The sequence below is a fragment of the Athalia rosae genome, chromosome 1, assembly GCF_917208135.1.
Source record: "Athalia rosae chromosome 1, iyAthRosa1.1, whole genome shotgun sequence".
NCBI lineage: Eukaryota > Metazoa > Arthropoda > Insecta > Hymenoptera > Athaliidae > Athalia > Athalia rosae.
This window is the reverse complement of record NC_064026.1, coordinates 26,414,677-27,568,109: the sequence shown is the minus strand read 5'-3', so window position 1 is coordinate 27,568,109 and position 1,153,433 is coordinate 26,414,677. Positions and strand designations below refer to the sequence as shown.

At 40.3% G+C, this 1,153,433-nt stretch overlaps 73 protein-coding genes, 11 long non-coding RNA genes and 1 other non-coding gene across 157 annotated transcripts; 49 read left to right on the top strand and 36 right to left on the bottom strand.

Moving 5' to 3' along the window:
* Positions 1-26,584: 26,584 nt before the first annotated feature.
* LOC125499689 (transmembrane protease serine 9-like) lies at positions 26,585-37,800 on the bottom strand. Its single transcript, XM_048660150.1, has 11 exons — positions 37,685-37,800; positions 36,842-37,595; positions 36,424-36,573; positions 34,683-34,774; positions 33,828-34,593; positions 32,127-32,203; positions 31,272-32,037; positions 29,402-29,580; positions 28,547-29,312; positions 27,552-27,628; positions 26,585-27,462 (listed from the first exon to the last, which is right to left on the bottom strand). Exons 1-11 carry the CDS (start codon positions 37,728-37,730, stop codon positions 26,693-26,695), a joined length of 4,443 nt encoding a protein of 1,480 aa, XP_048516107.1. The 5' UTR covers positions 37,731-37,800; the 3' UTR covers positions 26,585-26,692.
* LOC105692019 (trypsin beta-like) lies at positions 31,156-32,236 on the bottom strand. The gene is made up of 2 exons (XM_048653386.1): positions 32,127-32,236; positions 31,156-32,037 (listed from the first exon to the last, which is right to left on the bottom strand). Exons 1-2 carry the CDS (start codon positions 32,170-32,172, stop codon positions 31,268-31,270), a joined length of 816 nt encoding a protein of 271 aa, XP_048509343.1. The 5' UTR covers positions 32,173-32,236; the 3' UTR covers positions 31,156-31,267.
* An 8,911-nt stretch (positions 37,801-46,711) lies between the features above and the next one.
* Positions 46,712-48,477, top strand: LOC125500015. Its single transcript, XR_007277188.1, has 2 exons — positions 46,712-47,707; positions 47,781-48,477. It is a non-coding gene; the product is annotated as an uncharacterized LOC125500015 (long non-coding RNA).
* A 29,849-nt stretch (positions 48,478-78,326) lies between these two features.
* LOC105692011 (disintegrin and metalloproteinase domain-containing protein 10-like) lies at positions 78,327-201,940 on the top strand. Its single transcript, XM_020855864.2, has 17 exons — positions 78,327-78,716; positions 85,357-86,079; positions 107,339-107,540; positions 112,218-112,339; positions 165,284-165,620; positions 166,764-166,922; positions 168,049-168,233; positions 173,805-173,945; positions 182,064-182,188; positions 183,655-183,783; positions 184,645-184,813; positions 188,379-188,548; positions 193,182-193,349; positions 195,838-195,965; positions 196,054-196,168; positions 196,283-196,417; positions 200,432-201,940. Exons 2-17 carry the CDS (start codon positions 86,004-86,006, stop codon positions 201,551-201,553), a joined length of 3,483 nt encoding a protein of 1,160 aa, XP_020711523.2. The 5' UTR covers positions 78,327-78,716; positions 85,357-86,003; the 3' UTR covers positions 201,554-201,940.
* Positions 201,941-202,281: 341 nt separating this feature from the next.
* LOC125499744 lies at positions 202,282-203,749 on the bottom strand. The gene is made up of 3 exons (XR_007276727.1): positions 203,632-203,749; positions 202,966-203,549; positions 202,282-202,885 (listed from the first exon to the last, which is right to left on the bottom strand). It is a non-coding gene; the product is annotated as an uncharacterized LOC125499744 (long non-coding RNA).
* Positions 203,076-203,147, bottom strand: Trnaw-cca. The gene has a single exon. It is a non-coding gene; the product is annotated as a tRNA-Trp (tRNA).
* Positions 203,750-203,999: 250 nt separating the features above from the next.
* Positions 204,000-208,855, top strand: LOC105692062 (tetratricopeptide repeat protein 21B-like). 2 transcript variants are annotated; one of them, XM_020855962.3, is made up of 8 exons: positions 204,000-204,140; positions 204,222-204,358; positions 204,442-206,627; positions 206,688-207,001; positions 207,078-207,412; positions 207,472-207,679; positions 207,748-208,055; positions 208,147-208,855. In XM_020855962.3, the coding sequence occupies exons 3-8, from the start codon at positions 204,490-204,492 to the stop codon at positions 208,777-208,779; spliced, it is 3,936 nt and encodes a 1,311-aa protein (XP_020711621.2). In that variant the 5' UTR covers positions 204,000-204,140; positions 204,222-204,358; positions 204,442-204,489; the 3' UTR covers positions 208,780-208,855. The 2 variants fall into 2 exon arrangements, with proteins under 2 accessions (XP_020711621.2, XP_020711624.2); XM_020855965.3 differs by having other exon boundaries at positions 204,222-204,362.
* Positions 208,856-209,511: 656 nt separating this feature from the next.
* Positions 209,512-213,396, bottom strand: LOC105692084 (proton-associated sugar transporter A). Of its 3 annotated transcripts, none has more exons than XM_048649083.1 (10): positions 213,100-213,396; positions 212,612-212,821; positions 212,281-212,543; positions 211,948-212,199; positions 211,614-211,864; positions 211,425-211,532; positions 211,048-211,353; positions 210,816-210,946; positions 210,444-210,618; positions 209,512-210,373 (listed from the first exon to the last, which is right to left on the bottom strand). In XM_048649083.1, exons 2-10 carry the CDS (start codon positions 212,809-212,811, stop codon positions 210,143-210,145), a joined length of 1,917 nt encoding a protein of 638 aa, XP_048505040.1. In that variant the 5' UTR covers positions 212,812-212,821; positions 213,100-213,396; the 3' UTR covers positions 209,512-210,142. The 3 variants fall into 3 exon arrangements, with proteins under 3 accessions (XP_048505040.1, XP_012266479.1, XP_012266489.1); XM_012411056.3 differs by having other exon boundaries at positions 213,112-213,396; XM_012411066.2 differs by having other exon boundaries at positions 213,217-213,396.
* Positions 213,397-216,787: 3,391 nt separating this feature from the next.
* On the top strand, positions 216,788-220,391 carry LOC105692097 (synaptic vesicle glycoprotein 2C-like). 6 transcript variants are annotated; one of them, XM_012411111.2, is made up of 11 exons: positions 216,788-216,931; positions 217,681-217,737; positions 217,803-217,964; positions 218,061-218,223; positions 218,317-218,438; positions 218,518-218,756; positions 218,833-219,168; positions 219,239-219,383; positions 219,482-219,641; positions 219,716-219,843; positions 219,918-220,391. In XM_012411111.2, exons 1-11 carry the CDS (start codon positions 216,901-216,903, stop codon positions 219,995-219,997), a joined length of 1,623 nt encoding a protein of 540 aa, XP_012266534.2. In that variant the 5' UTR covers positions 216,788-216,900; the 3' UTR covers positions 219,998-220,391. The 6 variants fall into 6 exon arrangements, with proteins under 6 accessions (XP_012266534.2, XP_012266516.2, XP_048507312.1 ...); XM_012411093.2 differs by having other exon boundaries at positions 217,791-217,964; XM_048651355.1 differs by having other exon boundaries at positions 216,808-216,931; positions 217,651-217,737; positions 217,791-217,964; positions 218,833-219,159.
* Positions 220,035-221,357, bottom strand: LOC125500074. The gene is made up of 2 exons (XR_007277259.1): positions 220,999-221,357; positions 220,035-220,903 (listed from the first exon to the last, which is right to left on the bottom strand). It is a non-coding gene; the product is annotated as an uncharacterized LOC125500074 (long non-coding RNA).
* A 42-nt stretch (positions 221,358-221,399) lies between these two features.
* On the top strand, positions 221,400-223,531 carry LOC105692003 (synaptic vesicle glycoprotein 2A-like). Its single transcript, XM_048660146.1, has 6 exons — positions 221,400-221,889; positions 221,997-222,159; positions 222,224-222,345; positions 222,466-222,704; positions 222,781-223,276; positions 223,356-223,531. The coding sequence occupies exons 1-6, from the start codon at positions 221,670-221,672 to the stop codon at positions 223,529-223,531; spliced, it is 1,416 nt and encodes a 471-aa protein (XP_048516103.1). The 5' UTR covers positions 221,400-221,669.
* A 956-nt stretch (positions 223,532-224,487) lies between these two features.
* LOC105692288 (synaptic vesicle glycoprotein 2C-like) lies at positions 224,488-232,301 on the top strand. Of its 4 annotated transcripts, none has more exons than XM_048649425.1 (11): positions 224,488-224,690; positions 227,304-227,835; positions 227,944-228,000; positions 229,038-229,199; positions 229,654-229,816; positions 229,897-230,018; positions 230,210-230,675; positions 230,762-230,979; positions 231,057-231,216; positions 231,299-231,426; positions 231,524-232,301. In XM_048649425.1, the coding sequence occupies exons 2-11, from the start codon at positions 227,832-227,834 to the stop codon at positions 231,577-231,579; spliced, it is 1,536 nt and encodes a 511-aa protein (XP_048505382.1). In that variant the 5' UTR covers positions 224,488-224,690; positions 227,304-227,831; the 3' UTR covers positions 231,580-232,301. The 4 variants fall into 4 exon arrangements, with proteins under 4 accessions (XP_048505382.1, XP_012266832.1, XP_012266814.1 ...); XM_012411409.3 differs by lacking the exon at positions 224,488-224,690 and adding an exon at positions 225,131-225,563; XM_012411391.3 differs by lacking the exon at positions 224,488-224,690 and adding an exon at positions 225,131-225,695.
* A 141-nt stretch (positions 232,302-232,442) lies between these two features.
* LOC105691996 (NK1 transcription factor-related protein 1) lies at positions 232,443-237,817 on the bottom strand. The gene is made up of 4 exons (XM_012410854.3): positions 236,783-237,817; positions 236,514-236,672; positions 233,513-233,616; positions 232,443-233,421 (listed from the first exon to the last, which is right to left on the bottom strand). Exons 1-4 carry the CDS (start codon positions 237,255-237,257, stop codon positions 233,107-233,109), a joined length of 1,053 nt encoding a protein of 350 aa, XP_012266277.3. The 5' UTR covers positions 237,258-237,817; the 3' UTR covers positions 232,443-233,106.
* Positions 237,818-242,127: 4,310 nt separating this feature from the next.
* On the top strand, positions 242,128-244,760 carry LOC105691985. Its single transcript, XM_048649108.1, has 6 exons — positions 242,128-242,382; positions 242,445-242,645; positions 242,723-242,913; positions 242,977-243,251; positions 243,324-243,592; positions 243,844-244,760. The coding sequence occupies exons 1-6, from the start codon at positions 242,129-242,131 to the stop codon at positions 244,013-244,015; spliced, it is 1,362 nt and encodes a 453-aa protein (XP_048505065.1). The 5' UTR covers position 242,128; the 3' UTR covers positions 244,016-244,760.
* A 6,985-nt stretch (positions 244,761-251,745) lies between these two features.
* Positions 251,746-349,053, top strand: LOC105683369 (acetylcholine receptor subunit alpha-like). Its single transcript, XM_048660188.1, has 12 exons — positions 251,746-252,054; positions 253,753-254,169; positions 282,017-282,061; positions 286,923-287,032; positions 307,438-307,618; positions 326,557-326,672; positions 328,222-328,390; positions 334,578-334,714; positions 346,204-346,350; positions 346,759-346,917; positions 347,144-347,399; positions 347,492-349,053. Exons 2-12 carry the CDS (start codon positions 253,966-253,968, stop codon positions 347,717-347,719), a joined length of 1,752 nt encoding a protein of 583 aa, XP_048516145.1. The 5' UTR covers positions 251,746-252,054; positions 253,753-253,965; the 3' UTR covers positions 347,720-349,053.
* Positions 300,447-307,387, top strand: LOC105683370. The gene is made up of 4 exons (XM_012395906.2): positions 300,447-300,826; positions 300,909-300,994; positions 301,154-301,566; positions 301,661-307,387. The coding sequence occupies exons 1-4, from the start codon at positions 300,610-300,612 to the stop codon at positions 301,911-301,913; spliced, it is 969 nt and encodes a 322-aa protein (XP_012251329.2). The 5' UTR covers positions 300,447-300,609; the 3' UTR covers positions 301,914-307,387.
* A 298-nt stretch (positions 349,054-349,351) lies between the features above and the next one.
* LOC105683479 (aminopeptidase Ey-like) lies at positions 349,352-360,637 on the bottom strand. Of its 5 annotated transcripts, none has more exons than XM_048660185.1 (18): positions 359,109-359,637; positions 358,825-359,024; positions 358,340-358,739; positions 357,687-358,137; positions 357,445-357,603; positions 356,929-357,237; positions 356,526-356,706; positions 356,268-356,421; positions 356,113-356,194; positions 355,854-356,028; positions 355,489-355,681; positions 354,791-355,068; positions 354,531-354,667; positions 354,267-354,440; positions 354,025-354,165; positions 353,877-353,958; positions 353,625-353,793; positions 349,352-349,622 (listed from the first exon to the last, which is right to left on the bottom strand). In XM_048660185.1, exons 1-17 carry the CDS (start codon positions 359,170-359,172, stop codon positions 353,635-353,637), a joined length of 3,339 nt encoding a protein of 1,112 aa, XP_048516142.1. In that variant the 5' UTR covers positions 359,173-359,637; the 3' UTR covers positions 349,352-349,622; positions 353,625-353,634. The 5 variants fall into 5 exon arrangements, with proteins under 5 accessions (XP_048516142.1, XP_048516143.1, XP_012251518.2 ...); XM_048660186.1 differs by having other exon boundaries at positions 349,352-349,616; XM_012396095.3 differs by lacking the exons at positions 349,352-349,622; positions 359,109-359,637 and adding an exon at positions 359,728-360,637 and having other exon boundaries at positions 352,456-353,793.
* Positions 360,638-361,099: 462 nt separating this feature from the next.
* On the top strand, positions 361,100-371,102 carry LOC105683440 (aminopeptidase N). The gene is made up of 15 exons (XM_012396024.3): positions 361,100-361,309; positions 366,042-366,150; positions 366,224-366,477; positions 366,552-366,761; positions 366,840-366,995; positions 367,076-367,405; positions 367,469-367,619; positions 367,694-367,820; positions 368,324-368,414; positions 368,779-368,962; positions 369,210-369,417; positions 369,506-369,783; positions 369,850-370,049; positions 370,136-370,312; positions 370,388-371,102. Exons 2-15 carry the CDS (start codon positions 366,064-366,066, stop codon positions 370,833-370,835), a joined length of 2,901 nt encoding a protein of 966 aa, XP_012251447.2. The 5' UTR covers positions 361,100-361,309; positions 366,042-366,063; the 3' UTR covers positions 370,836-371,102.
* LOC105683368 (adhesion G-protein coupled receptor G2) lies at positions 361,321-363,178 on the bottom strand. The gene has a single exon (XM_020850867.2). The coding sequence runs from the start codon at positions 363,167-363,169 to the stop codon at positions 361,466-361,468; it is 1,704 nt and encodes a 567-aa protein (XP_020706526.2). The 5' UTR covers positions 363,170-363,178; the 3' UTR covers positions 361,321-361,465.
* A 520-nt stretch (positions 371,103-371,622) lies between the features above and the next one.
* Positions 371,623-380,670, top strand: LOC105683438 (serine protease nudel). The gene is made up of 24 exons (XM_012396023.3): positions 371,623-371,805; positions 371,893-372,045; positions 372,237-373,420; positions 373,535-373,847; positions 373,920-374,126; positions 374,213-374,373; positions 374,461-374,591; positions 374,665-375,150; positions 375,249-375,547; positions 375,632-375,776; positions 375,843-375,973; positions 376,078-376,380; positions 376,457-376,652; positions 376,733-376,902; positions 376,983-377,096; positions 377,167-377,341; positions 377,411-377,746; positions 378,152-378,340; positions 378,437-378,584; positions 378,671-378,833; positions 378,916-379,104; positions 379,183-379,423; positions 379,496-379,606; positions 379,714-380,670. Exons 1-24 carry the CDS (start codon positions 371,700-371,702, stop codon positions 380,024-380,026), a joined length of 5,964 nt encoding a protein of 1,987 aa, XP_012251446.2. The 5' UTR covers positions 371,623-371,699; the 3' UTR covers positions 380,027-380,670.
* A 4,994-nt stretch (positions 380,671-385,664) lies between these two features.
* Positions 385,665-417,043, top strand: LOC105683425 (sushi, von Willebrand factor type A, EGF and pentraxin domain-containing protein 1). 2 transcript variants are annotated; one of them, XM_020850866.2, is made up of 38 exons: positions 385,665-385,816; positions 385,873-386,069; positions 396,133-396,208; positions 397,513-397,546; positions 401,736-401,817; positions 403,260-403,426; positions 403,513-403,653; positions 403,736-403,965; positions 404,039-404,392; positions 404,485-404,859; positions 404,951-405,119; positions 405,223-405,585; positions 405,666-405,848; positions 405,926-406,102; positions 406,184-406,386; positions 406,469-407,092; positions 407,175-407,298; positions 407,386-408,708; positions 408,779-409,231; positions 409,305-409,522; positions 409,601-409,853; positions 409,925-410,766; positions 410,841-411,724; positions 411,800-412,047; positions 412,122-412,253; positions 412,348-412,513; positions 412,587-412,838; positions 412,925-413,466; positions 413,546-413,758; positions 413,836-413,991; positions 414,076-414,199; positions 414,449-414,511; positions 414,950-415,140; positions 415,224-415,861; positions 415,945-416,294; positions 416,377-416,579; positions 416,670-416,786; positions 416,986-417,043. In XM_020850866.2, the coding sequence occupies exons 3-38, from the start codon at positions 396,137-396,139 to the stop codon at positions 417,015-417,017; spliced, it is 10,698 nt and encodes a 3,565-aa protein (XP_020706525.2). In that variant the 5' UTR covers positions 385,665-385,816; positions 385,873-386,069; positions 396,133-396,136; the 3' UTR covers positions 417,018-417,043. The 2 variants fall into 2 exon arrangements, with proteins under 2 accessions (XP_020706525.2, XP_012251428.2); XM_012396005.3 differs by lacking the exon at positions 414,449-414,511 and having other exon boundaries at positions 385,723-386,069.
* A 712-nt stretch (positions 417,044-417,755) lies between these two features.
* On the bottom strand, positions 417,756-420,574 carry LOC105683426 (ER degradation-enhancing alpha-mannosidase-like protein 2). Its single transcript, XM_012396006.3, has one exon. It carries the CDS (start codon positions 420,356-420,358, stop codon positions 418,325-418,327), a length of 2,034 nt encoding a protein of 677 aa, XP_012251429.2. The 5' UTR covers positions 420,359-420,574; the 3' UTR covers positions 417,756-418,324.
* A 65-nt stretch (positions 420,575-420,639) lies between these two features.
* On the top strand, positions 420,640-422,673 carry LOC105683375 (rRNA methyltransferase 3, mitochondrial). Its single transcript, XM_012395915.3, has 4 exons — positions 420,640-421,267; positions 421,351-421,592; positions 421,661-421,816; positions 421,893-422,673. The coding sequence occupies exons 1-4, from the start codon at positions 420,924-420,926 to the stop codon at positions 422,543-422,545; spliced, it is 1,395 nt and encodes a 464-aa protein (XP_012251338.2). The 5' UTR covers positions 420,640-420,923; the 3' UTR covers positions 422,546-422,673.
* Positions 422,674-435,119: 12,446 nt separating this feature from the next.
* LOC105683476 (transmembrane protein 132E) lies at positions 435,120-603,416 on the top strand. Of its 6 annotated transcripts, none has more exons than XM_048648881.1 (11): positions 435,120-436,227; positions 543,904-544,822; positions 553,157-553,300; positions 569,828-570,065; positions 589,658-589,801; positions 594,414-595,163; positions 595,254-595,680; positions 596,143-596,564; positions 596,758-596,981; positions 597,057-597,265; positions 597,327-597,499. In XM_048648881.1, exons 1-11 carry the CDS (start codon positions 436,149-436,151, stop codon positions 597,350-597,352), a joined length of 3,582 nt encoding a protein of 1,193 aa, XP_048504838.1. In that variant the 5' UTR covers positions 435,120-436,148; the 3' UTR covers positions 597,353-597,499. The 6 variants fall into 6 exon arrangements, with proteins under 6 accessions (XP_048504838.1, XP_012251513.2, XP_048504837.1 ...); XM_048648878.1 differs by having other exon boundaries at positions 435,132-435,211; positions 435,778-436,227; positions 597,057-603,416; XM_048648879.1 differs by having other exon boundaries at positions 435,135-435,222; positions 435,778-436,227; positions 597,057-603,416.
* Positions 510,996-512,303, top strand: LOC125499720. Its single transcript, XM_048648883.1, has one exon. It carries the CDS (start codon positions 511,577-511,579, stop codon positions 511,928-511,930), a length of 354 nt encoding a protein of 117 aa, XP_048504840.1. The 5' UTR covers positions 510,996-511,576; the 3' UTR covers positions 511,931-512,303.
* On the top strand, positions 519,621-521,469 carry LOC125499719 (phospholipase A2-like). The gene is made up of 4 exons (XM_048648882.1): positions 519,621-519,926; positions 520,258-520,417; positions 520,509-520,661; positions 520,849-521,469. Exons 1-4 carry the CDS (start codon positions 519,773-519,775, stop codon positions 520,928-520,930), a joined length of 549 nt encoding a protein of 182 aa, XP_048504839.1. The 5' UTR covers positions 519,621-519,772; the 3' UTR covers positions 520,931-521,469.
* A 175-nt stretch (positions 603,417-603,591) lies between the features above and the next one.
* Positions 603,592-604,929, bottom strand: LOC105683378 (39S ribosomal protein L16, mitochondrial). The gene is made up of 5 exons (XM_012395918.3): positions 604,727-604,929; positions 604,556-604,627; positions 604,298-604,455; positions 604,073-604,204; positions 603,592-604,010 (listed from the first exon to the last, which is right to left on the bottom strand). Exons 1-5 carry the CDS (start codon positions 604,764-604,766, stop codon positions 603,684-603,686), a joined length of 729 nt encoding a protein of 242 aa, XP_012251341.2. The 5' UTR covers positions 604,767-604,929; the 3' UTR covers positions 603,592-603,683.
* A 1,103-nt stretch (positions 604,930-606,032) lies between these two features.
* LOC125502217 lies at positions 606,033-607,673 on the top strand. The gene is made up of 2 exons (XM_048660118.1): positions 606,033-606,186; positions 607,275-607,673. The coding sequence occupies exons 1-2, from the start codon at positions 606,076-606,078 to the stop codon at positions 607,518-607,520; spliced, it is 357 nt and encodes a 118-aa protein (XP_048516075.1). The 5' UTR covers positions 606,033-606,075; the 3' UTR covers positions 607,521-607,673.
* A 1,185-nt stretch (positions 607,674-608,858) lies between these two features.
* On the bottom strand, positions 608,859-626,461 carry LOC105683379. The gene is made up of 3 exons (XM_012395920.2): positions 625,467-626,461; positions 609,847-610,017; positions 608,859-609,597 (listed from the first exon to the last, which is right to left on the bottom strand). Exons 1-3 carry the CDS (start codon positions 625,626-625,628, stop codon positions 609,511-609,513), a joined length of 420 nt encoding a protein of 139 aa, XP_012251343.1. The 5' UTR covers positions 625,629-626,461; the 3' UTR covers positions 608,859-609,510.
* LOC125502219 lies at positions 612,493-613,630 on the bottom strand. The gene is made up of 2 exons (XR_007280069.1): positions 612,968-613,630; positions 612,493-612,580 (listed from the first exon to the last, which is right to left on the bottom strand). It is a non-coding gene; the product is annotated as an uncharacterized LOC125502219 (long non-coding RNA).
* Positions 626,462-627,936: 1,475 nt separating the features above from the next.
* Positions 627,937-631,967, bottom strand: LOC125502218. 2 transcript variants are annotated; one of them, XR_007280068.1, is made up of 4 exons: positions 630,868-631,967; positions 630,216-630,302; positions 629,827-630,078; positions 627,937-629,131 (listed from the first exon to the last, which is right to left on the bottom strand). It is a non-coding gene; the product is annotated as an uncharacterized LOC125502218 (long non-coding RNA). The 2 variants fall into 2 exon arrangements; XR_007280067.1 differs by having other exon boundaries at positions 630,216-631,967.
* Positions 631,968-632,241: 274 nt separating this feature from the next.
* LOC105683477 lies at positions 632,242-636,012 on the top strand. Of its 2 annotated transcripts, none has more exons than XR_003150275.2 (7): positions 632,242-632,459; positions 632,921-633,087; positions 633,161-633,320; positions 633,428-633,970; positions 634,049-634,339; positions 634,431-634,769; positions 635,254-636,012. XR_003150275.2 is itself a non-coding variant. In XM_012396091.3 (7 exons), exons 1-7 carry the CDS (start codon positions 632,390-632,392, stop codon positions 635,287-635,289), a joined length of 1,503 nt encoding a protein of 500 aa, XP_012251514.2. In that variant the 5' UTR covers positions 632,243-632,389; the 3' UTR covers positions 635,290-636,012. The 2 variants fall into 2 exon arrangements, 1 of the variants encoding a protein (XP_012251514.2); XM_012396091.3 differs by having other exon boundaries at positions 632,243-632,459; positions 634,431-634,666.
* A 142-nt stretch (positions 636,013-636,154) lies between these two features.
* LOC105683436 (calponin homology domain-containing protein DDB_G0272472-like) lies at positions 636,155-757,368 on the top strand. 8 transcript variants are annotated; one of them, XM_048660113.1, is made up of 15 exons: positions 636,155-636,296; positions 636,661-636,946; positions 661,073-661,365; positions 678,270-678,345; positions 713,943-714,035; positions 736,538-736,599; positions 741,801-741,872; positions 741,974-742,177; positions 742,283-742,474; positions 742,547-742,772; positions 746,711-746,896; positions 748,501-748,603; positions 749,023-749,230; positions 749,304-749,482; positions 750,054-757,368. In XM_048660113.1, the coding sequence occupies exons 3-15, from the start codon at positions 661,321-661,323 to the stop codon at positions 752,758-752,760; spliced, it is 4,353 nt and encodes a 1,450-aa protein (XP_048516070.1). In that variant the 5' UTR covers positions 636,155-636,296; positions 636,661-636,946; positions 661,073-661,320; the 3' UTR covers positions 752,761-757,368. The 8 variants fall into 8 exon arrangements, with proteins under 8 accessions (XP_048516070.1, XP_048516069.1, XP_048516071.1 ...); XM_048660112.1 differs by having other exon boundaries at positions 636,155-636,354; XM_048660114.1 differs by lacking the exons at positions 636,155-636,296; positions 636,661-636,946 and adding an exon at positions 646,668-646,801.
* Positions 757,369-764,152: 6,784 nt separating this feature from the next.
* Positions 764,153-791,168, bottom strand: LOC105683466 (unc-112-related protein). Of its 2 annotated transcripts, none has more exons than XM_012396077.3 (8): positions 790,432-791,168; positions 767,944-768,177; positions 766,840-767,117; positions 766,326-766,745; positions 765,805-766,233; positions 765,509-765,721; positions 765,187-765,423; positions 764,153-765,108 (listed from the first exon to the last, which is right to left on the bottom strand). In XM_012396077.3, exons 1-8 carry the CDS (start codon positions 790,580-790,582, stop codon positions 764,908-764,910), a joined length of 2,163 nt encoding a protein of 720 aa, XP_012251500.2. In that variant the 5' UTR covers positions 790,583-791,168; the 3' UTR covers positions 764,153-764,907. The 2 variants fall into 2 exon arrangements, with proteins under 2 accessions (XP_012251500.2, XP_020706573.2); XM_020850914.2 differs by having other exon boundaries at positions 766,326-766,742.
* Positions 791,169-791,437: 269 nt separating this feature from the next.
* On the top strand, positions 791,438-794,361 carry LOC105683373 (cysteine-rich DPF motif domain-containing protein 1). Of its 2 annotated transcripts, none has more exons than XM_012395913.3 (2): positions 791,438-791,592; positions 792,995-794,361. In XM_012395913.3, coding segments are annotated over exons 1-2 (432 nt in total). In that variant the 5' UTR covers positions 791,438-791,590; the 3' UTR covers positions 793,425-794,361. The 2 variants fall into 2 exon arrangements, with proteins under 2 accessions (XP_012251336.2, XP_048516114.1); XM_048660157.1 differs by lacking the exon at positions 791,438-791,592 and adding an exon at positions 791,675-791,806.
* LOC105683372 (putative transferase CAF17 homolog, mitochondrial) lies at positions 791,729-792,973 on the top strand. Its single transcript, XM_012395912.3, has one exon. It carries the CDS (start codon positions 791,729-791,731, stop codon positions 792,824-792,826), a length of 1,098 nt encoding a protein of 365 aa, XP_012251335.2. The 3' UTR covers positions 792,827-792,973.
* Positions 794,362-797,274: 2,913 nt separating the features above from the next.
* LOC105683392 lies at positions 797,275-800,195 on the bottom strand. 2 transcript variants are annotated; one of them, XR_007280074.1, is made up of 4 exons: positions 800,057-800,192; positions 799,022-799,193; positions 798,175-798,383; positions 797,275-797,810 (listed from the first exon to the last, which is right to left on the bottom strand). It is a non-coding gene; the product is annotated as an uncharacterized LOC105683392 (long non-coding RNA). The 2 variants fall into 2 exon arrangements; XR_007280075.1 differs by lacking the exon at positions 799,022-799,193 and having other exon boundaries at positions 800,057-800,195.
* LOC105683387 (NADPH--cytochrome P450 reductase) lies at positions 800,153-808,373 on the top strand. 2 transcript variants are annotated; one of them, XM_012395931.3, is made up of 11 exons: positions 800,153-800,379; positions 801,982-802,193; positions 802,402-802,594; positions 803,323-803,472; positions 804,500-804,624; positions 805,076-805,264; positions 805,375-805,613; positions 805,697-806,028; positions 806,118-806,379; positions 806,470-806,698; positions 806,789-808,373. In XM_012395931.3, the coding sequence occupies exons 1-11, from the start codon at positions 800,368-800,370 to the stop codon at positions 806,931-806,933; spliced, it is 2,088 nt and encodes a 695-aa protein (XP_012251354.2). In that variant the 5' UTR covers positions 800,153-800,367; the 3' UTR covers positions 806,934-808,373. The 2 variants fall into 2 exon arrangements, with proteins under 2 accessions (XP_012251354.2, XP_048516108.1); XM_048660151.1 differs by lacking the exons at positions 800,153-800,379; positions 801,982-802,193; positions 802,402-802,594; positions 803,323-803,472 and adding an exon at positions 803,909-804,359.
* Positions 808,374-808,503: 130 nt separating this feature from the next.
* Positions 808,504-815,870, bottom strand: LOC105683385 (enolase-phosphatase E1). The gene is made up of 6 exons (XM_012395927.3): positions 815,522-815,870; positions 814,916-815,017; positions 813,861-814,051; positions 813,378-813,510; positions 813,171-813,294; positions 808,504-813,020 (listed from the first exon to the last, which is right to left on the bottom strand). The coding sequence occupies exons 1-6, from the start codon at positions 815,624-815,626 to the stop codon at positions 811,360-811,362; spliced, it is 2,316 nt and encodes a 771-aa protein (XP_012251350.2). The 5' UTR covers positions 815,627-815,870; the 3' UTR covers positions 808,504-811,359.
* Positions 815,871-816,718: 848 nt separating this feature from the next.
* Positions 816,719-821,006, bottom strand: LOC105683382 (zinc finger protein 43-like). Its single transcript, XM_012395923.3, has 5 exons — positions 820,865-821,006; positions 820,607-820,792; positions 820,378-820,455; positions 820,149-820,279; positions 816,719-820,054 (listed from the first exon to the last, which is right to left on the bottom strand). Exons 2-5 carry the CDS (start codon positions 820,785-820,787, stop codon positions 817,067-817,069), a joined length of 3,378 nt encoding a protein of 1,125 aa, XP_012251346.2. The 5' UTR covers positions 820,788-820,792; positions 820,865-821,006; the 3' UTR covers positions 816,719-817,066.
* A 155-nt stretch (positions 821,007-821,161) lies between these two features.
* Positions 821,162-828,419, top strand: LOC105683386 (BTB/POZ domain-containing protein KCTD3). Of its 5 annotated transcripts, XM_048660147.1 has the most exons (12): positions 821,162-821,358; positions 821,497-821,810; positions 822,876-823,037; positions 823,179-823,379; positions 823,466-823,945; positions 824,039-824,155; positions 824,819-824,824; positions 826,006-826,026; positions 826,605-826,744; positions 826,834-827,020; positions 827,109-827,387; positions 827,475-828,419. In XM_048660147.1, exons 1-12 carry the CDS (start codon positions 821,297-821,299, stop codon positions 827,672-827,674), a joined length of 2,169 nt encoding a protein of 722 aa, XP_048516104.1. In that variant the 5' UTR covers positions 821,162-821,296; the 3' UTR covers positions 827,675-828,419. The 5 variants fall into 5 exon arrangements, with proteins under 5 accessions (XP_048516104.1, XP_020706561.2, XP_048516105.1 ...); XM_020850902.2 differs by lacking the exon at positions 824,819-824,824; XM_048660148.1 differs by lacking the exon at positions 826,006-826,026.
* A 79-nt stretch (positions 828,420-828,498) lies between these two features.
* LOC105683389 (CAAX prenyl protease 2) lies at positions 828,499-830,760 on the bottom strand. 2 transcript variants are annotated; one of them, XM_012395936.3, is made up of 6 exons: positions 830,537-830,760; positions 830,128-830,233; positions 829,932-830,070; positions 829,614-829,850; positions 829,444-829,506; positions 828,499-829,353 (listed from the first exon to the last, which is right to left on the bottom strand). In XM_012395936.3, the coding sequence occupies exons 1-6, from the start codon at positions 830,758-830,760 to the stop codon at positions 829,139-829,141; spliced, it is 984 nt and encodes a 327-aa protein (XP_012251359.2). In that variant the 3' UTR covers positions 828,499-829,138. The 2 variants fall into 2 exon arrangements, with proteins under 2 accessions (XP_012251359.2, XP_020706563.2); XM_020850904.2 differs by having other exon boundaries at positions 829,932-830,233.
* Positions 830,761-830,779: 19 nt separating this feature from the next.
* Positions 830,780-841,489, top strand: LOC105683384 (F-box only protein 11). Of its 3 annotated transcripts, XM_048660144.1 has the most exons (9): positions 830,782-830,914; positions 832,481-832,777; positions 833,081-833,869; positions 833,971-834,823; positions 834,908-835,128; positions 835,220-835,438; positions 835,576-835,783; positions 835,925-836,088; positions 837,111-841,489. In XM_048660144.1, exons 1-8 carry the CDS (start codon positions 830,818-830,820, stop codon positions 836,052-836,054), a joined length of 2,814 nt encoding a protein of 937 aa, XP_048516101.1. In that variant the 5' UTR covers positions 830,782-830,817; the 3' UTR covers positions 836,055-836,088; positions 837,111-841,489. The 3 variants fall into 3 exon arrangements, with proteins under 3 accessions (XP_012251349.1, XP_048516101.1, XP_020706560.1); XM_012395926.3 differs by having other exon boundaries at positions 830,780-830,914; positions 832,484-832,777; positions 835,925-841,489; XM_020850901.2 differs by having other exon boundaries at positions 835,925-841,489.
* A 435-nt stretch (positions 841,490-841,924) lies between these two features.
* Positions 841,925-843,643, top strand: LOC105683390 (vesicle transport through interaction with t-SNAREs homolog 1B). 2 transcript variants are annotated; one of them, XM_012395937.2, is made up of 2 exons: positions 841,925-842,057; positions 842,851-843,643. In XM_012395937.2, exon 2 carries the CDS (start codon positions 842,992-842,994, stop codon positions 843,334-843,336), a length of 345 nt encoding a protein of 114 aa, XP_012251360.1. In that variant the 5' UTR covers positions 841,925-842,057; positions 842,851-842,991; the 3' UTR covers positions 843,337-843,643. The 2 variants fall into 2 exon arrangements, with proteins under 2 accessions (XP_012251360.1, XP_048516115.1); XM_048660158.1 differs by lacking the exon at positions 841,925-842,057 and adding an exon at positions 842,513-842,756.
* On the top strand, positions 842,380-842,897 carry LOC125499690 (centrin-3-like). The gene is made up of 3 exons (XM_048660109.1): positions 842,380-842,500; positions 842,562-842,756; positions 842,851-842,897. The coding sequence occupies exons 1-3, from the start codon at positions 842,380-842,382 to the stop codon at positions 842,895-842,897; spliced, it is 363 nt and encodes a 120-aa protein (XP_048516066.1).
* On the bottom strand, positions 843,518-845,561 carry LOC105683388 (39S ribosomal protein L37, mitochondrial). Of its 3 annotated transcripts, none has more exons than XM_012395934.3 (7): positions 845,454-845,561; positions 845,069-845,254; positions 844,771-844,995; positions 844,541-844,660; positions 844,362-844,468; positions 844,116-844,298; positions 843,518-844,024 (listed from the first exon to the last, which is right to left on the bottom strand). In XM_012395934.3, exons 2-7 carry the CDS (start codon positions 845,242-845,244, stop codon positions 843,603-843,605), a joined length of 1,233 nt encoding a protein of 410 aa, XP_012251357.2. In that variant the 5' UTR covers positions 845,245-845,254; positions 845,454-845,561; the 3' UTR covers positions 843,518-843,602. The 3 variants fall into 3 exon arrangements, with proteins under 3 accessions (XP_012251357.2, XP_012251358.2, XP_020706562.2); XM_012395935.3 differs by having other exon boundaries at positions 845,337-845,478; XM_020850903.2 differs by having other exon boundaries at positions 845,334-845,454.
* LOC105683399 lies at positions 845,545-852,874 on the top strand. 3 transcript variants are annotated; one of them, XM_012395954.4, is made up of 6 exons: positions 845,545-845,753; positions 846,975-847,355; positions 847,438-847,820; positions 848,173-848,287; positions 848,710-849,160; positions 849,264-852,874. In XM_012395954.4, exons 1-6 carry the CDS (start codon positions 845,699-845,701, stop codon positions 850,825-850,827), a joined length of 2,949 nt encoding a protein of 982 aa, XP_012251377.2. In that variant the 5' UTR covers positions 845,545-845,698; the 3' UTR covers positions 850,828-852,874. The 3 variants fall into 3 exon arrangements, with proteins under 3 accessions (XP_012251377.2, XP_020706558.2, XP_020706559.2); XM_020850899.2 differs by lacking the exon at positions 845,545-845,753 and adding an exon at positions 845,831-846,211; XM_020850900.2 differs by lacking the exon at positions 845,545-845,753 and adding an exon at positions 846,263-846,522.
* Positions 852,875-853,528: 654 nt separating this feature from the next.
* On the bottom strand, positions 853,529-856,317 carry LOC105683400 (eEF1A lysine and N-terminal methyltransferase homolog). Its single transcript, XM_012395955.3, has 8 exons — positions 856,091-856,317; positions 855,879-856,001; positions 855,588-855,804; positions 855,301-855,519; positions 854,919-855,178; positions 854,485-854,852; positions 854,241-854,425; positions 853,529-854,160 (listed from the first exon to the last, which is right to left on the bottom strand). The coding sequence occupies exons 1-8, from the start codon at positions 856,180-856,182 to the stop codon at positions 853,612-853,614; spliced, it is 2,013 nt and encodes a 670-aa protein (XP_012251378.2). The 5' UTR covers positions 856,183-856,317; the 3' UTR covers positions 853,529-853,611.
* Positions 856,318-856,341: 24 nt separating this feature from the next.
* Positions 856,342-857,139, top strand: LOC105683404 (NADH dehydrogenase [ubiquinone] 1 beta subcomplex subunit 11, mitochondrial). The gene is made up of 2 exons (XM_012395961.3): positions 856,342-856,356; positions 856,479-857,139. Exon 2 carries the CDS (start codon positions 856,509-856,511, stop codon positions 856,935-856,937), a length of 429 nt encoding a protein of 142 aa, XP_012251384.2. The 5' UTR covers positions 856,342-856,356; positions 856,479-856,508; the 3' UTR covers positions 856,938-857,139.
* Positions 857,140-857,324: 185 nt separating this feature from the next.
* LOC105683403 (Golgi reassembly-stacking protein 2) lies at positions 857,325-859,998 on the bottom strand. The gene is made up of 7 exons (XM_012395960.3): positions 859,796-859,998; positions 859,621-859,701; positions 859,293-859,496; positions 858,985-859,202; positions 858,797-858,890; positions 858,388-858,682; positions 857,325-858,315 (listed from the first exon to the last, which is right to left on the bottom strand). The coding sequence occupies exons 1-7, from the start codon at positions 859,856-859,858 to the stop codon at positions 857,960-857,962; spliced, it is 1,311 nt and encodes a 436-aa protein (XP_012251383.1). The 5' UTR covers positions 859,859-859,998; the 3' UTR covers positions 857,325-857,959.
* Positions 859,999-860,145: 147 nt separating this feature from the next.
* Positions 860,146-866,385, top strand: LOC105683402 (tRNA-dihydrouridine(16/17) synthase [NAD(P)(+)]-like). Its single transcript, XM_012395957.3, has 8 exons — positions 860,146-860,369; positions 864,334-864,594; positions 864,678-864,837; positions 864,949-865,144; positions 865,219-865,467; positions 865,610-865,755; positions 865,840-866,093; positions 866,163-866,385. Exons 1-8 carry the CDS (start codon positions 860,358-860,360, stop codon positions 866,319-866,321), a joined length of 1,437 nt encoding a protein of 478 aa, XP_012251380.2. The 5' UTR covers positions 860,146-860,357; the 3' UTR covers positions 866,322-866,385.
* LOC105683401 (palmitoyltransferase ZDHHC1) lies at positions 860,385-864,250 on the top strand. Its single transcript, XM_012395956.3, has one exon. The coding sequence runs from the start codon at positions 861,731-861,733 to the stop codon at positions 863,651-863,653; it is 1,923 nt and encodes a 640-aa protein (XP_012251379.2). The 5' UTR covers positions 860,385-861,730; the 3' UTR covers positions 863,654-864,250.
* A 324-nt stretch (positions 866,386-866,709) lies between the features above and the next one.
* On the top strand, positions 866,710-875,719 carry LOC105683456 (WASH complex subunit 4). Of its 3 annotated transcripts, none has more exons than XM_048660143.1 (2): positions 866,710-869,848; positions 875,585-875,719. In XM_048660143.1, exons 1-2 carry the CDS (start codon positions 867,022-867,024, stop codon positions 875,716-875,718), a joined length of 2,961 nt encoding a protein of 986 aa, XP_048516100.1. In that variant the 5' UTR covers positions 866,710-867,021; the 3' UTR covers position 875,719. The 3 variants fall into 3 exon arrangements, with proteins under 3 accessions (XP_048516100.1, XP_048516099.1, XP_012251476.2); XM_048660142.1 differs by lacking the exon at positions 875,585-875,719 and adding an exon at positions 869,978-870,372; XM_012396053.3 differs by lacking the exon at positions 875,585-875,719 and having other exon boundaries at positions 866,711-870,372.
* Positions 871,258-873,043, bottom strand: LOC105683457 (CUE domain-containing protein 1). The gene is made up of 4 exons (XM_012396054.4): positions 872,587-873,043; positions 872,008-872,389; positions 871,767-871,859; positions 871,258-871,638 (listed from the first exon to the last, which is right to left on the bottom strand). The coding sequence occupies exons 1-4, from the start codon at positions 872,689-872,691 to the stop codon at positions 871,502-871,504; spliced, it is 717 nt and encodes a 238-aa protein (XP_012251477.1). The 5' UTR covers positions 872,692-873,043; the 3' UTR covers positions 871,258-871,501.
* Positions 873,234-875,513, bottom strand: LOC105683364 (cell cycle checkpoint protein RAD17). The gene is made up of 9 exons (XM_012395901.3): positions 875,325-875,513; positions 874,816-875,224; positions 874,595-874,748; positions 874,364-874,486; positions 874,100-874,278; positions 873,948-874,037; positions 873,671-873,861; positions 873,480-873,595; positions 873,234-873,375 (listed from the first exon to the last, which is right to left on the bottom strand). The coding sequence occupies exons 1-9, from the start codon at positions 875,337-875,339 to the stop codon at positions 873,282-873,284; spliced, it is 1,371 nt and encodes a 456-aa protein (XP_012251324.2). The 5' UTR covers positions 875,340-875,513; the 3' UTR covers positions 873,234-873,281.
* A 22-nt stretch (positions 875,720-875,741) lies between the features above and the next one.
* On the top strand, positions 875,742-878,053 carry LOC105683478 (U4/U6 small nuclear ribonucleoprotein Prp31). Its single transcript, XM_012396092.3, has 8 exons — positions 875,742-876,032; positions 876,138-876,335; positions 876,407-876,611; positions 876,693-876,862; positions 876,934-877,091; positions 877,188-877,478; positions 877,567-877,791; positions 877,871-878,053. Exons 1-8 carry the CDS (start codon positions 875,915-875,917, stop codon positions 877,973-877,975), a joined length of 1,470 nt encoding a protein of 489 aa, XP_012251515.1. The 5' UTR covers positions 875,742-875,914; the 3' UTR covers positions 877,976-878,053.
* Positions 878,054-878,894: 841 nt separating this feature from the next.
* On the top strand, positions 878,895-906,038 carry LOC105683451 (cerebellar degeneration-related protein 2). Of its 4 annotated transcripts, XM_048660145.1 has the most exons (8): positions 878,895-878,920; positions 879,882-879,958; positions 897,123-897,235; positions 900,264-900,412; positions 900,523-900,712; positions 900,805-901,091; positions 901,691-901,847; positions 903,779-906,038. In XM_048660145.1, exons 1-8 carry the CDS (start codon positions 878,910-878,912, stop codon positions 905,168-905,170), a joined length of 2,376 nt encoding a protein of 791 aa, XP_048516102.1. In that variant the 5' UTR covers positions 878,895-878,909; the 3' UTR covers positions 905,171-906,038. The 4 variants fall into 4 exon arrangements, with proteins under 4 accessions (XP_048516102.1, XP_012251464.2, XP_012251465.2 ...); XM_012396041.3 differs by lacking the exon at positions 878,895-878,920 and having other exon boundaries at positions 879,332-879,958; XM_012396042.3 differs by lacking the exons at positions 878,895-878,920; positions 879,882-879,958 and adding an exon at positions 882,340-882,996.
* A 1,262-nt stretch (positions 906,039-907,300) lies between these two features.
* LOC105683452 (protein phtf) lies at positions 907,301-915,672 on the top strand. The gene is made up of 16 exons (XM_012396044.3): positions 907,301-907,441; positions 907,531-907,670; positions 907,892-908,106; positions 908,189-908,375; positions 908,461-908,594; positions 908,688-908,814; positions 908,875-909,171; positions 909,446-909,510; positions 909,660-909,823; positions 909,889-910,022; positions 910,099-910,408; positions 910,488-910,716; positions 910,797-910,892; positions 910,974-911,117; positions 913,400-913,495; positions 913,571-915,672. Exons 1-16 carry the CDS (start codon positions 907,416-907,418, stop codon positions 913,718-913,720), a joined length of 2,514 nt encoding a protein of 837 aa, XP_012251467.2. The 5' UTR covers positions 907,301-907,415; the 3' UTR covers positions 913,721-915,672.
* Positions 907,480-932,219, bottom strand: LOC125502222. 3 transcript variants are annotated; one of them, XR_007280072.1, is made up of 4 exons: positions 931,972-932,219; positions 908,484-908,718; positions 908,179-908,380; positions 907,480-908,101 (listed from the first exon to the last, which is right to left on the bottom strand). It is a non-coding gene; the product is annotated as an uncharacterized LOC125502222 (long non-coding RNA). The 3 variants fall into 3 exon arrangements; XR_007280071.1 differs by lacking the exon at positions 931,972-932,219 and adding an exon at positions 910,990-911,125; XR_007280073.1 differs by lacking the exon at positions 931,972-932,219 and adding an exon at positions 910,777-910,791.
* Positions 911,473-913,179, top strand: LOC105683453 (myosin-3-like). Its single transcript, XM_012396046.2, has 2 exons — positions 911,473-911,732; positions 912,050-913,179. The coding sequence occupies exon 2, from the start codon at positions 912,057-912,059 to the stop codon at positions 912,867-912,869; it is 813 nt and encodes a 270-aa protein (XP_012251469.2). The 5' UTR covers positions 911,473-911,732; positions 912,050-912,056; the 3' UTR covers positions 912,870-913,179.
* Positions 917,660-929,429, top strand: LOC105683455 (lysophospholipid acyltransferase 6). 2 transcript variants are annotated; one of them, XM_012396052.3, is made up of 11 exons: positions 917,660-917,817; positions 922,057-922,202; positions 922,837-922,914; positions 923,548-923,639; positions 923,717-923,828; positions 924,298-924,433; positions 924,519-924,666; positions 924,767-924,972; positions 925,062-925,259; positions 925,428-925,579; positions 925,665-929,429. In XM_012396052.3, exons 1-11 carry the CDS (start codon positions 917,728-917,730, stop codon positions 925,861-925,863), a joined length of 1,557 nt encoding a protein of 518 aa, XP_012251475.2. In that variant the 5' UTR covers positions 917,660-917,727; the 3' UTR covers positions 925,864-929,429. The 2 variants fall into 2 exon arrangements, with proteins under 2 accessions (XP_012251475.2, XP_020706571.2); XM_020850912.2 differs by lacking the exon at positions 917,660-917,817 and having other exon boundaries at positions 922,065-922,198.
* Positions 920,236-920,831, bottom strand: LOC125502223. Of its 2 annotated transcripts, none has more exons than XR_007280077.1 (3): positions 920,738-920,831; positions 920,527-920,674; positions 920,236-920,351 (listed from the first exon to the last, which is right to left on the bottom strand). It is a non-coding gene; the product is annotated as an uncharacterized LOC125502223 (long non-coding RNA). The 2 variants fall into 2 exon arrangements; XR_007280076.1 differs by having other exon boundaries at positions 920,237-920,351; positions 920,417-920,674.
* LOC105683363 (laccase-1-like) lies at positions 930,300-943,101 on the top strand. 2 transcript variants are annotated; one of them, XM_020850876.2, is made up of 11 exons: positions 930,300-930,533; positions 938,583-938,662; positions 939,310-939,611; positions 939,746-939,956; positions 940,062-940,357; positions 940,429-940,552; positions 940,646-940,869; positions 940,984-941,170; positions 941,283-941,498; positions 941,588-941,806; positions 941,931-943,101. In XM_020850876.2, exons 2-11 carry the CDS (start codon positions 938,590-938,592, stop codon positions 942,371-942,373), a joined length of 2,295 nt encoding a protein of 764 aa, XP_020706535.2. In that variant the 5' UTR covers positions 930,300-930,533; positions 938,583-938,589; the 3' UTR covers positions 942,374-943,101. The 2 variants fall into 2 exon arrangements, with proteins under 2 accessions (XP_020706535.2, XP_020706534.2); XM_020850875.2 differs by lacking the exon at positions 930,300-930,533 and adding an exon at positions 937,613-937,937.
* Positions 943,102-943,541: 440 nt separating this feature from the next.
* LOC105683435 (protein max) lies at positions 943,542-944,925 on the bottom strand. Of its 4 annotated transcripts, none has more exons than XM_012396016.4 (4): positions 944,750-944,925; positions 944,591-944,650; positions 944,020-944,272; positions 943,542-943,947 (listed from the first exon to the last, which is right to left on the bottom strand). In XM_012396016.4, the coding sequence occupies exons 1-4, from the start codon at positions 944,786-944,788 to the stop codon at positions 943,766-943,768; spliced, it is 534 nt and encodes a 177-aa protein (XP_012251439.1). In that variant the 5' UTR covers positions 944,789-944,925; the 3' UTR covers positions 943,542-943,765. The 4 variants fall into 4 exon arrangements, with proteins under 4 accessions (XP_012251439.1, XP_012251440.1, XP_048516112.1 ...); XM_012396017.3 differs by having other exon boundaries at positions 944,038-944,272; XM_048660155.1 differs by lacking the exon at positions 944,591-944,650.
* A 302-nt stretch (positions 944,926-945,227) lies between these two features.
* On the top strand, positions 945,228-949,294 carry LOC110116833 (protein sel-1 homolog 1). The gene is made up of 6 exons (XM_020850874.2): positions 945,228-945,947; positions 946,118-946,365; positions 946,454-946,933; positions 947,881-948,109; positions 948,186-948,592; positions 948,676-949,294. The coding sequence occupies exons 1-6, from the start codon at positions 945,428-945,430 to the stop codon at positions 949,099-949,101; spliced, it is 2,310 nt and encodes a 769-aa protein (XP_020706533.2). The 5' UTR covers positions 945,228-945,427; the 3' UTR covers positions 949,102-949,294.
* A 615-nt stretch (positions 949,295-949,909) lies between these two features.
* LOC105683432 (cilia- and flagella-associated protein 157) lies at positions 949,910-952,138 on the top strand. Of its 2 annotated transcripts, none has more exons than XM_012396013.3 (6): positions 949,910-950,180; positions 950,293-950,564; positions 950,648-950,801; positions 950,907-951,456; positions 951,533-951,649; positions 951,722-952,138. In XM_012396013.3, exons 1-6 carry the CDS (start codon positions 950,050-950,052, stop codon positions 952,055-952,057), a joined length of 1,560 nt encoding a protein of 519 aa, XP_012251436.2. In that variant the 5' UTR covers positions 949,910-950,049; the 3' UTR covers positions 952,058-952,138. The 2 variants fall into 2 exon arrangements, with proteins under 2 accessions (XP_012251436.2, XP_048516109.1); XM_048660152.1 differs by having other exon boundaries at positions 950,273-950,564.
* A 195-nt stretch (positions 952,139-952,333) lies between these two features.
* On the top strand, positions 952,334-954,685 carry LOC105683362. The gene is made up of 8 exons (XM_025746644.2): positions 952,334-952,577; positions 952,654-952,925; positions 953,003-953,156; positions 953,225-953,404; positions 953,484-953,853; positions 953,924-954,036; positions 954,123-954,300; positions 954,371-954,685. Exons 1-8 carry the CDS (start codon positions 952,408-952,410, stop codon positions 954,683-954,685), a joined length of 1,752 nt encoding a protein of 583 aa, XP_025602429.2. The 5' UTR covers positions 952,334-952,407.
* Positions 954,686-954,819: 134 nt separating this feature from the next.
* On the bottom strand, positions 954,820-956,503 carry LOC105683433 (ribosome biogenesis protein NOP53). Its single transcript, XM_020850871.2, has 3 exons — positions 955,603-956,503; positions 955,008-955,519; positions 954,820-954,916 (listed from the first exon to the last, which is right to left on the bottom strand). The coding sequence occupies exons 1-3, from the start codon at positions 956,362-956,364 to the stop codon at positions 954,841-954,843; spliced, it is 1,350 nt and encodes a 449-aa protein (XP_020706530.2). The 5' UTR covers positions 956,365-956,503; the 3' UTR covers positions 954,820-954,840.
* A 1,342-nt stretch (positions 956,504-957,845) lies between these two features.
* LOC125499759 lies at positions 957,846-958,825 on the top strand. Its single transcript, XR_007276742.1, has 3 exons — positions 957,846-957,984; positions 958,097-958,170; positions 958,260-958,825. It is a non-coding gene; the product is annotated as an uncharacterized LOC125499759 (long non-coding RNA).
* A 3,048-nt stretch (positions 958,826-961,873) lies between these two features.
* Positions 961,874-1,075,850, top strand: LOC125501511. Its single transcript, XR_007279101.1, has 3 exons — positions 961,874-962,466; positions 1,067,696-1,067,899; positions 1,068,086-1,075,850. It is a non-coding gene; the product is annotated as an uncharacterized LOC125501511 (long non-coding RNA).
* On the bottom strand, positions 973,815-1,062,389 carry LOC105685150. Of its 3 annotated transcripts, none has more exons than XM_048657692.1 (8): positions 1,062,124-1,062,389; positions 1,061,743-1,061,995; positions 1,053,805-1,054,108; positions 986,153-986,466; positions 985,789-985,968; positions 977,576-977,748; positions 976,485-976,906; positions 973,815-974,968 (listed from the first exon to the last, which is right to left on the bottom strand). In XM_048657692.1, exons 3-8 carry the CDS (start codon positions 1,054,046-1,054,048, stop codon positions 974,748-974,750), a joined length of 1,554 nt encoding a protein of 517 aa, XP_048513649.1. In that variant the 5' UTR covers positions 1,054,049-1,054,108; positions 1,061,743-1,061,995; positions 1,062,124-1,062,389; the 3' UTR covers positions 973,815-974,747. The 3 variants fall into 3 exon arrangements, with proteins under 3 accessions (XP_048513649.1, XP_048513652.1, XP_048513643.1); XM_048657695.1 differs by having other exon boundaries at positions 1,062,179-1,062,389; XM_048657686.1 differs by having other exon boundaries at positions 1,061,719-1,062,389.
* A 146-nt stretch (positions 1,075,851-1,075,996) lies between the features above and the next one.
* LOC105685271 (erythroid differentiation-related factor 1) lies at positions 1,075,997-1,081,225 on the bottom strand. Its single transcript, XM_012399238.4, has 9 exons — positions 1,080,818-1,081,225; positions 1,079,649-1,080,684; positions 1,079,133-1,079,552; positions 1,078,244-1,079,029; positions 1,077,955-1,078,131; positions 1,077,507-1,077,874; positions 1,077,064-1,077,382; positions 1,076,692-1,076,995; positions 1,075,997-1,076,560 (listed from the first exon to the last, which is right to left on the bottom strand). The coding sequence occupies exons 1-9, from the start codon at positions 1,080,848-1,080,850 to the stop codon at positions 1,076,383-1,076,385; spliced, it is 3,621 nt and encodes a 1,206-aa protein (XP_012254661.2). The 5' UTR covers positions 1,080,851-1,081,225; the 3' UTR covers positions 1,075,997-1,076,382.
* A 79-nt stretch (positions 1,081,226-1,081,304) lies between these two features.
* LOC105685144 (V-type proton ATPase subunit D) lies at positions 1,081,305-1,083,945 on the top strand. The gene is made up of 4 exons (XM_012398998.3): positions 1,081,305-1,081,442; positions 1,081,818-1,081,935; positions 1,082,199-1,082,684; positions 1,082,799-1,083,945. Exons 1-4 carry the CDS (start codon positions 1,081,402-1,081,404, stop codon positions 1,082,889-1,082,891), a joined length of 738 nt encoding a protein of 245 aa, XP_012254421.1. The 5' UTR covers positions 1,081,305-1,081,401; the 3' UTR covers positions 1,082,892-1,083,945.
* Positions 1,083,946-1,084,083: 138 nt separating this feature from the next.
* Positions 1,084,084-1,086,957, top strand: LOC105685159. Its single transcript, XM_012399016.4, has 3 exons — positions 1,084,084-1,084,626; positions 1,084,972-1,085,241; positions 1,085,706-1,086,957. The coding sequence occupies exons 1-3, from the start codon at positions 1,084,417-1,084,419 to the stop codon at positions 1,085,862-1,085,864; spliced, it is 639 nt and encodes a 212-aa protein (XP_012254439.1). The 5' UTR covers positions 1,084,084-1,084,416; the 3' UTR covers positions 1,085,865-1,086,957.
* Positions 1,086,958-1,086,976: 19 nt separating this feature from the next.
* On the bottom strand, positions 1,086,977-1,089,056 carry LOC105685152 (zinc finger protein 622). 3 transcript variants are annotated; one of them, XM_012399010.4, is made up of 2 exons: positions 1,088,919-1,089,056; positions 1,086,977-1,088,490 (listed from the first exon to the last, which is right to left on the bottom strand). In XM_012399010.4, exon 2 carries the CDS (start codon positions 1,088,457-1,088,459, stop codon positions 1,087,299-1,087,301), a length of 1,161 nt encoding a protein of 386 aa, XP_012254433.2. In that variant the 5' UTR covers positions 1,088,460-1,088,490; positions 1,088,919-1,089,056; the 3' UTR covers positions 1,086,977-1,087,298. The 3 variants fall into 3 exon arrangements, with proteins under 3 accessions (XP_012254433.2, XP_012254431.2, XP_012254432.2); XM_012399008.3 differs by lacking the exon at positions 1,088,919-1,089,056 and adding an exon at positions 1,088,769-1,088,912; XM_012399009.4 differs by lacking the exon at positions 1,088,919-1,089,056 and adding an exon at positions 1,088,769-1,088,912 and having other exon boundaries at positions 1,086,977-1,088,487.
* On the top strand, positions 1,089,025-1,097,788 carry LOC105685256. 2 transcript variants are annotated; one of them, XM_025746641.2, is made up of 4 exons: positions 1,089,025-1,089,165; positions 1,089,314-1,089,463; positions 1,096,856-1,097,180; positions 1,097,310-1,097,788. In XM_025746641.2, exons 2-4 carry the CDS (start codon positions 1,089,442-1,089,444, stop codon positions 1,097,347-1,097,349), a joined length of 387 nt encoding a protein of 128 aa, XP_025602426.1. In that variant the 5' UTR covers positions 1,089,025-1,089,165; positions 1,089,314-1,089,441; the 3' UTR covers positions 1,097,350-1,097,788. The 2 variants fall into 2 exon arrangements, with proteins under 2 accessions (XP_025602426.1, XP_025602427.1); XM_025746642.2 differs by lacking the exons at positions 1,089,025-1,089,165; positions 1,089,314-1,089,463 and adding an exon at positions 1,094,428-1,094,584.
* On the bottom strand, positions 1,090,667-1,093,369 carry LOC125501508. The gene is made up of 3 exons (XR_007279098.1): positions 1,092,656-1,093,369; positions 1,092,295-1,092,495; positions 1,090,667-1,092,206 (listed from the first exon to the last, which is right to left on the bottom strand). It is a non-coding gene; the product is annotated as an uncharacterized LOC125501508 (long non-coding RNA).
* Positions 1,097,695-1,102,450, top strand: LOC112694775 (eukaryotic translation initiation factor 5). Its single transcript, XM_025746640.2, has 5 exons — positions 1,097,695-1,098,716; positions 1,098,887-1,099,072; positions 1,099,156-1,100,360; positions 1,100,629-1,100,687; positions 1,102,253-1,102,450. The coding sequence occupies exons 1-3, from the start codon at positions 1,097,697-1,097,699 to the stop codon at positions 1,099,273-1,099,275; spliced, it is 1,326 nt and encodes a 441-aa protein (XP_025602425.1). The 5' UTR covers positions 1,097,695-1,097,696; the 3' UTR covers positions 1,099,276-1,100,360; positions 1,100,629-1,100,687; positions 1,102,253-1,102,450.
* A 697-nt stretch (positions 1,102,451-1,103,147) lies between these two features.
* Positions 1,103,148-1,113,975, top strand: LOC105685233 (kinesin light chain). Of its 8 annotated transcripts, XM_012399170.3 has the most exons (10): positions 1,103,150-1,103,334; positions 1,105,266-1,105,632; positions 1,106,220-1,106,376; positions 1,106,563-1,107,065; positions 1,107,320-1,107,532; positions 1,107,658-1,107,861; positions 1,108,063-1,108,077; positions 1,108,408-1,108,524; positions 1,110,752-1,110,814; positions 1,111,795-1,113,975. In XM_012399170.3, the coding sequence occupies exons 1-9, from the start codon at positions 1,103,291-1,103,293 to the stop codon at positions 1,110,779-1,110,781; spliced, it is 1,650 nt and encodes a 549-aa protein (XP_012254593.2). In that variant the 5' UTR covers positions 1,103,150-1,103,290; the 3' UTR covers positions 1,110,782-1,110,814; positions 1,111,795-1,113,975. The 8 variants fall into 8 exon arrangements, with proteins under 8 accessions (XP_048513604.1, XP_012254593.2, XP_048513608.1 ...); XM_048657647.1 differs by lacking the exons at positions 1,110,752-1,110,814; positions 1,111,795-1,113,975 and adding an exon at positions 1,108,622-1,110,378 and having other exon boundaries at positions 1,103,148-1,103,334; XM_012399169.3 differs by lacking the exon at positions 1,110,752-1,110,814 and having other exon boundaries at positions 1,103,151-1,103,334.
* Positions 1,113,976-1,114,073: 98 nt separating this feature from the next.
* Positions 1,114,074-1,115,559, top strand: LOC105685162 (zinc finger protein 511). Its single transcript, XM_012399020.3, has 3 exons — positions 1,114,074-1,114,391; positions 1,114,521-1,114,722; positions 1,114,827-1,115,559. The coding sequence occupies exons 1-3, from the start codon at positions 1,114,219-1,114,221 to the stop codon at positions 1,115,277-1,115,279; spliced, it is 828 nt and encodes a 275-aa protein (XP_012254443.2). The 5' UTR covers positions 1,114,074-1,114,218; the 3' UTR covers positions 1,115,280-1,115,559.
* A 10-nt stretch (positions 1,115,560-1,115,569) lies between these two features.
* LOC105685138 lies at positions 1,115,570-1,117,302 on the bottom strand. The gene has a single exon (XM_048657715.1). The coding sequence runs from the start codon at positions 1,116,957-1,116,959 to the stop codon at positions 1,115,967-1,115,969; it is 993 nt and encodes a 330-aa protein (XP_048513672.1). The 5' UTR covers positions 1,116,960-1,117,302; the 3' UTR covers positions 1,115,570-1,115,966.
* Positions 1,117,303-1,124,363: 7,061 nt separating this feature from the next.
* LOC105685169 (40S ribosomal protein S12, mitochondrial) lies at positions 1,124,364-1,127,713 on the bottom strand. Its single transcript, XM_012399029.3, has 3 exons — positions 1,127,549-1,127,713; positions 1,124,680-1,124,901; positions 1,124,364-1,124,586 (listed from the first exon to the last, which is right to left on the bottom strand). Exons 1-3 carry the CDS (start codon positions 1,127,610-1,127,612, stop codon positions 1,124,453-1,124,455), a joined length of 420 nt encoding a protein of 139 aa, XP_012254452.2. The 5' UTR covers positions 1,127,613-1,127,713; the 3' UTR covers positions 1,124,364-1,124,452.
* A 1,607-nt stretch (positions 1,127,714-1,129,320) lies between these two features.
* Positions 1,129,321-1,132,645, bottom strand: LOC105685171 (cuticle protein 64). The gene is made up of 5 exons (XM_048659221.1): positions 1,132,453-1,132,645; positions 1,130,879-1,131,882; positions 1,130,519-1,130,785; positions 1,130,257-1,130,419; positions 1,129,321-1,129,708 (listed from the first exon to the last, which is right to left on the bottom strand). The coding sequence occupies exons 3-5, from the start codon at positions 1,130,528-1,130,530 to the stop codon at positions 1,129,503-1,129,505; spliced, it is 381 nt and encodes a 126-aa protein (XP_048515178.1). The 5' UTR covers positions 1,130,531-1,130,785; positions 1,130,879-1,131,882; positions 1,132,453-1,132,645; the 3' UTR covers positions 1,129,321-1,129,502.
* Positions 1,131,260-1,137,641, bottom strand: LOC125502214. The gene is made up of 5 exons (XM_048660097.1): positions 1,137,519-1,137,641; positions 1,136,154-1,136,220; positions 1,134,863-1,135,000; positions 1,132,668-1,134,624; positions 1,131,260-1,132,571 (listed from the first exon to the last, which is right to left on the bottom strand). Exons 1-4 carry the CDS (start codon positions 1,137,639-1,137,641, stop codon positions 1,134,092-1,134,094), a joined length of 861 nt encoding a protein of 286 aa, XP_048516054.1. The 3' UTR covers positions 1,131,260-1,132,571; positions 1,132,668-1,134,091.
* On the top strand, positions 1,136,254-1,139,871 carry LOC105685155 (mitochondrial genome maintenance exonuclease 1-like). The gene is made up of 4 exons (XM_012399013.3): positions 1,136,254-1,138,592; positions 1,138,758-1,138,965; positions 1,139,121-1,139,253; positions 1,139,342-1,139,871. The coding sequence occupies exons 1-4, from the start codon at positions 1,137,845-1,137,847 to the stop codon at positions 1,139,513-1,139,515; spliced, it is 1,263 nt and encodes a 420-aa protein (XP_012254436.2). The 5' UTR covers positions 1,136,254-1,137,844; the 3' UTR covers positions 1,139,516-1,139,871.
* Positions 1,139,872-1,153,433: the final 13,562 nt, after the last annotated feature.

Here is a 1,153,433-nt window from a genome sequence, read left to right as displayed (position 1 = left end):
ATATACGTGTATTTTTCACCTTATGTATGTGTAATAAACCCGGGCGATTTATCTGCACCGATTAGATAGACGTCGAAAGATTCGTGGCTTACAGACGAAGACATCCCCTTTATCTCTTCTTCCTAGATTAATGCCGGTGACCAAGTATCGGACATGTCAACTGAACCAGCACCAGCTGCTGCTGCTTGATACAAAATTATAGAACAACTTCCCCCGTTTCCCAACTATACGTACGTATACCTACGTAAAAAAAAAAAAACTAAGGAAAGTAACAACGTCGCTAACGATCGAATACCTGATATAATTTTTCACAATATTCCCATAGATTTTATCATTTGATAAAATTAAGACTCTGATTCAAAGTTCGACGCATTGAACGGAATTCTGAATAACGGAAGAAGAAATTTTGCGTTCATTCGTTACAAAGGAATTTCCGTGTAACGGTAGCTTCGTTCCTGTAGGTATTAACGTGGATTTGTAATGTAGGTAATGTAAGGGAACGAAGGGGGTGCAGCCAGAAGACTCATTACGCTGCATCAGTCTCAACTCGGAAGGACTCTTCACGAATTATTGAGCCGCATTGACGCAGGTCTCTTGGGTTCTCCGAGGGCAACATTTATCCACAATATCTGATTTTCTAGCGTCAGGCGCCAAACTTCTCGTGCTACGATTTGACTCACCGCTATAGCGTAAGCCTGGCGCCTGATGGAAGGGAACCAAACATGCTGTAATGTTAGCAATCTTCAGTCAACGCATGGTATACACCATAGGCAAACTGCACATAGTTACTAGACGTCGCGTATGACTAATGCCATAAGGGCGTGCGTATGTTAAAAACAAAAAAAAAAAAATCATAATCAAGATAATCTGCAAAAGTTTGTTTTCGAAACACGTTTCGTTCCAGCTATTCGAATTTCGATGTTTTTCATTTTTCAACACATACCTTTCTGGCATCAGTGATCTGAATGTTTCACAGAATATTTCGGAGAGTTAAGGGTAGTGTGGCGTATGAAAAAAAAAAACTTCAAAATTCGAGCAGTTCGAATGAAATGTGTTTCGAAAACTAACTTCTTCAAATACTCTGAGTAAACTCGCACACGACCTTCTGGCAATAATCATGCGACATGTAATGTGACCCACGGTCACAGACGTATGCGAATAACCTCGGATCGAATCAGGGATTTTATAACTTTTCACCGAGCAAAGAAATTTTCAAACTCTCAGCCGAACGACATGTCGTGGGAGATTTAGAAGTTGACAAACCGAATGATTTCTCCGAGAGGTGGAGAAGAACAACGAAAAAAACGTGCAGTCTTGACGTTAACTTTTGAATTCCATCGACGATCATGCGCGAGAGGGAATCAATAAGTTTTCAAACGCAATGCCTTGAAACGTTGACTCGCTCTTCACATTTCTTTCCTACGAAATAATTCGTTCTTTTATTTTTCAGGAGCAAAAAAAGCACGAACGAAGCCGCTGACAGCTCCAGAACCCTTAGAATCCTCATGGAAATTCTGAAAACATTTAACTATGTGGAAAAAACTGAAGGTAATTTTTAAAAACTGGTCACGTATATAAATGGTCCGACGGTATTCAGATGTCTAGTAAAAAATAAACGCCCTGCCTGTAGGCTATATAGGTATGCACATATAGGACCCAGTTTGAGGTAAAGCTTTCCGCAGAAAAGAGTCATCTTTTTTCTGTCTGTTACAGGTTTGTTCTATTTTTCATACGTGGTGAAAGAAATTTCAAACAATGGTATATGGACGGCGAAAGAAAAAAAAAAAAAAACAGAATTAATTCCACATAATTTTCCGATATTATTCATTGCGCATCGATGAATTGAAAACGATGAGATTTTTGGAAACTAACGGAAAATTCGGGTTCTCGCGGAACGGAATTGCGGGCTACGAGGTAAACTTGGCTTGTAAACCTTGAGAAGTTGTTTCTTTCCGGTTCTCCCGCAGAATCGGTCAGTGGGATCGGTCTCTGTGACAGACGAGTTGTTTCTCTCAAGTCTCGGCTTATCCCTAGGGAGTTGTTCCGCCCTTTTCCGAAGGTTCCGGGACATTTTGCAAATGTAATTCTACCCCCATTTCGATGTATATAGATATATGGGTGGATACGCGGTTCCCTCCACCGATATACCTATACGTACGAAATCGATGCCTCCTCTCTGACCTGCGAGAATGAAAATTCGACTGTCAATTTTTTTTCTTCTCGTTATTTTTGTTGTAAAAGAGTAGCTCGATTTTTTTTTTTTCCGAATCTAAAAAAATTCTTACATCTGTTATATCTGGATGGCATTTTTTGTACGGGGTCGGTGGGTGTTTTTATACTCTTTGTCACCAAATTGCCAAAGTTAGGTGTCATCAATCGCTGTTCTCTGCGTACTTCTGGGATGTAGAATCTTTTGGTGTACAAAAGAGATCGGAAGACTTTCACGCAATGCTCATAGCTAATACTACGTTATGCGGTTATAACAGCTCGAAAGAATTTTACCTTCAACCCCTTACACACGAAGTATGTGAGTTATTTCCTTTTACGTATCACCGCACGAGAGTTCCGGATGATATGGTAGACGGCGTTGGACGACGACTACGACGACGACGTTAACGTACGTATATACCAGGCGACGCCGGAATTCGATATGTTACACAGTTGAACGCCTGCGAAAATTGAGGACTGGGTTAAAGGTACAGCTATATATGTATACACGTATGTATGTACGTATTATAATACACACACATATAGAAAGACGATATTCGTACGCGGTGCTCGCGCGTTGCAACCGGGGCGAGAATCAGTTTTCCTGATGGTCGCTTTCCATCCACAACGTAGCTATACGTTAGACGAATCAGAGAGACTTTCGAAATTTCCACAATTCATTCAGAGAATGCTGGAATCTTTTCCCTCCAAATTATTAATTACCTAGATTATTGTTCGTACAAGCCTGAATTTTTTTTTGCCATTTCACAATCTTGATCTATTTTCATCTTCATTTTCGAAATTTAAAATCTAGTTTTTTACTCTTTTATTATGATTAATATTATTAAATAGTTCTTGCCTTCTGGCTTTGGGACGAGATTTTTCACATCTCTTCACATATTTTTACATATTTCTTCAGATATTTACACTGGATTTAATCACAAATTTATTATATACGAATCATATATACGTGTAATTCGAATACATGTACTAATAGTATACAAGCACAGAAAGTAATTGATGAGGATAGAAACGTTAGATTTATGTAGATTAAAATTTTCTAAAATACTTCTTTGTAAGTAGAGAAGACGGTCTCGCGTCGTTGTATTCTACCTTTTTTCTAACGTTCTCGGTGAAATATAAGGGCAGTATTATGTATATGTATAGGATAGGTGGTAGGTAGTAAAGTTTTCCAGATGGTTAAACAACCGCGGTGAAGACACCGAGTATAAGTACTTTACTGGCGTACTTCACCTAGTAGTACTAGTCCTTATAGAAAATTGCTCTTTGTATAATAGCTCTGCTGCAGTGAGGTGAAATGAAAAATGAAGGGTTTGCATATAGGTATATGTATACCTGCATACATATATAAATTCACTTTAGATTATGACGTTACCGGCCGCAACCCTGCTGTAGATATTGTTTGAGTAAGACTTTTTTGCGGTAAAGAAAAGTGCACGTCGAGAGCTAGGAACGAGGAGAAAAAAAAAAAATAAATTAAATTCAATAAGATAGTCAATTCAGATTTTTGTTTTTTCAATTTTAGTGTTGAATTTTTATTCAGAAAATTGAGTGCGTACAGAAGAACTGCTGCGAAACCATACTAAGCCGGTGGATTTCAAGCGTCTTCTTTTTCTTCTTCTACTTCTTCTTCTTCGGCGATATCGCATCAGACGTTTTCTTCTGAAGCTTCTTTTTCAGCGGCAGCGTGTCTGACGATGAGATGATATAATACAAATTCTCTAACCTTTTCCACACTTTCTTTGTATCTATATTCGAACGATAGAAGAGTATACAATATTTATAAAGGATGATATTTAACAATAAGCAAATATTTTTCAGATGGTTTCCACTTTTAAAATAGAAGAAGAATGGATATCGGTATGTGTACCTGTGTATATTTGAAAGAAAGAAAAATCTGTCAGTGAACAAAACGATCATTGCGGTCATCAAATTTTTCCAAGCAATTCAACGAATTCCAATGTTGCAACGAAGTTGAGAGATGTTCGTGCGATTGGCTACTCGAGTTCGGGGATTGCAGATATGTAAAATAAGTTGAACCGAAAATTCGCAAAAATGGCCCGTTATACCGAACTGCAGGTATAGATTGGCCGAAATCGATACGTCTACCCTATAACGGTAAAAGTAAACTAAACGAAATGGACTGTTTCCAGAGCGCGTTATTTTCAGGCGTGCACCATTTGGGTAAGTGATTTTAATTCGAGAGCTCTTAGGATAATGCTCGGGCCCAAAACAATCCAAGAAACGTTGTAGAGGTCGAGCCGAAGGAAAAGAAAATACGAAAGGGGGTGGAAGGTGGAAAAGATTAATTGACAGCCCCAGGGGACGGGGGTGGTGAAGAAGGAGAGTGAAGTTGGCGGTAGAGGTGCTGGGGCTCTCCTCGTCTCGAGACAAGCGGGACCACTTATCTTAATAAACCAGGACCGCAGCCAGTCGTGGAAAACAATGGGAAGGTTGAATCGTTCGCGGTCCAAACGGTGAAAGTGTGGGACATCCTTTCATCCATCCAATTCTAGTGCTATGTATGTGCTTAAACTATTGTCTACGTATACATAATATACCATATCATATACTTACACCCTCAATGCGAAGCTTGCGCTTTCTCTCTCTTAATGCTCACCCTGATCAGATCGTGTGAGAGAAAACAATCGGAGCGAAAAATTAACCAATTATCACCGAGAAAGTAATCGAACCACGCAATTATCAGCGTTAGAAAACATCAGTTTCTATAAAGCCATTCCGAATTCCTTTAACACCGGGACACTAAACTTTTTTCCACGCCATATTTTGTAATAATTTTCGCCTGGTTCGTAAAAGTTGTGTCGGACTCGAACGAGCTTACACCAGGGATTATAATCCGAAAGAGGGAAGAAAGAAAATGTTTTACAATTAGACAAAAGACCGGAAATTAAAATTGCTAAATAATGAAAGGAGGAACAAAATAATTTTTAAATTTTTTTTCGTTTTTTTTTTTCGCCGAGCAAGGGGATGCAGCAAGTCTCACAGTTCGGACAATAAGAATAGGGGTTAAATTAGAATGGGGTATGGGGTAACTTTCTTTTGACATTATATGTATATGTATGGTATAGGTACATGGTATTCGTGGGCTAACATATTTTTACATAAATTGCCGAAACAAACTGGGCTTACAATTCACACCCTTTTATTTCCCACTTTTGGAGTCGGCGAGACTCTTTTGTTACTCTTTTGAAACGGTTGAAAAGTTTTTTAGCTCTCATAACGTACGAATTTCTTTTAGAGAAAAAAGTTTGATCGCATCGCGAATTTTGATTTAGTGAAATAGGTATATTTGCAAAGAAATGTCCGTGTCAAGTTTAGCCAAGTTATACGCAAAATCGAAAGAGCATACGTAGGGTGAGGTAGCTTTCAATGAACCAATCTATAACAACAAGCAATATTATTGCTAAAAATTATTAAAAAAATTCAGGGAATTTCAATTTTTCTCTTGTAGATTCGATCGAGGTATTTTGATTCTCCACATCACAAGGCGTGCACCAATATGCGCTGGATTGTGCCGCAAGAAATCTTTAATCTTCTCGAGAAACAGGCTCGTGCCACGTGCCTAGAAACGATTCAAGAATTGAAAGTTGCTGAAAATATCCGGGAAAATTCACATATAGCTTTGGGAACTGATATCGATAATTATTGTCGCGTGATATTTTTTTGGAAGTGCTCGATAATTTTGGTCCTGCGCGACCGGGCTATGCACAATTTTATTCTAATATTCTAATTTCAAGTGGAATTGAATGCGTGATGTTGGATCAATTTGAAACGTTATAAGGGTTTGTGAGACCATTCGAAAGTTCTTGTAGAAGGAGGAGAAAGATGCGATGAAATGAAAAACTAGGAAAATATGCGCACGAATACAGGTAGTGTTTAGGTAGGTTCAGCACATTCGAGTTGACGCGTGACTTTTTCTCGCGTGTCTCATGTTAAATACACACGCACACTCGTATCTGCACATGCATACGCGATAAAAATACATGTTATATACACACATGCGTACGAATGAGGAAGCGAGGGAGCAGAAATCAGAGAGAAAAACGAGAACTTTTCTCCGGTTGATTCTGCAACGGAGTGGCACGCAATCAGATTGCAGGTAGTATATAGAAATTATATACACATGTATTTATATATGTGATATATACACGTACATACAAATGTAACACACCTACGTAACGGTAGCAACGTCGCTCGGGGAGAAGTAATTCGCGTCTACCTTAATTATACGAACGTCACGTCACGTGTCACGAAACGTAAGGTAACGTAACGTAACGTAACGTACGTCACCATTTTGACGCAACGTCAATCCGACACAACAGCTTGTCAATTAATCTTCGAATTTCGATCCCTCCCCTTTTGAAACCCTCATCTAATTGCTCGACATTACATTAAAGACGATCACGTAATGCAAACAATTACGTAACCAAAACTCGTTTTGTGACTTAATTCTTTTCTTCAAAATTTATGAATCCTTTGATCCAACGACGTTCTTTCGTTCTATGTGCTGGTAACCAATTAATTATGATTTTATAAGAAAACATTCACTTTAATTGGTTAGTTTTTTTTTTCTTCTTGCCTCCTACGAAACTATACTTCTCCGGCCATTGAATAAAATACATGGCGTACGTTGAGACACATGCAGAAAAAAGAAAAAGGAGAATGGAAGGAAAAAAAAAAGGATAAAAAGCATGTTGATAACTCAAAAGGTTCGAGTCACTTGAATTTATTCTTAAGGTACCTCACCTTATAGAAGTTTCTCTCGCTCTCTTCTATCTCTAATGTAAAAACGAACGACTGACTTTCAACAAAGAATTCTTTTTCTTCACGTCTGCTTTGTATTTTTTGTTCGTGATAATTTTTTTTTCATTTTTAAAAAGAAAATTTTTTTTTCTCTCCTACCAATGGGTGGGGTGGGAAAATATTGTATATACAATTATTCCCGAGTTCCTTTTTACTCACGAGGAGGTCATACGACTCATCTCCATTCTTCACGCAGTTATACAAATTTGAGTACATATATCTTGCGTATATAGTTTCTTTTCCCGGTTTCATTATTATGTTTAAGATTATTATTATTATCGTTATTATGTTTTTCAGATTATTCCTTCTCCTCTTTATTGCAGTTAAGAAAATTGCGAGGGTTATGAAAGATGAGTTACAGGCGTATATATACTATTTTCAGGAGCGGAGACGGAGAATTAAGTTCTGGAAAAGTACTTTGAGGGGGATCTCTTTTGAGGTATGTAATAAGTTGACATCGTCCCCCGTATATGGATAATACCGAGTATTTCATATCGCAGATTGTTTCATCAATTTCTTCTTTTGATTATCTTAAAGTAGAGTTTTATACGTATGGGATTCTATATGAGTATAGCCGATGGAACTTGCACAAGCTATAATATGTCCGAGGTCGTATATACACAATTATATTCCCTCCACTGAATCCTTCGGTTTTTTTCCGTAACATTTTTTCCTTCTTCTCTTGATTCCCAATAGTTTCGAAGATATCAGCCCTTAACACTTGGAAAAAAACTACCCTCCTTGTACATGTGCATGTATGCTTCATCCTCCTGGGACCGAGAATAATATGATTTTTGATTGCGACGGACCCAAAGATGAGAGGAAAAAAAAATGATTAAAAAGAAGAGCAATCAATTGATCGGGTCGAGAAAGTAAAAATCATGTAGGTATTGCGGGTTGGTATATTCCAGGTGGCTGAAAACGTAGTGGAAGTGTAACTCTGAATAAGCTGGAATTGTGTAAGAGAGAGAGAGAAGGAGAGAGGGAGCGAAATTTTAAATATAGAAAAGAATTAAATAAAGTGGCCGTCTTGGGATTAGAAAAGGGTAGGTGTATGTATGTACGGGGTATGATGGTAGTACTATAAAATGGCGGTAGCTGAAAAGAAGACTTGCTGCTGCAGAAGTGAAGCTGCGCTTACTATAATACTACTATAGCTACCGAAGAGAAAAGAGGCTAAGGGCGGAGGGACGGGGGAGGCTTCAGTTAAAAGTAACTCGAATGAAATCCTCTCAAACAACATGGCTGCGCCATTCGCGAACTCATCAGCGCGCTAGTCCCGTGGGAACTCGAGGCTCATCTTCCACGTCCTCCCGCCACTATCTCCCTCTCTTTTTACACATTCCAACCGGATATCCTCGCGAAACCATCCCGAACCATACTCAACTACCCCGTAGGACTCATTTGAAGGTAACGTATATATATATACTCATACATATACGCAGCTTCTTCGTCTCGTTAACTTCAACTGGGCACGATGATTTTGATGCTCCTACTCGTGCTCGTGATATGCTCCTTCATGCAAGAAAATGTTGAAGATTCTTCATCTCTTTATGTACTTGTAAGGAAGAACATGAAAGCACATTCGCAGGTACGTACGTATAGGTACATGAGCTATATGTATGTACATATACGTCTAATATACATATATACCTATATATATACGTCTTTTTGACGTGTAAGCAGGACTGCTGGCAGCGTAGCACTTACAATTAGCGTTACAGCTATAATATACGTAGGTAATTGGGTTATCGTTACAAAATGTCGCGCCGGGAGAAGACGAGAGATGTGCAAAGTTTTAGATTATATATATACGTCTAGCTATACAGGTATGTACGTATATCAGACTGTGTACGGTGGCAGATGTTACTGATGCAATGCACGGGAAGAGAAACTGAAACTGAAACTTATGCTGATTCTGGATGCCCGATGTTCATTATCGGTATAGGTATACATACACCTACGTGCGTTATACGTTTGTGGTGCGAAACCAGATGAAAACTTTTTCAGTAGAAAATCGAAGTGGATTAATGTTGTGATAATTATACCTCGGATATGTTTGGATTCCGATTCATCATTTCGTCATTATTAAGATTCCCTTGATGCGGTTCATGTTCCTTTTCCAGTAAAATATTTTATATTTATATAGTTAATATCCGATCGACGTTGTGCGTTATGTGTAATACGTGTTATCAACACTTTGAAACTTTGCTACCAGTGTAATATTTATTTCGAATTTTAATCCTCTGTATTCAATCATATTTTTTACTTTTTTTTCATCCACTCGTCGTTCGATTTCATCGTTGTATCGTCTGCACGCACCCCTGAAATTTTAAACGTTGGGCGTCTCTGTAAAGCGAGCTGTAAAGACTATTGTCACATTTTAATTTATACCCATCATTAATTACGCTTTACGAAATTCACATTTTAAGAGGGATGGGAGAGTCATCGATAAATTTCGCACTCCCCCATGGGACAGACAGGGGGAAATTTTCGGGTGATTCAATTTCATAAGATTTGATGAATTTATATTCAGCATTCGTCCCACAGGAATTAATATTACTCCCGAACCGAATCAACGCGTATAGATGTAGGTCTATATATGTATGTATATCGAGTTACGTGTATAATGTCACGATGAGTTATCGCATTTTTTGACATTTCAAATCAAGTGATGCTAAAAAATTGAATGAAAATAAAATTGAAACATCACATACGGTTGCTTTCTTTTTTTATCCTGTATAGTTTCAACGCAATTCTTTCAACTCAGGTTTTCAATTTCAATCTATATAACGGCTAACGTTCAGATAATTGTTTAACTCTCATTCATCATCTGCCTTCTTAATTAAATCATGCCTCGTTTCTTCAAGCGAATGAAGATACCAGTATGTCGCCTCGTGAGAATCTATTACATTTATATATGAAGATACCAGTATGCTTTGAAAATTCGATCGACAGATGGAGGGATGGAAAATGTGATGTGAAGAGCAGCAAGATGGTCTCGAAAAAAAAATCATAATATCAGTGATAACAGATGAAAACGAATTGATTAAATAAAAATACTATGCCGAGAGTAGCGAAGCGGAAGGGGTTTCGCGGAGAGAATGTTAGATCGGTACCCAGGGAGCGGGAAACCCCTGAACCCCCCGTTGCATTTTTTGGTACGAATTTACAATGCGATACACGCGGGAGAATTAAACCTGCTGCTTTTGGTATTGCACTATTATATATATATACACCTGCAATATTGTGCACTGTATATATGCCATCTACTATATCTACCACGCGGTGTTGTTGTCAGTCTTTGTGGGTTTGAAATTGCTCCGGACACCTGTCAAAAAACAGAACGAGTACAGCTGTATATTTACAACGCGATGAACGTGCCGCCGTTGCTGTACCAACTGTAGAAAAAAGAGATGATACGGATGAGAAAAAAAAAAACGAAGAAAAATAACAAAATGAAACAGTACCCTTTTCATCTTTTTTTTCTTTCTTTTTTACGACATCAAAGAGACTGTGAAAGGTATTACAAGTATATGCATAATGTTAAAAGAAGACTTTTATTTTTTACTTCATATCTCTTAGGAGTACTTTTCTAACTTTGGTACAGCGTAGCACATCATTATGATATTTTGTGTTCCACTTTTCAATCTGAACTCTGATGAATGCGTATCGAGCATTTTATTAATCAATTTTTTCGAACATTTTTACCCGCCGTAATTCTTGCATTGAGGGTGACAAATTTTTCGCTACTTTTAAACCGCTATGGTTTTGGGATGGGTGAAATTCTTGACGCAGTTCTTTTATTATTTTATTATTTATCCGAGGGTTTGTCACGTGAAAAAGGTGACGTAAGCGTTGTATATATATACATAGTATACCAACATTGGTACATGCTGTATTACTATACTAATAAATGTACAAGGAAAGAGCTGCAAAGATGAACGAACCATCTTGCCGAAATGTCGGGATATAAAAAATGCGTCAAACACGATATTAAAGGTACACGGGTGGTGAATTATATGACATATAGGTATAAACGGTAAAACGACTTGGTGGAGGGTAAAAGTTCGAAAGAAAAAATTGGGGGGTGGGGAGGGGAGGGGAGCGGCAGGGGGCATCGATCAGTGGAACTGTTTCCTCTACTCCCTCCCTCATATCTGCCTCTATTTGGTGAATGAAAAGATAAAATCTTGTTTTAAATACTTGACGAAATTATGTATACATATAAATTATACATGTTTGCATAAATTTGATTGACGATCGAACGGGTATTCAAATTTCATGAAGAAAAATAGAAAACTCGTAATATCTGTCGATGGTATGAATTTCAACCGGAATTATCATCGAGTATATTCGGTGAATTATATAAATGTACGCTTCTTTATATATATACACAGAGTGAATCCAACAGGGGTTCAATTGGGTGGAGACTAATCAACATTCGATAAGATAATGAAGGAAGAAATCATGAACGCGACGGATCGGCTGATGCACACTCACAGAACCGTAGGAAATGATAATTGTCCATTATCAATACCTACGTAAGTCGATCAGGTTGATTTGTTTGGTTTCGTAATCTTGTAAATATATATTATCACATGGATTTCGTTGAGCAGGCTTAGAAATTTAGTATCCAACAAGAGTCTTATCCTTCTTATTGGCATCGTTCTTCATCCTGAGGAAGTAGAGATACAGATAGAGACAGAGAGAGAGATAAAAATGAAATTTGAGGATTTAATTCGTCAAAGTTTCGGAATTAGTGAAATGAAAATTAGGGCTCGAGGAGGGTACGATGCTGTATAGGGATATCCGGTTCTGAGATAGATGCGCATTCATTTATCCTAATAGGATATTCATAGAGCGATATACCTCTACCATCGTCACCTTATATTATATGTATCAGGTATTTCTATTTCACCAGTTTCCTCCGCGCTTATAATCCAAAGATACAATGGAGCACTCATTAAATAAACAATTCAATTAAAGCTAACGACCGAAAGGCAGGCAAAGCCATTAGAGAAAATAAAAATTTTCTTATTTCATTTTGCTCCGCGCGTTGAGATTTTTAAATGCTTTATCTCTGCTACCGCTTTATGCTTGTTGTTATATATATATACAATGTACTTGATTTTTCCTTGATACCTACACATTTACATTTTCGCGATTTTAATTTATAACAAGCTCACAGTCTTTCTTGCAATCCAATGGAAAAATTCATAGAAATGTATCCATCCAAATGTACTAACAATAAGACAAGTAACACCGCATTACAATTTCACAGAAAATTCTCAAATACCTCAATCTTGAGAAATTCCTGTTTCCTCACACCATTCTTGAAAAAATGTTAAATAAAATAAGAAAAATCGACGTGTGTATCAAATTCATTGATCATTCATATCATGTGTATCGAGGCCCGTAAAAACAAATATTCGTGGGGTAAGCTTTATCTTGAAAATAATTTGAAATTAAGTAAAACCACATTGAAAATTCTTTTTCGGTCCCAATATAAATATCGCTGATATTTTATTAAGAAATTGTTTGTACGCCGCCTATAGGCATATGTATGTCATTCCTCCGCAAAACTCATAATTATTCAGTGAACTGGTAATCGATATCCCATACAAATCTCTCGTTTCATACTTACAGCTCTCGTGGGATTATATTTTATTACTTTATATATTGATATATCTATACCCTTTATTGTATAATCCGAAATCTTTTCCTCTCTTTTTTGTTTTTTTAATCTCCTATTTTCAATGATATAAGTCATCTTATCTTACTTTCTCTCATACAGCAAGATTTTTATCTGTCAAATTGAAAAAAATCCAGAGCTTAATAATATATGCATTATACGAGTAAATTGGATTGAAACGATATTATTTTTCGATCAACAAAGACTGAATGTGTACAGTGATAACGTACACGTACACACGTGTCGTAGGTGTGTTATAATGCAGTAGCTAACGGGCTTTATAATTCTTGGTCACAATGGCGTAATATAATAAAATGTACCCTTGGTGCGAAGGTGTATATATACGCTTACATACACGAGGCGGAAATTGGAGGGAAAGAGGAGAAAAGAATGAAACTGTGCTCCGTATATGACATGGTGGCGCATCGTACATATATGGTTTATAATATACTCGTATATATATACCTTTCCATACACATATAGTTACGTGGGGGAAATTGACTTGCCAATGCGCGGAGTACGACGAAGATTGATGATTTCAGGTGACAACCAGTTACGTCACAATACTCCTGTGCGTGTATAGAATCTGTTCACGAACACGACTTATACTTGTACGCATTATTATTACGTAAGCTTCATTGTACGTGTCTCAATGCATATTACATTCGTGACGGAGATAAAATCGCAGCATCTTTCGCTGAGTTATACGCGCGAGGAAAAATAGGGTGCTCCTCTGACGCGGGGGAATGAAAAAAAAAGTGATTTCCGTACGGAACTTTGGAAATTTTTAATCCACATTACGTACGCAAAAGCACCGCACTCGGCTCAACAGGTCGTTATCGGAGAACAATCAGCCCATTACATCGTAATTTATTCATCTTTCACTTCATCTCGAACTATTTAATTGGTAAATTGTAGAATTATTTTTTATGTATCTAAAGAATCAAACTCTCGCAAAATACATACACCTACGTGTTAGTTTCGAAAAATAATATCAATAAACGCGAAAAACTTATCGCAGACAAAAAAAGAGCCGCCAAGTAATCAAGTTCTGGTCTTCTGACAAAAAAAAAAAAAGAAAAAGATTGCGTTCTTTCACCAACTTCGACGGTCGATATTTCAACAACCACCTGACGGATATGAATCAAATTTCGTATGTGAGGTCTACCGTACGGGAACTCTTCGTGTTACAAAATTTATCTGATTCCACCGAATAGTTGTCGAAATATAATAGACTGATTACAGGTAGGTATAGGTTGGCCCCTCCGGAATATATTTTTGACTAGCGACCGCCGCCTATGGCACTCGATGACAATTTGCAACCGCAAATCTTGATCAGATAGTAATTTCTGATTGGGGATTGAATCAATCTAGGTTTCACTATGTCTCAATCAATTTGGCTTACGGAATATAATCTTATCATATAACAAAGTGACGTGAATGGAACCTACACAGTAATTATATTCGATCTCTTCAGATTTTAATCGTCTATATCTGGCGAAAGACAAGCATTGATTATCGAAACGATTCAATAATCCCCAATAACTTTGTGATTCAGATAAGTACAACAATAAATTAAAAACCAAGACGACTGCGCTCCCTGAAGATGTATGTAGGGGAGGGGCGGGCAACATGGGTCTCTGTGGGTAAAATAGGCCGTCCAGATTTTTTTGAGGGGCCCGTTTTGCCCCCCTCCCCCCATATAGATATGAGAAGCGGAGTTATGAATGAAAAAACCCAGCCGTTTCATAGCTGTCCGTTTTATATATAGAGTGAAAATAGGGTGCATGGTTGCAAACGCCGGGATTTGCTGGGATAGCAGTTCTCGCCACGATTTATTTATTCTTTTTTTTTTTGGAAATTTTTTACAGTAACGAAATTGGCGGAACTTCCGGCTCCGAGCTTTTCACGGACGAGTTTTTCTCTGTCTGTCCACTTTTTTTTATCCCTTTTATTTTCATTGCATTTTCATTCGGTTTCAATTTTCTTTTTTCTGTTTCATTTTTTTTTTTCTTTTTCTTCTTTTTTCTTTTTTCACCGTGTGATTCTACGTATTAGAAGTTCGTATTAAACTGGGTGGAATTTACGCTCGTCACGCGCACGTATTTTTCGGAGCTCTTTTATTACGAGGTACGTGCGCGGTTGCAGAAAGTTGGCAACAAAACCTTCGCTAATTTTCCCCGTTTCGACTACCAGTTTCCTCTCTTTTTTCCATTTCTATCTCATATGTATAGACGTATAATGCACATCCACATGCGAGAGCGTGTAATACGACACATACTCCTGAAACTACTGTATACATGAATTTCTGCAGATAGTAATATATCTATGGTATAACAATGCATGTGATTAAATATGAGTAGAAAATTGTATTAAACTTCACCGCTGTTTTTTTTCTTCACATTTTATTGGGTTGTTGGAGTACAGTAACAAAAAAAAAAAAAATCACAAGAGACTTGTATGAAAAAAGAGACAAACCAAAGCCGATGGAACTGTTTGGTTGCGCTTGAATGTAATTGGAATCGAAAATCGTGAAAAAATGTGGGAATAGAATTATCCATATAATCATGAATTTTCAGATATTACCAGATAACGATTCGGTGACATTCTTGTCATTTAAACGATGTACCGAAGAGCTCATTGGAAAATTTTTCAGATAATTTTCTTCTTACTCCTGAATGAAAACTGAAAATCGACTGTACCAAACTTTCAACTTTCGTATTAATTATTATCGAAGTTGAAGAAATTCAAATTTTGATTACGGAAACTACATGTATTTTCTCGTTAAAAACTTTCGTCGTTTGGGGGTTGGGTTGATACGAATATTAATATTAAGTTTTTTTTTTTTTCATATATTCCAAAGGGTTCGTGGCGGCGCACTGATTAAAATTCAAAACAAGCGACCTTCGTAAGGACTACCCAATATGTTCATTTCTATATATCACGTACGTACCTATATTAAATATGAAATATGTATTGAAAAGGACGAACGGTCATCCCGCAAAATCTGTAAAGAAAACAAAAATAATGGCAAACAAACGGGCTGTTTGTTGATAAACAATGGATGTGATTTATCGTTGGTTTATCAGTAAATCGAATCCATTCATCAACCCGGCGCTCCGTAGATAGGCGTCGCCGATTTCCCAACGCGCCGCGGACTATGTTGCTACTGCTGCAGAAATGCTGCGAATATAAGCAGATATAAGCTTGCCACGCTGCGTTCCATGAATGAAGGCTTCACATTCGAACAGTTTCCTCTTCCCTTCTATCGCTACACCCACCTGGATATACGTATGAATCTATAGCATACATACAAACCGCAACGCCGACGTTCCGTGCTTTATGAATTATGGACACCGCCAATCGCTCGATTTCTCGCCTTCTCGCTTTATTATACATACGCATACATGTATGTACCCATGTATCCGTGTGTATTCACCATAAACGAAACGATAAAACTAGGGACTCGGATGACAGTTCGATCTGTTTCGGTGAAATACAGTTGCACTGATTCCGGAGGAACGATTTTTACCTGCATACGTATGACTATATTTTTTTTTCTATATCGCTGCAGAAATGATACACCTATACTGATCCCTTACGTTGTATCACCTTTATTCGTGCTAACTCGCTCGCTCGTCGACGTAAACGGATCGTAAGTAATGTTCGTTCGTGCACGTATTTCATATTTTTCTGCGGTTACCTCATCTATATTTTCACTTTTGAATTTTACTAAAAAACAGAAAAAGAAAGGAGAACGAGTCGACGATGAAGCCGTGCAATTATTTCCAGCGAAAAGAGTATACCCACTTCTTTGACGGTATTATTTGTTTGTCATCATAGCGTATATATATATTTATTTATTCGGGAGCGTGTTTTCAGGAGCTTCGAGGATAATTCGAGAATACTTATTTCTGTAAGCTCCCTTTGAACCATGAGCGCAAAAGACCGCTAATCTCTGTAACTTGATCCTCAAAGTGTTTTACGGTATGGGTGTGTATTATGCCGTATAATATATATACATATATATAACCTACAGACGATACCAAAGCGAATGCGATTACCTAATTTCATTCGCGAAATCTTATAATGTAGGCAAGGACGCTATTATGGTGCGTACTGATTCGATTTGCTCACATCTGCCACGTTACATCATGCATGTGTACGAAACGAATTTTGTGTCACAAATTTGACCGAATTATAATTTCGTAATTCGAATTTTTAGTCAGATGAAAATCCGAGGCAGAAAAGAGAGAGGGGAATGCACATAATCACGGCTGCGGCTCTGCAAAAGTCGTTATTCCTGAACTGAATTTGTTAGCAGTTTAGGGTAGATAAGTGTACGTGTATCTCTATGGACGATATACATATGTTATGTATGGTTGTGTTTGAATTATTCTTCTATATCGTAGTTTTGTTGCTACGAAAATGAACAATCTATCATATTTGAAAGCGTCGGGCAATTCGCACCCACGCGATGCAAAAAAACTAAAGTAATGGAAGAGAAAAAATATTGGATCTTGCGACCAGCCGCGCGGTATAGATTGTGTGTATAAAAAAAATATATATGCTCACCTGTACATATGTATAGCAAGACATGATGTATAGTTGCTTTTCGCGTGTCGCGTCGTTGATAAAATTACTCAGACAGGTGGAGTTCTCTGACAATGAGTAAAAAATATACGTTATACGGGTTACGTGAAAAAATGAAAGAGAGCAAGAAAGGAAGAGAACAAATAAAGAATAATACTTGAAAAAGGAAAACTCTGCAATGTTATAGATGAAATATGAAAGAGAAAAAAAAAAAAGCTCACAAAACACCTTACAAGTGTGATTGGAAAATGGATTTCACAGATTCGAAAATGTCTGCGCTTGATCGATTCGATTCAACGACCTTGGCGTGCAGACAAAATACTGACTCACGAAACTTCAGATTTTCTTCGCCGCACGAAAACCACTCACCGCTAATTTATTTTCACCCTAATGTCCTCCTGCAGCGTTGTTGCTACATCGTAGAAAAAAGAAATGGAAAATAATTCGTCGAAAAAAAAAAAAAAAAAACGAGCAGGCGATGGAACAATGTATGTGTATATCGGGAAAAGAACAACACCGATACTCGGAGAACGAGCGAGAAAAAGGAAGTCCCGTGACCCATTTTTGTAATAAATCAAACCAGTCGCGGTCTGCAGCCAGCTGGAGGGTGGAAAAAATAGAGATAGAGAAAAGGAGAGGAATGAGATGAAGGAATATCGTGACGCTCGTTGCTCGCAACTCTGCAGATATAACATGTATATGTATACATACGATATCTATACATATATCAGTATATTACGTATATGTATAGTATCACGTGAGAATGCGCGCAGGGAAGAGGCGTCAACATCTGGGGCTATTATGGTGTGAAATATTTGCTTGGCTGATCGTATCTGGCGGCCCTTTCACTGTCGCATCATTTTTATACCCCATTAAATGAGAGGAAGAGTACGGAAGGGGGTGGGGAAGGGTAAAAAGAAGACGAAGAAGAAAAAGAAGGAGGATGAAAACGGAACTTCGCGGTCTGTGTGACGCTGCAGCAGTTTCTTTGAAAGCGCGAAATGGGGATAAACTCTTATACCTCTACACATACTAGATCCCTTGGGAAGACTTTCGTAACCTCGCCTTACCTCAACAGCTCCTATAACCCAAACCGAACCAACCTTACCTTGCCCAACCTACACCGCTACTCAGATAACCCCTTCGACGGAAACCACTACCAGCAGAACACCATAGCCAACCCGTTGAATAGCCTCGGAATTACACCGCCGGCGATTTACTTCGAACATTAGCTCAGTAGTTAGAAGTCAGAATTGACTTGAAGAGTTTTCGACCTTCGACGCGCCGGTGAAAATGAATCACACCTTTATATACAACGAAAATTGATCTATGATGGGGAATACGAGGGAAAATATAATCGGTGGATATTTATTTAAGTTTCAATTGGATTTTCCTTTCTTTCGTCGGACAATTGCGACGTCTAGCGTAAAACCTTGAGTGAGGAAAAGAGAAAAAAAAAATCTCTGAATTATATAATAATAAACTTGAACGTGCTAGGTACCCACTGTACCTGTACAGGGAGGGAAAATAAAATAACGAAAAATAAGAGGACGCTACAAGGATTTAAGGATAGCTGCAGCATCAGGGAAAAAGATGAGAGGAGGAATATCGGGAAAACCATTAGGACTTTGGTCCTTACCGTAAAGAGGTACGTACTTTATAATTTAGCCGTGCAACTGATTACTACAATTCGAAAGGAAAAAAAATTGTAATGAAAGTGAAAAATGTAGCAACGCGCTTCTACAAAAAATAACGGAGTGTCTGGTCCGTATCCCGTTCTCATGTATACCTATATAGCGCAGCAGAAGTCGATCGTTTTTGGATTTCCTGAAGTAAAGTATGCCATAGATAAGGCCGTCCCTTTTTTCACGTGACGAGCTTGGGAGTTACTGAAATTGCAGTATGCGTGGTTAAGAGAGATAGTGACTCCCTGTACGATGGGGAGAGAAATGAGACCCGATCGGAGATCAAGTTTTCACGGTTTGGAGGAGTGGAAAAGAGGGTAGAAAAAAATAAGGGAAGACTGGAAGATGCAAGGCGGAAGTAAAAGAGTCGTTTTGGTCACCCGCGCGATTCGTTCGATTTCGCTACGGCGTGAACGATGGATGGACCGAATCTGCGAAATACTTTCGAACGTCTTATCAATCTGAGACCCCGAAAATCGAACTTTTTCAGCCTGTGAGTGCATAAAATGTGTGTGAGTGTTCAACACTTGGAAGAGAATCGTGCTGATGAAGGCGATACATCGTGGATATATTCACAATTTTTCGTTACTTGCTTTGAACTAAATTCGATTGTTTTAATTATTGATCGATATTGTAAGTGGCGAATTTCATTTGATCAACGCGATCTAAATTATAATTGCGATCATAATTACTACAATGTAGCATTGCGCGCGCGCGCTGCATTTGATTTCATTTGTTGTTTCAATTCTTGTCCCCTAATTATTTCTTAATTTCACGTCATGACATTACACACCCATTTTGGGAGTTTTTCTTTCGTGAACCTACGAATTTTTCTCATCTGGAAATCTCAATTTTTCTGCTCCAAAAAGCGAAAAATTGGCGATAACTCGATCCATTTTATAGATAGATCACTTCAACTTCCGAATTCGGAATTCTAGGGTGAAAATGCAGAAGAAATGGAATTTTTTTTTTCGACCCAAAATCGATAAAATTCCCAGGGGTTATCATTTGGATTTTTTCGATTTTTGGGCCAAAAATAAAATATTTTTAAAATCGATCGAATTACACTTTTCTTATGTATTTTGACCTCAGGAATCCGAATCTGGAAGAAAAATCGATCTATCTTTAAAATTGACCGAGTTATCGCTAATTTTCAGCTTTTTCGAGTCAAAAATAAAAAATTTATTTTATATGCTATTCTCATGTATTTTGAGCCCAGGAATCCGAATTCACAAGTCAAATTAGTCTATCTGTAAAATTGATCGAGTAATCGCCAAATTTTCGCTTTTTGGGGCAGAAAAATTGAGATATCTCGAAGGGAAAAAATCGTAGCTCAATTTGGCCATGGGATTCGTGTTCCTGAGGTCAAAATACATGAGAAAAGTGCCATACGATCGATTTTTAAAAATAAAAAATTTTGGTCAAAATTTGAGATTTTTCCAAGGGGTACCCCTTACGATTTTTTCAAATTTTGGCCAAAAATTTTTATTTTTCAAAATTGATCGTATGGCACTTTTCTCATGTATTTTGACCTCAGGAACACGAATCCCATGGCCAAATTGAGCTACGATTTTTTCCCTTCGAGATATCTCAATTTTTCTGCCCCAAAAAGCGAAAATTTGGCGATTACTCGATCAATTTTACAGATAGACTAATTTGACTTGTGAATTCGGATTCCTGGGCTCAAAATACATGAGAATAGCATATAAAATAAATTTTTTTTTCTCGACCCAAAATCGACAAAATTTCAAGGGGTACCCCTTTAGATTTTTTCAATTTTTGGGCCAAAAATTCTATTTCTATTTCTAGAAACGATTAAAATACACCGGCACACAATCGGTACACGTTCATTTCGCAGTGTAAATTCAAAAAAACAAGGCTTATCTCGAATTTCGATTTTCATCTCGTATTTCGAGTTTTGATCGGCCATCAACTTTTGAGAAGAGGATTAAATATTATTTTTATAGCCACCCTAGTTTGTAATCTTACGGGTCTAAATATAATGACATTATTATAATAATTTACGACGGAAGACTAAAACTTCGTCATTATTTTATTCGACGTTTTATTCCGCATAATTATACATATTAAAGATTAGAAAACTTTTATCGTAGTTTGTCACAGTTTCTTCTCAGATAAGATTATCAAAACGTATTTGGTCTCCCAGCTAATTATCGAACACTATTTCAAGTTTACTTCATCATTATAACAACCACTTCTAATAAGATTTGCGGATAGATCCAGCTTTAATTGGATCATTTCGAGAAAAAAAGCGGACATCAAACTGGATAACGCTGCCTGCCCGTTCTGAGCGTAAAACTTCCTTATCGGCTGGTCACATATCTCAGATTCGGAGATATCTCGATGGACGAAATGCGAGATAGCAGATCAACCGGATGGGAAAATTTATCAAAATATGAGCAGTAAGGCCAAAGTCATATTCCAAAAGAAAAATTGCTCGTTTTATCATGTACTCTTGATTTGAGATACAACAATATCTACCGCGGTGGAACCCAATCGAATAAAGGAATAAAAGCATCATCTGTTTTCAGGGCTGGTGCGATAAGATCGGGGCGCAATACGCTAACGACTATAACGCTAAGGTTGCGGCTATCGCGGGGAGTTGCAAAGCGAAGAAGAAGTAAAAGCAGAAGAAAACGAACGAGGCTAGCCTTACGTGCTTCGATCAGAGTTATAATCCCAGCGGGTGGAAACTTTACCCGCCCTGCCTTCCAGCGTTCCTCCTTTTAACCCCCTCATCTCTTTTCATCCCCCCCCCCCTTTCCCTAGTAACTGAAAGGCGAAGCCAAAATCCTTCGGGACTCTTGCGCCGCGCCGCTAGTGCGCCTTCTTTCAATCCGGTATACGTTGTGTAGCAGGTGAAACGAATTCTCACGTATAGAAAGAAAAAAAAAAAAATGAGATTCGCGCGACGCTCGAAAAATAAACTTTTACTTTGTTCAGATTAGTTCTCGGGAAACTGGTCTCGCTTGCTTGCTTTCTTCTATGTACGTACAAAGATACGTTGTCTGCACGATTTGCTAGCCTTAGGGTATAATTTTCACAAACACATCGTGCCTGGCGTACCGTCACCTCACCTGTCGTCCATTATGAAGGAAAAACTTTTTGTTTTATACCCGTTTCTATTTATTGTCACGTTATCATAATTATTTGTCATTTTTTTTCGCTCTTCCATTTCCTTTTTAACTCCGGATTCAGGGAGACTTTGCTGACGATGCGTTCGGAGGTTTTCTATTTGAATGACGAATTCAGCTAGAAAAATAGAAAAAAATAATTTTCCTCCACCGTCGAACGATCGTCGACGGTGCGTCGTGGAATGCCGGATTCTTCGATGCGCATGAAGGGGGTTGTTGACCGCAAATGGCAAGATGTTGGTTATATCGTTCTCAGTGTTCTCTGAAGTCTCAACCTCCTGGGAATGGGAGTACAAACAATCGGTTCGCCGGGGAACGAACTTCTGGCGAGTTGGAAACGTCTGGATACTCGTGTTTTTGGAGGTGGTGTTGGTAGCCCACGTGGTCCGTTAATAATGTTTCCATCCGACAGCAACTGCGAAAGAGGCGGTGGAGGTAAGAACGGTGCGGCGCGGTGGTCGCCAACCCGAGACATAAATCGACATCTTATTTCTCTGCAGGGAACCGAAACCCTGAGAATTCGCCCCCGAAGAAGCCGAGGACAAGGATGAGGGCAAATCTCGTGGGGAACAACCCCGTTGATGGGAGGGGGAGGGGGATCGCAAAAGTGGGAGTTGTATGTGGGGCTACGAAAGCTCTTTATGGATCGTTTTAGAAATAGAAGCTCCCCTCTGTACCAATTTATTTATGGATATTGCCTGTAAGGTGACTATTTTATAGGTATTTTCAAAGATTTACCGCTAAAAGTATCCAAAATACTTTCATCGTAGTGATCGGGTATAATGTTACAAACTATTCGCTATTACCGAACACCTACTTGCTTGAAAATGGTCCTACCTGTGCAAAATGAACCGTATTTTTTTCTTTTTGCATGATTATTTCGTGAATACCTACATCGCTTTTATGACTTCGTGAACCTCAGATTCGAGGCTACCAACGTCGTTAGCCCATAAGTTGACCCGAGTGCAGGAAAGTTTTGTTTTTTTCAAGCAACGGAAATGCGGTTTGAAAAATTGAAGCGGAACCTCGAGTGAAACTCGGCAAGGAATTCCGGAAAATCTAATCCTTCCTTTTTGGCGGGAGGTTTTATGGTCCATTTTTATACTTCGTAGTGTTGAGAGGGTTACACGGGGATCACGTGTATCGTAAATCGAGGCTTGGTTTATAGGCGGCTAAAGTACGTGGTCAACAGTTGATGTCAACCGACGTGACCTAACAATGATTTATTATATATGGGAATAACACGGTACATACACTAGTTGGGAGTGGTTCACATGATCTACAGAATTAACTCCACCTGTCCACCTGCGCTATCCCAATGGGCATATTCCAATTATGGGAATTTATAGAATTCGTAGACGAAATACACACGATTAATCAGTAAGATTGATTTCCCAGAGCGATATTCGGACAATTGTAAGGGGATCGTTCGGTATGCGCTAAAATTGATATACTTGAAGATATTTATAGTACATTTTGGGATCTCACAATTAGATACCTACATAATTAGCCACGATATTATTGGATTGCACTGACTGACTTCTCAGCGCGGCTTATTTCGGCGCACGTATACATACATATATACATATACATTCGTTGTACCTACGTACATTTATGATACATTAAATGTAGGAGAATTAGTGTTTGAATTAAGGTAACCGAAATTTCCTCTGCTCCCTCTAAATCCGCCTGTAATTGCCCTCAGACACGAACTTTGCCTCGGAATCGAGTATCTAGAATTATTATGTATAATCCTATTAACAATATTAGACTTAAAGCCTCGACTAATCCTTAGCACTAGTCAGGTATACGTTACCTAAAATAATTCTAAATTCGATAACTATATGTATATTCAACGTATACGTATATGTGTACGTATACGTAATTATCACGTAAGGCACAAGTCATAATTACTAAACGTATGTGGAATACACTCATTCAGTCAGAATCTGTCCACCATCTGGGAAAAAACTCGAAATTAATATCAAGGGCTGAAACTTTCAGGGAATTTCTTTTCCGACGTATTAAACTGAAAAAACTGAGTGACTTGTAGCGATAGGATTGAAGCGCCGGTTATATTGTGACTTGGGGAACGATAACACCGCTGCCCATGCTTGTCTGCCGTCAGGTGATCTACGGGGCTATAATTACGGCGCATGCTTTTAATTATTCTCAAGGGAATCGCAAGAGTATGGCTGATATATGTATATCCACGGCCAGGTATAATCTACTAGATGGGTTATCTACATCCTATACATCCTGCAGGTCTCAAGTAAGCGTTCTACTATAGATATACATAGCTGTATATCAACACTGATTAACGAACCTTGCCAATTTATCCGCCCTCGAAAATGGATTTTCAAAAGTACATAGTCAATTAGCTCCCTCTCCCTATTTTGTTTTTTCCCGTATCTTTTGGACAAACACACATCTTCATTTCGCGTCGAGGGCGATATTTTAGGGCGCAGGCTGCGAAAATCGGTGGCAGAGCGTAGGTGTAATAACAGTACGGGTGTCGGGTGATAGAAATCGATTTTGGTTTCATAAGTACAGAAAGCCATTAGCACTTGAGCACCTCTCTTTCTACCCCTTTCCATTTTCACCTCCCCCGTACGAACCTCTTCTTTACATTTCCATTCCATTATTGTTCTCTGGCCTCTCGATTCGCTTCCCTTACCCCTCCGCACCCCGTTACACCATCGTTTTCCGTTTTACCTATACCTATATACCATACCACGTCCAAAGCTCACATTGTGCTCAGGTACAATACGCCGACACCATGATATTATACATCCGTACCTATCTCCACCTTATATGCAAACGAATGTATAATGTACGTACGTATGACCCCCCTATCAACCTTGTATTATGTACGAAGGTTACATTCCCATATACGTTCGTGCATAATACCTACCACCGTATTATTTCCACGTATATGTATATTACAGTAACTACAAATTGAACCTGTAACAATTTAGTTAATAAATTGCATGATATATTTTCGTTAACGGACTATCAACACGAGTGGAGATCAGACATAAACGTAGATATTGTTACGCTGGTGTAACGTTCTACCAAATAAAAGTAATTACACCATCGAAATTTCGTGGTATGAATACGGATATCCTGAGCTAAAAGATAGGCGACAGAGCGATGTGTTGTATACGTATAATAATGATCACAACGCATACTCGACGGTATCGATTGTAACAACGGAAGATGAGTTTTTGGAGTTAAGAAAACAAATACATACTTCGTAATTGCTCCGCGTGTATTGATGTACAGTCTGTTAATTCGAAGAGTACTCGACGAGAGAGAGCATTGGTATTGTGTGTTCGTACCACCGAGTTCAGTGGTTCGTACTCCACCTGTACTGTGCTCGAAAGAGACTTGGAGAAATTGCAGTACCTACGATGTCAATACTTTTAGGTGTTTGTTCCTTTCTGTTTGCACAGTTTATTGGACCATCTTTCCCCCATTAACGCCCATTCGAAGTAGAATATTATCGACGTATCGTACCATTTGAGGCTTCTGATTATTCATTTTTTTAAGAATGTCGAGATTTTTCGCGTCGAATGATTTTCCTTACAACTTTGAGTGCTGATAATTCTTCTTCTGAATAATCCGGGCGTACGTACGTCTGATTTTGAATGCGAAAATCGAATGGATCTGCAGAGGTATCGAGGCATTTTGACGAAGGTAAATCATCGGACGATATGTGTGGTTGGGATCGTTTTTATCTAGGATTCAGCCCTTTCGGGTTTTCGCTACCTATTGTTGCGTAGATCGTTCGGCGTTTCTAACGAAGCGTTGAAACGAAATTCTAGGGATTTGGGTTGATTGCTAAAATTAACATTCATTATTGAGGTTTCAAAGGCCCTTTATGTACGTGGTTACAAATGAAAGGGGAGGATTACTGGGTGGGGCTTACGAATTAATAAATGTTGGTGAGTATCCAAAATCTGGAAACGACAACCTCGATTTGAAGGATTAATTTGTGTGGGTAGAGTATAACCTCGTACGTATGTTCTTAAAAAAAAAAAACATGTGATTGGGAATTCTCAACCATTGATTGTGAATAACTTATATTATCCAAGAGCGCCAGACGGGTTTGTTGAATGCGCGTTCATATATTTCCGATCTAAGCCCGTTTCAAGGCAATTGGATCACGACCAGACGTCAATGACCTACCTATGCAGTACCGAATCTCTGAATTGACTTGGGGATATTTGTAAAATTTCAATTATTATGAAAACCTGTTGTCAATCATGTAGAAACCGAATCACCGCGCGCTTCACCTTGTCAACTGACAGACGTCATGCCCGTCAATCCTATCTGTGATCAGCGTCGTGTGTATGAAGATGTGGGGAATCATTCACGGGTTATAGACGATATCAACGAAATTTGGATGAAGAATAGTAGTCAATTTTATTCATTATGCAAATATCACACGTCAACCTCAATGGAATGTTGGCTTCAAATAACAATGAGTAACAAGAACAGCCCGATACTCAGATTCCAGTGTTGCTCTGGATCCAGTCGCGGTAGGCAGCAACCTCGGTGTATACACCTGGGAAACCAGCTCTACCGCAGCCTAATCCCCATGATGTTACGCCGGCAAGACGACCGTTGATGGCAAGAGGGCCGCCCGAGTCACCCTGGCAAGCGTCACGACCTCCTTTGGCTAGTCCGGCGCAGATTTGGCCGGCTGGAAGTCCTCCGTAAGTGGCGAACGTGGAACTGCACGCCGACTGGGATACGATTGGAATGCTGGCGGTCTGAAGGACGGCGGTCAAAGGTCCGCCATCCCTGGTGGATCCCCATCCAGAAATGACAGCCATAGTGCCGGCGGCAGTTTTTTCTCCAGATCGGAACAGAGGAATGGCACGACGGGTCGAGTCTAGGGTAATAACGGTAGAGGTCTGCAGGACGGCGATGTCGTTGGTAGGGATTCTGAATGAGTTTGTCTTGTAATTCTCGTGGATGATCGTTTTCGAGAAAGAGTGGGCGCTACCTCCCGCGTGGGAGGAGGTGGTTCCGGCAATTATGTAGTATGCGCTGTGAGATCCGCCGTCGACGCAGTGGGCAGCGGTTATGACCCATCTGTCCGAAATGATGCTGGCACCGCAGGTGATGGAGGAATATTTTCGGATGGAAACCTGGTATGGAACCTTGTCGATGGTCGTCACCGTTCCTCCGACAATACGCCCAGTTGGATTGAGAGCTGCCAACTCGGCGGCCACTTGAGCGTCATCCTCAATGACTTTTGGGAGAACCGCGGCTGGAGCACAAGAATCAATTAGTTCGCGAAATTACAGTCTTGACCACGGCAGCGAAAACAACGCATGTCCAGTATGAAAGATTACTCACCGGAAGCGTAAGCCACGAGGGCTAATAAGACTGCGAACTTCATCATCTTCGGACTCGAGTTATACTTACTTAAGCGTCTGAAGAACGAATTGTCTTTTCGGGGCTAGCAAGCTTTTCTTATACCAGTCGATATTTGGTTGATCGCGATAAAGTCTGCTTGGATGGGATTAATCGTAATAGTAATCGATGGAGATAATCTCTATTTTGGGGCTGAGGGAACGAGGGACAGATTGATATGCGCGTTCCGAACGTTATTTTTTTTTTTCGCTGCACTTGACGTATTCACGTCGTCCTGATCAACGCAGTCTGTGCGGTTGTGAATCAATCCACACTGTCGCGAAAAAAGGATAGCTAGAGTTGCTAACTGGTTGAATGATAAACGATTGTCATCAACCTTAGATACAAGCGCGCTTATTTACGTAACTGCCTCATGATTTCAAAAATGAAAATGTTAGAATACGCGCAATATGGGTTTCAGTTGGCGCACCATTATGGTGGCGATTCACTCACAATCAGCATAATTGCCATCTCGCATGAATCGATGTATACATAGAACATCAATGTAAAACATCTGTCGTCATGTATAGTTTGTTCTATCCTCGTAACATTTTCATTATTATCGTGATTGTTGTGACGCATTAGCAGAGTTATGTTTGTGATATTTCAATAATTGAGATTCGCGGCTATGGATCGCCGCCAGGTACCACAGGCATTTGACAAACATTCATAATGATTTTGTCGTGTTATGAAGACAACGCGCATCATGTCGGAATTAATTTCACCTCTCGCTTTGACTTCGTCACCTGTCGGATGTCATGCCTATCAATCTGAACTATGATCAGCGTTGAGTGTATCCGGATGTGAGGAATCGTTCACGGGTTATAGAGTAACACGATATTTGAAGGGAAAAATAGTAGCGGTCAATTTTATTAATTTTGAAAACATCGAATGTCAACCTCGATTGAACGTTGGCACAAGAACAGCTTCGTATTTAGATTCCAGTGTGAGCCTGGATCCAGTCGCGGAAAACAGCAACCTCGGTGTATACACCTGGCAAACCGGGCCTACCGCAACCGATTCCCCATGACGTGATACCGGCAAGACGACCGTTGATGGCAAGAGGGCCACCTGAGTCACCTTGGCAAGCGTCATGACCTCCATCGGGTAGTCCAGCGCAGATTTGGCCGGCCGGAAGTCCTCCGTCAGCGGCGTACGTGGAACTGCACTCCGACTTGGATACGATTGGAATGCTGGCGGTCTGAAGAGTTGAGCTAATGTATCCAATTTCCTCTGAGTAACCCCATCCAGATATGACGGCGAGGGCACCAACGGGGGCTTCCTCTCCGGATTGGAACAGAGGAATGGGACGACGATTTGGGCCACTGACGATAAGAGAAAGGGTTTCCAGGACGGCGATGTCATTGACCGGGACTCCGTAATCGTTGACGTGGTAATCCTCGTGAACGGTGAATTCTACGAATCTGGTAAAACTGCCTCCGGAGTTCGTGTAGGTGGTTCCAGTACGGACCCAGTATTTGTTGTACGTTCCGGTGGTGACGCAGTGAGCAGCAGTTAAAACCCATATTTCCGAGATGATGCTGGCACCACAGATGTGAGCGCCGTAGTAACGTAAAGAAACCTGGTATGGTACCTTGTCGATGGTCGTCGCTGTTCCTCCGATAATCCGACCAGCTGGATTGAGGGCGGCCAACTCAGCGGCGACTTGTGCGTCATCCTGAACGACTTTTGGGAGAACCGCGGCTGGAGCACAAGAATCAATTGGTTCGCAAAATGACAGTCTTGACCACGGCAGCGAAATCAACGCAAGTTCAGTATGAAAGATTACTCACCAGAAGCGTAAGCCACGAGGGCAAATAAGACTGCGAACTTCATCATCTTCGCACTAGAGTTATAATTGCTCGGGTGTCTGAAGATTGAATTGTTTCTTCGAGGCTGACGAGCTTTTCTTATACCAGTCGATATTTGACTTGATCGCGATAAAGTCGCCTTGGATGGGATTAGTTGTAAAATTAATCATTAGAAATAATCTCTTTCCTGGGGCTGGGGGAACGAGGGACGGATTGATACGCGCCTTTCAAACGTTTTTTTTGACTGCACTTGTCGTATTCACGTTGTCCTGATCAAAGCAGTCCGAACGGATATGAATCGATCCATACTGTCACGTAGATAGGATCAGAAGAGTTGCTAATCCGGTTGGTACAAACTGGTAAGAATATGAATGATTGCTTTCAACTTCCGATAGACAGTTCTACGCGAAAAATTTCGTGCTTTCTTCAGAAAATAATGAAATCTATTTGACGGAACGTTGCTTTCGTCATCAAGATATTAGGCGAGGAAAGATGCGCTACAATTGGCACCAAGTCGAAATTCTGTGGGTCCTACATGAAGAATCACGAAGTCATGCGACAGGATTGCTTCGAAACTCACCCTGACCGATGTCGAACGTTGTGGAATTAGTCAGGTCCTATTCTAGTTGAACACGTCAGGAAGTATACATGATCAGGACCTCGTCAAGACCTTGACTCTCATGTTTCTAAGCGAAGTGAAATATGAAATTTCAGAGGTAGAGTTCATACGGGTCTGACGAGGCTTCAATCTTACATTTTTCAGGAGATGCAGCCGTAAACATACGTGATGAGGTCCGTGGATCATGTAACGTTATTCACAAACTCTCATTTCCGAAAACAATTTCAAATGAAAATGTGACTCAAGGCTTGCAGTGGAAACTGGACCGAAAATATAATTATGTCTGTAAGGCGATGAGATTTTCTCTACTTACGTGTAACCATGTGTATATCGAACTTCAATATATCTATGGTGAAACAAATGAAAGACAATTTGCACTCGAAGGCCCTCAGAGTATTCGGAATAACAATGAGATTGCAGAACCGGTATCTCACCGATCGATTACGAGTAGATATAGCTGATTGCTGTATTGAATTTCTCTCAATTGACGACCAAAGTTTGAAAAACAATGAGCAATCAGAAATGTCGGTCGATCTGTACTCTAAATAATATTGCGTAGCTCATGATATTCATCAGGTATCAGGATGAAGACGCGTTGATTCACCACGAGTGATCATCAGACTCCCCCTCGCAATGATCTTGTCCGACAGACTGAAGAGATGCCTGAGCGATATTGCAACTCAGGAGAGACTGTGGAGCGATTGTCGGTGAGAATAATCAAAGCAAAGAGCCGGTTTTGAACAGATAATAACCATGCGATTCGATTTTGATTGGGAGACATAGTGACCAGGACGCAACTCGAATCTGAGGTGTCATGCCATTACAACCGATGCTCTGATATACGATTATTGTGACATAGCAACATAAGTATGTTTGTGACAATCCAATACCCGAGATTCGCGGCTGCGAATCGCAGCCAAGTACCACGGGCATTTGACAAACATTCATAATATTTGTATCGTGTGACAAAAACAACGCGCATCGTGTCGAAATTAACTTCACCTATCACTTTGACTTCGTCACCTGTCGAATGTCATATCTATCAATCTTAACTATGATCAGCGTCGTGTGTATCCGGATGTGAGGAATCATGCACGGGTTATACAGTAAGACGAAATTTGAAGAGAAAAATAGTGGTGGTCAATTTTATTAATTTTGAAAACATCGAATGTCAACCTCGATTAAACGTTGGCACCGAATAACAATGTGTAACACGAACAGCCTCATGTTTACAGTCCAGTGTTGGTCTGGATCCAGTCGCGGAAGGAAGCAATCTCGGTGTAAGCACCTGGGTATCCAGCCCTAGCGCAACCATTTCCCCATGATGTCAAACCGGCGAGACGACCGTTGATGGCAAGAGGGCCACCTGAGTCACCCTGGCAAGCGTCACGACCTCCAGCGGGTACTCCGGCGCAGATTTGGCCGGCTGGGAGTCCTCCGTAAATGGCGTAGTTGGAGTTGCACGACGACTTGGATACGATTGGAAGGCTGACGGTCTGGAGAACTGAGCTAACGGATCCATCTTCCCTCAGGTAACCCCATCCAGTGATGACGGCGTTAGCGCCAACGGCGGCTTCCTCTCCGGATCGGTACAGAGGGATGGCACGACGGGTCGAGTCGAAGGAGATGGGGGAAGAAGTGCGGAGGACAGCGATGTCGTTAGATGGGACACCGTATCTGCTGGTGGTGTAGTCTTCGTGGAGGATCATTTGTGCGAAAGAGTAGCTGTTGCCTCCTTTGTTGGAGTAGGTGGATCCGGCACGGATCGAGTATGAGGAGCGAGATCCGCCGCTGACGCAGTGGCCGGCGGTGATGATCCATCTCTCGGAAATGATACTGGCACCACAGATGTGGGAGCCGTACTGGCGGAAAGAAACCTGGTATGGGACCTTGTCGATGGTGGTCACCGTTCCTCCGATAATACGTCCAGCCGGATTGAGGGCTGCCAACTCGGCGGCAACGTGTGCGTCATCCTCAACGAATTTCGGGATAACGGCGGCTGGAGTACAAGAATCAATTGGTATACGAAATGCCAGCCTCGACCACGGCAGCGAAGGCGATGCAAGTTCAGTATGAAAGATTACTCACCAGAAGCGCAAGCCACGATGGCCAATAAGACTGCGAACTTCATCATCTTCGGACCGGAGTTGTAACTACTTCGTTGTCTGAAGAAGGAATGTCTTTTCTGGGCTAACAAGCTCTTTTTATACTAGTCGATATTTGCTTAGATCGCGATAAAATTTGCTCTAATGAGATTAGTTGTAAAATTTATCATAACAGATGATCTTTTTTCTGGGGCTGAGGGAACAAGGGACGCAATGATACGCACGTTTTGAAAGTTTTTTCTTGCTGCACTCGACTCATTCACGTCGTCATGATCAATCGAGTACGAGCGGATATGAATCGATTCATACTGTTGCGAAGATAGGATCACAAGAGTTCCTAACTGGTTGTATTACGTGTGATTGTTATCAACCTCATTGTGTGATACACACGCGTTTATTTACGTCACTTTCTGATGATTTTTGACGATATCGTGAAAAATCGCTTCGGACTTCAACGGCTATGACTATACCTCTCATTCAGCACACGACGTATTGGGAATAGGGAGGCCAGAAAGGTGTGTTCATGACATAAGGAAGGAACTTCAACCGAGGATATCATGGGGAATAGTCAATAAACATGAATCACTTTGACCGAAAATGACACAAAAGTATATTGAGAAGAGAAAGAAGACAGTACATGAGTTCTCCGTGAATTCAATTTTCGTGCGCTAAGGTTGATGCTGTTAGTGCACGATTCATTAAATTGTGACTTCGACAAGTTAGAAGAGTTGACGAAAAATCTTATTCGCAACAGTGACTCGGAACGTTACTTGAACCTGGGTGCGTTGACAACGTAACGATCTATTTCAGAGTGTTGAGCTCGGTTTTAGTTAATTCCAGAGCTGATTTTCAAAGTGTCTATTTCGAGTAGCGAATAATTTTCGAGTCGAAGTCGGATAGTTGACCTCAGAGTACTCGTGTTTGAGTCAGGTGACGTCTAATTTGATAGTTCTGATGTGTAACTGAGGTGTCCTCTGACTAGAAAGCAAAGAATGCTATCGTGCATGATTTCTTGCATGGGTCGTGTGGAACTGGAAGAGAGACACTGGACCCTTCGTCTTTATCTTATTTGATATGATACATATTCTTGTCTCATTACGTTTCGTTTAGGATATAGACGATGATTGCCGAAGGTGGACATGGAAACTCAGCATGAACAAATTCGGGACTTTCACTCTTCGGCAGCTGTCCTATCTCATTGTCAGTCCGTTCATTCAGGGTCCTAGCTTAGCGGGCAGGTATTCCATCGCTATGATCCTTTTTCTGTGATCATCCGGTAAATCACTTTCAGCAAGTAGCAGAGGTTATTGATGAATACATGTATTTCTCTTTATCTAACGACCTAAGTCGGTTCGTTTGGACAAAATCTATTTTTGCTGCCCAAATCATATTCTGTCCGAACGTACTCAAGTCGAAATTTCCTCTGTCCAAACGAACCCTGGGCAAGTTTTCTCTGTAGAAACGAATTCTGTCCAAACGTACCTTACTCGATTATTGTGACATATCCAGACAGCGTCGTGTGTATCTGGATTCGGGGAATCATGCATGGGTTATAGAGTAAGACGAAATTTGAAGGGAAAAATAGTGATCGTCAATTTTATTAATTTTGAAAACATCGAATGTCAACCTCGATTAAACGTTGACATCGAATAAAAATGTGTAACAAGAACAGCCTCATGTTTACAGTCCAGTGTTGGTCTGGATCCAGTCGCGGAAGGCGGCAACCTCGGTGTAAACACCTGGGTATCCAGCCCTAGCGCAACCATTTCCCCATGAAGTCAAACCGGCGAGACGACCGTTGATGGCAAGAGGGCCACCTGAGTCACCCTGGCAAGCGTCACGACCTCCAGCGGGTACTCCGGCGCAGATTTGACCGGCTGGGAGTCCTCCGTAAACGGCGTAGTTGGAGTTGCACGACGACTTGGAAACGATTGGAACGCTGACGGTCTGAAGAGTTGAGGTGACGTATCCACCTTCCCTGACGGAACCCCATCCAGTGATGACGGCGTTAGCGCCAACGGCGGCTTCCTCTCCGGATTTGTACAGAGGGATGGCACGACGGGTCGAGTCGAAGGAGATGGGGGAAGAAGTGCGGAGGACAGCGATGTCGTTGGTTGGGACTCCGTATCCGCTGGTGGTGTAGTCTTCGTGGAGGATCAATTGAGCGAAAGAGTAGCTGTTGCCTCCTCTGTTGGAGTAGGTGGATCCGGCACGGATTGAGTACGCGGAGCTTGATCCGCCGCTGACGCAGTGGCCGGCGGTGATGATCCATCTCTCGGAAATGATGCTGGCACCACAGATGTGGGAGCCGTACTGGCGGAAAGAAACCTGGTATGGAACCTTGTCGATGGTGGTCACCGTTCCTCCGACAATACGTCCAGCCGGATTGAGGGCTGCCAACTCGGCGGCAACGTGTGCGTCATCCTCAACGAATTTCGGGAGAACGGCGGCTGGAGCACAAGAATCAATTGGTATACGAAATGCCAGTCTCGACCGCGGCAGCGAAGGCGGTGCGAGTTCAGTATGAAAGATTACTTACCGGAAGCGCAAGCCACGATGGCCAATAAGACTGCAAATTTCATCATCTTCGGACCGGAGTTGTAACTACTTCGTTGTCTGAAGAAGGAATGTCTTTTCTGGGCTCACAAGCTCTTTTTATACCAGCCGATATTTGACTTGATCGCGATAAAGTCAGCCTGAATGAGATTAGTTGTAAAATTAATCATTGCAGATAATCTTTTTTCTGGGACTGAGGGAATGAGGGACAGATTAATATGCGCGTTTTGGGCGTTTTTTTGGTTGCACTCAGCTTATTCGGGTCGTCTTGATCAACCCAGTTCGAGCGGATATGAATCGATCCATACTGTCGCGAAGATAGGATCACCAGATTCGCTAACGGGTTGGATTATGAATGATTGTCATTAATCTCAGATATAAACGCGTTTATGCACGTAACTTTCTGATGATTTTTGACGATACTGCGCAAAATCGCGTTGGACTTCAACGGCTTTGACTATACCTCTCATTCGGCACACGACTTATTGGGAATAGGGAGGCCAGAAGGGTGTGTTCATGACATAAGGAAGGAAATTAGATTTTCTACAAATTTTCTTTCGCGGTTTTTCCCCTGAATTCGCATATTTCATGAGCAATTCACGAAAATGTACGATTTTACCGATGAACGAACTTCGATCGTCCTGCAGCACGTGTTCCTCCGATTTATGAAAAAGGTGAAATGAATTTTTTAGTATTTTTCCACCAAAAAAAAGCTTTTTGTGGTGCGTGCGTGAAAACCTGATTTTTAACGACCTTCTAAGAGTTCGTCTATAAGTGCTCCTTTCTATGAGATAAGAATTGGAACCATGATTCCAAAAGACAATAATAATGATGATAGAAAAGTAGAGCAATTATATTGGATCTGAGAAAAATTAATACTCTAGGATAGGGCGAACGTCGGATGTGATGCTTCTTTTTCTCAACGACAGGTACCGTTCATAAAAAATTTTCAAATCAACGACAACAATCGCTTAAGATCGTTGCAACATTCGATGACATTTCCATATCTTGTCACAAATTCCCCGATTCCTTTGCTTTTGTAGACTACGTGATCCTTGACTGGGTATTCAAAAATGTATTACCTCGCGAAATTTTTTGATGTCGTTCGAAACTCAATCAAATCATGGGAATTCACGTGATGTTTTTAAAAAGTTTGGAAATCTATTTTCCGAAACGTTGTTCTCATCATTAATATATCCTGCGAAGGAAGATGCGCTACAATAACTCCCAAACTTGAGGGTACTCAAATAGAATTGGTACGGTTTCCTAACAAAGTATAACCACATCACTGCAAAGAGTTTTACGAAACATCCATCACGATGCGAGACTCGGTTCAATGGCTACAATTGGCATCGAGTCGAAATTCCGTGGGTCCTGTCTGAAGAATCACAAAGTCATATGACAGGATTTCTTTGAGACTCAGCATGACCGGTGTCGTACGTAGTAGAATGAGAGTCAGGTTCTAATCATCGAATATCAGGATAGAGACACGTTGATTAACCACGGGTGATCATCAGACTCCCCCTCGCAATGATTTTGTCCGACAGACTGAAGAGATGCGTGAGCGATATTGCAACTCAGAAGCGACTGTGAAGCGATTGTCGGCGAGAATAATCAAAGCAAAGGGCCGGTTTTGAACAGATACTCGCCATGCGATGCGAATTTGATTGGAGGACATGAAGACCAGGACGCAACTCGAATCTGAGGTGTCATGCCATTACAACCGATGCTCTGATATGCGATTATTGTGACATAGCAACATAACTATGTTTGTGACAATCCAATACCCGAGATTCGCGGCTGCAAATCGCAGCCAAGTACCGCGGGCATTTGACAAACATTCATAATATTTGTATCGTGTGACAAAAACAACGCGCATCGTGTCGAAATTAACTTCACCTATCACTTTGACTTCGTCACCTGTCGAATGTCATGCCTATCAATCTTAACTATGATCAGCGTTGAGTGTATCCGGATGAGAGGAATCGTTCACGGGTTATAGAGTGAGACAAGATTTGAATGGAAAAATATTGGTGGTCAATTTTATTAATTTTGAAAACATCGAATGTCAACCTCGATTAAACGTTGACATCGAATAATAATGTGTAACAAGAACAGCCTTATGTTTACAGTCCAGTGTTGGTCTGGATCCAGTCGCGGAAGGCGGCAACCTCGGTGTAAACACCTGGGTATCCAGCCCTAGCGCAACCATTTCCCCATGATGTCAAACCGGCGAGACGACCGTTGATGGCAAGAGGGCCACCTGAGTCACCCTGGCAAGCGTCACGACCTCCGGCGGGTACTCCGGCGCAGATTTGACCGGCTGGGAGTCCTCCGTAAACGGCGTAGTTGGAGTTGCACGACGACTTGGATACGATTGGAACGCTGACGGTCTGAAGAGTTGAGGTGACGTATCCACCTTCCCTGACGGAACCCCATCCAGTGATGACGGCGTTAGCGCCAACGGCGGCTTCCTCTCCGGATTGGTACAGAGGGATGGCACGACGGGTCGAGTCGAAGGAGATGGGGGAAGAAGTGCGGAGGACAGCGATGTCGTTGGTTGGGACTCCGTATCCGCTGGTGGTGTAGTCTTCGTGGAGGATCAATTGAGCGAAAGAGTAGCTGTTGCCTCCTCTGTTGGAGTAGGTGGATCCGGCACGGATTGAGTACGCGGAGCTTGATCCGCCGCTGACGCAGTGGCCGGCGGTGATGATCCATCTCTCGGAAATGATGCTGGCACCACAGATGTGGGAGCCGTACTGGCGGAAAGAAACCTGGTATGGGACCTTGTCGATGGTGGTCACCGTTCCTCCGACAATACGTCCAGCCGGATTGAGGGCTGCCAACTCGGCGGCAACGTGTGCGTCATCCTCAACGAATTTCGGGAGAACGGCGGCTGGAGCACAAGAATCAATTGTTATACGAAATGCCAGTCTCGACCGCGGCAGCGAAGGCGGTGCGAGTTCAGTATGAAAGATTACTTACCGGAAGCGCAAGCCACGATGGCCAATAAGACTGCAAATTTCATCATCTTCGGACAGGAGTTGTAACTACTTCGTTGTCTGAAGAAGGAATGTCTTTTCTGGGCTCACAAGCTCTTTTTATACCAGCCGATATTTGACTTGATCGCGATAAAGTCAGCTTGAATGAGATTAGTAGTAAAATTAATCATTGCAGACAATCTATTTCCAGCGGTTGAGGGAACGAGGGACGGATTGATCCGCGCGTGTCAAACGTTTTGTTGATTTCACTTGTCGTATTCACGTCGTTTTGATCAACGCAGTCTGAGCGGATATGAATCAATCTATACTGTCGCGAAGATAGGATCACAAGAACTGGTTGGATTATGAATGATTGTCATCAACCTCAGATACAAACGCGCCTATTCACGTAACTTCCCAATGATTCCAGAATTAAAAATGTTAGAATGCATGAAATATGGGTTTCAGTTGGCGCATCATCGTGGCTACCGATTCACTCACAATTAGCATAATTACCATCTCGCATAAATCGATTTATACATGGAACATGACTGAAGCACATCTCCAGTAGTCTGTTCAATACTCGTATTACCTTAAGAAACCAACAGAAGAGTATGCTAGTCATATTGCTATGTCGATATCGGCGAAAAAAGTTCGCAAATCTTACGTTGACACCGATTGATATCACTCGTTCCACGTTAAAAAACGTGCGATAATCTTTACTATGAATATTTCTTTTCGTTTCTGAATTAACAATTAAATTGTCATCCGTCATTCAAATTAGATCAGCTCAATCGTCGTCGTTTCCCGGTAGAAGAAAGGGGCTTGCAATATTCACTTGAAAAATGTGAATTCCCACCGTAAAGTACACTAGATTATATTTGTCGACAAATGATTAGAGCAAAGCAGCAGAAATAGCAGGATGTTGGTAGGACGTACGGTACCAGTTGGCAGAGGGGAATTGTGGGGTTCTCCAGAGTCTCTCTTTACCCGAGATAGTTTGGACGTCGTCTGATTAGTTTGGAAACTGTGCTTTTTACTTGTGGGGGATAATCTGTATTTTGTACTCGAAGCTAGGTAGCATTACACGAATTAAATTCGATTTTCGTGAAAGTTTTCGTGCTTGTACCAATACCGAATTGTGGCCTAGACACGGACGGATTCCCTTACAACATAGTAATCGAACTCTGATTATTATCAATCTTCAATTGAATGTGAATTGATTCAGTTTTACTCAAGATCGGACATATCAATTCAAGAATCTAAAATCTGCGTCACGCGTATTCCGTCTCTAAAAAACGGGAAAGAAATTGCAACAGCGCTGGAAATCCCTGCATTATAATATCTCAGCTAATGAATATTCGTTGGATCGTTTAAATGGATGTTATTTTTTCCTTTTTCATGGAGTAAGAAGAAAGAAGTTTCGAGTTGCAGAATAATAAAAAAGAGTGCAGGTAGGAATTAACAGAGATTATCTCCTCAGCGCCGTATTTCTCGCAGCCGCTACTTAGCTGCTCCAGAGCGGTAAAGAGAAATAACAATGAGACCGGAGAACCGCGTGCATTCCGGGGGAAAGAAGAAAAAGGTCGGGGAGGGGGTGGTTTCAACAGCGAAATTAGACCCCGTAAGGGTCACTCGTATATGTATACGGTATGAGGCGAGAGAGGTTCCAGAAAAAACATTACCCTTTGTTCCGGATGTATTTATTTATTCGTTTACATAGCGTGGACTAGAGAAGCTTGTTTAATTTGCAGTCTGACGGAAAATTAAAGGTTCGTGCTGTTCATGCTCGTCCTCGTTCCAATTTTCATTGCCTATCCGCAATGCACCGGTTAAATATAATGGTGGATTTGTCAAAACATGAGGGGTAACTTTATCATTTACCTTGACGGGTTAAAGCCCGGCCCGGTCTTCTTATAATAACTTCCCTTTCATTTCCTATAATCCCTTGCCCTGACCTCTCGACTGTCCCGGCGTTTTCCTTTTCCTCTAACCCCTTCCCTCCGACCCTCCTTCACCTTCTTCTTTCTCGTCTCGAAATTCCCTCGTTGCGCATTTTGCTGCTTCCCTCAGAGATTTCTACCCGGTAATTGAAAAACTGTTGACAAAGCAGTTTGTAAACCGAATGAACTGTTAGTTGCGCGCCTGTGCTCCGCTTGAAACCGCTCGCCCTCAACGGTGCAAAAAGCGAGAAAAAAAAAAAACACCCCCTACCAAGTTTCCGAGGTACAAGGAACGAAATTCTATTTACGAGCGCGTTCAATCAATTCTTAGATGACTAAAATCAATCAGTAAGCAAAAAAAAGTGGGTGAAATAGCGAATGTGGTCATCGCGTAACCACCGGAAGGTAAATGATCACAGTGTACATATTGGGAAACGTACCCTTGAATCCAAAACTCGGAACAATTCAACTGAAAATTGTAGCTTCCTCATATAAATTGTTGCTGCGTGAAAGAATACAATTTTCCAAATCACTAAACGTGAAACAGTGTGATATTATTCCCAGCAATAAATGGAAAATTTAATGTTTCGCTATTTTTTTCCTTGCCTTTATTGTGCCATCGTCATTATTCTTCATATCTGTGAGAGGCGAATCCCGCGGAGACATATTGAAATGAAATAAAAACATGTCCTTGGGATGCGGAAAGACATTTGTCAGGGTGATTTCTGATTTTCACATTTCTATACCCTCGAGAAATCGTCTGTGAGTCTTCGGGTCATTGAGTACCGCGTCGCGGTTGTCAAGGGGTCGAGTGACCCTTGCCCTTTGGTCATCAGGTAGGACGAATAATATATATATATATATATATATATATTCACACGGATACATGTCTGATGGGAAGTTTTACGATTCTCATTCAAAATTAAATGGTTCGTGGGAGGGACTACGACAAAATTCGTTCTCTTATCTCATACGCTGCAGCTTTTGAATTAAACTTGAAGTGTAGTATTATGTAGATATGTATATATAGTTACGCACCCCAATCGAGATCTAGACCACGTTCGCGTCCATCCTACTTAATTTATCACTCCTTCGAATTTCGGGTCTGAAATCCAGCTGCGAAAACATTTTCCTAACCGATTCTAATTTCAAAAGACAATAGCCATTTATTGAGGAACGCCTATTATTCGGAGGGTTCGTAACGATCTTTTGTTTCATTACTTTATTAGGTATACCTATTTAATAGATGATTCTAGTAATAATAATAGTGGGACATACAGAATATTGAAAGTTGCGATGAAAAGATGGTTAGTTCTGCTCTAATGCTCCAAAAATTTCGTGCATACAGATAAAACAATAACTAGTATCACGCCACTGCGAAGAAATCAATCAATAAATCTTTCTCTTTGCCTCTGGCAATTTTTACGGCCCACAATATTTTCATGCGGCATGCCCATATCTATATTATAATAACAAAAATACGACTGATCCATTGTTTATGTATCGATTTTGAAATCTCTAATTAAATTTGCTTTGTTTGATAATATTACTACTCTTAATATCTGTGGGCTATAATTTTATCGAATCTTGAACCGAAATCGATGGCTTCATAATTTATATGTATACGATCACAATCTCGAAAGCTTCCTACAATCTTATCACCGATTCCATGGATCTGATCATTTTTTTTCTTTCGATTATTTTATCGAGTACACGTGCTCATGTACACCCGGTTAGTTCGATTGTGAATCACCTTTGCGGCCAAGCTCGCTTGGGCAACTTTTCGTGGGCCGCCCATCTATACGAAAAATTTGTCCAAACGCGCGCTTGGCCGCGAAGCAATTCACAATCAACCTGACCGGGGGTACGGTACCAGTAGTGGCACTTGATATCTCTGGTCTGGAAATTGAACCGTAATTATAAAAATATTGACGCGTAAAAATGATACGTGCGGAGTTCACGGTACGTAGGATAAGATCGTGATTTTTGATCGATGGAAGAAACTTACATTACTTCGCATTCGACTACATGATTAAATAGAGACGGTGGAAAATTCACAACGCAACCATCGACAGACCGCTGATCTTTTTTCGAATGAATAAGTACTCCGGAATATTCACTCAGAAAAGTTCTTCAAAATCATTTGAATTGTCCCATCGATACCGATTCAACGCATCGTATTTTATAAATACATAATTATAGAAAATGAAACAGCTTAACGTTTACGCAGGAACTTTCCTAGGTTATAAAAAAAAAAAAGAAAAAAAAAAATGCTCTCATCGCTGGAGTTGATCCTTATATTTCATACTGTTTACATAAAATTTTCTAATGATTTTTTGATCCCTTCTGCAGGGCATCGATGCCCCCCGGACATCACCGGGTCATGGTCCAGCCGTCCACCGGTTCAAGTGCACTTTACCAAGAGTACTTTTCAGGCAGCCCGATGGAAATGTTCTTTCAATTAGATTTCAATTGGGTTTCAATTGGATTTCAATTGGATGATCGGATCACTGTTCTCCACTTCGAGTTCTCTCGGAGAGCAGCCACGCGAGGGCTATGAATGAGAGTGCATTGACGCCTCCTTTTTTTCTTTTTTTTCAAATGTTTATTCGAACATCATCTGTTCTTCCTTTACATTTCTCCCTTTTCTTCTATTCTCCGAATTTTGAAAAATTATTTTACTTACATAAAACTTTATACCCTCGAGCTTTCTACATCACCGACTCATAATTCCCAAATCAAATTTTTGGAATAAAAACATATGCAAAATGAGGACTCAACTTATAACTTCATATTATGCACGATAACATCCATGGGGATTGATACATGGATTTCCAGGATGTGAGTAAACTACTTTGCCTATCAACACCCATAACCAAGTTGACTTGGCGTGAAAAGTATGGGGTTCGAACTGACGACAAAAAATTTAGACAGACGTCAGACAAGGAGAGAGAGGGAGAGAGCGGGGAAAAGGAAATTACGGATAATGTGGGCGCGCAAACATAAATTTCCGTACAACTTCAACATTTTCATAGCAAACTTCCCCTTGAGTGAACATATCCGGAGGGTAGAAGAGAAGCTTATGGTGTACGGAGTGTGGGTACCGAACGCTTTTATTATATCAGTGGAGTACTTGTTCTTGCGGGCAATCCCTCCGAGGTCTCAGGGGATATGATGTTGCCGTCCGACGCATGACGCCACATCGCGGGTAGCAACCGAATTTCTATTTTTCATTCGACGTTATCTTCTTAATCTTCTTCTTTCGCCTCCGCCGATTGTTTTGATTACCGTTTCTCTTTGTTATTTTCCATGTTTCGACGAACAATGAGCTTGCGTCAAATTAAGGCGTACACGTCCGCGCATAATGTAGGTACAGCTTATGGATTTATTATTCTATCATTGCTTTACGGGGTCACTCGAGCTTTACCCTCGTCAGGAGAAGTTCCTTCTTTTCAAGGTTTCACTTTCGGCAAACTACGTAGCCCTTTACCTCTGCCGGCTCGGTACTTCAAAACAAGGGAGCTTTAAACTGAAGGGTTTAAATTATTAAAGTTACGGTCTCGTTGGCGCTACTCCTGCAGCAGCTACCTTCCTACCTACCTCTATACGTCTACCCTAGCTGACAATAAAGCTACGTTTACGGCTGAAAAAATTCTCGAAATCTAGACGACGACAGCCAGAGGGAAGTGAGCTTTTAGAGAAACCAGCTTTCCCTTTTTCGTTCCGCTGTTTTTTTTTTTTTTTTCTTTTCTTTTTTTTTCTTTCACCGTTCCTTTTGTTTTTCATGAATCAAAAATACGCCACTTGCCCGAAGACCGATTTCGGAAGATGGAATTCATGAATTTCGTATACCATTATTATTTCTTTTATCAGGAAAATTCTGAAATCGTCAGAAGTTGGACTCCCGCGACACTGTTTTCGGATAGGAATAATATTACCTTTTGGGTTATCGATGATCATTGATGTTTCTACAGGATTCTATATACTCGTATATTTTCAGGAAATTCTATTTTCTCCTACCTACTAGATGGGCATGAGACGATATGGTATTGGTACCTAGAAGTATCAATAACAGTCAGACGCTGAGATAACACCGGGGGTTTCGGTCTTTTTTTTCCACTTTCTTTCGTTTTCGTCCTACTACCGAATCTTCATTCTCTTTTCGTTTTTTTTTCCTTTCTTCTACTCTTTCTTCGCTTTGTTCACGACTCGATAGATATTTCCATCGCATACAACGTATATATGCTGTACGAGGTTCACACCTACAAACCAACCACCTATTTGCTCTACCCTTGCGTACATGTACATCTATATACCCTATATATGTATGTACGTTGGGGACGGTAAACTTCATCTCGTCGAAGATCCTGAAATGAGGTTTGGCACGTGTTACAAGTCGTAAATAAGCCTTACTACACATATGAGGAAAACCGAACTCTCAACCCCCAGAATTTCCTACCATCCCCATAATAATCTATGGATTTCCTCTGCATCGAAAGTCCATTCTTCTTCTAGCAGAAATTATAGTTATGACCTATTCGGAATTATTCTATTTTATTTCTGTTGTTTTACACGGAAATACTCGAAAAATATAAAAGAATTCATAAAAATTGTGTTCATCTTTTCGTGTCTACGAGTAAAAAAGGAACCGACGAAAAACCGAAATTGAACAATTGAGAAATCGGGGTTGAAATAAAATAGAAGAGACATTGTACGTGCAATGGCGGTAACGCGGAAAGTATATTTATTCCAATATTTTGACAACTAATTTTTTTCCGCGTTGTTAATGGTGAAATTTTTTTTTATCCTGTTTTCTCCGCAAAATAGATCATAAATACCGGGGCCAAAGTGCTTGCGGTAATTCTACAATGTGGCAAAAAGTTGAACATGTTGCACACAGGCAGCAACGCGGTGAGTGCTACTGGTTTAATTAAAGCGGCTATTTGCGTGTTCCCAGCTTCTGTTGGACACGAAACGTGGCTTACGGGCTCTCACTTTCTCTCGGTTTACCTCCTCTTTTATTCTCTCTCTTTTCACCCTCCTTCTCTCTCTCTCTCTTCCTCTCGACCCCATGGCCGAGACGCTCCCCCGAACCTTCTCGACTCGGAGAAGGTACAGAGAGGGTGAAAAGAGAAGAGAAGAGAAAGGCATTCGTTTAAACGATTACCTATTAGCTACCTCGTAGTAATTACTTCTTGTTGTATTATACTATAGTATGTGTGCACACCGTGTACGTGTATTTCACTAAATTCTGACACCGACACCGACACTCTACCAAAAGGTACGAGGTTCTACAGTATGATGCTTTATACTTATAATTTAGCTATAGCTGCGGTAACTTTGTGGCAACAACTTTATCCCGTTAAACGTAATACTAAATGACACGCGACGTGATCATTAACCGTGCGGTTGTAGGTTCAGATATAGCTTGTGAAACAAGTGAAGTATAGGGGTAGGTAAACTTAAGTACATACTCACTTCGTTAACTGTATACAGGAAACGAGAGAGGAAAAGAGAAATTTTCAACGGAAGACCGAATAGCGAAATGACGGGGTCAGTTTAAAAGCTATTTATGCTATACTTTTCTTCATGTTTTTTTCATTTTTTTTTTTCCTCCTGTTCTCTGAACGAGGGTGGGTCTAATTGAATCGTTTGTTTCGATATACATAGAGATGGCGAGATTTTCAGTATTTCATGGCGGGTATAAACCTGTCGTATTAGATGTATATAATATATATATGTTGGTATATATAAGGTGGTAGCATTGCAGGGTTTTATATGGGGTCGTTATTAACACGGGTTTGAAGCTCCTCTGCCTAACGGTGTTCGGCCTACCTCTAAATCTAACCTAAAGCAGCTCCAATAAACTCCAATATCACCAACCCTCGTGAGATATGAGCGTACTTCCGCCAACCACCGATGTCTGACTCATAAGGGAGTTGTTTATTTGCTCGAGACCTTTGTCAACTTGCTGAATTATATGTTATTTGTCACACGTATTTACGCCAGGCGGACTATTATATCCATTTATTAATATTCTATTCATTCGTAAATTGATGCTTGATCACGATGGAAACACTACGAGACTTACAGCCCGCAAGTGACAAATCTTTCTTTTCGTATTGTCCGTCATCTCTTGTCTTCGAGGGAACGGTTGGAATTTCTATTCGAAATTTCTTCGATGTGAATTATGAGCGGGAAATCACTTTTTTATCTAAAAAAATCTATGTAGCAGTTTCGGCTTATGTGGCAATATGCTCGACTTTCAGATCTTGAAATAATTCAACTTTTCGGAGTGAACCCCAATAACCGTATATTATCTTGGAAGTTCGCGAACTTAGCTGCAGAACTTGGAAGTACTTCTTTTGTATCTTTATTCATTGGGAAGTTATTAATTTTTAAGCACACCCCTGTTTTTTCTACATTTTTGCATAAATTTCAATTCTTATCGGGGAAATCTGTTTGTCATTTCACTTAGATAACTTTTGAATAATGTTTTACATACTCTCGAAAGTGATCGTGATACTTTTCCACTTTTTTGGAAATTTGAGAAATGGTAATGTCCAATGTTCACACGGAGGGTTAATACCAGTACAGTATCGTCCTTTTTATCCTAGTTTCCATCAATTTATTCTTCTCCAAGTCACACGCAGAGTTCAGATTTTCTGCTTTTAAATATCACCCCCCGGTTTATTCGAATATATAAGATTTTGAATTCTCGACTCTCTTTATTCGTTTAAATTTTCAAGTCGATGGTTGTCGGCTATTGCATCGTTCGGCAAAGTCTTGGGATGATCGGAGCAGAGTTAATTAGTCGGGAGGCGAAGGATTACCGTTGGCGAAGAGTAAATTAAGTTATTAACTCGGTAGCGGGATCGCGAACGAGAACGCGAACGAGAACGAAAACGAGAATAGCCGGGTCGACGACAAAGAGAGGCAGAAAATCGAAGAACTTGTTTTGCTTGTTGCGAGGTAAAACTTTATCCGAGCATCATCCGAGCAATCGCGCGTTCGTTAACTTTCTTACATCCCACCTGAAATTATTTTGGGCTCGATTTTAGCTACATTACAACGCGAACCCTCGATTATCTGCTTCTGTCATTTCACAACTTTCTTGTTCGAAGCTTAGCGAAACAAGTATTTAAGTTTTCTTCCACGACGTCAAACTTGCAACGACTTACTTCCTTTCACCGAACGATAGTCTCGTTTTAACTTCATCGCCGTTTCAAAATCGTTATCAAACGTAAAAAGAAACGGCGATCGAACTTTTGTTTTTCACAACGACTGAAGTACAATATTAACTTCGAGAATTATCCATAGATTACACAAAGCACGGAATCCTCTTCCAAACTTCGTCATGCTTTTGCGTGGTGTGTAAAAAAAAAAATAAATAAAATAATCAAAAATTGATCTACATCTAGGTTTCTGGATATCAGAAATATCCTCTCTGATTGGAAATGCATTTGGATCGATATACTGTGTGCGAGATGGTGAAAAATTTAAATTTTCGTGCGCGTTAATTGTTGATAAGAATGAATAATTCGGATATCTATAAAAGGCTGCCCAACCCAGTGATCACAACCTTTCGCCAGTACGACGGTAATTCCGAACGGGCTTGATCAACGCATACAAAAGTTTATTTTGAAAATTGTGCCCGAGCGATAACACCAGTTCGAACTCATATCAGACGTCGGGTAATACCGTCAATCATAGAGCTGCGCATTGCCAATCATCCGTAAAGGTTGTCGAGATTTGGAAGTAGATAAGCAATCAGCTCTATGTTCAAGGCCGAACGAAGTACAGAACGATACAAGTTCATCGATACTTTTGCGACTTTGATCTGTCAGCAATATTCCCTTTCGTTTCGTTTCGTTTATTCTATTAACTGTTTTCAATCATGCAGGTTCCTGACAGTGGCTCCCCGACCTGTGCGCCCTGTACCCAGGAGGTACGTTTCGTTTCTGGATCGGTTAATACACATTGAGATTGTATCACCTGGAACGATCAGCGTACGTGGAAAAATAAGTTTTAAACTGCCGGATATCGCCACATCAACTTGACGAGATGCATCTTTATTCTGACAGGTAATTATGCCGAGTAAAAGACACATTGATTTCGTTCACCCGTGGCTTGGAACAGGTTTGCTGACTTCAACAGGTGTAGACTCCATTCATGGACACTGTTACAAAAAATGAAATATCATTATCACGGAATCGTCTGTTTGTCGCAGGCGACAAGAGAAAGTGGATCACCCGAACATTTCATTCCAATATACTCGAAAATTTCGAAATTGTGATGTCCGAGAGAGAAGGAATATTAAAGTGCATAGAATCAACGTACAAGGGAGATGCTAAGAAACCCATCGACGTGTTTATTTTACTTGGAACACGAGATATGCATTGGATGTTATTTGCGGTGAATCGAACTCTGACATGAATCGCACCTGCAATCTTATGGTTTCCCGCTCGTGGCATCAGCGGTCTGTTCTCTCTCGTGTTTGACGTCCAACAAACAACCATTCGTCTTACGCTTGATTTTTCATTCATCATGAAAGAAAAACAAGTCCGGAATTATATTGCCCTCGTGAAAGGGTATTTCAACAAGATTAATTATTCGTTCGATTTTTTTTTTCAGAATCTGCAACGGGGATCAACATCGCTGCTCGAACGAATCCCGGCTCGGATTATTCTCTGGCCTTGCACAAGTAGTAGAGTCACTCGTTTCAAACCTCGCGAAATCATTAGACTGTTTGCGTCTAATTCGGGGTGTCTATTTGTAAAAAAACGACGCAATTATCCGAACTCCAATATCTCCAAAGAGTTATCGAGGAAATGCTCAGATTAAATAGAGAATCGGAAAATTTTTTTCTTGAAAAAAAAATAATCAATCAAAATCGACTAAAATTCGCGAGTCTGCGCGTATCTCCCCCCTTAATGAATTTCTTCCTGGATCAGGTTTGATAATATTTGACGTCATTCATGTGTTGAGAAGAGTTGAGGATAGGATAAAATAATCGAAGACGGCGAGGTATCGCCCAGGTTATTGTTCGAACGGAAAAGGCATCGAATAAAATACTCAAGAGGTACCGACCAACAGGCGAGAGATTAATGGTAACGGGAGTCTAAGGTGAAGTGTTTTCGTGCGGATCAGCCCGGTCACTCCCTTACCACCTTATACGCCCTACATCTCGCTTATTTTTCCTTCGTCTTCCCCCATACCGGGTGGTGTTACAAATTCGTTCCTGCTATTTTTTTTTTTTTTTTTTTTTTTCTCTTTGTTTCTAGACTCTTTTTTCCGCATCGACAGATAACACGCGTTATATCTCATCCCTTTATTTATTACTCAGATTATCTGTTCACATCTATTTTTACCGGAACCTTTGTATGATACAAATGCAAAAGAGAAAATGGGAAAAAGGGAAAAAAGGGAGATCGAGTGAGAGAAAATTCGCAGGCAAATTTGCCGGTTTTTAACACGAGGCTCATTGCGTGTGTTGCGTCAGCCGACGCGTGCCAAATTGTTCCGTCGTATAAATTATGGAAGTAATTTTTCACAACGTGTGCGAGTTAAACCCTCATTAATTATTATTATGATTATTATTATCACTGTCATAATTATTGTTACGTTCTCTTTCTTTTCGCGACCGGGGAAGAAATAGGATGGTTTTCAATTTGTCCCTGATCCAGGAGTGGTAAGAGGGGAGTTTCTTTTCTCATTCTTTCTCTCCCTCTCCTTCTTTTTCCATCTTTTTCTACTCAACGCTTGCTCGCGGTAGACTGTCAACGATGGATGACGTGTTTCCATCTACCCTACGCTTTGAGGCTTTTTTTCATCCCTCGGGTATGTAAGCATATAGAAGTAATACCTGATATATATATATATATATGTATATATATGGGTACACACATCCATCTAAAGCACCCAAATTTACAACTTGAGTGACGTGCCGTTATCTTCCTGGATCTTAAAGTATTATAATACTTTATTTACGTCCTCATATATCTACGTCTACATATTTCGTGCGTTCGTTATTTCCTTTTGTATTGTTTCTTTTTATATTTGAAGGCGACATTGAGTGGAAGTATATGAAAATGTATCATTTCAATGCCTCCCTACCTCCCTTTGAAATTTATATTTTGTGATATTTCGTTTATTTTTGGACACGAGGGAAGCTTGTTGCCGAGCAACAACTTATTTGCCGCAATCTTATGTACGTAACACGCGCGCATCTCCGAACGTTTGTCCCTGACTTTCGAAGACTGTCGGCATGTCCTCGTCGTCCCTTGAAACGTAGGACGGGTACGTACGCAAATACATACATACCTACCAAACTTCCCTTTCCTCAAAATGCCCCCCTCCCCCCCCCCCCCCCGCCCCTCCCGCCCCCCGTAAGACAATTCAGTTGACGACAATTCCATGCTTGCCCCTTATGTTCCACTCCGGTTGTCCTCCTCTCTCGCCATCACGTTCCAGCATAGTTTACTGCCGAGACAATCGCCTTTTCCAGCTGAGAACCCGAGCCCCCCTTCTTCTTCTTTCACTCCCTTCTTCCTACCCCTGCCCTCGTCCCTATTTTCAAACCCCCCACGGCTTACCCTGGCAATTTTCCGTCACGTCAGAAACTCCCGAGTTCCCCCTTGTCTCCAGCCTCAAACCTTCAACCCTGAACGTTAACGCACCCTTTATAGAAAATCTTCCTCTTCTCTTGCCCTTTCTTCTCCTCGCTCCGCGCAGCATGTCCTTATCGTAAATTGAAAATATAATGGACCTATCTTTAAAAATTATTTATAGTTGAATGAGAAAATTACAGAATAAAAAGACAAGCGAGTCATTCGTCTCACCTTGATGGACCCAGCCGTGGAACTTTTCTCTCGAATTTTCAGCGTTCGCGGTCGCCGATATACTTATTGGATTTTTTCAATTTGCAAACATTCTGCAAATTTTATCGCATCCCTCCAATCATTTACTAAAAATGCGTTCGTGTATTTCTTTAATTTGTTACTTCAACGATCGATTCTCGCGGTGGGATGGACGGAGGTGTTTACTGAGGAGTTCGTGAGAGTAAGCGAAATTCTGGGGGTAGGGTGAAACGTTGGTGAAGTTATCTAATCAGTATAGAGAATCGTGACTTTTCAGGTGCCTATATTTAGAGCTTACGTGTGTACAATATATTCCTCCACCGAACAGAACTCGCAACAAGTATTACATGAATTCTCTACACGCATACAGATATACCAGGGAGGAACGTTATTCATCCGTGCATAATGTGTTTGTTGTAATGGTGTACGTGTGAATAGTTTGGTTAACATTTACGCCGTAGAAGAGTATACGCCTATGATAGCTTGCACGGGCTATTTCGAAACAGGAGAAATGAGCTTTCATATACTTACACCTGTTCAAGGTTGGGTTGGGCATGAATTCCGTCCTTAATGTTATATGGGAACACTTCGGGAATTTACTGAAACAGAAATACATATATACATACATACATACATATCCATTTATATCCGGCACGTATACCTGCACGTGTAATACAATTATGGAATGTTCCGTATGTACAATAATACAAATCCCAAGTTTCTCCAACTGTTTAACGCAATACGATTACGACAACCTCGTCGTCTGAATTACCGTGGTCGCTCTCACTCGAGTGTTGTTCATTCATTTTTCTGTTTGGTATTTCGAATATTTCCGAAAAAATCCAGGTACCTGCGCTAATTTGATGGAAATTTTTCGAACGTCTTTTCTTTCGAGTATTCGTTTTTCCAGTTGAAAGTAAGGGAAAAATGTGCGAGGAAACATCCAGGGAACAGCTACCCTTGTGTGCGGTCGATGAAGGATCGTACATGTATCGTATGTATGTATAATATACATTGACATATATATTTTTTTTCACGTTTCTATAGGGTGTATTTTATTGTGTAGGAGGTGGTGCCAGACCGGTGGTACACGTAAGGTAAAAGGTATAAGGTATGAGGTATATAAGGTATGTCATTCCTTTAAGGAGGGTACGTCAGGACAAGCTGGCGCCTCTCATACCACCATCGCGTCTGTGCTCAGCGAATAACAATATCCGTCTATACCCACCATAGCATAGCATGCCATATGGCATATACCATACACCATATACTATATTATGTTATAGATATAACGTTCCCTTTTTATTCACCAACCCGCCGAACAACAACCTCCGATATTTTTCTATCGCTAATGCTGCGGGATCTTTAACTTTTTTTTTTTTTTCTTCTCCAAAGGAAGATGATTCTTCGTCACGAAAACAAGGAATCTGATAATACGATGATTCGATTCTAAGACCATCCTAAACATTCATCTACTTTTCGATAATCTCGTGCGGGAAATCACCTACTTTGCACACTTGTATCGTAATGTACCGTTTCTTCATCTTTGGCGGGGGTCCGAACGTAACGTAGATACGGCCGTCTGGGTTTATACGTACTTGTGCAGGTTCGTTTGCGGGCTAACAATCTTCGTTAGAAATACGAGACGCGGCCCTTTTCCCAGTGGGCTCGACTCTGGTTTCCATCTACTTTATTGCCTACCTAGCTACGCTCCTCCGTCCAATTAGCAGCGATTCTCATGTCAACATGAATACTGAAACTCCCCCCGTTGATGCCTCTCAGAAGAACACCCTGATCGAATTCCAAATTCTCTTCTCTCTCCACTCTCTCTCTCTCTCTCTCTCTCTGTATTTCAACCCTCCCTACCTAAACGTTAACGTTGTAACGTATAATGGCGGTGGTATACGTGTATAGTTGTGGTTTGAAAACAGAATATCGACGTGGAATTGCGCCGCTACTCCTTGCGAATGCTGCCGCTCCGCCGCAACAAGATACGCGGTTCGCACGGAACGTCGGATTTAGATTTTGCGCGATAATAATACGCGTGGTAATTCACCGTTTGCCCAAGGAACAGCGATTTTCTTCGTACCACCGACCGAGGGTTGATTCAAAGTTATGATTACACGCCATCGCAGCCGTGTCCGTTTTTCGAACACACGTGCGAAGAGTGGTGCCACTGAAACGAGAAAAGAGGAAAGATCCGTTCCCGTTTGACTTTTGATCGTCCGACTCGACGAACGCGTTGCGAAACGTGCGGCATCTTCGGGGAATTTTCACCCCTTCTTATACGACATTTTATGACGAGGATAACAACGATAGTAACGAAGGAAAATAATTTGTCAAGGATGCTAACGTTGAGGCTGTTAGATACAGATATATGCTGCGAATACTCGAATCTTCGTCCCTTTAAACGATAAATATTCAACGAATTGATCTCTTTAATTTCATTAATATTCATTTCACTTGCGCAGCACTTTCAAAATTAGTCCGCCATAAGACAATTCCGAGCTCCGCACGGCGAATAGCTCGCTTCGGGACTTTAACAGAAATAAAATAATAATAATTCAATTAGTAAAATTCTCAATTTTTACCGCTGATTCACGACGGGTGCAAGCTATAGGTATACGGATAGCGTGTAACGGGGTCAAACGAACGAGATAATGAAATCAAGGAAGTGGAAAAAAAAATAAAAAAATCTTGGTAAAGAGAAAAAAAAAAATACAAAAAAAAATAACAACACTGTCTGAATGAAACCGTATAATATATAACAGAGATGGTGTGCGGCTGCAGGGGGTCGTTCCGCGAGAGCCTAGGGAGAACATGTTTTTAATAAACCTCTACTTTATTATTCCAACTTAATTAAAACGTTCTTATGCGCCTTTTTATACACAAGTTGCATAATTATTATTGTTATTATTATTATACCTAATAATAATTTGATAATAACAATATTAAAAAAAAAACAACAAAACTAATAATAATCGTACCGCTCACAATCAGACCTCCGATATTAATTCCAATTTACGGCTTGAACGAATAAAACCGTTTCTAGAAGGTGTTGGTGAAAATTTGTACGTCAGCAATCGACTTTTATTCTTTTCACCAAAAAAATTATTTGGGAACACGAAGTGGGTGATTTCTGATGGATTTTTTCAATTTTTACCGTTGATCGATGTCCGTCATTTGAGATGATTTTTTTTTCAACTTCTCGTTTCAACGAAACTGCCCACTTTTTTCTTCTTCGTCAAAATAAAAATTTCAGTTCTGTACGTAATTCTAGATCCGATTATCTTTAATCAGAATTGAATTTTAATCGAGCTATTTCTGCAGTTAAATTATCACCTCACCGCTAGAATTATCCAAAATTAGAGCACATAAATTTTTAGTCAATCGCGTTGACGTATTCGTGAACCGATCAACGTATCCCGCGATAAAAGTAGGTGAGTCTTTCAATCCACCGAGTTTTTCAGTTTTTCAATCAAACGACGCGTGTGAATATTTATATCTATATATCTTCCGAATAAAAAGAATTAATCGCCTCCACGTAATTAAAGCTTGAAAAAATAATCGGAGCGGAAAATTACGGGACTTAAAATTTTATACCTGCACTGCTTTTTCACATTCTTACCTTAATTATTTATTGAAAAAAAAAAAAAAAAAATTCAGCTCACCTTCATTATTCGGTGTATGGAAGGAGAGTAATGAAAAAACGTGCAGAAAATTAAAACGCACCCTTTATTATGTATTATCTGTACGGTCCCACGTAATTATAGAGGACCAGGTTTCGTTGAGATGCGATGAGATGTGCGAAGGGCTACTAATAATCGACTCGATGAATGAAATTAACAAGTAGATATGCAGGCACATATATACACTACGTGGACACAGAGAGAGTCTAGAGTCCAGTATATAGTTTGTTTCAACTATCCTGCATTCATCTATTGAGATATCATATATATATACATACCTTTATGTATACCTACCATAGACACGCGTTCGTGTTTCATTAGCATGCATATTATTCGTATGCAAATTTATGCGAACGCGGGTAAACATCAACGGCCTATCAAGTATCAACGTTACAATCAGAGCCGGTCTAGGTACTGCGGAAGTTTCCACCTGTTTATCGAGTTCGGCATGATAAACCTTACGCGCAAACTATCTTACCTATACTGTGCCTAGTCTATGAGCGTACATACATATGCACCCTTTTTAAATACCCCCTCAGGCTTTGTCGCCTAATTCCATATATGCATGCCTAATGCGTCCGATGCAATCAGGCGAATGCACGGCGAAATCATCTCTGACCAAACTGGAGGGAATGCAACGTGATCTACGCTTACCTGTACTCGGGAATTGAATTTTTGCGAATTTTTCTATGACGGTGATACCGATCGGATGGATCATCATACCTTCGGCGTTCAATTATTTGTTGATATGTTTTATTTTCCAATCAATTTCAGGAATGAAAAATGCGCGATTATAGAGTTTGACATGGGTATGTATAATGTACACGAATGTTACGAGAGAAACTAGAATACACCCGTGTCGGACTGTCAAAAGCCGACTCTGAGTTTGAAAGTTCGAACTTTCTATGACTTCTCTGATATGTTTGGTTTCTCTGAAATAATTTTCAATTTCGCTTCTGCAGCGAGGAATAAAGTAGACGATAGGAAAAAAAAACAGAGAAAAAGTGAAATTGAAATCAGAAAATAGAAAAGAGAGAAGAAAATAAAAATAAAAAAAAAAAAAAAATCCGCACTCGCGAGAAAAGAGGTTGATCGTATCCATGATGAAAATGCGTAAAAGTTCTCGATGGTCGGACCCGTCACGATATAATACATTTGGGTTATTAGGTGGGAAAACGCGGGCCAATATCTATAGGAAACAAAATGAAAAAATGTTCGATCCCAAAATGACGTTCGAGGTCCTTCTCGATCATTTTGAACAAATTTTCACAAAGTTCTTGGGTGTTACTCCATTGCGGCCCGCCTTCCCCTATGTGTATGTAACATACACATTGGTAGTATATTTATAATAAATATACCTACGTACAAACTGTACCTATCCATATACACCGTTCAACCAACATTAGGTATGTATAGCTTTACACCGCGAATACCTTGGGAGTATGTAATAAGTTCCTGCCAAGTTCTTACACCGGTGTAAACTTCGGGGGATATAGAGTTCCCGGCATTTACTTATATGCTACGTGCGGTGATATAGGTGTGTGGGTATACACGACGTCCAAACCCATACCGTTACATATACATATATCTACTCACTAGATCTACATAGACAAAAGTTTAGTCCCCACATCGGTGTTATAACAGCCGCAAAGTTTTAGCTGTATCTAGGGGGTAACCTTGAAGCCACATGGTAATTTTATTTTCATTTCTCATTACTTTAATGGTTCGCTTTTTTGAGCTTCTTCTTTCTTTCTTTCTACCGATAAGATAATATCGTTCGCGACTAATGGGAATTCTGGTGCAGTGAGACGATAACGATATGAGTTATATGGAAAATCGAAAAAAGTTCATCGGGACTTTTGTACCAGGAGAAGAAAGATCAGCGAAATTTTCGCGGTTTTGATCTTCTTTTTGTTTTATTTTTGGATTTTCTGAACGAAATTGAAGTTTTTTTTCTCCGTTTTCGGTCACACGTACAAGTCATGTTGGACGAAAAGCACACCTTGGCTTCAAAAGAAAGTTCTTCCAAGGTACATATATTGAAACCTGACGTAAGACGCGTCCTCATAAAATATTTCATTCAACATCTAAAAAGTATTGTCGATTCGATCCATAAAAATAATAGAAAAAGGTCGATTGACGCGACAGTTTTTCCACCATCAGAAATCAGTTCTCTGGCTAGTCTATTTTAGACTTCTCGGAACGAAAATTTCATCCCCTTATATTGTCCTGTGGCAAAGATTTCACGTTCTGGAAAGAGAACGATTTACTCGACTGATTTAAAAACTGCGCCGTTACAGTCTTGAAAAAGTTCGAGTTCACTCCCGAAAGTATTGGAAAAAAAAATTTCCGCTTTTCTGCCCTCATACATATTGCGAAATCTCGGTGAATTCAACAAAAAATGACCGCAAACGCTCGACAACCGCGACGGTTACTATACGTCTTGTCGTACGGCTGCTCGAGAGGGCGCAGCTGTCTCGAAGGATTGGCGTCGGTGGATGTCCTGCAAGAAGGAGGAGAGCCCCCGGGTTGTTCGCCTCTCTCTCCCTCTCTCTCTCTCTTTCTCTTCTCGAGTGCGACGAAGTGTTAAGCGTATTGAATTTTTAGCGAACCAATCTTGTTCAACGACTGAAATTGAATTCGGGGTGACAAGAAATTCAATAAAAACTCTTTGATGTAGAAATCGCGGAACTTTGCTCGTGATGTTGTATTCATAAAAAAAAAGGGGAAAAAATAAATATGGATTAAAAAGAATGGATATATCATTCATTTTGTAAATTCTCCCTCTGATATTTTCGAAGTATAGAGCGCGGATGGGTATGTAGGAGGCCATTGGGGTTGAACTTTATTGGACTTACGATCATATGCTTCTGGGACAATTGAAAAATTTGGATTGTCGAAGAGTGGGAGACAGTTTGAAAAAAGTTTTTCCACTTTCTTGGCATCACTGATCTACCTACGTCCACGGGCTTCTGGAACAATGGTCAGAACAATCGGAACATTCTCTATCAGGTGAAATAATATCGATATTTCGAAAATGAGAAGCTGGGTCAAAGAACGTTATTTTTTGATTTTTCAGACATTTGGTTCTCGTTGGGACTTCAGTTTTTCGAAAGAATATGAAAGAATGCTGGAACATTGATTTGCAACAATCGAGAAAATTTTGATTTTCGAGCGGCCCTGTTGTGATTCTTAATTTTGGAAAAAAGGATAAGAAGCTTTTCTTATTTAAAAAAAAAAAAGGAGAAAGAAACATTTCTACGCGAGCCGTTATTTGCCAGCTCTCTCTTTCTCCGCAGCTCAGCCTACCATACTTTCTGTTCCCCCGCGTCGGGGCAGTTCGTTCTCTCTTTTTCTGCCAGCTCTTTTCCGAACCTCTCAGCTCTTTCATCTTCTGCAAATTTAGAGAGCAAATAAAGCTGATCCCCACGCGTCGTCGTACCGCTGGCATTCCTTCCCTCCGTTTCTTTCTTTATTTTATTTATTTATTTTTTCTCCTCTCATTCTTCTCTTTCTCTTTTGCTCACTTTATCCAAGGGTTGCTCGGCTCCGAGCTGCTCCTATACCGCTGCAAGTCGACTGGCTACGTTCATCAATCTTACCCAACTTTTAACTGATACCTGTATGCAATTTGTTATACTCGAAAACTCATTTCTCCAAGCATTTCTCTTCGGAAACCTACGTCTTAGCTATACCGGTGGAGAGCGATGGGACTTTTGCCTTCACCTCTACAAACTATTTATAATACCTATATTCCACTCGACTCTCGCACGCCCGTGTAACTCCTTTCAAGGGTATGGAAGGAATCGAAGAGGAGAGTGAAAAAGAAATCGGAAAATTTCCACGTCGGGTAGAATATTCGAGAAAAATAAGAATTGACGAAACTAAAAAATTCGAATCCATAGTTTTCCTTTTACCCTTTATCTCCACTTCGCACAATGTACTATGCTAAATTTGCGTCGATTGAATCCACTGAGCACCGTAGCAATAAATTTTTTTCTCCCAAACAAACAAAAATAACCCACACAAAAGCCAATGACCATACCGTGGATGCGTGGTATAGGTATGCACGTGTACGGTGTGCCCCGGTGTCTATTGTCTGATAAAGTCTATGCCACGGCATGCCGTGCCGCCTGCAGGTGTATTGTACTCGCGGATGTAGATATACGTGTATCATATGTATATAGGTATTCACGTGTGCGGTATCCGTACATGTATATTGCGGTGATATAGCCGACTTACGTGCGCCGTTGATGGTATCCGACTTTCTGGCTGAGCTCCACCCTCTTCTTTATACCTTCCCTCCTCCATTCGCAACTATACCTATCAACCTACCACCTTATAGGTATACCGACTACTGCGCGGTGAACCGTTATTCCGGGTAAATTTTCAAGGAAACACGATAATGTGATACGATACTTCGATTAGCAAACAAAGTCACGTAACTTGGTAACGTTGTGTTAAGCATAGCTAAATAGCCGACTTATCCTTACACACTACCTACATTCAGTTTGTTGACTTCGGGTGACGTGAAACGTTTTGCTTAACCGCTGCGAAAATGGGGTGAGAAAATGTTGAACGCGTCATAGCAGGACGTCGTACACGCCGTTGGATTTGTTCGGGAGTTCGAGAAAATGCCGAGATGTCCGATCGTTGAGATATATCCAAAAAAAAAAGTAGGGTGGACAAAAATTTTTCCACAGCTACCGCCCGTTCGTCGTAAATCCAGGAAAAATGAGCAGCCTCTGCTTTCGCGAAACTCTTGAGCGGAAAGTCTTTAGCGGGTCTGCAAATTAGCCGATAGAAAATTAGAACCGGTCTGTTACGTACCTTCGTTTTTTCTGAAAAAAAAAAAAAAAAAAACGAACAAAACGGAATATTCTCGTTTCTCAAATTAAATAAGGGATCCGACGCAGTGCGATAAAATCAAAAGCCATTGAAGCCCCGTAACAGGCCATAATAATAATTTGAGTTGACTGAATTTGCGCCAAAAAATAAAACCAACCCTTCAAGCGATGCCAAGTTTTTCGCTTTCGAATACTTCGAAAGAGATTTCTCCATCACACGATCGTGAAACGTTTCGAAAGTCAGTTTCAGGTGAAAATAAAAACTGTAAAAATGAATGAGAGGAAAATTCTGAATCAGAAATTATTTTTCTTGTAAATAAACGTAAAAGTCGTTCGATTCGAGAATGACGTGCGCTCGTCTTTCGTTGAAAAAAAAAAGAAAAAAAAAAAAGAAACTAAAATAATTAACGAATGACTAGACGTTAGAGTGAATTCTCGCGACACCGCTACTTCACCTCGTTGAAGAGGGTCTGCATATAATAATAACAGTACTATACAGGCCTCGTTATTTCGCAATTGACTACTATTTTAACGTCGCAGGAAGTGAGCCGGTCAACCGCCGATGGCTTTGTTATAGTTTACTACAGGTAGTAAAATCTTATGTTATACCGTACATCAGGTATACCGGTAACTCGATACTACGTTCTATGTACATACGTATATAGGGTACGATGTAGAGATATACACGTGTACGTACGCTCTATATACTATTTATATATGTATATGATCGTGTAAATTTTTACGAGTTCCTTTCCAAGAGCGCGAGTGTAGCGAGGGCATTTAGCGCCCTTCAAGTCTTAAATCTCTCGGGCGAATGACACCGAGAAAATTACCCCCATCCGTATTAAAAGGGGAGGGTAATTTTCGCATCAGGTTTCTTCGTGCCATTTTACTTCGCCATGCGCAAACGCGCCGCTGCACGAGGACCGCGTCAAGGGGTAGGGGGTAGTTATAAATCAACCCTCCGACGCGCGACAGCCTTTCAAATTTACATTCCCTGATCATACCCTACGTAAGCCTCTATATCTCTCTTTTACCTGCGCTTATTTTAATTTGTATTGCTTTTCTCTTCGGGCTTTTTTATTTTTCATTCGCTTCTTTTTCTGTTTTTCTTATTCTTCATCTCAGGTTCGAAATTTCAAATTACAGAGGCCGGATGAATATTTACACTCGTTTTTCAGACCATGTACATCACCGCGATTATAATTTTTCTACTTTCTTTTTTTTTTTTTCGTTGAACTATTCAAAAGACAAACATTAGTCTCAATTTATACCCGTGTGTATATTCAGTACGAGTACACTGTACATATATTCGGTATATGGGAGAATTGGATCTGGGGTGGATTCGGGCCATTAGGGAAAAACACAATTAAAACTTTTCTAGTATTACAATGGGGGTGTTTTACGTGTTTCACGTGCACGGTATATATCAGTAGAGAGTTTAGAAGCCGTTGGTGCATAAACATAACTATCAGTTACTCCATGTTGCGTATAAATAACGTATTGCGTAGGAAAAATAAAAGGTGGGCGTTGGTTTTGTACCTCAGACTGTCGAGTCATGAATTTCATTTAAAAGTAGAGCGGCGTGTACGCGAGTACACGTACACGTATACCTACCTCTGTGCAGCACGTAAAAAGTATAGAACGATCATTGGAACCATTTGTTGCAAACAAAGACCGTTGGCATTTTAGTCAGTCGGTAAACTTCGTTCAGATTTTAATTACGTAGCCGCACATACACAGGCGTTAGCATCGCGGTAAAACCGAAGCAGGTACACCGACCGGCGCAATTCATCCCTACGACTATTACTGCATTTTAATCACTCTCCGCGGTATTTTCAACGCAAATAAGCGGACGGTAAATAGCCTAGGTTCGGAATCAAAATTTACCGGCTTGCTCCTTTCCTCGTCCAAAACTCACCGGCATCAAACTGCCGACAAACTCGCGCTCGATCAATTACCGTTCCGCAAACGATGCACCTGATCAAAAGCTCCACCGGCGTACACAGCATCAATGAAAAAGATTCCCGTTGAAATTATCTTTTGCAAAAACGTCGTAAATTACGCGATGCTCCATCAACTGTGAAAAAGTAATTGAAAAATATAATCATCGATGACGATAAACTGGAAGTGAAATTGGATAGCAATTATTCCGTTTATTTCAGTTTTGTTTTACTCACTTTTTTCGAATTGATCACTATTTTATTTTCTCCCGGTTTATCGTCGCCACTTTCGACCAATCCTTTCCGTTGTTTTTATTTTTGAGGAGCCTGGAGAGAACGTAGGCGTGGATGAAAAAGCTTTCCATGTCTGCTCTGCCTCAGCAGCGACCGCCGCACTACAATCGGCATGCAAATTTTTTTGAATAATGCACCGCGTAAAATTCATGCGACTACATTCTTTCAAAAGAACCACCCGTCTGTACAATGAAGTGTCTACTAGGTACCTACAGAGTACAGAGATTCTTCAAGCCTCATGGCTCGAAAAATATCGGAAATCGAGAAAAGAATTAATTATCGATCAAAATTTTCGAATCCTCAGAAGGCAAATTGACGGAGACTGAAAAAATTCTACGCCCTACTCCTCGCACAATATTTCTCACGACGTTGTTTTTTTCACCGTCATTATACCGACGTCGCAGTTTGTAGTACTTCAAAAGCTCACCCCCTATCGTATAAGCGGAATAGATTTTGTATCAGAGAAAATTCTGTCAGACAGCTTATTATCTTCACAATGTTATGTATTCATTGATAAGAGGGGGAGGGGGGGTGGGGGAAATTTACGGAGAGAAAATATTCAATTTATACGCTTTATATGATATACTTATAATTTACATGATATGCAATATACATATCGAAATTCTTTTATTCGTCGACGCTCCGCTACAATCGCTCTAAACATCTCGACAACGTACATACCTACTACTCCGATTCCCACTTGTTTCCCTCTACTCTGATTCAAGTATCCGGGGCATGGAAGAAGCTCGCTGAAAAAATTTCACGATCAGTGAATACCGAAAAATAAGATTTTGCTCACGAGTGAACACGAGTGAGGAAAAAATATGACGACAATTGAAGCACTGGCGTTTCTACGCAAGAAGTACAAAAAACCACCCTTACCAATATATATATAAAGTATACGTACGGTAGATATGTACAAAAAGTGGAATCGGTTGATGGCGTTCGGGGTCCTGCCACTGCAGCGGGAAAAGCATCAGCAACGCGCGGACGAAGGAAAGTGGCTTGGCAGAAGATTTTGAATAATAAATAAGTTTCGTGCGAAAGTGGCCATTTGACGCCGCCGTATTCAATCCTGGAAAAGGTTGGCGTAAAACAAAGATGAAAAAGAAAAAAAACCAAACAACAGAGACAAAAAACAAAGTAGAACAAAAGTACCTTGTTCATTTCATCTATGATTATTATGGTGTTACTCGGATAGATAATTGATTTCTTGTTTAATTTTTTTTTCTTTTCTATTTTAGCAATTCCAAGGCGCACTTATTGCTCACGAAAAGAACGACTGGTTGTAACGTGGTAAAATTTCTCGAGAGGAGGGGTTGGTCCGCAAATTTCGAGTCTGAATTTTCCAGAAGTGCAGAATAATTTCATCGCGTCTATGCATGGATTACGCGAAGCGCAAGCTACGCGATACATACATACCCTGTAGGCGACGGAGAAGTCGGGTACGTCGGTAAATTGTTAGAAAATACACACAGCCGTAGCGCCATTAGGTGTACGTACGTATGTAAGTAACCCGCAGTTACACGGACGTCTGAATACAGACACACAGCGGGGTGGGAAAGCAAAGCTCTAATTATTTCAAGTGCAGAAGTCGGGACTCAGACGGGTGTATCAGATTTTGCAGAAAAGTCTGCCGATTTACGTAACTCACCTTATCGTTACTATAATATAAGAAAGTTTCGACCAGTGCGCGCCCATGTTACATATACACATCGGGGGTTTTATATAATAAAGATTTCTACGTATGTACACGTGCGTACGACACGCGGGCTGCAGTTGTATACGTACGTATAGCTCATAATGCAGTCAATTTAAATAGCGGCGTGAACCAACGTGCAGGTAATAAAGGACCTGGAATACCGAATAGCTGCAGCTGGAATACGGTGCAGCCATGAAATAAACGTTAATTCATACAACGTGTATAGCATCGGAATTAATCGCGAATCGCATCGACGATATACGTGTGCCGAAATAGCAGTGTAGAACTTTCTCGAATGGATTTCCCCTCCCCCCTCATTTTCTTGGATAATACAAAAATAGTCCTACAAGCGTTTCTTTTTCCCCCGCGATTCTGAGCAAAAGTAAGTATAGGTATGCAGCAGTACCTACCTGGTTCTCCGTCACGTTTTTCGAAAAATACATACGAACGAAGAGACTCGAACAACGCGAGGTGTTGTATCAACCGATTTTCCATACGTTGCGTTTCTACCGCCGCATCGTTGTATAGGCGGATATTCGTGCTCTGCAGATTCGTACCTGCCTCGTAGTTCGACCCCGACTCGAATTATAAGGTCGGGAGGTGCGGTTCTGGAAATGTTTACGGACTCGTCAACTCGCTGACCCGCGACGCTGGTAACCATGGAATAACAATCATTACAAGGCCATATTATAGCGATCTTTAATAGGGGTGTTTCGCGCTCGCTAATGAAAGGGAAAGCGGTTACCTCGGCCTCGACTGTGTCCCGTACGCGGGGGTAGGTTTTGGAAAATGGAAGAAGGTTGGACTCGGAACGTGGGGTGGATCGCGAGGTATACCGGCGGCGCTGCGCGAGCTCGTTCTATTAGAGTTTCTAGTTCTAAAGGGATTTCACCGGTATTTCCTAAACGCGAACGCGTTTCTCCGCTGTAAACGTAGGTACAACGAACTCCCACAATAGGCAGAAAATTTAATTAGCAATTAATCCGGCGAATGTGTTTATTTTTAATTAACTTTACACCGTACAAACGTTAAACCTTCGCACGCACGCACGCACGCACACACGGCAGCACACGCATTCGCGGTTACACGACGAACGATAAACAGGCTGAAAAATTCGCAACGATATCATAACACGGTTACCTAAACGTAGGCGTAATTGTAACCCGGGTATATAGGCTCGTGTACGATATAATTATGATTATGTTAGAACGCCGGTGGTTCGCGGTATCGCTCATTTACATCAACATTTAACTTAACATGTGAGCACATGAACAATCTTCACCGCAGACCGGAAAGGGAGGCGAATATTGACCCCCTTAGCCGTGCCATTTTCTTTGCAACTAATTTTCTCGAATGGTTTTTTGAGTTTTTGTTTTTTTTTCTCCACAAGGTCAGTTTCCATACTTCCGTCCACGTGAGTACGGTCCAGAAGTTCGCTTAGAAATTAGTATCCAGAATTTGATCTCCGCGGGCTTCCAGAACTCCCATAGTTCGGGCTCAGATTACTCGGTGTAAAGCTAGGAGCGATTAATGAAAACTGATCAAAGCGTCACCGTTGTACAGGAGGCGGCTATGGCGTAGGTGCCGGAATATCAAACGCGACTGTACGTAATGAATAATTTATTCAGATATAACGCGAACTGCCACACCGAGCGTTTGTAACGGTATGGAATTAATTTTCTTAATGACACGGGTAAACGTAGCGTATTATCGCACTCGACTTTAATTGGAGCAAACCGTCGGACAATTTGATATGCGGAATAGTTATTGTCGTCCACCTACCGCCGTATAGCCTAGACCCGGTTGGCTATAGTCATCCCTGTGCGTGTAGGTCGGAGTCGGTAGATAGAGACGGTCTACGAACCGAGTAACGTAGGGATGACGAGCTCGTGGTTACACGGTGGTTGAGTGCCCGGTGTGCTTTGTTTGTCGAGGACACGGCGACACGGTTTCAATGTCATTCGACAACCGACCTAATTGACGAATATACACGAAGATTCATCCCCCGTTGCATGTTATTATTTTTCGATCCCGACTATCTTGCAAACTGACAATGAGAAAAATCATTTTCCTGATGTACGTTTTCGTTACCCGAACTTTTGAGGTATTCTCAACGCGGAATTCCCACCGCCGATCTACTTCGTACCGTACGACGAATTTTCGAATTCTGAGCGTTTTTAACGCGGCTAGGCCAGTTCTGTCCGCCTCGCGATAAGACCATGCACGGGGTGTGTGTAGCTCTAATGAAAATAGAACGTGGCGAGTCGAGTCTACCCTAATTGCAAATAAGATGGAAGTTTATCGTCGCTGGTACAGTGGCCCGGTGGTAGAATGAGCCAGCCGATGACGGTGGCGGTGCCGCACTGCCGGTGGGAAGCGTAGCTTAATACCGCGTGTAACTTGGCAAATAAACGCCCCCGCTTTGGCTACGTTATGACACATTGTACGCCGGTGCTATACGCCAAAATGTATATGTGCGCGTACGCGTATACGTGTATAATACGTATGTATTTTCGTACTACCGGGTATGTGCCCGGTGATGGAGGGCAGAAGAGGAGGGTAGTGCGGGAAGGTTCCAGGATCGTCGGACGACCGGCGGGTAGGTAGTGCTTCGTGCCTTCGTGCTTCGCGTTGCCCTCGTGTACCTCGAAACTTTGCGCCTATATGAATTTCGAGTAGCCGCGTCCGGATGGAATATAACGTGTGTATTTTCTCTGTAAATGGGTATGCGCTTACACGGGTGCCTCGTACTTGGCGTACAAATTTCCGTGTCATAACTACGGTACGAAGCGCGAGCAACACTCCGTCCGGATACCGCGTTACACGCGGAATTATGTACATTTCGAAGTATCGTTCAAGAGTGACGAATCACCGAAATGTCACGTAAGACACGAGTATCCGTGAGACACGAGACACTTTGCGATACTTCGAAACCATAATTAACATCGGTGGGGAAGTTTTTGAAATTTTTACATCGTGAAAATCAAGTCACCCCGTACGTAGCAAAATATGTATAAATGGGTATGTACGTAGGTATGTATAGATACGTATGTACGTGTCTCTGGTTTTCAATAAACTCTACACATATAGCCTCGAGCCGAAGCGCAAATTAAACGTACAGGGATATTGGGAATTAATACTCACGTCCCGCCGTTCATCAGGTTTAATAATTAACACTTCATATCTTCGAGGGTTTTGTACCTAATTAAAGCGCGAGAGAGAATTATCCGCGCTACGAAAAGGATGAGAATATCGAACGGGACGAGGTGAATAATACGGAAAAACGAGAGAGGATAAAAATTGGATCCAATTCTACAGTGGTCACCGTGTACCTGTCTACGTACATGTTCCTTTTTCTTTTTCTTCTACACTGTTATTTCACACTTACGCACTCACACGCGAAAAACGGTCTATCAATTCCGTAATAACACACGAACGATATAGCCTGGTAGGCGCATACGTGTATACGTAGAGAGATATGTATACCTATAATATACGTAGATGTATATAATCTATAAGTATGTATCTTATACCGGACGGTAACTCTTGGTGGTTATTATATATAATATAATAGGCAATGATGCGGCGGCAATGTATCAAAACCGTCGACAGGATTCTATCGACAACCTGTCGTATAACTATTATACTTTCTATCCGTTATAAATATATTATGTACGAAGCCAACGGCAGCGCGATGAATACATATACGTGGCCTACCTATATGTATACCATACCACGTCGTACTTATACCTTCGTACCTACTCTCCGGTATAGGGGTAGGTGGAAGAAAAATTCTCTTCAACTTTTTATTTCGAGAAAATCCCGGTGAATTTTTCCCATTTTTGCGTATTTCCCTCAAAAATATACGTATAAATGTGCAATACGTCATTTGAATTTAAAGGTAAAATGTATTTCCTCGGTCGCAATTTTACCCTATGCAGAGAAAGGTATTTTCGCACGGTGCAGAGTAACATCTTATATATTCCAATGGTCGGACGTTTATTTGACCGAAATAATGATCAATCGTCACCCGCCTGTTTCTAAAAATCGGTTTCCATACCGCGGCTAGAATTTATCTATGTATTTAGAAAAAAAAGAGGAATTTCTTCTCAAATTCATTGCGTCGGTAGTTGATTTAACGTTTCGTCCGTTTGATTAATCAATATTCCGCACCCTCGGGTTAAGGTAAACTCATCAGAGACACCCGGTCGTACACCATAGAGTAAATATATATATATATGTATATATTTATTATATACGTACGGTATGTACTCGCGGGTGTATATATACGGTGTCTTCGGAGTGCCTTCGGCGTTATGGAAGGCTACTGATCCCCGGTAACAGCAAAGCGTCCTGGTAGGTGTACAACTTGGTTGCGAAGATGGCCCGAGGCTAATCTCAGAGAAACCATGATCCCCGGCTTTTCGCTTTGCGGAGAGAAACTATCCCGGATTCAACATTACCTGACGTGCATATAAAGCTCAATTAGGATGTTAACTTCCCTCTGTAAAGAGAAATAAAAAAAAAGAAGGTAACCAACTATAAGAATCAGACTGTAGAGACGACGGGTAGCTTCGTTACAACGTATCGAACGCTAATGAGGACCGGAATGGCGCGAACCGCCAAAGTAAGCGATACGGAAGATCATCGGTATGTCGGTTCGTTGAATGAAATCTGACGCGGAAAAAAATTATTCGAATTCAATTATTCATAAAAGTTATTCAGCTTCAAATTGTCTCGTGAAATTTGAGCTTCGCGTGCCGCTGAAAGACTGTGTCAACATTTCATCGGATACTTCATTAGAACGACCGTGATTTTGAGATATTTTTCTTTGCTTCATTGTGCGTACGCCTCGATATGCACCGGAATTTTGAGGTAAGTTGAAGGAATGAGAGGTACGTCCTTCCGGTTCTCAGTCCTCGATATATTCCGGTATCGGATGAGGTTGTAAGATATTTTATAAAAATGCTCGAAAATCGGCGAGCGTGAATATATATCAGCTGGTAGGAGCCGATAATTTTCGAACAGTAATCCTTATACATTTGGGAATATAATTTCGGAGTTACGCGAGATATGGTGCAAGCTCGCCGTGTACGTTATACCCGACGAATAAGGCGGCAGCGGCGGGTAGGAACGAACTTTACCAGGACATAAGTTTTCCGGAGATTGGTTCAACGATTTCAAGAATGAGGAGAATAATAACTTGAGAATATTATAAACTTGAGAACTGACGCTGTACCAATTAGTTGTACTAATCATGTATATATAAGAAACGTACGTGTATAAATAATGCGTATAATGAGTATACCCCGTCAAACTTTATCCGAAGTTATTACAGTGATATTATATTCGCACATTTCTACAACGGACCGATTGAGAATACCCAACAATGGAAAAAAAAAACAAATAAAACACAACCAAGATATCCTACGGAGAAAACTTTTCCACGAACCCTATGAATCGAGATGCACGCACAAAGAAAATTCCACCTGTCCACAAATGCGTCGAACACGAGAAAGTAAAAAAATTATTACCACGTGTGCATTATTGCACCGTACATGAAGAAGAAAGAGAAAAAAAAAGAAAAGTAAAGTACGATTTATAAGAGCAAGAAGGAAGCATCGAAAGTAATTAGGAAAAGCAGGGAATAAAAAATATGCAGGTGCTTTCCCGAACATTTCATTCTTATTTTTTTGTTCTCCGAACCCACACCGCACGAAAAAAGCTCGTTTAGGATTTTTAATCTTCGATGAAAAAAATTGCCAGGGGTTCTTCTTCGTGTGATGGGTTGTAATAATTTTCACTCTAAACTAACCAGCACGTTTCTCTGTTACACGAAGGATTCGTTGGTCGTTGCGTACATAGGCGTACCTATTCCGCGCGTTATTATATGGCGAATACATATTTATGCCCATGTATAATTTCGTGAGTTTTATAAGCTTGAAAGAAAAGAGAGAAGTAGAAAAAAAAAAAAAGGAAAATGTAAGAAAAAAAAAAAAAAGGGAGAGAAAAAAAAACACAGTCTCGGACGAGAACATCGCGATAGCGTACCACGCCGGCGTCAGTTTTCCCGAAGGAATAAAGCGGGTTGCGCGCCGCGCCACGTCTTTTGCACACCACCCTCGGCTCCCTTACTTCCCTACATCGAGGCAAGGATGGAAGATGCTGATTCTATTTGCGCCCCTAATTGGTATTCTTATTTCACGCGCCTCGCAGCCTATACGACTCCTTCATGCATATATTCCGCCCCACGAATAAATCCTCTTCGCCTCTTCGAAACCTCCCTTACCTCTCCCTCCCTCCCGCTCCTCCTCATCCCTTTCTTCGTTTCTTTCGTCTTCATCTTCTCGTCCTCATCCTTCTTCGTGCTTTTCTTCAGTTTCTTATTTTCCCCTCCAGAAATACTACTCGGCATTAACAGCTATTCCCTATAACGGTATGTACCCCATCTGCATTCCTTCCAACTGTTTTCGCTATCGTCTCGCGCCCTTCTATTTCTCGTCATTATTTTCACCGCTATAATTCAAACGATCAAACTGGTAGAAATTCACGATACACTCAACCCCTCGCCAAGTTGAACTCGTCCCAATTATTCGTTACAGCGCCAAAAGAAATAAGAAAAAAATAAAATCTAGTGAACAAAAAAGAAAAAAAAAATCCAGAGCGAAAATGAAGAATAAATTGAGACTCTTGTCGTAATTTCTTCTTGTTCTTTGATCGCAAACCGATCAATTTCAGGATCAGTCTGCATGAACGTTTTATTTTTCGTTAATCAACAATCAATTGAGTCGTACAATCTATTTGGTAGTTCAGTAGAAAATAGACCGAGTGACATCAATTAGCTGTGATTTTTGTTCGCGATATTCGATTCACCGTTGTGTTTTGCCATGCGATTATTTCGTTGGCGTTTAATGAGCATTGAAAATCGATAAGTCGTCTATAGTTGTAGCAATCTGCAAAAATGTGGGTCAGTCTTGTTTTTCATTATTGTTCGTTTTGCGTCGCTACCCTGTTAAAACACCGCGGGATCGAAAAAAGCCAGGAACAGAACGATGAAAATAAATAAATAAATAAAATGTACACCGAAGAAATTATAGTTTGTAAGAATATCATAGACGACGATATACCTACATATTTTTCGTCTGTTTACCCGCAACCCATGCCTCTCTGGTGTTTTTTTTTTCTTTTTTTTTCTTTTTTACGAACTAATGAACGACGGCATTCGCTTCGACAGTTCAAGGCCGAAATATACAACCCCTGTACGTCGAACCATCCGTACGTATGTATTTATAGCGATATAGTATTCGTCTAATTTACGGTCAATTTCAGAGAAATTGATACGTCGATTTATACGTTGAAAACGGTGCGTTGGATACCACTACCTTCGCGGTGTTTGGTGTCTGTAATTTATTCATTTTCCCGTTTCCATTCCCTTTTGGTATTTATATTTCGCGTGCGACGCTTTGATGTGCGTATGTGTTTACGTCCCAAACAACCGGCCCTTACTTTTTACCGCCCTTCCTGCCGGCACCCGAATTTATACATCGGCTACGAAAATAAAAGAAATAATTTTCAGCCAAACGCTTGAGGAACTTTGAACCTCTTTTCAGAATTGAATGGAAAAAAAAACAAAAACTTACGAATAATCGGCTCGATCTTACCGTATACCCCTAACTCGTGAAATAACGTTTGTATAAGCCCTACATAATTATACAAATCGCCCGATTTTTGATCATTTTTATTTCTATATATTCCCCTATTTTTTCGGAGGTGCGTCCCTCCGGTCGTTCCAACGTTTACGACCTTAACGCCTATATTTACCGTACATATCATAAAGCGAATTAACATATACGGAAGAAAAGAAGGAACGGAAATTTGCCGAGTGTACGGAGGACGGGCGAAGAGGGATGTGGGTGTCTGAAAACGAGCTCAGAGGGTAGAACGAGGAGAAGGGGATGAGAGGAAACCGGAGGCAAAAGGAGCGAGCAAGGCAAAGGAAGGCTGGCAATTACTTTATCCGGGCCAGCCGTTTTAATGCATTTTATGGACCGGTTGAGTAACTTCACCTCGTATTAAAGGGGTCAGTAGCTGAGAGCATGGAGCCCAAGCGCATTGTTCATCGGCGATTAAGTCCGCGTTTTACTTGCTGCCGCCGCCGCCGCCGCTTCTACTGTATTCCGCCGCTATAATACCAAGCGTATGTGATATAACTGCCGCAAGGTGTGCGCGAATGTTATATTTCTACCCCATAATTTCTTTTCTTTTTTCCTTCCTTCTTGTTTTTTTTTTTTTATTTCATTTTTCCTTCATTACTTATTCATCATTTCTAGACACCCTCTCCTCTCCCCCCCCCCCCCCACCCCGAAGATATGATATCAGGTATAATATAACAACGTTCAAAACGTCTGCGCGCCGACTGTGTTTGTACATCGCACCTATAAAACGCGATGTTGTTTGCTTTATTTTTTAATTTCTTTTCCTCTCTTCACTTTTTTCTTTCTTACTCGAAAGAGTTGGAAGAACAAAGAAGAAAAAATAAGACTCGGTGTGTATAGCGAAAGCAATTTAACGAAGTTGGTTGCGCCGGGATCCAATTGATGCCTGTTTTCGCGTATAAGGATGATGATGGTATGGAGATGGGAAATCGGGTGCAAAGGGGCGGGGGGGGGGGAGGGGGAGGAATAGAAGGGGAGGGGTCGGTATAGCTTCGAGTTCCGCGGGGTAAGGCGGACTAGGAAACTTTTACGAGTTCATAAAGTGGAACTTTTTAGTACTTCCGCACGCAAAGTATGCGCCAAGCCATCGGGATTACAACGTTACTTTTCACCGCGCGCGCGCCTCTGAAAATAAAACCAAACCGATATGGATCTCACATAATCCACCCCCATACCCTTCCCCCCTCCACCCCTTCCACCCCCACCCCCCACCCTTCACCCTCCACCCATTGCTTCTACGTACCAATTTTTGCGCACACGCTGACTTATTTCTGATGCACCTATACTCCTCGGTGTTAACGCTACGTGTGCCATTAAAGCCGTTCCCGTTTTGCACGCGTACCCCGATCTACAAACCAGGGCGCAGTTTTACGGATATACATCGCATTCCTCCACTACCTCCGTGAGGATTCGTAAAGTATTCTCACTCTCGTTCGATCTATAAGAGGCTGATGGAATTGATTTGATTCTCTTGGAGATAAAATTCTAATTATACGTTGGAATGAGAAGAAAAAATTCCACATTGTGGTGCGAATACAATTGTCTGAGGATTCAAATTTCACTCGCGATAAAATCGAAGGTTTGAATATACCCTAAGAAAAAAATCTTTGAATAATCAGCGTCGGATGTGTATTCGATCGATCTTTCATCAGGGTTCAATTTTTTTCCTAATTTTGTATAAATTTAAAATTTAAAACGACTCTAAGTTTTTATCGTATAAATTATAATGAATTCTGACAAAGTAAAGTGGCGCGTGCGGTGGACGGAAATTCTTCATAGGTAATTAAATCATTTTAATTGCCGGATGTACAACGTCGAGACGTAGTACCTTATACGTTTATAGGTATATATATATTTATATACATATATATATACGTTAGCTACCCACCGTTTTCTAAATGTCTACGAATTACCTCTTCCTTTACGACGGAAACTGGATGCGCGTCGTTAACTCGTTTGTACGACCATTTCGCTTTGGTATCCACGCTATGCATGCGGTGCAGTTGCAGCAAATAGAAACGGGAGTAACGAAATATGGACAGGACCGGGAGGAGAGGTCGCTCGATTACGAGCTTGTCTGACCACGAAAAAGTTTTCAAAACCCTCGTCCAAGTTTCGTTCGTAAGATTATTCAATTGTTATTTCAGGGGATTCCATGCGCGAAGATCGCGAAGAAGCTCCGCGGAAGCATAGGTATGTATTAGAAAAAAACGAACGGTGCGAATGAAAGAGAAAAACGTACAAAGGATGAAAATTCTTGGGTGAATTTGTCGAGGGCAGGAAATACAACGGCGACACGTACGAGGCGGTTCGGAGGGTAAGTTTGGAGTCGGTAAAGCTAGAACGCTTGTTCGTTAATTAAAGGTATCTCAGGTAATACTCTAAACGTGAAGAGGAAAGCCTTTAGATATAGTATATAGAAAGGTGGAGAGCACGCGCTTGTCCGTCGAGTGCTCGTGTTCTGGAGTAGAGAGAGCGCCTTTTAATCAATGCCAGACCTAGGGGGCGGCTGGAGAAGGTTCTACTACTCCTACTTTCGTCTGAATAATTCAACGACCAACCAACCACCCAGCTATTGTTTGAGTCTTTACCAAAGATCCAAGAACCTCGACGGCCACCGCTGGAAACTATCTATCTGTATTCTATGTTCAAGTTTTCTATATACGGGCCAGCGATGCCGTCAACGACGACAAAATACTTGAATCTGAAAGAAAAATTGATCTATCTGCAAAAATGACCGATTATCCCCATTTTTAGGCATTTTTTGGTACAAATCTGAGGATATCTCGGAGGGAAAAAATCGTAGGTCAATTTGAACAACGGATTCGTGTTCCTGGGGTCAAAATACATAAGAAAAGCGTCATACGATCAATTTTTAAAAATAAAAATTTTTACCCAAAATTTGAGATTTTTCCAAGGGGTACCCCTTACGATTTTTTCAAATTTTGACGAAAATTTTTTATTTTTTAAAATTGATCGTATGACGCTTTTCTTATGTATTTTGACCTCAGGAACACGAATCCGTTGTCCAAATTGAGCTACGATTTTTTCCCTTCGAGATATCTCCATTTTTATGGTAAAAAATACGAAAAAATGGGGATAACTCGGTCATTTTTGAAGATAGATCAATTTTTTCCCTTGATTCGGATTCCTGAGCTCAAATTACATCAAGATAGACTAAAAAATCAATTTTTCATTTTTGACCCCAAAAAGCTGAAAATTGGCGATAACTCGGACAATTTTAGAGATGGATCAATTTTTCTTTCAGATTCGGATTCCTGAGGTCAAAATACGTAAGAAAATCATATTAAACCCAATTAAAAAAAAGATTTATTTTTTGCTTAAAAATCGAATTTTTTTTTGGTTCTTCAAGAGTAATCTCACATATAATCAGCTCAGGAATCCAAATTTGAAAGCCAAAATCATCTACTCATGCAACTGATCGAGTAATCATTAGGTGGAAAAATTTCATTTGCTCGAAGTACCCCACTTAACTAATTATTCATTCAAAAAACGAGTGGGCTACCTCAAAATATCAAGTAACAAATTTTTTCCACATCTGAAAAATTCTCTTTTCTCATAAAGTACAAATTCTGTCCCCATGCTAAGAAAACAAAAAAAAAAAACATTCTTTGACCCACCCTAATAATTATACGACTACGTCAGATTCCACTTCAATTATCGTCAAATCGATTTCATTTTTACGATTACAAAAAAAAAAATTTACAATCCAGACGCGACATATTTCGTGTTATCGTACTTAGAAAATTCGTCTGGGCCCGCAATTAGTTTCGCTGGACGAATAAAGTGGCCGGTGGTTAACAGGAATAACGTGCAATATCTATCGCGAAACAATTAGTGGCACCCCAGGTTTAATCGGTTCGTTGGTTTATGCCCGTCGAAATATAATTCCGATACAATCAAGAGTTACCCAAGAGAAACCGGTTACCACGTAGTTATACTCGTTTCGATCCCGCATCCCCCGTTCTCCGTTCCAACTTTACAACCCCTTCTCCAATATCTCTTCATTACTATTCCCATTTCACGTGAATCCCCGTTGAAACAGAAGCAAAAAAATAGATTTCAAAAGAAATGAGCAAATGAGGAACTGGTTTCTGGCGAATAACGAGCGTTCACGTCGTCGCATCGGTTTGAATAAAAATTTCGAATCTTCTCCGCGGTATAGATTTATATTCGTTTGTTTCGACACATCACCGTTCCGTAACAGTTTGTCAAAAGTTTGTTTTTTTTTTTTTCTCGTTTTTTGTTTTTTTTTCGGTATATTTCTGCAGATGGTGCTCTCCGCCGAAGTTGAGATTGCGGATATGAAGTAGCAGAATGGGAACGGAACGAAACGGAAAAGGAAAGGAAAAGGAACGGGTAATGGGTACGTGTTGGGTTGAGTGCCTTCGGGTAAAATTGTGGACGGTATACGCAAAAGGTTGTGCGACGGGCCGTGCCGACGCCAATATTGACTCAGTCGGTACGAGGCTACCGCGATATTACTTTCCGCCTAGCGAGTTACAAAGTAAAACAGAAAATCCATGCCATCAACCCCCCGGGTACACCTGTACATATCTCTGTGTCTGTCTATATACATAAATACATCTTACGTATTACATATGTATCTATACATATATGCACACACGAGTATAACTTCCATGTCCATAATATGTACTATCCTCATATATACTTCACTCGTGCAAGCTCTCAAAAGTATACCGCCAAACCGTCATATTCTGTTCCCAGTTTCGGACCTCTGTGTCGCGACATCGAATCTCATTGTCAGCAAGTCGGCAGACTAGCGATAATCTGCAAATCTTTACAAACGCCAGCTACCGGGTTACATATTGTCAGTGTTTTGTTCGCGGTGTGTGTTGCTGACATAAGAATCCGCGGATGTAACGTGGGAAAGAGCTTTTGCCGAATCTGCTGAAATTTGACGGGGATCGGAAAGACGAGGATATTTATTCGAAACGCCGTATTCGTCAAACGAAGCGGTTGGAAACTCTGAATGGCGTGTAATTAGCGGGTCGGCATCGATATAACTTTATTTTACGTTTCGTCGGATCCGATCTCGTCGGACGTTTTCCACGTTTCCATACGGATTAAATGGTATTTGTTTAATTGATCTTTAAAATTTTCATCTATCCGCCGCGGCGTTTTAATTGCACGTTCAGATGTTGACGTCTCGATTAACACGTTGGCTCAAAACTTCGCCACAAAGACCAACTGGTAGATTCAATGTTGGTACAGCTAATTATACACCACCTGCGTGTCTTGCGTACCTCCACCCGTCGTAGCAGACTTGGATTGCACGATGTGTCTGGAGATAGACGTACGACTGATTTATAAACAAGCAAAGTTATCCGAACCACGGTGGCCAAGTTCTCATACGCAAGGGTGAAGGGAGACGAAATACTTCGGTGGATCGTAATTTCTTTTTTCTATTTTCTTTTGCTACGTTTGCTCGTATAGAAAATAGAAAGTCGGTTCTTTTTTTTTTTGCACGTAAGAAAGATCAATGGATTGTCAGATTGTCGGAAAGTTTTGGAACTTGAAAAGTAACCGTAGCTAAAATATTTGGAGTCTACCTGCGAACTATTTTAAAACGTAGACTTTTACAGTTCTTCTCCTTTTTTTTTTTTTTTTTTTTTTTTTTTCATTCCGTTCTTCATCCCTCAAGTTTTTCTTTCTATTTTCGGAGACTGGGGCGAGGACGTGCCGCTGGAGGGAAAATAAGAGGAGGGTGGCGGGAGTAAAGTGAAGTGAGGCGCGGAGGGTGGGTTAAGTTTTATCGCGTGTGACCCCTCCGCAGTCTGTTTACGTAGCCCGTGACTAGCTAGCGGCGTCAAGGGGTGGCGTTCGCGGACCATCCGCCCGCTTTTCTCCCTCATTTTAATTCGGGGATCACAATTTTCTGTTCTCGCGTCTCCTACCGTAACGCCCGGTAGCAACAGCTAGTAGCAACGGCGCGAATGCCGTTCGGAGTCGGACGTAACTGTTGTGCTGCTAATGCATTCGGTAGGAAACCAGAAGCGAAAACTACCAGCCACAAATCATAAATCACAAATCACTTGGGAGTTTTGCCGAGCTGAAAGCACGAATAAATCGTCATTTTCGTACAGACACCTCTATTTGTATAGATGTAAAAAAAAGTGGCTTTAGACCGTTCAAATGAATCTCTATGTGCTACGGCGGGAAAAAAATTCGGTATACATAATTGATTATGTTCTGTACATGGATGAAAATCGGGATTGTGGATTGAGGTAGAAAAAAAAAAAATAACGTTTATCGCGGATTATTTGGCGTGGATAATTTTTCGCAAGCTTCGCAAATCCTCTCTTCGAGGGGATAAAGAATTGGAATTAATTCTTGCAGTTTTTTGGGAGCTTAATCAAATAAGTATTCTCTTTTTTTTTTTGTTCACATCGCTTTTTTCACTCGATTCGTTCTTTTTAATTCCGGAAACTTTATCCGCGCGAAGTCAACATTTTTTTTAACCCTATACTCTCTGGGGTGTTGGAATATTATTCAGGGTTTTCGCGATTGAACGATTCCGAGAATAACTGAATTATTATTTCGAGGCGATTGAAAAAATTATAACAAAGTTCACACGCTTACTACCCTGATTGGAAAATATTTAAGCAGAGCGTGATGTGAACTTTTGCGAATATAATCGAGTTTTTACACTTTCTCAGCTTTATTTTCATATTCACGCGCGAAACGCGCCGTACAGAAATTTGTACGAACGAGTGAGAAATTTTTCCGCCAAACTACTTGAAATTCAAATTCTATATTCTGTCAAGTTTTTCTTTTTTGTTTCACTTTTCTTTTACTTCTTGCTCCTTCTCGGGCTTATTATTACCATTTTTATTTCTATACATCGTCGGTTCACCCTTCTTTCGTTTCACTTACGCAGGTACAATTATCGAGAACTTTTTTCACTCTTTTAAACTGTCTACATTATACAGCCCGTAATTTTGCCAAATTTTCTTTTCATCCCAAAAAAGTCATCTGTTGTTCCCGGTTTCTGCTATCAATAAGCACGCTAATACAAGGATCGAATTTTCCAATTCCTTATACAGCACGTACATTTTGGAAAAAAACGAAAAACTCGAGTTTAACGCGCGGATAATCCAGGAGAAGGTGAAGTTAGAGGTTACATTGTGCAACACTTATTGTTATCAGGTGGATCGGTCGTTCGGTAATCCCCCTAAGGCCGTAAAAAATAAATTCGTGGACTGTTTCATCTCCTGAAATTTTGTTCCCGAAAATAACATCTCACCCCCTCATTTTATATCCACCCTCAAGTTTTCTCTTCTCCTTTATTTATTTTTCTTCTTTTTCCCCGCAATACGGACGAGAAGCCGGCGTCGCGACGCCACCGTCACATATATACACATTATTATATAGGATATACACAAACACCCGGACCTTACGTATACGTATAGACGTACGTATAGGTGTATAATAAATAATACATGTACATGTATAGATTGTGTATATATGCATGTATGTATAAAACTATGTATAAAAGATACGGACGATACGTGTTCGCGCGACGCCCCTGATGCCGGGGTCGCTGCCGGCGTCGTTTCTTCCCCTCCAGGGGTTGTTTTCGATGTGGAAAAGCAAAGCAGTGCGCCGGGCGCGCTCCACCGGGCCAGACGCCGTCCCGGAACGCGAAAGCACGAAATTCGCGCACATTTCGACCAACCGTCGAACCGCGATGTCTACCGATTCAACACGTGAGGTGATCCTCGTTATTGGGAAAAAAACTTTAAAGGACAAATCTCGATCGGCGATATTATAATATCACTCATTCTTCGACCCTCGATCGACGCGATTTCCTCCAGATTAATATCGAGGCTTTCATCATCCATTATTTCACCGATAATTATATCACCCTGTCTACGATAACTAATAATACAAAGACGATACGTGCAGTTACATCTTTGTGTGCAGTTGTCAGTGATTGTTAATTAATTTTCGCGGGATACCCCGTTTTCTTTTTTTTTGCTCCATTCCGAAGGTCGTGCAGGTACAAAAATCACGATTCATAACTCACGAAATCTCTGCGAATCATTCACGATCAACTGGATTCATTTCATCGTACCAACAATTTCGTCAAGTCTTTCAGTTAACTCGTCGTCAGTCGTCGAGCGCATTTTCTTCCGCACACGTTGCGTCTCCGAAGTATCCGTCTTGCGTTTCCGGTCTTGTACGAAGACAAACAAGAATATTTCATTTCCGAGAAACGAACGAGTCTCTCTTCTCGTCATCGGCAGATATCGAAGCAGTTCCAATACGAATCTGGATTATGGGGTTGAAATAAATTCAACGAAATACCGGACAAATGAAAATAAAAATTCATTATACCGCCACGTGGAAAATCGCGATAACGGCACGAGTGACTCTAATTTATAATCGTATGGTCGGTTTATTTCGTAAAATCCTACGCAACTTCGTTCCCCCGTTTTTTTTTTTTCATTGCAGTGCTCTAATTCTCTGCAAATTAGGCCAATCTCCTACAAAAATACTTCGTGTATTTTTCTTTTGGATTTGTTTCATCAACGAGACAAACAAAAATAGAAAGAAATTTGAATTATTTCGTCCGCAGAGCTACCGTTCGTATTTTCATTCCAGAGTGATTTTGATTTACCCGAATAATCCACTTTTGTTTTCACGTTTTAATTGCACACATACATTTCCATTTCAATTCGCATACCTCGTTTTCGTTTTCTTTTCAACGTGATTCAATTTTTTTTTTTTTTTTGTTTTGGTTTTAATTATTGATACAAAACTCGTCAATCAATTTCAAGGGGCTGTAGGGGGGTTGAATCTCAATTCGTCGTCGTTCGTCGCGGTGGTTCCGTGCTGCAGGTGTGCGATTTGTTCAACGAATCGAAAGTAATTTTGTCAGTGACAGATTTGTGCTTCCACCCCCCCCATCCATACGGCAAATCGTACCGTGTTCCTCCATCCCTTGCCGAAAAGGAGACAAAAACAAAAAAGAGCCAAATCCAATTGGTTGAATACACATGTACGACAAACGACGATAGGAAAAAAAAACTTAACGAACAAACAATACGACGATGGTGCAAATTTTCATCGACATTTTAACTACCGTATAATTGAACAACCCCCGTAATATTTCACGGAAGATTATTGATTTTGTTCTCATTTCCTTTTCAAAAATTCATGTACCGGATTTTGGGCTTCCTGCATCATCATCTCTTCATCGCTTTTAATTAAACAAATGTACTCCATCTCGTTTTGTTCGTTTTTTTTTTTTATTTTTCGTTTCTCTCCATCAAAATCGAAGCAGATTTATTCACGGTATCAGAGCATTGGCGTTGAAATGCAGTGGGAAAAGTTTGCGCACGTGTTGTTTGAACATTGACATGCGAACAATTTGTTCGGACAGAAGGAACAACCTCCCAACAAACAGGGGTATACGGACAAAACGGTTTGTTGATTAGTTTCGAGCTATCCTCTCTGCGTTTGACATATCCACCCCTGCGCGCATTTTCAACCTTTCCTATCGCCCCACCTGACACCTGTCGAACGAACGAACAAATTTATCGCACTCCACAGCCACGGGGGGGGGGGGGATAGATCACCTTGGAAATCTCACTGGTTCAATTAACAACGAACTTCGTACAGGGCTCGACGAAATTAAGATACACGCACTTTTTCCGAGTCAAGTTCGAAGCAACGGTTTGCTCGAGATTTTCGACAGTGTTCTCGAGCGAACGGAAATTTTTCGTAGAAAAGAAGAAGATAGGCGTAAACGGAAATCCACACAACCGTGACGACAATGTCATATGAGGCTTTGCCGCAGGAAAATATATTGCGGAAAATCACCCCGCGGGTTTACATTAACCAAAGAAGAAGGGGTTCCTCCGCACGTGGTTCTGACAGCGTGTTAAATAAACTGTAAATGTAGCTAATTTGCATCGGCAGTCATGTTAATTAATTCAAGTATTACAAACAGCCATCTAGCCGCCTCCCTTGCTGCTGCTCCGCTTCTCCCCCTCGTTTCATTCCACACCATCGTCGCATTCGAAACGTAGATTATGTATCTATACCTGTGTAATACATGTGAATGTGTGGAACCAACCGAGGCGGAGAAAGGAAGGGAGAAAGAGTGTGCAGTTGATAAAATACCGGTGACTATGGACAGCAATGATTACCGTCATATTCTGAGATGAGTTCGAAATCATATTATTATCATACACTTCGTGGCTATTCTGGATTAGGTAATACACGCTAGGATGGTCCTTATTCGGTCCATTTTCCAATTTTGTGGCTCCCAGAAGATGATATTGCTTCAAATATAGAAAAAAAATGCACGCGAAACCCTAAACTCTTACAGGTCAATTTTTCTTAGGTTTCCCGAAACCTTCGAATTTTCCCCATTCAAATAACAATGTATGATTTTTCACATTTGGCGGTCATTTTTTTCTGTTTCCATTGTGCGCGATTTTCACAAAATTCCATCTTTTGACGTATAATTGACATTCGTCAGACATTCACAGCTCAGACAATTACACGTTGAGAAATCTCCGACATTTGAAATCAAAAAAAAGACCGTCAAGTCTCAACGGTCGTTAATGTTATTCGAATCGGAAAATTCGAGGGTTTCGGGGTACCGCCGAAAATTGAGCTACAAGTTTCGGGTTTCACGCGCGTTCTTATCATGTGTTTTTTACCGTACAACACGACCGTTCGGTAGATGGAATGTAGAGGTTTGTAAAATGTTCGCGTGTCGAACTTGAAATTCTAAACTTTCATCTTACAGTTCGTGTGTCTGGCTAACGAGCGTAGAGAATGGTTCATGTTTTTTCGTTGTTAGAAAATGAATTCGTTGTTTCAGCGACGATTAATCGATCGCGATTATCTGCGCGGTTTTACCGTAATCTCCAATATTCGTAGAATGCTGTGCACGTTCGGTTGCACGAATTACACGTTAGCCAATAAATCGAATGGAAGTATTTGGGTTTCAATTGTTTTTCGCATAAACATTGTGCACGGCAAAGGTTCGTTCGTTTATCCATTCATTTGTATGTTTGTTATTTATGATGTATAATTTGTAATGGATTATTCAATTATTTTGAACCGATAAAATAGGAGTTGCAGTATTTTAGCTCTGTATCTATAATACATACACATATAGACACACGATAAAATCATCGAAATCCTATTAGTTAATGATCCCATACCCCATTTAATCTGTATACTGTCGCAGGTTCTCTCGCTTTTGCACTCGATTTAATAATAAAATGAGCAACTGCGCTGCATCGCGTATGTACATATGGCATGTCGCATGCGTACGAAAAGACATGGGAAAAACACACGGAGAGCAATGAATCGAATAAAGCAATAGAATCGCAACGTACCAGGAAAACTAACATAGCGAGGTCATTCTTTGGTCGGACTTGTCTCAGAGCGATGTAAGAACCCGGTGGTTATTATTTCTCACTATTGAAAAATCGATCTCGCGTTATATTCTGTGTTACACTCGATTTGATAATTTTAATTTTATCATTTCATTGAACTTAAGTCGCTCGTTAGGCGAAAGCTATTTTTCTTCGGTGCCGGTCGTCGCTCGACTATAGATTGTACATTTCACATTCGTTATCGCTAGCAGAGAATCCAACGACTCGGAATATCAATTATTTGAGCCTCGCCATTCGTTTGTGATGTCACAGTATTATCACGTCGAAAAATATCAACGTAGTTCGTTCGAGCAAACGAAAAATAAATAAGCGAACGATCCGATGAGATGGTATAAGAAAAAAAAAATAGCAAACGAGGGAAACTGGGACTTTTCTATAAATCAGATTTTGCAGATGACATCCCATTTGTAATCGATATAATAAATAAGCGACCGTGTTGATATCACGGAGGTGGGTAACTAGAGTTCGTATGGATTATTAGACGATGCACATTGTATGTACATACCTGTACGACGAATATGTAGCGGCGACAAGGGGTCGGTGGAGGCGAGGGGAATTTCATCCAGTCTAATTTTAGATATTAGAGTCAAATAATGCTGGTTTCGATATTAAATCTCCCTCCCCTGTTCCTCTCTAGGTTAACCAGTCGGTCGTTCGTTTCATCGCAAAGCGAGGAATTCAATTATTGAGAGAACGACGACGGCGAGGTGAATGAAGGGTGGAAGAGAAGGGGGTAGGATATAGGAGGCGGAAGCGGAGGCGGAGGAACAGTAAAGCCAAATGTGCACGTCAATTGGCAGCCACATCTCGTGGGGTCCTCTGCAGTTGTGGTTCTTGACGTGAAATCAGGGGAATCGGTACACCCTTCGGCTTCCCCGTTGGCTCTCTCGTCCAAAATTCATTGCCGCATTGATCGATCGAGTTGTAGAGGAACACCGCTCGAGTGAGCGAGCGAGCTTAGGTAAAGAGAGAAAAGAGAGAGAGTGAGAGAGAGTGAGAGAGAGGAGAGGAGGGTTTATTTTAACTCAATCAGAATATCAAGCGCTACTCAGACCTTTCCGTTTTACCGCGAAATTATCTTTCCTAATTACTAATTAACTAAATTCATGCTATACAGGTATACCTATATTCGAGGCTCATATACACGGGGGGAAGAAAATTTTGAATCAACAACCCCTGCCGTCGGTTTAGATTTTATTCCATCAATTTTTTCTCGATTGCTTTTTTTCTGCTTTTGCCTATCAACGATAGAAATCACGGATAAAAAGATGTGAAGGCAAAATTTTTTTTTATTCACATCGTCGATGCGTAACGAATTCAAATGTTCGAAATATACCTGTACATTGGAAAGACCAAAGAACGCATCATCACGACGATCAAATAGGATATAAGCAACGGACAAATGAAAATTATACCATTCCCTTAATTGAGAAAGATTTTCTAATCCGTCCCGGGATATTTTTCTCCTTTCCCGCTCTATAGGACAGTCCGGAATTCCGTTGTAACTTTTTTAATTTCCCGCCAAAAGTGAAAAAAACAGCGTCGAAGTCTGATTGGTTTTTTTTTCCCTTTTTGGGTAGCTTACCCGTTCTGCCCGGGTCTTCCCTAATATATTTATTTATGCGTGCCGAATATTTTTTTTATTCCTTTTGACGCTTCGATGAATTTCGTTCTCCCAATGTTTGTCCGTATGTATTGTTTATTCGAATATTACATGTTTATTTATCTTGTACTCGGAATCATGCGTGCGATATGTACGTACCTACGCACAATTTTTTACCCGGAGCAGACGGTTTAATTTCAATATATTTTCCCCATCCTCTTTACACTTTTTTTAATTACATAAACTCAGACTGGTTAATCAAAATAACTCTCGGGAATCGGTCCATCGGTGAACGTAACAATATCGATCAGCTTTGAGAACGTATATATGTAGAATCCAATTATTTATATTTCGAGAAGAAAGGAATACATTTTAAAAATCAGACAAAAAAGGAACAAAATAAAACAAAGGCAATGGGAAAAAATAAAACTCAACTGTGACGTCAGAGTTGCTAATAAACCTGCCAGAAAGCTTCGCGATATACATTCTTCCCCCTGGCACAAAAATACCGAAAATTTCTATCGTCTCGTAGGACGTCTTTAATGTCACGTGGTGTCACAGACATCTTGACGTTAGGGATATTATCGATACATGTGCACATCGTGCGAGTATTTCTTTGAAAAATTTTCGTACGTATATCACATTCCAATTGAAATCTGAAGAGAAGGGTAAAAAACGAGAAATGGCGCATCGAAAGTAACGTCTCCTTTCGCATTTGGTTAAATTTTACATTTCTGCATTTTTGTCCAATTTGTATCCTCTCCGAAGAACATTGAAAGTGCGCTTACTACATACAATTAAATCTCTTCACGCCGTTACGACGTGAGGAGAGGGGAGGGTCGCGACTAGGTGATTTTTGACGGTAGAAAGGGTTGGGATATTCGTGCACGGGGTTAAAGTTCGTGTGCAATAACTTTGCATAATTGCGTGTCGGCGTATGTATAATATTACGTAAGGTTGGATTAACAGAAGTTCTCACGTTGCAGCAGCCACTAGGTTTCCTGGTTTCTAGCGAGTAACCATGTGAGTGTATACATATGTACACGCACGTAGTACGAATCCAAATAATTTTCACCTATAAATTAGCCTGTAGTCGCGTGGCGACCGCCGTGTATAGCGCGTAATAAAATGAAGAACAAACTTTTGGGATTAAGCGCTTTCACCGCGGGAATGAAAGAAATAGAAATAAAAATTGAAACGAAGGGAAGAAGGGAAGAAGCAGGCCAAAAGCGTAAGCTTTTCCACGCTTACGTTGGTTTTGGGTAAAATAGGCTGTAGGGTAGATTATCTGGATGCTGTGTCTGCAATAGACCATTGTACGTATTCTCTTTTCCTCGTCGAGACAAAGAAAACTAGGTATACGTATAAATCCGTGTTTTTGGTGGGTGGGTTCGTACATAGGTATATACATATAATATACGTTTATATGTATGTACAACGACTATTGTACACTCGCCATATGTATTTTAATTAACGGCCGTTAAATACGCACGGAATCATGAAATATTCAGATTGTCTTCGTACGCCAACGTTATGTTCAATCTATGTACCGAGGGATTCATATATCATCCAACAATACATACCCGTGTGATCCATTTTTTTTCTTCCATTCGTAGATTTTTCGTTGAGACGTCAAAAATCGTAAAAAATCAAGAATTGAATCGAAGATATTTGAAAATCCCTGAGTTTCGCCTCTGACCCTACGGTAACAAGCGATTTGGAAATAATTTGTGGGAAAGTGGCGATGTACACGCATGAATCCGACTAACAATTGAAAAACTAATCCTGTGACATGATGCAGACCCAGCAGTCGGAGTGAAAATTTTTAAAATAGGAAAAAAGTTCAAATTTGTACCTCAACTTTTGAGAGCTTAGACAACTAAATAAATCTACATATAGCGTGGCTATAGGTCAGTGCTAATTCATTGCCTCGGACAACTGCAATATTTTGCAACTAAGAGGATAAAAAAATTTAAACAAAAACAAAAAAAGGAAAAACTTGCAATCGGAGTTACACAACTTTCGTACTATAATCGTGGTGTATGAATTGTGAGAATTTCTCTCAGAAACGATGATCGGAGGAGTGAAGTAACTCGTTTGTGAAAATATCGCGTGATCGTTGGACACACACCGTGCAGCAAACAAGATCATCGATGATTCGATATCCGGACTCTAACCGGAGCAATAACTAAAAAGGATCCAACAAGAGAAGACGTATCGATATTATAGATAGCAGAGAACTTCTCGTTCACCGTATCCGTGGATGGGGTTGAAAATGTTGGGTGTGCTTTTGGCATGCGTCTGGCTAGCTGCCGGCTCACCGATTCCTCCGCTAAATGGTGAGTCGTGGAAAGTTTTCTTCGTTAACAACAAATTGTTAATTCCTAATTTTTTTTTTTTCCATTCTTCCCTCGCAAAATTTATGATGTAAATATAGCTAACATTTTTTTTTCAAATCGTTTAGGTCGTTTCACGTTTGGCATCTCAAAAGTTTTTATATGCACCACCCTCCTTGTCCGTAGATACAATTGGTGTGTAGCAACAAATGCAGCGTATGCACCGCAAACACCGTTTTCATATCGCAGTATAGCCGCGTTCTGTTCGATTCTTCCCATTCTTTGGATCTGATTCTTCATATTTTCTTACGCGGACATATAGATCCATATACGTATACGTATTTACTTTCTTTTTTTGTTCTTATGCTCCTGCTTTTGCCGATCCCGCTATTCTTTTTCTTTCTTTTTCCCATTTTTGCCTGACATCTTTTAACGACCGACCGGGTGGGTGACCAAAGCGTTTTCATTGTCCCGTTATACGCTAGCCGGTAGAATCCGCAGCGCATCGCGGATTCTGTTGTTGAACTACAGGATATGAAATCGACGGATTTCACGTGCTGCACCGAGGATGAGAGAGTAGAGGAAAAGAAGAGATAAAAAAATTTCTGCAGATGACGAGATTTTTTACTCTTCTTTTGTACAAGGGTATACTTTGTCCCTAGTCCCTCCAGGTTACACAAATATCTACAAATAAAAGCGAAAGAAGGCGAATGAGGGGAGAATTTCTGTACGGCGAAAAGTTGTATGGACAGGTATAACGTGCATATGGTCGTGGGTCGGTACAAGGATGTTCAGAGGGGTAGAAGTAATAGATTTGATCTCGTATAAAGTAGGTAGCGTTACGTAGGTATTGGTATCTTACTGGAATTCTCGCGTCCGCGTCGCGGACCTTCGTCTTTAGTCCTTCTCATCTGCGCTGACATATTTTCATCGACGTAACTATGTTTATGTACTCATGTATGTCGGTGTACGTAAATACAGGTGTGTACGTAAAGCGTGTGTAGATTCGTACATAGATTCCGATTATATTTTACATCCACCAGAAAAGATAGCAGAATCTATATATATCAAGCACCTGTATATATATACGAGTAAATAATAAGACGTCGTTTCTCGTACAGGTATACCCTGTCATGTATACGTACTTTATAGTCTCGAATTTTCCTGCAGCGAGTAAAAATGGAAATATAAATATACGCGTATTTATATATCTACATATATACGTAGAGATATGTACATAACAAAAGCGAGGGTTGCAACGAACGTTGAATATCAGCTTTTCTTCCTACCGAGATATACTATACCTTCAGACTTCACTTCGTTCGTTCACCTCACCTCGGTTTCCAATCGCTGAAAGAAATAGAAATAGAAATAGAAATAGAAATAGAAGAAGAAGAAGGGAAGAAGAAAAAGCAAGCGGTAACCGGCCCGTGACGTCTCTATTTTCATATCGCCCGTTCTACTCGCAAAATACACGAAGAGACTCGAATGCGAATTCTAGAACGCGATGAAGCTGAACGTGAACGTGAAACGTGAACGCGAAACCGGCCCTCCCGCAACGGTGCCGGGGCAAGGCGCTCTGCTTTTGAAGAGCGTGCCTATTGCTCTGTGTGCGGTATAACTGTGCATAGAAGACGGAACTTTTTCGATATCACTGTCGGCAACTTTTTTCATTCACAGGAAAACTTTACAGTTCGAATAAACTTTCCTATGTAAGAAAAGTAATACAAATGAATAAAAATATAGGCACGTATGTATTCCAGCATCCCACGGTCACAAAACGCACCGTATATCCCAAGCGAACACGATATTGTAAAACAGAGGGGCCGAATGAATCGGTATTTCCATAAACATATGAATTATCGAGGCTGAAACTTATTCGAATATATATATATATATGTGAAGCTGTAGTACATGTTGTTAAAAGATACGATGAATCGATTCATTTATTGAAAGTCAATTCGACGGAACAATTTTTCAAGTAAGGATGATATAAATTTTAGTATTTTTATTTACGTTCCTGCTTTATTTTCCTGAGATATATTTATTGAATCTTTTTTCCACCCTTGCGTACGCATTTACCTGTGTAAAAAATTTTTTATTCCCTTTCTTCCTATCCATTTATCACCGATAGAAGCTCCTTGGCGCTTGCGGCTGAGCTATAGCGGGGGCCGGTCGAGCCTCATATTGTTCGTCGATGTTCACTTCAATTTAAATCTTTCGGATCGAGGCGTTCGGTTTCAGGTGCCATCGAGAATTTATTTTTATTACAAGTGCCCAACATCCATTCCCTCACCCCACCCCTTCAATTTCATCTTCGTACCCCTCGTCGGCGATCTTTGAAGCCACTGGGCGTGTAAACGTCTAGACGCGCGGCCGAAAAATGAAATGAAAAATTGAGAAAACTTTCGAAGACTTGAGGCCGTTTTCTCGTCGCGGTCAATGCGACGCGACGCCCTCGAAATTTTCGGATCTACGTCGCGCCAGCTCGTATCGAGGAATCGCTCGAATCTCGTCGCGAAGAGTCGACCCATTTGAATTTTTAAAAGGTCAGAAAAGCAGTTCCGTCGCGAAATCCTCGAGCTTTTCGCGACTCGATCATTTTCACTGCGATCTGCCCATTTCTGCGGGAGTGCACTCGTTTGCAAATGGAGTTTTTTTTTTTCACGGCAAAATTCAGGCGATCCATTAGCAGAGCTACTGGTTGCGATACGAAATTTTCCCCCATTATTTCGTACACAGGGTGGCTCGAGAAAACTGGACAATTCGAATCCCCCGATTACAAAGCTAGTATCACTTTGACTCGAACATATTCTTTTATATATACGATAGACTCAAAGCATAAAAAAACTCTTGCAGGAATGGAAGCCTTATTTTTACAGTTTTCAAAGGGAAGGAAAGATTTTGACAGGATTATTCGACGCGTCGGAGATTTCGAAACTGACCGGTCCTTTTTTATTCGACCACCCTGCGTATACTCATGCTGTACAGCATAAAAGTTCACCGTACGATAGTTTGCACTGCAGCAGGTTATAAAGTTTTCAACGTATACGATAAATAGTGCGATCGCGCTACGGATCTTACCTGAACAATTACCACTGTACAGGCATTACATTTTTATCTTTCTCTTTTTCATTATCTTTTCCACTTTCCCTTTTCTCTTTTTTAATTTCCTCGTGTACGGACGTTTTAATTACGCGTGTGTATGCTGTAGCTATATAATATTGGAACGAATTCGGTACAGCTATACATGTAAAATAAAATAACATCGTCGTTAAAATATTCTGTGCAAACCAGAGTTAGTTTGACAATGAGCAAAATGAATGATTAGATAAATGAAAACAATTTTTTTTTTTCATTCGTGATAAATCAAAAATTCTTGCTTTTCTTATTTTTCTCTCTTGTTCTATTATTTTTCTTTTTTAACGCCATCAATAATAAAGATAAATTTTAAGCGAGCAGCTGCTAACGAGCGAATAATTCCGGACGTTGCTTTTTCATACATTTATTTCTTTCTCTTTGTTTTTTTTCTTCTTTCGTTATTTTTCCCTTTTTTTATGGACTAATTGAATTTTGCGCGCATAATGACTGAAATTAAAGGTGCGTAACAAAACGAAATTTTTTTCTCTCGAATTAACAACTGCGTGGGAGAAAAGGAGACTGCAGTCCGCTTTGATGATACATGTATAATTTATAAGTATATTTATATACTTTTCTCTCATCCATGGTCTATTGAATATAAAAATTGGGGTGGGTTGCAAGAAATTTTTTTTTTTATTCTCTTAGCATGGGGGCAGAATTTGTACCTTATAGAAAAATAAAATTTTTTACCCAAAATTTGAGATTTTTCCAAGGGGTACCCCTTACGATTTTTTCAAATTTTGGCCAAAAATTTTTATTTTTCAAAATCGATCGTATGGCACTTTTCTTATGTATTTCGACCTCAGGAACACGAATCCGTTGTCCAAATTGACCTACGATTTTTTCCCTTCGAGATATCTCCATTTTTATGGTAAAAAATGCGAAAAAATGGGGATAACTCAGTCATTCTTGGAGATAGATCGATTTTTCTTCCAAATTCGGATTCCTGAGCTCAAATTGCATCAAGATCGACTAAAAAATCAATTTTCTATTTTTGACCCCAAAAAGCTGAAAATTGACGATAACTCGGTCAATTTTAGAGATAGATCAATTTTTCTTCCAGATTCGGATTCCTGAGGTCAAAATACGTAAGAAAAGCATATTAAACTCAATTAAAAAAATTATTTATTTTTCGCTTAAAAATCGAATTTGTTTTCGGTTCTTCAAGAGTAATCTCACATATAACCGGCTTAGGAATCTAAATCTGAAAGCCAAAATCATCAACTTATGCAATCGATCGAGTTATCGTTAGGTGGAAAAAATTTTATTGCTGGAAGTAGCCCACTTGATTAATTATTTATTCAAAAAATGATTGGGCTACCTCAAAATATCAAGTAAAGAATTGTTTCCACATTTGAAAAATTTTCTTTTTTCATAAGGTTCAAATTCTGCCCCTATGCTAAGAGAATGGAGAAAAAAAAAAACAACTTTTTCTAACCCACCCTAATAAAAATATTTTTTCATCCTTAACGAACGTTGTTCGATGTAATTTGCATTCTCGTAACATTGAGATGTGCAAATCGTGGTTTCCCAGAGTTTTTGTGTCACTCTCACTTGGTCCCCTCATTTTTTTACATTGTACATGATGGTGCCTACACCACACTGCCTTTCATCGTACATCATATTTCGTATTTGCCAGAAAAAAAGAAGTGAGCGGACGCTCGAATGCAGCGGGGCGATTCACTTCCTCACTTATTCATGTATACGCAGAGAAACTGCGGGATAAGCCAGAGTAAAATGATACGGGTACAACGTACGTACATTCAGCTTATTTCCTGCACACAGAAATTGCATATAAGCAGCTCGCGAGCGGGGATATGAGATAGTCCCGCAACGAATATAATAATATGTGGTAGATACACAGGTATTCCGCAGTACGTGTACGTACATGTTTGTATCTACATATATTTATACGACTTTCGAGATAAGAGATAGCTCAAGCAATTCGCTCTAACGAGAACACGCAAGTTTATTTATACTGCTTTTACAATTTCACGTGACATTTGATACTCTCCCCTAGCCCCCACTTTCCTAGCCCCGAAACCCTCTGCACCGCCAGCAGAGGCTGAGATCATATTAATTTACATAATATCGTACCCACCTTCCTTTACATGATCTTCTTTCTCGTCGCATAATACGTACGTACAAACCTTATACAGTCACAAAATCGACAACAGGCGGATCTCTGCATTTTTAACTTACAAATTTTCATCATCTGAATTATAATTTTCTCACACCGCGCGTAGTTCTCTAGCATAAGAATCTGCCCTGCGAAAGGGACACGGAAGGACGAACGTTACCGTGACTGCCTCGGCCGTCGACGGGGCGGGTGGCGGCAAAGGGGGTGAAGTATTCTCTGATATTCGGAGGGGTCGGGGGGACGGGGGGGGGGGGGGTGGTTGAAATCGGATGAGCATTACTACGATACCGGCTGGAAGAGCGTCGGACAAGAAAAGTGGGAGCTCGAGAAAGCGGTCTGCGATACCTCGATAAGGGGATCGACGTCATAAAGGTTTACCACATGTGCACCAGTCAACCTGCTCTTGCGTAACTATTAACGAGGCTACGGGGGGGGGGTGGCTGTCATTAGAGACCTTTCATTCCGTGTCGTATTATTGCTGCTTCACGTCTCGCGCACCTTTTCTCCCTCGTTTCTTCTTTTTTCCCCCATTTTTTTTTTTTATTTCCTTCTCCTTTTTCCACTCTTTCGTTCGTCTCGCTTTTCCGCACCCACGCAACCTTAGAATTTTCGCTTCCTCCTTTTTCTTGCGTTACTTCCTTTTTATCGGTTTAGCTTTTTCTTTTTCTTTCTTTCTTTTTTTTTTTTTTTTTTTCTTTCTTTTTACTTTTATACGTAGCCTGTAATTTCCGACCTCTTCAAAGGGTAACCAATCGAATTTATTCACGAGTCATACCGTATTGTCGGGACTCAACGGTAATATTCATGACGACGTGCCGTGCCACGTTCCTCAGGAATAATGCTGCAGTGAAATTTCTTTTGAGCATAATTTTTGCGATGAGTATACACACGTATACTCATATTTGTACAGTGACTCAAACGAGAAAGGCGATAAGGAATAACGCGGTAGCAGAGGCGGCAACCATCTCCTCGTACCTTTCCTTGTATCGGTTGAGAGACGTTTTCGCTCGTGTATTACCGTCAATGTCGTGACACGTTCCGGGAATACGACGCCGGATTTTCGCAAGCTCGAGGTAAGCTTCCGTTTAATTGGGAAACTAGACGTGCGAACCTTTGATCGAATCTTCTCAACCGCCGTATTTGTACGCGCGATAAATTTTCCGCGGAAATCTTTTTCCTCCAGTTACCGTGCGTGAGAAAATTTTTCGAATCCTTCCTATATTGATTTTACCCCCCCTCCCTCCCCCAAGGAATAATATGCGAAATACATTCGGTGTAAATATACCTTTGTTTCCTCCACGTAGGGGCCATAAAAATCATGCGAAATTCAGAGGTCCCTCCGCACGTACGTTTTGTATAAGTCGGATGTGTAATATTGTATCTAAAAGATACACGTAGGTATATGTATACGGGTAGTTAATTCGGTCGAACCGTTCCTGTATGTACATACTCGTACATGGCGTGTACATGTATAGGAAAAATTTGAAAATACGAGAGAAGTAGGTATATCGAATTTATCGCCAGCGTAAGCACATATACCTGTTCTCGGAATTTCTCCCTCTGAAATTCCCCGGGGTGGTTTCTGTCTCTGCTTCTCCTTACCGCTACGCTGCCTATATTCTTAGTCTTGGCAGCAACCCTCGCGCATTCTCCTTTCTCGCTCAGTATGCCCGCAGACTCAAAGTAGCCTTCTTTTACAAGGTATATACATATATACATATTATATATATATATCTATACATCTGATACACAAGTTCGGTCAGAAGGCACGAAATGAGCGCCTGCTTCTCTGCTTTTCGGACCCTTTCTTTTTCTGCTCTTCTTATTTCCTCTTCCCAAAATTCGCTTTTTTTTTTTCCCTCTCTCTCTCTCCCTTTTTGCCACAGAGGTACGAAGGTCGGCAGCCCAATGTCATTCCGCTCACCGACGTTGAAAATAAATTACTTCGTATCATCCTCAACGAAGAATTTCATCTCACAATCAGTTTGCTATGCAACATGCGCGGTCGTATTGGAAAATGTTTCGTCAATCGGTTTACCGTAAGATGAAGAAAAGCGTAGCGAAAACGAACGTCTTTTTCTTCCTCTCTTCATTTTTTCGTACGCTATCTACGGTATAGGTACGTACGTGTAGGAAATTTCACACCCCATGCATATTGCGCATATTCATACAGGTGTATGAGTATATATCCATGGAGGGTGACGACGACGACGGTGAAGAATAAAGGGGGAGATATACGTGCGATACGAAAACGGTGGCAAATTTGATTAGAAATTAGGGGGCTGGCGGTTCGAGGGGTAGAAGGGGAAAAAAAAAAAAAGATCGAGACTTTCAATATTTAACGTTACAATCTCGTTTGGCTGCTTGAACGCGGAAACTTTTTGTATTTATTTATTACTCTACCGTTTCTGCCGTATTGTCGTTGCAAAATTTTGGTGCATTATGTGATATAGGTTGGACGATAATTCAGGTTAGAAAGAAAAAAAAAAAAAAAAAAAAAACACACAACAAAGAAAAAAAGAAAGGAAAGATTTTTTCCACTTTAAAAATTTCCCAATATAAATCACCCTGCCCCGGTTGGGTTGCCGCGAGATTCCTTAACCCTTATCTTTTCACCCCTTGCCCTATTGTAACCCGTTGCGTGTATGTGAGGGAACGAAGGTAACATATTTTCCAATTATTATCTATCTTCTAGTCATAAATACATCACCTCAGGCGATAACGACTCGAGGTAGGGAGTCTTTGTCATAATAATTGACGCGCGAACTCGACTATTTTCAAACATAACAACCTCCGCTCGAAAAATTCCATAGACACGCGGCCAGCCCTTTTTCGTTTCATAAGCCTTTTTTCAATATTTTCATCGTCTTCGCTACGATTTGGTGGTCGTCGAATGTAAAATTTCGCACGGAACATGTACCACGTGCGTACATCGTTAGCGGGAAATTACGTGCCTATTATTTACGTGCGTCGTAGCGAACTTTTACGCGTGACGATATCAGGTATACATGGGTATACTTTTCTTAAACGTTACGTATAACACGCGGTGGGATGATTTTATTTCCTTCCTTCTTTCTGTCTCCTTTTTTTCTGTTTTTTTTTGAGATCGTGGAAAGGGGTGAATGGTATGGGCGTCGTTTTGGGTACTAGATTTGAATGTTATATTATGCGAGAAGGGTGACCCGGGCGATTGTGCGACGACGAGTATCAAGGTGCGCGAGTGTCGTATGTATGTACATATTTAGAATGCGTGGTCGCACGGGGTAACCATCGGCCGAGGGTGTTGCTTCTAGTGGTATTTTATAACCCCGGGAACACAAGGGATTCACCCTATTGGGTGATTTCATATCCCGCAGTCAAGTCCCGGAAGCTTAAACCTTAAAACGTAAAAGCGCCCGTTTTAGCTTTGACCGAACTAGGGGTGGGTTACGCCGTTACGCCGCTGTATCGCTCGACCCTGTGGAGTTTCCATTCCTTGTACATCTACGTGTGTATATTTATACGACGTAAAAAATAAATTTTCGATTCATATAAATGCAGGCGTATAACGGCGAAGGAAATTTCCCTCTTTTATTTCATCGCGTTCACCTTTGAAATTTTACACTCGGTGATTTTTGTTTCCCGTTCTTTTACGATTTTCATTTCTCTATTTCTCGTGCGGTTCAACTCGATTCGTATCTTTACAGCGTGAGGTTGTACGTACCGATTCGCTTCAGTCAATCACTCTTTATAACCCGTACATCCTACATCATATTCTGTTTACAATTCTACATTTGCCGCTGCAGATTCAACCGTGCGGTTCGCCTGGCGGGTTCGAATTTACCCCGCGTACGTACCTACGTACCTGTGCACGTTTATTTGCGGACACAATGAACGCGGCAACCCCCCGTACCTACGATTATGGAACTGCTAACGAGCGTTATTTATTTTCCTCTAGTTTTTGTTTCCTCTTTATCGTCCATAGACAGTGCGTAGGGTGGATTAAAAGGTAAAGTTTCATCAGCGGATACGATTCTATTGTCCAACGATGAAATTTAATGATATCAAAAAATTATTTCACGGAGTACCGCGAATAATTACGTAATATATATTTATAAATAAATATTTATACCGTTGCGCCGCTGTGTTGTACGTCCGATATGTAGTTTGTTCGAGATGTATACTCGCGTGTGGTATTCGTATATCCTATTGCCGTCAGACCGTCTGAGTTATACGTCTTCGATATTAACTTCAATTTGCATTGATCATTCGTTTCCCTAATCGGGTTAGGGCTTACCTAGTTCAACTATATCGGTCTACACGGTATCGGGCAAATGTACGCCGATATTTTACCTGCTCAACTATCGGAGTCTGACGACTAACAATATAAGACGCCGAACTTTGACCCGACGCCTGCCCGCGATCGTTTATCACGTGGTTGGCCCACGATAGCCAAGATAATTGTATCAAATAAATTTGCAATATAGGACCCAGATGAGCGTTCTCTCATTTAAAACCCAGCCTCCCAAAAAGATATCCGCATCCATGGCGTCGACGGTTCGGTACGATGTAGATGGTAATTTGAAAAAAAAAATAAAAAAATAAAAAAACCATAGCCTCCGAATTTTCTATTATTATAAGAGGTTGGGTGGGTACGTGCACTTGGATTTATTCGTGTAACGTGAGGGTGGAAATTGTTGTTGCGCAATCAGGCATGAATTCAAATAAAAGAGAAAAAAGAAGAAATTTGTATCTGGGAGAAGAGTGGAGTATTAAAACGGTGGTTTCCTCCGCGATGTTGTAAAATAACGCGGGGCTGGGGGCTTCGGACCTTTTAGGTCTCTTTGATAGAAAAAGAGGAATAGAAGAAAATAGGATTTCGATCTAAGAGCAACTCCTGGCGGTACAGCAGCGTCAGACACGATCGCTACAGCGACCAACACGTAGTCGCATCATCTCGAACGCTCACACCGGCAAACTTTCCATTACCTCAAACAGAATTGAATATGGAATAGATATTTGCATTCGTACGGTTTATTGGCTCGAAGCTAAACTCCCTCTCCCTCTCTCTCTCACGCTTTCGGCCTCGCTATCTTCATCTTTTTCTCTTTTCCTCGCACTTTCTGAAATAATTCTACCCCTCCATGGCTCAGCTGTATACCTATACCTATACCTTGGCTCATTTTATTGGCTGGATTATACAGCGAATATAATTATATTTGAATGAAATAATTTTTGTCGCCCATATCGTACCTTCCTTTTCAGAACTGTGGTATGCAACGCTGGAATTTTTCACCCGGTGTTCTAAAAAAAATTAGCAGATTTGCACCTAGATTTCATTCCCATGCACGCGGATCAGTATTTCGCGGACTTAGATTTCGTATTTGATGAAATAGTTTTTTTGTTTCGTTTACATTTTTGTTCGATGAAATTTTTTTGATGTACTGAAATAGTAGTTACTCTGGGATCGGATGGTTACGTTCTACATTTTTCTACGCAAGAATTAGGTACCCTTTGGCAAAACTTGGGTGCAATCGATGACGAAAAATATGAATCGCAAAGACTCCAAGACCGTGAAGTGCTTTTGAATTTACCGAATTTTTTCCAACAATTCCGAAACGGAGGAATGAATTATTTCATTACTCCCAATTTCGAGCGAATCGGCGATTGGCCCATTCGGCTTCTCCCTTAATTACATGTATATTTTACGATCTTCTCTTACTCCCGTAACAAACGTCATGGGCCGTAATAGTCACCCATATTCAGCCTACCGGAGCGCCCGCCTGCCTTTGAAAGTACCTAATGAAATTTGAGGTCAGGTTCTCGTATATGCGATGGGATCGTTAATGGCCCTCTGCACAATGGCAGCCACAATAGCCAATTCGAATACATGTGGTCTGCCCTTTACCACCTTTACAACTCCACTTTCCCCCCTCTTGATTTCGGCCGCTAGCTACTACTTCCCTGTATACCTATCCACGTACACGTACCAGCGCATACGTATGACATGTACGTATATAAACTCGAGTTATTTCATTTACGCGACGTATGTAACGTAATATCGGAGATGGTAATAACGGTAATCGTGCTATCTCTTTTTTCCGCGATGTTAGCGGGAATCTTTTCTTTTGTTGGAATTTCTGGAAGATTCGTTCACGGACCAAGCGTATAGCACACATGGGTCATTCCATGTGCATCGAACTGGTCGATGACTCTGATTTTCAGCCGTTTTTCCAACGCGTGTGAATAAAAAATGTCGTCACAAGCGACGCGGAAATGCATTTTTCGAGTATATTTTATCGTACCACCTGAAATTGGCTCTCAAATTCGGCGCGATCAAAAACGAACACTTTCGTCCATTACGCTGTCTGCGGAAGGATTTCCGGGTAATAGGAGCGGGGGGAAAAGATAAATAAGTAAATAGAAATATGGCGGTGGTCGATTTGGCTCGGAATGCTCCGTGCGTACGTACGATGCATGTAAATGTGAACAGGGCATTCACCCCGTCGGAAGAAAAAATTTGCGGTGACCTTTTTTGCCGGGGCAATTTTGTCCACGGCTCGGTAGGAACGCGGATAGGAAAAAAGAAAGAGATGGAAACGGCAAATAAGATAAATAAAGAAGGAGAGGAGATGCGTTCGGAGTACGTAATATACGTATATGTATACCTATATACGTGTATATGTGCGAGTGTGTATAAGCAGCGAGGGAGGGGGGTTTGTGACTCTAAGGCTACATCAAAGGGATGGAGGAGGGAAGTGATGTTTGCCGGACTTTGAATAGTATTTAACGTAAAGTTCAAAGGAAAAAGATTACCTTTCCAAAAATATACGTTGGCACTACGTATGCACGTAGAGAGAGACGTACGAATCGTCGCTTTACTTTTCGCTCTACAAACACGAATAAAAAGGAACACGGAGAAAAATGGCTGGAATTGTCACAGGCTATAAATTGGGTGGCAATACACAGACGAAAAATATACTCGGCAAAACTCAAACGAAAGAGTTTCGTGTACACGCCTCTGATGTGCGAAGTGTATTTCAATGTTGAAATTCAACGTCGATTATTTGTTTTTCATTTCATCGTGACTACGCGATGTGCGATCAATTCGTCTACGCGCGGCTGAAAGATATTTCCGTGTGGTCTGCACCGGAAATTTTTTCTGGACAAAAAAAAAAAAATAGAGAAAAAAATATGCTCGATGGCATTCTTGGTGGTAACAAATTTGCGTTAACTGCCGGATGAAATTGCCGATGGTTCGCGCGCGTGGAATTACAGAGAACAAAAAAAAAAAAAAATTACGAACAAAAAAAGAATCGCATAAGTTTGTAGTTTTATCGGGAAACGGGGAGCGAAGCCATCGAGTAAGAGCTCGCGTTCGCGAGCACGTCGCCGTGACCTCTGACGGGTGGGGGTCATCGAGCGTCGAATAGGGCCATTCGGCTCGGGGCCCTCACTCGTGTACCCGCCTTCGGATATTTATATGAATAACGTAACCGAATTTCATTGTAATACAATTACAGGTGGAGGAGGTAAGGGTGGAATTGTTTGAGCCGCTTCTCCCGCGGGAGAAAAATAAGAAGGAGAAGAAGTAAAACGTCGCGCGTCGGTTGAAATTTCCGTCAATGTGTTTCCCCGCTCGCTACGACGAGTAAACTAATTTAATTTCTAGGGGAACGTGCATTATAATATGTATAAAATGGAGGTTTACATTAACATTTACATGACAAGGGGTCCCAGCTGACGCGTAGATGTGTATATATAACATATGTTATACGGTATATCATACTCTGAATTCCTCCCGATGATTGCAGAGAGGTAGAGAAAGAGAGGGCGGGAGGGAGTGAGGGAGTATAAGTTGCCGCTGCAATTCCGTCTCTTCCCTCGTCTCGTGCGGGGAATTCGCTCGGTAATCTCGAGGTCCCAAGGGAAGAGAAAAGAGGCGGAGCAATAGGAGCAGGGGTCGGTCGGCGTCCTCAACGCGCTTGGGTTCTCAACCCTTTCTCTACAAAAGTGGAAACTAATTGCTTTCGAGTTCCCTCCGCGTCCCCCTCCCGTACACCTGCATACGTACGTGAGCGATGTCTCCGCGTGTGCGCGCGTAAACGTGAGTATAAACCCTATAGCTCCGGGCTTTCCATCCTCCCGGTTACCAGCAGTCCAGGATCCGGACTTCTCTGTCAATGATGAGGGCGAAGGGGTAAAGTGGAGAGAGAGAGAGAGAAAAAGAGAACACCGCAGGATAGAAACGAGGGGGCAAACTCACCTCGAGTCGTTCCACTTTGCCGTGCTCTGCACCGTCCAGTGCGTGTCCGTAGAGGCTAAACGTAAAAGCTTACTTACCTTTTTAGCTTCTCGTAGGTATACGGTACACGTATACGTAGCGGGTATGTAGGTGCGCTCTGGAAGGTTCGGAAAACGAAATAGCTACACGCAAGGAAGAACGAGGGTCGAGTACACAAGTCGTTAATTCGTGGAAAATTGGAGGAAAAGGTTGTCGGATAATAATAAATAGAAATAACGTAATTATTAATCCAAAACTCCAGCGTTTGATCGGAGAATAGAATTACATTCGATGAAAATTGAACGTTTTCATCTTCAATTTTAACGAGCTGTCGAATTCAACTCGAAAAATTCACTTCGTTTCTTCGACGCGGGTCACTTTTTTTTTTTTTTCTTTTGTTTAACAAAATTTCAAAGATCTTTTGCTGAAAAATTTTTTTTAATCATCACGAGCTCGCTTCTTCGTCGGAATAAAGATCTCGTACAAAAAAAAAAAAAAATTCAAGGACTCTGTAGTCTTTTTCACTCGCCTTGTGAATCGCCTCGCTACATATATTCACGGCCTTTTTGGTTTCGATCTTTTTCTTCTGATTTTTCCTCCGGTCTAAATTTCAGTTATTCTCGATCATTCGGTCGGATTCGATTCGTTCATCCATTATTGTTAGTCACCCATCGACGATCTCGTTGTCGTCGAGTGAACCGTGATGAATTTTGGCGAAATTCGAGAGCTTCTACGTCATCGACGCACGGACGAGTTACCCCGAGAGCCGTAAGAACGAAGAAATTGTAGAACCCTCACATAAATCAACAAAGTCCGGGAAATCTTATAGCCAAACGGATCTGACCCCAATCTAATCCGCAACAATTGCGCAACGGTATAAGTACGTGCGTGGGTTTTTTGTGTCCAACAATTTCAGACAAACCCGGCCCCCGCGCTCGTCCGATTTGGATGTTTGTACACGGGACGTGTCATCCGAGTGCCTCCCATTCGCCTACGAACTTTAATTAAATCTTGCCATTTCTAGTTTCAGAATGGCGGACAATTAAACTTTTGGTCACACCCGGATTTCTTCGAAAAATTCGGCAAAGTTTGAAACGCGGATCGCCGATACGGCGACAGATTTCTTCGCCGATCGTATCTGTTCGGAATGTCTTCCACGTTTATAGAGGAAGGAAAAAAAATCATTTCGGAGAGTCCTTCGACCCGTTTCCCGAAACAGCGATTCCGGCGAATTGAAATTCCGTTTTGTGTTAGAAAATATATTCAATCAAGATGACGATTTTTGTCTCGTTGCACGTTTATATCTATCGTATAATATAAGTATAGTACACATTTCCCACGAGTATCATCCGTCCATCGAGAGAAATGAAGGCTTGTTAGGGGATGATCGATTCTCTCCGGATGACGTTGGTGCTCCATTATCCCCTGTCCGTTCATCGGTACGCCCTTTCCACCCTCTATTATCTCCATTTCTCTCTATTTCTATCTTTCTCCATCCCTTCGTTATAATACCAGCATCGGTCCATCCGCACGCACAATATTCGCATGCGGTGTCCATTCTGTCGAATGTTTGTCGCTCCGTTGCCCCTTTGACAATCTCTCCGCTCTCCGCGGAGCTCTGCACACGATACCCGTACCTGTGTGCACACGCAATACGCGAAACGAGTGTAATTCCACCCGGTAGATGTTTCGATGTACTTAAATTCTATGTAATATTTTCAAACATATTCTATTCGTAACTAGGTCGGTGGTAAATATAGTTATTTTTTCTGCCCTTACACACCAAAAAATGTCCGTCACTCACGCGCATTGACTAAAAAAGCTTCGATTTTCATCTGGCCTACGTACGACATCGTAAAATTTAAGTATCTTTGAGTTGTGCTGATATGTGTTGGAAAAAAAAAAAATTAATTTCTAGTACAGTTCGGTATCCCTGTCGGGGGATGTAGAGTTCGACACCCGTTATGCGCAAGGGTATATATGTAGAAACATGTGTGTACACCGTGGTGAATCAGCTCGTGTGTGAAAGAAAGGGAGATATAGAAAGAAGGGGAGGAGAAAAAAAAAACGAAAAAAGAGAGAGAAAGAGAACAGACGGCTGCTGCCCCGACGACGCCGCGTTCCGCTGACTCCGTGCCAAGTGGAACGAGTCAGGGTCTCGTCAGCCGACCGCGCGGTTGCCTTTTTCTCCTACTCGTTTTTCCCCCCTTTCTTTCTTCTCTTGTGTGTGTGTGTGTTTTTTTTTTTCTTTAATTTTTTTTTTTTTTTTCCATTCGGTATAAGGTTTGCTGCCTCCACTTTTTCTGGAATTCTCCTTTCTTTTTTTTTTTTTCTCCTACCCTTTATCTCTCTTTCACCGCCGAAATTCTTCTCATCGTCTTATATAGTTTTACCGTGCCTTTTGTTCTTATAGGTCGCTGCTAGCTCGGTCGTTCCATTTCGTTGAAAAGATTGGGCTAACCTGCAGGTCGGATCGAGTTGTTAGCGAAACGATCGAGCTATAGTCGTCATTTCTACTCGGATCCAAACGCGCGCGGACAGCAAATTGCCAACTAACGGGCTATCATCGGAAACACTCGGATTCTCCCCCCCCCCCCCCCCCCCTCCCCCCAGCCCTTTTTCAATGACGATCGATCGATCGATTAGCGAATCATAATTAGCGGGATAGAATCCTCGACCGAACCTTCCTCTATACCTATCTCCTTATCCCCTCCGAAGACGATTCATTCTTCTGAAACCCGTTGTTGTCTGACCTTTTGTAGATCCCCCCCCTCTCCTCAGTTAGCTCCTTATCTTCATTCTTCTTCCCTCTCGTGTCGGGCCAACTTGCAGATTCGACCTTCCGGTCTCTCTCTCTTTCTCTCTCTCTCCCTCTCTCTCTGTCTCTCTCTCTTTCGGTCATTAATTTTTAAATAATTAGAATTCAATTAATTAATCCAAGCACCGGTATATATGTATACTGCTATAAGAGATCTCATTAGTATTTCGAAAGATAAAAATGCCAATTGTACGCCCATCAGCGTGATTATCATCGTTATTACGATTTTTAAATTTTAATTCTTTTTTCATTATTACACCCCCAAGGATTAGCGGATTTGATAAAATTATGGATATAATTTACTCGTTAGTATTTTCCACCTCTGTAGACTCGTACCTCACTCGGGGAGACAATGAAAATTAAATAGAGGAACACGCAATGACAATGGGTCCGATGACGCGGGGCATTATACCTGTACGGAAGTCGGAATTTAGAGACTAGACGCGATTCTTGAACGGTTTCATTTAGGTGAGATGTGGTCTATGCACACACATACACGTTGGAACGCCCGGAAGTTCGGTGTACAGTAGCTGGCTAAAGACGGTGTGCTGAAAACGAGGCGGTAGATTCACGTCTGGATTTACGTAGTGGGAAGAGAATGCCTTTAGAATTGTTGCACCAGACGTGTTATTAGATTCTGCATAACCCACGAGCACCGCTCTAAATTCCCGTGGCTTCTAACTTTACCCTATATAGACATACACATCCCCGTGTATACTTATCCACATACCTGTTCCTATATAGAACGTATATTCATTTCATTGTCACGTTTTGACAGTTGCACATTGTGCATCGCGTATTGCACGTATACCCATTGGCAGAGACGATGGGATTTATATGCCTTTAATAAACTTGTTATCGCATAATATCTTTGTCCATTTTATTATATTCCAATTCACCGTCATCACGAGCAGTATGAACGTTTTTCGCAACTATTTTATCCACTTGATTTTACTTTATTTTGTTTTATTCTATTTTTTTGCTAGGTACTCTTATTCACGTATACGTATACGTAGAAGCGAGTGAAAATCGGCTGTTTATACTGCACGTTTGGTGGATTAATGCGGGGATGTTGGAATGGAATTGGGAATGGAAATTTCTTCAAATAAATTAACCTGTCTAGAGCAAGACTGAAAAGTTGGCAAACACCTTATATACACCCACCTAACTTGTACAGAGTATATATAGTGTAGAAGGAGAAGGTTTCTTTGCATGTAGGCACTTCGTATTTATAAAAGCGTCTAGAGAGTCTTGAAAATTTCTTGAAGAGATAAAACGAGAGAGAAGTCCAGAATACACTCCGGCGAAACATCGTAATTTCTTAGCGTACGATCGGGCGGGAGATGATAATGTTCGCGAAATAAAAATACCCTTCCTATTCGACAACGATGATTCAATATTAGATCAAGAGCACTACGTCCTGGCATACAAATTTTCCTAATTCAAGTATCATTGAATTTCAAATGTAACAGTCAAATATTTTTCATTCATTCGCCTGCGAGAACCAATCGATCACGTTCGGATTTCCGTATAGGTGATTACTGAATTTTAAAAACCGTGCCGCACACACGAGCGATTCGGTCGAACACTCGATGAACTTTTTTTTACCCCGATGAACCGTTGGCTGACTGGCGTACGATACGCACCAAATTTTCACGTGATCGTTGCGTCGTCGATTACTGGCGTTTGCCCGATCGATTTCTCTTCAGCACGTGATTCGATTTTACTTGGAAATTCGTAGGGATCGTGAATTGTTGGTCAACACGTTTGAAAAATCATCGGAATAGGTAGAATCATAAACCAAGGAATGTCTAGTAATTCCTGAATCCGCAGACGTTGCTCTATCTTCAATTTGAGAATTCAAAAGATCCAGTCAAACGATGAGAAATTATCGGCGTTTCTGCAATAGAGGGTAAAAATAAGAAACTATCTGCAATCTAGTAATCTAATTTCAATCGATCTATTCCAACTCATTACTCGATACTTGACGTTCGTGACTACATCGAATCACGGTCGGTAAGTACACGTGTATCACGTATACAAATACATTATACATTGAATCCTTGACGAGGGATGATATCGGGCATGTTTCGACCCTATTTCAACTTTACCCTACTCTCGCTTTCTACCGCTGTGGAAGCAGAAGACTGACAATGAGAGGTACAGGTTAAGCGTTTAGATTAGCTATAGTGGGGCACACGGTCGTTTGACTCGACTCTCACATACGTACCCTACCTGCCCGCCCGCTTCGCGCACGGAAAATTTATTGCGAAATAAACCGCGTATATATGGTACGTACGTACGAGGAGGGAAAACAACCGCTGTCCTTTACCGGACTGGATCTCATCCTGCGCTCATACAACCGCTGCAACGTGTTCGCCGTTTAATGTACGAACGTACAGGGTGTCTCGAATCCTGTAGGGAAACCTCATCGGCACCTAGAATTCCTCGTAATTGCGCGTGCCGGCCGATCGTTGAACATTTCGCAGTAAAAGTCGATCCTGTGAAAAAAAAAATGGTCGCTCTTTGGAAAAAAGTTTCCCTCAAAATTAGCCAAGGAATTTCGACCGTGTTCGGAGTTATTCCCGACGGATACGAGGCACCCGGTGTTACGTATACCGTGGTGAAGTACGACGTGCCGTAGGTATGGATATGCAGAAAATCCTCGGCTACGAACGGACTGGATGGAAGACCGGTTTTGAGGATACTGAATATGATATGTTTGCTCTCCTATGTACACATCGCTACCGGCTGTAAAATAGTCAGTTTTCCATGCTTTGATCGGCGCGCTGCTTTTCCTTTTCCTCTCCTCTTCTCTGGATACGATTGAAAACCAACCGTCGTACCGTGTTCACTCTTTCGCCCACGTTTATCCATAGAAAGTCATCTGGTAAATAGCACTTTTTATCGACGTGATTTCTTTTTTTTTTTTGTTTTTTTTTGTTCTTTGCTAATTTTATCGTGATGAAAGTCCAGAGTGAAAAAAAATCAAAAAATGTGATGCACCCGGTTACAGAATTTGGGGGGTATCCCGAAGCGAATCGTGGTGGTAAACTAGAATTTTCTGTTTCGTATTCGCCAGAAAAGGTGTATGTTTGAAAAAATAAAACAATCCAAGAGACTGAATCTTCGATTCAGCTGACTTTGGAGGGTCGATAATACCACGAATTCAAAAATTACGTCCCTTCAGCTTCTATCTTTGGCGACAATCACTACGCGCAACTCACGTTACATTAAAGGGTTGAATTTGACATACGGTGAAAAAGTTATCGCAATTTTATTTTTACCATTACCGATGTCTTCATTTTTCTATCTAATCTTTTAATCTCGTGCGACGATCCTCATTCGGGCGGAATTACATGCCTTCTTCGCATCGGTACATTTACAATGGGTAATAGGTCGGTAATTCCCACGTTATCTATATCATATACATTATACACATTATAAAACTTTATTGCCCGAGAATTTTTTTTCACCCTCAACAGTAACGATATATACATAGATATGTATATACAGTGTACATAGATATCTACTGCACGGATCGGGCTTTTTACCTTTGTTTACAGCTAATTTAGCATAACTCTCGCGTGTACGGAAAACCCACCCCCACCCTCCACCCCCGTGGGCACGGATGATGGTGATTAGATTCTGGGTAGCCTTACCGAGCCTTCACGTGCGTAAATACACGCACAGGTATGTGTGTGTGTGTATTTAAAAAAAAAAAAAAAAAAACATTGTTTTTTGTTTCGTTTCGATTCCTTTTTTCGGTTCAGCAGCACCTGTATCGTCGAAAACCGCGTCGCGCGTCGCTCGCGTTACCGTAGAGAGAGAACCTGTCTTATCTTCATCCCCGAAAAAACCCAACACGCACGTTAACTTTTGACAGGAACGGAATATCGCGGGACTTCCAATTCGCGGTTACTCCTCTACCCTATAAATAATACGCACCGCTCTCGCGACGTTGTCTACGTGCCACTAACGGATCACTTATCTGTCTCTCTTCCTCTTTTATTATTCACCTTTTTTTCCATCCGGTTCTTTTTCATGTTTCTCGTTTTTAGTTCGCGCCCTGAATTCACGCGTTACGATACGCCCGCCCGCCCACCTACACGCACCTTTGGATTATTTTCTTTTTTTCCTTGTGTACCTTGTGACGTAGACGATTGTTCCGTTGGTATTGAAACTTTTATGTCGATATCGCGAAGTTCGAGATGCACCACTTCTCCCGATTCTTTTTCCTTTTTTTCTTCGCCCTTCTTCGTCCTTTGTTCGATTCTCGCGAGTCGCGAAGATCTATAATTCGGAGACGTCGGGATACGTCGCGGGTTGTACAACGCCTTGTGAAACCAGACCGGCTGTCGATATGTCTACAGGTAATACGTCAAATTAGAAGAAATGTAAAGTAAAAATCCATTGTTCTCTTTTAGCCGAACTACCTTATACACCTATACCTATAGCTGTACCCGTCGAGTATCAAATACTCTGATCAATCTAAAATCAATATTCTACCAGCACTCGTCGGGCTTAGACTAGAGGCGAGGAGAGACTGCTTCCACTATTGTCCGATTGTTCATTTTCACCTATTCATCATTCCCGTACACACACCCCCCCCCCCCCCCCCCCCCCACCTCTTCTCCCGTAACGAAAAAAAGTATTTTTTCCGTTTCGCGGTAGTCGAAATTCCCATTTTGTTTCATACCTGAAACAGCAATATATGTGATTGCAAAAAGCTGGAATGGCGTTACAAAAGTATCGGCGGAAAAAAGAAATACGATTCCCCTAATTTTTGTTCGTTGTTTTTTTTTTTTTTTTCTTTGTTTCCTTTCACAAACCGAACACTGAAAAGTTCCGATGGAAAAGTTTTTTCACTAATGAATTCTTCGTTCGATTTTCGTTTCAGATATCATCGGGGGTTCATTTATCAAGAGTTACGGGCCAGCATTGTACGACACGGAATTCCTTCGCGAACATCATCGCGGTGACAGGAAACGTCGTGACATTGAGCAGGAGGAGATGGAGAAGTTGGGAAAATCGGGAACATCGTATTCTACTCTTGGAACTGAAGAGCGACCGCTCCTCTTGCGTCTTCGCGCTCTCGACAGGTTCGTACTTATCTACTAATATACGCCTGTGTGTGTATTATATCTTCCCGGAGGCAAACGGCGATGTTGGCGACAGAGTGCATACCATAACCGCGCGTCGTACGTACGTACGTACGTACCTACCTACTGCAACCTTCCGCAATCTCTCGATCAATAAACAAGGAATGACGCGCGGAAAATTGCCGGAGTATGCAAAGATCAGAGAAAATGATACGATGACACCGTTAGTTCTCTCTCTCTCTCTCTATGTTTTTTTTTCGTTTTCATCATTTTTACTCTCGTCTACACCTCATGAGTTCATATCAAAAACGTGTATGCATGCTCGTCACGCTCAGGACTCTACTTTTATCGCTTCGTATACATATAGGTACCGTGTGCTCATTGACGGTACACACGTATATCTATGTACTTCGGGGAGGTGTGCATACATGGGATATTTTAACGTCAAATTAAGTCACGGCCCGCTACTCTGTGGATTTTACAGAATTTTCTAGTTCTCTATTTTATCTCAATTACGTTAAAAACTTGGAGTCCGGGGAGTCGGGATGATTCGGCGAGAAATTCTTCATACAAATTCCATTCTATGTGTATGTGTGTGTGTGTTTGTGATGCTGGGGAAATTTTTTGGACATGCCCAATCTGATAATGACGTAGAGAGTTGAGAAGATGTAAGATTTCAATGGCGAACGAGAGTAGGATGAAAAAGCGATCTGCAGAATTCTATCTAGAAGTCCTCGAGATAGTCAGTCTCGTGAATGGCTACGCTGCAAAAATACGGAAAAAGTAAAATTTTCAACAATGAAATTTTTAAATATTCCGAGAAGCATTTGGTATGGCTTTCAGAAGGCTTATCGAGAGTTTGTTAACTAGATTACGAGATACGGCAGATACGTATCCACCCTTTTGTTGGGTGAATTCTCGGTGCCCATAATTTGGGAAAGAGAAAGAGACGGAGTTTCGCTTTGGATATCTCCCCATAATTTGCGCGATCATCTTTCCTACGGAAGAGAAATCTAACTTTGCGTCAGAAGAAATTACTTGGAGGCTTATCGACTGCTGTTGCTGCTTTTGCCACTGCTATTCCGCTCCTCCTCCCCCTCCTTCGTTTTTTCTCTTCTTCTTCTTGTTGCTGTAATAGTACCACCCACCAAAACTCTTCCCAACGCAGACTGTTCAAAACCTGATTATCTTCTATCACCTTTCGAACTTTGTTAAAAGTTGTGCTAAAAGTTTTCCAAACTCGGAGTAAAAAACCGTACTATATACAGTTGCGGCGTCAAAAAAATAAATAAACAGAAAAAAAAAGACCCGAGCAAACAAGGATACAGAAAATGTTTTAGTACATCACCGACCGTAAGGGCGGTTCGGATCTGGACGTGATCCTCGCCCTTCATAATTGGTTTTTTTTCTTTTTTTTTTTTAAGTATGTATGTAGTTTGGTATAACGTACTACACCAACAGGTGAGTGAAATTAATTTTTATTTTTTTCCCCAAAAATTCGTCGCCAGTGATGATCGAAGACGTTTGTTCGGCACTGCAGAGGATTTCGATTTGTTTTCAACCTATACCATGAATTCTTCGATGGGAGAAATTTTTTATCCTAGTTCGATTGGGTCCCATTTATAGCTCCATTCTGAAGAGGTACAACGACTCGATGAAATAATACAACAATCAACTTTTTCAGATTCGAAGTAAATTTCTTTTTGTTGGTCAAAGAAACCATTACTGCCGTACGAATTCTCAAAAACCAATGGAAAAATTGATTCTGGTCGTTTTCTCTCTTACCATGAGATAAAATACTCGGGGGAAAGAGAGAAGAAAAAGGTATCAATTAGAATATTTCATTTGAAATTTAGAAGTTTTAAATGGAGTTCACAGTTGCTGTGGGGAAAAAAGAAAATCATCCCGCGGAGTTTGCCCGCGTCAACCGTGCGTCGAGTGGTACAAATCAAATATGGTAAAAGCTCCGGTTAAATTTTTCATGAGTTCGAAATGGTATTTTGGTTAACGGAATGGACGTATATGAGCCGACGGAGAGAGGTGGTAAAAATTCCGCAAACCTCCGCGTAATGTATTATAATTTCTCGTCGGAGTATTTTCTTATTTCATTCGTTTCTCTTCTCTTTTGTATTTTTCATTTCATCCCTTCGATACGGAACATCGCGAGGTGAGCCAATTCAATGTTGATGAAGAAAACTCGACGAGGTCGGTTCGAAAATTCAACGTTACGTTATACACGCGGAAATTGTAACGGAATGGAATTCTCGTGGGGTGAAATCTAGGAAGGCAGAAACTGTATGCACATATAAATGTATGTACGCAGAAGAGGTCAGATTATATATGTTACGTTAGGTTAGCAACTGGGCTGCAGATCGTCGATGACGAGGGTTGCGAACCGGCCAGCTGAGAATGTCCGACTGACCCATTTGACCCGGTCGGAGTTATGGATGTATGATGAAGAGGGGGATCGAAAAGGGGCGGAAGAAGGAGTGGGGATCGGGATGTTGGGGTAGGAAACTGGAGGATGAGGATCAGGAAGCGGTGGCCTCCTCTTATACGGGGGGATGCCAGTCTCCCTATCAGCGTAGTAGTAGTTCTTGCGGTTAGAGAATCCCCTGCATAAGTCAGCTTCTAGCTAGTCCTCGAAGCCGAACCCATTAGCGATAATTAGGCACCTATTATTTCCGTTATACCGACAGACAACCTGGAGAAAACGAGAGGCGATACGCCGCATTAATTTGATCGGATGAATCGATATTCGTCGGAATATTCACATCGAATTGATATCAATTTATATCAAGGTTGCACGAAGTTAGAAGTAGTTCTATACACTACAGTGTAGGTTTTATTCGACGCTTGTCGTCTTTCGGTATTAACTCGGTATAAGTATAAGAAATCATTACACGGTCGGCGAAAGCCAACGAGAGAGTTTTCATCCCCCGTTGTTGCTTTTGGCACTTCTGCCGCCGCTGCACCAATGGGGGAATAATCCTTGTTTATCATATTTGCTAAGCAGCTGCACGCTGCCGTCGTCCTGTACAAGCGGGTCTCGGCTTTCTTATCGTCTTACGGATACGCTCACGGTACGTAAGTATGTACCCTCCTCCTCGACTCGCCTTATACGTACATACAACCCTCGCTATTCCCTCCCTTGTAACCTTCCAGTCAAATGAGGTTACCACGCGCTGCTATCGCCACTGATATTCCTGCAGTCCATTAGGTATACGTACGTACCTACATATGTACGAAGGTAATGCACGTGTACGGTAGCTAGGCGGATACATATATGTACCCCTCGCATGTACGTGTGCATATGTGTTTACGTAACATCCGTATGCAGTTAATTCTCAGCTGAAAACGCTCTCGTTGCTCGAATTGCTACAGAGGTACCGTATTGCGAGAATCGTCCATTGATCAGTCGCTATGAATTAATTGGTCGATTACCCGGTTGATTAGGTGTTTAGAAAAATGAATTTCGAAGTATTTCTGTCCTACCGGATGAAGATGTGAGAAAATTCGACAGAAACAGTTCATTACTTTCGACGAGTACAAAATAGAAACCGAGAAATTCTTATTATTCGTTATACGGTCCACCGAAGGACCTCCGAAGTGCACCTGTTCTAGATCAGTCTTGTTAACTTGAGCTGGTTGAGTTTTTTTTTTTTCCTTTTTTTTTCATCAGACATAATTGGTAATTTTGACGCGGTTGGTTTCCTTAAATTTCGCGATTGTAAATTCTGAGCCTTAAATCCACGATAAGCGATTTATGCATGCGGCATATGGCGATGAGGATAATAACTGGATTATGGTGATAGAAACAGCAGATATTCTTCGAAAACGGGATTAAAAATTGACGTTTCGCTTCTGTGGTATAATCGCCTTAAGTCATATTACCAAAGTTTATCACCAATTTCCATGGTAATTGGAAATTCTGCAAGTTCATTCCAAATATCCAATATAATCTGGCGTTGCGCTTGGTTATGGTGGGGGGGGGGGGTATTATCGCATAGAAGAAACTCGTTACTGCGGTTCAATTAATTCAATATCGAAGAATAAAACAAATCAGCAGAAGGAAAAACAAAAAAATAACACTTCCCGGAAACAACTTCCATTATTGCAATCGGCTTTCATTAATTGGAGTTCGGAGCTCGATATAATTTTTTTTCAAAATAAAACGAAAGAAAAATCGTGGAAATCTAACTTCGCCTGGTGTTCAGAAGACGCCCCCATTCACCGATTGTTTCCGAACGTTGCAGTCCCAAATCTCAAATTTCGGTGGCATCGGGTACGGAACATGTACACGACTATTCGGAGTTGGCATGTCATTCCAAAGGTCCGTCAGATAAAACGGCTGGACGATGAATTTCAAAGTTCCCGATGACTTCCGCCATCCTTTCCGCATGTCTTCTCTCGCGATACAAATTGGAAGCATCGCGTGAAGTTTGCGACTCATGTTGTGATAGAAATGTTCCGGGCTCCGCGCACGTAATACACACTTGACTCGAGACAAGTTAACGGAATTAATTTGTCATCGTCACGTTACTTCGTTTATCTCGTTTTTCCGCACGCAAATTCAGTTCTCAAGGACCATTGTGTCATCTCCGTTAAGGGTTACTACCTATCTCGATTGCGTTTACTATTACTCATTAAAAATTCCATTTTCATTTCACGTTACAGGGTGTTCAAGATGAGGCTCGTAAGGGACGTCGGCTTGTTTGCCCCCGACGTTGAATTTGAAGGTTCAAAGGGTCTGCCCATCGCATTCAACACTCTGCATACCTATACCGGGACACTCGAAGGTGAGTACACCGTTATCCCTCAGATTCTTGCTCGCTATTGCTATCGCCGATGCGGCCGCTGGCGACCTTTTTGACGATGGATATTTCATACGATATTTTTTAGCTCTGAAACACGAGTACGTAACCCATAGATTGAACTCATCCAGACGTGGAAGGTGTGCCGACAATGAGGCGATGTTTTTTTACCGCGGGGTACCTGCACGTGGGTACCAGGGCGGGATTAATGCTGTACTTTGATATCCAGTATATCCCACCTTTCCGTGCTCATGTAATGATAACTCTTTTTCAACCGCGCGTTTGTGATACCTGATAATGAGTTGCAGTCGCTCCGTAGGGGGAGGGGAATATAACACGCGTATATCGTGATGCAATAACCTTGGAAAATTTTCTACATTTTCGGAGACGTGCGAAAGAAAAACCAGCCCACTGTAATAGCGGTGGAAAATTTATATCCATGTCTAAATGTTGTCTCAGTTTTATTTCTGAAACCCTTTGCTATCCGCATGTAATTTGAGACTGAATTGTTTTAAATCCACCCGCAAGATGACGTACTTTAACATTCACTATGTCCGCGTGTAGCGAATCTCCTACACGTACTTTTCATTTTGTTTTTACTCGGAAAACCCTCTCGGGTCGTCTGAATATATCTGAATACTTACTCGCTAGTTTCTTCGAAGGTATACATGTGGAACCCGAGGCTCCGTATACTTCTTATATTTTATTTTATACGTTTTACCTTTTTTTTTATTGCTCCTTTTTTTCAGTGCGGGGGGGGAAAAACCTACGCCGCGGCACTACGGTCGACACAAATTCGATTTTAATGGCTGTTCTAGACTCTCGATTAGAGGAACACAACATGAGATAGATAGATACCTATTCTTATACCTGTGCCATAAATTGTTCCATTTATCTTGTTCAATTAATTTTATTATCGATTATCGATCAGATACGGCGCTAGACCTGCGTGCAGGAGCTTCAGGATGCCTGAAATAATTCCCTAGCGTATTTATAGGAGAATTTTATCCGGTTATTTTCAAATTACTTTCAGTTAGAAAATTCAAGATTATGCGAAACGGAAAAATAGACGAACTGATCGTTTTTTTATAATGATGAGAATTTTAATCCTTTTCGACGCACGAACGGTCACGATGAACTTCATCGTTGATTTCTTCGGATAGTAGAGAAAGTAACTGTAACTTTCAAATCGGCTTCACTAGAAACCCACAAAAAATGCGCATGAAGCAAAAAGCGCATTCTACGGAATGTTGTGTGCTCCATATTTCCCGGATTCATTGTCGCGGTCGCAAAATGAGAAGAATAAATTGAAAACGAGTAGAAGATATAAAATCATGAATCAAAGTTCGCAACCCACTACCAAGAAACACGAGGGGAACAACTGAAAGGATATTCCGCTACTCGGTAGATGCAAAATCACCTCGATCGCTATTTTTTTCGTTATTGGATTTTCTCGTCATTCGATACTATCTTGTATTTCTCGTTCTTTTTTTTTTCTTCTTTTTGACGTTCCAATAGCACCGAGGGACTCGTAATGAGTTTGCAACTCCAACCTGACACCTTGTCTCTGATTAGTGGAGTTTAAATTTCGAACGTCCTAAATGAAGATTCGAATCATGTCATCGTATATCGTTGAAATATGATCGATTTCATTCGAATACTGTACAAACAAGGAAAATCAATTCGTGTAACGTGCGTTCATAGTGTATTCGAACCGAAATCGATTGTGATATTTCGATTCGAAATTGACGAGGGCTTCTACAGGGATTCGATTTCCTGCAATAAATTGTTGGTAATACCTGCGTAGTATTTCAAGGCGCACGGGAGAAATAGCTGGATTTTGCGCGGCTCGAAATCATTAATTTTATACGTTCACCCTTTCTCTGCTTTATTCCTACCCATACGACCGACCACCACCATAGCCGAATAGTCCTAGCTTTTTTTATGGTCGAACTTTCGAATCTCGAATGTATTTACTTATTTACGACTTCTTTTCCGTCTGCGACAGGAACTCGTATAATTTATGTGCTTCGTATTTGGATCTGCAGGATTTGCGTCCGGGGAAACGTTTTTTTCCTTACCTTTTCCACTGCTCGTTTTTTTTTTTTGTTTTTTTTTATTTTATTTTTTTCCTCCTTTTTTCCACGCTCTCAGCTCGTGTCCCCCATAAAGCGCGAAGGTAAGGAGTTGCTGATCGTAAATAAACGAGGCCTTCATTTACTACCTAACTTAACCCAGGTAGAAATTTAATCTTGGCAGAAGCTAACCGCGATCTAGTTATGCTAGTTCTTATCTTGGTGCGGCATAGCTTAACTATACTGCTGCAAGCTCGGTTTGTAACGCTCATTTTAGCTAGCAGCAGGTTGAATTACTTATCTTGGGCCAACCTTCGTAATTTAGCTAGTACCAATATGATCAATTCAGGTTGTAGCAGGCTTCGGGATTTTTAGAGGTAAACGTGAAATAAATTGCAGTATTAACAATCCACTATACAGTTATCATTTATGTTATTAACGTTTATTATCAAAATATACTGAAGAATATTATGGTGGAGTAACAAGTAATAAATTATGGGTATTATATAACTGCAATAAACTTTTAAACTGTGAAGAAAATGTCTTATTCGCTTATATCACTTTTTTCGTCAATCTTCTCTTTTCTGGTCCGATTTATTCTGTAACCTTCCCAATCTTTTGAATTGGTAAAGACTGTTCCTAGTGCGGCATAGACTTTCGATTCGACTGCATTTATCCGGGATGTTAAAGTTTCTGCAGGTCAAAGTAAAATTGTTTAAAGTTTATAGACACTTTCAAAAGCGAAATATCTAAAGAAAAGACATAACGCAGAAGTTGTATCAATTACAGTTACTTTGTAAAAATGAAAATATTACAATAATTACAAAAACATTTAAGAAAGAACCACATGGAAAAATGAATCAGACCGGTCGGAAATCATTGAACTTAACCTCTAAATTATTGTTACGAATTACAAGTCAAGAATAATGAACTATCAAACTTTTCTCCACTAGTAATTATAACAGAGTGAATATTATTTTTACTTACCAGTTTAAATTTGGTCGTTAATCACGTTCAACGAAGAATATCCACAATATAAATATGAATATGAAGTAAACAAACACAGAAAACGTGCGTAACATACCCATCGCTTGCGCATTCGCTTCGCGCAAATTAGCATAGCATAGATACACACCGTATATAACAATGGAAAATTTATAATTGCGATATAATTGTATGGTTCATATAGAAGATCTATACGTGTATGACGGTATTAACCAATACCGTCCTAACCAACAAAAATACAAATTTGAGTCTTTAACGTTATTTTATCATTTTAACATTCACTGGATACGTTCATCATATAATAATTCGATTTTTTTCAAAATGTTGGCTAAGACGTTATTGCTTAGTATCATCCATATACCTTTATAAATCGAATCATATAAAATAAAATTGAAAAAGATAAATACGTGAGATGCGTACGTATACTACTTTTATCGATGAACCACGTGTGTACTGAACATTTTAAACATATACATATATATGTCACTGTAAGCCTAACCCCACTTTTCGCAAAAGTAAAGCTATCACGTATACTTAGGTCGCGGCTAGGTACAATGCAAAGGTAATAACCAAGCAACATATCTCGAAATCCTGAACTGCAATTGTACCTAGCAGCAACCTAAAGCCAATGTCGCAGTGCGAACCTCGCAAGCCAATATTAAATGAGGCTAGCGGCTAGGCTGAAACTTATTCTGCCAAGATAACTTTCTACCTGGGAATGATAATTAAACCATCCGAGTCTAAATTGTACAACGGTAAATCTATTCTCTTTGTTCAACGAATACCCCAATTGTATCGTTCGTTTCTCGGACTGTTTTCCTTGATTTTTAGTTTCTGCGATCAGGTTCAAGTCGATCTCAACCCCAAAGAGGATGATGGGTAAACGGCGCCGATCCGATCGTGAAAATTCGGGTGAAGAATTTTCAGAAGGGGATATTTTCCGCCAGTACAGATCATGCGCTACCATTTTTTTAATGAATTGAGAAAGGGCTCAAAGTACAAAGTCATCAAAAAAGGCAAGTGAAAATACGTGCGCTTCTGTAACGTGAGGGGTGGGTGTGGGTTACATGTGTCTAAATATACAGTGTAACGTATACATAGACAGAGAGCGCGCGTTGTTAAAAAAGATTGGAATTTCTTTCTTTGAACTTTTTAATCTCCCTGATCTTCCACAGCTGTATGTTTCGCGTAGGCTTTGTGGTTTAATGCATGCTTCCTATGCGACCGACTCACAATCAGTACTCTTTTATATATATATATATATATCTCTATACTTATGTTACACACGTATGATGTACGTAATACACGTAGACGTATACAGGTATTATATATAACACGCTTTGTCAGGAACTCGCTCATTATCTCTTAGCCGGTCCCTTTTATTCATTTTCTTCGCGCACTAACAATAAGTATATAGAACAGCATAGTATACACCTGTCCGTACTCACGTGAACATTTGTGCGATACACACGTACGATATTATTCTTACGAATATCGCATTTTTTTATCATAAAAGCGTATCCTGAGCCCGTAGCAAAGAGCGTCGATGAGAATCAAACGCGTTAGAAAATTAAAAGGATAAGCACGAAGAGGAAAATAAATAAAAGGTCCTTGGACCCGCTTTTACGTTTCTCCTACATCGAGGATTTAAGCGAAGTGTATCACATAGACGTTTAACGCCTCCTTTTTCGTAAAACCGCATGCGAGAACTTTGAGACCGTGCAGGATTATACCCATTGGAACGGTTGCCGTCGCGGGCTTTTCTCGCAATACGATTGAATTGGCTCTGCGGAGATGCGGATTTGGTAAAGCGAGTAACAAAAAGGGATAAAAGGGTACAATAAAACAAAAAGCAACGAAAAAAAAAAAATCTCAGCAAATGGCAGGGGAAGGAAAAGACACAAACTCGAATGCGATACGATATCTATCCTGTGGGCTGAGTAAAGCGTGGCCCGTACACGGTAAGCACATTAACTCAATGAGTTACCCCGAGAATGCCAAACTTTTCTGCCATTGGCACCGATAAACGAGTAGGTGGGTATAAATAGTAGGGGGGTCGGGGTCGCAACTTTACTCTTTTTACTTCGCCCATATTTTTCTTTCCTCTTTTTTTCGTCCCCCTTTTACCGAATACCGCTATAAGCTCGAGAGACATAGTTTTGCAGAGATACCGTTTCCACGATTGAACCGCATCTGGAACCGCGGTGGGTACCTTAAATTTCGTTCCGCCATGCCATTCCGAATCCAACCAACTGCAGCGGAAAAGTTTTCAGCTTTTCCTCTTCGTCGCCCCGGGCGCGGTCTGTTCGACCCTTATACGGCAAAAGCGGCAATCTCGCGGGCTTTTTTCCCCCGAAACCGCTTGGAACAAAAAAAAAAAAAAAGGATGAAAAAACGGGGAGGGGAAATTTGTAACGAGATTTTGAAAACACCCTCGCACAACGCATCGGTCCGAGTGTCAAAAAAGAGAAAGAGAGAGACGGGGGGAGGGAGAAAGAAATAGAGGAGGACAAAAAGGGGGATGAACCGTCCCGGATTTTTCGGCGTGTAAACGTTGAGCTGAAGAAAACCAAAAATAAATGAAAATACAAGTTGGCTTTCTTTGAGCTCGCAGCGAAATTAGTTTTTCATATACCTACCCTGTCTACTCGTTTTTCCTCTACAATAATTCAACACACGCAATTTTTTGGCAAGGTCTATACGGAGATGAAAGAAAACCGCGTGATATGCCCTTAGAATTTCATCTGTCGGCGTTGCGTGTAACAAGTTTTTCGTACAATCGTCGGGAGAGAAATCATTTCGGCATCGTCATATCGAGAATTTCTCTCCGATTGTACGCGATGAGAAATATTCGAGGAAATATTTAATTAAAAACTGTCAAATTTATCTGGAAAATTCCAAAGAGGGATAAAAAAGACCGCCGTCTACCGCGAGTAACGCGCGTCTTATAGAACGACGACGTTTCTTGATTGAACGGGCGGAAGAGAAGAAAGTTATTTGAAGTCATTTCTCAGGAGTTTATAAAAAAAAAAAAAATAATAAAAAATAGAATAAAACGAAATCTTCCATCTGCTGTTCGTAGGATTCTCAACTATGTACATACGGGGAAGCAATCTTTCACATGCTATTCGACGTAATCATAATAATCATAGTATCAATAATAAAAACAGTAATAATTCGCATTAACAAAAACAAGTAACGTCATTCCCAGCCAGAATTATTGAAAATATCCCTGACCTACGTTGTTGGTCGTTCTCTTATATATACTTGAAACAAAGTTAAACAAGATATTGTCCGAGTAGAAAATTACGATCGATTCCAAGTTTGGGAGGAAAGAAACAGTCGATATACCGCGTGTCCCAGCGTTTACCGTAGTACGGCCTGCCATCAAGCACCAGGTTTACTCTATATCGCTAATTGTAAGTCAAAATGGTCAGAGTAAGGTCCGTGAATGAAGGTGGCGCTATAGGGAAGGCAGCACCTGAAGGCAGGTAACCAGACATACCGCGGTGTAAATGCTGGGACACACGGTAGATTTTACAAATCCTATTTTATTTAAATTGAGTTCACCATAAGTCGTAATAAGTCGAACCGAAGAATCTCGTTCTCGCGGACAAAATGGTTCGCAATTGAGAGGGAGGCAGGACGAAGATGGTGAAAATTCTCGTTCGTTGATGGAAGAAAAACTGAAAGAAAAAAAAATCGAACAGGAACTTACTTTATCCTAGAATACTTGAAACGGAAAAATTTCAGTGGAACAAGATGGAGAATATTTTATTAACTGGGTATATTATGGAAGAATAACTGATGATCAAATTTTCTATTCAATTCCGAACTATGGAAATCAGACAAACAATTTGATGAGAACTTTTCCGAAGGAAGAGGAGAGGGAGAGGACAGAAATTCAGAGCGTGTTATAGAAAATCATTCGACCAAAAGTATGCGTCTAGCGATACTCGTACAATCTTCGTCAATGTCGTTTCAACGGAGTCACACAAGGTCGTCTGCCTGGAGATCTACGAACATTAGCAAACGTAGAAGCTGGTTTGCGGGGAGATACCCTAACTAGGTATTTCTGCCTCGATGATACAGCGTACAAAGTCGCCTTTATACTCGATCAACCGTACTAGACTCGACTCGATGCTGCGGACGTGCGCGGCAAGAAATTGTTCTCAAAAGGGACGACCACGTCACGAAAATTCACTTTGTGCGCATTACAATATACGGTAACTGACAACGAGTACAGAGATGTGAATGTAGGACTATCACCTTCTCTTAACAAGTTCGTACTACCTTCTGAACCCGACTCATAAATGTCACGAGGCAAGATTATCCGTACGGAGAATTTTCGTTGATTTGGCTGGCCAACATTTATTCAGATATCACCGACGAGTCGAAGGAAAGATGCCGATTTTCTGCAAAAATTTTCTCGCCCCCCGTTCGGCAAATATTTTTCAAAAAACTGTAGGTGATCCTACTTGTGAAACATGTGTATTCATTTATTGATTCACTCGTATTTTAACCGAAAGAAAAACCTATTTTTTCAACTCGCTAGTGAAGAACCTCGTCGAAAATAATTGTTCCAACCTTTGAGGGTGAAATGATTTTCGACCGATAAACCTTTCGCGCCAAGACCGGAGACATGTATACGTATACCATCTCCACCTACATGACACCGAATGGAAATTCCTTCTTTTTGTTTCAGGGGCTTTTAGAGAGTAACCCAGTTTTCAAGTCGAAGAAGGGTCTTTTCTTTCTACCGGATGAATTGGCCGCGGGCCTTGTGGAGTTTTTGGGATGAATGGTTGGAATCCCTAGCCTGTTTTCTCCCCTTTCCCTACCCCCCTCCCCCCCCCCCCACTTCCACTCCAGATTTCACCCGTCGCGTTTACCGTGCTTCAGTTCTTTGACTCAATTTCGAATTTCAAGACCCTCTCTCTCCCTGCGACGACCCTGGCCAAAAGGTTACAATATAGAGGCTATTTTCTTCCGACTACGACGGAATGTTTCCTCGACCGAACGTTCGCGAGTAGAAGAGTTCTCACAGTGACGGTACGGAGTATGTACAAGTGGTATGTAGACGTCGCGACGCCCAACCACTTGGCTTATTGTCACTGAGTTTTACACCTCGGGTGTACGTGTGTAGGTGCGGGTGTACCTACGTACGTCTACAGTGTGCGTAGGTATATACGGGAGGCTCTCTCACTTTATTGGCTGTTTGTCGAAACCAATTTCCATCTGGTACGCAGCCGGTCCTATTGGCGAATAGGCGACCGAGCTTCGGAAGAAGGAACCGGAGCTTTCCTCCTTCCACATCCCCCTTCTCCGTCTCCCTACTTCCTACTTCTTTCTCGCGTTCCCTTTTCTTCGCGCTTTCAACTCCCATAACACGGACAAAACCAGGAAAATGGAAAAGTGGCTGTCGCGGATTGACAGCGGCGAAGGTAGCGATGGGTTTGGACCGCAGCTTGGAAAAAGTTATCGGAACCGGTCACGAAATTTCCCCAAAAAATGTTCACATATATTTGAATAGACGAGTAAAAAAAACGAGAACAAACCATATTCCATGTACGGTGGAATGATTATTTCTGCTCTCGAAACAACCTCTGTTCCCTTTCTCTTCATTTTCCTATCGATCATCGGTACAAAACCAAACGGGGCGAGAATAAAATTTCACCGCTTTGGAGCGTGTAAATTTCCGAGTTTTCAACGGGAGTAGCTTTTGTAGCTTGTTACGCTCGTTGTTACGGGATTGTTTTCTGAGCACGTTCATATACTTCGCACACATGTATTACATGTGCGATGCATTTCCATATAGTATACGTACGCGGTATCGATTATCTGATTATATCCGTGCTGCTTGTTTCAAACAACTGGTTAGGTACTCGCGGTTTCAACTATTTCATTTCATGTGCGCGGAGAGTGTAAGTAAATATCTGCATATTGTACGTACCTACGTATGTACACACACAGAATCCATATGTATACCTATTCCACGCGTTTATTTTCTCTCCGCTTTATCCATTATTCGACGCTCCTGCCGTGTCCGTTCGTGGATTTTTCAATCCCAGCCCCCTCAATTCCGCCCCATTTTCATCGTGACGAAAAATATATAAACACATCGGGAGCTGGCTACCAGAAGGGCGTAACCCTCATTTCTTGGACTTCCGATCCATTTTCCGGCACAAAGGCGTACGCCACAAAAGTGGGCGAGGAAATCTAAAAAAACAAATCAATTCGACGCGACCGTTGCTCGCTTGAGATACGCGAGAGAAGAAAAAAAAAAAAAAACTTCTTCATACAATTTTTCCGATTGAATTTCTTCTGGAGCATGCGAAACTTGAATTTCAGAAAATCGCGGGTAGCAATCACCGAAGAGGTCGCATCGACAAAAATTCGAATTGAAGAATTGTGAAACAGTTTTTCTTCGCGTCACATTTCAGCTGAGCAACCGCGATTTCGATGGGTTTTTTTTACCGCGCGAGTATCGAAATCGTGAAAAATCAAAAGATCCCTCGGACACGATTGCGCAGCGTATACGACTGATGTAATTCGAGAGGTAGAAAATGTCAAACCGATTTTCCACAGCCGACTTTAACGGTCGTCCGTCGTTCTCTACTCAACGTTGTTAATTATCGAGTATTTTAAGCTGTACACTCACCGTTGCGAGAGGAGAAAAAAAAAATACAACAATAGCGACCATTGTTCCAAACTCCATACCATACAGGCATATGTACGTACATGTAATAATTTTCCACCGTTCCGTCGCTTTACCAAAAACAATAACATAATAATAATAATGAATCGACGAGAACGAAAAAAAAAAACAAAAAAAAACAAAAAAAAAAAAAACTTGATTAATTAATATGCACACGTATACCGAACGCTGTCGATATATAATATAATAATGAGACAATTTATGTAAAATTATTCTATTCATTTATCTCGTACAACTATAATTTTTGTATAAATTATTCATAATTTCGTTGTCTCCCGCGGCACGGTGGGTAGTTTTCATTATTAGTATTTTTCACCCCTTCCTTTTTTTCCATACCATTTCGAATATATCCGGTACCAGCGATTCAATTTGGATTCGTGGCGATGGGAATTCGGAGAATTTTTGTCGACGTCTCGATGTGCGGATGATACGTTGTTCAAATCCTTCGCTCGGGGAACGTAATCTATTCCGTTACAGTCTAGTGACGCGATGTTCGCGATGGATCGCGGGGACAGGCACAAGGCAAATGTAGGGCGGGCGGCAACCAGCAGCAAAAGTGAGAAACGTTCCGAGGGCCGCGAATCCGTCGCGTCGCCACCTCGCGAGTAAACGGTTTCTATATTGAAAAAAAAAAGTAGATGAAAAAATCCGGGAGTGGGGCTGGAGGTGGAGCAGGAGAGAGAGAAAAAAAAAAAAAACCGAAAAAGAATTGAAGCCTGGATGAAATTGGGTATTAAGCCAGCGCGGCGTGAAACTGCGAGATAAGGTATCTCTTGCCCAGGAGCGAGTCAAGTGTAGAAATATATGTAATATGTACATACGTATGTGTACGTGTGTATTACATTCGGTTAGGTATACCTATAATTGTACGATATAAAAAAATATTTGCGTCTGCGTCTACGTAGCCAATCGAGAAATCGTAGCGCAGGTTCCGCACCAGGTTTAGTCGTGGCAAAAAGATTAGCTGCGCTATTAAAAATAATCCGTATTTATTACACGAGTTCTTCGCTCTCGCGAGTCGGGTGCTTCCGGGATCAGTTTAATTGGATGAAAATTGAAAAATTAATTCTCTCCCTTTTTCCTCTAACGCCTCATAGGTACACGGATGTGCGCGAAAAGAGATGAAATTTCAATTTCCTTGCCCTGATTACAATTTTTTGGGATCGGATTATACTTAACACGATCGGAAAAGACTTTGGAAGGAATAAAAAAACCGAAGCGAACCGGTCGAAACGAGAACAAAAATTGTATACGATCAAATAAAATCGTACGACACGGTATTTTCGAATTATTGGTATATACGTGCAATTTATATAGCTCGTTTAATCGGGTAATTTAGAACTTATCCGCGAATTCAGGGTAGCAATTATCAGAAATATAATTGTATAATTAAATTCTGTACTCGTGTGTGGAGAAGGAGAGGGACAGATGCAGATGTAGAGAAAGAATTTCGAATGCGGTTCGTATCGTATGCAGTTTTATTCGCGAACCACGTACACAGGAATACGCAGGGTGGTTGTGCGTCGGGCGTTGGCTGTTGGCCCCCGCGCTGCTGGGGTATTTGCCGGGTATAAGTCAGACTGGTAATAAAGTCCTTTCATTACCAGCGAATCCTTTGAATCGGTTACTCGCAGTTACGAATAAATCCTAGCAATGAGTTGGCATAGCACCAAACCAACGGGGATCCTAGGACTTTTCCGTGTGGTCGAAAAATTAAACTTCGTCATATTTCGAAATGTGGCGGTGGTAGCCGTGCGCATCCCACCGACGCGAGAATTCAACTCATGCACGGCCCCACGCATACGGTATTCTCATAAAATTTATAAACTTCCGTATTTTTCCACCGCGTGTAATATGTATATGTATGTATGTACCTGTACTCGTTGCTGCAGGTTATTCCGTGTACGGAATCCCTCCGCAGCCGACTTCCTTCCATCCTTCTTTTTTCCCATCCCTATTCCTGTCTCCTTATTGTTATTACTTTTTATACTCCATTTTCCATTCTCCTTTTCATTACTTTCATGCGGGGTTGAAAACAGCTGCCGCCAAGTAGTTTAAGGCAATTATCTCGCGAGACGCTTAAATTCCAATTCTCAAAACTCTCCTATTCCTACCGACTTTGTTTCAAAACGTAAACGCTCTTTTAATTTTCAAAGGAACAAATGCACCCTACCGTCGAAGAGAGCGACGTTGAACTCGCGATTACCTCAACGCCCGCACTCAAAACTTCACTGTTCTCGAACAAATGTCTTCAAATCCCATAAAATTATAGAGCGCCACGTGACGAAGTACCGGCGTACAAATCGTACGAACCACGGGCGTATAGCTCCATAAAAATACTTGATGAAGCGAAGGGACAGCGCCCGATCTTCGTTACGAGAGATACGGGGAGACTTCGCGATACAAGCGCGTAGGAGAAATCGGAATAAACGAAAAAAAAAGAAAGAGAAAAGAAAAGAACGAAATAAAGAGGAATGAAGGGAAAAAAAGTGAAAAGATAAAGTTCTCTCTCCGTCGAATGGATCTCACGAGAGAATCTACAAAAGAATCTCGCTTACGGCCCGATTCCGGATCTTTATCGAGGCATTCTTTTCCGCGGGTCTCGCGTCGTAGAAAAGAAGAACATCTTCGCCGGGTGTCTCGGCATAAAGTGACGAAAGTTGAGGCCATTATCACGGAGCGCCGTTCCGGGTAGTACAATTGAAAGTAATTGAATCAACTTAGCGGAATGAGTTGGCAGTCACCTTAATCAAAAAGTATGGAAGTTGCGAAGAGTGGGGAGATAGGATGGTACCTACGTATATATAGATAAAAAAGGTGGGAAAGGGCAGAGGGCAAAGGACGGGGTGCAAAGGTCGGGCGGATTCGCCGGATTTAATGGGGTATAAAGGTATAAAAATGATGTCGCGCAGGCGGCTAGGCTACAGGGGGTGAGATATACGGTCAAGTCGCGGACGTTATATCACTGTAATGGCCAAATGTTGTCACCTCCTTCCGCGCAAGCGAAGAATCCTAGGTACCCCGCTAGTTTTCTACGCCGAATACTTCTTACATAAATACACGGACTTTTGCCGACAACTTTTTGAATCTCCAATCCGATCCGAATTCGGACCCAAAATACGCCGATCGCGACCATCGGGCAATCCGGTCAGAGGCGTAATTCAGTCGATCTCTTTTGGCTTGAACCTAATTCGTTGCGTTGGAATTAATATCTCTTTCTTCTCGATTCAAACAAAGCTTTGAAAGCTTGTCAAAATTGTTTCAATAAAACTTAGATTTGTATACCAAGGCTACTTATAACGCGCGTGCAAATAATTCAGTAGTAAAGTTTATATTGCACTCTGAAAATTACGTGCTTCTTTAGTTCAAAGCAAATTGCAAATTAAATCTCCGCCTTTGACGTCGATTATACAACGATTCACCTTTGTAATAACGATAGTAATCATAATAACAACAACATCAACAACAACAACGATAATAACAATAATAACAATAATAATAATAATTTCGTGAACAAAATCTGCACGTCTGAGAGCGCACGGGATCGAATGATGTGGATTATATTTTTATGGTATTTTGTAAGCGATATGCGGGTAAATTATTTTTCGCATTAACCATCGTCATCATCCTCGTTACTCCGGGGGTATGAATAATGCGATTAATTAGTGCGTTTCAAACGAGGTTAAAACAAAAAGAAATTACAGATTATAAAAATTTCTCCGCAGACTTCGGTGAGAAATAACAAAAAAAAAAAAAGAGAGAGAGAGAGAGGAGAAAAAAAGTAATTCTCATTATTCAACGCCGCGATACTACCACAACTCCGGTGCAACTAAACTTATGGAAACTAATTTCTCTTATCTTCTAGTCTATTTGGAACTGATTCTATATGTACACGGTATTTCGAAAATTGTTAATTCAATGGTACATATAACTATGAAATATTTATTACAGATAATTATTTTATACACCCGAACGGAGAAGGTGGTTTAACCATAGATACATGTATCTATGATTTACCCGGAATACGAATAGATATACGTGTAATGGGTATGAATTGAATGACATTATTTTACGAGCAACAACGCTATTATGATATAGCGCGTTGAACAGCAGCCGGGAGTCCTAGTTAGCGGAGGAATATAATAAATTAAAATGAAACATTATTGCCGTCGGTAGAGTTGGGTCATATTAGGTTATAACTATATAATATAATACCTTATGCTATACCATGAGCTAGCATCTGGTTGTGACTGAAAAACTTTATCGCCCAGCTGACTTCTTCGTAAGTCTCGGAGACGCGTTGCAGTGCAGAAGTAGCAGAATTAGCAGCAGGAACGGGCTTCCATTTCCGCCTGCGAAAACTCTTCGTGGTTCCAAGCGAGGATCACCGTCTTTCTATAAGCTTCACCTCAGCCGTAGCGTAGAAGATTCATCCAGTTTTATATCGATCATTATCATCCGTTTCCGCTCCAGTTTTTAATGGACGTAAGTTGAAAAAAAAAAAAAAGAAAAGGAAACCGAGGAAGGAAAAAACGAACGATGAATAATGTTGCGAGAATTCCCAGACGTAGAATACGGGGGGGCAATATGAATTTGAACGTCTTCACCCGCTGCGGAAAACCACGTCTATTTTAATAGTGAATTACGTATTCCTGCCCCATTGTAGCGCATCTCAATAACCTCACACGTCTCAATTACGAGAACGATAAAAGCTTCGAGTTTGCAAACTTTATCATGCGGTAAAGCGTCCAAAGAGCTTCAGGCAATATCCTAAGAGGTACGATGTTCAATTATACTTTTTTTCACGCGTTCCCGCAATTTCGTTTTATCCGTCTGCTAGGTTCTTACTCACATTCCGTTCGGTCGACGACTTCGTTGCGGCTTCTGCTAACTCAAACGAGACCTTCCGAAATTATTATAGGATCGGTTTTTCGGAATTTCCAACACCTTTTCACAGGTTCCATGTTATCTCGTTCATCTCGTCGAGAACTTGATTATCAACTTGACTTTGGCCTAATTCGCACGTACCTGTAATTATATTAATTCTTACGTTACATCGGGTCTATACTCATTGTCAAATGTGTAAACGTCTAGAGGGTAGATGGCCGATGTACGACCTCGTACCCCTAGTGCCTGCAGTCGTCACATTATCTTATCGAACTGCTGTCTGGGAATTCGAGGAACGTAATAGACAACGAAATTGAGTGAAATTTGTCCCTTGGCTAGATCCCTGAATCTTTTCCAATTTCTCAGAACGGAGAGACTAGAGTTGGAGAGCATCTGAAAATTCATTTACCGAAATCTGCGGACGCTGCCGAGTTTTTCGCGAGATAAATACGAATCGTAATTGTATGATCGCCAAAAGATCTCTCTTATCAGGATTCATCGTCGTACCGGTTCGGAGTATAATATGAACAAAGGAATCCCTTCATAACTTTCCACGGAAACAAAATACTCGAGCTGAAGAGGGAGAGAATTGATCAAGCGCGGGCAAAGGTAGATACAATATACGCGTGTGTGTATGTACGGGGCAGATGAAAAGAAAATATGTACGCGGTATATATATGTATGTTCGTGCGTATATAATTTGGACGCCGATAAATCAGGTGACGGGTATAAACATTGCAAATCGCAAGGGGCGAATATATTATTTTAACGCCTCCCCGATGGAAAAAAGAGCGAAATATAGAAAGAGAGCAAATGGAGAAGGCGACGTGCGGAGCTGGGGGGCGTATTTGAAAATAAAAAAACGAAAATAAAACAATAGGAAAAAAGCACAGCGTGAAATATACCGGACCCTGAAAATGGCAGGTATACAGCTTTATATTTCATCTATAGGTATATCTTCCCTCCCATCGATGGAAATTTATTATTCCACATTGTGTATTTACCCCATAGCCTCCCGATACTTTTGCGATTGGGAGGAGCTTGACTCGAGTGTTTCGTCATGACCACACGGGTATGAGGAAAATTAGAATTCCCGGCATCGGAAAATTATGCTCCAACAAACAGCACTCGTACGAGACAACTTCAATTCTATGGAAACGAGATTTTCGAGCGCACAATTTAGATTCGCCGACTTTTTCTCATTACTTTTCGCCAATTTTGTACAGCGTATACGGCGGTCATGCGTACAGGTATACCGATACGGCATGTGCGACCTGGAGTATCTAAGAGAGAGAAATTCGCCGCTTCCATTCTAGCCCTAAAACCCGCGACCCAAAATCAAACCCACGCTCTGCGCTTATATACATTGTATATATACGCGTCTTGCTCGACTGATTTTTACGATCGGGAACTTTTACACTTTGGCACTCTCTCTCTCTCTCTGTCTCTCGCTCTCCGTACCGCAGGACCGGAAAAAGAAGTGAAACAGTCGCTTACCTATTGTCGAGCTTGCGCGGAAATGAAAGTACGACTAGAAAAGCTCGTACAAGATAGGCTATACATTAGGCAGAAAACTTAAACTTGTAAAGGTTACGAAACTCTCCCTTCAGATCGAACGTCAGCCCTTCAAGTTAGTTAGTGCTTTGTTTTAAGCTCTCGTAAGACGCGTATATACATTATACATACATAATACATCCATAGATGTACATATATATGTATATACAACATGGGTCTAACTGAGGAAAACTTTGTCAAACCTCCGGATACTCGCTCCTCTCTGATGCCGCGATATTCTAAACCCTCTTCCCGCATGACGATCCACCACGCACATATCATCTTCCCCCGTTTCAGCTGTACATACATGGTATATATGCGCTGTACATAGTACACATACATACGTGGTGTATACGGCTGTTAACTCTTGGGAAAACGACCCACGAATGAGTTGCAAACTATTTTCGAACGGAAAAAAAAAGGAATACATATTTATATACCTACTCGAGAACTTTTGTTCTCTAAAACTCTTTTTTATCCACCCCATGCATCGGCATTGAATAAGGTTCCTCTTTTTTTCCAATTTTTTCAAAGAACCTGCGAATGGCAGAACTACGTCAATTAAATTGAAAGAGGATTCGGAAAATTTTTTTTGTTCGTCCGTCGGTCGGATATATTACACATTGATCGGGGACCGAATACTAGACAAAGGGCACGTGACTTAAAAAATAATTTCCGACGCCGTCGTACTCGAACGTTTCCCACAAAAAAAGGCGATATGAAAAAAAAAACGAGTGTCAAAATTACTACTCTTGTAGTTCAGATAAAAATCGCTCGAGAAAATTACTTGAATTTACTTGATATTTCTACGTTTATGAATTCACCGTGAATCTCTTCACTTCATCTTTTACACTCATGATCCACGAATGCAGCGCTCAACATAATCTGGGATAATCCGATAAAACTCGAGGATTTCCAATCATCGCCGCATGATATTCTCACCAACAGGCGACGATAATATAAAAATTAACTAGAGACATGAGTTTTTGATCTTTGATGTCCGATCTCCGATATTTACAATATGGGGAGTCCTATATCTGGAAAACCCGAGACTGTTAAAGCTCAAGATGTTCTCCCCAATTTGAGAAAGCAGACGAAGTTATGAATCGAAAGGAATTTTTCAGCAGCCATAACTGAACGACACAGAAATTTTTTCCATGCAACTAAAACTTTTTCATTTCGTGACCGGTATAATTATTGATTTTTAGGGTGCGATTTGAGATTAAAAAATGTACAACCCGAATTGATACCCTCTACACTAGAATATGCGTTGCGGCATAAATACCTAATACATTTTTTTCTCCCCCCTTTTTTGATTACACGCACATAATTTCGTCGTCGTCAGGGGTAAAACCCGCGCTATAAAAACAGTAAGTAGAAGTAAAACTTTTAGGGCTATTCGTACGTACACGTAGGTACGTACGTACATACACGCACATCACAAATATGTGTAAGGTATATATATATCATGCCACGGTGCGGTGTATTAATAAAATAAATAAAACCCTTCGTAAGGTTTATTCCCCAACTTCGTTCCAACCGCCTCAATTTAGTTCGATTTCCCTTTCCCCTTAGATATTCTTTTTTCACATTTCATCTCTATCGTTTTTTTGTTCTTACGTCCTTTTTTTCCATCCTTTTTTTTTATGCCTGATAATAACGACTCGTGTAGACATACATCGTACGTATATACATCATACACATATTACATTCATCTCACCCTCGTCGATTTCGCGATTCTTTTTCCCGACCCAAGTTTATTTATTATTATTTTCATTCGTTTTCTTTTACTTTTTTTCACCACTTTCTTTTTTCCGGAGAAGAAGCAGTTCGTTCTCTCGCTTCACCTCGACTCCCCCCCCCCCCCCCCCCCTAGCCTCTAAATTACGAAAGCTCAATATTCTCACTTTATTATCCCCCCAGCGAAGGATATTTTCCACGAAGGTGCCGTGTATCATATACCTACTTAATATATAATATATATATGAGTTTTTCGTTATCTAGAATATATAACTACGCTCATCTCTTGCCGAATAAACTTCCTGCGATAACTGTACATGATCATCATTTCAGAACCCATTTACGTGTATATACTTATGTACATAAATGGGCCACATACCTTCAACGATTTTCGAATTATTAGTTACATACCTTAGCTGTTTTTCAACATTTGAGGAAGATTAAAAAAATTTTTTTTTACACTTCTTTCCATCATCATCTGAATATGGCGATTTTAATCGAATCATTAATCTGTACTTTTTCAAACCTTGGTTAGTGCTGATAAATATTTTAATCACCACCGTCATACTGTTAATAACTTGTTATTATTGTTATCCGTACTTTATACCCTAGGAAATGTATGTTTGAATACATAAAGTTTCTCGTCTAAGGAATATTGGCGGCGTATTCCGATTCTCTGATTACCGAAGTTAGACAGAGTGAGGGTCGGAGGGAGGGAGGGAGGGAGGGAGGGGGGGGGGGGGCACGGATACTTTCATACCTATATAGCCCACTACCGACAGAGATTTATTGTAAAAGTTGTGATTGTATAACCAACCAAGCTACTATATAGTATACCATTGCATTCGCTCCTATATAAGAAGTTGAAGTTTGCGTCTCCAAAGTTATTGCCACGATCGACTCGCGGAATTTCTCATACCCTCCTTCCCCCGAACCTGTCGTAATTTGAGGGTCTCGTATAACCGAGAAAAATAAGCATGAGATCCCGCAGTGAGGAAAAAAAAAAGAGCTAAAGGATTACGCTTATAAATTTTTCGTCCTGATTTTTGAGTCAGAAAATTCACATCGCGCAGCGCAAATATGTGAGAATATGAGATACCAGAATCACATCGAACATCAGAATGATGGAGTTTGTCGCCTGAGAATATATCAGCATCTCTGGTCGGTCGTCGAAAGTAATGTCAAGCCTTGTACAGCGTAGGTTGGGTAGAGAAAATTCTGGCGACACATCGGCGGTTGAAATTCAATAAGTTTCCTCATCCATTTACGTCGAGGATCGTCCGATGTAACTGTAATATAGACGTAGAGAAATGACGCACAGGGTGTACCGTTTTAATTGGACCGTTTTGATCACAAGCAAATGTCCGATTGTACCTGAAAAAAAATTGAAAAGTTGACGTCAAATCGGTCTCGCCACGAGGGAAGGAAAAAGTGGTTTTCACCGGTAGAAATGGAAAAATTCCCAATTTCTTTAGTTTTCAAAAATTTTGGGCATTGAATCGAGTCTGACAACGTATACAGTTGCGCGGCCTTTTTCTTCAGACCTGTTGATCCCATTTCACGTTTTCCGCTTTGTCCGAATCCAAAATTAAAAGTATGGAATTCTGTATGAAAAAACCGAACTTACCTTGACGAGGTTGATTAAAAACGTTATGCATTCAAAGAAATCGGTAATAGAATCTTCCGAAAGGAAGGAGAAAACGGGGGTGCGCTCTCGGCGTCTATAAGAATAAATTGAGAAGCATGAGAAGAGGTGTTTGACGTTTGTCGGAAACAATGGAGAAATCTCTCGACGGTTTTTTTCATGAAAAGTAAGTGGCGGGAGAATTACAGATAAAAGCGCGAAGCAAGATATTGCTGTCGTTGCTGCTACCGTTTCTTTTCTGCCGACCACACTTCGCAACTCAATACTTTGTTCTTCTTCTGCTTCTCTCTTCGATTCTTAATCATTTTTGGATGAATTATTATTTTTTTTTTTGTTTTTTTTTTTCTATTCAATACGATTCATTCATTTTTTCGAAATGTTGAGAAAAAAAATTGACAAAACGAAGTGGTTGCATCATCTAGCTGGATTTTGCTTGCTAGTTTCGGATAGGTGCTCCATGTGTGCGTAAAATAGAAAAATCGTTTCTGTTCGAAGTTAGCTCTCCAAAAATATATCATCGATCGTACTATTGTACTATTAATCCGCACGTTTCGCCCATAACTGATTGGGCTGAAGATTTTTTACCCTGCCGAGCAGATCGTACGCTACAATATCTGTCCAGAGTTCGAGAGCCCTGAAACAAGTTTACGCGAAAATCTGAAAAGAAATTAAAAGTGAATCCTGTTGACATCTTCTTTCTATGAACGCCCACGAACACAAGCCTCCCGACCCTTTTAGGCCGCAGGGCTGCTCCCTCCCCTCCTCGTTCTTTTATATTGTTCGAGTCCTTCTCTTCCTCTTTCTCTTATTTCTTTTCCCTGTACTTCTTTTTCTTCTTTTCGAGCATCCACGTCTACTCGCGTCAAGTGCAGGCCAACTTTTAATCTAGTTTCCTCTTCGTGCGGCTAACAGCGCACAGTCGAATATGTACATATATATACGTATATATATTCACTGATTGCTGCCGTTACGTGGAGGAGGTGAACGCCGTCGCTTCATGCTCATCCCCCTCTTCTCGGTTTTTTTTTATTCTTCTATTTTTCACCCCGGCAAACCGCGGAGATCAGAATGAAATCTTGGTAAAATTTACACGACTTTTACAACCTGCAGCACCCGCAGAATCTCCCTATTTTTTTTTTTTCTCCTTTAATTCATTAAACGCCCGTTAACTTTTCCCATAGGAAATTTTTATAGCCTCATAAAACGATTACACCTCTCCAAATTCCAAAGACCGATATCTTACTATTTGGTTTCTCTTCGTCAGATCGCTTACAAAATGGGTTTTAATTTTTGACCGCGCGATAGCGGAGCATAATAATTTTTTTTTATTCGAGAAGTTAAAAATAAATAAATAAAAACGGATGAAAAATTGGGAATTCAAAAAATAAGGGAGAGAAAAGTTGAGGAAGAGAGAGAGAAAATACCGAGACCGAGGAGCGAAGGGAAAGGAACTCTTATTTCATTCCGTTGATTATTGAGGACTCGAATTAAACTTGGAAAGTTTGAAAGCCATGAGAGAAATTGGATCGAATCGAAAATCTCAGTCGCGTCGGATCGCGTCGCGCACATTTCTTCTCTTCTTCTCCTTCGCCGAGACAGACGAAAAAACGAAAACGACGAACCGTGCTCCTGATCCTGAGTTTCCTGACTCGATTTCTTCTTTACGTAATTATGTTTGCCGATGCTCTTTTGCCTGCGCAGAAATGGATTCCGAACTCGAAGCCAAAACTTTTTCACTTAATACATCGATGAATTCATTCACCTCCCGAAGTGTCGACAATTTTTTGGTATACTCGCACCTATACGTACACACCTACTTTCTCCATTCGCGCACAATAGATCTTTCAAACTTGTCGCGGGTCAACGGAATAAAACAAAAAATGAAATCCTTTTTCTCAACCTGGATTGAGAAAATTGTGCAGCTTTCTTTCAGGGACACTCGAAAAATTTTCACCGTTCTTTTCCATTTTTTTTTTTCATTTTTTCTTTTCATTGACGAAGCATCAGAAAAAACTACGTTGCTCATAGTTGTTCGTGCAGTTCATTTTATATTATACAACTTTACGTAGGTATACGTACGTGTGTAGGTAGGTAGGTATATGTACGTACGTACATGGGTATGTTGGTACCGTCTCGCGTCTAGACGTAACTTTAAATTCTTAATCGTGTTCCCCCACGAGAGAAGAGGTAAAAGTGAGAGAAAAATAAAATAAAGGGAAAATGTTATTCCAGAAAGATTTTTCGAGGCAAACATTCACGTATAAAAACGACTACTCGTTGAACGTTGAAAATTTCTTTTTACGCCGCACAAACCACCGGAATCGTGTACAGTCTACTGCCTTTTTCCAGTTTTATGGTTTCGATATTTTGTTTTCGTGCCTTTAATCTTTTTCCACCCCTTTGAGTTTGTCGCAGGAATTGTACAGCGATTCGAAGGTATGGGGCTTATATTTCCTACTTTTGTTAATTATGAGCCGAATGATTCGTATTCTGTAAATCGAAAACTCATGCACACACACACACACACAGGTTCGTTCACAACTGAAATTCGCAACAATGCGAATTATTTGGATTCGCGATCAATGCTGTGGAAATTGTACTATACTAACTACACAGTCATCGGTAGCGACGAGTCCTGCAAATGTAAAAACAAGAATTTTGATAATGAAACAAGAACCCCGCGCAACTGACATTCGTTAAGAAGAAAAAAATTTTTTAGAAAACGGTATCGCGGAGTGACGAACATGATGTCAACGGTAAGAGTAAACTCTTATCTACAAGGGAGACGGTGACGGTCCTGAACTTCATGAATATTTCAACGGAAGTATTTAGACGTCATTCTCCATGGGAAATTTTGATGTCAATCTTCAAGCAAAAAAAGACTCATCTACGATCACGCTGTACGTACAGCAGAAAATATGTACCCAAGCAGCATCTATTACAAAAAGATTACTATACGGGGTGGTTTACAAAAAATCGCTTGGGAGAATCGGTGTGGATGGGGAATGTTACGAAAAAACCGCAATCAGTCGGCTTTCTATTTCACCTCTTTTCAATCATCGTAATGGAAAAGTTCACCGCCGGTGGGCCTAGAGGTATCCAAATATAACCAGCTCTTGAATATTCACCTTTTAAAATAATCGTGTAATATTTGGATTCGGCGAATATCCAGTCTGCGAATGCGCAATCGGACGAACGAGGGGCTTATGCAACGGGACAGAGAAGGTTGAGGTATCATCATCATCATCATAATCAGCAGCAGCAGCAGCAGAAGCACTAGCAGCAGCAGCAGCAGCAGCATCGAGCACCAGCACTGGCTACTCTGTATACACTGCGTTTCCGTGGCTTCGACCAATAGTCTCTGAGCGGAGTACATGTTCTCCTAAGTGATTGGTACCCTACTCACCCTATACCATACCATACCTACCCTATCTACCTACCTACTCAGCCCATCAGCCCATCATCCCATCTCTACCAACTGGCCTGCAGCCAATATTTGTCCAAGCGGATGCTAAGCGCGGACAAGACTCAATTCCATCGCAATTTCCTGCTACTGCACAACTTCGTGTATATGTACAGTTTACATGGATCCACGGTGCCCAACTACTCCCGTCTGATCGACGTCGATTCGTGTCGTCGCCATGGCGATTACATCGAGTGAAGCATGGGAAAAATTACGCACCTCCGATTTCGCGATAATGAAAATTCACTCGACATCGAACACTCGAAAATTAGGCAAAACTTGGATGTATTCCGTTACCATCCAACTACATTTCTTAGGATCACTGAATCCCTGTTCTTCGAATCCCCATTTCCTGGTGTGATAATTTTTGTTGGTAACTGTACGTTTTCACATGGTTTGCGCAAGGATATAACACCGTTACACAAAGGCTCTCACCCCGCAGATTTTACGTACACCTCTATTCGTACATACCTCCAGGGGTTTAGGGAACGAAGAGGGTGGGTATCGATAAGGGGGTGTCAACGTCAGAGAAAGTTATGGCTACGTTATTAACCAACTTGGATCCAGTTTTACTACCCGTACCTTATATGCAACTACGCAGTCATTTTATAGCTCGACGTATAACGTTATATCAGGCGATATTACGTCGGAGCTGGGCAAAAATGGCGAAATAATTATTTCTTTTTTTTTTTCATCTGATTTCTTATTTCTCCCTCTCCTTCACGTAGAATTGAAAAAGGATTTTGCCGTTACGAGGATTCCATGCGTATCAAAGAAAGGAGAAAAATCAGCGTAGACTGCGTTTGAGAAGCGCGCGTTAACGATACGTTCACGTTAACGATGCTCTAACCGAAAACTTGCCTCCGTGGGTTTATATCGGAATTGGGTTTAACGCGATACCAAATCCAATCGCGGCAACGGCATTATCTGATGGAAAGCTAACAAAGTGGCGGTGGAGGAAGTAAATGTATCTTTAATTATCCATCGGGAGATTGGATATCCAATATGAATGTGGTGTAGCATATTAGATATGATACGCGCACGTGTACAAGCGCGCACACGTACGACCGAGATATATTAGCACACGCAAGAGTGAATTCCCGTATGCGGGGGCAAACATTTCGCCCGACTGTAATTACGTGCGTGTATCAATTTGCTGTAAATCTATACGCGATGAACGCCGCTGATTAGCGGGCTCGCAGTTATTCATATCGCTCGATTATTACGTGTGGAAGAAAACGTTCGATTAATATCCTCGAATATCCGCGATGCCATCTTAACCCGATCTTCGGATGTTTCCCGAAGGAAAATTAATACCAATAACTCGTACCGCCGCGACATGAGCTAGTCGAACTGTAATAAGAATCAAATCGGAATATCAAAGTCTCCGAGTAACTTGGTCGGAACTTTAACGAGAGTTTTCGGGGAATCGACATCACGTCGAATTTCCACCGTACGTCTACATCGTTAGATATCCTCAGCTGTTATTTGCCCCGCGTCCTTTAGCGCGTGTCTTATCGTGAGGCGGTGTCTCGATGCTCGTTCGTGTAAGATGCGAAGTAAAGAGAATTAGAGGGGGTTTCCGAATCTGGTACTAGTTGGCATGTTGGAAAGCTCAAGTTCAGTCTAGCATTGTAACAGAAATTCTCAGACATCGGCTTTACACTGCAAGCTCCTGTACCGGTCTAGCTGCGGACTAGTGACAGTCGCTCGAATTTCAACGATAGGATAGAAAATGGCTTTGTGAGAAGACGTGTTCCATACCTTGGATCGAATCCCCGTGTACCCGCACACATATCTCGGACTTGACTGTAGACGAGAAGACTTTTGCTCGAACACATTCCGAGACTTCTGTGTCATATCAACGGCGAGAACTTTTTCACCGTTTCGTCGAGGGTAATTTTAGTTATTGTTAGGTGTGAATTTTCTCACATATTAATGGAAACAGGGTTTTACCTGCGCTGTCTCACTTTTGAACGTTTCCAACATAAATAGCATCTAAAGACCGAAAATTACCGTGCGTGGATTTTGTTTTGTTCTACCTATACCGATTTGGCAATCCCAGCTTAACGTACCGATTTCGAAAGGACCATTTTTTTTTTTATGCAACCAGCCAATTTATCTAGCCCGTTCATATTTATATTTTTTTACTTTTCCATCTTCCTCTTTCCCGCTTTTCCCTCGGCGATGTATATGTACATATTTTTCTGGTGGAAAGTAAATTTTTAGCTCTACTTCTCAGAGTCATATTTCAGAAGACCTCCTCGAGTTTCAGTCCTACGACTACCGTATCGTACCCAACCCAGAGAGACCTAACCTGATCTAACCTACCCAATTCTGAAACCCCCGACTCTTCCAGCAGTTTCTGCTTGCAGGGCGGGATGCTATGAATATCATTACTCTTTTAGTTTCCGGTTACAAATTGTCTGACCCCGAATGACGTCGTAGCGTTTTTCACCGAAGACGCGACGTCGCGTTGCTGTTTTGCTATACAATTTTCATATCCTACCCACGACCGTATAAACATCGCTCAAATAAATCATCCGGGACACGGAAATTCATCCAATTAATAATTATAACAGCCAAAGAATTTCTTTTTCCATTTTCATGCTCAAGGCTTTCGTACGAGAAATTTCATTCCCCCAAGGGAAGGTATCACTCGCGATTTACATTATACCTTTCCTCTTTTCGTCTCTGTTTTTTTTACGCCATTTCTTCTGTTACGTGCATTTCACGTTCAAAACAATATTTATGAGAAAATGAGAAGAGAAAACTACAGACCGCAAATATCTCCTTCCGCTTCTGACTTCTTTTTTCCAAAAGCTATGTCAGAAAACCATTTCATTACTACAGTTTCCAGTATTTGCGAAATATCAATTTCGCTTGGAAAAAAAAAAAAAAAATCTCATCTGATGCCTCGGGATTCAGTACGTTGCTACGTTTTGACAGCCGATGACATGAAGTTGGGACAGTCATTACATTCAACGTCGTGATATTTCATGAGTCAAATAACAGAGGTATATTGTGCATGGTTGTATGGTTGTACGTATGACTCGACACAGCGCCCATATGTCCTATTCACTTTTGTTCACATATGCACATACGTCGTATAATCTGAAAATAAAAAAAGCATCGACAAGAAGAAAAAATAACTGCTTCGTCTGCAGACCGTCAAGTAACAAAAGTGGAAGGTAGTAGTAGAAAATTACATATCAAAGGCACAAGCGTGACACAAATAAATTCAATCGATTTAGCTGTGTCTATATTTTATGTGTTTGCTTTTACCTACCTAGGACAATTTGTAAAGCCATACGTCGTGGAATACGATCATCGGTGTTATAGAAACTTCTACTGAATGATCCAGGTTCGATATTCCCACTCCACTTTTGCTTCATAAGCGGAGAAAAAGCCAAAGAAAAAAAAAAAAAGAAACAGAAATCTTAAGCATCAGATCTTATTTCTGTCTTTCCTTACCCATTATCCAGAATTACTTCTGATAATTAACGACGAGATTTTTTACCCTCCTAGAATCTATAAAGTCTGACGTAAAACGCCGTATGCTAGGCAAGTTTCGTTCCCCTGTACGATGTGCTGCAACGTGCAGGTGTGGACACGTACAAGTGTACGTATAATGTATATAATGTATACGCCTGTGTATACATATATGTATATGAAGAATCGAGACAATAGGGTTGTTAAGGTATTCTGCTTGCTCACGTTCCGTTCGTCGTTACGTTTTAGTGGTGTCATAAAAACCAATACGACGAGGGATTCCCCTGGTATTTTTCCCTCTTTTTCCTACAGATATATAGCAGGTACGTTTACGTTCGTTTCTCTTCTCCTAGGTTATATCCAGATCCTCCTCTCCCTCCCCTTGCATCCCCTACCCCCGGTACCTCAACATTATAACCTCCCCTCTTTTCTTCCTCCTCGAAGACATTCCGCGGAAATCCGCTGGCTACAAGCTAAACGAACCTCTTACTCTGCAGCCTTAAGTGCTCATCGGATATAAATGTAGGATCAGCTGCGAAAATTGTTCACCAACCAATAAGGAGAATGAAAAAAGGAGAATATATAACGGACCTCAAATAATACGTGGCGATATTGATAGAAACCGCTTCGCCAAGTGTGGGAAAAAAAATTGCATTTTTTTTCAAATTTTCACCATTTTAATTTTCTACCCTCCTCCTGCAGTTCACACGATTCGGTACGAAGCGGTTGAAAGTGGTATGAATATGTTTTGGCGGTGAAAATTTTATCATTACATCATTATTGTTATCATTTTTGCCCGAGGAGTATCAAAAGTCTCTTCAGCACCCTCTTTCCGGTCTTTCAAGCCCACCCCGCTTTGAATTTCGATCAATATCAAGTTTTGCCCTTCTCCGAGGACGACGTTTTTTTCCCCATTTTATTTTATTATTCCATTTTTTTCCCCCCCTTCTCGCCTCTTGGAATATCTATCATTTCTTGATTACTCCTTCTTAACGATAGCTAACTCATCCTTCTTCAATTCCTTATGATACCGACGTCGACTACTACGTCGCCGCCTCTGCCTGCAGAAGATGTTTGCACCGAAGAGGGAAAACTCTTCACTCGCGCTTCTTCCGTTTTCTCTTCTCGCCACTCGGCAAAAAGCTTCGCAGCAGAGATAAGCGCGCCTCTCTTCTTTGAATGTGTACGTTCATTTTCCGTCGGGGATTTTTTTTACAATTTATTTTTTTTTCCTCCCTTTTCTTTCCTATTTTTTTTTTGTTTCTTGCATAAATAATGTACGAGAAAAAATACAGCGTCGTATTCGATGAGGGGTTACGAAGAGATTCGAGACTCTGAATCCGATAATCGATTCGACTAATTTATACGGTGCATTTTATGGTTACATGTACACGTAATGTGATGTTATTATCGAACCGCAATCACTCGATACAAATATACAGCCAACAATTTACTTTTCCGCAAAACAATTGGGGAGCAAACTCTCTGTATACTTATGGTGACTATACACTAAATTCAGAGGCAATTTTCTAACCGTTTAGTTGCACGCAAAAGTCATTCGAATTGCCTTTTCCCACTTTTACAGCAGCGCATGTATCGACTATATTTCCTTTATTGCTGTATTTAAGTACATGTATGTACATATAGTATATACATTATATATCTATCCGTCAATACAATCGATCTTCGTACATATATACCTGTATAGATACGGTATTCGTATATATTTACGTACAACGAGGTACGAACTATTCTTTGCTTCCGGATACATCCTCCTCTCAGATAACTGTACCGCGCAATTCTTATCCTGTAAGTAAAAGGATAATTGAGAGTAAAAACAAACGAAACAAAATGATTCTGACTTCACGTTCTGGCAGCGGGCAGCGACGGATAATGAGCAATTAATTGCAGGTCTCGCTCTTATTTTCACCGTACAAAATCGTGTCATGTATCTACGCCGAACGATTTCCACCGTGCACCTGCGCCAAGAATTCGATAGATTTCTCGACGAAAAAAAAGTTCCCATTATTTTATCTCCAAATATTTCTTCCACGTTATCCTGAAATCAAAAATATTTCGCCACCGTCGTTAATGGCCGCCGGGTCTTTCTATTTTCTTATAATTAATGTGGCAATTATTTTCCGTTTTTCTGTACACTCGATTTCTTTTTGCTATTATATGTACGTACGTGGGATGCACCGATAAATCGATTACCGTAAAAGGGTTGAAAATTAAAAGTCTCGCGCGGATAACGTGCAAGAGTGAATATATTGTATAAAAGTGGTCTCTAAAAGCCTTTTCCGCAGCACTCCTTATAGAAATTAATTCAATTATCTCTTGTTTTTTCCTTTATTCCTTTTTTTTTTTTTTCCTTTCATTTTTATCATCCTTAAATTTTTTTCGCCGACATTTTTATTTCACTTTTTAAAAAGGCTCGCTGTGCCTTTCTTCCTACGTTATAACCGCCCACCGCCGAGAATGAATTTTGCTTTTATCCTTGTGAGCCAGTGGGTGGGAGCGCGTGCGAAAGCTCAAGCTGATAGTGATTATGCAAATGCAACGTTTGCATATTGTGGACTTTCTGGGCTCATATGCATATATTTTTGTTGAAATATATGAATTTCTTCCTTTATAATGTGTGCTCCTATATATTTTCATTTTACATTATTCTTTTCTGGATTTTTCTTTTGTTTGTTTTTTGCTACTTCTTTAAAATTATTTATTTTTTAATTTTTTTTTTTTTTTAACCTTTTGTCAGATATTACGTTTCTATTATGCTTACGGCTTTTGTTTGATAATGTATTTTTTAGTGCTTCTATGTATAAGAAATTTTATAGAGTCGGAACGGAAGCCCCGTCGCGCGTCGCGACTTTCTGCCCGCTGCAGCATAACGTACCTATACCGATATTCCGGCAGTTCCGCACGGTAGAAAAGTATAGAAGCTTCGGTGTAATTAATTAAGGAAGTAGCAAATTGCTTCGTTCACCTTAGTACCTGGGCTGCTCTATACCGATGATTTCTGCAGAAACGTTCGCCGGCGTTGGTTATATCAACGCCCTGCAAGCTCGCTCGTTCACTCGCTCGCTCGATCGTTCCATTCGTTTACTCGAACGGCTATGTACACGTGGTATGTATCTATCTTCCGCCCCGCAGCATCCCTCCCGGAATATTCTTGGTCGAAGGTGAAAACCATCCGGTCTTAAGCGCACCTCGAGTGCCCATTAAACGATCCCATTTGCTTCCGAAGTCGATTTTCTACCGAATGTATCATATATACCTGTGTATATACGTACGTACATTCACCGCTAGCTCCTCCCTTTTCTTCTTCGTCTTGATTCTTTTTTTTCTCTTTTTTCTTTCACTCTTACTACACCCGCGAGTAGAAGTGGGGAAATCTTCTTCTTCGCGCGGGAACCGAAGTTATACCGGTTCGTTCGAGGTGTATATCTACATCTATGTATATTAGCATCGGGTCTACTCTGCACTTCCCCCTAATTCACACTATACCTGTAACACGTGTAACCTACATGTACGTTGGGCATTACAGGTAATTTGGGCGAACCAAAAAGTCACCCTCTTCGATTTTTCCAGCGATTTTTTTTACGATCACACCTCTTGGTTCAGAAGATATGTGTAAATAAAACGAAGTCCAATGAATATGTGTTAATAGGTGCATGTAAAAAGCAGAAGCTGACAGGTAAAAAATGTTCATATAATACAGAGGGTTTGTAATTAAAAAATTGAGAGCAATTAAATCCATTCGACTGTAGTGGTGTTTTTCTGGATTTATTGTTTTTTCCGTCGTGTTCATAGGCGAGCGTTTTTTGTTGCAATATCATGAGCGTGATACCGTTTGCTTCTGTGCGCGCCGCGTGAAAATTAAAAGTTGCAGGAAGGAAAATAAAATACGTATCAGAGTAAAAATGTGCTGGACTTATTTCCTCTGCGAACTTTTACGTCATTTTCGACCGCTGACGCTGCACCGTATGCGTTCAAATTACAACTTCGAGTATACAGAGCGTGGGGATACGGGAGAGACAAAAGTTCAATTTTCACATCGAAAACCGAAACTAAAGCGTGTATAATGTACGGATAAACGTGTGTATATATTCACCTGCAATTGTCAGTCTCTCATTTTTCTCTATTCTCTTTTTTTTGTTCACTACAGTCGAGGAATTCACGCGCTACTCTAATAACTGAGCTTTGCGACTCTGACTCGACTGCGAGACTCTGACTCGACTCCAACTCTGACATCCCGCTACTATTACCAGCTGCTGTCGGATAAACGAAAATTTAATTACAAGGTGGAATTTTATTCATTAAACCGTACAAAACAGCTACACATAGTAAGTGTACCTACTTTTTTATTCCGACCCCGACCAGATACTGTAACGTCAGCCGTCTAGTTTTTCATGTTTGTTTTTCTAATTTGTGCAAATGCACGTGTGAAATTTTCAGATGTTGGATTTCCAAAAAAATATTCGCGTTACGAGCACGCGCGAGTCTTTCGCTTCCGGACTTACATTTGCTTCTCTTATTCATAATTTTCTCTCTCGTTTTCCAGCATCGCTTTGACGACTAGGCGCATAGAGAGACGCAAGTCCCGCGGGTTCGTACACGGTGAATTCTTGCGAAAATTTCTTAGCCACGGCTGATAGTAAAATCTCGTCACGTAACCTTATCGGTTAATTTGGTTTCACACCGTGTAGCTTACGGGTTCCACAGGGAACTCACTCGATTATGAATCCCGCAAGTATCGGCTCTTCCGCGGATATAGTTATAAGCCATAAGGAATCGACGAACGGTGCACGATGGGAAAAGCGCCGTAGCGCCCTGGCATGGCACAGGGAAGCGGTAAAAAAAAAAAAAAAAAAAAAAAAAAGGTTGGGGTTACCAACGACCTTAACCACGTGCTTAAAATGCACCCTGCGAAACTTCGGTGGACCTTTCCGGTTCCTAACTATGGTTCTGACGCTCCTCCAGGAACTGGTAATCCAGAGTCTATGGGATCGTGAAAGAAACAGCGTGCCCGGAAATTCTAATCACAAGAAAACTCTCTCTCTCCCTTTCTCGTTTACCTACTCCACTCTCTCGCGTGAGACCGTTTCCCGGTTTTTCCCATCGATTCGAAACTCGGAAAATTTAATGTACGAGTGCAACGAAATTCCTGCGATTCCTTTTTTCCATTTATAAATGATCCGAGATATGGAGAAGAAAAAAGCAATCGCCGTTTTTACTTATTCGGTTTTTACACGTACCTTCGCGATATTTCTATTGAATCGGCGAATGAATGAATATCGATTAATAATTTCACGCTTTCTTATTTTTTCAAATGCCAAGGGCGTCGTGTTATTACTGTAATGAATTGCATATTGCACGCGTAAATTCGAAAATATGTCAAAGTAAAAATCGCTCAAACTGGACGGTATGGAAATGTTTTTCATATTTTCTCCGGTTCCTTTGTGTTTGTTTTTTCGGTTTTTCAATATGAATTGTATTTATCCGAAATTGCGCTTGATGAACCGGTAACCGAATATTATGCGTCGTTGCATACATTGGATTGTGAACGTATAGAAATATCATCGGAAAACTACCCGCGTGAAACGAATAACGTGTGTTCCGTGAACAATTATTTGTTCGCGTCTGGCCGATGACTCGTGAAGAAATCGAGTCCATCATTACCGTGTAATGAACTTTACAGCGTGGGGTTCTAGTTGGTATATTTTTTCAATAAACAACGATCCTTCTCTCGGGCATTTCTCATGTTACGTCCGTTGATTATACGTCCGTTTTTTTTTTCAAAAAATCATTACATCGGCCGGCTGGCATGAGAGCTGACTCAAATTGGCAATCGGATCATATATGATTTAGCGGATTTATCTGTAAACGGAACTGGACGTAATTTTTTTTAATTATACTTCGTGCTATTAACGAGCTGAATATCAAACGACGTTGTAAATTCGTACGAGTAACGTGAGCTATGGTCGTATATGGTAAACAAGTTTTCTTTTTTTCATTTTCCTCGATTATTTTCTTTTTTTTTTTTTCACTTTTTTCTCTCTGCTTTTTCACCTCGATGAAACGAACAGTTCCCGAGGCTTTCAACGGTTATAGGTATGCGTACACGGACATAGATACTATGCATATTAGGTATACGCGTGCATACGTACGTACGTACGTTCATACACGTATAATCCTATACGAGCACGGATATGGATACGGGGAGAAAAGTTTAAATTGGAAGGGATTTTGCCTTCAGGAATGCGACGATAAAAAAAATGTCGGCCAATATTTTCAAAAGAGGAATGATTTTTTTTTCTCCACTTTCTTTGTTTTCTTTTTCAACTTGTTTGTTTATAATAATGTTTTACGCGACGAATAAATATGAATATTCATAGGCTTCGGGGTATTGAACGAACATACATAGGTATACGTATCTAATTTATACTGGAATAAATCTGAATAACCTTTTTTCTTCATTTTCTTCATCATACACGCGTTTATCTCACATTCGAAATGTCCCGTACTTTAATATTTTCAAAGTTTGTGCTTATAGCCTATTTCGTTTGCACTGAAATACACCGAACCGATTACGACATTGGAAGAAGTGGGGAGAAAAGGAAATGAATGAACTTGATAAGAATGAGAATCCGCGAATGTGCGATCGGGTTGAGAAAAATATGCCCCAGAGAGTTGAGGGCGTGGATTATTCACCGCTAGTTCAGATTTAAATGAATCGTAAAACTTGATAGAATTAAAAGTCGAGCACTTTCTCGATCTCCTCTGCAGTTCGCTCGTCAATGCACTTATACGCTCTACCGTACGTTGATTCCTTTTATGTATGAGTGACTGACTTGGAATTCCGCTAAACTTTATCCTACTATCCATCTTCCCTCTTGCCTCTGTTATATCGTTAGTTGAGTAATTATCATCCCCAATGCCGCGTAGAAGAGTTTTTTCCCTCGATTTCTAATCGTTTCCGTTATCCAGAAAATTCCCATGCTTTTAATTTCGTTACCTCATTTTGGCCGACGCACATTAACGACGTCGTGAAATCGAATGTTATTCTGCCCTAGCATATGGTGTACATGTCAGAGCGATAATTTTTCGAAAATTGAATCTTCCCTTCGGAAAATTTTCTTCCTTGAAAATCCGAAGCTATACATTATGCGTGAAACTGATTTCTGGATGTTTTTTGCCCCCCTCATTCGAATAAGGTTATCTATAAAGAATATTATATACACACGTTTTTATGCATAATATGGCCAGAGTCAAAAAAGCGGAAGAGAAAAAACCGAGAGGCGGTTTAAGGTAAAATTTTTTAGAAACGATACCTACATTAAAGTGTCTACGGTGTATTAAACCCGCTGCACAGAGATAAGAAAATAAAAGAAAAAAATTACGGTGGGCAGATAGGGATGGGGAGTTCTTTTTTCAAATAAACTCGTCGACGTTCACGAGCCGTGTGCGAATACGAAGCAACCGTGTTATATTGGTATGGTGTATAGGTATATTTTTACATTTTGTTCAAACATATAATTGCGGGCTCACCGTTTATTCACGTGATTTTTTTTTCTTCTTTTTGTTGTGTGAAAATCTGAACGATCATTCGCGTCTCGAGTAGAGATATGTATATAATACGTATGTATGTACATATATATATATATATATATGTGATAAACGCTTTTGCGTAGTCCGCATTCAAACGACGTTTTCGTTTATTTTTTCTCAAATTTTTTTCTTCCGTTTTTACACCGTTGATCATTTTACGCTATACGTACAACGTATCGTGTTGCAATATTGTTGGGAATAAAATATCCGCGATACGGTATAAAACACTGCAGTAATTTTTATTTGAAATTCTTTTGATCATCCGATGCAATATATAACGCACCTATATGTGTCTGAATTTTTGCAGCAATTTTTATGTGTCTTTACTTTATATTTTTTTTTATAGGTTCGTATGTAAATATATAGTATGATACGTGTGAAATATATGCTAAACTTATTCCCGCATTTCAATTTAAGCCGCGCTCGAGTCTGGTCTTCTGAATAAATAAAGAAAAATATCACCGGTCTCCTGCCCTGATACTGACAAAAAGAAGAAGGTCGAATGAATGAAAGTGTGATTAAAGCATTTTCCATTACTCCCGATTTAGCTGAGAAAATTCCTGTACTGCGAACATACGGAAACAGAAGGGATATGAATCGCGTTTCCCATTTCTATACTTCACGCATTATCATAACTATACGTACAATATGCCTAAGAAATCTCGTACGAGGCGCATAAATTTGATAAATGAATTTCTAGTGACTAATTTTTGTGAAGTTGATGTTGGATAAATTTTTATCAGAAATAATAAAATTCATTTCTATCTTTACATGAAAATCTGCGAATTCTTGGATTTCTACTTCAACGTTATCAAAAGAGAAATTCTTTGCGTCAGTATATGTAAGAACCGCCATTGATCAAAGATAATGTAATAATATTCCACTCCGAGTTGGTTTTTTTTTTTTTTTTTATTCCTCCTTTAATAAATTGCGAGCACTTCATTGACGGAGTAATATTGGCTTGAAATTAATTAATTGTACAGCATTATTAATTATCATATAACACTTAATTAGGGGCATACAGATTTTCGTACTCATTATATATTAACAAAAGTCCTCTTCTCTTTCTCTCTTCCCTTTCGCTCTCTCACAAAGCGATTTTAATCAACGCGCCAGAGGTTCGAGTGCTCTGGACAGGCCGCCGATCATCCCGATTCCTCGCTTTTTTTGATCCCCTTATAGCTTCGCCTCCCCTCCCCTCCCCGTCTACTTCGCCTCTGCTCCCCTCTCGACAAAACCGGGACACAACTTTCTGATAACTCATGTAAATTAACCATCTAGCCGTTAGAACCGCGAATTTCATGCTTCGAACTCCTAATTAACTTTTCAGCTCAACGGACTCATTGAATTTAAAATGAACAACAATAAATCAAAACTTCACTCAACACGTCGTACATCATATCGGCAGGGTTTCTTACATTCGTACCGAGTGTTAATTTTGTGAATTTCGTAAAAAAGCTCTGTTCATTTTTATTTTTCTCCCGTCGTTTTTGTCTCAACAAATTACCGATAAGAGCGTTAAAACGTTTTTCGGCAGACTGGGTGGATAAATTCTGCGAACGTCGTGACGTTCGGACTTCATTTCTGACGTTTTTCTAATGAACAACTGTAATTAATAAACTTTCATGTCGAGATCAGCTGTTTAGTATACACAGAATTTCCCCACCATGATGTAGCTGAGCGGCACCATCCATTTACCTACTTTCAACAACCCCCTGCGTATAGTACCACTCTCGTTAAGCTTCGCGTGGATAAACTCAGAACTGACGAATTATGAGTTTATATATAGACGTACTTGCAAACATACGTACGCGCGAACATATGTACAAACATACATGCCCATCCGTACTGTACTGTAATGCACATATTGTGACACGACTCACCAACGCCACTGGTGCTGTACGTACCACTTATCTTATTACCGAATAATTATGCGCCTCCCTAGCCTACAAATTCGTCTCGTGGGGGATGAAGGTTTCATTTGAGAAAAAAAAAATTCTTAGCCGTTCAATTTGCTGAATATAATCGCCTTTCAGCCAGACATACTGTGGTGTGAACGCTGGGACACGCAGATATTTATCAATCCCCAGATCAATCTCCATGTGAAAAGCTGCCATACTTATTGTTAGTTCAAAGCTGATTGTAGTTCAGAGGAAAGCATCCGTGATGAGTATTGATTACTCCGTTTATACCGCATTGTCTATTAAACAATTCTCCCTTTTACACGCGTGTAGTTATTTTACGTGCCCTCAGGGTTTTTCGAATGAAATGTAAAGCAATGTCTATTCTCCTATTGTCCGTGGAACAATACAATATTTGGAAACTTTGTCGGAACACTATATGAAATGCGACTTTGGAATGTGATGAGAAAAAAAGTACGGTCGAGTAAAAAGAATTTTTTTAATTTTGTTCCGCTCGGAAATTAATACAACGAAGACCATCGAATCGTTCGGTTATCAAGTTATTTGTTTTTTTTTTTTTTTTTTTTTTGATCATATGTACGGTCATTTTACGACCAGGGTTCGGGAGAAACAAAAAATTGGAACGAAACATCAGAATTTGGTAAATAGATCCATCGGGTTTTTCGTTAAATGACGAAATAAATGGAGTAATATAATATGGTAATATATATGTACGGCAAACTAGTAACAGCGGTAGCAGAAATATGGTAGGCATAGTTCCATGGGGTGGTATATGGCTGATGGATTTAATGAAGCGTTATCCAACGACCAAACTTTATGTATATCGGATTTGTGTGCTTTCGTTGTCACGCATAAATTCAACGTCGCTCCGACGGTCACATACGCGATATACATATATGTATAAATATATAGGTTCGTATGTACACATCGTACATATGTGCGCATAGTATATGCAGTATATGACCACGACTCGTGTTATTGTTATGCCATAATATACGCGTATAATAATTTCTGATTTCGATCAATTTCCAACCTTTCTGTTTTCTTTTTTTTTTTTTATTTTTTCGTTCTTATTTCCGTTCCCGAATACCCATATCAATTCTGTTTTTCGTTATAATCCTGAATTTATATGTGTAATACCTACAAATATGTCGGAGGGGGGGTGGATGGAAATGGAGGATAATGTACGTACGTACCTATATACGTGTACATTTACGATGTTCGGACACGGTGGTATACGTCGTGTGTAAAATAACAGATTTTAGATGAGGCTCGGAGTGGAGAAACGCGACATCGGGACGAAATGCAGGTTCCAATAGAGCGACGACAGCGATGACGGTCCCTCGTAGTTCCAGCAATTTTTCGATCCACAAAAATCTTTAAAATTTTTCAATTCTGAAGCATAGGATTAGCTCGAACGTGCTTCAAACTTAGTATACATATTGTATCACTCATTACTGAGTTATAATGAACGAACCAAACTATGAAATTTAACCGATGAAGGAGTGAGGATTCTACAGCTTTAAAGCCCCCAAAAGCTCGTTTATTAATTCAGCCAAGTGATTAGCAGCAGCAGCAGCAGCAGCAGCAACAGCGAGAGTAGCAGGATTTTGACTCTTCCTTCCTTCCTTCCCACTTTAATCTGTTCGTCCAGCCGTCTACTTAGTTGGTTATGCATACTTTAAACTAGCTACATACGTGTACATGCATACCTGATCCCTTCCTCCGCCAGTTTCCGATTCAACGAACTTTGACCTGAAAATAGTTTACAGGTATAACCTCGAGCCTTGGCAGTCAAATCTTGCGGAGCTCTTAAATTGTGTAATCTACTCCGATCCGAAGATAGTGAAGCTGAAAGAGCCTTCGAATGATATTTTATTCAACGGCGTAAGCAGCTCGACCAACCCCGGACTCGAAACTAAACTTGAGAGAAAAAAAAAAAAACAGAAAAAAACCAGCTGGAAAAGTTTTAAGAGTATCGGGATACGTAACGTAAGTACGTACAAAAGTAAAAATGAACAGGGTCCGGTGATATGGTTTATCGCAAAGTTTAAGTTCGATAATAAACCACTATAGAGTTAGACCGTCGTTAAATTTTCATCGCAACGATGACAAATCGACTATTGATCAAATAAATTCTAATTTCAGACGAAAAGGGATGGAATTTTTAATTTCATGTTAAAAAGCTATTGCTCTGGCTCGTTTGAGTTACATAGCTATACACGACCAAAATCGACGAATTTCAAGTCGGATTATTTACGCCTAATCTATTTTATACGCGATGTATTTTATATAAAAACCGAATAAATTTTATCGTGTTATACGTACCTGTAGATATAGACTCGCTTGAAGAGGGATATAAAAACTTGACCTCGAGCTGTATTCCGTATGATATTTTTCTTCGGAATGAAAGAACTCTGGTTTTGCATACACAGGATATAGATAAGATAAGGGTGAGAGGGAAAGGTCCTCGACGCGGTCACGCGAACCTTTTATTTATTTGCATATATGCATATGTATACCAAAGAATAATATCTCACGATACTGAAATATATAGTGGGGTGGGTTGAAAAAATTTTTTTTTTTATTTTCTTAGCATGGGGGCAGACTTTGTACCTTACAAAAAAAAGAAAATTTTTCAAATGTAGAAGAAATTCTTTACTTGATACTTTGAGATAGCCCACTCGTTTTTTGAATAAATAATTATCTAGAGTGAGTGAAACATTTTTTCCACCTAATGATTACTCGATCGATTGCATGAGTAGATGATTTTGGCTTTTAGATTTGGTTTCCTGAGCTGATTATATGTGAAATTACTCTTGAAGAACCAAAAACAAATTCGATTTTTGAGCGAAAAATGAATCATTTTTTTAATTGAGTTTAATATGCTTTTCTTACGTATTTTGACCTCAGGAATCCGAATCTGAAAGAAAAATTGGTCTATCTCTAAAATTGACCGAGTTATCGCCAATTTTCAGCTTTTTGGGGTCAAAAATAAAAAATTGATTTTTTAATCTATGTTGATGCAATTTGAGCTCAGGAATCCGAATTTGGAAGAAAAATTGGTCTATCTCTAAAATTGACCGAGTTATCCCCATTTTTTCGCGATTTTTGGCATAAATTTGAGGATATCTCGGAGGGAAAAAATCGTAGCTCAATTTAGACAACGGATTCGTGTTCCTGAGGTCAAAATACATAAGAAAAGTGCCATACGATCAATTTTAAAAAATAACAATTTTTCGTCAAAATTTGAAAAAATCGTAAGGGGTACCCCTTGGAAAAATCTCAAATTTCGGGTAAAAATTTTTATTTTTTAAACTCGATCGTATGGCACTTTTCTTATGTATTTTGACCTCAGGAACACGAATCCGTGGTCCAAATTGAGCTACGATTTTTTCCCTTCGAGATATCCTCGAATTTATGCCAAAAATAGCGAAAAATTGGCGATAACTCGGTCATTTTTGCAGATAGATCAATTTTTCTTTCGGATTCGGATTCCTGAGCTCAAAATACATCAAGATAGACTAAAAAATCAATTTTTCATTTTTGACCCCAAAAAGATGAAAATTGGCGATAACTCGGTCAATTTTAGAGATAGAGTAATTTTTCTTCCAGATTCGGATTCCTGAGGTCAAAATACGTAAGAAAAGCATATTAAACCCAATTGAAATAATGATTTATTTTCTGCTCAAAAATCGAATTTGTTTTTGGTTCTTTAAGAGTAATTTCACATATAATCAGCTCAGGAAACCAAATCTAAAAGCCAAAATCATCTACTCATGCAATCGATCGAGTAATTATTGGGTGGAAACAATATTCTTGATGGAAGTACCCCACTTGATTAATTATTTATTCAAAAAACGAGTGGGCTACCTCAAAATATCAAGTAAAAAATTTTTTCGACATTTGAAAAATTTTCTCTTCTCATAAGATACAAATTCTGCCCCCATGCTAAGAAAATAAGAAAAAAATTTTTTTTCAACCCACCCTAATATATATTTATGTATATACAGAGTGCCATGATATATGCGCTCGGTGGCAAAGTGATAAATACACAATGCCCATTGTGACTATTGGCAAGAATGAAATAGACAAGACAAAAAGAAGCTACCACGTTACACGCGTACATAGGTACATCAGTTGCCTTTCAAACCATACTTATCACGATATACGTGCTACACAATACACTGCGCTATTCATGGTCGCCCATTCTATAGATAAGATGTAGATGCGCCAGAATATTGTGAACAAAAGTGCATAGCATTGACGGGGACAAACGATGGCCGCCAATAACTTTTCGTATAAACGGACCCATCACCTCGCAGAACTTGTTCTAATTTTTTGCGCCAATTTTTCGCCGCCCCAGGATAAAGTGGTTGAATATGTGGGGCAATTGGTAGTGTTCAATACATGAAAGTGAGCAAACTGACAATTCAGAACAAAACATGGAAATCGAGGTAGTTCAAGTGGAATGTAATTGAAAAAGGAGCCGCTTCAGAATGTTCTGATTTTGTTTATTTAAATATTTTCCACGAGTCAGCTTCTGGCTCGGCACGGAACCCGTTCGCTCGAGAGATCAAAAAATCAGAACCGAAGAATCGCGAAACGAGTGTTTCTTCAACGTCCCTATTCGCAGTTGGCTTACTTTTGTGGTTTACGCCCTTTTGGTCGGTGGCAGTCGATGGTGGAGTTTTAATTTATGCGTACCGTTGGTTTCGCACCGAGGATATGGCCGTACCGCGTGTATACATACATTCATAATGTCCCATCTCGTCTATTTATAAACGTCTCGACGGGGTTCCGTACACCGTTAAATCACCGCGTAGATTAGATTCCAAGTCTTAAGAGAGAAGAGGAAGCGGCGAAATGGGGAGGGGTAAATGGCGGCGGTTATATAACAGTACGGTCTGCAAGAACGCTTTAATAATGCACGAGGATTAGCATTTGGAGAAATCTCGGTTAAACGGATGCATCAACCTTTTTACACCCCCGTGGCCATCCCATCCGCCCGCCTCCGCGGCCCCTCCCCCATTTTCTTCGCCCACCTAATACCCCTAACAAGAAATTGTAGTTACATCCGGTTTATCCTCGTCCAAGTTTAAGACGTTTAAGGTTTCATTCTCTCGGGACGCGAGCGAGTGGGCTTCAATGTACATATATCAACGGGGTTGAAGCGGGGGGAAGAAAAAATAATCCCGCGCATACGTGGAGATACCACGGTGCAATTTTCGCCCATTTGATTCTACGTCGCAAACTCGTCGACACGCCGATAATGTCGATTATTTTCCGATCATTTTATTCATGAAACTGATAGCGATATACGAGATGCAATCACGATGGGTTTCAACGATTTGATTTCCGATTTTCAATTAATTTCGGGCGTAGAACACCGCCGAAACTGAATTAATCGGAGTAACACTTCGAAAATCTCAATTTATATTCCACATTTTGCCAAAAGCATATTCCGATAAACATTATCCCGTTTCCACCCATATATATCCAGAAACAGGGTCTACGGTGGGCGTGTTTGTTACCTTTTGTTTGGATTAAAAATTTCATCCTATACCCATCGCGAGAACGGGATATTCGCGTATAGGCGGTGTACGTATATCTACGCAATTTATATACATAAATATGTACACTATATACATTGCATGTACACGGTAACCTTGGGTATACGGTTGTTATTCCCAAAAGTACAGACGGTTTTAGCCGTTAATTGCGCCAGTTTGCGCGAATTATAATTTCCCTGGTTGAGTGGTTTCTCCTGCTCACCCTTCTTTTTCACTGGCATCCTACTCTTTTCGATTATACGTATATACGTACATCTATACGTGCACAGACATACGGTATATATATATACGCTCGTATATACACTGTATATATAATACATAAAGTTTGCAAAAACATTCACTCCTCACCAACCACGTCCCCCTCTGCCGCCCTCTTTTTGCTATGTACATAACTCTGTAATGTAACCCGCAGAGATTGTCGGCTCGTAGTCGATTCGCGAATATAATTGGAATCTAGAAGTTACCATTGCGGTTACGGGGGAGGGAAGGAGAGGGGCTCGAAGTTGGCCTCGGTCGATCTCTACGCCTGAGGGTGCGCAAAGCTTCAACACCTTAGATCTACGTGCAGCGGAGATCACCGAACTCTCACTTCTTCGTGTATCAGATGGAAAACCGAAACGCGCGGCTTTTCTTTCGAAGTATTCGCGGAATTTGCGGTACCGTCTACAGCGATACGAATTACCTCGTTTCACGACACGTCTGTCACGTCCTTTTGTTTTTTCCGTTTTTTTTTTTTTTGCTCCCTTCTCATCCAAGTTTATACGGCATAACGCATTGCATACTTATATTTTATTTTCGATTTTTTTTTTGAATTCATTCGTCATTCTCTTGTAGTTTTCTCAAATCAGTCTTCCCCTCCACGTATTACCGAGAGTCTCGTCAACGTGCGGTACATGAGAAGGTCCTACATAGGAGGTATACCTATGTATACGGTATGAGGAATTCCTCGGTATCTCTCTCCGATACAAACTGGATATGACGTACCAGCGACTGAGACAAGGCGAAACGCCCGCGCGATGTTTGATTTAATATAGGAGGGTGTACGGGGCCGGGGATGCCAACATGAGTTGGAGTTGAGTCGAAACGGACGCAACGTTACGTACATCGAATGAAAAGAGACATCGGGGTGGAAAATCTTATCACGACATTGTGCCTTGTTACATTAATAATACACATTCAATTCATCATATGTTTCGGTTGTAACGTCTACCTTTCGGTTCCTCTGTTCATCATCGCGTATACGTATAGGTACCGCGGGACGCGGATCTCTGTATTTTCGCAATCGGAAGAATCTGGTTTTACTTTACCCCCTGATATAATTTCTTTGGTCGATACGTCGGCGGAGTTCAAGGTATGCGACGAACATAGGTATAAACGAGTCGTACGGTTACATAGGTGTACGGTACGAATATTGTATAAATTGGAAATGTATCAGTGTCAGTGATTGAATAATGTAGTTCCAGGTAGCTTTGTTCATAATAGCTCCGGTTCAGTGGCAACCAATTTCGCTCATCCAGCATTTCTAATTGCAAGTTGTAGGGGACATTTGATAGCGCCTAATTGCTCGGTGCTGACGTAAGCGTGACTGGGACGTAATTTCTCGTACACATATACACACACCGGTCAGAAGGGGTGAGTATGTGGGTGGGTAGGTGTAGGTAGGTATAAGGTAGGTAGGTAGGCAGGTATAAGGTAGGTTAGTCGGGTGGGTATATATATCCGGTATCTAGTATCTAGAAACGCATGAAGCACGAAGCAAGAGGACACGGTTTTCCGAGCAAAGTAATTATTAACTTAAACTCTCGCTGAGATTCGAATCAGATTACGAAGCCGAAAGAGGTCTAACCGTTTTCACCTGTAATTATACCTCCACATTTTATGCGACTTCTCTCTTTTACCCCTACAATTTTTTTTTTTCTTCCATTTCTTTTTCCCCCTTTTCCATTCCGTCACTTTTTCCATACAAAATAGAGAGGAGAAAAAAAAACATAGAATAATATAATTCTATTATCCGCGTGTTCCACTTCGTTGCAGACGATAATATAAAGTTCACGACTCTGCAGTATAGATATAGATAATACGAAAAAGGATAGAGGGAGACGGAGAAAGAGGGGGGGGAAAAAATTGAATTTGCTGACCTCCGGGGTATCGGATGAGGCTAAATCTGTCACCGTTATCCGATAAGAATGACCGTAGCTTTCACGCGAGCTTTTATGACCCTATAGCTGTGACGAAACTTTCATCAAATCGCGCATCATTTTTGCCCCTATCACATTCTCTCCCACTTCGCCTCAGCTATGTCTGAAATAACATGCACGTACCTACGTACAACACATTGTGGGTGCGAGGGGCTTACATATATGTTGTTTTTTTTTTCACTCCATTATTTCTTCGATCGTCTTTGAAAGTCCCACGAATCCATCGTTGAATTTTTTGTTACCGTAGAGGTATTCTTATGTTAAAACGTATCAGTGAAACGACCAACAATGCTTTATATCACTTTACACTTTCCCTACATACATATATATATAAGTCACCTTATCTACTTTGTGCATACGAAAATACGTGTGTGGCTTTTTGAATGAATTCCAGCGCGTTCGCTTTATACATATACATATAAATTTACACTCGTAAAGCCATCTGTGTGGTATCCCTTCAACAATAAGTCTGATATTCACTGACTTGAAAAAAGCTTTGGATACAGATATCGCCAGAAGTGATATCGAAACTCCCGTTTTATTTTTCCTTTTTATTTTCTCCCGACAATCTCCGGACGATTTTTCACACCCGGAGATTTCATCTATCGCGGAAATCAACGATAGATGTTATAGAAAAAAAAAAAAACAAAAAAAAAGAAAACTTTACCGATACTTTGGACTTCTGATAATTTTCAAGAAGTTTCGCGGGCGAAGTGAGAAAGTAAAAACAGACGTAGACGTAACATATATTTCACAAGCGTGTATACGATCCATCTAGGGGCGGGCGAAGAGAGAGTGTTATAGCTTAAAGAATTAATGAACAGCGTAGACAGCGTTAACAATGTCCCAAAGGAAATCTTTGAGCGAAATAATGACGTTGTCACCGCCTCATGTTTCTTTCAATACAACCGGGCGATTCTTTCATCCCCTCTTTTCACCCTCCGCTCCCGTATTCTCGCGGCAACCATAACCGCCACCACCAGCATCTGCACCCCTGATATCGGCAACGACCGTTCGTACCGTACGTCCTCGTAGAACGGGGGTGTTTTCAACTCCTTACATCGGACTCTCCGGTGAAACAGATTACCGTAACCACGAATCGCCTTCTCTTCACGTTCAGGCTTCGTGAACTGAGAATAATTGGAAAATAGCAACGACATGAATATGAGAATATGAAAAAAAAAAAAAGGTCAGGCGTGGTCGTTTCCATATCGTTTCTCCGCGGCTCGTCGAGCCCGCAACCAATTTTCCTGCCGGGTTGTTTTTTTTTTGTTTTTTTTCTCCAGCTTTTTCTCGGACCAGTTGCAAAGGAGCAAAAAAGAAACTAATATCTAACAACTGAAAATAATTAATATGCTCGAAATGTAAAAGTTTGATGAAAAAAATTCAACGTTTAAAATTTAGGGGATGACGTAATAACTTCCCTTGCTTACTTTTCCCGAGTGGAAAGTGAAAAAAAAAAATAAAACGAAAAAAGGAAATAAAAAAAAGCAGAATACGGTCGAAAGAGCGAAGGTGTACCCGAAGTTCACCGAGCACGGGCGCACGCAACATAAACGATGTGATACACGTTGATTGGACACTGCAGACCGAAAAAAGGTCGGAGGTTCAGGTTATATTTCGAAGGTAGTTAAAATTAGAGGTAGTTAGAGGTGAGGGACAGACGAGGAGGGGAGAGGGGGACGAGCGCATCAATCACTGCTCTGATTGCGCGCTTTTACCGCTAAATCGGCGTCATACAACATCGGATGCCATCAGCATTAATTTTAGACCACACGCGAAATGCTGACGTTCCGTGCGTTAGTTGAGCGTAGATGTGACTAGTGGTAGTGTTTAGGGGTTATAGGTCAACAAATCGCTTTGGATTTAGCGAATGTCATGAATCGATAAAATCGAATTTTCTCTGTACGGAGTATTTGTCAATTTGGTGCAACCGCCAGATGTGTATATGTACACGTGAACCGTATAACGTGCATTATGCCGTTACCGGAAACGTAATTGTCAATCAAATTTTATCCAAAACAACGTGCAAAATGTATATTTCGGGTGATTTTCTCTGCACACGTTCACTGTCTTTGTCGGTGAAAACAAAAAAAAAAAAGAAAAAAATGAAAAAATCAATCATCGAGTAACGTTGAAACAATTAATAAATGAACAAACAACGATAAACGAGAATAGGAAGAAAAAAAAGAGGAGAAATATACGATATCTGAAACACACGTGTACGGTTTAATTGGCAATTAACGTACGTGCATGCATACAGGCGAAATTTGTTATTTTTGCTCGAACAAATTTTCATCCTAATTTTTGTTACATTTCACTCTGCTACCTCGTGCCAAAAGTATTGAATGTAATTGATTACGGTAGTTTGTCGCACTGAATTTAACGGAATGTAAAATTGAAAATAAGTGTATCCGACGCCAACGGTAGCGCGTGACGTATAACTTTTCGTTACGAACACCGTACAGGTGTGACAGTCGCGAAAAAAATATACATGTCCTGCATACGTTTGTGCGCATCAGTCTTTCAATTTTTAAACAAAATATTTCGTCGAACGGTAATTCAGATTTGAGACCAGATCGGAGGAGAGAGAAAAAAAAAAATGAGAAGCAAATTAATGAATGTAAAAGGCGATGGGAAAAATTTTCGAACGTAGGCAACTATGGTAATCCTAATAGGTGAAATATTACTCATACCCATCGCAAATACCAACTGCAGCAACCCCTACCGACAGGGCGGGGCAGCACAGCGGTCGTAAATTGACGAGGAATGTTGCTAATAACGAACGTTAATTTACACGTTCGTTAATTTATGTTCTGTAATAGAGTTGACCGTAATTACGCTCATATAGCCTGATGTAGATGTATATTAACTTGTTAGTACAGTTTAATTATTTTTTGGTTTTAATATTTAACGAAACAAAGGTTGAACAAACTATTGTGTACCCACGCGAACCTCGCGCAAGACTCTGTGGAAAAGTAGAAAAATCAAAACTGGAAAATATGTAATTGTATCAGAAGAAAATAGCATGATTGTATCGAACAGCTATCTCATTTTTGTATGTTTATTTTTTTAATTACATAACGATTGTTAATGAGCGCGACACGGTGAAAACAATTGCCATGCTCGTTGCGCGATATACATCGTGTGAATTTTTGAACATATAAAAAAGAAAAAACAAGAATTAGTTTCCATTCGCACACCTCTTCGCGTTTCCCTCCGTCTCTCTTTCTTACTTTGAGAAAACGTTGACGGTTGAAATGATGGGGATGGAGAGTAACACGATGAAAGAATGTAGGTATAAGCTATAGCGAGATTTCCTCGCACGAGTTCAGACGTCGAGACTCGTTTACTTTTGACGGCAGTAATTACTTTGGCAAAGGGTAGCAGGGAGGCTCGCAGCGATGGTTGTAGTAAAAGGTGAAGTAGAAGGAAAAGGAACGAACCCAACGGACCAAAAGCAGCGGTGGCGGCGGCGCCAGCTAGTTCTCCTTGCCTTTAATTTTCAAAGTATGGTATGACGGTCTTTCATCGGAATCTGAGTGAAATTGGCGAGTGCACGAATCACGAGCAGTGCGCGGTAAACGTGACCTCGGTAGATGTGTTGTACGTACGTTGTACGCGATACGGGGGTAAATATGGTCGACGAAGAAGCTACCGCCGAGCCCCCTCGATGATTAATCTTCGGAAGAGAATTCTTCGCGTTCCTACGGACGGACCAACGAACACCGATCCAAGGTACGGTACAGTATGTACACCCCTACGAAATACGAAGTGGTCGCGATGACCGTAACATAGAAATTCCACTTTCTGACAGGGCAAACCCGAACTAATGTAAGACGGAAACATACACAATGCCGCCGTAGAATTCCATACTATTTCCACTCTGTAAAAAAGATCGGACTTGGAATTTTTTTTTTTTTTCTTTTTTCTCTTCAACGCACCCGTCAAAGTACCGATCCCGCGTCGTTACACATTTCATTAAACATCAGAGTGGAGGTTTCACCTGCAAATTTCGATACATACTACGTATACCCATATACACACTGATATACGTACATACATCAGGGTGGCGCAAAAAAACTGCTAATTCTTTTTCGCGCCTTCTATGAAACAAGTTTTAAGAGCCCCCCCCCCTCCTAAGATCAGCTAGGAAAAAATTTTCTTAGGGGTGTTCAAGATTTTTGAAAATTGCAGGTCGCAGTTACATGTATGATGAGAGAGCGAGAGAGGTGGGGAAAATTTACTGCGCTTGCACATTGAAATTGAACAACGCATATGATCGGATGTATGATATGGCGATGTAAACGGACGGGTTGTTACAGCGAACGATATACTACGTGCGATATAAATTATCATCATACGCGAATACATACGTACCGTGCGTTGTTCACGTATGATATGTGTTCCGTATATACATAGACTACTGTAATCACTCCGGTGTAACGTTTCTACCGTTAATTTACACGCGACGCCACGGTGAGTTTCGACGAAAAAAAAAAGTCGAGCGATTCAAATTCGATTTTTTTCCATCCGACTTCGTCTTCCTTTTGTCCGCTGAATCCGTGAGGAAAATCCTAAATTTCGGCTGAACGATTACAACAAGAGTTCGAAATGAAAGAAGAGCAAAATAATTTCAAATTTGGCAAATTTATGACTGAAAATGTCGTCGCCATTCTGGTATGCGTAACGTTACATGCGTATATACCGATAATAAATAGGGTGGATTGATGAACTATAGTTCGGGTATGGCGTATGTACGCCTAAAAGCCCGTAGAGTGCGAAAAGGATTGCGAGTGTCGTGTTGGTTCGGTGATGAATAGGTAAACCGAAATATGTTAGCGGAGAAAAGAGGGTTGTATCGGGTCGGAGGTGAACGCTGCATACTTCCGGGGTCTCGTGGAAGTTCTGTAGGGTGCTGGAGAGAGAAAAAAAAAAAAGAAAAAAAAAAACAGAGAAAAGAGAGAGAAAGAAAGTGGGAGGAGGCTGGCAGAGTGGCACACGTGTATTGATATTACACATAAAGCTTAGGCGATACTCACCCCTCGCGCGAAATTGCACTATACATACACGTCGTCGGTATACCCCAAAAGATGTATAACCAGATCCGAGTATAAAGCAACGAGAGAACCCTCAAGAAGAGCACTCGACCGAATACACGTACGGCTGATAGATACAAATTTATCTACATCCACGCGCCTCTTAACTACACGCTGGCGCCTCGACGGCTGGCGTCGCATCGCGCCCTCGACGAACGCAATCCTTCTAAAGGGGGATCAAATCGCATCGAAAAAAAAGAAATAATAAAAAGATAAAAAGATAAAAAGATAAAAAAAAAAAACAAGAAAGTGGAAGAAGCAGTGAATGTGTAGGTTTAATACATTTAGGGTGTGTGTAGACGATGCCGTGGCAAGAGAAGGGGGTGGTACGGATTTCTACGTCCTTGTATGTGAAAAAATAAATCTTTCGCCAGACGTTCGCGCATTTTGAAAGATTGAGACATTCGGTGTACGCGTACACCGCGTACGGGATACTGAAACTTAGTATTTTCCATTGAATATTACGGAGTGAAACGTATACCTATAGATAAAGAAAAGTAAAATGAATATAGGAAGAAGTAGAGTGTATCGTACGTAGGATTTTACATCGACATTCAAAGCTCCTGAAACGGCTCATACTTCGGATGTAGGTTTTTGAGTATGACTATTAAAAATCCATCCAGTGCGCAGTTTAGATACAGCATGGGTATAAGGTTGTATAATGTACACGGAATATACCGTACATAAATAACGTATGTTCGAAGGGTAGGTGTACGTATATACTACACATATAGTATACCAGTCGGCAGAAAGCAGCCTGGGTAGACTGCTTGACCCGGTTTGATGTTTATCGTTTCGGTGCTCGTATGTTTTTCTGCCGGTGGAAAAATGGCGAATAGAATATAGGTATATATATGGAAAAACGTTGCAACACTTTTTCCATTGCCTGGTATAAACCACTGGCAAGAGAAAATTACGGAATATTCGGATATAGCTACACAAAAGGAAATTTCGACTACTTTTTTTTCATTCGGATTTTATACCGTACGACTATACCCGAGTGATATGGAATTATCAAAGTAACGGGGTTTTTTCGTTGTTGACTTCTGATCTTTTGAGGAAATCAAAATCGTTTCGAAACTGTACGGGAAATAAGTCGCGTTCTCCGAAGGCTTTACATAAAATTGAAGCTCACTGCAGCAAAGAAACGAACAGGAGGCTTTTTCTACGAATAAACCTGAAAAATTTCAAAACTGACCTACGATTGAAAATTATTCTCACGCCAAATCCTTTCAGAGTTCTTTTTCTATCGCGAGATAGCGGAATCTCGGTGGGTCAAGAAGTTGCTGAAGTTACGGAACTATCGGCGAACAAAAATTACTCCCAACGATTAAAAGAACGACAAGGATAAAAAATAACTTGATACGGGTTTCTAAAGATCAAATAAAAATTCGTCGTGTCACGCTCACCTCGTAAAAAGAAAGTAGATGAAGAGTCATGGGAAAAGGTGAATGAAAGTAAAGATTCGTCGGTACCAATGAATAGCAAATTTTTCAAAATCGAGTCGTTTGTCATGTTGATCGAGAGATATCAAAGTACGGGTCTTCGTGGGGATTGACGGTGTGCTTTATCTTCGCTGTTAAGAACTCGTTGCCGAGAATTCTTTTCTGTTCAATCCACCCCGGTGTATGGTATACGTATACGTATACGTTCACGTGTATATAAATATAAATACCACCTATCTCTGTTGGCCACGGTGCGCGACATCTCATACCGTGGAAGTGTCTCTATAGTCGAGTGTTCCGTAGCCGGTGGCTTTAGTTGATAGGGTGGTAAGAAGGGTAGGAGAAATAGTGGAGGAAGTGTGTATGGAATAGCACGGGATAGGTAGATAGGTGACAAGGGAAACAGTGCTTCTTGTATTGCCTATCGACCATAGAATGACACATGGGTATGCCAACGGGGAGTGAAGTGGCAATCAGACCTCTTGTCCTCCAACCTCACTTCAACTCCCTGTGCTACCGCCGCCGCCGCCGCCGCCGCCGCCGCCGCCGCTTCTACCGCCTCCGCTGCTCTCGCGCTTCGGTAACCAACCCCTTCTGGTATTCCTCTTGGGACAGTACTGAACTGACGCGAGTTGTAACCGACCTGGGATTTCTGTATGGCCCCCGGCACTGTTCGGTAACGTTGGGCAAGAAATGCAAAATGGACTTCCTCCCTGCTACTACTGGGCGGGCAAGAGCCAGAACGTCGAGTAGTCCCTCTTCTTCCTCCTCCGCATTAGAACGTATTTCCATAGTCGTATGGATATAGACCTATATACAGCAATATCTATTCTACAGCTATTTCGGTTCAATTCCTCCATTTTACCGTACGCTGTAACGCAATGCTGTACACCGTAAGGTTTCAGGATCTAGAACCCGGACGTATATCCTTCTCCCGTAGACCATTATTGAAATCCCCAAGAGGCTTGTAAATTGCATCCGAAGAGATAAATTAGAAACCCAGGTAGGGTACGGGATTGGTGCAGATTTACACCTTCGTATTCCGCTTCTATCCAGAGCGATCTGATTCCTCTCGCGGTTCGGATATACGAGACGTTGTACGGCGGACGTACAAAAAAACCAAGTGCGTATAAATTCGTGAGACGACGTCCGGAAAATGATTCAAGAATATTCTTGCATACTCATATTCCCGATTCCGATCAGTATTCACTTTTTCCCCGAGTTCTACAGAGATGCCTTCGGTCCTTCGGATCTCTTTAGATTCCAGACTCCGAGAGACTCTCTAGAAAAATCTGACTCACCGAATCGGAAAGATAAGGATAATAAAAATATGAGATAAGAAAGAGAAAGGGAGCAAAGTGAAGAAAGAATAAGAACGGGACGACGACGACGGCTGCTGCAGCCTGGAGAGTCGCACGAAGGAGTTTCACTCCCTTCAACACCGCGGAATCTGGTTATACTCGAAAATCAGGAATATCAAGGAATCTCTCGAGATGCATAGCTGCAAAAGTTCGGTTCGGTGAATCCGGTTTTCTCAAGACACACGCGCTGAAAAATATACCTCGTACTTGAAAATTATTATCACCGCGATTGTCCTCCTCATTTCAATATGTTCGAAAAATCCGAATACCCATTTCGTATTCTCGTTGTCAGTCTCTTCTCTCACGAATCCAATGAGGACTCTTCCTGTCAATAGATAAAAACCTTCAAAAGTTCGAAGCTTGATTTCATTCTCGCGGTTTTCCCTGGCAAAGTTCATCGGTGTTAATGATTGAATAACGATTAGAAATTGTTGACCGTTAAAATTTCCACTATGCATCGTACAAACTGCAACAACAGCAGCATCGGTATCACGAAATCGATGTTGATTTAATTCAATAACCTGCGACGCATTATACATACATATATATATACATACATAGATACATACATATGTACACCTATGTGACGCATTGTTCAACGACAATGACGCGCGACAGCTTGCCCCGAGGAATGTCACGGACAGCGACATTAGTCGTATTTCCCCATGGCTATATAATAGATATTATATACACCTATGCATGTACGTAGCCTTCTATATATAGCTGGGTACCGTCTCTCCGCCGATATATTCCACGAGTTAATCACCGTTATTGATTCTGTAACCGACAGCAGATGTGCGAAATCCAACTGCAAGTCAGGATGCCTGTGAGCGGACACTGCGCCTAAAACACCATAAATTATTATCCGTACATTGATAATGATTATTATCGTTATCGTCGGAGAAATATGCGATTCTAGTCATGAGAAAAAGGAGAAATATTCCTTTCTAGCTGGGGCAGCGACAGGCTGAAATAAGAAAATTATATGATTTAAGGTTGAAAGTCGGTGGAATTTAATCCAACAGCGGCGGCAGGGGGGTAGCGGTAACGGGAGCAGCCGCATATAATATGATGAAATAGTGATGTGGAAAAACAGCATAATATACATGTATATATATATGTATTTTTCGATTGTTTCCAGATGACGAGACCGCTTTGGTGCACGGCGTTGTTACTTCAGACGGTCTCTTCGACGGCACAGTGAGTACCTCAAGGGAAGAAATTTACATAGAACCGGCAGGCAGGTACTTGAAAACGAGAGGACGACGAAGAAGAAGTCGACGAAGTCAACGGAGAAATAGTAAAGAGGAATTTCAGCCACAGAATAACGTCAACGTCAACGTCGACGTCGACGTAAGTCCGATCTACCACACGATAGCATATCGCTCCACCGACGTTCAAAATCCAAGGCAAGATCAAGAGCACTCGTGCGACAGCGAACGTCTCTACCGAAACGGTAGCCTCAATTTCAACAAAACGTAAGAAATAAATATCACATCCATGTGGATAGGTATAATAATAATAATAATAATAATTACGTCGAATTATGTACACGCGCGTACGTATGTGAGGACATTACAATTCTTACCCTTCGTATGGGAAAATAATTGGCGTACGTGCAAATATACGTATATATGTATGATGAATTCGGTCCGGTTTCACTCGACTTAAATTTCCGCCTCGAAAATCACCGTGGAAAAAAAAAAAAATAATGATATGCAAATACCTCGTTCGTTTCTCCACCTGCGATACAAATAGGCATTTCTTTTATTTTCGCGAATTGAAATCACTCTTATCTAACATGCCAATTACGTCTACCTCGGTAAAATCTGGTTCATCGATATATAAAAACCAAAAAGAAAATCCAGTCGAGGGATGAACGCGAATTCAACATTCGGTAATCATTCGGATCGAACTGCTTGGAAAATTTCGAATCAATAATTGGTGAAAGTGATGACATGGTGGCAAAAAAGTAGAAGGAAAATTAAATGACATCGCAGAATGAGGCATATAGAAGCCATGTAATTACTTTCAGCATGCAAAAAGCAAGTTGGTTTCTTTTTTCCTAACATGAGTTAATAGCTTATAATATAATACGTCGGTGGTTGTTCCGACCGAACCGAGGCGACACGACGACTGATAAGAAACGCGTACCTTGGATTACTACCGCAGCAAGTTTATGCAGAAGAAAGAAAAAAGTGAAACCAAGAAAAAGAATAAGAAAAAAAAATTACAGACCAAAAACTTCAGCGGTATATTTTCACCCTAGCGCGGTATCCTTATATAGCAGTTTTTCGCGATGATCGTGCGATTAAGGGTAGGTGTATAATATCGTGAGAGTGTAAGTACCTATAAATTAGAAAAAAAAAAAGAAAAAATAAGAAAAAAAGAAAACATAATAATTCTACACGCCGGTTATTAACCGTGACCAGAACGAGCAAATCCGCGGGTTAGAAGTCACGTTATCGGGAGTTTATCACATTACATCGTCGAAGTTAATCTATATGAACGAATTTTCATGTTTCATCGTGGAAAAAAAAAAAGAAATAGGGGGGGGGGGGGGAAATGATTGGAGGGAAAATACGTGTGCAGGTATATATAAGAAATGTTGTACACCTCAGTTTCAGAAGAAGTGAGAGCCCGTATCAACCGAACACCTCGCAACCGATTTATCAGCACCTGAACGATGGAAAATCTCACGCAAAGCCAGGCTTTTATCCCAAGGATGCTCGAAGAAAGAATCCAACTGCGAGCTCCCACAATTTAGAACTACTCGACAAGTAGGTTGAAATCCAGCAATCTCGCATTCGATTGAATACACCGAACACATGGTGTCCCATCATAAGCGTTCTAGTCAAGATGACGAGATCCGGCCGAATAATTGTGAAGAAAGAAAAGTCTGATTTTGAAAACTCAAGGAATATGGTTTCTTTCCCTTTTATGCGGATGACTTTAACGAGATCGCTTTTGGTGAAACATTATTGAAATGGGCCACCCTGTATGTGACCACCCAACGGATGTGATCTTATTGGCATTTTCTATAGAAGAAGTAAACGATCATCAGAGTAAATTAAACATAAATGACCCTATGAAAAAATTGGATAATTCTGAACACGCGTACAAAATTTCATAAAACCATTAGGGGGGCACGCAAAGATCCACGCAAGCCGTCATTGAAAAGCAGAAATATATTTCCAGAGAAATTGCTTCGGGGGGAAGAGAGAAGCGGGCGAAAGAAGGAATGCAGCTCCGAGAATCGCGCGACTATAGTGGGAAAAAGTTTTTCTATTTTTTGTTTTTTCTTTCGGATGCCTTTTTTCCTTGTTTCACCCCGTGCGAAGAGAGATGAGAGCAACTGTCTATTCCCACGATTTCGCGCGCACGGTTTCTCGCGGATGTCTGACTGTTGCCCCGTCCCTTCCACTTCTTTTACTTTTACTTATTGTTCTCTCTTTTTTTTCTGCACAGGTATCCAAACATGTTATTAAAGCCGAGCTTGCGGGTCACTTATAGGGCATTCAGTCGAGCTTACTAACCAAAGCAGCGCTCGCGAGCGGTAGCAACTACGGATAAACGTTGAATAACAAAACATGTGCGTTGGAAACCAAAAGAACAAAAAAAAAGAATCACATAAAAGCAATTTCAACCGATCTTTTCCAGCTCCCTCTTAGACGATGTATCCGCACAACGACTTGTTGCTTGTGTAATTTGCGATTGAAATCACGAAGAGATTCGGAGAATATATATTATGCAATTACAATACTTGAAAATTGAAAAAAAAAAGGGTCCAAAGAATCGAACTACGTTATACAGCCCGCACTCGACCTACATAGAATTGAAACTGACTAGAATTTCTCTGGCCACCATTAAAACTTCTTTTTCTTTCCCTTTTTTCTCCTCCCTTAGATTGTACCGAGAAAGGTACACCCGAGTGCTTCGCAAACGAACATCAGTGGACCCAAAGAAAACAACTTGTATGTTGTATCTACAAGCTGATCACACTTTTTTCGATCACTATAATTCCGAAGAAGCTTGCATCGAAGTGATGACGCGACACGTTCAAAAAGTCAACGCGATATACAGGTACACCGGTAAGTAAATTCGATCGAATTCTACTGATAATCTAGAAGAAATTATAGATTTTCAGTTTTTTTTTTTTTTTAGTCAATTTGTTTTTACGTTCTTTTTTCGTTTTTCATTCGTAGCGAGACGTGTTGAAAAATTACCTGTGCCTTCTTATTGCCAGAACCATTAAAACTTTACCACGTTTATATATATAGAAAAAAAAAGAAGTAAGCCAGGAGAAAGGTTGTAAGAAAAAGAGAACGAGGAGGCTGGAAAAAAAGGAAATTTGTACTCTCACACTTTCCGTTCTCCCTTTCCTGCCCCGAATATGTACAGATTGGAATCACATGTACGTACATACTGTATAGAATTTGCGGCTACAGAAGAAATCGAATTTCATCTACATTGAAATGAATGAGGAGAAAAAGACTTTCACACTTTCGAATATTGATCGACAATAGTTTAAAGCAGACTAAACACCGCGTAATTTTTGTTATCCGTTATTTATTTTGTTGGTTTAGAATTAGCTCTAGATTCATGAGAAATTGCTCAGAAGACAACTACGAAGAAATTTTTTTCCCCCCAACGTCTGCACAGCCACGATACTTGAAAGCTCCTTGAATTTCAAAACTTATTTAATTAGCAAAGCTACTTATTGTTTGTCAGTACTTCGAGCTTATACTTCATATATATGACGTTCAAACAAGAAATGGCAGAAAAACTTTGAGCCGGTTATCACGACTCGATCCTATTCCCATTCTCTCCCTCATTTTTCTTCTCAAAGAGGCAAAAAATCAAGATTATTGTGCCGTGTGTTTGATTTTTTATTTTCTCGCATAAACGCGCCCTCGCGACCTGAGGTGAAGAATAGAGAAAAAGAAGATGAAAGAAAAAACTCCTCGACTTATTTGAAAGCGGACGAAACTCGAGTATATTATTTTAAAGTGTGCAGTTTTTTTTATACACATATACGCGCATGCATTTCATCAAAAGTATGTACTTTGCAATCTTTCTCCAAGTAATAAAATATCATACGTTACAAAACTATTTGTGCTCGTGTGTGCGACGGTCATCAGAATACATTTTGCAAGGTGTTTAATAGGGTAGGTTGAAAAAAAAATTTTCCACCTGATAATTTACTCGATCGATTGCATGAGTAAATGATGTTGGCTTTTAGATTTGGATTCCTGAGCTGATTATACGTACGATTACTCTTGAAGAACCAAAAACAAATTCGATTTTTAAGCAAAAAATAAATCATTGTTTTAATTGGATTGAATATGCTTTTCTTACGTATTTTGACCTCAGGAATCCGAATCTGAAAGAAAAATTGATCTATCTCTAAAATTGACCGAGTTATCGCCAATTTTCAGCTTTTTGGGGTCAAAAATAAAAAACTGATTTTTTAGTCTATCTCAATGTAATTTGAGCTCAGGAATCCGAACCCGAGAGGAAAATTGATCTATCTTCAAAATTGACCGAGTTATCCCAATTTTTTCGCGATTTTTGGCATAAATTTGAGGATATCTCAAAGGGAAAAAATCGTAGCTCAATTTGGACAACGGATTCGTGTTCCTGAGGTCAAAATACATAAGAAAAGCGTCATACGATCAATTTTGAAAAATAAAAATTTTTCGTCAAAATTTGAGATTTTTCCAAGGGGTACCCCTTACGATTTTTTCAAATTTTGGCCAAAAATTTTTATTTTTAAAAATTGATCGTATGGCACTTTTCTCATGTATTTTGATCTCAGGAACACGAATCCGTTGTCCAAATTGAGTTACGATTTTTTCCCTTCGAGATATCTCCATTTTTATGGTAAAAAATGCGAAAAAATGGGGATAACTCGGTCATTTTTGCAGATAGATCAATTTTTCTTTCGGATTCGGATTCCTGAGCTCAAATTACGTCAAGATAGAGTAAAAAATCAATTTTTTATTTTTGACCCCAAAAAGATGAAAATTGGCGATAACTCGGTCAATTTCAGAGATAGATCAATTTTCCTTTCAGATTCGAATTCCTGAGGTCAAAATACGTAAGAAAAGCATATTAAACCCAATTGAAATAATGATTTATTTTTTGCTCAAGAATCGAATTTATTTTTGGTTCTTCAAGAGTAATCTCACATATAATCAGCTCAGGAATCCAGATGAATCATTTATTCAAAATACGAGTGGGCTACCGCAAAATTTCAAGTAAAAAATTTCGTCCACGTTTAAAAAATTTCCTTTTTTTATAAGGTACAAATTCTGCCCCCATGCTAAGAGAATAAAAAAAATAAAATTTTCCTCAACCAACCCTAGCGTTTAATACCCCGGGCAACCCTCCCCTGCACTCCTATCTTTATCAGAGTTTTCGTCAACCCGAATGTACGTAGATACCGTTGACTGATGATAATCTTCAGTCAACGTAGATACTATCCACATGTAGGTATGCATCTATCCACATATTACGTCTACATATAGATATCCACCCTATCCGAAACTACCCTGCTGCTGCACCTGCATATTACAACGCACCTAAATATATATCGTGTATACATATATGCATTGTACACACATGTACGTCGTTTATGTATGTGTGTATTTCACATACCCTTCTCTCCGTATATTATGTACGTACTTTAGAATTTCCTTTGAAACATAACTTCGCCACCAAAGTCTGGTTAACGTCCTTAACCTGATAACTGAAGTAGTTCGGTCTGTGATAAATCTAATTATTCCAAGCTCAAAATTTCGTTCGAGGCACAGAGATTTGTATTTAAGTAATTATATGGTTATCTCGCATATTTTTCGGAAACTTTTCAAAAAAATAATTCGCTTCAAAAATACACCATACTTTCAGTGTTCTTCTGGTTTTGTTTCCGCAGATCGGCGGCCCGGCATCCATCCTTCGACTTACGCGCCTTTACATTATTTAGTATTTTTACGAACCCTCATAAAATTCGGGACGGTCTTAACTCGAAACTTAAAGTATGTAGTACCCCCAATACGTACACAAAGTACTCGCACCGTACCCATGTATGAAATTTCCGTCACATGTACGTTCGTGCACGTATATGTAAGGAACTCGTCAACTACAACGAAAAATATATGGTTTTCCATTCCAACGACGCTAACTTTCAATGATAGCCTATATAATATACACACACATATACCTGTAATATACATAGGTTTACTTTTGCGGACTAAAGACTGCTTTTACGGTAGTCACGAAGCAAAGCTGATTACTTAGAACCGGAAAATCCTAATCTTTCGCGGCAAGAATATCCGGCGCCGACAACAAGCGCGATCGTCGTTTCAATCATCTTCAGAATCTTCGATCCAGAATTTGTCACTTAGCAGATGATTCATGTGTTTTTTTTTTTTTTTTTCTCTCTGTTTCCAAAGTAAACCGAAAGCTCGAACCAGCGTTATCCTTTCTTCGTTTTTTTTTAAAACCGCGTGATAGATCGGCACCAAAGTGACAAAAGAATCATAGGATGATCGCGTGACGCCGTACAGTTTTGAGACCTTTTTTTTTTTTTTGTATCTTTATTTTTTCATTTTTCTTTTAATCCTGGTTAGACATCGTGATTAAATGCGGTTAGACACGCCAAGGAGAGTCTTCCGTAGGTGTATGTATTGTTCCAAGTATAGATGTATGTACATAGGCAGGCGCATAAAATGTGTATATATAGGAAGAGAAGGATCAGCTTTATACTTAGGAAAACCGCACGGCTATACCTAAAACGACTATGTAGTTCACCGCGAATGTTCGTTATACTGTAATTTGATTGGCCGTGTAGATTAGACCGAAGCGAGATTTTATATGTATACATATACATATACATCGTATCATATCAACGTACCTATTACCTCGGAAAACAGCTCTTCACTAGCCATGGAGTGCGGTGGCAGCGAAACCGCACACCCGACCGCCCGACATGCGCGAATTTTGGCATTCCATGTGAGAGAGTGCGGTCGACTCGCTCGGACTTCGAAGCTTTAACTGTCAAACCAATCGGGAAATCGATCAACATGCCGAGAGATCGCCGGGATCCCATACGGTCATGCGAATGCGGTCAACTTCGCTTAGATCCGGAACAGACTGACATTGGATACAAAGGCACGCGGGTCGTTTTATGAATAATCGTTGAAAAGTTAGCGGACGACGAATTTCAGTCTTTACCGTACAATGATTGATCGATTCTAGCACCTCAGAAATGATGAAAATCGACCCGACGCCATTGAAGCAAATGTCATTCACGACACATCGTATACGATGTTCAATTTATAACGATATAGGGTATTTTCACACTCAATTTGCCGTAGGCTATTGTTGCTCGTAAGCTCCTTATTCCAGCGCACATTTCATTACGTGATTTGTGACCCAGTATCAACGTCGTCGATAATTTTATTGGTCTAATTTCAACAGTTTGCCATTTTTATATGCGCGACGGCTCGATGGAATGATCCATGTGTGTTTCCGCACCAGACTAATTTTGTCACTTTGAAAATCAATTATTTCGATATGTTTTGCGTTATTTTTTTTTGACCTGTTTGTAACTGCTGGTAAATGACGTTTTTCTATCACTGTTCATCTTTATATAGGCAATTGGAAATAAAAGTCCTATCCAGAGTACGAATGATTCTACAATTGCGGATAATGTTCATTTTAGTTTTTAACGTTCATGATATTCTTCGATCGAGTTATTGGAACGTTTAATACCGTCGCTTACGAACGAAAAAACAGCGCGACCAATCGCCAATCGGCACACGGAACGGATTGCACAACTTTTTAATACAGGAGGACTCGAGCTGCCCGATAAACTTTCCTAACCATTTCCATTTCTCAAATGCCTTTTATTTCAAACTCCTCGAACTGCCAATCGGCATTATTGCCTCTCGAGATTCTCTCTTCTCTCTCTCTCTTATATGTCATATGAAAAACATATGTAATATGACGTACATATATACGTGCAAAAAGTATGTCCTCAAATACAATCCCGTAGAACACGAGAGGTCGATTTTCTTCTCTCTTTTTTCTTTTTCGACGCCATTCTCAATTTGTAGAGAAAGTAATTGAATTAGAAGTGATCAATTAATTTCGTTCAGTAGGTAAAAGATTACCGAGTACATACCCATGTATGAATGTCATATACGTATACGTATGTAGCTATATCCGATCTATCGCGTGTGCACACTTACACATAATATAAACTGTAGATTCGCGTTCATAGTTACTTCCGGTTAGCGTTCTCGATCAGATAATGCAGGTTACTATGTAATACCTATACACATAATAGGCATTATGCATGTGAGTATATACTTTGTGTTGGTTGAAATTGATCGCCTTCAAGCGACAATAAATTATTTTCCAAATTAGAAACGGCGGGCGGTTTGTTATCATCATATGTATGTGTACAGTATAAAGTGGATAATATCATAAGTTATTATAATGAAATGTACACGTAAAATGCCTTCCCTTTTTCCCCCCCTCGTATTACATAATTCGTGCTTTTATTTCTTCTATGTAACTGTAATACACTTATGAATTACGTCAGCGACACGTTATCGATTTATCCTTAATTAATCACTTTTCCAATGACTGTGCAGATTTTAACCAGGACGGGCAACCCGATAACATCAGTTTTATGATTAAACGCGTCAAAGTACACGGTGAGGACGCCCTCCAAGATCCAACGTACCGTTTCACAGGTTCATACGGAGTAGAGGAATTTCTTGAACTATTTTCCGGTAAGTTAATCAATTAATTACTCAATAAAAAAGTTCACCAACCGTACGAAACTCGAATGAAAATTCTTTCACCCGTCACGCGACGTAAGAAGTAACCGAACGAAAAAAAAAAACAAAAAAAAAAAACCAACGCATTTCATATCGTAACTCAAAACCAAACATGGTAAACTCTTTTTTTTTTTTCTATCCAAAAACTGAAAGTAGGTATAAAGATTTCATCTCGTAGTTGATCAATTTTTCAGGACTTTATGACTTGTTCAGTTTCCATTCAACTTTCAGAGCTCACCTTTTTTGGCTACCGCCGCGTAGATACCTTATAGGTATACGTATGTATATCGCAGTCCGGAAGAAGTACTTCACTGAAAATCGTCGAACTCAACGGAACTCTGCGTACCGTAGACATGGGATTAAATTTATAGCTGCACGTGACGTCGACGAAAGAGGGTGGATCTTTCAGCAAAGCAATAATGTACAACGATCAACGCTGTTGATCCAAGTTAATAAATTTTCGGAAGTACGAATCCTTCGTTATAGCCTAGCCGGTTCGAAAAGTTACGGAGTAACAAAAACGGGGGGCGAAATCACTGACTGAACGAAATCTGCGTAAACATTTCGTAAAAAAAAACAAAAAAACGTCATTTATTTTCCACTCGCTCGCGTACATGTTCGTTCTCCACTGAAATTATTATAACGAATCGATTTTTTTTCTTCACCCCTGATTTTTATTCACGTTTACCATCAGCTTGACGCATTGCTAAGATTCAAGTATTAACTTTTAATACCGAAAATCATCACCGAAATAAAAAGCCCTGATATAGTTTATTTGGAGGAAATTTGAATCGCAATTGATTTAGTTGAGAGAGAGAGAATGTGGAGAAAAGTAGGCCAACGGTGCAAGTGATTTCTGATGGCGACCTTGACGTTTTGCGTTTGTTCGTAGCGAGTGCATCGAAGTATACATTTCAAAGATAAAACGTGCAAGCCACACAACGCAATGTTCTATAGAAGTTGAAACCAACAACAAGTGGGAAGTGGCAAATGGTGAGAGTGCGGGGAGTGGAGAGATTTTTACTTCATCGAGCTTTATTTAACCCCCCTTTCCACGTCCTGTTCGAAATTGCATGCACGTTTTATTCCCTCCCACTCCACCGGAAAAAACTTTTCTCCTCGCTTTCTCTCTGCATGTTTTTCCTGTTGTTCTTTTTCACCGCTTCCACTTTTTTATTTATTTATTGATTTCATTTATCCCGATTTTCTTTTTTGTCTTGTTGTTGTTTTTTTTTTTTCCTTTTTTTCTGATTTATCACTTGTTCTTTTCTCTTTCAACCGACCAAACACCAGCTTCACTCTCGACTCTCAACTCTCCGCTCTCCACTCTTCGCTCTTGAACTTTTCTGTAGGTTGTGTATACGCGGAACTGCTGGTTACCGCACAGTATCGAATATCGGAAAACTCTGAAGTGATAATCCCTGTTAAACCTTTAGAATATTGTACGGTCGTTTGGCTGGATGTTATAACGGGGAGAGTTTGTTATACACCGCAAAACATTCAGAGTATATCAGTTATTCATGAAATGTGTAAAAAGCCAAAGCTAGGTATAGAAAAGCACATTGGTTTAGGTTTAATTATTCCAGCAGATTTTCACGGCTTATTCCTCCTCCGCGGTGACGCTTAATTTTATCATTTGTTTGACTCCCGACCCTTTCACTTCAAGAATAATCAAGGTGCTCGCGTGCCTGCTCACCCACTCACTTAGTTTACTTGCTTACTCTGTACAGGCTGGGGGTTTAAAAGGGTGAAGAAAATCGGCTAATGATAATTCAATGACACCTTCCTGTAAGCAAATATACCTGTGTATATACACCGGTGAAAAACTCACCCCTCGACGGAGAAACGACGCAACTCCCTTTGCACGCTTCATGTGGTTCACTTCTATTTGAATATTTAACCTTTATTATAATACGCGCCCCGATATGTAAATTCCTAAATACATGCATACGTAACAATCACCTAAAATATTCAAGAAATACACCGTATTGTTAGAGTCTTCCATTCCATTCAGAAGCTCAAATCCTTCCCAGACAAATCCGTTTTATTCAAAATAGATGTACAATTTATTTTGTCGAATCGCTAAGCGTTAGGAAATTTTCCATAATTTTTCAGTCGACGTTCGAACACGCGTCGTCGGCACACGTTAAACGAAGAAAAGAAAATATAACGAAGACGAACGATCGATCGTAGCCCCGTCCTCGATATGATTGACATCGTATTGCGCAGTTTAGCCATTAATTGTCGTGTTATCGTTCGCAGAATTACGAGTGACATACCGCGATGCGCTTCAACGAATGTAATTCCATACCCCGCATCGATATGAATAATAAAACCGATCGATTTTCGGCTTTTGCCGCGAGATTGATCTTTTATTTTGTACAAACATTTTACCGTCCGGACTGCTGAAAATATACGACAACGAACGTCGGAGTGATTTGAGAGTGATTTTTTTTATTTTTGTCCATTTTTTTTTTTTCACCTCGAGTTGGTTTTTGTTGGTCGATCGAATCATTCTCTTTTCGAAATGTGAAATCGGAACGGTCAAGTTTTTCGACGATACGACCGGAAACGAAATGCCGCATGAGTTGAGAGGACTAAAAAAAATTGCCGAACGATGCAAAATGTCCGTCGAGTTTCGAGATTCGGCAACGTAATGGAGTGGAGAACAAAAGAGAAAAAGTGGAAGGGATTTTGCTGATGCGAAAAATTATTGACCGTAGTATTATTCCTTGCGTCGCTTGATCCTCAAAATTGAGTTTCTACTTCTTAACCCAATTTTCTTTTCGAACAAATCCGATGATGCGGTGAACATTCAGGAACGTTGACTCGATTTTTGACGAAATCCCGTCAAAAGGATAAGAGACTCGTAACGGTATCGCGCTACCGTAGCTGTAATATACCCACGCCACAGATATCAAACGTATTTCAGTAGCCATCCCCATGGAGTATATTTACCGAATCTACATACAAAGTAGTTTCCACGTGGCGTTACCGTGGCAATAGGATATATCTATGGGTAGGTAGGTCGGTATGCTGACCAAAATCACAGTGACCCCCCCGAATCTATAGTACGTGGACAATATACATATATACATGTAGTTGCGTTACCCTTTCCGGCAAGGTAGCCGAACTATACGAAACGATGAGTAGAGCTGTCGTATAACAAGCGACAGGTCCCTAGAGTTAAACCTTAGGGGATTTACCCATTGCATTTCCCTGGCACGGTAGGTACCGTGCCCAAAAACAAGCCAGTGATTTCCCGAGCCTTTAGTTATTATAGGTCTGTACATACAATACATACAAGCGAAGTTAAGTGAAGGTCGTATAACTGAGGGAGCGAAGGAGTTGGACGCCAGAGGGTTTCGAAGGGAGCGGATGAAGAAAATGAGGACAAGGAGAAGGGAGGAACGAGAAAGGGATGATAGGTATATAGGTCCTAGGGTGTAGGGTAAGATCGGAAGTCTAAATCTCAATCAAACTCAGATCCGAACCCCAACCAAACACACCCTCTAACAAACAACTTGCATCAACCATCGGCATCGGCATCGGCATCGGCGGCATCGGCAGCAGCAAGAGCATCGAAATCGCAGATAAACAGAGCGACTATACCGATAGCGAGGTAGTAACGCGTAGGTACATTCGGCCGTCAGTGTGATAGCGATTTACGGTAACCCTCAGAAAACAGTCTTCAACTGATCATCCCTCGGAAGGTTTCTCGGTTACTTGTATACCCTTACCACCGGCAACGCATCAGCGATCGTCGGTGTGAGGAGAGTTGCCGCTTTCGCTTTCGCTTTCGCGAGCGAAGAAGGGTTCCGTTGGCCATCCCGTTCGTAGGGTCAAGTTGAACGTTCGGACCTGGACAACGGCTAGACCATAGCTTCGGCTACGGGTTGATTCGAGTCTGGATGGCACAATACCACCACCATCGAATCGCACCACCACTACCGGTGCGAAGCGAACCATAATACCCCGGTTCATTGCTTCGACCGATCGACCAGAAACGCCACAATGGGTTGAGCACATCCCGCGATAAGCGAACAACACGCCGATAATGATAATAGTTTAGCGTCCGCGTTTACGTTTGGTTGGGTCAAATTGGGTTTGGCTATACCATACCGTGCCGGGCTGTACGTGTACGTGTACCGTGAGTATAGTTAGGGACACCTAGGACCTATGTGTACGGATGAGCATGCATACCGACCAGCAACTTTCCATGTGTAACGCAACCCACATTTCGCGCGCCCTGGTCGGATTCTTATCGCCGTTTTAATACCCGGTAGTCAACCGTTCCTATAGGTGTGGAATAAGAGTTCATTTAAGTGCTCGTCAAAAATGAATAATAATTCACCAGGTGCTATAGCCTTCTTCGTGCAGGTATTATACCGGCCGAGCTATATTTATTCACCCATCGAGATAAGAAGAGAGGCTTCCATGTCTCAAATTTCCAAGTGTGACCGATCAGTAAATGTTCGTTAACTCCTTCTTGTTCTTTTTTTTTTTTTTGTTTTCATTCATCCGAGTCCGCGTACCAATCCACGCGTGGTGTGGAAAAATTTTCCTCTTTGGTTGTATAATCTGGAGGACAGAGAAATTATTTCACTCTCAATTATTCGAAATAACAATCAGGAAAAACTATGAAAAGTGTTGAATAAATTTAGTTTACGTTCTAGCTCATGCCTTTATAAACGAATCATTCTACGAGGTAATTAGTGTTTACAACGGGATGGAAGCATTTTAGTATAGTCAAAGCTCTAGGTAATGGCCTGAAGGGAGAGCCATTTATCCGTTACATTGAACGCGGTACGACGGAGGGAGGATGTCAGGTTGAATACTAACCTGAATACAAAATGTACCTCGCTAATCGAGACCCGAATTTGTCCAAAAAAAGAAAAGAAAAGAAAAAAAGAAAAAGAAAACGAGAATTCTTTTCTTCCACCTGTCCGCCTGCCCCCTCGTTCCTCTCCGCGACGTGGTAGTTCGAGTTGCTAATGATTATTCATCGAATACCCCGAAGAAAACCTAAGGGAATTTTTCTTATACAATTTCAACGCTACACATTTTCTCTTCGGTTCGCTCGATATAATAAACGCTTTTAAAGGAATAATGCCTCGCTCGGTAATTTCGTGTAATTTGTTCACCTAATCGTTGAGAGTGGCTTTTATCGAACGTGAAAATAATTCGCATAGCTCCGTCAGCTCCCCGGCACAGCAGTCGGAATATAATCAATACTTTGTCATTCATATTTCCGCTTTTATGTTCTCGGATTTGAGTCAAGTTCGGGCAATTAGTAGACCGAATCGTATCGATTGGAATCGGAGTCTTCTAGGAGAAAAAAAAAAAAAAACCACCGGGTACAAAATTGAATCGCTGTCACTTATTCTGCGGAATTTTTTATGCGCCCGATCCGATCGATGAATTATTTCCAAATGATTCACGATAAATTTCAGAAGGTATCGATAAAAAAAAACCAGAAAAATTTCGAGCGAAACAAACCATTGTCGCGCGTAGCTCACGGGGGATGACGAATTGGAGATGTGATGAAAAAAAAAAAAATTCATCGCACATTATTCTGCGCGTGTTTTAATTTCGAAATAATTACACGTAAAACAATTCACGCACCTCGGTTGAAACTATTTTTCTGGCATGCCAACGTAGCCGCTCAAAAATAGAAGAAATTAAAAATAACAGAAGCACAGAGGAGTAAAAAGAATAGAAGTAGAAGACAGGAACCCGACCGTACGCTAACGGTTGTGAGTTGTGGTCACAATTTTTATTCATTTTGAAATCGTTTGCAGCAGTAAAGGGGTTGGCGATTCGAAAATACGGTAGAGTTTAAAACGTGTCGCATAGAGGTACGTGCATGACGTTGATTAGCTTTTTTTAGCGTCAATTTGAACAATTTTTTCTTTGATTCACTTGATATTTGCTGGGTTTTTTTCCCCAGTCCTGTTTACACTTGATAATTTTTCCATCAATTTGTCGAATGTACGACTCCCGTTGACAAATACGCTTCGCAATCAATTCAATTTATTTCCTATCGCCCCTCGCCGCTTTAGGTACTCTCGCTGCTGCAAGTAGCAAATACCGAGCCATATTTTCTCAATATGTTGTTTCAAATGTTCGATATTTTTATTTTTCCATCGCCCGATTCTCGATACAAATAACAAGTGGAAAATGAAAAATAAAAAATAACAAACTGAACTGAAGTGAACTGTATTTGGCAAAGTAACTGCACACTTGTCGCATCTGCATTGTTTCATAAAAGCAACTATGCGCATGAACAATTAGAAAATATACAAAAAAACATCCTTACAGAGAGTCTGCAGATTAAACGTTCAACAATTGATTGACGATACATCTGTACAATTCAGAGTATTTGTGTCATCGTCAGGAAAGGAAACAAGGACATTTTTTAAACTGACGAATAATCCGAATAAAACTATTGAGGGATGAAAAAAAAATTAATAAATGTCGTAAAACAGTTCACGCGAATAAATTTTTTTTGTTTCTTTATTTTTTTGTGATCCGCAGGCTAATTTCATACCGACGTTATACGCCTCCATAAAATTGAATGTGATGCATTGCGTTCATGTAACCGAATTCTTTGACAATATACCACCTGCGTATGGATGTAGATTGGAAATTGATAGAAAAAAAATTTCTCTTCTCTGACTTTCCAGCACATAGGTATTTCGATTTCCCCATTTCCATTCTATTTCCTTTTGTGGTTTTTCACTTCAAACAGAGTCTGGAATTTATTGAATATATGGCATTATCAATAGATTAGCGACATCCGGAGTCTCGCTGATTGAAGAATCAGACGGAAGAATAACTTTGCACATTTTTCACCGGTCGATAAAAAATTAATTTTCATTTCTTCTCTCCATTATTTTTTTTTTTTCTCGCATATATCCGCCAACGGTTTGTCATTTCTACGAGTAATTATCGAAACTGTGGAATTCCGTATGTAAAAATATACAAGAATACGTGTAGTTTCATAGATTAGGAGGCAGGTATACCCCCTATGAATACATGGAGATATTTATACGCCGATATGTGTATGTATGTACATAAAAGTGTGCAGAAGTATGATTGATGATGAAACTTTATTAAAGGTAGCATCGGGGAATAGAAGTTTGTCAAAGGCAGGGCTTATTAATAGCCAGGCCGTCACTTGACATTGACGGGTCGCGCCGTCTTTCATACTCTGGTATTGAAGAGTGCCTAATTTATTATCGAATGTCATTTTGCCAATATTTCGTACTCCGTTTGTTACCGTAAGCTGTGTCAGTCAAGAGGAGGGTCATAGGAAAAGAGAAATTATTCATCTGTCACGACAACACCCCTTTCATATCCGACGTAATCATTTTTATTTTATTTTTCATTTCGACTCATTGTCAGTCGTCCACTGGGAAGAACAAAAATTCGGTTTTTCAAAAATCTGTACAAGACCGGGATGAATGGAGGATTTTTTTTTCTCCCTCTTCAATTCTTTAGTTTTTTTCTCTTCTTTCTTATTTGACTAAATAGACGGACAAATACGGAGATTGGTAAAGTTTGTACACGAAGGAATATCCTTTTCAGGGATATCTTGGAATCTAGCCAATCCCTAATTAACCCAGACGCGGTTCTTACTAAAAGCAATTAACTAGTTCGGGGGATAGGAAAATTGTCTTTTAGCTAAGGTGCAACCGAATTTACAGCGGACGATGTCGCATCGAAATTTTCTCAACCAAAGGAGCGAACGCGATCGTCGCACAACTATTATGGAAAGTTTTTTCGTCTTGATGTTAAAAAATGAATAGAATCAAATGAAAAATCGCTTGAAATTCGACAAACTGACGTCTTTATTTTGCACAAAAACCTAACAAGATTCTTATTTCAAAAAAAAAAAAAGAAGAAAAAAAGGAAGCTTGATACCTTTCTGGTTCAGAAAACATGATTCTTCTATCTTCAAATCCACGTCCGGTAGAACATTTTAATCACTCGAATAGACTTCGCTGTGAAAATGTGTTACGTGTCCGATGAAAAACTAAAACTTTGGTATTTTTCATAATGTTACAGAGGAAGACTACGACGCTTTTTGTCTGTCGTACATGTTTACATATCGAGACTTTGAGAAGGGAACATTGGGATTAGCGTGGACTGGAGATTTGAAAAATGCCGGAGGAGTCTGCGAGAAAAATGGGGTACGTTCTTTCACCTTACCTATCCCATAAGTTGCCGCGGGAAAGTAGAATTTCGCTACGGAAAAGAATTTCTCAAGGAAACTGGTATACATCTTACGTACGAGTAACATACGAACGATGCATAAAATGCCTACCCACACGTGGTCTGTAAATATTGCAAGTATCCATTATGCAAATAAGAGTATAATAGGCTAACTGCAGCGCGGTAAATATCGAAATGTAACCAACAACTGTTGGTAGATCTATTTTATTGAATCGCGAGATATTTTCAAACAAGTTTTATATGTGAACAGTTGGAGGAGAGAGAACGACGATGGGATTCCTTGAATTTTATTACATTTTCTCAATAAACAAACAACAACGTCATCGTCTTATTAATTAGTTTTTAGTTGTTGAGCGATGAAGGTAGGTATACATCATAAAGCGGGAAATTTCTTAACTTTCTCTGAAAACATCAAAGTCTCGAAAAGTAAATTTAAGTAAGTTCGGCACCCTCATATAATGTACGACTTGTTGGAAAGTGCATTATTTATAAAATACATGAAAGTGAGAATTCACATGGGAGTAAGTTTGCTCACTACCAGAAGGTTATAACTTACAAAACATCATGTAATCCCTCATAATTAAGGGCGTGTAGTTTGAATTTTAATTTCAATTTTTCTTATACACAACCTTTTGGCAGATGGATTTACGCAATATCACGAAGTTCATACCTTCCGTGTAGCCAGCGATAAGAGCGTAGAAAAATTTCAATTAAAAGTTTCCGAAAAGATTTATTTTCAACTATGTGTATTTTTACAATTTAATTTCGTCCACCTTCGTGGAATATACACCCTCGTGACGTAAAAATTGAGAGTCATAAAAGCGTGAGTTACCCCTTTTCGGTCGTAAGCCCTCAAAAGGTTTTACTTCAAACAAGATTTCCCGGAATTTCTCGAACCCTTTCAACTGTTTCATTTCGGAAATCTGTGAATATTTGACACTAATGAAAGTTGGTGGCAAACTTGTTTGGAGAGCCTTGGCTACGTACTATACGTACACGCGATGGCTGTACGCGATTCAATATTATACCTATACATACCTTCGCGACGATTTCTCGGAATTTGAATTAAATTCTTAATTCAGGAGATTCATAGAACGGCGGTACACGTAGATCTCGCAGACGGTGCAGCGTAATACAAAGACAAAGAAAATCTCTCGGATAATTATTCACGAAGCTATAATTCTCTTCAATCACTCCACCTGTAGCCGTGTACACCAATCTTGCAATAAATAATCTTTCATCCGGCCTAATCTGTAATTCCCTTTGACAATAATTGAGCACATGAATAAATAAATCCGAAGTCAGCTGCACCGATAAGAAATTATACCGGCTGCAGAACGTTCAAAGTTCCCGTTCTTCTCACACGATGTTTACCAGAAGAAAAAGAAAAGCTTCCTTTCTAAACTCAACCCCATAATTTCAGCATTACAGAGGCAGCATGAAATCGCTTAACACCGGTATAATCACGCTTCTGAACTACGGGAAACACGTGCCGCCTGCCGTATCACACGTCACCCTGGCCCATGAAATCGGACACAACTTTGGATCGCCCGTAAGTTCTTCAGGATCCTATGTCTATGGATGTATATAAATATATGTATGTATACGGGAGGTCCTCAACCCCCCCAACGCTAAGCATCGTCTCCTTCGCGCCACGCCTATTTCCCTTTTTCCCCCCACCCTTTTCACCCCTTCGAAAGCTTCAAAGTTGAGCGCTAATCGTCGGTAGAGTCGGGTGTTACTTCGGCATGGCCTATGGAATATCAATGAATTTCCAAACGGCTGCGTTAAGCCTAAAAAGATCCTTCCGGATGTTAGAAAAAACTTTCACAAATCTCTAATATACGTACAGAACGGGGAGACCGGTGACGCAGTTTGCTTTTCACGTTTTTTATAACACTTTCAAACTCGCTTTTTTTTTTACTAAAACTATACCTTGTTCGCTATAAACTTTGACGGAGTTTCACAAAGCAATGCGAACAAGAAAATTTAACCGTTTTTTTTTCATCATAAAAATCTGTTGCAAGTCCATCTAATTTTGTAGATATATACATATATATGAAGGGAGAATATGAAATTGTATGAAGTTGTCGTGACGAGATGGCACGCGAGCTCACAGTAAGAGAAATATACCCTTTGTTTTACAATATATTGCACCAGGTAAAATCTAAAACCCATATAGTCGTACGTTCCGGTGTACCAGCTGTTGCCCAACCCTTCGTTTCCACCAGCGGTAACATCCCTACTCGGTTCGTGGTCCAAACTTTCTCCTCCTCCTTCTCTGGCCTTCACCCTTTTGACATCCACCTTTCTCTATCTATCTCCCTCGGTCACATTTATCGCCGCACACGTTTAGCTCTATGCGACGTATAACACCGACGTACGTATACGTACATACATATATTTTACACAGCACGACCCGGACGAATGTTCTCCCGGAGGTGAGGATGGCAACTTTATAATGTTCGCCCGAGCAACCAGCGGTGACAAACGAAATAACAACCGTTTCAGTCCCTGCAGTTTACTGTCCATCAACCCCGTACTAAACACCAAAGCAAGATCCGCAAAGGGTTGTTTTGCCGGTAAGTAAATACGATGAATCACTTCCTCATTACCCTACGCTGCCACGTGAACACCGTTAACGTTGCGTGCTTTAATTTTCATTGGTTTTCTTCGTTTCCTCAACTTCGCTAAACTGTACGTACGTCGATCGTTTTTTCGAGAGGGAAAAATCAGGACGCTGCCTCGCGAAGTGAAAATAATAACGTCATACCAGTTGCGATTTAACGAAGTTCAAAACAAGATCAACTCCAGCGAGATGATAATCCATCGCGGTCGGCATAGCGTACAAAAATATAATTGCTTTTTCTATAGTTCTCTTCTTTGTTTCTTCTCCCTTGTAATATCTCATTTCTTCTTTGCACGCCGTTGACGTTGGGATTGGTCTTAAGACGGTTAAGTCGATCGGGATCATCTTGTCGATGGATAGGTTTATAACCAATGTTGAAACGTTAGCTGTTTTCATCTTAGTTTCAGTATTTTCTTCGGAATCCTCACCGGCTAACTTAACCCCCACAGAATGGGGTAGCACCAGCAGCAACAGCGATAGCGCTTCAGTCGTTGAAGAGGGTCAGTCCCCATCAGTTCCTCCGCTCCGCCCAGCTCGCCAATAACACCCGGGCATTCTACCAGACTTCGCTTTCACCCTTTTCCTTCCTTTTTCTTCCTCTCCCCTAACCATTTTTACCCCGTTTTTTCCTTTTTTTTTTTTCATTTGTTTCGTCCACCACTACCGGTGCAACTAACGGTAACAACGGCATCACCGACTCCGTCCTATAGCGCGATCCTTAATCCGCGGGACTCGAGAAACATTGGCGAAAAAATTTTTCTCACCCACGCTCATATATTTCTACGCCTTTATCAATCGCTTATTGTCTTTGATAAGAAAAAGAGAAGGAAAAGTAAAAGAAAAGAGGAAAAACTACCGCGGGCTTTATATTCATGTATGGGAAGGTATTCAATTATTAATGTCTTCGAGACACGCGAAAAGGGGATTTTAGACGGGCGTGTGTATAGCAATATCAGAAGTATCAGGTTCCATCAGTTAATACCTATATGTATATTGGAAGGAAGTTACCAACGCGTCTCGGGTGTTGGGGGAATAAGATTTTCAAGGTAGAATCGAAGAAGCGCGAAGAAGCACCGGTAGATTCGATTAGCCTTAACAAAGGCGTATCTAATGGACTGTCTATCCACCTATCGAATCCACCTTTTGTTGACTCTATATAGTATACATATGTATAAATATATATATATATATACTGCAATGTACGCAACTGATTTGCCCGGATCGGATTATACCAGTACGTGGTGTAAAGCTTCCTCTTCTTGGCATCGGTCTGAACGCCTGATCAAACCTTCGATCGGCTAAACAGTGTAGATAGATAGAAATCGATCTAACGATCGAAAAACGATACCGGAACGGACGTCGTTGTTTAGCCAATCAACCAGTCGCATCGAGCTTCCTTTTCGTTGTTAGAAAATCACGATTCTTTTCCCAGAAACTGGCGCTTTTTCCGTCACGATCCACGTATCGCATCACCTGTCCTCAATTGAAACTTAAAATTTCCATATATCCAGAACGGAATGAAAAACTTCATTTCTTCCATAGATGGTAGCCATAAACAATTTTCCAGAATCTGCGAACCCATGTGAAGTCTGAATCCACGTTTCAACATTGACCGCGGTTTTTTTGCCGATTTTTTTGCCTTCCGGACCACGGATCGCAGTCTGTGTGACAGGCATTCGCATGTATGTGATCCGTTATATACGTATGTAATACATAAGATTTCAATATCGCGACAGCGATATCTACGCGAGCTCACTAGCTAAGGATTCAAATTTAGTTCGTTGCTTCCGTATTTGTCAAACCTTACATAATGTACGACGATCTCCTCACATATTCTGTAGATAATATATATATAATATACACATATATATATATATCAGTCTGAGAAATGCGGTTACAACCAAGTGAAGCAGCGGCAGGAGTAGCAGTAGCAGTCGAACCCTTCGAGTTTAGAAGGTTGTGTGCTCCGATATGTACGCTCGATAAATGTTATATATATATATGATACAGACACATACATTTCTTGCCAAGTTTCCGTGAACATCAGCGAGGAGCTGATGCTGGCTGCTTGAGCTTCTGTGCGAGCAGTGTGACACAAGTTTATTGGGAAACTGCATAACGCATGGACCACTCACACGGTGTGCACAGGAGTTACAAATCCAGAAGCCACCAAACCCACCGTTGGCTGGAAAGCTCGCGTGTCTCAACCGTTTCCATCTCGATTCCATGTGTTCTATTCCTCCGCGGAGACCAAATCCCTTTGACACTCGCCATAGGTAGATATGTCAGCTGTTCGCGTGTACTTACGTGCTCTACGTACGATCGTAACTCCCAACCGTGCGATGCACGCCTCCAAATTATCTGGCCGTATGTTCGTGCCGCTTACCGTCTATCGCCCCTTTGAAACCCCGGAGGTTTCTTATTATTAGGATTCCCATTTCAGTGGTTGAAAATTAGATGAACCAGCCTTTCGACCGTTAGTGAATGAAAATCAGATTTTCTTCGTTTCTTTCGCTTCAAAATGTAACCGATACGCTCTCACGGTAATGATGGTGTTCGATGAATTTTAAGGCGAGATTTGGGTCTGTATACCGCGACGAGATATGTGTTGGCTCCTGAGAAACGACGCGAAGTGGTTGTGTGCAGAGGAGAGCGGTAACTATGCACCGTTGACAGTTATGTACTGAAAATTTATGTACTTTCTATTCAGCAAAATTGTCAGAAACGTATCTGATACATACGTAATACATATGTAAATATAACTATTGCCGATCATGCAAAAGGTTTTCGAGTGTTTACTACGTGCTGTGCATACATTCATAATTCTCCGCAAGTGAATAGGTGGTAACGTAACGTGTGTAGGTACCTTCCGCAAAATGTATTCCACCTAAGCCATCGCAACAAATTCTACATACATCTACGTGATATCGATAATTTTCAATAAAATTCGGCGTTGTGACTGTTTTCGAATTTGAAGCTTCCTGAATGAGCATCTCTAGTTTTCTCTTTTCTTCGTAACTAGGTATTCAGTATCGATGGTTTGAATAGAATTTTTAATCAAGGAATAGGATTCAAAGTATTGTCAGAAAAAGTATGATTATTAACGACGCGTTATTCCTCTACATAACTGGAATATCGTCTCATTCGCTGGTAACGTATATCCTCGTTTTACCATTTTCTCGTCAGAAACCTTTCTACCCATGGCGTATACATAGATGATGAAATACCCTTGTCGTTAGATGGGATGTGTGGAGTATATCCACTTTATGTAAAGCTCGAGAAAGCTGATGCGGGTACTGGATATTCGATGATATATGGTATATTTTTTCCTACGCAATGCATTTCACTACAAGCCACACAACGTACCATAATACAGAAATGTAAAACGTCTTGTTCCGTCTTCTCGTTTGTTCGCGCTTTTTACAAAGATTTTTCACAATCCAAGAAAACTAGCGGCATCGGTCGACGTCAAAGTTGATTTAATTTTGTTCTCAATCACGATCTCTTCAAATTTTCAGAACCACAATCCGCCCTATGCGGAAACGGCGTCGTCGAAGAAGGCGAAGAGTGCGATTGCGGTTGGGAAGAAGATTGCAACGATCCCTGTTGTCACCCTCAAAGACGTCATCACGCGATGCATGAAATACCGTGTCATTTAACCGAAGGATCGATCTGCAGTCCAAGTCAGGTAATAAACCCAACTCTTAATGCGACAATAAAAGAACAAAAAACAAAACGTTCGAGCAATGGCGGCGTGTTTCTAACAAAATGAAAAAATTCTTCACTCCGGGTTGCAATTTGAAACGTCGTTCTTTCCTGTTGTACACCCTAAATTTTCCCTGCCCCACGTACATAGGTATACACCTTCTTGCAACCTTCTGATTTACGTACGACTAATACTTTTCCCGTTCGAATACCTATGCGCAATGGTTACTAAAGTTTTTCCGCACGTTTCCAAGATAGATCACGACGCTACGAATTGACAAAATATATTAGATTCTGGGTCATCCGCTCCGTGTTCCTTGAAATTGAAGGAAACAAAGAATGATTAAAAAAAAAAAAAAACCTTATAAATAGATAAAAAGAAAGCTATTTTTCGACACCTCTGGGATTTTCGCAACCCGTGGTAAGTTATTTTCTGGGTGAATCAAGTTTGATTCTCGTTTATCCGATACGCCGCGAAGACCGAATAATCACATTATCAATTAATATGTACCACATATATTTATACCGGATTGTATGCGATAATCAAAGGGTCTAAGATTTTGATACAAACTTCACCACAGCGGCAGGAACTCTCTCCCCAAAGTTTCGTTTACCTATATCGGTATGGTATGAAACTTGGATAGTCGGATGATATATATATATATATATATATATATATATATATATATATATATATATATATATATATATATATATATATGTATTAGTATGAGAACGCAATTTCCTCTGACGTTATACAGATACCGATATCATGTGCTAGCACTTTTGCCAACAGTGAATCTCCCGCAGGTACAATATAAAGTAGATATATGCATGTAAATGTGTCTATAACTTGAAAAAATAAAAAGCAGCGCACAGTAAACTACTCGTGCGAGTGTATAGCCCACACCGCACCTTGCAACATTCCGAAGGAATTGGCGTTCGTTATTTTTCTAGCTAAGAAAAATGGAGCGAGATTCAACCTTTCCGTAAAATCTCTACTTTATCATTCAATCCTCTCTAAAGTAAGAAAGATACTTTGACTATTTTCAAACTTTCCACGAGTATAAATCGTTTTATAGTTTTACGAAAAAAACGCGAATAAAAATCTGCCATATACTCACTTTTATATTCATTACTCGACCGGCGATACATTTTTCTTTTTCACTCTACTTTCCACTTTGAAAAATGAATAAAAAGGGCAACATCGAAATGATACGACTCAACTGGTAATAATCTTCACTTCATAATCCACTCTACCGGGGGGATCGTTATAACTTATAGATAAAGATAAACTTCAACTTTTCTTTACATATTATATACTTTGGAGAGGTGTAATTTATCACCATTAAACGTAGTCAAAGTTGGTGTTTTATACACAGAGAGACGAGGATGAAGGAATAGGGATATCCGTCCGATTTTACAAAGTGGTAAGATTAATTATCTTATCTTTTCTTCCGTCATGCTCTTAGAGGGGCGGAGGAGAAGCGGGAGCATGAGGAGGAGGAGGAGGAGGAAGCGATCCGACTTCCACCTTCCCTTTTCGGTATCTCATGTAGAAAACCACCCTCACAAGTATCAACGGTGAAATCAAAAGCAGAAGAACACTTTTCCACCTTGCGTCACCCTACGATATACCTTCAATTTATTTGATTAATTATTCTCATTTCCTACATTCACGCGAACACGTCGAAAGCCTTTCATTCTAATATTGTTGGTACGTACCCTACGTACGACTATGGCACGACGTACGGAGGTATCAAAATAATGGAGCATCCAATTTCCATGGCTTGGAACATGTGAAAACACTTACTAAAATGCGACTATAAATTTTATCTACCAAACCTGTACTCTTCTTCGAACGTCTCTGGATACATTTTTAGAAAATGGTTCCGTGCACTATCTTTGCTCTCAGCTAAAAATTGTGGACTGAAAATTTTCATTCCTTTTTTTTTTTTTTTCCGTTAGTTTGAGAAAAACATTTCAAATTCGTGATGAGGAGTGTTTCGCATCCCTCTCCCTCGATTTTATAGTTCCTGAGGCGTCAGGAAAGTAAAGTAAAGGAAACGTACGTCTTGGTTTCAAAACGGAACTTGGTGCATTAGAGGTCGGTTTCGCGGTTATATATGTACATACCTATACGGTATACAAAATATAGTACATAACGGAAAGTTTGTAAGACTCTTGGTTCAGAAATACGAACAGAATACCTTCAGGATGGGGATAGATGTTGGGGTGAACAGTTGCAACTGCGAAGTTGCGGTGGTTTCGGCCGTTCCAACAATTTCCAAGCAACCAACGAACCAACCAACTCCCTCCCCCCTACCCCCCCTTCTTCGTTCTTTTCTCTTTCTTCCCCCAGATCGTCCAAGATAAATGGAGTACTGCTTTGGAGTAAAAAGTTACTTTTTACTCGTTGTAAACATCCCAAGCTTTTAGCCGCTCGTTTCTGAGATGTATACCAAAACGACGCTAAATGCTTCACGGAAAGAGAGCAAGTGAGACTGGTAACAACAAACACGCAACATCCCCTTCTTACGCTTTATATTAAACGTGTATATTTACTCAAGCAAGTACATAAGTGTTATGTATTACGAGACAACGCTTAACGCTATACTTGAATACGTACGAAAACTGTATGAAAACTAAGTGCACAACCGTGTAATCCTTTCCGTCATTCTATTTTATTTTATTCATCGCAAAAGAACGATCCATTCCCAAGCTTCACCGTGTACCTACGATAATTGTTTCGCTCCGTTTGCTTTTTTATTCTCTGTAAGAATAAAATAAAAAAAAAAAAAAAAAGAAAAAAATTCAGGGGGAGCGAACGGCAGAGATATAAATTGTCAGGGAGATTTTTAATCCCGTTCTCAACTCTATTTTTCATACGTTTATAGGATCATAAGGTGTTCTATATACATATATACATATATGTACGCGCGCGTGTGTGTACCGCGAGTCAAATGCAAAGTTCGTGTTTCACGAGGACGTAAATCAATCACTCAATCGTTAACAAAGGTTCTTTTTTGCTTCTTTTCACGAGCCGAACCGCGCTGTCACCGAGTAACGCGTCGATTTTTCTTTTTTCTACATGCATACGTATTCTAGACGCAACTCTTTCCGTGTCACCAGTTTCGCGATCCGTGTAATCGTATAAGATGAACTGAATTTTTGTTTCGGAAAATCTACTCTAACATTTCTCGCAAATTTACCCAAGAATGAAAAGCAGTCCACTCGTTACGTTCACCCAGTTACGTATGTATATTTATTTTTAGTCTACTGCGTCTTTTTTCCCATCTATTCGTTCGATCGGAAGTGAGATTTTTTTTGTCGCGTTGAAATTACAACTCGCGTCTTTATATTTTGAATATAATTTTAAAGACGGGCGATGTAGTCGGAAGAAATCTTGAACCTAACGAACAGCGGAAAGCCGGGTCAAGTGATCTGATAATACGAAGGAGAGGGAAAAAAATCAAAGGAAAATAAAAAGAAACTCTCGAGCTACTCAACGAAACGAAGTAAGAACTAATTGAATTTCATGTAAAATCACCCCCGTGCTAAATCCTTATCTTATTAGAATTTTTCGTTTTTGCCTCTTATGATTTCGGTCTTTTCTTTTGACTTTTATTACCGTACAGTTTCCGTACCGAATACGGTAATAAAAATCAAGATGGCAATTAAAAATTAAACAAATGCCACTAACTGATTGATTGAAACAAAAAGAGGAAAATTAAGTCTTAATTAATTAAGATCTCATTGCATGATTTCTCGGTTCTCAAATTCCAACCCCCGATAATTACCGCCTGAGAACATTGTACCATGAGATATATATTGTACCGTTCTTATCGAACATTTTCATTGTTGAAATTCAAGCTTCTTCGCACCAACCGTTTCAAGTACGAAACCTGCACACTTATACCTGTATACATCTGTATGTATATCGCGGGTCGGAACAGCAAAATGATAATCTAAGGTACGCGACGGGTTCGAATGGCTTGTATCGAGAAAACCAATCTTGTACATCGCGGTTTACCCCTGCAGCACAGTTTTCTCGGGATCTCTGATCTATTTTCAAATCCCACCTTTTTTCTCCTAATACTTTTCTTACATTACAATCTTCGAAACTCATCTCGGATGAATCATTTCATTGAAATAAATTTGACAAAAACGTAAATAAAAAAGAGAAGGAAAGGCAGAACAAATGGTAGATTCTCTGTAAAATTGAAAAACAGTAATGATAATATCCTGTCACGTGACGAGTGACGGTACGTCTATTCGATAGTGCTTATTCGTGTATCCATACCATCCATCTGATTTCCATTCTTCGACTTCCTGATTATCGAGGATTTCCAGATTTTCATTTTGTTCGAAAATATTTTCCAAGCTTTTCTATGATTCATTTTCCCTCCACCCTCTACGTGAGTTTACCATTTCTCCTCGACGTATTCTTTACCTTCGTCGCTTTCTCTTTCGGTACGAACACCTATGTGTATACATATACATATACTTATGTATAATGTACGTGAAAAGACCTGCGACGTGAACGTGTACGAAGTGTATGGTACTTACCGAGAACGGTACTCTAAATGTTTCTTTTGTCTTTTACATTTGTCCAGGGGCCATGTTGCACGTCCGGATGCACTCTACGTACCGGAGACAAATGCAGAGACGATAACGGATGTCGAGACGCAAGCTTTTGCGACGGATGCGGTCCCCAGTGTCCGCAATCCATCAACAAACCAAACAAAACTATATGCAACGAGGAGTTCGTCTGCTATATGGGAGTGAGTATTTCAAACCCCCCCGAACCACCTCCCCATCCCTAATACGTATGTATTCACCTATGTATAATATATTATATGTATATTTCGACGTCCCCCCAGCTGATTCGACCGCCAATGCACACATAACTTAAGTAACTTCCTTCCTTCCTTCCTTCCTTCCTTCCTTTCTACCTTCCTTCCTCGCTTCCTCGCTTCCTTCCTTCTCGGATCTCACCACCTCACCTCATTTCACTACTATACTCCACCGACTTATTGATCTGCAAGTTCAGATTTATCTCTGTATAAAACCGTTCGCAGCTGTTACTCAGAAGTTTCATGGTGAACAGAGGAGGGTGGTTGGTCGGTTGGTTTTGAGTTTGTCGAGGTCAGTGTGTCGCCAGCTTATTCGTGGAAATCGGTACACATGTGCTTCGGTCCAGGCGGCAGTGTACAATCTGTATAAGACGCACGTTCCGACCTTAAATATATATATAGGTATTTTCAATCGAGAAGTGGCGTATCGCGAAATATACAACAAAAGAATATACGTTCGCTGTATACGTATACTTCTTGCTTATGGGAATTCAGTTCCGTAATTGTTCGTCGAGTATATAAATCAACCCGCCGCACGAACATACATATACAGGTATTAATATTATACTCTCAAACGAATAACGGGAGGACGAAGTTTGAAGATCGAGATTATACGAAACGCTGAGATTCGCGAAGATGACAACGACTGATCTCTCCTCCTTCTTTGTTATTAATCCGGAGTCGAGTTAGGAGCCAAGAATTAGACCAAGATGGCGGTAATCTCTATGCTAACCAATAAGGACTCGGAGTATAATGAGCGTACCTCATACCCTAAATTTATAAGACGTCACCGATCGTCACCACCAAATGTTCAACGATCTTCAAAAGATCTCCCGAGAGAATGCAAATACGAATAAGTTCACCATCCTCTTTTTCAGGTCAAAATAGCCGTCAGCTTCATTCCAAAATTATTTCGCGTATTTTTCTCAAAATTCTTAATCCAAAAATCACAACCGGTTACCGGGGTGTTCTCTAAGAGATATAAACCATCCGACTAACAATAAGAGTTACGAGATGACGTCGCGTACATAAGGTTTCTATCACAAGTATATGGAAATATGTACAGTAGCGAGAGTGGGTTGGTGAGGTAGTATACGTATATGCATGTATGTAGGTACAGGTATAGCTATGGGTGATATGCTATACATCTACTCGGGGAGCAAGTAAGGATGTCGGCCCATAAATTATCGGTAGACAAACGGAACACTTGTAATCGCAGTCTAGCTATAGTATACCCAAAGTTTTGGAAAGTTATAATGGCCAAACTCTCACGACACCTTTGTGACATCATTGTCCACACGGAGTAAAGCGTTAGGGAAAAGAGGTAGGTCGTTGGCAATAGCAGCAGCAGAAGCGACGGCACCGGCACCGGCACCAGCACCAGCAGCACCAGCAGCACCAGCAGCACCAGCAGCTTCAGCAAGTAGGAAACTTGCAATACATGCAGATCTGGGTATTGTACTTGCAGATTAGGAAACCGTCTATTGGGAATATTGAACACCAAACAGTGTATAGGGTTGTTCTTGCATTTCATCCCGTAATGCTGTTCAACTATTCATGGCCTTGATATACGCGTACATGGTACGTACAACGTACCTATATAACGGTTCATCTAACGCGCGGTGACAATCGAAATGCCCGCATGACGTGCTGCATAGAAAATCTTGTCACGTTTCCAGTTAGATTGTTACTGCTACGAAGTTTCCCGATCATATTGAACATGTACCGCTATCGAATCTTACCTTCGATCTGTAGCCGCGCGACGAGATCGTGATACGGATGAAAAAAAAGTAACTCGCGAATTAGGACCCGACGTACAATTTTTACGAATTTATAGGCTTTTCTTCTTATCAAACTACGTAGTGAATTTTTCATGACCGTGAAGTAATAAGAAAATGATGGGCGCGATAAAGAAATATCTGTCTTAATTCCTTTCCTTTTTGTTTTTTTTTTCTTCTTTTTTTTTCACAAACCGCCGTATTCCTTGCGACTGAAATAAACCCTACAAACCGCACATTTGATAGCTTGTTCTTAATTAAACCACGTAATTAGGAGTCCGAATAAGACGAGAGGGATTCGCCAGTGCTCTCGAAACGGGTCTCATCTTCGTCTAATAAACCTGACTTTGTTTTATTCTTGTCTTCATTGCTTTATTTCACCTACAACCTTCACCCTTCAAAGATCACCCACGAATGAAAGGATTGAAATTAAGGTCGAGTGGTCATTTTGGTTGAACTTCTTTTTTACATCAGGGACATTTTATTTCGACCATTCCCATCGAACGAAATTGTCGTGCAAAAAAAAAAAAAAATTCTCAATTTGAAAAAAAAATTGAGCACCCAAGGTCCTAAAATACTCAATGTCTGATAATAACCACCCTTTCGTTTCGTGTTTTTTCTGAAACTTCTAATTTCAGGAATGCACGGGAAGCATTTGTCTGGCATACGGTCTCGAATCTTGTCAATGTATCGCAGAACCCGACGATCCACCAACGAAGAGTTGCGAACTTTGTTGCAAACTACCAGGAGAGAACGAACCTTGCCTGTAATTGAACTTATTTATACCTTTATATGTTCAATCGTACCGTTAATTCACGAAATCGTACGTACATCTTTCGTCTCTATGTCTTCAGATCGTCCTTCGTTTGGAATTCTCCACCTTACGACATACCCGACATGTTCTCCAAGCCCGGTACCCCGTGCAACGATTACAACGGTTACTGTGACATTTTCCAAAAATGTCGTGAGGTGCGATTATATTAACTTTTCAAATAGGTAGTTCGGGAGAACGACCTATTGTAAATTCGTTCGCGTTGAAGGAAAAACAAAAAAAAATTAAACGAACTTTTTCATCCCAACCAGGTCGATCCTAGCGGTCCTCTGGCCACCCTCAGAAGACTTTTACTATCAGATGCGAGTCTGGCAACTTTTCAACGATGGATCGTTGACCGTTGGTACGCCGTTGCCATCCTGGTTCTATCGGTGCTGGTGGTTTTGGTAAGAAAATTTATTACACATATGAATTCATTCCATAATTACCCTTGGCGTATTTCTCTCCTGCAGAATAGAGAAAATCACAGTTCAAAATCCCGAAAATCAACTATAATATATACAATCTCTGATGGATCCATGCAGATAGTATTTTGGCGCGTATCCAAATTCGGAATCTTGCCAAGAATATCTGCATTAATTTATGGTGGATATATTTAGGGATACGTACCAAATGAAGCTAGTAATTATTCTATGAAAAATCAGAACAATTCGAGATAAAAAAAAAAAACTATTTCTCATTCCATCACGTAACAAACCGCTGTTCAATTACGCTGATCTAATTAGTCGTTGTATGTAGTTATCCACGATACGCATAATCAGGACTGTTTCGCTAAACGAACATTACCAATATCCATGTGTGGATCTCGCCATCTCGAATGCCGACAAAGTCGAATAATAGATTGCGCGGGAGTGTGTATGCATATATATTATGTACAATATGTATAGATACATATATGTACAATATGTATATACGTATTTCCCCCAAGAGTGTAAGACCAGGATTAGAGTCCAGGATAAAGTCCACGTGAACGCCAACGAGCAAAGTCTATATAACGTTAATATTATACATCGCATGGATACGACTTTAGGTACATACGCGAAATAAGATATATTTGCGTCTGAGAATCCCCTTCTATTTCCGATGAGTACTAAACCTGGTCGTATTACGTATAGCGCACGGTGTACTCATAGGTTTATAATGTAACGCCATTTTGGTTGATACGTTTATTCCATACATCCCCATCTGCAACGCTCGGCACATGACCTCAGGTACCTCCTAAACCCAAACCTGAAACAGAACCCAAAACCCGATAGCAAAGGCGTGGAGAAATTTACTTGCAAATTGGATTAATCGTACCAGGTATAAGACGCGACCGGGTATTACACGGGATACACGATATAATGCACACATACGAACACGTACATTGTACACATGTGTTGTAACTATCCTGCTAACCCGCGACACAGCCTTGTATTTGGATCGTATGAACACCCATTACTCGGGATTAAAGGTGCTACACCACAAATGAGATAGAGTTACGGTATAATTATCTAATATAGCAAATACAGGTGCGTCTCTTATATACCAACGCGTTTGAACAGCCGTACCAATTTCCGAATGTTTGTGTCGCATGATACGCGCGGTACATGGTAGCTGTTGGAATTATCTTCGTTTCGTGCAACCCCTGTTACTACTAGCTATTGACATCTTTTTATCCTGTTCTGAAAAGTTGATGACTAATCAAAAATAGGAATATGAAAAGGAAACGTGTTTCTGAATTCGTGCTACGAAATGCGTGTACCGATTGGTGCCGTTACATTTCACGTGTGGCCGGAAATCTACATTTTTGTTTCAGGTTCACATGCTATTCTTATGTATTTTGATATCAGGAATCCGAATTCACAAGTTGAATCGATCTATCAATAAAATTGATTGAATTGTCACCAATTTTTCGCTTTCTGGAGCAGAAGAATGGAGATATCTCGAATGAGAAAAATTCGTAGCTCAATTTGACCAACGGATTCGTGTTCCTGAGGTCGAAATACGTGAGAAAAGTGTCATACGATCGATTTTTAAACTACTTCATTTTTGGCCCGAAACTTTAAAAAATCCAAACGGAATCTTGGAGTGTGTTCACTTTTTTAGTTTTCAAAGAATTGTGTTAGTTATCTTGAGCTCGAGAAGCAACGAATTAATTATCAGTCTCCCTTTTATAACGTATAATAACGCGTTGCAGGGAAAAAAAATTTATTTAGATTTTTTTTTTTTTTTTTGTACACCCCGTTGCTCCGATTCTGAACTAAAGACTTATACCTTAGTATGGCAGAATGGAACAGAAATGAACTCTTTGAGTGTACTCTGAACCACGTATGTAACTACTGATTTCCCACATATTTACTTTCTTAAACGGTTTGCGGTTACATAGAATTCGCAGAACTACCGCAAAGAGATGCCGCCGATCAGGTGGATGAAGGGGGTAATTGAATTACGAGGTGTGAACAAGATCTTTATCAGGTGATGACAGCTCGTCTGACACCTGCTGACCATAGGGGCAAGAAGAAAATCCGGAAAGGAATGTCACACCTCGTCGGCTATTAAAAAGCTATAAATTATGTTTAAATTGCGGCACGTGCCGGCTGTCCAAAAGCCTGACGCACGTGTAAAAATTGGGTGTCGCGAAAAGCAACGTGGGTCCGCCTTGCGACGATCAAGCCGGAGCTCATTACCGACCGATCTACCGACTGCATTGGGTTATTCTTTACAGGAAGGGATTCGGTTGCGAGAAACCTTAACGAGGAGTGAGCACGGCGCAAAGAGACGAGACGCGGCGGTATGCCGCGGAGCGGTACGCCGCAGAGCGGTAGAAATACGAAGGAGATGGAGAGCGCTCGAGCTCGGAACGAATGATCGGATTTTGACGATGAAATTGATATTTTCATGACGAGTTTTCGTTGGCATGCGTCTAACGTGGAAAGTCCCACATACAGAATCTATTTAAAGTGAAAAAATGTAATCAACTTTTACATTTTCGTGCATGAGAGCTCGCGAAATCGAGCGCCGACTTTGATTCCAGTCTTGAAAATTTCGTCTATTCCAGCACATTTTTGAGAGACAATAATAGCCCGAATCGAAGTTGCAGTTCTTTCGGAAATGTATTCGTTGTATTATTTATCAACGTAACGTAAAATTCGTTGACGCTAAAAATGCGATGATTTCTTCTCTGGGAAGTTTGTCTCGAACTGAACATTTCATGTCAAAATACATCGAAGAAGTGTCCTTCGATCGATGTTAAAAATACTTCATTTTTGGCCTGAAAATCGAAAAAATCCAATCGGGTATCCCTTGAAATGTTGTCGATTTTGGGATGAAAAATCAACATTTTTTTTCGGGTTTACAGGCTATTGGGTATTTTGATCTCAGGAATCCGAATTCACAAGTTAAATTGATCTATCTATTAAATTGGTCGAGTTACCGCCAATTTTTCACTTTTTGAAGCAGAAAAATTGAGATATCCAGATGAGAAAAATTCGTAGGTTTACAAAAAAAAAAAAAACCTCTCAACATGCGTGTGGAATATCATGATGTGGAATTGAAAAAGAATTACGAGACAAGAATTTAAACGACGAATAAAATCAAATGCAGCGTGCGCGTGCAATGCTAGTTATCTTTAAAAATGTCGAAGTGCGGGACGTTTGATTCGAAAAACACAAAAACTGCACCTACATCGAACGTGCTCGTCACCAGCAAAATCCACCTACCCTGTATACAACATTGCAGTTTCGTGCAAATCCAAGGATCGTTGATTCGACACGATTTGAACTGCAATATATATATACACGTATATAGGTATATATGTAGACACGTATAGGATAGAATTACAGTAGTACTCAGCAGTAGCACTAGCTAAATGTCCGTAGACAGAGCTTTGCCCATACCCGGGATTAAATGGACATCACGTTCATTCCCTGCCTGTATGTATCTACAATATGCATGACATATAGCCCTATGTACATTTTATGTAAGTACACGTTGCATATAACACGCGGTATACGACGTCAACCAGACTCGTTGCGGGAGTTGTTACTCCATGTTTTTGTTCCTACCCCCTATCCTTCCCCCTTAATTAACCTATTGTTATATTTGTCGAGTTACTTCGGTTATTTCACCCGCACGCAACATAATGTAACTTAACGTAACGCGACGTTCTCTCCACGCAGACTACACTTACATTCCACCGTACACGATTCATCCAACCCTTTAACACAATGGGGGAGGGAGGATATTAAAACGAAGCTGTAACGCGTAAGCCAGAGAGCTTTTAAAGTGATATACAGGCGCGGGAGGACGCCTCCGGGGCGTTGAAACTTATTGTTAGATTATCAACGCGAATAATAATAATTCTGTTCGATGATGTTATTGAAAATATGTGTTGACGAATTTTGTCGAATTTGTTTCAGATCGTGGTGGCACGACTTTTTGGCAGACGCGCTGGCACGAGAATTGGTAAACTCTCGGTTCTCAATGTTTCTCCTCCTTCCGGTACGGGGGAAAATCAATCGGACGTGAAACAAGGAAATGAAAAGAAGCAGCAGCAGTCTAATCAACAAGGGTCAAATATCGTCGGTATAAACGTGACTAGAATTAAAAAACGAATCATTGAAACGATGAAAACTATAACATCGCCGCGAAAAAGAAGCATTCGAGACAGTAACGGTATCGATATACGAGGAAGATCGTGTCTGTCATCTTCAGATCTCCATATTTCAAAGCTTATAAATTTTCTATATCGAATTGAGAGTAAAGATATTACCGAGGATAAAAAGAATAACCTTCAAACGGCAGAAAAAAAATTTACAAAGGTATTGGAAACTGTCGAAGAATATGATGGTGAAAACGATCAAAGGAGGCGACTTTCATACAGCGGTAGCGGTAACGGTAGCAATAACATTGAAGGAAATGATGGGATGATTCTTTTATCTGAAAATAAATCAAAAGAGGATTTCGAATTCAGTACTACTGACCCCCGGGAGCAGATAACGAATAACAGAAAGACGAACCGTCAATCCTCGATATCGAAAAATAAGAAAGTGACGATGATAACCCCTCTGAAGGTATCAGACAAAAATACATCGAATCCTTACCGTGAGAATAACTGGGAAGATGATAAGGTTGATCGAAATAAGAGCGAGTCCGACGTCAACGGTTGTCTCATCGAAGAAAAGAGGATCGGAAATTGGCTCTTCAGATTCAGCGATATTTTGAATGTCTCTAAAAACAAATCAAAGTCTTCGTCGCCGATCGAGAACACAGTTGACACGAAAAACAATTCATCGATAAATTCTACGTGGAATTTCGGTCTAAACTTTCATAAAATTGATAAACTACGTTGTTCCGGTTCGCCAAAATTACGAAACAGTGGATGTTTATCCTCGTCACAAAATCGATCGGGAGAAGACATTGATAATCAATCTGCAGAACCTTTGGTTGAACCGGATACACCGGAAACACCGGAAACACCGTCGGACGTTTCAACATCACGAATGACATCTGACCTTGTTGAATTGTTACAGGAAAGTTAGTGTGAATCGAATGAAAAATTAATGTTATTTTACGGGAGCTGCTGGCCTCCAAAAGTTTCAACGAAAAAGTGAAAAACTTAGTCTGAGACATTCGCGAATAATGCCAGATGGGGAAATCGCATAATAAGCAAACATAGGTATATTCATTCGATTTATAAGGTATACAGTATAAATCATTATTAGTACAATTGTATGATAATAAGAAAGGTTGAGGAAAGATGAACGTTAACGTTAACATTAACGACGGCATAATTGTAATTATAAATTGTAATACTGAACTAGCAAATTTTAAGTATGTAATTTCTGAGCTGCTGTATGATCGTGTAATGTTTTGTAATGGAAAAAGAGAAAAAAAAAAACCAAAAAAAGAAGTTAAAGATATATATATTTTGTGAATATTGTAAATATCGCGGAATTGATTGCTATATCGTACCAGAGTCCACTATTCAGTGAAATATAATGTATAATATAATCTATTGAATGTTTTAGTCGAAATAAAAATTTATTTTGCTTTCGTTGATATCATGATTATTAAAAATTAAATACATATTACAATCATTTTCATTAAAATTATATCTGATATCGAAGTATGATTTATTCTAATAAACATTGTTCGATGCATTTTGTAATTTCATTGTCAGTTGAACGAAATAAGAGAATAAAAATGGCTCCCATTAACGGACTGAAACTGGATACCACCAATCGATAGCGAATCTCATTATTATGTATAGAAGTGGACCAAAATTAGAATATTATTATAACAATAATATTAATAATCGTATAGTTGTAATAACATTGATTAAACAATTATGAATAAATATAAGCGAGCATGAGTAAAAAAACATGAATAAACTGGTCACTGTGCTACGGAATAAAAAAAATCAATAAAAATATACGTCATTATTGGTACGAAAATTGAAATTAACAAAGAAAATAATTTCTTGTCATTCACCCAACCCAACCAACCAACCAATTGCTATTATCCTTCATCCCTGTAGAACTATTTAATTAATTAGTTAGTTAGCAAACTTTTGACAATGAGGAAATGACAATGAGTTTACATGCCTACATGATATGAAATATACGAAACGCGTGGGATTTAAATGTCACTTGATAGGCTCATGAATTATAGCGTATATCACTGTAAACCCCTGCTGAAGGAATTCTTCATCTGGCGTGAGGTTTCATCCGGCAAGCGTGCCCCAATCTCCGGCATCCCTTGCCCAATTTCCGGTTTTTATCCATGTATATGGGGTAATACTCAGAGAATGGTGTGCGAATACACCGCGTGATGGTTGTAATTAATTCGCAAATGCTCGACTCTCTGTATATCTATCGAATGAGTGATTAATTTTTCTGTGCCACTGATCCCGTACACCAAAAATTATTTATAAAATTTCACCGAAACTCACCACTCTATTTCGGAAAAAGTTAAAACGACTCTTGAACAATATCAAATCCCTTTGACCTTTTCGAAATCTCGAAAATCTGGAAAAAATTGCAACACCAAAAAATACTCTTTTGACCCCGACGTGATTTGAACACGCAACCTTCTGATCTGGAGTCAGACGCGCTACCGTTGCGCCACGGAGTCTTGTAGATGGTGGTAACGTATTTTGTTTATAAGCAAGATTTTTTATCATCATTACTTAATTTTTAATGCTCACAGTGATCATTTCTTATTTTCTCATCCATCAAATTCGATCATTGTTGCAACCTTCTTTGTACTTTCGTAGTTACATTAAAATTAGTCGTTCTAATATGAATTGTTTCTCATTTCAATTCTCTTCCTCAAGGATGGTTGTTACATCGAATTCGATTCAAATTGTCGATGACAAATCATTATGAAAAATCGAACATTAATTGATTCCTCGGTTGATTAATTTCCACTTGGTTTTCATATTTTTTTCCTAGAGTGGGGAGTTGTCGAAGCTCGCAGGTCGAAGTTGCTTAGCAACGTGGTGCCATTATGGAAGTTAGCTTCAGTGGCTCTGTGCTGTCAAAAAGCAGACGACCTAGCCTGAAGAACTTTGTGAATCATTCAACGTTTAAATTCATGAAAAATAAGCAGTACTTACATGCTCTGGTTTCGCTGTTTACTGAACGTTTATCTGAAATCGAGGATTAGTTTCATCGACACAAGATATCTCCACGGTGTTCATCATGATCCTGGTATATTTTATGTCAAACTATCGCACAATGGTACGATCATTGGTTCATCAATAAATTTCGTATCACCAACCTACTCTACATCAAAACTTTATTCCTACACCCTCCTCTTCCTTTGCAAATACAATTACCTAATTTCATGCACATATCACAAACATTGGCAAGACATTTTTCAACAGACAGTTCCAATGTGATAGATCGTGCAGTACTTCTCTACAATCAAACCGGTAGAGTATTGGATATGTATGCAGTAAAAGTACCAAAAATTTATGCTGGACAAGGCTTGGGGAGATTATTAGCCGAGGTATAATGTCGTACATTCTTTGTACAAAAGTATTGATGAACGAAACCTAATCATTTCCATGATAGGCAGCATTCACCTATGTAATCGTTCGCAACTATCGTATGTACTTGACATGTACGTATCTGCAAGCATTTTTCAAGAGGATAAGAACACAGCACTTGAGTATTTATGTTGTGGGGCCATCTCATATTTTAGAAGGCATCTATCCTAAGTCGATGCTTCCTACCATAGAAGCTGACAAGTTAGAAGGGATGCCCGATCCAATTGATACAGAAAATAAGTTCAATAAAGATTAGTTTATAATCTGAGAACAAGTTGTCCAGTTTAATAAAGTAGGTGAATATTTTCTGTCTCAAATATCACTTCAGAAGGTTCACTTCTATACAGTGATGACTGATAACATTGAATGTTTCAGAAGTGGAGCCTTTTTAGATATAAACAAAGTATACAAAATTAAGGAGTCATGGATGAATCAGAGTATAAAGCACTGCTACAGTGGTATTGTCGCAATCGTTACTATAATGGAATGTTGTTCCACTCAAAACAAGCTTGCGACGCCCATCCGTCAAGTGAAAGCTTGAGAATTTTATTGGCTCTAGCATTTGCGCTGACAGGTCAAGGAAGAGAAGCTGTTAAAGAAGTATCAGGACTAATTGGATATGGTGATACAACTTTAGCAGCTCTTATTACACAGAGCTATGCACACAGACTCAATAACAATGCGGATAGAGGATCATTAACCCAGATTGAAACCAGGATTCGAGAAGATAGACGAAAAGCGACGCCTCAAGCTTTAACTCTAGCTGCTATGGTTTTGTTTTTGCTTGGCAAAGCTGATAAAGCTAAAGAATATGCCGATAGAGCTTACAAAACAACTCCTACCAACATTGATGTTCTGCTGATAAAGGGATGGATTCATTTAAACTCACCAAAGGATCAGATTGTTGGAAAACTAACAGATTATTTTGAGCTAGTTCTGAAGCAAGACAGAAAACATTTAAATGCTTTGTTGGGTTCCGCAAAACTAAAGGAATACAATGCACAGCACGAAGCTGCGATTTCTTTACTGAACTCAGTAATCGTTCGCTATCCAAAACTGTCAATGCCTCTAACTGAAAAAATGTCAAATCAGCTAGCTATGAAAGACTGGGAACAGGCCCTTGAAACTGCAAACAGAATATTACTGCTAGATTCCGCTAATACTAGTGCTATACAACTCAAAGCCATCTCATCATTTTGCAGAGATGGTGACTACCAGGAGGGACTAAAATATCTGCAAACTTTTTTTAGAAACTTATCTCTCTCAGAACCGAAGAATATGCATCTTTTGATAGATGGGGTACAGCTATTTTCTCGAATAACTGGAAAAAACTTAACTATTCTATCTGAACTAGCAAAAGTCACAGAGAAGTGTGTACAACAGAATCCTCAGAATGGAGACGTGATGGTAGAATTGGGAAATTTGAATGTGTTGATGGGAAAAGTAAAAGTAGCAGAGCATTGGTATCGTAGTACTGTTAGAATAGATGAGTCTTCACTATCAGCCTTGATGGGATTGGCGCATTGCCAGTTATTAGACACATCTTCTGGAGCAACAGACTTAGCTCGGCAACAGATAGACTTTTTGAGAGAAATTCAAGTGAACGCAACGAGTCCTGAAATTTTTTATATGTCGGCTATACTGAGTAATCACGATCCAAGTGCAGCAGTAAATTATTTGGATATGGCAGTAACTATTCTACTAGAAAACTGCAAAGAGATCCCATACGGGCTTAAATATTTGACAACATTAAATCCTGACTTCTGTCTGGAGATAGTCAAGCAATATTTAATATTCTTGCCAAGCACGTCGAGCATTGGATCTACCGATACAGATCTGTTGAGTGAAACACTAACAAAACAGTGTTTAAATATTCTCGAAAAAGTATGTGATGCATGCCCAGGACTAGGAGCTGCTTTAATGATGTTGGGAAAAGTTCGAATGCAGAGTGGGAATTTCGAAGGAGCCTCAGTGGCTTTGAGAAAATTATTAGATTCAGTTGATCCCAACAGCGCACCGGCGCATTTGTTAATGGCTCAAATTCTTGCTCGTCAAGGTAAATACCAGCAAGCTTCGCAGAGCTTGGAAGTTGGGTTGAGCTACAATTTTAAAGTGAGAGATGATCCCATGTACCATCTAATTATCGGTTTGGTTGAGAAGGATAATGGAGATCTAAACAGCTGCATACATAGTTTACGCGTAGCTATGTCGTACGCTGGATTAATGCCTGGCGAAGGCATACCTACTACACCGATACCAATTACTGACAAGGCAACTTTATACTTAGAGCTTATCTCAGCATATAGCAAAATTCGGAAATTCAATGATGCACTCTTACTGATGGATGAAGCTAAATCTGAGTTATCTGGTACAGTTGAAGAAGGTAGAATCACTATCGGAAATGCAGAGCTATGTTTAGAAATGGGGGATATTGATAATGCCATAAATCTGCTCTCAAAAATTTTACCTGGTCAACCATATTACTTGCAAGCACATACGAGACTTGCTGAAATTCATTTAAACTCGAGAAAAGACAGACACGCATTTGCCAAGTGTTTCAGGTAAGATTTAAGATTTTCAAATTAACTTCACGATCAAACAGTTACCATTTTTCATTTCAGGGAACTAGTAGAGCATTCTCCTGGTTCAAAGACATATAGTATGCTCGGGGATGCATATATCGCGATTCAGGAACCGGACAGAGCGATCGAAGCTTACGAGCAATCATTGAAAAAAAATCCGTCAGATAAACTGCTCGCAAATAAAATGGGGAAAGCCTTGGTAAAAACACATCAGTATGCAAAAGCCATAACTTATTATAAAGAAGCTACCAAACAAGAGGGTTGCGGAGATTTAAAATTGGATATGGCTGAGCTATTTATGAAAATGAAACAATTTGATAAAGCCGAAGCAACTTTGGCCCAAGAATTGCAAGTTAAGTCCCAAATTCGAAATCGAGAGAATTGCTCGTAATAAACACCATTTAATTATGAGTATATCGACATTCACAGATGGTCGCAGTGCTAACGACTTACCAAGTCTAGAATTACGCACAAAACAGTTACTTCTACTAGCCAGAGTCCGTGAACGAGCAGGCAATATGCAAGCCGCGCTTGCAACTCTCAGAGAAGCCAGGGAAAACCAGAGTCGAGCGGCCCAAAGAGCTGCTGTTACACCAGGAGCGATTGGACAGAAAGAATTGCTTGCGCAAATATGCTTGAGCATGGCTGAGCATGCTTCATCCCTGAGAGATTTTGATCAAGCTATTGTGCACTACAAAGAAGCTTTGAATCATAAATCAGCGGATATTAAAGCACTGCTATCGCTAGCCAAGATTTATATGCAAGTATGTGAGACAGATGAGTTGATAATCAATTAAGATATCATACAAATTTTTTTTCCCAGGTGAATGATTTAGATCGTTGTGCTCAAAGCTGCACGGCTCTACTGACTACGGATCCTAATAATGAAGCCGCGTTAGTGATGATGGCCGATCTCGCGTTTCGTAAAGTCGATTTTGAAACAGCAGCTTATCATTTTCGTCAGCTATTAATTCGCCAGCCCACTTATTGGACCGCATTAGCAAGACTCATAGAAGTTTCACGCAGAACAGGTACCTATTAATGAGTTTCAAAAAGCCTGATCGTAAATAGTCTTTCATAACTTCGTGTAATATTCAAGGAAATATGGACGACCTTCACGAGTGGATAACTAACGCAGAAACTCATATGGGTACCAAAGAGGAGGCTGGCTTTTCTTATTGTGCTGGTTTACTAGATTGGCGATTAGGAAAGTTAAATTCTGCCCTACGCCACTTTAACGCGGCTCGTCGCGATCCTGAATGGGGGCAGCAAGCGATTTACAACATGATCGACATATGCCTAGATCCCGACGACGACTCTGCACTATACAACGATACGTTCAACGATGATTTGGAATACCAAGATTCGAGATCATTAGCTCTGAAGACGGCCCAACGTCTACTGCAGGTGTGGAAACTGCGTTCACATAGTCCATAACAATTAGAACTGTGATGTCTTTAGTTTCAAATTCTATTTCGATCAACCCGTTTCATTTTAGGAATTAAATCCAAAAGGGGGTATCCAGGAAATGCTTACCCACAGGCTACTCAGTAACTTTTTTCTCCTGGCCACCAAACAGAAGTCGAATATTGAGCGAGCTTTACAAGATTGTACAGCACTGGCTAGTCAAGACGCATTGAAAGATCATGTCGGTCCGGCTCTAGGCTTAGCTACCGCCCACATACTTCTGAAGCAAACCCCGAGGGCTCGAAATCACCTGAAAAGAGTTAGCAGAAATGTTTGGTCATTTGAAGACGCCGAATATTTAGAACGTTGTTGGGTGCTATTGGCGGACATATACGTTCAGTCAAGTAAGTACGAAATGGCTGCGGAACTTCTGAAACGTGTCTTACAACATAACGCAACCTGTGTGAGAGCCCATGAATTATCTGGCTACATAGCGGAAAAGGAACAGAATTATCGAGAAGCAGCGATTCAGTATTCCGAAGCATGGAAATATGGCGGAAGATCTAAGCTTTCAGTCGGGTATAAATTAGCCTATTGCCACATGAAAAGTAAGGCATATGCGGACGCCATTGAAATTTGCAATGAAGTCTTAAAACAAAAATCTGATTATCCCCGTATAAGAAAAGATATATTAGAAAAGTCTATGAATAATCTTCGAACGTGACCAGGGTAATCTCTCGTGTCTTTATAATTATTCCGTCCAATGTAGCAATTATTGCATAAATAAAAAAATGAGCATTGGAATCCTTTTACATTTCTTCTAACAATATTTTCATCTCGTAATATGTATACACCCATAAAACATACCACATGAAACAGAACAGCTAAAAACACGATCATCACAATAACGTCATTATTACGAAATGGCAATCAGAAATAGAATTACGCGCTGAAAAATATGAGCTTTACACCCGCACAATCTCTGCAGAAGAAATAACAATTGTCAATGGAAACCGTTCGAAACATAAAAAATGGCCGACTATCACGACTTACAATACGAAGCATGTATAATTCGGTAGAAATGTCATCAGACGTTTAAAATACTAGAATAAAAAAATTTATGAACATCGATTACAGTATTTACAGTATTTACATCTGTTACATTACCTGCAGAGTTTTGATTATTGTTCAATAATTAACGATGGTGCGCGGGTTCTGAGAGCGCGCATAAAGATTTAAAAAATGATATCCAGGTGAGGAAACTACGTCGCCTTAGATTTGAGTACTTTATTCTTATTTTATCATACGGTCGTCATTGATGTTCGACATAATATCTGAAAAATTCGAGTCGGACTTCTCAAAGTTGGGAAAAGTTTTTTTTGTTCCAGTGCATATCAAGTTATTGTAGGCAAATAAAACGAAAAGAGGTGATGAAATATAAGTACAAAGCACCATAGCGATTTTAAACTTTATTAATCATTCTGCTTGATTCGCTATTATATTATTTACACGTTGAGGTCTATTTTCACATATATGTTGTATCCGTATATACAATGCGGCGAGAGCTACAATATCTTGAATAAATAAACACGATTACGATAGTCACTCGTTAATACTTCATAAATAATGATTATATTGAAACACTTTATTTATCATCTATCGGCTATTTGTGCATGCTTGGATAGTTGACATTATTATTAATTAAATGATTATTTTTTCTTTCTCGTACATATGTGTGTTCAACATTGCCAGCTCATGTATATCATCTGCACTTGATCGAAGCGCGGTCGTTTGAAAAATATACTTTAATGACAAAACAGCTATAACAATTGAATTGAAAAACCAAGCTTCTCCTGATATCTAATTATTTATTTCTCTTCTCTCTCATCTGTTCCAATTCATAAAATTAATCAACAATGACACAATTGCGCGAAGCAACAACAAATTCTACCCCGAAATTTCCTGCAATCAAAACGGGCATTGTTATACAATTATTCCCAAATCGCAGGGTACGCCATCGGGGTATCCCTTATCCGGGCTAAGAAATAATTCAGTGTACACGCCTTCGGTGGCATCTCATCCCCGTCTTAGAGATCTAAGTACATAATTTGAGTTGCTGCAACCGCCCCGCACATAGCCAACAAACTCGCCACACATACTACAGCCGTTGTTGTACCAGATAAACTTACTATTGTACCTAAACCACATGAAAGAATAAACTGGGCTAGAAATACCATTGAAGAAACTATCGCAACGTCCGTTCCAAGACCACGAACACCACCGCTCTGGACAGCCAGCCCGTCAGCACTAACTTCGAACTGTAAATGATAGAATTTGGGGCTGAATCAGCATTCGTTTGGTACGAAGAGATGAAATTGGATTACTCACCGTTGAAGATGCATGATAATGGGCGATTAGCAGATATGGCATCGTGAAAAGTGTCGAGTACATGACGCCCGCTGTCCATGAAAAAATTATTACACCTACCGGATGCTTCGTAATGGCCATCAACATCATACCTGTACTATAAAAGAGAAGCCCGCACGTATAGACTTTTCGAGCCCTGAAAGAAAAGTGCGATGACGATTATTTTAGAATTGTGAAATTTCTGTAAGAATTTGTTCGTACAGCAGATTATTCAGTCGATATAACAGGCGATCGAGAGATCTCAAGCAAAGGCTCGATCTCACTTTGTCACGGAGAGAACAGTACACATTGTCCATTCAAATAAACTTGACGAATAGCAAGTTTTTCACTTACTTGAATCTTTGGATAAGTTTTTCAATTACTAGGGAGTAGCAAGCGCATGAAAGAGAGTACATGGACATTCCCCAACAGCCAAATCGTACACCAGATTCATAGAGTTGCCGTTCGTTCGATCCGTCAGCAGCCTGTAACCAATGGTCTCATCGGTCAAATTTGATTAACTTACGAATTAGACGATCAATTTTTGTTCTATTGTCAAAAAAAAGTCGAGTAATTTTTTACTTGCCTTTGGATCACCTCCGTAAACTGCTTCGCCGACAAAATCCGTAAAATATAAAGAATAGCAAACGTGGGCCATCCAGCAGAAAAGATTTGTTAAACAAAGCATTCTCATGCTATGAGGCATGTATAGAATCGATAACAGGTATTCTTGGAGCGTTGTTCGAGGATTCATCTCCGTACCGTCTTCAAATCCGTAATTTTCGTAGCTAGCTTCAATTGTCAAAGCTTCTGGAGCGACTTCCGGAATCATCGGAACTGCACCCGGTCTTTTAGGAGCCTCTTGCGTCTGAAGTGGCTTAAGAATAAACTCCTAGTAATGCAAATGAAAAGGATTTTTCATTCGATTCCTGTTTTTGTTTTTTGTATTTTTTTTTTCCATACCTCTGTGGGACCAGCATTCCCATCTTCTTCTGTGGGAAGGGTTCCGTATGAGGTGCATTCATCGGACGCAATTTTGTCAGATTCGCCCGTTTTCTTGCTCTCCGACATCTGTTATCAAGTGAAAGTCCACGCGATAAAATTTTGTTCGGAAATAAAATTGATTTTGGTCAAAGGTCAAGAGATTTCAACCTTGTGATCGTGAAATTGTTGGTACTGGTCGCGTTCCAAAAGTTCTAAAGGTATTTCCTTGAAGCTTGTTATAGTACAGAAGACGCAAATGACGAATATTATTGTTATGAAAGTAAAAGTTGCGTGAAGATGGCCACCGAGCATCACACCAAGGGTTGTAGCATCCCAATTTATTCCTCCAAGTCCATATCCCATGAAACCGCCTAAGCCAGCCATTATCGTAAACGTACTCAATCCTCGTGCGTGGTCCTCTGCGATCAGGATATCACTTTTAAAAAAAAAAAAAAAATCCACAACCGCCAAGTTGAATCAAGTTTTTTAATTTTCTACTTGCCTGGCACTGTGACATCGAGAAGGTACGCTCTGGCGGGACTCTGACAAGCATCGGCATCAAAATCGAGTAAAACCGTTCCGAGTATCGTAAAAAATATCCCCCAGGAATGTGAAGATGGTGGACTTGGTTGAATATTCTCCAAAGATGAGGTACCGGAAGTTCGATGACCGACGGGAAGACTGAAGTTGGTGACCGATGGCGTGTCTCCGAAAGCATATCCCATGTTTTCACCATTGGGGACTAAAATGAGTCCTGGGAAAAATATGAATAGTGGTTTTTCCAAAGGATTCAACATTTCCAGTCAACGAGAGGGTATTTTTTTTTTTGTATTACCAATAAAAACACCGATGGCCAAGAGGAGAATGAACGGCCTTCTTCTTCCTTGTCGTATTCTGCACCGATCACTGACGCTTCCGAGAATCGGGGTGACGAAAAAACCAACCAGAGGACTTAAAGCCCAGACTAAAGTCATATGCTGATGGTCGACACCAATTTTCAAAAGAGTTGGGGATACAAACGCTGTTTCAGCAGCGTACGAAAATTCTATTCCCATCACCGCAGCTGATATGCGAACCAATTCTCCCCTAGTTTTTTTCCTGGAATTCGAACGCTTCGTTTTCTGCTACTTTTTCGGAGACTTTTTGTTTCACCGGGTCAAGCTCACCTGTATATATGCGAATAATCATCGAGAGTTTTCTCGAGCTTTGGGGGCCCGCGAAGGTGGTTTAAAACCCCTTCTACTCCCTGATCCATCGGGATGCTCTGTTTCCATTCTTTCCATACGTTCCATTTTTCGCCAACTTTATTTCTAGCACTGTGAATTCGACCAGCAAATCCCTCGTACTCGTGCAGCTTATCCACCATCGTGACTAACCTGGACGAAAAAGAAATTACGCGAATTGAAACCTCCGCTAACTAGTTGGACAAACTGAATTCAAATATTTCAGGACACCGTACGTAATTGACGGGATTAAATCTCTCGAATTCAATTCCGTTCTAAAAGAAAATGAATTCGAGAGATTTAATCCCGTCGATTGAATTGAAGCTCTGCCAGCTATACATTACAATCAATGGAAACGATTTCGATAAGGTGAATAAAGAAAAAAATATCAGGACAATCGTGAATTTGAAACATACGAAAAAAAAACCTACACCGTATAATACCTGTTGATCGGTCAAGGTGACTCTAGAAAGCTTCGAGATCACTAACGAGGGAAATACGAAAATCCTGAAAATGATCCGCGCGAAGTAGAAGGATCTATTACAAACCCGAATTTTAATTGTCCGGGTAGGATGATTTTGTAACTTCAATCCATTTTTCCGTAACTTAGTTACTATATTTTATTTTCAACAAAAAGTTTACAGTTTACTAAAACACTTTTCTAATTTGTACTTTCACTAAAGATAACGCGGAACCCGGCGGACGAACGGACGCTGCTCGACTACTACCCCGAAGCGCACCCCACCCTCGCGAGTTTCAGATGTGACATAGCGACGCCGACGCGTTGCAAGTTCTAGATAATTTTAACAAGAACCAATGTTCATTTCATCTATAGTATCAACAAATCTTATCCCAATCTCTTTTCTACCGTTAGAACATAATCCGGAATAGGGAAAGCTATATTTTCAAATCACTTGCGAAAGGAGTGAACAAATTTTCACCCCTTAGAACTGGCTGATTTTGGATGTCGGAGATCCGTTGTAATTGGTAATTGAAAACGAACAGCTTTTCATGTGTCCTCGAATCACGTGGAAGAATTTTCCAAACCATCTTCCAAAGGTGTTTTGAAATTAATCCACGGATTATAGCTCCTTGAGTTCTCAGGCAACATAGCTGAATGAAGACCTATGACCGTTATCGAAAGTGATACATACTTATATAAACGGGAAGAGAAAAAAAAAAAAACTCAAGCTCTAGCAGATTTCGAGACTGAAATTCATTTCAGAGATATATCACTGAGTGAAATAACTACAGAAACAAGCGGAAACAATATTGGTCTAGCGTACACCGATACAACCTTGCTGCAGCAAATAATAATTATGGTTTGGGTTCGTATCGATGCAACAAGTTATGTACCACGGTCAAGTTTCTCCAAGAACGGGTTAACCGGCGTTCACCTCTTACGCGAATTTCGATCCCTCAAATTGTGTATGGGAAATTCGATCTTGTATGAGAATCTAGATAACTATGTTTGCCGAAAGCGGAAGTAGCACCCTCTGAAGATGAGAGATGAATTTTCAGGAGTTTAAGATATTATTCGAACGGGGGAAGACCGGTAAATGAAACAGAGTTACATTTCCATCGATAATTTCCTGCGTGGAAATTGCTCTCGCTGTTGTCGTCATGCAAGGTGTTATTATGTTTTCTCATCTTTTCAATTTTCTTCGTTTTTCACAGTGAATACAAATCGCATTTGGTAAATAACAATTGGAAAGTTTTACTTTTCAATCCGCAAACTTCCCACCTGGAAAGAGGGAGAGGGAGGAAGAAGGAGAAGGAGAGAAAGTGAAATAGTGGAGCGATCGATTAAAATTTCAGTACGACATCAGATTGTAAACGTGAAATGAACAGTGGGCGTTTTCTACAGACAATTTGTACCGAGAAGTTGATGTCCATTAAATCTCTGGGGAGTTCTTCCCATTTACACTTTGCGCAAACACCTGGTGCGCCTCCTTTCTACCCACGGTTTACATAAATTTCCGCCCATTGTTATATGGTGTAGCCTCCTTTGCCAGACTTTGCAGTTTATATATTACTATTACATGCATATCACGACTCTCGTAAATCACATTGCAGGGTTGTCTGAACCGTGGAAACATTACGTAGATTTGATCCGTGAAATAATGAAAATTCCATGATTCGAAACGCCACATGTAAACTGACGGAGAATACATTTATAACGCAATAGAAAAAGTAACAGAAGAGTCTTAAATTATTAACATCAGCCGTCACCCAAATGAAGTCTTACAATCTGGGTCTTTCCTAGAGCAGCCTTGGCTCAGGCTCAGTGTTACATGTTCGAGGTAAGGTAAAAGGTAACACTGCAAGCTTTCGCCTTTGCCGTAATTTTTTTTTTTTCACTCCCTCGTTTAGAATTTTTTTTTCCCCTTGCCCGAAAAAGTGCCTCTCCATCAGAGAAAACGAGAGAATCCTAATGACGCTAAAAAAATGGGTGATTTACAATTTGTCTTTTTTCTATTTTGTCAACAAATACCAATCGCACTTTTTACTATAAAAATAAGGCAAGGAAGGAAAGAAGTCAATTAATTACAGTGGATTTGTGACCATGGCCAGAAATATCAGTCCGCCAGAAAAGCTTGGGAAGACGATAGAGCTGCAGAGCGTAATAATGATGGGGAACCCTGGCGTTCCCCAATCGGATTACGTTGTGTTTTTCTGAGACTGTCGTCGGTTCCACATTCGCTCCTATTAGTTAGAGGGCTAGCTATCATGAGACTGCTCCGTGTTTTCATCAAAGTAATAATTAACAAGCTAAACGTCATCCCCGAAATGGCAAAACGTGCGTCACGAGCTCTGTTTCAATAACGACGTCCCCCAGGATTCGAATGAAACAAGATTTACAATCGATCATGATACGCGAGATTCAAGGTCTCGACTTGTAAACCACCACTAGTTTGCCGGTTCTGCTCTTAGCATACGCCGTATCTACAGAATACTGCAGGTATACCCAGGGTCGTTCCGACTCTGTAGCTCACATGTTTCCTACGCTGGGAATCCGCACGAATGTCGAAGCGCGTATCAGCTTTCGCAAGCTATCTGGGTTACTACAGCTATTACCCGAGGAAGAAGCAACCGTGTGAATAAAATCAAGACGAAAGGAAGGTGCTCTTTCGAATTGAAATTAGCATTGTCAAATATTCTTTATAGGTCACATCGTAGGTTGAGTTTCGAGAATATGTTATACCGTCTCATTATTTTTCTCCTCCTTTATTTTTTTTTTTTATTGTTATCACGTTTTACACTTTCCATTAGAAGACGTTTCTATAGCAGTAACAAGCGCAGCCAGAGGCTACCAATTTCGCCGGGCTGTTTACGCAGCGGGGACAAATCCCTATTGGACAATATCGAATGAATTTATTTGCAATTCGAAAGCTATATCCCGTTTAACGTGAGCTACCGAGTCGATCCGGGAGCTCTTTTTTTTTCTCATCTTCTCTGGAAGGAAATCACGTACAACGGGATCATGTTGCAAGGATGTTCTACTGCAAAGGAAGTTTCAACGAAGGCTGTACGAAAAATACGGGTATTATGAAACAAGAATGAATAACGTTGATCCCAAACTGGATTAGGGATTCGCGATGCTCATTGATACGCTAGTTTCATCAACTGTGCGAACGGTTCATCGATAAACGCTCGGATTATCCTGACTCGAATCAAGCTTGCGCAATATTTTTATCCCTCCGAAATCCGCGAAGGTGTGTTAAGAATTTTGATTCTTTAATCGTTCGATTCGAGTTCAATGAACCGTGATTAAACGATGCAAATTATCGGAATAAGTATCGTTGGTATACTGATTCCTTTATCAACTGTTCAGTCGAGCGTCGAATGAGAAAAGCTTCTGCAGCCAAAGTAACCTTCGGCGAAGTGTGTACGTACGTACGTACGTACGTGCATAATTATGATGTGCATAGTAGATCGATCATACCGGACAAATAAATCCGACGATCATTCGTAGACAACAAACAGTTTAGCTTGGAACATTCCATTTGACCTTTTGAAATTGACCCAAATAACGTTCAATTGCGTGTGATTATCAAAAATATTCTTACACGTGAAAGATGTGCTTAAGGGCAACCTCGTCGACGTCGTCATCGGCACTATTGCTTCCTACTTCTGTTTATCGAGATTATTTCTTAACTGACGTACCAGAGTAAAGATCGGTTGTGAATATCATTGTCAGTATTACATTGATTAGGTGAAAAAAAGTGGGCATGGGGGTCGGAAGTCGGCAGCGAGTAAAAGGTCTGTTGAATTATTTAAGGGGATATAACGTACACCTTTAATTTACTTGAACTCCCAAAGAAAATAATCATTTTTCTCCGAGTCCGGAATTTTTATTGATTCGAAAAATTTAGGGAGGGTTCAGAAAACCAGGGAACCTTTCAAACCATATTTCATGCCATCTTTTCTTTGAAAAGTGTAGTGGTTGGTTCTTCGATGGAAAATATCATGTCCACTCTACGGTCGTGAATGATAGAATCCATCGATGAACCAATTCCAAGTTCGAATTGAAGTTCTCCAACGTTTCTTGCAGTTTTTTTCTTTGGATTTCGTCAAAGTCTTATTCGGAATAAAATCCGAATTAATTTTAGGAGGTAATTTTATTCCGGATTCCGGTCAATTTGATGGGGTACGTACACCCTTGGTACCTTTTACAAAGTGATTCAGACATATGACACATTGTCGAGCTAGGTATATCCTAGCTCGACAATGTTCACACATATGCAACTTTGAATTCACATCCCACATGCGCTTACGCCTAGGTCTTGGCCACTTTATATCCGCGACCCAATTCAGAATTGGCTTAGACTCGTGTCATGGATCCCAAAATAGGCTCATACCTGAACTGCGCGTTTACACGGCGCGGGTAAAAATAAGGAAATCTAATTTTACGCCTCGATTATAAAGCCGTTACATTATTTCATTAAATTTATCATTTGTAAAATTTCGATGGAATGTAGATGATGATGGATTGCTTGGATCGTCCGCAGGTTTGGCGCATTTCAGATCGGTGGAAAATAAAATACAAAATGCCGTCGATCAAACAGGTATGATTGTTTCGTTCAAAAATAAGGATCGATCGATCGAATAATCTTTTCAGCGCACTTTACAGGTTTCGGAAAGTTTCACTGTAAACTTTTCGTTATTTCTGGATTAATCTTCATGAATACTGGATTTGGCGTAAGCAGCACCGGTATAATCGTTCCATCGGCGCCGTGTGATTTTCAGATGAGGACAGTGGACATCGGTCGTTTGACCGCTTCACCGATGCTCGGTATTAATCAACTTTCATACACTTCGGTTAATTCAGTCGAATTCCCCGCTATCGAAGTGGGTTTAATTGCAATCGTTATCCATCTCTTCGATCTAGGAATGGTGTGTGGTTCATATTTCTGGGGCTGTTTAGCCGACATGAAGGGTCGTAAGGTAGCATTATTAGCTGCACTTTTTCTCGATGGATTTGCCGGAGTTTTTTCATCCCTCGTCCCAAATCTTTTGGCTTTTACGTGCCTCAGATTTCTCAATGGATTCGCGTGAGTTTAGTACAATGTAAATTATCAAAATTATGATAAACGGTGTCGAATAAATTTCTATTCGAGAAAGGATTATTTTTTATACTCTCGCAGAATCACTGGACAGTGCGCGATGCTCTTCCCTTACCTTGGAGAGTTTCAACCGAGCAACGTCAGAGAAAAAATTCTCTGCTGGATGGAAATGGCCTGGACGATTGGCATCACGGTTCTTCCTCGTGAGTGTCTCACGTGTGTTTGAAAATTTTTTTTGCTCAGACTAAACAATATTAAAAATTTTATGTGTCGTTATTTTAGTGCTGGGATGGCTGGTCATACCGATGTCTTTTCGATACACGTTGGGCAATTTTTCGTTCGCATCTTGGAACCTCTTCGTTCTTTTATGCGCCGTTCCATCTATTTCCATCGCGATTGCGCTTCTTTATTTTCCAGAGTCTCCCAAATACTTGATCGACGATGGTCAGGAATCAAGAGCGATCGAAGTTCTTTCGATTATGTACGCAGAAAATACTGGAAATCCACCCGAAGACTATCCCGTGAGTTTAATCGATGGACATTTTTTACGATCCCATCTCCATCTGAACATTATACTATAATCGATCGAAAAATTAGGTGAAATGCATAGCGAACAGCGACGACCCAGCAAACGCGATGATCGTGAATGGGGGTGATTTTGTTGCTTCGGAAAAATTGAAAAGGAAGAAGAAGAAGCTCGTGAAAATGGTGAAGGATATTTACGAGCACACCCTGACAATCCTCAGGCCACCTTACCTGACTACCACATTATTAACTTCAATTATTCAATTCTCGATAACCTCCTCGTACTATACGCTCATGGTTTGGTTTCCGGAACTTTTTCAAAGGTTTGCAGAGTTCGAGAAAGAACACCCTTCACAATCTGCCACTGTCTGCGACGTTTCCGAAATAAAGCCGATCAACGTAAGCTTGGTGGGTGGCATCAAAGCTCACGGAATATCGAATCTAATACTGAATTCTGATTTATTATTTCACACCGCAGGTTGACAGTGTCGCTGATTTCAGCTGCAACGAAAAGGTTCAGTCGTCCGTGTACATTCACACCATCTTTCTAGGCTTGGCTTGTATCCCTACAAGTATCTGGCTGCCCTTGTGTATCGGTCAATTGGGGTACAGATTTTTCCTCGGTAATTATTTTATTGATCGTTGTAATTTTCGTTTTTATTTTCTTTGACTTGAGAAACAACAATTGAGTAAATTATATTTTTATTTTCATATTCTCCAGTGTTCAGCACGGCGTTTTCCGGAGCAGCAGCCATCGGGCTCTTCTTCGTTACTTCGTCGACGCAAAATCTCATCCTTTCTTGTGTATTCGAAGCTCTGACGTCGATGGGAGTTAGCGTAGTATATTGCATCCTGGTGGATTTTTATCCAACGCATTTGAGGTAGATTTAAATGACCGATTTCAGAAGGATTCATAAACAACGATAACCTCGTTGCATTCGAATATCGTTTTCAGGGTGATAGCTGCGTCATTTTCCGCTCTGTGCGGGAGGTCGGGTGCGTTTCTTGGTAATTTTATGTTTGGATACTTCTTGGACGTTCATTGCGTAGTTCCAATAGCAGTCGTCGCTGGTTTACTCTTCTGTAAGTATCTGCTTTCCGATTGATTCCGATACGTATGGGTTTTCAAAAATTCAGACGCAACTCCAATAAAACAGGTGGTGGACTGCTGTCGATGTGTTTACCGAGAAGAAATGTAGACCCGGGTAAAGAGGAGAGAAAATCCGCATCGAACTAGCCAGCGTAAACAGCCGCTTTCCAATTAAAGTTGAGAGTAAATAGGACTGGATTAATATATAGCTCTAATCTATTGTATAAACCAGAAAACTTCGAGGAAAATCCAATACTGCGCAACGTGCACGACTGAAACGCAGTTCTCAAAAGCGTCAGTACACACTGGATTCATTTTCAGCATATTAACACCAATTTTAAACAAGTTGGCCAGCAGAAATATTGCTGTAAAGATCCAACTGAATCGTTGCTTAATTTTTTTGCCCTCTTTCAATGAATTTCGCGAGGGGAAAGATATATAATCTTACGCAAACTTATGTCTAAATCTGTACATACTTTTTAAGAAATAATATAAATTATGAAATTGCAATAAAACAATTAGTTTCGTGTACGTTTCTTCATTCCAGGTGATATTTGAGGTTTTTTTTTTCTTCTTTCTTGAAAACTAGCTGCCAACGAAAAATTCTCCAGTGAAATCGCGATAAATTTTGCAAAGTACAAATTCAATAGTATTTTGACGAATTAAATCAGGTTCGTCTATGAGAATAAAAGTGAAGCATATTTCTGATGTACGATGACAAACTCGTATGACTGGAAAAAAAAATTGATAAACAATATGTATATGTGTACTCAACTTCTAATCGATGATCGCAATGACTACACCATCGTTGACATCGAATAAAAAGCTAGCAAGTTATGGGAGGTGAATTTGAAGTTCCATGATTTCAAATCGACAAAACAGGTGTTACCGCCCGGAGTAAGTTGGGACATCTCTGATCGTGGGAAATGAAGCTCCGTATCTCTTAAATAAAAGTTTGACGGGGGAAAAACGATAATTAATGCACCATAGAGTTCCGACAAAGTCGCAATACCCGCATAATGCAGATGTCATTCCCGACCTTGGGCTAGTTAGCTGGAAAAATAAATATATCTAATTTGTATTTTTACACTGCCACCGCTGACCTATAGATAATCGTACTGGTGTTGATTAAAAAATAATAATTATACCTTCATTGTATTTTCGGTCGCAGCAATTCAGTGTGGAGCTGCGAGACTTGAATATCTTTTATCGAAAAAATAAATAAAGAAATAAAAGAAATTATTCACCGGTACGTCATCGTTCTCGTTGTCGGCGTGTTCGTTATAATCAATCTGTGCTTAGATAACGTGAATATACCAAATAAAATCTGAAAAAGGACCAGTAAAAGTTTCACGATGGATTTCGATGAAGAGGAAATACATACGGATAACAATTTTTCTTTTGCTTATTACAGAAGTGTGTTAGTCGACTTGGAAATTATTTCTTCGTTCAATCGTATATCAGGATTTCTTTTCAATATTTTTTTGGTTTTTACTACACTAGCATCATTCGACACTTTTACTTCCAAAATTTGAAAGGCAAAAAACAAAACGATTCGGCTGAATACTTTAACTTCTCTTTTCATGGGGCACGATTTAAGCACCGATGTACAAAAACCTCGTTTATTAACGATTGCGGCTATAGAAAGCCGCCTAACTCAACTCTATTATACGCATAATTGTATACACAGTTTATTCTTTTCATAGATTTTCGTGCATCGATGGAAGGCAGGGTTCAAAATGCAGTTGAACAAACAGGTGATAATTCACAATTATTGTTATTGTCGATGGTGTCGTTATAATTATTGCCTTACAAACAGATGACGTATCGTTTCTATTTCACTGTGAGATCATTTAAAGAAAATTCAACTTCAACAGGTTACGGAAAGTTTCACTATAAACTCTTCATCGTTTGTTATCTGATATTCATGAACACTGGATTCGGCACTTGTAGTACGGGACTCATCGTTCCTGTGGCTAGTTGCGACTTTGCAATGAGCACGATGGACATTGGTCGTCTGACCGCGGCGCCAATGTTGGGTATTCTTATTATACCAATATATCTGAAGAGAGATTCCGTGGAGGTGTAAATGAAGCCAGCGATTGAAGTAAAAACTCATACGGAAGTTGAATTCCTCTTTATACAGGCATGGCGTTCGGATCTTATTTCTGGGCCTGTTTGGCAGACATAAGAGGACGTAAGGTGGCCTTGTTATCGGCTCTCTTCCTCGATGCTACTGCTGGAATTTTGTCATCCATTGCACCAAATTTTTGGCTCTTCGTTGTGCTGAGATTTTTCAACGGATTCGCGTGAGTTCAATGGGACGTTTCGGATTTTTAGAATCTATGAAATTCGATCCTTTTCATCTTTCAGGATCATAGGACAAAGTGCAATGGTATTTCCTTATCTTGGGGAATTTCAACCCTCGAAAATCAGAGAAAAAATCCTGGCCTGGATGGAAATGGCCTGGACAACTGGAATCACTATCCTACCGCGTGAGTTGAACGATTTTTGTTCAATGTCAAAGAAAAGGGAACGGGGAATTTGTTTGCGACATGATTCAATGATCTTGGACTTCTCAATACACTCGTCTTATTTTCTCTTTCCCCCTTCAGTATTGGGGTGGCTGATTATTCCGATGACGTTTAATTTCCAATTCTACAAATTCAGCTTCGCATCCCGGAATCTTTTTGTTCTAATATGCGGAATGGTACCTCTTTTGATCGGGATATCACTTTGTTTTTTTCCCGAAACTCCAAAATATCTTATAGAAGATGGTCAAGAGATGAGAGCGATAAAAGTCCTACAGTTGATGTACGCGGAAAATACCAGAAATCCTAGAGAAAATTATCCCGTAAGTTCTTCAAAGTTTCGATTAATATTCCGTCGAAAAATTCCCATCTATTTTAATTGCGAAATCCGTTCCACAGGTGGAATCAATAACTAACAACGAGGAACATTTGAGTGAGAAAAGTCCTCTCCTGTTAAATGGGAACGCCGGTAGATTCGTCGTCGCCCGTAGAACTGGAACAGCAAGAATGAAAAAAGACAAAGAACTGAAAAAAATGTTGATCGAAATGATTAGGCACATGGTGACGATTTTCAAACCACCTTACCTATTGAAAACCTTTTTATGCGCTTCTATTCAGTTCACAATGACCTCGTCCTACTATACTCTGATGGCCTGGTTCCCTGAACTTTTCCGAAGGTTCGCAGAATTTGAAGAAAAATATCCTGGAGAATCTGCTAGTATTTGTACAGTTTCAGAATCGGATTCTTCGAACAATACGATTTCAGACATCCCATGCGACATGGAAATTCGTAACTCCGTTTACTATTTCACCTTTTTCTTGGGTCTGGCTTGTGTCCCGACCAGCATCTGGCTACCCCTCTGCATCGGAAAATTGGGTTACCGGTTTTTTCTTGGTGAGGTACAAAATTTACATTAAATTACGAATCGTCAGAAGTTTGATAATTTTTTCTTTTTGCCCGTGCTACTATTCAGTGTTCAGCACAGTGGTGTCGGCATGCGTGGCTTTGGCAATGTTTTTCATCGCATCATCCACACAGAATATTATTCTCTCCTGCATTTTCGAGGCTTTGACCTCCATGGGCGTCAGTGTCGTGTATTGCATTCTGGTAGATTTTTATCCCACGCATTTGAGGTGGGAATTTTCGTAATTTCATTCGTAACTGTAGGGATTTTCGTATTGTATCACAGTTCATTCTAATCAAGAATTGTTCACTCGAAATTCTCAGGGTCGTCGCTCTGTCACTGTCTGCCTTTTGCGGTCGAACTGGCGCACTCGTTGGAAATTTGTTGTTCGGATCTCTCTTGGACATTAATTGCGTCGTCCCGGTAGCGGCAGTCGCGTCATTACTGCTCTGTGAGTACCTGTGTAGAATTCATAAAAAAATTATTCATTTCAAATTGACATCGCTCTACTCTTCTTCTCGCCATTGCAGACGGTGCTTCCCTGTCGTTATTGTTGCCAGGAAAGGAAAAATCTGACGTAACGACCAACGATGCGCCTGTGTTATAGGTAAATTACTTCCAGGTAAAAATGTACACTTCGTGTCTCGATCTGTTACATGTATTTGGGAATGAAAAATAGATAAAAATATTCACCAAAATATTCGACTTTCATATATTTTAGATCGGCACCGGTGGATGATACCAGAGACAGATAAGTGTTACTCATATGTTTATCGGATAAGAGGAGATATTGACATCCATAAATAATTATTGTCTCGAAACTTTATTGCACAACAAATCTTATACTGGCACCTTACATCTTCCGTACTTGTAAACTGCTGTTCGATGATGTATTGATATGATTTTTTTATTTTTTTTTTATTTCTTGTAGCGTTCACGCCAATCATCAATAATAGTTGCCGGTTAAAGTTTTTATCCGATTTTCAGTGCCACAGTTTTTTTTTTTTTTTTTACGTGAGAAGCATATTGCTGATATATAGAACGCGTGTATTCATTGAACCAACCGTATACGTTGCTTGGAAATTATCATACCGTATAGAACGTACTACTCACATTTTCAGAATGTTGAGGGCGTAACTGGAAGTCTGCGGATCCGACCGTTCCAGACGATTTTGGATAATCCTAGAGGATCAGTTGCGGCGTTAAGATCGCAATCATAAGTTTACTTCCGACTTTTTTTTTGCATCGAATGGCAGATAAAACGATAAAAATCACTGAATCACGATCTTCCGAATGACTCAACAACGGCTACCGATTGTGACCCGGGCAAATTGTGTATACATACCGAGTGTGGTGTTCAGATAAATATCTTCACCGAATGATAATCTGAGAAATAAAAATAAGGTAATCAATGTTTGCTTTTCAATTTTATTTTTGAAAATTATTACTATCGTTATTATTCGCATTATCACCGTGTACCGTCATCATTTCTCGGTTGTTATGAGATATTTTTAGCGAAGTAAAACAGATAAAGTTATTTCCGCACCCAGTGATTAATGAATGGATAAGAAAGTGACGTTTCATCTACACGTGTAGCAGATGGTTCAATGAATCCATGTACGGTATATCAATGTGTGCGTATATTGTGTATGGTGTTCAAGAATCTATTATTGTTTCGCACAGTTTTTGTCCTTGAATTGATGATCGATTCGCAGAATCCTCGCGCTAGGTATGCAGAGATTGAAAATATTCCTACGATCGTCAATCGGTACGATAACTTGGAGATATATTAACGAGGCGCGATCGGATCGGTAGCGACGTTTCGACTGTTGCTTCAGGGGGTTAGATGTGAGGTAACTCGAGGCGTTCGGTAGTCGACGGATCGTGTGCTTCTAACAAACGTTGACTCGGTCAATGGGCGAGCGGTGCTGTCTAGAGATGAACTAATTCGCATTGTATGGACAAAAATAATACAAATCACCGCTATAGAGTCACGCGCCGTTCTACGGAGAGCATCTAGCTAACCGATTGCGAAATCTTGGTGCTATATAGTTTAAAACAACCTCTGCTTACGTTCTAATTAAGGCACGCCGAACCCGCACAGGGTCTGGGCCTGGGGTTCGGGTTCGGACGACCGCCTTCTCTGACATTGGGCCATTTTGGCTAACCCACTCGGTTTCCTCTATTTAGCGACGGTCATACCTAAGACGACGCGGAAATTTTATTGTCAAGTGTCACTAGTTTGTTGAATAACATTCCCGGAAAAAGGCGGTTCAGGTGTGATTAAGTATTTGAAACAATCATCATAAATTTGCATACGCCGTAGTGACGTGGATGTCCTGTCCCAGACGAGACCAGGCCGTCGTATTTACTTCATCGAGTGATTCGCAAAATAAAGAGAGAAAAATTGTACGAATTCCCGAAGAATGTCACCGATCGTTCATAACTAAATAATAATTTCAGATCGATCATTCGGTGTTAACAGTTTGATAAGTGCCTTTGAAATATCAGTCGTCCCCAAAGAGTTATCGATTAATCTCCTCCGCAAATCAACCTATTTCTTCTCCCGGTCCTCGAGATCCCGTTTATTTTTGCGCGAGTATCGCCGTTGATCGAATAAGCGATTTGTGTTCCGCATAAAGTTAAGTGTCGACTATGATTTCGCAATCGTTCAACACGATCGAGCGAGGCCACCCTCGATTCAAACGAAAGTGAGATATTAAAATTCGAGAGCCCGTGGGGTACTCGAAGGGGGCGGGGAACGGGGTGTTGGCAACGGTAACTGTGGCAAGTCGATAGCAAAAAGCAATTCGGTAAGATATGTCAACATAATATTGACGAGTGATACACACCGGTTGTGATTGATGCTCATTTTATTTAAACCGCGATATAACTTTATTACTTTTTATCCGATTATTATTTATGTACACGGAACTTGAATCGCTCCGATTTTCACTTCTCTGCTCGCACTTCCATTCGTATACCTGCGATTCAATTGCTCCGTTGAATTATTATGCAATAAACGAAATGCACACACCGCCGAGTTAAATAATCGAGTGATGTTTGATTTTTGATTAAGTATCGCACGGTCGGACTGACTTGCGAAATCCGCAGTTTAGAAACGCGAATAATTTCCACAGCATAAAGTACCTACATCGTGTTATATGTATATTTATACGTGTACACTCGTATGTACGTCACAATCGAACTAAATCACAACGTTATTGACGATTGTTGAGACGGCGACTGTCGAGCAACTTGAAATAATGATTCACGTCGGAGATTGAATTAATTGCTGATAACTTCTTAAAACCCGCCGACGAAAGATCGCGCAGTGATGATACCTGCGGCGTGTATGAATTTAAAACTCTCGAACGATTCCGATCTACATTCCGCAATCAGAAGTCTCTCGCTGTCGGTTATTTCAATTTATTTCTCCAAAAAAACAAAAAAAAAAAAAACTTCAGACTGATAGATCATTGTGAAATCGTCAAAAACAAAAACACAATGAACGCTAATCAGCGATGTTTCAAATTCCTGGTGCCCATATCTTTTCCGATGACACACTAACACTCTTTGTTATGAACGATTATTTGGAAAAATTGCGAGACTTGAACAACTATAGGAGTACACGCCTGCCATTAGACTTCCATAAATCGGCATGAGAACTTTAATTGTCTGGACGATCTAGCTTTTTCTGCTGACGTGATACGAATCGATGGGTGATAACTCAGTTGCTCATTATAATAAATCTCTTCGATTGTCTGATTAGATCGTATCTATAAATCGTTTGAACCACTTGATTCGTCGATGAAACAATCACGCGAGATTATTAGACCCTGCGTCGATCGAATTCCAATCAACTCAAAGCCACACATGAGTGGATGTATCCAAAATCTTAATCCCATTCTCGTTTGTCTAACGTCGATCGAAATGCAGGCCATCCAGCTATTGCAGTTGATATTTTCTCCTCGATTTCGTACGAATTCTATTCACCTATATTTTTTTCTCCTATAGGTACCAGGTCCATACCGAACCAGGAAATTCACATCTGACGCTGAATTACGTGCGATAAACCGATTGTTTTATTCCTACTGTTGTACGCCGGTCAAAGATCGTATTCATCGGGGTGATGAATGAAATTGCAGCGGATAAAATCGAAGATAGAATTAGATTTTCGAATTAGAAAAATCGGTGGAGCTTTAAAACTTCCTGGATATCTAACAAATGAATAGTTTCATCATATTTTTCGAATGAAAATACACATGTCGCTCGATTAGCTCATAGGGTCTCACCTGCAGAATTTCAACGTAAAAATCATAATTTCGCCGAACGATAAAACGCGATCAGATACGGGGTGCGAACCAATGAGCGTGGGGAACCGGCGAGCACAAAGACAAAACCCGCGGACCCGACGAAGAACAAGACATTCTTTAGCTTCACACGCGGGACGGGTTCTTCGTTGGTGTTCCTCAGGAGGAAGATTGTTTTCAACCGAGGACCGCAGCTGGTCATCGAAGACCGAAAAAATCGAAAAAAACAGCCATGGGTAGAATATTCTTGATACTTATAATTTCTAGTCTTTAATTTCCACGGTTTTCAGTCATCCGTTGCCAACGGAAGACCATCACTTTTTATTCTAATTTTTCGTTCGCAGGGTTCGATTTCTTGGCAGATGGAGGCGCCGACTTCGAACATGCCATCACCGTCACAGGTAAGAGTATCGTACCACTCAATATGATCATTTGCATTCCGATATCATTGAATTTGAAACGATTCCTCTTTTCTTTTTTTTTTTTTTTTTTTTTTTGTTCGAATCAATGATCGGGCTGGCTTTTAATACTATCACGTGAATTGCACGCCTCAAGTTATAACGTTTGATCAATCAAGTTTCTGCGTGGATTTCAACCGCGCACGTTTTGGTCCTTGACGATATTATTGGTAATATTTTCCGATAATTTCTCGTATAAACTGCTTAGAAGCGGATTCACCGGGTTCGTATCAATGCCAATCGAGCTCGATCGATTGAAGTGAAAATATTTGATCGTCTACTTCGTGTGTGGGGTATTCCACGTTGAACGAGCCAATTTTTACTTTTTGCATTGACGATTGTTCGGAGCATGGTTTCCGAGAGCCCTCGAAACGTCGAAAAAGTTTCATCAAGTTCGGAAAATATTTTAGAAAAAGTGGCCCGTTCGACGTACGTGGAATTTGTCGAGTCTCGTGAAAAAGATACGCGTTTCGTATTTTTTTCTCTAGTTTTTTTTACGTAGTTCACGGTCTCGAGGAACTCTTCCACAGACGCGAATCTCAAGCACTTGACTGATATTCGTTCCCAAGGACAACTTAACTATTCATAAGCCTCGTTTTCTAAATTCGGCAAGGTCAATGAACGATACGGTAATACGGTAGCCTTGGGATATTATTCTTGATACATTTGGTATGCATACATATCAAAATTTTCGATCGTAAAATCTGCCAGACGATCCAATAAGGTTCACTAAAAAAATATTATTTTACTACAATGGATGACCGTTGGATTATCTCTGATCCGATAACTACTTCACCTTCGTATTTCGGAATAATGCCATAAAGTAGTACGATATTGTAGCATTTCAAGTTGCTGGTAATCCATCGGTGATAATGGATATCAATCTCAGGATTTATGCGTAGAGGATAATGTAATAGAATTATGACGACGATCGGGGAAAAAGGAACTGTATCATCTTTATATTTATTGAAATATTACAGGTTTCGGGAAGTTTCATTACATGCTGTTGGCGGTGAGCGGTTTGATCTACATGAACACAGCTATTGGGGTGACGATTTTATCATTCGTTTTACCAGCAGCAGCCTGTGATTTAGAAATGGATTCAACGTCCAAGGGATATTTAACCGCTGCGCCCATGCTGGGTTAGTACGAAAACGAGAAAATTAATTCATCTCATTGCGAAATTGGTTTGATTATTATACGTATATCGTATGAAGGAAAGAAAGGGAAAACGAGTAACTTCTCTTCGAAGAACAAAGACAAACGTCTCACCTACTTGCTACCTGCACTCGCATCGTCAGTATCGGTAGATACCTAAAAAGTTATCGATTCGCAAGCTCCAAGAGCAGAGTGAAGCCGTAGAGAAGCTCCATTACAGGATTCTCTGGCTTCGACAATACGAAACATTCAAAAGTGATTAGATCAAATTGCTTCGTCAGAAATATCTCTTCGAACAGTACTCGAAAAATGACGTTTCTACCGTAGGTCGTGATCGAGTAATGCACGTCGCACCTTTTCTGCTCATTGACTGTCCCAATTTGATGTGGTTTGAAAAAAAAAAAAAAAACATATATAGAAATGTATAATCATCCGCAGGTATGGTAATCGGATCGTACCTTTGGGGCTGCTTAGCTGATACGAAGGGTAGAAAAGTAGTGCTGATAACGACTTTGTTAATGGACGGAATTGTCGGAGTTATTTCAACCTTCGTGCAGTACTATTGGGCATTCTTGTTGCTCCGATTTTTCAACGGATTCGCGTGAGTACGATCGAACGAACAAGTGCCATGTGCTTAAGAAAAAGAACGGCAAAAATTTCTCCTTCATTTTATTTCATCAGTATCACCGGCGCAATGGGGATCTGCTTTCCGTACCTTGGCGAATTTCAACCGACGAAATATCGAGAGAAAATCCTCTGCTGGATGGAAATATTTTGGACGATGGGAGTGGTAGTTTTGCCACGTGAGTTTGATTGAAAAAAAAAAATTATCCATTTCGTAACAAGTACATGTGTCTATAGTTCGATATCGACACCCTTGACGATCAGTTTATCAATCGGTTTTATCGCCTATTATCTGAACCGTTTGATTTTTTTTTAACGGTTCATTCAGATTAGTCATTCTCTCGTTTGATCTTGAAATTAAATCACACAGTTATCGCTTGGGGGATTATACCACTGGATGTCACCTATCAAACGGAAGCATTTCTCTTCAAGTCCTGGAATTTATTCGTCGCGATATGCGCCTTGCCGTCCTTGATGATCGGTCTCTGGCTCTTCGCCTTCCCCGAGAGTCCGAAGTTCCTCCTGGAATGTGGCGAGTACGACAAAGCGCTCAAAGTCTTTCAGCATATATACGCGCAGAACACGGGAAACGATCCTGAAACATATCCGGTGAAATCACTTCTCGAAAAACCAATTTCAAGGGAAAAAAGTCCCAGGAAACTCAGACTCCACAAACGGAAAGATCTGAAAGTCCTGTTTTCCGAAGTATGGGACATGACCAAGGCCCTGTGCAGGCCTCCCTATCTTCGGAACACTTTGATATCCTGCGCGATTCAGTTCGGACTCACCAGCAGTTATTACACATTAATGGTCTGGTTCCCAGAGCTCTTTACCAGGTACGTGAACGTATTCTTCATTCAACTATACGGAGTAATCTTTAGCAACGATACTCTGATTCACCCCCATACCGATCTAATATCAGGTTCGAGGAATTTTACGAAGATCACTACGGAGAAGAGGCATCCGTATGCATAGTTTCGTCATTGGAGGATAATTCTACGTTAACTGACCCTTACGGTTGTGAAACTGAGATTGCCAATTCCGTATACTTGAACACACTGTATATAGGGATCGCGTGCTTACCTGGTGCCATCATACTTCCTTTATTCGTTCATAAGCTGGGAGCAAAGTTCTTCCTAAGTAAGTAAAACTAAAACGATCATTCGCTCGTGTTCGAGCCGACTTGGGGCTGATTTTTTCCTTTTACCTGTTTTCAGTCGCCTCACTTCTTATTTCCGGCGGGGTGACCATCGGATTTTACTTCGTAGTTAATGCTGATCAGAATTTGATTCTTTCGTGCATTTTCGAAGCGCTTACTTCACTTGGTATCTCTTTGGTCTACTGTATAATCGTCGACTTGTTTCCAACAAATCTCAGGTGATCAACGTAGAATTTTCCAAATTTCAGAGTCTGTAAAAATTTTCACCGCGTCAATTTTTTTTAATTCGAATTTTTTCAGAGTCATGGCGGCCGCGTTATCGTTGACCATGGGTCGACTCGGTTCCCTGATTGGTAACCTCGTGTTTGGTTACCTAATCGATCTCGCGTGCGTTGTGCCAATCATTCTTTTCAGCGGCTTCCTCTTCGGTAAGTCCAAAAAAAAAGAAAAAAAAATAATAAGAAAATAATCCTCCCCGTGACTTAATTTCAATCTTATTTCATTGTTGCTTTTATTCTCATACAGTTTGTAGTATTCTTTCGTTCTTCTTACCGAGGACCGGGAAAGATACCCTGGATTAAAAAGAGTCCTGCCGCACAACAGAGCGGGTTAGTCTTATTACCATCGTCATCCGTCGTTTGGAGGATTTCTTTTCTCTCCCTAAGAAAACATGAGAACGAACAACTCATTCAAATTCATTAAACTTTACCGTCATCGAACCATGCGATATTTATTGAGTGTATATACGTACCCTGCAGATACCAATGAGGATTTCGACGATCTGTGATCATTTTGGATACTTCAGGGGTCGATTGAAGTATCTTCGCAATGATACGCGTACCGTAATACACGCACAACTTTGTTTTCTGTATCTAGATTTAAAATTATAAAATTGCGGTAGTATGAGGAATTTGGCAACGCATACCAATGCCAACGGCCATAAAATGCCAATCATCGCTTGGCGATCATTGGGACGGCCCGATCAAGAATTTCGCTTCAATACTTATCGACAAATGTACATAATAGGTATACGTATAAGATTTTCTTCATTGTCAACGATCGTGTCAATCTATCTTTGGAATATTCCACACATACTGCATAACATGAACAAATTATTCTTATTCTTATTCTTATTGTTATTGTTATCGTTATTATCATTATTATTATTATTATTTATCTTTACAAGTCTGCAATTATTTGTAAATATAATAGAAGATATAACTATGTGATAGTAATATTGACACTAGTATTATGTAATAATGTATGATTGTGATATTTATCAATAAATATATGATAGACTCTTCCTTTGTTGGTGTTTCGTTCAGAAGAATTCAGACGTTTGTTAAATTTAGCGACACGGACTTTCCAGACTTATCGTCGAACGATCAACCGTCGTCGGACTATCGTTCGCATCTGAGATATTTTCACGGCGATAGCATAATTTCGAAGAGCCGGTAGTCGTTGTACATTGCTTATCATTCGTTTAATCGTTCATATATTTATAGGTATGTACAATAATATAGTTGTAGACATAGTAGATGAGTGTAGTCATAATTCTTAGTAGTAGAATTCAAGTGGAATGGAATAATGCTATTTTTTTACGATGAGCCGCGATTCCGCGACAGTAATCGCGGAATGCAACGAAATGTTGTGTACTCCTATTTACAAAATAATTAAATATATAATATACCTTGACTCGTTCACGCGTATCGTACGTGTAACTATATACTTATGTATACTTATGTGTAATTATTCTGAGGTCGATTAAGATTAGTACAATGTTCAATTTTTCGTCAATTTTTAGTTTAATTCATGTATATCTTTTTTTTTTTAATAATTTTGCTTACGGGAGTAAATAAAAGTGAGAATTTCACACCACCATCCCATCTTTCGCCATCTGTTGGAGAATTTAAGGGATGGAATTTACCCGCGCTACGGCGATGGCGAAAGAAATAAAAATCGATATATTGCACTCCCCCAGTAAGGTGTGTTGTACGCAGGTAAGGTAAAACGATTTTACAGAAAATATCTGACTTACTATACGGGTAACAATTATTATTTCTACCTTTCATTATAATTATCATTGTTGTATTTAGAAAATAGAGATCTCAAACGTTACCGGGCGAAGATGTTATCGGGCGCGTCGGTGATAACGTAGCGACGCCGACGGGTGTAGAAGCGTCTTCGGGGGTAGGTGCACCGAACATTAGAGGAGCGGCGTAATACGGCAGGAGAGGATATTGCGCGGGAGGAAAATACGTCGGGGGAAACAAGCCCTGACGTTGGGCAATTTTCAGACGTGATGTTAGCTGTTTTTTCCACTTAGTCCGACGATTTTGGAACCACGTTTTTATCTGGACTTCCGTAAGATTCAAAGACTTTGAAAGTTCCATTCGCTTGCTCACGCTAAGGTACTTGTCGAGCTGCGAGAAATCGGAAAAAAAAAGTCATGAGAAATCGGACGGGGATTCTCACGGTTATTGATAGACCTTCGAAAATCCATTCTCAACTTACTTTGAATTCAGCCTCGAGTCTTTCCAATTGTTTCGCGCTGTACGCTTGACGGGGTTTTCTGTCGATTCCGGGCTTTCGCGATCTCCGTCCGCTAGGTTTTGGAGCTGAAACGAAAATCATGACCGATTGTAACGCCGTTATCCGATGATCGTTAATCACCGCAAATTTTGTTGGCAGATAAAGCGATATTACAACGCTACAAGAAGGACGATAGTTTAACACATTTTTTTCTTCGCATATTATATCTGCACGTATACTTTGCTTGCGGATCTAATTATGGTAATAATTGAGATATTCGTATATATTACAAATTGTACATTATAAACGATAATGAGATTGAGTAAAAATATTTTCAATAGTCTCATCCCGTCGTCATCTTTTGCACGAGCTGAGCCGGGTGCTTAATATTTGTTTATTTATTTCATATTCTCTTTATTCGAAACTACATCATCAAATTTTACGATCATGGTAATGAGACAAAAAAAGGATGCAAGAAAAAAGTGATTAAATTACGAGGATACTAGAAACGATTTCAAAAACGAGGACATCGTACGATGAATTAACATAGAATTTTTGAAAATTCTTCAAAAATGACGAGGAAATATATAGAAGCACAAAAACAAAACGGAAAAAAAAAACTCAAAATTGTAAAAAAAACAAAAAAAAAAAAATTAAAAAAATGGAAATATCAAAAACTATACGAACGCACACAAAGAAATGAAATTACCAAATATATCTGAGATATGTGGGATTGTTTGAGTAACGTGTGACATCTTAGAGTCAATAAAGACGGTCTCCTGGTGGCAACAAGGTAGGCAAACAATTTATGCTGTAGAGCGTTTGGGTGCGATTATCGGTTAGGTGTAAAAAAGTTTTACACATTTCCGTTAGTTAGAAATTTAGATAACATTATTATATGTTTAGCATCTGTACAATGCTCTCGGACAATGCGAAAACTTTTGCCAACGATCGTTGCATCGTAATTTCGTACGTACGAAACGGAGTTGAGTATCATCTCGCACGTCACATCGCAATTGGTAAATCAGTGCAGGAGAGAATTTCAGAAACGCTCGACGCATCCCATTGTGAATGAGAATCGTTTATCCCGCTTCGAAATATACGTGCACGTCAATGGTGGGTATGTATACGTATGCACGGATGGATATAAAGTACACCTGTGTAATTAAAAACGTGTGAAAACTTTTACATAATTTGCTCACACGCGCGTACGAAGTTAGCCGTTAAAAGCCACTAAAAAATAAAGTACATCACGGTTTTTACAAGTCTCAATTTATTATCCTATTGCGATATACGCACGGTCCATACTGCTGCGGGATTTTATATTCTATTTATTCAAGACCCCTCCCTCTCACCCTCCCACCCGCCCCCCCTTCCGCCGTTCGGTTTGTTTCTTCATCTATTAGATTTCTTCTAAAAATTGCATCGCTTTACGGGAGGGCTCCTCGAGATGTGTCACAGGTATTCTCGCCCTTTTGCTGTGTACACACCTAGGTTCGGTGTGTTTACCTAGTAATTAGACAAGAGATGGTTTTTCTACGCGAGTTGACCAATATGTCACGTGTTTGAACAATAGTTTAGCGTTTTTACGAGGGGTATCTTCAATTTACCCGAATAATGATAATGGTGGTAAGTAAATAAATAAATAATGAACAAATGGTTGCACGCACGAAAAACTACTCGGAGGATGCTTTTTTTTTTTTTTTATTTTCATAACGTGCGAGACCATTACAATGCACGATGTATGGTATATCCGAGAACTGACAATTGCTTTATACGCTGTGGACACCGAATGAGTTATGTTCTATGTATGCCGTAAGAAGGTGTTAGTCAATTTGAAAAGGGAGGACCCCACAGGGTAGCTGAGAACCTGAAAAAATTGCAATCAACGACGTAGGTACCTACGGATTGTAAAGGAGAGATAAGACCCTTGATCAGCGTTTACGGGCTGTTGAGAAAAGTGACGTTTTCGCTCCGGTAAATCACGAATTTCACGAGTCGGTTCATCCGAAATGGTTGACGATCATGTGCTCCAATCGCCATTTCGATTCGGTAAAATACACGCGTTTGTGACGATCAGCTTCGAATTTAATTTTTACGTTTTTTTGTGGGGATCAGTCACTGGTCCATCGCACGATCACTATTTTATTGCGGTCGGGTGGTCGGCAGACAGTCGGGTGGTCGTGAAGAGCGACTCAAGATCATGGCAGACTCAAACGGAGAGTAGGAACTATAAGTACACGGTCGAACGCACACACGGAATCCACAGGTACATTATTATATTTACAAGGGAGATGAGAGCTGGTCAGATGGATGGGCAGAAGATTTACGAGTGTGTTTAAGTACTTAGCACCTCTCGCGAAGGTAGTTAGCGCGTCAACGCCAATAAACCGGCCTCTAACAAGATGGCGGACCGCAGGTCGGAAAAAAGAATATATACTTTGGACAGGGATGATGCGGACGTCGGGTGTGGCTTTTTTGTGGATCTACCGTCATACTTCGTTGCATTCGTGTCAACGATGAGATGACAATTCGAGTATAGCGTCGATCGCGCATCTGGTCTTCGGAAACGCGTCGATGAAAATCCCCGATATATATATATATAATGGAATGACCTTGCGGATATTATGGAAGAGAATATCGTTCTTCCGGTTTCGGCGAAATCAGGGGTATTATCGGATGTGGTGAGAAATAAGGAGTTTCAGCGGCGCTTTCGGTATACAGTAACAATTTTCGTAATGGCTTTGGATCACGCGAGCGGGCCATCAACACCGTGACGTTCACGGTTTCCCCACCCCGGAGGAGAAGATAGTCAGGAGTTTATAACACCCCATTCTAACACCTTGGATACATAAAAGCACTCTATGCCACAATGGATGTACCTATCGAAGCTACGGCGATCTACGAAATATGCGAAATTAATGCTCTTTGTTCAAAAAAAAAAAACTGGTTGTACAAATATATCAAACTCTTTGATTTTTACCTTGCAACCCGAATAGCTGTCCAGGCTTGGACTGCGCGAACCAACCGCTGTAAAGCAGAGATGCGGACGCTAGAGACGCTGCGGTATATCCTGTGGGATCAGCCAGAGCCGTTTCAGGATAAGAGAGACCAGCCGTCGAGTACAAAGCATTCGTGAAACCTGTTCGTTGTTATTAAAATTTGGGTTAATCATAGCGAATAGAGATATCGAACGGTCCGGTATGATTTAACAGCGGACAAAAATATTTCGTGCCAACGAGAATCGAGTACCGGAATGCGACGCAGAAATGGCCGTCGGTTTGACAAAGTGTCCTCGATCGTCCTGTTCCTCTCTATCGTCCTGCTCATCGTCGTCTCTGTCTCGCTCGCTGTCGATTTCTATATCCGCGTGATTGTTTCGTTGATTTCTTCCGAGTATACTGTCGATTGAAAAAGCGTTGTTCGAAGCAGCGGTAGCCGACGCGTTGATTCTGAGTTCTTTATTCGGTGGAGTTCGCCGATACTCTCTGCAGCTGCTGCTGCTCGAATCGCTTCCGTATCCGGAGTTTGGTTCCTGATTCGAAATTGGCGAGGCTAAATTTTCATCGTTGAGTTCGCGATCGCGTGATATCCTAGACTCGACGTTGCAAGGAGTTCGGATATCCGAAACGCTTTGTGACAGCCGAACGGAATTATGAACGTCGCGACGGACGGCGTCCCTTAATTTCACTTGGTCTTCTCTCAGCTCCATGTCCGACAGAATCATCAGACGATTTACGCTCAATGTCCTCGCGACGCGGTCAATTCGCTCGCTGCGGAGCGTCCATTTCCAATTTATCTTTTATCGATGCACTATCACAATATTTGCGATCCCTCACCCGGTCACTGCAGTCCGTCAATCATTTCTTTACCACCCCGCACATTTCAGATTCGAATATTGTAGAACGTGATTTCCGACGAGATCGGTTCTCCGCGTAACACAAGTTGAATATCAATCAGCGCTTTTCGAATCACCGAATCTCACGATGACGTACAAGCTTACGGGAAACAATTTCACGACTAATCTCCTCCTCCCTTGTATCCGTCGGAGAGCATGGTTCGTAGTGCGATATGACAGGTGGCACGTGTCCGCGGTCCATCGGAACATCCCTGCCTCCGCCATCCAGCATCCAACCTCCAGATTCTTTCTTCCTTACTCTCTTCCAGGGTATTGGAAATATCCTCGTCTCGCTGCGCGGCGGTATCCCCTCTACGACGAAAGTGGGACTTCCGTCGGTGGTTCTGCACCATATCATCCCGCGTAGGAGTCCAGCCTCCGAGATCGGAGGTGTACGTCTCGTCTCCCTCTCTTCTCCCGTGTCCTCTTATCCCCTCCCCCTCTCCCTCCCGCCGCTATTTTCCGACCATTTGCGACACCCGATAGGAGTAAAGTACCGAAAAGGACCAGATTTATTCATGCGGGTTTTTAAATGTTGGCGTAAAGCGGTTCACCTCGCGACACCCGTATATACCATATACCGCTCTCTTTGTAATATGTCCCGATCGTCCTGCGACGAAAGAGTATTTTTGTAATTTTTTTTTTTTTCTCTTTTTTTCTTTTATTATCATCCTTTACGCGGATAAAACTTCTATTATCCGACAACTCTCGGCTCTCCGTCCTCGTAGAAATGATTATACATTCGTATCGGGTTTTGTATCAAGCAGAGCCGATCGATAAACGATCGATATAACTGCAATCGATGGATGGATGTATTTTTAAACCCATATCTATCGCGAAAGAGTCTATGGTCTTACGATGTAAACCAATCGTAACAATCGCACGGGTGTTTACAGAGTACCAATAATACCGAGGCATGGTGTTTTCGGTCGTAAAGATTCGATCATTATTTTTACTCTCTAAATACGTGATCGCCGATGCTATTCTATGTATATCCTCGACGATATGTGCGGCGTACATAATGTAATCCGTACGAGGTGTACAACGCATACGGGGCGCACGAGTAACCGCGTACGGCTGCACCGTATTATATGTATACAGATGAAATTAAATATCACTAAACATCAAACATCGTTTGAACTATGACACGTGCTAACGATTATTCGTCACGATAACGATAATACCAAAAAACGAGTAGACAATCTACTCGGTTGAAAGGCGAGAATGATCGGAGGGAGTTCGTTAAGTGCGGAGCAACACGCTTTCCGAAAGTCTTCGAGCGCACGCTCCGCACCTCGCCTCAATTTCTTCAGTTTTTTCTTATCTTTCACATTTTACTCTTCTATTTCTTGTTGTTCTTCTTTCGCGCGTTGTTTTTGTTTTTTTGTTTTTTTTTTCTCTTCATCCCTCACCCCGCGCTTCGTTCTCCGTTTCATCCATTGAAATACCCTTTCCTACAGCCTCGCACCTACGTCCTCTTCGTTGAGTGGCCGCTAAGATCTTCAGCCCCCTTCGGCAGCCCTTTTTCCCTCTTTACCAGCTACCGACTGTACTACCTCGTAACCCAACGCAACCTTTTTCTCAACCTCGCCTTCCGTGTGATTTATATGTTTGCGGGTCTGAAATAGCCGCTTTTTACAATATATTCCACCCCCTCAGCCTTTTTACATGTACATACCTAAAACAAAATACATAACGCGTCCAACGTCCTGCTCCATCTTTTCTTTTGTTTTTTTTTTTTTTTCTTTCACTTTACTTGATTTCTCGCCATTTTTGTAACGTTACGCACACCATTAAATATACGCACAGTTGCTGAAGAAGGTATCTGAAAATTATTAAAGTTTTGAGCGTGATAGTTTTTCGTCGGTCATACGCTCATTCTCAATCGTACGATACATTTTGTCGTACAAAATGGGGAACAGAAAAAGAATCGTTCCGCGACATTTGGATGAATACCAAATTTTCGTCGCAAGTTTTCAATTAAGTCTCCAGAACCGTGCGAATGGAAAAGGTAATAACGAATTACGAAAAAGCTCAGTTAGTCGGTTGAAGTACCGCCATGGATGATGCGGTCGGTTTGTACGTAAGATGCGTTCTTCTCTCCATAAATTTCCGAAACGATTTGGGATTGGCCAACGCGGCGCATGCTTCTTCCGCAAGCACCGCCCCGTCTTTTGCAACCCCCGGCGTAAGTTTTGCGTTGGCCGACCAAGGGTAATCCAACCCTCTCTTTTTTCTATTTCACTTAACATTTGTAAAAGGATCAGCTCATCCTCGGTTGGTTGCAACCTGCAATTTTGTACGCTGCGAATTGACAGTTTTACTCAGGGGCTTATTGGCACCTCGACGCTAAAATCGATCCAATGACCGCAAAAAAAATAAAAATCAGATCCATTGTACTTGTGTTCCGATTATAGCGATTATGGAGATTCTCGAGGATTGTATTGTCATCTCGAAATAAATTGAGAATTTTCAGGGGACTCGATCACCTCATGATTTTTCTGTTTCAAAGCGAATATCTGGTGCGTGTAAAATGAGATTTTGTGAAAAAATTACTTGCTGGTAAAAAAAAACATCTCGGCCCACATGCTTTCGTATATGTATGGTTTATGCGAATATCGATACGTGTATACCATCGTTTATCGAACAATATTGAACGCGTTTTACCACCGCAAGGTTTCCGTTCTCACGCTACACCTCTGCATCTTCCATAACTCTTCCTGCCCTCCCCACTACGTATACCCTTCCAACGTCTTTTACTAGCCTTCCCTCACAATTTTGGCAAGAAAAATAAATCCGGGAATAGCGTACACAAAACGTGCAAAATAAACTGGTTTCACAACGCCGTTACACATATGTACACGTACGTGATAAACGGATATTCGCTTTCTTATAAATATATATGACATTTTTTTTTTTTTTTTTCATTCGTTTGCTCGTTCGTGATTTTGGTTCGGTGACTGCGTCAGATATCCCGTGTATTAATTGCAGGGAACACGGCGTACAGGAGCCCTTATGTAACCTAAGCTCTGTGGTAAACACGAGGAAATAAGTAGTAAGTGTGTTATACCTGTTAATATATATTTAGTGTTGGAAGGATACGCATAAAATCCCCTATCATCTGATGACATTGCAAACAAATTTACCCTAAAACGGGGTATAGGTTGTACACGAGCTTAAGGGAAATCTGACACCAATGATTAAACACGTTTATTAAAAACCACTTGCGACGCTCTTATGAATGTTTTAGGTTCCGAAGTAGGTACGTAAGGTGTGTGTGTGTACACCGGTGAGGGTGGGACGGGAACGAGGAGAGGAGGGGAGCGGAGGGGAGGGGGGGGACGCGCCAGAGGATATCCCTGCGGGATGGAGTGCCGTGGTACAAGGGTGAGAAATGTAAGTGGGGGTAATGGGAGCTTTGTTCCCCTGGGAACAGCCTCACCTGTCTAATATCTCGCTAGAGTGGCTATATTTATGTACCTATAGCTGCCAGTTACGAACCACCAAAGAGAGATGAAAATTAATAGCTGCTGCAGAAGTGGGAACACCAAAGTATCGCAGTTGGGCATCCGCTATGCGGTACGAGGAACGCGTTACGCGCTCCATAGATAAGACTATGTAAAGCTACTCGAAGGTTTTCCAAGCCCGTAATTTCTTACGAAAATTCGCATCGTCCTGCGGCCACATCGCTCTACTGGTTTTTTGCGGTTCTTCTTCCATTTCTGCTCATCACTGCGATGTGCAATTTTTTACAAGCCCATTTTTGCAGTTTATCGGGATGAAAGAGAAAAATTTAGCGAAAAATAGAAAGACAATCCAGCGGATCATTCGCGTTCTGTTTTTTTTTTTCTTACAACACGCATTTTTCCTCGGAACAAGTAATTTTCTTATCTTCTCTGATTCAGAGAGGGTACGGGGATTATTTGACGGTGCGTGTTAACCCCCCTATATAATTGTGTCTACCTACGTTTCGTGTGATTGATCGTGCCAATTACATCTCGTAGCACGTTTCAAAGGTGCAAATGCTCCGTGAGAATAATACCTATAGGTACCGGGTGTGAAACCTATAAGCGTTAAATTTCCTGGGGGAATTTCGGAAATTTAATGTTAAAAGAAAATCATCTGTACGAGTGTTCACGGGACAAAATAATCGTCTTTCCTCTTTTATGATTTTTTTTTCTGTTTTTTTTTTGCTCACACTTTGCTCCATTCGCTACGCACGTAACGTGCGTGGCCGAAGATGCATAAAGACTCTGAAAGTATAATGCGATTCATTACGACGCCGTAGCCAAAGTCACCAGACCAATAATATTTGATTATCGTATTTACTGTGCATTTGTCTTTCGGAGCCCGAGAGAGCGAATCAACTGCGATGCGAATCGAATATTGAAAGATCGTTGTTCATCCATGTGAGAAATTTCGAAAATTTCGAGTAGACGATTCTCGAAATTTTAACAGAACCGCAACGTCCGGAGCGTTCAGCGACGGCGATCCCGAGGAGTAAAAAAAAAAGACACGAGTTCCTGTTACCCCTGTATATCTACTTAAGTGTTTCCTGTAGGTGACAGCGCGTAGAAAATTGCGGCAATTATTCTTCCAGGTTGCACAAATTATCCGAAGCTTTGGAGCGCAATTCTACCAGTCTAGGAAAGAATGGTCAGTTTTTACTGTATTCTTCTCAGGTGAACAAGGGAATCGAGATGTATATTCTACGGAGTTTCTTTCTCATCCTATTCAGTCGCGTCGTAATTCTGACGTCCAGAGAAATACAAGAGTGTTACGACGACGGTGCCGAATTTTGTATTTATCAGGACGACATTCTTTCAGTCGATCTGTTGCCGGATTCGTTTCTATTCATCGACTCTCAGCAAAATATCGAGTCGGCGAACGACACGTCGAAAATAACGACGGACGGTACAATCGACGAAGCTTTCAACTCCATGGGGTTTCACAGGTGAACATTTTTTTCGAAATTATCAAAAAACCCGTGCGGTTACGAAGTCCCGATTTTTCCAGAAAGAAAATGAACGAATTTCTGTGCCACGGATTCCTGGCCGAACAAATCTTAAACGAAGTGGGAGGAGCCCGAGTCAAAAGACGCCTCGAGAACTCCAACGAAAAATCGTTCATCGAATATTCGGAGGAAAACAACGTTTCTATACACGACAAACTCCTCTCGGACGAAGGAAGTTCGAAGTACAAGGATTGGTTGAAGAGGTGAGTCGGTGATTTCGTTGTCCTTCGTAATTTTTAAAAATTATCGCTGACAAACGATCGATAATTTATACCGAAAGAACGACGACACTGGACGACGTCTATCGTCACTACTCTCCGAAAGCCAGGGGTAACAAAATCGGCAAAAAACAATCGGCCGACAAGCGTTACGACGAAAGCGAAGAATACGACGGCGCCGTTACGGGTTACGCGATGCCCGGTCCGGCGTCCACTCCAAAGGTCGGAGGATACTTCGACGCTTCCGGATCAGGTATGAGCAAAACTTTAATTCAAAACTTAAATTTTTTCGTGAGCACGATTCCCCGTTCTCCAGATCATTACCCATCGGCTACCGGTCATCACTCTCATCACGCCGACTACTACGATCATCACGGTGGAGATTTCTACCCCCAAATCCACGAAGAGCATATCTACATACCGAATCATCACGAGAGTCATCACCACGACTATCACAGACCGAGTTATCATCACCACGGAAAAGGGAAGGGTCACGATCTCTCGCTAAAGGATTTCTTCGAGATCGCGCTCACCGCTCTAGCGTTTCTCGCGTTCGGACTCTTCATCATACAGTTGATAATGAATGCCACGGTACGAGTTCAATATTTGCATGGTGATGCTTCTCTCAATTTTGATTTCTACCGAAAATTTTTCTCATTCTAGAACGCTTCCACGGCGACAGCCGCAGCCATGTTACAAGCAGATATAGATGGGATGCGTTTCAAACGAGATACGGGTGATACATCTTCGCCGTTGGGCTACTCGGGGAACCAAGAACTGAACGAGCTTTCTCACCGAGTGCTCAGATCTATAGAAGCAGTTTTGGTAGCTCATCAAGACGGCGGGAATTGCTTGCGTAGAACTTTGTGCGAAGACAATAAACACTCGAAAGAATACGAAGGCGGAAGAAGAATCTGGGTACCGGTATGGAGGTCAGTAACTGTAACGGTAGCATATCGTGTAATCAGAATTGTGTCTCACTCGAATTTTTCACGGCGGATGGTCACGAAACTTTTATTAACTGCAGAAGCAATGTACGGTTTCTGCAGTCAACAGTTTCGGAACATCTACCCACGGTCGAGATTGACCGTTTCATTTTTACCTTCCGAGAATCGTGGACGCTGAAAAAATCGATCGCCCCGAGAAGGTTACGAAAATTTCACATCGTTGGTAAAATTTTCAGTTTGGGTATGAGCTGGTTATCCGGTCGGATGTTGGGAAGGTCACCTTGGTCGACAACGTTGGGTTCTCTAAAAGCAACCGTTTTGGGTCTCGGTGGTGCCGACTGCGCGGTTCTCTTCCCCGACTGCGATCTCAAAGAGGAAGTTACCAGAAGACGACGGAGGAGGAAGTGAAAACAAACGAGGGTTTTACCGGCTGTTGCAAGAAGAGGCAACTGGCAGACTCGGAGATGGTCGAAATCGACGCGCCGAGAGAGCTTTTTTTATATTTACTTTTTCTCATTCGTATCAGGATTCGGAAAGTTGAACGTACGGTGTGCAATGGAAACGGAATTCAGCATAAGAATGCAGGTGGAAAAGACAATTTCGTGACCGTTGAAAGAGCTTGGAAAGTTTTGAACTTATCAATTTTTATCTGTCAGAAGACTTTTAGGTGTGCAAGCTATCTATCTTGCATTGTCAGAATAATACCCGGATAGCGCGCCGTGGTTTGAATATGAAAGAGGCGTGTGTTTTTTTTTTTTTTTCTCTCTTTTTCTTCTCATCTTCTTCGGAATACTCATGAGATCGGCTCGAGGCTTTATTTGCGAATTCCCTATAGCCACAATTATTCAAAACGTAAAATATCCGAGGCTTGGGAACCGGATGATCATGTTGGCGCCTAGAAGAGAACCCTCGGGAGGGGAGGCGTAAGAACGATAAATAACAGTTGGCGCTTTAAAAGTTTACGCATAAATTATGATTCCTTTCGCTGAGCGCCATTACGGCTGTTCAAACTTTTTCGACTTGATTTGAACGCATGTATTTATACACCCGCACTGCGTCCCCTCCTCCCACTTATAGGAATCAGAGAGAGGAGGTGACGGTAAATCAAAGTATGGAAAGAAAGCTCTTCATTAATCCGGCATCAGTTATCACTTTTCACCTTAAATCTGAATAATACAAAGTGCTGAAACTTTGCTAAGACTTCTTTAATTTCGCAGCTCCTTCAAAAAAGGGGCGCTAAAATCGAATGAAAGCAAATGCAGATAATAAATCTTTTGAAAAACTTTTTAATCCTCCCAGTTTGCCGGCTTTATCATTCACTTGAACACCGCAATCGATTCCTCACGGTATTCGTACGTAAAGTAAACGTGCAGGTATAAAAAGAAACCCTCACCCACTAATTACCGATGATAAACGAACAGTTTCGTCGGCTCTACTTATTTCACTCACACAGCAGCCATGCTCAGTCCAGATTCATCTCAACGTTGATCTGATTCCTGAGAAGGTACAACGAAAGACGTAAATTCATTTTCAGGATAAGCTTTCCACCCGTTTATATACAGCTGTTTCAGCCAGTAAAATTTTCTGCAACCTCCGTTTTATGGTAGCCATTCAGTTGGCAGCTGCAAGAAGCGCACAGCGCGACGTAAAGTCTTAGGGAACTTTGTATCTGGGTCATAAAGGTCGGAAAGAGATAGATGGATAAAAAAGGAAAAAGAAAACTGCGCGCGGTGGAAAAAGAATTTTCAGGGCGGGGGTCGACTGATTTAGACTTTCCGCATCCACCTGCAAGCTTACATTATCGATGCAACACTGTCCAAAGTTATACCTTTGACAAAACGGGAGCTTGCCCTGAAACAAAGTACCTCGCGTACGTATCCATACTTCACGCGGTACCACACCAACTTTGCATTCCACCGACGTTAACCGTAAAACTTTTCACACGGACTAAAAAGCGATCCTGTCGATCTATCAAATCCAGATATCTTTCCGCCCCAACAAATTGCACTTACGTACACTTACGTACCCACGAACTTCCGGTGAGATGGTCTTGAATCATCTCGACGGTCGCGGTAGATTTGGAAAGATTTAACATCTTTTCAAATCAATGGGAAAATCTCGTCCAACTATACACATCCTTGGCCGTGACGTACCGAATCAGAATCAAGTTCACCGACAACGAGTGTACGTTCTTTCGATTCGTTCTTCGTACAGGATACACGGGTCGTACAACGTATATAGGTATAACCCATGTGCCGTTCGCACATATTTTTTGACACTGTATATAAGTATACAGTATATACGAAGGTACGTTTACGGCTGCGGAGAATACGATGATCTTGTTTTAGGCTTTAGTACGGTACGGTGCAGGTAACGCGTTGTTCGCGCGATTCCGCGGGGACTCGACATTTATTATCAGAAAAGGGTGTACGCGAGCTTTCGCTCGGTACACAGAATACGTATTTGTGTGCACCTAAATAGAGCGTAGCCCGTTGTACGAGGTTGAGAAATAAGAGTCGCTGAATAATTTCGTTGTAATGTATAGTCGCGGTGTTGCAGCGACTGCGGTGCAGGTGGAAAATCCTTGACGATCGCCGAATAAATATTAACGCGAGAAATTCGCCGCTGCAGTTATTCGATTGTTCTCTCTAAACTCCGCACTAGCCCCACGTTTCTCTGTCCAACAATTATTTATTGAGGCCACTTATCAAAATTGAACAATTTACCTCTGCGTGATTAAACTTCCGGTTTTGTTCCCCAACCCACTCTCGCAAAGCTGTATATCATCGTTCGCGAAACTCAAAATCGAGGACACAATATTCAGTTTTGATTTTTTCTTTTTTTTGTTTTTTTCTCTTTCTCTGTATTCCCGGAATTAATTGCTACGCTGTCCATTATAATTATGGATAATTGTTCGTTTTCAAATTAATTCAACCAACGATGGGGCGCGCAGGGTTTCGTGGTCGAATGTAATTTCGTGTCCTTTTTTCACGCCATCCCGTCGTATTCTATGAATTTTGTTTATTTTCTCAAAAATCAAAAGCAATAGAGAAAAATTCGTGAAATCGTATAATACGGCGTTGTCCGTACATGGAATAGTTAGGGGTGTCGGGGATGATCAGATATAACGGGAAACTGCACGAGGGAATAGTTGGATAGATAGATAAATAGATAGATAGATAGATGGATAGATAGATTTTAACCTATCTACGTTTTCTGGGGCAATTTGTTACCGTAGTAGCTGGGTGACCTCAGCTGGCACCTGAAAATTCACCCGAGTAGAGTGCCTGCAGTCATGTAGAAATGCCGAATCACTGCGGAATCGGAGGTGCTGCGGGACACTCGGATGGTACGTGTGGCATTTTTCAATTTTCTCCGTTTGATACAAGTCGAGGCGGTAGCGGCCCTAGCCCCGAAATGCGTCAGATGAGGATATTTGCTTTAAATTTGTCGAATCGCTTAATTTACTCGCCATTCTCATCCATCCCTTAAGGTCTCCAGCAGCCCGCACGTAATCGCAACATAATTAAACCTCCAAGATTTATGGGAGTATTACTAAGAATTTACGTTTGAAAATATGAGGGAGGGGGTTGAAACACGGTCTATACCATTCTCCGAGATAAGAGTTCGCGAAACTTTTTGAACTTCTGGCAGCGAGTTTGTATACTTTAAGTTGATGTATAGTACACTATACCCGGACGACTCTGAAAAACTTGATTTTCGATCGTGATTTATACAAGGGAAGGATTACAGATTATTCCGATTCGTCTGATGCGAATATAATCGGTAATCGCGCATCTCATTATATATGAATGCCCTTTTACTTTTACTTCGATATATCGCTCGGTTCGTTCGCACGGCCAGAGATATCTTTTCACGAATCACCCCCGGTTATCTCAAAAACGTAGCTGCGATTGCCGTTAACATCGACACAACGCAACGTGTCGACGGTGAATGGGCACTACGACAATCGATGCCTTCCAATCACGGTATGAATGAAACGATGACAATCGCTTCGATACGAACAAGAACAATTATCAATCAAGATATTTCGTAACAAATATCGCACGGCACATCAAGTTTTCCAAAAAAGGAATCGAGATCCGTAGCGTATAACGCACTCGTTCGATACTGTGATTCCGATATCATGTGGAATTTGAATGGTTCGTGCAGAGCATATTGAAATTTTTTCACATTCCTTACTGTGTTTCAGATATCGTATTTTCGAATTTTATTCAAGTTACGTTCGAACTTTGTTTATATTACGCAGTTGCATATTTACGCTTAAATCAAATATGCATTGAGGTATCTCAGCGGTAATAACGGTCATCTGGAATCCCAGAACCTTCGTTTTCAATATCGGAGGGATTTCGCGAAGAGATAGGAGCGAGATCGAAGCGAGCGGAAAGGTGTCTGAATCCGCGACTCAAGTTCTCGAATTTTTTTTTTTTTCTTCCCCTCCGTTCAACCGTTCGATAAAAAACGTTTCAAAATCCTTCGGGGATTGTTTGTCCTTTTACCTTTTTTCTTTTTTCTTTTCTTTTCTCGTACCCATAGCCTCGCCTATAGTACCATCCGTGATCCGAAAAAGTTACGTTTCGTCTTGTCACAATAAACGGCGACAAAATTCGATAACCGCAAAATCCCGCGCGATAGCTCAAGGCTTTATCCAGAATATTCAGACCGGTGAACAATGAGGTGAAAGCGGCTGTAATTTATGGGCTTAGAATTCATGCTCGAAAATTATGGTTAATGTATTTTATACCGGAACGTTTCAATATTTCATCCCTACGGAATAGCGAGCGATGGGGTGAAATTCGTTACCCTCTGGATACCTCGATTGTACGAATCATTTCTGTTTATTTCATTTATTCGATCAAATTTTTCAACTCTGTATGTTTTTTTTTCTTTTTTTATCAATCTGCTTATTAATTTCGTCATTTATCAGACGGCGCGGCTGTTGTCGTGAAAATTAGCTGTGTACCTTCCGCCGCATATTTCTCGAGGGATTAAATGTTCCTCGTAAACCAGATAATATGTAATTTCACGATCAATTAACGCTCCGCGGGGGATGGGTGAAGCTGGATATTCGAACAGACTACTTATCTCGTAGGTGTACGTGGAACTCGACCTTGTAGATATATTATAATGCGGCGAGGAAACGTTCTCCAACGTTCGGCTGTGTTACTTGGAAATCCGCCGACGCTTGAGCTTTTTTCGCGATTCTCTGTGCGCGCGCTAGACGCTTTCATCCCCGTCCCATATGAATAAATCAGAGCGGAAAATAAGGGTGCTTTCACACGTGAACGGCGACAAACATCTCGCCGCTGTCTTAAATCAGCACTATCGCATTCTCGACGTTCCGCGACCTTTGTCAACCGCGTCACTTTGCCCGCTCCTTTCTCCTTTCCTTCCTTCGTTACATTCGGCTTCTCTTTAGCTCTAACCACTTATTCTTTTGTACGTCCACCCACCCCCATCGCCCCCCAAATCGCCACCCTATCCACGGCAACATTCCTGCATTTTATCATACGCTTCATTCCCACAATCAGTGTCAGCGATATTCTTCAAAGCGACCCTAACAACACAATCCCCGCTATCTAGCGCACGGGGGCGCCCAACTTCGCGTCTTTTCTGACGAACTTTTTCATCCACGTCATGCACGGTATTTCATTTCGTTCGAATCACCGAACGAGTTTCACGTCGAATAACTCCGGGTAAAACAGAGCAAGGACGCGATCGCTACGTTTCTCTGTTTTTAAAGATCACGAGCCGCGAAAAGCGTCCTATTATTGCCTACCAAATGCGGGGGGAAATATACAGATAGTTGAGTAGTCGCGTCGACACGTGCGATTTACGTATGCGAGTACGTGTAAAAGCAGCTGCCATTGGCGTTTGTTAGTAAGAATCCAAAGTCCTATACGGGCGTGCCGATTCAATGAAGATTTTTGGATAGTCGCCAGCTCGTTTTACCGTGCAGTATATATACGTATACCTACAGCGAGTTTCCTTTGAATTCTGCATCTGCCCACTTGACATGGTACGTGTAAAACCTTCGACAGCCGAGAGTAGGTAAGTAACCCCGACGGAAAATGAGAGCGTTAATAGTTCCACGCGTTTTACCACCCCGCAGATCGGATCCGATGGAAATTGAATGCGGAAAAATTCGCGACACGATTCCCTCGCAACGAGAACTAAAGCAACCGATGGTATAATTTGTGAGGAAATTATTGATCAGAAACGTAGTTACATTACCCGATTTTCTTTAATGAAAAATAAAGTGGTGAGAAGAAAATCAAAATTGCGCCATAAGCCTATCTTACACTCTTTGTCCGGACACGTTTACCGCACGTCGTAATATGGGGATAATTTTTATTTTCAACTTTTACGCCGTGCGTTTATTCCCGTGTAACGGGAAAGTCTTTCTAATTACGAGTGGTTGATGTACATGCACCGGCGCAGCTCGGTCCTTCACCATCTCATACGTGACGAATATAAACGACCACAAAGCGTTGTGGCAAAAAATAAAACTGGAGAGAAACAAAAAAAAAAAAACAAAAAAAGAAAAAAAAAACCATAACCACGTACAACGCCTCGCTGAAACGCGTCGTGTTTTAGCGCAGTGAGAATTAGGGACGATGTTTTTCCACTTAACTCGTGAAAAGAAAATTAAATTAGGGGTATCACGTCAGCGTGTGTACTTAAAAAAAAAAACTGAAAATCGAGTAACTTATATTCAAATAATTCCAGTAATACCCCCTCGTTCGAGCGTTTTATTTATTTTTCAACGGGAAAACGCGTTATTTAATAAAACCCTTCAATTAAATCTAATTCTCGGTTCTTCTCGGTACGCTTTAGCCGTTCGTATAAAATCCCGCAGTCCGCCTTAGGACGCGTAATCGCGTAATGGCCATCCTACGCTTCTCCTCACCCCGGTTTTGGATGGTTATAACTGCAGAAATTAAAAAAAATATCTCGTCGTCATGGCAACGCCACACGCGTATTTAAACCTGTTGTTTTTTTCTTTTTCAATTTTTCATTCCATCATCGTCGTTATTATTATTGTTAATATTTTCACCTCGGCGGACCGGAAGATTACGCGGATGAGGAAACAATTTGCCGCTGCAGTAAAGGAATATCCTCGCGCACGAAAGTTCCATGTGAAATAAGTAGAAAACGATAATATATGTAACATAAAAGACGTAGATCGTGCCGAAAGAGTATATTTTTGTGCTCTAGGCTAAGCGAACCGGCAATCATTAATATCATTCCCACCCTTCGCCTTCGCCATCTTCATCCCCCTCCCCTTCTCGCCCTTTTTTCATCCGCCTTATTCCAGATAAGCGAAAAAGTAACAACGCACCGTCAACTGTACTTGGAATAATTTTAGTTCAAGGCACGTAGTGAGGTAAACGTTTCAATATTTCTCTTCTACTATTTTACGACGATGCTTATTGTAAAATTGAATGAAAAACCAAAAAAAAAAAACGTCAATCGTCACCCGAGTGAAATTGATAATCTTCATTCTTCCGCGTTATCCGATCAAAGGTTGATCATCCGATGAAAGCTTTCACTTTTATTCGCCGAATGATAAACGATCGATCATAATCACCCTCATTACCGCGTGATAGGAGAACGAGGCGGGTGCGATTCGATTTTAATTTCGCGTGAGATCAGAACGTTGATTCGACGCTCGGATCTACCAGCGGGTCCCGTAAAAATTCAAACACATTAAACAGAATTATTGAAATTTCGGAATATCTGGAGATACGCTGTACCGCTGTCGCAAGCTTCGATATCCCAAGGGGGTGGTTTTCCGGTGCAGAGGTTCGCATAGGTATTTCGGCAGGCTCAATTCCGGCGAGGAAGCTCGTCATTCCCGAATGGAATCTTAGTAACAGCTGATGCTCTCCTCGGCGCCTCTTTGTCCCCCGGTTCGTGGGGAGTGAGAGGCGGCGGATAAAGGGGAGGGGGTGGTTTTAGAGTATAGTAAAGTCGTTGTTGCTTATAGGATGGCAATATCTGGGGGGGTGCGCGCGCATTACTCTGGTCCAGGTCTCGCAGCATCCGTTAGGGTAGTTTTGTTAGCGCGGTGGCGCCCTCCCGCCGATCAACCCCTAGTCGTCGTTTCAGTCAGTCGCGGGTGAAGTGCGTGCGAGGACGGTTGCGCAGCAAAGTGTGTGTGAGAGAGAGGGAGAGAGAGAGACAGGGAGACAGAGCGAGAGAAAGAGAGAGAGAGAGAGAGAGGAGGTGATACGGAGAGAAACATAGAGGGAAAGAGAGATAGAGCGAGTGAAAAGGGGTGCAGAGGGAGAAAAGGGAAGATACATATACATCTTCGCGTCATACCCGCACCAGGAGGGAGAACTTCAAAGTATAAAGAGGAAGAGAGAAAAATAACTATAAGAGTGTATCGGGTAGCGTCAGAAACGTGTGACGCTGTTTAGGTCAGTGTTTTCCCTCTCGGTTGTGAAAGCTCTCTTTTAATCGACACCCCCCTCCGTTGCGTTATGAAAATTTAGTCGTTCTTCAAAGACCCTCGCGGGTTAAGCGTTTAATGCTTCTCTCCTTCGTTTTTCATTTTCAACCCTTCCTCCTTGCCTCCGTTCGTGTGATTTTTTCTTCCATTGTTTTCACGGAAGTTTTCAGTGAGAAGAATACATCTTCGGATAGAAGCTCCGAGGGTTGCGTGCGGATGAGATCGCTCGGACTGTGCGGAGAGAATTTTTGGGGATTGGATTCTTGGATTTTTCACGATACTTCGGAAGATTCGAATTCAACGAACGTTTGTCCGAACTGAACTCACTCCGGCTGGCGTCGGTGAACTCGCGATATAGGTACCCTACCTATCCTCGTTTCATTACCAATTTTGCGCGCGGTACGGTGGTATAGTGGACGATAAAAAGTGGAAACTTTACCCACCTGTTTCACCCTTCATGACCCCCATTCGATAAACTTTGCGCGATTTCCTCGAGTTCGATGGGATAAAAGTTCGATGCAGGTATAAATTTCGATAATCAAACCCTCCGATGCTAGGATAGAAGGAATCAAATTTCGGACCCCTCATTTTTGTTATCAATTATTTATTTATTTATTTTTTTTTTTCGAATTTCGTGAAAACTTGAAATTTCACTCGTAATTATTGCGCGAGAACTGTTTCACCGTCTGGAGTAGATATACACGTATATACAGAGGGGTTAGTTGAATGAAATTTCTCTTGCATTAAGCGCGGGGAAAACTAGATAAGGGGTTGAGGCTCAAATTAGACTTTTGCCTTAATTAAGATTTGTATCGTCTCACAAGTGATAACTGTGTAACAGACTGTACTCCATTCAACCTTATCTGTACTTACGGGAGTACAAAGTTTCTCGCTCAACCAAATAATAACAATGAAAACCGTTGATAAATTTCACGACGGAGTCAAGCAGATCGAACTCCACATCTTCACGAAATAACTGAATCTTATATCGGTCGCAAGAAAAAATCTTAATCCCACAATTGCGAGAATCGGTTAAGCTCGTCGTCATCATATTCTCCTAGTCGATCTCCCCTGCAGGAAATTGTTGTATTGGGGATGAAATGGGGTGACTTCTGGTCTTCTTTGTCGTTCAAAAATTTCACTGTCTTCAGTTTTCCATGAACTATATTCCTACGTGTGGGCGAGTTCGAGTTTCCATTTCGACTTATAGCGTCAGTTACAGTGGCAAGTAAGGAAAGCTATCCCCGAAGCTGTTTCTAAATCCCACCTTTTACCTAACCCAATCTCCATAGCTTCCAAATACTGAAAAAATTCAACCAACGTACTATAGCTGCAGCTCAATAAAGTCTAATCTTTCCATTCCAAATCGAACCTCCGGATCCCGCATAATAAGTGCCCACCGAAACTGTCTTTTCCCCTCCTTCGTCCGTTTTTTAATTTACCCCCACCCTTCTTTCGAATAGAATAAAATTGATAAATTAATGTGTCTTCTCATCGCTTATTTATAACAAAAAAAATGGAAAAAAAAGGAAATTCAAGGGGGGGGGGGGGATCGCGAATAAGAGAGATGCCTTTCTTTTCGAGTTAACGGCAAGTGAATGTATAAACGTGCATTTCTTTTTGTGATGCATATTATATTACATTTGTTGGTTTCCATCGTTCACAGTTTCTTTTCCTCAATTCCGTATATACGTTTAAATGAAAACAAAATTCTTAAATAAAATAGAATAAAATTGTAATAATCATTGGTGTTCGCGGCATGTTTTTCAAAGTGCAGAATAGAGAGAAAAATAAATAAATCGAAAGGAGATAAGATAAAATAAACAAATAAAAAACCGATAAAATTAGCCGCGGTGGTTTATAAAGTGAGGGGACCACGATGTCCCCCATAATCGGGGAGACTCTGCGCGTCTGGCTTCTATCGGCACTGGTTGTTCACGTCGCTGTTGCCGGTAATCCAGACGCAAAACGTCTTTACGACGATTTATTATCGAACTATAACAAACTTGTAAGACCCGTAGTCAACACGTCTGACGTTCTCCGGGTATGCATCAAGCTCAAGCTCTCTCAGTTGATCGACGTGGTAAGTCGTTAATAAAATAATAACAACAACAATAACTATAGTGATAACCATTTCACGATCAAAATACAATTTCTCCCAATTTACTTTTCAATATCCGCAGATGATCGATGTCTCGATGATTTTTCTTTTCTCCTCTGTACGCGGAAGATTGGTGCAACCTGGTTCTTTTCGAATGAAAATAAATGATTCACGATTTATTGTCCGACGCATTGACGAACGTTGAATACGATTCACTTCGTTCATTTTTTCTCATATTCATCGGAGAATAAGAACACCACTATGCAAACTGCTGCAACCAGAAGAATTTCAATCACAATAAAACAACGACGATGATGATAATAACAAAAAGATTAGCTCAGTTTCGTTTAGGTGAATTGTTATACCTTCAGTCCTCTCTACTCCATTCATACTATAAGAATTTTTCGTAACTTCATAGTCAGCATTCTCATGAACTAATTTTCTCAAGAGCGTGCACATACCATATTACCGCCCTACTCCAACCCCTCGCGCTGTTAAATGTCTATTTTCCAGCGTAACGATACGTTGTAAACTCAACTCCACTTTCACCTTCTCTCGATAAGCGTTTGCGATTCCGCTGGCGCACGGTCGCGAAAAAATTTAAAGCTCGAAATAACATCGAACGGAGGGAAACGAAAAGCATGTGAAAAAAAGGTAACGAAATCGAACGAAAATTCCGCTTTTTTTTTTCTCAACAATCCGCTCTTTTTTTTTTTTTTTTTTTGCATTTTTACGACGGATTTGTTTATATTTATCTACCTCCGTAGGGTACAGAGCACCGGAAGAGGTGGTAGATGGTCGTATATATAAGCTGACGCCGCTCATCTGTACGGATCAGACGTGGGTGTAAAAAAAAGGAGGATCGAGGCAAAAGAAATAAAAAATAAAGATATATAAGCTTCCTCCGCATGACCCACCACCATTACACGAAATGTTTCTCTTACCACCACCTCCCCCTTCTGGTTGTAAACATTTGTTTCGCAAACACCGTCATTTCGTTCGTACTGACAAAGCGTTGTTAAATTTCACACTTGAACTTTGCTTCCTCGATCGTTCGTTGTTTCTCATACGGAGAGATATCTATAATCTAGGCCTTGGAAGAGCGGGGATTGAGGGTGGGAAAGAATGAAGATAAAAGAAAAAAGAAAAAAAAAAAGAAACGAAAAACCAAAAACTGAGTGAAAGGCAAGAGAAAACTTACCCTTGTTTGCCGAGCCCTTGTGTAAAAAACAGTTGGCAAAGAAAATGCGTCGTAGTCGCACCGCATGAGAATTCTTTTGGGGTAGAGAAGAAAGATCGTATGAGGCACGGAAGGTGAAGTGGAGGGTTGTACAGCTCTGAGAGGAATGTTGAAAAAAAAAAAAAAAAAAAAAAAAAAAAAAAACAGGTTACGGTGGGAGTGAATTAATGTCTTGGTATACTGTTTTATGTCCTCTTACTTTACGTATATGTTTATATATGTACGGGCACCCCATTTTATTTATGTAACGCTCTTCGCTTCGACGACGACGACGACGACGACGATGACACTCGCTTTCAACCACCCTGTCACACACACCTCACGCGTTCTGGTATTTCGCGAAAGTATTTCAAGTATCTCGCATCTCAAAACGTCTGATTTCAACGAAATCTACTACGAAACCTGAATAAATTATCGCGACAGATACATGTCATTCGAATCACCTTCCCCTCGCTCATGAAGTAGAATTTTATACATATATGTATAAGTATATTATTCGAAAGAGAAGATATGTGATATTATTTTCGATTTTTTTTTTCATCTTCGAAACGTTTGATTAACCTTTGAATATGCGTCTGATTTCACCGTGGAATTTATTTTTTTTTTTGTCCCCCTTTTCTCCTCAATTTTTTTCTCCGCATATTTTCCTCTCCGACACGAGGGGAACGGGGTCGCGTAGGTATTGCGCCGTGAATAAAACTACCACCACTCACTCCTACCACCGTCGATGTTAATGACCCATGTAAGCCCGATACAATATCACGTTCTCCGAAGCACATACGATAATATGAGAAAAGGAAATGGGAATAGAAAAATAACGACGTGCGAAGCGACGATGAGAAAGAGAGTGAAAAAAGCATTGGCAAAATGAAAGTAAAAAAAAGAAAAAAAAAGAATTAGAAAAAAAAAAAAGGAAAAAAGAAAAACAAGGCTGGTATCTGATATCGGGCAGCTCCGCTCGTCGTAGCAGAAAAGGACGCGCTATAGCTTGATCGACTATCTCCGATAGTCCCAGCACAGATCGAAGAGTGCCACGGTATAAAGGCATTGCGCCGGAGGACCCTCCTAGCGTCCCAGTATTCGTGCCGGGGATGGGAAAGACAGAGAGATAACGACCGTGTATAAAGAAGGATGGAGGTGAAGAGCGCGAGGATAAGGGAGATCTGGGTGAAAACGGGGGGGGGGGGGGGAGGGTGGGGAGGGGGTGGTACGAAGAAGTAGAGGATTCGAAAGGCGAACCATAGGAGTGGGCGGCGGCGGTGGTGGTTGGTTGGTCAGGTGAAGCCGCCACTCGTTTCTTCCACGTTGTATACAAACGGGAAGAAACTCTCTACAGCGTTTTGTTCGTATGTGGCGTTGGAAGCGAGATGCTCGATTAATGCTCCATCACCGATCGATCCTCCGCCGCTTCTGTACGGCCCGCGCACTATTGTGCCGGAGAAAATGCCGGCGAAATTATTCCACGGTCAGTCGTCTCGTGCCTCGTGACGTTTTACTTTTCAATCCTGAAAATCACGATTCCACCGAATACACGTAACTGCGGATAAAAAGTAACAACGAGGAACGAAATGGGACATTACTCGTATAAGCGGAGACAAGTTCAAAGCGGAATAGCTGGACACATGCGATAGTCCGGGGTGAGAAAATCGCACCGAATATACGTACGTACGTACGTGCGAACGTACTCGTATACACATACACATCTATACATTTGTACGTTACACGTACAGGAAGTGCACAGAGCGCGAGGTGAGCTGCAGGATGAAGGGGATGGCGCGTAGAGGTGTTGCGGAGCATTGATCGCCCGGAATTGTGGGGGTGGAATAAAATTACTGGATTTCAATCTAAAACGTGCACGAAACCGGCGAAATTTATACCCATACCTCCGCCTCACCCTGCGTACCGGTTTCTCTCCCTTTCTCCTCTACCCCCTCGTACCTCGCCGCACGTTCACATTTTCACTCGTATAAGCGACGCTTCGCATTCCCTTCGTTTTTTGGTCGCATAGATATACCAAACCAAACACACGTTCGTTCTTTTTCCTCTTCCCTCATCCCTCCTCCACCTGTCCCCCCCCTTCGTATTCGCGGTCGGTGGTTACTGTTGCGTTTTGTTGCAAGCACGGAGCATCGCGTGAGTAGAGAATGTGAACCAACCAATTACCTGCGATATGCAAACACTATAGACCACCACCACCACACTATGAATACCTACACGTATACCGTAAGAGAAATATTGCGAAACGAATTTATCTGTAGGTATTATTTTACATTGTGTACATAAATATACTTATACATATCGCAATACATCGGACAGTGGCTGAATCTGGTCAGCGCGATGTGTTCGAAATTCGGTTCAGAACGACTATGTGTACGTGTATTCTACTTCAATTGTAGCACCCGTTCATCGGATCGTTTTTTTTTTTTTTTTCGAATCTATACGCACGTTTTCGTTTGATTCGAGATAACGGTTCGAGTTGCACGAAAATATATTCCGACGAATTATTTGATCCATCTGAGCAAAAATCGAGGTACTTAAATCCACCGCGTTTGACGCGGGAGGTTGGATAGAATTTCCGTGCTTGTTTTTTTCATGCCGTTTCAGCCGGTGGCGGAAAATTACGGATTCTTTATGTGCATTCATTTTTTTATCAATAATTTACCGAATCAACTTCCGAATGATATTTCGTGCCGAAAGCTCTTCGCTGCCGTTTGCTGTTCCCGAAGTAATCGTCAGGAGAACATTTTTTCTGATTAGATTCGTTTACTCTAATCAACTCGCCCATGCTTTCGTTAATCTACAGGGTGGGTGGTTTTCTATCCCGTTACAATCGTGAGAAACGTCAGAAATTGAAATTTGACGGTTCAGCGGGGTAACGATGTCGCGTGATCCAGGACCTGGTTATTCGATAGATTGATTAGAAATTTGAGAAATGCTGAGAGCAATTCAGTAACCCCACTGGGTATTCGAGTCTGTTTTCGATTATCGATACTTTTGGATATATCAGTTTGTAATACATTGAAAAATGATCACCCCGTACGCATTTTTTTGATTCATCTTTTTCTCTCTCTCTCTCTCTCCTCGCGGCTTTCACGCTTGAATCAATATCGAGGGAAATAATTCACTTACATTCCATCCTACCCTAAAAACTTCAAAAATTTTCCGTACATCAATCCACTTTTTTCAAAGCGCTATTCAACGCTATCCGAAAAAAAAAAAAAAAGAAATTGAAAGTCAGAGCTTTATGTACGTCGCAAATGAAATTAACCGTAGCGAATACCGTGGGCGACTGATTAAAGAATAGATTTCCTTCGTAGTTTTGTAATTCGGTCGAATGTTGGTATCGAACATTCTTCGATAGGATACCTGTTGGTTCCGATTGGGGGGGGGGGTCGAGGTTAATCAGGTGAAATCGTATCATATTTTTAAGAATTTTTTTTGGACGATACAAGTGATGCTGGTTTGTTTAATTGGTTCTCATATGTAACTACATCTGAACTATGTTTTCCTAAGTTTTAGTTGTGCCTTTTTTCGGAGCCACCCCAATCGGAGCGGAGACTAAATAATTCGATCAAGGATTACCCGCCTTATCACTACGGCTGATACGCGTTAACATCGTGATCGCGAATTCGAAGACGTATACATACAATTCGCATGAAACTCGCAGGATTCCGTATAAGCAGCTTTCCGAATGGGCGCGGGAGTGTAGGGGGGGTAGGTGTGGTATACCAAATACGTGTAGTAGGTGCGCGTACCGTGAGTACAGTGCAAATTTACAATATTATGCAAAACAGTGTTGATTGTCCCGTATTCCAGAATTTCCAAGGTAGCGCGCGGTGTACGACGACGTTTGCAACACCCTGCAGATGCAACGCTCCGAAGCTTTTGGAACTTGGCTTACCCAGACACCCCGAAACGCCCCTATACACAGAATGTAGATTTGCATGTACTTACACGTTCCCATGTGTGTAGCGCCGCACTTGCGAAAATCATTTCAAAACGTGCTCGTCATTTCGACGATATGGATAATGCCGGGAAGATAAATTTCTGAGCGACCGATCCCTTCGTATGAGGTCAAAAGTGACGAGAGTGTCCGACCGCAAAGGGCTGAAGTATAATTTGAAAATTCACGAAAATTCAGCTTTAAGAATACCTCTGATATCGTTTCAAACCTCGTACAATCCGGTGAACCATAAAACCCGTTTACGATCCAAATTCTATTCGTACGAGCGATAGTTGCGTAAAGACCAATTATTACGGGATAATTTTTTCTTTTCTTCGGATTATTAATTTATATTTCAACCCAGTTCTGTTCTAATGAGCTCGGCCGCAATACTCTTATTTCAATTTCTGCCCCTGGCGATGCGAGAGAGACTTGAATTGATTAAAGTTGCGTTGTTGAACAAGGCGCGCTATTATACACCCTTTACGTCACGTGGCTGAATATGACGGTTTCATTGCGATAACAAAATCTACAAACGGGATACTTTCAACCGGCAGAAATTTATTCTTTATTTAATCCGTACATCGTGTACCAAAGTCTTCCAGGTTGATAACCGAAGAACTTAAAATTCGTTAGGTACGTACATCGTGTGTTAATCACGATCACCAGCTGCTGAAAAAAATTCGAAGAACATCTGAAATTCGCCGATCATTAGAAGGACCCTGCATTCAATGCAAATAGAGACGGGCTAAACCGCGTTCGGGGTTCGTCTCCAAAGGTAAGACCAACCCACCAGGACCGTTCCATTATGATGCACGGTTTACCTCCGATGGTCGACCGCTGAACAACGACCTTTTCTAACGAAATTATCCCCGGGAGATGCTTCGCCATGCTCTAAATAGTTATGCCATTGGAATGCCCGTGTTAGCTGTTCTGCCGTTATATACTATACCCGGTACAAAAGCCATCATCGACTTACGGGCTGCGTGGCGGAGGGGTGGGGATCGAGTATCGTTATCGTCATCTCGTCACGATGATTATCACGATCAAATGCTCAAGCGGTATCGATCAAAGCTCGACGAGTCGACGTCGCCGTGTGTAGTCAGAACTTATCGTGATTGAGGGCGTGAAATTAGTTTAGTTTTTTTTGGGGGGGGGGGGGGGGGGGGGGGGGGAGGGGGGTCATCGCCGTTTGTTCATTTTTTAGAATAGATTCTCATTCGAACACAAAGAACGAAAGAGTTGATGGATTTGTAAGGATTGAGAAGTAGGGTGCAAATATACTATGCGATTCGAAGATCGGTTGAAGCAGTTTGTCGAGCTTTCAAGGTCGAGTGTAAATCTTGTAAATATATATAGGTGTACGCGAAGTGAGGAAAAGGTAGTACACAGTCGAGACTGAAAGTGGTCCGAAAGTGGAACTCGAGGTGTTTAGGAGGGCTCAAATTGCAAAATTAATAGCTGGGAAACGGGGACAGATTAGCCTTTCGACACGGGCCTGCTTTTTAGCTAGACAGACCAAAAAGGGGTTATAACTCCGAGAGTCTCGTAATTTACTAGGACAATGCAACGGTCGAGTACGCCTATAACTATACATAATTATATGTATGAATTCACGTAAATGACGTGGGAAACCCGAAACGCTTATGACCTTCTGTGAGATGTGTGTGTGTGTGTGTGTGTGTGTGTTCCAGTGCCCAAAATTTCTACGTATAATCCCCTGATCGATTCATCAACTTCACGCACGACGCCCGTATTTTTTTTGTTTTTTTTTTATCACCTTAAGAGATCCATTTCGCGTAGAGATGAAAAAAAAATTATCCGATTCATAATTTTGGGTGACATTTTTTGGTAGCTGGGACGAGAGAGATGTATGTACGTATGTAAGTACTTGAACATCGGTGTGAGGGTACAAAAACGCGAACGGTCAAGCTTTTTGTAAGAGCATGCGAATGCCACCCCGTCCGGACCCCCCCAATTAGCGTAACGATCTTTTTCTACGTGGTGGATGGAATAAGTCACGCAGCGAGATTTCACGGAGTGCGAAGCAGGATCAGTTTTTTCGTCTCCTTTTTACTCATTCATTTTTTTTTGTTTTTTTTTGGACGAAAGCAAGATGAGCCGCGGCACTGTTTACCTCATTTATAAAAACCTCGAATAGTAAGGGGGGAAAAATATAAAATATGAATGCAAAACTGCCGCGACGTTTTGAACCTATCGTTAGTTGAAATGACCATTTTTTTTTTTTTCTTCTTAGAAAATCATTTTTTCAGGCTCAGCTCGTACGGCAAAGTTTTTTTTTATGTCGCAGATATTACGGTTTGCTTAAAAATGAAAATTGACGTCTCTTCGCGTCCTTCGTAAAATTAAAAGTGGAAATGAAGTTTAAAGCATGTGCATGTATATTCGGAAAAGCTAAAGTTGGAGAGTCGAAAAAGCGGTATATATTTAAAAAAAAAACATGCCTATATCTCGATATCGAAGAGAACAGGTATCTAATGAGAAAAGAGAAAAAGAAAAGGCAGATCCATGTAACGTTTCTCCGTATTATCGTCGCATCATGTCAAATAGGTACCCTAACTATTACAAGGGTTATAAATTGCTCGGAACAAAGTGAATATCCAAGTCAGGGCGTACCGCCATTATCTTATAACTCGGCGAGAACCAACGAAAACTAGAACTACCAGCAGCTGCAGCGAAGGTATACCTGTATCGGAGATTTATGGGGAAGATATAATGGCAAATGTAATTACAATCTCTGGGTGGCAGAACACTTCGTGTCCGAGATAAACGGGTCCCGTCAGTTCCCTGGGTTGATGGGTGATTCCCTCTCCGTTTCTCTCCTCAAACAGAGGAGGGCGACTTCTCTCAAAACCGGACGGAGATGAATTCACCTCTACAGATATTATATACCCGCGGAGGTGGTGGCGTCGCGGCGCTCCCACACACAAATTATACCAATATAAGCCAAACTTTGCACCACCGCTGCGAGCGCGGCGTGTACAGCGATTCGAAAATAAAAAATTGGTTACCTAGATTTTAATTATGGAAAAAAAAGAGAGCAGAGGGAAATGAAGAAAAAACCAAAAAAAAAAAACAAGAGCCCCTCCGACTTTTTCAGATCGCGTCGTCGTCGTCATCATCGTTAACCCAGAGGAACCGTCAGAAACGCTGTGTGTGTGTGTGTGTGTGTGTGTGTGTAGTTGTTCACCGTGAACACCGCAATTAGCGACTACGAGATTATACACAAGTATACGTGTATATACGCAAATTACGGTAAGCACGGTGAGGCTGATACGCGTTTGTATAATAAACACACTCCTGATACTGCAACGGTCGGAGGAAGAAGTCTATGCAGTTTTAACGCCCGCCAACAACTCCGCATATGTTTTGTTACAGTAAAATTAATGTAATTGCGGCCGGTGTGGCCGACGTCATACCTCGTATGTACTTTCTGAAATAGTTCGTGACGTATAACAAGGAGGGTATGAGTAAGCTCCGAGTAACATTCCTCCATTACCCTATTCTCAGAATTAACTGCAGATTCTATTCCCGCCGAAGTTCGGCGAGTCTGGTAATTACCCTATTTTTGAGACGTTTCGAATAGATTGACCTACGGTACCGCGTCGGTCGCAACTCCGTCACTTCCCTCCATTTTATTTGCGAATAAAACGAAAACGAAAACAAAAAAAAAAAGGAGAGACAAATAAGGCAAACCCCTGAAATTCTGCAATACTCGACATTGTTATCCCAGGGCGTTCGCGTCACCGTCTCACTCAACGTAGTAAGTATAATTGTTGTACGTACATAATGTAACCCTGGTAACAGCGGAATAGTGCAATTAAAATGTTAATTGCTGTGTTACTCCTGACGTTCTTGAGACAAAAGGAGTCTGGGACAATCTTTCTTTTACTCGGGATACGAAGTTCTCGTCGCGTCGGTTAATTGGGAGAAATTTCAGCGGCAGTGACTCGTAACTGACACGTAGGGGCAGGTCTCTCTCTCTCTGGTTTGGAACAGGAAGATATCTATACGTTCCGGTGAGTTCGGTAGCGTGTATTGTCAGTTCCAGGATAAACTGACGTTCGTTCGACTTTCCCCAGTCACCGCGACCGCTACCCTCGCCTTCGTCGTCGCGATGCATCGCGGAGGATAATCGCGCCGCATCAATCCTAATTTTTCACCGAGCACCTGTGCTTACCGGTAATTGACAGGGAGCCGAGCAGAGATATCGATTTTGTCCAGATCGTTCCAGACGTTTTCCTAAATTCACTCGCAAACGCCGAAAGACAACCGGCGCAGCGAAAAGCTGTTTGGCGAAAATTTCCACTTTGTACCGTGTACAAAGGAGAAGCGTCAGGTATAAAGTGGAATGCCTGCAGCCCCCTCGGTTTCGCAATATAAATGCCGAACTTACTCTTTGAAATGAATTGTTCAAAGCAACGGAGACAGGTGCCCGGAGAGTTAGTTGGTCGTTCATCACTTCGATCGCGTCGAGTCAGGTTTGTTGTTGGGTTAAAGATAATTAATTATGTCGTTTGGATTCGAAACACACGGGCTTTCGCGGGTATATATATGTATATACTATAGATAGATGTAGTATACTATAGATTACGCGTACCGCGCACCGGCGTAATTCGCAATTAAAACGTTTGTTTCGTTCATCCGTTCGTTTATTCTTCGAACGTTTATACCGGTACCTACTTTTCCTCCTCTCGAACTTTGACCCGAGAATTTATTGTGTCGAGGATCGGAGTGCCTACTTCGATTGGATATTTCCAACTAAAACGCGATCGCTCCGGCTTGCGTTCATATTTCCGATATGAAAATGCTGAAAAGAGGAATAAAACCGGATCTATGTGTGTGTGCGCAGATATATGTATGTATGAAACGATGGCGAAGAAACGCCTAAAGTGGTGCAGCTATGAATTCCCCTACTCCCTTTCTTATTTCTTTTCTTCTCTTTGCTTTATCAACTTCTTAACGGAAACTATAGCCGAAGAGTTGAAAGCGTGTTCCTGGAGTAACGAATTTTGTGTTGGATATTATTATTACACCGAAAATACATAGCCGGCGGCATTTTTTCACTCATTTATTTTATACAAAGTATTTTTTATTTCTCGACAAACTGAAACACACACTTTATATAAAAATCTTCTCGTTCAATTTTGCAACAATTTTCACCCTCGTTTTCGGGGATTTTCGAATAAATTCGAGTGGATCAGGGTCCTTTGTTTCGAAGGTCGCCAAAAATCTTGCCAGTTTAAACATCAAACGAATAAATTAAAGCTCGCCGTACACATTTTTGTCACGTTCCGGTATAATACTATAGTAAAACGTTACGCACTAAGAGAGTAATTCGAAACCCTACGAGGTTCTGAGGGTTAAGGGTTATCCTGATATTAGGGAAAATAAAGCTCCGTGCCAAAGGCAAGGCTGATTGCTGCCAGAGGCGAACGAAAGACAATACTTTACGTACTGTACTACCACCTATATCTACACACCCTCTCACAAATGAGAGTCACAAACAATGTACGAATATATACAAAAGCCAAAACATCTGCTCCACCAACAAATGGCAACGAACTCTCAAGGGTGCCAATCACTTTGCATGCTACAAAGCTGCGTCACTTGTTATCATTATTACTACGATTGTTATTATTAGTTTTATGTTTTCTCAAGTTTTCACGTTCATTAGATTCTTGGCGGTATTTTTCCTTGTTTTTTATTCCTGCACGAGGACCAGCCGAGGAGGGTCCGAGGGTTTACCCGCACCTCGTACAGTGTAGCCCCTGCACTTCGTCCTTCGTGACATCTGTTAAACTTTTCGTTTCGTCGACGATTTTACGGTTTGTTCTCTGCTTTGTGACTTCGTCAGCTGCGCTACGCACAACCGGGTCGCCGCAGTAAAAGTTTTCATACTTTTCACCAGAATGTCAAAAAACATGGATGAGATTTGGTCCGCGTAAGAAATAATGCGACGACGAGTTGTGCGTCAATCTCACCTATTTTTTTTTTTTTTTATGGTTTTTGGTTTTTTTCTTTATAAACTGTAATTCTGAAATCAGAATCGTTACTCGCCACGACGATAAGATGAAACGACGTCTGACAAGTGAGGTGACGCACATTTGACATTTATAAAGTTTTCTTAATTCTCGTTGACGTCGTCACTCAAGGAAAAGTCTCTGTCCGCTGTGGCTCGATGATGTTACACTTACATTCCCCTCGATAACAAAGTTGTCGTTTCTTTCATAATTCTTTATCCTGAAAATACGCCTAATCTATACGTACAGACCTTCGCCAACTTTATTCTTTTGTCGTCCTTTCCTCCTTTTTTTTTCTTACCACGTACTTCTATACTTCTCACGTTATAATCAGAACATGACAGATGGGTGGAAGGAAGTTTTCTGACGCCCGAGTCATGAACAGACTCATAAAATTTGACAATCTCGAAAAAAAAAAACCAAGTCTTGGATTTTAGTTTTTCTCGCACTCCTGATCACTTGGACTTGCCTATTTTCAATCTGATGTTCAATTCTGAGGTGTTTTTTTCTGGTCAGTCACGCACTACCTACAACGTAGGTGATCGTAGTGCTTTTGACGCGTGTCTAAGCTCCACCGTGAGAATTTGGTCACTTGAAAGTTTCTCAAAATGATCCAGTCGAGACTAATTCCCTTTTTTTAATTTCAATATAACACGCTACTTTGTACCATTCCTTCCGAAGACTCTGACTCGTCACTTTTGTTCAATTTTTTTATTTTCGATTCCCTTTCTCCGGTTCACTTTACCGTATAATCACCACGTCTTATAATTCCAACTTAAGCGAAAGCTTGTTCTTCGAGTTTCATTTCAACGGCAAGGTCAGTGGATCGAAATAATATTCCCAAAGTTTTCAACTCCGCGGTATCGCGGTGACGTACATAAATGTATACCTGTATATATATTCGTCTCTTCCTTTTTTTCTTTACAACGCAAAAACGACTCTTAAATAGTCGACCTACCGTGCCAGAAGCTGTCGCGAATATCACCGTGGAGATTATGAAGAGTAAAAAAGTAGCCCCCGGTATCCGTAGGAGATGGGAATAGAAAACTATGCCTCAAAGCCCTGGCTGTGCATATTGTTGGGGGATGGTGCGTCGCAAAAACCTATAGAATATACAGAGGGATGCAGGTTTTACAGTATAACGGCTATACGTATACGTATACGTATATACACGGCTACCGTAGAATTTCGTAGCAACGTCACTCTCTTCTGTACTCTACTCTTTCCCTCGGAGTCTCGAGTTATTTGTATGTTAATATATTATGTGCTTGGCCCGAGGCCAACTAAATTGGCCCCGATTCGGCTCACCGGAGCAGTAGCCTCCTCTCTGTAAAGCTGCGCCACTGCACGTATACAGAGAAGTACAATACAGTGGCTTTTTGGTAGTGCAAAAAAAGAGCTCCCTTGACACTTTTCTAACTACATACTATGTACGTATATCTAGGATATACGGTCGTACGTATAGTTATTGCGACCGGTCTCCGCGCTGCAGTTGGACCAAAAATGTGGGACACATCGTCAGCCTGGGAGCTTTTATTTCATTCGACTTTACACGTACACGCGTACCGCACGTGAGTTACATTCACCCGCGCCGGTAGTAGCAGTCCACGTAAAATATATCTCACGGTTAAACTACCCTTACAGCTATAGCCGGTCTACCAAAAACTAATTCTAGCTCTCCGGGTGACCAGGAGCTCGCACAGCTTTTATCACTTTTCCGTTGAAACTTCATCCGCCGAAGCCCACGTAACAATGGGGGGGGAGGAAAAAAAAAATCATTTCTCTTTAATGCGAAAGCGGCGCAACATACGACGAACTTTACGTCCAATTTTTCATCGTTACGAATAGCTAAATTCATTTTTCGCTTCTTACGGCTGCTAATTTAGGGATGAACGACGTCGGGCGAAAAATGAATTTCGCCGGTAGAGAAAATGTCTGTTATCGCAACCGTGTAGCGTAGCGAATGTATACGGTGTAGATATATTTTTTCTTCGGGTCGCAAAGTAAAAAGGTTTCTTCGTCTTTATACGAGTTAGGGGGTTACGTTTTCACGAGCCGAATGATAAGGCGATGGGTTTTCCTGTAGCAACGTATGTCGTGTAGGATGTACACGTATACCTATATATACAAAAGAAGAGTGGCATTTTCACATCAGGAACGCGGGTATTTCTTATACCTTTCTAGATTCTCGATGGGATCGGTATTGTACGCATACACGTAGTATTCTATACATACGCACGTGTATTTCTATTCCAGTAACGTAACTCATTGTCAGAATTGAGTCCTGTAGGCGCCACCGCACGACTCACAATACCAGCCAAATTGTATTGTTAACATCATGTCAGACCTCGTATCACTCCGGTATCTAACGAATTAACATGAAATTATAATAAACGAGCGAGGCGGAAGTGCTGTGCCAATTTCGCTAGAATTACCTACCCCGCGTAACACACTGCGCGCAATCGAAGAAAGTCTGCGGTGCGGGAGAAAAGAAGTTAAATAACAAAATTAGGAAAGTCGTTACGCGTGCGAGAAAAAAATTACTGACTGAGTAATTCTGATCGAGGATTTATTTCCTAATACCTAGGTGGAATAAATTAGGAGATGTGGCGTGACTCGATCGGTATCAACATTCAACGTGTGTTTCACACCGGTGTATATCCTAATCCTTGAATAAATGAGCTTTCGAGGGGACGAAAGTGGCTGAGGTTACCGCGCCATCTTGAAATCGGAATTTATTGTGCCGCTGCACGATTTCCTGAAACTTGGAACATACATATATATATATGCAACGTATATTGTAACTTATATACATCGTCGGAGAATTCTTTATATCCGTTCCTCTATATTTTCCGACGTGCGAGTCCCTGACTTATCCACACCAGACAACCGTCTCATATGGACGTACGACGGCTACGAGAAAACTTTTTCAAAAGTTAACTCAACGGTGTCGAGGATGCGATCAATAGCCAAATCAAATCTTCGGAATTTCAAAGACACACCGGCGCGTGTGGCTTCTTGTGGCGGAACGAAATTCAAAAGGCGAAAAACCATGCAGAGATCGCGGTAATCTGATATGGCCAAGAAATTGAGGGATAAACTTGGCTCGGTTCGCGGAATAGAAAAAAAAAAAAGAAAATTTTAGGTCAGACAGAGAATAGAGAAACCAGAATTCTAAATCTGAGAAAACTTTCTCTCAATGTACACGACGTGAATCGGGTGCTGTCTTCCCATTTTGTTTCCACTCTCTCGTCAGTTTCAAGTCATCCCCGAAGTTCCAGACCCCAAGGAAGACCTTGAATTCGGCGATTCCGAATAACTATAGGTAACACCCCAATGCTGCTACTGTCGAAAGTGCGAAGGATTGCGGAATGCCGAAGTTGTCAGATATCCGGACTTGAGAAAACGCGAGTGCTTCTGAGCTTTTCGAATGTCTTCGGATAATCAAAGCGCGAGCTAAGTTGCATTTTTGAAATATGCGTCTACAATTACTCAATTTCAGAATGCCGCAATTGCAGTTGTTACGTTGCGAAAACATCGCGAGTTTTTTGTTGGTTTACTTTTGTTTTTCGTCAAATTTTTCGCGAGCTTTAGGGATTTCGTTCAAGCTCAAGCGTATTTTCCATGAAAAATACCTAGCTAGAGGAACTGGAGGATCGTAAATTCTGTTTCGTGTACCTACGTGTATATACGTATAATGTATGTGCGCTAACATTGAGGTTTGAAAAAGACGGAAAAATTTATTTTCCTACCGAGAACAAAGAAGCGAGATGCACAAAGACAGTAGAGGAGAAGAAGCTCGGCGTGTAAGAAAACGAGTAATATTCAAGAGGAGGGGTTGACATTTCCACCGGAGTTGGTGTTCGCACATTCCACCGAGGTTCGATATTCCAGATAAATCAAGGTAGTGGAAAGTTTTCGGTCATAAATAAACCGTAGCTGCTGACTTGTTCTACATTTTAGAGTTAGAGTAATGCTGTTTTCGCTGGCGCCCAGCGAGTTATAATTTTATCTACGACGGAGCTACTCGACCGAACGTCTTTCTTTATCCGACTGTACGTTCACCTTGTGAACTTTCGGGGGAACAAATTATCGTTAGCATTCTATTTCTACAATTGTTTTTTGTTGAAATTATTTATTTGTTTTCTTTTTTTTTTTCTCTTCCCCGGCGCCGAATTATTTATACACCTCGTTGTAATCCGGCGATTTGGCAATATGTAATCTTTAGTGTACACGGAAGCTTATTCGAATCTTGGAGGTTGTGCTTTGGGGTTTGCTCGGGCCTTGCGTGCCACGAAAATTTACATATTACACCCTATAGAGAATTGAATTGAATCATGCTCACAGCTTCCGGGTTAAAATTGGGTCGAATGATTACACAATTCTCGAAGACCTGAATCTCGGAGAATTAAATTACTTGGGGGTAAGTTCCTCGACCGTTAGTTTGACCTATCGACTCCCCCTGAGTCGGGGATGAGCCGTACGGGAAAACGTTCGTTATAATACACACATCGTATAATATTAAGGACGGTGAAATTGAATCCAGAATCGTGATCACGTGATACGCGAAATGGTGTGAATTAAATTACGCCGTGGTCTTTGATAAAATGTGAATTTAAAGTTTCAACCAAATTTCTAAACTTACATCGGATTGTCTCGAGGTTTTCAAGTGTTGTAAGTTTTACCGAGCACGATCCTTAATCCCTTGTTGAATTCGCGTGTCGTTCGAAAACTAGAAGATTAAGAAATGACAAGAGTCTAGGTGGAGCGAATAAAATAATGCGGTGGCCGTAAAACTAGCGCGTAGATGTTATATCGGTGTGAAATATGGGCGCGTCGCAAGGTTCTGGTACTTAGAAATGCTAATTTGTGCAAATCCTTGAATTGGTTGCCAGAATCCAAATCCCAAGTAGAGCTGCCGCTGGAATATCAGACCAATTTCCATATCCCCAAGACCCTTGCGCAGACACATCCTGATATGGAACTATTTATACGTATATACATATACATATATATATAGTATTGTTCATACACCCGGTACGTGTACCAATGACGTGATCGTGAATAAATGTAGAGGCGACGATCCCACCTCGTTTGTGTTTGCGGATAATTGACTCGAGTCACATCCAGCTACGTGATTAGTTAGAGAAAATATTCCTGCAATCGTTCCGGCGAGGTACGCTCTAGATATCCGAGCCCGAATCCGACCAAGATTGGTACGAATCAGTGCTGGGGTTAGCAAAGGATTGCCATTGTGATCGAAGATTGCGGTGCGTAGGTGCGGATGTGCGAGTGGGAGTGAGGAGTGAGGATCGGCAATATAACGCGACGATAAACTAGGAGGATTGAACGTCGGTAGGAAGAAGCGGGTATATATACGCGCCCACATATAACCGAAGATTGGATTGAGCCCTGAGAGACGATAAAGAGCGACTTTTCTGCAATTTCGAGATTCGAATGAAAGAAATATACTGGTTTTCGAACGGCGAACGATTCTCACTCACGCGCTGTAGAAAACTAAAGTCTCCACGGGTCGTGTGTTCGCCGAAATGTAATGTGTGGTTTTCAGAATCGCGTGAGTCGTTCCTCGATTTCTGTAGCGGGAGAAAAATGAAAAACCGGAAGAAAATTTAACGACGAACCAGCCGGTAAAATGACCCTTAGTTGTTTTTCATCCCTCTCTCTTTTTCTCTCCTTCCCTAACTCTTCGGCTCACGCGATAATAGAACTTTTAATTTTTTATACATTTGTTTTTTTTTGTTTTTTTCTTTTCACTCCCTTTTTCTTCAATCTCCATACCCCCAGGGTTTCTGTACACATAATGTACCTACTTCCTGAATTAATTGTCCTTCTTTGAACAAAGAAGGACTATTAATCATGCCCCGCAACAATTACTTAACGTTCTTTAAACTCGGGGCTCGCTGCTGCGCTACACTCCACGATCGTTTCAAAAAGCTTTCAGAAATTTTACGACGTCGGTAGAGGAGACGGATCAATTGTTGCGTTTTTTTGAACCCGCGATACCCACGAGTTGAACAAATCATCGTAATCATCGAAGCGAACAATTAAGACGCGTTCGAGGCGATTCGACGCGAGGCGCTAAAGTGCGATCAATTTGTCCGGTCAAAATTATCCTCCTCTACGCGTTTGATATAATGGAGGAAACAACTACAGCGTCTAGCTAAGCTATTAATATCAATTATTCGACTATCAAATGTTCCGCAGCAATTAATTCAGAAGAAGAGATCCAGCAGTCACGCAAAGGTGATTTCCATAACGTCAAACCGAACTTGCTTAATTTCTGCATAGCGTAACGAAAAGTGTCGAAGGAATAATATTACAAGTTTGTCGAACAGGGATGTTCCGATCAGCGTGGGGTCACGGCGTAGCTATTAGTACGAAGGATTACGAGGAAAGAAGTTAATGAAATTGAAGCGAGACGTTTTAATAAAACTTTCGAATAACGCGATTTTTCCCGGGTTCTTTGTATAACTTCAGAAGCGGAGATTTGTGAGAGGCTGAAAAAACAGAAAATAAAAAAGAAGGTAGAAACAAAAAGGAGAGGTGGGGTAAAAAAGGTGGAAAAGAACGCCGGTAGGTCCGATGCAATTAAGCCGGTAAGCTGTAGGTAAAAAAAAGTTCCGTATCTTTTTTTATGTTTTCCCCGAAGTTTTCGGTGGAGTTACCTCGTTATTACAAAAATCGACTTTTTCATCCCCCGGAAATATGGGGGGGGGGGGGGAAGGGGGGGGGGGGAGCGGCTGTTGACACGGCTAATTGTAAGACTGCATGTGTACAATAGCTCCCATTATTTCCGATAATCCTGTACAAGTGAGGGCGTACGAAAGGTAAAATGATATTTTTTATCTGGGGGATGAACGAGACCATCTCAAAGCGAGTTAGTAACGATTTTTCAATTTTAATCGAGCTCGGAAAAAACAAGCGAAAAAAAAGGGGGAAGAGGAATTGCCAGCTCGATCAGGACTAGGTCAGAATGATTGATTAGCTGACTCAGAATCCTTCATCCTTCACCGGAGATCCAGGTGTCAGTACCTCATCGAGCTGTCGGAGTATGTTATTTGGTTTACAAGGAGCATAAAAAATACTCGCCCAGGTTAAAGTGCACCGTCAGAGATTCTAGGCTGCGGGAAATTTTTATTTTTTCCCATTTTACTTTCACCCGGCGTGTTTCCCTTCAGAAAATTCATTCCAGCTTTCCGCTCGGCGCTCAAGAGCTAAATTAATTTCACTTCCCGGTTTTCTTTCGCGGCCGAAGCTCGAGCGAAAATGCGAATGAGAAAAGAGAAAATAAATTTGACTTCTCAGTTTCGTTAAGAAAACATCACTAGTTTAATTTCCTTTTTCCTTTTTTCCATTTATTTTCTACCGAACGGCGCGCATGGACGCGACTTGAGTAATGACTCTTCAATTTGCATGAAATTCTAATCAGGGTTGAAAATTAACGAGATATTTATAACGCCCATTGCCGCTGTGCCGGAATTTTCAAACAAGGTGAAATATGAAAGTCTCGAGTTGGTTTGGTAGGTTGAAAAAATGAAGGAGCGTGGGAAATGTAATAAGAGAATTCACCCGTAGCGGTTTTATGGACGAGAAAGGAGAGTCACCTTACACGTTCGAGATTCCAGGATTCGTTATTCGTGATGTCGGTATAAAGCAAAGGATGAAGAGGGTTGCGAAAATGTTAAAAGGACTAGGAAAACGGGACTGACATTAATTCTACAAAGCCCACTATGGCATTAAACTTGAAAGGAAGAGGTGCCGTTGGTAGTCGGCTATACGGGGCGAAAATATTCCACCGATTTACATTCGAGTTTAAAACGATGTCCTGCAACGGCTGCAGTGGAACAGTCCGTTGAAAAAGCAAAAGAAAGGTAGAAACGCTTCGAATGGAAAAAAATCTCTTTCAATCGTCGGGTTTTCGTGCAGCTCACCGCTCAAAAATTATCTTCTCGCGATTGTTGCTCTTTCTATCGTTCGAGCATCTTCAACTCTTTCTCGACAAAAATCGATATAAAAAAAAAACAAGTAATCATATACCAAATTTAAATTGTGCACGATTTGGCTTTCCAAGTATCACTTCAATTAAAATAGACGTATTTATTTCCGTCCTATCGAACCGGCGGGGGAGGAGTACGTAAGATTCTCTAAATAAATACGTTCATTAATTCCATGCGAATGTATTTCCAAGTATGATAATCTTTAATGGAAATGTGGAAAATTTACATTTTCCTTAATTTCCACAATAATGGGTCGGCGGGTATAAAGCCCCTTGTTGAAGCTAACCTCGTAACGAAAGGTGGCGGTGTACAGTCGAACCCATTGCAGTAAAACTTTTTCGCACTTGTAAACGCCCTGCTGCTTAAAAGCTCCGCATTTCAAAGTGAGAAATGCGAGAAAACGAGAGGAAAAAAAGGAGACGGATGAAATGAAAAATGAAAAATGAGAAAAAATTGACAGCTTTTGGCTCGGGTTGTGTTCCATACCCTTCGAACGACGAAGCGACAATCGCATCCACCGTTTCCGCGGGTATAGAAAATTAATCACCTTCACGGTTAATTTATAATCCAACGAATCTCGGACGTTCGGGGTTCATAAAAATTCCAGTAAATTTCAAAGGTCTCGGAGAAAATGCGATCCGCCCACGCTTCCGCTATAGAATTCCAATCCCGTGTACATGGAAGGATACGCGGTACGGTTACGGTGAAACGGCGCGGGGTCGACAGTTGGAGAGGTTGATTTGAATCTTCGACGCGAAAGAGAGTCGGAGAACGGCTAAACGAAGGAAATAACCAGCTGCTGCTTTTACTTCTTTACTACACTACTCGAACCGAGGCACGAGCGCTTTTGCCATGCTTCCATTATACCCCCCGCGATTTTAATTAAATACCATTGTAAGGACGCCCACTATATTCTTGAGCTTTCGAACGCCGGATATACATATCTATACGTATGCCGCACGTTTCCCTCGGTATTCCCTCCTTTTCTCATCGCTAGTTAACTCAATTTCAGTTGAAGGTAGTAGGCAAATACACCTATACGTATGAAAGGCTTTCGGGTCGGTAGACGACGTACGCGAGTGTACCCTACGTATGTATGTACGACATATATCACTTCGTTATCGCGGCGAACTGCTGCAGACAGGGAACGGGCTTTGAGAGAAAGTAAATGGCTCGAACAAGACCGAATAATGTGTAAGTCTCGTTTTCGGAGTGGCGCGCGAAACGGGTGCAAGAATAAAAGGCGACGCGCCGGTTCGCGGCTGAGTCAGCGCGAAGTAAGAAATAATTAAGATCGAGGGGTAACGGACATTTTTTCGAAATTACCAGGGAGGACATTTGTCTGGGGTGTCGGAGATAAATTTACAACGATCGATCGATCGGTTAGGAAGACTCCGCATCGCTCCTCATTTTCTCATTCCGAAATCACCCGATGAGAAAATGAGATCCGAATTATCTAGGTGAAAATATGAAATTCTAGCTAATGTCGTGAGAAATTAGATCAGTCGAAAAGAGGACGTTGGCAGCTGACTCGGTGAGGCGTCGCGGTACTCGCGACGATAAAATTCATTATCATTTCTGCTCCCGGCGTTTTATCCCTATGTATACGTATATATATGTATATATATATATATATATATATATCCACACCACGCGCGTTCGCATTTCCCTCCAACATCAGCTGAAACTCCCTGCAATCCCAGAAGCACCTACCTAGATTCTTGCTTGAATTTAATCCAATCTCAACATTCTAATTACTGTCGAATTTAATTACTTACGTTTTATCAAGGCGAACGCGGATGAATCTGTATGACCCGCCGCATTCGAGATCACTCCGCCGAATCTTAGACGACGCGTGTTTTGTCAGATTATTATTCACCGGTCGTTACGTTCTCGATATCGAGATGCAGTTCCGGCACCGCACGGCTCGTAACAATTCTTGAATAACGAAAAACTGAAAGCGCAGCGTACCGCGGGGGCACGCCGGATACATGCATCTTGATATTACCTACACGTGCGTCGTCTGAATAATACAGAAGGAAGTTCCGGAAGTAAACTGAAGAGCAAAAAAATACGGGGTGAGAAGCTTCGCGGAAGGTGATCGTAAAAGCTGTTTACAACCAGCCGCGAATGCCGTTATATGTAATTACGTAATAATGGCGGAGTTGTGGCTTAAAAGCTTGCGGAAAGGGATAGCGCGCGTCGAGGAAAACGTCGCGCCATAGGCAGGATAATAATTGCATTTTGGATCTGATTTCAACGGTATGAATAGTAATTTCACCCCTCGCGCGAGACGGCTTTGATAATATCAATTTTCGCAATTTAATAACACCTCGTACGCGTTCGTAATTATTGGGGAAAAAAAAAAACAACAATAAAAAATAAAATCGCGCGACGACGAAGACCGGCGTCAGAGATATGTAGTAATTGCGGGTCCCGGACACGCGTACGCGAGTTCGTTTGAGAATATAAAACTAGAAGCTCGGAGAAATGAGAGACGAGCTCGCGGAAATGGGAAAATCGTGATTAGGATTTTCACGGATAATCCTGAGACGTTGTTCAAAGCTCATCAGAGTTCATCCCCGGCTAAATAAACGAACACGCGCTCACGTTGACCGAACTTAATTTTCTAATCTCTAGCTTTCCGATCATCTCACGCTTCGTGCGCCACTGACAATGAGACAATTATCGGTAATGAAAATCACAAACGTAACGATAATAACGATTTTACGAATCGGTAGGGATTCTTTTTCATCCGGAGCATGCTCATACCGCACAACGGATACTTGTCAAATTTCGCCCGTTCGAATTACACCTCCTTCGAATCTGGACGATATTTTCTTTGCCCCCTTTGCATTTCCCTGTCACACAGTTCTCGCATGGGGGGAGAAAAAATTTCTGTATTGTATCGCTGACGCATGCACAAGGTTGCGTACACCGAAGGCGTCGGGGCGCGGCAATGCTATACGGAACTAAAGGGAATTAAGCCCATCGCTCATTGATCAAACACTATCTCCTTGTCCCTCCCCGTTGCCCCCCTACTTTTGAATCTAGCTCAACCAGTACGTACCCCGCAGGTGGTCGTGCCAATGCACCTTGAAGTGGGTTATCGCGATAATTGCACACCGCCACGGCAAAGCGCACTTATGAGCCTCAAATTCATCCGCTCGGAGTTCCACTTCCGTAATCTGGTGATTACACCGTTGAGGATATTATTATCATAGGTTCACATGGCGTGCATCATGCGTGAGAGTATGAGAGAAGATTTTTTTATTCCTCGCTTTTTCTTCGCGTCGATAATAATCTTGAGGAGGAACGAACGGCGTAGGTTTTGAACGATTGAAATACAGCGGGAAAATGTATTTATAGTTAAATTTACGAGCGTATATAATATCATTGAATATCGCATAGCGCGGGGGAATTTCGAGGGAGAATATTATACGTTATTCGAGGGTTGGAGAAAAGTAACATATTACCCCCAGGATTTTCCCCCAACGTGCTACAATTCATATTTAATTCCTCGAATAATGGAGAAAAGATTTGAGCGAAACATCATTTCCATATTATACTCGAAAGCTCCTACTGTGCTTAAATTTTTCACCGTATCCGAACGAAACTACCCCGTCGTAATGTACCGCGGAGATATTATAATCCTGTATACGTAGACACGTGAATACATTCGTATGTGTTACGCGGGATCAATAATTAGATTAACGAGACGTCGCTGCTGAAGTTCCGTACGGAATAAAGGCGCGAAAACAAAAACGATTTCGTGAAAATTATCCCTACGAGAGAGCCGGAATTTCAGTACGACATAAGTTTATTTTTCAACCGTTTTGAAATCCAACCGTTTATATTATATCTGCTCGGCGACAGCTGCGCGAAATCCGTTCGTTCGTTCGTTCGTTCGCTCGTTCGCTCGTTTGTTCTATCGTCGACAGAAAACTCTGCATTTCCGTAGATATACTTATGTACACGTGTGTGTGTGTGCGGCGCATCTATACGTGACACACACGGGAAGTGGAGAACAACGATTTGCACTCGGTGAGAAACATTGGTCGGCCTCCTGGGCAGCTCGGTCTTTTCGAAAATGCATAAAACTTGTAAAACTGGTGTGTCAGGTGCGCGGACGTGTATAGGATGAACACAACTCGCGATATTTGGATATTCCTCGTATCATTACACAGCTATACATCGGGCATTTCGCTCGAATTGACTCGCTCGAATATCCGATCCGATTCGGTGTCCCTCGAATCGTCGACGGAAAATAAAAAGTCGGTCTTTTTCGAAAGATCAAAATTTTTATACCCACGGGTAATAATGATCCGATACACGGGCCGCTAACTTGGTAAAATTTGAACCGATTTCGAGATCGTGGATTTTGGTTGAAGTAGATTTCACGTGGAATGCACCGTACCCAGGTATTCGTAATTGCGATATCAATATTGACACGGCATGTTTCCTTCCAATGCACGTTGTATGTACGTAACACGAATTGGTTTCCTCATAGTTCGTCGCATCTTGCGAAAAAAGCTTTATAGCGGGGCGTTTATACGGTGGGTGCAATACAGCACGAAGTGATCGATTTATCGATTTCCGCGGTTATAGTGTCATTTTCGCGCGATGCAGTTGTCGTTCCGGTACGAAGATAAAACCGATCGTCATCTCTACAACGTAATGGACCTTTCAGCCGCACGCTCGAAACACCTGGCAGCAATTAAATTCTATAAATCTGAAACCCGCCTAGTTGTACGAAACGTTAAAAAAAAAAAAATCGGCGCACCGCTCACGGATCGTTCGATTGTTTCTATTTTCCGCTAACACCCTAGACATGACCCGATTTTCCTTCTATTTATAGTTAAAATGGAACCGATATCAAACTTTGGACAGCCCCCCCCCCCCGCGAGGCCGAGCCGAGAAGTCAATCACGTATAACTTTAGATGCATCGCAACACCTGTCGATATTTGCGCTTGTGAAAATTCGAGGTATCACTCGAACGACGCGTACCCCATAAACCTGTTAATTTTTAAAGTCGATTCTACTCGATTCGCGATTTACTTATTCCGATGTAGCGATTGTGGCCTGGGACGGGGTCATCAATCTCTTCGTCTGTCTTCATCAGTGGCCGCCGAGAAATTCTCCTTCGTATAAAATCAAGCTCGTAGCCGTATAACAATACCGATGAATCATCTACTTTTTATTAAGCGAACAAAAAACTTTATCTTTCGCAGACCTTCGTATTCCCCATAAATAGAAACGACCTGGCAACCGTGAGACGGACAGAGTGCGAGAATAAGGTGTAATAATACGTTCCATCAGAAGAAACGTTATAGGAGGGGAAATTTCTTCTTATTTTTTTTCTCTTGGAATCTCAGCTAGAATGGAAGTGGCCGAAATATTTTACAAAAATCTCGAATGTATCGAACGATTACGGTAGAAAAAAAAAAAGAACTGCTGACTCAGAATGTTAACAAAATCGTGGATTATATAAAATTCCACAATAAGTGACTCAGACTTTCAAATTTGCCGTGACATCAGCGCTTCTTACGTAGTGAAATTAATTAAATTCTCTTCCCTCTTATCAAGCGCAAGCGCATTTTTAATTTAATTTTTTTTCTCTATTACCTCCGTGTTTTTTTTCTTTTTCCTCTTTTTTTCTCAACCGATAAAACTTTTAGGAATATAGGTATATAATTATGCCGCCGCTCTCTTGTAATATACCGTACGCATTCATTTTTCGTCATTTTTTCTCTACTCCCTTCAACTTTTCCCCTCCCCCCCCCTCCACTTTTTTTTTTATTTTTCATCATTTTTTAATATGAAAATTAGAGGATGTGCTGCTCGTGAAAGATAATTATATGCGGACGTCCATTATGGTCTCTCGACTCGCTTTAATTTTGCAAAAAAATCAAAAAAGGGGGCGAAAAACTGCAGTGAATTTCACGAATAAAATCACCTGAAATCATCGTTTCATGTCTCTCGATAGCTTTGACATTTATTCGATTTCAGAACTGACTCTCGTAAGGATCACCCGAATATACGCATCTGCATAGATACGGATATACAATGTATGCATGCACATCGCGTTGCTCGCGCGACGTTGTTTCTGTATACTTCCGTCCACCCGTATAGACGGAGGGGTTGTTAACTCCAGCCGTGGCAATGCTCATCCTATGAATAATGCATTTTAATTGGATGGATAATCCCTTTAACGTTTGTGTTATTGACTTGATTACATTGATTCACAAAATTGGTATGTACGTAGCAATAAATGTAATTAGCAGCTACGATAGAACGATATAAAAGAGAGCTATAGGGAGAGAGAGGAAGAAAAAAGAAATTCTTTAAGCGGATCGGAAGTTCACGTCTTATTTCAGGGTGTTCCCTCGTCCTACTTTGTCGTTTTATTCATCTATTTAGTTATTTGATTAAAATTTTTTTTTCTTTCTTTCATATTATTGGAAATAAAATTCAATGGATTGGGATACCATTAAAAGTATTGCTATATACGCGAAGCAATAAAGTAGTCGTCTCGCTGATTCTCTTCTCTTTATGCAAATTTAAGAGCTGCAACCAGCGACAGCGGAGTATTTCAGCGTATAGTCGTACGGGATAAAAAGACAGGTATGTAATACATACACATTACGACTACTTATACTTCAATGTAAAAAGTCGTTAGCGGAGAGTGGAATTAAAGGTTTATTGGTTACATCACCCTTATTTCATGCGCATTTACATAACACACCCAATTACATACATGTGTTACCGCCTTCGAGTATTCGTGTAAAACTTTTGATCTTTTGAAATCAACGGTTCCCATGTACGGTTGTTCAGAGTTAGCCAAAAGAGTCATATTTTCCAAAATTAGAAATCAAAAAAATAATTATTTTGGCCGTGTCATTCCCCGTATAAGTATGTACAAATGTACACTATACGCATGGTATCGTACCGCATCTTTCGTCGATCGATGACTCGGTAAAAAAAGAATTTTCAGAATTATTAGATTCTCTTTTTTTCTTTCTCTGCTCGTAGTGTCGCCGCGGCGGTGCAGAAAAGTTTTAACGAACCATCCAGCGCGCATCGCGCGATGTCTCGCGAGGAAAACTTGCGGGAGGGGAACGTTTTAAAGCGAAGAAACATGAAATAAGATTAAAAAAATATGAGGAAAGAAAATGGTCGGAGAACGGAAGATACGAAGAGCTCCGGTGATCCCGTATTTGCCCGGAATCATAGCATTTAACTCGCTTCGAAAGTTCCCGCACGAATTACGGATACTTCGTCTCCCCGTTTCGCGCAAGCTCAAAGTTACGGAGGTACCCAGGAGGTGTGCAAAGTCTGAGCACTTTCGACATTTTTCCCTCCCTTCTTTTTTCATACATGGTGTTCTTTTTTTTTCTTATCTCCGCTCCTTGTTTTAATTATAGCTAGTCTCGTAGGTCAGGCCACGGCTTCCACTCTTCAAAGAAATTATACCTTGTCGTTACCGAACTTTTCTTCCTGAATAAGAATTAACTACCTTGCGTATTATACATATATACCTCGTAGGAACTCGTTAAAACTTGTGTTATACTCGATTCAAATTAGTGAAAAACAAACAAAAACTTTTCATAATTCGACGCGTACGCTTTTTGACCCTGCGCATTATACGACGACGATAGTCAACCTGTAATGAAATGTGGAACCCCCGCATTGAATCTATACATATTTTACATGGCAACGCCGAACGCGACGGATAAGATATACCTTTATATGTACTTCAGACGTCTTCGTAGGACGTGAATTTTTTATCGCAATTTCATTGGATGCGGGAAACGTAGAGATGCACACGTACATTACACATAGCGCGCGTAGTGGAGAAGAAAAGTATAAATTCTGGAGTCCCGGCAACGAATTAGTTCCTATCTTTTAACGGCCCGTGAGCACGCCGCAGCATCATCAGTCACGTTGGTGTCATAAAAGTTAGTCGTTATGGATTATTAAAGTTGCTCGCACGTTCCGGAACTCCAACTCGCGCGCGCGGTCATAACTCGACCCCTGTACTATATATCGGCGAATTTTTCCCCGCCTCTGTACGGTGCAGAGTTTAGTCTGTCCGCTAAACTTCACCGCGAGTCTCTTTTATACGGCTAGGAATCGTCGGTCACGATTCCGTTCGTAATTCGCCTACGGAGCGGGGGGAGAAAAAAAAAAAAACAGCGGATGAAAACAAATAAGCGACCAAAAATTTTCGACAAAGCGAAACGGATAGACCGCCCCGAACCTCCACACCGAGTTGAATACGCGACGGCTCCTAATACGTTTCCCGATATACACCGATCGGTGAATATGTATATGTATATCAGAGCGGGTAATCGTCAAAGAGATCACCTGTATACAGCGGTTGGTTAATGCCCGTGGCAACAGTCGGTAATAGTCCGTAAAGGCTTACAATTAGAGTTATAGGTATACGACGATCTTAGGGGAGCTGGAACATTCGCGAGGAATGGCTTAAGATTCGCGTACAGAAATTCTAAGAAAATCTCTCGCAACCGAATGTCAGACGTAATGATCTTAATGTCCCGTTTTTTTGTTTCTTTGTTTCAGAATCTGAAGAATCAAATCATGACGACGAATCTATGGGTGGAACAGGTGAGTTCGCATCGAGCAGCAATATCGAATCAACGAGGGTTGATTTTTGCGGGAAAATTATCACGACTCTCCGTTTTAGAGGGTAAAATCCGGAAATATCACAGCGTCGAGATGTAGCGACATACGTATTTCAAGCGACGCTAAAAATTCCGCATAGCTACGGAGGATACCTTGTCTTGTATTTTTCGTTGCACACCAGCAGTTGCATGGGTGAAGCAGAAAGCAATTTACCCGACTCCTTAGCGCCGGATCCTATTTTCACACTGTCCGCGTCGCACCGTCAAGAATCGTAGCGGTGTATGTAACCCAACTCTGTTCGCTCTTTTCATTCTCCCTTTGGTAGGGGGGAAGAAAAAAAATGAAAAAGGAATAATTGCCGTTAATTGGGGCGTGGCTCCGGGCAGCCCTGCACCCAGTTTGTCTCGCCATCTTTCCGACTTTTTTCTCATTTGATTTTATTTATTTTATTTCCTCTTTCTTATTTGGCCTTCTCCTTTTATTTCCTCCACTTTTTCGTTCTTTCTTCGGTTCATCCCCTTCCTTGATCCCGTGAGACCGAAGCGCTGAGCAGAGTCGTAGGTGAGGGATGCCATTCGCGTCACAAAACGACGCTCCATCCCTCAACGTCGCGGCTGGGTCTTCGAGCAGACGTGTATAGCGAAATTCGTTTCTTCCTTTCCCAACCTTTTCCTTTCGTGCCTCATTTTCCCTCACCTCATATGTAATACACGATATCTACGTAGGTATCGTACACGATACGTGTACTTACCGAAAAACGCCTTTTTTTTTCGCTATAGTTTTTCGAACGCAAGACGGAGACGCGCGTGCGACGATCGGAGTAACGAAGTGTGTTTCGATATTCAAGCGATGCCTGGGGGGCGAGGAAAAACGGCTTTATATCACCTCGGCACCGACGTCGAGGTATCGCGATTCGATCGACCGTGTTAACGTAGAATAGGAAATTTCCGGGATTCAACGATTTTTCAATCAGGACCGAGCGAGGATCCGTTTGCTCTTAATCTAGGTCTATTTTTGGTGAGCGTCAAACCGTCAATTTGTAGAACTCTTTCTTATTCAAAATTATTTTTCCCTTCGTTTTTTGTATCCCCGAACGCCCCGTAGGTACGGGAAATAATAATTCGTAGTGAATGAGTTGTATACCTATACGTATTCGGTAGCCGCGTTTGTTCGGTTGTAGTTTCGGAACGTATATATATACCGATGAATAATTCACAAAAGTCTACAAGAATGCAGATGAATAATGTATCACTATGCTAACAATAAGTTCGGTGGGTACTGCTGTTTCAACTGCATATACAGCAAAGCGTGCTACACACGTATAGGTGTACCTCGAATTCATCGCGAGAGGCAAAGAGCACGACCGAGAGCGAAACAAATAAAAAATAAAAATACAAATAGAAAATGGAAAATGGAAAATAAAAAATAGGAAAAAAAAAATCGAACGAAACAAGATGACTCTTCTTCTTCGCTTTGCCCTCCAATTGTTTTCTCGTCTTTTTTTGTTTTAATTTTTTTTCCCATTCATCGTGAATAATTTTCATCCAAATCGCTTCGGATTTTTTGATCGACGGTAGGTACCGTTCATGTAGTCGATCCAGAATCGAGAAGAAGAACCACAAAAAGACGTTTGTTGTAACGTAGTGTACAATTTTGATTATTTTCTTTTTCAATTTTTGATTCAATTTCAAGATTCGATTCAACCGTTACAGTTTTCATACGGTACGGGTGTAATTCGACACCCCATGAAAATCGTTTGGGTCCCGGGGTTTTCGTTTCTCGGTATTACGGCAGTGGTCGAAAAATTACGGGGATGTTTACCAGACGCCGCAAGTTAAAAGTTTCGCGTCGTCCCCAGCTGAGCGTTACGTATGACCGTAGTTGATTTCTTTTATTTTCGGTGCCGAAATTAAAGTTTGAATTTATCTGTTTGTCTGGTAAAGAGTGCAGAACGAACTTTTCCATAAAAATGTATACCACCCGGTTAGCTGCAGGTCGCGTATACCGAATGAAAAAATAAAAAAAAAATATTGAAAAAAAAATAAAAAGAGAAAAGTGTATTTCTGCAGCGTAAATAATATAATTCCCATGAGGAAATACGAGAAACTCGTGACTAAGAATCGTAAATCATAAAGCAAACTGCAGCAATTTCACACAGCTAAACTTTTCAAAGAAATGCCGCAGCACGGATTACGTGTATTTTACCACGTATCGCACGGTGCAACGAAATGTGCGAAGAGTGCAATAGCTGCGAGTCTACGAGGTATTCGAACCGCGAAACGTATCGAAGTAAAGAGTCACGTTCATTTTATACTTACACAAAATGACGACATTCATTCAATTCATCGCACCTGTTTTTTTTTCTCTTTTTTTTTTCTTTCTGTTAAGGGTGTGTAATAGGGTGAGTTGAACAAAAAAAATTTTTTTCTATTTTCTTAGCATGGGGCAGAATTTGTACCTTATAAAAAGAGAAAATTTTTCAAATGTGGAAAACATTTTTTACTCGATATTTTGAGGTAACCCACTCGTTTTTTGAATAAATAATCATTCAAGTGGGGTACTTCCAGCATTTTTTTGCTCGAAAATCATAAAAAATATCTGAAGATTGTCGATTGTGATTGTATTTTACTCGTTCACGGTTCAAAATTTTTTTCCTATTATTTTTGTAATTCACGTATAAAATCAAAAAATGACATGCTCTTTTTTTGATTTAAAATTGAAGTTGAGTCGGGGAGCCCGAGCTTTGCTGGAGTCAGCGTAGGCAGCAGCGTAGCGCTTTGTTGTGAGACGTCACCTTGGGGGCTGAGCAGAGGTGACGCCCCACAACAAACCGCGCGCCCGTGGCTACCTGACTCCAGTAAAGCCAGGCTCCCTCGTAGACCGAGAAATTCGAATATTTCGACCCATGCATGGATTGCGACGAATCAGAGTGGGTCTACGACTAAAACCAATCGATATGTCTTAATTTTTCTGCTCCCAACAGCGAATAATTGATGATTACTCGATCGATTGCATGAGTAAATGATGTTAGCTCTCAGATTTGAATTCCTGAGGTCAGAATACATTACAAAAGTGTCATAACTTCCTTTTTGGCCCAAAAATCCAAAAAATCCAACGTATACCGATTGGGATGTGTGGCGATTTTTGGGCCAAAAGTGAAGTAGTTTGAGAAATAGTTGTATTACACTTTTCTTACGTATTTCGACCTCAGGTTTCCGAATCTGAAAGAAAAATTGATCTATCTCTAAAATTGACCGAGTTATCGCCAATTTTCAGCTTTTTGGGGTCAAAAATAAAAAATTGATTTTTTAATTTATCTCAATGTAATTTGAGCTCAGAAATCCGAATCCGGAAGAAAAATTGATCTATCTGCAAAAATGACCGAGTTATCGCCAATTTTTCGCTATTTTTGGCATAAATTCGAGGATATCTCGAAGGGAAAAAATCGTAGCTCAATTTGGACAACGGATTCGTGTTCCTGAGGTCAAAATACGTGAGAAAAGTGCCATACGATCGATTTTAAAAAATAAAAATTTTTGGCCAAAATTTGAGATTTTTCCAAGGGGTACCCCTTACGATTTTTTCAAATTTTGGCCAAAATTTTTTATTTTTTAAAATCGATCGTATGGCACTTTTCTCACGTATTTTGACCTCAGGAACACGAATCCGTTGTCCAAATTGAGCTACGATTTTTTCCCTTCGAGATATCCTCGAATTTATGCCAAAAATAGCGAAAAATTGGCGATAACTCGGTCATTTTTGCAGATAGATCAATTTTTCTTTCGGATTCGGATTCCTGAGCTCAAAATACATCAAGATAGACTAAAAAATCAATTTTTTATTTTTGACCCCAAAAAGATGAAAATTGGCGATAACTCGGTCAATTTTAGAGATAGGTCAATTTTTCTTTCAGATTCGGAATCCTGAGGTCAAAATACGTAAGAAAAGCATATTAAACCCAATTTAAATAATGATTTATTTTTTGCTCAAGAATCGAATTTGTTTTTGGTTCTTCAAGAGTAATCTCACATATAATCAGCTCAGGAATCCAAATTTGAAAGCCAAAATTATCTACTCATGCAATCGATCGAGTAATCATTAGGTGGAAAATTTTTTTTTGCCTTCAGTACTCCACTTGATCAATTATTTATTCAAAAAACGAGTGGGCTACCTCAAAATATCAAGTAATAAATGTTTTCCACATTTGAAAAATTTTCTTTTTCTATAAGGTAAAAATTCTACCCCTATGCTAAGAAAATGAAAAAGAAAAGTTTCTTCCAACCCACCCTAGTGTGTAGATATCCTTTCCACGAATATGATACGCGATAGTTCGTACAACACGACGATAATTACAGAGCGTCAGCGTAAGACACGCCGTTGTAACGTTGGATCGGAAATTTAGATTGTAAAGTAAAACGGAACCCTTTCGAGTGCGACGTTATTTTCTTATTTTCCCCGCTACACGAAGGAATAATACAGGTATACACGTATTCTGCAGCCCTTCAATAAAATCGCACACGATACAAGAACACAATTTTCCAGTCCAATATTTCCCGGTATTGCAATATTATACGTTTTCGCTTCGAGAGTCAAATGTATACCGTATACATTACGCTCACCGTATACATACCTGTGCCCGTTGCAGATGTATACCGGATTTGTCGTATCGCTCGCTAGCATGCGAGATTGTAAAAACTTTCGGTAGAGAATGGGCGCCGACACAAGGGGAAGCCCAATCGAGAGACGAGAAAAGAAAGAAATGTAAAAAAAGAATGGAACACTCGGAAATCTATTCCGTGAGACGACTCACCCCTTATTTCTTTTGCATCTTGTGTGTTTCAAGTCGTGGTACGACTACAAGCTCAGATGGGAACCGAAGGAGTACGGAGGTGTTCACATGCTCCACGTACCTTCGGACCACATATGGCGGCCTGATATAGTTCTCTATAATAAGTAAGTAGATAGAATTCATTTGTAAAACGTTACTACCTCACATACGTTATGTCACGTTACGTAGCGGCACCGCATGCTGCCAAAATAATAATTTCACTCTAACGGACGAATATTCAATCCTTTTTAATACGAGGCTTGCGATATCGAGCAAAAAATGTACATATTGGATAGAAAAAATTGATGGATTGATTTTTCTTCTTTTAATTTTTTTTTTTTTTTTTTCTTATGTCATAGAAAGAAGCCAGGTCTGGCTGTTAAATTAATTTGGAAGATTGATGAGATCTAATAAAAAAAATTTTCATCATCGTCGTATATGGTTCATATTTTCACATCAGTCTTTTTGGAAACTTCGATCAATGGAAGATCGATCGGAAATCGATCGAAATGAAAATTAATATTGGTCCGTTGAGTGGACGTTATTGAAAATTTTTCACAATTCACAACGGGTTTTATTCTCACGTGGATTTTGGAAGATTTTTCAGAGATGCGTTACCTCGTTTAAAAGTTATGTGAGATAAGAGAGAAACAGATAAAACGCAATAAAATTAAATTGAATAAAAAGAAAACGATAAACTTCACGATCGAAGAATTGATCGATTTACAAACACGTATGTGCACAACATTAATGAGACCGTAACTTTTATACGTAACGCGGCTGCGCATATATTATATACATATAAATATGATATACATATACATATATAACATAACATACCGTAGGTGAATAAAAGACACGTTAGTATATAAATAAATATTTACCTGTTAGTTTTATACGATATAAAGTATACAAGCGTAGGGAGGATAGATCATTATCGCATGAGAAATGGGCGCTGCGGCGAGTATTTGCGAATGAAATGACTAGTAAATTAATGTCGATAACAATTAACAATAAAACTCTACTTCTCGCGACGAATGTCTAATGTATCATTTGATACACGTATGTGTACGCACATTAACGAACATGTATGAACAGAAGAGGAAAAATATTGCACACCGAATCTACGCGGATGAAAAAAAGATAGAAAATTTCGAGTGATATATTTCGATCGAACGACGTCTCCGATGTAATTCAGAGTTACCGTGAATACGGTTACAGAAAATTCACGCGGACATGACAATGAAAATGAGAATAAAAAAATGTTGGAAAAATGGATTTTACACCACGAATACCTCACGATGTATTTTCTGTTCAGACCCGATGAATGATTTATTCTTTTTGTCTTCGATTTTTCAGCCCCCGGTATACATAAGTATCTTCGCGTACGCGTATACAGTTCGGATAATAACCACGAGTTTTTTCAAACCATTTTTTTTTTTTCCTTCAGCTTCCGCACAGACGAGTTATACTCGAGAAATGTCTGTATGGTTTTTTTTTCCATTCGGAATATTTGGGAAGAGCGAACGAGTGACTTGCGTTTTTCATTTACAAATGGCTTGTTTCTATGTACGTACGTGGAAATAAGGGTAAAAGGAAAAGATTTACAAATTTATACCACAAGTTGTTGTATCGCGATCGAAATATATACAGGTATATTGTACAGTTTACGTGTACATGTCTATTTTTTCATATGAAAGATCCTATCCGCTATATGGATCAGCTGTCTGTCTCCTCGAATGAGTATTTTTCATCCCAAAGCTCTGGCTACAAATGTCAGTTTCTATCACATCATCTCTACAAGGTTATTCGAGGTACATAACGCACATATGTGCGCCTCACATTCATATAGATGAATTAATTTTTAACCCGAGACAAAGCATAGAATTAGAAACATTCCCACGTTAATTTGAAATTTCAGGCATACGCAACAGCGCACATATATTTCAACCCTCTGTCTGTCGGGTTCGAAGAAAAAAAAAAGAAAAAATTCATCATTCCGTTCGCTTTGTTTTATTTTTTCGGGCGCGAATTCCACATCGACATTTTTACAAGGGGAAAAATAGTCTTGGTAGACGTTTGAGAGAGCGGCGTTATATATCCGATTGCTTTTTGTCTCGAATTTCCCGCACCCTTCCTGCACCAAGTATTTCTATTTCATTACTTTTATTTTCTATCCGTAGCACCGGGGCGGATAGGTACCGCAAGCTTCCGTCACAGCGCTAACCTGATTTTTCTCACCGAACACCGGCATGGGTATTATAATTGAGATTTCCTTCTGATTTTATTTCCTCTTACTTTTTTCTCGTTTTTTTTTTTACGCTATCCGGTTCGTCGTTGTGACATGATTTATTGTACGTACGTGTAACGTGTACTTAATCCTATTCTGAAAAGTTGACTGGTAGTCTCAGATTTTTCTCAAATTTGGGGCCGGAATTCGACATACTTTGTTTTTAGGGATTTTTACGGTATTCTTGGATATTTTGATTTCAGAAATTCGAATTCGAGAGCCCGATTGATCTATTTATGAAATTGATCGAATTGTCGCCAGTCTATCGACCCAAGAAGTGAAATATCAAGGTGTAACGATTCTCTTATTTAGGGGATCGCTAGCCTGGTTGATCGGATTAAGACGATCGACCGATATGTTGTGGGTTAGGATCTTAGGACCAATAAATTTAAATTACTGCTAACGTCTTTTGACCTATAGTCTTTTTATATTAATTCCAGTAAAAATTGCGTTCATATATGCACATAACAAAAGCTTATTAAATCTCTTCGGTCCACTTGTCTAACAATCTTGAAGTGTAAAAATGAGAATATATGACGCTATCACAGATATAATAATAAATTAGCGAACAAACGATTTACGGTGAAAACAAAGCACAAAAATAAATAACGATTATTGTATAAATAAAATGTCGACAATAACGAAATAACAGGCAGTAAAAAAACTTAGCTTTAAGCAAAACATATATGTTAAAATAGATAGATGCAATGATTGTGCATATGACGGAATCAAACGTAGAAAGGACTTATGTGTATAAAATATATATTAGGGCCTAGTATAAAACAGTTTGATGCAAGTTCTGATCTCCCTTAGCTCTCGTGGAAATGTATATTAATTATTCGAAACTTATCTTATATCTCCTGGGTATATATATATATATATTTGACGTGCACGTCGCGACGACCCTGGGAGACACACACCATCTCTAATCTTCCTTTCCTTTCCGCGAATCCTCGGTTCTTATCGAGGAATTCCCGATCGCCCCTCTACCTCACCTCGGCGATCATCGGCGATAACCGATAATTATTCTATCGCCTTCCATTCTACACATGAACTCGGCCTTCTACCTTGTTGGTGCCTAAACAGGCACCCACATTGCCCCGCTTCGTTTTCTGGCTGAGGTGCCCAATCGCCGAATTACAGAAAATGATAATATCTCTTCACACTCGTCCTTACATCTGTTCCTTTCATACATGGCAAGATCATTTGTTCAATATTATAAATCGCCGTAGCTCGTCCATATTACAATTAGCATGTCACACAATTTCATCGTCAAGACTCGTCAAAATTCAAATACTCTTACAAACTAATCTCACACCTACGCACATAGATGCTTGTCATATTTTTTGGAGCTGAAACTTTTTCAGGGCACAAGGACGTCATTTATCGGGCTATTTACGTATTCATTTTCAAATAAATCAGTCATGATGGATGGAATGGTATTTTCTTAGACTTAGTCGGTTATATGTACCTTTTACCTTCTTTGGGTCATCGATATGAGCGATGGTGAAAGCGTTAGCCCCTATGCATTTTATAATTTCAAACGGACCTTCGTACAAATGAAAAAACTTATGGGTGGTTCTGTCCATTGCATTTGATATGTGTGGGACCCTTAGCAACACCAGATCTCCTACTTTTAATGACACATGCGACACCGTGCTTTGTTGGCGACGCCTTGCTTGAAAACTTTTTTCCAGATTCTCATTTGCTAATACCATTTTCATCCCGTGTGTCTTTTCTGTTCCTGGTGGGAAATTAAATAAGTTAAGAATTTCGTGATGAATCGGTTTACCATAATGTAGCTCCAACGGAGGATAGCCAGTACTATGATGCGTCGTTATATTCATTAAAAATTCTAATTGAGGTACGAATTTCGCCCACTTCGTATGTTTTTCGGCACAATATGTACGAAACAGCCGTCCTAACTCACGCATGACACGCTCTGTCGGATTCGACTGTGGATGTCGGATAGACGAAAACGAAACGGCAATACCCTCTCGCTCCAAACTATTTCTCCATTTGGCTGAAGAAAATTGCGTTCCGTTATCAGAAAGGATCCTCTCCGGCTTGCCAAACCTCGGAATAAAATTATCAAATATCTTTTTTAGAACAGCCTGTGTTGTGGCTCGCTTAATCGTATATAGGGCAACCGCCTTCGAAAAAGCGTCAATTAAAACGAATATGTACTGTACTCCGCCAGTTGACTTCGGCAGAGGGCCATAGAAATCTACAGTAACAAGCTGACATGGTTTCGAACCTCGAACGGTGCCATACTCCCCCTCCATCTTATAAGGCAGGTACTTAGTACGCTGACACAGATCGCACGCCAAAGTGTATCTCTTCACATCCCTTGCCATACCATGCCAATAATAAAATTTACGCAAATGCGTTAACAGTTTGTAGCCTCCTGGATGCCCAAGGCGATCGTGCTCCGACATTGTGACAAGGCGTTGCAATGTCTGTGGTATCACTATTCTCCAGTTTTCCCCGCAAGACTCTCGGTGAAACCATATGTTATTGTGCAATTGCCAATTTTCCCCAAACCCGGTTTCCTTGCTGCGCCCCGCTATTTTGACCACCGCGCTGTCTTCGCTCTGCAACGCTTGCAAGTTTTTTAAACTGTCACGCAAAACGGGATCTAGCTCTAGATGACAAGTTATCGCTAACGTTGTGACACTGCAAGCACCGATCTGTGGCAGATTATAAGATAACAAACGCGAAACAATTAGGCGCTCGGGTTCGACATGATTAAAATTTTTATCGGGGTTACGACTAAAAAAATCAGCAATGTAATTGTCTCGACCGTTGCAATGTTTAATTGTGAAGGAGAATTCCTGGAGAAGCAAACTCCATCGAGCGAGTCGAGCTGTTTGAAATGGAGTCTTATTCAAAAAGATTAAGCCCTGATGATCGGTTATTACTTCAAACGGTTGCCCGACCAGGTATATCCGAAATTTTTGCACGGCGTATACTATCGCCAATAACTCCTTTTCAGTCGTAGTATAGTTCGTTTCAGCCGGTATTAGAAATCTACTAACTATTGATATAATCCGATGAAAATTATCGTCGTCTACCTGATACAAAACCCCACAAAGACCTTTGTCTGATGCGTCGGTCTGCAATCGCAACTTCCGATCGGGTAAAATATGATGTAGCGTAACGACCTTTAGGAAATTTTCTTTTAGATGTTGAAATGATGTTGCGTGTTCCTCCGTCCAGTGCCAATCCGTATCGTTTTTTAGAAGTGCCCGAAACGGATATAGATAACTGGCGTAATGCAGAGCAAATTGCCTATAATAATTACAAATGCCGAGAAAACTTTGCAATTGCAATTTATTACTAGGTGCCGCGAAATTTCTGATCACGTCCAGTTTATCGGGGTCCGGACTTACTCCCTCCGAATTTAGAACGAAACCTAAAAATTTTACCGCCGTTTGACAGAATTTGGCTTTTGATAGACGAAGAGTAAAGTTGTGCTCCAGTAGCCTACGGAATATTTGTTCTAAATGAATCAGGTGTTCATCGAAATTTTCTGACGCGACTAAAAGATCGTCCACATAATCGGTAAGAAAGTGGTCGAAATCCTTACGAAGGGCGAGACTGAGCGCTCTGATGAATCCACTACCCGCGGTTTTAACTCCGAACGGAATGCGTCGAAATTGATACAGCGTCGACCCAAACAAAAAAGCTGTGTATTGTCTAGAGTCATCGTCAAGCGGGATCTGCCAATATCCGTGGGTCAAATCAAGGGTCGTGAATATCTGCGCTCCATGATTACGGTGTATTAATTCATTTATCGGGGGTGGCGCCTCGTTGTCCCCTTCGATAGCGTCATTTAATTGCCGCGCATCCAGGCAAAGTCTAATCCTTCCATCCTTCTTTTTTACTATACGTAGTGGATTACAATATTGGCTGTTGGATCGCTCTATTATTCCTGCTTCTAACATTGCTGCAATCTCTTTTTGTACTTCGCCTCGTATGGCTAGTGGTACTGGATACGATTTTTTAATAAATGGCTTCTCGTTTTTCAATTTAATTCTATGTTTATAGTTCAAAACACAACCAGGTTTGTCGGAAAAAACTAACCGATAGCGTCTTATTAGGTTGACGATATCGCGCGCACGCGATGGATTCAGTACCGATAGCTGTCGCGCGACTGTGCGAAGATCCTCCTCGAAGGCGCAGTCTGAATCAGAATCCCTTGCTGCCATTATTTTGTTATTATCCTCACAATTGTTGATTACATTGCCATCGATAATTTGTGAACTTGATCCGAATGACTCACGATTGCTAAAAGGAGTATGCCGGTCAATCTTATCAACTAAATTTACAACACGACGATCATTGTTACTCTTACTTTGTGTAGAAACGGTAACACCTTGTTCGATTTCGTTAATAATATTTTTCATAACATGAGCGCGCTCTTTATCAACATTATTACCCGATTTTTCTACATTCGTCATATTCATATCCACATTCTCCGCATTTTTAGTTTGTTTTTCAATCGCTGAATCATTTATATTTCCTTTCATATTATTTACGCTAATTCCATTAATGTGTCCTATTGCGTCTATATCCTCTCTGTTTCTAACTTGATCTGTACTTTCTGAGTAATCAACATTATGCGAAGGATTTAATGTACCGCTATGAGTATTATTGTCAAACTTTGATATATTTGAAGAATCGATTCTCACGTCCGTATTCTCTATATTTCTAACTAAATTATCAGTAGCTACTACTCCGTACATTTGATGATTGCCTTGACAACTTCTCGCAATGGTAATGTGCATCAAATGGCCCTGCATCTCAGACAGCACCTTCTCGGCGGATCCCCGCCCAAACGATACTGCCCCCCTCCCGTACCAAATTCGATTGATCGCCACCATTTGACGTTCGTAATCGATGACTACTTGATTTTGATTAAACCAGTCATTTCCTAAAATTATCTGTTCCATTAAACCGGGTATGACGAGGAATGGATGAGATACGCTCTGTTCGCCTATAATACTTTCAACCCACACTTGACGTTTTACAGCAGTGGGCCTTTTCCCGATGGCGGTGGTTACAGTGACATTGTGTACTGGTAGTTCATGATATCTGTTCATTTTAGCCAATTCATTGAAAAATGCCTCCGACAAACAGGTAATTTGACTACCAGTGTCAGCCAGCGCGGGAATTGTTTTTCGACCAATTCTAACTTTAATATACGGACACGGTATTCTATTACTATCAATTAATTGTGCCTGCGAACGATCGCCCTCCACATCTTTCTGCAGGTCCTCTATGAAATCAAAAAAAACACGACCCGATACGGGACCTTTCTGTATCGTGTCGGTCCTTAGTTTAAATTCTCCCAGCTATTTTGTCCATGTGATCTTGTTTCGCGACCTGGCGGAGGGTATCTGAAATCGGGCATGGGGAAACGTTCTTGTACCTCATTCGATTGTGATTCATAATTTTGAGATGGACGCGAATCATAATTACGCCATCTGCCGTATTTATACGATTCATAATGTGAATTAGGGCGGCTGCTCCCATACGCCCCACGACTACCACCGGATTTATATTTCATTTGGTTGACTCTAGATGATTTGTTTTGAGAAAAGTTTTGATAATGGTGTGTCTTATTCGCACTATTTCGGTCGTTCCGATAATTTCCGTCATTACTGTTCTTTTGTTCTTCGAACGCCATATCCAGCTGCGATAGAATTTGTGCTACTAGGTTGGTGTTTGCTAGGTCTATCGCTACGAGACTATTACGGACTCTGGGCGGATATTGCTGGATGATAGTGTAATTTATTTCATAGCTGGTTAATACGGGCTCGAAATGACGCGTTTCTTTTAATTGCTTGTAAAAATACGTCTGATAGGTTCCCTCCTGAGCACTATAACGTCGGTTCGACCACTGATTCTTAACTCTTACACGTACTGGAATTGAATAGAACTCTTGGCGGTATCTTTCCTTGAACATTTCAAAGCACGGCATCGTGTGTCTCATTATTTCGTACCAGATGCGGACCCTACCTTCTATTATGTTTTCTACAAAAATCATTTGTTGCGCTCTTTGAATATTTTTTGCCTTAAAAAAACGTTCGATTTCCTCTATGAAATCCATGGGGTTCCGCTCCTCATGAAACTTTGGTAATTTTAAATCGATATTGAACGAGCTTAACTTATTCGCCAAACCATCCATCATTACCTCGTCTATTCGGTCAATTGTCCTTTGTGGACGTGTGTCGCTTTGTCTTTCATCTCTCCCTCGTGCTTGCTCTTCTGCAAACTCTGCCCTTTGCCGGTCTAATTCCGCCCTTGCGTCCTGAATCCGCTGCCACTCTTTCTGCATCTCCATATGCAACGTACCGCCGTTTCGTATCAATGTATCTGTTGCTTCTAGCTCCTGGCCTGACCTGCTAAATACGTCATTTGGGTCAGTCATTGTATTTTTTGTTTTATTGCTCGACTTACTTGTTCTTCTTAGTTTTATTTTGTTTGCACTATTAGAGATAATTTGAAATTCGTTAGTATTGCCTGTTTTATATGATCGAGTTATTGGTGGTGATCTTTCGACCGGCATTCAAATTCTGTTTGTATTTGTTTTTTCAGTCTTAATGTTCGGGCGCCAATGTAACGATTCTCTTATTTAGGGGATCGCTAGCCTGGTTGATCGGATTAAGACGATCGACCGATATGTTGTGGGTTAGGATCTTAGGACCAATAAATTTAAATTACTGCTAACGTCTTTTGACCTATAGTCTTTTTATATTAATTCCAGTAAAAATTGCGTTCATATATGCACATAACAAAAGCTTATTAAATCTCTTCGGTCCACTTGTCTAACAATCTTGAAGTGTAAAAATGAGAATATATGACGCTATCACAGATATAATAATAAATTAGCGAACAAACGATTTACGGTGAAAACAAAGCACAAAAATAAATAACGATTATTGTATAAATAAAATGTCGACAATAACGAAATAACAGGCAGTAAAAAAACTTAGCTTTAAGCAAAACATATATGTTAAAATAGATAGATGCAATGATTGTGCATATGACGGAATCAAACGTAGAAAGGACTTATGTGTATAAAATATATATTAGGGCCTAGTATAAAACAGTTTGATGCAAGTTCTGATCTCCCTTAGCTCTCGTGGAAATGTATATTAATTATTCGAAACTTATCTTATATCTCCTGGGTATATATATATATATATTTGACGTGCACGTCGCGACGACCCTGGGAGACACACACCATCTCTAATCTTCCTTTCCTTTCCGCGAATCCTCGGTTCTTATCGAGGAATTCCCGATCGCCCCTCTACCTCACCTCGGCGATCATCGGCGATAACCGATAATTATTCTATCGCCTTCCATTCTACACATGAACTCGGCCTTCTACCTTGTTGGTGCCTAAACAGGCACCCACAAAGGATATCTCGAATGAGAAAAATTCGTAGCTCAATTTGACCAACGGATTCGTGTTCCTGAGGTCAAAATACGTAAGAAAAGTATCATACGATCGATTTTAAAAATACTCAATTTTTGGCCCAAAAATTGAAAAAATGCAAAGGGAATCTTGGAGTGTGTTCACTTTTTTAGTTTCCAAAAAATTGTGTTGGTTATCTTGAGCTCGAAAAGCAACGAATTAATTATCAGTCTCCCCTTCATAATGTATAATAGCGCGATGCAGGGAAAAAAAATTTATTTGGATTTTTTTTTTTTTTGTACACCCAGTTGCTCCGATTCTGAACTGAAGGCTTATACCTTAGTATGGCAGAATGGAACCGAAATGAACTCCTTGAGTGTACTCTGAACCACATATGTAACTACTGATTTCCCACATATTTACTTTCTTAAACGGTTTGCGGTTACATAGAATTCGCAGAACTACCGCAAAGAGATGCCGCCGATCAGGTGGATGAAAGGGGTAACTGAATTACGAGGTGTGAACAAGATCTTTATCAGGTGATGACAGCTCGTCTGACACGTGCTGACAATAGGGGCAAGAAAAAAATCAGGAAAGGAATTTCACACCTCGTCGGCTATTAAAAAGCTATAAATTATGTTTAAATTGCGGCACGTGCCGGCTGTCCAAAAGCCTGACGCACGTGTAAAAATTGGGTGTCGCGAAAAGCAACGTGGGTTCGCCTTGGGACGATCGAGCCGGTGCTCATTACCGACCGATCCACCGACTGCATTGGGTTATTCTTCAGAGAAAGGGATTCGGTTGCGAGAAACCTTAACGGGGCGTGAGCACGACGCAAAGAGACGAGACGCGGCGGTATGCCGCGGAGCGGTACGCCGCGGAGCGGTAGAAATACGAAGGAGATGGAGAGCGCTCGAGCTCGGAACGAATGATCGGATTTTAACGATGAAATTGACATTTTCATGACGAGTTTTCGTTGGCATGCGTCTAACGTGGGAAGTCCCACATACAGATTCTATTCAAAGTGAAAAAATGTAATCAACTTTCACATTTTCGTGCACGAGAGCTCGCGAAATCGAGCGCCGACTTTGATTCCGGTCTTGAAAATTTCGTCTATTCCAGCACATTTTTGAGAGACAACAATAGCCCGAATCGAAGTTGCAGTTCTTTCGGAAATGTATTCTTCGTATTATTTATCAATGTAACGTAAAATTCGTTGACGCTAAAAATGCGATGATTTCTTCTCTGGGAAGTTTGTCTCGAACTGAATATTTCATGTCAAAATACATCGAAAAAGTGTCTTTCGATCGATGTTAAAAATACTTCATTTTTGGCCCAAAAATCGAAAAAATCCAATCGGGTACCCCTTGAAATGTTGTCGATTTTGGGATGAAAAATCAACATTTTTTTTTCGGGTTTATAGGCTATTGTGTATTTTGATCTCAGGAATCGGAATTCACAAGTTAAATTAATCTATTTATCAAATTGGTCGAGTTACCGCCAATTTTTCACTTTTCGGAGCAAAGATACATAGATTATCCAATGGGGAAAATTCGTAATTCGACGAAAAAAAAACCTCTTAACATGCATGTGAAATGTGATGATGGTATGTCGAAAAGTTGTAAATAAATAATTATCGATGAATTTAGTGTAGGCCGCACGTATATCGCGTTTTTTCAGAGTTTCATAGGTGAAATACGCGAGTTTTGCATATGTAGAAAGCAAATTTATTTCCACGCGAACGTTTCTGAAACATTTGTCACCATCTATCATGTATACGTATGTGTTTCTTCTCGTCGGGAACATATATCTCACATTTTACACGAAATTCGGCAAACAGCGATTTTTTTCTCGCAGCTATTTTATTCTCGAATTCCGCTTTGCAAAATAATGAATTACCGCGGAGCGACAACGTACTGGGTAAAATCAAATGGAGATAGCAGATGTAGCTGGATGACTCGTGAAAAAATTAATCTCGGATTTAGTAATTGAATCTCACAGCCAACCGGCATCAGTATAAGCGTAACGGTGACTCCAGATCCGGTCCTCTTGAGAATATGTACATACATATATATGTACGTACATCACGCTGAAAGCTCGCGGACCGGGTAAAATTATGTTTACACACAATCAGCGTTTCAAGCTAATGCCTTGTAAAAAAAAAAAGACAGAAAAAAAGGAACGGAAAAACTGCAGTCATGTAATTCACAATTTCGCGAAATCGAATGAAAACTTTCGGCGATGGTAATACAGGAGTGTGACGAAGTGATTGCATTCGTCACGTTTGATCAGTGTTCGTTTTTTTTGGTTCCATTTTTTATTTTCCCAGACATACCGTTATAAATGGAAGTATTACACCGTCGGTAGTCGCGGGGACCTGCACGCTGTGAGATGGGAAAGTGGCGATAAACCGGGCGACAAATTCGAAATCGATATCGCAACCCCTTCTGCAGCGATAACTTCGATAACATTTGCCTATTTAAGTTTATCGAGTGCGGTCAGACATTTTCAGTCCATCGATAATCCTTGACGCGTTCAGTACATCATCGCCGAATATCAGTGCCTTGGAGCACTTGTACCGACGATATGTACAAGTAACACGAGTAAAGATTACTATATACGCGTGTGACAACCATGCCCGTCCGTTTGTCAAATTGAAACACGAAATATCGAAGCATCTGATTCTGTTTTCTTTCGTCTTTACATTTCATCTCGAGGGTTGAAATCAGATCCTCATACGTTTGGAGAAGTGGAAGTGGTTTTCCGTGGATTAGATTTCAAGGGCTGAAATATATATCTGATGGCACTGCAGCGTTTTTGCCGAAGCTGCGGCTGCTCGGTGCAGAGGCACTTGACTTTTTCAGATCGATTGTCCGGTGGCGTTGATCATTCGAATTTCGTGCCGACGAAAGAGGGAGGAAAAAATGTGGCGAGAACGTGGATTGAAAATGCGAGTGGTGCGGAACGTTCGCTGAGCATTTATTTCCATCATTCCGTTGATGTTATAAATTGATAGTGGTGTAATTTTTTTTGAAAATATTAATACACCCGCTACCCACTGGATAAATAACGAAGTATCGCGTTTTTCAACTCTCGGCAAACACGCTGTAATTGAAATTTATTATACAGCCATCACGTCGATGCACATACTATTCCACTGCACGCTCGTGCGATGAGCAATAATTAGTGCGGGCTCGTGATTTCGATTTTCCATTCCCTCTGCAACATCGTTCTACAGCCGCTACCGTTGCGGCTGCTGCAGGCGTTGCGCGTCGCGTCGCGTCTCGTCGCTTTGTCGTCGTCGCTCTCATTCCGCGACGGTTTAATTAACCCCATTGTCAAATCTGTCACGTGTAATGCACTAACTCTATTTCATACAATATTTAACAAGTCGCTTTCCACGTGTGAAGAAGATCTGATTATTTCATGAATTTAAGCCTCGACTAATACAAAGAATTTTTCCTACCCCTATTCCATCGTACATGTAATCTAAAACTTTCTTCTCTTCTTTCTCCTTCGCACGCTTTTATCGCGCCTGATTGCATTCTCGAAGCAACAGTTTGAAAATGGCGACGATGTGTCTTTCGTCGGCCTAAATGCCCCGACAAGATTTATGCCGATCTCATTCTATGAGATACGACCTTATCTCCGATGCAGGTGCAAATTTTAGGGGTAACAAAACAGGCGAAGGTGGTTTTTGGTTAAATTACCCACCGTTGATCGTTCAAATAATATACTTTACGCACATTAATCTGCAATGGCTCAATTTTGCTAATAACGGCGTTACCGCGGCCGGGATTCTCCGACGCGTGAGAAATGAAAATCGAAAACAAGTTGTGCGAATATCATCGCGGTTTTCCTTCTTATTTTTTTTTTTTTGTCTCGTGATCGGCTGCCTAACCACGAACCGCGAAATGCGTGCGTCCAGAATTTGAAAAGTTTTTTTTTTTTTTTTTTTTCTCGCCAATAAAACCACCAGTTTGGCGATGTCGCAATCCGGAGATGAGAAAACTGCCCCGGAAAGCGTGAACCGTGACGAAAAAGTAACTCTGGTATCGAGGATATCAAAGCTCAGAAAAATCCTCGAGGAGCTTCGCTGCGCACTTCAAAACGAACGATGTAACCTAAAATTAGAAATTGAAGAAACTATCGCTTACATAACGGATCGAAACCTCGGGAAACCCCAACCCCTTCCGGTCATAGGTTTAAATCTTTTCCCCGCAAATTTTCACTCGTAGATTTTTGTTTCGGTATCTGATCTCGTATCTTCCGATATACTTTACAGAATTGTTCCCTCGCTCGAAGTTTCGCGACCACAACGAGGCTTTAGATTACTTTGGGTATCGGTTGAGGCCAAATCGCACACTTGGCGTAAGTCCAATACCGATTACTATTTCTACCACGGTGCACCGACCGTACCGAAAATAAGTATTTTCATCGCGTACAGTTTAAACCGATTAAAGTCCAACTTGTATCGGCAAAATAATTCCTGCGAATAATTTCATCGAATGAATTACGTTCGTCGTACAGGGTCGATTCGACGAGCATCCGATTTTCACGGACGACGATCCCTATCGGAGCGACGTTAACGGTCTTCGCTGCGGATTGGATTTCGTTCAGTCTAATGAATATCTGGATCCAACTCCCTCCGCGATATCAAACTTCTATAAGCAGAAGATATTAAACCTCGAGGCCGACTGTTCGGCGGGATTAAATCAGGTCAAAACTAGATTTATAGAGTCCCTTCAGTCCCTCCAAGACTACGCGATCCCGTTGGAAACTTTACGTCGTCGAGCGGATCCATTGAAATACTCGGTAGTTGAAAATCCGCCGGAAATAAGCTTACCCTTTAATTTCGAAGATACGGAACCTGCGCCGGCGAACGAGAAAATGATCCATTATTATTTTCGGAGCGACGCGACGGCGGAGCCGAAAATATCGAAGTGCGTTATATGTATAGAGTTCGCGCCGCTTCGAGGATACGTCGATAATTCAACGTGGCATAATTTACGATCGGATAATTATGATTGCCTACAGATCGACGCTGATCGATGACGTGCAAAGTTTGTGGTCGGTGGACATGCGGGGCACGGGAATTAGTACGACGGTTGATCGACGGTGTGAGTCTGACTTTTGCGGTTTGATCTATCAAGCGTCAACGCTGCGTCTCGCCTCGTCCCAAAGTTTCGACCTCCCAAACTCAATAAGTGACATTACTACGGAGGAAAACTATCCCGGGGAGATCAACGCCTCGACGACGTTGCCGTTAGCCGTCATTTTTGCCCGATGACTATCGTCGTCGGGGTTGCGCATATGGTTTTCATTTCACGAGCGACGATTTTTTGAAGATTTATTAATATACGACGTTCGTTATACATGATGTTCAATATTTAGGGGGTGGTTCGGGACCTGATTTCATTCTTTGATTTTACTCGACATCTCGCCGTCGTTCGGACGACGGATAAAACTGATAGAAAAACGAAAGAAAACAAAAAAAACGAAAAAAAAATAAAAAATAAAACGAGACGGCGTTGGCTCTCTTCCACAACGCAGCTCACGCCACGTACTCACATCGGCATACGAACGAAGCGAAGAAGGTTTACAAAGGTCTAATGTCGGAGGTCGTAGAGTGCAGCAGATTTGCCGGCTAAGCCTTTTATGAGGTGGTGCGGTATAGAGAGAGAGAGAGAGCGATAGGACAAAGGCCCGAAGCTGTCTTGGGCTGAAGAACGGCGAGCGAGGGGGTGAAGTGGTATCGGTGAAGTGATGGCTGCCAACCAGAAATAAGAATAAGAAAAAGCAAAAAATGTGAGAGAAAAAAGTTGAGGCGGATACGGTACCAAGGGATGAAAAAGGTGCGCGAAAGAATATGTGTACGTACAGCCGTCCTACTGCACCACTCACCCGTCCGCTATTGCTATACGCGCGGAGTGCACTCCGTGCTAAATCAGCGAGACTTTAACTCCCTTTCCGTCTATGTGTATACGTACGTTTATTTTTTTCGTATCCGCATCTTCCGAAGTTTCTCATTTCATTATTTTACCTCTTCTTATCATTATTATTACCGTCGCTCTCGCCATTTCCATTATGTGCATCGTTTCCACAGACACACAGGTTCTTTCGCACGTGTCCGTAATATCCTTCGGAGCTCGACGTTATTTTCTAAACTTTTTACGTAACTGAGAATGTCGGAGGAGAAATTTTTCTGGAATTGAATTTCAGCTTCCTTCTGATTAGCAAAATAAGGCAATCAGAGTGGCACCTTTTTCTTCGTCGTGCGTCGGGGTCTGCGAAAAAGGAAAGCGGTTCTCTGCGTACAGAAACGGGGAGCAAACGCCCGATTTGAATTTTCATTTCGGTAGAAAATTTTATCCCTCGCTAGGCTCTATTTCACCAACGTCCTACGATGTTTGTAACGATACTGAAATGTAGCTCGATAATGTTCCACGAACACATATTCACATACACGGGTGTACGATGTGTATGTACGTGCTTGAAAGTTTATCCCGTAGGCATCGCGTATAGCCCTCGTCAAAATTGGTCATAAATTGGATAGCTGCTCAACCCTTCGAACCCTCGTGTGTAACAAGTGCGAGTGCAGCACGATTGTTACATTGCGTTTGATTTATTGATCCCATACGTCGAGTGAATTTTGCGGTGAAGTGTATAACTACGTGCGCAGTCCGGGTAAACGCTGATACAACGTTGCTACGCAATTAAAAGAATTTGTCGAACGCTATTTATTCGTAACCCCGGTTGCAGAATCTCCGAAGGATTGGAAAAATCGTTGAGATCAAAGAAGGGAAATTAAAAGGTCGGAAGAGCTCTGTACGCCTACGCTCGTCCAACGAATCGCTACGGGGTCTAAATTACCGTTCGGGGGTAGTTTACCTTTCAAGTTTTGACCGTCGAAAAATTCTCCCGCTTCCGTACGTTCGCTTCGGTTCGCTCGAACTGGGTAGAAAATTGCTTACGCGACTACAGTGGACATAAAAAGCAATCTTGTAAGACGGAATGAAAAGGAATATACGTGTATAGAGCGACGCGAAAATAGCTCGCAAACTGTACCGAGATCGAGAAAAAAATTCTTTCTTTTTTCTCAGCCAATTTTTTTTTTCCATTTTTAATCGGACCACCGTCCTATGGACAAATGAAAATCTCGGATGGATCGAGATTGAGATTTTCGCTTTGCGGTGCAGATAATAATGTGGCATAATTTAAGTTCCGCAAAATCTTGTAGTAGCTAGCCCAGCGATTCACCACTTCTCAGGCAGACTGGCATCTCGACAGTAACTACGCCTCTTTAGATCGCGGGTGGCGAGGCTGTTCTTTCGTCAACGGCGAAGGACAGATGGTAAATAAATTGCGCGAATCGTCCAAAGGCAAGTTTCTTATTGAATAAAATGATTTATCGAACTCGACTTTCCGTTTTTTTCTCCTCCCACTTTTTCACCCTTCACGGCACCCCGCGGGTCCTTTAGAATCCCGGACTCTTTATACCGGAGTTAGAGGAAATAAAACTTTTCCTCTACTTTTCGACTCTATTTTTCCTTCTATTTTTTGTTTAAATTTTTTTTTTTTCATCAGCCTCGATCCACCGGAATTCGCTTCTCGCGTCTAGACTGACCAGTTTCCGTCGAGCGCAATCAATTGAACACTTACCCGGTGAAACAGATGAGTTATTCGAAAAATATACGCGACGCCAGACCGCAACCGCCTCTGCTGTAATATCGCCGAGGTTACACATCACGTCCGCGCGTTCAGGTGCGGTGGGTATTTGTTTTTGTACAAGGGTGAAATGGCGAATGTTAGTCAAACACGGTCGTTGGATGGGGTGTGCTATTGTTTCAACCGAGTGACTAATTTCGTATAATATTGATGGAACCGCCCGCAAAACGACGAACTTACGCAATAATAATAATAATAATCGATAATGGAGCGCAAACTTTTCGCATGAAAGCCTTTGCTTACCTTGCAAGTCTGGAGAAGAAACGTAATGGGATTAAAAATTACGGTACTCGCTGAAAGAAGAACACGGAAAAGGGGTGAAATCAAACGGGGTTATCACCGAACCACAATCCGGGGTCGCGAAAGAAAACATTCAGAAATGTCGTCATGTGCGCTGTCTCGTTTTATTTGAAAAAAAAAAAATCGATATACAGAATCAAAAAAAAAAAAAAAAAAAGAAAAAAAAACTGTGAAGTAATAACCTGCAGCTGATGCTTTGAAATTTGTATGCAAATGAAGTGCACTCGGTGTCGTCGCAAATACACGATAATATGCCGACGATGTTTTTCCGAGCAAAAAAAAAAAATAAAAAAAAATAAAAATATTGTTACGGACTTAATTTTATTCTGAAAAAAGATAATTGAATATTCACCACGACAAGCAATTTCCGTCATCGCGAAGCCAAAGCATCTCTGTACGGTACTGCAGGCGATACAAAGCCCACCCGTAACTCTACGTTCACATTCAATGACAAATTTAATCCATGTAGTTAGAGTCCTTTGGCGCGATGCAACTCTCGTATTGAATAAGATCGATTACTCAAGAGTCCCGTGAATATTCAGAGGTAGAGAAGTCTTCTCATTAAATCCCCTACCTCGAGGAATATCATCGGGTACACTCGAGTCAAATTTTTATCAACCAAAAATGTCACGGGAAAATTAAAAAAAAACAAAAAAACAAAAAAAAAAAACAAGAACAGAATAAAATGAAAAGGGAACGACATCGTATAGCCCCTCGCATCGCAAGGGAAATTCATTTTTCACACTGTATTGACTTTTGAATAAGTGAACGTTGACGGCGCTGGAAAAGAAAAAAAAAAAAGAAGGAGTAAACGGACTTCTTGCCAATTTCCAACCAACCCTGCATTAAATAAACATGGACCGATCGTCCCCGCAATATCGTAGGTTAATAATTCATCTGCGATATAGAAGAAGAAAAAAAGAATTTTTTCGAGCTTCGGTAGCTACGTTTCAGCATGAGGAAGTTGAATGCCTCGAGTGAGAATTTTCTCAGCTCGTAGGTACCCACCCTTGTACATGAACGATGTAGAGGTTCGTATCGGAGTTGAGCTTTCCGATGTGATACCCTCGGGATATGGTCACCGGTGTCCCAACTGTTGAGTTCGCAACCACGAAGGTCGTAAATTATTCAAAAACATACATCCCCAACGTACATATCCGGCGACGATACTACTCGTATTAAAATATGCCCAGGGAATAAAAGGAAAACTGGGGAGAAACTGCCCCTGTAACCAAAATTTTCAAAGTATCAGGATTTGGAAAGAACAAAAAAATTAGTGGCGTCGTAATAGAAAGTCCGTTCGAACGTTTTCGTGACTAAATCGGATAAAACAAACTTCAACGTTGCGTCGAAAATAAAAATGATCGAATAAATAAAAAGACAATAGAACATTGTCATTGAATGATTTTCATTTTCCTACAACAAACAGAGCGTCGCATGGATTCTCTGTTTATTGATTCGGTGTTCGAACAAATATAAGTTTTTTTTTCTATTTCGCCTGTTTGTTGAGAAAACAGAAAAAAAAAAAAAGTAAAGAAAAATATCCTGCAGCAATAGATGAAGTTGAGTATACGTTAATCTGGTTTCTCCCGATATCGGCGTGATCGGAGATAAAAAAAAAAAAAAAGGACAAGAATACAACAAATAAGGAAAAATCGAAGGCTGAGCAAGGGCACAGGAAGGTAGGGGGCGAGTGGAGTATTATCGAGTATATTTGGTTGCGTTTGAAATTGGTCGGGTCAGATCGGTTTAGGCGACCCGAGAAATTTATTGGCATAACCCGATAGTTGCGTGGAAGACCAAGCGACGAAGGGTAGGGGGTAGGAAAAGCGGTAGCAACGAGTCGTATACGTACACGTATACAGGGGTATACGGGGGGGGGTCGATGGTACGCCGATAGATAGAAAGGCTTCACGGGTTTTCAAATCCTAAGAGCGGTGGATTAGATGCGGTTGGTTTACCGAGGACTGAGAACCCGGGACGGGCAAGGACTACTTCGATCCCGTCTCGAGGGATTAGAGAGGAGAGTTGCGGGAATACAAGCGTATTGCCCAAGAAAAATACAAGATGATACAGGTACGGGCGAGACGAAAATCTAGATCGAAGTATATCGGGCGAAAAAAAGTTGCAACGTTGTGTGGGTATACCTATATACATAGTGAGAACGGAGACTCATCAAGCCCCGTGATATCGACGAGGGTCATCTACCCGTAACAACCGTCCCAAGAGAGTTTCAAGAGAGTTAACTGATAAAATTAATCGAGAATCGTTCGATCGAAATAATTGGCCAGCGATTAAATTAATGAAATTTGTATATTGCACACGTACAATCACACCGGTTATACACTCGGCGCTCCGATTGATCCGGAGTTCGGCTGGGAAGCCATCCGAGCACAGAACTGCGTAGACAATGCGCATCTGGTTCATGAAGTGGTAATTTCGCACTTTGCTATTTTCGCAACTTTCCGTTGAGAAACATTTGAAAAGAAAGAGACGTACGAAGCAGGAGGAATGAAATTTTCATAAAAGTAGATCCAACGGCAGCTTTTAATGGGGATTTCATTTTTCGACTCCGCGCCTGAGACATCCGATCCGAGTCTTTCCTTCGAAATATCTCATCCGAAAAACTGCGACGATAACTGATCGGAGACGAATCGAACTCGTGCTCACTTGTTAGCTTAAAGTTTAGGGTAGAGCTGACGAGAGAATGTTGAGAATGAATATGAAAGTAAAAAAATGCGCACGCCCGCCGCAGCGCCCAGAACCACTAATGTCCTCGATCGCAGCGCGGACGGTAACTTCGAGGTGACGCTAGCCACGAAGGCGACCATCTATCACCAGGGACTGGTTGAGTGGAAGCCGCCTGCCATATATAAGTCCTCCTGTGAAATTGACGTCGAGTATTTCCCCTTCGATGAGCAGACCTGCGTACTCAAGTTCGGTTCGTGGACCTATGACGGCTTCAAGGTAAATGCGCATGGTAGATAATAAGGCGATATGTATCTGTAACTCGATGTCTCTGATTTTTCAATCGGATCATCGTCGACTCCGACACCCCGCCAAATCGCACATCATCTCGAATCGCGATTATTCCGCGTTCATGTTTCAACACCTGTTTGACCTCGAGTGCCGATGCTTCTTTTATCGCCGCGCTACGTACGTACACTCCCGAGCAAATTCAGAATGAGAAAAAACGTAGAAGTAATGCAAAGAATTTTTCGGGTGATTTTTTTTCATTTTTCACATGTAAAACGAGCATCGAAATTCGCGCGTCAAACAGAACGTGAGGGAGGAGGTTGCCGCCGATTCGCTTAACCACCAACGATCCTCGATCCCCCCCTGCAGAATTCGACGGTGACGTGCGGAGACGATTCGGTAATGTGGGAAGCACCGGCGGCGGTTGCACTTGCACATAAAAGCTCAAATTGTGGAGCCGGCGTGAACGATAACTAATTGTAGGAGCTCGGATCGAATCTGTTAAGTGACTTGCCTCCGAATCTCGTTACGAAGTCTAACTACATGTAATGCATAAAGGGAGCTTTCAAACGTTATAGACTCCTCCGGTTTACCTAGAGAACGATCTCTTTTTTTTTTTTCATCCATCTTTCCTTCAACATCTCGTTTCACTCCCGTTACGGAGTTCGCATTTGGTCTCCCCGTTCGTTTGGGGCTTTGTAATACCCCGGCAATTTCTGAAATAGAAAATATGATAAAGGCATATCCGCCCCAGGTATTATTTTTATATAATGAAACGAAAAAGATAATTGCGTTTTCGTATCTAAATCTTTTTAACCGGCGGTCGCGATGATATTGACAATTATAATAATAATCAAAAGAATAACAGTGGTCCATTGTATCCTCGAAGGTTTGAAATTAAACAAAAATATACCCACTTCTTTGCGCATACAAATTCACTTTGCTGAAAAGTAAAATTATTATCACGAGAAAAAATAACAACGATATCTTCCAATAATAGAAAAGCCAAGAAAAATAGGTTTACATTATATAGACGGTGAAATAACGAATGACGATTAGACATTAAAGTAACGAGATTCTCCGGTAAGTTGTTAAAATCGATATTAAAAAGTCACCGTTTATTTCTTTCCGTTTATCTGACTTCTTCTTCCACCTTCCACCTTCCACCTTCTTCTTTTTCTTATTTCCAAGTGGACGCGCCAAAATCGCGTTTCGTTTCAATCTCCGGGGATGTGGGCGTCGCGGGGACGTCGTCGACCGTAGGTTTTTGGCGGCAACCTTTCTTCTCCCTTGTCATTTCAGGATCAGCCAAGGTCACGTCGCGTTCTTTCTTCGGTGATTCCAGCGCTGACGGAAACTACGAGGTGACCCTGATGACGAAGGCAATCGTCTACTATACCGGACTCGTTGTTTGGCAGCCACCGGCAGTTTATAAATCTTCCTGCTCCATTGATGTTGAGTTCTTTCCATACGACGTACAAACCTGTGTATTGAAGTTAGGCTCATGGACCTATGACGGTTTCAAGGTGGTGATTACCAACGATATCGTTTTCGTTTCCGTTTTCCGTTTTTTTACTTTGTCGTTTTGACGTTCGTTTGTTTTTTCATTTACGTTATTTTACTGTTCTCTACAATCAGTTTTAGGAATGCTGCGTGCCGCCGGCTGTTGGACATGATATATTGGCCGTTTGATTGACGTCGTTACATACGTTTGGAATTTTGGATTTATATAACTGTGTTATTTTATGCAATCAAGTTTGCCGCTATACAGTTGAATGTCGGATGATGAACAAAAAAAAAAATAAAAAGGAAAGAGAAACGCCGATACTTCGACCCCTTCTTTCGCACCGCACAATTAAATAGATGGTACCGTACAACTACCCCTGCTGATATAATTAATCAATATCGATCACACCCTCCATCCGCTATGCAATTGTGTCCAAGTATCGGCGTTTCATTTTGTTGTAAAGTGACACCGTTCGTCGGTGTGAAAATTTTGAAAAAAAAATTTCAAACGTCGATTTCAAAAGACAAAACGCAGAAATAAAATTTCAGGGGAACGATCGAACGGCGTCACTTTACGAAAATTATTACCGAGAAGCAAATTGTATAGGCTAAACTATAGGTTCTGATTGTGCATAGCTGTTGGACGTCACTACGCTCGAAACACGTGGGAAAGGTATAAAATTGAATGTACAAAGGGTACTCACATTGCAACGAAATTGATATGAAAACCAAAAATTTTAGACCTACATTTTTTTCGTCATTTCTATAAATGTGTATGTACATATATATTTCACGTGTGTACAACGGTGATGCAAGAGAGTGAGAGAGAAAAAAAAAATAATGTTGAAAAAACAGTCCACAAAATATACGTACAATAATCGCGAAATATCGTCGTACGCATATTTATACATTTATCAAACAATAATCATATACCAGGTGTATATCTATTGTGCAGCGAAAATCAAAATAATGACACACACAACACAAACGTTATACGATACTCTGATTATTATATGATGATAATTGTTTTTAACAATTATGATATATTTTCTTTATTTTTTTACGTTCATACGTATATATGTTAGATGGGATGAGCTGATATTGTAATGTGTCGAATTCTGTTGAACGTAGTGTGTTCATTGGTGGCTGTCCGAATCCCGCAAAATGCTTTGTACATTATTAAATAATCGGCGCATCGTTTTGATTATTGAAATACCTATAGATGCATGCGCGCTATGGGGAAAATATCGATCTCATTTATAACACGTTACGCAAGCTTTCGCTGATTATTTTACGTCGAATGATCACACTGTTTCAAATCGATTATAAGTTCATCTCGCCATTCGTTCTTAAATACGGCGAGCCGTGAAATCGCGTGGCTCGTTCTAAGTATTATTATTTCATCTGATTTGAGTAAACCTAAAATCATGAACGTACGCAATTGACGAAACATTTGTAAAATATAGTTCGAGTTGACGAGAATCTCCGGATGAGATAGAATTGATTCTCATGATTCGTACTCTCGATTCGACGGGGTGTTCCGAAATATTCACGAACAGGGATACGCTGCGGTGTCACGGCCGTCACCCCAGCGATTCCGCTGTGATGGTTCGCACCCCCCCGTTACAGTAGAGTACGAAACTCGCCTTGTGGCCCTTTAATGTTAAGTGCTTTCTTTCCATTCTCTTCCTCTTTTTCTCTCTTCCTCTACTTTCTCTTTCTCTTTTTTTTTTTTTTTCTTTGTTCACTTTTGAAGAGAAAAAAGAAGGAAAGAACGCGAACCGCCACTCACTCACCCTGCAGCCAGGCACTGCACGGTTCGCCGTACACGTGTATTTTAATTTTTTTTTTTTTTCATTTATATCATCTCAACTTCCATCGTCTTCAGATATTACCCCATACACCGTCTCTGTTTGGCTTTATTTTATTTATTATTTCGTTCCTCCACTTATTCACTGTCATTGTAGTACAACGATATCGCGTTCTCTTCGTTTTTCACTCCGCTACATCCTCGAAACTGTACAAATTATTTAGCAAAATTTCAATTTAAAGCACACGATTTATCGTTATCTTCGTAGCTTGAATTTGTTCCTCTTCTCGGGGTCAGCGACCTCCACCCTAACTGGGAGTAGGTAACGTGGGGTGTGAAAAATAGAAAGAGAAGAGGGAAAAAAGCGATGAGTTTGTTAAACGTGTGCACACATCGTTTTAAGGGGAATGCTGGGAATTCAGTAGCGGTAGGATGGTACAGTTTTTTGGGTGGAAAGTTTTAAGAATTCTACATCTCATGGAATTTTTTGGAGCGTGTCGCGGTTTAATTCTCTTACACGTATAGTATCCACAAAGATATAGATCTAGGTATACACGGGGAAGCACCAAGCTGGAAAATTTAACTGAAAAATTCTCTGACATAAACGAAACTTCCAGGGTTCGCGCGGACTCGGAGCGGCAGTGATTCCACTACGCTAAATATTCTGAAAGCTCCTTTTCCTTGTTTTTTTTTTTTTGTTTCTACGTGGATCTCGTACGTAGGAAAAAAACTCGCTTTGACATCCAGATTCGGAAAAGTACGCCGCTTCTCTACCAACGTCAGCTCCACTCGACAATTAAGAAACTAGAGAAAGGACCCCGATGAACACTTTTGAATCGACTCAAATTTAAAAAACTCATTCTTCATGTTCAAATCGAAGGTATTTGTCCCGTTAAATTAGGTACACTCGTTAGACGATAGAAATTATGTAAATTGTGTGGGTCAATGAATATACTAGTTGTAGAAATTTAAAAAACTAGGTGTTTTTTTTTTTTTTTTCTATTATTTCTGGTACAGAAACCGGGTTCTCCGTAGAAGCTTGAGTACAAATCACGCATGTGGTTGATTGTAATGACCCTTTAAAACGCCAAATGATGATAGATTGGAATAGTATTATTAGACGTTAAACGTAAATTCATTCCCCTTTGGTAGAGTTTAGATTCCCTTAGGATAAGAGAACAATTTACATGGCTCTTAACCGCGCAGAGCGTATTATCGGCATTCCATGTAACAGATTGCGACGTTTAAGAGCCTCGGGTTAATTGCGGGCAATATAATGTAGGTCATGTATACGGGGATTTCCACGTCATTTCGAGGGATCAAAAAAAAGTCACCCTCTTCGATTTTTCCAGCGATTCTCGTTATGACAGCCCCTCGTTCCGATCGCTGTTCTGATTATTTTCAAATTATCGAGCCCAACCGTTTTTGAATTATGAATTTTTCGAATGTCAAAACAGAGCCGTGAATGAGACGAATGAAAATTCCGGCGTCACAGCGATATGACCGTGACAATAAATTCGGCGATACGTTCTCCTCCGAAACGCGAAAAAGCTGGGGCGGAAAAAAGCTCGGTCCAAAAAAAAAAAGATGAATGAATAAAATATACCTCTTCTCAGAAAACGGAGGACATAAATACGTGCGCACATACGCGGTTTATAAATGGAAAACGCCCCGCTCGTTCGTTGGCGTGTCGTCGCGATTTGACAAAAAAGACTTCGCCAATTTAGACGTACGGACTATACATATGTATGTCCCCGGAATTCCGCGCCGGAGAGAGGTTGGAATCACCTTTACGCGCAACCCTCCAAGTTTTCCAAAGGGTTGTAACATTCAAAATTCTGAGGATAATTTGTGAGTATAATTAAGTGAAGGGTATAATTATCGAACTTCACGTGCGACAATCGGACGATTTGAGAGCATTTGAAAACCGATTGGTACGGATTTCCGACCCCTCGTTCAAAAAATCTTGTATCGGAGTACGCGAATACGGGGACATATAGTTTTGTATCCTGCCGATTTACAATACACATATCCTGCAATATTCACAGCCGGAGGTCTCGCAGATATTGCGAGGGGAGCGATATTTTTCCCCGCAACATCGGTGAAATCTTGTTCGAGGATTTCTTTTATTCGCCGCATGTGAGACCGGAACTTTCCTTTGACGATTAAAGATGCACGTGCGATATAACGGGTACCGGGAAGAGAACTTTTATTATTTACCGCTCTGTCTTCTCGGGGAAGCGACCGCATCGAGCCAGGAAAAGAAACCGTCGCACATTTGAGAAAAACGTCCCTCGGCCGCGTTCTGTATTATTTATTTAATTTTATTTTTCGCGTCAGTCCGACGAATTCGGCCGACATTTTTTTTCGTCCAAAATCTAACGTGAAAATAGTTCAACCGGGCGAACGATTTCGCGTATACCGCGAGCAAGAATAAAATCCCTCGCGGAGCCACCGGGTATACGTACGTATAGCGTACGAGGAAAATTTATCACCAAAAGTATATTATGGTGACGTTTCTCCGGCTTCTTCTTTCCGTCTTTGTAGTATAACGGTTTTTCTTTTCTCTACCGGATCCTCTCCACTTCCTTTACTGCGCTTCCGGCCATATCCGAGTTGCTGTCTTTACACATAGGTATAAAGAATACGTCGGTTTCACGTACGTAGAGCTACACAGAAATGTGCTAAGAAAATAACTTCGTGTCGTAACACATGGTTGCACCAGAATGCCGCGCTACGGGGGCTACACGTATAGCGATGTTGATGAGGAAAAAATAAAAATCAGAAACGAAGAAAACGAAGTTTAAAGCAAAACGAAGCGAAGCAAAATAGGAACATCCTCGTCGTAGTCGTCGTCGTTCGTATCGCGTGATGCACAAAACGTCTACTAGGAAGAAGTAGCTGCATGCTTGTACTACCTACGTACCTATCCACCCGTATACGTATTTCTATACACATATGTAGACTCGTGCAAACCTGGAGGACAATGAGATTGTGTCGAGTTGACCGGGTCACGCGTTGCCACGAGTTGACTCGTGAGAGTCACTAGTCGAGTCACCGACTTTGCCCTCCGTACAGGTAACTCTCTTTTACAAGTTAAAGGTGCGCTGTGATTCCGTGGGTATGTGTTTCTGCGTGCCCTACTCGCAATCAATCTACACCTGAGGTTTTCACGGTGGCTTATTTTCACGATTCGTGATACCTGGGATCCTAGAGATATAGGTTTCAGGTTTCGGTCGGTGCTCACGTCGCATTTGTTAGTTAACGACGTACGCGAAAATTGCCGACTCACCTTCTGATATTGAAACGATGAGAAATCGGCCAAGAATTACCGATCGCTGGAGAACCACTCGAGTTTACTTTATTCTATTTTGTTTTCCAATAGAATTCAACTTGCTCTCTTTCAAATTGTTTTCTCCTACCCGTGACGCGGAGTTTCTGGCCCCGGCTGGTCGTTGCCTGCCATGGAAAGTGTAATTAGTTTGTCAAGTCAGTGTTTAATTAATTTGGATAATTAGTGCACCGGCTCGGGGTCACCACTATATTATACACCCTTTCGAACATACTTTTTTAAATCTACTCGACGCGGCGTACACGGCGATGTTGTTTTCTTTCATTTTGCGAATTTTTTTTTTTCCTTCTCCTCTCGGAAAAATTAATTACATCGTGTCCGTTATCTTGTAATACGAAAAATCGACGAAGAAAATTGTGAGGCGAAGTTTTGAAAATAATTTATACCGTATGGAAATGAGATGGAAGTTAAATTTATCGGGATCTATACGGCTGTACGTTGTTTCGAAATTGTTGCAGGGAGTGAAATAGTCAAAGTTAGTGAGGTAATAGGGCGTCTCTCACAGACTGATCCCTTAGACCCTGTGCAACTTCCCTACAGTTATGTGTCGAATTTTAGTTCACATATAGGTAAAACTCCTCTTCTTAAACTTGTAACTTTCTGTATAGTTAATATCCACGCGAAACTTGAACTTCAGCACGAACTTTTGTCAGAGAATTTAAATCCGCGTAAGCCACGCGCGTAGGTATAAATGGGTAGGTGTATACCTATACGATCCTCGAGGAATAATCGAAATATTTGGCTACGGATCTTCCTTCGAAACCGAAACTTCTGTATAAAATATACGCGAGAAAAAATAATCAGCGACTTTTACAGCTTGGAAATTTATATTTTCACCATTTTTTTTTTTTTTCTTGTTAAAATTATTTTCATTGCATGCAATTCTGAGTTATCACTTGTGCGAAAATTGCAGTAAAAATGCGATAATTGCTATTCATATTTTAATTGGGTATCTATAGAAAAAGAATATTGATCATAGGAAATGAAATAAATAATGGCGTTATGTATCTGTCGATGATTAAATCATATATGTTCTGTATTCAAATGTATGTATATATATATATACTGGAAGTATAACTTCGTTGTGCTTGTGCTGTCAAATATTTTTGAGAACGCACACATTTTATACCTTTTCCATGAGGATGCTGTTGGAGTCGTGTGGCGTTGGGTAATCAATATATAAATATATAATAAACATATACACATTATGAACAATGTGTATATGTATATATATATATTCGTGTTGTGTTTCGTTTCGTTTCGTACGCTGTACATACCTGTATAATTATTAACATGTATTTACATATACCTATGTGTACATATATGATATCGAATTCATACCACAATTATTATTATCATTATCATCATTATTACGAATGTGTCAAAAATACAAACCTTGCACAGTTACTTCCGTATAACGGTCATGGTATGTAGCGCAGCTGTAGGTTGTAATCATAAAAATCGGAACAGTTTTTTCAAGTATTGAAAAATATACCAAAGAAAAATAATTATCGCGAATTACCAAGGTTTTCACATTGCTTCGTGTTATATACCGTTAAAAAAAAAAATCGATAAAATATAATCCAATGAGAATTGCAACGTGATGAGAAAGTTGTAAATGAAGCGATGAACAAAAAAAATATAGCAAACGATGAGAAAAAATGCAACTGCGAACCTCTGTTTTTAATTTGATTTTTATTTTGGAAAATTCATCGGAGCCGCAGAGTTCGGATATTTTTGTTATGCTAAAGATCTTTCCATATCCACATGAAAATCATGAATTAATCATCGAACCGCTACTGCAGGTATCGATTTTGCGGTGGAAGTATATGGTATGTGTACGTACGTACATAATAGATACGTTTATATAATGGATACATAACCGCCGCCGTATCCTGCAGGAATATCGGGATATAAAATTGAAATATATTGCAACGTGTAAGTGTTTCCTAGATTCAAAAGTCGGAGTGCGCGGTTACATTTTTCACCGGTCCGGTCAATGCGGAATATCCAGTGCATTCCATCGCAACTATAGCGTGCTATTTATTTATTTATTGATTTTTCTGATTCGCATTTTTCATCTTCAACGCGCCGCACGAAAGATCAGAGTGGGGATTTTTATCTTCATTTCTCACGGTTCGATTTATCGAAATATTACGTTCTTGTTGGGTACATAGATCAACTTCCGGAAGTGAATTCGCCAGAAAATTTCTTCGATATATCGACTCGGTTCATACGTTCAAAGGGATGATATTCATCAACGATACATGGTGGGATGTATCGTAAGTACATGGCGAATAGCAAATATAATAGATCATTTTTGGCAATAAAATCACCGTACGTATCGGTACATAATTCATCTATGTGGGAATTCGCATTCACGTCTGAATATCCGCCTGTCAAATTTCGAGGTCCGTCGGTATATTATTTCCGCGATATCTCCTTCCGAACCTAATTCTACATACATACATACATAGGTATGTACGACTGTACATATTGAGATTTAGAAGTTACGTTTCCGCCCCCTCTTACCGCTTCTCCACACGGTATTAAGAAATTCTTGATGCTCGCGGTTATTACTTACCGAGGGGTTAAATTCAACGATCGAAGAAGAAGCCGACTCTCCGCAGTGATATTAAATTAAGCGGCTGTATCCTCTCAGGCTCGTAATCTTAAAATTAATCAGGTTTACCGAGTTACTCAAAACCTTCTTGAGCATACAACCACATGTACGTATACGCAGTACAGACGTACACTATATAATTGTGTACACGTACACCCATGTACGGGATACAGGGCATTCTCCGTTAACTCGAGCAAAGTTTCACCCCCGAATTTTTGGCGCGGCTTCGAGAAATTTTACGTTACGGTAGCATCTGAAAAATATCTGCTCAAATACGCTTCTTGGGAGATAATATATTTGAAAGATTACGAAAAATATAAGGATTTAGTTCTGCTCGGTTTGACATAGAATATTCCATACAGAGGATGTGGTATGCATACGCATACCGCCCGGATGTTGTAGACTCCACGATAGCGAACAGCTAGTACCAAAATCAGATAGCACGACTGCTAATCACCTTTTCAATAATTATTTCACGTAAATACAAACCCCAGACACCGCGACACCGTAACAACAAATACATACGAACATACATAGACACACAGTCATTTACCGTTGCGATTTTGCGTCTCTTCTTCTCGCTGCGGAACTCAGAACTGAAGCGCACTTCTACGAGGCGATAAAATGGCGACCCTAGGGACAGAAGTTGTGCACCGGGTGATTGCCCTCGAATTTTCAGATGTTCGGATTCACACGGTAACTTCTGCAGAAAGCAAAACAGGAGAAGCAAACTTACAGCGAAATACCCGTTCTGTGCTCTCCGACTCCCGGCTGTATCGCTCGCGGCCAAAACGTACGTTAGAACGATCCAACTCCGGAATCTTGCAAAATCCCCCCACTTTCTTCTCGAAGCTACGTAGTGTCGATCCAACGCGACAATTCTTGCGATAGATCGGAGGACTTCGGCCCTTCGGGCTCGGAATGTTCGGCGAACCGTCGAATGCAAATTCCACGGATGATCCGAATCGATGTAATTCGAGATCGATCGCGGTTCGCAGGATTCCGGTGTCGGAGCCGAATGCCCCGGGATTCCCCTCGCGTTTTTTCCGCCTGACCTCAACGATCTTCGGAGGGTCTTTCCAAAAAAAAGCCCCCTCAATGTTTCGTCCGTCGTAGTGGTCCGTCCGACTTGTCCAAAAAAAGTAGAGAGACAAAAAAATGTGTAAATGTGATCGGAAACAAGATTCGCAGTGGTACAAATCGGACCATTTGGACCGAATTTGATGCCCCGGGGCTCATTTCGGAATTCTCTGTGAGATTTGGACGTCTAACGGGGTTCGAGAACTATAATCAATGCGTAATGTTTTCGATGAAATCTGCAACGTGAATCAATTTCTTCATTATCCGATTTACTCCCACATCGCTAAACCACAATATCATCGTAACAGTTATTGAATTGATGTAAGGGGCGCAAAAGGGATAAGATAAAGTAGATTTCAATCGTGGCTGCCGATCACCTGGTGAAAATCACACCAACAACAATAATAATGATAATAATGATGATAATATTACAACAACAACAACGAGAATAATAGAAATAATAGCAACGGCATTAAGTCGTGAACATTTAGTGGTAACTTGTTGAATATAATAGTTAGGTATAACATATATTTACCCGCGTCTGTTGGCTGTTTCTCCCTTGACAATTTTGGTTATAGTCAAAGAACTCCCCGAGCCTCGAGGGTATTACCCTGCAGCCTGAAGCGCTTTTCGTAACCCGCATATATACGTAATCGTATTACATATGAAGAGATTCGTATTTACAATGAACAACCAAGTAGCACTCTCGTTTAGGTTTGGCCTACGAGTGACTTTTAATTATACCGAATTGGATATACGCGACACGCTCTCAGTTGAGGAAATCTGTAGTTCGTTCGTTGGTTCCTTTCTCGTGGCTCTTCGAACCGAGAGGGGATGAATTTTGATCGTAATAACGATATCGTTTTATCCGCGTCTTATATTCGCAAGTGCGGATAATTTTTCGCATCACGTATACATTGTTCATGTCAAACACGCTCACTGATTTTTTGTGGAAAAGAAAAATTTCATCTCGCCTCACGACGCTATCTCTCCGTCTCTCTTTCATTCGTTTCATCCGTCCTCTATTTTTCTATATTTATTTAAACTCCGAACAAAGTTACATGCATATGGATGTATAGTATTAAAAAAATAATAATAACAATAATGAACGATCGCATGTTTCACGTGCCTCAAATCTTGAATAATGCTTTTTCACGTTTTTATATGCCTCTTCGTACGGGATGAACCCATTTGTGTGTAAATTTATGTACTTGGAATAAAAACACGACTGGCTGTTACGTACATTAGAATAAATACGAAAAAGCACGTTCGAGTTCTAGTTTTTTTTTTTTTTCTTTCTTTTTCTTTTTATTCACTTCTGTGAAAATAAATGAAAACAAAAAATTGACCAAAATTTAGGCAGAAATTTTGAGTGCGCGCATGCACCCTGACTGCACGAAATTCACTGTTCAGCCCTTTTCAGTTCGGTCTTTTTTTTTTTTGTTTCTAATTGCATGTAACATTGTTCGCTGTACGCACTCGCAATCTGCCGAATGTCTCGTGCATTTTTCTGGCGATGAGATTTCTTCTTTAAGCTTTGCATAAAAAACTTTCGCTCGCATGTAATTCTACTCTGTCGGAGCATGAACTGGTCATACCACACGTGCGCGTGTACATGCATTTTCATGCATGATTTTCTGATTTCGCACGTCGCAAGCATGGGGGCGTATGGCGTGCAAATATAATTACACACATGTGTACATGCACTTACGGATATACGTACGTACGTACATATGTACGTAAGTATCTCTGGCAGATCCGTGCATCCCGTTGCGTCGTGCATGCAGCACGAACGCGAATGAGTATGTGTATATTTTACGCGCGAATGTACGGACGAAAGTTGCAGTTCTCTCATATTTTTTTCACGTCCTTATAAAAGCTTTGACGCTTCGAAAGCACGGCGCAATTTGCCGCTGTTGGCCCGGCTGCCTTACACCGCTGCACTTGATCGCAAAAGCTTGGCTTAAAAAATACCGTATCGACGACGACGTAAAATTGGAATAAATAGAAACTGAGAGTGAGAAATACTCGCCAAAATTGCACCTTGTACTTTGACGATTTTTCCCTACCTCGCGGTAGATATTTGAAGAAATGCTTGGATCGTATCGAACGGTGCGTCGTTTCAAAAGTTCAGCTCAAATACGGCTGCTGCCTTTGACACGTGCGTAAAAGATCCAGGTCAGAGGTCAACTGCGGATGACAGATTGAGCTCTAACCAATGATGATCGTGAAAATAAAATGACGTATAAAATATTTCTCCCTACCTTTAGCGGTTGAATAAATTTCCTATAATTGCTCGCTCGTTATATTACTCTCGTGATATTACTCTTGAAGAACCACAAAAATATTCGATTTTTGAGCAAAAGAAAAATCATTGTTTTAATTGGGGTTAATACACTTTTCTTACGTATTTTGGTCTCAGGAATCCGAATCTGAAAGAAAAAATGACCTATCTCTAAAATTGACCGAGTTATCGCTAATTTTCAGCTTTTCGGGGTCAAAAATAAAAAATTGATTTTTTAGTCTATAATAATGTAATTTGAGCTCAGGAATCCGAATCCGGAAGAAAAATTGATCTATCTGCAGAAATGACCGAGTTATCCCCATTTTTTCGCATTTTTTACCACAAAAATAGAGATATCTCGACGGGAAAAAATCGTAGCTCAATTTGGACAACGGATTCGTGTTCCGGAGGTCAAAATACATAAGAAAAGTGCCATACGATCAATTTTAAAAAATAAAAATTTTTGGCCAAAATTTGAGATTTTTCCAAGGGGTACCCCTTACGATTTTTTCAAATTTTGGCCAAAAATTTTTATTTTTTAAAATTGATCGTATGGCACTTTTCTTATGTATTTTGACCTCAGGAACACGAATCCATTGTCCAAATTGAGCTACGATTTTTTCCCTTCGAGATATCTCCATTTTTATGGTAAAAAATGTGAAAAAATGAGGATAACTCGGTCATTTTTCAAGATAGATAAATTTTTCTTTCGGATTCGGAGTCCTGAGCTCAAATTACATCAAGATAGACTAAAAAATCAATTTTTTATTTTTGACCCCAAAAAGCTGAAAATTAGCGATAACTCGGTCAATTTTAGAGATAGGTCAATTTTTCTTTCAGATTTGGATTCCTGAGACCAAAATACGTAAGAAAAGTGTATTAACCCCAATTAAAACAATGATTTTTCTTCTGCTCAAAAATCGAATATTTTTGTGGTTCTTCAAGAGTAATATCACATATAATCAGCTCAGAAATCCAAATCTGAAAGACAAAATCATCTACTCATGCAATCGATCGAGTAATCATTAGATGGAAAAAATTTTGTACTTGATATTTTGAGGTAGCCCACTCTTTTTTGAATAAATAATTAATTAAGTGGGCTACTTCCAGCAATAAAATTTTTTTCAACCCACCCTACTGTATACCCCCTATACACGCCATTCATGACGTCGATATGCATGAATAAAAGAGCATAATACATGTACATATGATATCGAGTGCATGGCTACGTTTGTTCTCCACAGTTATTTTTTTATAGAATGACGTGCAGGATCAGAAAGTTGATTCATTTTGCTTTCTAATAGATACAAGCTTGAAACAAATCGTCTAATTACAAATAATATTCGCATATATCTGTACCTATACCTGTCATACATATTTTCAGATACACTACACAGGAACAATATGTGTAAAGTGGCCACTCCGTACGCAGCGCACGTTAACTTAACACTAGTCAGGTGTACGGAGTGGTCAATTTCCACATATGGTCCCTGATATAAAAAATGAACGACTTATAGTCAAGGAATTGACGAAAAAAAATTTGTACGGATCACGGGTTAAATTGTATTGTTCACAAATTATGCAACCAGGGTCATATGCGCGCGGGGGTACGTGTATTTAATTGAAAGAAAAATTTTTTGTCCCTCTCTTCAAATCGAGCGCGCAGTTTAGTATGCCTATTTTACTACAATTACATCGGTATACGTACGACGGTATGATACATAATTTAAACAAAGTACATACGCCTGAATTTTTTTTTCATCAATATGAGATGTCACGTGATACCATCATTATTACTACGATAGCCGTTCAGTGTTTCTATACATTCCAAAAACTCTGTCTTCAATTCTTTCAACTAACTTTTCTACTTTCCAGGGGCCATGTTAAAAAAAAAAAAAAAAAAAAAAACCGTCCTACATCCCTGCAAAAGTACTTTCAGCCCCACCAGCTTATTTCTATACCCTACTTATTTTCCCTATGAACATGCAATACGTACCCAACTTGCCGGTAAAAGCTGCAGGGTGGATGTTTTGATACATTTCTCTGGTCGGGTGGCTCTTTTTGTTTCTCTTTTTTTTTTTAATTCTTTTTTCTTCATTCCGCGGGCAAAAGCTCGGACATCAAACAGATGTATGCAGATACAAGAAGTTGAACGGCAATGGCGCGACAACATCGATGTTGCCCGCGCTGATGCCTAAAATCGCTCCGGGGCACTTTATTGAGACTCAACGTATTACAGAATTTCGAATTTTATTATTTTTTTTTTTCTAACAGTCCTTTCACCGACGAACCGAACAAACATTTAACAACTACCCTTCGAGGCGTTGAAAATATACGAATAAAAAAAAAGAAATAAATGAATAGAAATGAAGATAAATGGATAATCGAATAAACGAACGAACGAGCAAACAAACACGACGAGGTATGTTCCTACCGCGATAAAAAAAAAATTAAATAAATATTATCAGCAATAATAATATACTGTGTATTCGATCGAAAAATAAACCGGAAGTTGTTAACGTCGACCCTGTAAAAACCGGGAGATTTTCTCAGACGGTCGACTCAATGATTGCGAGTTATTTCGACATATAAGATAGACAATCTTTGGAAAATACTGAAAGAACTGGAAGGAAAAAAGTTCTAAAAATTTCAAATCCATGCACAGAGAGGAATTGGCGTCATAGGTGGAGAAAAAAAATACACGAATGACGGAAGAAGAGAAGCAAAAAACGAGGAATCACGGCTCAATGAAAGCAATTTCGAAACCGGGCGCGAAAGGAATGGTTTTTTGGTTTCTCACCCCATCGCCCCGTTCTCATTTTTTTTTTTTTTTTTCTCCGCGTTTATTTTTCATTCCTTTTTCTCGGTACCATCGATCTATCAACCACCGGAGGCCAGGACTTTGCACACAAAAACAGAGGTAAACGAGATTAACCCGGATTCCCAATCCCGGACTGTGATTAATGACGTTTCATTTTTTATTTTCACGTTCTACCTGCATTCATTGTCAGTCTGCAGTTGGTTTTTCGTAACTAACGGTCTCACGATTATTTGCGCTATTTTTCCATTAACTTTCGAACCACTGAATTAAAAACTGTGCCTCACGTGTAATTGATTCCAATACAGGGTGTAATTAAATAACGCTGAAAAAGTATAATTACAAAATAAATCCCAAGTTAGATGTATTTTTAGTCCTCCACTTTCGTTTTTTTCTCTTCTGTTTTCTCTTCTCACTGACCTGGTTGCTGTAACTTGAGATCCCAACAATTTCGGTTAAGCGTTTGCAATTACATCGAAAGCTCGATGTTGAACGAATTTTCCTTTTTCAATTCCCCTTTTACTTTTTTGCTTTTCGTATAGTATTATTTTAACGCGAAAGAATTAAATTATTATGCTTGATGAAAGACGTTGGGTTATATATTTTATTTCATTTCGGCTGTTTTTTTTTTTTTTTATCTTCTCTTTTCTCATCCTTTTCACGAACGACATCTATTTCTTTGGGGGCAGTAATTGCAACAAAAATAATGAGAATAAAGCACATTTATCACCTCACTGCCTTAGTGCTTCTGCAAAGACGGGCTTAAGAAAGCATAAAGAAAAAAAAAGAAAAGGAGAAAGGGGCGAGCGGGAGGGAAGAGGTACGAAATATTACTCGTGTTTCAAGCGGAAAGCTTGTAACTGAAAGCAGGTTTCGGAAAGAGGATTAGCTCGAAGCATAAATTGTGAAAAAGAATGTTTTTTTGGAGGACCATGAAGGACTGCAATAAAACGCGCATCCGTGTGCCGCGACTCTTTCAAACGTTGAACATATTCCACACCTGTGGCAAACTTGCAAAATTTAAATGATGAAGGTAAAAGGTCCTCGAATCACATTACTCGAATCTACACGTATCGCTTAAATTATCAGAACCTGATTTCGGTTCGCCCGTTTAATTAAAATATGGATGTCATTGGTTCGAAGGTTTACCTTGAACAAGTTCAGTGTAACATACACGTTCCAGAACGGGGTAAAAACGTTGAAAATCGATGAGTTAAAAAATAAAAATAAAAATAAAAGAAAAGGTAAAAATTAAGAACCGAGGTAAGCGAGAGCAGAGTATAAAAGCAATCAAAGTTTCGAAAGCTACACATTCTACTTCGTGTTCGGTATTTGAAATCGATGAGAAGTAAATTGAAAAACGCAGTTGAGTCGAGAGAAAAGCTTTGAAAATACATGTAGATACTGTACGAAAACGCGATGTAATCCGAACGACGATTATTCCCGAACACTCGAGTGAAGTATAATTATAACAAACGAGTGGTACGATGTAATAAAAATTGAAGAAGAAAAAAAAAAGAAATATATATATAAAATTATCATTATTCAAGAAAACGTATAACGCCACCCCGTTAACGAAGTCACGCTCCCCTCATAATCGAGCCATTGATTCTGAAAAATTATGCACGAGTTAAAAATTCTTAATCGGTTTGATACATAACATTTGCGATGTATAATATTAATCTCTCGACTTCATTAAAATATTCATAATCAGCATTAAAGTCGAGAGACTCGCACCTTTTATTTTTTGTCTCAATGTTTTCTCGTCTTTTTTCGAAGACATTCACGATAAAGCATTATGTTCGAAGAATCCTGCGACACGATCCTTCGTCATGCTTTATTCCCGATCCTTGCGTCTCATTTGTTATCATCAGCCGATAGATTTCCGATGCCATATGAAAAAGCGCGAGAATTTTCTAATTAGAGCTTTTGAAAATGAATAAATATACGCAGTTGACATAAATTTATAGATCATTAGGTGGCTTACGTAAAACAGTAGTATTAATCAGTATCTAGGTATGAAAAGATTTACAAAATGAATATTACATTACGACGAATTATAATACCGATATGACGTAGAAATTTGCTTATAATAATTACAGCAGGTTCGGTTAACGTGTCATTCTGCGGAAAAGGGACAAAAAAAGCAACGAAAATAATTTTCGGATTTTCAACGGTGAAGTGAATTTCTCTTTATCAGAATCACACCGATGTAATTTCCTGTTGCCATACCGCTCTGGGTATAAAATTCTTTCTTTTTTTTTTTTTCTCTCGCAGAATGAGACGAGAATTCGTACCAGTTACCCAGCTGTACAAATGATGATTTGAATTTGAATTTTCTTTTTATCTTGATATTCGTTTGAATTAATTTAACTTATCAACGCAATGTGTTTTTTATGTAATATATATTCTTAATGAATCGTTAGCTACTCCGTTGCCTGGAAATTATAATGTGTATCTGTGGCCTGTTTTTATATGTGTGTTTTGTCTATTATAATTATACATGTAAAATAACAAAAAAAAAAAGAAAAAGAAAACCGGTACAAAAACCAAGTAAGAAAAAAAAAAAATCACTGTACGTAATCCGGATGATGGATGTTCGTTTTACCAAACAATTTATATTATCGCCAAAATTTATGTATACCTATATACACTCAGATGGACGGGGCACGTCGATTTATCCTGGCGTGGGCGAAGGTTCGGAGGAATAAGAATGCTGAAAAAAAAAATTTTCAAAATAAAAATACCACGTTTCGGTAAATTCGTCATATTTTATTCACTGCGACAGGCACGTAATATTCACAACTCCTCTTCCGTCCATTGCTGGTCTCCTGATCCAGTGGGGCTGCTTTTGCTTTCCTGTCAAATCAATACCCGCTTCGCAGATACCTTATCGCAATAACAGCCAGTAAAACCACGTGTTTATTACACGGGTATACGAGTGTATGTATGTATACGTAAATAAAATGGCTACTGTCACATACCTACCTAGTTGCGTGAGAGAATAATTTGATTGACGAGATTATTTAATTACCTAATCAATTTCGTTGTGATTCTTTTTCATTACCGCGCAGAAGTAAAATATTGTTTCGTATCGTTGATAATTGTTCGATAAAAATCGAGCAACAAAAAAATATTCCCCATTTGGATGGATAATTTTTCCTGTTGGGATATTGTCTTTATTTCTTTCAAATTGTTCTCACACGCAACGATATATTTGTTCGTACGTAAATTTTCACTCCAGGAGGTGTAACAAAAATTTCTAAATATAGTCAAGTATAATAACGAGATAATTTCCGCTGCTGCTGTGATGTCGCAATTTTTGATACCCTTTAAAAACCAGAAAATTAATTAAATGGAAAAAAAAAAAAAAAAATAAAACTCAATAAAAGAATGCGAGGGGAATTTTTACACGATTTGAAGTTAACTTTTCGTCGACGTTTATATTTCACCTAGGTGGACCTGAGGCACATGGATGAAAAATCCGGAAGCAACGTGGTAGAAGTTGGCGTCGACTTATCGGAATTCTACATGTCCGTTGAATGGGACATACTCGAAGTGCCGGCAGTCAGGCAAGTACAAGAATATCCTCTATCTGTACCGCAGCTTCGTCCCCGCCGATAACTTTTATCGATCAATTTATACGAAATTATGATCGATTTTTTCGGCACACGTCAAATTCACAAACTATGTACATATAAAATATTTTCACACTCCGTGTAAGGAAAAGTAGGGCTAGTTATTCTGAGAAGCTTTTTTCCCTCCCGAACTCTCACAGTTCCCGAATCGAACATATTCGCGCGATTTCGAGGAGTTTTCATACACACGTATAATAATAATGAATATATATTCTTTGAAAATGGTTCGTCGGTCGGTTATCATGGTAACGCGATCCATCTATATCGTATAGAATATCGTTAAATATACAAGGAGAGTGGAAGAAGATATCTGTATAGATGTGGTACGGCGGGAGCAGCTGAGACTAGGGAATAGAGTGGAGGATCCTCTTCTCCCTCCCGAATAAACGACCGCGTACTAGCCACTCGCGCGAAGTGGTCCAGCAATAACATCCGTATTGATGCTGCGTATAGCTATACCCGCCGATACTTGCCCTCCTTTTTCCATTCCATGTGTATACATATAACGCGTACACACGTACCGCATCTTCACACTTACGACTAACGCTGCGGATCAACCACGTTTCAGCCCTTAGATCTCCCTGAGTAACGTACAACAGTTTGACGTGACCGCGTAGATTCTTTTCTCTCTACCACCCGGAAATTTTGTATTCTATTTTCTTTTTTTTGTCTCAAGTTTTGGAAAACGTCGCGAATCTTCCAGCAAATAGATCGTATCCCTTGAAAATTGGGAGAATTTCAAGAGCAGATTTTACCCTTATATCTTCCCCAATTATAAGTAATTTCTTTTTGTTTTAATCCGTCGGAATTTATGAAGTGTGGGAGGATAATCGGATGAGTTAAATGCCTTCGAATCGCAAATCAAATTTGCCTTGCAGATTGCTTAACCCCCTCCCCGCAAAGCAATTTGATAGAGTAAACAAGAGCAGCGAGCGTTGTTTATAAATGGTGGTGATCGTGAATTGGTCTTAACTCCAGACGTAACGTTGGCAGATACCCAACCTAACTTTTGACAAGGGTCATCCGTGACCACCGTGGTATATATACCAACTGGGATAGAGTTAAAGTATAAAGTGCAGGGCCACGAAGGGCTGGCCTCACCTAACGAGCTTATACGCTCGCAACCTCGAAGGGTTGTATTTAATACATATGTACAAACTTCATCCCTTACGTACACTACATTGCACTTACACACATGTGTAACTATACATGTATATATATATATTTCGGAAACCACCGAAGCAAGCTCATTGTCACGCAAAGAGTCAACCGGACCTCCCCTTCATTCGCCAACTTACTTACTTACTTACTTACTTACTTACTTACTTACTCACTTAGTTTGTTGCTCACCTTCTCGCTATTTCGGAAGTTTAGCTAACGATTTTCGGTTTCACCTGGCTAATCTGCACTGCGAAAGAAGCACGGTGAATTCAAATGATTCTGATTTATCATTATTTTGGTATTTTTTTTTTTTTGTTTGCAGAAACGAGAAGTTTTATACGTGCTGCGACGAGCCCTATCTGGATATTACGTTCAACATAACAATGCGACGAAAAACGTTGTTTTATACAGTAAACATAATCATCCCCTGTATGGGGATATCCTTCCTCACCGTCCTCACGTTTTATCTACCAAGCGACAGTGGGGAGAAGGTACGTATTAAATAAAATATAACATTCTTATATAATACAACGAACCTAGGGTAGAGCTCGAAATTCATCCAACTGGAATTCAAACCCACCTCTGTGTTGCGTCGAAGTTATTTTCATCCCGGAAGAAAAAAAAAAAGAAAAAGAAGAATCCATCGATTCGTTTATCCCGACACTTGTATTATTTCCGTACGTTGTTATTTGCTAGAGTGAAAATTGCGCAGCTCTGAACATTTTTTCCCTCTTCTTTTTCGATCGTAGAGCTCCGACTGTTTTACCGTTCGCGTATCTCTTACCTCCGCGGGTTCGGTATAGCGGACGAGTAGGTATGCGTTCTTTGTTTCGTTGAATCTCGTTATTCTCTCTTATCTGAGTGGCAAAAGTACTAGGGTAGTTTGGCCGAGAGAGGAGGAGGTAGCGGAGGGGGGAAGGGGGGGAATACCAAGGTGGAAAATATGCCTTCGGGGCGAGATCGCGAGTGAACTAGAGCAATTTTTCATTTTAAAATTCACCCTTTGACTCTATCGCGAACGGAGTATAGAGGAGAGGGGGTGGAAAAAGAGGGTGGTGGAAATCGCCGGAGGATATTTCTCTCAGCTAGTACAGTTATTTCTGAGCCATGTTACCCAAACGAGGATAAACAAGAGGATAGCTAGTTATCCGCCGAAACCCGTAGGCTAGACTCACCGAACGTAGGATAACAACCGACGTTTCCATACATAATCGCGACGAACTCTCAACGAAAACCGATATGTATATATATGTACTACGATAAAACGACATCAAGGGATGCGCGGCGGTTTCCGAACACGTTATGTGTCGCGTACCGTAATACGAAGAGATCCCCTTCACGCCGAGGTAGATCGAAAAACTCGCGAATATACAAAGCGAAGCATAACGATAGAAAAAAAAAAAAAAAAAAAAAAAAAGGAACGCACGGGCAATTAGCTGCAGAGGGAAAAAAAATAGTCCTGCGTTACAGCGATGTGTTAGAAAATGTTGTTGTACACGCGTAGAACGTGATCTGTACCCGGTTGAAAGTATCGAGGGTTGATTTCGAAGAGGCGTGGGGAGATCGTGTGGAATGTATTGTTGAAAAGTGCAGGAGGCGCGACGAGGGAGAAATCGATGAAATAGTTTTTCCACGACATGCCGACATATAGGCGTATGTACAATACGTGTGATATATATATGCATCTATAAAGACACTAAATTTTGGAAAACCCAATCTGCAGTATACACATATAAACATGTGTACATGTATACGTGTAGTATATAGAATTCGCGTTTCGGGGTACTATCTACACACCCACCCCCTCAACAGCCACTTGCCCCTTCGCTCAATTTCTTCCTATTTTTACGCCGGTCATATTTTTCTCGATATTTTTACGATATGTACCTAATATCGGCCACGGCGTAGCTATATAGGTAAAGAAAAGATCACCGCGTACGCTACGTACGGTAGATATAGATAAGTATACGTGCACGGTTATGTATATTTTATACATTACGAAGAGACATACATGCTGCGGAAAACAAACCAGAGAATAGAAAAGCTCGAGAGGTATCATGTCCGTGACTAAAGAGAACACTATTTTTACCTTGAGACGGACGTCGATCAACTTCGGTGGATCGATAAGCTGCAATGTGCTAATACATATGCAGCCACCGAAGGTTATATACATCGTATATCATCGACTGACGCACTCTGAACCCCGACGCCGTCGTCCATGTCGCCCATATTCACGTACCTCATTCGCCGGAAGAACATGTTTTCGTATTGTTCATCACCTTTGGTGAACTGCAGGCAATGAAAGTAGTAGCGATACGTTGTTCGGAAACGATTAATTCCGATTCCGATGAATCTTCGCACTCTTCAGACCTCCATTATCCGAAAAACAGGTTTTCAGAAACGGATGTCGTTTTTTCGACGCTTCGTCGATTTCTCCCGTTCTTCGAACTCGGGTTGTTCAAAAGTTGGGACGGTTCGCCGTACGACATGTTTCGGTGATCTAATTTCTGATGTGTCTGTCGTATCCAAAACCACTACAATGACACAGGAGTAACGGTAATATCGCGTGCGCCGTGTAATGTCAAAGTACATCGGTAATACGCATTGTACGGGTACAGGTAGAGTTGACATTACCCTACTCTACCCTGAAATGCCTTGACATTCAACGTGGGGGCGTGAATAACCAACCGATCCGACGACCTCTGACGTCCGTCCGCTGCCGCTGCTGGGCGTAATTTACGCTCATCTCCCTCGGAAGACCTCTGGCATCAACTCTAATTAGGATGAGATTAGCACTAACCCGAATTAATCAACTTCGATAATACTTTCTAATTATTCGCAGCACGGATTAACATTACATCCGCATAAACTACTGAAAAAAACTCGAGCTCGCTTCACGATCCGCGTATATTCACAGCGAATCCCGACGAAAATAAACGCACGAATTCGTGAACTGTTTGACAAAAAATGGAAATTTCGATATGTTCATTTTCGCGGGGCGTGGCGGAGGAACGGGGTTGGCTGAAGGTTACGCGGATTCTGCGGTAGAAAAAAAGATGAAAAATTTTAATATGAATAGATCGACTGGACAATACCGCGTATCCCGCAACGTGCGACAATCTCCCCTGTCACATCAACGACGCGATAACCCCGTGTGTCGTCTATAATACGCGCGTACTCGCGTATAGCAAAGTTTTTGTCAAACATTTTTTCTTCGCCTCCCCCCGCCCCCGCCCCTCTTTTCCCTTTTTCCTTTTTTTTTCCGTCACCCTGAAACGCTATAAAGCGCCGTCGGCACGACACGAAAGATGCGATGCGTCGAGCCATAAATACATTTAGCTTCGGGTTCTTTCCACCATTGTGATGCCCATCACTCGAATACATAACTACCCTTACGCGTTTTATGTAATACATGATACCCGAAGGCCGTTCTCTATGTACATACATACGTACATACGTTGCGGGAGATTAATAACGGCGAAATATGCCACCTGCAGCGCTTATTGCAAAAGTAATAAATACTGTCGTTCAATGGATCGTGAGCCTAGAAACCGTCTACCGAAATAAAACGTCACTCTCATAACGTACATGTTTTACCCGCGGCCCGTTGTTCGCCGATATTACCTGCGCAATTCAAATATAATATATACAAGGTGTATATATGCAAAATCGGATCGATATATCCGCGCGATTTGGAAAAACTACCTTACGTCTTACTTTCCAAAGAAACGCAAAACGCCGCTCTCGAGCAACGTTAGGAACGGGAGGATATTGGAAACAATTACATGCCAGATTCGATGCGGCAATAAGTTGCCGTATCGTCAGAAGTCACGTAAAATTATCAGAGTATCCGAAGGAAGAGGAGAGAAAATTGAAGGAAAGAACGATTCGAGGCAGAATACCACGAAAGTTTGACTAATTGTGTGAAACTAAATTGAATCGAACATCCTTAAAAAGTGGGCAATGAGAATAGGTATAATGGGCTCGCTCGGAAATTATACGTTTTTATTCTCGTCATTTTGTATCTCTGAAACTTGGAATGCGCGAATGGAGGTGATGAAGAACTGTGAGAGTATCTCATGAAATTCCCTGCCACGAATACCGCGTTTCTTGAATTTTTATCGAGAGAAAAAAATAGAGAGAAAAATTGCGAAAAACTTAGCTGCATTTCGTTCACTTCTCAGAGAGTGTGTTCGATTACTTTATGAATTCCTGATCGACGCTCTCCCTTACCGATCTTCGAATTTCCAAGTTCTTCATCGAGGGGCCGATCTATGAGTATATTCCGGTATCCTTCGAGGTATATAACGGGTATACGTGCGGGGGAAGTCTGTCACCTGTTTTCATTAAACTTTCTACATAGTTTCAAGTTCGTAATGGCGGTATACCATATCTGCTTCTTCGTTTGACGTAGAGCCACGAGGGGCACGTAGACTAGCGAAATTAGGGTAAAGCACGAGAGAGTTTCTAACTACGAATGGGTATAGATATATACGTCGTACACCGGCATGTGTACGGGGTACGTATTCCTCACTCGGTGGTTCCTCCGGCACTGCCTCGTAACGAGAAAATCCACGAGGACGAAGGGATACGGATTACAGGGAGGGAGGGAGAGTGAGAGAGAGAGAGGGGGGGGGGGGTGGAAGGTTCGGGGGCCGTTGCCCGTCGTCGATTATCCGTTGATACGTGTACAGGTGGGTGTACATGGACGGGTGTTTGCGTATTATGTAAGTTCGAGTTTGGCGTCTCGGCTAATAACAGCTTGAACTTTCCCCTCTTAAATTCTTGAAAGGCGCGGCACGGTTACCCACCTCCCATCTCGTTTTTGTTCTTCCTTATCCTGCAGGAGCCTTCCGAAAACCTTCTATCTCGAGGTTCGCGAGGCGAGGCACTGTCGAGGGTTCGACGTCAAAGTGGTTAGCTATTTACAGGCCGCTATTACACGCCACAACCTTTTACTACCATCGAGGGACGCTTTCCGTATACCCCATACCGCGTAATCGCGACCGTCCAATCCGATCCAACGTGAAACCAGGAAGAGCTAATGGCTCGAGACAAATTTCACCCCTGCAGAATTGCAGCTAATATCATAAGCCACGTACCTACGACGTTTCTACGGGAGGAAATGAAATATTGCGAACCACCGTAACTGCAACGGGTTCTCGTATTATACTTTTCCATTACAGAGATATACGAGAATTTGGGTGGACGTCGAGTGACGCGAGAACACCGTATTCTGACGTAAATTATGAGAGCTGCGAATATCGACAACTCAGTGGATATAATTACTCTTGAGCTCGGTATCGGTGGGGCTTGAATAATTCGACGGTCATGTAAATGCTGATCCTCGTCTACTACATATATGTATATAGAAAACTCGACGAGCCACCGGAGTGGCTGTAAAAATAACTGGCTTATAATTTCAATTATCCTAATGTCTGGATAACCTTTTAGTTGTATATTGGAATACATTATGTACTACATATATACCCGCCCCCCATTACCTGTTATGTAAACCTCATTGCGGAACTCGAGCGAATTATTCGATTAGGTAGCGATCGCACGGCGATCGGAACAACCTGGCAATTGCTAATCCAGATTATATTACACCCATACCAACGTTTACTGCATATTATGGACCAACTCGACGCGGAGCATATCGCTACCTTTCGTGTCGACGATGATCGTTAAAACGTAACGCATGAGGGGCAACGTAGTTTTATTTATCTTCGACTCCGCCGTACTCCGCCCTTTGCTTCCCTTGTAGTATACGGCAGATGAATATTCCATCGTTGTCCGCTTCCACCAGCTAACAGCTTTCATCCTCGTGCAACCCCCCCGGGGAAGGAATCTCGTGGTTTAATTAGTTCACCATTTTCCGTCGCCGCAGATAATGGGCAATTGAAACAATGCGCGCTTTGTAGATATCAGAGCTGGTATGTACCGCCGTGGATTGCCGTGATGTTTTATACATTTCGCGTGAGCATATACGCGCACGTATACATATTGTTCGCGTATCGTCGTATCAGCGCCGCGACGCGAATGTCCCATTCGTGAACACCGTTCTTATCGTAAAACTCCCGCGAACGAGCGTCGGAAAATCACCTGAGAACTGTAACAAACAGTGGCGGAAAGATTTTCAACTTCCGACGAACGAAACGCGAGACAAATTTACATCAGGATTCAAATGAACGATTTTACTACTTCGCTCCACAAAGACTGTAGAGAATCGGCTTATCCTGCAAAGTTCGATGATGATCCAAAATTTTGTCAGAATGGTAAAATATTAAATACCGACCAGAGCTTGATTTCATTTCCAATTACGCCATCGTACGTATAATAGAAACGAGTTGTTCGGTCGGTCAAAAAGAAACTACAGGTCATCGAGGACTCTAGCGAGGCACGCCGGTATAAATGAGTAATCAATTTTCCTACAATACTCCCTTCGGAACAAAATACGGCACGTGATCGAGCAATGCCGTTGGTCCGAAGCAATCGCGTCTCACGATTGATGGAATTTTGTACAAATTACTCAAATCGTATCGATCGCATCCCTGCGCGATATCAATGCAATTATCCTATTCAGAAAAATTTTACAATACTGGCTACATTAATTCCCGTTCGAATGTATAAAAATAATGAAAATGACGTTACTTTGATAATGTGATTTTGTTTCAGGTCACTTTGTCGATTTCCATCCTCATCAGTCTCCACGTTTTCTTTCTACTAGTCGTAGAAATCATACCGCCCACTTCGCTCGTCGTGCCGTTGCTCGGAAAGTATCTCATCTTCGCGATGATTCTGGTCTCCATAAGGTGAGTTCAATACAAATGCGTCACATGTTGGTATAACGAGAAAACCATACCTCGGAATAACCTCCCCCCATTTTTTTCTCGCTCTTATTCTTTCCTCCGCTGTCTAGATATCTCCAACACGCGGATATATACACGTGGGGTTTTTCGCTTACCAGTTTTCAACCGAATCAAATAAACCTCGGCAATACCATGGGCATATCGAACGACATGTACGGCAATGCGTACACGCTTGAAAGGATAAATTGTGACTGACGTTTACATAACGCGATGGTATTGAGACGCGTCAATTTTTCCGCATATAAAAATATAACATACATGGACGGATTTTTAGGTGTACCTCACGGCGGCAGCTTGCAACGTATGCTCACACACGCCTTCGTATGTACGGTCCATTTACCTGATAACCCCGATGTATACGGAAACACAATAACCTTTTGTTCGAATACGTCGCTGAGAATAGTGCGAAGTTACGCCTTCGTGTCAACGATCGGTGGTGAACCCGAAGTACACTTGATCGACTCTGCGAAGTACCACATATCACATATGCCCCCCGATTCGATCGATTCGCCGATATCGATTGGACGAGTGAGCCGGCCGATGATGCGGAGGTATAGCTTTTCGAAAAAATATGTAGAAAATCTGCGAACACGGTAAAAAGTCTCGTCGTTACATTCGCGGTTCATATTCCTTGATTTCCCGCGAGTCTCGGACAAGTCTAATGAAAATGAGCGTAAAGTCGATGCGAGAAGAGAGAAAGAAAGAAAACGAAAAAAAAAAACGAAAAAAAAAGGAACGAACAAAATGCTGAAATAACAGACGCTTGATTGGGAATGTGGAAAGTATGAAAAAATGAAAAACTTATTCAACCGACTGCGAGTTACCTAGCACCGGCGGACCTCCTCGTTAGGCTGAAGCGAATTAGAAATGTTTGGCGTATAATCAATAGGGGGCTGACTTTTGACTTTCTTTGGCGAAAATTTAATTTCTCGTCCACTCCGGTAAAAACGTCCGTTGCTCAATCAGGATTCTCCGTACACACAAGCTGAGTGACGAAGACCAATTTCGGACGGAAAAATCCGAGTTTCCTTTGCGATGTAAACTTTGATTATTCCATCCGCTGGCGTTGATCCGTGGAGACACTACTGCTGATTGTGAGTCGGTATTATGCTTGATGGCTGCTCGTTATTCCTTCGAAACGTTTTAAATTTGGCGAATATAGCGAAGAAGCAGTTCTACGCGTCCGCGGCCATTAGCGGGATACCAACCGAAAGCCCCTTCCTTATTCTTGGTATTTTCTTCCCGACGGGAAAAATACTGTTTTCTTTGTCGGCAAAAACTTGGCAGCTGGAATGAATTACGAACTTTCAGATCCGGCACGTAGAGTGAAATTTTTTCATACCTTATATATATATACAGCACGAACGTATCTCGCTTCTTTCAACTCCGTGAAGCGTAATGAGCGGGTGATAGCTGCTATGTTTTTCGCTTTATTTTCATACGATTTTTTTATTCCCAAAAATAGCAAAATAAAAAAAAAAAGGCGATTAATAATCTCGGAAGAATATAAAACCACTAACCAAGCTCGCGTCATTGGATTTAATGACAGAATTATACGCGTACAGCGTGAGTCTAGATGTTTCGGAGAATATATGGTCTGGTTTAACCCTACCGCCCTAATGTGAAACTTTATTCTGATCCGACTTACAAGTGATTACAGAATATATTAGATTCTCCCCATATTGTACCATACGATTTTGCATATTCCGAGTAATCTTGGAACTACTACAGCGAAAGACCGGTTTGTTAATTAAGGGCGTCCAATATACATACGTCGAAATAGAGCCGATGATTAATGATAGATGACACGGTTCGATAATATAGGTATATTCCTGTACATGTTTGTTTTCAATATAACCAACTACCTATTCAGTGATGGAATACGTTCGGGGTTGAACATTATACGCTTCGAATTATTTTCGACGAAAATAACGTACAAGAAAGTCCGGGTCTATTTTCACGTGATACGAATACCGCGGTGATTTCGCCGTGTGATGTTGAAAAATGGAACGGCAACGGAAAAAAAAGATGAATGAAAAAATGGCGAATGAAAAATGTTTGACCTTATAGTCGGCGAGTAGATTTCGTTCGCACCCTTTTAATACGTTTTTATCGGATTCGAGAACCTGAGTAAACAAAGTTGAATTTCATTCGCCTATACCGCAGGAGGGTGTACAGCACTTTAGTTGCAAGTGCAGCAGTGAAATTCGATTAGCCGGTTTGAAGAGGCGATCGAGAGTCGGAAATTTCGCCGGTGTTCCCTGTATACCTATATGTATACATATACGACCGGAGAGAAAAACTTTTTAATCGCAATTAAAAAATTTTCCAGACGGAAACGTTAATATATTATAGCGCGGAATTTTTCGAAATTCATCTTTCCGAATGGAGGAAAATTTTGTTAACAGCGCGATTAAATGAAGGGCGGTCGGTTATTTTCGGCGACAGCGTCCTCCTACGGGTTGAGTATTCGACTAAAACGGAAACGAAAACGCTTCCAAATTGAACAACGCAATACTCGCGTTTTAATTATTCGACCGACGCTTTACCACCCCGCGCCGGCGAGGGTTGAATAACCGCGCAGACCTCGCATAGTTTCCTGCTAAAGTATAACGAACGCAAACGTGGTTCCGGCTTACCCGAAAACCGGTTCTTAGCATACCCGAGAACTAGTTTCCGGATGTGAAACGGTCGTAAACCGCGTCCCAGAAACCGTATTCGGTATTCACCGGGGTGCGGTACACGTACACCACGTACACCGTCCGCGCTCCTATCTCCGGGGTACACCTACTCGGGGGCGATTCGCTGCCGCGAATCTTGATACCTTCGCATCTCCACGGTTTGTTTGGTCCCATTCGAACGTATCGGTCAAATATCTCGCCAACCGCTATGCGGCTGGTGGTGAAAAAAAAGTTTCGGCCGAAAGTTTTCTGATATCGAGGGAAACAGAGACGATCGGATGACGCCTCTTCTCGCAGAACCCATACGATTTTGAAGAAGTGGAGAATTTTTTTATATGAGAAAAGTCATTCGGCCATCGTTCGTCTTTCTCGATGGGTCGCAATTTTTGTTCGAGAAACTTTCTACGTACGATCTGTCTTCGATTCGCAATATATTTGATCGCGGTAACGTTATTGAAATTTGCCACCTCGTACACGCACAGGTGAATTCGGATACGTGGGTATGATATGACGCCACGGAATAGCGAGTGTAGCGACTTCCTCGCCTGTGTGCGTAATACGAATACGTGAATTTTTTAAACGTCGCAGTTATTTTTTCATCTCTTGTTTTCACACGCGTGACCGTTGTGCACGGTATTAAAGCGGCGAATTTATGCTCGCAATTTACCGGAGACTTTAACGGAATTGTATAATTGTCCCACGTGCTTAAAACACATTCACCCTAAATTCTGGATGTTTTATAGAGTAGATGGTTTAGGGGTTTTCCTTACACTAGGGTGCGCGTTACGTTTGCACAGAAAAAAAGACGAAGAGAAACGCGGAACGTACAGCGGATTTCATACACGCGCCGCAACACGGCGCCTCTTATTCGAAAAAGGAAGACGGGAAATAAGGGAGAGGGAAAACAATTGTTCTCCGTTAATTTCGCCCCAGTTTCACCGGGGTGCGTTAGAGGCGGAAAAATATTGGTTGAGCCCCGATTCCCCGAGGGAAACGCGCGGTCCGCAAATTAAAGTTACAAAACCTGCTCACCGCCGATACACAAACAAACTCTGAATATTCAACGCTTCGGATCTGTCGTATGTACAATAATATCCAAATAATTAATACTAATTGCGACAGTTTGAACGCTTTCCGCACAACCGTATCCGTCGGTTCTCGCGATCCGTAAAAGCTCACCGCTCCGAACAAATATTTATTGGAACCGTGAGAAATTAAAGAGAGAGAAAAAAAAAAGCCGACAACCGCAAGCCCGACGTTCGTATGTCGCTGTGGAGTTTTATTTTCTTTGGTTGTTATTATTTTTACTTTTTGCTCAAGTAGCCCGAAGACCCGCATGCGGAGATAAGTAGGAACTGAAATTTGATTAGATAAGAGGGATACGCCAGAAACGCTCTCGCGGGCTCGATCCAGGGGCGAAAAAGCTTCTGACCTCTTAACGCGCAGGCTTGAGGGTAGCTGGGGAAGAGACCGCCTTAACTTGATCTGTTTTATGCGTTTCGCGTGGCCTGTTTGCGCTGTTCCGCGGGTACAATTCCCGTTACGAGAATTGCGCCCCAAGCGAAAGGTAGAATCCTTCAGAAACAATGGGATCCTTGCGTTATCCTCGTGGAATTTTAATTCACCCCTTGCGCGCGGCTCGCCTCTGTATTCCTTTTAGAAACAATCGAAAAAATAATCTCAGTCTCCCGGACACTCGATCGTTGAAAAATTCGATAAAATATCCGCAATCGACTTGACTTTGATTCGATTACAGGAGAGTGAGGTTTTTTTTTCGTCTCTTTTCCACTTTTTCTCTCCTTTTCTTTTCTGTTTTTTTCTTTTTTTTTTGTTATTTTCTTTTTTCTCGCGAAGCAACACAAACGGCAGATATTATCGTTCGGAGATCGAACGATAACTCGTAGCGACGTGAGACTGTCTTCGAGATTCCGGGACATTAATTTTGAAAGTGTCCCCGTTATCTTAGCGTGCAAAAGTTCATTGACTCAGCTGTGCTTTCAGATGGGGTGTAAGCCGTTCCACCCTGTCCTATGTATACCGGGTAGTGAAAGGTCTTTGAAAACCGTTCCGTTCACCGCCATCCATGCGAGTGCAAGTTAATATTAATGGCTGCATTTGCGTTATGTATACATATGTATATGTACGTATGTACGAATACGTGTGTGAGAAAATATAGCTACACATGTACGTATCTGCTATACATTCGTGTCAACGGGCGACGAGCGAAGCGAAAAGGAGCGCGAGAAAATACTGAAATCCATAACTCGAGATCTGAAAATTTCCACTGACTTCTAGAAAACTTTTGAATAACCTGAGATATGCAACGTTTTGATGCACTTTAAGCCACACAAATTGCGAGCTCTTCCGCTCCCTCTATATCCATCTTTTCCTCTCTCGTTCTCTCTCCCTCTCTCTTTTATAATAACAAGGAACGAGATTCTGCATATACGGGGTATACCTGCACTCAGTTCAGATTCCTCATCAGAGCTTCGGTGCAATTAAATCAAAAGAGACTGAGGCACCTCGAAGTAAAAAGAAAAACGAGGAAAGATTCTTAAAAAATCCAACGAAATGAAATCGTGAAAAATGGGGATAAACTTTGCGGTAAAAGTTCGGTGATGTACGCGATAGAAAACATGACGCTCAATTTTTGGCAATTTGGTAGAAAGTTCGACGGACCGCAGATGCGGTTTTGGGCATCGTTCCCATCGCGTCCGTCGACGCCAACTTGGTGATAAAGGTGTCGACCGAACGTACATTCATACACGCGAACACCTAAGTAAATACCTCACACGTCAAAGTTTACACAAATACGAGGCTCGTGTAAATATCAGCGTGCATTGCCTACATTACTGCCGTACACGTGGTAATAATATCGAGTTAAAGTTTCGAGCATTTAGACGCCTGGAGCAGAAATGCAACATCGGCGGTGGCGTCTAAAAGGGGGCTTTGCTCTTGTCACGAGGGAGCAAGGAGTCAAATGCAACTGCGGCACCGGGAAAGCTGTACACCTATACACATACACGTCCGACATGCCACGAAACTCTACGGGCTAAACCTAAGCCGCCAGACTTATGGGCTGGAAGTAACATAATCGGAGCGGACGGCTCGGTTTTGCTGCTCTTGACAAAGGTGCAACGGAGTTTAGAGAGAAGGAAGAGATGACGGAAACGAGTGGGTTAGCAACGATTAACAATCCTCGCGTGGGTGACGCGCGACTCTTCGGGATTACAACCAGCTGGATGGAGTAATTTTCGCGCAAGTTTCACACGCGTCCTGAACCGACTTCGTTTTATCTCCTTTTTATTTATATTTTTCATCGTTTTTTTTTTTTTTTTTTTTCTTTTTCCAACCGAATATACCCATATCAAATTTCATTACCTCTTCTCAACCCCCTCCCTGCGTACAGTTGAACGGGGAAAATTTAATTTTGGTCTTTCGACTCCTGATGGCCCTGGGTATAACCATTCGTTTCGAAGTTTGCGAAATTTATATACCTCCGCGAGTGTAGTCCCGACCATCCCTTCTGATAATCCAACGTACACCTCTATGTCTGTATAGGTATACTTACGTGTATATAGATATACGCGAAAATATAAATATAACCCACTCTTTTAGCCGCGAGAGAAAAGTCTTGGAGCGAAGACGTTTCACGGGGTTGGGGGCAGGAGAAGAACCGAAAGAAATAAAATGAATAACTAGAAAAAAAAAGAGAAAAAAAAAAAAAAACTCATCCCGCTTTCAGAACCGAGAACGTCACTTGCAAAATAGGTATAATCCGTCACGTTGTACGGTATACGTATATATTATTTACAACAAAAACTGCTTCGCGTCGGCAATTGGTCGGAAAATCCCTCGCTCCGAAATCCCACATTATTAGATTTTTACTCGATCTCGATCGAACTTACCCCTATCGTGAGTATACCGCGTGCCGTCATCTACTCCGAAACGCTCAACTTCATCCTCGGCTCAAGTGACATCCGTCTGAAGAGGGTTAACACCATCTGCTTGTTAGGTGGAAACTAGACTACCGTAGATTCTCTAAACCGTCAGTACCCAGTATCACGCTACCTTGAATCGCCGTTCGCACCGATCACAATTTTTCGATATCCACCACCGCAACGTCATTCGAAATAACTTTACATTCCTATCGCACCCTCGGTCATTTGTATGGTGGAACATAAAAACCGTGATCGCGCGACAGTTATAAAAATTTTCACGTCTACTTTGCGCTTCGCGCTAAACCGTTTAACGAACTATAAGATGATGATCGATCGACGTTAGTTAGCTCCCTGTTACTTTGCCTCGCACCTCGGAGGACTTCTTCTTCTTCCAAACTCCCCTTGTATATCGTGTAGATTTATTATGTGCAGGTTGAGTCTTCCCTACGTGAAAATTTCGGAAAATGTCTAAGCCTTATCAAGCAAACTCTCAGCCGTTCTACGTTCATCCTATTCTGGAAAGAGCTTCCTCCAATTTTCTCAATCCTTCCGATCCTCGTAGCTATGTGGAGCGTTCGACGTACGTACATGTAACGTAAGATCGGAGCGGAACCGGTGACTCCTTCCACATTAGCAGTTCCGTGTCACACGTTGAATCGTAGAACGCATAATAGACAGTGTACCGAATTTCCAAATGCTCCTTTCTCGGGATATAGTGTAGCCGGGGTAGCTCTGGTTGCCCGCATATATTCAAACCCGTTGCATGCCGGCGGTAGTTAATTACCAACTGCACACTACACGACACACGCGGTACAGTCCCTACGCCAGAATTGCTCGAAGCTCCAATATGTTCTCGAATCTATTTGTCGAGCTCAGGTATTTTCGCGTAATCGATACCCTCTCCCCTCCCCCCCCCCCCCCTCCCCCTTCTCGACGAACCCTGTGCATGCCCTCTGTAATATGCTATCACGCTTCGCGCTGTATGTATAGGTCATACCTCCTGGCACATATCTACCATGTAAATAGGTATGGGAATGCGCCGGCGAAGTTACTCTGAATAACAGCTGCACTCCGAGCTCTTGTAATTAATCTGCTTTGTACTTCCTCACTTTACCTCACTTTTGATGAATGGCTTGGAAATCGGCGCAGACGCTCCGAAACTCCGCCCGTATCGTTTCGCGTCGTTTTTCATGAAATATTTATTTATTTATTCAATCGTTTCTTTAGTCGCAAACGATTCGGAGTCGTCGTTCCGCCCTCGGAGCTCCGGGCACTTTGGTTAATCCGCTTGTAAGTACCCCCCGTCCCTTTGCGAACGGAATATCGGAACGGTCAAAAGAAATCCGGACGCGACGCGATTGCGGTTTTCACTGATAGACGGTGTCGACGTTTCCCGTGTCCTTCTCTGTGTACTGTACAGTACACGTATCGACGCGAACGTTGGATATTTTCTCGTCGAACTTTTTCCCCGCAACGGTCACGAGAGAAAGCGAGTACCGGGTAAAAGAGGAAAAACTGTGACAGAGAAAAAAATAAAAGAAAAAAAAAAAGAAAAATAAGAAAAAAAAATGGAAAACGTCCGCGCGATCGCCGCCAACAGTATTTTTCTTTATTCTTTCGCCCCACGGGGGAATTCTACAATCTTGGAGCGGATAACCGAACTGATTGAATTTTTCCTCTCGCCGGTGAAAATTAAAGCTCTGTTAGAAAAAAAAAAGTCGCGGAATCCCGTTGCAACGTGCGCGGAGGTATTCGAAGCCTTTCCGAACGAAAGGCTTCGATTTCTCAATGATATTTGTACAAGTCATTTCTTCGTTTGATTCGGTGTATTCCCCGTGTGGCGTTGAGAATGTTCATCGGACGTGATTGGAATTCATGAGGTCAACGGGGTGTGGCGAGTCGGAACCGAGCCGCACGGGGTAGAAGGGGGTACACCGTTACTCCCGGTACCGCCACGTAGAAACTGTTCTACGTGGCCTCGGGGAAGAGGCGTTAGTCAGCGTTGAGGTAAGAGGGCGGTGAACGCCGACCCGCGACAGAGTGAAGCATTACCCCGAGATTAGAAGAGTCGGGTTTTGCTCCCCGCGGTCTCCAGGTTCCAGGTTCCACTCTCGGTTTCGGATTCGACTCGCTTTGTAGGTAGACGTGTACACCTGACGCGTGAGCGCGCGGACCGTTTCCAGGGCAATTACAGCCCTCAAGTTTCCAGCCAATCAAGCGACGCCGAAGAGAGTTATCGCGGCGAAAAATAACGCTCGCCTTCTCGCGGGGGACAAAATTTTCCCGAATCAATAAATGCGCGGTTATTGTCATTTTCGCTCGCATCGTCGCTAATCCGATCCGATCTAGACTCGATCAGGTTTTACCTTCACGTCAGCCGGTCATGCGATAGATTCCTCGAAAACGAGTCGAGTTGATTTTTCGATTTTGTTGTTTTTTTCTTTTTTTTTTTTTCTCGTTGGCATTTTCCAAAAGTTCATACCTCCGAGATATAAAGTCGCAGCTTTTTATACCGCGACCCTCGCCGCTTCTCAATTTAAATCGCATTAAAGTATTAGCGATAAGAAGGTCTGGGTAAAACTATCACGCGCCAACGAGTATTTAGACGTTGAAGGGTTGAAGGTCGAAGCGCGTCGTACGTTCGCTCGTTAACAGACGCTCCTCAGATTTCCAAGGATGAAGGTTGACGCGGAGGGTTGCGGAAGACTGGGAAGAAATTATGTCGCGAGTATATGTACTCGGATGGATATTCTATGTACAAATGAGGGAGATCCGACCGTGTACGATGATCGCGATGACGAAATGAAATCAAAATCGAAGCCAACGAATCGGAAGAACATCATCCCACTCGGTGCGTTCAAAGTTTTGGGTAAAATTAATATGCGCAGTGAACGTTCTGTGCGGCTGAGCGATCCTGTCGGGAGAGCCAAACTAATTACCAAACAAATCTGATAGAACTCGGAGAGAGAGAGGGCGATAGAAACGGAGGGAGGAAAGAGGAGGAGAGAAAGGGAGAGAGGAGACCGGCCGAATAGCCACGTTTTGCCGTTCTCTCTGAATAGGGGGTAGGTATATTCGTATATATACATAGCGTTGAGGTTACTGAAAATAGCTCGTACACCGGCAATTAACTATTAAACGTCATTAGGTGAGTCTGCAGCGTTGTTTTGACGCTGTAGGTGTATATGGCCGCTCGTGCGGTTCCCTCGTACTGATCACTTCGGCTAACTATCGAAGGGGCAGCGAACTCGATTACCAATTTTATTCTAGTTACTTGTTTTTCCGTTTTTTTTTCACCTATATATTCGGCCATCGCTTTACGGAATGCAAAATATTTGGTAAAAATTGACCGGAGAAAAAAGCAAAGAACGAAGCTCATTTTTATGCTCGGTATTCTACGAGCTGATCGACGTATTTCCGATTACTATACAGATTTTGATGCAAGTAGCATTGTTTCATTTCGTTTGAATTCCTTCGATAAAAAAAAAAACTTGCCTTCTGCTTTTGTATTCTGTTATACGAATTTTTTATTTATTTATTCGTCTTTCGGAGGACCTATCTCGCGATCGTCGGATCGAGATAAGCGAAGAATGAAACGTTTAAAAACCTCCGAGCAAGGTTCGGAGGATCAGTTGGCTTGTGATAAAACTCGGAGAATTACGGGAAAAAGTAAAATGGGTGAACACGGGGACGGTGGCGAAGAACACCAGAGAGCGGAAAACGGACGAAGGCGGTACTCGCGGCAGCGGTGCCACCGGGACATTAATCAGAGACAACATCGACCAAGTGTCGCCTCCGTTCCACCCCCGCAGGGTCGTGCGACGCTACTCAACCCGGAATACAGGCTCCCGGCGGACGACCCTGGAACACAACCGCTGCACCGACTCCCCGCTAGCCCTTCGTTTCCTACAACACCGAAGAGGGTTACGTAGACTCTTCGAAAAGTTACGTGGAAATGTAGAAAGGATACTTCAAAAAGAAAAAAACGAAAAAAAACATCGGTACCGATAAATACTACGAGTCCATATCGACGGCCTTTTACATTTTCAAAAATTCATACACGTGACTTCGACTCAACGAATCCACCTGCCTTCGCTCATGAATTTTCAATCCGCACAGTCCTCGGGAATTCTTTTTTCTTTCCCCAATTTAGAATCGATCAGTGAAATTACGATGGCGGCGGTATACCCTCGAATCGGCGGAGAGGATGATGTGCGAAAATTGGATGCTGAAAATTTTTATCTCCGTAATTTTCTTTTTCTTTTTCTCTTTTTTATCGGTGTCTTTTACCCTCCCGATCGTCTTCGAGATCTGGAGAACTCGATTGAGCGGACAAACGACGAACGTTCTACCAGCGATGGGATATAAGCCGGAAATTTTAAAGATTGGACTTCAAGACCGGCGCGTAGACGTATATATATTTATAGATATTGTACGTAAGCGGTATACGTTCATTCGAAATGAAAATCGACCCCCTAGCTTATGTACTAAATGAGGGACAATACTCAACCCCGTGTATTGAAGATATATATACGTGGTCGTGCGGATCGTATTCTCGTGGCCACCGTGCGCCCCTCAAATTGAGCCGAGAAAATATGAAAATTAACGAGAAGCGTGGATATAAAATGGGAATAAAAGTTGCGATAACTGTTCGTACGGATGGAAATATGCGATTCATACAGATCCTTTCCGGTGAGCGGAAAAAGCCAGGAGCAGAGAGGGAGCTCGAGATTTTTCTTCAGATCTTTTACAGAAGCTGTATCGCAACGTGATTTCAAAGAGATGCTTTTTTTTGGTTCGACTGTTTCAGCATTTGCGTAACCGTGGTCGTTCTAAACGTTCACTTCCGGTCACCCCAGACTCACAGGATGGCGCCGTGGGTGAAAAGAGTATTCATTCACATTCTTCCGCGGCTATTGGTGATGAGAAGACCGCAGTACAAATTCGAAACGAATCGGTAAGTTTTATTTCGATACGCAATCGATGATTTTTGCTGACTAAGAATGACGCAGTAAAATAAAGAAGACGTTAGAAGATGTATCGTAAGAAATGACGTACGAATAGAAGAAACTATCGGCGAGCAACCGACAACCGGAAAAGATTCACTTTTGAATTATATCGAGACACAAGGGCATAAATTTGATCTCCATTTCTCCTCCCCTTTTAGAACGTAGGTACAAAAGATTTATTTCGTCGGTTCAGATATCTTTTGGAAGCCATCCAATCCCACCCCGCACAAGCGTATAGCTGCTCACGCTCGAAAGGAGAGAACTTTACGATAGTGGAAAAGACCTCGAGAAAAAAAACCTGACTTTGTTTTTGAATTTTCATCTCTGTTATTATCCTTGTTATCTCGTCGTTATAGATACTCTTCCGGTCGTGTCTTGATGCGGACGGTAAGAGGTAAAGAAAAACCTTGCTATTATCCGTATCATCCGACAGCCCAAGATGACAGTGAAGACCACATCGGGCCCAAAAGATTCCACAGTCGCGTTTCCTCGAAAGAGGATCTATCCCCGTCCAGGTAAAATTCCTCTCATTTATTTATTCACTCCTTCATTATTTATTCATGTATTTTTTTTTTTTCTTTTTCTTCTTTTTCTTCTGACTCCCAACAGAGGAAAGTCTTTAAGTCGACAAATATCAAACGTCTAAAGCTTTTCAAATCGTATATTATTATATACCTCGATGTGCACGTACACACACCTGTGTCTGCGCTCCGTTCGTTTGAATATCGGTGAAACTTTCAGCCTCGCTGACGGCGTCCGCTTTGGTGGTAGCTGTCAGATTCATGGTCCGACTCTTCCACCGCTTCCTTTACCTCTCCACTCTGAGACGGAAGAGTTGACGGTATCCGGGGACGGAGTAATAGAGGAAATGAAAAGTCCAGTTCTTCGAAATCCACCGGCATTTTCCCATTCGAATTGTCCACCGGAGTTACACAGATCTTGTATCTGCGTAAGGTTCATTGCCGAGCACACGAAAATGCTCGAAGATTCCACAAAAGTAAATCATCAAAAATTCAAATATTCCTCATAATTTTCACGCACCCGTGAACGTTGTTGCAATTTATTTTCTTCCCATGATCGGAATTTCAGGTGAAAGAAGATTGGAAGTACGTAGCGATGGTTCTCGACAGGTTGTTTCTTTGGATATTTACACTCGCTGTCCTCGTCGGAACGGCCGGTATAATTCTCCAAGCGCCAACTTTATACGACGATCGTGTACCGATCGACAAGAAATTTAGCGAATTCGCAACCACGACGGTCGTACGTTGTCCACCTCAACAGTCCACGCCCGAGCCCTGCACCGTAGCCAAAAATTAACCCCCCCCACCACCACCACCACCACCACCCCGGTCGAGAGAAGATAATAATACCCTCTCCGCACCCACCCCCCAAAAACCCAACAAAATTACGGTAAAAGGGCTCAGCTGAAGAAGAAGATGAAGAAGAAGAAGAAAAAAATTGAATAAAAATTTCAAACAAAGAAGAAGAATAAAAATTTGAAAAATCCAAACGTGCCTGCAGGCGGATTGAACGTATCTCGTCGTTACCCACAGGTCGATCTTCTATACCTATAATAATCAATTTTGTTTTCCTTATAATTTGGAAAAAAATATCCTCGTTTAACGGAATAATACAGGAGATATTGAAAATGTTGGTATGCTGCGTAGAAATCAAATATCTTTCATCCGACTTTACCTATACAATCATGGCAATCGCATCGTTGTACTCTACGTCGCCGGTAATAAGTAATTTAAAAAGCGTATTTGGACAAAATTGAATAAAAAAAAAAAAGAAAGAAAATATTCAAGATACGAAAAAGAGACTAAATAATTGGATCGATTGTAAAAACATGACGGAGGAGGAGGTTACGTAGGACGGTTCCATTAGCGGTTTTGCTGATATTATCTTCGCAGATTATCATCCGGTGGATAAATTATAAATGGCCGCCAAGACCGTCATTCTCTTGGTTCCGCGCCGTGTTTTCACGAGATATCGTGGTATCTACCGACCCAAATTTAACGAGAGGATAATGGAAAAGTCGGCGGAAAAGTAAAGAGGATTGGAAGGTCTTGATTTCACTAACGTGCCACGAGTATTTGATTTCTCGATATTATAATTCGGAAAATGAGATGAAGAAGTGAAAATATGAATGTCGGAACATGATATACCTATATATACAACCAAAGAAAATTAAAACGAAAAAAAAAAAACAAACTCTGATTAAACTATTAGAATAAACATGACAGGGCTCATAGATTATCTTGAGGTATTGATACCCCGCGGATCTTTTTTTTTTTTTCTCATTTTCCTTTTGCGTCTCAACAGATCACACCGCGGATGCGTAATAATATCTTGTTATAACGTGTATAGTCTGTGCTCAAATTTTCGTAACAAGGCTGCCATTATAGTTAATTCGTTGTAATAAAATGAAAAAATAGAAAAACTAATGATTAAAAAAGGAAGAAAAATAATAAATATATAACGATACTATGAATTGATATATACCTATATATCTAACGCAAAAATAAAGTATAACCAATGTTGTAACATAGGTAAAAAGTTTCCCGATAAAATATATGTAGTAAAAACAAAAAAAAATTACGAAAAGAAGAAAAGAAAACGAAGAAAAACAAAAAAAAAAAAAAAACAAATCATAAGGATAACGATAAAATAAAAAATTATACTCGCGTAGCGAAACGTATAGGTATATTGTAAAGGTGAATATTATACATTGAAATTCATTCGAAATTTTAATATCTCGGTCTCGATTCAACGAAAATTCAGCTAATCATCCGGGCCCTTTCAAATCGAATTGGTGAAAATCTGCCGCTGTCGTTGCGCCGCTGGCTGGTGTATACCTTATAGTCGAATATACCTGTGTAGGTAGGTAAGCAAAAAAGCGTCGCGTCGTATCTTTCATCTCACCTTTTCCGTCCCAATATAACCGGCGAGACGCGAAAAGGTATTGGCAAAAAACTGCGAGCTTTACAAGAACAGTGCTCCAAGGTTCCCGTTGTTCGTGTCATTATGAGTTATTACCATTATTAGTAATAACGTCGCTCTGTGATTAATACAACATCTGTACCGTAGTTTTTTGCGATTGCCTCCGAGCCCAGCGGAAAACAAATGTAAAAGAAATTTCCACCGTACCGGGTACCCGTAAATTTTCTTTCTCGTCTCCACGCACACATCCCATAATCGACATCCATGTGACCTGTAACTACCATATTGGCGACACCTTGTGATCGAATGAATAAATATATACATAAATAAATATATACGTATACAACTATACACATTTATATTTAAATTAGAAAAACCACGTACGTTTTGTAAAATATCCGATGAATTTAAACCTGCAATTATTAAGATACGCGAGAGAGTATAATAATACTAATAATAATAATCATAATAATAATAATAATCATAATTGAATCAAGAAAATTAGCTAGATCTTATGGTAACACGATCATAATTGTGCAGAAAATTTAATCGATACACACATATACGACGGTTACAACAAAATAATAATAATAACAATAATAGTAATAATAATCACGAACTATAATGATAAGAACTCTATACATATAAATATTGTAGATATAAATATAATTAGCACACATAGGCATCGTTCGTGTAAAAATATACATATGGGTATACATTATTCATATTAGATCGTATACAGCTGTACACAGAGCGCACCCACAGAAAATAAAACTGACAATTTCCAGGGGAGCACGTTATGGAAAATATGATAGGGTGGATCTCGTGTTTCAAATAATTGAAATAGAAAAATGGTAAAAAAAGTTCACTTCATTTGTCTGTATCGGCATCACGCGGCCCAAGTGCCTATGACAATTATCTTACAATCGAACGTGTACAACTCATTATCGATCCCCAAATCTTTTTGTACCTCAAACATTCTTTTCTATTTGATCCGAATAAACGGATAAATAAAACATTTCCACGTGTGTACATGATATAACCCATTCGCAATGTATTCGATAGATGGTGCTCCCCTGCCGAATACTTTCAAATTCACTATGATAATAATTATAATAATGATAATTGTAATAACGATAATAATAGTTCGCGTGGAAATAGGATATTTTGTAAGAAAGAAAAAAAAAAAAAAATAGAAAAGAAAAGGAAATGTGAGCATAAATAAATAAATAAATGAATTTAAAAAATGGAAGCATTATATGATAATAACAATAACCAATAGTAAGGATAAGGACAGGTAAAGCATACAAATTCTAAAGCTGATAGTTGTAGAATGTTGAGTAGCCGTCCGATGTTGCTCAACAATGTAGTTTATTATCGATGTTGCTACATGAATTTTTATTAATTTGATATGTTATTTATTTATTTATATAATTTATTTTTTTTTTTGTCAGAGTACCATAAAATAACCCGCAATTCAAATGATGTACGTACAATATACCGAGTAATGTAGAACAATAATCGAAGCGAATCAGATAAATGATCGCTCCGTTTTCGGTAATAAAAACTTGTTCAGAAATATTTGAATAAAGTGTACTTACAATGCATAGTGAAAATGAAATTTGTCATTATTGGGACCAAATCGTCAGCCTAAGACTATTAACTCTTTAAAATTACATAATAATATCTCTGATATTTCCTGTATACACTTTTCAATAAAATGAATAGGAAATTTTACCTTGCATATGGTTAACGATTTATGAAATTGGTTCTTCGTATGTATATCTATCTCTTTCTATGATACGATGATCGTAAAATTGATTGACGCTACACTTTACCCTAATATATTTTGATCGAACAAGTTTTTAGGCCGGAAATCCGAAAATTTTCAAGTTGCATCCATCGAGTATCACGTTATCCGTTGGCGAGGGTTGTAAGGTTGAAACAGAATTCAAGAATAGGTAAGATAAGACAACCTAATTACCGAAACATAAAACATAATATTATAAATTTAATAGAAAACCATTTGTACATAATATTCGATTAATTCAGGTGATAAGTAGCTCCCGTTGCGGATAATTTTTAACCACACAATATGTGTTAATTATAAATAACCTGGAAAACTACGAAAACTGAAAAAATTTATGAAAATGTATGTATAATATACGGGGCATTCCACGTCACTTTTATTGACGGTTAATTTTGAACGATTCGTTATTTTTCTTGCCAAAGATTTTGAATTTTGAAAAATCTGCGGATCCTCGCAAACCTTGAATTGATCATCGGATAATTTCGGTAACGGAATTAAAAATGTCAGGATCAAACATTGATTGAAGTGACGTGGGATGGTTCATATTTAACTATATAGGGTACGAAATGATTCCAACGAAACTATTAACCTATATATGTAGATATATTATACATGAATAATATGAATATATTAGATTATTAATGTTGTATTACGATATGAAAACTATTATTATATAATGTTACCCAAGTTTTAGACTATGTAGTTTAGCCTACAGAGCAGAGTATCCGATACGTGAGAAAAAAAATTATTTTTAAAATAGATCACGAATATAGAAAATTGCTATTGTTTTTTATGGAACAATAATTGAAAAAATTTGAGAAAAAAACTATGAGAGAAAAAAAATAACGGCGAGAGAGAGATAGAGAGAGAGGAAAAAATCATATAAAAGTTACAAATAAAGTAAAATAACTTATAGTAGTCCTGAAACCATACTAAAAAACGTAGCAAATATTTAATATACATATGTATATGAATATATATGATAACCAAGAAAAATACAAGTTTTGTATTAGTATAATAGGGTTAAACAAAAACAAATTTGCAAATGATATATATAATATGTACACGATAAATAATTGCAAATATGTTCAGGATGTAATCGCATATTGTGTGGCTGCTTCGCTGGATCAATCTTCTGTTCACGGTCGGCGAAGATCACCCCCGAATATGGTCTCGACAGATCAGGCTTGCCCCTGAATTCAAGTTCACATGTTTTTCTCGTCTTAAAAAAACTCTATACACGTCAGAAAAGTGAAAGCCTCAAAAGAACCACGGTACGTCAATAAGTTCTTTTTTTTTCAGTCTTCGTTCACTTCGTGAAAAGCGGTCTATTCGTGGCCAATGGCTCATCGAAAACTCTTGTCTCTTCTTTCGATGGGTGGAGTTTTTTTTAGACGGAATTTTGCGAACACAAATTTTCGTAGATCTTCACCGACCTAGAATCGCCGGATGACCTAGCAGATCAGTGACACGATATGTAGTTACACCTTGTGAAATTGAATAAGAGATATACATACATGAATATTATACATAAGATAAGGTGAGTACAGTTTTCTCTAATGAAATTAGCAGCAAACCGACTAGTAAAATTAAGCTGTAAATAACGTGTAAATAGACAACAAAGAGACGAAAATAATAATAATACCGACATCGCATTTTTTACAGTAAAACAAAATTAAATGAAATATGAAAATGATTATTTTTCGAAATCTGCAAGCTCATTTTCCAAGTTCTAAACGTCATTCACACAGAAAAAAGAAACTGTCATTGTTATACCGATATGAATATAACAATTAAGTGCACTAACGTGAAGATGGTGTAGTTCCAGCTACAGTTGTTGAAACCCCATTACTGTTTCTGTTACTGCTATTATTATTGTTATTATTATTATCATCTATGTTATTATCATTGTTGTTATTTTTGTTATCATTATTATCATCATCCGCGTTATGTATTATTTATATAATATATTTGAATATTTATATATAAAATTCGTATATAATTATTATGTATATCGTACGATGTTTGTTAAATATATATGTAATTAATAATAATATATATAATATATATATAATCAATGTAAAATACATAAGGTATAAGAACACTGTTGCTTGGTTTTGTAATCATGCTTGAGAAAAGCATTGGAATAAAAATTCGTTGTCGTAGAACTTTATTGTTCCCTAGAAGAATATATTTTATCCCATAAAATGATTCAGATAAAGTACGTGAAAATCAACTGAACGCGAAAGAAATTTTACTTTTCTTCTCATTCGTCGTCCTAACATGGAAAAGATGGAGATCGGTAATAGTATTTGGCACGATCCTTTCTTCCACAAGTTATATTCATGTTTTTTTTTTTTTTTTTACAACGAGATCTGAATTTTGAGACGCTTCGATATTCAATCGTACGACGGGAAGTTCGACTCCAAAGAAAGAGCAGCTAATTTACACATATATGGAATAACTAACCTTCTTGTCATTACGACGTACTTTTGATGTAATCGACAAGCCACGCGTTCAAGGGAATTAGGTTTGTCTTCAACCAAGAACTTCTGGACCTTGCAGCAGATTCCGATACCGCTATCGTGTGGCCCATGGACTTCAATTTTTCGGAATTATTTTCTTTGAATATCTGGAACTAGATTAAATAGCGGGATGTGCGATTTATAGTAAATTTTAAGGGCACTAATTGTTCTTATTTTCGTCGAATTTTATACTCACGTCTTGCAAATCCTGTTCGTCGATCACCCCGTTTATGGAAGCGATCAGGAATGCTCTCAACATTTTATAAGATTTTGAAAACCTAGGGGAATTTTTCTCTTACAGATAAAACTTTCGTCCGATGAAAACTTGACAAGTTATCACTCACCTCTCGGATATTTCGTTCCAGTGTCTTCGTAGAAATTTAAATGCCGATCTGGCGGCCATTGGATTATTACCGATGCCATGAAGAAGAACTAGACTTTCCGCTTCGTCGAATTTCTCGGCCTTTAATACGTCGTCCAAAATTCTTTGGAAAAAATGAATAATGTCAATGAAAAACTATGAGAAATTTCTTTCTAACGCTAACTATTTTGCAATCGCGCTATTATTCAGATGCGGTGCACTCACGACTGCAAAATCCATTCGACTTGGAAACATGGCAAAGCAGTCAAAAGTTTTAACTTCGTTCCTTTGTCTTCGGTATTGGAAATTTTCGAATTCAAAGAATCCCACTCAGATTTTCCCCCGAATTTCGCTATCGTACATTGATAAATTATCTCTAGATGAGAAGGCATCTTGTTTCTGAAAGGAAAAAATTGAAAGAAAATATCGCAACGTTGTTGACGAGGGGAGGAAAAAATTACTTGAAAAAGAAAAAAAAAAACTTCTTACGTGCTTTTCACGTGGTTGATGCATTCCGGATTATCGACCAGGCAAGCCCATTTTATGGCCATTAATTTCAGTCGAGTCTCGCCGCTCTCGGCTGTCGTTTTTTTGAATAGAGGTGATATGAATTTCGCGATGAATTTCTGAAAGTTATAAATATATCGATCGTTCGCGGTATCAGCTGTTTAACATTTCCCGTCGATCATTCTTCCCGCGGTGCTTTCGTCGTAAATAAATACGCTTTGCATCATCTCGTTTTTGCTTACCTGGAAATTCGCGTATGCCGGGGTATCGTATAATACGTTATTCAACTGGACCATATTTTCCAGGGCAACCGCCCAGGGCGAGTAATGAGTTTCCTTTTCACGGAGATAACTAATCAAATTAAGGGCTGTCGGATATCCCAAACGTCCGGCTGACGCCAGAGCGAGGACGTCGTCGACCATAGAAGTTCTTGTGGCCACGGGGAATTTCTCAAACGTCAAATTCAGCGCGGAAGATAGCAGTTTCCAATTATCCTCGTCGTAATTAACCCGATAGTACCCTTGATAGATATTAGCAAAAAAAAAGTGAAGAAGAAATATTGAATACGTGACGAAGCATAGCTCGCTCGTTCCTGCAAGAGCCCAATTTATTTCCATGAATTCGGCTGTTGGAATAATTATCCCATCATCCAATTTATAACTCGGCGCTCAATTTTCCAGAAATGAATTAGGTAAGTTACGCAGGTTGCACACTCCTTTGGGGCTGAGCTACACTAATTTATTACTCAATTGTACGAGATCAGTTGTGCGCGAGAAGCTTTGTGAAAACATAGTTGGCACTAATCCTCCTGAGTACAAAGTTAAAACGTTAAGCAGATCACGCGACAAACAGTAACGTGGTCAGACTCGAGTTATACTCCGTGATGATTTCCACCGCACGTACACGTATATAGGTATGAACGGATATTCTCGTGACTCACCAGTTTTATTAACGTTGAACAAGGCCCACTTTTTTTCAGTTTTGTTCCCAACATTCTCCAATTTCACTTCCGATTCTCTGGTCAGCCAAATTTTACTAGGCGATGAAAAGCTGCCTCCGTCGACGAGGTAATTCACAGGAATGTACCAAAATTTTGATTCCGAAACTGCCGAATTATCGAAACGAAATTTTTCCTGTAGGCGTTCAAATGATTCAGTTTCTGATCTTATAGCGCATCAGGTCAATTGTTTCAGATAAAGGTCAGACGAGTCCAATTGTAGTTCAAAAGACTTCCGGAGGATATTCAAAAATCGTTCATCGTTTGATCGTCAAATATCGTTCGGATGAAAAAAAATATCTATTTACCTGGCGGATCACAGCAGTTTCAGTTTCATAGTTTCTGATAACAGTGACGACCGGAAAGCCGGGTTGAGAAACCCAGGAATTCATCACCTGTCCAAGAGAAACACTATCTGGAAGCCACTGAGCTTCTTCGCCCATCGCGGTCCAAAAATCCGAGACCCCAGCGCTCGATTTTGCCCTGAGGATGACGTCAATTTTTTGGTGATTTTTTGTTTTTTTTTTGTTTCATTCATAAGTGAATTGGCTAATTTAAAATACCCACCACCTAGACAAGAACTTTTTGAAGCCATTCCTAAAGCCGGGGTCAGATACCACGCTATGCAACATGCGAATCAGACATGCACCTATAAGCAATTAATATGTTCCCATAATAAACATCTACTGCCGTGAAATGAAATTCTGATGAAAAAAATTCACCTTTCTCGTACAAGTCCTTCGGATAATTTATCTCCAGACTCGTTAAGGTGAGCCTGGATTCTAAGGTTTTCGAAACTTCTTTCGCATCTGCTTCGAAAGCACTGTGTTGTATCAATCCAAAAGAATCGGCGAGTGAATCGGATGTGGAAACGATCTGGAAGATGTAAAAAATTCACGACATTTTTGACCGATTGGATACTGCAGTTTCGATCCTTCATCAAGCCAGCCACGAATGAATAACAGCTTGTTTCTATTCACCTTGTCTGTCAATAAATATTGCAGATAGATCAACGAGCTTTCCGTAATCCAGGAATCCGTTAAAGTCCGAGCGCTGACTAACCCCCCGAGCCATTGTCCGCCAATTGCTTTTACGAGGTTTTTAAACGAGACCTCCTTAACCGGTTCCGGAGATTCTTCCGTCAAGTAGAATATCGATTCCCTGAAATATATATAGACAATCATGATGTCTGGAATAAAGATTCGCACCTCTGGGGACATCCGAATTTTCTTTAATCATCGAATCGGTCGATGGATCAAAAAGAAAAAAAGAAAATTCCATGCTGTATTGCAATTAAAAATAAAAATCCATAGAACCATAAACGCGGAGAGACAAAGAACGGTACGACAATGAGTGTAGAGATGAAAAAAAAAAATCACTCACTCCATCAAAATAACTCCGGTACTACGAGTTCCGTCGACTGGGAGACCCGGCAAAGCGGCAAAGTCTAATTTCGGCATGAAATAAGAAGTTGAAAAAAAATTATTAAGATTTTTGGTAATCGTTGCAATTTGATCGGCGATGAAACGAGTATCGCCATTTACTCCGATTCTGCCCCACAAAGTCAACGCTACTTTTGCCTCTCCGGTATCGACTTCCGTCAACGGTTGTAAATCGGCGATAACGAATCCTAAGCTTCTCGTATCTAACGGAGGAGAGTCCTCGAAATGGTCCACCATCGAGTCGTTTGAACTGAAATAGAATATCGACGGTCTTGAAAAAACAAACATCGCACCTACGTGTTCTGTAAAACTGCACTGTACAGTCAACTCTGCATTCGCAGTAATCCCATAAACTATGCGTAAAGATAAAATAGTTATTAACTCTGGAATGTCGGTGACAAATAAATGAATCAGATTAAACCAGCTGCCGGCAAAGTCTCATGATCGACATACTCACACGAGCTCCGTAGATTTCAAAGGCATATTAGCCAGGACGCTCAATGTGCTTGGTTTCGCGACGGAGAGGGAGAAGGCGGCTTTCGAATCGGAGCCTGTATCGAAATTCGGAAATAATCTACGGGGCCCAACGGGCTCCATTTTGGTTCCAAGCAGCCACCTTCGGTAAATCAAATCATTTCTATGTACGCGATATACACGCAACGAAATAATCGATCGAATAATTTAATCGACGACACTTACCTCTTCTGACCTTCGAGGTCATATGTATTGGTGAATATATATTCTCCGTCTACTTTTGCGTCATAACTCAAATCAATGGAGTACTCTCCTCGTTCTATAGGAGTGTCCAGATAAATGACGTAGAATCCTTGAACGGGGTCAGTTTCTCGACGTTTCAAGAGAACCTCGGTGGACTCCCTCTGAATCGCCGGGGATTCGGAAGGGTTCGAAGCATTCGATACGGGGGCTGAATTTTTTTGCGACACCTCCGGTTCTCCGTCGTCGACTATTTTCGGAGGGGTCGTCGACACGTTTTCAACGGTGACAACGTCCGCGGGCGTGGAAGTCAAGGTCAAGGAATCATCGCTCGAAGAATTGTCGTTTGTTCCGTTGGCGAAGTCCATTGACAAGGTCACGCCCATAGCATCGTCTGAGCTTGAATTCACCGCCAGAACACCGCCAGCTCCGACATCTGCAGACAATGGTCGTAGGACAATGATATTGTTGTCGTTTGTCGCCCGTTCGAACAATAGGCTAAGGGGTATTTATATTCACCGGCGAATCAATCGTTTGATAAGAACACAATAAACCGGGTGGAAGGTAACGTAAGAGAGAACGAGGCGATGAAAAATAATGGGATTGGAGTCGAACGCGACTAGCGAAAAAATTCATACCGTTTATCGTCGTTTCCGGGGGACTCGTAGCGTCTCCGTCGGTGACGTTGACTTTGGACGCCTCCGTTTTATTGGAATGCTGAGTTTCATCCGGATCGTCTCTTCGTCTTCTGGAATGTACATTTGTCGCCGTACCATCGTTTTTTCGAAGTGAAACCAGTTTCGCTTTCGAAACATCGATATCCTTCGCGTTGAAGACAAGTTCGGAGAGAGGCTCCGTTGCGTTGTAGATAAAATTAATGACCACGTGACCCTTGACCTGCGTCACGGTATCCTCCATTACGGGGGTTAATTCGATCGCGTAAAGAGACGGATAAACCGCGGACGAAACGATGAATTTCGACGACGTATTGACCCCGTCGATTTCATCATCTTCCGCTAGTGCTGGGACGGTTACGATCTGATAACGAGAAGTTGCGAATGATGAAAATCGGTGAGAGATAACGACCGAGAAACGAGCTTACGGTTCCGATCTCAATTCTCACCGGTTTTTTCATCCAAGGAGCGACGTAGGCCCCGATAACCCCGGCTGTCGCGACACCAACGATGAAAATCAGGACGATAGCCGCAGTTTTTTTATGCGACAGAAAACAGCCACCGTTCCTCTTGTATTCGATGTCATTTAGCCCAAGATCACTCGTCATGAACTCCGATCTACTTCCAGCTGCCTGAGCCATGTTAGCAGCTGAATAAATCATACAAAAAAAAAAAAAATCGCGTCAGTTATTGAGATTGAGAAAAATCTTTCTTCCAATTCAACGATTCGTACGATTAGCACGTGGATTCTTAAAGAGATTATAGTAGTCCGGTATCGAATCCAGCGACATCATCATCTCGGGATGAGAGGGTCGGGTTTGTGTCGAAACATATTAGATGCCGAGATTTTCGCCACTTTTTCAGTTTCCGAATCTGGTATATCCCAGTCAAATATCGAATGGCAACTGACCCGTGGGAGCTTGAAGATCGGATTTAAATTGTTTCTAGTTTTATAATTTAGGGGGCCTGCGATGTGCGCACGAGATATTACGCGGGTATACCTTATCAAGTATATAACTATAAGAAGGCACGCACGCACGTAGATCGCCGCCACCGTCATAAATCCCGTATCGTATTTAGAGGCAAGCCACTCGTGGTCCAGCGAACGCGGGATTATAGCCAGATGACGGACAAGTATACTCGTATCGTGCAGTAGCGATACGATGAAAAACATGGACACAGTCGACGTACGGTTGATAAGAAACCGCACCCAGCTACGGAGGTTTTAATTTTCTTCGAATAACGATTTTCACACGATGCCGACATACGGTGCAAGGGATCGAACGTTCGTGGAAACACTCGTTGAACCGGGGGAGTTTTGATCATAATTTTCTATTTCGCTAGAAACTTACAATTGCGCCTTGCCCAGGGCTCCCAAGAGCTGACCGATCCCCGCCTCATCGAGTCACTCGATTGTCGGATGCACCGAAAAAGGAAAAAAAAAAAAAACAACAGACCACCAAATTAGAAAAGCTCGAATATCGAGGGCACTTCGTTTGCCCAAATGGAAACAGGTGGAGCACGATTTAAAGTATGCTGCAGCCGTCGATATCCCGACTTGTACGGTTTTACATTAGCTGAGATATGGGTACCGGAGACTGAAACTTGAAGGCGACCGTTCCCCCACCTTCCATTTAAAAGTAACATCAAACTGCAGGTATACCTACTCACTATTCGCTATTCTATTTACCTATTCTTCTCTACGAATGGATCTCCCTTCCATCTCGACGAGCAAAGGTATAATCTCGGTAGCGATGTCGCTGTTCGTTTGTTGCGTAATCTTTCCTGCTCGTCCGGATCGATCGTCTCGATCCAGAAATCAGGTCCTCCGAAAAGCCGATCCGGTGCACGGAGAAAATAAATTTCATAATAATCGAACCTTCGTTCTCTCCGGGTATTCAATTAATCGCGAATAACATGAGAAATCTTCATTGTTAGACCATCAATTATATCTCCGTAATCATTGAACGGAACGTTGCGTCTATTTGTTGTTTATATAAAAACGAAGGTTTTACGGTTAACACGATCCTCGCATACGGGGAGGCTATTATACATAATTGCATCCTCTAGTCGATGACGCGGTTTATAGTGTAAATAAAATCTATACCGGGGTACGTGAAAAAACAACGGCCGATTAATGAAACGGAGGAATGAGGTGATCCGGCCTCAAGGCCTCGCCGGTCAGCGGACATGATTTATATCAACTGCCGGCGAGACGATAACATTGCCAACGTCGAGCACGTTTGATAACGTTACGCGACACGCAATAGAATCTCAATATAATATTGGGGGATGGTCAATTTTCACTCATTCATCGGTCTGGCTTTCTGCGAGCGGCGGTGACGCTCCGTCTCCTAAGTTTGTCCAAGGACTTCCGAAATCCGTCCATTCTTCGACGACGACGCGACGCCGGTGACAATCGGGGATTCGCGGTGACATGCACCGCCTCACGAATAGCGAATCGGCTTAACTCCTCACAGTTTGTTACAAGTATACGATGTCATTCGTTCTATTGACGATAACTGTACGACATGATCACCCGATTCTCCTGCCATTCTATTTCATTTCATTGACTAAGCCGTAGTTCCCCACAGGTTTACTCGCCGGTACGCCTCACTTGATACCGCAACTATTAGAGGCGCTTTTATGACGTGCAATGCGGAATTGGATAATAGGGGTCCACCGGGTATCCATCGCTCTTCTCTTAAGTGGGTAAACGGGATTCCGTGCTTTGACTTCGGAAGAGATACATCATCACGTGGCGACTAGTTTTATTTCTTTCTTCAAACTCAATCAACCGGACCACCATAGGGTACGGAGTTTTGCGAGTGAAAATCAAGCCACAGTCTCTGGGGAACGGTTGTTCGCCACGGGTGGTTCGATCGAGAAGAACACTATTTTGCGATCCACTTATACTAATACCACTGAAATCAGGTAGGTAATTAGCGATACGACATCAAGGCGAGCTTAATTGTGCTTTTTTTTTTCTTTAATTTAAAAAAATTTATTCACATTTTTTCAACAAATAACTCGTAGCCGGAATCGTTTGTATTAGACATTGAGTTCGATGAATCTGTCGACAAAATACATTCAGTAACGTTGACTGTATTTGCTCAAATCGCTGGTGGCGGAAACGTTAGGGCTAACTTTGTTGGAAAATTTACCTCCCATTCTGAGTAGCGAGTACCAACGGTTTCTGGTGGTTGGATCAATGATTATGAAGAACATGAACAATACGAAACCCTGAAGAGTAGCCGTGACGCAAAATAAATAACTGAACACTAAACCGCCTCCCATTTGCGCTACGAGTCCGAATACCCCGGTGATTCCTAACAGGAAAAACAAGAGGATGGCCAATCTGAGCTGTGCGATAACGAGATCTTTATCGTCCGAGAATCGCGTCGCCATTTGTCGAGTTCCGAAGATACTACGAATCACGCAAACGAACAATACGATATTTGAGGAAATTATCAATGTGATCGGTGCGAGAAAAGCGACGTATCTGGCGATACCGGAAACCTGACAAAATGTTACATTCGAATCAACGCTTGGTAAATAGATGTAAGGATCAATCGAAGCCACGATAGAAACAATAGTGAGCGGAATCCCCCAGGCGAACGCAGCAGCTTTGAGTAAAAATCTCGGCGGTCTTGTGACCCCGAGAACGGTAACGTATCTCTTGAATTGAAGCCAGGCGGTGACCAACATCCATGAAAATTCAGCCAGTACAGCGTAGTGTAGAATCGCTCCGGATATCATGCACGGAATTGGATAATTGATCGAGTCTACGATCGGTAGAATACCGATCACAATTTTCTCCAATCCAAGAGCCAGTGAAAGTTGTATTAAAACTTTGTTGCCAGGTCTATTCCTCCAGGATTTGAATACCATCGCTGTTACAAGAATTCCGAATACTCCGATCATCGATAAAACGCACCCGACGACAGTGATCACTTCGAGAGCTTCTCCGTGACGAATGGAAACTGGATCTCCGGCTTCTTCGGGTCCCGGAAAATATCCGAACAAAAGTTGCGCGAAATGCGTCAAATGGGAGCAAAGGCAGACGTTCAATTCTCCCGACAGATCCCTGGCTCTTCCCGAATTCACGCAACCCTCGTCCGACCAAGCACTCTCCGAGGCAACGGTCGAAATTCCTACGTAATCAAAGTCCCAAAAGGCGCAGGTTTTCGTCCGCTGCGAAGCCCCCTTCAACGGTCTGAACAAAAGGGGGATCGGAAATGGAAGATTTGCACCGTATCCTGGAACAGAAACGCTGACGACTCTGCTGTCAACTTGATCGTTGAGACCGACTAGTTCGTTGGTGAATATGAAATCGTCGTAAAATAATGTCACCACTATTCTCGGAGTTTCGTCAATGGTGGAATTTTCCCGACTGACATTGGTGCTGAAATTGGTGTAATTGGGCATCCGCATTACGTCCGATAAATTCCTTGGTATCCAAGTGGCCACTTCGACTTCACCCAAGTTCGCGACGTGTTCGATGGTGTGATCGGCGGTCAAAGAGACGATATTGTAATCAATGAAAGTGTTGGTATCCGTCGTCCCGTCGCCAGAATTTTTCACCAAAGCCAAACCGGTGATGCCCGTTACATTCGGATCTGAGATATGAATGATCAAACGTGGTGTTACGATGCTGATCAAACCTTCTTCGGAGAAAGAGTCGCGGCTCGTGTTCACCGCTGTGTAATCCAGCAGATTGTTCAATGAGTCAAGAAGTACGTCGGTCGAATTCAATATCTGGGATTGTTTCAACGTCTTTCTGTCGGCGCCCATCACTTTGTCCAATATCATCGACAAGCGGTGTATGTCTTCTAAAAATACTCCGGGGTTCCCGATCCCGTTCGCTTTCAGTTCAATTATTTTCGATAGAAAAAAAATGTCGGTGGCTGTCAGACGCTCGATGCTTTCAACTATCTCGAATATTTCGTCGTCTAATCGACGATCGTATCGGCGACCAAACTTTTCCATCTCCTCGCTTATTTTGTGAAGTTTTTCGGCGGAAGGCGGTACCTCGCTAAGGCATTCTCCCGATGGTTCGGACCAAGAGCCACCCAGCGTGTAGTTCCCTTCGCAAGTTCTGTAAACGGGAAATCCGGAAGCACCCAAACAAATCTCTTTCGACACGGTGGTCACGCCTACGGGAGTGAAGGGCCACAACAGTTGACGATTATCTTTCTCGGTGACTGTGCTCAGGCAACCGTCGCAACTGCGCACAAAAATGTATCTATAAACCTTCGGATGAACAGCAGCGAGAAGTTGAAACAATCGCTTCAATCTCAAGTAAGCGTTCGCTACGGAATTCTCATCCGATTCTTCATCGTCGAGCTCGTTCGCCGTTACGTGGAACAGTATGGTCACGTTGCCGTCGGCGGTGATGTCCAATATTTGCATGGGCCGGATATTTTCCACCAATGTCTCGGACGTCTTCTCCTTGATATCTTCGGCCAAGTTTTTGTACAGTTTCGAGTACATCGGGTCGCATTCTTCGACGTTTTGACATTGATCCATAATCTCCAGTCCCAGAGCAAACGTGTGCCCCTCGAGCTCCTTGTATGCGATTACCTTCTTCGTCGTTAATAATTCACCACCCACCGTGTGCGCCTCGCAAACGTAATAACCCGGACCCTCGTCACTAATTTTAACCCGGTAAATCGTTTTGCGGAAATCCAGATATTCGAGGTTCACTCGGTCCTCGAAATCAACGTCAGGCTCGATGTCTCTCGCCGTCCATCTCTTGTCCCATATTTTCTCAATTTTCACATTTCTTATGAAATCTCCATTGGCATTGGTGAAGCATCGGATTCCCGGATCTTTGGGGGACAATTTCCAGAGACCTTCCTCGTGGTAAACGCTGAGTATGAGTTGTTTTTCATTCTGATAAAACTTCAAGCTAATGCTGGTGACGGGGTGAATCGGTTCGTCCATCTGGCAAAAGACACAGCGAAGATTTGTAGCGGTATCGAAATTCTTTTTCTGGCCATCAATATTCATCGCCATAGTGTTGCTTTTATACCTTCCGTCTCCACCGATCCAGCAATAGTCCGAATCGCTTAAATCGTAGCTTCTGGCTAGTCCGGCAAAAAGTTGCTCGATCAGTGGACTGTCAATTTGTGCCGTCGTACACCTTTGCGTCGCATCTATCCAGTTGATATTTTTCCTACTTCTTTTCAAACGGAAACATCTGTTGTCGTCGGGTATCGGCGACGATACGTATCTCGCAGGACACGCACCCTGAACGAAATAATTCTTCTCCACGATGCAAAGGAACGGATGAACGGCGTCGCAGGACTCCGCCTTTATCCTCAAAGTTTCCGAAACATCCAAAATTAGACAGCCCTTGCTCCTGTCTCCATAAGTGATTAAAAATTTGTCCGTTTTGAAACGCGAGCCCCACATCGGTCCTCGAATTTTCCACAAAAGTGGGCCGAGGTTATCGAGTCTTTTTATGGGCAGCCATGCCGTGTGCACTCCGCGATCACGAAGGTGTGTGAAAATATCGGACAAAATGTCGTCGTCGACGTCGTTGAAAACCTTTGGCGAAAATCTGCACATATTCGACCACGGTACTTTCGATACTCCGAGGCAGACGTACTCGTCCCGGTTAGCGACGACGTCGTATCCCGGCGGGCAGTAGAATTTCGATTTCCTTGGGGAAACGTACGAACAGTTCGGGACAATTTTCGGCAGCCACGTCTCGGCGCATTCTCTTTTAACGACGTGAAAATCCTCCTCAAGGCACAATGGGTCGGAGTAAACTTCCGCCTGGTTGTTGAACGTTTGTTGCCATCTGGGGGAGGAAACCTTTCCTTGAATTTCATCGACGCGAGATAGTTCCTCGGGACACTATTGTGAAAAATAAATTAATGCCATTACAGGTGATAAGCGCGATGGGACGATAGGTGAATATTTACACAATACATTGTATACGACGCATAACTAGATAAACGCCAAGTACACTCAGGTATTCGTAGGCTTCGAGAATGAACGACTCGTGAAAATTTGCTTTGATTTTACTTCCAATTTTAATCTCACCTGATTTTTCATTGCAAAAACCGGACGGTCTTCCAATCGCCATAAGGATAATAAGAGTACCAGCGATCCTTTGAAAGAAAAAAGCATATTTTAACCCTATCTGTTATCTCAAACGCCGCGGAGATTTCGCACGATTGCTCGTGCAATTTCACTCAACTTTGTATATTATGTGCAACTATATGTAGATATTACGCGGAAGTAATTAACGAACAGATAAGAGGAGGAGCTCGTTGACCTGGTATCACTCAAAATTCGATAAACGTTAAATCGAGGCAATCACCGCCGGATGATAAAGTAATAAAAGTCTATCGCTACCTGTTAACATTTTTGATATAGGTGTGGGCTTCGTAAGCGACTGTTGCAAACTAACTTTTCGACGTACGCCCTACGCGTCTTATCAGATGATGAGTACACGTTATGTCTCTCTCGTTAAGTCTTAAATAAACATTGAGGCATGTATAAATTTGCCAAGACGCCGTTGAACCATTAACGAATTACCTCATAGTAATTACGCCGATTCTTCGTTTCGCAAAAATTACACGGATCTATTGATTCGAACAATTTTCGTCGACTATAAATCGAAAAATTTCACGACACTTATTTTTCATTTCAGAAAAAAGAATCAGCCGATTACCATGCGGCGAAACACTGTTTTCGCAACGGTGTTAGCTACCGTCCTGATCCTAGGTATGGTCGAAGCTCGACCGAAAAAAGTTCATCAGGTAAGAATTTGCATCAAGATGTATCATCGGTTTCCAGAAACAATATCTCATGCCATCTTCCGAATTTTTTAAGGGTGTGAAAAAGCGCAGCGTCGATTTGAACGAGGTCTACTCAATGATCGGTCAGTCTCGACTCCCCAAAGAAATACGTCCCCTCAGTTATTACCTGGAACTTCAGCCCTTCATAAAGGAAGGGACGTTCAAAGGCCGCGTAAAAATCGGCATAACTTGGGTCGACACGACCGACAGAATAACTTTGAACGTCCATCCGAATCTTCAGATTTCTCACTCCGACGTCAGGGTCACCCAGCTAGCTCCTTCGAAACCGTTAGTATCATTTCGTCCTGAAAGTTGAAAAATATTCCAATCATTTTTCTCATCACGTCATTTCACTCCTCCAGGGAGGAAGCTAAAAACTCTTCGATCCACGGCGTCAACGTAGCCCGGACGGAACGTCACGCGAAAAGACCATGGTACATCATTCACCTGGAACAAATGCTGAAAGCAGGTAGCAGTTGCGAGGTGGATATAACATTCTCTGGAAATATGACGGTGAACGCGACCGAAGGGCTGTTCAGAAATCGTTACACGGACTCCAGTGGTCAGCAACAGTAAGTGAAAATTGATGAATGCAAATCGACTCCTGAATGCCTTCGATATCTATATATCACGGCAACGTATATTTCCAGCCTCTTCGTGGCTACGTATTTACGACCAAACCACGCACACAAATTGTTCCCATGCTTTGACGAGCCAGCTTATAAAGCGACCTTTCAACTCAGCGTAACTCGTCCGAAGGGTTACACGGCGCGCTCGAATACGCGCGTACGAAAAACCGAAGAAGCGTGAGTAGAAGAGTGTGATGTTTTTTTTTTCATCCGATGTATTTACGAAGCTAGCGTTCGATTTTCTCCGCTCATTTCAGACCCGGGGACTCCGACACGGTGTGGGACCACTTCGAAGTAACACCGGAAATGTCTTCGTACCAATTGGCCCTGGTCATTTCTGATTTCGAGAGCATCAAGCCCTCGATACCGGTGAATGAAAAGGACGGAACGAACCTCGACATAAATATCTGGAGTCGAAAGGAGTATTTGGAAACCTTGAAAGCCGTGCCCGACAAGATTGTAGCGATTGTTAATTACTATCAGGAGTATTTCAACTGCTCCATTATTTTACCAAAACTGGACATCATGGCGATACCGATGTACTCGACGTCGAAACCTTCCGACAGTTGGGGACTGATTTTCTTCAAGTAAGTGCGAAGCTATATGCGATTCGCTTACGGGAATCACGAATCAAAATAATTGATCCCCAGAGAGAGCGAACTGAGCAACGATGGCTTCTGGCACATCGCGCACGAGATCGTCTTCCAATGGATCGGACAGTTGAGAACGCCGTTCTGGTGGAGCGATGCCCCACTCAACGAAGCCCTGAACTCGTATCTGACGTCGATGGCGACTCTGGAGGTATTTCTAGATCGCCGATAGGCAAAATTTCAACGCCCAAGACGTGGAATCGATTTTCACCCTACCGATTTCAGATAAGTCCCGATGAGTTGGAAGGCAAATGGCCGATGAACGCTCTCTATTCTCTATATTACGAATTCGGCAAACGGTTCCCTTTTTCAAGGGTGAACGGAATCAGACAGGATGCGACCGCATCCAAGAGTAAGTGTGCTGTAACACCTCTGTTAATTCTAAAAGTGTTTTATTCATTTATTTATTTATTTTTTTTTTTTTCGCCAACATAAAATCGATTGTACGGATAATCGCGCGAGACCTTGGTAAGATTTGTTGAACGTATACAATATGGGAGTCACGCACGCGGCTTCTCTGTACACTTGTATAGTACGTACATGCATATTATATCGTGTGGTGAAAAAAAAAAAAACAGAACTAACGAGGTAAGATATTCCGCACCTAAAAATCCAGACTTGTGTTGGGTCACATTATCTTGAACTTTATCGCTTGCTGACGCCACGCCACGCGGCTATGTTACACGTACACCACCAACTTGTCCTGAATGCGACGCAGGTGACGCACAATATACGGTATAACAATTCAAGAACGCTAAAATCGCACCATCGTATCGCGCCGCGACGCGAGGCAAAGCGAAGCCGAATGAGTCACTTGTTATTCGTTTTTTTTTCATTTATTTATTTTTATTGCAGCGGAACTTATATTCCGGATGTTCAACTACACGCTGGGAAAGGACGTCGTTCAACGGAGCGTTAGGAAATTCATCAGGGATCAGTGGGAAGAGTAGTAATGCAGTCCATACTTAGTCGGGAGGCAAATCCTTTTTCTTTTATTATTTTTCTCCGGGTCTTTTGGTCTCCGGAGTTGAATTACGGCGGTTCAAGTCTCGAGAATCGAGCAATACCCGAACGGCTCTGGAACGCCTTGGCCAAGTTTCAAAGCTTCTCTTTAACAGAGGTTGATAGGATTAGCTGCTGCACGAGTTGTTGCAGTAAAAATAAGTTCACTATCAGCTGCGCGTATAGATATATACATATATTCTTCCCCGTCAGTTAATTACCTCCTCCGTTAATTGACTCCCGACTATAATTTTAGTACCGATTAAATTTACGTTTATAAAACCCTGTGGTAAATTAACTTGACGCAGAAATTCCAAGACGTTTTTCGCCGATGATATTTTCACGTACTTGAACAACGCCGCTAACGAATCGGGGAAACTCATGGAGGGACTAACGTTGAACGATATCGCTGCAACTTGGATCACCAGAGATAGGCTACCCCTTGTTACCGTTACTCGTGACTACGAAACAGGAAACGTAACTTTCAGTCAGGTCAGTAATTAGCTGCGGAGTCGCTTCTTCGGTACTCACCTTGTCATCTTGACACCTCTTTACGTAATAGTGTAGATTATATGACTGGCGTACGTTCTACAGTCCAAGGATAACGCCGTTTAATTACCGCGCACATCGTCAACGGTTTTTTTTCTCCGTAGATTTTTCCAAAAATTTAGAACTATCGCTGGCTCGGTCGTGATCGATTCCTTCCTCATTCGGTAATTTTTATTGGTGAATATTGCAGGAAGTTTACTTGAGAGACAGACCTCAGGACCCGGTCGAAAGAGGAAAATATTCTTGGGATATCCCGATCGTCATGGTCACTCAGGATAAACTTGACTTTAGTGAAACTACGCCAAAGCTCTGGCTGTCCAAGGACGGAGACAGGCAGGTCACGATAAAGGACGTCACGAAGGAGGACAGCTTCATCATCGTTAATCCTGAGGAAATAGGTGGACCAAAAAATATTAAAATGAAGATGCCCGACAGATATCTAGATTTTTACAAATCCTTACGAAAAACAATCTCTCATTTCTTCAGGAATGTTCCCCGTTAATTACGATTCCTGCAACTGGAAGATGCTGGCGGAATTTCTGCAGGGACCAGAGCGCGAAAAAATTCCGGTACTCAGCAGGGCAAAATTGCTTCACGATGCCTGGAACCTCGCCTACGCCGGTGATCTCTGCGCGGCAGTTGCTCTGAACATGACGCTCTTTATGAAAAATGAAAAGAGTCACGTGGTTTGGGAGCCGGTATTCGCCATGATATATCACATCGGAAGACAAATCGAAGGCAGCTACGTCTATCTGAAGTTTGAGGTGAGAGCCGATTTTCACATCAAATTTTTACAATCGGATTCGCACTTGATTTTTCTTCGATTTCAGGCGTACGTAAGGACCCTTTTGAAACCAATTTACCAGATCGTCGGTGAAACGCCGCAGCAGGGGGAACCTTCATGGAAAACACATTTGAGGGGATTGACGAAAAATTTCTTGTGCAGGGCAGGATACGAACCGTGCGTTCAGGAGGCACGCGAACAATACAAAAAATGGATGGTGAACGAAGAACCTGACGCAGGAAACCCGTTAGTAGAGAGCATCGCGATCGATGCTGCCTTGAAAATTTTCAGCTTTGCCATTCGTCGTTTAATCTTTTCCCGAACTGTTTCAGCGTCGCGAACGAATTCTTATGCCCGGTGTTCAAATGGGGAACGAACGACGAGTGGGAATTCGGTTTGAAACGTGTGATAAACTTCCCCCAAAATTGTTTAGAGCGTAAACAATACGAGAGAACTTATCTCCTGAAGACTCTGGCGGGTTGCCCGAAGGATGCGTCAAAGATTGAGAAGTAAAATTTGCGAGAGTTGTCCGATTCTTGAAATATATATATTCGTTCTAACTGACCTAACGCTCAATTTTCCAGGCTCCTCGTCGAAACGGTTCTTGGAACGAATTCAAATTTCACGGACGCCGACATTCATCTGATCTTCAGTACCCTTACGGGAAGCGCGACTGGCTATACAACCCTGTTCAACTTTTTGGCCGACTATTGGGACATGATAAAACTGAAATTCAAGGACAAGAAACACTTGTGGGATGGCATTGTAAACTCCGCTACTTCATCATTCAATACTCAAGAGGGCTATGACATGGTATCGGAATTGTACGTGAGTCGTCAAGGGGAATTCGAAACAGCGGATACGATTATTGAAAAGGCTTTGAAGAGCATACAAGAGGAAACTCAGTGGAGTGAGAAAAATTTGCCAGTTATCGATGCCTGGCTCAAGGAGCATCTTCCCAAAGAAGATCTCGATGCCATTGAAGCCGCGAACGCAACAACTACGCCAACACCGCCGGCTCTGGCTGGGTGATCAAATTAACGATTAAAATTATATTTATAACAAACTTGGATAGATTTTATTGGATTAATTTTAAAACTCTTAAGTATTCGATAGCATTTTTTTTTTTTTTTTATTACATTCTTGTACGATAACAACCGTCATGTTTTTTTTTAAACGCTGTGTCGTCATCCCTGAAAAAATTTCCCCACTGTAAATTTATATTGGAAATACGTTTTTCTTTAATATATAACTCTATGTATACCGTGTGATAAATATATAAGGTATGTTTATACCGAATACTGTGAGTTTCAATTTTGTTGATTCTTCTATTCTTCGTGCAAAACGATGACCGGTATGATTGCGAAATAAAAAAAAATTATTATGAACAAGAAATTGGTCACCTCTAAATGGCGCAAATATTCGCGGGCGCATATCGCTAGCTAACCAAGGAGAATATATACGGTAACATTTCATCGACGTCGGTATGAGGCCGAATTCCACTGTCTATGACCTCTGAGTTATTGCTGACACATTTGAAACCGAATACTCACAGTTTAGCAAGCTGCATTTCCTAGATTTCAAGTTATTACATTCAGTATCTACATTTAACACCGTACTGGCAGCTGTGATTTCCATCCATCGTCTAATGGGTATGTCAACTTCCCAATTTCACCAAAATCTGATTATTTCACCGACCCAGACAGTTTCTCTCATAATATTTACGATTTACCCAGAGTAAATACTCTGTGGGACACGATATACGTTCGCGAATCGAATAAGTCTAGACTCCTTCCACGCATTAGTACCACTAGCAAGTTTCTCAGTAATCCTAGAAACATACGAGTACAATCGGATGCGACACGAGTGATTGAAAAATTAAATGTTCGCAGTAGAATGACGGATATTCACGCTGGATATAGAATACCCGCCTCGGAATTGGACGAAATTCCGATGGGTGATTGCGACCCAAGGGCTCCGGGTATTCGTCCTGTACAAACCAGTGAGCTTAATTTATAAATTTAACCAGGCATTGTTATCTCGGAGGAAATTGAAATAGTTTGCAAAAAATTGGCGAAAATTATTTCAGGTAGGCCAATGGGCGATTCTCAAAGGAGATTAGAAGTAGAGAATTACTGGAGTTTTACAAACCGGCACCGTCTCGCTGTCATCATCGGGACCCTATTCATCGGAATATTCATAGCCTTCATCGGAATTGCCATATATTTGGCTGTTACACCAGGTTAGTAATGTACCGTTTTATCTCCTCGTCGTTGACAAATACGCTTGGAAACTGTTTCGTTAATTAGATCCCAGTGGTAATCAGACTTAGCCGACTGCGCAATCAAATTTTCTCAGAATTGTCGAGAGGGGGGAGGGTGATAGACGAGCGCGAATCGAATAGAGCTGACCATTTTTTCGCCATTTTCGCAGATGAAAATTACGCCGATGTTGAGATCGACAAAATAATGGAGCTGGAGTACCCAGCCACTGTGGAGCCAGGTGCAAACGACCTCGAAGAACAAATCGGCATTCGTATTCCGGTGCCGAGTATACCGAATGAATTTTCCGAACGTATGATCGATGATCTGTACAAAGTGGCGTACGACATGCTACCCAACGAACACGCGGCACGCCAGAAACGTCAAACCGAAGCTGAGGAAGCGCAGAGCTGCAGGGAAAGACACGAGGATTGCAAAATTTTACTGACCAAAGTGAAAAAGACAACCAAAAGTGTCGCCCAGCAAATTCACAAGCTGCAAACAATGATCAACAAACTCGGAATGACCGATGAACAAATTCCGTCACTCCAGAACACTACCGTATTCGATTTCGCAACTTGTCTCAAGTGCGAGAAATTAGAACGGCAAAATGCGGGCTCAAAGGTCAAGGGAGTTCAAGAACTTGACTCTGCAACGACGCGTGAAACGAGCCAATCGCAAACACAAGCCCCGGCCTATGCAAAATCTATTTCACAGGAGAGTATTGAACCAGAAGAGATAAACGCGCCACCGGGGTACGAATATTTTGAGCGAATAGTAAACGTTACGAGTCTGAACGACTCCGTTGTCGTCAATCCGAACGGTACGAAGAGTTTACATGTTCTGAAAAACGTAACCGTAGCTCTAATTCCCGTCGAAAATGCCATAAACGACGATGCCGAACCAATTTTATTCTCCATAACTACGGAAGAGACGGTAGTTTCCGAAGAGTCATTCGATTCGACGGTCGCACCATCGGTAGACGTCAAGACGGTTGTTTCGGACGACCTTCGCAAGGTTGACGAAGAGCAGTATTTTGACTTCAAGAGCAGCGAGCCAAAATTCCAAAAGACCATACCCGACGAAGATCCAGAAATATTTGGAGCCACGACCGAGCCCAATATGGTTTTCCTCACGACGATGACTTTAGAAAACGAAACCCCGTCAACTCCGACGTCGACTTCAACGGAGCTCAGTCACTCCCCCGAAGGAAAAGCGAATTTCGATCAGATTCCGTTCGTGATGCCAACCGCCGAGTCGACTAAAGGTAGTCAACAGGTCACCTATACTCCGAGCCTGAACTGGATGCCGTATCCCCTCTGCGTCTACGGATCGCCCAATGCTCAACCCCAAACGGTAAGGCAAGCCTCCTCCGAAAAAATCACGTTCCCAGTTTCTTCTTCAGCCTTTTCTTCACCTTCAATGGCGAACGGACTACCGTCATCCTCTTATCAGATCAACTTTGTTCAGCCGGCTATGCCGATGCAACCGTTCATACAATCGGGCATCCCTTTCGTCCCGAGCCAGGTCCCAGTTTCGCCACAACGTTACGGACCCACTGGACCGGGAATCCAGTATTACCCTCCGAATCAGGGAAATCAACAGCAAAATACCAACGGACCCAATCGACCGTTGTACTGCATGTACGTGCCAACACCGACCCTCCAGTTTCCTGTAATCCCCGGAGTTTCCGAATTCCAGCGGGCTGTGCCTCCTGATGAAATGAGTAACAAAGATGGAAGCCCGCCGAACGAACTTGACGAGAAAGAATTGAAGTCCAGAGGTGCGCTCATGCGTTGATACAACGTAGATCTTGAGGAGGCAGCTGCGGTATTGATAATTTTTGATTTTTAAGATTACGGAGCGGGCTGCCCTTTGAACACAAGGTTGTGCAATGACAGGAGCGCTTGCATTCCAAGGTCACGTTGGTGTGACGGTCGAGTCGATTGCGGGGATGCGAGCGATGAGATCCGTTGCTCTTGCAGAGACAGAGTCGGCAAAGAACGACTCTGCGACGGCTACTTCGACTGTCCGCTCGGCGAAGATGAGCTCGGCTGTTTCGGTACACCCTAGAGTTTGAATTTCAACCGATATTCCGACATTTTTTTTATTTTCGTAGTTTTAATACGACCATCCTTCGATTCGCAGGATGTGATATGCATTCGTTCAGCTGCGATGATACGGAAAATAGTCAGACCTGGGGGAACTGTTTACCGCTGGTCCAAAGGTGCGACGGTTACCCGCAATGTCCGAATGGAAAAGATGAACTCAATTGTAATATCATCACGCATTCCGTCGAAGAACGCGAGGTGAGATCGAGGCTTCCATGGCGTGGCTCGATGATATTTCGTTCTTGAAGATGATCAACGTTGGATGATCCGTATTTTGATTTTCAGATGTTCAGCGTCGGTTATACCGCTGGATTTCTTCACAGAAACTGGAAAGGCAAATGGTACCCAGCTTGCACCGCTTCAAAAAATTGGGCGAACGATGCCTGCCGCGCTGAAATCGGAGATGATAATTATACGTGAGTCATCATCACAAGCTCTAAAGCGCCGTGATTTTTTTGCCACATTTCCTGACTTATCATTTTCCAACAGCGATTTTCCGATAGTCGAGGTGATTTATCTCCAGCAAAATTACGATGGTCCTTACGTCGTCGAATTGCCGTCGTCCGAATTGCAAATAGTCAACTCTTGTTTGAACAAAGCGGTCTACGTTAATTGTCCAAGAATACCATGCGGCACAAGAATCTCGTCCTCGGATCAGGATAACGCGCCCTTTGATCTTCCATATTACCAAAGATTCCCACCAAGGGGATACCAGGTAGTGAACAACTACAGAGAAGCCAACGGGACTACTACTGAACTGGAAAAACACGTTGGTAATCCAAAATCTGGCGGTTCCTCAAACGGCACAAACATCGAGGACAGTATCGTCAGCAGTGCGCGAGTCGTCGGTGGTCATCCCAGTCAACCGAGAGCCTGGCCATCGCTCGCGGTTTTGAACAGAGACGGTAAATTCCACTGTGGATGCGTTATCCTTGACGAGTATTGGATTCTAACAGCAGCTCACTGTATCGACGGGTAAGAATTTATTGACCCTTCCGAAACCCTGGACAAAAAAAAAAAAAAATATCGACGAAAATCTTCTGAATGGGAAAATATTTCGGGACGATTTTCAGCTACCAGAAACACTACTACGATGTTCAGGCTGGAATATTACGGCGCTTCTCATATTCACCTATGGAACAATCCAGGAAGGTGAGTCGCGTCGTGATGTACCCCGCGTACGACAGGAACGTCATGAGACACGACATCGCATTGCTGAGGCTCGAGACTCCTCTTTACTTCAATCGATGGGTGAGATCAGCTTGTCTACCGGAAGCTACGACCGCCGGACCCCACTGGAGAAACGGCCCGCCGTCCGAGACCATTTGTATTTCAGCGGGCTGGGGATCCACCGTGGAACGTGGACCCGATCGTAAAAAAATTTAGACTACTTCGAAAATAAACCGGACGAAAAACATTATTCATGGAATATGATGAGAGATTTATTTTCCACCAGCCGATCATCTGCGAGAAGTCGAACTGCCCATTTTGCCGAACTGCAAATATCCCGCCGATCGAAACGAGGATGAAATCTGCGCGGGCGAACCTCGGGGAGGCCGAGATACCTGCCAGGGAGACAGTGGAGGTCCACTCATGTGCAGGTAGATAAATAATCGTGAAAAACGAGATGCTATTTTTCAATAAAAAAAAAAAAAAAAACTCATCAGGAATCCGAATTCCCCGTCGCAATGGTACGTCGCTGGTATCGTCAGCCACGGAGAAGGTTGTGCTCGACCCAACGAGCCGGGTGCGTACACTAAAGTTAGCCGTTTCGTCGAATGGATCGACAGAGTACGCCGTAAGTGAATGAAATCAAGTATACATTGAAATGTTGAAGACAGTTTATTGGTTCTCGAAAGAAAGTCTACCTCCTTTTTTTTTTTTTTTTCAACTACTCTGCAGGTGAACGTGAGTCTCCAGAAAATGCGCCACTGGCTCGATGCCCAGGTTACTACTGCCACAGTAGCCCCTGGAAATGTTACCCAGCGAAAAAGCGATGTGACAAAATTGCCGACTGTATGGATGCTGAAGACGAGCTTAACTGCCAAAGATTTTCAGGCAATTCTTTATTCAGAAAAGCGGATTCTATCGACGAAGAATCCACCGCAGTAACGACCGAGTCCCAAACAACAGAAACAGAAATCAGCGAGAACGAAACAAAAACCACTACAGAAGACACCGCGTCGACTTTTACAGTGCCAATGGGTAGAGCGACGGAAATTTAAGATGAAAATTTCCAGGTACTCTGCTAATTAAGATGACGAGAATTACGATGTTTCAGAACCATCGAGCACCCCTGAAACCTCCGATGAAATTCACTCCACGACGATAATTTCAACGACGGTTCTGTCGGAGGAGAAAATTGAATATGATAAAACCACTGAGCAACCCGATGACAAAGATTCCGCGACGACGCCGGCCACGAAGGAAATTAGCACGCGGGTGTTTTCACCCCCGCGTCACTTCAGTTGCGAAGAGTGAGTGGTGGTTTCGTACGTGAGAGAGACTTTCGCCCAAAGCGCAAAGTAAAACGAAAGATGGATTTTATTTTTCACAGTCTAATACAGACGATCGATCTGAGCAAACGATGTGACAGAATAGTCGATTGCCAGGATGGAACTGACGAGGTGAATTGCACGTGCAAGGACTATCTGTCGAAAGTTAATCCCTCGTCGATATGTGACGGGCACATAGACTGCGCCGATAATACGGACGAGGATAATTGCGGTGGGTCAATATTGACGTCTGAACGAATTCGTGGAAATCGTTCGATCTCGCTGATGAAGAACCGTCCTTTAATTTTCCAGATATATGCGCGGCGAACGAATTTCACTGTCAAAGAAGCCGCGAGTGCGTTACGATGGACAAAAGATGCGACCGAATCCCCGACTGTCTATTCAACGAGGACGAATTGAACTGCCGTAAGTGTGAGATACGGGAGGAAGAAACCTCTTCCAAACTCCACGAATGCACCGTGTAACCTTGTTTCAGTGACCTTGACAAACGGAAAGTACGTGATTACGGACCTCGACGGTATACCTCACCACAATACCGAGGGAATTTTATCATCGTACGAGGGTGGCAAATGGATGCCGTTCTGTATCGATGGAAGAGAAGACAAACCCGCGACCCTGGGAAAGCAGATGTGTTCATACTTCGGTTTCGGGTGAGTGAAATATATCGCATTTCTTTACCCGAACACGATAAACGATCGTCTCAATTTCTCTCTCATCAGAGCCTGCGAATCCTTTAACGAAACGCGAGTGCAAAACGCGTCCCTCGAAGTTCTATCATCGACTGTTTCGGACGTAATACCGTACGAATATTCTACCCTATTTTCCCTCACGACGGACGACGAGCCGCATTGCACGGCTCTTTACCTTCGTTGTCTGCCAACGATACACACCGTTCCTCTTACCTTCCGTATAAAATCGACCGACGGCGACGAAGAGGATGACTTTCTCTGGCCATGGAACGCCGCTGTATTTGTCGACGGCCGATACGCGTGTTCAGGTGTTCTTCTGGAACCGAGTTGGGTACTGACCAGTTCCTACTGTGTCGACGACGTCGAGTAAGTCGAAAATATTTCAACCATGACCATGATTATTTTTAACATCCTGAATCAGAGTTATGGCGAGGTTCAACTGACTTTTATAATTCAATACGCAATCTCACTGCATCCGTCGTTATAAAGCGTACAAGGTTGTACAGTTAGACAAATCGATGATATTCCTGACCATAAAGGATTATCATATTTTTCACCTGCGCGTGTCTATGAATAATTCAGCGCACCCGGGTGATCGCGCGTGGGTAGTTCGAGAGAAGTAGAAAAAAAAAAAAAAAAGGCATAGGAAATATTTGAAGATTAACTGAAATAGTCGAATCCACTTGTTCGAGTTCTTCAGTGTTTTTTACTTCAACTACCTGGAGTATCAAACGTATTGTAGAGAAGAAAAAAATGCCATGTAATTTACAGTTTGAAGAATAACTACACCGCAGCTTTACTCGGCGCGTCACGGTCTTACCTGCACGTAGATGGACCACACCAGCAGATGAGTACAGTGGACGAGATAAAAACCGTGAAGAATTCAGACGCCGTACTATTACACTTAAAGTACCCTGCTAATATGACGCGACAGGTGCAGCCGATGTACTTACAAAAGAGGTCCGATCATTTTTCGACTAACTGAATATACCGATCTCTTTGATCGTTTGTAATATTCGCTTATAAAAAACAAAAAAAAAAAAATTACACTTACAGAACTCACCCTCCTGTGGAATCTGACACTTGCGTTACCGTCGGAGTTGATAACGAGGGGAAGACAAGAACCTTATTCCTGAAGGCGGTGATACGAAACTGTCCCGATAATCATCGGTGTTACAGAAACGTCAAGCCTCAGAATTGTCGGGTTAGTTTGTTCGGGTTAATTCTGAAATACCGTTGAATGACACCAACGGTTATCGATAATCGTCGTATTAATTGTTTCATCGTCAGAACGAAACGAGAACTCCGTGGAGCGGAACGATCGTGTGTTACGGATGCAGCGGGTGGTACCCAGCTGCCGTTTATCACGTGGAAAATGGACTTTGCAGTTTCGCCAAAAAGCAGAGCTTTTCCAGCATAGATTACATGAACGCGAATTTGATCACCGGCATGCGTGAGTAACGAGTCACATTTTATTCCACGTGCTCTGGAAACAATCGGAAACTTTGAAATTTCTTTTCACGAATATTTTGCAGAGGAAACTGTGCAGTCAACGGTCCTCCCCATTTGCAACGGTTTTAGATGTCCATTAGGAAAGTGCGTCGAATGGAAAAACGTTTGCAACGGAGTTCCCGACTGCCGCGATGGGGCTGACGAGGAAGCGGGCTACTGTCAAAGGCTGAAGGACCATTGCGCGAACGGGGTTCACGACACACCCGGTTGTCGTTAGTATAAAAATCCGTTCATTTCTTTTTCTTCCTTTTCAGTGGAACACGGCGAAATCATTGCATTCCGAATTTTAGATTGCGCCCGATCAGAGATGCGCTGTGGTAACGGTCAGTGCGTATCGAAATCGGCATTCTGTGACGGTGAAATTGATTGCGTCGACGGTACGGACGAACCGACGAACTGCACCTGTGCCGCATACCTGGAACTAGTGAATCCCGAATGGATTTGTGACGGGAGACGTCATTGTCTCGATAAATCCGACGAGAGTCCCGATTCATGCCTCTGCAAAGACGCTAGTTTCAAATGTGGCCAAAGGTAAGGTGAATCGGTAAAGAACGCCGGAAAAACTGAATCGATCGATATTGTGCAATATTTTTCTTCTCGCAGCATCAACGACGGCTGTGTACCTCGAGATTTCGTTTGCGACGGCCAACCGGATTGTTCGTCGGGAGAGGATGAAAAACATTGTCTGTCTTTGAAGTTCCTTCCTTCGAATTCGTGAGTTATTTTATCTATTTTTTTCCTCTCGCACAGCCAACGGCGACATTCTATCTCCGACTTTCTGTACCCGATGACTAAACGCTGTGCTCGATGAATCATTTCAGGCCTGGGTACGGTGAGGTAATTCAAAGGTCGTTCGGTGTTTGGCACTCGCGATGTTTCGCCGCCGATGAAAAAATGCCCGATGATCGGTATTGGGACAATTTCTGCAAGGAATACGGCTATCAACGAGCCTCGAATGTCACCGAAAACGACGTCAGCGGTCCGACAAATGCTGCCGTCGTTCCAGCTTTGGACAAATTTTATATGGTTAGACCGAACAGGAGGATTTGGGTAGTCATGAGAGACGATAAGTCGCTCGTGAGTCTTCATTCGCCCAGTGAAAAGTGCCTGCGTCGGTACGTAACGTGCACATAATTTCGACCGACAGCCGTAATAATCACGCTATAGATAATATACTCCGTCCTTCTTTTTCCTATTTCGAATACTACGGTATAGGCGTGTTACGTATTAAGCGTTTGGCAAACTTTGAGACGTTCGAAGGATTAGGTCTGTTTCTTTTCATCGTCTATTAACATCAGAAAAGCTCAGTACAGCTAATTACGTATTCAGAAATTCGATTAACAATTCGACTTTAAAGTGCCTTTTACAATTGCTGATGTAGATACCACCGAATACGTCATTTCTAGTTCTAACGATTCGCGACGTTTTTTATAACCGTTGTCGTATCTAAATCTGGATGTGTTCGGATTATTTAAAATCAATTCCGATAGATCAGACCGAATTCTGCAAATGCGAAGTTTTTGCCTCAGAAGTCGCGGCGTACATCCGTTTCTTGTTTTTTCAAATTAATATTCATTTTTAAGATTAAGATTTTTCTATTTTTATACTGTCGCATGTGTTTTTTATACGATAATGGTGAGTAGTTACAATATTCTTAAGTTACCGTTGTTACACGGATGTCCAAAAGAATGTCTAATAAAAATTTACCTTTGTATACGAACATACCTACGTCCATCGAGACGCCACGACAAAAGAACGTAGCAGAATCAATTAATCCGCCAGAATTAGTCACCTGGGAATGTGAACGGATCTTTGTGAGCGCGGGCTGATGGAATCGTTCGAAGTTAGAACTCTGGTTATAAGCAATAAGCGTGGTGCAGCTGGTAGTGGTTTGCCTTCAGAAGTCGCATTCGGCCCCATTATACTTCGCCTCCGAGAGTTGAGACGGTGCTGCCCGCCAAGAGCTCTCCCGATTTCTCAACGGCTCGTACACATACCTATACCCACCTCTCTTTTATATATTCATCTTGTTCATCTCCTCTCAGTTGCGGGTCATCGGCAGCAGGAGTCTGAACAATTCGCTGGAAAAATGATTCGCGAAGTTGATTTCGCAATAACAGTCATAAAATGCTGGTGGTTTCTGAGGATGGTGGAGGGGGAAATAGAAAAATTGTAAATACATTAATTTATTCCACCTAGACCAACGCCTACGTGGACAGCATGCCGCGAACATTCTTTCATTCCTTTATGCTGACACCGTGGAAGTCAAGAGTTTTGCGGAGGCTGCGTGTAGGTAATTTGCTTGAAAGGAGTACCGTTGGATGGTCCAAAGCATTTTCTCGTCTCGGCGCACAGACTTGCGGCAAAATAATCGAGAGAGCGATAACGAGAGCAACGAAGGTCCGACTTCGAGCTTCCATACTCCTGATGCTGCTGCTGCTGGTGGTACTGGAAAGACAGACAAAGAAGGAACTAGAGAGAAAGCTCAGAGATTCAGGAATGCGGGACCTTATTACGTGGCACGGGACCTTCTTCCCGCAATATATGGGGTAGAGTTCCAAACCGTACTGAAAAAATAGAATATATATGTACAATACATTTATTTATCCCCTTATCCCTCGAGAAATATTACCGTACCAATCGGAAAGTGGAACGATCCGTCGGAAGTTTTGTTGACTATATAGAGGCGAGTCGATCGATTATTGACGATAGGAATATAATATAGATATATACCTATGCCGGAGGAATGCAAGAGGAGCCTTTAAGTGCCGAGCGACGGTGGTAGTCCCGTTATACTTGGCAGCTTCCTGTCGACCTCCACCTTCGTCAAGCGTCCACTTCTGCATACTTAACGCGCGCAACCTATCGATATCGAACGCGTCACGCAACGAGCGTAAGCGCGAATGCGTATCTTCGCATGTACGCACGTACGTATACGTATACCTACATCTCCTCCTCCCTCTGCGAACGGAGAAAACGGTATTATTTTCAATACACGACTCTCGACGTAGGCGTAATCCTACGGAGTCATCGAGACTATCAAGAGAAGTGGCGTCGAGTCGTGACGTCACGAAAAGTCATTATATCATCGTTCGATGAGAGTCGCTGAATTCGCTCGTTTTCTCTGATCATATTTTCCCCTATTTTCAAGGATAACGAATCGATTGGCCGAGCACCGATCGAGCGTGGTAATTTTTATGAAAAGTTTCACCGACTTTTTTTCCAAAGAATTTCAGAGTAAGTTCTCTTCCGAAAAGCGAAATACGTTAGTGCAAACGATCGAGTACGCCAGCAGTAGCCATACTCGCGTTCGTGGCTACCCGCGGTGAATTAATCGGGGATTTTATTGTGCCGCGCATAATTAAGAAAGGAAACGAACGAATGTGTCGTTGAACCGTTACCCATTTATGGAAACGTGCGACTATGGACAGAAAAACGAAGACGTGCTCTTCACCGTGAGCGGTACACGTATGATACGTTGCTGCAGTGCCGCCTTCGCGAATGTAAACCGTAACCAATCGAAGCAGCTGTACTTAGATTACCGGAGCTCGTAGCTATGGGTACGGGTACGTCGTACTTCGCTTTGAGTTTCGAACCTCCGGGAATAGACGCGAATCGTTTACTTCAAATCTACTACTCCGTTTCTCGCCCGGAAACCATTCACCTTTGCCATTTCGACTCCACATCGAATCGATGCGGGAATTTTCCCTGAACCTGATAACGTCCTCCCGAATCGCATATATGTATAAGCGAAGAAAACCGCGAACGTCCGAATGGGTCGCACGACCACGCTGTTCGGTGCGAAAAGTTTGTTCCTGTAACGGTAAAATCGCTGAAAAATGGGCGGTTGCAACGAGCTAATGCGTAATATTTACCGAAAGGCGTGACGACGCGTCGTTGACGGAATTTTTCCTCGTTTCTCGTCGCAGGGGTGGACTGAGAATTTACTATCGATAAAACGGTGAAAAAAAAAAGAGAAGAAAATCGCGAATCGGCAAACACCTGTGCGTTTTGTGGAACCTACTGACCCAAAATCAACGTGTACTTACAACGTTTTTTTTTCAAAAGCGAACAAAAGCCAACGGAAAAGACATTCGTACGGGTAACATACGCGTTGAGATTGCGAAATTGCAATCGATTGTAGAATTTTCTAAAAAAGTTAGAAACATACCGTCAAGCGGCACCGTCGCCTCGTTGACGTGATCTAGGTGGACGTCGTGCGATGAAATATAAAACGGACCAAAGCATCGAGTAGAAAGCAGGCCTGAAGCTCTTCGGCTGACTTATAATACGAAGAAAATCACGCGTCGTCGATAAAACGCGTGCATCACCACTGTGTGCCCCGTCAGCGACTGCGGTGACACGGATTTTACCCGGTTTCACGGAACTCGGAGAACGATTCGATTACTCAATTATTGTTTCGGATTCATCGGTAGCGGAGCCGCGATACCATCCAGCACCGAAAAACCATTTCTATACGAACAATTTATCAACGCGTGCAAAAATACTAGGCGCGTTGATATTTAGCCCGAAGGGGCGAAACGAGGAATCGAACAGGTGAAAGGAGAAGACAAGGGGGATTTTCACCTGTGAGCAAGTCTCGATCCGATCAACGGTTCCTTTCAAGGTCGACGCCCTTTCGGAACGTCCGCCTAATCCGTCGAAATTCTGCACGTGTGATTTCGTCGTTGATAGCATTGCGCCGATTCTTGGAGAATTTTTGCGTACCAACGTGCATCCGGAGCAGCGATCTGTATATCGCGAATTCTCGTTCAATGCGAATAGTACCGTTCGCTGTAGCTGGTCATTAGAGGACGGTAAATCGATCTCGCCTGAATTATTATAGGTGTTAATTGTAACAGTGTAGCATATCCCGTTGACCGCGTCCCTGACGTCCTCGACTTCAAGGTCGGCTCGGTGTAACCGCGGCAATAATTCTCGCGAGTCGGTCAGAGAAGAGAGCTCTCCGTATAGAAGAGTCAATCAGAGTCCTGCAGGTAAAAAGTAGCTATGCAATAAACCGCAACGGATCGTCGCAAATACGTAAATGGATTCCGTTACAATCGATAGGCAGTAGGACGTATGTATACGACGTCGTAGTTCGCTCGCCGCTGCAATTACAGTCCTGTAGGAACGGCTTTTTGTTTTATTTTTTTTCCACGGAAACGCTCCATCCAGAAAAATGTGATTTAATTCATCGTCGTGACGAGCGTTTATGCCAATTTCAGTCCATCGTCGGACGTTTCATTTCCTCTGATTTTATGGGCGAGCAAATTTCACGCGATTACGTGCGCCGCAAGGGCTTCGTTGTGCAAGGATATCGATTCGAAACACGGTAACGTACAGCAATTAGAAAATGCTTTCATGACTGATTTGAAATGCTTTCCTAAACCTCGACTATTCGATCCGTCTTTCTCCTTTCATAAGATCTTTCAACGAGATGGTCACGGCGTCCGAAGAAGAACCGGATATGCTTTCTTTTACCTCCTATTCACGTTCTATTCGTACATATATAGATTTCAGATAGTATATTTGTCATCTTAATAAAATCATCGCCTTAATTAAGGGCATCCCGAAGTTTCTAAAATCACCATCTTCCAGATAACGTATAACGACGCCGTTCAAATTTTATAGATGATTTTTGTCAGGTGGCAAGTCCCGAAAATGTTTGCCACGGAGGCCTTCCCACCTGTCGTAAGTCCCACAGGGCCCCCTTATCTTTTGTGCGCGATCCCATTCGACGGCCAAGGGCAAAAACGTACCCGTAATACCTCATATACCTGCAGCGGCACAAGGTTCCCCCCCATAGCCGGTATACCTTATTGTTTGATTTAAGCCATGGAGTTATATTTCAAAAACAAATCCCCCCCGTCCGTCAAGTGCACGTTGCTCGCACTGCTACATGCACCGCGCGTTGATTTGCGTTTGAACAGGCGTGAAAATACCAACCGCTGAGATTTTATGGCATAAATTACCGACGGATCGAGGGGGGGTGGGGGGCGCACGATGACAAACACTTGTAAACTTTCTGACCCCGGTTTATTTCATTCCGGGAATGAGGGAAGAAAAAAAGAGGAGCGAAAAAACTGGCGGGGAAGACCCGCGTGAAAAAAATTCACGAATTCTTCGGGTGTGTCGAAATAATTATCGCGCCGCTCGGAGAATACGTAGAAAATAGAAATTTCGATCCACGCGATTACCGTATCCGAATCGCGCGCTTACTCCGGATTATTTTCCCGACACTCCGTAACGCGTACGTAAAAAACTACGTAAGATTTTATAATAACCACCCGACGCGTACAGTCGACCTGCCTCGCACACATGTTTCCCGACTCCTTTGGCAGGCATCATAGTCTGGCGCTCACCGCTTACTCGGGCGTTGCTATCTCCAGAGCTGTTATAGCCGTTGGATCGTGCGCTGCCTATACGTACGGAAAAATCACATGGGTAGTTGTTGGACAAATACAAACGGAGTCGTTATAGTATGTACCTGACGTGACTCTCCCGCATCCTTTACCCGCAAGGTGAGGTGTGCGAGAGTGGATGATAAAATATTTCAGGTGTGTGCGTGTGCGTCGGGCACACGGTTGTGAACTTCGACGTCCTACACAGCGATACACCTCCAGAGTTCTCGCTACAGAGACCGAGTCGAAGACGATATCTATAGTATATCAAGCGGGAATATAAGACGAGGAAGAAAAAGAGGGGGCACCATGCACCAACCAGGTAACCGGCTCAGCCAGGCAGTCAGGTAAGCAGGCAGGCAGCCAAGCAACTCCTCAGGTAGCGCCGTTCACCTGGAGAGAACCAACGCGAGGTCCTATTCCGTGTAGTCTCGAGATGGTGTCCCGGGGATAAGGAGCTCTTCGTTGTGACCCTGAACGAGATTCAGATTAGTTGGGATTGATAATAAAATAAAAAGAGGTACATCGTGTGTGGATAGGAGAAGTGAGGAATTTTTATTCCGGCCCTTGTTACAGATAGGTGCGGGGGGGGCGCGGATGAAAATCGATCGTTCAAGTGTGGTGATATTGAATCGGGTTTTTGAACGAGCGTTGAAAAACGAAAAAAGGCCCGCCGAAGTGCCGCCGGTCGGCCCCGATTCCATTGAAAAGTGTTAATGTGCGGGAAAGGACTATACACCAGGATCTAGGGTCAGAATAAAAAAAAAAAACACGTGAGTTCAAATTGACAGTTTTAATAATTCTGCAATCGAGTCACGCGACTCAAGAGTTCCTCGTGTCTTCCTCATCCCTCTGTCTAGCCGGCAGAACGAAAAGCGAGTCGACGATTCTTGCGATATCATGGCGTCACTTTTCGAAATTCTCAAACTTCGTGGAAAAGAAAAAAATTCAATCCTGATTTCGGGTGCTGCAAAACCTTGAGAGAAATACTCACGTTCCTTTTCTAATGATTTCTGGTACCACCGCGCCAATAAATCGCTTCGTATCTGATGGGGTCATAGGCCGTCCCATTTTAATAATCGTTGGCACGTTCTCCAATTTTAACGAGTTATCGAGGTCGTCCCGGTTAGTGTAAAATTTTTTTTGGGACGGTCTACCGCTCGAAACGGTACATAAGTGTCGTCTGGCAACCGGTCGGGCGCCGATTTCTTTACTTAACTCTAAAGTAGACTTGATACCGATGGTTTTCAGCTCGGGACAAAAAAAAAAAAAAAAAAAGAAGAATACCGTTGGCCGCAATGCAAACAATATCAGAGTCAATTTCTGGGTTCATTAGGCTCAGTAATTACACCGGCGCTCATAAGGACGTAATCACGTGTCCGGAGCGTCTGCCGGGTAGAACTTAGTTGATTAGATTTTAATTTGCGTTGAGATCGACGCCCTCCTTTCTTCGTCGAACTCGGTAGCTTGCAATGGCGAAAATCCGACGATAATTAATGCGATTTCATTATTCGGCACATATCGCGGAAGAGAATTAGCTCCGTTGTTGGGTTGAACGAAGTAAAAAAATTGTCCTTCACGCTCCTAAATTCTTTCATCTAATCAAATTTGTAGCGTGAAACTAACTCATGAGGGCGGAAGTTCATATTTATACACTCATTCGCACATGTACGTACGTACGTACGTACCTATAAGCCACATGCTTACACGTAGCTGACTTTTTTTTTCCGTCGTCTACTCCTACCGCGGTGTAATCAAAAATTCTTCTATATAATTTTTCTGTTAATGCTCTACTTGAGAAGACGCTGTAACGATAATTAGCGCGGTGTAGGTACAATAATTGGCTGACCGCGTCCTCAAGCTTGCACAAAATAATCTAACCGCGGTAGGAAAATCCATGGAAACCGGACTAGCAGCTCCGATACACCAAAAATTCGTCGTGGCTTGTTTCTGAAACGGAAGAATATCAAATTTTAGGAGTCTGAAAATACGAGTATCAGAAATACCTGTGAGCGTATTTCAAAAATCTTGGGCGCGCACGCCGATCGTTAAAATGGCTGCTCGCCTACATACTTCCCTGCAAAGTTCCAGGACCATCCCTGTTATTACAAGACTGATTTGAAGTAGATCAAATATGAAAAAAGCAGAGACTGTTATGCCTCGGGTTTAATGGTCGGTCCAGAATGGGTTATTAACTATCGTAGTAGCCGTGTTCACTTCTGCGATGTACTAGAAGCGTGTAGCATAAGGGTATAGCTGAACCGATTTAGCTCGGGGCGTATCGCATCAGTTGGTGGAAGCGAATCTTTGAAGGAAAATTGCTGCCTCTAGTCCGCTGAATCCCCTGGCTAGGTACGAAAAATACAAAACTCGCGTCACGAGGCGGTTGCACCCTCTTTGTCCTGGAAGAATTCACCGGACGAACGGATCGCGCGAAAGAGAAAAAGCACAACGTGTTTCGGAATTTCAAGGCCCGCACAAAATACACCTATGTCTCTGTATACGACGTGCAGCTAAATGTCAAGGCTAGTTTCGAGCTGACATCAGCTTTGGAGTCGCGGACGTCGTGGTCAGCTGAGGTCATTTGTTCGTAGCGTCGCGTTGAATCCAAATCTACGATTATGGAGCTTCCTTAGAGCTTGTATCGTCACAATTTTGAACTCGCGTATGTAATTTTTATTTCTCATGATTGGGGGATAATTCTTCTTTTTTTTTTTTTTTCTCCTTCTGCAACGTCGTACAACGTGACTATATTCATTGCGAACCGCGTATCGATGATTTTGACGATTCTAAGCAGCCATACATATTATCGACACCGTTCTCCGTACATACCAAATATTAAGTACGTTAACGGTATTACTCGGCAATTAGTGGATATAATAAGAGACGCACACGAAGCGAAGAACGCGATTACTAACACGTAACAACGAGTTACAGTTAAACAAAGCCAGGCAATTAGCAACTCATACCTTTATATGAATATGTATAGCATGTATAGTATACCTACATAGGTGTACACTTATGTATTTCAACTCCAATTTCGTTCCAGAAAACTAACTATCAAGCGTGCAGCGTATTTACACGTTATATGTACATTGGACACGAATCGCCGGGGGGGTATTGAATGCGTAAGAATACTATATATGCGAGTGAAATGTGACCCAGTAATTAGCCATTTCTGCGAGTAACTGAAAATCTATATCAACTGAATAATTGTCGCGGGTATTTTTCAGCGAAAACGGAATTAACAAGAGAGTCATAAAAGATGAGAAAGATATCCGATAACCACTTTCTCCCTTCTATTCATTATTATATCATTGTTCTTAAAAATTATAATTTATATGTACTTACGTAAACGCACGCAATGCAGTTCCTATATCCCATTCCATGTGTGGTTACATACCTGTGTTTTACATTTATTTCCTTTTGTAGAGAGAAAAAATTTGGAAGTGCGGTTAATTGCGCGGTAATAATTATGGGTTCGGGTGATCCGAACGTTAATTGTTATTGTATAATTTACAATGAAATAATCAGACTCGGAGTTACGTATCTGCGTATAAATTCATCTCAAAGAAGCTTGGGAATATCCGCCGTAGTCGTGTAAATCGGCTTCTCTATGTTTTTGATCGTGCGATTTTAGGTCGTGAATTTTTCAACTACCTAGGAGGTTGAACCAAACCCCGACGCTCGACGAGGACGATAGTCACGTGGAAGCGGAACGTGAATAAAAAGGGATCGAATGAATAAATAAATGAACAAAACTGGGATTTTGGAGCGTAGTTTTCTCCCGGTTTCTTCGAATCCCCGTGCTAAGAAACACGCGCCGTGTAAACTCACGTGCGTAGAATGCACACTTGCCCACAGTTAGAATCTTACAACGCTGCAGCCACTGCTGACGGGTACAAAAAATAAGTAGACTTTCAGGTCGTTAGCTAATACCAGCTCCAGACGACGTACCGTCTAGATTTCAGCGTTTGTAATACGGAAGAATAATTCTGATGAAAAAGCGTCGCCAGATGTGGTGGAATAATTAAGCAGCGTAATTATCGGGATTCAAAAATGCAAAGCGCAACACTTCACGGCCGAAAAATTTCTGGTTTCACAGAGAAATACATTTCCTTAAAACGATTTACGGAAGAAGAACGCGCATATAAGTTAAGCGCATCAAAGTAGAACAACGATCCGGTACGAAACAGGTTGCATTCAAGTTTTACCGCTAGAATTTCTAAAAAAAAAATTATCATCCGAGCCATTCGACGCGTGATCAACTTCGAAACACGAATTCGATTTCAAATCTCTCGGAATTCCGGGACTGTTTTCGCTATCGGACGGTTAGAATGGCGAAAAAATTGGCAGATATCTGGGCGTCCGGTAGGCGCGCCCGGTGATTTTCCAGCGATATAGCCTACAGGATTTTCTCTACGCTCCGTTCGCGCGCACGTAGGTATACAATACCTGTTTGTAGTCGGACTCCGGGCTGACCAAGGGCTTCGCGCGAGACCATCTAAGGAGCCGGAAGCTCGGAACGAAGGCTACACGATGCGCGCGGAGTCTCGCAAGGCATCGGGTCGACATATCGCCGCTCGCCGCTCGCCGGTACCGAGGGGATATTTTCTAGCTTTATATCGTAACTCCACACTCCACTGACCACCCTGCAGAAATATGTACATACATATATATACAAATACGTACGTACGCGCGGCGTATAATGTTCGTATGTGTAAGTGCAGCTATACACGATGTATGAAACACCCGGATCGTGCAGGAGTGAGAAATAATATACCGTATGCATCGTCCGACGCGAGGCGTCCTTTTTTGTATTTTATAAGTTCGCGGCGTACCCCCGTAGACGGGATGTGACTAATACAGCTTCGAGGCATGACATTTTGTGGCTTTCACGTACACGCGTGTACGAAAAGGAAGCCTTACCTATTCCCAGACTCACAATGAGACGGAGAGGATCCTCTGTCTGGCGCGGAACATCCGTGAATGCATATAGGTATAGCTGTGTGTCTGGAGAGTTTGGGATATGAACAATTTTAGGATTTCAACGGCTGAGAAACCACGAGACATTTTCCCCTTGCTTTTAGCATGCTTAGCCTCAAGATTGTTATTGTTCTTTTTTTTTTCGCGATGTACTCCGAATCGGTTTCGAATCAGATCGTGAATTTCAACTATCAGATATCTCACGGACAATAATTCAGACTGTGGGTATTGGTATTTAATTGGAACGTGATAATCGGGTTGGAAAGCGAAGATCTGTCGGCCGTCCGTAATTACAGGTGATACATCAGAACCACCTGCGTGTGCCGCAGAGGGAGAAATAGAAGGTGTGAAAAACACAGTCTCGCGATTGTCGTATCATATTAAATTCTACTTCCTCATCCACGCGTGCTATCGTAACGAACCTCTGGATCTATCGCGCGTACACCGGACCCATAAAATTTAAATCTCACGACCATGTCATCTGCGCCGCACGGAAAACCGCAGCACCCGATACGCGATCCGTATTACAATATGTAACATAACCATACGTGAAAGTAATTCCTCGCTCAATTATATATACATATATCTCAAAACGAATTCCTTTAGGGTGTGGTCAACGTTGGGCAACGCGTTATACGTTACACATATATTATTCCCTGTACACATGTGATCAGGTTTAATCATGTACGTACATATGAATATCAGACATTATGAGTATGTGTAAATTTCCATTTCCTCTAAGAATTATAGTCTCTAGTTACATGCGTATGTACATTCAATGTAATGATTACCGGTTTCTATAATCTCCGAATTAGGTAACATCCTACGAGCAGGCGCATCGAAGGATGTGACGTTTGAAACGCACCTGGAATTCCAGAAATTATTTAAAAATAATTTTCATCTTCATTTTGCACATCATGCCGTTTTATTCCCGATTATCGTTTACGCAAGAGTCGGCGTTGGTTTCCGTTCGGCAAACACTCGATACCTATACCAGATTTGAGGTCTACTTATAGACATTTTATTTCAGCTTTCTCCCATTCAACTCGAGCTTACGCGAACAATCTTACACTACCTCAAATATATTAGTTTTATTAAAAATTGCCTCGGGGTTGGTGCGAAGGTATTTTTTACGACTTTATCCACAGCAGACGTCCGTCCGGAATCAACTTTCGACGAACCTAGCGATGTATTTTATGGGTAGATGTGATTTCCAGTTCAAATATTTCGTAGCAAGTAATTGAAAATTGATTATTACGATTCCAGCAGAGCATAAAGTAGCCGAAATTCTATCACGCAAAATCACCTGACCTCCATCCGCGTTGATGATTAACACGCTTTTCGGTATTAAACTAGTATTTCCTGTGTGTAAAATACGAAAAGTTTGCCAGGTTTGGTCTTATCGTTAGCATATAGGTATTACTACAGCTGTCTCAAGAAATCACCGTTGCTTGTCCCACTGCCCATCCGACACTTATAAAATAATATACACGTATGTAGGCATATTATTTGACCGCCTCTGTACGCCGTTACAAACCTATGCGAGGACATCTATTTTCCCAAAAATTGTTCGACCGATTGCATGAATATTTGACAACGTAATTTTTGTAAAATTGTAATTTGTTCGACCGCTTGAATTTGATTTTCTCACAAATATGACCCGTGCCATATCATTCGATCCGCGTACATGGTCGTTGCGTCCACGCAGATATGCTAACAAATTTCATAGGTGGGTGAAGAGAATCACAGGTGCGTGAAAGAAAAAAATAAAAAAAAACCATTCCTATAGCGCGTGAAGACACGTGACCGATTTCCACAGATTTTTTATTTTTTCTTTCATTCATCTCAATTAGCAGTTGTTCAAATACTTTCTATTCTTGACCTAGCGGGTACGTAAGTACATTACACGCATGTAACGTATACGCGCCGAACGAACCACGAAACGAAATGAAACGCCTCGAACGAAGTAACACCACTTCAATGAACGGCCGGCCATAACTTTTGGCATTTTTTTTACGACGCGCAATGATGTATTGTAACACATGGTTTCTAAAAACCCTGAGAAAAGTCAGGCTCGAATCGATTTTTTTTCTCTTTTTCAGGTTTAGTTAAAAAAACTTACGATCGCCGATTATTACCTCTTTTATCTCCGAAGAGGGGATATGGTTGCGGAGTGATTTCTCTCGAACAGATCGTCGAAAGTGCAGAGGTATAAACCGGAGTTTTTACGCTCGCGGTCTCGTTGAATGAAAAGCAAATGGAAAAATTTTTCTTTTACTTATAATTAACGATCAATTATCGAGCACGCGCAAAAGTAATGCACACGCGTATCCCTCGCGTTGTACACCGCTGGAGGTATAATACATTATACGGTGTCCACTTGTTCGTTATCCCGTAACTTCGTAACCGCGCAAGCGTTCGTATTCTTCTCGCTCCGATTACCGTCCTAACGAAGATTTGCAATTAATTAAATGCACCGATACCTACCTGAGGAGTTGAATAAATTTCTCACCCACCGCGGTAGCGATCGCGCTTCGCGATTCTCCGATAAAGCAAAACTGCATAACTCCCGAGTTTGGTATAATTTTAAGGAGTCGGGTATACGAAAAAAATTAAACAAAAATCCCGTACCTACATTCCACCCTATAAAACGAAGCGAGCAACCGGTGCGGCCAACCGGTTCTCGTCGAAGGCTTTAAATACTTACTATTAAACCTTACCTGCGGTCCGGCAACGGATATACGACCAACCAAAGCCGTGAGTCGAGCTTCTCCGCCGCGCTAAGCACCGTTACATTATTCTCCACTCCGATAGTTAGCTGCCCATAAAACAGTTTCCCTTCAGAATCGTAGAAAAACATTCTCAGAAATTGGAGAACGTTTATTCGAGCAGTTTGTGTTCCCTCTAATTTTTCTTTTTTTTTTTCACAAATTTTTTCTTCCATTTTGTTTTGCATCCCAGCAGAAGGGGTGGATAAGTCGAGGGGAGTTTGTACCACGGTAAACTGCGGAGTATTATCCCGCGCCAGGATATAATTACTGAAATTCGCGAGGATATATATAAATATCGCGAAGGATGCAGTTTGCTCGACGGGAAAATCACTTTTCGTTAAGAAGTCAGGGGTACAGTAATATCTATTTGTTTGCAATAATTCAGCCTCGGACTGATGTATTGTAACACATGGTTTCTAAAAACCCTGAGAAAAGTCAGGCTCGAATCGATTTTTCGCTGCAATAATTCAGCCTCGGACTGTACCGAGGTATATGGTTCAATAACCATATAGTCATTGCACATTGCAGTTGTGGTTACAAGTTGGATAAATATAGCTGTTCAAATGAGAATCACGAGTAACTTCCTGGTCAGATTAGAACTAACGGAACGTGGCCCAGAAGTTGGCCAACCGGTGTATTACAGTGACCGACTATTATTATCTATTTCAGCATCATTTCGTATAATAAATAAATAAAACAATATCTTTCGGCATCTTCTCTGATAACTGAAAAACTAGAAAAAAAAAAAAACAAATTCAATACAGGACACATATTTTTACATATTTTTACGTCGACCGGTTCGCGTACCTCGTCCACCGGTGATCTAGAAAATTTCGTTGCAATTCAAAATCTCAAATGGGTTCACTTCGTGCACAGATATATATATGTATATATATACATGCGTGAGCTGCTTACGCAACACGATCCATTCGTCGCATCATGAAATATAATTACGGGTGGAATTTGTTTTTAATCCTCGCAGTCTATATGTGGTAATTAATATATTATTCAATTAAGTAACACGGTTGAATTGTTCTTACGAGTTGCATCCACCTCAATAAGAGCAAGGTTTCTCGACGCGTACGTAGAATGTGGAAAAGATATGAAAGAAAGGAAAGAAAAAATGTTGTATAATAAATATGAGTTAGTGCGTGAGTGGAGTGTATATATGTATAACATATTTATAATATTATTAAGTTGATTCGTGAGATCGTCCAAAGTTCTCTATCACATGTGGCAATCGCGCGTGAACCAACAACTATGCTATATGAGAATAAGAATATATTTTACAAGCCTGTATGCACAGAGTAATTTCATGTGGATACATGTAAGTTAATTGTAGTGATTGTTGGTATCGTTGGTGCCGGTTAAGGACAATAGCGTTACATAAAGTTAGCTGAGAAAAAAAAATAATAACTATAATAATTGTACGAAAGAGAAATAAAAATAAATCGAAATGAAACTTGAAGAGCGCGAATGAAATCGTTCGTAGCGATGGAAGTTGACTTTCCCGAGCCGATTAACTTGCGGTTATAATTCTTCACTCTTTTTTTTTTATAACGAGTAAGTACGAATAACGAGTACGGAACAATTTATCTCACACCGAAGGATATCCGATACTATAAATTTCATGATTGTACAATCAAACTGTTGTATACGCACTCGAAATTAAATATTTGAGGACCGCAGTTGGCTTCGATATAAAAAAAAATGACCGAGGTCAGGATAACGATTACATTGCACCGTGTTTAAAAAATTTCTGATCAAACTGCTTGGATTCTATGAAGGATTCGTATAGAGGGAATATTAGAGACGGAGGAGGTGTGTACCCGCGTAGAAAGTTTCCCGACGACGGATTCTGCCTAGGCGCACATTACGCTGGAGGGTAGACGGTATTATATCTACCTGTTACCTCGACTCTACCTTCTATTGCGTACCTGCTGCGTACTTTTTATTATAATATTTACTATAGCCGTTAATACGAGTCTTTCTATATCTCACCGTGCAGAGATTGCGGATGTTCGGAGATCCTCTGCGACGGCAGCAATAATCGCACCTGGTCGCAGCGAACGCGGAAATTTTATTCTCACGTTAGATTTCAGTATGCGCATTCCACGTAAATATACCGATGGCGGATGGTCCTACTTTTCTTTCCCATCAACGGCCGTCTTTTGGTTGTTTGGGTTTGAAAAATTGAAGAAGAACGAAATAACGCTAAATAGGAATCGGATGGAAATTATGGCGAATGAATTACTATGACGAGTAATTTTTATGCAGAAATGTCGAACGCTGTACTAATACTTCCTTGCGGGCAAAAATCCATAAACTAATCACTCAGGATACCACTACAACTATAGTTTCGTTACAATCGGGTCAGCAAAACCAAAATCGACACGGTTAGACGCGCCACGGACCTGATTGAATATCGATACAAATTTGGAACAGCCCTCAGGGTCTTTTAATAGTGTTGCGGCTACTTACTATACGATCTACGTCATGTAACAATGAACGTAGATATACGGTATCTTTTCCTTCGGGTATAACAGCTTCGAAAGGAAGCACTAACGATTAATTAATTGCGCCACAGATCGATAACTGAAAATGAGAAAGGTTTCTTCTCGAAATGACGTTGAACTTTTTGACACGTTTTTATTAAATTCAAAGAATGAATCATACTCTCAGCTGAACTGTGTTTCTCAGGTGGTTGCACGGTAGGTGAAACAATCATCACGTCCGGAACCAAACGTGGTCTAATTAAGAACGGCGTTCGCGAGTTCCGAGGGTAAAAAATAGGCGTGTGCAGTTATAACGTTATAATGTACTCTCATAACGTAGGTGAAAAAAGGAAATGACAAAACCTAATTACCTACGTGAGGTGCAGACAGAGCGGGTGTAGAAATATAATTTCTCTTATACGTATTAGAAATGGACAATTACGACGTACGGGCGGGTAGATAGCCGAATAAAAATGGGTCATTTGCTCGTGTAGCCATGAGCCTAAAATTTAAGAGGCCTAATTTGGATGATTTTTTTCAAATTTAGAAAACTAATTTGTACAATTTTTTCAAATCTGTTTCAGAAATATGCTGATAAGGGAATTGGCGATTATCTGGATCGCCATCCTCTTCTCATGTCTGCAATGCTCCGACAGTCAGGTGAGAATTGAACGAGAAGTTAAATATTTTCACCCCCCTTCAAAATGGAGAGGGGGAGTAGTTCGTTGTTCGGATATCATCACACTACTTTTTATGCGGGTGTCTGTTCTATCTCTAAAAAGTGAAACTTTCCACCTGCCTTCGGAGTCCTGAGAACACCTGTGTAAAACGAATTCCTGCATTCGCACATGAAGACTAACAATATCGGACTTACGTAACACATATAACTCACAAGACTCGGTTGATATTATAATAATTATTTGCCGAGAAATTCCGAATGCTTCACGTTATTTTTCCCCCTTTCGTCCTCGCCTGCGATGCCTACGGTTCGCGATTCTTGGCCCGGATAACCGCGTACGGATCATCGAGAATCCTGCGTCGCCGCTGATATTCGTGCCAATGTCTGAAAGTAGTGCTTCATAGTCCGTTACTAACTGTAGCAACGAGTCGTAGGATTTACTTTGCTTCGATTTTATTCACCGCTATCCGTTTGGTTTAGTCAGTCCGAGAACAAACAAACCTGCAAGTCCAAAACCGCTTCAACTGTAAATCGCACAGCTATATTCACCGATTTACCATCCTTGACCCACCGTATTAGTTACACGACACGGTTCGAAAAAATAAATAAATAAATGAATCGGTACGATTTTACCGTCGGCGGTCGCTCGCATTCCAGCGGGTGCGCAGGACGCGATCGAAATATTTGTTGAACAGCATTCGCCCCAATCGGGTTTTGACCACAAAATATCTTTCTGCGATGGTTATGCGAGTATCGCGCGAAGAACGATATTTTTCTAACGAAGAAGGTCACCGAGAGCTTAACAAGATACTAGATTATTGTAAATGCGAGCTTCACATGCAGACTCGCATAGACACACGAGTACCCGGAGTGAAAGTAAACTCGTCGGCGGTAAACACACCTTATACTTACGTATATGCCCTGAAAACGCATACCGGAGGGCAATGATGCTCAAAGTGTTGAGAATCGTTGGAGACGAGAGAAGAAAAAAAAAAAAAATTCTACGGATTATTCAATTTAAATTATGTGGAACATCGACGAAAGGTTTCGACTAGTTAATTAGCTGTTCGTCTCAGTTGTTGTTTCTTTTTTATTTATTTATTTATTTTTTTTTTGTTGCTGTTTCTCATTACGCACCATTAGAATGACGATAACGACGTCCCTGTACGAACGAAGTTACCTAAAAAGTCCAACGGTACATTGAGAGTACGCCTATAGTTTTTTCCTACTGCGTTACACCGATCGTTATGAATGAAATTTAATCTCGTTTTATTTATGATTTCAGATTACAGCGTCGAACGTGTTCACCTGTCCGAACGGTGAGTTGAAATTATTCCTTTTTCCAATCGTTCTGCAAATATTTCCGTTGACAATGAGAAACGAAAGGAATTTATAATGTATACGATGTTAGCTCTAGTCCTTCGGGAATCGTTTGGCGCCAGGTTGACGGTAAAAAATGGAATAATAAAAAATAAAGGACTTCACTGCACACGTCGAGAAAACACAAGGTCAAAGCGTCGGAGGTATTCGACTCCTCTGTCGTCCACCTTCAGCATCTCCACAGCGTTGTTGAGAGACCGCGCCGACTGTCCAGATTAATTTAAAAATGTTCGGCAAACTTTTTTTCCCATTTTTAGGATAATGACCCCCCCCCCCTGATCAAAGGTGGTCCCTGAAAACTGAACACCTGCAAACTTCACACCTGAATATTACTGTAATTGATTGATATATCGATGGGATTCGGTGACGCCGGGGTGGATAATTGGGCTGAATCCGAGCAGGGATTCTAACTGTAATTGTATTCTTCAATTATTTCCTTCGTATTACCGTGGAGGCAGATTAACGATTATATGATCTTGGCTATGGCTGTGTAAAGTGGGACAGTGACGTTGAATGCGCATGCCGGTTGTAAGTTATTCGTTAACGGTATCGAATGTGAAGGAACGCAGTTTCTACGGAGGATTCCGTATTACCTCGACACGCCTTCGCCCCCCTTTACGGGGAGCAATATACTCTCCCGTCTTGGATTATTGCACGTGGTTGAATTCCAGGTTGCCCAACAATTTGCGTATGCACTGGTACCTCGTCTTATGGAAATATGATAATCTTCGAGCGTTCGATCGAAAACCAAATAAATTACCCAATAATAGTTACGTTCGCACGCCCACCGATGTACAATTCGATGACCGGGGGGAATTGCTCAATCTGCAGTTTTTGATTTTTTCGAAAATTTCTCAAGTTTGAGACTCCGTAACGTAACCCGCAACACGCGTAATTATGTTGGATTATTGCTGTAGATGGCGAGATCGGATTAGAAGGATATTTATATCACCGATATATATATATTGCAAAACAATAATCTCCAGTCGAGATCGACATTTTTTACACCGTAAATATCGTTGGTTTCTAATCGTCGATCCAGAGTCATTTGACCGTTGCAAAGTTTTAGCCAGTTGCCCGTATCGATTATCACGAGTTATTCACTGGTGGTTTTCAGCTGAGGAATCGTCGAGCAACCGCTTACATAATGATCGTGAAATAAAACCAATAAAAATACTTGAATATAACTATACAGTATTAAATATACATGATGCAAAAAAATCTCGGATTACTATGCAGAAGATCAGCCCGTGAAGCACCGAGATTATTTTTACTATTCGCGAATCTGCACGTCGCGTCGCCGAAAGGCCACACTTCTGTTCATCCATTTTTTCATTTTAAATCCGACGATGATTGAAATCGTTTAACGTTCGGCATTCTGAATAGAGTGTAATTATTCTGCGTTTATTTGTTACAAAAAGTGCTGGCCCTGAAGCGATTATTTCATTACCTTTCCTGGTTGATTAGCTCGGATGGCTTCCAAAAAAAATTGCAGTGAAATCATCCGCACGGTGGGGTCAGAATCGGTGCTTCGTACAGCCATTGATTCATACCGATCTAAAAATAAGAGATCGAAGGATAAACTCCGCGTAAAAGAAAAAGGAAAAAAAAAATAAAAAAAAAAAACAAGAGGAAGTGCTAACAAAATGGCGTGCTAAAATCCGAGCTTACCTCATCTACGGAATCATATATAACTTCAATATAATCGTAGACACAAGGACACGATGCATCGCTGCAAATATCGTTTGACATTTCTATATAACATATTTGTGTTTGCGATTCAAAATTTTCTCACGATTTAGTAGGACTTTGTTTGTTGTTTTTTTTTTCTTTCGTTCATTTTGCTTCCATGTGTTCTCTCGCCTGCCGTAACCCTGTTACGTAATAACTAGTTGGATCGTGAGATTTATAGCCAATTAATTAATTAATCGAAAGTCTACATTTTGAAGTCGTAAATGTATCGAAAATAGGCGCCTTGCGGTGTGGGGTGCTAAAATTTTACTGCAGCATATATATTTTATCGCGAATGATCAGACGGGAATAAAATACCGAGAAGAGTATACAGTTAATAAAGTTGATGACCTCATGAATGGGAAAAATAAATGCCCAAGGAGATCAGAACTGCATTCTTGATCGATGAACGCGCAGGATAAATTTCCCGATTTCGAATAAAATATTGTTATCACGGGTGTATATCTTTTGTACTACGAGGAGCTTTGGAAGTGAATCAATCAGTCCGATTATGCGTGGGAAAATTAACCGTAGGGACAGAGAATTTCGCGCCTCTCTCGATTATTTTTTGTCGGCAATAGATCGTACGTACCGCGCAAGATGAGAGATCGGTAGAGTTTCTCTTTTCTCAAAACTGTAGTAAGAATTCTTGCGTGTGTACCTACGACTTTACAGAACGATGGAATTAATCGTTGGATCGATTGTTTCTGGCCTGCAGAAACAAGTCTGACGAACTGGCTTAAAAGCGTACAATTAGCGACCATCCAATTATAAGTGAGATGAGGCTGGATTCATCTTCGCTGACGAAGAAAACCGGTCGAGTATACACGTACAAATTTATAATTATTTAGCAACGCATTCAGTGACACGTGAAGTAAGAACTGAAGTTGCTCGGTTAGGAATTCAATGCGTAAAATTACCGAGTTTAAAGAACCACAGTTAGGTACGAGAAGTGAAAGTGAGTTTAACTTATCTATACTTCATGCCTCTACCTTTTCAGTCTGCATTACAGCCTCGTTCGACCTTTCGGACGAATAATGTGAATAATCGATTCTCTGCTCCGTGCTGCCATTTTGTTATTTCCCGTAGTGTCTGAAAACGAAACGCGAACACGGGTAAACCTCGGTTCGACGCTTTATATTTTACGAACGTCGCTCTCGATTCGCACGCGAATCGAGATTTCGAAAAGAAAACTTGAACTTTTATAAATCTAGGATGACGATATCGATCCGCGTGCAGCTAACTTTATTCCGTAGTTAAAACGAAACACGTTTATTTTCCCCGGATCTTAGAGGCCGCATACGGAATCCGATCCGGATGGACCGGTCGTCCGATGTAAACCGCACCGCGAGACGAGAAGTAACAGAGAAAAAGAGAAAGATTCTTATCATCTCGAGAGCTTTATATTTAGACGGCGATATCCACCCGTAGTATATTTTCGTCGAAAACGACCGACCATTCGGAACATTGCAGCGTCTTCAAATACGCGTACACGATCCGCATCGCGTCTTCGACTTCGGCGTGGGCAGACGGCAATATGGAAAAAGAGAAGCGAGCGAGCGAGGCCTCGGGTGTTGACCAGGTACATTGAGACCAGGTATGTGTCTCAATGGGGCGCACATACCGCCGTCGTCGAGGTCCCTGACACGGATAATTTTCCCAGAAGTCTGCGTTCCCCTCTTTCCCTCGGCAGCTGCATGTCTCTCTTTTTCTTTCTCTCCTGGCTCCGGTTCTGCTTCTGCGGCGTTCTCAACTCGTCATCGCTGAAAATGCTCCGTCGACGATGTTTCTCTTCGTCGTTGGTAAAGGAGAAGATTGAACCAACGGCGGCAACTTTTGCCTCCCCGATCGGTCCCCCCTCAGTATCTGGCAGGTACCTCCTGCCGGAGACGCCGCCGATCACTTCGCTCAAAGACTCCTCGCAAAAACAATCGAGGTCGAACATCCGTCCGAGCCGATATATTATATGTACGTGGGCAGCGGCTATCCCCTCTTCAAAACAAGGGCGGACATTCGGGAATCGGATATATTCGTTCGAAATTAGCCGCCTAGATTTGATGTGGACGAAATAAATATACCATACGTACGCCTCGTTTCTACGGGTGTACTTTCTACCGATTCTTCTTCTCAATCGTACAGAGAGATAAAAGCCACACTGCTTTACAGTTGTGGTACTACGTACGTGCTCTTTTTGTGAAATTATTTCCTCAGGTTACTTTTATGATCATTAAGAGTCTCCTCGGCGTCACCTCGGTAGTACGCGTTGGAATTTGCGTGTCTTTTTTTCAATCTCACCGGTATATCCATCGGTAGAAAGCACGGCGAACGGGCTTTTATCGTGCGTAAATATGTACGAATAATAACGAATTCCTGTATACGATTTTATTTTTGTTACAGGTTGGGAACTACGCGGTATTCACTGCTACAAGTTTTTCAATATTAGGCATTCCTGGGAGAAATCAGCGGAGCTATGCAGAAGGTAAGAGGAAGAACGGTTTTACGTTGTACATACCTGTACAGCGAACTGAGGTATTATTAGAGGAACCGTGACGAACAAATCCTCTTTGTACCTCGGATCCTTTGATGAATCTTCTACCTTCCGTATGGCCCAAACCCTCCGGCTCATCTTCCGACCGTAATTCGCCTCCAGCCGTACACATATATTCCTCCCGAAATGACCAAACGACCGATCTCCTACGGGATGACCGTTAGTTTTTTTTTCTCTCTCTCTCTCTCTTCGCCGCCTTTGTCAATTTCTCAGTTTTGCGACTCGTTGCAAATGGGCGGTCATCTTCTGGGAAACATCTCTACGGAACCGGCATCGCTTCTATCCAGTGAAAATACAGACGCGTCGACTCTTGCGCGTACGCGAACTGCGTAATTGCTCGCACGTATGATTAGGTTGGTTACGTGCATTATACCACGGTGTGACTTGTGAACGAAATCCGTAAGGTCCCGAAGCGTTGGTGAAGACGAGGCAAGGAGGTCATTCCTCTCAGAAACATGGCATACCTTCCCGCCGTCCGTCCATCTACAGTCCCTTCCCTTGTGCCGTTCTATGCTACACACATAACGCATCCTCGGATTTACGTACATATACGTGTCCGTGTATACACCGTACGTTTCACATGTGACATATACGTTCGCGCACATGAATATGTATGAGTAACGTGTGTCACATGGGCTTGATGTGCCAACAATTTTCTCTAAGCGGATAAAATTCCGGAGATTAGGTGATATGCAAAAATGTTGAATAAAAAAAAAAAAAAAAAAAATTGAAAGAAAAAATTTATGGACCAGAATATCATAGTTGTGATTTTTTTTTTTTTCTTTCCAAACTGGTTCTTTCGCCCGAAATTTATTCCGTTCACTACCTCGGTAGTTTTTATATCCCTTGTTACGAGATTTATTTAGCGACCGTACGGTGACCGCGTGTAATCTTACAGATCAACGGTTTCAAGATCAAACTATTATGTGGCAACGTAATTGCTCTAACGGTCGTCAAAAATTTCCAATGATCGAATGCCAAGGTCATGGAAAAAATCTTCCCGCAGTAAACGACCGAAGCCACTAGTTTCCGACAATCCGCAAGCACACAGGATCGTTAAACCAGATCGCGTGGTACAGTAAAATAAAACTGATTGTAGGATAAAATCGAGTGTTTGAGGTGCATTCGTTGAGCGTAATTTAGACGTTAAAGTGTCTCGGTTCAAAGACCCTCTTAGCTGCTGGTGCAGAATTACAGCGTTAATGGAGAAAAACTAATCACGGAAGTGGTCGGTGAACCGGCGTTTGCTATCGTCCCGTAATTTTATGGAGAATGAAGAAAAAAAAAAACGGGGGAGAGAAGAAAAAATGAGGGAAAAAAAGGAACAGCACTTTATGCGCAGGTATAATAAGCGGAGCTTTTCCATCTTCTAGATATGGAAGCGAGTTGATGGTCGTCGAGTCCTATGCGGAAAACAATATGACCGCAGGGATGGTGGGACGCAATCTGAACAACTTCTGGCTCGGTCTCGCCTCTCTTGACGATCTTAGAACTAACACCTTAGAATCGGCCGCTGGAATGCTCGTCTCTCAATACGCTGGTTTGTACAATCTACGTGAACGGCGATTTATAAAAAAATGCAAAGCTACGCGGACGAGTCTCGAGAATTTTTATGATCTCATTCAGGTTTCTGGGCTCTGAAACAGCCGAATCCTCGGGCCGGCGAGTGCGTAGACGTCTCGATTTCCGACGAACAGCAATCTTGGGAATTGACAACCTGCGAATCCTTATTGCCGTTCATGTGCAGAGCGCGTGCTTGTCCGGCAGGTGAGATTTGAACGGAACTTTCCAAGATGTTCAGGCTAGTAGTCAGTTTTTCCCTTGTAACATCTTCGAACGCTTATTCTAGGATCTTTCCATTGTTCGAATGGCAAGTGCATAAACGCGGCATTCAAATGCGACAAACAGAACGACTGCGGTGATCTTTCGGACGAACTGGACTGCTCTTCAAATTGTCAATTCTACATGGCAAGCAGCGGAGACGTCGTCGAAAGCCCGAATTATCCGCAAAAGTACGCACCGCTCAGCAACTGCAAATGGACACTGGAAGGACCGCAAGGTCACAATATTCTGCTGCAGGTAACGATTCGTTGGATAATCGAACTCCGATTTTCATCAGACCGAATACTCATTCACCCCGGTTACATTACAGTTCCAAGAATTCGAGACCGAGAAGAGTTTCGACATAGTTCAAATTTTGGTCGGGGGAAGAACCGAGGATAAATCGGTAAACCTCGCGACACTTTCGGGAAAGGAAGATCTGAGCAACAAGTTGTTCGTATCGGCTTCGAACTTCATGATCATAAAATTCAGCACCGACGGATCGGTCGAAAGGAAAGGATTCCGCGCCTCTTGGAAAACAGAGCCACAGACCTGCGGTGGCACGCTCCGAGCCACCCCCCAGGGGCAAGTTCTCGCTTCTCCGGGATACCCCCAAAATTATCCCGGCGGATTGGAATGTCTTTACATTATCCAGGCGCAGCCGGGAAGGATCATTTCTTTGGAGGTATGTCTTGCAGCGAACGATCGATTCGGGGGATCGGTGCTGAGTTTCATTCGCGATAATCATCCATTGTCTTTTTCCCTCCCCTGTCGTAGATCGAGGATCTAGACTTGGAACTGAATCGCGATTACATGCTCATAAGAGACGGCGACTCGCCGATGAGTCGTCCGGTGGCCAGGTTATCCGGTACAATCGAGAATAATCCCAAAGTAATAATGTCGACGGGTAATCAGTTGTACCTGTATTTCAAAACGAGCCTAGGGGACTCGAAGAGAGGCTTCAACATCCGTTATACCCAGGGATGCAAGGCTACCATTATAGCGAGAAACGGAACGATCCAATCACCGGCGTACGGTCTGAGCAATTATCCGAACAATCAGGAATGCCTTTACAAAGTGAAGAATGTCGATAGGCGACCTTTGTCGTTGAAATTCGACAATTTCAACATCCACAAGACAGACCTGGTCCAGGTAATAATTTTCAACGTGAAATCGGAGAGGCTAATAATGATAAGATCTGTCTACGAGAAACCTCGTCCAACGAAACTATTATTTTCCTCAGGTTTACGACGGATCGAATACCAACGGCCTTCGACTTCATTCGGGTAACGGATTTACTTCGAGTACTCGTCCGAGGATTACACTTACTGCTGAAAGCGGAGAAATGCTGATAAGATTCGTTTCCGATCCTCTGCACAGCAGCACAGGATGGGAAGCCACCTTTTCCGCAGGTTTGTTCGATCGATACTCCGAACACCAAAAACACGTAGAGCTGGCGATAAAAAAAAAAAACCAAAGAACGAATGTTAATATTATTCCCTAAATAAATTACAGATTGTCCTCTTCTCCAACCTGGAGAAGGAGCTCTCGCGTCGAACAGAGACACAGCCTTCGGAACGGTTGTGACGTTCTCGTGCCCATTGGGTCAGGAATTTGCAACCGGAAAGGCAAAATTAGCCACCGAATGTCTGCCGGGTGGTAACTGGTCCATAACGTATATTCCGAAATGCCAAGAAGTTTACTGCGGACCGGTGCCTCAAATCGACAACGGATTCTCCATCGGATCCACAAACGTCACTTACAGAGGAATCGCTACTTATCAGTGTTACGCCGGGTTTGCATTCCCCACCGGCAGGCCGGTCGAGAAAATTTCTTGTCTTGCCGATGGGCGATGGGAGAACAAACCGAGTTGTCTGGGTACGTGACTTTTGATGGATGATTAATTTCGTTGTTTCTCTGCCGAAATTTCTTTATCTGATCGTAAAATTTTGGCTCAGCTTCGCAATGCGCACCCCTTCCGGAAGCTCCTCACGCAAATATCACGATTCTCAACGGAGGTGGTCGCAGTTACGGTACCATCGTAAGGTTCGAGTGCGAACCAGGATATATCAGAACTGGACATCCGGTAATTCTCTGCATGAGCAATGGAACTTGGTCCGATGATGTTCCGATATGTTCCCGTGAGTGTATAATCATCCGATGGATGGCAAATACTTTTTTTTCTTGAACACGTGACAACTTTACCCGTGATTCGCAGGTGCGAAATGTCCGATTCTTCCGACGATTAAAAACGGTTTCATCGTCGACATGTCCAAGGAATATTCTTTCGGGGATGAAGCTCGCGTCCAGTGTAATAGGGGCTACAAACTCACCGGCTCCAACATCATCGAATGCGGTGCCAATCAGAAATTTAACAATGTTCCCTCTTGCGAAGGTAAGCGAAACAGCGAAACAGCCAATCATAAGTTCATTCTTTGAACAATGTGTGTTCCTAATGAATGTATTTCTTCTTTAGATATCAACGAATGCTCCTCGAGTCAATGTGACTTGGCGACAACCGAGTGTGTAAATACAGCTGGAGCATTCAGCTGTAAATGCAAGAGCGGTTTCGATGCGACAATGGACTGCCGACCAGTCGGTGACCTGGGTTTGATAAACGGCGGTATACCCGACGATTCCATCACGGTTTCAAGTTCAGAGAATGGCTACTTCAAGAACGTAAGAATACCGGATCAGCTAGCGGTCCCTTTGAAAATATCCCCCACATCGCTACAAATATTTTTTTGTCAATCAATTACAGGGTGTCCGTCTGAACAACGGAGGTGGATGGTGCGGCAATAGCATCGAACCGGGAGCGAATTGGGTCATGATTGACATGAAAGCGCCGACTATAATCCGGGGATTCAGGACTCAAAGCGTCGCGAGAGTCGATGGAAACGTGGCATTCACAACGGCGGTGAGAATTCAGTACACCGATGACCTCACCGACACTTTCAAGGACTACACAAACCCCGATGGAACACCCGTAGAATTCAGAATTCTGGAGCCAACTCTGTCCGTTCTGAATTTGCCGGTAGCGATCGAAGCGAAATACGTCCGATTCCGTATTCAAGACTACGTTGGGGCTCCTTGTGTGAAATTGGAAGTCATGGGATGTACCCGTCTCGAATGTAGTGACATAAATGAATGCGCGGTCAACAACGGCGGTTGCGATCAAAAATGTGTTAACACCCCCGGAGGATATTCTTGCATGTGTAACACCGGATTCGAACTCTACAAGGCTAATGGGACCGCGGGTTTCAGCATAGAAAAATCGGAGGACGGCGAACGGGACGGTGACATATTCCAGAAGAATAAAACTTGCGTTCCCGTAATGTGCTCCGCGCTACCGCCGCCAGAGAACGGAAAAATTCTGGCCACTAAGGTAAAATAATGAGCTCCACAATTTCTTTTTCGACTGAATGAAGTTGACAAGTTTCTAATCTCTCGTACCGTTTATCCCGTAGCTACAATACCACTTTGGAGATTTGATAAGGTTCCAATGTAACTTTGGATACGTGCTCTCGGGGTCTACTTCCGTAGTTTGCTCATCTAACGGGATGTGGAACGGAACAACGCCGGAGTGCCAATGTGAGTTTCGATTTTCGTCCCTCTACAGTTGCTCAAACTTTTTCTTCTTTTTTTTTTTTTTTATTTCGAAACAATTTTATCCCGCAGATGCGAAGTGCGTTTCTCTTCCCGATGACAAGAACGAGGGTCTTTCTGTGATCCGATCCAACGAAGCGAGCGTGCTGGTACCATTTAGAGAGAATGTCACCTTGACGTGCAGTAACAACGGTCGTTTGTTGAGAAACACGGCTACGTCTGGTTTCCGACAATGCGTCTACGATCCGAAACCCGGTTTCCCCGATTACTGGCTTTCCGGTACGCAGCCCGCTTGCCCTCGCGCGGATTGTGGAAAGCCTCTGCCCACGCCTGGAGCAGAATACGGAAAATACTTGGATACGAAGTATCAGTCATCTTTCTTCTTCGGTTGTCAAGACACTTTCAAGCTCGCCGGACAAACGAATCGCCACGATAACGTGGTTCGATGCCAAGCCAATGGAGTTTGGGACTTTGGAAACTTACGTTGCGAAGGTCCGGTTTGCGAAGACCCTGGCAGACCGAGCGATGGCTTCCAAATAGCTCGCAGCTATGAGCAAGGATCGGAAGTCCAGTTCGGCTGTAACAGGCCTGGATATATCCTGATAAATCCGAGACCGATAGCTTGTCTGAGAGAGCCGGAATGTAAGGTGGTCAGACCCTTGGGTCTCGCTTCCGGACGTATACCGGACTCTGCTATAAACGCTACTTCCGAACGACCGAATTACGAGGCGAAAAACGTTAGACTGAACTCGGTCACCGGATGGTGCGGAAAACAAGAAGCATTCACGTATGTCAGCGTTGATCTGGGACAGATATACAGAGTGAAGGCTATCCTAGTCAAAGGAGTCGTTACTAACGATATCGTTGGTAGACCTACGGAGATTCGATTCTTCTACAAACAGGCGGAGGCTGAAAACTACGTCGTATATTTCCCCAACTTCAATCTGACCATGAGAGACCCCGGAAACTACGGAGAGCTCGCTATGATCACATTACCCAAATATGTCCAGGCGCGATTCGTGATTCTTGGTATCGTTAGCTACATGGATAACGCTTGCCTTAAGTTCGAACTCATGGGATGCGAAGAGCCGGTCGTTGAACCTCTACTTGGATACGACTACGGGTACTCACCTTGCGTGGATAACGAGCCACCGGTCTTCCAAAATTGTCCTCAACAACCGATAATGGTTCAGAAAGGAGCTGACGGTGGTTTATTGCCGGTGAACTTTACGGAACCGACCGCAATCGACAACAGCGGTAGCATTGCCAGACTAGAAGTAAAGCCACAGAACTTCAAAACTCCGATTCAAATATTCGACGACATGGTTGTGAAATACGTTGCTTTCGATTATGATGGTAACGTGGCGATTTGCGAAGTCAATATCACCGTGCCTGGTTAGTAATTGATCAGAGAATCATTTTTGTTGTTACCGCGACGACGGTGTTATTTTAATCCTTTTTTCAGACGTAACACCACCAAAATTGAGCTGTCCTCAAAGTTACGTAATCGAGCTAGTCGAAAGGCAGGAAAGCTACTCTGTCAACTTCAATGAAACTCAGAGACGCATTAACGCATCCGACGCTTCCGGTCCAGTGAAGATCACTTTCGTACCAGATCGCGCGATCATTACAACCGGTGGTTTCGAAAATGTTACCGTAATTGCTACGGACTCTTCCGGCAACAGAGCGTCCTGTCATTTCCAAGTTTCAGTTCAAGCTACCCCCTGCGTAGATTGGGAGTTGAGACCACCGGCAAATGGAGCTCTGAATTGTCTCCCGGGTGATAAGGGACTCCAATGCATAGCCACCTGCAAACCAGGCTTCAGATTCACCGACGGTGAACCCGTGAAAACTTTCAGCTGCGATGTAAAAACTCATTGGTCACCTTCTTCCGTCGTTCCTGACTGTGTTTCAGAAAGTCAGTAACACATACTTCACTTTGTCTCGTCTTGGACGTGAACGTCATGGTTAATGAAACCGATTCGTTACAGACACGCAGCAGGCCGATTACCACGTCGTTGCTTCCGTAACTTACCGTGCCAATGGAGCCGTCACAAGAACATGTTTACCGCAATATCAAGATTTAATGGCTCAGTACTACATGAATCTGAACAGTGTTTTGACACAGCGTTGTTCCGCCGTCAATGTAAATATGAATGTGACGTTCATAAGATCCGTGCCAACCCTCATCGAAGAGAACGTCCTCAAGGTGGATATCGAAGACAAAATTATTGCTATAAATGTTAGCTTTGAAATTTAATAACCGGTATTGATCGTCAACTTCCAGATGGACTTTGTGCTAGCGATTGTACCTGCCGTTCGTCAGCCGCAGTTATACGACCTGTGCGGTTCCACCCTGAATCTCATATTCGATTTATCGGTACCATACGCTAGCGCGGTTATCGAACCGCTTCTGAATGTCTCATCGATCGGAAATCAATGTCCTCCCCTGAGAGCCCTGAAATCAACGATTTCGAGGGGTTTCACTTGCAGCGTGGGAGAGGTCCTGAATATGGATACAAACGACGTTCCTCGTTGCCGTAAGTTTCGCTAAAGCTGCACAAGATTGAAATATAGCTACGACTTCTGATTATGCATTTTCTTTCTTCAGTTCACTGTCCCGCTGGTACATTCGCCGGTGAAAAACAAAAGCAATGTACGTACTGTCCGAAGGGCTATTACCAGAACAGCGATCGTCAAGGATCATGTCTGCGCTGTCCCTTCGGTACCTATACCAAAGAAGATGGATCGAAGAGCATCGACGATTGTATCCCAGTTTGCGGATACGGAACTTATTCTCCCACCGGACTCGTCCCATGCCTCGAATGCCCACGTAACAGTTATACGGGTGAACCACCAACCGGTGGTTACAAGGACTGTCAAGCCTGTCCGGCGAGCACGTTTACTTACCAGCCCGCAGCGCCTGGTAGAGATCGATGCCGTCCAAAATGTTCACCCGGAATGTATTCGGACACTGGACTGGCCCCTTGTGCCCAATGTCCCAAAGATTTTTACCAGCCTCAACACGGAGCGACAACGTGTTTGGAGTGCCCCATGAACATGTACACGGACAGAAACGGTGCCGTCGGTCGTGAGGAATGTAAACCTGTCCAGTGCACCGAAAATGCTTGCCAACACGGTGGACTCTGTGTCCCCATGGGACACGGTATCCAATGTTTCTGTCCCGCTGGTTTCTCGGGGCGAAGATGTGAGATCGACATAAACGAATGCGCGTCACAGCCGTGCTATAACGGAGCTACTTGCATAGATCTTCCTCAAGGATACAGGTGTCAATGCGCGAACGGATACTCGGGAATCAATTGTCAGCAGGAGAAATCAGACTGTAGAAACGATACCTGTCCGGAAAGAGCCATGTGCAAGGACGAGCCTGGAGTGAATAATTACACTTGTCTTTGTCGCTCCGGATACACGGGCGTCGATTGCGATATCACGGTAAAATTTTCTACCCCTATTCATGCGCGAAGTTTCGAGGAATGCATTAAGAAATTCTTCATTCTATTTTTCAGATAAATCCTTGCACAGCCAACGGAAATCCTTGCAACAACGGTGCTACCTGCGTTGCCCTCCAGCAAGGAAGATACAAATGCGAATGTCTTCCCGGATGGGAAGGTCAGAGCTGCGAAATAAACACCGACGATTGTGCCGAACGACCGTGTCTTCTTGGAGCGAATTGCACGGACCTCGTAGCCGACTTTAGTTGCGACTGCCCGCCAGGTTTTACGGGTAAACGTTGCCACGACAAAATAGACCTTTGCTCAGGTAATCCATGTCTGAACGGCATCTGCGTCGACAAACTCTTTAGGCACGAGTGTATTTGCCATCCTGGATGGGCTGGTCCAGCTTGCGAAACGAACATAAATGAATGCGCAAGTAAGCCATGCCAGAATGGCGGTCAGTGCATCGACGGTATCGATGAATTCACCTGCACTTGCGAACCTGGATATACAGGAAAGCAATGTCAGCACACCATTGACGACTGTGCCGTGAAACCTTGCCAGAACGGTGGAACTTGCATAGATCAGCTCGACGGATTCGTATGCAAATGCAGACCCGGGTTTGTCGGACTCCAGTGTGAGGCGGAAATCGACGAATGTCTCAGCGACCCTTGCAACCCTGTCGGAACCGACCGTTGCGTTGACCTTGACAATAAATTCATTTGTCATTGTCGCGAAGGTTTCACAGGCCCTGCCTGCGAAGTGAACATCGATGACTGCGCTTCTTATCCTTGCCTAAACGGTGCCACTTGCAGAGATGATGTTGGTGGATACAAGTGCGTTTGCCGCGATGGATGGAACGGTACAAACTGCGAGAACGACATTGGAACTTGTCAGAATCATCCGTGTCAGAACGATGCGACGTGCATTAATTTATTCCAGGATTATTTCTGCGTGTAAGTTCAATAATATAAGATGATCATGATCTTATTCGTCATTTGATAATCAAATTGTCCTCTTTTTCTCAACAGCTGTCCCTCCGGTACGGATGGCAAACAGTGCGAAACTGCGCCTGAACGATGCATCGGTAATCCTTGTATGCACAACGGACGTTGCCAGGACTTTGGATCAGGGCTGAATTGTTCCTGCCCCGATGATTACACTGGAATCGGATGTCAGTACGAATATGACGCTTGTCAAGCTGGCGCGTGTCAAAATGGAGCTACTTGCATAGACGTCGGTCCTGGATTTACGTGCATTTGCCCTCCGGGATACACAGGTACATTTTTTGATTCGTAATTATTAGATAATATAAAATTTTCCCAATTCTGAACCATGCTTCATTTATTTCAGGTAAAAATTGTGCCGACGATATCGTCGATTGCAAGGAGAATTCGTGCCCACCATCTGCCACTTGCATTGATCTGACTGGAAAGTTCTACTGTCAATGTCCATTCAATTTGACCGGCGATGATTGCAGAAAAAGTAAGTTCGAATTTTCCGTAGATTCATGAATGAAAAAAATTAATTAGCAACTATGTTATTCGTTACTAAAATTAACGATGTCATTTTCTTACAGCGATTCAAGTCGATTACGACCTGTACTTTACTGACCCAACTAGGAGCAGCGCGTCTCAAGTAATTCCGTTCTTTACTGGCGCAAAGAAGAGCATAACGATCGCTCTGTGGGTTCAGTTTACTCAGAAAGATGAAGCTGGAATTTTCTTCACCCTTTACAGCGTCAGGTAAAAATAATCAACAGTTGAGTCAATTGTGATCGTAGTTCTGGAAATTAATCATCGTATTTTTGAAACTCAGTTCTCCTCACGTACCAACGAATCGCCGTCCAATGGTCCAGGCGCACAGCAATGGGGTCCAAGTATCCTTATTCCAAGACCTTCAGGATGTCTATCTTCCATTCAGAGAATACGCGACGATAAATGACGGTCAATGGCACCATGTGGCTATTGTTTGGAACGGCGACAACGGAGGAGAACTTATCCTCATCACGGAAGGATTAATCGCCAGTAAAACGGAAGGATACGCTAGCGGCAGATCCCTCCCATCTTAGTGAGTAGATAATAAACGACATCGAATATGTAACTTAAATTCTACATCGACGCTATGATGTAACTTGAAAATGAATTTTATCGTAGCGGTTGGGCGGTACTCGGCAAACCATTGAGTGAAAATTCCAAGGGCTACACGGAATCTGGGTTCCAAGGACATCTAACAAAAGTGCAAGTCTGGGGCCGAGCTCTACACGTAACGAATGAAATTCAGAAACAGGTGAGGGACTGCCGTACAGAGCCCGTTTTATACCAGGATCTTATCCTAACGTGGGCTGGATACGACGACATAATGGGTGGCGTTGAACGAGTCGTTCCGTCTCACTGCGGACAAAGAGTATGTCCAAATGGTTACAGTGGAAATAAATGCCAGCAACTCGAAGTCGACAAAGTTCCACCAAAGGTTGAACATTGCCCCGGAGATCTGTGGGTCATAGCCAAAAATGGCTCTGCGATTGTAACGTGGGACGAACCTCACTTCAGCGATAACGTCGGAGTAACTAAGATACAGGAAAAGAGCGGGCATAGGTCAGGACAGACCCTTTTATGGGGAGCGTATGATATTAGTTATATCGCTTACGACCAGGCCGGAAACTCGGCTACTTGTAACTTCAAGGTTTACGTTCTCGGTGAGTTTTATTTAAAATAGATCGCTGATCAGTTCGAATATTTTTGATATCTAATTTTTTACAATGAACCAATTTCCAGCTGATTTCTGCCCCGAATTGGCCGATCCGGTGGGAGGTACGCAGCAGTGCAAAGACTGGGGATCCGGCGGGCAGTTCAAGGTCTGCGAAATATTCTGTAACTCTGGTCTCAGATTCTCGCAGGAAGTTCCTCCCTTCTATACTTGCGGAGCTGAGGGTTTCTGGCGACCAACCAATAATCCTGCACTACCTCTTATCTACCCTGCCTGTACAAGTGAGTCGCGCGACCTTTGAAATTATTATTGTTTAAATGTTGAGAAAAAAAATTTCTAACGTATATTTTTTTGTCAGGCTCAACTCCGGCGCAGCGTGTATTCAAGATAAAAATGAATTTCCCCACTTCCGTTCTCTGCAACGAAGCCGGCCAGGGTGTTCTGAAACAGAAGGTTCGAAACGCCGTGAATTCATTGAACAGGGATTGGAACTTCTGCTCATATGCGTTCGAAGGTATTTGAATTTAAGTTGAATAATTATCGGAAGAAAGACAACGTTTGAATGAAAATAATATAAATAATCTCGATTGATTCACAGGAACGAGGGAATGTAAGAATTTGAGTATCGACGTACAATGCGATCACCGAGTTCGTAATACTAGAGATACCAACGACGATGATGGTGGAATTTACGTTATTTCTGCCGCTGTACCAGCCGAAACGTAAGTATCAGTTGAATATATATCAGTAGAGATAATATAGCGAAATTGAGATGAAACTAGCGTCTTTAAGTTTCCATTCTCTCATACATTTATTGCTCAATTTCCTACAATTAGTATTCATGCCGTATACTTTATATCTTCAGCTATTATTACAATTCTCTGTGCAAATTTTTAGTATTCTATTCTACAGATGGTTTGTGTGTAGATTGAAATCAGCATGAGATAAATTACTATTATTTTATAATGTAGAGCGAGACAAGCCCGGCAAGGCAGCGATACGTACGAAGTGGAGATTTCGTTCCCAGCAATAAAGTAAGACTTCTCGCAAAATCCTACCACCCAAAAATGCGACCTCATTCATCGATATAATGCGCAAACTACCAACTCTTTATTAATAATAATCAAATAACGCCATTTTAATAATATGCAGCCATTATCATATATTCGTCATTGAACAGTTTTGGTATGGGTAAATAAGTTAATGTTATACCACGCACGTTTTCAGGTACAGACAACATAATGGTATGCATGATGAGGTGAACACAAACTAATTACTTTAACTCGTAAGATTCTGAATAATTCAATTTAACCGTCGCTGTATAATTGAATCCAAATTAGCAAAGGGAATACATTGCAGCTAGTGAATAATATATGTTCACTGTAAATATTTGTAAATATTTCGTACCAACTCGTGTGAAGTCTTCCCAACTACTTTAGCATTTTGTCATAATCAAACTGTGATATTTCCAGTGACCCGATCCAGAACACGAATTCGAACGAACGATCGAACGTTCAGAACCTACTGGAGAAATTGATCCTCGAAGAAGATCAATTTGATGTTCACGACATCCTTCCAAACACCGTTCCAGACCCAGCATCTCTAATACTCGAGTCCGATTATGCATGTCCCATCGGACAAGTAGTGATGGCGCCTGACTGCGGTGAGTTGAAGATTCGGAAAACGCTCATCGGGAATTGAATAATATTTGCAATTGCAATTCAACCTTTTCTGATCGTGTTACAGTGCCGTGCGCGGTTGGAAGTTACTACGACGAATCATCAAAATCGTGCAAGCACTGTCCAGTGGGAACTTATCAAAGCGAAGCTGGACAATTACGGTGCAGTTCGTGTCCGGTGATCGCAGGTCGTTCAAGTGTAACGATCGGACCAGGTGCCCGCAGTGCTGCGGATTGTAAAGAGAGATGTCCAGCTGGGAAGTTTTACGACGATGGTGCCGGCTTGTGTCGTAGCTGTGGTCACGGCTTCTTCCAACCGAATGAAGGAAGCTTTTCATGTCAGCTTTGCGGACTTGGTAAGACAACCAGAACCGCTGAAGCTGTATCGAGGGAGGAGTGCAGAGACGAATGTGGATCCGGACAGCAATTGGCGGTCGAAGGAAAGTGCGAACCTTGTCCAAGAGGAACCTACAGGATGCAGGGTGTTCAAGCATCTTGTCAGGCTTGTCCGTTGGGTAGGACGACCCCGAACATGGGATCAGCGACTATTGAGGAATGCTCGCTTCCGGTCTGCGTTCCGGGCACCTATTTGAACGGTACTTTGAACGAATGCGTCGAGTGCAAAAAGAGAACGTATCAACCTGAGCCACAACAAACATCTTGCATACCTTGTCCACCTAACACGAGCACCAACGGAACTGCCGCCGTAAGTGATATTCGTGTAACATTAATCGATGCCACAGATGCCCGATAAAAAATCGTTCCATTATTATTTTGATCATGTTCCAGACAAGCAAGGCCGAATGTACGAATCCGTGCGAAGTTAAGAACCAAAAAATGCATTGCGATCCCAACGCGCACTGCCTCTTGGTACCGGAAACCAGTGACTTCAAATGCGAGTGCAAACCCGGCTATAATGGAACCGGAGAAGAGTGTACCGACGTCTGCAAGGGTTACTGTGATAACGAGGGTACGTGTATCAAGGATTCTCGAGGGCAACCGTCATGCAGATGCATCGGAAGTTTCACCGGCAAACATTGTGGAGAAAAATCAGAATTCTTCTACATCGCTGGTGGAGTAGCTGGTGGAGTGATCCTCATCATTTTCGTCGTTTTACTCGTTTGGATGATCTGCGTCAGGTGAGACATTGGAAATTGAATCATTTGTCTACACCTACTTCCTGATCTTTGAATCCGTTAAAAACAATTTGTGTTGTTGTAGATCTTCAAGAAAGAAGGAACCTAAAAAAATGCTGCAACCTGCAACAGACCAAAATGGTTCCCAGGTGAATTTCTACTATGGTGCGCCAACGCCATATGCAGAGTCGATTGCTCCTTCTCATCACAGCACATACGCTCATTATTACGACGACGAAGAAGATGGCTGGGAAATGCCGAACTTCTACAATGAAACTTACATGAAAGGTAATTATGAAACAGCTAAGATCGAACGAGATTTGAACGATCTGAGATTTTTTTCCCCCGAAATATACGGTTGATCTTCTTTATTTTCAGAGAGCCTGCATAACGGTGGTAAAATGAATAGTCTCGCACGATCGAACGCTAGCATTTACGGTACTAAAGATGATCTTTACGACAGACTGAAAAGACATGCTTATCCCGGAAAGAAAGGTACATAATGATTAATGTTTACGGTATACGTTGATCGATATAATTTCGGATTGTATATATGTATGTTTCTTTAGACATCATACGTATCATTCCGTTATGTTTTATTTTTATCTTTTTTTTCTTCCGAAATGTATACGACTATTGGCACTGCAGTGTTTAAGTAAGAAACTGTTCTACTAATATGGAGTTTCTCTTACAGACAAAAGCGACAGTGACAGTGAAGGCCAGTGACTTTGAACGTTATGTTCTGTAAGTTTGAAAAAAAAAAATTCATACATTAACGTTTTGTGTTAGAGAGAAAAAACGAAACTAAACTTACGTTGGAGGTGACATGCTCAACAAAACGAACAATTATTGTTTTATAATAATAAATAATGATAATTAATACCATAATAATTGAAAAATTCAATAGAGATATTCTAAATGATTCATTAGAACGATCATAAATTGTATTTATTTTGTTACGAAAATCGTTGTATTCGCTCCTCAGTTTATCAAAGTTTTTTAAGCACCACTGATTTGGATTAAGGCGGCTTCTCTAGTTTTGATTTTTTTTCCACATATATATGATGACGTGATTAGATTTGTTAGAATATACGGTAAATTTCATCATGCCAAAAATATAAAAATTTGTCTCAATTAATAAACTATCAGTGAATACAATTGAAGTCCTGGAGTGATGATTGCATGAATAGATATAGCAATCGTTACTTTGGCACATGCGTTTCTCGGCTAATAAGTACCTACACTATATCTATAGTATCTATCGCATACCGTAATAGATGAGTAATAGATACAATATGCCATGTTTATCAATTTCGAATCGTTAAAAAATCACTAGAATGATAGAATGTCTGTTGCGTGCAGAGTTTAATTTGTTTATTTACACATACACCTATGTATGTATGTGTTTTTTTCTATACTCTATTTTCTCTAATTTAAACAATCTATTTCACGAAGCATGGTTACCGAAATTAGATTCTCATAGTTTTCGAATATTTGCACGAATCCCGTATATTTATTTCTTGTGCAAATATGAGATTTACTGTACGAAATATCATATTACCTATACGTATAGATCTATGATGAATAACGAAAAACGAACAAACTTTACACAATAAATACAGAGCGACGTATTATTAACATGAACAGAGACTATATACATTTGTAGATGTAATTTTTGTATTTAATTTGCGAATTATTGTTGAGGAAACTTTTTTTTAATTCTATTAATCAGTTGATTGATTGATTGATTAATTAATTTTATAATATGTGCGAATGAGAGACGTGTACAATATATCAATAAGTGAATTTATATTTTGTTATTATAAATATGTATTTGTTTGTACAATACTTATATTATACATTTGTATGTGTGACTTATAAACGACATATAATATATATACATAAGGATTTTAGAAATCGTCGGTCTTTCACTTCATCTTAAACAAATATACATTTATGTTTATATATTAGCGAATATGAAATTAGATAACAAACGATTGGATTGATGAATATCAATGCCTTAAAATTTTTGGTCAAAAAAATTCACCCATAATTGATATCCGTTGGAGAAATGGTTGGGACTGGCAAGACAATAACTGATAGTCAATCTTCATAGAAGCGTTCATAGGATACATATTTCCTTTTCTAATATTTTCCAGCATTACCTGAGGCTCAAGTTTTGATCTTTTTGAGAACTGTGCCTTATGCACCGATTGAGTATCGTTATTTTCCTCTGGAACCGAAGGATATTCTCCATTTACTCCCGCAGGTACATCAAATATCTCCATAGTATCGCTATCATCAGCTTTATATATCGTGTTTGGTGGAGCCACGACTTCGATCTTTGGTAGTTCTGGTCGAGTAATATTTTTACTGAGATTCTTGGAATTCAATGCCTCATTCTCTACATCTTTGATATCAATTTCATTATTTTTAATGAGGGAGGGTTCTTCCAAATCCAGTTTGATTTGTGATAATTTTATTATTTCAACTGCATTATTATCCAATGATCTCAATTCGTTTGATGTGTTTAGGACGTCATTCTCGTTATTAGCAACAATAAACTTTTTCAGCAGTAATTTCTTGCTCGGAAATATTCCGTCAATCTTTCGGCAGCAGTGTAGAGACCCAGCATCTATTGGGTGAGCTTCTGTATTGAATATGTAACCGCCTGCATCTATTACGCATTGACCCCATTGCGTTTTTATTACAGTGCCTTGCTGCCCGTTGTTATGAATGAAGTTATCAGGATCAAAAAGGAGATACAAGTATTTTGTCGTTTCCGCAAGGAAGAACGACTCCATTCTATCAGCCTTTCGGTGGTCCCGGACGTCATTTATCGTAGCATACCCACAGCTAGTTTTTGCACTGTGCTGCAAACTCCTGAGAATATCCACCCCGACTTCTATCAAATAAGGGTCTCCAGTTGCTCTGTAGAGATACATGACCGATTCAATGAGCTCTGGTCTCAAGGGATAACCCTCTCGATTTGTCCCAGCATCTGCTTGTGGAATATTATAAAACTCTGGTGTGAATCCAAACTGCTTCCAGACCTGGTGATAGTTGTGCAAAGACTTCATGGCATTGCTTACATCTCCAAAGAAGCTGAGAACTCCAGGCCAATAAGCATCCAAGGATTGAAATACAGGTAGAGTAACCTGGCCCTTTGACATCGAAACCCACAAGTGCCAGTCTTCTTTTTTTATGTATTTTTCGATAGCTGCTTTATGTTCATTAAACATCGCGACCATTAAGGGGTCCTGTAGCAGTAATGCACCCTTTGCCAAGTATTCGAAATATGAGTCTATACCTGCACCAATACCTGAATCTTGTGCAGTCCAATGACCCGTTAGAACATCGATGTGATTACCCAGCAGCCCTATCTTTGATCTGTGATGATGTAAAGCTTTCATGGCATTTAATGCTACTTCTTCATAAAGTGGATTCCCTGTAAGTCGAGAGAGCGTTCCAAATTCTAAGATAAATGTTCCAATACCAGCGGTACAAGTAATGCTAGTCTCTCCATCTGGAACTCCATATTTTAGGTTTACAGTCCCATATGGCATCCCGGTAGGAGTATCAAAGGCAGGTATTAATCTCTTAACTAAATCTTCAGCTAGTCGAAGCAATGGACCATTACAGGGCCACCCAGGCTCCAAGTCTATACCAGCTTTGTGGGACAATATATGAGCACTCAGAAGGCCTCCAACAACTCTAATATTAGTCTCAAACACAGAAACATTTATGTTTTCCTCAAAATCTGATCTGGCGTTGAGGATTTCTACAACTCTTTTGAATTCTGAGTAGTTACCCATCACTACGAGTGTGTCCAAAGCATCGATCAATGTCAATGAGTAGCTTCCCCATGTGTCAAAGCCATCACAGCTAAGCGAACGTAGTTCATCGTAAGGGTACGCATATTTCAGGTAACTTGAATATGCATGGTCAAACATTGTTCGTACTTCTTCGCGAAGGGTGAGGAGCTCATTACGGTCATAGTTCCTGACCCCTTCAGTTGATATTATCACAAAAGTTGTCAGGAAGAATAATTGTTTATGGAGGAGCATTTTTTAACCTCTCGTATCAGCAGATAATTATCTTAAGATTTTGAAATGTGAATCGAGATAAATTTTGATGTATTTATCAACGTAGAAGATCCACAATTTTCTCATGTTCTTCATAAAATTCACTGCATAACTGGGGTTTAACTGATCTATTACACAGATTATTATGTTTCTGACAGCAACTTTGACAGCAGTAACGTTTTCACTGTGCAGCCGACGTCTGGCATTTAACAACGTGGCTCACGTAGCCGATCAGCTGCGATGAATGTGTATATGTTAGTAAGTGTTAGGTTGTAATTTAGTTAGTCCTCCATGGTCTAGATCTGGCTTGAGTTTATAAGTTCTTTGAAAGTTCACCAAAGTGTTGAAGTGTTTGTTAAATGCTCCAAACAGCGTTTATCCCACTGTTTATTCAGTATTAATATTCGAACGTGGCTGCCAGTTGTAACCCACATTTGTAATTTCGAATCTTGAGAGTGAGGGTTATGTTCTAATTCAACCGGCATTTCAGCTGACGATAAGCCGACTTTTCTATCCCAATTGAAACCTATGTTAACGTCAACTAGCAATGGCAATATTTACGAATCAATTGACGATATTAAAATGCGTTGGGAGCTCACTAATATCGCGGAATTCGAATGTCCAGTTATTTTCTTATGTCAGAGCCTACAGCCGCTGGGCTCATCGCAAGCCAGTTAAGATTGTGAATGAGAAAGAAGTGTTTGGTGATTCTTATGAACCACCTCAAGATATTCTTAAAGATGCAACATTTGCTTTTGCTCGAAGACAAAAACTGGCCATGATCGCAGCCAACAAAGCCAAAGCAAAAGAACTAGATGATAAAAAAGGAACCCTCAATGATGATGGTACCTTTATCTTCACCAAACTTGCAAAAGATGATCCTAGAATAAGGTAGGTACAACATGAGAAGACTGAATCATCCAAAGATTCTTGAATACTCGTATTCCTCTTCAACCTTGCGTTAATAATTACAGTACTCTGATGATGACTGTAAGGTCACGACAAAAACAAAAAAAGGAAGACAAGATATTACTTGAGGGCTACAGGTTAATCGAAGATGCGATGAAGATCGGTCTTATGCCAGAGATAATTCTATTCAGCAGAACTCCTGATTTACAACGATTACCATTACCAAAAGAGGGTATCAAGCTCTATAAAATCCCTTATCGAACGATGCAGTTGTGGTCAGATTTGTCCACTTCACCAGGAGTAATGGGTGAATATTAGCGATATTTTTTTAGCTGTCCTTCTGCATATTCTAGATGACCCAATATTTCAATGCAGGTATATTCAAAACTCCGGATACAAGCATCTCTAAGCCAGCAGATGACTCAATACCTGTTACCATAATTTGTGATAATGTACGAGAGCCAGGAAACTTGGGAGCAATTTTACGTGTCGCAGCTGGAGTTGGATGTGAGCAAGTTATTCTAACAAAAGGTAGGTATCCATGGTGAGAAAAATTCTCAACTTGTATCTAGTCATATTTTAGAAAAACTAGAAAATAAAATTTCAGGCTGTGTCGACATGTGGAGTCCGAAAGTATTACGATCTGCAGCTGGAGCACATTTTCGCTTGCCAATTTACAAGTCTCAAAGTTGGCCAGAAATTCAATATCTGATAAGTGAAGATGCAAAAGTTTACATTGCCGACAACAACGTCTTATCACCTATGGATCCAAGCAAAGAACCAGCAGAATCTAGCGAATCTGACTCGAGTTCTGATTCAGAGAGCGGGAGCGACTCGGAACCAGAACTCGATGATGAAACGCAGCAAGTAATAGATAAAATTCGTAAGGATTTTGACGGTCGACCGGAATCGTCAGACGGTGAGAAGACACCCAAACGTGCCGCCAATTCTGCATCTGGAAGAGAAGTTGGTTTGTACGGTCCTTTAAGGAAATCGAATTCCAAGAACTCAGAGGTAGATACTCTGCCGGTCATTCCGTATTTCTCAACGTGTTACACAGCTAACGAAACGATCCTAATAGTCGGCGGAGAAACCGAAGGAATAAGCCAAGAATCTGTATCTCTGACATCTCGAAGAGGTGGTATACGGATAAACGTGCCGCTTACGAACGGTGTCGATAGTTTGAATACCGGTACTGCGCTAGGAGTGCTGTTGTTTGAAATAAAGCGACAATTCTTAATCGGATCAGATGACTCGTGAATTTTTGAAGTGGCTAGAATGCAGCATTCAAAGATACTAGATATTGTTTTGTAAAAATCAAAGGCAGATCTTCAGTTGTATTTTAAAATTGTTTATGTACGTCAAAATATATTATGTATAAAAAAACATGTTTATATATTCATTTCAATGAAACTTACTCGCTGATGCTAACCAACACTAAAAAGTGTGGAAATTTATTTCCCGAACGAATTAACGTTCCGCGCCTGTTCCTCGTATACAATAGTATACAACTTATTGTTCACGAACCGTAAATGTTAAAAAATCAATACATATGCCACAGTTACCAACACCATAGTGAAATACAGATGTCGCTATGAGGTTCAATTTCGGGTAACTTATGACCCGCGGAATTATTTAAAACCGTAGTACAAGTAGCGGATTTTGAATCGAAGTAGTTCAAATGAAAGTAAAAAGTGTAGTGAATAATCATCGACCAGGAAGAAGATGACGCGGATGGTAGACCAAGCCGGGCTCTTTTACTAACAACAAAAGATGATTACGAATAATGTATATTTTGTTGGAATCAAACTTCTATGATCCTCGGATAAATTGATTGGTAACATATTCTGGTTTTCGAAACTGTTCCGCCTTTTCTCCTTAAGCCTAGGTGGTTCTGATAATGGCGAAAAGGCTTATTTTACCGTTGAAACTCCCTCTACAGATTTCGAGCGAGTATCTCTGGGTTACTCTCAGAGTACTGCAATCCATCAGAATTAGTCCTGAGGGCTAAGCAGCCCCTGATTTTTGCCGACAAAGGTCAGCCCTTGGCTCGGAGCGCGGTGATGTAATTTCAGGGACCGAAGGGTTTTAGGGATAGAAAGAGGGGAATGTCGATCTGAGGTGGATGCCATTACACGGAATAGGGTAAAAAAGCTGGGGGTGGTCTTCGTGACAACATTAACGCTCGGTTCCAGGGGTATATCCGATGGTTTGTGTGTTTCGAAAAGATTTCGCGACTGATTTGCATGCGGCTAGCGTAGAGTAGAGCACTCGTAATGCGAGAGAGGGTGGAGTTTTTGGTAAAGCTCGCGTTTCGCGGAGCAGGAAGTAATAGCTGGACCTAAAGGGCTTGAATTTTGATCCCGCACCATCCACCCTCTGCTATGCAGCTCTCCTACCAACTACCGAGCGAATCAACGGGGATAGATTTTTTTTCTCTTTTTGTATGCTATCCGTACACGTGTAGGTATACCTAGCATTGTCGTCTCTGGTGCGGAACTGCTCTTGTTCTATACAAGTCCTTCGTTATTATAATAAGGCCGAGTTGTGATACTCACTATACCTACTTATCAACTCATTCACGATTTTTTAACCGAGAACTTATGATCCGCTCGAGTACCATTATTATTCAACATCTACTTGTCGTATTGGTCGTATGTACATAATAAATACAGAACAGTTCTTCCCGTTTTTTATCACATAATATTTCAAGTATATGAATCGTAGCAACCGTGTTTTCCACGGTACTTTTCATTGTCTTGCAAGCCAATCTAATTAAATTGAAAGTACCATCAAGTATCATCTTTTAACATTATTACTTTCTTTTCTTCATCAAATAACAGAAACCTACTATCTTTCTTGTCACCATAAAGGTGATGAAGCTTAAGGGAACAAAGTAATCGTAACAGCGCGTGACGAGAGTCTTTGAAAAATAATTTTTGTAATATGGAATTCTCGGGACAGTTATGCAAAATTACATGGTCTTTGTCATAATTTATACAAATGTTGCCCATGGGAATGAAATATTCACCTATATGCAGGGTACACATTCTCAAGCAAATTAGGAATACTCCGTGCTTTCATCTTACTCACCAACCATATTTATTTGGAGTCGTTGGCGCGGAATATCAGGGAACTGGAGAATCAAGCGGATGGTTTCCAAAGAGAAGGTCCTCGCTGTGGGCTGTGTAAAGCTGCTGCTAAAGGTTAACCCTGTTTTAAATAAAAAATTTGACAGGGTTAAGGGTAAAACAAGATTACGGAGTCAAGAGAATCAACGAAGTGTTAAACGCCCGTTCTCTCTTCTCCCCAACTTTTATCCCCATTGATGTAAGAGTCAAATTATTATGCGTAGATAGTCTACTGATCGATGAAAAGAGATCCGCAAATCAACGTTCAATTACCCCTCCATTTATAGACGTACTCGCTTGAATAAGGATGGAATTTAACGAGTTAATTTTCAGTACATAATAATAAAATAGACGTAAAACTCGCGAGTGCGATGTGAGAGTAGATTGAGTATAACTAGTACAATGATCATTAGGGGTTGGTAAAACTTTTAACACCGCGATAGCTGTGGGGTATTTGAGACCATAATTGAGGATGATTCCTTTTCTCACCGACCCGTACGATTCATACGTGTGAAACTGCGTGAATATTCTCTTGTATACAGTACACACGCGTATCCACGGTCGGAACTAAATGGTAACGTATATCATAACGAACTCTGAAACGTGTAATGAAATAACTGATGATCATACGTGATTCAACTTGAAGTCCTAGTCATTTGTCACACTTTATACATAACGTATAATATACAACACGCTTATTCTTAACAACTTCCAGACTGTTCACCCGCACCTTCGAATTTCAAGGGCGAAGCCTCTGGAATACGAACCCGCATTTTTTTCCTTTTACTTACGTTCCTTCCTGATTTTTAGAGGCTTGTACACAGAATATTCTAATCAATTTTCGTCCTCGCGCTGACGTGAGAATGAGGTATCCTCATTACCATATGGCACGTATCCGCAGCGAAAAGGTTTCGGCTGTAATATCGATATCGGTGATGGTGAGTACGTTAAGTACCTGCCATAAGTACCAACTGGTTTTACCGAGTAGTAGCAGATACGAGAGCGACTGGTAGCCTGCGGGCTACCTCGTCCAACTTGGCTAGCTTCCAGTATACCTCGACGTTGTGTCGGTCGACACGAAGACCATGGCAAGGTCACAGCGGTAGGTATAAGCTACCGTAAAGCACCCTTGATGAAGTAGAGCTGAATTTTTGTGAACGAAAACTTTCCATTCAGGTTCTCGTATGTAATGTCTAATAAGCCCACTCCATCTTTATTAAAATTTTCGGCCGCTCGAATCCGCGATAAGTCCCGCATGTAGCGAAATATTCCTCCAGGGTAGCGGCTCAGTACCGGGATGAGAGCATTTATCATGTAAGTAAAGTATACCTACGTAATACCCGAGAATTAATTAGATAATGAGCCCATCGTAAACAATTCTCCTCCACTTCTCCACCATCGCCGATCCGCCGCAGCAGCCGGAAACTCCTTCGTGGTTTTTCAATCCATAGCCGCACGCGTTTATCCCTGATGTACAATCGTGTACGGTTATTGTATTGTAATTTAAGTTTCAACCGTGTTGGTCAAGTTTTTTCTATTATCGCCTGAAATATAACTTTTCGAGTTCTACAGCGTCCGCAGAATACCGAGCTCGATGATTGGAATTGAAGGTACAAGAAACGACGAAGAAACTATTTTTATTTCAGCTCTATCCCATGCCTTCGAAGTCACCACCGCCGAGAATATTGCCGACGATTCATCAAGCGCAACTATACAACGATTATCGTTTAAATGCTAATCTACGTGATTAAGTCTTTCCGTTGTACACGGGCACACGTATTCTTACTTTGCCTCGTTTATATTGTAGCTATATACCATTATGTGCACCGCGGGGTTCTATTACACGTCGACATTTTGTTTTACTACTATTATAATCTGCAGCTAATTGCAGTTATGAGTTTCAGTTTCGCTTCATTTGTTATTCTGTCTCTAAGTCTTTCTACTTTATGTTATCGGTCGAACTAAAATATACCGAACGACTATCCACGTGTATGATAATTTCTCTTTTATTTTAATTATTTTCTAATTGATTGTATCGGTATGCGTCGAAGAAAACGAGATCGTAACATACGCAGATATAAAAGATATACTCAAATGAAATAACGTTAGGGAGTGAGCTGATAATAAATAGAAAATTTATTCACCATACCCTGCACTCGCCGATCGTTGTGTGTATACCTATAACGGTTAAACGTATAATATACTTACGTATATAGGCAGCGAGAACTCGTTGCGAGGGGCCGAATGAAAAGAAGAGTAGGATGGTACTTATTCACTTTCGTCTTGGTGAAACTCTCCCCGCACATTTCCTCCGCCCCTAAAGCAAAGAGAGGAAGGCAGTTTTTGGTGCGGTCTACACGGAATACATGAAAACTGGGGTATGGCTCGAAACGAATGGTAGTGCGGGGCGGTGTAGCTGCTGGGGGTAATATTTGGAGGTAAAGTAAAGCGAAGTTTGTCACAAACTCAGCTGCGCGTTTGATAAATAGGGAATTTATGCTACCGTGTTTTTTTCACTCGACAGTTGGGCGAGTAGCTCCTTCTATCTACGCTCATAAAATATAAATATATATATAAGGTATATTTACTCATGGATTATATGTACCAAAAATTATTCACTTCACTCTATAATTTATATCATGTCTACCGTCATATCGTATTTTCAACTATTCGGACACCTACTGCCACGATCGTTATGATATACGCGGTGGAAGGCATCGCGATGACGTATCCTATATAAGGTCCATGAACAAGGGTGGTTCCTCGGGTGATTCGCCCAACTCGTCGCTCTTTCATCTGCTCACAATCAGTGCCGGTTTCTTTACGGCTCGGTAAACGTGTAAAAGAGCTTTCGAAGTAATGTGTACACACATGCCTGTATGTATACGTGGAGTATCCCAGGAGTCAATGGGAAATAAATATACAGGGTGATTCGCTCTAATTAAGATGAAGCCCGATTTCTTAAACACGAAGAACGACACAAAACCCTTTTTTTTATCCTGCAGGATTTGAAAGACCATTTGACTCTGAGCAAAATGTACTATTTCAAAAACTAAAATTGACCTTTTGCCGACCCTGGTGACACCACCTGGGTCGATTTTCGTAACAGAACTTTCTTTCCTCCTTTGAACTCGATGACTGTTGTATCAAACTTTTTTTTTTTAGTCGTTCTCCGTCCCCGAGAAACCGGGCCTCATCGATCAAAATGAATTACACCGTATGTTAGCTTGGGTATACAAGTATGTTTAAACTAAAGTCGTACAACCGCTGCTCCTGAAGAGCATCGGGATCTCTCGATTGATGTCAGATTAAAAGGTCCTGGTTCCTCTGGGATTCACTTAGGGTTACATTGGTAAATGGTAAACGTTAAACGGTGGCTGCTCCAACTACTCCGTAAGGTCGTAAGGGTTGAGAGATATGCGAGGTATGCAATGTGACATCGTACGTTAAAGCGGTGTAGTTTCATGCAACGAATACACCCTTAAATACTTACGACATACTCGAGTCGCCCGATATGAATGGCCGTCGTTTGATCGCGTTTCGATGTAAATTGCTCGGCGGTCCAGCTGGTACAGCTATAGGTACACGTATCTATGACCCGACGATATTCACCGAATTAAGAAGCTCCATTCCAATTCACCCATCGTCTCTTTGTCAAGATCACTTTGCTCGGTGAACCCGAAGCTCAAGCTCAACCTTTCTCCGCGTTCGAACTCTTGAAGGCTTTCGACTTTACCCCGTAGTGGTATTATACCTGTATAAGGAATAAAGCTGCCGCCGCCGCTACCGATGTCGATGTGGGGGACCACAAAGATTTCCCCGGTTTTCAAGCACGTGCGATTGTTTCCAATCTCGATTACGGGTTTTTTTTTCTCCACTTTTTTTCCCTCCTTTCTTCTCCTTCTTTTTCATTTCGCTCACCTCCTTTCTTTTCCTTCGCTGATTTTCTTTGTCGAATCTTTTTATCCCCACTTCCCGCTGCAGTTATGCGGTAACACCATACCGTATACAGCGATAAAATGTTCAAGTATTGTTCCATACATACCCGTTCACGCTTCGATATTCACAATTGTCGGAATCCTTATTCAACGTTGTTCTAAAATTTTCTAGTCATATAGGTATAATGGTTGCTTTTACATCGTGCGACGTAACGAATTTCAACACAACCGCTGGGCGATTTCACGCCTCGCATACGGTTACGTGTACGTACAATAGGGTGTTTCCTTCTCCTACCCAAAAATCCAATACTTCACAGTAGAAGAGGAATATCCTTGTTGGAAAAAAAATTCTAATGTAAGTGAATTAGTGGCTTCGCTCATCCGAAAATTCGATTTTCCATTTGAATAACACAAGAAACTTTTTTTGGGGTTTCCACTGGATTTTTCGGTTCTCAACAACTTTTTTGACTTGATTTTTTTACTTATGTAACGTGTACGTTGAACGTGTGGTGGTTAGTAAATAGGTAACTACCCCTGTACAGTTAAAACACGCGGAAACGCGAGCTCAACTGTATGAAGCAAGAACAATTTGCAAGATTACACGTTATACGAACCGTGTATGGCATATTCTTCGTCAAATGGGACACTTTATTAGGTCGACCTCTCTGATGTTCGTTGCACTTATTGATCGGAAGGGCTACCCCTATTAATTACCTTACAATTACCGAGCGAATCTTTTCGATATGCATTGGGGAATTGCATTCTTATTGCGGTAAATAACCGCACGAATATTTTTCGATCGGTTTCACCGTTTTACAATTTTTTTCCCCGCAAGAGGTGTCGCACTTTGTCGATTTTTTTTCTGACGAGAAAAGAACTACAGGAGGGGAACCCCCGCTGATCCGGATCTATCGCCGCGAGCCTTTTGCTGCACGCGTATGATTGCTCACCTGTCCGCGCAGCGAGTGTGCCCGTACAATAGACCAACGCACCATTTTTCGTTTCTATTTTCTGTCTAGAATTCAGAATTAACTTGGCATGGTATTTTATCCTGCTGCAGACGTGCGGTTGTATGTATATACGTGAATAATATTGATGAAATATATATGCGTTATTTTTTTTAACAATGAATATTTTTGATCGTATAAATGACTGAAAATTTGTACCTACGTATTTTTCCAGCTTTCATGCTTTGATTCCCATTTCGATTCAGGGGTATATATATACGGATCTTAATATACATAGGGTATTTGCTCGTACATAGTTTGTGAAATAACTGTTGCGTATGAAATTGACAGAGCGGATATATTCACGTTTCAATGCGCGATGGGTATTCGGAATTATTTTTCCATACAGAAATAAAGAGGATCTAAAGCTATTCCTTCCTCGAGGGAAAGGTCGAATTTCCGTGTCCTTTCTCGATGAATAAAAAGAAAGAAGAAAGGGGAGGAGGGGTAGGGGAAGGAAACTTAATGCCTCCCGTCATGCCCTTTGGTGCCAATTAGATATACTTATCTGCCCACGTATAAAAAAATTAAAAATCATCATTTCTGCGTGGGATTTGTTGCATTCTGGATGAAATGTTTTTTTTCCTAATGGTTTTCTCGAGTCTCCCGTTTTTCTCTGCCTGCCCCTATGCATAAACAAAAATCCCATTATACCGTACAACAGAGATACAATTTTTGTCGTTGCAGCTACTGTTCTTTTCGTGTAGAATACCCATGCGAAATGTAGACTTGCAGCTTTATTTCGAACCAATCCAAAATACGAATGTGCGATACTGCAATGTTGACTGAACACTGCTGCAATCTGAAAAGCCACTTTACGATCTGCTGCTATACGTATACATATACTGTACGTACATGGCAGGACTCTTGAGTGGGATAAAAATGAAATTACGAAAAAATGCACTTCTAGTCAAATTCTCCTTTGACGTTTGTTACTTTAATATTATTTTCATATATTTATTGTTCAAACAAACTTTATAAAAAGGATTTTAAACCACACCGCTGCAGTGAGGCGCTATAAAACCTCGAGGTTCGGTCAAAACTCCAGCCACTCTTTGAGTGGTACTCGCTTTACGTAGAAATTAGTAGAGGATGATTATTTTCGTAGCTTTAACGAAAAGAAAAACCAACGAAAAAACTTTCTAGCTGAAGTTTATTTATTTATTTCCGTAAATGTGGCAGTCTAAATTAATTATCCCCACGCCGCACCGTTCGTGGAAAACTACTACCCTATACAGCACCACTTTGGTATACAAAATTTATTTTGATCTTTACTTTTCTCCCTTCGCTATACCCTCGCTCGACTACCTGCTCGGTTATCGGTCTTTGCCCCTTGGCCCTCGGTCCTCTCAAAGCTCGTCTCTTTTCAACCCTAATTGCAGCGCTCTTCATTTATTTTCATTAAGGGATCGCCCGGCAGCTTCGGGCTCGTTCCTGGTTGGCTGGTTGCACTTCCCCTTCTAGTCGTAACAGTTCGCGTTACTCGTGCACGGGCATTATAGTTCGGTTAGCTCGTTTGATAAAATTAGACGCCATGACACGACGCCTCGTACTGGTGCCGCAAAACTCCCGATCGAATATAACTGATTGTGAGAGTCGACGCGCCGATTTTTCTCCGATCGTTACGTACGTACGTACCCACGCGTCTTTTAGTCTCTCGATTCTCGCTCATTATACACGTTTTAATGAACAAGTAAGAGCGGTTCAGAAGTTTTCTTCGTATATATGACCGTAGAAGGAAGAAACGTCGTTTCGAGGCGTCGCTTTGAGGTGAGACACGTTAACGAGCAGCCGGTAGAATATCTGTTTCCGACAGTAGAGCTCGAAGACTTATCTTTGTTTCAAAACCCCGACGTTGCTGCGGCTTTCGAGTCTACCTTACGGATTTAACGATCAGACTCTCTCTCGTACTGATGAGCGTGCTCACCTCTAGCATCGGGTTGTAGGTACTTCCCGGATATCTTACACCTCGTAACCGCGTGAGACGAATTTTGTTGGAAAAAAAAAAAACTAAATAAACCAATTGAAAATAAAACAAATCCAACTCGTACCCGGCAATGAACGTACACCCCGCGGCGTTCGATGATAATCAATTACGTTTATACGTACGTACGATAATTTCAAGCTTGAAAATGTGATTCGGATACATTTAGAGATCAGATGAGCTTTCAATGCCGGTTAAATAGCCGCATGTATGTACGTGTAACACAGCTATTACTTGAAAAGCTCCGCTATAGAGTTATATGCGTACGTACACGTATATCGCAACGATACGCGATCGCGCGGTAGACGAGGGGTTGAAAAATGAGGCGTATTCGGGAACGCGGCGGCGTAAAGGGCGGTGGGGGCAGGGGGCAGATGATGATGAACGGGAATATTGAAACGAAACGAACAATATGCACGTATACCTATAGAATTCGTACCCGTGTAGGTATAACGCGCACGTATTCTACCGAAATATATATATATGCGTATATACATTTGTACAATATTTCCAGGTGTGTATACCTATATACATCAATCCCGCGGCGTGCAGCGTACCTATATTTAGCATCCCTACGTTCATATACCTATGTATATGTATATATATATATATATGTATAATATATATATATAGATGGTTGATGTAACAGCAGGTTGGTTTCCACGATAGAGTGCAGTGACATAGATTCGCATATAAAGTGAGCTTCTGCAGGTTAACATCGTGCATCGCAGTTTCATGGCGATCATCCTATCCATAGTGTATATACGTGTATGTATATATATATATGTATATTTTAGTTCTACCATAAATGCACTGTCGTCGTACATCATCATATCGCTCTCCAAATACGTTGCGGTGTTTCCTAGGCACGTGCACCCTTCATTATTGTTGGGAAACTACTAGTGTACCCTCCTTTATACATATACATGTGTATGTACAACCTCCGCGAACGAACATCTCATCAAAAACCGCTCGTCGTCTACCTATATAGGTATATATACGTGGGGAGCTTCGCCCCCGATTCTCGAATCAGCCCTTAGGTGAATAACTTTTAAATGCGCGCAAAGATATCGATCGCGATTATTATGCCGGACATACTTTTTCCTCCTCTCTCTATTGATTTTCATTTTATTTTTTTCCACGAGAACACTCTCCTTGGCTCCGAGTTCACGTTCATTAATTACTAAAGCCTCTGTAGCTTTGCCCTTAATTATTCCGAAGGGGTAAAGCAGATAGCGAAATAAGGGTACGGATCGAAGGGCGCGGGGGCAGGAGATCGGTTGCTGATACTCCGTCGAGTTACTTTCGTAGGATGTATCCTTTGCCGCCGTGTTACCAAACCTTCGCTCGTGGTCCTAAGCCCTTACTGGGTGTGGAATTTCACACGGTGATATCGAATACACCCCGACTAATACGGTTCCGCGCCTCACCGCGGGCGACCTTGATATTATTTAGAAGGTTAATTCATCATCGCAGGAGTATCGTGCAGCGAACCTTGAGAACCTGTTGAAATCGGTGGTAACATTTTTCATGCTTTCCTTATTTCGCCCTCCTAATTTTTTTTAACGATACCGGATTTCGTTTGATTCTGTATCAAGGCTGATTGATACGCTGAGAAAAATTATCCACGATACCGCGAATTGATTTCATGCACAATTTAGATATTCTACCAAACTAGCATTGCACGCTCGCGTCGTATTTCATTTCGTTCGTCGTTTGAATTTTTAAACCGTAATTGTTTCTGAAATTTCACATCATTACGTTTCACACGCATGTTGAAAGATTTTTTTGTCGATCTAAGAATTCTTCCGATCGAGATATCTCAATATTTCTGCTCTGAAAAACGAAAAACTACTAATAACTCAATCAATTTTATAGATAGATTAATTTAACTTACGAATTCGGATTCCTGAGCTCAAAATACATCAGAAAAGCATGGGAAACTCAAGAAAAAATTTTTTTGATTTTTGACCCCAAAATGGCAAAAACTCCAAGGGGTACCCCTTTAGATTTTTTCAATTTTTGACCAAAATTTTTTATTTTTTAAATTTAATTGTATGGCACTTTTCTTACGTATTTTGACCTCAGGAACACGAATCCGTTGGTCAAATTGAGCCACGAATTTTTCCCATCGAGATATCTCGATTTTTCTGCTCCAAAAAGCGAAAATTTGGCGATAACTCGATCAATTTCATAGATGGACTAATTTGACTTGTGAATTCGGATTCCTGGGCTCAAATTACATAAGAATAGCATATAAAATGGAATATTTTTTTTCGACCCAAAATCGACAAAATTTCAAGGGGTACCCCTTTGGATTTTTTTGATTTTTGGACCAAAAATAAAGTGTTTTTAAAATCGATCTCAGGGCACTTTTCAAACGTATTTTGACCTCAGAAACACGAATCCGTCGAGTAAATTGAGCTACGAATTTTTCTCATCAAGATATCTCGATTTTTCTGCTCCAAAAAGCGAAAAATTTGCGATAACTCGATCAATCTCATAAATAGATCAATTCGGCTCCCAAACTCGGATTGCTGATATCAAAATATTCAAGAATACCATAGAAAACCTTACAAAAAAGTAATGTCGAATACCGGCCCCAATTTTGAGAAAAATCTAAGACTACACGCTTGGTCTTTTTCGAAGAGGATCATCAACTTTTCAGAATGGGATAATCAGAGCTTTTTTCATGAGATATATGGGGCATAAGATCGAGTCAACAAACGTCTTCTATTGCATGTATATCAAGTGCGATAAGAATTGAGGAAGCATTCATCTCAACATTTGTTTTTTCATTCTTCTTCCATAACTTATTTTTTTTTTTTTTTTTTTTTCGCTCCACAAGTTACGAATCTCTTTCAAAGCTTTTTCCAAATCGATACCATCCCCCCTAAAAATTTTTGTTTCCGTTATCCGAACGCGCCACGGTACACGAATAAAAAGGTACGAACCATTGACGTAATTTTCCATTGACGAAAGCCACTCACGCTCGAACTCATTCGTCAAAATATTATACCACCCTCCGCGATATTACATTGTCTAAAACAAGGGAGGGTAAAAATATCTGAATGAACCAACGGTGTACACACTACGCACGTTAACTAGCCCACTTCAATTTTATATCGGGTATACGAATGCTCCGGGCAATTACCAATTCAAAGTCCATCTTGAAACCGGCAACCCTTGAAAATCGGGTGTTCTCTTCGCCTGCAGTATATTTTACTACCCCCGCTTAAAATTGAGCGGTGTAATTTTTTTCTCCTCAAGTTCTCTTTATCCCTCAATAATTAATTACGACCTCTTTTTTTTCATCGTGAAAGCGGTCGATGTTCGACGATTATCATCATCATCGTTCGCGCGAGGTGTAAATTATTTCCGTTTGTGCATGCGTACGGTCTACTCTTTTGAACAGAGTGCATTATCGCGACCTTTTTCCATCCGGTGACCGACTCCCGGAGTGAAATAATAGCGATTACTTGGGGATTCTCGCCTCTCGTTGCATAGCGATGCACCCGGCGTCTCTCGGTGCCCCGCAGCCTCTGCGTCTTCGGTTCGTCTTGAGCGTGTAACGCGCGTGCGGGAGTATTGGAGCGTCGCGACGCCCCGCGTCGGCTAATGTTCTTTAATGTGTGGGAGTCTGGGGGATGTGGCAACGTTGTGTTTACCCCCACCTTATTTTTCCGAAAACATGCGCGCGCATTTCACCCACCTCGTCATCGGGTACCGCGGTCAATACTCCAGGCGTCGCGACGGGGAAAGCACGCTACCAGAGCCAGTTGGTAGTTGGTTCACCCGTGAGTGCTCAGCGTGCAGCTAGCCCAACATCGCGGTTGTACGCGGCGTACATAAAATACGTATACGGAGTAAATGCCCTGTACATATATTTATTAATCTCATATACATATATATATGTATGCATATATAAATGTATATACGTACGTAAGGGAGGAGGGGCATCTGGTCGCAATACCTCCATAAATATACACTATATATGCTTACCAATTACATAAACGTGGGTTGATCCTTCGCTTATATGGAGGGTGCTCCGAAACTTCCGGTCTGAAAGATTGTTGTTTTTTTTTTTCTCTCAACAGATTGAAGTATATATATATATAGGAAAATTTCGATTGTACAACAACACGACTGTTCATCCCTCGAATTTTACCGAGGGTTAAAATCTCGATAAATCTCACGCGGTGGTTTGAGATGAATATTTCAAGCGCCAAGTGCACTATGTGATTCGTTACATGTACCGAGTTCGTAATCTCTGCACCTCTTACTTAGCACTCTGGGTATATTGCCGGTGTCGTAATAATTATACATATATATATATATATATATAGCCTGTATTCGTCCGTGTTATTAATATTCGTGCGAAGTTATCAGTATTATTAATCTTCTCATTTCACGTATTGCGTCAATCGAAAAGTCAGTGGTGATCCGCCAAGTGCAGAACTTCTGCGGTACAGTGACAGCGTTGAACCACCGTGCAGGATAAGAAGATTGTTAGTGTTAGTTACGTTGCGTTACGTTGCGTTGTTGTTATACTGTGATCACTGTGTTTTGGGGCAGATCGTTTGTGCGGAGATACTGCTCCGGTTTATCTTACTGTAACGAGTGAAGCAACCCCCTCCACCTTCGCCTTTATCTTCACCTTATCTCGGCTCACACCTTATTTTTATTGTCCTCCTACCTACGACCTTGCCCCCCGGCGTCTGTATTCCTCGAATAGTCAAAGAGGTTCTTCATTCCTCTTCACCAAAAGTGGAGAACAGATATTATGTGTGTTCTGAACTGAGCATGTTCGCCTCCTCTGCCAGCTATCGCCACGCAGCAGCCGGCCTCATGGATATATGGATATTCTTCTTCGCTATTGCCGGTGAGTTGTATTTATTCGGAGTACGTCATTGTCCAGAGAAACCGAGACCTTCTTCGACGATCACGATCGAATTTTCCAATTCTCGTCTTCATCTCCGTCCACATCGACTTCTCATCCCAACGAATCCAGACTCGTCCGTCCGTAACTCATGCGCTCACCGAATACCATGCGGTTGACGCACTACGAACTCTGTCGCGTTACGTTACCTCTACTACACACGTTTGACGTAAGGTGTACATGATCTCCACGACACGTGGGAATTTGCATACGCGATATTTTGCACCCCACTCCTCAACCAGCGGTCACACATTGCCGGTAGTGTACGCAACGTATCTCCTCGAGTCAATCGATTTCTGTCCATCGATTAACGGACCGCTGGTTTCGTTTTCCTCTTTCTATTTTTGCTTTTTCCCTCAGACCGATAAACGAGAACAGTGCAGTGGTCCAGATATATTCTACCCGCACTATCGAAGATGAATGAACCGGTTATAAAATAACAGAGCGCTGTGACCGGGGATATATATATATATATAAATATATATTGAAGAGACAATGAAAATTTACATGGCCTCGGAAATAAAATGCAAATACTTGTACGGGGGATTAAATATCGTGACATTTGAAAGACCTGACGCGTTCGAAAATTCGATACCAGCCGTACCGTATACAGCATAGGCGGCGATCGTGAATCTTTTTTGTCGGAATCCCGAGGGATGTTTTTCGGTGGACCGTACGCCCCCCTCTGTCTTCCCGTAGGCATTTTAAAAATACCACCGACTCTTCTTCCCCGGGTTCACACGAGGGTGACGAACACGAGGAATCAGGAAGAGGGTGTAAAAATTTCGGGGAATCACCCCGCGCGCGTAAATCTACCTCACAGGTTCCCGTACGATTTCATCGTCTGAACTCCGAATTACGACCGTGTCGAGATACGCCAAAGTGGTTGGTTCGTGAGATCCTCGGAGGTAGAAATGAAAAGTCGAGTCAAAAAGGACTCGGCTGACAATGAGTCATTTACACTCACGTTTACGATGAGAATCTACGGTGAAACTTAATTGCCATCGACTTTCCTTCCTGCACTCCAGTTGTGTGTGTATACATTTACCGCAGGAGTATCGGTACCTATGTAAAGGAGTCCCTTTCGAGTCCTTGAAGTTACCGTCCTGCAGGATGCCAGTAAATGGTATGTTTGAACCGCTTCTACTTTATACGAAAGGGAAGAAAATATAAGCAGCTATGGCGCCAGTAGAGGAGTACGGGGCGAGGGTCGTACACCGTATAACGTACCTATACTACCGTAACTTTGTAACAGATGGTCGACATCTTTCGGACCTGAACGACCCTCGAAACGCTTTCATTTTCGCATTTTACCCCGGTCTACGAAGATGAAAAATGAAAAAAAAAAGACAAAAAATTGGAAGAAGATCCAGAAAATCACTGTTCTCTACAGGGTATGATTTACCCCAGGCTGGTCGGTTCTTGAGAAACGTTTCTCACATTCGAACCGCAGGAATAATTGTCTGTTTAAGACATTAAAGTATAATCTCATATGCGGTTGAAGAAACGGACGGAATGGGAAAAGTAAATGAATATAAAACTAGTCGACGGGGTTTCGTATCTCGGCAGTTCGTATGCAGATATACGACATAGCTCGGTTATCTTTGTAATTAATTATCAAATGAACTATCGAGTGGTACCAATTGAAGTTCGTTCGCTGGTATATACCTATGCACTTTATATACCCACGTGGAAAATAAATTAATGATCGTCGGGGGCGAACTGCTTTACTACCCGACTCTTATCGCTGCCTCATACCTGATCTTTTAAATATTACATTTACCACTCAGAGAGAGTCATTCTAACTAACCAACCAACCGGCCAACCACCTGGACCTACCTGAAACGAAACGGCGTTCTGTTCACTCGGCCCTGAAGAGATAGCGTTAACCGCACGTATTACGTCCCCGTGTCTACCGAGTGCTCTTCTTTCAGGTGTCCGCGGGAAAAAAGGGATAGTCGCGGTTATAATTGGACCGAATTCGAAATTGATAGCCTAGTTTCGGACGAAGTCGTTCCGCCAAATTCGAAGTCGTTTCGCAAATCTCGCGAGAGCGGACGAGCGAATCGAAACGTTGAATTCACCGGCATCCTACGTTACGCGGACGGTTAATTGAACGGGTACACCCGTTAAATGTAAATTTACACCGCGATGCAGCGGAGGAATGCTTCGAAGCGTAGTGGCTCGGCTATATTCTGCACCGACACGTTTCATCATTGAGATAATGAGACGACGATGTGGTGGTGGTGGTGGTGGTGGTGGTGGTGGTACGACGGAGAGGAGACGTGATTTCGGTAGATTGGAGATCACAAATGAAACCCAACGCCGTCGATATATAAACGGGTTTGATTGCCGTCTGGCATCTAGCCTCCTCATATCGCACTTCTATAATACGAATGTGCTTTGGAAATTGGAGTTTGCGGTTAGAGAGAATCTCCGCCGCGCAGTTGCAATGAGCCGCGCATCCACCGTACTAAAATAATTCATACCGTGGAAAATAAGATCGATTGACGAGGTATAATACCGAGGAGATGACGGTCGTTTTCGATAATTTCGACAAAATATGCGTGGAAACATCACATCTCCGACGATATTTCGTATCGCTTTACGTTCATACGGCCGTACGTACCACCGTATGAACGTATAATTACGATCTTGAATACTTTTACACTCCCAACGTCAATTCGCGTTTAAACTGGGCCACGCATTTCTGCTGTCTACGTCGACCCCGTGATTATATTACGTTGGTTTGTACATACGTACGTACGTACGTACATGTAATACGATATAATTATGGCGGGAGTGTTGGAGCTTCGATGCTTTTAGTACTTGTCGTGACCTCTCGCTTATGAAATTATGACACGCAGCAACGGCAGCGGAGCAGCTCAAGAGTTTCGAGGAAAGGCGTTATCGTACGAACATTATCGTACACCTGGTGTGTGTTCATAGAATAATAACGTTATTAAAAAATAACAATAATAACGAGGATAATACTATGAGGGAGTCGCAGTCGCAGCGGGCGAAATATAACGTTCGTGCATAGGGTCACGTTTTCCATCGATCGACGAACGGAGGGAAAGACGACGTGTAGACTCCGTCAGTTTCGACGAGCTTCCAGTCGTTTTTGGGGTAGTTTCAAGGTAGAGGTAGAATACGACCTGCCCTCCCTTTCGCCTATACCGCCATCCACTCGGTCGAAGAATCAATAGCTTCGCAAAGAAATTTACCCCGCTGTATACGACGTGCCTCGAGTGAATTCTCGATTTCCCATATCCTGCCGCTCATATACAAACGCGAATGCGTTTCATTTCATTTCATCTTTGTAGTTTCGTTGCAGTCCGTTCGGTGAAATTACAGGAGACTATCGCCTCGCGATCTCTCTCTTTCTTTTTCCCCCATCTTTGTCTTCATTCTTTGGTCAGATCGATCGATGAGAGTAGTTGAAAAATGAAATAGATAAAGAAGAAGAATAAGGTCAGGGTTGGTGGATAAGGTGTGTAATTAATTGAGCTTTAATTAAAATTTCGATCAACTTTACGCTACGTGGAGGTGAGGAAATTGGAAGTGTCACTTTACTCCGGAACCCCAGCTTCTTCGAAACCATTTTCCATCACCCTCGGCTCTCTGACTGCTGTTAAGTCCCATCTTTTTCATGCTGCCGTATTTTCTTTCTTCCTTTCTTTCTTCCTCTTTTTCTTTCTCTTCTTCTTTTTTCCTTCTTTCACTTTCCTCGCGGGACTGAGAACTGGTCCTCTTATCCGTTATCAAGATTGCAGATTGTCTTCTAGACGAGACAGGTACGCGCGGGGTGTCTGGCAGCTGATGATTTTATATTTTTCACGAGTCCTTGCTTCCTTCTCCTATTATTCTTATTCATTTCTCTTCTTCAATAATATATTTCATGCCCCCCCCCCCCTCTCCCATTCTTCAATTTTTTCCCCATGTTATTTCTGTATAAAGCGTGCCGACCTGGTGGGTCGCATAAAAGATTTTCCCTGCGCCGTAGTTGCCCTCCAGCAGCAGCAGCAGCAGCAGCTGGCCACCATCTTGAGTCATCTATAGGAAATCTGCTCGTCAAAATAGAAGATGGCCAGGATATTTCTTCCTTAATATGTTAGGCGATCCAGGTCGCTTGTCAACAACTTTACTCGTACATGTTCGACTCAGCTGGATCGTGTACATATGTATACATGCTGTATGTAAATTCACATGGACTTGATTTCGAGAAAAATCTATTCGAGTAACTTCGAATCAATCGAAACAGTTGCACTAGACTCTGAACTACCAAAATAATTTCCACTGTTCAAAGGCAATTCCATAAGAACACGTGACGGACGTTATACATTATACATCCTTATTTTCCGTTGTTCAAGGAGCGAAATATCGTAAGAAAAAACACAAGCGATATACGTGTATAAATTTTAGAGAGGTGGGAAAGAATGTAGATAAGAAAAAAAAAATGAGGAAACGGGATGATAGTAAAATAACTAGCGAGAAAAGTAGCTGGTAGAAGGTGGGAAAAATAAAGAAAAGAAAAAAAGTGGAAAAAGAGCTAGAATCGCAGCACCCAGAGGGACGATACACAGCACCTTCCATCATCTATACATTCTGATCTGCGGTATACCTACTGTAGAGAAGAATGTGAGAGGAAAGCAAAGATGAAAGTTGAAAGAAATAGAAGGAAGAAAAAGCAATAAGTAGAGAAAGAAAAGTGCGAAAGGCACGGCGAAAGAAAGGCGAAAAAGGGGGATTACCCGTTGTCGATTCCCGTCTGCCATCTCATACGTCAAATCCGGTAGGATTTGTGAGCCGACCACCTTCAACGGCAAGCAAACCCCAAATCTTCAAAACGCCCACCTATATCTCGCATACACCTATGAGAAAAAAACATGCAAAGCTTTCTCCCCTCTTGTCCTTCTCCATCGTTCCTTTTCGATAGAACCAACAAAAAAAACAAAAAAAAAAAGGAAAATGAGAAATTGTGCTCAGCGTACTGCAATATTACACGTAAAATACATTTCTAGTCTCCGAAGACGTCACGAAATCAATTACGTCGGTCATACTTTTACGCCCGATTCATCGATTCGCTTGTTTTATTACCCCCTTATCGGGAATTACACTTTTAATATCAACGTCTCGCGCTTGTTGGAAGGAAAATATACGCGAATCTTTACGATGAAAAGAACTCGAGAGAAAATGAAGTTATCCCAAGAATTCGAAGGAACGAGATAAATGAAACTATCGTACGAATCGGTGCGACGACGGGGGAAATCTGGGGACGAGGGAAAAATAAAGATGACACTACGGCGTTCTTACGTATCGACTGTGCGCTTGTACTCGGAATTTTCCATGAGAGTGCATGGATAACGCTGTCGGCGGTAAGACCGTCTGAAACAGCGGAGGTACGTACGTACATCCAAGGAATGACCAGCGTATATTAAATTGTTTCCATTCCACGGATATGGGGTTACCGCAGCCGAAGACGTCGACGACGAGGAGTACGACGACGTTGGCCAAGGGGTCGAGTGCACGTGTAGCTAGACGTGAAACGCGTACGTATGAAATACATATGTAATAACGCACATACGCCTATACGTATATATATATATATAGAACAGAAAATACCTCGGCTGTGGGATACTTGAGGTTACACGCTCCGACTGTTGGAGACGTTGGCGCGGGGTCGTCTTTCATTGAATTGCCGAGCACGTGATCGGAAAATCTCGAGGTTTCAAATGGCTGCTGGACAGGTATCTCGAGTCCAGGTTTTTCAACATCGTTAAAAAAAATAATCGTCCCAAGTCTCGCGTTCTACTCCATAAAACACCGTGAATACTACCGCGTATTTTATCTTCACGTTTTTTTACTCGCGGGAAAGCCTGCTCCGAAGGCTGCTGGATTTCGTTGAATTGTAATCACTGCAGTTATCCTTCGGACGAGATGACGATTCCGAAGAGAAGCTGGAAAATATTTTTCATCCTTCGCCGAAAGATGATTTTATTCGCCGGCAGAAATATATTATATTTCATGTACTACGTATACGGGCTTATGTTACAACGCTGCGACGGCACGTAGTACGAGCTTATTTTATTCTGGATCTATCTTATTACAGACACATAGCGTACGTACATGAACACCGTCTAAGGTAATACCTACGTGCTTATAAAGTGGTGTAAGTTTCACGCGATTTGTAACTGTGACAACTGAACGGTATGAAGAGGGTGACGGTATAGCCGTCCAACTTTACCTGGCTATTTCATCGACTGCCGAATACGTGATCGGAAAGTTTTGCCATTTGAACGCATAAAAAAGAAATAAGAAATAAAAAAAAAAAAAAAAAAAGAGAGGAACAGAAAAATAAAAGAAGTAAAACGAATAAGAAAATGGAAATTGTGAGAAGTGTGCGATATCCGCGCACACCTGCGACTCGGATTATATTCTTTCTTCGTTTTTCGAATCGATATTTTTTCGGTTTTTTTCTTTTTCAGTTTCTCATCGTTTTCAGATCGAAGGAGATACCGCTCCAGGAGCAGTAGCGGTAATACCGCAATGAGTGAGGAAAACGGGGAAAAAAGTGAAAACGAATCCACCGTAATACGCTGTAGAATGGAATACGCGAATATTTTATTTTCTCCGTAGGATGCAAACGTTACACAACGCGGCTCGAGATTAATCGCATAGCGTAATAATCTATAACATACAATGGTTTCGGGAAGAAACCGCGAACCTTAATTCAAAAAGAATTCTCTCTCTTCTTCGTTTTTTCTTTCGTCGTTCCTCTTCTCTCAACAGCGTTAATTTAATTGGTAGCTGTAGCAGCCACGTGTTACGGTTACGATAATAAAATATAAGTGGGGTCATCGGGTGAGAGAAAAAAAGGTATATGAATACATTACGGAGGTTTGGCTCTGGTTCAGCTTTTTGGCTGGGCTCTATTGATCGTTTGGCATTTTTCCTTTCTTCTACATTTTTCTTTTTTTCGAACTCATTTTTTTAACCCCCCTTTCCTCTTCCTTCTGTCCTCTCTCTCTCTCCCTCCCTCTCTCAATTTCCCTCCGTTTTGTTTCTTTTTTTTTCCCCTTACTCGTTTCCTCTCTTTCTCGCCGCTTGAAGAAAACCTCGATTTACGACTACGCCGTTTTATTTTTCGGCCCTTTATATTCTTCATTCCCGCATACATACCACCGTGGCGCACGCACGTACGCCACACGTACAATACGTTCACGTTTATAAGGTCACGTCGTATAAAAATTTAAGCTCCCACAAGCCACCGAGTAATTGGTCCCTAAAGCTTAGAGACACAAACATATGTGTGCAGGTATATCCTGTACGTACAATATATACATACAACACGGACGGGAATCGAGTCTCGAACGGACCACGCAACCTCGATGACCAACGGAGAGAGAGAGAGATCCACTCGCGATCGAGAGAACGAATAAATAAATAAATCAACATTCTCTTCCGCTTCTTCATCGCGACTTCGATATCGGGGATTACACCCCGTTGAATTACGATATCATACTTACGGGACAATCACATCTCGAGGACGAATTTGCGAGATGAAGTAAAAAAAGAAAAAAAAAAGAAGAGAAACTAGAAATAGGTTTGGCGGCAGGTGCTGCAGGGTCGGGGGCTAGGGACTCGTCGAATCCGAATCCCCGGCACTGCAGGTATACATCCGATGCAGGCGCGTGTGCGAGAAGTTCTTCGAATGGTCGTATACGAGCCGTGTTCAGATTCCGAGAGAAGAAGGTCCAGCTGATTCGGGGGCTGGATCCCCGCTGGGTATCTCGGTCCTCGAATCGCTCTTCGCTCACCGAGCAGGTGTGTTCGAAAGCGGGCGAGCGGGCGAGCGGCGAGGAAGAAGAAAGAGAATCGAGGAAGGGAGAGGAACTCCATCCACCGCTACGCGCACCGCGTAGGTACTTCGAGGCCCTGCACCTTTCGAGTTCTATTGCACACCGCGGGCACACAGGTATACATATATCGGTACCACTCGAAACCAAAGGAAAACCTGCGCCGCGCAGGACTTGTGAACTGTGAGTCCGACGTAAGCGGCAGGTAGATGCGGAGGATCGCATTGTTCGCGTGAGCATGCTCGTACAGCGCTAAGTTAACGCCTGAGGTAATGAGGTAAAGGATAAGGTAAAAGCGGAGCCGGCATGCACGTCCTCTGAGCAAAAGTGTGAAGTGCGGAGTATACGGAGGAATTCAACGATCGTAAAAGCGTATGTATGCGTGTGCTCGCACACATTGGAGTAGGCTAGGCGACGCGATGGATCAAGCATTAATATAGTTGCTTACCTGCCTCCCGCAGCACACCACGGCGCAGACCACGCGCCGTACTAATTTACCTGTCGTTTTCCACGCAGGTATATATGTATGTATTCCACGTTTCGCGTACGTATAAATAGAGATATATATATATATATATATATAATATATCCCTACGATCCTGCGTAACAACCTACCAGTTTGACACGAGCTGCCACCGCTGCTGTTGGCAGAAGCCGCGGAGTTCACAGAGAATAGTTTCACGTATACGTAATATTCCGATGAACGACGGAGATCAGAAGTTGGGGGAACAGAAGCCTCCTCGGCGTACATGTACATGTATATATCCGAATTCTTCGACGATTCGAACCGTGCCGTGATCACCGTAGAACTCGACACGAAGAAAATAGGGAAACAAGAATCCGGGGTCTCCCGTTTCTCCGAGTTGAAATTCTATTATGCATCCGCGAAAATTAATTTTTATTCTCACGCCGCATGCACCGTAACATCTGCTGCACCTGCTGAACTTCCGTTTTGCGGTTAAAGTATTATTAGCGATGTTCTAGTTCGCGTTGAACCGTAGGGATTGGAATAACCACGCTGCGATAATAGTCGAAACGAGATGAAAATCTTAAACGATTTCCTATGCGAGGCGTCCCGACGGTCGTGGAACGTTCTCGCCCACCGCCTTCTGAAAAACTTCAACGCTCCGAACCCTGCCCCTCGTTTTTTTTTTTCTTTTTTTCTTTGTTTTTCTATCGGTGTTCCATTTAACATAATTAGGTTAATCATTTTCTTCTGATATTATAGACGAAATTGAACTCTCCATCGGAGGTCGATGACCAGCCCTTGGTTCACGCTAGCTTCCGGTTAGATCGACGTTTCGATACTTGGCGAGTGTATACGATTAGGCTCGTTTTATCTATTAGTTTTCTTTTCTTCTTCATTATCGTTATAATGATCTTTTTTCTAACATTTTTCCGCCGCCCGTATCTCCGTTGCTTCGGTAGCGTACAGTACAGAGGCTCGTTATCTCGTTTTGCTTTTATTTCGAGAGATATAATTTAGGAGGCTCGGCACGCCTCGATCGAAGTAAGATTCTATCCTCGATTGGGTGTTTTTAAATCAAGTTGACGAGTGGAACCGACCGTGCAGTTATACGTACGTATTCGTGTGTGTGCGTCTATATAATTTATGTTTTCAGTACACAGCCGTAACCGTAATAAGTTTTGCGAAGTACCAGCGGGTATCGCAGAGTCTCTGTTTCGTACCGATAATTCAATTGTCGTTGAAACGAGGGCGGTGAAGACCACGTTGAGATAACGATTGCCAATTATTTCTTTTCTATCGATGGATCGTATACATAGAGTAAGATATGAGTAAATTAGACCATCGTTGGAGTAAAATTAGATCGGAGAGTCGAGTGGAGAGTGGTAAGTGAAAAGCTCGGGCTGAAATCTGCGGAGTGTGTTGAAGAGTAAAAAGAAAAGATAAAGAAGAGAAATGGTTGAGTTTTTCACAAAAGGATGTGAAAAACTATTCTCAAGTCACGCGACAAGCGTGGGTTAGTACTATACGTAAGGTATATTACATGGAGAGTATAAGGCAAACTCGCGAACGTTTGCTCTGCTCGATAACCGAGTGGATTGTGTGTTTTAAACTGTCTGGAAGAGCGAGCGTGAGAATAAGAGGAAAAGATAAAAATAAAAGGACGAAAGTGTTTTCAAGTTGAATTAGGACTCCTACTCGGTTAGTTGCGTTTGGCTCGGTGCCATTATTTTCTCTTCTTATCTTATCAAAAAAAAAGGCAAAATCCGTCGCGACGTTTAATTCCCTCCGAATAAAAGAAACTCGTTAATCGACGCCCCGCTATTGAGTTTTTCGAACGATTTACCACCTTATCGCGGCACACGTCGAGTACATATCATTTCTTCGACGTGAACCGAAGAATTTCGACGGAGATGCCGGAGCCGCCGAGTAACACGGTTTTACATCGCCGATGTTCGTCGCAGCGTGAACGGAATACATTGTTCGCGTGCAATTCTCGTCTAGTCTTTCCTCTCCTCCGCAGCAGCTGGAGTGTATTAGAAATCCCGAGGCCCCCCAAACAGCGTTGACAAACCTCCTGTCAGGGGAAGAGTGAAATTTACATGAACCTGTAGCAGTTCTACTAGGTTCAAGTGGTAGGAGAGGAGCCATCTACACGCGGCGTGTAGATGGTGGTACATTTGTAGTAACATTCCGCGCGGAATCCCGACGCTTTCCACACATACACAGCCCGTGAGATTGGCGCGAAAAGGAGAGAAGGTGATAAACAGGACGTCTGCTCGGATTCCCACGGGAAATGCAAAGGCTCGCCTCATCCGGTAGGGCCAAATGACCTATATACCTAAGCAGACCCATATTCGGCATTTCTAACCGAATTCCACCCTCTATATATTATTCCTAGAAAAATCGCGGTCTCGTTACCTCCGATCCCAGAGGAATGAATATCTATTCCCGGGTTGTTAGGAGGATATCACGACACGTCTGCCTACCTTGCAAGGGTTACTTCGCGAACCTCCGAATAAATGGCGGTCATAAATTCATTTTTTTCTCTCTCTCTAGTTACGTGGTTGAATTTTCTTGAAGATGTGAAGAACGTTTTTGGCCAAAGTTGTGGGAAATTTGAAACGTTACAAACGCGTAAAAGATAATAATTTCACACAGGTGGTAAGACAAGGAACTGAAGATGGGAGAAAAAAATCTAGTCGGTCGGATAGATTCGCCTCTCCTGTAGGGAAAAGATATCATTTCTCCTAGCTACGTGTATTGCGAACGTGACATTTTTTTTTTGGTCTCACTTCACGCGTATAAGTCTCCTCTTAAAATTACTTTACAGCTGATTTACCGATCGACTAATTTCGCAATGTTTCTTCTGCAACGAATCGTACTTGTATTTATACGACTGCGCATATGTACGTAATGAATGTTATATGGCTAAGTGGAGAAACGATTTGTCATTCGACGATGACGTACGGGTGGCTAAACAGGTCGGAGTTATGGGTCGTATTGTATACCTATACCTTACGTGTTTATATATACGTAATAAATATCATCCGGTGTATGCGCGGTGCATACGTACGTGTATATGGACTGGCCAGCGGACGAGAGTTTCTTACAAGTGTACGTACACGTATTTCTGTACAAATGAATATGGACCACATGCGTATGGATATGTATAGACCTATATAGTCGGAGAACTGCCGTCATGTTCGTATGATCGATGTGATTGATATACATACACCTATATAAATCTCTGCCGCGGTGACGTGTATTATAAAAACACACAATGCCCAGCTTTGTATACGTACATGAACCCGTAACGTTCGCGGTGATTTATCTGTAAAAAATACGGGCATAATTAGGCCGTCGAAGTAACGTGGAAGAAAATCGGCGGAGACCGTTTCGTCAAGGAATTTGGAAATTTCGAAACTTTGATAATCAAAGTTTCGGAATTCCCGTCCAATCGATTCGCTTCGAACGTTGGTTCAACATCCGGCGTGTTGTTTGACTTTATTCTTTTTATCCTATTCCAATTAAGAGGTGGCTTTTCGAAAAAGGTTCCGAAGGACTCTGGCTGAGATATTGTATAATTCAGCCCTGCTTCAAAATTGCTTTACAATTTTCGCGCTCTTCTGCAGATCCTCGAGGATGATTATTCGATTATTTTAACCCCTGGAGCGGCTTTCAATTTTACTTTATTCGGCAATGAAAGCTGAAATTGATGTCATTCGGTTCCATAAAATCCCAACTCGACGACGAGGCGCGGTTCCTCAAAAATTAGGATTAGATTACGTCGTAAGACGCACTTCCGGTTTATATACATCGCAACTTATGTACATCACAGCGATAACTATTTACTCGAAATTCCGATTTTCGTCAACTTTCAACTTCGGGGTAATATTTGAGAGGAACAAACAAGAGCTAGGATATGAATTATTTGCCACGTGCGGTACGTCGTTCGTTCCGGGTGCAGCTAAGCGAACTAAAAGTATAGCTCACCGATAGAGCGCCTAATTCTGTTTCTCTTCTTTGAAAAATTCCATTCATATTACCCAACTCGGAGACTTCGGAATCAGGAATCGGGTATTCCAGGATTTTTACGATTACCCACGCCGGTCTGTACGTAGTACGCAAATGTACTGCAGCAGACGCGGTTACACGGGAAGTTCGATTGACCCGGAGGAGCAGAAATTTTCGTACCATTTCTTTCGTATATTCTTGAAATCCGTTGGTATCGCAGCTGCGATGAATCCGGAGTGGAGGGGAAAAGCTATGCAGGCTTTTGCGCGGCAGCTATTGCCGCAGTTTCGTCGACCGCGAATATGTGCCGTTGTTATGTGCAGCGTGCGGCATCGGCCATGTATAGCTGTAGTATACATATGTATATATATTTATACGCGATGTTACGTAGCGTCATACCGGTGCAGTTCGTAAATCCGTAAATATCTGTAAATCTCCACCGCCGTGGATTATGCCCGATTGTGTATATATACCTGTGTATATGCATTTATACGTATACCCGACTATATTTGAATTCGGCGTTGCAAGAGGACCGAAGGCAATCGCTCGATCATTCGACGGACCGTTCCTATATACATATACATATAACGTCACAGTAAATCCATACCGCCTATATACCATCGTGCGCACATCCGTATATCTCTGCCTCCATTTTACCGATATCCCTTCGAGTCGCGTATAGATATGTACACACGTACGCGTGTCGAGGGTCCGTACATTCCCTACGATACTCTACTCCCCGTTTAATGATTTCAAAAATATATTTGCTATCGGTTTTCCGTGTATCTCATCCAATTAAAATCAACCACCCTTGTCGTTGGTACAGCGCGGGGACCTCGTTCCAGTTCTACGTTGTATGTTCAGCCGGCAGCTGATCTCCGTCACCTGCGAATCGGGAGCAGCTTCCCCAAAAAAAATCTGTAGCGCCGCGGATGATTTCAATCGTGACCGGTATTTTCCGAACTCTCCACCGTGAGAGTTGGTCTTTTTTTGCGACGTTTCTTGACCGATCGCAATGTACATGTGTGATCCGTACGCGAATGTCTCTTTGAGTTATGAATTCGGTATACCTACACGTTCGTCGCGTTCTCGTAGCTGCAATGAAATCCTCCCAAAGTTTAAGTTACACGTGGAACATTGTATACATATACATCGTACATATTTAGTCGTCTATTTCCGCTGTATCGGTAGGATGAAATTAGTACGCTTAGGTGTACGTACGTTGAGATGATTGATGAGAAGAATCGAAAATTATCGGAGTTTCAGCTTATAATTGATACGAACATATGTATAATCGATCAAATTTCGATTCCTTGTTATTATTGTACACGATATATAATACATGAAGCAAAAAAGCATATACGGTGTGTATACGTACCATCGTAGTTGTGTAAAGCTGAAAAAGAGAAATTAGAAGGAAAATCATTACGAAGCTGCCTCCCCTGCTTGTTTTATTTTTTTGTTGTTTGATCGATTGTTTTCCTCGTATTACAACTGCAGCCTGTGCTTCCGTCGGTGAATCAATATACTGAAATACTCTCATCCGGGTTTTTGTACAACAAACTGCGGTGGGTTTTGGCTATATATACCCGTATAAAATATTCCAATACATAAAACATCGTGCGTACCTAGATATGTATAATTCACCCATACCCGCGAACGAAATAAACCTAGAGGCAAACTGCCTTTTCATAACTACAGTTCGCCTTTTTTCTTTTTTTACGCCCCATACAGAGCACGTATAGATATAGAAAAATTCAATATCACTCAACGATCAATTGATTGAGGTTGAAAAAAAATCTATAAAATATCGTCTGTATCGGTCGACTATAAAATCCTCTATTTTATCTGTTTCAGGTAAGAATCGAATATCATCTTCACTTTCGTCATCCGACTCGTCGTTTCACGTGCCGTGAGTCAAGTTTCATCTTAACGCTCGTAGATAATTACCAAGTGGATTTTCAATCGCGAATATCAACGCGTAAGGAGTCGAAAATAAAATCGCTCAACGCACACGTACTACGAGGGGCGTCGAGGCCTCGATACCGCGCTGTACTCGGACTACCGCACTATGCGGTGGACGGGTGAAAAAAATTCGAGGGAATGAAAAATTGTTGCTCGCTTGGTTATTGTGGCAGGTGTGAAATCGCGATACGGCTTCATCTACATAATACCACAGCGCGCGTAACAAAAGCGCGTTCTTATTCCACGCTCGAATCGGGTTCGCACCGGTATAATAACGTAACGAAGACTCTCCCTCGACGAGAACCACGGTGACTTCGTCACGCGTCTCCGTGCCTCCTGTTCAATCTTTTTGCTGCAGTTTATATAATTTGCATACAGTCATCCGTATAGGTACGCGCGTATCGTGCGTAATTACCATACGGTTACGCTCGATGACAAAAAAAAAAAAAAAAAGAAAGAATGAAAGAAAAATGAAAATCTAGTCCGATCATCTGTACTGTGAAAGAAGCTTCTTTTCCTAATATCTGATACTCCAGATCCAATGGTTCGGGGGGTGACCGAATATGACGACATCGCGAACTCTGTCGCGTCCCGAAAATGAAAGCAGAGGGGCAGCTGCAATGCGGGACGACGGAATTGGGGAAGTGGGACTCTGTGTATTTTGGGTATATTTTATCTACATTACGTAGCTATACACGATATGTATTCGGCTTGAAGAGAAGATGAACCGAGTCGCGAGGGACTTTGAATATGACGTGGCTTAAGAAAGGGTTTTGACGCGTGTCAACCGCCGTAGACTCTCCATAGCGTAGTCAGAATAGATGAGAGAAGAGGGCCGTGCCTTGCGTTCTTAGTATAATATACGGGGATGCACGGGGATGTATGAGACACACGCACAAACACCCATTCACGAATTTACCTCTACCGGCCTCACGTACACACCGCCGGATGATTCTCTGCCTCAACACCTTTACTCTGCATCACATCCTATCCACTTTGGTGTATGGGTGACGTTAATGGGTGAAACGGCGTCAAGAAGAGGGCAGAAGAAGTTGACGAATGGGTGCTGACGTACCTCACGTGGCATTTCTTGCACACGTACAACGAATATACCTATACGATCTACTCCCACGTAATTTATCGTGTGCAACGCATGCGTCATGTATACTATAGCGTAACGATATCGGGGTCGAAGAACGACGATGGGGCGATAGTCGGTATTTAATTAATCCGTTGTATCCACATTTTGTCATTTTTTTCATCTTTCATTTCTCGTTTTATCCCCATGAAATCCCGGCCGTAACTCGATATATTATATAGGTTTTTTCAGGTTCGTTATTTTTTACGGTCCATCGGATGGCAGCTCGACGTTACGATCTGTTCCCTGATTATTGTCGGTGCGGCGAGAAACGGGGAAGATGGCGTATCCTATTGAAACGTGTCGTATCCTATCGTATATCTACAGATTGAGGTAATTCGCGTCTGCTTGCAAACATTGAGAGCCATCTCGATACTCCGGGGGTGGTTGTGTACGAAATGTGTGTATGTACAGTAGGCCAAATAGTAGTGGGTATGTACGGAAGGTATAGGGTACGTATCTACCTCGTTGCTCGGAATATTCTTATTGTCAAGTTCGCTAGAATCGGGAATGCAGAATTCTCCTTTGGGGTATACCTGCACCACGTGTCCTCGTATGTATGTATGTATACACATCTGGTACATGGGGTCAACAATTCTACGTATCTACATAGTTAATACACCGGATGATATTATTCCACCGGCGGCCACGGCAGTTTGCGAGGAGCTTCCGGTTGTTATCTTATTTTCACTCTTTTCAACGTAGCTTTTGCCAGCACATATTTGCGGTGGCTTATATTTGCGAACGTGTACGTATGTACGAAGTAAACACACGCCCGTTATACATATATATTCGAAATTTTGTGTAAGCAGGGAAAAAACGAATTTCACGTTTTTAAATCAGGTCAGATCGCACCGACATGTCGGCAAGGCTACGCGAATTCCCTACCTACGATATACGTCGCGTTTTTCATAATTAAATGAGAATTAAAACGTGGAAATAAATTGAGAAAAGATTACTGTAGAGCAGGAATTCGGGATTGAATTCATCTGCAGGAGAGAGGCTAACGAGTAATGTATACATATAGGTATATGAATGGAAAAAGAAGCGGACAAGCCAAAACCGTATAGCTGCAGCGGGGTTGTTCAATTTCGATTATTCAAGTGCTTTTCGTCGAACAATCCGATTCGTAATTAGTTCCTTTTGTACCGTTGATTTTCACATCCGTACAAACCGCGCGGAATAGGCATACCTCTACCCGTGTGTATACCTATATCCACAGTATGTTACGTATGTACGGTTGACAATGAATATCGAGAAGAGCGAATTCTGGCTCGTTCGTTGATCCGGAAAAGGAATGTGGACGACAATTATACCTCTGGAAATCAGCTCCGCTTGTCAAATATATATATATATATATATATATATATATATACGAACGAATGCGCTAGAATCACGACTGCAGGTATTGCGAGCCCCGAGCACGCGAATCGGCGCCAACGTCGGAATATCTCCGCTCTGTTGCCCCTGCTGTACATCGTTACAATATTCGGGGATTACCTCTTATTCTTTTTTCTTCTTTTCGTGAAAATTGGTAGTATTTTTTTTTTTTTATCATCCCTGTAATTTTTCGCGTCAAGTTTTCAATCGACTGGTGGAAAGTTTGTCGTTAAAAAAATCTTCAAGACGTGTGTCGAAAGCTTCGGGGCTCGACAGACGATGCGCCTTGGGATATCTCGGATATACATGTATACGTGCACCAGTTGGAATATCTATTCATCTAGTTGGTACTGATTCATGTATATAGATTTGTTTAGGAGGCTCAGATCTGGCAAGAGATGGAAAAATACAAAAGCGGTCGTCGCGACGCCGCGTTGCGGGGATTGCAACGTATCGGGGGTGATGAGGTTGGCGTCTACACACATCTGTGGAGTCGTCGAAGACTTTATGGATTTCCAATAAAATGAGAAAATCGAGTTTCTTCAGCCACGACTACCGACGGAAAGCGCTTTTGCTCTTCGCTAGCTTTCTTCTCTTCTCCTTCTACTTTCTTCGCTTCTATCCCTCTTCCCTCTTCCCTCTTCTTTTTTTTTTCTTTTTTTCTTTTTCTTCGTCAGTTTTTTTCTTATTTTATTCTCCTGGCCTTTCTGCCCTTTCAGTACCCCCGAACAGAGGCTATTGTCGAAGTAAACGCTAGTTTGTATGCGGAGGCGTCCACCCCTTTTCTACACATCGCGACCCCCGACGATCTTAAGACGGTCCTACGAACCTCCCGATATTATCCATACTATATACTTCCTCTTTCTTTTGATTTTTTTTTTTTTTTGGTTTTTTAGATTTCAATCCGTCTATACATGCAGTCTAAACTCTGTGTTCTACATCCACGTATAGAAATGACCGAGTTATGCCAAATTTTCGAGCAAAAAAAGTACGAAAATTCAGAAACGGATTCCGCCTTTTTGTGGCCCTATATCGTTATTCTTCCATATTTTTTGTTCCTTCGACACGTTTTTTACTTTACTCGTTTGGCTGCTCGTATACAGTGTATACGTATAATACAGCTCGGGCGATCGGATTTATGCAGATTAGGCAGTGCGGGGCTCAGTTTCAAATTGCTTATATGTATGTATATATTCGTAAATAGCAGGTGAATATACTTATATACCTACCTGACCCCACCGAGCAACCCACGCGCCCTTACATTCATATGCATAAAATACACGCAACCCGCCGCGGAGTGAAGACAAGCTGCGCAGTGGGATTACACGTGGAATCGGTTATTTTTTTTTAAGAAAAAAAAGTCACGCCGGTTATCGAAACTTCACCGATGGTTGCATACAGTTTTTTATAATCATTCGCCTGAAATAATACCTACCTGTAACACATGCGGCAAATGCAATTTTCGAAAAATTGATAAATTTTTGAAGCAGATTTCATAAAGCTGAAAATTTTTTCTGAAAACTTAACAAAAATATCTGAAGCCCTTCCGCGTATGCACATATGCGTCCCGTATGAGATTCTCATCGATGTACACGCATATAACTATACCTACCTATATATCAACCTACAAATTATACAACCTGTGGTGCATCAGTTCTCGCATTACCAATTACGCCGCCCCGAAGTGTATGTATGGAGTCGCGTCTGCAAAAAGGTGGGCGGGTACGGGATGATGGGGGTTATAAGAAAGTTCTTGCGGAATTAGTAACGCGATCGTCGTGCGGTCTTCGGTACGAGGTGGTGACGGATAATGGGGTTGGATTACTCGCGATACCGCCGTCGACCGACCGACCGATCGATCGTCGCGTAATTTGAACGTAGCGAAATCAAATTTTCATTCATTTCGCCACCACCTTGAAATTGTTGTATATTGTACGTCGCGTGCGGTAAACGCACGACGGCACGTGTATCGAATCCCTCTTGTTTTTTTTTTTCGTTTTTCACGTACGTTAAACGCGTGCTTCTCCTCTGAGTCACCGCGGTAACACGCTCGTTGAGCATAGGAGAGGGAGAGAGAGAGGGAAAAAAGGGAAAAGAAAATTCGAGGAAATTAAAAACGAGAAGAAACGCGCCCGACGAAATATACGACCTGCGTCAGATGATCCTGTCTGTACAATCGGATTCACACCTGACGACGCCAGGGATTTCATGTGAAAATCGTACGTTTCACGCGAACGAAAACACGTGTATAGTACGGTATGTTGTCGCGTGGGCGTGACCGGATCAAGTATGAAATAAAATTCACGCGTCTCGCGTTTTCGCCTCTCGATACTTTTTTTTTGTTCGCGCTCAATGAAATACTGGACAAAAAAAAATGGAAGAAAACGATTGTACAAAAATCTAATTTCGGATCTACGTAGAGCAAACAATGCGCTTCGCGACTTCGTCGTCTCAAATTTTCCAAACATATAGATCGTGCGACGTCCGACGCATACCCGTAGAAGATATAGGTTGCAGCTGTACCAAATGCGAGCTGTCCGCGGGTTTTCATCCGACTAGCTTAGTTATGGTACGGAATAAATAACTTGAACGGAATATGAGAACGGCGGGCGGCGTTACGTACGTAGGTGGTACGTGTTAGAGGAGAGGATTCTTACCCTTCGAAATTCCGGTCTTTTCACGTTCGCTTCGTATCCCCCCCGTCGCATCGCATGCATGATGCATTCATGTAAAACTTGACTCTCGGCGACACGACGACGCGATTGCTGCTGCTGCTGCTGAACTTGCGCCGGGAGTACCCGCTGAAGCGGATCATTCGGGTGACACGGAAAAGAAATTTCGCCGTGATCCGTTTATACGTACCGTAACAGAAAATTCACCGTTCCTGCCCAATTAGATTGGAAAAATAAGGAGGATGAAATCTTATAGAAAATAAATGCAGACGAACCTCTATACGCGGTAGTTTACCGACCGACGCAATTATACATGCAGCGAGGTTCCTGCCGCGGCGGGCTTGAGACTTGGGAATTTTCGGACGCATTCACCGTAGCGCGGTTATAAATATCGTCTAGACAGAAACTAGAACGAAACGTATATAATGGCGAAGGAATATCCTACGATACGCAATTAGCAGTCGTGCTTTATTAAAAACGCGTCGAGTCTAGGAATTTATTTCGATATCGCGGTAATTTGGAACGTTTAGGTTTTCTTTTACCGTTTTTTTTTTTTTTTTTCCTGCTTTTCAACTTCTACTTTTCAGTCCATCGCATAACCGAACACGTGAACGCGTCCATGTAGATAAAATTTCGACGATTTTAATTATTATGTGACATAAATCTGTGGCCTTAGAATGTTTAACGTTCGTTGTAAGTGGCTTACAAAATATATCAACGAAACGTGCTACTTTTCTCATCGGACGTATATAACGCGCGAGCGGAACAGGGAGAGAAAGAAGACGTGCAAAATTCTAGATTGCTAGAATTAAGTCGAAGGGCGGACACGGTAATTTTTCACTCTTTCTTCCCCCTCGGTTTTTCACCGCAATATCGGTCGGAGGACGTTGAAGATCCTCCGTCGTAGAAAAAAAAAAAACTTTCGTTTTAAATAAAATCACGCATCGCGAACGACGCTACTCGGGAAGCTCAACTTCGTAGGTGCATTATAGTTTTAGGGAATTAGAAAAAAAAAAACTACCAACCTGGACCCACCTGCAACTCCCACAATAAGGTCGCGAATTTCGTTGACGACGACGGCGACGACGGGGACGATTGTTGCTAAAATTAAATTCTGAGCATTCCGTATAGTACTTCGGTTGGGAGAACGGGTGCAGGTGTGGAGGAGGGACGAATATCAGGGAAGGCCGTGTACGAAATTTCTCTCACGACTCGGAGCTAACTCGCAAATGATGTTAGGGGGTAGGTAATCTTGTCTCTATTGTTTATCACGGTTTCGGGAATGTCGCGCGGTAAATCGTGTCTATAGTAGTTAATTCGTTTTTTGCACCCGCGCAGCACCCCGACACGTACCCGATCGTACAATTATGAACGAGAAATACACGCATCCCAAAAGTTGAGACCGTGCCCGGTTTTTTTTCCTCGCCTCCGAACTTAGTTTACTTTTTTCAAAGTTTTAGCCGTCGCGAGCGAGACATCGAGGATCGCGCCGCGGTGGTTGAAAACCTGATAATCAAAGCGACGCGAAGTAACTTTTAATTCAGTTTCCAGAAGATTCTCATTATTTATTTAACGTAATAGACGCTGCGTCGCGCAATCAAGCCCTACTGCGTGCGGAGATTGGAAAAAAAAAAAAATAAATAAATAAATAAGTTAAAAAATATTCAAGCCCGTTGGGCGTTGCATACATTTTACTTTTACTTTTCATTCGAGTTTCTTGCTCGTTTAATATTTTCGGAAGGTGCTAAATATTTTCCCCCCACGTTCGTCGCATTACAATGTACGAGAAAGTCCGAAGTGAAAAGATGATTTTCCCTCGAATAGCCAAGTAATGATTTTCGCAATGAAATTCGAAATTGGAAAACGCAAGTGCGGTGCTCGAAATATCGTGAAATATCATATATCATGAGTTACCGAGTTTTACGGGAGTATATAGTTATAGTGGGTATATAAGGTAACCGTACCGGTGCATCAGGGTCTATCGCGGATATCAGATAGAATTCTGACTCAGCCTCGCGCAGAGATAGCTGGTCCCCATTAAATGCGCCGTATACGGCATTATAATCCATACCTACGTCTCGCCGCTACTGCTTCTGCTTCTGCTTTTGCTTTTGCCTCTGATCCTCCTGCCCTTTCCTTTCCCTTTATATGCCATCCGCGCGAGAACCTTCTCCATTCCCTTATTATAGTTATACTACTACCCCATCTGAAACTAAATTTAGATCTCTATATACGGTCGTATATAAGCGTGTATAGCGTAACAGGGACCGTTGAAATAATCATTGGAATATTTTAGCGGACTACGCGCGGTTAGTTTGATTAAAATGTATTTCATTCTGCGTTTCTACTAGTTTTCTGTTTTACGATTGTAATATAAAACCAATGAATCGGTATTATATTTCTGATCCTACTGTAGGATACGCGATATCCAAAGGACCCTCTTCGTCGGACGTATCATTTTAGGGGTATTAAATATAAATTCTACATGCATATATCATGCAGACGGTGGGTACGTATACCGTATCTGTATACGTATGTATTGATATTCCATCGAGATGCACGTGCGCGATTCGATCACTTGTTCGCTCGATTTGATTGTATAATAATCGGAATTGTAGATAGAAGCCAGCCACAGGGTCGGCCCGCAGTGGGACCCATGAGAAAACGGACTCGTTCGCTCGCTCGCTCGCTCGCTCGATGGTCGATCGTGGACCCAGCGCAGCCCGGAATTCCACATTTTTTCACGAATCATTGTCGGTATTATTCTTTCGAGAGGGGAATCCACCGGTCTTCGCTTCGTTAGGGTAAATTATAACTTTTCGCGAACTGCAATATTAATTACATGAATTATGGATTCAGCGCATGCAGGAGCGCCGGTGACAGTAGCGATGGCATTATTAATGGAAAAAAAACACGAAGAGGCTCGAGCAACCGGAATTCATCGCTATTTTACAATCGCGATCGAACATTCGATCATTTCGCTGCTTTGCACGATCAACGCTCATTCCACGATTCCCTGAAACCCGGCCTTCTACGTAAGGGCGGCAATATAATGTTATGAATATTCACTTGACGCGGGTCGAGTTTATTAGCGAAACCGACATCATTAGTCGCGGGACGGAACAACATCCGAGTAAACGTTGTTCGAGCACGCGTATACAATTGTTGTCTGAATAATTGCGGGATGATTAAAAATTTCATCGCATCGCGGCACCGCGACGCGCCGCAAGCGGCTTAGTTTCTCAACCTGATTTTCGCGACTATTTTTCATGTTTTTTTTTACCGGTCACGATCATCGTCGAAAAATGACTCGGTTCGTGTGTTGACCGAATTGCAATAGACGAGAAAGTCGTAACGAAAAATGAAAGGAGCAAAAACATGGAATATCCATCGCGACGAACGAACGAACCAACGAACGTCGGAGTTGTACGAAATTCGATTATTTGAGACAAATTATCTATGCACTTCCGCCGAGCTGCTCCCGATAACGTATTACGTAACATAGTTCACGTTATACGCTTCGCGTATGCATAGTTTATGTGATATTAGCGCTGGGTTGTTTGATGTCACGCCGTTTAGGCATCGCCGGGAACTACGACACAAATATATACCGTACAATGAAATTAGATGCGTTATTGTGTCCGTGCGAACCAATAAAATGGCCCAAAGCTTCCGGCTCCAACAGCCGGAACTCGGAGAATTCATTAACTACGCCAACTCGTGCATCAAAGTTGAAAATTCAGAAGTGCACACAATGAATATTTACAAAAAAAAGAATTAATAAACAATGAAAATTTTCAATCAGATGAGAAGAATGTACAGCAAAGAGAGATAGGGGTGGGATACGATTTATCGGCGTTATTGGCTCCCTTGGGAAGTGGGTCGTTTTTTTTTTTCTTTGGTTTTTCGTTTTTTTTTTTATTGGGATCCTGTATCGATTTTTGAAAAAAAAAAATGGAAACGCGACACATGGGCGAAGATCGTAAACAAGGATATTTTAAGCTTGTAAATAGGTATAGGTATATATATATATATATCACGAGATATGTACTATATCTAGATGAATCCCGGGTGCTTGTTTTGGTAAACAGACAGCCAATTCGGCACCCCCTCGTCCTACTCGTTCCGTTCAACTGATGCTGTCAGACAGGCAGACAGACGGGAAGGTTTGCCGTTGGATAAATTTTCCCGTAATTCCTACAGAAATGATATTATCCCCCCGCGGATAACGTTTCCGTAAAATGACGCGCTACGGAGCTTTATAACATAGCTCCCGCACGCCCTCATCAATTACGCGATTTGAACATCGGTTGTTAACAAATTTGCCTCTATAATTTTACTAATTCAACAATTTTATCATTATTCATAATACCCGGTAATATGTATATAATGAATAACCTACCCCAATTAAAGGGTATATAGTTTTCTTTTTCTCCCATCTCGCTCCGGAGTTAACAATATAAGCTAATCGTCGCTAATTGTTCATTCGTCGAATTAACTTCTCTATGAAATATATGTTCCCATTCGGATTAATTTACCAGCGTAAACCGTTGAACGAGTATAACCACCGGTGGTTTTCAAAATACCAAGAAAATCTTTTTTTTCATACACTGGTGAAAATGACGAAAAATAGGTCGCGGAATTCAAAGAACATACCGACAATCAAAAGCTGAACCCTCGAAGCTCCGTAGTAGGGAAAGAGAATATTCAGAAGTAAATAATTATATCGGTGTGGCAACCATAATTAATCATTATACACAAACTTGAAAAATAAAATTGCGATCCGTTTCAAAATGATGTCTGATAATTTTTTGAATTTTTGGAATCATCGAATTCGGTTTGATAATCGATCATCGAATTACGTAGAAAAAACAAAATTCAGGCTCCCCCTGGCCCAAATTTCCCACCGAATATATGGGCGGCTGGAAAATTGGTGAATAATTGTAATTCGCCGGCAAAATTAACCCTCGAGGGTATTTTGTAGAGCGAGGTACTCGGTCCGGGTGTAGGTCAGCTTTGACGCCTCCCTCGGTGACGTTAACATATTTTATCCTATTTACATGAAATTTTCAACTCGCTTCAATTCGTTTCAATGAATTATCGAGCACTGCCTCACTCCGCTGCTCGGGGCTCCGGTTTACGGACGTACATACGTACGCAACCATTGCCAGGAGGCTATTCCGACGCCGAATTACCAGCGAACGAGAAAAATGAGATGAATTATCGACTACCGTTTCCACCAACCGTTGGAGCTGACGAAAAAAAAAAAAAGAAAAAAAAACGAGGAGAAAAAAGAAGAAGAAAATTCATGCCAATACCGTTATTTATGACATAATCAAGCTCATCTCCGTCGAATAAAGTGGGTTCCATATCGGGAAAAAAAAAACAACCCAAAATCTATGTGATACCTTGAAATTTGATTAAAGAAACGAACGATTAATCTTGTTGAAATTCGAATCGCATTACGATGCCAAGGCATTACGTAGCTTTGCTCGTAAAATTTCATAATACCGTCGGACCGCATGGATAATAATCTGAAATCGAATTAACGCGTTCGGAGGAATTTGGTGTCGGGATACCGCCCGCCATCGATATATATATACCTACAGCTGCAATCAACATCAGGGAACATTAGAAATTTAGTGGTTGGCGATTTTCATCGGTAAAATTGACGTTTGTACTCGGCGCTTGATGCTTACGTAACTCAAACATTTACAATTAGATATGAGTATTCATTCCGCGGTACGGACGAAGAAAGAGAGAAAAAATTGATTGACGGAAGAAAATTAACGATCCGTAATCCAAATTACGTACACCAACGTACGCGCATAACTCTTGACGAATCGACACGAATTTACGACGTATGATCGACGTCCGGAACTCAATCGATTCCAACTCGTCATTTTTTTGGTGTTCGATCATTGCGATGGGTAAAAAATGACTTTCTTATACTAGAAAGAAAGTCGTCGTTCGAACGAAGTGCACCTCTGCAGCTGATTCTGATCAAATTTCCACCGCGAATCCATCTTCAATTTTACTCACGAGCCTCTCAGACTCGCATTACGTATTTCCGGTCTCGGAACGGTGGACGTTCGGATCTTTCGCCAAATTCGTACCACCTGAATTACCGAACCGAATATCAATGAAATTAGAAACACAACCATCCCCGCGAAAAGTGCATTCCTCAGATCGTTTCGTCGATCTTATCGGTGTAAGGTGAGGAATCTCTTCAACTCAACCGGATGTCTGTTTCGCTTGTTGCCTGAACTTTAAACGTTGATTGTCAGTATACTACATACAATAAGCGACTCAGTTCATCGCCGCACATCATAATTCACGGCTAGGACGTACGCACGTAGACACGTGGGACAGAGTCGAGTGTAAACTCGAACGAAATGAAGAGGCCGTATCTTCGCGTACGTGAAATTTCATTACAGGGTAAACGTGAAAGGGACGGACGGACGGACGGACGGAAGGAAGGAAGGAAGGAAGGAAGGGAGGACGGAAGGAAAGGAGGGACGAGAAAGGGCGGACGGATGAATGGATGGATAGGATGTTTGAAGCCAGTCTAATGTTATGGCGAATAACGTGACCCTTAACGACGTCATGCAAGCTGTGTACATACTTATGAACATACTTCCCCCTTTTGTCTCCGCTCTACATTTCTCGTTGCGTTTCGTCGTCTCGACGTCGTTATTCCCTTTGTCATTTTCATTGACGCGGGGATGTAACGGTGCTCCAGCGTTCGGTGGACTACCTACCGCAGACGATCCCCTTTTTTCTCTCATCCAGCGCACCCCCAAAACTTTCATACCTGCTCTTTTTCACACCCGAAAAATTTCTCCTTATTTGGAAACGAGTATCTCCCGATATTTTCGATTCGGTACAGTCAGCTGTTACCATTTTACCCAGCAATCTCGGTTCTGGGAAATTTTTTTTCCAAACATTTCCGTTTTCCTCTTCTTCTTATTCTTCTTCTTCTTCTTCTATTCTCAGAACTTAATATACATTATCGGAAATTCTAGCGGTGGTAATCTTGTTCTTTTTATCTTTTTTCGGGGTACATGTACACGCGCTCGAACGTTACCACGGCCCAGATTTCTTCGGTATTTTTTTTTCCGTTCCCTTTTCTCTCTTTATTTTTGTTACGACGAGTGAATATATAAGATAAGTTCGTTCGGTACGGGAACGGTTCGTAGTTTGTTATCTCTGTGAAGAGACTGTAACAGCGACGCCCGCGCGTTCGAGGAGTTTTCCTTCCTCCGTACGTTCGTTCGGTATCTACTACCCTTCGAACTCGTTATCTCAAATCTTGAAAACTGATCGTGAAAAACTGTGAAAAGCATATTTTCCACGAACCGTTTTCGGGAACCCCGTATAATTAAATCGAGCGAGAAATTTCACATCCGCTGGTCGTTATTTCGAACGCAACCTCGTAAAAATCTGACAGACTAACGAGAAATTCGACTTCGGGTTTAATTTGGAGCAAGCAGTTCCAGCGCTGGAAATGTCGAAAAGAAGTGTCATTTTGAAGTTTTGGTTAAATGGGACGCGAGCGTATTCAACCGTCCATCCATCTTCTTCGTTCTCGTATATACGATCGACCAGAGAACGGTTCATCTCTGACTAATAAGCGGTCTCATGCCTCCTGGTTAATACTTGTCAAGTTTATAACCCCCTAGCGACGAACCGTTAGGTATTAGGCACCCATAACTCTGGGAGCGATGGCGCCAAAATTTCGTTTCGACCGCTGATTACTACTTCGCGGTGTAATAACTTACGGGAAAATGACGGTAACTGAAATGTTGAAATGAGGTCGATTTTTTTTTGCTTTTTTTTGTTTGAAAAACTCATCATCCCCACCTTTACGTTATCCCGCGATGTAGCGATAATTAAAATAATAATCGTAATGTTTCCGGTATCGCGGAAAAAATAATAAGGAGCGAGAAACGATATTTCTTCGTTAACGAATCTAGTTGTTATTTTTTCCTCATCCACTCGTTATTTCCATTTTCTTTCTTTCTTTCTTCGAAATTTTCTACAGGTGTATCGGGCGTACGTTTGATTGTTTTTTTTTTTTTCTTATCTCGTGCGGAATTGGTACAAGATCCGCGCAGTCAGTTGATGTACCGCGGAAAAAGAAGTTCTTCTGATTGGCATAGATAGCTGTAGGTATACGGGGATTCAGGGGGGGGAAGGGAACTTTTGGATCACAATACACTCGCTCGGTCATACCTACGTATATACCAAACCAAGGAACGGAGCCATTGTGCTTTTCCATTGTACGAAGAAGTGGGATTTTCAATTTTTTCTTTTTTTTTTTCTTTCATTTTTATTTTTTCCCCTACGTATAGACAACCGCTACATTCGATCTCGCGCCGTTTGTGTCAAAGCTACCTATCTACCGAAATAAAAGCATTGTTTTCTTATTCCGCAGTCCCTGAAGTAACCGCTCTGGTATAACCATGATTATTCTGAATTTTATTGGTTTTTTAATTGGAAGTCCATCTCCGCAAATCAATTCCTTTAGTCACCGGGGACAATCGACGATCGAAAGAAACTCTTCTTCATCAAACATGTTTCATTTGTTTATTAATTTTTTTTTTTTTTTTCACTTATAAAGTCAATCTATAGAAGCGAGTGAAACTCGTCGTCACTCACATTCCGTTACGTCGGAAACGATGTAAAAGCTGTTCGAATGAATTCAATTATCATCATGATCCGTGCGATAAAATCCGGAAACGTACGCAATCGTACAGATCTGTACGTCGTTCGATTTAGAATGAAGATATACAAACGCGATCTAGAATTGAAGTAGCGGCTGTAAAAGGTATCGTGCAAGGGCGACGGGATCCACCGGCAGTAGAATCATTCCGACGAAAGCAAAGGGTCCGAACTTGGCTCGGAAAAAGATTCGTATATAGCCGACGGTTATGTATATGCCGGTGTATATATACAGAATTTACTTTATATGGATGAAACGGGTCAGTTGGCGAGCGTTGGATTCACCTGGCGGACACAATAAAGTGGGCACACAGTACCCTAAGAAGAATCTTCGACGCTACCTATATACTATATATACATATATATATATATATATACGATGAAGTGAGCCGGGAATTCATTTCGTCTCTGTTGGATCGAGCTGGGGAAGAGGCTTCTCGTTGCAGCGTCTTGATAATACGCCATGTGGATCAAGCCAACCAAATTCTCGAGAAATTGATGTGGGATCAAGTTGTATCGGAAGCCCCATATAAGAAGCGCTTTGCGGGCGTTGTTCCGATATTGTTGGATTATCGGAAAAAACGTTATTCCAATATAATTCGTGTATCTCTTCTGCGTGTAGGTATAGATAATTTTGCGGTCATATTATCCATTCGTTTGCTTTTTTCCGCTATCGTTCCTCCGAGGACAATCGGTATCACGGAGCTCGCGATGTGTGATAAATGATGGACGTCGGCGTTGCCGTACCTATTCCGCGCAGCCGTAAGTTACGGGCACCTACCGAAACAGCCATTCACATTGTTGTGGCATCGAAAATCTTCACGAGATCATTTATCTACACCTCCGCAAACCCGCGAACATACTTTTTCTTCGTCTCGATATACTCCCACGACCTTAGAGAAGATTACGTTAATTCATAGACGAGATTCTCTGTCGCTCCTATTTTTTTTTTTTTCGTCTTACTCACACACACGGTGTTAAAATAATTCCACTCCGTCGGCTGCGTCGCGGACCTTCTTCGTAGCGTTTTCGGCACAGATGTTCTTCCTCGGTCCGCGTGTCCTCGTGATCCTCGGATCCTTAGAATTTCCATCCTCGTCTCCCCCGTCCGCCCTCGTTCGGGGGTCTTCGGTCCCAGGCACGCACCGTTGGCCCCTCGAATGGCTCAGCTATTTTTCAGAGAGCATTACGTAGGTAAGACTTCGCCGGAACATTTGTCTGAGAGCATTCGGAGCGCGGACACTGCGGCATCTATCATCGGTCCGATCCGCGCGAGACTTCCCTTCTCGAATATATACCCACCGAAATTTTCCCCATTTCACGCCATACCCCCCCGTCGCGTATCGACCTTCGGGGACCGTTCGCCGAAACGTACGTATCACGGATGAGAAAGCGATGGGCACTTTCGACACTCTCGGTCTCGCGATAAACACCGGCGTCATATTCGTATTTTCGGTGGCGAATTTCTCGTCTCGGAAGCGTCGATCCGGTGGAGTGTTGCGGGTTCAGTTCGCGCAACGTGTCACCGAATTGCGGTGGTATAAATGTCGATGTGCGAACGCCACGGCGTTAGCCATAAACAAACGGGCCAATCCAACCGTCCGTAAACCATACCCACCCCCGATCATGCACATTGTACGCTCCTCTTTCCATCGCACCTACAACGTAGGGTACGTACGTACGTACAATAGCGTTTATCTGCATATGGCATTGGGTATTATAATGTGCGGCGGTGGCGCGTACGTATGAGCAAAGGCACACGTACGTATGTACATTCGGCGAGCCTTCGATACGTACGTACACCGTTTCCTATTTGGTATAGGTGACTTCTGTGTACGCCAAAATGGAAGCCCAAAGGGCGATATGGACGGGGTACCACCGCGTCGGTTTCCCTTGTACGATTGTTCAATCGCGGCGTGGGTACGGGGGCGATGTCATTGTCCGAGGGAAGCCTCTCTCCTCTATATTTTCGACATTTGGTCCTCGCACAATATCGGTAATGACCGGGCGGGGCGGTTCCAGCAACCCGTGTAACGAGGGATGCGTTCGTTACATCCACCGTGTATATATATCTATAGCTGGGTCATACGGAGAAACCCTACGTTGAACGACCGGTCATTCCGTTCGAGAGATCTCGCGATGCTTCGGACAATCCACTCGAGAAAGATGGAAGTGCTTCTACGGTGCCGCGGCTACCGCGCGCAACACTCAACAACTCCTCAACAACTTTCGACTCGGAAAATGATTTCCGAGATTTTTGCATTGATTTTTTTTTTAGTGTTTGAAATATTGGATATAAACGTTCCGCGACGTACAGATGAACGAACGCTCCAACATTCGCGATATCAACGGACCGAAACGAGGTGTTCGATTTCATGGAAAAGGCGGAACGGTATGCCAGTTACGATAACGCGCTCGATGTCGTTGAATAGGGATCAGCCGTCGTTGGAATTTACCCTCGACCTTGATGTGCTACCGGCATAGGTGTAATGTAATGCACGGTATGTGTGTCAGCGATGTTAACCGATACCCCGTGAGAAGCCCTCTCCCGATAGTCGTTAGCGTAATTAATTTCCTTTCATTAATTGGCGGACGATCTTGTACATGTACAGATACGTTGGTATTGCGGCTGTACGAGTGCTCGCTTTTTCCACGATTATTGTAAGATAGTCGAAACAAACTGAGAATCTATTTTTCCCGTTTAGGAAGGAAATCAAAATCCTAACCAACGATCGTGACATGTAGTTTATTTTCTTGGTTGTTTATTCATTGATCGCTTTCCTTCTACAGCTGTGCTATTTACATTTTAACGCGATACGCAAATTTTCATTTCAAACGTTTGATTTTCATTTTATTCGCACACCTCGAGCGATCAACAACTGGAATTACCATCATCGTCGATAATTGCACTCGAGCCACAGAGGCCAGAAAAACTCGACAATGAGTGGGCCTCGTACCGAGCTACTCTGTACCATACATGTTGTCTCAAGGGCCTCGGGTTCCCCTTACTTTTCTTTTCTCTTTCTTATTCCTCTTCTCCTTTTTATATCTTTATCTTCATTCCTTTCTAGACGCTAGTGGAAAACGGAGGCGCCGATCCTTATGCACTTATTTATCAAGCGCATCGAACTGCTGCCGCTATACAGAAGAATGCCATCCGCGCCATAAGGAAAAGAAACGCCTTTCTAATTTTGTTATTATTTGCTGTGTACGATCAACAGCAGATATGATAGATCCGGATATTTGATACATTCACGGTGAATCGATGTTCAACGTTGCGTAGACTCGACGACTGGTTTCCATGTATTTTTACGGGAACACGATTTCAGCCGTCCGATATGAATTGAACGAAATTGTGAAATAACTGAGAGAATCCAAGACGAAGAGACCCAACAATTTGGAGGATCAACCGTCACATTACGGTGAAGAAACTCCGTACGTCCGTACGTTCGGAATACTAGTTCCAAAGATGCTAGCACACGTATATATATATGAGTTCGGCACTCGCAATTAACCGGCTAATGGAGCGTTAATTCGTGAGTCGGGACTAGCCTTAAATAATTAGTGGTCTTAGAAACCTGATAGCTTGACGGTTCGAGGGGGAGAACGAAGAGAAAAAGAAGGGCTGGAGAAGCACTAAAGGGAAGGAAGAACTTTGGACCACTCTCCTCCTCGGTTCTCTTTCTTTTTCTCGAGGGCGGCAGAGGAAACTTTCAGAGAAACAGAAATGCGGCTTTGTACAGCGGACAGCTGACACACACTCTATACGGCGTCGAGGCTCGACGCCATTTCCGGTCTCGTTACTCCCCAACGAAATTAGAGGAACCCGTCGCGTCGCCCAGCTTCGTAAGCTCTCCGATAACCTTCGGATACGTTTGCTCCGTCCCTCACCTTGAGATTTAGTGTATACGACGTATGCAGGTTGGTCCGATTGAGTCGAAACTCGTTGCATCGATCACACCCCCTTCGAGTCTAAAAACAAAACGGGAATTTCGAGGGGATTTCGTTCACTTCTTTTATTTTCTTATGATCATTTTTACATCGCGATGAGTCGTGTATAAAAATGATTACTACCTCGCGTTAATATGAGAAATAAATTTCACTCATACGTAGGCACGTATAGACGGATGTACCGTACACGTGTATATCCGTGCGAACGGTATGTTCGGGGAATATTGGCTTTTTTACGAGGTTCGTATCAAAGATATTTCCTTCCACTTATAAGCGACGCGTTAACGCCACCAACTTTCCCTCTTCTGAACCCGACAGTTTGACGCTTAGCACCCTCTTTAAACGTTTTTCCTCTCGTCTACCTACCTCTGGAGAACTCGGCTTTAATTCGATTAAAGAAATCCGCCTTCTTTTTTACGTCATAACCGCCGCGTCGCCGTCATAACAACCCCGACGTGTACCCGTCACGTGGTTGAAATTACAGTTTTACTTTTTTCTTCTTTCTTTTCCATGCATACATATATATTCTTCTCGATTTAATTTTTTGCTTATAGTTTTTCACCTCATTTTCAAATAAAAATACCGTACAAGAAACGAATCGTGCGTATGTCGCGACGACGCCACGTCCTACGCACTTTGAAATTTCAAACCTACCGATTCGATTCGGCGTGAAAAATCTTTGGAAAATTATTTTCCATTACCCAAGATTCTTCGCTCTTCGTTTTTAGTACTAAATTACAAATACCGTAACTATTTCTCACAGACGTTCGGTGATATGTTGAAATTTTTCCCGCAGCTCAGCCACACCTGCGTTATACACGGCTTCTCACTTGCTTTATTTTTTTCCATGACACCCACGTGCCACCTTCAGTCACATAGTTCCGCGCTCTCGTAAGCCATTCCATACTAATACGGTGTAGTCTTCCCGCACCGAAGCAAGTACACCGACTGAAAAAAACCCTCAAAGCGCGGAATTACGTCCGCGTCTCCGATATTCGGTATTCTTTTCCTTCGTTTCTCCACCTTTTTCTTCGCCGCGTTCCTTTTTCTTTTCATTTCTCTGCTCCGGAGCATCGGAAGCTTTAGCGAGCATCGGCGCCGGGTATAGGCGAGGAACGCGTCGAGGAACGCATTATCTATCACCCCTCGGAAAAAAGGAGGAAAAGATTAATAGCTGACGTCGGAAAGCCTGGAAATTGTTGTCGCGTTCTATACGTTCGGTGTATAGAGTCGAGTTGAACGGATCCGCTGCCGGTGCTTCTGCTTCTGAGTTCACGGAGTACGTACGTATAATGCGTACGAGTGTGTACGGGTACGGGTGCGTACGTACGTTCAGTCGTACGTACGCATATCGTCTTCCTCGTTGCCCCGGGGGAATTTGAAACTGACGATATGAGAACGAAATACCCGGTGGAAACGCACATCGACACAGGGCCACGTATACACACCGTGTAATCTCGAAACTGGCTGCATAGGCGTGTGACGTAGCGACACGTTTCTTTAAATATCGCACCGAACAACTAACTCTGTCTGTGAGACGTTGAAATTCTCACGGCGAGAAACGCGCGGTAAGAGACGAATAATTTACAGGTCTGTTTCATTCGACGACATTCGTGTTCAGAGATTACGAAACTTGACCCATATACGGTTTCGCGTAGTCCGGAGGATTTCGGAAAAAATATCGATTTCGTTCGAATCGACGATTAGCCGGGATAAAAAAGACCGGCACCGACGACGCGACGTTGACGCTGACGCTGACGTTCCTCCGTTTCGAATTCCTCGGAGAAGTTACGGTCGACGAGTATAAGAGCTCTAGACTCTCGTCCCGAGTAAAGATCACATGTAACGCTACGCAACGTTGTTTCGTTTCTACAAACATTTTCTATTTGCGTAACACTTCGGATAAACAACCACCTCCTATAGCTACTCTTCACGGATCCTCTCAACTCCGATTGTCGAAAGGATCTAAAAATAAAAGATACATACGTGCACTCGAAATTCAAACGACATCGAGTTTTTCCGGTGAACTGATGCGTTCGTCCGATCGATACGATCATCGATTGATTATTCGGTTATTCCAACGAAACTTTTATTCAAATCCGAAGCAATGAAAATTATTTTCAATCCCACACCTCCACCCGTTTAAGGGTGTGCGACTCCAGATATCTCGTTAATGAGCCGGACCAGTCGCGCCTAAATCGTGTTTCGCGTGTTCCCTTCTTCTTCGCTCATCTTTTTCAACTCCTCGTCCGATCCGCAGCTCCCGTCTATCGTGGACCTCTCGTTGATCGCGATGAATGTGAAGACGTCACAGCCGTGTATAATATAAATGTGTGTGCACTTACATACATACCTACTACGGTAGCTGGTTTCCGGTGGCGCCGCGACGGACATCGTCCGTCTACAGACGTCTGTCGTTGACGTATACGGTAGACGTAGACGTACACATATGTACGTACGTACGTATATACGTGTATAAAGTTTGCGGTAAAAGATCAGACGAATTTATTTCAGCGATACTAGGAATTCCCTTAGCGGTAGGCAATAGCAAAACCACTTGTCCGTCTCTCGTCGTTTTCCGCGACGATCGCGTGTCTTCCATCATTCATATCCACGAGTTTCGTATACTCCATTATATTCATCCTCGTCAGTTTCGTACGACGAAACGAAGCAGCTGATGAAAAAGAAAAAAAATTCCCAGGACGCGGGTTCTCGCGAGGGATGCGTTGGCACGAATTCTAAAATTCGTGCGTACGAATCCCTCGGCGTATCGTCGGGCTAGAGGGGTGATTCGAAATTATAGAAACTTCGTGTGACTTTTGAAATTACGGCGGTTTGTACCGCGGTGGGGTGAAACGGGCCGATGCGTAACTCTTGCGCTTTTCGAGGCGTCGCGGCGCCCCTACCTACTTATACATCGGTAAAGTTATAACGAAATTTCAAGCTCCTAATAACGAGTAGCGGGTAGGTGGCTCGGGCTAGACTGTACGCCGAGCGTAAGCCGGTTGATAAGGTGTGACGGAGCAATGTTCAACTTTAGTCACGTTGTCGATAGACGCGCGCGACAACCCGGAACTCCCTCGGGATTTAGTTAACCTAACCCCAAACTGGATCTTCGCACCCCCCCTCCCCCCCAACCCCCTTTTCCAGCGGGAAACGAGAAATCCTGGGATCGGGATTATGTGCGCATGCTTCTTTTATTCTCGCTTCCTTATCTCGGCGATTTCCCGCTTTCTCGCACATCGGTTCGGTTCCATCCCCATCCCTCCCTCCCTCCCTCCCTCCTGCCGCGCCTACGGTATAATGGGTACAGATATACCTATACGCGTCTCCTTCTTTCGCCCTGTTTTCATCGAAAGCGCCCCGGAAAATTTAATCTAAACTTGTTCCCTTACCCGCGTTCCCTCTTTTTCTCTCTCTACCTCTTGTCCCTGCACCGCGCTCACGCTCGAGTCACCCTTTTTCCTTTCCAAACCAAAAGACCAACACCTGCGCGATAACTTTTCTTTCTTCAATTTACCCCCCCCCCCCCCCATTTTCATCCCCCTCGAACCACCCCTGACGCCACGCCGGTTTCTTTCTCGCCTACTTATTTCATCCACTCTCCGCGTACCCTCCGATCGATTCTGTACCATTTGAAATTATTTCAGTCCTTTGTTCCACCGAAATATACGTAGCGAGATGATTGTACCCCGAGAAATTCTCATCTCGATGCCAGACATGACTCCTGTTTTTGTCAAGCGAGGACACGAGTAGCTTAAATTTTATCGTTCGATCCAGTTCCGCGAAACTATTTTTATCTAATGAAAAACTTTTTAACGTAGTTTGGCCGAGTTTTACTGCACTCGCGGCGGCCTCAGAGGGGGGGAGTAGAGAGTGAGAGCGGTTGAAAACACAAACATCGTCGCATCGGAGGAAAGAAATGGTGAAATATCGTAAAACAAATCCAAAGTATCGCGTATGTAGATATAACGCGAATCTATAACTGAAAAATTTTACAGCGCACCGCACGAAAATATCCCCGTAACGCCGATTTTTAGCTCCACGCGACGACGGAGTATCGATGACGATTATTACGTCGAGTTCCCGAACGGAGAAAACATCGGTGATAAAAATCAACGAGTCGGATGGAATTCGAATCGCGTTTCATCCGTGCAACCGTAGCCGTGGCAAATTCTATTACAATAACCATACTCAATATCCACCTTACAAGCAGTGAGTATGGTCCAGAGTAAGGTATATGCGCGCAAGTTGCACCGGCTCCCGGAAAATATATATCTTGCGCAACACAAACTCTATAATGTGCACACGTAATATTTCTTGCCCTTTTGTTTACCAAAGGTAAATATTTACACATCGGGTCGATGACCTCTCTTCAGAGCTCGCGGGAGTTTGTTCTACCGTAGCGTATACCCCCTCCCCTCCGATGCACTCGATTCACCCACATTACCACTTACGCTCCGTGAAGAACTCTGTGAAGAAATGTAAAAAGGTAACGCGATGAAAAAAGAAGTAGCGGAACACCCCGTCCGCTGGGGTGCGGGTAAGGTCTACTTACTTTTATTTCAGTCAATTTCAAGTCTCATTTAGAAAACGATTTTTTCCCTCTGTAAGAGAAAGAAAAGACCACCCTTTTTTTTTTTTGTCGTTCCGTGCAATGTATTTCGCTCTCGCTAATTCGCTTCGTTGGAAAATATGATGGGCAAGAGAAGAAAGATAACGAGTTTTGACGAACGGAAGAATTTCGGCAAACCTCGAAGAGAGTAGGACTTTGATTTTTCTGGTTTCCGAAGCGACTGATCGATATTTTCGGTGAAGCTTTGACGGAACGACGGCATGTACCGTTACGACCTTTACCGTACTCGCGTTGTACTCGTATGCCGGAACATCTCCGCGTAAGAATATGTATAAATGTGATACGGGTATATATCTGTATCTATTTATTCACCTGAAGTCGTAAAAGCTTTCCAGAGAGCCGTTCTCCGGTCCCATTCGAGAGGGACAAAGTCGAGTAGTTCGTATATTTGATTTGGGATATCCCGAGTGGTTCGTGTATATAGTTTGTCGGCTACCTACCTACATTAGTGGTCGTGAAGTTAGCCCTACACATTTATATTACCCACGCTACGGGATGAACCGACTGTCGGTTCATCCCGTAGGTTCTCGGGGAGTTCTTGATTTCCAATTTCACGAACGTAAGTGGATACAATCAAGTTAGAAAGTCTGACGTGTCCAACCGTTACCACGTACTACTCCCCGTATCATAGAGAAAATTTTACCTAAACTTGTATTCGTTCGTCCGTTTGGCGCTTCGCCGATGTTCATCATCATCTTCAATTTCGAATTCTCCGCACGCACGGGGAGATTCGTCTCTCGCTATTATTCTCATTCGCGTAGTTTCCAAAAAAAAAAAAAACCACCGTGCATTCGGTCGGCGAGAACGCGTACACTTTTAGCCCGGTATACCCGAACGAATAACGAAACTCTCTAGAAAACAAGCGGCGCATATTTATCTAAATGGGAATCTAAATCTCTAGGCCGGTTGTTGGATCCTTGGACTGTAATTGAAATATAAATTACCGACTTCGGTGAGCGATCGTGAGTCGCGGGTCTTGCGGGCGCGTGTAAAACACGCGTGTATTTATCATTTTATTTTATCCGTTTTTTCTTCGCTATCAATTTTTCTTTTTCTTTTTTTTTTTTCCGTACACTCACTCGACTCCAACCAACAATAAGGGGTGTATCGTATCCGAAGACCATCTGTAGATCTCAGATTAAAGAAACCAAAGCGGCTCCCGCGAAGCACCTTTAACTTGATGCAACAAAAAAAAAAAAAATAAAAGAATATTGATAAAAAATAATCATTGAATTTACGGGAGATTGATTCCGTTAAATATGTTTTACCGATACGATCGCTGTACGCTTTGTATAGCCATAGATATATCGCGGGGTGTACGTTCAATAAAGGCAAACCAATTACGATTATTGTAGCCGCGTTAGAAAACAATTAGGAACACTTTGTCCCGTCTTATATTGAAGCGTTTTTGTTCTCTCTTTTGTTTCAGGTGAGTCAATTACATCAAGATCTCTACGTACGGATGTTTTTTCAGTATCGTTAGATCGTAAGTAGCCACGATTAAATATTATATACGAAGTTTCGATAATTAATAACGACGTGAGTTTATCGGTATAATTAATTCTTACAAAATTGACTGTGCACGGTACGTACGTTAATTGGCTCTCGTCACATGGCGATTTCGAAGCCGAATTTCGTTAATCCGCACATACATGCCACCGAGTACTTGATTTCAATGCAGAGATTACCCATATTGTACATGTACGTACAATGGACGAACGGGAAATTGCGGTAGCCAAAGTATAGGTAGATAGGTAACAGCAAAAGTACAGCAACCAACAGGTGCGCTCGTGACGACACGCTATATAGGTGTAATGTGTACGGGGATACACGTACATACGCTAGCGGCACGCAGTTTGCCTGGACTTGACGAAAAATGAGCGGTGAAAAAAACAAATAACAGGAGAAAATAGAGAAAAACGGTTGCATATTTATAAGACAAACTAAAACTCTAAGTGGAGGGAAAAAAAAAAAAGTCTTCGCAATAGCTGCGAACGTATATAGCGGGATAAGTGGTTTTGCATTTACGTTTACGTTCCCGTTTCAGTTTGCGAATACGTTTGCGTTCGCGTTTGCGACGACTTTCCGTACTTGAGCGTAACCCCTGTTCCCCGTACTCGCACCACTGCCACAGCGCACTTTGTTATTTACTCGATATATTTCGCAGTCGGGAGAGATTACGCGAGTAAGAAATTAGGAAGTATATACCAGGTATATGTAACGTGCATACCGCGTGCGTCCCGAACGTATGTGCGGTTTACCGGTTTACTTTTTCGTCCCGTTTTCATCCCTCCACCGCAGCAGTTGAAGCCGAATCCCCCCCGAAAATTAGAGGGATAGGATGTGATAAAACAGAATTATGAAGCGGCTGAGTTTTACGGTGAATTTATTTAGGGTGAGATTTCAGGGAACTTGAGGACGTATTTTTTAATGAATATAATTTCTCCAGTTGGTATAATTACAGGGGTGAGAAAAATATGTACACACGAACATCTTGTATTTCGTATACGGTTGCTCTTCTTGTTTCAAATATGTAGAAAATTTTATCTACGTAAACGACAATAGCTGGACGATTCTACATATTTTCACTCAAAGCTCAAACGAATTGGATCCCAACAACCAGCTATTGATCCTGAAATCTATAACTCGGTAGTTTTTGAATTGAAATTTTTTTTCTCAGATTTATGATGGAGAATTTTTTTTTTTTCTACATTCTTTTTTTCGTTCCACTCTTTTCAATCCGATTATCGTGGAAAACTCCGGTACAAACATCTGAAATAATTTCAAAAACCTGGAATAATTTGACGGCAAAAAAGGAATTGCGTTCCTTTGATGCTGCAGGCGAAAAATATTTCATTGAGTTTTTCTACAGCTTCATACACGGTATAGAAAATTGCGGGCATGAGATTTTCAATCGTTCACTAGGCAGGACATGGCGGCGAAAAAAAAAAAAAAATATAACTCATTCCTCTCTTCTTGTGTGAATTTTTTTCTTTTACCGACGGGGATGTAAAAACGTTGAAAATCGACGATTTCCTCGAAATCGTTCCAATAGCCGTGCGCTTTAAATAGCGTTTACATCGGCAGTCGTAATTTCGCGCAGCTGCAGTAGCAACGGCTCACAGTTAACCGCACTGAATTCAAATTATGCATAGTTCACGAAGTTATATGAACGCAGATAACGCGGGGACGCGTATTTACACACATATCGCACAGTTATGATCTATACGCTTCTGTGTATATCCTACGAATTTACTCGATGGGGTAAAATTTGGAACGCTCCGAAGTGGAGCAAAAACCAATTCGGCTGTACCGTGACACACGTACACACACACACACGCGCGCGGTCGCGCAACCTCCGCAATTACACGCTAATGTTATCGTTGAATAAACAAACTGCCGCACTCGGGAATAATTTGACCTTGTAAATCTATCGCGGCTACATAGAAATCTGACGGCGCATTTATATGCACGCGTATCGCTGAAAAAAATGAAATCGGTATAATTTCTGGTAATTCATTATCTTTCAAATCCGAAGCGACAAATGATTACCGAAACTTCGAATGGATACCAAGCGAATAAAATGCAAAAAAGAAAATAGGTTTGGGAGCCTAATGCCATCTCGGCGGAGCCAACGATTATTATGGGTATAATATTCGTATAAGCCTAGCGTAGAATTTCGCGTCACGTATATTCGGATCTTAGGGTAGACAACGTGCGAACCTTCGGCTTGACGCTTAGGTAACTTGAATTTAACAACCGTGAACACCGGGATTTGACCGGCGGGTTTTGATCCCGAAACTAGCTTCCGTAATACACGTCGGTCCGCCCGGTTCGTCAGTGTCTCGGTTGTGTCCCGTGTCTCGTGTACGGAATACAGCAGCGTAGATTTCCACCCCGAAAGCGTAGAAACTCGCGATTCGTCTCTCTCCCGCGCTTTTAACCAAATCGCCTAATCTCGAGAGCTTATGGACGGCAGGACCTACCCTGAGCGTACGTGTATACGTTCACGTACACGTACGAACAAAAGCTAACCCGATACGCGTTTACGCCACGTGACCCACCTCCAACTTTATGGCTTATTTCGCTATCGGAGGATTATCTCGTACTTACCGCGCGGCGTCAGATTTCTCTTTTTCTTTTTTCTCTGCTCCCCTTTTTTTTTGCTTCTTCCCTCTTTAATTAATAAACTTTACATCATTCTTTTCACGCCACGGAGACCAATTTTACGGAAAATATCACGGCGCATCGAACATCGAGTGCGATTTCGATGCGAAATTTTCATATTGTAAATGTGTGAGCGGGATTGAATGTGAATAATTTATGATGAAATAATGCGGAATGCATAAATTCATTGTTTATTCATCCGATCGTAATTATTGGAGGTGTTGGCGCGGTGATTAAAATTTCATTTTATTGATCTATTTGTACGATTCTTTTGAATCGAATCATCGTAACGCGCGAATGGTATGTACGATCGTTGGCTGTGCGGTATTTCCGCTATATGAGGTTTACAGCATGACAATGGTATAACTGTACGGTACATGTAATAATACAAACGGCAAACTGTGCATAGTTTGAAATTTCCTCGTACATCGTAATTGAATTCGGTCATCGATGTTTCAACGTTGGATCCGAAGTGCGATTTTAACGGTAGCCCGCATTCCGTGTATGTTCGTTGTTGGTTATCGAATGAACCATTGACAACGTTATTTTCTAACCAGCGTACATTACAGGTGTACGCGAAGGTGATCGTCCCTCGATTTTCCGCTGATATTATGTAATAGTAACAATCAATCGTATTCTCCGCCCCACCCCAGTCGCAGTGTGGTATCTGTTGTTATACCGGAGCGATGCAACGTTACGTACGTGCGAAGTAAAAAAGATTTCGGATTCACATTTTCCCATCCCACAATTCGTTCGTTTTTTTCACAATCTCCGTAATTACAGTTTTCTGGCGAACCTTGGAACAGAAATTCAATGCGTTTTTATCCACACTTATGTGAGGAATGCAGAAAATTGAATTACAGGGTAAAAAACAGAGCGGTTAGTTGCACGATTCCAATTGAAAGACCTGCGTTCGGCGAAGCCGGAATTAGTGCGCGCTGCAGGTGGTTACGTACAGGTTTCTGTACGTGTAGTTAATTTTTTTCAATTTTTCGTCTACCAAATATATCTTTTCTTTTTCCCATTTCCATTGTGCCACGAAACAAATGTGGTTGTACAACGAACCTCGTCCGCTTTTTATTACATTTCGTTGCGAAATAACACATAATGTTCTGATTGGATAGCTCAGCTGTCTATTATCGTTTGGAATACATAACTACGTTACACGAATCTGCTGTACAGCCCTAAAATTTGTCGAAATTTATTTTATAAACGTATCGTTTATTCGCAATGATAAAATCCGTGTAATTTGTACTTTCCGGTGAAATAATTACAGGTGCACAATATATAATATATGGATCGAGATCAATTCGGTCGTTAAATTTTTCAGAGCTTTTTATACCTCGATAATTACGTCGGCCCAATTGATCCACAACGTTTAATAAGAGAAACTGTTCTCGCAATCGAAGAAAGACGGGGAAAAAATTAATTCGGCAAAAGTATATGATGATAATTAGCGTCAAGAGTGTGCATCCGATTTCTGTACCAAAAATGAAAAAAAGAATTGAGGATTCAAGACGATAATTCTTACGTTGTGTTATTATTTTTTTTTTTTTTCTCATTCTGCCCTCGTTAAAGCTCGTGATTTTGATTCTCTTCCCTTTCTTCTGTGTGATATGTTTGATTTTTTTTTTTATTTAATTTAATTTTTTCTCCGTGTTTCATTTCCTGCATACGACATCGCAGGTGTCGCTGCAGTTATCTTTGTTCTTTAATTAAAACAAACAGTTTCACACCCTGCTCACGGCGGGCTGTGCGAATAAATGAACATGTGTATACCGCGTATACTATATACACATACATTGCCCTCATACATTTCGCATAATATGTACATACACGCTTGTGTATAGGTATGTACGCACACTCATCTGCATCTGTTTTTTCCCCGCTTTGAACCCGACAGGCGTTAAAAGGTCGCACGTTCTACCCGCGTTATGTGCACGACGCTTCGCAAACGTACCGATACATACCACGTACACGTTAAACTAAAAGAAATATAATTATGATTTTGAAAGAAAAAAAAATATCCAACTTCCTACGTGAGGGTAATGAACGTAATGTCCGTGTGTGCATAAAATAATGAAATGATTTCTAAAGGAATTGCGTTTTTTTTTTTTCATGTGCAGTAATTTTATTCACGTAGAACAAAAAGAGAACGAATGAAAAAGTAACTCAAAGGAGTGCCTGGGAGAGAAAATCTCATGAGACAGAATTTGAGAAAAGTAACTTCCGAAAAATCGGTTCGATTTGAACAATTCGTATTATCTTTCGACATTTTAGATGGTTCGGTGTGAAAATAATCTTTTCTATCGACGAAGCGTTGTATGAGTTTTACGAGAATTGTACATTCTTTGTTACTTGTGGCTACAAAAATAGTCCTATCTTCGCGCTGGGGGAACACCCCTCACAATCAGTCGCTGTATAATTCATGATTTTTTTATCAGTTCGCAATAACCGGTCAGTCTTTTCTTTCTACCGTCGATTTATCAATCATTTTTTTAATTAGGTTTAATACGCTTTTCTTACGTATTTTGACCTCCGGAATCCGAATCTGAAAGAAAAATTGGTCTATCTCCAAAATTGACCGAGTTATCGCCAATTTTCAGCATTTTGGGGTCAAAAATAAGAAATTGATTTTTTAGTCTATCTTGATGTATTTTGAGCTCAGGAATCCGAATCCGGAAGGAAAATTGATTTATCTGCAAAAATGACCGAGTTATCCCCATTTTTTCGCATTTTTTGGCATAAAAATGGAGATATCTCGGAGGGAAAAAATCGTAGCTCAATTTGGACAATGGATTCGTGTTCCTGAGGCGAAAATACATGAGAAAAGTGCCATACGATCAATTTTAAAAAATAAAAATTTTTGGCCAAAATTTGAGATTTTTCCAAGGGGTACCCCTTACGATTTTTTCAAATTTTGACCAAAAATTTTTATTTTTCAAAATTGATCGTATGGCACTTTTCTTATGTATTTTCGCCTCAGGAACACGAATCCGTTGTCCAAATTGAGCTACGATTTTTTGCCTTCGAGATATCCTCAAATTTATGCCAAAAAATGCGAAAAAATGGGGATAACTCGGTCATTTTTGCAGATAGATCAATTTTCCTTCCGGATTCGGATTCCTGAGCTCAAAATACATCAAGATAGATTAAAAAATCAATTTTTTATTTTTGACCCCAAAAAGATGAAAATTGGCGATAACTCGGTCAATTTTAGAAATAGACCAATTTTTCATTCAGATTCGGATTCCGGAGGTCAAAATACGTAAGAAAAGCATATTAAATCCAATTAAAAGAATGATTTATTTTTTGTTCAAAAATCGAATTTGTTTTTGGTTCTTCAACAGTAATTTCACGTATAATCAGCTCAGGAATCCAAATCTGAAAGCCAAAATCATCCACTCATGCAATTGATCGAGTAATCATTCGGTGGAAAAATTTTTTCACTCGATATTTTGAGGTAACCCACTCGTTTTTTGAATAAATAATCAATCAAGCTACTATAACAGATCGCTTTCCGTCATCGCGGCGAACTTCATGTTATAATCTCGTTATTATAATCTGAATATTAAAAATCTCCTCCCTTGCAATTTTTTTATTCATATAGAGGGACAACGTACGCACGATAATGATGTGGAACAGTAGCGTAGAGTGCTAATAATTCTATGGTACGTACATAAGCGATTATCATCATTGGCTTGATTCCAAAGAGGTGGGATGTGGACGCGTATTAATTGATTGGTTTATTCGAAGCAATAATCAATTATCGAGCCAATACAGGTTCATTGGAGTTTGTGGTTCGGCGTTGGACCGCGTCAGAACCAGATTACCGAAGTTCATCGCAATACGGGTATAACCTGCGGAGACCTCGTAGGGTAGGTATCCGCCTCTAACTTCCGTCTAACTACATTGTGTTTTGAAAACGCGAATACCGTAGGATTTCTGCACCTCTACCCACAGATCTGCGAGTTTATCAGTTTCGAAGGTATGCCAACCGAGATAACTGTACCGAACTTACATTCCCAACGATCCCCCTCAACGGAAGCTATCTACGTCATTTTCCGAGGGTAATAAGTCTTGTAACAGGTGCTCCTCCGTAACCCGATCTTAAACTTTTCAACCATTATTATTTATGCGACATTTAACAGACCATAATTTTCGGAGAAATATACACGCCGCGATGTAGTTCGCTCACCCCGGATATTCGTTGGACATTAACAACGAGCGTCACGTTATTCTCGCGTATAATTTTGGTTGGAAAAAATTGATATTCTTCATTCATTTTACCGCCATGCGATGCATGCGCGAATCGCGCGAAAATAACGCAACGACGATCCGGTTGCTATGCCGCTGAAGAATTGACCAACCAAAATATTCGACTGACCGACTTTGACGGCGGAGCCGTGAAACGCGGCATTGAACGGGGGTGGTGCGCTTCGGCTGAATTCCATTTCATGGGATATGATATATTCGTAAAACGCGCATGAAATCATCCGAATCTACGCTACCATGTATATCGCGAATGTGTAACATGCATCGCTGCGTACGTTATACCATACCCAACCGTGTACCTGATGTACTTATAATAGTAGGTTTACCTAATCAATTATTTCATAGCTTTCCTCTTCACGTTCGCAAAGCTCTTTACGATCATTGCACACGCCATTGTGGCACTTGTATCGTATCACGCTATGAAGCGATTATACCTGCGTAGGCTGAGCTTCGTACGCGAATCGATGGAAAATAATTGGAAAATTTTCACATTTTAAAATCCTCGTGAGAACCTCGAAGACAAACGCGACGAATCGCGAATATTCCGACAGAGAAATTCGTCAAGGGCAACGTCAGGGCTCGAACGGGGTGGCGAGGTCTCGGCCGAAAAGGACGCCGTGCGCCGCCCCGGACAGGTCCTCAAAAAAGGTGCAGACCTAGGTAATCCTGGTCAAGGACGCCCGCTATCCGAATCAAGAGAGTGAGGCTACGCCGAGATGTCCCCACTCGAAGACGCCCCACGTACCAGATATCGGGGTGCTGTCAAAATTTCTGCAGAGGAACCGGCGTTTCTATCGCCGAGGAATGTTCTACGAAAATTTTTTAGGGCTGGACCGTACTCGAATTATCCGCCTGGACCTCCGCGTTACGCCGTTTTATTTCCGGAATATGCGTGGTTACACAGGTGTGTATATGTATGTGTATTTTGCCAAAGAGAACCTCATTCCGTCCGCAGCCTGCGCGGTATCGATGTCTCGTCCGGCAACTCCTCACGTTTTCGGTTTCCTTTTCTTCTTTTCTTTTATTTTTTGTTTTTCGACCCTTCGTTATACCTGTGTAAGGTACCCATTACCTATCGTCAAACGTCTCGCCGTCCGGTTCCGAGGTATATACACGCGTACATAGGGTTTGTATGGGTGATATAGGGCGTTGAGTCTTTTATATACCAAAAACATATAACAGAAGAGGGAGAGGAAGAAGGAAATTGAGAACGTGGTTTGTGGTAAGCAGGGAAAAAATGATATACTTACGTGTGCCGGTATGATATCAAATAGTCCATCGAGCTCCTTGAAAAACAACCGATTGTCCTCGACTCTGCTTGGCTCACAAATGTACTACTGGTATCTCACATTTCTTTTCGTTTCGTTTCCAGAATTTCATCATTTCTTGGTTTCATACTTTTCAGTATTAATGGTTTTTTTCTCTACATTGCAAAATAGTTCACATACGCGAGTCGAAGTATAAGCCTACCCAGTAAACGATATTCATATTCAAAGTTTCAAAAGTGATACGAAAAACTAAAAAAATCTCAGCGACGATTGCCGTATTTTAAGCCATCAAGAGCTACGAGGATCTCAGAATCGTTCGCACGGGTTAGTTTAGCTTCGGACCGGTTTCATTTTACTGCTAACTTGTGGCGTCAGCATTTTCTTTCTACCCTTTAATTGGTTTTGCCATATGTTGTATGTACCACATTACACGTATACATACCTATACACGTACGAGAGTATCTCTGCGTTATACATCCCACGGTGCTAATGTTTCTTCGAAATATTCGAATTCGCCAAACGACTATATCTGTTCCATTTTTCCCTATACCCTGGAACGATATCGCCTTATCGTCGAAGCATCGAAACGGATTATATACTTCGCGAAATACAGACATATTTTCTCGAAACGTATAACACAAAACCCTAGCATAAGCGGATCTGCAGGTTCCTCCGCTCTTTTCTCTGCAAAACGACGACGAAGAACCAGAGAGAATAAGAGGGAAAAAAAAAAAGGAAAAAAGGAAAGAGTTATAGCGAATTACGTTCAAGTTTTAGAACGTACCTACGTAGAAACGTATTTTTAACCCGACCACGTATGTCCCGTAGTACCCACCCCATCAATTACGGGTTAATTCCGGGTAGAGAAACAACAATTCTCCGTATAAATACGTAATTATAGCGGATCGAAAGAGTTTGCTGAGCGACTGCGGACTCCGTTAGTCGAACGAAATTTTCGAGTTCCAATTCTGTCGACAAATTTCAACCGTGAATATCCATCGGCAATTGTAATTGGATCGCTCTCTTGTCGCGCGACCGGCATCGGAGCCGAATCTGAGAAAAAAGCACAACCGGAAAACAAACGAAGATGAAAAATAACAGAGAGGAGGTGGGCGGGATACCAGCCGTACGTGCACCTACGGAGGTGTACCGTTTATATTAGCGGAAGCGAAAAGGAGTAATTTGAAAGTGGTAAGAGAAAATGTACGCGTTGCCCATGCGGAATTAAGGTAGTAAAACGTTAAAACCCGTCCATAAAACAGTATTATAAAAATGTTGGAGCGAGCCACGAGTTACGGTTGCACCTCCGGCCACCCCGCATCACCGGCAAAACCGGCGGTAGCTGTATCAACGAATGAAAAAGGAAAGAAGTACGAGGGGGGTGTACCCGCTATAGGGTTAGTCCGTATCTGGTATATATTATAATGTATATAATACACCGTACCATATTTAAATGAGAGGGCTTAACCACATTAAGCTCTTCGCTCGAGTCTTAGCGAAGATGGAGTTAACCGCATACGTATACGCGACCGTACTTTACGTCGCGTCGACTACGCGAGCGTTTTACTCGTCGAACAAAAAAACCACAGAACAAATAGAGGAAACATAATGACCCTCCGTATTATGTTACTCTTGCTTTTTTTTTTTTGTCTTTGCTAAAAATCGAGAATATTTTCAATTTGGAAAGAACGGAAAAAAAAAACTTTCAATTCTCGCGGAGGTATCCATCACGTACCATGTGTCCCAGCTTCGACACTACAGTATGTCTGGTTGCCCGCCGTCGAGCGCCAAATTTACTTTATATCGTTGAGTCAAAATGGTCAAAGTATAGATATATTGTTCAATATATCTATGGTCAAAGTAAAGTTCGTGAATGAACGTGGCGCTTTAGGGAAGGACAGACATATCACAGTGTAAATGCTGGAATACATAGCATATGATAGCATGTACCGTACCCTGATTGAAATTAAATATTTGAAAATGAAATAGCATGATTTGGAAGATGGAAAGAGTAAACGAACTTTATTAAAATTTTGTCGATTACTCTCTTCGGAGCCATCGCGGATGAAGTTTTTTTTTTTTTCTGCTTTCGGTGTGCGGTAGGAGGTATCCTCTGATCCTCGATAAACAAGTCAGGCCTTTGAGTCGAGTTGTCTTAGCGGTGACTGGCGTCGATCTGGCTTTATACAGGTGTACACACCTACTACGCGTAGGGACACGCGTACACACCATATTCGGAGAAAACACTTCCGACCGGATATTGCCCCATATTTTAGGGTGAACTTGAAATTGAGGGAACAAGAACCCGTGATAGCTGTTGTTTTAGCGATAAAGTCAACCCTGATTTATATTTTGCGCTTAGAGCGTCTTTTCAGTCTTTGATCTGCTGCGTGGCTATGGTAGTGTCTCGCTTCACGTGAAATTGGCTTCTTTGATCATAACTTGTTAAATAAAATCTCTCTTCCTCTCTCCTCTTCTCTTCTCTTCTCTTCTCGTGGCTCCTTCTGTCGTTCACGATTTCTCCACGTCTCCGATGCTAGGAGTTGAATAATGAATAGGCAAAGAGTGATCCAATCAATTTTTATATTCGAAGCAACCGCCGTTCCCCATGCGCCATACGTATGTACGTACGTACATTATATAACGCAATATATTACAGTTGGAGTTTACGTATGATGTGCAAGGTAATTCAAATACGATCCTATCCATACAGTGGGGCAAACGATCGTCTATTATGGTCCTATTATGTGGAGCCATTACTTTTACTCGTGGTATAACTGCAACCGGGTAACCAATAACCACACACAACATATATACACCATACAGAATATTCCCATTAAAATAACATTGCTCGTTCCGTTATCAGACCGGCCAAATTTCACGTTTATATACATATCTATAAATCTACGGTGAATATAATTTATAATTCGACGTCGCCCGGATTCCAAAAATAAAAAAAAAACAAAAATCTCACCACGGATACTCTCGCCGGTACTCCGTTTATTTTAATTCATTTTTCTGTTTCATTTTATTTCAATTATTTCACGGTGTACACGCTTTTCAATAATTTGCAATTCAACCACGATATACAAACGGTGTAACGTCCAAGTTTATATTATACAGTTGGTGAATTTTTTTCGTTTTTATGATTTTTCTACTTTTTTTTTTTCATATCGCCCGCTTCGCATGACGTTATCTCGTTCGTGTGTACGTATACGACGCGAATGTACAGGTGTACGCTAGCGACGCGACCGCATGTACGTACGTACGGACACGTGTATATGTTCGATACGTCGGTGGTTCTAAGTTATAGGGAAGCTATCACCGTGTTTTCTACCTACCCCCGGGTTTCGTCGTAAGTCAAACGTCCATCACGTTTTACATATAGATTGATTCCGTTGACCCGCTCGTGTGTTTCCTGCTGCATGCGCGCGTATATTACACGTAGCTATGGGAACTCCGTTGTGCCGGAGTAGCGGTAATGTTTGGTTTATAAGCCTGATACTCGTATCAAAAAAGCCCTCGAGCTCTCAAGTTTTCCGGTAAACTGCACATAAGCGCTTTTCAATTTACATTCGACGATATTTCCTCCGCCCTCGTTCCGGATGCGTGAAAAACGCTGCGTAATTGTCAGTCTCATCATTCGAGCGAGTGAACGATTGAACGAATGAATGGACGAATGTGAAATAAGGAAAATCAATTGTTCGACCTTTTTCCGTGCGTACATAATACGTGTGGAAAATCGACGCGATATTTTCAACCGCAGTTCGGTTTGAAATAATTAATTACCACGGAACTTGCACGTGGTCGTGTGTGGGTTTGAAATCTGAGCGAGATTCCGATATTTTAATGACCCAGCCGCACGAATTCAAACACGTCGTTCACCATCAATATCGCGTACCGTTGAAAATGCATACACGCCGTTGAGTTTTAAACGTTTGATTTTATGCAGAGGATACATATAAATTTACGAGAACGAACGTCGAATAGCGGGACGTTTTTTTTTTCTTTTTTGGACAGAAAACAAACATAATTATACGGAGGCTGTAAAGCACTCGGTTAGCAATGGACATGAAGGAAAAGCAAAAATCAATGACCCGGTAACGACCCATCGATAGAAAAATGGTGGCAAAGAGTAAAGTTCGTTCCTTCGTTCCGACAGGAGTGGCAATTCCTATTACACATGAATCTGGGGCACGGATGGATAATATACATGCGGTATTATGAGATCGCGAAAATGGTTCGGTGCAATTTTCAAAAGTTTATGTACTACGAAGCGTTTTTACCCACGATTCTTCGAATACCGCAATCGAAGGATGAATAATAGGGAATAAAAAGGAAGTTGTACGAATTTTAATAGAACGAAAAACAACGGAAGTAATTAGAAAAGGAAAAAGAAAAAAACTGAGAAAAAGGCAAAACTACGTTGGGACGTATATAACGCGACGACGATATGGTTAAAGGACATCAAAGAGTTCTTACGGAGAATCGGTGCGTTCGCTTCCGATGACCGACACATTTTCTATTCTATCCTCTGCCTCGTATAGCTCATACGTATATAGGTATACAGAGAGAGTTATTCAACCACTCGTCCGATGACGTCTCCCGGGACGAAACGAAACGTCCAGATGGCTGATCCTCGGTCCCTTCGCTTCCCGAGGGTGACTTCTCGATCACGCTATACAACCCTGTAAACTTTGAGTAGCTCATCATTTTTATTCTCTGCTTTCATTCGCAGCTTTTTGTTCTCTCAAGCACGGCCTAATAATAATTTTTGGTAAAATTTTATCTTGTTTCGATACGTCACTAAAAAAAAAAAAGTTCTCCTCGAATTCGTTCGAGCTTCCCATCTCGATTTCCCCAACGTTCCTCTATAATTTGCATTAAATTTATGTAACAACGAGCACATAGAATTACGTCTGTAGGATTAACTACCATCGGTAGGATTAACTCTCGCTCTGTTTGAAATGCAGTTTTGTATTTATATTTGTAGCTTCATTCTGCCGTACTCGTATCACATCTTCGATGCGTGAGACGATGTGCACACATACATATATCGCATACATATAATATATAAATCGCGAACGAGTAGAATGAATAGGTATGTACACGCTAAACCCTCCTCGAGTGTTCATAGTACACGTAGAAATACACTGTACAAAACGGAAATTAGGGCGTAGGTGGTAAAGGTTAAAGTATGCAAGCGGCAGTGGAAAGACTATGCCAATTTACGCGGCGGAGGCGAAGTTATAACGCAGTTGAGTACCTCCACTTCGATGGGATATTCTATGTGTATTTGTGGTGCTACAGGGGATGATGAGCTTCATCGGTTCAAATCAACCAACCGGGAACCGACGCACATCTCGGTAACATCCGCGAGCTGGACTACCTTGCGTTGGCAGCGTGCAACTCGTTGGTGTTCAGAATCCCTTTACAAGTCTCGGAACAAAAACCAACCGTCGTCGGTGCAATTCCTTTTGAATTGAACAAAGACTCTCGCGTACTTACGTTTGCCGTAGATCGCTTCCTCTCGTACGTATACGTATTCGTTATAAAATGTGATCCGTATGATGCATAGTTATAATGAGACTGTGAACTGGTTTCTCTCGTCTCTACGGCTAATTATGAAATATATATAACTACATATTGTTCGCTTCATCAAATGCCCCAATTAAAAGCGACGGTGTTTCTTCGCTTGGGTTTTATTAGCTACATCGGTAAGGGTAGGGAATTTCCTTAGCGTTGCTTTGCTATTTAATCAGCGCAACGATTCCAATTCATATTTACAAAGGATGATGTTTTTCTCTCGCACGACCTCCCTCCCTCCCCCCCCTCCCCCGATCTGTTTCCCTCGGAAAACCGATTCCAGTGGTACTTTGCCGACTATTTCCCTCGACTACCCTTAATGAGGGGTTGAAGATTTTGTCTACTCGAGCAGTTGCCGCCGGGGTGGAAAGCGAGGGGGAAATTTTGCGGAAATTTAGCCAGCGAGGAGAAACGATGCGTCAAAAATTGCAGCTTTGTTAGATATAAGTTCGCAATGTACGTAGAGCGGAGCCCGCATGCGGGGCTGCAGTCGGGGGGTGGGAATTTCGCTCTTTCAACCCCCCCCCCTCCCCCCCTTCCCCCCCTTCCGCTTGCAGAGCAGCAAGAGTAGCAAATTTCAAGAAATCCGCACCGCGAACCGGATAGACAAAGCTTGCGAGGATAGGGAGCTACTTTTATTTGCGGAGGTAAGCCGTGAATCAACAAACGGAGAGGTAGACGAGTCGTTGTGTCATCCCCTTATACTACTTTCTTCTTTTGTTTTCCGGTGTTTTTTTTTTAGTTTTTTTCGTTCTTCTCACTGCTCTCGACAAAGGACGACGACGACGACGACAAGGTAAAACGAATACTGTACGACTACGACCGCGACGTAGTAAGACGTTACCCCCGGAAGGTGTTCACACCTTATACGTATTCCGACACCCGCTCGAGATATACGTCGCTCTCTACTCGCCGTTTAAATTTTCAACGAACGAAAATTTGAAATTTACGGCTAATGACGAACGATGATATTGTGCGAGATATATATGTAGTCGGTGAAATTGTAAGCTCTATATTCGAAATTTTTGTTTTTTACCCCGGGAATTTTTAGCCCGGAAAAAAGTATTCACAAAGCCTATTCGAAGGGGACGAGAATTATCCGTTTTTTCAACATCATTCGGATTAAATTCAATGTTGGTTGATTTCCAAGCCGAACTCTGATTTGCGAAATGGAGCGTCGGGTATATTACTCATCCCGATCACCGGCGGGCTTTAATTACGGGCTGATAGTTTAAACCAAACATCTACTACCTTTGTTTCAATAAAGTGCCATTGACTAATTGAGTCGACGGTCGAGTTCCATATACTCGGAGGCCTAGCAACGAATTAAAGGTCAGGCATAAAGAACGTAATTAGCGTTGATTAGAGCCTCCTGTAAATGACTGTTACGTTTTTGCCCTCAACAATTTTAATGTAAGGTCAAAAAAAAAAAAAACAGAAAAAAGAAGTCGATCGCTTATACGGATTCGATCGATGTGCAACATCACTATTCACAGGCGTCGACTTTACCTTTGGCTCCCATCTCCTCTCGATGCACATTCATTGTTCCGACGTATGCCCCGAAGCAAGTACGATCGAGTGGATCATACGGAGCGCCGTTTGTTCGATATTCCCTTTCGAATATCGTCGAACGACTGCAGGCGTAAAAAATAATCGTTGTGTCGAAAAGCGTGAGTGTGAAAAATGGCGAAAAACTCCGTGGAGTAATTTCGGAGAAACCGTCGCTCAGGCGTAACTTCGGGGATCAGTTAATCAACGCGAAATACGTCCAAGTTTAACGAGGGGATAGTTTATGGAGATGCGTTCCACGATAGTTCATCTATTGGCAATGAGCGGTTGTACGCAAATTGGAATACACATTATCAAATAGTGGAGTTTGCGTACGTCTCTGTAGCATCGTTGGAATACACCCGTGTGTGCGTTACACCTACTCGTCATAATGTACGGTAGATACACCCCGACTCCCCCTACCGACTGTGCAGTTTCAAGTACGCGCGTTGCAACAGCTTATTCACACCCACCTCACGAAATTACGCGTCGGGCTGTGTGCCAGGTGCATAGTTTATGTTTAGACACCATACCGAATACCATCTGCCATATTTACTCCGGCCAAACATAATTTATTGGTCCAACTGTACATACCACTTCGTATTGTTACATCCCCCGATGCCGCGCACGGCCCCGCATACGTCGGGAATTCTTTGCCAACTTTTGCCCACTTGATAATAATTTTCTCCACCTCGACGATATTTTTCATCTTTTTATCCGCTTCGTCGAGGTCGCGTCGAAATTCCACCTGCGAGAATGCCTTTTTTTTTTTCGTCGACTTTTTTTTTCGAGTGGAATAAAGAAACGTGAGACGCCAATCTTCGGAGCTCGTCCTCGGGATGGACCTTTGAATAGATTTGGCGTCGAAATGGCGCCGATTATTTCACTTTGAAAAAAAAAAGAGAGTAGTTCGCAAAATTGTGAATCTTCGTTACTTTTGCAGATCGACATGTGGGTCGATCGGGTGTATCGTCGTCGTCCCTCGCCGCCACCGCCGCGTGGTCGTGGAGAGCACGCGTAAGGGTAGTTATGGCGAGGGTTGGTAGGAGTTGTTATTAAATAAAACACACGGTCGCTCATCAATCAACCGGCTAAAAAGGACCTTGTCATTATTCGCGCGTGTCTTCCTACCCTTCGATTCGAGAATCCGTCCGATGAATGATTTGCAACTATGCGGAGGTTTCGTATAATGGCGGCGTATGCGTGGGGCGATCCACCCTCTCCGCTTACAACTCTCTGTATTATTTCGCAAAGTTGGGCTCGTTGCGTCATCGACAACTGGGGCGCTCTCGGGGGTTCCTTGCCCCGAGGGAGAAGACCCCGTCTCTGCGAGGGCTTACCACCGCACGGGTCCAATCCGTTCCATTCTTCCCATAAGTTTTACAACGGGTATTATTATGGTTGTAACGTTCGCCCAATATTATGCGAAGACCGATCAGAATTTACGCAACAACGTTGCGAATATTGTCGGATACGATTATCTCCGCATGGCGCAACGTACGGTTAATTCTCATGTTGTGTCATAATCAGGTACTCGCGGCGTATAAATTATGTAATTTCGATAAAAGCCACCGTTGGATGTTCGCTAAAGTAACGGCTCGCGATTATTTCTTTTATTTTCTCTATCTTCTTTTTTTCTTCTTCTCACTTTTCGCGCGTGCACTTATGATGAAAAACGTCTTTAGCGCGGTGTTGTATACTTCGGATGAGTTCGGACAACCCGCACGCCTGGAAAACAGGAAGGTTTCATTTTACCGAAATATGAAACTACGTGCGAGGAGGGTAGAAACGACCGGCGGGGGTCGGGTATATCGCGCACCGCCCTTATGTAAACTGAACCCGAACCCCTAAATCTTATAATTATACTGCATATTTTCTACACGTATGCGTACATAACGTACCCATACCTGTATCGTAACCGCGTGCGGTTCGTTTGATGTAATATCAAGGGTGCGCAACATTATTAACTTTCGTTATCATTATTTTCAATTTTATTATTCCGACAATATCTCACGAACGGAGAAAAAAAAACGATTATCCGCCTTTCGAACTTTTCAGGCATCTCGTTTTCGGGGCAACTAATTAAAAGAAAAAGCGAGTTCGGTTAACATCCACCGGGATAGGGAGGCAAGGAGAGGCGGGGGATGATGTACGTTTGGACACGTATCAGTTATACCTGAACATCTTTCAAAGCGGATAAAAATGTTGTTCATAAAAGAAAATATAAATTGAAAGATAAAGAAATGAGAGAAATGGGCAAATCTTTCATTTTTTCAAGCTTCGGGGCTGGGGGGGGGAATGGTTATTCTTCGAAGCATGATCATGACACCCCCGCGCGAAACGCTCGTCTTCGTGAATTCCTCGACCTTCAATCGATACCCAATCGCATGTACAGTCGTTGATGTTCACCGGTGTGCGTGTGTATTTTATTAATTTTTCTCTCACACTACTTCGTACCCATAATTTCTTCGGTGTAGCGTAGGTTGCCGTAACATTAATTGCCGTCTGGCACACGATTCCCGTTTATTAAGCGTCCACCGTTCCGAGTCCCAAATTGACAAAAAACTGAGAAACGTGCGGTTGGTGGAAGGCCGCCTCCTTTTCTCTCTTTTTTTTTTCGCTTTCTCTTTTTCTACAATTTTTTTCTTCTTCTTCTCTCTCCTCTTTTCCACCACCTCCCTCCACCGCTCGTAGACCTGCAGAGGATATTAAGTGACCGGGCGTGTTTCGGTCCGGAGAAACGCTTCTTTTCTTCCTTCGCGGACTAGACAGACGACACGTCTCGTCTACCTTATAAATATATATGTATACCTATGCACCTACTACGTATTACGTAATGTGTTATTCTTCACGTATCCTTTTCCGCATAGAGAGTGACTGTGGCTACCCTTAACGAACCTTGTGTAAAGCGAGAGTATTAGGCCGGGATAGACATTAGCTGCTACGTAGCTCTTCCTCGGGATTGCCGACGCATCAACTTCGTTTCGAAATAAATGCTGAGTGTTTTTCCAACCCTGCGGGGGGTATACGATATCGTTTCACGGAGAGTATATCGAACTTGGATCCTCGAGTATATAATGTATATCTGTTATTCCGGTAAGAGATATTTATTCGCATACCCATTCCCTAACGCTATAGACAACCTGTCACCGAGCCGCGCGCTCCTTATATCTGATCAAATTTGACAGTCGCTATATCAGTCGGTGCCCTCGTACCATAATTCAATCCCGAGAGAAAAAAAAATATGATCCGGGTTTACAGATTTCGGAATTTTTTTTAGAACAAAAAACAAAAAAAAAACAACTCTGTGACGTAGGGTATTTTTTTGCACCAGCGGCTCGGAAGCTCGTTATACATATACGTCCCGGTCAGACGCGCTCTGTTACGTCGTTTCCTCGGGGTAGAAAAAAGATTAGAGAATAAATAAAAATGGAGTATTGTAAAAGCTACTCGTATCACCCTGCTGCATTATGCATATCCGTACGGGGCATGGCAGACGCCGCGCGCACAATGACATCGGTCGTTATACGGTGACAAATTTACCAAAGTCATAAATATTTTCGACCGCACTACGGAACTTAATGACGTGTGCCGCATACGCGATCTTCTCGACGCACACCGGATACGATACACTCGATCGATAGTCCTCTCGTTTTTCACTCGGTGTGAAAAAATTATTCTTTCTCACTAGATGAAATCGAACCGCTCACGTCTCGTCAACGATTTCGGTCTTTTGATGGGGAAAATTAATCGCCTTAGATCGTGGAAATTCGCATGTGACCTGATTAAGGATTACCCTACGTAAATTGATTTACACGGTATGCGGAAAATTCGAGCGTTCGCGTTATGTGTAGATATATATATATATATATATATGTATATTTATCAAACTGCGAAGTCGTGTTTGGCTTGAGGTCTGAACAAATCTCGATCCCCCGGAGGTACCGGCCGAAGAGTGCAGGTAGGTATTAGCGTACAGCTGCAGTTTGCAGGGGCGCGAGGTGGCTAGTGTACACGTAAACCTCATTCTACATATGTACATCTGTGAATATAATATACATATATTCGTATATAATTCGAAGCTGTACACTGCTACGTTGATGTATACATATATAATACACCTACCTCCGTAAGAGTCGTATTCGCAACGGAACGATTTTAGTTTCAGTTTATATTACGGTTACGGTGCTTTATACGAGCATGGTTTTACACGGAAAGTTTTCCGCGCGTGCTTTTGACGGGCTATAACCGCTCGTTATACATCTGAAGATGGAGAAAAAAAAAACAACAACGAAAATAAATTAAATAAATAAATAAATCAGGAAGACGGGAATTGAAGCAATGAAATTTATATCGACGAGTCAAATTTTCGCAAGTTACGTGATTTTTGGAAAATATTTTCCGATGGATCGGAAGAAAAGTGAGAGACATGCAAAACTGTAAAAATAAAGGAAACTCATTGGCGTTGAACGAAACACTGGTGCAGGTGAAATTGCACCGCCAGAAAGTTCCAGAAGTTGATGATTGTAGAATCGAAGCGTGTAAATACTGTGCTAGCTAGAAATTGAGTGCACGGTGGAAATAAACTCGAAACTTGCTAACGAAAGCTACGTGTATTTTGTACGAAAACAAGTGTATAACTTGTAGCTATGTAAATATGTATACGTACGTACATACCTATGTACACCGAAGCGACGCAGTAGCGGGAGTTTACGAGTATCCAACCTCCGGTTTAATTCCGTCGAACGTGTTAGTAATTAGTAGTATAGACAAATAAAATTATACATATACGTATAAGCCAACGGTTCCACCGCATGCGCCATCTTGTTTTAAATTTTTCAGCCACTCCAATTTTTATTCCATTATTTTAAAACCGTCGCTCCGCGTACCGTGCACGTATACACGTATTACGGGAAATTTTCGGTCCGCAGGGTGCTAGACGTTTTGCCTGGAAAGTTTTGAAATTAAATTAAAAACTTTCTCTGCAGAATTTTTTTTCTCCAGGCTAAAATCTTTCCGAAGGATGAACGACTCGTCGCGTTCGGAGCGTCGCGACGCCCGAAACGCGATATACATACCTCTGTACACACTCGCGAAAGACTAGACTATACGTGTTCGCGAAATTAGGAATAAAAAATTTCAACGAACCCCATCGACGCCCAACGGAGTGTAATCGATATATACGCGTAGAAGTTTCGAGCGCCTCGCTAAACACGGGAAATCCCTTACCGCATTTTTAGCATCATCCCTTCGTCTTCGCGGCGCCCGTATTGTCTGAGGGGATCGAAGCGGTTTCGCGTACGTTCACGCTCACACGTATATACGTGGGGAACGTATCAAAGAGAATGTATACAGGTATATAACGTCTTATCAAATATTTATTCCGGTTGAAAAACTTCTCTTAAAGGATCGAGCTCCCATTCTTCTTCCTTTTTTTTTTTCTTTGCAGGTGTGCTACGTATAGGGAGAAAAAAAGTTGCGAAATTCTTGCGATTCTTGACATCCCCGCCATCCCCTCAGACTCTGGGAAAATCGTCAGTTGTTACCCCTAAGACGTAAGACACAACCCTTGGAAAATGCTCTCTCCTCGTTTCGCAGCACCTACCGGTCCGCCGTACCCACTCTTCTTTATAGCTAAACGATTCCATTACGACATCTGGAATGGCGCAACCTTATCGTACCTCCTTACTTACACGAGTCGGTGGTGCGATAAGAAAAATCGGTTGCTCGTTCCCTTTTGCTTTTCTTTGCTTTCTTTCCTTCCCTTTTTTTTTTTTTTTGACGCGAAATTTTCGGGGTCTCCCAAATCCCCCGGCGAGAATATGTCGGAATTTATGTCTCACGTACGCACGCCGAGATGGCGAACATATTTCGAATCTTATACATTTTCCGATCCCCGATCAAACGCCGAAATCATTATCGTTCGAAAATTTTTCAACATCTCGCGCTTGTACCGACGAGCGAACACTTTTCGAGCCGTGATTCGATATCCCCGGAGACGGTGTCTTTTCGTTTCTGCAAACGTTGATTTTGGATCCCTTCGTGGAATTAAAAAATATAGGAGGTAACGTTGCGACCCTAACGATCGTTTGCCGTGCGCCCGAATTTTCGATATTACAGTAGAAATCTGCGGAGCCCAGTTGGCGAAGCATCAACGCCGTTATAAGCAGCCAGTTTCGGGATTGCGAATGTTTGCTGTGGATCGGCAAAGTCCTAAGTGCGACCAAATAATACCTTTAAGCTCTCCTAATAGCGTGGGAGGTGCGTACGGTACGTACGGGCATAGCGGTGCTGCAAATATATTTCCCTTTGGGATTAATGAACCCTACCGGTATATTCGGCGGCACAGGTATGTACCGCACATACACCTGTATACTCTCCGATTAGGACCGGCCTGTGACCTTCTCGCAGAGATACGTCGTCGTGCGAACGAGATTTCGCCCTACAACCGGGACAGGTGGATTCGGGGTTCGGACACACCCGAAACTCCGCGAGCGATTCGAACCGTCCGCCTTAACCCGATCGAGATCTTGGGGAGTTCGTATTTTTTTTTTTTTCTCAAAAGTTGAAAGTTGTCATGGATTATTTTTCATTGTTTCATTATACGTTCATTTTACTTTCATTTTTCGAGAAACTGTTAAACGGTAAAATCGTGCAGTGCGAGGAGAGAATTAGGGATTGGAAAAGGGAAATAAGGGGTATTAAAGCTGCGAGCGAACCCTTGGGCGCCGCGACGCAGTACTCGTATTCCGCGAAGGGTTGGTTGGTTGGTTCGTAGGGAGATAAAGTTAAGTGAGAATTTGCATATTTTACCGGTATTTGCATATTTTAGCTCTTCCAAAAGTTTATTCGTAGGCGTCTCCAACGCCCCGTTGCATGCCGGTAAAACGAGCGTTGGAAAATGTCGGGGAAGGGGGGGACGAGGGGGAGGGCGAACAATGCTAAAGTGTTTCGGGATTCAGCCGCGAGACTACTTCGCAGACCCGGACAAATAAAACAGCTTTCGGAACCCCGATCGGGGTGAAAGAAAAAAAGAAAAAAAACAAAAAAAGGAACGCACCGAAAAATCAGAAACGCGAAACGTTTTATTTTTATTTGTTCATTTATGGTTTCTTGCCCGTCTCTCGATTCGATAGGAATAGTACATTTTGCGGAACAATGATTGCGGTTGCTAAAATGTGAACTTTCATTAAATCGCGAAATTGTCGTTGACAAAATTAAACGTGACCGTGCGAAAAATTGCAAAAATTAAATACTACGAACCATGCGGTTTTCATTTTCATATTGTTCTCTCCCATATAACGAGCCGCACGGCAGCAACGGCGAAAGCTCTGTCTTTAATTGAACGGCCTGGACTTTTTTCATTTTTACTGAATTTTTTTTTAAAACCGTATCGAATTGACCCGTGCGGGGCTACCTATGTCCCACGATTTTCATTAATGCCTCGTGGCGCACCTGGTCATACATGAATAGGCGTTTAATTAACTGCACGTCCGGCATTCGCCGCAAACTTTATGGAGATACACGTATAAGTTGATTGTTTTGTCACCATTCCAGGCGTCGAATCGGTACGACCGAAACCGGAACATAGAGCCTCGTTTCGCCTGTACATAATTATTTCAATGGTCTCGTCTGATCGGACAACGTTCACCGCTAAATTTGAATAACCGTCCCAGCCAGAATCAATTCATTCCGATTCGATACGATGCGTATAATTTTTGGTCGCTCGACGTCGACTGCAGCGGCATTAAGTCTCGTACGGATTTAACGTGCGGGTGCATCGATCCGTCGAACGACGCGGAAATCATTCGCTCGGATCTTTTGTTTTCCTCATTTCATCCCTCGTTGGACGAACGATAATAGGAGGGGATGCGTGAGAGAGGAGAGATAGCCATCGGCGAGCCGAATACCGCCATGATACTCCACACGTAGAAGCGATCTTATCTCGCCGGTAGGCTTGTCAGCGATTCTGCAAATACCACGACCATCACCCCGTACCGATTCCTATGACGCTCCGCCCCGTTCTAACCCTCGTCTTTCGACCTCTTAACGATCCGGGAAGATCCCCGTTCTGCCTATACGGATATACCATTATTCTCCACTCGAAATTATTCTACTTCGGCGGGACGCGTCGTTCATGGGAAGTATCGTCGATTCGATCACCTCGTACGCTCCATACACATTCGGAGCTGAAGATAAAGAAATCATTGTCCCGCGGAAACAACGGAGAATCTGTTCGGTTTTTTTTTTCGATTTTACCGCTAGGCCTCGACCGATCATCACCGGTAAAAAGACGGTTGAAAATTTCTGGACTTCATCGCTAAGCTAAGGAAGGAAGTGGAGGGCCGGTAATTTATAATTGGATAATCGTCCGAGGACGCCGGAGTAGCAGACGGCAGCTTTCTTCGCGTTGTTTTCTCTCTTTGTCCGCTCGGACATCGTACCGCAAAGGGTAAGCAACCAATCTACTCGAAATGGAGACAGCAAAAGATAGAGTTCCTTCTTATTCTTTTTTACCGCGACTTCGCTCACAAAGAAATTGGGAACGAGATAGAAGGGGGAAGAGGCACAACTGAAAGGGAAGCGAGGCGACGGGGGGATTTCCTAAATGAGCTTCGGTCCATTTCCTCCTAGAGCTTCTGCTGCCGCCGCCGCTACCGGCAACTCCGCTCTCACTGCATCCAAGCAGCTACCCGCTCCCTCCTTCTCGTCAAAGACGTTTCAGCTTTTCCGCTAAGACGCTCAATGGCGGTGCTAATTCCGTTTATACGCGAGTTTTCCCTCTAGACGCGGGAGTTTGCGTATAAACAGGTGCACGCTACCTACAACGTACTGTACGTCCATAAAGTACGTTACCTTTAAAACCTTCCGCTTTTGTATGTACGTACACACGTACCTTATTCCACAAAGGCGGAAAGGCATCCTTTGAAAATATGATCGCAAATCAGTTGTTACGTGAAAAATCAATATTGGTATCACGTGACACAGATTCTTTGACCGTTATAGTTCTGTGTACTACGTACGTACACTCGTCGAAATTCGGACGACATTTCGGACGACGTTAAATTGTCAGAAGAACGCCGCGGTGGGTTTCGAACGACATACGTACATACGTACGCCATATATGCAGCAGCTGCTGTCATTGGTGCATAAACGGGGACTTGAGAATTCGAAGTATATATTCGGTTTATAGCCGGGCAGCTAGCCATTATATTTTATTGAAGAGTCACGAGGTGATCCTTTGTGCTGCTTTCGACTATAGCTGCCCGGATCAAATCGCTTGGTCAGAGTTACGGAAGATATTGGACGAGTAGTTCACGGAACTTTATTCCGCCCATCTTGTGTTCGACGAACACTAGTTACGGTCACCCTTGTTCGGACGCCTCTGATCCTCCTGCACTTTTGGGAAAACTACATCTACGTGAGAAGACGGGAGAGTCTCTTACGAAATTCAGTACGTTTTTTTCTTCCGGTTGAAGAGCTAACGATCACGGTCAGAATGTTCTCGAACACTATTGAAATCGATTTCTTATTTCCGGTCTTGGACAATCGTGAAATTCGCTAAAGATCATCTACCTTTGTAAAAGAACCCTTAATTTCTTATCTATTTACAATATTCTTTATACCTGACGTAATGAGGATTACTGTCTTAGGATTACTGTCTACACGCGTAGGGTAAACTGCATTTGAAGTTGAGTGTATAAAAGTTTTTGGACTGCATTTTTACTCCATAATTTTTTGTTTCCTAGTTTTTTTTTTTCTGTTACTTCGGTACATAAGAGATGTTTTTTATCCGAACTCGCATTTTTCCCTCCCGCTCGACGACGGTTGCATTATTTTATTTTATTTTTTTTCATGCATTTGTGCGTAAGGTGATGCGGGTCTCGTTTAATTGGACCTCACTACTGTACCGTTCCGTTTTTTTGAAGAATGACTGTCATCTGTTCTTCCTTTTTTTCTATCTTGATTTTTGTACGCGCTTCGCGCGCACACACACGGAGATAGTTTTCAATTTTACGCCCCATCAATCTCCAGTAATTGGGGCAGAAGCGACACAGCTGTTACCGCCCATGCTACGCAGCTCTATCTAGGTCCTCTGTGCCGACTAGACGCCTGCACCGATGTTACACTGCTATTCTAATCGCGATACAATCCCTGATTGTTATAGAACCGAGCGTGTCACGTCATGTAACACGCCCTCGCGACAACGGGATACCGTTCACCGATTCACGTTACGGTTGATACGCGCTATAAAATTTACGGGATCATGGGAAATTATTGAAATTCATCGCGGCTTTGTAACGTCGTAAAATAACGAATTTGCCGGAGAGAGTTGAGAGGGTAAAAAAAAAAAAAAAAAAAAATTACACCTGACACGAATTTAATCAGAACGCGAATAAAGTCGTCGTCGGACGATCGTGTCGTCGTCGTTCGATTTCTCTCTCATCTTCAATCAATTTTAATGACTCAAAGCGATAATCATCGCCCCTCCGTATTCTATATGATCATCGTTCACTAATTTCAACAGTTCAAGAAATCGAATAAAAGTTTACCGAACGAGTAGTGAGATAGAAGAGAAAAAGAAAAAAGAAAAAAAAAAAAGAATTTCGAGTGTCGAGCGGATATCCATCTTCCCATGTCCGCCGAATGCGAGCGTTATACACCCCGGTGTACAGGTTTGGCCTCATAACCCCGAATACGGTGCGGAGTAGTAACTATGAAAAAAAAAAAGGGCAATCATCAGGGCGGCAGACTGTGTAACCAAATCTCTGGGCCGATTATTCACGCCCCGAGTTCGCCAGGTTTTTTTTTGCAGCGTCAGTGTCTGTGACGCTGCGACGTGCCCTTAACTGTTACGGGGGTAAAGGTATGGGAGGGTCGTTCAGAGAATAGCCCATCAATCGTCCCCATCAGGAACAGACCTTGCACGGTGCCCCTCGTCAATCCAGCTGTGGATTCGCGCCAATACGATATCCCCCGTCGAGTATGGATATGCACGGGGTATCTGAAAAAGTTGAAAATAAAAACTGCCGATTTTGAATGATGAGTAAAAGCTGAACGTGTGAGTTTGAAAATTTTTTACCATTTTCTCGAAACTAGTCAAAATGAAGCTTCTAATCCGTTTTTTAAATCCCGAAAAATCCCGACCTGTCGTCACAATGGTTTTTTCAAAAATTACTTTGTAAATTTTATATCTCGACGATTCTGAATTCGGTTCAACGAACGGAAACTGAAATAATTTTTTCCGTGTACAATTTTTGGGGTGAGTCTATCGGATAAAAACGATATCTTCTAGTAGATTTCGCCCACTCGATTGAGTAGAGTACACTCAATCAGCCTCGATACAAACATTGCATGGTTTATAAGTGAATTATTGATGAGATTGAAAAAAAGGAGAAGCCATTACGATATGAAGAAAGGAATAAGAATAAATAAGGACGAAAGAAAATTCAGTTCGGCATAAGAAACCGACGAATACGGTGATGAAATCACTTCTATATTTCCTTCTATCGCCAGAAATTCTCCCCCTATCGCAAAACGGAAAGCAAGAAGAGAAGAAGAAAGATTAGAGTAAAAGAAAAAAAAGGATATAAAAAACAGGGATCGATATTTGATCGGTTAAATTTCTCATGCCGACCCGCGGAGAAGTTTCGCAATCCCCCGTTGAAGAATATCGTCGTCGAGTGCCTGGTATAAATTGGGTATAGGTTTTTCCCCCCTAATTTAATATTCCCAGAATTTTTCAAGTCCGCTTAGAAATGATCCTTGAACGACAACGATGCCGAATCGAAAATCGCAGAAGGTCGTTTCCGCGGCTTATTTATTACACGATACCGCGATGGAAAACGTAACACACACTCGAAACTCCAACGGTCATGTGGCTCACCCTTGGCATTAATTGTAAGGCTATATTGGTGTATGTCGAGAATTTTTATTTCTCAACATACCGCGTGATCAACGCTCGCCCATCTTCTTGCGACGACACATTTCTCCTCGAACTATATAATTGGAAAAAGAATTATTCGCAGGGATAAAATGGAATGGAAGTACATACCATTGAGAAAAAAAGAGAACCCCGCTATGCGGCACTTGCGGAATTTCTTCGAGATATTTGTCCTGCTATCGTCCGTTCATTTCAAAAGGTTTCATACATTCCCCGATTTTTTAAAAAATAACCCACATTCTCCTATTCATGCCTCTTCTCTCACCGTTCGTACTTTTCGATGCGATAACTCGCGAACATCAGAGCTTTCTTTTTTTTTCTCTCTTTCTTTTCGAATATCCATATTTTTTTTTTTCTTTCAAACAGAACGTGACGTCGCGTGCCTGCGCACGGCATGTCTCGTGAAAAGTTTTGTTTCTGTAGGGTCTTTAAAAAAATCTGCGGCACGTGCGTAACTCCGCCGTGGGATTTATATGGAAGAACTTATTTCGCACGGTGGTGTCGGTGGTAGGTGTATTTCATAAGAACATCGTATACTACAAGTATACCGCGTGTGTGTACGTCGTATGTGGTAACCGCGCGTCCCACGTCTCCTCGTTATTACCTACCCCCCCGTCACTACGTCCCCTTTGAATCCTGAGAAATATGAAAATCAGATTTGCATGATAACGAGAACTTATTACCACGTTTCACATACACCCGTTGCAATGCCCGGATAAACCGAACCATCGCTAAAACGATGAAGAAAAAAAACCAAACCGAACTCAAATAACGAATAATTTTCTCATACCAATGACGAAAACTACCCCACAAATTGTCCGTGATTCTCTTTCGACTCTCCGGTGAAAAAGATCTTCCGACTTTGCCGAATATCGAATTTTATTCGAACTCACACTCCTGATGTACCCTATTCTTTTCTTTCATACACCATATTTCGCTTGTTTTCCCCGTTAACGTTGGGGTTACAAGTTTTTCGTATAAAAAATTAGAAAAAAAAAATAAAAAAAAAAAAAAAAAATACGGTATCATTACGCGGCACCGGAGCCCTCGAGGATGTTCGCGGTTACTCTGAAATATTAAATTCGTGTCGGTCGGAGCAGTCGGTTTATTGTGCTTAGACGAAGGTAGTACCTAACTAGGTACCGAGATGCTCACCTTTATCCATCCCACCAACGATGTATATTACATACATTTATACATACGACGTGTATGAGCGTACGAAATGTACCCACACACACAGCCATCCGAGTACATCGTACTTTGTTATTCGCTGAATTATTCAGCCATTTTTCAGCTAGACTTATACTATAATACAGCTGGACCAGCGTGTACGATGCATGTGCGTGTAGGTGATGTAAAATTTACGGTAATAAGCAAAAACGTCTCAACCAACGGAGAAATTATTTATTCCAGTTATCGCGAAAACGTGAAGCGCGACCCACGTCAAAATAAAAAAAAAACAAAAAAAATATCGCGAAAAATTAAGTGACGTAGAAGGGAAAAAAAAATGTAAGACCTCTTTTTTCGTCGCCTCTGTTGATCTACGTTACCTAGATAACGTCTTCTCGAGTTGTCTTAATCTTGACTAGCTGGTTAGACTCGAAGTTCCTTGATTAAAGGATTAATTATAACGCCGTGGGAGACACCTGCAGTATAATATGACGACAAGCAGTTAATATATTCAGGTTTTTATTAGGGATTATATTCTTTGCAGCTAATTTCAGATGTTGATAGCGAACGCGAGCCTTGAAAATAACCGGCGGTAGCAGCGAACCGTCGTTCGCACGAGAGACAAGGGTCGGGAATTTTCGGTATTTTTACATGTACCACGTATACCATACACTCAGCTGCTGATGCCGCGATGCCGCTATGAGGCGACTTTCTATAGCTGCCGAATCGTCTTGAGATTCTACCGGTTCTTTTAAGCCCGCTGGGAAATCTCACCCTTCGTATACTCGACCTCCTCCACCTATTTTCCGGCACAACCTATACGTATATCTCGGCGGATTCGTTCCGTTACGTTTCGCATTCCATTCCGTTTCGGTTATACTTAAATGTATACCTAACCCACCTTGTATATATACCTTCGTTACGTTATAACCCCGCTGCTGCAGTTTCCGTAAATGAGAAGACCCCGATTTAATTTCGGATTCAGTGATTAGGGAATACGATATTCTGCTGACCCGAAACAAGTTAAGAGATTTGTAAAAAGAGAAAGAAATATAAAAAAAAGGAAAATATACGAAGGCACGCCTGATTACATTCGGTTTGAATTTTCTCCTCTTTTCTTCCGCCTCTCTGCTTTACTCGCGGGACTTTTTGTTTCAACGACGATGAAATTTTTCTCTCAAGGAGTATAAGTGTACATATACATACGATCGCTTAGCGATTCCAAACCAGCGCTTTAAGCCCCCCCCCCCGTCAATTTATTATTTCACACCCCTTGCATCCCCTATCCGTTCTCTTCCTTACCGACCAGGCTATCAGTCGGAAAGTCAACTATAAATTGGGGAGGAAGACCAACTGAAATAGCAACACTCCAGACTAAATTTATCAAAGTAGATTGAGCTGTTTGTATTAGATTCGGAATTAGAATCCGCGACGACGACGATCACGACGATTACGATATTCCGATGAAATTTTCATCGCTTCTACAGTTTCGGGTTTCGAAGACCTTGATTCCGTTCGATGAACGCGCGGTAGGGAAATTTCGACGGTGAAACATGAGAGGAAAACTTAAGAGAGGAACATCGTACGCTTACGTGAAACGAGAATAGAAAGCCGTTATAGTTGTTGCGTACGTACATACGGGGAGCACACTTATCTCAGCAACTACGTAATTAATAAGGGTCTTCGTTTATTACTTTGTCCCCCGTTTTCACCGTCTACTTAAGATCTTATTACATGAGGTGCTCACGTCGCTCGCGTTTACTTTGCTACTAATTACTTTACAACGCGCGCTTGTCCCCCCCCCCCCCCCCCCATCCAGTCGTGGTTCTGTGTACTTCAACACATTCGTGTGCTCCGCATGCATACGAGGATGTGTAAATCGCGTGAATTACTTTAAGGTGCAACCGAGAGGTTTTGATACTCCGTTCCCAATTATAACCCAATCAAACGATACAACGTAGGGTTCACATCCGGCCAAAAATCGGACGGGCTTTTCCTCCGAAAAATGCGAAAAACCAGATTAGAAAACACGGCGGAAATTGTGGAGTTATTTTTAATCGGAGCTGGACCGGAATGTCAAACTTTTCGGTCGTTTTCATTTTCAAAGGATGCGCGAGACGAGTAACTCTCGAAGATTCTCCGAAGCACCGTTCGAGTGGAACCGGAGGAATTAGGTATTTTCGTGTTTCGTAATTCCCTGCACTTGAGCGGAGATGAAATTTTGTTTTTCTCGCACATCATCGAGGGAGCATCGCTCCGCCCGGTCGTACGTACCTATGAAATAAATCAGAAAGTTTGCGGAAGGTGAGATAGTGGCGGCAGTAAAACGCGCAGAACTAATTAAAGACCGCTAGAAATCCTGGGGAGAAATTCAGTGCTTCGCGTCTTGGATTTTGCTCTTGGTCTTGGCAAGTGAGCGAGCGAACGAAAGGGGGTTGCGAAACCAGGGCGAACCATTAACCGGCAACTACTATTTCCTGCTTCCAGACTATATCGCTGCATTCCGATATATATGTTGTACTTACCTATACATACCTATATCGTGTATACAACATACCGAGAACGGAGCGATTCGACAGACCGCAACCCTCCGGGGGGGCTTCGCTCTTCGCAGAACCCGCACCTCTCTGTCCAACGGCGAACGTCTCTAAATTATTTGGTTTTATAGCGATTTTTTTACTTTTTTTATTTTCTATTTCGCTAATATTAGTTTCATTTCCTTACCACCACGCGAGTTACGCAAATATACCGTTACTACAGATTATTTTCCAGCGCTTCACCGCAAACTATATACTGTACAGTATTTTGGATCTGAACTTAAGAGGAAAATCTACCCATCTTACTTAAGCGCCCAAATATTCTGATCGAATTCGTTCGCCCGGATTCCACTTTGAGATTGAATAAATTCGGTGCTTTTTGAGTTTGATCATTTTTACGGCACGGACCTCCGTGGCGCAAGAGTTCATCGAAAGTGGAGGATATATAAGTGGCGAGCATCCGCTGGTTGGTAAGGCGTGATAATGACGCTTTACACTCGCTTTGTCGCATCATATTTCAGCGCTCCGATTGCCGATTTTATTAGAATTAAGTCGAAACGAAAACTCGACCCGATTTGTATACGGAGAGAACGTGTTTTTCCCGAGAAACGGGACGAACGTGGTAGTAGTATCCGTACGACGAAAGGCTGCATTATCACGAGAATTCCACGCATTCTTAGGTGTTGAATAAGCAGCCGACATCCGACTCGTAGCTTTCGGACCAACGCGTATCTAGATACCCTCAATAAATATTCTTCTCGCCTTCTCTGTTTCAGGTAAGCTACACTCACCAACACCCCCTTATACATACATGTGCACGATGACGTTAATCTTACCATACGCGGGGTCAACGACGTAAGTGAACACTGCAATCTGCCAAGATTATCACGTTGTAATATTAACACGGAAATTTCATTTACGCCCGCCGTATACGAGTACATAAGCGTTTCCATACTGTGTCTGTTTACTGTGTATGATTATCTCGCACCGAAATAATGCTGTCGCAAACATTCGGCCAAATCGATCTCTTCGGAGGTATGCGATATTCGTTAAAATAACGGGGGAAGGGGAAGGACTCGCTATTTTTCTTTTTTTTTTGTTTCTAATTTTATTCATGCGTTTAGGATAATTACGGCAGCGTTCGTAAAATTACGGATTGAACTTTATTTTATTTTATTTTATTTTATTTTTTTTTTAATTATCCTCGGCGACCGTCTACTTCTACCGAATCACATACCACGCGAGGTACGCATGGTTATAGTCTCGCTTTGATAAATGCCTCTGTATAAGGTTTCAATACGACGATACTACCCACGCACTCTCACGATAATTTACATTTTTTATAGCCCTCAGATGAAAATACCGAATTTATTTTAGAACCGGTAACACGGACAGCAAGACCGGCTACGCGTATAACACTCGTTACAAGGATATCGCTTCGGAAGTATTTTATATCCATTTTAGAAAGACGGTGAATCTTTTTTTTTTTCTTTCTTTCTTTCTTCTTCCCCTCTCGGTTCGATCGATATCATCGGGGTGATCAATTTCCTTTATATCGATTGATATTTATCTCCGTTTTATACCGTAATGTAGAGTCGGTTGTAGGGAGAGAGAGAGAGAGAGGTGTAGCACTTTCCGAAGATCGCATGCATGTATATACCGTATATATATGCGGCGTCGTAACGAGGTTAAGCTCGGCACGAGCTTTCGGTGGCAACCCGATTGACTAGAGTCTCGCTGGACGGACACAAAAGACGGCCTTCTGAGTGGAATATGACGGCGAGAAAAAAATGCGGCGAGGTAGAAGAATAAAAGAAGCGATGAAAGGTCTCGCTGATCGATCATCTCCGATGTATAAAGTCGGTGAAAAGCCTCGTTGAGAGAAAAGAAAAGAAAGAAAAGAAAAAAAAAACCTCCCTTACTCTCTCTCTCTCTCTCTACCGTTCTCTTTCGTCTATTGTAATACCGTTGATTTTTGATTAACCGGAAAAGCGTAGAGGAGAGAAGAACAAAGCGATCTCCGATTGATATTCCTATTCTCGGTCAATGTCAAACTCCGTGAAGTTTTACATGCTCTCAGATTACACGGATTATCTCGCGTAAAGGTGCGACGATGCAGCGATGTAACTTACAAAGGTATACCACATCCGTAGATAGAATCTCATTCTCATTCAACGCTACGAAACCCTGACTAACTTACACTAAGTCATATAAATATGCATAAATTATGTTTAAGTAGCGCCGCGGTGCACACGCAACGCGTGCCCGTATTATAATTTTTTTCCAATTTATATCCGATCTCCTACACGTTGCTCTGGAATGTAGATTTCTCTTCACAATTCATTCTAGCGTCGAGTTCATCTCGAGTCATACATCGCAGGTGAAAATTTCTAACAGCGCTGGTGAATCCCGTCACTGATATTCGATGTGTAACTCGCGAAAAGTTTTACAGAAAATTCGTGGACAGATCTTTTGTATCCGGTGTTAATGGACTCGGTGTATCCGAACGTGGTTATAATACCGTACCAGGGCACCTCCCATCTACTTCGCTACCGTGCGCGCAAAGTAGATATTCTCGTGGAGCGTATAACAGAAAAATCGAGGCGCCCATCGCATCGTAGCTTCGTAGCCATCGTCGTTCAAGTACCCGTGTTGACAGGCGTTGTTTTTTTTTTTATTTTTCTTCCCACGGGAACGAGACGTGACGTTCGTCGTTCCTAGTTACGCAACTGCAGCCGCGGCAATGCCGTCGGTACATCTCGTCGGCGTATCATCAACGAGATGCTGGATGCATGTTACTGTCTGTTTCTATTTTTCCCCCTCCTCTCTTTCTCCGGGGATTTTCTCGACGTACGGAGTCTTAGGCGCCGTTGATTCATGGGACTCTTTCGATTTGGTTTTTTTCAGCATGAACCGCGTATCCTCGGTACATAATGTTCGGAGAAATGAGAAAACAAGCTTATGCGGCGAACGGGATTTATTATCCGGGATAACCGGTGATAATTTGACTGTATTTCATCGCACGATTACGACGTGTTCATAACGTATACATCAGTTTCTCTGATTTACGATTAATTATCATCATCGGAGAGGTTTTGTTCCGGAGATGGAAAAAAATAAAAATTCGGTGAAATCGTCGTCGCGTCGGCTTGCACTCGAATTACGCGATGTGGTAGTTCGCCCGCATTTTGAACTCGTCGCGCAAAAGTTATATATATTGTTTGCTCCTACCTCCTCGTACGGTAGGACGCGTCATATTATTATTCGCGTATAAGGACACGAGGGGTTTGTTCGTGCTATTAACTCGTCAACTGTTGCGGTAATGAGCTTTTCAAATGCTCGTTATAACTCGGTCGAGAATAACGAATATTTAATTGAGTTCAATCGTTCGCGATAAAACGCTCGGCTCTGCATCGCCGTGGCCCAATGGTGCAACCGACGTATTTCGTACACATTTTGTTTATAACGACTCGAACTTTGGAGCGTCATCTGCAGCGCACTTTTTTACCTCGCGTATACCGTACCGCAGCCTACGCTTTATCTTAATTATACGATAACACACACCATATTCTGACAATTAAAATAACTCAATTAGATATCGTCCGAAATGTATTTCATCCGGGCATTTATATTTTTACCGAGTAACATTTAACCTACGATTTGATATATCATGCCCGTTTAATGGCCGCTTTTTCATTACCTCCGCATCGCGACGGTGGCCAAAGCTAATTAATTAGAATTCATCCAAAGTATGTTTTGTAAGTATGTGTGTGGTCATTGCTAATGGAATTTCCCTGCTGCGTTCGATCCGCGATGGGCTCTTACGCCGGAGTATATGGTCGATTCCAGCAGTTCTAAGCACCGTTGCAGCTCTGGTCAGTTCGTCGGGAAGAATTTTTTAACGGTACACCCAAAAGTGAACGAAAGAATAGATGAGATTTATTTCACAGGAATCCGATCTAATTCAATAATACGAATTCGGACCGCTGATGATATTTCTCGTGTGTACACGTCTAATCACATTTTGCAACGTCTTATTTATACGTAATACAGCGACAAGTTGTTCGCCAGGTCTTCTTCCTCGCAGCGATCTTCGTTTTACCGCCCACGCGAAGCTTCGTCATTCGTAATTGCATTACATTTGCCAGGCACGCTTTTTTTTTTTACGCTGATCTAATTACTCTGGTACTTTACCGAGGCACGGAACGGTTGTTTCTTTAATATTCTCTCGGTGTACACTTATCACAACTCGTACAATCGCGTAATTGCAGCTATCGTTGAGATTAGCTACTGGTGAATAATAATTATTCATCTATAAAAATGGCAAGCTCGTTCGTACATTTATTTCCTACTCGCGAGTCGTTTTTCGTCGAAGACAATCGAGGGTATTTGAAAACGAGACGCCATCTTGTTGCTGCTGTCACTCGCAACTCGTCGACCTCTTAGGGGCAACGTTATTTCTGTGCTGGGTCGTTTGAATTGATTTAACGGCACGTTAAAGTTTAGCCAAGTCTCTCCGTATTTACGGGTCACTTATACACCGAGAGACCTCGTCGCATCCAGATATCCGATACATGCATGACCCAGTTGAGCGCGTTTATTGCGCGGAGCAGATCGAAATCCCGGTTACATTTCCGTGCATATTAAAATTGTACGCCAAAGCGGCCATCCGCACGCAACCCTACGATCTACTGCGATGGACTTCGGCCTACTTCAGAGCTCTGGCGAACGGAGAGGAACCTCCCGTGAAGGTAAAATTCGTCCGCGAGCTACTATCGAGACACGATTTTAAACGGATTACTGCCCCTCGAAGCGAAGACTGGAGTATCCGCCGTTCGGCGAGCCCGGCGGCGTCACCCCCGGGTACCTCAAGGTCCTTCGCGCTCAATTCGGTGACGCGGAAAACGTTGAGATTGACCAATTGTTGGCACGTTGGCGAGGCGTCGATATGCCGGAGTCGATATTGTATCAGATCCTGATGATCGGTGATTTCTTTCGACGGGGTTGTTCGGTTCAAGAGTTCTTAGCGATTGGATGTGGTTTTCTGGGAAACGTGAGACGATTTTTTGTCTATGAATTTTCGAAAATTTCCAACCTTGGTTACGATTTCTGTAGAATCTATTCGAGACCATGATCTACGTCTGCGAACTTTTCACCGAGGAGCCGGAAGGCGGTTCAGCCATGATACCCTTAAAAAGGTTCATCGACCTCTACGCTTTTCTGGCCAATCTTCACTGCTCGGATCTACCGAGGCCAGAGAGATCCGTCTGCGGTGAATCGAGCGTTTACTCTGGCGAGGAGTGTCTCGATCCATCAAAAGTCGCGCTGCCGGGATCCAGAATACGTTCCGAAGACTTCGCCGAGGTGAAGGTTTTTTTCATCTTATTTCTCTCGACCGTAGAAACAAGTCATCCGCCATATCCCTTCCTTCTCAGACTTCGGAGTCGGATTCGCCGGACGTTAATTCCCTGTCGCAATGTAGCGGCGCTGTAGATGACGTCAGTGAAATTGCGATAACACCTTGCGGAATCACTGCCTCGTTGACGGATGAAAAGTCATCCGATAATCGGCGTTCTTCGGAGGTCAGTCGGCTTCCGAACGCTACTCGTAGATCGGAATCGAATCGTTCCCAAATCTCCGTTAGGGATGAGGAGAAATCAACGAAGAGAGAAGAATCGCAGCCGCGAACAGGGTCAACTGACGGCACGTCGATCGTTGACCAGACTCCGGTTTCACCGGGTAGCAAGACTTCGGCTGCTCTCGCTTCGGAAACGTCGAAGGAAAATGTTTCCGATGACGAGAAGGATGAAAAATCAAACGACGGCGTCGACGAAGATGAAGCGGCTGATCAGACTTCCGAAGTATTCGAGGTAGACCGTTTCCGAGTCACCCGATCACACCAGTCTTCTATTTCAACCGAATCTTTGGCCCGCTTCAGGGCTACGGCGCGGGGCGAGCCGACGAGGAGGAAGAGGAGAATATCGCGGATATGGAAACGTACGAGCCGATAGGACTGGATACCCTCCTCGAAGGGATCTGCGAGTGCCTCGAACCCGGCGAAGAAAAATCACCCGGAACTCCACCTCCTCCCGATCCCGTCGAAGAGTTCATCGAGCGAATGCACGAGGCTTTTCCACCCCCCTTCGTTGCACCAGTTGTTCCGGGAATAGGACCGTTCGTTCCCGATGACCACGTCACGGCTGTTTGCCTCTGGCTAACAGACTGCGCTAGACGTCAAAGCGGCCTCGTAGGGCCCAGAAATATCAGACATTTTCTCTGTCCCTCGCTGGAGGAACGTTCGATGTACGAAGAAGCGGAGAAAACAATGTTCAAGTGCGTTTGAAGTACGGGAAGAAGAAACCGGGACCGTACCGCGCTCTCTTTAATGTTTGCCCGTCGGTTTTTTTGAACGTAAAAGTAGAAAATTATCGGAATCAACGAAATTTACGCCATAAAAGCTCGAAAGTTGAAAGTATTCAGAGCGGGTACATTACGCAGGAGTAACTTGTGCGCTTGAGTGTCGTAGCAGTTGTTCAGCGAAAATGTAACTCGGTAACTGAGATCGGGGTGCGTTAACGTCGTTTTCTGATCTTTGAAAGCCCTTTAAATTTAGGCACTTGACCGACGTTTTACGTCGAGAGGTGTAAACGCCATTTAGAAAGGGATTGAAGCCTGGCGGCTAATAATAACCGACGTCTCGCAAAGCTTACCGCGTACACGGAAATGGTAAAGCCCGATATTATTTTCCCCCCTCTTCAAAACCACGTCCGTATTTCTTCGTTTTATTTCCCCCCCTTTTTTTTTCTCCCAATTTTTTTTTTTTTTCTTCGTACGGTTCCTCGAAAGGGGCGAGCGATTCGGTAAACAGTCGAAGAATCTTCGTAGCGGTAAAGTTTGAGAGTTGTGCCTATAGATACAAGAAAAAGTTGTCGTGACATCGGAACCATCGCCTCTGTCCGTCCAGCTTTATAGCTTCCCTCTTGTCCCTCAGATTAGCGCGGTGAGAGAAGGAGAAAAAAAAATATCCGGGTAAACGGAAGCGAACGAACGCCGAGCTACACGCATCTGTCACGAGATAAGCGATACGACCCTAAAAAAATGAGAAAGTAGAGAAACAAGCTTTCTTCGCGCGGTATAAAATTACCGGACTCAGGACCCACCCCCACTATATTCGCCTATCCGTAGCACAGGGAAGAATAGTTTCATTACACTCGGTAGTGGGGCATGTAGCTTCTCTCCTTCGTAACGCCTCGCGTCGTCTTCGTTTAATACTCGGCGAGGCGATCGATGAGAAGTAAGATTCAGGCCACTGCGAATGTGACGAATGTGCGGATACGTGACCGACCTGAGAAACGTCCGTGTTACGGTGTGAAAACGTAAGTTGAAAACTGGTGGAAAAAATCAATTCTTATGTGCGCCGCATCCCTGAATATATATATATATATATATGTATGTATATATGTATAAATATGTATGTATATGTACAGGTGTGCTTGTAGTAGCGCGCCGAGACATGATGAGGAGGACGGAAACTCATTTATAGCTAAGGGCTACTGCCGCTGCCGCTGCAGTTGTGCATTCTCGAGGGTGCTCGTCCGGTTCTCAACGCGGTTAGAGTCGCTGGGGAGTCGTTCGCGCGGTTTAGTGGTTGACGTTTTTAACACGGAATAACACCGCAGCATGTTATAGCGCGGAGTTCGTAAAATTGAAACGTCAACCACGTGCACACCGGCGGTTCGTTGAGTTAATAAGGCGCTTTTCTAGAGCACTTCGGTAAAAGAGATATTTCGTACGAAAGGTGCGGAGGGACACGGCGAGGTAAAAATTTACTCGCTCTTCCCCCCGGATGAAGAACAAAAAAAAAAAAAAAACGATACACATTATACAGGACGGAACGAGGTAACCGGTCGAGCGATCGAATAGCAAAAATCGTGATATCGCATGGGTGAAAATCACACGGGTACGTAGGACGTGAACGCCATACGTCGCGAAGGGTCAACCTGCGGGCATAAATTAATTTACAGCGCGTGGGCTGGCACGGGCGCGCTTTGCGCCGCCCGTCGCTGTTAAGCTTCATTAGGCGCCTTGTGTTTGAACTCGGCGTCGTCGGTGCCGGTGGTCGTTCGACGCAGGAATCGTTTCACGGTTGCCGGAGAGTAATTATTTGAGACGCGGTCGCGCGTCTCCGACATATTTTATCCTCGTTTAAGGCCAATTCGCATCGCCGAGTCTCCCTTATCCCGCGACTCCACCTTTCGCCGGACTCCGTTCTTCGACTCGAAAAGCGGTCGCACGACGCGAATATGACCTCTCGCAAATACCGAGCGCGTCTCTGTGTTTGTAAATTTGTGATTTTCGGACTTCCTTCGTTCGGGAGGTGTCGTCGCTCTCGTATACCGTTCGTTTCGAATATACAGTCGGCTTACGAACGGAGGAGGTCGAATTGCTCCGTTGTCCTCTCCCTCTTCCTTGCCGCCCTCGCGTCTTGACTTCGGACGTTGCGTTTGCGGGGTTGTTCGCTCGGTATACCTACCCACGACTGTTGCCAGAACGTGGCGATAACGTATAGCTTCTGGCTTGCCAGTGGCATATACGTTTCGTACAGCAGTACCCTACCTACCTACCTACCACCTACCACCTACCACCTACCAGCCCTGTTGGTGCTCCCGTTGGATCCCACGAGAGCCGGACTGGCAGTGAGGCATCGCTGGGCGCGTTGCTACAGCTTTCCCACAACAAACAGGTGATACATTGCTCGGCATATTGCCACTATTCCACCCTACGCGATACTCTATTCGAAACCCCCGTTCCGCATACCGAGCTACATACACCCGCTTTTCCGCACGCTTATTATTGTAAATCTTGCGAACGCGCAACCTACTTTGAGCTTTGAAAAAAAACAAAGCCAGTGAATTATTCACTTTTTCAGGTTCGGTAACTCGGATATTTGTCGCTGTTGGTTTTGAGAGTCTCGAGATTTGTGATTTTTTAGCCCCATTGAATCTTTGAGTCGTCGTTGCCGCTGCCGACCAACGTTGAAAGGGGTTGTGTTCTGCTTCTTTTTTCACCTTTCTTTTATTTTTGGAACCGTGAAAGGACCAGCGGGTTCAAAGCGTGCAATTAAACGCCCCCTACCCGGTGCCCCAGTTTCCTCTTACGTTACCAAGAGAACACCGAGGCGGTGTACCATTATTCAGATTCTCCTTCGCACTCTGCGCCGCTCGGTGGTTTCAAGGGTGAGAGCGAAGAGAAAAAGTAGTAGGGGCAAGAATAAGCGGTCGTCGGAAGGAGACGCCCGGGCTAGGAGGGATATAACAAACGTGGAGCGGAAAGAAGCCACGGTGGTAATAAATCAGCCGATTAAGATGAAACAATATTAGTGGGTCGTAAAACAGCCACGTTGCTCGGTTCCCCCTCTTTTTTAACGTTGAAATTTCCCTCCCCCTCAATGCTTCACGATTGCCGTTATAATTATCACCTTTTTTATTTATGTTATTTACTATTTTTTTTTTCTGTTTTTTAGTCAAGTTTTATTTATTTTCATTTCCTTCTGTCTGGTTTCTCTTTGCCTCGTTCGTACCTCACATCGGCCCGGTAATGTTCGAGGGTAATCAACAACTCGGTGTGGTTAGCGGCATTATCACCACCCACATTCAACCACCCAGCAACAGCATCTTTTAACTCGACGGAAGACAAACACTTCTTTATTCGCATCCGTCAAGTTATCTCATCACGCCGTCTCTCGAGATGGTGTACGCGCGTAATTCTCACACCGACACCTACCTACTTAACTGCGGGCTATTTTTTGTGGCTTCAAACGAAAGAGAAAGACAAAGAGCGAACGAGGAAAGGTGAAAAAAGAGAAAGAGGATGAGAAGAGAGAGAGAAGATAAAGGGAATTTAACGAGTAACGGTACATTCGCGATTCACGTTCGCACTTCTTCGGCAAAGAGACTTGTATATCTCGACACTCGCCGGTCTTCTCAACTTCGCCGAATCGTCGTTGGTATCGTTAACGATGATATCGATGGCCAAAAAGCAGGAAGACGTCAGCCGAATAATCGAACAAGCGAATAAGCTTCGAAATGACATTACTTTCGGAAGTGCTTAATTTTCATGTCTTTTTCTTTCTTTTTTCCTTTCTGTGAACGTTTATGCGATACGTGCGTTTTCTAAAGAGTCAAAATCTTTCTGCTTTATTTTCACGTAATATTTTGCGGGGTGGGTATTTTTTTTTTTGAGCAACCTCAATTGTTCTAAATTGATCGTGCTATTTGTTCATCTTCTTTTTTGAAAGTGTAATGTATACGTATACATTCTCGTACGAGAGCCCCTGAATTTGTATGGCGAGAAGCGTTAGTCTAATTGCCTCGTCTGGCCTTTCATTAAATCGCATTAATATCACGTCGTTAATCTCAATATCAATTGCACTCTGCGTAATTAACCTATATATCTATACAACGCGCTACAAAAAGGTATAGGCAAGGCGAATATATAAATCAGCGATCAACCGATAAATCTATTCGGTTTATTTTTTACCGATTTCCATCAATTTATTAACTCGTCACACTCTTGAGCGTATCAATGTCGCCTGAGTTACTTCAAATGCTTCAATATTATCTGAAAGATTTCAACCACTTGCGAATGAAACGAAATCTCGCATACACGTATTAGCTATTATTTCTAAAGTATATTCCCGTTTATTCCTTAAAAATTGATGTTTCACGATTTCTCACAATAACCATTAGGCTTATCGGGATTTCCCGTGGGAATTGAATACGCGGGCTTCGTACGACCTTGAACCCTCGTCTCTTCCTATCTTATCAACCTTCTCGGTAACTCGTACTCCCCGCGAACCAGTCGAAACGACGAACGGGACGTGTGTCAAATCGAAAGATGGTCCTCGTGCCCTTTCCAGCCACGCGAACCAGATCGTTTCGCGCGTAGAGTTGTTTTTTACCACCGACGGTTCGTCGTCTGCTCCATTTTTTCCGTCGAACGGGGAATCGGGCCGGTTTGACGTTCGAATGGCTAATTGCGGTGCGGTTACCCCTACGTCGTCGTAAGTGCATAAAACCGGGGGTGTGATTGCGGTTTTCTTTCTACACCGGTAAATTGTCGACTCATCAGGCGGGCTGCTGCTCTTTGTTTGCGTAGGATTTTCGCGGTCAGCACTCCGAAACTTAAATATCCAAGAATCCTCGGATCCTCGCATATATCCCTCCGAACCAGAAATACTCGAATCCTAAGCAAGCAGCAACGGTTCTCGCAACAAACGCGTGCCTCTCCAAAATTTCCACGTAGACAATCGTCGTACTTTTGCCGCGCGGTTATTCGAACGGTTATATTGGATTCGCCGAAGAACGGGGTGTCATATTTTCGTTAGCTCTACCGCGAACGTCACATATCGCGGGCGTCGGTTGATTTCGGGGATAAACTGCGTGCGCCGAGTGATATTTTTACGTATTACTTGAAAACATTGTATTTCATGCGAATTACAAATTTCGTATCCTATCGACTGGCGGTTTCGAATTCGGTACACGCGTCGAGTACGGTGCGTATAAAATTTATCGCGTTTCGTCAACCGGAGCGTAAAATCGATTCGTAATTACATAGATGTGGACGACGGACGGCGATTTAAAACCATTAAAAAAATACGCAACGAAACGGTCAAAAAAATATGATATTCCGTCGCACACAACGGGCGAATAATTTCGGTCATTGACATCGGCGGATTTTTCTTTTTTCTTTTTTTTCTTTGCTCGATTCCAGTCTCGGCACAAGACTTCGATCGCGCGCTTTCCTCGGTGTTCCCAAGTATTCGCACCGTCGCTGCAGCGTTACATTTGCATAGTATATACATATATACACATCCAACGTTGGGGTGTGACGTAACAATTTCTAATTTCGCTTTGCGGCAGACACGGTACAGCTGCTACGTACCAGCCATATACCGGTTGTGTTGAATTTCGCGCGAACACATCAAAATGCAGAGTGCTTATTCGCGGCTCCGTCCGTTCGGATGTAGACGGTGAAGTGGACGTAGCCTTGTCCGTTCGTCGGTTTCCAGTCGGAGGATGCGGCTTCGCCTCTGGTATATACCTGGTGTTTGATCAATGGCGTTGGGTCCCCTCCAGCTCCGAGTCTCTTCTCTACCTTCAACCGTTTCACCTCCGCAACACTCGGAGTTTGGGGAAACTTGCCAAGATCAAAGCGGTCGCTCCGCGTCAAGAGAATCCTCCGCCTAGGAATCGGCACTCGGACGCAGACCCGCGCGGAGTCGCGGTATCGCGTCGAGATGCTTCGAGCTCCTCCTATCCGCCTCTCTATCTCTATCTCTATCTCCGTAGGTGGACACATACCTCTACCGACGACCTACACCCGGTCATAGCTCCGCGGATGTAGCCACCCTTCGTTATTAAGCCAGTGCGGCGAACAGCACCACCGTTACAGAGATATACCTACGTAGTACCACGTTACCGAGTCCCCTCACCTCGAGAACTGCAGGTGCGGACCCGTGACGCGCACACGCGTCCTCACTCGCGCATCGTACATGTGGATGTGTAGCGATTCCGAGGACTCGCGAACGTGTCGGTTTGAGATGTCCTATGATATCCGAGTACCTACTCTCGGTGGTATATATAGTCGCACGTTCAAACACACGTAACGTAGGTACCGAAGTGCAGCTGGGAGATGGTATCGGTGTGTACCCCTACCTACCGTGTAACTTATATATTTGCCACGTCACGTACCGTCGTGATATTATATGTGTCCGGATGAGGGATGTTGAGGGCTGTTCGCCACCCACGCTGTCTTGACCGCACTGAAAATTGAACGATGAGGAGTGGAGCGGCAACGCGATATCGCGGAAACTTACCACCACCACCACCACCACCACCCCCAGCCGGGGCGTCTGCCGTGTAATTCCTAAAACTTGCGGGGTCGCTACAATTCGAACAACGGTGTATGGTAACGGGGTACTGTTGCTAACTACATCGTTGTTCGAACGCACTGCGAAAACTTCAACTCCGTCCAGGACAATTAAACAAGGCAAACGAGAAAACACGGCGCTAAACTGAATCGACGGAACGGTTGGTCGATTGTTCCGTTAGCCAGTTTTGTTCGCACGAGTTTGATGGAGAATTTCAGCCTAGAAACACTTGATACTAGACTTCGGTGCGGTATGTCCGAAAGACAAGGCTTCTCTCGTTTCGTAAGCATGCTAGAAATGCATGTATTTTTTTTTCCGTCCACCAGCGACCCGTACGTAGCCCGAAATACCCCAGTTCGCAAATTGGCTACGTGCATCACGTATGCGGAGTTTTACATCTATCTAGGTAACGTGTGTACGTATGATGTGTATTGCATATATTATAAATGTACGCAGTACTCACTCTTTGAAGTATTCAAGTCGAGAAAGCCCTGCGGCCCGCAGATTCGCTTCACCCCTCCGCGGAGCCGGTGACGGTGGTTCGTGGTTGGTGGAAAGGAAGTCGCGGGCAATAGGGTTATTCAGGGAAGCCCTTGCCTCCTCTTCCCTTTCCACTCGGTTCGGTGAAAGCTCTCTCACCGGGGACGCGCCGCCATATCGCCCTATAGTTACCACCGGCTCTCCGTACCTTTCAACCAACTAAGCTTTCATATTCATACATTCTTATGTATACGGGGTGTCGCGTTTCCGAATATAAATGCAAATTACCTCAGCTCCGGGAGCGCGGGGTACTTCAACACCCTTAATTTCTAATATGAAAGTAAATCGGAATAGCTTCGAACCTTTCGTGCGCCCGCCTATTCCCGGGACACTGGTTTTTCGTTCGCCGCGTTAAAATTTTCACCGAATGTCACGTTCCAAGCGAATCGCAAATGTCTTTCTTTACCTACCCACGGGCGCGCTCGATTGTCCTATCGTACTTCCTGGTAAACTGCGATCCGGACTCAGGAAGCCACCGAATAAGACGTTGGCTCCCCGTGGCGTATCTCCGGGTCACGTACGCGTTGATTAAAAATTGGGTTAATTATATCGTTATAAATGAGAAAGGCTCGAGTTCCGTTGCGGTCAGTCTGCGATTGAAGAGCTCTCGACTCGACGAGCCCTTGGCGTTCGTACCGGCGGGGAAAATAGAGAAAAAAAATAAAAAAATTATCCCTCGAATATTTCCTCCGAGCGCGTTTTCGACCACCCTCGATGGCCCGCGGGACGTTTATCTCTGTCCTTTTGTGCTCGGCAATTGGTTCCGCCTTCTCCTGGGTCATTAGAACGGATGTGCCGGACATCGAGGCAGTTGACACTAACGATCTTCGAGAAACTAGACAAGAACGCTTAAATTTGATCTTCCCCGGTGAGTCAAGGATCCCGAAACCCACCCTCTCTACTCTTCTTTCCCATTCTATCCCTCGCACGTCCCAATTACCCGGGGCTTGTTAATTTTCGGTAATAAACCACCGACGTCGGCGTCAATTCATTCTTTTTCACCCGCATCGTAATATTCCTAGCGGTGAGACTCTTCGTCGCTTCCAACAGACGATGTATATATATTTAATATCTTGAAAAGAACAGAAAAAAATCTTTCAAAGGTCTTTTCGGCAACGACGCTTGTTTTAATCGTGAGATTTGAAAATTCAATTTACGATTGTACAGGGATAAAATTATTGGAAAAACGTTTCTCGCAGGGACTAAATGGTGCGGAAGTGGAAACGTATCGGAGAATTACGACGATCTTGGAATATTCGCGGAGTCGGACGCATGCTGCAGAGCCCACGATCACTGCGACGACGTCATCGAGGCCATGCACACGAAATACAATCTCACTAATCCGTCGTTTTACACGAGGTTTTATCTTTTGATTATTATTTGAAAAAAAAAAAACATTTCATCGTTTCATCGGAATTTGTATAACCGACGTAAAACACGTTGCTCCAAGGTTGAAATGTTCCTGCGATGAGAAATTTTACGACTGTCTCCACGGTTCGAGCGACGATATCGCGGATAAGGTTGGAATACTGTACTTCAGTTTCCTAGGGACAAAGTGCTTCCGTAACGATTACCCGATCGTTGGTTGTAAGCGTTACCACCCGTAAGTTTTCAACCTTTTTCAATCTTTTTTTGCTTCCCCGCCTCCTCCTCCTCCTCTTTCGCACCAATCCACTCGTGGCCAATTTCTTTATCGCTCCGAAAATCCCGAGTTCCGCGGTCGCTTTTGCTTTCGCTCTTACGGCGCTGCCTCGCCAACGGTATAGCAAAACCCCTCGGGTTGTTTGCAGGTACCCAAAACGCTGCCTGGAATACGATCTGGACGAGCGCCAGCCAAAGATGTACCAGTGGTTCGACGTACCTCTTTACTGATTCGAGGACAATCTTCTCCGAGTACCTAGAGGTATAGGTATAGAAATCCTCCTACCTGCCGCTCGCAGACGATTTCGCAATTACTTTTTTCCCCCTTTTTTTTTTTTATTTTAATTTTTTTTCTTGGTTTTTTCGCTTTGCTTTCAAAACTAAAACAGACGTTCTACCCCGTAGTCCCGTTAGCGATTCCTTAATTAAACGAACGCTGTTGGACCAGTTCGATTCGTTTACAACATTAATGGTGAAATAAACTAGTAACGGAAATTTCTACGTCCTGATGGTATTTCTATAACATCGCGCCGTAGTTCGGTATCGGGATACCCGCGATTCTACGGGCGTGTAATGTAATTAAATTTTTCTTCAATTTTTTATTTCACCAGATGAACAGGACACGTCCCTACGGTTTAAAATAATTAATAGCCTTCTTCTACAGCTGTTGACATATTTCGAAGTACAGTTAAAAATTCATGGCAAAACTAAAGTTTGCGCTTTGCCAAAGTGTTGTGTATATATTGAAAATAAAACTACTGTTTATACAACTTATATATGTATATAAGTTACATGCAATACAGATAAAGATAACCCAAGTATACCATGAGGTGATCGAACTTCTGTCCCATTCCTTTGTTTAACCTGAGGAAAAATTCACCTTCTCACGAGGCATGAAATTTGAATTCGCCAGAAATTTGTCGAACGAGGAATGGGTGAAAGGGAAAAAATAAATCCGGATACGTTTACCTCCGTAGGCGTTTTCTGAGAGGGATATAGCCGGCTCGAGAAACACGCGCGGGACCGAAAGGCCGGCGGACCCTCAGGGTTTGACGTTTTGAACCAGCGAGAAGAACACAAAGGTCACTTTATCATGCATGCGGGAAAATCCAACGATGAATCCGTACCGTATACCACTCTTGCGTCATTCCCCATACATTTCATCCTTATTTTTCTTATACCCCATCTTGTTGCTACGGTCGGTTCGAGTTACCCTTATGCTTATACCTCTACACCATCTCCGCACTTTTCCCCTCATACTTTCCTTCGATATTTTATGCATTCACTCACCCCCCCCCCCGCCCCCTAACCGATCTCACCTTTCTAAGAATCCACCGCGTGCACAGAACTTTCTTACCCAACGGTAACGGCGGGAGCAGTTCCCTTCGAATCCGACTGGAAATCCATAATTTTTCTTCTTCTTTTTCAGTTTTTTTTTCCCACTTCATTTTTATTTCATTTTATTTCTTCTTTTTTTTTTTTTTTTTTTTTGTTTTCTCTCTCTTTGTGTTACATCGCGAACTTTATTTTTCTTCGAAAGATTTGCGAAAGCTTAGACCCTTTTTCGTGGACATTTTTTATTTAGTTTTATTTAGTTCTTTTCTGCCCAGTAGTCGGAGACTTAGCGAAGTTCGGTTTATTCCACATACGTTTTCGCGGACCTAGTTTTAGGAGCTTTGATACCAGCTCAGAGCCGTTGCAAGTTCCCACCTGTCGCGACGTTATAATACCGTAAGGGGAGGATTTTGTAATTAACTAGGTGTTGAACGCGACAGCCATTTGGTTTTCAAACACGGCTTTCAAATTCGCTCTAAACCCTCGCGACGCGTGGAGTACGCAAACCGTACACCGCTAGATCTTGCATTCGCCCGACAAATTCACACTCTCTTTTTCTAGTTAACTTTGTTCCAGGACCATGCTCTCATTTTGTACCCTAGAAAACTCGAAGGAAAAATCGACATCATCTACACATGTTCTCAAATTCATTTATTACGTCACAGGTGGAGAAGGGCGAGGCAATACCGATTCTGTCGTCTCACTTTCCTTTTTTCATCCAAAATCTCTCGTACATAATAACGCATCTTCATCGATTCTCCGACAACGATTCAAAAGGGAAAGAGAATAGAAAAACGAATCCATTGCAAATTGTTCTCGTTAATGATTTTTAGAAATTATTTGGAGGGGCGTTATTTATCATGTAGAATAGATAAAAGCTCGACATGTATGTACATACATGGTTAGGCTGCGTCATTTTTCTTTTTTCGCGCGTACGTATGTAGACATATCTACCCCCCTTTCAAATGAAGAATATAATAAAATTGAGAAACGACGACGTTGAGTGGGGTGGGGGTGGCGTTACGGTAACGAGCAACTTTATGCCAATTTTCTCATCCCCTCGAGGACCACCAGAACTCTCTAGCTCCCCTTTGTTCCTGATGTATTCCGCGATCCTCTATTTTTACCATTCCAATGCCAGTGCATGAAAATTCGCGTTTTAAAACCCGTGTTGGTAACTCTTCATTTTATCCGTGTGAATGCTGATGCCGCGCTACTTATACACGGATAATAGACGTACTACGTATACATATAAAGGCGTATATAAATTACACACAGTGTACGTACATACATACATACATACAGTCGTTGGAAATTAGCACAACGTTATACGAGTACGAACGACTAGAGTATGTTTGGCTACGTCCTCGTCCAAGTGGACCAGCGCCAGGCTATCTTGGCTACCCGACAATTGCGAGGCGACCAATAAATATAGATCTATTCCAAGTCGTCTCTCGGTTACCGTACCGACGAGTGTTTGGCGAGTCTGAAAAATTCAACGACCGAACCGGAAGTACCCGTAAATGCTAGCGGAGATTCTTCCTCTATGGCTTGGCGAAAGAAATACTTTCTTCACCCACCCGACGCGGCGACGTTTCGATTGATCGATTATTATTTCTTCCGTCCGTAATGTCGCGATTGTTTTTAGCAACGAGGGAGTAGTTCTCTCTCGATCGTTTCTCCGCGGGGGTTGGTTTGAAGTTCGAATCATTCATTGAGGTATTCGATGAATTATTTCTGCGAGTCACTCGAGGTGAAGAGTTTGTTCGATCGCTCCGCGAGTCCAATACTCTCGGAGTTTCGCAGCCGTTCGATGGTTTAATTTAAAACTGGATCGCTGTAGCCGTCGATATTTCATTCTCCATTTCACGCTGCTGCTACTACCGGCGCTGCTGCTGAGTGGAGAAAAAATAAAAAATAAAAAAAAAAAAAAGAAACACCCTCCCCAGCCACCTTTTTACCTACAGCGCTGAATTTTGACGGAGCATTATTAAGCAAAAGAATGGAGTAAGGGGCCTCGAAAAAGTCTGCCGGAGACCAAAGACTCGGGAAAAATACATTCGGATGGTTATTTGCACGGAGGAGTTTAAAGGACATGAATATAATTCCCCTTTTACGAAGGTGAAGAAAACAATAGGAATACAACTGTCTTTTTTTTTACGGGTTCTTTGAAGAGAACATCGTCCGGACCGTTACGTGCGAACTGACGAATCAAGCTCGAAGCTTGGAAGAGTCGCCGGTGACGCATAAGCGGCTAAAATTCGAGCATAAAGTGGCTCGAAAATAACGAGGAAATATGAAAGAAATGCAGGTGAAATAAAGGAGCGAAAAGGTGTAGGGGGGACGACGTACCCTAATTGGGATTATTTTAGAGTCTACGGTGAACCGGAGAGAAAAAAAAAGGCTTTCCGAACTCGTCGTATTTCGTCGGCGTAATTTCATCACTCGATTCAACATTGGTGTATAACAAGTTACTCGGGGACAAGTGAAGCAAATTTATTTTCTTCTATTTTTGTTTTTCTTTACTTTCGTTGAAATATTTTTGTTAGGTAACCCGCTGCGTTTTCCTTACAGTTCGCTTCAAAGTGAAAGCTTACACAGGTATATATATGTATACATATGAAAACGAGCACAGCACGCGGTACGAAGAAGAAGAAGAAGAAGAAAAAGTAGAAAATGACAAAGATCAAGCAGAAGGAGAACAGAGAGAGAATTTATCCGGGACTAATTAACCGTATAGAAGGTATCCTCAGACGCTCCGGCGTGGTAATTCACTCTTGTTTTTGCCCCGGTCATCGTCCTCGCCCTCCTTCAGCTTAATTAGAAGCTCAGTCGACGAAAGGATCTCCCGGGGGTACGATTCCGCGAGTATCGCGAACAGCCCTAAATTTTCTTCTCTTATTCCCGCGCCCCTCATTTTTTTTCAACTATTTTTTCTACCGTTTTTGTTGTATCCGTTCAATTAACCGGCCAGAAGTTGGAGGAGTCAATGTCGCGGCTCATTGGAGTTTATTGCCGATCTGCGAGAGAGTGTCTTCCGCTCCGGGGGGGGGTAGCGGGGTAGGGGGTTATTTTGGTTAATTCAATTATTTTTACATCCCGCAACTTTCGTCTGAGAAATAACTTTCGGACAATTTTGAATAATTCACAAAGCGTGAAATTGTTATCCGCGTTTTCAGCAACCACCGCCGGACAATCGCTCCGGGTTGCGGGTTTACCGTACTGACAAATTTGGCAGCGAAAGTTTTGGCACGAATTTCAATTAGGTCACTATACGAAGGTAACACGCTTCCTATACACATACACACCCTACGAACCTCGTTAGGGAAGTTCGTAAAATTTCGAGGCTGTAAATTGCATATCTTGCTATACGTTTATTATGTACAGGTATACGCGACTCGCACGAACAAAGGACCTTGTTCCATCAAAATTATCCGCAGGTGAACCTGCGCCGAGTCACGTCGTGCGGCGTACCTATACACAACCCTTTGAGTGGAGTACCTATTCGCGAATTTTGCCGTTCGAAACGCACCGAAATCGAGGCTTGAAAATTAATTAAACATTTCTCGCTTTCCCTTTAATTTACTATTCGAGTTACTTTTTTATCTTCCACTGCGGAAAATATTCCAATAAAATTGATATCAGATGAGCTGCTGCTCCCATTTTTTCTGCAGCACGGACCCTCCAGGAAAATGACGCGACCAGCCGAGTTTCGTTCTTTTCATTCCGTATTTCTCTTCTACTGCAGGATAGATTTTCCAATAACACGAAATTCCACTCCCCCGCTTATTCGTATTCTCTTCTTTTTTTTCTTTTTTTTTTCATCCCCTTTTATATAGATACTGATGAACCCGCGAACGTGACTTTTCCTCCACCTCCATCGTTTCAGCTGGATTTTGATTAACGGGGAGTTTCGCCGGTTTATCTCCACCATTTTCAAATGACTGAAGTACATCTTCGTTTGAACTTATATACACGACGTCGTGATCGTTCTTCTCAAATTTAAATGAACTCGGTGAATTCTTAAATCTTCCATTCGTGCATATAATTTCTCAGAGTCATAGCCGAATTAATACGGCTCGAGTTTTAGGAAAAGACGTTCGTCTTTTCCAAAATCTAAGAGATTGTTCCGACCTTTCACGTAACGCGCATCCACCCTGAGATTCAATCACAGCCCGTACCCCTTCAACCTCCTCGGCTAACAGCTAATTATTACTATCATCATCATAATCTGAGAAACGCGAAGTTCTGGAAGGTCTCGCGGTGTTATAATGACAGAAATAATTAGCTCTGAAAGCGACCGAACTACCCTTACATAAATTTTCGCGCGCGCGATCCGAAGCAAGCTGATTACTTCGCGCTCCTTCCGTGCCCGCGAATCGCGTTGGTTCGATTTAAAACATTTTCAAAATTGGAAAAAAAAAAAGGGGGAAGAAGTTCGACTGCACGTCCTTCGAAGCGGGGGGTGGAAGAGAGGGGCGCGTTGCAGCACCTGACCTAAACATAAATCTCAAAACTAAATCCTGAACCGAGTGCAACCGGGTCTCCTCCGTACCTATTTCTCTCCTCTTCTTCGCTTATATCCCCTTTTTTTCTACTCCATGACTTTTTTCCTACCCTCTGTCCCGAACAGAGCCAACGGTGGTTCCCCCCAGTTCGGATCTTATATCGGCACGGAAAAAGATGGGCGTCGATACTTTGCTTCTTTCGAAGCTCTTAAACCTTGCAGCCACTCGAACAAACTCGAGCTATCCGTTCCCCGATCTATTCCGGCCCCCCCCCCCCCCCCCCCCCCCCTCTGTGCCGTTTCGAACTTGGTAGTTTTCCCCTCCAAAAGAGCCAACCCCGTCTGTACAGCTCGACGAATCCGTGGCAATATATACCTATGGAATTTCCGACAGAAATAATCCTTCTGATATAGCACGCGGAATAGTAGGGTTTGGAAGAAACAAAATTTCGGACTAAGCTCCGGATCGACTAAATAGTCTTTGATGTTCGCTTCGCTGATTATGAGAGGAGCAACGGCGAACATATAGATGCTTCAATTATCGCCCCCGAATTAGCATTTACCAATTTGTCGATAGGAGAAGCTCCAGCGACGCTTTGCGAGATTAACGAAAGCTTATCCCGCAATACCCGGAGGGCATTTATTACACATATCGCCGAACCGGATCGATCTGGACCGTTCTAAAGCGACGAAAATATACACGCGGATAAAAGTGCGATACCGGAATGGCGATAGATTCAGCGATTCGTTCGTTGCAGATTTTTTTCTCCTTTGTCCCGTCGAAAACTACGGACTTTGACAGAATGGGATGGATTATTGATCCGGTATGATCGCTACGCGCAAACAATCGGCAGTTTTAAATCGGTATTAACGAAAATTCGTACAGTTCTATTGAAAAGTATGTATGAACATACAATTCCGGTATACCCGCATTTATTCAATGGAGGTTCGGTACGTGGCGCTAGTTTTTATGAAAGTTTTCTTTCCCATCGTATAATCGGACTCGCCTTTTCAAGTTTGAATAATATTCGTAGTTCAGCGCGGCACCCCCCCTCGCGCGTGTATTCGTCGCCCTTCCTTCCGCGGCTTCATCTTGCACAGGAGATTATTCTCACGAGTAGCGGCTTTTCTGCCATCAGGCAGCAAGCAGACTCCAGTAGAGCACCGGGGCACGGATTCAATTCCAATTAAACTTTTAGTTGGCGTTCGTAGCACCGGAAAATTACAAGAGTATAGATTTTACGGCTTCGCACCCCCGCGAAGACCTACGCGAAGCGATTGTGTGCTTTGCCGCGAAAAGATAAAGGGAAGATGAAAACGAAATGAAATAAAATTGGAAGTAGGAGAAAAAAAAAAACGAAAAAATGAAACTCGAATAATTCTCATCTCGCATTACGTACGGCACGGTTAACGATTTATTTTGTAAACCCCTGAATCGACGAGCCCCCTCGCCGTCGGATTATGGTCAGCTCTTCGTTTGGTCGTTCGACTCGGAATTACCCACTTTGAAATATTAAGATTACGCGAAAAACTCGTGGAGCGAAGCGAAATATCCGTTCCAATTTCGCCGACCGGTAATTTTTCACGTTTCCTGAAACAGCGAGTGTTTCTATCTCTGATTTTATTCCCCTCCACGAAGTTAGAAAAATAAAAGCATCGATGGATCGCGATAACTTTATTTTTCGAAGATATGTAAGATTCATGAAATTCGCCAAAGTTTTCTCTCCTCAATCGTTGTTTTCCCTTTTTTTTTCTCTTTCCATCCCTACGCGGTTTCAAAATCGATTTTCGTCACATATCTCTTATTCTTTGATCATTTTTATACGGTGACTTGAAAATTTACCGCGAGACTTTCATTCGCGTTGACTACGAAAAAACCGTATTCCGAAAAACCCAGCCGTTGAATTCAGGGAGAGTCGTCGGGTACTTCGACCTCGCTATACGCACATGTGCACGGGTACGGGACGTTGGGAAGTGGAAAATAAAAATATGAAAACAGAATAAATTCTTCTTCATCTTTTGCCAGCCATAGGGACTTCGGGTTCTCGGGAGAGACCCTCCACGGGAAACCGCGACAACCCGACAACCTAATCATTTTTCTATCACCTGCAGTAACCACATTTTCATAAGTGCATCAACTTATTGGATTCCTCAGCGGATAAGTTTTTTCCCTACCATATACCGCACGATATTCTCCTTTACCGCGTACTCCTCTTCTTTCTCTCGTTGCCATAATTTATTGAACGAAATACAATGTACGTATACCTATACAGCTGGGTATCCGTATTCCTTCTCTTTTCTCTTATACAGTTTCTTTTTTTTTATTACCTTTTATTTTTCCGGCTATCATTTCACTCTTTTGAACAACACATATTCCTTGTATATACGGTAGGTCCCGCAGGACGCGTTTTTTCGCGACCCTTTGATCCCGAGAAAATGGGTTTTGAAGCTATACCGTGAATTTATTGGGTACACTTTTACAGCCTTGTTAACCCCAAAGCAAGAATCTCACGGCGGTTGACCATCTCAGGTGCGGGTTTGAGAGACCGGCGGAGAGAAAAAAAAAAAAAAAAAAAAAACAAGAAAAAGAAAAAATGAAAGTTTTTTTCGAGAAAAGGAAGGAAAAAGATCGCCGTCCGGATCGTGTAAATTTACATCGAGCAGTTTCTCCTTTATTTTTCTCTTCCCTCTCGCGTAATACAAGTTGAATATAACCGCTGGTGTTTTGCAACTTCTGTCGAATGGACACTTCAGTTCTCCGCTGTTGCGAGGAAAAAAAAAGGGAATCGTTTCATTCCCCCCGCCTTATTTTTCCTTTTTCCTTCGTACTCGAGCTGCCAAAGAACCAATCGAAGTGATTTTATCTCGCCGATCGGGTTCCGAACACGTATCACACCGCGGCACGCGTACGCGTGTATCGGTGTAATAAATATACAGGGAGGCGCGTTCATGTGCAGCTGTTGTGCGGGTTTGATACAGTTGGTAATACGGCAATTAATATAAGTTGTCAAGAATCTTGTAGAAAGTGGGTGGAGATCAGTTTGAAACATGTTACCGATTGTATCTTGCGGTTATTAGCCGTTTAAACGGAAATTGTTCGTCTACGCCGCGCGACTCTGGATTTCTGATAACAACTTATGTATACGTACGTACGTACATGCCCACATCCGTGTGCGCGCTCACTTCGTACGCTGAAACGTTCGATTAGAATGCACCGATAAACGGCGACGGCAAAACTTATCGCGCCGCGCGGTCCTCGAACACTCATATTCTCGCGGAGTTAATATTCGACGCGCCTTTAAGTTGGGCAGAGAATCGGTATCTCCTCATCGCCACGCGGTCTTCCAACGGATCCCGTTTACATACCGCTCCCGCAGCTCGGTTTTCGCCGCATAATTGAGTGTCCTTCCAAGATATCGCGATATCGATCTCCCGCCGAGATTCGCCAATTAACATTCGAACGAAGGATAAATTGGCCCTTCGCGATACAGACCTGGTACATTTGATACCGATATCTGATTTCCTATATTGTGATTGTTTGAGGGAAAAAAAAAAATAAATAAACCAGAATTTTATTAACGAGGATATCGCCTTTTCTGTTTCAGGTAAGAAACACCTTCGGCGTATGGAATCCGGAAGGAAAAGAGCGTTAATTGAACTCCGTGATTCTCGTTCTCCCCGCGGACGATGGACGTATCGGTGAAATGGAGGAAAGAAATTTTGTTTGCAACGCGCCCGTGTTGGCACAGGGGATGAATTCGAGGTCGAGAAGAGTCCTTGACCGTTTCATCAGAACCCTGTAACAAAGTTCTCGACCTCATTTCGTACACCCTCATCGGACCCCCGCTAACTTTATTCATTTTTCTTCGCTCGTATACTCTTTTTTTTTTTCATTCGTCTATTATTTGTATTCGTTATCTTTGCGTTTTTCCCCGGCATCGTCGACGATACCACCCGTCATATTCTCATATATTTGAATTCGGGTCCCAACAATGATTGCTGTATAAATTTTTATAGTTTTCAGCGCTACAGGTTACGTTCGGATGTCCCACTGCAATCTAACGTGCACAGCGGCTGTGACGCGAGTAAAAAGCGTTCTCCCGTTCTATGCAGATGATCCATTCAGCTACGGAAAGTAGAGGAGCTTCACCGCGTATAACCCCGGGCGTTATATACCATATATTTTACTTAAGTCTACCTCAGACTCATAAATTTTGTTTTAAATGCATTTCTCGGTATACCAGCGATCTCGACACCCGACGCGAAATACGTACGTCGTCGAATCTACGGATCCCCCATATTCGATTTTTTTTTTTTTTTTGCTTCCTTCACGCTCGGTTTTTATCAAACACGTTTATTATATCACGAGCGATTCGATCCGCCGCACGGCGGCACGTCCTTTAATTTTTAATCTAGTGGGATGCACGTACAAGGATACCCTAGACCGTGTGGAAGCTGCTTCGAAACGTGTGGGTGGACGTCACGCTCTCGTTGGGAGCTGTGAAATATATCGTCTGACATTTTGCGTAGCGTAGACTATGAGAATAAGATACACAGAGTCAAGTTGGTAGGCTTTCAGAAGCGGCGGGTGGTAGTTTTCGAGGTGGCTCACGCTCCGGCTCGCTACTCGAGTAAGCTTCTTGGACAAAGATCTCTCGCGCACTTGGTCACGGAATCGCGTATAGTGTCTCGAGTGTCACCGCCGAGTCTCTTTTGTGGTGGAAATTTTCTGCGAACGGGCGGCCATTTTCTTAGAACCAGTTATTACATCTTCTTACGTTTTCCGAAGCGTAGCAACGAAACTTTTGATTTTATTATATTCGTGGGATGAATATTCTCGCGAACGAGTGAAAAAGATGAAAATTTACAGAAATCAAAGCAGATCGGCAGGAGCACCGCAGGATCGATTAATATCTAATATCCCGGAGAGCTTCAAACGCCTGCAGGATAAAGCGGGACCTAAGTTATGTATCGTTTTATTTCAGACGTACCCTGCAAAAGCTTTCCGATTCCATCGATCGACCTCCTTTGTGGTTAACCCTCAGAATTCGAAGGTTTAAACTTTCATGCTCGGATGACTGCGAGGGCCACGGATAGCCCCTTAGGGCTGCCTCGACTGTTAAAACGGGATTTTGCTTCGTTTCTTTTCCTTTTTTTTTTTCTTGTTTTTTTCTTCCAAAGCCCCAGAACCGAATACGCGGAGAGAATACAATTAAGAAGCAAGATGAGCAAAAGGGAGAACAGAGTTCGGGGAAACTATTCGTACAATAATAGCGAATTCATAAATCATCGCGCTGTGTACTTGGAAACGCGGTCATTTCAAGATGGCGACTTTATTAAACCGTAAGAACAGCGAACCGTATAAGTATGATAAAAAAGAATAAGTCATGAAAAAAAAGGAATTAGTCGGAGAGGGAACGCAGTCTGTTATGCCAGGTAACAACGCAGCTGAGCTTAACAGAAACTTTCCTCATTTCTCACAGCCTGAGGGAGGTATAAGAAATCGAAGCTCAAGAACAGAAACTTACCTCCATCCACCCCCAAGGATTCCAGCGAGCCAATACGTTTCCCCATTTTTCTCAAGCTTGTCAATATTTTGTCGCATTTCTCATCCCTTATTGTTCTTCCCTTTGAATTATACTGTCCCGAAAATCAGTCGGGGCTACAGAGAGACGAAAAAACAAGTGCGAAGCTTTTCAAAATCGGGGTTCGTACAATCTCCTTGATTGTGAGACAAAGTTTGTTATTATTATCGATGCAAAGTCCTCCGATCGTCGTCGGTTCGATTCTTACTCCGCGTCTGATGAAAGAGATGATCCCTTCCCTGCGCTAGTCTTTTTATTTCTATTATCCGAAAACTTTACGGTCTCCTCTACAAGTCCCCGATGACGATTAGGCGTCCTATAGGTATACCACGTAACAAATTACCCCTGAACTTTGGTAACGCGCCAAAACGTTTGCCCTTCACGGGAATTCCTACGTTGTAGATACATGTAGAGTAGATTCACCTTGGGTACTTCGTGCATTTGCACACAGGTATTACCTGTCCAAAAAGAATTTCGCGAATAAAGGGAGGCGCACCCTCGGCTCGCGGAAAATCACATCGAGTCATTAATTACCCCCTCGCGCTTTCTCTTTTTTTCGTTAATTTATTTTTGCGCGTGGAGAACTTTTATCGTAGAAGTTCTTCTTTTTTTTTTTTTTTCTTCTCAAATTGAAGAAAAAAAGTAATAATAATGGCCGGGTACTTACAAGTGAAATATTGACGACGGGCTACAGATCGCCGGGTTTTTGTGTCGCTTTTTTCTCTACTCCGTTCCGCAGTCCCGTTTTTTCGTTTTTGTTTTTTTTTCTGTTTTTTTTTTTGGACAATTGGGATTCTAGGAGCGAAGAATTATTGGTTCCCAATACGATTGTAAAGCTTAAAGCCGTAGCGCGCATGCAGTTGCATATGCCAACACGATAATACCACGCAGTCGGCTATACTCCAGGGCGCCCGCTGCGCGCGGTACAAAAATCTTGGGTAAAAAGCTTTCGGCATGTAAAGCTAGGTGGGGGGAATATAAATCGTAGTTTCGATACCGATAACGTGTACCGTACCTGCATATAAGATGCACGATATATAACGTGGTTACGTAAGAAACGGCAACCCACCCCGTTCTATCCTCGCGCAACGAATTGATAAATTTTCCTTGTCCGATACACTTACCGTACCATTTTATCACCGCGTGATTTCTCATCTCGTTGACATCCGAGATATCCGAGCAAAATTTCGTGTCTTTGTTCTCTCCTTTTTTCTTCCGGTTATGCTCCAGAGATTGAATCGATTGACGATAACACGCGGAAGGAAATCGCGAGTACCTCCAGAATTGAACTTCGTGCAGCCGAACGAATATTATACGCGAAAGAGTTTTTTGGGGGGGGGGGGAGGGGGGGGGGGAATTAAAAAGTCAAAATCGCGAAGCGTTAGATTCGGTACAAAAAGACGCGCTTAGCATTTTAAATCCTTTTCTTTATATCGGGCGATTCGGTGAAAAAGCTGCGCCGTCCCACGGACCGTAGGTCGTAATTGAATGTAAATTCAATATCCTCCCCGTCGTATACCTATGTAGTAAATACTTTAGAAATTGAAAAGCTGTACGAATAATCCTCCCTCTGTATTCCGAAGGGCAGAAACGGCGGGCACGGCGACGGTGTACCGCCGTAACTTTTTGCGACCTGGATGTCCCGAATGGAAATCTTCCCCCGCACCGCAACCGGACTTCGGCTCGACTTTATTCCGACCGAAGTCCGAAAGTTTGTCTCTTCACGACGCGTAAGCTGGCCGCTCAAATTTGTCGCGTTAAAAGTTAACCGAGAGCCCCGGGTGAAATTCTACCCGGACTCAATCTTTTCAATTCTTGATATACCCACCGTCATCGGTGGCGTTTCGTTTTCGGAGGATCCTCACCATCGGTATTGAATCGATTGGAGAGGGTGACGAGAGAAAAATGTTTCACTTGTCGCGAGTCATCGTTTAATGGTCTGTTTAGAACGCGTGGCTTAATTTTCCCGCGTTTGAAGTTTGCCCTTCGACTAATAGGTTGCGACAATTGAGGTATTAAGGCCGTACCCTTTGATTGCTTGGGACCGTTCTACCATTTCGGGGTTAGTTTCCGTCGGGTTGAGATTAGTGAGCTCGGAGTCACGTATCGAATTGTACGCCATTAGAATTCTAAGCCGTTAGTAACGTCAGACGGACGCGGGGTGGGGATCCAAATTACATGTATTCGTATGAGGCGTATAGCGTACTCTACCTATACCCCGTGTATCCATATACCTTGGAGTCGGTCGAATTCTTAGGGAAACGGGTAGAAGTGAAGGAGGGTCGATTCGCGGACCTGCGGATCTCTTGGCTTTTATTCTTGATCTCTGACCTGAATAACTTTTGACAAATCCAGAGTTTACGTATACTACCGTACGTGTGTATATATCTGGAAGAAAACCGCGGAAAAACCGACGTATCGACGTTTCGCTGACATTTTTGAAAAATTGATCATCGACCCTCCAGTCAATCGGCAATTAAATAAAATATCATCGCCGTTCGGCTGCGCGATTCACTCATTCCGCAAAGTCCGACCCGCCCACGAGCAAAATACAACGGTAGCAATCAGCTCATTTAGCATCACGAATTTGGAAACACGACCCTCATATCTCGTTTTATCTGGCGTTTCGAGTTTCGATTGGGCATCAACTTTTTAGAACAGAGAAATCCAAAAGTGAATCGATACGCCCCCGCGTATATAACAGCGGAGTATTTATCTATATTTGGCCATACAGTTATACACACATATACCGTACATGGTATACACATGGCAAAATAACCCGCGGGCGTTATATTGCCGATAGAATTCTCCCGTACATCGAACGGTAGAGCCGTTGTGACCATTTATTGGTAGCTTCTGTACTCCCCCAGGTGTTCCAATGGTCCACATAATTTCCTAGATAATGGGTATAAGCCGCGAATGTTCCGGCAGCATAGGCGTTCGAAATTCACATTAACGTGCGGTACACTCTTGCGCAATGGGTTCGACCAACGGACCTTCACCCGATCTATAAAATCGCTATAAATCCGATACGTGGAATTATTTATCTATTACGTATCACCGCGTGATAAAGCCGTGCGACTATTCGTACGCGTATACATATACATAGCTGAGACGAGGATACGCCGCATTTTACATGGCGAATGAACCCGGCCTTTGACCCTGATTATTTTATATTTTCATTCGAATTCTGATTCATACAACTGCAGTTTTTACGTTCGAAAATCCCCTCGAGTGCCTGAAATATCCGTTATTCATTTGTGGATAACTCACATGCGCTGCGTGTGTCGATATACCTATACGTATACCATCGAGCTGATATTGATTTTCTCTCTTTTGCAGAAATTTTCCAGAAAATCCTAGACGATGAGAAACAAATTGTGATTTTAATACGTTCTAGTATGATTTCCCCTTTTACCAGCTTTTATTCAAAAACTGTCGATTTTCACGATCGCATTTCAGCGATTTATTTTTCGTCCGATTCAAAACGATGACATTTTTCACAAGTAGATACGTGACTGTAATTGTACGGGCGAAAAAAAAGTGGAAAAAAAAAACAAAAACGAAACATCCATCCCGAAACGCGCGTTGTACTCCGCAAAGTGGTTTCATCTCGATCCCTGCGTATACCTATATCCATTCCCGTGATGTACGCATCTATCGTATAAAAGTATATTATATACAGACGTGTGCATACATATACCCATATCTCAAATACATTTAACATGGTTTCCACCTTTGATTTGCGCCGCATTAACTTGTGATGACGTATCAGCGTTATCGCTAATTAACGCGGTAATGCCTATCATGCGCCGTGTGCGGGCTCGCGCGTTATTGCATCGTTTAATATCCGGTCGTAGAAAATTTTCAAAATATCCTGAAAAAAAAGGAGAGCTAAAAAACACTAGAAGTCGAATTTCAAACCTGCTTCGAATTTCACTGTTCGGAAAACATAACGTAGGGTGGTTGAAAAATATCTGTCAACGACTCGCGAATTGGGTCCGATTTTTGAAAAATTTTCGTGGAGTGCGGACAATTTTTTTCTCCGTACGATATTACGTCACGTTAGCGAGTCAGCTTACCGCGTTCAAAAACAGAAGAATGTAAAAAAAAAACACACCCCCCATACCGGAATGAGTTAGTGTATAAACGGCGTAAATTGTCACGGAAACAAGAACAAAAAGAAAAAAAAAAAAGAATTGGAAGCGAAATAAAACAAATATCCTCGGGAACAAATGACGCGTGACATCGTTTCGCGTATGGTCCTTTTTCCCCTCTACGGATATACGTCATACGTCACGTTTTTATTTTGGTAATTCGGTTTTTTATGAAATTTCCTTTTTTTTTTCTTTCTCTTTGCTTAATTCTTTGCTTTTCATCTCGCAAGATTGTATGTGTGATTCTATACATGAGATCCGCACGTACGGCGATTCCCTGGAATCCCCTGTCGTTGCATTTTATTCAGTTTTCGAAATTTCCATATTTATAAGCAATTATCGCGCTTACACAGGTGTGCGTACGTACAGGTATACTTCCAGGATGGATATTGCCTCCCATCCGGTACCCACCTCCGCACCAAGTTTATACTCCGATGTAACAATTTAATATTACGTTGGCAGTGGTAGGCGTCGCGACGCTTTGCTGGTCTCCGCGCTCCGCCATGGGGAGCGCCGGCCATTTGGTAGGGTACCAACGCGGTACGGGCCATCGACAACCACCCGCAATTAGTTAGAAACGGGTGGTGCGCCCGCGATTCTACTGATTCTACTCGCAAACCGACCGGGGATTCGGAATCAGAACCGGTTTTCCCCAACGTCGAATTTATCGCTCCCTTGCCGAACGATTTCTTTCTTCCTCTCTTTACTTTTCTCTTTCTTCTCTCGCAAGATTTTTTCCCCCGTTTTTCAACTCTACCCCCTCTCCTCTGCGACCCTCCACGGAATAAATAACGATCCTTTTAAATGCCGTTCACGGTGTCGTTTGTAGGCCTGCCGATTCAGATTCGCTTCGTTACCCTTTTCTTTTTCTCTCTCGTTTTCATCCGAGTATGAGAAAGAATACTTTGTGTTTTTTCGTCTTTGTTTTTATTCTTTTGGTCTCCGCTGCAGGAGTCGAGAACTTTCTTTCGATCAGGAGCACTCGACGACTCAATATTCGAAAATTCAGATTTTAGGTATTTCTCACGAGTTACAGTGCTCTTCGAATAATCTCACGTTAGTTTGCCTTGCGCTTTGTTACCTCGCTTTTGAAAAAAAAAAAAATCATTTACGCGGCATTTCATTCACTACATAATCCTCTGTATGTATCACGTATAAAAGCCATTCCAATTAAACCATTCGTTAGAAGACCGTGTTATGACGAAATTAAACAAACGATGTAAAAATTTACCGTTCGTATCCTACGAGCTCGGTGTTTTATACCACGTTCTTGTTCGTAAATTTTCGAACTATTGTTGAAAAAGTAAATTGATTAAATGAAACGAGATACTTTGAGAGATTGGTATCGGCGGGCGAAGAATGAACCGCGGATTGATTGAATTCTTTTGCTCATGTCCGATATTAAGAGTGTATATACCTTACACCAGGGTACATCGACCGCTGAAAATACGATCAATTTGGTAAATGGGATATACGGTGAGGATAACTGGTAGAGATCACGTGGTTTGCTAGGCCAGAGGCGACAATTGCCTCGGTAATTGCATAAAGGTTCGTATACGTACCGACACCGGGTATGTACCGCAAATACGGTATACGTGTGACACGTGTACGTGTTTATATACGTGCGGTTGGAAACGCGAACTCGAATAGCTCCTCTGATTTAATTTAGCGAAACAAAGCCTAGATCCTAGACCTAACCAGTGCGGAGCGCAATCTTGGCACAGAACGTGCAGAATGCGCAGAATGCAGCACGGACCCTAGAAACACCCCAACGGGGCTGGTACCGGCGCTACCAATACCTACCTCGAGGGTTTGGTGCGATTCTCAGTCTCGGTGGCCCGGATCCCCGAGCATACAGTCGTGTATACTAAATACGTACGATAATATATATACACGTAACAGGGTGTAACGTGATTACAATGAACATCCCATTCCAAGAAAATTACCGGCAGGTTGTCCACGCACGTCCCCTTGGGTCGATAATCCAACGATTGTTAGAGACAATCGATTCGTCCTTCAATGGGTGTAATTAATTTGCTCCCGAGTGCGTACGAAAAATTGCAAAATTTTTCTCAACCCCCAACGTAAATCCGGTACTCGCCTAACTTTGTCGCATGTAATTCTTCGCAGCGGGTACTTTTTTCTTTTTTCTTTTTTTATTCGTTCGTTTGCCAAATTTTAATTATCAATTTTTTTTTCCGAATTTATTTATTACTTGAAATCCGTACGCAGGTGTAATTACGATACGAGCTTGTATGGGGTGATTAAAATTCTCTCTTTCTCTCTCTATTTTTTTCCTTCTCTTTAATAACTTTGAACGATCAAACGCACCTGCGGTTTTCGCGTCTCCTGTATAGTCGTGCACGGATACCCTGTGTACGATTCGGTTGCCAAATGCGACAGAGCTTTTAAAATCTAAAAAGTTTTTACAGTTATAATATTACACGTGTATCGTATTATCGCCATTTTGTAGGTACTGAACGGATCACGAGATATTTATTCGTTTTATATCCTTCGACGTGCTTCAAGTTTTCCACAGGCAATTGTAACGCGAGAAACTATGTATAATTTGCGAATATGAGACTTTAACTAGTACGCTGCGAACGATTGGACTACGAAGCGACATTATACGTATACATACGAAATTTTCCCTCGATATTTTGTCTCGTCTGAAATTGATAATTTTCGTACATTGACGTGATCAAATGAAATAACGAAAACTCGTACTCCGTACCTTTCAAACGAAATCCCCTAAAAAGAACAGGAGCGTCGTGTTCTCCGGTAAATTTTTTCTACCTACACATATAGTAGTCGTATCTATTTTCTCCCACTTTGAAATGCGAACGATGTATAATCATCGGGAATACTTTCCGTTCGTTCGGTGCCTTTTAATTGATACGAAATAACGAGCGGAGTTTCGAAAATGTGAGTCACGTGAAATTGAAAATAAAAAAAAAAAAATAAAAAAAAAAAACAAACAAACAAACAAATTGGACGGGGGAAAAAGAACAAACATCAATCCGCTTTGGCAAATCTGTAAAACGATACAAGCCCTTTTCGGTATTCTCATATATTCGCGCTGATCGCGTATTAATTAAAAAATTTCCTTTCTCTTTTTCTGGGCGGTTTTTTTTTTTCTATTTTGTTGTTTTGTCTTTGAAAATCCGCGATTCACGCGCGACATTCGACACGCGCGACTCATTGTGTGACGAGGTATTATCGAAAGGTTCACGACTATTCGCTGGTGCGAGATTGAAAATCATCGAGGAATATATTCTCTTTCCATTCCGAAAAATAATTTCGGAAACAAACGAGACGGAGCAGATATATATATAGACATTTAATACGGCTACGTGAATTTCTGGAACACCTGCAGTAGCGGTATACGGGTACAGAAGTGAACTGCGGATAGGTTGAATTTTCTCGCAGATTTTCCGTAATTCACTCGTCGCATAGACACGTTATAGCAAATCCGAGTTCCCTGAAAATTGGAACGACCATTCGAAAAGGCCACAGTGTTCCGCCTTCAGAATTTTCGCGTTAGCTGCAGAATTGGAAAATCCAAGAGCTCCTCCTGCTGCACACTGCATTGCGGTGGGAATTGAATTGTAGAAATGTGAATAGCGTGTATTGGATGTTCAGACAATTATAGTCCGATTGAAATATTCTTTTTACTTTCTTTTTTCAACCTGAACAATAATAACCTACGATTATGGTGGATATAATTAATACCCGTTCATCCGATATCCCTCCGTATAAATAAAAAAATCTTGTACCAAAAGCAAATGCGAGGGAGGAGATTTTTAATATTCAGATTATAACAATATTACAACATGAAGTTCGCCGCGATGACGAAAAGCGATCTGTTGGAAATTTGATATTTGACAGTTTGTTTTTCAAGATTCTTCGTTTCTTAATTCGTAAATCATTGTCCTAAGTATAAAATCAGAAAAGGACGTGCTCTTTTTTTTACTCAAAATTGAAGTTAAGTAAAAAACACTCACATTCGACAATTTTTAGATGCTTCCTATGATTTTTTACCAGAAAAAAAATCAATTCTTGAGCAGAAAATAAATCATTTTTTTAATTGGGTTTAATATGCTTTTCTTACGTATTTTGGTCTCAGGAATCCTAATCTGAAAGAAAAATTTTTCCATCTGCAAAAATGACCGAGTTATCGCCAATTTTTCGCATTTTTTGGCATAAATTTTAGAATATCTCGAAGGGAAAAAATCGTAGCTCAATTTGGACAACGGATTCGTGTTCCTGAAGTCAAAATACACAAGAAAAGTGCCATACGATCAATTTTGAAGAATAAAAATTTAGAAAACAAAAAAATTTCTAAATTTTTTTTTATTCTGTACACTTGGTGCCTCCGATTCTGAACTACAGACGTATGCTTTAGTGTGGCAGAATGGAACAGAAATGAACTCGCTGAGTGTACTCTGAACTATATAAGCATGTGCTGAATTTTTACATATTTACTTCCTTAAACGGTTATATAGAATTTCGCGGAAAAATCACTGCAAAGGAATGCCGTAAATCAGGTGGATCAAAGGGGTAATTTACGAGGTGTGAACAAGATTTTTATCAGGTGTTGACAGCTCGTCTGACACCTGCTCCCAATAGGAGCGTGAAAAAAAATAAGGACTGTGATTTCACACCCCTTGAACTATTAAAAAGCTATAAATTATGTTTATAATGTGGCACGTGCCGTCGGTCAAGATGCCCGAAGCACGTGTAAAAATAGGAAGTCGCATCAAGTGGGGCGTACTTCTTTTTGATTGGGTGAGCCGAAGCTTGGGACCCGAACTCCGCGCGGACTGCATTTGCCCAATGATTTTTACATATGGATTTTGGTGCGAGAAAGCTCAGCGTGGTGGGAGCGCAAGACGCGAGGCGATACGCCGCGAAGCGGTAGAAAGACCAACGAGATAGAGAGCGCTCGGGTCCAGCCCGCTAAAATATGAAATCTCGGGCTACGTAACCCGCCATCACGTTTCCCGTCGTATCTCGAGAACGAATGATCGGAATTTGATGACGCATTGAAATATTGAATACGTGATTTCGTGGCCATGGATTTTATTCATAAATTATGTTCGTAGCTGAATTTGATCTACGGATTCGTGTTCCTGAGACCGAAATGCGTTACAAGGTGTCATACGATCAATTTTTGAAATACTCCATTTTTGACCTAAAATTGATATTTTTTCCAGTTATTTTTTCATATGGTATTTTCATATATTTTGATCTCAGATATCCGGATTCACAAGTCAAATTGATCCATCTTCAAAAATGACCGAGTTATCCCCATTTTTTCGCATTTTTTACCATAAAAATGGAGATATCTCGAAGGGAAAAAATCGTAGCTCAATTTGGACAACGGATTCGTGTTCCTGGGGTCAAAATACATAAGAACAGTGCCATACGATCGATTTTAAAAAATAAAAAATTTTGGCCGAAATTCGAAAAAATCGTAAGGGGTACCCCTTGGAAAAATCTCAAATTTTGGCCAAAAATTTTCATTTTTTAAAATTGATCGTATGGCACTTTTCTTATGTATTTTGACCCCAGGAACACGAATCCGTTGTTCAAATTGAGCTACGATTTTTTCCCTTCGAGATATCTTCAAATTTATGCCAAAAATCGCGAAAAAATGGGGATAACTCGGTCATTTTTGCAGATAGATCAATTTTTCTTCCAGATTCGGATTCCTGAGCTCAAATAACATTGAGACAGACTAAAAAATCAGTTTTTTATTTTTGACCCCAAAAAGCTGAAAATTGGCGATAACTCGATCAATTCTAGAGATAGATCAATTTTTCTGTCAGATTCGGATTCCTGAGGTCAAAATACGTAAGAAAAGCATATTAAACTCAACTAAAAAAATGATTTTTTTTTGCTCAAAAATCGAATTTTCTTTTTTCATACATATAACAAACTTTCCTTATACGGCGAATCTTACATAGGCACTCTTCTATCGGATTTATGAAAAATTCTCTATTCTTGTGGTTTTACGAAAACAGAGTTACAGTTTATTCATCATTGAAAAATTAAATACATTCACATTTGTATGAGTACAGGTATGTAACGGTAAAATTGATTGTTGTTCTGTGACTGAGAAATTCATTTTGATTATTAATAAAAAATTTTTCTGAAGTTTCTCCACTATTTTCATCCGCTTTTATGTACGTGTACCTCTATGCAGCACTGTATACGTGGATTGCAGTTTCTAGAAAACTCTAACGACATTTTCTAACAGGTCGCGTTCCTCTCTCGTTATTACTATGATTATTATTATTATCATTATTTCCATCGTGATTATACGAAGTGCCGAAGTTATATGTACGTACCTTGAAAGCTCTCTTTTCATTAAATAATAATTGTTATTACCATTATTATTACTATTATACCTACTATTGAGATCATTAGATTCTCTCTCTTTTTTCTGTTATTACAGTTTTTCTATCCGCACTCCGACCTCAAGACATTGAAACAATTATTGCGGGAAAGTGAACGTGACGGGAATTAGTTGTAGATTGATTCATATATAATAGGATTCGGTATATGAGAACGAGTTTTCTGTTACGGAAGATCCGAGCGTCGGTGTGTATCTCGTACGTCGGGCTGCCAAACTATTGGCAATTTTTGTTTGTTCCGTCTGGAAAGATTATTGGATGTATGAACCTCCGCGAATTCTACCATCGCAATTCTTTGCCAATTCGATATATATACGTGGAGAGAAACCGTCCTCCGAACCAATAACTTCGGCTTCACGGTTTCGAGTGGGTTGGTGCTTTATGCTCGCTAAATTGTTACTCCTTTCGTTAATCTGTTTCGGATAGGATACGGTTTCGGATAAAAGAAATAAAATAAAATAAAATAAAATAAACGCGTATAACCGAAGTCCTCGTTCGCGATTTTATTAAGTCAGAAACGTGACGCGTGTGTCGCACCATCACGTTTACGATGTACGTATATTTTGAGGCACAATATAAATCCTGGTGAAAATTGCACGCGCGCGCGCTATGTGCAGGTTGCGCCGCCTTATTGGACCTTTTGGTTCCATATATTCCGCGGGTGTAATAAAACTATATCCGCATGCGAAGCGCACGGGAGCGAAATCGTGTATAGATATAGGTAGTAACTAAAATAGAAAGTTGCAAGCTCTCCGGAGGTGCCACCGGATGAAATTGAATCCCGTGTCCCGTCGGTCTAGCCCCGAAATGGACGATCCCTTTGGGGACCGACGGGATCGCGTCGTCGTCCGCAACCATCTCGCCGTTTTCTCTAATCCGTAGAATGAGACGGGGACCTCGTCATTCCGGGATACGTAATCCTTCTACTTTACGTATACCCCTTCCCTTCCCTTCCCTTCCCATCCCCTCCAACCGTCGACGAACGACGTTCCCTTTATACTCCGTTCCTTCGAGCTCTCTAATCTAGGACCTTTGACTATATACCGTAACCCAACCCCATTTACATCGAGAACGTGCGCGTATTATCCTCGAGTATTTTGCCAAAAATTTCCCGAAATCTTGTCATTTCGAATAATAAAAAAAAAAAACTCCGACGTTTCACTTGTCTTATCATCCCTTCTCTTTTTTTTTCTATTTTCAGGCGTAGCTGCGTCCGTGGAGGTACACTTCGAGAACAAGGATGGAGGTTTTTTTCTCAAACATACGCCGAGGCAGTCGTATCCTGCCCAACTGGAGTCCATCCCGGTTCCACCGATTTTAGCACCTGGGCCAGCGCCACCCGGTTCGGTACTTTCGATCGACACGTTTACCGTCTTCCAGACAAGCGAACCGGCATCGGTCAGAGCCACGTACGGTCCATTTAGTACAAAGCAAACAGTACCAGCTAGATACATCGTACCTGATCCTCTGGACGCTCTCCCCGGTCCCGAAACAAGGAGAAATCTAACATCGACGACAGCCCTACTGGACGCCCAAGAATTGAGCGCCAGACATTTGGACATGTCGGCTCATTTGGTCCGCCCGAGTATCCCGAGGGATTCGCCGGTGTTGAGAGTTTTATTTCACGCCGGCAGCGAAGCCGGCGGACGACGTCAAGTCCTCTTGGCCAGACACCAGAGGGTATGCGTTGTTCTGCACGCTTCCCTGTCGGGGAGAACGCCTCTTACCGCAGCTTGTAGTCCCGACGGCGAGGACGGCGTGTGCCTCGCTCAAATAACGATACCGGCCTCTTGGTGGGCGCCACTCCCGCCCCCGGACGCATCCGGCAGGGTGAAGGTCGCCAAAACTCTACCGAGATTGGTGCAAGTCGCTTATTCCGTTCTCGAACCGCGCACGGAAGGCGACGGGGGATGCCAACCGAGGGTGCAAATTCAACCGGTCACTCCCCTGGGACAAGTTCCACTGGCCCCCAACAGGGCGGCGTACAAAGAACTGAGGGCGGACGAATCGTTCACACTTCTCGTACCCCACGCGCCCTTGTATCCGAGGTCAAGACTCCACGTTCCGGCATTTTTACATCCTAGACAAGGGGGAGCGCCGGTAGCTGCGGTCATCATAAGGTGAGTTTTTTCGAATATTTTGTGCGTTTGCTTGTTTTTTTATTTTTTATTTTTTTTTATTTTTTCAATTCATTTTATCAGATGAGGCAGGAATATCAAGATGTAAGGTCGTCGCGAGATAACCAGGTGTCGTTGGAGGCAGATTATCGTTATTCGCTCCCTCTGCGCGAGCATAAAAAATAAAATAAGGAGAAAAAAAAAAAGAGGAAAAGTATAATCCCCACGGTATCTGGAGACCGTCATTCTTGTCGCATAATTCAGCCAATTACCCTCCTTAATAAGACTCTTTGAAATATGTTGATTCCATTCGCCGGCGAAACGGCGGGGTAGGTGCGGTAGGTATCTCGGATACGTTACGGAAGAGGGGAACCTTTTTTTTTTTTAAAAAAAGAAAGTAGAGTGAGGTTGAAATTACGTAACCACACCACGTTGCGGAATCATTTTCCGACATTTTTTTACGGCGTCCGACCCCCCTTATCTATACGTATACATATAGTTTTCACGCTGGTTTGACAACTTTTTCTAGTTTTCCTCCCCGTTCTTATGCATAGCTAATGTACGATATACATTTAATACGTGTCAAGTGCGCGTTCATCCCCCAAAATGAACAGTTGATACGGTTGCCACGCCCACTTCCGATACGGTGGACGTAATAATCCAATTCGTTAAAAAAAAAAATCATGTCATTATACGGACTAATCCCGACGGACACAGGGGATGAAAGTAGGAAGCCCAAAAGCCGCGTTACGTGTGCAGCAGATTACGTACCTAAAAAAAAAAACCGAAAAAAAGCAAAACTGTCTCCAGCGATGATGATTTATGTCGGCACCGTTTTCGACATTTTTGACCATTTTTGTTTGTTTTTTTTCAAAATATACGATCCACTCCGTATATCTACTTCTGGATTACTTTGAACGAATATCGTAGTTCAGCATCTACGTTGATTTGTACGAATTGAAGCCGCCGATCGAAAAGCTCTGTATGGCCCTGGGAGCCATTCAACTAGTTTTACGAGAAAAAACAAAAAAACTAAAAAAAAAAGTAATAATACGATCTAGAAAACCAGACAAACTACGACGCATCCCGCGTTCCGCACGGCCGGAACTGCGGTCCATTCGATTTCGGAACTGATTGTAAACATGGGCAATACATCACCTTGGAAATGGGGATTCTACTACGCACACACGGATGAACTGAAAACGCGTTTACTATAAACGTACGACCATCCTACAGGATATATATCCGCGAAAGTAACGGCTACAATTACAAGGAGATGAATAATGGCCCTTTTGAATCGAAGGGGGCGTGACGCTAGATGGACGTTTCCATTCGGAGTATCGCGCAACATCTACGTGAAATGACTCGATAAACCTGGATTTTCCTGTTGTCAATTACAGACCAGAATTACGGTCTTCGCCAAGGTATGTCAAACTTCTGACAAATTCACGCTCCGGTTACGCCCTAACTACTTTGGCGAAAAAAAATTTCGCGAATGAGTCAAAACTACCGTCGAATGTCCGCCAATACAATTAAATTAAATATCGGAGAAACTCGGTTAAAATTGTAGAAATCTTGGGATAATTTTGGGATGTCGTAAATCCGGTTGATCATCGGGAGTCATTTTCATCATACGACACGGTCCCCGAGGCCTCCACCTTAATAACTCTAAAATTCGTCGTCATCGCCACCCCGGCTGAAACAGTTTCCCAACAAACCCTACGCCAAAGTTCATCGTCTAGGATAGGCTGGTTAAATGCTTGAGATATATAAGTCGAGGGGTAACGACTGCGGCCCAGCTTTCGGTCACGGTGTTTGCATCGGTTCGAATAAAGTTAGGTCGAATCTTCGAGCGAAAACAAGCGCAGGAGCTGCCGCGACGCGGGGGGAGGGGGGGGTTTGTTCGTCAAACTTCTCACGACCACCCTCGTTCCCTTTGAAGGATTCAAGTGGGAAAATCCATCGTCTAAAAAGTTTTGAAATATCTCTCGATATTATATGCGAATACCGAGAAACTTTCTTTTCATCATTCAACGAAACTTCCCGCAACCCCCCAAGGGCGTTGCCGCGAAACTCGGGAAAATCCTCGATCCGCTCGAGAGATTTATTTTACGATGAATATGATCGATGCCCACTTCAAAAAACAATGATAACTATCTAGTGATGTGCGATTAATCGTCGTTCGCGCGATACGATGAAAATTTTTCGACGAAATCCTCCCGCAGATCAGAAACTCACCGATACACCTGAGCGACAGCCGGTCTATAATTATTAACCGAAATTCACCGCGTTACGTATGCTTTCGGCGACTCACCGATGTAATTTACATGCAAATTGGCAGTCGATATCGTCTTGGGACGGGTATTCGTGTACAGGGTGTCTTTACGCCGATGTATCAAACCAACGCGGTTCCGCCTATCGCGCCCTCCCATTTCTCAAATTCCCCAATTCTCTCCGACGTCGATTCACCCGTGACTATTCCTCACCAGTTTCTTTACGTCGGATCATTTCGCCTATCCCCCTCCCGCCCCGAGTCACGATCATTCCTGGACACTTTATTCTTACGTAGATCATAATTACGCCTATATATAGCTTTGTTCAAATTTTACATCTCGTAGAAAACTGTCTCACTTTGGCCGTAATAATTACGCGACCATTATAACTCCGGTTGGTAGGCGGTATTACAGGTAGTACGTCTTTATTTAGTTTTAGTTTTTTTTTTTTTTTTTTTTTTTTCTTCCTACCCAGAGGGAAAAGAGAGAGAGAGACGAACGTACAGGAGCAATAATTCCCGTCGTGCACCGCGACGTAAAACATGGAAGTTTTTAAGATCGTCGTCGTAGTCGGCGTACGCTCCGCGCGATCTCCATGGCTTCATTTTAATTTCCCCAGCGTTCGTACTGTAAGCAGCCGGTACCTAGAAGAGCTTGAAAAGTAGGTTGGGTTCCGATGGTACTTCAACCCACCTTATAAACGGAACCGCTGCAAGATTCTGAAGGCAAAAGTACCTCGGCTACCGCTACACCGCGCTACAGCAACAGCGGTACCTGCTGCTACCGTCGTAAAGCGCGACGGCGATTACAGGGCAAAGCAGAAGGAACGGCGCGGCGGACTCCCACTTTTCTCATCCCTTTCCCACTCCACCCATCGTAGCTGTCGTCCTCCGTTCGTTGGGGCGTAAGGATCTCCGCGTGGAAACGTAGGGCGGAAGAAAAGGTGGAAAAAGGGCGGGGGTAAACGCGACCAAAGGACCGGGAGGACGCGGTGCAGCGGCACATTGTGGAGAATACCTTGCCGCGGGTACGAGGGAAGACGTAAATCGTCGGTAACAAAAAGGGTCACCGTGTCGTCGCGTACAACGATCACGCGGACGTACAGAGCGACGTGTACGCGTCGCGTAGACGACGACGACGACGACGACGACGACAACGAGAACGACGCGCTCGTTGCAACAAATATATTTTTAAGTGGTATTACATTTTATGACGTCAGACGTTGCGGAAATTTCCGTTGAATGCAAAGGACTGTTTTCATTTTTTATTTCTTATTTTTTTATTCCATTCTATTTCTTTTTACTACATCGCTTACATATCGCTGATATATTTGTTGTCTCGTGTATTTTCCGGCTTTTCAACATCACCCGCTCGTAAAAGAAGAAATGCTCGTCAAATCGAACGCGAGCGACGATAATATTCATTTTACGACTCGAAGAAATTTTTATCGAAACTTATTTCGTACGCTTTATTATATATACGTACGTGTACGTATACTTTTACGAAAGGGCTTTATTATTAGTCGACGAACGCGCACCTAGGATATTAATATATTATTTCCAACGACGAAGAGCTCTCGAGATTTGGGCAACGTTGAGATTTTCTTCGTCGGGCAAAATCGTACGGTTGAAAAAATTCGGCAAAATTTGTAACGCAAATATCATCGGCGAAATTTTTCGCTCGATTCCATTAGAAATGGCTGCTCAATTCGGATTCTGATGAAGGGAAGATTGGGCGTGCCTCGTCGTACCCTTTTTTTTTTTTTGTTCTTCCGAGAAGCTCGACGTTTCGAAACTCCCGACGAATTCAAAGTTTAGGGTGTGGCCGGCGGCGGGGTTTGATAGTGAGCGCCGTTTGTATGCCGTTCAAGTTCGGTATAGCTAGCAGTTCGGTAATGGTGATAACTTTGTTCAAATTGTCTCAGCGAGCACCCCTTCCTACCTTCACCCTTTTCTCCTCGAACTAGCTCCGAACCTTCCTAATACATACAAAATCTATTCCATTATACCTATTGCCGCGCCAAAATACATACCTGTGCACCTAAATATGTAATAGGTATATACGTCGCGTACACACACGCGACCCTCCTACCCTACATATGTAGGTATATAGTGCGCTGCGGGTCTCTTACGCTTTACACCAAATTACCCCTTTATTCTACCGAGGTGAGATTTAATGGCATTAATCCGGACCGGTATAGTACATTGTATCGGTCTAATCTTAGGTTTACTTCGCACTTGGAATATAATACGCACAGGTACGATAACGATACTCGCTCAAGATATCGCTGAGCGATATTTTTCAACGATAAAAGAATAATTGCTGTCATATTCATACGGTGACGGGCATTGGTCAACGAATCGGTCGCGGGTTTGTACGTACTTATATGTGTAATGGAAGAAAGAGGTACAGTGGGCGGGAGGGAAAAGGCTGTGAGAACTGGGGGTTGAAATTACTCTTGTAAACTACACCGTTAAAGGTACGTCACTTTGCAGTTAACCGTATTACCCACGTCCTCGTTAGTCCAGAGGCAAGACAAGTTGACAACGATCCTAGAATTTCAAGTAAGTAATTTCCTGCGACGGTATGACCGTGACGCTCCTCTAAAATCTGGTGCCGTTTGTCGCTCTCAGCTATTAGGGGCAATACGGGGTGCCCCAAAAATTTCGTCAAAAATTTGTTCAGAATGATCGAGAATGACCTCGAACGTCATTTAGGATTGAACCTCATTCTTATTTTTTTTTTCTCATAGATCCCTCGAACACCCCATACTTCCTGGCTTTCCCGTTCATGTATTTTACGTATGTATTTTGAAATCTAAATTGTAAAATAAATATTGGTTCAAATTGTTCCTCTCGATGAGATTATATAAACGTGGGTGGACATACCTTTTCCGCAAAAAAAATATCACAATTACGCGTATGAAAATGTCATAACGACCTGTTTTTTTTTTTCCATTTTTTGTACCGTCACGTTACACGATATGCCGGAACGAAGGAAAGGTAGAAATTTTTTTTTCAATTCGACGTAATCCCAGCGCGTCGCGCTTTACCTTCGTCAGCTTTCATTTTAACGGGAGCGAGAGATCATTATCAATATTATTATTATATTACGTTACCGTTGTTATTCCTGTCCATCTACCAAGGCGGATGACGGCGATGTCACTTCACGGATACCGACAGAGAATGTACATTTTTTTAAACTGCGACGGTCTTATACGGACGGAGAGTGGTGAACTGCAATTATGACGGATTTTTATCCTCCCAGGGATATGCGGAATCCGAAACCTCTCGGGACACGGTAAAAATTGATCCATCCTGGACGATGATATTATTCGACGGGAGAATCGCACGTGCGAAACGAAGGAGAAATATGAAATCGAAGACGTAATATACGTACCCACCCTGCACACGTCCGTACAATGCTATGGCATTGTATACGGTCGTGAGCGAAGATCGAATATACGAACTTTAACTTTTATATAATAGCGGGCGATTCCATAGTTTCGATCTTCTCTTTTCGTTCTTCGAATTTTTATAGGATAAATGAAGTGTAAAAAAAATACGACCTTCAGTCGCCGAAGTCGCATTGCTCGCATTTACGATCGGACTTGGGTCATTTATAGACACGCGTACTGTTTGCGTACGATATTACCTTTTTCTCCTTGATATATTCTCGTAGGATTCGTTGACGCTGCAACCTTACCCGAGATGTGGAAAATATAGGAGCAGTAGTCTGCCGACTTAGCATAAGAAGGAGTTGAATTATTGCCAGGAAGTCGGAACTCTGACTATTTCCTTTTTCCGTTTTCATTTTTTCTTTTTTTTTTTTTTTTCTTCTCTCCTAATGGTTTCTTTGTTAAGATGTTGTTTTTTTTTTTTATATACCGGACGAACGCGCAGCGAGTGAATTGCAAACTAGTCAGCTGATGCGAAATGTCGCGTCCGTTTGCGCATTTCAATTTCATTTCCAATATACATATAAATGCCATATATCACCTCTGCAATATTATGTTATGTATGTATACAATACATACATACATGTATTCAAATCCGATGGTTAATTTGTTTTTTTCAAAATCGCTCGAAGATATTACGCCTACTCGTTCCCTCGAAGCTTCGCAAATACCTGGGGAGTATCTTATTTCGATGAGATTTTCGAGGGTGGGTGGTACAGTGATTTTGAAAAGTTGAAACACCGGCGAAAAAAATAAGAGACTTTCGGGAAATCGGAGGGAGGCTTCCGTTCAGGGAGTGCTTTTTCACCAACGAAATTCCGCGGTATAACGTTACCCACGTGAACGTACTACGCTCTCACTCATACACCTCGAAGGTAGTACAAAAGTTGCAGGCTTATTATTACTAAACTTTCTAATAGCTAACCGTGGTCCCGTTATACGGAATTCCGATGATGATATCGAAAGTTATGGACCTTAAAATATAATATCCAACGAGATATACACCCACACCTGCAAGTTTATCAAGTTCGGAACACCTAAATTGAGAAGCTCCGGCGGATAAACCCGCTCTCCCTGCACTTCTCGCGCCCATTGTTTCGGCCTACCCCCAAAATTTTTACTTTAAAAAAAAAAAAAAAAAAAATATACACATCAAAACAGATACCGCAAGCTCCCGATGTGTACCCGAGATGAATGAAAATATGTATCGCAAATATTTCAAAGTCCTAAAATAACGTTGAAAGCCAAACGCAAACATTCGACGGCATACCGTGTCGCTACACGGACGTAGAATTCGGCTCTTAAATTTTTGTTTCATCTTCCAAAAATACGAGTTCGTCGAGGATCGAGAATCCCGAGTATTTGCGGACATCCGTAAACGAAACGATCGGCCATGCGAATTTTTACCGTTACAATCGAGGCCTTCGAACTCGTCGATGTTCGCGAAAAATCGTAGAAGGTACGAGGATCAATTTTATTTTCCGTATACGTATACCTGCGCACAGATATGTACATACATCGGATGGATTAGGAAGTAATCACCGAGTCCGTCTCGAGTGCGAGAACTCGAATTTATTCAGTCCGCCGTCGTCGCCGGAGCCGAACGTAATTCAGTCGCTGTAATACGCGCGACGCTGGACGTCGAGACGCTGCCGCGCCGGCCATTTCCGAAGAACTATCGCTCGCGCACTGGGGTAGGATGGCCATTACAATATTACACAGACCTCGAGTATAGGAGCTGCGCTTCGTAGATCCGCATAATATTTTTCTCCGACCTATCAATTGCTGCCTCCGAATAATTCTACACCACTGTACGTTTTGTCATACATATTCCAAAATCTCGTCCCTTTTCTTTCAGTTTTTTTTTTTTTTTTTTCCATTCTTTGTTTTCTCAGTCTAGACAGACGGGGCTACGGATAGACGGTAGCGTGGTAGTTGGTACAACGTTTGATTGTACGTGAATATAACCCGGAATTTTTTTTCCCCACATAGGGCGAATTTATGCGAAAGCGTACGTGGGTTCGCTGAATATATGTATACGTACATTATATTATACATAGATGTATATTCTTGGCCAAGTTATAGCGAGAACACCGAGGCTTTGAAGATGATTGAATAGCATTCTGAAAAAGTTTCAGCCCTGTAATTACCTCGATGTAGATGTGAGGGAAATCTATTCGGCTATATGTATTATACCTATATCGTAACGTCTGTTATACGAGCTCGTGGAATATTATGTTGTGGATTTTCTCACCCGACTTATCGCCATTGGATTTTATCGAAGAATTTTCATACGGTTTTTAGTTGGAAAACTCTCACGATATTGTCCGTAGATTTTATCTACATTGGATAAATTTCCTACAATTATTATCAAGGATTCAAGTGCGTTCTAGGTAATACTATAATCTCATTTTTCTTCTCTTTTTGTCTTTTGTCTGTGTTTTTTTTTTTTTTTTTTTACATCATACCCTTTGACCTTAATATCCTTTATCATAATTGTCGTCTGGCGTTGGATTTAAGCTGCGGGCTTTGCAAGGGTTGAACATAATCTCGTTTTATCTGCTTTTCTCCTTTGTCTTTTTTCAAAATCACCCTTTGTATTTTCAGAGCGAGAATAAAATCCGGTGTACGAATATTGGGCGCCACTTCTAGCAGCCCTGATTGGACGGTCACCGCTGAAGTTAATGGAAAATACACAGCGGCGACCTTCACCGCAATGCGAAAGGAGAACGCCGCACGCCCCCAGAATATGTAAGTAGCCACATCGTCGTATTACCTGCAAAAATTGATATCATACTTCTGTAGGTTTTTAATATTTATGCATTCTGTATACGTATACGAAGAAAACATTATTTTTTTCTTCTACATCTCTATCTTGTGTCCATCGTGAATTTTGAATATTATAACAAGCTTATTGTCGAGGAACAATAGCTCGCTGACACGCTCCCGTATACCATTTGTACAGTTCAGCAAATTATTCAGAGCTCTTAATACTTTGGCTCGAATAAATCAGCGCTTATTGTTTGTACGAAGATAACACCGAAGGATTTAATAATGCTCGAGATTAATTCCGCGATGTCCGTATGTACCTACGTGTACGATGCAGAATATGTTGGGTCGAGCCGTAATTTTTCGTATTTTATAGAAAAGTAGAAACTCCAATCGTGTTTATTATCGAAAACGTTGTACACATGGAATATTATCTAATAACATCGATATACATAGACTCAGTGAAATTCGAAATTGTTAAATGTTTAAACGACGGTGTGGGGGTAGCAATTTGGGTTACATCATGAACGAGGGTCTGCAAATGCCGTGTCTGTCGCGGCGTGCGAATTTAGATTTGCACGGTTCACGGGGCAAGTTCAACGACGGTATCCTGGGGTAAGCCTGCCCTTCGATTCCCTGTTCGTACACGGCGTCAATGAGATCCGGAGCGTCCCGATTCGGCGATTCGACGTCCGATTTCTGATCGTCCCACATCCAACGCATCCGCGGCGCAGATCTCATACCCTCGTCGGACTCCTTCGACGAGCGCATCACGTTCCACGCCATACGTTTCCTTCGTATTTCCGGTTGCGACCTGCGATCTATCTGCGGGGCTCCGGTGATCGTTTCCACCTCGTTGTTCAGCTGCATCGCGTTAACGTCGTCCGTCGGCTTTCGGTCAACGTCGTGCCTCTTGGACTCCGAAGAATCCGAGGAGGAGTCCGAGGAGGAATCCGAGGAATCCGAGGAATCCGATGGACCGGCGGACTCATTTTCCCCCATATTTCTCCTTCTACCGTCCGTCCGACTCTTCGCCTTTTCCGACGAATGGAAATCCTCCTCGTCACTAGAATCTTCGGAACTGTCGCTGTCGCTGTCGCTATCGCTTTCAATTGATCTCTCGACTCTAGCGATGTAACCCTCGTCGTTTTCGTTCTTCGCTGAACCGTCGGCGATCGAATTCAATTCCGGACGAACGATCGGCTCGTCGTCGTTCGAATTTTTTTCGAAAATATTCTCGGATTCCGGATCGAGTTCGTCGTCGATGACCGGCACCGCGTCTCCGCCCTCCAGAATTCGGATCCTCTCCAAATCGGCGATGTCGTCGACACCTGCGACCGCGGGATATCCCCGCGACAACGCTATTACACCCAAAAACACGATCAGCACGGACTTCATCGTTGTATATTTTTCACCGCAGCTTCTCCGTCGACAATCTTACCGCGACTGAAGTCCCCCGCGACTCCGCGGCATAATTATATATCACAACCAACGCACAATTAATTCACAAATAACTTATCGCATCGACCATATTTAAGCGTATGAGTGGTACACACGTACAGGACGCGTAATCGCACCAGGCATACGGGGAAACCTATCCGATATACGCGCGTGAATTCTTTTTCTTCGCCGATAATAATTGTTGCGTGAGAACTTTCTTCTTCCTCCTTCATTTTCATTTTCCATTCCGCTTTTCCTTTATTTAGATGTTTTCGTTTTAAATTTAGCTGAAATCTGGATTTTCATTCGATTCGACGCAGCGGACTCGGCGAGTGCTTCTGAGGGAGCGATCGTTATTGCCTACTTTGAATACTCTGGCTACTCTGAAATCCTCGAAAATAGTCAAAAGAAACGGATACATCCCAAGAGTCTGTAGGAATAAGTAGAGGGTATCCCATTGGGTCGTTTTCCGAGTTCTGCTCACGTTTAACGCGCCGCGCGACGACGTCCTGTAAATTGAAGAGGCTGTCTCTTATAATTCGGAATAGAATTTTACGAACGTCTTCTACGTTCTCCGACATCGCGCCCGCCGGATATCAGTTTTCAGTCCGATCGAAAACGCGAAATCCTTCCAGTTTTTTTTTTTGTTATTCACCCAATCGCGAGTTTCAGATAACGCGAAACCGTTATAAAATTATCCCCCCATTACTAACGTCACTTATCGCACCTGTGTATTCCTAAGAAATAATTTTATCCGTTTTTCTTTTCCACGCGAATTTAACACGGTTGATTTTTTTGTTCATTTCTCACGCTTACACCGCATCGTGTCGTTTATCTTCAGATATATAAGCGGACCATCTGTATCATGAGAACAAAAACCTGTGCGACTACAAGCGAAAACGATTTACGGCGAAAGAAATGAGAGAAACGAGAAAAGAAACTAGAAAAAAAAAAATTAGAAGATGAAAAATAAGCGCTCGCTCGATCTTGTGGACTAAATTGTTTACCATCCCTACTTTCACCGGTCAGCAAAGTCAATAGAATGATTAATTGTTCTCAAAACTCTCTCAAGGACGCGCTTCCACTCGCGTTTGATGTAGGGTATCAGATGATATTTGAATTTCGGTATCACAAGCACCGCTAAATTTAATTACACCCCAGATACGGGTATGATAATTTGAATAAGGTACGCGTTCTTTGATCCCGAAGACGTAATCCATTTAATTAGGCAATATATATGTATAAATACTTCGAATATCACTTTAGCGTCATGACATTAAACACGTTTTGATATTTATCCTAATTTTTTGCCTTGATATAAATAAATTTTTTATCCAGGTATGAATTGCATCATTCGTCGCGTAATCTTTTCCGGTTTATCAATAGATTCAGAATTGATAATAGAATCAAAGAAAAAGAATCGATAACAATAATAATAATAATAGAACAAATATCGACAGCGATATGGGGAAATCAGCTGAAGCTTTGAAAGAAGTTCTCGTAATGATGAGAATATTTTTCGCATCGATTAAGAAAATATGAACGACCGAAGAGAATCCTATGAACGGGAAAAACGAGATCTGAAAATGTAACAGCGCAATTTTCTAGCTAATTTATCATTCGTCATAACGGTTAACAATCCTAAACGCTGCAGGAAGTTGCAATCGTGAGTTACAGGTTTATATATATATATATATATATATATATATATATATATATGTAGATGTAATTAGTGTAAAAGCAAAGTTTATCAGAAATACGAAGAGAAATGATTGGACCTGTAGGAGTGGCGCACTTTGCGAGAACCAGAAGGAGAAACCCGCGGGGATTTTTATCTGGAAACCGTTCCGGTCACACTACTCGCTCTATGTACATGAAATGTATGCATATACATATTATCGTCACGGTCGTCGTGTTGTGCAGTGTCGCGTGTACGGATGTAACGAAATTTAATTGCATCTCGCCCGGCTTCGGATGTTGTGATTTTTATTGCGCACTATTGGAGAACGGAGATTTAATCATATTGCCGAGTCGGTATATTCTACTCCGGTGGTTTCGAGAACCCTCCATATTTGTTGCGGCAACTCGAAATTGAATTAGTTAAAATCGTTAACATTTATTTTATCAATTACGAGTCGAGCACCGAAGATATAGATGTACACGCACATGGAAACGTGACGCGGTGCGTTTCATTGTCGGTGAATAATTGTGCGAAGGACTTTTCAACGATTCTCCACAACTCCAAATTACCGGAGATATTCGTGTGTTTTGAAAATTTCCGACTCGCAACGGTCCGCCTTATTTTCATACGTCGATCTTCCGCGATGTTCCATCTCTTTCGCGGCTGCGAATAATCATCGTAGTGGATGCGGTGTACACGTGTCTCCGTATATCGAGTCATCGTTCCGGAAGCGGATGATGGGAGAAATAATATCTTATTTCGAAGAATTCTCGAACGTTTCAATTTCTTCCGACGAAGGAAAAGAAAAAGAAAAAAAACAATCGAATCACTCGACCCGAACTGGGCTTGTATCGCGCGATTCCTACGTTGTACAAATTCATTTCTAAGCACGCCGTTATCGCAATATACTACGGTGTATCGATCCGGAATCCGCGGACTTAACGAAGCGCCCGGTGATGCGAAAAATTCCAATCAGACCCTCGGATTCAGAGACAAAAAAAAAGAGATGACTAATTTTTTCCGCGGCAGCATTTGATCACTCGCTATATCATCGTTCGCCGGTCGTCATATTATTGCGAGCGGAATTTCTGCAGAACGCCGAAGTTATATATATATGTATATATGTATATGGACGCTATCTGCGATGCTGCAGTGCGGAAATAATGGGACCTTCATCTCTCTCCCGTTAGAAACTTCTTTTTTTTCTCTTTTTTTTTTATAGAATATTTCGCCAGCCAAAATAGACTCGGGAATGATATTCGAATAATAATCGTACGCTGCTAAAGGAGATAAACGCGAAGCACAGTTTTCGAAAATTTCAACCATCCTCCATTATAATTTTTATCTATCTTATCCTCCACATATGTTGTAACTGCCCCCGATACGAACTCGAAATTTATCTTCAAAAACATTCGTTCATCTTCAATCAGTTTTTGGACATCGTAAAGGTAACGAGTATCTGATTGACGCACGACCCTCAGACTGCGATTTAAAAACAAAAAAAATGATAATAATCTTGACGTTTTCGAAGATCGTGGGCTTTCACGAACGCAGGATGATTGGATTGATGGAACGGAGGCTCCTCTTTTCTTCCGTCTTCCATATTTCTCCGCACATCTCTACGCCCTGTCAAATCAGATTTGATACGCAACTCTACATTTTATTGTTATTTCATATTTTATTTTTTCTTCGCATACCTTCTTCGCGTACATCTTTTTCCCCGGTGTATTTTACGATCGCTGCAGCGAGCATAATAAACATTTCCGTATGGTATGTAGGTCACGCGGAAGCTAGTGTAAGATATTTCGCGCGGGGGTGACTTAATGAACGTGAGGGTACAAGAATGAAAGGAGAAAAAAAAAAAAATAAAATAAATAAAATAAAAAAACAGAGACAAACAGCGAAGAGAAAAAAGTGAAGGGAACGGTAATAACGTAATGAAACAACAACAAACAAACGAACAAAAAGAAAAACAGGAATGCGCTAAAATTTATTACTCTCACGTATATATGTATACCTATATGTATATACATTATACACGTACAAGGGAGTTTCTCATCAGACACAGATGCTCCCAGTCGAAATGAAAAATGAAGAAAATGAAAAAACAAAAAAATAAAATAAAAGTAATAAGTTCGCACTTAAAAGTGTGTTGCTCCAATTTCTAGGTTTTTATTGCACGAAACGGTTCAAGTATAGGTAACACAAAATGGATGGTACCTACGTGTGTGTTCGCGTACGCTGAATTATACACGTAGGGGTAAGTCCGGGGATACGGCGAACACCCCGGGCAAAGCGAATAGTCTCCGCTAGATTCTGGCTTCAAACTAGAAAAAAATATACAAATAAAATCAGAACCGATGGGCGCGTATCCCTTCACATGAAAAAGAATTAGCGAGGGAAAAAAAACACGTCACAAAGTATCTAAAGAGTCGGGCAATAGTGCGGAGACTATTCGCTTTGCCCGGGGTGTTCGCCGTATCCCCGGACTTCCCCTACATCAAAGTGGAGCGTGAAATTCGAACAACCGGTTGAAAAAGAGATGAAAAAAAAAACGTACGTGTAAAAAAAAATAAAATAAGGTGAGCGCGTAAACGTATGAAGATTGAAAATTTTTCTTTGGGTGTCGGAAACGTGAAGCACATTCAAACGAATCGAATCCGCACGGGGTGACCCGGCGCAGCTCATGCGTGCATAGGTAACAAAAAAAAAAAAAAAAGAAAAAAGGACTTTTCGTCAAAGGAATTAGATTTTAGATACATGTGTTACGTTTTTGCGAAACGTAAAAAAAATCGAAGAAAATTGGAGCGAACCACCGACGGATATGAATATGTTACTCCGTTATACATGTATGTATATTCCGCGTATTCCCGAGAGATAATAATTTCCGATATATTATATACATATGTATAGGTATGCGTAACTTGTACAACACGAACATACGTTCGAGAGAGTGTTCAACGATCCACCGTGCGGTAGATTCGCGATCCTGTAGGGCGGCAAAGCCTCTCGCAGATTGCATTTTGCAACAGAAATTGGTCTTATCAACCCCCTAAATCACTAACGTGTTGACGCTAATGCGCTCTACTAATTTACATTTCTATTATCGCACGAACCGAACGGTGTATCCCCTTCTCATTTTACACCCCCGACACAGGTTTTACACCGGGACTCTTACTTCGGGTCTCGTACGCATCGGTCGCGGGTAGGGGACGGGAAGGGCGTAACCCCTGAAAAACGCGAGTAAAAAAAAACCACAAATTTCGGTCGACCCAAAAATTGATACGTGATCTCTTTTTCGACGTTCTCATTCCTCGGTCATTACGTGCATGCAATTTGCAGATAATTAGCGATGCAAGAGTATAATACCATTCGCGGAAAAGCTGAAAACCCCAGTCGTTGTTATTGTTATCGTGATCGTCGTCGTTATCGATATTATTCTTTTCGCTGTATTTGTAGCGATAACTCAACTAGACTCTCATGCTTATGAAATTTGCGCTTATTGAAGCTACGAGTTGTGACTGCAGCGTAGCGAAATTAAAACTCTGATATTGAATCACTCGAGTTTTCAACGTAGCACTGATTCGATTTGTCTCTATTTTTCTCTCTCCTCTCCACCGCCCATCGACGTATCTTTTTTCACCTCTTGAAAATCGATTGTGAGTTATCTCGCAACCGTACGTACGCTTGAAAAACAAAAAGTCTCCGATGAATTCATTCAAACCGATCCGACGCGATGGCTGAGAACCGAACTACGAGCCATTAATCTTCGTTATGACGTCACTCGGTACTATTTATGTCTCAGACGGACACATAAATGAATAAAAGCGAATGAGTGACGGAAATATTTTCTTGAAAATGTAAAATAATAATAACAACAAGAAAATTTTAAATAAATATCAGCGCGCACAGGGCGCGCAGCTGGGGTATAAAATTATATCGGACGATTTATACATAGACATCAAATATAGAATATTCCCGTTAAGGATGACAGAAATATAGGTAATAGAAGGTTATAGAAAAATCCGGGATGTATGCGGAGATGGCAGCGTGAAATATATAAGTATTTCGAGGAGAAAATCCCCTCTCGTTTTTCTTTCCTTTCCATTACTTTTAGCTACACCCAACGCCCGTCGCGTACGCGATCAAATTTCACCCCCAGTCTTTGAATAAAAGGAAAATAAAATTCTCGCCCCGAACAACACTCGACAAAGAACAATCGTTCCTCCGGTAATTTTTGCCATTCGACGTACGGAAAGTTTTATATGGTCCGAACGCTACGTGATGGTTAGAAAGGATGGGGGGTAAAGCAGCGGGGGGGGGGGGGGGGGGGACGGAGTAGAATTACGTATATAAACTTTGAATTCTGGAAGGGTTAATTATCAGTGCCTAACTAGGATTCGAAGATGGCGGATATAATTAACGTGGTACGTGCTTTGTCCTCTGTATAGCACGTATAGTATAATAATATGAAAAGGAGCTGTTTTACTGCGGATAGGGGTGGGAATAACACGCGTTAAATTCACAGCGTGTAATTTATACCTGCGGATCCGTTCGAGCTATACGTACGTAGGGTTTGTTTGAAACTTGGAAGGAATAATTCTAATCGCGTGACGTTTTCTCTCGTGTCGTAACGCGTGAGGATCTGAAAAATATCGAAGTCGTGGAGAAAATTCAGGGTGCGGAACTGAAGCCCGCATTTCCGTACTTTGCTACTTTTCACCTCGCCACTTTTAGTTCACTCGGTAAAATTTCGTAAAATCGATTTCGACTTTCTTGGAAATTTAAATCGTCTTTTCAAGTCGGCTTTACCTACCTGCACTTCCGTGCACACGCCACGTACGTATTTCTGCATTTTCAATTGGAAATCTTACTTTTCTCATCTGTATAGTATTTCACCGCACATACTCCTTATCTATGTACCGCACCGCGCGCCATACGTATAATACCCGACGAATACAAATAACTTGTGTTTCTTTATGAAAGTAAAAATAAGTAATAAAAAAAAGAAAAAAAAAAAAAAAAAACAAAGAACGCACGAGGAATATGCGAAACATCTCGTGGAAAACGTATTCCTTGCACGACACGATGTTGTACAAAAATCGTCTTTCAGACATCCAGTATGTTGACTGAGAGATCTCTCACTGTACCTGCCTTTTCACAGAAAGCAAACAGATGGAATACAAGATTAGAAAAATGCAATGTCATTTCACCAGAATCGACATCAACCCGCCCCATTTCTACGTGCGTATATTGCACCGACTCACGATGGGTCCGTCGATCTGACGGGTCTTTTGACTTTTATCGACTTCTCAATTTTCTCAGCCGTAATAAATGTGTGGATATTGATGGCTTTCCTTTTTTTTCACCATTTTTCGCATAGCCTTAACCGTTTCACTTCTCTATGGTTTTACATTTTCCTTATACACGCATAAAAGTTGCCCCCGTTTTACACGTATCGGCGGGGGTGCAGCGTGATTATATACCCCTCATTACTTAATGGAGTTCAAAGTAAATATATGTACGTAGCCGTTGTCCGTATTTCTCACGGAATTACATTACCCGAGCGACCGTTTACTTATGGAGCTTCTTGGCTGCCTACCGGAAGAGTATTACTATAATCGCGGAATTTCACCGAATTTCAAAGCTCTAGGTGTCAAATCCGATGGTTAGCGAAAAAAAAGAAGTAAAGAAATAAAAAGGACAGGGGAGAAAAAAGAGGGGAGAAAAAATGCTCTTCGCACCCTCGGTTGACCATTTTTTGTACCGTTTCGTTATTCTTTTATCCTTTTTTTTAGTTGAATCAACTAGAGAACGAGCACCGTCATTATATACAATACTATACGCCAAAAGAAATCCACCTCTGATTACCTACGTCATACGATACGAAAATCCCCGCAGTTTTATAGCCAATCTGCTCTGTCATTCTATGTATCTTTGCAAACATTGCGTATGTATACATAGGTACATGGAGTGTGTATAGGTATGTACTATACCATACAACTTGTATATTTTCGTGTGTAAAGGTATGTAGTTGTATAACCGCCGCGGTTTCTCCGAGGGTAGTGTAATGCCTCGTAAACCATGAAATAATACACTCCAGCTTTCATCCAGTTATCGTTGAAATTCCCTCGACACACGAATTTGGGGTTTACGTCGGTACTTTCTCGCATTAGATTTTCTTTCAATGATCATCTTTCCGATGATGAAAACCATCGTTATTCGCGCGTTAACCGAGCTCATAATTTAGATTGCGCAATTTTATCTCCTAACAAAACCCGGTCGACTCGGAATCGCTGAGAGAGTTCTTTTCGCCTCTCACCCTCGTTTCGCAACCGCCGAAATATACGTTCGGCTATTTCACTGAAACGCGTCGGTCGTGTCGCGTCTCCAATTGGATCCGCGGTATTACGTTTGAAAATTATGTCGTTTGACCAAATTCGACTTGTGCGCGGATCCCGGCTAACATGCACCTAATTATTTATCTTTACCGTTGGCTCTACGCCTCTCTCTCTCTCTCTCTCTCTCTCTCTCTCTCATTTTGATGCATCATATACGGTACATGGTTTCCATTCCTGTCAGAGAGATTAATCTCTATGGAAATTTGAGAATAAATCATGAACCAAATTCAATTGTCAGAAGGATCTTCCTTCCCTAGATATTTCCTATGCCTGGTACATATGTACACCTATACATATGTATGCGCTATAGAGAGTGCAGAATTACATAACCAACACATCAATCGATCGCTTTTGATCTGCTCGGAACATTCTCACCCGTGATGCATTCCCACATGTAACAATGATGAAATTTCCATTGAAATTCATGAATTTCAGAACTGCGTTTTCTCTCTCATTTTTTTTTTTTTTTTTGCTTTCTCTCTTCTTTTCTCTCAACCGATGGCTCTGGAAGGGGCGCGATGTCGAGAATTTTATTTTTTCTCTGCACATTATATTCCCGAAGGCTTCTGTTTTTTTTTTTTTTTTTTTCATTTTTTCATTTTTTCATTTTCTCGACGCGCTTCGCCCCGCAACGGCGTGAAATGATTGTAAATTTTGTATCCCCTGCAGAAGCAGCTGCGGAACAATGCGTATCGTAAATATATATATGTATACCTAGATATCGGTCGGCTATAAATAATGTAAAATGTCATTAGGTTTATATCTACACCAGTGGGCGACAACCGTAATTTTCTTTATTTTTTTTTTCTTTCTCTCTCTTCTCGTCAATTTTTATATTTTTCGTAGGCGTATCGCGTCGAGTTAAGAGAAAACGCGAAGGGCGAAAAAGACATGGAAGTGTATCATCGGTGGCTGCGTAATTTACGAGGCACGTTACACGGGGGTACAGCCTGTTAGAATTCGTGTACGTAACCGTCTATATTTCGCATCTATACATTATATCCGCGACTACCGCCGGGGCACCTTTTGCGATCTTCGCCGGGGAAAACATTAGCGAAATGAATTAACAACGAACACCACGGAAGCCACGTTAAGGAAGCCGGGGTATCTTCGCGAACGAGCCGGATGCAGTCGGGTAGCTACAAGATCGCCAATTTCACGGTGAGGGCGCAACTCGTCGTCATCCCCGAATCTTCCCCTTTCTGGAATAATTAATCTATTTACTCATTATTTATGTATTTTCTTTTTTTTTTTTTTTCACTTCTATCGAAATTATCAATACAGCTGTCGCACGATTCTCGAAGTGAGAACGACATTATTTCGCCGATTTATACGGTAAAATAATAATGATAAAATATTATCATTACGTGTGATTCTGAGCGGTGGTGAAAAAGTTTTTGCCAACCAAAACCCTAGAACCTTTTTACGCCCTTTGTACACCATAGTCCGGAAGTTGGTGGGCATCGTCCTCGTCTAAAGTAAACATCAATCTCCGTAGGGCTTTGTTGGGGAAAATTAACAATTTCTTCTGCAAAACGGAAATAAAGGGCTGGGGATGCGAGGGAAGAATGTATAGCTCGTACGTACAGTTACAACAAAGTTTTCCGCCGATCTTCAGTTAACGAGTTTCTCTCTCCACTCTATAAAATAATTACCTATTATGATTTTTCGATTGTACAATTGTATGTGATCCTTTTTGGAACGTAGATCGTTTTTTTTTCCCACACAGTTCTTACAATTTTCATCGATCGTGCGCCGCTGATTTGAGTTTCGGTTGTTTTTTTTTTTTTCGTATTTTCATTTCTCTCTCTCTCTCCACTTCTGCCCTCCGCGTCCAACGCGAACAAAGCGCACTTATCTGGTCGAGTAAATCGGAGAGAACGTTGATCTCAACCCCCCGCGTACCGTATACCACCTACCTACATCAGCTGTACAAGTAGGTAAGCAAGCGAGTTTCTGCACGCGCGTTATACGTCACGCACCGACGCCAATTCTGTGTACAATGTGCGATGTGTGCTGAGAAAAAAAAGAGCGAAAAAAAATTGAGTAGAAAAACCTACCCTTGTGTATCCTCCTCGGCTTATGGCGTGTATGCTTTATCGACGATGAAAATCGATCGCAATCTTCCTTGATAAATATATGTATACCTATTCACACCTCCGTTGTATATTACCAACCATGTATGTAGAGTATGTTTATGTATGTACCTACGGGGATGGTACGTACATCACGGTTCGCATCAGGGGTAGACGTGGAATTGGAACTGTTCACATTTATTCAACACGCGAGGGTTTACTTTCGTTATGTTACTATACAATGCATCATCGGCGAGGGCGCACTTCTTCTGAAGTTTCAAACTTATGGAGGATCGGTGAGGAAACGATTAAAAAAAACTCCAACTTTTGACGAGTTTTGGATTTTATTTTCCAACTGATCCTTGGAGGGGTGTCTTGGAACGTGTTGAACTGATATATTTTTCTATAGGAAACGCAAAAAATAATAGTCGTTGTTTTTCGGACCACCCCATTAGAATCACATTTGTAAAATATGAGAACCATACCGGATAAAATCTACTTCGGTTTTCCATAATTTTATTTACATACGTATTTCAACTCGTGCACATACAAATTATGCATATTTTATTGTTTGATCAATATATCGTTGTTGGCTGGAGGGGGGAGGGGAGGGCCCATACATTGCCACCAGTATGAACTTATAATTTAATTCTTATTTTTCTTTAAAACTTGTTATTTCCGTTTTTGTTTTATTTTTGCATAAATGTGTGTGTGTGTGCGCGCGTGCGAACTCTCGCGCATTTAATTTACGATTGCAAACAAAACTTTGAAATTGAATAAATTATACGGGAACCTCGTTCCAGCCTCCTTCCGTTTTTTTTTTTTTTTTTTTGTTTTCACTCATGTATAACCTGCGTCAAGCAGAAATGTGTACAGTTTGATGTACGTGCGACATATAAAATTCTATATGAATACGTCGGTCGCGAATAGCCAGATCCCTTGATGCATCCACCCGTACCAGGCGACGGATAAAATGCCTTCTGCAACGTCGGCGGACAAACGCTGCACGTCGAAAACGCGGAATGTCCAATTTCACGGTCTAAGGCGCCGAATTTTTCTCTCTTCCCTTTTGATTCAGGGGTGGTAAAAGCTTCTTGGAATCGACCGTGAAAATTCTTCTCTCAAACCGATTCCAAAAATGAAACAACGTACGAGTGTGTCGCTACGGATTTTTATTCTCTCCAATTTTCCACGATATTAAAATACCCAGCGAGTACCTAGATTATCAACGTTCGTTTCGTATTCGGTTTAACTTTTTTCTCTCGCGTTCGACTCGGTCTTGGCAAATAAAACCGCGATACGGTGCCATCCAACGATGCGGAAGCTTTTAGCGAGATTTGATCGCGCAAACTTTGTACACCTACACCTCATAACCCACGCGCCCGCAGGACCCAACCACTCGTTCCGATTTTTCTCACCGTTCGTGCCCCGTGAGACATTGCGCTGAAATTTTTCCTTCGCCTTTCATCCGTTTCTCTTCTGAAAACAAACAATGAATAACGTGAAAATACAAACGTAGTAAAACAGGGGGGGGGGGGGGGGGGGGACGACGACGACGACGACGACGAGTCTCAGGAAATGTCGGAGGTCTACAAGATTTCAATTCGGATCACATCGTGTAAGATTAAAAGTCGACGACGTCGCTACGATTTTCAACGGCCATCGGATTCTATAGTAATAATGTACACGAGTCGCGGTGTAAAGGTAACTCAGGTATCGCAGCGAGACAGATTAGCGCAGTTATATCTCCGGTTGGCTAGTTGGTGTCTACGTCTCCGGTGCAGCGGTAGCACCGCCAAGTCCCATCCTTAATCACAGTCTACAAGGGGGTGGTGGCCCCTGTCACATGGGATCTCGTAACTTTGGTAACGAGTAACTGTTCCTCTACGAGCTTGCAACGATCTTGTAAGATTTCTCAATTTGATTTCGGGAAATTTATCATGTAACCGTTCTACTCACGATTGTCTCGTGATTGTCGTGTCACTCCGGTTAAATGTATTCAAAGCTCACTCGACGAGGGTCAAAAATTTTCCTTTTCGAAAGAAAGAAAATGAGAAGGATATTTGGTAAAAATTTGTCGCGGAAGTAGGCACGAGGATCTCGGCGTAGGGTCTGAAATTTTTTAACCGCATTAAAAAAAATGTACAACGTCCCCCGAAGCGACCTCACGTCTCCTCCCCATCATCCAGAACTCGTTCATAAATTTTTTTCGGTGATCCCCGTAATTTTGAGGTGGAAAACCGCGGAATATATAATAACAGAAACCTTTCGTCCCGTTAAGCTCCGGGAATTTAAACCGTTTTATTTTTAGGTCAACCCTTATCGTATACGCTAGAATCTTCGCGTGTCTCGAATGAACTTTGGAAGGGTGAGAGACAAAGTACGAGGTAGGTAGGTAGGTAGGTAGGTAGGGAGGGGTATGTAGGTACCGTGAGTAGTGGGTAGCGAAGAAGGTACGGTAAAGACACGCCTACCGGATATTATTCACATTCTGACGATACATCGTCGTTGTGTATGCAATTCTTGACGGTATTTTTCACGCCCTATTATCAATGCGCATACTTTTCGACGAAAAAAAGTCAGTTTTTTTTTCTTACATTTCATCTTTATCGCGAGATTTATCGCACGGATCTTGTGCAGCGACTGAATTATAATAAGCGACCCTGTAGTGCGACGATATTATACCCAGCGAATAACGGTGCTGTCTCCTGCTCACAACTCCCCATTATCACACGCTCGATATCCTCGTCGCTTTGGCCGAAAACTCTCGAGTAACAACCCTGCGAATACCGAACTATATTGTGAACACGCAAGTTGATCGAGAGCTCACTGATTACGACCTTCGAACCTTCGCTAATCCCACAGTCTAGCATTTCGACCTTGAAGGGATTCAAATAAGAAATACCAAAGCGTAGATGAAAATTCGATTATACTTTTTTCGTTTTTTAGAGAAACTGCGGTTTCGTCGAATCGGTTTTACATTATATGTACGAAGTATCGGCTCTTTTATAGACCCAGAAAAATGAGAAGCTTTTACGTATTTTTTTCCCACATCATATCTGCCTCGGGAATCCTAATTTCTATCATGAAAAATTATGTATGGGAATGTCGAATTTATAAGTATGTATATTTCTTTTATTCATTGTTCTTTTTTTTTTTTTTTTTTTTTGATTTTCTTGAATTGAGCATAAAAAATCAAGTTTTTTCGTTCTTAAGGGCCGTAACGATCAGGTTTACGTTTTATTCTTTTCTCTTGTAGCAGAAAAAAGAAGGAAGAATTCTGATATTCGGAGTTCAGGTTCCACATGTGTGTACATACATTTATATCATACCCTTACATGGTTCGATCAATATATGCGTACACTCGATTTCGCATAATTTTTTTTTCAGCATTTTTTTTTTTCATAACATTCTAACTCCCACAACCCCTATTTCGACGATGTTTTTTGCGTAACGATGTCTCTTACTTCGTTTCTTGTACTCGAATTCTACAAGAGAAGAATGAAAGAAAAGAGAAAGAAATAAAATGAACGAGCAAGGACTCCCCTTCGACCTGAAAAACTCCTTTGACTTTTACTTTCTCTCGTATATATATTTTGAATTTCAAATTTTCTGGAAAAGAAAATGATAAGGATGAAAAAGATAAAAAAAAAAAAAACATTCATCCTGTAACGCTATCTCCACGGTACATAAACCTATATACTTTATCACATAATTCGAAGGAGGTACGACGGGTGGTGGTGGTATCGTTGGATGCAGATACAGGTATAGAAATTTTTCATACGCCAAATTCACGACTCCTCCATATCTCATCGCGTATCATCTTCTATTTATTCGGGGATAGCGATGCTGACCGGTACATCATCGTTTTTTACCACATTTTTAGGGGGTCATCTCCAGATTTAGAGGGGATGAACGTTTCCGGAGTATACCTATTTAAGTATCCGGAGGTTATAGCCCTGTGCCTGGGTTCAACGGGTGGAAATTCGCCCCGGGTATAGAAAATTGTTAGTAGTACTGTATAAACCGTGTATACCGCACACGTGTGTACACGAGATTTCTCGATATACACACGCGGTAATATATATATATGGGGATTTGTTCAAGGAGCATGAAACAAAGCGCGTGTCCGTATAATATTCGACCGTCCACTCGTCCGTGTATCATGGAATTGAAACGATCTATCTCGTCCCTCGTCTCCCGTCAACCTTCGATACGATATAACCAGGCGCTGCACCAGCGAATACAACATCATCGTCATCGTCCCTAATATTTTACGTGTTTTACATTTTCCAGTTTTTCCAATTTTTGAAAATCGAATTGGAATCCCCTCTATTTCTTTTATTATCTTGGAATGACAAAAATTTGCCAGGCGAAGTGACCGACGTTCGAGGCTCACCCCGCGGTACCGTTGTACATATTTTTTACCTTTTTTCACGGATTGTGAATGAAAGGAGAACAAAAAAAATAATCCACTAATTTATTTTCAAAGCCAACCATTCGGCGTACGTGTAGGTTGGGTACCCATTGAATACATAAATTGAAACACACTTCTTATCTGCTTTGATCAATCGCAATGCACCGCAATACGCGGTCGTGATCGTTATTTTTATTTTATTTATTTATTTTTTTTCCATCCGCACCTTTCAATTTGGTATGATGAAATTGAATCCTTTGAAACCACCCTACAAGACACGAATGACGTGTACGGACCACGGCCACAGCGTTGCCTAGTTTTCCCTCATTTTTCTTATCGTGCACTTTTCGCTTCTTTCCGCCTCCTGAAATTCGAACAATCTAATCCTGGCGCTGGTCGAAAAACCGTCGAACATTATTTTAATCTGTTTTCCGATTTTACGGAGCAATTTTCTCCGGTACTACGCCGATAATCGGGGATTTTCGATTTTCTCAGGTCCGCGGAGGAGATTCTCACCATGCTTTTGGAAGCTAGCGAGGAAGGCGCCGGTGGTAATTGGGACAGTGGTCGAGTCGTTTGGAGCGTACGGTACGAGGTCGAAGGTGAAGATGAGGAGGTGTCCCCTGCGGGCTCGGGGCAACATCACCATCACGTGGATCGAAGAAAACTCCAAGCGCGGCTAGAGATACAAAAGGACGACATTCAAGCTGTTCTTCCTATCTCTAAGGTAAGGGTACGTACACAAATAAGAAAACATGTGCCGATTTTTCCCTCGGACGGAGAAAATGAAGTGCTGGACCTCCATCGGTTTTTTTTTTTTTTTTAATAAATTTTGGAAAAAGGAGGAGTGACGGAAATCTAACGATAAAATTGTAACAGTACGTATAACTAAAGAGTGAAACGCGCGAGGTCAGTTCTTTCGGGGAACGGTGTTTCCAGCGCCGAGTCGGAGCTTTGACTTATGAGTTGGTGTTTTACGTATAAAGCTATTGTACAGTGGTCACAAAATTCTACACGGGGATGGAGGAGGAGCGACTAAAGTGAGCAAACTCCGTCGAGGTACTGTTGCAAGTGTGTTTATTTGTTTGTTTGTATGTTTATTTGTTTGTTTGTTAATTCTCCCCACGACGTTCGCCGGCGGCTGATGTTAGCTTGCAATTATCATGAATCACTGCAGCGGGTGAAACCAGTAGCGGGTGGAGAAGTGTAGGGAAGGAAGGCACCCGGTACCGAGGTGATTCCGCCGTCTACGTTACACCGCAGGTCGCGCGGCGTACATACACTCGCATACAAGTTCACCTATGTATTCGTACCAACGGACTCTCCAAGACATTCTACCCGCTTCCTTTTTTATTTCACTCTCTTTTTCTACCCACTCGTATATACCCATTTCAGCACGTACGTACAAGAGTTATTCTTACAGCTTAATGAAGAAAATAACGAATCGCTGTTTTAACTGCGAGGAAAGAAAACAGGGAAGAAGTTAGTTTTCAAGGGAAATAAAAAATAGGAAGAAAATGAAGAAAACTTATCGCAGGATCATAATGGCGTAAAGCCTTTTTTTTTCTAGTTGCGAAAAAAATGAAAAAAAACAAAACCGTGGAGAACCGGCGTGTCGACCCGAGTTCAAATTGCTCAATGAATCTGATCGAAAGTTGATGAATCATTTAAAATCACGCGAACGAATTACATTGGATTAGAGATCGATCAGCCGAGTACCCGAAAAAAAAAAAAAAAAATATATATATCGAACCTGATCCCGTCGTTCGGAAGATGGAAATGTTTTTTCCCTGTAGCACGTAAAATGCGGAGGTTATAGAGGTGTACGTATGACGCACACCCTTTCGTTCCCAACTCGTTAATCCTTGATTCATTGTTAATAATATAAATCGTGACGATTTTATCGCAAAGGTTGTAAACGCGATCGGCGACCGAGATCGCCGATGTTATGTGTTGGAGCTAGTACGTAGGTACCTACCCGTACGTAGAGCCCTAATATGAAGTAGAATAAACAAGGAAACGACGAGGTAGAATTTCTACCGGTTACACGTAGGTCCTGCCCGCGGTGTATACGGAAGGAAAAGGAACGCAACGGCAATATCTACGAAGTCGCCTAGCCGTTTGCCAGATTGAACGCGCTGTATATTATAACCGTAATATTTACGGTAATAAGGCGGCCAAGGTAGCGCGCTGGAAATGCTAAAGGGCTGAAGGGCTGAAGAGGTTGAGAGGGAATGAAGGGCCGAGCGGAGCTAACCCAACTTTGCTGCCCGTACGGCGCAATAACTCCGAGAAATTTACGATTTGCCTAATGACACAGAGGGGCACCCAAAACTCACCCTCGTTCACGAAATTTCGTACCCCAAAAATTGTTACATTGAAATTATTATACACATTTATACACATCGAGCATAGAAGTAGGTCAGATATTACCCTTCAAATTTATTCCGAGCGATTAAAATCCTTCGAAAGATAAACGAAAATTATTTAAATTGAATTTTACGCGGTATACCAGCTTTCACCTGGTATGCGTGTATATATGGAAGTAAAGTATCGACCTCCGCATTCCGAATTTTTGAAGAATATTATATGTAGAAATGTCGGTATTTCGGTATAAAGTAAAAAAGAAAGAAAAAAACAAAAAAATGTAGCGACGAAGGAATTCGGAAGGGGGAAAATCCCGGATTTCGGTAAGTTATCCGAAAGGTGAGTGTTTATAGAGCGTGTTGGCTTCGTCGATGCAAATTCCGAAACTCCTTTGTCTACTTTAGTGGAAAAAAATGAATGAAAAAAAGGACGGAGATTTGATAAGGTGAATACAGAAGAGAGGAGCGTCGAAGGGGGAGGAAATAGAGAAAGGGTGAGAATGAATAGATCGAAATGTATACCCGCCTGCCGCGTGGTATTATTTTCCCTTTGGCTCGACGGAAAAGCGTTTTCAAACAGCCGTAAGATAACTTTTGTTAGTCGAGCCTCGCAAGCTCCTCGCATTGTAATATGTGTATAATCTTCACCTCGATCTCCCAATCGAACGAACAAAGATTTCGAACCCCCGGAATGATTTCGCATCTATTTTTATAGGGTCACCTCGTATAACCTCCGCTTTACACTTCATGTACCCGGGGAAACGCGCACAGGTAATACGGGCGGTATCTATTACCACATTTCTTTCAGGGAATTCAGACGAAAAAAAAAAACCTTGAGAAAAGACAAAGGAAGGAACAACAGAAGAACGGGCAATCTGGAAAAACTATCTGTGGAGTTCACGTAGTTTCGGAAGATCAACCGCGTCTTAAAGCGAAAACTTTTATTCCACAGGAATTTTTCCTACCAGGATCCAGAAACTAGTATCCTGTATGTAAACGGATTTTCACTAGACGAGTATAAAGAATCGTTAGGATTTAACTAAAAACAAATGCGGTGGTTCCAAAAAAAGAATTAAAAAAGGAAAAAAGGAAAAAATCGAACAACGAATGATGGACAAAAAAAAGAATTAAATAAATAGCTCGGTGAAGGAAACAAACTATGCGTCTGCTAAAAGTTTTCGGATCTTCAAGAGCGCGAAGAACGGAATAAAAAGAAAAAAAAAAAAAAAACTGACGGAGATTTATTTTAATACTGACTACACCAAATATATATAACCATCCGCAGACCCATCTGCTCAAGTACATAGCGGTATATAGGTTACCGTGTGGTTAAGACTGCGGATAAAAATATTTCTTGGCTCACCGTGTCCTTCCTGTAAAAAATTTGAGAAAAAAAAAAAAAAAAAACAGACAAGAAAAAAGACGAAAAGAAAGAACGGGAATGGGAGGGAAAAAGAATGTCCTGCAGCAGCTACGTAACGTATAATATAAGAGGGTTAAAATAGGCGGGCTCATGATCGATATCCAAGGGCTTAGTGCCTATACCTACTTCATACCTACCCCTTGCTGCAGGTATTAGGCGCGAGATCCTGTATAACTTGGAGGTGGGTGTATTTGCTACTTGGCATAATACGATATAACGGGAGGCTTATAATTGGCGGAGGACATTATTTCTATCAAGAGAAGCGTTGCGTTATGGCAACGTACTGGATATTCAATTACCAGCAGCTAATGTAATCCATGCCTCCAAATTGTACGACCTGTATTATATACATATATGCATCTACGATATACCGAGCTACGCTCTGTCTAATTTAACCGCGTTTATGGGTGTTATATGTAAACCTGCACATAGGTATGAAATCTAACCTGTTATGTGCTTACTCTGAACTCAACCATGTACAATTGTGAGGGAATAACACAGCGTAGATTTTATAACAACCCATAGAACGAACTTCATCAAGTTTGAACGTATGTACGTGCGATATTTCCTCTACGACGTTTCGCACATCCCCTATGAATTTATGGGCAATTATTAAAGAGAGTTGCAAAATTTTTGTATCTTATACTTTTAAATTTCACGGCTCACCCCCGAGTGTCGCGGCTATTGAAAAAAATATTTTAGCAAAGCTTTTTCAAACACCACATTAAATTTTCAAACACGATAAAATCAAACGAGATGAGAAAGAAAAAAAGATCCGGCGAATTTTTTCAATGAACTTATTTCTCCTAAATATATGCTTACGGACCGACATGTTTTCGTACGATTGGTTCAGTTCACCGTCGACTCGGTGAAAATGTTTCGAACAAGTTTTGCACGTTGAAAATAGAATAACAAAAGCTAATTAAAATCGAAGTGGTTTTTTTTCTTCTCGCAGTAGCCGCAGGGCAGTTGTGGAAAAATTAGCGCAAATGAGTACAGAGCACACGTACGAAGGGTGCGGATTTTCTCAAGGCTTTTATCGACTCTATTTTTATATTCAGCGGTTTTGGAAAAGCACAGTGTACCGTGTACATACATGTGTGTATCGTACATACATAGATGCCTCGTTTCCGGATGGTCGATGAACGAAATAGCCGAGGAAACCGTCCGAGCTCGGAGCCCATCACGAACGTCATTCTGCATCGTTTAACCCACGAGTGGAATTAATGATCGGAGAAAATAGTGAGTGAGCCGGTAGAAAATGCTTTTCAACGGATGTTCCAGGTCGGTCCCCCCCTCAAAAACTTCACCATTTTTCCTCTATCCAAAAAAAATTCAGGTATTTTTTTTTTCCGTTCTTTTTTCTTATCGTAGAATAAATTCGAACCACTATCAGGGATTGTAATGAAAAACGAAGACCAAGAGAAAGAGCGCTAGGGCTGCAGGAGTAATGCGAAAACAATAAAAGGATTTAAAGATGAGTGGAATAAATCCGGGTAGAGATTTTCTGGCAATTTCCCATCGTCCGTTATTCGTCATGTTCAAATATAGTATACTTGTGTGTAAAGTCGTACTTCGGAAGGTCCATATTTGCATTGGTAGTAATTTTCCAACGGTGCAGTATCAGCGGTATACGTAGGAAGAGGAAAATAATTTTCCATGCAGCCCACGTACGTCGCGAGCAACATGTATAGTATATATACAATATGAATAGAAAACTGAAATGATGATATTTATTAATAAATAAACCGTCGGCAAATTGTAGAAATGGTCGTATCCTCATTAAGGAAACGCGTGACACGCGTTTCTCTACCCAACCTCACCTCACCTCACTCATTCCCTCTGTCCAGTTCCCATAAAAAAGTACACGAAAAATGGGTCGGGAGAAACGCGTACCTACCTACGTGGACTGAGGCAAAGGTCGCAGGTGAGCTCGGTTGGAATTCTTATTTTATTTGTTTGGTTTTCTCTTTTTTTGTTTTAAATATATTTCGCCCACCCCGAAATAACGAAAAGCTCGACGGAGAAAAAAGTTACCGTAATTCTTTTTTTCCTTCTTTTATTCGCACAGTCTGCGGCGCAACTTTGTTTATCACATACAATATGTATGTATATTTCGGCACGGAAGATTCTTGAGAATTTCTTTCATTTTATTTTTTATCTTTCTTTTTTGCTAAATTGTTTTTATTTTTACGCGTCGGTAGGTTTTTTTGTTTTTTTTTTTTTTACTCTATTTTTTGGTTGTTTCGCAGCAGGTACAGCTAGCAGACGTTGACGATTTATGTCCTAAGATATAGCGAAATGCTACGCATAGGTTTTTTCGCGGGTTGTATTTTGATGGCGGAAATTCCGCTCACGCGTTTCATAAAGCATTTTCCAATAATCCGACCCTTCGTCTTGCGAATTCCAAAAGTAGCCGGCGCCCTATCTCTTTCGCTCCCCCGTTTCATCCCCCTCTTTCTTTCTTCCTCTTTTCTCGTAAACTAATCAATACCTTCGAGACTCGGATGTGTACGTACACGTCTCTATGTACATGTGTGTACGTGTATATACATAAAACTCGCGGGATATACCTACGTAAAGTAATGTCGCTAAGTTCAAGCTCGTTCCTTCTCGGGTTCGTTCACCGTTCGCACTGCGTTCACAACCGCGTTACCGATGCCTATGCCCTTTCTTCCTTATTTCTGTCTAGAATATATAATGTAACTATGTGTACGTACATATGTACACGTACACCTATACAATATTCACGTCGAAAAGTTAATTAGACAGGTGCTTCTGTCGCGTAGGATAAATTAAGGGACGGTCTTAACCGTTGTTAATTAAAAATTAAAAATTAAAATATCAAACGGATGAAGTATAGTATCGCGACTGTGAAACGTTGTTCCGCGTATATTAAAAATTCTCGAATATTAAAAAAAAGATAAATATAATAAATAAATATAAATTGCACGCACGAGTGCGCTTAATTTGAAATCTACGACTGCCGAAAATCCGCGCTCCGGCCGATATTGATCCTCTCAAACCGCGCTCGACGCTTTTATACACACCCTACGTTGGTACGCGATGAGGTTTTAGCGACTCTGACGGAACCTAGAGCGGAATATTTTGGTAAGGTATATACGGCTGGAGCCGGTAAGTTTGCACTACACATATGTATACGCTCGCGTTATACTATTTGATGCATCGCGTGCATGGGGAACCTTTGAGCGAACCAACGACTAATTCAGAGGAATCTGATGAGCTAACAATAAGTAAACAGACGGATAGAGAGCGGATGTTGACGGAAGACAGAACGTGTTATCCGGGCGTGTGTACACATGTGTGTGTGCGTACACCTGTAGTTAATACCTGTATGCAAGCTCCGACGCAGTAGCTGCAGGGACATTAGAGGGCATGAACGTTCCATACCCGGGACTCGACGAAGTAATTAGGATTCGCCGTTTATTAAGGTAAACCGTTGAACGAGGCCTATCATCTGGCGCAAATAGAACCGCCTGTGACCTATAGTCAAGTTTGATCTTACCTCGTCTCGCATCTCCCCTCCCCCGTGCCCTACAGCTGGCAGCTTATACGCGGGCGGTGCATATATTTCCAGTGTTGCAGGTAAAAGTGCTTTGTAAAATTTCAAAGACGGATAACCAGTTCCCCTTCGAGCACCCAACAATATCGGGATCGAACGAAAGCGGATTTACAAATAGCGCGCGTTCCAAAGTAGCTGTACGGATGGCGAAGGAAAACGTAGTTGATCGAGATCATCTACGGACTCACGACTCGTATAATCGCCTCTCGGGATCACCGGCTGTTTTTTTTTTTTTTTTTTTTTTTTTTTTTTTTCTCCTCCTATTCCCGTATAATCTTGCGACTCGAAGGTTGTACTTTTTTTTTTTTCACTCCCTTTGATAACGCGACTGAGACATGTTGTGCAATATAAAATCTGTTGAAAAATTTATACGTTGTAGAATCTTTTATTAGAAGTCGAAGGGCATAAAAATCACATATATTTCTGTATGCGTTATATACGCGACGAAGCTCGGAGTAAACCGTAGGATACGGTCTTCAAAGCGAAGCACGTTATTATTATTTATTCGTTTATTTATTTTTCATGTCTGGACGGTACATATAAGGCATAGGAGTTATATACCTACTCTTCGTCGTAACGAGACCCCCCTGCCGATGATATTTATACAGACTTTCGTTGCCTTCTTTTGCAACCCGTACCTATACCTCACTCATCAGAGGAAACTGAAACCTTCTTTTTTCCTCTGAAAATCAGGCAATTCATCCTCCCTTCCTTACGAACTTCTGCGAACGTAGTAGCCTCGGAAGCCGTTGACCACAAATCTAATGGAAACAAAAAAAAAAAAATTTAAACTCGCTTCCTTTCTGGGGAGAAGATTCAATCGATGGCTGCCAATTAATTCAGTGAAGAAAAGAGAATAAAGAACAGCGGAAAGTTTTTGATACATTTTTTCAGAAAAGTAAACTACTTTCGCTCCGCCGGTCGACAGCGCATCTCCTGTAGGGACAAGAGGGTAAAAATCGAGTACGTATTCGGTGAGGACCGTAGCGTCGATGTGGGGCGGATAGACGTGAGATTGGGGGTAAAATTCACCCGCTCATCGAGCTGGCCGGGGATGAAATTACCAGAAAACGAATCGGTTTATTTCGCACGTAGCCGCTTTATCTGCTATTTCGCCTTCGCCTATTCCCTTCTCTTCCACTTCTCTCCGCCCGCCCTTATTTCCACTTCTCAGGCCGACGGATATCCTCCCTCATGTGCCACTCTCTCGATTACCGCAGAACACGAGCTGGCGACGAGCTGTTTCTTCCTCTCCTTCCTCGCCACTCAAGCCCCCGGCTCTTCTTTTTTCACCCCATTCCACGCCCCAAACATCCCGCACTCCTTCCTTTTGCAATAAAACCTCTCCTATTCTTTAACTTAACTGCTCCCGTGCCTCTCGCCGTTTGTCTATCCAACCTAGAAAACGTTGGAACGAACGGCTCCCTACTTTTTTTCTTCAACACTCTCTCTCTTCCCTGTCTAAAATGCTCTCCATGTTGTGTAATTCCCAGGCGGTTAATGAAGAATGTAAACCGCGTTATTAGATACATGAAAAGGACCACCCATGCGAAAAGGGGTGTAACAGGGGATCCCTTGAAAATAGAAAAAAACAAAACGGGTTCTGTAGAACGAGAACACAATACGCGAGACCACAGCTATATATTCAACGAAAAGAAGAAATCAAGTTTCAGTATCTTCCCTTATTTTCGGATTGTTCTTTCTCCATTATGATCGGCGGAGAGAAGCTTCATCAATCGCAGTTAGTTGTAAACGACGAAAAAAAAATGATTTTCAAATCTCGACGATTCTGACTCGAATTACGAACAACTGTACACGTGTGAGCTTTCGCTTCGTAATCCGTCTGCGCTGCTTGCACGACGATCTTTTTATTTTTGACTTTCCAATTTCTGTTCGTGAGCTCGAAACTGTAACCCGACGTTTCGAGATTCGTGTAACAACGAGATGCGAAGCATTGGGTATAAGGTCAACATCAAACGCAATATGGTTTTCTCATCGACGCCGAGCTTTGCTGTAGAGGGTGCGATATCCAGAATAAGAAACTCAAAGCAACTTCGACGGCAGCCATGCATAACGCATGTCCAATTTACACACTGCAAATACACGTCTGTATAAATATACAGACGTATACTGCACACATTTATGTCTATGATGGAAAGTATGTAAAGTTCCTGCGTTATGTATAAGAATTTTTCAACGTTTCGATACACGCGTACGATTCGTATCCGTGGTATACATACATATATATAAACGTATTCGAATACATCAGGAGAGAATTTCGATCTCTCCTTTTTGCGCTCTTCGTTTCCAGATTTTTCGTCATCGATCGACAATAATCTTCATTCGAAACTGAACGTGAAGCTGATTACAGTGATAATTTTGAGCAATTCTTACGATGATACGTTTCACCCTTGAAGCCAACTATCTTTCGTACAAACGATATTTTCGAAAAACTTTCAGTCGCCGAGATATTGAGGTGTCTCAGGATAAAAGCCCCACCCTGTATACGTATCGTTCTATTATCAGATGTTTGGGGAAATATTGTTGAAGTGGATAAATAAGGGATAGATACGTATACGGAGCTGTCGATCCGTCATTTTTCATCTACACGTACATACATATTACACTTCTCGCAGGTCAATATAATGGAGTAGAATGAACCCAAAGATGTACAGCTATATACCCACCTATATGCCACGCGAGGACAGTGACAACCGAACCAAATTTCCCCCCGACCCGTGGAAACAGTTTCTTTTTTTTTTTTTTTTTTTTTTTTTTCGTCGATCCGCGCCATACAGAAAATTCTTTTTCGGTAAGATCTTTAATTTGTCTGAAAGCATGGAATTCTGTACACACAACTCGCGTGTATACCGTGGCATTGTACATCTATTCCTACCCACTTACACGCCGGTATCTTAAGTGATATTACTTACATCGATTTTGCAACCGACTACGTATCATATGAACGGAAAATAAAGCAATGATGTACATAAATACTGTGTACAGCGAACGTATTGGTATGTACACACACATTCCACTTATATATATCTACATGTCGGTACGTCGGGCGCAGCTTCATTCGAGAAATTCTAGGGTGAGTAATCGAACACCGATCATCGCCTCAATCGATACGAACGTAATAATCGAATACATATTCTTTTCTATAATTTTCACATTAATAGAAATTTCTAGCCGTGGTATTTGCGGTGTTTCGCCGGGATAGTTCAGAGAAATTTGAAATGTGCCAACTCGTAGAAAACTGTCAATGTTTGTTGGAGCGTACAGATACGTATACATATACGTATATATCTACCCCCTCCCTCTTCTATGTGCATTTTCACAAAGGCACTGGTCATCAGAGGTATACATATGTAGATGCGTGTATATTAGGGTGCGTCATTTCTTGAAACGTTTTAAATTTCACATTTCACCCCTACCGCCTCTCGGAACGGTTCCAAATTATGACAAAATATGTTTTATAAACAATATAAGTATGCTCAATACTCGACAACGTGACTTCGATTTTTAGTGAAAACCCGGTCTCATTTCATTTTTTGTTTTAGTGTTTTTCAGTTGTGAACTGAATTTGCATATTTTTAATAATATATAACTCGGAACGTTCGTACACATTTCGATGGGAAATTTTCCGTGGAATGACGCACCCTAACGTAGATATATACACATACGTAGAATACGCGAATATACGACGGAGAACTGCCGCTTTATAGAGTTTCGGATAAAATGACCGAATCATTACCGCGTGACGAAGCAGAATTCTGTATTAATTTGGAACGGTTTAGTATGTACGAATATCAAGTATTTCTCTCGGAATTAACCAACTGAAATGAAGTGCCATCCATATACGTGAAGTGATGGGACGTGCGAAACGACTTTTTTTTCCTCTTTTTTTTTTTTTCAATACTTCATTCGTTTCAATTATTTTTTTGATTTTTTCGTTTTTTCTTGCTTAAAATCACTTCGAGCGGCAATTTTCGCACAATGCGCAGAATGAAAGGGAGAAACGATTGAATTGAACCGCGCGGTTTTCCACCGAATATATAAATTGAGGTTTTCAGAAGTTTCCGGAAATTTTAACGATCGATTCCGACGACTACAAGTGTCAGGTATTCGCTCAGAATGAGGTAGTTTGGTAAGGATAACTACCAAACTAACCACGTACGATGGTCGTAAAGTTTCTGCTTTTGAACACGTTGAACACATTGAATTCTCTCTATAGACTTTAAGACAATAGCTCAGTTAAGTACGTTCCAAACTTCCGATTACCTACCCTAGTGTTATACAATAGTTTAGATTCAACGCGAATAACCGTCGCGCATAGTTTTATTCGCTGACGTATTATTGAGCCGTCGAATCACTGAAACTACAATTATTTTGACCGTTTGTCGAGAACGCATTTTCGAATATAGTATATGCTTTAGATACTTATATGTGTACATAGCTTGTACAAGCTGATAAAGATGACGGGGTCCTGGGAATCGAAAATGGAATAACCAACGATCTATATGGATCTATATTATAAGTCGCGCGTTGAGTGCATACCCCAGACGAAAATAAAACCAATAAAAAAAAATCAGCCTCTAAATTATCGGCTCAAAGTTCCGTCGGCGACATTTTTAATCGAATCGAAACTTGATTAACGATTTCGTGAACGATGAAAAGAAATGAAAAATAAAACACAAGCAATATTTATTCGACGAAATGCTGGGTCTTGACTTCGGCAGAGACATTATCTATTCTCGATTATACCACAATCTAGAAATAGAACAATTTTATTCACGTGTTTAACTTTGTAAGTTCCAAAGGTCATCAGGGCCATTTAGTGAGGGGTCGAATCGCACTGCAATTTTCCAATTTCCCTAGACTGTTCAGCCACCTACATGTGTACGTACGATCGTATTACAACGTACATAGATATAATGACGCTGTCTAGGCCGTATATACCTGTGTACGACGAGGTGTACCCAACTCCCACATTTCCACACCATTATAAGCTCTGCTTTCGCACACATGTGTAGTAGACAGAACTGTGCACGGACATACGCAGGGTGTGTATGAGAACCTCAATGGAAGCGAGTCGCTCAGACTATTACTTAGACCTAACCCAACTTGTAATTAGTTTAATTCCATATCGTACTATGGGATGTGGTCCGTGCAGACGCGTAAGTTTGTAGGTATTCAAGCAGTGTACACAAAGGGAAACTGGTGGGGATTGAGCAACCATGAGGGAAACTTCCAAGCAAATTGTCTGCGTGATTCAACGGTATAAGGATGAAACCCGATGTATATTTGGTGAAATTCGACGTACGATGAGGTAAAAAGTGGTCTGTCAATTATTTCGACCATAAAAGTTGAACCGCTATTGGCGTGAGAAAATGGGAAAATAATACTCGAAATGTCGAGACCGCGGGACCTTTTATTTATTTCTATTGTTCGGCCCTCTCAACTTTATCTAATACATTTCTGGTCACCTCTGTACGAAAGTAAAAAACAGAAACCAACGAGCTTTTTCTTTCTCCTCTTCGCCCTCCCCCGATGGTCGGGAACACGAAGACCTCGTCGGGTCTATTCCTCCTGTTAAAACAAAGCTAAGATGCGGCGAATACTTCGTCTGAGAATTAGACGGTTATTGAACATTCGATACGAACACATCCGTTCACCTCACACACTTACAACAATATTATTATGCACACGAGGAATAATTTACGCGAGCATTATACCAGCCATAATACCGCTTGTTCAATTTCTATGTTAAGTTGTACGTATAGTATACTACTAACAGACGTAATTTCATTTCATACATTGTGATGAATGTCAAGTTTGCGAAATAGTTTCACATGCTGATAATATATGTATATACGTATACATATATATATATATATTTACGTATACGTGTCACGTTATAACGTAATACAATATATATATAGAACCCTGCTACGACAAACGGCTTGTGTGCGGTAACCCAATTAACCTTTGTATAACGGTAGAACTTTGTTAACCGCAACGAATATATGACCCGGGTACGTCTGTTACGCACATATACCTACACCTCTGAATAACAACCTCATTAAAAATTCATAAGATTATCTTTGCACCACATGCGGCTGAAAGAAACGAGAATCAAAGATATCGTCGCACGATCCGCATGGGAAACTCCTCCCAAAGAAATACCAACACGAATGTTCCGTTCGCTCTCTTCGTAATTAAAATTAGAAAAAATCGGACTTTTGGAACTTCGATGACGATAAATCCGGTCGTGGATGAGAGCGAAAAATAAAAATTATTCGGCGCCCAACGTTACTCGTTACGAAATAAAGTACCCTTACATATATTCTCGGAGTTTGATAAACTATGTGAAAAAGTTAACTAATTGCCCTGGAATTCTCTTTTTTTTTTGCGGCGGAAAGAAAGGATGTGCTAAGAGGTGGGGGTGGTTCGAAAGAATTTTTTCCGCTACTTTTTCTCGTCGGTTTATTCCTTCTGTTTTTTTTTCGCACTCGCAGCCGCTCGGGACAAACGACGCGTCAAACCGGTAAAAGTGGTTTTTGAGCCGGTCTCGGAAATTGCGCTGGCGGAGAAGGAGAAGAGAGAATCAAAAATTTTCCGCGCTTCGTTTCCAAGAGATTTCTACGTACGGATACGAATCCGGCAATATTCGTTTGAACGTGCATACCTATACAGCTATTCGTAGAACGAACTATCGCACGACTTTCAACAACGTCCTTAAAAAGTTCATTTGTCTGCGACCGCGATGCGGCGGCGTAGCTGCCGCAATCCCCATGTGCTTCTATTTCTGCATTCGCTTCTGCTGCCGGGTACATAAATTGGAATCGAGCTGCTTCTAGTTTGCAGTTTCATTAATTAATATTTCCTCCCGTATAAGGAAACCGAATGGTGTGGGAAGCTCTTGAAATAATACCTGAGGGACAAACATCGGATATATCGTATCATACTTAAACATAATATAGGTAAGGTACTTGCACAGCTTCCTCGTTCGTGAATATATTTTACCCCATGTATACCTACGTATTGTGTATATATATTTTCAGACACACCGGAATATACCTGTAACTACTTCGTTTCTAACTACACAAATCCTTCGCTCAAATCTCGCACGATTCGTAGCATCCTCTCGAGCATCCTCTAGAGCACATCGTCTGTATTAATATGTCCTACCAAGGGTTTATAATTCTAGGATATCAATAAAAATACTAACGATAAGTTCAGACCGAACGGGTGAAAAATCCACGTAATATACATTCGTACGAGGTCTCTTGGAATCAGCCGTGACGCCTTCGGTCTGGTCGGACGGTGGGATCGCTCGAATCAGTAGTGACGCCATAGTTTGGTCGGACGGTTCTGTCGAATCAGTGGTAAGGCCAGAGTTCGGTCGGACGCGAGTCGACGAGTTTTCGTCCGCCACTTGAACGTCTTCGTTCCGTTTATCGATTCGCGCTTTCGTTCGTTGTTCATTTATTTGGTTTATTATTCGTAGAGATAGCGCGGATCATCCCTGTGCGGAGAAGAATATTATCTTTTCGGTCGATTTGTGAAGAGCGTTTTTAATCTCTTTGACTTTGAAGAATTATCGAGGGATCTTACCTCGTGCCGCTGACCCGATGCCGTTTCCAATCTTATTTCGGATCTTCTTTGAGGATTATTTTATTTTATTTTTTCATATATTTTCTTTTCACTCACGGTATGGCTTTAAAGACGTCTCTACCTCAAGGCTGATTCCATTGTCGTATCCTCAAAAGATCTGCGGATGTATACGGAGACAAAGAGGAACGGTAAAAACATAGGTACACCTGCACCGTACAAACTACTTTCTGTACTCCATATATATTCAACTATTCAAGCGTCTAAATGTTTGACGATATTGCAGCTTTCCACAGAGAGAAACTTTTCTGGCAAAGATTTGACGTTCCGCATACGTTACACGCTCGTATACCTACACGGGGTATATGTATGTATACTTGGAAAATATAATATTGATAAAATGTTGCGTCATATCATAAGTGCTCAGCATTCATTGGAAATGTATTACAGAGAAATATCAGGGGATCTAAAATATTCTTGGTAAGCACGTACCGTGTACGGTACGCACGTTGGTGTGCATCGATGAACACGGAGACAAAAAATTAAATACAAAAGTGAGAGGGCGCGCCGCCACTTTGAGCGGCTTACATTCGTTCGTTAAACGATTCGTCGATTGCGTACGTCAAAGTTTTCATTTGAATGGGATCGAAGGTCTTCGTGTACAAAGACGTAATACCTGTACATTATATATGTATTTTTCCTGTGGAATAGATGGTGAAAATCTTCTCGATGCGCAGTTGTAAGGTCGAGTGAACGTACGAGATATGGACCCGTTTTTTTTCTTTTTTTTTTTTCTCTTCTTCGTTCTTACTTTTATCTCTTACTATTTTCTACTGCTATTTCTCGGATGCGACATCAAAAGAATTTGACGCTGCAGCAGGGGATTTGAATTCCGTTCTCGCTATTGGTATTTCTTCCGTCGCGCACTTTTTACAATTTTACTCTTATTCTCTGTTCTTGAACTATACGGCGCGTACGCGAATGAAATACGCATGCTCTTCGGCTTATTTCCTCTCTTGGCAAACACGCGACATAAATTTATCTCAACCCCCCCCCCCCTCTCTCTCCTTTCGCTTTCGTTTCTCTTTATCTTCTTCTCTTCTGCTGTCTATTCTTCGCTTCGTTTTTATCCTTCTTCGACACTCTCCGCCGAATATTATTCAATTTTTGGCCGTGCTTTTACGATTCTTACAATATAAAGTATCACTGGAAAAAAAAGAGAACGAAAAAGAGAAAACCCGGATTGTGTATAGCGTACACGCAAAGTGAATACTATGTTCTGTACGTACATGGATATGTTTTGAACATACACTGGTTTTTACATCCAATATCTGCATAAAAAAATACTTCTTACGGATGGAAAAAAAGATAAACGCATGAATACTCGCACCTATCGAGGGGTGTAAGTTTTTTTTTTTTTATCTTTTACTTTACCCCGTACGTACGGTTAACGAATGAAAATTATTGATGATTATCTGTATACATCTGGTGGAGAGTAAAGGTTACTCATCAATCGTTTCGACGCGGATACACACCCTGATGAATGCGATGGCGCGAGATATGTATGTACACACATATAATTGCGTATATTATATGGGATGAAGTATAACTCGGCGTGTTATCCCTTTATATGAATAAAAAAATCTTGTACCAAAAACAAATGCAAGGGAGGAGATTTTTAATATTCAGATTTTAATAACAATATTACGACATGGAGTTCGCCGCGATGACGAAGAGCGATCTGTTCAAGTTTGTGAAGATTTAATATTTGACAGTTTGTTTTTCAAGTTTCTTCGTTTCTCAATTCGTAAATCATTGTCCTAACAAGTATAAAATCAGAAAAGGACATGCTTCTTTTTTTACTCAAAATTGAAGTTAAGTAAACAAAAATCACATTCGACAATTTTTAGATGTTTCTTATGATTTATTACCAAAAAAAAAAAAATCGATTTTTGAGCAGAAAATAAATCATTTTTTTGATTGAGTTTAATATGCTTTTCTTACGTATTTTGACCTTAGGAATCCGAATCTGGAAGAAAAATTGATCTATCTCTAAAATTGACCGAGTTATCGCCGGTTTTCAGCTTTTTGGGGTCAAAAATAAAAAATTGATTTTTCAGTCTATCTTTGTGTAATTTGAGCTCAGGAATCCGAATCCGTAAGAAAAATTGATCTATCTTCAAAAATGACCGAGTTATCCCCATTTTTTCGCTATTTTTCGCATAAATTTGAGGATATCTCGAAGGAAAAAAATCGTAGCTCGATTTGGACAACGGATTCGTGTTCCTGGGGTCAAAATACGTAAGAAAAGTGCCATACGATCGATTTTGAAAAATAAAAATTTTTGGCCAAAATTTGAGATTTTTCCAAGGGGTACCCCTTACGATTTTTTCAAATTTTGGCCAAAAATTTTTATTTTTAAAAATTGATCGTATGGCACTTTTCTTATGTATTTTGACCTCAGGAACACGAATCCGTGGTCCAAATTGAGCTACGATTTTTTCCCTTCGGGATATTCCCAAATTTATGCCAAAAAATGCGAAAAAATGGGGATAACTCGGTCATTTTTGAAGATAGATCAATTTTTCTCCCGGATTCGGATTTCTGAGCTCAAATTACAATAAGATAGACTAGAAAATGAATTTTTTATTTTTGACCCCAAAAAGCTGAAAACTGGCGATAACTTTGTCAATTTTGGAGATAGGTCGATTTTTCTTTTAGATTTGAATTTCTGAGGTCAAAATACGTAAGAAAAGGGTAATACAATCATCTTTCAAACTACTTCACTTTTGGTCCAAAAATCGCCACAAATCCGAATCGGTATACGTTGGATTCTTTGGATTTTCGGGCCAAAAAGGAAGTTATGACACTTCTGTAATGTATTCTGACCTCAGGAATCCAAATCTGAAAGCCAACATCATCTACTCATGCAATCGATTGAGTAATCATCAATTATTCGCTGTTGGGAGCAGAAAAATTAAGACATATCGATTGGTATTAGTCGTAGACCCAGTTTGATTCGTCGCATGGGTCGAAATATTCGAATTTCTCAATTCAGCAGCAAACCCGTGCTTAGCTGGAGCCAGCGTAGCCAGCAGCGTAGCGCTTTGTTGTGAGACGTCACCTTCGGGGCTCAGCAGAGGTGACGCCCCACAACAAACCGCGCGCCCGTGGCTACGCCGACTCCAGCAAAGCTCGGGTTTGCTGCTGAATTGAGAAATTCGAATATTTCGACCCATGCGACGAATCAAACTGGGTCTACGACTAAAACCAATCGATAGGTCTTATAATTTTTCTGCTCCCAACAGCGAATAATTGATGATTACTCGATCGATTGCATGAGTAGATGATGTTGGCTTTCAGATTTGGATTTCGGAGCTGATTATATGTGAGATTACTCTTGAAGAACCAAAAGAAAATTTGATTTTTGTTTACTTGATTCGAGTGTTAGGGGGTAGTTTTCCGAAAGCAAGGGTCGGTTTTCAGAAGGTGGGTGTTCGCCCTTGAATTTCAGTAGCAAACTGCTAAAGTTTTCAGTGTTTTAATCAAATATAAAAAGGAGTCGTTCAACTTTTATTCCACTTTATCCCAAAAACCCGTATATATAATACCTACCCCTCGCGCCCGGGTGTCAGTGTAATAATATCGTACGTATATCCATAATGTACGGAAAACTTTATTTAAATTCATTTCTCTCCGTGCTCGCAATGAAAAATTATCGGTTAAACCGTTTTACTTCATATAAGGACACCTATAGTTATTCACCCAGCATATTTTATTTCTTTTTTCTTTCCTTTTTTTTTTCTCCTACCCCACACATTTCCGTTAAACGGCTTAATTTGGCGGCGGGAATAGAGTAATTTTAATGGAACGTGGATTTGAAACAAAATTAAAAACTGAATAAAAAAGTATAAGAAAAAAGAAAGATAAATTTATGTATGATATAAACTTCTGGATGAATCGTCCTCGTCTCGTTCTGGACTTTACGAAATAATTAATGCTATAATTGATGTATGCGAATACGCATCCGTTGTATATATGTATGTACCTAACATACACGTTGTTTCGCGAGATAGAAAATTGTAATCGCGTTCGCATTATAAACAGCTAATCCGTGTACACGGAGACAACAGCAAATACACGTGTCTCTGGAGCTAATTTAAATTGACTATATACACCTAATATGCATGCAAAACCCCCGACTATAAATATACCGCCTACACCTATATACTTATACATACGTAATATCGGCATGCACACTGAACAAGATAATTACAAAGGACGTTCAGCGGCCATGCGGCTCTATGTGCCTGTCGTTATACGTATACCTTGACCAATTATATCGCTTACCAGCATGTCATTTCAACGGTTCGAACCGAAAGCAAATACCTGAATATTGACGCGTTGGTTTCTTTTTGTTACTGTTTTTTGATTGAAAACTTTTTGAAGAAACGAGTGATTCATTCGTACGTGCCAATATCACGGGACGTTGAAATTTTTTACGTGAGAAAATGAGGTTTCCAGAGTGCGCCGATATTACTGTTTGCCGAAGTAAATCGCGTAGTTCGTACCCAACTTCCGTTTGTTGGCACGGAAAATCTCGTTACCTATATCACGGAGTCGGTTGCCCGAAAATATCGCGATAAATTATCCGATGATAATTTTTCTGAAATCAAAAGTTTCACTGGCCTAGTGCAAAGCAAATTTTCGATTCATCGACGATCCCATTTTTCTTTACCTCCGTATTGTATACTCACCGGAATAGCAGAAAATAAAAGAGGCTAAGAGAAAAAGAATGTTGACAATTTCGAGTATGAGGAGGAAAAAAAAAAAAAAAAAGATGTGTGATAAAAAAAGAAAAGGGGCGACCTTGTACTTCCGCTTCGGTATCATAAGTTCGGTAATAATTTTTGAATTACGGGTATAGGTGTCAGCTGGCCTAAGGCTTTTCCGGAGGGGTGGTGTCCGTTGAACCGTGTCAATTGTGGCGCGAGACTTGCGGGGTGTAAAATACGCACGTATATAAAGATACATGTATGGTACCTACGTATATACCTACCGTGTACGTATAGGGGGTGAGATAAGCGACGATCTAGGGGTTGGCCCGGCAATATAGGCTGTGTATGGGATATAAATACGTAACCAGTTGGTTTTGCACTCTTATCTCTGCAGAGTCTGAATTTAATGACCCACCCAGCTTTTTGGCACACCGTTTTCAGAAGCTGAGAAGATAAAGGGTGAAAAATAGAGAAAAGAAACGTGCGCCGATTCACTCCGCGTACGATACACATTTCGCGTGCTTGTTCTTTAATTTCTCGTCCTTTCTCTCGTTTCAGAACTGGGAGGTGATGAACACGGCGGTTTTAACGGGTCGCCAAGTGTCACAGGCGATGAAAGTTTTCATAGTGAGCCAGGCTGGAAAAGTAGCTGACGTCACTCTGCAATCATCCTGTCATTCCGAGGACGAAAGTGTCTTGAAGGTACGTCTTTTTTTTTTCTCGTAGAAAAAATTCAAAAAATTCTCACGATCGAATGAAAAATCAGTGGAAACGATTGCCTCGAGTCTGCACATACAGTCATTCGCGAAATGATGTTTCGTGCGCAGGACATTTTTTCACGAACAATCGAAAGTTTGTGCCCAGGCAGAACACTGCTTTTTTTTTCTGCCATAGCTGTTGCCCGGGTATCGCTGGAGCATTTTAATCGTGAAACGTTTTCAATTTAAAAGTTTCCTGGAAAAGCGAATAAGTTTACCGGTGGCACCCGCTCATGAGGGAAACAAGGGGCGGGGGTTGAGAAAAGCTTTTTTTGTTTTTTGTGCCGTGCGGAGGAAGAGGGGACAAATTGTTTGTCGGTAATACCGGCCATATGTACGCTGTTCTCCTTTCGCGCGTGGATGCGGATGTACGGCCTTCCGGTAATATGTATGTACCTATGTGTATATTATGTACATGTTAGACATATGTACTCGGGATACGTTCAAAACGCGGGGGGTAAAATGGTACATGCGTTATAGTTGCAGCTCACCAATCTTCCGGGAGGTACGGGAGGGAGGGGGGGAAGCATGTGTATACGCTCGGAAGGACACACCTGTTTCGTTCTCCATTCCTTCGGTTATATACTATTTATAATATATGTACATAGACCGACGTTCACCTACCGTTTCCCATTCTTTACAGTTTCATCTCGGCTGTGCAACGCTCGGCTAGTACCTTCATTTGTCTCTTAGCGTCCGCCTGTGTAACGTAGATATGGTGGATTTTTTCAGTCCCGTCATTTTGCGCTTTTTCTCTCTTTTGTTTTCTCAATAGTTTCAACGAGGCAAAGGAAAAGGGAGAGGCTGGGAGGAGGAAGATGCATTCAGGTGATTTTTACACCGATCAGTCGTCTCCAGACGTTTTCTCGGGTCCTCCTATATTTAATCAAACCATCTACCCGTACATACCTGGGAGCGCTTTACCTCCTCCCTGATACCTATATACCATCATTTGCTTTGGTAATTCCTTCTATTTTCTCGGAGACGATAAGTGAGTCAATAAACTTGAGACGACGACGCTCTTAAGATCCATCCGGTAGAGAAAACGCTGCGTGCAGCCCCGACGATCAAATGAATTCCTAGATTTTCTTACGGCTCGATTGATCATTCGTTAATTACTATTTAAACAGACTTCAATTGAAGGAAACTTTTCAAGTACCCTTTTCACTAATAGGAACCGGATATGTTTCCTTTGACATTTTAATGAATATATTATATCCGTAGTACGGGTGAATTTATACAGGTACTGGAAATTCAAAAAACCAACCCCTTCGGACCGACCCTTCATCTTGAACGAAAAAAAGAAGGATGGAAAAAAAGTACGTGCAGATATAAAATACATTAAGTAGACCGAGAAGAAGAAGAAAACGCTTTTTCGCGAGATATATTACTGTGGAGAAAAAGGTGTTGAACGACACTAGACACTTTGGAAGTTGAAAGTTGAAACTCTCCGCGAAGTAAAAAAGTTCGAACTTTAGCGTAATGCTGCAGTGTACGTACGTAGAGATGGTATATAGGATGACCCAGGTGATAAAGCACCTTCCGAACTGAATTCACTACGGTTGCTTTTCACAATTGCGGTTATCTCCCTTATGCTCGAGCGGTTCAAAAATGTCATGAAATTTCAGGTCTTGTTGCCCGTTTTTGAAAAAAAAAGGATCCGTTCTGGTACATCTCTCTTGGTTCCGCGATGCCTTTGAATTTTGAAAAAAACAGCCCCGTTTTAAGAATTTCCAAAAACAGTACCTGAATAAAATTCGAGTACTTTTTGGATCGTTGTCTGACCTACCGCATCTCATTTATTACATCCTTTATTTTGCGAAACGACGTACTTGTGTGGATGTAGCGTATATATTTACTTTTATATTTCGGCAAGGTTCGGTGTGGACGAGCTCCGGTCATGGCTCGTCGGGTTTTGGACACGTAGAAGACACGGGTCGGCCTAGAATCTCTCGTTCGACGAGCACTTAGGGTAGTGAATTGCTGGTTAGCACTTCATCCGAAACCCAGCAACACTCTGACGGGTCAAACGAGAGAATTAATGGGATCCGCAATCCAGAATGTAGTCGGAATTTTCTCTTTTGTGGAACAAAAATGTTCCCAACATCACCGCTCGTACGATCTATGAAACTCGGCAACAAAAACCTCATCTCATATTGCGCGCGACTCGTGCGAAATGCCCGACCTTCGAACATTCGTTATAATTTTCATAACTGCCCTGAGAAAATTATATTCCGTAGGTAGGGGTAATGATCACCAATTCAAGCATCCCTGGAAATGAACTTTGAGAAAAACGCGGTTGAAAATTTCTGCCATGTATCTAAAAAAACTCCTGAAATAAATGATTCTACCATCGTTCGTCATCCTCATTACCATGAAACTTTTGTCCGAAATTTTTTTTCCGCGTCTATACCTTGGTTAGAGAAAGATTGTACTGAAACGTTCAGAAATAGGACACCGTGCGCACGCGGAAACAACGTTTAATAAAATTATCATTGTTTTCCGCTCGGCAGCGTGAATCGCGTTCTTTCCCGTTTTTCATCCCAGCTTTTCGTCATCCTCTACTTCTTCCTAATTTTATTTCTTCGAGTGCTTTAATTCCGTCGAAATTGAAATTATGAGCCGGTTTAATTACCCGTTTAATCGGACCCTCGAGTCGCGTAATTCTGAAATCCAAAACATCACCCTCTTCCATGTACATGAAAACAGATTCCAGTGAATGAATATCAAAGTGAAACGACTCAGCTATTTAAACACCTGCTGAACTAATATTATCACAACACCTTTACTTTCATATTTCATTCATTTCCCGCGGCAGTCCTTGATGATGAACGGGCTTAAATTTCGGAAGAATTTTTCAATACAGGTATAAATAATATTCTCCATCCAAACTTATTTTCCTACTTCATCTCGGGCATTGAATTCTAATTAAAACTTTTATACATAAAAAGAAAGTTCATTCCCAGGAGTTTCGGTTTAGAGTCTTATAGTTTTCTTTCAACTTTATTCCGCCGGATCTGGAGATCTTTAACGAACCTGATGCAATGTGTGGTGAAAAAAAAAATCTACCCTCAACCCGAGAGCTTAGTAGCCGATGGAGCTTTCGTGTGTCTCGTATCCGTGCATCGAGAAAATGCCGCTGGCCGGAGCGAGAAAACGGACGATATCCGGTCTAGTCGGGCTCGGAAGCGGGTATAATACCGTATAAGTTTGAAAATAAACTAGTGCTGATTATGCAAATACGCACGAAACGAAATTATGAGCCTAAGAGCTAGGCGCCGAGAGAGATATTCGGGACGATGTCATCTCCTTCTTCTTTTTTTTTTTGTTCTTCGTCGTCGTCGTCGTCGTCGTCGTCGCGGGCAACTAATTTTCGTATATCGTATATAAGGGAGTGAAGAGATTTCCTGAAGTGAAGTATATAGGTACACAAGGTATAAGAAACTGGGAAAAGTTATATCGGTGCCATGGGGGCTTTACAGTTTTCTTTTTAAGTCGGTTATTAGATCACGTTGAGCAAAACGGGGATAATAAAGAGAATGAAACGAGTCTCTGATTATATAAGAGATGAAGTAGCTTTACATCCGTCTGCTAACCCCTCCCCCGTCACCGTAACGGAATGTATAAACAGGATAAATACAAATAACGTATTCAAAACTCGGAGGTATACGGACCATTTCTTATTATTTATAATCACTTGCGCCTTGTTCTTCAATCCTGTTCCCCAGTCTCAAGAGTTCCGTTTTCCAATCGCTCGTTATCGAAATCCCGAAAGGTTCGTTACCAGGAAAACTTATCGAGTCGTAATCGTTTCCAGGGACGATCGAACGTCTGTAAAAATGGTTGTAATACTTCCAATTCAAATCAACATTGTCATAGTTAAATCCGGAAGAACTAACGAAATTGTCAGGAATCACAATTATTATTATACTTTATGATTCTCCACTTCATCGTGGAAATATTTTTATTTGTATTTATTCATTTGTTATTACCATTTCGTCACTCTCGCGATGATATTTAATCTCGTAAAACGTTCACGGGGAATTTAAAAGTTGAAATTAAGTTCCCCCGCTTTTGAAAAACAACAAATGCAATAAATCTAATATATATTCTCAAAACTTTCTTTTCATCAGAGGACGTAAACGATGTGCATTGAAATACAAAAAAAACGATAATAACAAATCAAGTTGTAATATACAAGAAAGCTGAATCGTCAATCGCGCAAACGACATGGAGCAATACTAGTTTTGTCTGGACGGAATTTGCTTCAATTTTTTATCGCAGCTGTACGTCGTTCGCAAAGCTATCGCCATTTCCGAGTTGGAAGTAAAAAAAGAGTGTCACTAACAGAGTCCGGCATTTAGACGGCTGATCGATGACCATGTATCGTCCGTAATGTTTGACCGTCGTAAAACTTCCCTCCACAGATTATTCCGAGCAGTTTGAACGAGGCTAATGATTTTTCCAGCATTTTACGCGTTCCGTCGCGGTGGATATGAAAATACATATGTCATTAAACTATCTGATTGAATTTTTTATTTCTTTCAACATTCCAGGTTTCGTCGTCGTGCAGCAGTGTTTACGTAGATGGTTCGGAAATTCGAGGATCGAGCAACGCCTCCGTTTTAGTGAAGTACGGAACGTATACTGGTTTGGCACGTTTCACGGTATGGATGCCGGAGTTTCCCCTGGAGGTAACAGTTCCAGACAGTCGTTTGAGTCAGGTAAAAGGTTGGAAGGTCCCCGAGGAGCTTTCTTCGTCCAAAAACAAACGTAGTCTGAACGACACCGGACCGGTAGACGAAGACCTCGAGAGATCCAAACGTAATGCGTCACCGGACGAACGGTTTCGAGGCGAAAGATGGACGGATGGAAATTCCGTCGATAGAACGCCAAACTGTCGCTTACGATTTCAACAAAGTTCCGTCGAAGTTCACTCGAGATTTTTGGCCGCCGATCACGATTCCGGAAGAGTTTCCTACTTCGTTAACCGGCGTACATGGCTCAGAGTGACCGATCTGGTCGTGGGACTTCTACGCGTCTCCGATCACCGTTTCGCTACCCTCCAAGGTCGAATAGTCCAAGGTCGAAGCTTCGGTAGGACGGAAGTGCAGGTCGTATCCCCTATAACCGGCAGAGTGATCGGCGCCAAGGAGGTAAAAGTCGTCAGTGACAGAGTTTCGGTCGCCCATTTATCGATTCGAGTCGTGTCCGGTCTGCAACTCACAATATCACCGGACACGGCCATCGAGAATGGATACATCGCTGAGACTTCTGTCACCCGAAGATTGACCGCGCAGTACCAGGTGAGGTTTTCTTCCTACGATCTCCCCTGTGTCCTTTCCTGGGCGGTTTCGAAAAACACCCTAGATCGTGCTATTTTTTTTGAATTACAGGAGGGTCTCCTGGACATCGACATAGGATTTTCTGACGGTTCTCACACCCCGCTTCGCGAAGTTGCGGTAAACGATTACCACCTGTTAGTAGAAAGTCTCGATCCCGAAGTGGTCGCGTTTGCCCCAATGGTGGCGTCTCATCATCCGCGAGTTATAGCCGTTGGCGAAGGTCGTGGGGATTTGTTGCGCGTAACTCTCCAACTCGCGGATGTTTGTCGACTGCCGAGTCGTCGTTCGAAAAATTCACCGAGGACACCGGCAGCCCCATTAGCCACCGCATCTGCGAATGTCGAGGTCGATTTCGCGTCCAGCGATTTACCGAACCGACCGGAATTCGTACAAAACGACGGCGGTGGCATCGTCGGATCCCATAGAGAAAGAAAAAATGGGAAGGAAATTACCTCTGATCTACACGACATACTGATCGGTAAAAATCTTGAAAAAAAATGCATATAGGTAGTGCTCAAAATGTTTCGAGGGTATCCAAAATCGTCTGTTGTACGAATGATTTGTACTCTCGAAACGCTTGAAAACTACATTTGAAAAGCTTGAGCCGTTGGTACTGTTGTGCAGTAGTGGGTTGTTCGTAAAAGCTTGCCAGTGCTTGACAATTTATAGTTGATACGTGAAAAGAAATTTGAGAAAAAAAAAAAAAAAACAAAAAAGAAAATAATCGTGGATGAAGATTTAGTAAATTATTTGATTTCTTATTTTTTTTTTACAATCGATGTGTGATGAGAACAAAATTATCGAAGAGCGTATGAAAATTGATCGTGGCGCGGATCGTTGGGTCCCTCGCACTTCGTTCTGTGGAATTACCGTATTCTTTTTCACTTTTTTCTTGGTAGTCTAGAGTTTGATTAGCTACTAGTATCTTTTTTGTGCGAAGGGATACCTCTGAAAGACGAGAACAACCACGAGCCGACGGTGCAGGCGCATCAGGCGCATCGGGCGCAGCAGCACCACACGGCTATAGCTAATGGCATGTCTTCAGGGGGAATGGGTGGCGTTGGAATTCGACATCACGGTGGACCCCAGATGACGTCGGTCGAGATCAGCATGTACGTTCTATTGGCGGCGTTTTGTTTTGCGATCGTAGTCTTCGTCGTGTCCTGCGTGGTCTACGCGAGCAAGTTCAAACCGCAGCCCCCGGACTCGCCGTTACCAAGTATTCCGGTTCTTGGAGCCGCGAGAGCCGCCGCCAGTCAACTCGCACCGGGACGCCGCCCCAGGGAATCCACCACGAACGCTCACGACTGGGTTTGGCTCGGCCGAGCAACCCTCGAAAGAGCCGCCTGCGCTCCTCAGCAGGTATGACCGAAACGGCCGCATCAGCGAAAGAATAGATACAGACAAAAAACGAAAGATATAAGAAGATAACGATGAAAAGAGATGGGAAGATCGTTAATCAATGCTCGAAATCCCGATACGCTTCTTCTATCGTAGTTCTCTACCTTTTTATGTTTTGTATTTTTTTTTTTTCACGCTTCATTCGTCCCCACAGGTTCGTGTTACGAGTAACCCGTTGGCAACGGAACCGGAAGAGGAATCCGGTGATCTAGGTACAAGTTTTGATAACCCGAATCACATTGAATTACCATCGGTACGACCGTCGGGGTCCGTACCAATCGACACGACGACATATTGTAAGAAGGATAAAACCCCACGTCACTCTAATAAATCAAGTCTCATTCAACCTAATAATAAATCGTCGCCGACGCGAAACGAGTGAGTAGATGCCGCACAGTTTGATTGCTCTTGCATCGTTTTCAGTCGATTTTTACTCAGGCTATTCAATTGCAGCAACGACGATGTACCTCCGCCTCTTCCGCCACATGGTGTATCGATCCAATCGTCGAACGATTCCACGAACGGCAACGAAGATTACAAACCGCCGGTGCCTCCGCACAGGAACACCGGTGTAATCGCCCGTTTACCCGAAACACCTAAAAAACATCATCACAGGGCTTCTAGTGGTAGTCACGGTAATCACCGGCACAGCAAACACCACAGTAAGTCTCATAAGTCACAACAACAGAGCAGCAACAGCAGCAAGACGGATAATAATTCTAGAGATAACGGTGACGAGGAGTTCGTAGAGCTGAGAAGTCACGAGGACATGCAGAAACGTGGCGCAGGTCAGTCTGCAGCAGGTGGAGTTAGAGATAAATCTAAGGAAGTTAAGAGGGCAACAATCGTAGGTAATCCAATGTACTCTTCTCAAGAACAAGAAGAAATGGCGTTGGACGACCTCAACCTAGGCATGGATTACGATCAAATTATGCAATACTTTGATAATTTGAAGGAATCGAATGCCTAGGTAAGGGCCTCGGATAAAAATTTACGATACGGAAGAACATCGCCCTATCGCGTTTGAAAATAAATACCATAATCTGCACTCCCTCGAAACTTGCACGAATCGCAGATACGAAACCTTAACATCCAGAGTAGTAATGATGACCTGTAAATTGAAAAATATCTAATTTTCAGTTCTTCTTATTTATTTATTTTCGTCTCCTACTGTCTGGGTAAGTAGTTATGCTATACTGAGATCCTTCCCGCCAAATACGGATATATTGTTCATAGGTCATTTATGAGGTGATTTAAACTTCAATTACAGATTTTGCATATCGAGGGGCATTGAAAGAAATTTTAATTGAAAAAAAAAATTTCAACGCGACTGGGGTTCGCTGTAATTCCTGTATCCGATAGGCTATATTCTAGTCAGCTTTATAGCAGCACATCCAATTACACATCATATATAAATATATATATATATAAAAAAATACATTTACATGTACTTACTTTATATACCTACAAATACATACTATGTTTATAGTGAATTCAGTGACGGTTGGCGAATTGCATATATAATAATAATTACATTATTGTTACACTCGAATTTACTTGTACGCCGTACCACAAAAAATGAAAGAAATAACGCGTGCAATTAAAATCGAAAGAGATTAAGTGATGATGATATTCATAAATATAATGATAATCGATATTGATGAATAATACAATTAATGATAATAATCATAATAATAATAACACTAACAATAAATAATAGTAGCCGAATTTTTAACGACGATATCATGTATACACACACACAGGTATACGTGATATGACATATTATTTTATACATCGGGTGATTATCATACTAAATTTATTCGTCCTATATCTATTGAACCACTTATTTTAAACTTGAAATACTTTAAATGGTTTTCAATCAGCGGTTTGATAATGAATAGATCGATTGTATTCGTAATCGCCGATGTTTATACGTATTATTGCATTGTGATATAATACTAAAAGAAAGACGTTATAGTTTCTTCTTCAAGACCACCACCGCCACTGTTTGAACTATAATAATCATAATAATAAAGATAACAACAATAATAATGATAATTATTATAACTATAAAGTAAATAGCAGCTATTAGCGGCCGCGGGCATCATATCACCCACCGTATTTTCCCCCAAAGTCTGCATTTCCATGTGCCCAAAACTGCCGAACTTGTTACTCTTATATATGAAATATTACTTATTGAATATATATATATATTATTATATATATATACATGTGCACACGAAAATTACATGAATATCGTATACTCATACTAAATACTGTAACCACTACCTGTACTACTACTACTGCTACTACCGCTACTCCTACTACACTATACCACTACTGCTACCGCCTACTACCATCACCACTACTACTGAAACTACTACTACCACACTACTACAACTACTGAAACTACTACTACCACTCCCACCACTACTACTACTGTTACTACTACTGCTACTGCTACTACCATCCCAACTACTACTGAAACTACGAAAAACGGGTACAGATAAAACATTTCACTCCGAATCCTCGGATTTCCTTGATACCTTGAATCCTTGATACTGATCGATCCTTTACCCTGCGATTCGTACCTATATTACCCTATACATACATATTATATACATATATCTCATCGAACTAGCTTAGCTATCATTTCTATGGACGTGTATTATAAAAGCATCATCTCATCCAAATCTGTACAGCTCGTGTTATAATTGATTATTACGTATCTTTGTTTTTATTTTTTTACATATAAACAAAAAAAAAAATATTAAAAAAAAACCTCATTATACAACATATTACAGTACTTGATCTATTATACATGAATCGTATATAAATAGCGATTATTATCAAGAAGATATTAGAATGATAATAAAATAGTAATTACATGAAGATTACTCGACCGAGTCATGAGAACACACAAAAAATGCTAACGGTAATAATACACCTAATTTGCGTAATGATAATACATAGAAAATTAGATGATCATCTAATAATAATGATAATAATAACAGTAATCGTTAAAAATAATAATATTAATAATACTATTAGTATTAATAATAATAACAGTAATAATTGATCATCGATCGTCGAGAGTTAACGGTAATCAATGATTCTCTTAATTTAAAGAAGAAAAAAAACATCAAGAAAAACTAAGTAAAGACGTTTTAATCACTTGCCATAATTATCGAATGCAATGGCCAAGTCTGTATACCATTGCGTTCCAATTTTAAGTTCGAGATAATATTTATTCTAATTGACTGTGTCGTATATTTGTAAATTTTGCGTTGTAAGATTCTGTACATATAATAATAGAGATAATAATAACGATAGTTGATAAACCATGTATCCCAGATTAATAATTTAGTTGATCGATCCATTAACAACGGTCTGTCAAATTATGTTTTACCAATAGTTCAGCCTCGTATCGTTGTGTCATGCATACCATTAAAATCGTTTTACATAAAAAAAAAAAGAAAGAAAGCAAAAAAATATACATACAATATACATATATACAAATATATCAAGAATTTAAATTAAAAATGAAAACTTAAAAAATAATCATATTATATTAATGTTATATTACTTGATCATATTTGATTTATATATATTTTTATTTCTATAAGACGATTGATTGGATTCACAGTATCGAATAGGAAGACAGGCGTTTAACGTATAAATAATACAGTGATTAAACAACTAATGAAACATCAGTTCTCAGTACGAACGAGACATTCAAATGACTAATAACCAGAGCATGTACTCATAGTAGAATCCAATCGTGAAATTTCGTTTCAAATTTTTAAAATTAATGCATTATTTGACTCCCACAATGACGATAGGAGGAGTCACCTTTCGAAATGGCATGGTAACGTGTATCCTTTGAAAAAAAACACTATAACGCTAATAGTATTTTCGAATCGTGAAATATGTAGGGATTAATGTTAAAAAAGATAATTGAAAATAATTGAAAAATAAAACAAGAAAGAAAGAGCTAAGGTGAAGAAGAAAATATAAAAATAAATTACAAACATCGTTTATTTAATTATTGATGTAGGCAATTTACATGTGTAAGTATATACAGTAATGATAATAATAAGAAGAAGAAGAAAAGAATAATAATAATAATAATAAGAATAAGAATAATAACAATGAGAATGAGCATAATAATAATGATAATAATAATAATAATATTGATTAATAACGGACTATGTTATGTGTTAGAAAGCGCGTGTGGTACATAAAAAAACATATATACTTATAATTAGTTAATGTGGAGGATGAGTATGATATAATAATATGAAAAACTTGCGAATGAAAAATCGAGTGTTTTGAGAAGCTGCAAATATGTGTGACGATCAAGAGAATTATAGGAAAAAAAAAGAATTACAAGACAACCACATAATCGAGGTTTCTCTCATCCATTCTAGTCTAATCGCTACTCAATGCGACTAATTGATGATGCTTAAGTGTTCTCGCTTGCCACTCGAATTCTGTAATTTAGCTCTAATATTGAAGATAACGAGAAGGGAAAAAACAGAAAACATAGCAAGAATCATAATATGTGTAAGTAGCTGAAAAGCCATTGCGAAGTCTTGACTATGATATTACCATACCTGATCAATTTTGTTACGTAATATGTAGTTACATTAGAGTTCTTAGATCCACGAAACACCTCGTGTAATCGTAAATACGTGTTACACATATTAATTACATCATTATTACACGAATAGTGCGTGACGTAATTATTATAAAGTTTTGCACAAGCCAAATACGCTTTCCGTTTTTTTTTTTTTTTGTTTTTCATATACATTTTGCTCCTGTGAATCGTTTTATATCGTGCAAAACATGCCATACCTGTTTAATATTCATTATATGTTGTTAATATTTATTTACTGTTCCAAATTGTTTTTTCTCTCCAGTATGATTCTATAGAGTCATCTGAAAACTTGAGATATCATCCATTTTAGAAAAATCGAAATGTCACTTATATATAATACATAGTTGTACACAAGGATCTACAGTTTAATCTTTGGAATTTATATATTTCACCGATATCATCTCATTTCACCGATGTCACACCATTCAACCTGGTATATATAGTATTTTATATCATCTGCATCTTTGCAGCGCAAAAAAAAACAGAATTGCTATGTTAAAAGTCTGCGGTCTTGGAGGAATGAAGGAACAGATGATGAGATGATATGATCGCGACTTTTTTCAGATTTTTATTTTTCGGTTGTTATTTATATACTTTGGCCTAATATTCATGTTTCAAGGGTGGTAATCGGTAAGCTCTAATTCTAATTCGCGAATATGGGGCGGTAAATCATACATATTGTGTACTAAATCCATAACTTGTGTGTCGATGCATACGTAAGAGAAAAGTATTTTATAATGTAGACGGTCTATAATATACATCTATATACTATATCATTATATGAGGCATAAAAATTACATCAAATCAATGAAAATTAATAGCAGTAATAATAATAATGATAATGGTAATTTATAAAATGTATGAGATCAATATTCAATGATATGACACGCGAAGATTACGGCATAAACCGCAAACACAAAATAGAATATTGTATACCTATATATTCACGAATGTATAAATTATTAGTAGAATATGTGTAAGAATGTTCCGATTGGGATGCGATCACTTGTTTTCTATCATTTTATTTCTTGAAGCTGAAATCTGGTAGCTTGGCGCGGGGGGTCGGGGGGCCTGGGAGATCATTTCAATGCTCGTTGCATGATATTATTTGTGTTATCTGATTAATGGAAAGGGGATGTCTAGTAAATATGAGTGAATAGGCAATTATAAAGTAGCGCGTACTTATGGTGTATTCATGTACACATAATATATATTATTATAGTTATGTATAAATGGTACCGATGCATAAGTAATAGTTAAATATAAATAATAATACATAACGTGTGTGATGATGGATCATGCTAGCGATAAAATATTAATTATTGTAATGAACTTAATGCGCCCATCATATCTTCCTACGACTATATTGTATATGATAGAATTATTTATCGCAGCAACTGAGTAAATAAATATTTTATTGTGAAAGGGACGAGAAATTAGGAAAATAGTTATAGGCCACACGTAATCGTCATTGTGAGCAAATAGCAATGCAGTTCATTTTGGAAGATGAAGAGATGGGGAGAATTATGTTATTTTGTATTACAGCTACCTCTGAATTTAGGTTTAATACAATGAATATATGTAAAATTGACATCTCGATCACCCTTCTCCCCCGCGGATTGTTTCGCCAGGTGGGTTTAGATTGAAAGGAAAAAAATAAACAGCAAACAAATGATACAGAATATTAACATATTCATGTGAAGCAAAAACCTTCGGCTACATAATTGTTTCGGGCTTACCATAGGTAATTATGTATGTATAAGTGAATAAACAAATCATTCCTCCATTATAATAATACACGGATACATTTATTGTAATAAAATTGAAAATAATTTATTACTATAAAACATAGATTACATATAATACACGGCGACGATACCGACGATTACTATATTGTATTATTATTATTAATACTAACATTATTATTATTATTATTACGATTTGTTGTCATTATGATTATTATTATTATCGTTATTATTATCACAATCATTATTGATGATTATAAATTATTATTAGTACATATTGACTTATATTGAATATTAAGATATAATTATTATATTGCCTACTCAATGTACAATATGTAGTATTTACCTGTTGTTACCACCAAACCGTCATCAAAGATATAAAATATTGTAATTGTATAAAACGCATTACTAATCATAGTTATCTTTGATCCCGGCCTTTGTACGCAACGTTGAAAATTTCGTACAGTGAAATTGAATTACCAATACTCCTCAGATACTCCTCTGTTGTTTTGTGAAAACTGAAAGTCGAATCTCAGAAGATACAGGTAATCGGGACGAGGTTTTTTATTAATTTACAACGGTATTATTTGTTTCGTGAGTTTTATTATTAACAAAATTTATCTACAGGTTGACAGTAGTCAGTGGATAGTAACTTTTGATTCATGCAAAAAAGAATCATCGGTACTTTCCGAACCAACGATGATCAAATGGAGACAACCATTTGCCGCAGCCTCCCATATTGTTCTTAATAATGTACTCGAAATTCCATGTGTTCAAATTGATTTTGTTCAATCGTTCTTCCTCTGCGTATTTCTTGTCCAAGATTTCCTGACTAACAACTTCAGCAGCGAATGGCAATTTATTTACTATGAGTTCTAACATTCTCTTCACTTCGGCAAACTCGCAGTGACCACCCATTTCGACTATCACTCTACCAGCTTTTATGGGAGTAACGTAATGGTCTATCGCTCCTTTTCCTCCACCCATTCGTTGACCCTGGCCCTGGAATTGAATGATGTTTTTCAGTTTCAGGTGCTCCAAACACTGCAAAATATGACATTTACCTTTTTCGTTACTGGCTGCCACGGAGCATCCACCCTCCAAATGGCAAACATTCGATTGGGTACCATTTTTCGAATTATTCCCAATCGAATTATTTCAAAGTGTTCATACCTGAGTCTCCCACCTCCAGTGGCCTGAGTGATGGAAAATGAATTATCGTTATGTGATACCAATCCGGTAGATATTTATTTTCTACTAAAAATCATTGTACTGATAATTCGACTTACAATTATCCCATACTGCTTGTGTATTAGCTGGTTATGCACTGTTTCAGGGCCTCGCATATATCGCAGCCGCTTCTGCATTTTTGGAGGTTTTATATTGGAAGGTAATTGTGGAACTTTTTCCATGATCTTTAACTTCAACCTTTCGGGGTACTCTATGTCTGTTGGAAAAGTTTAGAGTCAGGTGAATCAATGAGTTAGAGTCAGGTGAATCAATATAACAATCTGTTTTATGTTGGGTTTTCTGTTCGAATGACTTACTTTCATATTTTTTAGGCGGTGGAAAATATTTCATTCCAGCGATCTGCGACGACATTACTGGTAACTTTTTGACTGTAATATTGAATTAAATCAAAATATCAATAAATATAAAACTGGCAAAGGGTTGGCGTAACCTATGAATAACATATATTTCTAAATCTCAGTAAATACCTGTCAGCACCGAGCGGAGTAGCGTTCTAACTTCTAACATCTTTGCGGGTATTCTGTTCGAGTGGTCCGATTTATTCTTTGATAATTTGGCTGATGTTCATCAGTCCAATAAATTGCTATTCCCTAACCTCTGCTGCATAACACGAGCAGCAAAGCAACTAGGTGGATACGATGGACGAGCAGAAGCTTGCTTTCGACCTTTCGATCACTATTTTCAATGCAAGCTCTTCCAGGAAGTAGCGACCTCATCTATTGCGTGGATAAGGGATGAACTAATTCGTCATGAAACCACGGCTGGGCGGGAATTTTATATGAAAATACCTGTAGCCATACTATAGCGAACATTGAAAATAGTTCATAGCGTTGACGGAAAATTCAATGTTTACAGGTACCATCAGTACGTGAGGTAATCAAACTTCGGGGTTTTGAATATCATATTTATTAAAGTCATATGATATTTTTTTGCGATGATATATATCATGATCACATCCTACATACAGGATTATGGATGCCAAACCCGATTCCTGCAGGTCTGTAACTGCAGTGATTACGTGATCCACGTTTACAAAATAAGATAAAATTTGTATACAGGCGGTGGGTATTATTCTCATAAATATGCAGATCACGTCTATAAAGTGTGCGGAGATTGCCCAAACCTGGAAAAATAATTTTTAATGACAATCGCATTCTCTGTGACCCAGTTTCCGCGTACATTGTGCGTATGTATCACCTGCGCACTCTGAATCCTTTTTTATCGCGATTATCAAAACCGACAAGATAGGGGTCTGCTGAGCCATTTTCACATCATACATTATTTTAGACTGAAAAAAGAAAACTAGTGAAAGTTTGAATAAATAATTGAGAAAAAATAAAGTACTAATTCAGGTATTTCCCAATTCAAACCACTTTATATGTATGATAATAGCGTCAATAAATATAGGAATATTGAAGTTCGCTGTTTCGTCCAGATCGGATCACGTTAACAGAAATATGTCGCCACTGAAAATTCATAATGAAACTGTACCTGTAAGCCCACGAATAATCATTTCACAAGCTTCAGACTCAGCCCTTCACCTTTTATCCTGCGTAATGTTGAACATTGATGTACCTAATTTAATTTAAATTTAATTCAGTTCCCTACTCTTCGTTCTTTTCGTATAAACGCTGCGTTTTATTGGTCGGATAATCGAAACGATTTGCGCTGTTCGATATACGTCGTGGTTCCAAATTTACAAAAGCGTTATAATAGGAGAGGGGGTTGAGACCCGTATATAGGTGTATATATGTATATATATCGATGCTATTGTAGAAAAGAATCGCCAGTTGGTTTTGTAACTTCCTACGATACAATGAAGCCCATTTACAGCTCAATACTCTGCCCATTTTTCTTCGCTGTTTTATGCGAGGCCTATCCAGCTACTGCACCATACTTCGATTACCATCGACCATCGTTCGCCAAGGTACTGAAAATTTGAATACGACTACATGCACCACTTTTATTAGCTGTAATCTATCGCACCCGTAACCATTCCCACTCTAAAGTCCTCCAATATTCCCGATCGAGCGAAAAATTCTTTTTTTATATTTGTAGAATCGGAAATATTCATCAAGTAAAAAAAAAAAAAAGACCTGGTAATAAAATGGCATAACCCAAAGAAAAGGGAGGGTATTTCCAGAAGGGTGTGACAAAATTACACTGAAAATTTTTCAAAAATTACGTGAATCTGCCGTGAAAGTGTGTTCGTGAAAAAATTAACAAGATAATCTATTGGACTGAATTTTCAAACTACTATACATCATGCAGCACTCTTGTATATTATAAACCTGATTTTTAATTTTTAATTTTTATTATCAATTTTCTTTATCATTGAAGAATATACGCTCTCCCTGTTCTGAGCTCTCTATATCTCGAATTCAATAAAGACCCTATGCAGCTCAATGAACCCAAACGATCGTTCAGTGTGGGTTTATTAATAACACATCTTGTTTTATGCGGAACGCGATGCCATTCGGTGTTGTTTAGCGCTTGATTATGGGCAAGAAACGATAAGGGTAGGGGGTTGATGGTAGCGATGGTTTATTGCGCTCCCTCTCTAGATATGCTGGGTCACAATTTTCCCAAGAAATTCCGCAGTTCTTGGATGATGCTGTGTCGCGGGTAGCGTCGGCGGTTGCGATGTCAAGAGCGGGGTCGGTGCTTTATCACTCGACGAAGACTCGGCGCGTGACAACGGTGCGAGAGGAAGGAGGGTAGGGGATTCTAAGGGTGGGTCGACATTCTCGAGTCAATGAGGTTACTTCTAAGCACGCCCGTATATTATATTCCTCGTTAGGCGTATACACCCATACGCTCTCATATTTACCGGCGGGAACCAAGAAATTATTCATTTTTACAAAATTTCATTTGAATAAGCTAATTGAAAGCCATCCCCCAACCCCACCCCACAATACAAAACATCCGTCGGCGGTCTTGATCACCTATAAAGAATCACCTATGTCTAATTCGGTGTTCATTTTCTAACGGATGCATGAATTTGCACCTGCACAGGACTCGACCGGAAGAGGAATTCATGAAATGGTGAAGATCGATGATTCTCGAGCCCACGACGAGCAGCAGGAATCAGACCTGTTGGAAGACTTGAGAAGACTTTCCAATCCTGCAGGGGATGAGGAGGCGGACAATCTCCTCGAAGACCCAGACGATTATACGAATTGGGATAAAAGAGCCACTTCGAATGGAAAATATCATTATTACCGGTGTTACTTTAATCCGGTAACGTGTTATCGGAAGTGAAAATGTAAATGATTGGCTCGTGTGTAATTTAGTACAGCAACGATAATCGAATCTACTCAGAAATGTTGAAATGATCGCTTGAGTTTTGAAATTGTAAAATGAATGAGAAGAGGAGAAGAATAATTAAAGATCGTGGTCACGAAGTATAAAAAATTAGGGTTTCTAGAACGATTATGCGTTCCGAATATTTCACGTCTAGTAATACGTGTCATCCAATAATATCCTCCCACATCGCACGTCCATGTATGTTATATTGTTGCTTACCTTCGATTCAATTGCATTCAGTTTGATTCGATGCACCGCGCTTTTGCATACTACCTATAGCGTGTGTACGTATACGCTGATGGTTACATGTACTGATTTATCAATTGACTGCAGATACGTCGGCGGAGAAATTCTATTGGGTTCCGCAGTCAATATGTTTAACCAATATACGAACACCCCATTGATACGGCGGCCGTATAATATCTGGAAAGGTCGTGTGACCATTTTTTCCAAAAAACCTTACGATAAATATGCGGGGACAAGTGGAAACTGGCCACTCCATACGCCGCGCACGTTAAGCCAACGCTAATCAGACGTACAGAGTGACCAGTTTCCACGAATTGTCCCGGCGTGTACCGTATACGTATAATATGGCATTCGTGGCTACATACAAAATTTCCAATGCTGATCCTAATTCCACCTGTATGGAACAGGGTCACATATAAAGGTGTCCACGGAATATCAATGCGTCTCGCGAAGGACGTGAGGAAATATGCGTATTTCGGAAAACTGTAGAATGTTGAATTACCCGATGGTAGTATATCTATACGTACGCAATGCTATATATGAACCGCTACTCCGACAGCAACAGGTGGATGTATATTAACATTGCGTTTCATACGAGCTAATCTACCATATCTGTATGGAAATAATTATACCTACACCTTCCCTCCGAATTTATTACCAAGTATGTAATTAAATTTTTCAAATTCAAGAATTTTATTCGTTATAAATTTCTCAATCATTCGCCTAAATTATATTTATGTTTTTTTTCATGTTTCTTTTTTTTTTTTCGGTATCACTTTGCAATCATTTTCTTCAAGAACAGATAAGTAATAATCATTTTAATACTTCAAGACGTGACAGTTGATAATAACATGAATTAGGTAATTTTTACTTTAATCGTTAATTAATATCTTAATCAAGAGGAACAAGGTGAATATGTTCATTTATTCCACAGAATGAGCTGTATACATATTTGCCTAATGTATATATTTAGATATTTAAAATGTATTTTATTAATTAATTATATTTCACTCATGACGATCATGATGTAGTTAAAAACTCATTGGATTTGTCAGTCTCGATACAACACATCGATATAATAATCAAATGTTCATAAAATTATATTTCCTTATTTTGTTCTTTTTTCTCTTTGTCCTTTTCCATTGGATTCATTAGAGTGATCTTTTGATATTTATATTACATCAGTAATTAACAAAAATTCAAACATCCAATTAACATTATTATTTCACCTGTCTTACATATCCATAGAATAACTATCACGTGTACATAACTCAATTATAAGCGATTTCGGGCGAAAAATGTATGCGATGTGGTTCAATCAGCACAAAAGAAGAAAAAAAAGTTAAGAATAACATTGTTAACAAGAACAATGATAATAATGCGAAAAAGAAAAAAGATTCACAGAATGAAAATCCTTTGGGTGTGGATACTGAGAGTACATTGATTTAATTTAGTTATGAAATATTCAAAGTAGCGGCTTTAGAATTTGAATTACGAACAGATACCGATATACGTAATTGCTTTTTTTTTTACTTTTCTAGGTGTATCCGAATACGTCCCCAAAGAAAGAAAAAATATTGAATATATTCACTGGAAGATTCATTTTATATGTATAATATACGCGTCTTTAGTAGAGGAAAATGATACAATTGATGATTCAATTGTTGCCCAAATATGCTGCTAGATACGGTCGTCATCATCACTTTCTTTTGAAACATGTAACGGCGTTGAAATAGCAACGCCAATAGACGCGGCCCTTCGCTTGTCCTCGGCGTTGGAGATCCATCTGAATAAAGAAAAATGTAAGTTGTGGCAAAGGATTTTTGCCGTAAATGCAAATTCACTTTCAATTTCCTATTGCAAGAATTGATAGATTCATTTTCATCATTTTCTCTGTTTCAAATCATCCCGATCCGTGAACTTAATCGAGACTGCGCTGCAGGTGAGAGTTCATGAGGAATTCGGGTGAGTATTCGATGTAAAGTATAAGTTCTGAAAGTAAAATATGAAAGGATCGATCGATTAAATTATTAACCGTTTGTTCGTCGGATGTTGCTGGTACGATTTGGGAATTAACGATCTGTTGCGGAGAGGATCTGGCCATTGTTCTGCTACCTGAGTTACCGACACTCTGATCGTCCACCGCTTTCTGCAGGGCGACCATCAACCTGTCGAGAAGAAGTGCTGCTCTTTTCGGAACGACCACCTGAAACAGAACAAGAATTTCCTCGTCAACGCGTGGGTTGAGAATTCAAGTTATTTTTACTCTCTGCCAATCTCAAAGATAAAGAATTGAAGGGAATACCCCCGTTAAGTTTGAGGGAAGTGCACGGTATATTTATGTACACAATGTTATGGAATTTAAAAGCTTAAGAAGCGATAGTTGAGATTCTAATTGAGGTAGGTGAAGTAGAACGTTGAAGTACGTAAAGTGTGCCTGGCCTAGATACCCTCGGAGCTTAAAAGCTAGTACGTAGTTCATACATATCTATTTTTAATACCAACCCCCGTCCGTTCGGAAGTGTAGTAGTTCATGATGTACACAGTGGTGTTTACTTAGTTAGTAAGGTATACGCTGTCGTAAATCTTCGCGGTGTGAAAAGATAATAAATTTGTAAAGGGTAAGAAGAAGAAGAAGAAGAAGAAGAAAAAGAAAAAAGAGGTACAAAAAGGAAAAGAGGGTTGCATGTCGTGTACGTATGTACTAAAGTAGATACAATGCACCTGCATTTTGCGATAAATCATCCGAAGTTGATGAACTTCTTTTTGATGAGACGATAAAATTTTTCACCTCGAATCGACCTCACGGAATGATTCATTATTTTATAATTGAATTGATAACTTTGACGATTCCTGGATAAATTATATTCCGTCACGTGGGGCTATATTTCGCACAGGAAACGATGCGTAGATGAATAATGCTAGGTGCCCGCCGCAGGTGCACCGATATTTATCCGTGTTAAATATAAATTGAATAAGTTGAATCGTATTGCATAAAATATTGTTCACCGTAAATTACTCCGAATCACGTCTTGTATTTTCTCTATATAGGCCGGTAAATATGTAGATTGAATTTATCGGATTCAAACATCCATCTGCAGCACGCGCATTATAATTACCTAAGCAACTCAATAACGCGTTTTATTTTGAACATTTTATTTAGTCGCGAATCCATAATTTATTCCTTTAATTACAGAATATAATATTCAAATATCTCTTTGAACATAAAATTGGAATATATAATTACGATCATATGAGATGAACAGGGGACGCGAGAAAGTGAACGAATTTGGAGAAAGGAAAGATTGAAAAAAAAAAAAAACGTAAAAACGAATCTGGAAGAGGCAATGGAATTATAATGGTTTTATTTTTCAATAATTCATTGGGACTCCGGAGAAAACGCCGTCTCAATAAAAGAATTTTAAATAATCTGTTTGCCGAGCATTATAGCGTCGCCTTAATTAACACGGCCCCCTCCCCCGCTAATGTAACTTCAGTCAAAACGGGATGACGATGAGAAAGAAGAAAAAAATTACATCAAATTATATTTAAAAAATCCCGCAAAATTATTATACCTCAAATAATATATATTATAATTGGCTACGGTCTAATGAATGAATTTCAATAATTGATCAGAGCGGGATGAGCTGCCGGGCACTCTCATGCGATCGTTAAAATTCAGACGTTCCTCTGCCGCCGATAAGCCGAGAAAAAATACAGAAAACGAAAGTGACCGAAAAAGTGCAACTACATTTAATTTCATCGCGATATCTCCAACGTTATCTGATTTTATTTCATTTACCGTCTCGTTACCGTACCACGTGTACGTAGAGAAATTCAATCGAGTTGCAGGAAGGGCGATGTATAGTGAAACGATAAAAATAACGAGCATCAACTCTGATGAGTAACAGCGGGGGGGGGGGGGGGGGGTATGGGAGGGGAATCATCATAACGCATTTGACTCTTAGCCCCCCCGCAATATAATGTGATATAATGTAACTCTGAAGGAGAGCGAGCTTCGAGAGTCAAGAGAGACATTTGTGTCAGTTAAAGTGGAAGATTACAGATACGCAGTAGTAGTTATACGTACTCACCGAGAGGCCCTGGCATTCATTCATTTCATTCGGTTATTTCCGACGCGATAATGGCTCTGCTTTTCAACGCGATATTCTCCCTTTTATATACACGTATATACGTACCGAGTTAAAATCAAATCATTTGCAAACACACTATATAGATGCCTATAGTATATATGTGCTTATATGTATAAGTATACGTGTGACTTCGTTTATAATACCAGACGTTTTAAGCTCCGAAGCTTTTGTGTTCCGCGACGATAATAATTATAATGCACACTTGAGATGGATTAATTACACCCTCTTATATGTAAGAATGATCTGGTCGACCTTTTTGATACACGCCTCCAAGGAGAATAGAAAAAATTGAATTAAATTAAATGAGAAAAAATTATTTTCCGTCACTTTCGCCGTTGGAACGTTCTGTATCTCATGGGAAGTAAAAGAAAATTACTAGAAAATACAAACTCCGGTTATGCCCTTGGTATATGTGTATGTATATATCGCATACTATGTACCACATGACTACGTTGCCGATCTTGTTGAAAAATTAATGAATGTACGTACATACCATCAATTATACAAATCGACGTTTTTTTTTTTTCTACTTGCTCGTTTCGGTTTTTTCGATTCGTTTTTTACAGCGCACTTAGACCCGCGTTAAGGGCACCTTGCAGAGGCGGGTACTTTGTACTAATTGGGGGAAGATAAACAGGTCCGTTAGCGAAAAATCTGAGAATTTTAAAAACCGAACAAAAATAAATTGTTTTAATTTGAGAAACGAGATGTGTACTTTTGAATCGTGCTTTTTTAACGCGCGTCTTGAATATGTGATTTTCGAGTTATGGCGGTAATTGAACATCGCATAAATCGTAATTCTGTAAACGACAGAGAAAAAAGACCGATCAAATCTGATTATGAGTCCGAGTTTGAAATTTTCGAATTAATTATCCTCTCCGATCGTCGATGATTCGATGAAACTGTATAGGTATTATAATTCCGGTATGCAAACTCAATTTGAATACGCAATGGCTTCCGATCTATTCTAGATTCGCGTGTAATTTTTGGTATCCACGTTACCATTTCGCACGGTAGTGGAATGGATTGTAGGCCTATAAAAACTCTGAGCTGTTACTTTATGAGGAGTACCGTGACGTTTATACCGCAACGCTGTCCCGCACATGTAATTTTCGTATTTAACGAATTCACTCTCAGTGTATCAGAATATCTCTACACTGTACATACCGATTGACATGTACAGTATGTTGGAATGCGTAATTTCCGGTTAATTAAAGAGAAGGAAATTATCGTGGGCGTCTATAAATCGCACTTCTCGGAAAATCCATTAAACGGTCGCCTCATCGCGGTGAAACGTCACTGATCATATCAGCGAATAGTATGCACAGGTTTGCAGCACAGTCGACCCATATTTTTGAAAAAGGACTTTTAAGATCGTCCCCCCATTCAATCGAAATAATACTCGTTCGCCGGAGGTGCAGATGTGTAAAATTGTATTTTCATCGCGAATTGATTTTTCGCGGTAATGTTATCCAACGCAAAATATCGCGTCCTCGTTTCCGCGCGTCATGTGTACTCATACTTTCCACGAGTGTCCTTAATCGCCTGATCAAATATACCGCGGAGTTTACCTGCACAATAAGGAACTCGAATTATCATTGATTTTCCCGATAGAAAATCCGAGGGATTCGGGAATTCTTTTTTTTTCATTTTCACCAGATTTTCCTGCGGCATGGCCGTTAGATGAGATCGATATCCAATGATTCGGAAATTCTGGAAAACAGGGAAAATCACGAATCATCCAGATAATGGAAGATCTCACTCGCGTACAAGAAAAAAAAAAAAAAAAATTCAGTCTGCCCAGAGATACGAAAAGAGCCCATCGGAGTCGATGCGATAAGCAGCGGTCTAGCTATAGCTATTCTCCGTAATCCTTTTCAAGTTTTAAAGAACATTCGATCTTGTGAAAAAAAAAAAAGAAAAATCTGTATCCATCCTATCCAGCCGGTTGAAAAGTCCGACGATCGATAGGTTACTTGTTCAGATTTTTCTCATCGGTTTCGAAGGTGTTCCGCTGCCGGTCCGTTGTAACAAGGTGAGTTCAATTTCGCCCACGAGTTGAAAAAGAAAAAAAATTAATGAAAATAATAACCCTACATCCATCTGCGGGACGCGAAATTAGTCCAATCTCGTTCTAACGACGAGAAAATTGCCCACTTTCTGCAAAGTAGCCGCAGGAATGTTCTACAAGTTACGGGGAAAAACCGAGCGATACAGGGATAGGGGTGGAGAGCAAAAGACGTGAAAGCCCAAACAGACGCATAGCTGCGTCGAAAATATTTGTGTAGGAGCACGTACGTGCGTACGGTACCTGTACGATACGTAGAATAAAGATAGATAAATGACAGCTGGAGAGAAACAAACGCGGACCACATGGTCGCGGCATGGACCACTTCCATCAGCGATAATTAGAGTACGAAAAAAAACCTTGAGAAGTAAGTGTAAGTGCATAATCCTCTGAATGAATCTTCGGGCTTTGAGTTGAAATACTTGTAGGACAAAAACGAAAGGGATATGTTCACGTTTTTCTACGATTTTCTGGCTTATTCGAACGCCTCTCATTTTTATGACTTTTGACTCGCGTCACTTCTGATGCTTCCGATTCTTCTGACTCACGCACGTGTACGTACGTGGGTACTTTTACCAGAGTTGTATCAGGTTTTCGGTATTTGTTACTTTTTGCAATCTTTAAATATCTCATAACATTCGTATCTACCCATATCACCGCGGTTATTGGATCGAATATTTGTACCAAGTCTCGAGAGATTCTCTCCCTTATATCACGGTATACGGGTTCAATTTGTCCATGCTTACACGGTAGCGATTTTTCCTGAAGTTTATCAAGTATGAATCCACTTACATGACCACATCGTACATTTACTTACACCGCGGCGATGTGAGTACATATCGCATAAACACCTGTTAAAGTAAAGCTGTACGTACAATACATACGTGCACACGTATAAAACAAGTCAAGGATTTCCCGGTGTGTGTTATCAAAGATTACTTTACCTCTTGATGTATATCGAACGGTACGGTATAATGCGTCCGCGGTTCAATCTACTTCGCCTCTTAGGTATATACATATTTTATATGGATTTATATTCACTTATGTATTTCTACTTCGCTATTTACCACTGCTGTACCACGTACCGCTTCGGGGCACGGAGCGAATTGCATTCCGGTTACAGCCGTTACATAAAACATACATATAACACGCGGCGCAGGGTACCCCGAGGAGGAATGAATGAAAAAACAGAACGAAAAAGGAAAAAGAACGGCCAGTTTCAAATTATCGATATAAAATATGAACGCGTGAACGAATCTCGTCGGACCGTTCTCTAATAACAACTAAGATAACGAAGCCCTTGATACAAAATGAAAGAAAGCATCACGATTCTCTTCGGTTTCCGTCGTACAGCGACGATAAGTAAAAGAAAAAGGAGATAAGTTTTACGCGAGATTCGTTCACGCGTTCACTTTTCACACGTACATTTTTAAATTGGCCGATTTCTTTTTTTTTCATCGCGAGGACACCGTTTCGCAAATTATACACGGTATAATCGAATACGAGATTTTCAGAGTTTTGACGAATGGCAATAATAACGTACGTCCGCTCTCGATTTGCTGGCAAGAAGAAAAAAAAACAAATTATTCCTCATCTCGATACGGATGTAGAGTCGGTGGAATAAAGCCGAAGTAAAAGTGACGTTCGTAAGATTTTTCCGTGACATGGTTTCACGTTAGCAGGATGTATCCATCGCGTACCTATATGGATACGTGTGAGCTACCGTCAGCTCCCGTCACACGAAATCTGAGGACTCGAAACGTTAAGCCGGGCAAATATATTTCACGATTTCTTATTTTGCTTTTTTATCTTGCAGATGGTGAGAGTCTCCGGAGTCGGAGTGCAACGGGTGCGTATAATCCGCATGTGTATCGTACGTGTGTACGAGCGAAAATCGGTTTTGACGTAACAGAAAAAGTCAGATAAAGTGCTTTTCGCGTATCTTCTTTTTTCATCTTTTCGTCGTCGTCGCGTTGTTAAGAGTGTTTTTGGGGGGACGAATTTGCCGCATTTCGTGAACAGGCGAGAGCAACAAGTAGATAATACTTTTTTCACGCTCGGGATAACTGGAATATACGTGTAAGAAATACACCTACGTAGAGAGAGAGAGACAAAAGCCAAAGAAGCTGAAGTTAAAAAATAGAAATTTCGCATGCACTGTTCCGCTGTCGTAACATTTCGTCAAATTGGATGAATTCATGCTGCAAATGCTTTTCAAATACGCTTTTTAACGTGCGTCTCGATCATCCGATATATCGTTTTGATCTACCTGAGTCGTTTGAACGTCATTTTCCCCTGCAAATCCTTATGTCTCGCGGATTCACTGACAATTATATAAAATATACCCTATAATCTCGTACACGACTACGGAAACTTTCGCACACTCTGCAAAGAAAATTTCATGCGATCGTGACGTCTTACTTATAAAGCTTGTTATCCATTTTTTTTGATTTTTCCGTTTCTCTGAAATTTTATTCTCATGTTTGACGCGTCAAACGAACCTCCGAATCATTTTTACGAATTCATTACGCGTCTTCCCGCAATCCCCGGCATTTTGATATTTTTTTAATGCTACATTACCTGTACCTGTAGCAAAATTATCGAGAAAGAAACAAAGAAAATTCACCCAATTCGTTTCTTCTCTGATGATTACAAATATTTATTTTCTCCACGTTTCCGTGATACCTATATACTACGGCATACATCTGGGACGCTTCGTATACCGAAAAACAAACAAGTGATTTTATCGTTCACCCCCGTTAGTGACTTGCTTTATTATTGGAGAAAAAACGTCACCGTACAAACCCCACGGATATACCTGTGGTACGCTACGCGTCAATAGGTGAAGAAAGGTAAAAAGAAAATAATTTATATACTCACCGGAAACACCGGCTGTTGGTGTATAATACTATTTCCGGTAAAAACCATGAAACATAAAAAGTGAAGAAGGCTCCGCAAAATTACTCTTGCAAGCTCTTTAAAGGGTCGTAAATTGATGTGACGAAAATTCGCTCGAAGATTTTTCCGCGCCCTCCGAAAAAACCGATTGTGAGTGGGGTGAAATACACTCTGTGTCATACGCGAACGTGGTTTGAACTGCTGAAAAAATATTTCTCATGCGACGATCGGCCGACTTTTTTTTTTAGAATTTCAATCGCTCCGGATCGTGTGTAATTTCTTATTCAATTATTTGACTTGCTCCTTTTCTTTTATTTGATTCGACTTGGATTTTTTCCTTCTTGTATTCCGGACTACTTTTTTATCGAAATTTCAAAATCGCTACACATTTCCTTACCGTGGCTATTCAGACTTTACAATACGGTTGTTAACTCGCATTATTTACTCACGGTATATATATACGGTATATCATTTTGATCCGATACACACACCTGTACGTATACGTAGGTATATTTATGCGCATGAAAGTATATGTGTATATTAGGGTATAGGTATATGAGTGTATATATAAGCACGTTGTAATCTCGCCAATGATCTGCGACAGCAAAAAGTGACGGACATACAGAGCGGACACGTTACAGATACGGTGGGTCCGTGCGAGGAAAGCTTTCGATTGAATCTCATAAAACATTGACTAAAGCAATAACCCTATACATAATGGCAACGATTCCCGTATAATATGAAACTATCCGGATATGTAGATTATACAAAGGCATTATCGTTGACCCGTTACACCCACCTGGTTACCGTTCGATCAAATCGTAATTGCGAGTCACCATTGAAATTTTCCGAGAAACAGAAATCAGCGAACCGTATAATGACGCATTTTCAAAACGAATCGTACATCACAGCCCCCCGATCGAACGCCTATGTATGTATGTACCCGCCATTTTCTATCTTGAAAATTAACGAAGTGGTGCGATTTATTTGATCAATCAATAACCGGATGGATAACGAATTCTATTTGATTGATCAAGAACGTTTTCATTGTTAGGAGAAAAATCGTTTCCCGATAAACGAATCGGATGGAGCCGCGGTAATTTCTCTCTACAAATTTCTTCTTCCCAATATTCAAATTGTTCTCACCGACTGAAAATAGCGTCGAGGCGCTAAGGTCGATTGACGAATAACGTGAAAATTTTCGAAAATCATGGTCGCTTTTATATTTCACGAAGGATTAACAACCCCTAAACCTCGGATCTTCGACGTCGAATTTATTTATGCGCGAGACCCAACCCTTTTCCTCTTTCCGGCTTGAGACTCACCTATGTTAGCGTGTGCGCGGAATGTGTATGTATGTAACGTACGCGGAGAAAAATCTAGAAGTTCTTCGAACAATATGGGGTTTTGATATAGTTTAAATAATAAAAGCGAGATGCTTCGAAATGCGCAACACGTTGTGTTAACAGGGGTGATTTTTAATCACCTCAGTTGACTCGAGACTTTATACACAGCTTCTCGTCCCTCATAACGGGCATGAAAAGTGATTAACGATAACTTGGCGCAAACCGAGCCACGGTTTTTGAATATAAAATTTAAAAACACATCGTCTCGTATTATAAGTAAAAAACCATAATGCGTTTTTATATTTCTCACTTGTTTACCCTGAGAGAAAAGAGGGAGGAAAAAAGAACATTTCAGCCCATGGTAACCTGGTAGACACGAGAAGAAAAAATGTTTCTTCTTCGAAGATATGCTGTAAGTACCACGTATAATATTATTTAGCTTACTTTATGCGCGACCTTTTGTTCTTCGTAAAGACGATTAAACGTATCACCCTATTATCAAAGGGCCGGTATGTGTAGGTTAAACTTAAGTAGCTACTAGGGGCGTAATTGAAGTTAATCTTAATTCACCGAACTTTGGTTCTACGGTTATAGTATAAATACCCTGCTTCTGGAACAGTCTGATAGTCGGAGCGCCGAATAACATCATCCTGTCGAGAAAAATGAATACATCTCTACAACGACATATTTATATTGGAAATGATGAAGATGTTTTTCTTTATCTTCTCAAGATCAAAAAATAGGAAGGGTACGTATGAGATATTTCGCCATTTTTCTACATTATTCTCCGATATCCTAAATTCTGATTTTGACAGGGGTACATAGAGGGTGTACCGTAAGAATTCAGACGTGACTTTTTACGTTTCTCGTCACGTGGCAAGACGTGATACGTGGTCATGTACTTGGTCGCGAGTGTCGATCGAAAGCGAATATCATTCAATTTTTTATATTTCTTATATTTCTCATGATTCCGCGGCTCCCAAATCTTCCCTGTATTACGTAGTTTTTTCGTAGACGGGTATGAACATGCGTATGTGTTCGTTATGAATATAGTAACAAAGAGAATTAAAAAGGTTGAGCACGAAGCATTCCAATGCCTTGAACGTAAAACATCGAGTTTCAGGTAGGATGCTTTTTACCTATTCAGAAGTGCGTTTGCTTTGAAAATCATCTTTTTCCATTCTCGAGTAGGCACTTTAAAAGAGAAACGAAGTGGAGTGGAATCCGTGAAATTTCACCCACGAATACTTACGACAAAATGTATAAACTCTGACAACCAATGCTGCTACAGTTTTATTTTTACACTCAGTTGCTGTTTAATTATTCACTGATTTATTTTCATTTTTTCTTTTCTCAATCCAACTCCGGACTCTTGTCTTTGTAATCACGATGTTATCTTGAAAAGGAGAAAATAAAAAGACAGGAAATAAAAAATTCTGGTAATTACCTAATAAAAGTTTTCACTCTCGTTTAAATAGATCAAGAATTCTCGATAAAATCTTCCGTAAGACTTGATCCCAGCTAGCTTTTTTAAATTCTACTTTTTATTTATTTATTTTATTCATTTATACGGATCGTCTTTTTCGCCGACCCATTTCATGCATTTGTTTCCCCTAACGTATTATGCGACTCGTTGTTCTTGTTTTATTTTCCTACTAGAACACCGCGGGAAAAAAGTCGAATATATTGACGTTATATCACGTTTGAAGAGAAAAATAATCTAATTTCCACGGGGTAAAAAACATCTACGAAAATGATTGTGTACTCGCAATCAGGTTTTCGCGCACATATTTGCTGATTTACGGTGAAAAATTTTCACTCGCATCCCCGAATAACACAGATACACGTAGGGAAAACCTTAGAATTCGCGTAGCACACGCGTTCCGAGGGGGTAGAGCGCTTCTCTGTCGTGCTCGATGTTTATAACGCAAGTTGAATTTCGTGAATCCACTCTTCAAGTGGAAAGCACAAAACGACTTAGGATTACGGGGATAAAAAATCCTGTTTTATTTAACCCGAGATGAAGCTTTGCTGCAGTTTCTTTTCATCCGAAGGCCTGAATTTCAAATCGAGGAGAACGGACCGGAAAAAAGTTGAGCTTCTCGAAATGATGAAATTTCGCTTGTTACGTGTAGCAAAAAATTTGAAAAAGTCAGTCGTAGATGGATTAACCGCTTGTGTTTTTATTCGTCCGTATCACGAACAAGTTATACAATAAAAATCGAAAAGCGACGGGACGTAGCGGTCCGGAGTCCCGCCGGAAGACGTATAAGGTCTCCTTAAATAAGATACACCTGACCGTTTGATGCCCGAAACTACCCACTTTGGCGAAGGTTCGCAACCCCGCGCGATACGTCACGTCGGCATTATTTCACGCACGTGACCTTTTCTTGAATAAATTCCGCTCGTGCGATCACGAAACAAGACAAGTAAGAGAAGAGCGGGTGAAATTGAGAAAAAAAACGACCAAAAAACAAAAATAAAATAAACAGGTAAGATAAAAAATAAGACGTAAAGGCACTTCTCGCGACGGATATCGTCGTCGAAAATTCCTCGCCTTTCGCACCTACACAGAATTTAGCAAATACTTATATACACATACACGCACGTACAGATGCGTATCTATATGTATGTATATACCTATACTGCATATTTCCTTTCTTTTTTCTAAATATTTTCGTTTTAATTACAGTCCCCATTTACATTCTTTTGACAAAATTTTTCAGATTATACATCGCTCGTCCCTTAATTTGAGTTCGATTTTTTTTTTTCCCCCATTACATTCAAGATGTTGTTTTAATAATTATGGGCAAATATAATTAGAAGAGGAAAAAATGTCGACCGAAAAATATTTAATTCCCCTCAAAATATTTCACGGTATAAAAATGATCGCTGTGAATCGAAAAACAGATAATTTTTCATCAGTCATAGAGGGTAAAAATAAATTAAGGCTAATTTGCTTATTACCAATATCAATGCGAACGATAGTAGGCGTATGTTACATACGTATATATACCGTACAGCTATAATACATAGCACATCGTTAAAATATCATATTCATTAGCCACTTTCGAAGAACAAACTGATTGCGAGAGCGCGCCAGCAGCTTTTTCTCTTTCGTTCTCATTGATGAAAGCGAAAATATTAATGGCCTCGTAAAATTTTCAACACTCGACGAGCTTTGTATTCCCGTAGCACCGAATGCGGCGATTCGATGCGGAATAGAAAAAAAATTTTGTCGGAATTTTTTGCAGGTATCGAAAAATTGAAGGGGTATACAGATCGAGAAACTTTCATATTTTCGATCGTATGAAATTTTGACATTGACGACCAGGCAGCCAGACGAAGTGAAAAGCATCGAAGTTGTTATTGCATATCTGCTCTGTGATTGAATTTAACTTGTGGGTGCGCACGTGTCTTACGGATGTCGGAAAGAGTTTCTAAATTATTTAGTTCATTCAATCCCCAAATATTTTTGTCAATACATCGCACTCGTAAGGCGATTCTTGTTGAGAGCGTTTTCAATTTGTAGCACTCACTGATCGTTAAAAAGAAATTTAAAAAATGAAGAAAAAAGAAAACTATCTCAAAGCGCATATTTCTATCTCGACTCAAGAAGTTTTCGGTTTGATGTTCGGTGAAAAAATTGAATTCGTCTCTTCTTCGTTTCACCCATTGTACATAATTCAAGTGATCGTTTACGCAATCCTTTCAAATTGCTTAGGCCTTCAAGCGACCCGGGTCTTACAGGTAGAATTGAAGGATGTATTGCGACACACGTACTCGTATCACAGTTGCTATTTCTTCGGTATAAATTGAGCATCAAGTACGTGACTCTGCTGGCTTAGGGTAGTATAGAGTTGGTAACTCGTATAACTATCTACACCCCCAAAATTGTCACGTAATCGTGTCCAACAATATATTTAAGGTTAAAGGTTTGTATCTCGCATCGTACACGGGCCGCGGGCTAAAGGAGAGGATATATCTTCGTGTAATTAAATCTAGTCGCACGAGAACTAACCCCTGTAATATACAGTACACACGCATAATAGTACACGTACATGGATTGTACGGTACAACAATGGACAGAATTTAATCGACCAAGAATTAATTGTTACATAATTTGTGTAATGTATGCGCGCTCCTGAAAATCGGTTAGAAATTAAATTAACCCATAATTTGTAGAACGATGAGAAATTATGAAAAAAGTCAAGCCTCGAGGTGAAATAAAGATTTTCAATTTACGTGTTGTACAGATGATGACTGCGACGAGTTAATTTTATATTCATGAATTTCTTCCCTGTAGATTTTCTTACTCCGTAACCGCAAGATTTTTCGTTACATAACTTGCCATTTGTTTCTAAATTAGTTGTCATAGCCAGAAATGATACCTCCTCACTTTATACGCGTCATTAGGTACCCGCACATAACATTAGCCCTTGGTAGCGCGTATTAAACAGATTTCCAAATTCGCCCGTTCGGATCTATTTAAACTATCACCGATCAAAATTTCTACATTTTTCGCCTAATTAATATTCGAAATGCGGGAGAGGGGGGCTAAATGGGTATATGCAAACCAAGTTATTATTACCAAAATTTTTTCAACCAAAGTTCTCGCTGTTTTATTTCATTCTTCGTCCTACCTAGTGGTTGGTCGAGTATAAAGAAATATGAAAAGAACGTATTCATTATTGTTCTTTTTTCCCCTTTCCCATCGAATCTGCGCACTTTGGAACGTTACGAGAGCACTTTTCCACCCTCTGTTTTTGAAGTGATGCAATTTACGAACATCTTATTAGGTAAAGAATTGATTATTAACTGAAATATTTGGTATTTTATATTGAAAAAAATATCGATGACGATCTCGTGGTATTCCATACCATATAATATCGTAAAGGTTTATAGATATATGGGAAGGCGGAAATCATGAGAAACGAAAAAAATCCAGAATTGACGTTTGAAGTCCTTTTGGATCATTTAAAAAAAAAAAAAAAGGAACCAAATTTTTGGGGTATCCCATTCTGCTCAGCCTTTCCCTCTATTTATATGAATACATTAGTCGTGATAAATACGTTCGTATGTAACCGTGATAAAAATTCTGTTAGCGATGCAGCTATGTGAAATAATTTTGAACCGCGGAGCACGCCGTCACGAAATGTGCGATGTCCACTTTTGTGGTCGTGACGGAAAATCGATGAGACAAAATAGATGGCATTTTCTGTAACGTAATTTCCAATGAACTCGATCTACCCTATATGCATCTGTACGTACGATATAGCTGTATCTGTCCTATATATATGTACCTAAGGTAATATCTGCACAGATAGCACGTCGCGCGTCGTTCAAAACTGTCAACGTTTTGTATCCTATATTTCTAAACCCGCGGTTTCGCTTATTCATGTATGTCCCAATCAAAATATATAGACGGGGCAATCCACACCGAATCGACTTGGCCCGACCCTCGCCATTTTTAAATTCTACATTTGTTTTTTCGTTACTCATTCCTCCACGTCGAATATCGCGTGAACTGACACATAAAAATGACCGAAACAAATTTTTTAGATTCATTGGAGAATTGATCTATAGCAGTAATTATTGAAAGTAATCCTGTACACGGAGAGAAAGATTCAAAATTGTTTCAAGAGAAGTTTGTGCATATTTTTATTCGGTTCGCTACCGAGAGTAAAATCGTAGAGCAAATGGGGTTGGCGAGTCAAAAATCTCTTTTTTCTAAAAAATCCTACTTTTTTTCGAATGGTCAGGGTCACAACCATCTCGATTTGTTAGCCTGGAATTACGACCCATGACAGATAGAAAATATCCTCTACCACCTATCCATACCGCAGTTTATTCATTTAGTTCCTCTATTCTTTTCATATTATCCGCGCGATATGCTAATGAACTTTTTCGGACTATCCAAGACTTGATCATCACCCGAGTATTTTTGTTCGACAATCATGTTTATCATTGTCACGATGAATTTTTTTGTTCTCTGAATGAGGTACGTAAGTGACTTCCGAATGCAACCGTGTCTTTTTCTGTTAATTTCGGCTTCATTCTCGCACCTGTTGAGATAATTACACAAATTACAATTTCTGTAAGAAAGTGCTGAATTGAATATAATAATTAACATTTGGAAATATGTCTTTATTTTCTCTTTTTATTTGTTTAGTTTTTTTCTTTCTTCTCCTTTTTCTGATGGAGCTGACATTTCAATTAAATTCTTAGTGGTTGTATAATATTTAAACATATTAATGTATACAGGTATAAATAATCACGTCGTTTTTCAAGATTTACCCAGGATATTATTCAAATGCGAGTTCGAATGTAGACGCGTGACTCGCGGAAGGATTTTTTATTTTTTCTATAACTCGTGAGTACGTAGGCGTTGCTGCATTCTGTTATTTGGATTTATACGCGATTGATGGGATTAATAAAACGAAAATTAAAAAATTAAATTTTCGATGGGATTCAGGTCGGATTTTATACTTCTAGTAGTCGTACGTGTATACCTATATACTGTCAATAGACTGCCAATCGCAATTCCCGATGCATCAAAATTTGCAAAATGGAAGAAAAAAAATTCTCAACATGCCGAAGCGACGAAAACTCAGATTTTTGCGGCATCGAAATCCCATGGCATATTGCCCAGCCCGTATTATTGGTATACGTGATACATTTGCATAGCTATGAGCAAACATGACGGAACATTCGAATCAGATTTTATCGATTTATTCGAACCGGATTCGAATTGATCAAAAGATAGGTTACCAGCTTTGGCATAGTTTGCTATTTAATCTGTTTGTAATTTGCAATTGTGCAGTATAATGTTGCGTGCATCGAATGGACGTGAAAAATGATCAACGTAATTCGCGAGGTACGAGTGAAAGTTGTAGCGATAAGTGTAGCTTTCGAAAAAAAAATCGCGCGTTATCAAATTCACGTCGGGGGGGGGGGAAGAAATTTTTCGAAGTTACTCCGAACTTTGGGCCGCGGTTTCATCGAAACTTGAATCGATACGTATAAAAATAATTATCTCCAACGCTCGTTGATTACGCGAGAGAAATTTCAGTCGGGTCGCGAGTGAACAAGTGCTCAACACCATGGTTTTTATCATTCTCACTTTTGATTCCGCACGAGATCGTGGCTTTTGACGAATCGTTCGAAAATCTTTACTGTGCATACTTACAGGATATTCGTCGTACTTGACCGCGGGATAATCTGGATAGTCGAAAGCTCCTGGTCCACTTCCGGCCGCGCTTCTCTTTGCCAATGCGTGTCCCTTAGCAGTTGACTGCATCACCAACGTCACCATCAACATAAATATAAACCGCGGGATTCCCATCATCATCTCCGCACAACGGTAAAAGAGATATCGGTACTATCCTATTGTTATTGTTATTGTTATTATTATCGTTATCAATATCCCCACGTGATTGTGAATATTTTAACGCACGTCGACTTTATCCTGCAGTCACGCGCTTTTATTCCTATTCTACCACACTGCGATATTATACTCTATGCAAACGTAAGCACCGTTTGTTAATTTGTTAATTTGTTAATATTATTATTATTATTATGAATAATTTTTATTCTTCTTCGTCTCGCCTCTTTCTTCTCTCTTCTTTTTTATTGTTAATTATTCCTAATGGTCTTTATGTATTGCTTGGGCAAAGTATATAATGATTGAATCGTCGGGGATGGAATTGAGGGAAACTGTAGGTAGTACAGTTTCTGTGATAAAACTTTGGTAATCGATATCTGTTTATTTTTCTTTCTGATAAACTTGCAACTAATTGTAAGGAGTCTTATAATATATTAGTCCGAACTTTGTACACATACAGTTGTTATTCTTACTGTCGGTTTTTTGTTTCTCTATTTCCTTGTTTTATTCTTAAGGGTGAGTTATACGTTCGACAGAAGGATTTAAATCCTGAAACACCCCTCGAAAGGGGCTCGTGAATATACGTGTAATATATATTTATTGTTATTATTATTATTATTATCAACGTTATTATTTGCGTTTCTTTTTGTGCGTCGGAGCGTTATTATTGTATAGATTGTAAAAGTTCGTGTGTAGCGAGTGATTCGCTGGTAAGTTAATTGAAATCGCGTTTCTCAGATTCGCTTGCTCGATATTATATATAGTGGGTTATTGTTGACGTCCTTTAGGGAAAGTTTGAGGGTGCAATGCGAATCGTGGGGGTTGCTGCACGCTCCTATATACTTACCCACCACCACGCGGCACACCCTTACGCAGGCGCGAATTTAGACAATTCGCAACGTATATAACAAAATATAAGTATAATATTCTACCGGTGTATGTCTATGGCAGAGACTCAAGCAGACCTCAACCTACGTAAGAAAACGGATGATTATTCATCGCTCCCACACGGAACGGGAAAGAGTAACTCAGAGATTACCCCCGCGCATGTGATGGAGACGAGAGATTTCTCGCGGCGAGCAAAAATTGATTCGATTACAAATAAGCGAAACGCATTTTCCTTCAATTTGAACATGCTGATCGCAGGCAACGCAGCACACAGCCATTACTTACAAAATCAGCTTCAGCTCGGCTTGGGTGTAACATCAAAATTTATCAACTCCTGAGACCTTGGGGGTAGAATTCTTCTCTGGTTCAAATCGTAATGAAACCAGCTGTAGTTCTTCATTCAAAATCGCCTTTCATTCGGATGAAGATTTCCCTAGGTACACCTCCCCTGATGCGATGTTACACTTTTGAACCGACATCACCTTTCCGTTTTCTCTTTGAATCCCTACAACACGACACAATCGGACACCATATTTAAAATGGAACGCCCTGTACGCCAAAGAATATAGGATCACTCTCCCCCCCTCTCCCCCTGGAATTGGCATTTATTATACCATATCATCTGCCATACAATCATAAATGTAATTATTGATAGTTGATTTTTTTTTTTTTTTTATTTCATTACTCGAAGATCGATCGGATGAAACGAATCTTCTTCGAGTAGCATTTCAGCCGAGTGTTGGATTAACCTGTGGCAGGAGAAGCGTTGCTCTGCATAATAACTTCCACTTTTAAATTATCGAAAAAATAAGATGGAAGACGTTTTAAATACTTGTTACAACTGCAGCCGTTCAGTACCTCTACAGAATTACACATAATACATATGCGTATACGCATCTTAGGGGTCGAAAGATTGTTCTTTTGTGAGATTTTTTTTACAAAGTGGGCAAATGATAGCGAGAAAAATGAGAAAATAAAAAATTACCCCTTGTTCGACTGACAATGAGTATTACCAGCTCTCTTATTTGGGAAACTCCTATGTCAACTAATAAGTTTTATAAAGCGTTTTTTATTACGGTTTTACACGAATTCCGTAGACTCATGTTCGCGAAATACCCTGCGAATGATGGAAGATTATAATAATAATAACAATTTTTTTGTGCAAGGCAAAATTCGCTTAAAAATTCTTGGAAACATTTCCCCTCGATAAATGACAATGATTTTCCACAAGGTGTGCCTATGTACGACGTAAATACCAACCTCGTAAGACTCAGCCAGTGATTCGTACAACGCGGATGCAATTCCAACCGATATAAGTGGTAGGTGTTTATGGCGTGTCAGGACTTAATTAACGGTAAAATATTCATATACCCAATATAAGTATACCCCCGCAGTTCAAAGGTTTCATGAAGTTTCAACCCCGCTAATTAGACTTCGGGGGAAATGCAACGCAATGTTTACCTGCTCGCGGTGAGAAGCTAAGGACGAGCGAACGTACTGTACCGAGTTGGTGAAACGAAAAAAACGAAAAGAAATCTTAAAAAATAAAAAAAAAAAGTATAAAAAAATATTGCTCAGAAATGTGTCCAAATTACACCAGACACACGATACCTAAGAGGCTTACGATTCTTCCATTAAAATTTTTTCATTCAGAGCATTATAATTCTACTCCACTTCTTTTATTGTCAATTTTTTCTATTCAATTTTTTCATTCCTTCCCATATTCCGCGCAGAGTTTATCGACCTGTGCGAAGAGGGTCAGGAAATCACGGGATGAACTGACAATTGTGATTTTCCATTGAATTGAGATGGGATTATGGGAATAGAATTGCGATGCTGTTGCAACGGATGTATATAAGGATTATGTAAGCTCACTCATGGGACAGGGGATGATGTATACAGGTATACACATACATATTGTTATTCGAAATGGGAAACCAACGCGGACAACTGCAGACTAGGATCTTAACCACACGCTTTCTTCCCCAAGGGTGTAATTCGATTACGTATAGCTCGAAGTGAATTCTGATGATTTCTCTGAGCAGCGTCACACCTATTCCTCATCTCATGCAGTATGTTACACGTATACCTTTACCACATACAACCTATGCTACAACGGTTTTTTTTTTTTAGAATACAGGACGAAAGTAAAAAGAGTCACGTTTCTCGCTCCAATAGATTGTACATACGTACGATGTACGCACGAATCAAAGTTAGATGAATTCTATAGGCAATACGACAATTGGATAATTATTCTACAGATAATTTTTCACGATATTGTTGTGGTGTAATTTTTTCTTCGGGTAATAGAATTACACTATATTTATAGTTTTTATTGCGCTTACGTACGATACAGGTTAATTCGTTTAATAGGCATAATAAAATTGTCGACGACGATTATTATTTGCTGTGCGTCGCGTCGTCGTTCTTTCCACAATCGTGTTTATACATGTGTGTGGGGATATAATTGATTCTCAATTCCTGGTAACAATTATTTGAATTTGATATATTTTTTCAATTTTATATTCTCAGTCTGTGAGGGACGAAGAAGGGTAATTCGTCACTATGTTCCGCTAACAAGTCTGTAAGGAATGCATTCGGTGTTAATTACCACTTCGTTTCGAGGCACGTACATTTTAAACTCCTTTCGTGTTTTAAATGAAACTTTTAATTTAACTGAAATTGTGATGTATGGTTTTAAACGCGCCTATACGACATGAGTTTCGCGTAGTATTTTCAATATTATACCTATATCGGCTCGAATAAATTTTTTTTTTTTTTCTCTTTTACACCCCCAAATAACTCCTTTGTAATTATAACTAAAGTAACGTTAAAAAATAATTCCAAATACACGAAAGCAAAATGACAATGATTAATTAATCGCAGATACACGTAATAAAATTTTTACGTCCAATTACATCGTCATAGATATCCTATTAACGAATAATTGCAAATTGGTAATTGTCACTGCAGGGAATTGAGTGTAATCAGTAATCTTAATTGATCCCAAACATTTATAGGGCATACATATGTTCTATACTACATATACAGTGTAAATGATCCGTATGGTGAAAATATAAGGTGTCTCGTCTTACACGAATATAAACGTAGTGCCCATGCACCTAAATATTATTCGGGTGGGTGCCAGAGCGCGGTTATTAGTTGGGTTTATTAGTAATAAATGGTAATGGAATAATGGAATAATAGTAGGGGAATAATGGGATGAATTACGACTATAATAAACGGTTGCCCATACGGACAAAGAAAAGCTTCTTACTTCGTTCATTCATCTGCACTGTTCGGTATAAGACCGCGTCTTAATCATCGCATAAATTCACCGAAAATTTGTTGTTTCATTTATTTAATTCCATTTTTCAAATTCAATCTCCAGTTATTCGTTTCTCCATGTAAGTTCGAATCATTTTTCATTTATTTCTTTCCACCTTCCTCTTCTCAGCACCTGACATGATTTCTTTATTTGCCACCCGCCGTTGTCAGCTTTTTCTGTCTAATGACGCCATAAGCTGCACTTTGGGATGGAAAATACATTTATTTTCTTTGTTTGAGTTGATTTTATTTTATTTTATTTTTTCTGTTGACTGCTGCACTCTGCAAAGTTGTGGTTTCGATTTCTGTCTATTATATATATGAGTCGGTTATACATACCTACTCCCGGTACTCAGCAGGTGGTTGAGTGCTACCAGAGGAAGCCTTTAGCGTTGTTAGAAATGAGAAGCTGGACAACATATAATCCTACCAGTATATATATTTATGTGTATCGATATCGATGAATCGTGATATGTGAAAACGGAAATCAAGAACGAAACAATCTCTCACTTATATATATATAAACGTATCTGCAGGTAGATCTATGTATATAACATATTTGAGTAGCATTGTCGTAGCTTTTGCTCTGATTGATTTCCAATGTAACCCTCTAGACTCGTTTATGAACGATAGATTACATTTAGTTAGGGGGAAATAAACGTCGTAATTCACTGGCGCGTGGGCAGCATTTTTACTGGCCACTGCAGGATGTTAAAAACAAAAATAAAATTCTAATGAGATTTGTTATTTTTATTGTTTACTTTGAATTATTTCAAAATTAGGCGAATCTGATTATTCGTTAACCTGTCGTCTTGTCTGTCTGTCTTACATGCAAACTGCCTTTTCTGTCCACCGTTGAAGCGTGTTTAATGGAAAAATAAATGAAAATATAAAAAGGAAAACTTCTGCGTAATGAAATTTCACTTGTAGTATCCACGTTTGGAACATCGGAGAGGGCTGAATTAAAACAGTCTACATGATAAATACGTACCCAAATAAGTGCCTCGCGATTCAACCGAGATCCTTATACCCACTGAAAAATTGACGTGAATCGTTGACGATTTCCAATTACCTGGGGAATGAAAGACACTGAGACGTCCTCTTGGAATTGAAAATAACAAAAGGAATTATTCTTATTATTATTGTTACTATCGTTATTATCATTGTTATAAACCGCGATGCAGTGATTTCAAAATGCCTGAACTATCGATTTGTACTACACATCTGTAAATTGATTTAATTAATGTCGAATTGAAGAAAAGAAAGAGTTCGCTTTGTTTTATTTTGTTCTCCAATTATTCCTATAATCTGCAGTTAACGGTAGAGAATTCGAGAAACAGGAAGCTACGACAGATGCTGCGATTAATTGAAATTCTTTTCTTAGATGAAACGAATAGAAATAAAATAAAACTCGCTTTAATTTGCGGCACTGCGAGCTATGTGTTGTGACAAAAAAAGGAAGATCTTTGAGTTCAAAGTTGTTCCCTGTTACGTATCCGAATGGATATGATGCAGGATTGGTTTTAATAATCCACCACCTTGTGATATTGTTGCTGAGAACTGCATATTGTTCAAATCGAATCAATACTATGATTGCGATGAAGTTGATAAACCACTCGAAATTGCAGTAGAATTCACAAATGGAATTGGCTGTAAAATGTTTACAACTTGACTCTTATAGCTGTTGACTATAGAAAATAGCGTATGGAACAATAAATAATCTGACCTATGACCAGCGAAAATACAAAACTGTAAAAGAACGACCAGCACTTTAGAAACGAAAGTTTAAGCTGTTAACTCCTTGAATGCAATGCCACTCTGTGCCAAGTGTATTTCATGAGCTAGTGTTAACTTAACACCCCCCAGGGATTCGGTTTACTTTTGATGCTCTAACTCTTCACAACTTGCGTCCATACGACCAGCAGGATCAAAGTTCACTGGCCAAACTTTTGCCAAGTAGATATCCCTGATTTCCTACGTTGCTGAGCCGAGCCAAGAATTATTCTAAGCGATGTATAAGTAAAATTACAAAATCCTTGCTTTATTAAAGTCTAGCGTAAACTTTGCATACTTTTTTGCCCTAAATTGGCATACCAGTATTTTCCTAATATTATATTTCGTTCAAAAGTAAGTTCGGTGAATGATCTTGAGCGTTCCGAGTTCAGCAATCTTCGACTAATATTTATAAATAAAAAAGTGATCTAATATTCCAGAGTGTAAAAGGGGTGGCCGTTACAAAATTTCCATTTATCAAACTCTGGTTCAATCTGAATTTTGATTCAGTGCTCCAGTCAACGTTAAATGTCCCACAAATTTGTATTTTGAACGGAAACATGGATCGACCGTTGGTAGCGCCACCCAGGACACAAAATGGCGTCGCGCAGTGAGTGTTGCAATGAGGCGTAGATAGAAACGTCAACCCATGCGTCAACCCAGTGCGGGACAGAGGATGAACGTGTAATAGTGATAGTTTATCGAGATTCAGCTTCACTGGACGTCACTTTATAAACAAAATGAGCAAAGTATGGACAACTCCTCATATTTACTCTCTAATTCCGGGGCTGTTAATCTGCCTAAGTCAGGGTACGTACAAAATGTGATGATTCGCTGATTATATGATACCAAGTGTCACTTTTCTGTTGCTTTTGTCACTTTCATTTACTCTTAGCCAACTAAAATATATATATTAAAAAATTTGAAAGTTAATGAACAAACCAAGCAAAGCTCAATACCATTTGAATGCTCACTGTGCCAAATGTTATTTCTGAAATTCGTTTGAGACAATGAGAGAATTCACGTCATTCGTTTTGTCTGACGTTTTATTGTAACAGCCCATTTTATCAGTGATCGCGTCACTCTAAATTTGCACTCATATCATTTCTTTTTATCATGCTCCATACAATCCATTTAGCAATTTGAACCTACGCGCTGAGCTTACCGTGCTACTATCATTGTTCATGTTCCGAAAGCTTTGTTCAGAATGCACCCCATTTCAGAATCTCTACTGCAATGATTATGACAAGCGAATATACATTGATTTCTAGCCTATGCGTCTAACAAACATGTGGTTGTTTTGTCGAGCGACGGTCCTGTTGTGTTAGGTGGCACAATTACAATGAGAGCTGATCTGTACATGCGTGATGGCAGTAGGCCATCCGGTGTATTCATATATAGTTGGCAGGACTCTTCACCTAGGCAGCATAAGTATAAGGTATGTATACCAAACTATCGATTTACTTTGATCAGCAGTTGTATTATGCTAATTGATTTGATCACTCTTTCAGACAGAGGCAACAACAAATACAACTTCATTTTGGGAAATTTCATACCCTGCACATGAATATAACGCGGGGACCTATAGGATTGATGTAACTGTTAAGGAAAGGTTTTTGCTTATATCCTTGTTAGACTTTGGAAATAATTCCACAGAGATAGAAGTAACTGGTGAGTATATCGGTTGATCAAATAAGTTATTCATAATGGTGACATACCATTTGTGCAGCTCTCTTCATTAAAAAACATTCTCACAAGCTTTGGATTTTCTTTTCTAGATTTTCTTAATGGCAACATGACTCTACATCAACCAAATAGAACAGTGGTAAACGATTGTGTATCTTCAAAATCTGATACCAAGATACAGATTGATCTACGAAAAGGAGACTATGACTATATAGCTCACAAAGCAACATCGATATCGACATTCTGGTTTGTGGATTGCAAATTCTTTGGACAATCACCCAATTTCACCTTTACTTATAACTTTACGGAACCCGATAAAACACATGTCGTCGAGGCTTTAATTGTTGCTTCTTACGAGCCGCCTGTAACAACGACTACACTTGCTCCGACAACTGTTGCACCACCCACAACCACTTTGAATCCAAATACCAGTACGATAATGCCAAATATATCTACGACGAAGCCGCCCATTACCGTAATAACACCTGCAACAGTGGTTACGGAATCAAATACCAACCCTACTGTTGCACCTCTTGCAAATCATTCTTTTCCATTCGTGTGCCTAAACTCTTCGATAATATCGCCGGATCCTAATAAGACTTACGGGTACTTTACAAAGGAGATAAAAGTCAAAGGTAAGTTGTAAGGTGTCTAAAAAATTTGAGTTCTCGTACATTTAACCACGTTTGAGACTAATTATTTTCATATTCCAGCTCCCATTTCAAACTTGACTGTTGATGGTACGAGCTGGCTTCAACCTTGGGAGATGGTTTCTCGAAATGTGAGCTGTAAAGGGTCGGGGCCTTTCCATAAATGCTTGTTTTTCCATCGTGGTACTTACAACATAACTGGTAACGAGACCTGCGGGGAAAGTGACCAGTTAGAATCCTGCAAGTTTGCCATAGTTCGCTATTTTCTTGAACCCGGTTTATACACAATCGTTGTTGTACTGGAAAATGATGTTAGTAAACAAATTCAGCCGCTACTTATCACGGTATACTCAGGTGAGCTGACAGAAGAATACAGTTACATAATCACTATCAAATATACTTTTCTTGATGACGTTAATAATCATTACATTTCTTCTGTTTACAGCTACGAAAAAGCCGCAACTATCGGTGATCATAGTACCCGTATCATGCTCGTTGGCAGCTGTCATATTGATCGTATTTGGTGTAGCATACTACATACAAAGTAGAGTGCGCTTCACGGTGGAAGTCGCTGACTTTGATTTTGGTCAGAACAATCCAGAGATGGAATACAAAACCTTTAGGGAGAGATTACGGGACTCGTTCAACAACACCCTGAGACCGGGAGGGGATAGAATAAGTGTACGACCTCCGTATTATGGCAGCATGAACCACTGATCATTTCAATTCCAAGTATTTAATGCAACTGAGCGAACGAACCGACCGCAACTTCTTATACCATTATGTAACGCAAACAGTAACAACTTTTTTACTAATTCGTGTAACCTAACCCATTCCCCGCTCATCCTCCTTGTACGCTTTTGGACTTACTTTTTATGAAAGCAGTTCAAACTCTTATCTTCTTGCCCCTGATGAGGCAGCTATGGATTTTTGCAACTATGAAATTGAACTATTTTTCTATGCAATTAGGCTAATGCAAAATGTATATAGTAACGTTGTTGGTGTTGGGAATTCGGTCATCGCTTCCGCATAAACTGTGTCGTCTGTGAGCGTCGTATATGTTGTCGAACGATCTGTAAAATGTATGTAGTTTTTCGATTTCCAGACGTTTGGATCATCGATCTGCCAAAAAAGGTAGATCAATTGATCCAGCAGGATGGTTTAATTGTTTGAATATGTTCGAGGGAGTAATGTCGTGTCTAGCATTTAATCATGATATCGTGTTTGAATGCGCGTTAATATTAATCTAATTTTCTTTATTCTTCCAGGGGTACGAGCCACTGAATAAACCGCTTCTTAAGTAACGGTGTTACAAAAACTAAACTTCCAAATCCGACAGACACACGAAAAAAAAGACTCTGTAACGCGAAACGTTATCGTTATATATTTAAAAAAAACAATGGAAGAATCAAGGCCACGGCTTAAGAACCGAGAAAGTATAACAAAAGTTAAATTACCGGTGATTTGATCTCACAATGATATAATTGAAAAACGATATCGCCCCAAATCATTAATCTCCGAATTCGCACAAAATATAACCGTCGAAATTCTGTCGAAAATCCGAGCTGATATTCAAATTGAGTCGTTGAATTGCTCAAAAATAAAAGTATTAATCAGATGCCATGAACTAGGCTGACTAGTGTTCGATCGCTGTTTTGGTCAAAATTTTATTCCAATATTTTGTTTACTATCTGAGGTGCTCATGCCACTGCCTTTCCGAGGAGAAAAGTCACCGAAATGTGCGGGACGAAATAAGGATTTTGAAACAAAATTTCACTCTCCAATTCTCAATCGAATGAAACAGAGTAGCTAATTGAGCAAAATCTAAGCTCAAGCTGTTAAAATTTGAAACTTTATGAACAAAAAAGTCGCTCTCCCCCAATAACAAGAAGACAGAAAAAAAAATTAAACTAAGCATCTATTACGTAAGTAATCATTCTCAAATTGTACATAGAAGAAGTTATCTAGGCTGTGAATCGATGCGCCACCATTAATGTTAAAGATATGAAATATACGATGTATAAATACGATTTTTTTTTATTACATGCTCTTTATCCTCATTAAATTTTTTCTTTAGCCTTTGGCTCACGTACGAACGAGCTTTTTGTTATCGTATGCCTGTGAATAGTATTCAAGTATCATACAGGTGTGTATACTCCGTATGAAAACACAGATACGTGAATAATAAATAAAAATTACTATTACCCGTATATACTTACATTAAGATTTAAGAAATTAACGAATTATGCTTACTGAAATGATAAGTACATTAATCGTATGTGGGTGCCGGATTTCTGATATTATACCTAAGGTGAACAGGAATCATATTCAACTACAAGCATACCCATACTTCTATCAAATGTTATACCGTAAGAAAAAAAATAAATAATGTTGTGTAAAAATTAAACTGAAGGTACTTTAAACTCAATTCCGGAATATGATGACTAAACACGTGAAAAAGTTTATTTTTTTTTTTTTGTAACTGACCATCCTCCCTGATCTGATACCAGTGATTTTTCACAACGCAGTTTGAAAGAATTGCTCATACTGAAATACCTGTACAAATTGATACGGTGACGTTACCAGACAATTCTTTCGACTGGTCAATTAGTTCTGAATAATTTTAATTCTCGTTTCTTCGATATTCAATGTTATCTAGTCGAATCCCATTGCAGATATTTAATATCACGTATCAACCAGCTGTTATACGGTCCGGAAGGGTGGTTACTGCGGTTTGAACTGAGCGAGACTACCTGCAAACCAACCACTCGAAAATAGTTGGCTAGTAATTAGTATAGGTTCAACAGAGAATGGTGAAAATGAATCTACTCGAACAACGCTCCAGTCTCGGAACCTTCATCACTGCGACGTTTGTCTGTCCGAAAAGCAAGAACTACAGGAAATTGGAAATTGAGAAGGGAATTAGAAGAGGCTCTCCAAATCCACGCACTTCATCTATCCGTAGGTATACCTTATATATTATACCATTTGCGGTAATTTCTGGCAATCACTCTAATCTTTTTTTTTTTTCACCATTACGGATACAACCTTGTGTGAAATATTGGCAATTGCAGCTAGACAACTTATCTCCGCACACACTTCCTAAAAGTATTTGCATTACAAATTTCTGATACGGAAGTTCGATTTTCATCTAATATACGTACATCCGTGGATACTCACACATGTAGACCCTAGGGGCTGGCGCATTTATCGCAAGGGTTACTTAACTGATTAGCTTTCACGTAGTTTATTCCGGTTCGTACAGATTATCGTTGGATAAGTGTCGCTCTATATTCTGGACACACTCTAGTGGGTTTTAGATCAGCCTAAATCTTTGTATCGCCTATACCTGTGTACCATGTGGGAAATTTATGTTATTTTTTACTTTCGAAAATTGTCCTCGAATTATGTAGCTATCCGTCAGGGTGTCAATTTAACTTTAACTCGTTGAACTACTCCGATGTTCACGCAGAGTGGGCTCAAGAGTGTAAGTACAACGAAACTTGAAACCAGGCGTCACATAAAACGAAATCCGCTGGGCAAAGAACTGCGGTGGGAGTGGAGTATTATAAAAAACTTTTAAGTTGTAACATAATAAATGAATAAATATAAATAAATAAATAAATGAATAAATAAATAAACGGAGAACAACCGGTGGAAGAGTTGCGGGTTGGCTGCAATCTGTAAAGTATTAGAGAAAAAATGGAATACGGAGCGAAACACACCTGGTAAGATTCTGGAAAGTGACTGTATAATACCAACAATAGATTTTTTTTTTTAACATGCGATTCACGTTCGAGGAGGTAGATTATTCCCGACTTATTTGTAGTTGAGATGCATCGCCTTACCCGGTTTCTGAGGACGTTCATTTCTCAGTCAGGGTCAGATCGCTAAATTGTGGAACGTGCAACGATATAGGTACAACGGTGAACTTTAGTCGAAGACGAAATGAGAATTCAGATTCAACAATATCATGAAGAAAATATGAAAGAACATGATGAATTCCTTACCATTAATATTCGCGAATAGTGTAGAGCACCCAGGAAATTACATATTTAACCGTCGTATCTCCTCAAACAGTGCACGGGTAAAACTAATTTTCTCAACATGCAGAGACCAGAATAAATCAAACCTCGAAAGACAAAGTTAGGCGTGTTCCGTGTTCTCTTACTGCACAAGTTGCTGCTCCTGGTTCTGCGGTCTCTGGAGCTACATATATTTATAAACGATATATATTCAAGCACAGACACTCAGACAACGCGTATAATCTGCATATACGCGTATACCTGCAGTATATCTGTAGTTGGCGCGGAGCTAGATAGACTTTATAAACGTTATATCCATCCATCCATCTACCTGGTGGTGGTAGTAGAACGTGCCTACATTCTCTCGGCATTTCTCTGCAGGTGCCCTTACACACGAGAAACCAGAAGCGAGGAAACGTAGGGCGAGGTAACGCGAGGCGTTACTCGAGGGCCTCTTCATAGAAGGTGGTGTAGCTGTTGCTGCTGCCTCCAGACTTTAGGTATGCGATACATGGAGATAGCGCATGTTAAATTTACCTGTGTACGTGCGTGTACGGAATAGACTTGAAGAGTTAGCTATGGTTAATAATAACGGCGTACATAGTTGATAATAATTTCAAAAGTGTTGGTGCGCGGCAATCTTGTCTGCAGCCTTGCGTAATTTCACTGCAGCTAGCGCTGCACTCCGTGCGGTTTCTCCTCATAGTTACATGCCGTACTTACATCTATACATAGGATATGATATAATATAAGTAAATGTTCAGGTCGGGAGTTTGATACTATGTTATTACCTATATGGTGAAACTCTTTGTACCTCTTATCATTTCATACGAGAGTTAGAAAATACGTCGAAAATATTAGAAAGATTTGAAAAAAGGAAAAAACTAGCCACAGGTACAGCGATCACAATCTTACGCCGATACTTTATAAAGGAGAAGGGTACCCTGTTCTGAGTTTGTGTTCTGAGGATCCAGCCTTGAGGGCAAACTTAGAGTCGAGCTGGAAACGAAACTACGTACAAAGAAGGAAATGGCATAACGCCAAACTACAAAAAATAGAACCATTTGAAACGCTGTATGGTGTATAAGAAGGAGAAGCTGGAAAATAAATGAATGAAATTTAACGTCTGGAGTAGTCTGGACCCAACGTTCTTTATTTTATTTTTCATTCCCTGGCTTTGATTCCGGAGCACCCCACATATATTAACGATCGGTATCGAACGAGGGTATGTATTTATGTAAGGAAAGCACTTTACGGCCGACTGAGAATATAAGTATCGAAAGGATTTTAGATTGTATGATAATCATTTTCAACTCTCGCGTAAGTTGCGTAAGCTAAGCGAAATTAAACGTCAGACGTGTATTATAGTGTGCCGGTTGCTCGTTACGTATTCGTAGCGAATTTGTTCACTGGAATATGCGTCGGATTTATATTCTCAACGTGTTTCGCACGTCGAACGATTCAACGATCACATCTCTTCTGGTACTCCATACTACTCTCCAGGAAAACCTGATGATAGAAGGACGCGGATGACTAACTCAAATAATGCGCAACAGTCGTCGAACGATTTTAAATAACATGTTTGTCTTAGCGTTTCCTCCGTAAATCCCGTGGGTTTATTCCTTGGTATCCGAAACCTCCCGGAGGTTCGAAGGACGTTGGTAAGGACGCGTAGGACGCACACGCGCGTGAATCTGCAGGTGTCTCGATAAGCCCACGCGACTTCCTGTATTTTAAACGAAAACAAACCTGCGCGCTCCCTCGACTCCACAGGAACGCAACTGACCCAACCCAGACCTGCTCTGGAATGCAGACGTTTGAGGTGCGGTTTTATTCCTTTCAATCTACTTATAACCTATTCCAAGTGTAAAACTAACGACGCCGAGTATCCTCGTCGGGCCAACGCCGCGACGTCCTTCGTGAATGTTCTCCTGCATTTATTATTTTTTCTTATTCAGATTTCATCGCGACGATCCCAAAACCGTTACACGAGACGAGCCTGGTTTCGTACACGGTATCCATGCACCTGTAATTCTTTGAAGAAAAAAGATTCGCATCCATTTTATCCCGGTTTTCATTCATCCTTAGGACATTGTACCGCGATATACCCGCAGGGGTTCGAGTAGAATGGGAGTGTAGAGATCAGAGCGATGCAGGATAGTCGGAATAGCGATTTTCTTCCCTCCTATGGAGAAGCACCGCGCCGCGTCTGGTTTTCTTCGCTGTATTATATATATAAAGGTAGCTTATTCTATACGTATATTACGCGTAGCGTTCGTTCGTTGGGTCCTCGTATCTCTGATCTTTGAAATTGATTCTCTCGCAGGCTCCAAGGCTGATCTTCGTCCGTCTCGCTCTCCCCATTTTCATCTCTTTCTCTCGGTCCCTGTGTGGAACAGAATGAGGGAATGGGGCCACGGAACAGAGTTGCCAGTCATTCCCACCGCTATCAATCTAAATCACCCACATTTTCGTGGCCTCAGACATTAGTCTCTACTTACCGCGGGGTTGCGGATTTATCAGAGGGCTGATGTAAGACACTCGGTGATCGCTACGCTCCTCACTAGCTCCGAATCCCAGAGCTTTTCACTCCGTTATTATTTTGTACATCGCCGCGTCGTACGGTAACTAACAGTAAAATAAAAATACTTCGTTTCACCGGTAGTATTTGAATCGAATCACGAGATTGTATTTCGTAAACCTCTGCCACTAATTTTCCGACTTTTTCAGGAAAAAAAAAAAAAAATAAGTAAAAAAGTAAACCAACGATCGGTCGGTCCTAAAAAAATCGGTTTTCGTTCCTGTAGCTCGGAGACCTAATTCGATACAATGGCTCTTTCGGAGCTACAGAGTCGTAGGATATACCTGATGCAATTACTATATTGGAGTTTGGTTAGCGATCTGATAAAAAAAAAAAAAAAGAAGAAGAAGAACAGAGAAAAGATATTTGATCTTTATGTGATACAGTAAACTCATTTTCATGGTCGGACAGATTTATTTTATTTCGAGGGAGACAAGAAGAAGAAGAAGACCGATCCGTATACATACATACGATACGCGACCGCGTTGTTGTACGTACGACGTGACGTATGGGAAATTTGACGTGTATAACTTCCGGTAGGAATTTTCGTTCCCCTCGACCCCCTGTTATAGGGAATATAAGGTGCGAGACATCTTGAAGAGGTACAAAGAACGTCGGGCAGGTATCCATCACGTTAGCCGTCAGTGGCACGGTGGATTAACTTCGCTGCACGCTTCGGGAGATATTACATCCGATATAAACGGAAATACGATGTTCCACCTCAATTGGTGCTCGCCTCTCTTTCTGCGCCTACCCCTAACTCCCGACCCTCGGTTTTGCGGGGTACGCCGTACGTATATAGCCGCGTATCTTGATACCGCGTCATATGTGTATACGTGGTAGCGTGTGTTTCGTATTATACAATAAACTCTTTTCACCGAAGATCCCACGATCCGCTGAGATCAATTTTCCACCCACTTCTTATACGTCCGAATAATTTCACTCGGATCTCGTACTCCGTGTTGCGGAGTACCGGAAACAACTCCCCTCTGTAATACCGTCGACATTGGTTAGGGACCAAACGACCCTGTCGATCGTCCCTCTAAAATCTTAGCTCCGATCGATGATAATCCACGCCACTAATATTCTCTGATATTTTATGCTTGTCGCCGTCGTAAATTGAAAATTTAACGAGGCAATGCGAACTTCTTCCCATCGTACGGTGATTTGAAAGTTCGGCGAGTCTATGAAATTTGCAAAGATCCTTACGAGGAGAAGAAAACTTTCGCACACCTCACAGATATCGCGTATAACTGTAACAGCTATATGGTGAGTACGTAGGATATGCGCGGGAATTTTCTTATTTTTACACGGTTCTTAATCGTTTCGGACCGATGAACGCGCGCGGTAGAAAATTGCACATTGTGTATAATAACGCGAACGGATCGCGTCCCCGCGACAACGAGATTGAAAAAAAATCAAATAAAAATTCAGCACCCCGCCACGATGGTGAGAAATACAAAAGAGATCGTTGAAATATTAGGGAAGATACGAACTCCGGTTCGCCCAAAGATAATAAGAATAAAGAACCGTCCACTTACGTAGAGACCGCGTGACGCGATCGACAAAGGCAAAAATCAATCAATCGGCGATGTCAATAGGCATTAATTCCTCGTTAATACATATCTATATGTAGTAGATGTATAGTATATGCGAAGGTGAATGTATAAAAAAAAAAAAGTCGAAATAATTCGCAATGGGAATGCGAAGCAGCAGACAGCCAAGAGAGCTCGTCGATCATTTCGTTTAGCGTTACGTTGCGTATTTCGAAGATAAAAAAAGGAATAAATAATAAAAAGAAATAAAAAAAAAAAACGGAAAAAAAAAGGAATCTGCGAATTCCAATCGTATATTACAGACGATATTTTGCCAGGGATAGAATAATATCGTGGCGTTGCCCAAAAGTGATATCTTCCGTTCGGCGTAGAGATTCCCAATAGGCGAATACGTCTCTTCTTTCTATACCTATACGTCATACATAATTTATGTTCCTGTTATGTTTCGTTCTCTCCTCTATTTCCTTCTCATCTCTTTTTTTTGTTCAGGACGTTCTCCGCACTGAAACAAGCTACCCGCTTTTGAATTTAGCGAAAACTCTTGAATTTGTCGGTCGATTGCCTTTGTTCGGAAAATTGTTCGTCGACAAAGAGTGGATAAGGACATGCAGGGAAAATGAAGAGTGACGAAATCGAACGACCGTACAATTAACACGCCTAATCAACGACCGAGGAAGAATTACACAATTACCGCGTCGATGGTTCGAAAATAAATTCGTGTAGATCGATCCTCGATACGATCGTCCACCGCTACACCGTTATAGTTTCTTCTTCGTACCACACCATGACCATAGTAACGTTCGATGCGCCGTGTGCCAATTTCTCTCGGTGATCATCCAGCTCCGTGGCCCCGCTGAACAGCCATCGGTTCTCTTCTCTCCTATAGGTACGGTACATAATTCCCCAACGTTGTTACATACGTTGAATTTCTTTACGGCTGCATCATCGCGTGGTATGAACTGTTGTTGGAAGTTCGTTGCTTCCATAGAGTAGAAAGGCTTCGTTACACGGTACGGTACGTTCGATCGTACGAAGGCTGACGTTACGTCATGCGGGCCGAGAGTAACGAGATTAAAATTGTCGCAAAAAAAAAGAAAAAAAAAAAAAAAAAAAGTGTTGCGGCGGGACCTTGTCAAATTCGAAAAAATGATCGATCGAAGCTCGGAGCGTCCGCGTAAACCGGTGTAAGAAAGTGGTACACACTCGCAATTGTCCTCGGGGATGTATATAATATAATATAATACAGCGACGAGCGTGTCTTCGTACGTACGTACATTATAATTTGAACGTGCCGGAAGAATGGAAAAAGGGTCAACGTCGCGTATCTATAAGCGAGGAGAGCTTTCCCCGCACGACATTATCGGGTTTTGCTTCGAGTACGACGCGACGAGTATATCGAGAAATGTACACGTAATATCGGATAAGTACGTATCATTATAGAGAAAACTGTGCGAGTCTCGCTTGTCTGTTCTCGGTGCTCGGGCATCGCTGAAAATCACGAGAAGAGGAACTTCGGTATTTACAAAAATTGCGCCATCGTGACCGCGACGACTTTCCCACGTGATGAAAAAACGAAGCGAGTACGCGTGAGGCGTTTGGAAGTACGTCGATAATTTCAACGTGTAATCTTCGCGGTTGCAGTTTGCCAACCTTGTGTTACGTTCGTTAATATGCGTACATACATCTATTCGTATATAGATATATATGTATCCCTTATTTGGCGAATACCGCGTGCGAACGTGGACCATATATCGCGTGTTTGGGAACTCGCGATGGACGGGCGAATGCGGGGTAGCCTATTTTCCGACCATGTACATAGGTGTGTCCGCGTGTATAGGACATACATCTCGGAGAAATAGCGAGCACCGGCTAAAGAAGGAAGCCACCGCAGCACCGGCAACCAACCCCCTGTACTTTTGTCTGCTCATCGTTATTTTCCTCCTCGCAACCTAGAATATATACCTACATCCTACGTATATATATATATGTATATACCTATACATACTTTCATGCATACATGTATATGTATGTACGTATGTACCAGCCCGCGTGTACTTTTAGTTTACTCGGCGTTATATTCCCCCAAGAGTTAACCGGAGCGAAATGTGCAGGCTACGCCGAGACCCGGGACCGAGATCGAGACCTCAAGAATTTTATACGCGTAAGAATGTGTGCCGCGAAGATAAAAAGATGTTTTTTCGTTTTTATTTTTCACTCGTTTTTTTTTTTTTTTCTCTCATTTTATTTCTCCACGTAGAAAACCGAGAGCTCCCCGAACGTCGATGTGTAACATATCCGACTGATTAATCCGCATTCGCGAAGGAGTGCGCAAACGGTATTTATTTAATAATTGTGTGAAAATTTTCGAATATTAAATTTTACCTGCGCTCGAGAAGAGGAGTGTACGTACGTACGTAACTCTGATAGGTATGTATAGTATGCATATTATTCGGTAGAGAATCATCGGTTGAACGCGAAACTCTTTATGTATAATTCCTATATAGGTGAGTTTCATCTCGCGCGACAAAACGAGCGTTGAAAGTACCGTTAGCAAAACTTTAGCGGTTCCAACGTCGGAAGAAGTCGACGGTAGCTTCTTCTTCTTCTTCTTCTTCTTCTTCTTCATCTTCTTCTTCTCGTATACCTCTCTTCCGCGACTTTCTTGGGTTGCCTTTGCGGTGTTACCCGGTTTAATATATTACCGACGGGACGAAGAGCGAACGAACCGAAGGAAACTCCATAATCCATTTGAAATTCCATAAACCCCGACCGCGGAAACTCGCCTCGCCTCGCCTCGTCGCTTCGTATCGCCGAAGCACCCACTACTACCACCACCCGACACAGTTTTCATCTCACGCTTTCCGACCATTTGTCCTTGCAAAATGCCACTTACACCTATACCCACCTATACACGTATCCCTGATAACTTACAACTCGCCGCCTTTACTCGACACGTCCGCTAAGCAAATTCGAAACCTAATTCGTTCCAGGGAATAAAAAAAACTGAAAAATATCGCACCGCGACGTACACGCACGCGCGTGTTCTATACTCTAGCGCCCCCGTGATAATTTACACGCTCGGTGACTAATGAGTTATCCCAATTATCGAATCAACCCCCGCAACTTCACCTACGGGTGGTCACGCGTGCATCGGTGTACAGAGAAAGCTGCATCCGCCGCTGTTGCAGTGTCATCTGTCAACCGAGCGGTTCCAGTCCCGCCGTGCGGTTATAGGATTTTCCTGTATACCCGTACAACGTATCCCACGGGCTTTGCCGCTTGAAATCGAACGATAAAACGAACCGCGCGTACCTACCTATACAGAACCCGGATCACGCCCAAAAAATCTGGAGGTAGTTTAACGCGCGGGGATATTCGAGCTATCGGGTACACACGCGTATTTTCTTATCAAAGTTTCAGAGTCGATTCGGTAGCTGAAATCCATCGGCGGAAAATTTAGAGAAAAACTGCACACGTCACGTCCGAATGTACACGGTTCTCATGTACGTACCCAGACGTTCGATTTTCACATCGAACGTGTTCACGTGTGCGTGCGCAACGTGATTATCATAGAGTCGCCAGTTTTAGAGCTACTGCATTCCTGCATTAATTTCCATAATCCTGTACGGATTAAAATAATTATATTGTCAAACAATTGAATAACACAACGACGTCTCGTAACCGGCCTCCGGTGAGATCATGCCCGCCGTCGATTCTCATTACATCGTATGATACGATATATTCCGTCACCCGAAGCGATGCGGAGCGTTTTAAGGTCGCAGGAAATGATTTTGTCATCGTGTACTCCATATGAATCGATAGAATTCGCCTAGGTGGAACAATGTGACGGTTACGTGATCGGATTCCGATCCTAAGTGCCGACGATATACCTTTTCGACAAAGGTAACGTGAAAATTGAAAAATTTCAAAGTTGGATAACATGATACCCGTGCGTACGGAGGTATATACCTACGGTATACGGTACACATAATGTAATACAAGCCCACCCCGCATCGCGTCGAGTCTGAAGAACGTCTGGGTGTTTTTAAGAGAATTGCTAAAAACTTTGTTTTCTGTACAGCGCGAGACTTTTGCGCGGAGGAGAAACTTTGTGAAATTACTTGAAGAATTTCAACCTGTGCAGTTGAAGCTGCAGTAGAGGCGATACCTCAAAGTAGCGCAAACTCTCGATGGAGTTATCTTCTGTACCCGAACTCGTACGCGCGTACGTCGATGTACGAGACGAGCCGTTGCGAAAAGGAAATCGAAAAACAAAAACCGAATTCGTCGTTCGAAATATAGAAAATTTGGCGCTCGAACGCCGTCTCTTTTTCTCGTACCGTAGCGTCGTAAGATTTCACTTCAATGGCATTAAGCGCGCGTTAATGTACGTACATTCCGCATACGCCGATCCAAAGTTTGATTTCGCAGCACGTGCTTGGTAAATTGTAGCGCGTGAATCGCGGTTGATGCACGCGCGTATCCCGATATACCCCTGCACCCGTATGTGTCGCGAGTCGCCGCGTTTGTGCGCGCGAACTTGAATGGATCTTTGTTCCGAACAATCATCCTCTTGTCTCGGATCTCTCGAGTAGTACACACTTCGTACGCGTGCGTATGTGCCGGTATACACGCTACGCGCTTCTTACAATTGGTGAGTTTCTACCTACACCGCACGTGTTGATGTACGAAACATCGATTAAAAAGTGACGACGAGCCACCCCACTTTCTTCGCTTCTTCGCAACTCCGCGTCGTCGTTACACACGATGCAGGGGATGAATTAATCCGCTCGCTTCTCGACGACGTAACGCGCTACGGTATTGATAATACAACGATAACGATTCACTACCGAGGCGTTCCTACGAATTACTCTTATGGTTATCGTTATCCTTATCCGATTTCATTCGCGTTCGCAGTCGTGTCTCTCAGAATTTTGAAACCGCGCGCGGGGTATTTCTGTTCCCGATTTTTTCACGAGATAGCTAAACATACGTGTGTTATACACTGGGACTCCGTAGTGTTCTCCTCTTACTTTATACTAACCGGGACAAACAGCGAGCGGCGCGATTGCGTGGCTGCCCTCAGGATAAAACTCTACTCTTAAACTGTACAGATATACTGTATAGGTATATACCTGTGTATTCGTATATACATATATAAACTAGTTGAAAGTGCACAAGACGCGTTTACATTATACTCGTATAGGCTTCGTGTTCTATGCAGGTTTCAACTCCATTACACCGTAGTGCTCGTGACCTATTCAACGCGGTGTCTACGATAATAATAATAATGATAACGATAATGACAATAACAATCGTATCGAACACGCTTTTATAAGGCGACGGTGTACACATACAGCGTGTAAGTGGTACGTACGTACGTACGTTGAACGCCTATTTTCGAAGGTTGAAATTCTTTTTTTCTTTTCATTTATCTATAGTTTTCGAAAAGAAAGGACTCCGCGTCGATCATCACCGATCACCGTATAATACATATACCTATATGTGGACGATCAAAATGGTAGCGCGTTCAATAATTGAAACAATCTTCTAATGGGGAGTCGTTCAACATCGTTAATGTCCGCGTCTAATGGGAAACGAAGACAATTAAACGACCAAGTACATTTGCTGATACGTTTCAATTAGCGGCTTCCAGACGATCGTGTTGGATCGAAAAATTGTGGCTTAAAAATTCGTCGAATCTTAAAGATCGAGGCCTGATCCAACGGACCAGAGGATTAGAAATTGCTGAAATCTCGCAAATTTTATCCAAATGCAACGTAACTTGATCGTTGCTATCTGTAACGTACCTACAACATACCCGGCAAGCTACGTTATTCGATGCCGCAGGCGTCGCGGCGCCTGACAGAACGGAGAACGTCGGAGCGTCGCGCTGTCCAAGAATTGAGAGTAGAGTCGGTTCAGTTGTGGCGCGCGCGCCGTCTCGAACGGGTGGAGTATTTTTCGCGTGTATTTTCGATCGGTCGTTATCAGTGATTTTTCAATTCTTCATTTCCAAATTTAGTCTGATCTAAATTTTCGGTATGCTTGTCACGTGATTTTGTGTACGGTATAAAAGTCCGTTCATTATTTGGTGTGTTTGAAAAGTTGTTTCGTATAAAAGTTTCGCCATTGTAATACGTATACGCGTAAAGTGATCGAAAGGAAACAGTGATCATCGGTAAGAAGAGATCGGCTGGTCCATTTGGACGGAGAGAAACTTGAGGTACCGAAGAAATTTTTCTTTTTTTTTTCTTCTAATAATTCTTCCCCCTCAAATTTTTTGAATACCCTATGAAGTAAGATACGAAATAACGTGTTCCTGCGTCAAAAACTTTTTTTGATCGCAGATATGGGATACTCTTTCCTTCCGTTTTATCGCAACTTTTTCTGACCCTAATCAAACGTCTTTCAAAAACTTTTTTCCTCGCCGAAATTTTTTTTTTTTTTTTTTTGTCACAGTCAACTCTGAAACAATAAATGAAATGAATTCTATCATTGCTTTCGTTCATTTCATTCGGTCGCGATTATTTATTCCGTACGCGGATGTCGATATGGGACGAGGGAATGTTGAATCCTTTTTTTTGTACTTGTTGTTGTTTTTTTTTTTTTTTTTTTTTTATTTTCTCACCGGGTATGTTGCCGGACACGTAGGTGATTTCGTTGAGCCAGCTCATCTCAAAAGTTCTGTATACGTGTGTATACGCGGTATATGCTGTTGCCGAAAGTAAGACGAAGGAAGACGCGAGAAGAAGGGAGAGCGAGAAAAAAAATTAAAGAGACACAGGTCTTTAATCCGTATAAACATCACGAGCGGCTCAAGGACCTGAATTTTAAGGAAGTTTGTTCCCGCCTTGTATTATACATGTAACTATGAAGATTCATAGTCCGTGGTTATAGCCGTGTTAAGGAGCGAATTGTCTTGTTTGCGTCGAAAGGTCCAGATTATCAAATTTCTAGGGGTTGATGGGAGAAACTACAAATTTTCAAAATGTAGGGGAACTCGGGGCGATTTGGGATATTTGAGAAATCCACGAGAACAAAAAATTGAAAAGTTTTAAACACAGAATACTTTTTAAAGTTCTTTTCGATCATATTAAAAAAAAAATTTTACAAAATTTATGGGGTACCCCATTCTGCACCGCTGCCCCATATTGCTCCGCGTTCCCTCTATATACGCTCGGATTTTTGTTGAAATTTTTCTGGAATAAGAATCACATTCTATTCGCTCACAATGCGGCTCAATATTCCATCCAAAAAACTCGCAAAAAACTTTTTGAGGCAACAGTGCGTAGTGAAATTTTTTACTCAAAAAAATGTCGAAATTTCATACAGCGATCTCGTACATGTTATGCGACTATAAAATCTGGGGATGTAACGGAGAACGAATGGGTGAATTGAGAAAAAAAAAAATGAAAAATGAATAAGGTGGAAAAAGGTATGGGGTGTATTGATATACATACAGATGCGCGCATATACTTACACTATGTGCGGAAATGTGAAAACGTAACGAAGTAATGCTCGTACTTACGATCCATAAAAATCTATTCAAATCCACGCTTGAGGTATATTCCTATATTATGGACCATCCAGTTTTCAAATGACGCTGCAAGGGAGAGACGACCCCAGTGTGTTATGTGTACATATATATTTTGTAATTTAGTTCTTCCGACTGCTGTCTATACGCGCGTATTATACACTACACGTACACATACATGACGTCCCTCTTCCCTTTTCGCTTCAGGATCGGTGGGGGGGTGATGTACTTCGCGCGCCATTTCCTTCTGACGAATATCTTCGGCAATGTGTATAATTCAAAGGAACAAGAAGTTCGGGGTTCTTTTTCTTTTATTTCTACTCCCTTCATGAATAATTCAAAAAAAAAAATAAAATAAGACGAATTTTGAAAAGTCGAGCGACGCGGATTTGTGGTATAGAAATTACCGTACCCCCGTGCACCGTAATTGAACGCTTTGGGCCACGCGCGCATTATCACGCATTTCACTCCATCTATGCCTGATCCGATTGTAAGGTGAGCCAGAATTTACCCTTGACTCTCGCCTCTCGCCTCTCGCCTCTCGCCTCTTACCTCTTGCCTTTTGACTCCTTGCCACTCGCTCTCGAGGTACTTCGCATTTTGCGTCGTCTCGCGAAGAAAGCCGGCCGCGTGAATTTTGAGGGTGAATTCCCTCAAAGCTTTGATGTGTGTTTCTCGCGAGACCGCGGCTATATATATATACAATATACATGTACGTATAATAGACCGGGTTTCGTATACCGCCTGCATGCGTCGCGTTATCAGATTCTCTCTCACCCCAATTAAAGTCGTTTGAAATGCTCCGATGGTCTAGTTTTTATTCATTTTTTTTTTTTCCTTTCATCCTAATTTCAGTTTCTTTCGTTTATCCGGACGTAGAGTATCAAATACATGCAAGTGTGAATACCCATGGTTGATTTCTATATTTTCTGATCCTATTTCTGACATTCATTTTCGAAGGTGGATAATTGGATTGTTTTTAATTTTGGAATCTTTTTCCACCGAGGTATAGCTGAATAAATGTCAAACAGGAATTTTTGATGACGTTCGAGATAGAAGCGATATTTAGATGCCATCAACCGAAATCGAATTGAAAGTAAAGTCGACTCGAGAGTTTGGAGGTGAATGCCGCTAGAAATTTGGAATGGTATTTTAGTGGTATATTTTACTCTCGATTGCACAATTTTTGTTTCTCCGTTTTATCGGGGCGAAAATATCAAGAGAGGTGCGAAAACGTGGGAATCTATACAGTTTCTAAATTATGTAAATCGTTGCCTTCGAAATTTCGATTTTTTAAGTCGTATGTAATGAGTTTTCGAAATACAGCTCGCAAGAATCTTCGAAACATCGTAGAAAAGTTTCATAGACTTCCGACGTACGTATGTATGTGCCAAAATTCAGACTCAACTTCAATCAGAAACCTATCGAGTCTCGGATGGCAATTCGAGTCCAGATTCGATTATGGCACGTGCCGCGTTAATTACCTTTCGGTGTAGTTAAAACCGTTCCATAATCGTCATCTGCATCGTTAATCGTTGACACTCGTATACCATATGTGTATTGCATGTATATTGTACACGTTATGTACATGCAATACACTATACTACGTGTATACCATTACGTGCACACTTTAATCATAACCCTTCGCACTCCAGAATCGTTCGATCTTGAATTTATATGCAGTCACGCTATTTCTTACTCACACGAAACACTTCTAAACGCGTGAAGTAATCCCATAAATTTATTAAAAATTATACGTACCCCTCTTTTTTTTCTCGTTCCAACTGTGTTATCGAAAAATAATTAAACCATTGCATTTCTCTGAAATTTATATTTCTATATTTGACGACGTTGGCGCGGAATGACATGGTGTATTACCTAGTAGAAACGAAAAGAAAAAAAAAAGCGAAAAGTTTCATTATTGTTCTATCGTTAAGCCACTTAATACGGTTTTCCCCTCGTTACCTATGTATAAACATCACCACGGTGTGTTACTCTCGAGGGTAACTTTACCTCCCCTAATTTCGAAAACCGTAAGACACTTTTTCTCGTTTCCGTATAGTTACCGCCGTCGTTTTTACGATTTTCCTTTTAAGAGAAACAAATGTGATTCGTAACCTCGCTCTTTTCTCCCTCACGTCGCGTCGTCCGATCCCCGATTCACCTGTACATTCAACACGAAATCCGAAAAGTTTATCGGGGATTAGATAGAACGATAAAACTATTTGAAAAACTGAACGTGTATACAACACGTATACGGTACCTACAGTTAACCGATCTCATTCGGAGAGTATACATGTATATATAGTGGGTGGACGTACGCGCGTATCCCTTTGAAATCCATTTTTTGTACGTTGAATTTTTCGTTTCTCCTTTTGATTTTATTTTATCGCGGGATGGGTTGCGGTGGGCAAGCCAGGGGATAAAGTTACCGTTATCAGGACAGTAGTCTGCAACAGCAACAGCAACCGCCACATGCATGTGGCCGAACGGCATTCTTGAATTTTTATACACCGCGGTAGTTAGGGGATTTGAATGCGTACCGACAACACCAGGTAGAGAATCCGGTTTTAAAGCTCGGAACAGCTGCCGCTGGTTTAACAAATTTTCTTCTCCGCTTCTTTTTTTACCTTTTGTTTATCCAGTTTTTGTTTTTTTTTCTTTTTTCTTTTCAAGCGATCCCGAAATCATTTTGTATATTTTTCCGAACACACGGAAAATCATGCTTCATCGGATTGAACGAAATCGATTCTTCTTTCCGAAATATTACCGTATTTTGGTATTCATTTTTTCATTTTTTTTTTTTTTAAGTTCTTCTGCGCGGAATGGTTACGGCCGTAAGTATTATACTCGAGATGATGAGGATGAAATACGCGAGGTGTGTAGGTATAATGTACATAACGTCCCGTTACAATCTTATACGTGCTTATTCAGGATTCCGGTATTAGTATTACACGGAATTCATGCAATAGAGTTACACACACACGTGTACGTACCACCTTACACCTGTATACATAGGTATGATGTATGTAACTAATATCTTCGGTGTAATAACACGTGTGTACGAGAGAATTGCGCGCACGGCGTATAAGTGAGAATATGTAATCATATAATCATAGGAAATGATCGTTTATTAATCATCGGTTTGAATATGAGCTGCGCACCGTTCGGATCGACTTTATTTTATTTTATTTTTTTTCATTTTCCTCTCTTTTCTCTCTTTGTTCCGGAATTGGCAGTGATGTAAAAAACTAGAAACAGTGAGGTAATATTGCATCCGAACCTGCACAAACTGCACAACGGACGGTTCACGAAGTATTATTTTACGTCGAAAGTATGTAAATACATATTTGAAATATTTGAATAAGGACATAAGCATATACCATAAATATGCGGTATATAAAGGAGGGAGGATATTGCTGCGTGAGTTTAACCTTTGGGAAATGCGAAAACTCCACACAAGCCTTTGGGAAACGACACAAAGAAATAGGGATCATTCTGCAGGGGATATATTTCGGTCGTTTTATGATTTTATCATTCACTTGAAATTTTTCCGATCAATTCATTGCTTTTAATTCGCCAAACTACCCCATGCACATCTGTACCACCTCTTCCCACACGTGGCAGTTGATGCGATATCAGACAGTCCTGGTAATCATTCTTCGTAGTTTTTTTTTTTTATTCAATTTTATTCAATCACTTGCTTGATTTTTACCGCTCTTTAATTTTTTAATTTATCCTCATTCATCGCATCGAATTCGTATAGCTATATACTATACGTATCTGTGGGCATATGGCGCGTACCTACACATACCTGTACACCTCGTCCATTTGCTACGGTTGAACGAAACCGAACAGATCCGACGGAGAAGACCGTGTGGAGGGCAACGGGACGACGAATACATACCACATACCAACTACCTAACTGTACACACGTTCGAAGTTACATGATTTTTGCATTACACGTAATGTGTAAATAGAGTCGACAGACAACCGCGATAAACGTATAGAGTATATACCCACTCTGTATGTACAGCGCGGATACGTGCGCCTAACAAAATTCTCGAAAGCCCGAATTTTATATCCTCCGCGTGCAGGTGTACGTATGTAAATGTGTAATTGCTGCACTGCGATGCATTAGATTAAATTTTATTTTCAAGCTACAATATCCGGTCCTAACGATTATTACATTCACAAATACAGTCGTACACGAATATCATATCTCTTGGATTAAAAAACATTTTAGCGTCCATTCAACGCACCTCGATACACGCGTATATTCGACGGCACATCATCGATTAATTAACATTTGACAGATTTTCGATTTGCAAATCATATTATAATAAGCACTCACCGTCATTCTACATTTTCTACACTGACCATCGCAGCTGTATTACGGTCTGACACGGTTTCAATTTTTATTCGAAAGTGGTTTTTTTCGATGCCCCCGCGGATTTCGTTATAATTTGACAAAAAAAAAAAAAGGATGTCTTTATACCTATGTGAATAATATCTTGATAAATCTTACAGACCGTGAGAGGGGAATTTCGTCAAAAATAAATGTCGTATAATTTTTATTTTTCGTTTTTTGTCTTTTTAATTTAGTTGAGTTAATTTAATTCTTATCCCTGAATTCAGAAGCGTATATGGATATGTATACGTACATACATGTTTATATTACACATGACATACTCGTGTATATATGTGTCGAGGATGCGCGCACGTTTTTACGATGTTGGTTATAGGCTAGTTTCTTTTTAATTATTTTTTTTTTTTGTTCCTCTTCTTCATCTCTTTCCTGGTTTACTCCCGAGTCTTTCTCAAGGTACACCACACAACTGGTTTCTCGCTAAGAATTTCGGGTCAATCGTGGCCATCGGCATCTTCTTCACTCGACGCTGCGTTGTATGGTGATGATATTTGGTTAGAAATACATACACGTCCGATTCCTGCACTACAAACCAAAATATGTACTTTCGTATACAAATGTTGAATTCGTACATTAGTTTATATATAAAGAGATATATTTCGTAAAAGCCTTCGCAATAAAATGGATAAAATGATCATTTCTAAAGATTTTTGGTATATTTATATGCATACGCGCTGATTAGACTGGAATGAAATTAAAATTATGGATAGTTGGATAAACTTACGTGGATATATACGGATTTTTTATCTCACTTTTTTTCCACATATTTCGTTTTTCGAGATCTACACTCGTACATCGTCGGTAGATTTCACCGGTGATATCAATGCCCGGCAACGCATGTCAGGCCTGCACGGGTTACGATCCGCAGCGTCGTCGGGACATTTGACTTTGTGACTTTTTATTCGCTAATGCTTCTCCAGTTTTTGCAAATTCGTATTTCTGATCTGTTCGTGTAATTTGCATTCGAAAGGGACAGTCGGTTCTCAGTTGAGATTTTATTCGTCCGAATGAATATTCATAAATGGAAAAATACATACAAGAGTGAGTATAGGTGAAGAAGTTTGGAATATTCCGATTAGATTTTTTTTTCAAATAAATTTTTCTTTCTATTTCAAATAAACTAATTTTTTCTCTCCAAAAAATTGTCCCACACATTTCGCCAGCACTTATATACGCCGGTGAAAGCTCCATAAAAAATTAATAGATCAAATTTCTGTGTTTTTCATTGAAATTCCAAAATCTTTATTCGGTAAATCGAGTGTGCGAGAAATGTAAAATATAACGGATATCATCGCGATCATATTCACACATGTACATGCTTATATACCATTGAGAAACTTTGGAGAGTTTATGTGGCGAGGCGACGCCGATGACCACGTCGAACAACACCATATGATATGAGGAGCAGGTATTCCGGCCCGAGGCGTATTCCGTATCTTTGATGGCCAGCCCGAGCAGGAAGAAGTTGGTTCGATCCATATTTTAAAGGATGAAGGTTGCCTCGTAAGCTCGCACAGCGGAAATGATTTACCGAATCTCGTCGTCCCGATGAGTTGGAGTCGTTGTCACGTTATCGTTAGATTTTATGCGATACAGATGATTCCTATTTTTTTTTTTTTTTTTCAAATCATCCTGCCTTCAGCGATCCCTGTATACAAATCTAATCTCGGATCGAAGCCAATCAGCTCAGCTGCGAGAGATTCCAGTAGTTATACACGTATCTAGGTACAACGTGCAACGAGAGGAAGAGAGAGAGAAAAATGAGAGATGGGGGGGCAGCAGTGCAGTAAATACAAATACATATGCTCGCTGTATGTGTACGTATATATATTTCTGTACTAGAGTATATACGTTATGCATACGGAGTTGAAAGGATGATCTTTACTTCGGTATCTAGTTTACGGAGATGCTGTTATATAGCTTCTCTCCGTCGTTTAATAGCAACAACGTGTATTTAGAGATCGAAGGATCGAGATCTAGATCTGATCGGTTGAGACGCGCGCACCGGCTCGCTCCAGATGCTGGAAAACCAGTTACATGCATGATTTACCTTCAGTCCGATAGTTTCTATAATAACTTACTTCGGGTATACACGTAGAGAAAAAGAAAAAGGAAAGGATAAGAAAAAATGAAAGAAAGATAACACACTCATTGTATCGAATAATAAGATGATAACAACCGTATAAATTATCAGTCATCCTTTCATAACGTATAATGACGCGATGCAAGAAAAAAAAAATTTATTTGGATTTTTTTTTTTTTGTACACCCGGTTGCTCTGATTCTGAGCTAAAGGCTTATACCTTAGTATGGCAGAATGGAACAGAAATGAACTCGCTGAGTGTACTCTGAACCATATATGTAACTACCGATTTCCCACGTATATATACTTTCTTAAATGGTTTGCGGTTACATAGAATTCGCAGAAATGCCGCAAAGGGATGCCGCCGATCAGGTGGATGAAAGGGTTAATTCAATTATGAGGTGTGAACAAGATCTTTATCAGGTGTTGACAGCTCGTCTGACACCTGCTCACAATAGGAGCAAGAAAAAAATGGGGACTGTGATTTCACACCTCTTGAACTATTAAAAAGCTATAAATTATGTTTACAATGTGGCACGTGCCATCGGTCAAAATGCCCGATGCACGTGTAAAAAAATAGGAAGTCGCATCAAGTGGGGCGAACTTCTTTTTGATTGGGTGAGCGGAAGCTTGACACCCGAACTCCGCGCGGACTGCATTTGCCCAATGATTTTTACATATGGATTTTGGTGCGAGAAAGCTCAGCGTGGTGGGAGCGTGGGACGCAAGGCGATACGCCGCGAAGCGGTAGAAAGACCAACGAGATAGAGAGCGCTCGGGTCCAGCCCGCTAAAATATGAAATCTCGGGCTACGTAACCCGCCATCACGTTTCCCGTCGTATCTCGAGAACGAATGATCGGAATTTGATGATGCATTGAAATTTTGAATACGTGATTTCGTGGCCATGGATTTTATTCATAGATTAGGTTCGTAGCTGAATTTGATCTACGGATTCGTGTTCCTGAGACCGAAATGCGTTACAAGATGTCATACGATCGATTTTTAAAATACTTAATTTTTGACCTAAAATCAATATTTTTTCCAGTTATTTTTTCATATGGTATTTTCATATATTTTGCTCTCAGAAATCCGGATTCACAAGTCAAATTGATCTATCTGCAAAAATGACCGAGTTATCGCCGAATTACCGCATTTTTTGGCATAAATTTGAGGATATCTCGAAGGGAAAAAATCGTAGCTCAATTTGGACAACGGATTCATGTTCCTGAGGTCAAAATACATAGGAAAAGTGCCATACGATCGATTTTAAAAAATAAAAATTTTTGGCCAAAATTTAAGATTTTTCCAAGGGGTACCCCTTACGATTTTTTCAAATTTTGACCAAAAATTTTTATTTTTAAAAATCGATCGTATGGCACTTCTCCCATGTATTTTGACCTCAGGAACACGAATCCGTTGTCTAAATTGAGCTACGATTTTTTCCTTTCGAGATATCCTCAAATTTATGCCAAAAATCGCGAAAAAATGGGGATAACTCGGTCATATTTGCAGATAGATTAATTTTTCTTTCGGATTCGGATTCCTGAGCTCAAATTACAACAAGATAGACTAGAAAATCAATTTTTTATTTTTGACCCCAAAAAGCTGAAAATTAGCGATAACTCGGTCAATTTTCAAGATAGATCAATTTTTCTTTCAGATTCGCATTCCTGAGATCAAAATACGTGAGAAAAGTCTCTTACGATCGATTTTGAAAATACTTTATTTTTGGCCAGAAAATCGAAAAAATCCAAAGGGAATTTTGTCGATTTTGGGTCGAAAAAAAATATTCCATTACATATGCTATTCTCATGTATTATAATCTCAGAAATCCGAATTCACAAGTGAAATTGATCTATCGGCAAAATTGTTCGAGTTATCGCCAATTTCTCGCTTTTTGAAGCATAAAATTTGAGATATCTCGATGCGAAAGATTCGTAGATTGACATTGAAAAACTTCGAGCACGCGTGTGAAATATGTGGTATACATGTAACGATATTAATTAACAAGTGTCCAGCTGATAAGTTTGCCCACGCTATATAGTATGTACTGCTATTGCTATTCACTGATTAATAATTCATAATTCATCGTCGGTGTATACAACATGTTATATAAAACTACTTTTTCAAACGGTCAAGGTATATCGTTTACACCGCAACAATTATCATCTACATCGTTATAAAAAATTGTACAAAACTTTCTTCTTTTTTTCCAACACTCGATATGATTCGTCACTCAATAGTACTTATTTTCTGCAACGTCTTCTTCTATAATGAACATATATCCACATATATCGATATGTATTTACATCAATTAAATACCTACATGCGTATTATCCATATAAAAAAAAAAAAATGATAAGAAGAAGGTAGTGAATTACTGCGAAGGTGCAGCAGCGACGACACAGAGGGTCTCTCTCGCCGATTTTTTTTTTTTTCATCGTACTTTTTCCTCTTCTGCGAGAGATTCTGATCAAAGAACCGCTTGCCTGCTCGCTGGCCGCTGTCTTGTGGCGTGTGTACGTTATAAGCGAGGAAAATGTTAAGAATGCGGAGAGTCATTTGTCTCGACGCTTTTCGATCCAACTTTTTTTGTCTTCTTACTTTTTCCTTTTTTTTTTTTTTTTTCTGGTCTCCCGTTTCACTTTTTGTATACTCTAGTTCCCCTCTTATCACGCGACGTCTGGAATTTCAACACCGACTCCACCAGCGCGTGTGAAGGAAGAAAAAAAAAACAAAGAAAATGAATAGCGAGAATCGATAAAGTCAGACCGAATGAATATGAGATCAAAATGAGATGGAAAATCATGCCGATCGTGGTGCGGGGTGAACAATTCATTTATTCACAAGTAGAAGTGAAAGAAAAAAACTGGCAAATCGGTGTCGAAATTATGAATTTCAAGTACATTTGTATGTACGTACGGTGACGCTTTCAATCCTATACACATGACGGAATCCTGCAGGTGTTGGAAGACACTCGAAAGTCGCGTCTAGTGAACAGGAAAAGCCAACTGAGGGTGTACCAAATTGCATCGAACAGTGCGGTTTTAACTACATGTAGCGTAAGTTGTATGTACGGTGTGTGTGTGTGTATGTACTGAAACTACATAAATATCGCGTTTTGCGGAGATATTGAAGTTCTCGAAGCTGTGCAACGGTGAACTATATAACTACCACTGACTGTTCAGTGTTTTCCGAGGCTACTTTCATTCCGCAAGGACACCCGGTGGGGACTTGTGCGCAAACGGTATTACGTGTTCCTGTATTTATACATCCATCTATGTAATAATATTTTATATATACCTAACGTGGGTATGTCTATTTATGATATTTATATTTTATATCTATGCTGCTACCGCTGCCAAAGCCAAAAAATACGCATAACTTCACGCTGGAAATATGTTACACACTTGCTCAGAGGATACGTCATCTTATTCGTAAGGATAAAATCAAAAGACGGTGCTCTCAAAGACCTCAATTTAATTCTCACCGTATTAGGAAGCCCATCGGGCTTAGATTCAATATTTTTAAAAATTTGGCAATTGCGATTTTTTTTTCTGATCGGACCCTCTAACTTTTGGATGATTTTGACGGTGAGTCAACCGTGACGTAGACGGATCTAATTGTAAGAAAAACACATCGTGTGAATTTCTATGAATTTTCGTCGTATCGTAGCCCACCCCGTAAGACCATAGATATATTGAACAAGACGAATAATCGAGCGAGTGATTGCCCAGCCTTATAACCTCAGAAAGTTGATAGATATCGGGTACCTGGCACTTGTTCGAACTATTGTGGTCGCTCGTATAACAGGAATTCAGAAAGGGAGGAAAAAAGGAGTGCCAAGTTTGCGCTATATACACATTGGTATGGATATACTTACAGGTGTACGTGCGGTAAATTATTGTACCTATGAAGCGAAAAAAGAATGATCTGATAGAAAAGAAAGAGAACATACGTCGCTGTTACATCCGACAATGAATGAGAATTTCACATCGATCGGAAAATTTATTTGCAGAAAGATATCATTGGGATTATTATACCGTTGAACGTGATATACCTATAGGAAGCAGATGTCGCGTAGACAAGGAGAACATTGCAACTTTAATTTCTGTATAATTTGGGTTTGGTGTGAAGAAGGATTAATTATCGTTATCGTCGTCCGAGTTTCAGCTGCGCGCTGCTGGCTTACAATTAACAGGTACTTCGAGAAGTTTTGGGTGTAAATTACACCCCATGTAATACAAGTTTCGATTCACGGTTGAGATCGAATTAACATGATTGATTAAAATCATTCTGCTTAATAGAGCTCGATGTTGAATAATTTCCATCTGTTGTTAAAGCTCACTACGTATTTCACGCACGTACAAAAAATTTAAAACAACTACCTACCCACATTTTTTTCATGGCAATATTATTTTAAGGACATTTTAATTCGCAGTATACTAAAAAGTTTCATACCTCACGCGTTGCATTTTTTTTTTTTTTCACGGTGTGTAGCGTTATATATATTCTCCTTCTCTTCGCCTAACGAACTAACGGTTTTAATTATCCTTTTCGTATCAATTATAATTTGAGAAATTCGTTATAATTATCATTGCGTATTTATAACACGACAATTAAAAGGGTCGAGCTTATGAAATTTTCACAGCCGTTATTTTCCGATTAAAATTTTTGAAAGAGAACGAGAAAAAAAAAGGACTAGAGGAAACCAATCGTTTTTCACATTCGAAAGATAACTGTACGGGGAAAATGAAAGAGGAATAAAATAAAAATGTGGACAAAAATTTAGAAAGAAAAATAAAAAAGAATGGACAATGGTCGAACGCAGTTGTAAGGTAGATAACGGTATATTTTTTTTCTTTTCTATTTTCAGGGGAAAAAGACGCGTCGCTCCGTTGGGTGACTGACTACTTTGCGGCGAGCAGCGATTCAGCGACGTCGACAATATACTCCTCTCTGTAGAAGTAAGAAAGTGGAACGACAAAGAAACCGAACAGACGGCGATCTTCGAATCGAAAAAAAAAAAAAAAAAAAACGAGAAAAAGGAGAAAGAAGAAGATTATTAAATAAAAAAAATAAAATATGAACATTGCGTGAAGAAGTGGAGTATAACAAGTCAAGATGGAAACCGAAGAACTCACTCGACTGGTCGACGGTATCTACAAAGTAAGTGCATAACCATTTCCATCGAATCAACATAATTTTGGGCATATCGTAACTCACTCATTTTTCTATCTTCTATTAATGCTTAATTCTCTTTCATATTACAAAAAGAAAGAAGAGAAAGTGAGTGAAATTTTTTTCTCAAAGTTTGCCGATCCCGGCCCACGCGACACGCTGATAATTACCATCTTTGTAATTGGGCCTTGGGGTGTTACGATAACAATTAAGAAAAGTTTCGATCGTCAAGTCGGAGCGTTTCTAGCCTCCGGCGGGTTATTCCGCATCATCTGAGCGAAGCTACTGCAGAAGCCTTCGCTTCCTAGGAAGGGTGCGAAAGGGTTGCGGGGGGTGGTGTAAGGTTACCCCGATGTCAGGTCGACCGTTTAATTAGATTATTTTACACCTAATCATTTTAGCTTCGCTCGTGACTCCGCGGGAGTTCACGTTCCGAAGAAGGATATGATTCAGAGCCGAGCTATATTTTAACATTAATTTTTATCCTACCTTTTTCGGGGCCATTCTGTTCCGCCGATTATTTTTTATCCTTTTTCTTATCTCGGCGAAGAACGCGTGTAACGTACAAGGATCACCTTCTATTTTTATCTGCAGCTGTTACTCCAATTATCTTCTTTTCAACGGATCGTTTATGCGTCGTTCAACGTCGATCGAGATTGAGAAGAAAATAAAAAAATTCATTAACTTATCGGTCGAATGAACATTACACTTTTATATACACCAATTTGTTACGTACGCGCGGTGAGGTGAGGTATCCACGTGCAATAGATAGATGTATATATAAGTATCCGTATTTTATGTGTTCGATATCTACTTAGACTATTCGCGGTTTCCCGCTCTTCGTCTGAGAACGTGACTTTTTCACATTTTGCGAAAGAAAATATTTAACACGTCGACGAATAATTTCAATTGACGAAATAAAATTCTCCAGCGCGGTTCCGCAAGTTTGAGGAACAAGAATTACAATTCCGCTCAATATTTTAACTTCGGCGATTCGTTACCTTCGTTATCTTCGATACACATGCGATTTTGTTCCCGTTAGAATTTCAAATTCAATGGAGAAAAATGAAAAATAAAAACCTAGATTCAATTATCCTAGATACCTGTAACGGTCAGTCGGATCGTCGAGAGCCTGCATGCCCGAATAGAAAATAAAGCGATCCCGCAGGAGAGCTTTTTTTCCTTTTATTTCGATTTTCTCGTGATGCAGCCTATAATATAGAACTTCATCGAGTGGTTTTGTGGTTTGTGGTTATCCGTGTATAAATTTAATGAAATGACCAGAGAACAAATTATATAATGGAATTGTCAGGTAACTCGTTGTATAGCTGGATAGAAAGATAGGACATGGTACAGTACAGCTAGAGGTAATCCAGGAATAAAAAATTTCAGAGAGGATTCTCGCGGCTCATCGAAGGTTCTTGAATTGAAAAGAGAAGCAAAAAAAAAGAAGGGAATAAATATAAATTAATATCAGATGTCTGGTATACATTTTCAAATCAATGCGCAGCTGGTTAATAAAAAATTCACGTATTTTCTTGAAAGTGGAAATCCAGATGAATTTGAAGAATATATCCGTACGTAGCTACGAATCGCTCGACTTCCACACACTTGAAAATCGAGTAGGTCGGGATATCGGGTATAATTGGCATGGCGAACGATTTCCTCTAGCTATACGCGTACACACGGTGGTACAGGTATATTATAGCAAACCATGACGGTGCTTGAATTACAGGTTATAAGGGTGGCGGCTTTTCCGAACGTGGGGGAAGTTGGTGTTGACAAGTGACCCCCTTGGCGAGACTATATCATGTACAGATGTACGTATACGGGGGAGGGGAGGGTATGGCATGGCATGGCACGGGTATATATTAGATCGTTGGGCGTCGCGAAACGCTCCTCGACGACGGGACGAATATATATTTCATTCCCTGAAATTCCCCCGTTATTTCAGCCGTTTTCGTTCCCCACCCCTCCCCCGTTTTTACTTCCCGTTTCGCCCCGTGCCTCGGTTACGATATCACGATATAATATCCATCCCCTTCGCCGTTTCTCCGCACCCTAAGGACCGATCGACGAACGCGCGCCAACCTCTCCGCTAACGCCGCGTCGCTGCGGATCCGAATCGCATCGCGCCTTTCCCATGGCCGAAGCTTACGCCGCCCGGGTGCAGTGGATATTAATTGGCATCCGATGTTGCTCGATACGCCTCGTTTTCCCTCTCGTACTCCTCTACGCTCGATCCTCATCCTTGTCCCCATCCTCCGACGTATAGGTATAGGTACCGTAACTCGAGTAACGTATACATACGTATATACGTCCAACCGTAATACACGCGGTTAAATAAACCACTTGCATCCTTGCGAGGTATGCGCATCTATTACATACCCCACGCCACCCCGGCTACCGAGACGTAATTCACCGCGATATTATCGAAATTGGGAAATCGGCGGGGTTATTATCGAAGTTATTATCATTTGATCAATGACTCCTACAGGTAAGTACGCGTATTATGGGGACTGGACTACCTGTATTTCTCAGTGGGCGTTTCCGCGTTAACTGCATGCCGCACCTGTCCCTCGGCATATGCTCGGCGATTTGATTATACATATACCTACTTTATACTTATTTTCGGTATGCCGAAATAATCGCTGCAGATATACCTTTACTAGGAATATCTATTTCTTGATTATATTATTTTTTTTTTTTACCGAAGGAATATGCAAAATTAGAAACAGTACGAAGGTGTTAATTCATTCTGTAATTATTCCTCCCAATTTAGCCATTTGTGGTGATCCAAGTATTTTTTCTTCATTCTGTAACTTCTGTATATAGTTTAAAAAATAGAAAAAAGAAATGTCTGATGAAATTACCGACTGTACGAGAAATAGGTGTGCCACAGTTGGTGTTGTAATATACATTTATAAATGGCTCAAGTTTGGTCTTCATTGTTCATTTCATCTATTTTATTTATATATTTAATACATAATCGTTGAAGGGGTAACGCAGCAATCGATGTATAATATACGTGCAAAATATATAGACTATACGGTGTTTTTTTTATATCTAGACCAAATTAGCGTGTTAATTTGACGCAGAAAAACTACGTGGTATATAAAAAACGATCGGTCCGCAATGTTACGGTGTATTATTATCGGAGTGTAAATGAAGAGAATTTTGAAACGCGATATCGCGCGATCGTCAAAGTATCGAGTAACGAATATTACACACATATGTCGATATGCGATCATTTCCGATAAATCAGAATTGACGTATGCGCCTTTCAATTCCAGGTCAATTATTCGACATTTCGGCATTATCCTGTACATAAAAATATTGAGACAACGGACAACTTTTTAACCAAATAAAATTCAACGATGAATTTTCATAACTACTATTCGATGTACAATTTTTAATTGAAACGAAAATTCTTCTCAATTCACATACGTACAGTGCGAAATATATATTGTGAAATAATAATGGTACCCGGATTACGCCCTGCATGAGCGAATGTACTTAATAATATACATGTATGAATATATACGTATACCTATGCACTCGTATAAACCATGATAAACTGTATAATAGGGCGATAATAATAATACTAACAATAATAATGGTACACGGTTATAAAAGCGATGAGGTATTTCTGCGAGGTGAAGAAAAATGAATAAATAATAAAAATAATAAAAGATACCTTATAGCTACAGAGGTAGGCTATAGACGTACCTATAAATGTATTTACCTGTATAGCCGTGAATCAAATATACCTAGAGGTTGTATAACGTTTTCTCGCCTTTCCAATCTTACAAGTCACGAGCTGCCTACTCGCATTGCTTGCCTTACACCCGCTGCTGCTGGTGCTGCTGCAATTCTAACAACTATTATATCTTTAGTGTACTCGTAATGTGTAAATATGTGTACGTGTATATGTATGTACGTAGGATAGAACAACGCGACAGTTGAATTCTTTCGTAACGTTATAGAATATTTCTCCGAAGCTTCGTAACTGTCACCTGATTTCACCGATGAAGTTGGAAACAATTGGAAGAAAAAAATGCCACGTTACCCGCGGTATCCGGCTAGACGAACGGAAGAATTTATAGAGGGTAAATTTTCGAAGTAGAGTTATGTACGGTGGTATGCGATAATGATAATGATAAGGACATGAAATATCTCCCGTTTACATTTTGATTTCGTGCGGTTAAAATGATCCATCTCATACTTGCGATTCTATACGGTTGGGGGGCAGCTGAGGCGTTAATTTACGCGTCGGCGAACTGCGGTAATTAAGATATTTGCCTAATAAACGCACCGGGGCAGCTTTGAAAATAGTTTCAATCAAGAGCGGAGGAATCGGACCCACGATCACTACGGAGGAGTCGGTCGATGTTCGTGTACGTGAAACAGAAAAAAGGACAATGTGTGAAATAGATAATAGAATTCCTGCAGATATTCGATTCTTTTTTTTTTCCTCCATTGAGCATAAGATAGGTATGAGATTGGTGTATTGTGTAACTGCGTCGACACGTGTATATTGAATTTTTTTTTTCACGGATTTGCATATTTCTGAATAATAATCGTGATAAAAATATACATGAATCTCGGTCCACACAGCATCCCACCGAACATTCCTTTTGTTACGCCATCTTATCTTCCCACCTGTTCTCTTCGGGCGGATTCCTTTCTTTCTGTATCTTTGCTTCGTTTTTTTCTTGTTCTTTTTCATCTCACATTTAATTTCTTCTGCTTCACAACCGTTACGATTCATTAATCAAAATACTTGTGCGCTTCCCCGTTACTTGTTCATGCGCTTGTAGTTATTTATGTAGTGAACCGATGCCGCTATGTAATTAGTTTTCGAGTCTTGAAAATATAGGAAAAATAAATGAATTGATTGAATAATAATAACAAATAAACGGAAAAAAGAAAAGGGAAGAAAATAATGAAAAAAATTTCTCTTCGCACCAACGTTACATAAATTTGTTAACGTGAAATAATATGGAAAATTGATATTCAATTGGGGTAATTTTTCTTCAAAATTATACCTCGATGTATACATGTACGTAGCCATGTACATGTAACGTCGGCATCGTTGTATCGGGAGAACCTGATCTCGACTCTGATGAACAGGTATTTCCATAAAACGTTATGTATAGGTATACACGTATAACATAAATAAACATTTTATCGCGATGAGGGTATCGACCTTTCATTGGTTTCTTGCGAAGGAAGGTGCGTCGACGAATATAAGGTGCAGCGTCTCGAATTTACATACGACCGTCCTTTTCCTCCGTCCCGTATCTTCGGCTCCATTCTTTCTTCCAACATTTTTTCTTTCCTCCCCTCCTTTTACTCTTCATTCATTTTTCGAATCGCTTACCCTATTTTTCCGTTCACTTCCATTTTCAACTTCTCAGATCCGGCGATAGACGCCTCACGGTGAAAGTACGCGATCAATTTTGCGCAAAATTTTCTACGAAATATGCAATTAATAGGGTTTCATGGGTGCGAAATACTTAGAATACCTATAAAAGAGAGGGGTAGAAGTGAGGATAACTCGGAAATGGTACCGCGAGATGAAATTTATGGTTCCATTGGGAGCCGCAGGACAACAATTGCAAGTAATCTCGGACCTGCGGTGTGGTAAGAGAGTTTGCGATTTATCGTCTCCGCCAACCACCGACCTATGTGCAAACCTATGTTATAACCGGCTCAGAGATCAACGAAAAGGTTGACCCCGTACGCCTGGCCTAATCTGACTTAACCTTGTACCCGAACGGATATAGCTTGAATTATAACTGACGTTTTTCGAAAGGTGTTCGTAAGACGATCTTCGGAAATCGCTCGGATGTAGAAAAGATTTTTTTATATCCGAACAATCTTCGATTTAAAAGTCCACGCAGCATCCGTAGCAACTGCAGTGCACGTTAGAACGTTAGGAGAAGATCGTCGAGCTCGGGGAACGTTGTAGAAAGTCGCTTTCGCTGGGTGTTCGTGTATTTATGTATATATATATATATATATATATATATATATATATAATGAACTTAGATACCTGTACAATAATTCGTTTTTATTGTATATTTAGCGCATAGTTATCAAGTATACAACGAGTCTCGAGTCTGTATTGAAGTCAGATTTTTAAATTGACCTACCTGTGTCGGTTTATCCCATTCGTGATTCGTGACTCGATGCAATTTTCACGATTTCGTGTCACGATAATTGTACGTAGAATACCGAAACGTATTTACTGTATTTCCTGTACATTATGTACGCTACGTATCACGGAATACCACAGCTCCAGCTGCGGGATTTTTATCACCAACGTACCCTGATTTTCCTGTATACCTGTTCGATATGTACACCTGAATCCAGGCGATTTCAAGGGTTGCTCCTAACACATGATTATTTACGAAAAACGAATGGGTAAAAATAAAAATCTTTTTCAACTACGTTATCTATACGAGGTAAAAATGTAAGAGGAATTCCTAATTACTTACGTGAGGTAATTCGTTTGCTCGTATATAAGATGCGCGCGTATCTCTTTGCATGTATAGTATACGTGTATATGTATGAGCGTTTAACCCTTGTATAATTGCAATTACAGATTAATTACACCATCGCAATTTGAATTACGTTTCACTCGAAGTACCCGAGGCATTCCGAGGCTCGTTGAATCGATCGGTGTAACTATATTAGTTGTATAAAAATCAAATTTAAAGAACAGAGGACGAAATGAAAAGGAGATCGAAAAAAGAAAGCTCGATTCGCGCTGCCGCGATAGCTGCTTTAATTTTTATTTAATTTCGAATTAGTTATACATAGAATCGGAGTCGATTGTAATACACAGGTATACTCGAAAGCTGCGAGCCGAACGAATTAAAATATAATAAAAATAAATAGGAAAAGAATTGAAGAAAGGAGATTAAATACCAATTAACGTTGTCAGAAAGTGTGCTTTCTATATGCGTACACATGAACCGGAAGTAAATCTCGCTATTTATTTTCACGCTCAGATATCATCTGTATCTGATTTTAATTTCACATTCAGCTAACCATAATGCTTTTCCAAATATCGAAATCTATTCGATTCGATGTACTTCGGAGATTGTCTCGGAATAGTTTTATATACGGGCGTTCGAGTTACTTCCGGTTTTCCTATAATTTGATCCACTTATACGTCTATTGTATGATACGTACAACGTATTTTAAAATAAAAAATCAATCCACGAAGATTTATAAGCACCGAAAATCCAGTTACCAAAATCCAGTTACCAAAATCATTGCTCTATAAATCTGTGTTAACCGAATGACTTTTTGTCGATGCTTTTTTTGCAAAATTGTTTTACACTTGCGTCGATTTCTCATTTTGAATGTGGCTCACGCAAATATCATGTGTGTGTCAGGAAAAAATGGAAATTTAAAAATGGCCTACTTTTACTAGAAATTTTTTCACATGCGATCCATCACACATTTTTATATTTCATCTCATCTATACGTTACCTCGTGGAATTAGAGAAAAAAATAATAATCGCATTTCACAGAATACGGTGGACTGTATATAAAGCTATACGTAGACATATACTCACGTATATTACGATTTCAATTTTATCTTACTGGGCGCATGAATCACGGGCTCATATTTTATCTCCTTCGTAATATATAATATTGTTCCTTATATGTGCATTCGTTGTGCAGATGATAATATCGCGATGCGTCGTCATATACACGTATGTATTATATGTATGTACTATATAATATACCGATGAATTTCGACCCTTCCTTCTTTTTATCTTTTCTTCACTCTTCGGACATCGCACACGCGTATCGCGAACGCCTACCTCAGATCGTGTGTACCAAAAACAAAAAAGAATGAAAAAAAAAATCGAACGAAAATCGAGACGATAAAAATAATTTCGGATTTCCGCACGTCTCCCGGACAACTATACATATACACGTAAAAGGATACCTTATGCTTCCCAACCATATACATACACTGTATATACATATATTATTGTGCGTTATATAGATAAATTTTTATTCCATTATAATATTCATAGGTACGTACGTAACTTTCACCGAACGATATTCATTCGAGATTATAATATTATAATGTGATGATAATATAATGCTAATGGTGATGAATCTTAATGGTGATTCATGAAATAATGTCTTTTTTTTTCCCTTCCTTGCATTTTTGTTATCGCCGTTCACAGTTGCATGCGTTTCCTTTTCTGAAGGACAAGCTGTCGATCTGTAATTGCATGTAAATGTGTAGAAGAAAAGAAAAAGAAAACCGGATCTTGTATTCACTGCAGTATTATACGCGCAGGTATGTTAGTTCGTATAAATGTAACACATTAACCATTATCGACAACCGATTATGGAGTAAATGTGAAACGTGATCCTGAAACTCTCCATCGACTTACCTATATTTCTATCTACGTATTTCGGAATAAAGTGGATCCGGGAGATATCTGGATGTTGAGAGAGTTTAACTTCTACAGCTTTTCCGACTTGTTATTCCGCCACGCCTTTCGAGTACAATTATTTCTAACTTACGTCATATCGTAAGTTCGAAAAACATGACTTAACGATCTATACCGAAGGCAATGACCGACCTTCGATATAGGGTCGTTATCATGATTATTATCGCCGCTTTTCTCGTGAAAATATCATCGTTAATTATAACATTCGTCACATTTCGGATACGAAGGTGTGCGTTGTACGACGCGACAGATGTGGAAATTTTTGAACAATCGTTTCGCATTTGTGACGAAGCACATGATGCACCTAAAAAATCTTGAACTTATTGAACTTAATTTTCAAAACTCGATGGAAAATTACTTCGCGGAAGACACAGTTTCTACGGTTGTAGTTACATCGGTGTCTTTTATTTTCCCTTTTTTCTTTAGCATTCCGCTCCGTCGCTTGGAAAAGTAACGTGCGATGTGTAGTACGTATAATATAATTTACGCAACTGATGTAATTCGAGCGTGATGGAAAATCGTGACGTGGATTAAATCAGCTCACAATTGGTTACCTTCCCCATCTGATACCACGTAACCTACCTGTACCACGTAAGTCAGACACTCAGTGATCGAGGCGTCTTTTATCGTGAAAAAATGTCGGTAGCTATTTTATTCCGAATTGGTCGCCACGATTTTTTCTATTTTCATTCTTCCTTTCTTTTTTCCATCCAGTGAACACCAACTTGATCAACTGATATGAAAAATTTTTGGAAGCCTGATTACCAGGCTGCTACCTTAGAAACGTTATTTTTGAAAATTGGTGCTTCCCTAGGCTCGAACTATTGGAAGAATTTTGGAAAAACCAAAAAAATTGAAACACTGTTAATTTGAATCAAATTTTCTCCACTTTGGATAACACGTATCCATTTTTGTAAATGTACTCGTTGATGATACGAGTGTGAAAGAGGTTTTTCTTGCTATATTTTCTCTCTTTTTTTGCTCTTCCGCGAGCTTTTCTCTTTTTTTTTTCGGGTTTTTGAGGAGGTTAATTCCGAGCGACACGATGACAAAATACCCGAAGTAACTGGTAACACTCACACCTAGTGTGTATGTATGTGTATATGTGTGTACTTTGTTGGGTTATACGGTGTTAACGAAATAAAGACGAATATATATCATTTGGGAAATGTTGGTGCCGGGGGTGTGCGAGTTGCTGTATCTGTATACTGCTTCTGCAGAAACGAAGGGAACGGAAAGAAACGAAACGAAAAGAAAAAAGGTAGAAAAGAAAAGGAAAGAGTGAATGAGGATATAAAGGAGGAAAAATAAAAAATCAAGAGAGATCGCCCACTCGGTGTAAGTAAGATAAAGCACGTCCTTCCCGCTCCGTGAATTCAGAAATGGCCGAGAATGGGATATCCCAAAATATATTCTTCGCGGCATAGTATATGTATATATATGTACGCAACGTGTACCACGTGATCAGCCTATATACTCCGGTATATATTCAAAAACTAATTTACTATAACTCACGTGGTATTCATGCGCGATATAATCAAACATTAATTAGCTCGATCATTAACAAGTCCGTTATCGGTTGCTATACGGATAGACGCGATAGTCTTTGCTTTCGTTATAAATTAGAAAAAAGAATCGGGGAAAAAAAGATCCGGAACTGCAGCGTCGCGATGATAATGAGGGGAAAAAAAAAGCGAAGAACATTGACTCGTGAAAAATCGGGCTTCGATGATATTACAAAAGAAAGTGGCACGAGAGCCGAGGGTATCAAGCGGTGGATTTGGAAGATTCTTCACCTATTTTCAGGGTGGAAAATAATTTTTTTTTTTCTTTTTTTTTTTCTCCTCTCCCTCAAGGGAGACCAGCCTCGGCTCTCTTATCTAATGTCTCTCGGCTCCAATTATTCCACCGTTATCGAAACCCTCCGGTCGAACCGGGGGGATCAACGAAACGGAAAAAAATCTTGGCGAAAAAATCACTCGCGGCTTCAAGCGTACGAGTTTATATTGTATGTGTGAGTATAATATAACTTGGGTACCTCGGCATGAGAAGAAAAAAAAAAATATCGAAATATCGATTTATATGTACGCGTAAGATAATTAATTTAATAATGCGAACCAATAAAAGAAAAATCACGTAACATCACGACCGTATTACTCCGATTATTCGTATTTTCATATTTGTATACTTGACGATTTTTCGCCATTATTTGAGGAAGAAAAAAAAAAAGAGAAAAATGCAAACGTACGTACATGGCGCGATGTCGTTAAATCCAAAGCCGAGGTAAAGAGAAGAGATCTTTGTATTTACAATTATCTTATACGTACAGGTATATGTATATTACGAGTCGTATTTCATATCGCACATCATAAAGGTATGTATCAACTCACTTTTCCTTCTATCCAATTTAAAGAACGAGAGATCACATTATGAGTAGAAACTTGTGACTTGTGTTACTTTAAACGAGTGAAATCCTCGACGGATGAATAATTGCAGCTTCCATCTACGTACGCTCTATTAGACGTATAAAATATACATACGTACATCTGTTCATCATCGCATGTGTATTCTTAATACCGCGCGAGTATATTTCCGAAGGACTTTGATCCCCGCAAATATTGCGCTAAATTAACGATCTCGTTAAAATAATAATAATCATCGAAATGCAATGCTACGGTTTTTGCAAAAGAATACATATGTATACCCGTCTATCTTTCCGCTGCAATACGCAGGTACTGTTATAAAAAAAAATCATTCAAACATATCATTTACATGATTAAATTTTAACGCCGCTTCGCAAATATCGAAAAATTATTACACACCTATACCTATAAATACCCACGCCGATCTAATTCGGAAACTGATCGTTAAAAGTGGGACGAGAAAATTCAAGAGGCTTGGAAAGACAAAGAGGTGGAGGAAATAGTGAAATAAAAATCCTATACGACAAATATTCTCAGACTTCGTAGGTGTGCGCGTAATATAAAAATAATACCATCTACCTCGTGCGCGTACACATACGTGTATATGGGTCGAGGGTAGTTGAGCTCGTCTCGCACGTTGAGAAGGGACGCCCTGGAGACTCACTTCTTCGGTGTAGACGTACCGAAGATACATAACGCTGCAGCGGCTATATATAATAATCTACACGCACGTTCGCATATTACATACACGTTCGCGACGTACGTACACACCCGGCATACGTATCCGGTGTCGAAAATATGCGCACGTACATAAGAACAGCCGAAAAGTATGTAAACTGCACGGAAGGAAAAAAGAAATGGAAAGAATGGCGGGCGGGAACGGGAGGAGGGAAAAGTCGGGGCTTATCACGTGCGAAACCGTTCATATTTTAGGATTGTGTTTGAATGTTTTTCTTTATTCATTTTTGTTTCTGACCTCGATGCGTTTTGCCATTTTCGGCGCGTCGCGATGCGAAACGCTTGAAAACCGATACGCGTTACGATGCACGGGTATTTTATGCGGAATCCCGTAGCGACGATCATCTCGTGGCAACGGTGTAAATCCTAGAGGGAAAACGCACGGTACGTTTGTGGAAATATGTGTGCAGCTCGTTTGAAAAAAGGATTCGCCGCAATTAGAGAATCTGCCGGAGATACTCAAGTATATTACGTTGAGACCGAGCCCCGCGTCGCTACTCGGTCCCTCGGTTGTTCTATCGCGACTCCCAACTATACCGGGATTTTTATCTCCGTTGTCTATTTATGCTCCCGATGATTTCCCGCAAGTATATCATATATACGTATGTATATGTATATATATATATATATATATATATATATATATATATATACATATACATACGTAAAAAAAGCGCGCGTGTGCGTTGAAAAATCTTCAATACCCGCCTTGTTTTTCTCGGATTCGTGTTGCCGTGTATTTTTAACGAGGTACATGTGATTATAAAGTCATGCACGGTGTACGTGCGGAGGCTGTATGAAGGTAGACATAATAATGGCTATGCATTTATTTAGCTATGGGAGATATCTGCTGCTGACAGTGCTCAGATAATTACGCAATTACCCAAAGCGACGTGGAGATATACCTGTATTATACGTACGTTCTATCCGCTGCAGGTATCAGCCAACTATACGATATACGTTTTTTTTTTTTTCGAATCACTGCGATGTGCGAATTTCAGAATCTGAATTTTACCGCTACAACCCCGAATCCTACATCCTACCTTCGTTCCAAGGTACGTCAACCCACTCGCGATTTACTCCGTAACTCGCCCGTTTTAATTACGCCGTTACGATACCACGGGCTAATGAATTCAACAGTTTGGAGCGAAAACAAATCCGATCATTCGAGCGCGGTATCGGTATATAGTTGCTGCGTAGCAGGTATTCAATATTTTTCCCGAATCCGTAGTTAGTTTCATTTCCAGTACCCGCAACGCCAAGGTTGGGCCTAACTTCTTTTCTGCGCCTGCATATGTACGTACACAGTATATCTGTGCACTTTCGATGCCACGCCTGCATGACCACCTTTCACTGCACACGCGTGTTTTCTTGCGTTGGTTATAACGACTCGTCCTGTCTTTGGATTCCAATCGTCGACATCATCTGACGGTAGTTGTTTTTTTTTTTTTCATTTATTTCTTTCATTTTTTAACCAGGTATGAAAAATACCAACGAATCCATCGGTAATTCGGTATGCCAGATGTCCACTTTGGTCGGAGTCTTCAAATTTTTATCGCGTCTGACGCGGAATTTTCGGAAATCATTACAGATTTTGGAGAACGATCGATCCAAATAAGTTTGTTGAGGGTGTAGAACGAAAAATAGGAAAAAAAAAGTAGAGATATCGGGGGGGGGTCGAACGTCGGTCGAGTTGGCACGGAATGCTCCGTATAGGTATAACATCGAGAATGCACAGGTCGTTTCAGGCACATAATCAAGCTGGTTTCAGGAAGCTGTTATTTACGCGGTTCAGTGATCTGCGTGGCATACCGTAGTGGCTATGGTAGCGGCGTAGCTTTCGCTACTATTGCACCTACCGCAGCAGTAGCACCAGAATTCAAAAGAGAGGAGGAGGTGGCGGCGGCGGTGGTGGTGGTGGAGGATTCGTTGCCCCGAAGCGTCAAATTCTGGTAGCCGTATAACCGAAAACGTGCAGCGGTGGGTTCAAATTGTAGGATATCGGAGTCTGCCGGAAATTGCGGATTTCAACCCGCCAAGATAGATCGGGGTGTAGAAACGGCGTGCACCGTTTGTCTATTCGGTTAAACCGCTTCCGCGTCATGCAGCGGCACTGGATGCAGCGTGTTCGGAAATCTCGCGACTACTTCCACCTGAAACTATGTAATACATAAATACATATACACGCCGACACATACGCATAGATATATGTACGTACATACGCAACTCCGTATGCAGTTGTACGAAAGTACATAGCTCCGCTCCGTACATACGTATAGAAACTTTAACGTCACACCTATTTCCAGTGATACTGGAAAATCACTGTGATATATAATATCACGATAGGTGCACACATAGGTGAACGTACCGCGAGGTAGTACGGTTTATATTCGCTTCGAATCCGAACGTCGAAACGAATTTTCATCGAAATTCTCCCCTGATGCTGAAAGTTACGAAACTGTACAGCTAATATCGCTCCTGATCGTGGCAAACGTTTCATCCGCGGGTGCGAACCGAAGATCGGAGATCACTTTGTATTTTTTTTTCAAAATTGTGAATAAGAATTAATTCTTTAAGTTCACATGCATAATGATGTGATTTTTTTTTTCTCGTTCTCCAAAGCAATGATCGAATCGGTAGATATGTACTTAAATATATCTACGTCATATACCTACATACTTACATATACTTTTTTTTAATTACATTAGCTGCGTCAACATCATATAGCACATCTGGAATTCACCACAGTTAATAATATAATGGTCGGCACTTGACGTTATGTATAAAAGTGGTAGGGTATATAAACTATACATACCTCGCATATATATGTATAAATATATATATGGTAGTTAGGTAATCCTGGGTATATGTACACACGGTGCGGTACGTTAATTAAGAATTATTGCGACGACTTTTTGCGCCCTTATAACCTCAGCTGTGCGCCCGAGTTCTCGAGGGGGAGAAAAACTGAGAAGTTGTCGACACGCACCACGGAGGCACGCGTACGAGATAAAAAAAGTGGTAATAAAAGAAAAAGAAAAAAAGGAATCGAAATACGAAAACAATAAGTGCCTGAAAAAAAGGTATTCTTAATATTGATCTGGATTTTCCACGATTAGATTTACGATGCCAAAGATGAGAAATTTGTACGGTAATAATCGAAGTATAAAATAAAAAATTTCTAGACATTTCATCCGTTCGAATATAAAAACGAAAAGAAAACTCTATCGTTTGGATTTTTAGGGAACTGGAATTTCGGTGCAATGCGTTTTCAGACTCTGTGCACATTTTCGAATCGGCCACAAATTTCAGTTTCTTTTTTTTCCCGTCGCCGACTCTACGTGCGTATATTTGCTGTCGAATATATGGGGAATTTCAAATGTGGAGCCGTACGGAAAAAGGAGGAAATTTTCTGAGAAGGAGGGAATAATATGAAAAGAACAAGATCAAATGGGCGCAGAGGAGAGACGGAAAGGGGAAAGAAAAAAGGGGTCTTGCGAGGAGGCAGACTGTAATGCACGTACGCGAAATGCGTTTATCGAGGATTTACTGCACTTTCAGCCGGTCTCCGTAACCGGGTTACGAGGATTGAATTGAGAAAAGTGTGTTTACGCCCACCCCTCTGCCTTCCGCCCCCTTCGTTCTCATCCCAGCGTAAAGTTTCCGTCGTTTTCATCCCCTTCTCAATTTCTTCATTTTTTTAACCACCCCTTTTTTATGTCGTCGTCGTTCGATTCGTACAGGTATATCGAGCTGTACTTTATGATGTACAAATTTATTAGTCGAGTTGAATTTAAAGAAAAAAAAAAAACAAATCAAATAAAATAAAGAAGTTCGTTAAACAGGGAAATTTTTCTGACGAAGCACGCGTGCAACGGAGACAGCAGCTCTCGCGTGCAGGTATTACGTCCGATTAGTTTTTTTCTTATTTTTCCATTCATACGTATGACAAAACGCGAAACAAAAGTATCGAGGATCACGTAGCTATGCGTATATACGTATAAAACTAGACAAACGTATATAATAACGAACAGCAGCTGCAGCAGTATTCGCTGGAAAAATGTCAGGCGTCTCTGATTTATCGGCAAGTAATAATATCGCAACGTGTACGCTCTTATATCCTAGATACCTATATGTCTGACATATAGATGGAACAGAAATTTACAGATATACATATAACGAATAAATTCACGTATGAAATAATCTCTTACCTTTGCACGTGTCAGATTTATCTGTCGATATATCTTTCTTATATTTTACTCGCAGTTCTTCTCGTGAATTATATAGCTACGCGATATAATAAGTTCTTACTCGAAAATCGTTGGTACGTTCGGCTCCCTTTTTTTCTTTTCTTTTTTTTTTTCTTAAAAAACTTCTTCCTCTCATTTTTCTAGATTTTTCCCAACGAAAATGGAAAACTCAGCGGCTTTTCTTCCGTTTTGTTTTTCACTCTGAGACCGTAATTCTGATTATTTTCGGAGAGAGATTTTTCCCGCATCAAGGGAACGGCGGCGGTCGGGGGCGTAGTTGTAAGCATTTCTGAGTACTTAAGATGATGTACTCCGCGCCTAACCATCGGGAATTATACGTACCTATGGTATACACCGTGGGGGCTGAGAATATCCCGCTGGAGGACCCCGTGAGAGACGTGTACAGGGAGTCCCGGAACCCTTAGGCGCCTCAAAACCCTTAGGGACGACGTCGCACGGTTTGCTTTAGTGACGACGACGACGACCTTCGACTGTATACACATACCGTAACCCACCTTATACTCCTCTGGAATTTCCACTTTGACGACGTTCGCCACATCCTTTATACACGTACACAGGTATACGTGGAACCTGAAATTGCGCTGAACGAAAGCTCCCGAAAACCGGGGGGTTACTTTAAATTGAACCGTTGCACTTCTAAATTATTAGCTTTTGGGTAGTTCTCATTTTTGCAAAGGTGTAGTAGGTACCACGCTCTCATAGCGGATAACTTCGCTCCGTATCCTGGATAACTTGAGTCTTCCTGCCCCCGGGAATTTGTAGAGCTAATTAAATCAAGATCATCGAGTTTTCCTAGCTTCTTCGAATTATTTAATTCCAGTCGTTCTCATGTTTTATAATTCCATTTACTCAACTCCTCGGGGTTCAGTTCTCGCGGTTCTCGGCCCTCGATACGAGCATAAGATTTCGACCGATGCGATGTGTGAAATAAAATTTCTAATCGGATGCTCCGTTTTGATATTTTTCAGAATATTTTGGATAAATTCAATCCAGGAGCGAGGCAACTCATCAATGCTGGGAAAACGTACCTCAAAGCTCTACACGGTGAGTAAATGTTGGACGAATTAATTAATGCACGACGATACGACTGGATAATGAATAATTATTTACGTAAAAAAAAAAAAAAATAAGAACCGCGCGAACAACACGAGACAAGAATACAGAAAAGATGATTGGACCGTTTCTCGTTGTAGGATGTATTATACATATACTTGTACGGTAGGTTTTCTATTTTTGGTTGCTCATCCAATTAGTCGGTATTTATTTTATCAGATGATTCCACCCCGATTCCCATGGTCGCCCCTTCGGAAAACTAAGTTATTTCGTTCGACTGCCACGTACAGGGCGACACGACCACATCGATAACATTCCTCGTTTTCTATATGTACAATGTACATAAACCAAGTTGTTTGTTTTCTCCTGCGCGCCAATGAAACAAGATACATGCACTCACATCTATATACATACATATGTATACCTGTAACTACGTAGATATAGATGTGTACATAGCGGAACAGCGCAAGAAATCTCGTTGCTTCTAACTAAAACGGAAGTAGCGTACCGGCGATAAAGATGGATTAAGGATCTGAAACAAAGAAACGTTAGAAGAAAAAAAAACAAAACAGATATATCGGACGGAAATTTCTCTTTTATTTCTACTTTTTCATTCAAACTTTCATTTTCCCGTCTCGCGTTTCGTGCGGGGCATGGCTACTATCTGTGTGTGTACGCCGTACTGCAGGCGTTCACGTATGTACAGTTTTCAATAAATCTGTCACACGGGAAACGTTGATATTGGCAGCTAAATCCTGCAGGCGAGTAAAATCGGAGAGAAAAATGCATAAATATATAAACTCACACCCCCTGAATATGTCGTGATATTTTTCCGTACGAAATCTCACGGTGCAACGGGAGCTCCGTACGTCGCTGAAAACTCCGTAGGTCGAAGAAGGTCGAACATCGGCGATATTGTTTCTCCCTCGTATCGTATTTAAAAAGAAAAAACCTGCAAAATTTTCTGACGGGAAAACGAGATAACCAAAATTAATGAAAACCAGAGAAAATCTGAAAATTCAAAACGGTCGGGATTGACGGAAAAAAGCAACGGAATTTGAGCTTTGAACTTTCGTTAAGCTGTATATAGGTTGCTAGGACACTGAGCCTCGCTCGATGATCGTCAGAATCGAAATCCTAAGCCAGGATAGTTCGGTCGGTACGCGCATCGCGTTGAAGTCGGCTCGAAAAACTCCGGTGCGGAAAAGCCGCGGGCTAGATGTGAAAACACCGGAAAAATGTCGGGGCTTATACCCCCTCGGAGGATGAATGGAAAAAAGAAAAACAAAAAATACATCTCTGATAGAAAAAAAAAAAGAACCAGAAAAAAAAGAACCAGAAAAAAACGGCGAAAAAACGAATCCGTTCGCAAAAAATGCGCTGGACTGCGAAGTGGACTGAAAAAAAAAAAATGGAAAAATAAAAAAAAAAAAAGTCACCGCCGCACTGCGCGTATACACACATCGGAGATTATGGGAAAAATTCTATGGGAGTCAGATCGGCACGATCCTGTAAAGTAAAATGTATAACAACCCCCCCCGAAGCTATGGCACGTACCAAACAAAACTCACGCGTCCTCATATATCACGCCTGCATGTAGCGGATGAAAAATGGAAACGGAACAAAAAAAAAAAATGAAAAAAAAAAACAACCAAGGGAAGAGAAAAAGATGAGAAAAAAACAACTATAGGCGAAAAACGTCAGGGCTCGGACGAGAAAACCGGAACGACTTTTCCCCGCAGCTATCTTGAAGATTGCGAAATTTTTCGTAATATGGAAAATGGGTGATATATACTTCTTACTTTATTCGAAGTAAAAAGAAGGAAAGTATACGTGAGGGATGAGGAGCAAAGAAAAAAAAAAAGAAAAAAATGATATAAATAAAGCGGAAAAACTGTCGCTAGGGACAAGTTTTGAGCGATGGGTAGAGGTATAGGGTCGCGAACGGTACGTGTGTGTATAGTACGGGAATAGGTGAACGGGTATATAGTTTTGGGATAAACAAGCCTAAATAAACAGGATTTTCGATGCACATCCCGGAAGACGTTCGTGCGATGGTGCAGCATTTAATTACAGTTTTCCCTAGTTTAATTAAAAGACGAACGTTATCCTGTGTAGGAATCAGGCGCGTTTACACGCGACTCGTTATATATAGATATGTTTGATCCTCGGGAGTTTAAACGCGTCCTTGATTATCCTTTTACTGCATCCGACTACGGTGCAACGTAGAAAGCTAACTTTGCGATCAGTGTTAGAGAGAGAGTTCGCTGTTTTTTGCCTGTATACGATATAGGTATATCAAACACATGGTACGTACATACATCTGTGTACATATTTATGTACCTTGTCTTAATTTCGTTAATCTCTTTATACATCAAACCGTATTTTTACCCGCTGCTCCTACGCTGATCCTGATTCTGATGCCGCCGTTGCTGCTGCAGTTAGAAGTAAATGTCCCGAAAGTCCAGCGCTCGTAATCAGTGATCCTTTGTACCAGCGCGGTGTATTATACCGACTTTATACTTTTTTTTTTTTATTTTCTTCTTCTCGTTTTCTCTTGTTCTCGCTGTTTTGTTATTTCATCATTACCGTTGTTAAGACACGGAGCTAATCAATATTTCGTAGAAGGATTCGAACTAGATGCAAAATACATCCGCATATCTTTTGATAATATTTTTCTTTTTCCCGAAGAAAAAGCAAAAAGGAAGGAAGAGTTATCTTCCAGTTTTTTTTGGTTTTTTTTTTTTAAACTTGTTTCTTTTTGTTTCGTTTGCAGTTTAATCCCAGTCACTTCCGCATAGTTTGTTTTATACTTTTTCATTTCCCGCGTGAGCAATAGCAATATTTCACCCTCTCAACGCTCTGCATCGTGATCCTTATTATGTACCTGTGTATTCCTTGTTTTTGTTGTCGTTGTTGTTGTTGTTGTTGTTGTTGATGTTGTTGTTCAACACTGTTCTAGAAACTTGCGTGTTATAATACGCGTATAGGGGAAGGACTCGTACAATATCTCATAGGAACGACGAAAGACAACTTATGCATCGTGTGCCGGGATCCCGGAAATTCACGATTCGGCGTTATTTTATGACCCTCGAGGATATATTCTCACTTAGGAAAGCGAATATAAGGGCAAAGTGCGAGGGAATATCTATATACTTGTATGTAGAACGTTGACGTGGATTGGCACAGGTGCCACGTACATGGAAGCGGGTTCGATATGGCCCTTTCCTCCACCCCTTCACCGCCTTCTTTAATCCTCGAGGAATCCTCAATTTGCGAATTTCACTTTGTGTAAATCTTCCTAAATTTATATACATATAATATACGGTTAACATTCGGGGACAGTTATTCATTCGGAAATTTACCATTATTTAGAATTTCCGGATTTTTATGGGCAACAGAAAATGTCCTAAACCTCCGAGGTGCGATGATTCAAGTGTCTATTTAAAAGGAAAAAAAATGGGGAAATCGAAAATATGGAGCTCAAAATAATGTTACGCTACTAGGTTGTAACGTATGAAGAAAACGTCCGTCTGTTAAAAGTCACTTTTCCATTTTTTCATTTTCATTCTGAGACAGATTTCACAAGTCTCGTAAGGTTCTCTCTGTTTCTGTTTTTTTCTTTTTTCCTATTTTCCGGGAGTACAGAACATCATATCCGTAGAAAATTTCTCCTTCCCTTTTTCTTTTCAAGTTTATCTTTATCCGCGGTACGTTTCTTTCGCTGTGGTATTTGTTCGTCATCCTTTCTACTTTTTCACACGAATCTAGAAAAATCGACAGTTGATGTCCTCCTATCTTTGGTAAATTAAATGAAGTAATGGAAAAATGAAGAAAATATTTCCTTTCATTGTTCCCCCGGTTGCAGTCGACGTCTTGTCCCCGAGCAGCGGAGATTCGTTTTATTTTTTCTTGTTCTCCTTTTTCTTCACGTGCCAGAAGTGTGGAAACCAAACGTACGGTCGCTCTCCCTCATTCGTGAAAGTAATACAACACGACACAATGTCCACAGAATGGAAAAATAATTAGAAAAAAAAAGAAATTTCGTCAAAAAACCTGACGGATTTATCTCAAAATCATGATAAACGGTACAAAAGATCTGTTCTTCGTATTGGTATTATATTCTTTGCACTAATTACGTCACGTCGTTGTCCTCGTCATTTTCATTTCCGTAAAAAACACAAAAAAAGAAGAATACCTACGAAAAAAATACGAACTACAAAAGACGCGGAAAACGCGAGATAAATCTTCTTTCTTTTCTTCAATATTTTAACCTTAATTTCTACACCCCACGGTGTCGTGATCCTTATAATCCCAACGGTGTTGTGGATTTTATTTTATATCCGCTCGTTGCTTTCATGTTGTTGGATATCACGATAAATTTTCAAACGTGACAAACTAATCTTGAGAAGCTTGCTTCGTAACGGGAATCGAGGGTGGTGCGGGGAGGGCTCAGACTTAATCGGCTAGTCTGTAATTAACGTGTTGCGAGAGTGATTAAGACTCCGGGTTATAATGTGAGGAGGAAAATCACTTTTCTCATATCTCGTCGTCGTTCGTCTCTCAGTTAATCACCTTTGGAAAACCATGCGTTTTTCATCGACGATATAGCAGTTGAACGGAAAAATTAAGGGGTCCACGCTTTTCCGTTTGATCCGATAACTTTTCTCTCTTCCAAATTGCCAATTAAGGAATCGTCCGATTATATTTCCTTTCAACGACGAAATAGCTCGGTACAAATAGACGCCGAGTTAATTCGAATATGTACGCGAAAGTTAGGTCAGGTACGCTCGTCAATTAAGAAGTTCACTTTGAATCGCCGAATCTTGAGTAAAAACTACGCAGAAGCGGAAACAGAAGCGAAGAGCTTTTTCTCCGGTTGGATTGGAAAAGGCGAAAGTTTTTCCATTAAAAGAAAATATTTCTTCGTTTAATATACTCGTCTCGTCCGAATGATACGTATAGGTATAGAGCTACCCCCGGCTATATTATCACTTGAAGAAGATCGGATGTCGTTATAAGTCGGAAAAAAAAAAACTTGCCAAGACTCGAAATCAGAGGAAAAATAATAATAACGGTGACAACAATTGAGATATAATAATGGTAATTGCCGGTTAGTCGTGGAAATCCTATGAGTTCAGTCGTGTAACAAATACGATTACGTACATTCTCTCTGTGAGTCGTCGCCGTTGCAGTAGCGACAGCGCGGAAATATACGTACCTATAGCAGCGAATCGTATGAAGTCGGGGGATCTAAAGTAGAAGAAAAAAGACGCTGTCGAAAATGATACTCGGAATTTTGCTGCATTGAGTTCCATTCGCTTTAGTGCCCGGATCCCCCCCGGTGGTATGAGAATTCCGTTAGAGCTGCTAAGGAAATTAGACTATGGAAATAGTCGCTGAAGTAAGATGAGGAGACCGGTTCGGTGTTCGCTGTTTATAACCGTTCACGGTAACTAACGTGAACTTTGCAGAAGAAGAAAGAGAAGCGAAGACGAAGGAGAAGAGAAAGAGGAACGAGAAACAGAAACAGAAACGAAGCGAAGGGTATCGGAGAAATCGCCGAGGAAATGAAAACTCAACGAAGACGAAGGAATTTAATTGTATCCGTTGAATCGAGCAGCCGAACGGAGCAGCTCTTTTGCCTCGCGAGTTTTCATTCTTAAACAGAATTAATTCGTTCGTTTCGGAGATTTTCCATCCTATATTCCGGCGTGCATACCGCCGTTTTCAACTTTGCAAAAGAGATGGTACATACGTATGTGTGTGTGTGCGTCTACGTTCTTACAGAAGTTCTTCAACTTTAACACCGTGAAAATGTACACGTATATGCCATAGGTAGGTGGGTGGGTACGTACGTAGGTACAAGCATTCGCAAACTGAGAGAGCTTATATATTCCCCGTTCCTTTGGAAACGCCTAACTCGGTTATTGCAATTCCTAATTTTATTCTGGCACTTTGTCAGGAGAACTTTCTACCCTCGTGGCTTCTTTTACCCTCGGTAGAGATTTTATGTTCAAAATACAGTTCCAGATATTACCGCGATAAGAACAATCTTATCCCACCTCAAAGATAAGGGAATAGAAAAGAAAAGATTATCTACGGTAGTTCGTAAGCGGCCGTCGCAAATTCAATGCGATAATTTTCACCGTTTGAACAACCGTTTGCCCCTACAAAATTGTTTTCCTTCTTCAATTTTTTTCTATTTTCCGTTTCGATATTTCGTTAGGTACCTTTCGATCAACGCTCGACGTCTTAGAAGAATTTATCACTGAATTTATTTCACAATGTCCACGCTTTTTTGTTCACCGTTGCGTACAGTTTCTGGAGCATGAGGTGCACTCGATATAATTTCTAATCACATGGCAGCTAAATTATCCGACTCGATGAAAAGCACCGTAGCACAATGTACGTACACTAAAAGCTGATGGTGTAATACATAATGGTTGCGCGGCGATAGGCGCCGCACCAATTTACAGTAGTTTAATCTACGTGGGATTCTCCGTTCTATCGCACTGCAAAGCACGTAACATAACAGGTATAAAGATAAACAGCGGAATGGGGTATATAAAACATGCTTGCATATATCCGCGCATGCACATGTGTGCATGTACACGCCGTATGCATATATCGCACGTTGCAAGCGCGGTGTAGAAACCCCCTAGAATTCAGGAGTTTGGAGTACAGCGATGGTGTACACCATCTCCCGTGCCATATAATCAACGAATTCCCGAATTCCCGACCCAAGCGAATCCCGGCACGGCCAAAACTACCCTCAGGATATATCCAGGAACAGCTGCAAAAGTGTCGGGGACACACGCCGGAACGACGTTGTTGGACGGGTATTTTTATTGTTATCTTTATCCGTCCGTTTCCGTCGTCCTTTCTCTTCTACGTTCAGTTTTACGTATGTGTTGGAATTTTCATAATCACTCTTTACATGTTCATCGAATTCTTGGACATTTTCCGCTCGACTCGTCGATCGAAGTGGTAAGGAGACGAGTGTAGCTTCGAACGTAGGCGGATGAAGAACGAAAAGAAGAAATCGTAGACGACGGGTATACGCGGGACGCGAGAGATTAAATCTCTTGGGAGGAAGGACCAACCTGTTGCGAATGATACAATTCAACGGAGTTAGCGAACGGAGCGTAAATTATACGCGAAACGATGACGGGCGACCCCCTTTGATTTCAATTTTTTATGAGTGATGAATTTAGTCTCCTGATTCATAAATTAGACCCGATTATAAAATCAAGGGTTTTTAATTGCTCGTAAAAGCGCGGGGGAAAAGGCGAATGAAAGAAGAAAAGGAAAGATAAAGGGAGAGAGAGGGAGAGGGAGAGGGAGAGGGAGGTGAAAGAGCCGAATTACACTACAAGACGGAATCTTATAGCGCGCGAAGAGAAGAGGCGTGAAAAATTCATGCATTATACGACGGGTATAAGCTACCGGATGGGGTTCCGAGGGGGAGTGGAAGCGGCACCAGCAGCGACGCGAGACTCTGGGAATAATTTGAAAAGTTTTCTCGTTAAATTGCTCAAAATGGTTCGGAGAACAAACGAGCCATCGAACAAGAGCGCGAGAGAAAGATATTCCTCGTGTCGCTGCTACTACCCCTGTTATTATACTCCACCCATTCCCATTCGAAATGCCACAAAACGGACGGACGTAATACCGGTGTACGAAACATTGATACGAAGAGACAACTCTCCTCTCCGTCCGCTATTCCACAATTGCGCCGCCCCGTCCCGGGATAATACCGATAGATTTGATGTACGTACATACGTTACACTCTTACGGCGGTACCGAATGTGGATTGCTAACGTTCACCCGCAGCTTAATCAAAACTGATTTCGATCGTCGCGCCCGAATTTTCGTATCAAATATCTTTGGTGTTCGATTAAAGTTATCCCGAGAAACTTTACATTTTTTTATTTCTGACAGAAATATCATTTTGATAAGTCACGCAAAATGACGGCCAGCTGACACCAATCGATATGTCTTATAATTTTTCTACTCCCAACAGCGAATAATTGATGATTACTCGATCGATTGCATGAATAGATGATTTTGGCTTTCAGATTTGGATTCCTCAGCTGATTTTACGTGAGATTACCCTTGAAAAGCCAAAAAAAAAATCGATTTTCGGGCCGAAAGTAAAGTAGTTTAAAAATTGATTGTATTACACTTTTCTTACGTATTTTGACCTCAGAAATCCGAATCGGAAAGAAAAATTGATCTATCTCTAAAATTGACCGAGTTATCGCCAATTTTCAGCTTTTTGGGGTAAAAAATGGAAAATTGATTTTAAAGTCTATCTTAGTGTAATTTGAGCTCAGAAATCTGAATCTGGAAGAAAAATTTATCTATCTGCAAAAATGACCGAGTTATCCCCATTTTTTCGCTATTTTTGGCATAAATTTGAGGATATCTCGAAGGGAAAAAATCGTAGCTCAATTTGGACAACGGATTCGTGTTCCTGAGGTCAAGATACGTAAGAAAAGTGCCATACGATCAATTTTAAAAAATAAAAATTTTCGACCAAAATTTGAGATTTTTCCAAGGGGTACCCCTTACGATTTTTTCAAATTTCGGCCAAAAATTTTTATTTTTTAAAATCGATCGTATGGCACTTTTCTTACGTATCTTGACCTCAGGAACACGAATCCGTTGTCCAAATTGAGCTACGATTTTTTCCCTTCGAGATATTCCCATTTTTATGGTAAAAAATGCGAAAAAATTGGGATAACTCGGTTATTTCTGCAGATAGATCAATTTTTCGTTCAGATTCGGATTCCTGAGATCAAAATACGTAAGAAAAGCATATTAAACCCAATTAAAAAAATTATTTATTTTCTGCTCAAAAATTGATTTTTATTCGGTCAAAAATCATAGGTAACATCTAAAAATTGTCGATTGTGATTGTTTTTCACTCAACTTCATTTTAAGTCAAAAAAAGAGCATGTCATTTTTTGATTTCATACTTAGGACAATATTGAATCTTCAAAAACTTGAAACTTTGAAATATATGATTGAAAAATATTGATTGATTGAAAAATGGTATGATAAAAATGGAAGATATAAAATGAATAAAAGTACACGTAATTTATAGGAAAAAGGAGAGAAGAGAATTACGTACGGGATTACCGCGCGTCTTGGGTCCGACGTATACATCGTTTGGCTCTGAGGCCAAAATCGGTAGCCAACTTTTCTAAAATTGATAATTTCCTTTCTACCCTCGTCTAGTAGCTATACGCACATCCGTTTATGGATATTTGAAAAATGTAAATAAAATTTGCATTTTATTCGGTGATCAAATTTATATCCTTGGATGTGAGATCAATTCCCCTCCCGAATTATCCCGCGACCCTGGGATTCGACTTTAAATTATTATATTACGTTGTATTATATATCGTGCGATGTAAATGACGAAACGTCGTTCGAATAATAGTAATAATAACGACAATAATGATAATGATAATAATCTTTCATAAATATTTATGATAGGAATGCGGTTTCGAGCAGATCGTTCGCTCCGGTTTTCCTATATATTTTTATCCTCTTCCACCTCCGACGTTTTCAAACTCCCTCTTACCCTAAACCACGAGCACGGCTCGCTACCGGCTATTAACCCTCAGGTCGGTCGGGCAATTCCAACTTTCCAACCCCATGCGCGCGGCATCTGCATTTTGAAAGTCCTGTCCTATCCTCTGTCACGTACGTCCGTCAATCCGAACTACATCAAATCTTATACTATATACATGACCTACGCGCGTCGCCATAACTTTATAATAGAAAATATTCCCCCCCCCCCCCCCCCGCACGAAGTTCGTTGCCCTCTGCAGCTTCGAAATATCTGAGGTTTTTTCTTTTCTTTTTTTTTTTACACGATATTTGATGGGTGCTGGTTGGTATATGGAAGAAAATGAATTTCTAAGATGAGTTGTTTCGTCATATTTCGTCATAAGCCAACGGTGAAAATTCTTTTGTAGTTTTCTTTATTGAGACGGACGGCAAATACGAATAGCCATAATTTTTGTTTTCTTCTTGCGAAAAGCATGTGATACTCTTGGCTGAAGAAAATTGAAAATTGCAGGAAATATTGAGCGACGTCACGATATATTAGTTATTACTCGTAAATTATATATGGTATAATAATAGGCAAAAATAATTGTAAGTGCGATCCTTGGGTTATGCGATATATACATCATGTACCAATTATTACGACTCTCGACCTATTTCTTTACTTCATCCCGCAAAGAAGATTTTCTCTTTGCACCACAATCTGGAATATACTTATTAATAATAATAGAATCTTTTTTTCTTTCGTCTTCGAATTTATGATAAAGAAACTTGAAAGTATTGCGATGTATATTTGAACTTCAACTATTGGAAATTGGTGTAACTGGCTTCTTTGCATTTACTTTGTTTCTTTCGATTTTCGCTACTTGATGTTTAAGATTTATTGGTTTCCTTTTTTTTTCACATAACATAAGATAACTGATTGTATGGAATTGGAAAACAAAAACTCTTTGCTTTTTCGAGTCTGCAAAAATCCAAGTTACGTAATAGCAGCGAGGAGCTAACTGCGGATGAATTAATTTTCTATTTTGACCCAAGCTGGTTGCGTAATGATTAATAATTAGCAATAACTCGTCTAATATAACGGATGTAGTTGCGATGAACGATTCTTCTAAATCATTAATATCACTCAGAAATAGGGGAATCGGATTACAAGGAATCCATCTAGGGCCCGTCTTACTTTATTGGTCGCTCCCTTTTTCCCCTTCTCTTTCAGTCTCCGCTCTTCTTCCTTATTCACGTTATAAAGGCATTGCATTTTCACGAAGCCCCCGAAGGGCTGCGCGCGCGAAGCCCCGAAGCTCCTTTTCTCCAACCCCCTTATTCGGTATACTTATATCGGCGAGGGGGTGCTTTTTCTCCCGTTGACAAATTACAATATAATTCGATGCCTTCCCTTTTCGCGAACACCTTTTTCTCGACACTTCTAGCCCCGCCCGGCTCGCGGGGGGATTTCGTATTTTTCATTGTAATTCGGTATTTCACTTTTCGCACACCCTGCGCCATCCGGAGAAATGAGAACTGCCTGCTCTTTTCCACCCAGGACGCATGGAGACCCACCCCCGTATCCCGTTCGGCTCGAATTCTTTTCCCCTATAACTTTCCGAGCACTTCGTATTTCAGTAAAACTAAAACAGCTTCTGATTTCATCGACTCGAGAGTCCGTCGGTATTAAACCATTCCCTGAATACGTGAAAGAGCCGGAGAGAGAAAGAGAAATTCTCTCCTTGTTAAAGTTTTTAAGCTCTCCGGAGAGGACTTTGAAAGAGCAAAGGTGCCAGCTTTCCGTAGAAACTTGGCACACACCAGCTGCTCTCGTTAATTCGATGTACATATGTACGTTGGTATCCACACGTATATGTATATACGTCGAGCTCATTCACCTATTCAACGTTCGGGTCTTACCGATTTCATAATTCAAAAACCACTCGCTTATTAATTCCAGCGCTCTTTTATGCGCACACATGCTCGGTGTAAGAGAGTCACGTGATACGACGGAAAATTCTTAGGACATCCCAAGACTTATTTCGCAATAAAAATGGCCAACTTTGTATTTACTTCTTACCGCGCGAATCGTAAGATTCGAGAGAGAGAAACCGCCGGAACACCCTGTATACATATCTTTTTCCCCCAGAATTTTATGTAACGGTCCGGTAGCACGTAAAATCAACATTTGAAGAAACGAATCGTTTGTTAAGATACATTATAGCTCGCGATGAAACGAGGTGAGCTTTTATTTCTGAGAACCTTCAAGGTTTTCCTCATATTATATACGGATGTATACATATATCTCCTCCTCCTCCTCCTCTTCTTCTTCTTCTTCTTCTTCCCTCACTTTTATCTCGAATTTCACCCTCCTCCCACATTGCTGCAGCTACGTGGGGTACCCCGTATCGAGTGACTGGCTGTTACGTAACGTCTGTTTACATTTTTATTCAACTTTTATTCTCTGATTTTGAATTTGCTCAGGGTATATACGTACGGTCTTCTTTCTCAAAATCTGAATATCGCTCAGCCATTTGTTACGACGTGATAAATTCTCTATCCCGATGTACGTGTACATGTTGTGTACGTACATCCAGTGGGTAACGTTAAGCGAAAATTATTCAAATTTAATTTGGAAAAGGGACGACGTGCTCTTATTCAAAAGACAAATTCTATTAGTCTTACGCGAGTTAACGCGACCATGTGTATCTTTATTCTAAACTTCCCACCTGCACCCTTCGCTTCAACAATAAACTCCGCACTTTCAATTCCAACGTTATAACCGGGCTTATTGCTTTTTTGAGTCAGCTTTTATCAAGAGCTTTTCGAAACTTTCACTTCCCTCGGTGTTCCCTCGGACCGATGATAAATCACGTTAAAATATTAAAAACTGAGAGAACAAGAAATAAGACAAAAGACAAATAAAACTAAATTAACAAACAAACTAGGCCCTTCGGGTATTCGAAATTTCAGGTTTTTACAAATTACTTTCAGGGTTTTATAATAAGCGTATAACTTGATAATGTAAATTAATTAAGCGGCTTTCTAAGTAGATTTCGTTAAAAAAAAAAAAGGATTTTAAAAAACAACTAATTTTTTTTAATCATCATCGCGGAGGGCCGTTCCTACGGGACGAGTTAAGTTGAAGAATTTTTAAAAAATTAATAAATGCTTGTTTCGGAAGAAAGTCGCAACTTTTCATAAACATATAATTGCGTTTACCGCAGCGTTGTACGGGTATATATGTATAAGTATTACACGAGACAGAAAACAGAAAGTTATATTTTCATATCTCTTCTGCGAAGGTTACTCGTCGTTGTACGTTTTATTTCAGCCACGTGCTCACGGTAGAGTAACGAGGTAAAAATGTACGATAATTTTATCAACGTCTCGGAACGGTTTCGTTCTCTCTTCCATTTGCATCCCTTTCGCTGACAAATTCTCTGGACCTGAAAGCGGGGTGACAAAAAAAGCGTTGGAGTTGTAAGCGTGGTATAGGGAGATTTTTAAAACTAATGTGAGACAATTTCGTTAGAGACACACTCGGTGATAACTTTGAAAACAGAAAAAAATCAAAAAAAAAAAAAATCACCCTCCGGTCCCCGTTATTTTTACCTCGATTGAATTATACGTCCGCAAAACGTACGCGGTAACAAACGAGTGGAGAGAAAAAATCGGTAATACTTCTTTCAATTAATTCGATGTTATTAACGAGAGAAAAAAGATGTTGAGAAAAAAAAAAAAAAATTGTAGGTGCTCACGTAATCGGCGCGAAAATCTTTGGGTGAAAAAAAGGTTGAACTAATTCGATTTGATCTGCACGAGCCGCAACTAACTAGGTAGCCTCGCGTAGCGACGAGGATCGGATCGGATCGTATCGCATCAGCGTATTTTGAATGCGATTTTGGGGGGATGAGGTTGCGTAATAAATCGCAAATTAATCCGACTACTAAGCTACTGAGGGTGTCGCGCGATGCCTCTGATGCTACGGGTGCGCTAATCCCTGCCTGTCTGCTACGCCAATATATATACATGTATATAGGTAATAACGTATGCATATATGTACGGTATATACGTAGGTGTATGTAAGGGAATAACGCGCTTCGACTTCGTTTCGTGCAGCAAAGGCCGAATTACCGCGCGCGTTGAGCTTCCGAGCTTTCGAGGTTCGCTTTCGCTCGAATACGAACGAACCGCGACTGCCGCTTACGAATACCTATACACTCTAATTGCGTCTCCGCGTCACCAAAAGAGATAATTTCATTAACTTGTTACCCTTAAACCTGCGGAACTCGAGCTCGTTCTAAAGTAGATCCGATTTCGAAATTCAGGCCTAATTATGCCGCGCATTGACTCGCGCAAATTATACCGAGACGAAAAATTGAATGAAACACGCCCGGTGGTTCACGTTTCAGCTCTTTGTCAATCCTTTTCGTTAATCTTGTTCTTCTTCGTCTCCCCTGTATTTATCGAGAAAATGAAGCTTTTATTTATTTATTTGTTTTGTTTATTTTATTTTATTCTTTTTGAGAATTTAAGGAACAAGGTGATATACGACTGCTGCAGATGTAATACTATAACCTTAGGGGTGAACCGCCCTTCCGGAAAAAAGGGTACTTCCGTGCAAAGGATGACAAATTTTTATTATTTCATTACACGGCAGCGTACCACACACGGGTTTTCCGAAACGGAAGGGATTTTCACCGTAAAGGGTTATAAGGTTGGATATATCCAGAGTGTTAAATCCGGCCCGGCCCTTGCAGGTATACACCTCTGCGTACACTCTTACCCGAGAACACAAGGTTTCCAAAGAAAAGGGTTCAAAATATTCAACCCTAATACTGCAAACGAGGAAAAGTTTGAAAGAACAAAAAAGAAAAAAAAAAACACGGGAGAAAAATGTGTAAAATGTGTAAACTCATACACATCTTTACGATTGTACGAAGAAAGCGCTGAAAAAGGAGGATGACAAAAATAATAGTAAAAAAAAGAAACCACTACGTGATGGGAATAAAGAACACTTCTAGCTCCTTTAATTTTTCTCTTCTTCATTCATCGTTTCATATATACATAAAAAATAGAGAAATGAAATCAAAAAAAAAAAAAATTCTCCGGTACTTTCTTCATGCCCGGGTCTCTGACGTATAATCAGAAATTAATTTATTTTTCCCATACAAGTACCTAGTTTTCTTCAATAAAGGACATTTAATATTATAATTTTTTCGACAAATTATCACACAGAAATCACGGAAGGAAAAGAAAAAACACCGTCAAGTTTCAGAGTCGCGGGCTACAGACGATTTGCAAGGAAATCAGGCCGGGGTGATTTCGCGCCGCAGAGGTAATACGTATATTATATATAGGTGCGATGAAACCTGAGAGGAAAAATACTTTAATAAACTCTTTGCGGAGGGGAAAATCAAATTGTGACGCGAATCATGTACCCTCCATAACTCACGGCGCGGTCCCCCACACGCGTACGTAACGTGTATGTGTAGACGTATAATTTATATCTATATATATATACATATATATGTATAATGTACGCGCCCACGGAATCACCACTTGTCCGACTTAAGTCAGGAATGAAGAAGGTCGGGCACGCTCAGAGCCTGACAGGGGTAGTTTTAATATAGGGTCCACGGGATGCCGTAGCGTCGGAAAATGCAGCATGCGCGGACGGGGTTCCCCATTTCTCCTTCATTCCTATATATCTCTTTCTTAAAACGCGACGCCGCGATGCACGATCAGTTCGTGAATTTAGAAATATTAAAGCAAATTCTAGCGTTCACATCACGTGCCCGTGATGGCCTCACGTTTACATAATTCTATTCCTTTCCTTATACCCATATCGTATACGCGTTACGTTACACACGTACCTATACGTATGTAACTACGTTCGTATGTATATGTGTATAGTACGTTAGACCCGAATTTTGGGAACTGATATTCCGAGGTTAGGTGTTTCCCGCTATTCAACGACAGCGGGGATACCCACCCTAAATTCCTACGTGGTTCGTGTAAAAGTTGCGCAAACTATTTCCTCGGTATACTATAGTTTTCCCATTTCTCTAGCCGCAGTTGCCATCGGCTGACTTTTAACGCTAGTACCTATGGATAGGTACCCAGACCATGTACCTAGACGTTTATTATGCATGTAATACGCGCGTGCATCCCTCCGACGAGGCCCTCGATTCCTCTCGATGCCAGAGCACAGCCGCAAGACTCAAAAATTATCACCGTCGACGCTAGCGGATTAAACCAGCTGAGGGTGGCTGGGTCGAGGAAATTTGAAAAAATGAACACAAAATGCTAATAATAAGAATAATAATAATAACGACGATGAGCGAGAAGGGAATTGGAAGTAATTTTTTTTAATATACCGTAATTTTACATTTTTACGCCGCCGACAAGCCTCCCTTCTCTCGTACCGTACTATACGGTTATATCCCGACTGCGATTAAGTTATAGGGTTAACGAATTAATGACGTGGAATAAATTAGCTACCGCGATGTTGAGAAGTTCAGACGGAACTAGACTACAGTGTACGTAGATTCGGATGAAACGTTTCCACCTCGACAATTCGTCGGATCAAAGTTGTACGGAATATACGCCAGTTATAAAGCAAAAAGAAGCTCGAGCAGATTTGAATTGCGCGAAAGAAGAATGAAATAAAGTTCCCTCTTATTTTCCGCATGGTGAAAAAATTTCATACGCGCGTATATTCCACGATACGGTGTCGCAGAGTTGCGCGTTGTCCCGTTTTATGGGGTAAAAAAATCCTCAAATTTATCACAAATACATTATATGTAGGTAAATTTTATTTCACGTATATAGCAAAAATATTTGGCAAAATGTGAGGGGGGGGTTTGTGTTGTTTCGTTTTATATTCGCCGGTGTTCCAACTGCAAGAGTCGAAAGTGGGGTCATCTTTCGATTCTGCGCGTATGCCCGCAGGTGATGTAATTTTTCTTTTAGCAATTTTTTTTTGGTTTTTCCTCTTTTTTCTTTCTCGTGTTTTTTTTTTTTTTTTTTGTTCGGTAGGGGGTAGTGGCTAAGCTGAGTTAAGCCGAGAGCGGTATACGTGATACACAATACGGTCTACTTTCGGTGGAGAGAAAACGTTAAAAGCATCTTTACGAGGTTTCTGAAAATACAAGGTATTTACAGAGAGGAAATTTTACACGCCTAGCTCTCGGAAATATACAGTCCACGGTAGGTACCCCTACGTGACAGAAGCGTGTTTTTGCTTTCAGGCTGATCGATACACCTGATCGCAATTGAAACAAAATCAAATCTGAAATGTTCGAATCAATTCAACGGAGGTATTCTACATGCGTTTTACAATAGGTGCGTATCATGCACTATGCTGTATTTGTTGAACATGTGTAGTTGGCTTTATTGCAGGTTTCACTTTGTAAATGGTAAACTAAGTGCAAGCTCTTAGACGCCAGTAAAACTTTATAACTACAAGCGATAGGAGAATTTAACGATTTCTCAGAGTAATCAATCCGTTTTATTTTTATTGCCCATCTGAGGCATAACTTTGCCTGTGGTACACGTATACTGATTGTGAGATGCATAATTTTCCAGCTGTTTGCACAGGTCGCAGCGAGTGGGAAGAAAAATTATACATACCAATATAAGTAATTTTCCGCTTTAGTTTTGTTATTTTTTCGTACAATCGCGCGTGATTTTATTTGAATAAAAACCGACGAAAACTTTTTTATTAATTGTGTAGTAAAAAAAAAAAAAAAAAAAAAAATATAAAAAAATGTTTGAACTTCTGAGCTCCGACGGATATGTAGAGCGTAGCGAGGGTAAAATTTCAGCTTTTGGAGCGAATTTTAGAAGCTCCAGATTTGATTCGAGCAGTTTTCAAATTTTTTTCATTTACACACCCTTACGCATGGCCGCCTCTCATACATATAAAACGAATATAAAGGGCTGGAAACCAGTAGCGAGATCAGGTTGGTTAATACAACCTGCTTCGGATCCCCTTCCTAAATCGTAAAAATCCAGGACTCGTTCCATATATATATACATATGTATATGTATATACGTGTATGTATATAGGGACAATCGATATTTCGCTACGGAAAACGTGATAGGGTGGAGAGTAACCGATCACCCAGAGTTCGAAGAGTTTTCTCATATACATTATATACCTACATACCTGGTACACGGTATTTTACCGAACCCCTAAACTTAAACGCGATCGCGAAATGATCGGCTAACTTTGACAAATGAGTGTAGATCGCGAACTGAGAGGAACTGTGGGCTAAGAATAACCGTTAGCTACGGAGTGAAAGAAAATTCATACAGTGACAAATCGGCGCCAAAGTGTTGGAGAAAAAAAAAAAATTGGGAAAAATTTACCCCTGTCGAGACGAAAAAAGCCTTCTTTCGTACGTACAAGAAATGTTTTAATTTCATTTTATAAAATGAATGATTTCAGTTCAGGTATCCTTTTCCCTTTTTCAGTGATTTGGCGAAAGTGGTGGAGGGGGGGAGGCAAGTTGACCGGAAAAATAGGGGTTCTGGAATATTTTCGGTACAAAAGAAACAAAAAATAAAGAAAGGTGAAAAAAATAAATAAAGAGAACGAAAAAAACGACCCAATAACTCAGGTTTATGCGCCATGTCCGCCTCCCTTGAATCTCTAAACTGAAAGGTTTCTCCCGCCCTACCAGATCATGGACCATTCGCATGGAAATCTTCGTACTGTTCGGCAAACAGCAGCCAAAAATCGCCCCTACGAAAAAAAAAGAAGAAAGCCCAAAAAATCCTCTGACCTAAACCTCTGCACTTGGTCAGTCGAAACGAGACTACCGTTTCCCTCTGATCTTAACAAAGGTATTATTTATATCCGCATTAATTTTGTCACTGCAGAGCAATACAACCCCAAGATCCTTTTTCCATTGATTTATTAATCTTTCGACCCTTTTCGATGAGGTAGGATAATTTAAAGAACTGCCAACTTATACCTACCCCCTTTCAAATATGTGATCACGGAATGAGTGAGTGATATTTTCGCAAAATGGAAAATGAACATCGTCAAAACTTCCCGATCGATATGGATCAATGTACCACCCCTGCATTCATTTTCTTTATTTGTTTTTCACCCCGCCACACGCTGGGATTTTTATTAGCGTTCTATTCTATTTTCGAACGTGGACAGAAATCTTGATACGGATATCTTAGGGCCACCGACTGATAAGGACTCATTTGTTAAACGTTGCGACGTGATAAATCACAAACTGCAGTTATAATACACAGAGCTGGTATCGGAGTCATTTTTCGACATCGGTGCAACCGTCCATACCTACGCCCTCTCGAATAAGTATAATAACTGAAACTGTCTATATAAAAGACGTAGTGAAGGGGACGGATTTAATCTCAGTTATTAGTCATACAAATATAGGTATAGGTATGTCTATATCTGTATTTGTATATAATCCGGTTGTCTCGAGAAAATATCCTCATCAATTTTGTCTGCCCGATCGATCGACAAAGAAGCAAAGAAAGAAGAACAAAAGCATAAAATGTCTTCAGCTCTGATTTGAAGGTGGAGAAAATCTTTCATGACCTCCGACTCGATTACACACCGTACGTGAAAATAAGTGATTCATGCGAATCGGGGTATACAGTGCGTTTATGCATGCATCATACATTGCCCTCAACTTGGATGATTACCAGTTCCTGGGAACTTATAACTGTTAAATTTTCAATTCCAATGTTTTCCATTCCCCTTACCGCCGTTGCATAATTCCGGCAAATTTCTCGATGATTTTCTGGCTCGGTGATGCGGCGTCTGAAAAACAAGAAAAAACAAAAAAAAAGAAAAGTAATCAAAGAGAAAAGAGACGAACGAGAAATTATTTTTTTTTTTTCCTCTTAATTGTATCCGGTAGTTCAAACGGGGATGAAGAGACGCTTTGTTGTAATACAATTACGATGCGACATAAATTATTCAAAAGTATAATTATACGAAGGCTGCATCTGGATATTTTAATTTTTCCTTTTTTAATTTTTACATTCCTCTTTTTTCACAAACTTAACTACTGGTCTTTTTTTCATTCTATCTTCACCCCTCTCGTTCTCCCTGTCAAAACAATCACGAAACGGGAAACGCTTTGAAGTATTTACATTGCAAATTGGGACTCGCGGATCTCCCGTCGCGCGTCGCGTCCTCGTTGCCGCACAGAGTGCGGAGCCTCCCTTGCTGTTCCGTTCCAACTTCTCTTGTGACACCCGGTGCACCGGCGTCATGCCCATGTTAAATTTCCATCTACATTGCTAAAATCGAACACAATCTAGGAACCGATGACAACATAAGGGATACTGCATTATTAGCGTACAAAACTTGGTCAACCTCGTCGGGAGCAACCCCGGAGTAGAGCCCGATACAGTGAATGAAAAACGGACGATAAAATGATATTGAAATTTCAGACAATTTGCACGCTGATTATTACTGATGGAAAAGAAAACCCAGAGCGATGTGTCGTGAGGACTTACAATAGTGTGAAATTTTGGGTAATTCTCAGTCTTCCGTGGGAAGCAAACCTGGGAGGCGATTCCGGGCAGATTACAAAGTTCGGAAAACTTGTCATTTTTTTATGATCCAACCTCCTCCTCCGTCACATCCAACACCCCAAAGAATAATAATTTTTCAAAAAATAACGCAGAGCCTTTCGCCAGAAAGCTGTTACCGTTGAAAACCGAAAACTACCAGAGAGATTAAATTCTGTAACGAACAATTTTCACCAGAGCTACACTTTCGATGTATAAAAGTGCGAAGTTTAATCGTCTTTCTGTATTTTTAACTTTATGCACACCCATTTATTCTATTAATTCGTAAGCTTTTTTCTGCTTTTTAACATATCTTTCGTTTCGTATCATTCAACTATGCGCACGTATAATAACGTACCTACATGAATACGGCCGAGAGCAGATTAAAATTTTCCTGCAAAAGCATTTGTTATGTGCTTTGTATAGCTTAGGTGTGGAGGATATAAGCTCATATTATTTCTTGCCCCGCGTTAGCACATACAGCGGCGTTGTAATCTTTTTTTTTTTTTTGTTTTTTTTTGTTTTGTTTTTTTGTTTCAATTTTTCTTTGTTTATTATTATTTATACTTTTATTTTATATGAAAAATAGAAACGCACGGTAGCAGGTTCGGTCCAAAGGTAGGTTTGTGTGCATGCACGCTATGATACATAGAGACACGCACACAAAGTGCATTTCTCGTTTCGCTACTCGTGAAGTTTAATGTTAAGTTTTCCACTCAAGAATTTTCTACGGAATTTATGCTTCATTTACGCGGCGGCTACGTTTCTCATGTATATATATACCTATATGCATATGTGTACGTGTACGTGTGTATGGTTATATACGCAGACATATAACCTATAGCCGACATTACTGCAGGGAAGTAAGTGGAATGTAATTCATGTTGAATACACAGAAATGCACAGTTTTCAGGTATCAAACTCCCGCTATATCTTTTACTTTCTACCTTCCCTCAACCTCTTCCAGTACTCGCAGAAATACCGGCGGTAAATACGAAGAAATGTACACGTATATAATGTATAGCCGTACATGTTAAACGGAAAAGAGAGAAAAAAAGAATCCAAGGTAAGAAAATTGTGCATCCACGGCAATGTTCGTTGATACTTTATCCTTTCTTCGAATAATGTATTATAATATATATATATATATATAATTCTATGTAAACTATAATTCGAGTACTAATTAAACCCAAAACCGTCAATTAAAATACTCAATTTTCACCGTGTGCATGGCGTGTCATTATTTAACGAGTCGTTCTTTTCAATTGCCTTTCCACCTATACTCTAGTGTAGGTTTTTTTCATTAATTATTCCTACTGCATTTTCCTGTTAATTATTATCACAGTTTTTTTCCGCATTCGTTGTTATTATTAGATTCTCTCTTTCTCTTACCCGTACCTCACTCTCGCCCTCGTATTGTACCCGGGCATTGCGGTAATTAATGAGAGTTTGTGAAAAACTCGAGTGCACTTTTTTGCGATTTGGTAGAAAAAAAAACAAGGCACAAAGAAAAAGAAAAAGAAATGCTGAGTCAGGAATTGAAAGTTGAACTCTGATTTTATATTAATTGTAAGTTTGAGTAACCGGTATACGTGTATAAAATACGTTGAGGGTGTCCATTTTAATCAAACCATTCTCGATCGCTCGAAACAATGGCCGGGTTGGTACGAGAAGAATCTTTTCTAAAAAGTTTTACGATTTTCTAAAGAGAGCGAACCGATGTGGCCTTGATTTGATTTTGAAAAGATTTCTTGACAAATTAAGAGATGAAAAATTTCATCGAAAATCAATCCTGAAATCTTTTCTTCTATTTTTTTTTTTTTGTGCGACCACGTTCTCGGGAGTACCCGATCGAGAAATTTTTCAATAAAAATTAGACACCCCGTAGATGTGTGTACATTATAGATATATGGTTCCTTTTCCTTCCAACTTTACTCGATCTTTTTTCATTTCATTATCTTCTTACTTGCATAACCGTAAGGTACGAAAAGTTTAACGATATGCAAACGATGCAACTACCGCATGCGGATTTTGACGTACGTACGTAACTGTACGTTGTGGATGTCATTAAAAAGTAAAAAGGTGTTTTTCTTCCCGTTTTTCCAACCGATTACTTTCATTGATTTGCATTTACGTACAGTGAAAAGTTTCATTAACTCTATGCACCGCATCCGATAATCCGATATCGATTAATCGCCGTTTATGTATTAAAACCTGAAAGATTATAAGGGTGTAACGTGCACGCACGGTTTACGTGATATGTCAGCGTAACTCTACTCCGCATTCGGCAGATCTCTTCGAGTGAATTATAATTGAAACTTTGTTATTAGTTTGAATTTGATATTCTACTCCATCTATCCATCTATCTACCTATACCTACGTACCCCGCACCTACGTACCCATCCAGCCACCTACTCTCAGCGAAATTCCCCTCGAGAGAGGAGATACGTTATAACGAACACTTCCTATTATTCACCTATCTCTACTCTCTCTCTCTCTCTCTCTCTCTCTCACACACACACACGCGCTACTTTATCGTCATCCAAAGGACTCGAAATTGCAGTCAGCAATTGTTCCATCCGCCGTTGTTCGTCAAGTCCACGTTAGGTATTTGCGAAGCGATCGTACTACATCTGGTCGAACACGCTCAGTTTTTCACCGAAATTCTCACCCGTTCTTCGATCGATTTGCTCCGTTAATCACCCACCTATGTACACGCTCGATCTCACCACTTAATTGGGTATGTGTTCGGGCTGGTTCCCGCCTCCGGAAATTATCACTAAATCAAGCAACCCCGTCCACCATATCATCTTCAATACGTAAACAACGCCGCTTACACGATACGTCATCCGCAAGGGTGAAATTCCGCGGACCATATCATACCCCCGCGTACGCTCACGCACCGATCGTTCTATTCTCTCTCATTGGATCTAACAATAATGGAATACGAGACGTTTCGCGTCAACCGAAGATCGAGAAGATGATGGAAAATGATTTTCTTCCGGTTTCTTGTTTTTATTCATTTATTTATTTTTTTTGTTTTCGCAAAGACTTCGATCGTTCGTTGTTACACGGTCCGATCGACGTTGTCAACAAATATCGTCGCTTATCGACAATTCGCCGATACGTCGGGCGCGGAATCGCCGGGTGTACGCGTATGCGGTTTGCAGCGGCGGAACGATGCGAATGGTGAGTCGGTAGGGTGCAGCCGTCTGTGGCCGGTTGATTAGAAAAGAGGAGAGGAAGGGCGGTCTGTAGTAGTCCGCAGAATTCGGTGAGTCCGATGGTGAAATGCTGAGCAAGACTGAATTACCCCCCTTTTCTTGTTTGTCGCTGGTCTGCATCGGGGTTCCCGGATTCCCCAGTTTCTAGGCCCACTCGCCGACAATGTTACATACAGACGTACATAAGGGTATGTACTCCCGTTCTCTTGCTCCTCACCAGGTTTCCACGAACCCCGCAGTTACCCGACGTTTCGACCAAATTGGTAAACGCCATTTGATATTCTACGCCCGTCTATATCTATGCCTGTACGTATAGCTACATTATGTACCATCTCTTGTTACGTAATTAAAACTATTAATTTTTAACTTTTTTTCTAAAACACATCCCCTCGAAAATGTCCTCGTCCAAGAGCCTGAAAAAAATTATTCTTCCAAATTCAGGATTCGGGGAGCAAGAGCGGTGGCGATATTTACCTAGGGAAAAATGGCGTGAAAGTTTCAGAGGGCGAAACACTGGAATTGAGCGACGAAAGGAACAGCAGATATCGCGTGTGCTGAAATTAAAATAGCCGCAACAATGAGCGTGCTTATTTCCGCGGTACTTTTACGGTATCGCTAACCAAGCTTACGATTACCCTCAATTGTTAACCATACCGGTAACACCTGTGTATTACGTAGGTGTGTCCTAGGTATGTATAGAGTTGTTGGTTAGCTACGAAGCCTTACGGATACACCTAGGTAATATGAAATTCTGCTTTGTTACCCAGCTTTATCAGCCCTGCATAAGGCGCTAGACGATACACCTTGAGCCTGAAATGCACACGCTAGATTGCGTGCAGCTTTGTAAGATACTGCAACGGAATTATAGGTGATATACGAGGTGTAAAGTATCTCGCCATTCCGTAACAGTATCGGTTCGGCCCTTCTGGCGGATCCTTTCAATTAGCGGGAGAAAAATGTTCGTATTTATTTCTCACAATTAGCGACCTTTAATTAGGAGTAATAATAACTTATGGGAGGTGAAGGTATCGGTAATTGTTTCAGAGACAAACACGCGAGACGCGAGGGAGAGAGGGAGATAGAGAGAGAGAGAGAAAAAAAGCGCAAATGCGCGTAGAATATATTCATTTTGCCCCTTTAGGAGCGCAGTTGATTTTTACACCGTATAAATAACTACCGTATTTTACCCGGTATGATCGTTTGAATAACATCCTAATAAAATTACCCCGACACCAATTACGTTGGTAGTACGCAGTAACGATGCATTGACACGTGGTAGCGTCCCATGTGGTTTACAGTCTGCGATTACCATGAGGGGCGAATTTAGTGTAACTATACAGTCTGAAAGTCAAAAAGCCTCCGGCGTATTATTTGAACCCTATGAGCGGAAAATTGTAACGAAATACTCCACCGGATGATTAACGTACTCCGCGTCGTTTCGAACGGAAAAAAAGAAGAAAAAAAGCAGAAGAAAAAAAAACACCCGAAACTACATACCTTTTCGCTCGTCGAGACCATCGGTAGGTACCCCTCGCACTCGAAGGGAGGGAAACCGAAAAATTATCGTCTCTCGAAAAATATGATTTCAAGTATTTTTTCCCCCACAAATGTTCGCGGCAATGGATTGAAATTTCGAAATAAAACATTTTGACGGATATTAGAGTGAAAAAAAAATGATTTCGAATAGCGATATTTCGAATCTATCGTAATTGAAAATGGAATAGCAATTCTGCCAACTGGTTTGATCATCGCTGACCTTTGTCGTCATCGCGGTGTTTATTCGCTATTCCGATCATTTTTACCAACTTTCGCATCCAGCGCTCTCCGAATACGCGAATACCTATTACGCATGTATAACCGGGTACAGTTTCCTAATATCGAAGGTAGTCACGGGGTAAGCCAGTTATTTCGTACTCTTGAATATCCCCTCTGCAGAGAATGGCCACATTAGGGTTGATGGCCCCTCGTTTAGGGACGTTTATACCGTACGCAGATATTCCGGACGCTTCCCACCACCACCACCACCACCACCACCGCGTCACAATGCACAGTCGAACACGGGACATACCGAGTACACACATGCATACCAATTGCCCCTTACCACCTTCGGCTACAAAAAGAAGAATTAAAAGAGAAAAGGGAATTAAGGAAAAGTATCTGCGAACTGGTCCCTCGAGTTTCGATTTCTTTTTTTGGTGTTTTTCTCTTCTTTTCTTTCCTACTTTTTGCTTGGCAAACTTATACATAAATAACAACTTTTCGAGCATCCGAGAGTGGACTGGATTGTCTTACGGCAACAGATTGGATCGATGCTTTCCGGGGTTCTTGGCGAGCTTCTCGAAATTGATGGATGATGGATTTTTGAGTAGTAACAGATGACGCCTCCGGCGAATGTTAATACACACGTCCGTACAACTTGTCGCTTCCGGACTCGTGCTATAATATAATCTAAGATATTCAGCGTCGTCGACACTTGGTAGGTAGCTCTTATTAAGGCTCTCGGAGAACTATCTGTCCATATCTTCCTCCGCCCTCTCTCTCTTCGCGACGACGAGGGGATCCTCCAACCGGAGAATGTCAACTGCTGCCCGCGCGCCTTCGACCCTAGAACATTTACCAAAGACGTCATGTGACTCTTACACCGTAATTGCCCCGGGGATTACTCTCGTTATTATCATTGTGTTATTATTATTGTTATTATCGTTACTGTTATTGTTATTATAGGCACGGGCGGCGGATGCCGCAGACGATACCCCGAGTGCTTTACCGGGAGAATATTCAAGATCGTTCGGAGATAGGGAAAGGGCTCGGTTAAATTGAAACATGGGGTATGAGCAAGCGTATGCATAATGTAGGTGAAAAATTCGACAGCGAAACTAGGAAAACTAACGGAGAGAAGGGTACGGGGTGTGGAAAAAAGCGTCGATTGTAACCTCGGGAAGAACGTGGAGCCGTGTAGCTGCAGGTTGAAGTGATTTCGGTGGAACGACGGCCTTGGGTCCGAGTTAGGATGAGAAGAGTTTAAGGGCGTGCACCTACAGGGGATGGTTAAAAGAGGGAAGGGACGCGAACGACACGATGATATTGCTCGGGGGTTAAGGGACACCCCTCTTTTGCTCCTTTTACCTAGCCTAATGGCACCGGCAATTTCCTTAGATCGAAAAAGTTGACTCCAAGTTAAGTTATAGCAGATACTACTACTACTGCTGCCGCTGCTACTACCACTACTACTACCGCCGTACTCGTGGAAGATATCCTCCGCGAAGCGACGGTACGGAACTCGACGCGACGACGAGAAACGAAGACTTCTTCGCCGGGAAAGTGATTCGGAAACACAAGCGATCATCCGGAGTGCTAATATACCTCTACCCAACCCTGCGACCGATGTGTATTTCTTTTTTTCCTTACCTTCCCTTCTTTCCCTCACTTTTTATAGACCCCGTGTAACGTATAACAAAAGTTTGGCCGATTCGGTATACCGAGGAAACAGACCATCCACTATTTCTACAATATTAACGAAACCGTGAGAGCCGACAGTCTATACAACTATTCTCATTCGACCCCACTTCTTCCGAGTGTCTTCGAACTATTCGTAAAAAATAGACAAAGTCAACCCTCCTTCCGAACGCAAAAGATAAAAAAACGAAAAAAAAAAAAAAAAACAAGATTATACTTCCGAGGATAAAAAATAAATAAAAAATGGCAACAGACCCGGCCGTAGACCCCCTTCAATTTTCCTTTTCCTTCTTTTATTTTTTCTACTCATCTTTGACGCGCACCCAACTTCACCGGAGTCGAGATCTTCGGTTTGTATGTAAATGAACTTGAAACGCGATATAACTGGAAGCACGTTGAGAGTTCTCTGAATTTGACACGTCCAACTACTGCACTGTTGGTGTAGACTGAATTTCGTCTTGAACTCTATACCTACCTGCTGTGCTGTGTGCATCTTGTATCGGGTGTGTGTACGCATATATATACATACATATATTGCTATATAAATATAGTTACGTACGTTACTCCTTCGGGATGCTAGAAGGTAAAGCGGTACTACACCGACCCAACCTTAACCTGACATAAGGAACTTATAGAATAGCGTACGTATCACGTATCGCAGCGAGGTAACTCCAAGCAAACTACCTGTCTCTGTTTCCATTTCTATGGTATTCGGAAGACGGTTGCATTCCGGAATTACAAGTTCAAACATACGTCCCGTCCCAACATTCGTTCCGATTCACCTGCTGTGAAAGTCACCTACGGATAAGGCAGGTTGTACCTGAGCTATTTTTGAACGTTAAATATATTCGCTTCAAAAACATCCGTACAGTTTGACACAATTTTACCGTTAATTTACAACGTAAGGCTTCGAAGTAGGTTTATTTATGGCTTCGGGATTCCGCCGTACCCACCCCGCTATATTTGGATTTTATTAACGACGTGGGAAATTTGGCTCATCGTCGGCGAAATCACTGCGGTCTGTGTTTTTTTTTATTCAATTTGCACAATTTATTTCTGCTCGTTACGCGTTCGTGCAGATTCGTTGATCATCACCTCCGTAACACCTTCCAATTTCATCGAGGATTGATACGAAACTGTTACTATTTTCGGTACAAAGAACCATCGCTCCAACCATTACCCATAGAAATCTGTTTTGCTTAAGGGCTTTACGATATGGCTACCCTTTATGCCACCTCAGGTTCTACATGCGTACAACGGTCGGTTCGACCGAATCCTGACAATGAGATAGATCTACAATTAGACGAAACGCAGGCGTATAGATCCGTCTCCCGAAGACCCAAAGCGCGTTCTTCCTTCTCTTAAGCTTACGACTTCTGCGGAGAGAAGGTAGGTATCTATATACGTGGTTACAACTACTCCTTTGTTTCGGATTGGCTTTACTTAGCGGTATAGGACGATGCGGCGAGGGCGATAGAGGATATCGGGTGAACCTTAATTAAATCTAGAGGTTGGTGCTACGGGAAACGCGTGTTGAATTCAGAGACTCGAAATCTTCTTCATATCCATAGGTGTATGTATCTGTACGATGTGTACAGCCGCGTGTGTCGCGCGAAATCGTATTCTGGATTTCAATTTCGTTCGTTGTCGGTTCCGAAGAAAAACTTCTTTCGAGTTTTCGTGTTTGACTCTAGTCGTCATCGCCGAAAGTCAAGACCTTCCGGGTCCTTGTCTTGACGTCTAATCTGCCTTCGAAAGGATCGCATCTTGCGAGCACCTGCGTCTAATTACCCTGCGGTGTCTGATGACGAGGGTAATTAGCGAAATTCAGGGTGCCGATTGCCGCCGCTTCTGATCCCTCTGTGAAATGTTCCACAAGTTCTCAACCCTTGGCGAAGATGAAAAATATAATGACGCAATTTCCCGCGATAACAATAACGATAAGGATAAGAAATAAGGGTGTAAAAATGAATCACGTCCCAGATAGTTCTTTAATTTTTTTTTTTTTTTTGTTTTTTCTCTCCCCTCGATTCGTTCGTACATTTTCATAATACTCTTTCCGACATTTTTCCAACGATTCATCCGTATAATTAATGACCATTATATTTCCATCCCTATACAACCTAATTAAAATATAAACACGACGAGTTCGAAAACTTTTCACTTAAATCTTGCCCTTGTAAAATTCCTTTGGTTTGACAAAAACCATCATTCGATTGAGTTTTTGCTCCTTTTCAATTCATTACGGCGTTGCGGTTTGATGGTTTTTTCTTTTTTTTCTTTCTCTTCCTTTTTTGCGGGTAACTCGAAAATTGACGCTCAAGAATGAACGTCCCAAGTCACGCCTCGTCGTTGTCGGGTGGTCGGAGGGGGTGAGAGAAAGCAAAAATAAAACTAAAAAAAAAAAGAGAAGAGAGTAAGGGAGAAATAGGATATAGGTGCAGAACGAGCGAGGGAAAGAAGAGCCCAGGCGAAGCAGGGCGATTACAGACTTTGTTTTAGGTCCACTAGGCCGCACAATTGTCCCGGGCGATAAGCGACCCAGGAGAGAACTTAATTCGTTGGGGAGCTGCGAGCGGTTCGGTCTTTGTGCGAAAAGGAGCAAGGAAAAAGCGAAAAGAACAAATGAAAATAAAATAAAATAAATTGTTATTTCACCGGGGTCTCCTTTCTCTCTCTCTCTCTCTTTCTCTCTCTTTTTCGCTATTCGAACGAAGTAGCTTAAAATTCTACCCGCTGCTTCCCTTGTACCACGCCACGGCGTTAGCTGGAAACTACGAGCGTATCAATCCTGAAATTCATAGTGAAAATTCAACAAATCTCTCTCTCTATTTTTTCTTTTTTTTTTTTTTATTTCTCGTTCGTGCCCGTTAGTGACCGTATGTGCTCGCTTCAATAATGGCGCGCACGTTCCCGTTGTTCGAAACTGTGGGGGTGAGCGACGAAAAGCCAGCAGTTAGCATCCTCATTGAAAATACCGCCAACGCCGAGGGGCCGTTTCACAAACCGTCCCGATATCGCCGGTGTTTAAAGTCCGTCCATAATTCCAACTTACCCGATTGTTACTCGGGCGTTTTTTTCTAGGATAAAATATTGTCACTTTTTTGAAAAATTCATGCCTACCTGCAGCGTATACCTTCGTTGTTCAAATAATTGCTTCGTACCTTTCAGCGAAGAGAGAGTAACGTGAAATTTTTAATTACGTCTCTTTGAATTCCTAAGAGAGTCTTGAATGGGTAAAAATTTGAGGGCGCATTTACCGAGGAACCGCCGCGCTAATAGCACCAACGTAAGATCTGAGCGTTCGCGTAACTCGATTTGCCAAAACTACACCCTAAATTCAAGAGGTAACGGAAATACATGCCGCAAAGTACGTTACGTTCGCTATTTGTGCGTACGCCAAGAGCATCAAACACCGAACAACAAAAGTGGGCGAGCGAGTGGGTACAAGGTGTAGGGGGAAGAGGTACCTAAGGTGTGTCGAATAAGGCTGACATAAATCTGATTTATAGTCCAGAGTTAATTAGGCAAAAGGGTTGGAAAGTTTGAACAGTCGTATAGGGCGAAGCGAGAGGGGATTAACTTAAGTTTTGGATGGCTTAATAGGCCTCGTACCTTGTTACTCGGATGTAGCGCAACACCCATTCTTGCTTTACAATATTATGCGTGCGCGATACGCATAGGTATACTCGTGTAAGTGAAATGAAAAGGGAGAACGGGAGTGGTGGAAAACTCCCGAGAAACCCCGGGGAAAAGCGTCTTCGAGAAAACGAACCCCCTAATTATTTTGACTCTTCTCGTAATCGATCGCGTCATACACGATCCCTCGACAAATGATTGCAACAAAATAGAGAGAAAAACAAAAAAAACAAAAAAAAAGCGGAGCGAACGGAGTAAAAAAATAGAATCCGCTCGTTATCCCCCATTGAATAATTCGTAGAACTTTCGATTTGCTAACTGCGTACGTGAACTCGTGTTCGCAATGGGATTATTCGCAATTTTGATTGATCCACTGCTGTTTAGCAAATATACGAACTGGTACTACCCAATCCATACAAAATACAGTTGAATAACTACGGTGCAACGGGAAGCGACGGTTAGCCGGTATTTTACCTCGTACCACCCCCGTACATCCACTGCGTCAATTTTATATAGGAATATAAAGCTAGCCGGATATTTTTCGATCTACATATCGTGACGTGTATACCCCCCTTTCCGTTACGCCAGAAATGATGACAATGTTTTCCGATCGGATTGACTCGTTTACTTTTTTTGAATTTTTGATTTTTCTCTTTTTTTTTTTTTTTTTTTTTTTTTTACACACAAACTGCTTGCTCTCTTATTTGTCTTTTTCTTTCGCTCGTCTGTATCTCACCTCCGGTTATCTGGATGTATGATAAAAAGAACAGAAAACAGGGGCGAAAATACTTTTTCAGATTTTTCTACCTCCGTATACATATACTACCTGTGTACTATTTTTCTTTTTTACAACCCCGATACAACGTTTATATCTACTTATTATTTGTCGTTACGTTCGGTTTCGTTGTAAAATGAAACGACGTTACACGTGAAAGATATAACGAAACGGAAAGTGACGCGATAAATCATAAGAATGTCTGAAATATACGCGATATACCGTTCCGAAGAAAAACTCGTACTGCCCTTTAACGTTACTTTATGATTCCGAACAACGATCGATGGGGGTGTATTCTAGGGGGTGCGAATAATTCGTTTTATTTATACACGTTATGTAAACGTGTTTATTCGCTTGTAAAAGTAGAATAAACGAAAAAACAGAAAAAAAAAGGAAAAAAGAAAGCTCGGGAAAGATCGGAAATCTCCTTTTTTCGCGGTTTTCCCACAAATTTTCCAAACCCACCCTTCCGATTGATTAGACCTGCAGCAGCTCTTACAGTTATCCAATCCAATTTCATTCCTCGTATTTTCTCGCCACAAACACCGAGCCGATGTGTATGGGAGATGCTCCCTTTGTTTGCTATTGAAATTGTCGCCTCGTTTCAATAAATGACTTGATATATAGCGCGTGACCAATCCTGGGAATCGTAGCGTGTGGATTTTACATATCGCCCGAAACTCTGATGAAATTCTTCGGTGAACACGTACGTACCTACGTATACCTATAACGGTACGGTAGATTTAGCTTCGTATCAATTTTCTACGCGATACTGGAAATGTAAAGTTTCAAATTTCGATTATACCGAGTCGACGTAAAACGGTTTCGAAAAATTTAAAGATCCAGATTTCAGATTTCGAGTCCAAAATGGAAAGGTTTTCAGTTTTTTTCTAACGCTACAATTATCCTCGAATCGATTTTCGTTTGGAAAACATTTTCATTCTTATATTTCAACGAGGATACTCCCTTTTGTCCACGTGTTCGTCCGGAAAGAGTAAAAATAAAAAAATCACCTCGCTCCAAATCCAATATAAACTCGTTCAGAAACGGCAACACATTTTTCGCGCAGTCGTTTCTATACTTAGATCTTCTTTTTTCTGCTTCATTCTCTACTTTTCCTTCGTTCTTTTTCCCTCCGTTTATTTTTCTCTCATTCTTTTTTCTTTATTTTTCACCCGGTTGCAACGACGCGTTGAATCGCGCGGTAACGCATTGCTAGCTGGGAGATTTCAGCTGTTGCAAGGGGTGGTAACCGTACCATTTTCACTTCTCTATTTGAGAAGCGGCAGAAGGGTGTCACGGTGGTGGTGGTGGTTTTCCGTCGTGTCAAGAAGCCAATTTTCCCTACATTGGAACGTATTGCGTGGAATAAAACGTTGGCTTGCATCAGCCAGCAGTCGGCTAATGCGAAGCGAATTTTTTCGAATTTCTATCACCCTCGCTGCCGATGCTACTGCAATTGCAGCTACTGGTGCTCATCGCTTTGTGAATTTCATACGACAAAACATAAGTTGACAGAGTGAAGGATGATCTGTTTGAAAAAATAAAAAATGAAGATAGATTCTCCCGATTGTACACCGATTTTACGAAAGAGTCCGCGTATACTTACATCCAACCATATCAACCATGTCGATTCGCATTCCACACGCGGATCGATGGAGGGTGCAAAATAAAAAACATGTACGGGGGGTTGAGAACGTCAAGTGGCCTTGGAGTTTGGGTCGAAAAAATGATGTACATAATTTCCTCCGTCTCGCGGCACTCCCTCCCTCTCTCCCTCTCTCCCCCCTCCCCATTACCCCCAATATAGGTATATATTTAACGTATATTATAGGGGTTTCCAAAATCAGTAGAGAAAAAAATTTCCGTAACAGTTTTCAGAACCTCTATGGAAAATCGCTTTCGTGATTTTCAAGCCAGCCTATCAAAGTTTTCCAACCCATACCAATAGACGGGGATATATGTGTATTTTTTTTTTTTTTTTTTTCTTTCTTTACGTGCTTCAATCTCCGCTCTACGACTCAAAGTGTATACCGTGAGATTATATACATAGCGAACCGCGTCCAGATTGAATTTCGAATGGAAAAGTCAACGCTGTAAGAAATGGTGAAATGAAATTTGCGGACGGCAGAGGGGGGAGGGAAGCATTATTTGTTTTTTTTTTTTTTTTCGTTTTCCTCACTTTTGTTCGTTACTTTTAAAAGTTGTTTGTTTAATTATAGTCACTGCATTGTGCAGAAGTGTGCATTAAATAGAAGTCTCGGGGTAATTTAACGTTAGACTTTGATAAAGTGTTCGACGATGAATTTGACAAAGAACGTGACAACGGGGGTGGTTTCTCGCTCGCTCTTTATCCCTCCTATTCTCCGCTGCAGCTGGAAGAAAATGAAGGAAAGTAAACCGGTAGCAGGGTGAATGGAAGTACGGGAGAAGCAACCGGTAACGCGATTACTAACAAGTGGTAATAACAATTAGCGCTGTGAAAAGCGACAGCCTCTTTGTCAACAAGGTAAGTTGGAATTAAACCGAGAAACGTACCTGCTCAACTTCGAATTACCGCGAATAAGGTGTATCTGCGTCGTATCCGTACATCCGCGAAATTCGCCGAGTCACTTACGGGCAAATTCAGCCCGCGTTTGGGCAGGAAAGTTTTACGTCCATCCCCTGGAAAAATTATTCCCACCGTTACTCTCAACCCCCGATATGTTTTTCGTTCGACAGAGAACGAAACGAACCCCGTGCACGCGTCTCGCCCGATTGGAAATACAAAAATTAAAGTCACCGGTTTTACAACAGCTGGAAATACGAGTTCCCAATCTTGACGACTCGGACGAAGGTGTTTCTCATAGCCGAGGGTCTTCCGTGTCTGAAGAAAGTCTTAAGCGGGGCTTAAGAAGCCCTCTTCTTCGTTGGGTGCAGGGTGTTCGGTATTAGTATTCCACTGGAGTGCTCTACTAATGCTTACCTTTTGTCTTCTCCGCAAGGCATTTTCGGCAGGAAAACCAACTCGCAAAAGTAAAGTTAAGGAACGCTGCCGTTGCCGTTTTCCCATACACACACCTACATCTCGCGAGAGGCACATACCATAACCTACACCCAAAAAGTATGCACTATTTTTTCAAGGAATCACTCTGTACCGTTAAAATGAAATTCCCCCCCCCCCCCCCTAGCTCCCTCCTGCCCCCCCATAAAAAAATTTCTCTGGTACAAGCTTTTTTTCACACAATTTTCTTTTTTTTATTCTTTTTTCGAAAGCCGCTGGTACCAACTCGCTCGTACAGTGTAATCTTGATTGATTTTCAACTGCTAATTGGAAACTGCTACTGTTGGAAAACTTTTTTTTTCTCATCGCATCTAACTCTTTAAAGTAAATTACTTACGTCACACGTGAAATCCTATACAAACGGAGGATGGAGAGAATAAAAATGTATTTCATCGATGAGCTGCAGTGTTCTGGTTTTTTATCTTTCGTTTTTCTTTTAACCGAAATTAAATGAGACAGCCAGAAAATTCGTGGAGTGCAAGAGAAATTAGAAAGAAAAATTATCTCCGAGCGAAGAAAAAAAGTTTAATTTCTAATTTAGAACGACCAATTAAACTTAGATTAAGAAAAGTAATTGTTCTTGTTATTTCGAGTATAATAGTTGTTCCATCCGGAATGTTCCGGTGAAAAAAAGTTTTTATCTCATCCGAAGAGTGTCATACCTCCGCAATCGCTGTATCTGGAAAATGAAATGTTCCCGTGATCTCGAATTTTCCAAGAGATTTTTGACGCGCGATGCAGACATAGGTATACTTTCGCACTGAGCGAGTTCTAGGAGAGGCCAACGAAAAGATTCCGCACTTATTTTCTTCTTTTCTTCCGTTCTCATGTTGTCGCTTTCTTTTTTGACGCGCTTATCCCGACGTAGACAAGAGGATATAGTATTTCGTATCCGATATCCTATCCCACTAAACTCCGTACTCACAGCGTCAAATTTCTATAACTATTTACGCCATATTTATACGGCTTGGAAAATTTTCCCGATGGTATTAAATCGAAAAACGTACGATGTAGGTTTAGTCTCGTGTTATTTCGCAGCTGAAATTCTGACGGAGGGAGAAAAGATGAAATTTCATTCGGTTAAAATACCGCTTTTTAGATTGTTGAAAACTTTCCTCACCTGGTATGGACCGATGAGACTAATTATGAAAAATTAAAAAATAATAACGATAAACTGCATAAATGGAAACTGGACTCAACGACCGGAGATAATCTTAAAATACTTGGAATCCGATTCGTCCCTTCCATATGGAGATTGAATGTAATTGTTATTTCATTTAATTGTTAATAATTTTTCTGAATTAATTTTCAGGTGCCGCCGCGGCGTCTCGAGCCTACGTCGACGCCTTATCCAGGTTGGCAAGACAGGCTCAACTCGGTACTTGGGGCGGTTCCCAGGATGTCGGTAAGCGCAATAAATTTTCTATTACTTCATTTTTTTTCATTTTTTTTTTTTTTTTTCGCACACGTGCGGACGCCGACATTTGCTGTCAAACGCAGAAAACGAAACATCGTCGCGCGAAATAGGCGACACGGCGACGGGATAAGGTTCCTCGCATTGACGCACAATATTCCGAAGGCACTTTAACCACATCCGCAGAGCAACGCCCGTCCACAAAGATTCACTTTTCATGTCTTACAAACTGCGAAGACGCCCTTCGACAAACGTACCAATTTTACTCACTTCAGAAGTGAGAAAAAAAGTAATCTGCGAAGCAAACTAGTTCAACGTTACGATTATTATACGGTTAAAGTTCTTCTTTCTCACGTCAGTCCGATGACCAAATTATGTAACCGAGAAGAAAACGGTCTAAGCTCTGAGCTTACAACTTGCAGTTCCGGTTCTATTTTCTTTCGTATTATTATTATTTTTTTTTTTTTCGTTTCTCTTAATCCGATAATCGAAATCATAAAGTAAAACGTGTAATAATCAGTCTCTCGCCACCTCGGGCTTCGAAATCTAATAAGGGTTCGTCTACTTAGCCTCCTTCTCGTCTTCGAAAGCTTACGTATTATAAGCTTTGGTGAAAAAAAAAAGAAAGAAAAAAGAAACCAGGATAAAAAGAATGAAGAAAAAAAATGTTAAGAAAGAGGTAGAGAAGCTACTCTTCCCCGTCTCTCCTGCATTTGAGTAACAGGATCAACTGTGAAACGTGGTACACCCTACTTAGAAGCTCAGCTCTGCAACTGTACGATTATGGTATCTATAAGTATACGGTACACACGCGTAACGTAATACGTTCCTCGTGTCTTCCTTTATCTTTTATTATTATATACCTATATACGAGTGTAGGATAAACGTCGCGCAGAGGTTGCGAGTCGCTGCAGTTGTTTCAGCATCGAAAGAAGTTCACCGACCTCTTACCTGCACGGTCTCAACTTCGACTGCATAAGTACGATATAGCTTGGATGAAGCCCTATGAAATTTTAACTCCGACACAGATTTTCCTCTCTCTATACTCGTCTTTGATACGAGTCCAGCTCTTTCGAACTTTCCTGTCTCTTCAGCAACCGCAGCTTCCTTCGATTACGCGAACTCATTTGCGAATCACCTGCACGAAATAAAAGGATATGGAACATCGGGTAACCGCGTCTACGTGTACGATGGAATTGAAACGTTAACGTTGAAAAGAACCGGCTCCATTCATCCTCTTCGGATTTAGTTTTGAAATTCAATATTTCAATCCACACAGATGGATAATTGGGAAGCTCTTCTCTCTTTCTTTGCTGTCAGCTATACATCTGGAACGATATCATTTTCTCGCTGTCTGGCGAACATTTTTTTTTCTTTCTACCATTTTTTTTTTTTTTTCATTCCTACCCCTATACGTCGTACACGCCGCACTGCGAAATCGAAGATAATGAAAGAAGGTTGAAATTCCGTGGATATGATAGTTTTACGTATGGACTATAGGTTGTTATTAACTCGAGGTTGGTTTTTAACTCGTCAGAGGTTTTTGTAATTAATTTTGTTTCTCATGTTTCTAATAATAATATAGAATTCCTGAAGTGGGTGTGGCGCGCGTTATAAGGACTCGAAAGTCGTAACCGTAACCGTAACCGTAACAATATTCCGCTGGCCTCTAAGCCTTTAAATCTTGAATAAAAGTGAGATCCACAACCAACCGACCGACTTTACCTCGCGAAAGAACTACGTGAGAATAGTGGGTGGATGGCCCTTCCCTTGTCGTGAAATAAGGAAAGGTGGGAACGAAAAGAAAAAAAAAAAGAATGAAAAACAAAAATGCTAGCTTTGTTATTTTGTGGACCTATTTGCGTCGCCCGGCTTACGTGGACCAATAAAGATCACCGAGTTATTGACGGGACAAAATAGGGTGTCGTAGGTGACCCAAACTTTACGTACAAGTGGGCCGTATAAGGCAACATCCTAAAAGTAAGAAGAATAAAAACTGACGAAAAAGAAAAAAAAACGAAAAACAATAAAACATAAAACAAATCGTCAAAAATGAACCCTCTTCGAATAAGAGGAGAAGATATCGCGCAATTTTATATCCGTACTATATTCCAACTTGGCAAGGGTGGGGGAAAAAAGATAAATAAATAAATAAAAAATGTCTCGCACGTTTGAATAATCTGCGCAAGAATGCGTGTCGCGTACGTAATTTTCGTCGTTTTCCAAAGAGCTTCAAGCATGCCCGATTTTTGAAACGACGAGACAATATACCAAGGGCTCGTGAAAAAACGAGAAAACGCGAATAGAAATTTCGAATAGTTTTCAAAAATCTGACGATCGCGTGAAATAATCAGGGTAATACGAATGCGAATATTCCGAATCACCCTACCGAGTAGTATCATGCGTTTTTGAGAAACTTGAGATTAACCGCAGGATGGTGTCGTTTTATACCGTAACACACATCATCCCTGGAAGCGGTTTTCCTGTATCTCCCTTATGTGGTAGTACTTTAGAAAAGCTGCCTCTCCGCAGAGCTGACAAATTAACGAGGTAGAGATACCGAGCGGTGGTTTTAATCAGGCACAAGCTACCTGATGGGAAGTTCCGGTAACGCTAATTACCCTGATTAATCTCCTACCCCAATCGGATAAATACCGCACGTGTCACCGTTCCATGAAAAAATTTCGAATTTCGTATAATTAGTCGACGCAAAAAAAAATGGTGAACCAGGGATAGGAAAAAAGGAAATCAGATTCTAGGGAAAGTTTCTCGCTCCTCACATTTGTTTTTGAACGTGTTGCGATTACGTTTTTCACGTCGTCTTCGGCTCATCGGTTTTTTTTTTTTAGGAGTGAAAATTGAGTCTCAAATTGGAATTTTTGCTACGGAGTTTATACAGGGTTAGAAGGGTTCGAAACAGTTTAATAAAGGCGAGAGTACTATAGTCAAGTGCTGCAGTTTCGCGGTTCTCACCCCTTCGGTTTCTTGATTCAAAATTAAGCATAAAGGCTTACTTCACATACCGCAACTTCGCCCGGGTTATAATCCCTCGAAGGACTCGCGGTAAGTTCTAGAATGAGAAAGGTTTTTTTTGTTTTACCGGTTTCAATTACTTTCGGTGGTCGATTTTTTCCTTCTTCTTTTTTTCCGTTCCCTTTTTTTTCTATCAAATTACAGAATGACGTCGTTATTATACCGAAACCCACTCTGATATTTTTCAACCGCGAGAGGGGTTGTTTTATAACTTTGGACCGATCCGAATCGCGGCCACCGTAAACCCAAACAAAAGAAAATAAGTAAGTTCTGTAAAGATTTTTCTCAAGAAGATTTTTTACGATTTCTGCGACCGTAAAACCTTGTACTTTTATTCCCTTCGTCCTCTAAATAAGTGTATCACTTCATTTCCGCGGATCAACCGATACGCTGCGCTTACACAAAGCTGGGTACCTAACGAAATTATTAGCTGCAAATGCGAAATCGTTGTACGGCGTGAACCGAATTCAAAAACCAAACGAGAACTTCACTACCAATTAATTATAACACGTATTGTGCAGTCCCCGCGCCGCAGTCGCGTCGCTCATCTCTGCACGTGTAAGGTATTTTGATAATGATAACAATAATAACAATGACGATCATTACTACCACTGTTATCACAATCATCGCCATCGGAATGATCATCGCGATATTATTAATGTAAACACGATGGGGTGAAACGCGCGGGCAGGGAGTGGAGAATTATAAACAGACGAGCAGCTCTCCGTTAAACCGTAGAAACGAGCTTTCTCTCCTTCTCCCGCTCCCTCGGTCCACCCCTCTCCTTGCCGCCATGTTGCACTGCACTCGATAAACATAAACGTATTACGCATATAATTGCATAAAATTACAATTCCTGGCTAACAAAATTGTTGTTGTTGGCTGCGGTCAAAGTTTGTTATTACTATAAATTAGGTGCAAAAAAATGCAGCAGGCTTCAGTCGGAAATAAATTAACCCAAATATTCAAATTAATCTTGGCGAGTGTACGTCGCGTTACTTTATATACTCTTGAATTCAGCCATGCGTACGTAACTATATCGTATTCAGAAAACCAACAAAATTCTATTAATGAATATGTCATTTCTCAAGACTAAATTATTATCGTTTTGAAGAAAATCTCCGCACAACCGTCGTCTTCGTCACCGATAATAATGAATCGATCAAATTTTCATGCTCGATTACGGTGCGTCTCCACTAATTGCAGTTATTCATTTATTGTATGGCGATGGTAATCAAAAGGGACGAGATTATCGTAAAACTCGTTGATTAGGATAAGGGCAAAGTTTTGATTCTAGGCTCGTTTGTATACGATATTCTAAAGAGAGAGAGAAAAAAAAAACTCCCTCTCACTTTTCCAAACTTTCTTCCGACTCCTTTAACGTTACAAAGATCTTTCAATCGGGACAATTTTCCGTGTTAATCTCGTATACATCCCACCAGTCTGAAATCGCTTTGCGGTACAGCAACAGCAGCAGCAGCAGCTTCCATTTGTAATTAAGTTTGAATTTCTCGTCTCGCCTCTTCCTCTCGCCACGAGGCATCCGCCCCAGACCGGCAACTGCTCGGCTACTTCTTAATTTTCGTTCGTTTATTATCATTACTTATTTTATTTGTCGTTATTTCTCCCTTTTTCCGTTCGAGCTTTCCACTTTTTTCTTCTCTCGCCCCCCCCCCCCCCCCCCCCCCCCTCCTCCTCCCATTTAGTAGTCTCACTTCCTGCGGCGGGAAAAGGGCGTCTTCGTAACGGCATATGTATATAGGTATACCTATGTACGGTATAGTGAATAAATGGTGTATGTACGTGCGGCATAGATGGGGAAAATTTTCCAGCCCCGTAGTCTTGAGAAATATCCTCGGCGCATATTCTCCATGAAAAGCGAGTTAGTCGATCGCGGAGCGGAGGTATGCGAAGAGTCGACGCAGCGCGTGTATAAACGAAAACCAAAACCGTTGCGTTGAGTTTGAAATCGCGCAGGGAGTGACGATATTGCCAATTTCAATATCATTCTCATTCCACTCCGCGCCAGCAGAAAAGAAAAAAAAAAAAAAAGGAAAGTAGATTCCACCCCTCAAACTGGAGGTAGTTCGGAGCTGGCCTATAACCCACCCATCAGACAAGTTACCGGTTCTAAGTACGCTTCCTATCCTGCCAATCAGTCGATGGAAAACGATTTCTCAAACTCAACGTACGATACGCTCGATATTCGAAACTTGAAAAAATGATTTTCAAAATATCACGTACGCCTACCTACGAGTCACGTCGTTGCAGCTTTTTCCTTTCCCTTATTTATTCGTTTTGTTCGTTGTTCTATGCAATTCTAGAATATCGTGAAATAAAAATATCTGAGAGTTGCGACGTTATGGGAGGAGAAAAAAAAAAAAATTTATCGGAATAAAGAGTAGGGGCAGTGTCTGAATTCGGTGTATAATTGAACGTAAAGGGGGATATCAGAGGTGAATCGGAGTTATGGTGGAAATTTCGAGTAGGTATAGCCGTTACCGAAATGGTAGCTGATTGCTGTGCATGGTTGTGGTATTCGATGGATGGGATGTAGTGCGTTGCCTGTAACCCAGCGACATCGGTGGCGGGGGGGGGGAGGGGGGGAGGGGGAGGGTGAAGACTCCTTCCTCCCCTTTGGATTACAACGGAGAATCTGCTATTGAATTTAGTGAATTACCTTTGATCCTGTCATTGAGATAGCTCGGATGGGAATTGTCATTCATGATATAAACTTTCACGGAGCAACCGATTCTCCCTTTCCCTCTGATACCACAAGCGCTATTCCGGATCAATTCCATACGATTCGTCCAAATCTGGAGAGCACAGCTTATTCCGATTGCGGAAAAAAGCTTTGTCCCAGTATTTCAAATGTTTTCTTCGAACGCGCGGAATATCGAAGGTTGAGAATCGGACGCGGTGAACCACTGACAGAACGAGGACGCTGTCGGAAGATCGTAACCCTCGGAAATAAGGTAGAAAAAAGGGACATTTCAAAAGCAGTATTTAGTTAAATTTATGGTGGCAAAAAATTGCGGGTTACGACCTTCTCGCCCCCCGAACCGTGTGAAATCATGAGCTATGAATCGACGATCGTATATCCCGTAGTTAATCAATTATCAATTAATTCGTTCGGTAATCCCACATATGAAGCTTTATGAGCTTACGGAACGGACTATACGTTACACCTCTACCTATACGCGGCGATTCACGCTATACGATGGTGCACTATACCAAGATTATAGGTATTCGCTACAGCCGGTGGCTTGCACGCTGTTTTCGGCCTGGACGCGTAAGAGAGATTATCATCATCATCCCTCGAGTGAATAGAAGAGGTGTGTGTCTGCTCGCACAACGAACGAAAAAAGAGAAATCGGACGAAGAAAAAATGAATAGAAAAATTTCTGTATCCCTAAAGCCGTGGAAAATGTACGTCTGAGTATAGCTTACAATTTTTCACAAGTACATTCGAATCTGATTAATAAACTTTTCATCAATGAATTACGATAAAAGAATAGAGAGAGAGAGACAGAGAGGGGGAGAAAGAGAGAGGACGTAAAAGAGAGCTTTATGATTGATGTTTTTTCTGTAATTCAAAGTAGGGTTCGAATAAAAAAAAAGAAGGAAGTTGAAGAAAAAAGAAGAGAAGGAAAAGCTTCGGAACGGTAGCGGGTAAAAATCTGCCGCAGGTCTCCAGCCGCGGGGGCTTAAATAAGCGGTGATTGGTAGCGGTTGGAATCTCATTATGATCAGGAATCCGAGGGCCGTACTTCCTCACAATGGATAGTCGATTTGCGTGTTAATTTCCGAGACCACTGTCGCGTACCTTTAATCACCGCATATCCCCCCTTGTACACGTGCATACGTCGCGTCGTATACCGTGAGGGTAGCTACGGACGTCGTGTTCCCTCATTAAGCATAGAAACGCAGCATCTGGAAAGCCAATTTCACGATGCTACGCTAATCTTGAAATATTCCCACCGTTCTTATGTTTTATAATCAGGTGGGAAATTCAACGAAACTCAACGGCGTCGATTCGCGTCGCACGCAGCGACGATCCGCAGTAGTAAGAGTCGCCGATAGGGTCGGACACGATCAAAGCGACTGGAATATCAAACCCCTGTGCTCGTGACGTTAGACTTCTATAGTTACAGATGTGGTTGATAACGATTCATGAATTTCAACTTTGGCTTACAACCATCGATGCGGACTGACAGAAACATGTCTGACCTGTACTTCGCACAAAGTACACGTTACACGTGTTAACGATTCAATCAAAATCTCTATGGTTACGAAATCTTTGAATCGACGATTCGGTCACATTTGACGTGATTGAAAAATAACGCGAAATTAAAGATATCGCTAGGAGTATGCTTTGATGTTACCTCGATATCGTTCCCTGTGAAATTCGAGTTTCGCGGAGTAAATTTTTCGGTTGAAGTCTTCTGAACTCTGAGAGAGCATTGCCTGCTAGCAGATCGTACGAACATGTGCGATGCATTGGTAGGAGATTCAGGTACGTAAAAAAAAAAGGGGGGGGGGAAAGAGAAAAAAAAAAAATGTGGGGTGGCCGCCGTATGTCTGGATTGCACAAACAGATTTCAGATTTTACGGTAAAACTCCACGACTGTGAAAATATAATGCCCGCTTTGATGTGGATGAAGCACAACGATACGAGTCGGGAGTCGAGCGCGCCCACACCGTACGCCGTATTCGCTATTCCCGGGTCTTCTCCGCTCTCGATTTTTTTTAGTTTTTTTTTCCTATCTTTTTTTCTCGCTTTTTTTTCCATTTTTGTGTGTTTTTACGAGGAAAATAAATGCGGTATACCTATGGAAGGGAAATGATTGAATGGTACGATTTTGAAGCGTAACTTTGTATAGCCACCTACGCAGCAAACTCTTTACAAATACAGAAATACGAAAAAAAAAAAAAAAAAACCACCAAAAACCTGATATCAAAAAAAACAAATTCTAACTTTCGATACCCTCAAGAAAAAGGAGAAACCGATATAGTTATATGTACGCAATATCCGCGCAATATATTCAATTCTGCAAACTGAATTTGCCGAAGGTATAATTTGTCGTTTAATTTATTAGAAAAACTTTTCTTTCAAACGCGTTGACAGAAACGAAAGAGTAAGTATTAGTTATATACATTTATATAATTGTATACGTACGTACAAGGGATATTTTTGTACCGATCAGTAAACTGCAGAGAATTAATTAATGGAAATTGACGTACCATTGAACTCACCAGCGGGTAAAACGGACGACGGATGGGGCAGGGGATGCGGGGGGGGGGGGGGGGGGAAGGGGGGGGGGCGTAGAGGAGAGTTCGGTCGCTTTTGAATTTGTTGATTTTTTACCAAACCCGTATACATTATTCACTGCTACTTGAGCCTCTATTGGCTCTCATTCGATTGGTTTTCCGCACTCTTACTCTGACATAACGTTTGTTTGCATTTGTGTGTTTGTCGCTCGTCAGTTATTTGAATTTTCAACGAGGCAACGACCACGTACCGGGAAAGTATACATTTTGTCGAATATATTCGTCCTTAATGTCGAATATTATTTATAATCATCGTTATTCATACGATTGGAAAAAAAACCGAAAAAAGAGAGAAACAAATCTTGGACCACTTCTCGAACAGTTCCTTCCACTCCGGGTTTGTACGTCTGCAGTCGTTTTGAAAGTTGGAGTATAAACTTGCTGCACGGCAAGAGCCACTTAAATCTATTGTAATCCAACCCTCGGCCACTAATTTTATTTAATGCCAAGAAGCGACCTGTCCTGTTTATTCAGCGCCCAACCTTCATTTACCACCATATAATTTGCTGTCTAGTTTCGGCGGTCTCCACTTTTCACTGCCGACCTTACCGTGTACAGCTATACGTACAACGTGTACGTTACAACTATATAGTTTGCAGTGTACGGTAAACCCTGTGAAATTATTTGATAATTTCAAACGACTCTTCCGTGCCTCGAATTCACCGCCAAACTAGGGTAATTAACACCGTACTCCAACCGCCGCATACCATGCCATATGTACACGTGTACATACGCTCACTTTACTGGCTATGTATTCGAAATTAACAGCGTCTGACCCTGCGGAGGTCATTTCTGCGTCTGAAGATAGCGCCGCCAAATTCGTTCCACGCCGTATTTAATCGTTTGATTCAAGAGGCGATTTTGCGCACGTGTAAAATATCGCGCGTCCGTGCAACCCGTGGCTTCTCGTTCGCCTTGGTAATTTTTTTTTCATCTCAAATTTCATCCTCTGCAAAAATAATAACGCGTACACACAAGTGCGATGAGAAATTATTAGCGAGTCGACGAAGCCGAACGAGGATGGGTGAAAAATTCTTACAAAGTGATATTGGAAAAGCGTAAGATGATTTGTACCTGTATTCGAGTAGGTAAGGCAATTCTGGTGGAATTGCATTCGCTAATGTAATGTACCTTGGTTTTCTCGTGGAGTCCCGAGTCTCGTTTCTTGTATAAGGGAATGGAACAAGAGGATATTTATATAAAACGTAGTTTTCTAAGAGGTCTGCGTTATACGTACCTCTGACAAAAACCAGATTCTATTATCTCTGTTTTTGAGGTAAAATGGGAGCGGAAAACTATTCGTGTATGGGTATATAGACAGTCGCGTCTGCTTTCCACGAACACCGTAACAAGACGTATTGAAACTATTTATAATCGTGGTACGTACTTCCGAGTTATTTGGCTAAGAAAACCGCCTCGCCAAGCCATTCGTTTCTTCGATTATCCGTAAGTTTTATTCAGAGCTTTTTGGGCCATCGCCCAAAAACTCTTCTCCGCACCCCACGCGCGATAAAACGCACGTTCACCTGCTCCGGTGGATCAAATCGCAGGATTTTCTAACTAAGTAGTTTAGCCGCTCGTCATACCCGCTTTACAACTCAAATCTACTCCGAGCACCGTTTGGAATTACCAATCATTTGCATGATAATAGTCGAGTGAATTTCGGGGACGAATGAAAGATATTCGGTATGTACCGGAGATGATAAAATCACTGAATTAACCAAATAACTAATCATCGGTGATATTTGATTCTCCGATATTTCACGGAGAGACGATCATCATTAGCCAGCCGTCGAAAAATGAGCTTAATTAATTTCGCGTTTCATTAATTAGTCGCGAGCGCCATTTTAACTCCACCGCCGCGCATCGATCCGTCAGATACATGGGGGGGGGAAAAAAAAAATAGAAATAATTAATTTCAATAAAATTCGAAAAACCGACAGTGTCACACCCGATGGAAAACACTTCTGCGCGTAACGTGGCGCGTGACAACGATACCGTTGATAATACAGACGTTCCGGTTGAACGAGAAATAAGAGGAATACGATTATGGCGTGGCAAGTGTATTATCGAATAACGTCGAATAGAAAGACGAAATCAGTCGTACGCAAGCTTCTGGTTTTCCCATTTGCATGCGGGGCCCTGTAAAGTAGATAGGTATTTCTACTTTCCCGTATCCATGGCAACACTCCAAACCTGAAACGGCAAACAGACACGCTCTGAACGGGTCAAAGGAAAAAATTACGGATTAATTACAGGCGGATTGAGATCGCCACGACTCGTGCTTTCCACGGATGAAAATCTCTCGCTTTCAATGTCTATTTACATGTATATACATATATATATATATATGCATGTACGGTATACCGTCTACGTATATATTTACGCATACCCGTCTACCTTATAATTCATCTCTTTAGCAAACGCGCGAATCGCCTGACCTCACGATCTTTCTACAACCCCCATTACGGAGCACTTACGTTTTTAAAAGTATAATTCAAAATTAACGCGTCCCTAACCCGTCGCCCTTTTCCATCATTTTTTCGATGCTTAACGGGGAGAAAAAAACATTTTCCGCGGTCTGGCGAACGGTAGTATTTGAAAATACATTTTTTCCCACGTTATACGCTATCTTCTTTAAACAACGGGTTTGCGGATAGAAGAAAAAAAAAATTTTTTTTTTACACTCTACCGGTTACATTCGTTGAAAAAGTTCGGCAAAATAAAGGGGAAAAAATTGCAACTTGGATTTTGAAATAACTCGCGTCCAATCGTAGCGCAGTATAGTCGAATAATGCCGCGAGCGATCATAAAAATACGTATTACATACACAACGCGAACCTCCTTTTATTTCATTCATTTTATTTATTTATTTATTTCGTCATCACCCTCTTCTTCGTAACTTCAAATTCTTATTCATCGCAATTTCAATACGTTCAGTAGTCGAATGCCCGAAATCCCTCCCTTCCCTCCCCCATCTCATTATCGACGGCATTGATTCTACGTAACCCCTGATTCTTGTGTGCATGCAATCCCTTGGGACAGTCACACCACAGAGTACGACTACGGTATATACGGAAGGGAAAGTGAGAAATAGGAATTCGATAATGTATATATGTGTATATACGTAATACATACATATATACACATATATATATATATATACGTAGGTAACTGAAGCTATAGCCACATAGAGCAGTTCCAGAGATGCAAATCTTTGAGCAAAGCTGATGATATCGTGGTATTGTGTCGAATCTCTCGCCGTGCTCGGCTCTACAGTATACGTACGATCCAAATACTGTAGGTGTAAATACCTGTTATGCATGGGCATGTGGGCGTACGTCTGCAATAGATTCCCGCGATATACGTATACAGGCGAATCTATACGGTATTACACACGCGTGTACGTGTACTCGCAAAGCTCTGGAGAGCGCAGGAGGCGACCTATTCAATGGGATTCAGGTTGCTGATAGAAATGGATTCGATGCAACAGCACGATGGTTATCGTAGGTGCAATACGCGATTGCAATACACTTACCAACGGAATTACAAAAACTCTGGTCGGCGGGGGCGACGGCGGGAACGACGGACGACACGACAGACCGAAGGCAGTCGCTGACTACATCGGCGAGGCGCGTAGTAACGTACCTGTTACTAGCGTCGCTGAGTTACCGATTCGCTTACGTCCTTCGTGTATCTCACTGCCGGCTTTATTCAAAAGTAACTTCCTAGTTCCCGTGAGCTCAAACCCCGGCGGCAAACGGCTGCACGTAAAAAGTTGCATCGAGTCGTAGGAACGAAGTAAAATCCGGAGGTGGATCGGTGACGAGATTTTCCCTCCGATAACCCGGAAGTTATTCATCGAATCTATTGCGTTTAGAAAAAGTGGTCGGATTTTGGTTGAGAATTTCGAGATGTTGGGGGGGTTTTTTTTCGATTCGCGTTCTACTGTAATCTGAAAATTGTATAATTCGTTCATAGTTTGGAGAATCGATCTTTTCAATAAATCTCTTTCTTCTTTCTCGGAATCAACTGAGACAATGTTTCCGAACTGAGTTCCCTTCGTTAATTATATTTATAATTTATACACATTTCGCGTAAGGAGAGTTACGAAAGCTGAAACGTAGCGGAGCTTTAGCGAAGCGTGTAGGGAAAAAAAAAAAAAAAAAAAGGTGTATTAATTACATTAATCCGAAGCGAGGAGAACCCGAAAGTCTCGAGTTCCAGAGTCCGGAGTCTAGACTGAAAAAGAGTTGAAGGATGCACGGTAAATACGAGGTTATGAGTTTAACGTAATTTTTATTACAACACGCACGAGTGATGAATAAATGAATGCGAAAAGTAGTCGAGTGCTACGAACTCCTCTGAAATGAAATAAGCGGCTAGGGGGAGGCATGTTAAATGGCACTAATTAAGTAAACAAAAGAGCGATCCGGTCGGTACAAGTAACGGAAATGAAATAAACTGTTCTTCCGGTTCCTACTGAATCGGAGTCGGAGCTACGTTGGAGTTCTTTCGCTTCCGCGTACAGAGTACACCCAACCCGGCGCGGCGGTACCTATACATAAGTATACGTCCGAAGTGTACGAGAAGGGGAAATTAATCTCCCGCTAAGACAATAGATTCGGGGCACCCCTACACCCCCGACACCCCCCCTTTCGCCATTCGAGCAACCGGCCTGCTTCACAGAGATAACCAGGATTAGTATAAGGGAGACAAGATGGACGAAGAGAGAAGAGCACCGGGACCGACACCGGAACACGCTAACGTCAACCCCTCCCCCCTCGCCTCCCCCTCTTCCCTTCCCCCTCGCCACCTGACGCAAACACTGAATTATTACACGAGATTTATTACACCCGATGTGATAATTGTCACCGCTAATCATTCAACGCGAATCTCGAAGATGATAGAAATAATGTACAAATATAACAGAAACTTCTTCCAACGTGACGTGATAAAATTATCGTGGAATATAAAGTACAGCTGCGTCGAACTTTTCCTTCCATCTCTGCTTTCGATTTCTTTTTATTTGATTTTTTTTTTTTTTTTTTTTTTTTTTATTTCAAGTAATTTTCTCTTAATCTCGGGGTGCATTCAGAGCGAGTAAGTTAAAGTGCGTTTTCCCTAGATTGGCCGCAGAGAAAATTGGCGGGTACTTTTCACCGTTCAATCATAGCGGGGATTGGGTATTTCGTTGGTTCTTTTTATTCCTCTACATCCTCTTTATTCCGCTGTTCTTCTTTTTTCCTTTTCGTTTTCTTTTATCCGTCTACTTTTCTTAGACTCAAGTCCGTCCGTGCACTCTGTCTTTTCGCTCTTATCCCCGCGTCCGAGCTTTTCTCACCAAGGAGAGTTTTACGCTCGGTTGCTCTCGCGCCGGTTCTCGCGTCCAAACAATCCTCACTTCGTCATCCTCCTTTTTCTCATCCTCCTACTTATACTCCATCGTCGCTTCGTTCTCACCGCCATTTTTTCCCTTTTTTCCTTTTTTTTCTCTTTCGCAACCCCCCCACATGACAGAATTTTCTGACGGAAGAAAAAACAAGGTTTCCTTTGAAATATAAAGGAAGGAAAAAAATGGCGATCGTCGTTGAAATTCTCATGACTACCTAATTATAAATGAACAGAAAATTTTCGACCCGGTGTCACTTCCCGGATCGTTGTTATACGTCGAAAAAAATTGAATGGAGCTTGGTTCGAAAATGACGAGAGTTTCGCGAATTTTTCGAATATCAAATTACCTCAATGGAAGGATTTTCCGAGTCATACATGAACTGGATTTTAAAAACCCGACACGTTCCGAATCAAGTCAGGTTAGCGCCACCTCATCCGCGTACACGTGAAGTATAATTTTTCTGAAAAATATTACACCGCGCCATGTTTGAAAAAGGAGATAGATATTCCAGCGGGTAATACCTCGGGTATTACACTACTGTTTGCTTGATTTTCATTTGAAAAGCCGAACAAACAATGCTACGCTTTTCATCTCTTTCAGCTGAGGGGATATCTAAATTAAAATGAAACTTTTAATCGCGTCAGCAATTATGTCCATCCCCCTTTTTTATACGGACGTAAATATACGTATTACTTTTAACCCCGAGCTACGGACAACCGGAACGAAGAATAAGAAAATAAATTTCTAGCGTTGCCAACGTGGTACACGAGAAAGGAAATTTTTGATAATTTTTAAAACATTCATTTTTCAACCACGTTTCGCTCAGTGTATGCATGGGTTACCTTTTTTTCGAAGCAGACGCCATTTTTTTTTTGTTTTTTGTGGATTACGTCCTTCTGGCTATTACCCCTCGGTTTATGAATCGGAATTCTTACATATCCTGCGCGTATACATAAACGAACACATCGATAAAATTTGAAATTTAAATTCATTCGCATCGGGAGTTCGTTTTTTCACGTAGTAGGTAATATCGGGAATGGTTCTTACGTTGCGATGATGGTGATGGCGGTGGTTTTCCGTATTTCCAACATAATATACACATATTCTCTCTTTTCTTTATTTTTCTTTATTTTTCATTTTTTTTTTGCGTTTCTCCTCTCTTCTCTCAACGATTTTCCCGACTCGCGGCTCCTGGTGTTTCCTTCGGGCTTGTATAGCTAGTAAAGTTTTAGGGTGTTTTGTTTCATAATTCAGTCAGACCCACCCCATCCACCATCTTGGATTTTTATCTACTTTTCGTTTTGCAGTTCGTGCCGAGATTTAGGGAAAAACCGAGAGAAGTGGAAGGGGGAAATGGCCCGGAATTGTCCAGCGTATCCCGCAGCATAAAATCCCACAGAAATACTAGCTTCCGAAAGACCGAAAGTCCCTTTCCATTAGCATATAAGGGAGGTCTCCCTCGTCGGCTCTAAGCTGGCGCGATAGGTAGCCAAAAACTTTGGAGAGAAATGTACACGCGAAATGTGAGGCGAACTCCGCAAGTGTAGGTCAAACCGGTGCGTGACGAGAACAAGGAGAACGACCCCCGTTCGTCTGACGATAATCGATGGCATTAGCTGTGCGTCGATTCCGCATCGATGATTTGAGAAACGAAAACTTTGCGATCATCGTACAACGCTTCGTGAGGTTGTATTGTATTAATTAACGACGCGAAACCCTTTCGCTCGAAGTTTTTCGTATTTTTTAAAAAAACTTCTTCATCGGCTCCTTTCGTATTCAAATATATGTATATGGTATAATTTTGCGGTCGTTAGGTAATCAAGGTGGAAAAACTAACTTCCGAGTGGTATTGTATATGTATATGAATTTCATATTAAAAGCAAAATATTTTACGTTGTCGGCGTATACCTATAGGTATGAGGATAAGGCATAAACGAGATACCTAAATAATAAACGAGGTCTGCAGAAAATCTCGAAGCTTCTTACCTCCCGATGCGAATATAAGGTGTATAAAATGTTTTAAACGCATTTCTTTCTTCCTCCTCTCGACGAGCATCGCCTCGCGCAAAAGTATGAATGCTAACGAGCACGTTTACGCGAACACGTAGTTTATGCTGTGTACATGTCCATCACGTGCGTTACATCTCCAGGTCATGTAAGACCCATCCCGCTGGATTGATGATTTTTAGTTCATACGATCAAACCGAACTGCGTATGAAAACTATATTTATATCTGAAAGATTCTGGAAGTGGATAATCGTCCAACAATTACGAAACTCCCGAGTTCGTCCGGGGGCTGAAGATTAAAGGGAAAATAGAGGGAGCGTTCTAATTTCCTCAAAAACAGGAAGATAAAGAGGAACGCGAGAGGGAGGGAAAGATGATAGCGGGGTTTAGGTATAACGAAAATCGCGAGGATTTCCAAGAATCCGTCTCCAAAATATTTTCTCATAATTCTTAACCCTGCGAATAACTCCCCGCGAATCTATTAAAGTAAAATAAAATATTCGAATTCTCTCGTTCCCGATGAAATACGCAACCAGTTGCAGAAACAATCTCGCGTCTATGACCCGTGGAATGAGAAATCCGGGGCTTTCTACCGTCTCGTAATAAAATATAAACAGTAAAATTGAGTAGCTACCGAAAAACAAGCTTCCGATCCCGTGTCACGTTTTCATCGGAATAAAATGAAACTGTCAAAAAGAGCGATGAAGCAGTGGAGATGAACACAAGGGAGAAAGGGGTGGAAAAAGAAACAGGGACGATCCGTTCCGAAGCTAGAGAAATACGTAATATGAGTAACGAGAAAACCCGAAAGAAATCCGTCAGAAAACGACTCGCGCTCACGTCACTTGGGAACACCTGGATACTTGGCGCGAATCTCAGAAGGTATGGAAAAGTTGTCGGTCTTGTATTTGTAGCGGAATTTCAGTCCGATATGAAATCAGGCTCGTAAAATCGTTTGAACCTCGAACGCAATGAGATGACATAAATTTTGTTCATAGTTCTTCTTATTCGGAACTAGAGGGTTTTTTTTTGTTTTTTTTTTTTTTGGAGCAGAATTGTTTATTAGAAATATAACTTTCATATCGTACGCGTAACGGTGAACTCGTGATACCGAAACAATTGAAAACAAAAGAGATATAAAATAATAACATCCCGTGCAAAGCTATAAGGTAGAAAAAGGTATAGAGAATCGATGAGAATCCCATATCGAGAATTGGTATGGTAAAGGCAGTTTGCATTTCTTCCCGTTGTCTCGGACATATATTTCCGGTATTAAGTACATCTGTGCCGATATTGTCGTCCCTTTTATATATTTCTCCCCCTTTTATCATGTTTTTGTTTCGCCCTCTTCTCTCCCTGCTTTCTAACCAGCACGCGTCTACCCATTCCGTGAAAATGTTGCCGCGTTCAGCGTCTCCTACATACACCGTACAATGGTACATGATGTACAGTTTTCACTAGCGAAAGAAATAAACAATCTTCAAATTCGATCAACTTCAAATGACGCGTTTGATAGGGACAAGGTGGTAGGGGGAAAAAAAAAAAAGGCTGAATTTACGGGGCGCGGGAATCAATAACCCTGAAAACCAGTGGAGTCGAAGCTAATCCCTCTCCCGAAAGTAATCAAGAACCATTGATACGCGAAAGAAAAATCACCCGTGCGAGTATTATACCTATGTATACACAGAGTTGCTGCGGAGGGATGGATAGCGGGTGTCTTCTGCACCCTGCAGCTAAACAACTTACGGGTAGAGGCTAAGGGTCTGATTGTGAGTAGGTACGGAAACTTTTAGCACCCCATGCTCGTCGAGGAAAATACACCATGTGCATTTAATGAGCTTTTGATGGTCGAAGAAAAACCTTTATGGGAGCTGAGAGAAGAGAAAAATACAAAAAAATCGACACGGCCTGATTACATTCACTCTCTGATTCATGCTAACAGCGCCAAGAATTTTATGTAATGACCGCGATAATGCAATCCCGAAAAAAAGCAGATCGTTCGAGTCGAACGTTTTTTTATTCGCGCGCAGACTACGGGCCGTCATTTTATTCATCATTCGATGAAAACGAGAGGCGAATAGGTTTCCCTGGAAATTCGTTTGGTTCAAGGGACTCGACTCATCCGCGCCCAAATTATTTTTATTCTTCGTCATTTCGAATCATCAATTCCTCTATTATGGGCTGATCCTGTGCCTTACTTCGTTCCGGTTCTCCACCCTTGATAAACAAATACCGATAAATAAGCCTTCTACACTCGGGCTGTAAAAAAGCTTCGGAGCAACTTCGTTATTGCTACACAAAATGGAATTAACGGGGGGCGAATCCTCTTCTTTGCCCAGTGGTCCACGCGAAGAACAGTGTACGCAGAAATGGCCACAGATGCGAAAAACGGCCTTTAACTCCCACGCGCTCAACTAAACCCCGAGCAACAGCGAGGCTGAAAAAAAAATCCAAGTACACTCACTTACGCCGTCTTGGAACATGATCTGTTCAAAGGGATTTCGAGTACTTGGAAAAACAAATTGAAAGGGCGGATTTTAAGTTGAAAATATCAAGATTGGAGGTACGGGCGCGTACGTTATCTCTACGACGAGACCGGAGATCTGGTAAATGGAGGTCGTCTCGAGCGCGTTACCATACAAATCTTGTTTGCCAGAGGTTAAGTTTAGCGGAAGGGATGATTTCCAAGTACATCGAGATTATCTTCAATATACATGGAAGCGTGTGCATAACAGGTCCGTCGGTTGAACCGCAGATATCTGCGGGGCGTACATTATACGTGTTGCGGTCCGGAGAGTTCCAAGTGTTGCGAAATAGGTAAATAGAAGGAGAAGGGGTGTAACGTACCCATGGCGAGAGTAAAATATAGAATCCTCGGGGTGAAAAAGAAAAAAAAAGAAAGAAAGAATGTTCACCGCGCTATATTAAAATAGATTACACGCACTTTTGAAATAGATGGTTGTACAGATCTTTGGAAAATATGTGTTTGTACAAGCCTCTCTTTTCACACCCTATCACAAACAACCACTCGTCCGGTACGCACACACTCTAATTTCCAACGTTATTCATACGGGGATATCGAGTTTATCAAACTTGACGTTAACCCCCTTTTCTCTCTACTTCACACGACCCCGAAAATTTCACGTCATCCTAGCCCGTTGCTGTTGCTGTTGCTGCAGATATCACATTTATATATGTACGTATGTAGATACACGCGTATATTCCACCCTCCGCGCCCCTTGTAATATACGCGATACCCTTTAAACTCGTAACTTGACCACCTGAAATGATTTCCTCTTCCCTCAAAACACCCCATTTCACTGTATAACAACATTTTGACCGTACACGTCGCGGGGAGCGGAAGAGGAGGGACGGGGAGGAGAGGGGCGGGAAGGGGAGAGGAGGGGCGAAAGCCTCAAGGCTACACCACTTCCGTATCGGATGGTGAAAAAATGTTCCACTCGTGTTGAAAATAAGAACCGCAATAAGCGGCTTAATCCGCGTGGATTTTTTAACGCGAGACAAACGTCGACGTCGTTCACCGCGTGAAGGAAAAACAAAAAGGAAATCCCACGCGCGGAAGTGTTCTTTTTCCAATGGTTTTTTTTTTTTTTTTTGTCCGCGGGCACGTCGTATAACGTCGTAATCCTTTACCGTTCGTGACGCACCCCGCTTAGGTACCTGTATTTTGCGAACGTCGAGAAAAAAGCTTGGCAGAAATCACAAATACATATAGGTGTTCGCCGCACGGAGGATGAGAACGCGGATGTCGAGTGGCGAGAGAGAGAGAGCGGAGGGTCGGAGGGAACCCGGAGTTTAACCGTACACATAGCCGTGTGTACGATATAGATAAAGAGAGAGAGAGAGAGAGAGGGGGGAGAGAAAGGGAGAGAGAAATGTGAAACACGGCGTAACAATGCCAGAGGGTTTAGCTCTAATGTGCGGGTGGTGAGGGAGGATCGAGTTAATGCACGTCGAGAGTCATGGGGTTTAACACACCGTGAACAACACTGCACACGGCCCTTCCCGTGCAAATTCTGAAATTGTAAAAACGACAATTTCGGGGTGACCGTATACCGATTATTGCACGTATACACCCCTACACGTATACGCGCGTGGCTCCCTTTTTCTGAACGCTCAAGTGACAAGGAATTCGAAACCCAACTCGACGCCGTTTTCAAAGCCTTTTTAAAAGAATTTTGAAAAATTTGAAAATTTCAACTTTTTCTCGTTGCAAAACAAAAAAAAAAGGCACGAAAACAGAGTTAAACTATTGATCAGATCGGTCGCGATTTAGACCCGAACTATCGGTACACGTATCGAGGCCTCTGTCGTCGGAGGGGCGACCGCGAGTCAAACGGAATTCACGATTTCATTTCAAGGGCTATACGCGATGTAGACACTATGGATGGGTCTGAGTGAAGTTGCGTGGTGTATACGCTGTATATCGGTACATTGTGTGTATGTAGGTACATAATGTATACATAGGAGGTGGGTGGTTGGGGGGGTTAAGTTCATGAGATTGGTACAGGGCACAGTTTCTAGTTGCACGGAGGGTTAAGTGGCCAATATTGAACTACGGCAAATAAAGCTTATTTTCGATTTCCATCTACGTACGTACCTAGGATACGCTTCCGCCGTCGAAGCCTACCTTCGATACCCTCCGATTAGATATATTGGACTAACGATAACCGAGTATGCAACTGTAGCAACGTATACGTATGTCGTGTACCTGTGACGCCTCCTTGAGAAACGCGTGCTCTTTCGAATAAAATTATAGAATGCAAAGAACATGCAAATAACTCCATTGATTCGTTCGTTTTCTACTTGAAATTTCCATTCGATAGTCCACCGCAATTTTTCTACCGCATCAATTTGTTATTATTATCGCTAAAATTTTTCGTTATTGTACCTTTTTTGTTTTTTATTTTTATTCTTCTCCCGTTGCCATGGACGAAATTTACCAAGCGTACTTATACCTATATAATGAATAAAAAGAAAGAACGAATATCTGTCGTCTACCTCTTTATATTCCCAGCTTGAACTCTCGAGGAATTTCTCTCCCCTCGGCCCCCCACATCTCCGCCCTAACCCACACCACTCGTAACGTTGCAGTTGGGATGGAAGCCAAACCGTGGTCCAGAATTCGAAAAAAGGCTCAAAAAACCGAAAAAGAAACTAATCATCGTAGAAAGATACAATAGAGGCGTTTTCACGTTCCAAATATCAAAGATGTAGATGACAAAAATGAAAAAAAATGTATCAAAATATCATGCGAAATATTTACAGAACTCGTACGTGGAAACGTTGTTAAATTAATGAAATTTCAATCTGCATTGATAAACTATATATCGTTCACGTTTAGTTTCCTTGTACCCAGGTAACACCCGAGCCCAATGGCACTGTAAATCTAATTTCCGATATGGTTTCTCTCTCTATCTCTCTCTTCGCGGAATGTAACCTTTAGTGAAATTAATTTCTCTGAAGAGTGTAGGTACTCGACTCGACAAATATTTCGGTCGATGAATTATTTTTTATAATTCTTCTCCCGTTTTTCTCCCCCATTGGAAAAGATGTACGGCTGAGCTTTCAAAAGTCGATGAAAAAGTGAAGGAATTGATTTGGATATAAGTGAAATGGAGAACTTCACGTTCAGTTTCACGTGACTATGTATTAAGCACACTATAGGTATATTATATATATATATATATATATGTATATCAGGTATCGCTGTTTGTAAGACGTTCAAATGAAAATTCCAAACCTTCCGCCTTCTTCGCACCCCCGTATGTGTATAGCGCGACGAAGGGTCACGCGCAAATTCTTCGAATCGTAACTTTATATCCTTGTGACTTTGGATCTATATGACTTTGTCAAACACCCTCGGTAAAATTGTCATCTACTTTATGCGATCTCCTATAGAATTATCAATATCTTTCTTTCTTTGGCATTATCGAATGGAAAAATCGATGATCATATAACGATGTAGAGTAACAAAAAATATTCGAAAACAAATAGATAAAAAATTACCGTTATTAATATACATACATATATACATTGAACCGCACCTGTGCGATACGCACGTCGGTGATGGTGACACCTGAAGTTACGTATAAGAGTGGATAAAAGTATCGTCACCCTGAACTTTGAATTATTCAGGTCCTTTGGAAAGGCTCAAAAGAAAAAAAAAAAAAAGGATCGTGAAACTTTATCGAAGCGAATCTACTTTGCTGACTGGTATTTGTTGACTTAGGTCTCAGAGGTTGAACGAGCAGTCTAGGGTGGATCAGATATTCCTGAAGTTATTCCTTTTTATTCTTCCTTTATGTCCCCCCCCACCCCCCACCCTCCCTCCCCCTAACACCGTGGAGTCCCGTCTGTTTGACGTAACGTATATTTGTATTGTATAAAGGGTGAAAAAACGCGTGACGTTTTGGGGTTAACGTCAGTCAGTCAGAAATTAACCCTTGCGGAAGATTTGTTTCTATTTGCTTTTTTTTCTCTTCCACCCTTGAATAACGTGCGTATATTTTTCGTGCGTGAAGTAAAAATGCATTATGTATATGTATAAAAACGATGCGATACTTGAAGAAGAAAGAAAGACATGAGATAATACGCGCAAGAACGGATTATGGTATATTTGTTCGTGTAGGAAGGGAGGGATTTTTTCTGAAATTTCTGCAAACTTCAACTTTTAATAATGCTATTCTTAATTTTGTATTTCCAGGTTCCGCACTGATGAGGATTGTTGAAGTTTACAAAGAGATACAAGAACAGGAAATGAACATCGTGAGTATTCAACTTCTTTTTCTATTTGTCATAAAATTTTTTTCATCGGTATTTTTTAATGTTTTTTTTGTAACTATTTCATCTCGTTTTAATAAACTGCATATAATATAATGTTTTTGTCCTATCCGAAAACTACTTGTGCCGGATAACGAGGTCGTACAGCTTCTACTACGTGTGGGATAATTATAACGTAATAAAAACCACGAGGAAAAAATTAGAGCAAAATGTCATAGAATGTGAAAAATTCACGAGCATGCGGCAAATAATAGATAATATAAGTATGTGGAGTATATTGAAATTTTTATCGTATAGTTACAACCCAGAATTGTATCTAAAGAGAAAATATGCGATGAACGCGCCATTATTATTTTATTTAAATGAACTTCTGCGGTAAAATAATTTAAATAAACTTTCCTAACGCAATTAAAAGTACCGAAATTTATGCGGTGAGCGTGTAGACTGTAGGTGCAGGATATATATAGATATATATGTACATATAAATACATTATGTGTACATATATAATACATGAAGCGCGAGAGAAAAAAAGCCGGAGAGGTGTGAAAATGTGATTTGGCGTTAACTCACGGTTCCGCTCTTGGAATATTAATTAAAAATTAGAGATTTAAAGAAAAAAAAAAAAAAAAAAAACGAGAAAAAGTCAAATATACATCGTCATTAATCTTGAAATCCAAAGATTAAAGATGATTGATCGAGCGTATAAAATGTATGGAAAGCGTTGAGGTATTAATTTCTGTCTATACATGTTCTTTCAATTTTTCTCGCCATAGATATTTTAATTAACTGGGGTGTAATTAAAGCGGATCGATATCCTCCGTTAATAGGCAGATATAACCTGTATAAATTCCTATCGGTACCTTTCAATAAATACGTTTTGACCCGATCCAAATCTATACGGGATTTAATTAGAATTTCCAACTTCTCACACAGCGATAATCAACGTATCAGCCCCACTCCTCCTCCATTTGAAAAAAAAATATTATTTCCAATTTCAATGATGGAATTTCATAAGATTTTATGAAAATCTGGATTCATTAACGTCACTTTTTTTTGGGTCGCTAAATCGTATCGAATAGTTTTTATCTAGGTTTTTGTATGACGTTTCGTTACAGTGAAAATAGCCAACTAAAGGTTCCCATGACAACGGTTTCCATGGAAACTGTTGCTATGCCACGGTTTCCCTGGACACCGTCCCCATGGCAACCATTGATGAAAATATGAAAAATACTAGCGATTTCTACGAATACACTGATTGTCACTCATCATCCATTTGAATCGAATTTTCAACGAAAGATTATGAATGACGAACCGCACAAGTGCAACCGAAGCCAGATAGCGAGAAAGAAAATATAAATTAACTTCATCAAAGGAAAAAAAAACCTACGATTCTCTAATACTAGCGAAAACGACGAGCTTCAGGGGAAAGCCTTTTCAATTAAATCAGAAAATCTCGTAAAAACGTCAGAGACACCCGTTAAAAGGGACGTATAAGGGTGAATATTACACCCGACGCTATGTACATATATTTCGATTCCCCCTTCCCTCGCTATTCCACAAGACGTGGGAGACGTCAAACCCGGAGTAGTAAAGATTCTCCCTCTTTTTCCCCAATTTCCTTACCACCTAATCTATGTTTGTACATATATGCTCACAGCTTATACACACATGTACATACATACGCACGGTATATCGCGGAAAATTATTGAACTGGGGAAAAGAAGCTTTTTGATCAAAAAACAAGCGTCAAGAGTTGTCGAGGGTGGATCAGATCCTACTTTGAATTAATAATTACACGGCAACGAGACAAATAGAGGGAAAAAGCTTAGGAAGCATTCGTTCCATCAATCCAATTACATTGTCATTTACCTCTCTCCGAAACGAACATAAAAAAAAACTGTACAGTTTACGCAGCTATGAGTGTTACGATTGAAGTGATCGTGCGGGGAAGAACAGGGATAAAAATGGTCGTAAAGAAATACGTATATGTATTAATGATAATAACGATGCGCGAGACGTAACGGCGGATTCTAATGAATGTTACGAGATCGTTATCGTCTACGTTATCGCGGAGTATAAAAAATCCCGTACGAAAAGGAGCGTGTTTCGTCGGTATTTTTCAGCGGGTGGTGGCAGATAGAAACGATTGAGAATAAAAATTGAAAATTAAAAATAACCGTTGCAACGATTGTTTTAAACATTACCGTCGCACTTGTCTTTTTTCCATACTTCCGTATGGAATTAAAAAGGAAAGGAAGAAAAAACTCACTAGACCAAGCGAGAAGAGAAAGGAAAGAGCGTATAGAGTAAAAAGATGGGGTCGTACGAGGTATCCATAAATTTCTAATGAATCTATGTTTCTGCTGCGTAAGCTTTTTTCTTCTGCATACCTACATTCTTTCTTTTAAGTTGTATTCGCTACGTTCACTCGGACGTACGGATAGATAGATAGATAGATAGATAGACGGATGTATTTGTGTAGGTCCGGTTAGAGGAGGAGATATTTTACCGTGAAAACCTTTGGAAGGAAGCCAATCATGAGGCTTTTGAAAAGAGGGTGGATGTATGTAGAGGGTCTCTATACTCAGCTATTGGTATATATGAGAAAAGAAGAGGGACGTGGCGAGGAAGAGAGAGGTTGAGGTAATCCAATTAAAAGAGGGAATTAACCGATGTAGACACCCCTGCAGCACCACGTCTACTATATACCCTCTGCTATGAATCTGTATACGTATATACGTATAAACAGTGTAAACTCCATTTCCACCGTCTGTAGAACTCGCTCTATACGTGGGTGTATCAAAGTATATAGGATACGCACAATCAATCCATACGTCAAGTGGCGATAGAAAATTGCAGTTTGTTTGCCAGCGAAACGAAAAGAAAGTAACAAAACTTGTCCTGTTTCAATCAAATATGATTCCTTCGTTTGTAATGTATTAATAGAGAAAAACAAAAAAATGCTGCCAGGGTATGTAAGCAAAAATTTTGAATTGAAAGACAACCCCATGTATTCGATAGGTAATAAATTTCGAGAATAAAAAAGAAATATGAAAAAATCTACATACAGATTTTGCCCAACGATATACCATGCACGACATATTTGATCATTTTTTTTTTTTTTTCTCTTTTTTTTGCATCTGAACAAAAATATGCACGTGATCCGAAATATTTGCGGGCGTATCATGCATAAAATATATCTAGATATATGCGTTTGATTTCTTTTTTTCGTCGTTTTTTTTTTTTTTTTTTTTAGCATTTGCACGTTTTGCGATGCCCGATTCGTAATAACCGATCAACGAGTTTACCGCCGGTGCTGTTGCTCGAACAGTTATGTATAATACATATGCATGTAATATATTCCTTTACATATCAACGTAGTGTGAGCTATATTGTATGTATATGTAAATTATACACGCTTGAACGAATATTATATACGAGTATGAATTTTATATACAGGTATACCGTACGAATGCCGACGTACGTATAGGACATTCGTATGAATTCGAACGGATGGTTTACGATTTTGTTGTACCTGACAAAATATTACCTCTAATTAATGTTTATTGCCGTTGAAGATAAACGGAAAGAGAGAAAAAAAAATGAATAAAAATCAAATAAGCTAAATTTGACTAAACGAATCATACGCAGCTCGCTTCGATGTAATCTCGTCTGATTTTCACCTCGATTTTTCCTCCTCTTTCGAATGTCTGGTGAAATTATCAACTGAAAATTTGAAAGTTCCTGAAATGAGGAAATATGTTAAATGTGTGCACTGCATATGGTGTAATTATTTCAATAATGTAACGCTAACTCGTTGACAGCTGCATACGAGTTAATTAATTACTCACAAATATGATTCGTTTCGAAGTCAACGCGCGCGTAGAGGAAGATTTACAATACAAAGTGAGAGATGAGACTAGTTGAAAAGAACAATAAATTATCAGAGAATGTTAAAATGCTGTGGATGCATGGCGTAATTTTTCAAAATTACAGGCCTACCTCTTTATTCGCCTAGTTTTACGTCCTCCTCGGTTCCCGATAAATCTTCCTTTAGGGAGAATATAGTCTAGACTATAGAATAGTGTAATCGTCTGACTGAAGCTACGTTAATACTACTCGAATGGAACTAAATTCCTTCAGATACAACGCCACGTACCGTACCATAGGCCCTTTCGGTAAGACTTAAAGCAGAGTTGTAATGCGATGCGCTCGATTTACTCGCAATTCACCCTCGACCTCGTTCCATTGACGTGCGAAAGTTTTAATGATTTTCAGAATAGTAGAATAGAGACACGCTGTATCTTCAATTGTAATTTACTCGTAAAACGTCTTCAATAACTAGGTTTGCCAGCCATCATATGGTTGTAAACAGGCGGTATTATATATGTAGGTATGTAGACAATTAGAGAGAGTACCTGATTTGATAAATTGTTATGAGAAAGAAGAAGGATTCCTTGTTTCTCTTTTTCTTCTTAGGCTCAAAAGTTTCGTGGAATCTAATAAACTGTAAACTGAGAGAGTTTTCACAAGATTGAATTCCCAGGACCCCCGTTGATTAAAACCGCTGTTCGTAGAAGAAGCGTATCAAATGACAAATCCTTTGAAGAGAAATACGTCGTTGAACGAATTTTCAAGTTTTTAGTCCTTAAATGTTCGCATAAAATGTTTCTTTACGAAAGGAACCGAACGTTTTTTGTCTTACCGCAAAATTCTCAAGTGGTTTGCGATTGATTTCGTAAAAGCATCTCTTCGGGATATTTTTGCACCAAAAAGTCTGGAAATTAGTATATATAAAGAGAAACGATTCTGCATTGGAAGTAAATTGATTAGACTCGAAAATTCACACGCACGATATGAAACAATAATTTTGCGAACATTGCGAATATCATATGTGGGATGTCTGAATTTTTATAACAATGTTAGACGCGTAAGAGAGGTAGTTTCAGTTAAAGCACAATTATTAACTGAGAGAAATGAAATTCAGCAGGTATCCCTTTGAGATTACATGAATTAGTACCAATTACAAGATACGTGAATACCGCAGTTGATACATATTAAACGTTGAGTAACCGCGGTATGCACATAACATTCTATGCATATCACTCGATAGCCATTATTAGTTTTACAAAAACGGAATAAGAGTTATTGTTGAAAAATGGAAAATTCATTATTTCTGTTACAGTTGAAAGCCTTTTACGTCGATCTGTTAGTACCCCTGGAAACGAATTTGGAAAAAGACACCAAAGTTGTACAGGTAAATATACACGTTTTACGTATTTTTTCAAACGGTATCGTGCAATTAACTGAAATGTTAACTAATCTAACAAATCGACGTTGGATATAATTGTTTTACAGAGTGAACAGAAGAGATTCCTCCAGCAACACAAAACCCGTTCGGAAACGTACAGCAAAGCTGCAGCTACGATAAAAAAACAACGTAAAAAATCACGCGGGGCAAGTAAAAGCGGACTGGCGATGGACAAGGAATTAAAAAACATGCAAATACTTGAAGAGGAAAAATCAAAACTCGACGCTTTCTGCGAACAGAGTTTGAAGAATGTACGTAGAAATGCACTCTGCGATTCCTCGTTCCTCTCTTCTCATTGTTTCTTTCCATTTCTTTTAAATGTTGCTTTTTTATTTGCATCGTTTCACATGCTGCAGGCGATGACCCAAGAGCGACGTAGATACGGATTTGTATTAGAACGGCAATGTTCGCTGGCAAAACATTATGCAAGTTTCCACGAGGTCGCTTTGGCGGCTCTTCATCCATCGGTAGATGAGTGGCGCGAAGTCGCGGGAACGCGTGAATATCTTCCTCAATCCGTCGAGGACATGTTCGCGTCGAGACTGAGAGTGAGTCCGATTCGAGAAACCCGCAAAAAGTCTTCGAACGGAAATCGTTATCAATTTTTTCGTGAATTCCAGCAAGTGTCATTTTGGCCCGAAGACGAAGAAAACGGTGGCTCCGAGCTAACGCTCAGTTCTCAGCTTCGCAAAACTCGTAGCATGGACAGTTCGTGTTTAGAATTACGTTTGGGTCCACCGCCAGGAAATCCCCCGACGAACCATGGCGGCCCGCTGCATCACATCGCCTTGTCACGCGCCCGTTCCGAAGCTAATTTACACGCTTCAAGTCTTTCCCTTGGTCCAGGTGAGCAAAAACGTCGATCTGATAAAAAATGAAAATAAAACAATGAAAAAGTGAAAGACAAAAATAACAGCATGACAAAGTGAACGTCGATCGATTTTTCATTCTATCTGTGATTTCATTCCATGTTCACTAGACGCACGTACCGCGCTTTTTTTTCCGTACGGGGAAAAATAAAAACTCGTTTTATGGGATGGAAAAAAATTTTACAAACCCGTAACGTTTTTATTTAAAATATTCAAAAGTATAGGTTCCATTTCATTCTTTCTATCGTTATTTATTCGATTCTCTTTTCTTCTTCGTTTTCTTCCAAAGATTTGTGAAAGCACTCCTGCGCAACCACTTTCTGCAAAAGAGAAGGAGTGTTTATATACGTTTTTCTATACCTGTATACAGTTATTTTATATATATATGGGGAAAAAAAAGAAATAGTAAAAGGACTAGGGCCATGGTTAAGTAAACGATAGAGTCGCTCGCTCTTTGCAGGGTTAAGAGTGGGTGAAATGGTAAAACGTTCAGATCCCATTGGTTGCGACATCGTTCGCTCTAGGGGAATCCCCTGTTCTTTTTTTTTTTCCACCCTCTTTTCTTCATCGTCGCAGACGGTATATAGGTATACCGATTTAGGGTGAAGGGATCGAAAGAGAAATAGGAAGAGAGCGAGACGTATTTTCTTCTCGCTCTTTTTTTCTCTAATTCACGAGTGAGGAATACCTCGGAAAAATGAAGAAAATTAATCCAACGCGTGCAGTACACACGTGGTCATTAAACGTGAAACAACAGTATTCCAGGGAAAATGATAAACATTATTACATCCGTTTGAAGTTTAAATGAAATCTCTAGCATATCCTGGATATTCCTGGCCATTTCATTACTCGTAGTTCTCGACGTTAGAGATATTCCGAGACGAACGTATATGATAAAAGTTATGATTTTTCAGTGGAAATAATACAGAGGTCAAATTAAAATAACGTAAACCCCTATTTTAATATCTACAGCAGCAGACGATTTTTCTAATGCTACATACGTACTTCGGTCATTCTCCAACATCGCGTTTAGAATTTCATAGACCATGTCCGCGAAAAAAAAACCTCCTACATTTTTATATTTATCGTGAAATAGTGTTCAGCATTCCCTGGAGTTTCAGTGGTAACGGGTCAGAAGGGAGATGATTCGTCTCGATGATATCTATGTGTATACTGCACATCATGTACATGTATATATACGTACACATTATTTTACATGTGACACATACCTTGTTGGATTGACATGTTTACCGTTACGTTCCACCAACCCCGCAGACGTAAAAGACCCCTGATGTTACACGTAAACCCACCCGGTCAAATTTTTGTCTATTCCTCTCTCTGTGTATCCTACATTATAGAATACATGGTTGCACATTTTCGTAATATTCCCATTGAATAATATTGTCCCGATGCTTTCAATTAGGACTACTTCATCGATAATTATGGAATATCAAAGCACGAATACGAGGAGATTTTGCGAATTACTCTTCATCAATCACATATATTATACGTACTCGTGTCTTTTTTTTTCAAATTTTATAAGTTATAATATAATAAAACATTCCTACCTCTCTTTCCTTGTCTCTATTCTTTTTTATCGCGCAGCATCCGCATACCACGAGATTTTCTCAGACGCGCGTTCAAACAAATTGAATAAATTAACCGAGTGGAATGGCACGTCGTCATCCTCGACAATAATATACTACGGCTATACAAATGTATAGTTCATATCTTCTACCTATATATAAAAGCTCAAGTTATGAAACTGCAGGAAAGGACGAAAACCCATTGTTCGTTCTCACCGTATTATACCTCAACAAATATAGTGAAACGCGAATCGAGCCTCAACTTCTTCAAACATTCCACATAGCACATTATGTGACATTACGTAATGACGTATTTCATCTCTTTCATTCGTTATTTTTCTTTTCTTCTCCCGTTTCTTCCGACATCAATATGTTTAGTTGATAATGGAATTCCTCCGTATGACAAGCACGAACTACTATAAGCCTCATAATTTTCCATTAATACTATAATGTGGATTCATCGCCTGAACCGCCTAACTGTACCATTCGGATGCAGAGTATATTATACAAAACCGATTTACGGTGGAAATTTCATCGGTTTATCCCGCAACGGAGATAATGTTCGAAAAGGTTTTACATCTGAATTCGTAATTAATCCCAAGTAATCCCATGTTAACTATCACTTGATCTATTTATCGATGGTTTGGTAAGCCCATTGAAAAAACGATCCACGATTAAACATTCGGGATGACGTTGTATTTCAACGTAGGCGTGTGCTTTACCGTACTATTTGAAAAATCAAAAACAGTATTTTCATGCATACCGCTCAAGTGGCGTAGAAAATTCTGTCCGATGAATTTTCTATAGGCAATATGGTTAAATTCCTAACAGCTAACAATCGAGCTTCAGACCCCCCGAGACCGACTTTCGAAACGGTCGAACGAAAAACGAGAGCAAAATGATAGGGGTAAAAAAATTTATATAAAAAGAGGTTGAAAATGAAGCTATCCCTCTCTCGTTTCGGGTGGTGAATATAGTGCATGTAGCTACGTGCACGCCAGAGCTGGTAGTAAATAACTAATGGGTAACACATGAGCGTCTATATGGGTTGATAAATTGTCCGATTTTCGAACTGAACACACCTTCTCATTCCCCCATTTTAACACCGCGCGTAGCTGCAGCATCAGCAGTCGCAATATAGATCGCAGTGACAAAACGAACAATTATTAAACACTGATGATAACCATACGTCAAATATACAACAAGTCAAAAATCCTACAAATCTGATTTCTGCAACGCAACTCCACAGCGTGTCTCTGTACGCGGTTATAACTTCATCATCTCTATTGTACACTCAACTCTTTGAAAGACCTAAATCAAATTTTTGAAAGCTCTCTAGATTCAAAGCGAATCTACGCTTTATAACTTAAAACTATAGGTATGATATATAACGCCGAGAGAAATGAACGCGATAACACATGTGGGTGCATAAATATAATATAAAGTAGAATTACATGTCATCCGGTTTCGCGCGAAATGGTAGATGGAAAAAACGATGTGATACTATTCTCTTGTTTTTTTTTTTTTTTTCATACCCCCATCTTATTTCTCTCACTCTTGTCGCAAGACAAATGTAGACAGGTTGTGTAATAATAACGTACATGACACATAAGTCAAGTGCGGGAAGCTGATAAGCTTATCAGGATCTAAAGTAAACTTTTCACCGACTGTGCAAAAGGACATTTCCCACCCGCATCGCCGTGTACGTTACACGCTATACCTCTACCAGTCATCCCACATACCTAAACCACCGCTATACGTATATACCTACATACGTACCTACGTACATTTTCAACCCTGTCCTTCCTTCATACCATGTATGTATACCATACCTAAAACGGGGGAATCCCCGGGAGAATTTCTGCCGCTACTGTATACCGAGGTACTTCGAAGGTATTCCCATGAGCCGAGAACTGCGACTATCCCGCTCCTGTCGCAATGTCCTTTCTCTTCCTCCCTTCTTTCTATAAGTGGAAGACTTCACCGCCGTCGGGATACAGAGCTCTGCCAAGTCCGACAATTTACGTGGCAACTTTCTTTTCTATATATGCGTACGGTATACTTATACGTATTTGTGTATGTGTGGCTCAGGTTGTCCTGCAGGACGCGGGATAGAGAAAATGGGCAACGAGCCCTTTCCACACGTGTCTATATCGCATGCAAAGCAAAGAACAACGAATGAAGAAAAAAAAAATAGGAAAAAGAACGTTGCATTCACATGGAAATCGTTTGAAAAACCATTCGGAGAACGCTGGCTAGGTTGAAAACGTGATCTGTGATTTTAGTAAAATTGTAGTAATGTAATTTTGTTTTTTTCGCTTCCGTCCAGAAGCTCCGGAAACACCACCGCGGCCGAGATCAATGGCACCGGCATCCCGAAACAGCGGAATCGGAGGAGGAATAAGTAACGTCGGAGGTTGGGGAGATGCACCTCTGGCACGTGCATTATTCGCCTATCTCAGCTCAGGAGAGAATCAGCTGAGTTTCTTGGAAGGGGATTTGATAGCGTTAATGGGTGAGTCGTACCTGACCGAATATAAGGATAATCGGCGGTACTTTGTATTTCGTAAATAATTAGATGGACATACGAACGAACGGACGTATATAAAACTCATTCGTTTGAATTGCCTCCGTTCGATAAGAGCTCGCCGCGATATCGTGGTCATTCGGATCTTCGAATCTACGCCACACCTGGCTATAGACGTGAATCGTATATTTCGTAAATCCCATTCGCGTCTAGTCTATACATGTATGTAACGATAGTTACTCCGCATTGGCTCATTAGTCGAAGTACCTATTGCAACTGCATCGCACGGGCAAACATTCGGTACGATGGTTTGAATATCGTCTATCTGTAGTGCGTTCGTTCTCATGTTCTTCCCCCCCCCCCCCCCCCTTTGGCACGATGCAAAGTTGGCTATGTATGTAACTCCATATTCTAACGTTAAATTATACCTTTATATAGCCTACGATAAAATTTTACTATCTTCTTTCGCCTAGTTTATTCTTCTTCTAACGTTATTTTTTTCCTATTTATGTCTGCAGACAGAATATTAAAGCGAAATAAGAGAGGTGGTCCTCGATAAGGGCGTGTCCAAATTTTAATTAAGTAATTGAATTGTTTCAAATAATTCCGAAGAAGCTCTGCAATAGTCTGCACATTTTTTATTTAAATTGAAACTCATGCGAATTCACCAATTTTTACGACTGCAAAAAAAAATTGTTTTTTATTTAAAAAAAAAAAAAAAAAGATCAAAAAATCTGACCGTCTGACGTTGACCTAACTTTGCCTTCAAAGACCCCCCTCTGAAATTTCGCGTCGACATGACAAACTGGTTTCAAGATAATCAAATCCTTTCATACCCCCTTGGTACACGTGGGAATATTCCGTCAAAATATTCACCCAGAGCAGAAATGATGTTTCATTTGTGTTCGTGTACGTGTATCCCAAGTTTGAACACCTCGTTATGGTTTAGCCTGCACTATACCTGATCATTTCTAACAACAACTGGTACAAGTAATTCAGGTAGTTACTTGACCCGAAGTTGGCTCTGTTAAACTGCGTTATACATTATGTCACGTCTATGCAAAACACCTCAGCAGGAGTTGTCTCTTTTCTCATTTGAAAAACTCGTTAAAGTGGCACGTTGCCGCATGTATATATATGTATAAAAGCAGTTTCTAACCCGGGCACATTGTTATAACGCTATAGAAAGGTTCTGACAATATAAATATTCAAAAAGTATACATAAATATAAGAATAAATCTAAAGTGAAGAAAATGAATGACTAGCAAAAAAAAAAAAAAATGTAGGACGCAAAAAGTACTGGCTTGCTGAGAAGATGAAGTATGATCTCTTCCAAGTGTGAGATTTCCTTTTCCAAGTATACTTACCCTAGTAAATTTTTTAACGCTTTTTCAAGAGCCTCTTTGTCCTCTTTACTATCCATCGCAATGATGAAGCTTTTCTCCAACTCTCAACGACAAAAAGTTACGGGAAAAAAAATGAATAGATAAAGATAACTGTAACATCGCAGTTACACTTTTGTCACTAAACAATAATATCAATTTTATAACCGTATGATTATCTCATTTCCATTTTTATCTATCGCCTACCAGGTGACAGACAAAAAGGTTGGCAATTCGGCGAAAACTTACGCACTCAAAGTTCAGGTTGGTTCCCGTTGGCCTACACCGAGATCATAATCGACGACACGCTCGGGTAAGTTGTTTCTTTTTTTTTTTTGTTTTCTCCAAAACTGAATTACTAAATACCATTCTCACCATTCTTCTTCACTAAGAGAAGAAAGAAAAAAAAGACAGAAAAAATCTGCGCTTATCTTTGGAAAATAGTCTAGAAAGAAGAAGATAAAAAAGTTCATCTGATTGGTAGATATGTGTAACGGGACATTGACCTTATCCACCCCTCCGAAGTCTGAATTGCATTCCTCGAGCTCGCCTATTCCAGGGTTGAGATACTTAGGGAGAGTCTTGACGTTTCCAATCTCCCCCTTTATGCCGTCTTTTTTTCTCTCTCCCGCCCCCGTTCGGTTTTATATACAGCGGAGATGGTCGTACGGCGCCTATCTCTCGATCGAATTTCCTGATAACGAGACAATTCCTCTGTCCTTCGACGCCTAGATCGCCGTCCCGAGCATCTAACAACGGACGTACACCGGAACCGAGGGTTGTACCGCCGTGCAAACCACCCCCTTCGCGACCGCCCGTAACACCGAGCAACGTCGACGACACTACGGCGAGCAATAGCAGCCACACACCGACGAACATGTCGAACAGCAACAGTTCGCAAAACATAATAACAACACCGACGTCTCGTCAAGCGAAATCCGTAAGTGATCATTTATTCTTACCCTTCGAAAATTATCGTGGTCATTTTACCGGTCGTTAATGTCGTCCCCTAGATCCGTCCTTCCGGTACATTGCCGTCAGCTTTAGCCGGAGGTCGTAGAGTTCAACCACCGATACCACCTGTACCACCGCCCCAAGCAATTACTTCATTGCACAGCAGTAACGACAGCGGTTTTTCGAACGAACCACCCGTACAACCGGACATCGACTACAGCGACGACGAGGCGATGAGGTAAGAAAAAAGAACATTCGTCAATTGATTTTATTATTCTTTCATAACACGGGCGAAATTTCAACACAGGGCTTCCAAGGTCAGGGTATCATTAGGGTAGTAATCTTGGTTTCATCCCCCCCCCCGCCTCGCCCCATTCTCTTTCTAGATATTTTCAGTGTGTAAATATCAAGTTTCCAAAGATGATTTCTAATAGGCACATATGGAGAATGTATCGCTTCTCATATTATCATCGGATTGCATAGAATAGAATTAGATGTCTAATTGTAGGCCAACGCTAGCAGCTGTTTCTTTTGGTTCTTAAGTTTGGATGTTTGTTTTTCTGGTTCTTTATAGATTCCGCATGCGTTACCGAAGTCGGTGGCAATAAACACGGTGGTGGTGCCTTAAGAGCTACGCTTCCATTTCTGTAGCCAAGTATAAAGAGAAAAAAAAAAAAAAAACAAAGAATCACAAATAATAATAAAATAATTGATCTTACTTTATTATTAAATTATTATCGCCACAATTGTTCTATATTATTTATTTTCTTTTATTTTCCAATCGCGGAACGATAATCTCGGTACAATAGACAACGTCGGAAACCCAGAGCCGAAAGAATAGCGGAAGCGGATAGGGTAGTTCAGCTTCAATCGTCGTCGTCAAGAGGAGATAACGATAATTCAATGGTCAAAGATTGGCAACAGAACAATGATTCTTGGAAGACAATACCGAAGGATGAAAAAAGTTGGCAATTGTATAAGAGCGCAATGGATTTATGGGCAGATGTGAATCAAGGAACACCATCCAACGATGGTCAAAATTCATCGTCAAGATATCAACCAACGGCCAATGGACGCCATTTCGAGCGACGTGACGAATTGGAAAATCGTAGGAATACCGGATTGAAAGATAACGGGAATCATCATCAAGATTACAACGCAAATCCTCGCGTCTATGCTCGTAATTCAGTCGAAAGGACGTCTAACAAAGTGTCGGATAAATATGAGAGAAACGGTGGTATCGGTAATCGTGATTATTCCAGCGATTATGAAAATCAAAAAAGACCTATGGATCGTTCGTCCCAAGAACGTCCTAATCCGAATCAGCGAAACAAATTCAACGATGAACAAATAACAGGGAATACCGCACCTAGATATATCCAAAGGCGTACTGCGGCAAGTTCATCTACGGCGGCAGTCGACGATGATTACAGTCATGAAAAATCGCCAGTTTTACAGAAATATGGTGCGAACGAATACACTCCAAAGTATGAGAACAAAGCGCAAAAATATTACGAAGACGATACAGATGGTAACGATCAAAGTTTGAATAATTCAAGTCACCGCGGTTACAAGCAAGTATCTGGCGATGATAATCGCAGGGAAGAAATGATTTTATACAGCGAGGAAGATAAATTGGAGACGGATTCCGACGAGGAAAGTAGTACGTTAACGATACCAGAATCTGGTAGAAAAGTTGAACACATTGCACAAAAATTGGAGCAAACGGCGCAGAAATATGCGAGGGGCTTGAGTCCGTCGAAATTCGTCGATAGCGGAGATAGAAATGTTCACATGCACCACAACGAATCCTACGTCATGAATAAAGAGGACGGTAAAATTTCGGTTGATAAGGATAACGACAGGGGATATAACGTTGACAAGTTTACATCAGATAAGGAGAGAAACGTTGGAGGTACGTTGCAAAGATATGATAAGGAAAAGGATAAACTGGATAAAGAGAGAGAAAGAAATCTTGAAAAACAGCATCAACATAATCAGGAACGAGAAAATGATCAGAGATATTTCGAGAGGCATTCGAGCTACGAAAGAAGAGATAAGATAAGGAGTAGCTATAATAACAACAACGATAATAGAAATGAGAGAAATTTTGATAAAAATTCCGAAATCAATAGAAATATTACGAAAGTTGATAGAACAGCGTCGAGTCGTCGGTACATCGATAGACCACGTCCACCATTTGAAGACGCGCCAGAAAGACCTAGCGACATTCCGTACAGAGAGAGAAGATATTCCGAAAAAGAAGATATATACGGTGAAACAACGGCAACAACAATGAGATTGGGAAGGGATTCGTCTTACACGGACAAGGAACGTGGTTACGAATCAAATTTTGAAACTAAATTAGAACGCACGAAAATAGTCGAAAAACACGGTTATCAAAAAATCGATCCTAGGGCTCAAAGTCCACTGAAATTCGATAAAAATGGTCAAAAAATAAACGATCAAAATGATCCGAACAACAATACGTTGAAAAACGACAAAAAACAACGTCAAAGTAATACTCTGGCTAGTAATTTTATCCAAAGTGGTAGAGCAGGTGGAATGGGTGGTTTCGATTCTGACGCAAACAGTGTGGGAATGATGAAAGGACCAAAACTAGTGAAGCGCACAAAATCTTTCTGGCGTTTCAGACGTGATTCCGATGTACTCGAAGGTATGGCGTTATGGCAGCACAGATCTCTCGTCGATATTCCGAAGATGTTGAAAAAAGAAGAAAAAAACGAAATATCGGCAAACCTAAGAGATCGTGGAGTTGAAACGGACAGAGAAAGAATGACGGAAGAAAGATCCCGGAAATCGACACCGGAAGTTGCATCAACCACTAGAAATAGTACAGACAAGGATCAACTAAAATCACGCGAAATTTCCGACAGGGAGATACGCGAAAGAGAGCGAGAGAGAGAAAGGGAGAGAGAAAGAGAAAGAGAAAGAGAAAGAATTGAGGAGCCAAAACCAGCGGAGAGAATTCACAAACCGGAAAAATCTGAAATATATCAAGACGATTTTCCAACGCCAGCTGAGAGGCCAAAAGTAACGGAAAGATCGGAATATCGAATGCACAACGACGAACGCTCGTATTTCGTGGGTAACATATCGCGGAAAGCGATATTAGAAAATGAACGTAAGCGTAGTCTTGAGGCAAAACAAAATATGGTTGTAGCAGAACTGAAAGAATCAAACGTTGTTAAAAAAAGTGAACGAAGAAAGAAAACTTACGGTGATGACGATGACGGCCTCATACAAAACTTTTCCGAAACCGAAGCATCCGATGAAGAATCCACGTACAGTTGCATTGTCGTCAAAGATCAAGCTGTTGCTGAAAAAACTCTGCTACCAAGAACTAAATTACGCAAAGACGGTGACAGGGATAAAGAAAAAGAAAGGGAACGAGAACGAGAGAGAGAAAAAGAAAGAGAAAGGGAACGAAATACATGCGGTCCATGGTACGATCTCTGGGGTGTTGATCCATCGGTAAAATCGAAGAAACAGTGAATACTTAACAAAAATCAGCACGGAAATAAAAGATTCTATTTAATTCTCACATTTTTTTTCGTTATGTTATGTAATCCACATATTAAGCGATATATTTTATACTCAGTATCTATTTGATTTTTATTCTATTTAATTATTCTCTCGATATGATCATTACTATTATTGCTTCTACTCCAAGTATAGACAGGGAAAGGTATGGATAAAAATTGAAAGAAAAAAAGGAGACTTGATCAAGAATTTTCTGATCATTTTCAAAAACGTATCTCTACCCATGACACATATGTATACACAATTTACATTCATATAAGACACTTATTATTCACAACGGGAAAATATTTACCCTTGAAAAAAAAAAATTCAAATACCTCGTATACTTTTATACCAAGCATATTAATAAGAAGGGTCGGTGTTGAATCGAGAAATTGGCCAACGTTGGAGTAAAGGAGCATATTTTCCGATACATACACATTTTACCACCTTTTTTTTATTTTGCCTACCCGTATAATTTCTACAGCAAACGTAATAACCGTCGCAGCACGGTCAAAAAAGAGGGGGGAAACACATTGAAAAGTAATTGAAACTTTGTCTAATTACTTTACATACCCCATTTACACAATGTAGGGTCACAACGATGGAGAATATCCAACGTACATTTTTTGTTCGTTATTTTATACGCACTCGAGCTTGCTTATATTTTAGTAGCAATTAAACCCGAAACACGCTTATTTTATTGTTCATTACACTTGTAGATGACAAGAGACAAACAAATATGATACAAAAACTTTCTTTCAATTATCAAAACCTGAAAGTACCTAATACTTAGTTATAGCTGTACACATAGATAGTATTTATACATATATCAATCGAGTTTATGAAATTTCATTCATATAGTATATAGAGTACACAGGCATGTGTACTGCACCATATTCCCCAGAAGTACTAAAAAATACTCCGGTCCTATACAGACATACGTAAATAAAAAATAGTTACATTGATAAATAGATTTAGAATATATTTAATTAAAAATCCGATTCATAAGCATACGTACTTAATACCCAAGATGATTCGTTTTCAACGTAACAGTTAAATATTTCGCGAGCCGAGACAGGTGGGTACGGAAAAAAATTTCAATCAAAAGTCGTATGGTAGTGAAGGGAAGAAATTATTTTTTTTTTAATCTCGAAAAAAGGTAGATGTAGTTCACATCGATGTTATAAAATTTTTGTCTGAAAATTTCAATGCCTGTACGTCAATTGTGGCTCGCGCATTATTTAACTTCGATGAAAAGATTTGTTATCTCTGGTGTTGTAATAAAATTGAGAAAAAAAAAAGACAATTTACTCACATATTACTGCATGCTATGGTGTCGGTACTAACATGGGATTATTTCAGGGGGAACATATTCGCTACAGTGAAGCTACGCAAGACAAAAACTAACGATCGATCGGCACCTGCGTTATCATGAAATACGTTACTCTTCTAAATTTGAAAAAAATGAAAAACCCTAACGTACATGTAATAACGTAATTTCTAAATTTTAATTAAATTGAGCGAGATCTTTTCTTCTCTCACAATATCGTTATTCTGTGTATATAATCAGATTTGTTCTTGAATTAACGTGAGAGAAAAAAGAAAATAAACTGATAGTGATAGTAATAATATAATAATAAACCGACATTCCCGTGCATTCCGTTCACGACATTCATAGTAAGGTTTTCTAGATTTTTTTGGATTTCGTTTTTTTTCAAAACCACGCTCGTTATTTCATGGCTACAATCGTGTAGCTGCATAAATAAAATATATCTACAGGTATAAATAATTCGGAGGTGTATAGTATAGAGATATATGTAATAGTAAAGTAAAAATTTATTATTCCATGTAGTCGCTATATATTATAGCTGAGAACATCGGTTTATCGATTAGGTTTAATTGACTAAGTGAGATAAGAAAGAAGATGATTTCGGTACTATACATATGATATGTATACGTATACAATATCCGTATAAAATACATTAACTATAAATGAAATCTATACGTTCCAGCAGTTTTGAATTTTCTTTTTCTGTTCTCTTACATTAATGAATAGAATAAAAATCGAATCAAACAAATTGAATTTATATACCATTTATAATATGTATATACCGGAAATTATTATAATTGAATTCGTCCATCGTTATATAGTTATTGCAGCCTACATTAGGCTCCGTGTAAACCTACGTTATATTATACACTTTGTATGAAAAACATTGAATGAACACGAATAGATATTTATAAAAAAAATAAAAAGAACAAAACCGGACAGGAATTGAAAAATTTGTAGGTGAGTATATTATATGTATTTGTGTAATAAAAGATAGTTAACCATTGAAATTGACAAAACGCGATAGAAATTCTGCATAATCATGTGAAGCTGATTATATTGATGATAATAATGATTATGGTTAATAATAATATTCTCTGCTGAAACAATAATCGCGGATTTATAATCATGCGAAAGGTGCTCAATCATAATCGCGATCGGCGTTCTTTCGAATACACCAATGATACTCTCTGTTCGTGAACAATATTGTCTAGTTACATGTCGAATCTACCATATTTCAACTTGATATGGAGTTATTTTTTACGACCAAATTTCATCCGCCCGTCAAATGCATCTTTCCATCTCTTTTCGATCTTCTCCACTCTATCCATCAAACTATCACTCTCTCTGGGCTCGCGGCTTGAATAATTTCCAAAATCAATTATCTGCTTAATTCTGAAAAACTTTACATATATGTGTAGTACATATACCACACCATATGTGAGATGAATCAGAACTTAATTTCGACTTAAAATAAAACTGATACTGCCAGACGACCAAACGAATATACGATATATAGAAAAAAGTTAAATAAAAAACCTAGAAATTTTGTCATCGACAAAAATGCATCGTATGAAAAACCGAATAAGAGAGTAAGAAAAATAAATAATTATCGCTACGCACATATTTATCGGATATAAATATGTGTTCTTAGCTTTATAAATTTTCAATTTTATATGAAAGATTAAAACCACATTGATAGATTGAAAAAAGAAATATTCATATACATATTAGGAAGTGTTGCCATATTTGACGAAGTGCAAGCGATATGGAAAAAACAATTCTTAAAACGGAAAGCTTTTTCATCGTGTGAATACAGAAACTCAGAATCCGAAATATCGTGCTAAAAATATTCACGTGTATAAGGTGCATATGTTCAAAGGATGAGCCTCAGCATTCTCAGCTCTTAATATTTGAACTGTAATTCTTTGACCCTTGAAAAAAAACGCAATCAACGTTCATTGAAATATTTTCTCTCTTCTTCTTGCGATCCGAAAACGTTCATTTTCCCTATAGTTGTTGATTTACATAATTTTACAAGTCCTTATATTACAAAGTGACGCGACGCCCCTAATTTTCAATACTTCAACAAATACGTATATAACCGAATTTAGATGATGAGGTTGTCGATTCTCAATAAACTTCTAGCTATTAAAATAATCTAAATTTGAATATATTAGAAAACTTACTATTGTAAACTAATGAAACCGTAATACTAACTATCTAAAATATCGAACGTTCAATTTCTCACTTTCAAATAATAATACAAAACTAATTTAAGAAAAAGTATCAAGAACAAAAAATACTGTTGTATCATACCAATAATGCAAAACTGTAATAGCAACGAATTTCATTCAATTATTGTTAATTTCTGATACGAATTAATCTTATACTTATATACATATACCCCGTTTATATCATATTATCGATTAATATTCCCTGTTATATTAAATATGTTTATGATAATGATTGAATATCAATATTTTGGTTTTTCTGTTAAGTTTTTCCGATCATACTATATTATAATAAAAACAAGTAGAACCAACACAATAAGAACACGATTATTTCGATATTTTCTCAAGATGAAAACTTAAAGTAAAAGAAAACTTCTCCATATTTGTTGTATCTATATAAATACGTTGCAATATACGTATACCCACGGTGAAAGCGTACCAACAACATGATATTTGTAAATACAAAAATATAATATATATCACTTTATATTACATACACATAAGCTTTGCAAAAAAAAAAAAAACTAAAAAAATAAAATAAAATAAAAAAAAAAGGTTTCGGGCGATTTTTGTAACTTGCATACCATTATGATACACCTTGTGGATAAATTAAAAAAAGTTGATATGTAATATTACATAAAAGTTGGCAAAACATTGATTCAGAAAAAGAACATTTTCATGAAAATATCATTATGACGATTAACATTACATATGAAAAAAACCATCCGTCGTGAATATATTATATTATCACTAATTCTCGAGGATGCAATTCGATTATACTGTACACATAAATGATATTTCCTATTAATGAAATGAATGAATATTTGCTAACTTGGAGAGGAAAAAATGAGTTAATATAAAAACATACCTATAGGTAGGCTAGTAAGAAAATTGTTAAAATTAAAAAAATATATATATATATGTAAAATTAAGCACCACATGTATACATCATATATACATAGGTATATATTATATATAGGTATATTGTTATTAAATTAACATTTTTGTGCGTAATTATTACTAGAAGAATTTTTTATTATTCTTCTTCAATTTCCATAATACAATCCCATCTAATTACGCATTCCTGAAATCGTGCATTGCTCCCTGAAATTCAAGTATATAAATCATAAATACATACTTGTATGTATTATATACATATTCATAATACATTGCAGTTAAATACAAAGCACTCGCCTACTGAAAACGAGGTCCGGTTTTGCGCCGAGGGATCAGCAATTGCGAGCCAAATTATAACCCGGGGTTAAATTAAACGCTATAACTAACAGGTGTCCTGGGATTCGCGACGCCAAACCATTTCGTTAAACCAGTTTCGCGCGAGATACCTACGTCGCACCGTCGTTTCCTTTGTACATAGGTGAAGGTTGTAGAAAAATGCAATCAAATTTATACGTAAAAAGTAAAATGTCGAAAATCACCCGACTGCATCCACCGACTCATTTTAATCGACAAGATGTGGAGGTCGCCGTCAAAGAGATCGAATCCAGGTAAGAAGATTTCGAATACTAAAATCGAACATGAGAACAATTGCTGCAATTTTGATATCCATGTACGGCAAATCGATGAAATTAAATCGTAAGCATAAGTACAGTAGTTCGTGGGCAGTATGTAATTTGGTTCTTCCCAGTTGACGAACTGGATGCAATTTATCGATGAATATCATACTGCTCCCTCGTTTCCTTTTTCTTTGAGAAAAGGAAGAAAGTTAAAACGAGTGCACCTAGGTCTACCGGCACACTCTATTTGCTGAAAATAAGAAAACTGTACATAACGGGAAAATTGTTGGAAAAGTTTCGCGATTAAGGTATTATATACTTTATAAAGTTATCAAGTTTTTACAAACTTTTAAAGATTTTATCTCATACCCGATACAATATATGACTACCCCCTCGATCACGGTTTACGTTGTACTTGTAACCGTTGTAAAATAAAAAGAAAAATGGCAAGCGCCATTTTGTACAAGTGATTCGAATTTTTTGGTCCTGACCGAGCTGCAGCGCGACTCGAGATAAAACTGGCTAGATTAGTATAAGAATAAATGGACTTTATTTTGCGAAAGAACAAATACCAATCTACTACGACAAATTCGAAGTGCTCGAGATTTTCCCCATCTTGAGGTACACGCAGATTAAGGCCGTTTATTTTATTTCGATATTTTCTGAGGTATGTGAAGCTCGCAGCTGACGCTCCAGAATTTTCTGATAATCCTTTCTCACGATCGTTCACGATGCTATCGCAGTGGTGTATTTCCTGTTTACTTGTTAAATATTAACGTTTATACATATGGGGGAAAAAACGACCGCAGGAATACATATAGATGTAAGAATACGGACCTAACTTCGTTTTCCAGATTCTTGAATACAAGTTTTTCCTTTTTCCCCCGTTTCGTTCAACGACGCATGAAAACGGCACCATAAAAAGAGGTATCGGTTCGAAAATTTAAAGACGCGCATGCACCACATGAATAGGTATAATATCGCGGTATATCTGAGATACACCGCACATACCGAGTGATGAAAAAAAAAGAAAAAACGATTCAAAGCACGAATAAAATAACTGCAGTATATCGATCTTTATATTTTCTCGTTGCCGAGGCACAACAAAACTTGAAAAGTGAGTAAACGTACTCAAGTCCACCGCGTTCACGAATTCGGTTTTTTCAAATAAATGGTTATGCTCATCTTGGGTGTCGCATTTTAAATGAACCATCGTGAAGAATCTAGAGAATGTAGTAGTACGTAGAAAATTCTATAAATTCATTTCATTTCTTTGGAAGAACAAACGGTCACACGAAATTTCGTCTCTTGTAGAACCCTCAAACTTCTGTATGGAACATATTTTCTTTCCGGCGCACAACTTGGTCTTTTTGATGACCCAACATTCGTGTACAATTAGAATGGAACACCCTGTGTGTGTATAGCGTCAAATAATGGGACCGTTAAGGGTTTATTTATACAACACTTTGTGGCAGGGTTGAAGTGCTTTCGGGTCGAGTAATTCGACACTACGATGGATAGGGGTGATAGTTGGGTGTGGGGGGGGGGGGAGGAAGCAAAAGTACGTGCGACGATAAATGTTGCGACGATGTATGTGTACGAGAAGCAACTTCTGGGCGTGCTTCAATTTGTCTCACTTTTCATCACCGTTCGAATCATCAACGAAGCGAGCGTTTCTTTACTTTTCTTATGGAAGAATTAATCGAGTACATTCATAAGTTGAAATATGTAACGAAGTGGACGAGAAACGGTTATTGAGAAATCAATCAGCTCTCAAGATTTTTCAACAGTTGACTCACATTTCTGGATTGGGAATGATATTTCAAAAAAATCATCCAATCCGTCGTGTTTCTGAACAGCGCTGTTCGGTTCTGCATATAATGCACAGTTACAAGGACATGATAAATGTACACGGTTTTCTCGGTTTTGAAAAGAAATATTAAATTAGTAAAACTATGTTAGGAAAATGTGCTTTTAATTTTGTTGAGGATTAATTGTTCGCTCGCGTGGTCATTTTCCAATTAAATTTTCTCCGTAACATCGCCAACACCCTCCGCAATATCGCGGTGTTATATCCAGACGTCGACGCGTCGCGTCGCGCGTCGGTCCATTGCACGTGGTACAAACGCGGTAGGTGTTTCTGACAGCGTCTCTCACATGTACGATATATATACATCTCTGCTAATAGGTTTGATTACACTGGAAGCTACAGAGCTTTTCCAATTTTCGTTGTCACTTCGGATTGAAAATTTATCCGAATACAGATTATCCAATTGCAAGTCCTAATCGCAAGAATGATTCATTACCCTCGCGTGCTTTAGAACTTGCGTGTAACGTGAAAGTGTCCGATGATTTCGTTTAACTTTCTTCTCGCATGCTAATTGTAAGACCGGCAGAATTTTTTCATTTGACTTTTCATTCGTCATCGAGAAGTTCCATCCGCATTCAGCGACGGAACTACTTCTTTTTTTTCTCGCTACTTTCATGTGATGAATTAAAGTTTGAAATGTAATGATTAGAAAGTTAAAACGTACGGTTAGTTATTGCACAAGTTTCTTTGGCATCTCAACGAACCGAGTAAACAGAGCTGAAAAATTTATTGCCAAACTATGTTCAAATTGAATTTTGCCATACCATTGGAGTGGTATAATTAAGCTCTCAATTAGCATCAATCGACTAAATTCATGTAACTTCGAGTGTACAACTTTTCCAAGTACTTATATTTGCTCTGCGATGATAAAATTGTTCGGAAAATTGGTAAGATGCATAGCTGCACTACGTCCTCGACTATGTCCGACCAGCGTTCGCGAGTCGCGAAATTGTGACGTGAAAATTTTTATTTTCTCGACGAATGTTAAACCGTACTGTATAAATATTCTTATCTCTGTCAATCTCTTTTTCACTCTTTCTCTTGTACTTTGAAAGTAAAAAGCAAACTTTTGCAAGACCGAAATAGAACAACAGCAGCCTAAGAGTTGAACTTCTACAAAGATTGTATTCAAGAGAACCCCGGAGCACTGAGAGGCTTGAAAACTTTAACAGCCAGCAAGCGAGGCGTCATTACCCACGAGATATGTTTACACGAATCTCGTACAGTACAACTGCACATTTTAAATTACAACACGTTAAAGTAATTTCTACACCTTACTTTTTTCACCATTGGCACGTACATCTATTTCCGGGTCTAAAAGAAAAGTCGAAGAGAAACGTTATTTTCGTCAGCCCGTTTTTTTTTTTTTTCAAAACTTCCAACAACGATCCCTCAGCATCTGCGAAAGTAGCTCAACTGGATTAAAAATTAATCGAGGATAACGAGAATCATGTGAAGCTCACACAACCATATCTGCTGGCTAAATTAGACTATCTATAAACTTGATCGACTTGTCGCAATTTATCGTTCCTGGTAGAAGAAACATGACATCTTCAGTCACCCAAATGACTAGGTAAAATTTTCAACATCATTAATCGCCAAATTTTCAAGGCTATGTCTTTTGGGGATTTTGGCCGAAAGAAAGATCTTCTCCGTACCGTTCAAGCGACTGGGTTTTGATGTGTTTCGAGTCTTGACATATGCATCTTCGAACCATCAACCAGTTTCTTGCAGATAGAGAGATCTGAAGAAAAGTTCATGAAAATCTGAGAAAACGGATAGAGAACTATTGCTGCAGAGTAAAAAGAGAGCTTCGGAGGAAATATATCTTGTGTATTCGAGCAACGTAAGAGCTATCTTCCATCCTTGAGGCTGCGATACTCATACGGAAAAGCAGGGCATTACAATGCGATCTATGTTCCAATGAAAGGGGGATTCGAGGGTACGAGGGTATGAGGGGCGTGGTATACCATAAATATTTATAAGATGATGCAGTTTCACTGCGTGGTAGATACATTTGTATATGTGGTATACAAATGTCCACAGTTTGTTGTATCTAAATTTCTACGCGAAATTATATTCACTGCACAGCAGCCGCAACGGTGCGCAAATGCAGAACCAAAAAAGTTCGATAAAATAAAACTGAGCGTAATAAGATTCACCATTTTCCGCGAATGGATAGAGCAGTCATACAAATATCATACACAGTTACAACAAAAACTTTTCACTACACCTCTGTGCTTTTGCGAAACTGAATTAATGTTAAACCAACTCGAGCCCAAACTACCTACCGTACGCAGTTTTCAGTTTTTCTTTTTTTTTTTCTTTGTTCTTTTTGGTTTTCAGGTTTCGTAAAGTTATTGCTAGTAAAGACAAAAAAAAAAGTCATACATTTTCATTGTTCTGTATCGAGATTTTATCGTTCTTTTACGACAGTCTACTACAACGCTGTTGTGCCTGCAACAAAACTCTGTAATGTACACCTTTTTTCTGGCGACTACAGCGATAAAAGATTCAACATTGAAATTTAGAAATGATCCGCCCCCGCACTCACGACGAAAGTGCATTTAAATATCTCGTCCCTGAATCGAATTGTACATTGAAAGAAGTCAAGTTATTTTCCGAAATCTTTTCTAGATGTTTCAATAAGTTGATTACCTCCAAACTAAGTGATGAACTGAGACGTCAGACCGCTAGCCATTATAACAATCACTGATGTATACATATACTAACTAGTAGCATTGAGAATAGATATACCCTATCTGTTCTCAATGCTAGTAGTTACCAGTTAGTTTATACATACATTTACTAACAAATACTGGTATACTTACATGTATATCAGTGGTAACAAAGCTTCCAGTTACCTGAACGTTACCGGATCAAAGATATCTATTGAATTATTTCTACGAAGTTCTCGGCGACCACAACTTCGAAGAAGGTAGTTATGGGAACGAAACACGCGATCCTCACCTCTAGACATGAAACAAGGGTGGTAGTTCGCGTCCATAATAAAGTGCCGCAATAATTTATTTTATTATTTATTCACCCCTTGCTATTTACATACGAACGAGTACAATCTTTCGTGTGCTATATGATTCGTCTGAACATCCATATAGTCATCGTAGTAGACTCGATGTAGACTGAATTCATTTTGCTGTAATTAAAATTGGTTGTTATCTAAAAATGCGAGGGAGGGGAGATAAATCAAAACCATCTTCTCTCATTTTCATTCAATAAAGTTTGTAAAGAAAACCGCGAACCTCTTTGCAAATAATTGACCTACCATCCACAATGTCGCCAGTAGATAGGGGTCGGAAAGTTGAATCGGTCGGTCACAGCAATGACCTGTTGTGACTACTGAAAATCGCCACCCTTAAAAAAAGTGATACGCGGACCGACATCTAGGGGTTACAGAGAAAGTCAGGGGATGAAGTGTACCGATGGGTAAGGGAGGATACGATAAGGAAAAATACGCATGGACCCCAAGATAATAGCGGGAAATTGTTATCATAATTGTGTAGTGCTGAATTCTAGAAATTGTGGACTTTCATTGTGAATCTTCCTTATCGCCTGTGCTAAATTTACCTCAGAGTCTTGTGTGAATGCTTGGTCGAAATCGAGTATATCCTGCTGGCAAATTAGGAGTCTTCTAAGACGCAAAATTTTCAAATCCCGTATACCGCGGGCAGATTTTTATCCAGGGCTGTTTTTACCAATCTTTAACTAACGATCCAGTAACCATCCGAACACGGAATGTAGGTACACGTCTTTGACTGACGATTGCTTCTGAGTAGCGTCCGTTTTATTTGAACGTTCCCTCTAAGGTGAAAATATTGTATTATAAAAGGATCATCAGTTATTCACTGATATTTGATTATTAAGGAAATGAATTGGGATTCTCTTCATAGTAATTGGTGGGTTGTGATTTAAATGAGAGGATTGTACGTTAGAGATAATTAAGTTTAATGTACAGCTATCGTCTATTAATATACAAAACTATATTTTTGGTTACATAAAATAACGTACGTAATAATTAATTATAATATGCGCAATTGATAATTGATAACGGTAGATACATATGTAGGTAAATGTGATAATACATATGTATATATATTTATATATAAATTTACGTGTATATAGTTTACATTAAAAATAACAAATAATTTACAAATGATATTGTTTATTTTTATTTTAATCATGTAATTATATTCATTATATATATAAGTAAAAAGAAACCAACCTCGCCTAGGATTATGATTATAATATTATAGCACCTTGTGATGTTATGCACAATATTTTATTAGACGAAATTCATTTTCTTTTCGAATACGTGATCGAATGTATCTTATGTATTAAAACTACACGTATGGTATACCTATGTATAGTGAGAAGCGATTGGATAAAACTGTGTGAAGATTTTTCTCTACGAGAGTCAGGTAAATAACTGTAATGATTAAACGACCGTATAATAGGAATTAGCTAATTACTGGCTGAAAAATAACGCCTCCGCCGTGGGATTGCCGAGCGTTAAGCAATGTTTTAAAAAAATCCCATGTTTACAGCTTATTTAATCTTATGTAAATATAAAAGGTGAGAAAAACGTTATAAATATACATTAAAACGCTCACTTCACAAAAGGCACGGGGAAAATGTAACTAATTTCTTTTTCTTCATATGTAATTTTGCCCTAAATTTACAACATGCGTCAAATATATCACTTAAATTTGTAAAATTTTTATTCTATTTTAATATTAACGTACTTCGTATCCTCAAGGAGCTCTGATAAATTATACATGTAGGTACTACACACATCAAATTCGCTCCGTAGTAATGCTATATGAATACGCATCGCGGTTTTCTTTGTTAAAAGCTTGTTTTTTTTTTTTCAATTTTTTCGTTTCTTATTTTATTAGTCTACGGCAATTCACCGTAATCGTGTACTTTGCACCACGACCAATCGATAATCGGCAATTGATAATAAACTTATTTTCCATCAATCAACAAATAATATGTGTGTATTTACATATTATGTATATCATATAAATGTATAAATTCCTCGGTAAAATATTTTTTCTATGTGTCCGTCGTCATTTTTGTTAATAACGAACACTACGGACTCGGCAATAATTGACCCTATAGAATTTAATTAATCAATAACATTGAACGAACCTAGACCCAGCCTCCGGTCAATTTGTGGAACATCTCTTCGTTCAGAGTCTGATTTGCTTCCTTCGATCGCATCGACAGGAAAATGTAACCTCCGATAAACTCGTGGACGACCTTACAGTCCGCCGAGTGGCACTCGAAGACGACATTTCCTTCCTCAAATTGGACCATCATATGCTTCACTTCCCAATTCACGTTCCAGGCCTGAAAATAAAGCGAAATAGTGATTAAAATATGAATAAATTTAGAAAACGTAAATTCGAGAGAAAGAAGTTCGTTCACCTTCATGGTATTGTATCTCCAGGTCTTAAGGTGGTCTCCGCTATTCATCTCCATCCTCATTAGCCTGTTGTTTGCAACGCCGAGGAGCTCCTCTTTGTTTTTGTCAGTAAATTTAACAATGAACAAAGATATTCCGTATTCAGGGAGAGACTGCCACGCCTTGATGTAATTGAGCTTGGCTTCTACCAGCGGCAAGTCTTTCACGTTCGCATGAGCTTCCAGTATTCTTTGGACGAGCTGCACAAAAATGATAACCGATAAAATTAGGTTTCGGCGATAGAAATGAATAGAATAGAATTTCAAATCTCCATTAGGAACTTACCTTTCCCTTAAGCTTCTTTGCAAATCTCGGTGCGACATAATCCTCCGGTGTGATATCGAGAGAATTTGGATTTATTGCTGGTGCTGGTGCAGGTCTCTGTAGTTGCAAGAACGCCATGATACTATTAACTTCGGTTTCGTAGGATGCATCAGCTAAGCTGCGTCCTTTGGCAGCTAGTCTGCATGCCGCCATCCATTTGGCATATTGTTGCTCCTGTAACACAATCGAGAACGAAATTTATAAAATGAAAAATTAATTGAAAAATTTTGGTAGGTAAAATTGATGAATCCTCTTACCGTATCGCATTTGATCCACATTTCTGTCATTCCTTCAGCGCTGGGTACTTCTAGTCTGATTCCATATCTACTGTGTGACAAATGAACATCCGGTGTGACTTCGCAACCGCGCAGATTAATGCTGTGTACCGGTGCTCCGGGTCCGTTTTCTTCTTCCCTAGTTTTGTACAATCTGAGTTGGAGGTCTCTACACGTGAACCAATAGCGCTTATACGCTTTTAAAGTGAATCGCTTTGGTTTTAGGAAGCGCAGATAATCGCAGAGTTCCGGAATCTGTGTTATGTCGCCCGGACTGCTGCTGATATTACTCCCTTCCAGAGTTACTTGCAGATCGGTCAAAGCTGCGTCTATATCATCTTCGACTTGCGTTGTCCCACCGTTACTGTCACTACTCGGTTGAGGTATGCCGGCCTGTAGATTAACTTGAACCTGAAATACAAAGAGAGATAGCGTAGTAATGCATGTTTGCGCTTTCACCACCTGCCCATACAGATACGGACGCAAATTCATTTTCAAATTACCTGGAGAGCGGCGAACATGAGCATCTCTTCTTCCGTGCAGTCGAGTTCTTCCGAAAGAAGTTGCCACTTGGCCTGTTCGTAGATCATGTTTATACGAACAGCGTCAGTTTTAGGATTGAGATCGTAGAATGAGTAAAACTTGAACTTGAGCCTGAGAGTATCGAACTCTCTGATGCCTTGTTCCATTATTGAAAGCGACGAGTCTAGCCACGCAACGTTCATTCTTGCACGTTCCACAAGCGTCTTTGGCCTGATCACCTTTGCGCGAATATCTGGAGCGATGAAAGATGGACTGTGCGCCAGGGAGTCGCTCAGTCCACCATTCAGAGCTTCGAGACTCATTGTGCTATTGTTTGCATTGAAGGAACCGTTACTACCAAACCCAGATGAATTGTTGTTTCTTTTCCAAGTTCCGGTCTGCTGCGAATAAAAAGTAGGAATATTTAAATGAGATTCCGATTTCTCTCGCTACAAAAAAAAAAACAGTAAAAAGTATCAAGGATTTCAGACTCACCGAAACTGGCGAGCTTATCGGTGTGCTGTGATTCCTGTTATTTGGTGTGACCGGAGCACACATAAAGGGATTGCTTTGGTCGAGGCTCCCGTTTGATCCCCTCGGACTTTGGCTAGCAGGTATGAAAGTGTTGGTATCCGCAGAGATATTCCACTGGCCATTTCTCTGATTTTTTTGATTTTCTATTTTCTTTTTTACCGGAAGATCCTTTAGATTGTATTTCAGGTGATTTGGCTCGAGCGGTTTACAAAATGAGAGTTCCTCCGGGTGTCTGATACCTGAAAATCAAAAATAATTGATAATATAATTAAAGGATAAAGAAAAATAATCTACATCGGCAGAAACCTTTTAGAGAAACAAATCTAGCGTAACGATTTGCATACGATCAATTACGAATGTGGGCGCGCAACGATTAATATTACCGATTGGTATCGTGCGTATGGTCATAGATTGCAAGCGCTGCATATGGATGAGATGTTGGAATTAGATTTCTATTCGTATGCTCGGAACGCGTGGCCGACCGAGGCCATCATTTGGGTCATCAGTTGTTAAGCAAATGAGCGGAGCATAATTCCTAACGTAATTATATCTGCAGCACAACGATATACTATTTGTCTCATAAAATGTATCGCCACTAATAATTATGTAACAAGACTCGCGCGAACTCTTGATCAAAAGTTTGCAAAAACGGTATTACAGATGCAGGTTGAAAAATTCAGTCTACGATATGATAAGACGCCAAGGGTCCGGAGCCCTGACCTCATGAAATGAGTGTGCTTGGCGAAATAGATCCATATAAATAATTTCGTGATAGATGCGGAGAAAAAGAGAATCAATAAAACTTTATACGGCGCTAAAAAAAAATAAATAAAAGAGACATTAACCTTTCAACGCTCTTACTCTACCTGCTGCTCGACCTTCGCGTGACTTACAAATGCTAAACCCATCTCATTACCATTTGTACCAACAAACATCCCACGGAACATATAATGGCGTGAAAAGATAGGTATGTGCATATGTGTACGTTGTACATGCATACGAGGCGGAAGAATTCAGTTTATTTTTTCTTCAAGTAGAACGAAATTTTAACAACCCACAGCATACCTAATTCTTTGCATAGATTAATCACAGCGTTGAATGTTTTAACAGAAAAGTCAACTCTGCAATCCAGACAACGCAGATCCGGTAGCTGAACCCTGAGGGTTTTGTGCATCGGTGTAAAATGAAGAACGGCATCCGCAGCAACTCCGTATTGGTCCAATGTACTCCTCGTTCTCGTCAACCAACGATTATGAGCAGGCCACCACAAGGCGTGATCGGACCAATCCATCAGAATATCTGAAATCAAAAATATACCAGTTATTAAAAATCAAATTATCAATTATATATTCGGATTTTAAGCTACAGCGTGGATGGAAAAACAGAAGGAAGAAACATTCCACAAAACATTTCCCTAGTGTTTTTACAAACCATGAACGAGATCACAGCATCCCAACATCCTGCTGCTGCGTGTGCACATGTGTGCAGTACAGTACATAATATGGCATACACGTATAGTCCATGTATAGAAGCCAATGGTAGGAGGAGAAGGATTTGTAGGATTTGTGGCGTGAACCGTCTAGACCCAACAGCCGCATCTGTCGTTGTTAGAGATTTACGAAACCTTGGATCACATTCACGTGCAGACACAAATATATATATAATGCATGTTGGTATGTAAAAACAAAGAATAAAAAAATCAAGGGGATCTCACTAGAAACCGCCGGCTATTATTTTAGCTGGATAAAAGACAGAGGGCACGTAGGAGTAACCGACTTTCTCAATCCCATGCGATATCCACATAGGTGAAAAGCACGGCTCTCGGTAATTGTGTCCGTGCGGGTAGTTCCAAAAAGATCTATGGATGGATATCTATATCTATGGATCTTGTAAATCCAGTCCTACGAATTTATATAATATAGCGACTCTATTCTACCTGGATCGACTGTAGTATGAAGGTATTGATATTAACGACAGTAATAATGGCTAAATTCATAACGGTATGAGGTACATAATAATTTTTCTCACACTCGTGTACCGTCTTCGGATTGAAACCTACTCTTGTACGGGTTCTTCGTTAGTTTCCCTATAACGTCTCAGGTTTTACCTGAGAGGTAGATGAGATTGAAGAAGCATCGAGTCTAAAGCAGCTTTAGAAGTGTCCCTTCCCATGTTTAACGAAAAGGCTAATAACCTTCGCTCTTAAGTCTCGCGATGGTTGTTCAGCAGCAGTGCGGGCTGGAAAGGCTTAAAATCAAGAGGTAAAAATCAATCTCTCGTCTTTCATCCCTGATATTATCAAAGGGTAATAAAATTTCATTGTCTTTCCAAACTGGATTTCCTATAGACAATTTTCTTTTTCTCTTTTATAATTCCACGTTTTCCGTACCTCGCTTTTTCCATTTTTTTTATTCATTCATTGTGTTTTACTTTTTCATTTTATTCGTTTTTATATTGTATTACTTGAAGCGTTCTTTGTCACCGCTTTCCAGACGTACGTACATACATTATGAGGGCGGTCCTTGTGCCGGTACTCAACTAGGGTGTCGAGTGCGACCGTTCAAGGGTTTCAACCCCAAGATTTCCAGAAGAGGACGGAAGTCAGGGAGCAACGAACAAAATATACCCTCTTCACTTTTTTCCTTTACACATGTATAATACATGCGTATACATGTATGTACGAACCTTCTTTAGCTCTCCTCATGTACCCGCAGGTTCGTTCCTTTTTCTTTCTACTTATTCTGCAGAGATATTTAACAAGCCGCGAATTTCGTGTCACGTACGTCGTTAAGAGAAACAACTACGCAGAAAAAAAAATTAAACAAATTTAAAAAAAAAAAAACAACCTCGCATGCGATGCGTGCAGTGTCATATTGTGTAATTAGTCGCAGCGTCGCACAATTAGCAAAGAAGAGCACAAGAGAAAGAAGTAAGTGAAATGAGAAGTTATTCGTCCCCGGAGAAACGAACAGACGTCTCAAATCTCAATTCCGAATTAATGACCCGATAAAATAAACTTACGATGGTAAAATCGCAACATTTGTAGCCGCGTTACGAATGTACGAAGTGTTTCGCACTGCAGATATACGGGACAAAGAATCCATTGCGCATAATTTTCTGGACCCTAAATTGTGCACGCGCGCTGGTCACTTCGTCGGTTTCAACATCATTACAATCCGGTCAAGGACGACATAGAGAAGAAGGAGAATCTGTTCGAGTTAAATGTACCGATTCTTACTGCCGACCCTTGTACAACTGGAGTCCGACCGCCCCCGCATTTCAGGGATTAATTTTAATGGCATCTAACCTACCCATTAAACACGTCGTACGTATTATATACCCATGTACATTTTGTATAATATGTACCCGTGTAAAGCCACGTGTTCTGCGTGACGACGGTATATACGTGTACGTATGTATAAATGCGGTATGCATCGGAACAACAGCGGCAAAGGCAGAGGGTCGATTTTAGTATATACTTATATATACTTTCCGCACGCGTCGTTATATATTTACTAATGAAATGCCCATATATGTGTAGATAAAATAGTATATATATTTATACGCTAGCGCGAATGGTACAGGTCTTAAATGTTTGGTTTACAAAACGCGTACCTATTCAAGTACTGCTGCACTGCAGTGTTGAAGTTTAGATTTCTTAAGAGTCCTTTCGTAGGGGTTTTTCTCGAGACAATCCATACACGTGTACCCCTATGTAATACATGTTTATGTATATCTGGATGTATACGTATGTATACGCTTCTTAATGGACTCTGCAGCAGCACGACGAGCGAAGGGAGGAAATCGAGTATAAACTACCGTACCTTCTAGAAAAACACAGGAAGTTGACTCGAAGACTGGATAAAAATAAGAAATTTCGTTGAATCCACTTCTTTCTGGATTATTTTTTTTTACGCGTAAACCATACTGAACGGTGTTATATATTCGCCACTTTCATACCCTTGTCGTACCGTACAAAAAAAAAAAAAAAAAAAAAAAACAGAAATTAAAAATAGACAAAAATTATTATGGCAGGCAAAAATTAATATAGCAAGTTAAAAATTTTGATCGAAAACTAAAATAGGACGATGATATACTTAAGACGGTTGAAATACGGCATAATTGAATACACGGTTGACACATGGCGCCGTAGATCCGGCGGAAATGAAACGAAAGACGATATTCGCTATAGGTAGACATGTGTATGTATGTTACGTGTACGTACATCCGATATAAAATACGCATCCAAAGACGAACCAGTCGAAGAAGCTTATTCTTTGAATAACAAGTAGCGGCTCATCGTCAAGACTTAAAGGTAAAACGTCACACTCGCGCGATTGATGACAGAGAAACGGAGTACAATAACTACAGCTGGATATATCTATACGGGATGCGGTGCATTTTTACATACATAGCGCGCAGCTGCATCACCTGTAATTTACAGTGTATTAAAGTAGAACGATCTGTGTTACTTTGGAAAAGTATTATTAGCGTCACCTACATATGCAGTACCATGAATTTACATAGAAGTACATTAAACACGTACGTAACGGACGAAAGAGCTGGGGTTGCGGAAAAAGAAAAAATATTTCAAGATTAAAAGAAAGGGTGAAAAACGATGAGGGACGGAAATAAAGTTCGTTACAGGCTGCTGCTGCTGGTGGAGGAAAGCGGTTATATATGTAACGTCTATAAAAATTATAATAGGCGGGTGAACATAAATTTTCTCTCAGCTTTATTTTAAGCCGACGTTGCGTTATTTGGCTCGGCACATAGTTAAAATTCAAATTAAAACTAGTTTTACTCGAGGCCCTGCTGTACCCTTTTTCTAGAATAACTTAATCAAGAAAATTGCATACGTATATGTGTAGGTCTGTACGTATACGAATGCCTGAGAATGCGAAGAAGTCGTTTTTTTAAGAGAGCACTCTGGAAATTTGTGAAACAGAACTGTATGACTAATTATAATTAAACCAATGACGCGAATTAGCGGTATGAAAGGAAAAGACACGAAATGTTTCGTGCGAAAATTAGAAAACAAGGAAACAAAGCAGAAGGAAAATTTATCACTTGCAAGCCCCTCAAAAATTGAGGATCCAAATTTGCAGAAAATTAACTAATTACTCCAAAAGAGAGGGAATAAAATCAAGCTGTAATTTGTTTTTTAATTATTCGAATTAATGTGGTTCGTGTTATCAAAAGAGGGGGACGGATACTTTATATATATTTATGCAAAGTACCTTGCGTACGTCAGAAAAAAAGAGAGAGAAAGAGAGACCTGTTGCGCACACGCCCTATTTAACATATTTAACACAGATATTATCACGCAGGTCGGGGCCCACGCCAAACTACGATTCCATTCCATTCCACTATTATCCTCATTCCTCCTACTTCATTCATTTTCCACTCTCCGAATATGCAGATTATATTAAATATCATATACCTATATGCCTACGTACATATTCTACAGTGAGGTGGGTTGGAAAAAAAATTTTTTTCTTTATTTTCTTAGCATGGGGGCAGAATTTGTACCTTATAAAAAAGAAAATTTTTCGAATGTAGAACAAATTTTTTGCTTGATATTTTGAGGTGGCCCATTTGTTTTTTGAATAAATAATTAATCGAGTAGGGTACTTCCAGCAAAAAAAATTTTTTTTTGGTCAAAAATCATAGAAAATATTAAAAAATTGTCGATTGTGATTGTTTTTTACTCGTTCACTGTTCAAAATTTTTTTCCTATTATTTTTGTAATTCGAGTATAAAATCAAAAAATGACTTGCTCTTCTTTTGACTTAAAATTGAAGTTGAGTTGGGGAGCCCGAGCTTTGCTGGAGTCAGGTAGCCACGGGCAGGCGGTTTGTTGTGGAGCGTCACCTCTGCTGAGCCCCGAAGGTGACGTCTCACAACAAAGCGCTACACTGCTGGCTACCTGACTCCAGCAAAGCTCGGGCTCCCTCGTAGACCGAGAAATCCGAATATTTCGACCCATGCATGGATTGCGACGAATCAAAGTGGGTCTACGACTAAAACCAATCGATATGTCTTATAATTTTTCTACTCCCAACGGCGAATAATTTATGATTACTCGATCGATTGCATGAGTAGATGATGTTGGCTCTCAGATTTGAATTCCTGAGGTCAGAATACATTACAAAAGTGTTATAACTTCTTTTTTGGCCCAAAAATCCAAAGAATCCAACGTATACCGATTGGGATTTGTGGCGATTTTTGGGCCAAAAGTGAAGTAGTTTAAAAAATTATTGTATTACTCTTTTATTACGTATTTTGACCTAAGAAATCCGAATCTAAAAGAAAAATTGACCTATCTCCAAAATTGACAGATTTATCGCCAGTTTTCAGCTTTTTGGGGTCAAAAATGGAAAATTGATTTTTAAGTGTTTTTTAATGTAATTTGAGCTCAGGAATCCGAATATGAAAGAAAAATTAATCTATCTCCAAAAATGACCGAGTTATCCCCATTTTTTCGCTATTTTTGGCATAAATTTGAGGATATCTCGAAGGGAAAAAATCGTAGCTCAATTTGGACAACGGATTCGTGTTCCTGAGATCAAAATACATAAGAAAAGTGCCATACGATCGATTTTAAAAAATAAAAATTTTTGGCTAAAATTTGAGATTTTTCCAAGGGGTACCCCTTACGATTTTTTCCAATTTTGGCGAAAAATTTTTATTTTTTAAAATTGATCGTATGGCACTTTTCTTACGTATTTTGACCCCAGGAACACGAATCCGTTGTCCAAATTGAGCTACGATTTTTTCCCTTCGAGATATCCTCAAATTTATGCCAAAAATAGCGAAAAAATGGGGATAACTCGGTCATTTTTGGAGATAGATCAATTTTTCTTCTGGATTCGGATTCCTGAGCTCAAATTACATTAAAATAGACTGAGAAATCAATTTTTTATTTTTGACCCCAAAAAGCTGAAAATTGGCGATAACTCGGTTAATTTTAGAGATAGATCAATTTTTCTTCTAGATTCGGATTCCTGAGATCAAAATACGTAAGAAAAGCGTATTAAACCCAATTAAAAAAGTGATTTTTTTTTCTGCTCAAAAATCGAATTTTTTTTCGGTTATTTAAGAGTAATCTCACATATAATCAGCTCAGAAATCCAAATCTGGAAGCCAAAATCATCTACTCATGCAATCATTAGGTGGAAAATTTTTTTTTCAACCCACCCCTATTCTACAGTGTGGAAAGAAGCTTCGTTTCCTTTTGTATTATATTTGTTTCTTCCACAATCACCTTTCACGGTCCTATAATAAACGATAAGAGATACGTTAAACAAATTGATATAACGATACGTACATTTAGTATGTATAACACACGCCACTGTCTTCGCTTACGTATGCGGCAAAGAAGCACGCAGCGAAAAAAGTAATAAAGGCAAGCAAAAGTGACGGAGTTTTATCTGAATTAATTTCATTTTATATACGCGATTAATCAATGTAACGTTACGGTATGTTCTTGAAAGTATGCTGAACACACTTGTTGCAGTCGCAGTTGTACCGTAAGCTACGAATGGCGCTATCAAGTGGAGTAATAATTGTCTCGTTCTCAGCTGCTGCCCTTAATTTTTTATTCTAAAATAAACCACGCACGACAGTCATACTCACAATCAGCTTAACGCCTTCTTAGTTTTAAACTAGCTCAATTCGTTCGTAACCCTCAATTTAAATGAAAGATTATCGTCGTTAATATCATTGTTATATCGCAGTCGGTGCGTCGAGATGTACGGAATATGTATATATTTATCCTTTGTTATATTTTCACCTATCCAATTTTAATTGCGACAAAATCATCTCTTCTATCTGAACGTCGCACGTTTCCGTCCGTCCACCATTTGTCTAATAGACATCCGTACGAAATCTACTTACTACGTATCTAAATTAATGTAACATAATTTATCATCGACCGGTTATGGGGGGCGTGTTCCTTTCCATACATCTCGTCCTGCATTTGTGTCGATATTTAATGTATGCAATGTCGCACGTCTCTGTATTATAAGTATGTGCTGTTCACGTATACAATATGAGCGTCCTCTTTCGCATTTATATACAATCTGCATACTATTACGTTATTACACAGATTTATACCATTGTAATATTAATTCGCCATATTTACATATAATACGAGCGTTATAAATTACATATATACACCAATCTATAGAGTTTTATCATCTTTTATTCTGCTGCGTGTACATATAGAATTCAAATGCGCAGAGGATATAGTACATATATTATCACGTGCGCCGAGACCGAGTGACAATTTATTGCCATTCTGACACGCGATGATGAATTACGTTATACTGTAATATTACGTACGACGATCATCGAGCTACGGGGAACAATTAAATGATCTGTCAAAGTGACCTTTTTACTTCAAATTTTGACGGTAATTTATTTACAGAACATATCGTACACGCGAGCACGTACACGCTTAATTGTCAGCATAGTAGATAGGAGATTCTCGCTCTAAAGTGTGAAACTCGATTTCTGAATTAAATTTCACTTTCGTCGTATGATAATATGATCGTTGTAATGTACGTACATACGTACGTATGTAAGCATGTGGGATATTATAATATTCAGAACGGAAAGTGATAATAAACACGCGTTACAGATATTTATAAACAATTATCTGCAGAGCTATATTTATCGTTTATGGTTATTAAATGACAAAGATTCCAATTATTTTCTCCGTTACATTCCAGGGGGTATGAGCGAATGAAGAATGATGACTTATTTCAGCGTCCGTAAGCGAAGCTTCGATCATTGCGTATCCGCGCCGTTTACAAAGACCAGGGAGTCTGGAAAACTATAATCGACCCTTTTTATTATCTATATAATTAATGTATCGTGTCTCACGAGCAGCCGTACGAAACGCTCCGAGTCGTCATTGTCAAAAGTTAAAATAAAGAACGTCAGCAGCTTCGATACGTGAAATAGAATCGTGATTAAAAACCATCAACTTCAATGAATTTCAATCAAATATGTTCTACGTATATCATACCGCCCGTATAATTTCATCACAATCAAATATCACGTCAATTGAATTAATCATTCCACCCGAAATCACTGATTTAATTATGTCGGTTTTTTTCTCCCCCGTTCTAATCAACGCCCCTATTGCACGTGACAATCGAGAAAGAAGCAAATGAACGCGGTGGTCCGAAAGGACATTTGAAATAAAGACAAAAGATCCGGCTGTCCGTTAACCCCGCGGATTAATATCAGAGGGAAATCGTGGCCTGGCGCACCTGCAGTATAGAGGACGAAAAACCCTCACTTTATACGCCTCGTCCTGCAGACGTATCGATTGCTTTTTATAGACGTGTCTAGGTCCCTCAGTCAGATAATATTGAGATTCACGAGTTGGGTGCGCTATGACCTGACCTAAATCCCGTGAAATGAAAATAAAAAATTTTGTCAAATTAGAAAAGGCCGAAGGACGCGATGTAAAAGGTAGAAATATTTCCAACCCTCTCTCCGCAGGGTATGGTAAAAAATTCTTCGGCTCATCCTCAGAATCTTCTATGTTCTATGTACGTGTCTCGGTTAAGGATTCAAGCGGAAATGTCGCGTTTGCGTTCTTTTCTTTTCCGACACGTCTAAAATAGATGTGTGCGTGTATATATCGAATGTGGCGTAACCGTTTTTCGATGTGGGTAGGACATTAATACCGACGCATAAGAATACACAGAAGATTTACGTATACGAAATAATATTCGAAATGATAAATCGGTATTGTATTCTTCTTTTGGACATCCCGCGACGTCGCACATCGCAGTTATTTGGATGTGGAAATTTACAAGTTGATTTTTATCTTATCTCAATGAATCGTGATACCGATGCATGTCCCTACATCCTATGAGATAAATAATAAATAATCAACTTCGTTTTTTCGTCCGATAAATGCGATCAAAATATTGCATGTACATGCAGTGTTACCTACGAACGTACTATACAGATCATGTACTCGTCGTTACCGATCCCATGTCGAATTTCGATTGCATATTTGACACCCTCTTTCCGCTTTCAGGATGTCGATCGATTTCGCGCATAAGATCGACGTGGGTTTTGTGTTCCGCGACACAAGGTATGACCTATTACCATTTAGAAAACTCTACGGAACTACGCGATATAAATAAATGCGGGGTGCAGCGGATATATTCCTGTGCACAACGGAAGAGTAACCTCGCAACGATCCATCATTCTGTTCCCGATGTTATTCTCTTCTCCCTTAATAAATAATCGACCGGTAGGTATCGTCGTCTCCGAACTTTCCCATGCCAGCAGGGGCATCGAATAATGAAGAAATCCCGCAAATATAACGCAAAACCTTGTTACCAGCGTTATCGTTATGCTTTTTTGACGACGCCGAGCGGTTCAATGGGTAGGTAGTAAAGAAGAAAGGAGAACTGAAAAGTCCTCGACGTTGTAACGCTGGCGCAACCCCATTATATTCCGACCAATTAGGGTAGGTCTCGTGTTACGGAGTAAAAGGGTAATCGACAACGGCTGACCTAGTTTTCTTACATAGTCCTAGTTTTATACGTACGATGCCGGAGCACGCGGATAAATATTTACTTCCACAGGTATATAAGGTGTGAAAGGTGAACACACACATAAATTATGTATGCACGTATACTTATTCATATAAATATATTTCACCGACGGTTACACGGCCACAGCAGCCTTCTCGTTGGGTTCGTGACATTTTATCGGAACCAAAAACGTAGGAGTTAGTAAGTGAAAGGTTTTTAAAACGCTGCGGAGTAGGTTGAAAAATCGAATAACGTGTCCGGTGGATATCGAACGTCGTCGCGGATCGGGACCAAAAGCAGATGAAGTTTGTGTGTGTACGATGTCACTGATTCGGGACAGCGAAAAAAATTACCGCCGCGGAGTAAATTGGACGGTTTTCGTTTCCGCGTAAGACAAATTTCGTTCACGGTAGCTTCCCCCTTAAGAAAACTGGGTCGTTCTAATATATTTATAGAATATAACGTGTAGTCGGGCATCGAGACGCTCGCAACCCGTCCCGATGTATTATTGGAACAGAGGTTGCTTTTTGCCGTTGATAAATACACGCCACTCGACTATACGTGCGAGATAAACTTTCAGCGGTATTAAATTTTAAGCGATTGGCGAAATTCGCGGGGCGAGGCAACGAAAGAGCGAACTCGAATTCGCGATCGGTACTCCTGAAAATTTGGAAGTGGCCGGCACTAATTTTTTCATTTTTTAAGCCAGCAAACGCGCATAGCTAGTCGGGTGTAACGGCCCTAACTTGATTACACGCGACCGAAACGCAACTACCGAACCGACTTGAAACGAAGCGCGTTAGTTTTGCGCTCAACATTCCACAATCGATTTCACCCTTCAACGCTCTCGTATGCACGTACGTACATCGTCGATCCCTACCTTCTCCCGTACGCTCCACCCCCCGAAATAAGCCAAGGGTCGTTCTCGCGGCACGAAATTTACACAGGGGTTTCGTTTACCGAGACAGAAAATAAATAAGTTAGGTATACGCGGTCCACAGAGCTTCCGAAGGAGGAGTTTCAACACTCGGGGATACAAGCAATTAGTTTTCCCTCCGTCTCGCGTAGGAAGGAGGAAACTCTTTGAGGTAACGAGCTACCGTATATTACGTACACTGCGCACCTCGATTGCACTTCCGGGCTACCGAATAAGCGCGCTCTACATGCATGTATAAGAATAAATAAACTGCATTTTATGTACTTCGTAATCGTGACGATATATAACGTCAAGGGTGTATTTACGGGCTCGTTATAATCGGAAAATACATGAATATGTATATCGTAGTAATTATGCGACTACTACGGTTTTCTCCTGCCATATACATTCAAAATGAAGTGTTGAATATATATATATATAGATCGTGTAATTATTCAATTGTACGGACTTTGCATAGCGCGCGGACGATAATGTGAAGGAAACCGCGACATCCTATTATTTTCTGTCTTAATAACGCTCGCACATTCTTCCAAGGAATAATTACGGTACGATAATCCATTACTCAAGTTTTACATGGAAAAATCTCGAACGATTCGCACGCAAGTGGGAATTTTCATGCACTGCGAGTTACTCGCGTAAAATGAGCCATTTTTACTACGAACTAATAGTAACTGTCACGAATATTCCCGGTGAGAAAATCATGCAATTATTTGCACACACGTGTGTCTCTACGTGATACGTGATACGTGAAACTTATGCGAATACATAAGTATGTACATATTTCATCATCAGTTTGCCGTACGTATGTACGATGTGGAGACATCCATCCTGCCGCCACATCCTCTTAATGTTCAGGAAAAAGAAATACGGTAATGATAACAATAATGGAAACTGACGATAAATTTATCCGTTTACACAATTACTAATAATAACCGCGTATACCGAACACGCTGGAGGAATGTGAAGAGAAGAAATTCAAATTGATATAATTGATCGATCTAACGTATATCGAGGTGATAACATAATTTTTTCGCAGTTCTACATCAATGGCTACGATAAAAAAGAGCTATGATTTCGAGAGTGCGACGTCAGATGCTGTGAATGGCTTTCTTTGTCTATCCAAGTATTCTTTCGTAGCAGTGTTCGGGTCCGTAGCTGATGCGGTAACACCTTATCCGGACTTACTTAACGCGCTGTAGTTCATGAAATATAATATATATTTCACACGCACGTACATCGCGCGTACACGGGGCACGTATCGTACATATGTTATTACAAAGAAGCGAGCAAAGTGCTGAGGTATACCGAGTGGATGATAGAAAATAATGAGCGAACGTTCGCGTCCGTTTCTCCCGTACAATCGTAACAAGAAGACGTCGAAGCGAACCTATTGAGCAATACGTCATAAAATAGACGTATGTATATACGTATAATGTTCCATATACCCATATATACAACCGTTACGGTTTGCTGAAAAAAATTTTATTCGTCAGTTTAACGCGTAAACCTACGTAGAAAGAATTAACGCGCGCGGCACTTTTAATAGTAAACACCATGAATGGACAGGAAAGCGTCTATCGACGAACCCAACCGGTTGACTGACATGAGTGAATGGAGGCCAGATTCGCCTACGCATATACACACTGTACGTACACGTACACCTACGTTACGTGTGGAACGTATATTTTAATTACTTTATTATAGATTCGACGATTTTAGCGACGGAAAAAATTGATCCCGATCGCTGGGATTACGCGCTTACTGCACATACGTGTACTTCATTATCGATGCGGTGTCGAGTGTTTACGGACCATTAACGGTATTATCTTCTCGCTCCATTATTATATACACGCCGGATAAGATATCGAGCAAATTCGAGATAAATTCGTTTCACAGAGTACACCGATGTGCGCACGCGATATCTTTTCGCATCTGGAGTCCACGGATTAAGGGCATATACCTGTGTAACAATTTTTATATCAGTACACGTATGGATATGCGAACGTGAAAAGATGTTAATAATCCGGGGCGAAGATCCGGGGGCGGGACCCGCGGCGCTTCGTAACGTCAACTCGCGTGCGGCTTTCGTTCATCGTTCGTGAATCACGAAGAAATAAAAAGTTTCGATGCTCCTTTTTAGGCGAAAACCATCATCGTCTACCGCCGAACCGAACCAAACTAAACTTGAGTGAAAAAAAAAAGAAAAAAAAAAAGAGATCGTATAAAAATGGAATGGAACATGGCGCGGTACCGACGATCCGAAACTGAGAACGCATTTTCTCATTGCATGTAAAAAAAATCGGAGAAAGTCTACAATTTTTGGTTTCTTTTCCTTTTCCTCCCGTCGTTTCCCTGACCCGTTTTTCGCCGGGCACACGGTGCGAGATTGTTTCACCGTTTTAAAATAACAGAATTCGCACCACTGACGTCATTTGTATCGCGGCTATGTTTAAACTTTCGTCAGACCGCGAGTTCCACGGACAGAGACGGGAGAAGTGAAGGCGATGTATAAACGCACTTACGAGCGAGGGTTGTATGTGTTACCGCGCTCTTACTTCATTTATGTACGTACCTACACACTCGTGCGGACGCATAGTGCATAATACACCTATAGTACGAGAGTACGTACCTACGTACGTACACGACGAGATGCGGAGGATATGGATGGCGTCGCGACGCACTCCGCTGCTGCGCCATTGACGTCGGTAACGTACCAAAGAAATTGAGCTTACACACGCTCCAGCTGTATCGGGGGAAAAAAAAAGCTGAGGAATATCAAGCAAACGGATGCCCTAACACGCGTTTTACATGGGCTGTATTGTTGCATGGAGAATTCCCCAAATTTTAAACGCATGGGACGGAGCGAAGGGTGAGTAAAGTGCGCTACGTAAAGAGGAAATGAAAAAAAAACAAATTCCACAAGGGAAACTGCGTAACCGCGATATTATATTTATATACCGTGTATACGGTTTCTTGCTTCTGCTGGGTCTTGAAAGTTTCGCTACACCATGAAGAGCGTTTTAATTCCAGCGCTGCTGCGCGAGCAGAAGCTGTACGTAAAGGCTGTTGACTTTATGGTCCTCGTTGCCTGTGCTGTTGCCGCTGCACGCTTGCAATTCGCCCGTTTATGCTATACCTATATACGTAGGTGCATGTATATTTATGTACGGTGTACGCGTACATATACGTATATATACCTAAAGGGAGAAATGAGTCATCGCTCTCTTTTAGAACAGTGTTCCTCATACCAGGTGATGTGTTTTGACGAAAATCGTGCGAGCGAGAATTTTGAAAAATGGTAAACTTGAGAGAAAAAGAGAACAAACCTACGGAGGCGACGTCCGCGAGGTGTTCATCATCCTCTTTGGCTCGTTCGCGAGTCGGGGGAATAAGAATGAGGAAATTGACGGTAAAATTCTTTCACGTAATCAACATCAATTATTTACGAATGTTTGTTTAAAAATATTTAGCGATGTATTTATACACATTCTCAAAAGGGGGTAAACAACTGCGTTCTCATTTTATTTTGTTTGTGAAAAAAAAAAAAAAAAAAACCAATTCGCATGCCATCTCTTTAAGTTTTAATTATAACCCATAACGCAATTCTCAGAGAACTGAAGCGCGAAAATAAAGAGAGCGTACAATAAGAATCGGAGAAGGAAGACGACAGCAGCTGCTAAGACCGACAATAACGATCATGACGTAGATAATACATAAATACGTACGACGTAGGGTCAGAATAATATATGAAGTTGGGCGTAGGAATTCTTTGCAACTCGCTTTCATACGATATAGGTATATTACACTTACTTACCTATACCGCGGATAGCGAAACAGCTCAACAGCAGCGGCAGTTAAAGCCGAGAATTACAACAACGAAAAATCCAAACGAACGACGTATATCGCGTCTATTGTATACCCCTATGGAATTCCAATAAAATATATATCATATCGTGACGGATTATCAGATATATACACACACACCTACGTGTTCGAACGTTGAAATGTGTATAGAAGATAAATAAATTCTCCGCGCCCAAGAAACAAACCGGCAATTTGATCCGTGTACACCGGAAGTTTCGTAACATGCATTAGATCGATCATCAATATTGTTAGATGGTTTTTTTTTTTTTTATCGGAAAGTGTCAAATTTTCAAAGCTAAAATATAAAGGTACATGCGACGTTACCACATCGTTGTAACATCTCTGAAATATATACGCAATTTCGTAGCGAAAATATGAATTATATTTTCATACAATGTGTACTGTACTTGAGAACTGCATGCACTAAATATCTGCATATATATACGGTGTAGATACGAAACAGGTATACAGATGCATACGTGATAATGCGCGATCTGTTACTCGCTGGTATAATAGGATGTGGCTAGTTATTCCATCAGGTTAAACACCGGCATTAGTAGAGTATAAGTGACGGCACCAACCCACCTCTCTGTAATGTAAAATATATATTACACACGTACAATTTACAGAGGCGATCATACGGTACGTAATAAATTTTCACACGTTCACACATCTCGACCGATCGACGATCGTAATATCTGCATCTCTACACGTCGCGTCGATGTACACATAGGTGAATTATAGAAAAATTAGCGGCGTTCCACGTGTGAGGCAATTTGTGTATTGAGAGGTGACTTTAAACTGTCAAATGGATCTGTCAGCGCGTAAAAATATACCATTCGATTACGTCAGTTTATTTAAGCGTCACAAATGCAACGTTTCCAGCGACCGATCAACGTCGTTTTATAACCCGCGGAGCGATGACATACACCAGCGATACGCTACACGGATGAATGTACATATGTATATCGGTTTGAAAATTTCGAGCCCTCAATATTTTTCGGTCCATGGATCACAGTTGAGATGTGCGAGAATAGAAATTGCCCCGAGATGACTATTGTCATTGTTACAGTTTTGGTTTTTCTTCTTCTTCTTCGCCGATAAATTGGGTGAAATTTTTGTTTTGGTATTTTTAAAAATGAGCTCATACAGCGGCGGGCTGGATCTTACGTATTGCGAACGAACAGAGAGTTGTCGTTGTGGAGGTCAGCGATTCGCTTTATAAAAACCGTATAATAAGATATCATGAAAACTCTGGTTTGGTAGCCGCCAACGTTATTAACACGGAGTATAAACCACGACCCTGACAGAGTGACTTCATTACGAGATTCGAACCGCGCGAAGGCCGCTCCTTATAAGTTCACACCGATCTACGTAATTACACTACTAATGTGAACTACCGTCGTAGCTTTATTCACAGGAAGAATGATATACTTGTATATTTTACAGAATCCTACAAAATTCGATTTCATTTTAATTTCAAATTTTCGTTTTATTCGAAAACTGCCAGGGTGAATCAACAGATTACGTGAGTCAGAGAATATATTCCGCGGTGCGAGAGGCACAGTCTTCTTCTCTCTCTTTTTTTATTACCAATTTTTTTTTTCTTTTTTCATTTTATTCTCTAACTTTTTCGTCGGTCCAAAGTCTGGACCAGTGCCAGATAAAGAATGGCGTTACACGGTAGCGAAGTTCTCTCGACGACAAACTAAATCGTTGAGTCAGCAAAACAAATTGAAGTTTCTCTCTAGGAAATCTTCGAGACCTTTCCCTTCCCTTACTCCCGCCATTTTTATGTCCTGAATCACGACTTCGGTTCGAACGGCGTTCGAGCGAACTGTTGAACGAATGAATCAAAAATTTACTACAGAGTTCACTTTTCACGTAAGTTCGGTGCGAAGGTGTTCGGTAGAATTTCACTTGGTAATATTCGTACAGTCTTACGGTACGATAATTAAAGGCATATTTTAGCGGAACGACGATGTACGAGCTGACGGAGCGGCGTGTAACACGATAAAAAATAATGTACACAAAAGAAAGATAAACTTATATGCAGATATCTAATACAAAAGGGTGTAGATTTCCGTGGTGCATCATTCACGCGACATGAAGTCCATTATTATAATATGAGTCATATTCGCAGTCTGCATAGCGTGAAACAAAATCCGCAGAAACGCAACAATCACGGTGCAACGGATAGAAATTGCATTATTACACCCATAACGCAATGTGGATTTTTTGGAGTCACGGTACTCGTCACAAAATCGTGAATCATCGTGCAACTTAGCCCTTTATCCATTTGTTTTGAATCCAAAAAAATTGAGGGAACGAAAAATCAGCAATTGCAAACCTATAAATGCAAATAAAAAAACTTTGGTATAAAATATAGCGATATTGGTTGTCTTGGCAACATTATAGAATCAAGATCTATGCGTCGTCTCGTGAAATAAGCTATGATTCTTTGGTAGAATTTCGATAAATTGAAACGTGACATGAAAGTTACATGGGTCCATAAAGGGTTAATTTATACCCTACGTGATCGATGGGGTGAAAAATAATAAGCCTGAAAAGTATCACGAAATTATAATGGAAACGAATGAATAAGTCGAAGTGTAAAGGACGGGGTATAAGCTAAACGATCAGCTGGAAGATCAAGGGTGCAGTATCCTGGAAAAAATTGAAGAAAATTGAGCTGCGAACCGAGAAACGAAAGAATATGTTACGAGTGGAGTCTCAGAGTTTAGGGAGGTAGCGGTGGTGCTAATCCTCTTAAATTTCCCTCGAGTCCATCCCGGGCGTACGTCCTTCTCGGAATAAGGGACTTTCAGGATTATGAGAATTGAGGTATAATATCACGTCCCTAATTCCGGTTTTACACCAACCCCTTACCCCCCACTAAGCAGATGAGGATTTCAACTAAATCTCCCCTCGTTCGCGGTTCAGGTATTTTCATCCCTGCATGAATTTCCCAATTCATTGATTCAATTTCTGTACAAATGCTGGAAAAATCGAATCTGCATTATACTCGATATCGCAGGGGAGGATAAAACAATTTGTCAAAGACAAAAGCTTCGGTGATTGATTAATCGGTCGATTAGTAATCGAGATAATTGACCTATTGTCAAGGACATACGATCGCGAGGGTTCGAAGAGGATCAGACGACGTGTATGACAAAGGAATAAGGTTACGCACTCTCGGGAATTTCGTACATATAACACCGATCTACGCGCGACTTATAGTAATTCGATACCTATATACGAGCGGTAATCCGAGAGGAGAGTAGACCCGCGCCCAATCCTTCGATCCCTTTCGATTCCGTGCTCATGATTTTTGGTAAGTACATTTTTTTTGACAATTAGACAATAATTTTTACTTCATCGATCGGCGTTTATCGGACACCCCGTAGATCGAACTGTCGTATATAAAAGAAGATAGTCTGAAAATGGATAGAGGTGGACGGTAGGTAGGTAGACGAGGTATACGTCATGGATAAAATTGTGTATATTTTATAAAGTGACCGCCTACGCTTCATTTCCGATTCTACGCACGGCCAGCTCTGCTATAGCTTTAAAACTTCAAACGCGTCTCAGGGTTATAAAACCGAATCTATACCCAGATAAATGAATTACGCGCAAGAGGTAGAGAGAAGTTTGTGAGTTTGAATGCAAAGAGGTGGTAATAACAGTAGTACTAGCAGGTATAATAAATAGAAGCTACCGTTGCCCGTGTCCGCATCCGTATAGTTTCGAAATGCTGCACTCGTGATAAGCCTAGGAATTACAAATAAATCGAGTGATTCGGCAGCGAGTCGAGTCCAGGAATAGAAAATTAATGCGTTATAAATTTCTTTTCTTTTAATTAATAACGTTGTGAAATCTGAGATATTTTCTCTGTATAACAGTCATTGCGAATCTCATCCTAACTAAGCGAAGGACGAGGTTACTCGGGGCAGCAGCTTTCTTGGATCGCGGGTCCAGTATGTACAGAAGCACTGCAGCAGCGGCTGAAGTATGCAGTAGTCAACATCTTCGCGACAAGACTGCATTCCTAGGGCATTGTTTCTCAGAATTTCAGCTCTCTAGGCTAACTAAGGCACTTCTACTTCGCTATTGCAAACGTCACACAAACAGCGACTGTTACGGATCCGATATGGGTGCCATAGACTAAAAAATATACACATATCAGCGATCCGATGACCTCGGAATGAGTGCGTACGTGACGTACGCAGAATTTGTATCTAGCCTCGCTGTGCATTGGTCCCATCTCAGATTTACGAGTTCAATTTTATTATTCGAGTTTCGCGAATATCAAATTCTTCGAGCGTGATCAAATGTCGATAAATATTCGAATCTTTCGAAAACATTTCGAAATACACATATAAGATATGATTTTGTGCTTGTGCCAAATGTCGGTTGTTTATTATTTTTGGCAGACGACGCGAAGCAGCAGCTTTATTTTATTAAAATCGTTGCGTAATTCGGGGGAGCGAATTTCGTTTGGAAATAATAAAAAAAAATTGTCGCCAAAGTTCGTGAACTCACGTTGGTCCGCAGCTCCCGAATATTTTCACTTTTCCACAACATCGTTATGTACCGCGTATGAAATAAGGTCATCGTAACGTCGAGGGAAGAATAATGGACATACAATAAACTTTTAACCGGAATTACGGACCGAAACGCATTCTTCTTTTGTTGCCAAAGAAAACCAGGAAATGTTGCAAGGCGAGCCCCGTTCATTCGTTCAACAGCTATACGTTTATTATGGCCACATCTACCTACAGCAGCCACTGCCGTTACTCGGTCCTCTTTATTTTATAACCGTGTTGTGAACCTACACTTTCGCGTCCCCACGCAACTCCGACAAACAACGGAATTTCGAATCTGATGTCAATTGAATAACTTGGAACAATAATTCTCACGATTCAACATTCGGTATTGCAACGTCAAAGTATTGGCTAACCAGATGTTTATCGTGTCGTAAATTTTTGCATCCCCGAGTTATACGTGATCACATAATTTTCAAACGGTTAATCTGTCGATAGCGACGAGATAAAGTCGGAGAATCTATCGAAGCTCTTTATGACCCTTGAGCAGACTTCGTCTGCATAACATACGCGACGTAACATCATTCGAACAATAATGCATTTATATTGGACTTAAATATATAATTTGTAAGCAAAATTACGTCCGGCGCAACCGAGGATCGAGTAGGGAACGATGAGGAGTACGTATTGTAACGATTAGGCACGAGTCGTGCGTTAAAACATCCGACGTGAGTGCGTTAATGCGCGTTATAATAGAAAAGGAAAAAACCGAGAGAAAGAGAAAGAGAGAGAGACAGGAGAAGAGTAAAGAGGATTTAAGAATTATAAATTCGAATCTATTTCGAGAGGATAAAGAGAGCAATATATTCTGGCGATAAATCGAATGATTTTTTTCAATTTATTTTAACCCGGGTTTTAGTTTGTTTCCGCTCAATTCTTATGGCAACGCTAATAGTAAAGGCGAGCTACGCTACGCGACGTAAGAAGAAGAAATAACTTAGCAGGGGTGCCTGACTGCGGGCCTTGAATTAAAATAGAACTCCATATAACTATATACTTATGTGCAGAGCGGGTTCCCCTACTTCTGCATCGTTATTATTACAGTGCAGCGGTTGGCCTGCGCCTCCGATATACTATAAATGTACACTGTAAACCTACATAAGCCATAACACGCACGTAACGTACACACGCGTATGAACACCTGTGCAACAATAACCTGTCGGCTAAACATAACTCGATTCAACGGAGCGCATAGGAAGCTCACCGGGAAAGATGCTGTCAAGAGATTTTTATCTGTCCCCATGGGGAGGGAGAATTAGGGTATAATGTATAACCATGAATTGTATACGCCTGTTATCCATCCATCACCAATTCTTAATTGACATCATGCCCGAAATTCGTTTCGTTCATCCTCTACGACTGGCGATGACCGTCGACTTTCGGTATGATTCTTATTCGTGAAAAAGAGTGCGCAAAACGATGTACGTATCTGAAATAATGCAAACTGCATCGGTGCACATCTAGGGTCTCTGTTAGTAAATATGGATATAAATTCCACTACACTATACGAGGCTAGAAGCCGAAACGAACGGATAGGCATGTATAATAAGCGAGCGGCTCGCGCGGGGCCTGCAGACAAGCGCCTAGACAAACAACCAACTTTTCAAACGAACGACACCAAGCCAAAAATACACCTTTTGACGGCTCGACATGTATACCAGCGGCATTGCGTGGCATGTCGGTATCCATCCGTGTTATATAAGGCGGACGATTTGAGAAGTACCAAAAAATTTTTCGTTATCAATTCGTAGGTTGTGAAGCTCTGGAGTGGTCGGAATTTTTCGCCATAAAGATCATTGGCGAATTAGTTTTCTATTTCTACATTTTTCGGTTTCTTCAAATGAATATTTGAAGATTGCTCCAACCCGGACACCCTGTACCCATAATGCATACATCTGAACGGCGTTCAGACGCGCGGGAATTCAAGTTGTACAAATATCAGTCACTCGGACTTTTAGCTCTGATGTCACCCACCCAACGCTTCAAGGTACGTACATTACGAATATCGGTGTACGGCGGTGTGGTGACATTGAGAGAGAAAGAATAACACCTGCAGCCAAAGCAATATAAAAATGAAGAGCACATCGAGCTGAAAGAGAACTGTGCGATGACTACAAAAACTTTACGGATAAATGCTTATATTGCGACATTACGTAAATAACGGCTAATGTGAAGATCGCGCGATTGTATGCTTGCACTGAGATTTAATTTTAAACTATTATCGTGCAATTGCTCTGGAAATAGAACGACAAACAGTAAATCTGAGGTTACGCGAGCTCCTCGCGTCGCGACCAACTTGGATTCAAATAAGTCGCTGGAAAATAACTGAAAGCACCTAGTTGAGGAAAGAAGATGGAAGACTATGTAGATATGCAAAATCATTAAAGATGCAACCATTCCAAGGGGAATTCCATTTCGACAAAGCGGCCGGGTTCGGAACTTTGGGACCGTAATGCGATAAGCCGGTAGTCGCTCGCTGCAGTCAAGTTAATTAATTGAAAGTGGTTAATTCGAGTAACTTCCTTAATTTGAGACCTCGATTGTTACCAACATTCGTTCACCGCGCTACATCAATAACACGTCCTCAATTTCTATTCTATCAACTTCTTCTTCTTCTTCTTCGTGAGTTTTTTTTTCCCTCCTCCGACGAGAGCTGATTCTCGAGTGAAAAATACGCAATTACCGCCTGCAGTTATCGCATGTATCTCGAATTTGTATTCGAATAATATTCTTGTATACGGTATATGTGAATAAATAATTGCGCAACGATTCGAAAGCTTGTTTCAATAATATTGTATGCGAAATTCTTTCGTTCTGTAACATAAATTATGAAGATAATGATTATTCCCGCGTGAAGATTATTCTGTAGGCGTGGATCTCGTACGTTTTTAGACACGATAATATAGTAAAAAAAATACGTGCATAAGTATAATGAACGGGTGTATACCGCATCTGCGTTAAGAAGGAAGCTGGCAAAACTAGTTCGAGTATAATCCAGTCTTTCCACTTTATACGGTCACTGGTTGTCAGAAGCAACAGCAACAGCACCAGCAGCAACAGCAACAGCCGCAGCGGCAGCGACTCGCACCGCATCATCGAATCCGCGGGTTTCTCAGTTTCCAACTTCTCGAGTTCTCTTAGCTCTGCAGCTTCTACGCTTACCTGTTCAACTTTACTTTATTCTTATGGATCTTTCCTCTCGCGATGGTGTTGCAAGTTTGCGACTTGCGACCCCAAGATCGGTGGTTCTTTGCTGCCGACCGACCGCGGAGAATCGGACGTTGAAATAAAGAAGTGAGAAGAGAAGAGAGAAGAGACCGATTGTGAGAGACGATGGGATGCGTAGCAGTCGTCCAACATTCGTATTCTCGGTGATCTCTTCGCCTGCGTTACACACAACCGATTCGTGTTGTACGTGTATATTATAAATATCGATGCGTCAGCGTTAATCTGTGGAGTAAGGTAAGGAAGAAGGAAGCGAACGAGAAGAACGGGGAATCTCTTCTTGAGCAGTTAGAAAAGTATGGTTCGCTAAAAAAATTTTTCAAAAGAATTACAATAGCTCGGAAAGGGGACTCACCAAGGTCTTCGACCAGGCGAAGCATGACACCGCCTATGTGCAGTTCTCCTTTAACTCGAAGACTTCTTTCGACTTGATGATCTGTTACGAAGACTCGGAGCACCCAGCTGCCGTCGACCTCGTGACCATCGGAATACATTTGAGATGACATTTTCAGTCGCTAAAATTGTAATTATCGATGTATCGCAATATGTGATCTGCAGATAAAAATCTTTGTTGTTGTCGTTATCTTTCGAACATGAAACGACCGAAAACTTTCGCCAACACAAATCGCGCACCCAAGTTCTACTCTCGTCGCCTCAGAGTTGCAGAGTAAGACTCGCTACTCATAATTCCGATGTTTTATATCGTTTTCAATTAGAAACACTTTCAAAACTCTTTTCCTTAAATCAAGTATGTATGCACGTTGGTCAGTAATTGTTCGATTTCACGTTGATACGTAATATAATTTTTCATCCAGGCACCTCAATTTCCGTCACCGTTAACAACCTACTTGTATGTATAAAACCACACGTTCACTGTACGTTTAACATTTTTCACATAGGCGTGTGTGTGAGTTATCAAAGTTTTTTTCCTTTTGCTCCTTATCTGCTCGCTTGGAGCCACTATATGAGCTAACCGCGGCAGACCACACGAAACTGACGATGAGTCTAGTCTCGACTTACGGAATCGCTCCTGGCCGTTATACACTCCACTACGATGCAACCACTACGGGCATCCAAAAAGCACTGACGGGATACTGAATATGCCCCAGAATATCTACAGCCAAGTTCCCTCCTTCGCAAACTTTTTACGCAGGTTTCTTAGATCCCCGCTTGGGAGCAGTGCTGGTCGACTTCACGCGCCGCGGGAATACAACATTCGAAATTCTGTTCCATATTGAGCCGCATGAAGCGCTGTCCAACAACAATGCTCTTATTACAATAATGGTAAACCTACTTTACCAAACGATAAGAACAATTTCAATGAACAATATTTCAAAAGCGGCTGGTAGAGGCGTTGAGAGCACAGGGTAGAGCAAATGATATAAAATTCGTCTGCTCAAATATAACAACTATCTAACAGCAGCTAGAAGTCAGCTTTGATTAATTTGTTTTATACAATTATGAAAAGTCTATGAAAGTCTAGTGAAGAACAGTTTGAAATATCAAAAAGACAAATGTAAGCTTATTTCATAAAACATTGAATCATAATTGCGGACAATTGGAAAAAAACGTTTTATTGTAATCTGACCAACAAAACCAAAAGTTGGAGAAAGGTCGTGGCCAACAAACAGACTGAACAACTATTAATAAAAATGCTAAAACTCCGTTGTATGAGGGTATTTGTACCCTTGAATATCGTGAGATACAAGTCAACAAAACCAGCTGTGAAGGTAATAGAAAACTTGAGTCAGAGAAGCTTGCTCAGAGTTTCCGGTAACGAGACATCCTCGTTTTTGCAAGGTTTAATAACCAACGATATGAGACATCTACAAGAAGGTGCAGCCAGTATGTATACAATGTTTCTAAACACCAAAGGTAGAGTGTTGTATGATTCTATTTTATATCGAACAAAAGACACGGATGTCTTCTACATAGAATGCGATTCCAGAGCTTTAACCGCACTTCAAAAGCATTTGAAAATGTATAAGGTGCGAAGAAAAATAGATATCGATGATTTGACCGGGCAAATGAAAATTTGGGCATTATTTGATCCAAATAAATTGAAGACTGAAGCGACCAACTTGAACGATACAAAGAAAATCAAACTTGAAGGACAGATATTCCCATGCAATTCACTCAAAAATATTTCTGGCCAATCTGCTTCGAGTGAAGTTGTCGACAATATCAGCATTTACCCTGACCCGCGATTTATTGAGCTTGGGTTTAGAATCCTAACAAATTCTGCAACAGAATCTTCGGACATTATTACTCGTGTCGATCAAGACACAGTGGAAAATATGGCAGGAGAATCTAGGTACAGGGCCTTCAGGTATCGATTGGGTGTTGGGGAAGGTTGCGATGATCTGCCACCAGGAAAAGCACTGCCCCTAGAATCGAACTGTGATTATCTACATGGAGTGAGCTTCCACAAAGGATGTTACATTGGGCAGGAATTAACTGCTAGAACACATCACACTGGGGTGATCAGAAAAAGACTAATGCCCATTACTCTAAATGCTGTCCCTCCAGAACCTCTTGAATATGATCTAAACATATGGGATACCACGCAAAAATCGGTTGGGAAATTAAAAGGACATGAGAAGCAATATGGTCTTGGACTTATGAGAATTGTTGAAGCACTAGTAGCGGAGAGCCTTCAGGTTTCTAGCTTCAACGCTCAAATTTCGAAACCGTTTTGGTGGCCGCAGGAAACTTCGAAAGACAGAGTTAACGTTGTGAGAAATGACTGAAAATGACAGATACAACAATACCGATGAGAGTTGAATGTTTTAACTCAAAGACTAGGCTTGATAACTGATTTCTTGAATTTTAGAAACGCCCATGCGATTCTTACTGTAGTTAATTTTTATCAGATGGCAAATAAATTGTTAATTAATTACTGGATTGCTCATTTTTAGGATGGAGCCTGTAGCAACTTCATCCGCGGAATCTTATGAGACGAGTGATCCTCAGACCTCTCTTCGGGAAGCAGAGACATTGAGGATAAAAAAAGATCATGGCGGAGAGTTTCGGTGTAGCTATTGCTTGTTAGAAGAACATTACGATTACAAAGGCGCAAAACCACCCTTTGCAAAAAATCTTGCTTACTTAGAAGACTGCTACATTATGAAAGATCCATTTAGTCAGCCAAACAGGGGAGAGGTCTTAGTTCTGGGAGCAGATTGCATCGTTTGTAATAAACCCGTTTGTCTTGGTTGCAGCATATTCTTTGCTAAAAGATTCTGCAGAGACTGTGCAGCAAAAAATATTGCTAGTCTACCCATGCAGTTACACGCTAAAATAAAGAGTCTGAGAAAAGAGAACGACCAATCTGATGACAAGTACTGATAAGATAGGGATTGCACGCTAAATGTATATTATTAAAATTTTAAGTTTCAATCACTTCCTACTTTGGGTTTTTACATTCAGTAAAATTAGGCGGACCGTAAAAAAATTCGGGAAGAAAAGATCTGATTGAAGTGGCTCAGGGATTACGAGTAATCCGAACTCAGCACATCACATACGCAAAAATGCCTAAAAAGATAACGAGTTGAGTCATTTTCGGGCTGAGATCACATTCTATTTCCGCATTAAGATCGGACTTCTTGTTGTAATATTGTGGATAAATATGAAGTCTACGAGTGTTAAAATTGCCACTTATCAGCAATTCGAACTTTGATTAATAAATATCATTTTATAATAAATTCGAATTTTTATCGTATAATAGCATTTGTAAAATTGAACACGTTCTTTTCTGGAGAGCCCTAAAACAGTCGATAATATGACTGAACACCTGAGTCGATCATTCGACTCTAAATGCTCGAGTCTTAAGCTCATTTTCATTTTTTACAACAAGAACGGGGTTTGGTATTAAACTATCCGACATTCGTTAATAATACTAAATACTCAAGAGAGTCAGCAAGCAAGACTACTTAAGAAAGTATCGATAAGCAATACACCGGAAGATCTTTGCATTTTTGAAACTTTGGCGCCGTTCAACAATCATCTGAAAGGTGGCGCCATGACCTTGATCAGAGAGTGGAGTTCGCGTCAACGACAGGAACAGCAATAAAAAGAGAGTGAGAGATAAAAACACAAAAAAGAGATAGAAGAACTTCGTGAGACTTCCCCGCGTGCGGTGGCATAATCGCGGGATGCGGGTTTAGTTTTAGTCTATCCGTCCGGTCTCCAATTGTAACCATTGCATAGTTTGCGATCGCGTCAGATTTCTTGATATGGTATATGTAATAAGTGAATTCGATTCAGAGCCGTAAAACGAATAGAATAGTAGAAAAAGAGAATCTTCAGCGATAGTAGTCAGCCTTCCCAAATTCCTTACCCCCAAGCCACCATCGTGTCTTTTGATCACGACGCGTCGGTGAAGAATTCAAGTGCTTATTTCATAATCATTCCGAATCTAGTTTAATTCGAACATTTCTCGTAAGGAAATGTCTTCATGGTGCGAAACGGAACGTTGTGCTAATCAATGATAAGCCAGCATTCAACGGTCGAACTTCCCGAAGCTTTGTACGCGACCGCTGATTTTTATCGCGTGTCAATTCGATATCCTAGTATAGCTAGCAGGACTAGAATAAAACAAGAAGAGCAGAAACTTTAACGTACCCGTCAAAAGATTAAATCGTCAGCAACGTGTCACGTGCAAAAACGACGATCAGACACAGCGGCATTAGATTCAAGGGCGACGATCACCACAGTAGTGAAAAGCTGCTCACGATCACCATCAAGTAACAGGTAAGATGGACATTGTATTCGTACGCAGGATAATCAAACAGGTGGTGGTGCGGCTGATGCCTCTGCACATTCTGATATGTCGGTACTGTAGAACATACATAAACGGTTTATCCGATCGTTGGATCGATCAACTTGAATAAAAATCATCGACAGTATCAAGTGAGACACGAATCATTTACTGATGCAGACGAAGTAATTTTTGGTTCATTTTGGAATCGTAGCGGGACGAAAATTCCGTCGAATCATGGCGATGAAGCGTTATTGAAATTATTCTACAACGAGAGTATTATGTAATTTAACAGAATAACAATTTTCGCGGTCTCAAACGGATCGATCGTTCCATTGATAAATATCGCAATCCTATACGCAGCGAGTATATTATCAGATGAGATATGAGATTAAATGGACGAAGGTGTAGTACCGATTAATATTGTGATTGTAACAGATCAGTTCCTACGACCCTGGGCAGTACACGTGCCTCGTTATTTTAGCACGCGTATTAACCTTAGAAGTCCTTTGACACTAGACTCGCATAAAATCAAAAATATTACCTTAAAACGCGTGTAAATTTCCACTAGGAAATGAAATTACCTGACATACGTACTTGAAATAAATGAACTTTCGCATTCTGCCAAAAACTTAAAAATATAATTAGGTATTTTATATTCCTATCTGCCTCGCGAAATTTTTTATCTCTGGTTGATGACGAATTTTGGAAAAAAAAATGCCCTCTAACTTCCGTCAATTAATAAACTCGGGTGCAAGTTTACTTTTACAGGTATATGGAGAATAATTACTAAAAAATCTAAGTACCCATACCAGTAGCCATTTACACGCAAAGAACGCGTCTCGTCAAACAGAGAAACATTATAAAGCCATATATTGCTATATTCATATACACCTTCCTGCAACAACGATCAGATGCTATTTGTAGCGCATACGCGTGAATAAAAGATATCTCGAGTCAGAGGCAAAGGTTATAAATCGCCTCTTGAAGAGTTCCAATTATTTTAAGAGCTTGCTAGACGGAATCAAACATTATTACACTGCTCTCCATATGACGATACTCGCTATACATATGTAGAGAAAAACCTACTACCAAAATCTCGATCAAAATTAATGTTTAGCCTGCGATTAGTAATTTTAATTGACTCGTTCCGTCCTCCGTGATTTCATAGAACTAATTTTGAGTCTTTTTCTTTGTTTTATATTGCTATCTTGTTTGTGAGGTGTACAAAAAATATTTAGAACGATAAAACACACACACTGGCTACAGTGGTAATTGTAGGACGACTGCTGAGTACGTGACTAGCAGTAGGTGGCACGAGGATAGTGAAACTGTACGTGATGACTTTCAATAAGTAGACTATTCAGATATACGTCCGAACCTAGTCTGTGCGAAGTCAAGCACAAAAACCCACACACATGAAACAAGTCAAAGATCTTGCACCTCGCGTTTGGCTGCGAAACCGCAATAACACACATTTCGTTTCCAAATTGCATCACCTCGCGTTCAAGGCTCCAAATTATACGCTTATAATCTAAGCACGATTTTGGAACCGAACGCAGGATCTCGAATAGGTATACAGGATGTGTAACATTATTCATTCGAGCTATCAAACTGTATGCTCGCAATAGAATCCAGGGAAAAATACCTATGTATATCTAAAAGCTTACGATGAAATGCTAACTGAATGTTTCGATATTTTGTGATCTAGCATCAACTGCCTAAATCCCCACCAATCTATGTACATATCTCGTTGGTGATTATGATAATTGCATAATTGAAATAATTGAAAAATGATTAGTGCGGTTCTCGCATCGATGACATAGCAACTTTTGATATCTCGTGAAGGTTTGGCTGACCCGCCCTGGGCTATAATGTACTCGATGGACTTTAGCGCCGAAAAATTCCATACACTTTTAACGATCTCTGTTAACGGTTAACGGTTAAGGATATTCTGGGTAAAACCTCAGAACTCGCTGCAATACACCGTAGCTTACAGCGAAAATGAATTCTTCCTGATTGTGAGTTGCAAATCAAACTGGGACATAAGTCGCGAGGGTCGAGAGATTATTGCTGGAAAAAAATAGAGAGACTGTATTCATCCTGGAGTTGCGAGTACGTCCGAGGGTAGAAACCATAAAAGAAGAAAAACAAATATATGTGTATGGCGATAAATAACTATCTTTAATCAAGGTGAAAATATTTCTTTTTCTTGGCTTTTCGTTCTCTCTCCCTCTCTCTTGCTATTCTCAGTCTCAAGCATCACAACGTGCTTCCGGCCATTCCCGCGGACTGGGTCATATATACATATAATTGTATTCAGTCAGACGTCCTGAATAATGCAAAATGGATCAAAGTTCATGGTATAGCACATCGCGTGTTAGTTCAATGAAATAATATGTTACTTGCCAAGGTATAAAATAACAACAAACGCAATTCTAGTAGGAACCACTACAGTTTTTACCGAGCAATATCAAAAAAATCACTCGTCATTGTTTTCTGTAATTTTACATACATTGGATATATTGTACTACTCGGATGTACATACAATTTATCCATAATTTTCGTATAAGGTTATTACGTCAGTGTAGATTCCCCCCCATCATTCATTCCCCATCGACCTTCGCGTTAGGACCAAAATAAACGGAAATAATTAGAAAGAAAATTATTACTTGCGAATTTCATTGCTTCCCGTCGATTATTTTAGCCTCCGGGGTCGAGAGATCATCATCCATTTTTGGTTCGGTGTTTTTCGTCGTTGTTTCTGACTGATTCACAGTCACTCCACACCAGGGTCTTGCCGTTTCTTCTTTCGACCCCTAATTGAAGTTAAAGATCTTCCATATCAAAGCTTACTCTTGGGATACGGTGCTGGGGTCCGAACCTTCTGGAGGAGCAACTTTACACTTTGGTTTATCTTTCTTTGCAGACATATTGTCGATGTCTTTCTTTTCAAACTTTGGAACCTGCGACACCTAATTGTAAAGGGACTACGTTATTCTGTAGTTACCATTTTCCATCCTGATTCTGTAACAGGGAGACTTTTCTGTGGGTTTCGTTGATCAAAAATAAGAGCATACAGCCGCGTTTACTGAAAACATCGCCACCCTGATTGCAATATGTGCGTACATTAGATGATAAAAAAATATTACGCGAGCAATCTGGCAGAGAATTACTACCGATAATTGCTGATTAGAAGATGCGATAATTCATCGACCGTATTTACAATTGAAAAAAAAAATCTCAAAATTAGAGCTACGTAGGCCTATATGCCTACATATTTACAGAAGATTTGAAATACAAGAAAATAGAAAATCAAAGGGGAAAGGTCAAACTTACTCCGTTATTTGGTATTAAGTTTCGTTTACTTTTCTTCCGCCAGATTATTTCTGTGCCGTTGACAGCTGCATTCTTCGGGTTGTTTTTTGGTAAACGACCGATAACTGAATAAAATAAGGTGCAGTGTCCCCGAGGCAATAAACGATTTGACGTTGAAGTCTCCAAAATCTATCACGCCCATTAATTTTTCGAATCCTCGTTCGTCTCGTCTGAAATTTATTTCATTACCTAATTATTTATTCATTAAAATTCAGCAATTCACTCGGTGCATCAAATATACGAAATTTATAACTGCCTGAACATCGCACGATTACTGATTTATATTACCATTCATTCGTTATTTGTTTTTATTATAACTGCGATTTTTTTCATATCAAGTTCACGGTAATTACGCAATTTGAGTGTTTTTTTTTTGTAATTTTTTTCAAAGGCATATATTAATTACATGTACGTATCTGTCTGCATAGCTAAAAATGATCATGTATCTCACATTTTGACTGAATGAAAATTCATGATGCGCCTGTATAGTTAGCAATCATCAAATAGACGTTCTGCAGTGCAAATCCAATACACCTATGTGAACACCTTCGTTGTACTTGAGATCTATAACCTTCATTCACATTTATATTCTATAATCAGTCGATTACCGATTACTTTTTCACTCATAAGCTGCACGCTGTGTTATCAAATTTGTCTCGAAATTTGTATTATTTATTTTCTCTTTGTTCTTCTTCGTCTCAAATAACAAATTTCTATCAGTTATCACATACAGAAGCGCATGCCGGTTTTAATCGAGCATTACTACATCGGCGGCACGCGTCTTTATACAAATATGGTGTGTCCTCACCGTTAAAAAATTGATTTCCCAATGTTTTCTAATTGTTCGAAGAGGCCAGTCAAAGTTACGAAACTACCTGTTGGTTTATAGAAAGCTTTCCATTAGGTCTTCGGCAACGTTCGATTTCAGGCAGACAATTGCGAATTACACTTCGACAAATCGCTTGTAAGTGCGGGTGTACCTGCAAATTCGCGTCACGTTTATATTACTAATTCGCTCAAATTTCTGCAAGCGTTGTATCAAACAGTAAAAAATATATGTATAAACTCGAATGTATGATTTTCACCTTTATTACGAGTCAGCGTATGAGCCGGATGATAATTTAAATATGCAATAAGAGGGTAGGCATTATAAAAATGTTGCGAACGTAAAAAAGTGATTGATGTACGCACGTACGTTGATCTTTGCGAAAACAATTGACTCGTGCTGTGGTCACTATAAGTTACATGCAAAACATATCGAATATGTATACGTCATACCGCGTAATTTACGGAAGTTAATTTAAATTTGGAATTAGGAAAGTTTAATCGTTCCATTTATCCATGAATGAATGACGAACGATAAAGGACGTCACATTCAAATCTTACATACTCATTATCAGTTATAGTATACGGAAAATAGTGATAATATCTACTTGAAGACTCGAAATTACTGCTGTGCGACTTTGACAAAACTTGAAAGGAGTGCAAGTGATCGTGAGATGTATGTACATATTTTTTCTCGGTGTAAAATGATTGTAAAAACCTAGGGTGAGACTAAAAAACTCACAGACAATATATAATATCTTACTTTTTTGCTAATCATGCCGAGACGCAAATCATTCTCGCTCATATCGGTTTCTCGGACGTTGGCAGATAACTATATAATAGCTTAGGAAGATAGGCATTTCCATATTTGAAAAAAGAGGCAGTCATATCTACTGCATATACATAATATCGCTATTCATACTCATGAGAGAAGACACGCACATTACAGCTGATATACATTAAGCTATTCGTGGTTGTCTCATAAACGTCATCGTATTCCGTGGTGTGGGGTACCTACTTCGTTTTGTTCACCGTTGTGACAGAAGTGGTGGTGGTGAAGATGTTAATTCAAAGTCATTACAAAAACGAACAGTTGCCAACCGCACGGCGTAGAAGTCAGACCTGTTGCACCAGGTTGCGATCCGGATTTTAACAGGATCGATAAGTAAAATACTTCGTTCGATCGGTATCGAGTTATTTCTCCTCAGATTTTCTTCGTCTGAGTGTACCTGTAAATAATAAAATTCATATGTAGAATATTTTGGAAAGATTCGGTGATTAATTTTAGAACTATTCAAAGGTGCTATATTAAATTATAATTTTGCAAAAATGGATCTACCGGTAAGTGCAGAAGATAATTTCCACTGCGGCATCCACCTCATTATTATTCCATAAAAATAATTGCAATATACTTGCATCAGAGAAAAATAACCTGTATATAATATAAAATTCCGCGGATGATCATTATATGTTATTCAAATCAACAGAAAATATATGATATTGTAATAAGTAATAATTGAACAGGTTTTTCGTATCGCTCAAAAAAATAATAGTGCATTTAAGGAAAAATTATACAGCTGTAGAAATAAGAGTCACGGATATTAGCATATATTGATAAAGTAACAAACACCCGTTAACTGCAAAGCACAATTCGCTTCACCATGTATAATTAAAAAATGCATCATATCTTCAATTTCTGTCCCTGTTTAATACCTAAATTAACTGACGTGACTTGGATATTACGTACTTACAAACAACGATGACTATATTTTGCCATTCGGGAACTTCTTCGTGAAAAAATGTGCGCACTAGTATACATACTAGTATACATAGATATGTACATACACCATGTATAGATGCATGTATATATAAATAACGCTACATAGATGTATGATAGTCTTCCGTGGGATATTATTTAATGTCAACTCATCATTTGCGAACTTAGATTGACGTTGTTATCCAATTCTGACCTCCACCGACTTACGTCAGTACCGGTCACAGCCAACCTTATACACATGTATCATTAAAACGCACCTATCTCAGTGTTATCAAATTCTGACTACCAATTTTTTCTGCGAAATAAGTCGCTATAGCGAGTTTACTGGGTTCAATGTAACTCTGCTACTGGTATAAACGTTACCGTAACTACGATCTGTAGTTGTATGCGGTAATTAGCTGATATACTATTTGTATATATCATATGTATATATATATAGAAATATCCGCTACTTATAGGCGTCTATCTTTAGGTCTCCCTTTTTCTTAAACAATAACTGCAGATCTCAGAAGATGAAACACATTGATATGGTTCGATACAGGTGCGATACTGTAGAAGAATGATTAGATAACCGCATTTTTTACTCCCGCAGATTCTGAGGTAGTATATCTGTACAATACAAGACAGACTCGATATTGTTAAACTGCGACTTGGTAGGTCGTTTCACAATCGTTTCTATTCCCTGGTCGTGTTAACATCCAAATCTGATTGTTCTCTCTCGATTCTACTTTACATGGAATTTGCGATAGTCAATATTGAAGTTCAACGATTCACGAATATTTGTTATATTGGTAACTCACTTGCACGTCGCAATTTCGGAATTCTTCAACACATCGCATACGTAGATATACCACGGGTACGGGTGGAAGAAAAAAGTAAAGCATAGAAATTGATCATCGAATATTTTCGTAATAGACACACAGGTATACTTAGGTATATATATATATACACCTATACTTATACATACATACATATAAATAGGCATATACATACTTGTGTATTTTTAATCATCGTGCGTATATAATCTTGAGGCCTTGAAGGAATCAATGTAATTATCTGCGATTATACGTCTGGTCTGATTGTTATGTGCAGTAATTGTTCTTCATTTGCACGAGAATTTTCATTCATTCTCGGATTGTTCAATTACATGTATCCTTCAATTTCAGACTGCGGAAGCTTCCCAACCAAAAGCAGTTAGGATGTCAGGATCTCCGGTTATAGAGGATGGGGATGGGGCAGAAGTCGTGGTGGAACCCCTTTTCAGCACATTTGATATAATTCTATTAGTAGCCCTTCTTCTTGCCGCTCTTTGGTGGGTTATGCGATCTAAAAGACAGGAAGCAGAAGAACAGAGCGCCGTCAAGTCGTACTCCATTCAGTAAGTATCACAATATATATAATCAAATTCAAAAGTTTCATAAAATTTATCTAGTTGATACCACCTCGAACAATAGGTACCTAAATTTTCACTAAAATTAACTATAACTTACTTAATGTACGTTTTTCTGTGAACAAATTTACATAGAGTACTACTGCTATGTTTCTTGACGTTTTCGGATTTGACTTATTTTTTTTTTCAATTTTAGACCGACGTCATTCGTTGCGACTGCGTCATCGGAGAATTCTTTCATTAAGAAGCTTAAAAGTTCAGGCCGAAGTCTTGTTGTATTTTATGGAAGTCAAACCGGAACTGGTGAAGAATTTGCAGGCCGCTTAGCAAAGGAGGGAATTCGATACAAACTAAAAGGCATGGTTGCAGACCCCGAGGAATGCGAAATGGTGAATATACGTTAAAAAGTTTGCTAATGAGCATTCAGAATTCAAATTCAGCTGAATTAACTAAGCTGGATATTATGTCTGAAATCCAATTCTTAAGGTATACTACAAATATATGTATACAGCAACTTCGGTGTACATTCCCTCCATGCATCTAATACAGCGATAAATCAATCAATTACATTAGAGAGCTGCCATTCTACCACGCTATTAAATGGATGAACGAAATTCAAGTACAACCACGCAGCCAGTTATTATTATCGCTCACGATCCGTAGTTCTGTATACTCAAATACGTATCTTGTCTTCCTCTTGATATACCTTATACGTTATACCATGTTATACGACATAAATTACGCATCTAGATTACCTATTTCATTGGTCGGAAACCGTAGGTAGAAGACTTTTAATTGTCTCGTGAATTTCTTTAAATCGTGTTTTTTTTCTATCAGAACTGCTATATCGAGCAATCGTGGCAATCAATATAGTCATGTGTATGAATTGCAGATGCTACCTTCCATCCACGATCTTATCGATGCCAAGTTGATATATAAAATACCAACCGGAGAAATCTACTGGATGGCTTTTACCTTCGCTTTTTGATTTTTACGTAGAATTATAAAATACTTAAACTTATACAGACCGTCCACGATATAACCATGTAACGATGAGAAGATCGGTAGCCAGGTGAATTATTATAGTCCTTATTGATTTTTTTCTAAATTTTTTCAGGAAGAATTGGTGAATCTTAAAAACATTCCCAGCAGCCTCGCTGTTTTCTGCTTGGCGACTTACGGTGAGGGTGATCCAACCGACAACGCAATGGAATTCGTTGAATGGCTTAAAAATGGTGACGCTGACCTCAGCGGTCTAAATTATGCGGTAAGTTCACTTTGTTTTCGTCAAACATATACCTTTGGTACTCGCTTTTATTCCTACAAAGAGAGTAAAAGATGTAGGGATATATTCTAGCCAACTATTAATTATTTCCTAGGACGGGTTGTATGCAAATTTTATCTTACTAAAGTATCTGAACTCTGTCGAATTTTGATCCTGCATAAATTTTGGATTGGAAATCATTCGATTCAACAACGTCCGTGGCGATCATATTTACACCAGGTCCAATAATGCCGCCCCCGGTGGCCTTTGGTATCCCGGCGCATGTATAGTATAAGTCAAGGCCACATTCGAAGCTTGACGATTTGACAGTCTCAGCGCTCTCTGCTGGTTAGGAAATATATTATAAAATATCCGTAATCGCGTGTGTGACTGGTGTCCTCGTACTTTGGCGTACTTTCATGCTTGCCCTTAATCGGTCGTAACCTCAATCTTTTATTTATCTCTAGCTGGCTGGTTAGGGCCAAAGTCATCGATGCGGGCGTGAATTGTTAAAAGCTGGATTCAATGATTTTGAAAAACAACGAATACTCGCATTATATCCAAAAAATTTGCGTAATTGTTACGTAAACTGAACAGTTTGTTTCTTCAAATAACACCCTGCTTCTCAATGCCGCGAATGAGTGCGAGTGAATTTCTTCTATATATTCATTTGAATTCGCATAACAGTCAGCTGAGATAACGCTGAAAGTATTCTACTAGTGTCAAGATTTTCTTCTGTAAAAATTACTGGAATAATGTATGTTATCACGCGGAGAACAGCTATCCTTCACGACTTCGTGCGCGCCTGTGGTGTTGGATATTCGATTTGCACTAGCGCCACGGCACGTACGTGGGTTACTGAGCAACTACATTCCCCGGGAAAATTTAAGGTTGATTATTTTCAAACGCCAGTAAGACTGATAGTCTTTGCGATCTTCAGTTACCGCTAATTGTACTTCGTTGACCCAAAATTTCAGTCTATAGAATTTCGAATCATATATGAAAATATATTTGTTGCAATTATCCACAGGTGTTTGGTCTTGGAAATAAAACCTATGAGCATTATAACGAAGTTGCTATTTATGTCGACCATCGGCTAGAACAACTGGGAGCCACTCGAGTCTTTGAACTTGGACTTGGAGACGATGATGCTAAGTGAGTATAACTTTCCATTGAAAATCATTTTGCTATTCCACATGAATTATTCACGTAATTAGAATTTTACCATCTAATACTAGCAGCTGTATTATTATTGAAAAGGTGGCGTACGTGCTTTTTGTAGCATAAAAGATCTAATTACATTGGTCAAATAAGCAGTTCGCCTTTGTGTCTGACAATCTCACCTTACGCCCTTCCATTAATTATGAATGATTTATTAAAAATATTCAATGCATACAAATGAAGAAATCGAATATCACCGTCATTTTTCCATTGAGCCTTCATATTTAGAGCAGCTAGTGCTTTAATATAGAATATGAAACTATGCTAATAAACACATGTCCTTGGGAGAAGTCATGATAAAAAATTACCTGAAACCAAAATTTTATTAGTAAGTATGTGGTTGATTATCTTATTACAAAATTAGTTTCTGATCTTTTATTTCCAGTATTGAGGACGATTTCATAACGTGGAAAGATAAATTCTGGCCAGCAGTTTGCCAATTTTTTGGTATTGTAGGCGCAGGTGAAGACGTCAGTATACGTCAATACAAATTGAGTGAGCATGTGGATTTGAAACCGGAACGTATTTATTCTGGCGAAATTGCGCGCCTCCATTCCTACCAGAACCAAAGACCGTAAGTATTTTACTTTTACTTCTAGGTCATTAAATACAAATCTGTTTACGTTAACATGCTCTAACCATCGATAAGTATATCTATGCTTCAATACATTTCATTTTCCACAGTCCTTTTGATGCTAAAAATCCATACTTGGCACCAGTGAAAGTGAACCGTGAGTTACATGGTCCAAAATCAGAACGATCGTGTATGCATATAGAATTTGACATAGATGGATCTAAGATGCGCTACGAGGCTGGAGATCATTTGGCAGTTTATCCAGTAAATGATTCAAGCTTGGTAGAAAAGATTGGTGTAGAATGCGGTGCCGATTTAGACACTGTGATCACTCTCACTAACACCGATGGTGAGAAGTGCTTCTTTTTCTTAAGATATAGAGACAACAATACTGATTGATCAACTGATAAATATTTATTTCATTATTTACAGAGGAATCAAGCAAAAAACATCCGTTCCCTTGCCCTTGTTCATACCGTACAGCTCTCACACATTACTTGGATATTACTAGCAACCCAAGAACGCACGTTGTCAAAGAATTAGCTGAATATGCCAGCGACCCAGCTGACAAAGAAAAACTGAAACTGATGGCCTCCACTAGTGTAGAGGGCAAGGCACTATATAATCAATGGATCATTCAAGCTAATAGAAATATCGTCCACATACTCGAGGACATTCCAAGCTTGAAACCAGCTTTGGATCATCTTTGTGAATTGCTACCACGACTTCAATGCCGTTATTATTCGATCTCTTCTTCCCCCAAGGTAATTCAAACAAATCAAATAAAATACCTTTCTTTTAGGAAGTAATCGGCAAATGAATCCTTTTATAAATTTTTTCATTCCATTTTCAGTTGCACCCAACAACAGTCCACATTACAGCTGTTGTAGTTGAATACAAGACATCAACGGGACGAACCAACAAAGGTGTTACAACAAACTGGCTGAAACAAAAACACCCTTCAAATCCTCCAGCTCTGGTTCCTATTTTCGTTCGGAAATCGCAATTCAGGCTACCTACTCGTTCGTCGACGCCTATCATCATGATTGGCCCTGGAACAGGATTAGCACCTTTCCGAGGATTCATACAGGAACGGGATCAAGCCAGAAAAGAAGGTCAGCGAAGTCTTGGGTTAAAGGCAAAGATTGACTACTTTGAATCTAAAGTCATGAAAGGATAAGCAAGCATTTGTTTCCATGTTTCAGGCAAGGAGGTTGGAGATACTATTCTTTACTTTGGATGCCGTAGGCGTGAGGAAGATTACCTTTACAGAGAAGAACTAGAGGAGTACGTGAAAAGTGGTACTATAAAACTACATGCTGCCTTCAGTAGAGATCAAGAACAAAAAGAATATGTGACCCATCTATTAGAGCGCAACCAGGAAGAATTATGGGCGGTAATTGGAGAGAAGAACGGTCACATATACATTTGCGGGTATGACACTTATGTTTCGATTCAACTAAAAATTTTGAGATCCATTAAAATTGAATTAATATCACCTATTCCATGACTTTGATATTACAGAGATGCACGTAACATGGCAAGGGATGTCCACAATATTCTCGTCAAGGTTGTTATGGAGAAGGGTAAGATGACTGAAATGGAAGCAACAGCTTACATAAAGAAGATGGATTCGCAGAAACGTTACTCAAGCGACGTATGGAGTTGAATAATCATGACATTGGTTAATACAATGAAATGCACATATCGACGTAATTTTGAATTAAATTCTCGCTGTCTCAAGTGTGCAAGATATTTGGTCGGTACTCAGTCAACGAAGAACAGTCGTTTTATTTTCATTTTATTAATATTTCTTATAAAATAGTTAGTTCACGAACGAGATGGTTTCACAGCTGGCTGAGATAAACCATTACTAGCATATTACACAATACTATCGAAGGCTCAACCATGAAGGGTGCAATCCACAGAAACCTACGGATGCTGCTGTAAAGTCGTATCCAACAAAAGTGAGTGAAGAAAAAATATCAAAATCACGGTTTGGATAAAATGTGATGCAAAAAGAACTTTTGCAATATTTTACCTTTTTTTTTTTCAGTGTCGATACGCCCTTTCGGCAAATGACTCTGTAATTTTATCAACACCAAAATGAGTATGAAAATTGAAATAATGTACAAAAGGTTTTGTCGCATCACATCTCATCCTCTCATCTCTCATGATTATATATATACATATACGTATATTTATAAACTTTTTTTTGTCGAGTCACTTTTGTGGGATATGTTTTTATATCAGAAAATTGATTTAAAAGTCCAGACGCTGAGAATCACATCCTTTTTGGCTCTTGGCTTTCAATATGTATGATTGCGTACAAATGGGTCTTACCAGAAAAACACATCTTCTCCACCGAATTAGCTTACATTCAAACTGTTATGATCATATTCAGAAAAAAAAAATCACGTGCGAAGCGGCTCCAGCTATATCTTTGAATCATTTCAAATGATGAATCAATTTTTCTCGGAATCACGAACATTTAGCCTGCTAAAAAAAAATAATGTGTATATAATAATAAGTAATATGAATATACATAAGTTTTTAAGGATATTGATTCAAATCATTATTGATTGTGATATATCTGTGTATGCCATTTTTAGTTCCATCATGATTGTCATGTTTTAGATCGCATATTTAAACACGCCTATGTCTGCGCGTGTTGGCTTATATGTTACATTGCAATTATGCATAAAATTACCTAATATCTTTTTATTTCATGTTACATGTGAATGCTAGATGAATATTAGGTCTGTCCTATCCAAAGTTCGAACTCTGAATCGATTTGACAGACCAGATTGAATAAATTATTCATATTGTTGCAAAGTTTATAAATAATATACGTAGCAATGAATTACGTGACAAGTCGCATTATTATGTGGAACACGTGAATGGTACTAATAGTAAGAAATAGCTGATTTGTTATATGAATGTAGCAGTTATTCTAGTTTTACAACAATAAATACAGGGAAGGTATTTATAGTTTGTCGCATTTTACACGGACGTGATGTGCAAGTATTTCGAAATCATAGGATCGTGATACGCATTGATGCATTATTATAAAATAAAAATGTAATAAAACTCTAAAATTCTTCACTTATATACATGTAATTGATGTACATCATAATTTCCAATTCCCTATATGTCGACCGTTGATCGAGTGCTGGGCTTAAATTACTTTCACTATTTCATGTTTATATGGTTCAAGGATCATACTTAATAGACAATAATTGCAATACGCATCTTGATTTTTATTAGAAAAAACGTTCTCGTACAATTAAACAATCTCAAGTGATACGACTTACATGATATTTCTAATAAGTTGATTAATTGAGTTACAATGAAATCAAAATAATGGATAGAACGTTGATAAACTTTTTCTACACTTCCATGTGACAAATTGCGAATGAGATTATTTTAATGACACTTCCAGAATGAAACCACATCATTACATCTAAAGAAATTGGATAAAGCACTGTCCTCGAACTCAGAGTAGAAGTTTCATAACTTCGTAATGGAACATTTGTTTCGACTGTATTACGAGATCTGATTCTGATTGTGAGCCCAATCCGAATTCATTCAGATCGACGGCACACGCAAAAGGTTTGGTAAAAAAACAACGTAATACTGCTGTACGAGGATGTACTTGAAGCTCAACTTAATTCTAGAACTCGATGATTAATGTATATGATAAAATGTGGTAAAGGTTTCACGTTAAATGAATATTTATCCATCATATGGTCGTATAATATGGGTGCAATGATTTAATGAACGATAGTCAAAATAAAATTCATGTGATAACTTAAAAATTTTTATTTTTGATATTTTAGAAACTTAGACAACTAACGAATCATTTCTAATTAATAGTCGTTTAGGTGAAAATTGAGTCACGGTTGAGCATACATGTTTTTAATCATAGAGCGACGACATCCACAATGACCTTTGACCATTGACGCAAACATTATATGAATGATATGGAATGATGATTGAAACGATGTTGTGAAAAGTCAGCCAGAGAAGACCTGCACCTGTCGTTGCTCTACATTAAACGCATTATTTTACAACAATAACGTTATCGTAGTATCTTTGTATGGATTGAATCGTATGTCGTTGGCAAAAAAGGACTGCTAAATGAAATCTTCTATATATACAGATAAAAAGGTCTAGAAAGAATATGAGCTGATTATTGCGCATTGTCTACATAAACTAGATGTAGGTCTTAATTAAATAAAGGATCAAATCGACTTTCCAAATGACCAAAATTATCGTCTCTTCTTCTTATCGCATGTCAGATATATAAACATCTGCATTGCATGATTTTTTATGATCGGTTCGGTGATGATTAACATGCAATAGTATATAATATGGAAGGAAATATTCGTAAGCAAAATGTAATATGATGCAGCTAGACACATTAACAAATGTTGAAAGCAATCAAATAGGGTGAATTGTAACACAAATAATGCAAGAAAAATTATAATCAATAATTAGAAGTACTGGGAATGGAAGTAATTATATAAAGATAGTTTGATGAGCATTCGCATCTCATATTCTTAAACGCACATCCGGACACTAAACATCAATATGGCAAAAATGTAGTTTCATTGATATATAAGTCTAAGATGATATTGTTTTTGGTACAGTTCCAAGTTTATACTTTTGAGTTCAACTCCAAGTCATAGCGACGTGTCTCAAAAAAGTTCAAACTAATGAATCCCGATAATAGAAGCCGAAAAAAACGCAGTCTTATCAATTTCAAGCCGCACACATTTATACGTTATAAAAGAAATTATTCTTATTAAAAACTAACATTCGTAGTGAGTAAAATTAACATAAGAAAGGATAATAAGTTGCAACAAATACTGTTACAAACTTCTGTTGTCACGAAATAATGTATAACATGGTCATGCATTGTAAAATCTGAACAAAATTTATTTTGTGTTGGAATAATCAACGGCTAGTGAGCAATTCTCGTAGTGCGATGCATCTCCAGAAGAACAGAGAGCAGCAGCAGCAGCTTCAAATTTTGTTTTATTTCAAACAGCGATAGATATCCGTTCAATACCTACGCCCGCATTATTTTTAGATCACAGTCAATTAATTTATTGATAAAAGTAATAATAAATAAACATATACCCTCAGAATCTGATGAAGTACAATCGCCCAACTTCATTCAATCTCTGTCAAGCTACAATCTACAGTTCAATACCACAAATCGACTGATTGAATTGAAATTACGATATTGTTTCACTGGTTTGGGTTACTTACATTATATCGAAAATGTTAGTGGCATGATACTCGAAACTGTACCAAAAATAATAAGAATAAGTGAGATAAAAGCAAAGGAATTCGCTGTAATCTGGTCCACGCCCTAAAGCTTCTTAAGTACACTAAACGCAATAGACAATACTTTGTCGTTTTTGCAAGGGGCACAACGCTGTGTCATCAAATCAGTCTTCAAAAATATCCATAGTAAAATGATACTTGCAGGACATAGTAGTAGAAACGTAAAGAAGATGTTATGATGCTTCCTATCTCACAAATATTTGAAAAGTCGACAAAGGACAGGATAATATCATTTGGCACAGAGTATATTCGGTATAGGATACTCCAACTATGACTTATTGTTAGCCTATCTGTACTTGTATCTTTAAGTTAATTCTGTGACGACAGTGTTGAAAAAAAAGTATATCCAACGTCTACAATGCTCGTTGTAAAAGAACTGGAACAAATGTACGTAGATTGTGCGAAGTGCATGACAAAATCGATCATTTGTAGGCTTACGTTGTACAAGTATAAAACATTACATTTCATTGGGATTGGGAACCATGAATGTAAACGCTTCCTTTCAGAAAAAATCGAATTGAAACGCGGAATGAATTATTTCTTCACATACCAGAAGATGATCGAGTCTGAGATACAACTTACAACATACTTTTTTTTTCTTTTTCATCCAAGGAACAATAATTCTATGAGCTATTTCTTAAAAGTTACCACGTTATTATTAAATGGCGATTTATTAGGACGTGGGGAGACAACTTTATAGTTTATATTTTAAGATAATTGTTGTTTTTATGAAAACGAGATTAGGACGTCGCGGCCACAACTACAGGCGGAACAACATCGGGTTCTCCAGCGCCATCCGCCACTGTAGAATCAACAACTTTTTTTACTTTGATTGATTCTGCACTGGTATCAGCTGAACTCTCAGATTCTCTCTTTTGTGGGGAAGCCTCCTTATTCGTTTTGGTATCAGCGGAGTTGCTGGCACAGGCATCATTCACTCCATTCGTATGTACTTTTGAAGTTTCATCGGACGTGGCAGAATCTCCATTCTGTGTCGTGCCATTAATTTTTTTGATAGGTTCTACTGTGCTCGACGCACCACCATTTGAAGCTACCATTGTCGTTTCAGTTTTCACTTCTTCTTTGTCTGCTTTCTCTTCTACAGATTTTACACCAACCTTGTTGTCCTTAGTATCATCCTCTTTCTTTGCTTCCGTGACCTCACTAGCTTCCTGTTTAATTTCATCCTTACTTTTAGTTTCAGATTCTTTCAACTCACTCACAGTTTCATCAACCTTTGGTTCAGTCTTCTTTACTTCAGGAGCGTCCTTATTTTCTATAGCTGCAGTCTCAGTCTCAACCTTCAATGGCACATCTGTCATAGAAGTTCCATTTTCTTTCAGTGTTTCTTTCACCATAATGCCATCAGAGTTTGAAACAGGTGCTTCTGATTTCGTTGTAGTTTCATTTGGTTTATTAATTTTTTCTGATTCAACCATATCATCAGTGATTTTAGCTTCAGTTTTTTCAGTTTCGTTAGGTAGTGAATCAATTTTGATACAGCTTTCTGCCGCTGCAGTAGATGTTGATTCAATTTGTGCATTTTCAGTCTCAGTTTCTTCTTTAGCCTTTGAGAGTTCCAATTTCTTTTCAGGCTCCTCAGTCTTAGTCTCTGTCGTGACATTGCAAACTTTTGTAGCTTTCGTGGCATCTGCTGTTGCACTAGCATCTTCCATTGTTTCATCAACGACAGCACCAGTCTCATTTTTCTTGGTAGCATCACTTTTTTGCTCGGACACTTCATTTAGTTGCTCAGAAACCTCAATTTTGTTGCTGTCTGTTAGTACTGCCTTATCAGTCTCATCAATATTCAACTTCTTTGGGGTTTCTTCTGGCTTAGTGCTTACTTTATCCTCGCTGATAGCTTTCAGGATTTCCTGTGGTTGCTCACTCTCATTTAATGAATCCGGACTTTCCTTTTTAATGTCCACTATTTCAGCCTTTGACTCTTCCAATGCCTCAGCGTTTTTTGTAATATTGTCATTACTTTTCTTGACAGTTTCAGATTTATCATCAGTATCCATGGCTTCATCTTTTTCTACGTTAGCTTCTGAGGTCGATGTTCCCACCAAAGTATCTTTAGTTTCTTCGGTTTTGCTTTCCACCTTTGTATCAATATTTTCAACTTTTGCTTTACAATCCTTATCACTCATATCAGTCATTTCAACATCCTCCGATACCTCTATCTTGTCACCTATCACAGGTGCCTCCTTAGGAGTTTCTTTCTTCTCTGTCATCTCTGCACTATCCAACTTTTGGCGCTTAGTAGAGTTCAGAAAGGGCAAATCCAAAAATGATTTGGCGGTTCTAAACTCAGACTTTTCCTCATCACTCAGTGGACCGTTGCCCTCACGAATCATGATAATAGTAGAAAGGCCAGCTTCCTTGGCAGCTTTAGCTTCTGTAACGATTAAAATAAATGTGTCTTTCAATCAAGAATACTCAAATTTGTATTGCTAACTTTGTAGTCATCATGATGGTAGATTATTCAGCCCAAAGAAGCTGGAGATCGGAGGACAACAACAATCTACGGGTGATAATATAGACTTACCCTTAACAATGTCAGTGAGGAAAATGGCGTCGGTAGACTCTGCTTTTATTTGAGTCAAAATGTTCTTGTAACTATCAGCCTCTTGTTTCATTCCGATTTCCGTATCAAAGTATCCGCTGAAATACTGACCAGAAAATAACATTACTCTATGTCTATGAATCTGGTGAGTAAAAAAGTACCCAATTTTTTAGGACCGTAATTTTCTACCTTAAGCAAATCGCCGTGTTCGCTGTGTCCATAGAGTAATTTTTGTGCCTCAACACTTCCGCTGGAATACACGTAGACTTTCTTGCCAGCATTTGTCCATAACTTAAGACACTCAGGAACATCCTCGTAGACACTGATGTAAAAATATGATTTATGTTATAATTTATGATACCAGTGTTGATTTTCAATTGTAGGTTTTGCAAAATATTGCAACATATCTGATCAAAGTGTACTTCAAGTTGATACTGGTGTGCTAAAAATTGGCCCAATACTTTCATCATCAATAATTCCACACCAAAAAACATCAACTGCAGTGTACATTTACCCAACTCAGTGAATATTCTTTATACAGTTCAGTCAGATACATTGTGAAAGACAGAGGATGGACAAATTTTTTTGTACATTTGTATTTTGATAAATTAGTATAAATTGTGCAACCAAATGAGACAGTCATAAAGTTGTGGGTATGAAAGGCAAACTTACTGCCCCTTGACTTTTCCAGATTCATAGGCTTCGCGCCACATATGACCTTGCAGCTGTTTCAAGGCTCCAGTTTTACGATCGTTATCCATTTGCCACAGCACATTTCTAACCACGGAATCTTTTTCCTCTTCAACATTAGCACCAGAAATTGGTACAAGGCCTTCAGTTTTAGACTCCTCATCTTGCTTGGCCTGAAATTGTTCATGGTAAAAGTATGCGACAGCAAAAATTGAGTTTTACAAATCCTTGACAGCAATATCGAGCAAGTATACAAATATTTCACATCTGTATTTAGAGAAGCTGAAGTAAGGTTTATATCCAATTTACAATACATGGCACTCTAAGAACGAGAGTTTGTTTTTTATAATTATTGTCTGATATTAACAATATGGTACAAAAAAAATTATAGCCAACTGGATATGAAAAGAATAATAACAAAGTTTTAAAATGATCAAAACAACTCATGAGCGCAAAAATAACGCATGTAAAAGTATAAAACTTTGTTATAAGTGTGTTATTTGATGGAAAGTGAGTAGGGAATATCGTGTACTAAATGAATTTGGGAACATTTAAATTTTCTAAATGAGTTTTGAGCTCAATGCCTTTGTTCATGCTTCATCAAACTGGCAAAAATTTTGGACAAAGAATTTACTCAGGTCAGATGCTGACAGCTTGACCAGCTGTTCCCCTCTCAGGTATACCCTACCCTTTCATTGGGACTGAGCTCTATTGCTAGACTCTACAATAGAAGTTGCCAAATCCCCATAACTAAATAAATACATGGCCTACAAATTCCGTGAACTAAATCAATTATTTATTGTAAAACTTGCTATAGCTTAAATAAATCAATAAAATCGAATACCGAAATGGGTGGGTAATTCATGGGTTAAAAATTACGTCATATTGTCTTTACTTATTCAAATATTTTTGAATAGATCACTAATCAAAATAGAATTGAAAATTGTTCAAAATAGCCACCGATCAGATACGTGAATGTATAAAACATATATTCAACTGAAGGTGGTAGGGTGTTAATGATGAGACTTGATATTTACCTGTTCTTTGAGTTTTTCTAAATCACGTTTAAACTCTTCTTCATCCCATTTAGCGTCGATGTATGTTTTAACGTTATCTCTAACGTAAGGAAAAAGTGTTTCCTGAAAAAAAAACAAAGAAAATTATATTCAAGGATCAAGGACGTTAGGCGACGTTGTCAACTATAATTATAACGGATACCGAGAAAAATTATGAGAATAAAAGGAAAAAATGCACGTGAAATAAGAAATGACGCGTTAAAGTGAAGCTAATAGAAAAATTCGTTGCAAAATTGGCGAATAAAGGTTCCTTTTAAATTGCAAAAATTATTCTAGCAATCCTGCGAAGGAGAGACAGCGAGCGCCGTTGAAGCCGGCAGGCAGCAAAGCAGAAACTTTGGCACATGGAATTAAATGAAGTGAAAATAATTTAAAAAAAATGTTACGTCGGTTGTGGGAGCCCAAATCTAGGTCAGAATTCTTTGATGCAATTATTACACAACGCAAAAGCGAATATTAAAACGTAATATCAGAGGAAATGGATAATATCAAACGAAATGTGAACGCCGGGCGATTTTGGTTGACGGCCATGCTTCGGAGAGCGATCAGAGCTGGTCTCTTTGTTACCTTAACAAAACTTATGCTCGTTGTTGTTCCCTCGATATCAACAATGATTACGTTCTCCTTCAAAAGCGATTCTTCTTGATCCTGGCTACGTTTTGCCCCAACCATTTTTAAAATCAACTAGCTCTCGTTTTTCAACTATAAAATTACTATATAATATTTATTCCGTTGCGCGCGTTGCCTCTATCGTCTCTACGCGTTCTCGTCAGACCGGCGAATGAATTTCTGAGGGCACCGCACCGGTGTTAGTGTAAATTTTCTATCTCACTCACTACAGCCAATTTCTGCGACCGTGTACCTCACATATATTCAAAATGAGACTGTGTCACCGTCTGTGAACACAGCTATTCTCACTAACATGAATACCTCTACTACTCCGATCTTGCTCTCGCCTGAAGTCGAACCCGAGCCACCCCGTGACCGAACGACTGAACTGTTCGACTCCTCCGCGAACCGCAACCCCCAAAGATTGAGAATTATTATTCCCATTAGTCGCCTTGGATCTTCTGCTTGAGTAAATAAAAATCCGTAAAATATTACGGATTATAGTTGAAGGAAAATTCATGAATTCGATTAATAACTTAAAGGATTCTAAACTGGGATGCTGCTGCATGGATACATCCCCAGAAGGGATATTAATCCGCCAGAAAGTAGTTCGCAAAACGAACTGGCCGTTGAATAACTCGAATTACTAATAGTAAATTTAAATGGCTGTAGAAATTTTAATACATATGCGATGAGCTTCATTTCAGCGGATAATTATCTACCACTCAATAACGGAGTAACTGATGTCAAGCCAAAAATTTAACAATCTGGTATTTAAAAATTAGTAACTGCCTCCAGGTGGCAGTGCACAGCTGCAACATAAGACTACACACACCGACTTAGCTGTTTACCGTTCATGTGAGCGCGTGTCAGGCGCCGGGTCATTTAAACTCCATTTAAATTTTGACAGATGATACTACGAACACGTGTCCACGTGGACGACATATTTTTATCACTCAGATGAGTTTTTCATGTCATCAAAATAAAGTTGCACCTGAATTACGATGAAGTGACTACTCGGGCGGATAGATATTCAAACATAATTCGTCAATAAATATTAACGAGTATGAATGTTGCACCACAGTATAAGGAGAGAACCTTATACTGCAGTATCGCTCGTACTTACCTTACGTTACGGAAAGGTCGGTAGTGGAACAGTATAATTTTTACCAAAATTATTTATTTGAAGATTGTTCGTATTTTTTTCATCTATAGTAAAGTTCAGAAAAATTATTCCACCTGACACACACATACCTATAAAGTATGCTGATTCAATTAATTAACAATTAATTAAAGCAGATTGTTAAACTATCATCGAAAACAATTTCATTTTTGTAGAAATGACCATAATTTCAATATTGGTACATTTACATCTATAAAATCATGTACATAGTCGACTACCAATATAGAAATCATTTTATAGAGCTATGAATATTTTCAAAGAAAACTTGATTGTACAATAACCAATACATCATAAAATTAGCTCTACAAATAATTTCACGTCTAATTTTCTTGTATATTCTTGAATCTATCACTGAAATGCGTGTTTAGGTGACTTCTTACTCCATGTTCATCGAAACACACCTTTCCACACTCTGGGCAACTGTGAGTGTTCCCCTCGTCGTGTTCCCGCTTGCGGTGTTCCCTCCGTTGGGTCGTTGTTGCAAATGTCTTATCACATCTTGGGCATTTATAAGGACGTTCACCAGTGTGCTTTCGTTGATGGTGATCACGAGATTCTTTGGTTCTAAATGTCATTTCACAATGCTCGCAGCTGAATGGCTTTTCCCCTGTATGAAGTAAAATATGATTATGCAACGATGTGGATTGGTTGTATTCCTTCCCACACTGTGCGCATTTGTAACGTTTGCCTCCCTGATGTTTGTTCTTAATATGATTCGAAAGTACTCTTGCATTTTTATAAGTCACGTTACAAACATCGCAGTGGTACACTGGTCTCATCTTTCCCTCGTGTGCTCTCTCCCTGTGTACCTTTAATGACATCTGATGCTTGAATTTTTCGTGACAATCTTCACACTCGAACCAAGGTTGGAGATCTTGTAAAATTGGATCCTGATTTTCAACCCTATGTGTTTCCTTCATGTGTTTTTTCAGAATTCTAAATGTAGGAAACATTTCAAGGCAAACTGCACAACTAAACACTTGGGGAAACATCATTGTTTTGTCATTCTTCCAATGTCTTTCCAAATGTTCATTCAGGTCTTGCCTTTTTCTGAATGCCTTCTTACAAATTTGACAAGGAAAACGTTTCTCTGTGATGTGAGTTTTTTTGTGAGATCTTAAGGCATTGTTAGTCATACATCGTTGCCCACAGATTTCACACGCAAAAGGGCGCTCCCCACTGTGACTTCTCATGTGTTCCTTCAATCTGGCTTTAAACTGATAGGATTTCCCACATAATTCACAAACGTGTGGCCTGGCACCTTTGTGAACAAATAAATAATGCTCGAACAGGGCTTGTTCTGTACTCAACTCTTTTCCACAAGTACTGCATATGAACTCGTCCATGTTTTCTGAATGTCTCATTATGTGGTATTCCAGCCTATCTTTGGTAGTAAAATGTTTGTTACACATATTACAATGATATTGTCTTCGAGAGATCACTTTTGCTCCATCAGAATCAACTTGCAAAGATAGTCCTGGACCTTCACAGTTTGCACAAGTCACAGCATCATTTATCAGATTAGGATCTACACCTCGGACAAGTTCACCACATAAAACGCAATTTACTGACTTCATCTCCACCACTTCTTCAGCAATTACTTTTTTAAAAGCCGCGCTATCTACTGATACAGTGTTCCCATCAGTATCAACATCTATTTCCTTTTTGCCTTTGTGTCCATACTTCATTTGGTGTCTACTCAACATTGATTGTTTGTGAAACAGTTTCCCGCAAGTTGTGCATGCATACCGCTTCGTTCTTTTGTGCATATATTGATAATGGTCCCATAATACGTTTTCGTTTGTTGACTCTCTCCCACACAAAGAACACACGCATATGTCCATTTTTCCAGTCTTATGTCTTTCTAAATGAAATTCATAGCGTTCCTGCAGAACAAAGCGTGCTCCGCACTCAACACAGGTTATTTTAGGCCTAGGTTTGCTGACATCTGATAATTTGATTCCAGTTTCAATATCGGTTTTTTGAATTTGATCTGGGATAGCTACTATTTTTCCTCCTTTATGCCCAAAGGTTTTTAAATGATAACTCAAATTAGCTCTTTTTACAAAAGTCTTGTGACAGGTCATACAAGCAAAGCGTTCACCAGATTTGTGTTGATACTGATAATGATCCCATAGTATATTTTCACTTTTGAATCGCTTACTGCATATCATGCAAAAAAACACTTTAATGTTCCCTGACTTATGTCTTTCCATGTGAAACTCGTAACGTTCACGAAGCACAAAGCGTGCTCCACACTCTTCACACGTTGATTTTGTTGATTTTCGATTAGCTTCTGACTGTGACCCAACTACGTTGTCATGAGAGCCATCAGCACCTTCAGGACTATCAGTGAAATGGTATTGGCGATGTTCCCAGAGAACATCTTCAGTCGAGAACTTTTTCTTACAAATAGTGCATTCAAAGTCATAAAAATTTTCCGAGTCATGTCTTTCTAGATGAAACAAGTATCTCTTTTGGGAAAAATATTCGCCTGCACATGATTCACACTTAAATCTTGAGCGCTTTTTTATGCTCTCATTACTATTCTCTTCCAAAGTATTAAACTCCACAAATTCTCCTGTGATACCAGAAACTTCGGGTTCAGAGTTGATAGAAAACAAAGCATCTTCTAAAGCGTCAGAATCTGATATTCTAACATTTCCTGGATCAACAATTTTCTCAGTGGCAGGTTCTCCTGTTGACATTCTTTTCCTTATATCGCGTAATTTCATCTTCCCCTTTTCTCGACAATTTGCATTATTCACAGATAAAATTTCTCCTATACTGCTGGAAAGAGTGCTCTCACTATTCAATTCCAATGGAGTGGAAGTATTTTCAATTTCTTTCGCCACTCTCTCAAGGCCACTCGGTTTTTCTTGAGCAGCTGTCTTACTAAATTTCTTTGAAGTCTTTCCAAATCTTGTACAGATCCTCCTATTAGCATTAGAGCTTCGTAAATTATGAGACCTTTGCGCAACACGTTTGAGGGTTGGTTTAGAGACATTTGACAAAATCTTCGATGTACTTTGACAATTCTGCGATTCGATAATTCTGGTTATCTTCAGATCAATTTTGCAATTTGGACATTGATAAATCGTTGTTCTATCATCAATTAATAAGTTCTTCTCATCACCTTCTGAATGCTGAATTCCTGTTTCTGCTCCTATTGGAGACTCTTTTAATCTCAAAATGGAGTGAAATTTTTCTTCCGTTTCTTTACAAATTGCTATGAATTCATTTATGATATCCAGCTTCTGGAGGCAAGTTGTACAAATGTGCTTTGACAATTGATCATTCCGTGAAATCTGGAGAAAAATGGAATTTAAAATGCTATAATTAATTACTCAAGTTTTTTTTTTCATATATGAACAATCAACAAAAAAAAATCGTCCAACATACTGATAGTGGGATCAGGCTGTTGATTTTTTTGCTGATATCTTGAAATTTGCCAAATATTCGTATAGGGTCTTCAGTTTTTATGCCACATAAGCGGCACAATAATCCATTGCATAATTCTTTAGTGCTTGGAACTATAAAAATGTCTTGAGCTTTAATAAATTTCTAACATACTAAAACTTTAATAGAATAGTTTCCTTTTTTCATTTCGATGAAATAATAACCATCATACCTTTATTATGTATTGGTGCTACATCTGGTAGATCTGGTAACACAAATTCAACCGCCTCATCATCTGGTCTATTGTGATCTGAAATTATGCAAAACAATAAGTCTGACAATCAAGCAATATGCCATAGGGCTGCAAACAAACAAAAAATTGTGATACAGATATATAATTCTTTTATTACATTGTTGGATCAATCAACTGTTGGAATATTGTAGATACAAAATATTGTTACCAAAATTGATGTAATTTGCAACAGCCAGATTATCAGTTATAGGTTTTCCTTTGATCTGCAATGTCATAACATCGAAATCTATATTATTCATCTGCAACTTTTCTTTGAGATCTTTGAAAGTTTCATCAGCTGTCATTGTAACATTTGTTGTATCGCCCACTTTCAAGGTGAATGTCTTCATGGTTTCTGGTACAGAAGAGCACGTTAACATGATTATCACGTTATAAGTTCTATAAAAACTTGATAGAAATGATATACATTAACTGTTGTCAGTTGCTTCAGTGTTGAATAATTGAAAGACCGATGCATGAGGTTCATTTCAAGTTGTACTTCATGTTGGATGGTTGTGCATTCAAAGAATCTAACTACACCGAATTATGCTTTTGAAAATAAGAGATATTCACCACAAAACTAATCACATTTTTGCCTGTGTTTACACCTCAGAATATTGTTGATCTCAGGAATAAATTAGGTTAATCCGTATTGGTGGGATCCTATATTTGTGATCATGGTTTGTGATCATTTGGAAAAGCTCAAAACAGAGGTCGAGTTGACAGTCTTTCTTGAATTAGACCGCATGGTCCATGGACAGTTATGAGTAGACGCACACGCATAGAGACCACTCAATACGGTTGTTGGTGTCAGCCGTCCTAAATAAACTGCCAAAATATTGGAATAAGAAAACTGGTTATGGCAGTACCTCACGTTACAAACTACGGTGATATTGTACATTTAAACGTTGGGGGCACGAGGTGAGAAAAAAGCAATACTTCATTGTCAAAGAAAACTATTTTGTTGGAAAAACATGACAAAAGCTTCTTTCACACATTCCTATTCTAGATATGTAACTTATCTGCAAAAATATATTCCAAAGCATAATTAATTTCCAGATTTTCGACATCTCGGCAGACACTTTCTTGGGTACCAGATTCATTTTTCACAGCTTTACTGAGTGGCAGAATATCCAGTCTGAGAGATGAAACTGGGGCATTATTCATTGACAGGGATCCAAAGATTTTTTCAGTCATTCTTAATTACCTTAGAACAAGAGATATCGATCTAAAACATGCAGATCTCCGTGCCTTGCGACATGAAGCTGAATATTATGGTATTGCGCCACTGGTTAAGCGATTAGTACTTTGTGAAGATTTATCTCAATCTTCATGTGGAGATGTTCTTTTTTATGGATACTTACCACCACCAAGTGAGTCGCAAATTTATGGACAACTGCACTGAACTAACCCAATCTAGAAAACTCATGACCACTTGACCTTGAAAACCCAATCCTGATGGATGGGTAATAGTCCCGAATCCAATTGGGAGTTCATTGAGACCTTTGTAGATTTTATTTTTGGCCATGGTGAAGGCAACCATTGTGTTTATGACCAAATGATAGTAACTTCTGGTAGAATAATCGTTTCTACGTACAAGCGAATCAAAATCAATATGAAACCAGTTTCTGGGTCATCTTTAACCATTCCTGATGCTGTATCACATTTAAATTTAAAAAATGAAATGCTTGCACAAGGATTAACTCAGTTTTATGCAATTTTTCGTGACATCTGGTCACTTTTCTATGAGAATGCCTAGCCTGATCCCCAGCTGCTTGTCAATCTATTACTATTTATCATGAGATTTTCTATTTTGTTGATGAAAACTGAGTATCCAATGCCGAAGTTAATAAAATATGGCACATAGAATGTAAGAATTATTGCGTTGTATTTTGGATGCTTGGTCGAATTATTTTGGAATGTTAATACTATACTTATAAAATTTTTGTTGAAATATTTTGTCCCCTTTTATAAATTTTCTAACTACTTTACTGTAACAAGTAGTTTCTGATCTGATATTTTATATATCAGTGTATTTGTCTTATCTTTGGCTTCAAAAGTTTAAGATAAGCCCGAGCCTGAGCTAAATCTGTTTACTTTCAGCTGACTAATGCAACACACTATAGTATTCATAGGCTGGTGGTTCCTATGATATATTACGCTTTGTTACCAGTAGAATAATTAATTACTTCATATGTTTGTTCGAAAAAAATTTGTTGGAAATCAATATATGGTTTGTTCTAAACAAAAACTTTCGTTTTTGAATTATAATTATGGACTTATTATGGGATACAAGTAACAGACTTTTTCACTGGCTTTACGGTAATCATAAATGCTTGTTAGCAACACCAAGACATCAGTGTATAAGAGTGATAACCATATAACTTGCCTTACCTATTCTACAGAACTTTTTATTTAATACTTAATATTTTTCATAGACATCCCACTCCAGGAACCAGCCAGTATAATAACCACTAGCAGCGATGTTTCTGTTCATGGAAGAACCAGCGGAGTTCCGTCAACCTCCAGAGTTGAAATTTCCAACAGCTCGCAACCAACTTTTTCACTATCCTCATCCTCTAGCACTACTACCAGCAATGGTAAGATAAATTAATTCATGAAAACTACTCCCTTGTGTTTAAACTCAACAGTGATTTAGTGTGAAACAGATTGAGGGTCAAGCATGTTACAGATGCTAAATCATGTATCAGTCGGTAATTAACGTTGGCTTTAACTCACAGTAACAAATGGAGCACAACAGGGCGGGAGAGCATCACTATCAACTCACGCTCGTAATTCTTCCTTGGATTATCGGGTATCACAGCGTGGATTACCACATTCTCGAACTCCATCCCTCGATTTACGACATGCAAGAAACGGTTCTGCCGATTTGAATAAAATATTTCGTAATGATGTTGGACTGGTGTTTGGTGGTCAACAAAGTAAGTGTTTAGTCATTAATGTAACTTTTCGAACACTCGCTGGATCAAGAGCTGCGAAAACAAACTAAATTAACACTCATTTGAAGTTTCAGCATGGGTTGATCCTTTGAGAGTTCAAATCATCAAAGCTCATCACAATTGGATAGTGATTGCTTATGCTCATTTCATAACATGCTACCGTTTGAAAGACTCATCTGGCTGGCAACATGCTTTCACAAGTCCACACATCGAATCGATAATTGAACGAGTAGCAATAAATGCTAAGATGGGTAGTGGTACAGATGGCAAAATGGTGGCTATTTCATATGGTGGTCAAGTTCGTCTTTGGAGCGTTTCAGAAGAGGGAATAAAAACTAATATTGGAACATTTAACCTGAATGTTCGTGTTGAATATTTGTTCTTCATTGGCAGTCAGTTAGTTGCACTTTCTCCGACTGGAAAGATCGGGGTTTGGCACGCCATGACGCATCACTGGCAAATACAAGACGTTGTACCTATATCATCGTTTGATACTGCAGGCTCATTTTTGTTATTGGGATGCAACAATGGGGCTATATATTATATCGGTAGGTTTTTGGTTGTATTTGCACACCTGAATGATATGGTTTCTTCTCCACTTTAGATGCTTGTTAATGAATTTATGTTCTTGAACTTCCTAGATATGCAGAAATTTCCCCTCAGAATGAAGGACAATGATCTACTTGTAACGGAGTTGTACCGCGATCCAAGTCATGATCCTATAACTGCGATTTCCGTTTATCTTACACCAAAGACGAGTAAGTTTTTTGAAAATTACTTCCATAGTACAGTCATAGAATAATCGGAAAACTTTCCTAGCGAGTATTACTAAGTCTCCAGATCAAAGTTTTATGAATTCAGGCTGGACCTTCGACCAGGCGTATTATAGTTTATTCGTTGAGTATAGACTTTTACAGTTTCTATGGGGTCTTTGATTAACATATTCGTAAGATACAGATAATGAAAATTATAAAAATGATTGCTTTGTGTCTCATTTCTTTGCTTTTTGCATAGTTTCCACACTGAAAATAGTTTAGCAATCAATGGACAGTAACGATCTATTCTAAGGTAGAGCAGGGTGCCAAATGCAATCTACCTTTTTTTGCCTACGGTTGATGAAATTTAGCCCTTCACTTTTTTTTATCAGTTAATTGTTTTGCTGTTACTACTGATCATTTTAATAATCCGACGGATTTCACCATTTCTGATAAAAATACTGGTATCACGTAACTTCCACATGTATTCACGCTTGTTAGTATAATCAAAACTACCATTGCTATAAGTGTAAAAAAAAATCTGATGACTGATTTCATGATTTGCCTTCTGTACTATGAGAATCTGAGAATTCGCGATTCCTTGTAAAATATTATATGATGACATTTTATGCTTCATCTTTTCATACCGTACAACTGGACTCATAGCACAAGGCAAGTATATCACATGGATAATCTAAATTTCATGCGGTACCATGTTTATATGTTATACAAACATTCACCAGTGTTCAAGTTATAGCAAATACAAGTGGTATAGAACAGCAACAACTCAGGATTAAAATCACATTCTCAGAACAGTACTTTTCACTCATAATTTCTTTCCTTGAATTCTAACATATATTTTTTTTAATAGGTGCATTCGGTACATGCGCTGAATTCAGCTTTCAAATCTCAAGGATTTGACAAGTACCCGCACCAACTCCATGAGCTCTATGAACTGTTCCGTAGTTTAGATTACCGCAAATAAAGCTAGTTTAATTCACCCTGCTTCAATTAACGGCCCATATGAAGTAAGCACATCAGTTTTTTGTATGAAAGAATCATAGCTTCCATCTATTGATCTAACAAGTATATTGTCATGACTTATTTTTCTATCTCTAATTCAAGATGAATTGTCAGCAACAATTATTTTTAGATTGTGCAATTTATCACCTATGTTCGAACATCTCAGAAAACATGCAGAAACTTTCATGGAATTGTTAGCACATATTGATTTTATCTTCGTCATTTTCATCATCAAAATGTAAAAATCTCGCGCTAATTCTACAATTTGTGTAAGCCTGGTGAGATCCATGGTTTTACAGAATTATTTTCTAAAGCCCAGCATTTGTAAAACTTGACATCTGGCGCTGAATTCAACTGCTCAATTAAACACGTTATTGGATCTATTATACAACCATACCAATATTAAACTCTGCTCGCCCTCATATCACTCATAATCTGCTCTGCCAACTCATCAATCTCATCTACCGAATGCAGCTGAAATAATTCTAGTTTTCTTGTTACCCGTCGCCAAATTTCCCTTCCTCTCAAGGGATCAGCAGTTTTTTTGAAGGTTTTTTACAAAGGTAGTCGCCAAACCTGACAAATGAGGTTTTCTCTGTCTTTGACTTTACAGGATACTTTGCGAGCGTTAAGAATATTAGTGTGCTTATGCATCCAGTTGTACAATCTTATATCACTTTCATTCCGTCACCATGAAAATATGTGTTCAACGTGTAAAATTTCATATTAACTTTGGTATGATTATTATCATTATCATTTTTATCATTATCATTTTGTTAGTAGAGTTGCCTGCTTGCTCTCTCTATTCATAGCATTATGTTACATGCCAGCATCTGAGAGGGGGAGGGAAGGTAATCCAAATCAAAAATATACTCGCTTTTAGAACAACCTCATGTACAATATTTTTCAAGTCAGCTTAATAAGATGCATACATACATTATAATCGGTTTCACTTATGTCTTTAAGTGAGATTTCAAGTTTCACTTGCTATATCGTTAATTTTATGTCGTACAAATTCTATATCACTTAGTTCAAATTCATTACACTTTAGTTATGCATGATTTTTCCTTCCACAATTTCTCACCGATACACCTATCATCAACACTGAATTAAAACAAATATTATAAACAAAATACGAAACCACGCCCTTGATTCTAGTATGTAATACATTTTTATCACACTCATCTATCAAGAGCATGTCAGCTTTCAATATATCTATCGACCATACACAAATGGATACATATTCACATGAATTACCAATATAATACCTGTATAGTTTTGACTTCTTTCATCACTTACAATTCCTCACTTAAGAACACTGCAATCAAAATTTTTTTAACGTAAATATAACTAAAATTTTTATATTCGAGCATTGCTCTTTTCACCCATGATGCATGATAACTTTAATATTTCTTATACCTCTTCACAGGTCTATGTGGAAATTGGATCGAAATCGCTTATGGTACAAAATCGGGTAGTGTACGAGTCATAGTACAACATCCTGAGACATTGGGTCATGGACCTCAACTTTTCCAAACGTTTACTGTTCATCAAAGTAGCGTGACAAAGGTATTGTGGAAGATCAGTAATTCTCTAAGATTTGAAACAGGATCGGCTATTGAAATACAAATGTACTATTTGATTCTGTTACTTTGTAGGTAACATTATCTGAAAAATTCTTAGTATCAGTATGTTCTGAATATAATCATGTCAGAAGTTGGGCAGTAACAAGATTCCGTGGTATGATTTCTACTCAACCAGGATCTACTCCAGAAGCTAGTTTCAAAATTGTTTCCCTTGACGCAGTCGAGCCCTGCATTAGCCATAATGCTGGAAATGACTTTGGTTCGTAGCGAGAAATAATTGAGTACATGTTGAAAGAAAAACTTTATTGTATCCAAACGCAAGCTCAAAATTATTTAAAAATCTACAGGGCCCTTTGGAGAGCAAGACGATGAACAAGTATTCGTTCAAAAAGTTGTCCCAGACACAGATCAGCTTTTTGTGAGACTTGCTTCAAACGGAAATAGAGTATGCGTAATTGAATCAGTGGATGGCAGCGTTATCACTTCATTTTGTGTCCATGAGTGCGAAGGTTCGAGTCGCATGGGATCTAGACCTAGACGTTTTATATTCACTGGCCACTCCAACGGAGCTATTCAAATGTGGGACCTCACAACAGCCTTAGACCTATGCTCAAAAATCGATCAAGGTAAAATGAAAGATGAATCAATTACATCAATCACTTATAGAGATAACAAACAGAGTAAAATATTTTGACATTTATTATATTTTCTAGTGAAAGAAGTCGCAGGAGGTCCAACACCGGAAGAATTATGGAAACTACTCGACCAATGTGATCTAAGTAATAGCCATAGCTCAACTCCGTGTCTCAGCCCTTGTCCTTCACTGATATCAGCTGGAACTAGAATTAAAGCAAGTAACGTATTGTTTCTGAATCAGTCGCAACATCTAGAACCACCTAGTGGCCCTGGTTAGATTCCTGAAAAAGGAATTTGCCAAGAATAATGAATGCCAAGGAAATATCTTTGCTCGAGCATATACGCTAATTAAAGTTGCTCGTGAATTGAATCTTAAGTTTTCAAGATATTTTGACTTATTGTTGACCGTATTTACATTATTGTTACCGAGCTATCCGGTCGATAATTTATTCTATTTATTAACTTATTGAATTTATTATCACCTTTTTTTTAAGAGTTCCTAAAACATCTATTCATGTGTTATGCACATATAAGTAGTGACACCATATTACCTTACGAAGTTATCCATTCCTTATCTCTCTGTTGATGGTGTTATTTAATTTTCAATTATTTCACGTTCCTCATTGACATATCTATATGTGTAATATTTTAATATAATACGTGTTGAGTATGAATCTTTTGTTACAGTTTATTTATAAAATTTGGCTTTTGGATAATTTTATAGTTTAGGTACGATAGAAGATATCTAGATTCAAGGAATTGTAATACAGCACATGTTGAACTTTATTGAAAAATAGTTGATTATATGTATGTATATTTTTGTTATACAGCTCGAAATTTTCATAATAATTGAAGTACATAATACCATGATGGCTGTAACTCAAGTGTTACCACATGTCATGTTGTATTTACTTTGACAGTTTGTGATGCTTTAAATTTATTGTAAAAAAATGAAATACTATAATACTGTTGTAATTGTGCTCTCTGTGATCTGACAGAAATAAATGCTTTTTTTACCTAAATCTTGATTTGATAAGCATATTTAATCAATTGTGCTTGACACATTCTTATTCTTACTCTACGGAAAACAAGTGCAAAGAATGAGTTTGAGAGTTGTAAGATTTATTACTTTGAATTAAGAAGTACATACATTAAAACTATTTGGAAGTTTCTTCGGTCTAAAAATTTCAAGTATTACAGGTTCGATATTAACATGAATCGCTGAGCATCAGACATTACAGTGTATTGGCACTCCAGACAACCTTCCTTATGCACAATAGATGAATCTTCGTCTGACGGATGAGATAATTTACAATATTTGTATAAAAACTTGAAACGTTTGCAGGCACTATGGTGATTCATCTTCATGGATATTTGTTACAATATGTTGAATTTATTTTTACTAATGAATTCGTGATATCTAGGCGGAAAACCTTTGTTGAACAAGTAACATATTATTTAAGTATGCTTTACATTTAAGTTTAATGTTAATCTAACAATTGAGATTTTATTACTTTTAGTGACATGGAAGACATTAGTTTTTTCGTTAATGATCATCCTTGTAAAGTACAAAAGGAAAAGATTCAGACAGAAAAATCTGAATATCCTACTTTGAGACAATTATAGAATAATGACACTACTGCATTCAAGTATTTTGTTAGCTAAACACTCACAAAAATCGGAAAAATAATATGGAAACTCGAAAAAATAAAACAAAAATTGCTAGTCCATTTCTTTAACTTTAAAAGTAGTAGTTATGCCAAAACAATTTGTTGCTAAACAACGTTGGATTTGTCATAGGTGTTAACAACAAACACCATCCTATGACTCCAGCAAAAAACAAGCAGAACAGTATCGTCCTTTTCAATGGATTCTTGCAAGCAATGACTTCTGATAGATCTGGAAATCCCATATGATTGCAGAATGCATGGGCAGCAAATGGAGCAATATAGTGCCCTGCAAAAATGGAGATGTATAGACTTCTTTTAAGAGTCAAGGATAAAACTAAACATGATACTTCAATATACAGTATTTTTTTTTTTTTACCAGTTTTAGCAAACAAAAATGCTGCATATGCCCCGAACAGTGTAGTGTAAACAAATTGGAAACCTGGAAACATACAATTGATTAGTCTCAATTATACTTATGAGAAACTAGACTCTTTCATAAGAGTTTGATATGATCAACGTCAAATATAAAGCCTATCAGCAACATACTACAGAGCATAAAGGCATCCTTAAATTTTGCTCCTGATCTCGTCATTTCTATGACATGATGAAAATGTGCTACTCCAAAAAACAATGGGCATATGAATATAGCCGTGGAAGGTTTATAACACTGAAGGAGTAGAGGTAGCATACAGGCTCTGAACGTCCATTCCTCTGACAAAGGTGCAACAATTTGATTCCGCCACCAACCTAGCGATTTCATATTGCCCACCCAGTACATAGGTTCTGAAGAAAGTGAAATAACATTATTGCCATGACTAGTCTAATATATGGATTGAAATATGTCTCTAGATATATTTTTTCGACCAGCATATAATCGCCACAAGCCACTCGAGGCTTGTACACTAAGTGGCCCCAGAAATAAGACCATAGTTAAGAGCAGCGGCATGACAGTGGCTTGGATAAGGCCAACCCATCTTACGCCAAGAAGTTCCCAAATAGTAGCCTGAAATTTTAGCTTCGTTAAATCAAAGGTATTTGTTAAAGAGTTTTTGAAATTCACCTTTTGCAAAATTGTTCTGTTAATACCAAAGTAGAGGAATAAAGGCGAGACAAACATCATGATGAAGGCACTGAGAAACCTCTTTTTTATTGTACTTGCATGGTCTCTGAAATTATATTAAGAAATGATCCAAAGATTAATTTGATTTTGAAAAAGGCGAAATGGTGGCGCGTTGTGTAGAAGATAAAGTGACTTGTGGACGGGGGATTACCAATATGGTTTTGTCCACGGTTAATAATTTGAAATACATGTTGCCCATCGATATATGGCGTACCCGAAGTAGAATCGGGCGCCTCTCTAGCCCGTGAAAACAGTTATATTTTGTTCGTGGTTCGTTGTTAAAGGGCTTGACTATAGTGGGGTAAAATTATGATTGAGAATGATTGTTAAGATCGTGAGTTAGTTTTACCTATCGAATGGCGAATTCCAGATGTAAAGACTCGTTACGTATATGACAGATAATGTAAAACATGAGAAAATCGCGAGGATACAAGGAAAATCTGTATATTGCTCGGTCTCCATACTGACATTCGTCAAATCACGTGATATCAGAAGTAGACTTCTATTGGTCATAGCGCAGTAGTCTTCCCTGAGTGAGAAGATGGCCGCCGTGCTCGATGGAAGTGTCGCCATTGTTTAGTGTATAGTTTTTTCCCCGTTTTTCGTACAAATTTCGGGATCCCGGTCAAGATGCCGAGCGCCTCCTTCACCTCATCGCGTAGCTACGTACGCAGATCCCGAAGGAAAGGTGCAAATAGGATTCCGCTACCCTCTAGAACAACATCGGGTATGTAATAGCTAATAGCCCTAAGCTTCGGCTCGCTCTGTTAACTGCTTGCGCTCTGCTGCTTTCCTTGGTACCTTTAGCTGATTGCTTTATTTTGCATCTGTTGTCCTCTGATCGCCGAAGTATTATTCATTATTATCAAAGATGGGATGGGTTGTGGGTCTGACGCGCTACTTCTTCCGGTCTATAACATAATTATTTATTACTACTTTTTCGACATTCCCACGGTACTTGCGGGTACCGTATAAAAAAAAAACCCTAAAAATGTCGATTATCATCCACACCCAACACCGTCCTAGAATTTGACGTCTATTCATGTGAGCGCGATAGTTTAAGAGGGATTTAAAAATACTGCCGTTTGCCCCTACCCCCGGGTTGTTAATATTTATAAACGCTAGTCACTTGTTTTAAAAAACGCACTTATGGGTCGTCGCGATTTCAATTATTGCATTTCACTGAGAATTTTCCATACTTAATCAATTCAACTTAGGTAGAGCGAATTGGAAATGCCACTCTCCATTGTCACTATGAACATTACTTAAAATAAAATTCAAATATTTATGAATATTCATATGCTGTGTTATTGTTGTTCCCTGTTCTGACTTTTCTCTTCTTGTTTCATATCTTGTAAAGTTTAACTTTTCTCAATGCACACAAAGAAAATCAAGGTTTATTTCAAATCAAATAATAATTGCTACCTATTTCTGTCATATTATGTAGCTTTTTAGTGCTATATTTTCATCTGTATTATAGTACCTTTTTTGAAGTTACTCTGAGTCATATGAAATTGGAAAAGTTACGCTGCTGGTACCTGAATTATAAAATTTCATCTGCAAAATTTATCTATTCCCTAGAAACAAGCTCAACTTCAAATTTGTACATCGAACGACATTATTGTCATGGATATACATTCTACATTTGTCAGTGACATTTTCAATATTGAAATGGTCACTTTTGTGTTTTTCAAGTCACATACTGGATGTTTTCCTAGTTTCTTACCAGGTCAAAAAGACCATTGATTATATACAAACTCCAAATTCAAAATGCGAATGGTATTTAACTGTGTTTCATATTCAAGTGAGTTGCAATTATTGATCTAAAAAAAATGCAATGAAATGAAAATGAAATGATTTCTCAAACATATTTAATACTACAGAAATGAGCTACTTGTGTCGTTGTTCTCAAATTGCAGAATTTACTGATCGCAAAATTTTGACACTTGGGCATCTACTGTAGTTCATTAGGTTTCATGGAATAGTTCATGGCTCCTAATCTAACATGGTAAAGGAAATGAATTCCTTCTGAAATTATGTTAATATAATTCTGAGGTTACACTCACATGTGAAGTGTGCTTGTCAAAAGAAGGCAAACAAACGTTTGTTAACAAATGGACTAAAAGATTAGAACCTTATCTCAGATAAAAGTCTGACGAATATCCAGTATTAATAGTTCACTTAACATCATAGATAAAAATATCTAGTCAGCTCCAAATCTTGACACCTCGGTATTTTATTTCGAACACAAATTGATGTCAACTTTTTATGAATGTATTTTTTATTTTCTTAGCAGAACCATGCGAGCTACCGTGTCCAGCTTCAAATCAGATTCCACCAGGAGGTGGAGGTGTTGGTGGCGGCAGGGGGTCATCCCCAAGTGTGTCAGGGATAGCTGCTCCTTCTCCCTCTCATTCACATTCGTCTCCCTATGATCTTCGACGCAAAAGTCCCCCTCATCCAGATCCAGCGCCTGGCACAAGTTCAGCGTTGCCACCTCCTGGAGGCAGCAGTATTGCTGCCGCTCTTGGCTCTTCTTCCTTACCAGCTAGAAAAAGACCAAGGCGATCATGCTCGCTTTCAACAGATGGTAAGCATTGATTATTTTCAGCTCACTAAGATGCTATTCCCAGCAATTGACATAAGGCATAATATCAAAAGCCAGCTTAAAATACTGTCATTTTTTCTTGATCTTACCAATCTTGAAAAAATAAGCATAGGTCAAAGCACGATTCAAAGGATTATAGTATAAGTCAAGAATCAATGGTAATGAATGTAAATCAATACCTCAGTTGCAATCGAAAATTTGCCATGTTGAATTATTTTCTCATTCATGCTATCTCAAATAATTTGAAATCATAAAGTAATTGTTATTCATTTTGTTTTGCGTTAGGTACAAACACTAACACAGCAGCGCACTACCTTCAATATGAATTACCAGATGAAGTGCTGCTGACGATATTCAACTATTTAATGGAACAAGATTTGTGTCGTGTTTCGCAAGTTTGTAAACGTTTTCAAGCAATTGCTAATGACACAGAACTATGGAAGTCTTTGTATCAGCAAGTTTACGAGTATGATTTACCGCTGTTTAATCCAGCACCATGCAAATTCGAATTTGTATCGCCAGATGAATCTGACTATTCTAACCCATGGAAAGAAAGTTTCCGACAGTTATACAGAGGAGTACACGTCAGGCCTGGTTTCCAGGATTTAAAATTCAAGGGCAGAAACTTGCCTTATTTTAATACAGTGCAAGGAGCTTTAGACTTTGTAGAAGAATATAGAAGCAGTAGTGGGTCCTCACCAAATACTAATACAAGTACAAATGTACAAGGCAATTGTTGTGGCAATAATTCTCAAGGCACAGAGGAAACACCTCAACATTTAGTATTTTTACATGCCGGGACATATCGTGGTGAATTTCTCGTTATTGACTGCGATGTTGCCCTGATAGGTGCCGCTCCAGGCAATGTTGCAGAATCTGTTATCTTAGAAAGAGAAAGCGAGTCGACAGTAATGTTCGTTGAAGGAGCTAAGCGGGCGTACGCGGGTCATCTTACTCTCAAGTTCACACCCGATGTAACCAGTACTGTCCCACATCATAAGCATTATTGTCTAGAAGTCGGCGAAAATTGTAGTCCTACCGTTGACCATTGCATTATCAGGAGTTCAAGTGTTGGTAAGTCATACAAAGCTTAGAATGAGCTGACCTTTACAAATGAGTGAAAACACTTAACCTTTTAATCCTAATTCTATTATTTAATTGGCTTCTTTCCACAGTTGGAGCTGCTGTCTGTGTATCTGGCGTCGGTGCAAATCCTGTGGTTAAAAACTGTGACATTTCCGACTGTGAAAATGTTGGACTGTATGTAACAGACTATGCTCAGGGCACATACGAGGACAATGAGATATCTCGCAATGCGCTTGCCGGAATATGGGTGAAAAATTATGCAAACCCAATTATGCGAAGAAACCATATTCACCATGGCAGAGACGTGGGAATATTTACCTTCGATAATGGTTTAGGGTACTTTGAAGCTAACGATATTCACAACAATAGAATTGCTGGTTTTGAAGTAAAGGCTGGCGCAAATCCAACTGTTGTTCATTGTGAGATACATCACGGACAGACTGGCGGCATTTACGTGCACGAAAACGGATTAGGACAGTTTATTGATAACAAAATTCACTCAAATAATTTTGCTGGAGTTTGGATAACCTCTAATTCCAATCCAACAATTCGTAGAAATGAAATATATAATGGGCATCAAGGTGGTGTGTATATATTTGGGGAGGGACGTGGACTCATAGAACATAACAATATTTATGGTAATGCTTTGGCTGGTATACAAATCCGAACGAATTCGGACCCAATTGTTAGACATAATAAAATACACCATGGACAGCATGGTGGAATATATGTCCATGAGAAAGGTCAAGGTTTGATAGAAGAAAATGAAGTTTATGCCAATACCCTAGCTGGAGTTTGGATAACCACGGGATCGACTCCAGTTTTGCGAAGGAATCGAATTCACAGTGGAAAGCAGGTTGGAGTTTATTTCTATGACAACGGTCATGGGAAGCTAGAAGATAATGACATCTTCAATCATCTTTACTCCGGAGTGCAGATAAGGTGTTGTTTCGAATTTTCCATACGATCAATTTTCTCTTAGTCATAATATCAAGAGGTATTCCTCTACAAGTATTCTCATTCCAGGACTGGGAGCAACCCCGTAATTAGAGGAAATAAAATATGGGGTGGGCAGAATGGTGGAGTGCTTGTTTACAACAGCGGTCTAGGTCTTTTAGAACAGAATGAGATATTTGATAATGCTATGGCAGGCGTGTGGATAAAAACCGACAGTAACCCAACGTTGAAAAGAAATAAAATTTTTGACGGAAGAGACGGAGGAATTTGTATATTCAATGGTGGCAAAGGTTTGATATCTGTAGTCCATTTTTCAGAAATAACTACACATTTTTAAAACAAAAATTCTCGCCCTGGTATTAACTAAACTTAATCAATTAGGTGTGCTTGAAGAAAATGACATATTCAGAAATGCACAAGCGGGAGTGCTAATCTCCACCCAATCACATCCAGTCCTTAGGAGAAATCGTATTTTTGATGGGTTAGCTGCTGGTGTTGAAATAACTAACAATGCTACTGCCACTTTGGAATTCAATCAGATCTTTAATAATCGATTTGGAGGACTCTGTTTGGCTAGTGGCGTCCAACCGACAACAAGAGGTAATATACCCATTCAAATTTCTAGATTTGCCTCACCAATCATTTGCATTTTTTAAATTCTACTATCACTGTTTGCTTTAGTGAAGACCTAATTTCATTACCTGATTGAATTAAAAAATATATTCGATATCACACAGGTAACAAAATATTTAACAATCAAGATGCGGTGGAGAAAGCTGTGGGAAATGGACAATGTCTTTATAAAATCTCTTCTTACACATCCTTCCCAATGCATGACTTTTATCGTTGTCAAACGTGCAATACAACAGATCGAAATGCGATCTGTGTGAACTGTATAAAAACCTGTCATGCTGGGCACGACGTAGAATTTATTCGTCACGATAGGTGGGTAAAATTCATAATTTCATTGATTTTTAATGCATGATAATTTGTTTTGTGTAAAACTTGACTGAACGCATTGGCAATCAGCTGATCTACAAAATAAAAAAAGGTTCTTATGCAATGCAGAAATAAATATTGTTCTAGATTTTTCTGTGACTGTGGGGCTGGAACTTTGAGTAACCAGTGTCAGCTGCAGGGTGAACCAACACAGGATACAGATACTCTGTATGATAGTGCAGCACCGATGGAATCCCATACACTAATGGTCAACTAGAAATAACTAAATGAAAATTACAGACTCCAAATTCGTAAGTTGACCCGTTGAAGTTGATGGTTAATGACCATATTAATAATAATAATAACAATAATAATAATAAGAGTAATAATAATAAATAATAATAATCGTCATAATAATAACAGCAACAACCTTAATAATATCTAATCATAATAATAACAATAACAATAATAATAATAATAATAACAGCAGTAATAGGAATCGTAATCTGTTGTTGAGTTCTTTATTATCATTATTATTTGAATTTCTCGTAGAACTATTGCAAAGGCTGCAAAACGTAATCTTTCACACACGATATTTTCTTATATTTCCTCCCTGTTTTAATGATCTCTGCGTCATTGTGCAAGTTTTACATTATTTTTACGTTATTATTTACAAGCGGATGTACAATGTTGATTAGCTTTATTAAACTTTTTGATTATTGTAGTATTGTATTGTTTCAACTGCAAGTTTACCATATATGATAAAATCGCTTTATAAACTTTCTTGAAATTTGTTTGGAAGCAAATGAATACCCTGACTTGGCCTTCATGACAATTGATAGATAATTTTTTGTAATACGTTTTTGTTAAATATTTCGGTCACTCGTTTTTAAAAGACCTGGTGACAAGTTACTCAAATGAATACAAATCACCCTTAGTCTCTGTTCACTCTAGTTAGTTCCATTACCCGAGATCGTTATATGACAATAGTAAAACTTGCAGTTGCAAAAATACATCAGAAACTTCAAATTTTTGAGTATTCATCACTGAATATAATCTTATGCAATTTGGAATAGAATAATGAACGTATAAAGAACTCCACATTCAGTATTTTTTATCCATAAAACGATTGCACAAGAAGAAATGTTTTGTTAAAAACGCAGAACTGAAATACAAGGCAGCCTAAGGTAGCTAATCTTAATAAATACACGGTAAAAGAAAGCAAAAAGGAAAAGTAAATAAACACATAAAAAAATTATTTACATAACAATTAAATGTATCATAATTAAGCACTTTCTTAATAATTGTAATTTATATTTCTTAATTTTTAAAGAAAACGAGTGAGAGAACGATATCTGTATACGAAGAATGTGTATGGATTAAACAGTGAACGGCACTTGGTCGAATGAACATTCCCAACTGGTTGCTGTTTGTTGTGTTTTCGTAAACATAAACTGGCTTGAACGATTTATCGAAAGTGACTTAATTGAGGGTAATGTAATTGCCAAGAAATTATGTGCGGAAAAATAAAAATTCTAGGATATGTTAAGCTGTGTACATACTCAACCGACAGGCGTCGAATTCATTGAGAAATATTTAAAACAATTGTAAAGTTCTCTATGCATATGAAACGGGCTTGACGATAATTAAAAAATCGAATGGAGCAAAGTATTTTGTCTCCAAATATCAGAAATTTGTTGTATTAAAATTTCTGCAAATTATAAGTTGTATCAAGAAGCTGTTCTAAGTTTTTTTTTTTTTAAAAAGCATACAAAACAGTTTTATGCTTGTAACAATCAAACACCGACGATCCCATGAACATGCGATAATGCACGAAACTAATGGATTATTTATTCGTCCATATCTTCATGGAAGTGCGCCATTTATGACGCTCAAAAATGGTGGAAACTGTAACTCAAACAAGTGAAATGAATAATCAACCAACAACCAAACAAGAATAAATCGATTCAGAGTTTTTTTGTTCTATAAAACATCTAAGATACAAAAAGTAACAGTATGCCTACACACAAATGATAAATATTCACTTGTGCTAATAAAATTGTTTAAAGCAGCTAAAAAAAGCAGAGTGCATAATAGAAAAATAAGATTAAAAACATATTTAAACTATTTAACAATTTTAACAAAATAAATATTGGTGTCCACCAGTGAAAATAAGAACAGCAATTTATTAAATATAAACTGTCGATGGAACAGTGAATCTCGAGTTTTTAAGAGTAATTACTTTTGATTATTACATTATGATTTTTATTTTTATTATGATTTTTATTATTATTATTATTATTATTATTATTATTATTATTATTTTTATTATTGTTATTTTAACAGTGATGTTTAATCGTAATTCTCTTGTGGAAGAAGTACGAACCCTGTTATACGAACAAGCGTCTGTTTAGCCATAATTCCCCTTCCTTCATATATCGATCCTCATGCCCCTTTCCTTTCCTACAACCTATTTCGAATTCGCGAATCTGGATTCTATACATAAAGGTGAAAAAAAGTATCAATAAGTAGATAATAAAAATGAGTAACGTGGAATTTCGTTTAAACTGGATAACAAAGTTCTGCGGTATATCAATTATTATACATATATGTAGCACTTTTGTATTTCACTTGAAATGAAGTGGTAGGTAGAAGCTGCCTTTGGCATTAATATATTCGTTGACTTTTAAATTAATTTTTATTAGCATATGTAGGTTGCAATTGATGCAAATATATTAATTTCGAGGGACTATTAATTTGAGAAAATGTATTTTAAAGGCAAATGCCAAAGGCAATTTTTACGATCGGTTACAAATAATATTATCCATATGAGGAAATAAAAGAAAAGAAGAAAAAAAAATGCTGAAAAATATTATGTTCTTGAGTGACGATGCTGTATACTGGTATGTTGTTTCGTTTTAACATTATAAGATGAATTTGTTTAAAGCTTGGAGTAAGGAAACTATACGAATCAAGAAATAATTTGTGTTAGCGTTGTTTTTCTATACTATTGCTATGTATTGACTCGTCAAACTTACATAGAAAATTTGTTCTTATATACCCTCCGTATTTCATAGTCTTGGTTATTAATTTGATAATTTGTTGAATGTTGAATCCTTGTTAACTTTTATTCGCCATGATATAATTCAAGGCAGGCGGATGTCAGGATAATCTCTCAGTTGAGAGAGAACGAATAATTTTTCAGCCTCAGTTGCCCATACTCCATAGCTTCAAGCGTGATAAGTGATAAGTGATAATTACTATTAACATTGTTTTGTGCCGCAGCCAAATAGCCATAATCTTGTATAGCCGTAGCGATCAATAGTTTCCTGTATGTCTCTTTATGATTTCTTCCATCACCTTCCATTATTACAATAATTGCTTAGTGAAGATATGTAGCCTCTTCATGTCCAGCCATTCTAATTTGAAGTGAAAAGTTTAATTGTTATATCATGATTCTATCCCATTAATCACTCCAGACATATACATAGTTTCAACGATATGATGTACTGTATATTTATTTTGACTGCAGCACGATTCTAATGTTTCGTTTCTATTCGTTGGATGTATTAGGTAAGGTTTAGTCAACAATGTAGACACGTTGCGTTTTTAATACCACATAATACCACCTGGCATTATTGTTAATTCACACGCGATTAACTAAATAAATATATTACATTCTCATGTGTATAAATATAGTATTCGGATATCGAACACGTGGGGATTAGAATGAATTTTGTCGTATTCAATCTGAAAAAACATATTTGTATAAATCTGTGATCATGTGAATTAATCGTTCAGATATAAACTTCTTAACACATAATGTTAACAAAAAATAAAACAAAAAAAACTATGGCAGAACAAAAATCCATTCAACTTTTCCGTAATAATATCAAATGCCAAATTAAGAAACCTTTCGATGAAAGTACCTCGTCTAGCAAAACAAAAAAAAAAGGAAACAAAAATATTTTATTGACATTTTTCCCTATTACTACTTTTATTTTATTTGTAATATTTTTAACATTTGTTTTATATCAATTACAATTGTACATTAACTAATAATGTTTCGTCATTTATATCTTAAATGGATACTTGAGTTTTTTCTAATTTTATCATTATTCTCTTTTTTAATAGTTGTCTCTATTTATCAAATTTGAATTTTTGCACGAATATTCATTCCACATATATTACATGCTCCGTACTGAAACGCTATGTTGTTTTACTTTATTTTTCTTTTTTTTCTTCTATAGCAAAATACTTGCCATTATTATGTTAGTTGCCATAAAATGATTTGTTTCACGATAGATAATAGATAGACTAAAAAGGAAATACAATGTGCAACGTAAGCATCTGGAAAAGTTGATACCACTACGTATTCTGTACATAATAATCCACCCACTATATAATTATATATACTTATATATTATTTATATATACACATATACATATACACTATATTTATATATGTATATGTATATACATAACGCATTGATTATATTATTATAGTAAATATATTATTAGAAATTATTATTTTTTCCCTTAATGTATTCATGATTCATATATCCTTAGTTTTCACCATGACATCTTTATTGTATAATATCATACAAATATTCAAAGTTCCATAGTTTTTATTCAATCCGGACCCTAACGCACCTATACTTATATATACTTACTTTTACTACTGTTTTTATTATTGTCATTGTCATTAGTTGTAGTACTACTGTTGTTCTACTACCCTCTACTATTACTGCTACTCTTACTACTACTACTCTACAAAAATTACTGAGAATATAACTTATACTATCTACATATACTAAAATGCTTCCTGTGCAGAAAAAGAAACATGGGATACCGAATTGGGAATAAGTTTATTTACCATACAGATAATGTTTCCAAAAATTGACAAAGCTAACTATGAAATCACCAATCATGCTGATTATTGTATAGAAATTAGGAATGATAGCCAATACATGTTAAATTGTAAATTGCGATCCAAATGAGATGCGTATAAAATGTCATCACTATTAAAATGTTATATCGGAGACTGCGACAATGTCGCCTTATAGTTTTTGACACATTTTAAATCACATAGTGCTGCTTTGGTTAGAAGAGATATGTTTCAGAAAATTTTAGTCTCCACAGGTAGAACATTTTGTATGAATAGTATCGGTTTTGGAAACATTGAAGTATATTATTTCTAGAATTGCAGCATCAATCTTTCAACTTCAAATGATTTAATTTAGTTACGTTCTGAATAATGTGTCAATTACTGTACTCATTCATCATATAAATTTAAACACGAGCCTCGTGACGTACTGCTGCGTGGCATTTATAACTAATTGCTGAGGTAATATCTTAATCGTTTAATGAATAGAATTAAAATAATGTATAAAAGAGAACCGAATCGAGACCGTATGGTTGTATAAAAACAGGATTTCTTTTTCCTCATATTTACTTGGCTCTCATGTATTGCATGAGTGGAATGCAATTTTATAAATCATAAACTATAGCTGTAAATTTAGCTCGTGAATTAAATTATTTAAAAGCTCAGGCTAATTACCAGAGCATGGCTATATTGATAGTGTGTACTGTAACATACTGGTTACGGCTTGAATTGTAAATAGATTATATTAATGTAATCAATTATTATATCGCTAATCTGAGCCGTCTTGGGCTACTTGAAGAATAAAAGTATTGGTAAAAACTTTTAAATCATAAATAATGAAGACGCCAAATCAGTCGATTCAAAATTCATCTTAATTGGTTTATGTATAATCATATCTTCCCAGGATTTTTGAGAGGCTTTTGATGCAACAGATTGATTTAAGGTAATTTTTATTTAAAAATCGTCATATATCGTGTGTATTGCATACATTAAACCGAATACACAGCAACCCTATAAGTAATTTCTTGGCAGGAGAGCTATGTATCTGGATAAAACATCTCATCAATTCGATCCGAAATAATATAAGACAGTGTATCAGACGCAGTGATATCTATCATATTTATCCAAGAGAATTTTACGTGAGAATGGACGAATTAATCTTTTATTTCTGGGCCATAACTCCATGGTTTGGATGTCAAATCTAGTGGCAATGACAGATCACAAGTCGTTGGCCAATTGTTTCAAAAAGTAGGAACGACGGAGTGGACTCAAGGCAATTGTTCCCTAGTTCCGTATTTCAGGCATAACCTGTTCGACAAACGTCAAGGTGAAAACGTCAGAAATATTATCGCAAAAAGTTTATATCTTCGAATAAAGTGTTTAATAATATAAATGGTGAGTCTACTTTTTTACTCGTAAGAAAAACAAATTTGTCCGTGGATGATTAGTCACAGATTTTTTCCTCTTAAATATCTGATTATTTTATCTAAAAAGGATGTTTGCATATCATTGTAATGGAAAATTCAATCATTCATACAAACCATGTTATCGCTTAATCGATCGAGTTTAGAATAGTATTCATATGATTGATATAATTTAGAACGCGTTAGGGACAGTGCAAAAGATTCGTCAGCTCTCAGAGGATGAAAAAATGATTATTAAGGAAGCTTTTGATTTACTGGATACTGATAAAGACGGGTTTCTTGATTATCATGAAATGAAAGCAGCCACACGAGCTTTGGGATTCGAAGCAAAGAAAGCACAGATACTGTCTATCATGCGAACATATGATCCACCTCATGGGAATAAAATCGGTTACGAGGATTTCTACTACGTTAGTACGTTGAGCAATTTGTCACTGATTCTGACATATCATTTCATGTCTTGGAACGTTTACAGTATCAGATAAAATTAGGAAGAGAAATCCTATAGACGAATTTAAATATGCGTTTAAACTCTTTACGGCCAATTCAGAATCTTGTAAAATATCCCTAGAAAACTTACAAGATATTAATCGAAGAACTCAAAGCGGATTATCGGATGATGAGATGCGTTCTATGATTGAAGAGTTTGATATTGATCTTGACGGATTGAGTAAATAATTTTCACCACCCCATTTCTATCACTTTGAGATTCACATAACTTGTAGTATTACGTTAATTTTGGCCTATTTTGCTCATGATTGCAGTTGACGAAGCTGAGTTTTTGGAGATAATGATGCAGTCTGAATATTGAATTTACGATTAAATATTGTTTAAGTGAACTGAGTTATAAATTTTCGTTTAGTTGGTAAAGCATTCACAAAGTCTTTTGAGAAAAACAAAGAAACATGAACTCAGCTATTGATTGGGACTCTGAACATCGGCGAACGCTGTTGGATAGTCGAGCTACTCTAGAGCGCTCAGGATCGTCAGTAATACGATCTCAGCGAATAGCAGTCGATACTGAACAAATTGGAACAGAAGTAATAGCAGACTTGGGAGAACAGCGAGAGACATTGCTAAGAGCCAAGAGACGCTTATCACAAACAGATCAAGAGCTGACCAGAACACAAAGAATTCTTCGGGCTATGACCAGGAGAGTGTTGACCAATAAGTTTATTTTGATTTTAATTATCCTCCTTGAACTTGGAATTCTTACCGCCGTTGTGTATCTCAAATTCTTTAGACACTGAATATTTCCTATTTCATCCTTACTCTGTGTTTTCCAGTTTGACAGTGAGCTTTAATGTAAGTTTTGTGTGAAGATAACTTGTTTTTGTTAGACAATCATCACACGCTGCTTGATAGTCATCAAAACAGAAAATGTTTATTTGTTATAAATGTGGATCAAAGTGTTACTTGGATAAAAATTCATTTCATTCTCAGCTATTGCTATATTTGTATCATGTGATATGACAATTATATACAGACTTAAGACATATGAAGAGTTAAAATTAAATTAATTGTTACTGTAAAATGCAAATATTCTTTTGAAGACTTCAGGATTGTACTTCTCTATTATTGGTTTACCAACATCATATCCAGCTCTTTCAAATAGTAGAATTTTCGGACTAGACCACCATAAATTCTTCTCACCGTCAGAGCCATTCAGGTCTAATGTATTCAGTTGGAAAACCGAAAAGTGGAAGAATTTTCCATCAGAGTGAATGCACTGTATAACGACAGGTTCTGGCAAACTGACAATCTCATCCCCAAAGCGTTGCCTCGCGTATGATGCTGCCACAGCAAATGACTTGAGTAACGAGCGACCGAAAATTTGTGTTTCAGTTACTGGTGTTTCATATAAGTTCTTCACTTCTGATGGATCATAGTAAATGAATATTGTGTGTGCATTCATCCATTGAGACTTTTTGTCAAGTGCTGTAAAATATAATATAGGAAAAGGATGACATACAAAACATTGTTGTGAATTGCAACAATGTGATAGTAAATTAGTTACCATGGTACTTACGATACAGATTTTGAAGCTTGTAGACATTTTCAGGCTTCAGGGTTATCGTTGAATCAATAGGGTAAAGATCAGGCAAATTAATGTGGTTTCCATCTTCTTTGCTTCCTATTGCTTTCAAGGGACTTGTAGAAGCCAACAGTAAATCAGCTCTTAGAGTAAACTGAAGTAAATTCCCATCTTTCTCTAAAGGAAATGAATCAATGGTGTGTAATGTTTCAGGTCACATGAGTTCTTTTAAATACATACCAATTGGAACTTTGACAATCCCATTATGAATCAAATTTCGTTCAAAAGCTACTTGCGGACCGCTTAAGGATTCACAAAGTTGGAATAAGTTTTGCGATATGTACCGTCTGGAAACAAAACAATTTAAATCATAACTCTATCCAACTTGTTATCAGTAATTCAATCATGCATGCACTTACGTCCTTCTCAAATCAGTTATTCCGTATTCACGAGGAAATACCCATGCTGGTCTTGCAGGATCTTTTCGTTTGGGCAAAAGTTCTTGATGAGCATCGAATATATGGGAAGTATGTAATGCTCTGAAATTGTGTCACACACCATATCACTTATGCAGATCCAATAGATCGTGAATTTTTCAATGAAAAGATTAATTATGAAGCAAGTTGAGAATTGTGTCATCCTTACTTACCTCAGAACGAGCTTGTTTACTTGTTCATTGTGATCAATCATCAAATTATTGACCGTCTCAGGAAGTTCATTAGCAATCAAGACAGTCTTTGTTAGTACCATAGCCTGATTTTCACCTTCTAGCAAAACATTGTCATCTCGATAACTAAGGCAAGGTGTGTCTTGCCAATCTGGATGACTATTGTTGACGGGATGTGGTTTTGGAACCAACGGTTCAATTGATATACTAAATGAAAATGAAAACACAGAATTAGGCCAATTTTGCAAATGGTAAACTAGGAATTTATTTTTGTGCTCACTCTAAACGCGTTTTAGGTTTGATAAAGAGTTCTTTTGGATCAATAACTCGCAAATTTTTGGCTATGAGGACATCTTCCATCCTAGTATCCGCTACTCTCCGGTTGCGTTGAACATGCCAATGCTTTTTAAACATTCGCTGTATATGCTGCCGACATAAGCTTGATGTGAGCCTCATTTTCACTTATCTGGAGTAACGAGATCAGAATTAATTGAAGTCCTAATTTGTGGAACCTTGATTATCATTGATTCGAGGTTAATAAATACAACTTCATTGCAAATGGAATTTTCAATCAGAGTTTCATCGACAAGATTACATTCACTTAAATTTATACGTCCACTCATTGACATAAATGATTATATATTCATTCGGGTAAGAGCACGTACTTCAGCGATCGGTCGAAAGGTTAATTTTTCTAGGTAAACCAATTGTAATTAATTACGAGAGGACGACTCGTTTGATATGAAGTTGGACAGAGGTTGAAGAGAATGAGCCTAGGGATTGTTGCAAGCATGATTGTTGTATTTGTAATGTTGTCAGTCTGGCAAATCTGAAAGTAGTTGAAAACCAAAGAGACAGCCGACCCCAGAAGGCAGTGGAATGCGGATACGCCGCGAAAGTGAACGCCACGATGAATACAAAAACAAGCTTGAAACAAGTCTACAATTATTACAACGGAACGGACCGTAAGTTGCTATCCAATCTACTATAAATAAGCAATGTTCAGATTCTAAAATATCTGCGAAAACGGGTTGAAATTTTTAATAATGTGGGATGAAAACAAGCTTCAAAAACCGTCTGCTGCGCGTCCTCATGGCGTCTGCTAGTTTGACGCCGCTGTGTCCCCAACTGTTGTATTTATTGTTCGCGTCAGTTTCGATAATTGAATATCTGGACGAAATAATATGGAAATATACGATTGCTGATATTCATTATATTACCAGTGGACAAAACGTCATTTGATTAGCTACATTTTACGAAAAACCGAGGGCGTTGTCAAGTCCTGACGGTTCCCGATTGTCATTTGACAAGTAAAATTCGTTGTTCGTGACGTCATTGACAATCTCCTCAGAAGTCAGACGCAAACGAGACTGAAGTTTATTTTGACGTTTCTCACGTATGCATGCCGACTCATTTCCGATGTGTAATTATTTTCCACTTTTTTGTACGACATTAATATTATTATCTGATGCTTCTCCGTTATAAATGGGAAGATAAAGAAGTCCTTTTTACTGGATATGTTGTACCGTTAGGAAATTATAATTATTGTAGAAAGCGGGCAAATGGCGCCAAAATGCCACACCAGCAACAAGTGGATTACCTTAAAATGTTTTGCTTATTTTTATTCGTATCTATATCTAAACTTAATGCCCAAGTACTGACCGATAACTCAATATATTGCTCTGCTTGCAAAGTGAACGAAAGGTCAATGAAACTGTGAAATTTTTTTGTAAGGTAGGCCTATGTAAGGGTGTGAAAATTATCTCATGTGTAAATATGACTCCATAGATGGTGATCGTGGACCCTTTAGAGCAGGGCAGGGAATATCTTGCTATAAACAAATTCAATTCCTTTTTCTTGTTCAACACTTTATTCTGCTTCTTTATTCACATTTTAATATGACTTTATCTCTGGGGACTCGTTCTGTATCTCTGAGAAATGAGCAGTGTTGATTTTCGATTTGGAGTCCCTTATCTTTATTTTTTAACAGACATTTTAATCGTTGTCATTCTATGAAACGATACCTCGATCTTTGGCGACAGAACACATACGAATCACAACATTAAATCAGTTCAATGTCTTGATATTGTTACATATAGGGAGATCTTTCGTTATATTTTTTTTCAAGTATAACTCCAAGAAATAATTTTGAAATAATTTTTTTTCTCGCCTGTTCCATGTAATAGATGGTGTGGGAAGGGACAGTCCCGGCGCACTGCTGGATATGTTGGCAGAAGTTGCGTCGCAGACATTGCATTCAGAGAAAAAAAAAACGGAATCGGCACAGCCGATGAAATCTCAGGCCAAGGGAGATTCTGTTAAAAAAAAATGTCAAGAACCGTCTTTTACATCTTCCCAGTTATTATCCATGCCAGCAACTCAACTGGTAAAACAGTTCTCTGTTTTCACTAGTGATGAGTTGAAGAGACAGTATTCTTACACTTGCGCTCTTGTACCTGGATGTGGACAGAGATACACCAGCTTTGCTAGCGAGGGGAGAGCCAGAATGTCAATCAAGGCACACTTGGCTGATCACTTGGATTTTCTCAAGAGAGATGAAGCAGCTTGTGAGTTTTAACTTTTTTCTATTGATACCAGTTTGAACAGCATAAAAACCAGCGTCAGATATTAATGATCAATGGTTTTCAGATTCTACATTCACAGCAGTAGCTGTAAAACATCGAAGCCCAAAGGCAAATCCTGTATCTAAAAAACCGAAAGTCCCACCGCAAAAAAAACCAGCAGAGACATTGAACAAGGAGAACAAGGATACGAAATTTGGAAAGTCAACGAACTATCTTCGCAAAATACTCTCAAATGAAATGAGCTTTACGGAATTCGAAAAGCAAAAAACTTTAGGTCAACTACACACAGAGGCACGTGTATTAGAAATAAAAAAAGATCCTGACGGAATAGAATTCCAGGTTCTAGGGGATCACAGTTATTTTGAACAGGTTAAATTAGAGAACACTAATGAAAAAGCCACCCGGGATCTGAGTGAAATAATGGTCAATGAAGCCATGGAAGAAAATGTACGTATATTGTCTTCACCAATGTAATAGAGACTTGTAAAGATGAATGAAAAAGCTGCAGTTATTTCATTCATTAATCCTTTTGAATGTGTCTTTAAATTATTTGACAAATGGATGTAGTACCTGTACACAATTATACTGTTTTCCAAATGAACAATGGAATATTGACGTTTCCAGTGGGAAATCGACAGAGTTACATTCATTTCAGTAAAATTACTTAGCCGTTAAACTAAGTTGAAAAGGATAATGAGAGTTCAGAGCAACCAACTTCCTACAATAATGAATTGTTCGAATTACCAACCTGCCGTTAAGTTTTCTTTTTATTATGTAACACAAAACCATTTATTTTTAGATTATGCTAATGGTGGTTGAAAGTGACGGAGTTCACATGAAAGAGCTGCCTTACATAGCTCAAGATATTTCTGTCCACGCTGAACAGAATGATACGGAAACAATCTATTTACCAGGTATGATAAAAACTTTATCTACTGAATTCTGGCCTTACTTTTATCTTATTTAATTTATCTAAAATTGTTCTCACCTAACACATTTCTTGATCATTATCAATCAGTGATTAACTGTAAAATGTATCCTGTTCTCTGGTTTTAGCGAGTATTCGGAATTTCGACTATAAGATTTTATACACATCTTCTCCTGGTATTTAGTTTTTATCTGACGCAATTTTAGTGATATTGTGTGGGAAGGAGGTTAGGTATCTTGATCCGTCTAGGCGGATAGATTTAATAGTTCCCCTAAAAAAAATTGTACAAATATTATAGTAACTATACAAGTGTATTGTATTCTCGTATTTGAATGTGTATTCCAGTGATATTGACAATTCTACACCTTTTTTAGATTAGTTCTAATCTAAACCTTTCAACTCTTTCAGACTCTGTAACTTGGTCAGAAGACGTGTATGCTAAAAATATGGAGACGTCAGTGACTGCGAAACCAAAAGGAAAGGCAAAGTTCATAGGGACGAGTAAAGAGGAAAGAGAAATGGCTCTGGCTCTGATAGACCATATAAAACGCAAGGGAAATCCAGGTGGAGGAAACTTACAGTGTCGTATTTGCGATCCTCCCCGTAGTTTCACTGCCCCAACAACACTTGTTTCTCATTATCGAAGCCACGCTGGCATCAAACCTTACGAATGTCGTATATGCAGGGCGGTCTTCACACGAAGACACAGTCTCAAATATCATATGTTAATTCATCAGAATCAAACACGATTTACATGTGCGGATTGTGGAAAAAAGTTTAGACATCCATCTCACTTCAGAGAACATAGGAGGCGGCATACTGGGGAAGCACCATTTGGCTGTGAAGACTGCGGACAAAGGTAGAAATAGTCGTTTACATATAAATGGTCACTAATGTCCCTCTGTTTTAAAAATCTGTAATTTCAACTGATCAAAATTCATTCTGTTATTTCGAAAAATCAGGTTCAAGACACGGAACACGTATAAACGTCATTTGAAGACACGACATGGCAAAGTTTTAACAACAACTGGTGAATTGCTGCATCTTTCAGAAGAAGATTTCCAGAAAGTTCGTACCAATCCTAAGCGACGGTCTGAGACCAATTATACTGAAAGTATGATGGACGAAGATGTAACTGCACCAGAGGCAATTATGCAATTTCAGTACCCGGAATGTAATGTCCAGGGTGAGAACGGGATTAGTGAAGAACTTAGAGAAAATTATCAAATGTTGAGCAAAGATGATGGAGACCATAGCGTCAATGAATTATGGAACAATGAAAATGTAACAGAAGACGATGAGAGCAAAGCTGAAGATTACAGAGATTATGAATATTTTCAAGAAAAGAAGACTGATCACACCAAGACTGATATAGCTGTAGAAAATTGTGGGTTTGAGAATGTCGGCAATGAGGTGGAAGACTTGGATTACAACGAAGTCAAGAATGAAGACGATGAAACTGTAGGTGATGGCTGCATTAGCATGGATATTCGTGAAGGTAATGATATAAGTAATATGCAATATTCAAAAAGCAGAGCAACTACATTCAACGAAAACTTGGATACACAAGAAGAAATTTTGTATGATGAAAATTTGAGTAGCAAAAAATTTAGTCCTATTGAGTATATTGATTGCTGTGACATCAAAGGAGCACAAGAAGATGCCACAATGTACAAAGAGACAGTGGAAGTATCACAAGATGAAGAGAATAATTATGACTTAGAAAACGTACAAGAACAGACGAATATCGATTATTTTGAGGATAATTTAAGCATAGACAACGAGATTGAGTATGAGGAATCGGTCCAAATAACTCAAGATACAGAATTGAATATCGAACAATATGACAATATGCAGATTACAGAAGATTGCGACAACTCGCAAAACATTAATATGGAGGGCTCTCTTCAGTCAGAAGAGATCAATCGACCGATGGATCAACAAAGCAAAGTTCCAATTGACAGTAATCTAAAAGCAGAAATGGATTTCACAAATGTCGAAGACAACGTGACTGATCTGAATAATCGGAATAGCTGTCTTTTAGATAATGAACAACGTCTAAGAGTCGAGGGAATACCAAAAACGGAATACTCGAACCACTTTCTTTTGCAAGAACAATCTCCTGCAAGTAATAATCTGACTCCACGAGCAAACGTGGCCGTGGAACATATCGTTCAATATCCGACGACAATTTATGAATCAGAATCAGGTGTAGCACCCAATAACGTGCCACGTATTTTCTTGCAAACGAATCAATCGAATAATATAATAATACAAAATAAAGATTTCGTAAATTTGTTAACCCAGAGAATAAAGTTGCAACGAGATCCTGAACAACTGGAAGTACAAAATAACGGAAATGGACAGCCAAAATCTTTTAACCTCGTTCAAAATGGAAAAGAAGGTACAATACTGTTACTAGCAAGCAGCAATGATCTGAAGAATAATTTTATGAAAATCGATACGAGCACCGGTGGTGCTAGTGGTATGCAAACATTACCAGTCATTGCAGTACAGCAGAAGTAAGTGAGAACACTAATTTTCGTTAGCTTATTTATGTTTGAGGATTTTAGCCGTTCGCTTGGAGAAAAAAAGACAAAAAACTCGTTGAATCATACAAAAAGAAAAAAATTGAGTATACATATACAATTAGAGTAAGTTCATAAATATGTTCGATACAACTAGCGGTAACGATAACAACAATAATAATACGATTGATAATGATAATAATGATAACAATGGAACACTAACGAAACTAGTAAGAATAATAATCGAAAAGAATCAAAATATCTCATTTGAAGTCATAAGTGTAATCAAAACATACATGTACCAATACTTTATGAACCGTGTGCATTTAGAATAATTCAAAACCTGAACATGTGTTGCTGTTTTTATTAAGAAACGAAAAGAATTGAGTCAAAACCTTGCAAACCGATTTTATAACATGTAGATTCAGGATTTCTGTAATTTTTGAAATAAGATTTTTGTGAATGCGATGGTACTATTCATAAACTGCATCGAGCTTGGCGAATAAATCAATAATTGGGATTAAATAATTCCCAGGCGTATGATCAACAATTTGCATTAGAGCAAAAATTAATTATTTACTTCGATAAAGGTTTTAACGCAGAATTCAGAGTGGATTTTTCTATATGAATCATTTTAACGTCTAGAAAACGAAATTGCAATAATAATTGTGAATCGCTCGCTTTCAATCCAACAGCATAATTAAAAAGCAGGCAGAAGTAAATGTTCCTTTTGTTTCAAACATTAACTACAGCAATCGGTCTAAAGAGTTCACGATGGTCTTCCGTTCGAGCTAAGCCTACCTCCTAGATAATATCTTTCTATTTTTCTATACTTTAGTATATAATTGAGAGAGAGAAAAAAAGAAGGAAAATAACTAGATGGTAACTCTAACTGTAGGTGAATAAATTTTGTGTTTCCTTTGAGTTGTGTTGGAAATAAAATAAAATTCTTTAAGTACATGAAATCCGTAAGTAATATTACACGTACCTTTAGGTGATTGAAGCTTGTTTTTATTCACTTAAAAAAAGGAGATAGATATAAATAGTCCATATAAAATAAGATTACGACTTTCATGACCATATTTGAAATTGACAGGAAAAACAGCAAACTGAATGAATAAAGTTTTATTATTGCTCATATATTTTGAATCTACTAAGAATGTGGTTGCTAATTGCTATTCAATAATCGCGATATTCTAGCATATAGGTATGTAATCGCTATAAATGAAATAAGGAAATTGAAAACCGATAAAAAAGTAAGCGTGTAGCGTGAATTATGATTTTAAATCAATTGTTTCGAGTGAGTTTTCAAAATTAAATGATCAAATTATATGGATACATACGTATATCAATTAGACTTACTTGCGAACTGAATATTGAGCAATATTACTAGATTTACATACACATATATATATATATATATATATATATTCAAACGAAAAAGATTTCCCAGTTAAATATTAGTGGATAATAATTTGTGGATTGAAGCATTTATACCTTTATGATTTATAAGGAATCATACATCTATAGGTAAAATACACTTACCTAAATTCTACGGTTGAGGATTCTCTGGGGCATAAAGCCAGCTGTATAGTATTTGCCATTTAGAGGTCATTGTAGCTTATGAACGATAGTCAGAAATTTCTATTATGACACAAGATCGCGTTGACCGAACTATAATTGAAATATCACCATGGCAGCATATGATTTTTCACACAGAAAAAAGTGCCTTAGGTTAAATACGAAGATCATGCCAGAAATTATTATATGTACTATAATTATGAAAACGCATTGTGGAATTATCATAGATCAAGACCACCTGACATACATATGCCCGTATACATGATCCCGCACAAAAGCTCCGCGAATATAACTCATCATAATTATCTATACTACATGAACTTGTTGCAAAAGCAAAAAGAAAGAAAAAGAAGAGTGAAGGAAAAAATAACATCATATAAATGTTTAATTATACATGATATAATATTGTATTTTTGTACCATTTTGTATTCACCTGTATGTAATAAATCTCGTTCAGTCAATTATCATATAGTTATACAGTTTAATTTTCTCATTACACTTTTAATGTTCGTTAGAGAATCTAAGTGAATGAAAAATAAACTCTAAAGAGCTTGTGGAATGGAGATAAAAAGTATTCATAATTTCAGACTACCAATAAACGAAAAGTACTTCAAAATTCGCTGAGATAAGCATCTAAGGGGCGGAGCGTTTGACAGGCTAGTCAACCAGTCGCGGGAAAAAACAGATTTAACGAATACAGGATTCGTTGATGGGCGGTGCTAATCGTCCATTGAGGAATTCGTTTCACAAATGCGGTTCAAAGGTGAATACCACTGAAATAGAGATATATTTCACAATGTCAGTGGTGCATACTGTCGATCGTAAACATCAATGGAGAAATTGCATGCAGGATAAATGAGAATGGTCAATATTTTTAAATTGATTGTAATCTTACGATTGAGTTGATTACATTGAGTGAGTTTTATATCGTGCATTCTCAATTGAAAGTAGTTGATGTATTATGTATGTATTAAGCTGATTGTGAACATTCCCAAAAATATTGAAATGATTATAAAGTGTAAACTAAAGCTATTTGTTTATTAATTTTGATTCACGTAATGAAGAGGCAGAAGACAATACTGATTTTTAGAATGTAAAAGACGAAGGATACCTCTAAATAATCACGTATACATATGTATATTTCGACGTGGAGACTTATTTATGAACAACACATAACTATGGTATAGTATACTGGTATAGTTTACAGTTCTACAGTCAGACGGTCAAGTAAATTTGAAACATCAACAATATCAGCATTCTGCAATTTTCTGGATCGTACATGATTATTAAGAATATTCGCGGCTGACTTGAAAACTAACTTCCATTCAACTTGCCTTCCTAGCTTCTCAGTTGTACAAAAAATAACTTCGTTCACATCGCTCTCCAGATTGTAAGAATAAACATATGGGAAAGTTGATTTCAGAGTGCCTATAGTTTCACGTCTTAGTTCTTCATCGCGGCACACTAAATTTAAAATAAAAAGCCCAGTGTCTCCTATGCACTGTGAAACCGCCTGAAGCGTAGGAATTTCAATAAATTGTTTTGGTGGGCAACTCATGCCAACAGTAGTATCCTTACTATCCACATCAAATAAAATTGCGTCAAACATTTTTCCTTGCTTAGCAGAGTCTTGAATGAATTTCAAACCGTCAGTAATTTCGACCTTCAAGCTAGCGTCTTGGGTCAGACCAAAATAATTAGTTGCCACTTGTAGCATAGTTTCATCTATCTCAACAGCTGTGATTTTGATCTGTAAAAAATTAAGCTTTGATTAGGGGTGTTATTTAACTATATGCGGGATGTGAATTAAATGAATCTTGATTATGTCACCTCTGGTAAACAATTTCGCAAAAATGTACAAAGACCTCCCCCACCTAGTCCAATGATAGCAATTTCAGTAAGTTCTTTTTTGAAATTTCTAACGATCGAAATCCCAACACTCATGTAAATGTGATGTTCACACGCCAGGTATCCGGGGTCAATGACTTTCTTTGATTTCCCTCTTCTCGATTTGACTGAAAGTAAGTAAAATTAGCGTCAAGAAAAAGCAATTACTGAGTGTGCTAATAATTACCAAGTTTTAGTTTTGCTTCACTTTGAATGACGAATTGATTATTCAGAAATATGAGCCTCCTGTAGACGGAGCCTTTGTCATCTTCAATTTCTTCGATGACAAATTCTCCACTGAATTTACTACTTCCTTGATGGCAGACCTCTCGTTTGCCAACACTAGATTCCAATGATAAGTAAGGGATTTGAGTGTTGTTATCAACACCTGCGGGTGCTAGATTTCGAATACTAACGCTGAGCTCATTTTTGATGGCATCTAGGCTTTCGAAAGTATGCTCTCGTCGCAAGGTGACTATTGCCAATCTATTTCTCTTTGTCGTTTCCAATAACTGTTGACGTCCCTCTTTAGTACAAAACAACCATAACGTTTCTCTGTATACAATAATTGTGAGTTAAAAAGGTTCCAAAGTAGGGAGTTTTTAGTGTGATTGAATTCACCTTCCCTGAGGCACTATGAAAGCTGCATACAACTCGTTTTTTCTAGAAAATGGTTGGTCTAAGACATATATCGTATATCTTGGATGCTTATCACCGGGTCTGTGTAGGTCCAAAGAGACCTCTCCAACATCCGTTATATTGGCTCTATGTAGCCTTGAGCAGATAACTGCCATTTGTTGTGTAGACTTAACAGCTGAAATAATATCATCTGTTGTAGAAACACGTTCTAAAGTACCCTCCACCAGGCCCACTTCAAGAACCTATTTGAATTATAAACGATTGGCATGACAATTCTCTTGTGAATAGTAAACAAGTAGTAATACAACTAGTAGTCATCAAAAAATGAGTTGATCTTTTATTAGTCCAAATCTGAAGAACTTACTGACTGAGCCAACTCATTGAATTTTGTAGCAACAACTAAAAACACAGGCATTGCATTTCCATCTTCTTCATAAGTTTTCAATTCAGCTTCATAACACCGTATTACTCTAAACATAAATCCTGCATTAGGGAAGTAATTAAGTAACTTCTTGAGAATATGTTCTTGAAGCAGTGATATGCAAATGTATCGTCCACCATTTCGCAAAACTCTTGTTATTTCCTGAAAAACAGACATAGCACTTGCTGGTTCTTGAAAAAATAATACACACTATTACTGAACTTTCTTACATTGAACAGCGTCTCCACTCGCATAATAACATCTATGCTTTCATCTGTCATTAGAGCATCCAGAGTCCCTTTATCTAATACAACGCTAAATTTTTCATTAGGATAACTCATTGCTGTAGCATCCATCTGCTGAAACACCATATCTGGTCTCTCTGTTCTGTTGGAGTCTATCATCTGTCTGATTACAACTTGCGATATGTCAATGTTAGTGATGTTTCTAAAACATAAAGACATCAATTTTTCTACTACTCACATCCATTAATTAACAGACTCAGCACAATTGATAGGTACCTGTAACCAACGTCATATAAATCCATACTCAGATTCGAATTACCACAGCCTATCATAAGCACATCGTCTTTTATTTTTATATATTTGTGTAGATGTCCACATAACTCTGGGTACTCTCCGTACCTAGAAAAATAGCATACATACAAGTGGACTTTATCATAAGCCAGTGCAAAGGATATCTGTCTGGAGGTTCGAAATCCATCTCATAATACCATTCAAAAGCTTTTTTCCCCCGCTTAGAAAAAAATGTATTCCAGTAAGTCTGCTGACCGAATTCCTCGTGACATTTTGGTAGAAGATCCATATTTAAAAACTTAGGGCGACGAACCGACACTACTCGTTCTCAATCATTTCTCAACCTAACTTCGTAACCAACCTGAATTCGTTGTTCGTAACCTTCTACCAAAATTTATCACCACATTGGATTGCCACGAATAACTGAAGGAATAATAGAGAGGGAACGACACTTGTCATAGAGGTTCATATAAATTACGTAATTACGCATTGCTTTTATCGTATATTTTCGTATCCTACATCTTTTCGTGACTTCATGGATCTTCGTCACTTCTGGGTTTTTGCGTAACTAACCTCTTTTCCCAGAGATAGCTGGTGCATTTTGAAAGTAAGACGATGGCGGCCGTCGTTCGCCTTCAAAGTCTTCAGGGGCTACGAAAAGCGTCGACATCAGTGATATCAAGACGTGCTATTAATTCTTCGAGTAAAAAGTGCGAATCGAAGATTCCGGAAATAACTTTTGCTCCACCACCTAAAACTAATTGGGTGAGCTATGGGTTCGACTACAAAGACAAAACCATCGACCGAAATGTTACCAAAAATACACTTTTTATGACTATCACCGTCATGATGGTATTTGGAGGATTTTTATTAAGCTATTTGCCAGACCCACAACTACGAGATTGGACTCAGCGAGAAGCCTACCTAGAAATTCGGCGGAGAGAGGAGCTCGGCCTTCCTCATATCGATTGCAACTTGGTAAATCCTGCTAACATAGTTCTTCCCACTGACGAAGAACTGGGTGATACAGAGATTATCATTTAGAAGAAGGCAACTATCTCATTTCTCTGGATAATTGAAATTGATATAAATAGTTGATATTCTATAGATTAATATTATGATTCCACAGTCGATAACATACCAAACATGTGATACGTTCATTTGCAATTCACATACTGTATGCTATTACGAGCCTGTTATTATAGTAACAACATTCATCAGCAAATAATAAAATCGTTTGTGGAAATCTCGGATGATTATCTTGTTTTATCCTTCAATAAATTCTTTTTAGATCCAATTCATATACGAGAGGTAGTTTTCATTAGATTCTTGTGATCTCTTTACCCCATGACTTTCTGCCCTGTGCTAGTAACTTCTTGCTGCAATATTAACTTTATATGTTAAGACTAGGAGAATGATTTTACAGCCAACATTTTTCAATATCATTTAATGTAGATACCATAGTATTATGCATACTACTAGAAATATAATACACCCTCATTTCAATGATAATTGAAGAGACAATTTTTGTGGGAATAAGACCAGATAAGACGTACAGGTCAGTTGTTTGAAATTCATATGAAATTTGGTGAAAAATTCGTTACAATTTTATACTTTTGTTTTGCTTGCAGTTATACCACAGATACAAAATGTCGAAAAGTGTCAATAATTCTGTAAAAGTAATGAAAGTATGTGGGACTTCATCTTAGAAGATGAAATTATCAAACAAGAAGTTTACAACTTATATACCATTTAAAAGGCATATGAATGTATTTCAATAGCTGATAAAACTCATCATAGGTATTTGAAACAACATAATTACAATATATAAATTAATATACTTTATCTATTAGCAGTATAGATACATGATGTATTGAAACTCGAGGATAATGTTCATAAAAAATATGTTAGATTCATTCGTCAAGTATTTGAATGCCTTATCGAGTTAGCTCAGTTGCTAAATGCACAATGACAACTGTTGACAAACTGTTTTTTATGTTTGAGCCCCCATATTTTTTATTTTTCCTAGCGTATGCCAAGTAGTAAACTATCATTCCATCATCTCGTTATTGTGCAGAGGCCGTTGTGGGTGGCAAACCTGGTGTTGCAACAGGTGACTGATTAGGATTATGGACAGTAGAATAGTATGGATGGTTTTGCGGAAGTGTAGCACTGACTGTAATTGATGGCATCCCGGGTAAAGATATAGGTGTTGTCACAACGTAAGGTTGACTTACATTGAATGGAATAGGACCACTTGTGGTGCCGAGGGGCATATTGCAATTTGGTAACGAAGGAGGAAAGTTAGGGATACCAGATTGTGGACCAACAGTCACGATGCTTGTAGGTGGGGGTGGTGGACTTACTGGCATACCAGGAATATTTGGAGTGCCATGATACTCACTAACTTGATGTACAGTATCTGAAAAATCAGTAATCCAGTAAGATAGACGTCACCAATAGAAAAATAAGTTTTCTACTAAATGCTACTCACTGTTTGTCAAATTTACTTCTTGTTGTCCAGGGAAAAGATGAGCTGTAGTAGTGGATCCAGGTAAAACATGATCTACTCGAGGAAGATTTCCAACCTGTGGCAATGCTGATGGAATTGTAGAACTTGACACTGTTGTGGAGGATTCTGTGGGTGCTGTACTAGTCAGAGCAGTCACACTATCCGTAACATAGCTGGGTGGAATGGCAAATCCAGGTGGTATATTAGTAACTGGGGTATTTTCATTGATATGAACACTTGTTGATGCCACTGTTGTTACAGGTGTCTTGGTATTACTCTATAGGAGATAAATTCACAAATTGTAAATTTGATTACATTACTGTAACGTAATATATTATATGTATTTTTTAGAACTAATGGATGAAAATGTGGATGAAGAAAGGATACTTACCATGTATGCATGAGTGCTAACTGTAGTTGCTGGTGTAGGGATACTTCTAATCGGTATTCGATGAAGGTACCCATATCCAATTCCACATCCCAAACTATAGAATAACAGTGTTAGTGAAATCCATTTTCATTATTGGGTATCGTTTTGTGAAGTTCGATTTTCATAAGAAAGCTAATTAATTTATTTACCTTCCTTCTCCACCCCACGTATTGTTGGGAGTGATAGTGACCTCTCTGCACGAATCATCATTTGTATTATAAACATAAAGTTTCAGCGGCCGAGACTCGTGGGCTTCAATTAAAGTGAATAAATCTTCACTTTCATGGAGTACAGAGTCAGCGCCAATGATATAATCGGTAAATGACTTAAGTCCTGCTAACTCAGCTGGTGATGATGGGTGCACTTCCTAGAAGTCATATCGGTGAAGTTATTTACTTGTAAGTTATTACCGACAACATTATCTCATAGTTACTACAAGAAAGTTATCTATACTTACAAGAATATGCCAAACATTTTCATTGGCTCCTTCAAAAGAACAAAATCGTATACTAACGCCAAGTAAGCCTTGACCGCCCCAAGTCATGCTAGGAACAATGACAGATTGTCGAACTGACTGCGTCTTGCTACTATAAATTGTTATTTGAAGCTCCCTGTCAACACCAGCTCTAAGGAGCTCTTTTAATGTGTCATTGTCTTGGTCCTGTAAAAATGGATGTAACTAAGTTTTTGTCAACATTTCTTTGAATCAGTCAAGTTATTCACTGTTAGCAGATTCTTTGCAATGAAACCATAACAATAGTTAGAATCAACAATTAGTAAAATACCAGTCTAGTGTTTCCAATGGCGACGATAAAATCAAAGAAAGCTTCAAGACCCGCTTTTTCTCCTGGGGAACCTTGTTGAACCTGAAAAGTATACAGGTGAATATCCAAGTAAAAGTTTAATTAACAAAAGGTGGATACAAGGAGGTTAAGATCAGTTGACATTTGTTCCACTTACACGTAGGACATGGTATCCCTCGGTTCCTCCTCCTGGTATTTCTACACTCTGGGAAGATCCCATAATTATGAATCGCCCGTAGTTACGTTACACTAATCTGACGATCCGTATGCATGGAAAAATTAATTGGCAAATGCTTATTTGACACTACTTTGAAGAACAAAAATTACGTGGCACCAGCTTAGTCTAGCAAACATTTGTGATAGTCGGTAGATGTCACCGTTGCTGTTGGCACGGAAAAATCAGGAATGCGATGAACGGATAAAACAGTCAATTCATTTTGGTTTTGTATAAAAAACACAGAGTGCAATACTCATTGTCAGAAAGAAAGTTGGAAAATAATTCAAGCGCTAATCGGGAATGGGCGGGTGACGTGTGTATACGAGTGTTGAGTAAAGACATGATTATACAAAACAATACATTGTTTTTTCAAACATATATGGATATGTTTACGGATATTTATATTTGACGAGCCGATTTCATCTACGATTTCCGTACTCCTGGATCCAACGTTGAATCTAGTGCATAGTGAAATAACCTCCAAATCATCACTCCGTATTGTATGAACAACACTGTAAGTTTATGAGCGTATTGATTGATCTATTTGATTATATGGTATGACAATATTTCTATTTTAGCTTTTCTGTACATTGATAATCAATCATCCATTCAGTCGATATCTTGTGTATATTTATCTTGTACGTAATTGATGTGACAAAAATGAGGTTAGGGCAGGTCGTGTTCACCTTCTCTACAACCTGGAACATGCTGTAATCACTGTATTAACCCTAACATGTGTTTCATTTCTTGTAGATTTCACTGATTTAAGTGAAACTAATCTTGGAAATATTAGACTAAATTTAAAACAATTTTTGCGTCATTGTTGGTTAATGGATTGATAATTAGGCAATAATTAGTGACGACTAGGAATTTGCGTAACGCTCTCTGTTGGAGCTTGGTCTTTCTCTTGTGTGTAAATAATATTGAGTCTCTTTCTCTCAACAAATCTTAGTTCTCTCAAAGCTCTTAGTTATTTTATGAATATGTGTTGCTATCTTAAGTTACAAATAATCCAGCTCATGCTACACGGTTTAATGCATCAATTTAGGGTAGCCTGCCTAAAACTAGGTCAGTATACCTAATTTTGAAAACCCATTGATCCAATTGTTGAATGTGTTAGGTAATTATTTTATCCTCACCCCATTTTCAACCGAGTGTACAATTGATTGCACACCTTAGAATCAAATTGCATGTAAAGATTACTTTGAATTTTCCATTCAATTGCAAAGTGGAGTCTATAAATTCAAATCAATCCGGAATGCTGGTATTGAATTAGCACCGGGAGGAAGGGACGGACTGGCTCGGCGGTTTTTTCAATTATTATTGAATTTGTAGTTTCATATACCGTTTCTTATAATATGAATAATTGCTAGTGATCATAAACTCTTCACTTATACCATGATTTTCTACAATTTTATTTGATAATTTGAATCAGCCAGCCTTGCCACACATTAATGGACGTACACGTATATTCATACATATTTATTCTTTCATTCGTATGTACAAGTATAACTAGTAAGTTGAGGTTGCCATGCCATTATCGATTCGCGAAGCACAGGGCGGAGGTCTTGTAGCTATAGGTACATACCTATAGAAATGCCGCACGGAATTTCGTATCTCTCGCTAGTCTCGGACAAACTCTTCACGTATTTACACTGAAGCTTAATAATAATGAAGTTGTTCCTTGTAAAGTGCCGATAATCTTAATAAAGGATTAAAAAAAATCAAAGTATCGTTAAAATAAGTCCGAGTGTAAACGTGGGTAACAACTCCGAATTCGTGACAATATTAACAAACGAAAAGAAAAAAGAAACGAAAGTAACCAGTGGAGCTACGATTCCCACGATAGAGCGAGGATGAGAGAAAATAATCGGAATGCGAAAAGGAAATTGGAGAATATCGCGTTTTTGTACAGCTCAAAATTGCTGCACCGCTTTCGCAAATCCGGAACAAAAAAGTCAGCTAAGACGTTTACATGGACTTCAATTTCCTTTACACCCTCAACAAGTGGTCGGTTGGATTGCACTGTTCGGCATTGCGGTCGGTACGTTTACAACCGTTCTACCACATTCGGGACCGAATATTCAGCCAATTGTATCTGCGCTCATCGGGGTTACATTTACTCTACATGTTGCTGCGCATCTTGTAGCACTTCTACTTGATCCTGCTGATCCACAAGTTAGAGCACAATCATCGAGAAAAATAATACCAGAATTCGATAGAACTAAACATTTACATGTTATAGAAAACGGTCGTTGTCATTTGTGTAATATCAACACTACAAATAAGAGAACTAAACATTGTTCGATATGCAATAAATGCATCGCTCAATTTGATCATCATTGCAAATGGTTGAATAATTGCATCGGGGGTAGAAATTATATCGCATTCATAGTCTGCGTCATTTCCGCCGTTGTTTCGGCATTAGCTGTTACAGGTGTTTCAGTAGCTGAACTTGCACTCATTAATGTTGATGGGAATATTTTAACTAATTGGCATTTAAGTATGGATAACGTGACGCTACCCACAGCTCAATCTACACCTGGGACTGGATCTTTGATTGTGATTTCGCTTGTTGGAATATTGTCGGCCATTGCTGCGGCGCTTTTAATACACCTGTGCTTTTTTCACGGTTATATAGCATGTCTAGGAATAACGACTTACGAATACGTACGCAATAAAAGAGATAGAAAAATAGCTAAAGGCGTTTCATCGGAGGAAAATGAAGATCCTAATTATGGTTCTAAATGCCCTACCCTTTTCAATGGAAATATGGGTAATCAAAGGGTACGATATCAGTTCAGAAAATCTAATTCGTCCAACGAATATAATGATGATAGTGAAAGAAGTGTTTATATATGCTCTACTCATCAAAGACAATCCACGAGCTGTAGCAGCTCCGATGCAGATAAAAATGTCGCTAAAGACAAGAGAAATTTTCATTTATACTTTTCTTATGAAACTCGCGACACGGAGACATCTATAGAAGTTTCATCACAGAGTTTTTCGAATGACGTGGTTCAAAAACGTCAGGATCAATCGATCGAATTCAAACCGTCAACACCATCGCCTGTATCATGTTGCTTCTCTATAATCAGCGGTGCGGGAAAATCAGCGAATGTTGGCGAAAAGAAAAGCAACACTATATCATCAACTACGAAGCAAAAATTTGGACAACAAAAAATTGGGATATCAGATAAAGAAAGAGGCCCCAGATCTTGTCTTACTATAAGAAGGATCCAGTCCTTTCTGAGAACAAGATTGCGGAGGAACCCGCGTCAAAAGTCGATAAACGGAGATCTGCAGTCCTCTCGAACACGAAAAAATAAAGTTAATCCAGCGATGACTGCTGATAATGATGATAGTGCAAAACGAAAGGACGCCGCTCTTGAAGAGGCTGTGGAAGTCAGATCTGATTTGGATGCTTCTTCTACCGGAAATGAAGATAAAATTGTTGCTGTGCAGTTCAAGCCACCCGTTAAACTTCCACCATTGGTACTACCGACTAGACATAGAATTAAAGTGATTCCATCAATTATCGAAGTCCCCATTGCACCGCCAAAAAGGAGTCAATCAACACTCAGGATAAGAAGGACATCGTTTTATAAAAGACCGAGATTCAAAATGGGACCACATGTTACGGAAATTGCCCAGTTGTCACCAATTCCTGAATCAGAATTATCTAAACCTGCGTCACCCAGAACACCGACACAAATTAATCACTTTCCGTTTCCACCACCTAATTGTTACACATCAACGAAAACAATCGATGATAATAGCAAAGCGCGTGATTCTTAGGAATAGTTTTCAATAAAATTAACAATAAGTTCTCTTTTTGTATCATCGTTTTCTTATAATATGTATTGCTATTGCTAGAACGAACTTTGTTGCCGTCCAACCGTTATTTCGTATACTCTTAAATTACACTGTTTATATTTGTATAGGATTATTAATTCCACGTTATATTGGATAATAAATATGAAAATTAAACGAAATTATTATAACTTTGCTAGTCATTAAACATCCAGCGGGACTTCTGTCCTCTCCTATAATCATAGAAGTAGTGAAATTCTTGGTAAAATTTATTTATAAATCTCTCGAGGCGTAAGAATTATGAAATAAATGAAAAATATCTTGACATAATAATTGAATTTTAGAATAGGATTTATTTCAGCTGCGAGTTATGGCACAGGTTGGTACAGAAGTTGTAAAATAGCATGACAAATAATATTAGAGAAACCTAGCTGCCATTTTTGTGCCAGGACGGGACACCCCGTAGTTGTTTCTATAAGTATCTGTAAACATGCGATGTGGTCGTTTTCATCCCTCTGCAGTATGAAATGATAATGCGTGTCTGCTCGTCAAATATTTCTACAATAATAAACGTGATCCAAATAATAATATACAAGATATGTCAATAATCTGTTTTTAAGCAAACGCATTGAGGAAAAAAAATTTACTTTTTATTCAACGTATAGATGGAGATTGCGACCACAGAAACCAGAAATGTATCTGAAAAGGCCAACGGTAATATTTGGCGCGATATTTTGGGCTCTCCTAGATACGTTGTTGCACCCATGGTAGATGCTAGTGAACTAGCATGGAGATTACTTTGCCGCAGACATGGATCTCATCTTTGCTACACCCCAATGTTACACTCGTCGGTCTTCTGCAGGGACCCAAAATACAGGCGCGAAGCACTTGCCAGCTGCCCTGAGGATCGTCCGCTAATTGTACAGGTATCTTAGATTTCTTTTTTCGAATTTTCTTTCACGAGATTTTCATCTAAGGTTTGGTAACGAGAATTATCGTCTTTCAACAGTTCTGTGGTAATGATCCGAAAATATTATTAGAAGCAGCGCTCCTAGCAGAACCTTATTGTGAAGCTATTGATATAAATCTTGGATGTCCACAAGCCATTGCGAAACGAGGTCATTACGGAGCATTTTTACAAGATGATTGGGAGCTGTTAAAGAATATTGGTAGGTATAACAGGTTGAAAGAATTGAAGGAAACTGATATCACTCATATAATAAATGATAGTGATAGTTGAAAACAGTAGGTACCCATCTAACCAGAATATCAATTTTCAGTTTCAACATTGAGTCAAGGCCTGAAAATACCTGTTACCTGTAAGCTCAGAATATTTCCTGAAATTTCAAAGACAATTGATTATGCTCGAATGCTGGAAGATGCGGGAGCAGCTATGCTCACAGTTCATGGCCGTACGAGAGATCAGAAAGGACCTCTTACAGGCTTAGCATCTTGGGAACACATCAAGGCTGTCAGGTACATTCTCTGTATTTTGAAACCCATTAATCCTGACGATTATATCAATTAATATTAATTATTTCAACCTACAGAGCACATGTTAAAGTTCCAATGTTCGCGAATGGTAATATACAAACTGTACAGGACGCGGATAGATGTATGCAAGAAACAAATGTTGAAGGAGTGATGACTGCTGAAGGGAATTTATACAATCCTTTTATATTTGAAGGATGTTATCCTCCCGCTTGGGAACCAGCTTTGGAGTACTTAGACCTTGTCGAACGATATCCTGCACCAAGTTCTTACATAAGAGGCCACTTATTCAAGTTATTTCAACACATGTATGTTTATCACTATTTTAATAACGTCAAGTTTCCTTATTCTTTTCCCCCGATTTTCACGTCATCTTTCTCAAATCACAACTTCGTCAACGAGAATTCCTTCACCATATACAAATACAGCATACGTTTAACTTGAGTGTAGACTTTGTTTACCAGGAAATGAAGAGGAGAGGGGGAATCTAGCGAGAAATTCCACCATGGAGTCATTTCGGGGGGTTGTGGAAGCGCTCAGGGCTCGGTATTTACCGTATCACGAAGGTTGTCTGTCATGGGATCCCCAGAGCAGTGGTCAGTGTGAGATGTTTTTTTGGTAGTATTTGTTGGTGTTGAGCAATAAAAATTGATTATCTATTTTTTTTTTACACAATTCAGATTACAACTTGAAATTACCGCCATGGCTTTGCCAGCCTTACGTGAGAGATTCGCCCCAAGAACATTTAAATAAAATTGAAGCGAAAAAAATGGAACAAGTAAACAACATGGTTAAAAAAGATTACAAAGACGAAGATGGCAACGAAATATCGCGTAAGCGCTCAAAGAAACTTCGCCGAATTGCTCGGAGACCTAATAGACAAGATTCAGTTAAAAGAAGTTCAGATTTATGTACAGATTGCCCGAATCCACTGGTTAGTAAATGCTATCACATGTTTCTACGAATTATTGCAACATTTTTTTTGAATCGCATCTGTTCATAGGGTTTCAAATGCGAGTACAAACTTTGCCGACAGTGCTGTAGAAAGAAGTGTTTCCGGGAAAACTTGGACTGTCCGGGGCATAGAAATCTTACTAAAACCAGAAGACAGATAGCTATTGAATTTGCTGTAAAGAGACAAGACATTGATAGTGTGAAATAATAACTGCTACACAACTGTTACGTGAATAAATGATGTAAATAAAAATTGTGAATTTGAAGCAACACTCCGGGTGTATTTCCAATCCACATAATTCATCGAGTATATCGTGAATATTTCTGAAGCACATGCGGATCTGTGGCGAAATGTCACTTAGATCAGTATAATATGTAGTACGTACATACGTACGCCCGTGCGCCCGTACATCGTACGTACGTACATACGTACGTACGTACATACGTTCTAATTAAAAATAAGAATTGACCAACAATCTTTTGATTGAAGCGGGGGATTCACAAGAATTTGAATCCTGCGCCATCATGAGGTGACGAGCTCACTACAACGAACTAACTATCAGTAAATGCATTTCTGATATACCGACTGTGCGTTAACTGCAATCAATTGTACTAGAAGTACACGTTCAGTGAACACGCTCCAGAATACACACCTTGCTAATGTAACGGGCTACAGACATGTTCCCTCTAATATAACTTTAAATCATCTGTCAAACTGGCAACGCAAGCTCTTAGTTCTGAGCCTCGGCTGTATTCTGAGCCTACTGTTATTCTGAATAAGGATGCGACATTCGTAACATGTCCCAACAGGGTTATACCTAAGGATTAAAAAAAAAAAGGTACGCCATATCACGCAAATAGTCACACAAATCATTGTCAAAGTCGGATTTGCCAAATAAATATCAAAGATGATTGATTCCATATCGTGGAACACTGAGAGGGATGAAGCGATTCATCGAACAGTTGGTGAAGCTCAGCTTCGAAAGCTAGGGATTTTTCTACAAAAATTAACGCAAGACGTCAGCTGGGCTACTGATTCATCCCTAAAATACATAGTTGAGGGTCCAATTCGTCTAGTGTACAAACCCCGCGAAGATATGAGCATTATGGATATGGTGGAAATGGAGAACAAAACATTAGCAAAGCTATTGGCTGCAGTAGCCGGAACGTGCAGAGAAATAAGACTGCTCAAAATTGAAGCAAAGAAGTTTTATCAGAAACTATTTACCTATGGAGACGCGAGTGTAGTTGCCAACAACGATCAAGGGGATAACGCTAATATCCTCTTGTCAATCCTACAAGATCTGTCTGCATATGTGAACAGACTTTCGGTAGTAACAAATCTAACAATTCAACAGTTGTCTAACTTGACAAGTAATGCCTATGATATTTATTTTCCACTACTTATAGAACATCTGATAGATTTGTTTGTTATCTTTGTTACACTTGATGAGATTATAGATGCTCATCCTGCGCTACTGGATGCTTGGGACCAGTATTGCATACGTGCTAGGACGATGCTGCATAATTCCGAACAGTTCAATATCCCTAAATCAAAGTTAGGGACGTTTGAAAAGATGTTGAGAGATCTACGCCACCAGCTATTGGCAAATAATTTATTCCTAAAGGCAATTGATAGGGCAATGGATATAAACAAGACTCCTATAATGCAGAATCACATAGCTTGTTATTTGAAAAACACAATGCTGGATGTGGAAAGAAAAGCAGGAGATAATTCAGCCTTCAATCAAAACTGGATAAGGATCAATGTCGGAGTAGTGGTTATTGTGAAGCTTTTTGGAGCCATGGATAAAAAAGTTTTAAAAAGACTGAACGAAGTGAATAAAAAACATTATTCAGTCACTCTTGTTGGCAATGTCACTTGGGTTCCCAGTAAATTCTTGGCTTCTCTGATCCCTAAGGACGCTGGACCGGAGGTCAGTCCACAGATTGGTGAGAAAATCCTCACGAGCAGAATCCAGAAACTGCCCGAGCTAACCAGTTGTTTGGCTCGAAGAGCAGGCCAATGGTCAGTAGATATGCAAAACATGATGGTACATCCTCTCGAGAAATTCAAGCTAACAGATCTTGAGAAAAAATGCCACTTGCTAATCGAATTCTTGAACTTGTTGCTACAGATAAAAGAGAATATTTTTTATGTCACAAATCTTCACGCTGCATTGTTGAAGCCTATGACCCGCCATATTGTTCAACTTGTCTGCAGGCTTATAGAAATTCAAAAATCACTTGAGACTACTTTTTACACGCTTGGGTCTGAGGTGGTTCTGTCCCAAAGCTATGTAATCCAGCATCTAAGTTACCAAATTCTCATCATCTTAGATGCAGCCAAAAAAGGACTGATGTTAAATGATAAAGGATACACCAGAGAGCAGCTTGATGCGTTGACGTTAGTAGGCTTAAGTGTGAGACTAATGAATAGTCCACCGACGGGGGATCGAAGACTTATTGTGCGGTGCGCACTTGCAGCTGCTAGCCAACTCACAGACAGCTTTAAGGAAGAGGAAGTTACAAAACTAAGGAGTCTTTTAGACGCATATGATACCATTGCCGAATTGCAAGAGCTAGTATCCGAAGCATGCGATTATTCAGTTGTACTACACCACCGAAGCATGCTTCCTGCATATTTAAGCATGGTCATAGATGGGAATTCTGATATTAGTCGAATTGTCCACTTGTTGAGCGCGTTGAACAGTGCTGTAGCTAGTAATGAACCCCCAAATTCAGCAGAACACAGAAACAAAGAGCATAGAGATATGTTGATAAAAAATGTCCTTGAACCTGCTTGTCACGAAATTGAAACAAGCTTGAGATTACATGTACATGCACATTTGAAGTTGGATGACTCGAATCCATTCAAAACTGGCGCAGTCAACTCAAACAGAATCGTCAGAGCTTCACCACTGCCTGTTTCTAATAACTTTATAAGCCCAAAGAGATTCATAGAACATTATTTAGATGACATGTTCTACAATCTCACAACTGTTGCTCTACATGATTGGAGAACTTATGGAACAATGCGAAGATTAGCTGGATACAAATTGAACCTGGATATGGTTCAGGATCACTTACCAATGCAAAATTTAGAACAGGGCTTAGATGCACTGGAAATAATGCGGAACATCAATACCTTTGTTGCTAAATACTTGTACAATTTGAACACACAAACATTCATAGAGCGAACAAGTTCTAACAAATATTTGAATACGATTGGCATCAGACACATAGCAAACTCCATCAGAACGCATGGTAACGGAATTATGAGTACAACTGTGAACTTCGTCTACCAGTTCCTTCGTGCAAAGTTACATACTTTTTCGCAATTTTTGTTCGATGAACATATAAAATCACGACTAATACGTGATATTAGGTTCATTAAATCGCAGCGAGATAATGGTGCTACTCCTTATACGTATGAGAAGGCTGAAAAATTTCAGAAGGGTATACGCAAATTGGGAATGACTGCAGATGGTCTCAGTTTCTTGGATCAATTCAGAATTCTGGTTTCTCAAATAGGAAATGCTCTCGGTTATGTCAGGTTGATTCGCTCTGGGGGTCTGCACGCCTGTTCTAATGCAATTTCTTTTCTCCCAGATATGAACATCGACACTTCTTTTGAATCCACGTGTACAGAACTCAATTTTACCACAACAACGCAAGCAGCAGGGAAGCGTCTTGATGATGATGTTGCAAATTTGGTCCAAAGTTTTACCGAAGGTACACAGTACTTTAGATTGCTGGTAGATGTATTTGCTTCCGCATTTCGCGATCCAAAAAATGTTCACCTACAACAATTCTATGCTATTATTCCACCGTTGACTCTCAGTTTTGTGGACAATGCTTTAGCTAACAAAGAAAAAATGTCTAAAAAAAATAAGACCGGTGCAGCCTTCACTGATGACGGGTTTGCGATGGGAGTAGCATACATCAATGCTCTTCTTGATCAAAGTACGGAAATAGATGGTCTTCAGTGGTTTAAAACTGTAGAAGAACAAATCACTATAGAAAGGATAGCAGCGCAGAATAAAAACGATTTTGGAGATGAAAAATTGCAACAAACCAGGGCTTTGACTGTTAAACGGCTAGCAGAAAGAAATGCTGAGTTTCAGTTGCTTTATTACAGTCTCTCTGGCGCAAGAGTATTTTTTAAACAGCCTGATGCCACTTGTGCATAACTAATTAATCATACCAATTATTAGTTCATAAGATATGAAGATGATAATAAAATGTTAAATTTGTTAGAATGTTGTACATCACTTTTCCCTTGTATAATATATGAATGAGCTGGACATTTTCAGCATGATTAGACGAAAGACAGATGATCATGGCGTAAATATAGCTGGGACTAAACAACCAAAGACAGACTAATCGTAAGAATCAACTGATCTTAAAAGATCACGATAGGAAAAAATTAGAGATAATTCATTATTAGATTAATTTATTCTTAACTTTCTGTTCTGTATTTTCTTTATTAGGTATGCAGGTTTACTTTTGAGTTCGGTTCTACTTTTTCTCATATAAACTATACTAGATGAATATTATCATTATATTACATGACTGGTACAACATAAGTTATGACTAGACGTGTTGACCAGGGCGGAGTTATTGCTTCAACAACCCCGAAACTGAATAAGTTCGCACGGGGGGGATTAATTGTTCAAATGATTTGTCAAATATTAACACTTGCTGTAACTCAGATATTATAGCATCGGTTTTATGAGCGATCCATCCTGGTGTGGCACAAACCCCAAACTAAATCTTTAATTTTACCATGTATGTTCTACTAATGGTATTCAGTACATGCGAAATATTGTAAATACTACTAACTGCAACGAGATTGCTGATTGATTTGCATCATAAATAGAATATTGTACAATTAGCAAGGGTTTGTACAATTAATTCTAAAAGGAGATAAGCCAATGCTAATTATGAATCACCTCGATTAAAGATTAAATTTTTCTTTTTGAATTTCATCGCATAGAATACTCTTTTGACTAGAATGAAAGTGAAAATGTTATTAAGGAGCTACCTCTAGTATCAAAAAACTAAAATTAATTTTGATGTTTCTAATTTAATTACACAATCTAATTCCTCTTTCAGGGGCAGATTAAATTTATTAACATTGATGCACCTCTCAAGCAATTATCATTTTCATTGTAAGTGTGTAATATGTACGTTTAGTAATAGTTTTATATTATTTATTAATTACGGTATTTAGTCTCGCAAATATATATTCGTTTTCTCTAATTAACGAGGTACTAGATTTTTTTCAGCTCTGCAAATTGAATGAGAAATTATACCAAATTTGAATAGATTAATATTATTGAAGTTTTATCTTTCAATAAATGAGACTATATAGCGAGAAAAAGCTTAATTTTGGGATCGAGATGCCTCCTCAGGTTCTAAAAGATCATCACACGAAGGTGTGGGAGGTAATAATTGCTTGCCTCCCCGTTTCTTACTGCGCGTAAAAACTTTGGTGAGTTGGGCAAATTTACGCCGTGATACTGAAATGATGCATAAAGCAAAATTAGCGTATATGTAATACATGTATTGGTTACATTTTTCATATATCACTTTGATTAACATTTTGGCAAAGATGATCAAGTATTATATAAATCCGTTTTCTTCGTACCTTTGCCCATGTTCTTCAATCTTTCTTTAAACAAATCCTCGTCATCATGGCTAACTGTATCGGTAGATTTTTCACATTCTTTTAATTTTGTATCTGCAAGTATTCAAAAAAGAAATGCAAAGAAAATGCATCTAAAGGCTCTTTCTGTTGATGAACTTCAGATAATTACCTGCATTGATTTGATACTGTATTTAATTTGCAATCTATTCATTAGTTATTAAAAATTTAAACCCTAACTTACCACTGGCCAAAGTTGTGAGAAAGTCTTCATTCCACCTTAGTTCAGCCATGAATTCTTCATTTTGAAGGAACATTGCAATACGTTGATCTTCAATCATAGAACTTTCTAGTGTACTACATGATTCAGATGCCTCACAGCCTTCGCCCCATTGTCGTGGAAGCCTTAGAAATGTATCTGGCAAAGGACCAAGGAGAGGTGGTTGCCATTTGTAAATACTCCTCAGTGATGTGCTGGGCTCAGGTTTTGTTGGTAACTCTTGTACGGGATCTTCTTCATTTTGCTCAATCTCACTTCTAATCTTTTCGTTCTCATTATCTGTACTCATAGCCAGTAGCTGATCGATGGTAGTATCAACTGCACCTTGATTAGAACGTAGTACAGCCTGCGAAGAGAAATAAAAATTATTCAGATGGACATCTGTTTGCTTAAAGGTGTGCAAAACTAGTAGGGCTGGTAGAAACTTAAATTTTGTTCTCTGAAACAAATTTTTTATTTAACTACCCTTTTTGCTATGCAGGCTGTTGGTCATTGTTTGAAAATCTTTTATGTTTAATATTAAATAAAATATATTTTACTTACCTCGATAACATCATCATCCATCTGAGGAAACATGTTTTTGAAGTCAGCCATCGCCTGGTAGAATTCCAGGGTGGTTTGTAATTGCTGTTCTGCAGCTGATGCCATTGTGAGATTGTTATTAATTAAACATCACCTTGATGCTCCAATTATCAGGCTATAGTCGTTGTTATATCACGTAAGATAATGTGACTGTGATATCCATTTCGACACATTTTTGGCACATCCCAATACACCCACTCTCGAAACGGAACATTATCACTCTAATTTCCGAATATCCCAAGATTCATGGCACGCTGAAAATTATCCATGACTGGGCAGCTCAATAATTGGTTGCCTCGTCAATATTACAATCGAATTCTGAATTCCATCACGTATATCACATATTTCGGCATTATAATTCTATTAGTAGCACGGCTTCGCTCGAATTTCGGCTGCTGCTGTTATGACAGCTTGCTCGACTGCTAGCAATGAGCTTTGAAGATTTTGAAAACAGGGGAGAACTGAATTCGAGAAGGGGTGTCTAGAGTTTCTTTATGATGCACCAACCAAAGCTTGTCTAACTACTGGATTTTTCGCGGGTAGTATAAAAGTCTTATGTATATTTTTAAATCAACTGGCAATGACAAGAGAAATCACATTTTCATCTCATTACAAAACTTCAATTTATTATTAACATTGTAATTGCGAATCAAAACTCAATTTTTTAGTGTCCTAACCGATACAGAGTTTGTTTGGGGGTTGATTAAAGATTCATACCAAGAAGTCTCAGCAGATGCAAGATCCCTGGAACTGAAAGAAGTTTAAACTTGCATTGAATTTTTGATTGAAAATTATAAATCGCATAAGGTGATCATTCAGCAGTTTACATGTCTAGTCGTGATGATTCAACCTACACTTTTTCATCATTAGGTGGTTTCCTAACTGGATTCCATGCAGTTACTGGGTTTTCATTAGTTGTCATTATTCCATGGATACAGAATGACAGTCCAAGCCGGCCTAATTTGGCATCCTGAAGAATGTTGATATAAATTATCTATCTGCCGTTGATATTACTATGACGCTGCTACACATGTTTTATACTTACTCTCCATTCACTCACGAGTAAATCTGCAACGCTCAGTATATCTGTTGCTGTGCTAGCTTGTTCAATTGCTCTTGTGGTATTCAAATGATTTTCATGTAAAAACCGCACAAAAGTGGATGGTTGTGTTTGAAAGAAGTATGCAATTTCGTCTGGGTCATGAAGGAACTTCCATGAGTTGCCACTTACAATACCTGAACGTTTTAATGAAATTTGCTTTTTCATAACAAATATCGAAATATAAAAAGTTACTGGTCAGGCACGTTGATGGACAACTTACGTTTGGGATTAATCACACGACCAACTGCATGTAGTAGGCCTAAAGACTCCCCTCGACCTCTGGCTTCGCATCCCTTTTTGCTATTTTCAACTGACCATGAAAGTTTGAATTAGGTATTAACATGTTCATGTTAATAAATTACTTTGTCATACCTTTGAGTGAGGCAAAGATAAGATTGATGATTGTACTTCGAATATCTCCGATGCTATTGGATAATATTTCTTCCATAATCTCTGGAGTGACATTCATCATATGGGATGCCTTGGCATTAAAAATTCCAGAAACTCTTTTCAAGAGATTTTTGGTCATTACTTGGGTAACTGGGTTGATACTGTGGAATGATTTTAACTGTTAACTGATTTTAGTTAGTCGAAAGCAAATTCGAGTTATTAGGTACTTTTGAAACTTCAAACCACCTAATATGATCAATTCCAAATCGTTCTCTAGTTTTTGGAGGGAACAGATTCTGTAGAACTCCAATACCACCAGTATCAGTACAAATGAATATGATAGATTCTTTACCCATTGCAAAGTATCGCCTGCAATAGAAAAATATATTATGAGAATTTAGCTCATTAAATGTGATCGTTTGGCAAAATATGTCAAAGAATCTTGTTGGGTAGATATTTTAGGATTGAATAACTTACTCTAACAAGGAGATGAATGCATCTGTATCAGTAAAATAAATATTTGGGAAATCTTTAACGATCAAAAGCCTTGAGCAATCATCAAAAAGAGAATTATATCTGGTAGTTCGAACCATGAAATCTTCAAATTTGTCTGTCTGTCGTGTATATCTATCTGTGGAAGACATGATGAATTATTGATCTTCCAGTCGGTATTGAAATCATGAATTAAAAAAACCCACTGTTTTCATCTGTGCCTTGATCAGCGGGAGTTATCCATTCAATACATTCATACCCGTTATCCTTGGCGAGAAGTTTGAAACTGACTGTCTTACCGCATCCAGAAGGACCAGAAAGTATTAAAGCACGTGGTTTGGCTTTTGCTGCTCTAGAATCTAACCAGTCGCTAATTTCTTTTTGCTTTTGTCGGCTCACAGCTAATTCTGAAGCTTGTCGAGGCTCACAGGCTTTGAGAAGCTCTGGCAAACTACTCAATTTTTCTCTTTTATTGGTAGTTACAAAGGATTGTGTTATTGAAGGCACCGGTGTCTCTTTTCTTTTGATATCAGATCTAGGCCGCTTTGCAGGTGATTCTACAATTCCAGTTGAACCGCAGTCGAATGACCAAGGCGTCCAAGAGTTTTTCATTTTCTGTGAGAGTAAAATAAATATAGTATAAGATTTACTCAATCCATTGAAGAATGCACAAAAACGAATAGAGCTGTCATAGTTTCTGATGCTGTTTGTTCACCTTTGAATCAGCCATATTTTCTCTTTTTTTTTGAGAATGTATGAAATCAACAACAAAGTAAAGTCCTCTTAACCAGATGTCCTAGTAGACTTCAAATATTCGACATAATCCTAATGGTTGCTGAAAGTGTTGAAATGGTTTCAAACATTCTTCAGTCAACGTTTGAACGATGTTATTGATGTTATTTTCGTATTCTGTCAATCATTGTGAATGGATGGGTGAGAATAACATTCTTATCGACTAGTCTTTGTCGTTTATAGCTATTACCAGATGGCAGCAATTACATCCAGAGCTTAGCCAGAGCCTGGAGACAGAGCCTAGGGACGAAGGGCCTCTCATCGCCGCATCTGTTAATATAGAAATCAGTGCCGCATCTACATCGCATCACTACTAGCGTATCCAAGTGGATCCAATAATACCTCAACGATAATACTACCGCTTTTCATAGTCTGAACCAAACTGATCTAAACGTGATCATGGTCCAAATTGGTCCAAACATGCACAGAAATTAGTGAAATCGGTGGTCTGCGATGAAGTTTATAAAGTGATTGATAACGCGAAACTCCAAGTGTTTTGATTAAATATCAAATATGTCTTTGGCGGACGAGCTACTGGCCGATTTAGAGGAAAATGATGATGCAGATAAGTTTATGGAAGAGGCAGAACCGGAGTTTATTCCACCTGCAGTTACCAGACCGATTGAGGAAGGTTAGCTTTCTGTTTATTAAACTGTTATCCAATTTGCCCACAATAAGATCGCAAATTATCATTCATCTTCTGTGAATATTTATCAAATTTACATTTCATCTGTAGATATAAAAGTTGCTTCCGTTAGAGAATTGGCAAAGCTTCGGGACTCACCACAATTGCAAAAAGTCATATCTCTCATAGACAGCTATGGCAAGATACCCAGGAAATCATCTGATATTATTGGACCTGTTGAGTCTGATCCAGAATATCAGCTTATTGTAGAAGCAAATAATATTGCTGTTGATATTGATGATGAAATTGGTAAGTTCTGTTCTGTTCTGTTCATTGCACACCTTTCAGAACATCATTTCCACAACCTGTGTAATTTTCAGCTATCATTCATCGGTTTACAAGGGACAAATATTCCAAAAGATTTCCAGAACTGGAATCACTGGTTGTTGGCCCTTTGGAATATGTGATGACAGTTCGTGAATTAGGAAATGATTTAGATAAAGCTAAGAACAACGAAACTTTACAGCAGTTCTTGACCCAGGCTACTATCATGGTAGTCTCAGTAACTGCCTCCACAACTCAAGGGTAACTGCTCGTTTTTAATGCTAAATGTGTGGCAAGTTATACAAATCCTTATTAGTTTTATCCATTTCTTCTTTTCAATAGACAACTTATGACCGATGAGGAAAAAGACGCCATTTGTGAAGCTTGTGATATGGCTGTAGAATTGAATAATTGCAAATTGAAGATCTTTGAATACGTTGAAAGTAGAATGGCTTTCATAGCACCAAATCTTTCCATAATTGTTGGAGCATCAACAGCAGCAAAAATTATGGGTAGGCTAACAATCATTATTCAGCAAAATACAGATCGACTATACGAGTTTTGCTGTTTGTTTTTCTCGTAGGTATTGCTGGTGGCTTGACAAAGTTGTCCAAGATGCCAGCCTGCAATCTTTTAGTTCTGGGTTCTCAGAAGAAAACTTTGTCTGGATTTTCTCAAGTAGCTGCTCTACCGCACGCGGGCTTTATATACTATTCAGAAATAGTGCAGGATAATCCTTTGGTAAGAACATTTTACACTTTTCCCTATATCTATTCTTTATTTCAATATTCTGCAAGATTTGTCATTTTTATTATCCTACGTTTATGCTATTCGCAGGATTTACGTAGAAAAGCTGCAAGGCTTGTTGCTACAAAAAGTATGCTAGCAGCAAGAGTCGATGCTTGTCACGAAAGTACCGATGGTCATATTGGTCAAATGCTCCGAGATGAGATAGAAAAGAAGTTAGATAAGCTGCAAGAACCACCTCCTGTGAAATTCGTCAAGCCTTTACCCAAACCGATTGATCCAGGCAGGAAGAAGCGCGGAGGTAAACGAGTTCGAAAAATGAAAGAGCGTTACGCTATTACCGAGTTCCGGAAACACGCTAATCGCATGAACTTTGCCGATGTAAGTGTTGTATTCCCAAATTTGTAGATTTGTTCTTCATTGCAGGAGTCATTGCACAGATGATTAAAAACTCTTATTGGTCCATTAGATTGAAAATGATGCGTATCAAGAGGACTTGGGTTACTCTCGAGGAACCATCGGCAAAACGGGTACAGGCCGCATAAGGTTGCCACAAATTGACGAGAAAACGAAGGTTCGGATATCGAAAACTCTTCAGAAAAATTTACAGAAGCAGCAGCAATGGGGGGGCAGTACTACAGTGAAAAAACAAGTATCCGGTACAGCTTCAAGTGTCGCATTTACACCACTACAGGTAATTCTGTTTTCTACGCGCGCTACACTATAACGCAACAATAAAATGTTCGAGAGAAATTTTAATATTTTTTTTTCAGGGTCTGGAGATTGTGAATCCCCAAGCAGCGGAAAAAAGAGTAAATGAGGCGAACGCGAAGTATTTTTCAAATACTGCTGGTTTTTTGAAAATAAAAAAACCGTAATATCCTATCTCGTAAGTATCCAACTATGAATTTATTATGTATTTGTAAAAATCAATAAACATCTATTTTACATGCGAATTCCTTGTTCAACTAGAACGCGATAATAGATTTCGATTCTGGGTTTTCGGAGCCGTGATATCGCCTGTATATATGTGTTTGATACGTATCCGTATAGCATTTTCAACAATATTTCTATGTATATGTAACATAGGTTCTAAATTTGTAACAAGGGCAGCCGATATAACGCTACGATAAGTTTGTCGCTACATAGGTCTATAAACAGACCGGTATGCTTGAATGTGCATTTTGCAATACTTGGTGGTCTATTTGGATAATATTATTGCGGCAATATTTAATTGTACCAACAGTCATTAATTAAATTGCTCGACACTTATCTCCCTTCCCTTTTTCGATTCCCTGCTTATTTCGGTCAACGTTTAATCTATACCTTGAATTAGCTACAAATATATTACGATAGTTACGTACTACACAGTTACAGACGAAATTCATGTGCGCCTATCTACCTGCCTACCTACGACCTCAAGGTCCTAATTTCCCTCTTACTTCTCGGCGTTTATATCAGAAGTCATAAAACAAAAAAAGTTACCGGAAACCCGATCATTTGCATCTATTATCGATGTATCATTTTTCAAAGTTTTGCTTCACCCTTTGTCAAAGCATTTCTATATAATTTGTTTGATTTTTTGCGTTGTTCACATAGAGATAAGTAAACTTATACGAATACACGTGAGTGATTTTAGGGAAGCTATTGTAAATTTTTTACATCTTCCAATTTTGATTGACAGACCTATAACGAGCGTATGAGTGTTCACTCAACGAGCTTCGTAAAAACTGGTTCCGCAGTTTCAGGTTTCGGGTCTCGGGTTCGGCGGATAAGCCGAGTGAAAGTGCGTGTGCGTATATCTACGATTGTATGGTACGTAGGTATGTACACGTAGTTTTCTATATACGACATCCCGATGACCGTGTGCAAACCCTGTGTCTATACTTTGCCGTAATATATAGGGAAAGGGGGGCAAAACTCAGTTTTGTAAAAATCTTTTCAAAAATGATCAAAAAGGACTTGAAACATCATTCGGGATTTTTCAAATTTGTTGTTTTTTTTTCTCATGGTGACTGAAAATTTTTCTCATTTACTTCAAATAGAAATAAGAGAAAGAAGTTTCATCGTATTTAAGTTTTACAAAGCTCGGGCTTTCCTTAAGTACCCCCCCCCCCCCCCCCCCCCCTTGCCCCTACCCGCCTAAAATTAATAATCGGTCGTTGATTCAAAGGATAAAACGATTTAAGATAATGACATGACTTAAATAATTCTTTACACAGTATCAGATTTTTGCAAACCAATCCCCCGAATGTCATCCGCGAATAGTGAACGGAATGAAATTCCGAACAGTGGAGACTTCAATGCGTGATTCGATTTTTAAAATTTTTTAAAAATTTGGTAATTCAACTATTATCTCAATCGCTTCTATTTATTTTTCTTCTAACACAGAGCGTGCGTAAATATGAAATAGACTCTGACTGCCAACGGTGGGTTTACCTATTTCTCGCTCTGCACCTCATGTGTATACAACGAGATTGGGGATACGAAGTATGATACGATAGGTATTACACGCAGTCTAGTCGCGGCCACGACGAAAGAACCGTTCCCACGTGTTCTCGGTTTTGTGCCTACGTGAAAAACTAATCATTAATCTCCTAAAACCCTACAATTTTATTCTTCATCATGTAAAGTTAACGCCGAAAGCATTGTTGTACCTATTCAGTGATACTAATGTGACTTTATTATTCCATGTCAATTATCGTACCATCCTGAAAAATACCTGGAACACGTGCATCCCTTTCCATATTCCATCTCTTATGTGGACTTTTTGTGAGCCCTAAGGATGGCGAGTTTTAAGGACTTGAAAACCGAGTGGTCAATGCTGTGCCAGGAGTGCACCGACTGCTGGACCAGAACTGGTGAGTACCTAATTATTTAAAATGAATTATTGTGCGGTAAGTTAGGTAAGTAATGGTCTTGCAACTGTCGATGCATTAAGCAGTTTTACAAATAATTATCTAACGAGACTGAAAATCTGTTATGATGCATGGTGATAATTTACATACATCGACTTTACTTTCTTCCTGCTTTTACTTTCGGTTATCCTTTAAAATTTCTGCGTACATTGGATGCGAGAGTGTGTGGGCAATGAACTCTGTCATTTTGTTTTTATTTCTTATAATATTGCATTGCGTGACATTCATTTTGTCGGACGTACAGCACGATAATTACATTCAAGTGACCAGATTCACTTATCTCGATTTTACTGCAACATCGGACAGGTGAAACGGGTTTTGAAATTCGAAGAGGTTGAAGGCTCAGCATGTGTCCTCTGATAAGGCTTGAAATAAAACATGGAGTAGGTCGGAAAGAGGCCAATAGAAATTCAAGATATACACCAGATAGAAACCGCGAGATACCGTCAACCAGCTACAGAGTTTGTCAATATGTAATACAAGGTGTATTTACTGTTTACTAATCACAAACTTCAACCGCTTAACCCGACTTCAAAGGTGAAAAGCTACCAGCCACAACAATTAAATACCTACACCTAGATGAGCTGCCATACATGGTGGCGTTCAGCGCTTCGTGATTTTTTTTTCATTTCTTTCGCAGTGCAGATTGGATTCGAATTCGATGTAGATTAGAAGTCATTGACCCACCGTTGAAAGTAAGCATCGTATGCAAAAAAAAGATCGCTCCAATTAGTTTTAGTTTTATAATGAACGATTGTGAACTTTACCAATCAGAGAATGTTGCTCCGGATAAACGAGTTCAAATAATGCGTCCAGACTATGGCTTGTATCTCTAGCCATAACACACTTTCTATTCATTTAACATCGTGTGATCGTATAAGGCAGGTACATACAACAATCATTATCGACGTTAACGATCTGTAAATTATATTATTGGACATTGAAGAGTCTGTACAGTCGCTGAAAGTAAGACAAATTAACGAATATTTTGCCTCAAGAGTTTGCTTGCAGAAATCTGAAGGTAAACGAAATTTTGATGCCAAAAAAAATCTTTAGACGCTCTTATGCATCACGTGAGTATTCAGACAGTCCTATACCATGAAAGGTATGCGAGCCAACGGACGATTGGATGTACCGGACGAAGAGCCGCACCCGCACATTCCAAATTCAAATACCAATTCTCTTCTCTTTGGCATTTTAATGCGTCGCTTTGAATGATATAATCTATGGGTGCTGCGGTTCTTTCACCGTAACATTTTCGGGGTATTCAAACCATTGTGTATTTTAATGTGCCGTAAACCCTGTAGAACGGAATTTATTATCAGCTTTTTACCGGTATAATAATTTTTCTCAAGCTTCGAATCAGTTCACAAATGGGCACGAGGGCAATTCCGTGGGATTCGGGGAAGACGGAAAAAAGTTGCATCTGTGCATTATACCTATTATTAGTGGACTTAAATTTTCTTCGGAAAATTTATCGTGCGGCTATAAGTTGAATCTATAAAGAAGTCGAGGTCATTGCTTCGAGTTGCTAAATGAAACACATAATTTGCATAAATTATCGAGTGTGCTTGTAGGCCAGTGAGAGGTGAACTAGGTTTTGGTTCGGATTATCCCTCGATAAATATTCATCAATATTACAAAATTCAGGCTCTGAAATATACCAGCGTCGTTTGATTTACAGGAGAAGAGAGGGAGAGAGAGAGAAAGAGAGACAAAAAACCGACACCTGTCGCGGTGTTCAATAATCTCTTATAGGATATTTCCAACCATAAGTCTTTCGAACCAGTCTGAAGAACGGATTGCATACATGGGAAAATTTGACCACCGTGCGATGGAACATAAAGTATATTTGGAAAACCGTCCGTGAAGATGCTGAAGAGTGCACCGGAAATACTTGCGCTGAAGCCATGCAGATTTTGGCAAACCTCCTCAATCTCACGCTATCGAGGTCTTGACTCTGAAAGTTAGGAGGGCAAAAGCTAAGGTGTATTCTGATTCAACTAACGCGCTTTTTATCAATTTTTCTCTCAATTTTTATTGTAAAACGATGTGAAAAAAACTGAGAGGAAATGGTAAACTGCGATTTGTTTGATCGTCCGGTGGCTCCCTCGAACTCTTCAAAGTCCTAGTGGATCGGTATTGTATGTGGTCAGCCGTTCCAAGGCCGGCTCTTGGTAGCTGCTATTTGCTTTGCTCTTGCTACGAAGCATAATCGCGCAGTCGCCGCGACGGCCGACGTCGAGGATGTGGATAACGATGACGATGACGTCGTCTCGTACAGGGTATTGATCGAGTGTTAAGCGAAGCGTCGTTGAGTCATGCGCTGCCGAGGGGCAACTCGCTCGGGTCTTCGGAGCAAGTCGTGGTCACTGTATAGTTTGCAACAAACACCCAGAAAGATCAGCCTGTAAAATTAAATCCAAACAGAACTGCTGCTGCAGTCGGTGCGACGCTCGTCGTCCGTCATTCTCCGTCCCTGAAAATTGTCATATTCATGTTGATAATTTGAAACGCGAGTTCAGTAACCAATTATCGGAAAGAGCTTTCCTTACGTGATCTCCGCCTGCCCCGTGGACCCGCTATATTTCTACCATAGATTCCTCGGAATCAAAGCGTAATAAGGAAAAAGAAGTCCTATTTCACATCCTCTCATTCTACGTCGTATACGCGAGTGAAAGTGAAGCGAGTGAAGGTGCGGGATTTTAGCCTCCTGGTGGCAGGTGGAGTTCACGTTCGAGGGGATTTCGGGATAAAACGGGAACCTGGAGGACGGACTGAGAAACGAACTCCGGCTACAATTAGCGGTTGAAAGTCCTGCGGAAGATAGGGAGTCAACTGGTGAACATAAGGGAAGCCTTCTGGTACACCTTATATCGATCTGCATCTTAACTGGGAATCCTAGACGATGAGCGTCCTCTCGTCAATCGGCGGCGTACGCTGCCTGGCGGATGAGGAGGCAGACCACAACATGCTGCAGGGTAAATTTCAAATAACTTTCACCTCTCACGTGCTTAAAATATTATCAACGAATGGTGGTGATACATCGATTTACGATCAAACTCTATCCCGATCATTATTTCGCCAATCGCGAATATCGAGATATAAAAAAGCATGCCAGCGTCACTACAGCTTTTCTTTTGTGGTCGTTTAAGTACCAGTTCGCTATTCGCTATCTCGACTCGTAATTAGCGGACCAGCGGATCGATCTTGATAAACACCTCGTTGCATTCTACAATCAGCACGCTTTCAATTCCAGAACATCTTCTAACTCTAATTGCAATTATTTCATTTTAAATCAGTTCTAATATCTATGGTTCCAGTAACGTAACTTTGAACCGAATCAGAATCTCTTATTTTGCACGACCTTGTTTAATTTTGCTATGCGGGTATCTGTGTATATTTGTTTTAGCTGAATTGGTCGTTGCCGAAATACGACCGCGATCTGAGAACGAAAACAATCTGCTCGTTGAGCCTTGGAATCGAATAATTTGATCTTCCTTTCACTTCTCCCCGCAGTTCCTTCGCAGGACACCGCCAATTGATATGAAAATATTGCTAACGAGTATATTGTTATACACCACGAGTTATCCGATATCCAAATCACGCCTTCCTAGTTCATTTTATATCATGAATGAATCGAGCCCAGAGATCGAAATGTATGTTTTATGTATATCATATAAAATTCTGTGGAGGCGCGACAGTTAATATAGTTCCTCCGTATGCAAGTGGGAATTGCTTGAACGCGGTCATTTGCATAAGCTGAATAACCGCTCGTTTCGTATTTCGTTCTATTGCATTGAATTGCAACGTGTGCAGATTGTTTTGTTACACGGAAGACTTTTTTTCGAATCTTTGAAAAGGCGGTATGACCTGCTCAATACCAAATAGAAAGAATGATTGTAATATTTGTTCACGACGAACATACATATATTCGAGCGAACAGTTCAGGCATATTATAATATACCGTATTGGTTGCAAATTAAAATCGCAAATTAAGCTGCCTTGGGTTTTATATCCGCTCTACACAGCTACGTGCATATCATACGTGTACCCTACATTCGAACTCAGCAGCTGCTGTGTTTGCTGTACACGTAATACTCGAAGAAGCTACAGAATATGATGCGCAACCGCGGCGCAATTAGAGGTTTTCATTGCTGCACTACAAAGTAGTCGTCTTGAGACGAATGATGATACCGATGTATGATTACGTCAGACGAGGACACTAGTCGCGATTGAAGTGTAAGGCTGCTCGTAAATGTCGCGTGCAAAATACAATCAGACGTAATGAAATAATTTGAAACCGGATTTCCATCCCTTTTACTCTGCTTTGATGCATACATTATACCATAGCCGTTGGAAACCTATAAATATAAAGATTAGATTAAACCAGGTCGTTTCTCGATTTCTGAAAATCTTCTCCCGGCCGCCTCAAGGCGTGAGATTATGTCAACGTTCTATAAAATATATAATGATTTACCGATCATTTCGTGTGGGGGAAATATAATAGGACACAAGCAGAATCTGTATTACATCTAGAAGAGCGTGTACGTACATGAAAAAGATCACTGCGTAACACCTGATCATATATATATATGTGCAATTTTGTAAAACATATGTGGAGTGGAACAAAAAAACACTACATAACGTACCCATATTTGAATTAGGTATATATAGTGTCTTCGTAAGTTTAAGACACCGGCATTGTGACCTCATAAGGTTTCTGGTTCACCATATAATTGTCAGTTGTGTGGTTTGATTCATAAAAACAGTATAATATAATTGTACGTACAGTCGGTGTGATCTTAACAAAATTTTTTTTCAAATGATCTGATCGCGGAATGATACCGATACACATCAACGTTCATTTTTGCTATAATACCTTCGACGATACCTTATATTATGCTCATATACTTCTCATATTCGTTATTTCTGCGTATCGAAACACAACATCTTCGGCCATCATCAAATTCGCGGTTCTACAAAATGAGCAGAATGAAGAAAAAATTACGCGACTCTACAGTGCAGCCATAGGCGAATATATCTGGTATGGCGGACAGTCAATCTCTAGGGGTAGGTGGATTTAAAATGGAGGTCTTCGTTAGAGCACCCTATACAAGCGGTTTGTCGCTATCGATCGTACAGAGGGATGCACTTGGCCCACGGGATAGGCGCGGAAACGAAGAAGATTGTGCTCGGTTGCCAGTGAATATTACTCATGCTCTGCATCCCAAAATCGGATCTGGGGACGGAGTAAAAACGGAGAATAAAATTTATACTTGGTACGTTTCCTTTGCAACTTATCGTTAGTAACAACGAACTAACGTAAGTTTCAAAGTTACACGTAAAGTTTATATCTTTTTTAAAAGCAAAGTTTTTCAAAAATCTTCCTGATTTCGAAGAACAAAAACCAAATTGATTTTTTTATCAGAATTATGAAGTCGTAGTTGGTGTACAAAGTTAATTTTTTTTCTATTCTGTTTAGTCTTATTGTTTCAACCACTTTTTACCCATACCTACGTGTATAATTTTTCCCTTTTTTTTTTTTTTCTCCTTTTCATGTTTTTTGTCAAGTTGCGTTGCAGAAGTCGACACTCTGACACGTGATACGTTTGGTATAGGAACCTGAGCTGTCTGCACATATGGGTGCTCTCTATAGTATTCTATTGTATTTTGCATCGACTCGACAAAGAAACAGAACGCAGAAACGTCTTAAAACAACCTGCTGCCCACATCAACATATTGCAGTCTAGAACTCCAGAGTATTAAATGTTTTAGATCCTAAACCATCTCAGGTGTCACCTGGAGTGACCGAAGCTTCTCCAGTCTCTGCGACCAACCTCATACGGAAATTTCATATTTTTCAAACACTCGGTCCGTTCAGCCCATTCATCCAAATTTTTTCCTTTTTTGTTATCAATTGAATCGATATTATTAACGTCTCAAGTGTAAAGAATGTATGAAAAAATATTGCTGAAAATACGTCATTGAAGTTGTGACAATTTTGATCTTATCCTTTATTATTTCCGTATATACATATACATGGATTATATACCTACGTAAATGTATAAATATATTAGCTGGAAATAATTTCATGTTGCGTTGCTAGTCGTTTTACGATCCCCACGGGGTCAGAAAGCGTGGAATGATCAATACAATCATTTATTCGAACTTTTTAACCGGTACCTGAGGTATTATATGTATATATACAGATTTGACGAATGGAAGAAAGAAAGAAAAAAAAAAATGTTATTCAGTGGTAAATCAATTCTTAGCATAATACAATTTAAATAAGTAACAGTGTGCGGTTTAGAAAGAAGTACACGTATACATACAGCGGCTGATTTTATATACGAATATCCTATTGATCTTCGTAATACGATTTCCAACATAAGTTTATATATTACCTACCACATCAGGCACCTGCGTCTTTTATATTATAGTGTAATAAAATATTAGCGAGTGCGTTTTCATTGCCTGTCTAAAAAATGCAGGTATTTTAAATTAATAATTATTTTAGAAAGATTGACAATTTTTATAGATAGTTAAATGATTATTTACACGCGTTTTTAATACCTGCATAGGCCATACAAGTATGTAATAAACGTTAAACTTTCTGCTGCAGCTTTTAGTCCCTTTCGTTAATTTTTTTTCTCGTTCTCTTTTTACGCATACATTTTTTTCCCCTTTTCACCCGATGATAAATTTCTAATGAACATCTCGTGCAGTTTTTTTTTGTTGCATTTCTATTATTTTATGTGTACATATATGGAATTATGTCTTCAAATGGAATCGTGGGATCACCCGACTGAACTCGTATCTGACGTCTGTGACAGAGCAGAAATCCCCTATAGTGATTTGAACTGATTTCATTATAAACTTTCTTAAATGAACGTTATTTGTAACGACTTGTTATCCTCCTACCTCGCTGCCTGCGATGGTGGGCGAACGATGTAGATCTGTCGGCCAACTATACTAAAGAACGTGATTCAACCTACTAGTTATAATGCGAAGACAAACAAAAAAACCTAATAATTTCTCTCACGATAATGAATTCGATCATATTAAAAATATTCTACTCGTCGCAAATCGAACATCGTTATTTTCAGCGATATCAAAATTAGAGACGCTTAAAAAAGTTGTCAATTATAATTGTCGTTGGTTGTATCAGTTACTGAAAAAGTAACTGTGTAAAACTTTTTTTTTATTCATCCGCAGATCAATAGTAATCAACCGCGGCAAGATCATTTTGTCACCGAGAAATATTTTTTCTCTTTCAATTTTTCCATAAAAGTTGACCGGACTTCGTGGATCGACACACCGTTTATCATTTCATTTTTTTTACTTGATATTCGGCAAAGCAAATCCAGTCCCGCCTCTTCTATTATAGCTATACAATCTTCGTTGTATATACCCATAGGGTTTTGGTGTACACGTGTATCGTTTTAATGTTGTGCTCTTTGACGATGGTGAGGAAGGAAGAACGACGACGCCGGCGTCGAGAAGCGGGTCAAGTTGTACGTACATAATACGTTTTATGTGTAGTACGTACCGCCTACCTTATTGCGGGCGTGTAGCTTTTGCTGGACGAAAATGAGAATAACAAGGAGAAGAAGAAGAAGAAGAAGAATGTATTTTTTTATTTTATTCATTTATTATTATTATTTTTTTTTTTTTCTAAAACACTCTCTCGGGAGAATCGCATAAATAGGAGAACGCGTATAGTGGAGCAAAAGCGAACGGCGTTTCACTTTCCCGCGGTGTTCTTTGGGGGACCAACTTGTGTAAGGTTTTGATATATCTATATAGGTAAACTAGATTAGCAGCTCGCTTATTCGAGTTCGTTCACTTGTAAATTCATTCAGTTCAAATCTGGCGCAGATAATACAACGTTGGTTCTATAGAGCGATCAATCGGTTGACGATGTGAACCGCGAGACCGACGAACGAACGTAGCGGATAAAAGTTTTAAAAAGTTGCCATCGTGCGTGCCATGGGAGCCGCAAGAGTTGGCAGGTGCCAGTCTAGCTCATGTACATTATAAACGTATGGATACTTTTACATATCGGAGTATACGTAGTACCTCGAGGCATCTGCAATCTCACTTTTATTCCGTTTAAGCTCTGCTATTTCCGCCGGATATACAAGGCCATTGTTTTTAACTATACAAACGTATTACCACCTCCACCACTCTCGTAATTAACCATCATAATTATCCCACTACACGTTCACCTACGTATAAATCCAATTATTATTCTATATTAATTACAAGTTATAAACCAGCTAAACGAACATCCGCACCTTTAGCTACGCTGTACACATATTTTCGCTTGTGTTCTCGCTGGTCTCATCATTTCTCATAACTTGCACGATCTACCAAATAATTTATCATGCACATATACCTATGTACTTAGGGATCGATGACCGATACATTATATATGTATACCAGCGAGCTATAACGTCATAAAACTCACATGCAGATATTACTTATACTTTTCATGAAATTATACCCTATTAGCAAAAACGAAAAGATATGGAATAAATTTCTTACGACCACTTCGCAGTCTGCTGTATCAAAAGATCGTTCGTACGAATCGTTAGAAAATCGTGTAAATTGTTCAGCGATTTCGGGCGGCGATCTAGACGATCAACGTCGTCTCGATCATTTGATTGAGTGCAGCACGGGGTGTATAACGGATGGGTGGACAGGTGTGGGGGAGTTGTATACGTATGTATATTATGCATGGACTGTGGCGGGATATGAACCGTGACTTGGGTCAAGAGATCAAATTTCTTCCTGGCGCTGTAGAGAAAGCGACGAATGCTAAACGTGTAGGTATATGTATTCCTACATCCCTATTGCAACCTATACTTCGCGTTTGCTCTCGGATAAAACAGACGGAAGAAGACGATTATGCTACAGCCATCGCCGCTGCTGCCCTGCAGAGCCCGGTGGTTAGGCATCATTAGCTCTCCGTTGATGATTCCCGATGTCATTTGCGCAACTTGAACCTGAAACGCACGCGTTCTTCCACAAACAACCGCATTGCACGGGCAAATCTACATGAGATTATCGATCATTCTATAGGTGTATCGTTAATACCGCGACCGATGCGGAAGCATCTTCGCGTACGTTATACATATACGTACCTCTACGCACGCGTACGTTTCTACGAGATCGATCCTACCGCGTACAAATAACATGACCATTACAAATCGCGAAATCACTTCCGGCAAATATAGGATCACGTTATTGTTTTATTCAGTTTTTTCTTACACATGTATAATAATCCTCCGCTTTTCCTTTCCTCCATGTAAGTGAAACTCGTGTTGAAATTACAACTTTGAAAACTCGTCTTCAAAAAATTTTAGTATTTTAATTCAAGGAAAACGAATTCTTCCAAAACAGATTCGGTTCAACGTCTTGACTCTGCGTTCTCCGTGAAGGGTATAATCAATAACGTTCATGCATACAATATAACGAATATTTTTATATTTAATAATATCAATTATCTCACGGTCTTGACCTCCTCGAATTTTATTCGCATTCCGATCTTTAGACAGCTAAATTTACTCAGGTGGAACGAGGGTCGCCAGTTTGTATATTGGATATACATAGAGTACCTACATAGATATAATATATAGGTTTTCACGTACATATAATGTATAATGTTCTCACCGCCTTCCTTCGGGCTAAAAAAATTTCAACAGTGATTAAGCTCTTAACGGTTCGCGGTGTCATGCAATTTGCAATCGAGAATTCTTTTTTTTTTCCTACAGTTTATTTTTTGATGTCATTGCCGTTCGTACTATTTATGCATTTCCCGAGAGAAAGAGAGAGAGAGAGATAGAGAGGAATAGAGAATCTCGTGATTTACGCGCGCATGCACCTATTCTAATTGCGTGACCCGATCTAGAGCTTCTTTGCTATATACTTCTTCTATATGTCGCGGTATTTATTAGATAGCTTACAGATACATATATACAAACCTATAAGAACACCTTATCGTGCAGACGCAGTGCATCCGTGAGAACTAACTCACTTAGACCCGACGGTTATATTGCGATCATGATCATTTATTTATAAAGAGTAAATATACAGTATGTAGCTCCACTAGGAACAACAAGTCGGAAACCTGAAAGTAGGTGGATGACCGTAGGTGTGGCATATTTACCCTATAGGACGTGGCATTTACTTCTCAACATAATACCATTCTGGTAGATATAATTATATGCTTTGATAATCTTTTATCAGTTTGCTGGTTGAATCATATTAAAGAAAAAGAAATCCGTGGATAGAATTTTATTCTTCTACTTCTTCTTGATTTAAAACAGAGTAGGTTTATGTATACATCCTATATTAGCTCTGCTGAAAGCTCTAATCAAAGAACAACGAACAACGTTTCAATCGGATCACACGCCAATAGTGGCTAAAAATCTTTTTTCTGAAGCGCAGAAATTTGAAAAAGTTTTATCATTCAGTTCTGATGTTCTCATTCTGCTTCATTTTAATGAGCACGCGATAGACAGAATGTTCGTCCAATTAAAAATTATCTACGTATACATATACCACCGACTTTCATTCCAAAATTCTTGTTTGTTATTTTTTCAAACTTCATTTTTTACCTTGAATTTTAATTACACACGCGATCTCGATACGGAGCAACAAAATTGACGAATTTTATCGTATATTTTAATTTCAGTTTTTTTTTTTGTTGTACAGAAAAAATTGCATTTCTCATTAGTTTCTTCGCGTACGTATACGAATAAAATACCTATATCTGAATTTGAGGCGTATACCTACTTGGAAGGTTGCTTTATAACACCTGCTGCTTCTGCTGCTACTTTTGCTGCTGCTGCAACAGGTGAACGTTCTTGATATGATGCCCTTACCGTCAATCATGTTATACACGTGTTATGTACCTATTTATAACATAGGTATGTACGGACGCATTTGACGGTGATGTTATAATATTCCAGAGTCACGTTGTATAAGCGTATATGTATATCTATACAACGTCAAACACACGTATCATTACAACTCCTTAGATTCTGCAGCCGACACATTTTATCGTAGGTATAATGGATAGTAATATCATCTTGTAAATTCTTAAGATAAATATGCAGACATCTACGTAGTTGATATATTTTATATTATCTGTAATACCTACGGCAACGTTCCGCACGGCATGCGATGTTCTCTTTATATTACATCGAACCGTCCCTATAGATATACCGATATTTATACCACGGAGCAATCGGCAATCCCAGCGGATCATTTGCTAGAACGTAATGTTCCTGAAAATTACACCCTTAACATTCGGTATAGGTATATATACCGTACCGCGATGTGCTTACACATACCTGTGCGTCCTTACTACGGGACTTTCTGCACTCGTACATCATATTTTATGCATCTACAAAATGAACGTGATGCTGCACCGAGCAGTAGATTCTTCATTATTATATTAACTAGGTAGATACTCTCCGAGTTAATTTGCATACACACATCGTATACGTTGTGCGATAATTATTACCTTATCACTGACCTATACATATCCAATCGACATAATTAAATACATATGTAACTTCCGGTGTATAGTGTGATAATTTATATATGATATTAGTAAATACAGATATATTACATAATCGTATCGGCGCTCATTTAATTAACGTTACGTTACATCACGTTCGCTTCAACTGCCCATATTATACCTAGTTTTGTATGTATGAAAATTTTTCACCATCATTTCGGATGAATGACCGACCGGTGCGGCCAGCTGCAATGGCGAGAGCGTCGTCTCGCACTTGCTCGTCGTAAACTTGTACAATGTCCTGCACTTTCGTTCAGCTGGTTTTCCCTCTTCAATTTTATTATCCAAAGATTATAACCCACCCTTAGCAACGGCAAAACTTTGTGCAGGTATATACCTATGCGTGTATTTACACAGTGTAAAATGAGGATTTTCAGTCACGTATTTATAATAATATTTTAAGCCAAATTCGGGACCGCAGGACCTTCGTCTGTGGGTGGAGCGACGCACGTACCTACTACAGCTGTAAACTCTGCAGGGGGGTTGTGAAATGGCTATGCGAAAAAGATATAATACTTATAAACTACTCAAACTGTCGCCCGACTTTTCACCGTTGTAATTATATTCAGAAATCCGAGAGACGAGTCTACGTCGCTTCCTTCGTACGCCGAGTAATGTCTGAATCGTCTGAACGACTGCACCGTATACTCCGATACAAGATATAGGTGCGGTTAATCCCTCGAAGTGATTCGTTACGATTTTGTTGGAAACGTCTTAATGGCCGTTCAGGTACCTTAGGGATGACCTATGCAAATATTTGATATTCTTGGTAAAACTGTGTGCTTTATACCTATATCGCGTATAGACTCTTGATACAGCGTTTCTGCTAATTCATTATTTCTCTTCATGCTACTTTTCAACGTGGTAGATTTTTTAACCCACTCGAGGTTTGCGCGTTGCGTAGAAACCGTAGGATCTCTAACGACGCCATTTCGGAGCACGATTGCACGGGAAGAACCCTGTGCGGAATCCGGACGAAGAAACAAAAAAAAATGATTCTTTACTTGGGATCGATATTATTGAGCAAAATTTGGAAATTTGTATTTGGAATAACTCGTTGAATCCGAAAAGTAGCGTAAATGATTATACGATATTATAGCACTTCCGTTCTTCGCCCTGCAGAACAATCTGTAATGTGCGGCGCAGTGGACAACTTCCTCGATACTCGCAATCAATCAGTTTAGTCAATTATCAATTTACTAGCCGGACGATGCTTGTTGTACATAGGTATGCGGTGATAGTCGAAGAATTTTATATACGTGCGCTGCAGAGGTTATCGATTATTTAAATTGAAATCTGTGTATTTTCGTGCGTTTTTTTCTTTCTCCTCTTTACATCATTAATGGAGAGAAAGTTAGCGGATTAACGTCTACTGAACGAAAATAAAAAAAAAAAAAAAAAAAAAATGAAGAAAATTATTATTATTATATTTGACGAATTAAAAGATTGAATCAAATATAATAACGATGATCGATCTGTGACCGATAGATATGATTGAATGAAGAGTTTGCCTGATTTAGATGTTCCAATGTCTATACTTACATCTCACTTACATATGTACATATATGAGAGTTTCATTGGATCATTTTTTTTCTTATCTTCAAGCGATTCACTTTAAAACAATCATCTTCGTGTGGAATACTTTTCTTTTGAACTAACGTCTTTTTTCAACTGCAGCACCTGCTGCGCTGCTGGTAATGATGATAATAATGATGTTGTGTTTCACGATCGCTTCATTGCCTCCTCCATTTTACGTACAACGCATAAATAATGTTTCAATTTCTGCAGTGTAGTGAAATCATTTCTTTTGATTCGTGGTACAGTATGTGCATATAATACTATGCATGTACAATGTACATGTATATCATCTGAAAGCAATTTGCGAAATTTACGAATCATATAAGGAAATTATTTTATTTCACATTTCTCCTTATTAAAATTACATTTTCACGGATCAAATGATTATACGCGGTAGTAAAATCCGACCGTCGCCATGATAATCGCGTGAATATGTATTGAATGATTATCGATATACCAATCAGGGTTACGACGTGATAACGATCGTTCGGTTAATCGTGAGTCTTGACCTCGTAAAATATTAAATACTGAAATTCGCGTCTCGTAAATCGTACAGATTGACGCAATTATACCTTAAGGACACGTGACTGGCTGACTGTATAATTAGCGGAACAATAGAGAATTGGGAATATAATTATGAGTTGTACTGGAAAAAGAGAAAAAGGTCGGAAAATTTCTTTCTCAAATAGAATTGATCCAGAGTTATTGATTACGAAATTATTCCCTTCTCTGTACTTACACTTTTAGATCGATTCGAAAGATATGTAGCTTATTGAAGATAAAGAAAATAATTCATATCGCGCGATTCTGTAATGGAGATTCGAATCTGTATAAAGTTTACGATTTTTCCCATTGGTGTCAGATTAAATTCATTCGGTTATCCTTCTTTTCTGTATAATAGCATCAAGGAATATAATACGAGTTGAAATCTCACGCGACTCCAATTTATGTGTAATATAAATAAAATGATGGCATCCACGGATAATTTGATACCGGAAATCATTAAATCGCGACCGAAGAAGCTGACATTTTTCATGTTATCTCAGCTACAATGAATTTAATGAATATTCATTTATATAGAAGATAGTTAAATGAAATTTAAGTTTTAATGCGATGATCTCGAGTAAAGTTGGAATAACAATTTATTTTGTATTTATATTGTTGTGGTTTTTGCGGTGTAATTATACATTTGTTGAGACGATACGAAGTGTGCGTGTACCCCGGACGTGTTATAGGTATACGTACTACATAGGTATACCTGTAACGAAAATGGAAGTAAGAAGTAGAAGTGAAAATTGTTTTTAATTTAACCATATAAGAGATCGAGAATTACGTTCTACGATCTACAAGGCAACGCACATACAACAAATTTATATTTATTTTTCTTTTGTTGTTAACAAAAAAAAGTAAAACAATTGTGAGAACCGAACGTGAAACTGTAGCTGATGCCACGAGGTATACCAAAGAGCAAGAGTGATGTGCAAAAATTTCATGTATCGTCCATTGTTAAAGTCAGTCGCCATTGCTGTTCGATGTAACTCCGATGATAGTTTTTCGTTGTTTTTTTTTCTACTTTTTTTGTGTTTATGAGATCTGGATTGAACCTGCTGAAAATAACGAGGAATCGTTTATCTATATGGTCATGCGAGTCGAACGAGGGTAAATTTCTATAGATATGTGTAAAAGTCTTTAGTTGATGTTAGAAAGTGATAGACTGCAGTAAGATCGCAAACAGTTTTCAAGGGTGCGGCGTAAAGAAAGCAGCAGTGCAGCAGTAAACTCGCATTTACTACCGTACATTTGGTTTAAATTACGTGAATAGAAAACAAGTAAATGATTCGCGATTTTGTAATTGAATACGTATTTTCATTACACACTTGAATATCGTTTATCAATTTATAGTTTAAAACTGTTGAAAAAATTTCTTTATTACGTAAAATAGTTACATCAAAATCTGTATAATAATTAAGAGTTGAAGATTATTTTATATTTATACCCTGATGCAGGTTATCTACTTGGGCACATACCTTATGCCTCATGGATATGTATTGTGTAATCTTTCGTTCCATCATCGCACCAACTTTTAACTGTAAATAAGGTCAAACTGTGCTCACAGTCTACAATAATATTTTGGCCGTGTGCAGCAACGAGGAACCCAAAAAATAAAAATCGATAATCGTTACAAAAAAAAATTCATTTATAATCCGTCAATTTGTGCAACCGTCGTGCACGCAGAATTTAGAAGATATTCATCCAAATTATCATTCCTCGTTATTTAAAGTAGGACATCGTTATATACCTTTTCTTATTATGGCAACGATGTACCTGCGTCTATAAATGTGCAAACGAAATGCGTCGTCGTTAGTTCACCTGACTTGTGAGAGATGCACGAGAGCCTAAGAATTGCTGTACATATATACATACTGTACTGTAGTTACTGCAGGTATATACCTATGCGCACGTATAAATAAATCCTGCAGGTCTTACCGCAGGTTAAAAGGAGAAGAACTTCTGGAGGAAGATTTAACTCGGGGAAGGGAATCAGTCGGGGAAAAGAGTAAAGACGAAAGAGGGTTACAGGGTGGGAGGAAAGAGAGAGAGAAAGGGTTTTTGGAGAGGGAAATGCATGGTGTACGGTCTTCAGGTTTGTTCACCGTCTTACAGTGGTACGACGTTAACCACACCGTATAGTCGATCGCCAAAAAAAAGGAAAAAACCGGGACGGTTGAAAATTGATTCTTAAGGGTGCGCGATTTCCGGAGTACAAGTGCAACGATATATTTTTTATTATTTTTGTTTTCCCTTTTTTTTTTTTATGTAAAAATACCATATCAGGGTCGTAAATATATAAACACGTACATATTTATTGTATAACGCGAATTATCGAAAGCTTGTTAAAGAAGTTTTTGTGTGCCAAAAATTGTATTATCAAGAATATTGGGAATATGGGGACCCGGAGCATGGAGGTCGTCTGGGATTCTCCCGCTCAAATTAACACCAATCCTCTGGATTGTTGGGATTATTCTATCGAGTTGGCATGTCTTCAAGGACCCGAAGGTATACATGATAAATTTCTTCAGAGAAATCTCTACAGGAATTTCGCAGCTTGACTCCCATGTGCCAAAAAAAAAAATAAATGCGAAAAAAAACGTATTAGAAAAGCAAAATTTCCAACAACGATTTTTAATTAAGCAGACACTTGTCTTGAGCCCGCGGACCGGGCTCTCTCTACGTGGCGATTATTTTTATACTCCTCAAGGATTCATTTTCATAATTCAACGACCATCAGGTTCTTTTGCTTTTTTTTTTTGTTCAAACGGTTTAGCACTCGGCAATTTATGCGTCGCGAATTCGAAGAGACCGTTGAATAAATTTTTTTATTCTCTTTATCATATTGAGACTTTCAAGTTGGACTCGCTACATCCTTCGGCGGTTACTCAACGATGATTTGAATAACTCTGTGTACCCGAATAAGATGTGTGGGAAAAAGTTATCTATTTCGATGTATCGCCTTTTGTTGTATGAAGATTTTTTTCCTTTTTGTTTTCAAGGTTTCATCACAATCGGGAGTTTGATTTGTAAATTGAGTAATGTTTGAAATATTTTTCAACCGGACGTAGATAAATGAGAGATAAATGTAAAAACTGAATCCTCGTCGTGTCGAGAGACAAGTGCTGATAACGTAGTGTGTAACTTATCGAAATAATTCCTTTTAGTTCTTCCCTTTAATGTTTTTCCCTATATGGTCGTACATAACTTTTCTCATTCTTTTATGATGGTATAATTTTAATTTTCTTCGGACGTTTTCAAAAGTTCTGCACTTTTGGAAGAGAAATATAATTTTTAGATGGAAAAGAAACCAAATCTGAACCTCGATTTTTCTCATAGCTAGGTTTATACGACCCTATATATTAAGGGTGGAATATTTTGTTTCAGATCTTCAGCTGGCTGCTGAACTCGGCAAGACATTACTAGAACGTAATAAAGAGTTGGAAAACAATTTGAAACAACAACAAAACACAATTGATGAACAAGCTCAAGAAATAGAGGTGAGTAGATAATTTTTATCATTTTTGTCCCAGAGGTAATCATATGTACAGAAAAAAATTTCGGAATGCCTAAACGGAATTCTGTATCTGTGAAAAAATATCTTTCTTCTAGTCAATGACCTCTCCAACGATTAAATTATACTCTGAAGATAATCACCTGGAACACAACTCTAAAAAAAATTCATCATGATCAATGGAAAAATAATTTCCATTTAAAAATCCCCTCATTATTTGATCTTCAACACTATTCGGTCACGTACATGTCCGTATTTTACGCGTTCCTTAGTCCCATCGGAACGTGTTACAAATCACAATTAGAGAAAGACGAGAAAAAAAAAAATCAAGAATAACAGTTGAGTACGCCGTACGCTTTTTTCGGTTGCATAGGTATGCAAGGTGGTATCGTGCGTGTATCCTCTCGTTACATCGGTGAATGTTTTTTGATTTTTTGTATCTCCACGAGTGCGGATACTCAGCTCAGTTTTCTTGTAGAAAATAGGGATATCCATGTGTACAAATCTTCTGTACGGCTAGATCTGATTACTTCACTCGATTATTTCTTGCGAGTCTTGTGTCCGATCGTACCCTAGGGGCCTCAGGCCCCGAAGCCCTGGGGCCCGGGGGCCCCGAAGGGCCACCCATAATACTGACCACTAAAAGTACTTAGAGCTCGCAAGCGAAACACGTGGCATGGAATGCAGCTGGCTCCTGGGTCGCATGAGAGTTGTATGGGACCAACACGTTGGTAGCTTTGCGGACCGGTTTTATTCTTTCGAATACACGCGTGCTGTAAGGTATGTTCTTGGTCAATGGGTACAGGGTATACCTATAACGTGTACATAACATTCACGCAAAACGCGTACAGAATTCAGAATCTATTTTTTACTCATATACTTCTTGATTCTCACATGTATGTACGCAGAAGGGTCTGTGATATAGAAGAAAAGAACTCTTCATTTATTCATCTATTTTTTATGCAGATATATGAAAAATTTTAAATACGTGTTTTTTTTTTTGTTGCTTGTGAGCTTGTTGCAGGCACCGTGCGAACGGATTTGGAATTCAGAAATCCACCTTATTATTTTATCTTTACGCACACTATAAATACCTTCATATTTTTCGATACACATTCACCTTTCGGTATAAAAGTAAGTCACTAACTGACGCCACATGCGGTGCTTTTTTTTCGTCTTTTTCTTGCTTCTTTATTTATTAACTTTTTTTCTCGTTTTTCTTCTTAACTAGAAGTTGCGCAACTTTCACCATAACTATAATACAAGCAGTACAACTCGCTATGCAAGACGCCTAATTGGCGCCTTAGATATTATATGTACATACACCCATGTATGTATTCCTCGTTATAAACGCATATCATTCCGACACGAATTTAATTTAATAGCGGTAACATAACGTGGGTTATGCGAATTTAATCGGGATTATAACCCGAATCCTCAAAAATTAATATTCAAATACCGCTTGCATTTTAATTAGGTACGCACATCGATTTTTTTTAATAAGATCCGTGTTTAGTTTCCCCGGAAGCCGGAGTCATCACCATCTCAACTCATGAATTTTTCTGTTGAACGAGTCGAATTCTATAGACAAATTACACTGTGTTCGATAACGCCAATTTGTATATTATCCTCCGCAATGAATAAGCGCTGAAAACGCATTATTCTTATACAATTTATGTACCTCATAAGTCAGTGTTACACGGGTAATTCTATGAAATATTACGGCAACGATGTTTCTCTGTGAAATTTTTGGTTTTTTAATTTTTTTTTTTCTTTATAAAGTACCTGAATCAATCGCACACATCTCCTCGCGGTGTCGGCGCGAGGAGATGTGTTTATTAATTTATTCATCATATCTACATGTATATGAAGTACATACAGGTTTGAAAAAGGTGTTAAGATTCGTGCAAATCCTGATAGATAGACGGCCATCGATAAAATTATCTACGTATACACTAATAATTACTACACCTGTATAGTTGCTTTCTATATGTTAATATAACTTAAGCTACTCTGGTGAATATCGCAGCGTGGTATTTTTGTATTTTTACGTTGAAATTAGTTAGAAACTGCAAACCGACGTGTAGCCTATTTTCTTATGTAATATAATCAGCGTAGTCGTATACAATTATAACTCCTTGAAATATAAGAACCGTTTGTCTCGCAGCAAAACTTATAGAACTTTGGTCGAAAATGGCTTTCTCTAACGTCTTCTTTACCATTATCTTTAAAGAAAAATGTCGGTGTAACGCAATACGACGAACTGCGACTGACCCCCAGATTATCCACACTCTCACGTCAGTTATCTGTATCATAAAACTTTCGATACTTAAAAATCCCGTATATTTTCTAACGTTGAAAATTGATAATAAAAACAGCCTATATCAGAAATAAGTTTCCACGGTACAGATATTATTGTCTTATTGTTAAATACTACGAAAATTCATTCGATATTGATATAGAATAAATTAATCCAGATTTTTGCGCACGATGTAACTGTCTTCTTCCTTGTTACATCAATTCAACCTCTTTATAGTCGCATAATTACCGAAGTTGGCAGCGTCATGACAATATAATTTAAGAAAAGTATTTGAAAAAAACTGATACTATCTTCTCCTTATCCTTCGACGAGTTTCTATCCTAAGACGAGTTTATCTGGAGGTCAAATAGCTATATCAATAGCTGGCTTTCAAGTACCTTGAATATATCAACAGTTTTATTTCTCAACATTTTCCACATACTACATCCGCAATTTCTTATAATCACGTGAGATCATTTATGCCAAGCGATAACTGTCCGCTGATCTATGCGAAAAAATTCTTTTTTTTTTTTATTCAGTTTAAATTTTTTATTTCTCTTCAATTAGAATGGATGTATAGTATGAATAAGGTTCAATGCGTACTGCCATGTTGCGTTAGACTTATCTTGATCTAAATAATTAACAGTCTATGGAATGTAGGTGCGTGTATAATTTTATTATGTAAAGGTAACGCAATTTGCATTATTCTTTACAGTATATGAAAAAACAGACTGCCGCGTTGAGGGAAGTGAACGATTCTAGATTGAGGGTTTACGAACAGCTTGAAGTCAGTATACAAGATCTCGAAAGAGCCAATCATCAGCTTGCCCTTGAAAATTCATCGGATAAAAAACAGATCAAAAGGTATATGCATGCATACTATAATGAAATATGCATTAATAATTTGCTCGAAACTTTCACCGCGCTTTCTTTGATACAGATAATTGACAAATTTCCTCTTACATTTTTTACAGCCAAGGAGTAAGCATCGAATCTCTTGAAGCCCGCTGTGAAGAGTTGCAAAAAAAATTGGACGAACTCACCGCTGAACATGAAACTTTGCTTCGTCGACTTCAACATGTAAGTGGAACGGCTGATGCAACACCGCCTCGTATCACTGCGATTTGGAAGGCGAAGGTTTCGCAGGATGGCAGCATAGAACAGGTCGGAGGCATGAAAAATTGTGTTTGAGATGAAACGGTGGTTTTTTCCTTTTTCTTCTTCGTGTTGTTTTATTGTTGAATTTATTATCCTAGGTCGCTGCCTCGCCTCTCCCTTTGCCTGACAAATCAATGGACACAAGCATAAGAGAGCTAGCCACGACATTAGCGAACGACGATGAAGTTACTGAGTTATTAAGACAGTTACATGAAACTAAAAATCAGAGATCACGTGAGCAGAAGAGGGTTGTTGAACTTGGTGAACAGTTGAATTCTCTATTACAAGAAAATGTGAATCTTGAAGAGCAGTTGAATGTCTGGCGACAAAAAGCTGAAGGGATGAAAAATCTTCAAGATGAAATTAGCACGCTGGAAGAAGTGAGGTGAGCTTATCATCTCATTCTCATTATGATAATTCTTCTATGTATTAAAACTCAAACGGAATATAACGAGAATGAGACCGTTCAGAGACGTTTCGAAAAATGGTTGCTCTGTTCAGCGGTCCTAAACAAACTGAGTTACCTATCTGCATTCTTTCAAACCCCCTATATTCTCACACTCGAAAATTCACTGAAGTACAATTTTATGTGAGATTTTATATCAGTGTGGATTTCCGGAGTTTTATCTTCTCCGACTGAATATTACGATGTCCTATTAATCAAGAGCTGTAGGTATATCCGCGGGTCCACGCAGTCTGACCTCTCTAAGAACCTTCTACTTAAAAAGTCGGGATCTTCTTACATGACTCTCTCGCAAGCGGTAGTCGTCGACCGGTTGATATTTTACGACACAGTTTTTGCACGCGTCGTAATATCTCTGCATAGGAATTTACTAATATTCCATGTAGAAGGAGAAAGAGAACTTTCGTGTTTAGTTTATGCATAAAAAGTGGGAAACACGTTTGTCTTGTTCAATTTTGTTCGATCTTTTTACCTTTTCGCAGTTTTGTAAGTTAGAATTTTGTGTTAATTTTTTTCCCCAGACAAGGTCACTTATGCGGACGGTGTTTGCGCGGCGTTGACAATAGAACTCATGATGCGCTTTCGATAATGTTGGACCAAGAGGAAGATGATGATCTTAGCCTTATCGATTCTATAACGACTGATAGCCATAGAGACTCCGGGACCCCATTGCCACAGGTAATTACGATATGAACGAATTAATTAACCCCTTTTTTGCTCATTCCTACCACGCCTATTTCATGTATCCTTCTCAGATTTTGGAAAGTTCAAGATGTTATTAATGTTCAAAGTCAATAGAAATAGTTAGTGCATGAAATTAATATTGGCACGAAATTAATAATTGAGGTGCAGGTTTATAGATCCATCGAGTATTATCAAAATATTTTTTGGACGCTTTGCATATTATGGAATTCAAAATTATTGAATAACTCGTATCTAGGTTGAACTTAAACTAAGTAGGGCGCTGCTTCGCAAGTTCGTTGTATTGATTTATCTTGAACACTCTGATATTGAACTCTACGACTTCCTTGAATTCGCGCCTCATTTTACAGGGATGAAAATATGCTGCCGTGAATATTTTTTATAACAAGGTGTCTTTATCGTCAACCTGCACTTCTTTTCTGCTGCTTATATTAATTGATTTTACCGCTTCTTCATTACTTTCACGTTTATCAGCCGAAACTTGAAGAGAATTTCAGAGATTGCTTCGATTTCTGTTTTTTTTTTTTCAATTGGCTCTGATTTGGCTCGTAATTTGGTTTTGTTATTTCTCCTTAGGCAACAATGATATCGTCAAAAAAAGAAAGTAAGCAATTTATTTTGCTCATCTGGAAGATAGTGACTAGTATTTGGAGAGCACCGTCTATTCTAGGCCTGTTTTTGGAAACTTTGGGCTATTTGCGAAATGAATATGCTATTCCGGCTGTTCTAATTCCATTCAAAATACCGTTATTTATTTTGAAAAAAATGCTTCCATCGAGACTTCATAAAGACTGACTGATAGATACATAGTATACTAGATATAAATTCCAATAATTTTATCACACTTTAATATTTTCTTGTTGCTTTCTAATTGATATAAAATATGGTTATAAAAAGGATCACACATCGCACTCACTTAGGTATAGGATTATTCATGCAATCCGTTTTTGGATTTAGTCGATGGTAGAAACTGCTTATCATCTGAGTTAATTGTCAAATTATTTCATTCAAACGGATATTTTCATTTTCTTATTGAAAGCATTGAATTTGTTATTTATCTGCTTCTCAACGCGAAACGTCGAGTCAGAGGTCGGGCAATTTTATCATGACAGACTTAACGCGAAAATTACTATTCATGTCCATTGGAAGCGCATAGCGGATTGATGGATATAATTTTTTCTGCATTTTCAGCGGTTACAAGTTACACAATTATATCCGCTATACCGATTCTATTTTATCCATATTTCTCCTATAACTTATTAAGTTTCATCATCAGTATAACCGTTAGAATTTTTTTAGCATAATCTACATCCTATTTAAAGTTACCTTACCCTTCTACCAACTTCAGGTGAGCTTAAACTTGTCCGCGATTTAATCCGTCCAATTTACAGTTGAAGAATTATCCAAAGTTTCATTCAGCGCGATTAGCTTGAATGTTATTATTTTAAGTTATTAATGATCCATGCGATATAAATATTTCCCAAAGACTTGAACAAATAATTGCACACCAAATTTTTTTAAAAAAATTCACTGATTGGTGCTCATATATTTGAAAATATTTTTACTGTTACACTTTGATTTGTGATTGTGTAGAATTTTAAATGTCTCAGTTTCCTACGTGCATGCTTGATTTTTAAATAATGCTTTATTATCTAGTCGAATTTTGCGATGACTGATTATTATAATGATCGTGCAATGTGTTGAGGCCAGATTTATATGATTTAAAGAAAATAAAATAAAGTTTCTTTCACAATACTGCACTGCATTTTATTTCATATAATATCCTATAAATCTGGCAGTACACCTGCACTATCCCACATTCCATTAGTTGATCCCACTGTCATTATTTTTTCATATTTACGGTCCTAACAAACAATAATTTATAATCTACGCGGTCTTTGCCACAGGAGAATTGCGTCAAAGTAGAGGACGAAGCGGTAGAAGACAACCCGTATAGGGTCCTTGTGGAGAAATATGAAGCCTTATTAGAAGTTCAGCGTCATCCAGCTCCTCATCGCAAAGCAAGTGGTCCCACAGGCACGTGTTTGTCGCTTCAGGAGGAGCTGGTGATGTCAGGGGACTTTAACAGCTTTACAAACACATCATTACAGTCGGAGCTTAAGAGTAACCAGCCTGTTCCATACGATAACAAGGTGACAGGGGGCTGCAAACTTCGATCTATCTGCAAAAAGCCGTTCTCTGGCACACCAACTGATTTATCAGAGGCGGAATCTTCCTCCTCCGGTTTCTCAGATGAAACGAGTAACAAAGCAACGCAAACTGACGATCGAACGGGATCGCTCCTTTGCTCTATAGCTGACGGCGAAGACTGCAAATTCAGCATATACGACGATGCTAGCCCGATCGAAAGTCGCTTCAGTAAAACACCAGAATACAGACACTTGTTCAGGGAAATATTCGAGGTACTGAAACGTGCTGCTGAAGCAAAGGATGAGGGTGAAAAACTTCCGCTTCTTGATGAAACTCACCAAACCTCCGCAACTGCTTCAAGAGTTCCTCATTCAAAGACGCTGAGGGAAAACTTCGCCGATGCTCAAAGCGAGATTGCCGATGATACCCAGAGCGTAGTTTCGTCCATAGTTTCTTCTGTGGTATCAGAACCACCCTACAGAAGTCAGACTCCCGTTTGCAATCAAAAACAAACCACTAGCCAATCGACGAAAAATGCAGACGCTTCGCAAGCAAAACCGGCAAACACGAATATGTCTAGTCCCAATATACCAGCAAATAATGAAGGGAAAACGAATACCGCTGCTCCGATGAGGCCAATGTTGACTCCTGTAAAACGTCAGCCTTTAGAATACCTTTCAATCGGTGTTGGTATAAGGAAAAAGTCATCGGCAAAGAAATATTCGGCAAAGAAAGTATCGCCAGTTGGTGCAAATGCTGATTTCAGACCCTCTACTCCTGAAACTGTGCAGAATACAAATCCTAAAATTGTACAGGCGAAAGCAAACAGTGGAGGCAGGAGGAAATTCAGGGTTCCGATTTTTGCCGAACAATCTTCTGATAGCAATCCTGCTGTTTGGAATGGTAATACTCTTAACTTTTTCCCAAGCAAACAGGCTGGTGCAAGGGAACCAACGAACAATGGGGTTCCTAAACAGAGCAATTCTTTTGTACGATATGTAAGTGAACACCATAATACGACGTATGAATATCGACCAAGTACAGCGTCAGCTGAGGTGGCAAGGCTTAAACGTCTCGAGATGTCATATGCAGAGGCGCTCCGTATGCCAAATAAACCAAAAACGACTAACAGTAATCGTCGACATTGAATTTATGGTAATGTGTGATTCGATCTTCCATAACATCTTTTTTGTACGTAATTTATATCTATTTTGTCGGATATCATAACGAGTGAAAGAGTGAGAGCAAAATAGAGCAAAATGAATTTTTCTAGTACGTGTTATAATGTACAAGATTAAATTATATTGCATCATAAGAAAAATGCGCATTCTATAGTATGTGAATCAATGAAATAATTATGCAGTATTCTAACGGCCCAGCCACCCACACAATCAACTCTGTAAATAATGATAAGGTATATAGTTATTAGGTGTTTTTATTTTGTTGTAAATTATTTTTTTCACCCCTCTTGAAAGAAACCTCCATTTTACCAAGCTATAAATTAATTATTATGTCAATGTGAACATGTGCCGGTCGTTCATGCCACAAGATATTCGATTCAGAATTGATTTTGAGCATAGATGATTATATCACATTCGCAGCAGACTGATTGCAGGTTCAATTTTAATCATCTAACAATTGCTCCAAAATGGCATAATATTCTATTTTACGCATGGATATCCTGAAGTTTGTGGGGGGGGGGGGGGGGGGTCTCTACAGATTTCAAGCAAAGAAAAAGAATTTAATTAAATTATTTATGTGCCATTTTAATGAAATTAAATCGAAGTTGAACTATGGTATTCTAATGTCTTACAGTGTCTGTTTATTCGGTTTAACGTAAAATACTATATTCAAGTCGATACATCAGCTACTTTGGAACATTATAACATAATTGTTTATTTCCCTGCTGAATGAGATCATGAAATAAACCTCGGGTCGTGACCAAGATACATTATAGCTTTTATATTTAAGGCATGGATAATATATCTTGTACATTTCAATAAATTTTTTTCGTAACTGTTGTATAATAATTTATCCAGCAGAAATTATTTTGAGAGGAATTCGAGATAAAGTAAAGAAAAAATGGGAAAATATTCTCACGTCACTGGTGCACCGTTGGATCGCAGCATGATACAATATGATACAATCATATTGAAACTCCATTATTGATGACACTGACTGACTCAAGATCCGTGCTAAAGATTTATAGCCCATGTGCAATGCCTCTGGACTCTGCAACCGACATCTCATAGAGATAAGGTTTATGTGGGATAATAAATGAGTTTTATATCAGAACTGGCCATTTCCGTACCAATTTCTGATCTACCGAAGTCTCAACCTCTTCATTTCCGTCATCTAGAATTCAAACGTAGTGTCATGGTAGATTTCATCCCTTAAATTTCGGGGTAGAACTCTACTCGTTTGTTCACATGGTCTTGTCAAAAGTATAGAGGGCAGCATCGCCCTAGTGTGAAAATTGATGCGCTCAATGAATGCACCGATTATCGCGCATGATATACTCTTGCGATCGAGCAGAAGCGTAAGAAGTATCCTGACGTTATACCCACTAGACTCATAGATGGCCGTTTGATGCTCGTTTGCCATTGGCATAGTCGTTGCTCCCTTCGTGTTTTTCTCTAATTGTAAAATATTGGCTTGGTGAATGTATTGATAATAGAAGAAACACAGTTCTGTGTAGAGATGAGTTGGTGATAGTAAACGACTGTCGCATGCTCATACACTACCGAAGAACGAACCAGTGATGAAAATTTACGGATTGATAAGTGGTGGTGCATGATTAAACAGCTGTTCGAATTGTTAGTAGATGTAAATAAAAAAATTTAAATGGTCAACGTTGGTTAACAACCGGCGGTAAATGATCATTTGAACATTATTAAAAGTAAAATAAATCACGTAATTGAAGACTATTATTATTTTATTGCGAAATCGATAACCAAGATATGATCATTTACACAAAAATTTTACTGTCCTTACTGACATGTCACAATTGTGTAAACGTCAACGAGTAATTCTCATCTTTTATCTTCATGATAATCTTCATGTATGTCTTCTTGCTGAAAGAAAAATCTAAATTCTCTCGCTTTATTATTATTTACTCTGCTTGTTATTGATTCGAGAGAAGAATACCTCTGGGCTATTTAGGATAATGGAATTCGGTTCACACCAGTAATGTCTGTTCAACCTCCAACATCATTCGGAACTCAGTAACTAACGGATATATGTGAAATAAATTAATATACCTAAATAATTGATTGGCTGAACAGCTGATTGTGAGCTGAAGCAAACCTATCGAGGTTTTGTGTGAAAACGTGAAGACATAAGACTGCTGTTACAGATCAATTTGAAAAATCGTTTCTAAATTTAATCTGTATAATGGGTTTGAACGACCTTATGTATTGGTAGGTGTCATTATAAATTGACCATGTAAAAATTGACGGATGTGGTTATGTGTTTTTATTTTACGTTAAGTTCTTTTTCCAATATATAGGTATCAGAAAAAGATAGGCACGTATGATAAACAGCAATGGGAAAAAACCTTGGAGCAACGTTTCATTGATCATTTCATATGGATTCCTATTACCAGAGCTAATTTAAAAACAAATCTCATAGATGTTGACCTAGTCAGAGGTGAGAATATTCCAGCATATCTAATATCTATTGAATCAAAGATGCCTCAGTTATTTTTGACCACAAACTGAAACAAAGAACTATGATATTTTTAGAATCACGTTTCACTAATTTTCAATTCAAGTTATTTTGGCTTCTCAATATAAAATGGGTCTGTAACTTGTATAGGATTTGGTCTATACTTATGAGAACAAATTGTATTTTCTTTTTTTTGTTTGTAGGTTCGTCATTCCCAAAAGCAAAGCCTGAACATGGATTATGTACTGTTGCTTACTTGGCTGTACGAAGACTGTTGTTACTTCCTATGCATAGAACCTGGTGGGTCCAACAGACGAGTCCCAGAATATTTGCGCTTTTCTTGCTGCTTTACTGCTTGCAAATATTCAACGTCGTAGTCTACTGTTGTTATTCGATGAAGAACAATAGTGAGCCTGAGGTACAGTGATTTCGCTCAAACGCTTGTTGCAAACCATTGGGATTTTAGGTTGTGATTATTAAATATACTCACTTATTTCAAGATCGTATCTGCCTTTGAGGTTCTTATACCAGCTGGCATGATGCTGGTATTATGTATGGTGCACTCACAAATTGTTTCCACAAGCTCGGGTCGAGTATCGGGACGAAACAGAGAAGATACTACAAAACCTCGTCGATCAAAGCGTAAAAGATGCCATGTTAGCAAGAAAAGGACACACCTCAATCCATGTGAGCTAATTCAATCCAACAAAAATAACAATAAATAAATTTTCGGTTCACTTGATTCAATCTATTATTACTCCTTTTGATTTAGTTGCACATGAGGCTCAATATTACCAATACACGGCATCTGAGAAGGGAGGTTCAGTTGGCGCAGACATGCCCTTGTCAGTTAGATTTGCTAAGAACGTTGTTATCCAAGAGCCCAGCACCATAATGCCTATTCAGGTCAGTTATCAGAGGTGTTAAGTCTTATCTCTGGAGATTTCATTGTTTGATAGCTTTCCAATAATGTCATCTGTATTTATTTTTATCTATCAGCAATCACGTAATACAACCTGGAAAGCACGTCCTGAAAACACAAATGAAGAAAAAAATTTAGCCTGCAATAAAAGTTTCCCTCAAACACCAATTGTTTCATTTAATGCATCACCAGTGGACAAAAAAGGTAAGCAAAAGTCATTGTTTAATTTATTCAATTGTTTGTACGCCTGGCACAAATTTTTAGAACTCACGACAGACGTAGTGTCAAACAATGCCCACATTCAAAATGAGACAGAGGCTGTTGGACACCAAGAATATATCCACCAAGAAGACGACGGTTTTGAAAGCTTGAATGGCAATGTATCCAGTGAGATTGGAGAAGTTGTTACTGAGCAATTGGCAGTACGATTCAAAAGCGATGAGAAAAAAGAAACGGAAGTCGAAGCTCCCAGCTTCCCAGGAAAGTGCAGAAACTGGTACCAGGGTATGATTAACGATAGAAGACAGCTTGGAGATGTATCACACCAATGTAGATCATCAGGTCCGTGGCTGATTAAGGGATTAGTTTTTAAATCCATTCATCTAAAAATTATTCCACCATCCGTTCTATGCACATTCTTGCCAAATAAAGACTTCGCCAGAGAAGTTGAACAGACATTCAACCCAGCCCTCCCTTATTTTTTCTTTCAAACTTATTCAGTTTTCATATGATCACTTGTACACGACTCATAATTATACATAACGTGCTATGCTTCTTGGTGTGGTTCACCTATTTGAAACAGTAGAGTGTTTACGAGTAAATATTTTTCACGCAGTGCACCTAGCTCGGACAAAAAAAGAACACTATCTGGATAACGAGAGGGAGCACGGCAAAAACCCAGTACGTAAAAATTGATCTACTCTTAATTAATTATAATCTGATATACCATCAATAGTTTAAGTGAAAATTTCGAAATCTTAACCGAGATTTGTAAAAATGCTGAACCGTTCGAATACATAGTTAATTCTTTATTCACTGAATCGTATAAGGCAAGTGAAGTCTCAGGTACATTTGTTGTGCGTGAACAACAATGTGAAAGTGAAGAGGAAGGAGAATGTGAGGATGCAGCCACAAATCATCTCACTGAAGCTACAACATCAGCAACTGAATGGATGGGAGTTACCACAAACAGTGATGAAGATTGCAGCTACAGGTAATAAAAAAATGTCGTATTTTCTGTCAATGAAACAATCATACAAAAATAAAATCACGTTTCAGTTCTGAGCTTCAAGAATCTGAGTCCGATGTTGGGGTAGATGTGAACCCTGGAGAATCTCTGGAGAATCCTTTCTCTTGGGAATTCGAAATTCCGAAATTCAAGCGTGTCCCTTCCTGGTCGGCGCCAGACAGCGGTCAGTTCGTTTGTAAATGTAACCCATTCACGGTATAATTATGTTCCTCTAACAATTAATATTTTTTCGATTACAGTCTCGTGCACCATTTGGAAAAATGGAAATTTGGGCAAAGTGGAATTATCGGTCCTTGAGATAGCTTCGTTGATTACATACAGGGTAGAAGCCATGCGTGAGAGTATGGACTATTTTTACTGTGGTCTAGTTTTCTCTTTCATACTGTCATTTATACCATCAATGTGGAGATTGAGTGATCAAATAACAAAAGACCAAGCAAGTAACATAACTAGCTCGCTTGTTTTGGGGGATTTATCTCAAGTCATTTTGGAGACATACCCAGATACTCTGTGTCGAATTATTGACATAGCATTTGGAACTACACTTTGGTAAGTAGAAGTTTAATCCGAACTTTCAAAAGGTCTACAGAGCTTGAAAATATTTTCATGCTCTCGAATTTTTTTCTAGGGAGCGAACGGTGATACTTATATCGTTTTTTGAACGGTTGACTCTGTCCTGTCTTTTATTCTTTCTGGTTGCTGTTGCCGAACGAACTTACAAACAACGTCTTATGTGTGCAAAGTTATTTTCACATTTAACATCGTCAAGACAAGCTAGACAATCTGAACTCCCTCATTTCCGCTTAAATAAAGTGAGGAATATTAAAACATGGCTGAGTGTTAGATCATATCTGAAGGTAAATCCTTTATACCAGTTTTTGTCTGTCGTCGCTAATAGAAAAACAAGATGCACGTACTTTTTGTATTTGGATTTCAGAGAAGAGGACCCCAACGTTCTGTTAACATGATAGTATCTGCCGTTTTACTTCTCACCTTGTTATTGCTGTCATTCATCAGTATGGAATATATAAAGGTAAATACAATTTTGACTCAGGCTGTATTATCAATTTCAACACCATTATTCTGAATACAGAAATTCCAAATATCATTGCAGGATTCGGAAAGCTTACATTCACAATACACTGTTGAGGCTCTTTGCTGGAGTTGTGCTCTTGGAATTTTCATCCTTCGTTTTATGATGCTTGGAACTAAAATCGACAGAAAATACAGAAACGTTTCAATTTTACTAACAGAACAGGTAACAAATCTCATTTCATGCCTTTTCAGTTTTGTACAACCGGCAATATTTGATAAAAGATAAAAATATCGCTCCTGCTCAGCATGGAGGTCAGTCAAAATCGCGCGATTAACTATTCATTGAAGTATACGCACTAATGAATGCGTTCGTAGTGCGACTACGTCAGAGTGTACACATTGTGCGTTGGTGGTGAGGGGGTTTCATTCACTGCTTCACAAGCCGTGAGCTTTCAGGGTCATCAGCTGCCGTCCCCACTCTTTGCACCTGCTCATATCTTACCAACCTTCGAGCTGCGTATATTCCATCAAAGGCAACAATGGTACGCGTGTTGAAAACAAATGTAATTTTCAAGCATTTGATTTAAAATACTTGACGAATTTTGTTTGGATTCATTAACGTCACATTTTACATTTATCAACTTCTGCGGGCTGAAGATTTTGACTTCGCCATCCGAACGTTAACTTTATTTTTCCGTCTTGTGTTGGTAAAACGTAGAGTGCTGTTTAAAAATGGCAGTTGCAAACTAAGCCGGTTCATTGCTGCCAGTCTCCGCTATTCAGAATCTTCTTTTATAGTTGGTTCTTGTTTAAGTCTGTTGAAGAATTATAATTGAAGGTAAGTAAAACTTTTTTATGCTAGTTGTGTTTATTGGACTGTGTCATGCTCTGATAATCTTTTGAAGCTAACGTCACATCTTTGTAATTTTGTCAGCGCTCCTAATTGACATTTGCGGATATGTTAATTAGATGGTTTGAACTCAACAAACCGTTATCCAAGTTTTTGCAAATGAGATTATTAAAATCACTTATCAGTTTGTGTTGACTCGAGTAATTCGAGCTGTCTCGCATTTAAATTCTAGGCATTTTTACTATTTATATCTTGTCGATGATTTTTAGATAAACAAGACGAATTAATGGACACCTCTATTTCAGCCTTACAATGGACACAAGATTAACCAAATCAAAATTAACAGGAGTTGTTAAGGCTTACAAAAAAAAAGCAAGCACTTCATCTCAACTTCTAGCATCACGTACCTTGACAACAATTACTAATAAAAAGCGAAATATGAAAATTGACATGATAACTACTGAGGTAAAATCTCTTCTGAAGGAACAAAATAGGAATATTGACATAACGAGTCGAGTGACCCCCAAAGAAAGTTCAAGTATAGTGACAAAGGCAGCAGAGCCTACAAATTTGAATTTGAATGTCCAAAAACCAAAATCAAAACCAAAATTTAGTAAATGGGATATCAAAGGGAGACTGGGATATACGCAAGAACTGCTAACAGATAGTAAAAATAGATTAAAAAAGGCAACAATGCACACCGCTGACCTGACAGCAGAGTTATCTGACTTGATAGAGAAGGAAAATAATGCAAAGCAGAGAGCTGCTGAAGCTGAAGAATTCCATGATAGGTTGGTTAAAGACAGAGATATGTTGACTACCTCTAAGGAAAAGCTTGAAGAAAGCTCTGTATCTCTGAAGAAGACCGTTGATAGGCTCAAGGCTGACCTGTGTGAGACAACGCGAAGCTTGGATTACCATAAAGAAAAATATAAAAATCATGATTCTAAAATGCTCTGTTTATTCAATGACATTGAAAGGGTACAGAGGGAGAATATGGAACATGAAGAAACCATCATGACTCTAAAGGAGCGTCATCAAGAACTCGAGATTGCACTTTCTGGGATTCAGGAGAAAAGACAAGAGATGTTGAAAACCCTGAGACTGCTGAAAGGCGATGACTAACTAAATTGTCTATTTTATCACGATTCTTTCAAGTGAAGACCGAATTATCAAAAATAACCACAATCTACTCTAATTGTCTGATGAAGTTGCATCGTACATACAAATTGCTTTCTCCCAATAGATCGAAATTTGTTGTCATAGGGAGCTTATTGTTAATTACTTTACTGTAATTAACACTTGAAAAATTCAACTCGTATTTTTATGGTAGAAATTTATAATTTTAGCTGCCATTTAACATGTGGGCAGGTAGTCTATGAATAATAGATAATCAAATAAACATGTTTAATCATAACATAATTAATATATTCCTCATAAGAAATAATATTTATTATCCTTAGGATAAGTAGTCGTGTCATTATTTGAAATAAACAACATGATCACTTATGTATGACTTTAAGATGATTAACGTAGATAAAAAAGTCACTAGATTCGCAAATTAATTACTTCCATAGCCCTTCCAACAGTCAAATCATTTGATGAATTTGATTGATATTTGATCGTACAAAAGAGTCCTTCATTCTGATTTTCAGATTAATCTTTACTTGCAAATCGAGCAGAAACCACAGAACAAAGATGAACTTATGGTAGCAAACAGTGTCCTAAAGCTAGCTGCAGATTTATTGAAGGTTTGTTTTTATAATTAAGAGTTCTATTTCTAGCCTTCAAAGGTTTGTCTCATAAAAATACTTGGATTATTTCAGGAATTGGAGAGCTCTTTCAAAGTTTCTGGTCTGCACGCAAACCCGTACATGTATACTATTACCAAAGTAGTAATTTTGTCAGCTCTATCGGGAGTGCTCTCTGAGCTTCTTGGATTCAAACTTAAGTTACACAAGATTAAAATAAAATGATAAAAAATGTTAAAATAATGTTAATGCAAACTCCCGCAGCCACCTAGAAAAACCAATATTCCAATTATACTATGCAAACAGTAGGTACCATAATTAGGTTGTATTTTAAACGATCGATTATCATCTAGGCTCACTACTCATCACCAGAGTTTAATACATTCGAAGATGTCCGAAAAATTGATAACGTTTGGTCAACATTCAAGTTATGAGTTTTTGTTTTTATTTCGGTAATTTCTCTAACAAATATTTTTTCTAAATTTTTTCTAAAATTAAAATAAAAATGGATGAATTATCATCGTTTACATTATACAAGAACAGTTCAGGATTAATTATCATTCGCGCACAGTTTGATCTCATATGATATCAATAACATAGGTTTACATTATATTTCACATACAAGTAAAGGATAGCCATGATATAATAAATTTTCCTTCTAGTATAATTCGTTTTGTGTTTCTTGCTAAGCATGTGAATTTCGGAAATCTGGGGATAAAGTAAAGTTTATGAAATTATGTCTTGTTAATTTTGTGAATCTGTGAGTACGTAGAAAGAGAGACGAGATATATCTGTATATTTTTTTATATAATTATACCATTATTATTTCTAGCAAATACTTATGTGATCGTGCAATAGCCAGATGCACGTATATATATCAAAAAAAAGTAAACCAAATACGAAATTGATTCATTTACTATACATATACTCCATTAAGTTTTAATGTGTAGAAATTTAGGTATAAATGGTTACTCTATCTATGTAAGAATAATGTAAACATGATTTTATTGGTGGCCTAAGAGGATGAGATTATTAACAAGATAATAAAAAATCAATAACCAGATGATGAAAAATCAACAAAATTCCAATAATTTATAAATGAATGGCTGTAGTTGGAAAATAAACTGATAATATAACGTGGATGAAAATTTAATAGTCGATTTATGCATGAATGAAACTGATTGAGAAATATGAAGTAGGGAATACATCGAGAAATCAGCACAATTTCAAAAAATAAATACAAACTAACAGATAGCTAACACGAATAATAAATCTGTAGTCAGATGATCAATGTTTGATTTAGATCTGATTACTTCGTTACTATTACCATAGATATATTGAACTCTATGCTATTAGTACTATTTGATAGAATTCAATTAGAAATAAATAGATGTGTACAGTCATAAATACAAGTAGGGGAAGGCGGGCTAAAAGAGAGTACTTAAAGAAAGTCCGAGCTCTGTAAAACTTAAATACGATGAAACTTCTTTCTCTTATTTGTATTCGAAGTAAATGAGAAAGATTTTCAGTTGCCATGAGATAAAAATAACAAGTTTCTAAAATCCAGAATGATGTTTGAAATTCTTTTCGATCATTTTTAAAAAAATGTTTTCAAAATTTTCGGGGTACCCCATTTTGCCCTGCTATCCCGATTTTCCCCGCCTTCCCCTATATATATTTTACAAAGATTCTTAAGTGATATTTTATATTTAATGATGCTCGTCAAATTGTGACAATCAGCTAATATTTAAATGTGGTTGAGAGGTCGGTCTTTGCACCGCTGACGAGACGACGAACACTGATGATAAGCATTGGCAAATCATTAAAAGAACATCAATATTTATCGTCAGTTACACGAATATCCAGTTTTGCCTACTTCTAAGTTTTGATCAACTATTATAAGTTTCGAATCAAATTCGGAGTATATTCTTGTATGGGTTACCCATTACACATATTACATATATTCTATGCATATATGTATTTCTGTACCTCTGTTACGTGTACATAGGTAGAATCATATTATTAGATAGAAAACTATTACGTATATACGTCACAGCTATTAGACAAATCATTAATCTTTAATAACCCTAATCAGTATGTATATGTATATGTATGTATATATTGTATAGGCATATTGTACATGTAATAATTACTATAATATACCTATTGAAAGTTGAGGGAAGTTTTCATTGTCTTTCGTTGGTTTTTGAGAAAGTTATTTCATTTTTCATAAATGATTAAATTTACCGGATACATACGATACAAATAAATTAATCTACTCGTGATAGGAAACGCGATTAATTATACACACTAGAGTGACGCAATTAGTGATATTAAAGGAATCCCCACAAAACTAACTAAAGAACATCTTATCATGATAATGAATAACGCAAGCTTTCCAAGTTCAGTTAATGAACATTCTTTGAAATTTGTAAGAGACCTGTAAGTATACGTGTGGTTTCAGGCGATCATGATATTGCCTATTTAAGTACTTTCACCATTGCCCTTATTATTGTATTACGTATTTATTGTTTTAGAAAGAGATCTAACACTGCAGTAGCACAGAGATATCCAGGACATAACGGTCGTACGATCTCTGTTCCGTTGGCATCGTTAGTGGTATATCTATATATTACGGTATCTCTTTTGTTCTTTCGTTCTAACTCGTCTATTTCAGGATCCCCTATGCTACTCTAACGTGCTCTGAATTATCGCTAAGTAGAATCATCCGTGTCTCTGATGGATTACATTTGTAACTATTCGAGTATCCAAACGGAAAACGGATCATTATTATACTGCCATTTAAAATCTTCCAAAAATTGTTATCCCTGGAATCTAATCGAAGTCGTAATTATTTCACGTGAATTTCATTCCCATGAAAAAGATTTTTTGCTTGTGAGAATACAACTGCACTATTACCGAAACGATCCAGTTTGGCCCAAGCTCTGTTACTTGTTCTTTTTAGCTCTGCCATAGCTTTGCATAGTTCTTTCTAAAGGGTGCCAAATATCGGCATCATCATGGCTAAAGAAAGTTGTAAGAATTCGGGACATGGTCCATTGGGATCATGCCTTCGGTTGAAAGAAAAAAAAGTTGTAAGAAAACATTTCTTACATGCAATCACTGTACGCCTCAGTTTTACGATGCATAATATTTTGAGAATAACGATCTAAGGGACATTTTCGTGAAATCTGATATGATGATTAATTTTTCATTTCACATATCGAACACCCGGTGTACAGAAAAATATTTCTCCAAACTCGCCGTGGTAAAGAACAAGAAGAGGCATCGCTGCAGTAGAAAAACAGGGCAAATATAAGGCGTCGGCTAAGGTTGGGGAAATAAAAAGTTTAGCGTTCATTCACACCGCGTTTATAAATATGAACTCGTTTGAAAATTCTTAAATATTGTGTCTTTTTCAAAAAATCATCTCGTATGCATGTTGTTTGAGACGAAGCCAGTGTTTGACCGTTTTGCAATGATCAATTTGGAGTCTGGACCCAAATAGGTGTCAAGAAAATTACATTTACTCGGTGTGAGAAACCGCTTGATTGCGTTTCGTCGCTTTTTGAGCCCGGTCGCCATGGACTTGACCGTAACCGTGACCGAGCCGTTATAATCTGCCAGTCAATGTCTCTTATTTCTACCTGCAATGTAATGAAAGACTCTTAACGATCAAAACATGAATAAGATCTGTAATCCATATATATTTTATACATCTTCCAAACATCCATGTTTTATATATTCTATTATGGATAACTCCATTCCGCTATTTTATATTTCCAACGAAGAATATGGAAGAACATTTAAAGATGCCTGCGAAGAATCATCCCCTAATTTGAGTTTGTAAGGATATTGTCGATTTTTTGTTTTGCAAGTCAGGTCCACGAGATCCGCTGCGTATTCTAGATCATTAAAAAGCAGTCGCGCATAAACATGTTTGTGGGACCACCTCTTGTATGTCGTGACCAGTTTTTCTTTCATAAGAAATATGAATATCTACGCGAAACTGCGCGTATTCCGATCATTGGCAGCTGCTGGTCATCCGCAAAGGGTGATCACATAACGCAAGAAAAGGTGATCTGGGATCAACGATGTTAAGCACGGCCCTGAACGCCGGCAGCTTTATGTTCGGAGTGGTGAGGAGTGGCTGCTGCTCTTGGGTTGTTTGAGTTCGTCCGTTGGTTTGGCTTTAGTTTTACTCTTCAGTACCGCTTTAACCACGATCGGGGATGGGCGCGTCTGCAGACGTTGATTTGTATTACGATGGCTCGCGCGCCTTCACGTGGATGGCCGACCTGGTTGGCCTACCAATTGACCAGGTGAGAGCGTCTCTTCTACGGAACAACCATTTATTCATAACACCCCTATTCTATATCCTCTACAAACAGCATCCCCCTAACCTCTCATTGAGAAAATTTCAGATGAACAACTCTTCGTATTGATCGCCGGCTTAAACGATAGAATTCATTTTTATAACGGAGTGCCAGTGGAGGTGAGAATTAAAGTGCAATTGCGGGATACCTTTTTCAGTGACCGCGCCAATTAAGTGAGATACCGCCCAGATGCGTTTTGACGTAGCGTACTCCAGAAATTGTGATCTCAAGTTCCTTGACATTTCCTGGCGATATATGTATCTATGTTATGTAGATATACCTATACATACATCTTTCGAGCAACAGTCTGACGCAGCGTGGTTGCATTTGACGTAGAGAATCTGACAGTTGCATGTTTTGCATTCGTTAAGACCTCACGAATAATTTGAATAGTTATTTGTCTACAAACGTGGGCTTGTTGGAGGAAAATTTTGCGCTTTATTGGATCATTGCTCGAGAAAAAAAACAACGCGATTATAAAGAGCGTAGAATTCCGCAGGCGATAAATGAATATGCAATACATTTTTACACCATGCAATATGCACATCCAGCTACTACGCATTTGATATTTCAGAATCGTCGAACCTACTTGATAATTTGGTTCTATTAAATCGCAAGAGAAAATAGACTCGCACATAAGAGTCGCAGATGGATATGAGTGATCACCATCCATGAGATTTATGATTGTACAAATCATGTAAGGCACTCGCTGACTACAATTCAAATGCTAAATTGTAGATTAAACTGACAATAATAATGCTGCACAATAAAAATGAACGAGAACTCGTGTGCTGCTCATATGGAACTATTTATTTGAAAACGAGCTGAGGGCTGTACTTGAAAAATTATCCATCAAAAACCAGAATTAGGATGTTCGAAAGACGATTTATTTGAAAATGTTTGTATGTTAAGATTGGTTGACGTAGAGTTATTTTGGTCTTGTCACCATGTCGTTTATTCCAATTATTTCCGCCGAACAGAATATCTGCAGAGAATAGCAATGAGATTTGTATATTGTAATGTAGATCGTTCTCAAGTTAGTTATGCATTGTATTGTGTACTGTACGAAAGAACTGAAAAAAAAGAATCATTTCTACACCTAGCTTTGCAGATATTTTCGCGAAACCGACGTCTTCTGATGAACAATGGCCTATTGTACGCGTTAATTAGTTCACGTTGGTCTTCTAATTTCTATTTTCCTCAAAAGTATGAGCTAAACTGAATAGTTATTCCACCCCTGAAAATTTTTCCACTTTAGCGTTATCAACGTATATTGTTGTACCGTATATAGTTTATTTTTTTGGGTCGAATCGCGTATATTTTTTGCAGCTAATACTACGCCCTTCGAATGACTGCATCTTGCCCACTCACATAATACGTCACATTAATAACTATAGACTATACATCACGTCGCATGATATCATAGAATATATTTAGATATATTTTGATCGCTTATTGCATCAGGACTCCCTATGAAATTTGTATGGTATCGTAAACAAATATAGTCTTCGATTAATTTGCTATGATCAATTCATTTTTTTTTGTAAAAAATTCTTAAGAAACTCTTGGGACATCGTGAATATCTCTTTTTCCGTCATCTTATTTATTATGCCCCCTAAGTTTTCATAATTAACATCCCTTGCGCAGAAAAATTGGTGTGAAATTTTTACCAGCATGAACTATGATTATAATTATTCATCAATTTTTTTAATAAATTTCCATAATTTATACCTGTCGAATCACGCCACTGAACCATCTAGAGCTTATAACCAACAGGTGTTCAATGCCGGTGTAACAAGTTCATGAATTACCTAGGTATATCTTATTGTTAGTCACGTCATCGTCGGAACAGATTATGTATGTCTTGAATTACAAAATCCCAACTATACGCATGAAGATCAGGCGACGACGTCATTTTTTCTATTTTCTTACAATCGATGTTAACTATGACTTTGCGGAAGTTGGTTTTTGTCGTAGGTGTTGTGTCTGGTTTCTCTAACATTTTTTATTTCATTTTACTCAATTTATTAATCCTGCTTATTTTGTCCTCAATGTATTTTTAAATGTCGGAAATTATAATGACGCATCGCTTAATATTAGGATAAGTTCAGGGTTATCAGGATAGTTTGATCAAAAGTTGAATCTGATTAGATATTATCGTAATATACGTTTTAAAACTAATAGCTTATTTCCAGAGTCTTATACGTCCGTGCAGTTTTTTATATGGATTCTTGTATGATGCAGATAGTATGTATAGTGGATCAATATATCTATGGTGGAGCTGAAGAATAAGGTCTTGATAAATATTATCGCAGAATATGGCGGTCGCTATCAATGAATTTTATTAGTATTAGTAGATAACTGTGGATTTGCGCAGCTCTGTATTATGGATCATATTATGAGAAATCGATCATCCGTTAATTTCGTGCCTCCTCTATACGTACAGGTTTCAATATGCGTTCGCTTGATTACACAGATATCTGAGAAGCATAATGAAAATTATATGCATATCGATCATGTCATATGGGTTAAAATATACACATACATATATTCCGTCTGCTCTTGTGAGTGCATTATGCGCATTTCATATCATTCGATAATGCAGTCGCTCCGACTTTAAAGGTACATACATATATTATACATACTCCGACGTACTCGTAATTCGACGATGAAATACCGTGCATATTCTTATTTATATTTATTCACACTGCACGTAATGGTTATTCGATGTATTTTCTAATGCATAACAAATCCAATTCGACAACTTAGGTATATGATGGATAATATCACGTACACGCGCCAGCTAAATAATGATAAGATAAAATTTAATAATTGTAAAAATTTCATAACACTTTTCATGAATTACCGATATTCGAAACACTATATTGATGCGAACACGTTTAATTGATATAATCATTGTTATGGAGAGATAGAGAAAATGAAGGAAAGGTAAATAAAGATTACGTCATACGTCGTATGTTGCTGTTTTATATGGTATGCGATAGGCAATATATATCCATGTACGTATTACACGTGCATACATACTATATTATTGGATCAGCTTGTCTCACTCGACTGCTCTTTACCGCACCTCGGCGCGCTCGACTATGTCGTAATTAATTGTCCTTACACGGTCATTTTTCCCCTTTTCAATGTAATTTAATTTATGTTTTTCCTTATACTCTTCTTCTCTCACCTATAACCGCGGACGTGTGCATTTTTAAAAACATCATTTCTCTCGTTTATTCATTTTTATTGCACCAGCATGCCAAATTTTGTGCGGAAAAATTTCTATGCTACGAGTGAAGTAATTGCTTCAGGTTTACTATACATAACTCGGAATCTGAACTTTCAAAGGAGCTAGCTGCGGTCTGTATTTGAAAAACTCGTTTGATTTACGTTTGATTTCACGTGTAAGTTATAACGGTATGAAGGTCTCTTTCCTCCTCTGAATTGTGGCGCGATTGTATTACGTCCCTGAAGTGAAAGGGCCTCTTGCCCCTTAGGAATTTCTAACATCGCAATGGGACAAATTGGTTTCCCTGTATGAGGCTTCGATTTTTTTTGTTTCCACCTCATAACGTGCCTGATATGTACGTACAATTATGTATTTAGGTACATAAGTGTGACTGGCGCGTGTTAAATGAAGACAATTTGATCCTATAAACGGTTGGGTTATTTGAACAAGAGGACCTTGACAGGCTGCAGTCATTAAAATTTTTTTTTTTTTTAATGAACCTTATTGTCCGTTTTACTGAGTAAGCGTTGTTTACGAATTGACGGAGAAAAATGTAGAGATTTAACAATTAATTATACAAGATTTAATGTCATTTCGGTTATCTTAAAATAACGAAAAGAAAAATATTGTGCGTGAAGATAAAATAATTTCAACGTAGTATTTTGTAACGTGCAAAGCAAGTTGAATATCTTGGACGACGGTCAATTTTAAAAGTGTTGCTGAAGCTGTCACTCGATGAATCAACAACTTGTATTAACTTGATTAGAATAAGCTCCGCTATAGTTTCTAGTTTTATGACGCAGTGGATATGGAAAGAAAAATATACGATGCGTCAATGTCTGCCTCACTATTATTGTCAGACTATCTAATAAACCGAAAACAACTCAACGAAAAAGCAGACTTCGAAAAACTGTTGGAAAATAATTTTTTTTTCCCCCCAATTGCAGTTAAACTTCTTGTTGACGCAATTCTCAGCGTTGGGACTGGCTTCTTTGTTCAGATCATCGTTGAGCCCGAGAGCTGTGGGCCCTGGAACTAGACATGCTTTTGGACTCGTATTTGGTCTCTTTTTTGGCTATTTCAGTTTCGGCAAGTAAGCTAATTAACTTTACAGTTTATCATCCAAAATGTTTCTTTGATTCATTTCATCGATAATCGTCTTTTCGATTTCATTTGACTACAAGCAAATACTTCATCGAAGGGTAGCTAGGAGGGCGTATTCCACAAACCTGAACGGGATGAAAAAATTTTCAAAATAATATTTTTTAATGATTTTAGTTTTATTATTTGTTTCGATTTGTTTTGACATGACCGTTTTCGAATTAAATTCCGTTTGAATTGTTGTCATTTTTCCATTCCCATTACTTTTGTGGTCTGCGCCTCTATAGTAGAAAATTTATCGAACGTCAAAAGAGTAGGATTACGCCCTGCTGATTCCTAGCGTTCAAAAAGTCGAATTCGTCGAATGCACCCACAAATTTCTTGATTGGCAAGCTAATAAAATAAAAATCGTTCGCATTACGGAAACATTATGTATTGTCTTGATCGCTTATCATTCCCGTTTTACTATCTAGTTTACATTAGTCTATAATTGGCTTTCCTCCCACGCTCATTTCTTTCTTGTATATATAGTTTATATCATGTATACAATAAAACCAATTTATTGGACTTCCGGCTGGTTAAATTTCAAATAAAATTAAAAATAAACAAGCGCAATCATTTTTCAGGCATGCAGTTCATCTCGCAGGGCTTCCAGCTCTTTGCTATGTCGTTATGCGGACTCAGGACCCACGCAGTATGCAGAGGTGAATATTACTACTTAGAATCACCGATTTTCCGAAAAATTGGCTAATTGAATAATTGGCGTTATTATATGAAGAGTAAACGCGCGAAAGGTGTCTGACCCTGATTTCCGTCGTGCAGGATTTTATTAAATGCGATGAATATCCGTATCATGAGAACATACGATCCATTAACTGAATCACGTCGCGTGCTGCGCTTATGTTTATATCATTGTGCATATTTTCAGTTTTATGGTATCATATCAACCGGTGTGTGAGTTAATAACCACAATTTGTTGATTATCATAATCTCGCGTGAGAGAGTTAGAGCATTTAATCGAAGGGATATACCGTTTATATTATGGGGTTCAACTATAAATAGTCGTTGATTATTTTATGCAACTGAGAAGCTTCAATTAGAAACAGTGAAGTCTCAGAATTTTTTTCACCTTCATTTACAGTTTGAGAAAAAATACACCGCGACTAATTTTCTCGTTGACTGGTAGCGTCGCGGTCGTCTTTCTTAAAAGTGAACAAATTTAGAAATACACCTTGTTGCGGAAGCACATATCTATACATACATATGTACTACAAGTATATTTTTAATACTGTCACAATTTCCGGCTTTCGGTCTAAAAATGTCCTATATATTTTCAGAATGGTTCTCATCGTTGCTTTGCTGTACCTTAGCTGCATACATTTTCATAGGCAGGTTTATGACTATGGATCTTACACCTTGGATATCACCGGTATGTGAATTAGACTAATAAAACCCTCTCAACTTGGGTATTGGACACGCGGAACTTAGTATAAATTTACTCGGCAGGTCCGCTGATGGTTATCACACAGAAAGTAACAAGTCTTGCATACAGCGTCCACGATGGGTTGATACGAAAAGAAGAAGATCTTACACCTTCACAGCGATACAACGCTGTAAAGTGAGTGTTTGTCGATTGATTACACATGGAATTTCATGAATGTATTCATAGATTTCAATTTCATTTTTCAATTGATTTCGTAGACTTTCGGTTTTATTCTCTGTACGAACCGTAAATAAATATAATTTCGTGAGAATTAATGGACGGATGTATTGCCTCTATACGAGACGCTACTTATGATTTATGAACGTCCTCAGTGACCCCTCGACTAGCCTGCGTCGTTTAAATTCGTTCATTGCACAGGCCTTACAAATCGCGGATCATAAGAGGGGGATGCCTTTCAATGGGGAAAATAAACGCGGGAATAAAAGGATATGAACAAACTGGCAGCTTGGAAAGTTGCCATAAAACGTAGAGGAAGATGGAAGTTCTTTGTATCTGCAGTTTATGATCATTTGCTCCACATAAACTTTTTATTCATGTTGAATAGGTTCGGGTAAATAAACGAATTCCCATTTTGTTATTTCAGGAAAATGCCAACAGCCCTGGAGTATTTCAGTTTCGCGTTACATTTTCAAGCACTGATGGCTGGCCCCGTGATTTTTTACAGAGATTATATTGATTTTATTGAAGGCCATAACTTCTACGTTTCGAAAACCTTGACTGTAAGAAAAATGATCGCAATTGAATTTTTTTTTTTTTTTTATAATCATCTCTGCTTTACATTATCTCGATCTCTTTTGACTTCAGGGATACCAAGATAAGAATTTAATCAAAAAGGAGATCGTCCTTGAACCATCGCCTGGCTTAGTCGTTGTAAAGAAGGTCATTGCCAGCTGTATTTGCGCGATAATTTTCGTCACGTTCATTCCAGCTTTTCCAATTCAAAAAATCAAAGGTAAACTTTTGTCCCGTTTCCTTGAATTTTCCTTTCATCTTAACGAGTTGACCATGAGTTAATTGTGCCACTTTTAACTGATAATTATTTTCATTTTCAGCGGACGACTTTATAGAAAATACTACCTTTAGTTACAAACTGGGTTTCCTCATGATGTCTACAATGATCGTGAGATTCAAATACTATCATGCCTGGCTATTCGCTGATGCGATTTGCAATAATTCTGGGCTGGGATTCAACGGTTACAACGCTGATGGTTCTGCTAGATGGGACCTTATTTCAAACGTTGATGTACTTAAGTTCGAGGTATACCTATATTAGATTAATTCTTGTAAGGTTTGCCGGGATTATCTATAGAGTTAATATCGCTCACCTTTCAACTCACATTTAATCAGACGGCACTAAGCTTGCGAGACAGCATCGAACACTGGAATAAAGGAACAAATAAGTGGCTTAGAATGATCGTCTATGAAAGAGCAAACAGCCACAGCACAATTCTCACCTACGGCTTGTCCGTTCTTTGGCATGGTTTTTACCCCGGATACTACCTCACTTTCGCCACAGCAGCGCTTTTTACGTTTGCATCACGCACCGTGAGTAAAATATGATTCTTAAATGTTCGTAAAAAAGATCCAGTAGGTATTTCTATGGGTTCAAAAGTAGAGAGAGAGAGAGAGAAGATTATGTGCTCTTATGTAAAAACTTCTGTACCAATCGAGTATCAGACGATTTATTAAAGTCTTTTGTGTATCATTACGCAGATTCGGCGACATTTTCGGCCTTACTTCCTCGGATCGGATGGTTCGAAACTATTCTACGATTTATTGACATTTTCCACTACTAGAGTGGTGATGGCATACATGACGTTCAGCTTTATACTTCTAGAGTTTTATCCCAGTATTAGATTGTATTTGTGAGTATAAAACCGTAAAGTCACTTACTTCTAATGTCAATTAAATAACTTTCTCAATCTCACTGTCATAAAATTACATTTACAGACACATGTACCTTGCTCCACACATATTGGCGTTCCTGGTTATATTACTTGTGCCAAAGTTAATGGCACTAATTCAGCCTAAAAAGACTGCTTTGGATACCCCTATGAAAAGAGTAATCAGTAATGGACACGGTGGACCAGTCGCTACTCACGCTACTCACGTTGCACAAGTAGCAGATGTAGCACAGAAGGCCCAATAACTAAAGGAGCAGGCCCCCGAGGCCCGAAATCATTTTTATCTACTAATCATAAGTTTTATACGAAGCAGCACATATTTTTCTGAATATTTTTAATAAAATTATGACATTTGTTGTTACATAGAAAAAGTTGATCTAGAGTGTACAGGGATACAGCGTGGAATTAATCCGACTCCCTTGTTGAGTTAGAACAGTAGAAAATCACAAAAAAAAAGAACAGACCCATCTGACTGAAATTTAAAAAATTATGAAGCAGACCACTTTGGAACCGATTTTTCAGAACTGTTGGGTTATAATTGTAGGGATGATAATTTACTGTCATAAATGACTTCTCTTTTTTTTTCACCGATAACTCTACGGTAGCTGGTACGCTATACAGAAATAATTTCTATACGTATACAATATATCAAGTTTTTATATTTCGACTTATCGTGAGCCCGTTTTTGATATTTTTTAAAGAAAACCTATCGGTTTCGTGTATTTCAGGGGGTAGCAAAATCCTCAGAACTGAACAAAACAATCACAAGCGATTCCACTCGAAAATAAACCTGGGATCGTGGGGATGCGTAGTGTTCGAAGAGAATTAAAAAAACGTTATTAGAATATGCAAATTCGGCCAAAGACTCGATAGAATAAAAACTGTGGAAAATTTTTTTTGTGGATCAATTTTCTCGTTCGAATCTGCGTATACGTACATAACATCACATAGGTTTACATAAATTTGACTGACTCTTATATTATATACACATAAATATAGATAATAATTCTTAAATTACATAAATATGGTAAATCATATACACATATTATGACAAAAGTATATCGTATATTGTATAGGTATATTTATATTGTTTAGGTATATGAACTAACGCTTTAAGAACAATGAACAAATTTTTTCCTGTTATTGTACATTATACACATTACACGTAATTTTATAATCTGCAGTTATCCTAAAAATCTTCCTTATTATGCTCGTTACAGGTATAAATCTTCGGAATATAGAAAGAAAGACATGTTTGACACATATCCTATTTTCGTCTATTTTATGAACTGAAGATATTTATACTGCACTTATCAATCGTAACTATAAATTTGTAAAAAAAATTGTAGACGGTTACGTTGAAAAATCGAATTTCATCCATCGCCGTATCAACGATCTTCCCACAAACCACATAAACTACCCGCTTTTATAATTGAAATAGATATATCAGAATTTAATTACGTATCATATAGGTATAAAATATACATGACGACGTACAAATAACCAATTGAACAGTTAAGTTCAAATACACACGGTTTTCAAACTACAATACACGCGTTGAGCGATATGCACACGTATTTTTCTAACAAATAAGAACAAGAGTATACATGTAATATGTATATTTAAAAGTTGATTAATACACACTAGATATTTATTCGGATGATGGTTCGGCTATAAAAGAATTCATGTTTTTTTTTTGCAGCCTCTGATCGGAATAAGAGTATTTGATGCAGACACGATACATGTAATGAAAATGACGTAAGCAGACCGTAATTCCGACTGTTTCGGTAATCATGTTTGGTTAATGCGTAAATACCTGAAAGTATATGAAATGAAAAATTATTTCAAATGTTTAAGGCACTGTAACTAACGAACATATCGTTGTGATAGTAATGAATAAATATAGTTCAATCAAGGCAAAACTAATAAACGCATACTTTTTATTAGTTGGTCAAAATTCGAAGAACAAAAAATTCCACATCACATACGATCCGGTAACATTGGTAGAGAAAAATTCTTCGTACCTCACGGGATCGTAATATGTTTTATAAAATTCTACAGAAGTGTGCTAAAAATAAATTATTCTTACAGGGTTGTAAATTTATTACGAAATAGATGTCTGTTAATTGAAAAATATATAGTACAATGAAATCAAAGCAAAACAACAATTCACAAAATTTTACGCGTTGACGAATAAGCTCATGGTCTGGTATATGACTACATAAATTATGTATACCTCACGAATCTCATTGTTTCTTGTGTAATTTCACATCGCGAATACAATTCACGTGGAAATCGTCGGATAAAATAATAATTTCGAGCATGACATTGACCCAGTGCCTGACAATAAGTAGCGTTGGGGGATTTCATTGATCTTTCTATATACGATGATTTCTCATTTTTGTAACACACTCTTATGCGGTCTTATCTATTGTTTCGAATTCTGGTGGGAGTGACAAACTATGAATCATCATTCCGCCGTAGTCATTATGCTTTTTTCCTCAGCATAGTGATCATTTTTCCGTTATTTTTCATTGGAATTTATAATTATCTCAACTTATACATACCGATGAAGGTATAGGCATATAAGTATATGTATACGCGAACTTTAAATCTGACGAGTCTGGGATTGGCAATTATCTCGTCTATTGTAAACGCTACTCCGATCATTGGGGACATTCTGTAGTCACGAGGTTTAGACTTTCGCTAGACCTCGGCGATATCGTCGTTTCACAAGGTAATCTCAGGTCAATTACATCTTCGTATAGCATCTTCTATACAGATAGAGAGAGGGAGATAGATAGATAGATAGATAGATAGATAGAAAGAGAACAGCTGAACAAAATACCACGTAACAAAACCCCCACTTTTTTAACCGATACGAAATATTGTATTTTTATTCATGCGATACAAATGCTAATCGTTGAGGGAAGGAACACCTATACGTATTGTTTAAATGTGCGATCATCCACGTGCAGTTCATGGTTGAAATCTGTGATAATACTAATAGTAATTCTGCACCATTTTCGTACCCGGAAGTTGACTATGCAGGAAAAATAGGGTATACGCAGACGAATTTCGCACATTTTCGCACAGTAATGTGAAAATTATTGATGATTTCGAACATCAGTCACTGGTACAATATACATCTCATACGTAGCACAATCTAACAATAAAAAATTATACCAATCGCAAATAATTTTATTATTTGCTGTAGAAGTTGTAGAAGATTAAAATTCGTTTAGGATGAGGTGTTTCTGAAATTCGGTAACTTACCGATGGTTTAAAAAAAAATTGTAAAGGAAAAAAAAGAAATGGTAAGAAGTCTAGACTCAAGGCTCCTAAATATAATCAGTGAGGTAAAATATCATTATTTTATATCGAGATTATACGCATATCTATGCTTCCTTTACAAGTATACGTACGTACAGTGCATACGTATACGACTATAATATTTTTTCATAGTTTATTATTAAATTATAAGTCAAGGCATAGATAGTCAAGGCAACCAATCCGAAATTCAACGCGATTTTCGGTGTATTGTCTGGTAAATGTGGTTTTTTCTTCTAATGCCACTAACCCATATTGTCATCTTTCGAATACGTGATCGTTTTTCAAAAATTTTTGCATCTATCATTTTGATCGGAATTTGAGCCGAGGGCCTAATTTCTGCATGACAAATATTCCGTTATCAACTTATCACACATTTCACACTGCACGCATCTTGATTTCTTGTTCTATATACACATATACTTATGTATACCTATATGTATATCTTTTTGTTTGTCGAAATAAAAGAAATGGAGAAATACTTTTGTGTAAGTGTCATTATGCAGTGCCAACGAATTTTACAACGTTGATAATACTAATATTAGCGATTAGGCACATGCTTGCGTAGTATTGTCGTTATATTATACTAAATAGATATTGCAGTGCACAGTGGTGACGTGAGCTTCAAACCAACGAAGGTACCTGTCTCTTAACGAACCGAAGAGTTCATTTTAACGTATGTACGACTATGCAGTGTGAAAAAATATTATTTAACCGATCATTTTACAATCAGTATAGTGAGTATAGATAAAAGAAAAGGCAAAGTAGACAAAAAGAAAAGAGAAATGAAAGCACATTCAAAATTTATCTGTTCCTTGATTTACACTTTACAGTTTGAATATGTTTTATTTTCAGTGTTGAATTGCTGTACCTAATTAGTTCGAAATACAGTTCGGTTAACTGTTTCAAAATTACCTGTTTCGAATAGAATTCATAATATAGTCGTGGAAAATCACTCGCGAGTAATTGGATGGATTTGCATGAATATCCATTTCTTGTTTTGGGGTTTTTCGAATAGAAAATTTCAAAAAATTTTATAAAGCAAGTTGATAATTCTATCGCAATTGACGAAAATCTGTTCACCCGTCTACTACTGCGCCTTCAGCGACAGTTTATGTGTGAGGTACGTGAAATGTATCTGGAAAATTCTATTTACATTTGAAATTCTGTCGGCTTATATCTGGATCTATACAATAGGAGGACTTCTAGTCACCCCCCACCCTCAATCCCTGTTGATCGTGGAGATTGCAGATAGTCAAAACGCGGATTGCAAACGTCGCGACGTATAATAGGTACGTAAGTATACGCAATTCTGCAGCACGTATATAATTGTATTCGGGGGAAGACAAGTGACAGATTGACGAGTACCTTATTAGATGATAGAATTCCGTTCCTCTAGTGCTAAAATATCGCGTTGCCTAAGAAACGATTGCGAAAGTGATTTTTTCCTTCTGTGTTGTACCCGCCATATACATTTTGGTTGAATTGAGTGGAAACCAAAGAGGACAGATATAGGAAAAAAAAACATTACTCGCACAGATTCAAAGGATTTTGTAAGATTATCGCATCTGTACCTCGATCTATGGTGAGTATCATATAATATGAAAATATATTGTTGAATATATCCTTTAACTAGATTTCAACAGATTCTTGGGGTTTCAAATTCATCTTCGAACAAAATGATTTTTTATAATTAACTAATTTGCTTTTTAAAGATGATTCTAATCTTTTCACAAATTCGACGTGTAGAAATGTTTTTCCTTTATACTTGTTTTTTTTTTTTTGTCATTCTGATTGGGATTCTGTTTGAATGAACATAAAGATCTCTGCGACAAGGATTCGTGACCTTTTTAAAAATCAAAATCGATCGGTATTCCAAATTTGTCGATCTTTGCGTGCCGTAAAGATAAATTTTCAAACTATTACAGTTGAATTTTAATGATTCTACAACACAACGTCCATTTTACGTAATATGTAATATGATAATTCCTGAAGTCTGTAGGGCTAGGAAACGTGTAGCGCGAGTATATTTAAATATCAGCATAGATACAGTGAACGTATCTATGGTTTCAGTCATGAAATTGAGCATAAAAAAATGCAGGAACATAACGTACAACATGTGATATCGGTCAAATAGGTATATCAGGCATGCTGCGAGCATTGCGAGGATAATTGCGAATCGAATGACCTACTGTTCGGCCTTGTCTCCTCTGCATCGTGATCGACAGCTTACGTGAATTGCTGCACACGTACGTAAAGGAGAAGAAGTAGAAAAGCGGCCATATATGACATATATAATCAACACTTTCAATATATTTTCATCGACTTTCAAGCCAGTTTTAAATTATATTCCCTATACGTGTGAACAACTTCAGTAATTATAACATGAGTATACAGTACGTACCGAACAAAAGTCAGTACTTTTCATTCAACGATTGAATTCCTTTTATTTCTTTCATTTTTTTTTTTTTGTTAGATGTCATTAGATTAATAATTTAAGTTTATCAACGTTAGGAAAATAATTATTCAGCACTTCAAAATATATAGGTATAATATACATGATATTAACAGCTGTGGTTCAAATAAACATATTTATTCATTCCCATGGCATGCACAAAAATAGCTGATCAGATTCACGCATCCAGCCTACGTCATAATGTGGTACGACGTAATCGAATCGAGAGAAATGAAAAGAAAACCACATTATATAACTATATATATTCAAAATCAACGGCCATGTATACCGAATCGCAACACAATTATGCATATAGGATTTTTATTAACTAAAAACTAGATAATAAATTATCGGGTATTTCAAAATTCATATGAAAAAAAAAACTGGTATAAAAATTGATGACAACCGGTTCAAAAATATCTTCTAAACTCACCTGCACATAAACCATTTATTCTGCAGTACAATATGCGTTACATGTACATTGAATATTACATGTTAATTGTTTCAGGCGTTGAGTCAAAAGATAAAAACAATGGAAATGAATATTTTTTGTCTTTGTTTTACTTACGATAAAAATTTAACCTGCACGCCGACTTTTTCTTTTTTCTCTTGGCATTTTATAGGGTGACACACATGGATGTATGTTATTTGTGTTTAATACCTCGATTTAGTTGCAACGCGAACCTGCATCGTTGGAAAATTCGCGGATGCGCGTTCCCGTTGCACAAAATTTATTTCACTGTCGTTTTATGAGAGTGAGAAACATGAGAAATCGGTTACAAGCTTGACCAACAAACTCTCATGCCTGGATATGTGTCACTGCGGCTGTATCCCCGTATGTAATTATCACGTGGAGTTTGGTCATATTTTTCAAGATTATTTATATAACTCGATTATTACATTGTGTATGTACCTGTACGCATATGTTAATTTATAAGTTTCGATAATCGCTGCGATGATTCGACGAGTTGGCGCGGCGCTTTCATCTGTAAATCATAAAAATTTTACAACTCATCATTCCGAATTGCGACAAATTACACATTGTTAATTTACATCGTAAATTTTTATGTGAATTTTCCCATCTACTCCATCCATCAAATTCCTTTTCGCTGTACAATTAGTTCGTTGAAAACGAATTACTTTCCATCATAACCGATAGTTCATATACGTGCATTTGCAGCTCGATTCCAATTCGTCCGAATCGCAAATTAGGTTTACATGCTATAAATAAGATCGATGATTATCATTTGCATAACTTTATAGGGGGGTGTAGTTTCTATTAATAGAATTTCAATTAATAAATAAAAAAGAGGACGCAGTGCGGATAGGGAGAAAAAAAAAAAAAACACCTGTAATTTCGCAATTCACATTCTATAGGTTGTATGCTAGTAGGTTGTACGTCCCAATACCTGTATTTATTTATACAGACTCGAAATATCCGCGTACGTTATATTAGGGTAATATAATTGATCCGACTACGTAACAAACCTGTTGCGATAGAAGCAAGATAAAAAAAAAAGGTAGACTCATAAAATGAAAAATTAATGTGCCTGAGTACAAAGAAGCATTTATCTTCAGGCCATTAATCTCGGGGAACTTGAAGATACACGCTTAGGATGAGACGAAAAAAGTTCTGTACATACAATAGCTAGACACGTTCGATCGAACTTGTTCGCACTTCGACGATCATTATAGATCAGGTGGAAAAATCCGTATCCGGAACGAGTTGTCTCATTATACCGTACACTAGATCTGTATACATATCCATATGGTACGTCTGTACGTATATTATATTCATAGTAAGAAAAAAGTACGCGCGTCTGAATGTCGATCTCATTGATAAAATTAATTCATGTCAGGTTCGATTTGTATTACAGTTCATTTCTGAGTGATGAAAATGTGTACAGCGAGAATGAGTAAACTCACACCGCGGTGAAATCATCTCAGATGTGTTATGAAGTCGTAGATCGCAAAAAAAAAAAAAGCTCAATTCATCAGGCGACTTCAATGCATGATTTGGTCGGTGGTTTATAACTGTTCGATTCTTTCTTGCGACCAAAAAAATAGTCAGATAAAATCACGTCGTAATGTGGTATGTATGTGGCTGGTTAGTGGTTGGCTACACATCGTTATGTAAAGAAACATTTTTTCGTGTAGTTTGATAATCGGTTTTTATTTAATAGAATCCTAATAAAAGACGAAGTTTTGTTATTTTATTGACTTAGTAATCGCATCACACGATGACTCGATGAAAGATATGCCAACTTAGCTAACGATCAGGCGCTTTAATGCGAAAACAGATATCATATAAAGTATATTAGATGATTATTTTTAGAATATTCATATTTCGTCCAAGTGTGTTTATTTTAACGGTTTGCCCGTCATGTTTCTTCATTCTCTTATCATTTCTCCACGGTATTCTGTAAATGCGTGTATACATATGTACCTGTAATAATATATGACAAACTCGTTTCCGGAGCTGCAATATGCAGCATGAGATTAACTTGGCGAATTATGACCGGCAACCTTGAATGAAAAGGCCTTGTCCCCACGGTAAAAATTATCATCGTACATTATATACTATAATTTAACTACATGAGAAATTTAAATCGTTTCAGGATTTACATACACCATGCAGATTTTACACTGCGCTAGTTCCTATTGTTTTTTTACAGCTGCTTCTGATCTGATTCAGCGCCATACGTAATCTATAGAGACAATTCTCCATAATGAAATAAACATTCCGATTAATCTGTGATTTCCACTTATTAAGTGCGGTTATATAAATCGATTGTATCTGTACATATTTATGTGGCGTACCTCATGCCTTGATTGATTATATCAAAAGAAGAATCATTTACTCGACGTGTCTCATTAAAATAATGTACAGTTACAAGTATAGGCGGAATGGAGAGAATCCTGTAGATTGTTATTCCAAGAAATTATTATTCCAAAATTGAAATGGCCAATACAGAATTTGGTTGAATCCAATTTGTTTGAATAAGAACGTTAAACATTTTAAAACGAAAACAAAAAATAAACAAGTTGACGAGAGTTCAACTAAGGGCAAAGTGTTTCTTTTTTCCTCCTGCAGTATGTTGCGTCAGACTTGATCAAGTTAGAAAATGGCGGTGATCGGGGATTTCCAGTCGGAGTATTAAATTCTCGACCTGATTGATGATCCCTTAAAAAGAAAACATAGAGAATGCTTCCGGGCGTAAAACAGATATCGGGAAATACCCTCGCGTTGTACATACCGCGTGCAGACGCAGGTGCAACGCACGTATCCTAAACCCTTATATGCACGGTACCTGTCATACCAATTGGGATTCCCCCGGGATTAATTTCTTTTTCGAGTAGGTACATCCAATTTGTACGGGTGAAAACGTATAAATATGTAGGAATTCGTCACAACCCGATGTTAGGTATGTGGCTCGTTATTGTTACAGAGAACCATTTTTCATCGGTACGATTATTGCAAGTTAATTGCAACTAGTTAGAAATAATTAAATGTACGGATGATGCGTCGATTTACTTAGTTTACTCGAAGACTATGATTTTTTCTGTAGTAATTTTATCGTCGTATTCGTCACACGTCAGTATAGATTAAATCATCAGACTTTTGCAGCGGTAAAGAATTTAGCAAAATCATTGCGACTTGAGTTTAAAAATATTCATCTACATAATTTATTTTTCTCGCTAATATCATCACATGCAATTAGAGTTGTTGACGTTCATTGCTGCAGTGATTATTATACATGCGCGAAATTGATTTTTGTTTCTCATTTTTCGTACTCTGAAAATTTGGATATTTAATTTGGGTGCACCAACATGCTCGTTATTTCAGTCCGAAAATATGTACAACTACCTACTCAAAAAATAAGGAGAGTCCCTGACCTTCTGAGAATTCAAGGACCCTCGTGACACGCTGCACTATAGTAGGGTTCGGGGATAATCGCTGATGTAAAACTTCTCGAATTTCAAAAAACTAAAATGAGGTAAAAGAATTAAAAAAAAAAAAAAAAAATTTAGGTTTCTTCGAACACGACCTAGATCTTTTAACGCCAATCAATTAGTGTTCATTCTTTCGAAAATCAACCGACTGCGTAAGAAATTACTCTTGAGTTATAGGAAGAAATGAGGGAATAGCGTAAATACTTTTTTCCTCAGCTACCGCAAACACCAGTGGATATATTTGAACTATGAGTGAATAAATTTGTTCACCATAAGTTAAACAAATATATCCATCCATATGTACGCTATAATTAGTGGTAAATTTGGACAATATTGAACATATTTCCGCATTTGGTTGCTCTGAGTCACAATCAGTCGGCCGGATTCACCTTGTCCTGAGCATGAAATATTTCGCCGTAGAATGTACGCAAGGTCAATATAGTTGGGAATAATGGAAAGTAAAATACGCCCGCATTTGAGGAAAAGAAATTAAAGCATCCGCACCAGTGGCTTTCGACATCTTGACCTCATAGCCGCGTATTTCCTTTTACTTTTCCTGGAACAAGATCAGGGAAAAGTTGGCTCATTAAAATCTGTTCCTCGATATTTGGATTTCCGTTTTCCGGCTTTATTTCCGTTGTACGTTTCCAGCGGGGAAGGCCTTGTAGGGTAGCTTCTGTATTGAGAAATAGGAAATTACTGAAATGTAAATCACTTATCGGAAAAAGGCGTTTGTTCCGGGACTCTTAACGGCGGTATAACAACGAACACCAATGGTGCCCGCGGTCTGATCATTTTACGTCCTTGAAAGCAGTGTAACTTCCGGATGATTAGACATCGAGTACATCTGCATGGCGGATTTTAGAACAACATTGTAATGTCTTTCGTTTTAGAGATGAAAAGATCAGGCTAAAATATCTAAAAATATGCCATAACATTGCAGAATGTTTGCGCTCAATGTCATCGTGATTTTACGTTGTTAGTAAAATCGTAAGAAAAAGTGAAAGGTCGTACATATACTATACGAAGGCTTTAAATGGAACAATGTAAAAAAAACTGTTCTGTTGTGAAATATTACCCTCGAGGAAATCTCCGCATGTGCTGACCAGATTGCTTTATAGATCGCACTGCAGAAGCTATATATTAATATATACATACCTATATCTTGTAGACCAAAATTTGGGTGAAAACCACGTGTACAAGCGAATCGTCTGCCCGATTGTAAAATGTCATTGTCAACGACGCAGCGTAAACACGATTTTCAAAATGATGTATTCCGAAATTTTTTGACTGAAGAAAAAATAAATTCATTTCAACGAATGAACGGAACGTCGTTATTTATGAAGAAGTCGATCCTGCGTTATCAGAGCAAACCTAATTCTCTGCATAAAAATTGAGTCTCGCGTAGTTTAACGAAATGGCATAACTATTAGAAATGATGAAAGAATGTGATTACGTCTTTTCTATCCAGTAGATGAAAGTAACTTTGCTAAACTGCCATAATTAGACACCGGCTCGTCGTCCTTGACTCGTAGGATATTTTGCATTGTTTCGATCTTTGATATTTTGTCCATTTTTTTTCAAGTCAAATAATTGCTCTGGTATGTACATCGAATTGAGGTTTCAGTAAACTGATTACTCGAATTGACGTTCACGAGATTCAAAATTCTTTGTTCCAATCCTTCCTTTTTTTTTCTCCTGCAAACTGAGCCAGGAATCACGTACCTGCGATTGGACATGATCGACCGATTGCAGAGTACACGTGGCTGGAAAATCTGTTTTGAAACGTACGTGATTTCCCGAAGGTATAACGTATCCGAAATTTCATATTGTATACGAGGTACGAGAAATCCCGGTCGCGTAATATCACTTACATCCACAGTACTCGCGGTTTTCTGCAATAAATCTTGACGTGCGAGCGCCACCGTAAACGTCATTCATTTTTCCCGATGATTTTCCTCGTAGAAACTCAAACTTATATACATTACTTACGGTATGTATGTCGCTATTAATATAGAATCTTTATCCGTAGATAGCTCATCGCATGATAAATATAGTGATTGGATGCATAGCAAATTGAACGTCACGATATAAAATCTTTACAACTGTAATCCCCGGTACTTTATTTTATAATGGCGATCGAAGTTAAGAGGAAACTCCAATGACGTCTTTTCGGAACGGAACCAAAGGATCCAGTCTCTCTTTATTTTTTAGTAGAATGTGAGGTGTGTTTGACCTCCGAACGATTCTTCTACTTAGATACGTGAGCGACGGTCCCGCGGTCAGTTCTTCGTTGAGACCCGATCGTCCTGCATCGAGACCTCTTGAAGACCGGGACTAATTTAACACTTTTTTCTGACGTTGCGGTGGCATCTTCGAGCTCCAAATTGCATCGGGAGAGTCGAGTGTTACGCGCCACTTACATAATAATGCACCTTTAAAATTATTCATTTTTGCGGTGAAATTATTGTGGATCATCAATTATTTAGTGTTTTTTTTTTTTTCTATCGGTTGCGTTGAAAGTGCAGGACAAGTGGATACTATTATTGTGACTGACAAAATTTTTTTTATAACGCCAAGGTATGAATTGAAATGAAGAAAATATATTTATATTTATAGATACTTCATTTTCTTCCGAAGAATGAATTATCATATCTTATCCAGCTAACTTATTTCGCGATATTGCGGAGAGTTCAATTCCAAGTACGTGCATAGCGCATGTTCGACAATGAGTGAAATTGTTTTCGGTTATTATTGTTAATAATTTTTAAATATTTCAACTTTCAAATACACATAGGTATATGCTCTGTAAAGATTTTACATTATTTAAATCACTTATTCATGCGCTTCAATTATTAGAAAGTACTGAAATGGATAATTCTTTATGCAGATTTAAATGAACATCATTAACGATAATTAAATCTTATATGCATGCGAATCCGCATATCCTTGTTCAAAAATAGCCTTCAATACTCTCGTTTCTGATCATGGGAATAATAAAACCATCATTGTAGCAAACTATATTTATCTATTAGTATAATTGATGCAAAAGAAACTTGTTGCTGTAATTGTAATTCTTTCCCCCGGCTGTTATTAACTCGTATTATATTCCTCGATGATGCCTTGTTTTTTATTCATGCTATCAAAAGCAAGATAAACTGCGGTAAAACACTCTATAGACCTGGCTTCTGAATTTCATTAAATTTTTTTTGTGATTTTTTACAGACTAAAGATGCTGTCTCTCAAGCAATTAGTTTTGGCAGCTGAGCTGATGCTCTTAATCACTTGCTATTATTCTAGTGCAGGTAAGGATGATGAATTCTGAATATATATCGTATAATGTGTACGAGAATTTTTTTGATCCTCTAGAATCTCGTTCCATCATATCTTCCAGATATTGCAGTTTCAATTTTTATGGTTCATGCATGTATAATACAAACAGTTTATTGCTTTGAGGTTTGCGTGTCACGTCTGCAAATATCCTCATATATTTATTTAATCAAAAAGAGATAAAACTGTTGTTATGTACGTCACCGATAGACCTAACTAATGAATTATACACGCTTAAAAAAGTTTCCTAGTTTAAATTTCCTCGAATTTCAGCGTACACATATATCATACGTTTGATTAGGATGCGTATATACATATATATGTGGAATCACGAGCGTACAAGCCTTGATGAGCCTGTTTAATCTTTTTATAATCTTATAATCTAAATATTATATCTTCAAATCACTATCATAATTAAGAACTTAAGAATTCGCGAAACTTGTATTTTTCAAGTACCCTATTAGCTTCATATACGGACGTTATTCGTGTGAATTCGAGTAATTAAGTTAATGCGTGTGAACTAATCACCGACGAGATTATTTAGGAATTTCCAAATTTGTTATTAGTATCGTTTCCTTCTTTACTTCGTTGAGAGAAAACCGTTTTTTATCATATTTTTCAGAAACGGTTATAACGGCGCAAGATTCGTTAGATTGGGATTTAGAATCAGAATTGATCGGTGAAACTACAACGATTATTTCTGACTTGAGTGAACATCCCTGTAAACGTGACTGCAGAGAAGATGCACCCCCGATGGAATGCTACTACGAATTTCGTTTAGAAGCTTACCACACTATGAGTAAAGCTTGTTTCAACTGCCCCTCAAATATCACGGACTGTTTCCGCCCCGACTGCGTTTCCGCTGATGGCATAAAACGTCCGCTTCTTGTCGTTAACAGACAGATGCCCGGGCCATCGGTTGAGGTAAAAATTACCAGATTATACAGCGTAACTTGCTTATCAACGTCGATAAACGCTTATCGTAACTTTTTCTTCACTCTTATTTTTTTATTTTTCATTTCATTCGTTTATTTTTCTTCTCTCTCTATTTGATCCAGGTTTGCTTAGGCGATAGGGTGATTGTTGACGTGCATAATCTACTTCCGGCAGAAAGTACTACCATGCACTGGCACGGTCAACATCATAGAACAACACCCTATATGGACGGTGTTCCCTACGTGACACAGTGTCCCGTTCCTCCGGGTGCTACATTTCGCTATCATTACGTCGCAGCAACTTCCGGAACCCATTTTTGGCACTCTCATTCTGGTTGGTACAGATAACAGACAACAAATAATGTGGAACCACTGTTCGCATCAAAATTCCTTGTACGCAAATGATATTTTACAATTATTATTTTTTTTTTTAACGCAGGATTTCAAAGAGGAGACGGAGTCTTCGGTGCGTTGATTGTTCGAGTGCCTCCCACGCAAGATCCTCTTAGGAAATACTACGATTTTGACGAGCACAGCATGATAGTTATGGACTGGGACCACGAAGCTGGTGTCGATAAATTTTTAGCTCATCATCACGCCGATGGTGATAACAAACCACCAAATCTTCTGGTCAATGGACTCGGACGTTATTTGCCTCCTGGTCCTTCGGTAAACGGGACGGAAATTGTTCAAAATATTACCATGACTCCCACGGCTACATTCGTTGTTAAAGAAGTGAGTTGATGGAGAAGACTGGTCTTAGAACGACTAAATTATCGTTATGTTAATTCGTATTTGAATTTCAGTCTTACAGATACAGGTTCCGGGTGATAAACGCTGAATTTTTAAACTGCCCTATCGAAATATCCATCGATAATCACACCATGTATGTCATCAGCACGGATGGGAACGATATCGAACCAGTCGAAGGTATTCGCCGAGCCTTTTAAATTCTTTGAATACTATTTTTTTTTTTATATCTTCGATAAAAAATATTAATTAACATAAATGTGTCCTTTCCAGCCGAGTCACTCGTCACTTATGCCGGGGAAAGGTTTGACTTTATTGTTCAGATGAATCAAGAAAAGGATAATTACTGGATTAGATTCCGTGGATTGATGGATTGCGATCAAAGATTCACAAGTGCGAATCAAGTGGCAGTTCTTAGATACGAAGGAGCACCGGAAGAATATCCAACTGCAACAGTTTCTTACGAACGAGAACCTTCGACTTTCACTCAAGCTTTGGTGAGTCTTAGATTTTCGTTGAAATAATTGCGTGCCTTGGAAATAGTTTGTGAGCTCTACGGTATTATAAGTTAGGTTTCGTTTATTTATTTATTCATACTTATACTTTCATAGCAAATGAACGCGCTCAATCAAGGGACAGAAAGTAACGCCAGTACAAGCATGCCACTTTTGGAATCACTCGATCCCGATGATGAAGCAAACACTAGAGATCCGGACCATCAATTTTACATTTCCTACGACTTTTATGGAAAAGATAATCCACATTTTCATCGCAAGAATCTTTACGGGTTCCAAAAAGGTAAGATAATTCACCGCTTAGATAAATCTTATTTTCATGGGTTTGATGTTACACCGGAAATATTTTTCAAATGAAGTCTATTGATGAAAGAAATTTTTTTTCGCTCTTACAGTTACGAATATGAAACAAAGGTTGTTTACACCGCAGTTGAATTACATATCAATGAAATTGCCGGCTTTTCCGCTGCTTTCGCAACGCGATTCCATAAAATCAGGTCAATTTTGCAACGAAAGTAGCGTAGTTGGTTGTGAGGAAGATTACTGCGCTTGTACCCACGTCCTGGAGGTAAAATTGGGCAGCGTTGTGGAGCTTGTTCTAGTCGATAAAGGTAAATTTGGGATTGTTTTCTTTGAGCGGTTCAAAAGTCTGTGCATTCGGAAGAAATAAAACAACGGATTTTTTTATAATCCTGTTCAGGTTACACTTACGACGCGAATCATCCGTTCCATCTGCACGGTCACGATTTCCGAGTCGTAGCGATGGAGAGGGTTGGAAAGAACGTTACCGTCGACGCGGTGAAAAAACTCGACGCTGCTGGATTAATTAAAAGAAAACTCAGCCGCGCCCCGATCAAAGACACAGTCACGGTTCCTGACGGAGGATACACGATAGTCCGTTTCCACGCCAACAACCCTGGTAAGTAAAAGAAAAAGAGAAAACAATGTTTTCGTAAATGCTCGAGATGCTAGACATGTGAAAAAAGAAAAAATGCATTTCGATTTGTTGACAACTTTGGGATAAATTATGAAAATTATTTCAGGCTACTGGCTCTTTCATTGCCACATCGAGTTCCACGTAGAACTGGGAATGGCATTGGTTTTCAAGGTCGGAGAACACGAAGAATTTCCTCCAGTTCCTCAGGACTTTCCTCGATGCGGAAGTTACACGCCAGCTGGACCACCGGAAGCTACTACAACGAGCACTTCGACGACCACAACCAGCACTTCGAAGAAGACAACGAGCACTTCGACGACGACAACGACAACACCGAGGTCGACAACAACGATGACAACGACGACTACTATAGATCCAATCGAAAATGAAATCATGAAAGAGAAAATTACCATAACAAGGTGGCTTCCTCTGATCATCCAAGAGCTTTCGATGAACACAAAATCGGCAGCTTCTATTAATTCAATTCAAGGAACTTCAATTATATTCCTGACGGTCTTGGTGACGTTCTTTGTGAATGTCTGGCGGTAATATGGACAAAATTATATTAATTCAAGCGAGTTCTTTTTCACCTGTACATAGTTATAACGATCATACCTTCATGATAATAATTAATTTTTTTACTGTTCGAAACTAATTGTTTTTTAGTAGTTTTTCAATACTTCTTCACGGAAATTTCGCAGCAGTTATATAAGTGGAAGTTGAAAAACTAAGCGCATGTTAGTTAATTCTTCCAGCCGTTTAATTTATTATTCTCTAACGAACGATGGATGCCTGATTTAACCAACCGAATGATTGACGTTATGCAGGAATTTTTGAATATTTGGACGAATGTTATAACACGTGTTATAATATAACATAAGAAGATGCCTTTGTTTCTGTGATACGAGCGTAATTAATTATAAATTCTATGTGTATTCTATGATTATATGTAAATAATGAATGATCATAGAGGTCTTTTTTCTCGAGGCACTCCATGATACTATCATATAATATACACTGCATGTGTAATGTTCTTGTTGTAAATTTGTGTAATTTTTTTTTTATATCATTTTCAATTACGAGTGAATGGATTTCGTTTTTTATACATACGACACTGTACAATTTTATTTGTTGCTACGATACAAAAAGTAATGAATTTTAAACTCGTCTAATATTTTCATTATTGTTTATGACAATAAATTTCAATACCTGCCTATTCCGAATAACATAGATCAAGTCTTTGATTAATAAAATAACGAAAAAATAAGTTAATCATACTTATGAAAATCACGATAGTTTATTTTCAATCTGTTCTTCCTAATAAAAAATGAATTCGACGTTCATTCGAATCTTCAGTGCAACCTTCGAGAAAAGAAGGCCACAAGTGGGATTTGAATTCACAACGCCGCGGATACGCACGGTTCAAGCGTAGCCGAAAAGTAGCTACTAATCCTTGCTTTCGCTCGGGGGCAACGGTGTGAACGTCGAGTCGGCGTGCCAAAAAGCTAGTGGCGCGGTCCCGTGCTCAGTTACTACAACTCACTTCTCTTCCTCTCACTTTAGCAATGATCCGGCTCTCCCCAGACCCTTGACGCAATCACAACTCTTACGGTAGCACATGCTTGCATACAAATTGCATAATCCGTAGTTTTCAATGATACTCTTGAAAAATGACAAGAACAAGAACAAAGCGAAATGTAAATAAATATTAAATAACTAAACAGGACTATGATTTATTTAAATAAGTACCTACCTTACATATTACATGATAATATTGTTTACATAATACACATTATTAATGTACTTTACACAAAATTCGTAACTGTTTTGTCTGGTTCTGTTTCGTATTTTTTGTCTCTTTGTTGTTTTTGTTTTGTTATCAAAATAAAGTATTAAATAATAGGGATAATAATAGATAAATATTTTTTAAAACATTTTCTGTCAGTGATGCATCCCTCCGACTTTTAATTTTTTATGATTACGAATGGTCCTGCCGGTTTCACTGTCGGAAGATTCTGATTCGGAGTCATTGTATGCTCCAATTCCTACGGAATCTGATTTAGATACTTCACAAGATTCTGCGGCATAGTTGCCTGTGATTTTTGCTTTTTCCAAGGTACGAACTGTAATGAAAGAATCATTTTAAAGTTATTTACAATGCTTTTTATATCAATGCGAAGGTGATTATTAGTTACAATTGTGAAGACACAAACTCTGAGATTCCAGCAGAGTGTTCTGTCGTTTCAAATCGTCAATGTCCTGTTGATGGGAGGTATTTTTACGCCTCATGAACTGTATGTATTCGGCAGCTTTCTTTAGTATTTGCGCTCTACTCGCAACTTTTTCTCCTTGTAAAGCTGGCACTGAGTCCCGTAGGCTTGAAAAACTGTCTTTTATGTGATCCCGTCGTTTTCTTTCCAACGCATTGTGGTGAGCCCGCTTTTCTGCCTATAATATAGACATGTGTACCAACTTGATTAATGTAAAATATTTAGCTTCTTGTCTTTAAAACAATGATAAACCCTTTATTACACATAGATATGTGATATAGGTCCTAGGCACCCACACGTACACGTCTTACACATGCAATAGTGCATCCACTTGGTTTTTTTATTTGAGTATGTTTTATGTTTGTGCATGTATGTATTCTGTATGCACATATCCAAAGTGAGGGATATGCACGTGCAGTGTGCGTATAATAGGCGTAAAGTTGACGGTAAATTTTTCAAAATAGATTCGAATGATTTTGAAACGCGTGATCGGTACCTGAGAGTAGTACTGGGTATTGTTAGAATGCCTTTGCCTGGAGTCAGAGTCATCACCTTCCTGGGGAGGGATATAAACAATGGTTTAACCAACCTTATTGCGTATTTACATACTAGATCCACAGGAGAGTGAAGATTATATTTTATATTTCACACTCACATCGCTCTCGATATCGATATCGCGGTCATCGTCGCTCATTTTGACGGGTATTTTTGATATATATTATTTAATAAACACACGAAACTAACGCGCCAGAATACCTGTGATGATCAATTAAAGAAGCTGCACGAGCCAGTGCGTGGTGGTGCCTAGTTTCAGTTTATTGACAACCTTTTTGACAACCCACCAGGCGCAGCAGGTTGACGAAAACAACCACAAACCAGTCAAAACGAGAATGTCCCTATACTCGGTTTCTTCTATGGTAGTGAAGCTCCACCGTTTGCTCGACCGTTCCCACATGAGCTATCTTATATGAGTTTCCAGAAAATTTGTCCTAACAGAAAACTGGAGGAATCGCGACGAGATGTTGATAAATTTTTTCGAACGAATTCGAAATTGCATTAAAATACAAGGATTACATTAAAATAGACATTGTTTGAGTATGACACTAACAGCGAAAAATTGACGTATCTGTTGTATTGACGTGTCCTAATGACGTAGAATGCGTCTGCTAGGAGGGAGGGTATGATGTGGTGTAGTCCATCTCCTGCCGCAATGTACGCGTACGTCCCGACCTTTATTTATGATTAAAGTATTGAAAATAATTGGAAATTATTTGGTTCCTACAAAGACTGAAACCTCGATGCGTTACTCTTTTTATCGTGCGAATGAAAATTCATGGTGATTATGAAGCTCGGAAAAGGACTATTGGTTTTGTTGCTCCTCTTGGTTATGTTTTCTGATGCAGAGCTAGAGGAGACATTAAAAAAACGCGAAGATATAGACAAAAAATCTAGTCTAACCGATGAAGAAGAAATTGTTGAAGATGATCTGGAGAACACTTTTGAACATTTACGTGAAATTAAAGTGCTACGTGATACTATATTGAAGTTGGTACCAACTTCGCATCCATTTCTTCGAGATGTTCTCCGGGGTAAACAACGGAAAGGAGACTCTCAGGATGATGATGACGAAGATGTTGTGCAAAAGGAAAATTTGCGGGAGACCGATATGGAAGCTGCAAATAGTTTGATTAAATCAATAGTTGATCGTGTCAAAGCAATGAAGAATAGCGACCCTAACGACAGGAGTTTGGAAGAGTGGGATGGTGTTGAATTCTGGGGGGAGGATGACATATCGGTCACTGATTTTCCTGAAGAAGAAAATACCATTCCATTAACGCCTGAACAACTAGAAGGTACAATGTATTGATAACTCACGCATTTTCGGGATAAAACCATTTGCCAAAAGCTCAAAATCTCGATAGAATTATTTACTGTTTGAGCGTTGAATGGTTCACGGTTTTTATTAGTTGATGATTTTTCTTTTCCTATTTTTGAACCAAGTTTGATACATTGAATTCCTTAGGCGAAGAATTATTCAAGAAGGCTCAGAGTATTTTGAATGCTACACACGCCAATAAAGCCGAAGCGCACAAGCTTCTGACAGCAGCAGCAACATTGGGACATAGAGAAGCTCGTTCCATGTTAGCTTGGGCTCAGCTTCTAGGAACTCAAATCAGTCCCTCAGCATCTAGTGCTTCCTCCCAGGATATTCCCTCTGCTTTACAAACTTTCAAAGAGCTTGCAGAGACTGGTTTACCTTCTGCCCATATGGTACTCAGCCAATTTAGCTACCTTAAGTGGCATCGTCTCCACCTCACATGAGAGTTGTGTTTTAAAATCCTCAAATATTCTTTTAAAGGGCTTAGGATTCTTTTATGCAACAGGCCTTGGCGGCTTAAATGCGTCACAAGGAAAGGCATTATTGCATTATACAGTAGCAGCTCTTGGAGGAGATACTAGGGCACAAATGGCTCTTGGATATCGTCATTGGGCTGGAGTAACGACTCCAGCATCATGCGAGCGAGCTTTAGACTTCTATCGCAAGGTGGCTAACAAAGTTGCTGAAGAGGTGTCTCTAAGCGGAGGGCCTGTTATACAACGAGTGAGACTTCTGGACGAGTACGAAAACCCAGGATACACATCTGGAATTCTAGACCAGGATTTGATTGAGTATTATCAACTGCTAGCTGAAAAAGGAGACATCCAGGCCCAAGTCGGTTTAGGGCAACTTCATTATCAAGGAGGAAGAGGAGTGCCATTGGATCATCAAAAAGCTCTTCACTATTTTCAGCATGCAGCTGATGCCGGGAATTCTCTGGCTATGGCCTTCCTAGGGAAGGTAATTCATATTCATCAAAAAAACTTAAGCATTAGGGTATAATCCATCAGATCTCAGATATTATTATCTCAGATCGATACCAGTCACATTGATACCTTGCAGTGAGTTCTTGAGATTGTCGGTCATCAGGAAGAATGTTGAATAACGCGCTTATATCACGTCATTATAATTCTTCTGAAAGGAATGTAGAGCATTGTGTGTATGTAGCTTTTGGTGGATATTGATACCTTCAAACAACAGGTTCCCATAATTCTAAGGACTATGTACAGAGATTGAGTTTAAACATATTGTCTTCGCAAGATCTGAGAGAGTAGACATTGAGACAAAATTGAAAAAAAAACTATGAATATTACAAAATATACCAACTGGTACTTAGAGTTCTAGCTTGGCTGATGGGATTTGAAAATTCAACGTGGAGGCTGAGGTACTGAAATCCTTTGCCAAAGCAGGTATTACAGTTTTTGTATCCTATGAATTAAATGCTTGTAGATTTGTAGTTCTTTTAACTATGCTGTTAAAGTGAATTGTCGACTCTACCAGTACTTGTATTCTTACAGTGAATGTATTTCTGAAATTAGAGCTCAAACTGAATTATTAATCACATGTTGATAACATACTAATCTTGCATAAATTCATGAACATAACATTAGAGATTTTTAAGAGAAATTCTGTACTTATTTGGCGTTTATAATATTTTACCATCCCTGTGAAAGAAAAAGAAAAAAATGGAAAGAAGAACAACTTCTGCAATTCATTTTTACAATCGACAATCCAAGAACCCATGCAAAGTAGAATAAAATATTTGCTACAAAGTGTGGAGCTGGTTGATTTTAGTTTTATAATCTCAACGAACAGGTCTGCGAAATCGTTGTTCAATAATTCTTAGTCATGCTATAATTTATAACATCGCCGCGTATTGAAACTCATTTCAAATAAATACCTTGCAGATTTATCTTGAGGGGAGCGACATAGTGAAGCAAGATAATGAAACGGCGTACAAGTATTTCAAAAAGGCTGCTGAACTTGGCAATCCAGTTGGGCAGAGTGGATTAGGGCTTATGTACTTATATGGAAGAGGTGTTGAACGAGACACTTCCAAAGCCCTAAAGTACTTCAGTCAGGCCGCAGATCAAGGCTGGGTTGATGGTCAATTGCAATTGGGAAATATGTATTTCAGTAAGTATTTCATGAATAAACTCTGTCGTCAAGAGATGGCAAATAAATTGAGCCACCATATACATTATTTGCTCAGGTGGAACAGGTGTCAGCCGTGACTACAAGCTGGCCAATAAATATTTCAACTTGGCCAGTCAGTCTGGGCATGTTTTAGCGCTTTATAACTTAGCCCAGATGCACGCTACTGGTACTGGAATGATGCGAAGTTGTCCAACAGCTGTAGAACTTTTAAAAAATGTAGCCGAAAGGGGAAAATGGAGCGATCAACTCATGATGGCTCACAACGAGTATCGTGAAGGAAGAGTAGATGAGGCGTTTGTCACTTATACATTACTAGCGGAGATGGGCTACGAAGTTGCTCAGAGCAACGCAGCATTCATTTTAGACAGAGCTGAGACAACCATTTTCTCTGAGGAAGAAGGCTTTGTCAGGGCTCTGTACCTTTGGGCCCGCGCTGCTGCACAAGGCTATTCTCCCGCTCAGGTCAGATTCAATTGAAAAAGTTCAATTATTTTAGTTGAATTTTATGGTGTTATCTGAATATGGATGTTCCAATGGGATCGTAGGTAAAACTTGGTGATGCCCACTATTATGGCAAAGGAACCCGAGTGGACTACGAAGTAGCAGCAAGTCATTATCGGTCAGCTTCTGAGCAGCAGCATAATGCACAGGCGATGTTCAACCTGGGCTACATGCATGAACGAGGCCTTGGTCTTGCCAGGGATCGGCATTTAGCAAAACGGTGTTACGATTCAGCTGCTGAGGCTAACGCAGACGCCCGTATTCCGGTTGCCTTGGCTCTTTTGAAGCTATCTTTCCTGTTTGGATTAGACTATGTGCAAGAATTGAGTTTTATTGACCAATGGGATCAATTCCTTGGACAAAACTGGGACTTATACCTTATTGGGATGCTTACTGGCATGCTAAGCATGGTTATATACTTTCGTCGACCTCAACCGCCACCACCGAGACCTGCACCTCCTGTTAACTAGTCTTAGTTCACGAATAAAAATGACTATAACATCTGAGATTACCAGTACCAAGCGCATAGTTATTCCTTCACCTAGTAATTAATCTTGTTTGTTTGCCAAATGAATGAATGAATGGCGACTAAAGAGATTGACATGATAATTAGTTTTGTATGGTTTTGAACGCTGGATAATAAATATATAAAGTTATACAATATTTATATATTATACTATCAGCTGTCGCAATACCAACATATATTGAAAAACTCGACCAAATTGATTTCCAAAAACCTTACAGACCCTATTGTTTGGGCATTATTTTTTCCCGTAAAATAAACTAAAATTTAACAAAGGAACTTGTTCAAATTATCTGTTTTGAAACACTCCTGCCATAACAGTGTTTTTGTAGGATGACTGTGTGCTTGGTCCTATGCAACGTATGGTATTACATTTTTAGAAGCAGAAGAACCCTGAATGCTGACTATACTGTTTCGATCGACAAGTGCTACAGCTCGCCTTTCTTCAATCTTGTAAGATAATATCAGATAAATCTATTATTACTGAGTAACCAGGATATTGCAGTGCCGAACATCTTGTTCTAAAAGGCATGACGAATTTCAAAAAATGTCATACAAAAATAATCTGTGAATACGTGAATTTGAATATTGAATAAATTTAACGTTAATATATTATAAAATTTTACTCTACGATTACCATTATTTTAGATCAAGTCTACAAATTCCTATACACAGTTTGATTACATTGCCATGGCAACACAAAATATTGATAGTGACAGATTCCCTGACAGATGAGAGATAAAACTTCAAGTAGTTTACGTATTAAAATTCATGTCAATCCAAACCTTAGGCAAATGAGTGATTCCTGAACGATATTTTTGTTTCGCTAATTGTATTTGAATTGTTGTTCCGAGGGTAATTTTATATAGATATCACAATTTCTTGATTAGCCACAATGCCTAAGAAGGACAAAAAAGACAAGAAAGAGAAAAAGGAAAAAAAGGAGAAGAAGAAAAATGTTCTCAACGAAAAAGACACTGTTTTCTATGAGCAGCAAATTCTTGATAATAATAAGCAACTCTCACGGTAAGTTAAACTAAATGCATAGTCAAACGCTGTTTAGAACTCTCATTAGATGTATTTGATATCATTAATCATGTACTCGTATGTATTCATAGTGGATGAAGAATGATTGCAGGGTACGCGCACGCAACGAAGAATTAGAACATGGAATGGAAATCCTAAAGCAGGAGGTACGACAACTTGAAGAAGATCGGGCCGATGTAGTTGCACATCTGGAACTTGTTTTACGCCAGAAAATTGAAGAAGCAAATGAACTCAGCGAAAGATTAGCAGCTCTGGAAGAATTACGCAAAGAAGAACAAATTGCTTTCAAGAAACGAGAAGCTGCCCTGGAAATGGAATATCGTAATATGGAGAATACCCTTTCTGCAGAAATAAAGCTAGCTGGTAAAAACGTTTTAACGTACAGAGTCTCTTGTAGTCAATTAGTAAGACGCTGCTGATATACGATGTTAATTATGTTACGTCAGCTGGGAAGTTAAATGCTTTGGAAGACTGGCGAACCGCAAGGATTGAGTTATTGCGTAAGTTTGAGATACAAGAAGAGCGAATGACAGAACAGGAAGAACGTCACAAAAGACTTCTCTACGAAGCTGAGAAAGAGTTAATAATTAACAAGGCGAGGTATAAAGAATTAATAAGTTTCCAAAGTATTAAACATTATTAATTATGTCCTGATGTGATCACGAATTGATCTTGGCGATTGATCCTAAAAAAATTTATTTTCAGAATGAAAAAAGAGATGGAAGAAAGATTAATGCAATTGGCACAGAACTTTAGGGATGCAACAAACATAAGAATAGCTGATGCAACGCACCGTGCAATTCGGGAGAATATTGCTTTGAACAAAGAATTAGATGCAATGCTTCAAGTTTGCCGGGATCTTGATACAAAAACTAAACAGTGTAAAGAGAAGCATCGTACCCTGAAGCTACAAGCTTCACTTTATGAAAATGAGGCAAAGATGGCTTTAAATAAAACTCTGAAACAAAATCGAACTATTGAAAAGCTGGCCAAGGATCACTACAAGATGACACTCGAATGTGGAAAACTACAGAGAGCGGAGGCTAAGGTACGACATATCGAGCAGCTTGCTCAAGAGTATAAAGACAAATGTCGAGATGTGGAAGAAAAAGTAAGAATTTTGGAGCAGCATACACAACAAGCAAAATATAATGAAAATGAAGTAATGAAGGAATTGTCTTCAAACTGCGAGGAAATCCAAAGGCTTAGCAAGATTTTACGTGAGGCAAGACAATGTGTCGCCGAAGTTTTAAAGGTAGTGGTTAGATAGATTTACATAATCAAATAATCTTTTGAGGCCATTTGATTGATATAATGATTGCACTCAATAGATTCAAGCAGGAGATGCTTACGAAAATATCTGCACGGCTTGTTACCCTAATGTTAAAGAAAGACTATTATGTAGCCTTCTTGAGATCTTGGGAAAAGAACAAACTGGAATGAAGGAAGTAAGTAGATCTCTACTAATAATGAGAGGTATTTACTAATAATGGCAGACTATAAATAAGTCTTCTCCACAGGAATCTCAAATTAAACACAGCAAATACACACTGGGTGACTTAGGTCTCGTCCCAAGTAGAATTACAAATGAATGTCAACTGACATTAGAACCAGAGGAGTTTGATAGAGAGCAAAGTCAAGCAAGAAGTGACGACGATGAAAAATTAGAAGAAAATATACTAAATAGCGCAGACGAGAGTTTCGAAGAAAATATCAGAGCAGAAGCAGAAGAAGATGCGGAAAACTTGATCACCATACCATCATGTCTTCTTTCAGACCCTGGCAGTTCAGATCTTCCATCTCCTCTCGAAACTATATCAGACCCTTCATTAAAAAATATTGACACAAATATGTAAATTCTAGTAGCAATCGTTTGTCATAATAGTTAGAAAAACGAAGTTAATTACCACTGTGAAATGTGAACACAATTACTGATTATCAATGTACATTTGTCTGTAATTTTCATGATCATAAGAGAATAAACTAATTCTCGAAGTTAAATTTAGTAATCTACATGGAAATCTGAATTAAATAGAATACAGATATTTCACATCCCATGAAATTTGTCAACAAAGTTTCAGTTGTTTTATATTCAATAACCATTTATAGCAGTGGGTTAATGATCTGTTAAAATTGCAAAAGAAATCTTAAATCAACAAAATTGCTCATCTTATCTGACATTGAAATCTCATGATTGATTGTCACAATGGTGGATCTTTTCGGAGCTGACAAAGGAAATATATCATTACCTCCAAGACTTCAATCGCCAGAAGTCCTGTATGGCCAGCCTAATGATTTAAAAAAAGTCATGATCCTGAATATGCAAAAAGCTGTTTACCAAGTTCGCATAACGGATATTTTGAAACGGATTCACAGGTCAAAATTAAATATATTTGATATCTATAAAACTCAACTGAACAGAATTTTTTTTTAACTCTATGTATGAACTTAGATTAAAAACCAGGAATAGCTTTCTCGAGGATTCCCTTGCAGCTGAAGAAGTCAACCGCATAAATATAGATGTTGAAACAGGAGATCAGATAACGCAACTGAATCGACAAATATTTACAGAAATGGAAAAAATAATGGATTATCACAAGCGAATACATATAGTTAAGACATGGATAAATGAAGAAAAACAGACACACTTGGATAATGTAGAAGCTGCGAACCGAAAATATGCCAAGAAGCGTCTGGAAATTACTTCTGAAATCAATGCCATAAGTAATTTATTGACCCTGTGCACAATGCTACTATGTAATACGAGTATCAGTTCATAATAGGAATTTAAGATATTTAAGATTCGAAAATCAATATGCTGGAGGAGTACAAAGTGGCAAAAACTGATTTGCGTAACAAGTTGATAGCTGGAGATAATCTTCTTGAACAAAGAGAAAATGAAGTTCAACAGCGATGCGAGCAAATCGAACGTAAATTTAAGATGGGTAGAGAAAAGTAAATATCATGTAGTAATTTGAAAACAATGATGACTTTTGTACCCTTCATGAAATTCTTGGCACTAGATTGAAAAAGGAACTGTATTCGCGCCTTCAGGAATTAGCTGGATCGTTCCAAATGGAAGTTGCTGCTTCGTTGGCCAAGCCGATTCACCGACTTATGCGTGAAAACATTTTTCTCAAAAATGAATTGACAGATATCGTGAGGGAATCAATACCAAAAAAAGAGTGGATGAAGCACAAGAAGTAATCCTTCAAGACTCAACTTGACATACATAATAATTACAGCCATAAGTATCTCACTTATTAATCCCGTATTTTCCAGGGTGGAAAATGACCAAACGAAATGCGATACTGCAAAGTCAAAGAAATTTACAGTAGATAGTATTATTAGAGCTAAAATTCAAAGTTGCCTCCTACCAACAGTGGAAGAACAACACAGAACAGTAAAGGGTCAGGTTGAGCAGCTCCGGAGATCCAAGAATGATATTAAATTAGCAGAACATACTTATGAGACTGTAAAGATCCGAACAGACCAGATGCTCCAGAAAATTAGTCAATTTGAAACTCACCTCCATAGACAGCAAAGTCAATTAGGGCTTGTTAACTATCTCAGAGATAGATCTAGAACCGAAGTACAAAGATGTACTGATCTTCTGTACGATGTCAAGTATGCTGTTACTTGCGCTTTGAAAGTATGTACAACAGTTTGTTTTGTAATCAACTTTAATCTACTCCTATAAATCGTTTTGAATTCTGGAACAGACGACTGGCATTGGAAATGATATTACGGAAATGGGAGATTTGCAGCTAATGTCTTATTTGTTGGATCTACTCAGTAAAGTTGATAAGCAAAGATGGTTGAATTCTACACCTTCGTATGTACCGATTTTACGGAGTATGGCAGCTGTAGAGTAAAGTACTGAATGACAAAGCTTATTGCATGATCAAATTGATTTTTTAGATTGGCTACTATTCCTCCACCTGAAACAGCTTACAAAATTGGAGATCTGGGTTTTGAGCCATTACACGTCGAGTTACCTTCTTTGAGGGAAGTATCAATAAACAAAAATATATCTGAGCTAAGTACCTTGAAAATGGCAAAAATTCTCAGAGACAGCTTTACAAAATCACAAAAAGCTGTACGTTTTCTGCAGCACATGCATCGGATGGTAGATTTTGGTATATCAATCTTTACTCACTGATTTATAGTTAGAACCGGAGACGTCTAAAATGGTTCAGAACTCTGGAGTGCTTGGCGAGGAAACGATGAGTACAAGTAGTAGGGAATCAACCCCATCTTTCGATAGTGAAAGTGAAGATGAGAAACAAGGGCAGAAGTTAGGTCCGGTTGAAGCAGTTGAAGAGGAAGAGTTGGAGACTGGAACAAAGGAGGAAACAGAACCTAAGATAGGAACAGATGACTCCATAGAGGATGGAGAAGTGAAGAAAGACGAAGTCTATGATACTGACGAAACGAAAGAGCAAGTTGAAAAAGCTGACCATGAAATCTTTATCACGGAATAATTCGACAGCTTTTTTTCATAAATATTGTTCTTAATTTGAATTGAAGAATTGCAAATCTTTTCAAAAAAAATTTTTAGCGTACCAGAAAATCTAGTGTAGATGTATTCACGGTGGAAATAATTAAATGAGTCGTGTCATCGTTAGGGACAATTTTATTATTTGAAAGTGTCTTCCCAACCCATTTTATGTGTCGCTTTTTCGAATTTCTTGACCTTTGCCTTATTGCGTTTCCTGCAATGAGAATAATGGTATGTCAATATCGAATGGGAATTAGTCTTACTCTCTAGTGATTTTTTAATAACATTACCAGGAGTATACTTACATAACTCTAGTGGCTGGCGCAAGGATATTTCTATGCTGGAGGGACTTGAATCGATCTTTAAGTAAATTACCTACTGGTTTGGCCTTTCTTAAATTACCAGTAAGATCTTCAGCAAGTTCAAAGTCAGGTTCTGGAGCTTCAAATTTGGTCTTGCTGAGCATTTTAGGCTCAGTTATCTTCAATGCTTTTACTTTATCTCGCTTTTTTCTTAATTTCTCTTCCTTTGCTTCTTTAGCTGCGATTTGTTTCGCTAGTGATTTGAGCTTATATATATCTGATACTTTTTTCTTCTCAACCTTGGCTTGTTTTCGTTCTAGTGCAAGCTTTCGCTGCTCCTTCTGCTTTCGCCGTTTAATCAGAGTTTTCTTCACATTCTTTACCGGTGGATTTACTGATTTAACATCGGAATCCTGATCCTCCAAACCAGAAGCTTGCTCTTGCTTACTGGACTTTGTTGGTAATCCCTCAGACATTTCGTGTATCCAGCTTTCACCTTTTTTCTCAACTGATACCTGCCGATACGTTACATAAATCTTATAGCAATCATGTTGTAGAAGAAAAATTACAATTCTTGTCACAGTTTCAAACAACTTACCTTTTTAAACATCTTGGTTGTTACTCTATTTAAATGCGCTTCTTTTTTCATTAATTCTAGTTCTTGCTTAGCAACATTTGCCAACAAGTCTTGGTGATCAGTATATGACGGATTGTATGAGATACCAGGGTGAGGAGCTTCGACTGCTGGTACTACAGACGTCTTTTTATGCAGAGATAAAGGAATTCTCTTCTGTTTTTGTCCAGTGTTAGCCAAAGTGTGACGAATAGTATCTGAAGTAAACCATTCGCTCTGTACATCTATATGGAGCTTTTTTTCTTCCTGCCATATATCTTTATCAAATTGGTCGATCTTTGGTTTATTAGATCTTTTTTTATCAGCCAGTTCCCTGTCTCTGATTGCATTTCTTTCTTTTAGTTTCAAATCACCATTCAATCTCTTAGTTTTTTGAATACGCCTAGTTATAGGGTTCTTACGTTCTTCCGGAGTCTTAACTCTATTCCTCTTGGCGATGGGGTCAGGAACAGCCGTGTGCGGTTTCAGGAGAGCGAAGCAAACAGGTTCTTTTGCTTGGAGAGCAAGCCTTTTCTGTTGTTTGGTGGTGAGTCTGGACTTACTTTCTGGGATTTTATCAATGGCAAACAACTCAGAATCTGATCTCCGTGAAAAAGGTGCACCGAGACGTTCTTCTAACCGTTTGTTGTCCAAAAACTGATCCACATCTTTATTGTCGACATGTTTTCTCCAGGATTTTTTTGTCTTTTTAGAAACCTTACGTTTTTTAATCTCTGCTCCCTTCATTTTATTTGTGTACAATTGTTTTATGATATCTTCCACAGAGTTTGAAGCCTAATGAAAGGGTTAGGTTTTTGACGACATGCAAGGATCATGCACACCTGGCACGTGGTCTCCAAAAATGAGTACAGTTGCTAGTGCAGAAATCATTTGGTCTAGTCCCTAAAATAATCACTGCAGCGCTTCTGATGGGTATGTGTTTCTAGTAACAAAAGTGATGGTAGCGTTCACGCCGAAGTTAGCTATATCTATGTACGTACTAAGCGCTGGTGGAACGGCGCCACTCACTCATGGAACTTCGAATCGTACGTGCTTCATCTCTCAAGTGACTCGTTAATTCAACCACACATTATAACATTGGATTCTAAGAGTGTTGATAAATCAGCTGAATGATTTGTTGAAAAGTTTTACCTCGTCAGAGTGTAACGCCGCTGAATTAAACAAATTGAACATTGTGATACATCGAATCTAAATTAGTCGAAGCCCTCACAGCATGTATGTGCTATATGTGGAAGTCCCCGGCTTAGCGCGTTCCCTACGCGGCCGCTGATTGGCCTGGCATGATTCGGCGTAGTTGCAACCAGGTAGTTGGCTATTTGACGGAGTGCTTAAGCAGAGCGCCACTACCTCGTCAAACTTCGAATCCTCTGCTTCAAACTCCAGGTAAGTCGTTGCTCATTTAACCATACGCGTTATGATATCGGATTCTAAAACTTGCGAAAATTGATGGAAGAATCCTATCCCATCAAAGTGTAACGCTGCTTGATTGAACGAATTTAATGTGGTGATACAACAAATCTAAATTAACAGAAGTCGCTTGGCATAGCCCCCCCCCCCCCCTCTCCCCTCCATCTTCCCCGCGACCATCGTCCTTCGCGACCTTTGATTGGTCTAGCATGATATGGCCATAGTAAGAGAGCCTATACGCGGCAGCGCCATTACAATACCTCGTCGAACTTAGAATCTTCTACTCCGTCTTAAAGTAACTCGCTTCTCATTTGATTATACGTTATAATATCGGATTCTCAACCATTTCATAATCAGTGCATTCGCGAGCATTCGCACCGGATCTTCGCCTACAGCGTTCAAAGGTAATTTGATCAACTTTTTTGAATTTTTCTCCAACGTCATTTCGTGCTAGATGCCGCTCGGGTGTCCCGGGTACTACGTTCTCGCGTTCAAACAATCGCGTCTCCTCAATGTTCTGATTTCGGATAGACGTTCTTTTATTTGAGACCGTTGGTTTTCTCATTTGTTGGCGTCGGGTTTCGCTGGCGTCTGTAATACGATTATTCACTTTTATTTCAAGTTAAGTGCGTATTAGGGGTCAAGTATAGGCAAAACTTCTATTTCTTGATCACTTGCTTGGCGATTAGGATACCAAGGTGCGATTTTCTATTAAATACGACCTCATTACAGTACGATTGATATTCTGATTTCTATTTGATTAGGAAGTGCAATACTTATGAGTGTGTTATTATACATTACAGAGTTCAGGTCCTGCAACACAGCGATTGCAGATATGAATCTAAGCAGCCACTGCTATTCCAGTGTACGATGCTGCCAAGCAGTATCCGAAAACTACTTAATACAGATCTCTGTTCATCAGAATCAAGAAAGAAATTGGTGAGTTAAGAATTTTGGTGTTCTCTGGCTTATTTTCTCTGGATCCTTCGATTCATATCATCTGTACATTTGGAATCCACAATATCAAGAATGTTGGAATTCTGTGTTACAGAAATTTTTCCCGCACGCAATGCAGTCTCCTCGCCTGTTTAATCATCAACTATCGAAATGAAGTGCAACATCTCTGTAATTATAATTTTTCACAACCATTTATTTCTTTCAGTTCACAAATCTCTACTTCTTAATATTCATGTTTTTTCTCTTAATTCTGACAGCATCATTCTTCATGGAAGCATCTCATCAAATTCTCATCGTACTACACTGACTACATTCAATGTACAACGGTTCAGCCATCTACACAGCCGTAGCCATCAGGGAGGCAGAGACATCCGGGTAAAATCCAAGACCCCCGAGACCTGGGAACCGGCTTGGGTCAGGTCTTGGTACCGGCAGCGATGGTGAGCGCAGTTAAAGTTCCTCGACTTTTCTGCCAGCTCACGCGATGGTGTACGCTGGCGTTGGAGTCGTTGTATTTGTTTACATTTTTAAGTCTCCATTCCCAGTTTGTTACATGGCGTGGCGGTACCCTGAATTTCAATTTTATTAGATCAGGTAATTGTAGGTTTGGTTGTTGTTGAGCATAGCGCACCTGCACCCTGTAGCGTCAAATATAAAAAACTTTTCCTTCAAATCAATAAATGATTGAGTCAGTCAGTCAGTTTATTGATTATTCAGTTAGTTTATTAATCAGTCCATCAGTTATTTGAGCAATCAGTCAACCATTAGTTCGTCAAATTTGAACTATTCAGATAAATCACATCTTTAATAAATTTGATTGTGAGTGCTAGAGTGTGCAGCTCATAGGCAACGGTACAGACCGTCGTTCAATCGACTCACGCGTATTCTGATTTTTATATAATTTTCGGTGATCGATCTCGTTTGCGTTGATCACTGATCGGTCATAAAATTTTGTCGCGTGAATGATGGTCCTTGCCATAGGTTCAGTTTTTTCAGGTACATCAGGAATTGAATTGTATAGCTTTCGCGAAAATTCAGAATCCATCTAGTCTCAATTTAATGGTCAGCCATCAGCTGAACCAATTTGAATTTGATCTCTTAATTTTTTATCCATTTGCATGCTTGATATTTCGATTTATCTAACTCAATTTGAATCAAAGTTGAACCCGTATTTAGGTACCTATAAGTAAATTCACTAGAACTATAACAGGATGTCTAATCATTACAGGAATTTTCTTCCCTTACACACAATTTTCAGCCCTTAACTTCTTCTTACTTGATGAATAGATGTGAGATTAATTAAATTCATTTTCTTAGTGATGATATTTACTCAAGAGTAAATTTACTAAATTCATTCAAAGATCATCGATATTTTTCAAATTTCGGTCCAATAACAAACACACTTTCCTCAAAATTTAAATAAATCACGGCTTCGGCCGGGGCGTGGGCAGCCTTTATATTCTTATACACACAACAGGTCCACAGTAAGTTTTTTGAACGAGATACCACGGCAATGAATGTGAGATGTGAGTGAGATCGAATTCTCGGTGCGCCGGCGCAAGTATGAATCGGGGTTTTCGTCAGTAAAATCATTTTTTGGATAAATATAGGTGAAAGGCAGGTATAGGTAAATTTATGCATCGCGAATGGTTTTTATTTGGTATGTGCAGTGTGTACGCGAGTAATAGTTTTAACCGTTGGGTGGGATGTGGGCTCAACAAAATGGGTAGGCAAGAAATCGGAAGTACAACTTTTCTTTCCACAGCAATTCCAAGTGATCAATTGAGTAGAGTATATCAAATTCCATTGCTTAATTTTGAACTTAACATTTAACATTTAACTCTATAATTTTGTTATGAATCTCTTCACGCGGTCTTTTAGATCTCTTTGCTGAGATCTACTAGATCATTTTCTTTTCAATAATTCACCATCTTAACCAGACAAATTGAATTAAATTAAGTTTTTTGCTTCCCTGTAATATTCGCGGTCACTTGGAATGGGCGAAATGCGTCCGCCTTGCTCTCCGTACCAGCCGTGGTGCATGGAAGTGAGGTGGACGTTGAGCTCGAAGACTTCACGTCGAAGAGGATCGCCGACCGCCACGCCATACATACCTCTCCTCTTCCTTCCTCCGGCTAATTCGAATAGAAGAATGCGATTTAAAATTGCATTTCTTCGATTTCGATTAGCAGAAATATTCCAAGTCCGACGCTGCTCGCGCGGGTATACAGCGCGAGGACGAGGAATCGCGTCTTAACATATATTTGATTTTGTGCATGTCTATTTGGGTAATTTTATAAACAATAACTAGCGTGACTTGCCATCTTGCAAGGCGCTTTAAAAACTTGACTGATATTGGTGGTGGGGATATGTATTGAGAGATTTTCTTTCAGGACTTTAAAGTGAAATAAAAACCCAAGTTTCGTCGCTGCTGCTCGTATGCGCGCGAACTTGGCGCTTAAAACATGCATTGCAACGCTTCATGCGTTTTAAACCCAAAAGCCGAAAAATTGTAAGGAACCAAGTACTATTGCACCTTTTTGTGCGATAGTACTTGACTTCCACGGGATTATATTTGTACAAAACTAATCAAATTTTTCCTTTCAGATTAATACTCATAAATTTTCTTGCAGATCCTAATCATTAGTTTTTATTTTCAGTTCGATTTTCAGTCATTACTTTTATTGCTAATCAAATGTTATTCACAGGCTGTCCCTGGCTACTAATATGCAGTTTGCTTTCTGATTTCAGGAATTCAAACTCCTGGACAACTCTCAACCATTCTTCCAGATTCTCCTCAATTTCGTTACTAATCGGATGTTGTTCACAGGCTGTCTCTGGCTACTAATTCAGTTCGTTTTCTGATTTCAGGAATTCAAACTCCTGGCGAGGCTCTTGGATTCCCTCAGACTTCCACTCTCGATACTAATCAGATGTTGTTCACCGGCTGTCCCTGGCTTCTAATGCAATTCATTTTTTGTTCCAGCAATCAGCATGTTGCATACCTTGTATTTTAACGTCCGAATTCGGAAAATTTAGATGGATCCTCACTCCCTCGAAGTGTTCATTTTCTAAACTCAGAAAAAACTTGAGTAATATTTTAAATTTCTGTTCCAGGAATTAGAAAAATATGTCTTCAAGATCGAATTCTGATTCTACATTTTGGCAGCTAATTTTTTTCCAGTCAACATTGCTTGTTCTTTCTCTTTGCAGAAATTTAACTTGTTATAATAATGATGTGTTAATGACTTGTTTACATGTTTCAGGATTCATGTTTTATACTTTGATTGACAATTGTATATTTTATTTGCAAAAATTCCATCTAACATAATAATGATATGTTGATCACTTTTTTCTATGTTCCAGATTTCACGTGTCATGAATTAATTGACAAACGCTTTTTCTCTTTTCAGAAGTCATACCATTGAAACACAATTTTTTATTGCTTAATTCTGTTTTCTATTCTTGATAATGATGTTTAGTAATAAGATGACTGATAATAATTATGATGATTATCCTCTGTCTGTTCTGTTCCATGTTTCATGTTTGATATGGTACCATATCTTGTTTGTGTTGTATGTAAACGTGTTCGTTGTTATGTGCAAGTTTCATTGTCCATTCATACCACATATTGTACTTTTCGTTTGTGTCAAACATAACTCATTTCTATGCGATTTATCATGCAATTTCGATGTCTAGAATTAATATACTACTGTCTCAAAAAATAACTATTTCTCTTTTCTCTCTTTCTTATGTTTCTACAGGTTCCATCCCACTGGACTGGCTCGCGAGGGGGGCCCCCCAACGACAGTGGTTTGGATAGGGCTTAACGGCGATCGTTCCACTTAAAAAAAAATCGAAACGAGCCGAGGACGCTACCTCATATAAGGTGGTTTGGAAACGCGTCATTTCAGGTGTTTCTACTAATTTCAGATACTGTGGCCCTACAAACAGTATCTCATTGAGTTAACTGCATTTATATTTATTTGTAACTGAACTTAATTTTGTCTCTGATTATATGAGGATTGTTTCAGAGGACGATTCCCCGTGTATAACATTCATTGTCTATAAATGTGAAACTTATTTACTTGTGATTTATTATATTTCTAAATGTGCATTTCAATTATATGTATTTGAGAATTCTTCTATTATTTTTTCAGCTAATCTTATATTTTTTTCCAGCATCCATTTGTTATAGATTTGGTCAGCCGACAAATTCAAACAGCACGAAAGTTGCGGGACCGTATCGTGATCGGTTCGTTTATTGATTATCATCGCGTTAACTGCGGTCGGTATGCGCTACCCCTAGTCGGTCGAGGGTGTTATTTAACTCTTGGTAGTTTCAGGAACTGCCTCGGTCGTGTGGTGAGAGGGCGTGAGCTTGCAAGACTTCAGTTGGGAAGAAGCTCTCGTTTGACCGATTTTCTTCGATCGACTGGAGGTCTGACAGGAAACGTGTCGACGGTGGGTACGCTTTTTTGGACCAGAATCGCGACAACCATAAGTCGATGGCGATATTACCTTCATCATTATTAAGTATACTGCAGCAGGAATTATCCCGATTATTCATTTCTGCATGTGATATATTTAATTGCATTCCCCTTTTCCCCCGTTGAAAATTTTGGATGAAAACTGATAGAAGTACAGAAGGCTTTGTCAAAGCCCAACAACAGACCATGTGCAATTTGCGAACTGTAAACAAGGTATAATGTCTATCGATCACGTGAAGAGATTTCTATATCAGCACGTAATCGTCTTCCGTCTTTTCTCTTAGCCTGAACAAGCACCTCCGTTGTTATAAAATAACAGCGGTGGATGCGTGAAGTCCATTAGGGGTGTGCTTGACCTTTTTATGGGCCACTTCGACCTTGGGATTTATATATTTAGGACTCGAGGGGGTTGCGCGAAAGCTCCTCAACAGCTGCGTTGACGCGAAATTATGCTACCCGGTTTATTTATTGTAATTTTTTTTTTACCATCTCTGCAGTTTAGTGGGACGGATAAACAATTCACGAAAAAATCGATCCATTAATTCCGAATCATCGGCGATGCTAATTCTTACGGAGGACAACGAATAAGCTTTGGCTCGTTTCATGCGATACGCGTTTAAAAGTTATATACATTACTCACATGAACGGAGGAGGTCTAGTTAGACACGAAAATTTTTTCACATAGTAACGAAATCTTACAAAAATAAGTTGAGTCACTACCTTAAGGAATAATGGAGGATTGACATTATACGGATTTTCATCGGGCATGATTTTTCTGCAATTTATCGATGGACATTCCTTCGATAACAAGAATCGCGTATAAATCTTTTACGTTCATTATACGTTACTTTGATGCAAAGCAAGGTTTTCGACCAGGAATTCTTAATGTCCAGTAAACAGAACAGATGCGCGTTTCGCTCTTCGCCGCGACCATTAATCATGGAAGATTAATTATTGCGTTGCTACTCGACGAAAACTTGACGAGACAATGATCGTAGGAGAAATCTCCGATGCCATTGCATTTCTCAGCGAACTTATATACGTGCGACGTGTCTACTTTCTCACCCTTCCGAATTATAGTCGGAAAAAAGAAGAGTGCGGTGTTTTTGTTACACAGGAAATTAGACCTTTTCCTCATTATACATATATCCGTGCTTTACGCATACCTGTACACTCTGATAACGGAAGAGAATCCACACGCACGAAAGATACCTTTTTTTCTCTTGTCCAAGGGTACGCAGCAGCAAGCGGCCAACCCCTCGGGTGATTCCTGTGTATATATCTTTAATTGTTATCCCTATCAGGTCCCTATGGAATCCATTGTTTATTAGGGAGTTACATTAACGTAGAAGCTGAGCGTATCGTCGGGCTTGCAGAAGGATTTGGATTCAGTTGCCGGCCACAGGGGGGTTGATATAAGGGCGAAAGAGAGAGTTCTTTTGAGACATGTATTTCTCGTTGGTAGGTAAAGAGAAAAGGAAAGAGATATAAATAAAGTTGAAGAGATGAAGAGAGGAGCGGTACGGTGGAAAGGGGAGATGGATCCCCTTAGTATAAAGTAAAGAAAACCGCGAATTGAGTCGGTAGGTAGGCTCAGACCTCGGTATTCCCTTGGATCTCCTTATTTTTGCCTATTTCCTCGGCTGTTTTCTCGAGCGCTCATCCCCCTCCCTCTATATACCGAACGGTAAGAAAAAAGAAGAAGTAAAAACCTCGAGATCCGCGCACCAGACAGCACTTTACTGAATTACAACCGCCGTACCATCTAAGTGCTGTGAGATTTGTACTATTTTCTTAATTCTGACGCTCCACTACTCGAGCGAGAGAGAAATGAAATTCAGCCATAGGTAGCTATGGTATACGTAGACATCCGGCGGGTTGCCGCTCATCGCCCACGCAAAGTCAAGTGTCGTGAAAAAGCGAGACGTATAGAGCTTCGAAGAATCGGTCGCGGTGCACCGGTGAATTTGAGGTATTGAAAGTAGTAAACCGTTACGGCGAAAATTTTTTCTCAACAATTTTCAACTTACTCCCAATACATCCGCGAGTTACGCGCCCCCGATGCTCGAATACCTCTCGTAACCTACACCGCTTGCGCAATTTGCGCCATTTTTTTCGGGGTAGAAATCACCTCAATTACATCTTTGCAGTTACGGAGAGAAGCCACCTTCTCGAACCAGCGTCGATCGCGATAAACGCCTTTGGCAACGTCGATCCAACGCAGCGCACAGCACGCGCCAAAGACGTATCGGGTTTCTGGAACGGATTTCAGACGAAATGAGCTCGAACACCGACTCGTAATTCCAGACGTAATACGTCTCGGAACCTAGATTCGGTTTACTAACTAAATTACATCTTGGTTACCACGGTATTGCTTTGTTCACGCTATATTCCTACATCGGTTCTATCATTGCTTACGCGTCAGTATTGAGTACGGTACATACGTATACAACTACGTATATTCGCACGTAGCACGATTTCAAAGGAACGAGACGATATCGCGAGATGAGAACCAGCGGGACGGTTCCCGAGTAAGAAATTCAGCGAAACTAAAAAAACGTTGAAATGCAGTTCTTCCAAAACGCGCAATCGTCTGAACAGTTTTCGTTTTTCCGGGATACCCCATACATTGGTAAGGTTTCTGACTATCAGCCCTTGATGCGCAATAGACGGTTTATGAAGAGAATGAGAAGAAAAAAAAAACACTCGAGTAAAAGAATGCGATGCGATGTTGGAAAGACAACGGAGAAGAAGAAAAAGGATTAAACGAAATAAAAAAACGGAGAAGAAAGGAATGCGATGGTTGGTAGTGAACGAAATTGCGTAGGTGCCAAAGTCGAGGTGGCTACGCGGTATATAGCATTACGTTTCGCGGGTATGGAAAAAATAAAGGGGGAAAAAAAAGAAATTAGAAGAAAAACCTTATATCCTCTCGAAAATATAGTCTGAGAAAAAGACGCCCCCGAGACGACGGATACAAAAGAGTGGAGATGCGCGGGGAGAGAAGTCTGGCTAATTTGCTCCGGAGCAACGGACGTATAGGCATGTGATACGCGCGGCGATGCGACGGGGTAAAAAGCTCCGGGTTTCACGGCGAATTCACCCAAGACACGCGAATCTTTTCGACGGGTTACGGAACTGCGTTGCGTGACGTCGGAATCGAGCTCGTATTTTCCATTTAGGACGGGCAAACGCTCGACGCGGTGACTGCCGCGAAAACGATTCGAGGAGGTTCGTTAAGTCGTGAATCAAAACTATAACCGAAGACGGGGGAGAACGCGATAAAGATCAAACGGATACGAAGGAACGTGACAAACGACGATACGCCGTAATAAACTCTTCACATCCATTACGTTTATAAACGTTATTATTGTAAAGCGTTACGTTCGTACGTACGTTTGACGTAGCCGTTGCATAAGATATTCCGTGCGATGCCGAGACTCGACGATCAGAGTCGTACCCCTAATTTTGTTACGTTATCTTCACGTACGTGAAATGGGCTAATTCGACAAAAAACGTTTACGGGCTGTTGGACCAAAAATATCGAGCGACGCCGACGATACAGTGTTTTAGTTTTAGATTCAATGAAAATAGGTCACCCCAGTAACGCGAACGTTTAATTAACTTTAAATAGGTATTAAATTATTTCTGAAATGTCCTTAAGTGGAATCAATTTTCATTAAGTTCATGGCTGTGACACAGAGATCACTTAAAATACTCATTAGTTTTCTCGTATAAGTATTACAGCGGACTTAGAACTCACATTGTAATCAAAGTGATTATGGGGAATTCGCCGTGCTCGGTATACGATCACTTATACGCGTAAGTTCCAAACACTAGTAATATTTCAGCAACGAAATGAGCTGGAAGTCTCATTTACTTCGTATTTTGTTTTCTCCATTCCGCGATCGACTCGTCCCGCGGTAGGATCTGGTATGTCGAAAGCTTTTTCAGCAAAATATGTGAGAATTTTTTTTTTCTCATTTTTTTTTCTAGTCTTTCTACATCCGGCGAGAGGTTTGAATCACTTCCTGGCGATATTTTCTTAATAAATCGCCGAGATTTCGCGTGGACAAGCAAAATGCGCGGGTGGGTATAATATTTATAGGTCGAAGCGGGGGTGTCCACGTGTTAGATGACCACAGACACGCCATTCTCGATTTAGCTACCGGTCGGGTAAAACTTTCCTTCGGAAAATGTTTCCTATATACAGTTAACGGTTGCTGAAAGTGTCGGTGAAGGGTGACCGGGGGGGGGGGGGGGGGGGTCCCTCGGAAGTATCCTAAGTTAAGGATTAGAGTTATCGACCATGGGCAATTCCTACAGGCGCCGTTTCCTCGGCAATAATCAAAGGAAGAGTTGACCCAAAAAAGAAAGGGAAAACTGGCTCTCTTAGGCTTCCACACTTCTTTTCTCTTCCTTTAAAGGGACCTCCTGCATAAGTGTGTATACCTATAGATGCGGTACATATATGTATATATATATGCACATATATTGGTTCTCGGTATAACAGTAACAGGGGACTTACCTCTTCCCGCAGGGTTGAAGAACGTGGTACACACCCTCTTAGGTATAGGGTAAGGAAAGGACAATGAAAATATATGAGGAGGTAATTTTCCCCGCAATATTCCGAAGGAATTTATGGGTTATTAATTTTATGAACCTTCGGTCCGGGTCTAACGGAGCGTACGAACTATACCATATCGTACAGTGCTTGTGTCTCTTCTGTGACAATAAGTATCTTCGTTGTGTCGGTGTGAGGTGCAAGTGCACTTCTATACCTCCCCCTCCCCCTCACCTTTCTCTCTCGCGGTAACTTTCTTCCTGTAAGTTTACTTACCTAACACACTTCCAACTTTAACGGATAAGTATCTACCCTCCCTTTATATACTTATTGCTACAACTGTTCTCATGCATTTTCCGAAATAAAATTTATACTTGTTCGCCGAGAATGACGAAATTTTTTTTTTTCTCACTCCAGCCAGTTTTATTTGCTTATTTGAAAACTAACGGCGTGAATATCAACAGTCATTAGAATTCGCTACAAGATTATTTTATACGTAGACACTCAATTACCGTATATTTAGTGTGTTCGCTCATTACCGGTTTACACTTATATTAGTTATAACAGCGACATTTATGACTGTGAAAATCTAAGAGAACTAAAAGTTTAACATAACTGCAGTGCGCTGTGGTGTTCAGAGGTTATTATACATACACCTATACGTATATTGAACGGTTGTACGAGGCCGGAGCATGCTTGCAATTGCGGAGCTATAAATTTCATCAACTTTGCAATATAAACTAAACGGCGAATGAATCGCCTTGGCGAATGTCGTACGTCATTTAGAAAATTACTTTCATTTGTCTTCGAATTCTCGAAGGTTTTAGAAAAATCTTTCGTCGAAAGTATAGACTGAAGGTAAGATGGAAGGAGGGAGAAAGCTCACGCCTGATCAATTGAACGCACCGATCGCGAAATTGAACGCGCGTCGTTGTTGAAGTGAATGAAAAAATTGGGGATAGGAAATCTGGAATAATATTAGCGCAGTTAAACTTGAGGGGCGTGATATTTTGGAACTTATCCACCGCGTTAGCGCGGGTGTAGATATTATGTTTGGGCGCGATTCATGTGATTCTGGCGAATAATTTGGAATTGAGAATCTTTCAACGAGCACAAAAGTAAGCGGTTTCCTCGAAAGGTATACCTATAATATGATATAAGCAGCTTTACGCGGATATCGTATGCATCGTGCGGGGTGTGCGTGTGTGATCCGAATCCGTCAAACAGCCTCAACAAAAGTTCTATCCGTTCTGAACTCTCGGCGTACGGTTCTATATACGTATATGTAGGTAGTACTTATAGGTGAACGCAGCTTATTGATCGGAGATTTTACGATATAACCGATTTACGCATGTGAGAATATCGTACCAACGCGTATTTATATGTATGTTGCATTATTTGATTGAATAATGCGAAGTACAAATCGCCGAATTGAAAATGATAGAGTGGCGTATAATAGATTGGATTTTCACGGAGTATATCTGTATAATAAATGGGGAAAGCGGCGGAAAACTTTCAGCCTGAAATCTTTCGCGCCCAGATGATTTCGATGCCCCCCCCTCATAACCTATGCGATGCCGAAAACACCCGCGACGCGGTTCAAAGCCGCGACGCTCTTCGAGGCTGCTACGTCGTTCGGAAATTACGCATAACTCACTCCCGCCTATTGTGAGATTTACCATGAAATTCAAAAGACACCTCCCCCCGCAATATTCGAAGCCTCGAGCCGCTCCGTGCGCGGTGCGACGATCCCTCATCCGAAAGGAGCTTTAAACGGGTCAAAAGAACCGAGGAGCTAAAACGGGCCGCCATTTTTAATCACCGCGTGTCCCTGAGGAATTGGAAGATGCGAAAGATCGCAAGCCTGGAAATGATTGAATCCGATAACAATCGGTTTTTTTATGCATTTCTTTACTTCTTTCTTATTTTTTTTTTTGATTCTCTTAACTCGGATTTGTTTTTTCTATGATACGTTTTTGATTAATCAGACCACTCGTCGCATAAGTACAGCTGTGCGAAATCGCATCCCTTAACGCACAATCATTTTTCTTCTCCGGGGGTTAACGGCGGAAAAAGACCCTGCGACCTCCAGGTGTACGGGGCACGTAAAATATAGGGGAAAATATATATATATATATATATCGAGCTGCAGAGATTACGACCTCGAAATGAACTGCACACTTTACGGTACAGTGTCTAAGCTTTATCAAATTGCTATCGAAAAATTGTTCACAGTTTATATACCGAGGGCTGAAAACCGGTAGGGCGCATCCCGTAAAAAGTATTAGAATATATGCATGGTATTACAAGCGTTATTTTCCATTCTCCTTCGCTTTATCGACTAATTTTCCTCGCTTATGATACAGGTACCTACTTTATTTACACCCTGCAGATCCATGTGAAAAATGCGAAATGATCAACGATGCTCCATAAAGATGCAAATAGACCAAGCGATCAGTCCGTGAATGAGAAATCTACGAATAAGACGATGACGGTATAATGGGATGAAACGTGGGCATCGGCTACTGCGGGGGTCCCTTTACCTTTATCCCTGGGGGCCTCACCGGTGCGCCTGAACTTGGAGAATGAGTTTCACGGCAATACGAGCTGATTGATACACGCTTGATGCCTCTGATTTGATGGCGGCCGGTAGCCGGCCCCGCCAGCTCATTTACCAAATTGCTAATTAATATCCCGCGCTAACTAGAAATCTCAGCAGCTCCTCTACGCGTTTGTCGAACGAGGGAACACAGAGCGTGACGGGTTCTATGGTTGCTCAAAATCATTCGCAAATTTTTCACTTCATTCCATCGATTAGTCAAGCCTTTTTATTCCTCTGATCGAAAGTCTGGTTGTGCGGAATGGTGCGGAGATTCTATTTTTTCTGGAACTAAAAGGCAGACGACGGTTACACGCGTACGAACGTGTGGCAATTGCGAAGGGTTGATATTCGCACATGACCGGTGTGCGAATGAGAGACACGTAGAAAATTTGAGGAAGCGGATTTTGCACAGCTTACATGGTGCATAGGTAACGCGCACCTATATGGAGGGCATTTAAATATCACCCAAGTAGACACTTTCATTTCCGAGTTTCTAACCGGAGAAATATTATCCCAGGAAATGATATTCAAAACGCGAAAATACGTATATAAATTACCGTTTTACCTTGTGTACCTGCGTCATCCTTGGTCGTACGTACATCCCCGTCATAGGAATACCCACTCGCGGACAGAGCTTCGATTCTTCGCCTCGAAGACGTTGTGTAAAAAACACAATAGACGACGGACCTCCGATCTTCCGTGACGTGAGCGGTTTAATTCGTATAATTCTCTGAACTATACTACTCGCCGAACGGTTCGAAGCATCGAACCGTCGGAAATCGAATCAAAGGATTTCTGTCCCCGCACCATAACGAGCACCCCATTCATTAGAGCAGGAAACACTTATGTCGGTGCAGTAGAATTACACTCGAACGGTTCGATACAGCTCGTTATCAGAGGCGTCTGATCTTGCGATGCGGGCTCATCGAATTTCACAGGGATGAAGGATCGGGTGAATTCTTCATAAATTTATAAAAATAATTCATTCGGCAAAACTAGCGAATGAATTTCCGCTACTTTCTGCCTTAGTTTCCGGTATTGCAGCTCCACCGTGATACCGAGGGTCCTCATTCCCGGATTTCATTTCACCTCAGTCGCTCATTCGACCTCGGTCGGAGGAGAGTTGCAGTAGCCGCGAACCCCTTTCGTTGTCCTAATCTCGCTGAAATGTGCTTCTTATTCAAATGAAGCCGGTGGTAGGTTTGTTGTAGCCGATGTACGGGGGCGGTCCCGGTCGGGAGGTGGTCGGGCGGAAAGGGATGGAGGAGATGAGCCGAGCCGAAGGAATGGAAAAGTAAAGGAGAAGAGGGAAAAACGGGAAACGCAGCGGGGAGTACGAGCGACCCTTCGGTTTAACGGGGAAATAAGGGCGTGAGTTTTCGCGTATTTAAATAGGGTATTCGCACACCGCTCTACCGTCGGAGAGGGTTCGCGCGAAGCGAGCGCGCGGTTATAACGTCGCGCAGTCCCCGCAGGATAAGGGAAACGGATCCAATCATAATCTCTACCCATTTTCATCCCCATTTCGCGGCCGGATAAAATTTAACCCCCTCTCTCTCCCCTTATAGGATACCGGAGCCCGGTTCTATTCAATCTATTCCTCGCTCGCTATCCCTGTAACACGACGTCGAATGCGTCGGAAGACTTTTTCTTCTCCTCCTCCGCCGTTATTATGGCTTTTCAAAACGCGACCACGCTATCCTCAAATTTCCTACCTCGATCCGTGATATCGGTATAGAGAGAACTGAATACCGCGAGCTGCGGAGCCCCCTGACCGTCCCTTTTTCATCCGCATTACCACCACCCTTTCGGACTCCTTATGTATTCACACCCCCCTGCACATCGTTCGAAAATTTTCATTTCGCGTACCTCAATTTTTATATAAACTTTACACGGATGCCGCGCATCCGATCCTCGGAAAAGGTTATCACGTTTCCGCTATCAAAGAACGAAATAGAAGCGGAAAAAAATGTCGAAAAAAAGTCGATCCCCGATAGGTAGGTAGGTAGGTAGGTAGGTAGGTAGGTAGGTATATGGGCGTATGTATGAATGGTAGATCGTACAACGGTTTTACGTGGAAAGAGAGGAGAGGCGCGATTCGGTACGAACAAATGTTTCACCCTTTGACAAACGTATCGGCGGCGCGAGCTGGTCGTAGAAGGGGATGAGGAGTGAACGGAACTAGTGAACATTAAAATCGGAGGGGCGTGAAATAATGTTGGCGAAACAAACGTGGGTCGTAACGAGGTTTAAAAGTAGGGTAAAATGGAGTTTTGATTTTCGCGCAAGCCCGTGGGATGTGCGCGTTATCGATACGTTATCGCGTCGTTTCGGTGTGTGTGTGTGTGTGGGGGGGGGGGAGGGGGGAGGGGGATGTCCCGGGATGATTAAACGCGCGGGGTGAGGTGGTGGCACCGTCGATGGCCAGGGTTTTCCATGGAGTCGGAGCGCCGGGTTTTGTAGATATTTCAGTCGCTGCAGAAGAGGGATATACACAGAGAATCGGGGAGAGCGGAAAATTTAAGGGAAGGGGTTAAGGTCCGCGGGTCGGGCTTATCGTTGAAACGCCGCGGCAGGTGCGGGTTTATATATACGTATACGTTTACACGGAGTAGGTAAAACAATCGCTTAATCGCGTTTAATCACAGCTAATCGCATTTTATCCACTTAACCGTTTACCCCGTATTACCTTTCTTTGCACCCTTTTTTTCCCTCTTGTTTTCCTTACCAATTTTCTTCTCTTATTTTTTTTTCCTACGCTGCCAACGGGACGTTCATCTGTCACTCTCGTACCTACTCGCGTCTGAATCTTCGTCGCGAAACTACGTCTGATATTTTCTATTACCTCGGATGAAATTATTTCCTTCCCATTGTCGGATGTACTGCAAAAATTGACTGATTAAACGGAATACAATTGGACCATTATAGAGATTTTCCTGGATAGATTTTATTATGTAATATAAACTTATATGTTACACGTCGCTACATATATCGCTTATTGCTAATTGTAAGCCTAAATTACTAATTCCTTAAACCTCAGAATGCACAGTGTCTTGTACAGAATTATTATTATTGTTATTATTGTTATCATTAATTACTGTTAATTTTATCGGTTAATCGCATTCAGTGTTATTTTCTTGACCGTTTGAAATTTGTTTGTTTTATTATTATCAGTTTAGTTGTATTATTTTTTCTTTTTTTTTTCAATTTTCGGTATCGTGTTGCAGAAGTGAAATTCTCACGTCGACTTGATCCGTTATCAAAGTCTTCGTCATGACTATGAGTCGTGGCGATCGGTGGCTCGCTGTATGAACGATTTTTCAAAATTTATTCTTTCCCTTTTTTTAATTCATTATCATTCCTTATTTATTTATATTTTTCCTCTCGAGAAGTCTTAGACGATCTACATTACAAAACGTTAGCCTAAAGTCGAATTCGCATTGGCTTCGCTTAATTTTTCGTGGCCAGTTTCAAATGTACGGGTTTTTAATTGCAGTTTACGGTAATCATGGCTTTTGATTTACTTGATTTCTAATTATTCTCTTCTCTCATTTCTTCCCATTCGATCAGTTATTTCAAAGAATCAAGCCAACGCGATTATAATAGTTTATTCAGCCCTCTTGAAGGGCGGTATAATGTACGTGTAATCATTATACATGTACTCACATTAATAATATTATTATAATTAATGAGTTGTTGGTTTTTTTTTTTTTTTTTTTTTTATTTTTTACGATTAGTTCTCGTTATCAATACAATTATTAATCATTAGTTATTATCGTTAACGGTAACTCTACGATATAATACACTCATCTAACCGTACCTGATGATATTTTTGTATAAATTTTCCACCCATCTTATGTACTATTCACGCGGTATATTATGTCATATACTCGCAATTAGTTTTTTTTTTTTTTGTTGCTTTTTGTTTGTTTTTTTTTCATTTTTTTTTGTTAAATTTATTTTTATTCTATCTCTTGGTACGAATTAGTAAAATAATAATCGGCATAAAGATATTTATTGGGAGAAAAAAAACTTTTCCGAGTAACGATAAATTTTTCGAATAAAATGAAAAGAAATAAAATAATAAATAATAAAATATTAAAAATCATCGAGTTCAGGTATAGGATTTTTGCGATTTTTATCTTCGGAAAGAAAATACTGTGCAAATATTATATATTATTATTTTTACGTAATAAGTTTTTCTTGCTTCTCGTCTTACGATTAATACATACATAAGTATATTCGTTCGTTGAAATTGGAAGATAGTAGATTGGATAGTAATAAGTTACACAGGTATGAGCCAGTTGAACAGGTGGTTTAGTCGGATTGAATAATGATTGTTTCTGATCGGTAGTCGTCTGTTAAAAGTGTCACGGATTGTCTCGTTGAGTCGGGTAAAATAATTTGATCTTTGAATTTTTAAGCTGGACATGATGTACGTACGATTATGTTATAATACAGCTACGGTTGAAACATTCGGCGCGTTTATAAAATATCCCTATTTTATTTTATTCATCACTACACTTTGGTTACATTCGCTCGTAAAAAATAAGAAGATTCTCTGAAGCGTGTTTGATTTTTTTTCCTCAATTTTTCGTTCGGGTTCCTTTTTCATTGTTCTTATGCGATTGGTATAATTCGCGAAGTGATATTTAGAATTGTTTTTAAATAATTTAGGGTAGTAATGCTCGAGTTTTTTTTTTTCATGTTCATATATAGGTATTGAAATAACTTCGGGTGAAGATATTGTATAGTTAGATATTTATACCATGCTTGGAGAAAAATTTAATTTCGCATTTCTATTTGGAGAAAGTTTGAAAAAAGAGATATGACGTGGGGTACTATATATGTATGTATATTTACATATATATGTATATATTAATATTGTACATACATGCCATGTGTGTAACGAGGACGATTTGTGTAAAAGATATTTAGTATATATCGTAAATTCGCTATTCATCTTTGGTTTATCGTTATTTTTTTTTTATTTTCTTCTTTTTTTTTTCTTCTTCTCTTCACTTCTTCTCTCGTTTTTAATATTCCTGCAATGTTATTGCGGCGAGGTATATTCACCGGTGCAGATTTTCTACCAGTGATGTATGTCGACGACCGTGGGCTTTCCGTTTTCGGATGAACAAGGACTCGCGCTTCCGCACCATTTAATCTGCTCCAATGGTGGGCAGGGTGTTCCACCTCTGCGAGGTCTCACCGTGACCTTTCTCGTCCTCTGAGTTTCGCCAACCCCACAACTTCTGCTGCAAGCGCTCCAAGGACCCCATTCCCCAACCTTGCAGTCTCTGGGTACGCCTGCGAATTTCAATGCATGAAAAAACCCGTGGTCAGATATCGTTTTGTTTTCCGTTAGACATCACGAGACGCGCGTGTTCTTTCATTTCTTCGCTATGAGCGTATCGCGTCTTAGGCACAAACAGCGGTGTGCTGTCGTTGATTTATTCGTAGCGAAAGTTGTTACCGGTGGATAATTTGGATTTTAGGGTACGGAGCGGCAGAAAGAGAGTGCGGAGGGTTGGAAGGGAAAGGGAGATCTGAGTTCGTCGCGCTAACGGGAATTATAATTCAGCAGTTAAGGGGTTAAAAGCGTGGAAATTGGACGGGACACCTTTTCGTGGTTAATGAAATAGCTCGCGTTAATTACCCAATTAGGTACGCAGAAGCCCTGGGATATTTTACGTTTTAAGTGGAAGGAGACAACCGAGAGGGTAGCTGGTAGCGGCGAATCGTCTTTCGCTCGCGGAAATCAACGGTCCGTACGGATAGATATAACCACTTTTCGCAGGACGGTTGGGACAAATTCGCGACCTGGTTATCAACCGCTCAACCGACGATTCATTTGTTCTTAGAGTAAAGAGCATGAAAAAGAAATATGGGAGCAGTCTTGTACGCGTTATTCATTTTACCTCGCTCTCCATTTTTACGTGTATATTTTTTTTTTTTTTCCCTCCTCTTTTCTCATTCTGCTTTGTTTCTTTTTGAGATTTAGCGCGGGGAGTTTCTCCGCGGTACCTACCGTGGGGAAAAAAAAAACGATCATCTACCACAGAGGAGACCCTCGGGGTTGCCAGGGATCGCGATTACGAGGGACCGATCTTTTTAGTATTCGTCTCTCCATCCCAGGGCCGTTTCTGAACTCCCGGGAATTCGTTAGGGTTTAGATTAGAAGGCCAATTAAAGAAGTTCATTCGCTTCGTACTGCAGCGTTAGCTCGTAACTAAAGCTTAATCGCAAGCTCGATGAAAATGAACAATAAGAGATCAAACGAAATTGAAGAAGAATTTTAACGTAGGTAATAAAAATATGAAATTCGTCAAACAAAATTATTAGTATTTCTTTTCTTTTCAAATTATCAATATCAAATCGTATTAAATTATCAAGTGCCTAGTCGATATCAAAGAGTAAAATATTGTACAACACATGCATATAACGGTACAAAGCTCTGCATATAAAAGTGGGTCGTAGAATAGAGAGAAAAGTAGCAGTAGGTTACTCGTGTATACCGGTAAAAAGTGGAACGTAACAAAGCAAATGGTTGTTTTTTTTTCCCTCCTTTTTCTCATTTCTTTTACAGCAGTAAAAAAAAAAAAAAAGGGAAACAAAGCCAAAGCTCGCGTAGTAAAAACTGTGAAAAAAAATGAAGAAAAGAGGAAAAACCAGTCGGAAATATACTACTTGTTGTAAGTCGGGTACTAACTAGAAACTGTGCGAGTCGTTAAATCGTATGGAAAAAAAAGTGTAGATAAAAAGCACTAGATGCTAATTGTAAGTGGGCGTTAAAATAATCTAGAAAAAAAAAATAGAATCTTACGGGTTCGAGGATGTTTTCCCTTGGACGGTAGTTTGTGGTGCTTGACTCTCAGTCGGTGCAGGCGATCGGGTGCGGTAAAATTCCCCCACGGTCTGAGCTGCAGAGTCGTATTTCTCTTGCGATCGTCGGAGGTGATTTTTCGCTGGCTATTATTATTACTGTTTATAATATTGTTATTATTCGGGGCTTTGATCCTCTGAACGTTCGTATTTTGCTGCTGTTGATACACCGTGTGATAATAGGGCCAGTCTGGCGCCTTTGAGGTCTTCGAAAGGGAGTCTCTTGGCGACCACGTCATCGGAGTAGGGGTCAGCGGTCTACCGCGTTGAACGTAAGTCGACGCTATACTGTGTAAAATCGCTTCCTTATTACTATCTCGCGGTTGTTCGGTGATCACCTGGTTGTTGTCCGTTGTCCAGTATCTGAATCAATTCAAATTCAATTATTCGATTATATATATGTATGTATATATATATATTTTATCCTACGAAGGATGAGAACGCGACAGAAGAAATTCCATGGAGATATAGGCGGTGGCGATTTTATCCTTGGTCGTTACGGGGGTGGCTTCCCCGGTGACATATACAAATAGACCTATACATATATACCGTAATAATCATTTTCTTTTGTCACCGGAAGGCTCCAACGCCTATCCCAAACGTCTCAAGGTTTTGCGTTTTAGCGACAAGAGCCGTATCTAAATCTCCCTGAATGGCGCCGTACTACAGTGGTCCTGTGTTCTATTCCTTTTCTTCTTTTGCCTCAATTTATTTCAGTCAGTTGGTCAGTTGCTGACTCACTGTTATACCGTCTTTTCCTGCTTCTACACGATCATCTCTTTTTCTTGTCCACGATCTTATTTTAGTTTTTTTTTTTTTTACTCTTTATTCTCTTTTGCTTTTTCTCCCTCTCGTATTTTCATAGAAAGAAAAAAAAAAAGAAACGGAGTTTCACCGTATAGAATTGCAATTGGAGTGACGAAAAACTAAAAATAATAACACGAAGTCGTTTTGCCTCTTTTTCTTTTTTTTTCACTCGAAACGATCGGAGTTATTAGGGGAAAAATAACGCTTGGAAAACTGTATCCTTACTTGTATCTCTGGGGGTCCATTTCCCTACGTTCTTCGGCAATGGCTTCGTTGAGGTCACGATTTGGGTCGACGACCCGAGACGCGGACGATTGCGCGTTCAGGTTGTCGTTGCTAATAAATTCCATCTCCACATCATCCTCGTGATATTTTTCGGTAAGTGTGTACTCCCTGAGCTGAAACGAAACGTTGTTACACTTGCATAATACATACGTGTACGATACATGATACATAGCATACGCGTACACCGCGCGTGTACATATGTACAGGTGTATAATATATGGAAGAAGAAAATATAACGCGTTGGCGGTGGCTTGTGTTCCTTCCTTTTCGCTGATAATATTTTTTCCTTTTACCTTCTCCTCTTTCATTTATCTTTGGGGAAACGACGAGAATAAAGGAAAATCAAAAAATAACAGCCGAAAAATAAACAATGTGAAAATAAGAGAAAAACCATCGTCGTCAGACACGTAAGGAAAAATTGAAACAAATTTCTACTTTTGTTACCGCGCGTGGTAATCCAATATAAAGTCGGACAATATAAAGCGAGTCTTTGCCGAGTATTAGTAGTGGTAGTGGTAGTGGTAGGTACGGTGGTATCAGTGGTAGTGGAAATGAGAAGGAGTGGCAGGATCTGAGGATTCTTTTTCATCCGGATGTGAGGGGGCAGCGGGAGAACGACGCGCATCTTACATTACATAGGTATACATACGAGTGTACAGGTCCATCGCGTTTTCGTGAACACGTAAAGCTGGTGTCACACAAATAATCTTTAGTCGGGTAAATGTCATCTATAATATTATCTGCCTTTAACCCCCCCCCCCCTGCGGTCTTCCTGTCTTCCCCTATTACAGCTTCCGGGTAAAGATGTCCGTCAGCGGTGAATTTCTCGCTAGAAATTAGTCACTTCCCATCGTGGATCACTTTACACCGATATACGTATAAATGTATAACTATAGTATACCCGGCTATCTTCACTACCGTGCGTTGAAATTCGGACAATTTATCCATCCCAGTTGGAATTTAACCGCGCGTGTCCCTTTGTCCTGACAATTTTGCTAAATTACAACCCCGCGTCCGCAGCGTTCAACTTTAATCGGCCATTGTTCAGGGGGGGGGGGGAAATTTAAACAAAATAATAATAACAACGATGATTAAATATAACACGATGATGGAACAGCTTGTGAAACTAAAAATATAAATATAACTGAAATTATTTCGAATCATACGTTTCGATTTACTCTTCTTATTTGTGTTTTTTTTTTGGTTCCTTGACTTTTTTGGTATAGTCATTCATTTAACAACCTCCCCGTCCCGCGCTTCGTGAAAACGTGAATAATGTCGTCGCGGAAAGCTATAGAAGAGGAGAGTGGTTTGTTACAATTAGCGAAGTCCTTGTCGTTGTTTCGTCCTCTTTTTGGTCTTTTTCTTCCCAGCAGAGCTGAAGGGATATAATATAGGGCGACTACGTTTACGGGCATAGATTCCGATGGGGTGGTTTCAGTGGTAATTAATCACGCCGGTAATCAGTAGAGCATTTACTATAGGTATTTATATACCAGAGAGACTCGGGGGTCGAAGATGATCGTGAAATACATCTACATACGGCCGAAAGAAAGTCATTACATTTTATGCACCGAGGAGGAGATTTTATGAAGAGAAAGTGCGAGCCAAGAAATTTTGTCGTCCAAGCCTGCGCGGACTTTGCTTCTTTTTTCTCGCGAAAAGTTGGGCAGAAAAAAACAATAACAATAACAACATAAAGAGAAACAGGAAAAGGGAAAGGGAAAGGGAAAAAAAAAATGTTCTTTCCATGCAAATGTTACTTTACGGACAGATACATAGGTACATAGGGGTGGTGGGTGTACAATATAGGCTTTCATAAAAATTCGGGGGCGAAGGGAGAAAGGCTCCTGAGGGGGCTAAACAAACCGCGAACAAAAAGACGTCGTTCTAATATTCCCGGCTTGCGGGTACGCGAGTAATTTAGGGGTCTGCTGCCAGCACCGTCACATATGTTTTTGGCTGGTAATATCGCGTGGGGATTCCATATCTCCCTCTTTTTATTCTTTCTCTTTTACTTTCGAGCTTTTTTCTTTCTTCGTCGTTTCGGTTGTTTTTTTTTCTTCGTTTCTCCTTCGACACTACTCGCTTATCTCGATTCTCGTTGCCACCGTCGTTTTTGACTCTCGGTCGTAATACCCTGCAGCCCCCCCTCCCCACCTCGCATCGCGTTCGCTCGGGAAAAGCCAAAGGAGGAAGGAAAAAGGGAAAAAAAAAATTGATGAAAATCAAAAGTGAAGTATGCAGATGAAAAAATTGAAATTTTCCCACGGCGTAAACTCTGTGGGCCGGTTGACCCCGAAGCGGGGTAAATAAATGCAGACATTCGCGATTTAAGTGTCAGGTAGTGGAGAGTCTTTGTTTCCGGCACGTTTTTGAAGACTTTTATTGTTCGAAAGTGCGACGAAAGTGGCGAAGGAAATTTATTTGCGTATGTACGGGTAATTTGTCAAAGTAGAAAATTTCCGAGTAAAATCCACTTATACTGCAGCTCCAGTGTTGGGGGAAGTTTAATTCCGGATCGACACGGATCCGAAGAAATACGGAAAGTATAATAGATGCCTTCCAATCGGGCCGGAAGTTTTGTTACGGGGGTTATTTTTTCTTTTTTTCTTTTTTTTCGTTGCGTTCGGTTCGTTTGTGTGTTTGTTGAACAAGTAGACGTGTGAAGTGTTTATTCGGCGAAAATCACGAACCCAAATATTCGAACTTCGAGTCTTGTGAAAAATTTTCTTATTTTATTTCAGCTTGTTTGTTTGTTTATTTATTTTTCTTTGGGGGATCCTTTCGTCGCGTACTCGAAGCATGAACGATTCTTCTCCTCCGATCTCTCTACGGAGCGAGACGACGCGTCGGTATATTCCCGGATTGACAAATCTTGTAAATATATATTCATAAACGTACGTGTTGTACGGTATCGCATGTATAGTATATTCGAGTTATTCTAGCAGTCCTATAGGCACACCGACTTCAAACGTACGTTTATAATATCTTTTAGAAATCTAAATATTGTACCGTCTTGAATCGCTAGAGGAATAAAAGAGGAGAGCTTTCGGATCGATTATACATAAGTGAACGGGGGTGGAAGGCGTACGAAAAAATCGCGGATAAATAAGAAATGATACGCACATACGATATCTGATAAAAAACGGAACGATAGGATAGCAAAAAACAAGTAGAAGAAGGCATCTTAAAATATTCCGTCGGAGTTTACATTTTGAATAATTAAAAACGGGCAAAGGTTTATATTATATACCTTTGATATTTTTAAACCTGTATAATACCTCTTACTATATCATATCGTACATTACCACCGTGTGATATTTATTTTTATCCTTCGTTCAGTTTGCTAAACGTCAATCTTTCTCTCCCACGGATAATGTCACGCTTATCCTGCACCTGCGAAATATTCAAGATGAATTTCATCGATCCGTATCGTTCGCAATGTGAACCCAATCAGTGAAAAACTCGAATATAATCCAATAATATTTCGCGTCCCCCTTTCCCCCCTCCTTATTCCTTTTCGTTCACCCTTATTTCCGTGCATATGTGGGTGTATCTACTCTGGAACGTAAGGGTCACCCGCGCGTTGATCTCCAATCGTTTTCACCAATCTCGTCTGACGTGCTCGGGATTTACCACTGATTTACTGCGGAGCAACTCGGACTTCCCTACACGCCGTCTCTCCACCCTCCTCCTCCTTTCTCCTTTCTCTTTTCCCGCACCCTCGCCACCCCAACTTTTGACCTCCTCTTCGCGAGGTGCTCTTCGCAAGCTCGACGCGCGTTGACCTTTTGCTCCTTTGACCGGCGAACGAGTTGAGCAACGATCTGTTGGTATCGGGTGCCCCAGCTCTGTCTTACTTCCCCTCCGATATTCGACCCCGTGCCTCTCGACATGCGAAAATTTCGATGCGACCGCCGCTGACGTGATTTCTGTCATCGTGACGTACTGGAATATAATTCGCGTGTACCGGAACAACGACATTGGGATAGCTTATCACCGAATATCGCGAAAGATGAATGATATGGAGCGGGTGTAGTTTCCCCTGTAAATTCATACGTAGTACATCCGATACGTACACCGCCCAAAACCTGCTTCCTCATAATATATGCGACGGTGTAGATGACGCGGTTCGGGTTTGTCGCGGCGGCTGGTTTCACCCGGACATTCGTCGCACCGCCGTCGTTGTAGGTAGTGGTGGGATCCTTCGGTCAAAGGCTATAACTGTAAGGGAGTGGAGCGCGTGTGCCAGGGAACGGGATACGGAAGGGTTGGTTTTGTGCTCCGGTGTTACATCGCGACTCCGCCGTTACCGGTGCTGCAGCACTGCCCAAAAGAGCGAAATTATACCCGTGGGGCTGCACCGGCTCTGTGTTGGAGGAGGTGCAGGGGGTGGTAGGAGGGTTGTATTTTAGGTACGTTCCGCGGATTGGTCAACGGCGGTAAATCTTCCTCGCAACGAAAAACAAAATAAAAAAAAAAAAAAATCAAACGGACAAACGAAGTAAAATAAAATGAAATTAAACCCGTTAGACGCTAAAACCGTGACCTGCGTTGGCCCGCGGTCAGGACACGGAACCACCGGCGAAAATGGGTTGAAATTAAGGGATTTAAATTAGAGAACGTTCCACTGAGTTTAAACTTTTGACCCGGATTTTAGGATTTACATTTTCTTTTGCTTTATTTAATTTACTTTAATTTGGTTTCTCTCTCTCTCTCTCCCTCTCTCTCTATTTTTGGAGTCACGTTGAATTAAATGACGTGCGAAATCGTGGCAACATCCCGTGCGCTGTTTCGAGGGGCGCGGGGGGGGGGGGGGGGGGGGGGGGGGATGGACGTGCTACGGTAGGTTGTGTATTCCCTCGTGTGTCTATGGGGCAATCCGTAAGCGACGCGATGTTCGTCGACCGTGCTAATAAAGTGGGGGTCCTAGGGCGGTTCGGGCCGACGTCTGATTTTTTTCTTGTGATTTTTACTTTTTTCTTCTCTCAGCGTTGTTTCGCCCTCTTTCCGGAACGGTATATAAGACCACCGCGACGTGGCTGACGGTGAAAGCTGCGATTGGAGAATGAAACGCACCGTTGTACTCGAGGGAATTACATGTACGAGAAAAGGGCAGAGAGGACGAGGGAAAGAGAAAGTTCGCCACGCCGTGGAGGAAACGAGCAAGGACCGCGGGGTAGAGCGACAGAGTCGACTCGTGATAGGAAGCCAAATCTACGCCGTACAGATTAGCGAGATTAGAGAAAAGCAATAGCGCTGTCTGGCGAGGGTCTGCGGGGGGTCTATTTTCGAAGGGATGAGAAAACGTAGACGATTCCAGCCCCGCTGGAAGACAGGGGATAAAGTTAGGTATACCCGCGATAAGGAAAAAGGAAGATGGTAGGAGATACACGTACAAAAGAGTATAAGACCGGGAATCCTGTTGCTGCATAGGAAATTTTCGAACGAAAGAATAAGGGGAAAAAAAAAAAAAAAAAAGAATTTACTCTCGGACATTTGAATCCGCGGCGGGATTGCCTCAGCCGTATTATATTCGGCGTCGCGGGTGGTTTCGTACCTATAAAAGGTTGCGCAGATAACGCGCGAGTGAGTCAATCTCGGTTAAAGGGATGCTGCTGTGCTGTTGCCGCTGCACCGTTCTTCCATCCGCGGATGCAGGGAATGAAGTGAAGTAGGGCGCAAGCAAGAGAGAGAGAGATAGAGAGAGAGACGGAGTTGGAGATCGAATCGAAACGTACGTGACACATGTCGTTTGAGCCGGATCGAACAAAGGGGAAATGGAATCGTTGAAATAAGAGGATTGCTATACGGAACAGTGTGGCATCCCGACGTATCCCGGGCGAACACGGGAAAACCCGTCAGCCTGACCGGGAAGCAATAAATCTGAGCGCATCTGGCGACTTTTTGAGGATCTCTATAGTTCGCCGCAACGTTCTTCCCGCATCCCTCTCACTATCCCCATACGTCGTGTCGTCTCAATCTTCCTCTTCTTTCTCCTCTTCGTCTTCTTCTTCTTCTTCCCCGCCCCCGGCCGCGCTGTACACGCCTCACGTGACCAACTATTGGGGTAGTTCTTACCCGACTCCGAACATTGCGCACAGTTTTCTCTTACCCGTTTCTACATTCTACCGTACCTTTTCACCACCACGTATACTCGTAACCGACAAAGGAAACCGTTTCAGGGTATTTTCTCGCGTTGTTTACCCCCGGAGCTACGTGGTTAGAATGATCCCACCAAGATTTTTACAATCTTTTCCACCTAGTATGGAAAGTTTGCCAAAGTGCTTTGGTTCGTCTCTATTTTTGTTGTTGTTGTTGTTGTTTTTTTTATTCTCCTCTATCTTTTTTCAAGGAGGATAAATGTGAGGAAAAATTTTGTCTCTTCAAATATACGCTGAGAGAGAGATAATCGTTACACGGTTTTTCGGTCGTTAATTTACACCGGCGTTTCGTACCTTTGAATTTCCATACGGATCGTTAACTGTAAATGAATTTCCCGAACACCTCTCGATTCGAGAGAGACGTTTCCCGTCAATATTTATTTATCAGATTCTGGTTTATTAGATTCTCGTGGCAACGTTGCGCCCGAGAGCCGGTAACGAGATCTCCGGACGAAAATCCACCCACCCGGTGTCGTTAACGCCGACGAGCCCCTAATAAACGGAGTCTTGTTCCCTCGATGACGAGGGAAACGCTCCCCGACTCCCTCGATTCTCCAGAAGTACGGGCTTCCGGTTTGACCCGAAATTCGCAGCGCGCATAGATTATCTTGTACAATATATTTCCGCTGAGGCGCACCGACGCATCCCTGGGGTCCGAGATGAAATTTCATCTCTCAGGTCTCACGTCGTTGCAATCGCACCCCCGCCCCCAAACAAAATGGCAAAATTCAGGTCTTCCGGGCTACGAAAACCCAGCGGTACGAATTTCGGGAAACGCCAGGCCATTTCGTTTGGTAAATCAATTTCGTCACCGATATAGATATTTTTTTGCGAAACCGGGAAGGTTTTATTATCGCTGAACAAGCGGGACAGTTTGACGGCGTCGCCATCAGGGCCTTGTTTAACTTGCTAATGATCTATCCGTCTCGTTTCCTCCATTTTACTCTCCCTCCTCGTCTTCTTACCGGAGAGGCTGGCGGGTGCTTCGCGAGAGAAAACTGGTACGAAGCAGAGTTTTAGAAAGTGGCGGGAGTGCCGGTGTGCAAAAGCTGTCGACTTCACTTACCACTTAATTACCAAACTTTTGTCGCAATCTGATCGACCTTATATATATATATATTTCAACCTTACTCGGTATACCTACACTACCTAAGTACCTCGCGGAATATAAGGCCGAAGCCCGGAGAGAAACTATTGCAGATGGAATAGAATGAGAAATAAGGAGAGGTCGAAAGGGATAGGGGGGGAGGGAGTGGACTGCGGGTTGATTGGAAAGAAATTGGAAAAGATTCAGTCGATGACTTGAGCGAAAAAACTCGTCACGTCGATAGCCGCGGATACGATCTTAGATCGTCGCGATTATTCGTCAGCCCCGTGACCGGGATTAAGCGAAAAAGTACCGCGGCCCCGATAAATTCACTTCTCGAATTGGGTCTTTCCGGCACTTCAATTAATTATTTTATCCGCTCGGAACGAATTCATTCTTCGTTACAGTTTGTTAATTTGTTTCCATTCGTGACTCGGAGCTTACGGCTGTGTTCGTACTGCATCCGCAGGTAACGCCGCGCGGTGTAAACCGAGTTAACGTCGGCTAACCCGCCGCTGGTCGGAAAGAGAGAAAATGAGAAAGAGGAAGAGGTCAGGTAACTCACACCGATAAACTTCACTTCCTCAAGCGCTACATACCGGTTAAATTCATTACGCTAACCCACCTGCACGAAAGATTTATTCTCACAGTCCCGCTTTTGCGGCTTCTTTATCGCCGTCGTGCTTCCCATCATACAACGTACGTTACACGTTTACAAGCGTTTGCAAAGCGTTAATAAAATACACCGAAACGTGTGAAAATTTTTTTTTTTTGGCGAACTGCGATAAACGACGACTAAAAAAAAAAAACTCCCAATTCGTTTTTCAAAATCTGCGCAAACAAAAAAAAAAATTCAACGATAACGAAAAAGTCGGTGGTTATTTTCAGACATCAATTACCTTTGTAAAGGTGAGCGTAGCGAGCGGTGGTAACCGAGGTAAGTTGGGGTAGTAAAAACTACCCGCGGGATGTGCGGGATATCTGGATGTAATTCTATAGGCGACGCCTTGCGGTTGAGTCGGCCAATTCGCTGCTGTAAAAGTGAAGCCGTTGTCGGTACCGCCGTCAAGTGGATCCAGCTGAACGTTATCGAAGTCCGTTGTCGTTTCGGTGGTGGTGGTGGTGGTTGTCCGATGGAAATAGAACAATTCCAAAACATAGGGGAACGAGGTGAGCGACGCGTTAAATTTCTATAGAGCTAGCGATTAATTTCGACAGGGTAAAGCGATATTGTACGATATGTAAAATGGAAATGGAAATGACCTCCACTGTAACCGTGTCCACCCAATTTCCCTCGACGCAAAGCTGGAAGGCATCGACGCCGACGAACCAATCCGGACTCGGATTAATCCGTGCCATCACGCTGATTCTGGTGTGGTTACCGTCGAGAAAGGCACGTCCGATGCTCGTACCTTCGCCCTGGGGTACCGGTGGTCCTACGAACGAGTGCAACGTGTTCGGGGATTCTCCACCGGCGTCCAGACCGTCCGCCCTACCCGTTTCCACGTACTGGCGGGCGCCCTGCGAGAGCCTCTCTCCCAGCCGGTACAAAGTGTACGAAGAATCGTGCGTGCGACCTGAAACGTGAAAAGGGAAGAAAATAAGGTTACGCAAGCTTACGATCTCGACGACGGCTGACGATAAGTGTACGCGGTGTATCGGAAAATATTTGCGTCGCGAGGAGCTTTCGTTTCTCCGAATTTATATGGACGTCGCGCTCCGAGTGGGATGCACTAGCGAAACGAACGCACTTTTGTCCCCACTCTCGCGAACCAATATTTTTGTTTTAACTCTCGCGCCACCGTCTACTGCAGAGATAAAAAAAAAAAAAAAAACGTGACGCGGTGCTTTTCGTCGATGGGTGTACACGAGAGATAGTGTATGCGTAGCGCGTGTACACTCGTACCGCGGTAGTTGTGCGCGCCCTGTAAAATAGCCTGCTTCAAGCTCAACTTGAACATTCTATGAAAAGATCGTGAAATCTCTATCGTACCTACTGTACACACACCGTAACACCGGTGTCGCTCGAGGAACCGACGACGAGCTCCTCCGTGTTCTCTTTGCTCTGTGTGTGTTGGTTTTTCGTTTTTTCGTTTTTTTTTTTTTCTTTTCTTTTAATTTTCTCTCGCTCTTCCCGTTAATACAAGGACGCTTGTGTACCGGGTCGGTGAACGTTTATTCCAAGAGCTTGGGGGGGGGGGAGGGGGTTTCGGAAACGCAGCACCACCGGCAGTTGGTGAGAATTCTACGGTATAGGTATTATGCATAGATCAAACTGCAAACTATCTGTACGTCTGTGACGACTAGTGTGCGCCGGTACATGGGATAGGTAGGTTATCGCGACGATCAAAGGAATATAGGTGTATATACTTGTATATATACCACGTTGCGTCCCCTTTCGCTTCGTGAGGGAGTTTCAGAGTCGTTGATATCATAATTGCGCAGACACGAGAGGCGAAGGACGGAGGTAGATGCGCTGACGGTAGGAGTTTGTGTTTATGTTTATTTTGTTAATTATTTATACGGAACGGTTGGATGAGGGCGAGGGCGAGAGGACGGGGGAGGGCGATACTCTTACGAGGCTCGTATAAAACTAGGACGGTGTATTCAGCTGTTGAGAGGCAAAGACGGAAAGAGGTTTGAACTTGAGAGCAAACATTGGCCCTGATTTTGTCTCAAAGGCGCGAAATTAATAAGGAGATTCAACGGTCCGCCGTCCGGGATTTAGAATAATCCGCAAAAGAACTGTAGAGCCGTCATCTGATTTTCACCGACGTGCTTCGTACAGGTTTCTCTTCTATTTCTGTATCTTCTTCTTTTTTTTTGAATTTGTTCATTCTGTTGGGTTTTTTCTTTCTCTAAGACGGATGTAACGAACGAATCGAGATATTCGTCGTCACCACGGCGACGCTACGCCAGGAATTTCGGGAATAACATTTTTGCGCTATACGTACGGCCACCCACCTTATTATCTTTTAAGCTCTTGGCCCCCCAGCTATCTCAATTTTTTTTTTTTTTGCTCCGCACACTTCAATTTAAACGGAGTGGGAATTTGAATTTATCCCAGGGATTTATTTCATACGGAAATTAATAATTCTACTCTCGCTAAATCGTTCGTATTGCATTGAATTTCACGGTTTAGCAAAATACACATTCTTCGAGGAGCGAAGCGATAAATCTCTCCTCGCTGTGTATCGATGTGCGTAAAAACTTCCCAACTTGCGATAATATTTTACCCACGTCCACGTAATTTGATAAAGAAAGGCAAGAAGAGTCGATCTTCATTTTTTATTCACTCTTCAAAGCCGGAGCTGACGCGTTCTAAAAGTGGATGTTTTTAAAACTTCCTTTACTCGCGGTTATGTATTTTGTGTTTGCCCGGGTCTCGATTTATTCGAAATCGGGGTCGGTCGAGGAGAAGAAGCAGAAGGCGAAATTATATTTCTCGGGAATAAAAACGGCCAAGATATACACGAAGAGAGGGTGAAAAGTGTACGTCGCGTGGGGCGGGGAGGGGCGAGAATTGAAATTATAATTAGCGTAAAAGCTAGCGTCTGCAGCGAATATATACGTATATACGTATATACGGGTTTATTTTCAGCGAAGGAGATTGGGGCGGTTGTTGAGTGTACTTATCATCGCGATAGTTAGCCGGGGATTTTCGAGTACTCCACCCCTTTCCATTTTCTTCCCTTCTCCCTTCTCCTTACCCCCGTCAGCCTTCGGCAGTGTGTAAATGCCACTTAATCTTTAGAAATCACCGAAAATAGCATCGACATGCCCGTAAGCCCGGCAAGAAACCATTAGGGGCGGTTCGCCTCAAATTGCCTTCCATTAATTAGATTAATTAATATCACCTCCTTCCTATGTACTCCACACTCCCGAGCTCCGACGGGTATACTCGATTTACGCCCTTGGCTTACACTCGGAGATTACCGGGTGAATCTATAATTTGCGACTATCGACGCGCACCACGGGTACATGTGAGCGGAGTACATCCACCGCTGCTCGATCTTCCGGCTCGTCTTTTCGTCGTAAAACAAATTCAACGCTTCTTCGCGCGCGAAACGGATGAAATTAAGATGAGGGTGGATTTTGGCCCAAGGCGCAAAGGAAACTTGAACTGAAATCGTCGATACTGCGGGTGTGTGACTGGATTATTTTCTCGCAAAAATTAGCCCGTCTCACCGCGGTCTATCGAACTGAGAATAAAAACCAAATATTTTTCGATATTCGCCGAAGATCACAACGCGCCAATTTTACTCCGAAATCGAATCCTTTGAATCGCGGCGCGGCGCGGCGCTATCGGGCGTGTCGTTATCAATTGAATCAGAGATTCACTCGGTCCGATGCCTTTATTCATCCCTCGTATCCGGGATTCGGGATGGCGACCATCAGCTTTTCGGTACGGCGGGGGTCATTTTCCTTTCGAATCGATGGAGATAATCACCGTGTTTCTTGCGCAATTGGTCAAACGGGCGTTATAACAATGACAGTGGCAACTGTATAATGGTTAAACGCTTTTCACGCGTGTTGACGAGGTACGGGGTTTTTGTAACTCCGGGGGAAATACCGAAGAAATCTCGTCATCAAAATTTGATGGTAGGTAACGAAGTGTGTACACAACCCACACCGACAACGGCGTATCCCAAAGGGGTACAATGTCAGGCACTAATTACTCAGCTGGGGTTTCTAGGATCAATCGTAGATGTTCTATGCGGCGGTTGCCTCGTCGAGAACAAACAACTTCTCGCTTGATAAATAGCCAAGGCGGTACCGGGGGCGCTCGAGTTTCTCAGTCGTGCCTCAGACGAAGAAGAAGAAGAAGAAGAAGAAGAAGAAGTAGTAGAGTAGGAAAAAGGAGGATAGAAACTGTTCGCAAGACTTGATTGAAACGAAAGTGAAATTGATAAATATCCGAGGCGGTATAAGAGACGGTGAGGTAGCGGTTCGGAACCACGCTCGAAGTTAACGAAATCTAAAACTCGCCACGAAGAAACTTTGAAATGAATAACGTAGACTGGTTTCAGCGCACAAAACAACTCTCTATGACGGACGTCCAATTATCACGTTGCAAAATTTCACCGCTTCGAATCACTAACGCGATTTTATTCATCGCCAGATTTTCCATCCCCGCGGTTACTCGTCTCTTACTCAGTTCACCGTCGGAGACGTTCTCATTGAAAACGAAAAATCTGTCCACACGCACACGATCGCCACGGAGTCCTTTTCCGGTTTCCCCGGAAATCTTGCCACTCCGATAACCGAATACAGCTGCGAGTCCTCGCCAACGCTTCAAGGTATCAAATTATACACCTCGACTGTAGACTCGCGAAATTTCACGTCAAAGGGTTAATTAAGGGTGCGTTGCTAATTAATAGCCGGTGTTCGCTTTCGGGATACCTGTATAAAGCAGCCGCGCGTGCACCTAGAGAATACCTTCGCTCGTGAGACCGTGAGCCATCTCTTTTCTACGGCACCGCGTTGCCGCCGCTACCTTCTGGCATTGGTGCCGCGCGCGAACCCGCTACTGCAAGGACCAAAAAGGATCCCTCGGGTACAACCACCGGTACCGCAAGGACTCTTAAGACCGCCACCGTTGTAACCGGTGCCTGCTGTTGGCTTCTTCTCTTCCTCCCCGTACCGCGGAGAACGTCTGTTGTTGCGCTCAAACCGACGGTCTGTTGCAAGAGGACCACCGCACGACGGAGGAAGCGGGGTCGTGTTTCATAGTTACAATCGTGGTCTGCATCCCCCTCGCTAATTTATGGTACAAACTTGCTATACGTATTACATCCGCGCCATAAGCTGTGCGCGACGCTCCCGCAGAGTTTAACGTTTAAAAGCTAGCGGTTCCGTTCGTCAAGTTGTTTGGAAACGGAAGGGCGCGCGTTCGTTGAACGATGATTAAGATAGTTATTATCCTCGTGGCGTATAATGTTCACAATTACATCACGGTGTACGGATTGCACTTTGACCGGTGTTAGTTTGCCCCGGGGCTGCGCAAATTGGCCCGACGTGTATAGCTTGTTTGTTGCACCGTACCGTGTAATTCTGAATAGTCCGTTAAAGCAACGCTACGTAACGCGAACGCAACGGCGACGGTGCTTATCGTGAAATAGAGGTGTACGTACCTACGTTTGTAGATGGTGGCGGTGCGCGGTGAGTTTGTTGGCAGAGCCGTACAAATAGGACGAGCTGTTAGCTAATGGTTTAGCGATAGCTTCGAGAACGGCGTCGCCTACACCCCTTTTCGCGATCCCCGGTATATATACCTGTGTCGATGTCGGTTGTAACAATACGTCGTAAAGTTGGTGGGGGGGGGGGGGAGTGCAGGTGGTGTGAGCGATAATCGATGGAAATTGTGAGCAACGGAAGAAGAATTACCCCCCTTACCCACCTTACCGATCCTCGCGCCATTCGTGTAATCGAGAACTTTCGCTCCTCCGGGATCGAGGCGTCGCTCGCCGCAAAACAGTTCTAGGAATCGGTTTATCCGTCCGCGCAGAGTTGCCCGGTGTTGAAGCAGCGTTCGTACAAAGGTTGGGTGCAAACTGAAGATGACCGAACCAGTGAACATCGGACTATCACCCGGTTGGGGAGTAGTTTAATAGAAGCGAACCTGCAGAGCCGACTTGGAGCAAAGTTGGTTGTAGTTGATAGGGCAAAGTTTCCATCTGCAGAGTTCTAGGGACCTCGACTTGTTTGAGAAAAGGGTACGAAGATCCCCTAAGTGCGTACGTACGATCTCAGCCACTGTGTATAGAACGACCCTGACCACCGAATTTCCTCTCGACATGTGTGTTCAGGTGAAAGGAGAAGAAGAAGAAGAAGAAGAAGAAGAAGAAGAAGAAGAAGAAGAAGAAGAATAAGGGAGGGAAACGAGAGGAGAATCTCATCTCCGAGGGTACTCTAAACACCTCGAGAATTGAAATAAGAACAAAGAAAAAAAGCGAACGGACGGACGGACGGACGGAACGACAAGATCTCTGAAACGTAAACTAAGCTATAAAGCAGGCTGAACGAACCTTGGGTCTCCGGAAAGCAATGCTCTCCGCGCTTCCACGAGGAGGCCGTGCTTTGTTTCAGGAAATTAAACGGGCGAACGAGGAAATAAATGACCAGGTAGGACGAGACTGCTGCCGCCGGGGGGTTGAACGGTGGGCGCTTATTTTCGAGAGTGGGTACTTCCCCAAGCCTTGCGCGGAGGTCGCTCGCTAGCGCTTTGAGAGCTAAACGTAAAGGACCCTAACGAATGACCGATGGGATGTTTTAATGACGTTCGACTAATTGGTTGTCAAACGTCGCGATTTCGTTTTTTTCCTTGTCCGTTTTTTTTTTCTTTTTTTTTTTTTTTTCTTTCATTTTACCTTCTTTTTTTTTTTTCTTTCGTGTTTCATTTTCGCGCATAGTTTGCAGGGGATTGAAACGCCGAGTGATTGATCGTTGGCTGGTTCGGGAAAACGAAGGGAGAGAGAGAGAGAGAGAGGGGCTTTTTAAATGGCAGCAACAGTTGTTATCGCCCGTCGAGTGAAAACCGTGATATTTCGATAAGTTTCGACTCTACGTAAAATTCTATCAGTTTTCGCGTGTCCGTCCCGCCGCGGCCGACCCTCCATAGAATCGAACGAGGGCGGTCGATGCGTAGGTAGGCGATACACATATATATATACACCTGTTCCAATTTATTGGAAATAACAATTAATTTCACGTAAAGCCGCATAAATTATAGGAAATAACCGCGGTTGAAACAGCGCGTAAACAAGTTGTTCCCCTCGCTACGACTAACGACCCGCTCAACGCGCCTATACTCGATCCCCCTTCTCCATTATTAATAATGTACATATACCTGTATAAACGCTGTGCGACCCGTACATATACGTAGGATATTTAGATATAATAGGTTCGGAACAAAAGACAATGAAATAATAAAAGCGACAAATATTTGCCAGATGTAAATGTGCTTCGATGTAATGAGGATGAAAGAAAAAACCGCGAACAATTAGAAAATATATCATCCAAGGATAATCGAATGAGCGAGGTGAAATTTACGAGTAATTACATTTCGTGATTTTAATTATACGATTGAAAATCCCACCCCCTTCCCCTAACCCTTTTACGTTCGTTATTCGCGAGTGCGTGATGTAGTGGGTTCGCATGCGTACGGTTGTTTCGAAAAAAAAAATTGAATTTTGCGAATTGCTTTTAATTGGTAATTTTATTAAAACGTTTCGTAAATTTCCAGCCCCGTAGTTTTACACCGTCCATGTATAGGTATAGGTACGTGTGTCTATCTACCGTATGTGCTACACGTTCAGTATTTATATATACAAATGCGTTAACGTGGATCACAAATGCCGCCAGTAGTTGGCTGTCGGTGTTGTCGGCATTTTATTTATACACCGTTCGCTAGAATCGAATTAATTAAGAACGTCATCGACGCGGGCGATAGAGTCGAAGAGAAATTTTGAAAAAATCTTTCCATCTCATGCGAAGCGCAATAAAACAATTCGAATCCACTTCGAGTTCGATCGAGAATGCGCTATACCATATGAAAGCGTAGGTGATAAAATAAAAAGAACGGGGTTGAAATTCGGCGAGGGGTGTTTCGGCCTCTCCAGTCACATCGCCGTCCTAGGTAGATTCGGGGCGTGCAAATGTAAATGGATGCATGCGCCGGAGTTCCCTCTAACGCTAGACAGCGGTGTGTAATTTGGTGTACAAGCTGTAATTTCCAATGTAGCTAACTATGTTATATAGCGGGTGGAAATGTGTCCTCTTCACGCGGTATATATCCAACGACATTTCTCACTTTATATTATATCATTTGCGCTCAGGGTGTCTCAACCCGCGTTGTTACGGTTCAAGTCCGGTGCGACTCGCGAGGTGAAAAATTTTGGGAATTAAAAATATTCAGCGTTGTTTCCAGACCGATCGAGAAATCGGAGAATACTTTTTTTATTGATTTATTTATTTATTTTTTTTTGTTCATTTTTTGGCCGTTTCGCGTGTAGATTTCAGCGGACCATTCGTAGCACGTAGAACAACCGGCGACACTTTCAATGTTTCGTCAATAAAGAGCTGTTTGACAGAAGATGGCAAACAAACAACCTTCGACCAATCAGCCAACGAAATACGAAACCAATAAACAAACAAACAAATCCTCTTTACAGAACTCTTCGACGTGCAGTGGAGAGGTAAGGCGATGCCGTCGTTGTTACGAACGTGATCCCGAACGACAAAGGGGATAAGTTTCCACTCGATGTGTCCTACGGAGCCACCTTTTATACTCGGCGTATACGGGCGCAGGTTAAGCGCGAAGCACATATCCTCTGGTACTATACGGGGTCAAACCCTCCCAGGCACCATTTCGGGGTTTATCCCGCGAAGCGGTGAATCGCCTGCTTAAATATGACGCGAGATATTAATTTGGGGTATCGGGTTACACGTGCCGAGCCTTTCCGGGGATTCGACGGAGACGCGACGAAGTCGGCCACTCAGATGACCTTTGAATTTTCCTTCTGCCCTGTTCGAAAAAAATTTTTCAAACCTTCATTCGTACCTCGATTTCATCGAGGGTGGTGAAATTTGTGGCCATGAGTCCCCTCCAAAACCGATTCGATTGCTTTCGTATTTGAGGGTTTCGTCTTTTTGACATCACGTTTATTTCTTTCTTCGTTTTTTTTTTTTTTTTTCATATACCTGGGACTGCAGTCGGCGAGGCAGAATCGTTCCTCGGATCGAAAAGATCGAATTTATGAGGCGAATCGAATTTTGAGTAACGTATACGCCTATCATCCCTCGATGTGCGAACATGTGCGTGAAATTTCCCCATCCGCAACGCGTGTCTCTCCTCGAGTAACTCGAATGATATCTTCGCCCGTTCGCCGCGACATGTGTGAGGAGGCGTATAACATCGGACACGTAATAATGAGATGATGGCTCGGGGTATCGGGAACGCGAAGAATTTGCGAGGGAGTCAATGGTATAGAGCGTATATTTTCTCTTGCATAGAGGTGGGGCCAATGGTTGTGAATTTTCCGGGGTATTTTCATTCATTAAAGAGGCGCGCGAGTTACGTAGTCGAGGGACTATTAAAACAGCTGTTGTAACTTAACCGAGGGGTTTTGGGTCGCCAGGTTGGCGCCCGATATTTATAAGTTGACCCAATCTTGTGCCAAGATTTACAGTGTCGATGGCCGCCCCGCGTTTCGCTATACCCAGCCACCGAGGATCCGGTGCCAAAGCAACCGTTCTAAAGCTATATTCTGCTTTCGCTAGCTGGATGAGCGAATTTTCCAAAAATATTTGCAATTGTTCAAAAGATTAGTCACCTTCTATTGTTAACCCCCACGTTTAAATGCGCACGTACACATTCGCACGTATACATATACAATACGTTTTCGCCGTAAGTGCGGAGAGCTGGAAGCTGCGGTTAGCGAAGTGAGATATAATGGCGAAAAAGAGGTTGAAAAAAAAAAAAAAAAAAAAAAAAAGAAAAAATGGAAACGGGTTATTGTCGGGCTGGTGTAAACGGACGCGAGATTTATCGAACTCTTGATTCATGGCCGAACGAATTGAAAGCTCGAAAGCCTTCGAGTGTAATATAGTTTGCACATTTTTAACGTATTCCCCGAAGTTAATATCGCGTAAAGTTTTCGCACCGACTGTATCTGGCAGATGGTGCATCGGTGTATCGCAACTACCCCCGCTGCCGCACCCCTACGTATACATCAAACATTTGAAATTCGTTTGTTTCGTTCGTTTGAAATCAATTAAAATTCAGTTATATATACATTCGAACGCCGAAAAAGGATTTCTCGTACAGGCGTCGTTACCCCCTGGATTCGGGATAAACTTTGACCCGGTCGAAGTTTATCACCGGACCATTCACGGTTCACTTTATCGTCGACGTATTTGTCCGGCGGTCATTTTTCAAATTCCTGTACCAGGTATTCGTTTTTATGATGAAATTTCGGGCGTTTGTAAGCCGTCGCGTAAATTGAGAATTACATAACGTAAATTTAAAAAGCACGATTTTAAATTCCGGCGTTCTCCGCGATCCTTCGCTCTGCAGTGATCGAGTCGTTAAAATTTCCCGGAAAATGACTCACCTGTATAAATATAAATATACCTCACGTACCAACGCACGAGTTTAATAGCCGCGTGTGTGCAGCATCTGAATACGCGCGTCTCGGGGTGACTGATTTCTCATTCCTTCGAAAATAAAACTAAGTTGCGAGTAATTAAAAAAAAATCATTCGCCAAAGTGGATGTGAATATTTGCTGTGCGTTGAGCTCGCAAAACGAGCCAATCTCGATTTCGAAACCTGCGCCATTATTTCATATTAAAATCAAATATTTGGAAAGCGCGTTTAGTTTTTTTTTTTTTTTGTTTTTCGGAAAAGTAATCTCTCGATTAAAATTCATGTGAAATTCTCCAACTTGTACGGAAACGCATTAGCTCGTGAATTTACATAATTTCAACTTTCTGTACCGCACAAGTGATTAACGTTGATTAAAGAATGTCCTTTTCGTCGTCCGGATACAGACAAGGAAGATACAACTCGAGGAAAGTTTAGCAAATTAATAACGTGATATAAATCCGATTTCTATGAAATCAGAGACGATTCGAAGTACCTTTTCATCGCGGTAATAAGATGGGGTAATATAGATCCGTATTCACTTGCTCGACTTTCGATCCCCCTTGGAAAGCAGTGCGCGTAACGTAAACGTACGTTGTAATGTTCAGCGTATCTATCGTTATATTCGATTTTCATCCGGAATACCTATATGTACCAGCAGATAGCAACCTAGGCTGATATACGCTTTCGTTGTAGCTCGAGAAGTTTGCTCGATACGGTAAAGGATACGCGTTCAGTGTTACACGTATACTGTACGGAAACCGTTTCAAAGTCGAAGTTTACACGAGCGGATTTTGTGCCCTTAGTAGGCAATACGCGAAGCTCGCGGTACGAGGAGGAAGGCAAGAACTGCTAACGAAATATCGAGGGAATCAGATCTCGCGGCACATCAAAGATATTAAGAATTTAAGGGAGGGTGAGACCCGCGCCGCCTCGGTCTTCTAAGGTTTAAAACGTCGGCGCTGGAAACCGGAGCGCCCCCGGAAACCGTGGTAAACGTTTTGGAAAAAAAGCGCGGAAAAACTGAAGATCACGGAGCGTGGCGGATATATACACGGCTCGGAAATTTGAACTCCGTGTACAGCAGAAGCCTGCGGTAGCTACCGGAAAACCCGAAGATGAAAAAAATAAAATAAATACGACGGAGGTGGTTCGGCAAGGAAATATCGAATTCTCTCTTATCCCGTGCTCCTTCCTCCGAGGTATCTCGGCACCACTTCGCAACTTCAAACGTCCCGCGTGCGACACGCTCTGAAACATTTATAATTGGAAAATAAAATTCGCCGCGTGTACACGCAATAATGTTATTTCGCGTCGACGAAAATTTTACTCACAAATTACCAAAACGAAGTAATACAAGGTACGCGCATGTACGTATTTACATATTTATAATACCACGCTTCGCCCTTCGGGCCCCCATTTCTTTTTTTTTTTCTTTCTTTCTTTCTTCGTTAACCTTATTTTCTTACATCGAGGTAAAACGGAAGAAAAAAAAAACACAAAAAAAAAAAAAAAAAAAGGACCACGACGAACGGTTCTAATAACGCGGTAAACTAGTGGGATATAATTTTTGCGAAAAGCGTCATAAATCCGTAGGGGAGCGCGAAAGCGAAAGGCAGTTTGTACGTAGGCGTGTGTCGGGGGGGCGGGGGTGTCTGTATGGGTTCGTTAGCTTGAAATTTTCGCTTTGCGTAGAGAGTTAGAAATTGATGGGAGTTTTTAAAGTTCGTTGAAAAAAATTTTTAACGCGCTTCCGAAAGCGCGAACGTTTACGGAAACCGTGTTGCGCGCTTATCGGCGTAGCGCGACACCCTTGCGAAAAGCGGGCAACACTTTTGGCCAACTCTGCGGCACACGCCGAAGCGTTTACTCGAGCAGAGCTTAGAGTTCCACGGGGTAGTAGTTGGTCGGGTACGTAGTTAGCGAGCGTGTATCCTACGTACCTATATATACATATAAGTTTACGACTTGCGGTTCGCAGTTTCCACGTCTTACCAAAAGCACCTGCGTGTGCCCCCCCTACCTATAAGCTTCCGGCCTAAGTAACCTTTGTAATCGTCCTTGCTACACTGACGCCTAATTTCAAACTGCTTATATCTAACTTCGTACCTTCGGAAAGACGCTTACATCAGCCCCCGATAAATTTGGAATAAAAAAAATAAATCAGATGAAGGAACGAAAAATTATCCATCGCGTCGCATCGTTGTCCATGCAACGAATGCGGCGAAATTGAATGATTTTTTTCGCTCTTCTTTTCCGGTGTTTGAGAAATCGAGTTCATGAGCGAAGAACGAGTTGGTCCTTTCGCCTCCCTTTTTTTCCTTTTCATAGAGAAAAGACAGATGGAGTGTGTCGTGTTTCAAGTAAGAACAAGGATAAAGAGAGAGATAAGCTGCGGAGAGAGGGACGGAAGAACCCCATCTAACCTCCGTAACCTCTGGTCACTGTCAAGCGAACAACCCGGCGAATAGGCTTTGAGCTTTTGATGTATTATTCAGGATACCGTTCAGACAGCTTTCCAGAGGATTGCGGTAACAGGACATTCGCAATAAGTTCACGACGCGAGCGATTAATCTCCTTCTTCGAACGTTAAAGACCGTGGCGCACCTAGTTCCGACAATTTCTCTCACCTTTTTTCGGCCGATTCGCTACATTCTTGTTTCATACTTATACGCGTAGACGACGCGACGTGATTATCCCACGTGATTATATACTTGGGTGAAAATTGGGTGAAAAAAATTTCCGCGCGACGAAATTTCACAGCGTTGTTTTACGCTTTCCCTTCCTTATTCCCCCTGCATTCTCTGTGATGTTAATAACGACTATACCCTAAATGCCACTTCTGTCGACGCGACGTCTCGTACAGCGGTAGGAGCTGCTTTATCGTCTACTTCGTAGCCTTTAGTGATAGGGTGAATAAAGAGCAAAGGCCTCGGTTCGAACTTTCGTCGTAACGAGTTTGGAAATTTTCCCTGTCTCCGAAGGGGTATAAATATTCCGCTTTTGAGACGCCGGAGAGTACGTATAGATATATACATATACCTGTACACGGAAATGATAACTAAGTTCTTCTCGCTCTTCCTCTCCGTCGTCGTCTATTTTTATTCTCCTCGATTATTTTATGATCATCTACCCCCGCCTTTCATTAAAAGAATTTTACACCGCTCGTTGTACTACCTGATCACCGATTCCGATTTTGGATTCGGAATTTTCCTACCTACCTTCCGAATTGCAATTTTCTTTTCCCGTTTTCTTTTCCATTTTCACCTTTTTCATCCAACGCGTGCTTTATTGTGGAACATCACAGTTGAGAATGATACGAAATTAATATTTATTGCATAATATAAATTACAAGAATATATAGGGATTATTTTTAGGCAAGCGTTGCACGGAAGGAGCTTTCGCAGGATCAGATATCGTGTAATATGTAGGTATACGAAGACGTGGGTAGAGTCGGTGGTGTATGTATATACATATATACCTATAAGGTGATGGAAAAAGTTAGGTCGTTTTTTCGATTTATGGATTTCGTATCCAATTTCACAAAGCAAACGCGCCGTTCCCATGTTTCGACTCGCCCCGAACGTGGTTTTAAGACATCCTTTTTTACGTGAAAGAAATTCGGGCGTTGCTTATTTTCTTACAACGTGTAACACCGATCGGCCGCAATAATACATGCGGGTACACAGAGTGTGTAGACATATGTTTCGTGTACAATGGATACTATTTTATTGGGGCTAGGATAATATTACATCATCCGCGAGCTCCTAATTATCCTGAACAAACGGTGTCGATTATTCTTCAACCTACGCCCATAGATTCCATACCTTCGATCAGGTACGAAAATAAGGTTATAAGGGCGAAAACCCCCTAAGGAACGGTCATGGCGTTTCGTTGAGTCAACGAATCCGCGATCGGGTCACCGTCGCGTACACGTAAGGCCTCGCCGCGGGGCGCCTCCATTTTGCGTTTTTTTTTCTTTTACTTTTTTATTTTTTTTTTCATTTCGATCCACGCAGCACGTTCGGCAAAGCCCGACGCTCTGAATATGCAATTTTCCGCAGAGCTGGCCTAAAAGCTACCCTAAAGTCTCGCCCGCCCACCGCGAAACTCACCCCACTCACCCCCGACCGCAGATTGGAAACGACGTTTTCAAATCGACGGAAAAAAACTTCACGTGGGTCATCTTTACTTGACCCTACGTTATACCCGCCAGTTATATACCTGTGCGTTTCTACATGCAGCTTCTATTCGATGTCGAAAGCTCGTCGAAAAATGGGCTCACATGTAATCCCCAATTTCAATGATGAGAAAAGAGAAAAACGCGCCAAGTTCTTCCTTATAAAATGAAAAAGAAAAAAAAAAAATAGAACGAAATAAATAAAACGGTATTACGACCCCACGCATTGTATTACCTGGTCTCGATGCCTTCCTTCGGTTTGAAGGCGAGCTTTATTTTACGACGTAAAATATCCCCAATGGCTTCTGTTTTTATGAAAAGTAAAATTCGTGAAAAAAAAAGGCTCGGGTACGGTGCAGCACATCTCTGAATTGATATATCCGGATTGTAGGTTTCGCCTGAATTTGACGTACGTGTAGTATAAGGGAGTATCGGGATCGAGCCTTAGCGCAAAGGCTTTCGTACCTGTCAGTTTGTCGCACCTCGAGCGATTCCTTTTTCTTTGAAATTTCTCTCTCCCTTTTCTCTTTCGATTTTCCCACGGAACGGATGCGCAGGGGATGCGTACCTTCCGATTATTTTGGTTCTAATTTTATTCGTCTCTTTCCGGGAGAAAAAAAGGAGACAAAAAAAAAAAAGAAAACAAACGGCTGAAGATATTTTGATTCCGGGTGAAAACTTCTATACGAAGGTTAATCGTATCTATTTAATTGTATCACGTCGCCCTGACACGTCAGCTACGACACGTGTGTGAATAAAATATTGTACACCATCCCTATTCATGGGGAAATACATTTTATCCGTGAGAAGGTACATATTCGGAAATCCACTTATATGCGGATGACATTTTCAACGGGGATTGACATCCTTCGAATTCGCTTATACGTATATATGTACATTTCTGTATCGTATATAAGTTTAGGCACATATATATACGTATATGGTATCTCTCAGGAACCCCGTACACATACAGGTTGGCATGTGAACACGTATATTCGCGCGACTATGGTGTACATCTATATTACAGATACATTTTCGGGGGAGGAGTATATAGCGTGTAATATATATCTATATATGTATGTATATTGGGACGGAGAGATCCGTACACGAAGAGTTCGAAGAGAAGACAGAAACCGAAATCGTTGTCGGGAATGACGTAGGGGAGAGAAAAAAAGTAAAAGGGAGAGGGAGGGAGGGATGGCGTCGGTTATATATAAAGGGGGGGGGGTGAAAATACCTGAGTCTATTTCGCAAAAGGCAAAGTTTATTCAAATACAGCCGACTTCGAGGCGGAAACATTTATTTTAAGTTTCTTCAATGGATACCCGTTGCGACCCCCGCGTCTCGCCGCGGTACGGGAGGGTGGTGAACGCGGTGCAATCTTTGCGAAAAGTTTTCTTGAAAAGAATATAGGTACATATATTTTTGTGTATACGTATATACGGCTTACGCACAAGGTCTACGTATACGTAGAGACATACACACAAACAAAATAAAGTTTGCGAACTACACGTATTGTAATAAAAAAGGGGAAGAATACCGAACACAGATAAAAGAAAATTTATACGCGATGATAAGTTGAACAATATTAAAAAAAAAAAATTACGTACGAGTATAATGTACGACACGTATGCGATACAAGCTGAAACGAGAGGACGATAGAAGCGAGCGCAAACGTAAAATATTACTCCTCGAGCGTCGCGACGTCCGCGCGAACGGACGATTCTTTATTTTTCAGGTGTCAGTGTCTCCGCTTAAGCACCTGTCCCTGTTTATCTTTCAATTTTTTATTTCTTATATTCTCGTATAACATCTGAGAGAATCGCGGGCTACGCGTCCAAGACGAAACGACGAGATGGAAACTGCATCGCTCGCGCGCAGTTGAAAAACTACGACTTATAACTGATAAAAAGTGCCTCGCGTCAAGAGGTATCTACATTCTTCCGTAGTCTACTCATCTGAGATACAATTGTACCATTATCAATTAAGAATTAATTAAACTTCGGATTAAACTTCGCTCACAGTTGTCTAGTCTCAAACGAGGAAGATATTTGAACTTATTTTTTTTATCTATGAAGTAGTTTGTTGAATTCGGATGAATATTGATTTTTTTTTTTTTTCTTTCGTGGTCATCGCTATTCGAAAGTGTCGTCGAAAACGATTGTCTTCGTTCGTGATACGGAGTCACGAATGCGCACGAATTATAGATCGGGAAACGAATCGCTGCTGACAGAAATGTGGGCCAACGTTTGCTTCGGATCTCGACTACTTATTGGGGTAGAATAATAGCTGACGATACAGCAGGAAATCGAGTCTATCTACGTACATGCTATTCACATAGGTATGCATACGTACAGTGCAGGCATTCGATAAGGTGCACCAGACATCGCTTGTGCGCGACAAACGACGGCGAAGAAACCTAAAGATGTAATCATCCCTCGAAATGACTATTCGGAAGAGATTTGAAAGACGTAAAAAATAAGTGACTATTTATTCGTGAAGAGGAAACTGAGATTCGATCGGGTGGAGGATTAAAAAAAACTGATCCGTTTTCGAAGTGCTCTATACGTAGCGTGGGTGGAGAAAACAGTTTTTTTCCCCTCTGGCATTCGTGAAATTTATGCCACTTTAATTGTTCACTCACAGCGGGTAAGGTAGAACGTGTTTTACGTAATATCTTCCACCTATTCTGGTCCAGAATGAAACTCTGGTAAACTTGCCTCGTATGTACGTCTGCTCTAGTTCCTCTGATTGTTAGTTCTCGTTGCTGTTAGCTGGACCTGCAACCTCGAACTCTGTAGCGCTGGCGGTGGCACACCGTCTCTTTTGTATGTACGTTATACGTACATACCTGGGTATATATTCAGCTCCAATTGTATGTAGATAGCAGAAATAAGTCGGCGTCGGCGTCGTTTCTTTCAGCTATGCCATTTCGTTATTATCATTATTTCTCTTCTATCTTTCGTGGGTCCTGGATACCGAGGGTACTCATTTACATTATATGGGTTAGGGTGGGTTGAAAAAAAATTTCACTGTTCAACATTTTTTTCCTATTACTTTTGTAATTCAAGTATAAAATCAAAAAATTACATGCTCTTTTTTTGACTTAACATTGAAGTTGAGTAAAAAACAATCACAATCGACAATTTTTAGATGTTTCCTACGATTTTTTACCAAGAAAAAATTCGATTTTCGAGCAAAAAATAAATAATTTTTTTAATTGGATTTAATATGCTTTTCTTACGTATTTTGATCTCAGGAATCCGAATCTGAAAGAAAAATTGATCTATCTCTAATATTGACCGAGTAATCGCCAATTTTCAGCTTTTTGGGGTCAGAAATAAAAAATTGATTTTTCAGTCTATCTTAGTGTAATTTAAGCTCAGGAATCCGAATCCGGAAGGAAAATTGATCTATCTATAAAATTAACCGAGCTATCCCCATTTTTTCGCATTTTTCACCATAAAAATGGAGATATCTCGAAGGGAAAAAATCGTAGCTCAATTTGGACAACGGATTCGTGTTCCTGAGGTCAAAATACATAAGAAAAGTGCCATACGATCGATTTTAAAAAATAAAAATTTTTGGCCAAAATTTGAAAAAATCGTAAGGGGTACCCCTTGGAAAAATCTCAAATTTTGGTCAAAAATTTTTATTTTTAAAAATCGATCGTATGGCACTTTTCTTACGTAATTTGACCTCAGGAACACGAATCCGTTGTCCAAATTGAGCTACGATTTTTTCCCTTCGAGATATTCTCAAATTTATGGTAAAAAATGCGAAAAAATGGGGATAACTCGGTTAATTTTATAGATAGATCAATTTTCCTTCCGGATTCGGATTCCTGAGCTTAAATTACACTAAGATAGACTGAAAAATCAATTTTTTATTTTTGACCCCAAAAAGCTGAAAATTGGCGATTACTCGGTCAATATTAGAGATAGATCAATTTTTCTTTCAGATTCGGATTCCTGAGATCAAAATACGTAAGAAAAGCATATTAAACTCAATTAAAAAAATGATTTATTTTCTGCTCAAAAATCGAATTTTTTTTTGTCTTCTCAAGGGTGATCTCATATATAATCAGCTCAGGAATCCAAATCTGAATGCCAAAATCATTTACTCATGCAATCGATCAAGTAATCAGCAATTATTCGCTGTTGGGAGCAGAAAAATTATAAGACATATCGATTGGTTTTAGTCGTAGACCCACTTTGATTCGTCGCAATCCATGAATGGGTCGAAATATTCGAATTTCTCGGTCTACGAGGGAGCCCGAGCTTATCTGGAGTCAGGTAGCCACGGGCGCGCGGTTTGTTGTGGGGCGTCACCTCTGCTCAGCCCCGAAGGTTACGTCTCACAACAAAGCGCTACGCTACTGGCTACGCTGACTCCAGCAAAGCTCGGGTTTGATGGTAAATTGAAGAATTCGAATATTTCGACCCATGCATGGATTGCGACGAATCAAAGTGAGTCTACGACTAAAACCAATCGATATGTCTTTATTTTTCTGCTCCCAACAGCAAAAATTTTATGGCTGGAAGTACCCCACTGGATTAATTATTTATACAAAAAACGAGTGGGCTACCTCAAAATGTCAAGTAATTTTTTTCTCATAAGGTACAAATTCTGTCCCCATGCTAAGAAATTAAAAAAAAAAAAACTTTTCTGAACCCACCCTAATATGGGTTTTACTATCCAGTGTATGACGAGTTCCACTTGACCCATTTTATGTTGCGTCCGACGCCCATTTCATCGTCAACATAAAATTAAGCGAGATTCCGATACTCTATCCATCAAAAATCCTTCCTCATTATTTTCGTAATATCATTACTGTATGTAATAAGTGCAAGTATGTAGATTTACTATCAAATTCACACGAGTGGAAGAGTTTCTCATTTACAACCCTCCTGACTAAAAGGAGATTCAAATATGACAAAAAATGTTTTCGCTGAAATTGCGCCGGACAAAAAGTAGGCACAACTTTTCTTCTCTTTTGCTTTTGCCCGATCCTCTTCACATCCAATCAAAAACGAATGTCGCCATTACGATGGACCAAACCCGAGCATGGGTCTATTCGCGAGGAAAAAATAGTTGACATATTTCTTGGATAACGTGTCGTGAATTCAAATACATAATGGTACACGAATGTATATAATGTGGCGTATATACATATAATATCCGTACACATGTGTAACGCAATATAAGAATACGAGCCCTTTGCGGTGTACGTACACGAGCTAACGGAGATGGAATTTTCGTGCGGTAACCAGGCGTCTCGTTTAACGAGCAGATGAGTTTTGTTTTTTGTTGGATCTTTTGTTCTCTTTGTACATCTCCTTTTTCTCCTTTTCTCTCTCTTATTCTGTACTATTTTTTTTTATTTTTGTTCGTGCTTCGTTCGCTCGTCGGTCCGCGAGTTTCAGGTCGACCCCGTAGCTTGTGGGATCGGTGTATATCTACCTATATATCGCTTCGTTTCGTTTCACCTTCTACCTCGCAGTGCAAAGTTAAAAGTTGCAAGTTTTTCGCTCGAAAGTAGCTTTCCACTGCAGGTATTTTATAGATGAGGTATAAAAAGCTACTATACATACGCTATCGCACCCGATGCCCTATTTTCGCCTCCGAGAAAGTGAAGTGAACGAATAAAATAGACCGGAATAAAAAAAACAAAGGGAGGAAATAAAACAATTCACACCGCAGGTGTATTATCAACGTTTTGGAACATCGATGAAAATTTGTCATCGAAATGATTTCGCGATATTTATTCTTCTCCCTTTCTCTGAATCGTGGTCACTCGTATGACTGCTGGTCAAGTATAATTACGCAGCTGTCATTTTTCCGGGTAATAAAAAATAAATTAGCTAATTGTAATTGAAAAAATATACAACGCATTTGTAACGGTGTGCCGCGTGCATGGAAAATATTTTCTCTTCTCTTTTCTCGGGGCAATCCGTGGGGGGAAGAGATTAGAGAACAAAAAGAGAAGAAAAAAAAAAAAAAAAACGGTAAAATAAAACGTGTCGAGAGTTTTAGATCTGATGATGCAGCGAGGGAAACAGATTTTGTATATATATGTATTTATACGAAGAAAAATATACAGAATACTGCAATGTGCAGGATAAATAGAGGCAATGCGGTATGGTAGTCTAGCTGCTGCTACTGCTGTGTAGACGACGAGTGAGATTCGTCAGGTCAGGTTAGATATTTAAATTCTGCTCTGGCAATTTATAAAAGGACTCCGCAAATCCGCATCCACCGAGATTAAGCGCGGGGATTGCAGAGGGCATTCCGCTCCTACTACCCGCCACTGCGAGAGGTGCTGCAAAACTAGGTACGCGAACATAACAGCGCGTTGAAATAAAAAATAATATATCTATAGTATATTACGTGGATACACTTTGTCCGGATCCCCGGGTTTTCTCCTCCGTAGCCCCGTTATTATTATTATTATTATTATTATTGTTGTTGTTATATTATTATAATCGTTGTTGTTGTTATAAATATCCTTGTCGGTATTGGTTTTTTGTTTGTTGCATTTCGTTTCAACGATTCTATTTCAAATGTGGATGCATACGGTGTTTATAAAAAAATATACATCGCAGAGTACAACAGAGTAACGATGAAAACAAAAAATGAAAATTCGAATAAATGAACGAGGAAGTATGATGCCAAGTTTTATCGATATGATTATTTATTGCTTTGGGGTCTCGGTGCAACGAATTAAATAGAAGAAAAGGAATTTCCAACGGAGAGGAAAACGATTGGACCAACAATTTTTCAATCTGTTACTATACCGTGTAACCGGTGTGGCGAAAAGGCTTGAGATTTTCTAGCTGATAATTCTTTTGATATTTCGCGTTGTAATTGACATATGATGAGCTATCCAGATTTTTCCCTCCGTAATTATTTCCATCGTTTCAAAAGCGAATCTGCTTTTAGCCTCGAGCGATAAAATTGAAACAATTAATTTGAAATTCAATCGTTGCATATTTCATGCGCAATGTTCGTACATAGTTCGTATACAAGAGATAACATACGAATGTATTTATACGTACATGTTAATTAATTGTACGTCAAAGTGTACATGTGTGTATAAGCGTATACCACAGTATGGAATAATACAGATTTTCCAGCACTTCGAAACAATTTAATCATGAAAAATAATTGAATTATGTCTAAATTTTCAATACATCGAAACGTGTTTTGCTACCCGATCAGAATAACCTGTTTATAGGCAAGAATACATAGTTACATCCGTACTACGTATACACCGAATATTAATTTTTATCATCTTTTTCTCTTCGCAAAAATATAAAAAAATGTAATACGTTGTCGGAAAAATAATGTACGGAGAGTTTTTTAATGGAAAAAAATGAAAAAAGTTACGGGTATAGACGTAGCTGCGAGTCGGGAATACGCGTATATGAATTTTTTCTCTTTGTATTTTTTTTATTTTTTTTTTTATCCCGTGTTACATTTTATTACACACGCAGGAATAAAAAGGGAGAAAAAGTAAAAAACAAAGAAAAAATGTTCCGTTTTTTTCTTTTTCAAACGTGAATGACGAAACCCCGAATGACAAACGGGTGAGAATTGCAATTCGTATTCTATTCAGAGAGGACCCCCCAACCACCCTCTTATCGTTTACCTTTTCATGCTCTGCGGGAACGAAACGGTAGCGGGTAGAAACAGAAGTAAAGCTCCAAATATACGAACGACGCTCCGGGGCCGTTAAAACCGCTAGTCATTTCCATCGCCCTTCTGCTTTTATGTACAAGGAATAATCTTATGGATTTGAAAAAAATTGTGGATGGAATAAAAAACTGGATAAATGAAAAATGAGGAAAAAAAAAGTGTGTAAGAATGAAAAATTACAATCCGCGGATGTATGTGTATACGTGTATACGTAGGTATGGGTGTTTGAATATTTATGCGCGATACTTCGGTTTTTCATTTTTTTGCGGTGGCGTATTTTCTTTCTTTTCTTCTTCGATTTATAAATGAAAATACCACGGAAAACCGAACGCGAAAACACTGCGAAAATTCTACATAATTTCTGTTATGACAACCGCGGTGGCATTTCGCAAAGATAATCAATGAAAAGAATAGTCGATAAAGAATGAGGTCGCTCGGCTGTTCCATCGAAAGACCGATAAAATATGTATCATATTGCGTACATATACTATACGGTATACAGAGGTACGTACGTACGTACATGTCCTACGCGAATAAGGTGATCGAATGAAAGCTCTCTCTAAAATACATTACGAATTGTTTTTCCTATATATTTGTGCGTTACACTTATAAATGTTCGATAATTTTCGGGACTCCCGAGTAGAATAAATCTTTGTGTGATTAACGAGGGAATTCCGAGAGCGCTGAAGTACGCGGATTACTCACGTACGGGTCCCGTTGTGCACGGGTACAGCTGAGCGGGGTATAGTACGATTGATAATTTCGGTACGTTCATCCCCATTGCGTACCCCGTACCCCGAACATGTAGCAGTTACTTCTCCACTAATTGTTTGCTTGACTCTCGTTAGTTTGAACGTCAAGTTTCGAACAGTTAATCCCATCATGAATCGTAGAGGGGATTCAACCCCTATCTGCGACAACCTCCCCCTTTTAAATGGGATATGGAAACACCGGGCAAAACGAGGCGCCGCGCGCCGCGCGCCGCCGCCGCCACCGCCGCTGGCTGCTGCAGGTATTGAAACTCGTTAATTTTAAAATCGAAACCCGTTAGTAAACTGTTTTGTCGAGCAACCCCCGGAAAAGTATGTTCCTCGTTCGAATTGCTAATGGGTTACGTCATTTTGTGAATATTGTCCATTATATGTAACGTGTACTTTATACGTATGTACTATGTATATAATATGTTCGTCGCATGTACATAGTACGTATAGGCGTATACTGTCGTATATATTGTAACGAGGGATGATTCATCCCTAATTAGTTTATCGCACACAAGTAGAGCGGTTATGACGGATAAAAGATGACTGACATTATAAAAGAACTATCGGTGCTGCGTCAAGCGAATTATTGTCAAAAACCGTCTATATAGTTCAAGACATTGCAGAGAACGTATTTATTTTCAAACACCATTTTTGCCTTTTTATTTCAAACGGCTATTTTTCTCTGCGTTTCGCCTTCTCGGGGACCCTTAGTTTATATCTCCGATCATTTCCAACGTAGCAATATCAATTTTAAGTAGACAGCGTACGTTATCCCGCAGGATTAATTATGCCTTGTGTACCTGCACTGCACGCGGACGAGTCCCCCCCTGTTTAAATTTAACATCCAAAGTTTAAAAAATTTTTTTTTTACCCCGTCTGGGCGAGCTTAGGCTGAAAAATTTTGTATGCGTTAGACGAGAGGAAAAAAAAAATTTAGATAAATAAACCCTGAGAGAAGCTTTTTGAATATTCAGGAACCCCGTTTCTCGTCACCTACCGCGCGACGTACACGGGCATCGTGAATTTTCATTTCATTTTGTTTCACTTTGTTTCTTTTTTCCCCTTTCTTGTTTTCATTCCGCAGAGAAGTGGCGAACCCTTTGAGGTGGGGTAAAAAATTTTCCCCATCTTTAGAAAATTTCGAGAATCTCGACGACCCTTGGATGTTGTTCTATCGATAACGGGAGAGGGTGAAATCTGAGAACGAGTTTAGAAAAAGTCGTTCGGGGATTAGGAAGTCGAAGAATAAATAAAGCTCGTGTTGGATCGGAAGCGAAGCGTCAGACGTTAGGCGTTAGAGAGGTTTTAAATCACCCGGTTTAGTTTGGTTTGGTTTTAGAGTTCGGATCCAAATGTACGGTGACTCCGTGGTAGGATAAGAAATATCTCGGCAGGGTCTAGAAGGTCCCGTCCCCCCCCAGTGCAGACGTGGCTGACGTTGTCACCGCGGTCGTAGACGAAAAAGCATTTCCACTTCCCGAGAAAGAAAGTTTTATAAAATAAAATCCCCTCCAATGATGTTTTTTTTTTTTTTTCTTTTCTTTTCTCCACCCTCTTTCCCTCTGTTTCTTCGTCTCTAAATTTCTCTCTACCTTTTTCTTTTTCCACTTTATTTTCCCTTCTTTTTCTTCCGTTCCTTTGCCAGTGGTCTATGAATTCCGGAGTCGCTTTTCTTACACACGCTTCGACTCTGCATCATTAATACCAAAGTTGCCCACTTCCTCGCACGCCACCACCCTTACCCTGTAGATAGCTATATACGTAGGAAACAGACAAAACAACCTGCATATCCTATACCAGTAGAATCGAAAGCTTGCGGTGTAGTCTCCGGTCGAGGGCATAGGTGATAGACGGAGGAGAATAAAGGAGGTATGGGTGGTAGGGAAGGAAATAAAGTGTGCTTCCATGAATCACGTGAGCGGAATAATTGACAGTTGGCAAACAAAACCAAGCGAACCTACGGATAGTAAGCCGAAGTATACGCCACGTATACTTTGGCTCATTGTCAGTTCTCTGTTTTGGTGATCTTATATGCGAGGGAAGCTTTTCAAATTGGTGAGGGAGAAGCGGCCATTATTTGCTATGCAAATTCGAATATAATATCGAAGGTAGTAACCACGTACAGGGTGAGTTTTTCGAAACTCCGAGACCGGAAGTAGTATCGACCGCGATACTCCTTCTCGGAGTTTGCATCGACTCGTCCTGTACGTGGTACAAATTGAGGAGGCAACGTCTTTCAACCCCGACTGTTTTTTTGTCGTTTCGCCCCAGGAATGTATTCCAGATTTCTTTCCCGTAAAAAATATGTCGAAACTTATTCGTTCGTCCGAAATTTAGCGCGAGAATGAATGAAATCGAAAGCTTTTGGATTTTTTTTATTTCTTCCGAAACGAAAAAAATGAAAACTCCTCAACCCCATTTGATCGAGTTATACTTTTTCTGTTATTTATCGTTACTTGATAACGAGTAAATCGGAAAAGTCTCCCGGCAAGTTATGGGGGAAAAGTTTAATAACACGTTCAGCTACATTTGACACGTGTGAAAATAATTTATGGCACACGTCTCTTCCTTTTGTGGATTACGATTGACGATATAAGCCGTCGCGGGGGTACAGGTTAAGAATTCTCGGTCGTAAATCAGGAATCAACGACCGTTTCCGTTTTCAGTAGTCCACTCGTTCCTCCCTTGGGTGAGGTTGGGTCGCACCGCGTGTGCACTGTACCCGTCTATGCTACATTCCACAGAAAGAACCACGTCGCGAACACACCGCTTATTACGGATAGGGTTGTCGTAACACCAGACTCCGTCGACTTTTAGTTTCCGCTTTTACTTTATACGCTAACATACATACATACCTACACGTTCGTATAAACCAACCGCGCTTTCCTCAACTTCCGGTCTGTCCTAACGCTCTTCGTTGTGCCACGTCACTGTGTCCGAGATTTATTACCGTCCGCTTTTATACGGCTAAATCCGAACCACCACAGGGGGCATTTGCTTCCGCGGTACGTATAGGTGTACGTAGAAAAACACGGAGAACTACCACCCCCGACCCCCCTCCCCGTACCGCTGCCGGGTAAACGGCAAATAAATGGCGCCGGCCAAACGGGTTCGACGTTGTCATTAAAAACTGTTTATCTGCCGCCATTGATGCGGGGTATCATGATCCCTGACTATACCTCCGGTTAATCGATGAATAAAAGGAATTAGATGAAATAATCCCTCTGGTATAGAGCGCTTTCGTACAGGGCGTACGTTGCGGTTTCGTCGCCTCGAAGTTGCATCGTGCGGCACAAAAGAGAGCTTTTTCCACCTACGTTTGTACGTACGTACGTACATATACGGGGGTTATCGAAGAACGATCGACTCGCCGTGGAAAAGTATATAGGAAGGGGCGACACGGGGGTGGGGAAAGAGAATAAAGAATAAAGGGAAAATAAAGGAGAAAGTAGGAAGGAAGGAACGACGCGAGCAACGCAGTGCTCAACGAGGTGGAGCCATCGAACTTTGCAGTGTGTACGTGTGTTTCGCCGGGTATGCGATGTGTCCGGTGTGCGTGTACGTGTACGCCGTGTATGCAGTGTAGGGGGGGAGGGGGTCACCGGGAGTTTTCGGTCAGTTGGTCCGTGAGCTTGCAGGGAACGTGGCGGCGGGGAATCCCCCTGGGGATACCGGAAGCGACGAACCGAAATCCTCCTCCTCCTCTTAAACGCAAGACCCGTGACAACCAACCCCGCAAGAGAAACAGGTCGGTTCATTTCCACTTTCGACAAACACCGACGCGCCTGCTATGCACTCCTTATGCTACCAACGTTCTCGGATTTCGACCGATTTGCCTGCATTCGGATTATCGATAACAAGAGAGGAGAAAAAAAGATATTCCACCTATTGGATGACCTCTATTGATATCCGCGGTGAATATGCCTCTTTTTTGTCACGTGTTCAGGTATGCGTGCAGCGACTTGAATTTTTTGTTTTCGGATCCAACTTTCTACCTTGTGACGTAATAGAGGCATTACTCCGACTGCAGTAGTGGGTACCACGGAGTAAAGTTAAAGCCCCGGTATTCTCTTCAGACCAGATGACGACTTTCCAGACTCTCATAAGTTATCGTCTTCATATAGTATACGTCAGCAGGTGCACCGGCAAACATACCAAATACTCAGCAACAATCCGTGTACGTATATACCACGCACATAACATACAACGTACATAAATTTTCATGTACTTGAGAGACTGCGTATATATGTAAATCTACCCCCGATGTGCGCGGACGATTTCCGCATTATTGGTATTAATAATACCGAATAATAATGATAATTACGACGAGGACGAGAATTTTGTATTCAATAACTTTTCCCGTGAATCACGTGACGGATATGAAACAGAGAAGTGGATAATATTTGGCGAATTCGAGCGAAAAATCTGGAAAAAAGTAAAATTCAAACGGCGGCGAATCGACGGTGAATCGAGGTGATGGGGTGGCGGTGGTTCAATGATTTGGAAAAGGCGGAAATTGCATACTTCTCTGTATGATATATAAACGCGCACTGTTCAGGGGTCGAAAAAGAAGGTGAACATTTTTTCACCTTTATAAAGACACCTTGGCGTTCGTGTACCGCGTAGAGTATACATCTGTACGTAAATGTACGTACAACTACGTTGCGTATCTGGCACGTTCGCGTGATGGTAAAGCTCGGAGCGAGCGCACAATATAATATAGGACGTGTTTGATGACTCCCGAGGGAAAGAAAGTGTGCGAAAGGGTCACGACCCTTGGAAGCCACGCATCGTGCGGCTCCCCCTGAATTATTCTTCACCCCTTTTGCTCCGGTATCTTGTATTTTTTTACACCGATGCACCCCTGAAAGTACCGTAGCTGACCGCCGACCAGGTCCGGTCGCGACCGCTGCGTAAACTTCGAAACGAGTTCGAGGATTTATTCGTACGGGATCGGATTGTTCCGTCGAGGGCCTATCGTTCGAGCTTAAAAAAATCATTCGATTGTGTCGAATTGCGGAGTGCGGCCGCGAATATTTTTAATTCATATACGGTTGAAAAGTTGCCGTTGTACGCCGCCTGTACTCTTTGCGGGCATCCCTTTAAGACTGGAACTTTGTCAAGTGCACTTCGTCGCAGAGTTATTATCGAACGACCTATCAACTTTCCCACAGTAGGTAGGCCCTGCTCGTCCCTCCTTACCGCCGTCCTCTCTCCTTCCCTCCTTCACCCTCTGTATACGTACCACCCGGTTTTCCACTTTCCACGAGCATCCCTTCCCCCCCCCCTCGCGTTCCTTACAAGGAACTCTCGACGAAAATGGCGTTGGGCGGGCCAACTTTTCTCGTTTGTGAATTTTTATTCGCCAAAGCGAGCTTTCGGGAAACCACCTGCGCTGCAAGACCCCCCCCCCCCCCCCCCCCTCCCCCGCACGTTTTTCCAACCCATGTGTATCGTATGTACCGACGCGCACGTATAGATGTGTGTATGTATGTTGTTTTTTTTTTTCGTATACGTACGATTCGCTCCTCGGTTTATTGAGATCATCTGCTTGCAACTGCCGCATCATGTACGTAGGTACGCACCATTGACGTTTTCCTCAAAGCGAAAAAGTTCAAAGGGAATAATCCCGGTCCTCACGTATTTACTTTCAATGTGTACATGGAGATTCAGGTATACGTATATCTCTACGTATACGTAGTACATATAAGGTGACGTACATGTATAATGCACCTTTTCCTATCGCTTTTCTGCAAGACTAAAAGAAAAAGAAAACCGAGGAGAAAAAAACATAAACGCCCCATGAGGGCTGAAAGCTTTTTCAAATAATATTTTTCTGAATCATTCTACATCAAACTTTTTCACCTCCAACTCCGGTGCGACGTTCGTATCGTAGCCAACGATCGAGTTGCAGTCGGGATCTCGGAAACCCAGTTCACGCGAAACAATCGTTCGTCGAATGTGATCACGTACGTAAAAATCCGAGGTGATTTTTTTTGTTTTCACGTTTTTCGATTTTGTGTATCAAAAATTCTATCTGCCTACGCTGTCCGTGAAATAGCATGTATAGTGTGTGGGGGGAAAAATTATGCCGGTTAGTGATCACCGGTACATAGGTGTGCGCGTACATAGGTATGCGTATATATATCGCTGGATATGTAATACCACCAGGGCAGTGAAATAATAAATGAAAGCCTGCAGCGGATCTCGGCGAGTAACTTTCAAAGCGATTCCCCAGCTGCAGTTTCTCGACGACTAAATACTTTCATATATATTTAATATCCCTCCGCGTTATTAAAATTACGAAGAAAATATATATATATATATACATGTATATATGCAGTGTATAGGTATATAGGTAAGTCGAAGAGGATTTAATATTAAAATGAGATAAAATAATAGTGGTAATAATGAATCATGGTTTTGGCAATATGAGAAGCCATTGTAGAGATCGTTTTTAATAATTTTTTTCAAACTCAGTTTTTACCTTGATCTCATTCATATTTTTCAAAATTCGCATTTAGAAAAGACGCTGTACCAGAGTGATTCAAAGGAGGGATGAGATATACGGGGCAAAGAAGAGGGAGAAAGATCTGACAAAGCTTTCACATCGATATGATACGCGATCGTAAATTAAACTTTACGACTTAGTTCGGCGTACTCGAAAAGCTCACGGATTATGCGGTGAGAGAGGGAGCTTAATTCTCATAGTTTATATACTTGAACGACGGCTTATACGGTATTTACCTGTAAAGGTGATATACATACAGTAATCGTTGATCGGATATACGCGTATAGGGATCGAGGCGAATTTATTCGCGTTAACCCAAATAAAATTTTGTTAAAAATAGAAAGAATAGGAAGAAACAAAGTTAAACGAAAATAACTCCGCCAACATATACAGGCAAAGAGCGTACGGTGGGCGTGAGAGATATAAAAATGGCGTGTGTTTCAACTGCAGCACGTTCATACCCCGTGCACCAGTCGTTTGATCGCAACCCTCACGCTTCGAAAAACTTTTAGCAGTTTTAAAAGTTTCGGGCAGATGTTACGTTGAACCCCGAGCCCTAGATTCTCATTCTTTCGAAAAGTAATCGAACTGCCACGAACGATTCGAGACCTACGGACCTCCTCCTCTTTTTCTCTAACGCCTTAAAAAACCAAACGTTACGTACACTACTCACGGCACCGACGGAAATCAAACGAAAAAAAAACGAATCTACGTCGAGGAAAGAAGGACAAAATAAAATTACAAATAAAACGAAAAAATTGACATTTGTTATTCACCTTTTTTTTTTTTGTTCTAACTCTAACGAGATTTCAATTGCTATGATTCTTTTTCGTTATTTTTCTTTTTTTCCTTCATTTATTGAACAAAGGAATGCTTTCGATGCTCTTTCCGTCTGTGCTACATATTATGTAGCCGGCTATGTAGAAAATGCTTTTAAAGTATTTTTTTTTTTTTTTCTCCCGATGTACAAAACGCGATAACACCGGTTGCGAGCTTTTATTCCGTGTGCACGAATTGTATTCGAAACGCTGCTGGTGTCGTTGCTGCGTATATATATATATACATTTATGGTAAGAGATTGGAAGAAAAATAAAAATAATTAAAAACAAGAAATTATTCGAGCAATATGGAATCAAAGTGTACGCGCGTAGACTTTGATGTAGAAAAATGGAAGATCCTTTCCGACCGTTGGGGGGGGGGGGGGGGGGTCGTGATATTTCCTGCAAATCAAGATTAAAGTACAAATATTTTACCCTAGATCTTACTTGTATTTTATGAAAAATCTCAAACGTAGCGAATTGCTCTTGTACGAATAAGGTAATATAATCCGATAACTGGCTTTCTGCAAGATTCCTTTTTCTCTTCATTTTTTTTCCACTTTTTCTTTATTTTTTATTGCTCGAGTTCTTCTTTTGCCCGCGGTAACAAGACTCCCGGCTGAATATTTTTCGAGCCGCAGTTCCTCGCTACGAAAGAATCCCCCTCCAACCACGTTTCCTACTAAAATTCCGAGGGGTGGTCAACCCACAGTTACGTACATTTACCCAGGACACAACGCTACACATCCGATATCGGGTTACGAACGATTTTCGCACAACGCAATCGTACGAGAACAAAGCTCGATATTATAGAATTCTGTGAATGGGAACTGCGGCTGTTTCAGATTTTGAAATATACACCGCACGATATACTCTGCGGTATCGAGGAACCGGAACGATCTACTACGTCAGGTGTTTGCCCCTCGCAGTAATTTCTGGCAATCCTTATTATAGCGGCTGCCCAAGGCGCGCAAACCAACGAAGGATATCGGCCCGTGTATAATTTAAGCTCGTGTATCAATCGCCGAAGGGAGTCCCTCGACGGTGTTGGTGGTAGATTCCGCCTGAATTCGAGGCCTAGGGGATGATTTCCCGCAGGAATACCGACCCCGCACGTACGCGCCCCGCGTCTATTCACCTGTACCCCTTACACCACCTACAACTACGTCGTGTATTCGGCAGACGTTCGAACCCACACCGAGGATACGAACGCTGCCACGTGTATAGGTATACACACACGAGCGATTTACATGAATACATACGCGCACGTTACGTCCGATACACACGGAGATCCAGAGAGGGAGAGAAAGTAGGTACAGGCCTTTCCCCTGCCGATGTAACGGAATTCTCTTGGCTCTTCGACACACGCGGGAGATGCAGCAGCTTTATCGATCCTTTATGCGAACATTGAAATTTATGTACAAAGTATCCGTACCTATGCCGTATACATACAGGTGTGTTTTACATGGACAGTTATGTAAAAAATGTTATTTATTTATTTATCTTTTTTTTCTTTTTTTTTATTTTTATCGTTGTACGTGGGCTTTTATCTCGTGATAAAATCAGGGGAATTTTTAACGATCTTGCTTTTCTTTAGCTCGTTTATGTCCTAAGAGATGCGGCAGCTGATGATGGTGAAATTCGAGACGATTTTTTCTTTGTTTTGTTTATTAGATTTTTGCCCCTATTTTTATTAATTAAAAAATAACGAAAACGACGAATGAGACGAGTGGAAACATCCGGACATGTGTTCGTATCGTACCTGCGATATGTATACGCCATTTCGGTACTGATTGGCATGAATAAAAGCACAACAAAAAAAAAAAAATCAAAAAGAAAAAAAAATCAAAAACAGAAGAGAGAGAAGGAGAGGAAGGCTAATTGGGGGTTTCTCCGGCTGAACCGTACAGTTTCCCAGTTTGAGTACGTTCGAATCCCGTCGTATATTTCTAACCCCTGAGGCGTCCGCGGGTTACGGAGAGTTGCGGGTTCGCTTCGGAAACCGAGAGAGGGATGGAAAAAGAAGAGAGAGGGTGATTGGATCAGGCTCCTACCTACTGCCATATTGGAAACACCCAAATTTAATAACGTTGATTGGTATATTGGCACTTGGCTGGGATCCTCCTACGCCGCTGCTCATCCCGTCGCTATACTCGGTGCAGGCACGCCGCTGCTCATCTTCTTCCGCGAGTATATTTCTTAAAATAATACCCCTTGGAATAATAAGAAAGAAAACACGAAGACGATAACGACAACGAGGAATAACGATAACGATATAGCAATTCGAAAACGAAGAAAACAACGAATAAAACATCGTTTCACCGTCGTATAAATTATCCGATTATTTTACGATCGGAGCTACCGAAGGAACAAAACGGATTTGAAATTGCCCGATAAAATATTCAGATTTCGGTATGAAATATTTTCATATTGTAACCGATGTGATGCACACTTGCAACGGGGCAAAAAATTGAAAATAATGAAAAAAACGAACAAAACAATTCATTCCGTAGTATGAAAACATTGTTTTTTTTTTAATTTTTTAATAAACCTCGGACGTGATGTTTAAATATATTATCGAATACTTCGCTTCGTAATATCGGTTAAATTTTTTATTTTCAAATTACGACACATTCCCCACGGGATCCCATTGCTTGGGTCTATTAATTAAATCTGATAGTGTGGAGAATGTTCGCTTTTGTATAATACGAAACCCTTTTTTTTTTTTCATTCGGTCAGAAACAGCGAACGGAGTAGAAGGGAAAAGAGAAGAGATAAAAGGAGAAGAAAAAGTCATCGCCGCTGTACAATAACGACTGATTCGAAAGGTGTAATTAGATTTTGCGTTAACTTTGAGGAAATAATTTTGCCCGACTGTACGTTTCGTTGTAGATAATATACGACCGAGTGCGTATTACGCTAGCTTCCTGTAGCTTCTCATCGAAATTATTGCTTCTGCAATGGCGACGTTGGGTTCGCGGAGGTATATATAGCATCGGCTACTAATTAAGATTGAGATCTGATCGTTACCGACCGTGATTCGAGAGGTCCGGATGTAATTTCGTCCTCGGAGATATCGTTTCCCTTGGTAAGCGGTGCACACCCTTATACGCGTTATATAATACACGTACCCATGTATACGTAATTGAACATTTCGTCAATTGACGCACGTGATTGAATATTCTCTCTATAAAGAGTATTCACCTATATCTACAATCTCCGACAATTTTCACATGCTCTAAATTCTCAAAGTAACAGAAAGTAACAATGAAAAAACAAAAAAAAAACTAGATTTTGAAAATAACGTGGACGAACTTCGAGACGATTGCGGGGGTGGAATTATTGATTTTAATTTCGAGAATGCGGTGCGTGTTGGACGTGGAACCGGTGGACCACGTTCGGTTTTTTATATTGTGACGACGACATCGGTGTGCACAGTAAATGTATATAAATATGATAGGACGTTGCAGCTGGTGCAGCGACGGTCGTTACGCGCATTAACGTTACCGCAGAACAAGCATTCGATGATCGACATTCAACGTTTTTATCGCATCGCAGCTGCTGCCGCCGTATCAGTCGCTTTAATTTTTAAGTTTTTGCGAGGCCACGTAAAGTACTTGACATGGAAGTTGCGAGAAAAAAGAAGCGAACGATTTGCGCGAGGGAGACGGAAAAAGGATCGGCGATCATCGTCGCCACTGTGTAATTGAAACGAGAAGCAAAAAGGACAACGGACGAGAGAAAACATAGAGTGAGAAAGAAAAGAGGGTGAAAAAGAAAAAAGGGTTGCGTATACAGAGGCTGGGGAAAACGGAGGAAATTTATCGGCCCGCTTGCGACCAGCTTGAAAAACTGTTGCCAAGTTTTGGAAGGAGAGAAAAAAAAAAAAAAAATAAATAAATAGAACTGTAAAAAATAGAATGAAATAAAATAAACGAAAATGAAATGAACGAATGAAGAATGAACATAAATAAAGAACGGGAAAACAAATCGGGGTCTGGAAGAGCTTCCCGGAAGCTTTTCACTGGTGATTTCACCGTTCGCTTGGTTTAATCGACTGAACTGGGTTGTACTGTTTTGTTCGATTACATCAATCAACAATATCTCTCTCGGGGGTTCGCCACCCCCTCCGCCCTATACCGGATCTCAACTACGCTCGTAAACAATGCTGTAAAGTATTTTACGATTCTAACAAAAATAAATAGTAAATAAGAAGCAAATGAGAGGAAAAAAACTAAATTAAAACAAAATAAAAGAAAATAAAGTAAAAGTACGAAAGACAAAAGAGAGGATCAGAATCCGATGGGAAATGGAGGGGAAAGAATCTCCGCGCATTCCGGGGAGGAGCGCCCTCTTCTTCGTCTGAATGAGGGAATTTTTTTTACAATCGACGTTATCGCTTTAATCATACTGATTTTTAACGGCTAATTGAAATCGCGGTCTGATCTGATTTTCCCTAACTACATAATGCGGGATTCGACGATGGTATCTGTATTATAGGTGGGATATACCTCGGTTCGAGGCAGCCAATTAATCGCCGTAAAGGCAATTCCGCGAGTTTGGTAATTAATCTGACGTTGTTACCGTTCGCGCGCTGAGGTTACGGCGAACGAAACTACGACCCGATCGAGAGAGTCGGTCGGAGGAGTGCGCGGGGTTAAAGAACCTCCGGCGTACGGGGGGGTGGGTGGGTACGCAGGTACCCACCACCACCTATCGGGATGTTCGCATCGTTGGAATTGGACTCGATTTCATTCTCGCCGCGATACGGGCATAGCGAAGGGTTGATTTATCGGCGATGCAATTTGCGGCAGGAAAACACGAAAACGAGATATCAATATTAATATAGAGAGACGCCCGATGTCCGCGCAGAAAACGCCCGTCGATACCGATATGCCGATTCCGCCTACGTTCACATCCGCGCGCCATATCTCCCCTCCCCTCCCCTCTCCCTTTCCCTTTCCCTTTTCCCCCGACGATTCTCTAACTCACCGGAAGTGGGTCAGAATAATATGAAACCCTGCAGGAAAATTACAGCGTAGATATATGTATACAAGCCCCCTAATACCGTACCGGCAGTTTCGGAACGGTCTATGCAGAGGGCCGGAGGAAGCTGCATGCGATTGCCAAAATGGAGATTGGACGCGCGGAGGTGCTTCACTTAGCGGATGACCTCGGTTGACCGCGCGTTTTCGCTCCGACGAACGTTGTCTATTACCGTTAATACCATCGACGCCTCCAGCTTTCGATCTCCGCCATCGCGACTCAACCTGCAACGGCTTAGCCGTCGCAAGCCCCCCCGACCCGCCCGGCACCGCCAATTTCTGCGTCACCCCGTCGACGTCGGTTTGTCACCGGGGCTGCTCACCCATCGCTCACGATTTAATCGACACCGAACCACTTTATCGGGGTAAGAGGGCCCCGCGTACACCGAATATCCACCACCGACGACGATCGTCCGCATTTTTTTCTCCCCAAATTATTGACCACGATTTTCGCTGACCTTCGAGCGCGCCCTGAGAATCGCGAGTAGCTTTCACGCTACGCTACTTCGAGTCGAAGATTCACTTTTTCGGTTCCATTTTTTATGGATGAATATCGAACAAACACGCGTTACATATATTTAGGATATCACAGTTTCCAGAGTCACGTTTGCCTCGGTATAAGACATAAATTGTTCACAATACGTATTTTCATATACGAACCTATTTACCTAATATATAGGACGTTTACATGTACGTACATACCTACTTACATGGATCGCCTCGCTATCGTATACGTAGACACGAAATGTTCGGATGTACAATCAGGAGAGCAAGGAAAAGCGCTCTTTTGTTATTGATGTACATGGGCAGGTGTATCGTACGGGTGTGTGTATATGTTTACGTTCGTACGTATAGACGTATCACATATGACGTATGTGTACACATATCTCTAGAAGCCCGTGGGAAGTCTAATAGACCGGGCGGCGGGTTGCAAGGAATTTGCTTCCTCGCGTCTGACTATATCGGAGCGTTACTACTGCGGCAACGTTACGTTACTCTCGTACGAGAGCGGATCCGAACTAATCTTGAAACTTGGCAAATTACATTATTGAACTTTTCCTATACATCCCAGCGCGTAAATCGTACCATCTTTTTACTATAATAGGGCACTGCATACCCCGTTTCTTACAGTCTGACGCACATAGCCGCGCACGTGCCCGCGTACAAGTTGGATCGAAACGAGAGAGATAAAAATATTAAGCAGAAAAAAAGAAATAAAAAGAAATAAAAATGTAGAAGAAAAAGAAACACTCGAAGGAAAAGAGGATGAATTTTAGATTGAAAAAGAAAAGAACTAAAAATACTATTACAACTGGGAGAACAAAGGTAAGAAAAAAGGAAATAAGAGATGAAGTAAAAACTAATTCCGTACTTTGGAACCCATCTTTCAACCGCGATTTCGTCCCCCGTACCGATCGAATCTCATTTTGGAGCACTCGGCGAACCGTGTCCTCCACTCTCCGATCGCGCAATGACTTTACTATACGTACTTGAGGATATTATGACCCGCGCAAAGTTCATGTCAAACCAAAGCCAACTTTGTACTATCCGATGTATCGAATCTAATTACATCTGATCTGATTTTAATTATGAAAGTATGTCGAAAAATTTCCCCATCATTTCTTTTTCTATTTCCACGTCTTCTAGTTTCGATATTTTCACATCACCCATGAAGTGTACGCTTTTGAATTTCATTCGTATATGATAACCGATAGCTTTACTAACGCGAAAACGATTATTTTGATCGGTATATTAGTGGGAAGTTTGGAGTGAATTTTGGCGGACGATCCCCGGCCCTAGGTATAGGTAGTAACTAGTACGTTGCACCGTACCGTATCTCCCTTACGGTCGACCGGGAACCAATCCTGAGTAATTTATTCCAATAGTTGGTTTAACTGGCGTCCAGTTTCGCCCGACGTACCCTAGCCGCACCTGAGCGATTTGCACCGATGCGACGCCGATGCCCGTTTCGCTGATCCGCGTAGCACGCGGCGGTACCATTCCAAAAACGGTGCGGATACGGGTGACTCGCGCCTAGCTCTAGTTCCGCTTCCGCAATTCTCAATCTCCGCGAGAAGAGGGCTCGGGGCCGGAAGGGTGCGTAACCCTCGAAAGCGAAGAGAACGGAATGAAAGTTGAAAAAAGTCGTGGGGTGTCCTCGGAAAATTCTAACAGACGAATAAAAGTAGAACTCGATTCTGGTTTCATCGGGGACGAGATTCGAATGTTCGAAATTATTAGTTTTTTTTTTCTCGACTTCAGGGCCTCGCCGTTCGCCATTTTGTGGTTTACGACCCTCCGGCTATCAGACGTTGACACCGCGTTCATCGAATTAATTTCCATCGACGTTGGGTGTATGGGACGTCGAATCGGCCAAGCTCGCGAACGTATCGTATGCACGTATGAGTGTACAAACCTGCGGAGTAGGAGCTTTTTGTCGTATAAAACCCCACGGGCATTAGTCACTCCCATGTTATCAAAGATGCAACAAAACGAGGTATACTACGTCGCAGTGTGTACACGTATCCGTACACCACGCGTACAAGAAACTAGGCAAGCAACCTATTCTAGCTCGAGGCCCCGGTGGCTCACTACACCGAAGTCGCGTCGCCCGTACATACGAACGCTATGTAAAGTTTCTCTCTGGCAGGAATACCTGTGCCACGCCGTTAGATTTCATGCGCGCTTCGAAATGAAATATTCAAGGAGCAAATTTCAGATGCACTCAGCTAATTCACCGCAGGCGTATTATAAATAACTTTGAAACGAAATGGATAAAAAAGCGATCAAAAATCCTGGCGAAAAAAAAAATGATCCTCCCTCGAGTGCGTGTGCGATGCGCATATTTTTTCCCTTCGGCACACGACGTCGAATATTTTTTGAACGGGAAATTTTTGATCAGGGGTTACCGAATTTTTTTTGCGCTATTCCAATCTCGGCTGATCAGAGACGTTCAAAGGTCATTTCGGTCAGGGTTTGCGCCGCGGAGGGTTGTTACGGTACGTACCGGGTAATTTTAAAGCACCAGACACTGCACGAGCAGCCAGACGGACGGAAGCGTCTGCGAGGATCTTGAAGAGAAAAGAAACTTTCGACCACTTAGATTGGAGAGGACGGCCGCAGAAAAAATCTAAAGGAAGAAAAAGGTAAACCAGACTTTCCCTTTCTCGTTCGCCCCGTACTCCTCTCCTCCTTCTTTCCTCCCCCTCATCCGATGTAACTCTATCGAATTCCGAGCATGATTAAATTAAGCAGAGGGTTAGTTTGGTTCGGTTCCGTTCGAATCCCCGCACCCCTAGGGCAAACCGACGCCGTCACCCACCGCCCGAAAAGGTAGATGAGGAGGAGGAGGAGCGACTAATAGATGGGACAAACCAAAAAACTTTTTCCGTCCAAAAGTCAAACCTTACCCTGTTTTTTTTTTGTTTTTTTTTTTTCTTTTTTTCTACTCATTTGTACCCAATCCCTGGGGATCGGCTCGTTCATATCCGCATGCGACCTCGTATGCGCACGAAGTTCTTCGCGTACCTTCAATTAGTCCAAGTTGTATTCTATTTTAGCGAGATGAAATTATTCGTTCGACTCCCATCTCTCGTTGTTCCCTGTGAGGAAAAAAACTGGCGAGCTGTACCTTATACGACGATTTTTTCAGTCGTCGATTTTGGGGGACAGAGATGAGAAGCTGAAACTAGCTTCTCTACCCTCCGCGGGCGAAGTCCCTTCCCCAAATCCGAGGCCCCGACTCCGGCGGTGAAATCTAATTTCGTACGGGCTAAATAATCTAATAGTCGAACGCTCCCTCCTATTTCGCCGCGCATCTCTTCGTTCCCTGCACCTTTCAAGCTGTTCCATCTCATCCCTCTTGACGTTCGTTTCGCTCGACCGGTTCGCTCAAGAATTTCCCTATCCTTATCCCACCGAAGTCGATACAAGTGCGGGTCTACCATTTGACCATTAAGACCCTCTTGTGTTCTAATAATCCTCGCTATTAGGAGCATCGACTGAAACTTCCGATCCACGGACGGTCGGTCGGATTATTACGGATGAAAATTTCGAACGCCCGATGAGTATGCGTGGTATTGAATTTAACTGGCTCTCAAAATGCGGAGAGGAGAAAAAATGAATCGGAATCCCGGCTGTTTTGAATTAATGTGATTTCGCCGTTGTATCGAAACTGGATACACAAATATTTGAAGAAAGAGAAAACTGAATAAAATGAATCGACGATGAGTCTGGAAACCGCTAATAAGATTCAACGTAAATGTAGCATCGTCATCGAGAATACGAATGGCTATTAGCTTCGAGTTTCACGTCGTGTGTCGGCTGGGATAATATTACACCGAATGGTCGATTTATGATACACGGGCAATTTGAAAAAGCGATCCTGTTGCCAAATACATGCGATACATGCGACACGTCGCATCGTCGTCGTCGTCGTCTTGTTAGCGAAACGATCAGAAGGAAAGAAAAAAAGAAACAAAAAAAAAACAAGGGAGGCAAAGGCAAAAAACAGGAACGAGGGGGGTGGTTGGAATAAATAACAAGCGTCATTTTTTATAATAATTGTCAGGACTCTGCGCGGTGTTGTGTTACGGTCTCGCGATTCGAAATCACACCACCGTTTCTGTGGGTTTTTTTTTTTTTCGTCCTCATATTCACAACGACACGTACCCCCGGTATACGTGTATATATATAAGTATACGCGATAGTGGTCGTTTTATATACATATAACGTTCGCGAGAAAGATTAATAGACATCGAAAATATGTCACGAACAACCCCCGCGTCGAGAGAAGAGAAAAGGGAATAAAAATGAATGAAAAGAAAAAAGAAAGAAAGAAAAAAAATTCCCCTAGGACCCGGACCACGTCACCGGGTATAGATATACGAGTCCTCGTTTCAAACTTCGAACACCTTCTTCTCCCGCTTCTTACTGCTTGCTTGCTTGCTTTTTTCTCTTTTCTTTTTTCTTACTCCCACACGATTTTATAAAGGCATAAGCTACAGAATTTTTGTTCATTGGGGTGCGAAAATTCGACGGCAAGTTCTCGAATCCAGGTTACCGTATACGCAGGTACGATCGCTTGGGTGTGTGTATATAACGCTGTGAAATCTTTTCTTTTTTTCTGTGAATTTAAAATTTTCGGTTATCTCTATGAGCTTTTTTTGCGATCGAACGGCGGAAAAAGAGAAGAAAAATTTCTGATCCATAACCGCCAACTGCCACCGTATAATATCTGATAAATATATATATATAATAAATCCGATAAAGCGATAAATTACGAAAAATGCGAACTATGACGCATGTTCTCGATACATCGATGCCGATACACGTCGGTCGATGATTTATTTCATTACTTTTATTCATTGATTTTTTTTTTATTCATTTTTCTTCGATTTTTCTTGTACTTCGTTCCTTTTTTTTGTTCGATTATTTTTTCGGTTCGAAACATGGAAAAAAATCCCTGCCGTCTTAAGACAATTATATTTGATGGATGATCGTAGCGTGTATCAGCTTCTTTGAAGAGAGAACGAAAGGAGGATCGTGGGAGAGGGAAATAGAGACGGGGAATATACCGCGGGGGCGAACATTCCATCCAATTTCAAACGTCTCGAAAAACAAATGAGCTTTCCGCACGGGGTATAAGTATGAGGTATATACGGTGGTTCCGCGTCGGTTCTTTTGAGTATAGGAAAAACTCGTGTTCCTAAATATTCGATATATCATCCCACGTGTATTATACTCGAACTTATGTATCCGCGGGTGTATACATGCCATGTACGTACGTAAGCGTACATAGTTATCTCGCAGAGGCAGGATATCAAAATTTCTTTAATACTCACCGACCACCGCGTACGTTCGCATCTGTTCTCGAATAATCGTGAACACATATGAACGTGTAATCAGCGGTTGTCGCTATCGACTTTTCTACTATCTGTAACGTTGCATCGTTCACCGCGTGTGCAGAAATCTGCCGACACAGAGATTGTCAGAATTTAAATTCAAGTGCAAAAACACTCCTCGCCCACAAGTTCACGTGGGTGTCCCTTGATTGGCGCCAACTTCTTTTTTTACTCTTTCTCCGTTTCTTTTTCATTCATTTATTTTCATTTTTTTTTTTTTTTTTAACTCCGCATCGCAACTTCCCTATACTCCCCCTCCCCCGTCTAGAAAACTTTTTTTTTTTAATGCACCTTTTCAATCAAAACCGCGTAATCGCGCGCGCGCGAATTACTTCGTCTTATTTATTTATTGTTTTTTTCCCCCTTTTTTTTCAGATTCGATTTGTCGAACGATTTCAAGATTTTCGATTCTAATTTCCGAGACGATTAAATAGCGCGAGATTTATATCTGCCTCACCTTTTTTTTTTTTTTTTTATTATTTGCAAATGGTTTTCAAACTGCGAAAGAAAATTCAGCTGAATCGGTAAAATTTTATCACGGGATTAAATCTTACGAATGATGTAATCCGCGAACAAAGTAGAAAGTAAAAATTGAATGAGGAGAAAAATCTCTTGTTGAATTTCTATCACGCGATATTGAAATTGAGAGCAGTTCTTCAACGTATTATATATACTTGCTCGATTTTTGGCTTTTACCGATCAATTGAAAATCTGAAATATCGAACACGATGATACGGTGTACAGGTACGTTCGTAAATATATATGTATGTGGATTATATGGTGTCCGCTGACGACGACGACGTACAAATTGACTACAGCCGCGAGATTGTCGAAAACTACAGAAGCGCAGCCGTCGTATGCACGTCCGGTATATCTGTATACATACCTATGTATAGTGTCGGTCGTAACTATTTTCAGTGACAAAAATATAAAGAACAAAAAATGATAAAACGAGGACACAAGTTGCGTCATTTTCCGAGACGCTGGAGACGGAAACAGACAAGACGAAGAAATTATCTGAAGGAGAGAATTATTCGGAGGATGGAATTTGTGTTTCCTTTATTTTCAACAATTTCTTTCCCGCTGCCGGAGGAAATATTCTTCCTAACTCGCGTTACGAGTGAAAACTATCAAAGAGAAACGACGAAAATTAAACGCGAAGATGATACGGAGATCCAGACGACGCGACGATACGCGGAAGCTGGGTCGACCTATATATCCCATTTACGTATTGTTGAAAAAATCGAAGTATGGGTATTTTATACGTGGGCGAATTTTATCGGAAGACGGTTTTACGGTACACGCGGGGGATCGTCCAATTCGAAACAACGCGCAACAAGAGACAGATAAAAAGGTAAAAATCGTGGATGGAGTTGTACTAACGGTATAATAGCGCGTGTTCTATACATATAAATGCACGTACACGTCACACGCACGTGAATCGGCGGATAAAAATCCTGCAGGTATTCGATTCCGCTAACGGTATACGTATATCATACCCCTACGTGTGACGCGTCGCAAGTTGTGTGTGCGGCACCGTGAATACCTCGTAGAAAAATATCGTCATTTCAGCTCGACCGAAAATTCCACATCCGCCAAACTTCTATACTTTTTCTCATTTTTCTCCTGCCCTCTTTCGAAACACGTTACATATATATATCTATTATTTAAGTGCACGCTACGGCTTGAGGTACACGAGGAGGAAGTCGCGCTTTCCTGGAGCACCACCGAACCGTCTAAAAATATAAACCCTCTCCCAGATCTCAGCCCTGTCGATCTCAGTGAAATCTTTCAGTTATCTTATTACTTCACTTCGCCTTTATAAATTGAATTGTCAAACAGTTATCGTCATTATACTTGCTGATTTTAATGAGAATTAATTTATCGATGAATAATCGAAGCGCGTGTTACAATTTCCCCGATACCCAAATTTAGGCAGCTGTGAATATGTACGTATACCGTGTGTACATCTAATTTATTTTTACGAATTGCAACGCTGGAAAATTAACGCCCAACCAGATCCAATTTTATGCGAGCGATTGACGTAACGTTGATTACATATTTTCCACCCCAGATTTAAACATCGTGATTAATTGGATACACTGTAATCTCCTTTCATGATTTTAGATACGAAAAAAAAATCATCTGATTTCATCCGAGTTTTACCGACACGCGTACGAATTAATTCGATAAATTTAATCCCGCGCGGGATTAATTCTGGCGTTTTTTTTTTTTTTTTTATTCATAAAATATTTCCGCATTCAACGTTGCGGTATTTCAATGATATTCGCGTTATTCCCATCTCATCCATTCATGAATACACATGTACCTATACTGTACGCGTTCGCGGTAATGATGTCATAATAATTTTAATCCCAAAATCGAATCCGCCGAAGCGTTACGATCGTTCGAACCGCTATCGTCGATATATAATTAATCGTTAAGCGATGCATCGATACGATTATGCGCCAGCTATGCATAGACTAGAATAGCTACCTACGTCTGAATCTAATACTAGATTAATCCCACAATAAATCACCGCGTAAACGCAATTTCCATAAACTAACGTCAAATAACTCAAGTCAGGATCTCGACGTTTCGATGATCGTCTTTTCATTTTACCTCGCACATTTTTCGGACCACTTTTACCTGTTGTCAATCAATCAGAATTTCGTACACGAACATCTCGCACGCGTGCAATTTCCTTTCTTTTTCTTTTTTTTTTTTCTTTCTTTCCACGTCACCTTCGCCGTAAGCCCTCTCGGAGACGTATATTGACATGGGTCCTGCGGCTGATCGTGTACGCCGAATTCCACGGGAATAAATTCTCGCGTTACGACTAATTTACCCCGAGTTAGACGGGATATAGGCAGAGGTACGTGATATAAAATCTCACGATTTCAACGACGCGGAAGAGCTAATCACCTGTTTTGTTTTTTTTGTCGTCCTTCAAAAACGAAGTACCTATTATCAGGGATTTTTCGGTTACGCCGATCGAACGTTGCGACGTTTCTACGGAAAAAATCGGATCGTCGTACGGCTGCATTGATAACCGCGGGCAAAGCCGGCGCGAATTTCAGTCGAAAACGTAAACGGACGTCCCATTCACGGGGCGGTGAAACCCGAAAGGGATGCGGAAGGGGTGAAAATCACGGACGGATGGGCGGCTAGCTGGTTGACGAGCGGAGGTCGACGCCGGCGAGAGAAAGAGAGGAGGAGGAGGAGGAGGAGGAGGAGAAAGGAGAAAATAAAATTCAGAGAAAATACACGACAACGAGAGAGTGGTGTGGCGCGTTGTGTGTATACCCGTATACGTGTACAGCGTTACACGTGTACCCGCGATATACACGTACACGTGTTGGATCGTATGCGGGTCTCTACCAGGGAACCAATTTCGTGTAGCGAGGCAAATTGCGCGCCTGTTGACGTCATGTCCGCTTCCGGATCCGGTACAACCAATTGTTATTGCTTTCCAATGATATACTCCGCGGCTCTTCTACCTCCCCCGAACCCACCCCGAACCCACCCCGAACCCACCCCCCCCTCGGCCACTCTTCCGCTCACCTAGGTTCACCTACTCCGCACCGCTCACTACCGGCGATGCATCCTCTCTTCCTATTGCTTCTGCACTCTCTGGTCCCGATCTACCCGTTAACCCCGGGAACCGCATCCCTCCACCTACCTTCACTTCTATCTCCGTCTCGCTCTTTTCGCCTTTTCCGCACATCCATGACATATACATATATATATATATATATTCCTGGCGAAATTGCAGTCTGGGAAAAACGTTGAATAATAAAATACCTCATACCCACCTACGTACCGGCTACATGGTATAGCTAGTTGCGACCTACCCCCGGGGCGGGTTTGTTCCGCGATGGTATTCTCACCACCGTATCTACGGTACGGCGAAACGGCGCACGGGAAAAACGTGGAACCCCCGTGAAAGGTTATGGGAAGAAAATGAATCGGACCTATGATAGGTATAATACATACCCACGCACGTATCTCGAATTTGTCAATTTCGTTGTCTCGACGATTTCCCGGAGTTTTAATAAACAGGCGCTTGATTGAACAGCCGAACTGCAGATTCCTTTGACGATCGGGGTAATAAATTTTCTCACCTTTTGTTCCGTTGAGCTACGGTAAATTCGTAGCATAGTTGCTCGAAGATTTAGAAAACGTAAGTGCGACGACGCCGTTAAAGGACTAAAGGCCTAAAGGACTGAAATAACGAGAGTAATATACGGACGGAAAAGTTTCGTTTAATTTAGGAGTCTAATGAAAGGGAAAAACTTTTTCATATTTCACAACCCTAAATGTTTTGTATAAAATCCTACGCATATAATACCTTTGTTCATTCTCGTTTCTACAAACCCGCGGGGTCTCTCCCGTTACACGTAAAAGATCCTCCCTATCTTATATCATATTACATCGTAGTGGGTCACTGCAGGTAGTATATTTATACTATATATCGCATAACGCTAGATTTGCATTTGCAATTTCGACCAACCGAATGCATTATTCATTCGAAAGTGTTAAGTTCAACCTGTACATATTATACATATATGTGTGTATATTCCCATTCTGCTTATCCGCGCTGCGTATGTATAGATAATTCATTATTAGTATTGTTATTATTATTATTACTATTATTATTACAACTATTGTTATATACTTATCCAGATTACCGAGATCTTATTACTTCGTGGGTATTTTATTACCTCTTCCCGATGAAATCAGAAAAAAAAAAAAACAAAAAAAAAGGGGGAATAAAAATCGGTGCAATGAATCGAAAATGGTGTATTTATATTACGGATGTAAATTGTTGCATATTATTAATACGATAATGATAACGATGATATTATTATCCGTGCAATTAACGTGACGTGAATTCCCTTGAATTTTTCCCCGCCGTTCGCGGCCTAGTCGGGAAAATTGGGAATTTGATAATGCGCCGCTAATTTGGAAGCAACCCGATCGTGTCCTATTGTTAACGATTTACCAATTCATCTTTTGGAATTTATAGCTGTTCAATATGCGCCAGCGGTTATTATGCGTATAACTGAATTTAAACCCCGTCGTTGCATGTAATAAAACTGCTGGCTATATTACGGCAGCTCGCAACAGTCGTTACGACGCGCGACGTAGTCCTTCCGCCCGGGGATTTTGCATCGCGATAGATACGTAATAATATATTTTTTATTTTCTCTTTTTTTTCTCTTTCTCCCTCTCTGTCAGAATTACATTTTCATAACCCCGGGATGTATATTATACAGTTGATCCAACAGTCATTTCCCTGATGTTATCTCACCTTGATGGGGTTATTACGTTATGTAGTAAACGGAAAATTATGTGATGAATTATCTGGTTATCAAGGTACGCAAAAAAAAAAAGCAACAAAAAGAAAGTCAAGATGTAATAAAAACAGTGAGGGCGGTATCTAAATGGGGAGAAAAAAGGTCGTGCAGGCGGACCATTGATGGGGGATGTATAAAAAGTAAAGGAACTGAGGCGAAAGAGAGGAGAATGAAAAAAAAAAAAAAAAACGAAACACCGTGAAAAATAAATAAATAAATAAATAAATAAAAAGGATATGGGACAGCCGATAAGAAGCTCTCGATTTTTTGAATTATGAGCCGTAAATAATGGCGAGGACCAGCGGAGAGAGTAAAAAATTGAATGTCAAGTGAATAAATTTGAATAAATAGCTACCGAAAAAGTATATATGTGGTATAAGGATAATATATAATATGTATTATATAAGGATCTGCAGCGTCATGTAGAAGAGGAAGGCCTATCCCCGCGAGAGATCCTCTTTTAATCGAATGATATTTAAATTTAAATGCTCAGCGCAATAAAGTTTTAAAAATTTTTATCATAAAAATTGTATTTGAATTTCAAAGTGGCCACCTACCACCTCCCATTATGAGAAAAGTAATAAATAAATTAACAGAACATATTAATAAATTTACGACTGCTTATACATGTGATCTTTTGATATCGCGTATCTAATTATTAAAGATTATTGATGGGGGAAAAGATTGTCTAACTTTTTAAATTGAGAAATGATTTTTTGAATCTAATCACGTACAAATAATCGAATATATAGGTAGCTATAGGTAAAATCACATATTGATCGAATCGTAAAATACAGCGCACAGGTTTTTATCTCTATAATGACCCCGCCATAGCTGATGTAACGGTTTAATCCCACGATGCAAAGATTTTCTATCCGGTTGAAAGTAGAGAAAGAAAAAGCAAAGAACGTAAGATTGAAAGAGAGAAGGAAACGACGTACCACCGTCGGGTCTTAGAAATCTGAATTTGATACCCTCTTCGTCATCTACAGATACATGGGTACGTACAATGTACATGTATAAGTACATAGCTATCAACAAGATGACAAAAGTTTCGTACCAACGAACAGAGCTATTTCACGTCTTCTGTGTAGTACGTAGTAGATACACACGTTGAGGAGCTGGTTTTACACGAGGCGCGGCAGAAGAATAAAAGCTCGAGGGGGTTTTTCAGGGTTGCGGAGGAAAGTGCGAGATAAATTAAGGCAGCGTAATTGAATTACAAAGCACACTAGAACTCCCGAGTTACCCGACCCTTCGTATCGCGTTTCCTGCTGCCAAGATTTTCCGCGGTTCCATGAACTTCGGCTGATATATATTCCTACGAGAAAATTCTCTTACCAACTGCACCGTTCCCATAATCCGAATATTATCAACGTCGAACGAACCGAGTGCTACTGATTCGCCGATAATTCAAGTGACGAATCGATTCGGGTCAAAATCGACGGAAAATGAGGAGAGAAAATTACGAAAGAAAAAAACAAAAAAAAAAGAAGGATAAAAATAGCGAAAAGGAATTCGGGCCGTTGATGACCATCCTGTTGTCCCCGACGATAATAACCCCATACCAGCTCGGCAGCTGTTCTTGACTTCTTCAACGTCTTCGGTAACAAAATTGTGTAACGGACATTCCGTGTCAACTAATTATCCACCCTACGTCCGACAGACGTTTTAACATTTTTTTTTTTTTTCTTTTACCAATTCTTTTCTTTTCCCCACAACATTCGAATCCGTTACCTACAACGGATCGATAACTGAGATGCAAACGATGCACATTGAATAAAAACGATGGAAAAACGGTCCAAAGTGGCCACTGGATGGATGGATTCGGCAAAAAACTCAAAGAGCCAGAAGAACTGTATGTACAATAATTGCATCCGCAAGTACCATCCACTCGCCTAGCAAGATTCGCGCAATCTCATGTAGAAGAAAGAAAACAGGGGAAATATACACGCGAAAAACTGGTACCTTTGTAAACCTATATAGGTGTGTGAATAGTTCTGGGTAATAACCAGGCCGAACAATAAGAAAAGAGGACGGAGAAGAGGAAAATAGAAGAGGGGACGAAGAGTTGCAATATGGCGTCGAAGACCCGAACGACACCCTCAGCTTTCGCGTTGATTAAGCCAAAAACGTTACTTCTGCGCCCCGCATATAAACCCGCCAAATAAGTATTGCACATGTGTTATGTACTGCGCGGTAATATGTACGTACGTACATAACAGTGGGTGTACTTGAGGTGCATGAGATAAATGACAGTAATCTCGGTCAATTATTTTACTTTGCTTTACTTTTTTTTCTCTGTTCTAATTCCGCTGAAATGTTCTTGTTTTTTCAGTCTTCAATTGAACAAAAAGTACACAGTAACGGGGATGACCCAGTTTTCGTTAGGTGATTATAAACGGATTGCGGTTTCCATTTTCGATCATGAAACAAGAATTTCATCACTTTTTATTGCGTTTAACAAAAAAAAAAAAAAAAAAAAAAAAAAGGAACGAATGGAAAAATACGTTATGGAACGTTAACTCCAGAGGCATGTATCCCCATTTTCGAGTCTAGGGTCGGAGATGCAATATATGAAAATATCTATGTACACATAACGGCGGGAAAAGGCGATCCGGAATCACGGAAAGCATCGCGCGTCGGGAATCGCTATGGCTATCCGTGTTCTCGTAGCTCTTCGAGGATGTTGTAGACGGTGGAGAATCAAGCACCGAATCGTGACAACGATTTCATACGTATTCCTCCGTTTATCCAAATGTGCCAACAGTTGTCGCCAAAATCGTGTTTACCGTCGAGACTCAAAAATGTATCCGGGGCATCCGAGCGAGCTTCCATAAAACGCGATAAAATCCATCGGCTAATATTTGACGAGCCTTAATTCTGCAAAGTTCAATTCGAGAAAGTGTGAGAAAAACTAAACGCAGCTATGATATGGATTGTGATATTTTATGAGCCGTGTACGAAATGCATCGTAGACACAGATTCGGACGCTAGAGCCCCATGGGTAAAGTTTTGATGAAAAGCGTGTAATAGCATTTCGTAGCTCGAAGAATTTCAGCGTAAGGCGATGTGAAGTTTGGGGGGGATGGGGGATATAAGATTCGTGGGTTGTAACGGCAGCAAGCAGCCTTTCCCTCAAAGTCCGAGCAGCAGGTTGCCGCGGCAGTGCATCACTTTGGTTCGGTATTTCGTTATAGAATGCCATTATGAATTTCTCTTTCATCGATCGACGGTTTATATATAGCTAATAAAAGTCCCGTTGAAAAGGAGCCTTCCCTCGGAGTATTCGCAGTTGAGAAACGACGCCGGCGTGTTTCAAGAAAGCCGAAGAGTAGCCGAGGACGAGAATTTCCAATTTTCTTGTAAGTTTTCACCGGTAACCACAGCTACGAGGGGGAAGGGGGGGGGGGGTACTAGGCGTACAGGGTGAGTAATTTGAACCGGACTTTCAGCCGGAGGGTAAAAAAGCACGGAGCGGTATCTCCTGGGGAGGGCTGAAAATATCCAATCAGAGTTCTCTTGTTTTCGCAATTGCTCGATATTACGGTACATCCCTTTTCACGTCCGACGCCGCGACGTCGGACGTGTTGAAAATCTCGGTGCACCTTATATAATACACAGCAATTGACGCAGCAGCTGCCGGTAAATTGAATTTTCGAGCGACGCGCGCCCGTCTTTCGGAAATAAGTATGGATAGATATGAAAACGGAATAAATAAATGTAAGAAACTTTACAACAAGTGAGGAATTCCCAATAATGTTTATAGTACCTACATTACAGCGCGGAGTGCCGATTGAGGGATTCGGGGGAGGATGAATAAAAGGAATAAAAAACTAGGGGAGAGAATGGAGGGAAAAAACGAACTATCGTCTTCTTCCCCCTTAGCCATAGAAAAGTTGCACGCACCATAAACGCGAAACCCTTCCCGTGTAGACCCGGCTTTTATGATACTCTGACGTGGGATACCCGCGCACTACGCTCGGGTTGGCCCGGTAGGACGTTCCTTCGGTAATAGGCGTCAGCTGAAGGAAAGCAAAAAAAAAAGTGAGAGAACGGAAGCGTTACAGAGGAAAGAATACAGCCAGCGAGAGAGATATGTACCCAATGCAAACGGCCGGGATACGTCATCGGTGACGATAAGCGAAATGACGGCGATAAGAGCGATTTTTATTACGGATAAGGAAAAAATAAAGAAAAATTTAGAGTCTGATATACACCTCGTCTGATACACACTATTGTTTATGTCAAGTTCTTTCGGAACTTGACGCAGGTTTTTCTATAACGAAAAAAATCATTATCATTACGTTTCATCCTTATCATTATTATCCAACATCATTAGATTTCACACGTGTTGAGAGTGTTTTTTTGGTCGATTTACGAATTTTTCCCATCGAGATATCTCAGTTTTTCTGGTCCAAAAAGTGAAAAAATGGCGATAACTCGATCAATTTTAGAGATAGATCATTTTTACTTGTGAATTCACATTCCCGAGATCAAAATACATAAGAATAGCATAGGAAACCCAAGGAAAAAAAATCTTGATTTTTGACCCCAAAATCGAAAAAATTCGAAGGGGTACCCCTTTGGATTTTTTCAAATTTTGGCCAAAATTTTTTATTTTAAAAATTGACTGCGGGACACTTTTCTAACGTATTTTGACCTCAGAAACACGAATCCATTGAGCAAATTGAGCTACGAATTTTTCCCATCGAGATATCTCGATTTTTCTGCTCCAAAAAGTGAAAAATTGGCGATAACTCGATTAATTTTATAGATGGCTCAATTTAGAAGAAAGAATGTCGAATTTCGGCCCTAATTTTGATGAAAATCTAATACTATAAGCTTTGCGGTTTTTTGGCTCGGCAATTTTCGATTCAATTGAAAAAACCATAAATCGTAGCCATTTGGCTGACATATTTGAAAAATCGACTAGTTTGTCAACGTATGATTTCGAACAAAGTAGTTCTGTGAACGAAGTATGGTAGCATCAAGCTTCAGGTATTACAAAACTTTGGTACCTCATTATCATATTCGCTTTGAATGGATTTTTTTAGTCGAGTAATTTATTTGCTCCTTCTGCGAGTCAACTTTTTAAAATAGGATTCCGCTCGAGAATTATTCTCATCGATGTAGCCTATGATGTAACTGTGTAGCGGATTGAAGTCGGGCGCCGTTTCCTCTACACTTCCTGCCAGCTAGCACACATTTTCCCCATTAATTAACCATAAGATATATGTATATTAACCATAAGATATATGTATATGTAACGGGCGAAGCACTCCAATTATTTTCACCCTACAATCATTTAATTCCATTAAAATATACGCACCGGGATATTCCGGAGTGAGTACGTAGATCTAACGAGTTAGCGTCGTCTTGAAAAAATAATTAAGTTCTTAACAAAGATCGAGTCGTTCCTGCAAAGTAATCGCGTACCCCATCTCATTTTGTGACTCCGATGCACGCGAAAATTACGTCAAATTCAAAGCGAACTCCTATTCCTTTCAGGAATTACACGTGTTGAAGATTTTCGCGAACAACACCTCGCGAACCACCCCCGTACACTGTATACACGACAAACCTCAGACACCCAGGTACGAAAATGCGAGTCGACTGCGAGTCGAGCTGATTTCCTTCTCGTGTTCTTTGAGGACATTCCGCAGGATCAGTCAAAGGAGGAACGCATACGTGTCCTATAATTTGTGCAAGGATAGGTCGTGTCTCGGGTATACGAACTGCAGCAGCAGGATGTTACCGCACATAAGTAACTCCGGAGCATTGACTCCGCGCTTGTATGTGAAATGTGTGTGTCGCGTACGTAAGTACATATATCCATTCATACGCGTGTCTCTGTTAACACACGTACGTGTACGTACGTACATGTTTCCGTAACGGTTCGACCTTATCATCTCACCCGTTCCATGTCCCACGATATACCCTTCCGTTTCTCCGTCAGATGAATTCCCCTCCGTCAACATCGTATCGATTAAGTATTATCCCTTGTACCCTTGCGAAGGGTGAACTTGATGAGGAGGAATTATAGCGAAAATTCATCTTTTATTTCTGGGCGTCCGGGTCCGACGATCGAATCGTTCGAATCGTACGGACTTTTGGTTAACATCGCGTCGGTTCGAGGACGTAAGCCGCAAAAAAGTGGAGACTTCGCGACTTCGTCGTGGTATGAAATGAAATTTGACGTTCCCTTGACAAATGAATCCGCATACAGCTCGAGGGTCTTCCATCCTCCGGAATCGAGATAATCCCGAGGACGGTATAAGCATTTGTGAACGACGTTTCACTCGAATCAGTTTCCCCTGACCTGACCGAAGAAACATGGGTAGGCCCTTCTGGTTGTTGGCCCTCGACTTAATATATCCGTAATTGTTGCGGTCCGATTGTAATCCCTTCTTGTCCGCGTTCGTTATCTACGATTCGAAAGGCTTAACTCTGTCCTCAAACGAAGTGGAAGTAAATTCGAGGGAGGGGGGGATCTTCGAACGAGCCGCAATCTATGGGAAATGCAGGCATGGCGACACGCGGAAGATTTCGTACGGGGATTTCTTCGATTTTCCTTGCCTCCAGTTTCGACTTGTTCTTTTCACATCGTGCGGATACCGCGAGGACATATATATATCCGTCGGAGGAAGCGTCGTTAAACGAAATGAACAATAATGGATGACGTGACACATCAAAGACATCTGGCGACGGTGCTGTTGCTGCAGAATTCCGTTAGAGTATATTGAGTCAAGAATCGCGCTGTTATTACCGCGGGGATATAATCCGAAGTTATCCGCAGATGTGACCAACGACCGGAATATAAACTATACCTCGGGACTGTTAAAACCGTCCGAATTTCCGCAATTCCAAAATTGAAAACCTCGATTATAAACAAATTCTCTGCAACCCTAAACCGCGGCGTGTGTGTGTCGTGTACGTGCGGCGGATACTACGAAACGATTAGGTCGGCGGACCCTTGAATTTATCCTCGAGATAAACGGGGAATCAAAATTGGCGATATTTAAAACGAGGAGGAAAATAATAAAAATAACAAGGTAAATAAAAGAGATCAGCTGGCGCGCTCAGAAATCTCGTTATGAGGAAATTCAGCACCCACATCGTCTCGCTGTCTGGATTCCTTAGATTGTTTTTCTGAATTCTTCGCGAACAGTTTTGAAAGGAGGAAAAAGGGGCAGGTGGTATTCGAGCATTCCGAGATCCTCGAGATGCGAAATGGACGAAGAATGTATAACATCGCGATGATGCCCCGTATAGCCGTAGACTTTGTTAGACGGAGGGCCATTTAATCGCTAGATATAATTCAAAGTTACCTCGGTAAAAGTTCGCGCGAATTCCTACAGGGTTTCCATTTCCTGGTTTACCGGTATGCGCCTAGGTACGGACGTTACGTACACGAGCGCATCAGGAGCGCTGGCAAAGGCGATGCAGGATACGGGAGTAATAATGCCGGTAACGCCATCAAAACTCCGTAGAAGGATCGCTCGGTACGGGACGACGCGTCAAGGGTGTTGTTACAAAAGTCGTTAGTAGCTCGAATCTGAGCCGAAAGCGCTGGGAAAATTTGAATTCAAACAATCCCCCCTCAATCTCAATTCCGCCCCCCTCCCTCAACGCTGAACAAACGAGAGTAAAAATCGTATCGAGCTACCGAAACAAGTTGCTCTTAAAATTCATTTCGTCTTCGTCTCTTTTTTTCGACACTTTTATTCGCCATCGTTTCGACCGCTGCCGCGATCCGACCCCCTACGAATCCGCGCGGATATATTTAAGGTAAATTTACATAAAACATGGGGTAGCATTGATTCGCACGGATTATGCGTGCGTAGGTATATCGGTGTGCACGGTATACGGTTGGTATTTATCGTCGATCTTCCGGCGTGTGCACCGCGGAGCTCGATGTAATTAAAGTTATCTGTAATTGCGAGTGAAAATCACATCGCCCCAATTCTGTACGGAGATACGAAGGGTGCGGTGTGCCAACTATTTCGAGGATAACGGATCGACGAATTTCCATCGTATCTTTGTCTCTCGAATGCGATGCGTTATAACGCGGGACGCGTGGAAACGGGGGTGTTGGTTGTTGAGGTTGTATTACAGATGCGGAACGACGAGAATTGAGACGTTGATTTTACATTGTTATAAATTGAATTTACGCTCTGATCGCGAATGTGATGGACCAAGTTTCTATACAATATACGTGTAATAATAGAAAAGCAATTTGAAAATTTCCAAACTGCTGTAGACGTTTTTTTCTCTTTTTCCGCGCAACGATGGCCGCATTATACCGCATCCGTAATGACTAGTCGGCTAGGCTTTTTATTGTTTTCTCCGAATCGCTCGAGTGAGACGATTGAAATTTTTATACCGCAGGTACGGTCTTCTTCGCGTATTATAAGTTCCGAATGCTATACACAAACTACTGGTATATTTCCGTATAGTTCTCAGCGTCGCGATACATATAATACCAACCCCCACTAGCTTTTTATTGGACAAGTTTTCCCATAAACAGGATGCGATTCTTCCGTTCCCGTTTTTGAGCCAATATTTATTGAGCTTTTACAACCACCTCCGTATAAACTCAAACCTCCTCCCCCCCCCCCCCCCCCCCCCTCCATTCCCCACGACATAACGATCTGTACACCTATAAATTATATAATGCACAAAAAAGGGGAAAATATATCTGCAAGGGTTACTTGGAATAAAAAAAAAAACTCTCCAGCAAATATTTAATTATTTTTTTTTCAGTTGTTCAGTTTCCTATCGGATGAGAGAAGAAAAAAAATAGGTAAAATCCGGTTCAGTCAGCTTTTCATACTTGATTTTGACCAAATGCCATTGCGGGCATGGCTGGGAATTCTAAAACACGTAACTGAACAAAGAAGAAAAAAAAAAAAAAAGAAAAAAAGAAAGAATAAAGGAGGGAAAAAAAAGTTGGAGGCTTTGACGCGACTTAACGCACGTTACGTATTAACGAGGTACCCAACCATTAATAATCTACCTTTACCAACCCAGGACGGTGTTCGCTTTGGGTTTACGTGATATACCTATCATTAGGTATATAGGTGTGTATAATATGTATACATTTTACCTTTGAATCGTGCAAACCGCGTCAGTAGTCTCACGGGCAAGATCAAGTACTGGAGGCTAAATTAGTGTCTGAAACTTTAAAGCTTGCAAACTGTAAAAACAAAGAGAGCCGACGATGAGAGAAAAAAAAAATAAATAAAAAAAATAAAAAAAAAAAAAGGGAAAGGAAAAATTGCCGGCAATTCTCTCGAACAGTGCGTTTAACGTTTTTTGCTTTTGCTCGCATATATACATGTATGTATACGAGTTTTTCGCTCCTCCCGTTTTTTCAAAGTACGCAAGTATCGCGGGATAAACATACAATCGCGAATTCCCGCGGGAATGGCTTCTGTCCGCTGTATTACCTAGGAATGTTATCTACGTTTCTCTGTAGGACTAGCCTAGCCGGAGCTAGCGGTGATCCTGAGGCGAATGGGCCGTGAATAAGGGATGGAATATACCCGCTACGTCTGGGATTGTTTAAGGTCGCCGTTTGAACGGGAGAGAGCGCGGGTTGAGCTCGAAGCATCGGGTAATTTCAGGGCGAATCTTCAACCGATATACTCGTACCTGTACCGCACCGTAAAGCGAATTCGAACGGTTTGTGTGCACCTCGGTGATTCCGCAACACCCACGCTACCGTAAAACCGGTAATTAGTTCGCGAAGATTTATACGACGATCTGGAGTTCGAGCGGAGAACCAAAAAAAAAAAAAAAAAAAACAACAACCCGGGAGAAATAACTGCTGTGGATCGGTCGTATAACCCGTTATATGTATATATAGACCCGGACTTTTTGACGATCTTCTATTTCCACGTATCAACGAATTTCGGAAAAACGATCGCGAGGCAGCTTTTTCGTAAGCCGTGCGGTATAACGCGCGCGCACCACCGTCGGCAATCATTACATAGGACGTTATTAAAGTCAAAAGGGTGGATATCACAAAGCGAAGATTTGCGGGCGAGGGGGGGGGTGAGCGGGGGTCCGGTCGGTTGGCTTGCAGCTATTTTCATTCGACGTCATTAATAACCTTGTAACGAGGGCGGATGGAGTCCCGCGGGTGGTTTGGTCGGTCGCGCACCGCGCGCCGTATACACAAAACCAAGAGCGAAAGCAAAAGCGAAAGCGAAAGGGTTGGTTGCCGGCTCCCCTCTAGCGTCGGTGCATATTTGAAAGGGTAGTTTTCACGCGTTATGACCGCCGCGTAGCTGGACCACTACTCGCGCGCTCACCCACACGAGTTTCACCGTGTGGGGGTAGCCGCGTTATTAGAATGTACGTAACGGTTCCCCCGTAGCCGCGTTCGTGCCGCGGTTGCGGGGTTCCTCGGTACCCCGGGTAACCTACCTGCTCCGGACGAAGCGGAGGGGACGGAACGCCTCTCGCTACATAAATACAGAGTAGCCCAACAAACCCATCAACAATTCATCGCTATTATTTCAGGCATCGTCGTAACGGTCGCTAGGCGCTCCGCCGTTGCACAGACGATACGACGGAGGGGTGACTCCTACGCGGCAACGTTACAGTCGCTACGCGAAATGGCGACGGTCGCGGGTGGGGTTTGGCTAACTAGCCGGCACGTACATCGGAGTTGAGTGTGTACGCGGTCCCGTAGGTCGCACGGAGTCCGGGTTACAACGAGAGAGTCAAACGGGGTGGATTTTCGACCCATACGTTTGCCCTCGCAACTCGCAACTACTACTCCCAACGCTCTAATCTGCATCGCTAACTGTACAGTTTATACCCGGCACTCCGAGATCGCCATAATCTACCGACGGGCCAACTGCTGCTTTTCAACGATGCTGATTATAATTCGTTAATTTCGAACGGAACGCAACGCGAACTCGCCTGATTTACCGCAGCGCGCGAAACGGTGTGCGGCCAACTCAGAGTTTCTAATAAACGGTGATACAGAGCAATTAACTGTGCGTTAATTTTATACTCGATGGTTATTGCCGCATGGTCGATCGAAGATGTAGCCCGCGGTAACGAAATAATTCGTCAATTTTTTCTGGCCAAAGGAAAAGTATCCAGAGATCGTTCGACAGAGGGTTTGAAAATTTGTGTATGTGCGATTCGTTCGATCGTCGATTCTACGAAGTATGCCGAAGGGAGGCGTTGACTCTATATAGTTTCCCGCGAGTCGCCACGAAATACGTCTACTCCGTGTTGAAATAGAGGAAAATAGACGAAAGAAACGAAGAAATAAAAGAGTGCGAAGAAGTAAAATACGTATAGGTATATAGAGAAGCAGCTATATACCGGAAGTAGAACTACACCATTCGCACTTCCGGGTTTCTCGTTTTTCCACTAAAGCAAGGGTTTAGAGGGGGTTTGCAACTTTCAATGAAACTAAAATGGTGCAATAAATAAAGGAAGAAAAAAAAAACCAGAAGAAATAGGGTTGAAAATCAACGAAGCGTGGTACACCAGGCACCGGGAGAAAAAGTCAAGTTATCGAGTCACTTTGTGTAATTTATTTTTACGTCGTTTCCGCAGCTGTTCCGTATACCCCGGTGGGGTGTGTCGATGTTACTTCTACCGCACAGTACCGTACGTACGTACGTACGTATGTACCCACATGTATGTAGGAAATAAGATACGTGGCACGTGGAGGGACAAACGCAAAAACGAAAAGAAACAATTATACAAAATCAGCTGTGCGCGACAACACTCGAATTACGGTTCCTCGTCCGATCCGCTGTGTTGATAAATTTCCCCGGTAAATTTTTTCATCTTTATTTTTCTATCACTTCATTTCGATCGATTATTATTTCTTTTTTTCTTTTTTTTTTTTTTCTCTCACATTTCGACAGTGCAGTTCGTATCGCATCGAATCAACGTAAAGTAAACGTTGAAGAGATCGGACAGAGAGTCGGTAACGAAGCTAAATAAATAAATTGATTAATAGGTATCAATGGCGCCTCGCAGACTGGACCATCGTTCGTTTACTAAATAAAACTGGCGTCTGTTTTTTTTTTTATTCAACCTCGTAATAACTGGAACTGAAACGCACTAAAGTTCTGAAAGCCCTTCGTATATTCGTCGCTAATATAACGAGAATAAGCGGTGTATAGGATGGAGACTTATTGTTCGTTATCTACCAGTAATATAAACTTTTCACGACAACTTCGGTATTAACTTAGATGGAGATACGAACGTACGTACCCATTATTTTTATCGCACATCGAATAAAAGAGAAAAAAAAGAAAAAAAAAAGAAACCGGACGGGAAATCTGTCAACGGATCGAAAACTCTCGCATTTCTCTGAAAAATCGTGCAACATTATACATTTCAATATCATCGGGCGTAAATTGAGGGCGAAATTGTAAATTACCGATTGCGCTGGGTACGCAAAAAAAATATGTACACGCATATTTTCCGACGTAGTCAACGGGATCAGCGTTGAACACGTACTTGTGACCTGGGTGCGTTTTTTAGCCAATGCGAAAAATCGTACACCGAATTCATACACGTGCTCAGGGGCGTGTCGGTTGAGAGTGTGAATATTCTCTTCTCGATATTTTTTTTTTTTTTTTTCACGTTCTCTTTTCTCTTCGCTTTTCTTTCGTTTTACTTTTACTCCCGAGGCCTTCTCTCTGTGTATCGACGAATGTAACGGGAATAGGTGAACTTCCACTGGCTTCTTTTGGCCAACTAGTGAAATCGAGCGTCTTCGCAATAAAATACGCCCAACGCCGATTCAGCCACCCTTACAAAAAAAAAAAAGGGGGAGGGAACGAACGAATAAAACGATGTAACATCGGTGTACGGACGTATATCGCGTACACGGATCGCGAAGAGGTCATGACGTTTCGCGGAGTAATTGATCGTTAGTTTCGTATCGTGACGCAGACGGGATCGTGTGAATTTTCTATAAAACTGTTGAAAAACCTTCTTGCATCGAGGATACTTTTGACCCTTTTCATTCGCTGCGGTAATGATAAAATTCCTCGGTAAACGCGATGCATTTTATTTCCTCAATTTATCTAGTTTATCATAAAATTTTTCAAACTGACAAAAAGAGGAGGAAACGAAGGGAGGCGGCGTGGAGGTGAGTTCTCGAGAAAGAACAGCGGCGGCAGATGAACTTTATCTCGTAGCACGTCTTTCCGTCGAGATGCGGTCGCGTCGTAAGGTGTTTTATTTCTAGGTATGTATACGTGGAACGTCGTCTGTCTGGTCCTCCTACTCTTATATTTTTTTCTTTCTCGTCTCATCGTTTTTATCTTCTTTTTGTTCTCCTCGGTTCTCTCTCTCTCTTTCTCTCTCTCTGGTTCTGCATCTCCAGTCTTTTTCACAGCCTGCCGCGGATCTCGCAGCTCACAACAGTTCTTCGACCGCTGCAGCGGCCCACGAATGAGTGTATAGCTGAAAGTTCGCAGCATCCCTTATGAAGCCCAGCGTTTCACATATAGTATGTGAATACATACCATGTACGATAACGCGATACCGATGTATTACGGTGTTCCAAGAAAACGCAACTAGTGTCACCGCGCGCATTACCCAGCGAGAAAGAGAGACAGGGGGTAAAATTATTCAAATCGGCAGGAACCCCTGCGGCTGGGGTGCCGCTGCAGCTACTTTTTATATTTATATAATGCAATTCACGCGAAGAAGCGAAATATTACCGAACTAGAAAACCGCGCGCCGCACAAGATATGTGTGAATTTCTCGGTTTCCTTCTCAATTCACCCAATTCTCGTTTCTGCGGATCACGACGGGCACAGCGACGATAACAAATTTATTTCATACACGGGCAATATGTTACGTACGTATAACGCGCGTAGATCGTACAGTTTGACGAAACGTTGTCAGTCGAGGTATATACGGCGGAAGAAGAAAAAAAAATGGCAGAGCGGAGCGGCCGAACGAGTGAGATGGAAGGATAAAGATTGTACGAGGGAAAAAACGTGTTACGGGGGGTGCGGAAAACGACGCGATGTTCGTCTCCGGGAAGCATCGGTGAGGAAAAAGAGAAACGTGTATCGCGTCTACCGGATCGTGACAGATCACGTGATCCATCAAATTCTGACGCACGTCAAAAGCTCGGGTTAATATGCAATACGACGTCGGTAGGTATACGGGTGCCTACACAACTCGAACCGCTGCCTGTATCCACCCTATCGGGTTGTCGTACCTACGTATTCACCCGTACGCGATACAAGTAAAAAAAGAGTATTACAAAAAAAAAATAGAAATAAAAAAAAACAGAAAATCACGTACGACGGCATCGACGGAATGCTTATTTATCCTGCACCGCCTATCAAAAAAATAGAGACCAAAAAAAAATCTACACGTTTTTGAAATGTTACTGCAGCGATTCGTGGCAAAAGGAATAATGCCGAATCAATGAAAAAAATTCCATCAGCTACACTGGAACACGATCTGCAATCGTGTTATTGAAAATTCGGGAATTCGGGTCGCGCCGCACGTTTGATTTTTTTGGTACGACTACGCAACGTACACGGTGCGAGCACGTGAAAAACGGTCGAATCAATTGCACGGCGTTGAGATGTTTTTTTTTCTCTGTTTTACGAAAGCCGCAGAGAAAATGAAGCTTCCGTTAACTCTTGGCGGAGCAATGAAATCTTTTCGAACGCATCGCCTGTACTAGATTTCAACAAGATATTCGATGATGCGGATCCTTCGTAGGTAAATGCGCGACCAGGTGTTCGTGCAATTGAGTTAGCGAGTTTTACCCCCCTGCGGTAGGGTGGTGCAGTAAAAGTAGTATAGCGACGGAGCAGTTGGAAGTAGGGACATTAATATTAGTTGTAGCGGTGGAGGCAGAAGCGCCCCTGATGGCGGTACGGCATGGCATGGTGGAAACTGTAGAATTCCGTGTATACTAGCCGGTTAGTTCGTTCGTTCGTTCGATGTTATGTCCGCCCCATAACCTCGAACGAGTCTGGGGACGACGGGGTTACGAGATGACGTTCCATAACCACGACCAGCAGTTAGCTGGCTAGCTCAGCTATGGTGTATACGTGTACTGTATGGAGCTGTTCCACTGCCTGCAGTGCCGCACGTGTCCTTTCTTATTTTTAGAAAGCGTCTAGAATTAGCCGAAAGAAAATGAGAAAACGTGCAGCGCGTTTAATGGCCAAGTGGCGAGTGGTATGACGTATAGAAAAGCTCGTTGATTTCCGGAAAATCTTCCGCGGATGATGATACCCGCTTCGATTATCGTCGAATAAACGGCGTTTGTATACGATAGGAGAAAATTGGAGGGATATTTATCCCCGGCGTTAATTTTTTTTCACACCCCTATTTGATCTCCTTTTATTTTCAGTTTTTTCTTCTTTTTTTTTTCTCTTCTTTCCACGTACAGCTCGGAATCTTTGAAATTAATTCGCCGTAGTACCCTCGTGATCTCGATCGCGAGCGCATCGCTTTTCCGACCGTTTAATCCATCGGATATCCAATTCCGAGGATCTGCTCTCAGCAAGCGATCCAGATTGTTTATCGATACACGCGAAACCGAACGTAGGATAATAACGCTGCAGGTTATTCGGGGGCGCAGAGGTCGGTAGGTGGGTAATTTCGTTCGGATGAAATCCCAACGTTTAAGAATAAATCGAATCGTTTCGCTGGTAGGATCAGGTTTACCTGCGGGATAAACTTGGGTATCGAATCCGAAACGATTCTGTCGTTCGCTCACACGACGTCGACGCGCTTTTCAGCGTTGGGACCCCTCTTCCCCAAAACGTCTCCGAATGGTTATGGGTATATAGGTGAACCCGGCCGAAAAAGTAAAAAGGAGTCAAAACTTCTCTAAAAGTTGAAATTCTAGACTGAGAAAATCAAGTGAAACATGGGGGTGCATATTATCTTGGAAAAGATCACCCTGTAGATCTTGAGGATATACACGTTGAAAAAAAAGCTCATCGTCGATGCCGTTCGGCAAAATGAATTTGATCGAGATGAAAAATGCAAAAATAATCGATAAAACTCGTCGCGTTTCGTCGTATTATTTATACAGGGCTTACCATTGTTATCGCGCTGCAGTACACGTTAGATATGAATTCGCATAAAACTTTTATTCACCGCACGTACATTTTCAGGATATGAAAAATGTTTTGTTTGTTTTTTTTTCTTTTTTTGTTCTTTCTCACCCCGAAGGGTTAAGTTTTTCTTTCTTTGGAGCTGAAAATTCTTTCATCGTCTGCAAAGGTGCGAACTAGGGTCCTCGAGGCTGACCTGTCATTGACTCGACTTACTGACGCCAGATTAAACAATCTATTCAAGTAGATATACCGCAAAGGGTCTTTTGCCCCCGTTCAACGCTCCGTGAATCAGAAGCGCAGGTCACTACGTCTTTGGACAACTTATTACCCTCCGAATACCCGCGCTTACATCTTGGCCGAAACCAAGCGAAACGGACTTTGGAGAAGCAAACGGGTGGAATGCAGGTACGTCGACGTAAAGTCGCGAACGACGATTCGAGATGCGAAAATGTGTAGAGGCGTAAAATGAACGGGGGGTGAGCTTACGTCGAGGTGATGGAAACGAAAAAAGGGAAAAACAAAATCGACGATACAGAGGATTTAAAATTGCGCTTTGACGCGTTAAAACGAATCGGGAGCCCGCAGGAGTTGTGCAGGTGATCTATTATTCGGGCGTCTCTTTTCCGAAAAAATCCAAGGAACGGTGGCTGCTATGGGTGATCGCGTTTCGATGAGAAATTCGGGGCGATGAAATGATCCGAAAATGCAATTAAGGATTTAGTCGCAGTCGCATCGGATGAGACGGAATGGACCTTTTTCGGGCTTTAAATTAGATAGAAATTTAAATTTAAATTCTAATCCCGTATCCGAAAGGGTGCGGGATGAGTTCGCTACCGTTTATTCGCTATATCTGTGTATACTCCGCGAGGGGTGTGCAGCGGGGAGGCTGTAGTTCGGGAGATTATTGCCGGTCGTATCGCTGGCCGAATAGCTTGCGACTAATAAAATTACGCCGGAGAAGAAAATTCGGTCGGAATTCAGCTTTCTAATGGCTGTACACTACGGTACATAACGGGTTGATAAGGTACGATGTACCATTCTTATATGTATATATATACGTATTTTTATTACATACCGCGCACCTATACAACAAAATGTAAGTAATACCGGCTTACTTACTTCTCCTTCGAATATACGTAAGCCACTCAAGTTCCGAGGTCAATCTTAAGCCGGTGCAATTTTTCGTATACATGTATACGAGGATACGTCTGGAGATGCGGAGAAGTGAAGAGAAACGAAGGGTGAAAAAAGGAACATGAATGGAGAGCGGAGAGAGAAAAAGCTCGGAACCGTGTTTCGAGTAGGTATTGTTATACTCTTGAACCAGATCCCCTAAGAGCGATTCGAGAGAACACTTACGACAACTAATGTAGCAAATGGAAACGGAACTGGAAAACGGAATCTGTACCGATCTCCGTTATAATTCTAATCCCGCTTCGTTCGGGGCGGTGATAAAAAGTTTTTTTTTGTTTTTTTTTTCCAACGTTACGTAACTTCGGCTGCGAGGAACGGAAAAACTAAGAAGGTATAATCGAGTATCTCTAGACGCGTTTATACGTATATATATATATATATTTATTTCCATCCGTTCTCCAAGAATGGTGACATTCGCGCATAAATTTGCGGCATTTAAGATAATTATACCGCGGTCGGATAATCTTCACTCTATATCATAATCCTCGCGCTTAGTCTCGCCCACCCGAGGCAGCACCCTCTGAGAAAGGACACGTTCGCGAAGAGAGCCGCGCCTCTCGTGTCGATAAAACTTTTAATTGTTCTTCCACCCTGACAAGTGGGGGTTTATCGAGTGTCACCTCTGTAATAAGTTTAACTTTGTATTCTCGAGCGTATAAACCGATCCTGCGGTTGGGAACGAGCGCACGAGTTCGCGGTCTGAAAATATCGCCATTATGCGCAGGGGGTTAATGGCGAACCAGGTGGGGGTGTAGTGGGGCTATTTTTAGGCGAATCGTTATTTGAGTGACAAATAATAAAATTTTTAAGTAAAAACGACGGTTATGCAAACCTGATTATTGTGTAAGTGGAAAAAACTCAAATCTGCAACTTCTTCGAAAATTCGCAATTTTTCAATCATAGTGAATTGTTATCTTATTTTCAGAAGCGGTGTAATTCTTTGAGTAAAGAATTTTCCTAACGATAAGAATATCTTCTCGAAATTCATCGGTAGACTATCTCATTTTATTTCGAAATCGATTCCGTTTAAAATGAACATTTTTAATTTGTTTGGACCGGTGATAAAGGGTCAGAAAAAGTATGTCCAACGTTAATTTACGCGGGGACATAGTTCAATGTAGGTATTCTTGAGGGGGCGTGACCCTCTGGCATCAGGCGCCATTTATTTTTGGGTTATGGCCCTTCGCCACTGTCGTCTAGATGGGACAGTGGTCCATTCGGACGAAATAATAAATTAGGAAGAGCGTAAATATATATTTATAATGTTTTTTTTTGGTTTTTTTCAACTTCAAAGAATTTTTTAGTATAAAGCAAGAGCTGAACGTACGGATGTACCTGCGGTATCGCGATTTGAAATACCCAAATAAATAAAAGTGGAAGAATAATAATTAAGAAAAAGAAAGAGGTAAATGCGAATGAAGTTGCTGAGAAATGAAGCTACGATGAGCGAAGCTTACTTCGAGTCTTTAAGATTGGGTAAAACTTTTCTCACTACTTTTGTATATATATAGAACAACCAAGTGTGCCCCTGATAAAATTCTAGTACTGTCGTGTATAGATATAAAACCTTGGTCGGATATCTACGCGCGGCGATGAAATGAACGCTAAAAGTAAGGAAATTCAGAGATTCCGTACGGTGGAGACTTTGCCTCGCGTCTGAGGGAAGCCAAAAATAATCTTAACTACTTCCATCCTCTTTACCATAAGTAAAAAATAACGAAGCGTTCGTACAGCATGCTAGAAATCTCCTTTTCTTTTTCATTTTATTTCTCTTCATTTTTTTTTTTTTTGTACTTTTTTCTTTTTTTCTCTCTTTCCTTTCCATTTCGCTCGGGAAAGTAATTAAGAAATACACGCTGCTTTTCTTCCCGCCTGAATGCCCGCGTATATTCATCCCCTCTCGTTTCTTCTTCCTCGTACAAAACTCTCGGCGAGGGCTCCTTATTCTTGAAACACGACGTCGACGGACGCCCTTCGCCCTTGACAAACAAACGCTTTTTTCTTTTCCTTTTTTTTTTCTTTTTATTCTACTTTTTTTTTTTTTTTATCCTGTGCTTAAGCTTTTTTCTACACTACACCACTAGGCGTGCTCTAACGATAAATCTGTCCTGCATTACCGTCCAGAATTCAGTCAATTTCCAGACACGAGTTACTGACTGTGACTTCTTTTTTTCTTTCTCTCACGAGATCTCGGGGCGAGGAATAAATAAATTACCTATATCCTGCTTGTGGTTGATAAAGAAAGAAGAAAAAAGATGGATAGTTTATCGTTTTAATTAACAACTTCGTCGAGAATTGTATCGCCATTATAATTTCTGGCGCACGTCTGCAGCAATGCATATTTGAAATTCTGCCGGAATGTATGCGTACACGTAACACACGTTTCGGGGATACTTGTATTTATATTAAAACGGGAATGCGTAAATTGCAGAGCAGACTTTACGCTCATCGCATAACATTACGTACAGTATAGTTGTAATAAAATTGTTGGAAGACTCGGTATAGTTAATATCATATACGTAACCCGGTGCAATTCTCTCTCTCTCTCTCTCTATACTATATCTGCGTATACATACCACCCACCGCTAACTATACTATAACGTATAGCGTACAGGTGGCAAACTCAACGTTACACCGGCGGAATATCAAATTGTTAAAATTTTCGCGGTTACAATTATAAACCGGGGTAACTGCAGTTTATGCTCAAAGTACACTGCGTGTGGTGAATTTATAACGTCGTACAGAATATTTATAAGATGTCGTAATATACGGATCTAATATAATTATCGCCCCCAACTCCACCCACCTATGCGGTAATTACTGCAATCCGCGCGGGTCGAGCGGGTTTACGTTTCACGGTCAAACGGTTCGGTTTTTTTTTTTTTTTGAATTTTGGTTTTCTCCTGTGAAGAGAAAGCGAAGGACAGAAGACGCAGAATTCAACCATTTCGAACACAGATCTCGAAGAATTTCCGAATCAAAAGTCTTTGGGCATCTTGGCAGAGAGCACGGTGAACTTAATGGAAACTTCTTTACGCTACGTTAACTTTGTAGCTTATCATCTTCGCCTAGAATTCCACATTCATGCTCTTCAGTTATGCGTAAGGTATACATAGTACTGTATGCTACAAGCGTTGAACAGTAAGCTAACACCCTCTTCAAATTCAAAGTCAAATATTTCAATGTATTCGAATTTCAATAAGCGTAGTTTGGGTAAGTTCAAACTTTGGATTCCTACGCTTTTCTAACCACGTGATGCGGCGCGTAGGGCGGTATAAATATTTTCAATAAATTATAAATCGTTATCGTGGATTGTACATGCGAATATTCCTTTCCTTTGATTTTCTCCATTACATATTATTCTTAAATAAATTTCGTTCGACGTTTAATTGCGCGCACAATTTTTCGCAAAATAATCGGATAGGTACGCATGCCTAGAATAAAGTAGCCGGTTGGGAAGATTGTTTGAAAAAAAAAAAAAAAGAATCTGGCCCCGGAGTTCGTCAAAAATGCAAAGGAATCCGTACTGCAAAGCCCGGAATTACCTGGACGTGAGAAAATGGGGTCTAGGGTTAGAGGTGTATAAATTTCAACGGAATGAAAAAGTAAAAGAAGAAGAAAAACCGGAAAATAAAACAGAGAGAACGAGAAGAGAGACCTAAAACGTTATTTCAGCCCCGCGCCATTCTTATACCTATAGATGCAGGTATACTCTCAAGGATATAAGGATATATCCGCGAAGGTGAAATTCTTTTTCCCCTGAAAATAAATTTATAGTTCATAGAAAGTTTTCTATATGTATATTACATATATATATATACACGATATCCAGTCTCCCAACGTTCATCCGTTCGTTCGTTCGTTCGCCTCCGAGAGAGCTTATCCCGAATGGCTGTACCGCGCGCGAGAAATTCCATGAGGAACATACGGCAGCTCCGAATCTTGGCAAGAAATCCGCGAATAAGGTCCCTTGGCACCTAAACCAGCTGCACCGACAGCTTTTTAACCTATGATTCCCACTCCTATATATATTTATAATCGTTTTACAGGAGAGAATCGGTCGCTCGTCACTGCGGCGTATATGTATACCTGTACTCAGACAAATGTTGGAAAAAATGTTCCAACTGTTTCCCATCTAACAATAAAGCGACGATCGTTGAAAAATACAGGATGATAATAATAGAAACAGTTCTTTCAAACTCACCGATCAGTTTGCCGAATTGTGCGGGTGGTCGCCACTCGGGATAGTGACGTGGGAATCTCGCCCTCGACCAATGCGTTCTCAACGTGACTTTGTATAGGGCTAGCTTGTCCTGTTGCGAGGCACTCGAGCCGCACTGAGCGTCTACGTTGGCTAAAATCGTCGTTATTCCAAATACAACGGCCAGTATCAAGTGCCACGAAGATCTCGACGATCCCGTCCACGTTTTAAAACTCTCGCGGACCATCTTGACTCCGGATTCTCCACCTTATATCCGCGCTGCTCTTTCCCTCGTGCAGAATCGTATCTGAAATTGAAATACACATTCGATTATCGCGCCATCCGATGTGCGGTCCAGCGGAACCGTGGTCCCCAATTTGCCTTCCTCTCCTCCTTCCTCACTTTCGCTTGGATTATTTTTTCTTTTCTCATCACCCCACCCACCCACCCACCCCCTCCGTTTTTACATTACAGTTTCGCCCAACTTCCGCATAGGTGTTATCGCTCGGGGCTAAACACGACCCCGTCCATGGCACGTGACCTCTGCGGAGCATAGAGCCCGTGACCTCTGGTATCCACGTGAGGCGGACCAAAGGCGTGATTCGAAATGTGAGTGAAATTCTTTCTCGTAATTCTCGGACCCGGGGCTACGTGTTACGAGCAAGGTTCGATTTACTATAAGGTCGAACATTGGTGAGTGAGTAGGGGGAACGGGGCTTCGACTGTCTAATCGAATCACATTTTTTCGGCATTCCAATGTGTGCCCTATTTTTTGCTAGCATCTCACTCTATATATATTTATACAATATATCTACTCTTTTTATTTTACTCTTTCTTGCTGTTTTATTCTTTCGGTATCTCTACAGCGTTCGGCGAATTCACTTCCATCGTCAGACTTACTTGGATACATATGTATACATCTGTATAGGTATTACACGGTTGTTCGGATTGGTGAGTTTTTACAAATTCGCAGACGGAGACGTAGATAGTTTTTTTGTCAAAAAATAATAATTCCATTCAGATATCTTTTTGGAATGGTATTGTTTAGTCTGAGATCGACTTTAGGATATTGAAAAAAAAAAACCGCGCCGACGGTGATTCGATGTACGGCGAAAAGTTCATACGAAATCTTCGAAATCTCTATCATTTTTAACTCAGCGTGTAATCAGAATGACGAGGAAAAAGATTAAAAAGAAAAATTCGATTCCTGACGATTTTGAACATTTTTTAAAATCTTGAGTGACCTCCAAAAATTTTTCGTACCACCCTAATCTGTACGTATGTATGATTTTAAAATTGAGATAATCTGATTCGTCGTTCTCAGGGCGTATTAGAAAGAAATAGACAAATTTAAGAATCAACTGTATACCTGTAGAGCTAGTATAAATATATATATATATATGTATGTCATGTGTATACGTATAGCGTATGCACACGTACGTCAGCCAGTGTTGATCGAAATTCAAATTTATACGGTGACATTCGTTTCATTGAGGAATTGCAAGAAGGGAGTTAGAGAGGGATTCGATTCTGACATAGCGAGTCAGTGAGACAGGTGGTGACGTTGGTAGTTTGCGGAGAGAGCCGATCGAGGGACGTATCTGGGGCCCTTTTTCCTTTTTAATCCGGTTTACCGTCCGCGATGTCGTCGAACCGCGCCAGGTTGAATTGTCACGCTGCACAGAACCGCCCGCCCGTCCGTCCGTCCGTCCGTCCGACCGACAAAAGGAGGAGCACGAAAAAAATAAACTATAAAAATAACGATCGAATAACAGAAAGAAGGAGTACAGTTCGAGTGGCTTGATATATAATTGAAAAAAGTTGACGGCAAAAAAATGTCCGACAGAACTCCGACTCTTCGTTCGTCGATCGTTTATGCCAACCAAAACGTTCGTTAAAGCTGCGACAGCCCAGCGTCCGCAGGACCGCCCGCCCAATTCGCACGCGATTTTAATTCACCCTTTTTATTTCGTTTCTTTTATTAAATATCTAATTTTTTACGTTACTTTTTATTTTCGGCTCCCTCTCCGCTTTGGTTTTTTTTTTTTTTTGTCAACGAGGTGCACACTCGAGATAATTTTCACCCCACGTTGACGCGAATCTCGTAAAGCTTTCAACGTCCCGCGAATCCTGCAGCGAATGAAACACTACTTATAGGTGGGACCGCGGGTCGCGCGATTTGTACGTATGATATTATTATTTTTCTATTATTTGTTCGCGATGTGTTGTGTTACATGTGGGAAATTTAAGCTCGCGCCGCAATTTTCAGTTCCTCGTTAAAATGAAATGGAATTTCTGAAATACGTACACCGCGCGTGGTTCGGGTTCGGGTTCGTTCGTATCCCATACGTGTATATTATTTTCTTGGCGTATTTTTACTTCGTTATCCCACTCCCTCGCGTACACCCGCTGGTCTTCTATCTTACCCTTCATTTTGCCGTGTGAATTTACTGTTCTATTTTTTAATTATTATTTATAAAACCGGACGAAATTAACAACCGTACAACACACCGCACACCTGCCATAGCGCAGCAAGTCACTTCGCGACAATTATTTTATATTATAACTGCACGTGCGCACGTGTCTCTATGTACGTACGTACAAATGTACACATAAGTGGGGATATGTATAGATGAAACTCGCCACTTAGAACGAAATATTTTTTCAATCGTGTACGCCGTGCCAAAATTTCCATTTGCGAATACCCGTCGAATGAATTTCTGAATTTAGATACCTGTGAAATAACGCGAATAAATTTCGAAGAAAATAAATAAATAATGAATAAAAAAATGATACAAATAAAATTCACTCGCTAGCGGAAATATGTATGTATACGTCGCGGTATTAATTACATTCCGTGGGATATATCGTTCGTTCGACATCCGAATTTACCGATATTCGTACGTAATGCACGTGTACAGGACCTCGTAGAACTTTCGATGCATTTTTAACAACTCGTTGAATAATCGAGTGAGTTTTTTTTCTTTCTCAATTCAATTTTCAAAAGAATCGCGTACAAACGTTACGTTTCAAGATGTAATGATAACGGATTCATTATTCAGATATATTAATAGATTACAAATTTAGTACAACAGCGAGACGAGTCCCTTTTTTCCGACTATAGAAAGAGGGCCTCCAGACCCTTAATTTCGAGAGAACGAGAGAGTGATCTGATTGTCTTTTTACTGTTTTTCGAAATGATATCACGGATATCGCTGTATGAGAAATAACCCATCAAATTCCGGTAATGTAGCCTACCATTCTATTATCCGTTTATTCGTATAACGGAAGAGTAGCGTATACACCTGTGTATTATCACCTCTGTATCAGCACCCACTTCATTGACCCGCGCCCGAGTAATAAACCAATAGGAAAATATGCCCGTGTATACCGTACAATGTACAACCGGTATACACATTTCTATGACTTTTAATTTTTTGCCGGGGATAAAATTCTTAATTAGAGTAATTTTGATGTTTACGACGTTGGTTTAGAGCCGTTCATTTATACGTTCGCAATATACTAACTCCATGTATAATAGTCAAATATACGTGAATACCTATACATTTACCTATGTACATAATACACCCTCGCACTGTGTACATAGTGTACAGAGGGAATTGCATGTTGAAGAAATGGAAAAAATAAAAAAATAAAAAAAAAAAAAAACCTCAGCAATGTTTTTATGCTTTACGGTACATTATGTTTACTTTTATTCATTTTTTGTTTCACAAAGCTCGTTTCCTCTCGTTCCCACCCGCGTCGAATCGCGTCGAATCGCGGGAGACTTTGTTCGCAAGTTTACTCGCACAGCCCCTAAGTGAAAAAGTTTTTCACTTTTTATTAACCGGACTCTCCCGCAGTCACGTATATATATATATATATATATATATATAAAAATATCTATGTGCAAAAAAAAGGAAACGAAAAAGAGGAGAAAAAAAAACCGACACCATCGTCGCGGCGCGGAGGCGCGCCTATCGCCACTTTTTATTCTGGTCCTGCGTCATTTCCTCGTCGACGTCCTTTTTCGACAGTCTCGTGGACGGTCATGAGCTGCTTGACCAAAAATCAGCTCTTTGGTTTCCTTTTCTATATGTTTTTTTTTTTGTTTTTCTTTTCTCATAGCGTAAACGGGGCGTAATTGCGCGTCGGATGCAAAAATGATTCAATCTAGCTCGCCTGCGTTCGCAAATAAATGAATTATGTTTTGAATAAAAATGTGGAAGGACGTGACCACAGACAACGCTACGAATTAATTTCGTCTCTTCTGTAGGTGAGTAAAAAGTCTGGCTTTTCTGGTGAAGAAAAAAGCTGCGTTCATAAACCATATATGTATGAACGTGGCGGCGAACATTTGCGTAGCGGTAGGAGCAGCAGCAGCAGCAGCAGCAGCAACAGAACAAGTTTAATCACACTTGATTAAATATTGAGGGGTCATGTCGAGGGAAAGAACCCCTTGATTAGCCTTTGAATAATTAATTCGCTCGTCTTTCGGCCGCTCAGGTGACCTGCAGCGAGTCGAAAGAATATAAAACAAAATAAAATAAGGGAAACTACATCGCCGGCGAATAAAACGAGAGGAAATGACATGCGATAAAACTTGACGGAAGCTTCGAAAATTACACGTATTCGAAAGAAGAGAAAAAAAAAACCGAAAAAAAACAGAAAAATTTTATATTCACGTTGGAAAGATAGAAATTTATTTTCGCCATTTCGGCAAATCCAATTACCCGACTTATTATTACTTGAATATTTGGAAATTGAGGGTAATTTCGGAGGTGATGGATTCAAATATTGATAAACGTGAGTGTGTTTAAGTAACGTAGAATCATATGGGAATAGCATTAACCTGGGTTCGCTGCACGTGCAGCATTTTAACTCGAAGCTAGCTAGTGGGGTATACGTATATAACATAGTTTATTTTAGTTCGTGTCTCGAGTTACAAATTCCACAGAGTAGAAGGTAGGCGAGCACGTAAGTACGTAGGGATGGAATTTATTCAACAAAAAAATGAAATAAAAAATAAAAATTCATATGGAAAAAACACGGTTAAAGAGACAAAATATGTATGGTGCATGTAGTACAGTGTACGTATAACACGTATCGTCTATACACGCAGAACGTACAAGCTCACAAAAAAGCTTCGGTTCGTAACAAATTTGAATTGAAAAAAGAGAAAAAAAAAAAAACCAATTTCAAAAGCCCTTGCCGCATATTTTTTTACATCCTTTCATCGGAGATACGATTTCATACCATAATCGGTACGATGCGCGGTGCATTGAATTTATAGGTAACGTGTAATTGCGAACGTGTGCAGATTTTTTTTTTTTTTTTTGTTTTCATCGACCGTAGGCGCGAATAGCCTGCAAAAGTATAAAGTACATAAAGGTAATTATCACTTATAAATGAAAAGAAAATTTATTCTCTTTTCATTCGAACGCGTTAGATTTAAATCTCTCGTAGATGTGAAACGTATTATTATCGTTATTATTACGTATATCCTATAATACGTTGAATCGAGATGCCTATTTGCTTATCCTGGATTTCCAGGATCTCCTCGTGAAAACGTTATAGAAACAGATGATGAAGTATTTTTTTTACCAACCGCCGTTGGTTTAATTGGAAATGAAGTTTCGCATGGCTGGCTGACCCCCTTCCCCCGTTTATCCCTCTGTTATACTTATACGGGCGCTAATCAATTCGTGAGGCAAAAACAAAGAGTTTCTATGTTTTACAGCGGTGCGATCAGGACCGTGACTCGTTTAGTATACGTATCGTAAGGGTGCCCACTCCAATTGTATTTGACTATTTGCCGACCCGCAGTGTTTAATCTAGTGAAAGAAAAAAGGTGAACAAAAAGAATTGGCTAAAAAAAATTACAATCAAATCAAACGTCGCGCTGGTACACGAATTACCTCGTGTACGGTGTAAGAAAGCACCGTGAAAGGGAAAAAAAAAAAAAAACCGCACACACACAATTTCAGTTCATATTGAAATACTTTTCCTAACAATAAGTTTTCCTGCACGCGTGCAAGCATACCTGCACGCTATGGGTTTTTGTATGCGGGGTTGCAAGTTTTGTTCGCAACATTTTTTGATAGGTTTTTTTTTTTATTTCTTTCTCCGACTTTTCTTCCGCGTCTTATTTTTACCGTGCAAAGAACGAAAGTCTGATGAAATTTGTGCGGAGGGTCTCGCCCCTTTAAAAATTGGTTTTCTAACGGTGAAGCGGAAAAAGGTGGATGAAAAATAATACGTAACACGCGTGCTGTTTCACGCCCTCAATAGACGGAACAGGCGGTAGCTCAGCAGCCAGCGGGTTTTCATTAAAACCGGAACCGGATACCGCGATATACTCATCCCTGCGTTATTGCGAAAAATTTCCGACGCTTCAGCGGTTATCATAAAAATTACTAACTCGATCGATCCGGCAATCCGCCAACTTGTACCTACATTCGTATATTATGCCGTACGGTGTATATGTATATACGGTAAAGATGAAAAAATTTATCAACAGTTTATAATAAAAGGAAGGATATTATCCGGTTGTAAATAATTACGTATATCTAAGGTATAAAAGAACACGATATAATAATGAGGGTAAAAACGGTTTTTCGTTCCGCAGATCAGTTTGAATACCCTCCTCTTCACCTCCCCCGCGACCCCCCCCCCCCCAGATAATTACCGAGTTAATTGAGCCGGTGTTTTTGTAATTAAATTAATGCATGCCGCGCATGTAACTGGCTCCGGTAGATAAGTATAAATAAAAATAAAGAGATAGATGCAATCGCGATGTTTCGAACTTTTTATGCTCCCGCGGGGTACAGAGAACAACGCCGCCTGCTCCAGCAGCACGTCGGATGAAGAGGCTGATGACGAGATTTTTGCGGCACGCGACTTATACTCGTCATGTAGAAGTCGTTAGGGATATTATCTTGCTTCGAAGCAACAGGAACGAAGAGGGAAAATGAAACTAAATAAAATTAAAAGAGGAGGAGGAGAAGAAAAAAGAAAAAAAAAAAAACGGAGGCTCGTGCGCGCCGCTCGCCCACACGAGAAGATTTAAAACCCCGCGGCTGCGATCCTCTCTCCGCTGTTGCATCAATGGGGGAGGGGGGAGGGGGCACGTGGACAAAATATACGAGGTGAATATAGAGAGAATTTTATTAGACTTCTCGGATATTATCATTCGGTGAAAATATAATAATTTCAGGTATAAACTTCGTGTATTTTAATTAATGTGAATTTATTTTGCGAACCAGGATCCTCCCGGCTCTCCAACGCCGAGGTGAATGTAATCAGAAAAACGGGAAATTAGGTTTTAAAATATGCATAATTGCGCGACGTATATCATCGGGCGAAAATATAACGACGGCGGAGGTATAACGTGCGTGTATACGTCATGACGCGTTGGGTGAACGTACGTACGACCAATTACTTCTGAAATATTATGTCATTACAATTACCGGTGTATTGTCGGAATCGCGCCTTACATTTCTGTGTAGGCTTACGTCATAAATGTAATTGGATATCGAATTATCCCCTAAAATATATACGCATATAATTACGTCGACACTTATAGGGCAAATATAATCGCGGTTATGACCGCGTTCGCAACCGATTGAGCCTCGTAATTGTCATTATTATTATCATCGTCGTCGTCATCATCATCATCATCGTAGAGATACGTGAGCACGAGCACTTGTAATTATCCTCGAAGCAGCCGTCGTTCCCTAATGGATAAAGAAATAAGAAGAAAGGCGTACATTCCGAGAAATTTGGTAAAGACTATTTAGGAATTGAAACGAAACGAGTTCATTTGCCCGATCATGAGGGAGAAACGAAATTCTCCTTTGAGACCATGGAAGGAAGACAGCTTGGGCACAACAGTTGGTTACGAAGTATAAATAGTACTTATGTTCGTGGAGGATGACTCACTTTGTCCGCGGTATCCTCTGTGAGCTTTCAAACGGGCTTGAAACTCATCGCTGAGATCACATCACCACAAGAAGAAAATGTAAGAGGCAAAAGGAGAAGAAAAAGAAAAAGGAGGAGAAGGAAGAGAAGAAAAAATTGAGTTACGAAAGAAAAACAGAATGAAAATAAAAATGAAAAAGAAGGGAAAAGAAACAGCGGCGCACTGTGTTTTTCGGTCGGAAGAAGTCAGTCAAAATTCGAAGCCACTCAAACGCTGTGAGAAATTAAAGAAAATGTTTTTATTACTATTATTTTGATTTTTTCAATTTTAATGTTCCGATACGTTATCGTTTAGTCGAACGATATTTGAGTGAAAAATTTCACGGTGGACGAGAAAAAAACCCTTTGAATACACTTTTGAAAAAAGAAGAAAAACCAAAATCTGAGATAAACGCACTTTCACGAAACTTTGGAGATTCCGAGCTGAGACGTAGGGGAAAAAAAAAAACGAGACCGATCGCCAGTGGTCAGCTTCGAAAAGTGGGGGTGGGCGAAAATTAAATGGTCGTGAAATTCGCGGGTTTCACGTTTCACGCAAGCCGACCGTATCCAGGGGCGTCGCAAACGCCCGATGCTGCAAGCTCGAGGGACGACGCGAGACTATTCTATGTTGAGAGTTCCTTGGTAAGCTCGCGGGGCCTCGACTTAGCGTTCGTATCGGGTGCTCGGTTCGCGCATGTTTCTCATGTTATTGGCACAGAGATTCTCGTGTATTTGGTAAGAGACGTCGTCACCACCGACAAAAAACCGCCCTACAATTAGTCGATTATTATACCCGACGCACAATTAAGAGACACGCGCGCAAATAAAGGGCGCGGTATCCGCGCGCTGTACCGGCAAAAAAATAAAATCGACGAAAAGCGAACCGGGTATAGGAGATATATGATACGAATAATCTGATGCAGCGTTCGGTTGCTTTTCACTCGTAATGTACACATCGATATCGACAATATTACTATTACGTGATATTGAAAAGCTCTTTTTTCCCCTCCCCCCCCCCCCCCCCCCCTATATTCAGTTTTCCAATCTCCTAAAAAGCATTTCGAGTACATATGCATCGCGGCACGAAGATTCCGCACTACAGGTATAGCGCACAACAATTAATCGTACCTGCAATTAGCCGATTAATTAGGTCGCGCACGCAATTACTTCATATTCACGGCGACTGCGAACTGCATCGTACCGTCCGTTGATTCCACAACGAGGCATTGAACGCTGGAATGATGGATGTGCAATCGTTTGATAAGAAAATTGAACAGTCATTTTTTTCATCCAATTTTTGTTGCGCCCCTTTTTCCCGCGTTAGAATCAGGGAGAAAAAAAAAAAGGGAACGTTGCGTAGGGCGAAAAAAGCTTACAGCCTGACCGAGAGAAGTTGGAATTTTACTCTCCTGAGTATTTTGAACCTTGAAGTGGGACAAAAACGTCGGCCAATTTGAAAAGCGGGGTTTTTAGTGGGCCGTCGAGCTGCAGCCGCCTTGTTTTAGTCGCCCGTGGCGCAGGCAGCAGCATTTCGCACCGGCCGTACGCGGACATTTGGGATTCCCAAACGATACGGGACAGACGCGCAAAAAGTGGGCAAGAAATGCAATTTATGGAAGCGGCGGTATCAGCCCCGTAGGCAGCTGGGTAGGCGCCTGCCAACCGCAGAGGGGAGTTAATTGTTAATTACGATCAGGTCGCTATGGCGATCTCCCGTCTCTCCCCTTAGGCCAAGACTACGACCGCTCCCTTGATAAGGGAAAATCAACGTCTCCACCCCGCTGCTATTCCCTCCCCCAAGACACGACGCGCGTCCGAATCGGGCGTCGATATCTCGACCTTTGATTTCAGCAGATTCGAAAAATTGGACGCTCGCTTTTTTTTTCATCTCTTCAAAATTCTCATGAAATCCAATGAAATCCGGTACAGGGCTTTCGCGGGGTGAGGCCCTCGGAATTCATACTACACATTATTCATTACTTGAGATGCGGAGCACTCCCAGTATTCGACGAAAAAATATCAAACAACTTCGACTTTACGTCGAAAATAACATCCGTCGTCCTGAATTTGCAATTACAAAACTTCGGACCCGTTACAATCACGAGTAAAGATGATCCCGTACGTATATTCATAACGTAACGAATCGACGATCTTTCGATGAGTTCATTTTCGAATACTTCTTTCCTAATCTGAAAATCTGAAAGCATGTGACGAGATTGCGTATCGAAACCGGAGTCTATGCGATATCATCTTTTCATTCGCCATCGAACTTGTTTCTCTGGAAGCGTCGCGGGTGGCGATCGGCGTATTCTAGGGGGAAACCCGGGACCAAAATTGAACAGACTATGTGACGAGGGTCACATTGCAGGAAAAGGGTTACTAAACTTTCAGCAACTTTTCGAAGCGATATATCTTCAGAGCTCACTTTCCTTCTTGTTTTCGGTGAAAAGGAAAAATCTGCGCGGGAAATCCCTCCGTAGTGGCAAGTTTAGCTCGGCTTTGGCGTCCCCGTGTTCTCTATCTCGTCGGGGCAGAGAGACGATAACGATGAATAATATATTTTTGATAATCTCGGAATTCTGAATTCGATCTTCGAGTAAGGGTGTTACACGTACTTTCGTCGGATATGGGAGCAGGAGGGACGTACGTAGCTTCGTCTATTCTTGCACGGTTGTACGCCGTGATCAAAGATTAACTAGCTTTCGAGCTTATGTAACATCTACTCCGGATGTTGGAGAGCCCCGCTCTCAAGACGTAGCGTATCCATCCACAGTTGGCACCCTACGGAACACACCGGAGTGAAATATTTTAAACCGATCAACAGCCTCCATAAGCAACGAGATATTTTCCATCGTGCAACGCCCCCGCGCGCGTAAACGGATCAACGCGGGCAAATCGAATCTCACTGAGTTATGCAAAATTACGAAAACAAAGTTAAAATATATTCAAAACAAAAAGAGGAGGATCCTCGCTCGGTTCCCGGTACCATCTCTTTTTACCTCTCTCATTTTCTCTCCGATGCTTCAGCGGCTCTAGCGTCTCCTGCCCGCCATCCGTGCGCGTATATGTATAGCCGGTATATAGGTACCCTGTCCGCCTCGTTACTTATTCAAATTTTCCCGACGTTTATCTTCCTCTGTAGCTAATTCGATTTTGAACGATTTTTCGAAACTTCTCTAAATTGCCTGTAGTAGCTTAGATTTAAAGTCACTCTCTTTGCGATTAACTTCTTCTCCCACCCTCTTCGCATATCGTTTCCAACCGGCTTTTATCCTATAGCTTTTTTTACTCCCCTTCACACGGGCAAAAGCTTATCAATTTTAAAAACGATTTCACGTTAAATTCTCATCGTCTTATTCGCCCGTCTGATATCGATATAATAGCCCCACACCCCGACGCAGTGCAGTTAAATCCGTGATGAAATATGAAGAAAACAAAATCCGCAATCCGCGCGTCTATAATACATACATATACGTATGTACATTCAAATTGAATAGAAACGTCGATGTAGTGCAGCGAGAGATGAAAAGGGGAAAAAAATTGATAATTCCTGCCCCGCGATCATCGCTCTCTAGGAGTAATATTGTACGTACGAGGAGAGGATGCAGAAAGATTTTTCCCGAGTTTTCCTCCGGTGAAGTAAAAAATCCACTCGCGGCTTTCCGAACAATTAGGTTCGCGTTTCTCCACCTCCCCACGTACTTCCTCTCCCTTTTTCCTCCCTTTACGCGGTATACTCTCTATAGATTCGAGAACTCTGGAGGGACTGATTCGACTGGGGGTCGTTTTTTCGGGTGTAAAACTGCAAAGTGCGTCAAGTCGTAAAGGAGAACCTATACATATATATATATATATTACCCTGAACCGTCCTGATCCTCCTTTTCTTTCAACGAATTCCCATGGGAATACATTCCCTAGAGTGCTTTATGCGTATATACTTTAAGTAAAAAGGGAAGAAAAAAAAAAAACCTTTATTTGCCAAGACAAGAAAGCAGAAAATTTCACTACTGTACGCCAAAATTCTCATCATTCGGGATCGGGTATGTTTGTGGAATTATTAATCGTTTGCAACGTCGAGGTGATATTCATGAGAAACTTTTGTTCTCGTTCGTTTCATTTATTTATTTATCCTCGTTCACCTGAACATTGTACTGAATAACACATAAATTTTGGCGAAAATTATGCGCGTAAATGTTTCGAGGGTCCTTCTCGTTCCTTCCCCGACTTTTTCCGGTCCCACGTTGTTTTTCGGGTACAGCGGAACCCTCGTTCGTGTAACCTGACGTTTTTTTTCCTTCCGTCTCTGCCAACTTTTCGGAATCGAGTTTTGCATTTTTCAATATCACAACCTCAGAATGCTAGGCCGCAGCACTCCAACTCGCTTGGAGGGGACGCGAAATATCCGCGGAGATTCTAAAAGCGGAAGGGAAAAAAGGATCGCGCGATCACAGAGATGAATCTAGGTATTTTTAAATCGAACCCTTCGCCCCGAGTGGTCGAGTAAATCGCAAAAACTTCAACGACATTCTATTCAACATCGAACAAAAGTACGAGCAGGGGTCGCGAAGGCTTGCAAGCTTTCCGAGCGCTCCTAAAACCAGCGATATATATTTATATGCTTTTTTTCCTTCTCATTCAGTTTTTTATTATTTTCTTTTTACAGCAAATCTATAGCTGCAAACCTCCGGTAGATTAATCTATGATTTCAGTGCAATCGAGAGAAAAAAAATAAACGACAAATTTTGAACCGGTGATTCTGGATTTTCTATTTTTAGATTTGCTTTATTTTTATTACTCACCCCATATCAAATGGGTCATCGGAGTTAAAAATCGCAACGCTATTAAAAATGATTCGGACGTGCCGTACGGAATGAAATGGAAGGGGAGTGTCAGAATTTTTGCGACATTTGACACGTCGGCGTAATTTATCATCTTGTAAATGTGATGTGGGAGAATGAAAAAAAAAAAAATAAAAAAAAATGAAATGCTAAAAAACGGGCAAATGAAATTGAAAAGATAAACCGTGCTTTTAAGTATATGTGTGTATATCATTCTACGTTGTTATACAATCGTTATGAACTAAACGAATTTTCGTCCGAGGGGAAAAAATAATTAAACGAGAGTATCTCTATCAATGAGCATTTAGATATATATATTTTTCTTTCGCTTATTCAGTCTGAAGATAATAAACGAAATCAAACGAAGGGAATTGGAGAAGAAGAAGAATAACAACAACAACAACAAGTTTTAGTAAATTATCTCGAAATGAAGACGCACCTCGTCAAGTTTCGGGGGTCTCGGAATCTGCTGAGCTTCGCGGCGAGCTTTTAAAAATGTGCGACGTATACCTTATCATACCGCTATAGCGAGAGTGAAAGCGACGGAACGACGCCAGATGGAGGAGGAGAGAGGAGGTGAAAGAGAAAAAAGAGAGAATGAAAGAAAAAAAAAATACGTAAAAAGGAGAGAGAAAAAGAGGAGCAGAAGGTTGAGAACGACGAGGAAGAAAGGGCCGAGGCGCGGCGAGGACGGAAGGTGGTCTTAAAAAGTTTCCTTCCCGTTTCACCGGAATTCACTCGCAGCTTTCCTAAACAATTGGCTTCTGCTACCCCGCCTGCCCGCCCGCCTCGATATACATTTTTGAGAGATGGAGGCCCTCGACTTGAGCTTTTGCGCTTTGCTCTTCCTCGAGACGACGACGGTGACGTCCTAAGTTTTTTTTTTTTTTTCTCTCCTCTCCGTCTCCGGAATACCTCATTCTTCGTTTTCGCGGGCAGTTCCCCCAAATTGCGCTCCTCGCGACTCTTTTCAATTCAATACGCCGCGGTTATGAAATATTTAAAAATGCATTACCCTGCGGTATACGTATACTTTACGTATACATATATATCTGTATAATATATTAAGTATATAATATATTACCTATGTGTAGAGATGGGCAACGCACGCGTTCGATATTAAAGACACCATCGGGGGAGTTTCATAAACGTCGCGGGTATTAAAAAATCCCCTCATTGTTTAGCCCGCTGCAGGTACTTGACGAAGAAGAAGAGGCTTATTACGTGGCTGAGCTTTCTCTGGAAACACAGCAGGAAGAGAAAAGTGGAGTGTCTCAAGTGTTCCCAAGTTTCTTACGGTATATTATGCCCACTATACTTCTACCATGCACCTGCCATCCTTCCCTTCTTATTTTTATTCTTATTCTTATTCTCTTCCGTATTTTTCTTCCACCCTCACACCGATGGGTATATAACGGTACATAAAATATAAATATCTATGTATAACGAATGAAATGCACACGTACTCAAATATTCCCTTGTAGGTTTTCCTCAAAGTTCACCAACGAAATCCTTCTTCAGGGTTCCTTGGGGTCCTCTCGGAAGTTCTTACGGCTAGACGTACGGATCTACCACACGAACGTACAATATGTATACGTAAATTACATACATATGCGTGTATATATAGTGTACGACTGTACCCCGTGTAAGGCGTATTATACAAGCTCGTACCGAGAACAATGGTTATCCACGGACAAAGGTCTGTAGAAAAATGAAAGAGACCCCTGTAGACGGGGGCAAGATGAAATCGCCGAGACTCCGAACATAACCAGCTGAAACGATGGAAAGCGACCTGGGGCCGGTCCGCCCGGTTCTCGTCAAGTCACCCCCGAAATCCGTACAATCTAGAAATATTAGAATGAGAAAAATGGAACGTCTCGTTATTCGGAGCTTGCAGGGTATATGGGTGTATGCGTGCACGCGTACCTGAGCATAAAGTGCGTTAATTTCGGGGGGACAAAAAATAATCACCGCGGCCGAAACGAGGGGTGTGAAATCGAGAAATATATTAAAAAGAAAGACGAGCAAAATATTACACCCCACCGCTACAAGGGCCGCATTAGCGAAATAAATTAGGATTGTTTTTTCCCCCAAAATATGTATATTATACGCGACACAAATATGTGCACGGTTCTAACTGAACTTGTGTTCGAACAAAACTTACAACGCAAATGAAATGAAAAAACGAAAGGTAATTTTTTCATCAACCAAAGTTTTTAAAGAAAATTTTTAACGACACAATAAATACGTGGAAACTAATGAAGAAAACCAGAAAAAGAGCAGTCGTCGACCCGATAACGAAACGATTCAATCAAATCAATCAAATGAAATCATTTCTTTGGGTGAAACCTTTGAAAATTCCGATGTAAAACCGTACCCTGTAACTTTATCACTATGAATATTTTCAGGAATAGAGATCGCCAGCTGTCATTATTGTTATTAGTTTTATTAGGCTCTTTATCTGAAATCTTCTTTTTCTTCATCCACTTCTTCGATAGCATCTCACGTTCGCGGCGGAATGTTGGTTGTATTTTTGCCGTTATACTGGCAATTTGCGTTCGCAGCTATCTTCGTAGACATCTGGGCATTAATTAATCCGGCGAATACACGCGACGCGGCAGGGTTAAAGCTGCGAACGCGGGGATGGAATATCGTCTAACTAGCTATACTCGCGTCGAGTCCCAGGTCGACGATACTCGCGTATGATGAAATAATTCCTGCCAATTCCGCGCACTCGATAAAATGAACGAGTCTCCTTTCCAACCCGAGAGTCATCCCTCCTCATTCTCCACTTCCTCATTTCCTTCGCCTGTGCGTACACCAAAGTAGCAACAGCTTTGAACAACGTATCGTCGACCGCTGCAACGTGTAGAAGGACGAGAGAAAAAGAAAAAAAAAAAACAAGACGAAAAAATTATCCGTAAAAGATAATTTTTTTATGAGAATTCCTCGGATCGTACAAGATGAGCATGGTTAGTTGAAAAGAAATTTTCATAATTTCAACAAAGGAATGCCGCGCCGTACGATATATTTATTATATTACTGAAGGGTTTTCAAAGGGGCCGTTTGTACAGAGGTAATAAATTATTTCGCGAATCTAATTTTCCCAGGATTGAGCGAAACAGAAAAAAGATTAATCAGGTGCAGGTCTACCCTGTTTCCTTTTTTCATTATCCTCTTGTTTCATCAAGAGACGAAGGAGAACAAATAAAACGAAGAAAAAAATTGTCAATTTCTGTCACTATTATGCCGCGGAAAGCTGAGTCCCGCAATGTTACCCCTGGGCTGCGACTCGGATTGAGAGTGATTGTGAGTAAAACTTAGGAAGAGTTTTGTTCGAAGCTTTTGCTACTCGCGCTCTAAGGGCGGCGACTACGTCGAGCTCGAGAAAGTGCTTTCTGGAAGCGCTCTCATTAGGAACATCCTCCACGACCATCCATCCCTTCCACGCTTCCATACCGTCTTCGCATTCGCTTTCGTGCTACTCCTGGCGCACAGGCTCTCTTATTGTTTACCGTTCTTTGTCCTCTATATACTTGTATAGATATATACATAGGTATGTGGATAGGGTACCACCTGAAAGATGAAAGAAGAGGCCTCGCAAGGTCTCAAGAATTAGTTTTCAATTTCTGCGTCTCCCTTTGTGTTGCTCTCTTTCGATTCTGTTACGTTTCTCTTCATCTTTCTCGCTCCGTTCTCCTGTTTATCCCTCATACACACAACCCATACCTATCCGCAGCCTCTTCTATACGGACGCTGTAGCCCCATCCGAGAGAATATTTCGGCTGAAATTAAATTTTCAATCTGCTGACGAACGTTTTATATTTTATTCTCTTATGTATTGTAGGAAATATGACGAATGCGAAAACATTACTTGCAATGTATAACTGTGGGGATACTGTTAATCAAAAAATGTGCAACGATGCATCGCCGAACAATATTTAAAATACAATTCCTATCCCAGGGTGAAACGTGAACCACACGGAGCTGAGTAGTGGAGCGGTCCGTAATGGTTCTTTGAGCTCATTAATAAAAATGGAAAAAAAGATGGGTTCGTACTACCGCGTTTTGCTGGAGCTTATTAGCTGTTGATGACGGTGATGTTCGAGAAGGGAGGCTGCTGCAGTGCAGGCTAGGGCTCTTCAACCCGCACGTGCATATTTTAAGAAGTCATCATCGGAGCGCGGTATGGTAGTAATATATTAGCCGACGCGGGACGAATGCGCAACGAAAGAGGAAGAGTCGAAGGCGACGGAGATGACGAGGGAGAAGAATAAAAGAAGTATGAACTTGAGAACGAAGCAAAGGTGTCGTCTGTGTATTGAGAAGAAGCAGAAGAATGAAAAAGAAGATACGCGATGGCGTGGAAAAGGGGTGGGAAACGTTGAATGAGGGGGTGTTGAAAGGGGGTGGTGAGGTAGAGACGTGAAGAGGTGGATGAAAAGTGAAGTGCCACCCGCGGAATACGGGTTAAGTGTCCTTGAGGAAAAAAGATAAGAAAAAAAATGAGCTACATCGCGGCGGACACGAACGGAAATACCGAGACTCGCTCAAATGTCTTTTTACCCCATGCTTATAACTCCGTAGACGTTGCGATTAAACATTTAACGCTGTCCAAGTTTGAAAACTTTCGCCGAGAAATGCTCCCCGCGCGATTCTTCTCCTTTTTTTTCCAACCCCCCCGCTATTCGCTCTGCGATATTTCAAACACTTTAGGAAACAAATTATACATATACGTTGCGGACCCCCACGGGGGTCGCGTCCGCTCTTATCTTCCGCAGGTTGGCGGACAGGCATCCCTTCGAAGTGACGAGCTTTTTCTTCTCCTTCTCCTCCTCCTTCTACTTCTTCTTCTTCTTCTTCTTGATATCTCGTTTTTCTTTTATCTTATTTTTCTCGCTGATTTCCGCAGCTATTCCGCGCCGCTCTAATTTGTTACGGCACTTGCAGGGCTTTCGGAAAAGTTTATCGTACCCCGGCGACCCTTTATACTTTTTCCTTATAAATATATCTACAATAAGATACATCTAATTTATTCTTTAATTTCGGAGAATTAAAATTCGAAGTAACGCGAATAAGGTATACCTGCGGGGAATCGGAAATAAAAATTTGTCAAACTGTAACGAGAAACTCCGAAGATCATGCCTGGAAATTTGAGGTGAATAAGCGCGGTGGGTATCTAGCTTGTAAATCAATGGAATTATATAAAACCGAAGCGAATAACTGTTATCGAATCATCGTTTTCCCGCTAACAGCGCAGCGATTATTCCTCATTTAGTTCTTGGCAATATATCAGGATCCGAAGAAATCAAGCAAGCAAGCAAGCAAGTTATAGCTGGGGGATCGGAAAAGCTCCGGCCAACTGTTACAAGGTATACGCGCGTCAGTCAGTCACGTACACTAACGTCTCGTGAAGCTGGTTGCAATATCGCTCGATTTTTTATTTCCTAACATTTTATCCCCATTCGTTACCTTCTCTCTTTTCTTCCGACGTTTTTTTTCCTGAATTTTTATTTTTTCCCTCTATTTATTTTTTAATCTTCCCAACATTTTTCTCGTATTGTTCTACGCTACATCTTGTCGTTCCTCGTTGTTTTCTTTTTTCTCATTTTAGTTATCGTCTTTTGCTGCCCCCACGTCCTCATCGTAGATTTTTATTTTTAGTAGAAGGATAAAATTCTACTCGTACTTATTGAGCCAATGCAATTGCCCGATAAAATTGGCCAATTTAGCTCTTCGACAGCTGCGCCACGGCCTTCAACGTCTTTGCGCCTTTCTAAATCTTTCACGGAGTGAAGAACGTGGCTCGTATTTTTTTTTTTGTTTCATCTCTGTACGCGCGTTCGTTCAAACGTTAAAAATCTACGTAAAGACGTTGTTAATATTACTCGAACAGCTGACTGCAGGTCGTTCGAATACTTGAGAAATTAATACATTTACGTTCTCCGATCCTGATGGTGCATAAATATCGGAATCACTCTGCAGGCGCGTATATCGACCTCGTGGGAATTAGATTTTCAATATACATAATAATGAGTGGGACTTCTATACGACGGGAGTTTACATGACATACATTCGATTTTTTTTTCTTTCTCGCTCTTCTTTCTTTCTTCTAACTAACAATTCAGCTCGTGTCAAGTCATAAGCTTGCAAATTAAAGAGGAAAGCTGTTCGCCTCTTTTTATGGGTATGTAATATACCTTTTTCATTTCCTCCAAAGACTCGCCTGGGGTATTTCTAGTTATTAATTAATTCATTCGAATTTGGTGTCGCGAACAGACATCGCGGAAGGCGTCCCTGATGCACGTCCCTCGGCTGCTGAAATTTGAATTCATCGCTATAGCTGCTGGTATAGAATTTAATTATGTAACCGATAATAAATCTAACGGTAATGAAAAGCTTCAGGTGACGAGAAACGGTCATTTCTACGTGATGATCAAATAATACTAGTACTTGAGAATCAGAGGAATTGCTAGTTGTTTAAATTCATAAATTCACGGACACGAATTTATTACATACATAATAAGAGTGGTGCTCGCTCATCTCTGCGAACTGACCCACGGGTAGGCAATGAATTTTTCTCGACGGAGATAATGGAAGCAATAAACGCTTTGACGCTTGTTTGCCATTAAATAAAAATACATATTCATGGCTTATTATACGAATGGAAAAGAGTAAAAAATAAAACCAAATTGAAGTCTGGAAAGCTGCATGTCGTCCTGTCGCGTATTTGCAACACGTACCAACTGCTATCGTCGAACCTGTACGATTGCAAAAAAAAAAAGAATTTGAAACGAAAGAAAAAAGAGAGGGTGTAAGAAAAAAAAATGACTTCAATTCCTCTTCGTTTTTTGGGACTTTTTTATCCAGCGTTCGATATATTTATATGCTCATATATGCATACTCTGACCATGAGTACATACACCGTAATTACATATGTACATACGTACATATACGATTCAGGTATATATCGAAAGCGACATGAGAATCTGCACTCGATACACTACTCCAAGTACATACCATACCATATACTCGTTTGGTGAGTTCGACAGAGCGCGTCTGTTTTCGCACATCGAGGCTAAACGGAGCAGCAATAAGGATGTGTAAAAAAGGTAAAAGGAAAAAAATGAGGCAAATAAAAAGCAGCGGAAAAGGAAATCGAGGGGGAAGGTGGTAGGAACGAGGTGAGGAAGGGAATTCGTGGGTATATACAAGGCGGAAGATAAAGGGGGAGTGGAAAGCCATCGGTCCAAGAGGGATGCGACTGACAGTCAATTGTTATCTCGAGGTACGTTCGGCCGCCATTGATCATCTGAAAAGGGGAAGATATATACCCTTGGGACTCCGACGAGCAAGACGACGAAGAGAAACACTCCAAAAATATAGGCAAAGTCTCCCTCAGGATAAATTGCGATCGAATTAAATTTAACAGGAGGAAAAAAACAGTCGGATAGTTGGATAACTGGCGAGGGTGGATATAAAAGTTTTAACAGAAATTTCTCGTATCGTGTAACAAACTACCCATTTTCTACGTATTCGCATACTCGCTCGATGTACTAAATCTCGTTGCTGGAAAAAATTCGAACGAACGAATTCAGGGGTATAAAGATTCCTCTCACAATTTCTCAAATTTCTCCGTTAATTCAATGATTTTCAAATTCTATTATAAGATATGGTTTAAAAAAAAATTATACGTGTGTTATATCCGAGCGGCACGAAGAAAAGAATAAAAATTCCCTCCAGTCACGTCGCTTTCCGGTGTGGTGCGCGTGTATAAAATCTACAAAGAAATTTGCCGCGACTGAAGCGAGAAAAGAAAAAAGAGGAGAAGAGTATGAAAAATTTGCCGCTCATTCCGATCCTCCCCGCGTTTTCTGTATCAGCTGGGAACCGACACCCCTTGGATCGCTCCGAAGCACGCAGTGTTAGCCTGCCTGGCTGGCTCTCTGCGACGATCACGTCCAGTTAAAACAATTATATTGAATTTCCAAGAAGAGCGGGAGCCTGTAGGGAGATTATTACGCGGATTACGTAAATTAAATCGTCAGACTAAAAAGATGGGGAAATGTTTCGCTTAGAAGTCCAGGCACGTTCAACCGACCCTCGAGCTCTTCGGCCGCAGTGCGAAACGAACGCCAACGGACATAGGCCGACAAACAGATTGACGGATGGATGGACCCGCTCGTCAAACAAAGAAGATTCCTCTTGTTGTCCGCGCTATTTTATTTTATTTTATTCATTTACTTATCACCGTTCGTTCGCTTCTTTTTTATATTGGCAATGTTCGGAAGACGTGTGCAGGCATTGAATCAACTAAAATAGAAGGAATATACACGTACGACGCGATGGAAAAAAAAGAAACACTTTCAGAAGTGTTCTTCAGTTTCGTGTTTTCCGCGTGTTCCAATCGTCGCTCCGAGACTTCGAACGGGCGGCCAGAAATGAGAACATTTTAAAAACAGAGCACGTAGCGTCTGTTTATTCAAATTTTCTCAAACACATACATAAAATTTTTCTCTTCGCAGGGCGATTTGAAACCATATTTCATCTATACCAACTTCCGAGTTGCGCGATACCCCTCACCTATATTCTTCATACAATGCTTATTCGAAAAACTTTTATAGCGCGTTGAGACACCATCGTAATTTGACGCGAAACGTAAGTTAGTGTTGTTGAGAAAAATTCAGTATCACATGCGGAGCTTCACTTTCATACATATCTTTCGATTCAGAGTATACTATAAATGTAGGTAAAGAAAACTCAATCACAAAAGAGTGGAAAAAAAACCAGGAGTGTTTCAATTCAAGCCAGGAATAGCAAAAGAGCTAGCTCATTCCGAATGATTTATAGCATCTATTTCAACACGCTGTCACCAAAAAACTATCATAAGCAGGCGGTTATTCAATTTGAAACCCCACCTGCGGTAGGTATATGATAAAAAAATAAACTTCTGGATATTTTGCCTTGTTTCTTTCGAGTTTTTACTTTTATCGAGCTTCCGCGGTTCGCTAAGATAGGTCGGGTTTCACGTCCCAGGTGGGCAACCCATCCGCAGAAAGTTTTACGCCACTCATTCGCGCCAGTCTTCAAAACTCGGCCGAAAAGTTTAACGGTTTAAACCTTGGAGCAAAGTTAATCAGGGTTAATGATACCCGAGGCACCACGGGGCACTTTGGCGACATCGTCTTGCTAAAAACCCCCTCCCGTAACGACGTTAACGTCTCAAGACGTTTATACTTACTGTGGAATATTATTAGTAAACTTAATTTTCCATGTGCACAGTGCACAATGGAACAAAGGTTCCATGGGTATTGGTGTACCATCGTCAACTATGTTATTTGCTTTTAGATAGACAAGTATACCTCGAACACCACCAAATTACACAGAAAACGTGATTCAAAATCAACGTGTTTATTTATCATTTCACGAGTGTAGTATTAATCAAATGACATAGGTATTTACAAATTACAAAACTATGGTATTCACTTTCACTAAATATTAAAAACATATTAAACCAAGATATTATTTATAGTAAACGTAACAAATGTTATTTCTTTTTCTTATTATAATAATCACAATTTAAGAGTGAAACGAAGAAATGAACCCGCGATCGACATAGTCGACATTTTGTTTTCAAGTGCCAAACATTATTGTTAAATTTCATAAATAATTGAAAGGTAAAACAAATTCAAGTCTATACAAAAATACTTTCACAGAATATTATTCTGAATATACATATAATAACTTGCCAATCATAAGGTGAAGCTTTGAGCTCGAAATTTCATTTCGTAATTTTAGTCCGCGGCTGGACGTTTGCTTCGTGGACAAAATTTTCTATGTAATCTTGAAGAGTTTTGAGAAGATTTCTAATATGCTCAATCAGCGCATAACTAGATAAACTTCCAGGCCTGAGAGTCTGGCTGTAACAATTTTTGTACAAAATTGCTAAGCTGTCGGATCTGAAATTAGGATTTGTGAATATAATAATTAAATTCATAGTTCTAATTACATTTCGGACTGACAATGAAATAACGTGATGATGCTGTACAAAAAAAAATAATGTTGAAAAAGAGAATGTTGCAATACTCACTCTTTTTTTTCATTTGCGCCAGGATTTTTTGCAAGACAAAGTTTGGTGATTGACCTGAACAAGAATTGAAGCCGCTGCTCGAGAAGTACAATTAACTTTTCCTCTTCTTCACTCAGCTTTTCTTCTTCAGATTTATCATTTTTGAGAAGTATGTCAGTTTGATTATCACAGACTTCAGACTTATCGGTTTTAAGTTTTATTCCCTTGTTCCTATCATGTAACACATCTAAGATTGGTCTACATTGCAGAATCAGATCAATGCCAGCTTGATAAAATTTCAGTTTACTGTTGAACGTTGTTGAACCTACAATATAAATGAAATGTATCAATTTTTCTCGTGGCTTTCAGTACCACCCTTTCATAAAAACTCACATTGTGCCTGAAATTCTGCCAAAGCGACTCTTTCCATTTGCACAGTTAGAAATTCTGTGGCTTGTTCTAATGAAAGTAACAACTTGGCTGCTTTCTCATAGTAGAGTTTGCACAGTTGTAGAGTTGTTTTTCTTTTGTTTGTATCAACATCTGCTTCCATCTCCCTATAGACTCGATGATAAAGAGAAGCTAGTCGATGTTGAATATTTGCAGCCCTAAATTGATAAACTGGCTGCCGTGGACCAGGTGTCTCCACGTCGCAATGTTTTAAAGCCTTTTGCAGAATTTCAACAACCTCCCGTTCAAGCTCCTCTTCCGTCTGTAATATTTGAACGAAGCACTCGATTTGAGAATGATGAAACGTCCACCAATTCAGCAGTTTATGTAACTGCGCGATTCAATAATCTCGTTTCAAGTAACTTCAAAATTCGTTGTATACCAACCTTCATTCCAGGAGCTGGATAATCCTGCAGTAGCGTAGCCATGGTATATAGCGTGGTTGACATTTCCCAAGTAACAGTATCCCAGATAGCGGCGTTAGATTTCCTAGATCCCAGGACTTGTAGAGCCTTCTGATAACTGATTAGTGCTTTGTTGTAAAAGTGTCTTTCCTGCGATTGTTGCTTCATATGTATGTGAGCACAGAGGCGCATGAGTCGCCCGGAATTTGAATGTAAAAGGGCTAAGTTCGCCTCGTCATGAACGGTTTCAAAGGCTTTGACACCTGCCTCCAAGTGTGTCGAGGATCGAGTAAGAAGCTTCGTTACATCAGCGTTAGAACTTTCTTCGGATTCGTCGCTCTGGTAGCAGGCTGTGTGGGTAAATAGATCAAGAATTTTTTTTTCCTGAAGGGACAGAAATCATAATTATCGATTCTATAATCTTACATACCAGCCTGATTCATGTAGAGAACACCCAACTCATTATGAATATTTCCTAATCTTCGTAATAAATTATTTTTGTCAATTTCAAGGGGTTCCAAGGACAGAGCTCTTTCATAGCACTTATAAGATGCTTCGAGTGTTTCTTCCAGATTATCCAAACTCTGAGGCAACAGACGATTACCACCTAAAATTATTAGAAAGATATTTAGTTATCGGAAGAAATGTCTCCTAATGAAAAAATCAATTAACTAGTTTTGCTAACGGTGATTAAGGTACTTTTCATGAAAAACACTTACTAGAGTCCAGATATTTGGTAATGTATATTTCATCAAGAATTTTTCCATCAATATCGTTCTTCAGATTGTATTCCCGTTTATGTTTATCAATATTATTCCAGTCTTGAACAGTCATGAAACAACTATCTCCAGCTCTTCCAAGCAGATAACTAATAAGTTTGTCATTCTTTACGTGACAGAAGGTCTCCAGAATTTCTTGACATCTCAGAACGGCTAAGATATATCTAAGCGATGCCCCGTAGTTGTTTGCGGTATATTCGTTTTCTGCCAGTACCGCAAAAATTAGTGAAGCTTTCTCATACAGCAAAGTTTTCAGATGAGCATTCCAGCTAAGATTGTCATTTTTTTTTGGAGCTTGCCAAGTGGGTAACGTTTCTGCTTTAGATTTACACAACAAGGCTTTAGGCGTAGAGTCTTGGTCGAGCGATTTGGCTGAATTTACGTCCGTTTTTTTATTCTTCTTCGACTTTCCTTTTTTTTTTTGACCCACATCCACATTTTCTACAATCTCATTTGAACTCTGATTCAGAGATGCGTACGGCATGGGGATAGCTTGGAAAGGTTTGGCCATCGGAGGATTAGCCTCTTCAAACTGTCTTTCATCTGTTTTGAGAAGGTCTTCTTTCTTGTTAGGGTCACTTTCTGGACAATCCTCGGTAGGAAAATATATCAAACACTCCAGGCCATTAGCGACGTGTTCCAATGCCGCACGACATCTTTCCTCGACTGTACCGCACAGTGGAGGAGGTTTATATTTAAGTTCATCATTTTCTCGCTGCTCTTTCACTGAAAATTATTTCAATAATTATCAGGGAACTATTCACGTGATATTTACATTCGGAAAAAAATTAAGGGTGAAATGAAAATAGAAAAGAATATTCAGACTCACAGGGAGCTAGACTTAGGGATTTGATAGCCACGCTAACTTCTTCATCAAAGTTGTCCAAGTTGTTCTCAGCCTCTCGACCACTGCTACATTCACTCTGAGCATCTTCTTCTTCGCTTTGATCTACCAGCCCAGGGCTGGCAGGATCAGTATCAGCAGGTATGTACAAATCCGAAAGCATATAATGAGCAGATGTGACTATTTGAGGATATTTTTTCTTTGATAATAGCTGAACACAATTCTTTAGTAGCATCCGAATTGTACCCTGCTGTCTGCGATAGTCAGAAGAATATTTCATGTTCCTAGCTACGCGATACAACAGCATTGCAACTGGGACTGTGAACGGATTCTGACCCTTCTCATCCGAAAAATCAGTACAAAGTGAAGTTAAATCATACAACTTGACCACATCATCATCCTTGCCTGTGAAAATAACGTTAGCGGTATTTCATTTGAAAACTAATACCCGATTCTGGAATAAATGAATCCAGTTATGAAAATAATTTACATCGTTGTTACCTTTAAACAACCAGTAGGTGTGCCCAGCCTTAGTTGCATTACTTTTCAAAAAGCTTAGTATATTTTGAGCTACATCTCTGATAACTTTTGGGCTGAACTTTGAGTTATCTAAATTAGGCAAATCCTCAGTTTTGATGAGCTCATACTTTTGCACAATTCCATCAAGATGGTAACACATCACTACTTCTGGGACATTACACATCAAATTATCAAGCCAATAATCGATACCAGTTAATACATTGATTGGTTTTGTCATATCTCTTAATCTCAAGCTGATACATGGATGGGTTTGGCCACCAAATATCGGCATATCTGTCCCAATTAGCATCTGGATGTTTTCAAAAGTCCAGACAACGTTTCTAGCAAAACTATGACTGTAACTTGGATCTGGTAATTTTTCTTCGTGAGTTGGCTCAGGCAACTGAGGTTCTAATGGGGTAACAGGTAGCTCAGGTATCTTGTTTTGCTTTGTATTATTATCAGCAACAACCAAAGAATGATAGAGAAACTTTGAGACAAGATTTTTCTGCTGCAAAGTATTTCGGCTGTTAGTTTTATGGAACAATCTCTTTCCCTTGTTTTCCACATTCCGGAACACATGATCATACAAAAATTTCTGTAGCCATTCCCAGTCACTTTCTGCTTGTCTAAGTAAGTATTTATGAATATCAAAATCGTCTATCAGCAGAGTATTCTCGACCCTGTGAACCATCATAGATACTAGTCCTTGACTATAAGGCAGTTTTAGTAATTTTTTTATATTTTCCGCATCTGAGACAACATCTACTTCTCCTACACAATCCGGAAACATGTGAGCCATACGAAAGCTAGAGAAGCCTGAACTGTGGGACCAAACACTCTGTAGGCCATAAGTTTGGGCTGAGCTACTCAGCCAGTTACTGGGTGGTAAATTTAAATCCGTATTACATTGTAGTCGTGCATATGTAGCTGGGATAACTGCAGAATATTTGACAACCGCAGTTGATTTGACAGGCTTTTTTGGCGAATCCGGTGCCGTGAGTGGCTTTGAATCCTCCTGAAAGTGAAATATTATCATTCAGATTCAAGGAAAGACGTTTTACACCTGGATCCAGAAATTCCGTTTGCGGATCATCTTCTGTTATCTATGAATTGTTGATGATCTATTGTTTAGCAATGATAAGACTAACCTCGTCGACATCGTTGCTATTGTTGTCAGACATTCTGATAGTTTTTGTACTATTAAAATCTTCGAATATCAACGATTAGGATGAGGTTTAGAACATCTTCTAGCACTAAACAGATTCTCTTCTGTTAACGATTTGAATACAACATAATAGAATCAACAGGACCACATTTACACTATTGCAAGGGCAAACGAAAACTGATACCGTTGAGCACTGACACTGACTCTGTCTGACACCATGTTCATTCTCTAATGTTCTGGAACTCCCATGAACTAGCTAGAAAGAATTTTCATCTGAAAACTGCTTGACGCTCCAATAAGGGGTGTACCGACTGATTCCAAAGGGATAGCAAAAGCTCTGTGTTGCCATAAAATACACTGAAAAATCTGTATTGCCTTGAGATGGTAAGCAAACGCTTCTCTTTAGTATCCATGAGGCTGACCCGCAGAGTCGTCATTGATTTCGTCCATATTTCATCACATGCTTTTCACGGTTCGTTTCCGGACTCTAGATAAACCAAGGAACGGTTCATTTCCAGATGTCAGCTGATTAAACTCATTTCTGTCTGCTTGCTGTTCGGAAGAAATATGTCCGGAAAAGACAGGCTACCCATTTTCCCTTCTCGGGGGTAAGTATAGCGATCAATTCGCCTCACGATTCATGTCTAATAGTTCCAATATGCTAGGGTGATATTGACCCACCTCCTAAAAATATGCGCTCATATTAGTGATGCGTTTTTACCTGCCTCCAAAAGTGGGTGTAACCCCCTAGGAATAACAAATTTGGGAGTATCAATAACTTACACATATTGAATAATTTGGTATTTGTCTTTCAACCAGTCATTCACTTGAATCAGAACTTTCTATAATATTCTCCTGTATTTCCAAAATTTTGCTCTTCACCTGAAGGTGAAAACCTAACTATGTAGTTCACCAGCTATCTCATATTTATTATAGATGAAGGAGTCTAAATTAATCCTAGCTAATTATTCACTTGATTTCAGTGCCCAGATGTTGATGAAGTCACGTCTGGCTGGAGCACAAAAGGGACATGGATTGCTCAAGAAGAAAGCAGACGCGTTACAGATGAGATTCAGAATGATTTTAGGAAAAATCATTGAGGTGATTCCTCACTATTAAATTAACATGCTTCATAATGTCCCCCTAAAGATTAGATGTTGTATGGACATATGTTACAAGATTTTTCCTGAAAACTTGTTGCATTCAATTTTTTAAGCCAGGTGTAAGAAACCTGTTTATAGCTTTTATTCATTTAGTTTGAGTTGTTCACAAGTTACATTCAAAGACTGAACTCATGTTTGCTATTCGGAAGTTATCAGTGCTGACTTATCCAATGTGATTTGTATCATATTTTACATTTATAGACAAAAACTTTGATGGGGGAAGTAATGAAGGAAGCAGCCTTTTCATTGGCAGAGGCAAAGTTTGCGACAGGTGACTTCAATCAAGTGGTACTTCAAAACGTAACAAAGGCGCAGATTAAAATTCGTTCCAAGAAAGACAATGTTGCTGGTGTGAATCTTCCAGTTTTTGAATCTTATACAGATGGTACAGATACTTATGAATTGGCTGGGTTGGCTAGAGGTGGTCAACAATTGGCTAAGTTGAAGAAAAATTATCAAAAGGCTGTTAAGCTGCTCGTTGAGCTTGCATCTTTACAGACAAGTTTTGTAACTCTGGATGAAGTTATCAAGATCACAAATCGACGTGTCAATGCCATTGAGCATGTTATCATCCCGAGAATCGAACGCACATTAGCATACATTATTTCAGAGTTGGATGAGCTAGAAAGAGAGGAATTCTATAGGTTGAAGAAGATCCAGGATAAGAAGAAGATTGCCAAGGCAAAGGTAAGATTATTAGATGACTCTTGATAAGATCACGATTAATAATCAACATACATCCATGTGCATGCAAATCACTTGTAATACCTTTTGATTCACGTTTCGTATTATGTTTTGCAGACCGAAGCTGCACGGTTAGCGAGTATCGAAGCAGGAAAGTACGTAGATGTGGCAAACATGCTCGATGAAGGTGATGAAGATATACTCTTCTAAAAATTGTAAATAACTGCACTGAAATACTTGGAAAAACATAGTGTAGGGTATATCGCGTCAGAGACAGGATCTTTGGACATGTATGCTCTGTGCCATGATCTCCAATACATCAAAATCGATGAAAACTTCAAATAGATTCGTTATAATCAGACAATACCTAAGAGCTGTTAGTGAAAGAAAGAGAAACAGGATTGCGTATTAAACACGATACTCAGTTCTTCTGGTCGTGGCTTGTAAAATATTTCCAAGATGTTTGGTACTGATTTTCTGTCCCAATAAGTCTGATCGTGACATGTATATCCAATAAAAATCATGACAGATAAACACCAAATGTTTCAGGCAAGAGTCCATTGATACTTCATATTCCCACAGATACTCAGCTCTATTTCTTTTTCTGCTCTTAGCCAGCCTTTGTAAAGTACATTCACCAGTATAACTTCCCTAGTAGTCTCTGATCAAAAAGCTGTTAGCTCCCTAGCTTTTTTTTCACAGACTCATCGCCAGATTCAGTACTCTGGTAGCCAGTTTATTACAGTTGATTTATTGTAAAAAGCATCGAGTATTAGTTTCTCTACTAATATTTTTAGTTTCACGGTGTACCCGCGAACACCCAACCGTGCGATTCCACCATGATACAATTTCTGCTGACATGGTTAAATTTATGTCAACTACCAAGATTACATTATCGTAGTAGTTTGCGAAGATCCAGCTAAAAGTATTAATGAGATGCGATGTGATAGTAATAAGTTTACCTTAAATATATGCGATACGATATTATACCACACCTTGCTACAGTTTCCTAAACTACATCAATTATCGGCGCATAAGTGAAGTGGATACACTATTTAGGTTTATTGCAATTCGTTTGTAGTATATAGATATATATTCATTTTAATGCTTAGAAAAATTATATTTAATTCTAGAACATAGGAACATCATATAAATTACTTGGAACGTAATGAAAAAAATATATGTACACGTTAGTATTCAATATGTATGTGGTTTTGGCTTAATCTCTGTACCTAAATGTATAAAGTGATTTATAATTAGCCTACTCCATTGCTCGTGAGTTTTTATTTCTGTTTTATAGTCTTTGCAAATTATCTATACAAGATTTTATAAAAATGTATTGCTCATGCAATATTAACATTGTACGAGCACATTTAAAGTTCAGATCGAAATCCATACCAGAGCGCGAGAAATATGATCCGCGCAAAAATATTGTACCTGTATCTGTATCTTTAAAAGAACATTTGAATCTACTCCATTGAGCACAGGGTACGGATTGTATAATAAATGATTGAAGCGACTCAATTACTCGGTAAAGCACTCGTGCCGAGGTATCTTCGATATAATAATGCAATTGGAAAATAATGCAATTCTATGGAAAAATCGGTTGGAACTGGGTCAATCAATATAAACAGAGACAACCAAGCCTTCACCCTTATTCTCTGGACCCTCATCCCTGTAGCTGGAGCTTTCACCAAAGACGCGTGCGTCTGAATTTCCCTGTTCATTACAGAACATGGCTCCCGATCTGAAAGTTGTGCCAATCCCGGAAGACAGATTTTCCGACGTGATAGTTCACCTGAGAGATAATTTTTTCGCCGACGAACCTCTTAACAGAGCGGTCAAGCTCTGTGAACGTGGCGAACCTCATGTTGCGCTGGAAACGCATAGCTTGGCGACTCTACACCAAGGATTTTCACGGATGGCTGTCACCGAAGATGGACTGGTAAATTAAATTTACTCGCCATAATTATACCTTTTTTTATTATTGAATTGAATTCATTAAAATCTAACCCGTGAGGCGGGCTTTTCTCAAATTCATTTTCACATATTCGTATCTAGACATAATTAGCCGGCACACCTCCAGTACCTAAACGTTGAGCTGAAATTCGTACTTTGTTCCTCGTTTGATTTATTGAATCCCAATTGTGAATGATGCGAATATGATAGTAATATAGTATGAATGATAAAACATATGATAAATTAATTATATGATAGAGTTTCTATTTATTTACGCATACGTAAATCTACAAGATTACCAAAACAAGTCATGCTGAAGAAATGATTTTAGATTGCGGGCGTCGCTCTGAACGGGACCGTGCGAAAAGGCGAACGAGAAGAGGCGGAATCTCGCCTTCTTGAAATGTCTGATGAAAAGTTCAAAATAATTTTTAGTCTGCTCTATGGTGTTAATGAAAAGGTCGACTTGTTTTCAAAGTACCACGTGGATAAGATTTTTGAATGCCGGATTTTAAGCGTTGCCGACAACTTCAGGGGCAAAGGATTAGCTTCTACTCTGATGACCGATAGCATGGAAACAGCAAGAGCAGCTGGGTTTAAGGTGAAATTATACACTCCGAAAATTAGTCAAGGAAATTTTTTTCTTTTTTACTTCTGTTAATTTATTGCCTGATTATTGATCCCTAAAGTTATATGTATCGCTACCTATATTATTACCAATGTGCAATGTGTAGCGCAAAATACCTCAATTGTTAAAATTTCAAAAATATTCTGATAAAAAGTCAAAATTGAACTAGAGTATTGTGCATCTGCAGAATTAATTTATGTATTTTAATATTTTTCAGCGCATGTGATCTTCAGTTCATTTGCATGGATGGTTTTCTTTTCTGTCCACTCCAACGTGTGAATATTATATTTACCTATTTTTTTTTACCCATTTTGGCAAACTCTGATGGATTAATTTATTCAATTACATGGAAAATATAGTAGAAATTTCTTGATCTTATGTGAAATTTCGCATTTATAATATTCCCGTGCTCTGATGATTTCTACGGAAAAATTTAGGTCTTCAAAGCCGACGCAACCGGAATATATTCTCAGAAAATCTGTACAAACTTTGGATTCGAAATAGCAGCCGAGATCCGTTACTGCGAAATTGACGAAAGCATCAGACCGGAGCCACCGCACGAAGCCTTGAAGCTTATGGTAAAGATTTTAGAATAATAAGTTATTAATGGATCTGTGAGAGAAAAAGCCAACGCACAACAGGCAGATTGTAGTCTGTTAAACCTAATATGTTCATGATGCATATATACCTATGCAAAAATTATAATTGCATAGGTATGGATATATCCATGTTTTATCTGTTTGGACCGTTTACACGTGACAATAAAAGCTCTCTAATGATAATTCATTTGAAAAATGAAGACAAAAAAGACAAATACGAACAATTGAGCTGAATTTTCTGAATACTTATTATAATACCAAAAGGCAATTTATATCGCTATTTATACATGTATTATGTCTATAATGTTCTGAAAGAGCTTTTGTTAACGATATACCTTGAATATTTCGAAAGTATAGAAAGTTAAGTATCTAAAAGTACTATACATGTGTGTATACAGAAATAACATAGTTATTGCTCGTGTTATTGTTGCAATTGATTAGAAGTTTAAGGGAAAACGAAAGAACCTGTTTTACAACATACTTTGAAGTAGCCGACCGAAAAAAATTATTATATCATTATATAGAAATATATTATACTTATATATGAATGTTACATTTTCTAAGAACGTTTAAGATTGATGTTATATTTACAAGTATTGTGCGAAAGAAGCCGCAGGTGCAGAATATACCGTTACAACGCAAACGGACATGTTTAAAACTGATCCATTTCCTCATTTGCTACTCGAACTATAGTTCGTGATAGATTAATCAATCAACTACAAATTGCAGCTGCCACAGTTCTGAGCCAAAGTATTTATAATTATGGTCACTGATTGATAGTATACTCATCCGCGGATGAGATTAATGCAAATTCGAGAAATTAAAATATATTGCAATACCAAGTTGATTTGTAATAACTGCAGGGAATTTTCACTTGTTATCCTGATATTTTTTGTGATTTTCTATCAGAGATATACCTAACTCATTTGTAGAGGTAGTTATTATTATGCATTGAAAAATGGGTCCATATGCCAAATTTTATGAAGTTAATGAATTACAAATGAATATTTAAATATTATTGATGTGAAGTGTGAAGAAATGAATAATGAAGTATTATATGTATACATATATGTTATTTCTTAAGGATGTCCAGGAAAATGAATAAATCATTTCATTAAAATAAATGTTATTTTACTATTTATATTGAAGTAAGTATATACAACTGAAATGGTACATTGTAACAACCACGTTGTAACATCCGGAAATTATTACTATAATCGTACTTCATTACAGGGGTATATACTATAGGTAATGGTGTTGTCTAATTCGTGAGAAGTACAAACAGAGTGCCAAATTTTCTCAATAATCTCTTTTTAAGCCTCTGAGAGCTTTAATTGTTTTTCAAAGGAACTTTCAAATAACAAAAACAAACATCAAGCTGCTTATTAGATGAAACTGATGATATATATGTAACTGTATTCTACTTAATGCCTAGAAATTTACTTGAGCTCTATAATGTTTCTGAAATTTGTTTGCCTTGAACTGCAGTTGTGTTGAATATTTCGCTTGAATTCGTTGCATATATTTAATATCTCTAGCTTTCCTCACAGTAGCCTCTTTCTGTGTGTCTGTCCAGCCAAGAGCTCTGTATTGCAGTAAAACTCTGCGCAATTTTTCTTTTTTTGGTAGCGCAACTGCCCGATTTGGATTCAAACTCTGTTTGTAATACCTCATCAAAGATCTGTGCCCAATCGTTGCTCCGGATGGTAACACCAGTTGATAATCTGTGTCATCAAGTTCTGGAATCTCAACTTCGTCATCTGGATCCTGATTCTCCCCGTCAGGGTAACTCGAAGAGTAATCGTAGAATTCTGCATATTCTATTAACGCCTCACCCTCGTGCAGCATTTTGCAGTGGCTTTTATCTATCATGTGTGCTCTTGCAGCTTCTGCACTGTGAAATGCCTTACCGGAATCGTTGCACCAAAGGCACATAAATCCAGCATATACCTTTTCACCAAGATATATCAGCAGTCCTCTAGGATCTATGCAATACTCAGGATCCGGTAAGAAAAACGAATGAGCTTCTGTCATGTGCTTAAGATTGCGCACAAACGACCTGCTGTGGTGACTGCAAAATAGACAGTCATTATTTTTTACCGGATTTTCAGTGTCTTCTATCCACTCATCCGAGTCAACCGATTCTGAATCAGAATCAATTTCAATGTCTTCATCTTGGGTGCTATTTTTTGATTGTGAAAATACTTGACTATTGTTTTTGACTGATGAATTGTCGCCGTGTTTAGGAGTCTTGGTGGTGATTTCCATACCTTCACCTTCATTGTCACTGTTACTTAGAACCGAAGCATTTTCTCTGTGTTTTTTCGATAGTATATGATTCTCATATTGATTTCTGGTATTAAAATTTTTTCTACAGGCTTTGCAGTTATAAGATTTGTCCTGCTTCAGTTCTTGTTCTTTGCCGCGTTGTGCTATCACTCTCTTTTGAAATTCTTCTGATGTAACAGGAGGTAAGTCAGCTACTTTTCTCTTTAAGTTATATCTGTGCCAGTCAGATTTATAGTGCTGTCTCTGAATTTCCAGGTCTCTGAATGCCACTCGACATGTGATACAGGTGTACGGTGAAGTCATTGTCTACACTGTTTTGTTACTGCAGTTTCTTCTGGAAGAATGATAATTCAAGCATTAGGCCAGTACTTGTTATATGGAAGCAAAAAAATTATGGCCTGATTAGGACAAAGTCATTTTTATCTCAATGAAAATTTAAAATTGCGCGATATTGCAACACATCTGAAAAAATAAATTACTCTCGAATATTCCACAAGCAGATTTCATAGGTTATACCACACCATATCTCGAAACTAAAATAAGGTGAGATTACCAAAGTTAAAACAATTTAAAAAGTCATTTTTGAATTATAATTAACAAATTTCACTGAACCTGAATTCCAAATGTCTTCAGTTAGCGAATCCTAAATTTACGAACCAGTGTTCTCACAATTCATAATGTCACTGACACCATCGTCTGCGAATCTACGATCATCAGCACATGCGATTTCGGACCAATTTTGAGGTTATAAATGTCACTTACTGATCTTGCTCTGCCTCAGCCAAACTGACAGGTAATTACGAAAACTGTTGTTACTAATTACATCTAAATTTTTTGTTCAATTATACGAAGAATCTCAGTACAAATAACACGAACACCTCAAGCTTAGTGCGTCACTTGACTCGATTTATCTTACGGCGGAAGTCAGATTGTCGATTGTTTAGTTAATTATATTGAAGCAGCAACCGTGCTCCGAAGCGGACCGTTTTTCCATATTTCTCAGCAAGAAGTAGGTTTTTTCGTGTTTTTCGGTTAATCATTTAAGTGCGAGGAGTTGTATTTTTTCTCAGAGATAATCTAAGGATTTGTGGTGCCAGAATCCGTGCATGCTTCTTCGAAAACCGAATTTCTCTACTTTTTTATTCTTTTATTTTCAGCCTACCAAAACTGCACAGCGACTTTGGGTGCTCATCAAAAGGGCGAAACATCTGTCTTGGATTTTTTGTGGATTTTCTTTTAATTTTCACGCTAAAGGCGGCCGTCCAGCAGGGCGATACCATTTTATATGACTTTTCATCGACGTCAAGGTGAGGATTTAATTTTTTTCTTGTTTTAAATAACTTGAATCTTGTAACGTAAATAACGCTATAGGTTCGCTAATTTTATCAACAGCCATTTTGGAAATGAATAAGAGCGTTTGATTTATTCGCGGTAGTATTTTTTTAATTCGTAAATCGATAATCCTTCGCTCTTTTTGGGGTATCTACGATATTTGAAAAGATGTGGATCACATGGAACGACACATTGTTCCATATTCAAAATGGCCTACATACTTGTGATATTTACCGTTTGAAATACGAATTGTTCCGCCTCACGCCTTATGGGACGGGATTATCGAGACTGAAATTCAGATTTGTGATAGCATAATCCTCCTACTGTAGTGATAGCCTCCAGCTTCTTATTTTCAACATTGTATGGAGATAGTGTGTTCTGTTTTGATCCCAAAATAGGTATCCATATCATGCAATTTAATGCACGCAGATAGTATAAAATAGAATTATCTAACTCAATAAGTTGACCAAATATATTAAATCCCCGCCTGTAATTCTGCGCGAACAAATCTGCCGCCCCATTGACTCATCCGTGGATTTTTTAGCATTATAATTAGGAGTTTATTTTAAACTTCACCGCCCCGCCAACGTCCTGATTTTACGTTTTCAATGTACGAAAACAGCTTCGTCATTACGTCATCCTGTAAGCTAATCGCTCTCGCCTCTAGTTTTTGGAAAAAGAATTTCCACTCCAATTGAATTCACATACATAGATTTGAAAATGAATAAATGAATGAATAAAAGAAGATGCAAGAATGTAGAAATTAAGATAATTTCACCCTCCCAACTCTACAAAAATTAACGCTACATCAATACATGTATGTACCCATAGGTACATAATATGCGTTGGATTTATATGCCTACTTATGTGAGCTAATGATATTTTTTATTCTCGCGATTATAATTTTCTCACTATGTATTGACCCTTGCGACAAAACGGTGCAGCAGGCTGAATTCTTGATAGGGACGGTTGGCATGACGATATCTAGTTTGGTTTCATCGTCGCTGTTGACCAAACAACAACGATGATGAAATAAAAAGAAAAGAAAAGGGTACAATACAACGCGTGAGTAAATCACCGCACTTGGCTCTACAAGAGATAATATGATCTATCGCTGAGAAGGGCGTAGAAAAACAAAAATCATGCGTTTTTTTCAACATCGCACTTGATCATACGTGTTTACTGCAGTCACGTAAGTTACAAACGTAGTGGGTGCGTGGTTTATAAAAAGGTCATCTTTATAATTTAACTAACGTCTACGATCTGACGTCATGTGGGTAGTCGGGGATCGTAACGTCACGATTAACCTGCGTGGTATACGTACACATTCAGTACAATGATTTACGGGATTCTTGACTTCCAAGTAGATACCAAAAAGAATGGCAACAGGATTCATTTTTCATCTTATCAATTCAGATATTTATCATTTCGGTTACCGAATAGCTTTTTACAGAAGACGAGCAGGCATACTGAACGAGTGAGGTACGAAAATATTCGATAACGCTTGTATACTTAAAACATTACACAGTGGCCGAGCCAAATTTCAAGGCCAATTACCCTCTGCTTTTCACTTTCAGAAAATTTTCTATACTCGTAGATGTACAAGAAAATCGATGATTCGCTGATTGCTTTTCCTCGCCGCAACGTTACTTTTGATATTCTTTGAAGTTCTCCTTCGTTATTCGTTCGCTTGAAATTTCTTATTTTTTTTTTTTTTTTTGTTTTGGGAAAAGAGTATCACGAATTCGTGAGTACAATTATCATAACCGCGTTGAGAGCCGCTGAGAGCGTGTAATCTGCTTTCATTACTTAAGATTCGGATTGCTGAATGTATCGTGTATGTAATCTCCGAACACAATGTGGAATGGATGGTTTTTAATGTCACAACTTAAACACGGTAATATCGGTGACACATGGGGTGCTACCTGATGGTGATCGTATAATTGCGTATCTAGATATAACTCGAACTTGACCAAATGGACTGCCAACAGCTGCGCCTATATCGCTGCTAAATAAACATTAACTTCGTTTTTTATATATTCACGAGCTCATACTGCGTAAATATCTCGCGATCCACGTACATTATGATATCGCACTTTATTCAGCAACCGTCATTTTTACGTTGCCTTGTTAGAGAATGAATGTAGTAAGCATGGAGATGTGTCTTATATGGTCTCCGAATTATTTGGAGACACACACATATCGTGTACCTACACAAAACTGTGGATCTGGAATATTCCATGAGACATCCCTAGAAGGAACTCGTATTTCTCTTGCGTATAGACATGATATAAAGTTTCTGTTCAACAGTCATCAAATGAGAAATAACTCCACGCAATGTGATATGCGGTTATTAGTTCCCATAAACTCCGGATGAAATATGCGTATAAAATATCCATTGATTGCCTTTTATTAACATAGAATTCATGCGCATCGACTTGTATATTGTCGAGGGTCGGATATACGTGGGGTTTCGATTTTCGTCTTGTATTTACATCGTTATTTTACATTCCAAAGTTTTCTCGGTATACGTATAACGTATGTGTATTTGAAATATGAATTTTTATCGTTAACCAACGATACCTATATCATACCGCAGGGTAGGCTTACGTTAGTCGAGTTTCGCATCGATTCGTCTCGTTGAAGTTTAAACGCAGAAAGTAAACTCCTAGTTAATATAATGCCATGTTAATTTTCGGGTTGTATAATAACAATAACCTGAAATGGGTCAACATCAGATTTAGCTGTAAAGTCTCTGCTGGCTGCGAAACAGCAGCGTATAGGTGTATTTAAAAAAATTACGTACGGTGTGAACGATCCCGTTTGACTAGTTTCCTTTTATTCCTTCTTTTCAAATTCCTTTTGAAAAATCGTTACGCAATATAATATCTGAAATGAGTATACAACACATGTGTATATTATGCTGTGTGCAATGCACATTCCGTCACTCACACTTTGCACAATCGCAGAATGAATTGGAATAGGCGGGTTACTTGTTACTTCATTGCTAAAAACGAAATTTACGTTGAATCTAAAGTTAAATACATATGTGGAATTTTAATGCAAACATCAGGGCTATTTTTTTTATTACATATTCGGTTTCTTGTTAATCTGTATATAATTCTCTTTCACGAAAATATATAGGAAATAATCGAATGAGTACTTACAAAAAGCTAATCTAATTCCACGGCTATACCTGTAGGTCATGCTGTTAAGAAATTAGAAGAAGTATTACTAAATTTGATTTTCTCACGTCTTCATTGGCGATACGTGGGCGGAAAACCAGATCGTACCAGGTACGAGCTCGGTAAACTTTTCCGACGTTGAATATCCATTTTTTTGGAAAATAATTGAGTAAATTATTCTTGACGTAGAAAAACCGCGATAAGCAAAATAAGGTCGTCCACCTATACGGTTAATTCCGGGTGAAAACGAAATGCATGCACGAGCACATGATGCTTACGTCATGTATCGCCGATAATGCGGACACCAAATGGACACATTAACGTATTACTATTATGCACATCCGGAATTATACTCGATTGATTTTCATTCACATCGCATGATGGTATCCCCACCTATACGTTCGATAAACTCGTTACAAGCGTTATATAGTCCCGATTACGCAATTCGCGACAAATATCGCTCGCTTTTCGGAAGGTAATTGCAGCAGTTATAGAATTATTTATTTTTACATTAATCGTTGAACTATAATTATCATGGTCATTAACCACGAATTATTGGTGAAATAATCCAAATGCCTGTTATATATTTGTACCTTTTATCGTCGAAATTTCTTTTTCATGACAATGATAAATGATAAAGGCGAGTGGAATAAGTTCACGATTCGATATCGCACGGTTGTACACAAATATGTATATTACACACCTATGTATCCGTCATTCGCCTGCATTAACAATTATCGCAGGCCTTATAGCTGTTTCTCGCAGTTGAAGTTAACTTGTACGTACACCGTACACAATTACACTAAGGGTAAATTGATCCTCGGATTTGATCAATTGTTATAATCTTACGTGGGTGCGGCAGTGACCTTCTATAGCCACGCAAAGTCCTGACCTTTTCATGTGTAGACTCGGACTCACAACATTAAATTGTAATCTCGGAACAAGCATATATCTGTATACCGATATGCATGCGTATATGAGCACAATAGAAACGGTGAATAAGTCGTTGAAATGAATAAATAAGTAAACAGATAAATCGATAAAATTGAAGGAATCATATTAGCTAATACCGATACAATGGAATGGGAGAACGGATAGATAAGAATAAATAAAAAAGAAAAAGAAAGATAAAACAATATGTCAGAATGGCTTCTTTATTGTGTGTATACACGTTATAGGCGAATGAAGCCAAACGATTCGCGGATTATTGTAGTATGTATAATGTACGATATACATAGGCACGTAAATACAGCGAGAAATACAGTAAATGCATAGGTATATACCTATACTGCGACTGAGTATGTAAGAGGATGCATTTTAACCAGCTGAGAGGTGTATGACTACATTTTTCTTAGAGAATTGAGGACAGGTGTTATTTAGTGTACAGGTTTGATGAAAAGTTTTTGGAATAATGTGTGATGAGAGAGAGAGGGCGAAAAAAGTCCGCATCATCATGCGGTGGGTCGATCCATGCAGTGACCCATTCCGTTGTATGTGCGTGTACGTGCACGATGTAGGTATAAGTGTGTGTATCACGGTTTGGCAAATTTTCCGCATTGCACTCGCGAAAATTCGACCTTGTCCATCCGGACCCGACGACCTATCCGCGTTTTGCACCCCGCAACCGCTGATGGTACGGTTGCGACCGTCACTGGCGTCGTTGAGGACGATCAATAGGAACCACCTCGACGCCTGATTTTACAAAACGACGCTTGCGCATATCAAAATGGAAAAAGAGGATATTACCTACCCGTGAGTTCGTCCGGGACACGAACGGCGAACCCTATTCAGTAGCGAATCAAATCTCCGACGACGTACGTATTGTTGAAGGTATATCGACGTCCGTCCCTTAGAGCGACACACCGGGAAACACCATACGCAAATCTCGACTTATGCGTCATCAGCGAGAAGGTAATTCACGTGCTGCACTCCTGCTGATGAACTGTACAGAAGATCATCCGGCTGATATACCTAAATGCGATCTGCACATCCCGAGATGCAGATCAATCGCAACCCCTTTCGTGGTCCCGAAACGATCCATGGTTCTTTGAATCATCATTTTTTATCAATTTCCGCCATCCCTTTCAATCGTACAAACTACAATCACTCTGCAGCACACATTCGATCGAAATTGCAGAAATAAATCCGTGGGATGGATAAGTTGATATGTTTTTTATTTTCTCGACGCGTGTCACTCACAGGCGTGCCATATGTCGACCGGTGATCTTTTGAAAATGTGAAGATAAAAATGCGCCAGATACATTTAGGTGCCTACCATAGGTCCACAGTGGTCGGTGTGCGAAACGGTTGACTAAATTGATCTATGATACACACAAATCACGTTGCATCAATGAAAAACATAAAAAATAGCTGTGAGAAAATTATGGTTTTTCGTCAATTACTATATACATACATACATACATACATTGCGTAGGTATAGGTATGCGAATCTCGGTGCAGCAGGTGATCAATGATCTTGCCGGTATCTATGGAAATCGGACCGTCCGTCCTGCGTTAAACGGGACTCATCTGACGATGAATCAAAATATTAATCACCGAAGCTGTAGGTTCGGATTTTTTTGAAGTTACGGATCTGGTACACGCTGATTATTTGGCAGTCATATCGCATCACATGGAAAAATTACGTCATACGACACTCGGGCATCTTCGGGTATACGTGCATCACTTTTACTCCGTACACAGCAGACAATTTTGTTGGAAAATGAAAAAGAAATAAACGGAGGGAGTAGTCTACAGCGGATAAACAGAATATGTTAACATTAAACCCATGTACGCACGTAAAAAGGTCGTTGCTACGAAATTATTCAATCCCATCTCACTGACATCACGTAATACGAAACTTTCTCCGAAATTCTAAAGAGCTCGTCAAATTTCTTTGGATGAATCACTCGAGATACCACCTGCTAGCACTGCATGCTGTGTCTTGATATGTGTCGTGAATTTTTTACCCTCTAGAATAGCTTGCAAATTTGTTCTTTTCTCATCTACCTCCAGCGAAAACAGCATAGAAATGAAAATTGTGCACAGATTTCTTCTACGATTATAAAATAGAAATGCGGATAAACCTGAATCTAGGCCGTGTGCGAATCGTGTTAGAGCTATGCCCACCGGTAGCACCTGAATCTAAAATTTTGAAAAATCAATGGCAGTAAATATCGGAGGTTGTTAATTTCTAGTGACTAATTAGTGGGGATTAAGTCTTGCTCATTCATTGAGAGTATGTCCTCAATATTTACTGCAGCTTCATGGTGTCAACAGTGGTGTCAACGCAGCTTATATATTTCATAATACTCCTGATTTTTTTCTCAATTAATTTCGCTGGGTAGCTGATGAAAAAATACAGATTTTCGATTTGCTTTTGATCGTCGTCTTCTATGTATACGCGGCTTGTTTGCAGATTCGTAATTAAAATTTATCGACTTTTTCCTTTCTTCCAATTATCTCATAATCAATGGGTGTATTGGCGTATTACATTACCCGAAACAGTGCAATTCCGGTTTGCGATGTCTCGACTCTTGACATCTTCGTTCACGTTTTTATCAGACAGTCATTTCATTTCATTTGTTCAGTTAACATCATCGTCGAGGCCCTTCAAGTTGTAACGGGGCACAAAAATATTTTCGCTATCATGACCCTGGGTTTAAAACCTCCCGGTAACCGTCTAAATGACCGATAAGACATCCCCCGAGCAACATATGCGGCTAAAATAGTATTATCAAAAAGTCGAAACCAAAAAAAAAAAAAAAAAAAAACAATAATAAACAAAGGAACCTAAAACGCTCACAAATGTTGATACGTAATTGCAAATGTCCGGAGATTCGGGGATCTTATCCAATGGTGCTCATCACAGCCTCCCTTCAACCACGGTTACGCCTATAGGATAGCTGACGAAGGATCACACTGCCTTCGTAATAATTGTATTAGTTGAATGTTGCACCTCTTTTTTGCTTTGGCAATTGAAATAATGCCTACCGGATGACAGTGATTTGAATTAGAAGTTACGAAGATAATATTTTCATTCATCTAATATCAGATGTTGGAGTAAGGTTTAATTTACGTTAGTAAAGCAATGATGATTATGATAATATGAAATTCTGTCTGTTTTGTGAAAAAAAAAAAAATCAGATTGATCATCAAAGTTTTACTTGTTTGTTTAAATAGAAACATCCAGGATATCATCCAGAGGGAAAGGATCGGTGTACGGTAAAGGCGGCAGAGGCGGGACATTGTCCAATCGTCCCTCGATCAGCAGAACCATCTCTTCCATACAGATAAATTTTTCCTCACCGACAATCGGTGGAACAATAATTCCGGCGTGGTGTTCAAGCTTTATTGAGGGCAAGAGCGGCAGACAGGCAGCGTGTATGATCATTGAAGACCACCCCCCTGTGCCCACCAGACCGAGGCAAAACCCGCACCAAGATACCACCCAACGATTTCTAAACCATCTGGTCCTGCCCAAACACAGGACCTCAAAATTTTCCAGGTGATCATCTTACTCTACTCCACACGAATGCTTTCAAAGCTAGTTGAATTCTGCTCCGTGATTTGAACATTTTCGAATTTCACACGATGATCAGTAATTTTATGATAGAATTCGATCATTTTTTTGCAGTAATAGACATCGGAAGCTTCAACCATTCAGGGAAACGTGACTGTCGTCACTAGGTAGCGCGGGATACCGAACCGCAACAACCACAAACAGCCCTGACTTGACACGTTATTTGCTACCAGCAGGTAGCCACTGCCAGGAAAGGTCGCCGCTCAGCAATCAAACTGTTGCTCAAAACCGTCAAGATAAAGTACAGAAGTTTGAGGACGTTGCCAACCTGAGCTCCTAAAACACCCGAGAGAATAGAGCAAAGACAAACTGAACGTTGTTTCTCAACGTTGCTATTCACAGATTGCTTCTTCGTTTCGCAAAAACGTCTCGTCAAAAGTTTTTACTGTTTGTACGAACTCATAAGTTTGCGAGAAGTAGAAGGCGAAAATACCAGTCACCATGGGGAGCTTGAATGTAAACCGTGCGGTCAAAGACCCATTCTATCGTTATAAAATGCCTCGGATCCAAGCCAAGGTAGAAGGCAAAGGTAATGGCATAAAAACCGTCATGGTCAACATGATTGAAGTTGCTAAGGCCATTGACAGACCCCCAACGTACCCTACTAAGTACTTCGGATGTGAACTTGGTGCCCAAACCCAATTCGACTTCAAAAATGACAGATACATCGTCAATGGGTCCCACGACGCAGCCAAGCTGCAAGATCTTCTGGATGGATTTATTAGGAAATATGTTCTGTGCCCGGCGTGTGATAACCCTGAGACTGATTTATCTGTAAAAAGGATGGCAATCTTCCAAGGCTGTAAAGCTTGCGGTCGTCATGGCGCTCTGGAGTTTAATCACAAACTTAATACTTTTATCTTAAAAAATCCACCAACTTTAAACCCAGCGTCAACCGGAAGTTCTCTCACTGAAGGCAAGCGTGGCAAACGGTCGAAGAAGACAAATGGCGATACCAATGGCGATCGTTCTGGTTCTCCGGAGAACGAAAACAGCACAACTAATATAATAGTTGAAGCACCAACGAAAATTGCTGGGGAAGACGAGTATGATCAGTGGGCAGTCGATGTATCAGAGGAGGCTGTTAGAGCTCGTCTTCAGGACTTGACTGATGGAGCAAAGGGAATGACTATCAGCGATGATCTTGAAAAATCTGAGAAAGAACGAATGGATAGTTTTTATGAGTTGGTCAAACGCCGGCGGGATGCCGGCCAGCTTGGTAATCACAAGGAGTTGGTTGCCGAGGCTGAACGTCTGGAGATTAAATCCAAAGCTCCATTGGTTCTTGCCGAGCTTTTGTTCGATCACGCTCTGGCACTACAAGTTAAGAAACATCGTGTACTTTTACTCCGTTTTACACACGATGACGCCAAAGCGCAGAAATATTTATTGGGAGGAATCGAACAGGTCATCGCTCTACACAAAGATTCTCTGATGCCCAAAGTACCCGGAATTTTGAAGGTAAAGAAGACGTCTGGTAATAACTTTTCTTCTATCAGTTGACTTATCTTTGGGAATTAGACGTAACTCGAATCACGCCAAAATTCCCGTAAATTCTTACAACAGGAGTTTCACAATCCAAGCATTTTACAATTAGTGATGTACCACGTGCCCTTGATTTTTTTTCTCAGCTATTTTATGATGCTGATATTCTGGAGGAAAAGGCTTTGCTCGAGTGGGCCAGCAAAGTCAGCAAGAAATATGTTTCGAAAGACTTGGCCCAGGAGATCCATGACAAAGCCGCTCCATTTCTTACATGGTTGAAAGAAGCTGAGGAAGAAGATTCTGATTCCCAAGAAGAAGACGACGACCTGGAGGTAATGCATGTGTTACCGACGCAATGACCCAGGCTTCGAATTTGCTTGTTTTAACATTTAGTATTATTTTTTTTTTTTCACAGATCGAGTATGATGATAGAGCTAAGCAACCGTTGAAGCAACAACAACAACAGCAGCAGCAGCCTAAGAAACCTGTTGCCAATGACTCCGAAGAAGATGATTTTGACATTGATGCCATTTAAGAAGAAAATGTGTTGAGTTAAGAAAGAAAATTAAAGTAGACACGGATTTGTCTCGGCACAATGGTAATTAACGTTAGGTTCTCTTATTTTATACCCATGTATTCCCACCACTGTTCACTCGCGTATGTTGTTCAAATAATTGTTTTCAATATCATCAATTTTTAACCATCACATGTTATTGCAAACTGACATTACCCTCGGCCTAAAAATTGGCAGGCAACTGCTTGAAGATGCCCAGTTGTCCACGGGAAATATGAATTATGATGAAATATTTTCATTATAATTCACGATGTCTGAAGATAACAACAAACAAACAGAAATAAAAAATACGTGCAAATTTTCAGGTAGCTATTCATAGTTTAGGAATTAATTAAAATGTACAACTTTTAGTTTTTACTCCACTCATTGCAATTAGATAATTGATTTGAAACACAGATTGTACTGTTACTGAGAATTGATCTTCGATCCCTTATGATATCAATAGTTACGACCGTTAATAAAAAGTTGGCTCGCTGAGACGTTCTGTATTGTATCTAGGTATTTACTATTCTGATGATAATTACTCAAATAAATGTTAATCGCAATTCTATCAAACGCTGGTTTTCTTTTTACATCCAAATCTGAAGTCTCAATTTGTTATCCCTTATCACTTGCGCTGAATCCACTCAATAGCACCTTAGTATTCAAGAGCTAAATGTTTTATCTGCGCCAAGCTATTATTTTATGGATTTTTGCTCAAGCTTTTTATTGTCACATAATAATTTCTACGATAGGATTGGTATTTGATATTCGATCAAATCATCAGCCAACGTATCAACTATTGATCTTTAAACTCAAGACGGTAGCCTCAACCATTGCCTCAACGAATTCAAATCTTTCCAGGTTCAACCGGAAATCGGAAGTGATATGTCGTATAGTTGACGCATATGGCACTGAAACTATGAGCGCGACAGTCGAAATACTGGATCGACTGACAGCTTTTGCTCGCTCCTTAGTTGGCGAGTGTCGAGGAAGTTCTATCCTAACAAACGGGCCGTAAACTTTTGCGCGTTTATAAAATAACCGAAAACTGTGTTGTGGAGAAGGTAATTGTGGAGTTACATCTTTTAATTGTGAAATTATGACAAAAGAATCACGTTGGTTGTTAATACTTTTCTTGTGTTCGCCATTTTGGCCTGTCATCAGTCTCTGCTAGTCATTTACGACAATTTTCTCGCCAGTTTATTTGCCCTTTAATGACCGCCCCAAGATTCTTTTAAATGGAATCGTAATACTTCTGATGCTTCAGCTTATCGTGACTCAAAATTCGGTTTCGAATTCAGCAAGAGTAAAAGAGATATCAATTTTTTTCAGCAGTGGGATGGTACATTGAAACCTCACGTTAGGGATTCCTGCATGGACCGTTCTCAAGAGTAAGTGTTTTTCTGCTATTTATCTTCCTTGTTATAAATTAAAGTTGATGATGAAAAATTCGCTGTTTTTTATGGACCACGCCTCCTGAAGCGAACAGGTGCAGCCGGAAGTTAATACTTCTAATTCATTTCCTCCAGTTTTGGTACCGTGACGAAAAATCACTGACCATGACCATTTGTGCACCAATTATTCTTTGCCCCGTTTAATTGGTAAAAAGAAATTACTCAATTCATTAAAGTCATCTTATACAAGTCTGATTGTCGGCTTTCTAAAAGAATCTAACAAGAACAAAAACAAACCATCTTAACCTGCAAATGTTGATATATGCAAAAATCTTTCGAAATTTTGGAGGAGCGACAGATTATCATTATTTTATGCGTCACGGATTAATGTTATTCTAACACGACGAATAAATCCGCAACAGGGTCCACGACTATGACATTACCCATTTGCTCTTTTCACTAATTTCTTGTTATTTATGCCCAAATCAAGACGATGCGTATTCTGTATAATAGTCAACCATAAGTTTGATAACTGTCAAGTACTGTATAAGGTCACCCCCTATTGTTTTACATTGGCACACCTTTTAAGGTGTATAACGTTCTTTGGCACCTGCTTAGCTTGTCATTAAATATTTCAACCCGTTCGTTCGTTGCACGAGTAATTTATTCATTCGTCAACTCTCGAGTCGTAAGCATGCACGCACTTATGTGTGGTTGAATATTAAAAAATGACGCTTCGTTTGCTCACGTGTGCATACACCGGATATCATTCAACAGGGAATCCTAGATCTCATAGATGACAGTGTAATTATATCTAAAAATTGAATTGTTGATGATTCCATCCAATTATTCTTGAAGTAGAAATAAACAAAGCTATGTCGTAGTAACGAGATGCGTTTTTCTTATCTCATGGTGGCTGTTATCTCGTAGTACTATCCTTTTTTGTTCCTGATTCTCGTCGTTATCGCTTTGCGTGGGAGCAGGGCAGAAATGTCTCCAAAGGACTGAACTTTTAATACCACATGAGTATATCTCTGCGTAGTTTACTTGGATGAAAAGTTTAAATTCACTGCCGTTTGGATTTTTCATTTCATTCAAGAAAGGAAGCTGCGTAAGTTGGCCCTGATATATCGTGTCGTCATGCTATGAATCATCACTCGCGATCAGCAGGAGTAGGTCTATTCGTTCCACGCGATGTCCATATCATACAAGCTCACAAGATACAAGAAAATCTCGTTCTCATTACATACTGTATGTATATGTACAGAATTATTTCGACGACAGTGTGACCAAAAGATCCGTCTGTTCTTTAACCGCGATCTGGCATTCCTCTATGGAAGGTCGATTCTTTTTTTCCTCGACCCGTTCTTCAAATGGCGAGGACGCAGATTCAATGTGTTGAAGTTTCTTTCAGAAATTTTCTGCATTTTACAAAGTTTGGTGACGTAATATCCATAAACATAGGTACAATTGACCATCATGCTGGTTGATTGCAACTCTGAAATATTTTTCTACTTTACATAGGTGTATGCGTACGGACTAAATAGTAACACAATCCGCAGGTTTTTATAGGCATGAATTGTTCGACTGCAGAGAAGTCGGTCTATGTATAGCATCAAACCATACACGCTAGACTTTGGATAAAAGAGAACGTAGAGTTCGTGAGAGAAGAAGAAGAATAAAAATTAAAGCAACAACCGAACTTGCTGGGCGAAGGATCATTTCAGAAATAGAGGCGAATGCGAGCGAATATATATAGGGTGAGTTAAAAGTACTACCTTGCATTTCAAGGGTGTTTTTTGTGTCAAATTCTCAGACTGGTCTTCCTGTGTAATAACTTTGTGGAGCGATAGAGAACAGAAAATCAAAAAACGAATTCAAATAACAATGGGATGAAACGAAATTCATGTTTCTTGAATGTGAGCCTACTGGAATGACCTGATGCATTCTACATCAGAAAAGATTGATGTTTTCATGTTTGAACAACTTTTTTTTATGGTATTTATTTACGCAGGAATTTGTATCTTAAAATTTTGTACACAAAATACACCGTTTGAAATAATCGATTTGTGGAACTTTTGAATCATCTTGTAGATCCTAGTAGTCTTTGTTGCCGGTTGTTGAATACTTTCGACATAACGTGCGAATTCTAATTAAACTCTTTCGTTATTTATTTTTCTCTGCGACGATCTTCCCGATACCTTGACCGTGGTTTCGCACCACTTTATCCACGCAGGCGTTTTGAAGTCAACCTCCGATTTGCGGAGAAATGGCGCTACCCTCGGGGGTAGGAAGCACGGGGAACCCTCAGTAATACAGCAAAACGCGACGAGGAACGCACCCCTCGTGGAATAACGAATTGATAAACAAATATTATATTTTTCTACTTACGTCATGATATAAGAAAAAAATAATTTTTTGTACGATATTTTTTAAAAAACCGATAGTATTCCGAGTGAGAAATGTGACAATAGATCTTTCGTGAATGTCACAGAATTATTCTAGCATACATATTGTATTCTAATGCATGTATAGTCCATTTTTGATAAGGAATTAGAAATTAGGTAGGTTCAAAGAATATCATAGTATCTTCATTACTGATGGGTAGAACAGATATGTCAAAAACGCTGAACGCTTATAGAATGTGAGTAATCATCGTCGTTATGTTTATGAAGTTATGTGATCTGAAAAGAGAATCATTTCATCGTAGATTCGCCCCATTTAAATCCTGTTATATACTTAAACTTCGTTTTCTTCCTGTTACTAAATAAGGCAATTCAACTCGTTTTGTACAATTATCAGTAGGTTCACACTCCAAATGTTGTATATAATTAATGTCTGTCTACGAATCGTTGATACAACGTTCAAGTATTGATAATGTGAAATCGTTATCAGACACCCTTCGCCTATATTGACGCGATAATTCGCCGGATACACTAGCATGCAATCAAATTCATATTATCAAATCTACATGAACCACGTTTGTTTGGACTTATGCAACATTTTTTGCTGTCTTCGTGGTGTGCAATGAAATGATCAAAGCAAGACAGACTTTACCGCAATCGAGATTTTACCGCATGGCTTCGGGTTAGAGCTTTAGAAAGACTAGTTTCGCTGCACATTCGGGATTCTGTTCAAATGCTTTATCACGTGTCTTCGATAAATATGTTTATGTAATTAAGTCATTTGCATCATCCCATAAAATCTCTATACCATCGCGGCGAACCGAACGTCTTCCTTTTCTCCTATTTTATAAACTTCACATCCAGTATGCCAACTCTGATAAATCATTCATTTCGTCCTGATTTCAGCAGATATACGTACGGTCAAGGTTTTCAATTGGTCTAATCGGTGTTAGAGAATTGCCACAGTCATCGGCCCTCTTTGACTTTCTCGCGACGCTAAATTAGGATTACCTGGCATATTATAAAAATTTTCAGCTGCGATTGTTGAAATTCTACAGTCTGCTAACTTTTATTCAATTAGTTTTTTTAATTTAGCTGTTGAATGAGCACTATCTACATTGTCATGTCGCATTGAATCGATTCACGATACGCGTGCGCTGAAGTATTGAGCCCTTATACTTTAACTTCTGTTCACGCGCGGCCCTGACATGGGGTAAGTTCGTATCTGACTAATTTTAAGTTAAATGATTGCTTTAGATTATTCGGTGTTTCTGTGACGTCTAAAAGTAGCAAAAAACTACGTTTATCTAGGCCTACCTAAAATATTCAACCATTCCAACGGACACGGCGTCGTTTTTTATCGATTCTTCATAGAACAGCGCTTTCCTAGTACGTTGCTGTCGCGCATAAATGCCGGCCGCATCTTGCGGCGGTCCTATTTCCGAAAGAAGGATACCATATAAACTTCCCCTTCTCGTTTTTACAGGTGCTATTATTATTCTATTCCGGTTTAGGGATCAGGTGTTATGTCTGATCTCATTGTCAGCCAGGAGGTTTAAAAACGCGTTTCTCAACGCGTCCCGTACTACACTATTATAATATAAGCTTGGGTAAAACCTGTTATATGACCTACCTTACGCCCAGAAATTTGGGAGTAATAACCAAACGAAATGAAAAAAGGATTGATAAACGAACGTATCTTACCACGTGTAATGAATTTTATGTGGCCTCGATTTTTTCCCGATTGCGTTCGTGACGTGATCATTATAATCGTTTTATTTGACTTTTCTCTGGTATTTTTGTTCACTATGAAAGAATTATCCTGTCCACCTGTTCCAATGAATCATCTCCATATGAGTGAAACTACCTTGAACTTGATATCATGCAAAAAAAGATAGCGACTCCCATCACAGAACGACGTACTTTACCGTGAACAAAAAGTGCTTCCCAATTTTTTACATATTATACTTATCGATCTCGTTCATTCAATCGTCGAAAATGTGATGTTGCTTAAAATAAGAATTATCTGTTAGAAACGGCCCACATTGGGCATTATTAGAGCTTTTATTTTTTAGATTTCTAGTAGTAGAAACTCATAATTTTCTAGTCCCAGAAATGGGAAACTTGGAGGTATTTTTTGGATGATTTATTTGATTCTTTCTACTTACAGTAAAAAAATCGAACACATTGGCAGAATGACAGCCATGACGCAGGAAGAGATAGTAGCTGGTGCTCGCACCGTAGCTCAGGGATTGGAGGCCCTGCGCTGCGAGCACGGAGGTCTTCTTAAGGGCCTAGAATCCCAGGATGCACCTGCTGCAAGGGACAAGGCCAGCTTGATATCGAGGAATATTGAAATGATTGAACTAGGCCTTGGCGAGGCACAGGTCATGATGGCCTTGGCAAGTCACCTGCAAATGGTCGAAGCAGAGAAGCAAAAGCTGAGGACTCAAGTGAGACGATTGTGTCAGGAAAATGCATGGCTCAGAGACGAGTTGGCGGGAACTCAACAGAAATTACAGGGCAGCGAACAAGCGGTAGGAATCTTGTACTATTTCTCATAAGATGTGAATTCGGACATGTGTGGTTTGATATAACAGGCTGAATTGTTCTCTTCTATGGAATCAAAATCATGAACTTTTTAGGTCGATACCTGCTATGTTAATTTGATTTTTTTTTTCTTCTTTTATCTAAATTACCAACTACAACCTTTTTTTCATGCCTTCATCATGATAACGGTCAAGTAACAAGTTCTATTTATTTTATACTAAGAATGATGGCTCAGCAAATCTGGTTGAATCGTCAGAAGATTGACCAGATTACAGTTCTCTAATGATTCTCGCATGCCTCTATTTATTCGTTGGTGTTGAAAACTTCGAATGAAATCAACAAGTCTTGAATATTCACAATATTCGTGATACAGATATTGTAAACATCTTGCTAGTTGCGTGAGGTACAGTTTCACTAATCTTGTGAATCACAGTTCTTGAGCCACTCCAGTACATATTAAAAACGATTACTTTAACATCCGAATGCAAACGAGATAGGAAAATTATATGAGTTATCTGTTCAGGAATCTTTAAACTTCTGCAACCACTACCTTATACTTAATTTTGATCATCAGGTTGCACAGCTGGAAGAAGAAAAACGGCATCTGAACTTCATGGCTAGCATAAGACAATATGATCCTGATCCACCAGCGGATGATGAAAACACAAAGGATAGACCCAAAGATGATCCAGTCGTTGATCTATTCCCAGATGATGACAACGATGAGCGAAGTGAGCTCCTTTTAAAGTCTAATGTTCACTCGTCATACCATTTGAATGAAAAAAGCATTGACTCAAAATATTCCAGTGCAAAATGATCTTTCAATCATAATAAAAAATAGAAGCATTTGGTTTCGAATTTATAGCAAACATGAAATGCCTGAAATTTTGTAACAACATTTCGATTTCTTCTTTCAGCGATGACACCAACTCCACCGTCTCAATTTGCTCAACAAGTCAACGCTGGATATGAAATACCAGCACGTCTACGAACTCTGCACAATCTTGTTATCCAATACGCAAGTCAAGGGCGATATGAAGTAGCAGTTCCCTTGTGCAAACAGGCCTTGGAAGACCTTGAGAAAACATCTGGTCATGATCACCCTGACGTTGCAACAATGTTGAATATCCTAGCCTTAGTTTACAGAGATCAAAACAAATACAAAGAGGCAGCAAATCTTCTCAACGACGCTTTGGCTATCCGTGAGAAAACCCTTGGAGAAAATCATCCTGCTGTTGCTGCGACATTAAACAATCTGGCCGTGTTATACGGAAAACGTGGAAAATATAAGGAGGCAGAGCCATTGTGTAAACGGGCATTAGAAATTCGGGAGAAGGTTCTGGGCAGAGAACATCCAGATGTTGCTAAACAATTAAACAACTTGGCTTTGTTATGTCAGAACCAGGGCAAATATGAGGAGGTACTGATACTTCTTATCTTTCGTTATTTCTGGTATGCAAAATGCTCTTCCAATAGCATTCGTTTGAGAATTGGATGTTCGCAAAATCCAGTATAGGTGCCTTGAAAATTGATGCTCATTGTCAACTAGTACTTCGTGTATCATTTCTTGCATGCTTTCGACAGTCCATTCACAATCATTGTACTAGATTGTCATACTTTTCCTGTTGCCACCATCATGAAGTGGTCATAAATGAAAATAACTTTTCTTTATAGGTTGAACGTTACTATCAACGCGCCTTAGTAATTTACGAATCAAAATTAGGTCCGGATGATCCAAATGTCGCGAAGACGAAGAATAATCTTGCTTCTTGTTATCTAAAACAAGGCAAATATAAAGAAGCAGAAGTTCTCTACAAACAAGTCTTAACTAGAGCTCATGAACGAGAATTTGGAGCCATTGACGGTGACAACAAACCCATTTGGCAGGTGTGTATTTCTGGTGTTCTGAGTTTTTAATTAGATGAAAATCTTTCCATGTAATTGGGACATGGTAACGCTTGCGCATCTGTGAGGGATTATGTTATTAATGTATTATGTCGATGTCGTTTAAGGTGGCGGAAGAGCGCGAAGAAAATAAGCATAGAAATAAAGAAAATGCGCCGTATGGTGAATATGGTGGTTGGCATAAAGCTGCAAAAGTTGATTCGCCTACAGTTACCACAACGCTTAAAAATTTAGGAGCACTTTATCGACGACAGGGAAAATATGAGGCTGCCGAAACGCTTGAAGACTGTGCGATGAGATCGAGAAAAGAGGTAGTTGACTTAAATTATCAATCGAATACTGCTGTACAGAATAAAGCTTCCAAATTTGAATGCAAAGTCGGATTAGACTATCCAGATTTGAACAATCCTACAGTTGAGAATTCAAATAAATGTATCATGACTAACATTTTATCGAGCTGAACTATTATCAGTGTAATTGTATTATTAATGAATTCGTACTTACATTACAAGCCGCACGTTCAGCAGGTGAGTCGAACGAGCGATTTTATAAGGACAAGCGATTCAAATCGCAGGTTGATTTGCCAATAATTTTATTCATTTGGTATGGTTGAATACTGAAGTGATATTAAGTACTTGGACATGACAAAAAACAGTATCTTGCCAGACCTCTTGAATGGTTATTTTCATGTACAGTGTTTCAGACTTGTTATATTAGCATTCTTCCCTCTATAAACTTTCAAACCTTATTTAAAACTGTTGCTTGCATCCATTATGACCTTATATACTTTGTTGCCATTGTACGAATCATTTCACATACTTCAGTACTCATGATTCGTTATTACTTTTTTTTACCAGGCGCTCGACTTAGTGAAGCAAGCAAAAGTCGCTCAGATCCTGGGAGATGAGAAAGGATCAACAAGGCGAGGTTCTCGTTCAAGCTTAGCAAACAGTGAACATGAACCACATGACGAGGTGAGTCCATGTTAGATATGTTCTTTAAATATTATTCGCACCGCATGCAGTAGCACACCATTAGTCGTCTACTATCCTTTTTCTTCTGTCTTTTTTGTTTTTTTCGTTGTCCGGCCCGAATCATCGATTCGACGACTCGGCACTCAATCACAGACCTCGCTGCCGCTGGTACAAGGGGTGCTGCACGGAGAACAGTCTGGCCATCAAGATGCTAGCCCAAATAAACCAGGACTCAAAACCAAACTATTCAATGTTTTTGGAATTCATTCTTCCACGTAGGACGTTGTTTTTGAATGTTTGATTGGTCTGTTGTTTGTTCCTCTGTTAAGTTAGGGGTATTTCAGCTATCGCTGCTATAGATTGTTCGTTCTTCATAGTCGAAAATATTGATGCTGACTCCACTATGGCGAAGAAGTCTTTCTGAATGCATAGCTCCATTTTTAGTAACTTCTCCAGCTCTTCACGCTTAGTAATTTTCTATCCAGTAACTATTCTTTTCCAAAAAAAGGTGGAGAATTCACCATCAGGATTTGGTGTCAAGATACAGCATTGAAAAATCGCATTAGCATTTGGTATCATTGAAGTATTGGCCAAATAATTCTTTCAGACGGGAAAAATTTACGTAAACTATATCCATTGTTATAGGTTCTCATTAATTTCAGGTTGAGAAGCTCGTGGGTTGAATTTAGAATATAGAATCGCCATAGTGGATAATTGTGTTCAGAATACGTTGAAGATATATGACATAACGAAGTTCGAGCAGCGTTACGACGAAACAGCTAATGATGTTCTGTCAAATCTGTTTCGTGTTTGGGTCGAGCATTTCTTCAGGTATCAACGTGTTCACGTTATGAATTGTGTGCAATCAGGTCCCAACAAATATGACGGTAGTCTTCCTTGTTGAACGTTTAGTGAATATTTTTTCCAAACAGATACATATTTCAATTTATAAATTAACCATTTTAACCCTATTTTTATCGAATGATTTATAATAACATTTGCTTTGCCTAACTATATACTTTTGTATAGATGCGCAAAGACGATTTTTAAAACACGGTATTCAAAACAATACTTTTTTTGAATACTGCCAGCAAGATACGACGATAAAGTCAGTCATATTTACAATTATTATATTCTCAGATGCACTAAATATTTTCGTGATCATAGTATTCACAGTTTACAAAGATTTTAGCTTGTTATAAATTTATATATATATTATTATTATTATTCACATCAGTCATTTCACTTTTGTACTCCTTACTTCGCGTTTTCAATCTTATGCATGTGACGTATTTCACAATGAAATTTCAGCTCAAATACCTTGATACTATATTGTCTGAAATACCACATTATAACGAGTGTCTCAAATTGAGACCAGATGTTTTTTCTCCCCAATAGTTTGTAGCTAATAAGAACATTATGTGAGAATCGAAAGATACATTGTTACGAAACGTGGCCCATGGTGGCGTCAAATGCCAAGAGATACAGAAATATACATACCTGATAATTAGTGCCTAATCTATTGCAAATACTCGTTATCATGTCATGCAGAAAAATTAACCGTTAACGCATACAGATCGCGCAGAATGTTAATATGTTCAAATTATTTACAAAATTTGAACTTTGATTCGAGGGACCCTGTATTGTTTTTTTTTTTTAGTTTTTTTTTAGGCAAAGTGACTAAGTTTATTACGGAATAATATTAAATATTTAACTTTATTGCTAGATAGGATTCAATTTTGAAGTTCAGATTGATTGTTTCAAGAGTTTAACGAATAGTTATTGTAGGAATACTACAAACAGTGAATGGTAGTGCCTTGATACTTTAACAAATAAATAAATTATTTCACATCAGTGATTTATTATTACTCATCAATGAAAATGCACTCTTTATGATATTGATACGGAATTTCTATCACATACTGAAGTGAGGTAGAATAGTTCTTTATATGCGATTCGAACCTTCATTCAGATAATTCTTTGTGCACGTGTTGATATTCTTCGAATTCGAAAGTAATCCGAAGATAAATGCGGTTATTACAAATATTCACAAAAATGCCGGACTTCTTCTACCATTTGTCAGGTGGTCTCATATTTCATTTGAATTTGTCTGCTTAACGTAAAAGTTTGAGATCGCTGCTCACTTATTGTTACTGACTCTGAGTCTTATGTACAACTACGTTGTCATTTCTCGCTTTGATTTGAATACCGCGGGCCTGGGGCTTAGGTACGGACGGCAGCAGAACATCAAATCTGAGATAACCAGATGGAATGTACTTTGAATCAACAGGTGCGTAATGGTAGTTTATTCTCTCCATTCTCATTTTTGAATGTTTGCACATAGTAAAATGCAGGGGCAATTTATTACACATAAAGAACATGTAGCCTATAATCGACGACATTTTCTTGTAATCATTTGTTATTGACTGTAATAGAGTCTCATCTTGATTCAGCACGTAAAAACACAAGAATAGCTGATGTGTTTGTTCAACTAAACTTTGCACATGCTCAAATCCAACGCTGCCCTCTTCAAAATGATATAAGATTTTTTCTCTTTGATACCACAAATATTTGCAACTTGTTTTTCTTTAGATTCCTACCATTGGTGTGAATTGCCAGTGAATCCAGAAACAAGAAAATGATTTAATTATTTGAAAATATCTTGCAGTCGCTCACAGACTACTGCTAATTCTTGACCTGACGTAAAAATCATGCAGCTACTATTAAAGTTGAATGTAATAAAAGGCCAAGAATCGAAACATTTCACATTGAAATTAAATAACAGACTCGTGAATTCTGTAAATAAAAATTACACGATGGGGCGTGTGCAGTTCCTTGCTTGGCTTGTCTAATGTTTAGTGCTAATTTATTTTTAAGCTGCAGGACCCATCTAATAATCTCACCATGTGTTTTCCATAATCATCTAGATGTTTGTTGTTTTATAGACTTGGTGTGTTTTTAGCAGATGATTGAAGAATACATTTAATTGAATGATTTTAAATCCTTCATTCAGATTTATCGCACAGTGTCATATTTTGTAAATCCAGCGTAATAGATAGTTCCATTTCGTATTTCAACCAAGTTCATTTAATCTAAAATCAATTGACGCCACTTTAAAATATTCGAATTTGCTTTCGAGCACCATGACTGTTGGCAAATTCTTGTGTAATCTTTGTTTGAGCGTAAAGAACATTCCTCAGTTCACATCTGAATTTTAATGTGTAGTTCATATCGATTTTTGGTAGATAGTACGATTTGCTCTTGTTTCAGGATCGTAAGCACATTGTTCGTGCTCAATAATGAGGATCGTACTTCGCACAGGACATGAAACGAAGAATTGAATGGAGGCCACGGACTCGACAATATTTTTCCTGAAATGTTGCCTGATGTCTACAACCCCTGCATCATTCGGTTTCACAGCACATTCCAGCTGCTTTTAACAAGATACGAGATTTTAAGGCTTGTATGGGCGTATTTTTCGAATAATTGAGCGTTCATACTACGTTGGTTACCAGGCAAAAATGTCTATCAGTTCTTGTTCTCATCATGCAGAATAATGCTAATTTTAATATGGATAAATTTGAAGACCACAATTTTTTAGAATGTCATTCGGATGCTCATTCATATGATCCGCATCAGTTCTTCAACTTGTAGGAGTTGTTGACCATTAATCGATATAATTAATCATGCAGCAAGATATAGTTTCATATACTAATAAAATCCGTAACAATTCGTGATCGCGATTTTTTCTACACTATGCGTGGGTTTTTTAGAGCATTAAAATGAATATATAAAAAAGATTGCAACGTTGGTAGACTATTTTGCCGTGTAATTACCTACTAATTTATTAAATATATTTATCTGAGTTACAAATCGCACACACAGAATGGTGAAATCGGAAAACTGTTAGCAGTTATAGCTCTAATAATTTCAGGTGACATAAATAAAGAATGGAAGGTAGTCAGCAAGCAAATCACTCCTGTCTGTCTATTCCAATATCCAAGTTGTTTATCATAAATTTAACAACTAAATTTATTATGCATAGAAATGTTCCTTCATGTATGCACACTAGGCTCCTTAGCCTATGAAAAATCTATTGTTGACTAAACTATGCATTTAAACTATACAGCCCAACAAAGACAAGAATTAACTCTTTCGAGATCCAGCGAAGAATCAGCTGCACAAGTTTACTTGTTTGTGCTCTCTTTGCTGTACTAAATGTCATGCGAAATATGCGAGCTCTTCTTTTGCGCCATTCTGCATGTATGCACGATAATATCATTTCGTTATAAGTATATTACACACATTAACCCGCACTATAATCATTTTTTTTTTAAATTACATCCGATTAAATTCATCGCCTACTTATCTTCTCCTGCATTGTGTTCCAAAATATAGCCTGTTAAGCACAGGCATTGTGTTAACTCAAATTTTCCAAAGTGCGTTGTAATTTTGGATGCACATGATTTCAAGGTTTTGAAATGATGATGCAATGAAGCTTTTATTCGTAACTATGTTACGAGATTCTTACTTTTTTCTATACGAATAACGACTTTGAGACTGGCCGTGTGCTATGTATATTTGTTAACTATTAATCGTAACTATTAATTTATTGGGCAGCTAAATCATTTTATTCATTGCGTAGAGCAGATTCACTCACGAGATGATACACTGCACGATTACGAAATTTGTCGTACCATGGCATTTAAGTAAAAAAAACTTTCTTTAATTTGGCCACATACTTTAATATTCCCGAAGCTATTCCAGAGAGTCAGATCAAGGCTTGTATTATGCTTTTATCTGATCAAATAATTGTTAAAAATTACCACCCACCTATTCAAGATATAAATAATATACTTACAATTAGTCACGTCTGACACCGAACAATAAAATAATGATGGCGCGGGGTGATATTAGACATTTAAAGTTGCATGCGGTTTAATTTTTTAAATTCCCTGCAAAGTGGAACTTTATTCGCGTGAGATTTATATTTTATTGAACAGGAAGATAAAAGCATTGTGTGATGGTTGATACATTTTGCCCCTTCCCCACTGCAACGACTTTAGATGAATAGAGCAAGTGCTCGGCATCGATATAACTACTTAAGGGAATATTCTCTATCTCTGTACTTTAGAGTATCAGGGTAATGAGCACTGAATTCAATCTAGCCACATTTTTATTTGATTCATAAGTATTGAAACAATACTTTTAACTCGAAGAAAACAAATTAAAATCTACAGCAAAAATCAGATATCAATGTTGCGCATAGCTTATTGTTAGTAATTAATGCTAGATATTGTTAAGATTATTCATAGAATAATGTGTGCAGATATGTATGCGGTAAGTCATGGCGCCCTGTGTACTCTTCGGAACAGAGATTACTACTATCTTGATTACTGAAAAGCATGATGCTATGCAAGCTTTGATGTATAATAAATATTATAACTTGTGTTTTGTATTGCAATTCATTCAGAATCACCTTTCCTCCAACGTTGGCTCGTACAATGAATTCCATTTTTTTGGAAGACTTGAAATCCGTCGTACAAAATTTGATTTCAATTCGCCTCCCGCGCCGTAAAAGCTAGTAGGTGCTGCCGCCAGTGTCGGCTGTCATACGCTATCATATGACAAGTGTTTATTTGGATAAGTCGTGAGGTTACGAATGATTGTTACGCGGTTGCAACTGCTTCTCAAATGAACTCTCAACCTGCTCTCAAGTTTTCTGACATGGACGAATTTTTACGTGACATCGGTGTCGGCCAACGATCACCCCATGATCCTTTCTTTGATGAGGCTCTCAAGACTTGTAAAATTTTTACGCGTAAGGGAGTAACAATTGTCGATGACGAAGAATTGTGCCACGAAGCGTTAGTACCAAACTGAAACAAGTTTTTTCTATCGATATTCTGTCATATTTAGATACTCATTTAGAGTTCGGCTTTTTCCTGAATAGTAGAAAAATTCATACTAATTATCTTATCGTTTTGCAATTTCAGAATCAAGGAATTCTCATGCAATGTACCTGGATGCACTGCAACTTTCCAGACCCTTATAGATTTTGAGACACATTACAATGGATCCCACAGATACATTTGTTTGGAATGCAAAAAATGTAGACCAAGTGCCAGGCTCTTAGACATCCATGTACAAGAAACCCATGATAGCTTCTTTAAAGTTCTTGCAGAGCGACAGCCCATGGTATACATATAAAAACTTTCTGACATTCTCTACAATCCAAATTAGATTTTACTTTCATAATTTCTGGACCTGAAACTTTTACTATAACAGAATTCAAATTTCAGTATCAATGTTATGTTTCTGAATGCGATGTGAAATTGAAAACTTTGGCTGAAAGAAAAGAGCACTGTATTACAGTGCATCAATACCCTAAGAATTTTCGGTTTGACCAAACAAGTCGGCGCAAGGATAAAGGAGACTCAGGAAATCAGATGGAAGTTGATGGAGGTACACAGTTACCCAAACAAAAAAAATCAGTTACTCGTTTGAACAAAAATCAGAAGTCTAGGACATTTTATTCCGAGAAGATGGCCTACCCCCACACCAAAAATGTTCCTACCGAACCAACTTCAAGCAACGTCGAAACCCCTCCGCCTCCAACACTCAGGTCAGCTCTTTGTTTTGTTCCTAGACAAGTGAAGTCCTACTCAAAGTTACTTACAAAAACCGATGGCATTGAGAAAGATGTTTTGAATAATGGTTGCATGATGGACTTAGCTGAAGCATTGCCTGATTGATTTAGATGTAAGCTCTTGTTTCCTTGTCCAAATCAATCATGGAAGATATCGCGTTCATGCGAATTGTAAATAATAATTATTTTTTTTTTTTTTCAAATCGAATTAATACTTCGGATTGAAAATGAATAATTCGTTTCAACACTGCACAAATCTTGGTATTTGATTGACCATTTTACGAACTGGTTGAGCAATGTTTCAAGGAAAATGCAACTGAATAAATTAAATGCTGTTTTCATTAAAAGTTGGTATCTTTATTATAAATATATCTTAAATATTGCAACTGTCTTTATATTTACAACTGAACTACCGTATGCCATTCTAGCAATACCTTCTATCCTGCATCTAAAATTAATATGTACATCGTAACTTTTCTTAAAATTATACTTAATATTCTATTGACTATGCCAAGTCATGAGTTGGTAGGCCATCTCCAACTGATAAACATTGGCAAAATATTATTTCTGTTTGATTTTAACGCTCGCATTTTTAGAACTTAATTAGGAACAACATTACCGTAACCAAACGCAACTGGCTATCAATACATAAACCGTCAAAGTCTGCACCATTTGTGCGCATATATCTCGCAAGTATCACATATCCAATTCAACTTTCAAACCTCTCATCCAGCCAGAATTCCATGGACCCAAAGTAAGATGATATCTGGCGTATTTCATCAGAATTTTCATCTCAGTTTGAATATACCATGCATCTAAGTTTTGCAGTTTCATTCCTTAATGCAACCAATTCATACTTTAACTTGATATTTTCCTGCTCAAGAAAAGCTGCTCTGATAGCAATTTCATCTTCTTTGGCCCGTCTGGCATCCCTGGACCTTTTAGCTGCTTCATTGTTTTTCCGCCTTCTCTCCCAGTAGGCAGCATCCTTCTCATCCATAGTGCTAGTGGGGAGACCAGGGCTCTTTGTGGTTCTTCTCATCTTGATGTTGGTTCCTTCGTTTGTCTTTTTCACTGACTCGAGCATTCTCTTTCTGAACTCTGAATAGGCTTCATTTGACGTTTGATCACAGATCAGCTCAGTCGTTCCCATAGTTAGAGACAAAGGATCCTTAGGATATGCTTTAAATGGCCTTGGAACTTTTTTAGCCATTTCTGGTGATTGAGTCGGGGTACTGACTATCCCAATTCTGTGGTGATCAGGTGTCTGCATTTGAACTCCAGCTGGTTGGTTTTGCAGAATCTGATGGCTCTGGCCAACCAGGCCAGCTAATCCTGTTGAAACTTGGTTTGGAGACGCAGTTAATGTAGCAGTCATGCGTAAAGGTACGACGGGGTAGACGGGCATTGATAAATCACTGGTGGTAGAGTTGATCTGATTGTAAATCGGTTCGTATTTAGTTTTTCTTGGAGAATCGCCTTCTGAGGGTGGTGTAACCATATAAGAGCGGCCTTCAAACGGGCTTTTTCTCTCGGTATCGATGTAGTGATCAGGGTTCACATTTTCATCCGTTGAAGGGTGCGCCGCGATTCTCTCCGAATAGTCCACGGTACCTTGAGATGAGTAACGTTTGCAGGAGAGATCCAAAACTGGTGGTTCGGCTTCAGCTTCCGTTTCTCGCTTTAGTTCTTGTCCCTCGTAAGTTGGGGACGCCGTGAAGTCCAGTGGTTGAAGATTTTCCATCATCGGAAACGTTGTGTTTACCCGCGAGTCCATTTTTCTCATCTGGTATCTAGAAATAAAAGTATTGTCTTAAATTCTGCTCTTTTATAGCAATACGCCAGGACGAGAACATATCGACGAAATGCGTGAATTTACGGTAGATTAAATGTTTCTAATGCAGTGTCTTACTTTATTGGATGCATCTTTGAGTTTGACTAACTAATCTGACTGATAGGATGGTGTTACTTGTCAAATATAGCAAATATCTCTTGCCTTTGAATCAAAATGATATTGCGACGCAAACAAAACAAAAATCATCCACATAATGCGAAACTAGTTGTTTTCTCATTTTTGTGCGAGTCAAATCGAGACACGTCGAATTATTAGTACCTAATATTGTTTCGTTGACGACGAAAAGAATTTTTTTACACGTAATCATATTTTACTAGGTATGTGGTAAATGCCCGCCTTATCAAAACTACACCAGAACTGATTTTTTTTTTTTAAATAAAATTGTAGGGAGTTAGGAACTGTCTTTTTTCGGGACGCACTTAGATCAAATAAATGTTTTGACATAGATCACAATTCTATTTTCCAACACAAATATCAACGGTTTTGTGCAAAGGAAGGTCTGCATATGTAGCGCGAACTTTTTGTATTTGATGTGCGGCAATCTCCGTATTTTCTCTAATCTTTCATTCATTCCAACTAGTGGGAATCGTCCCCATAGAAAATGTAAAATAATCCGGAGATTCGTGAAAGCGACGAGGCTGCACGTCATAACTTAAGTGTATCAAAAACAAGAGCTTGAAACTCACTAATTCTTAAACTCACCTAATAGAAGAAAATCCAAGGTCACACTGATCTCACTGACGACAATCACAACACTTTTGGGACGATCAATCCAATCGGTATAACGTTCTCCTGCTCACAAGGACTGGCGGCAATATCAGAAAAAAAACGTGAAGAAAATTCACGGTCATTCGGCGAACATCAAAATCGGTTATGACTCGAAAGGGTGTACTTTCGCTTATATACTCCGCAACCCTTGCAAGATATTCGGGGGAGGGGCCTTTTGGTGGGGGACCGGCGAGTGACCGTCCAAACGGGGTCTCAGGTGGAGGTGGTGGGAGGCTGACCCTCGGCACGCGTCCCTGGTTCCGTCTGCTTTCGCCAATTTTCAAAATTGGGCCGTCCGTAGGATTTCGGAGCGATGCACCCCCCCGATATGGGTCATCTTCAGATATATCTAATTGTAAATCTCGTAGTGTAATATTTTCACTACTCTTCTGCTCAGCCGTTGATCATTCGGCAGATGTATGAGTATTAAGGTGTTTTTTTTTGTATTGTTGGTCCGTTATCCAAAGTACGTGTGTGGGTCTGACTCATTTTTCCAATTTATTCCTAAGTCCGTACAATATCGTCGGAAATTTAGAAGCGAGTGCACCACTTAGATCACCCAAGGTTCGATTGACAAGCGAATACGATTAACGTACCGTTGCAAGTGCGGTGGTAATCTTCGGAGACGTCCCACGGTGTAAAGCCATGCAGGATTTTTGAAAATCCAGTTAGTTGCCCGAACGTTAATTCCGTCGGTGAAACGCGAAAGTTGGCTATAGAAGTACCGGTGCTAGGATTGAGTTTAACGTTCTCTTACGAATGGTTAGGTTTAGTTAGGTGATTTCAAAATTTTGCTACCAAAAGCTTGCGGGGCGCCCGGCGCAAAATCTCTTTCAAAATTTCAACCCTTTAGCTACTTCTGTAATATTTCAATCCTTTGTTTCTCAGATTTATGGCCTCAGTCTTTGAGGTCTTACGGTATAGAGGTATTGGATGTACGTCCAACCGAATTTGCGTAAAGCGTGTCATAAATTTGGTCAAAGGGTTGCAGCAGTCGTACTTGTGAGTGAAATTTGCGAATTCGCATCCTAGAATTAGAAATCCAGCTTGCTGTCACCGAATATTGATGGTTCCCGACACATTTCACATTCTGGTACCCATATGCGACGCGATTCTCATTCGCAACTCCTTTTCGAAGGCCCATGCGAACTCGTCGACCTCGCTAATGGCGTCAATCTTTATTTATTGCACTGTTATGATCCAGCAAACCCTCATCCCGCAGCCACAAAATATAGTCTCTACGCAACTCCCCGTTTCGAAAATCAAGGGCCATCCTGACAAGCTAGAGAAAGTACGGGTATCATATTTGACTGCTGTAGCGCAATTGCGTAAAAATCACATTGACCGAAAGTTTTCCGGTTTTTTTTTTTTCTGGCTGCGCTTATCTATGTTATTTCTATATCAAATTCAGCAGATTGTTCTCATCCACAACTTTACGTTGTCGTGTTCAAGCGGAAAAGTTTTACCAATGAAGGTTTATGGGAGAATTGGTGGAAAAAATAACTGCTCATTTCTACAATTCGCGTAGAATTTAGCAACACGATGAATTTGTAAAGTTGGAGGGTACAATAGAGAAAGACAGCGTCTTCTTATTATATCGCTCTCCCATGATCACGCCAAATTTAGTTCTCTCACTGGACGTAGGAAAAAGCTGTCCCACCGAGCATAGAAAACTCCCAATTCCCATCCCCGTTCCTTTTCAGAGCGTCATCTTTTTCCCATGTATACAAATTTTTGCTCTTTCGACCACATAACCCACATTTCTATGGTGCGGGTGACCACAACCCGTTATGTGCATTTTCCCGTGCCTCCGGGATGAATACCGAATGAATACACCCCGAACACCGTAATTTGCATCTGCTTCTCGCAAGCGGGCCAAACCAACGCCAAGTAGCGATCCCACCCTCGCAAATAACGGTATACCCATCTACGCTCTACGGATCTCGAAGCTGCCAAATTTCACGCTATACAAGTCTCAATTTACTTCGGCTTGTCATCGATTCTCATTCCTGAAATTATTTTACACGCGATTCGCCAAGAGTTTTGCGAACGACGCACGTTTCTATCGGGAAGAGAGCAGAGAATGGAGAACAAAAAATATATTCCCTTAATTTGGTAATCGCTATTTGCCGGTCAATATGGTAATTTGAAGTTTATTTTTTTTCTCGCAGATCGGTGGTATGCTTATGTGCGTCATAAACTGCCAGTTAAGTCGACACAGGACTGTAAACAGGGGTGATTATAGAAGTTTAGATTCTTCCTATGTCGAGGTATATCCGTATAAGCCGAGGCTTTTGAGGGTCGATTTTTGGTGCTGTACTTCTAGGGGTGGTCGTCATACATATTGGTAGCTGTATAATAATGCGATGCAATATAATATATAATACGATATTCTCATGTATTCGCAGACGCCGTGTAGAACAAAGACTCCCGGGTGAAAACTAACCATCGAACCATCCACCTCGCCCATTGTATTTGTTATACAGACGCTACCTGGTACTTCCTGGGATTTGCCCCGCGATGTTGGCGATTTTCATATAATTTTAACAATTCTGACTTTTGAATGAACGTCCTGTATTCCATTGTTTTCGAGAACCTGCGCAACGTTACCTGATCTTTTCGATTTCAAATATACAAATACGAGGAGAGGGAAGACTCGTAGATATATGTATACCTGACATTTTTTGGATCCAACGAGACCGGCTGCCGTACAAAGCGGTGCTAATTACGTCGTTGTTATGTCGATGACTGTCTCAATTTTTCGGAAATATTTTTTCAATTGTGTGAGTTATCGGCTTTTATTCTGGTCTAAAGCTGCGTTTCACATTAGTCACTTGTTATCTAATGCCTTCGCTGCAATGTCGTAACCACTAAACTAATAGATCCAAGATAAGCCAGCTGTTGCGTTTTGGGCCCCTAGGCCCTGAATTATTCGTGCCAGAATTCACGTAGACACAAGAAAATTTTACATATGATATTTATAACACTACTCGCACATTTTTCGCTGCAATAAATCCGATAACGGAATCGTGTATGTTTCTTGATCTTCGCGATCATCTTCGTACAAATTTTCTCTAGAACTGCGTGTATCGCATTTCACGTTTTCACTAAGAATCTCGTAGAATAAAGACTCGAAGAAATTATAAAGCTGATAGTCATTGATACTACATTATGAGGTAAAAATAAAATCGATGAGTTTCAAATTCGACCTTGCGGTTGCACGGTGACGTCGGAAAATTGTTTCAATCTGGAAAAATATCGATATAATCCTAATGACTAGTAATGCAGGTGAATTTGAATCTTAGAAGTTGCATCATGATGCGATTGTAAAGTTCAGAATTAGACAATAGGCATTTAATGTGAAATACTTCGCAAAGTTATTGTTGAAATTAGACCTTTGCATGTTCATGACTTCTGGAATAAGATTCAATGGCCACACGTATTCCTATGAAATCTCATGGCCAGTAGTCTCTGTGTTATGCTTGGGAGGTCGAAAACTGGTAACGGGCGACAGGAAAATCGATCTGTCCCATCTCCAAATCAAAGGGCAAGAATACGCCCCATTCGTGAGTGCGTATACACATTCGTGAAGGAACGGGAAGAAGTGAAAAAACGGACATATTTAGGACCGAATACGCATTAAGACGCCTCGTGGGCAGTCCAGGGTAATTATTTTCAAATTTATCTCAAGCTCCGGACCACCGAGCAAGTTTTGCCAACAGACTTTTCAAATTTGCATACTTCCGGTCGTACGCACGCCCTTTTATCCCTTAACGCTTTTGTGTGTTCAAACGGAAACCCCTTTTTGCACTTGGATATTTCCTCGTCGTTCTCTGAAAAGTCTCAATAATCTCCACCCCCTCCATTCTCTGTCCAACTGATCACGATGCCAAAATCTTCAGGCGGAATTATTATTACAGAAAAAATGTTCGACCGGTATTGCATGTATTTTAACAGTAATTTAAACCTATTGATCGTGTAACATTTCGAGCCCTCGGCGAGTGAGCATCAGTGGCCGGACACCGGAGTATAAATAAAAATGTAATAATTGAAAAACCTATTGAATTATTCAGCAAAACCATGTGGTACTGTATCGAACGACAGAATGGTGATCAGCCAATGAGTTGGTTAGAACTCGCCCGGCGAACTTAGGACTTTTAAACCGAAGGGAAGTAAAGATCTTGAAACAATGGAGCGGTACCCGTGGCGCTTCGGGTTTCATTGTGACGAAATTTACAAAAGCAAATGATTATTACGGAAAACCATAAGAAAAGACCGGTGCTTACGGCCCACCGAGGCCTTCGGGCTCGTAGCAACGAGAGGCCCAATTGTAAAATTGTAAAATGTAACACGAATCAGGTACACCAGTTGTAACGTAATAAAACTGCAGCGCAGATATATTTTTGAAATTGAAAATTTTCACGACAAAAACTGATTTTACTGCTGTAGGAAATTTTTCGACCCTCATCTTTACAATCGGGATTAAACAAAATTCAATTATGGGATCGGATTAACTTTGCCTGCCTGACTCCGAAAACGGCTTAAATGAGTTAACGATTCGCATGAAATTTGTTTTACCTTTGTCTTCGATTATTTGGATTATGCGCTTAGCCGATTGCCCCGTCGTGTACCTTTAAAATTTTTGAATGACCTCTTCTGCGTTTGCCAATCGATATTTTGCTCCGAGATATCTGGGGTAAATCTAATTACGGCATTGTGCATACGAGAGAATCTTATTCTTCTTCGAAATTTCACCAAAAAAATTGGGATCGCTTCATTATTTCACAAAAATCAAAGCTGCGGATTTTTACCGAAGTGGTACTCGAGCCAAAAAATATTCTCTGTTATTTTACATTTTCTAACAACACAGGAGAAAACGCATTTACTTACCATTCGTCGAGAGCGTTTGCAAATATGCTCTCGCAATAAGAGGTATACGCGTTCAACAATATCCAAATCATTTCCCAAGGGCACCGGAGCAAACGGTACTTCTATTCGCATAGGTATTCACGTATACATACCCGGATATCTGTGTGTGTTGGAACCACAGCGTCGAACTTGAAAGACCAAAACCGCTATTCAAATCGAACAAAACCCTCAGAGTTCTGAATATCGGTGTCCAGTTACTAAGCTTTTGGGTAAAGAGTTGAGATTTGCAGAGACATCTTCTAGGACCATATAGTATAGTAAGACTTAAAGAAGACCCTACTTTTCGTCCCAATTTGCCTTTTGGATTCTATTTTTTTTCCCACCCACTTTTGGTTCTTCATAGAACGCGGTACATTTTGCGACAACAGTTTTGCGGTTTGGAATATACTTAGAAACATCGCGCGTAATGCCATTCCGATATGAATATTTTATTTAAAAATGAGAAAATTTCTCATATTAATCGAACGGAGTAACGTCAAAATTGAGTGCCTTCAACATCGTTATATGACATTAAGGTGACGTCACAGCTCCTAATTTGATACAGTGCACAAATATTTGCAGACTTATATCCTATGTCATTTACGTTTAGATTTTGTTGATCGTATTTATTTTGAATTCTAACGAGTGATTGATGTTTATTTGCATTATAATTTCACGGTTTTTATAGCAACTGTAATTTTCCCGTTGGTCGCAAAATTAGTGATCCTACCTCAGTATACGACCTTTTTACAAATTTTTTTCCTTCGAATATTCAGAGAAAACTGAAAGATACGAAAAATCTCTTTCGTTTTTAGCAACCAGAAAAATAAACATCCAAAATTCGTCGACGAAATTTCGAAACTCTCAACGTGACGCACATTGCAGAAATTCACCGACAAGAGGCTGTAACGACATTTGGTATTTGCCAAATCATCTTCCTAAGTGCAATATGGTCGCTGACCGCTGGCTAGGTACTCATTCATCTCCAAAACGGTTTCAGAATGTACGGGATATAGGATGAATTTTGACCGTCGATTATTCAAAATTCACACGACTTGTGCATAAGTGGCGAGAATTTTACGCGTTTAATGGATATACGTATCAAATGAGCCATCGGCGATGTTACGAAAAAATAGTTTCAGTTTTATTCACGTATACAACTGATCCGGTTTTGAGAACCTCTTAAGCTTTTTCCGAATTTCCGTATATTGGTCAGCGTGTCATATGGTCAATGGGTGGCAGGAGATGGGTGCGTGGGCGTCCAAAGCGCAGATGCTTGAGTTTCTAGGTCTGCATCCCGAACTCTCGAGCTGGAAAACCGTCAACCCTTCCTGCCCCGTTAATGACGCTGCCGCCCCTTTTCCCGGCTGCATTGTGTGGGCCTGGAAGACGCATTATGCATTGTGGTACATGCATGGTCCACTCTGACGGCGAGGCATATAACTGTAAATAGGGGAGCGTCAGGGTTGAAATGTGTGTCAAAAGGCCGCAATTTTTCATTGATTTTCCAGACACCGTTGCAAGACTAGAGAACGGTGAACGATTGATCGATCGATCAATAGATCCGATACACTACCTCAAAATGCAACTCATTCGAAAGTCATGACGCTGTACTAGTTTCTAGAGTTGACTAGGGTTAAAAATCGAGCCAAAAAATCGTCATATTTACATATTTTATTAATTTACTATTTACGAGAAGTAAAAACCAAGGGCTGTTAATGGATTGACAAGCGCAGGTTTGTTCGAGTCTATTTAGTTGGCTTTATGACGTGAGGGAGGTCGAATTTTCCTCGGACACATTTAATCCGGACCCCGGGAACGTCCTGGCATTTTCCCACTCTACAGAGAACGATGTTGTGCTCCTGAAGGTTGTGGCCGATTCCTGCGGCGATTGCAAGATTATTAGATTTATTCCATCGGATTGCATGGGAAGATTGAGAATCTGTTTTGCACAATAATTAGTCGCTACATATACCTGGAACATATGCAACCAATTCCTTGCCGGTGGATAGCCTCACCAAGACGCATTTCCTGTTTGCTGAATTTGGCTTCTTTGGCTTCTTTATAAGGGTCTTGAGAACTACGCCTTTTGCGAATGGTTTTCCATCCAACGGTTTCCGAGGAGGTCTTAGTTTCTGACGCGGACCATTTAAATGCATTCTGTAAAGTGACGCCATGTTCCTCACAATCTCGAAACCTGGGAAATGTAAATTTTCGTTGTCAAATGACGTAAAATTTTCGCGAGAAAATCACATCACGTTTTAGAAAGTGATTTTCTACCTAATGAAGCAAAGCCATTTGACTTCGCGACAACAATGACCCAAATATTACTCAACAACGGTTAATTGATATTACGTTTCCCGCACTGTTCTTGTAGTTTCGAATTTAGGAAATTACGCCCGAGGTCAGGAGTAGACGGTGCAGTGGTCTATAAAGGAGGATCGAATAATGCGAGTAAAATTTCAATTTCTAAACGTGCAGCGATTATGTACACGCGGTGACTGCATATCCTGCTTGTGCAAATGTTGAAAGTTAGGAAATGTATGGTCGCGTAACGGGACCCCAGGAATGAAGAAAACTCTTTTGCAAATGTAATCTCGTTGCCTCAAAGCGGTCGGTGGAACTTAAGACCTGAAAATATCAAATATGACGAGCCATTCTACGTCCCGGTGGGTTGCATCCGCGTGCTGGCCTTTTTCGGTCAACCGTGTATAAGCTTATTAAGGTAAAATCGCTGTCGTGCAAACGAAAGTATAAGGTCCTTTTTACCCAGCCTGCGACAAAAATCTTGCCCACGAAATGGGCAACTCTTTGTTGATCTCGTTTCAAGGGGTTTTTGCATAAACCCACCTGACTGACCCCACTCGGTACGATTCTTGGGCGGGTCCTGGAGATACCGCCGTCAATTACATACGTACCGCGGGCCATTAAACGTCGATGAGAAATTATCTGTACTTGGGGAGAGAAGGCTGTCTTCTCTTAGATCTTGATTTTATTAAAATTCATAATTCAATCCCGATGCGACGATTGATAAGTGTTCGTTGCATGAAATGAACTCGAGGGTGGGTTGATTCTATGTTATTAAAAAAATGTCGAATTCAATTTTATGATACGATTCGTTTTCCAATTGTGATTATCGACTGTTATCAACGCAATCGACCAATTTGTTACTTTTTGCTCCGACTGTATAGGAACTGTTGTTCATTTAGAGATCTGCTGACCACCGTCCACCAATACGACAGATGTCCAAGTCCCGTGTGGCTAATCCTACCTAAGTTTGGCTTAGCCAAGCCAAGAGACCAGAGGAACGGTCCAGTTTAGTCCGGTGCTGTCTAGCCGGTAGTACAACAGTGCGTATTTTCGGGCCCTTTGCCTCCCACGAAAATCTACATGCACACAAAAGGTAGGCAACCCCTTTTCGTAGATGCACGCGCAAGATTACATTGCAAAAATTGTTAGCATGGTTACGCTTTTGTTGCCTCCAGAAATAGAGATCTTCCAGATATCGAACACTGTTTGACGTACGTATACCATCAGATTCCAAAATTTCGCAAGATTCGGAATGACAAGTGGGGCAAATACATTCCGGAATATGTCGACTTCTAGAAACCGTAGAGGCGAATACGGTAATTATTCCATCGACAATTAGCGTACCCACGTAATCATAGTTACATACTGTGCACCCATAATGGTTCTTATTAATTTTGCAATTTGAGTTCGTTTTTAATTCCAAACTAAGTTCAACGTTGTGGATTTTTTGGGACGATTTCGACCTTCTTTTTCATCAACATTATCCAGAGGTATTATGAAAAAGGGAAACTGCCTGGAGCGAAAATAGGTAAAGCTCGAATTTTGTGGGAGGCTGTATCTATGAATCGGACATCTGACAACTGGTCAACCGCAAATGGACATGTCACCCCTTCAATTCCCACCGATTTTGTCTGCCGGGTCATTTTACCCGTCTGTTCATTTCTGAGCTCGACCTTTTTTGCATTTTCGAAGGATTTTTCCGTAAGGGATCAAAGAGGTAAGCTACCCGGAAAGAAAGAACCGAGCGTGCGTTTTTGGAAGCCACGCGCATTTTCGCGAAAGAATGAATGACTATTGACGAGCAATACTGCAGCACACTACACAGTAGAAAGAGAGAAATTCGAAGGAAAGCAACGGCAGTAGCCAATGGTCGAGTCTTTCATTTTTTTCAATTGCACTGCTACCCTTTTCGCGGACTTTCAAAAATCCATATTTATCTCTTTTTGTATAACTCAGAAACTCGAGATGTCTTCGTATTTCTTTATAAAGGTAGTTTTGTTGGATTTTGTGTGGGAAACGAAAACATGGAGATAAAATTGTCCCAGTTTTTCCAGAACACTGTGGATAATGGAATACCGAATTCGACTTATTCCTATAACTAGATCATCGTTTCCTTGCCTACTGTTTATTGTATCTTTTATTTCCTTGAACTTCTTTGCTGTTAAAGAAGCGCAAGTGCCCTTCTTTACCTACTCCTAAAGAGAGTCAGGTTTCTACCTACAGTTTCTCATGATTTTGTTTACTGAACTTAAATCTCGAAGCTGAATGAAGAATGAAAATTCATTCTTTTTTCAAAATTCATATTCATGGAAACCTATTCATTATATTTTTATCTATTTTAAGATAAAATTCTAAACGATAACTTGTCCAATAAATGAAGTTCAATACTGAAGTTATTGTCATTACACGTATGAGGCGTTTAAATATTTTAATCAAAAGCTTTTCCAAAACTTGCGCTTTTTGTCAACAAATAGATTGGAGGTTATCTTTTAAATTCTGTGAAATTTAGCATTTAATCCTTTCGGTTCTCTTACCTTGTACGGTATTATTGGTGAATGTCTTCGCTAGGGAAGTTATACTCCTCGTCAGGAAATTCATAGCTTTAAAAACCAATAGTATCTTAATGAAATATGAAGTTCTTAATATGTTCACAAATTATCGGGTAACTATGTTCTTCTGCTCCGGCTAAAAGCTCCGATCTCTGACAGCAACGCTAGGTTCTGCGAATGGAAAACTAACGAACCCCCAGTTCACATTCTTCGTCCTTCTGTCGATAACTTAGCTTCTATCGATATGAGCTTGAATGAAGGACGAAAGCTTTTTAATTTACCGACAGTTGATTAATTTTAAGTTGATCGACTGCAGGTATTTGGGCATATGACAAAAAAATTCGACTAACAATAAATATTGTCCATCGATGTTAACAATCAACCGAATCGAAATTGATTCGAGTCTATTTTTCAATTGCCAATACAATGATACAATTTAAGTGCTTCAAATTATTTGGAACGACGACACGGAATTACTTTCTCTGTTGCAACCCCATATATTTTAGCTGATCGCTACATTATTCTTCGAATCAGCTTTAAATTTGTAACGTCTCGATCAAATTATCTGATTTTCGCAAACCTATCCACTCGGTAGATTAGTCTTCGTTTTTTTTTTCAATTTGTATAATTGACATAGAAAGTTGAGTGATATAACCGGTGAACATAATGCAGCACGTACACTTCGATAAGTTTTTTCTTGTTTCCTTCAATTTTCTTCAATCACTTTATTTTAACATCCGCCTAGTGCGAGGTAATTAATTAGAGTTATACGTTGAGATATCGATTGGATTCTTATAGCCCCACCTTTTCGTTGGATTAAGGACTATAAGGAGCGCTCCTGCAGTGCACGATGCAATTAATCTAATTGGTGAAGCGCTCGCGGGACAGACAACAATCCTATAAGTTCCCGGAGCGCCGGGGAGCTATTTCCAATAAGGAAACGAAGTTTATATGAGGAGAAAAAAACAAAACAGATAAATAAATATAGAAAATCAGTGCAGCTGCTAAATCGTGTCTATGCACTTGCGTGGGTGAAAAGAATATACATATATACGAGCAAAGTAACGTGGGAAATAGGTCACACACATACTATAAGTACACGAGAAAGGACTTAACTGCAGGATTTACATAACACGGGGATCGATTATCGCCTGTATTCTTAGCACATCTTCTAATTCTTTTTTTATTCCCCTCCTCCTTCTGAAATCCGATTAAGATATTCATGAACCTGCAGAGTGAGCCTCACGTCAAAATCTTATGATTTATTTATACTCCGCAATGCCTGCGCTCCCGCTACCCTTCCGTCGCCTTCATTTTGCTTTACTTCTTCTCCTCTTTAATACACCCTTAAGAGTCGAGACGTCGGTTACTCAACAAATATATATACCCGACGAAGAACCGCGACGGGGTTATAACATCGTCAGCGCTTCGCCGCATTAAACTCTGATGGGTTATATCGGAGGGAGTGGAAACACGGAAGTCTAATGAAAATTTCTATCACGTCAATCGATCCACCGATCAGAGTTCTTTTTCCCTCCTCCTTTGGCACCTGACAACGTCGTCGTATGGGTGGGAAAAAATATTCAAAAAGCTTGCTCGCAATCGGTGAATGTTTCGTTGAAACCTTGCGCTAGACGTCAACCACGACATCTTTTTCGTTTGTGGTTCGAGAACTAAGTAATCCGCTAATTTAGTTTTCATTGTTCTGAAAATGTGAAATTATAGCAGGGTTCGTTGATAAGAAGATATACATCACGTGAAATTTGTATTACCGACGGTAAATTTTATTAAACGGACACATCTATAGAAAGGATTACAGTCAAATACGTAGGGCATTGGTTATATATAGGTATACCTATGACTATAAGTAATGTATAAAATTAATTTACAAAGTAGAAAAATTCTAGTCGTCTCCGGCGTCCTTTTCCTATATAGATTACTACCAGCCATGACCGTAAGCTAGTCCGTGTCCCAATCCAAGTCCTGAATATCCCAATCCGTGACCGTAACCCACGCGAATCGCGGGTGCAGCGGATAAAATCGGTCCACTTGAGATACCGTGAACTCCGTGAGACACCGAAACGGGTGCGGAGATCGCGTGGTCCAGGGTGTAGGCAGGGGCTGCTACGTATCCGTGTCCGAGTCCTGAAATTTCATTAGCTGAATTTGACATTCGTGATATTCGTCTATTTTTTTCGAACCGGAAATCGTAATTCACGTTCTCGAAACCAAGCGGTCGAGCCTCACGTTTCGCGAGAAAAATTGATGAAGGAAAATCTCCAAATATAATAGAATGCGATGCTTCGAAAAGAGGAAAGTAAATACCTAGCGCATTACGATCCCCTATAATGTGTACTTCGAGGCTCGGGTTTCCTCTCAGCATCAATTTCGAGGCTAAAAATAGATTAGGATCGTCGCCATCCGTTATGTGGTATATCGGCACATTTTTTGATAGATTCAAAAATTTTTCTCTCCCCCCGCAATTGACTTCGCTAGTTTAGAATTTTTATTACGTTGATTACATTTCAGTTGGGATCTTCCAAGATTTCGAGCGATGGAGAGCACTCGCGTAATACTTTGTGTTCGAAATGATATTATAAATTCCTGAGGGATATTCGACGGCTTTGGCGTAAACGCGGTAAAACTTTGCAACCTTTATAATCCCCGTTGAATACCGTAAGACGTGTTCTCACCACTGTATCCGTATCCGCCGAGGGCCAAACCTCCGTGCAGTCCATGACCGGAATATCCTCCGTATCCTAATCCAAGAACTCCTCGCTTATCCTGTTTCTTAGGGGCTTGAGCGTCCTCGGCGCAAACCGCGGTAGCCGCCATTGCGACGATAGCGAAGAAGGTCTGCGTACAGGCAATGGAATAATGAAGCCCAAAAATTGCGAGTTTTTTTTTTCTTTTCCGTAGAAACGGAAAGGGATCGGGTTGATCTGGAATACTCACTATGGCGTTCATGTTGATATGGAATCGTGTCGATTGTAAGATCGCTGATGTTGAACTGATTCAGAGTACGGTGACCCACCCTTTATATATACCGCTGCCTCTTTTGCGCTGTACCTATACCGCATCTTGGTATGTTCTATGTATTTTACACGTACACCATATAATTCTATGTATTATGTCGAGTTATTTTGCTTATGTATCTCGGCTTCTCTAAGCCATCGTGTGATATCTGTACGTGTTCGTATTGCCGTAGGTGTAGCTTCACACCTACATGAACACAAACTTGTACTTACATTTATACTTTTATATTTTAATGCACGTACATGTATTACATATATGTAAAAGCGTCTATCTACGTACGGCTGTATCACATGAGTACGGTGCACGCCTTTCTAAAGAGATTTTTCTCATCGGACGTGTCACGAAAATTCTTTGTTTCGGATTGGTCGATGTTATAAGATCAACTTGAATCACACGCAGACATCTCGATGGCAACCGTAACGAGACCCACGTCCCATGATCCGTTCCCACTTGATTCTCTATCGTGAAATATCGCCCATAGATAGATATACCTATATCCCAACTCACTCATATGTATAAAGCGCAACGGATAACGTACAACGAAATGCACAAGCGTTGCAAAATTGTATCGTCGTGATCCACCCCTGGCCAAAACGAGGTATTCAAATACGATTATGTTGAAAAGTGGAAGAGAAATTTACCTGTTTTTTTTTTTTTTTCTCTCTTCTCACGATGTTGATCATCAAACTTTCCAGGTTCACTTCACGAAGCGAGTCAGTGCGGCTCAGCGGGGAGGCGTAAGGGATGAAATCTTTCGCGAATTAGAGTTCGGAGTTCAAATCCAAGTGGATAATTCTGCCTAGTCAACAGGGGTATTTACTTAGGGAATTGCCTTAATTACCTGCTCTCCATGTATATGCTTCCGTCTAGAAGCTTTAACTTCTGTTTGTTCAACGTGAACAGTTTGATCTCTTCGAATCCCTTAGCTATTAGTGATAGAGTATACGTCATCAAATGTACTTTTTTTTGTTTTTTTTTTTTTCAATTTTTCTTCTCTCTTGTACCGCGGCGCACAATGTAATGCAAATTTGCTTAGGTATATAATTAGAGTTACGTACCTTGTTTTCGCCCCTGAACTAATTACTATCCATCGATCGACGAATCGAATTTTATTTTATACGTACTCGGGCGTGCATTCGCCTGAATTACATATTCCTTACAGCTAACAATGTCATCGGACTTACTTTGCGTGCTTTAAAAATGCGGGGTATACTTACGTACAGCCTCGGGATATTACTTGGTGGAAAAGCGGTCGTGTCAAAGACGCGGTAAACGTTATGACTCTGCGGTAATAATGATAACAACGATATATAATATGATATTAATATAAAAGTAGAAATGTGGCCGTGCATGTTATAATTCTATATAATATATATTTACGTATATATACGTATGTAAGCGGTGATTATACGTGAATATTATATCTGTCTCTTCGAATATCGTTATAAGGTACATATTGTACATATGTATACATATGTACGTTACGTGTGTATCATAAAGTTGTGCGGATGCAAGATGATAGGGAATCAAGAGCTCAAATTTCATCCGAGTTTCAATCGACTTTCACTGTTCTCTTCGGAACGGCACGAGTTTTCGGTTGAAAAATCACCACATACATACGATTGTGTCGGAGAAAAAAACGAAATTTGATGAATGATAAATAGAAATTCAATTTTTGAAACGCTTGTTCCACGAGGTGCAATTTGTTTGGACCTATAATATCGCACAATTTCACCTGTATAGGTGAGCTGGGAGATACTTGAGCTGTCAACGTCTTCCTTATTGTAATGACGTAATAAATGTAACGTAGGTACTTATGGATAAAATACAATTGCGATAAAAAGTACACTTACAACTATTCGTTCACATATTTGGTTCAATAATTATCCTCATTAAACTTCGCCGAGTTACAGAATCATATGGTATTAGTTTTTCACTCGACGTTTTTTGTCGTTTTAATTGTTCAATTTACCTGGAAATTGGTTGTACTATATCACGCATATCTGATCGTGAGCGACAAATATATATATATATATATATATATATATATAAGTTGCATAAACGGAACCTTAATTGTTTTAAAAATTGTACAAGTTTTTCGTATTCTTCGAACGCGACTTGCAGAATAATTCAAGCACACGTATGTGTAATCGTCGTTTGGCGCAATGAATTCACCTTCCGAGTATACAAGGTATTTATATTATGTTCGGTTAATTAGGAACAAAGCAATTATTTACCGGTCGGTCTAACTCGCCGTGCAGTCGCCTCGCGTACTACGTACGAAATAAATTTTGCAAATATTTTCTGCAGCGCGAAAAAGACAGAGAATTGTTTGTAATTATAACATACTATATAACTATATCGTGCACATACGAGACCGTTGTTACGCTCGCGCTTATTAGAAATATCCGTTATTTTGAACGGAAGAAAACGTAATACTGCAACGATATATAGATACAGGTATACACATATGGCGGTTTCGAAAGCCTAAACTGCTTTTTATCTCTTGCAGTTAAATGGCGTGTAACGTCACAGATAATTGGGGCGTTTAAAAACCAGCTACAGAAGCCGTGCGGAATATTGCGTGTTTTGTATACTCCATGGTTCTAACAACGGTAGTAAGTGCGAGGATTTATGATATTCGAGTGCATATAGAAGCGCCAAATGATCTCTGCATAGAGGAGATTTTGAAATTTTTTTGTTTGTTTCAAGTATACCTCTCCAACTTTCCGATAGAATACTTTATTCGTCGACAGCAGATACAATTTTTTTTTTTTTTTTAACAATAACAAAATGTTACGCAAACGTGTGCAGAGATGAAGCTATGTTTGAAAATAAAAAAATTCCGCAGATATGACATCGATATGGTTTTGGTAGAGTAACTTATAAGCTAGATTTCGTGACATTTGAGCGACGAACAGCTGATTCGAAATTCTATTGTCGATACGTTTATAATAAATTATTTAATACGATGTGGAATAAGATTGTTGAAACCGATGCAAGGACTTTATATGTACCTTACCAGATTGTTATACGAACTTAATTATCTCTTTAATCGGCTCTCCTACAAGCGGATTCTTATCTTGTTCTATCTAAAAGAACTTTTGGAGTCAGCCTAACGACGTAATTTCCTGTGGATAGAATTCGCGTGGTAATTGTTCTCTGCAGCCCACAGTTATCTCATAGGTCATTAAGGACAAGAACCCCTGCGAAGAAGTGTTAAAATAAAATAGAATAGAATCTCGGTGTATAAATTTCTGAAAATGTGTAATCATCACATCTGCACATTATCGGGAATTTAAATCAAGAACATCGCATGGGAGTCAAATAATCGTATGAACGAACGAATAATCTCAACTTTATTTCTATCCAATAAATTATACTCGCACTCCTTAGGTACAGCGTCTCACAACTTCCTGATAGAAAAACGATGATTTATCTTTTGTGGAAACGGTCTTCAGGTGTCCCTCCGCGGTTAATCTAGCTGTAACCTCAGAAGACAGGCACATGGAAGCCATGTCCGGCACCATGTCCGCCGTAATTCAGTCCAGATCCGAAGCCTCCGAAATGGCTTCTGAAAATGTTTCTATCCTCGTCGACGGCTTGATGAACGACTACCGTCTTCGGTACGTGTCTATGAACGATTATCTCGTGAATTTGACTCTTTGGAGAAAGTACGAGGGTCCTACTGGTCCCGAGAACTATCGTTTTGGGGTGTACCACGATGTCCTTTTCACGAGGGTGCGCCAAGGGTTTGTGTTCGATGACCAAGGTCTTCGGGGCAGAGTGGATAAGGACGTTTGTTTCTTGACCCCGTTGGTCCACCAGCACCGGTTTGTGTTCAAAAATGACCGTATGACCGTCAACCGGATGACTCAAGAGGACTGCGCTCGGTGCAGCGCCGGAGTGTCCGAGGTGTAAAGTTTTTCCGGGAGAATGTTCCAGGATTACGTGTTTCTGGTCTAGGACTACGTTGGCCGCGTGATCCACGAGGAGTTCTTTGTGATCGACGAGGATCTTCGGATCTATAACGTGAATATTTTTTAACGTAGGAAGAATTACGTGCTCTTTTCCAAAGGGTAGTGAGATGTGATCTGCTTTCGGTCCTTTTCCTTTTAAAATCGATGAGCTCGTTGAAATCGTTCTCGACTTTGGCACAATAGGAATCCCCTTATTCTGGATCACGTTATGTAAGGGCTCAGCTGTAGGAATGTTGAAGTGCCTACTGTAACGCTGATCCAGATCGAACGACACGAAACCCACCTCTAACGGCGACCGTTTCGCATTTCGTGAAGATTTCAGCCCCTCCGAAATCTTCAGATTCCCGAAATTGAGCCCTGCATCTTGCGGTAGAGATGTCCCACTGGCGAAGTGAACGGTCAGCAAAAAACTTGAGAAAATCTGAAAGAAAAAGAACAATCAACTCACTCAGTGGCCACGGTATACACTTATGTCATAGATACCGTAAAAGAAAAAAAATAAATAAAATATCTACGGAAATATCTGCGCACGCACCACACGCTGGCGGAGAAAGATAAGGCATAGAGATCAATATATTATTACTGCATCTGTCTATTAATATAAATGCATTTATCTTTGTCACATCCGTGATCTGAAGAGATAAAACGTCTGGTTATGAGGTCGTTGTCTTTTAACTTCTGTATAGAAAGAGTTAGGTATATAATTGCAAGTTGATTGAAATGTGTTTAGCAACGTATCTCGCATTCGATGAGTTTAGTATAAATATCATTTCTATGAGTTGCCATTCTTCAACAATAATTCATATGTAATCGTTTATCTAATGCTGAATATCGGGGTTAATTTGATGGAAATGAATTGGCAGGAAACCGATCGGATTTCCGAGATATTTTTTTTTCTTTTCGCTTTGCACATCAAAACAGGTTTATTTTGCGGTGGAATTGAATCGGAGAGGAATACAAAGCAACCCAACCCCTCGATGGGGAATCAAAAGAAATCACGAATTCAGTTGGATTGATATTTACATTTTCCAACTCGCAATTCGTCACGTTATTCGGATTGTTCGCGATATCATATAGCCGAAACGAGCATGAAACATTTTCAAAATCCATATCGCGATAAAAAAATATTTCGATTTTCCCTTCTTATTTCATCAATGTTCAGAGAAATCATCGAGAATCGGAACACATTGATATGTTTTGTATTTTTGAATAAAACTGCACTTGGATAATTGAGATAGAAGAAGAAATTTATGGATGTCTTTATTATTGGCAAACATATACGCACTCGAAACATTGCACTTGACCACATTTTAATGTATTAATAATGGACTCGCGAATCACCGTGTGACCAAAGTTCATCTTAATTTAATAGCAGCACTGCGGCCTATAAGGATAGTCAGAATATTAGAAATATATAATACAAATATATACTTATATATCCTTTCTAATCCGTTTGAGATCTGAACCTTGCTAGCTCGAGGCTACGCTTCTAGCTGCGTTGAACCAGTATAAGGTACTTCGTGGAACGTTCATTTTTTCGATTCTTCCTATCAAAGTCTAATATTCAGACTCACTTTTAACGGAAACACCATTGTATGCCCGAGCCGGTATCAGCCTGCCTGCACTAAGTACAAAACTTATCTAAACGATATAATGAATTCGTTCAAGTGTCGACGGTACAATCGATATGGTTGTCAACTGTGTATAGGTATTCGCGTACACATTGCGACTGTTACAACTCGTACAAAACCGTCACACGCAGCTCTCAGCATGGACCAGTTTTATTTCGTAAAGGAAACACGACAGTCCATTAAACATGCTGCGATTATCTTGCAACGCTCCCAATATGGTTTCGTGTACGTAACGTTCGTAGAAAATGTTCGGGTAGCGCGGATTTTGCTCAATTTCAAGACCTCCACGGATCTCTTGGCCTTCGTGAAACTATTTGTTATTGACCTATCAATGAAATAATGGCTTTTTTTTTCTCTTTTACGCCCACCTTTTTTTGCTGCCGGCGCTCTGACACTACGTGGGGCGATCAATTACTTATGAATATCATGCAGGTTTTATTTTATGATTATTTTTTTTCCTTGTGTCTGACCGTTTCAGGTCGAATCGTTCAACGTTTTCAAACAGATTATTTGATTATTTTAGGTACTAATAATCTACCGTTGAAATATAATCGTTGTAATAATTTACGTCTATTTCTGGGAGCGCGCTCTAAGTCACTCCACACCATTGAATGGTTCCGGAAGTTGAGCTATAATTTTAAACCGTGACGATCTAGATTCACGCGCAAGGCTACTTATGATTGTATACAGAGAGAAAAAGCATTTATAAAGATTCAATTCGTGAAAAGTATCACGATTATTTTAAGGGTTCCAAACGTTTACACAAATAATTTCATTTTGGATGTAATTTGCTTTAGTTCGTGTACATGCCATTTATAACATTTGGTAGTTACGGTTTCGAAAAGATTCAGATTTTTGCTTGGCGATCATAGTTTCAAGTAGTCGTCATTACCAGGATAGTTAATCGGTCTAGCAGAAGAGATTATCTGATGGAAACCAGGAGAATTTCAATCAATCAGTCATCATTAATTACACTATTTGCTATTTTGCATTTGTGTCTATCAGAGCCTATCCTTATCACTGTATGTCGAAATTGTCATCTAAACGGTTTTCATTCAGAACAATTTGATTGAATAGGCGTATTAATTTTTCGAAATCTGGCTCATTATCATTTTACTAATCATAATCAATTCTATCTCAGATTCAATTCATCCATCCTATTTGAGTTTGTGATTCAATTCAATTTTATTTCATCACATTAATTAAATCATTGCCTTGCTGTCCAAAAGTTTACTGATTAAGTAACTGTAGTTGCAAACACATTTGCCAGTTACTCAATGGTTGACTGAAGTTCAAAATCTGGTTTACGGTATAAAGTTGGTTCAAATTTTCCCTCGTCAATTGCGAGCTACTAGTCGTTATATCGAAACACAATCTCGAAGTCTCGCATATGTTCTGTTTGGTTTCATTCGGCATCAGCTGATCAGTCATGCTTGATGCTTAAGTGATGTTTTGATTGTGCTGTTTTTGAAATTCTAACAGTGTTAGCAATGTTTTGCAAGTAGTAATTGTGCTGTTTGTGCGGAAAATATTAATTTATAGTAACAGTTGATAACGCTGGCGTGAAATGTGCCTTTCAATTGCATTACGAGTTTTGAGTTGAAAAGTGGTAAGAGGTTATAACACTGTAGAAAATGCAGGCTGTCTTTAATTTTGGGAAAGGAAAATGCATTAGGGTCATGCATTCTACTCTACCGTTGACAATTCGCTCAAAAATGACGAAAGCAGAAGTAATTCATCAGCTTCACAAAGATAATAAGGCGTTATTCGGTGGACTCCTCGAAAAAAGAAAAGAAAGATTAGCGAGAGAAAAACGTGAGAAAAAAGCAAAGTTCAAAAGTCTCTTAACCATAGATGCAACTCACAAGAAAACTGAAATCACTCCCAAGCCACAAACCGACTCGGAATTTTATTGGATGTGTCAACAGAATTCAAAAATCAGACGAATAGTAACTGCAAAAAAAATTTCGCCCGAAAATCAAATTTTGGACAAAGTGGAAAAGACAATAAATGAGTCAGTCGAAAACCCTGTTGATATTTCCAATGTTCCAAGTCCAAGGAAAGAAATTGAAAATGTTGAACTTCAAAATAGTTCCAATGACAAAAAACAGGTAAGGAAGTTAGACCTACCCTCGGACATACTGATCAACAAGATGACTTCGTTCTCATATTTGGATGGCACTAAAGCTGTGCAAAATATTCTAGATGTGAGTGAGCCAATTTCAATATCTCCGTATAGCGATAAAAGCAAATTGGCAATACCTAGCGTTACTAGAATATTGAACCAGACAATGTCAGATGCTTCTAAATTGAATTTAGAACTATGGAAGAAAAGGATGATCCTTGAACTAGGAGAAGAAGGATTTCAGAAATACAGCAAAGGTATACATTACTTTTCAGGATTCAAGAAAAGTTATAATTTAGCAGATACAATCAACCGCCAGAGCTGTCAGGACATGCAATTATTGATGTGTGTGGGAGGGTTTCATGAATCTGTACCATCTGGTCATGTGTAGATTATTTTCAATGCATTGATCCTCTTTCCAGAATTACTTCTCTATGGAAAGCAGTTTCATTCGAGTATTCAGAATCACCTGACGCAACAGCCCTTTGAGGTTCCAACAATGGTTGAAAAGTCTTGGCAAAGTGTTCAGCATGTTTTGAAAGACATTAGTGGAGTTCAAGCAATTGAAAGCCATGTTATACACCCAAAATTACATTATAGAGGAGTTGTCGACTGTGTAGCAACATACAGGTGAGACTGATGAGATACCATACAAAATAAACCATTGGTCACTCATTGTTTAAATATAAAAGAATAGTCCAAACTTTGAAAGTAGCCTGATCACGAAACGAAAAGTATTATTTCATTTCAAAATAATACCAGACGCCTAAAATTCCTGATTTCAGAGGAACTTTGTGCGTTGTTGACTGGAAAAAATCAGATAAATTAAAATCCTCCATAGAAAATACTTTCGATGCTCCTATACAGGTGGCATCCTATATCGGAGCGCTAAACTCCGACAGCAATTACAACTTCCAGGTAAGCAGTTGTGATCAACATCACGTGTCATTATTAATTCATACAACTGTTCGTTTCTGTCAAAAACTAACTACGTTACTTTTTCTAGATTCAGCATGGTTTGGTAGTGGTTGGTTACACCAATGGGGACCCAGCGTCGGTCCATGAGATAAGTCCAGCTTCATTGAATAAATACTGGAAACTATGGCTACAAAGGTTGCAGCAATACTATGTTGAATTGCGGAAAGGTAATGAAAATCAAATCACTGAAAAAGTGCAGTGAAATCTATAATTCCATCACAAATGACGACCAAGTGCTGATCGAGTCCAAGTCAGAACTCAAGATAGGAAATGCTGTTGTAAGTAACCTTTATTGGCAATCTCTAGTTAGATAAAAAATAGGAATATTTTCTTAAACGATATATCCATGATCACGGCATACATATTTTGGGAATTCAACTCTAAGAATATTTATCAATGTACGGCTATGTTGAATGCACTGGTTACTGTAAAAAATTCTCGTATAATATGAATTCATACGAAGTAACAAATGTCTGTAATTAGGATCCACATTGCCTCAATTTTGGGCAGCTGCGGATAAACATGTAACATAATAAAACGTTTGGAGTGTTTCGAAAATGAACTCATCTTCTGTTTACGTTTGTACGGTATTGGGTTATTTCGAAACTCTCAAATAACGGCGTGAAATTTATTTTTGAATAGCGTATCATGACCCACAGCCTCAGGTAGGAGGCTGAGGGCAATAAGATTCTGATATACTTTTGCCCCGAAACCGTAGAATTACGGCCCCGTAAGATTCTGTGTATGTTTCCATCTGAATTTACATTTCAGGAACTCTGTCCATACTATCCCGAGACCTATATACCTATATCATAGTTTTTCGATTTGCATCGAAGTTCGTTGCTATGAGATACTGTGCAGCTAAAAAAATTTCCCGATATTTTACAGAAAATTTTCTATCTGCCGCTATTTTCTCATGTTGTTATTTTATTGTGTATCAACGCGATCGTCGGAGCCACCCTCCCCGCAGTATCATAATGTCATTCCTATATTCCACTACCGAGTGACAGCGTTTCACGGAGTTTGTAATTTCCTCCCGCTACAAATGTCAGGGTAAGTCAAACGCAGAATGTTGGAAGTAGATAACTCTGAAGGAACTAAATGTCACCCATGATCCGGTATAAACAGTATCACCACCACAGATGATATACGAGAAACTTTTTAACGTCAAAATCTGTAAAAAAAACGTTCTGTCGAAAAGTTGGGCAAAGAGCGTCCCCCACCATCAGCGGGGGATGACGATGCTGCAGAACGAAATGAATGCGAGACCAGGGTGGTGTTACAACACACGGCGGGGCACACGTTGGGTACGTATAAATTTGTGTTTGTGCGTCCTGCGGGCTACGCACCGTAAAAACAAACTTTCTCAGTTTTCCCCCGACTAACATATAGCAATTAAAACTTCATCCCCCTTACCGTATCGTATTATGTAACTTATACCTACCCGGCTAATCCAGCGCTGCTCTAAGCCCTACCCCCACTCGAATTATAGCTGTTGCGTGCGCTGGTGGCTGCAGAGACACGTAGCTGCACATAGTAATATAATACGTGTGTATATATAGGGTATTTCGTATCAACTAGACGGGGTGTTGACATTTAAAATTTTTTAATTTTTCTCCTATTTTTTCGAGTGATAACACCACCTCGAAAAACGCACCAAAACAATTATTTGTAGTTTTTTCAAAAATTCCCATGCTGACAAAAATTCGGAGAACGCCAGTTTCTTCCTGATTCGGCTCCGGTTATTAACAATAAAAAATTTATTATGTCGAACGATTATTTTTCAATCCTTGTTTGTCACTTTATACGTTCATTCTGTGTTTCGATCGGTGCGAATGCTTTTCAAAAACTTCTTATTCTCGCTGATCTTACAGTTTTTAGAGTCTGTCATAATATATATTTCATCACCTGAAAAGAATCATGAAAATCATGAAAACGATGAGGGTCAGAACTTGGTCGAGTTGACACGGAATGTCCTATGTATACATTATGACACCTTATTCGCGCACGATATAATGCTTTATCATCGTTATGCCTATGCCGGTATGCATCAAGGTATGGTTTGCGCTCATGAAAGCGCGTATACTGTATGGACTGTACATACGTATATAATACACACAGCTATATGACCCTTTCCTTCCCATGGGGTGCATAAAGTAATGGTGGAACAGTGTACTCAAATTATCTTTGGTATGTCGCGTCGCTTCCAGGCTATAATACCGTATACACAGTTATAACAGGGTATACATACACGTACACCATATTACACACACCTTTGCGAGTATGCGTACTACATATGCAGGGTGTCTACACACCCCCTCTTATCCACTTCACCCACCGTGGTCTCGCCGTTTTCGACGGTCCTCGCGTATGTAAATGTTGTTTACATAAACGAGATGATATCGGTGAGCACCCACCGCGCCGGGGGCAACAAGCTCTTCATTAACGAATTCGGAATACGAGATACGTTTGCCGATAAAGAACTAACGTGTAGGCGCACTCGTATGAATTATTATTATTATGGTCATTGTTATTATGCAACGTGGGGTGGTGCAGGACCGCGTTTTATTGCCATCACCTGTGGATCCGATTCGGGGACGCTGTCACATTATATTTATGTTATAGAAAGTCGCGTGCCTGAGGGTGTGATGATGCCGAAGTAGAATTACATGGAGTCGAGCAGCTGGATTTATAATACGAAAAATTTCGTGCTCTTAATTTATTTGAGCGTGTCACGAAGGTCATTTCTTTTCTTTTACTCGAAACGTTTTAGATTTTTAGAAAATAGGGTTGCGGTGTGGTATACATAATCAATCGCTCCGGTCATTGAGCTGTCTTTTGAAAAAATGAAAACGCTTCTTTGTCCGGGTCGTTATCGGGGTGACGCGATTGTTGAAGTAATCGCGGGGTGGGGGGGGGGGGGGGGGGGGTTCGTTCGCGTTGTAGAAATTTTTATACAGGGGGATGGAGAAGACAAACGCCTTTAAATCCTGACGAAAGGTGGATATAAATTCGACTTAGACGCTCAGCGGACCTCTCCCAACAGATAATTCTAAATCTCACGCTAATCCTCGGTATAATCCCCAACTAACCGGGGAATATTTTCAAACGGGGGTGTGTATAACGCCCGAATGAATTCTGAATCTGATAAATCTTAGCGGCCTTCTCCGCTCCGCGCACCGCAGGCGGCGATTCGGGGGTGAAAAAAAAAAAAAATAATGAAAAAAGAAAAGAAAAATAGCCGCGATCGAGTTCGCAATTTATCGGAGCAAGACTGGGAAAATGTTACCCGTTCCTAGGTACATAATACACCTACTTCTTCGGGCGTCGTCTCTTAATGCGTTTTGTGCGCGAATACAGCGAACGCGAAATTCTCGCACCACGGAATCTGGGGGGGGGGGGGGGGTATAAGGTAGGGATGGTTCTAAATGGATTTTTATAAAGCGACCTGGGGGCGCCCTACTATTACCCGGAGTCCCGGGACTCCTGCAGGGGCTGGAAGGGTCGTTTATAATTTTCTGTGAAATATGGAAGGTTGCACCCGAAAAGATACGCTATAATATACCCCCACCTCTTACCCCGCCACGGATGATTTCTCGCGGTGACGAAGAGAGAACGGTTGTTTTTTTTTTTTCATCTTATTCATATACCTCGAATTCCGCACTCGTTATTAGTATAGTCGAATCCTTTGTTGAAGCGCCGTCGGCTGATCGCAAGTGTCGAGTTTGCGAGAAGTGCAAAAAGAAGCCCTCGTTTCGACTCCGCGGCTAAAGTTGGGCCCTAATTTCGGCAGGTATAATTGCGCGCAACAAAGGCTGGTTTGAAACATTGGACAAAAAAAAGTTAGGAGAATAAAATATAGAAAAAAAAAAGTAAGCAAATTCGGAAAAAAGAGCGCAATTTCACAGTCACTGGTTCGAAAACTGAGGAGAAGCATCGTCCCGCGATGAAACGCGGAGGGTGGGAATAGAATAGCGCAGTTTCGCGGAACTGCCGAAGAGGAGGACAAGACGGAGGGAGGAGAAACGGCGAAAATCCGATGGAGGAAAGAGACCAAGTCGAGCTGATGTTAAATGAGGCTAACCCAACGCCGCGCCGTCCCGAATCTAGCGCTGGGCGCGGTCCCTGCACAAATCGATTTTGGGGGAAGAAAGACCGAGATGAGAGAGAAATGAACCATGCGCCGGTTAGCCAGAGCGAGACGCCCTCTCCCATACAGATTACAGATGCTGCGCGGATACTTCTGATCTTCAATCAAGATCGCAGAGGGTCCCGTACTTCTGCCCAACCTCCCCTCAGCAGTCGTCCGCCCCGTACACGCACTCGACTCGAGTTTGACTTTTCACGGTATGCGTTCTATGCGTTTCACACTTACTCCGCACGCTGAATTCAGAGTGACGAGTATTTCGTCGAAATTTACTCTAAAAACGAAAGTGAGTCGACCCCACCTTCGTCATTCGTCCATTATTTTTTTGCTATACCTTCGCGAAATAATAGAAATTGGGCGAAATGAAATTTTTTTTTTTTTATTTTTCCAACGTTGTAGCGTCTATTATTTTCGTTAATTAATTTTTTTTCTCCTCTCATTATATAACTGAAACAAAGGAATATGTTTGAATAAATTTTCACTACCTCTCCTCACTACGCTTTTGTATTTTTTAAAATATTTTTATGGCCGTTGGTTAGGATGTTTTATTATTTTCTTTTATTGCGTATATATGTATTACCATACCCGAAAAACGTCCTTTCCCTCAACGATTCCGTTGGTAGTATTTCAGCGGATATATAGCAAATTTTTTTCCACTCCCAAAAGGGCCACTTATATTATCCAACGTCGTATCCGCGTTTGTTCGCAGGCGAAAGAAAAAGCCGTCGCATGCCTCGGGGAATTCTTAAAGCTCTTTCGCACAGTTTCCGTTGATCAAAAATGAAAACTTCCTCTCAAAATATAACTCCACATCTTCCTTAGTCGGTTCAATACTTTGAAAGAAACGATGATATAATTATTTCGTCTATTCGAACCCTACGTTGCATATAAATACTCTAAATTTCGCAGGGTACCTCTGCGTCAAATGTATAGTTCTCAGGCACCTTCGTCTAGAAAATGCCGAATAAATTAGGTTAAATATTTTTTGACATGATTTCAGAGTTAGCGCGGGTACACCGGGCGTACCCCCATTTCCAGCATCCGCGCCAAAAATGAACTTCCAAGTAGAGAGGGGGTAGATTTATCTCGACCGAGATTAAACTTTTTCGGTAATAATTTTTAACGCCGAGGTAAAAATAAAATAAAACGCCTTCTCGCGCCAACGAAATTAAGCAACGAAGGGCGCTTGTATTCGGTATCGGTAGTGCCGCGCGGTATTATAGCTCGCGCATGCCGCATTCGTGTTGGCGTATACGGGGATCGAAATTGGCGAGGTATAAATACGTCGCAGGTACGAGGTGAGACGCAGACACACGAACCTCGCTTTTCCTGCAACGGTAATCCTTGGAGCGTTACGTACCAAGGAGAGTCTACCGTTCCAAGCGATTTTATAGGTGATCCCAGGAACTTTATTGCCATCCCATGGTGCTAAAGCAAACTGAATTACACCTAAGGTCACCTAGTCTCTCCTCCCCGAAGCCGCGGCCTCTGATACGAAACGCGGGGCACCAGAGATTCCCGTATTATACCGAAACGAGGGAATCTAAGAACAAATCGATTTTCAACGTCAATGAGAGCCTGGCGAGTCGTTTCTTACCCCGTAGGTGAAAGAGGTCCCGCGGGATGATTCGATACCTAATGATCATTGATCGCTCACTGATAGAACGCCGTACGCGCGTTAACCAGCTTTCGCCCTTCGTTAAGGGCGTCTTTCTAAACCGGCTGCTGATGCCTAGCAACCGAAGAACCGATCGCACACACGTGTAAGCTGTACATATATACGTATATATAACTACGTGCGTACATAAATCCTGCGTGCGGAGAATTCTCCTAATGCAATCTCTAATGTTACAGGTCAGACGCCAGACGCATCTGACTCACATCACGCGTTCAACCATCCAAGCGACCAACACCGGCAACTAGGCTGTACGTACAGCGCTACCGATCCCATACGTTTGCGTTGAATCTAACCTTCTCATTCGAGAAATAGGGAGGAAAACGTCTTAATGTCGTTATCTGATCTTTCGACTCACGTGAATACCTATGTACCAACGTATATACTACGTGGCGTTGAAAGTTACTCGCGGATGTCCGTAAGTTATTTTCGTTTCTCGAACGCTACTTGAAATCGTTATCATTCGAGGACCGCCGTCCTCCCTCGTTTTATCTTTTTCTCTCGCTTTAGAGGGCGTAAAACATTTGGGTGCGGAGGAAACTCGCGTCAACGCTGCAGGGAATTTCACGTATCAAACTAATGTGCGAAAGGCCGCGATTTAAACGCGCTGCGGATATTATCATTCGTCAAAGAACTTCCTCTCGGAGTTTTCGGAGTTTCTCATGAATATATTTTCATGAAAATATCGTCGATGGTACGAACGCGAGGGAAAACGTAAGACCATTTTTTTTTCTCCCAAAAACTGTTTTAACTAAAAAGTAAAATCCGCGGGTATTCGGATGACATTTACCGACGCCTCATACCGCGGCGGCACGGATCAATTTGAGGTATGCGTCAGTTCTGAGTCACCGCGGCCTTGGAACCGGAGAAATTTTTCGAGATATGGTGATGCTACGCCCGAGGGACGCGCCCTAACATATTCAATAAATATTTATTCATCCGTCCCACACCCGAGCATCGATTGAATTTTTGGTTATCGGTTATATTTTGTCTTCGAAGTACGCGTATTGCTCCCTTCGATTCCGCGACCTTACGGATAGAGGAACACGCGGTCGCGATCGTCTCTCCCGCAATTACGGTATAGCAGGTAAATTTATTACAATATCGAGATACGAACGGAGCGCAGCGATGCCGGAGGATAATTGCCAAGGTTGTAGAATTTCCCCGACTGTCCGCTGTCCGTGTTTTCCCTGAATAATTCCTATCCCGATGAATCCGAGTAATTCCCTGGAGCCGGGGAACGGTCGATTGATTAATTAATTTATCAGCCGGCACAGGTATCCGCAACACCGTTATGAGCGCCGAGGTCCTTTTTGAATTTTGCATGCAGATAGCCAGCCACCAGATAGAGCGTTCTCTACGCTACTCGAGTCTGATAAATTAAAAAGGTGTAAAAAGTCGTCGTACAGTGGCTGCTCTTTATTACCGCGGGGTATAAATTATTCAGACGAGACGCGGGCTCCGCCGGCTCCTTTGCTGCCTGGAAATACTGGAAATGGAAAAGTCGCGGTGGTGTATATGGCACAGCCGTCCGACGCTCCTGGCAAAATTTTAATTGCGCCGGGCTACAGACGCGGAACGATATAGAAGCATTCGAAGGTCGGCGGTGTATCGCGCACCTCGGTGGTCCTCTATTCGGAGGGTGGTTACCTATGAAATGTCTTATCAAGTTCTGTCTGGAATATAAAATTTTACGCTCTAATAAAAAAAAAAAAAAAAGATGGAAAATCCCTCTCCCTCCCTCTCTCTCTCTCTCTCTCTCTATTTCTCCGCACGTGTGAGGGAGCTTATAAGGAGGGGGGAAGTCCTGGTTCGGCGTTCTATTTTTCGGGTGCGCTAAAAGCGCGGTGAGCTTTTCGGGCGGTGCTCGTAGATACGGCAACCCCAACGGAAAATTATCGTAGCGCCAAAAAGTTCGAGAGCGAACCGGGGAGTCGTAAATGCGAGCTAATTGTAATTATTACGCTGCGCGTTAAGTGGAAAGACACGTAGTTTGTAATGAGACCGAAGATGCGAGGGTATATACAGGTATATACAGATATCGCGGTAATTGGGGCCAGACTGACGATAATCCGATATTCACTCGCGACGAAATTTACATTACAAGGGAAAACCGAAAGAGATCCACCTTTTCCGGGAAGGAGCATAAAATCTCCGACATTTCCGGTCACAAGATCGCCGGATGAGTCACGAGTCCGGGGTAAATAGGTGACATCGTGCGAGGTATACAAAGGACGGGTCTCGCGAGGTCCTTTGATTACTGCTCAGCTATCTGCCGTAGCTGACGTTTGAACACGTGCCAAAGCGTTTCCCGTGAAAGGGACAATTTTCAAATGACCATTCACGGTCCACCTCTACGTCCAGCTTTGATCAGCCATTTCTCGCGACAAAGGTCTTCCAGAGGTGCGGAGCGTCTGAAAATCGAAAGAAACATTTCAAGGGTTTCCCGTACGCATCTATTTGCGGTAAAATTGACCTCGTCTCATTGTCAGGAATATTATTCGAGTACCGTAGTGAGGATCATATTGGTCAGAATTGATGTTGAAAATCTACGAAAGCGTTATTTTCGAATGTATGGAAATCGACGTAACATATAGGCACGTATGGCTCGTAAGAAATGGGAAAAACTGGAATAATAGTTCCTTTCATCTCGGGCAAATCTGGTATTCACGTCGCGGTGGGTGGGACAAATTCTGGAAACTTAACCCCGATATTAGGTAACCGGGCGTATGGACCCGGAGAGATTAGAGGTCAAGGGGTTACGGCCCCTTCGAACAAGGGTCGTCTGTTCGTCGAAGCCATTACTCACTTTTCCCGCTGCAGAGCCTATATAACCCTTTCGGAATATTGAAACGGTGAACGTAAACGGAGTTGTACGGCTATATTTTCTGACATTGTTTGACATGAGAAGGGTCTGCCGTGGCGTATTAAATTTTTTTTCTACAAGTTTCCACGTTACACACGACATGCGACGAGGTAACACGGAGAATTTTAATATTCCCGGTGCGCTTTGTTCGAAAAAAAAAATAATAATAATAATAACAATAATAACAATTCTTCGTTTCTTCCATTTTTTTATCATTTTTTGTTCCTCGTTCCAATTTACCCGAACGGTTCAGAACGTCGGGCATCGTACCACGGCTGCGGTCCGCCGCTTTTGTTTTCCATGGTATGTACCACATGTACGATACGTATACCGGAGTCGGTTTTTATGCGTAGTATAACTTGTCCATTTCGTTCGGTTTCATTCCGATTCTACGTTACTGCCTCTAGGGTTTACTGTTTTTTTATGGTTCCACGCGGTCGATTAGGACAAGAAATGGAGGGACTCTAACGCCTTTACCGTCGTTCTAACGAACGGGAAATGCAGGTGCCCTCCAGTAGTAAGCTTCAACTCGAGGGGCGAAAACTACGATAAAACAAAGAAATAGAGAGAAGCCCGAACGACCGCCAAACAAAATTCAGAAGTAAATTGAAAAAGGGACATGGATCGTAACGCGTCGCGTAAGATGTGTTCTCGGCTTCTTTTCATCTATAAGAAATTTCACGGCGACCACGTTAAAACGTACGCGTTCCCCCTTAAAGCCGATGACTTCGAACGACGCGTTCGAGTAAACCAATTAATTCATATCTTCGGAATAAATTAGCGAATTAATTTCTTTCGTGGTGAAAACCGGCGTCCCGCAGTTCGCCACACCTACGTATGTTTTCGGAAAGACGATAGCCTGCACGCGGGGGAAGTCTCTCCAAGATTTACGGCGATATTCGGAGGTACCGTACAACTTGGTGTGTATAGAGAAAGATGGGGTGGGTCTCGTGGAACGAGTCTCGTGGGTCGGCGGACTGCACGGTCCTAGTTGGGCTACGCGATGCGATAGAGACGTCTTACTATTAGTACAACCCGCGGACCAAGGGTCATCTTAATCCCCGGGTTTAGCGGGGCCGGCTCGTCGTATTCGACCCCGCTAATGGAGGGTTAAGCCAACTGATCCACGAGACAGCTTCAACGCCTGTACAGCGAGAGAATCAGAAATTCCGCCACGCCTCCTAAACTATTTACGCTCTAGTTTTCGATGCTACGTCTGATGACCCGACCTCGCCGCGCGAAACCGTTACGAATGACCGCAATTTCCAAACTTTATTTCCCGACCGTCGGAATGACGGAATTCTGGAAAAAAAAAAAAAAAAAAAAAAAAAGAAACCAACTATTCGATCGAATTTGTTATACTAAAAAACGAACCCTCGTCGGACGACACTTTATAGATCGTCCAACTTTGTTTTACCGCATTGCGGAATAATATTAGGTATCGCGCGTACAACGTGACGTTGTTTTCGGCTCTTTTTTTTTGCTTTTTTTTTTCTCTTTTTTCAAATCCAACTTTCACCCTTGCGAAAATCGATTCTCGTAGGCGGCGAGAAAATTGCAAAGTTCTCGAAGATGGTCTGAAAAGGGTAAAATTTATCGTTTGTTTGTTTTTCCTTTGGTACAGTTAATCGCGAGATCGGTTTATATTTCGATATGATTTTTATCTCTCTACCAAGTATTGATTTCCGAGACGGTGAGAAGGACGGAATGACGAACTGGAGCACAAAATAAGGCCACCCCTGTAAGAGACATATAAAGCGTAGCGTCTGACCTGAAAAAGAAGTCGTCCGGATGTTCTCTCTTCTCCCCGTGAGCCACGTGAACCAGAATATGGGGAAAAAAAAGAGCGGTAAGAATTTACGCCTCGTTTGTTTTTCCGAATGTGGTTCCGCAGGGGTTGAGATCGATATAACGTTACGGGGCGGACGTAAGGCGCCGCAACGCGCGCTGCATTGCGATTCCCTTCTCTTATCTACCGTGATTATTTGATGCCGTTAACAATTGGAAAAGTTTCGTTTCCGCTACGGACGTTGCAGAACCGCGTGTCTTACGGGACAGCTGCAGCGTCACCCCCAGTATTACACCGAGTCTCGGAAACCGCTATCCCGCGGATATACAGCGCGGAGGAGTCTAAGTAGGTCGATGGGTGATAAATTAGATCCGTCTCTCTTCGACCCCCGAGCAGCTCTTCCTCCACCGCCGTCTATCTCCTCCCGGCTCTCTCTTTCCCTCGACTCTCGTTCCTCTCCGCATCTCCGTCCATCTTTATCTTTCGGATAATCTTTCGCCACATAAATCGCGCGGCCCTTTTCCAACACGGTAATGGGGAATACGACGAAACACCCTAGGAAACAAATTAAATACTACTTTAAGCCTCCCCTACGTTATACCTCGCGCGGGGTGTTTAACTCGCGAAATTCAGTGGAAAGTTCGTTCGCCTGCAGCGGGGTTGGTGCTACACTATACTGTACGCAACGGGGTTCGAGCGCCGTGCGTCCTGGGGTCCGTTCGACGTCCGTCGGGCTATCGGCGAAATATTGCTCCGCGTCTATCGCGGACCCTCTGGTAAAGGAGTACAAATACGTTCCAGGTGACGGAAGAATAAGGGAGGGGTTTGTTTCAGTTTATCGAGTCGGTAAGAATCGATGACCACCGCGCGCGATCGTTCTACCGTGACGTTTTACAATTAGTTTATCTATACACGTATATTCTACTTTTCGGATTCGTCGAGCGAGACTCGCGCATTTTCCCCAACAATTTCACCCTGAAATCGTTGCGAAGTTCGCTCAAGTTCGCGCGACGGAACCTGACTCAATAATTTTACGGGGTGTTCGCGTGTCGGTCGCGATGACGGGCCGATGCTTGCGGTGTTCGTCGAGGGGGACGAGGCGGAATTTTCAAGTGCGCACGGAGGGGTGGCTCCGAAATTCGAAAGAAGCCGAGCGAACCAACACGCGTCAGCGGACCGCCGGATTTCCCGCGCCTTTCCTCTTCTTCTTCTTATTCTCCACTTTTTTCCATTCGTTTTAACTTCGACCGTACGTGTTCCATTTTCGTACATCTTTTACATACCCATACGTACATGCGGGAATGGTTCGACTCGTGGCTTTGGACGTAGGCGAGATTTTTGGGGCTACCGAGCGTAATATCGTTCCAACATTCGCGCGTATCATGTTACGTTTGATGTGGGATGTTCCGTCGAATGATTCGCGGTCAAACGACCCCGAGCGTTTTAACCTGGGATATGTTGGGTACAGCGTCCTGTACGGTTGTGAGGGTAGTCGGTACGGCGTATCCTCTCATCTAGATGTTTGGTTTTCCCAAGTCCGTCCAAATCTGCGCAGTGAAAACGGACCACGTGAATAACCGTACGGCGCTGCCCGGCAGCTTCCGATAAATCAGGTCAAAGCTTCGGGTTAGCCGTAGAAATCGAAACCGACCGCAACGGAAGCCACCTGCAGCTAAAGCTCCATTCCCTCCGATTCCAAGTGTATTAGGTACACGAGTGTAATACAGCGCTCGAGAGAGGCTAACTACCTTCTCGGAGATGCTCTAATTAAAGAAGCGAATTAATCCCATCATTGAAAAGTGGAATTAAAAGGCACGAAGCGTTACGAAGATCGTTGGATTTCGAAAACCTTCAACTGGTTTCAGACCGTTTAATAAAACTGCGGTCGTTCGTTTTTAACCGACTCGGATGTAAGGACGTAAAACAAATATCCCAACGTTCGCGAACATCAACCGCATACCTACCCATCTTCTACGAGGAGAATTTTTCACGCGTGTGCAGCGAGAGGTATGTGGAGCCAACCGGCAGATTCGGTATAGCTATCCAAAGAGAAAATTATATGAAACCCGACTCGACTCGTGGGGAGAGGGAGAGGGAGGGAGGTCCTTTCTCTAAAGGGCGCCGCGCGGGGAGTTTGAAAGCCATAAAATTTTGTCCCCGGTAATTTTAGTTTTCCCTTTAACTCAACCCCGCGAGCGCGCGTAAGGGCGAACCGGGACTGATCCCGGCGTTATTTCAATGCCGTATACACGGAGCTACGGCGGGGTCGTCTTACGAGACGGAGGTAAAACTGAGGTGGTATTTATTTTTATAGTTCCATTCCTTCGACGGGACACCCCCGCAGCTCCGCGCCCCATGAATATATTCATCCATACGTATATATGTATATTCGCGTACGACTCGTGGAAATGTGTCTCTTCGTACCGGCACCGCGTATTGCACGTACACGTGGTATGTATACATATATATATACATATGCCTATTTATTATCTATGTAGGTAACGAAATGTCTAGTACGTGTGCACGGTTGTGCACGGTTGTGCGGCAACGGAAAGTACAGTGGAACGTCGCAAGTTAGCGCGCGCCCTTTAGCCGCGACGCGCGTGTTGCGCGGTGTCGCCATGGAAACCAAACCCCATAGCGGGTTCTCGCGCGGTGGAAAACCCATTTATCCTGGAAAAACATTATAAGGACGTCGGGCCGCTGTTCCACCGCGGGATACGCTTCCACTTTTGGTGCCGCTGCAACTCGCTATACGTAGGCAATGCGCTGCCCTCCGTTCCGATCCGCAACGCGGCCAGTTTCGTCTTTTCTTCTTGATATGGCTACCCGTAGCACTACGTCCCTGCAGCGCGGGTGGCACGGGGATCATTTTTTCCCCGTCTCTGTAATTTTATATCCTCCTCTCGCCGGTATATATGTATATATATGTGTGCGAGAACCTGCCCGTCGAATATTATACAATACAACGTCGGGAAAATTTCACGTCAAAGCTGCAAAACTCCCCGCACCGTAACGGTGTTCGCGCGCTCTCGCCGAAACTCCGTATTGTACATGGGGTGGGTTTCTCGCTGCCGCGCACCTTATTACCATACGTCAGCTCGGATTCCAATATTTTTTTTTCCTCGGTAAATTTTCCCTCACAGCTTCGCTATAAGCATTTACGTGTATTCATTGTTGGTAAACCGCCCCTAAGATCAACTCATGCACGGCGTGTTCATTTCTTATTTCATTTCGCGTATATTGCAGTTTCATCACATTGGAATACCGAGGCTGTTAATCGTTTCGCCGATTCCGAGTAAAGACGGTGAATCTCGACGTTGAAAATGGAAAATGTAAAATGGAGAATTGAAATTGGGTTTTTTCGAAATATTAAAATTCAGGTTCCCCGATATCGTGCGGGTGAAGTTACGATAATTAAGTTTCTCTCCGAATCGGCCGCGTATACGAGGCGTACCTTGGGTTATTGGATTTCGTTTTTTTTCTTTGCCCCGAACTTTGCCGCCGTTATACCTGATTCGTGCGCGGTTCGCCGTAACTACTTTTGGCCGACGCGAGTCGCGCGATCAAACCCTTATCAAAGTAAAGCGTACGTGACTCTCTGCTCTTCGGGGGCCACCCGTGTCAGCGCGTCGAGGGGGTA

What these genes read in the sequence shown, in the direction of transcription:
- LOC105692288 (XM_048649425.1), top strand. An exon ending in GGGAGCAAAGTTCTTCCTAA is followed by an intron (nt 230,980 to 231,056) that starts GTAAGTAAAACT and finishes ACCTGTTTTCAG; the next exon opens with TCGCCTCACTTCTTATTTCC. An exon ending in TTTCAGCGGCTTCCTCTTCG is followed by an intron (nt 231,427 to 231,523) that starts GTAAGTCCAAAA and finishes ATTCTCATACAG; the next exon opens with TTTGTAGTATTCTTTCGTTC.
- LOC105683382 (XM_012395923.3), bottom strand. Translation starts at nt 820,787, where the DNA reads ATGAAGACATTCACCTTGAAAGTGGGCGATACAACAAATGTTACAATG. An exon ending in TGCAAATTACATCAATTTTG is followed by an intron (nt 820,456 to 820,606) that starts GTAACAATATTT and finishes GCATAATTTCAG; the next exon opens with ATCACAATAGACCAGATGAT. An exon ending in ACAGCCTGATCCCACTATCA is followed by an intron (nt 820,055 to 820,148) that starts GTATGTTGGACG and finishes ATTTTTCTCCAG; the next exon opens with ATTTCACGGAATGATCAATT.
- LOC105683479 (XM_048660185.1), bottom strand. Translation starts at nt 359,172, where the DNA reads ATGATGATGTCGCTGGATTCGATACCGGACTACTATAATCTCTTTAAG. An exon ending in CTCCTTGGATGAAAAAACCG is followed by an intron (nt 358,740 to 358,824) that starts GTGAGAATTGAG and finishes TCTCGTTATCAG; the next exon opens with ATCGTAACCGTCCCAGCACT. An exon ending in CGGCATACGCGAATTTCCAG is followed by an intron (nt 354,668 to 354,790) that starts GTAAGCAAAAAC and finishes TATAACTTTCAG; the next exon opens with AAATTCATCGCGAAATTCAT.
- LOC125499719 (XM_048648882.1), top strand. Translation starts at nt 519,773, where the DNA reads ATGGCCCGCGGGACGTTTATCTCTGTCCTTTTGTGCTCGGCAATTGGT. An exon ending in CTTAAATTTGATCTTCCCCG is followed by an intron (nt 519,927 to 520,257) that starts GTGAGTCAAGGA and finishes CGTTTCTCGCAG; the next exon opens with GGACTAAATGGTGCGGAAGT. An exon ending in GGTTGTAAGCGTTACCACCC is followed by an intron (nt 520,662 to 520,848) that starts GTAAGTTTTCAA and finishes GGTTGTTTGCAG; the next exon opens with GTACCCAAAACGCTGCCTGG.
- LOC125499689 (XM_048660150.1), bottom strand. Translation starts at nt 37,730, where the DNA reads ATGATGAAATTTGCAGTCTTATTGGCCATCGTGGCTTGCGCTTCCG. An exon ending in TTCCGCGACTGGATCCAGAC is followed by an intron (nt 36,574 to 36,841) that starts CAACACTGGACT and finishes CGACACGATGCG; the next exon opens with CGTTGTTTTTGTCACACGAT. An exon ending in CCTCGTGGCTTACGCTTCCG is followed by an intron (nt 27,463 to 27,551) that starts GTGAGTAATCTT and finishes CTTGTGCTCCAG; the next exon opens with CCGCGGTTCTCCCAAAAGTC.
- LOC105692062 (XM_020855962.3), top strand. Translation starts at nt 204,490, where the DNA reads ATGGATGAATCAGAGTATAAAGCACTGCTACAGTGGTATTGTCGCAAT. An exon ending in TAGCCAAGATTTATATGCAA is followed by an intron (nt 207,413 to 207,471) that starts GTATGTGAGACA and finishes TTTTTTTCCCAG; the next exon opens with GTGAATGATTTAGATCGTTG. An exon ending in AGAAGTTTCACGCAGAACAG is followed by an intron (nt 207,680 to 207,747) that starts GTACCTATTAAT and finishes GTAATATTCAAG; the next exon opens with GAAATATGGACGACCTTCAC.
- LOC105685256 (XM_025746641.2), top strand. Translation starts at nt 1,089,442, where the DNA reads ATGACTTTTCATCGACGTCAAG. An exon ending in GACTTTTCATCGACGTCAAG is followed by an intron (nt 1,089,464 to 1,096,855) that starts GTGAGGATTTAA and finishes TTGTTTAAATAG; the next exon opens with AAACATCCAGGATATCATCC. An exon ending in AGGACCTCAAAATTTTCCAG is followed by an intron (nt 1,097,181 to 1,097,309) that starts GTGATCATCTTA and finishes ATTTTTTTGCAG; the next exon opens with TAATAGACATCGGAAGCTTC.
- LOC105683432 (XM_012396013.3), top strand. Translation starts at nt 950,050, where the DNA reads ATGCCTAAGAAGGACAAAAAAGACAAGAAAGAGAAAAAGGAAAAAAAG. An exon ending in TTAATAATTAACAAGGCGAG is followed by an intron (nt 950,802 to 950,906) that starts GTATAAAGAATT and finishes ATTTATTTTCAG; the next exon opens with AATGAAAAAAGAGATGGAAG. An exon ending in GTGTCGCCGAAGTTTTAAAG is followed by an intron (nt 951,457 to 951,532) that starts GTAGTGGTTAGA and finishes TGCACTCAATAG; the next exon opens with ATTCAAGCAGGAGATGCTTA.
- LOC105683369 (XM_048660188.1), top strand. Translation starts at nt 253,966, where the DNA reads ATGTCCCCCATAATCGGGGAGACTCTGCGCGTCTGGCTTCTATCGGCA. An exon ending in GGACCTATGACGGCTTCAAG is followed by an intron (nt 307,619 to 326,556) that starts GTAAATGCGCAT and finishes TATTTCACCTAG; the next exon opens with GTGGACCTGAGGCACATGGA. An exon ending in CAAGCGACAGTGGGGAGAAG is followed by an intron (nt 328,391 to 334,577) that starts GTACGTATTAAA and finishes ATTTTGTTTCAG; the next exon opens with GTCACTTTGTCGATTTCCAT.
- LOC105683452 (XM_012396044.3), top strand. Translation starts at nt 907,416, where the DNA reads ATGGGTTTGAACGACCTTATGTATTG. An exon ending in ACACCAATGTAGATCATCAG is followed by an intron (nt 909,172 to 909,445) that starts GTCCGTGGCTGA and finishes TTTTTCACGCAG; the next exon opens with TGCACCTAGCTCGGACAAAA. An exon ending in GGGAGCACGGCAAAAACCCA is followed by an intron (nt 909,511 to 909,659) that starts GTACGTAAAAAT and finishes GAATCGTATAAG; the next exon opens with GCAAGTGAAGTCTCAGGTAC.
- LOC125499720 (XM_048648883.1), top strand. Translation starts at nt 511,577, where the DNA reads ATGGAAACGTACGAGCCGATAGGACTGGATACCCTCCTCGAAGGGATC.
- LOC105683379 (XM_012395920.2), bottom strand. Translation starts at nt 625,628, where the DNA reads ATGATGATGGGAATCCCGCGGTTTATATTTATGTTGATGGTGACGTTG. An exon ending in TCAAGTACGACGAATATCCT is followed by an intron (nt 610,018 to 625,466) that starts GTAAGTATGCAC and finishes GTTCTGTTTCAG; the next exon opens with GTGGTCGTTCCGAAAAGAGC. An exon ending in CAACATCCGACGAACAAACG is followed by an intron (nt 609,598 to 609,846) that starts GTTAATAATTTA and finishes TTCTTTATTCAG; the next exon opens with ATGGATCTCCAACGCCGAGG.
- LOC105683436 (XM_048660113.1), top strand. Translation starts at nt 661,321, where the DNA reads ATGGAAACCGAAGAACTCACTCGACTGGTCGACGGTATCTACAAA. An exon ending in GCGAACAGAGTTTGAAGAAT is followed by an intron (nt 742,178 to 742,282) that starts GTACGTAGAAAT and finishes CACATGCTGCAG; the next exon opens with GCGATGACCCAAGAGCGACG. An exon ending in ATAATCGACGACACGCTCGG is followed by an intron (nt 748,604 to 749,022) that starts GTAAGTTGTTTC and finishes TTCGACGCCTAG; the next exon opens with ATCGCCGTCCCGAGCATCTA.
- LOC105692084 (XM_048649083.1), bottom strand. Translation starts at nt 212,811, where the DNA reads ATGGTGGATAAGCTGCACGAGTACGAGGGATTTGCTGGTCGAATTCAC. An exon ending in TCTCGATGTCACAGTGCCAG is followed by an intron (nt 211,865 to 211,947) that starts GCAAGTAGAAAA and finishes TCCTGATCGCAG; the next exon opens with AGGACCACGCACGAGGATTG. An exon ending in TTTACGGAGGTGATCCAAAG is followed by an intron (nt 210,947 to 211,047) that starts GCAAGTAAAAAA and finishes CATTGGTTACAG; the next exon opens with GCTGCTGACGGATCGAACGA.
- LOC125499690 (XM_048660109.1), top strand. Translation starts at nt 842,380, where the DNA reads ATGAAAGCAGCCACACGAGCTTTGGGATTCGAAGCAAAGAAAGCACAG. An exon ending in CGAGGATTTCTACTACGTTA is followed by an intron (nt 842,501 to 842,561) that starts GTACGTTGAGCA and finishes GAACGTTTACAG; the next exon opens with TATCAGATAAAATTAGGAAG. An exon ending in TATTGATCTTGACGGATTGA is followed by an intron (nt 842,757 to 842,850) that starts GTAAATAATTTT and finishes TCATGATTGCAG; the next exon opens with TTGACGAAGCTGAGTTTTTG.
- LOC105683362 (XM_025746644.2), top strand. Translation starts at nt 952,408, where the DNA reads ATGGTGGATCTTTTCGGAGCTGACAAAGGAAATATATCATTACCTCCA. An exon ending in GAGTGGATGAAGCACAAGAA is followed by an intron (nt 953,405 to 953,483) that starts GTAATCCTTCAA and finishes CGTATTTTCCAG; the next exon opens with GGTGGAAAATGACCAAACGA. An exon ending in TTACAAAATCACAAAAAGCT is followed by an intron (nt 954,301 to 954,370) that starts GTACGTTTTCTG and finishes ACTGATTTATAG; the next exon opens with TTAGAACCGGAGACGTCTAA.
- LOC112694775 (XM_025746640.2), top strand. Translation starts at nt 1,097,697, where the DNA reads ATGGGGAGCTTGAATGTAAACCGTGCGGTCAAAGACCCATTCTATCGT. An exon ending in AAGTACCCGGAATTTTGAAG is followed by an intron (nt 1,098,717 to 1,098,886) that starts GTAAAGAAGACG and finishes TTTTTTTCTCAG; the next exon opens with CTATTTTATGATGCTGATAT. An exon ending in AAGAAGACGACGACCTGGAG is followed by an intron (nt 1,099,073 to 1,099,155) that starts GTAATGCATGTG and finishes TTTTTTTCACAG; the next exon opens with ATCGAGTATGATGATAGAGC.
- LOC105683399 (XM_012395954.4), top strand. Translation starts at nt 845,699, where the DNA reads ATGAATACAAAAACAAGCTTGAAACAAGTCTACAATTATTACAACGGA. An exon ending in TTATTACAACGGAACGGACC is followed by an intron (nt 845,754 to 846,974) that starts GTAAGTTGCTAT and finishes TCCATGTAATAG; the next exon opens with ATGGTGTGGGAAGGGACAGT. An exon ending in GGAAACAATCTATTTACCAG is followed by an intron (nt 848,288 to 848,709) that starts GTATGATAAAAA and finishes CAACTCTTTCAG; the next exon opens with ACTCTGTAACTTGGTCAGAA.
- LOC105683433 (XM_020850871.2), bottom strand. Translation starts at nt 956,364, where the DNA reads ATGAAGGGAGCAGAGATTAAAAAACGTAAGGTTTCTAAAAAGACAAAA. An exon ending in CAACCAAGATGTTTAAAAAG is followed by an intron (nt 955,520 to 955,602) that starts GTAAGTTGTTTG and finishes ACGTATCGGCAG; the next exon opens with GTATCAGTTGAGAAAAAAGG. An exon ending in GCGCCAGCCACTAGAGTTAT is followed by an intron (nt 954,917 to 955,007) that starts GTAAGTATACTC and finishes TTCTCATTGCAG; the next exon opens with GAAACGCAATAAGGCAAAGG.
- LOC105683466 (XM_012396077.3), bottom strand. Translation starts at nt 790,582, where the DNA reads ATGTCATCTCAAATGTATTCCGATGGTCACGAGGTCGACGGCAGCTGG. An exon ending in TCATGTTCGCCGCTCTCCAG is followed by an intron (nt 766,234 to 766,325) that starts GTAATTTGAAAA and finishes TTTGTATTTCAG; the next exon opens with GTTCAAGTTAATCTACAGGC. An exon ending in CAAAGAAGCTTAAGGGAAAG is followed by an intron (nt 765,424 to 765,508) that starts GTAAGTTCCTAA and finishes ATTTTTGTGCAG; the next exon opens with CTCGTCCAAAGAATACTGGA.
- LOC105683390 (XM_012395937.2), top strand. Translation starts at nt 842,992, where the DNA reads ATGAACTCAGCTATTGATTGGGACTCTGAACATCGGCGAACGCTGTTG.
- LOC105692019 (XM_048653386.1), bottom strand. Translation starts at nt 32,172, where the DNA reads ATGATGAAGTTCGCAGTCTTATTGGCCATCGTGGCTTGCGCTTCTG. An exon ending in CATCGTGGCTTGCGCTTCTG is followed by an intron (nt 32,038 to 32,126) that starts GTGAGTAATCTT and finishes CTTGTACTCCAG; the next exon opens with CCGCCGTTATCCCGAAATTC.
- LOC105683363 (XM_020850876.2), top strand. Translation starts at nt 938,590, where the DNA reads ATGCTGTCTCTCAAGCAATTAGTTTTGGCAGCTGAGCTGATGCTCTTA. An exon ending in TTGCTATTATTCTAGTGCAG is followed by an intron (nt 938,663 to 939,309) that starts GTAAGGATGATG and finishes CATATTTTTCAG; the next exon opens with AAACGGTTATAACGGCGCAA. An exon ending in TGCCCGGGCCATCGGTTGAG is followed by an intron (nt 939,612 to 939,745) that starts GTAAAAATTACC and finishes TATTTGATCCAG; the next exon opens with GTTTGCTTAGGCGATAGGGT.
- LOC105685233 (XM_048657647.1), top strand. Translation starts at nt 1,103,291, where the DNA reads ATGGGTAGAACAGATATGTCAAAAACGCTGAACGCTTATAGAAT. An exon ending in ACCAGGGCAAATATGAGGAG is followed by an intron (nt 1,107,066 to 1,107,319) that starts GTACTGATACTT and finishes TTTTCTTTATAG; the next exon opens with GTTGAACGTTACTATCAACG. An exon ending in AACATGAACCACATGACGAG is followed by an intron (nt 1,108,525 to 1,108,621) that starts GTGAGTCCATGT and finishes CTGTCTTTTTTG; the next exon opens with TTTTTTTCGTTGTCCGGCCC.
- LOC105685169 (XM_012399029.3), bottom strand. Translation starts at nt 1,127,612, where the DNA reads ATGAATTTCCTGACGAGGAGTATAACTTCCCTAGCGAAGACATTCACC. An exon ending in CACCAATAATACCGTACAAG is followed by an intron (nt 1,124,902 to 1,127,548) that starts GTAAGAGAACCG and finishes TACATTTCCCAG; the next exon opens with GTTTCGAGATTGTGAGGAAC. An exon ending in ATTGGTTGCATATGTTCCAG is followed by an intron (nt 1,124,587 to 1,124,679) that starts GTATATGTAGCG and finishes CAATCGCCGCAG; the next exon opens with GAATCGGCCACAACCTTCAG.
- LOC105683401 (XM_012395956.3), top strand. Translation starts at nt 861,731, where the DNA reads ATGCGAAAAGGAAATTGGAGAATATCGCGTTTTTGTACAGCTCAAAAT.
- LOC105683385 (XM_012395927.3), bottom strand. Translation starts at nt 815,626, where the DNA reads ATGGTTGGGGCAAAACGTAGCCAGGATCAAGAAGAATCGCTTTTGAAG. An exon ending in TAGAAAAACTCAAAGAACAG is followed by an intron (nt 814,052 to 814,915) that starts GTAAATATCAAG and finishes GAACAATTTCAG; the next exon opens with GCCAAGCAAGATGAGGAGTC. An exon ending in TCTGGAAAAGTCAAGGGGCA is followed by an intron (nt 813,511 to 813,860) that starts GTAAGTTTGCCT and finishes TTTTTACATCAG; the next exon opens with TGTCTACGAGGATGTTCCTG.
- LOC105685144 (XM_012398998.3), top strand. Translation starts at nt 1,081,402, where the DNA reads ATGTCCGGAAAAGACAGGCTACCCATTTTCCCTTCTCGGGG. An exon ending in CCCATTTTCCCTTCTCGGGG is followed by an intron (nt 1,081,443 to 1,081,817) that starts GTAAGTATAGCG and finishes ACTTGATTTCAG; the next exon opens with TGCCCAGATGTTGATGAAGT. An exon ending in AGAAGATTGCCAAGGCAAAG is followed by an intron (nt 1,082,685 to 1,082,798) that starts GTAAGATTATTA and finishes TATGTTTTGCAG; the next exon opens with ACCGAAGCTGCACGGTTAGC.
- LOC105683400 (XM_012395955.3), bottom strand. Translation starts at nt 856,182, where the DNA reads ATGGATCTTCTACCAAAATGTCACGAGGAATTCGGTCAGCAGACTTAC. An exon ending in GGGAAAAAAGCTTTTGAATG is followed by an intron (nt 856,002 to 856,090) that starts GTATTATGAGAT and finishes CTATTTTTCTAG; the next exon opens with GTACGGAGAGTACCCAGAGT. An exon ending in TGCGAAATTGTTTACCAGAG is followed by an intron (nt 854,161 to 854,240) that starts GTGACATAATCA and finishes AATTTTTTACAG; the next exon opens with ATCAAAATCACAGCTGTTGA.
- LOC105683477 (XM_012396091.3), top strand. Translation starts at nt 632,390, where the DNA reads ATGAGCAAAGTATGGACAACTCCTCATATTTACTCTCTAATTCCGGGG. An exon ending in CTAGGCAGCATAAGTATAAG is followed by an intron (nt 633,088 to 633,160) that starts GTATGTATACCA and finishes TCACTCTTTCAG; the next exon opens with ACAGAGGCAACAACAAATAC. An exon ending in CGGGAGGGGATAGAATAAGT is followed by an intron (nt 634,667 to 635,253) that starts GTACGACCTCCG and finishes TTATTCTTCCAG; the next exon opens with GGGTACGAGCCACTGAATAA.
- LOC105683457 (XM_012396054.4), bottom strand. Translation starts at nt 872,691, where the DNA reads ATGGCATCAGCTGCAGAACAGCAATTACAAACCACCCTGGAATTCTAC. An exon ending in TGGATGATGATGTTATCGAG is followed by an intron (nt 872,390 to 872,586) that starts GTAAGTAAAATA and finishes TTCTCTTCGCAG; the next exon opens with GCTGTACTACGTTCTAATCA. An exon ending in TCTCACAACTTTGGCCAGTG is followed by an intron (nt 871,860 to 872,007) that starts GTAAGTTAGGGT and finishes GAATACTTGCAG; the next exon opens with ATACAAAATTAAAAGAATGT.
- LOC105683389 (XM_020850904.2), bottom strand. Translation starts at nt 830,760, where the DNA reads ATGGCGACACTTCCATCGAGCACGGCGGCCATCTTCTCACTCAGGGAA. An exon ending in GGATGCCTTTATGCTCTGTA is followed by an intron (nt 829,507 to 829,613) that starts GTATGTTGCTGA and finishes GTATGTTTCCAG; the next exon opens with GTTTCCAATTTGTTTACACT. An exon ending in ATTTTTGTTTGCTAAAACTG is followed by an intron (nt 829,354 to 829,443) that starts GTAAAAAAAAAA and finishes CCATTTTTGCAG; the next exon opens with GGCACTATATTGCTCCATTT.
- LOC105683387 (XM_012395931.3), top strand. An exon ending in ACCCCGAGGAATGCGAAATG is followed by an intron (nt 802,595 to 803,322) that starts GTGAATATACGT and finishes AAATTTTTTCAG; the next exon opens with GAAGAATTGGTGAATCTTAA. An exon ending in GGTCACATATACATTTGCGG is followed by an intron (nt 806,699 to 806,788) that starts GTATGACACTTA and finishes TTGATATTACAG; the next exon opens with AGATGCACGTAACATGGCAA.
- LOC105685138 (XM_048657715.1), bottom strand. Translation starts at nt 1,116,959, where the DNA reads ATGAGAAAAATGGACTCGCGGGTAAACACAACGTTTCCGATGATGGAA.
- LOC105683364 (XM_012395901.3), bottom strand. An exon ending in TCAAGGCACAGATGAAAACA is followed by an intron (nt 874,749 to 874,815) that starts GTGGGTTTTTTT and finishes TGTCTTCCACAG; the next exon opens with ATAGATATACACGACAGACA. An exon ending in TCGTGTGATTAATCCCAAAC is followed by an intron (nt 873,862 to 873,947) that starts GTAAGTTGTCCA and finishes TAAAACGTTCAG; the next exon opens with GTATTGTAAGTGGCAACTCA.
- LOC105685159 (XM_012399016.4), top strand. Translation starts at nt 1,084,417, where the DNA reads ATGGCTCCCGATCTGAAAGTTGTGCCAATCCCGGAAGACAGATTTTCC. An exon ending in CTGTCACCGAAGATGGACTG is followed by an intron (nt 1,084,627 to 1,084,971) that starts GTAAATTAAATT and finishes AAATGATTTTAG; the next exon opens with ATTGCGGGCGTCGCTCTGAA. An exon ending in CAAGAGCAGCTGGGTTTAAG is followed by an intron (nt 1,085,242 to 1,085,705) that starts GTGAAATTATAC and finishes GGAAAAATTTAG; the next exon opens with GTCTTCAAAGCCGACGCAAC.
- LOC105683402 (XM_012395957.3), top strand. An exon ending in GGAGCTGTTAAAGAATATTG is followed by an intron (nt 864,838 to 864,948) that starts GTAGGTATAACA and finishes ATCAATTTTCAG; the next exon opens with TTTCAACATTGAGTCAAGGC. An exon ending in ATGGGATCCCCAGAGCAGTG is followed by an intron (nt 865,756 to 865,839) that starts GTCAGTGTGAGA and finishes TACACAATTCAG; the next exon opens with ATTACAACTTGAAATTACCG.
- LOC105683453 (XM_012396046.2), top strand. Translation starts at nt 912,057, where the DNA reads ATGGACACAAGATTAACCAAATCAAAATTAACAGGAGTTGTTAAGGCT.
- LOC105691985 (XM_048649108.1), top strand. Translation starts at nt 242,129, where the DNA reads ATGTATATTCTACGGAGTTTCTTTCTCATCCTATTCAGTCGCGTCGTA. An exon ending in CTTCGACGCTTCCGGATCAG is followed by an intron (nt 242,914 to 242,976) that starts GTATGAGCAAAA and finishes CCCGTTCTCCAG; the next exon opens with ATCATTACCCATCGGCTACC. An exon ending in AGTTGATAATGAATGCCACG is followed by an intron (nt 243,252 to 243,323) that starts GTACGAGTTCAA and finishes TTCTCATTCTAG; the next exon opens with AACGCTTCCACGGCGACAGC.
- LOC105683388 (XM_012395934.3), bottom strand. Translation starts at nt 845,244, where the DNA reads ATGAGGCTCACATCAAGCTTATGTCGGCAGCATATACAGCGAATGTTT. An exon ending in AAACCTAAAACGCGTTTAGA is followed by an intron (nt 844,996 to 845,068) that starts GTGAGCACAAAA and finishes ATTTTCATTTAG; the next exon opens with TATATCAATTGAACCGTTGG. An exon ending in GTAAACAAGCTCGTTCTGAG is followed by an intron (nt 844,661 to 844,770) that starts GTAAGTAAGGAT and finishes ACACAATTTCAG; the next exon opens with AGCATTACATACTTCCCATA.
- LOC105683370 (XM_012395906.2), top strand. Translation starts at nt 300,610, where the DNA reads ATGTCGCAATCCGGAGATGAGAAAACTGCCCCGGAAAGCGTGAACCGT. An exon ending in CCAACCCCTTCCGGTCATAG is followed by an intron (nt 300,827 to 300,908) that starts GTTTAAATCTTT and finishes TATACTTTACAG; the next exon opens with AATTGTTCCCTCGCTCGAAG. An exon ending in GGCCAAATCGCACACTTGGC is followed by an intron (nt 300,995 to 301,153) that starts GTAAGTCCAATA and finishes TTCGTCGTACAG; the next exon opens with GGTCGATTCGACGAGCATCC.
- LOC110116833 (XM_020850874.2), top strand. Translation starts at nt 945,428, where the DNA reads ATGGTGATTATGAAGCTCGGAAAAGGACTATTGGTTTTGTTGCTCCTC. An exon ending in CTATGGCCTTCCTAGGGAAG is followed by an intron (nt 946,934 to 947,880) that starts GTAATTCATATT and finishes AATACCTTGCAG; the next exon opens with ATTTATCTTGAGGGGAGCGA. An exon ending in ATTGGGAAATATGTATTTCA is followed by an intron (nt 948,110 to 948,185) that starts GTAAGTATTTCA and finishes TTATTTGCTCAG; the next exon opens with GTGGAACAGGTGTCAGCCGT.
- LOC105683425 (XM_020850866.2), top strand. Translation starts at nt 396,137, where the DNA reads ATGCTGATAAGGGAATTGGCGATTATCTGGATCGCCATCCTCTTCTCA. An exon ending in CGTGTTCACCTGTCCGAACG is followed by an intron (nt 397,547 to 401,735) that starts GTGAGTTGAAAT and finishes TTTTTGTTACAG; the next exon opens with GTTGGGAACTACGCGGTATT. An exon ending in ACAAGACAGACCTGGTCCAG is followed by an intron (nt 404,860 to 404,950) that starts GTAATAATTTTC and finishes TATTTTCCTCAG; the next exon opens with GTTTACGACGGATCGAATAC.
- LOC105683404 (XM_012395961.3), top strand. Translation starts at nt 856,509, where the DNA reads ATGGCGGCCGTCGTTCGCCTTCAAAGTCTTCAGGGGCTACGAAAAGCG.
- LOC105683384 (XM_048660144.1), top strand. Translation starts at nt 830,818, where the DNA reads ATGCCGAGCGCCTCCTTCACCTCATCGCGTAGCTACGTACGCAGATCC. An exon ending in ACCCTCTAGAACAACATCGG is followed by an intron (nt 830,915 to 832,480) that starts GTATGTAATAGC and finishes TTATTTTCTTAG; the next exon opens with CAGAACCATGCGAGCTACCG. An exon ending in TATCAGGAGTTCAAGTGTTG is followed by an intron (nt 833,870 to 833,970) that starts GTAAGTCATACA and finishes TTCTTTCCACAG; the next exon opens with TTGGAGCTGCTGTCTGTGTA.
- LOC105685171 (XM_048659221.1), bottom strand. An exon ending in CGGCGGATACGGATACAGTG is followed by an intron (nt 1,129,709 to 1,130,256) that starts GTGAGAACACGT and finishes ATGAAATTTCAG; the next exon opens with GACTCGGACACGGATACGTA.
- LOC105683426 (XM_012396006.3), bottom strand. Translation starts at nt 420,358, where the DNA reads ATGCTCCTCCATAAACAATTATTCTTCCTGACAACTTTTGTGATAATA.
- LOC105683440 (XM_012396024.3), top strand. Translation starts at nt 366,064, where the DNA reads ATGCGGCGAAACACTGTTTTCGCAACGGTGTTAGCTACCGTCCTGATC. An exon ending in GACTCCAGTGGTCAGCAACA is followed by an intron (nt 366,762 to 366,839) that starts GTAAGTGAAAAT and finishes GTATATTTCCAG; the next exon opens with CCTCTTCGTGGCTACGTATT. An exon ending in GATGCGTCAAAGATTGAGAA is followed by an intron (nt 370,313 to 370,387) that starts GTAAAATTTGCG and finishes TCAATTTTCCAG; the next exon opens with GCTCCTCGTCGAAACGGTTC.
- LOC105683368 (XM_020850867.2), bottom strand. Translation starts at nt 363,169, where the DNA reads ATGGGCGCCGACAGAAAGACGTTGAAACAATCCCAGATATTGAATTCG.
- LOC105685271 (XM_012399238.4), bottom strand. Translation starts at nt 1,080,850, where the DNA reads ATGTCTGACAACAATAGCAACGATGTCGACGAG. An exon ending in ATCCCTAAGTCTAGCTCCCT is followed by an intron (nt 1,079,030 to 1,079,132) that starts GTGAGTCTGAAT and finishes AATAATTTTCAG; the next exon opens with TGAAAGAGCAGCGAGAAAAT. An exon ending in TCTCTACATGAATCAGGCTG is followed by an intron (nt 1,077,875 to 1,077,954) that starts GTATGTAAGATT and finishes TTACCCACACAG; the next exon opens with CCTGCTACCAGAGCGACGAA.
- LOC105691996 (XM_012410854.3), bottom strand. Translation starts at nt 237,257, where the DNA reads ATGATTCTGTCGGACATGGAGCTGAGAGAAGACCAAGTGAAATTAAGG. An exon ending in ACAGCTATTCGGGTTGCAAG is followed by an intron (nt 233,617 to 236,513) that starts GTAAAAATCAAA and finishes TTTTCGTTTCAG; the next exon opens with CTCCAAAACCTAGCGGACGG. An exon ending in GACTCGAGGCTGAATTCAAA is followed by an intron (nt 233,422 to 233,512) that starts GTAAGTTGAGAA and finishes GATTTCTCGCAG; the next exon opens with CTCGACAAGTACCTTAGCGT.
- LOC105683435 (XM_012396016.4), bottom strand. Translation starts at nt 944,788, where the DNA reads ATGAGCGACGATGACCGCGATATCGATATCGAGAGCGAT. An exon ending in ATACCCAGTACTACTCTCAG is followed by an intron (nt 944,273 to 944,590) that starts GTACCGATCACG and finishes TCTATATTATAG; the next exon opens with GCAGAAAAGCGGGCTCACCA. An exon ending in GAGTTTGTGTCTTCACAATT is followed by an intron (nt 943,948 to 944,019) that starts GTAACTAATAAT and finishes CTTTCATTACAG; the next exon opens with TTCGTACCTTGGAAAAAGCA.
- LOC125502217 (XM_048660118.1), top strand. Translation starts at nt 606,076, where the DNA reads ATGAAGCCCATTTACAGCTCAATACTCTGCCCATTTTTCTTCGCTGTT. An exon ending in ATCGACCATCGTTCGCCAAG is followed by an intron (nt 606,187 to 607,274) that starts GTACTGAAAATT and finishes GCACCTGCACAG; the next exon opens with GACTCGACCGGAAGAGGAAT.
- LOC105683476 (XM_048648877.1), top strand. Translation starts at nt 436,149, where the DNA reads ATGTTCGCCTCCTCTGCCAGCTATCGCCACGCAGCAGCCGGCCTCATG. An exon ending in AGGACGAAAGTGTCTTGAAG is followed by an intron (nt 589,802 to 594,413) that starts GTACGTCTTTTT and finishes TCAACATTCCAG; the next exon opens with GTTTCGTCGTCGTGCAGCAG. An exon ending in GATTGACCGCGCAGTACCAG is followed by an intron (nt 595,164 to 595,253) that starts GTGAGGTTTTCT and finishes TTTGAATTACAG; the next exon opens with GAGGGTCTCCTGGACATCGA.
- LOC105683438 (XM_012396023.3), top strand. Translation starts at nt 371,700, where the DNA reads ATGACGGATATTCACGCTGGATATAGAATACCCGCCTCGGAATTGGAC. An exon ending in CGAGGACGAATTGAACTGCC is followed by an intron (nt 377,097 to 377,166) that starts GTAAGTGTGAGA and finishes ACCTTGTTTCAG; the next exon opens with TGACCTTGACAAACGGAAAG. An exon ending in CCGATGTACTTACAAAAGAG is followed by an intron (nt 378,341 to 378,436) that starts GTCCGATCATTT and finishes TTACACTTACAG; the next exon opens with AACTCACCCTCCTGTGGAAT.
- LOC105683403 (XM_012395960.3), bottom strand. Translation starts at nt 859,858, where the DNA reads ATGGGATCTTCCCAGAGTGTAGAAATACCAGGAGGAGGAACCGAGGGA. An exon ending in CCATTGGAAACACTAGACTG is followed by an intron (nt 859,497 to 859,620) that starts GTATTTTACTAA and finishes CCATTTTTACAG; the next exon opens with GACCAAGACAATGACACATT. An exon ending in AAAATGTTTGGCATATTCTT is followed by an intron (nt 859,203 to 859,292) that starts GTAAGTATAGAT and finishes TATGACTTCTAG; the next exon opens with GAAGTGCACCCATCATCACC.
- LOC105683372 (XM_012395912.3), top strand. Translation starts at nt 791,729, where the DNA reads ATGCTAAAACTCCGTTGTATGAGGGTATTTGTACCCTTGAATATCGTG.
- LOC105692003 (XM_048660146.1), top strand. Translation starts at nt 221,670, where the DNA reads ATGACGTATCGTTTCTATTTCACTGTGAGATCATTTAAAGAAAATTCA. An exon ending in TGGAATCACTATCCTACCGC is followed by an intron (nt 222,346 to 222,465) that starts GTGAGTTGAACG and finishes TTCCCCCTTCAG; the next exon opens with TATTGGGGTGGCTGATTATT. An exon ending in GGGTTACCGGTTTTTTCTTG is followed by an intron (nt 223,277 to 223,355) that starts GTGAGGTACAAA and finishes GCTACTATTCAG; the next exon opens with TGTTCAGCACAGTGGTGTCG.
- LOC105692097 (XM_048651351.1), top strand. Translation starts at nt 216,901, where the DNA reads ATGGGGGTCGGAAGTCGGCAGCGAGTAAAAG. An exon ending in AGCCGATCAACGTAAGCTTG is followed by an intron (nt 219,169 to 219,238) that starts GTGGGTGGCATC and finishes TTCACACCGCAG; the next exon opens with GTTGACAGTGTCGCTGATTT. An exon ending in GGGGTACAGATTTTTCCTCG is followed by an intron (nt 219,384 to 219,481) that starts GTAATTATTTTA and finishes CATATTCTCCAG; the next exon opens with TGTTCAGCACGGCGTTTTCC.
- LOC105683386 (XM_048660147.1), top strand. Translation starts at nt 821,297, where the DNA reads ATGGCAGTACCTCACGTTACAAACTACGGTGATATTGTACATTTAAAC. An exon ending in TGGGGCTATATATTATATCG is followed by an intron (nt 823,946 to 824,038) that starts GTAGGTTTTTGG and finishes TGAACTTCCTAG; the next exon opens with ATATGCAGAAATTTCCCCTC. An exon ending in ATCTGAGAGGGGGAGGGAAG is followed by an intron (nt 826,027 to 826,604) that starts GTAATCCAAATC and finishes ACCTCTTCACAG; the next exon opens with GTCTATGTGGAAATTGGATC.
- LOC105683456 (XM_012396053.3), top strand. Translation starts at nt 867,022, where the DNA reads ATGATTGATTCCATATCGTGGAACACTGAGAGGGATGAAGCGATTCAT.
- LOC105685162 (XM_012399020.3), top strand. Translation starts at nt 1,114,219, where the DNA reads ATGAACTCTCAACCTGCTCTCAAGTTTTCTGACATGGACGAATTTTTA. An exon ending in GAAGAATTGTGCCACGAAGC is followed by an intron (nt 1,114,392 to 1,114,520) that starts GTTAGTACCAAA and finishes TTGCAATTTCAG; the next exon opens with AATCAAGGAATTCTCATGCA. An exon ending in TTGCAGAGCGACAGCCCATG is followed by an intron (nt 1,114,723 to 1,114,826) that starts GTATACATATAA and finishes TTCAAATTTCAG; the next exon opens with TATCAATGTTATGTTTCTGA.
- LOC105685155 (XM_012399013.3), top strand. Translation starts at nt 1,137,845, where the DNA reads ATGCAGGCTGTCTTTAATTTTGGGAAAGGAAAATGCATTAGGGTCATG. An exon ending in GACTGTGTAGCAACATACAG is followed by an intron (nt 1,138,966 to 1,139,120) that starts GTGAGACTGATG and finishes TCCTGATTTCAG; the next exon opens with AGGAACTTTGTGCGTTGTTG. An exon ending in ACAGCAATTACAACTTCCAG is followed by an intron (nt 1,139,254 to 1,139,341) that starts GTAAGCAGTTGT and finishes TACTTTTTCTAG; the next exon opens with ATTCAGCATGGTTTGGTAGT.
- LOC105683378 (XM_012395918.3), bottom strand. Translation starts at nt 604,766, where the DNA reads ATGTTAGAAGTTAGAACGCTACTCCGCTCGGTGCTGACAG. An exon ending in ACCGCCTAAAAAATATGAAA is followed by an intron (nt 604,456 to 604,555) that starts GTAAGTCATTCG and finishes CTTTTCCAACAG; the next exon opens with ACATAGAGTACCCCGAAAGG. An exon ending in GGCAGCCAGTAACGAAAAAG is followed by an intron (nt 604,011 to 604,072) that starts GTAAATGTCATA and finishes ATTCAATTCCAG; the next exon opens with GGCCAGGGTCAACGAATGGG.
- LOC105683455 (XM_012396052.3), top strand. Translation starts at nt 917,728, where the DNA reads ATGGGCGCGTCTGCAGACGTTGATTTGTATTACGATGGCTCGCGCGCC. An exon ending in TTGGCCTACCAATTGACCAG is followed by an intron (nt 917,818 to 922,056) that starts GTGAGAGCGTCT and finishes CCCCAATTGCAG; the next exon opens with TTAAACTTCTTGTTGACGCA. An exon ending in TTACACCTTGGATATCACCG is followed by an intron (nt 923,640 to 923,716) that starts GTATGTGAATTA and finishes TTTACTCGGCAG; the next exon opens with GTCCGCTGATGGTTATCACA.
- LOC105692011 (XM_020855864.2), top strand. Translation starts at nt 86,004, where the DNA reads ATGGGGTTGAAAATGTTGGGTGTGCTTTTGGCATGCGTCTGGCTAGCT. An exon ending in AGCCTCAATTTCAACAAAAC is followed by an intron (nt 165,621 to 166,763) that starts GTAAGAAATAAA and finishes TGTACACCTCAG; the next exon opens with TTTCAGAAGAAGTGAGAGCC. An exon ending in AGTTCGTCTGCTATATGGGA is followed by an intron (nt 193,350 to 195,837) that starts GTGAGTATTTCA and finishes TTCTAATTTCAG; the next exon opens with GAATGCACGGGAAGCATTTG.
- LOC125502214 (XM_048660097.1), bottom strand. Translation starts at nt 1,137,641, where the DNA reads ATGACTGATCAGCTGATGCCGAATGAAACCAAACAGAACATATGCGAG. An exon ending in ATTTGAACCAACTTTATACC is followed by an intron (nt 1,136,221 to 1,137,518) that starts GTAAACCAGATT and finishes TATATCGTTTAG; the next exon opens with ATAAGTTTTGTACTTAGTGC. An exon ending in CGAAACGGTCGCCGTTAGAG is followed by an intron (nt 1,134,625 to 1,134,862) that starts GTGGGTTTCGTG and finishes TTCACGTTATAG; the next exon opens with ATCCGAAGATCCTCGTCGAT.
- LOC105685152 (XM_012399010.4), bottom strand. Translation starts at nt 1,088,459, where the DNA reads ATGACTTCACCGTACACCTGTATCACATGTCGAGTGGCATTCAGAGAC.
- LOC105683375 (XM_012395915.3), top strand. Translation starts at nt 420,924, where the DNA reads ATGGCAATATTTACGAATCAATTGACGATATTAAAATGCGTTGGGAGC. An exon ending in CACTTCACCAGGAGTAATGG is followed by an intron (nt 421,593 to 421,660) that starts GTGAATATTAGC and finishes ATTTCAATGCAG; the next exon opens with GTATATTCAAAACTCCGGAT. An exon ending in GCAAGTTATTCTAACAAAAG is followed by an intron (nt 421,817 to 421,892) that starts GTAGGTATCCAT and finishes ATAAAATTTCAG; the next exon opens with GCTGTGTCGACATGTGGAGT.
- LOC105683478 (XM_012396092.3), top strand. Translation starts at nt 875,915, where the DNA reads ATGTCTTTGGCGGACGAGCTACTGGCCGATTTAGAGGAAAATGATGAT. An exon ending in TACCAGACCGATTGAGGAAG is followed by an intron (nt 876,033 to 876,137) that starts GTTAGCTTTCTG and finishes TTTCATCTGTAG; the next exon opens with ATATAAAAGTTGCTTCCGTT. An exon ending in ACTGCCTCCACAACTCAAGG is followed by an intron (nt 876,612 to 876,692) that starts GTAACTGCTCGT and finishes TCTTTTCAATAG; the next exon opens with ACAACTTATGACCGATGAGG.
- LOC105685150 (XM_048657686.1), bottom strand. Translation starts at nt 1,054,048, where the DNA reads ATGGTCCGCGAGAGTTTTAAAACGTGGACGGGATCGTCGAGATCTTCG. An exon ending in ACAATTCGGCAAACTGATCG is followed by an intron (nt 986,467 to 1,053,804) that starts GTGAGTTTGAAA and finishes TTCACGTTTCAG; the next exon opens with GTCGCACGCACGATTCTTCG. An exon ending in CTACGCTCACCTTTACAAAG is followed by an intron (nt 977,749 to 985,788) that starts GTAATTGATGTC and finishes GTTTCGTTTCAG; the next exon opens with CTCAGGGAGTACACACTTAC.
- LOC105683451 (XM_012396039.3), top strand. Translation starts at nt 896,132, where the DNA reads ATGGGGACCCGGAGCATGGAGGTCGTCTGGGATTCTCCCGCTCAAATT. An exon ending in AGGATGGCAGCATAGAACAG is followed by an intron (nt 900,713 to 900,804) that starts GTCGGAGGCATG and finishes TTATTATCCTAG; the next exon opens with GTCGCTGCCTCGCCTCTCCC. An exon ending in CCGGGACCCCATTGCCACAG is followed by an intron (nt 901,848 to 903,778) that starts GTAATTACGATA and finishes TCTTTGCCACAG; the next exon opens with GAGAATTGCGTCAAAGTAGA.